At 42.2% G+C, this 951,215-nt stretch overlaps 3 protein-coding genes, 3 non-coding genes and 1 pseudogene across 8 annotated transcripts; 4 read left to right on the top strand and 3 right to left on the bottom strand.

Annotated features, from left to right (window-relative positions):
* The first annotated feature begins 59,664 nt into the window (after positions 1 to 59,664).
* Trnat-ugu (transfer RNA threonine (anticodon UGU)) lies at positions 59,665 to 59,738 on the top strand. The gene has a single exon. It is a non-coding gene; the product is annotated as a tRNA-Thr (tRNA).
* Positions 59,739 to 111,170: 51,432 nt separating this feature from the next.
* On the top strand, positions 111,171 to 799,386 carry LOC126162033 (ankyrin repeat domain-containing protein 6). Its single transcript, XM_049918259.1, has 15 exons — positions 111,171 to 111,567; positions 429,786 to 429,922; positions 712,790 to 712,919; positions 724,893 to 724,991; positions 731,092 to 731,193; positions 741,996 to 742,196; positions 744,315 to 744,413; positions 746,539 to 746,637; positions 746,757 to 746,963; positions 748,872 to 749,051; positions 761,010 to 761,352; positions 763,456 to 763,672; positions 783,794 to 784,080; positions 788,963 to 789,220; positions 799,023 to 799,386. The coding sequence occupies exons 2-15, from the start codon at positions 429,855 to 429,857 to the stop codon at positions 799,196 to 799,198; spliced, it is 2,466 nt and encodes an 821-aa protein (XP_049774216.1). The 5' UTR covers positions 111,171 to 111,567; positions 429,786 to 429,854; the 3' UTR covers positions 799,199 to 799,386.
* Positions 491,051 to 491,125, top strand: Trnat-ugu (transfer RNA threonine (anticodon UGU)). Its single transcript has one exon. It is a non-coding gene; the product is annotated as a tRNA-Thr (tRNA).
* Positions 536,781 to 536,852, bottom strand: Trnat-agu (transfer RNA threonine (anticodon AGU)). Its single transcript has one exon. It is a non-coding gene; the product is annotated as a tRNA-Thr (tRNA).
* Positions 703,585 to 703,702, bottom strand: LOC126164273 (5S ribosomal RNA; annotated as a pseudogene).
* A 3,788-nt stretch (positions 799,387 to 803,174) lies between the features above and the next one.
* LOC126162032 (signal transducing adapter molecule 1) lies at positions 803,175 to 870,835 on the bottom strand. 3 transcript variants are annotated; one of them, XM_049918255.1, is made up of 11 exons: positions 870,472 to 870,832; positions 869,911 to 870,071; positions 869,480 to 869,725; positions 861,021 to 861,096; positions 835,214 to 835,396; positions 830,774 to 830,890; positions 827,579 to 827,681; positions 821,086 to 821,159; positions 817,271 to 817,473; positions 807,246 to 807,526; positions 803,175 to 804,288 (listed from the first exon to the last, which is right to left on the bottom strand). In XM_049918255.1, the coding sequence occupies exons 1-11, from the start codon at positions 870,512 to 870,514 to the stop codon at positions 804,156 to 804,158; spliced, it is 1,620 nt and encodes a 539-aa protein (XP_049774212.1). In that variant the 5' UTR covers positions 870,515 to 870,832; the 3' UTR covers positions 803,175 to 804,155. The 3 variants fall into 3 exon arrangements, with proteins under 3 accessions (XP_049774212.1, XP_049774213.1, XP_049774215.1); XM_049918256.1 differs by lacking the exon at positions 869,911 to 870,071 and having other exon boundaries at positions 870,583 to 870,835; XM_049918258.1 differs by lacking the exon at positions 869,911 to 870,071 and having other exon boundaries at positions 870,472 to 870,833.
* A 13,876-nt stretch (positions 870,836 to 884,711) lies between these two features.
* LOC126155674 (general transcription factor II-I repeat domain-containing protein 2A-like) lies at positions 884,712 to 885,233 on the top strand. Its single transcript, XM_049916244.1, has one exon. It carries the CDS (start codon positions 884,712 to 884,714, stop codon positions 885,231 to 885,233), a length of 522 nt encoding a protein of 173 aa, XP_049772201.1.
* Positions 885,234 to 951,215: the final 65,982 nt, after the last annotated feature.

The following is a 951,215-nucleotide window of genomic DNA, read 5'->3' as shown; positions in this document are numbered from 1 at the left end:
ATCACCACCTCACTAAGGAGCAGTTACATGGCAGTCAGGCCTTTGATTTTCAACAATAGCCTTCCTCTTTGCTTGTGACAAATGCAGCAAGTTGTCAGTTGTGTATCAGAATCATTTTTGTTCACATTAAAATGGATAACTTGTTGAAAAGTGGAAGTTGAAACGGAAAACAGGGTTTAACAAAATCAAAAGTTAGTGTTGTGTCAACAGGTCATTCAGCTTCTAATGATGTGTGGCAATCTGACAAAAGTGAACCGTGTGTAAAGAAAAGAAAGTAAGATGATAATTACACTATGATTGGATTTTCATATATAGGTGACAAGGGCTTTACAAAACCACAGTGAGTTCTTTGTGATGACATTTTGCTAGCAGTAGTTTGAAACCTTCTCTGCTTCAATGCCATTTAGAAACTAAGCACCCCACCCACGTAAACAAATCTGCTGGTTGTTGTTTATTTTTTTTAAAACATGAAAAGCTAACGAGTGGAAAAATGAATTAAATACTTTTGCAACCCCTGCAAACAGTGACAATGAGAACAACCTTGAAGTGTCTTGTCGCGTTAGCTACAGAATTACTAAAACTCCAAAACCTCATTCAGTATCTAAAGATTTAGTGCGACCATGCATCAGTGAAGTAGTGCAGTGCATGCTTGGAGAATATTTCACAAAAAAATCAATATGGTACCATTGTCTGACAAAACGATCAACTGCCAAATTAAAGACAAGTCAAATTATGTCGAAAATGAAATTTTGGAAAGAGTTTATACCAGTTCTTTTGCAGTGCAACTTGATGAATCAACTGATCTTGCCCATTTAGCTGTTTTGTTACTTTTTGTCTGTTACATTACTGGGGAGTTTGTAGAAGTGGAGCTACTATTCTGTAGTTCCTTAAGAGAGAACGATGGGAGGAGATATATTTAAGTTAAGCAGTGAATACTTTTGTGAAAATTCAATAGACTGTATTTGCTGTGTAAGCATTTGTTCAGATGGTGCAGACGGGCTGTTATGCTGGATTTGTTGTCAAAGTGAATGCTCCTTGGTCTCATTGTTGCATTCATAGACAGGCTCTTGTTTGTAAACACGTGCCTGATGGATTGAAATCTGTGTTGAATGATGCAGTGAAAGGAATTGTTATTAATGCTCAGCGTACAAATTCCTGCATCTTTGCGGTGCTTTGTGAGGAAATGGGAAGCATTCATAGGTCTTTATTATCTCACACTGAAGATAGGTGGCTATCTCAAGGCAGAACTATTTCCAGACTGAATGAGCTTAAAGCCTTTCATAAAGCAAATTGCATGGAAAATGAAATCTTGCTTCAGACTTTACCTTATTTGGAAGACATTGTTTAAAAATTAACAGTTTAAACTTATATCACCAGGAGTCAAATCGGAAACGTGTTTCGATTGGATACAAACTAAGTGTTTTGACACTCTTCATGACTTCCTGGTGGAAAATCATCTTCCTTTAGACAAAAATTTCAAGAACATGGTTGAAGAACATTTCAAGGAACTTGAGAAAACTTTCAGAAAATATTTCCTGCTATGTCCAACAATATCAGTTTGATTTGCAATCCCTTCAAAGAGTCAACAGTTTTAGTATCCACATTAAGGGTAAATGAAAAAAAGGCAACTTCTTAGAATGTTCACTGATTTTGTTACAGAAAACTTACAAATCTTTGCCATTAACTGGGTTTTGGTTAAGTTTAAAGGATTTCCCAGCATTAGCGAATACAGTTGTAATGGCTTTAGTACCCTTTTCACCCAAATATTTGTGCAAAATGTCACTTTCTTCATTTGCCTATTTAAAAATAAGTACAGAAACTGAACCACGCGGCGTAGCTGCACGGTCTGAGGCGCCTTGTCACAGTCCGTGTGGCTCCCCCCATTGGCGGTTCGAGTCCTCCCTCGGGCATGGGTGTGTGTATTGTCCTTAGCGTACGTTAGTCTAAGTTAGATTAAGTGTTGTATAGGCTTAGGGACCGATGACCTCTGCAGTTTGGTCTCATAAGACCTTACACCACACACACACACACACACACACACACACACACACACACACTCACTCACTTTGAAACTTTATCTAACTTCTGTGGTACCTGACTTGAAAGCTTTGTGCCATGGAAAGCGACTGCAACTTTCTCATTGAATTCCAAGGAAGAGGCGCGTAATTACAATGAAAACTTGTATTTATTATTGCAACTAGGCGTAGGGTTGTGTAACTTTTGAGCTGTAACTAGAGTAACTTTAGGTTTTAACCCCTAAGGATTAAGTTAATTGTAGCTTATTAAACCATTTGCTTGGAATTAAATTCTATACACATCTACTGTATGTATATTTAAAAGCAAGTGCTTCATCCAACTCAGATCATCGTAAAAGGGGTGTATGGGTTGAAAAAATTTGAGAACCGCTACAGTAGAGGATGTACTCCTGTTGTATTATGGTCAGGAAATTACAGTTAGGTCATCATCTTTGCCTGTTAATCCAAAGTTCCCAGCCATCATTTGTTAAAATGTTTAATTGAACACAAGCTGTGGTAGTCACTTTTATTCAGTCCATGGCTTTGTCAAAAGAGAGTGGAGGAGTAGATGGATGCACAGGGTACACTCTTACCCCTGTGGTGAGAGACTGCCTCTAAAAGGATGATAATCAGCAATGACCAATAGCTTGAGGATGTAGAAGGCAATGTAAACCACTACATTAAAGGCATTCTTCTCTCCTGTCAGTGTTCAGGTAGAGGCTGTGCAGGTGGGGATTATACAGGGGAAGAAGAATAAGGGTAATATTGTATGAATTGCAGTTTGTTATATTAGAAGTTTGAATGTTCTAGAGAAGGCGGAGAATTTCAGGAAAGAAATGAGCAGGTTTAATGTAGTAGGGATGAATGAAATTAATAGAAAATGAAAATTTCCAGTCTGAATGTTATAGGTTGTAACAGCAACATTCCAGAATGGTGTAATGCATTGACACTATTATAAATAGGAAGATAGCTAAAAGGATAAATTAATAGTTCAGAGCAATACTGTTGTAACTAGCATTTCTCAAACTTCATTGTATGATAAATTGAAAGTTTCAGTATTTCTCACAAATCAACCTGGAAACATATACATGTGGATGATGCTTAGAATGTGCTGCTGTTCCATTGTTGTTAGGTACTTTGCTGCAGCAAAAGTTCCAGAAGTTACTTTAGATATGGGATTATTGATAAAGGTATTGCAGTCTGACATTAATGTCACAATCATATTTCACTGAAATTGTACTGCTTCACATTTGGCTACACATGTGAATATCTTTATTTAATTAATTCTGTGAACAGTAACAATGCATCTATGACATTTCTAATTGCAAAGCTTTCTGGCACATGAAAGTGGTAATACGTAAGCAGAATACAACAACAAAAACTTCCCAGAAAAAATAAAGACTGGATGTTAAAATTAAAATTGAATTGAAAATTATTTTAACACTGTTTCATCTTCTTCTTCGATATTATGAGTTTCCCCACGCTTCACGCTTCAGATTGTGATAGAATTCGTGGTAAACTGTTGGAATAATGTTCTTCTGGCAGATTCTCTCAGTAACACTGTGCATCCTATCTGCTTTATTCTGCATGCACTCCTTCTACATCTGCATTGCTACTCTGCAAGCGACTGTAAAATGCATGACTGAGGGGACCCTGTACCACTACTTGTCATTTCCTTTCCTGTTCCACTCGCAAATAGAGCGAGGGAAAAAGACTTTCTATATACCTGTGCATGAGCCCTAATTTCTCGTATCTTATCTTTGTGATCATTATGCACATTGTATGTACTTGTCATTTCCTTTCCTGTTCCACTCGCAAATAGAGCGAGGGAAAAAGACTTTCTATATACCTGTGCATGAGCCCTAATTTCTCGTATCTTATCTTTGTGATCATTATGCACATTGTATGTTGGCGGCAGTAGAATTGTACTGCAGTCAGCTTCAAATGTGGTTCTCTAAATTTTCTCAATAGCATTTCTCAAAAAGAAAAGAATAAGGAAAAAAAAATGTCGCTTCCCCTACAGGGATTCCCATTTGAGTGACCAAAGCATCTCTGTAACACTTACATGTTGATCAAATCTACCAGTAATTTATGCCAGGGAAGCTTATTACTGTGTCGTCCATACAGGAGTCTGTCCGATGGTCAAACGGCAGTTTGTTTGTACACTTCACCTGTGTGAACAGTTTCCTGAGCATGAAATTTAAAACTTCGGGTTTTGTTTTGCTATCGTCAACTGCCACACCAGACTGGTCAACAATGGACTGAATGGAAGCCTTAGATGTGCTTAGCGATTTTATGTAAGACCAGGTCTTTTGCTAAGGTGTGATGGTGGTAGTTGTTGTATGTTTCGCACATAGCTCTTTTTCACAGATGCCCAAATCTCTACTAACCTACACTTCTCGTCATATATGTGTTCCCTTTTGAACCAAGAGTGCAATAGTCTCTGCTTCCTCAGCACGCTCCAAATTTCATTATTAAACCATGGTGGGTCTTTCACACCCTTTATCCATGTACTAGACACACAACTCTCCAGACCGTGATTTATAATCTTCTTAAAATTTGCCCATAATTCCTGTACTTTCATCTTACTGGAACTGAGTGATGCCAGTTCCCTGTCTAAGTGAAATGCTAATAACTGCTTATCTGCTCTATCTAGCAGAAACACTCTCCTAACCTTCTTAACAGATTTATTAAAATTTCATGATCATAGTTGCTACAATGATATCACGGTCGCTAATCCCCAGTTCTATACTAACAAATTCGATAAGGTCCAGCCTGTTTGTAGCTACAAGGCGTAAGATATTTCCATTTGTATGGGCTGCTGAACTAGCTGCTCAGACACTTTTCAGGAAACATGTTCAAAAGTATTTCACATGACTGTCTGTCTGTAACCCCCGCAATGAATCCAGAGACATCCCAGTCTATACTCGATAGGTTAATGTTGTCTCCAACTAGTATTGCATGATCTAGGTACTGATGTGCTATTGACTCTAAACTGTCTCTGAACAACTATAGGACTGTCATAGCAGTATCATGTGGCTGGTAAAAACATCCAGCAATTTACTTGGTTTCACCTACACCTGTTATACGAGACTAGATAACTTTGCTATCACACTCAACCTCGACCTCACCAGAGACAATATTTTTGTCAACTGCAGTGAACAAACCCCCTCCTATGGCCTGTAATCTGTCTTTCTGATAAATATTCCATGACTCGCTAAATATCTCAGAGCTATCCACTTCAGGTTTCAGGCAGCTTTCGGTCCAAGAATAATTTTGAGTGCGAGAACTTTCCTGGAGGGCAGTAAATTCGGGAACTTTGTTACGAATACTTTTACAGTTTACGGATAAAATTATGACAGATGAAGTGTCTTTATTCTGAACACCGTTTGACTTCCCTTGCAGCATATCAACTGGTGAGTGTGCATCAGAGCACCTCAAACTATCGCCTAGTCTAAAAAAAACCATGTGCAATTCACAAGTACTCTGCTACCCGAGAAGCTGCCTTCTTTGTGTAGTGCAACCCTGACCTATCAAGGGGAGTCCTACAAATCTCAACACAACAATGCAGGCCTAGAAATCTGCAGCCAAGACTATCACAGAGTCGACGAAGCCTTTGACTGAGATCCTCCATTTGGCTCCAAACCAAAGGACCCCAATCAACTCTGGAAACAATGGTGCAAATTGTGAGTTCTGCTTGCACCCCGCACATGAAGCTGGCAGTCTCAACACCACACTCGACAGCCACAGGCAAGGCCGCCTCCACATCTCGAATGAGGCCCCCAGCAGGCATACTGAGCACACATTGGCTTTCTTTCCAGCCCTGAACCCTATCTGCCTCAGGGTCTCAATAACTCGCCCATTTACAAGAAACTTGTGGGTAATTGTATTAGTCTGTACATTACTCACACTTTACAGATACATGAACATGAAAAATGGAAATCTGTTTGGGTTCTGGCCACAGAAATTATCATAAGAGAACATTTTTGTGGTCATTTTCACTTTTCTGCGGCTAAGAATCTGTAGACACAGCTAGCTATGTCTGTGCTTCCTCTACACCCAATTCCGTCGCACCACATGAAGCATGATCCCTTTGTAACTCCCATGTTTTAGATCGTCAGATTCTAGTGTTCAGCTTTCTTTTGTAATAGAGCAAGAATGCTTCACAATGTGGAATGTTGAATACCTGCTGCAGATTAAAACAGGCACATAGAAATGTACTGTCAGTTTATGCCAACTTGCCAGTGTCTTCTTCTGCGTGAGCCATGTCTTTGTTTTTTGAATGTGTCCATATTTTTTCCTCTAAAGAAGACTTATTTGATGGTTCAGCATTACTGTAGGCCTCACACTCATCACATGCATCCTTTTTAGGTTTGTTTGTTTGTTTGGTGTTTAGGCAAATGACTACTCCAAAATAAGACACCTTCACATCTTGTATTTTATGATGAAGAATCTGATTGCAGAAAATCTTAGTTTCTTGCTTTTTCTAGACCCATTTGTAACATTAATCTGGAATGGCTCATTTTGTGCTGTCAGCCAAAAGACGGAATGTAAGCTAGGTTAGGCTATATACAGCACAACACACTGCACTGTAACATGATTCATTGATTTTTACTACAATATGTTTAATATGTTCATTGAGATAGAATAATCATACTTATGGCACTGATGACTAGGTGATATTAAACAATAAGCACTACACAAAGTAGATAATTTGGTTTCTTTGTTCAGTGAAACAAAATCATAAAACCACTTATGACAAAAAGCCCGCACAAGCTGCCAAAGATATGAGTACAGAAGGAGTATAACAGCAGTATCAATGGTATTGCACTGAAAATGTACGAAGTCTATTGTTATGATATTTGGACATCTTTATATGATGGATCAGTAAGTGGAGCAGTTAAGATTTTATTTCACTGACAAAACTTTATCTTGGACTACACAGTGGCACTGTAACTTAATTTTCTACCCAAAGTGTAGTTATAATAATATTGCTCTGAACCATCAAAATTGCAATGAATGAGTCACTCTTTCGATCATTGAATTGAAACCAACATCAGCCTTTATTTCAGAGGCATGTATGTCCATATCACAAGACAATGGCAATGAAACAGAGAAAATATATGAGGCATTAGTGTAGTTTATAATATAATATGTTGAGAATGAAACCTAAATAGTCATAGTTGAATGGTGCACCAAACTAGGAGAGAGTACGGAAGGCAGAAATACTGGAGATGAGGGTGAAACTGAAGTGTTGAATAGTTCAGTAGAAACAAGATGCAATATAATAAAGAAGGAAATAATTAAGGCAGAATTGGACACCATGTGTACAGCAAAAAGCAGTGCCATAGGTAATGAAAGAAATACACCAAATTATTAATGAAGGAGGGTATAAGATTGCTACGACTGATTGTGAGACAGAAAAACAATGTTGAATGTTGCTTAAGAATGGAATTACTTCAGTGCAAACAGGCTGACTCATAATGGGCCACATAATTAAAGAAATTATGAGAAGGTATGATTCTAGGAAAATTCAAAATCACCACCACTTTTCTACTCCTACTAGCCAGCCACATTCTGACTCTCAACTGTTTCACTTTTGAAGGTCAAATCTATGACAATTCTGTGGTGCTGCTATACAACTTCTAAGACAGCTTATTTATGGGCCATCTGGAGGAATTTTTCCTTTCCTATCAACACCTTCAGACCCTTTGTCTGGTTCAGATTCACTGATGACATTTTACTGATCTGGACTTGTGGCAAGGACAACCTGTGCTCCCTCCTCCTCAACTTTAACATCTGTTCCATATCCTTTCCATGTGACCCTTCTCAACTCGGTGAGCTACCTTCCTAGATGTTGATCTTCACCTCTCAAATGGATCCATAAATACATCCGCTGATATTATGTGCACCAACCACCAATAGTATTTCCACTTTGGTAGTTGTTGCCCATTCTCTGTCAAAATGTTTCTTCCATATATCTCCACCTGTGGATGCCACATCTGTAGTGGAAAGCAGGATTTGTCAAAATTCACTGATAACCTTACCAGAGCCTGTATTGACAATGTCCTATCCCCTCTGACTTCAGTAACCCTATTAACCAGCCATGACCAGAACTCCCCTTAATTACTCAGGATCACCCTGGCCTTGAAAATCTCACCTACATGTTTCACCAAGCCTTTGGCTGCTGAGAGATTAAATATAACATTGGATACAGAAATAGTAATGGTGTTAACCTGTGTTGTGCAAATTAGGAATCTTTCTTTCTTTTATTTATTTATTTATTTTTCTTTATTCTGGGTCATCAGTCTTATGGCTGGTTTGGCCCGCCACGAATTCCTCTCCTGTGCCAACCTCTTCATCTCAGGGTAGCACTTGCAACCTTCATCCTCACTTATGCGCTGCATGTATTCCAATCTCCATCTTCCTCTACAGTTTTTGCCCTCTACAGCTCACTCCAGTACCATGGAAGTCTTTCCCTGTTGTCTTAAAAGATATCCCATCATACTGTTCCTTTTCCTTGTCAGTGTTTTCCACATATTCCTTTCCTCTCCTATTCTGCGAAGAACCACCTCATTCCTTACCTTATCAGCCCACCTAATATTCAACATTTGTCTGTAGCACCACATTTCAAATACTTTGATTCTCTTCTGTTCCAGGTTTCCCACAATCTATATTTCCCTACCATACACTGCTGTAATCCAAACGTACATTCTCAGAAATTTTGTCCTCAAATTAAGGTCTGTGTTTAATAATAGTACACTTCTCTTGGCCAGGAATGCTTTTTTTGCCATTGCTAGTCTGCTTTTGATGTCCTCCTTGCTCCATCCATCATTGGTTATTTTACTGTCTAGGTAGCTGAATGTCTTAACTTTATCTACTTCATAACCATCAATCCTGATGTTGTTTCTCCCTGTTCTCATTTCTGCTACTTCTCATCACTTTTGTCTTTCTTCGATCTACTCTCAATCCATATTCTGTACTCATTACACTGTACATTCCATTGAGCAGATCATATAATTCTTTTTCACTTTCAGTCAGGATAGCAATGTCTTCAGTGAATTGTATCATTGATATCCTTTCACCTTCAATTTCAATTCTACACCTGAACCTTTCTTTCATTTCCATCATTGCTTCTTTGATGTACAGATTGAACAGTAGGGGCTAAACTCTTCATCCCTTTCGCAGACCTTTTTTAATCTGAGCACTTTGTTCTTGGACATCCACTCTTATTATTCTCTCTTGGCTCTTGTACATATTGTACATTACCTGTTTCCCCCTATAACTTATCCCCATTTTTCTCAGAATTTCGAACATATTGCACCATTTTACATTGTTGAATGCTTTTTCCACATCAACAAATCCTAGGAATGCGTCTTGTTTTATATTTTGTCTTGCTTTCATTATTAACTGCAATGTCAGATTTGTGTCTCTGGTGCCTTTACTTTCCTAAAGCCAAACTGATCATCATCTAACACCGCCTCAATTTTCTTCTCCATTCTTCTCTATGTTATTCTTGTCAGCATGTGTGATAATTCTCGCACTTGTCAGCTCTTACTACCTTTGGAATTGTGTGGATGATATTTTTTCAAAAGTCAGATTGTATGTCGCCAGACTAAGGCATTCTGCGTACCAGCTTGAATAGTCATTTTTTTGCCATTTACCCCAATGATTTTAGAAATTTTGATGGCTAGTTGTCTGTCCGTTCTGCCTAATTTGATCTTAAATCCTCCAAACCTCTCTCAAATTCTTTTTTGATTTCTTCACATTTTTCAAGCAGCCATTTCATCTTAGCTTCCCTGCACTTCCTATTTATTTAACTCCTCAGCAACTTGTATTTCTGTATTCCTGAATTTCCCAGAGCATGTTTGTACATCCTTCTTTCATCGATCAGCTGAAGTATTCCTTCTGTTACCCATGGTTTCTTCATAATTACCTTCTTTGTACCTATGTTTTTCTTTCCAATTTCTGTGATTGCTCTTTTTTAAGAGATGTCCATTCCTCTTCAATTGTACTGCCTCCTGCATCTACAGCCTTAGAGAACTTAGAGCATCTCTTATTATTCCTTACTTCTTCTGTATTCCTCTTCTTTGTGTATTGATTCTTCCTGTTCAGCCTACTCTTCATCACTACTGAATTGTGATCCGAGTCTATATCTGCTCCTAGGTAAGCTTTACAATCCAGATCTGATATCGGAATCTCTGCCTGACCACGATGTAATCTAACTGAAGTATTTCCGTATCACCCGATATTTTCGAAGTATACTTCCTCCTCTTGTGATTCTTGAACAGAGCATTTGCTAATACTAGATGAACTTTATTGCAGAACTCAGTTAGTCTTTCTTCTCCCTCATTCCTTACCCCAAGCTCATATTCTCCTGTAACCTTTTCTTCTACTTCTTCCCCTAGAAATGCATTCCAGTTCCCCATGACTATTAGATTATCTCCTTTTAGGTACTGTATTACGCTTTCAATATCCTCACCTTCAGCTTGCGACGTCGGCGTATATACCTGAACTATCATTGTCAGTGTTGGTTTGCTGTTGATTCTGATGATAAAGACAACCCTATCACTGAACTGTTCACAATAACACGCTGTCTGTCCTACCATCCTATTCATAACAAATCCTACTCCCATTATCCCATTTTCTGCTGCTGTTGCTATTACCCTATACTCATCTCAACAGAAATCCTTGTCTTCTTCTTCACTTCACTGGCCCGTACTATATCTGGATTGAACCTTTGCGTTTCTCTTTTCAGGTTTTCTAGCTTCCCTACCACATTTAAGATTCTGACATTCCACACTCCAACTCGTAGAATGTTATCCTTTCATTGGTTATTCAATCTTTTTCTTGTGGTCAACTCCGACTGGGCAATCCTCTCCCAGAGATCCGAATGTGGGGGATTATTGCGGAATCTTTTGGCAATGAGAGACCATCATGACACCTTTTCAATTACAGGCCACATGTCCTGTTAATACACTTTATGTGTCTTTAACGCAGTGGTTTCCATTGTCTTCTGCATCCTCATGCCATTGATAATTGTTGACTGTTCCTCCTTTGGGCGGGGGGGGGGGGGGGGACCTTATATGTTGCTATGCTTTACAGTGAAGTGCTATTTATAATAATTATGTTAATTGAGCTATCAGACTGCACTCCATATGTTCAGGACTGTTGCCAGTGAACTATGGCAAGAGTTCAGTTTGGAGAAGAGCAGTTATCACAGGTCAGCATTACCTGTGGCAAGGTGTCTGGAAAGAGACTACTACTTGGTTTCACCAAGTTTCATTTATGAATTTGATGACTGTCTTAACACTGACAGTTGCCAAAGTTACATTTTTGCATTTCATCGATGTCCGTTTACTGTTACGATCATCAAAACCGGCATCAAAATTGACGAGCTGATTTTGGATTTTGAAACGATTTGTTTAAACAGGATACGTTCACTACACGTGGATATTCAGGAGTTGTGATAAAGCTAACCGATTGCTGTTGTGTTGTCTAGCTGTGAAGATGAGAAATAATTTTGATGCGGAATTATTGTACAGAAATTTGCTGGAAAATCTGAATGAGTAATTTCAGAGTCCAGTAACCACTTCTACTTCTACATCTACACTCTGCAAACCACTGTGAGATGCACGGCAGAGGGTAAGATCCATTGTACCAGTTACTAGGGTTTCTTCCTGTTCCATTCACGTATGGAGCGTGGGAAGAACGATTGACTGTGCTTGCAGTAATTATTCTAATCTTATTCTCATGGTCCCTATGTGAGCAATATGTACGAGATTGTAGTATAATCCTAGAGTAACCATTTAAAGCCAGTTCTTGAAACTTTGTTAATAAGATGGTTTACACCCATCTTCAAGAGTCTTCTAGATCAATTCTGTCCGCAGCTCGTGGTCTAGTGGCTAGCGTTGCTGCCTCTGGATCACAGGGTCCCGGGTTTGATTCCTGGCTGGTTGGGGATTTTCTCTGGCTGGGGACTGGGTGTTTGTGTTATCATCATCATCATCATCATCATTTTTGGCAGTGGCTAGAGTGAACTGTGTAACAATTGAGACTTTGTATGGGCGCTAATAACTGCCCAGTTGAGCGCCCCCCAAGCCAATCATCATCATCATCATCATCATCATCCTAGTTCAGTCCCTTCAGTATATGTGGGGCTCTCTCCCACAAACCTGTGACTGTTCGTGCTGCCCTTCTCTGTACATGTTCATATCCTCTGTGGTATGGGCACCACACATTTGAGCAATATTATAGAACCAGTCACACGAGTGATTTGCAAGCAATCACCTGTGTGATTGCACTTCCTCAGTATTCTGCCAATAAACCGAAGTCAATCATCTGCTTTACCCACAACTGAACCTATGGGATCATTCTGTCTCATATACCTACATAGTATTTGTATGAGTTGGCCAATTCCAGCAGTGTCTCATTGATATTGTAGTCATAGGATACTACGTTTTTTTCATTTTGTGAAGTGCAGAATTTAACATTTCTGAAAATCTACAGCAAGTTTCCAATCTCGGTACCACTTTGAAATCTTATCAAGATCTGACTGAATATTTATGCATTTTCTTTCAGGTAGTATTTTATTATAGATAACTGCATCATCTGCAAAAATCCTGGTTTCATTTTTAATATTGCTTGCAAGGTCGTTAATAGACAAAGTGAACAGCAAGGGTCCCAATACACATCCCTGGAGCACACCCAAAGTTACTTTTACATCTGATGATGACTCTGCACCCAAGATAACAAGCTGTGTTCTCCCTACCAAAAAGTCCTCTATCCAGTCACAAACTTCACTTGATACCCCATTTGACAATAAGCATAGATTTTGTATTGAGTCAAACGCTTTTCAGGAATCGAGATATACTGCATCTACCTGGTTGCCTTGATCCAAAGCTATCAGTATACCATTGGAGAAAAGTGCGTGTTGGGTTTCACGTGATCGATGTTTTCGAAATCTATGCTTGGACAGTCTGTTCAAGATACCTCATTATTTTTGAGCTCAGTATATGTTCTAAGATTCTACAAAAAATTGATATCAAGGATATTGGATGGTAGTATTATGGATGACTTCTCAACACCAAAGACAGTGAAATTTATTTCATTCATCTTTTCAACAGTATGAGGATTAAATTGGGGCAGTTTTCCTGAGTTTTCCTTTGTAAAGGAACATTTGAAAATGGAGTTAAGCATTTCAGCTTTTGCTTTGCTACTCTCAGTTTCAGTTCCTGCCCCATTCACTAGGGACTGGACACTAACTTTGGTGCCACTAAAAGCTTTTACATATGACAAGAATTATTTTTGGATTTTGTGAAATGTCATTTGACAATATTCTGCTACAATAGTCACTGAAGGCATCACACAGTGATCTCTTGACAGCCAACTGTGTTTCATTGAGCACCTCTCTATAGCCCTACACTTTGTTTTACACCTATTATACAATAATCTCTGTTTCTTTAGAAGTTTCTTTACAGTAACTGTACACCATGGAGGTTCCCTCCAATTATGAACTGTACTTCTGGTTGCGTATCTATCCAGTGCCTGGTCAACAAGTCTTTTAAACTTGAGCCAGAGGTCCTCTACGCACTCCTGCTCTGTGCTGAAAATTTTGGGTTCCTCATTGAGATGTGACACTACTGGTTTTCTATCTAGTTTAGTGAACATATGTATCTTTCTGATTGTTTTAGTTGCCCTTTGTACTTTGGTAATCATTGCTGCCACAACCGTGTCATGGTCTCTGATACGAGTTTCAATGTAAACATCCTCTAAAAGGTCAGGTCTATTTGTTGCCATTAGATCCAATATTTTTCCATCACGATTGGGGTTCCTTTCTATCTGTTCTAAATAGTTTTCAGAGAAGGCATTTAGTAAAGTTTCACAAGATGTCTTATCACACCCAAATGCACCACTCCATTTCCCATTTCCTTTCCTTTCAATATACACTTAAAATTTCCCTAAAAATGTCACTGCTATCACCTAAGGTTTCAACCAACTTTCTGTATCCGGTGTTATGTGAGCTCCATTGCTTCTAATGAGCACTTCAAACTCTGGCACTTTGTTGTGAATACTTCAGCAGTTTACCATTAGGATTTTAATAATCTCACCTGTGTGAAGCATTTGTTTCAATCTTACACAGATACTTGTGGGTTTCCTACAGCTATTGTTATCTGGATTGAATGCAGAGTTGTCTAATCCAAAAAAGACCCTCGTATGCACCCCAGACACAGTCAGCCACCTGAATAGCACCCTCTGATGTGTAGTGCACACCTGACTTATTAAGAGGGGGGGGGGGGGCTACAGTTCACAGCCCTATGGCACATGTCCTGGAAGTCTCAGCCTAGATGGTCACAAAATCTTTGAAGTCACTGGTTCAGTCCTTCCACTCGACTCAGAACCAAAGGACTGTGATCTGTTCTGGGGACAATGCTACAAATTGTGAGCTCCATTGAAACTCCATGTGCATGGCTGGTCTCTTCAGCCTTCTCTGCCAGTCACTGGAATGTCCCAAGAATGTCTTGTTCCAACGTGTGCCACAATCTGCAGTTGGTTGCACCCTGTTCTCTCAATGCCTGCTGGAGTAGCCTCTTCAAAATGTTGAATGAACCCCCAGGCATACATGCTGAGTGCATCTGATGTCCTTTCCTGTCCCTTGCTGCCATTTCCCTAAGGGGTACCATCATTTGCTGTACATTTGAACTGCCAGCCATTAATAGACCCATACCCTTTTGCGTTTGCCTCCTCCTGGTGCCAGGTAAAACAGGTTTCCCCAAAACAGGTGAAGTGAGTCCCACTGGCTCAATTTCAGTTTGTTTCATTGAAAGACAGCATCTCAAACTTGTTGGTTAGGAAGATCGGTACAACACCCTGAATTCTCTCTGAGCCCCATCCACCCTTTACAGGACACCTAAATCCTCCATTGACATGCCACTCACAGTGAAGTGGATGGGTAATGACAGATCCTATACTTTCTGCAGAGGAGACAGGATCCACAGGAGAGGATAGTACTAGAGGTACCTATGGTACAGGTGTCACAGGTACAGAACGCTTGGGAGCTCTTCCAACACACCGATTCGCAGCAGTTGTCAATCGTTTGACAGTAGTCAGGACAATTTCCAGCTGCTTACCAACATCAACCAACTCATCCCGTGTCCAAGAACAGCAGTCACAGTGGGGCAACATTTTGGGTGGTACAGTGTATTACAAGCAGAGAACAAATAACATTAATTTAAACCTGCTAGTTGCCTCTTAATCTGTTGAGCTAAAAAGTTGATAATTCCCTGCAAGAAATGAAGCATATACACAAAACGAGATTTCTATTAAGGCAACACGAAAACCTGTGGTAAAAATTACTAGTTTCTTAAAACATTTCGAAGTTAGTTATAGTTGTTTGCAAAATTGAAAACAAAGTCAAATTACAATAAATTCAGATAATATATAGGGATATTCCTCTTTAAGGGTAAAACTGAATGTAACACAATATGTTAGAAAACTGCTACAGGAACTAAATTACAAATGCTGAATTGCTTGTACATTGTGCAAAGGGCAACGGTAGGTTCTGCAAATTCACAAAAACACATGTTTATTTGCATTGATATACAATGAAATTCAGGGCTAATGTATTCTCTGGCTGAACTGTGAACCACAAATGCTAATTTGCCACAAAATAAATTACATATACAAAACACTCGTACTGGTAACCTACGAAAAATAGTTACGTAAGCATCCAAAAATTCTGAAACTAATCTGTTTCTCATTCAATTGTACAATGAAATTAGAGAAAGAGTGTTTTGAAAGAGCATAGGCCTACTGTCCCAAAATTTTTAAAAGAGCATCACTTAGGCTGCATTCACAGTGACACCGACAATGGTCATCAGGTGCCGTCACCGAAGGTTGCCCAATAACATCAGGCAACAGCTTGGTCACTGTGCATCCAGTCTCATTTGTCACTGTTTGACAGGATCTAGGTGCTTAGGTTAGTTTAGAATCTATTCTATGTATGATTTTAACCTCCAAAAGACAGGGTGGATACCACAATGCCTCTGTGCTTGGAGACGAGTGCTGCAGTGCAGTGTTTTCTATTAAAAAGATACCGTGTATGTGAATAAACTATACCAGTCTCGAAAAGAACATGGGGAATATTGTACATTCTGTCATCAGTTATTGGCATTATACGATAAGCTGTATGAATATGAAGTAAAGGGGAAAATGTCATGCTACAAAAGATAAAAAACGCTTTAACTTTGTGACAATTTTTCCTTTTCCCATCATCGATTAGCGAGAGGAGGAGCCGTTACCTTTGACTCTAAAATGCCATTCTTTATGTGTTTCATATGTATACGTGTGTATTAAGAAAGTAAGAAGTTTCAATGATACACCACATTAAGGCTCTCTTCCAAAGACATTTTTCTGAGTAAGGGTTATTATGCAACAGTGGTAGAATGTGTGACTTCTATGTATAAGGGTTTTGTCAGTGAGTTATGAGCACATAATGGTTAAAAGTTATGTGGTGAAAGTAGATGCTGTTTCTACTGAACGATGCAGGAATAAAATTTGTGTGAGGGTAAGGAAGAGTTAATTTATAATGTTAGATAGCTTTTTGGTTTCACAGCAGCTCACCTTATTCAAAAAATAGTAAAAATTAATGCAGTACTTGCAGGATATTCAGATTCTGGGCTACTGAAATGGTCCTTAAACACTTGATCACTGCTCTTTAAACACATGCTCAATGGATTTGAGAAAGGAAGTAACAAAGTTTCTGGTGGCTTGACCTTGAAGTATTAGTTATTTGTTTCAATTTGACATCAGTTATTGATTATCCTACTCGTGTGGTACAGGAAAGCAGCACACTGTTAGGTAATGTTTTTATGGACCAAGGTAAATTTAATCAAATAAAAACTTTTCCTATTAAGAAAGGTACGTCTGATCATAATGCACAGCTAAAGTATATGACATAGCTAAATACAGTAATGCAAAACTGTTCTTCAATGGTGCACTCAATTAATGATTTAACAATTGCAAATATTAGGGAAAGCTTGCAACAGTTAGACTGGGATAAGGTGTACAGGGAATCTGGTGCTGATTTAAAATTTAACCTATTTCATGATATCTTTGGGAGTACATTTGAAAATAGTTTCCCTAAGAAGACAGTGAAATATCATTGTACGAACCCATCTAAAAAGCCATAGCTTATTAAAAGGATAAAAAAAACCTTGTAAACAGAAAAGGGAAATGTATCTTATAGCTAGAAGGAATAATGATCCAGAAAGAGTGAAACATTATAAAAACTACTGCACAGTATTAAGGAAAGTTTTTAGAAAGTCCAGAACTATGTGCATTATGCCTGAGATTAGCACTTCTGATAGTAAAATTAAAACAATTTGGAATGTTGTTAAAAGGGAAACTGAGAGTGCAGGAATACTGTATTTCTATCAAACTCAGTGAAAAGTTTAACAAAAAGTCAGAAGTTGAAAACTTTTTTAATAATCATTTTTTAAGTGTTGTACAGAAAATGTGTTGTAGAAAATGCCAGGCAGTGTGGATGCAATTTTGATAACATTGAAATTCAGCCCCTCTCTCCTACCGAAATTATGAAAATAATAAACTTACTCAAAACTAAAAGCTCGCATGGAATTGATGGTATTTCCAGCAGAGTACTAAAAGCTTTTTCCGAACAGATAATTTGGTATTTCCAGCCACATGTGTAGCAGCTCATTGGAAGAGGGAATTTTTCCAAATAGACTGAAATATGCAATTGTTAAACCAGTTAGTAAAAAGGGTGGTAGGTCTGATGCTAACGACTACCACCCAGTCTCGCTTCTGACAGCTTTATCCAAAATTTTTGAAAAAGTAATGTATTCAAGAGTAGCATCACATGTTTGTAAAAATGAAGTACTAACTAAATGTCAGTTTGGTTTTCTGAGAGGGTTTTCAACAAAAAATGGTATATATGCTTTCACTGATCAAATATTAAATGCCCTGAATAACTGAACATCACCCTTTGGGATATTTTGTGATCTCTCAAAGGCTTTTGACTGTGTAAATCAAGAAATTCTTCAAGACAAGCTTAAGTATTATGATATGAGTGGGACAGTGCACAAATGGTTTAATTCATAACTGGAAGAATGCAGAAGGTTGGAAGTAACAGTACAGATAGTCTGCAAAAAATCAGCAGAGGCCTCTTATCTGGGGATGTATCAAGAATAGTCTCCCACAGGTTTAGTCTCGTCTCCGTTATTATTCTTAATATGTATTTATGACTTGCCACTCTCTATTCACGAAGATGCAAAGCTAGTTCTTTTTGCCGATGGTACAAGTATAGTTATCACACCTAACAAACAAGAACCAGCTGAGGAAATTGCAAAAAAATGTCTTCCAGAAAATTATTAAGTAGTTATCTGCAAATGGACTCTCAGTACATACAATTACATACAGTAAATGGCATAACACCATTAACAAATGTTGCTGTTCTGAGACTGGTTTGATGCAGCTCTCCATGCTACTCTATCCTGTGCAAGGTGCTTCATCTCCCAGTATGTACTGCTGGCTACATCCTTCTGAATCTCTTTAGTGTATTCATCTCTTGGTCTCCCTCTACGATTTTTACCCTCCACGCTGCCCTCCAATATTAAATTTGTGATCCCTTGATCCCTCAGAACATGTCCTACCAACTGATCCCTTCTTCTAGTCAAGTTCTGCCACAAACTCCTCTTCTTCCCAATTCTATTCAATACATCCTCATTAGTTATGTGATCTACCCATCTAATCTTCACCATTCTTCTGTAGCACCACATTTCGGAAGTTTCTATTCTCTTCTTGTCTGAACTATTTATCATCATGTTTCACTTCCATACGTGGCTACACTCCATAGAAATACTCTCAGAAACGACTTCCTGACACTTAAATCTATACTCGATGTTAACAAATTTCTCTTCTTCAGAAACACTTTCCTTGCCATTGCCAGTCTACATTTTATATCCTCTCTACTTTGACCATCATCAGTTATTTTGCTCCCCAAATAGCAAAACTCCTTTACTACTTTAAGTGTCTCATTCCCTAATCTAATTCCCTCAGCATCACCCTAGTTAACTCGACTACCATTATCCTCATTTTGCTTTTGTTGATGTTCATCTTATATCCTCCTTTCAAGACACTGTCCATTCCGTTCAACTGCTCTTCCAAGTCCTTTGCTGTCTCTGACAGAATTACAATGTCATCGGCGAACCTTAAAGTTTTTATTTCTTCTTCATGGATTTTAATACCTACTCCGAATTTTTCTTTTGTTTCCTTTATCGCTTGCTCAATATACAGATTGAATAACATCGGGGAGAGGCTACAACCCTCTCTCACTCCCTTCCCAACCACTGCTTCCCTTTCATGTCTCTCGATTCTTATAATTGCCATCTGGTTTCTGTACAAATTGTAAATAGCCTTTTGCTCCCTGTATTTTACCCCTGCCACCTTCAGAATTTGAAAGAGAGTATTCCAGTCAACATTGTCAAAAGCTTTCTCTAAGTCTACAAATGCTAGAAATGTAGGTTTGCCTTTTCTTAATCTAGCTTCTAAGATAAGTCGTACAGTCAGTATTGCCTCACGTGTTCCAATATTTCTATGGAATCCAAACTGATCTTCCCCGAGGTCGGCTTCTACCAGTTTTTCCATTCGTCTGTAAAGAATTCGTGTTAGTATTTTTCAGCTGTGACTTATTAGACTGATAGTTCGGTAATTTTCACATCTGTCAACACCTGCTTTCTTTGGGATTGGAATTATTATATTATTCTTGAAGTCTGAGGGTATTTCGCTTGTCTCATACATTTTGCTCACCAGATGGTAGAGTTTTGTTAGGACTGGCTCTCCCAAGGCTGTCAGTAGATCTAATGGAATGTTGTCTACTCGTGTTTCGACTTAGGTCTTTCAGTGCTCTGTCAAACTCTTCATGCAGTATCATATCTCCCATTTCATCTTCATCTACATCCTCTTCCATTTCCATGATATTGTCCTCAAGAACATCGCCCCTGTATAGACCCTCTATATACTCCTCCCACCTTTCTGCTTTCCCTTCTTTGCTTAGAACTGGGTTTCCATCTGAGCTCTTGATATTCATAGAAGTGGTTCTCTTTTCTCCAAAGGTCTCTTTAATTTTCCTGTAGGCAGTATCTATCTTACCCCTCTTGAGATAAGCCTCTACATCCCTACATTTGTCCTCAAGCCATGCCTGCTTAGCCATTTTGCACTTCCTGTCGATCTCATTTTTGAGACATTTGTATTCCTTTTTGCCTGCTTCACTTACTGCAATTTTGTATTTTCTCCTTTCATCAATTAAATTCAATATTTCTTCTGTCACCCCAGGATTTCTACTAGCCCTCGTCTTTTTATGTACTTGATCCTCTGCTGCCTTCACTACTTCATCCCTCAAAGCTACCCATTCTTCTTCTAGTGTATTTCTTTCCCCCATTCCTGTCAATTATTCCCTTAAGCTCTCCCTGAAATTCTGTACAATCTCTGGTTCTTTCCGTTTATCCAGGTCCCATCTCCTCAAATTCCCACCTTTTTGCAGTTTCTTCAGTTTTAATCTACAGTTCATAACCAATAGATTGTGGTCAGAGTCCACATCTGCCCCTGGAAATGTCTTGCAATTTAAAACCTTGTTCCTAAATCTCTGTCTTACCATTATATAATCTATCTGAAACCTGTCAGTATCTTCAGGCTTCTTCCATGTATACAACCTTCTTTTATGATTCTTGAACCAAGTGTTAGCTATGATTAATTTATGCTCTGTGCAAAATTCTACCAGGCAGCTTCCTCTTTCATTTCTTACCCCCAATCCATATTCACCTACTATGTTTCCTTCTCTTCCTTTTCCGACTGTCGAATTCCAGTCACCCATGACTATTAAATTTTCGTCTCCCTTCACTATCTGAATAATATCTTTTATCTCATCATACATTTCTTCAATTTCTTCATCATCTACAGAGCTAGTTGGCATATAAACTTGTACTACTGTAGTAGGTGTGGGCTTCATGTTTATCTTGGCCACAATAATGCATTCACTATGCTGTTTGTAGTAGCTTACCCGCACTCCTATTTTTTTATTCATTATTAAACCTACTCCTGCATTATCCGTATTTGATTTTGTATTTATAACCGTGTATTCACCTGACCAAACGTCTTGTTCCTCCTGCCACCGAACTTCGCTAATTCCCACTATATCTAACTTTAACCTATCCATTTCCCTTTCCACCCGGAGTTCCGAATGGGGGACTATTTTACCTCCGGAATATTTTACCCAAGAGGACGCCATCATCATTTAACCATACAGTAAAGCTGCATGCCCTTGGGAAAAATTACGGCTGTAGTTTCCCCTGCTTTCAGCCGTTCGCAGTACCAGCACAGCAAGGCCGTTTTGGTTAGTGTTACAAGGCCAGATCAGTCAATCATCCAGACTGTTGCCCCTGCAACTACTGAAAAGGGTGCTGCCCCTCTTCAGGAACCACACGTTTGTCTGGCCTCTCAACAGATACCCCTCCATTGTGGTTGCAAGTATGGTACGGATATCTGTATCGCTGAGGCACGCAAGCCTCCCCACCAACGGCAAGGTCTATGGCTCATGGGGGTGGAGGGGGGGGGGGCATTGGCAAATATAGACATTGAAAAGAAGTCTGTTGCCAAGGCAGCATATTCAAAATATCTGGATGTGTGCACTGATGAGAAATTGAATTGGAACAAACACGCTGATGATCTGCTGAAACAGTTAGGTTCAGCTACTTATGCTATTACAATTATTGCACATTTTGGCAATAAACATATCAATAAATCAGCCTACTATGCACGTTTTCTTCTATTGATTTCATATGGCATCATATTTTGGGGTAATTCATCATTAAGAGAAAAAGTATTCACTGCACAAAAGCATGTAATCAGAATAATAGCTGGATTCAACCCAAGATCACTTTGCAGACATTTATTTAAGGATACAGGGTACTTATAAATAGTGGAACAAATCAAAGTTTTTTGTGACTTTATTAAATTCTATAGTCCTTCCTGATTACATTGGCATATACATTACAGGGTTTCAAATGAAAAATGACTTATATATACCAAATTTTAAAGTTACGGTAATGTATACCACCACACCCCCTTTATTTCTGTTACAGAAACCAGTATTATTTCGAAAAGAACTGTGAACTTTGTTTCCAGCGATTATATGTATAGTACATTGTATATGTTGGTAACAGTGCAGGTTTCTAGTGTCTGTAAATGATTATCTTTGCTAGTATTTACTTTTGTTTCACTGAAGCCGTTTGTTCACGTGTTACCAAATGTTTGTTGCCCAAGTGCTACATATATATATGGAAGTACAGATCCTTTAGTGTGCAATAAATACAAATTATGTCATGCATCAAGAAATTCAATAAAATGAAATTCCATGGTAACCAGTTCACAAACAAAGCAAGCCACGCTGTTGAAAGTAACATATGTATCAGTTCTTCAGGGAAGAAACTCCCACATGGCACACCTCCTGGGGATTCAGATTTTTATGTTAACAATGACGATTATAGTGGATTTGCTGTAGTGGATGTGGTCATCTTATCTCCTTTGATAAAGGAAGTGGCGAAATGTAAACAATGTGATGGTGTAGGCTGTCTGGAAATAACCAAACAACAAAGTAGCAGAAAGGGTGTAGCGTCAAAATTAGTTGTTCTGTGTAGATCCTGCAATAAATCCTCTTCGAACATTGTGCATAATTCGTATGATGTGAATTTGAAGTTAGTGTATGCAATGCGTGCAATAGGAAAAGGAAAAAAGGCTGCTCAAACGTTTTATGGTTTGATGGACCTTCCTCCTCCTCCCAGTAGGTTCAGCAAGTAGATAAAAATACTTTTAGTTGCCTTGACGGTTGTGTCTAAAGCATCTTATGAAACATGCAGTATAAGAAACTGTAAACATTAGTGGAACCAGGGACATTGCTGTTGCACTTGATGGGACATGGAAATGTCGAGGACATTGTTCCTTGAATGGTGTTGCAAGTGCTAATTCCCTGGAGTATGCAGAAGTTGTTGACGTTGAGTGCTTACCTGAGTACTGCCACACCTGCCATGGTAACACTGAAGAACATATTGAACATAAGTGTTCTAAGAATTATGATGGTTACAGTGGAGGTGTGGAGTGTGATGGAGCTCTAGAAATATTTCAGAGGTCAGAGCCCATTTATAACGATAGATATGCGAAGTACCTAGGTGATGGGGACTCTAAAGCTTTCAATCAAATTAATTAGTTCAATGTTTATGGTGATACCTTGGTAACAAAACTGGAGTGTTGTGGGCATGTGCAAAAGGGGATGGGTGCTAGACTGAGGAAGCTATGAAAATAAATGAAAGGAAAGTTATTATCTGATGGAAAATCTCTGTCTGGCCGAGGCAGAGTGACAGAAACTGAAATAGACCACCTTCAGAGTTATTACAGAATGACCATTAGATGAACTGCGCCTCTAAATGATGTAACAGCAATGAAAAAAGCTGTATGAGCCACTTACTTTCATAAGTTGTCCACAGATGACCACTCTGTGAACAGACTTTGCCCTGAAGGAGCAGATTCTTGGTGTGGTTACCAAAAAGCGAAAGAAAGTGGTAAAATATACCATCATAAGCATTCTCTTCCTGAGCCTGTTATGAATGAAATAAAACCAATTTTTAGAGACCTGAGTGTTCCTGTTTTGATTAGTAAATGTCTTCATGGGGGCACTCAGAATACAAATGAAAGTTTCAACCATTGCATGTGGGAAAGATTACCCAAGAATGTTTTTGTAGGAATAAATACACTACTGGCCATTAAAATTGCTACACCAAGAAGAAATGCAGATGATATCGGGTATTCATTGGACAAATATATTACACTAGAACTGACATGTGATTACATTTTCATGCAATTTGGGTGCATAGATCCTGAGAAATCAGTACCCAGAACAACCACCTCTGGCCATAATAATGGCCTTGATACACCTGGGCATTGAGTCAAACAGAGCGTGGATGGCGTGTACAGGTACAGCTGCCCATGTGGCTTCAACACGATACCACAGTTCATCAAGAGTAGTGACTGGCGTATTGTGACGAGCCAGTTGCTCGGCCACCATTGACCAGACGTTTTCAATGGGTGAGAGATCTGGAGAATGTGCTGGCCAGGGCAGGAGTCGAACATTTTCTGTATCCAGAAAGGCCCGTACAGGACCTGCAACATGCAGTCGTGCATTATACTGCTGAAATGTAGGGTGTCACAGGGATCGAATGAAGGGTAGAGCCACAGGTCTTAACACATCTGAAATGTAATGTCCACTGTTCAAAGTGCTGTCAATGCGAACAAGAGGTGACTGAGACGTGTAACCAGTGGCACCCCATACCATCACGCCGGGTGATACGCCAGTATGTCGATGACAAATACACGCTTCCAACGTGCGTTCACCGTGATGTCACCAAACATGGATGCAACCATCATGATGCTGTAAACAGAGCCTGGATTCATCTGAAAAAATGACATTTTGCCATTCGTACACCCAGGTTCATTATTGTGTACACCATCGCAGGCACTCCTGTCTGTGATGCAGCGTCAAGGGTAACCACAGCCATGGTCTCCAAGCCTATAGTCCATACCATTGCAAACATCGTCGAACTGTTCATGCAGATGGTTGTTGTCTTGCAAATGTCCCCATCTGTTGACTCAGGGATCGAGATGTGGCTGCACAATCCATTACAGCCATGCGGATAAGATGCCTGTCATCTCGACTGCTAGTGATACGAGGCCGTTGGAATCCAGCACGGCGTTCCGCATTACCCATCTGAACCCACCAATTCCATATTCTGCTAACAGTCATTGGATTTCGACCAATTCGAGCAGCAGTGTCACGAGACAATAAATCGCAATCGCGATAGGCTACAATCCAACAGTTATCAAAGTCGGAAACGTGATGTTACGCATTTCTCCTCCTTACATGAGGCATCACAACAACGTTTCACCAGGCAATGCTGGTCAACTGCTGTTTGTGTAAGAGAAACCGGTTGGAAACTTTCCTCATGTCAGCACGTTGTAGGTGTCGCCACCAGTGCCAACCTTGTGTGAATGCTCTGAAAAGCTAATCATTTGCATATCACAGCATCTTCCTCCTGTCGGTTAAATTTCGCATCTGTAGCACGTCATCTTCGTGGTGTAGCAATTTTAATGGCCAGTAGTGTACATTAAAAGTTGGTGTACTAGATGCAGTGATATGTTTCAATGATGGACTGATAGGAAGGTTGGAAGTCCTGAGAAATTTAGGCATAAAATGTTGCTCTAATAAGGAATATAAATTGCTTACGTGTGACAGACAACGGATGAATGAAGCTGAAAGATTCGCTCTTCAGGTTACCAAAGATGCAAGAAGTGCTAAAAGGAATGCCAAGAGGGAGCTTGAAGGTGCAGAAATGCTGCAGGATGAAGACTATGCTTCAGGAATGTTCTGAGGCACAGTTTAATTGGACTCATATCTTCATTCACAATTTCCCACAAGTTGAATATTTCAGAATTCAGGTACAACTATTTCCTAAAGTTTATAAAGCGTTGCTCCAATTTTTTTCTGTAACTTGCAAGAGTCCATACCTATGTAGTAGACCTAAGCTTTATTGCAGAATCAACTGAATTATAGAAAAAACTACATTTTTACTAGGAAAAAATTATAAAAATTAAAATGTAAGATGTGATATTTTTTATCCTTGTAATATACATTATAGGTGGAATTAAATAGGTCTAGTACATCAGCCATCATGTCATGCATATATGGTAAAAAATCTGGTTTCCTTCAAATGTATAACATTGGATTAAATGGTACCTCAATTTGAGGAAGCATTTTGGAAAAAAAAAGTTGCATCAATTTCTTTTTAAATTTTTTAATAACCCTAAGCAGGTTCAAAAATATTCAAAGTACTTCTTAGAAAGTGTGCTGCATTACTGGATATCAACAAAAAATCTGTAAAACGTATACATTATAAACAGTGCCGGAAAGAAATAGATGTTCATTTTTACATAATATTGAGCACGAAAAGTACCCTGTATCCTCGAGGAACTTGAGATATTCACTGTACTTTCAATACATATACAGGGTGGTCCACTGATCGTGACCGGGCCAAATATCTCATGAAATGAGCGTCAAACGAAAAAACTACAAAGAACGAAACTTGTCTAGTTTGAAGGGGGAAACCAGATGGCGCTATGGTTGGCCCGCTAGATGGCGCTGCCATGGGTCAAACGGATATCAACTGCGTTTTTTTTTTTAAATAGAAACCCCCATTTTTTATTGCATATTCGTGTAGTACGTAAAGAAATAGGAATGTTTTGGTTGGACCACTTTTTTCGCTTTGTGAAAGGAATTTCCGAATCATAACTACTACTACTACTCAATCGATGAATTTTCAGATGTGAATATATTAGAGCCACGTTTTATGCCTAAATTTCTCATGACTTCCAACCTTCGTATCACTTCATCACTGAATAATGTAAGGAAAATATGTATTAAACTGACATTTCCACATCATTAATAGATGTCGTGCTCATGATCTATGGAACAAGTATTAATGTAATGTAAGTATAAGATACTCCACCCTTTTCATTTGATCAAATTATTTGTTGAGGTTATAGTCCAAACCTAAAATTTCTGTTAAAGGTTTTGCCTACATTCATTTTCCAATAAAACTGCGATTTCCATAGACAGATTCCAAACTATTTCCCAATTATGATATATTTATCCTCAGGCTACCACAAACACTTTCTTTCCTGGATTAATCATCAGTTTCTCAGAGCTCACAAGTGAGAACATCGGGCGATTTGACCAAAGGAAACAAACTGACTTGAAATTCACCGATTGTCGTCCGAAGTGTATACATTCGGGCGATGAGATCGGATACAATGTGACTGCGCTCATAGTGGCGTACTTATTTGAAAAGATCGGCCTATGTTGGTCGTCGGCAGAATTCACCGTTATCGGTGCCACTACGATCGCAGCCTTAGTTTAAGCCTACAATTGACGTCAACAGAACGGTTCATCGTGCTACTCACGAATGTTCGAAATTTCACAATAAATGCAATAGAAATGGGTATTGATACTATCCATGAAAGATTACGCGGAAGCGACGTGAAAAATAAAGTATGTGAATCTATAATTGTAAAATGAGGTGGATCAGATCAAAAACAGCAGTATTTTTTTAATTTACTGTTTGATATTGGAATAAAAATTCAGTATGATAATTTCACGATCCTGATAATGATAAATTCATGTATTACGCTATTTCTACTTTATTATTGCAGTTATAATTTGAAGTTAATTTTTGATCGCTTTCACCTCCTCAGTTGGGACGAATCCGATCACCGTTGTATTTCGTATGCAGGAACGGAATCAGACTTCCAGTGGAGTGAATCCGATCACTATGTTGATTTTTAAAAAATATTTTGCTGTATTTGCAACAAAATTTTACAATGTCTAGACTAAACAAATTTTTACAAGCACATCAAACTTGAGATTTTTGCTATAAAAACAAATGAATTCACGAAATTTGACAAACATGTCATAATCAACGTGAAAAGTATTTACTCAATGTTATAATCATCTAGCCCTTCAAAAATAAATTTACCTCGCCTTCCGTGTCCTGGGACAACTCTTTTTTAATAATTTGGGCTCTTTGTACCTCAGTTGCATCGTCAATTTCTGGAAAGACACAATAAAAATTACCATCAAGGACTTTCTTTCTCAGAAATTTAATTTCGTAGGTGTCATTAGAGATGCTTTCAATTTTACCAAAAATACCTGAACATTTTCTTCATAGGAAATTTTGCTATGGTGAAATCATTTTCTTTAAATCCATACCAATCTTTATCCCCCTCCTGGTCCATTTCTTCCTTTTCATTTGGCTCGCATTGTTATAGATCACCGTTAGATGTTCCGTATAGGGACTCCCTGCTTGCAGCCTCGCCACTATCACTTTCATTGGAGTCGCTGATAACAATTCCTTTTCCTGGAGTTAATGCTGAACGCTTTGCTTGGCGCGGCCTTTATTTGTTTCATTAGAGCCGACCTGTTTCAATTTCATTTCGAAGACTGCTGCCCAAGAAACTTGTGATAAGCTGTTAGGTCAAACCAACCAGTCTGATTCCTGTTATAACCTGCACCAGCTATGCCCCCTTCAGTCCAAGTATCGTAGAGGAGTTTTGCCCTATAAACAGTGTGTGGTGGGAGGACTGAGCCGTCGGCAGCTGCTGCAATCATCACATTCATACTTATAAATATCCACTCTCCTTTCAGGATGTCTTGTGCCTCGCTTCACTATTACTTTCACGTGTCCAGGATCGTCACAAAAGTTTGTCTCGTCATAGTTTATAATGTTGGAGGGAGGGACACTGTCTCAAGGTCACTCCAAGGTTTTTAAAATAATCAGTCACTGTTTCTCGGGTAACTGCTGCATTTGCCCTCTTCACATTTTCACTTACTCTATCCGTTAGTTCTTTATTTCTTTTCAGAAAAATTTACCCACTGTTGCCCAGGTCGATTGTCACGAAATCTTATTTCAATCCTCTCTGCTCGATTGACATATGCCTCTACAATTTCCCTAACATCATTATTTCTCAAAGGAAACACCCCCATTTCGCACAGCACAATAATCCTTCAACCAGACTTTTTTCAAAATGGTTCAAATGGCTCTGAGCACTATGGGACTCAACTTCTGAGGTCATCAGTCCCCTAGAACTTAGAAATACTTAAACCTAACTAACCTAAGGACATCACACACATCCATGCCCGAGGCAGGATTCGAACCTGCGACCGTAGCGGTCTCGCGGCTCCAGACTGTAGCGCCTAGAACCGTACGGCCACTCCGGCCGGCAGACTTTTTTCCTCACTATTGGTTAATGCTGGTTGGCCGCCTATTTTCTATTTGCACCTTTCATTGAGTTTGTCATTTAATGTGGTACATGGAACTGGGTATTGCTCTGAAGCTTTCCGAATGCTTAATTTTCCTGATTTGACAGCTTTCGCTGCATTTAGACGAAATTCTCATTTGTAGTTAGATTTCCGTGTTGGTCCCAGAACCTTTTTGTATATTCGCGTAATTGTATTCACTTGACAAAAATGCAGTTTTGTAATTAGGCCTGCACAGTGCTAAGCAGTATTAGGGAAAAAAACGGAACTATATCACTTACGACGTTCATATGCAAGCAATAATATTGCAACTTACCAGCTGCACTTCCAAAGTAAAGGGGGCCAGCAGAAGTTTTCGCACTGTTGTGTTGACTACACGAGTGTAGCACAAGAATCAAACACCTACTAACAATGCGATTTGCTGATTGCACGCACTCCAACATAACATTGTTGTTGATAGATTAGTCAAGAATTCACGACAATGGTCAGCTGCAATGTAATTGTTAAAATGCCACGCTCAGATATCGAAACGTGGAAAAACCGGTATATGATCGGATTGACACCACCTGATCGCATTCGCCTCGTTTTACGGAACTTTTTAAGTCGCCACATTATCCTGTGCACGCTGTCTTACACAAGGGGACATTCCTGTGTCGGTATTTATATATAAATAAACGTGCGTATTGATTTGGTTTTTCACTTAGCTGATTCTGTTCACACTTTTACTCTGGCGTGCCGTAGAATAACACTGTAGCATAAGTTTATCTCGATCAAAATCGCTAAAATGTGGAGCACCAACAAAGTACGTCTTCTGCCTGTTGCAGGTAACAATGCTTACTTCCACACAATGAATGACATAAAATTCATTAAAAGATACGTTGTCTAAGAATGTAGTATTAAAACTTTTAGAGCAAATTGAAAATAGACAATAGTATCTTACTGACAGTAACAGACCATTAACCCCAATACAACAGCTGATTTCTATGCTACTGGATCTTTTCGTACCAAACCTAAATGGGATTTGTAAATCAACTATCTGATGATATATCAAGGTTTCACAAGCAACTGCTTCGCTGAGACCCTGTATGTGAAATTTCCGCAAGGTGATAAAACTCGTTCAGTTATTCAGAACTTGTACGTGACTAGTAACTTCCCTCGAGTAATAGCAGCTGTCGACTTTATCTGCTTGTGGTCATAATGTGGGAGTGTTTCGCAATAGAAAGTCGTACATCTCCTTTAATATGCAGACAGTTTGCAATACTACCCAGCTAATTAGGAATATTGTAGTTCGCTGGCCAGGGTCAGTTCATGACATTTTATTTTTGACAACGCAGGGATCAGAATGTTATTTGAAACAGGAAGAATTCAAGAAGGGTATTTACTAGGTGATAATGGATATTGCCTTACGCCTCTCCTTCTAACACCATTCGTAACTACAAGAAATCAAGGAGAAAAAAAATTACAACACACCGCAAATTAATTACAGAAACACTATCGAACGACAGTAAGGGGTTTGGGAAAGGAGATTTCTGGCTCTACCGTTGGGTTTAAATACATTAGTAAGAACATCATTATAGTGGTTCAAATGGCTCTGAGCACTATGGGACTTAACATCTGAGGTCATGAGCCCTCTAGAACTTAGAACTACTTATACCTAACTAACCTAAGGACATCACACACATCCATGCCCGAGGCAGGATTCGAACCTGCGACCGTAGCGGTCGCGCGGTTCCAGACTGAAGCGCCTAGAACGGCTTATTATAGTGGCTTCATCTGTATTACACAGCATTGTTATACAAACAAAGGATGAAGAGCCTCCAGAAGATCATGAACTCCATCGCTGTCTTGAGGATAAAAAGGCGAATTAATAGAAAGTATGTAGTGTTTGAGGAAATAAACGTACGTGGTGTCGCAGTTCTACTGAATGGACCTGCAGTCGCTAATTGAAAAGATTTTCTCTAAGTGAAATGTGTGTTAAAATGTGGTGAATACGTGAACGCTTAATGATGTTTTAATGTAAAAACGCAAACCAACACATTCTGTTATATTCCGCCAATAGACTACAAAAACCATATAGGATAGTATGATGGATTGATTTCCAAGAAAGAAACTCTCTTGTGTTGTAATAATTTATTTTATTTATTTAGGTATATTCGAGAATATACGTAGCAATATTAGAGTACCCTTACTGGTAAGTATGAACAAAAAATACAATATTAGTGATCTGTAGAGTGATAGCAAAAATAAATTGTTTCCTTACTTCAAGGAAAACAATATTATTTTTAACTTATTATTATAACTATTAACAAAATGAACATGAACACGAACACAAAGATAATGACAGAATCCCACTTTTCACTTATTTTCTCACATTTACTGACTACTGGAGAACAGAAATGCTTTTAGCTTTTCATCCTGTTTCTTTTTTCATCTGTAGCAACTAAGATTCTTCTTTGTGTTTTTCAAGAAGGGAGTGTAACTGTTGGTTACACAGATTTTTTTCTCGCTTCCTGCAGTTCCGATAGTTTCTCACGGGCCCTTGCACCTTCTGTACTTCTTACTTTCTTCAAGCAAGGCCTGTTCCATGCTGTTTACAGCTTCTCATTTGTAGATGCTGACGAAATATTGTTGCTGGTGATAAGTAGTGCTTCTTGTTCCGCATCTGGTACATCTATTTCCGTCTGCATATCTAGGACACGTTCCCCCAAAATCGAGACCACACTGTCCTGGATGTTCTGATAACTACCAGATTAAAGTTTGCATAGGCATCATCACAATCAATGCTGTTTGCAAGTGGATCTACCCGAGCACTGATTATCTGCAGTAATTGCGATGATGTTTCGTCCAGTGATGGTGGGGTTGTAGCAACGCCACCTCCTGTCTTAACATGTTCACCTTTTCTTGCCCCCTTTTTTTGTTTTGTCCTTTGTTTGAAATTGTCAGTTGCTTCACCGTTCTTTTCTTTACAGATTAATTTGAACTGAAATAGTGTGCAAGCTCTTCCCATGCTTTGTCTTTTTCACGCAATGTTGCGCCATCCGTTTTCTTGTTTTCAACTACTTCTTTCATTTTGGAAATGATACACACAAACAAACTTTTCTCATCATCAGAAAATCTGGATCATATCATCTTTGTTTCAGCAGTATTTTACATTTCCGCCGGCCGGTGTGGCCTTGCGGTTCTAGGCGCTTCAGTCTGGAACCGCGTGACCGCTACGGTCGCAGGTTCGAATCCTGCCTCGGGCATGGATGTGTGTGATGTCCTTAGGTTAGTTAGGTTTAAGTAGTTCTAAGTTCTAGGGGACTGATGACCACAGATGTTAAGTCCCATAGTGCTCAGAGCCATTTGAACCATTTACATTTCCTTTGCGTAATTATGATGTACTTGTAAGAATTAACATAAATTACAACTAGAAGAGATCGAATACGTTTACTGTTTCCACTATAGATGTGGCGATCTACAGTTTTTCAACTGGAAAACAGAAAACAAACGATAAAACTCGATAGCGTTGATTAGTACACGATACGAGACTTTCATGACCTAATATAAACTCTGTTCTGAATTGACAGTCTGTCAAAATAAACGCATTGTCAATTCATTCTGACTCATGCTGATGAAACGCTATAGCTTTTGATGGTACGTCGGAAGTAAACGAGCTGTCGAATTTGATGCTTGCGTAGCATATTTAGACTGAGATAGGTGAAACGCGACATACATGTCATTGGTTGCCAGTGGCGGATGTGCATAACACTTCAAATCTAAGCTTCCCTGCAATCTATGTGCACTGAAGTCTGCTTTTTGGTTACTCTGTTATCTTCACTGCGTTCATCCATCAAGTTCGACATGCATTTACTTTGCCATTATTTCTCTCTCACTTCTATTTGCTCCTTTAGCTCTCATGCTGTACTTCTAACTTACCTATTACTCTCCAACAACACACTGCAATTTGAGTCTTGGATGTTACTCCAATGCTAGTTCAAACTTCTCTCATGTATCATTTTGTTTTTCTGATCGTGTGATTGGAGTGAGTTGCCATTCCTTTGCCAGACGAAGATATTGAGTATTTGACAATCTCGATGTCAATGCAGCAACAAAGGTACTTATACACAATTCAGTTGTTATTCCTCCTTTACGGATCTGAATTCTGGGCAAATGTGAGTACGGTACCCTTGAATATGCACATACAACAAGTATACGAATGATGGTTTTAAGATGCCAGTGACGATGAGCAGGACATGTAGTCCACATTCCCAATGACCACATTCCAAAACTGCTGTTTAGCTCTGAATTCACAGTGGGCAAACGATGTGAGGAAATTATTTAAGAATGTAATTGAGGCAACATGATGTGTCACATAAACATTAACAGCTGGGCGACATGAGCTCCCGATTGTGCATCGTGGAGAACACTAGTCCGTTGCGGAGCTCTTCTTTTTGAAGGAAACAGCTGAAAAGCAGTGACTGATAAGAGGCAGAGGAGAAAAGGAAAGGATATGCTGCGAAAAAACAGAAGGATAGAAGCTGTTCCCTCTGGGACCACCAGCCATTGCTGTGGCACATTGTATACATCCTGCATCAGACTGTATAGTCACACCCAGTGGCGGATATAGAAAAACCTCAAGGAGGGGACGCTAAATATATCTTGAGCTATCTTTACTTTTACCGTAAAAAAAAGAAAAAATAATAAGAAAATAAAACGAAGTCACATGCAAAGTTTAACTCTCAAATAAACACTTTATTTGCACTGAAAAATTGCAACACTACTACACTTAGCACTGAAACACACACGGTCACACTCCGCGTATTTCTAATATCACTAATGCCGCGCGGTCTGGGGCGCCTTCCCACGGTTCGCGCGGCTCTTCCCGCCGGAGGTTCGAGTCCTCCCTCGGGAATGGGTGTGTGTGTTGCCCTTAGCGTAAGATAGTTTAAGTTAGATTAAGTAGTGTGTAAGCCTAGGGACCGATGACCTCAGCAGTTTGGTCTCATAGCAACTTACGACAAATTTCCAAATTCTAATGTCACTAAGTACAACACTGACTGAAGTCCGTGATAATAGCCAATAATCGCAGTTGTTCACTATTTATCACTTCCAAGTTATCGCGACGATTGTAGCTTTCAAACTGACTACCTGGCAGCGGCTCTACTTTCCTTATGTGTGTGGCTCGGTTGTTTCGAGAACATTCACTGCCAGAATGTTCGCTTCCAGACTTTTATGGAGTGTGAACAGATACTTACTGTGAAAGTGACAAGCGAAAATGTATCTTACGACGTATAATATAAGGGTGGGTTCCCAATGATGACGTCATACGGCAATTTATGTGTGTGAACTTTTATTGTCGATTCCGTTCCCTTCTAGTGCATTTGATAGAGGGTATAATCATCGTCATCATCATCATCATCATCATCATCATCATCATCATCATCATCAGGATTTCCTTCCTGCGAGCCGGGTAGGAACTTTGTGAAAGATTTGCCTCCATTGGTTTCTGTCCTGGTATAGCTTTTCCCCTCTCCACTACTCCTCTTGAGATCTTCCTTAACCTGGTCTGTCCATCTCTTTCTAGGCCGCCCAATTGGTCTTCTTTCTGGTACCTCCATCTCCAGATACTGGCGTAGAGTTCGAGTCGGGTGCATTCGCTTCACATGATCGAACCACTTCAATCTCAAAGCACTCATTCTATCCTCTGTAGTCAATGTTACCTGCAGATCTCTCCTTACATAATCATTCCTGACTCTGCCTCTCCTAGTTTTTTGTAGAGCTGACTTAAGGAACTTCATTTCACATGATTGTATTTGACTCTCTTCTCTCTTATTTATGACACAGGCTTCTAGACTATACATCATGGTTGGCAGGAGATAAGTTCTATACATGGTCTGTTTGGCTCTTTGAGGGACTTCCTTGTGCCAGATTAGATTTCGTGCTTGGTGGAAGAAGCTAGATCCTTTTGTTATTCTGTTTAAGACTACTAGTTTGGAACTTCCATCGTGTGATATGATGCTACCCAGATAACCTTCTCCCTCTCCATTACGTTGTAACAAGGTGTGGGTGACCTGCTCATCTTCATTGCCACTGTCTTGTTCCTTCTCACAGTCAATGGACCCGTGTAACTACCCAATTCTTTATAAAATCAAAATTACAATCTCACCACAATTATTTAAAGGAAACAGGAGGCCCGGGATCACTGGTGATGGACAAGTTTGTGATTGTTTTACAGTTTTAATTTGACTCAAAACGGACTTTATAAACTTCAATTCGGACATTTACCCTCTTACTGAGGCAATGTACAAATCTTCACTTTGATTGAATTACATAAACACGAATAGGAATGAACAACCAATCACAAACAATCGTTCTTGTTTAACCATGTATCAAGAGACTAATAACACCATACACTTCCAACCAAAGTTACACAGCCACATAATACCACAACTTCATAAAGAACAAAGAGATCTTAAAGCTTAATAAAACTGAACTGCCCACATATAGGTCCACAATGAAACATGCTTATACTTAAAATACAAAGTGGGTCAACCAAGGTCGCAAAACTTGCACACAGGAATAATAACAAGTTGCACGTTCATTAAACAAACGCAAATGATTAAGTGTTAAATAAGAAGGGCTAGTAATAACTCAACCAATAAAATGACTAACAGAAAAGCCAATATTAACAAGGTGGCCTCACTTAACTAACGGACATAATGACTCAGAATGATTCCCAAATTGCAATTAACTTTAGAGAACAGCGTTAAGGCCCACAGCAATGTTTGGAAGCAATAGCACTACGGCCGGCAGGCAATACGAGCGTTCGCTCCCCGCGGCTTGTGCACAGGGTCACATAGCAGGTGGTATATATTTATATATAATACCACCGGCCCCACAATGAACAGTCCTGACAAGAATCCATAAATGCGCCGACGCCAGGGAACGAGCAGTCTTAACAAATGGCCTGCAGCACAAATAGATTGCAATGAAAACAAGGCCAGATCACAGCCACACTGGAATATATAATAAGCACGCCCCCAAATTCTTAAGGAGCAATACCCTAACATTACCTGTCTCTCAGTAAATTAGCAGGGAACTTGGAGATCACTTCCAGTTGCCTTAAGGCACTTTCAACATTAAATAAACATACCAAACGCTGCCGTGACAAATGATTAAACCATTAACTCTACGGCTGCCGGGCACGTACACAAGCACAGCCAATCCCACAACGAACAATATGTCCTAAAACGCATGAAAAGCACTTAAAACACACTCCACGGATGATCAACAATGGAATGAGGAACATCAGCCTCCTTAAATAGCCACTGTGGAACTAAGTTCAGAATCATCTCCGGTAGCTACCCATGCCACAATAAGTTTCAACAATGTTCTTAGTTAAACACAGAATAAAAGTCGTACGTAACTTGGAGCTTGCAAACTACGAGCTGGGAAGCTGTTCAGCGTGAGACGACGAATCCACCACAATTTTGCACGTCAAGGCGCCCAATGATCGGCACCGTACATCCGGCACGCGCCAGAAGACAAGGGCGGCGAGCACGGCGAGGCCCGTGCACCACGGTTAGGGACGCCGGCTTGTTTTCAACACAAGTTGGCTCGTTGAACGCCGACCGGAGACTCACTCGTTACACGTTCACCCGGAAAACCCGCCGGGGGAGCAGTCAAAGACAACAGGACAGCCGAACATCAATATCAGCGATGCAAGTCGAACACCCTAGCGCCATCCGCCACGGCTCATTAACTTGAATTTTTTAAATTCTGTGTGCCAGTAATCTAGTCTCCTCTGACTCTCCATTTCCGTCTCTCCCCAAATGGCGATGTCATCAGCAAAAACAAAAGCGCTGAGATCTTCATTTTCTTCTTCCTTGATTTCTGCCATGATTGTATCCATAAGTGTAATGGAGAGTAAAGGGGAGAGCAAACTGCCTTGCTGAAGACCTCTCTTTGTCTTAAACCATTTTGACTCTACTTGTACACTGCTCTCACAGCCATCGTACAGCATCTGGACTTTCTTAATTAATGAATCAGGAACATTATGTTTTCTCAAGCATTCCCGTATTTTATCCATTGGTACACTGTCATATGGTTTTTTTTTCCAAATCCACGAATACTACTATCAAGTCCTTTCCTTTTTACCAATATTTCTTCATTAACTGATGGAGGGAGAAAATGAGATCTATTGTTCCTCTATTACTTCTGAACCCATGCTGTTTTTCCTCTAATTAGTATTCTAGAATTTTCCGCAATCTTTTTTCGTTTTCCATTATCTTAAGTTGCACATTTATTTCTACTACCTTTCTTGAACAATGGTATTATAATTCCTTTTTTCCATTCATCCGGCACTTTGTTTTCTTTCCATATCACCCCCAGCACCCAGTGTAACCATTGTATTCCATTGATTCATGCGGCTTTAATGATATCGACTTTCACCTCATTTATGCCAGCCGCCTTCCCACTTTTACTGTTTCAGGGAATTCTCAGTTTCTAACCAAGAGATTGGCTCCTGCTCTTCCTCTAATTCAATGACTTTGGTGTCACTTTCTTGTGCGCCTTCCCTATTCAGTAAGATTTCAAAATAATTCATCTCTTCCCTGATACCTTCCATGTCCCTGATAATATCCCCATCCTCTGTTTCAATTGCTTTTATGTCTTCTGTATCAGATCTTTTACTTTTCAGTAACCCATATAGCAGTTTTTGGTTCCCTTTGCCATCCCATTGTAGTTTCGAGGTGAATATTTCCCAACTCTTCTCCTTTTCTTCATTCACAATTCTCTTTGCTTGGAGTTTCTTTTGTCTGTATTTCTTCTCCAGTGATGTCACCCTGTGTTCAACTTTTGGTACCAGCCCTTGGTCCTAATTTCTTTTTTCAAAAACCATGTTTTTCTTTGCCATATTACGTTTTTTAATTGCATCTTTTACTCTATCGTTCCACCCACTGGTTTCTTTGACTTTCACTTTACCCTTTGTTTTGCCGCATATCTTCACAGCACTGTTAACTATTGATGTTTTAAATAGGTTCCACTCTTCCCTTTCAGTTTTTGGCAATTTTTGTGCTACTAGATTTTGGAAACTTTTCTTATTTTTTTCTTCTTTCATCTTCCACTCCTTAATTTTTGGCATTCTTTGTACACCATTCAAACTTTTCATCTTATAATTTAGATCAGCTGCTAGCAACCTGTGGTCGCTATCCAAGTGCGCACTTGGTGTGACTTTAGTGTCCCTTACTTTTCCTCCAATTAATTTGTCCGTTAATATATGGTCTATAAATGTCTTAGATTTGCCATCCCGGCCATATTGAGTAATCTTATGGCTATCTTGTTTCTTGAAGTATGTATTCTTCACTAAAAGATGATTCCTTATGCACAGATTTAGAATTTCTTCACCCTCAACATTTCGTCTTCCGTATCCAAAAGGGCCCATCACCTACTCATATCCATTTGTATCCGTGCCGATCTGAGCATTCAGATCCCAATTATCATAATTTTATCTTCTCTTACTTGGTCTTCCAGTTCTTCAAGGAATTTCGTTTTTTCTTCCTCACTGCACGCTTGCTGAGGTGCGTACACTTGGAGTATAGTTTTCTATTCTTTCCCAAGTTCACTCTTGCTCTAATTATCCTTTCACTTACAAAGCTCACATCTGTAACTGGATTGATGTCTCTGTAAAACACAAACCCCCTCCATTTTTTGCCTCTTCATTATGACCCTGCCAGTATAATTTGAACCCACCTCTCAGCAATTTAGAGTTTTTTCCCTTCCACTTGATCTCACTCAATCCAAGGATATGGATCTTTCTCCTCTCCATCATGTCTACAATCTTTTCAGTCTTTCCTGTCAAGGTTATTACATTTAGTGTTACCACTCTCAACTTGTTTTTGTCTTTTTGTTGGGTTCTAGTTTTCGGTTCTTGTTTAGTGTATCATCTTGCGTTCCTTGGTCTTTCTTCAGGCTGTGAAGAGCTGTCATTCGTTCCAGGGGAACAAGAAGTACTGTCTAGATTAGATATTTTTAATCCGAGGCTCGTTGTTTGATTGAAAGCAACGACAATTTTTTTCATCTGCTGGCCTGCTAAGCCTAATGCATCTGAGGATTTTCTTTCAGGGTTTATTCCCTTTGAAGATCCCTCTTCACAACAAAGCAGTGGTTCCACTCCTCATTTGCCCTTAGGACGGAAAGGGTGCCTCCTCCACCAGCTGCGCCGTACCAAAGATATTCTCCTCCGCCGTAGCTGCCGTTAAGGACTTCGCCATATCCCTGGCAAGGGTTTAATAATGGCAAGGAAAAATGAGAGGTTTAGGATAGGATAGGAGACAGGCTAATGATAGGTCGTTGTGGGACACACTTCGTCTGGCTTCCCTCCTTTAGCCTGTCCGGCATGGGTGACTGCTGGTCGGCATAGCCCTCTGGATCCAGAGCACGCAAACCTCCTCGCCAGCACAGATAGCCCTACGTTAAGGCAGTGTCCCCTGAGGAGGAGAGGGCCTATATAGTAGCAACGCGTTTTTTGGAATCGTCTCGAAGGTCACTATTACCGGAGATGTACGCACCAATAGTTTCCCATACCTAACTCGTGTTACGAGTTATTAGTAAAAATATTGTTACGAGTTTCGTCGCATAAGAAGCTGAGTAACACCGTGGTGTAGTGGTTATGATACCAAACTGTTGCATGGAGGGTCGTGAGTTCAAAACCTGCACTTTACAATTTCAATTTCTATATTCGGTTCGAGTTCATTATAGAAGTGTCGACAAATGTCAAGAATCATTGTACTGGAATGTTCTGTAGCTGTATATATACTGTATGTGTACCGGCCGGATGCAGTCCGCTCCGCGCTCTTGTATGTGCAAGTGCTGAATAAACCTTCCTAAGTAAAGTTAGTGTTCGTTATTCATCTAATTACACCTGCTTTTGACATTATTCTGGTGAAGACGCTGCGTATTGGAACTTGTGATAGCGCACGTTATCGACGACGCAGTGGCTCCCATCAGGCCACGACAGAGCCGCCGTTTTCGTGGCGAGAAACCCGAGTTCGGGCCATATTCAACAGATCGCAACCTACCGGAGACAGAAGAAGAAGAAAACGTTACGATGCCAGCAACTGTGTGCTACCACATGAGACATCGTTCCGGGTTTTCTGGTGACGATGTCCAAAATCCAAACAAGTGGCTGAAGGTACATGAGCGTATAGCCAAATTTAACAAATGGGGTGACACCGTGAGTTTGGCTAATGTATTTTTCTACTTGGAGGGCACGGCCAAGCAATAGTATGAGAGCAACGAGGAGAAGTTCACAAGCTGGGAAGTACTCCAGGCGGAACTGCGCAAGTATTTCGGTGACACACAATGACAGAAGTGCAAGGCTGAAGATAAATTAAAGTGCTGCAGGGCACAGGGTCCAGGAGAAACTCAGCATCCTACATTCAATGGTCTTCGAGCTGTGTAAAATTGTGGATCCTAGAATGATGGAGGAAGATAAGGTTGAACATCTCGTAAAGGGAGCTACTGAGGACATGTATCAAGCCCTACTCCTGAAGGACGTTTCGACAGCAGACGACTTCATAAAATGGTGTCAGTATATCGAGACAATGCATCAAAAAAGAATTACACGCAAGAAGTTTGAACGGCTTCCAAACGTCGGCGAAAAAAAAACCAAGACACTTCAAGGGGTCATAAGAGAGGAAATGGAACAGACATTGAACCCAATCTCTCGTCCTTCATTTCCCTTTAAAACGATGAAAAAGTCGAGACCCAGGCGAAGTTACGTTCCTGCAATGCCGCATGAGGAACCCGTTTGGGCGCCAAGGAAGACTGACGTGTTTCCATTGCGGACGACTGGGACATGTGGTGCGCTGTTGTCGAGAAAGGCGGCGGATATTTGATGACACCAGGGCCAGAAGGCAGCAGACCGATCTTAGCCGACGCCAATTCCGGGACAACGAAGATGAGCAAGAAGATGTGGGCGCAGGACGACGTAGATCACCATCGCCGCAAACTAGCCGCTGGAGAGGACGCTCCCCAACACGCCGATCAAGGTCTCCATCGCCGTTTAGAAGCTGGTCACCTAGCCGCCACAACCTTGAAAACTAAAGGGTGCGACCTTCCTTGGAGATGAGGCCGCCGAAGAGAAAAATCTTCCGCCGTCGATCACTACAAAAATGATAGGAAACTACGTCGATATCCTCACGGATGGCCGACCAGCCCAAGCTCTTGTGGACTCTGGAGCATCATATTCAGTCATTTCGCAGAAGTACCGTCGCCAGTTGCAGAAACCGTATTCGTCGACAGCAAAACATCTCTGCTGAAGGTGGCTAATGGGAAATAATTTAAAACCTACAGGAAGATGTACCATTCGTGTGGGTATAAGTGGCCATACACAGCCCTTCGAATTCATCGTCTTACAAGAGTGTAGTCATGACGTCATGCTCGGATGGGACTTTTTGAAAGCTTCTAAGGTAATTATAGATTGTGATCGCTCGAAGATTATACTAGGCGAGATGAGATACTGTGCACAGGAAGATGCGCTTCCGTGTGTGTGGAGTCTATACGTGTTGGATGAAGTGAAGACTCCTGCAATCAGCGCTAGAAAGTTAACTGTCACATGTCATAACATGCATCAATCCATGGATCTTGCAGTGGAAAGTGAGAGAAGCATACCACTGAGGAATAGCTTGCTCATCCCAGCCTCTGTCGTCTCGTTTGAGAACGGATTCGGTGAATTGTGGCTAGTTAACTGTCGCCGAGAACCGCAGATCCTTCCAGGGCGCATGTGCGTAGCAAACGCTGAGCCGTTAATTGAAGAACAGCTGAGCGTCATAGAAACTTCCCATGGCAAGTCTGTGGGCGAAATTAGCGCTACCACTACGAGACAAGGTTTTCTAGCTCGACTATCACCAGATCTCATTAAGGAACAACAGAAGAAACTACTTGCCATTCTTCAAGAGTTCTCTTCAATCCACAGGTGAAGAGCAGATTTGACAAATCAACATTGAAGCACCGGATTAGCACTGGAGACCATCGACCAATAAGCCAGAGAGCATTCCATGTGTCAGCAACGGAACGTCGAATAATTCGCGACGAGGTAGAGAAAATGATGAAGAATGATACCATTCAGCCTACACAGAGCCCATGGTCGCCACCAGTGGTTCTCATCAGGAAGAAGGATGGCAGTTGGCGTGAGTACAGGAAGCTTAATAAAATAACTAAAAAGGACGTTTACCCTCCTCCGCGAATTGACAATACACTACATTGTCTGAAGGGGCTAAGTTTTTCGCAACCATGGACATGTTCTCGGGATACTGGCAAATCGAAGTAGATGAGGCTGATCGTGAGAAAACTGCATTCATGATCTCTGAGGGCCTGCATGAGTTTAAGGTAATGCCGTTTGGTTTGTGTAATGCACCAGCAACTTTTGAATGGATGATGGATATTCTTCTACGTCACCTGAAGTGGACGATGTGTCTTTGTTATTTAGATGACGTTATAGTGTTCTCAGAAACATTTGATGAACATATAAAAATGTCGGGACCGTTCTTAAGTGTCTCCAATATGGCAGACTGAAACTTAATCCAAGAAAATGTCTCTTTGGAGCAAAAGAAATTAAAATACTTGGACACCTTGTGTCAAACGAAGGTGTACGGCCAGACTTGGAAAAGGTGAGATCTATAACGGAATTTGCTATTCCTAAAAGTATTAGAGATGTGAGAATCTTCATCGGATTATGTTCTTATTACCCTCGTTTTATCAAAGACTTTTGTATCATAGCCAGGCCACACCAAGGGTTTATCTTGGATGGTACTCATCAAGAATCTTTCGATGTGCTGCGAAAAGCTCTGACGACTGACCCTGTACTTGGTCTGTATGATGAGAGAGCGCCTACAGAACTACACACAGATGCTAGTGAGTATGGGATCGGTGCTATTCTGGTGCAAATTTCGGATGGAAAAGAGAAGGTTATAGCCTATGCTTCTAGGACACTTACAAAAGCCGAGAGAAACTTCTCAACAACAAAAAGAGAATGTCTTACTGTGATCTTGGTTATGTGCAAATTTCGACAGTATCTCTGTGGAAGGCCATTCACAGTTGTTACAGACCATCATTCACTTTGTTGGTTGACAGGTCTTAATGAACAAACAGGACGATTCGCCAGGTGGGCACTACATCTTCAGAAGTATGACATTAGCACAGTGTACAAAAGTGGAAGAAAACACCAAGATGCCGACTGTCTCTCAAGAAACCCTGTGCAAGACCATTAAGACTTTGATGAAGACAGTGACTGTTTCGCTGCACTACAGGATCTCTCTGCTGAGCAGAAGGACGCCAAGATATCTCAAATTACGCTTGCCTTAAATCGGTCAGAGGATGTGAAAGGACAATTTAAGGTAGTTAATGGATCACTTTGAAAGACATACTTTGATCCGTTTGGAAAGAGGTGGCTACCAGTGGTTCCTAAACACATACGCTTAGATGTCCTACAGAAATTCCATGAAACACCTGAGGCTAGGATTTATTAAGACCTACGATAGAATCTACAAGAGATTTTTCTGGATGGGTTTACTTAGGAGTGTCCGTCACCGTGTGTCGGACTGTAGAGAGTGCCAGAGGAGAAAGGTAGTTCTTCAAGAACCATCTGGCCGGCTCATACCAATTCCACCAGCCGACACGCCTTTCCAGCGTGTTGGGATTGACCTTCTCGGACGATTTCCAACGTCTGCTAGTGGCAATAGATGGACCATTGTTTGCACTGAGTATCTGACACGCTATGCCACTACAAAAGCCCCGAAAACAGCCGAAGCATCCGAGGTAGTCAAATTTATCGTGGTAGACTTTATATGAAAATACGGTGTCCCAAGGTCGTTAATTACGTATCGAGGGAAAGTTTTTCTATCGAATATTGTGACAGAGTTAAACCGTCGGTGCATCATTACTCATCACATGACGACTGGTTACCATCCGCAAACTAACAGGGTTACTGAACGCCTTAATAAGACCTTGGCCGACATGCTATCAATGTTCGTCAATGTTGAGCAGAGCAACTGGGATGAGGTGCTACCTTTCGTGACGTTTGCCTACAACACCGCCAAACAAGACACTACAGGATTTACGCCATTTTTCCTGGTGCATGGGCGTGAGGCGACTACGACGATGGACACTGTGTTTCCGTTACATCCTGATGACGCGGACGACGACTAGATCGGCCAGGTATTAACCAGAGCTGAGGAAGTTCGGCAACTCCGCTCGCTACAGGCTCAAGAAAACGATCACCGAAGGTATGACGCAAGCCACCGCCCTGTTGTCTACTAGCCTAGTACCTCGTTTGGATCTTCACTCCACTTCGGAAGGTTGGTCTCTCTGAGAAGTTCCTCAGGCGCTAGTCTGGATCTTATTATGTTGTAAGACAGTTGCCTGTTGTTACTTATGAAGTTGAAGATTTCGACCCAGACACAAGACGACGAAACATCAGGGATATGGTCCACGTCCATCGAATGAAGCCCTATAAGGATCGTGCAACCCAGGGTAAATTGGAAGCTCTAGTGACAGGCAACAAGCGGAAAGGTGACGAATAGCGTAGCGGCAAAAGAAGTTGTAAGAAGATCACCGCCATGGCGAGAATCAGTAATCAGGAGTCGGAGTATACAGGACCGATGACTCGTTCCGGGACTAGGAGTACGTAACACTGAGACGCTGTTCTCATAAGGAGAGAGCAATGTCACACAAAAACCTGGGTAACACCGTGGTGAAATGGTTATGATCCTAAACTGTTGCATGGAGGGTCGTGAGTTCAAAACTCACTTGCACTGTTATATTTTAATTTCTGTATTCGGTTCGAGTACATTCTAGAAGTATCCACAAATGTAAAGAATCATTGTGCTGGAATGTTCTGTAGCGATATGTAAGACATAGTTAACGAATTAAATTTATTGTAATTGATAAGTAATTGGGTATTGGGTATGTGAATCATGTAGCTGTATATATACTGTATATGTTCTGGCCGGTGGCAGTTCGCTCCGCGCTCTTGTATGTGCAAATGCTGAATAAACCTTCCTAAGTGAAGGAAGTGTTCGTCGTTCATCTAATTACACTTTCTTCTGCGTGACAATATTTTCACTGAAAAATTACTATGAATTACTGTTATTAATACTTCACAATCAACTGATCACTCCTACTCTTGACTAATCTTCACACTAGCACTTGCTACAACTAGGACTTTTCATTTATTCATTCTTCAGTCTCAGTATTTCTGCTTCTGATTGTAAACTAGCTTCCTATTCTGCGAATAGTTCGTATTTACAACGCTACGAATCGAAGGATCTCTGTACAAGAAAACAGTAGAATAATCGCGATTTTTCTCGAACAAATGCCGGACGGGATAACGTATCGAGATCAGTAGAATGGCCGCGACTTTTCTCGTAGGTTTGTATTAGCTATCTATGCGCCAGACAGAAAAGAGTAAGATACAATGACGCGGACGCGCGTGCTACATAGGAAACTACAACTACTCGATAACTCGATTCAGTCAAGTCGACTGACGAAAGAAACGAACGAAGAGCGTGCGGGCTGGCTGGTGGGGGCGGCGCGTGAGGCAGTGCACTCACACCTCGACTGACAAATGATTGGAAGCCAAATCTATTCAACTAAGAATGTTTGCTATGATAATAATGATGGATACACAATATTTCGTCTCAACGATACTCGTATTATTTCTGTACATCTTAGGATTGTCTTGGCGTGCTATGTTATTCTACCTGAATGTGCTCTCAGGATTTCTAACTGAACAAATTCACGTTTCCTGATGAGGTGATCTATAAGGTTTTTAAAAGGCAGAAGCAGATGAGAGATTATTGTGTCATGCAGTTCTGTACTTTCTCTTTGTATATGAAGGAAAATAATCCGTTTGTGAAAATGTAATTGGATAGATACCTACTAACATGACAAAAAAAGACGCACCGCGAAGGAATTATTCAAATGGGATAGAAATTGGTAGATTTGATACATGTGTACAGACAAACAAAAGACCACAACTTCAGAAAAATTGGATGATTTATTCAAGAGCAAAAGCTTCACAAACTGAGCAAGTCAATAATGTGTTGATCCATCTCTGCCCTTATTCAAGCAATTATTCAGCTTGCCATTGATCGATAGAGCTGCAGGATGTCCTCCTGAGTGATATCATGCTAAATTCTGTCCAACTGGCACGTTCAGTTGTCAAAATTCCGACCTGGTTGGAGGGCTCTGCCCATAATTCTACAAGTGTTCCCCGTTGGGGAGAGGTCTGGCGTCCTTGCTGGCCAACATAGGGACTGGCAAGCATGAAGACAAGTAGTAGAAGCTCTGGCTACGTGCAGACGGGCATTCTCCTGGATCGCTTGCCATGGAGGGTAACAAAACAGGGCGTAAAATATCGTGACGTACTGCTGTACTGTAAGGGTGCTGCTGATGACAACCGAAGGAGTCCTGCTGCGAAATGAAATGGCGGCCAAGGCCGTCACTCCTTGTTGTCAGGTCGCATGGTGGGCGACGGTCAGATTGGTGTCCCACTACTGCCTGGTGCACCTCTGGACACGTCTTTGCTGATTATCAGGGCTCACTTCGAAGTGGGGCTCATCACTGAAGGTCCGCAGCTCGTGGTCATGCGGTAGCGTTCTCGCTTCCCACGCCCGGATTCCCGGGTTCGATTCCCGGCGGGGTCAGGGATTTTCTCTGCCTCGTGATGACTGGGTGTTGTGTGCTGTCCTTAGGTTAGTTAGGTTTAAGTAGTTCTAAGTTCTAGGGGACTGATGACCATAGCTGTTAAGTCCCATAGTGCTCAGAGCCATTTGAACCATTCATCACTGAAGACAATTCTAGCCAATGAGATTCCACACTGAAGTGGCTGGAGACTCCCCTGACAGTGGTGGGGAACCAACCTGACTGTCACCCACCATACAGCCTGACAACCAGGAGTGATGGCACAGGGTGCCATTTCACTTCATAGCCATACCCCTATGGTTGTCACACACAGCACCCTTACAGTACAGCAGTAATCTGACGATATTCTACACCCCGTTTTGTTGCCCTTCACGGCAAACCATCCTGGGCTTACATTTCAGCAAAATAATGCCCGCCCGCACATGATGAGACGTTCTACTGCTTGTTTTCATGCTTGACGAACCATACGTTGGCCAGCAGTGTCGCCATATCTCACCCTAACTGAGAACGTTTGGAGCGTTATGGGCAGGGTGCTCTAATCGGCTCGGGATTTTGACGATCTAAAGCGCCTGTTGGACAATACTTGTCACGACATCTCTCAGGCGGACATCCAACAACTCTATCAATGAACGCCAAGCCGAATAACTGCTTGTATAAGGGCCAGCAGTCGACCAGCTAGTTACTGACTTGCTCAATTTGTGAAGCTCTTTCTCTTGAATAAATCATCCAATTTTTCTGAAATTGTAATCATCTGTTTGTCTATATAGGTACATCACATCTACCAATTTCTGTCCCATTTGAGGTTCGTCCTTTTTATGTCCCCCCCCTCCCCTTATAGTGTAAAAAAATCTACCCACCAAGCGGCCGTAGGAGAAGACAAACACAAAAGTTATGTAAATGTGCAAGTTTTCGGAGCCAGTGGCTCCTTCTTCGGGCAGAAGGGTTGAAGGGAAAGGAAGAGGGGCGAATGAAAAGGACTGGCGACGTTTAAGAAATGGAAAAGGAAAGTTGCCCAGAACCACAGGTCGGGGGAGACTTAATGGATGGGACGAGAACGAAAGAGTGATTCGGTTAGCTCACTCCACAGATCTTATATATGTTGTTGTTGTTGTGGTCTTCAGTCCTGAGACTGGTTTGATGCAGCTCTCCATGCTATTCTATCCTGTGCAAGATTCTTCATCTCCCAGTACCTACTGCAACCTACATCCTTCTGAATCTGCTTAGTGTATTCATCTCTTGGTCTCCCCCTACGATTTTTACCCTCCACGCTGCCCTCCAATACTAAATTGGTGATCCCTTGATGCCTCAGAACATGTCCTACCAACCGATCCCTTCTTCTGGTCAAGTTGTGCCACAAACTTCTCTTCTCCCCAATCCTATTCAATACTTCCTCATTAGTTATGTGGTCTACCCATTTAATCTTCAGCATTCTTCTGTAGCACCACATTTCGAAAGCTTCTATTCTCTTCTTGTCCAAACTATTTACCGTCCATGTTTCACTTCCATACATGGCTACACTCCATACAAATACTTTCAGAAACGACTTCCTGACACTAAAATCTATACTCGATGTTAGCAAATTTCTCTTCTTCAGAAAGGCTTTCCTTGCCATTGCCAGTCTACATTTTATATCCTCTCTACTTCGACCATCATCAGTTATTTTGCTCCCCAAATAGCAAAACTCCTTTACTACTTTAAGTGTCTCATTTCCTAATCTAATACCCTCAACATCACCCGACTTAATTCGACTACATTCCATTATCCTCGTTTTGCTTTTGTTGATGTTCATCTTATATCCTCCCTTCAAGACACCATCCATTCCGTTCAACTGCTCTTCCAAGTCCTTTGCTGTCTCTGATAGAATTACAATGTCATCGGCGAACCTCAAAGTTTTTATTTCTTCTCCATGGATTTTAATACCTACTCCGAATTTTTCTTTTGTTTCCTTTACTGCTTGCTCAATATACAGATTGAATAACATCGGGGATAGGCTACAACCCTGTCTTACTCCCTTCCCAACCACTGCTTCCCTTTCATGTCCCTCGACTCTTATAACTGCCATCTGGTTTCTGTACAAATTGTAAATAGCCATTCGCTCCCTGTATTTTACCCCTGCCACCTATAGAATTTGAAAGAGAGTATTCCAATCAACATTGTCAAAAGCTTTCTCTAAGTCTACAAATGCTAGAAATGTAGGTTTTCCTTTCCTTAATCTATTTTCTAAGATAAGTCGTAAGGTCAGTATTGCCTCACGTGTTCCAACATTTCTACGGAATCCAAACTGATCATCCCCGAGGTCAGCTTCTACTAGTTTTTCCATTCGTCTGTAAAGAATTCGTGTTAGTATTTTGCAGCTGTGGCTTATTAAACTGATTGTTCGGTAATTTTCACATCTGTCAACACCTGCTTTCTTTGGGATTGGAATTATTATATTCTTCTTGAAGTCTGAGGGTATTTCGCCTGTTTCATACATCTTGCTATATATCTTATATATAGCAGATAGTAAACGAGAATATTGTACAGTTTTGCCGGCCGGTGTAGCCGAGCGGTTCTAGGCGCTACAGTCTGAAACCGCGCGACAGCTACGGTCGTAGGTTCGAATCCTGCCTCGGGTATGGATGTGTGTGATGTCTTTAGGTTAGTTATGTTTAAGTGGTTCTAAGTTCTAGGGGACCGATGACTTCAGCTGTTAAGTCGCATGGTGCTCAGAGCCATTTGAACCATTGTACGTCCGCAGCTCGTGGTCGTGCGGTAGCGTTCTCGCTTCCCGCGCCCGGGTTCCCGGGTTCGATTCCCGGCGGGGTCAGGGATTTTCTCTGCCTCGTGATGACTGGGTGTTGTGTGATGTCCTTAGGTTAGTTAGGTTTAAGTAGTTCTAAGTTCTAGGCGACTGATGACCATAGCTGTTAAGTCCCATAGTGCTCAGAGCCATTGGAACCATTTTTTGAACCATTGTACAGTTTTCCTTGTTGTCAAGGTTATTTCATCTGTTTTTATAAGAAAAAGATAACAGTCCGTTGTGTGGACGGTTCGTTTCCTCCAAATCTTTGGAACAGCAAAGGATAGAAATGACGTGGGTTTTTAAGCAATCAGTCAGTAGTGTAGTCAAGAGTTAATTCTGCACACATATAACAAAAAGAATTTACGCTATCCACTCAGGTTCGAGGCATATCTTGATCAGAATGAATAACTAACGCAGACTTTAACAAACGTAGAGCAACAAGCAATCACTTCCATCTATTGTCATAACTTTCAGTGCTGAGATGAAAGTGACAGCAAACAACGTGAGTCTACGTGTTCCAGCGTGACTCATCGGCTGTGATACCAAAACACCTTCATTTCGTCATGTGTCCAGCGTAATTTTGTGATGCTAGAAATTCCGATTTATCTCTCTGAACGAAATACACAATGCATCTACTTTTAACCCTTTATACATTGTATCAATTACCATTTTTTAATTTATTTATAATTATTTTGCTTTTGGCACAAAATAATCCCTAGTAAAGTAAAAATAGTTTTTTCTATGTTTTAGTGTAAATTATTCTTGCTGGTACTTACCGTCAGGAATTTGAGGAAACACTCAGAAAAGACAAATTCAGATACATACAGTTTTATTTACATGACTTCTTACAGTAACCTTGAAAACAGTTCTTTGTTTTCATTACAGCAGAGAAACATATCGCAGAATGAGCATTTAGAATGAGGTTTTGAGTATATTTTTCGAACTGAACACATTCCCCCCCCCCCCTCTCTCTGTTGGCTCTTTTGGGAAAATACAGGCACCCAGATACAGCTTCGTTATGTCTTTTGACACAGAAACGGCACTCGTCCTCTTCTTTGGTTGTTCTAGTATGTTATTGACTGCTGGACGCCCTCTTTTCTTACAGAGTTACTTTCTTGGGCTGTTAGTCCCGTTGCAAAGTTCTTTCTGAACTCTAGTAACAAAACATCTCTGTAAATGAAATAGGCATTAACATATGACATTTCAAGCAGGGTGAAGAACAATCTGCGCCACCATTTCTTCGAATTCCTTCTTTGTGTCATATAGTGCGTGGAACATACCTGCCTTGTCTACCCCGCCCGCTGATAATTGTAGTCTCTGAGAACTGCAGGTACAACAACACCTTTCTTTGTCACATCCCGATCTTGACGACTCAAGTTGGTAGAATCAGTGCCATGCTAATATGTTAGAAAATGCTGTCTGTTAGGACGAACAGTTTCATAGGCAAAAATGTTGTTTGCCTTCAGGTGTTCAAACAACTCATCACTGGTGTACAGCCACATCCTTTGGGTGACCTCTTCAGTCAGTTCCCAACACTGCCGCTTAGCCCAAATCTCCCCTTATCTCCATTGTCCAGTCTCTCGCGCCAGTGCTCCTCAAAATCGTATACAAAACCATGCATGTAAGCTCTACACCATTGTCTGTAGCCTCTCCTCAGAGTTGGGTGACTTTGAACGGAACGGTAATTTTATCAATGGACTGAACAGCACTTTTTTTTCAGTCTTATAACTGGTTTGATGCAGCACACCACGAATTTCTCTCCTGTACCAAAATCTTCATCTCAGAGTAGCACTTGCAACCTACGCCCTCACTTATCTGCTGCATGTATTCCAATCTCCATCTCCGTCTACAGTTTTTGCCCTCTAGAGCTCCCTCTAGTACCATGGAAGTCAGCCTTTGATGTCTCAACAAATATTCTATCATCCTGTCCCTTCTCCTTGTCAGTGTTCTCCACATATTCCTTTCCTCTCCGATTCTGCGCAGAACCTCCTCATTTCTTACCTTAACAGTCTACCTAATTTTCAACATTCATCTGTAGCACCACATCTCAAATGCTTCGATTCTCTTCTGTTCCGGTTTTCCCACAGTCCATGTTTCACTGTCATACAATGCTATGCTCCAAACGTTCATTAGACAACTTCAAAAGCTGAAAGTTTTTATTGAAAGCCTCAGTCAAGGGTCTAATTTTACGAAGTTTATCAGAGCTATATTTCGGCAAAACCCTGTTGTCATTTACGTGAATATTTGCAAGAATTTCAAAGTATCTATGACGCTGCCTTGTTTTTGGTACGATAGGAACTGCAATGTCAGTGCCACTTGACAAGTAATGATTCAGATGAGACAAGCGAACTGGAGTCCTAAAAATGCCTGCATTTCTCCTACTTCACTCTCCTTTGTTTTTCTTGAATGTACAAATTACTTTAAAACATCAAACTTTCGGTTCACATTGAGGTACAGCAGTGAGAAAAACACTGCTGTCTCTCTTTCTACGAATGCTGCAAAACTGGGCCCACTTCCTTTGCACATGCTGGCAAACTATTTGACAGATTTATCTTTTCCCACTTCCTTTCACTCTGAGAGACTGACGCATCATCGTCACTAGAATCAGATTCAGAAATTATTATAAAATTTTGTAGTTTGGAACAGTTTGAAACAACACAATTTCATTGCCCTAATTCTTCTTCTGAACTGCTCTCTGACGGTGTGTCAATATCAGAAAGCACATCTCCATCCAGGACAGCTAGGATTTCTTTCTCTGTAAGATGTTTTTGGTGATGTATTCTTGCTAGAAGCAAAAAGGTAGTATGTAGTGTCAAGATTGAGATCGTATTAACAAAAATTGGAATCATGTAATTATTACTAGTGAATTAGTCTTATTTAAAATAAAACTCATCAAATTTGTGAAGTTTCAGACATTGATGTACATTCTCTACATATACGGGGAGTATAACGAACTCAGCATTTTCCGTCTATAAACACACGAGAAACCTCCAATTTCCTGTTGGTACTTTCAAGTAAACATACACATTAGGTCCTACAACGCCACTTCACTGTGAGTGGCATGTCAATGTTAAGTCGAAGCGCCCTGTACAGGGTAGACATGCACCAGGATGGCCACAGGGCGTTGTACCGATCCCCCTAACCAATAAATTTGATTTTTTTTGTATTTGTGGGGATTTGAGGTGCTATATTTAACTGAAACTGAGCCAATGGGACTCACTTTCGGGGAAACCTGTTTTGTTCACTGTCAGGAGGAGGCAAACGCAAAAGAGTAGGGGTCTGTTAACCGTCAGCAGTTCAAACGTACAGCGAATAATGGTACGTCTCAGGGAAATGGCAGCAAGGAATGGGAAGGAACATCAGATACATTCAGTGTGTATAGCCGGAGGCCTCAATCAGCATGCTGAAGAGGCTATTCTGGCCGCCATTGAGAGAACAGGGTACAGCACACTACTGATGGTGGCGCAAGCTGGAACAAACAATGCTTGTCATATAGGCTCTCAGGTTATACTTGCATCATTCAAGCGACTAGCAGAGAGGGTTGAGAGTACCAGCCTTGCTCGTGGGGTTTCAGTGAGAATCATGATCTGCAGCTTTGTCCTCAGAACAGATCGTGGCCTCTTGGTTCTTAGTCGAGTGGGATGCCTGAACCAGAGATTCTGACGGTTCTGTGCAAGCTAGGTTGTGACTTCCTATACAACCAAGGGTTGAGATTTGTAGGGTCCCCCTCATTAGCTCAGGTGTGCACTACAGATGTGCAGCTGCCCACGTACCCGACTGTGTGTGAGGTGCACAAAAGATTTTCTCTTTTTTTTTCTTTAGATAGGCAACTCTCCATCTAGTCAGGATAACAATAGATTTGGGAAATCCAGAAGTATCAATGTAAGATCCAAAGAAATTCCTCCCACGGACAAGAATATCAAAATCTGCAAGCTAGCCTTTGATGATGGAAGTTCTCTGTCTGCCAAACGACTAAAAAGTTGTAACCACTACACCCAAGAGGTGCCACGTTTATCAATAGCGCACCGAAATTTGACATTCGAAAATAGTGGCCCCTGTGTGAACCACCTAATGAGTTGACTAACTTAACATAAAATTAATTTAATGCCTTCAAACCCATAACAAAATAAATGACATCATAGGGAATAAGAACGGGTGTCTTTGAAAAATTAATAAAAGGGCCTACGGTATCACAAAGAGATTTATTAACTAATATCAAGGTCAACAGACAACAGACATATAAATAGAAACTTAAACGGTATAACATTTCATTAACACGACCTCAGGTTGGTTTGCAATGGACATTGGGAACCTATATGGAATTCATGTGTAGATGAGACTGGCTACTGTGAGTGGAAGAATTCCAATCTAGGCAAGCACATTATGCTCTATCGTTCCACTGATTGGTCTCTCGCGTCTAAATATAATTAAGCATGCAATGGACACCGGGAGTGACTACTGTGGGTACAAGGCTGCTATAAAAAAGATGGCTGTGAAAACGATTGATCAGCTTCTGAATCTGCCGAAGCTGCGCAACGTTACTGATATATAGCCAGTGAAAGACGAGATGCTGTCATATGCTGGAGGTGACCATTGCATTAGGGGCACCTTTAGCACTTTCCTCGAGCAGCAAGCGAGTTCGTGGAACCTTCTCATTGCTAGTATCCCTTTGTAGTCACCGAAACTGGCCATAGGCCCTGCAGGGCAGTGGCTTGTGGGCCGCCATTCTGGTGGTCAGGCTTGTTCTGCTGGCTGCTGAAGCAAGAGGGTGGGAACGCAGTGGCTGAATGCAAAATGCCACTTCCTTAGAAACTGGTGGCGCCGGGCATCCTGGAGCCGGCCTAACCGCTTTATTAGCGAGTGGACGCGGCGTGGCAGTCAGGTCTCCTTATTCCGTGTGTGGGTCCAGGTAAAGCGCCGTCAGGCCGGCGCTCGGCTAATTTGTTTATTATAAGAACAGCGTATTTTGTGAGACGGGAGGACGCAGAGTGTGCTTGCCTAGTTTGGCATTCTTCCACTCGCAGTAGCCAGTCTCATCCACACATAAATTCCAGTTAGGTTCTCCAAGTCCATTGCAAACCAACCTGAGGTCGTGTTAGTGAAATGTTATACATTTGAAGTTTCTGTTTATATGTCGCGTTTCTTAGATGCCGCCGTGCCTCGCCAAAACGGCGCCCATTAAATCGTTTTACGGGCGAGACAGAGCTTCTTTTCACGAGGAAGCTTCCCTCATCTTGTGAAATGCACCAGGGGTTTGGCTGCAGGAGCTACAGACACTGTGTGCTGTTCTTTCGGAGAACAGGATGTTTACTGCACTGCAGTCATTGGTTGACGAAGATCGGTTTCTTTGTTAGAAAACATGATTGGTACGGTAACCACTGCTGGGCCATGATAGGTTTATTCAAGAACATCGGGGGAACGGCAGTTTATCGGAAGGTTGTGAACAACTGGAGAGGACAGGATTTGCTTCTCGACCGTTACGGAGCTCGTACAGTCGCTAGAGCTCCTCTGTTTCTATGAAGAGAGCAGTTGCTTGTAAAGACGTCCGGACACCCGAGTCAAACTGTATATTTTCGTGGACGTGAGACAATCACCGATGGATGTTGGGTAGTCTCCCGCAGTACGATGCGCCATCGAACCTAGCAGCTTAGGCCGCGTCTGCATGCAGATGACTGCCAGAAGCAGAGTTCGTTCGTTTGCAGATGACACAAGTATTAAAAGTCCGTATTTTCATGGATATTAATAAATGGTTTAAAGCCAACTCACTGACATTAAACTTCGAAAAGACTCACTATATGCAATTCAGAACCTGTAAGAGGTTTCCACCCAGCATATGCATAAAGTATGAAGAAGAGCCGGCCGCGGTGGTCTAGCGGTTCTGGCGCTGCAGTCCGGAACCGCGGGACTGCTACGGTCGCAGGTTCGAATCCTGCCTCGGGCATGGGTGTGTGATGTCCTTAGGTTAGTTGGGTTTAAGTAGTTCTAAGTTCTAGGGGACTTATGACCTAAGATGTTGAGTCCCATAGTGCTCAGAGCCATTTTTTATGAAGAAGAGCAGATAGAAGAGGTTGACAGTCTTAAATTTCTGGGATTACAACTTGATAATAAATTCAGGTGGGAGGAGCACACCACAGAACTGCAGAAACGCCTTAACAAATCTGTATTTGCAATTCGAGTGTTAAAAATGAAAAAGCTTGCATACTTTGCCTACTTTCATTCCGTAATGTCATATGGTATAATATTTTGGGGTCAAACAAAAGTTTTCAGAGTCCAAAAACGTTTAATACGTATTATTTGTGGAGTAAATTCACGGACGTCCTGTAAAAACCTCTTCAAAGAACTGAGTATACTAACTACTGCCTCTCAGTGTATTTACTGCATGGGGGCTTAATTAAATATAATGCAATTAATTTTAGTTTTAGTCGCTGTCTATCCAGTTATGCAGTCTCGTAACCGGTTGGCCCTGACTAGTATTACTCCGCAATCTGACTGCATAGAATAACAACAAAGAATGAAAGAAAATTTCCGTTAACACAGTTAATTAATTAAGTCCCCAGCAACTATAAAAGCTACGAAACAATAAAGCACAAGTGTAACTGTTCTGTGTGTGGAAGTGTGATTCAACGTACACATCTGGCACGGTTCTTCCTCAATAAGACAAGGTATTTTAAGCACCATTTACACTGAAGTCATTAAAAAAAACAGAAATACTATAATTGCACATAGAAACCAGAATTACCTCTAATACATGAACACAAGCCAGATGCTTTGTTGACTGAACCTGTGACCAAGAGGCATTGTTAGTTAGGAAATTTGAAATAAAAAAATTTTCTTTACCTTCATATATATTGACGAAATATACACTCTGATCATTACAACATCCGCAATCGAACAGCATCGGCTGTGTAGCCCATCAGAACAACTGCACACGACATGCTCACAACTAGTCACGGCTACATCAGAACTACAACTGCCCACGGCAACTTCTCAACAAGCACTCTCTACGACAACTTCTCAACAAACACTGCCAGTGGAGGCGGCTGAATAATACTCTTTGGCGCAATCTCTGGCGCTGTGACTCAGTGTAGCCACCTTTCATTACTCCTTAATGAAATTTGTCCTAAATAATATATCTCTTTTTCCAACAAACAGCTCAGTTCATACATACAATACCAGGAACAAAAATAATCTGCACAAGGACTTAAAAGCACTTACTTTAGTTCAAAAAGGGGTCCACTACTCAGGAACACTCATCTTCAATAATTTGCAAGCAAACATAAAAAATTTTGTTACAAATAAAGATCAGTTTAAAAGGAGCCTGAAAGACTTACTAGTGGCCAACACATTCTACTCCATTGACGAATTTTTAAATAGAAACAAATGATGTATTGTATATATTCATACTATTAGTATTGTTATTTCAGCTTTAAAAAAATTGACATGTTTCACATCCACGAGGATCTCCTCAGCACAGACCTAATCTAGCATCTTGTCTTTCACTTACTATATCAGTAACGTTGCGCAGCTTCTGCAAATTCAGAAGCTGATCAATCATTTTCACGGCCATCTTCTTTTATAGCAGCCTTGTACTCTACTGCCAAATTTAATTCTACTACTGCTATTCAAGTCATGCAATTACTGTTAGATCAATCAGTGGTTTACCCTAACCCTAACAGTACATCAGATCAATCAGGGAAAATTTAGATACACCAAAGGCGAATGAAATTGTATGATAATCACCGAAACAAAATGAAAGGAGAAGTGCCTGACGGGCATTACCACGGCAGTGGCCTACACGGAAGGCGCACCGCCATCTTTGAATACCCCACACTCACAGTAGATAATTTTTCGCCATTTGTGGCTCACTCAAGGCAAGGGATAGTGTGGCACAACACAAGGAAAAGCCTCAATTAAAAAACGTCATAACAGCCACTAGTCATGGTGAAGTAAGAAAGGGCAGAGATCGTGCAGGCGAATATTGCCAACCTCACAGCCAATTTTACTCTCATAGCTCAAGCGATGCTCATTCATTCACAGGAATACCCACGTGCACACACGTCCTCTCTTCCAGTTGCAAGAAAGTTGAGCACTGCTGGGTGTTGCCATTGTTAGCTCCATGGACCACATCGTCGAGCAAACATCCAGACTTAATTCGTTAACAAGGCATAGTTTAATTGTGTCCACCACAAACACACCATTCACTAGAAGAAGGAAAGGGGAAATACTTATAAAGGATATTCCTCCCTATGTGAAAAGTGACCAAGTACATTCAATGTCCCTGAGCAAAGAAAAGAGACAGCCACACTGACGTAACCTAATGTCCTTTCGTACTGATTCCTTAATTCAACATGACTGTTGCGCAATTTGCATTCACGTTTCATTAATACACGGAGGAGACACTTGTGTAGCTGGATTTTCAAAATGTGTGTCACAATTTATACATGAAAAATATGTTGTATTAAAAGGCTATCAGTAAGTGAAAAACTAGTGAGGATACATACGAAAATAAATATCCAAGGTACACAAAAGAAAAAAAAACAAATGAAATCTAATGGTAACATTACATGAAAACACAAAACTAGGGATGTTTATAGCAGGGACTGAACACAGTGGCCAGTTGTGGTTTAGTGGTAACCAACCAAAAATGAGACCTACTTAAATCTATCAATTATAGCTTGTAATGTTAACGAGTGAAGTAGTTGATGACAAGAAACAAAGTTCACTGGACATTTGTGCACACAACAACAATGAAATACATTTTTTCTTTGGTTTATGAAATAAATTGTGAATGGTAGCGTCCTTGGGCTCGACCTATCTCGGGGAGGTCTCGACAGAATTGTTTTACACAAGGCACTACGTAACACAGGCTGACAGCACAGTAGTCTTGGTGAGAGTTGTGAGCAGTCTTACAGACCAGGCCCATGCGTGAGCCGGTGGGTGTGGGCGTTGGTGGCAGTGATGTGTGTGATGTCCTTAGGTTAGTTAGGTTTAAGTAGTTCTAGGTTCTAGGTTCTAGGGGACTGATGAACTCGGAAGTTAAGTCCCATAGTGCTCAGAGCCATTTGAGCCATTTTTGAACTGCTAATATATCCGGATCGAGTCCACTTTGAGCACGTATGTGTAGTTTTAAAAACACTGTTTCAGCACAAATACCAGTTATTACTGGATAACAGGGGGGTGCAGATTACAGGCAGGGTGTAGATGGTGTGACATAGATGACATTCAGTGAGAGCAGTGATATTCCTCCACTGGAAAAAGTAAAGCCAAACAAAGTGTTCATATTTGACAATGTTGCTGTGTAAAACCAATATCATATTCGACGATATTTCTGTTTTGGTCGCCATTTGGTTGTTTATGTATTTTATCTGACTCAGACATATTCCATTACCCGAAAACAGCTGGTGGGAGTAATGCAAACCTAATTATTGCATTCAAACAGAACAATCTGAATTTAAAATAGGAGTTCCTATGTACATCCATGGGAAGAGGCGAGATTTATGAAAATTTTAGATTTATGAAAAACAAAAAACATTCTCATCCAGTGCTAGTGGGAAAAAATGTGAAAAATAAATACTCAACCAGTGTTAATGTTGTATCATTAAGTTAAAATTATCCCTGTGTTGGATAGCAGAGTTAAATTGTACCTCAAGAACTTTGTTGTACCTCAAGAAGTGAATTGTAATCTCATGAACTGAATTGTAATCTGAAAACCCATATTGTATGTGTGTGAAATGAATAAACGAAAAAGTAGCATACATCTTTGTTGTTGTTGTTGTTATTTACAAAACACCTATCCCTGGCCGGCCGCGGTGGTCTAGCGGTTCTAGCGCTGCAGTCCGGAACCGCAGGACTGCTACGGTCGCAGGTTCGAATCCTGCCTCGGGCATGGGTGTGTGTGATGTCCTTAGGTTAGTTAGATTTAAGTAGTTCTAAGTTCTAGGGGACTTATGACCTAAGATGTTGAGTCTCATAGTGCTCAGAGCCATTTGAACCATTTGACCTATCCCTGTCCATTAGAACAGATACCATCTCCATATATAGTTCAGGCTAACCGGCCATGACCTTCTTCTTCTGTGCAGATGCACACGCACTGCCTGAACTCTTGCGGGACTTGGTAAGATTGTCTGCCACGAGTAATTAGTGTAGTGGGCAGGGGCACTACAAATGTAATGTGTGGACATTACGTAGGGAATGTGGGTCTCGCGGGTAGCGTGCAAGGGATAAATCCCTGCAGTCGCACTGTCCTCTGTGCTTCGGTGGCTCAGATGGATATAGTGTCTGCCATGTAAGCAGGAGATCCCGGGTTCGAGTCCCGGTCGGGGCACACATTTTCAGCTGTCCCCATTGATGTATATCAACGGCTGTCGACAGTGCAGAGTCTCGATTTAATTATCATGAATGACATTGGTTTTTCTGAAGATGAGTGCTATTAAGGAGGTGAGCTTTTAAGACAGAGAATAAAAAAATATGTATAATGGTTGCACGAATAAGCCCATTGTGCAGCACAAATTGGCTTATCAGAGCAGGAAGCATGTGGCCATGTCCGCTTCCAAAGACATATAGCAAACATGTCTAAAATTATATCTAGGAGAACCTCAGACATAGCATCAGGACGAAACTGTATAAAGGTGTGAAAAAAAAGTAATCAGATTGTGATGTAAAATTTCATTTATTTCTCAAAGTAATTTTGCATTTTCATAAGCAGGTGCAACAGCAACACTATTTTCCTTCTTCTTGAGTTGATGGAGAGCAGGGTACTCGTAGAAGTCCAGGTCTTGAATAACAGCAAACTTGAAGTTTCGACACGAATAATCGAAGCGACGTCACCATATCTTTATAGCGTATACCAGGATCATCCCATAGTAAAAATGTGTTAAACACTTCGCACTCTTCCAAATTTTAGCGCACCTCAGATGCTCGAGACCTCGATGATGCTATGTTTCCTAAGAATCTCTCTATCATTCCGGCATCTTCTGTCTATGCCATATCTTTAAATACGAACTGTCTACGATCATCATCACAGAAACCATGAAGTAGAGCAATAGGTCATTAAAAAGTAGTAGCATCTTACTTGGCTATGGAACAAATATTATTATTATTATTATTGCCTTTTTCAGCTGTACATCCAGTATAATATATCTTAACTGGTCTGTCAATGTGGCTTTGCGCATTCGAGTCATAGGGCGTAAGGCAGGGCTCATACTTTGAAATGAGTTCATCCCTTTTAAACATGTCAAGTAGCAAATAAAATCTGTGCGATATATATATATATATATATATATATATATATATATATATATCACTTACTGATCCTACGAGCTGAGTAGAGAACATGTAGTAATCAAAAGCGTTCACCTGGCGACGACCTTTAATCACTTCCATAAAAGTATCCAAGAGCACTTTGCACACATTTCTTGATTTCGCCCACTCAAACACGTTGTAAGCAGTAAGATTCTTTTTTCCCAGCGAATCAGTACTCTTCAAGGGTAATTGTTCTAACATATTGAGGAATTTAGAGCTGTAGAACATTTTTTTCTAATGCGTGGTACAGCTGTGTTCTTGAATAAGCAGAGTTGTGCAGTCACCATCCCCCTTTAACAGCGATAACTAAAGCATGACCATACTTTGCACAATACACTCATTACCACTCCTCAGATTCACTATTAGAATTAGGAATTATCTTATTCACAGACATCCTACACACATTTTAAGTCGAATAACTGAATGACGATGGATTGATAGTGATTATTCAGTTACGTACACCTGGTGCTCCGAAATGGACAAAAAGAAGTCTATTGTACGCTTAGAATAAATCATTCTTTACTTTCAAGCCTATGGGAGATTTCTGCATAGCATGGTATTCGGCACACACGTTATAGGATCTAAACAGGTCTGTACTGTAAGTCGTCACTACTCGCACATGTAGCAGACTAACCTCTTGCATGACGCTCTAACATACTCTTTTGTTTTTTCAACAAACTCAATTTTGCCAGTTTCAACAAACGGATCCGCCTCGTGGTGATCCTCCTCCTGCTTCAAAGTGTTAAACAGGTACGGTGCTTAACAACAGCAACTGAAAAATGTGCTCACACTAGAACAGTTGGCCCCTAAAATTAACTCCGAATGGATGTACTGTAGTATATACTGCACTTGCAATGACTTCTTAGTCACGAGAAATTTGTATGATCTGTTAACAGAATATTCCGTCGGTTCTTGGTAGAACAACATTATAATAATAAATGCATTTATTAATTTCTGTTTATTGTACTGATATGGCTTAAGTTCCTCGTGTATTCTGTATTTACATTGACAACTGTCTCTTCTTTTTTAATTGGTTGTGTATTACTCTCCATGTTTCATACCTCTTGATGCAGCCTTGCCTAGTACTAATTTTATCTTATTTCAATAGTTTTGTTTATCAATAGAAACTGTTATGTAGGCATGCTATTCTTATTTTGTGCTAAAGGTTTTCCTGTCAACTCCATTGTTATTTATGTACTGTTCAGTTTTTACTATTTCATCGCAAAGATGTTATTCACTGTATGTTTCTACTTCACTCTAGATGTGTTACTTCTCTTCCAATGTTGTCTGCTAACATTTAACTTCTTTGGTGATAATACTCAGTAAATGCCTGAAGATGGCTTTGTAAGCCGAAAACCGGTTAGCAATAAAAATAATATTGTAGAACAAAAGCAAACTGGCGCTTTTCATTTATTATTGTATGATCTGGGTGGTGGTAGGTATATCTACGGTAGCTATGCATGAAATGCACTGACGCAACCCCAAATTGTCGGTCTGAATATATATAAGATGCCGCTGTGTGTTGCTGGATTCACAACTATCAAACCTACGAAAAGGTTTTGTGGAAATGGTGAAATCGATAAAATAAAAAAAAAGAGGCAGTTCTTTTCGAAATTGTAATTATATCCCCTATTCATCAACAAATATCAGATGCCAGGAGGTTTTTTTGCTACTGGGCAGTGAGAAAACGACACCCAGCTGATGCGAGTGCGGACGTATCACCAATCACCAGACGTTTCTGGGAAGTAATCAGACTACTGTTCATGTAAGAAATTACGAATGCCCAGTCGTAACAGGAGGATACATCTGACGTGGCGAATTGTGATTTCAACGCATTGAGGAGTATATTCGAACGTAAGTGGTGACAGATTCATTTCGTAAACACCTGCATAATATAGCAATGCGAGGATTCTGTAACTGTAAATATTTTGTACTGATTAATTCTGTTAACTGTCAAGTATGTATTTTCCACTGTGTAATGTCTTTGACCTATTGTAAAGAAGTGGAATGTTGTGTAAAATGTTTTCTCTTTACTATTTAAATTCTTTGTATTAATTGGAGGAAAACGTGATATAATTATGCGACTTTTGTGTCGACATGTTAATGTATTTAAATATTAAAAAAATTTATAAGATGTTTGTTTACAACTATGTATAAGCTGGTTCATACCTAGGGACTTGCGTTGTATAAAATGAAAAGCAACAGTACTTCCCATTTGCAACGGAAGTGAGTTGGCGCGCGTCAAAATGTGATTGACGCGGGCTAAAATGTGGAATAGGAGTCAGTCGGCAGCTAGCTGCTGGACAAGTCTAGTCTGAGCAGCAAGTAAGTGTGGTGTCACCGCCAGACACCACACTTGCTAGGTGGTAGCCTTTAAATCGGCCGCGGTCCGCTAGTATACGACGGACCCGCGTGTCGCCACTGTCAGTGATTGCAGACCGACCGCCACCACACGGCAGGTCTAGAGAGACGTCCTAGCACTCGCCCCAGTTGTACAGCAGAATTTGCTAGCGATGCTACACTGACAAACTACGCTCTCATTTGCCGAGACGATAGTTAGCATAGCCTTCAGCTACGTCATTTGCTACGACCTAGCAAGGTGCCATTACCAGTTTATATTGAGAGTTAAGTATGTATCATCAAGAGCGATGTTCTCCAATTATATATTAAAGTTAAGTATTACATCAACTACGTACTTTATTTGCTACTATAATTCCATTAACAGTTCCAGACCTCACGCCAGCCTGCGTGAGCTTTAACGCGTGCATTTCGGCCTCCTATAGCAACACGGTGTTGGCTCTTCTGCCAACACATCAGTAAGTGAGCAGCGCAAGTGCCGAGGGTAGCATCCAGTACCTGGATTAATGTGGAAAGGTCTCGGATGCGTGTACGGCTATAAAATATTGCCATATTAATGAAAAAGGCTCGAATGTTGGAAATACCGTCACCAAGAAGAAGATAATAGAGCAAATTACATCCTGAGGAAAGATTAGGTAGCCACCATGTACTCGCCACCAATATTGAACTTTCACTTCAGTAAATCTAGCAGGTCGGAATTCTGTCAAAGTATGAACCAGTACATTTAAGTGTTGTTTAATTTGCAATAATAAGGCAAATTTTGTGAAACTTGTGTCCGATCCTTGATTTGGTTCCTCTCATGATACCTCTTAGGATCCACTCCACATAAATACTGACATCCGAGTATCCTGTGTGTTAAAATCTAATGAAAATAAATTGTTGATTATTTGCACAATTCTGAATGCAAAACGATGTCTAGAGATACTGTGGTTTCAATTGAAGTTAAGGGAGGAAGTTAGCATTGCATTTATGAAAACCTCCATAGTGATTGATTTGCTTTATTTCAAAGTGTTTGTGCTTTAAAGATAACTGCATTAAATTCTGTTAATGAAAATTACTGGTTGTATCAATGGAAAAAAGACAGCACGTTGTCTTGAGGTTAGTTAGAGTAAAATGCATTTAAAGTCATACTTAAGAACCTGTATAAAATATCACCGGCATTAATCGTTTTAATGTCCTGCAAGAAAAATGTGTTAATTTGCTTTAGAGTAATGGTCAGTTTGAGAATCCCCACTTTAGTGTTGCTTAATATGAAGAAACATTCCTGAACAATGAATTTACTAATTGCATTATGAAGTAATTCTAGAGTTGTGTGTGCTTTGTGTAGTAAAAATTGCAAAGACAGTTTGAGGGTCCCCACTTAAGTCTTTGCCTATGAAAGATAAAGTTTTGCTTTTATTCATAAAAATAGAAACAAGACTGCCTCACAGAGAGTATAAATATCCTATTGCAAATGACTTGTTACTATCTTTGTACTGTATGAAAATTAACTATCGAAACAGGACTATGTCCATATCCAATTTTGGATTAGTAGTGTCTTTCACAACATTTGATGATGAGATAACTTATATATGACAAAGTATTACTGCTGAGAAGAGATAAAGTGTCAATTGTTCCTGTGAGAGCTTGCACATACTATTTATAACTGCTGGCATTCGCTGTATCACTTATCTGATTATAGTAGAGTTTCATTGCACTTCTCTGGGGAAGAAGTAGTGGTAGCTTTCCTTTACCAAAATTCAATACAGATTCCTTAAAAGTAATGTTTATATTACTATGCCTAATTAGGCTGGCGACCGTATTTTATTTTATTTAAGTAAACTTGGTTACTTAAGATATTTTCCAAATTTCAATCTTTAGCTTTATGGTTTCTACTGTTATATTAAATTCAAGTTCGATCATCCAAACCCATTAGGCAACTGACGGTCAATTTACTCAAATCCTCCCAGAGGGTAACATTAACTGCGTCGTAATACCATAATTGGTAATACACTGTATGTTGATATAACACATGACGCAGTATAGTGCTATAATTGAACTTGATCTGCTATGTTGTACAAACAGGATGGACCATGCGGCTGTAACAAAATGGATATACAGAGAGTCCCCTCATTGGCTCCCCTAAGCATATCCTCACGTTTTCCTTGTTACACTATCGACTCCGGCGTTGATTTCACTATACCAGCAAATATTGGTGATCTCTTTCCAACTCTTTCGTCTGCGGGAGCGCTGTTGATTATCACATGTGCCGGATGCCTGTGCTTTTACAACACTTGTTTGAGAGAGACTTGGCAAGATGCAACACCTTCCGGACGCGCAGACTGGAAGACTTAGACGTCAAATAATTTCTTAGAACTGAGGAGAATCGAGACTCGTAGCTGGTGTGAGCTTGGGCATACCGTAATTTTGTCGAGTGTTCTATACATATAAACGATAACTGCACTGCTTGTCCGAAATGTGTATATGTTGCAATGGAAAGTTACTGTGGCTTATGTTCTGACACGTGAAGAGGATATGACTGTGTGTCCTGTCGCGAGGGAGGTATATATTCAACACATCGGTAGATATAAGGGTATGAGGGAGATTATAAGTGGATAATTATGTGCGCTATAGATATTGGGATTCGTTCGAGTACCACAGCCATCAAGAGGAGACATTTCCAGTACATCGCTCGGTGTGAGATTGCAGCAGTAATCGTCATATTTCATTTTAATTACACTGATAATTATATGTGCCTGGTTCTTAAGATGGCCACAGAAAGCATAACAGCAAGAAATCAGGTCGGGCCAGAAACAGTATCTCAGTGGACGCCTTTGTTCCGGGCTAGGGCTTGCCCATTACTTACACACTAGTTTGGAGAGACTGAGAAAGCTTCTGGTCCGCTGTGGCTCATTACGATTTGGCTTCTGGGACCTCCTTGAGGGGTGAATAGTTACTAATACCCAGTTTGCATTGAGTCGCTTTCGGGACCACGTGTGTAGCTTGTGTACTGCATGGGAATTTGAGAAGATTCAATATGAAGAGTGTTTATGGTAGGAATATTGATAGTATTCGAACTCCTACGACTCTGCTTCTCCTGGGGTGGGGACTACAGCCGACAGGGCTCTCCCTGGCGAATGCACTTCCGCAGATGCGGTCATGCGCCTCATTTATGACGATAGTTTCCTCTGGTCTCTGAGTGCTAGTGCTGTACTGCAGCACGGTGCCTGTGGACATACGTAAGGTACGTGGGATTTAAGAGTGTTTTCAACGATCTCAGTCATCTAGTCGTGAATAGACTGTGTCTCTCAATACATCGCAGCAGTATTTTATGTTGTTACTATCCTATAATGCCGTAGACCGTTTCCTCCCTCCTTCTTCGTCCTGGTGTAGCTGAGAGAACTTAGAAATTCTATAGCACATTTAAAAAAGAAAATACACCTAGAAGACATGTAGTGGTTGGGAACTACATAACCGTGACGGTATAAATTCACGTTGAAATTTGAAATTCCAACTATCATTTCATACATCACGGCTTCCAATCGAGACATAAAATAACAATAGGGTTGGATTATTTAGCGGATTTTCCCATCAAAAAGGATAACACTGTTGTTTATGTACGCAAACTATTGCGCAGTGTCGGTCTTTTTTATTTCGAGTAGTTTTGAACTGTATGTGTTTGAAGCAAATTGTTTAAATGCCTATATTAATGATTTAATTAATATTTCCTGTGGCACGTATGAAGCAACATTTGTGAGATCTTCAAGATATGATATTATGCACCAGATTTAATAACTCCTGGAGCAGATCGTGAGGTGTACTGTAACAAAAGTGCGCCAGGAACACTGGGGCAGTTTAGAGTCCATGGTGGAGTGAAATATATCATGCTGGTTTCTATATCATCTGCAAAGCAAACCACAGCTCTCTCTCTCTCTCTCTCTCTCTCTCTCTCTCACACACACACACACACACACACACACACACACACACACACACACACAAACACACACACACTTTATGCAACGATATCTTTTTTAAAACGTATTTGGAGTCAGCCAGCTACTAGTTTCGTGACATCGTCGATTTGTTTGTATGTAATAGCTAACACCTCCGCCTTACATCTGCTACATCACGACGATGTGACTGGAAATTAATTATTTATTAACTTCAGCCATATTTCTGGTTCAAATGGTGCAAATGACTCTAAGCACTATGGGACTTAACATCTGAGGTCATCAGCCCCCTAGACTTAGAGCTACTTAAACCTAACTAACATAAGGACATCACACACATCCATGCCCGAGGCAGGATTTGAACCTGTGACCATAGCAGCCTCGTGGTTCCAGACTGAAGCGCCTAGAACCGCTCAGCCACAGCGGCTGGCCAATAGTTCTGGATCGATTCCTTGTCACGTATTTGCTTTGGAAGAAAGGCGTCATTCATGCACAGGTATCCGACAAGTTGGTTCCTACATACATATCACTTGAGATGGCGGTGGACGCTGACGGGAAGTGTGCTTCTGTTCGAGGAGGGCTTAGCTCGCTGCTGCTTGTAACGGCGATTCGAATCCTCCAGCGCTGCACAGCCTACACAGTGAGGCAGCCAACAGCCATCGTGGGCCGCGGGGTGTGCGGCTGGGGCAGCCTGCGCAGGTGGCGGGACACGACTTTGTTTTTCAGATACGTTTAAGCGAGTTGTGACGGTGTAATTACGTGTTTCTCTACGCGATCGGAATGAAAAAAGAGCCGCAACTGCTTAAATATTCCACACACTGCAATCGATTTCCTGACAAATTCTTTAAATAAACTGTATTCCAAACACCACCTTGTAACCCATAAATTGTTTAAATAAATAGTATTCCACACATTGTCTAAATTGTTTAAACAATATTCCATACACTATGATCGATCAGTCAGTATTTCCAGAAGTGGGAGGGGCAAGCAAAACTGAAGGATATAGATATAATTGATTAATTAATTAGTCCATAAATTTGATACACTGGTATGGGGGAGAATTCGAATGATGTGAAGTAGCTCATGAATACCAAAACTGGTACAACTGAGATATTTTCTGCCAATTTTTTCAATAAATTTAATTAATTAGTCAATTAATTTGATATCACAAGTGGTGTCAGGTTTCTGAGAGAGTAGGGAGGGTATGGGGGTGATGTGGGAAACCACAACGGCCGGCTAAGGATGGATTATCGCCAGGGGGTCATAATTCTTTTAGCAGAACAATATATTAAGGACTTGTCAATCGAAAGAGAACAATAGGTTTGTCCCTGGATGTATATGTGCCCCTGAATGTAGGCAACCCGCGCTAGCAAATTGCGCTGATGTCCGTTATGTCCACCTACTAATGTCCACTGATCTGGAGGTGATCTTCTGCAGCTCGAACACATGCGTGTGCTGTTAAAACAACTAATTTTCCTCTACTGGAAAAGTTGTATTAGGAACAGCAGCAATAGGGGAGAGTGGGAAAAATACACGCACCTAAGGAAAAATCGATGTGAACCATTCGTTAAGTCATTAAAACCTACGAAAATAAGTACATACCATACACTGGACATTTCTCCACATATTCCAATCGTCTGTAAATAGTTATAAACAGTACCTTAATTCTGAACATTAAAATAAAAAAAAGTGCAAATGCGTGGTATTCTCCACCCCTGAGGGTAATGACACGCAAAGTACTGGGTAATAACACGTAAATCAAACAAACCATAAAAATGTACAATAATTGCTATTTTTATTTGCTTATTAGTTACTACAAACAATAAACAGTATATTTAAGAACGAAATAATGTAATTCTACAAACATCTCCTATAATTTTCGTTTTTTACATTTTTATTGATGTGAAAAAGAGTTCATTTTCTCATACAGCAAAGATCGCAATTGTAACCTTTTGTAGTGTTCCAGCCACTACATTCTTCATGACTCCATCTGCTACAAGAAATACATCGGTACCATAGTTCTCCATCTTTCCCAAACTCTCCACAAACTAAACAGACATCTTCTGAAATCGTCAATGGATCAATATCATCCATTTCATCGTCATCACAAATGTTCTGCAAGTCCAGATTTAGGTCATCTTCGCTGCTACTTTCACTTTCTTGGTGGTGTTTCTTCTTATATAATGTCTGTTTCTTCTTTGAGACTTTTTTAAGTTGAAGATTTCTGCACTTACCTGCTTTATCCTTAAGATTTCTTTTCTTGTTTCCTTCAGCTTTCTTTTTCATGACTTCTTTTTGTTTCTTTATTGATAACTCCGTTAGCAGTTTATTCTTCTCTTGAGTTGCCGTAACGATCACTGACTTTCCCTTTGGCTTTCCTTTGGCTTGTTTCGTCTTAGGAAGAACTTGTTTTTGTTTTGGAACAGGAGATATGTCAAATACACTAACGTGCTTGACACATGCACTTTTAGTTGATGTTGTTGTGAGATCTCACATTGTTGTAAGTCGTCATGCTGAAATTTGTTTGGATTGAAAGGGCAAATCCCACATGCCTTAAACCCTGACTGCCCTTTGTCCATGGTAGCGACTTTAATATATGCCTTATTAAAAAGTTCTGCTAACTCATATGGTGTAATTTTTTGATACACCTGTGACTTCATATACATGTCACATTCACGATTGAAGGCTGATTTCAAAGAGGAAAAGAATGTAACATCTAGTGGTTGAAGCTTGTGAGAAGTGTGTGGAGGTATGGTTACCATGACAATAGAATGTTTTTTACAAAATTCAAAAATATCAAGTGAAATACGGCTGCTGTGATTATTTAAAATCAGCAGCACAGTGTCATCAATAGTTGATTTTACATTGTTCTGAAAATGTTGGATCCATTCGAAAAATAATGACTCATTGGACCAGCCATTGACGGAACAACCATATATTGCTCCAACTGGTCCACCTTTACTTAAGAGATTTGACATCCTCTTCCTGGGGAAGATAAACATAGGGGGGATGTAGGTACTAGCAGCACTGAAACAACATATCACAGTCACGTTTTTCCCCCTTTCCCAAGACGTGGCCCCACCTATTTGTTTAACACCTTTAGGAACCAAAATTCTGTCGGGCTTTTGTACAGTATTTATGCCCATTTCATCGACATTTAACACTCGCCCCTCTTTAAATTTATATTTTTCAAAGACAATGTTCTAAATTTTTAAAATATGCATTAACCTCTTCTTCATTAAATGCCTGTATTCTGTTAATGCTAGTTGCTTCAGGTTTTCTCATGCTAATACTTGGGTTTCTTTTTAAAAATAGAGCTAGCCAATCCTTTCCAGCTAACCTAGATGATTTATCAAAATTGTTTGCAATGTTGTTATCCTCTGCATACTCAAATGCAATCTTTCGCAGCTGGATGCATGTAATGCCATAGAACAGCTTGGCCATTGTAATAACATGATCCCTAATCTCAGTTTCCTGTTCTGTCGAAAATGTTGGGTTCCTTCCAAGTTTTGGACCCTCGGTATTTTTAACCTTCATTCTCGTTCGCAGTGTAGCTTCACGAATCCTGAAAGCTCTTGCTACTTCTCTTATTTTTCTTCCAGATTTGATGGCATCAAGAGCCTTACAAAGTTCCTCTTGCGTCCATTTTGCTTTATGGGTTTTTCTTTTATAATATCTACCCATCTGATTTTTTTTAAAAAAAAAACCTCGTTAGTATTGAAAATATAACTTGCAAGGGGGAATACCATGCACTTCAACAGCTGCGTGGCATTACCCCACCGTAAGTTCGATGACTAACCTAAGCATAACTCGGCACCTAATTCAAATAGCGGGACAAATCTACGATTAAATTAAAGGTTTCATCTAGGGTTAGTAGTTAATACGCAAGAATTACATTAAAGCAACTTATAGTAGCACCTACCTTGCTAAATACAGCTGACCAAATGATAGTTTGTAAGCGAAGACTTCCACATATTGTTACTCATCCGGTGAAACAACGCTTCCACGTCCGTGTTAATCTGAAGTTACAATTTTGACACTCACACACAATCACAGTCACTCGTCACAGCCAGTTTATGGTAATTAACCGAACCTGTTGGCAATATGCTCGATCTAATGTGATCCATATCGGTCTCTTTGAACGCTCATTTGTCGCTCCCGACTTGCACAATATGCTATGCGGATTTTGGTTATTCAGAAGTCACAGTTTACACATAAAAATCATTACTTCGCGTTTTCGTCTTTCTCACGCGTACGTGTTCACATTGCGGCACTCCACGGTCAAATTTAACTGATAATTTCGCAAATTTTCACAGCTACTCAGAGCTCTTTACACAAGCGTCCATACCTAATGATGGCTGCGCTCCTAACTTTAGAAAGCAGTTATTTAGGCCACAAAATACATGCGAGCGTATTGTCCTCTGATGGGCTGATACACATCATAGCTTATCCGCTATTGGTATTACCGCTTAGCTACCGCTTCTATATTTGACCAGTCACAAGGTTATAATTTTTATGAACTATTTATTAAACGAGCAAATTATCAAAATAACTCCCTCTTTAAACAACAGAATTATCGTGAAGTATCATTAACTGGCTAACAGCATTTTACAAATTCCCCTGAGGTCATTATTTCACTTTCTTCGTATAGTCACAGTTCTCGTGCTAATGTGTACTCAGTTAATAGACATAATAATAGTCATTTATTATATCACTTTGCATTCACACCTCCATTCCCACTAATAATTAAACTTATTAAGTTAGCAATCATTAATGAAAAACGTAATAGTGACAGTGGATACACTTTTGTTTCTGAAATATGCCACTTTAACTACGTACGATTTCGGCTACAGCTGTAACAAATTGCAGTTAACTACTGGATTGAATCGAATCGTACATCTGTCAAGTAAGAACTATGAAACACGTATGAAACTGCTCGCCACCGTACGACATACATAGGCGTGTGCAGGACGCTACGACTCAGTTGGCAATGCATCACGTGTCATCGTGCGGACTGATCCGTGTTGTCAGAACAACTTCTTCATGTGCTCTGTCAGTTGTGGTCTTCGTCCTCGTTCTGTGTCTGAAGTCGAAGCCGCCTGTTCACACTAGTGACCCAATAGTTCTTGCAAGCGCCTGGCGCGACACACATTGACGATCAGGACAGACTTCCGTGTGCCGCTCTACCAGGTCGACAGCATTTCTTTGACTTCCGCCATATAAAAGTAACATGTCTAACCTCTTCTTAATAGTGTACATATCTGCATGCAACGAATTTAAGCAGAAATGACATGCCGATCAGTGGCGACTCGCGAGTACGGTATACATTCTGGGTGTTCACAAATTTATAGATTCAGAAAAATTAGAGAGAGTGAAATTAATAGCATCTGCTATACAACAGTTATGCTTATCAATAAGTTTATGCAACTGCAGCCACCGCCAATAATAATAACAACAGTAATAATAATAATAAGATGCAGAACTTATCTGACATCAGAATTGTTTTTGTGGAATTTTGTTGTTTTGTACATTTTAGGGTAATAACTAAGTAATGTGTAAGCTTTCATATCTATCCATTTCACATTTTTGTGTGAGTGGGCGCGCGGGCTTAGCCGAGCCGTCTTGGGGGCTGCAGTCATGGACTGTGCGGCTGGTACCGGCGTACGTTCGAGTCCTCCCTCGGGCATGGGTGTGTGTGTGTTTGTCCTTAGGATAATTTAGATTAAGTAGTGTCTAAGCTTAGGGACTGATGACCGTAGCAGTTAAGTCCCATAAGATTTCGCACTCATTTGAACATTTGTGTGAGTGGAAGTTTTCGTGCTTTTCCATTTTTTCGGACAAATGTAAAAGATCCTTAACAGATGTGTTAGTAAACGAATTTACTTCCGGGTTGAAACTCAGATACTCTTACGATGTAGACTCACATCAACTTCCGCTTAACTGTAAACAGACTTCCCTGTTACACGTTCGGCTGTAGCCACGCTTATTTCACTCTCTCAGTCAAAGGATATGTTCTAGGAGGCTCTACTTCCTTTGCGGTAACTCTTCCTGCTAATTTACTTCTGTGTTCGCAGAATGAGATTTTCAGTTTGCAGCGGAGTGTGTGCTGATATGAAACTTCCTGGAAGATCAAAGTTTGTGCCCGACCGAGACTCGAACTCGCGATTTTTGCGTTCCACGTGGAAGCGCTCTACAGACTGAACTGCCCACGCAGGGGTCACGACCCATCCTCACAACTTCACTTTTCTGTTAGCATTTAAAATATATTCAACGTAGTTCATGTTTACACTGCTCACGAAAGCCGATTTCCGAACAGTAAACAACCAACTCAAACCACGATGTGCCGTTTGTGGAAATGATTAAACTCAAAGAGTAATACATGAAAATGGAATCTGTTCTTTCGGACATGTCCGAAAGAATAGATACCATCAGTGACCATGCAGCTCTCTGAGAATGAAACGATGATTAAATCAATAATGTGTGCTCCGACTGGGACTCGAACCCGGGATCTCCTGCTTACACTGCAGAAGCTCTACCCATCTGAGCCACCGAGGGCACAGAGGAGAGTGCGACACGGCGACCGGTCGATACCGTTGGGCCTTCCAAAACCTGTTCGGACAGAGTTTAGTTTATTCCCACAACTGGTACTTTCTGTAGCCAAAAACCATGGTTTCCCGATGTTTTCTCAGGAACCGCCCATGAGCAAATAGTGCTTTTATAAGTTGCTCAAGGTCCATCCTAGGCCACACTAACAGACAAAAATCGAAAGATTTGCTCAATTTGCCTCGGCTGCGGGAAGTGAGTAATGTTTAAGTTTTAATCCAGTTTTGTAGGATAGCTAGAGTGTTCTCATTCTTCCAATACGTATACAAATGGTCGCTAGAGCAAGGACTATCCAAAACATTTGACCTCTTATCTCTGTGATCAATGGAGCCGAAAATACGAGATGAGTCAAAAATGAATTTATAAATCGGGAATGATATAGAAATGTATTGAGGTAACTTACAGAATCGGTAGATGTGTCATTTTGTAGCAAACAACTTGAAGTTGTCAAGTGTCATTTTGGCTCCATGTGACTACTATTTGTAACGTGGCGAACACCCCACCGGTAATCAATCTCTTCCCACACTCGTTGCAGCAAATCGGGCTTAATTTGTGCAAGGGCAGCATCGATTCGATTTTTCAGGTTGGCTAAATTGTTTGGTACAGGAGGAACAAACAAACGGTCCTTAATGAAATCCCAGAGAAAGAAATCTAGTTGTGTCAAGTCTGCGGTGTGAGGCGGCCATGCGACTGGCCTGGGGAACGATTATCGAGGAAACCTCGACTTCCGTGAGGAAACGAGGTGCTGCGTCTTGTTGCTAGTAAATCACCCTCTCTCGGTCATCTGTATCGATCTGTGGACTTAAAAAGTTTTCAAGCGTCTGCGGATACACAATATTAGTGACATTTTTCTCCATGAATAAGAAGGGGCCATACACTTCCAGTTTGCTAAGGGCACAAAACCCCTTAGGGGTCCGCCGGCTCTTTCTAGGGGGTCCGCGGCCACCTTTCACCAAATCGTGTAAAATAATTAGTAAAATTATTGAATAAAAATGTGAAAATCGAATTCATCACTGTTGTTTTTTCGTGTGAAAAACAAGTATACTTTTACTTCAAGTCGTATCCCCAAGCAGCCTTTGCGGTTCCTAAGTGAGAACGTATACGCAGTTTAGTGCCGGAGAATGCGGCTTCTCTGATCGACTGTTTAGCAACAATACGGGGGTCGTTCGTGCCCCGGCTCACGGCGCTAGATGCACTGAAACCTTTTACGCATGCGCGGAGCGAGCTTTGTCGACCAATCACAGCGCTCGCTGGCACGTATGCGGCCCCAGGCATCATTAAATGTTAAACTTGCTTTGACAGTGCACTACCTTATTTCATAAGTCGATTTTTGACCAGTTTATTACTTCTGACATGGATCGGTGGCTGAAGTCAGGATCATTGAAGAAGGATGCAGTTTCTCTAACGCCTTCACAACAAGGGAAGTTTCCAGTTGAAATGAATGAGTTGATTGTTCTTGGAGGAAGACAGCTCCATCGTGTGAAATTTCAATTACCAAGTAATTTTAATCAGGCTATAGTGTGTTGAACAAAGGGAGTAAATCCACTAGTAAGTGTCTGGATACAGTGGGAATTCAAATTGGGTCGTTAGGGTCATTGGGAACATGGCACTTCCATGAAGAAGCTTTCAGTTCCCATGGGTTTCGCTCTGTCCGATGCAACATTTCCACACAGAATTCCCCACGAGCAGACTTATCTGCATCACTTATACGCTGTGTCATTGTGAATCTGTATAGTTTCAAGTGTAAACGTTTACGCAGTACTCGCCAAACAGTCTTTTGTGAAATGCCAGTCTCGCGAGACAAACGTCGCGCTGATTTTTGTGGACCGTGAGCCAAACTCTCCCTTAACCTGTACGACATAATCATCAATACGCGGGCGACCTGGTGACTTATCGTGAGGCAATGAACAGCCCGTCTCAGCAAAGTTCTTGTGCCAAGAGCAGTGGCGGATTTACATATAGGCCCACTAGGCACGGGCCTAGGGGCGGCACCTTAAGTGGGCGGCATTTTTTGCTCTGTACTCATTTTAATCTTTTAAAATAACTGCGCTTACAAACGACAAAAATTTTCAATATTGTTAAACAACTTGCTAGTTTATAGAAGCCTTAAGAACGAAATTCGACAATACAAGCTTCGAAATATACGTAGTTTACTTGGTGACCCAATGGAAATTTAACATTAGGTTTCTGTCTGGTATCATCTTCATGATTCTTCAAAATATTTTGAAGTAAGCTGTCAGGAGGGCAATCTACAATACCATGTTTGAAGCGTTATTATTCCGAAAATGTTGTCGGCTTCTACTTAATCCTGCCATATTTTCCCCGTGAAAATACCGGGACCCCTGAAATTCTGTGATAAACTAATCAGCAGTTTCTTAACTACTGTAACATGTGTATGCAAAACCCGACTCTACTTAAACTTCTTGTAGAAATTACGGGGAAGTATCAAGTCAACCCTCCATTACTGTAATTAATGTGAAAGCTCTGTGGTCTTCAATATCTGAGCTTTTTTTTTAAATGACACCTGTTTAACAAAACATGTTATACTGAGAACGTTTTACATTTTCAAACACATGTTTATACGAAAAGAACATAAGCACAATATCTAATAATGTGTGAAATACACTTCACAACAGTTTAAAAATTTCATTTACTTACTTAGTTACTTTTTTGGCGAAAAATGAACAAGAAACCAACTTTCGTTTGTCTCATTTATTGTGCTGCAGCCTGCACGATATCATTGTTCCCATTCTGTGCAATCGAATGGTACGTGGCATTGCAAATTTTATAGTAACGTTCTTAATTAAGCTTTTCTTCTAGGAAAGGTTATTTTTATTTAATGTTGGAACAAAAGGTGCATTTGCGTGTAGACATAACAGCAGTGTTCACACAAATGACAACACACTACATCAACTGCCAACAAGACTATTTAAACCTTGTAGTCTGTCTTCTCTGCCCACAGAAACCGCTAAAATGTTATAAGAATCAGTGGGATAAGAGTAGATCCAGCACACCTCACTGCAAGAAATTGTAAATATTATTTGATTTTTAAATAATTCCGGCGACGCGGGAAACAGAAGACAAAAAAATAACTGTCCAGTTTTCTTTAAGAGACGAATTCCAGCCGGCAGGTGTGCTTTCTACTGTTCACTGACAACAGAGAAACAGGCGACAATGAAATTAAATTATTCAGCATTGTTGTTCTTTCATAGCACATTTACATCGAGTAATGCGAGTTGATCAGTTCATCGCATTGTGTTTTAAGGAAAAATCTTTGTGCTCGAGTGCCATTTTTAAAGTAAAAAGCTTTGTGCTCATGTGTGGTGTAGTACGATTGGAACTGGATACGGTCTTCCTTTCTTTCCTTTTACAATTTTTTTTCTTTTGTTTTGACTGTTGGTTGACAATTTTGTAAGCGCCTTAACATGAACAACAGTGAAAAAAGCAAACGTGCAAAATTAAGTGGGGCGGCATTTCGGAAATTATCGAAGGAAAGACGAGAACGAGAAGCCAATGTTCTACAAACGCTTGACAGAGCAGATAATTTTTCGTAAACAATGTTGCTGGTTAGACATCAAGTTCAAGTAGTAATGATGATATTTCTGGCACTGCAGCTGTTGTAAAAGAAGTAACTGCAGCCGAAACAGAAGTTAAAAAGGAAGAAAAAGAAAGTGTTCCTCATCTCGAGTTTCACGAAAAGCTAAGTGTCGAGTCAGACATTACAAAAATAAATAACCTCTTTAGTGATGATCCTGCAAAATGGTGTGTCAATGAATCAGAAAAGACATTCTCTTACAACGTGGCATAAATCAAAATTGTAACGGTGATATTTCTAATTCAAGAAGATCAATAGGCGATAAAACCAGATATTTGAACAAAAATGTATTTTACCGTAAACTTTTAAATGGTAAATCAATTTTGCGTAATTTTCTAGTATACTCCTGTAGCATTGGTGCTGTTTCTTGTGCACTATGTAATTTGATCGAGGTAAGGCCGCGATTGCTACTACTGGTACTGCAGATTGGAAAAATATTTCTAATATTTTATCTCGTCATGAGAATTCACTTGAACACAATAATTCTTATTTATCACGCTTAACAAGAAAAAAGTCACTTGGAACAATAGATAACCATTTGGTGTCATATGTTGAGATGTACTGGCACAGTGTGTTGAAAAGGGTGTCTGCAGTAGTGAAGAAGCTAACAAGTCGTGGGCTTCCCCTACATGCACACGTTGAAAGATTCCATTCATTAATAATGGTCAATTGCTGATGTCTCTTGAACTTACAGCCGAGTTTGATCCTTTCCTCCCAGAGCACATTGAAAGATATGGAAGTCCAGGACAGGGACATACAAGTTATCTTTCTTCAGCAATATGTGATGAAATAATAGAGCATCTTTGTGAACGAATAAAAAGAATTATCATAAGTGAAATACAGCAGGCCAAATATTTTTCTACAATAGTAGATTTTACTGCAGACATTTCATATGTTGATCATTTATCTTTCATATTAAAATATGTGAACGAGAATGATGAACCTGTTGAACGTTTCCTTCTGGCACAAGTCCGAAAACTTAGCTGAGGCCATACTAAAAGTCCTGTCTACAAATTCTACTGATATTACTGACTGTAGAGGCCAGTCGTACGACAACGCAAGCAATATGTCAGGAACTTACACTGGTTTGCAGGCATTCATTAAAGAACGAAATCCGAAAGCGCATGCCTTGTGCAGCATATTTTTTGAATTTAGTCGGCACTACTGCTGCAAGCTGTTGTCAGGAAGCATGTCCATTTTTCAATGTAGTGCAAAACCTTTACAATTTTCTCACTGCTTCTACACAGCGCTGGGATAAACTTATTTCTTTCATGAAACCAGGAAGCGAAACGGTAAAAAGTTTGTCAAAAACACGTTGGTCAACAAGAGAGAAAGAGTGTGTAAGTCTATATGAAAACTGGGAGAGCGTTATCAGTGCCATCTCACATACTACCAATAATACGATTGAAAAACCATTTGTGCGATATGAGGCTTCAGCTTTATTGAATCAACTCAGCAGACTAGAAACAGTATTCATGACGACAGTTTGGAAGGACATACTCCAGAGATTTGATAGTGTAAATTTGAAATTGCAAAGTGTAAATATTTATATTAAAAAAGTGCACAAATTATATGAATCACTTGTAGGATTTATTGCATCTATTTGTGGCATGTTCGACTGTATGAAAATAAATCCACGGAGATTGTGATTGATGTAGACTATGAATGCACCTATAAAAGATCACGAAAACTCAAACTTCATGATGACGAAGAAGCGGACTCTGCAGAAGTTTTTCTGACTGGAAGAGAAAAATTTAGAGTCGAAACATTTCTCCCAGTACTCGACAACTTGTAAGTAGGGACAACCTTGGATCACCCCAATCTCCATTGTTACCAGATGTATCCAAGATGGCAGCGATGACGTCATCAAAAATGGCGGCATGTAGATTTGGCAACAGCTCATGACATCATCCATGATGGTGGCCGTGACGTCATCCAAGATGGCGGGTTTTGGCGGGAAGATAGGATAATTGAGCTACCACCACTAACCTAACTCCCATCCCCTCCCCTACCCCCAGAAAAATGGTGGGAAGTTGAAATTCCAACACACCATGGTTATCTCTACTAACCTAAGAAAAATCGCAGGAAGATAGGTCACGCAAAAGAAAGGACACTTGGACTACCTCCACTAGCCTAAGTCACCCGACCGCCTCCGCTTCCTAGGGATTGGTGGGAAAAGGACTCAGCCTGCACTGGGCTGATGGAGAGAGGAAGGAGTGTACTTTATTTATTTTGGAACAATTTATTTAGTGATGGAGTATATTTATCACACTGATGTGCAGACATGAAATCAACTCATAAACTATCCAAATAACGCACAGCGCAGCCTACAGACCGGCTCACAAAATAATGCAACAGACATGCACTCAATGCGCAAGCACCCTCCGCCACCCTCCCCCCTACCAACTAGACTGCACAGGAGGCTAGCGACAGCCCCTGCAAAGTGATGCGGCCATCAGCTGTCAAACCATGCACAGATGCCCTCATGCATGAGGCGGTGATATCCGTTTCATACTTGGTACCTGAGAAACTCCTCTCAAAATACATGATCAGCTAGGCACCATTGCTAATGCGACCAGGGGGGAGTGCAGGCGCTCCAGGGGCGGGAGTGCTGTCACAGCCGCGAGCCACCACCTGGCGCAGGTGAAAGTTGTACCTATTTTTGGGTATACAGTCTGTGTTGTATTGACGCCACAAAACTCCAAGGCAAGCTCACGTTGGTCTCATATGTGAGATGCCTATGGGCAGCACATGTCTTTACCATTGATGAGCACAGGGCGCATTGTTCTTAGTGTGACATGAGAGATGCATCTAACCGTGCTTAACTGCCCAGCATGACTGACGCTGTGTGAAGTGCGATCCCAACATCTACTGTATGTTACTGTCACAAGCAGTCATGGTTCTACAGGTGCACAGAAGTATCCATGTTAAAAGCTATACTGGTTTTATAAATCGAGGTACGACATTACCTCTGAATGAGGTGGTTTTTTTGCTCAGACAAATACCGAGATGGTGATCGCAGGAATATATAGTATCAGACCAACATGTAGCCCATGATGCAACCTTGCAATAAAATTACTCAATTTAGAAAGATATTCTGCTAAAGGACATGGTATGTAAGTAGTATTTGCAACTCCCTCACACCGCCCCACCCAGATATTTCTATAGTACTTGTAAAGTATTCTGACTCGATACCATATCAGAGGTTCTATGATATATACACTGAGTTACAGGCGATGACTGATTGAGAAGGAACGCAAACAGTAGTAGTAGATGATGTGCTGATTGAGATCGTAAGAAAATGTACACTAGCTTTTCAGATCTCTAGTGTTACACTATCTGCTAGAAATGATGTCCATTATTTGAAATCAAGTCTTTCCATTCAACAACATACCTGTATTGGATCCTATTGACAATTCCTTTAATGATTACAACCACTACTCAATCATATTTCTTGCACTCCCATATCTCGAAACGAGTCACCTTTCTCAAACCTAGCCTCTACAGTAAAAGTCCAACATGGCTTTATCCACCCCCTATGCATCTTGCAACTGCTCCAATTTCTATAGTTTACCGCACGTGATTGTTTCAATTTAAGTTGGAACTGAGCAGAAGTGGGAGAAAGACATACCCACCACCTTCTGCTAACTAGGTAGAAACAGAACGACCTGAGTTAGTGCAACAGGACCGTGTTTTGACCATTCGGTGGAAACTCGCGCAATGTGGTATGTGTCCAAACTAGATACAGATACTACAGTATGATGCAGATCTGCGTCCATTCAAACCAATCAGCCCAACATGCTATCATCGTTATTCTCTACCCTCCAACAGAGAAAAATTACGAACTATGAAAGCTCCACTATTTTCATCCGATATAGAAGTCACCTAGGCACCAATGCTGGCGCAATGATGCATAGCTGCGATATAGGTCCAGTGCAGAGAGAGAATTGTTGCAATGCTTCCCAGAATAGTATTCCCAACGGGACACCCAGTCCGTCATCGAATTTACCTGTCAAACTGCTGCTGTTCTCGATGCAGAACGATCCTATCAAATATAACGCTTTTGATCCATTGCAGAGGGCAGTTTAAGGGTTCATCACCCGTACTATAGGAGGATGGCCGTGTCCCACAGACTATACTGAAACTCGCAAGAAACGCTCCCTGTGACCCTGTGTCGTTGTTTGAAACATTGTTTTCTAACACACTTTATACACTGCCATACATTTTGTTTTTCTGCCATGACTTCGATGTCTATGTCAGGTACTAAACTCACATTAAGATGTTCTGATTCACGGCCTCTCGCAGGAAACTAGACATCGCATGGTGTAAATCAGTTTTTTCTTGCAGCTACCATAACACGACACAAACACTGGATGATTTAAAGTAAAAGACAGTTACAACATAAGGAAACTAGAAGAGTTGGGCTGCGCTGTGGTGAGTTTCCAAACTAATGTCCAAAAGTGAATGACGACCTCTACATGTAAACTCATCTGTCACAGTGACGGAATAGATGATGGTTCTGTGTTCCCTTTTGACTGGTTCCTCATATTGTACTCATGTGCACGATCACTGTTTTACTGCTAGCAACCACCAGAAGGTGTCACCCATCCACAAAACTCATTCTCCAACTCAAACAAGCGCTGTCAGTCAATCATTATGTGGTAGCCAACAGTGTGCCAATGCACGGTTGGGATGGTAAAGACACCACTGATCTACTGTTATAATAAGCATCATAGTTGATAGTGTGACCAATTTTAGCAATTTTACAGTAGCTTCAACACAGGCCAATGATGTGACAGCATGTTTCTGCAATTTCAGTATCACAGATAACCACCCCATCTCCACTTTATGAGTATCATTACAAACGTGGATAGATAACTGTGCAGTACATCTATTCAGTGTTAATTCTCGAACACACAAATCATCAAAGTATACTAGACAGCGCTACACACATTTCTAACACCTCAAGCATAGTGCTTAATTTACGATCTATCTCTCTGTGTATGGGAGTCACAGAGCATTCTTGCTGTCTTAGGGTAAAATTAGATAGTGAAAGACCCTCTTCAGACTGTCACTGACCTACTTGCCCTGCGGCACCATTACCGAATTAATCTGCAAGCGAACAGAAGAAGACCGCTACTCTCCACGTCTCGTGAATGAATCGAGCTTTCCGAGTCGTGACCCATCCAAGTGCATGAGATTTCTCATGATGCACCCATGACGAGGAGTTTAGCACTCCTTATTAATGCATAGTAACAGATTTCAAAGTGTCGTGATGTAATAGCAGACAGTTAAGAAGAACAAGGAACGAATGATTTTTATGCCTGATGGAGCTCCAGACGGATGGAGTTCGACGCATTTTTACGTAAATCAAACAAGCTGTCAACTCTAAAGTATTGTTTTAGGGTCTAAGATCGGTACCTGGAAGGTATTGGTAAGAGAGAACATAAACACACGCACTCCTAAGGCTACAATGTTCTGCACAGGCCATTAGGTTTCCAGCCTATGAGTCATATGGAATGTAGCGCTGTTAATATTGCAATGTATGAAATATATTTCAAGCACATGACATACATCCTTCTTCCCAGTTTCTCTACGATAAACTACGTTATCGAACAGTAAAACGAAAAAACTAGTTCCGTAAAACATTTGCTCTGCATGATATGAGCACAATATAGCTTTCCAGAAACGTATAGTGCTCACTGTTCACATCCGATCTCGGTTAGGAAATTATACTACGCCTGCATCAGCCCTATATAAAATGATCGTTAGTAGCGGCGAATACCTCCTACAATGAAACAGATTAACGTATACCAGCAGCGTCTGACATGTGGAAATTACAAGTCATTACATCACTAAATCTGTAAAAAGCACATCTGTCAGGCAGATGTGTACATGAGGATTTCAGCTCATCCCTATTGAGTAGTAGGGGGTGTGAGATATGTTCACATTTCAGCATCAGGCTTATAAAGGATGTGTTTGTGTTCCAACATGTGCAAAGGAAATGAAAATGTCTAGAAGGATGGATTTGAAATGGAGTACTGTGATAGCATGGGAAGAGTATGTCAAGTCATAAGAATGGTACTGATATTTCTATCTCCAGAGCCACAGCCGTCAAGAGAGTGTATTTCCAATATGTCACTCACTGTCAAATGTCGTTCAGCTGAGACCGCGATCGTAATATTTAGTTGTAAGTGTTTGTTTCTAGTTACTCAGTGGTCTAGAGCATGCTCGACCTAGCTAAAGTTTCAGGTTTGTGTAGAAATAATTCCCTGTCTATATCTTCGGAATTATGTTGTGTGAGTAATTGGTAAGATACTGCTGTGTGCGAACCATAGGAAATTAGATATGTTCTTATAATCCCAGAGTCTGGAGATGGGTGTAGAAGCGCAAGAAAGCAGGCATGTCTGGACCATAAACGTTAACGCATTTGTACTGACGGGGGAAAACGAGCCAGTCTTTGCACAACAGTTCTGACAATGATTTCGATCCAGTAATGGCTTTCTGATGTAAAAGGGATGATTTTGTATGGCAGAGGATATGAATTGTATGTTTACTACATCGACATGGTACGCATTGATATATTGCTGGTTTGGAGATCGGTTTCATGCTCTAATATTCAAGCTCCTGTCCTCTGTGGGAGAGCAGTATAATTGAGAAAGAGTCTTTCAATATTTGACGATATGTATAGCACTTTGCATGGTTTAGTTGTCGGTGCAATATGGCGATCAGTGTAAAATAGTTTATTGCTGCTGAATGTCACGTCTGTAGGAAGAAAGAAAAGGTGGATGGTGCTTCCTAGGACTGAGTAGCATCGGGACATATAACCTGTGTGAGTGTAGGCATACCATAATTTTTTCGTGTGCTGTACAGATACAAAAGATAACTACAGTGTTTGTGTAAAATATGTATATATTGCATTGTAAAGTTACTGTTGTTTATGTTGTGGCATGACTAGAGAGGATGACTGTGTGTCCTATCATGAGGGATGTATAGATTCAGCAGATCATTAACCGTGAGGGTATGAGAGAGATTTTTTTCGTGGAAAATATGTGCGCTATAGATATTGAGATTCATTCCAGAAACACAGCCGTCAAGAGGAGACATTACCTGTATATCGATCAGTGTTAGACTGTAGCAGCAATTGTAATATTTAATTGTAGTTACATTGGTAAATATGTTCCTGGCTTCCAATATTCTTATGAGTCTTGTATGTATTTGATGATCTGTAGACAACTTTGTGGGTTTAACTGTCAATGCAATTTAGCACTCTGTGCAAAATTATTTTACCACTGAAGGTCCTGTCAGAAAGAAAAGGTGGATGGTGCTTTGATACTGGTGCCATTAGTAATTCGGCAGGTAAATTCGATAAGAGCCAATCATAATGCTTGACTCATTCACGTCCTTTGTGCTGGGATATAGGAGCCTCTACATAGCAGAGAAAGAAAAGGTGGATGGTGCTTTGATACTGGTGGCATTAGTAATTTGGCAAGTAAATTCGATAAGAGCCAATCATAATGCTTGACTCATTCACGTCCTTTGTGCTGGGATATAGGAGCCTCTACATAGCAGAGAGAATGTTTATGTGTTGAAAGCAGGAAGGGTAATACGTGATGGACAGAGTACCATGTCACGCTAGGAACAATGCACCCTGTGCTACTCTGTCATCAACGGTAAAGACACGTGCTGCCCAGAGGCACCTTGCATATGAGACCGGCGTGAGTGTGCGTTGGAGTTCTGTGACATTAGTATAAGACTGACTGTGTACCTGAAAACAGAAACAACTTTCACCTGTATCCAGCAGTGGCTCATGGCTGTGATGGCGCTCCCACCCCTGAAGGGTCTGCACCCCTGCCTGGTTGCATCAGCAACGTTGCCTAGGTGATCATGTATTTCGAGAGGAATTTCTCAGGTACCAAGTTTGAAAGGGATGTCGCCACCTAATGCATGAGGGCATCTGTGCATGGTTTGACACCTGATGGCCACGTCACTTCACAGGGGCTGTCGCTAGCCTCCTGTGCAGTCTAGTGGACAGGAGGGAGGGTGGCGGAATGTGCTTTGGCATTGATTGCGTGTCTGTTGCATTATTTTGCGAGCCAGTCTGTGGGCTGCGCTATGCGTTATTTGGACAGTTTATGAGTTGATTTCGTGTCTGCACATCAGTGTAATTAATATACTGCATCCCTAAATAAATTGTTCCAAAATAAATAAAGTAAACTCCTTCCTTACTCTATCCAGCAGCCCAGTGCTGGCTGAGTCATTTTCACACCATTTTCCCCCTCCAGACCACCATCTTGGATTATGTCAGAGGAGGGATGACAGCACCCTCTGGTGGCAGTATTGTGTACTGGGTCAGTTGGAGTCTAGATCTTGTGTCGGAGACATTGCCTGCAAAATAAAAACTTATGTCCAGCATCCAGCACAGGCAGAGTCGTTTTCCTGCCATTTCCCCCCACCATCTGGGATTACATCATGAAATGGACAACAGTACTCTCTGGTGGTGGTACTGTGTACTAGGTCGAGACCTTGTGGTGAACACACTGTTTGCCGACATCTTGGATAACTGTATTTGCATCATCAGCTGATGCCATGGATTATGTCACGGAACAGACGACAGCGCCCTCTAGTGGTGGTACTGTGTACTAGGTCAGTTGGAGTGTGGACCTTGTGGTGAACACACTGGATGGTGGTGCTGCCAATAGTTTAAATGAAGACTGGAGCATGATTTCGACATTTGACGATTAGCAAGCATGTTTGCAGAGTCTTTTAGAGTGATTATTATTTTGACAATTTACGAGTTGTTTGGCTCTCTGGGCGTAAATGTATTGCATTATTTACGAGTGGTTTGCATGTCTGTAGGCTGTGCAATGCATTATTTTGACAGTTTACAATTAGCAAGCATGTCTGTAGAGCATTATACATCAGTTATTTTGGAGTAGTTTGCAGGTCTGTATGCTGTGTGGCATGTCAGAGTGTGTGTTCTGTATCACTGTGATAAATATGCTCCACCTCTAAATAAATTGTTCCAAAATAAATAAAGTACACTCCTTCCTCTCTCCATCAGCACAGTGCAGGCTGAGTCCTTTTCCCACCAATCCCTAGGAAGAGGTGGCAGTCAGGGGAATTAGGTCAGTGGAGGTAATCCAAGTGTCCTTTCCTTCGCACCATTTTCTTAGGTTAGTAGAGATACGTGAATTGACCTTTCTTTACCACCAAAATTCAAACTTGGCGTCAATTCCTAGCAAGAGGTGGCGGTCACATGACTTAGGTTAGTGGAGGTAGCTCAAGCGACCTATCTTCTCGCGATTTTTCTAAGGTTAGTAGAGGTAACTGTGGTGTGATGCATTATCCTGTTGGAATTTGAGCTTCCGGCCATTTTTCTGGGGAAGGGGAGGGGAGGGTGTTAGGTTAGTGGAGGTAGCCCAATTATCCTATCTTCCTGCGAAAATCCGCCATCTTGGATGATGCCACAGCCGCCTTCTTGGATGACGTCATGCGCTGTTGCCGAGCCTACACACCGTCATCTTGGATGACGTCATTGCCGCCATCTTGGATACATGTGGCAACAATAGAGGGTGGCGTGACACGAAGGTTGTCCCACAACTTTTTTACGCCGAATTAGTCAGGAGGAAGGAAAGCTATAGAACATTGTTAGACTCCTTCACAGTTTTCAGTAACCTTAAGATCAGTTCACCTGACGATATTGCTGAACATGCAGCAAAACTTCATCATATGACACAGATTTGGAGTCTTCCTTCCCCAGTGAATTTGTATATTCTGCAGAACTTTTGAAATTTTCTGAGATTAGTGATATACCAGTCTAAATGAGCAAATTTTTCCGAAAAGAGAGGTTACAGTCCGTGTTTCCGAATGTTGACATTGATCTTAGAATATTTCTATCCGGCACTTGCAAATCGTTCAGCAGAACGCTCGTTTTCGGCTCTTAAAAGTCTGAAATCGTACCTACGTTGTCTGAGGAGAGAGTGAAAGCCTTGTACATTCTTCACGTCGAAGCCGACCTCCTAACTGATAACAGTCAGAACTATGAAGAGTTTTCTGCCGTCAAAGCCAGACGCAAAGTTTGCTGACTGGTGAGTTTGTTTATTTATTCATAATAGTTTTAAAAATTTAAGATTATAATTGATTTTTATTATAACATAGAGCACATTCATTGGAATTACAAACTACGTATTACCTGTTTATTTTACAACTGCCGATGGCACAACGCGGAACTAAACCTCGTTTACGTGCAGACGTGACCAAAGGCGCCCGACAATACTAAAAGATACACGAATGACCCAGGCCGCTCGGCGCCACGATGTACAAATACACTCCTGGAAATTGAAATAAGAACACCGTGAATTCATTGTCCCAGGAAGGGGAAACTTTATTGACACATTCCTGGGGTCAGATACATCACATGATCACACTGACAGAACCACAGGCACATAGACACAGGCAACAGAGCATGCACAATGTCGGCACTAGTACAGTGTATATCCACCTTTCGCAGCAATGCAGGCTGCTATTCTCCCATGGAGACGATCGTACAGATGCTGGATGTAGTCCTGTGGAACGGCTTGCCATGCCATTTCCACCTGGCGCCTCAGTTGGACCAGCGTTCGTGCTGGACGTGCAGACCGCGTGAGACGACGCTTCATCCAGTCCCAAACATGCTCAATGGGGGACAGATCCGGAGATCTTGCTGGCCAGGATAGTTGACTTACACCTTCTAGAGCACGTTGGGTGGCACGGGATACATGCGGACGTGCATTGTCCTGTTGGAACAGCGAGTTCCCTTGCCGGTCTAGGAATGGTAGAACGATGGGTTCGATGACGGTTTGGATGTACCGTGCACTATTCAGTGTCCCCTCGACGATCACCAGTGGTGTACGGCCAGTGTAGGAGATCGCTCCCCACACCATGATGCCGGGTGTTGGCCCTGTGTGCCTCGGTCGTATGCAGTCCTGATTGTGGCGCTCACCTGCACGGCGCCAAACACGCATACGACCAGCATTGGCACCAAGGCAGAAGCGACTCTCATCGCTGAAGACGACACGTCTCCATTCGTCCCTCCATTCACGCCTGTCGCGACACCACTGGAGGCGGGCTGCACGATGTTGGGGCGTGAGCGGAAGACGGCCTAACGGTGTGCGGGACCGTAGCCCAGCTTTATGGAGGCGGTTGCGAATGGTCCTCGCCGATACCCCAGGAGCAACAGTGTCCCTAATTTGCTGGGAAGTGGCGGTGCGGTCCCCTACGGCACTGCGTAGGATCCTACGGTCTTGACGTGCATCCGTGCGTCGCTGCGGTCCGGTCCCAGGTCGACGGGCACGTGCACCTTCCGCCTACCACTGGCGACAACATCGATGTACTGTGGAGACCTCACGCCCCACGTGTTGAGCAATTCGGCGGTACGTCCACCCGGCCTCCCGCATGCCCACTATACGCCCTCGCTCAAAGTCCGTCAACTGCACATACGGTTCACGTCCACGCTGTCGCGGCATGCTACCAGTGTTAAAGACTGCGATGGAGCTCCGTATGCCACGGCAAACTGGCTGACACTGACGGCGGCGGTGCACAAATGCTGCGCAGCTAGCGCCATTCGACGGCCAACACCGCGGTTCCTGGTGTGTCCGCTGTGCCGTGCGTGTGATCATTGCTTGTACAGCCCTCTCGCAGTGTCCGGAGCAAGTATGGTGGGTCTGACACACCGGTGTCAATGTGTTCTTTTTTCCATTTCCAGGAGTGTAGTTCAAATGGCTCTGAGCACTATTGGACAACTTCTGAGGTCATCAGTCCCCTAGAACTTAGAACTACTTAAACCTAACTAACCTAAGGACATCACACACATCCATGCCCGAGGCAGGATTCGAACCTGCGACGTAGAGGTCGCGCGGTTCCAGACTGTAGCGCCTAGAACCGCTTGGCCACACGATGTAAATACCGACGCGTACTGATGTTGACGTGAGACGCGCATATTTAGCGTCCATGAACTGCAAGTTACACGACAGTTCACTTCAAATTCTTTCTTTGTCAGCATAATTCATATGGAAAGAAAGCACTTTCCAAAAACTAAGTCAGCTTGAAGACTAGTGTCTCTGAAAAGTGTTCTAGGACTAAACATAAAAAGCATTATGCGAAGTATTGACGACATCCATACAAATATGTTGTTGTACAGATGAATAAATAAATACTGGCATAAAAACTTAAAACAATGGCACTAGGATATAGTAAGCATTTTCCCTATAATGACATACCCAGTTTCTTTTTTCTCTTGGCGAAGTTGTCTATCACCTCCAATGGTGAAGTACTCTGAAGCGCCAAAGAAATTGGTATAGGCAAATGCAGGGCGCCGCGGTATGCAACGCCTATCTAAGACAGCAAGTGTCGGGCGCAATTGTTTATCGAGATTTAAGCAAGTTTGAGCGTAGTGTTATAGTCGCCGCACGAGCGTTGGAACACAGCATCTCCGGGGTGGCGATGAAGTGGGGATTTTCCCGTGCGACCATTTCACGAGTGAACCGTGAATATCAAGAGTCCGGTAAAACATCAAGTCTCCGTCATCGTTGTGGTTAGAGAAAGATCTTCGTTCAACGTGACCGAAGTGCAATCCTTCCGCAGATTGCAGCAGATTTCAATCCTGGGCCATCAACAAGCGTCAGCGTGCGAACCATTCAACGAAACATAATTGATACGGGCTTTCGGAGCCGAAGGCCCACGCGTGTACCCTTGATGACTGCACGACACAAAGCTTTACACCTCGCCTGGCCCATCAGCACCAACATTGGACTGTTGATGACTGGAAACATGTAGCCTGGTCGGATGAGTCTCATTTCAAATTGTATCGAGAGGATGAACGTGTACGGGTATGGAGACAACCACATGAATCCATGGACCCTACATGTCTGCAGGGGACTGCCCATTCTGGTGTAGGCTCTGTGCAGTTGGAGTGATATGGGATTCCTGATATATCTACATACGACTCTGATTGGTGACATGTACAAAAGCATCTTGTCTGATCACCTGCATCCGTTCACGTCCATTTTGCATTCCGATGAACTTGGACAACTCCAGAGGGACAATGCGACACTCCACACGTCCAGAATTGCTACAGACTGGCTCCAGGAACACTCTTCTGAATTTAAACACTTCCACTGGCCACCAAACTCCCCAGACTTGAACATAAATGAGTATATCTGGGATGCCTTGCAACGTACTCTTCAGAAGAGATCTCCGCCGCCTCGTACTCCTACGGATATATGGACAGCCCTTCAGGATTCATGGCGTCAAATCCCTCCAGCACTATTTCAGACATTAGTCGAGTCCATGCCACGTCGTGTTGCGGCACTTCCGCGTGCTCGCGATGGCCCTACACGATATTAGGCAGGCGTACCAGTTTCTTTGGCTCTTTAGTGTAGATGCCGAACGATGAATGGACAAGAGCGCTAATGTATTTAGTCTTTTCTAAAAGGATGAAACATACTTATCAACATAATTCAATCGTGTGGTGAAAGAAGCGCTGTATCATTGTGAGAGATAGAGAGGCGAGCGAGTGTGCCGGGACTTACCCCAGTGCACTGCCACAAGCGCCACGTCACCATAACGCGCCTGTGCGTACCATACAAGTATTGCGCCATAACGTAAGAGTGAAATTACAAATTGAAATAGCTTTTCCAAACTTTGTCAGTGTTTGTTTCAGTATATTAATGTTAAAATTGTGTACTCTCAGAATGATCATCCGATTAAGCTATGCTAAATACATTATTTTAAGAATAAATAAGTGGCGCTAAATAATGAAGTTAGAAAGTCAAAAATTGTTCAGAATATGCAAAAGTATGTCACAACTGATAGTTACAAGTCTCAACTTAATCGATGCAATATTTTGGTCAAAATCGGCGATTTTACGAAAACTTTAGGGCGCTAAATATTAGACCCACAAAGATGAAGTTTCATATGTAGTCCCAGTTTGATAGAAAAACGCTAACAAAGTGACACAATTAAGCTACCTCTATTAGTTTTGAAGTCATTTACTAAAAACCAAATTTGGAACAGAAACGTCCTTATTCATATCAGATTAAGTATCATTCGTATTTATGATAGAATGTTCTAAATACAGCACTTGATTACATTCATTAAATAATACAGCTGTACCAAGTTTCAAGACTTCATTGCAAATAACAGTCAATACAAGGACTCTTAAAAGAGGTAGTTTGGAGGTCGTGTTCTACTGTCGGTTCCGTTCTAAAAGTTCTAGCCAGAAAGTTTAAATTCACTCAAGCTGAAACTTTTCCAGTAACTGAAGTCAACTTAACTTTAATTACATAAAAAAAATTGTGAAGATTGTAAATTGTTACACAACAGAGATATTAATCAATACGTGCCCAAGACAAGGGCCATTTAGACGTTGCTGCTTGTCCAGAACCGAGCGAGGTGGCGCAGTGGCTAGCACACTGGACTCGCATTCGGGAGGACGACGGTTCAATCCCGCGTCCGGCCATCCTGATTTAGGTTTTCCGTGATTTCCCTAAATCACTCCAGGCAAATGCCGGGATGGTTCCTTTAAAAGGGCACGGCCGACTTCCTTCTCCGTCCTTCCCTAATCCGATGAGACCGATGACCTCGCTGTTTGGTCTCTTCCCCCAAACCAAGAGGGCTGTTGACAGCGGATGTTCCGTTCGGCGGTCCGCTGCGTCCATTTATAAATACGGCCAGAGAGGCAATGAGGGAGACACTTCGCATCGAGCTATCAATCTGTCCGCGCCAGTGAAACGCCAACATGCGCTGCGTCTCGGACGATTTTAGAGCTAGGCACCTACCAAAAGTGTTTTCCGTAAAAGTAGGAAGTGAACTCGCGAGGACTGTATACCGTCCTGGATCGCTTAGTATTCACGGAAGTAACTGTTTGTGTGTCGCCTGTAATTTTGACAAACCCGCATGGCAAGTGGTGAGAATATTTACCACTTTTGTGGCGAGCAATTAACTTTGATGATTAGGAGTCAGGGCGATAGACCATTTTACGTGGAACTTACAGCAGAGAACGCCTCTGAACTGCTAATACTACTGTTTCTGATAGGGACGATATTATTGTTGTCAGGAATATTATTATGTTTGTGCGTGTGATCTTTTTCTGAATATATTAGTCAGTTAGAACTCAAAACTTTTATTTATAGTCATAGTTCCTGATCCCACTGAGTAGATAACAAGTAGGAACAGTTTCTTTCCGTGAGCACAAGAATAATGGGAACCTGCAGATTGTAAATTATGGCCAGTATGTTCTCATCGCTTTCTGGCTGACCGCAATAATAGTTTTCAGACACTTGTGAAAACGGTGGCTGTAGTTATAGAAAGTGTGGCTAGTGTCTTCAGATGGTTGATATTTGGATACATGTCTTTGTAGTGTCTTTACAGTGCTTTCATGGCTCACGAGGGTATGGAATCTGTTTTCACAGATTTCCTACACCAGAAATGTAATTCACCAAGAACGTACTGATCTCCACATTACATTTATTCAATATAGAATCCGAATAAGGTCTTCAACTCTTTTCGTTCTTCTCTATTTGAAGTACTTCACTGGCTGAAACCGGGGACAGTGAAGAAAATCCAGCTAGCAGTTCCTTATGTTCTGTAAACTTAAATTCTGTTATAAAAGAATGTAAAAATGGAATACAGATCGCCCGTCGTTAGTACTGTTAAGGCTCACGCATCAAGCAGTTCGGGCTGTTCTTTTGTATCTTGACCACCCGGGAAACCAAGTCTGAAATGTGTGGCTGTTGATAAATTTCGGTTGCTCTCTCACAAACAGTCCCGAAAGTCTTTGTAGCAACAGACCTCAGAATCCCCAGATCTTCTTTAGCGTGTTTCCTGCTTCCATAGCTTGTCGCAAACAAAATGTTGATTTCTGGAGTCACATTTCCACTCTTCAAGTGTTTTTTTTCTTACAGGTTTGTCTTATGGAGCATTACCCTTACTTTTATTGCATTTAAGTGACCATTAGAAACAAACGATTTGTAGTTTATTAAAATGGTAACAACCTAATTTTAATATTGAGTGGATGATACACAAGTTACATTTATTGTCATGTAAGGTTAGCGTGATTAAATTATCGCAACTATTCAACAACACTTCATTCTTCCAAAATATAAATAAAAAAACTTACCCTGAAACATCACTTCAGGTGAACTAAACAAACAACACAATCTCAGTCACGCTAAGCACTACAACTTCCTCCTTGCGATCTGCCTGACGAACTTCTTAAAACTTCCACACACTCTATTCATCATTTAGCCCTCATGTAAATAAACACACACTCAGTCGTTGGCTAGCGATCCTAGGACACGGCCACACGTATATGATTGTTGCATCGCTATGAACGAAACTCTGAGACACTCTAAAGTCTAAAGCATTTAAAGTCTTCAAGTTTTGCTAACTACTATGGGCGTCAGCCATGTTTCTTTCATTTCAAGTTCTAGTAATCTCAGACGCTGTAGTTCCACTCTATAGATTTTGACAGAATTCGGTATTAGTTGTCGGTACTAAACTAAGCTTCGACCTGAGCGGAGCATGAGTTAAGGAGAAAGCAGGAAGGAGAATGTTGTTGACACGTTGAAGAGGGACTTAAGAGGGAAAATGTTGTCTGTCGCCAACAAAATGATGCAACTTTAGGCACGTGCGCACGCAAATAATCAGCAGCTATGCCATAAATTACACACTGAAGTAACAAGGTTGTATGAAAAGATTTCGTAGAGTTCTCCATGTTGAAACACATTCGTTACCGCCAGCCGGGGTGACCGAGCGGTTCTAGTCTGGAACCGCGCGGCCGCTACGGTCGCAGGTTCGAATCCTGCCTCGGGCATGGATGTGTGTGCCGTCCTTAGGTTAGTTAGGTTTAAGTAATTCTAAGTTCTAGGGGACTGATGACCTCAGAAGTTAAGTCCCATATTGCTCAGAGCCATTTGAACCATTTGAAAATTTGTTACGGGTATGCTATTTATTTTTCAGTTGACACACAACACGGGTTTTTTGCGGTACTATAATGCTACAACTGTTAGATTACTGAAGTTGGCTGCAGTCGTAAACATAAGAAGTCGAAACGAAGTGTACCGACATGTAGCAATAACTTGCATCGACAACTCATAGACATCGTGCCACTTCTCGCTGCTGCCAGACTTTGCAATCTAACTATCACTAAAAGTGTTCACCAGTCAAAATTTAATTTCATATTCATTACAACTAATGATTGCCATTTTTTAACGTGAGCGTCTTTGAGTATGTAAACCTATTTAAAAAAGACTTCATTACTCTGTATGTGTGTGTGTGTGTGTGTGTGTGTGTGTGTGGGCGGGGGGGGGGTTGGATCCCTCGCCCGCTCCCCGTGTCTAAGCCCCTATTACCATTCCATATCTCTATTCTTCATGTCTACTTATTTATTTCTCAACATAGTCACCCTGGCGAAAAACACGTTTCTCCCAGAGATCATTTTGTTGCTACCGTCACTATAGAATGTTAAATTTTGTTGACGAACACCCAGTCTCACATCTGCTCGCACCGCTTCATTACTATCGAAGTGAAATCCTCCAAGGTGCTCTTTAAGTTTTAGTAACTGATGAAAATCGGATGGGGCTTAGTCGGGGCTCTATGGAGGATGATCGATGCCGTGAACCCAAGGCGTCGGATTGTCGCAGATGTCGCAGCGCTCGTGTGTGGTCCGGTATTGTCATGCTGAAGGAGGGGTTGCTCTGTGTGTGGACGAACTCTTTGAGTTCGAAACTCGATTAGAGCACACTCTTGCTCACGTAACAACATATTTATGTTACACACCGTCATGTTACAAGCTACAATTCGAAGCCCTCTAACGGCAAGGTGCTGCAAATATGTATACGTGAAGAATAATGGTGTAAAATGTTAACAGCGTTTGACTTACTTAAAAAGCTTTAACTTTTCACATTAAAAACGCCCTAGTATTACGCTTTCGCGAAACGTTGTTACTTCCATGCCTTCCACGCTACAGCAGAAAATGCCAGATTTTCGCCTTTGGATAAACACTTGTTTCGCTAGTATAAAACGTACACTATTCTTGGAACTACCGATTTGATGAAAACATTTCTGGGAGAATTCTTGTAGTACATTAAAATGCTTTTTCAAAAAGACAAAGAAAGTGTCAAAAAACCTAGTTGGTTAGTAAATATCAGTATGTATCAGTTTTATGGAAATCGCGTGGTTAATGAATGTCAAATTTTAACTTTCCAGGCAATGGTAGTTTTTCAGTTATCACTTTTCTTGTTTCCTTTATGTATCAGTACAGTCATTCTCTGGATTCTGTTGCTCCACTGTCAGAATCGTGTGCTCTCTGTCGTGTCTTTTATTGAAAACTGCCAAACCTGGCAGACATGTTGCTTTGATGAACTATGCTGCTGGTGTTGTTCGCGAAGATATCTGATTTTGTGACATATTAAAAGTTCCTAATCAAGGGCGAATTATTTAGTTTCACCTGAGTGCTTCGGTAGTTAGGTTTTTGAATCTCTTCGTATTATTACACACAGTTTCTGCGTTTTCGTCAGGGTCTACAGCAGAGTTGCGCAGCACGTGCCGGTAGTCCGTTTATCTGCATAGGTTAGTTTTCCACGGTCTTTAGTATGGACAGGGACTGTGATTGCTGTGTGCGGATGCGAGCCGAGTTGGTGACACTTCGCTCTCAGCTTCAGGCTGTGATGGCTTCGGTTACACAGCTTGAGGCTGCAGTGGATGGGCACCACTGTTGTGGGCCGGCTGAGGGGATCCAACAGACGTCCAGCACGTCCGAGTCCTCCAATCTGTTCTCACCGGTGGCCAACCCAGTTACTGCTCGCACTGAGGCTGACCCCTCACCTTTGGTCGAGTGGGAGGTCGCCCGGGGCGAAGCAGGAGGCGAAAGACTTCCCAGGCGGCTGCACGTAATCCCCAGTTTGTCTGACAAACAGGTTCCAGGTGCTGTCTGTGGCTGACACTGTCGCTGAGCCAGATGCTGTCGCCTGTCCTGTTTCAGAGGAAAGTCACTAAGCCTGCAAGATCCAGGCAACCACAGAGGGTGGGATTATTGGTAGTTGGGAGCTCCAATGTTAGGCGCGTCAAGGGGCTCCTTAGGGACTTGGCTGACAAGAAGGGAAAGAAAACCAATGTGCACTCCGAGTGCATACCGGATGGAGTCATTCCAGATGTGGAAAGGGCCCTCCCGGATGCCATGAAGACCACAGGGTGCCGCCAACTTCAGGTGGTTGCTCACGTCGGTAACAATGATGTGTGTCACTTTGGATCAGAAGAGATTCCCTGTAGTTTCTAGCGGCTAACAGAAGTGGTAAAGGCTGCTAGTCTTGCTTGCAAGATGAAAGCAGAGCTGACCATTTGCAGCATAGTCGATAGGACCGATTCCGGACCTCTCGTACAGATCCGAGTGGAGGGTCTGAATCAGAGGCTCAGACAGTCCTGTGACAGTGTAGGCTACAGATTCCTCGACTTGCGCCAAAGGGTGGTTGGGTTTAGGGTTCCGCTGAATAGGTCAGGTGTCCACTATACGCAGGAGGCGGCTACACGGGTAGCACGGGCTGTGTGGCGTGGACTGGGCGATTTTTTAGGTTAGAGGGTTCGGAAAAACACAAGAAGGGCTTCAGTTACAAAGGGTGCAGGGCGAACAGAGGAAGAACGTAGGTACAGGAACCATCGGTATAACAGTTGTAAACTGTCGTATCTGTGTTGGGAAAATACCACAGATCCAAGCGCTAATACAAAGCATTGATGCTGAAATTGTTTTAGGCACTGAAAGCTGGCTGAAGCCGGATATAAGCTCAGCAGAAATTTTTGCGAAGAACCTAACGGTGTTCCGAAAGGATAGGCTAAACACGGTTGGCGGTAGCGTGTTTGTTGCTGTTAGAAGTAGTTTAACTTGTCGCGAAATTGAAGTAGATACTTCCTGGAGTTAGTATGGACAGAGGCGGAATAAAATAATAATAGGATCCTTTTACAGATCTCCGAATGCAGATGATACAATTTCTGAAAGGTTCAAAGAAAACTTGAGTTTGATTTCAAACACGTACCCAGCTCATACAAATGTTCAAATGTGTGTGAAATCTTATGGGACTTAACTGCTAAGGTCATCAGTCCCTAAGCTTACACACTACTTAACCTAAATTATCCTAAGGACAAACACACACACCCATGTCCGAGGGAGGACTCGAACCTCGGCCGGGACCAGCCGCACAGTCCATGACTGCAGCGCCTGAGACCACTCGGCTACCCGGCTCATACGATAACAGTTGGTGGTGACTTTAATTTACCCTCGATATGTTGGCTAAAATACAAGTTTAATTCCGAACGTACGCATAAAATACCATCCGAAATCGTGCTAAACGCATTATCTGATAATTGTTTCGAGCAGTTAGTCCATGAACCCATGCGAATTGTAAACGGTTGTGAAAACACACTTTACCTCTTAACAACAAATAATACTGAGTTAATGACGAGCATCAAAGCTGATACAGGAATTAGTGAACACAGGGTTGTCGTAGCGAGATTGAATATTGTAACCCTCAAATCCTTTCCGAGTATGCTGATGCATTAGCTCCATACTTAACAATCATATACAATCGTTCGCTCGACGGAAGAACTGTATCCAAAGACTGGAAAGCTGCACAGATCACACCAATATTCAAGAAAGGTAGTAGGAGTAGCCGGCCGCGGTGGCCGAGCGGTTCTAGGCGCTTCAGTCCGGAACCGCGCGACTGCTACGGTCGCAGGTTCGAATCCTGCCTCGGGCATGGATGTGTGTTATGTCCTTAGGTTAGTTAGGTTTAAGTGGTTCTAAGTTTTAGGGGACTGATGACCTCAGATATTAAGTCCCATAGTGCTCACAGCCATTTTTAGTAGGAGTAATCCACTAAATTACAGGCCCATATCGTTAACGTCGATATGCAGCAGGGTTTTTGAACATATATTGTGTTCAAACATTATGAATTACTTCGAAGAAAACTGTCTATTGACACACAGTCAACATGGGTTTAGAAAAAATCGTTCCTGGGAACGACACATGAAGTGTTGAGTGCTATTGACAAGGGATTTCAGATCGATTCCGTATTTTTGGATTTCCGGAAGGCTTTTGACACTGTACCACACAAGCGGCTTGTAGTGAAATTGCGTGCTTATGGAATATCGTCTCAGTTATGTGACTGGATTTGTGATTTCCTGTCAAATAGGTTACAGTTCGTAGTATTTGACGGAAAGTCATCGAGTAAAACAGAAGTGATTTCTGGCGTTCCCCAAGGTAGTGTTACAGGCCCTTTGCTGTTCCTTATCTATATAAACGATTTGGGAGACAGTCTGAGCAGCCGTCTTACACTGTTTACAGATGACGCCCTCGTTTATCGACTAATAAAATCATCAGAAGATCAAAACAAATTGCAAAACGGTTTAGAAAAGATATCTGAATGGTGCGAAAAATGGCAGTTGACCTTAAATAACGAAAAGTGTGAGGTCATCCACATCAGTGCAAAAAGGAATTCGTTAAACTTCGGTTACACGATAAATCCGTCTAATCTAAAAGCCGCAACTTCAACTAAATACCTAGGTATTACAATTACAAGCAACTTAAATTGGAAGGAACACATAGAAACCGTTGTGGAGAAGGCTAACCAAAGACTGCGTTTTATTGGCAGGACACTTAGGAGTCTGTCTGTACTACGCTTGTCCGTCCTCTTTTAGAATACTGCTGCGTGGTGTGGGATTTTTACCAGATAGGACTGACGGAGTACATCGAAAAAGTTCAAAGATGCACGTTTTGTATTATCGCGAAATATGGGAGAGAGTGTCACAGAAATGATACAGGATTTGGGCTGGACATCATGAAAAGAAAGGCGTTTTTCGTTGCGACGGAATCTTTTCACGAAATTCCCATCATCAGCTTTCTTCTCTGAATGCGAAAATATTTTGTTGGCACCGGCGTACATAGGGAGAAAAGATCACCACGATAAAATAAGAGAAATCAGAGCTCGTACGGAAAGATATAGGTGTTCGTTCTTTCCGCGCGCTATACGAGATTGGAATAATAGAGAATTGTGAAGGTGGTTCGATGAACCCTCTGCCAGGCGCTTAAATGTAATTTGCAGAGTATCCATGTAGATGTATGTGTAGATGTAGATCATTGAGCTAGAAGGGGTACAGTGGAAAATGAGTCTCACGTTTGTCAATTCAAAAATTTTACTTTAAAACAAAGTTTTGTGGGGAAAGACGCATCACAGTTTTACATGAAAAACGAGGTAACGAAACCGATTTTTTTTAAAAAGAGCTGTTGTTCCTGACGTTACAAAGTCATTTTCGAAATCGATAGTATAAGTGGTGATGAAACACAATAAGACTGGATAACTCAAGCGAAATTTCAGATCTTCTTCCTAAAGGAGGTAGATAGCGTGTTAATTGTACAAAGCAGATTTTCAAATCTGATGTTGCAATTCACAGTAGCGTTGAACGACCAAAACATATTGTGGTACCTCTAATGTTTCCATAAGGTGAGGTCAAACAGCCGTAAAGTATTTTATAACATGCATTTTAACCATCAGCTGTTTATTTGCTCCATTAGTCACCTACCGGTTTCAGTTATTAACCATTAGCCAGGATGTAGGGTACAAGAGGTTGGTTAAAAGCATCCAATATTCCTTTGAAGCTGAACAATATCGAAATTATCCAGTGAAACTGTTTGTGAGCGGTAGAAAGAGGTTGTAGTATATTCCTACAGTTATCATTTCAAGCTGGTTCTTGAAACTTTGTTTCTAGATTTTCTCGCGATAGTTTAGGTCTGTCTTCAAGAGTCTGCTAGTTCAGTTCTATCAGTATCTCTCCCACATATTAAACAAACCTGCGACCATTTGTGCTGCCCTTCTCTGTATACATTCAATATCCCCCGTTGTTCTAGAATTGGTTGCACGAGTGATTTGTAAGCAATCTCCTTTGCAGACTGATTGCACTACCCCAATATTCTACCAATAAACCGAAGTTTACCACCTGCCTTTACCTACAACTGAGCTTAAGTGATCATTCCATTTCATATTCCTACAAAATGTTATACACAGGTAAATGCGTGAGTTGGCCGATTTCAACAGTGACTCATTGATTTTATAGTCATATGATACTACAATGTTTTCGTTTTGTGGAGTGCATAATTTTATATTTATGAACATTTAACAAAAGTTGCCAATATTTGCACGACTTTGAAATCTTATCAAGATCTGACTACGCAGCTTCTTTCAGACAATAGTTCACCATAGACAACTGTGTCATCTGCAAAAGTGTCTGGGTTTACTAGTCATATTGTCTGTAAGGTCATTAATATACAATACAAATAGCAAACGGGTTCCCCGGTTCGATTCCCGGCGGGGTCAGGGATTTTCTCTGCCTCGTGATGACTGGGTGTTGTGTGATGTCCTTAGGTTAGTTAGGTTTAAGTAGTTCTAAGTTATATGGGACTGATGACCTCCGCTGTTAAGTCCCATAGTGCTCAGAGCCATTTGAACCGTTTGATTTGAACAAACAGCAAAAGTCCCAGCACACTCCCCTGGGGCTGATACTCCACACGTTCGTACTTTTGACAATAAGCGTAGGCGTGGTACTGAGTGAAATGTGTTTCGAAAATTAAGAATTACTGCATCTAACTGACTACTTGTCCAAGAGACTTCAGTATGTCTTTTGAGAAAAGTGCGAGTTGGGTTTCACGTGATCGATGTTTTCGGGATCCATGCTGATTGGAATTGAGGTGGTCATTCTATTTGAGATGCCTCACTACGTTTGAGCTCAGATTATTCCAAGATTCAACAACAGCCCGATGTCAAAGATACTGGACGGTAGTTTTGTGGATCACAATGGAGCGTGAAAGAGTACTGATTGAAGATTAGGATTAATTTCTCGTTTGATAAATATTTAATATAAAATGAATAGTATAGAGCCGAACAGAAATGGTGAACCCAGTAGAGGCTGCGAGGTACATCTACACCTACATCTACATAGATGCTCCGCAGTCCGCCTTACGGAGCGTGGCGGAACCCTGTATCACTACTAGACATTTCTTTTCCGGTTCCACTCGCAAAGAGCGAGGGACAAACGACTGTCTATATGCCTCCGTACGATCCATAATTCTCGTATATTATCTTCGTGATCCTTACGCGCAACGTATGTTGCCGGTGTACAATCGTTCGGCAGTCAGCTTCAAATGCCGATTAATTTTTTTCAGGAGCGTTTCTCGAAAAGAACGTCGCCTTCTCTCCAGGGATACCCATTTGAGTTCCCGAAGAATCTCCACAACACTTACGTGTTGTTGGAACCTACCGGTAAAAAATCTAGCAGCCCGCCTCTGAACTGTTTCGATGTCTTCCTTCAATCCGACCTGATACGGATCCCAAACACTTGAACAGTACCCAAGAATAGGTCGCACCAGCATGCTATATGCAGTCTCCTTTACAGGTGAACCACTCTTCCCTAAAATTCACCCAATAAATCGAAGTCGACCACTCGCCTTCCCTACATCAGTTCTTACATGCTCGTTCCATCTCACACCGCTTTGCAACGTTACACCCAGATATTTAAACGACTCGGCTTTGTCAAACATGTATCCGAACATTACATGTTTGATCTTCCTACTCATCCGCATTGCCGACTTGATTGGCCGAGCGGTTCTAGGCGCTTCAGTCTGGAACCGCGCGACCGCTATGGTCGTAGATTCGAATCCTGCCTCGGTCATGGATGTGTGTTACGTCCTTAGGTTAGTTAGGTTTAAGAAGTTCTAAGTTCTAGGGGACTGTTTACCTCAGATGTTAAGTCCCGTAGTGCTCAGAGCCATTTGAACTCATCCGCATTAACTTACATGTTTTCACTTTTAAAGCTAGCTGCCATTCAACGCACTAACTGGATATTTTGTCTAAGTCGCCTTGTAGCTTCCTACAGTCACTCAACTTCGACACCTTACCGTACACCTTGGCTTCTTCAACAAACAACCGCAGATTGCTGCCCACTCTGACCGTCAAATCATTTCTATATATAGAGATCAACAGCGTCCTACCACACTTCCCTGGGGCACTCCTGACTACACCCTTGTCTCTGGTGAACATTTGCCATCGGAAACAACATACTGGATTCTATTATTTACGAAGTCTTCGAGCCACTCACATATCTGTGAACTTCTTCCATATGCTCGTACCTTCGTTAGCAGATTGCACTGGGGCACCGTGTCAAATGCTTTCCGGAAATCTAGAAATATGGAATTTGCTTGTTACCCTTCACCCACCGTTTAGTATATCGTGTGAGAAAGGGGCAAGCTGAGTTTCTCACGAGCGATGCTTTCTAAAACCATGCTGATTCGTGGACTTAAGATTCTCAGTTATATTCGAACTGAGAATATGTTCGAGGGTTCTGTAGCAAACAGAAGTTTGGGATATTGGTCCGTAATTTCGTGGGTCCGTTCTTTAACTCTTCTTATATACTGGAGTCACCTGCGCCCTTTTCCAGTCGCTTGGGACGTTGCGCTGGGGGAGAGATTCACGATAAATGCAAGTTAGGTAAGGAGCGATGCCGTAGAATACTCTTTGTAAAATCTAACTGGGATTCCATCCGGACCTGGTGATTTATTTACTTTCAAATCTGTCAGTTGTTTCCCTACATTAGGGATGCTTGTTACTATGTCGTTCATACGGTAGTCTGTCAGATGGTGAAATGACAATATGTTTGTACGATTATCCTGTGTTAACGATTTCTTGAACGTGAAATTTAAAACTTTGGCTTTCGTTTTAGCACCTTCAACTGCCACACCAGACTGGTCAAGTAGAGACTGAATGTGAACCTTAGACCCGCTTAGCGATTTTACATGAGACCAGAATTTATTCCCGGCGGGGTCAGGGATTTTCTCTGCCTCGTGATGACTGGGTGTTGTGTGTTGTCCTTAGGTTAGTTAGGTTTAAGTAGTTCTAAGTTCTAGGGGACTGATGACCATAGCTGTTAAGTCCCATAGAGCTCAGAGCCATTTGAACCATTTTTTGAACCAGAATTTCCTAGTGTTCTCTGCCAGATCTTTTGTTCAAGGTGTGACGGTGGTAGCTGTTGTGCGCTTTGCGCATAGATCTTTTCGCTGACGCCCGAATCTCTACTAACCTTCGCTTGTCGTCATTTGCGCGTTTCCTCTCGAACCGAGAGTGCCACATTATTACTTGTTACAATGATCATCTGTCCGAAAACGAAAGAATATCGTTCAGAGCCAAAGATGACATTCAACTATTTTTCACATTATGTTATTTCAGTGGTAAGACTAGGTCTTTAGAAAATGCTACACAAAAAATAATGATGAAGAGATCTATTAGATGTGTTATCAGCTTTTGAACTAACCCTATAATGATATCAGGCGTTTTGAATTATTCAGTACGCAGTAAGCAGTAGGTAGAAATGTGTCAAGCCAGTTCAAAAATGGTTCAAATGGCTCTGAGCACTATGGGACTTAACTTCTGAGGTCATCAGTCCGCTAGAACTTAGAACTACTTAAACCTAACTAACCTAAGGACATCACACACATCCAAGCCTGAGGCAGGATTTGAACCTGCGACCGCAGCCGGTCGCGCTGCTCCGACTGTAGCGCCTAGAACCGCTCGGCCACTTCGGCCGGCCAAGCCATGTTCTTTTCTCCAGTTTGTCTTCAACAAAGAGGACGTCCGTACTAACAGAATTAATGATAAACATAACCAGTATCGACGTAAACAAGGTTTTTGTCCTTTATTTAATGTTATCTCTGTTGATTTGATTGTTTCCAAAAGTATTATTTTGATGCATGAGATGTCTATGTAATTAATAAATGGTGAATTTACTTACCAGTTAGGTTTTTCCTCAGTTTCTTATAGTTTTTGAAAACCCAATTTGATGTTCTACAGTTTTTCTGCAACATAATTTTGCCTGAAATTGGTCAGTTCTCAGGTATTCCATTATTACGTGAACGCAAGAAGAAAAAAGAAAAACCAGACAGATTATCATGTTACGCACACTGGAAAATTTTAAAAAACTTTGGCTCCTGCTTCAACAGGCATAACAACATAAAACAAGAGATTAATCAACACATTGTCAATGTGTCTAAAACTTATTTCATTCTGAGTCAGATAATGTTGTCAAAATATATGTTAGTTAAGACCAAGCTTAAGGCTTGTAATGCAGTGATAGTACCGATGTTGTGTGGGACAGAAATGTTAAGCACCACAACCAGGAACTGTACGACCTAATGAAACAACCCAACATGGTGCAGAAAATGAAAGCACGGAGAAAAAACCTGGCAGGGTACATTGACAGCAGGCCGGAAATGCGCCAGCCTAAAGCTGTATATATGGAAAAGCGAGATGGAACTTGTCGAATTGCAAAACCAAGAATGCGATTGGAGGATGAACTGCAGAAGGTCCTTCAGAAGTTGGGTGTCCATGAGAACTGGATCCAAGGTGCACAAGATCTTCTTCTATGGAGGAACATTGTAAGGTCGTCGCATGATCTTCAGGGTCCGTGATCGCCGGTATGTATGTGTGTGTATGTGTTTATATATGTATGTATGTATCCGTTCATCAGTCCTACGTAATACTGCTTAAAATAAATATTTAGAAAACTTGACATAGGATTGTACAGCCAACAGGTTGCAAATGACTGTTAGGTGCATTAACCTAGGTTTCGACACCTACTAAGAGTGTCTTCATCAGAATGAACCTTTTGATGAACCCTGCAATATAATACATAGATGATTTAGGATGACAAAAAATACATTAACCAATATGACAGTTGTCGTGATGTACAAAGGTTACTCACGTAAAATAACATCGAAAAAAAGCAATGGTCAGAAATCAGAATAGCTTTTCTCAAGTCAAAGATAAAATGAAATAAAACGTTCCAGCATTTGCCACGTACTCCTAGCTAGGAACATCAGACTTACCTGCCCAGTGGCTTACGATGCTGCCACGTAAATAATACATGTTGCGCCACCTATCGGGTGCGGACAGTGACGTGTGCCCATTTGAAACATTATAACAGAAATAACTGAAAAAAATACAATTAATTAAAAGAAAAAGTATAAAGAAAGAGAGTTTAATATATTTTTTTAAACACAGTAGTTGTAAGTAGACTGTTTAGGTTTTTATGTTGGTAACGCCACGTAGCGCTCTGTATGCAAATCAGAAATCACTGACTGTGCTGTGTGCAGTCTGTGGCTGGTTTACATTGTTGGAATTTTGCTATTGTAGTATTGCTCAGTTGCATGTAAACAGCGTGTAGCGTCGCGCAGTTGGAGGTGAGCCGCCAGCAGTGGTGGATGTGGGGAGAGAGATGGCAGAATTTTAAGAGCGGACGATCTGGACGTGTGTCCGCCAGAAAGAGTAAATTTGTTTCTGGCGGACACACGGTGAACACTATTAAGGTAAATACATTGTTTGTTCTCTACCAAAATCTTTCATTTGCTAACTTTGCCTATCAATAGTTAGTGCTTTCAGTAGTTAGAATCTTTTATTCAGCGGGCAGTATTGGCGCACGCTGTAATGCAGTAGTTTGAGTAACGAAGTTTTTTGTGAGGCAGGTGATTCATGAAAGGTATAGGTTATTTTTAGTCAGGGCCATTCTTTTGTAGAGATTATTGAAAGTCAGACTGCGTTGCGCTAAAAATATTGTGTGTCAGTTTAGTGATGATCAGAATAAGTAACGAGAGAAATGTCTTAGTACGTTCAGTTTTGCTCAGCTGTTTGAAAATCAAATAACGTAAGGGGTTTACCAGCACAGTAATTAATAAATTTTTCTTAGGGGACGTTTCATAGTCAAGCAGATAAAGTATAACTAAGAGCTATAGAACCATTAATTAGGCATTACAGTAATTACTGTTACGTAAGGGACAGAACAGTACAGAAAAAAATTTACAAACAGCTGTACAATCCAGAAAATATTTGCATGAAAGTAACTTTAGTTGCACATATCTGTGAGATTAAAGAAAAATGATGTTCCTAAACCAGAGGCACGAAAATATGGTAAAAATAGAGGAATCAAAATTCCGCGAGCAGTGAATTGAAACCATTGAAAAAAAATTTGCTACATAGCTGTAACTGTTCATTGAGGATGAGGCCATCGTTCTTAGAAAAATTATTGAAAATTTTGAGCTCTTCAAGTACATCGAGCCTATGACCTTTCTTTTCTCCAGGTAGGAAAGGAAGGTCATAGGCTCGATGTACCTGAAGAGCTGGAGATTTTCAAGGATATTTCTAAGAACAGTTACAACTACGTAACAAAAATTTTTTCAATCGTTTCAGTCCACTGCTCACGAAATTTTGATTTCTCTATTTTTACTATATTTTCCTGCCTCTGGTTTCGGAACATCATTTTCTTCCATCTCATTGATATATGCTACTAAAGTCGCCTTAATGCAAATGTTTTCTGGATTGTACAGCTGTTTGCAAAATTTTTCTATATTATTCTGTCCCTTACGTAACAGCAATAACTGTAAAGCCTAATTGATGCCTCTATGGCTCTTAGTTATACTTAATCAGCTTCACTACTGTGTATTTTAAAAAATACATTTAACTCTCTTTTTTATATTTTGTTTTTTAATTAACTGTCTTTTTTTAGTTATTTCTGTTACAGTGTTTCAAATGGGCTCATGTCACTGTCCACTCCCGATAGGCAGCGCAAATTGTATGGTGTTCGTGGCAGCAACGTCGGCCACTGGGCCGATCAATCTGATGTTGTTCCTAGGTAGGCGCACGTGGCAAAGGCTGGAACGTTTTATTTTGTTTTATAAATGATAGAGCGCAACAATCAGTCATTTTTTTTTGCAGGTGTTATTAAGATTTCGGCTAGTGCCTAGCCATCATAAATGCACTATTTTTTGAAAGAACTGTGACTGACGCCCGAATATCATGGAACTAACATGCATCAAGTTTAAAACTTAGTGCATTGATAATGGCTAGGCACTAGCCGAAATCTGGATTTACGTAATAAAACCTGAAAAAAAAAGAAAAAACAGACGATTGATTGCTGCGCTCTATCATTTATAAATTACGTAACAGTCGCTGAGTGCACCCACTTTCCTAATGGAAGGTAATCCTGCGTTTTATTTTAGTTTTTTTTTGACTTGAGTTTGGCTGCTCCAATTTCTGAACATTGCTTTTTTGCAAAGCAATTTTCCGTAAGTACATCGTGACAACTGTCATTTTGGTTAATGTATTTTTTGTCATACTAAATTTTCTATGTACTATATTGTAGGGTTTATCAAAAGGTTCATTCTGATGAAGACACTCTCAATAGGTGTCAAAACCTAGGTCAATGCACCTAACAGTGATTTGCAATCGGTTGGCTGTCTAATCCTCTGTTGAAGCTAGTATACGGGCGCTGAGTAACAGCCATGTTTAAAACTGTATTTAGAAAATATTCATCAGAATAATAACCACAGTAATCACAGCTTCCAGGAAGCGTAAAGGCAACAGTAATTGCAAACTGCTGCCGCGTAAACGAATGTTTGCTCACTGCACCCAGTCTCAGCAACTGTGACAATTAGTGTAACCCTCACGCGCTACCTGGACTTCCTAAGACTCCAGACAAACAACATTCATTTGAATGTCAGTCCACACATTAGAGTCAATACTGTCACCAATACTGGCTCATCATTGCTGTATCCCCACTCGCACACTACGCCATGCTGGCAATAGCCGCGGCTTCACAACATAGTAATTTTGGAATAAATACTACAATGCAGTCAGTTTTAAGATAATTTCTCCCCCTCTTTTTTATAGCATTGTCAACGTTTCTGAGCCCGCATCTCGTGGTCGTGCGGTACCGTTCTTGCTTCCCACGCCCGGGTTCCCGGGTTCGATTCCCGGCGGGGTCAGGGATTTTCTCTGCCTCGTGATGGCTGGGTGTTGTGTGCTGTCCTTAGGTTAGTTAGGTTTAAGTAGTTCTAAGTTCTAGGGAACTGATGACCATAGCTGTTAAGTCCCATAGTGCTCAGAGCCATTTGAACCATTTGAATCAACGTTTCTGAAGGAGTTTGAACCCTCTACATCCCTCTGCCCACGCTCATGCATACTAATGTCAAGTTCACTGGTGATGGAGAGAGATAGAGAGAGAGAGAGAGAGAGAGAATATTACCATTTTTAGATGTTTTGCACGAACAAAAATCAGATCAGCTGCTCGGTCTCCCTCTAACTTTCATCACCCAGCCCAAAAGTGAGCAGTTTTAAACATGCTGATACATAAATCTAAAACTGTTTCTGTCAAAGACCAATTCGATGCAGAAATGAGATATGAAAGAAAGGTGTTTTGGAAGAACCGTTATCATGAACGAGATATTAAATTAGCCCCCTATGAGAAACTGAAACACGGAGACAATCTTTATAAAAAGATTAGTCTAGAGGTCTCCTTCCCTTATTTCGGGACTGTAACAAATAATATAGACAGTACTCTAGCCACATAAGTTACACCAGTCCATTTTCCTACCGTTCAAGAAAATTAATGGCCCAGTAAAAGACGTGTTAGCGTCAATGTTCCTGGAATGTATAAAATTCTTATGAATTCGGTAGCATTCACGTTCGTCGCTCTATGCCCACAGTTGAGAACTTTGCACAGAGCGCCAACATCACATTAAAGACCACGTTTTCGACAAATCTGCTGTTGCTGAACGCAACCATGTCCCATGCACCTACCTACTGGGGTTCTGTCATCAAAGAAGCCGTTGGGATCGGAAAATGCTAGAGTTGTAAAACTACCATAGGCTACCGTAGACAACCATAAGTAAGCGTGCACTACGATAGTTTTCGTAGCAGCATCGGACAGTTAATATCATACCTATGTTATCTGTAGGTTCGGTGGGTGTGCTGTCTTTCTATCGGGCATTACATCACAACGAGCGTTCTCTTTACGTGTGTTATTGGTGTTTTACTAGATTTCCGTAGAAACCGGAAACGATGGATCGTCTACATTAATAAAACTGACAAACTGCAGGGACGGATTCCTGACTGGAAATGGAGGAAAAATGATCCTAGGGAAAAAGTCCTACGAACGTGTGTCCGGAAATGCATCGCTGGCTCGTAGATGGCGCTGACGAATGAAAGTTCCTCTGACCACTTGCCGTGTGTTCCTTGTGTGTTGCAGGCTGTGTGATTGACACTGCGTACTGTAAGCAGCAGAATGGTTCGGTATTGATGTCGGGAACAAGCCAAGACGATGTGTGTGTAGGGCGAAGCAAATGGGAACGGCCGAGAGGCAGCACGGCTGTACCAAAACGAGTACCCTCGCGGACGCCGACCACGTCACACATTATTTCAAGCCCTTTTTGGGCGTTTGTGTGGTCATGGATCCTTTCAGACAGACGAACGTGCAGGGCGACAGCGGATTGTATGAACACCAGATGTACAGGATACTGAGATGAACCCTAGTACGAGCACCAGGCAAGTTGCCCGCCAACATGGTGTAAGCCAAAGTACGACAATGTGTGTTCAGCATGACAACCGGTACTATCCCTGTCACCTGCAACGAGTGCAAGGATTGTCAGTAGCGGATTTCCCTCTACGGGAAGCATTTTGTCTGTGGCTTTCGCACCAGACCACCACTATTGTGGGATTTCTTTCACCAGTCCTCTTTACCGACCTGAGAACGCGTGCATCGCATCTCATGGTTGGTTGGTTGGTTGGTTGGTTTGTGGGATTAAAGGCATCTCATGAAGGCCACTTTGACCATCTGCTGTAACGTGGATGCGATGCACCTTTGTACTTTGTTCCCGGACTGTTTGTCGTCGTTGAACGCACACCGTCCATTTCCAGTCAGGAGAATCCGTCCCTGCAGTTTGTCGGTTTTATTAATGTTCACCCTGTATAAAGGGCTGGTTAACCTACAGAACATTTTTGTTCCAAATAGTTATCCTCCAATCTGTTACTTAAGAATAAAGGGATTCTACAGCATACCTGAAACTATCAAAGTTTAATTCAGGTTTTATTCGAAAATTGTTGGTTTGTAAAGTGAAAAAGAGGGATATTGTGGTAAGAATAAAGAAAACATTACAGATTTATCACATAGCGCTAGAACCGCAATTTCCTCAACAAAAAGGTAAAATAAAAAAGAACGCAAAACAAAAATGTCAAATACCGTTTCAATACTTCGTCGAACTTGTACAAAACATATTTTTGTTATTCATAAACAACTTTCGCATTTATAACAGGAAACTTCCCTTTGATGATGATGAAAAACGGACTATTGAGTACAAAATAACAATAATTATATACATTTTTTATGTTTGTGCATTTGAACTGTACTTCAATCGAAAGTAATTGCTTTGGCTACAAAAAAGGACAGACGTTATGTAATTAGCTAATTTTTTTACTTGTAAAATGCAATTTATGTTCTGTAATGGTATAAAATACACAATGGATTAAACTGAATGATGGGCGGTTCTGACTATGTGCAAAACAAACACCCAAACAAAACGAAGAGAAGTTTTCTCTCCTACACATTCATTTATGTTTTTTTTTGACGGCACATTGTTATAGCTTATCCATGTGGGCGAAACACAATGTGACTAGCTTAAAATGTCATACAGAGAAAATTTTTCCACGGATATAATGCATATTTAATTACGTCATTGCGTAACATGAAAGAACATGATAAAATTTCATAGACATCAAAGCCAAGCAGAGAACTTTTCACCATGCCCTTCTATTTTTCAACGTTCCCCCTCTGTCGTACGCGCCGTATGAGATACCGGCGTACATAGCGCAAGGCGCCAGTCTGCATATGTTGCTCTTGGCCGTACGCTCCCTCCGAAGCCCGACGCTGGGCGGTGTGTCCGGCGCGCCGACTGAGCCGTGGCCAGAGGGGCAGGGACTGTACGCGCCGCCCGCCGCCCACCGACCGGTTCTCTCCTCCCGCGGCGCGCCGGCCGAGGAATGCCAAGATGGCGGCCAGTGCGAGCGCCCCTGCCGAGGAGCGAGGCTGCGTCGCCTCAGTCCAGCGCCCGTGGCTCTCGTGCGTCCCGTGACCCGCGCTTTTGTGTAGTGTAGAGTGGTGTGGTGTTGTGTTGTGTTAAAGTCATCTGTGTTAACCTGTCTGTCTGGTCAGACACTCGAGTGCATATTCGTTTGTTGAGTGAGCGTGTGGTCTAGTCGCAGACAGCGGTACGGCTCCGCGCCCTACCGCTGTCAGGCGGAGTGCCCCGCATCTCCTAACAGAGCGGAGTAACCTTACTTTGGTGGTGTGTTGTGTGAGAATGTGTCGGTGTCACTCGTGCAACACCTGTTATTTGTGCCGTTTCAGGAGTGTCGTTTCATAGTACTGTACTGCGCGCTGCCTTGACGCGGTGATTTCAACGCAAGGTAAGGAAAGCAACAGAATCATAACTTATGTTTCATAGTATTGTACTGTGTGCTGTTTTGCAGTAGTAATTTCAACGCAAGGTAAGGAAAACAACATAATCATAGCAGAATCTTTCTTCCGTCGATGTCAAGTAAGGTGATAGCAATTCTTATGTTCGTTCTCTCGAGGAACAACATAAATACCAAAACTGTTTACACAGTGTTTTAATGTTTCGGGGAACATCTCCTCGTCAACGTGCAGAGGAGCAAAGGAGGAAAATCCTTTTGCTCTTTTTCTCCTTTTTTGAACCGCTCCTCTTGCATCAGGGGATTTCTTTTACGAAGGAAGTGAGAGTCGTATTGGACAGAAATGATTTGTGTGTGTGTGTGTATTTAACTGATGACATGAGGGTTCCGCGCTATTTCGTAATAAACGATTTATCAATCAGTTCCATTATTATTATTTAAGTTGCATCAGCTTCACATTCAGCTGTGATTATATATGTTGTACTTCTACACAAATAGTCGCAAAATACAATCTATTATGAATGTGAGGTCTGCTATTTCGCAACTACCCTCATGATAAATACAAATAAATCCGCCAAATTTCAGACATGTGCTTTTTTTTAAACCTCTTGGAATTAGACTCGCTTGATATCTTCCGAATAAAGATGTTCGTTGGCAGAACGATTGTGTTATAAAGATCAGATATGCTAGGTTATCACAAGAAAAGATGACTTAAATCTGGAAATAAATTATCATTAAAGTGACAGGTGACTTGCCTATTATTAAATAGTGTGTACTTTATCTACAGCCACTGACTGTCACTCTACTGTGAAAATTACAAGTAATGCTGCATGCACAACTACTATGTATCTTTTAAGACGGGAAACAACTAAAATTGAATATTATGTTGGAATAGATCAAATAGTTTCTGGGGATAAACATTGGCCAGGGCTGTGCCTTCTGCTCTTCTCCACAACAAGTAGGTGGACTCTTTGCCTAAGAATACGTCAATGTTTTGGTATGTTAAAGTATCAGACTTGTGTTTGTGGGAATTTTGTGGAAAACGTCAACTGCAGATGTCATATTGTCAGGTGAATGGAATTGTGATGTCACTGTTTCTCAGCACAAGAATGCAAACACAGGAAGAGAAAGAGAGATAGTAGGAGGAGGGGGGGGGGTAGGGGATACTTAACGTTGGCGATATTAATTCAAAAATAAGATCACAAGATAACACATTGTTTGTGTTTGATCTATTAATCATGAAACCGTGTATTCAGTATTTCGCTCTTATTACATATTTGCAGATCACAGTACATACGGTGTGGTTCGACCATCGAATAACTTTTCGTCTGCAAAGTGAAGAAAAAAAGAATCTGCCTTTACTCGCGTGCCTTAATAAATTACTTGGCAAAAGAGCCAATTATATTTGAAATCCTTTGACGGTTTTCATTAAAGAGTGATTCACTTCTGACGCAATGTAACAGCGGGCTCAGTTTGAACTACCAAATTTGTTGCAGGCAAAATTCGGAAAACTTTGTGGCTATACTATAGTAAGCGGTCTTGCATAGATATTTACCTACATATTACGACACAGACATATGCCAAGACTCGTCATACGTTCGAAGATGACCGTCTACTTGAAACTTTGTAGCCTTACAGTTATAAGGGAGTTTTTATTGTTCAGTGACAAGGTTTCGTTGGAGGATAATGTGTCAACGTCAGTAGTTTTTAATCTGATCATAGCACTCATCAGTCCACTTATAATTATTTCGTTGAAGAAAAAATTGCAGTATAAGAATGAAACAGTTTCTCATGGATAATGATATACGAAAAGGTATTCCGCGGACTGGGTTATCGTATTTTTATGCGGTATATTGAAAATCACCTCAGTACTGCCTCACATCATAAACTACGTTGAGTCCCTGGCCAAAGATTAACCTTCACTTGGTTATTTCTAACTCGGGTTATTTATTGCTGCGGGGCTTTCAAATTTCAGGTGAAATAAGTCGTCATTTCAAAGAAAGGTTGCGTTTTACATAGTCACAATCATTGATTAAAGTTAATTGTCAGTGCAAAATAATTCTAAACACATGTTTAACAAATATGGGTAAGTCGAAGTAGTTAGTAACATAAATATGGAAATAATTCCATTTTTATTTATTTACTACATGATTGGCACGTTAATGAAGCACCAGTTCCCTTAGCCCTGTATGAAACTAATTTTCTCTTGCCTAGTAGATTTCTGTCAACATTCTGCGGTGATTTGAGGCTAATAAAAATTCGGAAAGTAGGTCGCAAAAGGAACCGTGTTGTTAATAAAAGCCATGGAAACTACTACAATACGCAAAAGTTTCCTACAGGGGGCATTATTCGTAAATTGTTGTCCAATAAATTTTATTTGCCGACAGCCAGAATGTATAATATTTGATTGTCAATCGCAAGTAACGGATTGTGAGGCGTATACACGCATGGTATTCATTCCAGAATAAATTACAACTGTTTACAACCGTTTCATAATATCAATCTTAGAAAGGAGGTGCTTCCATCTTCTATTAAATGCTGAAGTGTCGCTAACTTAACGGGATTCTTTTTCTTTTTTTTCTTTTTTTTTTTTAAAAAAAGCAAAGATTCCGAGGTAACATTACGATTCTAGCCGAAAGAAGGCCAAACTCAGATTGCAGAATATCGTATAAGGACTTTAAAAAAAGGCTGAAATGAAAGTATTAAAGTATATTAGGAGAGAGACTAGCTATTAGTGTAACATCAGATTTGTGGAAGCCAGAGTAGTAAAGATACTGAAAGAATTATTCTGTCTAAGAAGTAAAATTATACAGGATCAGCGAAGCAAGGGAGAAAGCGTAAGTAGACGTAAAGTCATTATTCTGCCCATTTTGGCGGAAGAACACTGAGCCTGTTTTAGTAAATCAATTTGTAGGAAATACTACAACCCGCCAAAGATTTTTCCGAAATGGTTTAATGATACCAGTACTAGTTTAGGGCCTGAGCCTATCGTCAGATGGTAGCGTTGATGTCTTGCAAGTTTTGCATTTGTGTCCTAAAGTATAACAAAACTTTTGTGATGCATAGTTTACAAATGATTTTCCGTTTTGCATTTACGTCCTAAACTTTAACAAAGTTTTTGTAAGTTTTAAACTTACATATGCTCTATACATTGTACTTACTTTCTTAAAAGCTCACCTTTACTTAAAGCAACGTAGACGTATAAGTATTCTCCAATTAAAAAAAAAATCTTAAATGAAATATTGGAAGAGAGGGAAAAATTCCTAAACATGTACATATGTAGTACAGGAAGCAGAAGCTTAATTAGGCTAAAAATGGCTCTGAGCACTATGGGACTCAACATCTTAGGTCATAAGTCCCCTAGAACTTAGAACTACTTAAACCTAACTAACCTAAGGACATCACACACACCCATGCCCGAGGCAGGATTCGAACCTGCGACCGTAGCAATCCCGCGGTTCCGGACTGCAGCGCCAGAACCGCTAGACCACCGCGGCCGGCATTGGGCTTAATTAGGGCCTTGTGAAAATGGAAGAAGAAGAAATTGGAAAATTTTAAGTGTGTCGCTGTAGAGGGACGTCAAACATTAAATGAAGAGAAAACGAAGGGAGGGACAACATAGAATATCACAAGAATAATTGACTTACCAGGGGAACATCCTCTAAAACACACAGAACAGTGAACATTTCTCAGGAAGAAGTAGTAGAGGGGGTATAAATGTTTGGAATATGCGAGACAGATTATGGACTGGTGGATGTACTAAATATGTAGAGGTGAAAAGGCAGGAATAGAAGAAGAACGTCGTCATTTAGACCGGTGAATCACGAAATCACGCTTACATTGACATCTATTGTCTAACTAGATCGAGGTCAAACTGTTGATTTGTGTGTGAAGAAAAGTCTAATCTTTCCATCTCTTTATTAATAATGTTGTTAGTAAGATGGCCACGGAATAAAGAACTGTATTAGAATATTCTTACTGAAAGTGCATGGCTGTGAAAGCACAAAACGTGGTTCTCAAAGGCGTTATTTGCCTAAAGGAAAGCCAATATTCGTGGATGAGTACGGCTCGTTTCAGCAACATGTCCCAATCGCTGAACGCTTTGACACATTGAAGATTTTAATAAAGTGTAAATTCTGCTTGGGCAGTAAGACGTTTGCAGTTTTTTTTCCCCTGTATGCTGTTCAGTGGCGACCCATAGCGGGTGTGGCAGAATGGGCCGTCTATCGGACCAGATGAAAATCAATAGTAATCATCTTCTGTCTGAATTCCTATTCGGCTGCTAATTTTTGTGCATACAGCGAGTTCGTTCACAGGCTGTAGAAGCGTAGGAACAAGTAAATGGAATATGACTTTCTTCATACTCCAAGCTTCAATAATACTGTGGTCTCGATGTGTTATTCGGTTACAATCAAAGTAGACAACTCCCGACGACCCTGTCCGCTATTAGTGGGTTGGTAAGCACGCACTTCTAAATATAAAGTGATGAGAATTCGTAGAAATGTAGCGCATTTCACTGATTGTAATAGAAGTGTGAAACAAGCTATAATTGTTGAAACACGCGTCCGGCCGTCTGACTTACGTTTTCCGTAATTTTCCGAAATCGCTTTAGGCAAATGCCGGGACGGTTCCTTTGAAAGGGCGCCGCCGATTTCCTTCGCCACCCTTCCCTTATCCGAGCTTGTGCTCCGTCTCTATTGACCTCGTTGTCGACGGGACGTTTAACACTAATCTCCTCCTCCTTCAACTTATAATATTTTGGTGCCTCAATCTTTCTTATGCAGATTATTGTTAAGCATCAATAAGTCTGCCCATGGATTGGTCATAAACGGACCGGATTAACATGTTTGACTTTTTGTGAGTATTTCTGGAATGAAACAGCAAGCAGTCACGTTTGCTTCTTCCGCTAGGTAGCCTCACAAGGCACATCACCGCATCGTAACATTTAACGAGATTACAACGGAAATAACGTCTTTGAGAAAGTTGGCATATGTTTGTGTTTATTCCATTTTTTTTAATGTTTGCAGTATAGTCCTTGGTAATCATCAGTTCAGCCAGAGCTCAGCGACTGAAGTTAAAGGTCGAAGTATTGAACGACTTACATTCTAATGTATGTAGTGTACGAATTAAGAAGCCAGCGTATATTCTAAATTATACTGTAAAGTACTTAAAGCGCACACACAATAACGTCACGTTTAATATCTACACACATGGTGCTGAAGGGAATCAAACCCCGAGATCTCTGTGTAACGGTGAAACCTGAGGTGTTTAAATGTAAACTACAGAGAAAATAAGAACAGTAAACTTAAAGGACGATCGTTATAGGTACATACATATTGTGAAATAAGAAGGGTGTACAATTTCTTTGACACTTTAAAGTTTTCCACAGCTGCGGACTGTAAAAGAAACTTCTTCATTCGCAGACGTAGGTAAATGCTCAAAAAGCGTGTGTTTGCTTACAGCATGGTACAAATAGTTCAAGAACTAGTGAAACATAGTTACGTCGAGAGATACATGTTTCTGCATTCTTCAGCACTACAATTTTCAAAGTAGTCCCACGTTATGTACGCTGCAGTGTGCTTTAAACGAAAAAATATGGTGCTGGGTCTTCTAGGCCTTGAATGATACAAATATAAATAAAACAAAGCAAAGTAAGTCAGTGTTTATCAGAATTGCTACACCAAAAAGGATACAAGTGACTGAAATGAACTGTATACTACACATAGTTTATCTCTCCTAGCAAAATCAGTTTGTGACATACAGCAACGAACAAGGTTACAGAAGAGTACATAGATTATACATAGCCGCTGACATTCAGAATGAAGTACACTGGAAGCAACCTTGTGCTCCAATCAGAACCTCTAAAAGTACATGCATGAAATCAGAGATATCATGGTATTCAGAGGAACGCGACAAACAAGTTGCTGGCTAATCATATTCCAGAAACGCTATAAGGTCGACATGTCAGGCCGGTCGGGGGACTGTTCTATGGGAGTACTGCAAGTGGAGCTATCTGAAGCAGAAAAAGTGCACGAGGAATCTGAAGCAGGAACAGTACTCAGGAAACTAAATCTCCCTGATGTGGCCTGTGTTCTTCAATTCTCCCCACCATAAAAGAGGCGCATATAGCGTTCGTTGGCTGCTCAAGCCATCACGCTTATGTTTTTCTTCGATGCCATAGGCTGCCATATTTCGTGCAATAAGGTAGCGGGTAGAGGCGCGTTTGCACACACCACCTCTCGCAACAGTTTCGTGATGCAAGTCTCGTGCAGTGTAAACGTATTGTACGATGCTCTTTCGCGGCGAGGCGCATCAAAGACCTCTTCGCTTCTATCGTTTTGTGTGTCGTAAATGATGTCATTTGTTGCGCTCGAGATGACGATCTTGGAGGAAAGCTTCTACCTCATAGAATTACGTCAAAACTACTCGCTTTTGTGGGATTCAAAGAAAAAATAAACCACAGTCGGACAAGAAGGGAGGATGTGTGCAAAGTCTCAACTTCCAGACCAAAAATGATAATTTGGTTGGTCGTACAGAAGCATGAGGTCAAGGAAGAGGAAAAGCAGAATCGATGTATCGGTTATGCAAACTTTATATTGTACTTGTAAAAGTAGCGTGTTAAGCAAAATGGAAGTTATTGTATTTTGTTCCTTTGTGTCCTAGAAATACATATTTTGAAATAATATTAAAAATACGAGCTATAATATCGAACATTACTTATTTGTAAAGAGCGTCAATGAATGCGTTTCAGACTGCAAGGATAATTCATGGTATGCTTTTTTACATTTTTAAGCACGTACTGTAAACTTGGGTATGAACAGTTGTCAATAGACATCTCAGTTTTGCGGCTAGCGTTTCTCGAAGAGTTATTGCTTCTCTCAGTTTCGTATTAGTTTCCTCGGTTTTTTGGGCAGATCATTGACGCAGGATACTGAAAATCTTGTGTAGTAACGTAGATGAATTCCTGATCTCTTCAGTGGATTCAATTGCCATTTCTAGCGGAAGCAGATTCCCATATTCACTATGTTTACGTGGGGCTCGCAAACTGGACTTCGTAAATCGATATCGCAGTACCGATTCTGGACATCCGGAGGTAACTGGTGATTTTCCACTTACACAATCGATTTTTGCTGCTATGTAACCGCACAATCGATTTTGAAACATACTTGGTTTTTCAGATTACGTTTTTTTTTTTTTTTTTTAAAAAAAAAGATCGACTAATATGGACGCAGTGACATTTTTTACAGTGAGGGAAAAGAAGAAATATTAGACTTAGCATGAAACCGTCTGTCTTTAATACTCAACTGAAGAGAAATAGCGATTGTTCTGACTAAATCATAAACTAGAACGATGGTTCTCCAGACGCTATATTTGACCGGGCTAGCAAATCCGCGTGAGACCGCAACGTTTAACACGACAACGAAAGACAGTTTCCGAAATTCAGTTTTCCTTTTCCTGAAGATGAGTCGCATGTAAACGTAGTGTCTGAAATCGTCGACGGAATAATTCCTTGCTCCAACTATGGCGACATCGCTTTCGTCCTTCAAATTCAGCGTCGTCATGAGGTCGGACGCTGGTGTAGCAGCCAGAGGAAGGCCAGAGCACGCCGGCGTGGTTGCCTCGGCCAGACTGACGGCTCACCTTATTCGTGCCTGCTTCGCGCAACGCATCGCTCTCTGTAAACAGAAGGCTGACACAGCCGCTTCACGAAACAGCTCCATCCAACCGCTTCGCGAGCGTATCTTGCTTGTAGCAAACGAACCTCAAGGGGAGGTTTACTATCTTTTGGTTCAAAATATCGGTTTTTTAAAATTGCATTTTTGGATCCATAAAAGTGTTTAGAATCAACCCCTGAAACGGTTTTTCCGAATACGAAACGGAAATGTTTGTTATTCGCGGTTGAACAAAAAAATGCACCTGCCTGAAATCGGCCTTTTTCACGCACCAGTTTTTTTCTTTCGGAGGACGAGTTATTGTACCGGTGCTTGGGAGGAAACACACAAAATTCAAATGAAAGTTTGAACGCGTGTGTTTGGAAGTTAGCCCCCAAGCATTTGCGTTCTGATCCGAAGATTGTGGAGATTTCGACTTTCCTGGCAGTGAGCAGCTTCAACGAAGGATATTCAGCAATTCTGAAGACCATGAAAACGATGGACGTCACCCTGGGACTCTATTCGACGCAGTTCGCCAAGCATTCGGACGACCACCGGATTCAAGCGGTCAAAAACCGCTTGTCACTGGCCGTACAAGGGGCTCTGGAGCGGCGCAAGATGGCCTAGATCGAGCATGATTCTTTGTTTCCGACGAAGCTAACTAAATTGTCTAGGAGTTGTACCACTTTTATTCCGATCCATCAACTATATTTTTACTTGGTCGACGCAGTCGAAAAATCGATGAAAGAAATCCTATTTTTTCAAATGGCCGCCATTTTGTTTCCTATGGTCCAAATAACTTAAGTGAGGTACAACTCCTAAAGAATCTTATATACTTCGCTAACGTCAACTCAATTTTTATTTCAGACGAGCCGGCTGATCTGTGACATACAGCGCGCGGAGGTCTACATCGAAATTTGCTGACGGCACTTCCGCCTTTGCTCTTCGATATTTCCGATCGAAAAAATTCCAGTTTGTAGAGGAAATATCAATAAACATTTTGAGAAAATTTGACATTGATATCTATAACACATCCCGAGAAAAAACTTCTCAAAGAAGATGCTTTTTTCGGGCCATAGATAGTAAACCTCCACTTAACGCCGTAGGACTATATGGTGCAGAATTCCCCGTTGCATGCTCTTGCATCGACCCTATACTGGACAAACTGTGCGCTCCGTTACAGCTTTGCGAAAGAGATGATGATCATCACCTGCTGGGTCGGTTGGTTGATTTGGTGCAACAGACCAAGGCTCTGAGCACTATGGGACTTAACATCTATGGTCATCGGTCCCCTAGAACTTAGAACTACTTAAACCTAACTAACCTAAGGACAGCACACAACACCCAGTCATCACGAGGCAGAGAAAATCCCTGACCCCGCCGGGAATCGAACCCGGGAACCCGGGCGTGGGAAGCGAGAACGCTACCGCACGACCACGACATGCGGACGCAACAGACCAAACAGCGAGGTCATCGGTCTCATTTGATTAGGGAAGGATGGGGAAGGAAGTCGACCGTGCCCTTTCAAAGGAACCATCCCGGCATTTGCCTGAAGCGATTTAGGGAAATCACCGAAAACTAAGTCAGGATGGCCGGACGTGGGATTGAACCGTCGTCTTCCCGAATGCGAGTCCAGTGTGCTAACCATTGCGCCACCTCGCTCGGTCGTGCTGGGGTCACAATGCGTGTTTCAGTAGATGCTTGTTGCTGGAATAGAGTAAGGAATATCAGTCGGTAAATATTCAGATGTGCAGAACACAAGTTTTGTTGCCTCAAAAATCAGGCGACTTTGTGGTACTTACCCAAGAAAACTAACTGTTCCTCCTTTCACGTAGCTGGATTTCCATCAGTAATCACAACAATTATTCCCAATTGTTGTTACTAATAAACAGATGTGTAAAAACAGGAAAAATACGCGCATCGTTAAAGTTTAGACCTTTGTGAAAACTAAGCAAACAACGTTATACTGCAGTCACGCGACAGTTCTGGTTTGAAGTTGTCGGTATGCTCACAACCCTATGGTCACTCGATAGATATTTGTACTCTCTGGTTGCGCCTTATTGTCTTCTTCGCGAAGTAGTTTTACAGATGATTCAATGTCATAACAGGATTGTTGAAAGAATAAGTAAATTTAAATCCTACACGAAAGAAGTGGCGTACAAAAAAGCTCGCTCGACTGATTATTCAGTGCTATTGGTCAGTCTGGAACACTTACCAGATTGGTTTGACGTTCAGGCTGCTATGCAGGGACCAGCTGGGCCTCAGTGTTATACTTTGTAGTTTTTACGAGTGGAATATCAAATTTAGAATTTGAAATTTTGATAATTGTTTCAAATTAAATCAGCTCTCTTGCCATAAAAGATTTCCGTAAAATTTTCAATAAAAACAACTGTAAGAAAATAAAACATAACATGGGAGCCCCTCACAGAATCTTCTATAAAATTTTCCGCATTTTGACAATTTTATGTTGACTACCTTATGTTATTTAGTTATCCTAGCATGCATTGTTGGCTGTCTTGTGTTTTTCAGTTGTTCTAGCACGCATTGTTGTTTTGATATTGTGTGGAAACAGTTCATTAGTCTCCTAGCGCGCATCGTAAGGTGTGGTCATTTCAAAAAGAAAAAGTGAAACTTTTGATTTAGATAATACTAGGTACTTAGAAAAAGTTATGCTAATTATAAATGACAGTAGGGATGAAGATGCATATGAAATGAACATTGAAATTTCGGATTCTGAGGATGGTGATGCTTTTGAACGCGAAAAGGAAACTCCAGACATACAAGACTGCAGATATAACAGTGAAGATAACAGCGACGGAGACAATGAATACAACAATGCTGAATGCCTCATTGCTAAAAGTGGTATGGTATGGTCGGCTGACCCACCAAAGACAACTAGACGGACTGCACACAATACAATTATTGTATCTCGTTGTTTGACCACCTCATCTCAAGGTATTCAGTCGGTAAGTGAAGCTCTCAAATTATTCATTGATGGACATATGTTACAAATTATTATAAACTGCACTAATAAAAATGTTCAATGTTTTTATGAATAAATAACAACGGTGGCATCCTACAAATACTGATGAAATGTATGCCTTTTTAGGCATTCCGTCACAATGGGATCCCTAAAAGCTAAAAGGGAGTCTGTAGAATTTCTGTGGACTGCAGATCCTCTTTACAAGAGAGACATTTTCCTTGCTGCAACATCTAGAATTGGTTTCAACAATAGTCATGAGTTATTAAATCTGATTATGTAAGTACAAAGGCCGATCGAAAAGCAGCTTATAAATTAGCAGCAATTAGAGTTATTTTTGAATTTCTTGTTACCTACTGCAAATCCAACTAATCCTGATTTGTATTTGATTGTGGACGAACAACTTGTTTTCTTCCGAGGACGCTGTCCCTTTATGGTGTATATGAAGTCTAAGCTGAAAAAATACGGCGTATAAACCTGTGCGGTGGCAGAAGTGAAGTCAATGTATTGTATAGACTTACAGTTTATACCATAAGATTCAAGTGAAAAGAACGAGGGACAACGAGTGTACTCGATCTAACCGACTATCTTCATGTGAGTAACGTCGTCACAACAGATAATTTCTTTACCTCTGCCTCTCGTGAAGAAGAACTCTGCGAGAAGAAACTGACCCTCTATGGTATCCTAAGAAAGAACAAGGCAGATATTTGTAAAGTTATGCTTCGTAATGCATCCAGACCACTTAGAGTCCTCTACGTTTACTTTCAAAGATGAACTAACAGTGGTATCCTACATACTCAAAAAAACGCAGACTCTAATTTTGCTAAGTACTAAGTACCACGACAAGAGATTTGAAAAAAAGAAAAAGAAAACTGTAAACCAAATATAGTTCTCCATTAAAATCAAACAAAAGGCGATGTGGATACAATGGATAAAATGATAGCCGAGTATTGCACAAATCGCACAACAAGGAGATTGCCGCATATTCTGTACATGGACTTGACCAAGGATCCCAAAATGCGGTCACGTTATGCAAGACGACAAAAACCCAACATGGACAACAAATTATTCAGACACCAGAAGATACAGTGTTCTAGAACTAGGAAAGGAGCTGGTAATTCTACATATGAAGAAGAGGATACAAACTCCAGACGGGCTACACAAAGTTATCATAGATGCCGTTAGAAATCTGATCCCGGAAGAAAAGAATGCAGAGGTTGCAGGAGGACCACAAAAACTGAAAGGTGGATGGCAATTATGTCGAAGAAAAAACAACAAAGGGTGAAAAGTTGCAAGAAATTCATTTGTGATACCCACTGTACGAAAAGGCAGAGAGTATTGTGTCTTGAATGTTACAGTTACAAATAGCGAACGCGAATTGCGGAACTCCATGTAAAAACCTTAAACGGCACTGATAGTACATTATAAAAATGTTAAAATTCAGTTATAAATTCCAGTGAAAAATAAAACATAAAATACAGCGAAAAATAAAACATGAAACAAGTTGATTCATCAAATGCGATAGTTCTGGAACATAAAAATGACATTGTAATTTATAATTCGGTTGTTTAATCTATTTGATGACGCTAATTTTGAGGTAAACTGTTGGTAAAATAATGTTGAGACATCAGAATTGCTGTTTTAAAAAGACTTTATTTGTTCTAAGTAGAACATAAGATAATTATATTGTGTTAATTCGAGTTTTCTGGACTCTCAGTGGTTTAAGGAAGTAGAACAGCATAGCAGTCTGACAGTTAATAGCCGATACAAAGAAGAGCCCACGGTCGCAGTACGTTTCGTCATGACTTCGTTCAGTGAGCGTGAAAGTGTTACGGAGGTGCTCCAGTGGCGGACAGTACAGTAGGGGCGCTGTGCATCACGGGGAGGTTTGGGTCCAGTTCTCACATTCCAAGAAGAGTCAGGCAATGTACTACTTCTTCCCACATATATTTCGCTAAAAGGCCACTGCGATAGAATCAGAGAGATTCGACTTCATATAGAGACTTGCCGCCACTATTTGAAGATTTGTAAATAGCATGTAAACAATCAAAATACTTATAATTCTGAGTCTGACGGACGATCTGCCGCATTCAGTGGAGCAGGTAACATACACTGTCAGAAATAATTGCAAAATCTTCAAGGACTGTGTTCAATGGCACAAGGGTATCATATGTGGATACTGAGGGGTTGTAGTATTAGTGATTATTTTTCGCGGTCATCGGTGATCGTATCAAGAGGCCTGGTTGTGCACCCTGTCTTTTTGCTCTGCAAGCAGCAACTGTGCTGAGTTTAGAACTGAACAGTGCTTACAAAATTCATTCTGCGTTACAGCCGTGTCCCAAAGTCGAGTACGTACCCCTGTCGAACAACTTGAGCCATTTGAAAGGGGTTAGCATTGCGGGCCTGTGATAAGCTGAAAGGACGTATCGGCGGATATTTGCACAGGTTGGATACAGGTTATCGATGGTGTGTCGCTGCTTTCAACAGTGGTCTGTGGAACATTCCTGCAACTCTAGTTTAGGATAAGGACATGAACGCAATACAGACACATGTCAAGGTCGATGCATTGTGTGAGCGGCGGTAGCCGACCGAACATCGTCCCGAGATGAAATCTGGGAACATGTTGCATCTGCTGTTTCATCAGAAACCAATTGGAACCGCCTGTTAGCAGCAGAATTGAGATCACGTGTGCCTATGGAGAGACTACAGTTGATACTACGACACCACCTTGCACGGTTACGCAGGTTGCAGGTTGACGCAGGTTGACTGGAGTGGTGTTATCAGCGATGAATGCAGGTTTTATCTGATGGACGTACGCGTGTATAGCGTTGACGTTGTGATTCGCCCATTCCAGAGCGCATTCGCCCTTAGCCCACAACATACAGGTCTCATCCCAGGCTTCATGGTATGGAGGGTGGTCAGTTACAACTCGCGGTCACGTTTGGCGGTTCTACAGGGTAAAGCAACGAGTGCCCGCTACATTGCACAGGCTGTTATCCCTATGCTACTACCACTTCTTCCACAGGAAGGTGATGTACTTTTTCAGCAGGACAATGCACGTCCACATACAACTGCTGCGACGAAAGTGCTCTTCGTGGTGTACAACAATTGGTTCCTTTTTCCGGACCCCTACTCAGATAATACAGAGTGCCACCATTTGATACACGAATTGGAGTGACATTCATTCAAACAGACGTTTTTCGCTGCGGCAGGATCTTCTCATGGAATTTCAATCATCAACTTTCTCCTCAGAGTGTGAAAATACTTCGTTGGCGCCAACGTACGTAGGGACAAAGGATCAACATAATAAAGTAAGAGAAATCAGAGCTCGCACGGAAAGTTTTACATTTCGTTTTTCCAGCACGCTGTTCGAGAGTGGAACGGTAGAGAAGTAGCTTAAAGCTTGTTCGATGAACTCTCTGCCAGGAACTTAATTGTAAATTACAGAGTAGTGATGTAGATGTAGATGAATTGCCCTGGCCAGCTAGATAGTATTCCCACACCACATCTAAGCTCTACAAGGCACTTTACGATTTCCGGCGCTGGGTACCAACACCATTCCCCCCTTCCCTGTTCCAATTGCGAACAGTCCGCGGGAAGAAAGACTGGCGCCAAGTCTCTATATGATGTCGAATCTCTCTGATTCTATCCCCGTGGCCTTTTAGCGAAATGTATGTGGGAAGAAGTAATACATTGCCTGACTCTTCTTGGAATGTGAGAACTGGACCCAAAACTCTCCGTGATGCACAGCGCCTCTACTGTACTGTCCGCCACTGGAGCACCTCCGTAACACTCTCACGCTCACTAAACGAAGTCGTGACGAAACGTACTACGCCCGTGGCTCTTCTTTGTATCGGCTGTTAACTGCCAGACTGTTATGCCTTTCTACTTCCTTAAACCACTGAGAGTCCAGAAAACTCGAATTAACACAATATAATTATGTTCTACTTAGAACAAAAAAGTCTTTTTAAAATAGCAGTTCTGATATCTCAGCATTTCTTTACCAACAGTTTACCTCAAAATTAGCGTTATCAAATAGCATAAACAACCGAATTATAAATTACAATGTTATTTTTATGTTCCGGAACTATCGCATTAGATGAATCAACTCGTTTCATTTTGATTTTTCACTGTATTTTATGTTTTATTTTTCACTGGGATTTACGGTTGAACACGTACGAAACATGGTGAAGTGGGAACTAATTGTTCTGCAGAACCTGCCAGAACCATTTCCGAATTGCAACAAAAGGTGCTTTGGCCAGTCTATCGGCATCTTTCCGGTCGTTTGCATGCGAGAACACACGCCTGCATTGCCGCAAGAGACAGGTGAATTGTGCATTGGTACCACTATTTGGGCATCCTTTACTGTGCATGTATTTTCATTTGGTCTGAATATATTATCATACAGTTCTTCAATGGTGAATTGCCTGTCCTTTGTTTGACAACAAAATCAACTGGTCCTTGAAGGTGTTACATTTTTACCCGGCAGTGGATAACCAACTCGCGGACAGATCACACTCTCCGCCCCCATGAAGCGGTACAACCTCCTTCCGTTAGAGTTCGGTTAGGTTGTGCTACGAGGATATCTTCTACATCGGAACTGACTGTTCAGTCCCGCCGTTAATAAATATTCTTCATTTAATAATCTGAGATTCATTCAGCGACCTGCCTACTGCAGACGGTACGAAATTAAACGGGAAAGCTGAGCGAGGATTGTTGTTTGTTCCGCCGAAGCGGCATTATTTGGCCTTTGTATTAGGGGCGGCTGCAGCGTTCCTAATAGAGCCATGTAATTGCGAAGCGGTGCTGCGGTTTGGCGCTGCACGTCGCGGGTAATGGCTCTCTCTGGCGCTGGCAGAAGGCGGCCCCAGCGTCGCTTCTTGCGCCTCTCCGAGGCCGCAGTGGTGCCCCGCGTTCACCAACCGGTTTGGTTAATGCACTTCCCTTGCTTCATACGTCTACCCGCTCTCATTTATAAAAAGATTCAGAATTTGCGGCGAGCATTGTCGTTTCTCACTGTCTGTTAATCAGTTCTTCAGACTCGAATGGTATCATCTAACACGCCGAAGAGTAAAGGGGGAATACCTGCGTCGAAATCTTCACGGCCTTAGCTGACCTACCCCCCCCCCCCCCCCTTCCACCGCCGACCACTTTATCATTTACCTTTTCTCCTTTACCAATGGATGATGTCCATTAACATTTTCTTCTGTCTTTAAAGAATGGCAGCTCTCTGTGGATAAATGTAAGCCCCGTGGGATTACCCGAGCGGTCTGAGGCGCTGCAGTCATAGACTGTGCGGCTGGTCCCGGAGGAGGTTCGAGTCCTCCCTCGGGCATGGATGAGTGTGTTTGTCCTTAGGATAATTAAAGTTAAGTAGTGTGTAAGCTTAGGGACTGATGACCTTAGCAGTTAAGTCCCATAAGATTTCACACACATTTGAACATTTTTGATAAATGTAAATCTAATCCGATAATCAAGTGAAAGAATCGCATAGTGTCTGTAGCTTCGCTCACGTAGACTGTATGATCGGCGCAGATATTTTTTGTTCTGTTCTGTTTTTCTTTGAGCGACTTTATATATTGGTTCACAAACTGCGACAAATTCTAAACTTTCCACACTAATTAGGGCTATAGAAGCATAGGATTTTCCAAATCTAGTTCTGATCAGAAACCGATTCTGGTTGGTGAGGTCCAAGGTTTTTTTAATTGTGCCTTTTGCGGTCTTATGGTGATATTTCCATAGAAACTTCCATTCTCTAATACGTATCTTTTTATATACAACCGAGAAGTGAAATACCAAATGTCATAGATGTAGCTTTAATTATTTTGCTATAACAAAATATTTTCTTAAAAATTGTCATTCACTATTTCACCCATTTAGGGGTTGAATTTCCAAAAACAGCGAGACACTTTAAAAAAAAAAATCTAACGGAGAAGCCAAGTACAAATTTTCATTGATTTAGTTTTGAAAATTCTTTAATAATGAGATAATTTCATAAAACTTTTCATCCCCTATTTCCCTCCATTATGGGGCTGTATTTCTAACCGAGAAGTCAAATACCAATTTTCATAGATGTAGCTTTAAAAATACTTTAGTAGTTCTTTAATAATCATATATTTTTAAAAAAACTTTCACCCACTATCTTAACCCCTTAGTGGTTGAATTTACAAAAATGCTGAAATACAATTTTTCTTAAATTTCTGACTGAGAAATCAAATACAAATTTTCTTAGTTGTAGCTTCAAAGTTGCCTTAACAGCAACATATTTTCAGAAAGCCTTTTATCCCATATTTCACTCCCTTAGGAATGGAATATCGAACAATACCTTCTTAAAAGATGCCTATAGTGTAAAATTCACACTCTCTCCAAGTTTCAAGTTTCTATCATTAGCGATTTGGACTGGGAGTCAGTCAGTCACCACATTGCCGTCTGTATACAATGTGTCCCACATAAAAACCGGTACGCCTCACGCCCGAGATTCAAGTAACAATGAATAGCTAAAAACAATAGACGACAGTAACGTTAAAAAAATGTAGTTATGTGTTTATAAGAGATGCTGGAATTGGTGGCCATGGGCATTTCGAGACAGTGTTGTTACTTCACAATCAATCCGACTACAGATGGTTAACCGGTAAGTGAGGAGCATTATGGTTTTTTTGGGGGGGGGGGGGGACATGGGACACCATATACATAGATAACAACATCAATGGTGAAAGTCTTGAGCACGTCACATCGTATATTGGCAACACTAAGAAGCAATATGAAATGGGACGATCACGTAAGATCAGTGCTAGAGGAGGAAAATGGAAAACTTAGATTTGTTGGAAGGAAAAGTGCGGTGCATCTATAAAGGAAGTAGCACACAAGACGCCAGAGCCACAATTTCCAGAATACAATTTCAGTGTCACAACAGATTGATACAGTCCACACTAAATTGTAACAGAAACGCTCAGGGAATTAAAAGGGAATCCATGGAAGCAAGACGACCTAGTTCTGGCAAAACCTTGTTGAATAAATTTAGAGCTTAAAATAAACAAGAATCAGTCGAACAAAAGCAATTTACTTGTTATTCAGCCTCAAATGAGATAATATGTGTTGGTGCGACCGCATTGCTCTCACCTATGTATATCTCTTGTAGGGATCACGAAAGTAAGAGAGATTAGGGTACGCAGAGAGGCGAATGTACAGTCATTTTACCCCTCGCAATACGCGGATGTAATGGAAAAGAAAATTGATAACGTTGGTATGATGTACCCTCCGCCATTTACTGTACCGTGGCTTGCGAACTAAATATGTAAAGGTAGATGCAGACTTCATGGTCTGTTTCTGTATCTAGTGAATCCAACTTTGTGTTTCAAAAATTCTCCCTCTTAACCATAAGAATCCCTTTTCATAATCTGTTATTGAACGTTATTTTACGTGACTCCAGTATTTGTCCTTGTAATCTACGATCTTTTATTTTAAGCTCTGGATTGGTCGTATATCCATCTCTCTAGTTTTCTCTCTTCTAGTGACGTCTTGAACTATGTTCAAACACTACATTCTCCATTGCTCACTGCCACAAAGGCAGCTTGTTACAGCCATATCACTGCTAATTTTATCACTTGTGTGTTGACACTGAACCGTTTCATGTATGATTGTAGCTGCGCGGGGCAGCCGCGCGGGCTAAGGCGTCCTGCACGGTTAGCGCGACTCCTCCCGTCGGAGGTTAAGAGTCCTCCCTCGGGAATGGGTGTGTGTGTTGTCCTTAGCGTAAGTTAGTTTAAGTTAGATTAAGTAGTGCCAGTTCTGCAAGGTTCGTAGGAGAGCTTCTGCAAAGTTTGGAAGGTAGGAGACGAGGTACTGGCAGAAGTAAAGGTGTGAGGAGGGGGCGTGAGTCGTGCTTGGGTAGCTCAGATGATAGAGCACTTGCCCGCGAAAGGCAAAGGTCCCGAGTTGGAGTCTCGGTCCGGCACACAGATTTAATCTGCCAGGAAGTTTCAACTATTATTTTCCTTAGTACCACTTGCAACATACGTCCTCAATTATTTGCTGGATGTATCCCAATCTCTGTCTTCCTCAACAGTTTCTACCCTCTACAGTTCCCGCTAGTACCGTGGAAGTTACTCCGTGATGTCTTAACAGAGGCCCTACCATCCTGTCCCTTCTTCTTGTCAGTGTTTTCCAAATATTCCTTTTCTCACCGATTCTACAGAGAACTTCCTCATTCGTTACATTATCAGTCCATCTTTTTTCAACATTCTTCTGTTGCAACAAAATATTCGGTTCTCCTCTGTTCCAGTTTTCCCACAGACCGTGTTTCACTACCATACAATTTTGTGCTCCAAAAGTATATTCTCAGAATTTTCTTCCTCAAATTAAGGCCTACATTTGATACTAGTGACTTATCTTGACCAGGGATGCACTTTTGCCAGTGATAGTCCACCCCTCGTGGTCTCGCGGTAGCGTTCTCGCTTCCCGAGCACGGGGTCCCGGGTTCGATTCCCGGCGGGGTCAGGAATTTTTCCTGCCTCGAGATGACTGGGTGTTATTGTGTCGTCTTCATCATTATCATCCATCCCCATTACGGTCGGAGGAAGGCAATGGCAAACCACCTCCATTAGGACCTTGCCTAGTAAGGCGGCGCGGTTCTCCCGCGTCGCTCCCCTACGCTCTGTAAAGAAGTATGGGACTCATCATCATCAATCTGCTTTTTATGGCCTCCTTGCGCCTGCAGTCATGTGTTGTTTTGCTCGCAAGGCAACAGAAGTCCTTAACTTCACCTACTTCGTGATCACCAATCCCGATGTTAAATATCTCGCTGTTGTCTTTTCTGCTACTTTTCACTACATTTGTCTTTCTTCGATTCATTCTCAGTTCGTATTCTCTACTCATTATTCATTCCATTCAGCAGATCCCGTAATTCTAGGTCACTATCACTGAGGATAGTGGAGTCATCAGCGAATCTTATCATTGATATCCTTTCACCTTGGATTTTATTTCCGTCATTGCTTCTTCGATGTACAGATTGAACATTAGGGGCGGAATACTACATCCCTGTCTTATTGTCTAGACTCTGGCCTAATCTTTCAAGTTGGAGATTTTAGTGTGTTTCAGAGTGGCTGGCTATTCCTTTTTATCTTGCTGTCAGCCAGCCACATCCATTTGCTATATTGTTTTAGCTCCTTACATCACTTTCTTCCGGAGTTGTTAATGCGTAACTACTGACGCAATGTTTCATTCCGTGCTCCTGTGCGGGTACACCCATAGTATTCCAACTTTCGTTACCTGTATTTTAAGTGCTTTTTTATATTCCTGTTCTGTGTATTTTACTGACATACCTCTCAATCTGTTTTCGTGCTGACGTTACAGACCTCGCTGTCGTGAACCCATACAAACATCTCCATCTCTCCATCACCTCTCTTTTAATACGAGGGGACCGATGACCTCAGATGTTAAGCCCCGTAGTGCTTAGAGGCATTTTTAATCCCAGCACCTCGTTCTTGGTCTTCGACTCTTATTATTCACTATTGGCTCTTGTACATACTGTATGTTACCCGTCTTTCCCTATAGCTTATCCATATTTTTTTCATAATTTCGAACATATTGCACCATTTGAGATAGTCGAAGGCCTTTTCCACGTCGCAAATCCTACGTCTTTAACTTAATATAAAATTATGAATTATAGATTGCAGCAATCAGTCGTCCTTTTTTAGATTTTATTACGCAAATCCAGATTTCAGCTAGTAGCTAGCCATTCTCAGTGCCTGTAAAATGCAGTGCTGGCCCAGCTAGGCAAAATCTTCTGTAAAATGCAGTGCAGGCCCAGCTATACAATATTTATAAGTCACATAACAGTCGCTGAGTGCACCCACTTTCCGAATGGAATATAACCTGATATAAAATTATGAATAACTGTTCTGTTAGCACGTAGACAGATCTGTGCTAAGGCGATACTGTCTTCTTAAGCGACGATTACGAGTGGTTGCTGATTACACAGAGTGTGCGGTGAGCGGCAGTGCCCTCGGACGTAAGATTCCCACTGAGGCCGGGTAAGGTAACGCATGGGGGCGTGTCTACTGCGACGTCAGCTATTCATTGACACGTCTGGCAGCGACTGTCTTTACTTGGTGTGTCATGGTGAGCTCCTCGTCCTGTGGACGATGCCATAAGAAAAAACACCGCGCTGACGTACAAATTGGCACATTGCTGGCGACGGGAGAGAGCTCGTGCGCAGGTGTGGGCGCTGTTTCCCGGGTTGCAGAGCGCGCCTGCGCACGGGACGCGACTTTACCGCCGGGGGCTGGCCGCCTCTCGCTGCCCCCCTGCGTGCTCTGGCTGCAGCAGCGCGCGGGACGCGGGCCACCAGCTCTCACAGCACCAGTAGGCTACCTCCATTCCGAAGCACGATGACAAGTGACGGCCGTTGCGGTCAGCGTTCCGGGAACGCCGGGCCAAGGTCAAGGAGTGAGTGGCGTCGCGCTCCGCGTGCTGCCCCCCCCCCTCCCACCCCTCCACCACCACCACCACTAACGCAAAGACACGCTGCTAGTACGTTAGTCGGAAAGTGTGTGCATTTCTCTGTTCCTTTCACATTTTGTCAAATATACCCTTAGGCCGTCCTCTCACGGGACGTGAAAACGTACGCGAACGAGGAGCTGGTGACGTCACAGCGTGGAATTCCACGTTCCGCTACACTGCGGAGCGTAAAATGAAGAACCCGGCATGTCAGGTTTTTGCTTTGTGGACAGGAGCGTGGCCAGTGCGATGCGACATCGTTCTACGTCACAAGCAGAACATAGCAGCCGCGATATTGTATGGCTTTAAACATCGTATTTGGTGGCTTTTCTTTCTCAGAATATATCGTACGAATGTAAGCTGTTTTAAAGAATCAGTAAATTGAGGATCTATTGTAAGCGAGCCACTTCAGCTACGATTTGTTATAATAAAATGACAGGAAACTACATATCGGTAGGTAAAGACTTCCTGGAGTATTTTTGTGTTATAACTTACGTGCTAGGAAAGTGTGCCGTTTCAATGCTACGGCACAATTATGAAAGAGCAAAAGCGTGTCTTTTTGGTACATTCAATTTGCATATTAAATATCAAATAATGACATTTGTAGATAAAGTTTTTACGCAGTCTACACTTTTTACCGGGGCCTGGCTCCGTAACGTAGTTGATAGCGTCGTGAGGTGTGAATCTGAAAAAAGGTAGCATGTTCTCCTCCACTTTCTTCCAAGTTTTTTGTTTCACCTTTCGTTTTCTAAAACACTGTAGGTCTTTCATATTCATTTAATATTAGCATTATCTCAAAGGTCGATGTTATTTATTATAAATATTGTATTTCCTGCAATTCTTGTTGCAAAGGCTAACGACTGGAATGTTTCCTCAGTGGCCAGAAATCTTAACGCGTCGGTTTGTGCCAGACAGTAAACACAAGTTACACACTGCAAGTTTCTGCTGTTATGAAACTTTCTGTAAAATACGTATTACCTATCTCTGCGTTTATGGATTGGCTCGTGGTAGTATCTTGCCGGAAAATAGCTCTTTGAATTATAGTGAGCAGCTCAAAAATCCTCCTCTTGAATTCGAATGAAATTACAAAACGAATATCTATCTTGAAATCTATATGATGAAATACGCTATTTTAGAGTGTTGGTGGTCAATGCAACATCTATGATGATGATGTTTGGATTGTAGGGCGCTCATCTCCGCGGTTATCAGCGCCCGTACAAATTCCCAACCTTTACTCAGTCCAGTCTCTCCCCTGTCAGGAATGATGATGAAATGATTAGGACGACACAAACACCCAGTCATCTCGAGGCAGTTGAAAATGCTTGACCCCGCCGGTAATCTAAACCGTGTACCCCGTGCTCGGGAAGCGAGAACGCTACCGCGACACCACGAGCTGCGGACCCAACATCGAGAATATGGGTATTATGCGTGTGCAAACTGACATGAGACAATATACCCTAGCCATGTTCGATATAAGACCGAAAATGTGACGAAAATTCAGTTGATTGAACGAATAACTTCTACTCCTATGTATCTCAGATCATTGTACAGCATTATGTAGTGTTCCTCTACCAGCAATTCGCTGTTCAAGTCATCGACGACTCCAGAATCTTCTTCGCGATTTTATCCGCTCCTCTTCCACAATCGCTAACAGAGTTAACGCGGCTATTTTACACGCGTCTATTTTTGTAAAGAAACTGTGTGGTTTGCGAACAAAATAAAACCGACAACGGCCACTGGAGAGCGCTGAGAGAGCAAATCACGTTAACCAACTCGTCCCGTGTGCCAACGGCGCTGCCTTTCGAGAATATGTATGTTCCGTCTGCGTCCACGTCAACGTTAGCTGCCTCGTCCCAAGTGAGGATGGCTTTACAGCGCATTAGCGTTTGGTACGTGGAGTGGTGCAATCAAGCATGTAACATAAGTGTTGGAAACATCTAACTGTGGATTCAAATTCGTTTAAGTAGTCCAGCTAATACAAACAACGTTCTTGTTTTTATTGTCTGTAGTCTGAAGACTAGTTTGAGCAGCTCTCTTCACTACTCTATCCTACGTAAGCCTCTTCGTCTCCGAATAACTGCTGCAACCTACATCCATTTGAACGTTTTGCTGGAGCTATGCCTACGTTTCCCTATAAACTCCTCTCCATTAACCAGTCGACTATCCCTTGATGGCTCAGAGATTGTCTGCTAGCTGTGCCATTAAATTATTTTTTTTGTCTCCAGTTCGATTCAGTACGTCCTCATTATCCGACAAGCCCTTCTAATCTTCACCATTCTCATACAGCATTAATTTCAGAAGCATCTGTCTCCTTTTCTGAATTTCGTATAGTCCACGTTTCGCTTTCAAACAAGACTACACTCCAGACAAATACCTTCATAATAGACTTCCTAACATTCATGTTAAAAATATATACTGACAAATTTCTCTTCTTCAGTTAGCTTTTCTTCCTATTCCCAGTGTGAATTTTATCATTTTATGCCTTCCTGTCATTTTACTGCCCAAATAGCAAAACTCTTCTACAGATTTCAGTGCTTCATTTCCTAATCAAATTCCCTCAGCATCATCTGACTTAATTCATCACACTCTATTACCATTGTTTTACTTTTGCTGGTGTTCATATTATAACCCTTTTTGAAGATAAAATCCATTTAGTTCATTTGCTCTTCGAAGTCATTTGTTGTCTCTGGCAGAATTATAATGTCATCGACAAATCTTGTTTTTTCTTTCGTCTCCGTTAACTTAAATTCCCTTCCCAAATTTCTCCTTGGTTTCCTGTACTGCTTATTTAGAGCACAGATTGAAAAACATAGGGACAGGCTACAAGCCAGTCCTCAAGCTCACTGAGCTGTCTGACTTGTAAACAACAAATAACCAAGCTACCTACGCTCAGATCGGGCGTGGAAGGATCGTGGACACAAACTCAGAGGCAGTGCAGTAAATAACACACTTATCTAAACCATAATTACAATCATCCAAAAACTGTAACAGCATAGAGGATGGTCTGGTTTACACAGTTAAGAATAAATTTGTATTACGCTGGTGGAGGCAATACAACGTACGGCGTGGCTTTCACAAAAGAATGGCGCCTTATGGCCTCCCAATTAGGTGCCTTCACAAAAACATTGATAAACAAATCTCAGGGAAAATCTAAAAGACACACATTAAAATAATTAGACGCTTAGCGTTAACAAACAAAGCCTCCAATCACGCTCTAGTATTAAAAGGAGGTAACAATTAATAAAAAATCATACTTGCCGGAAAATTATTGCACTAATTAAGAATTTTAGTTAATAAAGTAATGTGTTAGAGGGCAGCGGCTAGAAGAGCACTGTCTCCTGAATAAATTTAAAATGTTTAACTAATAAAATTTAAGGAGATAAGTTGCTCTGCAACTTTATCATAGTTAAAAAGTTCGGTTAATTAAACTTAGCAGTGAACAATAGCACCATATAATCTCACAGCGGTAGAAGAGCCTAATCTTTAAGGAGATTTAAAATGTTTAACCATACAAATTCTGCGGGGTCTCTCTTCCTATAATACTCAATAAAAAAATACACAATAAAAAAACATAATGGCTCTCTTCCTTAGCTTATCCCAAGCGCTAAATGGAACCCAATCAAGACAATTTAGTTCTGACTGCTCTAAAGGCGCGGTTACCGGATAAGCTGCCGTTAACCAAGGAAGTGAGCCAACACATGAACAATCTGAAATATTACTCTGGTAAGTTTACTAAACAAGCGTGCCCCTCTAGCCCTCGAAATCTAGGTACAGTTATCTACCACAGTTACAGTCGAGCAGTGAAGCAGTTATTCAAATACAATTTAAATCTCTTTATAAGCGACACCATGCTCTCATTTCATTGATAAATTTTCAGCATTAAACTCCATGTGCCACGTATCAGAAGCATCCGCCGTTGGCAGCTAGTCGGTGAAGGGCCTTGAGCTACTGTTGCACCACTCGGCAACCCAAATAACATACGACCTGGCCGTATTCACTAACGTTAACTGCAGCTGCCACGGCCGGCTCTTTCCAAGATGCACCGTCGACCACCAAAGACAGCTGCCAGCCCATTAAACAGAGCCAAGCACAGAGCTCTTGTAGTCAACAAGCTCTCACTAAGCAGAGCAGGTACTGGCGGTTTAGCCGCTCGTTCACAAGACACTCGCCGACTGACTGCGCCAACTCGCGTCCTCAGCTGGGCAGCTGACCAGCTGGCTTGCTTTATCGACACTGCCGCGCACCCTAGAGAGACGCCGAGGTAGCACTCTGTCGAGCGCAGCCGCAGTCTTTACTAATCGATAGCGGACCGTCTCACTCACTTCTCACCTACTACACACCTTTCAAGTCCTTCGACTCTTATAACTGCAGTCTTGTTTGTACAAAATTTATGAATAACGTTTAGTTCCATGTATTTTATCGCTACTACCTTCAAAGTTTCAAGGAGTGCAGGCCAGTGAACACTGTTAAAAGCTTTCTGTACTTCTACAAGTGCTGTAAGTGTTAAGTTCAACTTTCTTCAAACTATCATGCGAGATAAAGCGTAGCGTTAGTATTGCCTTGCGCACCCTACATTTCTTTGTAACCCACACTGTTCTTCCTCTAGGCCGGCTTCTAGCAGTTTTTTCCATTCTTCTATAAATAATTCGTGCCAGGGAACAGATGGTTCTGTAGTATTCACACCTGTCAGCTTTGCCTTCTTTGGAATCAGAATTATTACATTCCTTTTTAAGTCTGAAGGCATTTCCCCTGTCGCATATATCTTGCACTCCAAGTTGAATGGTGCTGTCAAAGCTGTACTTTCCAAAGATCTCAATAATTCTGATGAAATGTCGTCTACTCCATGTTCCTTGTTTCCACTTAGGTATTTCAATGCTCTTTTAAAATCTTCTCGCAGTATTATATCTTCAATCTCATTTTCATGCGTTTACTTTTTCTATAATGTTGCCCTCAAGTTTGTTTTCCTTATACAGACCCTTTGGATATTCCTTCCACCTTCCAGGTTTCTCTGCTTTGCTTAGTACTGGCTTGCTGTCTGATCTCTCGATATTAATACAATTGTTTCTCTTTTCTCGGAAGATCTCTCAAATTTTCCTATAGGCGACGTATATCTTACTTCTACTGTAGTTATTCACTGAAGCGCCAAAGACACTGGTATAAGCATGCGTATTCAAATACAGAGGTACGTGAACAGGCAGAATACGGCCTGCTGTTGTTAACGCCTCTATAAAACAACAAGTGCATTTGTTAATCAGTTACTGCTGCTACAACGGAGGTTATCAAGATTTAAGTGAGTTTGAACGCGCTCTTATAGCCGGCGCACGAGCGATGGGACAGAGCATCTCCGAAGCAGCGATGAAGTGCGGATTTTCCCTTCGACCATTTCACTAGTGTACCGTGAATAACAGGAATCCGGTAAAACATCAAATCTCCGATATCGCTGCGGCCAGAAAAAGATCCTGCAAGAAACGACGACTGAAGAGAATTATTCAACGTGACAGGAATGCAAGCCTTCCGCAGATTGCTGCAGATTTCAAGGCTGGGTCATCAACAAGTGTCAGAGTGCCAATCATTCAACGAAACATCATTGATATGGGCCCTTGATGACTGCACGACACAAAGCTTTACGTCTCGCCTGGGCCTGTGGACACCGATATTGGATTGTTGATGACTGGTCGGACGAGTCTAATTTCAAATTGTATCGGACGGATGGATGTGTACGGGTATGGAGACAACCTCATAAATCGATGGACCTTGCATGTAAGGAGGGGATTGTTCAAGCTGGTGGAGTCTCTATAATAGTGTGAGGCGTGTGCAGTTGGAGTGATATGGGACCCCTGATACGTCTAGGTACGATTCCGACAGGTGACACGTACGTAAGCATCCTGTCTGATTACCTGCACCCATTCATGTCCATTGTGCATTCCGACGGATTTGGGCAATTCCAGCAGGACAATGTGACGACCCACACTTCCAGAATTGCCACAGAGTAGCTCCAGGGATACTCGTCTGAGTTTAAACATTTCCGCTGGCCACCAAACTCCCCAGACATGAAGATTATTGAGCTTATCTGGGATTCCTTGCAACGTGCTGTACAGAAGAGATCTCCACCGCCTCGTAGTGTTACGGATTTATGGACAGCCCTGCAGGATTCATTCCCTCCAGCACTACTTCAGACATCAGTCGAGACCATGCCGCGCCATGTTCCGGCACTTCTGCGTGCTCGCGGGCTTCCTACACGATATTAGGCAGGTGTACCAGTTTCTTTGACTCTTCAGTGTGCATATTTCTATGGCATTGTATTTGCGTTGCGGCCATTCCTGCTTAGCCATTTTGCAATTTCCCTCAATCTCATTTCACATCTGTATTCTCTTTCGCCTGTTACATTTGCTCCGTGTTTATATTTTCTCCTTTGGCCAGTTAAATTCATCTCCTGTGCTATCCAGGGATTTCTGCTAGGTATTGTGTTTTTACCTGTTTGATCCTCTGCCGTCTTCACTCCTTCACATCTCAAAGCTATCCATTCGCCTTATAATGGACTCCTTTTCCTTGTTTCAGTTCAACATTGCCTAATGCTGTCTCTAAAACTTTCAACAGCCCCTAACTTTTTGCAGTTTCTTCAGTTTTAAGATGCAGTTCACAAACAATAAAATGGTCATTTTGAATACATATTGTCTTCTTCGTTCTACAGCATCTTTTTCCACAATCACCACATAACCTGATCACATTATAAGGATAAGCTTTGTACGATACTCGTCTGATTATACTTTATGTAAGTATTCCTTCAACTTTATTGTCATGTGTTTACTCATCATTGCTTGTGTAAGCACTTTTTGTACCTTTATTTCCTTTGCGATACAGATAGCGTGAAGAGGGTCCAACGCAGTGAAAAATCGGTTGGTGAATAATAAATAACAAACAAGTGCATCTTTTGTACATACTATGGAGTTCCTCACATACTTAAATAACAAATCGAAATCTTTACATAATGGGGCTCATAAGGAATTAAAACCGCAAACATGGAGTATACACTATTTCATACATTAAAATCACTTGTCAATACCAGGACGAAAGCCGAGGTAATGTTCTGTGGTAACTAAGTATGTGCTGCATGATGTTTTTTCCCTGCATACTTGCTGCGTGACAATGTGATGTATACCTCTGACCGCCATATTAATGTAGGGCAGCCCTTCCACGACGTTAACAGAATACAGATGTAACGGAAAAACCTAGGTACAGAAGGAGTTCTACGAATCGTTGTTCACATTATCGTGGTGTTGGTCTGTCGTGATAAGATATAACGCTTATATGTGTTTTTCTCGCTTTGCATTATTATGGAAATGTCAGAAAAGTGCTAGTGCATAGCCTGGCTCTTGCTGAACAAAACTGTAAGGGTTGTCGAGATTAGCATACTTATTCCACTGACGGGACACCATCAATCAGTGCGGCCCCCTAGCCTTCCTCAGAGTAATTGCCAAAAGCTTCTGCAACTAATTCAGGACATAGCCACACAGCTTGAAAACCAGGTGCTCCTCAAATGAAAAGCCAAATAATAACTAAAATATTTTCAAATCGGGGACTTCTAACGGTGCCAGAACGGTGCCGGGAGCAGAAGTGTTCAAATCCCCGTTCTGTCTGGCTGATACAGTTTTAAACGATTTTTGGTAGGAGACTCATGGAAATTTTGACTCTTTGCATGTTCTGATGCAATTATCGACCAAGTGGTATTTATTGGATACTGGAGTTGTCCAGTCTAAGCCGGGATGGCAATTAAGTAATTTAAGCCATCGTTGAATGAAACTAACTTCACCGTTTCTCGTTTTAATTACATATTAACTATAGGTCCTCTGATAGTTGCCTCAGCGAGTCTGCTCGCAGCCCGAGGAAGCCAAGGGCGCCCACTGCCAATAAGATCACGGCTATTAAGCACAGTGGTGTTCAGACCAACCTTCGAGAAGACAATGCGTTTAATTTTTTAAGGCTACATAACATTCTATTGAAGGAATGAGTTATTGGCAAAGTCTTTCATTTGGGATGCCAGATATGTTACGTTCTCGGTTATTCTACCTTAACGACGAATTGGCGATATAAGTGCGAGTACTGTTGTAGAAAAAGTTTAAAGAAAAGTTTCGATCCAGAAGGCTAAGGATTATTAATCAGCACCGTTCTTCAGTCAGCCCTTTTTCATATCACAAAATTGCAGACACATAAAGAAAATTAATGCACAGCTTGCCATCGAAGCAGTCGTAGTCGTCTCGTTTCTACCTTATAATATGGTCCGTGAGGAATTCCACTACCATTTGATGTTAAAGATATTTTCTGTTGGCGAAGACGAACAAAACTTAGTGCGCCCCTGGCTATGCACATGTCATCGTCTTTACGTGTATTAAAACAATGTCAGAAGAATTCTGGTTTAATTTGAGGTTATGCAGAAAATAGTTCCTTTCCACCTGTTAATTGTGTCGACTCAAAAGGTATTGCAATGACAATTATAACTGGTACATCTACATCAATACTCTGCCAATCACATTTAAGTGCCTGGCAGAGGGTTAATCGAACCACCTTCACAATTCTCTATTATTCCAATCTCGTATAGCGCGCGGAAAGAAAGAACACCCATATATTTCCGTGCTATCTCTGATGTCCCTTTTTTTACTATGGTGATCGTTTCTCCCTATGTAGGTTGGCGTCAACTAAATATTTTCGCATTCGATGTAGAAAGTTGGTGATTGAAATTTCGTGAGAAGATTCCGCCTCATCGAAAAACGCCTTTGTTTTAATGATGTCCATCCCAAATCCTTTATCATTTCAGTGACACCCTCTCCCATATTTCAAGTACTCTGACAGCTCTCTGAGTAAATCTCTTCACAGACGTGAGGAAAGCGAAAACACTCACTCGCAATAACACTCGAGATTCGTAAATTAGGCAATTAATTAAAAGTAGCAATAAACCGATGAAACAAATATCGTTTGCACGAAAGTTATTACCATAGCAGTGCTGCACAATACTACTTTACACAATCCAATGACACTGCAGCTCCCCTACGTTAAATTAACAAAGTAGCCGATATGTTTAAACGGCCGTCGGCTGAGAAATACAGACAGGGATAACCACTAACCACCCTGGTCGAATGACATCGAAGAGTTATTTATCCAATCTACTGCGATAGGGAGTTATTGACAGAATTGAAGCAATTCAGAGTTGGTAAGACTTAAGTGCTGGACCTTGTGTTATACATCGGACTGTGGAAATGAGTTCTATGGGCTAGACGGTAAGCCAGCGGTGCTAGTAAGAGCTGCTGCGCAAACCGTGTCCAAGATTTTTTGTTACTTCTCGAAGTATTGGTGTCACCATATCTGGCCTTGCTGCATTTACAGGTAGAACAGCTTGCATAGAAGGCGCCGTGGCGGCGGTGAAGAGGCTGGACAGTCGGCCACTGCTGTACGGCTCAGCGCTTACCGAGTCTGCAATGACTGCGACAAACTGCGCACCGCACTTCAGATCGGCGGAAGACCCATCAATCCGCATTCTTCACCTACTTCGACAATCTGCAAGTCACTTTACTGTGCGTAGTGGAGGGTACTTAGTACCAGCGTTACCCAGTATCTGTACTGTTTCACTCATGTATTGAGCGAGGCAGGGAAAAAAAAAGAGTTGACGCCTACGCTCTCTTATTCTCTTGATTTCTACGCGAGATAACCGATGGTGGCAGCAGAATTGCAGCCTAGTGTTCTTCGAATACTGGATCTCTAAATTTACTCAACATGGTTTCGCCTGAAAAAAGTTTGGTTTGTTTCAAAGATTCCCATGTAAACCCTGTAGATAGAGCATCCACAGCTGTGGCTAGTCGTCTTGGAAATTAAGAAACAGCTTCAGCTTTATTTAATCTTTTTGTTGTCAGATCAGAACTTGTTTCGTGGCACTGAAAACCACATCTTCAGGTGACATCTGCATAACAATGAATCATGAAAGAACAACAAACCATAAAATACCCACTAACGTGAAAAAATTTTAAAGAACATGTAAAAGAGACAAAATTGTATTCGCTTAACTACTCTGCTGGCCATCCAAAATGGAACACCAATAGGTAATCACACAGTCAAATTGATTTGAGAGGTAACACATTGTACAGTGATCACATGATTGAAAAAACGGTCCCATGTGAAGTGAGGAAGATGATGAAATCAGTATTGAGTTTGCCCCATTGCTGGCTATAGCCGCTGCTACACGCCTCGGCACTGAACCCAGGAGGCTCTGGATGTGTTGTTGGGGTATAGCAGTCCAAGCTGCTTCCCCATATTGCCAAAGTTGGTCTGGTGTAGCAGTGGGTGTGTATCGTTTCGAAATCATCGACCATACGTTTTAGATAGGCGAGAGACTGGGAGAACTGGGAGGCTAAAGCAGTAAAGCATCCGATGGGTGATGAAGTCTTGAACAATGGGTGCCACATTTGTTAGCTCACTGACCTGTTGTAATGTTGCCGTCGGCAAGCTCCGATAGTATGGGAGGACAACAGGCTCAACACTTCAGAGTCGTAACGCAGGCTGGTCAGTGTACCGGCAATGTGTACTAGCGGGGCTGCGGGAGTGGTGTCCAATACCATCCCAAACCATAATACCGGGTGCAGGACAAAGCATTGCGATGTATAACGCAACAGTTCAACAGTCTTTCACCACAGTGTCTCCAGACTCTAATCCCGAATCGGGATTCGTCGGTAAAAACAATGTCCTTTCGTTCGGTTGTCCATGATAGTTGTTCATCGCACAGTTAACGGCGCAAACGCCTGTGGCATTGACTCAGAGGTAACCGCAACAATGGATACCTTGCAGACAGTCCACTCTGCTGCAAACGACGTCAAATATTACGCGTGGACACAGCTTGTTGCGCAGCAGACCGAATTTGTTGCGATACGTCTCGTGATGTGGCAGAGCGATCCGTCACTGCCATGCGCACAACATGCCTGTCATCACGTGTGGCAGAGTAACGAGGTGGATGCAATCGGTACAGTCGGTCCGTCATTCCCTCCTGCATCCAGCGATTACAGATCCGCATCACAGTTGCTTGGTTCCATCCGACACGATCACCGATTTCTCTGAAGGATAATCCGCGTTCCCTAGAGGCAACTATTCTTGCTCAGTCGAGCTCAGAAACGTTTTCGAAAGACGCTCGCTGTCTTCTGCGAGGCATACTGAAGCTGCTTACGCAAAACAACCCCACGAAAGAACAATGCCAGTACGTCCACAGGGCCGTCTGTTCCCTCTTTACATAGCACTTGCAGATGCTGCTACTGGTTTCCGTGGTGTGTGTCTGCGCTGAAATGCTAATCGTGAGCATCTCTCGTCACCGCAAACAAGTGCTGCAAATTTCACCTGATCTTGATGCTTCCTTCAGGGTAGCGCATTTTGGGTGGTCAGCAGTGTAAGTCATAAGAGCCAAGTAACATGAAACCCAGCTTCCGTTGTGAGACCAAACTAATAAACCGGTAACTGGCGGTACGTCAGTGACTCAAAATCAGCCGGACGTAGGGATCCAGGTCCAAAACGATCGATGGAATTTAAGCGAATTACGTCACAGTAATTCTCTAGTAACACGAAGACACATAAAAAACCATATAAAGCCATGATGAGCATACAGCGAAATGGCGCTATAGTCCATAAAAACTGGACAATGTGAGTCAAAAAAGTGGCTTATTAACAGGAAAGAAGGTGCAAATAAAATAAACACATACCGCAACTCCAATCTAAAGCATTCAGAAGAGACATAATCTATATGTTTACCTAGGAAAATATCCAAACAATCGAATGTTCTGAGAAGTTAGTTGACATTGACAACCAGTTTTGGCATCTAAATAATGCAATCTTCAGGATCCTATGTTATCTGGATTCCGTCAATTCGTTTCTGGAGTGTTTATTTCGAACACATTTGGGTTGTTGTATAGTCTTCGAAATAAACACTCCAAAAACGAATCCAGATATTGGCGGCTCCAATTACCAACATATCAGTAAATCTGATAATCTATATGTAGAGTGCATAGGAGCCTGAAGATGGAATTATTGAGATGCCGAAACTGGTTGTCTATATAAAATAACTTCTCAAGACATACGGGTGTTTGGCGATTTTCCGTAGTAAGTATTTGACCGGCCACTGTCCCATATCCACAATAGATCAGCAGAGATATGCTGTTGTGGTTCGGTGAATCTATAGGTGGCCCCTTACACGTTTGTTTCTCTCCATGGGTAATGTGGTTACGCAGATGCGTAGATCGATTCCTCGATTCTTATGTGCGTCCTTACGCCTATACGACAGGGGTACATGTCATCGTACAAATGACAAGTCTCGACCAAATGTGATTCATCTGGTGGGAGAATACTGTAGAAAGGTACGTTGCGGGACAGGTTAAGTGAAATTATATTCATGATTTATTAATTTTATATTATGTCTTATGTTTCATTTTTTGGAGACTTTTCATTACGCTGTATATTTAATTTTAGTCTGTCAACAATTTTATGATTTTTTGCTTCTTTGTCTAAATGGAGGTACTTAGTGGAATCAAATAACAAGCAGACACAAATGTGTTGGAAAATAAGTGAAAATTCAGGACATCAATATTGTTTGTGACAATATACTGTTTTCCAATCTTTGAACTCCTTTTGAATGTGTACCTTGTTCCAATGAAACGACAGTTCTATAGTTTGCGGATATATGTGCAGCCGCCAGTGCAGTGCATAAGAAGCACACACCTCGTAAAAGTATTGTAGTCTCGGTTTCTCTTCCCCAGCAAAAGCAGCCGTGCCGCGTGCCGCAACTCAAGGCAATTCGGAAAGTTACTGCGAGAGAGTACTGGTTTATTGATGACAAGCTTTCGTATTACATCGGATTCAATTAGGCGTAAATGCTAAGCATACAGCTATCTGCGGCTTTTAACAGTTATAATAAAAGTTTTTTTTATAGAATATCAGGTCGCTGACTCGTCCCGAAGATACCTATGATGAAATGCATCCCATAACCGGTTTGCAAAGAAGAGAACATATTTCAACGTTTTAATTACTAACGCCGTATTAGGATGCCACAGATTTAGTTTATGAAGTCAATGACTCTCGGGCTCTCAGCACAGTCAGCGCAATAGTTAAGCACAGACATATTAGTGTTGGTACGATGTTCTATCACAGTTTTAAAAATTAATAACTGGTAAATACTTTCGACCTGATAATATGTCATGATACGTTACGTAAAGTTTCGTTCATAATGAACATATTTATAAATCACACTGGGTACTACACTACACAAACAGATTCTCTCATGTCCGTCGAAAACAGAATAGACTTGCTCCTTGCTGTGCTGAGCCATTCCCGCGCCTACAGCATGACGTCACGTTCAACCTGTTGTAAATGTCGCGTTCACCAGCCAGCGGCAACTTAAAATATACTGCATCTATGGCCACGTTCTAAATTAGCGATTATATATAAATAGGGGCCCGTATTGTCATATTGGCCATTGGGCAGTGAATATGAAGGTTACGTCTTCCAACAGTCTTATTACGCAGGACCTAGACAACCAAAATTCTGTTGTCGCAAGTATAATTTTTTTTTTATCGAGGAACGATCGTTCGTCATTGTCATCAAGAAAGTATTATTATTTCCGCCTCAGTATACTGATCACCCATATTACGCTGACTCTTGACCTACACGTAGAACGTAATGTGCAGCGCGCTAGCTTGCAAGACAGAGACGTGTGACACACCAGATGGACCGAATCCGTCCGGCGGATTAGCGAACCTGGACAGGTACACCAGCAGCCTGAGTATGGATTTTAGGGGGTTCCCCACGCTCGTTTAGGCAAATGTTAGGCTTCCCCCCCCCCCCCCCCCCCCCCAATTCCGCCTCAGAGAATACGATACACAAAGAGTTAAAATAAGATGACGCACAAGACAAAGTTTACACAACGTACGATATTGCGGTGTCTGTGTTGTACAGAAGTTACAGAAGTACAATGCAATGTTCCTTCGAACATGCATGCATGTAGACACTTGGCTGACGACATGTGGAAGTCTGGGTCTGAGGGTGCAGCATGCTCGGGTAGCCTAATGGTAAGGCGATTGCTCCCGATAAGCGGGAAATCCAAGTTCGGATTCCGACCAGGCACAAATTTTCGTTGTCATTCCATTACAGAGCTGATAGTTGTCAATATTCGCAACTGCGAATACATTTCATGTAAAGTTTAAACGATTCGCAGACAGCTGGCGCACACGACTTCCCTCCCTTGGATTACCTTGACAACTGCGGCGTCAGGAACGGGCTCCGACCACAGTGTTAAATAACAAAATAAAATTTGCCAGAACCTGAAAAAGTGGACCTATACTAGATGGGATGAACGCTGTAGAAAAGAAGAACACGTTGGTTCCTGCTACTATAAATAATATCTTCCAGAATGTGTGATTTGTCCATACGTAAAAGTACCTGTTTACTAGCATGTAAACACCGGACCACACAGCGAATTAAAGAGGCATCAGCATTATCTTATAATAAGTCTGTAAGTCCTCTGATACGTATGCACAAAGATTAACTCTCATACAGGATTCAATGTCCTAAAACGTGTGACTGAAAAAAATCATCAGAATATGTATGAAATAACTGGTAATAGCTGATATAAAATCAACTGCTCTCCCTCTATTTAAGGTCACCACGAACCGACAACAAAGCTTCGCATGTGCTTCGTTTTAAGTCAGGTGAGTAATAATAATATCCTGAAGGTAATTTTGCTAATATGCAAGAACAACAGGCTGTAGATGTGCTGATTTTTAGCACGCTTTCAGATGTGGATTCGATCTCCACGAGAGATAGCACTCGCAACATCCAAGTAGGTTAATAATGTCGGCTGAAGCAATGAATTAAAATTTGTACAGCGCCAGGATTCGAACCCAAGTCTCCTGCTTTCTTTTTTTTCCCTTGATCTCATTTTGTCCTATATTGTTCGTTGAATTTATTCGTGACGGGGGTTCGATGACACTCGTTCACGTTATTCGTTGATCCGTTCACTCAGTTTTTTTTATTACAGAGAGTAGCTAACCCTCTGACCGAACACGCTGAGCTACCGTGGCGACTTTACTAGGGGGATGTGCTAGCCGTTACGCCACGCTGACACTGCGGCTAGCATAGCTAGCACTGATGACACTAGTACGTCTGCCTTCCCGATACAAATTTCAACTGACGCCTTAGCCCATTGCTATTCCCCTTCTAAACTTGCATGTATCTTAGATAGAGGTGAGATTCAATATGTCTCAGGAACATCATCTGTATATAATCAATAACCAAGTAGGTTGTTCACTCTTAACGAAGTCATCTCAAATAGTGTTCAGCGAAGATGAACTCTTACGAAACGTGGTGATCGTCGCATAGTTCGTTCTGGCACCACTGCGGCAGTATATATGCTGGTGTCCCTGTTGCAATTGTGATTCTGCAAAGAAATGGAGGACGGTTGGTGATTATATATGGTGGCCCAGGAGGAATGGTTAATATTTCGAGACATGACAGGAAATCTCATCTGAAGCAAAAATGTCTAGGAAACATGGGCTCTTACTGTGTACCTTAACGCTTTGAGCACTTCATCTTCGGTACTGTGAAAGAAACCTCTTTAACTTTAAGCTCTCTGCTTGTCATATTCTGAGAGGTCGTAGCGTGAACCAAAACAAGAAAAGAATATCCAGTAAACATGGGTTCTGAAGCGCATACCTTAAGAGTTATGAGCACTTGTACATCTTCTCTACTGTGGAACACATTTCTTCTATTGAACAAGTGCTCATAGCTCGTAAGTTAAGCGTTTTAAAACCCATGTTTACTGGACTTTTTTTGCTTAGAATGATCGTTCCTGTCATATCCCTGAATACTGCCAATTCCTCGTGGGACACCATGAAGAAAGATACCAACAAAACTCCAGAATGAGATTTTCACTCTGCAGCGGAGTGTGCGCTGATATGAAACTTCCTGGCAGATTAAAACTGTGTGCCCGACCGAGACTCGAACTCGGGACCTTTGCCTTTCGTGGGCAAGTGCTCTACCATCTGAGCTACCGAAGCACGACTCACGCCCCGTCCTCACAGCTTTACTTCTGCCAGTATCTCGTCTCCTACCTTCCAAACTTAAGCTGTGAGGACCGAGCGTGAGCCATGCTTCGGTAGCTCAGATGGTAGAGCACTTGCCCGCGAAAGGCAAAGGTCCCAAGTTCGAGTCTCGGTCGGGCACACAGTTTTAATCTGCCAGGAAGTTACCAACAAATCTGTTTCCTTAGCATCTTAAACAGATATTGTACACATTTAAATCCATGGATCTGTCACTGCGACAAACAAATTAGTGAAGAAATAATAAAATTTTATAAATTTTTCTGACACGACTGGTTGACCTAGGCACGCCGGATCGAACTGTTGTGCACCTACAGTAGTCTTAACACAAACTCCATACTCACTCAGCACTTCGTTTGGAAACCCTTCACATTTTCAATTATCTCGTGGCAGCGAAAATGTAAACTGTGCTCTATTGCTGTACCTATGTAGAACACCGTTAGACGAACAGTTACTTTCCGTATTTGGTGCTTGTAAGTCTGTCAGCCACCTTGGAACGATACATGTAGCGGCTGTTTTCTACGAGGGACGTTCCGAAAGTTATTGTTTTTCACATGGAGCCTTTATTGCAAAAAATAAATACACCATGGTGTCATGAACTATACACATTGCACTATTTTTCTACATAGTCGCCACCGACTTGAGGACAATTGTCGTGTCGGGGAACCAGTCTGAAGAAACCACTCTGGTTAAAGTCGGTGCCTCACTGGGAAACTGGAATACTTCCACGGCACTGAGGCGGCCTTGGAGTCTGGAGTAAAACGGTGCACCCATGTGTCATTGCCTGTAATGCACTGGACTCGCATTTGGAAGGACGACGGTTCAATCCCGCGTCCGGCCATCCTGATTTAGGTTTTCCGTGATTTCCCTAAATCACTCCAGGCAAATGCCGGGATGGTTCCTCTGAAAGGGCACGGCCGACTTCCTTCCCTAATCCGACGAGACCGATGACCACGCTGTCTGGTCTCCTTCCCCAAACCAACCAACCAACCTGTAATGATACTGACAGGAACTCATTTACCTCTTGCACGTACTGCGTCAGCCGATCGAATCTGATCCCTATTCCTGCATTCTTGTGATCTGGTGTCAGGCTTCTAGGCAATCCTCTTGCAGACACTTTTCGGTAACCCAATACATCATGGAGATTGTTACGCCTCTGCGCACGGCCAATACGCAAAGTGGCTATCACGCCTGACACCGTTATACGTCTGTCCGCTTACACCATGTTCTGTGCTCTAGCAACGTTGTATTCATTCGTGGATGTGGAGCGACACCCACTTCGACGTTAGTTCGTCCTCTGCATTCTTCGTTTCTTCTCTAAACATGAAACACCAGCGATCAGCCGTCTGACGCGACACGACCTCTTCACTGTACATGGTCTGTAGGCGTTCATGAATGACGGACACACTAGTCCCACGTGCCCATTCATGCCAGATAGCAGCACGCACTTCCACTGGCGACCACACTGTCACTGCTCGTCTCATTCGTGACAGTGGCTAGATTGGATGGTGTAAAAATTGGACTGTGTAAAAGTTGGGACTTTGTACGGGTGCTGATGACCGCGCAGTTGAGGGCCCCTCAAACCAAACATCATCATCGTTCGTCCGTTTGCCAGGGTGACGTTTAGCCGAATAACATCGGGCGCCCCAGTCTGCTGCTTCTCTCTCTTTCGGCCCTCTGCGCATGCGTCGTTCCTCTTCGGCTGATGCCCCTTCCATCGTTTAACCGCAGTTGGCGTGGATCTGTATGACGTTTGTTTGTGTCGCCCTATCTACCATCTTCTCTTTTAAAAATAATGACGAAACTTACTTCCGGAACGTCTCTCGTACCTTATGCTTGCTGTATGTTTTCTTTTCTGGTCTGTTTTGTGAACTTGCAAACTCAACATTGCTAGATAGTGTATTGTATGTGCAGCTGAAAAAAGGAAGCGGACTCTAGAACGAAGGATAGATGATGATGGTTCCACGAGCTTCAAGGAAGAGGATCTGTTTTGGAAGCTGCATAATCCGTTAGTTGCTTTCGACAGACCTGGTTAGGGGAGGCAGTAAATGAGGAAATATTGTCACCTAATTCAAGTCAGTTCGATACTTCAGTTATCCGCTAACTAATATTGTTGTAGCGGCGCCTGATGTTTGAAAAAAATGGTTCAAATGGTTCTAAGCACTAAGGGACTTAACATCTGAGGTCATCAGTCCCCTAGACGTAGAACTACTTAAACCTAACTAAACTAAGGACATCACACACATCCATGCCCGAGGCAGGATTCGAACTTGCGACCGTAGCAGCAGCGCGGTTCCAGACTGAAGCGCCTAGAACCGCTCGGCCACAGCGGCCGGCCTCGAGTTTATCAATAAGCAACTAACGAGAAATTTCATATTGGCTGGCCTAGATCATTGGTGAAACCACAGGGGGCAAAATCCTGGTTCTGTCATTGAGATTTTCTTTTCTGTGGTTTCCATACGTCATTAACTGCAAGTGCCGGGATGGTTACTTTGAAAAGCACATTCTCTAGTCTAGTCTCCTACATCCGTAACTCTGTATTCTGTGTTTTTCGTAACAGTCGTAGCCAGTATTGCCGTTGTAACTATGTAGAAAATAAATGAAGTTTTTTATGTAAATGCAGGATACGACTCTAAACTTAAAACGTGAGCCAGAATGTGGCGTTACATCATACACTGTAAAACCCACAATAAGCTACGAAATTCATTTGTAAAATTTTAGCAACGCTATTTCAAAATTCCATTCAAGATACTTTAGTCCCATTGTGAACGGTGGCGACTAAAACCCATGACAACGTAACAGAATAACATTATAATAATCATAACCATCAGTAACAGCTGCAGTTTAGCGTCTTGCATCATCTGCGTAGATCATGCTTACACATTTTCCCACGGGAAAGTGAGTGAATGGGTGGAAAACGTGCAACGCATTGACAGTGGAGGCAGCCGGCTCGTTTCGCTGGTTAATTAACCGTCTACTTATGGCCGCCGAGCCCCATTAACTAAGCCGTCCACTGATGGCACCAGTGTATCCTGGAATTTTCCTCACTGCGCTGTTCGTGTTTGTGCGTGCAGGGTGGACAAACACGTAGAGAGAGACCTATGCTGCAGAGCGGCAAGAAAGACAGCACAAGCATACCACGTTGCTACAGACAAGTGGTAAGTTCTTGTTAAAGCTCTGTGTTGTACGGAATCTAGAGTCTATTACAGACTGTTCGCTATGATCTGATGTGTAACAAAAGCGGAACACGCCTGGTTGGCTGTGAAAGATTACTTTCTTTACGTTGCTCAACGACATCTAACTTTTTGTGGGCGGGCTGCTGTAACAATGAAGTACTTCTTTAGATATGCCTCGTTTCTGATTTAAAAAAAAAAAAAAAACCTCGCCGATCATTGTATTAAATGGCGTACGGAACTCACCGGAAACTTAACCCAGTGCAATCAAAGACAGTACCTGCGCAGTCCTCGCTGCAAGAAACGTCTAAACGCCCCTTAAAGGGTAATGCATGATTTTCCCTTCTTAGACACCCCTTTGCCTTAAGGGGACTCGTTCGTCAACACAAGAAGAAACTTTTAAAAATATGTCTGTTTTCTAAATAGTGTAGCTCAAAGAATAAGAGTTGTAATACCATGTAATGCTTACCATCTTTTAACAGATATTTTGGGAACAATTTGATGTGTGGACTACAGCTTTTAGACTCACATGTTTTTCTGGATTGTATTTTGTGCTGCAAGTGCAACAAAACACGTTAATTATTCATGTACAGCATAGGCACACATATCTTGGAATAAAAACAAACTAAAAGCTTGATTCTTTTCTGGAAATTGTTTACACTATTACCTTTAAAGCAGACTTCTAAAAACATATTTGTCATGATTCACAATTTTTTTAATAATTATCAAAGATTTCAGTAATTAACTCATAGTTTTTCTTTAAATAAAGTCTTATTTTACAATTTATGTCATAATAATAGTCTTTTAGTTACGTATCTTTTAAGACAGTTTGCAAAATATCACCCTTCTATCTTTAGTAGTTATTAATCAATGTTTACAGCAAAAAAATTGACTTCCAGGAAATCCAATTGAAACTTGTTTCTCGACGTACCCAACCGCTAATGAATCCCAGGTGCATAATCATCTTGTTTCTGGTTTCGTTCACCTTTCACTTTTCTTTTTCAGATTTCTTCGTCTTATTCTTGCTGCTTTGGTGGCTTCCAGCACTGATTTCTCTGCTTCGAAGAGTCTCCTGCAGTCAGTAGCAATTAAAAATGTTTGCGTATTTGATCCACCAGTCACTCCCAAAATTCCATAACGTTAGACCTTGTCACTGCAACATTATTGAAACACAGCAGAGCATCCAACAAATGTTTAGTTCTGCCAGAACAGTTTTTGGTATCCTTTCCCATATAATAGTGTTAAAATTCTTATTTGGGTTTTGAGTCTTACCATGTAATTACTTGTGTCACTGAGACATTAGGCGCTAAAAAGTCGTATAAAATAAATGAGAACAAAATTCTGTTTTTAACAGAGCTGTCTGCATGGGATGGGGGCGTCGTCATGTGTGCAGAAACTTCTAAATTCCTCTAATGTTGGAGATTTTTTCGGTATAGTTTCCGCGAAGTAAATTTTTGTTGTTCGGAAACCTACAGAGAATTTTTGAGAAAAAAATTAAAGCAATTTTTTGACACTTATTCACATATTAGTCCCCTCAAATCTTCTTCACCCTTCTGTCATCTTCTTCATCTGGGAAGTAACTTTACGGGAACGACGTGTTTAGTTCCGTGACAAAATTCCACGCTCACTCCCCGTGCTTTCTGTATCTTCATCTTGGAATGTCTCAGCCATCGATGTAAGATAGGACGTTAAACTATCACCTTCCTGGATGGTTCTGAGACGTTAACGTGCGCCGAAGTTTGGAAAATATTGTACTCTCTGCGTTGTCGTCATCGGAGCGAAACTTGTCCCGCGAGGCGTTTCGAAATATAGGGGCAAGCCCCCGACAATTGCGGCGTAACTCTTCCGAGATGCAAATCTCGTGAACATGTTTTCCTTCGTTCGACGCCGGAATGCGAGTAGGGTCTGGTTTAGGAGGGGGCCGGGCCTGCGTACAGGGTATCCTGCCGGTTAGTGTGTCAATTAAAAAGGGACCCGGCGCCGCGATGAAGACGTCCTGTCGGCGCGCCACCGGGAGCAGTAAAGTGCGGCGCTTAACGACGCAGCCTCCCACCAACACACACAAAACAACCTTCGAGGCGGGTTTCTCCTTTACCTCGTTTTCCGCTGGACGTATCGCCACAGTTACATTTACACGAGACGTTATTTGAGACACGCTCTGCAGCTGCTGCGTCCCACACCTTACTGCTGTCCGAGAAACACACGCACACAAAACACGGACCATTCGCATTCCTCCGCCAGCGCGCAGAAAAACAAAGCGGCTGTGCTTAATGTGAACCCGCTCGCAGAAAGATGAAACTTGACACGGAAAGCCATTAGATATGGAGAACTCAACGATGTAGCTTTCAGCTATGTAAAAATTGAGCGTTTTATGTGGTATCTTAATGTGGTATCTTAATCAGTAATTCATAGTAAACTTTCATTGATTAGGGGATAGTATTGGAGTAGAAGTGATACAGGGTGGTCCTTTGATAGTGACCGGGCCAAATATCTCACGAAATAATCATCAAACGAAAAAACTACAAATAACGAAACTCGTCTAGCTTGAAGGGGGAAACCAGATGGCGCTATGGTTGGCCCGCTAGATGGCGCTGCCGTAGGTTCAAATGGTTCAAATGGCTCTGAGCACTATGGGACTTAAAAATGGTTCAAATGGCTCTGAGCACTATGGGACTTAACTGCTGAGGTCATCAGTCCCCTAGAACTTAGAACTACTTAAACCTAACTAACCTAAGGACATCACACACATCCATGCCCGAGGCAGGATTCGAACCTGCGACCGTAGCGGTCACGCGGTTTCAGGCTGTAGCGCCTAGAACCGCTCGGCCACTCCGGCCGGCTGGGACTTAACATCTGAGGTCATCAGTCCCCTAGAACTCAGAACTACTTAAACCTAACTAACCTAAGGACTTCACACACATCCATGCCCGAGGCAGGATTCGAACCTGCGACCTAGCGGTCACGCGGTTCCAGACTGAAGCACCTAGAACCGCTCGGCCACTCCTGCCGGCCGCTGCCATAGGTCAAACGGATATCAACTGCGTTTTTTAAAATAGGAACCCCTATTTTTTATTACATATTCGTGTAGTACGTAAAGAAATATGAATGTTTTAGTTGGACCACTTTTTCCGCTTTGTAATAGATGGCGCTGTAAAAGTCACAAACGTGTAAGTACGTGGTATCACGTAACATTCCGCCAGTGCGGACGGTATTTGCTTCGTGATACATTACCCGTGTTAAAATGGACAGTTTACCATTTGCGGAAAAGGTCGATATCGTGTTGACGTATGGCTATTGTGATCAAAATGCCCAACGGGCGTGTGCTATGTATGCTGCTCGTATCCTGAACGACATTATCCAAGTATCCGGATCGTTCGCCGGATAGTTTCGTTATTTAAGGAAACAGGAAGTGTTCAGCCACATGTGAAACATCAACCACTACCTGCAACAATTGATGATGCCCAAGTAGGTGTTTCAGCTGCTGTCGCGGCTAATCCGCACATCAGTAGCAGACAAATTGCGCGAAAATCGGGAATCTCAAACATGTCGGTGTTGAGAATGCTACATCAACATCGATTGCACCCGTACCACATTTCTATGCACCAGGAATTGCATGGTGACGACTTCGAACGTCGTGTACAGTTCTGCCACTGGGCACAATAGAAATTACGGGGACGAGACAGATTTTTTGCACGTGTACTGTTTAGCGACGAAGCGTCATTCACCAACAGCAGTAACGTAGACCGGCATAATATGCACTATTGGGCAACGGAAAATCCACGATGGCGGCGAAAACTGGAACATCAGCGACCTTGGCGGGTTAATGTATGGTGCGGCATTATGGGAGGAAGGATAATTGGCCCCTATTTTATCGATGGCAATCTAAATGGTGCAATGTAAGCTGATTTCCTACGTAATGTTCTACCGATGTTACTACAAGATGTTTCACTCCGTGACAGAATGGCGATGTACTTCCAACATGATGGATGTCCGGCACATAGCTCGCGTGCGGCTGAAGCGGTATTGAATAGCATATTTCATGACAGGAGGATTGGTCGTCGAAGCACCATACCATGGCCCGCACGTTCACCGGAGCTGACGTCCCCGGATTTCTTTGTGCGGGGAAAGTTGAAGGATATTTGCTATCGTGATCCACCGACAACGCCTGACAACATGCGTCAGTGCATTGTCAATGCATGTGCGAACATTAGGGAAGGCAAACTACTCGCTGTTGAGAGGAATGTCGTTACACGTATTGCCAAATGCATTGAGGTTGACGGATATCATTTTGAGAATTTATTGCATTAATGTGGTATTTACCGGTAATCACGCTGTAACAAAAAAAAAAAAAGAAAAAGAAAAAGGGCTCTGAGCACTATGGGACTTAACATCTATGGTCCTCAGTCCCCTAGCACTTAGAACTACTTAAACCTAACGAACCTAAGGACATCACACAACACCCAGTCATCACGAGGCAGAGAAAATCCCTGACCCCGCCGGGAATCGAACCCAGGAACCCGGGCGTGGGAAGCGAGAACGCTTCCGCACGACCACGACACGCTGTAACAGCATGCGTTCTCAGAAATGATACGTTCACAAAGGTACATGTATCACATTGGAACAACCGAAATAAAATGTTCAAACGTACCTACGTTCTGTATTTTAATTGAAAAAACCTACCTGTTACCAACAGTTCGTCTAAAATTGTGAGGCATATGTTTGTGATTATTACAGCGCCATCTATCACAAAGCGAAAAAAGTGGTCCAACTAAAACATTCATATTTCTTTACGTACTACAGGAATATGTAATAAAAATGGGGGTTCCAATTTTAAAAAACGCAGTTGATATCCATTTGACCTATGGCAGCGCCATCTAGCGGGCCAACCACGGCGCCATCTGGTTTCCCCCTTCAAGGTAGACAAGTTTCGTTCTTTGTAGTTTTTTCGTTTGACGCTTATTTCGTGAGATATTGGGCCTGGTCACGATCAATGGACTACCCTGTAGAAGTGAGATCCGTCTTTATGTATACAGTCCAGTCACATTAATGTGACCACCCGTCAACAGCCTGAATAATCCCCTTTTGCAACGCGGATCGTTGCGACCCGTGCAGGAATAGAGTCCGTGTGCTTCTGGAATGGCATGTGGAGCCATGCCGACTAAAGTGCCGTGACCAGCTGCACTATGTTTCTCGGATGAGGGCCGATGGCGCAAATAATCCGATCGCGGTGGTCCCACAGATTCTTAATTGGGTTTAAAGCCGGGGAGTTTGGTGGAGACGGCAGTAGGGTAAACTTATCCTTGTGCTCTTCTAGGGACTCAGTTGTTCTCTGCCGTCTCCGAGTTGGACTTGTGGTTGACCCACAGCTATCTCATTCGTCGTGAGAACCCGCCCAAGTGTCGCTGTGATGCAGGGCTGCCAGTGGTCCATCTTCTGGTGTACTGCCCTCTTTTAGCCCCCTTGCGGCAGTCCTTTAATTCACCAGCTGCACTTCCTTTAATTCTCGGTCACGATGCCTCTATAGCTGACTCAGTTTTACGTTTTATCCGTGCAGCTGGGTTTTATCACTCGCTCTAGTGTGGGCGCTCTCGCATGATTTCTCAGGCTACACCCATCCAGCGACTTTTAATTGTGACGTGGATACCAAAGTAGTGTCTTTTACGGTAACAAGTTGTGTTGGTACCTCTATCAACACTTTCCAGCTGGAGGTTTTTCGTTTGTAGTTGAGTGGTTGACCTTTCACCTGATCCATCAATCTCTGTAGTCTGTTTTACTCTAGTCAACTATTTGCTCTGCTTCTTTTAAGTGTCCTCTATTTTGTGTTACTGCGGTGTTCATTTTAGCTCTGTATCCCTTGGTGTTCCCTCCCTCTGGGGGTAGACGTTACGCTTTTACTGTATAGGCCTTTTACAAGTATGTCTGTTTGGAACTGGGGACTGATGACCTCGATGTTTAGCCCTGATCAAACCCCAAAACCAACCAACCAACGTTGTGCTCTTCGATCCACGCACGTGCACTGTGAGCTGTGTGAACGTTGCATGTCCTTCTGATAGATACCATCGTGCCGAGGAGAAACAAACTGCATGTAGTGGTGGGCATGGTCCCCAAGGATAGATGCATAATTGTGTTGATCCATTCTACTTTCCAGAACGAATAGATCATCCAGTGAATCCCACGAAAACATTCCCGAGACCATAACGCTCCGTCCTCCGGCCTGGACACTTCCGACGGTTGTTGAGGGTCTTTGCTTTCAGTCCGGTGGAGCATAAAACGTGAGTCACCTGAAAGGCCACCTGTCGCTACTCAGTGGACGTGCACTTGCGGTAATGCCGTACAAACTTCACCCTTCATCGCCGATGAAAAGCAGTCGACATGGGTGCACGAAACAGATGCCTGATGAGGAGGACCACACGCAGCAACGTTCGCTGAACGGCCGTTGAGGAGACGCTGTTGGTAGCCTCTTGTTTCATCTGAGCAGTCAGTTTCTCAACAGTTGCACGTCTATTCGTTCGCACACATTTCCACAGCTGTCGTTTACCATTGTCATCAATGGCTCGTGATGCACCACAGCTGCCTAGCTGACAGTTTCGGATAGCGCCATTTTGCCATGCACGGCATACTTTAACCAATGCGGCTCGCGAAAAATTTACGAACTTGGCCGTTTCGGAAATGCTTCCGCCTCTGGCCCCAAAAACCAATGATCGTGTCCTTCGGATGTCACATAAATCGCTTCGTTTCCGCTGCACTGTTTTCCGCGTCCCCCGGACAGTGCTAGGTGCTGCCATCTGCTGTCTGTGTGGTTTATTGCACGTTGGCCTCGAACATAGACGTTGGCCACATTAATGTGATGGAACCGTGTATTTCTATGTTTTAAATGATTCCTCTTCATACTTAAAGCTCTGTGTGCCTTGGTGACTGTTTGTTGCAGACTATCTACCGTGCAAGGTTCCGTCTTCATTAAGCGGTCATAGATTTTTTTCTGTCACCTATCGTTTCTTTCACCTCTGTATCAAAGTTTTTGACGTAAAGCGTGTTAAGCTGCACCGACAATTCACGTTAAACTATAGATCCTACCGCCCGCCTCCGCCCCCCCCCCCCCCCTTTCCCAGTGTGGCTGGCTCAGTATATCAGTTCTAAGCTCGGAGAAGGACGAGAGCACACTATTTTCAGAACGTCAGTACTTACTATTGCACTGCGATGTTCAAACCAGCCATCAAAGAGGACGGCTTCACTACGAAACGGTAAAAAGAACATACTGTTTGTTTATTAAGTACAGGTTTTTTCCTTATAAGTTCAAATGGTTCTGAGCGCTATGGGACTTAACATCTGAGGTCATCAGTCCCCCCTCCTTATAACTCAACTGATCGGTAGTAACATACCTAATGATGGTCTAATAATCCAAAAACAGATGCGCAGGAAATAAGTAACATTATTTTATTCGTGGCTGCAACTTTATTTTTTCAAGATAAATATTCAGTCATCAGTTGCAAATAAAGTTTATTACGCTTTACTGATTTCGACAAATTGTCATCTTCAGAAGCCAACAAAATTGTTGTTGTTGTGGTCTTCAGTCCTGAGACTGGTTTGATGCAGCTCTCCATGCTACTCTATCCTGTGCAAGCTTCTTCATCTCCCAGTACCTACTGCAACCTACATCCAGGGATATTAAAAATCTTCTTGAGCTTCCAAAATTATCGTAAGTCTTTAGACCTTGGCTATACAGTTATGTGAAGAAAAAAAGTATATTACAGAAACTTACTTAGTTTAGCAGACAGTCGATATCTTCTTCGTAGAAGGATTATGCAATGGTATATTCAGAAATTTACATATTGTATGTTATTTGAAACACTGCTAAACTAAGTAAGTTTCTGTAATATACTTTTTATACTTTGCATAAATGTATAGCCGAAGTCTAAAGATTTGTAACATCTCTAATTTTGTAGGCTTCTGAAGAGAGAAAATTAATTTGTCGAAACCTTTAGGCTTAATAAAATTTTTGCAGCTGTTGACTGAAATTTTTAACCTGAAAAAAAAATAATAATAAACCCACCACGAGCTGACGGACAGTTCATTACCATCATCTCTATATATTCTCCAGATCACATTTCGAAAGTTTTGTGTCATCAAAGAGCATTACCTGAAAATAAAAATATTTTTGAAGGAGGTAATAAAGTAATAAAGTCAATTCGAGTTACAATGAAACGTAATTTTGCACAGCTAGTTGCGAACCCAGGCCATTATCAAATGCTAAGGATACGTTTTGCCACAACTTGTATTAGTGATGCTTTGTAATCGTCCAATGATTTCCTTAAGGTTCTTCAAGTATTATGACCAGGTTGTTGTTCAGAAATTTTTATTTTTATTTTCGTATTACACGGATGATGCAATCCATGCATGGTATTTCCTAATGGCCTGCATCCGCAACGGGTCTCGAGAAATTATAAACAGTTCTACTACAACTATTTATCTTCATGTTTTCATGCACGTACCGTGCACAATTCTGATACGTTCGATGTGGACGAGATTGTGGATAACTGTTGTTCTATACTCGAAAGACATTTCACAAAGTATTATCAGCACTGAAGGGCAATGAAGTCTCCGGGTAAGCTATGCGCACAAACTCGAATTGGTGCTCAGTGTAACTGTTTTTAGCATTTCTCCCGAAGAAACTTCCACGTCTTCGAAAAATATTGGGGAAAAGTACGCACCTTTCATTATATCCGTCTTACAGATCGCAATGGCCAGAGAATATTAAAATACACAGATTGTGGAGACCAGAAATGACGTTGTCTCACTTGCATGCCCAACAAGCCAGCACATTTCTACATCTACATACATACTGCGCAATCCACCACATGGCGCGTGGCGGAGGGTACCTCGTACCGCAACTAGCATCTTCTCTCCCTTTTCCACTCCCAAACAGAACGAGGGAAAAATGACTGCCTATATGCCTCTGTACGAGCCCTAATCTCTCTAATCTTATCTTTGTGGTCTTTCCGCGAAATGTAAGTTGGCGGCAGTAAAATTGTACTGCAGTCAGCCTCAAATACTGATTCTCTAAATTTCCTCAGTAGCCATTCACGAAAAGAACGCCTCCTTTCCTCTAGAGACTCCCACCCGAATTCCTGAAGCATTTCCGTAACACTCGCGTGATGATCAAACCTACCAGTAACAAATCTAGCAGCCCGCCTCTGAATTGCTTCTATGTCCTCCATCAATCCGACCTGATATGGATCCCAAACGCTCGAGCAGTACTCAAGAATAGGTCGTATTAGTGTTTTATAAGCGGTCTCCTTTACAGATGAACCACATCTTCCCAAAATTCTACCAATGAACTGAAGACAACTATCCGCCTTCCCCACAACTGCCATTACATGCTAGTCCCACTTCATATCGCTCTGCAATGTTACGCCCAAATATTTAATCGACGTGACTGTGTCAAGCGCTACACTACTAATGGAGTATTCAAACATTACAAGATTCTTTTTCCTATTCATCTGCATTAATTTACATTTATCTATATTTAGAGTTAGCTGCCATTCTTTACACCAATCACAAATTCTGTCCAAGTCATCTTGTACTCATCTCCTACAGTCACTCAACGACGACACCTTCCCGTACACAACAGCATCATCAGCAAACAGCCGCACATTGCTATCCACCCTATCCAAAAGATCATTTGTGTAGATAAAAAACAACAGCGGACATACCATACTTTCCTGGGGCACTCCAGATGATACCCTCACCTCCGATGAACACTCACCATCGAGTACAACGTACTGGGTTCTATTACTTAAGAAGTCTTCGAGCCACTCACATACTTGGGAACCAATCCCATTTGCTCGTACCTTAGTTAGGAGTCTGCAGTGGGGCACCGAGTCAAACGCTATCCGGAAGACATCTGTCTGATACCCTTCGTCCATGGCTCGCAAGATATCATGTGAAAAAAGGGCGATTTGCGTTTCGCAGGAGCGTTGCTTTCTAAAGCCGTGCTGATGCATGGACAGCAACTTCTCTGTCTCAAGAAAATTCATTATATTCGAAATGAGAATATGTTCGAGAATCCTGCAACAAACCGATGTTAAGGATATTGGTCTGTAATTTTGGGGATCCGTCCTTCTACCCTTCTTATGTACAGGCGTCACCTGCGCTTTTTTCCAGTCGCTCGGGACTTTACGTTGGGCAAGAGATTGGCGATAAGTGCAAGCTAAGTAAGGAGCCAATGCAGTGGAGTACTCTCTGTAAAACCGAATTGGAATCCCATCAGGACCTGGCGATTTATTTATTTTCAACCCAATCAGCTGCTTCACAACCCCAGGGTTGTCCTTCATACGGGAATCTGTACGAGACTCAAACGGCGGTATGTTTGTACGATCCTCCTGCGTGAAAGCAAATGCTAAATTTAAAATTTCAGCTTTCGTTTTGCTGTCTTCCGTTGTCAGGCCAGACTGATCAGTGAGTGACTGGATGGAAGCCTCCGACCCGCTTACCGATTTTACGTTGGACCAGAATTTCCTTGGGTTTTCAGCAAGATCTTTTGCTAAGGTATGACATTTCCAGCCGTGACGGGAGCGCTACTGTCTTTGAACAGCCAATTATTTGTCGGGAACTATACCTACATCACTGACTGAGTATGGTAACATAATAGTTCATACATTTTACCAGTATCCTCCTGTCACTTACTACCATGAGACTTCAAAATACATTACAGAACACGGAATGTGCTTCACAGTTGGAATAATGACATCTCGACTAAGGACGCCAAATGTTGTAAAAATAAATTTTTATACGATATTGACCATGAACCCAAAATACACCATTCTTACATTTAGTAACCAACCTTCAGAAAAAAATGATTGTCGTCCTGTGCCAAGCCCAGTAACGGCAGGAAAATTAAAGCAAACAATCAAATTAAAGAGTCAAGTCTTCACTCGCGTGAAGTTTGTTAGCACTGCTGTTGAATCTTTCGGTGGGAGCTGTGAGCTGGACATCGGCAGCCTTCGCACGTATGCTGATTACATCGTCCAGGGTGCCTGGCACTGTGCATAATTCAATCTACGTGGTCGACATAGCCAGGCAAAGGGCTTCCCGAATTGCTAAAAATTCTGAGCTATAGATTCTTCATTCCGTGGAGCTGTATAGACGGCGAGAATTTTTCAAAGGGAATTTCTGCACAACCGCGTGATCTGCGCGGTTGTAACTGCAGGGTCGAGAGACATTAGTGTCATGCAGATGAGCTGTAAACTCCCGTCTCCCTTCCTCACACCATCCAAGTACAGCAATTTGCGCGAAAAACAGGTACTGTATTAGGTGTGGCACGCTGTTACTACGTCAGCATTTCATTCTAAACGCGCGAACGTAGCATCACACGACGCCAGCTTGGGAAATGGCGTACTTAGTTGCTAAGATATTCATATGTCTCTTAATAAATTAGCTGTGTGTCTCACAACTAGCGTACATATCTTTACCTAACATTTCATTAGAGAGTCCGAGGGAACCTACGAAGTCGTAGTCATTTTAACTTCTCTAAGCATTTACAAAAACAAGAAGGAATAATAGTTCCAGAATTACAAAACTACAAGGATAACTGACCATTATTACTGAAGCCACAGCACCAAATCTCCTGTTACTTACCCAATGACGTAAAATGTCTGGCAGCATGCAAAGCTAAGCAGAAACTGTTGCTTGACGACTTCTTTAGTTGTACGGACGAAATTTTGTTTAGAAAAATGTAGTTTTTTGTGATCAGAAATGAAAAATATTTCCTTCTGTCGTTAAAGAGAGGATTCACCCACTGTAAGGTATAATCACTCGTTAACTGGCTGCCAATAATAATAATAATAATAATAATAATAATAATATATGACGATACAGTAAATTGCTGTTAAACGATCATCCCACATTATTATGCTTCTTTTTTCTGTAATTATTTCACTTTGATTGAAGTTGCGCACTTGTGTCTTTGCTTATCGTGATTCTGGTACCTGTTTCATCCCATTCTCTAACAAGGAAGGATATCGCGTACATCTGCGTGCAACTTGTGTAAACTCCGTTGCTACACATTATAACCTTATATTGAGAAATTTATTGACGGAATGTATTTATTACACATTATTGCGTTATATCATGAACTTTATTTGAGAGTACAGCTACATGAGGCAAATGCTATGCTACCGGATTTTTAACTTTTAACACAAATAATGTACTTTGGCGCTACATTGTAGTGTTCACGTTTGTTTGAGACTAGCCGCTGCTAATGGCGCTGTAGTTACTGAGGTTAGCGAAGGCACGTTGTCTGCTCGATATATAAACATCGGTTGTACTTAAATGTGTAACAACCAACCTCGTCCAGACAACGTACCGAAGTACAATGACTTACCATTAAGACAGTGTTGGAATATTAGGGTGCTAAGCCTTACAGAACTTCAAACTACAGCATAGTCGCATTACAATAATTTGTGTTCCGTTTGTGATGAAAATACTCCAAACATCTATTAGGTAATATTTTCCTATGAGTTTCAATAGAAAGAAGACGGATAATAAAGCACTGGAGAGGCAGATAGCGGTACAAAGTGATAGGCTCTTGTTCGTCTGTGGCAATGGAAAAAGTAGTAGGTGCCAAAGAATCCCTTGCGAAGAGAAAGTGGAAGATGACCATTTTTATCCGGAAAGTAAACACGAAAGTCCTAAAAGAATATAAATAGTAGTAATATTTTTCAAAGCAGGCAGTATCCTCGTTTGCCTGCATGCCACAGTTCACCAGAGCAGCACTGTTATGCAAGAAAATTTGTTTCAAAATTTCGATTCTAAGCTCCTGTCAAGTGTGAAGTTGATGCTGTGAGGGGCCAAACTGCTGTGGGACCAAACTGCTGAAGTCATCAATCCCTAAGCTTACTCACTACTTAATCTAACTTTAACTTATGCTAAGGACAATACACACACCCATGCCCGAGGGAGGACTCGAACTTTTGACGGAGGGAGCCGCGCGGACCCCGACAAGACGCCCAACACAGCGCGGCTACGCCGCGCGGCGATGCTGTGAGGGAACGAGGACATGGTGTTCTGTTATTCTGTACTGCTTTGTGACGGGCGACGAAACTTTCTTTGCGCTTCAGACAATTGAGACCGGTCACTGTCAACTTAGTCTCAAAGACGTAATGGAAATGCCATGTTGCTAGGGCCTCCCGTCAGGTAGACCGTTCGCCTGGTGCAAGTCTTTAGAGTTGACGCCACTTCGGCGACTTGCGTGTCGATGGCAATGAAATGATGATGATAAGGGCAACACATCACCCAGTCCCTGAGCGGAGAAAATCTCCGACCCAGCCGGGAATCGTATCCGGGCCTATAGGTATGACATTCCGTCGCGCTGACCACCAGGGCCGGACCTCAGAGACGTTAAGAAGCTTCTATTCGATTATTAGTCGAAGTATTATGAACTCATTTTTGGAACCTTATGAAGACCAAATTCTTTCTCGTTGATTCGCTATTAATGCTGATGTCTGCAGACAGATGTTACAAAAACTGTGTCGAACTGTTCCAAATAAATAATATAGTAGGGACTTTGTTTCGTATACTGTTCGACAGTATAAGTCCACATGTTGTCCCATTAAAAGGGAATTGCTGCAGTACGTTGTCTCAGAAATTTTGCCCTGCCCGTCATTCACTCCATATCGGCCACTAAGTGACTCATTTCTTTTCAGAGTGGGTGGGATGCTTGCGTGGAAAGACATGCCGACAAATTTCAGATACCTGTGATAATGTGACCGAGTACTTAAGTTCACAAAGTCTGTTAGCAGCGCTGGTGCGTTTGTGGAAAACGCTACTTAGAAGAAGTACTTATGTAAATTGAGTACGTAACTAAAGTGATTTGTAAATGCTGGCTATTGTGTCTCAAATTTCCCAACAGCTTTCGTAATACTGTCGTCCAATAAGCTACCTGTTTCTGTAAGCTCTTGAAGAAACGTTAGAGATCGAATTTACGAGAGCATTGAACAGGTAATTCCATATGTAAGATGAGATGATAATCTAGTAATCATGGGGGATTGGGATACTGTCTCACGGAAAGAAACTGAAGATGGTGTGGCAACTGGACATCCCTTAATTTAACGCTGCCAAATTCATTAATAACTATGCTGACGCTGCGGCGATATGAGACACAGACACAAATAAAGAAGATGTAATGGATTATTCTCATTAGAATCAACAGCAAACCATCGGCGATAGAACAGGTATGCAAGCCCAATGTCGCACCGCAGAAGATGAAGAGGTCTATCATATGAAGGCACTGAAAGGGTGAATCGGAATGTAAAGGGAGATGATGATTTAATCATGGGGGCTTTGAATACTGTCGCACGGAAAGAAACTAAGAATGATGTGAGATCAGTGGCAGGAATAAAAGGGGAGAGACACTAATCGAGATCTGCAGTAAACTTCAGCTAATAAAAGGGAATACATTGTTCAAAAATCGCAAGAGGAGGTGTTACACATGGAGAAGGCCTGGAGACTAGGGAAGATATTAGTGGACTATATCATGACTGTCCTGAGATTCCGAAATTAGGATTGGTGGACTGAGTTGCATCAGATTGTCTGCAGATGTGTATGATGTGTACGATAGTACCACGCGGTTAGTTCACTGACACCTCCATGAAGGTACTGGAAATTACGTATTTGAACCTCTATTACCATTTAGCCATTTCACATCCGAGAGTTGCTACAATGGCTGTATCGTATTTGAATGAATCTGCGAGTAGTGACAACATGCCTTTTCGCAGAAGACTCTAATTCTCTTTCAATAACGTATGTCGATTCTATTATGGAGAAAATCAGCGACAATCTGGCTCCCTACAAGCATGGCTGAATGGCGTACGTGCCTCGTGATCTCCTGGAGAAGACGGAGCGTTCAGTAAGCTGCACTGCATTGCATGAATATGACTGCTTAGAGACAGAGTAAAGGGATGACACGAAGTTCACACATTAACAAAGAGGAAAACTCTATTACCTGCAAGGCAACGCCTGAGCAACATAGAGATATGCAGTTGACCAATATTTATAGAAATAAGTTTTTTTAATTTTTGGGTGGGGTGGTCATGAGTCATCCGAGCAATATGGGCACGACCTCCTTTTCTGTGCAACCTCTTTATCTAAGAGCAGCACTTACAGCTACTGAATTTTTTGGTTGGTTTTGTTGTCTTACTCTTCAGTTTTTATCCAAATAGCAAAACTCACCTACTACTTTAAGTGTCTCATTTCCTAATCTAAATACCACAGCATCACCCGATTGAATTCGACTACATTCCATTATCTTCGTTTTGTTTTTGTTGATGTCCATCTTATATCCTCCTTTCAAGGTACTGTCCACTCCGTTCAAATGCTCGTCCAGATCCTTACTATCCCTTCTAATTTCGGAATCTCTGCCGCATCATGAAATAATCCATCTGATATCTTCCCTCGTATCCAGACAATTTCCTGAACAATATGTTCATTATTATCAGCTGAAGTTTATTGCAGAACTCTATTAGTCTTTCTCCTTCTTCATTCCTACCACTCAGCCCATATTATCCTCAGTTTCTTTCCGGGCGACAGCGTCCCGATCCTCCACGATTATAACGAGTTACCCGTCCAGTGCCCACATATGCTCGACGATGTCTTCATATTCTGCCTGCGACATCGGCTTGTATACCGGAACTATTGCAGTTGTCGCTGGTTTGCTGTTCTCTATAATGAGAATAATCATAAGACTTCTTCTCCTTGTGCCTGTGTTCCGCTTCGGCGCTGAGTCGGCTTGGTTATTAACGAATTTGGCACCTTTAAATTACGGAGAGACCGGATACATTCCCTACAGCCATCCCGTTCTCCCTTGGACGGACTACGTGTAGTGTTGTTTGTGCGAAAGTGAGCGACTGCTTTCTACATTTTTTCGAATCGTGTATCTGAGGCGGGACTTGGGTACCAGTCCGATATTCAACTATTGGGACGTGCGAAATCGCGTAAAAACCACATCCAGGCTGATCGGCAACACCGACCCTCATCTTTAGTCGGCCGAGTCGATCTGGGGGTTCCGGGCCAAGCGTTCCCCCGCTCTCGCCACCCCCCCCCCCCCCCCCCCCCCGAATCCGATGACTGAATTGTTCAAAGCAACTCCCTCTCTGACCTACCTTATTTTCATAACGAATACTATGCTCATTGATCCGTTTTCTGCTGCTAGTGATATACCCGATCTTCCCATTTCACGTCACTGGATTGATTGTATCTAGATGAAGCCTCTGGATTTCCTTTTCCAGATTTTCCAGGTTCCCTACGACATTCGGACTTTTGACATTCACGCTCCGACTCGTAGAATGTTACTCTTTTGTTGGTTATTCAAACTTTTTTCCAGGGGCAACTCATTTTTGATAGTCCCCTCCCTAAGATCCGAATGGAGGACTAATCCTGAATTTTATGCGAGTGGAGAAAACACTATTTTTTCAATTCCAGATCGTATGTCCTATGGATACGCATTGTGTGTTTTCAATGCTTTGGTTTCCATTGTCTTCTGCAACCTCGTGCCGTTGATCATTACTGATTCTTACGCCTTCGAGGAGCAGTTTCCCACCCCACGGCCAAGCGGGTGCCCCGAGCCTCTTAGCGCTCCTCCAAAAAAATGGTTCAAATGGCTCTGAGCACTATGGGACTTAACATCTGAGGTCATCAGTCCCCTACAACTAAGAACTACTTAAACCTAACTAACCTAAGGGCATCACACACATCCATGCCCGATGCAGGATTCGAACCTGCGACCATAGCAGTCGCGCGATTCCGGACTGAAGCGCCTAGAACCGCTCGGCCACAGCGGCCGGCGCTCCTTCTCTCTCTATGACAATATCTTTGGCAGAACAAGTGTGAAACCTCGAACCGGAAATCCTCATCAGGCATTAATGAAGTTTTTTTTATAAAAAAATTAAGTAGTCGCGTGATCCAGGACGTTTTGATTAATAAAAGACGCTCCCCCTAATTCTCTAGAGCGCAATGTGATATTCGCAGTTGACGGGAAACTAGCCTCGTTTCTCCTCTAAGAGATCCTGTAAAAGCTGCGTAACATCCGGCAGTAACGAATTTTTGAAATAGAAAAAGGAGCTTATCACTCTCTCAGAAAGAACGCGCGTTGGTCTAACCGAAGATGAGATTCTTAACACAGTGATATAACGCAGTCTCTGCAACTTTTTAAGGACTAACAATCTTACGTCAAAAGCTTGACGTCCAGCGAATTATGCTGCTCCCTCGTCACGAAAATACGAGATTTTGCCATTTCCCAGAGTGGACCCGTTACACAGCACGATTACGACTATTATTAATAAATATTTATTTGTTTCCATTCATTCTACAGTCGTTGTGTAAAAGCCGAGGTATCGTAAATAGCACTCATTATGCAGTAGTTTAACCAAGACACAGAGAATTTAAAGTTGCAACACGCAAGCGAAGGTGGAGCAACATGAAAGCGCTGACTACGCACTTTAACGCCGTAAATCAGTAACAAATTGCCATTGAAGGTGCTGCCTTACGCAACATAAACTGTTTTGTATTCGTTGTGCAGAAAACAGCCCCTATAGTCTACATAAAATATACCGTTATTAACAACAAAAGAATCAACGGGTCATCTAAAGAAAAAAAGCTGTTAATTTTTTTTTCAAAATGAGAAGTTATTTGATTGATTTCGGCGATTTCTTCGGTACTATGAGAGTCAGTGCTTTCAGACAGCATCTGTGTACATATAGTGATACATTGTGCACCTTATTTTGCTTTTCATTTCTAAGTAATCCATAATAATAGAATTTGCTATTTTTTTGTTTTAAAGAACGGACCCTGCTGCAGTGAAAACTTTGGTCAGTTATGAATATAAATTGGGAAGGCTACGCAACAGTACAAAAGCGATTATCTTTAGTCGAAGGCTCACATGGATTGGTTACGTAAAAGAACATGAATGGTAGACTTCGATAAATCTTTTGCGACGGACTCATTTCCAGCAGAAGACCTCATATTGTCCTTCAAAGGCTGTACAACTGTTAGCTCTAAATTATTTTCATGAACATAAACCCAAAAATCTGGCATGCTACAAGTATGGCAGAACATTGGAAGGTTTGCTGTTATACGACTTCAGCCGGCCGGTATGACCGAGCGGTTCTAGGCGCTCCAGTCCGGAACCGCGCTGCTGCTACGGTCGCAGGTTCGAATCCTGCCTCGGGCATGGATGTGTGTGATGTCCTTAGGTTAGTCAGGTTTAAGTAGTTCTAAGTCTAGGAGACTGATGACCTCAGATGTTAAGTCCCATAGCGCTTCGAGCCATTTATATACTTCAGTTGGACTTAACCTATTCGACCAAGATCGTGGAACAGAAGCAGCAGATACTCCAAAGTCCCGCATGTGTCAGTAGATGCAACATATGTGAATCCTTCTTTCAAGCGTTGATTGGTCTCCTAAGCCTCGAACGATACATTTATACGAAACGAGCATAAGAGTACGTGGAGAAAAACGTGAGGTGGCCGAAAACTACGATGGGCCAAAATAATATTTCCGTCTGGTCCTTAACTTACTGTAGATTGTGTTGTTTTATAGCCTGTTGACATATTGGCGAGAACACTGGCAGTTGTCAGCTAGTGGAACTCCAAGTACTCTTATAGAGGGACGAATACCATCACTCTGCTTCAACTGGTGGACGGCTGTGCAGCATACTTGGATCAACTTGACTTTCCAGCGCTTCACTTGGTTAGGTTCTTAGGATACCACAGTTCTCTGTAGTCACAAGGGCGGACCACTGTAGAAATGTCTTCTGCAATTCAATTGTAGTGTAGAGACGAATGCAATACCGAAGTTCAGGAGCTGGATCAAATTTGGATGAAATATATCATTGATACGATTCACGGATGACAATGCTATCCTCAGCGGAACTGTGGAAGAATTAAATGGCGTGTTGAATGGAATGAACATTCTTGTGATCAGAGGCTGTAGTTGAGTAAACCAAAGGAGGACGAAAGAAATGACGAGTAGCAGAAATGAGATTAGCTATTAACTTATTAAACTGAGGACTGTGTAATAGACAAAGAGAAAAAATTCTGCTGCTTTGGAAGCAAAATAACACATGACGGACGAAGAATGGAGAATATAAAAAGCAGAGTGCAAGAGCGAATTGTCCGGTAAAAGAAGTCCACTGGTATCAAACTTAGACCATAATTTGAAGAAGAAATTTTTGAGAATTTAAATCTGGAGCACGGCATTGTATGGAAATGTATCATGGACGGTGGAAAAATGGGATAAGAAGGAAATGTAAACGTTTGAGACGTGGCGTTAAAAAGGATGCTGAAAATTACTCGGACTGATAAAAATATGCGAGTGCAGGGGAGGTGATCTTCGCAGCATTGGCGAGGACTGGAATACTACTACGTGGAAAATCGTGATCAGATGTAGGGACAGGGTGTGTTAAGACATCAGGCAATATCTTACATGGGACTAGAGGGCAAAAATTGTACGGGAAGACAGAGATTGATAAAAGCTCACTGGACAAAAAATTAATTACTCCACTGCACATGCGCAGATGAACCGTTAAGCCTCTGTAGATGGCGTAGCGATCGAGTCACGTGCTCATACGTGCTCATCCACGCGCGCACTAACGTTCTGTGAGCTTGAGGCAGTAGCGAGCAGTGAGACATTTATGCTTCAACCGGACGTTGCACGTAAACAGGGGTAAATGTATGGACGTGACGGAGTGGAAAAAAGGGGCAATCGTGTTTAGCAGTGCCACGGCCATGCGGTATGTGAAGTTGCTGAATTTGTTTGTGTTTCGCGGACTCTTCAAAGTGTCTACAAGCAGTGGTGTTGGCACGTTGCCACAGGACGACTCGTCAGAATTGCGGTCGGAAAAAAGATCTTGGCTGGAAGAAAATGTGTCTGGTTTTCTGAACACTTCCCCACCCTATTACATCTCGAATGACCTGCAGAATCACCTGACTGGTACTCCACAGAAAATCTGTGGGACATGTTGGGACAGCTGGTGAAACGCCATCAGTATTCACACAATTTGGTAGAATTGTGCGATCAGATCCACAGCGAGCGGCTTAACCTGGATGCGACCTACCTTCACGACCTTGTGGACTTACTACCTGACCGAATTCCGGCGGCTATTAAGTCCAAGGGCTTAATTACACGGTATTAAATGATGCTTCTAATGATTTCTCTAGGGGTGATTAACTTTTTGTCCGGTGAGGTTATATACAAAAAAGAATTGAGGTGAGATGAAGAGATTGACACGAGAGAGAAAGTGCTGGTGGACTACGTGAGAGTAGTCAGAAGAGTGATGGAAAACAGAAAAAAGAAGTGTAGAGATATTCAGTTACTGCTAGGTAAGGCAAAGATGGTAAGTTAAATAACACTTCCTTTCTCCGTAGTAATTACTTTAAGCGACTGGGTTAAAGGCTTGTCTCGGCTAATCGAAAAGGAACTTAAATACGTGTAAATAAAAAGACATGGTGTGAAATTCAGCAGCTTGATCACCATTTGCTTCAACTGAACATTTGTTATTCGTTAGGATCACAAGATTTTTGGCGATTGTTACTGCTTTAACAAGTCATTTTGATGTATACCATTACGACAGAAAATGGTCGAGCCGTGTGATGTGGTTATTGAATAGACGAACCACGGTCGTAGTGAAGGATCAGAAATTTATTTGTTGAATGAACCGAAACCCGTTGTCGGCGAAAGAACTGTGCTCCTGATCCAGACGGTAAATATATGAGGAATCAAATGAAAAGGTACGAAACGTCGTAGCAACCAAACCGGTTGAAATTTGCATATTCCGCTTTCGGATAACGTAGCGAGACATCTAAGGAAGCGAATTCAAAGCTGTGCCTTCAGCAGCCAAGGTGATTCTCACGGTCTTTTTCGATATCCTAGGTCCCATACTCATCGAATTCCTCCAGCACGGAAAAACCATTAACAGTGACGTGTACTGTGATACATCCCGTAGCCTGCGCAAGACCATAAAGAGGAAACGGTACGAGCTGCTCTAAGATAACGCTGGTCCACACGACTATAAGATCACGCAAAGTGTACTGGCCAATTGAATAAAAATTTTCTGGGTTTGTGACCGCATTGCCAATATACAAAACTACCGATGTTTCGGTCACTGCTGCAGTTGTCCTTCTTCAGGGTGTTTCTGTTTACTATTAAATGAGAAAACAACGGGTGGGCAAAATTCTCCGCCGAGCAGGCATCAACCCGATTTTCCGATTCAGCGACAGAATGAAAGATATTCTTCGTACAACGAAAGATGCAATTGACAAACTACATGTTGCTGGCGTTTACGAAATCAGTTGCGTATGTGGATTAATGTATGTAGGTGAGACGGAGCGACACATCAGCACACGGATGTCTGAATACGAAAGATATATCCGACTAAGACAACACACCAATTCAGGTGTGGCAGAATACCAGGATGAGTGCGGCCGACAGATTGATTTTGGTGAAGCTCGCGTGCTGGCGAAACAGCGGAGGAAGATTAGAGAGGCAACAGAAATAGCCAAGCGACCCGGCAATATGAACAGAGCTCACGTGAAGCAATGCACATAGGGGCGCGGGAGACCTCAGCGGCCGCAGGTACATAGAGTACTGGCGCGCCTCAGCCAACTCTAGAAAGCAGGAAAACAACGCCACGTCACAGTGCCGCCTGGTTTTTCCATTCGCCGATTTCCACCAATCAGAAGCAGTAATCAAAACGTCGGGTTTCCACCAATGAAAAGAAATCATAAAAACACGGATAAAGAACTTGTGGCGTCCCTCTCCTTGATCCTTAAGAGCCTATGAGAATTAGGTAACAGCCGCGTCTGCTGGTATATAAGAAACATTTTTCTCATTCAGCAGTAAACAGAAACATCCTGAAGAGGTCACTTGCAACAGTGACAGAAACGTCGGTAGTTTTGCGTATTGACAATACGGTCACAAACACAGAAAAATTTTATCGACTGTGACAATGGTCGCTGAAGCCTACGTTTCTATGTACTGGCCAAGTGGGAACATCCAGCTACTGCCCAGGCATGTCGCCCTAGACTTCCATGTATATAAAATAAAAAAAATAAAAAATAAAAAGAAACGCGAAGGAAAGCGATTCAACTCGGATGACGAGCTGAAGGACGCGGTGGAGGACTGGCTCCTGTCAAAACCACAGAAATTCAGGAAACAGGGGATCCTTCCGCTCGTGGAATAGGGGGACAGCTGTGCTCGGACCTCTGGTGATTACGTTTGAGTAAAGATTTCAATTACACCGACAATATTGTTTCTTACCTTTTCTTTTCAACTCTCCGCGTTTATTCTGTGGATATCTGTTTACAGCTAGAGCGTTGTGGCATAATTTAAGCTGTACTCGACGCGCAAGACCAAAGTTCTCCGAGACTGATAGTTATCCGCACACTGGATTGGACGATAGAAAGTGGCATAAAAGAACTTCACTGAAAGGAAGACTTAATATTCTTAACTGTTTCAGCAACATGGAAGAGAGAAGGGAGGGGGAGATGAAAGAGTGACTCGACATTCCACGATGTGCCGTGACGGATCGATGTCTTGGACTCGTTCGTTTTGGCTCGCCTGTGCTCATATAAAACAGAATGCAAGAGGTGCTAAGTGGCGAAGGCGCGTCTCGGACCAGGGGAGTGGAGAATGAATGCAAATGTCGGTGCCGGAAGTGGAGCGGCGCGAGCAGAGCGAAGTAGAGGAGACCGCAGCGCGGGGTCACGGCGGGGGGCGGCGGGCGGCGGGCGGTCGTGACCGGCTGGCCGGTGGGCGGCGACTCCGGCTATCTCACTGTACTTCTCTCGCCCGCCTGCAGTACGTTGACGCTGCCAGCCTGGAGGTCACTGCACGCCTTCCATCGCGATCCACGTTCGCACTTTCCTGTTCAGTTCGACGGCGCAACAATGCGCGACATCTTTACGTGCGATACGACTTAACAGTGGCTGAAAAACGAATTTCGGAAACTAATTTTCGCTGTCGTATCTACGAGGGGTAGTCAAAACTTTAATTGCCGACTCGAAAAAATAAACTTACGAGATAAGTCTTTGTTTTCAGGTGAACTATCCCTCCTTTTCATACATAAAATATAGCACAAAAATATGAAACTTCCCTGAGACTAATATATTAAACTTCAAATTAAATACAGCCCAAGAATAATCATGAGCACTACCCGCCAGGGTAGTCGAGAGAGCTACTGCGCTGCTTCCTGGACTCGGGTAGGCGCGCCGGCCCCGGATCTAACCCGCCCGGCGGATTAACGACGAGGGCCGGTACGCCGGCTAGCCTGGATTTGATTTTTAGGCGGTTTTCCACATCCCGCTAGGTGAATACCGGGCTGGTCCCCACGTTCCGCCTCAGTTACACGACTCGCAGACATTTGAAAACGTTCGCACTACTTCGTGGCTTACACTAGACGCAGACAGCTGCGGTACACTAATTCTGTCCCGGGAGGTTCGGGGTGGCGACAGGAAGGGCATCCGACTGCCCTCTGAAACTAACACTGCCAAATACGTAGTGACACGGCCCACTCTGATTTGCACTGGGTCAAAAACCCCAAAGGAAATTATGAAGATGATGAACAATCATGAGCACACGAGAAAGGACAAAATTACGTTCAGACGTGGAAGTGCATCGGAACATAACCGAGTGGCAACACTTCTAAACCCACAGCACTTTACTGCAGTATTTAACATCAAATAAATGGCTGTGACCAAAAAATATTGTTAATTACAAAGGCTGTTACAACGGGCACAACACGCCCCCAGGCCTCACATTGTGCCAACAGCGGCCGCCTGTCGTTACGAATAGTCTGATTAGGGTTTTATACAGGAAACTTCTAAAACAAGATGCGGACATACATGTAACAACAAACATGATGATATAATAAAACAACAGTAATGTATCAAAAAGCTGCTAGAACTGCTAGACTTTTACATTAACAATAGGCCTGTTTTGGCATTATTGCCGGCTGTCTGCAACCAAATATGCTTTGTTAAAAGTTGTAACATTACAACTTGTAACAATATTGTTTTACAGTGTGCTAGTACTTACTTCCATACTGCTTCGTGGCGCCCTACGCAGCAATAAGATTGCTGCATACGGCGTTTCTAACTGCTGCCAAATTTTTAAATATTTAACTTAATTATCTCTGTTAATTACCGTTATTCGCATATGTAAGCCAGGTCTTTTATCGCTTGAATACATTTTTGTGGTTTTGACAGTTACGATTGGCAGCTGATAAAGTGATGCCAAATGGTTATAATTTGTTTATTCATTTGTCTCTGTATCGCGCGGGATTAGCCAAGCGGTTTAGGGCGCTGCAGTCATGGACTGTACGGCTGGTCCCGGCGGAGTTCGAGTCTTCCCTTGGGCATGGGTGGGTGTGTTTGTCCTTAGGATCATTTAGGTTAAGTAGTGTGTAAGATTCGGGACTGATGACCTTAGCAGTTAAGTGCCATAAGATTTCACACACATTTGAACATTTGTCTGTGTATCAATTAACCGTGGCGTGATGATATATTTTTTGTTGTGTTTTTGTAGTGCGTATGTATCTGTGTTTCTGAAGATGGCGATAATGTCGAAATAGGCCTATTACTAATGTAAACGTCTAGCAATTAACAACCATAGCAGCATTCTGGTACATTACCATTGTTTGTTATGTCATTGGAGGGCAGTTACCGTTCTGGGGGCCCAAGAGAAAATAAACATAATGATTTCACAAGCCCACAACCCGCCCTAGCCCTGAATTTCAACACAGTGGCAATAACTATAGTTCACAAAATATCTTCGTAAATAAGAAAACAACCCAACTTTAAATAAAATATACATGGCGTCAGTTAATGGCGCTGGGAAATCACTCAGCAGTTACTTTATTTGAAAAGGCAACATACATCAGGCTATAATCGCCCAAGAGCAAACATTTAGTAAAAGGTCGCTGTGATAAGCAAATGGATCAACGATTGAAAATTGTAGGTTATTAAACAGGAGAATATTTGCTACAAACTTGGGCCGCTAAGATAATTCAAATAAACGAAAATCACAAAAAGCTTTATAAGGAATTTTACACACATATGAAAATAAAACATCTTTTGGAAAAATAAACGACGCATTGATGTATGAAATTAACATAAGAATGATAAAGCTCATTGCTGTTAGGAACAGGGCAAAACACATTAAACAATTAAAGGACGGGCAATGAACAAAGTTTTACAGACTTCCAGATGCTGACCCATATCATGCCAAAGCAAAGCTGAATTCTGTTCAACCACATAGAATACTTTTCCATCAGTGCACAACGCCTTCCCAATGTGACACCAACTAAAGGCGCTTAGCACTGACCGTGGTCCACTTGTGGCGAGCCACCAAATGCCGCAGCCCAGTGCGGTTACAACGGCCAACTCACCCGCTGCGACGAAGAACCTCCCCTGCGCCGTAAACTCGTACACGACCGCTTAATAACACGTCGCAACATTGTGACAAGGTACAGGAAAACCTAGAAATACCCACACGGGAAGACATACGAAGTTTACGACGAAACAGACTCCGTTCAAGAAACCCACTGTTACGGCAAGCGGAACTGCTAGATGCCAGCCAGTAATACCAGTGTGAGAGACTTGCGGTGGAGAGCTGTCAAAGAAATGTTCAAATTTGTGTGAAATCTTATGGGACTTAACTGCTAAGGTCATCAGTCCCTAAGGTTACACACTACTCAGCCTAAATTATCCTAAGGACAAACACACACACCCATGCCCGAGGGAGGACTCGAACCTCCGCCGGGACCAGCCGCACAGTCCATGACTGCAGCGCCTTAGCCCGCTCGGCGGAGAGCTGTCAACTTATTGAAAATCCTGAAGAGCGTGAGTGGTTCCGAAAGTATGGCTGTGCTACTGCTGGCACAGAACTCGCCAGGAAACTGTGGGTCAAATTGAACAGAGCTCGCACTAGGCATGGACGATGCGCAGACTTTAGAAATGGAGTGCTACAGATCATCCGGTTTGTGACTGTAGGGCTCAGAACCAGACAAGCAAGCACAGTAGAGATGAATGCCCCTTGCCTTCCTACCAGGGGAATTGGAGCGACCTCATGAAAGCTGACGATACGGCTCTAATAAGGATTAGGAGCCTAGATATTGACATTTAGTTAGTTTTATATGTACTTTTGTATTTTCATATTCCTGTTATACACAGTATTACTAATGTTATATACCTGTAATTTTAAACTGCATGTGAGCCATACGAATAAATAAATAAAACAACATTGCTTGGATCCACTGCTGTGAATTACAGGTTTTTAAAAATACTTCGACACCACACGACCGCTACGGTCGCAGGTTCGAATCCTGCCCCGGGTATGGACGTGTGTGATGTCCTTAGGTTAGTTAGGTTTAAGTAGTTCTAAGTTCTAGGGGACTGATGACCACAAAAGTAAAGCCCATAGTACTCAGAGCCATTTGAACCATTTTGAACCACACCACCTCGTGCCTATCGTAAACAAACTTCCACGAAGCATTGCAATCCGCTCGATAGTGAACCACCAAATTCACTTGCCCTTCCCCAGGTCTCCAGCGGCCCACGCTTTCCTCCTGTAAACTTCGACGCCACACGCGCTCCACCTCGCGGCTAGCGGTACATCGAGGTCCGATAGCAGGACTCTGCCATCGACTACGGGCCGTGTGACAGGTACTGGTCACTAGTCTTGTAACAGTTTGAAATTCTCCACCACGCTGTCGCAGCACGCCAGTAGAGCAGCCAAAAATAGATGGTGCAGCCCATCGATAACGTGGAGTATCGTAGGGTAATTTGGAAGGAGAACAATGCTGCAGCAATCCATCTTAGTTGACGGAAGTATAAGGCAACAAGGCACCACCGTGTGGCACAGTGATAAGGTGTTGTTAACGCTTCCACTCTGATCAAACAAGAATAAATGATGAAGTACGAAGTGGCAGACTATAGCTCTGTGAAGAACCAAGAATCACTGGTATATGTAGACTGGTATATTACAATTGAGGCGATAGTGGGAAAAGTTTTCGACAACCCGCACCACCTTTTTAATATGACAAAAGACGCCGCCCGTTAGGTTCCGCGATGTTCACCAAATCACAAAGCTCGCCGAACCGTGGCAGCCGCTGATATGTTAAAGCTGTATCAGTATGAGTTGCTCAGGCACTTTATCAACTCGTACACCGGGTTGGGTGTCTCACTACGACCACCGGACATAGACGCATAGCAAGCAGTGGAAAAGTGCGGGTTCACCACCGCCGAAAAATGCGAAGAACCAACCATCATCGAGCAAAGTGATGTGGTTCGTTGAGTTTGTCGTGGTGTGATGCTAACAGGTTTTGCTGTAAGGTACAAACAGTCACGGCATCCTACACCGAAATCTGCTGACGAAGGTTGTCAAGACGAAGCATCGCGAGAAGTGGTTCAAGTTCGTCGTTCACGTCGACGCTCCAGCTGATTCTGCACATGGATGTCATACATGCTGCATCTATGGGCTATCAAATTTTGCGTCACCTGACATCACACACGATGACTTCACACTCTTTCTTCGCGGGAAGAAACCATTTCATGGCAGGTATTTGGAGAAGTTCAAGGCAGAAAGTTTACTGAACAGCCAAAATGCGAACTTCTAACCAATCAAGGTCTCTGCCAAGTAATCCATACCCGCGAAAAATGTACCGCACAAACGACTGGATATATGGACCAAGAGTAATACGACCACCATACCACAATGTTTCATGGTCGCAGCATGATTTTTTTTTCCGGTTGATAGTTAAAACTTCATGACCACCTCTAATAAATCAATCTCAGTCTTCCGAGCCTCAGCTGTTTTACACGAATGATGTCTGTAAACCACACACGAATGATGTCTGTAAATCATGAGTTCCATTTTCGTCAATATGGTAAAGCGCCCTTTTTTATTTTTTATTTTTATTTTTTTAAGAGAGAGTGCAATATCCTCCTGGATACCACGGAACGTTTAATGAGGAGAAGAAGGAAATTGTTCAATTAGAGATATGTAGAAGTCTTAACAACGGCAATTAACAAGTGCGAAAGTGTTTTCTTGCAAATATCTAGCTCACGAACACTGTGAAGAAAAGCCGAAGGGATTACAGGCCTAACATGATGGGAAACAATATTTTCGATAACTGGAATGTCCAAAAAATTATCGAGTAATACATATTCCTATATAAAAACACAGAACTGGCGAATGCGGCCATCGACTGTAAGAGCCTTTGTCACTAAAGAGGGGCGCATGTAACGATACAGGAGACATGTAAATGTTCAGGGATATGACAGGGACGATCTTTCGGAGCAAAAAAGTCTGGTAAACGTGGGTTCTGAAATGAGTTTTTTAAGAGCAATGAACATTTGTTTATATTCGCTACTGTGAAACAAATCTCTTCTACTGAATAAGTATTCACAGGTCGTAAGCTATGCATTTTAGAGCCCTCATTTACTAGAGGTTTTTGCTTCGAACGGTCCTTCCTGTTATTTCCCTGAATATTAACCATTCCTCCTGGGATGCCATATATAGCAGTTAACAAATTAGCCAGCCACTCAAAATACAGTTCGTTTATGTCGAGTCAGCAAGTATGTCAACATTTACGTATCTCTTCCCACGAAATAGGGTAAAGGTGGTTTTAGTCAGTTAAACAAACGAAATGAGTAACTTCTTGGCCAGTTCAATACTCCTTTCCCCTTCACTCCAAACACAATCACTTCGTCAACAGTAATCAACATTTTAAAAAAAAGAAACAAGGAACAGCTTGATAACTAATCACGACTCAAATGTTGCGGACGAGACGTTATACCCTAACCTTACTTCCATCAAGCATATTATCTTCCGCTTTCCAGTAGCCATTTCTAGTCACTCTACGTATTGTTTACTCTCCTCTCTCCAGTAATTATATTCAACTGCTTCTCCAGTTTTTCTTATTTCCATTTCTTCCCTCACGTTCATTGCTGTCGTCACCCAAATTCTAAATCTACATATTTTTATAAAAATCTATAATATTCCGTGTAATTTTCTGTTAGTTATGTTATTAATGTTATTATCCCTTGTCTGATTAGTCTTTCTGGATGTCGCATTCCATACAAAATATAAGCCCCATTTTAACACAGGATTTGAAGTATGTCTCATAACTAACATTGTGATAAATAGGGCCGGACAAACGATACTCGCGTTCGAACGAGCTCCAGATTTCCCGATAAGCCGCACCGTTCGACGCAGTATCGAACCATCACGTGACATCTGACTTGCGGGGCGCGAGTGCAAGGGATACGCGAGAAACTATGAACTACAATCACACCGAAAAGATACGACTTGAAGCAAACAGTATTAAATTTTACCACTGCGCAAACTGTTATAGTGTATAAACAAATTTGCAATAAGAGTTCTCATACACTGACAGATATGTAAATGCTGATTTTTACGTAAAAGTAGCAGCCAAAGGCGAAAACGTCCTCAGAAAAATTACTTTACTGAATCTGTTGTATTTGGTTACGAGAGAATAATGATTTGCCAAGCGGGTTGCAAAATAGCACTTCAGTTCCTGTTTACATAATGCTGTAATAACAGGTAAAAACGGTACCAGATTTTAATCACTTTGGGAACAAGATGGTAACATTCAAATGAAACAAGAAAGAAAATTAATTAAGAATTATTTGCCTAACAGACGAAATATGTGGTGGTAAACTGACTGTAATTGATCCTTCGAGAATAAGTTATAATGACAAGACCAGTCTTGCAGGTAGCATCATAAGAAGTCAGTAGATGGCGGGACGAGCGAAAGCTCAAGAATTAGAATCGTGATTTATTTGTTACCGTTTTTACTTGCGACCAACACACTAAAAAATACTTTATTCCGTGGTTCACAGTTGTTTTTATTATTAAAATCCATAGTACAACAAAAACTCTAACATAGGTCGTAGGCATAGTACCAACAACAGTCGCTAGATAGCGGGCCAGTCGAAAAAAAACCGATATTTCCCGAACTGTGACGTAAACTGTTCGAACAGTTCGAGTCGTGCTTGAACACAGCCCTATGATACACAAAGAATAATGCCTGGTTACGCTTAAGAGAGAGACCTACGGTGCTTATATTGCCGGAATAATCCTGTCTCGTTCGTCACTACTGACGCTACTATCACTTTGTACGTAAATAGGAACCATGATGTACCAATACGTCCACCTTATTTATTTTTATTTACTCATCGAGGGATTATCTCTCGGTGAGGTAGCGTTTGTCATCATAAAAAAATGTGAAGTTCTGGGCCTAGACGGGCCAGTCGTGCACGGCCAACCGCTGTGTCATTTCCGGCCATTGCCGTCATCGGATACGGTACGGTATGGAGGGGCACGTGGTCAGCACACTGCTCTATCGGACGTTGTCAGGTTTCTTGACCTTGGAACCGCTACTAATTGGTCGAGTAGAGCCTCACTTGGCATCACAAGGCTGAAAGCTCCCCGTTCCAGTCCTCCCACCAAGGAAAAATCCCCAGCAGTACCGGGGAATCAAACCCAGGTCCTCTGAATAGCAGACACCAGCGCTTACCACTCAGCTACGGAGGCGAATTTGCCATCAGAACACAAAGAAGGTAATCAGTTCAAAAGATACATTTATACACAGAATATAGAAGTTTTCTTTTTTGAGGACAGAACAAGTGGTCTTACCAAGCACTCAGTTTATATGACATGCAAGCTGACTAAGCTGGTCTTGTCGTGCAGTTCGTTCTGGAATCGTGACGTCAGCTTAGGGCAATGTCGATGATATCTTCTGCTGTAGGACTGATGCAGCTTATGTCCAAACCTCGATAAAGATGAAAAGTACTGATGACAATGCTCACCCCGATGTACCCAAATCATCACTGGAAGACCGTTGGATACATCAGCTTGAAAACGAACGCTGCTTTTTGTGTTGATAGATTGCGTTTTGACCCAGTCGATGTGAGTTCAGACACAATGTGGTAACGGAGAGCGTAGGAAATTAAATAGTGCGGGTCGCAGTCTTAGGTCCTCTCTGACTCTAGGAGAATACTGCGCTGTGATGCGATCTTGTTTCGATGTTTTTCGATGATTTGGTGGGCGGAAAAAAGTCACAATCGTGCGAGATCCCTTAAGAAAAACCACTCTCGTTACCTGAGAGCAGGCTGATGTTATCGAGTCTTACAATTATCTTCGCCGGCCGCGGTGGTCGTGCGATTCTAGGCTCTTCAGTCCGGAACCGCGGGACTGCTACGGTCGCAGGTTCGAATCCTGCCTCGGGCATGGATGTGTGTCATGTCCTTAGGTTAGTTAGGTTTAAGTAGTTCTAAGTTCTAGGGAACTGATGAACTAAGATGTTAAGTCCCATACTGCTCAGAGCCATTTGAGACAATTATCTTCACTGTATGCGAGAAAAGACGATCTGGAGGCAGGTTCGGCTGGTCACCTTTCTTCTTAAATACATTAACGTAGTACATGCCGAATGTTTGTTATGAAGTTAGAAAGCGGAATCACACCGGATATTACTTTATGATAAATAAGTACTGTCGAACATTTGCTCCTGGTGCTTCAATTTGTAAGCTTTAGGTAGCCATGTTATTTTACTCACTGTAAAAATGTTGTCGATGCTCCGAGGCATTAAAAGCTTTAATATATAAACATATACTGCACTAATGATATTTTATGTAACCTGTCATGTAGAAACTCGTATGTGGTACTCACTGTTTTCTTTGGTTCGCTTCCACGTGATAAAAATAGAAACGAAACAAATGTTGCAATTCGCGAACAGATCAGATACTTACGCTTTGAATTGTCAGAAACAGTGCCTTTAAAAGTAGAACAGAGTATTTGCTTGTGGAATTACTAAATGACTTTATTTACAAATATTTATGTAGTAATTTTATTTTAGAACACTGTGAAACATCTGGAGAAATTAACTGTTACTCTCTATATTTACTCATGTGTTTAATCTTTTAGTGAAGACTTTTTCTTTTTCGTTGGTGATGTATCAACAATTTATAGTTAATATCCTATAATAATTCTACTAATGTTGAGTAGTTAATATAGGAACGCACTCGTACGTTTAGACCGAAACGTGAACGTTAAGGCATATATGCGATTTTGCAAAAGTTGTTTACTGTTCCGCTAACGGTCTGATGGTAGGCAGAACTGAGCGGTAAGAACACCGCCCGTATTCGTTGCTCGACCAAACCGGTTCAGGCTTCCTGTTGTTTCACAGCGCCATGAGAACAGAATGCCGCGCGCAGCCATTCTTAGAATCACGTCGACTTCTTATTCTGTCAGCTTTGGATAACATCTTCGTTAACAAATCGCCACGAGATACGAGTCATTACAGCTGGTTTATGTGCAACAGGTTCGACGCCGAAAGCATTTTTGGCGCGAAGTACAAAATTTTACTGTTAATAGTGAGGCAGGTAAGCTTTACATATGCCAGGCTGAAATGGTACGTTAGGAACCTGAGAAACTGACAAGACACTCCGTCGGGTGTACGAATGAAAAATCATTCTGGAAGTATGATCTTTCAGCGGTGCCGCTAGGCCCATCCAAGCACCGTTAAAGGTCTCTGTATATTATCGCAATGCATTTTCTCCACACTACTGCTTTACTGACGTTCCTCACTTGTATTTCAGACATAATACGAGAACAATAGTTTACGATTGCTCGAGTGAAAGATCATCGAATATGAAAATAAGGTCGTAACGATGAAGACGAAAGAAATGGCGATAATTATGTACCCAACCAAAACTGATTAGTCATCATTTCCGATAAAGCAAACTTTCTCTCATTCTAGAAGGTACTGCGTTTCCTTAATGACGACCAGCGAAACGTCTGTGCGCCCCTGAACAATCTCTTCCGTTGAAGAGAAAGTGCCGCGACCGCCTACGGAAAAATTCCCACTTGTTTCTGTTATATTCGAAAATTCTGAAACATATTTATTCTTGAACAGAAAAAGACGCTTGTGAATATTCACTTCTGTTATGTGTTTCAAACTAGCAAGAGCAGTGAATGTTTCAAACAACACGAGGTAGGCAGGAATGCTTGCCGGACTGAACATGCAGTTACTTCATACGCGCAGATAATTTGTACTAAGAGATGCGTGACGTTATTAGATATGCTGCATCTTAATCATCTCTTTATCACATTGCAGGCTTGGATTTTTTTAAAGATATCTGTCACGTCATCAACAGAATACACATTTATTTATTTAGCGTATAGCATTACACATGAAAAGCAGCTAACAATTGTGGATCACATAATTTTACAAAAATATGTTAATTTCATAATTTATAATTTAAAAAATAAGTATACAAATTAATATCTAATCTGTCGATCCATTGAAGGGCTGCCTCTGTCACTTCAAAGAAATCTTCCAAGTTCCCATGGTAGGTTCTTCTGCTACAGAGTGTTACAATATGATAGATCGTCTGATGTTCGTTTCCATATTCACATTGAGAAGACGAAGCCCTACACCGTCGGTAGAGGTTTTCAGAAGCACAGATGCCGTGACCTGTGCGGATCAGATTGATTGTTTTTCAGAGCCGTCGCGTTAGTTCCATACCGGCTGGTCTTGACAGGTTTTTGGAGGGTCTGATGTTCCTCATGGGCAACAGTATTCCACATATCTGTCCACTTTTTGTTGATACTGAAAGTAGCTGCCTGTAGCGAATCTGCCTAGGACAGATGGCTGCCTAGATTTTAATCGGTTCAATCGGAGTGCAGGAGGAAGCTCGGGGATTTTAAGTAATTTTTGATATTCCTTGAGGGGGGCGTCCTGTCTTCGGAGGTCTGGTGGCGCAACGTTGTTCAGAGGTGGTAACCAGTATAAAGGAGTAGAGTTGATGCAGACTGTTATTGTCCTCATTGCTACATTTAGCTCCACGTCAACTTTCCTCACATGTGTGTTATTAAGCCACACTGGGGCACACTATTCGGCAGCAGAATAGACCAGCCCTAAGGCAGGGCATCGCAGTGTCGAAGCTCTTTCGCCCATGAGGAACCACTCAGCGTCTGTATGATGTTATTGTGTGATTTCAACTTTGCTGCGGTGTTTTCTATGTGCTTCCTGTAAGAAAGGGTTCTATCAAGAGTCACTCCTAGATATTTTGGAGAATCTTGATGATGAAGGAGCTGACCATTAAAGTTGACATTCAACTTCGCGTTGGCCATTCTGTTGTTAAGGTGAAAGCAGCTGACTTCAGTCTTCGTTGGATTTGGTATCAGTCTCCACTTTTTGAAGTATTCATCCATTGTGCTTCGATCTGCGGATGGGATCTCTTCACCAGCTTCAAGAGTTCTCTGTTGGGTAGCCAAGGCTCTAGCATAGATGAACTTCCTTCACTCTGTTCCAGGGAGGTCAGATGTATACAAGCTGAACAGGATTGATGTCAAAACAGAGCCGTGGAGAAGACCATTATCAAGTTTCTTCTGTCTGCTTAGTTGGTTGCCAAGGACTACTTGGTAGTATCTCTCAGATAGCATGTTGTTTATGAGCCTGATAGTGGTTTGGCAGTGTATAGCACTGGCGAGTTTGTACAAGAGTCCTTCTCTCCATATTGAATCGTAGACAGCTGTAAGATCAATAGAAGCCACTGATTTTTAAGGCGACGTTGGAATCTAGCTTCTATGTGCGCAGTTAAGCTGAGCATTTGGTCTACGAAGCTTCTGTTTGGTCTGAATCCTGCCTTTTCGATGGAAATAACTTTATGGATCTTTGGACCGATTCGTGTTTTTGTTCTTTTGCGTGGCACTATCACAGCACAGGGCTACACTGACGTTTTAAGCACCTTCTTGCTTTCCACTGTTGAAGAGCAGTTCGGGGATGGCGGTTGCATCTTTCAACACGATCGAGCACCAGTTAATTTTGCACGGGCTGTGGCGGAGTGGTTACACGACAATAACATCCCTGGTCTGCACAGAGACCTGACCTGAAACCTATAGAACACCTTTGGGATGTTTTGGAACGCTGACTTCGTGCCAGGCCTCACCGACCAACATCGATACCTCTCCTCAGTGCAGCACTCCGTGAAGAATGGGCTTCCATTCCCCAAGAAACCGTCCAGCACCTGATTGAAGGTATGCGTGCGAGAGTGGAAGCTGTCTCATCAAGGCTCAGGGTGGCCCAACACCATATTGAATTCCAGCATTACCGATGGAGGGCGCCACGAACTTGTAAGTCATTTTCAGGCAGGTGTCCGGATACCTTGGATCACATAGTGTATATATCATGCATAAGGGGAGTTCACACAGAGAGGGGGAGGGACAGAGAACAGCGGGCAAACTAGTCTAACGGAAATAAGTCTAGCACCAGAGCGCAGGTGCCAAAATCCACAAACAGAAGTACCTTACACAAAACGGGCGATTACCCGGGGAGCCGGCCGCGGTGGCCGTGCGGTTCTAGGCGCTCCAGTCCGGAGCTGCGCTGCTGCTGCGGTCGCAGGTTCGAATCCTGCTTCGGGCATGGGTGTGTGTGATGTCCTTAGGTTAGTTAGGTTTAAGTAGTTCTAAGTTATAGGGGACTGATGACCACAGCAGTTGAGTCCCATAGTGCTCAGAGCCATTTGAACTAATTGATTACCCGGGGAAACCAACGTGATCACGATGCCCACGTCAGCGGATGGTCACTCGCAAATCCAGATAGTCAATCGGGCACAACAGCGTAGAGCACAACATTCCACACCAGCTCGGCCCCGAATAGGCTGCCGCCCACTTAGACGAACGACCGTCGACCAGGCCCCGAATCGCACGCTCACCGTTCTTCAGCTGTTCCTCTCTCTCTCTCTCTCTCTCTCTCTCTCTCTCTCTCTCTCTGTCCCACCGTCCGTCTACAACCCGTCTCCAACCTCCTCTAACCAGAGCCAACTACAAGCAGATTGAAGGGCCACCCGGTGGCGTGACACGGAAACGGGTCGCGCCACTAAGCTAAGATATAACAGTTCGAAAAACGAACCGACACTGCTAAGGCAGAGTCATGCTTCCCAGGGGCACATCCAAAAATACTTTTGCATAACTGTGTAATTTTCCAACCAAGATAATATGCTGCGTTCCGGTTCTAAAAAACTGTGCAGCCTCAAATGTATTTTTCTTCCTTATCTGGCATCCAAGTGCTACTGGATGGAAAGCATAGCAACAACTACTTAGTTCGAGTAGTTGAAGTAACTGTTTTAAATGCAGTCTTTCAATTTCTTTTATGCATACCGTACAGACCATTCAGACAATACTTCCGGCTCCGCTGAGAACGCTCGGGAACGCATTATTTAGGCTACGCAGTCACAAGTTAGCACGTAAGAAAGATGCACGTAAAACGTTTGTGGGTCTTCAGGTTATACATGAGTGAGGCGACACAGTAATACGGCACAGGAACGGCACCATTCGTTGTGGAGATCTGAGTCCAAACCCCAGCCTGTCCTTCTCGATTTAGGATTCTGCGATTTCTTTGGAACATTTCACACAAATTCTGTGTTGAAACTTCTTGGAGATTAAAACTGTGTGCCGTTGCGAGACTCGAACACTGAACCTTTGCCTTTCTCAGGCAGTCGTTCTACCGGCTAAGCTATCCACCTACGACCTGCCCTCACAGTCTCACTTCCGGCGATACCAGTTCTCTTACCGTCCAAACTTCACAGAAGGTCTTCTGCACTTCTTACGAGACTAGCACTGCTGGAAGAAACGGAATTGCGAAGACGTGGCTTAGCCACAGCCTGGGAGACGTTTCCACGACGAATTGCAGCGGAATGTGCGGAGTATGCGCTGATTTGAAACTGCCTGGAAGATAAAAACTCCTTTTTTCCAGGAGGGCACGTCTGGTAAGGTACGCAGGAGAAAGTATGTGAAGTCTGAAAGTTAGAAGATGTACTAGCCGAAGTGAAGCTGTGTGGGCGTGTCATGAGTCGTGTTAACTGACGCGCTGACAATACTGCCTGCGCAAACAAAGGTCCCACGTTCGACTCCTCGTCCGACACTGTTTTAATCTGCAGGAAGTTTTAGGTCAGCAAACCCGCCGCTGTAGAATAACGGAATGCTGCATTGGTTACTCATTAAGACCACAGTCAGTGGTCAATACTATCCTTGGCAAATTGAGCTAGTGCACCGATGATGATGATGATGATGATGATGATGTTTGGTTTGTGGGGCGCTCAACTGCGTGGTTATCAACGCCCGTACAATTACCCAATCTTTGCTCAGTCCAATTTCGCCACTTTCCTGGATGATGATGAAATGATGAGGACAACACAAACACCTAGTCATCTCGAGGCAGGTGAAAATCCCTGACGCCGCCGGGAATCGAACCCGGGACCCCGTGCTCGGGAAGCGAGAACGCTACCGCGAGACCACGAGCGGCGGACGCTAGTGCACCGGTTTTAATGACGTCTACACCGCTGGAACCTTAAAGTCGAACATTCCTTTTTCGGAGTCATGTGTGCAAGCCTGCGCCTGCTACTGGAGTGCAGCACAGTGTGTGTATACTCGCGGCAAGGCCTAATGAGACCCGGACAGCTAAATTACAGCTCGGCCGTCACTGCCTTCTATACCTGCCCTCTCCGCCCAATCCAGAACCGCCTCGCGGCCATCGTGATGCGCCGTGTAAATTATTGCGTCGTCGGCCACATTAGTTATTAGCGGTTTTTCATATCACGTCCGCATCCGCGCCTTCTATTTGGTCTACAGGATTTATCGCGACCATCTCTCGCCGCGAAGCTGCCAAAGACATCCGCTGAAATGCCGGCGCACACACACACACACACACACACACACACACACACACACACACAAGCGCGCGCGCGCACACACACACACACACACACACACAAACCAAACCTCAATATCAGCGAGCACGCGTTATCTGCAGCTGATGAACGATAACCAGCATTACATCTGTTGCTATATGGGACATGATGTTCATTTAGACTTAAGAACTATGTAAAGCCTTCATAAGCAAAGCAATTATTGCTTGATAAAGCGAACTCTCGATCAGAAGCCGCTAATAGTACCGACAGATTTAGCGGCTCTAACGGGCTGTTCGCTGATGATCCTGTGGTCTGCAGAAAAGTGTCCCTGAACGATTGTAATGAATTGCGGAGTACCTGGATAACTTCTCCACTTACTTTAATGAAACGTGGGTATCTGAAAATGTATACATATTGTGGTGTGTGTACGGTAAGACCTTCGATACACACACCATCAGATTATTTGACTTGTCGCTCTAACGAAGTAGGCGAGTGTCAGCAATATGTCTCGTGGTCTTATCGTGGCGTGTTTATCTTCTGCCGTTAGGTCAGACGATAGAAATGCCACTTGCACGCTTAAAGTAGCAGATTGACGGTGACCAACTTTAAACAGAACTTGATTAATTTTCACACACAGTTATTAAAATAGTAACAAGCATAAACCTTACGTAACTTGATTCTGGATGCTATTTACAATTGAGAATCTGAAGTTCCTTTGGTCTTGGTACGTTAATCTTATTCTCACATATCTCTGATACTTGACAAAGTGTCTATACATTTATCTTCATGGCTATGTACAGGAATATGGTAATCTTATTAGGTTCAGACTGAAACTTGACTATACACTCGTACAGACAAATGCAGACTGCAGACTGGTGCAGACAAATGCAGACGGACTAATTGGAGGTCTGTACACTCGTTATAATACCTCACGGGTTCAGGTATCACTGCGCGAGTGTGATCTGCAAGGGGAAAAGGTTCTATGTTAGCAGCAATCTCATTGGCTGCGTTACATATTAATACGCGGATCGGCGGAAGCAGAATTTGGTCCGTCTCTAAGGCAGCGCCATCTCGTAGTGCGGAGACGGACGAGTGCTGCGCCTGCGCTGTTGTGCTTAGCGGGGCGCGCTCTAGTGGGAAAGTTGTGTACGCACTGATTACGCGGAACTATGTACACAACACATATAAATGTAAGATATGGCCTATAACGAAGAGAGAAAATCCGAAAGCATGTGATTAACAGATTAACGGTGGGCATCTGGAGCTCGTCACATCTTGTGTCTAGGTGTAGTACTAACAAGCGATATTAAATGCGACGATTAGTATTAGGGAAGGCGAACGTGAGACTTCGACTTGTAGGAGTGGTTCTGGTAAAATGAAGTATCGCATACTGGGCGTCAAGTGCGACTAGCTTTACTGTTACAGTGTTTGGAATCCATATCAATTAGGCATGACAGGAAACATGGGAAAACGGGATTTTTTGTATGAAATCCGAGACAGAAAAATAGAAAATCTTTTGTTTACAAATGACAAGCTTCAAAAGTACGGAATGTGCCGGTCAAAATAACTGCACCGAGCGAGGTGGCGCATTGGTTAGCACACTGGACTCGCATTCGGGAGGACGACGGTTCAATCCCGCGTTCGGCCATCCTGATTTAGGTTTTTCGTGATTTCCCTAAATCACTCCAGGCAAATGCCGGGATGGTTCCTTTGAAAGGGCACGGCCGACTTCCTTCCCCGTCCTTCCTTACTCCGATGAGACCGATGACCTCGCTGTTTGGTCTCTTCCCCCCCCCCCCCCCCCCAAACAAAATAAGTGCTAGCGTTATATGCGTTAAACGTAACAGTGTAACCTTATTTTCGGAAATAGTATTGCAGATTTAATTTTAAGCTACACCAGTGACAGACAACATTTCATTGCTCACCTGCGTGATATGCGTCTCAGATTTTAGCTATATTGGTAATGAGACAAAACATTACGACCACCAGTCTAATACAGCAGTAATTCCGCGTGGTTCTTGGTCGGTTTCCGAAGGTAAGTGGCACCGAAATTTCTGTGCAGAAGTCACAAAATTATCGTGAATTATGGGCCCGAAGTTTGTGGGTACAGAGCTGGCGCCCAATAACGTCCCAAATTTATTCTATCGGGTAAAAGTCAGGCGAATTTGGAGGCCAAGACATCAACGTGAATTCACTATCATGCTTATCACACAGTAGAACGGTTCTGGCCTTGTGACAAGTACAGTTATCCTGCTGCATGATACCAACACTGTAAGGAAAGACATCAAGGATGAAGGGATGCAGGTGGTCCGCAATAAAGTTCAGATAGTCCATGGTTGTCATGGTGCCACGGTTACTACGGCCGGTCCCATGGAAGGCCAAGTGAATGTCATCATTGGCATAACACTGGTCCCATCGTCCTACGATATAGGTGCAGTACATGTTATGAGCAGGTGCCGGCCTGAATGATGTTCAACAACGTGCATTGAACGATGTGCTGCGAAACACTTCTGCCGGTACCAGTATCGTATTCTGACGTCAGATCTTCCACAGATCGGTGCCTATTCTTGCTCGACAGAGTGGGCAAGCCTCCGACCTCTAAATTCTGTGATGAGGCGTCCTTCACCCACATTCCATAGACGCTTACGACGCCAACACCCGACCAGTGTACGCGTTTCTGAGAATCTCGTTCCGAGGCGCCAGGCCATGTCATTCTGCTCTTTTTCAGAGTTGCATGTATCAGTGGATTTCCCCGTTTGCGAGCAGTATGGTAGCTAGAACGATTCTCCATTCGTCTGCGCTCCGCTACTGCTTCACGTGCCCACAACGCAACAGGCGGCATTCACTCTCGCGGTGGGCAGTTGTAATCTTTTGGCTCGCATTTGAAATACCGGTAGTTTTATTTCGTCTCTTTCTTGTTTTTCTTGAGTCATCAGTCTTCTGACTGCTTTGATGTGGCCTGACAAGAGTTCCTCTCCTTTGCGCAGGATATTAATGTTTAACGTCCCGTCGACAACGAAGTCATTGGAGACGGAGCACAAGTCGGATGAGGGAAGGATGCGGAAGGAAATCGGCCGAGTCCTTTCAAAGAAGCTATTCCGGCATTTGCCTGAAGCGACTTAGAGAAATCACGGGTAACCTAAATCCGGATGGCCTGACGCGAGTTTGAACCTTCGTCCTCCCGAATGCGAGTTTAGTTTGCTAACCACTGCGCCCCTTCATCTCGTAGTACCACTTGTACCCAACGTCCTTAGTGACTTGTTGGATGTATTCCAAACCCATTCTTCCCCTACAGGTTTTATTCTCTAAATCTCCCTACAGTACCATGGAAATTATTCATTGATGTCGTTACACATGTACTATCACCCTGCTCTTCTCCTTGTCAGTCTCTTCCTCATGTTCCTTTCTTCGTCGATTCTACGATATCTCAACAGTCCACCTGATTCTTAACATTCTTATGTAGCAACAAAGCACAAATGTTTCGATTCTGTTCAGTTCTGGTTTTTCCACAGTCCGTCATTCGCTACCATACAGTGATGTATTCCATATGGGCGTTTTCAGAAATTTCTTCCTCAAATTAGGGCTTTTGTATGATACTAGCAGACTTCTCTTTGCCAGGAGTGCTCTTTTCGCCTGTGCCAGTCTCCTTTCTATGTCCTCCTTGCCTCATCCACCATGGGCTATTTTGATTCCAAAGTAGTAGAATTCCTTACCTTAGTCTATTTTGTGATCACCAACCCTGATAAGTTTGTCGCTGTTCTCTTTTGTGCTACTTGTCATTACTTCTGTTTTTCTTCGGTTTACGCGCAGTCCATTTTCTGTGTTCATTAGAATATTCATTCCATCCAGCAGCTCCTTTAATTCCTCATGACCGCGACTGATGATAGCAATGCCCTCAGCGAATCTAATCATTGATATCTTTTCATTCTAAATTTTAATCCCACTCTCGAACCTTTGCTTTATTTACGCCATTGCTTCTTCTACATCTACATCGACGTCTACGTAGTTACTCTGCTATTCACAACAAAGTGCCTGGCAGAGAGTTCAATAAACCACCTTCAAGCTGTCTCTCTACCGTTCCACTCTCGAACGGCACGCGAGAAAAACGAGCACTTAAATTTTTCTGTGCGAGCCCTGATTTCTCTTATTTTATCGTGATGATCCTTTCTCCCTATGTAGGTGGGTGCCAACAGAATGTTTTCGCAATCGGAGGAGAAAACTGGTGATCGAAATTTCATGAGAAGATCGCGTCGCAACGAAAAACGCCTTTGTTTTAATGATTGCCACTCCAATTCACCTATCATGTCTGTGACACTATTTCCCCTATTTCGCGATAATACAAAACGAGCTGCCCTTCTTTGTACTTTTTCGATATCATCCGTCAGTCCCACCTGATGCGGATCCCACACCGCAAAGCAGTAATCCAGAATTGGGCGGACAAGCGTGGTGTAAGCAGTCTCTTTAGTAGACCTGTTGCACCTTCTAATTGTTCTGTCAATGAATCGCAGTCTTTGGTTTGCTCTACCCACAATATTATCTATGTGATCGTTCCAATTTAGATTATTTGTAATGGTAATCACTAAGTATTTAGTTGAATTTACAGCCTTCAGATTTGAGTGAGTTATCGCGTAATCGAAATTTAGCTGATCTCTTTTAGCACGTGAACTTCACACTTTTCCTTATTCAGGGTCAATTGCTACTTTTCGCACCATACACATATCTTATCTAAATCATTTTGCAAGTCGTTTTGATCGTCTGATGACTTTACAAGACGGTAAATGAAAGCATCATCTGCAAACAATCTAAGACGGCTACTCAGATTGTCTCCTATGTCGTTAATATAGATCAGGAACAATAGAAGGCCTACAACACTTCCTTGGGGAACGCCGGATATTACTTCTGTTTTACTCGATGACTTTCCGTCTAGTACTACGAACTGTGATATTTGTGACAGGAAATCACGAATCCAGTCGCACAACTGAGGCGATACTCCGTAGGCAAGCAGTTTGGTTAGAAGACGCTTGTGAGGTGTCGAAACCCTTCTGGAAATCTAAAAATATGGAATCAATTTGACATCCCCTGTCGATAGCACTTATTACTTCATGAGTATAGGGAGTTAGTTGTGTTTCACAAGAACGATATTTTCTGAAACCGTGCTGACTATGTGTCAATAAATCGTTTTCTTCGAGGTACTTCATAATGTTCGAATACAGTATAGGTTCCAAAACCCTACTGCAATCGACATTAGTGGTATAGGCCTGTAATTCAGCGGATTACTCCTACTTCCCTTTTTGGGTATTGGTGTGACTTGAGCAATTTTCCAGTCTTTAGGTACGGATCTTTCTGTGAGCGAGCGGTTGTATATAATTGCTAAATATGGAGCTATTTTATCAGCATACTCTGAGAGGAACCTGACTGGTATGCAATCTGGACCGGAGGCCTTGCCTTTATTATATATTGAACAATAGGAGCGAAAGACTGCATTCCCTTCTTACACTCTTTTTAATCCTAGCGCTTCCATCTTGGTCGTCCACTCTTATTGTTCCCTCTCGGTTCTTGTACATATTGTACACTGCCCGTCTTTCCCCATAGCTACTTCTCTCAGAATTACGAACGTCTTGCAGTATTTTACATGGTCAAACGCTTTTTCCGTGTCGTCAGATCCTATGAACGTGTCAATTTTTCTTCAGTTTTGCTACCATTATCAAGCGCAACGTCAGAATTACCCCTCTGGTCCCTTTACCTTTCTTAACGCCGAACTGATCCTCGTCTAACAGATCCCCAATTTTCTTTTCCATCGTCTCTATATTATTCTTGTCAGCAACGTGGCAACATGAGTTGTAAAGCTAACTTGTGATATCTGTCATAATTAGCTGTCTCCGCAATTGCTGTCTTCGGAATTGTATGTATGGTGTTTTTTTCCGAAAGTGTGACAGTATTGCCCCAGTCTGATCGATGCTACACAGCAACCTGAGCAGTCGTTTGATTGGCACTTCCATTTGTTACGGCACAGAGTATAAGTTGTAAAATTTTTAGCAACCACCTTGACGTAAGATAGGCTGGTTACGCCACGATTAGCAGCGGTCCAGGAAGCACGGTGATGCAAGACAGGCGGACAGTAGCGTCTCCAACTCTGCAGTAGCTGAGTCAGAGAGAGCACACGCAGCGGGAAAATACGAGGTGCATTCAAGTTCTAAGGCCTCCGATTTTTTTTCTAATTAACTACTCACCCGAAATCGATGAAACTGGCGTTACTTCTCGACGTAATCGCCCTGCAGACGTACACATTTTTCACAACGCTGACGCCATGATTCCATGGCAGCGGCGAAGGCTTCTTTAGGAGTCTGTTTTGACCACTGGAAAATCGCTGAGGCAATAGCAGCACGGCTGGTGAATGTGCGGCCACGGAGAGTGTCTTTCATTGTTGGAAAAAGCCAAAAGTCACTACGAGCCAGGTCAGGTGAGTAGGGAGCATGAGGAATCACTTCAAATTTGTTATCACGAAGAAACTGTTGCGTAACGTTAGCTCGATGTGCGGGTGCCTTGTCTTGGTGAAACAGCATACGCGCAGCCCTTCCCGGACGTTTTTGTTGCAGTGCAGGAAGGAATTTGTTCTTCAAAACATTTTCGTAGGATGCACCCGTTACCGTAGTGCCCTTTGGAACGCAATGTGTAAGGATTACGCCCTCGCTGTCCCAGAACATGGACCCCATCATTTTTTCAGCACTGGCGGTTACCCGAAATTTTTTTGGTGGCAGTGAATCTGTGTGCTTCCATTGAGCTGACTGGCGCTTTGTTTCTGGATTGTAAAATGGCATCCACGTCTCATCCATTGTCACAACCGACGAATAGAAAATCCCATTCATGCTGTCGTTGCGCGTCAACATTGCTTGGCAACATGCCACACGGGCAGCCATGTGGTCGTCTGTCAGCATTCGTGGCACCCACCTGGATGACACTTTTCGCATTTTCAGGTCGTCATGCAGGATTGTGTGCACAGAACCCACAGAAATGCCAACTCTGGAGGCGATCTGTTCAACAGTCATTCGGCGATCCCCCAAAACAATTCTCTCCACTTTCTCGATCATGTCGTCAGACCGGCTTGTGCGAGCCCGAGGTTGTTTCGGTTTATTGTCACACGATGTTCTGCCTTCATTAAACTGTCGCACCCACGAACGCACTTACGACACATCCATAACTCCTCCATCACCACATGTCTCCTTCAACTGTCGATGAATTTCAATTGGTTTCACACCACGCAAATTCAGAAAACGAATGATTGCACGCTGTTCAAGTAAGGAAAACGTCGCCATTTTAAGTATTTAAAACAGTTCTCATTCTCGCCGCTGGCGGTAAAATTCCATCTGCCGTACGGTGCTGCCATCTCTGGGACGTATTGACAATGAACGCGCCCTCATTTTAAAACAATGCGCATGTCTACATCTCTTTCCAGTCCGGAGAAAAGAAATGGGAGGCCTTAGAACTTGTGTGCACCTCGTAGAAATGGAGGGCGACTAAGCAAAATAATGCCGCAAGAAGCAATAGACACGGCTAGGGAAAACACTCCTAGACCAATGTAACTAGCTGCTAAGAGAGAATTAAAGCAAGGGTAGCAGAATAACGAGGCCACATGCGGTCATGGCTAGTAAACCGCACGTCACAGAACTATGGAGAGCTCTTTAAATACCGGAGCACCAGCTCCAAGTAGAGGAGAACGGTTCAGATCAATGGGAACGATTGAGTCCGTGTCGACGACATTCCGTTCCAGGACCATGATGTTTTAGTAAGTTCTGTCTCAGATCAACCAGCGCAGTACCAGCCAGCCGTGGAGTGCCGCAGAGCTGAACTCCACCGACGAACTTCATGCTGTCTCACACCCACCACTACTGTTGGGAGAGCTGATGAGCTACCAGCAGCAGTGCAGTAGTAGGTGCTGTACTTCCTGAGTGTGGGACGGAAGATGACGACCAGGGTTCCTGGCGGACCACCATCCGGCACGCCTAAGCGCTTCCGGGTGCGGGGCCTACCAGATCGGCAGTACTGGGTTCAGCGCCTGCCGCCTATACCACGCCGCGGATGGGTGGTCCAGGGAAGAAGAGGCACGCAGAGGGATCGAGTACACTCCCTCAGACGGTAGCAGCTATCCACGCTGTACCAGGCTGGGCTAAGCATCCGTATCGACGCAGGACGAACGACGTCTCGCTATGACGCAGGCGCGAGGACTGGCGCAGCGTCCGACACCGAGAGTCTGTCCGTGGCCAGGGCAGGAGGCAACTACGGCCAACAGTGCAACACCCGTTGTAAAGTTGTCACAATAAACGATTCTCTGAACAATCATGTTTTCCGCTGGTGGCCGAGCGGTTCTAGGCGCTTCAGTCTGGAACCGCGCGACCGCTACGGTCGCAGGTTCGAATCCTGCCTCGGGCATGGATGTGTGTGATGTCCTTAGGTTAGTTAGGTTTAAGTAGATCTAAGTTCTAGGGGACTGATGACCTCAGATGTTAAGTCCCATAGTACTCAGAGCCATTTGAACCAAATCATGTTTTCTTAGCGCCACGAGCGCTTCCAGACGATTCCTGACTTGGTGCAGAGGCGTCATCCGCTCGGCCCCTCTGTACATTATGATTTTAGAAATTCCGTTGGAATGCTGTCTGTCCATTTTGATTCCAATACTAGACCCCCTGTCTCTTCTATATCGACTCCAATTTCTTCTTCTATCACGTCATCAGACAATTCCTCCCACTTATAGGCCCGCGTTGTAGTCTTACCACCTATCTGCTCTCTCTTCTGTGTTTATAAGTGCGCTGTTAACGTTTCCGCCCTTACTTTTAATTTCATCGAAGGTTATTTTAATTTTTCATATGTTGATTCAGTCCTTCTGAACACATTTCTTTACATTTTTCATGGAGTCATTTTGTCTTGACTTCCACGCAGTTCCTATTTTTCATTCGTAAGTGACTTATTTTCCTCTTTCTCTGAACTTTTTTTACTTCATTCTTTCATCGATCAGCTGGAGTATTTTTTCTCCTACTCATGGTTTTTTCGCAGTTGCCTTCTTGTAGCAAAGTTTTTCTTTCCAACTTCTGTGATTGCCCATTTTAGAGATGTCCATTCGTTTTCAATTGAAAAGCCTACTGCATTATTCCTTATCGTAGCACCCACATCGGTCTCATCATTCCCAGAACTTCGGCACCCCGCTTCCTTCGACACTGATTCTTCCATACGATTCTGTTAAACTTCAGTCTACGTTCCATCATTATTACCATAAATAGTAATTTTAGTCTTATAACGCAATATCTGATTTTGGAACATCAGACCACGATGTAATCCAGCTGGAATCTTCCGTTATTTCCGACCCTTTTCCTCGTATACCTCATCCTCTTGCTATTCTTGAACAAAATATTCGCTATTACTAGCTGAAATTTATTGTATAGCTCAACTAATCTTTCTTCCTTCTCTTTCCTACTGTCAAACGCATATTCTTCAGTAACCGTTTATCCTTCCCCCGCAACCGTATTCCAATGCCCCGTGACTATTCGATTTTCATCTCCCTTTATATGCTGAACTACCCTGTCAGTATACTCGTGTATTTTCTCTCTCTCTTCATATTGTGCCTGCTACGCCGGCGTTTATTCCTGAACTATTGTTGCCGATGTTGTTTTGTTGTCGATTCCGATGAGAACAACCTTATCACCGAACAGGTCACAGTAAGTCACTCCGTGTTGTGCTATTCATAAGGAATCTTACTCCCGCTATATCATTTTCTTCTGCTGTTGATGTTACCCTATATTCGTTGGACCAGAAAGCCTCGTTTTCTTTCTGCAGCTAAAAGCCAGAAGAGTCATAATGATTACATCTTTGTAGCGTTCTTAAAATGGCCTTTTAAGCTGAGATCATTGTAGAGATGGAAGTGTAACGTCCCCTTACCTGTTCAGGGAGGTTTACAGCGTTGCGAGCTGTGAACAACATTATTGTGTCGGAGTACGCATCAGCCGAGCAGGCCGGCCTGGAAACGGATAGGGGGTCATTACGCGTTATTACAGATTCCGCCCCGCCGGCGGGGCAGCGGTGGGCGGCAACCAACGGGCGGCGGCCGGCCGCCCACAGACGTGTCATCATCGTCAATAAAATGACAGTCCGCGGCAGGCCCAGCTCCAACCCTCCAGGCGTCGCCTTTAATATTTTTGTTCATAATGTTTTCTGGAGTTTGTACTACGATGTTTACTGTGTATACAGCTGGTATAAAAAGCAATTACAACGTGAAGGAGTAATCAGAAAACTTGCAGCACACTTGCCTAATTGTGAAACCACAGCTTAATACTACTACAATACTTCAAATCATTTGAGACGACGGTCGTAGGTTTCAGAGCACAATACCTTTCACCTTAGCATTTGTTTTTTATGTGAGTAACAGGTCAGTGCTTTGTGATGCTGTGAAAAATACGTTAATCTTTGAGTCCTCCTCCAACTTGCTGGGTGAGTTGGTTTTGTGGCAGGAGGAAGGCAAGGGCGCACTTAGTCGAAGAGGACCTTGGCTGTTTCAGCATTTCACTTAGTTTACTTTCTCGTGCCAGGAGGTGAAAATTCTTAAGCCCAAAACTGGACTTCGTCCAGTACTTCCTTATTCTAATGCCATAATTCATCGAGAGTGGATTTACTGGGACAGCCAGGACATATTTGGAGATGTTCCATATCCTGATATTGGCCACAATCACAACTGTCGTCGTAATCATCTGTAAGGCCCCACTCGATCAGGTTTGCCTTCATTCTGCTGCGGTTCAGACTCTTCCAAATCTTCCATCATATGTTCCCGTCGTTGGACTTCTCCTGCAGTGATTGGTACTCATTTGGAGGTTCCGTAAGTTCTTTGTTCAAGAATCTCTCAAGCTACAAAAGAGAAGAAAAGTAAGATTCCACAACTACGTAGATACCCCGCCGTACGGTGTGTGACGGAAGGTTCCTTATACCATTTGCAACTTCTTCTTCGAAAATTATGACTGACTGTGCTGGTAAACTTCTACGTTATTTGATTTTCAAACAGCTGAGCAAAACTGAACGTACTCAGACATTTCTCTCTTTACTTATTCTGATCATCACTAAACTGACACACATTTTTTTTTTGTAGTGCAACGCTATCTGACCTCAATAATCCCTACAGAAGAATGGCCCTGATTAACAATAACCTATATCTTTCATGAATCACTTATCTCACAAAAATCTTCGTTACTCGAACTACTGCAATACAGCGAGCGCCAATACTGCCAGCTTAATGAAAGATTCTAACACTGAAGGCACTAACTACTGATAGGCATAGTTAGCAGATAAAAGATTCTGATGGAGAACAAACAATGTATTTACCTTAATAGTGTTCAAAAGTCATCATATATATATCTATCAATTCATGACATCCATTTTTACAAATTTCCTTTTTCTGGCGGACACACGTCCAGATCGTCCGCTTATAGCAACCTCTCAAAACTCATCTCTCCCCACATCCACCACTGCTGGCGGCTCAACCTCCAACTGCCCAACGCTACGCGCTGTTCACATCCAACTGCCCAACACTACACAAGCGAATATTCCAGCAATGCCAACCAGCCACAGACTGCACACAGCACAGTCAGTGATTTCCATACAGAGTGCTACGTGGCGTTAGCAACATAAAAACCTAAACAGCCTACTTACACATTACTAGCCATTTGCTTTTCTTCTCCACTCGCAAATAGAGCGAGTGAAAAACGACTGTTTATTTTCCTCCGTATGAGCACTAATTTCTCTTATCTTGTCTTCGTGGTCCTTATGCGAAATGTTCGTTGGCGGCAATAGAACCGTTCTGCAATCTGCTACAAATACCAGTTCTGTTCTTCGAAAAAGCGTTTCCTTTCCTCCAGGGATTCGCATACGAGTTTCCGAAGGAATCCGCAATACTTGCACTTTGTTCGAACTACCGGTAACAAATCCTTTGAATTGCTGCAATGTGTCCCTTTAATCTGACCTGGTGCGGATCCCAACACTTGAGCATTACTCAAGAATGGGACGTCCCGTTGAGGACGAAGTGACTGAAGCTACCCGCTCGGATAGTACGAGAATGAAAACATATACCGGCCGTGTCCACGTCGGCATTCAGCTTAATCGATTTAGGGTTCAAGCAATCCACGGAAAACGTAAATCTGCGTGGTCGGACGCTAACATGTAGCCTGTTCCAGCAGTACGAGTACCCAGTGCCTTACCCACTGTGCCATATCGCCCGAGAGCCTTGTACACGACAGAGCGCATCTCCGCTCTTGAAATGTTTTTCAGTGCTTTGTGGAGGTAGTAAAGAGCACACTGCTGCGTAGCAAATGTTCGTTACGTGTTTCATCGGTGACGTGTCAGGCCAAGAAAGTAGCGGCATATACTGTACCAGTGGAGACGATTTCCACACTCCAGGTAACAAGTTATGAGAGCCAGTGTGCCTGGAAAAGGCACTGATGAAACGGTATCTTGTTGCCTTCGTCTGCAGTCCAACATCTGCTGACGGGTATATCCACTAACTGTATTAGTGGTGTCAGTCTTCAGTGCAGAAATCGCAGGCGCATGCTGGGCCGTTTCACTCGATGCGAAATAGCGTGTTACAGTACTGATTGTGTCGTAAAACCTTCCTCGCTTATGTTTAGTGAGCAAGGCGAAGGGAACAAGTGGGGTAAATTACCAGACTGTGCGTTAATGATCTCTCCGCGTCGTGATTAACTTCTCATGATCGGGATTTACGGACGTGTAGATTTTTTTGTATTCGCCGTTAACTGTAGAAATTATTTATTTCACAATTGCAGTTTCGAACTTAGGGCCATTTGCAAGTGGTAGTGCAAAAGATTTTGCTTCAACAGATGTCAGACTATAAAATCCACCGACGTGCATACATGTCACAGTCAGAAGTAAGCCTTTTCACTGTAGATGATCTTGCACTTCTACAGTGAAAGGGCTTACTTTCGACGGAGACATGTGTGCAAGTTGGAGGGTTTGATGTGATGAAGAAAATATTTTGCAGTACGGCTTGAAAATGGCCCAAAGGCCGAAACGGCAATTGTGAAATAACTACAGTCAACGTTGAATATGATGTCCTTAAAAAGTCTCTACGTTGTGTTTGATTGAGTGAGGACGACTGCGTATTGGCATTGGTTAAATGGAGTTAACCATAGTTTATCCCCCTGATGTTTCTCGATTAGTTACTAGGCTGTACACCAGCCATGGGGTTCAAGAAATTCCTCCATGTCAGTTACGTAACCATCTGCAATATTACAAAAAAAAAACAAAAAAACACTGTGCAACACTCTCAGGCCTAAGCGCCACTAAGTTGAGGAAACGAGAGAGATGTGCCTCAGTGTTTATGTAGTCCTCGAACATGAAGATGTCATAAAGTTCGTGTTTGAACAAATAAACGACCTCGCAGGTAGATTCACTATGAGGCACAACGCCTTATTAATTTGATATTTGTCATGTAGTACGTTCCTTTCTGGACATAGATATGTCCAGAAAGGAAATGCTCCGATCTCTGCCGCATTCAGGCAAAGAAAGAACTCATTGGCGACAAATGAAAATTTGTATCAAGGCCAGGTTCGAACCCCGGTCTCCTGCTAATTAGGCAGATGCGTTAACCATCTATCTTGGGACAATAGTGGGAACAAACCTCTACGAACTACCCAAGTACGCCTACCCCCTCACTCCAAAGCATCTTTCATTGCCCGAATGCGGCAGTGATCGGAATTTCTCGTTTCTGAACGTATTATAAAGGTGTTTCAAAAAAAAAAAAATGCCCTGATTTTAGGACTGTTAATAATTACGAAACCTGGGTCGTGCCGGCAAGGAAATAAGCGTTGTTTGTATGGTCGTGGCGTAGGGTCTCAGAAAATCACCGTTAGATGTCTTTTCAATTTGCAGTCAATCAGAAATAAGATGGCGTCCGCTCAACAGAAGGCGTTTAGTGTGTTGCAGTTTGCAAAGTGTGAGTCAGTCATTTCGGCCCAGCGTGCTTTTTGTCGACATAATGCGCTCATATGGGGACTCCAAAACCATCATGTCATTATCGAACGTGAAAGAGATTCACTTTTTTTGTGCCGATTCTCGTGAAAATGTGTACGGTCTCTCCTTTTTTGAAGAAAACACAATGACTGGAATGAGCTATGTTGAAATGCCGTAGAATTGACTTTTTCCAGACATAGACGCAGCGAAGGACAAAATAACAGCCGCCGTAACTTCTGTAAAAGCAGATACGTTGTGTAAAGTTTATGACGTAATTAGCTATCGTCTAGACTTTGAGCAAGATGCTGCTGGTGGACACATAGAGCATTTGTAATAGCATAGCTAAATCTATAAGATTTTTGGGAGTATTTTGCAGTTTATACCAAGTCTGTAATATGTTTTTGTTAATAAACATGGAGTTATGAAATAACACATTCTTTTTGATACGCGCTGCATATACGTTGTGAAGGCTAATATGATCATTCAGTACAGAACACTCTTCGCCAGACCTCGTGCGGGAATTCGCGTGATGCGACCAGCAACTAAGGAAGAAGGGCTAGGGGACGAAACTGTGCTAAATCAGGGCAAATGGGAATTTGGTTTGAGGGAGAGCCGTACTTGGGAAATCCGTGCAGTTATATCTAACCACTAAGCCAAGGTGAGTCGCTCAGCTTGTTCGGTCAGAGGGCTGTGTGCTCTCTGTAATAAAAAAAACTGAGTCAAAGAATCAACGCATCTGCCTAGTAAGCAGTAGACCCGTGTTCGAGTCCTGGCCTTGGTGCAAATTTTAATTTGTCGCCAATGAACTCTTTCATTGCCCGAATGCGGCAGAGATTGGAATTTCTCTTTCCTGAACATATTAATTCTACAGTTCACATCGATATGCTGAACATATTAATTTAAATGTTTTATCCGTGTCTTTGCGCACAAAAACCAACAAAGTAGCCGCGCCATCACATCGACAACCAGCGTCTCTTATTGGTCACCGTAGTACCAATCGATTGTTCAGTCGCTATAGTAGAAAACAGGGTTTCTTATACCACATATACACACAGGTGCATTGAAACGTTTATGTTCGTGTAATGTTTCAGCGTATTGATATTTATTTCTAATTATAATGAATAAAAATCATTTTCAGTTCAATATTTCTTCAGGTGTCGCGAGTTTTGCGGCTGTGTGTACTCGCTGCCTGGACTCCAACCAGACCGTGAACAACCGTTGGTCTCGTGCCGGTATTTATAATCGAGTTCGATTCCCAACCCCCGCTACACTCTTAGATGCTCTTTTGTTTTTCAGACTCGCAGTGATATTCCGTGAAATGCAAATTCGCTCAGCGTTTTCCATCTGTGGTGGATGTGATGGCCTGCGAGATTTTAATAAGCTGAGTGCCGGAGCCAAAGCGTTATTTAAACTTAAACCGCCATCCCTGTTTGTCAGGCTTTTTGAAAGCTTTATTTCTATAGACTCCTTAATTATGCTGTCTCAGAAACTTGGTGTTGGCCGCGCGGGTATTAGCCGAGCGGTCTCGGGCGCTGCAGTCACGGACTGTGCGATTGGTCCCGGCGGAGGTTCGAGTCCTTCCTCGGGCATGGGATGTGTGTGTTTGTCGGTATGATAATTTGGGTTAAGTAGTGTGTAAGCTTAGGGACTGATGACCTTAGCAGTTAAGTCCCGTAAGATTTCTCACACAAACTTGGTGTTTACACCACGATACTGGTCTCATCATATTTCACTTCGTGATTATATTCGGCATCTGTCTCCACACCTCGATCCATCACCATCTGTCACAAAGAAATTCGGTGCTAAGGACTTCAGTTCATAGAGGTGGAACACTTTCAGACAAGGAAAGCCTCGCATAAGAATTACGACACATACGAACAGTATTCTGAAAGAATGGGTACTCATAAATTTGAACGAGCTATGCAGCCTAAATAAGGAACGCCTGAGAAAGGGGTTGAGATAAACCAAGGAAGAGAAACCGGACGTCGCTTGTCTACGTTGTTCTGGCTTATATCCGGGAAGATCGGTAGACTCTTACCGAAACATGGGAGGCACTGTATTTTGCCCCCTTCAACTAAAATAAAATGTATTTTTTGTAATGTTAGAGACGATCTAGGTCTCCGAAACCCGGGTGGTTATCGCATTCCATGCGAATGTAGCATGTCTTGCGTTGGACGGACTATGAGAACAGTCGAGGGATTAGCGACACACCCGACTACAACGGCCAAGCAAATCAGCTGTCGTCCAGCACTGACTAGAATATAATCATGAAATGAAATACGGTGAGATCAGTATCGTGCAGCAAAAGCCACGTTTCTGGGACAGCATAATTACGGAGGCTATCGAAATAAAAATGTCAGGAAACCTAGCAAACAGGGACGGCGCTTTAAGTTTAAATAACGCTTTGGGTCCAGCATTTAATTTATTAAAATCCCACGGGCCATCACATCCACCAGAGAAGGAAAACGCTGGGAGATTTTGGATTTCTCGGAGTATCAGTGAGAACTCTGAAAAACAAAAGCGCATCAAACGTCGTAGTGTGCGTCAGGAGTCGAATTCGGCTATAAATAGCGGCGTGAAGCCGGCAATAGTTTACACTGTGGTTGGGGACCAGGTAGCGAATATACAGAACTGCACAAATTACGGTCACCTGAAGAAGATGAGACGGTCGTCAAAATATTGTGCAGAAAATGGAAACAACAGCTCGGTTGAACACCCTGAAATTCACTATTAATCTTAGGTTCTAAGAGATCACATTTATATAGGCTTCCTAGAGCCTCTCCCACAGCATTTCTAAGCCTTTGTGTCGCTGTAGCACTTACCAAGAGAACCTATGAAGAAATACACTGTTTTGGCATCTTCTCTACCATTTCTACCGAACTTCCTGTTAATGTCAAGGGACTGACGATTAGTGATGAAAGATAGGTCGAATAAGGGTTTTGTAGGCTAATTTTTTGTGCCTAAATTTCATTTCCTTAGGAAGCTTCCTATGAGTGTCAGTCTGGCATTGCTTTTCCTACACTAGTAGTCGTTCGACCAGAGTTGCTCCGGGTGAATACTCATAGATATTTAACTGTAGTTAACATTTCCATTGATTTATCGCCAAATGTATAATCGAACAATAATGTGACTTTCCGATTAAATATACGAAATATGTTACATTTATCTACCTCAACTGCTCTTTTTGAATTTTCTGCGACAACCCGGGAATTTCCTTTTCAGAACATTCATTGCTACTTTCATATATACTGTATGGTCAATAGCAGTGGGCATTATTAACACATTACTGACTACACGTTTCAATAAAACAACGTTAACACCAGTGATACATTATAACGTTCTTGTTTGAAGAGGGAATCATCTCTTACAATCCTGATCATTGGCATTCATTTCGGCGATTAGGCATTTACGAGTATTTTTTGATTTACGTACACACTTGAAGTGCTATTCTGTGTTTTTGTGGTGGGTCTGCTCTGCAAATCACTGTCTCAGCACTAACTTCCAGTGACATGTTGACCTGTATGGAAATACCGCGCACAACATGAACACATTAAACGATGCCTCTTTGGATCGACATTACGGTCTGCGAGACGTTGTTCTTTCATCTCAAGACTTGATTACATCTGTACTTTTTTTCGAAACCCTTTTTTCACAGGTCTGTACGATTACCTGCTCCATTCCAACCCCGTATATTTTGCATCATTTTGTAGTTCTATATGTAGTTCACTTAATTTTATTTTATGCTGCAGATAAAGTTTAGTTAAATGTGTTGACGCAGTTCACGTTTTCACTAGAGCAGTCTTTTTCTTTAAATTTATTTCATTAAATGTCTGTGGGCGCTACAAGATCCTAATGATTTCTTAGTGGTCCAGCACGAGGTGCAGAATCTTGCTGTGGTATGTCTTTTGCACGGCGACGGGCTATAAATGTCGTGGAGTTCCTTTATTTTATTTCGCCGCGTAGCAGACCGGTTATAATCTGTTTCACACGAATCAGATATGGATATTAACGCCTCTCCTCAACCAACGTCTCATAGTGTGAGGAACACTTCTCTACAATAAAATGAAAATGTTTCCAACGCGGGATTTCCGAAACTAATCTATTCCATACAAGATAGAGGAAAAAAGGTTGATGCGCCAGAATGTTTTCGTATATTCCAAATGCGTGCTGTTCTTCTTTTGGATTCGCTTGATGTTTCGTTCCTTTGAGGTTTCGGCAATAGGAAGTGACGGACAGATACGATTGCACTGTAATTGCGGTATGATCCGCTGCAGCCTTCTTTTACTGCATGTAAAATCTGCATCGCTGACACTATGAAATTACCGGTTGCTTGAAGCAGAATGCTTCACAAAAATTCATATACCCGTTAACAACACGTCACACATCAGAATAAATTCTCTCGGCTTGCACCGGGCATGCCAAATCTGTTTCCGAGGAAGTGTTCGAGTCAAGATGTGTATCTTTCAAGCTATTCGAAAACGCACCGAGATAGAATCAGGTCTCTGATCTCTCAAAAAGGCTCTGCTGGTGGTCCATACTGTGCAGCTTGTCTCCAGGCGTATTAATGGCGTTGTAAGATAGCTTGCAGCTAAATGATCCCAAATCAGATCCTAATCGTTGAATTCAGAAGACAATCTGTTATACTGCAACAATGCATATATGAAACGTATTCGATTGCTAAGTTAAAACTGGGTTCCGAACTGGAAACTTCGGAATTTTGCGGGCGCTGATGACCTCGATGTTGAGCGCCCATAAACCCCAACACACACACACACACACTCGGAATTTTGCTTTGATTAGTAATACTTATGTGTGGGAAGTGTTCTTTTTCTTAACTTCAAGAGAGTATTGATGTGCGGCTGATAACGTCGTTGACAGATCTAGAAGAGTTTATCCATTTGTTGAAAGCAAGTACTTAATTTCATTGTACGGGATGTTAACAACAATGTGGCGAAATTTTAGTTTCTCTGCGTCTTCACTACAAGCAAACAAACGGTTCTTCTGTTTTTACTGGACATTTTCGTGTTTACAGCGTTGTGGCTGTTTCCAGTAGAGCGCTCATGGTTTTGGCTAAGGAAATAGAACAGCAATCAGCGTTGAAGCAAAATAACTTTTAACGTACAGTCGTTGTGAATACCATTAGGAGGTGGAGCAAAACCTCATATTTGACAAACATGGCTTACGAAATAGGACGTGACTTTTTTTCAAAGGAACCATCCCAACATTAGCTAAAGTAATCTGAGAAAACACCTAAACCTAAATCAGACTGCCAGGATGGAAATTTGAATCGTGCTACCTGTATACTGGAATAATGGCTAAACAAAAGGGGCACGTCACATTTTATTGACCGTTGTAGCAGATTTTGGCTTCCTCGAATCTCACTGCCATACTATCCAGCCATTAATAATAAAGTTACCACTGTGTAAATTCTGTACATTCGAGGATCACAGGGACGTAGCTCATCGTCTGGAAATCTTGGTGAATCAAGTTTCGGCTCCTCACACTGCTCGTTATCTCAAAAGACTTGAGATTTAGTATTCATTTAAAGCGGCTTAAAAGAGACTCGTGGAGATTATGCCAGAATCAACCTGATATCGATGACTAAGTAACGGCAACATAAACACCAGTGCCCTAGAAGATTCACCTTCATCCACGGCTCCTACAGGGAACATGCACATGGCGTCCCCATTATGCGACTGCGTTAAAGAAAAGGATATCAACCACACTTCTTTGTTCGAACAGATAATATGCTACAAGTAAAATGCCTTGTCCCTACTGAAATGACAAAAATATGTAAAAAATACTTTTGAGATTGATAGCGTTATCACAGTTGGTTCTAATCCCCAAATCTTCCAGTATGAGTTTGAGAGACTATAGCCAAAAGTACTCTTACCATCGTGCGTCGCGCGCTCGGTGACGTCGGTCGTTACCTGTACACGCTACAGACTACTTTCCTTTCGGCTTCGAAAGCATTGGAACACTTTTTCTATCCACAACTTCCATACTCATTTATCAACATTGCCTGCGTCTCCATCGTCGTTTTTCATACACTACTGGCCATTAAAATTGCTACACCATGAAGGTGACGTGCTACAGACGCGAAATTTAACCGACACGAAGAAGATGCTGTGATATGCAAATGATTAGCTTTTCAGAGCATTCACACAAGACTGGCGCCGGTGGCGACACCTACAACGTGCTGACATGAGGAAAGTTTCCAACCAATTTTTCATACACAAACAGCAGTTGACCGTCGTTGCCTGGTGAAACGTTGTTGTGATGCCTCGTGTAAGGAGGAGAAATGCGTACCATCACGTTTCCGACTTTGATGAAGGCCACATGTCAGTTCTAGTATAATAAATTTGTCCAATGAATACCCGTTTATCATCTGCATTTCTTCTTGGTGTAGCAGTTTTAATGGCCATTAGTGTATTTTTCAACAAGAATAGATGTTTTTGAGTTGTTCTATGGCAAGAGTCTGTTACCAGAGTGAGATTTCCTCTCTGCAGCGGAGTGCGCACTGATGTAAAGCTTCCTGGCAGATAAAAACTATGTGCCGGACAGAGACTCGAACTCGGGACTTTTGCCTTTCGCGGGTAAGTGCTATTCCGACTGAGGCAAAGGTTCCGAATTCGAGTCTCGGCCCGGCACACACTTTTAATCTGCCAGGAAGTTTCATATCAGTGCACACTCCGCTGCAGAGTGAAAATCTCATTTTGGATACATCTCCCAGGATGTGACTAAGCCATGTTTCGGCAAAATCCTTTCTTCCAGGAGTACTGGTTCTGCAAGGTTCGCAGAAGAGCTTCTGTGAAGTTTGTAAGGTAGGAGACGAGGTACTGGCGGAACTGAAGCTGTGGGTCGTGCTTGGGTAGCTCAGTCGGCAGGGCACCTGCCCGCGAAAGGCAAAGGTCCCGAGTTCGAATCTCAGTCTGGTACACAGTTTTAATTGGCCAGGAAGTTTCAAGAGTCAGTTACCTTTAACAGATCACAACAGGCATATTGATGCAGCAGACTGTGTTCGACACTACGTGCCCCTACTCACATCTCGCTCCACACAGACGAGCAAGGACGCATGCTGCTTATATGTTGTTCTATTCACAGAAATTTATAGGTATATTTTGTATGTTTATGCGCTCTGTTACTCCTTTTTTCATTAAGATGTTCGCATCAACTAATGAGCGAAATGGAAACTACAAGTCCACATCGCGTGCTTAGTTCAAAACGTGTTATTCGAAATTTAAATTCATCGTGTTCGTACGCTTGCAGCTGGTTCAGGTAATTATCCCAGGAAAACAATTTTTGCGACGTGCCAACTAGTTTCTGCTTCCATTTAATTACCGATGCAGCAAAAAGTAAACCTCAGTTACTGGCCGCAGCAACCTGGAGCTAACTGAAAATGCGAGCGCTCGTTTCCACTTTTGTTAATGTTGGCGAGCTCCAAGGAGGTTATTTGTCCGCTCTAATTACATAGCAGCGCTCCGAATTGAAACACATTTTGAGCGAATCGATAAACATTGTTAAAAACGGTTTGATTATACCGTGACAAATGAACGTTAGAATTATAGCTAGGCGAATAAGACTAGACGTTGCTCTTACTTTACGTAGCTTGGTGACTCAGTTGGACAAGTCCTTGGATAGAAAGGTCAGAGCTACGTGAATGAAACATTGATTACTTTTGAATTCTGTCCTACGTTTAATTTTCCACAAATTGGAACGTACTTTGTTAAACATTTGAAATATTACTGTTGTTCGAATTGATAGTTACAATTTCTGATGTTCCTCTTACATAGTTCTAAAAGACTGATCCTGGTAGGGACATTGTGTGCTTCAGAGAAATATTTACTTCAGTAGGTATAAAACAGAAGCTAATGGCAGCACGCTTAGAATTGTCTGAGTTCTGACGCGAGATAATCATTCAGGAGATGGCATCATAAGAAGACGCACCTTAATACGTGGAACAAAGCGAATGTTTTCTTTGACCATATATCGCGCATGGGACCAAAGAGAGTTCTCAGTCGAGCCTATAAATGCTTTTTAGACAACGAAAATAAGGAATAATTGTTGTTAGAAACGTCTTTCACACTGAGCATTCAGGCATGGTTTCTCTCAAGGCTTAACTTGGGGCACATCAACATTTCCAAGAAAAGTGAAAATAAAATTATGCAATACATTAACCGATTAAGGAAAGGTGGCTTGCAGACAGCTGTTATGTCAGCACTGGGAAACAGTAAATATGTAGTATCGTTGTCTACAGTTGGTAGAGTCAAAAAAAGGAGTAAGAAAGCACATTGTGGGCCTATCTTGTAGTTGCCTGGAAAGTTCCGAAACTACTGCAAGGCTCCCCTTGCTTGGGAATGAGTTCCTCGCTAGAGCGCATTCGGACATTTCCTGCAATGTTTGACGTGTCGTAAGTTTAGCTTCTGCTCTCGTGGCAGCAATGAGTGCATACGTTGCATTATCTTTTTTGGATTTATTTTATTGCTGTCTGATTTATGCTTTGCTGTGCATCGCCTAACGAAAAAGGTGCTAAATTTTGTAAGGAAAGTGTTTAAGAAATTAGGGTACATGAAACACACTTTTACGAAAATTATAGACGATAAACAAGGGGCTACATCGGCATTACGTATTTGTGATTTGTACTATTCTGTCACGTCGTGGTATCAGCCACTACAGACACATAATACGGCAGCAGTCTTCAATAAATCTTATCTACAGATTTTTGTCGTCACTAAACAGAAAACAGTTACTAAGGTTTCTCATAATCAGAAATGAGAAGGGGCGATCTGTGCGTACTTTAAAGGACTTTTTTTTTTTTTAATAGCGAAGATCGCGTTCAAAACTGCTTCTTATTGAACAGCTTCGACAGGTAAGACTTACATCAACAGATCTTCAAAAATGTTTTTGTTTGTATGTCATGTTCCATTGCGTGTTAATTTCTCATGACATCTTAACGTTTGAGTGGGGAATGCACTGCACATTCCACACACGTTTCTCAAAAACAAAATTACGAACAGTTCTGTCACAAGTAAAAATATACGTAGCTAAAATGCATCTTGTGGAAGTTGGCATTTTGATGCTTGTCAGTTGTTAAGAGTACTACGTATGTGGACATCCAAGTTCCAGAAGATGCGTTTTAGCTGTGCATATTTTTACTTGTGACGATACCTGTTTGTAATTTTGCGGAATGTGCATTGTACTCTCCAGTAAAATGTTAACATGGCATGAATAATAAACGGACAATGAAACATGACATACACCCAAAAAAGTTTTTGAGGGTCTGAAGATGACAGTCGTACCTGCCGAAACCGGTCAATAAAAATAGTTTTGAACACGATCTTGGCTATAAAATTTCTTTGAAGAAAACGATTAGGAAAAAAAAACAATACAATCAGGCCTTGGTATCAGCACTCCACATGAATCATCCGAGAAAACTCCCTTAAGTGACAATCTCTTTTCCGACAGTGTTTGACCTGTAGATGTGGAAGGCAGGTAAAGGAAGTGCGTCAAAACATTGCACATTGCACGTCGTTCGCCACACTGAAATAACACTTACGGGATAGCCAAAACTAACGTCCATTTTAATGTGTGCATGGCCTCTTAGAGTGTCTTCCGTACTTACTGTATGAAACACTTTAAAATGACTGGACGTCTCGTTGTTTTTTGATTCTCAGCAGTAAAAGTTTCAGTCGCAATATTCTATACAGTGAGATACTAACGACAAATTGAATTCATATTGGGAAGGGCCGTCATGTGATTCAGTAACATTTATTTATTTGCTTTCATGCAATCCAAGTAAGTAGCTCCTCGACATATTCCCAGTCACGAGTTGCGGGCAGTCTTCTGTCAGAGAACTGTCACTGCGATACCGCCAGTGTCTCGCGTGCTGCTGCATCCGATTTGCAGTCCCGAGACCGTGCTGGATTGGAAGATATGGACAGCAAGCTGTAACGGGTTACCTGGCACACGGGTGCCGAAGCAATCAGCTAGAGCCTTTGTGACGGCTACGATAGAAGCGCCCCCGCGGCAGGCAGAATCGCATAAAGGAGCGCAGGAATTGCATGACACAGCGAGATACGGTCGGCACCGTAAAACACGGCCGTCCGTGCCACTCGCGGCCCTGCCGCCCCCGCAGCTCACGGCGCCTACCGGGTAGGGGGTGAGGGGAGGGGGGTGGAGGGGGTGGGTTGCGCACGCTGGGGGCAGTTTTTTGCCCCAGCCGTAACATCCCATTACGTATCGCTAGATACCCAGAGGTATCAACGAAATGGATCTAGACTTTATTCAGCAGTACTCTATATCGGTTCCAGTCCCTAATATACGTCTCTAAAACTTAACTGGTAATACAGAGAAATAGCCGATTTTCTAATACAAGCGCTACATCAAGCAATGTTTCTATTTTGATCACAGATTATAAATTAAAAAAAAATAGAAATTGAGCAACGGGTATGAAATTACAGATCAGACTGTCGGAAAAGGTGAATAATACCCAGAATAAATACTTCGAGACGCGCCTCAGTCACCGTCGTTGGGGGCCACTAGACGGCTGCCTCTGACACATTTCCCGATGATCATAGTATTGCCATAAATTTGTCTGGTGTGTCATTCGAGCCTGAGAAACCTGCTTTACCTATTCGTAAACATAGATTATCAATTATCGAAATTGGCAGATATACAAACAGTTTTACTGAACCATGTTTTTATTTCTAAAAAAAAAAAAAAGTGTACGGCGTTGTTACATATAATTTGCCCGAGTGCGCTACGATTTGATGCATTCAGGTACACAAAATTTTGATACCATCCAGACATTTTTTTCGGCACGTTTTTCCCCTTTTGGCTGTCACTTACAGTCGAAAGTAGTGTGGACGCAACACAAGGCAGCAATGTACAAGGAGCTGTATTCGAGCATAAACAGGCCAGAATTCGAACGCTTCGTGGTCTCACAAAGTAGAGTCCGTTCCTTGTGCTGTCTACATAGTTACTGACAGGGTGGAGGGGGGGGGGGGAAGCGTAATGGCTGCTACGAAGTTTACCTCACGGTACAAGCAGTAGTCGGGCACCGTCTACCTGACTAACTGCTGTTGCACGAGTCCTATTCGGGTTTCGTCGTAAAGGGGTAAAAATCCTTACCAGAACTTATCATACTTCCTCCGTGCCCTCGTTCAAAACCAATATCTTATCCTGTCTTTTCGCTGGTAATCTGTTCCGTGCAGTTGGCAACATGCTGCCTGCCTTTGAAAATAAACGCTCGGCCTGCACTGATGTCGGGGGAATTGTCAATAGCTTATACAACTAGAGGAATAAAACCTTAATGCCATCTCACTGCTCTAAACTATTTGCCCACAGCGATGACAAGCGTATTCTTTAATAAAAACTCAATCCATCTTTTTCATAAGCCAGAGTATTTTCGAGAGAAGCGACTGTTCCATCCGATTTCTTTCGTTTGCTGTGTGCTAATGTCTTATTATGACTCCAAAAGTCATCTACCGTTGAGAGGTGCGCCCGCCAATTATGACAGTATGCGAGGAGTTGTGTGTTGCCAGTAAAGTTGTCAAGAGCCACACGATTCTACCCACAAAGCGGCGGCCCAACCTACAGAAGACATCACTCTCTTCAACACCCCCCACACCACGGACGTCGACAGTAGCTGAGAGCTGGAATAAAACTCCTTCCATCCTGGGAGCCCCATACTCACTGCTTGATGAGAGGTCTGCCCTCTCTGAACACTGTGTACTGATGGCCTTCCCGGTTTCCTATCTCTGCGAAGCTGTAGTGGAGAAACAAGTGATCCAGAGATTTCGAAAGCGTGCACAACAATATTGTTTATACGCAGGCTGCTGAAACTTTGGACTTGACAACGTGCGCTGTGTATGGTTTCTACCGCGTGCTTGCGCTGTACTGTGCTTTGTTTCGGTGTAGTTTAGAACATTCTGAATGCCACCGAAAAGACTTCGTTCACCTGCAGACAATACTTTGTGTCAAAGTGTGCCGTTAGACAACTAGGCTCTGAAGTTACTATGGAGCTTTACGAGAAGGAGGAAGAATACGCTAGCATTCGTGGACACTCCTTACCGATAAACTTGTAGAACTTACATCAATAGCTATTGGAATTAGTGCAAGAATAGCAGTAAGCAAGGGAGTGTTATTGCAAAAGTTAAAAGATGTAGACATGAGCCAAGACGATTCCGAGCCGTCTAGATCACATAATATTTTAGCGACCCATGGAAAAGAGAAAAGGTAGCCTCACCTCGTCTTTCGAAACTGATGCAGTTCGCAGGAATAATTATGGTTACTGCAGCAGGAAAGAGTATCCAACCGTAGCAAAGTGCCGTTAAAAGAAAGTGAACTTCTCACGGCTGGAAAAACGTCATTAAAATTTGTGCTGAAAAGTACGGGTTTACGGTACAAAGTGCTAGACGAACGCAAAGTCCTGTAAGAAAAGGCGCACATATTGTTACGGCTCGAAAAATATTCTTCTACAAACCTGTAGGCAAAGATATTCATTCGACCTGTCTTGTTGATGAGCACCTGAAGGATAATTTGGAAAATATTTCGAGTAGATTTCCCCACCATGCTATAGTTCTGGGTGGAGATTTTAATTTGCTTGATATGGACTGGGAGGCTCAAACGTTCATAACGGGTGGCAGGTACAAAGAATACAGTGAAATTTTTTAAAGTGCTTTATCTGAAAACTACCTTTAGCAGTTAAACAGAGAACCGACTCGTGGCGATAACATATTAGACCTTCTGGTGACAAACAGACCCGAACTATTTGAAACAGTTAACGCAGAACAGGGAATCAGCGATCATAAAACGGTTACTGCATCGATGATTTCAGCCGTAAATAGAAATATTAAAAAAGGTAGGAAGACTTTTCTGTTTAGCAAAAGGGACAAAAAGCAGATTTCAGAGTACCTGACGGCTCAACACAAAAGTTTTGTCTCAAGTACAGATAGTGTTGTGGATCAGTGGACAAAGTTCAAAACCATCTTACAATATGCGTTAGATGAGTATGTGCCGAGCAAGATCGTAAGAGATGGAAAAGAGCCACCTTGGTACAACAACCGAGTTAGAAAACAGCTGCGGAAGCAAAGGGAACTTCACAGCAAACATAAACATAGCCAACGCCTTGAGAGAAACAAAAATTACGCGAAGCGAAATGAAGTGCGAGGAGGGCTATGCGAGAGGCGTCCAATGAATTCGAAAGTAAAGTTCTGTGTACTGATTTGGCAGAAAATCCTAAGAAATTTTGGTCTTATGTCAAAGCGGTAGGTGGATCAAAACAAAATGTCCAGACACTCTGTGACCAAAATGGTACTGAAACAGAGGATGATAGACTAAAGGCCGAAATACTAAATGTCTTTTTCCAAAGCTGTTTCACAGAGGAAGACTGCACTGTAGTTCCTTCTCTAGATTGTCGCACAGATGACAAAATGGTAGATATCGAAATAGACGACAGAGGGGATAGAGAAACAATTAAAATCACTGAAAAAGAGGAAAGGCCGCTGGACCTGATGGGGTACCAGTTCGATTTTATACAGAGTACGCGAAGGAACTTGCCCCCTCCCCCCCCCCCCCCCCCCCTCTTGCAGCGGTGTACCGTAGCTCTCTAGAAGAGCGTAGCGTTCCAAAGGATTGGAAAAGGGCACAGGTCATCCCCGTTTTCAAGAATGGACGTCGAACAGATGTGCAGAACTATAGACCTATATCTCTAACGTCGATCATTTGTAGAATTTCGGAACACGTATTATGTTCTAGTATAATGACTTTTCTGGTGATTAGAAATCTACTCTGTAGGAATCAGCATGGGTTTCGAAAAAGACGGTCGTGTGAAACCCAGCTAGCGCTATTCGTCCACGAGACTCACAGAGCATAGACACGGGTTCTCAAGTAGATGCCGTGTTTCTTGACTTCCGCAAGGCGTTCGATACAGTTCCCCACAGTCGTTTAATGAACAAAGTATGAGCATATGGACTATCAGAGCAATTGTGTGATTGGATTGAAAAGTTCCTAGATAACAGAACGCACCATGTCATTCTCAATGGAGAGAAGTCTTCCGAAGTAAGAGTGATTTCAGGTGTGCCGCAGGGGAGTGTCGTAGGACCGTTGCTATTCACAATATACATAAATGACCTTGTGGATGACATCGGAAGTTCACTGAGGCTTTTTGCGGGTGATGCTGTGGTATATCGAGAGGTTTTAACAATGGAAAATTGTACTGAAATGCAGGAGGATCTGCAGCGAATTGACGCATAGTGCAGGGAATGGCAATTGAATCTCAATGTAGACAAGTGTAATGTGCTGCGAATACATAGAAAGAAAAATCCGTTATCATTTAGCTACAATATAGCAGGTCAGCAACTGGAAGTACGCATTAGGAGTGATTTAAAATGGAATGATCATATAAAGTTGATCGTCGGTAAAGCAGATGCCAGACTGAGATTCATTGGAAGAATCCTAAGGAAATGCAATCCGAAAACAAAGGAAGTAAGTTACAGTACGCTTGTTCGCCCACTGCTTGAAAACTGCTCAGCAGTGTGGGATACGTACCAGATAGGGTTGATAGAAGAGAGAGAGAAGATCCAACGGAGAGCAGCGCGCTTCGTTACAGGATCATTTAGTAATCGCGAAAGCGTTACGGAGATGATAGATAAACTCCAGTGGAAGACTCTGCAGCAGAGACGCTCACTAGCTCGGTACGGCCTTTTGTTGAAGTTTCGAGAACATACCTTCACCGAGGAGTCAAGCAGTATATTGCTCCCTCGTACGTATATCTCGCGAAGAGACCATGAGGATAAAATCAAAGAGATTAGAGCCGACACAGAGGCATACCGACAATCCTTCTTCCCACGAACAATACGAGACTGGAATAGAAGGGAGAACCGATAGAGGTACTCAAGGTACCCTCTGCCACACACCGTCAGGTGGCTTGCGGAGTATGGATGTAGATGTAGATGATGAAGACGATTTTGGCACTGATCGCGACTGCAGTGAAAATGGGGAACTGGATGGAATTTCGCCACTGTCGCCGCCAAATGGTGAATGTAAAGCTACGATATCGGTTATTTATTGCGTCGTTGTTATTGTAGAACGAAGAGCGAGAAGAAACAATCTCGCTATTTTTTCAAAACATCGGTCGTCATCAAAAGCTTATTTTCAGTAGTTCTTTGCTCCGTTATCGAAAGCGTGTGCTTTGTTTTTCTTATATCTAGATTATTGTACGGTTCTTTATTTTCTGCCATTTTGGTAGCATGTCAAAAACGAATTCTTACATACACTGTTAATGCTCATATTACTTAATAGCAAATGGAACAGAAAGCCGTATCGGTTTTTTTTTTCATGGATACTGCTGTCGCAACATCGCTACTGCAGTATAGCCAACCTAACGTGACGTAGCGCCAACTGTCACTCTCATATACGTCACTTACGTCAGCGCATTGAAGACACAGGCCACTTTCAAGCGGCCTATGGTCCTACTGAACAGGTCGTAGGTCCATATCAGAATAGATACGAGGTGGCAGTTGTAAAACACAGGGAGCGAAAGGCTATTTACAATTTGTATAGAAAAAAAGTTGTTCAAATGTGTGTGAAATCTTATGGGACTTAACTGCTAAGGTCATCATCCCTAAGCTTACACACAACTTAAACTAAATTATGCTAAGGACAAACAGACACACCCATGCCCGAGGGAGGACTCGAACCTCCGCCGTGACCAGCAGCACATTCCATGACTGCAGCGCCTAAGACCGCTCGGCTAATCTCGCGCGGCTTTGTATGGAAACCGGAAGGCAGTTGTAAGAGTCGAGGGGCACAAAAGGGAAGCAATGGTTGATAAGGGAGTGAGACAGAGTCGTAGCCTATTTCCGATGTTATTCAATCGTACATTGAAAAAGCGGTAAAGGAAACTAAATAAAAATTTGGAGTAATAATTAAAATACAGGCAGAAGAAATAAAAACCTTGAGGTTTGCCGATGACATTGTAATTCTGTCAGAGACAGCAAAGGACTTGGAAAAGCAGTTGAACGGAATGGACAGTGTCCTGAAAGGAGGATACAAGATAAACATCAACAAAAGCAAAACGAGGATAATGGAATGTAGTCGAAATAAATCAGGTGATGCTGAGGGAATTAGATTAGGAAATGAGATACTTAAAGTAGTAGATGAGTTTTGCTGTTTCGGCAGGAAAATAACTGAGGATGGTCGAAGTAGAGAGGATATAAAATGTAGACTGATGATGGCAAGGAAAGCGTTTCCGAAAAAGAGTGTAGATTTAAGTGTGAGGAATCTTTTTTGAAAATATTTCTATGGAGTGTAGCCATGTAGGGATGTGAAACATGGACGATAAACAGTTTGGACAAGAAGAGAATAGAATCTTTTGAAATGTGGTGCTACAGAAGAATGCTGAAGATTGGATGGGTGGATCACGTAACTAATGAGGAGGTACTGAATAGAATTGTGGAGAAAAGGAATTTGTGGCACAACTTGACTAGAAGAAGGGATCGGTTGATAGGACACGTTCTGAGGCATCAAGGGATCGCGAGTCTAGTATTGGAGGGAAGCGTGGAGGATAAAAATCGTAGAGGGAGACCAAGAGATGACTACTCTAAGCAGATTCAGAAGGATGTAGGTTGCAGCAGTTAGTCGGAGATGAAGCAGGTTGCACAGGATAGAGTAGCATGGAGAGCTGCATCAAACCAGTCTTTGGTGGACTGGAGACGACAACAACAACAACAACAACAACAACAACAAGCAATTAAAGTATGACACAAGAAAAGACCCACCATCAGGCCTAGCAGGCAATACCTTCGGGTAACATACTTGAGCCAACAGCTCAATAGGCGGAACCTATTACGAAGAAACCAAACGCATTGTTATTGGTAGAGAAGATGTAGCAGCAGAATTAGTCGCTCAGCAGAGCTCAATGGCTTTGATCGTGGACTAGTCATTGGATGTCACCTGAGTAATAGAACCGTCAACGACAAATCAGCCTTTCTAAGCCTCTACAAGCCGATTATTGTGACTATAAAGCGGAAAGGAGAAGAAACAACCGTAACTAAGCTAAAACCAGCCACATCTCATGTAATGATGGAGAGAGACCGTCGACCATTGCGGAAAGTGCTTGTAAAATACCGTTTGAAATCAGCGAACCAATCGTGAGTTCCAGAGTGCCACCAGCCGTCCAGCACTCCACACATTCTTGTAGTCAAGTCTAAGCGTCGCTTGAGGTGGTGCACTGAGCGACGCCCCTGGTCAGTGGGTCACTGGATACGAATGGTTTGGAGCGATGAATCACGCCATACCCGTAACAATACAATGAAAGGCTTCTGGTTTGCAGATGCCATTATGTGCAGTGCCAACAGTATGGGAGTGTTCTTCATGGTTGGGGTGTGGCCCCCTTATCGCGCCTAAGAAAATGCTAAATGCGAGAAGATGTGAACACATTTCACAGTATCGAATACTTCGTGCGGCAGAGGAACAGTATGGAGGCGATGACTGTATCAGTATTACAGTGCACCCTGTCACAAAGCAGCACCTATGACTTCATGATTTGTGGAAAACAGCATTACCGAAGTTGACTGGCCTGCTCGGAGTCCCGAACTGAGCCGATTGGAATACGTTTGGGATGAGACAGAATGTCAACTTCGCTCCAGACCCCGAGCGGTTCTAGGCGCTACAGTCTGGAACCGCGCGACCGCTACGGTCGCAGGTTCGGATCCTGCCTCGGGCATGGATGTGTGTGATGTCCTTAGGTTAGTTATGTTTAAGTAGTTCTAAGTTCTAGGGGACTGATGAGACATTTTTTCGCTACAGACCTGAGCGTCCAACATCGATATCTTATTTGGTTTCAGCTCTGCAGGAAGAATAGGCTACCATTCCTTCACAGACATTCAGATATCTCATTGAAATTGTCTCCAGAAGAGTTGAGGCTGTTAAAGGCGAACGGTGCACGCGCCATTCATTAATTTCCCCTAATAGGAGTCCGGACACTTCTTGATCAGATAGCATTTACGCACACTCACTCTTTTGCACACACGCACACCGCTCGTTCCATTGTTGGCATGATGAAGCGCTGAAATTGAGTCATACGGACAAAATTTTTAGTAAATAAAATAAGCGTAATAAATCATTATTAGCATAATTCAATACGATACCTGTTATAAATTACTGATAAGATTAAAAGCATCAGTTGAAAGATATCGAGTAAAAGTTTATTTATATTGAGTTGAAAGAACTCGATACGAAGAAGTATCGATAACTTTTCCGTGTCGCTTCCCTGAGGTAAAGAGGTGAATAGAGGAGAAGCAACAGACGTGACGGTACCTAAAGAGGAGAGGAGAGGAGAAGCAATCTTCAGCCTAGGTTGTTTATTATACGATCACGGTAGAAAGACTTCGGGTCGTCAAGCATAAGCTCTGAACTACACCTGATAATTTTACAACTAGGCTGCTTCGTCGCACAATGGAAACAATACAACTCGCGCCTATACAGGCGTCCTACAATCGAGGGAAGTAACAAACTTTTAATTTACACACTTCATTCCTTAATTACAGCGAAGTGATATTTCATTCACCGCATTAAACTGTCCTAAATATAATTAGAAATAATTTAGTTTTCAACCAGACCCATAAAACTCTCGTTTAATTTCCGACCGCGGAGAGAATTAAGTTTAATGGCGAATAAATTTACTGTCCGAAGGTTTTCCTTTGCGGCTTAGAGCTGTTATAAAGGCGTAAATCAGCTGAGAGTCGCTTTACAAGGTGATGGAACGTATTTTTATCATTCCAGATACACAGTGTACTTAGAAAATATTCTACTTCCGAGTTAACTGCACCAGTAGTCCCTGGAATGTTTGTTTTCTTAAAACACACACAACTGCCCGGAGCACTTCTCCCCGTGGTACTGTCGTTACTGATGCCCCAATTAGTTTCGAACCCTGTCGGAGGACACGGGAACAGCCGGTCGCTGTAGCATCACTAATTTGTGATTCACGGACTAAATGAGCAGTACAAGCCGCCGCCGTGTTTCCCCTAATGCTCTGCAATCTGTCATCCAGTCCGCGTCACGCCGACGTAACACGAGGGTCCGCCTTAATATGAGGCGGAAACAAATACCTAACATGCCAGCCGTCAGTGTTACATCAACGACATACTCTCTCTCTCTCTCTCTCTCTCTCTCTCTCTCTCTCTGTTTCTTTCAGCGATTGTCTGCACGTGAACCTTACTCTCATAGAAAACCGCTTCAGATGTTGCCGAAGCAGTCTGATAGATGATACAAATTACCGTGAAAGATGGCAGGTATTTCGGTTTACGTGTCTAGTTTGCGCTATTGAAAGCAATGGAACTGTAGCGTCAGATCTTCGTAGACTGCTACGTGTGTTGTGTGTGTGTGTGGTGGCGGTGTCGCGGCTATAAGATGAAATTACGCGCCAGCTAGCGAACCCGTAATGCAGCGGCAGCAACGAGTGTTTAATTCTTTGACTTTTGCGTTCCGTGACAGTTCCGTTTTTCATTCATTGTTGTGTCTATATAGTTACGTAGTTTCCTCCTTTACGGACCAATGCTTATCATTCAGGAGCGGTTATAATTTCAAGTAAAACGTCTCCTAATCTGTTCTTTGCTCGGAGGTATTACGTGTCGAGTGCATTTATTCTGTTAAATAAAGTTCCTACTTTTCACGGATCACGAGAGTAATATATTAACTACTACGACTCGTCTTAATAAATACATAACCGCTATTCAACAGCCCTAGTTCTAGCTACACCCGACAGAACGAAGAAGAAAGGTAGGACGATAACATCGTGTCTATATCACGGTAAGATCGAACGCTTATATGCTTATGCAGGGATGGTGGGAGGAAGTAGCAAGACCTTGGAGAAATTACGTTTTTAAATTGTTACCCTTTCGTTCTTTCTATATATGTTATATCATTATAAAATAATATGCCGTTTTTTTCCACCAAAATACTGTCAATCACGAGGAAGGCCCTCTGTTGCATGGGCGACATCCTCTAGAGTAAAATATGCCAGAGGTAAAATAGTCCCCCATCCGGATCTCCTGGCGGGAATTACTCAGGAGGCTGTCATCAGGAAAAACGGAATTGCCATTCGTCGGATCACAACGTGGAATGTTAGGTGCCTTCATCGATTAGGTAGGTTAGAGAATTTAAAAAGGGAAATGGATAGATTGATGTTATTGGACGAATTAGTAAAGTGCGGTGGCACTCAAGTCAGTATAGGGGCATTAAATAGGGGTCATGAAGGAATAGTTTTGATAATGAATAAGGAAATAGGAATGTTTATAAGCTATTAGCAAGAGCATAGCGAACAAGCTATAGTAGCCAAAGTAGACACCAAGCCAACACTCACCACATAAGTATAAGTTTACACTACAATTTACTCCATAGATGAAGAAGAGATTAAAGGAATGTATGGGAAGGAAAAGGAAATTATTCAGATACCTACAGGAGACTAAAATGTATTTGTGACAGGTGACTGGGGAATTCGGTGGTGGGAAAAAGAAGAGAAGGAATATAGTAGGGGAACACGGACTGGGTGAGAAGAATGAAAGAGCAAGCCGCCTGCTATAATTTTGCACAGAGTATAATTAATGATCGCTAAAACAATTTAAGAATGGCGAAAGAAGACTGTATACATTGAAGAGACACGAGGGACACAAGAAGGTTTCAGATGGATTATATAATGGTAAGACAGAGATTTGGAAACCAAATTTTAATCTGTAAGACACTTCTAGAGGCAGAAATTGACTCTGATCATAGTTTATTTGTTATGAATTGCAGATGAAAACTTAAGAAACTGCAAAAAGGTAAGAAATTAAAGAGATGCAAGTTGGATAAATTGAAAGAAACAGAGACTGTTTAAAGTTTCAGAAACAGCATTAAGCCATTCGGCTGAAACAGGAGAAAAGAATGCAGTAGAAGACGAATATATAGATTTGAGAGATGAAATAAGGAAGGCAGCAAAGAAACACATATGTGAAAAAAAGGCCTAGCAGAAATCCCTCGATAACACAGAGATGTTGAACTTAATTGGCGAGGGAATAAAATACATCAGCAAATTATGAAGCAGGCAAAGGCGAATACCGGTATCTAAAAATGATACCGACAAAGGGCGAAATAGCTAAACAGGAATGACTAGAGCACAAATGCAAGACTGTAGAAGCATGCATAACTAAGGGGAAAGATACATACCGCCTACAGGAAAATTAAAGAGGTCTTTGGAGAGCCGGCCGCGGTGGTCTAGCGGTTCTGGCGCTGCAGTCCGGAACCGCGGGACTGCCACGGTCGCAGGTTCGAATCCTGCCTCGGGCATGGGTGTGTGTGATGTCCTTAGGTTAGTTAGGTTTAAGTAGTTCTAAGTTCTAGGGGACTTATGACCTAAGATGTTGAGTCCCATAGTGCTCAGAGCCATTTGAACCATTTTTTGTCTTTGGAGAAAAGAGAAGTGGCTATACCAATATCAAAAGCTCAAGTGGCAAGCCAGTACTAGCCAAAGAAGAGAAAGCTTAAAGGTGGAAGGAATATGTAAAGGTAAACAAATCATAGGAGGAAACAAATCATATGGCATTATTATAGAAAGAGAAGAAGAAATATATGAAAATGACATGCGAGATATGATACTGCGAGAAGAAATTAACACGGCACTGAAATACCTAAGTAGAAATAAGGTCCCTGGAAGAGAGAACATTCCCACAGAATTATTGAGATCCTTGGGAGAGCCGCCATGACAAAACTATTTCACCTGGTGTGCAAGATACTGGTAGAGAAAATACCTCAGACGTCAGGAGTAATGTACGAATTCCAATTCGAAGAAAGCAGTATTATCGGACTATCAGTTTAATAGGTCGTCGTTGCAAAATATTGACGCGTATTATTCACAGAAGTTTGGAAAAACCGATAAAGCCGACCTCGGGGAAGATCACTTTGGTTTCTGGAGAAATGCACGAACACCTGTGGCATTACTGACCCTACGACTTATCTTGGAAGATAGACTGAAGAAAGGCAAACCTCCGTTTATAGCCTCTGTGTATTTAGAGAAAGCTTTTGGCAATGTTGACTTGACTACGCATTTGAAATTTTGAAGGTAGCAGACATAGAACAGTGGAAGAAAAGATTATCTGAAAAAAATACTGCATTTATATAGTTAAGATCCTCTGAGTTGTTAGGCCACTTCATATTTCTTCAAAAGATCGACGTTTCGACGCTTCTGCTGGGAACTTCTTCAGGATCTTGTGGTGTTCACTGTAGACTGAGCACTCTCAGAGACCAGTGTCGCCTTCTCTTACCAAGAGGAGTTTTCCCGCGTTTGGAGAAGTGGGATTACTGGATAAAAATCTTGTGGTTATCATTGGTGGGGGAACGCATTTATATAGGCCAGTCCAGTAACTTTAATGGGACCAACTGTAAGAAGCCTAACTAACACCTATTGCTGTGCGGACTGCTGCGAGACATGCAGGAGGAGAGTCAGTGAGATTCTGGAAGATACCGACAGGGATCTGGAGCCATGTCGACTCCAGTGCCGTGGCCAAGGTACGAGCAGTCCCGATCGAGGTGGTTGCACAGATCCTCTATTAGGTTTAAATCCTAGGAGTTTAGTGGCCAGGAGAGTTCGATAAACTCACGCTGGTGCTCTTCGAACCACGTACGCACACTGTCAGCTATGTGACACGTTGCGTCGTCCTGCTGGTAGATAGAGGCCGCCGGGGAAAAACAAACTGTATGTAGGGGAGGAAGTGGTCCCCCAAGAATACATGCGTATTTGTGCTGATCCACTGTGCCTTCAAAGCGACAAGATCACCCAGGGAATGCCACGGAACATTCCCCAGTCCATTATGCTCCCTCTAAGTTGCAGGGCGTTTGCTTTCAGATGCTTCGCTCCTTACAGCGAGCAGCCGCATGGCCGATGGAATTTATCTGAAACTGTCACCAGCCAGTGCACGTCCAATTTTGGTACTGGGGTGCAAATTCCGGCCTTTTTCCGATTAACAGCAGCAGTGTGGGCGCATGAACCAGGGTATGCTGCGAAGACTTATTTGCAGCAATGTTCGCTAAACGGTCGTTGAGGTGACACGGTTGGTAGCACGTTGGTTCATTCAGGTGGTCAATTGCTCCGGAGTTGCACGTCTGTTCGCCGGTACACATCTCCGCAGCCGCCATTCAGCCCTGTCATCTGTGGCCAACAGTGAAGCACACTTGCCTCGTTGCTGGTTTTGAGGAGCGCCATTTTGCCATGCGCGATGTACTTTAAACATGGCTGCACGCGAACAGTTTAGAAATGCTTTCAAACTTGACCCGAAAGCCGACGATCATGGTCTTTGGAACATCACATAAATCTCTCCGTTTCCGCATTACGACGACTACAACACTTTATTCCCCGTCCCTCCTACACACTTTATATACTGTCCACTGCTGGTGATGCCATCTGCCGCCTGTGAGTGGTTACCTCACGCTGAGTTCGAACATGGGCGGTGGTCACATTAATTTGACTAGACCGTGTAATGAGGACATAAAACATAAAAGGGAAGCAGTAGTTGAGATGGGGGAGCAAGGAGATAGAATTGCACTCTCTCGGGGAAAGGGGGGGGGGGGGTGTTACACAATCTGTACACTGAACAAGCAGTAAATGAAAGCGATCACAAATTTGGAAAAGAAATTAAAGTTCAGGAGGAAGGAGTAGAAACATTGATGTTTGGAGACTACATTTTAATTCTATCAGAGACAATAAAGATTTCTGAGAAGAGTTGAATCTAATGGATAGTGTGCTGGAAAGAGATTATTAAGATGAACGTCAACAGGCGATGCTGAGGTATTAGATCAGGAAATGAGAAACTAAAAGTAGCAGACGAGTTTTGCTGTTTGAGCAGCAAAATAACTGATGATGGACGAATTAGAGAGGGTATAAAATGCAAACTGACAACAGCAAGAAAAGCACCCCATAAAAGAGCAATTCGTTAATATCTAATGCAAATCTAAATGTCAGGAAATCTGGATTGAAAGTATTTGCCTAGATTGCAGCCATGGACGGAAGTGAAACATAGACGGTTAACAATTCGGAAAGGAAGAGAATCGGAATTTTTGAAAAGTGGTGCTACAGAAGAATGCTGAAGATTAGATGGTGCAACAAATTAACCCCTCTCTCATAATCAGAGATGAAAGTCTACTCTTTATGCATATCATCGTTCAAGTAATTTCGCTTTTCATTTTTTTAAATCTCTTCATCCTACGTCTTATGTACTGCATCGTATAGGCACGCCATTGTTCTTACTAAGAGTAATTTTGGTGTAAAAATAAGATTACTTAAGCTGAGACATGTTTTATTTCTGATCAAAGGTACCAATTTCATCTCTTAATAATATGTACCCCCCATGAACCATGAACTGTTGGGGGGGGGGGGGGGGGAGGCTTGCGTGCCTCAGCGATACAGATAGCCGTACTGTAGGTGCAACCACAACGGAGGGGTATCTGTTGAGAGGCCAGACAAACGTGTGGTTCCTGAAGAGGGGCAGCAGCCTTCTCAGTAGTTTCAGGGGCAACAGTCTGGATGATTGGCTGATCTGGCCTTGTAACGCTGACCAAAACAGCCTTGCTGTGCTGGTACTGCGAACGGTTGAAAGCAAGGGGAATCTAAAGCCGTAATTTTTCTCGAGGGCATGCAGCTTTACTGTATGGTTAATGATGATGGCGTCCTCTTGGGTAAAATATTCCGGAGGTAAAATAGTCCCCCATTCGGATCTCCGGGCGGGGACTACTCAGGAGGACGTCGTTATCAGGAGAAAGAAAACTGGCGTTCTACGGATCGGAGCGTGAAATGTCAGATCCCTTAATCGGGCAGGTGGGTTAGAAAATTTAAAAAGGGTAATCGATAGGTTAAAGTTAGATATAGTGGGAATTAGTGAAGTTCGGTGGCAGAAGGAACAAGACTTTTGGTCAGGTGAATACAGGGTTATAAATACAAAATCAAATAAGGGTAATGCAGAAGTGGGTTTAATAATGAATAAAAAAAATAGGAATGCGGGTAAGCTACTACAAACAGCATAGTGAACGCATTATTGTGGCCAAGATAGACACGAAGCCCACGCCTACTAAAGCAGTACAAGTTTATATGCCAACTAGCTCTGCAGATGACGAAGAAATTGAAGAAATGTATGATGAAATAAAAGAAATTATTCGAATAGTGAATGGAGACAGAAATTTAATAGTCATGGGTGACTGGAATTCGGTAGTAGGAAAAGGGAGAGAAGGGAACGTAGTAGGTGAATATGGATTGGGGGTAAGAAATGAAAGAGAATTTTGCACAGAGCACAACTTAATCATAGCTAACACTTGGTTCAAGAATCATAAAAGAAGGTTGTATACATGGAAGAAGCCTGGAGATACTGACAGGTTTCAGATAGATTATATAATGGTAAGACAGAGATTTAGGAACCAGGTTTTAAATTGTAAGACATTTCCAGGGGCAGATGTGGACTCTGACCACAATCTATTGGTTATGAACTGTAGATTAAAACTGAAGAAACTGCAAAAAGGTGGGAATTTAAGGAGATGGGACCTGGATAAACTGAAAGAACCAGAGGTTGTACGGAGTTTCAAGGAGAGCGTAAGGGAACAATTGACAGGAATGGGGGAAAGAAATACAGTAGAAGACGAATGGGTAGCTTTGAGGAATGAAATAGTGAAGGCAGCAGAGGATCAGGTAGATAAAAAGATGAGGGTAGTAGAAATCCTTGGATAACAGAAGAAATATTGAATTTAATTGATGAAAGGAGAAAATATAAAAATGTAGTAAATGAAGCAGGCAAAAAGGAATACAAACGTCTGAAAAATGAGATCGAAGGAAGCGCAAAATGGCTAAGCAGGCACGGCTAGAGGACAAATGTAAGGATGTAGAGGCTTATCTCACTAGGGGTAAGATAGATACTGCCTACAGGAAAATTAAAGAGACCTTTGGAGAAAAGAGAACCACTTGTATGAATATCAAGAGCTCACCTGGAAACCCAGTTCTAAGCAAAGAAGGGAAAGCAGAAAGGTGAAAGGAGTATATAGAGGATCTATACAAGGGCGATGTACTTGAGGACAATATTATAGAAATGGAAGAGGATGTAGATGAAGATGAAATGGGAGATATGATACTGCGTGAAGAGTCTGACAGAGCACTGAAAGACCTGAGTCGAAACAAGGCCCCGGGAGTAGATAACATTCCAATAGAACTACTGACGGCCTTGGGAGAGCCAGTCCTGACAAAACTCTACCAACTGGTGAGCAAGATGTATGAGACAGGCGAAATACCCTCAGACTTCAAGAAGAATATAATAATTCCAATCCCAAAGAAAGCAGGTGTTGACAGATGTGAAAATTACCGAACTATCAGTTTACTAAGTCACAGCTGCAAAATACTAACGCGAATTCTTTACAGATTCTAAGGGTGGCAGGGGTAAAATACAGGGAGCGAAAGGCTATTTACAATTTTTACAGAAACCAAAAGGCAGTTATCAGAGATGAGGGATATGAAAGGGAAGCAGTGGTTGGGAAGGGAGTGAGACAGGGTTGTAGCCTCTCCCCGATGTTATTCAATCTGTATATTGAGCAAGCAGTGAAGGAAACGAAAGAAAAATTCGGAGTAGGCATTAAAATCGATGGAGAAGAAATAAAAACCTTGAGGTTCGCCGATGACATTCTAATTCTGTCAGAGACAGCAAAGGTCTTGGAAGAGCAGTTGAACGGAGTGGATAGCATCTTGAAAGAAGGATATAAGATGAATATCAACAAAAGCAAAACGAGGATAATGGAATGTAGTCAAATTAAGTCGGGAGATGCTGAGGGTATTAGATTAGGAAATGAGACACTTAAAGTAGTAAAGGAGTTTTGTTATTTGGGGAGCAAAATAACGGATGATGGTCGAAGTAGAGAGGATATAAAATGTAGACTGGCAATGGCAAGGAAAGCGTTTCTGAAGAAGAGAAATTTGTTAACATCGAGCATAGATTTAAGTGTCAGGAAGTCATTTCTGAAAATATTTGTATGGAGTGTAGCCATGTATGGAAGTGAAACATGGACGATAAATAGTTTAGACAAGAAGAGAATAGAAGCTTTCGAAATGTGGTGCTACAGAAGAATGCTGAAGATTAGATGGGTAGATCACATAACTAAAGAGGAGGTATTGAATAGGATTGGGGAGAAGAGAAGTTTGTGGCACAACTTGACTAGAAGAAGGGATCGATTGGTAGGACATCTTCTGAGGCATCAAGGGGTCACCAATTTAGCATTGGAGGGCAGCGTGGAGGGTAAAAATCGTAGAGGGAGACCAAGAGATAATACACTAAGCAGATTCAGAAGGATGTAGGTTGCAGTAGGTACTGGGAGATGAAGAAGCTTACACAGGATAGAGTAGCATGGAGAGCTGCATCAAACCAGTCTCAGGACTGAAGACCAGAACAACAACAACAACAACAATAATATGTAAAACCGTTGTCTATGTTTCAGCTTTTAATAACGTAGGGAACTGATTGGTTTGGTGATGTGTTCATTACGCACCATTCGCGCTCTCCATTATGCGTACATTTGCATTCTTTATAAGTCGAACCTTCCAATCTAAATTTCTTCTCACGAACTCCGGTTACTGGCTTTGTATAATCCAAAAAATTCTGTTGCATTGCACATTATACTATCACGATCTGCCGTGACCAGAATTTTCCGCTCCCCAATGATGACTCTGCACCTGACTCCAAGAAAAAAAATTATAACAGCAGGTTACAGAAAGGTTTTGGAAAGGTAGGAGGTTTGGTATTAATGAACACTGATTATTCTAATGATACATATTTCATTAATGTATTCCTGCTGTGAGCACTTTTATGTATCCAGAATCCGAATAATTAACCTCTGTAAGATTCAACTGCAATAATTTTTTTTCAAAATAACTACTCTTTTCGAGGAATGCATTACGATGGGTATATCGAATAACTAACGAGAACTTACTGAACCGAATTGAGGAGAAAAGTAATTTACTCCTCGTGCAGAAAGGTGTCCAGTATGCTGATGCATCCATTTTCAATAAGCTACCACAAGAATTCAAAAGTCTTTGCAGTAATCCACCCGCTTTCAAATCGAATCTGAAGTGTTTCCTCATGGGTCACTCCTTGTATTCTGTCGAGGAGTTCCTTGAAAATTAAGCTGATTCTTGTTGTTTTGTTGATTGCATTTACTTAAATTTATGACTTGACTTTTTTTGGGTTCAAAAATATTTTATTTTTTAGTTATTACTTTTACGTTGTAATTTCATGTACTGACACCCCAATTTGGTCCTATATAACTTGAGGTGTAAATAAATAAGTAAATAAAAGATCACTAAAAGAAGGGATCGGTTATAAGACACATCCTGAGACACCAAAGAATTGTCTAGTTAGTAATGGAAGAAAGTTATGGGGACAAAACTTGCAGATTCAGATTGCTGTAGGTTGCTGTAATTATTCGGAGACGAAGAGACCTGTGCAGGATACACTAGCGTGGAAGAGCAGCGTGAAACCAGCCTTCAAAATGAAGATTACAGCAACAATATAACATACCATTGAAGAAAGAGGAAAGACAGAGATACTGGGACAATAGACAGACAGAGAGAGACGAAGAGGGGGATAGTACATAACGTTGGTGGCTGGGTATTTTAGGTGTCGTATCGCGCTACTATAAGAATGGCGTAAAAAATAATTCGCCTCGTCGATGGATTGCAATTTACATTTCAACAGAAATAACGCAATTGGTTTAACGCAGTCTAACCGCATATAATCATGCCACTTCCGCTTATTTCTGTAGTTGTACTCTGCGACAGTAGCGCTCCAAGAGGCCAGCACGCTACACTTCTGAAAACGATACCCGATGAGTGCGAACACTACCGTTTATATTGATTTGTAACATAGTTTCTACAATGGAAAGCATATGTAGTGTCATAAAAATTGACAATAACTAAAAATGACACCACTTTTGTCTTTCTTTGCGTCCTAAGGACGCTGAGAGGTGTGAAATGGTTTATTACATGATAATTTAGTTATGATTCTCTTGTAACCTACAGAAATTCACTGAAGAACGTCGTTTCCTTTTGAGGATAAAAAATGGAAAGTAAACAGCAGAAGACCTGACCTTTTGCAAAAAGATATCGTTTATATGCTCAACAATGTGGAATTTTTTTTCACTACGCTTCCTCTCAAATCAGTGAATGTAGGACGCGGAAAATTTGAATGGAATGCAATACCTAGATTATTTAACGTAGCAAACAAGCCGCCAAAGCTGTAGCTGAGGGGAAAATCACACACGTGATAATAAAACGACAAAAGCAAGAAAACTGTTTCCCAGTACGGAAGAAACCAATTCCACTATTGTTGCTACGTTTGAACCATACACGGCAAGAATTTTCAACACATTCACTTCTGAAGCGAAATTAATTACATTTACAAAAATTCTCGTGTATTGGAAAGTCGAGAGAAGTGTAAGAATGTGCGTATCATTAGACTCCATACAAAACTGTTACGTGTCAAGGAAAGTGCCAATCACAATAATATCAGACAGTCAACAGAAATATATGTTTGTCACGTATGAAATGTGTGTTTATATTCTTGGTAATATAAGCTGGAGTTATACGTATATTATAAAGTATTTCTTCATGAATAAGTTGCAGCTTACGACACTTAATCAGTTAGATTCGGCTTTTTCTTTCACATTTATTTCACGATCGTTCATGTCTTTCGATAATTTACTAACGGTTGGAACGCAAAACTAAAATAACTGTTTCGTTCATTTAGAAGAAAAACAATTAAAAACAAACGCTGATAATGACGGCTGCTTTTTCACCGCTGGGGCGCTAGTGTTATTCCAACTGTCAGATGGTAACAATTTTCGCAGCAGTGCGTGTCGCGATTGTTAATGTTTGACAGTGGTTTAGACGTACGAAGGATAGTCATAGTTTTCATTATCATCTTGAAAAACTAAAATTTCATAATTAAGCTTTTGTTTATTTGCAGGTACATTCTGCAGTGCCGATAGACATTAAAATCCTCGAACTATAGTTCCGTAGCACACCGCTAGAGGAATCAAAACTACATTGTGCATCTCTATTTAACGGTGGGCTGTGACATCTTGTTCTGGGTCCTCTAGCGGCGCGAAGATTTTAATGCGTGTCAGGGTTGCAGACTGTACCTCCATGCTGATTTATATGATATTTGGTAATATGACGGCACTATTTTGTATGACGAAATCACTGATATCTTGCATACTTGATTGGTGGTAAAATTTTATTCGTCTGTTGTCAATGTAAAGTACCACTAATATTACTGTCACTGGTTTAGTGACTCATTATACTGAGGTGATAAGTCGTGGGATACCTACTAATATTGTATCGCACCTCCGTTTTCCCGGTGTGCTGCAGCATCTCGACGAAGCATGGATTCAACGTTGGAAGTCCCTACAGAAGCATTGATCCGCGCTGTCTCTATAGACGTCTGTTTTTGCGAAAGTATTGCCGGTGCATGATTTCGTGCACGAATTGACCTCTCTATTATGTCCCATAAATGTTCGATGGAATTCATGTTTGGCGACACGGATGGCCAAACCATTGGCTCGATCTGTCCAGAGTGTTCTTCAAATGAATCGCGAACACCTGTGGCGGTGACATGGCCTAGCGTCATTAATAAACATTCCATCATTGTTTGGGAACATGAAGTTCATGAATGGCTGCAGATGGTCTCCAAGTAGACGAACATAGCCAGTTCCAGTCAATGGTCGGTTCACACCACACCACACAATTATGGAACCACCACCAGCTTGCACAGTGCCTTGTTGACAGCTTGGTCCATGGCTTCGTGGGGTTTGCATCACACTCAAACCGTACCATTAGCTCTTACCAAATGAAACTGGGAATTATCCGACCAGGCCACGGTTTTCAAGTCGTCTAGGGTCCAACCGATGTGGTCACGAGCCCAGGAAAGATGCTGCAGGCGATATTGGCACTCTCGTCGGTCGTCTGCTGCCATATCCCAATAATACCAAATTTCGCCGCACTGCCGGAACAGATACGTTCGTCGTACGTCCCACATTGATTTTTTTGGTTATTTCACATGTGTGTTACTGGATTGCTAGCACTGACAACACAACGACCGAGAGCAGCGGCGTTTGCGTAAACTGTAGGACGCCTACCACTGCGCTGTCCATGACGAGAGACAACGCCTGAAATTTGGAATTCTCGGCACACAATTGACACTATGCACCTCGGAATACTGAATTCCCTAACGGTTTCCGAAATGGAATGTCCCATTACGTCTGGCTGTAACTACCATTCCGCGTTCAAAGTCTGTTATTTCACGTTTTGCTGCCATAATCACGTCGGAAACCTTTTCACATGAATCATCTGAGTGCAAATTACATCTCCGCCGATGCACTGCCATTTTATACCTTACGTACGCGATACTACCACCATCTGTATATGTGCATATCGCTATCCCATGAGTTTCGTGATCTCAGTGTAATCTAGTTAACTGTTATTTATTTTGCGTTGATGACCATAACTGATGGACCATTAAAGTTATATCTGACGAGAGTAGTTGCCCGATGATCCAGTCACAACGACACTTAATCAAGTATTTAGAGTCTGGTGATATAGAATGAATTATCCGGGTACCTATCTTACTTGATTAGGGAAATCATTGAAAACTGAAAACAATGGTGTTCGTATGAGGATTTGAAACCGTCTCCCCACGAATTTGGGTTTTAGATACTACGTCGGTTCTTTTCGGTCTGAATTATCATCGGATCGTCAGAGCAGAATTAAGCTATTCTAGGACTTATTTATGGGTACTTAATTCTGAGAAGCGGATAGTTTTTGCCTTTTCGCGGTAGTAAATGTAACTGCCAACTAAGCACGCTCGGGTTTATTATGTTTGCCATTTCTGTTTTCGCCACCACTTAAAACAGCAGGTTTGTCTTCAAGGAACGGTAATTGTTCCCTACACTTTTTACCTCCCTTTACATCAAGAGTAACTTCAGGAAACGCAAGTAATTTCGTGACGACGTCTCCACTACTCCATCATCCTTTATTGCGTATGCATTCTTCTTCGTGGTTTTTCTTTGCTGAGAGTTCTGACATACGATCTTTCATTTAATATCCTCAGTTGGTTTATTCATCATTGCGGATGTAGTTAGCTAAGACTCCCTTGCTATGTATTGCCGGATTTGTTCACTTCTTTCTTTCAGAATTTTCGTGTTCTTTCTGGTTTCTTCTACAACTTTCATCAGTCGGCAACGCAGTTTTCTCACGTATTATTTCTGCTTTCATCGTGAGTTAGTAAAGTATTTGTCTCATATCTACTCTGTTTCCCGTAACTTAACCTTTAATTAGCACGCTAGGGTTTCTTCAATTCGTCACTGTTGGTTACTTTTTCTTATATATAAATCGCATTAAATGTTCTTTCTGATACATAATATATCAAGCAAACGGTCTTTTCTAACGAAATTTCGACATTTTTATAAAGAGTGAAGGCTGATTTTTCCGTATTGCTTTCTATGCTGGATTGGAAAAAGTCGCCGCTGTAAATAATCCTGTTTTACAAATTTATTGGTTTCTGAGGAACAGATATCATTTGTTATTCTGTATTTATTTATGGTATAATTCCTAATTCCATTTTTCAAGCCATAATTTACATTAGAATTCTATTAGTGGTTTTCAATCTCATCCAGGACTTTACTAATTGAAACTGTTTGGCAGTTATTCTAACTTTGAAACAAAACTCGCAAAAGAAAAATGATATGAATCGTTGTATCAATGAAACCAGGACTGAGGTCACAAAAGGCACTTTCAAAATTTCGATGAGTGATGTTATAATACAAAGAAAACAGGAAATACAAACAAAATAGTTTTCTCCGGCTTTGACCACAGTATAAATTTGACAATGCTTACAAGACTCCTGGAAACTAAGTGAAAGCTTTATTTGTAACCGAACAAACTACAGAAGTCGCAATTATTTGGATGTCCGTTGAAATTTAATGCCGAAGACTTCACACTGGACCGTGCTTGCTCTCAATTCTACTGGAACTAACAGCACAAGGTGACCTCTCTTGTAATTATAGTTTGTAAAAAAAATAAAAAAAGTGAGTCACGATGACACGTGACAGTATAATCTTCAACAGTCTGCACACGCGTTCTCTTTCGCTTGTCGAGACACTGGACTCCGACTACCCAAATCACTATCAATGTTTAGATTTCCGTCATTTTCCTTAATCACTTAACCCAAATATTAAGCAACTTGAGATTAAAGCTCACTTTTTGTGCGCATGTTTGCTTTCAGATGATTATATTTTGGAAAAGGATTCTGCCTTCCTTTATTTTCACCAATACATGTTTCAGTAAAGCTTCACCACCATCAATGGGTAGCTGCTGTCTTTTACGGTACAGCAGATGATTTGGTATAGTTTATCATTTGCAATTTTTGCGGTTTCCCCATTGTCATGTTTCCAGCCAAATGTAATCTGTTTGTTTGTATCAAACATTAGCAGTATTGCAGACGACAGACTGCTGCAGTCAGCAGTATGTGCTGTAATGAAAATAAGAGGAAACTACTAATAATGCGAAACCTCACTGAATCACATATGCCTGAAAAAAGAAGAAAATGGATGGTTCCTCTGAAAAGAACAAAGCCGATTTCCTTTCCCAAACTTGTCCTGTCAGTGTTTTTGATTCGTTCCTAATGACATCGTCGTCCAGGTGACATTAAATCCTTTCTGCACTTTCCCTTTGCTTGTCAGTCACTTTGTGTTTCAGAAAACGGAAACAAATCTTCCCCGCACCTAAATTTTTATGAATAATGGCGTGAGTACTGCCATTGCTATTCCTGAATTCCCTCTGTGACAATCTGCGCGTGAGTCACCGATTTTGCGTTGGTACCTGTCGCTTTTGTTCGACGTTGTGTGGCACTATACTTGTTGATGATCGTACGGACAATGTTGACGATCGACACGGACAAAGCGTATTACCAGAATCCTATTTTCTATCCCGATATTGTGTGAATCATTCACAGTTTACTGTTTACGGCCGAAAAGAAATGAAACGAATTGAAATGAATGAATGAATGATTCAGATACTATCTGGATTGAAAATAAGATTCTGGTAATGCTCTTCGTTCGTGACCATCGTTAACAAGCATAACGACTGACGACATAGAACAAGAGCTAAGGTACCGACTCAAAATCGATGACTCTCACTCAAATTGTCACACAGAGGCAATACATGAACCCAAGTTTTATTGATTGTAAGTTTTATTTTCCCAGGAGGAATTCATTCAAAGCAAAAAAGGTTTGCAAAGATTGGCTCTAAAATGCATCCCTTAAGAGCTATGAGCACTTCTTCTTCGTCGATACTGAGAAACTAATATCTTGTACTAGTGGTAGTATGGACAAAATAAATAAATAAATAAATAAAAATAAAAAAATTCTGTAAACATAGGCTGCGCATGAAATCAGAAAAATCACAAACACTCGGGGTTTTGAGGAAGAAGAGAGAAAACTAACCGACATACGTGGTCTACGCAACGATAGCTAGCCCATTCGCTGTTTATGAAGGAATACTGGGCGAAAAGGAAGGCCAACAAATGTTGATTACGCGTGGCCCTAAGTGATCCATCCGCGAAGAAGAAGAAGGCTCCGCATATCTTAAGAGCCATGAGCACCTGTTCACCTTCGGTTACGTGGAACATATCTCCTATGATGAACAAGTGCTCATAGCTTTTAAGGTATGCATTTAGCGCTCATATTGACTATTCCTATATTTTCGAATCCGTTTACACATACTTACAGGGTGATTATAATTAAACTTTCAAACCGCTGTAGAAACAACGCAACTGGTCAGAATGATGTCAGGTTGCAACGGAATATTATCGGAGAAGGGGAAAAACGTATGACAGAAGAAAAATAAATAGTTACAGATTGTAGAAATAGATGGCGCTGTAAGCATCGTAATTTAATAGTGGTCGACTACAAACGACAAATCTGACGTTAAACAAAGTGTACTACTCAGTGTGCATGGGTGTACAGGTGTGTACTGTTAGTTACGTAAGCCCATCCACCACGGCAAGGTCATAATATATCGGATGGGAACCAACGGTTTTTAATTGTTCTGAGGCCAAAAACCGCATAAAAAGCATCACTCACATCGGTTTTTAATTGTCCTGAGGCCAAAAACCACATAAAAAGCATAAATCAAAATCAAATCGGATTATTAATTTCCGCGCGACTGACGCAAAACATGTTCAATATGCTGTCGACCGTTTTCTGCAACAAGTTGAAATCGAGACACAGCATGTTTCACAACTGATCGAAGTGTTTCCGGGGACACGTTGAGAACGTGTTGCGCAATGCGTGCCTTCAGTGCAGCAAGTCTGCAATCGGAACACTGAACACATTTTTTAGATAGCCCCTCAGCCACAAGTCACACGGATTAAGATCAGGTGATCGGGGCGGCTAAGCTGTAGGGAAATGGCGGCTGATAATTCTACCATTTCCGAAATGGCGCTGCAGCAGCTGCTTAACTGGATTTGCAATATGCGGAGGTGCCCGTCCACACATCCACGCTGTTGGAGAGCTGGAATGACATGGTTGCACAAAAGACACTCATAGCGCTTGGCAGTGACGGTGCAGGCAACAGGACAGGAAGCACCTGTCTCTTCGAAAAAATATGGCCCTATGATAAATGATGTCGTAAACCCGCACCACACACTGATCTTTTCAGGGTGAAGTGGTACTGGTTGATTTGCGTCGTACTGGTTGATTTGCGTGTGGATTTTCCGTTGCTCATTTTCGACAATTCTGTGTAGTGGCATATCCTGTCAGGTGGAAGTGGGCTTCGTCTGTCCACAAAATCTTCCACGGCCAATCATTGTCCACTTCCATGCGAGCAAGAAATTATAAAGCGAAGGTCTCTCTTGCTGGCAGGTCAACAGGAAGCAACTCTTGCACATGGGTAATTTTGAATGGATAGCAAAGAAGGATGTTTCGTAGGATTTTAAGCACCGTTTTACTGCATGAATGGGAAAATGTAAGAAGCGATAAACTTTATTTCTTTCATCATTTTGTGGGGATCATCAGCGAAAGAGTCCTGTGAGTACATGTATACGTACATCCACCTTTATAATTTCTATGGATTTTGTTTCGTGAAGGAAAAAAACTCTTTTTTATTTTTATCCTTGAGGATATTACATATTACCCCCAGGCTGAGAACCGTTGTGTGAGACAGTTTCAACTGTCGTACGTTCCGGAACAGGCTGCGGGCTTGCGTGGGCCGGCGGGCAGCGGCGGGCCGTGGCGAGCAGGCGCGACCGCCGGCCAGCAGCCGGCAGCAGGGCCCCGCGCGCCGTTCCCGTTATGCGAGGCGGCGCGGCGGGCCACGCAGTATACCGACCGCGTTTCTCGTACCGGGATTCCGGAATCTGTACAGGCTGTCTCCGCTTCTGGCAGCCCCTCATCACGTCACGCGTCTGAGATGGGGCGGGCGTTATGAGCGGAATGGCAAGGGCGTCTCATTTCGCTTTCAGAATTTATCTTTCGTTGCGTTTAGCCTGGTCTGGATTTTAATTCAGGGAGGTCCTTTCTACGGTTCCGTGCCTTAGTCGATAAACAGAAAAATACTGAAATCCTTATAGGACCACTTCTTTGTGCATCTGTGTGTCTGCCTGTATGGCTGTTAAGACGCCTTTTCTCAGGAATGGGCATAGGTATCAAGTTGAAATTTATGTCTCGTGCGTAGGCACTTTCAACTTCTGTGTATGTCTGTAGTTAGTCTTTAGATTCTTGGCTGTGTGAAAAATTTATACTTCTAAGTCAATGCAATCGAAAGATACGGCTGTTTATGTTACATACATATTTCGATATTCGAAAACTCATTCATCAAAACCTAGAGACGAACTAATACATTCGCGTCGGCCCTGGGGGTTTAGCAGCACACCCGTTGCCCTAGAGCAGTGATTCCCAACCCTTCTGAGACCATGACCCTTAGTGCAGCCAGATACTAGCGACTAAACCCACATCCCCCCCCCCCCCCCCCCCGCACTCATCCAACCATTCTGAACGTTGCTGCCTAACTTAACTTTAGAATGGGAAAATATTTTCTTTGAATATTTTAATTTTTAAAATAGCGCCGGCCGGAGTGTCCGAGCGGTTCTAGGCGCTTCAGTCTGGAACCGGGCTACCGCTACGGTCGCAGGTTCGAATCCTGCCTCGGGCATGGATGTGTGTGATGTCCTTAGGTTAGTTAGGTTTAAGTAGTTCTAAGTTCTAGGGGACTGATGACCTCCGCTGTTAAGTCCCATAGTGCTAAGAGCGATTTTTTGAATTTAAAATGACAGAACAGAAATTATATTTATTTTTCATGGGTGGTTTATTAAGCCAAGAATCAATGATTCAATGAGACAGTTGTTGCTGTTTATTTCTAAGAACATTTTGTGAAGAATGATGAAGCAATTTTCAGTGCATCACGAGTGTTGCCTGTAGCTCCATCTCAGAAAAAAAAGCTAATTGTCCGCACTGAGGACTGACACTTCTTACAAAACATGCTTCCTCTGCACCACTCCTCTTCCTAGCTACACCTGCTTCACGCATTCTCTGCACTCTCATTTAAAATCATCCAATGCAAATTTGTGCGCTATACTTAGGCCTGCTGTTTGTACATCACTTGATTGTTGGATTGCTCACTTCGGAACTGGCAGAAATTGGAAGACATCAAGCTGCCATGCTTTGCGCCTCACCACAATCATTAATAATAATAATAATAATAATAATAATAATAAGAATACAGTGTAGGTCCTATAACAACTTACTGCCCGTTACATAGTTACTAGTTCGTTTACTTTCACGAAGGGAAAAAATGGTTCAAATGGCTCTAAGCATTATGGGACTGAACATCAGAGGTCATCAGTCCCCTAGACTTAGAACTACTTAAACCTAACTGACCTAAGGATATCACACACATACATGCCCGAGGCAGGATTCGAACCTCCGACCGTAGCAGCAGCGCGGTTCTGGACTGAAGCGTCTATAATCCCTCGGCCACAGAGGCCGGCTTTACGAAGGGAATAAAGAAGCAATTTTTGGTGTATTGTGGGAACTACCTACAACTCAGACAACGTGTTTTCGTTAGATATCTAAGCATATGCACCCTATGCGTCTCAATTTCGCTGTCACAGATGCAACGCACAACGTATGTAGTGGATGGGCTACGTGCTGAAGATGTTCAAACTTTCGTTTCAGTCATTAAGGCTAGTATTTGAAGAAAAATCCAGTTGTTGGCAACTTATATAATCAGTATTACAGTCCAACAAAATAGTGATAATATTGTTTTTAAAATAATTTAGTGTCATGGCCGAAACACAATTCAACCCTATTGTTTTTAACCCTCAGAAAATTACTTTTTTATCCCTCAGGGGATAATTAACCCTAGGCTGGAAACTAGTGCCCTAGACTGTGCAAAGCTATTGTTTCCAGTCCGAATCCTAGCACTGAGCTTGCTGCCGCATCGTCCTAATTTTTGTTTTCTGTTGTATGGATCATTTTAGACGACTGCCAAGACGGTTTCTTCAAAAAGGTCGCTGTAATGTCCTGCCCTCGTCGTCAGTTTTAGTAACGGTTACACCGCTGTGTAAACAGGTTATCAGGCTCTAGCGCTGTTCTTCTTCTGATCTCTGGCACCTCAATGGCTGCCGCCGTGTGACGGATTCGCGTGCTTTTCGCGACATCGCGGACGCTATCATCCATCACAATGCACAGCGTGGTCTTCTCTTCGTGGTACCGGACATCTGTGGTGAGGTTTGATCGACTCACACGTCCTCAGGTGGTCACTGTACACTGACAGACGGTGAGGCATAGAAACCTATCTGGGGGTAGTTGCAAAGCGTCTTGCGGTACCTCACTGTGCGAGCATTGTGTGCACAGAGACTCTGTGAGAGAGTGGAAATACGTCTCGCACCCGCCGAACGATTAGTAATGCAGGAATTAGAGAGCTGCAGCATTTGACTCGCTGGACGAGTGTCACGCGCCTGACAACAACGTAGGAGCTGTAGTCCTGTTCCCTCCAAAAAGTGTGTGTAGCTAACCGATCAGAGTTTCATGTTACGTCGCGGTGTCGGTCACACGATTCAGGTTTGTCGACAAATTGTAGAAAGCAAGTTAGAATGTCAGCATTCCGAAAGCTCTCATCTGTCAACGTTTCTGCCGCTGTCTCTGTAACACTTGTCGCCAGGTTATAAGACGTCGGTGTAAGTACCAGCACGACAAGCGTCTGTCTCAAACTACTGGGCTAATAAGAGATGGAGATGTGAATGATGTGAAGGATAGAATGACATGTGGTATCAGAAAGTTAAATTTAACGCAGGGACGAAAGTGAAGTATGCAAGCACTTACAGCCGAATGCGAAATACTGTGCCTTTAAGTGAGACTCTTGCATTCAAGAGAAAACAGTATCTTCCGATATTCTGAGTTTCTTTCCTGTAGTTTATAACGATATGTTTACGTAATGTGTATACATAAACATACAGTTATAAATGTCCCCGTTCGTAGTCTCTAATTATAACAATATGTTACTTTTGTGCTGTAACATATAGCTATAATCAGCGGTGGAAACATATTTTGCGAACGCCGACCGTGTGCGGCTGTTTCTTGTTGGATCGTCTGATCAGTCGGAAGTTGCATTGCAGAGGAGAGTAAATGCCTATTCAAAATATAATTATTTTGGATAGCTCAACATGAATTTCCTAAGGGACCGTAGTTTATCATGCATTTACCAGTAGAATATGGCGCGGAGAAAATATTTCGCCGCATGCAACTTCCGTCCGAACTCGACGAAAGAATTCGTGACTGTGAACTCTCTATTTGGCAGAAACATATAGAAAATTAAATAATTTCATGAAGAAGTGAGACATAGATTCTATAGTAAATGAATAGTCCATACACCAGTTCCATTTAACTCTGCATTTATGGCAATTAATAGACGAACTTACACTGCAATGAAGGATTTAACATGGATGCCGTTTTGACTGGCACTTCTCTTAATGAAAACAATTCCTTTGACGTCTTCACATACACGTTGCACAATAAATCTACTGCTAGTCACTTTTAGTTACTTTACACTAGAACAATATTATTTTTAACAATAATAATACGGCGGCAAGACATGCGCGTCCGACACAAGTTACAGGAGACAAGAGAAGAATGAGTAACTGTTCATCGAGAATATCTCGTACCTCAAAAAAAAGAAAAAAAATGTGTAAAAGTGTTCTTCTTCTGTCCGTTTTTCGCGCCGCGGTTTTCAAAGTCAATAACTCACTGCATCTCTGACGGCGCTTCGACAATAAACAAGTTACGTCACAAGTCGTTCACCTTTTACATTCTCGCAACATTATTTGCTAACTGTAGCTGTTGCCGAGCGACTGCTCGATTAGTGAATGATTTAAAATGACAAGGCAATCACATAATGTTACAAGTTACATCCCTGTTGCTCTCGACCAGCGAATTACACTACTGGCCATTAAAATTGCTACAACAAGAAGAAATGCAGATGATAAACGGGTATTCATTGGACAAATATATTATACTAGAACTGACATGTGATTACATTTTCACTCAATTTGGGTGCATAGATCCTGAGAAATCAGTACCCAGAACAACCATCTCTGGGCGTAATAACGGCCTTGATACGCCTGGGTATTGAGTCAAACAGAGCTTGGATGCCGTGTACAGGTACAGCTGCCCATGCAGCATCAACACGGTGCAACAGTTCAGGGTATCAAGCGTAGTGACTGGCGTATTGTGACGAGCCAGTTGCTCGGCCACCATTGACCAGACGTTTTCAATTGGTGAGAGATCTGGAGAATGTGCTGGCCAGGGCAGCAGTTGAACATTTTCAGTATCCAAAAAGGCCCGTACAGGACTTGCAACATGCGATCGTGAATTATCCTGCTGAAATGTAGGGTTTCGCAGGAATCGAATGAAGGGTGGAGCCACGGGTCGTAACACATCTGAAATGTAACGTCCACTGTTCAGAGTGCCTTCAATGCGAACAAGAGGTGACCGAGACGTGTAACCAACGGCACTCCATACCATCACGCCAGTATGTCGATGACGAATACACGCTTCCAATGTGCGTTCACCGCGATGTCGCCAAACACGGATGCGACCATCAAGATGCTGTAAACAGAACCTGGATTTATCCGAAAAAATGACGTTTTGCCATTCGTGCACCCAGATTCGTCGTTGAGTACACCATCGCAGGCGCTCCTGTCTGTGATGCAGCGTCAAGGGTAACCGCAGCCATGGTCTCTGAAGCTGATAGTCCTTGCTGCTGCAAACGTCGTCGAACTGTTCGTGCAGATGGTTGTTGTCTTGCAAACTTCCCCATATGTTGACTCAGGGATCGAGACGTGGCTGCACGATCCGTTACAGCCATGCGGATAAGATGCCTGTCATATTGAATGCTAGTGATACGGGGCCGTTGGGATCCAGCACGGCGTTGGGATCCTGAACCCACCGATTCCATATTCTGCTAACAGTCATTGGATCTCGACCAACGCGAGCAGCAATGTCGCGATACGATAAAACGCAATTGCGATAGGCTACAATCCGACCTTTATCAAAGTCGGAAACGTGATGGTACCCATTTCTCCTCCTTACACGAGGCATCACAACAACGTTTCACTAGGGAACGCCGGTCAACTGCTGTTCGTGTATGAGAAATCGGTTGGAAACTTTCCTCATGTCAGCACGTTGCAGGTGTCACCACCGGCGCTCTGAAAAGTTAATCATTTGCATATCACAGCATCTTCTTCGTGTCGGTTAAATTTCGCGTCTGTAGCACGTCATCTTCGTGGTGTAGCAATTTTAATGGCCAGTAGTGTAGTATGTATTTCACAACTTTCCTAATACTTCTCTATGTCTACATCTTATACGCTACTCTTTTTTGTTTATGTTTTATTCTTTTTTACGGTTCCGTATCTCAGTGGGTAAAGGAGGAAGGAAGGAAGATTGAGTTTAACGTCCCATCGACACCGAGGTCAGTACAGACGGGTCAGTTGATGAAAAACAGAACCCTCGTCTGTCTGGCTGTTACGGCGTCTTTATCTCAGGAACGAGTATAGGCATCATGTTCAAATTTATGTCACGCAGCAAAATGTGTTGTCCATAGGCGGTGTGAAAAATTTATGCTTCTAAGTCAGTGCAGTCAAAAAATACGGCCAGTTATGTGATACACTTCGATACTGACAAACTCACTCATCAAAACCTCTAGGATACCTCCTGTTGACCTAAAATCAAGGTTCCAGAGAACAAATAAAGAAAAAAAGTCGAAAACAGTTAACTTGTAATTATATCACATAAAAATACTTTTTGCCATTTGTTGTCAGTCTGTCTGTCTCACTCTTTAAGACCATCTTTTCACAGACAGCCATGCTGAAATGTATGTCAAATGCTAAGGTCTAGGGTCCTCTGTCGGTGTAAATAACTCAAACTTCTAAGCCAAAGCGCTCAAAGGTACGGCCATGTGTCTCGTATATTTTGCTACTCGCAAACTCACTCATCAGAACCCATAGATGAACCAATAAATGCACTTCGGGCTTGATGGTTTAACTGCAAAGCGCACACCTGGAGCCGCGAGGTCTTGGTTGAACCAAAGATTTTTCAATCTTCGCTTTTGTGGAATCCACCAGAAGTGGGTGCCGACGAATGGGTGGGTGCTTAGACAGAAATCAGAAGTGACTGGAAGCACTTGCAATCTGAATAGCAGCGTGAGTTTACTTAACTTCAAACAGCAAGTCCTAGAGAGTCAGTCAGTCAGAGCGTGGTCGTCAAACATAATCACAGACTGTTATAAACACTGCTGAGACTTTGCATGACTCCGCCAGTAGACTGGACGGGCCTCGTTGCGGCGTCTTCTATGCCGGTCCCGTGGCGGCGCTAATGAAGCAAAAAGGTGTGTACTCGAGCCGGTCGCGGATTGGCGGGACCGTCCATGGTTTAGGCCAACCTCGGCATCCGTTCTGATGTTTTGGCGTCGATACTACGTTATTACATTCTACCTCAACTCCTCTCGTGAAAAACTCCAAGCGGCCGTCGTATATTGGCAGGAATGACAGCGCGTAGGGGAAAGTCTGGATACAGGTGGTGACACTCAGGAGGCAGGGGCCAAAATTGCAGCAGATACCGAATGGCCGGAAACGTTGAGCTGTAAAACAAGCCATACGTTACTCAGTCACATCCAGGGGCAGAACATCATCTTCCGTTAGTGAAGGCGACACAGCGCCGGGAGAGTCCGCGGCTGACCACTCGAAGGCGGCAGGGCCAAAGGTGGCCGGCCAACTCTTGCGGATGCGGTTGGGGCTGCGGTGATACCGACGACGACAGCGACGCGGGGCCAGGAGGCGAAGGCGGCCGAGAATGTGGAGTCCTCCTGGGCACGAGTCTGGGAAGGAAAAACCCACTGCAGGATCGTGCAGCCCTACAAGCGAAGCTGATTCTGATGACGCTCCTGCAACCTGGTGGGAGCCTGTGGTACATACTGGGAGTGTCCCAACACTCTGGATAAAGCCTCATTCCCAGTGAGACGACAACTTTGGAGCTCCGCGGAAAATGCAGCAACCGAAGCATTGTTCGATGTCGGCTGCTTCGCAAAAGTTCCCCTGGTGACTTGCCGTTGCCTGACTAGGAAGAGTATGATGAGAGGAAGATCACTAGCCGGCCAGGGTGGCCGAGCGGTTCTAGGCGCTACAGTCTGGAGCCGAGCGGCCGCTATAGGCGCATGTTCGAATCCTGCCTCGGTCATGGATATGTCTGATGTCCTTAGGTTAGTTAGGTTTAAGTAGTTCTAAGTTCTAGGGGACTGATGGCCTCAGAAGTTAAGTCCCATAGTGCTCAGAGCCATTTGAACCATTTTTTTGAAGATCACTAACTCCTGATCTCGCGTATAGGATTCGCGTAATTTGTCCATCTGGTGCTTGAACATTCGGACGAAACGTTCCGCTTCACCATTAGAGTGAGGAGAGAAGGATGCCTTCGTCACATACTTAATGCCGTTGGCGTCACAAAACTGTTGAAATTCTGACGAAGTGATATGGAGTCCATTAGAGTAAGGTCTGCAGCCGTTTCCTGAGCAATCCGACGGTGGTGATGATGATGATGTTTGGTTTGTGGGGCGCTCAACTCCGACGGTGGTGTCTGGGAAAAGTGTTTCACTGTTATGAGCATTAATGTATCAATTAATTTTGTCTTTCATCTGCCACATTAACATCACGGCAGGGGCTACACGTTCGTGTAAATGTCCTTGACGATACTGTCTTATACAAGGAAGAACTGATCTGACGCAATACTGAGTGTTTATTTCTGGAGAAAAATTTACTTTTTTCATCTGACGATAGAGTTACCGAAACGAGTAGAGTGAGTTTTAATTAAAATAAAAATTTGAAATTAAGACGAAATATTTAACAACTACTAAAATTATTAATAACTATTTCGACATATCGTATATATCAATATCTATGAAAGTAATAACATTTAACAGGACAAATGACGTTTCTCTGTTTTAAGGCTGAGCCTTCTTTTGAGACAGTAAAAGCTTATGATAATAAATGTTCGAAGCAAGAGGTTTATTTACCCTCCAAGGAAGCTTATATGTAGGGTTCATTTTCTTTTTCATGGTTGGTCATGGTTCATGTTCTGAATTATTTTGTTTATCTAATATTATTTACGAGCGTTTAGGTATATGAAGATTATTAATTAACAAGAGCGGAGGAACGTAGTTTCAGTAGCTGGTCGAAATTAGAAGAAAATTACTTCCTCTAATCTGAGACTAAGCAAAACTTTGGAAATCAGCGAAGAAAAAAGTGGAATTACCTGAAGAAATTGTTTATAATAGTGAAAGTTTAAAACCGAATATATTTTATAATTTTGTACTTTATTCTTATGCTGTATAAACGACACAAATATCTTTGCTTGTAATACATCTGCGAGTACTGAATCACAAAGAACACAGTAGTAACTGGTAGAATGAAGAAAATTTGATGCATGTTGCTTACTTTTTTCATCTCTCCTTGCATACAGTGTTTTGCACGCTAACTTAATCCACAGCTCTTTGAGAATCCCACATTTGCTACCAAGAAAATTCCGCGGGGCAGGGTACTGGAGGAAAAAAACTGAGAAAACTACAATGAAATATGACCAGGCAGAAGAAGGTCTTAATAGCACTTTTCTATGGAGATAATCGCTCTTGTCAGCGTTTGCCGCCTCATTAGCTCTGTATGGATATAATGATGATGGTGAAGACGTGTTCCGCCCATTATGAGGGTCAGTCACTGCAGGTTCTATATTCTCCAGTTCTACTTGTTGTTCATCATCCTTTTCGTATGATGCATTCATCTCGATATCGTATCTTTTTCTACCTGTGGTCCTGTCCCCAGTCACCATTCCCGGTGGTGCCTCATTTGTTATACAGTCTCTTCTCATCTGGTGTCCTAGCCAATTTCTTTTCCTCCTATTCTCTTCTCGTTCGCCCTTTGTAACACAATATCCTATCCACCTCCATTCCTCTCCATGTCAAACTCAAAAGCCTATCAGCAGTTCTCCTGTCTGTGTCACAGTGTCTATGTTACGAAGGATTAGAGCAATACTCCATAAAAAACACTCTACTAACCTTCTCCCTAATCTATCATCAAATTAGACCACAATTATCAGTGCCTAACGAAGAAAGGAACCGAAAACATGCTAGCAGACGACATTTATTGATTCAGGCAAAAAATCAAGAAGAATTCACCGTAAATAAAATGAACTGTTTGTTAACGAACTGTTTACCGATGTAGGAAATAAATGAAATTGTAAATATCTTTAATTACAGACCACTGATGATGTTTTAATAGAGATGTGGCTGGTGAGCAAAACACGCATTTCTTTGTTGTTGTAATGACAGAACAAAAATACCCTCAGAAATGGTAAAGCAACTACAGACAATATGGCCTCTTAGATGAAGAACTTTCCTTAATTGTTTATCTAATAGATCACAGAGAAATATTATCTTTGCCATAGCTATCCTTGTTTTTATTTCTTGATTACATGTCATGTTACTCGTAGCTATGCGTACCAGGTACCTGAAGTTATAAATTTTCACTTTATCTTCCCTGATTGGCTTCTAAAACTCGTTGCCTTACACTTCTTCACGTTCTTCTTCATTCCATATTGCTCACAGACAGTGTTCTGTTCTTTTAATGTATTGTTAATTGCCTTTTTCATTTTCACTTAGTAACTATGTGAATCGTTTGCTCGTTGGTTCGTTGGCACACTGGTGAGGTGTTATCCTATGGAGACAAGGGTCAAGGGCTAGATCCTCGCTTAGTCCTAAGCTTTTTATCAGTCATTTCTTTTATATCTGCTAGTGTTTGTTGACGTATAAATGCCGAGTTGCACGTTAAACTGTAAATGGGTGGGTAAGTCAGTTGAAAGTGGAAGGAAGGGAAGAGCACTCCACCATGCCTAGCAAATAGAGATCAGAAACGGCGCGAGTACGAGTCTAGTGTTCCGGGTTGCATACTTCACAAATCGAGGAGTCGCTGCTACATCAGTGCTAACGGGCTTCCCTTGTTCGTGCTGTAGTTCCGCGAATATGACGAAGAGTCCGAGAACTGTGGAGCTGCGGCCGCTTCATACTCGTCGACTCGTTCTCTCTTACGGAAGCGTGCAGGAGTGTAAGGCTACTTGTGACTTTTTGTTAGTACTGAAGATGAGTTCACCACTTTGTTGCTGTAAAGTAGCACTGACAAGGCGAAATGACCGGTTGTCGGTATCAAATGGGCTTTGACGGAGCTGTGTTTATCAGACTGTGTTGGATATAACACGAAAAATAATTGATGCAAAATGCGCAACTGCAAATGTGTTCCATTAGGAGGAGTGGTATCTAGAATAAGTTTCACGCTATAATCCACGCTTCAGAAGAAAAACACACAAAAGTTCGTTCAATCTAAACAAAGTGGTTGTGTTCTTGCTTATTCCACCTCCATCATGAAAAAACGTATTTACTGAATCAAACGAAAACTGGGCACAGAGCGTCACTGTTATATCTCAGCGGAAAAAAGGCCACTGTCTTTTATGGGCTAACAGCGAGTTGTACAGCTAATCACTCAATTCCTTGATTTATTTTAATAATGAATCACCATTTAGAGACTACACTTCATCCTCTTGTCACGTTTTTTGGTACTTTCTTTATAGACTCGGCAATTCCTCGATAGTCTGTATATGTCAGCGTAATTGTTGGCCATTTTTTGAATAGACTTTAAATATTAAAATAAATTTACAGCGGGCTTCGAAGAAGCTTCATCTGGAAAAATGTATATATGAACACAACAGTAGCCACTGCTAAAAAATCATTGCCGGCCGGTGTGGCCGAGCGGTTCTAGGCGCTTCAGTCTGGATCCGCGCGACCGCTACGGTCGCAGGTTCTAATCCTGCCTCGGGCATGGATGTGTGTGATGTCCTTAGGTTAGTTAGGTTTAAGTAGTTCTAAGTTCTAGGGGACTGATGACCTCAGATGTTAAGTCCCATAGTGCTCAGAGCCATTTGAACCATTTTTTTAAAAAAAATCATTGGTTATATTGATGTTCAACTTCCTCTGTCGTTTAGGGAGGTAGGACACTTTGTGACATTTCAACTTGTGCCTGAGAATGGCTATAAAGCCGAGACCATGACCGTGTGGAATAAATGACTAGAAATTCATAGTTTAATGATGTAATTTTTTTATAATTGTTGCGTATGTAGCAGGAATGCTACGAGTGTGCAGTTATACTTCGGAAGTCTTCATCATTTGTAGCCGACAACAGACTCAGCTGACGAGTGGGCTGCGGGCACAAGGAGACGGCGAGTTGGGAGATGGCGTCACAGGATTTGCTGGCGAGTTTAAAGCGAATACACGGAGTTCACTTCTGATTTCTACTAGTCAAGCACTGTGGTGTTCAAAACAACTTTCGAATTGATGGCAGATTTACCTTTTTAAAGATGTTATCAGCAAATCCTATACATTTGATTTTATTTCCTCCTATTCTCACATTACAATTTTGGTGGAATTATCTAAATTCGAGAAGACATCAACTGAGAAGGTGAAAAACAACTGCCTTGTCTATCCTCTCTCCCAATTCCAATTCCTCCTGTTATCGCATTTCCCATTCTTACTTTCATCTTTTCTGTGATATATAAATTGTTAATAACCTCTATTGTTTCCAGTTAATTCCGATCTTCTGGAGGACATCTAAAATATTAATCCAGTGAAATCCGTCGATGATTTTCCCCCACATAAACTGCACAAACTTCTGTATCATTCTCGGTGCGTTTCCCCAATTATCCATCGCAATATAGTTCTATACATTGTACCTTTTCCCCTTTGAAGCCCAACTGTTCTTCGTCCATTTTTGTTCCAGTTCTAAACTGCAGTCATATGCATACACGACATTATTAGAACGTAGTATTTGCACAATTTTATGCGGCTTTGCCGTATCCTTTCTTCAGCACATAGAGGAGGATGAGGGTTTAGGTGAGAGCGGATGTGCTGTGGCATCAGTGCAGCGTCATACCGTACAGCGTGATACCCATGTGAAAGAGAGGTCGTGGCTTGTAAGTTAAAGCACGTAACACTCCAGGTCTTACGAGATCCTGCAGCCGTCTTCGGACGGGACCGCGTAACTGTTATAGACGAGTATAATAATTCTTAACTGCGCGTTGAAATGTATGCAAGCTCTCGATAGTACATGACAAAGTTAAGACATTTAGCGGGTACCTTTTCATTGCCATACTGATTTCCCGTGGGCCCTACACGGAGCCGAGAATGTGTTCACTGAGAGGAAATGTGCTTTATGACTACCACAGAAAAATAAAAACAATATTTCTCTAGTTGTCACTGAATTGTATGGACAACATAATTTTTAGAAACATATGTGTATGGAGGGTTTTGAACCTGAAAATCCAAAACAGTTACGGAATCTGGTAAAATACGTATTACATGACTAGATTACAATATTTTCGAAAGGTCAACATAAATACATCCCCCCCTTTCCACCACCACCACCACCACCACCACCATGACCACCACCACCACCACCACCACCACCGTTGGTCTTGCGAGCGCTAACGACGATGCATCTCGCCATTTTTATCATCGATAAACATTGCCAGAGGTGAAAGAACGATAAATGTCAGATAATAATCCTTAGAAGTGGCAGGCGATCGAAAACTAGACTTAGGATCAGTAGTCTTACTTTACCAACGAACCACTGTAGCAACAAAGAAGAAATTACAATAGTGTACCCTGAAGAAAATGGTCAAATGACGAAAACATTATCATTCAGTAAACTCACAACGATTTAGCTAGCCGGCAAAGCCTGCGTAGCCCAAGCGTCATTCCTTGCAGGTCGCACAGTTCCAGGGAGTGTTGTTACTAATGAACGCCGTCGGTGAGTGTGTAAAAGAGGTCAGCGGCGCCGAGGGAGGCGTCCGGGCTGCGTGCCGTGGACGGTGAGAGCTGGCAACGCCGCTGCGCAGCGCAGGTGTCCTTGCGGGGCGTGACCGCCGAGTCCCGCGTTCGAGGCACGCGCGCGTCTAGCCGACCCGGCCCGGCCCGTACCTTACCGGCCGGCCGCTGACTGCGCTGCGGGACTTAACACTGCGCCTCTCTCTGCGCTAGAGCAGCAAGCCCACAGCAGCAACAGTGTTGAAACTTGTCTGCTTCAACCAAACTGCAGAAAAACAGCTTTACGAGTGCGAATGTGTGTGAATGAGGAAAGCTTTTCTGCAACATTTGTAGCCTTCAAAGAAGCATTTGATTCGATTTACAGGGAAACATTATTATGGTGTGCGTACTGTAAGACCTTCGATACACACACCATCAGATTATTTGACTTGTCGCTCTAATGAAGTAGGCTAGTGTCAGAAATATGTCTCGTGGTCTTATTGTGGCGTGTTTAGCTTCTGCCGTTAGGTCAGACTATAGAAATGCCACTTGCACGATTAGAGTAGCAGATTGACGGTGACCAACTTTAAACAGGACTTGATAATTTTCACACACATTTATTAAAATAATAAATAACATAGACATTACGTAACTTGATTCTGGGTACTGTTTACAATTGAGAATCTGAAGTTCCTTTGGTCTTGGTACGTTAATCTTATTCTCACATATCTATGATACTTGACAAAGTGTTTATACATTTCTCTTCGTGGCTATGTACAGGAATATGATAATCTTATTAGGCGCAGACTGAAACTTGACTACAGAGTAATGCAGACTGACTAATCGGAGGTCTGTACACTCGTTATAATACCTCGCGCGTTCGGGACGGACGAGAGTGCGCCTGCGCTGTTGTGCTTAGCGGGGCGCGCTCTAGTGGGAAAGTTGTGTACGCGCTGTCTACGCGGAACTATGTACACAACAATTATCCAACACTTTAAAAGAGTTTGGAGCTGACAACAAATCAGTGGCAATGAAAAAAAAAAAATACTAGCAAACGCTAAATGCAGAGTTAAATTTTTAGGTGAATCATTCAAGGCTTTTGAAATCAAATCTGGCGTAGGACAAGAAGATACATTGTCCCCACTGCTGCAGAATTGTGTGCTGGAAAAGGCAATCAGGGGAAGGGAGAAAAGTGCAGAAGAAGAAGAAATTGAAAAAAATCACAATAGGGAGAAAAGGGGATAACTTGAGTTTTGAGAGTTTGGCTTTTGCAGACGATCTTGATGTCTCAGCTGAATCTGTAGAAGATGAAACAACGGAGATAAATATTCTAAAAGAGACAGCTTCAAAAGGTGTATGTGTATCTTTTGAACCAAAACAAAGTATATGACAGATGCGAAGAAGATACCGAAATACATGGAAACTGATTATGGAAGGATAGAAACGACTACAAAATTTAAGTATCTCGTTGAAATAATACAGTCAAATGCTTTGGACAAAGAAGTTAACTTAGCAAGGGCAAGGAAAATGGATGTGGCTTTTCATCTAATAAGAAATACAGTCCATAAATGCAAAACTCCAGTGGTACGACACTGTCATGAAACCAGAATGCTTTTATGCTTCAGAATTCCTTTCGTTACATACAGTTAAACAATTAGATGAAATAGAAATGAAGGAAAGAAAAATAATCAGAAAGTCCTGGGACCAAAAAACGAGCATGGGAAATTTAAATTAACAAGTAATAAAGAAATTCATGAAAAAACAGAACCAGTATCAGTCACAATGAGGAAGAGAGGAATTGTATTCTATGAACATCAAACAATGGCTAGAAGAAATGAGAATAATATAAAGAATTTTTAACTTTTTTAACAAAAACCTAAAAACATCAATGACGTAGTTCAAAGTAGTTAAGGCAGACCTGAGAGAAATGGAAATAATAAGGAAGCAATAGGAAGAAGAGGAAGCTTCAGAGCAAAAACAAAATGTTTCAAGGGCATCTAGGAGAAAACATAGAAAAGACAAGGGCAATGAAGACAGAAGAAAGATTAGAGACCCATAGCGAAAGAACTACTGGAAAGGAACAAAGGAGAAAAGAAAGGAACATAATTTATTTCATGCGATGCTTAGAAGAAAAGTAAAAGAAAGAAGCCTCATGAAGCTACAAAAAAACTTCACTTTGAAATGAACACAGAACTGTAACCAAATTAAAGACAGTCCGTTAGAAAGTGCACATCGTTGCTCATCCATGACATTGTAATCTGTTTCTGGTTGTTACAAATCCGTGCGTTGTAAACACGCTTGGATCTATTGTAAACACACTTGGACCCTTGCCGACATGCTGTTCATGAGGTGGTCCAGACGTTGTTGCCAACGGCTGTCTCACACATCGACTCTTGAGGTCATCCAGTGTGTGAGGAGGGTTTCTGCGACGACACATTGTGCGTTTCAGTTGGTCCCAATCTGGCTCATGTTAACAAATACCGCAATCTGTTCCACTGTCTAAGTGTGGGAAGATGACCCCGAGGTGGACACAGTGTACTCTTCGTTCTCATCGCCTTTCAAAATGAATCCATCAATGAAATGTTGCCTGTAGCCCACACAAAAGGTTCGCAGATATATATATATATATATATAACACACTGAAGAACCGAAGAAACTGGTACACCTGCCTAATATTGTGTAGGACCCCGCGAGCACGCAGAAGGACTCAACTAATGTCTAAAGTAGTGCTGGAGGGAATTGACATCATGAATCCAGTAGGGCTGTCCGTAAATCCGTAAAGAGTATGACAGGGTGGAGATCTCTTCTGAACAGCACGTTGCCAGGCACCCCAGATATGCTCAACAGTGTTCATGTCTGGGGAGTTTGGTGGCCAGCGGAAGTGTTGAAATTCAGAAGAGTGTTCCCGGAGCAATTCTGTTCCAATTCTGTTGGTTTGGGGTGTCGCATTGACCTGCTGGAATTGCCCAAGTCCGTCGAAATGCACAATGGACAATAATGGATGCAGGTGGTCAGACAGGACGCTTAAGTACGTATCACCTGTCAGAGTCGTATCTACTGAGTTTCCACCAGACTGAACAGTTCCCTGCTGACATGCAGGGTGCATGGATTTATGAGGTTGTCTCCATACCCGTTTGCGTCCATCCACTCAATACAATTTGAAACGAGACTCGTCCGACCAGGCACCATGTTTCCAGTCATCAACAGTCCAACGTCGATGTTGACGGACCGAGGCGAGGCGTAAAGCTGTGTTGTGCAGTCATCAAGGGTACACGACTGTTCCTCCGGCTCCGTAAGCCCATATCGATGCTGTTTCGTTGAATGTTTCGCACGCTAAGATTTGTTGATGGCCCAGCATTGAAATCTGCGGCAATTTGCGGAAGGGTTGCAGTTCTGCCACGCTGAACAATTATCTTCAGTCGTCGTTGGTCCCGTTCTTGCTGGGTCTTTTTCCGGCCGCAGCGATGTCTGATATTTCATGTTTTACTGGATTCTTGGTATTCACGGTACACTCGTGAAATGATCGTACGGAAAAATTCCCACTTCATCGCTAGCTCGTATCCCATCGCTCGTGCGCCGACTACAACACTACGTTCAAACTCACTTGAATGTTGATAACCTCAGCAGTAACCGATCTAAGGACTGCGACAGACACTTGTCTTATATAGTCATTTCCGACCGCAGCGCCGTATTCTGCCTGTTTACATATCTCTGAATTTGAATATGCATGCCTATAGCAGTTTCTTTGGCATGTCCCAGTTTTGTCAGGCCTTTTAGCGATGAACTAGAGAACGCACAACCAAGGTTCATTCCAAGATAATGACGTGTGAGCGAAGAGTAAGTATGAGGAGGAATAAGGAGGTATACGACAAGGATGTGTATATATACCAACCAATGTTATCATCCAACGTTTTAGCAACGTATAAGCTACTATACGAGTTCGTCAACAGTGACAACATCAAGATATAGCTCCCTGCACTGCTAATCTAATGCTTCTGGTACTTAGAATGCCAGGGGAAGACCAATGCTCAGTTATTTGACTAAATCCGCACGTGCTACTATGCAGAATATACGAGTAGAACGCTCAGCCTCTGAATGCACGTCCTATGTACCTCCTATGTGTACGTGCCTGAATACTGGTCCGTCTATACTTGTGGCTGTAATACACGACTGTGGTTCTCGTAAATTGTTCTACTATTATCTTTAGATGGTAACTGCCATATAGACTTGCAAAAATATTCAATTCTCTATCTGCACCTTTGAAATAATTCTTATAATGCATAGGAAGGATATTTTATTGTTAATTTAGAAATAGAGACATTAATGTGGAATGAATTGAAAATATTCCAAATGCGTACCAACGGTGACTTACGATTTCTCATCGCGTCCCCAGTAGGGGTTTTATAGTATTCTACCACTTTGTATCCTGTGTTCCTTTTAAGTATAATCTGATATGACAATTTGAAGAACATCTTGGTTTATGACAATCAGGCCTTTTAACCGTACGTTACATCGCACAAAGAAACGGCTTAAAATACCGCATTTTCTACTCCATACTTCACTATTGGCACTACACATGATGGCAGATAATGTTCCGCAGGTATTCGCCAAACCCATTCATCGGATGTTTCCAGTCATCCACAGTCCAGTAACTTCTCTATTTACATCACCTCAAGCGCCACTTAGCATTGATTACAAGAATATGTGGCCTATAAGGAACTGCTCCACCACTGTATCACATTCATTTTAATTCCTGAAGCACAGTAACTGGGGTGGCTAGATTGCTGGTAACGCTTTGGAACGCACGAGTGATTCATTTCGTCAACTTCACGCTATTTTTGGAACCTCCCTCCGGATTACTAGACTGCTTTTGTCAGTCAGTTTAAGCGAGGTCTACATGGTCTTCGTTTAGTTGAGGTTGTTCGTTCTCGTTTCCATTCGCGTTCACATCAACAAATGAGACTATGTTTTCATAGAACTTTTCAAGTCTCAAACATATGAGATGTTCATGTGCAGACTGAAGCGACGAATGAAAACAAAACGGGGATTTGAACCTGGGTCTGCTGCTCTCTAGCCAGATGTGAAAGCCGGCCGAGGTGGCCGAGCTGTTCTAGGCGCTTCAGTCTGGAACCACGCGGCTTTTACGGTCGCAGGTTCGAATCCTGCCTCGGGCACGGATGTGTGTGATGTCCTTAGGTTAGTTAGGTTTACTTAGTTCTAAGTCTAGGGGACTGATAACCTCAGTTTTTAAGTCTCATAGTGCTTAAAGTCATTTAAACCATCAAATGTGCTAACCACGACGCCATCCTGGCACGGTGGCTTCACACAACTGCATGAACTATCCTAGCATGGCTACTTCCTGAGGCGTGAATGGGATTGTCGATTGAGGAGGGAGGCGAGCTAGGGTAGTCAGGGGGCGTGGCGGTTAACGCGACTAGTGAACAGGAGACCCGGGTTCGAATCACAGCCGCGGCACAAATTTTCATTCATCGCTTCAGCCTGGGTATATACGTTACCAAATTTTGACTCGGGCATCATTAGAAGGGTAGATTTGTTACTCAGGTGTCGTCCTGTGACAGTTCGAAGTCACTAAGCTATCCTGATCGATCCATTCCGCTGTTACCGCTATTTTACTGACGACACAATACTCTCCGCGTCCTTTATAATAGAGTGTCCGGCTCTCGCGAGATCTAGTGGTCAATCCTGCATTACGCGAAGGGTTTCTGATACTTTTGATCTGATAGTGTATTTCTTCTTTGCTTTGCGGAGCCTCTTCCCCTTCATTTGGATACAGACATTCCACGCCACTGGAATAACGACCTTCTTGTACAAGCTTTGTCCTTGTACGATCCCAGTCGCTTATCAATCGAACATAGTTGCCAAACTGACATATTTTGTCAATGCCGGTTATCTAGTCACTGAAAAAAGTTTCTGCGATAAAATTTGATGATATTGTGCGAAGTTGGAGTTGAAATCTGAGCTGCAAACGGTATTCCATTCCGTATATTGTTCCGACATTCGCTTTACTAAAACAGAAGTAAAGAAATTGTGATTTGCTCTGACAAGAGTACAGCACGCAGCGTCGCCTTGCTGCAAAAGCCCCCTTCGTTTCCGGTCTGCGGTCCACTTGGTACAGCATTCCACGCCCCACCCAGTTGTAGTGAATCCGGGACTTCTGGTCAGATGTTGACGTCCAGAACACAGTACACACAAGTGTCCACACCTCGGTACAGCAGTTGCTGTGTGCTTCTGGTGCTGGCGGTTTGCACAAGACTCCAAACGGCGAGTTAACAAGACCACAGGAGCAGGTCAGTGTGCATTAAGCAGCTGACCGCGTGGGCAAACATGCTTCTTCCCGGCAAACAGAGCTCTGCCCACATTAACGAGCAAGTCTGTCCGCTAAAGAGTACCACTGCACCTCCTTCAAGCGGCCCTCACACGCCCATTATTATTGACGCAGTGATGATGTACCGCAAACAGTTCAGTATTACTGCGCAATATTTATGCCGGCGACGCGTCAGTTACACCTCTGCCTTCATAGCGAACATATCGGCGCTCGCCTATTGGGAAATCGTATGTATTGTGACCGAGTTTCTTGGTTTGCGAAATACAAGCAGAAATTACGCGGAACGGGTGTAACAAGTCCAAGTTTTCTTTGAATAATCAACGGACGAGAGAGTTTTTTTTATGCTAGCAAAGGTTCTAAACAACAGCTACTACTAATTAAAAATTAAAAAATGAACAGTATAATTTATCACACATATGTGCTGGTTCCTTCGATATCTCAACTGTAACTGCTATTGCAAACGACATAAAACAACTATGCTAATTCAAAATTTATATGATCCAGTGTGTGTACTACGACAACTATTGCAAGAAAAATAAACGTGGCCGGCCGCGGTGGTAGAGCGGTTCTAGGCGCTTCAGTCTGGAACCGCGCGACCGCTACGGTCGCAGGTTCGAATCCTGCCTCGGGCATGGATGTGTGTGATGCCCTTAGGTTAGTTAGGTTTAAGTAGTTCTAAGTTATAGGGGACTGATGACTTCAGATGTTAAGTCCCACAGTGCTCAGAGCCATTTGAACCATTTTTGAAATAATCGTGTATGCTCACGGGACAGTTGGGGGTGACCTTATTTGATAATTCTGAGAACTGCTACAGGTAAACGAAACATTTCTGCTTACTGTTATGACACCATCTTCTCTGTTATTATGGACAACGAGGTATCAGTCAGGAACTCCATTTCTACAGAGTACCACGTGAAGCTTTCACACACTTATTGCACCGCACTTCCTGAACTTAAGTCATTTATTTTTTTCGATTTTTTTGGTCGAAATTCATTCGAAATGAATTGAATTTGTCTCGGACGCGGCAAGAACTGAGATCTATTGTGCAATACTACCCTCGCATGGGTACAATATACTACAAAGTACACTGAACGAGCGTAATATTTTTAAAGCTCCGTAGTCTTGCACAATATATTGCACAAACCATCAATACCGTACTCAAACGGTCATTGTTACTGGACGATCTTTTGTCATTTACTGTTTTAGATTTTTAGGGTGGAAATTTATTCGAAATGAATTGAGTTTGTGTCGGACGCTGCAGGAACTGAGATGTATAGTGCAATACTACCCTCGCATGGATACAATATACTCAGTACACTGAACGAGCGTAATATTTTTAAAGCTCCGTAGTATTGTACAATACATTGCACAAACCATCAATACCGTACTCATACGGTCATTGTTACTAGGTGGTTCTCATTAATTTGCAACAAATACTTAGCGTGTGAGGAGCAATATCAGCTGCTGCTACTGAATAAGGGCCTCAGTAGAGCTTTGCAAAGAAGGTAAAAGTCCCGATACGATCACTTCTCCGTTGCCAACGCGTAGAAGAATTATGTGACAGTTTGCCAATGGACAGAATTACACTGTCCACTCACATTAACGTGGCCACCCGTCCAAAGCCTGCGTAACCACCATTTGCTGCGCGGTCCGTTCCGAGGCGTACAGGAGTGGGTCGGTAAGGTTTCTGTAAAGTACCGACAGGGATGTGGAGCCTGTGACGTGGCCACCTGGCTAGGTTTCTCGGTTGAGAATCCATGGCACGAACAGCTAGATTGAGATGGTCCCACAGATTCTCGATGGGGTTTATATCCGGGGAGTTTGGTGGATAGGGGTGTACGGTAAAATCATCAAAAATGGCTCTGAGCACCATGGGACTTAACATCTGAGGTCATTAGTCCACTAGAACTTAGAACCACTTAAACATAACTAACCTAAGGACATCACACACATCCACGCCCAAGACAGGATTCGAACCTGCGACCGGCAAAATCATCCTGGCGCTCTTCGAATCACGCTCGTACTCTGTGAGCTGTGCGACACGTTGTACTGTCCTGCAGGGGATAAACAAACTGTGTGTAGGAGTTGACATGGTCCTCAAAGTTCAGTATGCATTTGTGTTGACCGTTTGTACCCTCCTCCGGCCTGGACCCTTTCGACGATTGCTGCAGAGCAAGAAACGTGATTCATGTGAAGAGGCTACCCATTCAATCGACGTTGACGTGCACATTCCAGCCTTCGTCGCCGCTGAACAGCAGTCAGCATGGGTGCATGAACCAGGAGTCTGCTGCAGAGACCCACACGCAGCTTCGTTCGCTGAACGGTCGTTGGGGAGACACTGTTGGTAGCCCCTTGATTCATCTGGTCGGTCAGTTGCTCAACAGTTGCACATCTATTCACTTGTCTGCGCAGCCGTCGTTCGCCCCCTGTCATTTATAGCCCCTGGTGCACCACGGTTGCCTCATCACCGGTTTTGTGTAGCGCCATTTTGTCATGCACTGTATACTGTAACCATGGCACCACGCGAGCAGTTTAAAAACCTAGCTGTTTCGGGAATGCTTCCACCCTTGGCCCGAAAGCGAATCAGTAAGCACTTTTGGACGTCAGATAAATCGCTCCACTTCCGCGTTACGACAACGACTGCACTGTTTTCCGCGTTCCCCTGTCACCCTTTATACACCCTCCACTTCGAGTGCTGCCACCTATCATCTGCGAGTGGTTATTGCACGTTGTCTTCGAACACAGGCACTGGTTACGTTAATGTATATAAATATATATATATAAATATATATATAATATATATATATATATAAATATATATAAATGACCTAGTAGATAGTGTCGGAAGTTCCATGCGGCTTTTCGCGGATGATGCTGTAGTATACAGAGAAGTTGCAGCATTAGAAAATTGTAGCGAAATGCAGGAAGATCTGCAGCGGATAGGCACTTGGTGCAGGGAGTGGCAACTGACCCTTAACATAGACAAATGTAATGTATTGCGAATATATAGAAAGAAGGATCCTTTATTGTATGATTATATGATAGCGGAACAAACACTGGTAGCAGTTACTTCTGTAAAATATCTGGGAGTATGCGTGCGGAACGATTTGAAGTGGAATGATCATATAAAATTAATTGTTGGTAAGGCGGGTACCAGGTTGAGATTCATTGGGAGAGTCCTTAGAAAATGTAGTCCATCAACAAAGGAGGTGGCTTACAAAACACTCGTTCGACCTATACTTGAGTATTGCTCATCAGTGTGGGATCCGTACCAGATCGGGTTGACGGAGGAGATAGAGAAGATCCAAAGAAGAGCGGCGCGTTTCGTCACAGGGTTATTTGGTAACCGTGATAGCGTTACGGAGATGTTTAACAAACTCAAGTGGCAGACTCTGCAAGAGAGGCGCTCTGCATCGCGGTGTAGCTTGCTCGCCAGGTTTCGAGAGGGTGCGTTTCTGGATGAGGTATCGAATATATTGCTTCCCCCTACTTATACCTCCCGAGGAGATCACGAATGTAAAATTAGAGAGATTAGAGCGCGCACAGAGGCTTTCAGACAGTCGTTCTTCCCGCGAACCATACGCGACTGGAACAGGAAAGGGAGATAATGACAGTGGCACGTAAAGTGCCCTCCGCCACACACCGTTGGGTGGCTTGCGGAGTATAAATGTAGATGTAGATGTAGATGTAGATGTAAATGTGAATGGACGGTGTAGAATACCTTCGGTTTTACCACTGGTGGAACCGGCCGATGTGGCATAGCGGTTTTAGGCGCTTCAGTCTGGAACCGTGCGACCGATACGGTCGCAGGTTCGAATCCTGCCTCGGGCGTGGATGTGTGTGAATGTCCTTAGGTTAGTTAGGTTTAAGTAGTTCTAAGTTCTAGGGGACTTATGACCTCAGATGCTAAGTCCTCAGAGCCATTTGAACCACTGGTGGAGGGATATCCTAAATGATTGTCCGCCTTGTTGTTCAATTATCCACGGATTCCTGTCCTCCGATAAAAGGATTACGTAGTTTTAGTGTTCACCAGTAGTGAACACCCGATGATATTCACTCCAAAACATACAAGACAGGGAACAGATCAGTGCTTTCGAACTTCTTCTGTGGATTACAACTGACCATTGCATTCGGCGCAGTTCTAGCTGTATGCGAGTAATCTCAGTTATTCCCCTGGCAGTTGTTTGTCTTGACAGGAATACCTCCCGGTATGATCAGCTCCTCTGAGCTGCTTTAGTCCTTGACATCATATAGTCAATTAAGTGCAATGTTTTTCTACAATCACTCTGTTATCTGGCATTGACTTTTAGAATACCTGTGATCAGCTCCTTTTTTTCTCTCTGTCTTGACATACTCAACTTCCTGTGGCTTATCCGATCTGCCTGTGGATTCTCGAACTGTGTTAAATCTCTTCTAGGCTGTATGCTACGGCCGCCTGCTAATGGCCGCCTTTATCTGGATGGAAGGCTCATTGCAGGCGGTGAGGACGTAGGTCCATCCACGTGGGCAAAAACTGAAAAGTAGCTCGTAATTTTCTGAGATTCCTTGCCATTTTCGAGACTTTTAACTTCTTATGCTCCTTTACACTCCGAATGTTGACCCCTCCCCCCCCCCCCCCCCCCTCCTTGCATCCTCGCGTGTGGTGGGTCCGTGCCCAATCCTGCTTTAGAGGGTTGCTCTTTCAGTAAGGGAAGAGCAGGCAGACACCCGACCCTCTAGAATGGGTAAGAGCCAGGAGGTGTAGTGTAGCACGGTTTGGTGTGAAACGGTGTGCGTTACCTCACACGCGAGGCGGCCAGCGCCCCGCTGTACGCAGCCAGTGGCGTGCAAAGGCGGCAAGCCGCGCTGCCCAGCGCCTGCCGCCTGCCGCCCACCGCTGTGGAGCGCGCGCCGGCCTCTGCAGAGAGCAGTCGCGGGTCCGTTCTGTGCTCCCACGGTTGCTGCTGCTGCCGACAGGTATTTAGCGAGCCGTGAAATTACAGGCGGGACGCATTCTCGGGCCGGACGGCCGCCCGTGTGATCGTGCATGGCAAACGAAGGTGCTTGCATTCTGGTCACTCACGGAACACGGCGAGCGCCGTGCGGCAGCTGTTACGTTTTGACGTTCCTCGCCGTTAAACAAGAGCGCGCAGGGTATCTGCGCACGAATATACCAGATGGTTACCACACTGCATTGTTCATTAATCAAGCAAATTCAGGAGATGCCAAATGTTAGCAATACTGGGATATTCATTATTATTATGGTTCAAAATAAAGGGATAGGTTCCGTTTATTTAGTTAGTTTATTGTTCCACAGATCATATAACAGTAAACGTTATGGTGTCGAACATGTCAACAGAACAAAACATTCATGCCGGCCGCGGTGGCCGAGCGGTTCTAAGCGCTTCAGTCTGGAACCACGTGGCTGCTACGGTCGCAGGTTCGAATCCTTCCTCGGGCATGGATGTATGTGATGTCCTTAGGTTAGTTCTAAGTAGTTCTAAGTTTAGGGGACTGATGACGTCAGATGTTAAGTCCCATAGTACTTAGAGAGCCATTTTAACCAAAACATTCATACGATTTTCAAACTTGGTTTGGCATGTGTATGGTGTGATGTCCTTAGGTCTGTTCTAAGTAGTTCTAAGTTTAGGGGACTGATGACGTCAGATGTTAAGTCCCATATTACTTAGAGCCATTTTAACCAAAACATTCATACGTTTTTCAAACTTGGTTTGGCATGTGTATGGTGTGTGATGTCCTTAGGTTTGTTCTAAGTAGTTCTAAGTTTAGGTGACTGATGACGTCAGGTGTTAAGTCCCATAGTACTTAGAGCCATTTGAACCAAAACATTCATACGATTTTCAAACTTGGTTTGGCATCTTGAAAGAAAATATTTCACGTCATCAAGTAGTCCCCAGCAATCTGACGACGTTTTAGAGCAAGTGAGACAAAGCTTTATGATCGGTCCTGCAAAACCTACACGACGTCGTTCTCGAGGGATGTCTGGCATGTGTTAAGAAAACGGTTGCATGACAAACATCCAGGATTCTCTATATGTCCACATTCCAGGAAAATAGTTGGGTCGAGCTGCGCCAATCGCATGGCCCCCTTGTTCCCTGGACCTGACACCGTTTTTGGGGATTCATGACGGTACAGTGTTTGTTCCACTCTTACTGGTTTCTCTGCCAGAGCTCAGAGCAAGAATCTACCTCGCAGTTGAACAAGTAATGTCTTACATGATACAGTAAGTTTGGCAAGATATCGACTTCAGATGGGATGTGTGCCACGTAACAAGATACAGTGAACCTGTTCAGATATAAGGTAAAAACATTTCATGTATTTTGCTGTCAAATAACACCAAAACTTTGCCTGTAAGTAAAATTAAGAAATCCATACGCATTTTCAGAGCTGTCAAGTCCTTTTCGATTCACCCCTTATAGAACACGGACACCTTATATATCCTATAAATGGCGAGCTAGTTGAACCATATCAAGTGAAAGTAGTCTCATATTCAGCGAATGAGCAAAGGGGAGTAGATGCAGGAATCCTGCATAGCCGTTCTATGCAAGTCGTACTGGAAGTCGTTTACAGTTGCCTTTCTACCACCTGTTACGAAGGACCAACTGTGTATATGTGTCGTGTTGATGGCTGTGATGAGCGATTGTAGAATGTTGGGTTGAGATTGTGTTGACGTTGTTGAAGAGAAGGGCGAATGTGAAACCCGAGCCGGCACATAGTCTACTCCTCTCGCATACCACCAAGGGGGCAGGCTGAGCTTAACGTCCCCATCCGACGGTCGCATCTTCATCAACAGTGTCACATGCACTCACTCCATGAGACTCGGCGGGAAGATTTGGAAAAATGATGATCAAGAACTTTACGCCATGACCTCTGCTCCTTTTGCAGGCTAAATACCGACGGTGAAAATTTTTCACACCAGGGTACGAACCGGTGTACAACCGAATCGAGCTCCACCGCCCAAGCATGCGTTAACGACCTCTTCTAGATGGACGGATAAACAAATTTGAGAAGACTGCCTATTGGCTTCTGTCTCGGGTTCTTCAGCCGACGTTCATCAAATGATTTTTCTGACGTTTCGCCAGCACGAGTGGCTGGCATTGTCAAAGCTTCACCCTCCATTGCCGGTTGTGAACTGGAGCCGAGCTCGCGGCCGCAGACTATATGTACCTGGCGCGCCAACGTCCGAGGGCTTCTCCGCGGTCATTTCCGGTACGGTTCTCCTCTTGCTACCTGCGACGGTCGTTCGCTGCAGTACGGGAAGCCAGGATCCGTTTACCTTAAGGCTTTCCTCCTTCTTTTTGAAATTGTTCGCCTGTTTTTGTATTTCTACAGCTTCTCTGAACAAGCGCGTGTGATAGTGCTTCACTACAGCCAGAACTTCCGTGTCGCCGATTTTTATTACGTGGTCAGTCTCATTCAGTGCGTGCTCTGCCACGGCCGATTTCTCCACCTGCCCCAACCTGCAATATCGCTTGTGCTCTTTGATCCTGGTGTTAATTGATCGTCCAGTCATTCCGACACAAACTTTTCCGCATGTGCGTGGTATACGGTATATTCCTGACATTGCAAGTGGGTCTCTTTTCTCCTTCGACGATCTAAGGCACTCTTTGATCTTCCTTGTCGGTTTGAAAATCGTCTTTACGCCTTGTTTGCGCAATATACGGCCGATTCTGTCCGTCACTCTGGGAATGTATGGCAGAAAGGCCGTACCCGACATTTCTTTTTCTGGTTCCTTACTTCGCCGAGTGTTTGGCTCTGTTACACTTCTAATATAATTTGTGGAGTACCCATTGCTTCTCAGGACAGTTTCCAGGTGTTGCATTTCTCGTTTGAGGTGTTGCGGCTCACATATTCGCCCTGCTCTCGTTACGAGCGTACTAATCATGCCTCTTTTCTGGCTCGGGTGGTGGTTTGACAGTTTGTGCAGGTATCTGTCCGTTTGTGTCGGTTTTCGATAAACGCTGTGTCCCAGGTTTTCACCGTCTCCCTTGTGACCAGTACATCTGGAAATGGCAGTTTCTTGTCCTTTTCTACTTCCATGGTAAATGTTATGTTGGCATGGAGGCTGTTCAAGTGTCTTAGGAAGTCACCGAGCTGTTCTCCACCATGGCTCCACACCAAGAAAGTATCATCGACGTACCTGTACCACACCTTAGGTTTCGCAGGTCGCCGAGTCCAGTGCCTGTGCTTCGAATTGTTCCATGAAGAAGTTGGCCACCACTGGACTGAGAGGACTACCCATGACGACGCCTTCCAGCTGTTCGTAGAAATCGCCATTCCACGTGAAATAACTCGTGGTGAGACATGCATGGAAGAGCTTTTTGATGTCTTGCGCGAAAATGGAACCGATGTGCTCCCGAGCGTCACTGAGTGGCACTTTCGTAAATAACGAAATAACACCAAAACTGACCAGGATGTCGTTTGGTGCAAGTTTCAGTTTCTTCAGCTTCTCAATGAAATGTCCTGAGTTCTTAATGTATTTGTCGGTCTTCCCCACGTGTGGCTGGAACAGAGAGGCCAAGTGTTTTGCCAGTTTATACGTCGGTGAGCCAGGAGCGCTAACGATCGGTGTAGGGAAGCACTATCAGACGCGCTTGTTCAGAGAAGTTATAGAAATACAAAAACACGCGAACAGTTTCAACAAGAAAGACTCGAACCCGGGTCCTCTCGTATGAAGGTTTGTCACGTTGACCTCTCACCATAAATATGGACAGATTTATGGGATTTGAGGTATTTTTGGCAGTACAAAACTGAGGGAGCTGTGTTTCTTGGCCCTTTGTGCAAAAGATCAGGCACTGGCACAATAAACATCGTTTACTACTTTCTCTGTTGATGCTTCTTTTCTCTGCTTTACAGCAAAGCTTGTATCACTTCCGAACACTACTAATTCCGCCTCCTGATTCAAATAAAACGGCATATCATTAACATATAGCTAGAACAGTAATAGGCCGACGATCTAACCCATTTATTGCAAGACCAATCTGTCCATCGTAATTTCTGGAATCGTCATGTAGCAATGTGAAGAGCAGCTCGTCAGGAGACGTTTTCCGATACAATGAACTTCCACTTTCGGAGTTTCTCCACTCTTGTTCGTCCCTTGGTCTGTGATGCGCTGTGAGCAACGGTGCACGCGGTGAAAGGAGGAAGCTCGAAGATCGGCATTTAAAGTCGCGTCGACGATCAGGCCATTGAAGACGGAGCATAAGCGCGGTCAAGGGAAGTAAAACCGCTGTCCTGCTTCAAGTGATTAACACTTAGGCCAGTCTTTCTTTTTATAAGAAGTGTTTTGGCGTGGCTGTTCCAGAACCACAGTGAGTAACAGAACTTGCTATAGCCATTTTGTAGCCCAAGTAATATGCCTATGACTTTCAGATCCTCGGAAAGCTGCCATTTAAACTCGTCATAGTTCAATCACAATAACACTTCCAGAATGAGATTTTCACTCTGCAGCGGAGTGTGCGCTGATATGAAACTTCCTGGCAGATTAAAACTGTGTGCCGGACCGTGACTCGAACTCGGGACCTTTGCCTTTCGCGGGCAAGTGCTCTAACAACCGAGCTACCCATGCACGACTAAAGCCCCGTCCTCACAACTTCACTTCTGCCAGTACCTCGTCTCCTACCTTCCAAAATTTACAGAAGCTCTCCTGCGAACCCTCCAGAACTAGCACTCCCGAAAGAAAAGATACTGCGGAGACATGGCTTAGCCACAGCCTAGGGGATGTTTCCAGAATGAGATTTTCACTCTGCAGCGGAGTGTGCGCTGATATGAGAGCTTCTGTAAAGTTTGGAAGGTAGGAGAAGAGGTACTGGCAGAAGTGAAGTTGTGAGGACGGGGCGTGAGTCGTGCTTGGGTAGCTCGGTTTGTAGAGCACTTGCCCGCGAAAGGCAAAGGTCCCGAGTTCGAGTCTCGGTACTGCACACAGTTTTAACCTGCCAGGAAGTTTCACAATAACACTTGTTTCATGTTATCATATGTTTCTTTCAATAAAGTGCATACCGAATCGCAATCGATGGTAACACGTTGCCATTATGCAGCTGCACACACTTGAGATTACTTCGGAGGAGTTGATGAACAGCCTCCACTGATCATTTTTATAGACAATGCCCATAGCTGCCACTAGTTCATCATGACAGATCATGAAGTTCTTTTCACTTTCGAAAAATGGTAGGCACGGCATATGATTCTTACGGAACGCAGTCGCATTTACCGTCTTATCGCGATAATCCAATGTTAAGTCTTGACATCAACAGTTCAATTTTACCTTTTGGCTACTCCGGATCTTCCGCTAGGTCATTAAATTCACACTGTGGTATTTTGTGAATCTCTGTATACCCATCGTTACTCATAAAATCGGGATCTTTCGAAGGACTGGGTTTTGAAGATGATGGTGCACCGCTATCGTCACAGTCACAGTCAAGTGGAACAGGTACAGGCAGTCCGTCTCCGTGAGGAACTGGCTGCATGGTCGACGGTATGTCAGGACATGTCTAGGAACGTTCGAATGGCTCTGAGCACGATGGGACTTAACTTCTGAGGTCATCAGTACCCTAGAACTTAGAACTACTTAAACCTAACTAACCTAAGAGATCACACACACGCATGCCCGAGGCAGGATTCGAACCTGCGACCGTAGCGCTCACGCGGTTCCAGACTGTAGCGCCTAGAACCACTCGGCCACTCCGGCCGGCGTCTAGGAAGGCTTTTCTTCTTGAAAATACCATGTGTTTATGGAGTTGTCATACAAAAGTAACGATCATTCACATGGTTTGATGGTTCTCGCCAGATCATGAGTATAGCAATGCCCATGTAAGATCTTCTCGGATTTAACCAGTAATGAAGACTCAAGACACAAGATATGGAACATACAGGAGGAGCCCAGGGCTTTTCCTGGTCGGCAGTTGCATAACCAAAGTACAGTCTGTACGCCTTCCTAATACATGGTGCTATTAGTCTCCTTTGCGATTTCATTGTAGCCTGTCAACAAATGTAGCAAAAATTGTCAGCTATGTTCACGCATTTGCGAGGCATATTGAATCACAGGAATCCCAATGACCACACGCACTAACTACACTTCAGTAAGGCGTTCTTCCAGCACAGGACCACAACACAGCTAGTTATTGACTGAAAGTATGCTTAAATGAAACATGCTCCGCTCCTCCCTTCCTCTTCCCCTTTCCCTTCTTGCTACGAGCCCAGGCTAAAAATAGCGACAAATAACACACAGCTATTGTTGCCTGAAACTACATCACTCTACCATCAGCCTATATTTGGAAGCCTGTATGGACAGGGATAGACAATATAATACACCGGGTGATCAAAAAGTCAGTATAAATTTGAAAACTTAATAAACCACGGAATAATGTAGATAGAGAGGTAAAAATTGACACACATGCTTGGAATGACATGGGGTTTTATTACAACAAAAAAAAGAAACACCCCATATTGCTAGACGCGTGAAAGATCTCTTGCGTGCGTCATTTGGTGACGATCGTGTGCTCAGCCGCCGCATTCGTCATGCTTGGCCTCCCAGGTACCCAGACCTCAGTCCGTGCGATTATTGGCTTTGGGGTTACCTGAAGTCGCAAGTGTATCGTGATCGACCAACATTTCTAGGGATGCTGAAAGACAACGTCCGACGCCAATGCCTCACCTTAACTCCGGACACGCTTTACAGTGCTGTTCACAACATTATTCTTCGACTACAGCGGTTGTTGAGGAATGATGGTGGACATATTGAGCATTTCCTGTAAAGAACATCATCTTTTCTTTGTCTTACTTTGGTATGCTAATTATTGCTATTCTAATCAGATGAAGCGCCATCAGTCGGACATTTTTTGAACGTTTGTATTTTTTTGGTTCTAATAAAACTCCATGTCATTCCAAGCATGTGTGTCAATTTGTACCTCTTCATCTACATTATTCCGTGATTTATTCCGTTTTCAAATTGATACTGACTTTTTGATCACCCGGTATAATGCTTAATATATTATGCTATTAATATATAATGCTAATAAAATATATACTTAAATGCACCTCTTTTAACTAGGAAAAAGAGAGCGAATTCGAGTTTTTGATTGTCGTTTTCTTATCAGCGCGATCGATATAGTTTTTATTTCATCTGAGTTACATTTTCACTGTTGGCTAGTGGTAATCGCCAAGGAAACAATTTGCCACCCGCTACTCACGGGGTACCAACAATGTTTCGCACCACCCCGAGTATACTCGCACCTCCCTCCGTTAGCAGCCACCTCATTTCTCTCTGTCAACAAACACCGGCGCGTAACTGTTTAGCGGTGAAGACACGCCTGTCTGAGTTACCTTAACGTGTTTTTGCGGTAGAGGTATTTTTGTGAAACGCCTTCCACGAACTTCCTCGCGGCCAGATGCTGGAGCGGGTGAGTGAGGGAGCCGCATTCTGGAGCGCCGCTACGACCGCCAGCCGCGGAATGGACGGTGCAGGGACAGGCCGGGCCGCCAGGCTGCAATCACAGGAACCGCCGGCGGCGGCCAACAGCTCCGCTGCCGCTGCTGCTGCCGCGGGCAGAGGGGCCGACACGCGAACTCGCCGGAACACTCCAGTTCCCAGCAGCTGGCCGTCCTCGTGTTACACAAGACAATACACAAGACCAGGCAGTCGAGTTACTGGAAGATGGCAAATCACTGCCACACTTCACCAGATTTTATCATTACAAGTCCAAAGAACAAAATACTAGCCATTCCTCGAAAGAGCACGCTGGTCGCTCTGGAACGCAGTGGACGGTATAGGATTCATACCAGGTGGTCACGTGACCCGTAAAACTCTGACGCAAGACGTGGCAGTGAAGTAGTATGTTTACGCCTGTCATTACAAAAAAATGGTTCAAATGGCTCTGAGCGCTACGGGACTTAACTTCTAAGGTCATCAGTCCCCTAGAACTTGGAACTACTTAAACCTAACTAACCTAAGGACATCGCATACATCCATGCCCGAGGCAGGATTCGAACCTGCGACCGTAGCGGTCGCGCGGTTCCAGACTGTAGCGCCTAGAACCGCTCGGCCGCAACGGCCGGCCTCTCACTACAACCCGCATCTGCTCCACACGGAAGTGACTCCATGGGGCAGTCACCATATTTATTTTGGTATATTTAGCTGTTTTGTATTATAGCTTGCAGTATACCGTTTCAAGGTAACGGTGCATTGAAAATTTATCACAAACACGTCTTCATTACCAACAAATGTCAATTAATGACGCGTCAACGATGTAAGCCTTCAAGAGACACCATGATACCCATGGCAAAAGACCAAAATCACATGACCGTGGTGTGGTGTAATGGGTAACGTCGTGGAACACAGTGACGAAGGATGACGAACTCCGTGAAGTGGACATGTGGGCATACAGTTGACTACTTGTTTGCTGACGGCCATAAAAATGTCCTGAGTGACATTGTCCAGTTGTCCGCAATCCCAAATAAGGATGATTTTTCTCTAGTTTTCTTTGTAGTCTCTTTCTTAACCCACCCTGGAGTTGGGATGTTACTACAATGAAGAGTTGATCCAAGCCAATTTCCGTCTTAGTACCGTTATTCTCTGGGCATGTTTTTCTCCGACAAACTATGCATCGATAGTCCCACCGAATGTGAAGAATTGCCGCTCCCTCCTCCTCGCGACGTCGTTTTCCTGCTACGTTTGTGGTATTATAAAAAATTATTTGTAACAATAAAATAAACTTGTCTCACTGATTTGATTTATACCCTACGCTTTCCTTGGTTCCTGGGGGAGGGAACGAAACATGGTGGCCAGGCCTCAGGGTGCGACTCCTGTACACTTTGCCCCATCCCTCCTTTTGCGCGCCAGGAAGGCTCCTTTGCGGGAAAAAAAGGAAGTAGGTTCATAGATTTGCGTCATGCTCTGTGTTAATCCTCTTCTTTCTCGATCGTAGCGTTGTTAACACACTCTGGGACTTTCTTTTGAATGTAATACAACTTTTTTCAGCAGTATTCGATGTTATTTATGTTTCCGTCTGAGTAGAAAAAGAAGAATGAAGTAAATACTTCACTATTTGTTTCCGAACATGAGGCGATTTCTGAGTGTGTGGTTAGGCAGGAACCTTAGAGTACAGGTTAAATTGATGCGAGTGAAACGAACAACAAGGACATTTATAATCCGTCGTTTGTCACAAATATTTGAATGTTCATTTCCGAAAATGTCGATGTACATCTGAGTGCGTAGTTAGGCAGGCATCAAAGAGGGCAGCTTAAATTGCTGTAAACGAAACGAGCAGCAATGACATGTATATTTTTCGTTGTCACAAATATTTAGCTGTTTCAGAAAAGGACGGGAGAACAAGCTATGTGGATCCGTAAGGTGAGGTGTTTCGTACCCGCTTCCGGTTGGAGGAGACGCGTGTAGGTTCAGCGTGTTGTGTCACTTGTAATGAATGTGGTATGAGAATCACTACAGAAAAAACAAGCACTATAGTGATCGGCACATGAAGGATACTGGCAAGTATTAAGCTAGGACATGTTATTATTAGCCAAGTAAGAGCATTTAAATGTCTTGGATGTACGATCACTAAAGACTTGAGATGCCATGAGGAGGTGAAAACTCGCATTACTATAGAATAGGAGGCATTCTATAGAAATAGGAGATTATTATATGGCAACTAGATAAAGATATGAGGAAAGGGTTGAAAAGGGTTTTGTCTGGAGTGTGGCACTCTAAGGGGCAGAAACATGGATACTGGAACGAGAGGGTGAAAACAGGTTGGAAGCATTTGTGATATACGTGTGGAGGAGAATGAAGAGGACAAGTTGAATGAAAAAAGTGAATAGCGGAGGGGTTTTGGAGAGCGTTGATGAGAGGAGAAGACTGCTGCGGGTTATAAGAAAAAGGAAGAACTGAATGGGACATTCCTTTAGTTTGCGGGAGGAGATTGAAACGAGGAGATACAAAATAGACCGAAATCACGCGGAACTGAAGAGCATGGAGAGTCACCATCTGAAAGCCAGTCTTTGAGCAGAACGCCGATGACGATGATGATGATGATGATGATGATGATGATGATGGTGGTGGTGGTGGTGATGATTATGATGCATGGTATCATGGCAGTAAGAGGAGTGCGACGTGACGACGAATCAGGCAGAAACGAGCTATCGTGTTTGACCGTGCCAATGACCACACATTGAAAGAAGTTCTCCGATTTGTTACTGTTTTGACTGTATCAAAACGAATTGCCCATGGCGGCTACAAGGGAAGCGTGTGTCAGTCGCAGCCACGTAATATGGCGTAAGGACAGTGGTCGCAAATAGAAACTAGCTATTAAGAGACCGGCAACAGTTGTTATCCCTTGTCCGACAGAGATTGCTGCTGTTGGTGAACGCAGGTCCATCTCAGTTTCTGAATAAAAATTTCGAAGGCAACTGCATACAATGGACACCTGAAGCCGAGTACCTCGGAAAATGCCAATATTCATAGCGGAGCATAAACATGCACATAATTAGCGGGTCAGACAAGACAGAGACTGGACCGTGGCTTACTGGTGACGTCTAGAACGGTCAGACTTTTCAAAAGATGCAACTTGCCTAGTGCGCCGTCGGCCAAATGAGCTGTTTAACATACAGTGTTTGGAGAGGATAGTTCAGGCGGACCACCTCGATACCTACAGTTTACAAAAAATCGTAAAGATGAACTTAATGATTTGCTCTAAAAAGTGTTTAATGATTACATAAATAATTTATACAATCGAGATCTCAATTTGAAATCTCACAAATTATGAGCGTTGACCTCAGTAAATTATATCATACACAAATGGTTTGAGCAAGAAGACGATGTCCGTAATCGACATACTACTAAATTAAATTCCCCCGCCCCGTTTCCCTATCTGCATTTTCAAGGCTAATCTCAGCAGGTACTGTAGGGATTTTGATAGATACTGTTTCACCATTAGACTGATTCACGAGAAAGGTTTTATAATCGCCACGTCAGGCATGTCGTCCGGCCCGGGACGGGACGTTAGTGATCTGTGAAAGGCTGCACAACTCTATTGAAATGTTGAAAAAATTTCAAATGGGTCCGAATGCTTGCTTTAAATGTTTAAGAAATTAAAATTTTGCACTTCAGAAAACGTATAACACGTAGAACTACAACTGCAATCAGTCAACTGACAGAATCACCTGGCTGCAACAATTTGTAAGGATGTGAAATGGAATGACCACATGGGCTCAACCGCAGGTGAAACTGGTGGTAAATATCGATTGCTCGGTGATATATTGACGAAATTCAATCTGTCTACGAATGATATTGCGTGCAAAACATTCGTACGACCCAATATTGCTCGAGTGCGTGGACTCCATACCAAAGAGGACCAAAGGGGATGCTAAATGTACACAAAGAAAGGCAGCACGAATCGTCACAGGTTTGTCTGGTGCACGGGTCACTGTTACTGACATATTAACAAATCTGAAGCGACACACGCTTGAAGACAGACGCCAACTATTCCGCAAAAGCCACGTTTCAACAAAACAGTATTTAGTGTGAAATCTAGGAATGCGCTACATCCTGTTCGCATAGGAACACGGAAGACAAGATAATATTAGTTACAACGTGCATTTAAGAAACCATATGCGAGTGGTACGGTAAGAAACCTTACTACGAGGCACAACAGAAGGGACCATTGTCATCCATTTCAGTGGCTCGCATAGACTTTGATGTAGATGATGGTAAGTGAAATGAGACGACAGCAGGTCTCATCCATGAGAAAATTCAATAGTAAGTAATCTGCCATCTGCCGAAACTCTGGATCTAGCATAGTCGTTCTCAGTCAACGAACTAGTGTTAACTTCAGATATAGCGCAGACTATTAAAGTCCAATATATTCAGGTGTAGTATACAGGGCCTGTCAAATACGAGGGTTGGAACTTAAATAGTGGCAACTATTTATTCACAACCGATACAAAAGTGTTAAATGTTTGCACCTGTTACTATCCTTCAAAGTAGTCACCAGCGTTTTGTAGAACCCGTTGCCAGCGATGTGGAAGGCGTAGTATACCGTTATCAGAGCCTGTTCTGTTGATGGTGCGAATGGAGAGGTCTACTACCTGTCGAATCTCTGTAACAGTTCTGAAGTGAATGCCGCGAAGTGGTTCCTTCATATTCGGAATCAAATCAAAGTCACAAGGTATTAAGTCCGGGGAGTATGGTGGATGGTACAGTACTTCCCAGTCCCATCGACCGAACAGAGCAGCCACAGCTTGCGCTGTATGCGGCCATGCATTGTCGTGCAAAATGATGGGTGAGTTGCGCTGAAAGTGTCGCAACTTCTTTCGCAAAGCTGGTCACAGGTGCTGCTCCAAAAACGAACAGTAATACTGTGCATTGACGATTTGCGTGGTGGAATGTAATGCGTTAGGATAACACTATCACAGTAGTACACGAGAATCACCATAACTTTCACCATACTGTGGTTCTGACGCACTTTCGACTTCCGCAAACTTGACGCCATTCGTTGGATTGGTGTTTCAGTTTTGGCTCGTACAATGTGGCCCACGTCTCATCCAGTGTTACGATACGGCGTAAGAAAGCCTCTCCTTCGCGCTCATGGCGCTCCAAGTGCGTCTGAGCAGCGTCGTAACGCATCCGTTTATGCATTTTCGTCAAGTCATGCGGAACCCATCGTGATGCAATTTTTCGCATGCCCAGGCGTTCCTTCAGGATGCGAAGCACAGTCGTATGCGCTAATCCGGTTTCGTGGGCGAGCTCACGAATCGTATGGCGTCGATCACTGTCCACTAAAGCGGCAACAGCATGCACTACTTCTTCAGCGACGCTAGGACGAGCTGCCCGATGCATTTCTGCCACACGATCTTCGTTGAAGGCTTTTATCCAACGCGCCACTGTTCTGCACGGCAATGCCGATTCCCCACTCGCCTCTTGAAGACCTTGATGAACGTCTGCAATCAGCGACAATAGTAGAACCATTGGATAGTGTCTCCACAGCAGTGTTGCCACTATTTAAGCTACAACCTACGTATTTTGACTCAAGCTGATAGTGGGTTCACAACTGGGTATACTGAGATAGGGAACGAATGGTCGGAAATGCATAGTTATTGTGTTATGTTCGTACATAGTATACACTGGATAGCAAAAACTAGCAATTGCTCAAACTGACGACCGCCAGAATCAATGCCGCACTCTCTCAAAGATCCCTATTGTCTGTTCTACCAGGAGACAGGCAGCTTGGACCCTAGCAAGTACGTAGTCATTCGTTACTGCGGGGGTTTCATACACCAAAGCCTTGACATAAGCCAGAAGAAAAGTCCAGAGGTATGACATCCGGCGGTCGTGCTATGGAACAGGACCTCCCCTTCCGATCCGACGACGAGGGCACGTTTTGTTGAGATGTTTGTGGACATTAACATCGAAGCGGGCTGGTACACCGTGGTGTTGAAACCACATTTTTTCGTGGACAATGAGGGGTACAGCCCCTAAGAACTGTGGCAGCACATCCCGCAGGTAACGTTGACCAGTCAAATGGGAATGCTGTGAGAAGGTCGTATTAGATGATCTTGGACAATGTCCGCCCATAAGTTGACAGAGAATCGGTGCTGGTCGCCACCGATGTGGGTGGCGTGGGAATCGTCCTAACTCCAGACATGACTGTTGCGGCTGATAAAAATACCATCATGGTTTAATGAGGCCTCATCTATGAACAATAAAAAGTGTACGAAGTTCGGCACTACACCATTGCGGTGGATAATCGACTGTCAGAAGTGACTGCGGAGCTCAAAATCCATCAGTTCCAGTGGTTGGGCACGTTCTGATGATAGGGATGTAATACCTGTTGCGCCAGTACTCTCCACACTGTATCATTCGGGCCATTTGACGAGTGCTTATTGCTCGTGGTGGGCCACACGATCCAACACCATCTCCTCTAAGTCTGGTGTTCGGACATGTCTTTGGCGGGACCTTGGCCGACTCTCTGTGGCATGAATGACTCCGTCTCTCGTAAGTTGGTATCCACGGAGATAAACTTCTTCCATTTAGGATGACGCCTGTTGGGAAAACGTTCTTTGTACATTGGTGTTGTTTGACAGGCACAACATTCTGCCGCACCGTACTTCAAATGCGTGTCTGCCAACTCTCGTGACGAGTAACATTCCATCTTTGACTACACGTCACGCAGTGTACGCAGTAACACACCTCACCATGGCCACATCGCAAGCTGTCAGATGCAATGGACAACTGACAGCAGGGTTAGTGGTGTCCGCGCGGCACAGGTTAATGCGCCGGTGCGATGCATGCTATCGTCACTTGACACACGTGCTATCAGCCAAGTTGTGCGCAGTATGTGTGTTTGGTGAGGGATGTACGCTATATATGGCTCGCTGCGTGTTCTAGTGTACAACAGACACCTGGGATATTTGCGAGAGCGCGGCAGAACTGCATGCCCCATTGCAATAGATGCATTGAGACTAGTGGTCGTCGCTTTGAAGAATTACTACGAACTACATTGTTGCTATACCGTGTACGCTGTGTATGTCCTTAGTTCAATGAACAAGCATTTGCGACCATTGGTTCCCTATCTCAATATACTCCGTTGTGGAACCACTATTATCTGTTTCAATTTGACCCAAAAGATCTTGATAATCAGATGTTTCTCGTTGTTATCGCTGGCATTCTAAACAGCTGGATAAACCCCCGCTCCCCCCCCCCCCCCCCCTCCGCCTTTCTCACTACTACTAACTTCTCGCCTGATCCCCTGATACACGTCGTCCAACGCCTTCTGACAAACTTTTTGTGTCCAGTGAGCTTATTAACCTCGTAAAGAGCCGCACCAGTGGATGTGGTCAGCTTGTCGTGTCAGATAAGGACAGCAGGGCCGTGACATAGCGCGGTGCCGCGGATAGGTGTGACGAGTCCTGAGCGCGGGTCCCGTTAGGCGCGCCGCGTGGGAAGCGGCCTTGCCTCAGCCTCAGACAGGAGCGGCACGGCCAGCCCTGGCGCGGCGCAGCACGGGGCTCTCCCGACGACCAGCAGGACAGCGAGCCATCAAACTTCTACAATGCGGCAAAAAAATGCCACACGTTCGAAGAATGTATGTATGTACGTACTGAGGGGTTGTAGTGTTAGTGATTCATTTCTCACTGCCACCCACGACCATATGACGCTCTGGACATATGTCTGTGCACCTTTGTTTTCATTTTTCAAGCAGTAACTGCGAGGAGTTCAGAGATGAATAGTGTTTGAAACATTCATTTTGGGGTACAACCACGATCAGCCGACGAGAACGTACTCCTGGTGAACAACTTCAGCCATTTGAACAGGGTCGTATTATGGGAGTGGTCGAAGCTGGATGGACGTATCGGCGCTTTGTTGCACGTGTTGATCACAGTGTGTCGCTGCTTTCAGGAGTGGTCTGTGAAACATTCCCACACCTGTAGACCAGTCTCTGGACATCCACATAATACAGACGCCCGTCAAGTTCGACTCATTGTGCGAGCAGCAATGGCCGGCCGAACATCACCCAGGGACTAACTCTGGGCACATGTGGCAACTGCTGCGTGATCAGAGACCATTGGTAACGATCTCCTTATAGCAGAATTAAGATCACGTGTATCTCTGACATCACGACACCGCCAGGTGTGGCTACTCTGGAGTCGTGGAAGAGTTGACTGGTGAGTGGAATGACGCTGTGTTGTTGGAGTAGGTTCTGTTGTTATGCGGATGATGCATGTACACGTGTGTGGCGTAAGCGTGGTGAGCTGCCTGTTCCAGAGCGCCTTCGCTCACGACACAAAGGTTTCGTCCCAGGCTTCGTGCTATGGGGGACCATAAGTTACAACTCGCGGTCGCTGTTGGTGTTTCTGCAAGGTAAAATATCCTGTGTCGTGGAATTACACAGCCTGCTATCCTCGTCTTATTGCCATTTCTTCGACAGGAAGGTGATGTGCTTTTTCAGCAGGACAATGCACGTACACATAGGGCTGCTGCGAAGCAGCGTGCACTTCGTGGTGCACAACAGATGCCCTGGCCAGCGACATCATCAGATCTCTAGCGAATTGATGGATATATGAAACAGGAACTCACTCGTTCTCCGGGGCCTACGAGAACCTTCGTCGATTTGCAACAAAAGGCGCAACGTGCTTGAGACAACCTATTGCAGGATGCCATTCGTCAGGTTATATGATTATCTGCACGCGAGAAACGACGCCTGTGTTGCCGCCAGAATGGGGTGCACTGTGTACTGGTGCGAACTACCTGTCACCTCACTTAACAGTAAAATGACCTTGTCCTTGAATCTGTTCTTTTTTCTTTCCGGCGATGTATTTTGCTGCAACTTCTCGCTGGAATCGACAGTCGGCCGTAGCTGCCGACCACTACTGCCCGCGCATTTCGTCGAAATTACTCACAGCAGCCGCGAGCAGGCCCTCGTCCAGGGTTCTGTTTTTTTTTTCTTCCAGTTGTATATCTTTGTTGAACAGTTACATCATGATGCCGGCCGGTGAGGCCGTGCGGCTCTAGGCGCTACAGTCTGGAACCGCGTGACCGCTACGGTCGCAGGTTCGAATCCTGCCTTGGGCATGGATGTGTGTGATGTCCTTAGGTTAGTTAGGTTTAAGTAGTTCTAAGTTCTAGGGGACAGATGACCACAGATGTTAAGTCCCATAGTGCGCAGACCCAATTGAATCATTTTGAGTTACATCATGATAAACATGCTAAGATACTGCATCGTTAAAAAAAATTATTATGGCGGTAAACCTTCATTTGCATCATAATACGTTGTCTCTCTACTGCAAGATACGCAGTAGTGTCATAAATTATCACATGAAACTGACACACAAAGCGAATATAACACAACACAAATGTCGTCAAACCGCTTAGCTATGACAAGTGTGATGAAAACAGTTCTGGAATACCTTCTTGTAGTTCCGCTTCTTCTCTGTGATATAACGTTCTTCTGCAATATAGAGTTTATTAAAAGTTTTAATATAATAATAAAAACAATAAAAAGTTTCGAGACATCAGTAAATCTGTTAGCACAATGTGCACGAAATTGTAATAAAATAAGCATTTGAAAAATATTCTTCAGAAAATTCTCTTTTTTGCGGAGGGTCATTCCCGCTGTCTTGGCTTATTCCTGTGATACGAAGTTCTAGCCGTGGACTCACGAACCGTGTCTGATTTTGTCGTTGACCGTGAATGTGGGCCTTTACCCGACTGGAATGTTAGTGTTCACGCTAGATCCCATTCACGTAGGCAAGTCCTCACTCAAGCAACTGAAAAGTATCCTGTGTTAAACTTCATTTTTAGAATTGCTTGTCATTTTCGGGACACCAGTTTTCATCCTGCTTGATTACCCGAAAGTTAGGTTTGAAGTGTGGAAAGTGATGTGGGTAAACATATAAACGTTTCTATTGAAATTTTCTATTTGGGTGGGGCGAGGGTGGTCCTGACAGTCCCCCGCTTCAGCCTACCTCCCTCCCCTCTCCCCCCCCCCCCCCCCCGCTCCCCGCCATGTAGAAGTCACTTTAACCCGAAACACACGGGTTCTGCGGAATTGACAGGGTTTGAAGTACAGTCCATAATTACTACTCTAAACCTACAAACCAGTGATTGGAACCTAGGAAGGAATCAGTACTCAAAGCTTGAACATAGGTTTAGCCTACCATATTACCACTGTTTACAGCAACTATTGATTTAGACTGAATATTTTAAAATTCCATATCAGAGTAGTAGAAATAATGTATGTAAATAAAGTAACCATATTTTTTTCATTGCATTTCCGATCATCTTCTACATAGTATTCTTTGCAAGCACATTGCTGAAATCTTTTTGCTTGTCGTCTGAATTACATGCGTGCTCTACTAGTCGCTCATCGTCGTTGTCTCCGTCAGTATAACTGAAATAACATAAAATGGGCAGAGAATTTGCCACAGCGGGCAGTGGCACCGGGGCTGCCAGACTGGTTCTTCCGCGGTTCTCGTGGCAGTTGCGAGAGAGAATCGTCGGTGTCACGATTGATGACTTCGGAGCAGTTAAAGCGAGAATGGGTCTCTTGATTTGCCCGACAAACTCGTATATCCTACTGCTGTTCAGAATGTGTTCTGTATTTCAGGTTTATTTGACCCATCTGAGAATTGAAAAAACTGACATTGTAGATATTTGACGGCGAATGCAATCTATCCCGTGAAAACCTACTTACATAGATTCAAGGACTAGCTTTAAACGAGGAAGCTAGGAATGTACTACAACTCTCTATGTTACGCTCTTGTACTGATCGCGGAGACTGGACTAATTACAGTGCCCACAGATGCATTTGAGCAAGCATTCTTCCTGCGATACGTTAGTGGCACGCGAAGAAGCCAAAGTAACTGGTACGATAGAGAGAACACTCTGCCATCCACGTCACAGTGGTTTGCACAGTACGGTGTAAAAAACAATGATAACACAAAAGAAGAGAAGCGAAGTACTGTTGATGTTACGAGATGATGAACATTAAGTGGACTATGAGGACGCTGAGCAGAGGGACATGTGGAATACTCTAGTATAGAACACGCAGGAGCAAGGCCGAATGTATGGAAGAGGTCAGGGGAGGGTTTTTTCCAGCAGTGCATGTCAATTGACTGCTGATGAATTATGGTTATTAGTGTGGATTTGATTTCTGTACATTGATTTTTATTCTACCTTGGTCACAGAAATTTTATTCGTTGCGTTTTCGCAATGTCTGCATCATACTTGATGTTTAGAACTATTGGCAGTACTTGATGACTATCGACTTCAACTCTGTGCGTTTTGTGGAAGCTAGTTTGTAGATACTTAATACTTTTCGCTGATGTTCCCTTAAAGTGCATGTTACTTTTGTGAGAACGGTAATACACAAACACTGCACACGGCTTTCTGGCAGTGGTATTTGAATCCATTAAACTCTCCTACCCGGAGTACTTACTTGCATCTGCTATTTTTTTCAGACTGATGCATCACTCCCGCGCTGTTTTTTCTGTAAAATTCTGTGCACTATTGCTTCTTAGTGTACGTTAATTTTAAAATTTGTTCATTTATGATATTCTCTGTTATTGTAAACTGCCAGAAATTGCAAGTTTTGCATGTGGGTGTGGCTGGGTTTAAGGATTTTTAAAATTATTCCTGTTTTTATTCGGTGACAGTTGCTGCTCCTTAGCCTGTCTGCAAATGTTGACTGTCAGTGGTAGCTTTTCAAGGAAAAATCAAGGAGAATATTAAGTTTGTGTTGGTTAATATCTCAAAAGTAGGAATATCTGCAGTTTTTGCCTTGACTAATCTAGACCATTATGAAGGACTGTGCACCCATCTAATCAGCTACATCTCCATGCTCGTAATGTACCTATGTAATTCACCCTTTCCTGATCCTCGACTTCGTTCGCCAAAGAAGTACTGTACACTGCAAGTGACTTACAGAAGTTTCAGATGAAGAAATGATGACGCGTTTCCAACAGACTTCCAAAAAAATCTGGTGCTATGAAATGAGAGAGGATACGGCAACAGCAGCTAGAAGTCGTGAGCGCAGATACTGAGCTTTGGCTTTCTACAAACATGACCCCAATCCTTGCAGACAGATCTCCTGTGCTAAGAGTTCGACGAAGAGCAAAGTCACGTCAGATGATAAATAGAAGAAACTTCCTACGCAGAGCTCCACGAAAAAGTTAGTGTAAAAAAAGAAAAGAAACGAAACGGGTTTAACCAAAATTTGTGGAATTTCAGAACGATTTTCATCGCAGATAGCGACATGGATTTAGGTTTCTGTCGACAACACCACTATTTACCACCAGGAAACAAAAATCTGCCTCTAGTTTTGAGTCATTTCACTTCTCAGTATCAGGCACTATATGTGTTTGTACCTACTGGAACTCGTGCACTTTTTTTGCAGACTTGTTTCAAGAGCCATTCTAAATAGAGACAGCATTATCCGATGCAGTGATGAATGACGCTCCAAGTACCAGTGTGTTCTGAATACCAAGAGAATATATGAATTGCTGTACCCAGTCGTGTTTACTACATCGCAATTCCGTAATGCGTTTCACTGGATTTTTTTCATCTATCATCACGTGGATTTTAATTAGTAAGGCATGGATGTATCATACGTTCAACGTTTTGGGTAATCTATGACATTGCCTTTCAGTTGTTAGAGGCTACTTCTCCAGTTTTATTTGCACCACATTCTGCACAGTGCCGCAAGTTACACAAAAAGTTGAACACGCAATACATCCATGTCTTATTGATGTAAAATCCACCTAATTATGGAGATAAAATGCACCGAAACGCATAATGCATAATTATTACTATCATTTGCTTTTACGGCCTCATTGGACCACTTTAGTCAGTCATTTCCTGGTCCTCTTCTTCAATAAGCGTATGTTTCGTTCTTTCTTAACTGCCCAGTTTCTTTTCATTCGTTCTTATCTTTCCTGTCTTTCCTCATCTGTAAATACCCTTTTCATTGTGAGTCGTTTGTCTACTTTTGGTTTAAATCTTATTTTCTTGTCTTTCAGATTCTTGAGATTTTCTGTCTTGTTTTGCAGCTCATCCAAGGTTATATGTAGTTCCCCTATACCCTCTTTAATTTCCTTGATCCATCCTACCTGTTGCTTCAGATTCCACAGTTTTTGCATAATTTTTCTTGCTAATCTGGTTTCTGGTGTCCTCATTATGTGGCCAAAGAAAGAAATACTCTTTTTACGTATAGTACCTGTGATGGGCTCCAGTTCCCTGTACACTAATTCATTCGTCACTATCCGCCATGGTCCTTCCTTCTGGTATTTTTTATTTATGCATGTTCTAGCCATTCTTCTCTCTTGGTGTTTTGTCGACTCTGTTTCTCTGAGTGACTTTAAAAAGAGTCTCGCTTGCATATGTTACCTCTGACTGAACCACCGTCTTGAAGCGTTTTAATTTTGTCTGAATTGATAATTTCTTATTGCATGTAGACAATTGGAACTACTGACGGCCTTGGTAGAGCCAGTTTTGACAAAACTCTACCATCTGGTGAGCAAGATGTATGAAACAGGCGAAATATAACAATTCCAATCCCAAAGAAAGCAGGTGTTGACAGATGTGAAAATTACCGAACTATCAGATTAATAAGCCGACCTCGGGGAAGATCAGTTTGGATTCCGTAGAAATGTTGGAACACGTGAGGCAATACTGACCTTACGACTTATCTTAGAAGAAAGATTAAGAAAAGGCAAACCTACGTTTCTAGCATTTGTAGACTTAGAGAAAGCTTTTGACAATGTTGACTGGAATACCCTCTTTCAAATTCTAAAGGTGGCAGGGGTAAAATACAGGGAGCGAAAGGCTATTTACAATTTGTACAGAAACCAGATGGCAGTTTTAAGAGTCGAGGAGCATGAAAGGGAAGCAGTGGTTGGGAAGGGAGTGAGACAGGGGTGTAGCCTCTCTCCGATGTTATTCAATCTGTATATTGAGCAAGCAGTAAAGGAAACAAAAGAAAGATTTGGAGTAGGTATTAAAATCCATGGAGAAGAAATAAAAACTTTGAGGTTCGCCGATGACATTGTAATTCTGTCAGAGACAGCAAAGGACTTGGAAGAGCAGTTGAACGGGATGGACAGTGTCTTGAAAGGAGGATATAAGATGAACATCAACAAAAGTAAAACGAGGATAATGAAATGTAGTCGAATTAAGTCGGGTGATGCTGCGGGAATTAGATTAAGAAATGAGACGCTTAAAGTAGTAAAGGAGTTTTGCTATTTGGGGAGCAAAATAACTGATGATGGTCGAAGTAGAGAGGATATAAAATGTAGACTGGCAGTGGCAAGGAAAGCGTTTCTGAAGAAGAGAAATTTGTTAACATCGAGTATTGATTTACGTGTCAGGAAGTCGTTTCTGAAAGTATTTGTATGGAGTGTAGCCATGTATGGAAGTGAAACATGGACGGTAAATAATTTGGACAAGAAGAGAATAGAAGCTTTCGAAATGTGGTGCTACAGAAGAATGTTGAAGATTAGGTGGGTAGATCACGTAACTAATGAGGAGGTGTTGAATAGGATTGGGGAGAAGAGAAGTTTGTGGCACAACTTGACTAGAAGAAGGGATCGGTTGGTAGGACATCTCCTGAGGCATCAAGGGATCACAAATTTAGCATTGGAGGGCAGTGTGGAGGGTAAAAATCGTAGAGGGAGACCAAGAGATGAATACACTAAACAGATTCAGAAGGATGTAGGTTGCAGTAGGTACTGGGAGATGAAGGAGCTTGCACAGGATAGATTAGCATGGAGAGCTGCATCAAACCAGTCTCAGGATTGAAGACCACAACAACAACATGTAGACAATGTTAGTTTTTGAGCTTTTATCATTTTGTTGATTCTTTCTTGCCAAGCAAGTTTTTCATCCAAATTGTGTGTTATAATCTCTCCAAGATATTTAAATTGCTTCACTATTTTAATTTTTCTGTTGTCTACTGTTACGTGGTCTATTACTAGTGGGTCTGTTACCTGCATCTTGGTCTTTTCGAAAGATATCTGGAGTCCTACTTTTTGCGCCATATTTTGCAGGTTCATTATTTGATTTCTAGCTTCTTGTACATTGTTAGCTAGTAATGCCAAGTCATCTGCGAATCCCAAACAATTTAGTTTTATCTCATCTTTCTTGGTTCCAATTGTTATGTTTATAGGATTCCGTTTGTACCATTCTCTCGTCAAGTATTCAAGAGCACAGTTGAAGTGCAGTGGTGATAAATCATCTCCTTGTCTTAATCCTGTTTTAACCGTAAATGGCTCACATAGTTCTCCTCTGAATTTTACTTTGGATTTTGTGTTTGTAAGGGTTAATTTTATCATTTTTTTTTTAAATTTGGGACGAAGTCTAAAATTTCGTAATATGTCCAGCATAGAAGATCTGTGGATGCAATCATAAGCTTTTTTGAAGTCTACGATGGTTATGACTAGTTGCTTCTGTCTCCTTTTGTAGGCATCCATTATAAATTTTAATGTGATGATGTGTTCTGGGTAGCTTCTCCACTGTCTAAATCCTCCTTGATATTCTCCTAGCCCCTTTTCAAGTTGATCTTTACAGTGATTTTAGAGAAATCTAGCCAATATTTTATATGTGCAATTCAATAGGGAAATTCCTCTGTAGACGTCCGGATTTGATTTTTCTCCTTTTTTGTGTAATGATTGTATGATGATGGCTGTAGTCCAATGTTCTGATAGCTCTTCTCCGATCCAGATTTTAATTATGCGTTGATGTAATGATATCTTCATGGGTTCTGCTGCGTACTTCCTGAGTTCTGCATATGTTTGATCTTCTCCACTTGCTTTGTAGTTCTTGAGCTCGCTCAAAGCTTTGTAGACTTCCTGAATTGCGGTGGGTTTATATTTTCTGGTGGGGTTTTTATTGGAGTTTCTGTGCTTATTTCAAGAAGCTCAGGAGGATCCTCGCAATTTAGTATTTCGTTAAATGTTTCTGCTAAAATGTCTGAATTTCTTTTATCACTATGGACCACCTTACTGTTTCTACCTTTTAGCATTAGTGTTGGGGGATCATATCTTTGGAGTTGTCTGCTAAATGTGTTGTAGTAATCTCGTGAGTTTGTTTTCTTACTATTTGTTTCTATCATAGAAAGTATATCTTTTTGATATTAACGTTTGACCCTCCTTAATGTTTTTTGAGTCATCTTTCTTTGTTTTGCGGGTTCCAAGTAAGATTCTTCCGTTTTTTCACTCTGTTATCTTAATCAGGCGTGGTGTCCTACTGTTTTATTACATTCGTCATACCACTGGTGTTTTCTCCTAGGATTTATTGGGGCTACTTGTTCAGCTATTTGTTTTAATTGGGGAATTATTTCAACCAGATCATCTGTTATTTTTAAATTCTTAGTTTGTTCTTCATATTCCTTGTTATTTATAAATTTATGAGCGTCATAGGTTCTCTTCTTTTTTGGTTAGGATTTTTTCTTTCTCAGTGGGGTGAATTTAATTTTTATTTTTATCAAATAATGATCCGATCCGGTGTCTGATCCTCTCAGGACTTTCACATTGTAGATTTCCTTGTGGTAGTTCTTATCCACTCATACATGTTTCAACTGCCATTCTCCTTTTGTCCAGTCTGGGTGTTTCCAGGTTTTAAGTTTATTTCGTCTTCTCATACGTATGTTGATTTTGAGATCATGTCATGGTTTCTACAGAATTCCACCAATCTCATGCCATTCTGGTTTGTTCTTCGTTGTGCTGGCCATTTCCCTATTACATCTCTGTATCTCTTTAATCTTCCTAATTGGGCATTTAAGTCTCCAATTAAAATTTTGGTGTGATTTTTGTTGATTCTTGTTGCTGTCTGATCCAAAAGCTCCCAAAATCCATCCACATTTTCTTTGTGGTGTTTTCTGTTATTTTTGTCATTTGTTGGGACATCGGCATTTGTTAACGTGTATGTTCTATTTGCCGCTTTTATAGTTAAATCTGAGAGGCTAAGAGATTCCGCTTTGAATTCTATAATAGCATCCATCATTTTGAGGTTTACTACGAATCCTGTTCCGAGCTGTGGGCATTGCTTCATTGCTCTTTTCCCTGGTATTCCCTTGTAAATCCTACATCCTTGTGATTCCATTGGTTCTTGACAAGTGTTTCTCATTTCTTGAAGTCCGGTTATCAGAATCCCCTGTCGATCCAATTCGTCTGTCAAAATTTTGAGTTTACCTGGTTGAATGAGATAATTTATATTGTGCGTCGCTATGTTACTATCTGTCCTGTCTTGAGTCTAAGTTTCACTCTGCTGTCAGTCTTGGGTATTTTCAGATGCTCCAACTCATCTAAGTTATCTTTTAAGTGACTGCCCACCGTATCCGAATGCAGTCTTTCCTAGCTGTTGCCAGGAGGCGGAATTTTCCTTAAAATATTTCCTTCCATGGTTGACTGTCAAAGGTGCTCAACCTTGTGTGGAGCAAGCTCCGGGTTACGACTACGGTTGTGAACCGCAGAGGGGCCCAGTTGTTCAGGGTTGAATCCATATTATTGGATAATATTGTATAAAGAACAATACAAGTTACATCAACTTGTATTTTCAATTGGTCTTCAGCCCTTCTTCTAAACTCCATGGCGCTATCTTCATGGAAAGCTGGCGCCTGGCGAACCATCACTGTTTCATACTCCATTAGACGTCTTTAGTCGACAGTACTAGAAGAGCGTGTGGTCAGCATCGCGACTCCCTCGCCCGTTAATGTTAGCTTCGTAAGTCTTGAAGTCTCTTCTCGAGACTGAGTGGACTCAACACACTACAAGATGAAATGCTTGTAGGGAGAAAGGACTGCAACCGAGTGCTCTATATCGCGTCTGACAGATACACCGGCCGGCCAGAGTGGCCGAGCGGTTCTAGGCGCTTCAGTCTGGAACCGCGTGACCGCTACGGTCGCAGGTTCGAATCCTGCCTCGGGCATGGATGTGTGTGGTGTCCTTAGGTTAGTTAGTTTTAAATAGTTCTAAGTTCTAGAGGACTGATGACCTCAGAAGTTGAGTCCCATAGTGCTCAGAGCCATTTGAACCATTTTTGAACAGATACATCGAACACGCTGCTTGTGGCGTGCGGAAGTGCTGAAGTGCAGAATAAAGGAAACCAGAAGTGCTGAAGAAAGGAAACGAAGCTTAATCCAGTCTACTTCCAAAAAAGACTGCTCTCTGTGCGATTATAGGCAATATACATTTTATCTGCTGTATCTGATGCTTTGGAGCGTGTAACTGCTCTGGTCAAAAGTAGCTGACCATCTCGAATACCTCACATTTTGAGAGCGATCACATCGCCTTTGACGCATCGACTGTTAATAAGAAGATACTTAAATTTCAAATGGTGGTGCGAATTTAGGTGCCACATTTAGTAATCAGTTTGGAGACTCCACTTTAAACTGATGCCTTGTAGCCACACCTGATCGCCGGCTTCCGAAAATCTGTTCAACTGGCTTATTCACAGTCGACAACTTACATCTGTATCAGGACAGTTTCAGAACTTGGGTGACAAAGAGGATCTAAAGCTAATATCTCACACAGTCCTCTTCCTTTCATGTTTCCCTCCACTCTTTCTCAAAAAGGAGGAACTTGGTTGTTTTTCCGTAAAATACGGTCGTCAGTTTCTCAGTACGCGGTAGAGCTCTGCCCTGTCTAACAGAACTTAGAAATTTCAGAAAACTGTCTTCCGTACCTATGGAAAATGAATATCTCAGAGCGTCCAAATATCTTCAACCGTGATACAAATCTTACAAGCAGGATTACGTCACACTCCACGTTCGCTTGACCGAACCTAAACTTCCAACGTGAGTGTTATTTCTACTTCATGTTCGACTCGTTTGGTTCCCTCAGGACATCCAATACTTAGCTGCGGTAGGCATGAGGAGACAAGCGACTCTGCTGTCGCACGCTTTGTTTTCCCGGCAGCTTCTCAACTGGCAGAGTTCTCAGATGTGTGTCATCTCAACATAGAACGATATGCACATATACAGATGGCTGTAGTGTCGCGTAAATAAGGTATAAAAGGGCAGTGTATTGGGGGAGCCGTCATGTGTACTCAGGTGATTCATGTGAAAAGCTTTCCGACGTTATTATGACCACGCGACGGGGATTAATAGACTTTGAAAGCGAAGTGATAGTTGGAACTATAGGGATAGAACGTTTCGTTTCGGTAATCATTAGGGATTTCAGTATTCCGAGACCCACATTGTCAAGGGTGTACCGGAAACACCAAATTTTATACATTACCTCTCACCACGGGTAACGCAGTGGTCGACGGCCTTCACTTAACGACTGAGGGCAGCAGCGTTTGCGCAAGGCTATCAGTGCGAACAGAAAAGCAACACTGCGTGAAATAACTGCAGAATTGAATGTGGGACGTACGACGAACATATTCATTAGAACAGTGCGGCGAAATTTGGCGTTAATGGGATATGGTAGCAGACGACCGACGCGAGTGCCGTTGCAAACAGCACGACATCCCCTGCAACGCCTCTCGTGGGCTTGTGTCCATGTCAGTTGGGCTCTAGACGTCTGGAAAACCGTGACCTGGTCAGATGAGTCCCGATTTCAGTTCGTAAGAGCTGATGGAGGTGTTCGAGTGTGGCCCAAACCTCACGAAGCCGTCGATCCAAATTATCAACAAACACTGTACAAGCTTGTGACGGCGTTATTTTTTATTTTTTTAATCTTATGGGACTTAACTGCTAAGGTCAGCAGTCCCTAAACTTATACACTACATAACCTAAATTATCCTAAGGACAAACGGACACACCTATGCCCGAGGGAGGACTCTAAACCTCCGCCGGGTCCAATTGCTCATTGACTGGAAATGGTTATGTTCAACTTTTTTGGAGATCATTTGCAGCCACTGAGGTTCCCAAACAACGATGGAATTTTTAAAAGCATCATGTCACCAGGCCATAGCTGTTCGCGATTGGTTTTGAGAACATTCTGGACAATTCTAGCCACCCATCGAACATTTAAGGGACATAATCGAGAAACCAGGTCGTGCACAAAAGCCATCACTGGCAACACTTTCGCAATTATGGACGGCTATAGAGACAGCACAGTTCAGTATTTCTGCAGAAGAGTTCCAACGCCCTGTTGAGCCCATGCCACATCGAGCTGCGGCACTACGGCAGCTGAAAGAAGATGCGACACGAAACTCAGAGATCTCCTGTGAGTTTTGTCACCTCAGTGTAAATGGATTTCACGGCCTGTTTTAGCTATATCTTTCTTGAGTTTGTTGTCCACTACAGACGTTCACTTGTGGAATAAGCTGCACTGTAACTCAAATCTAACAGAAAATCATACAGGACTAAAAAATATCCTGGATAATTTTCATTCTCGTATTAGCGATGTTCAATGTAATTCACATCTTTTTCTTTTAAATGCGGTAAAGAACTCTCTATGTTTAATTCATTATTCTACTTTCCTTTTCTTCCTCTCCTCCTCATTCTAATGAACAATTTTGTCTTAGTTGCTGCACGAAACAGTAGAGTTTTATTAATGTCGAAGTCGTACCTGATGGTCTAGTGGCCGGCGCGGTAGCTCGGCTTCTTTGTCCGGGGACTTTCTCCAAGCCATTGACTCATACGGGATTATTATTATTATATTATCAGCACTGTTTATGAACAAGAAACAGTGTAACTATAAGCAGAAAATAATTTTCAATTTAGACTGCCCATGACTGACTTCACTTTTTTCGTTGTTGCAGGTACTACTCTGTTCTGCAGCAGCTTCAGTAGTTCTGCCTTCAGAGCTGCTTGTCTTCGAATTGTGTGATGTGTGAATGGTTTGACCCCCGTGCAAGAGACAACTGTAGGTATTGTATCAATTCATTTAGTACTCCACTATCTCTGTAAGAGATTTGTCAGATGAGCATAATTTTTCCCGGACGTATGAAATATAAATAGTTGTTGTTATTGTTAAAAATTGCAAAGTAAGCGAGCAGCAGACTGCGGCCAAATGTATCCATGAACCTTCTGTCAGGCCTATCCACAAACGTGCATTCTTTTAGTAAAGTTCGTTACTAGTACAGCTGCCAATTTTTCGTTTTCTAGCACGTCCAATTGTTGTTATTTGAAATACACCTGTTTATCACCAGATGCCGGCCGCGGTGGTCTAGCGGTTCTGGCGCTGCAGTCCGGAACCGCGGGACTGCTACGGTCGCAGGTTCGAATCCTGCCTCGGGCATGGGTGTGTGTGATGTCCTTAGGTTAGTTAGGTTTAAGTAGTTCTAAGTTCTAGGGGACTTATGACCTAAGATGTGGAGTCCCATAGTGCTCAGAGCCATTTGAACCATTTATCACCAGAAATAAAAATACGCTTCAGTTCAAGTTCTTATGTCAGTGTTTTGCATCTGAATATTGTTTGACCTTATATCAGAGTCCAAGACAATGAATCGCAATACCCTAAACACTTTTCTGCGACTTCGCTACTGCAGCGCTACCAAGCGGTTGGAATGTATAAACACACTACGAAACGACTGTATACTATACATATGGAGTGGAGAAGCATGTTACGGCGGAAAAATATGACAGGGGATGCTACTGTAGTGCGGCTGCTAATTATTTGAGAACTGATTAATATTCCCGAGGGGATGGAAACAAAAGTCAGTGTTCGTTGCAGCTACTTCTACCGTCCTGTGTATTTCCTCGTCTGTATGGCTACAGACTACATGGACTTGTTCACATTTGTACAGTGAATTCAGAGCATGTGAGGGGGGTAGTGGATATTGCCATTCCAGTGGCTATGGATATTTCCACTATGTGCGCGTCCTCGGCCACGGAGTTGGGTTCATTATATTTAATGATTCAGAAGTAATCATGGAGAAACTAAAATGTTTTTTGCATTCAGAAACACCCGGTATTACATAAGGCGATATATGATGTGGTAGTTTTGAAAAAAAAGTTTAAAAACGATAATTAAAAAATTATAAAAATTATCAAACAATGCGAAGGAAAAGCAAAAGGGATTCAGTTACGAGGGACTTGTGCAAACAAGACAATCATAAAATGGATAGCATTTGCAGATGACCTGGCAATACACACCAACAATAGACAACAAGCACAAAAAGCTCTGAAATACTTACATAAAGTCTCTGCCAAAATGGTTCTGCAGACTTCACATGAGAAAACTCAACACCTGGAAAGGAAGAACAAAGATACACAAGCCGTGCACACAAAATACGGGAAGGCTAACAGAGGAAAAATTCAAATATTTTGGGAAATGCATACAAACAGGAGGATGAAACAACGCATCCAACATAAAACGACCAGAAAACTTTCAGAAAGCGTACAAATTAACGTGGACGCACTACAATAAAAGAAACAGTTCAAGACAGACTAACTCAGGCACTACAGTACAGCTGCAATACCCTATGCGCTTTACGCATCAAAAACGACCACAATCAGAGTATCGGGCAGCAGAGAGGTAGAAAAAATAGAACGTAAAGTACTCAGAAATTTTTTTGGAGCAATACACAGAGATCGTTTATGGATGAACATGCTAACCAAAGAATTATACTAACACACAAGAAAACTCACAGACATGATCAGAAAACGGCGACTAACATTCTATGGACACATACATAGATTAAACAACAACAGACTCATAGAGAGAACTTTTAATGTAGCAAACAGTTCAATCAAAAAAGCCAGTTGGTTTCAACAAATAAAAGAAAATCCAAAATAAACAGGGATTAGTAGGGAAACGATAAATGAAAGTGACAAATTTAGAAACAAGATTATGAACACACGATTTGAAGAAAAAGAAGGGAAGAACACAAGCAAAATATGGAGAGAGAAACAGAAACAGGAACACATCGAAACAATAAGTTTTGGGAAGACAAAAAGAAAGAAACAATAAAAATTAATAATCTTGCAATATTCAAATTAATCACTGTTTTCAGGGCAAAAGTGTGTAATAATAATAATAATAATAATAATAATAACGATAATAATAATACACATACAAGACACATACAAGATGATACCACAAATGCCTGAAGTGATAATTTTGCAACATGAAGTCACCCAAGCAATTAATTCTACTCACAATTGGAAAGCTCCTGGAAAAGATAAAATAGCAAATTTCTGGCTAAAGAAGTTCACCTCAACACATTCATATCTAACTAAATTATTTAACAGTTACATTGCAGACCCATACACATTCCCTGATACACTTACACATGGAATAACTTATCTGAAACCTAAAGATCAAGCAGACACAGCAAACCCAGCTAAATATCGCCCCATAACATGCCTACTAACAATATACAAAATATTAACTTCAGTCATTACACAGAAATTAATGACACATACGATACAGAACAAAATTATAAATGAAGAACAAAAACGCTGTTGCAAAGGAGCACGAGGATGTAAAGAGCAACTGATAATAGATGCAGAGGTGACATATCAAGCTAAAACTAAACAAAGGTCGCTACACTACGCATACATTGATTACCAAAAAGCTTTTGATAGTGTACCCCACTCATGGTTACTACAAATATTGGAAATATACAAAGTAGATCCTAAATTGATACAGTTCCTAAACATAGTAATGAAAAATTGGAAAACCACACTTAATATCCAAACAAATTCAAATAATATCACATCACAGCCAATACAGATTAAGCGTGGAATATACCAAGGAGACTCATTAAGTCCTTTCTGGTTCTGCCTTGCTCTGAACCCACTATCCAACATGCTAAATAATACAAATTATGGATACAATATTACTGGAACATACCCACACAAAATCACACATTTGCTATACATGGATGATCTAAAACTACTGGCAGCAACAAATCAACAACTCAACCAATTACTAAAGATAACAGAAGTATTCAGCAATGATATAAATATGGCTTTTGGAACAGACAAATGTAAGAAAAATAGCACTGTCAAGGGAAAACACACTAAAGAAGAAGATTACATATTGGATAACCACAGCGACTGCATAGAAGCGATGGAAAAAACAGATGCCTATAAATATCTAGGATACAGACAAAAAATAGGAATAGATAATACAAATATTAAAGAAGAACTAAAAGAAAAATATAGACAAAGACTAACTAAAATACTGAAAACAGAATTGACAGCAAGAAACAAGACAAAAGCTATAAATACTTATGCTATACCAATATTGACCTACTCATTTGGAGTAGTGAAATGGAGTAACACAGACCTAGAAACACACAATACACTTACACTATCACAATGCCACAAATATAGAATACATCACATACATTCAGCAACAGAAAGATTCACATTAAGCAGAAAGGAAGGAGGAAGGGGATTTATCGATATAAAAAACCTACATTATGGACAGGTAGACAATTTAAGAAAATTATTTTTAGAACGAGCAGAAACTAGCAAAATACACAAAGCAATCACTCATATAAATACATCGGCTACACCACTGCAATTTCATAACCACTTCTACAACCTTTTAGATCACATAACATCAACAGATACGAAGAAAGTAAATTTGAAAAAGAAAACACTACATGGCAAGCACCCGTATCATCTAACACAGCCACACATCGATCAAGACGCATCCAACACATGGCTAAGAAAAGGCAATATATACAGTGAGACGGAAGGATTCATGATTGCAATACAGGATCAAACAATAAACACCAGATATTACAGCAAGCATATTATTAAAGATCCCAATACCACAACAGATAAATGCAGACTTTGCAAACAACAAACAGAAACAGTAGATCACATCACAAGCGGATGTACAATACTAGCAAATACAGAATACCCCAGAAGACATGACAATGTAGCAAAAATAATACATCAACAGCTTGCCTTACAACATAAACTTATAAAACAACACGTTCCCACATACAAGTATGCACCACAAAATGTACTGCAGAATGATGAATACAAATTATACTGGAACAGAACCATTATAACAGATAAAACAACACCACATAACAAACCTGACATCATACTCACCAATAAAAAGAAGAAATTAACACAACTAATCGAAGTATCCGTACCCAATACAACAAATATACAAAAGAAAACAGGAGAAAAAATTGAAAAATACATCCAACTGGCTGAGGAAGTCAAGGACATGTGGCATCAGGATGAAGTTGACATTATACCAATTATACTATCAACTACAGGAGTCATACCACACAATATCCACCAGTACATCAATGCAATACAGCTACATCCAAACTTATATATACAACTACAGAAATCCGTAATTATTGATACATGTTCAATAACACGAAAGTTCCTAAATGCAATATAACATATACCGTACAGTTAAAAGGAAGTCACGCTTGATCAAAGTCCGCGTCACTTTCCATTTTTGACCAGACATAATGTCTGAGAAAAGAAAGGAATAATAATAATAATATGAAAATGCGACGTTTTGTTTTGTTTGTTGCAGTCAGTTTTAACAGAAAACCAGTAACCAGCAAGCGCACGGATTTAGAGACTTTTTTTGACGTTTACTCAGCAGACCTAGGATGGCAGCGCATTTAAAACATTATACAGATTGTTTCCTTCATGAATGTACGGATTTCACATCTTATGCCTGCTGACACTGATCTGTGGCAAGAATACTATTACTACAAGATTCTAATGATACTCGATGGGAGACTTTCCAATCCATTATTTGCGACTGATAAGTACAAGAGAAATAATATAAAGAAATAAGACGCACTACTGATCACAGAACTTATACTTCACGTTTTTACCATGTCCGTAAGAACAGACACCACACGTATAGATACTGAACATCTCGACGGTCGTACGACCATTTCAATGCGGATGCGTACCATCGTTCGTCCCATAACGGGAATAGAATGACACTGCGAACAAGGGGGAAAATGAACGGGGGTGACAATATCTGCGGCGAGCAGCACTTTGGGAATTTGAGTCGAAAGGGAAGCGTGTCCGATTGGCCGAGTCGGTCAGGACGACCGTTCGCGAGAAGCGGAGAATCTGGCTTCAAGTCCTGCTCCGGTCACAAATTTTCACGTGCGACTTCTGAATTATTTCAACGCCCAAAGCAGCTATGTCATACAGTTTCCCTTTAGTCACGAATGTAAGGCTGCGTAAGTCGATCGTTAGTGTCTGCTCTTCCGGACAGTGTCTGCTCTTCAGCGACAAACTCTCTGGCTGCATCTGGATGTTTCGTGGCTTTGTGACGTGTCTATGCTCGGGCTGGCAAAATTTAGATGTTACGAATCACCCAATGCTCGTTTAAACTTTCTCTATCTCTCCTGTCAATCAAACTCACTGAGAGACCTTACTAATGAAGTATGCTCAATAATCGTGTAGACGAGTATTTCGTAGGCAGTCTTCTTTTGCATGAATATTCTCTGGGGACAGTATTCATCAATATTCTTCCAGTGAATCCCAGTCTGGTGTGTGCCTCCCGCAGTACTAAGATTTAAGTGGCCGTTGCAGTTTAAATTGCTCCGGGCGGATAGACGTCGATTTAGGACAACTGTGCTTGATTCCAGTGATTACTCGCCGAGGGTATAATCAAACGACATCGGGTCATTTCGCCTATTTGCGCACATGACATTACTTTCTATTACGTTGGAGATCCGCTGCTGATCTCTTCGCCAAGCGTTGATTATTTGCTGGTCACCCTGTAATTCATTACAATGTTGTGATGACGCGATCTTCCTGCCTAGTATGCGAACAATCTCAGAGTGTTTCTGACATGATGTAACATTAGATCTAGGAATGCAGAGCCCCTTTGCCAGTTTTTGCAGTTTTGCTTCTTTTCAAGCGTTTCATTACAGTATTATTATCATCATCACAGTAATTTTTATTATTGTTCTTATTATTAGGCCTATTATCATTATTGTCAATTTATCTGAAAAAGATAAACCCGCACAACATTCATATCCGGATACATGAAAGTCCGGGTGCGATCGCACAGGTTCGGTGAGAAGTATGAACTAGAATAATTTCTGATTCTGACGCCAACCAGATTGATAGGACCGATTCAACTTATTTTTCTCAGAGGTGTTCTTCCTTCTGTTTTTGTCGACCTAACACTAGGGGTTCGTCAGACAACGTGGCTGCAAAATGACTGGGGTCCATCTAAAGCAAACATGCGTCATCATTTGGGTTCAGATACCAGAATTGACGGACTCTGATAGACGGGGACGTGTTTATGGACATCACGGTCACTATATCGTACATCTATTGATTACTTCCCCTTGGCTGAAAGGCTGTTGTGTATGCTGCTCTTGTATCATCTACAATCTCACCACACTTCCTTGACCATGAGCATCAGTCTCTACACCAACGATGTACAATTTATAATCAAATTGAAGGTCAAAATATAGTACCTCCTTTTTAATCTTCTACGTTGTTTTTTTTAAATCATCATGATGATCAAACAATTTTCAAAGTTTCGAGAACCCTCAGCGCACGAACCATACATTTCGGAACATGGACTTCCTCATAAAATCGATCGTTTTCCGTTCCTCTCGACACAGTAAGTGTTCTGCAGCTGAAGTCCCTGCATCCACCTTAAACTAATAGGTTGCTTAACTGATTAGGTTACCGAACACCACCCAAAAATTTTTTGACGTCACAGTTTTCAAATTTCGACGCGTCTCCGCGTCAAAATCGCGTATTTCTGCAGAGAGGTTCTGTCTCACATAAGCAGCTTGCTGCGCTGCACGACATGCCAAGCACTGTGTGTGTTTCATCTGTATGCACTAAACGCGTAACATAACATTCTGTTTGAAGACTGTTTGACGAAGAATACTGGATTCGTTTTCTCCTGGTCATGTTGTTCAGACCCTTAAGTTACCAGGTAAACTATATGTCTAAATGAGATAAATTGAAGGAGGCTGGGGCTAAAACAATGTCAGCAAGCCCTGTCACTTCCATTATGAACGTACTCCATTTTTACATAACGACTTTTGAGGTTTCAGTTTCATTACCTGGTACAGTGCTTGAAGTGTAATCCCAGAAAGTTTCGTTACAGAGAAAAGAATGTCTGCTGGAAAAAAATCTTTAGATTGTGACAAGTTATTTTTTGCGATACCTTATCTCTTAAGGGTACTAGTCCAGTAAGAGAAGCGGCAGAAATTTCTAACGTAGGAGAGAGCCACCGACTGACTGAACCATTGATTTGGATATCGAAGTGTCCGCAATATGGTTAAAAGGTGTTCCTATTGCGACTACATGACAGCCAAAAAGCGATCTTTCAGCTTAGATAATTCTGAACAGGCTTCTTGGAAACAGCTCCCCCTACTTAAGTACACACAGCAGGTTGCCGAGAAGCAAGTATTAAGTATTTTCGTGTATGATAGAGAACTCTTTCCTTGAAACATTGGCTGAGTTATAAGAGAACAAGTGAAACATTGTTTCGCAAGTATGAGGTAAAAAAAAGAATTTTAGCCTTTTGCAGAGTATACTACACGCACTATATAACTAATCTCAGAATTTTAGAGTCTCTGTGTTGTCTCTAATGAAATAGTAATGTCGTAAGCTACTGCTCGCGCTAAGAATGTTGTTTTGGGTGAGTTAATCACGTGTGTGTGTGTGTGTGTGTGTGTGTGTGTGTGTGTGTGTGTGTGTGTTTTGGCTGTGGGAGCCGTTAACGTCATCTGACTGCTGACTGCTGTAAAATACAGCCCAAGTCACTGGGAAGCGCGAGCTGTTTTTTCAACGGCATCCTAGTCCCAGCCAGGAAGCTTTCAGGCCGCGAAGTTTTGTCCTTGTAAAACAAGTGTTGAGCTCAGAGATGGTCTCATACTCTAACGGCTGGATATCTGTAACAAATGGAACTACTGTAAAATGAATAGTGAACACCTCCAACACGTGATATGAAAAACATTTCTCACAAAAGTCTGTGAACTGAGAAGGAACTAAGTACTCGTATTTAAACATTAAAAATGCTGATCCCATACAAACAGTATTTGACTTGTTGAGTGGTCTGGTACTCGAAACTCGTATTACATTAGGAATTATTGCAGACTGGACGAAGTAGACGAGCACAAATCGTGCACTTACATCTACAGGATTTCATATACACTGACAGAAAAAAAAGCGCAACACCAAAAAATAATTAATGAAGAGTAATGAAATTTCGGGAACACATTTGTCTAGGCGACGTATTTAAGAGATTAACAATGCAAGATCTCAGGTTAACGTAAGCGAGATATAAGCCATTAGAAATGTGAAATGCTGGTACGTTATTAACCGGTGTAACCACCAGAATGTTGAATACAAGCATGCAAACTTTAATGCTTTGTGTTCTGCGGGTGCCGGATGTCATTTTGTGGTATTACGTCCCATGCTTATTGCACTTGGAGACAGGTCTGGCGATCGAGGAGGCCAATGCAACATGTTGATGCTGTGTAGAGCATGTTGGACGAGTGTTATCCTGTTGGAAAAAACCTTCTGGAATGCTGCTCACCAATGGCTGCACAACAGGCCGAATCACCAGATTGACGTACAAATTTGCAGTCAGGGTGCGTAGGATAACTGCGAGAGTGTTTCTGTTGTCTAAGGAGTCCCAGGTGTAGGTCCAGTGCGTCTAGCAAGCAGAAAGCCTGGCTGCATGCGCTCACCTGGCCCCTTCCTAACCACCACACGGTCATCACTGGCACCGAGGAAGAACCAGCTTTCATCAGAAAACACAACAGAGCTCCTCCCTGCCCTCCAGTGAACTCTCACCTGACACCACCAAAGTCACAAATGACGGCGGTCTGGGGTCAGTGGAATGCACGATACATGGCGTCTGGTTCAGAGCTGTCCTTGAAGAAACCGATTTATAAACAGTTCGTTGTGTCACTGTTGGTGCCAACTGCTGCTCAGACTGCTGCTGCAGATGCAGTACAATGCGCCAGAGTCATGCGCCGAAAACGATGGTGTTCCCTCTCGTAGTGCCACATGGCCGTCTTGAACGCAGTCTTCTTGCGGCCGTCGTACCGCTGCCAGCAATGACATACAGTGTCTACATTCCTTCCAAGCCTTTCTGCAATAACGCAGAACGAATATGCAGCTTCTCGCAGCCGTATTAGAGAACCTCGCTCAAACTCAGGTGTTGATAATGGCGTCTTTGTCGCCTTGAAAGCATTCTTGACTGACATCAACTCACCACGTCCTACCTCAAAGGTAAATATCGCGCACGACCGTTACAACGTGTACTTAAATATGGTGGCGCTACTAGCACCTTTCTTATGCGAATGACGCGAAAACTGAATAGACATCGTCCTTCAGATGCAGAAACGCGTCTACAAATTTTAATTTATGTCACCCAACTACTGCTTGGTGTTGCGATTTTTTTCCGTCAATGTATATGTATACTCCTTAAGTACATTTTGCACCAGTGTTGTGGATTTTATGTCCTATTACGTTCACTGCGTGATCCTTCCTAATGCTTGCCCAACGTTTTGAACTGTTCTGACCATTGCTTAAAGTGTCAGATTCTTTTCCTACTACAGGCTTATTTCGCCTTGGCCTCACTCTTCATCACAGCAAAGATGGTCAAGCATGCTTTAAATTAAGGTCGGGAGGGGACACATCAACTTTAATTAAATAATAACAAACTTCAGATACAATTAAACAAAAACATTGTTTCATAGGGATCCATAAATGCAGTTGCAAGAAGGCATACACATTTACTGAATTTGAAAACACTGAAATTAGTGGCAAACGTTATCTTACTGCAGTCATTGGGTGAGGGAATAAAGAAAACCACACAGAAGAAAACGTGGAATAAATACGAATATAGAAACCAAACACGAAAAATGAGGACGAGAGAGGTCATGTCTAGTAACCAGAGAGACACGGCAGCAGAAAGCCGGAGTTTAGCTTAGCGTGGACGCGCAGGCGACGTGGTGCAGATTTAGCCTAAATGTAAGTTGCTATCGTAATTCCGTTGTATTCAGCTGTTTCGACTAGTGCCCGACAAGGCCTGCAGCAGCCTTTCCTGAACTAGCGCCTAAAGCATTCGGGTAAACTATCGCAACATGGCGCCTAAGCCGAAGGTCCATGTGGCCTGGAGACTAACTGTACTAACTGCGGAAGTTGCCTTTGCCTGAAGAAGATCAGACCAGAAAGTATGCGTGACAGCAAGCTTTGATACTGTTTAAAACTTCGGTACTCAAAGAAAGTAGTCGACTATCAGGGATTTACTATGTTTCACGGCTATTCTGTGTCCACTTGCACAACTCTGGGGAGGCTGCTCAGTTATGTTGCCAGTCTCCTAACGGCTGAAGTGCCCCTATGATATAACCGTGCACAAGGGCTTACTTTTAACGGAAAACCTAGGCGAAAATTACTAGCTTCTTAATGAAATGGAACAAAGATCCACAAAAATCCCCAGCAATCATCGCTAGCTATTTAGAATCTCTGCTCTTGCATCACACATAAAACATAAGTATTCATTAATAACTTCAAATTTCTATCTTATTTCTTCCTCAAAGACTTCTTATGCTTTATCTTTTCCACTTATCCTTTATTGATAACTTCTGCAACCCCCAGAGAGAGGAGCATCTCAATTTACTTATCAGTGTTGTTGCTGGTGACCTAGGATTATGTTCGTCACACTGGTCCGATAAGGCAGCAGATGCAGAGTCATGCCAGGGCTGCCAAATCAGACGAGTAGCCATTACTACCCGCACCGTAATCATAGCACAGATTGTGACCAATGTTGAACCTAGTCAGTCAGTAGACGTTTCCTTGAAGCTGGCGTAAGAACGAGGCGGCTGCTAGTCGAACTTCCTCTCTCACCCCATTACCACACGGACCGTCTCCGAAGGTGAAGGTAAACAAGAAACTTTAGTCACGAAAGGCGCAATGTTGCGATTACTGATGGAAGTCGCTTCTGCTTTGGTGTCAGTGATGGTATGCTTACTAATAAGGCATAGATGAGGACAGCAACAACTTTGAAAATCTGTGAAATTAAATTCTGCTTCTGGCTAGGATTCAATTCCGCGTTGCTCCATCTGTGCATCGTAACATAAGTGGACCCTCTCTGCCACGCTGTCAACGAAAGCGGTGGTTTGCTGGTCAAGATAGTCCCAAACTTCTGTGGTTGACCTCGTGGGGTCAACTAGTGTATGAGCAGCGCTGCTGTGGCGACGCAATGCAAGTTTCAGTGGTCCCAAGCATCCCCAACATGCGTGACGTCAGCAGATACATGAGGACATTCATCTGTATTGATTTGTGTCTCTCGGTGATACCATGGGAGGAGACGCGCTCTTGCATTATCTTATCCCCTCCCAATACTGCACAGCCCTAAAACAACTCACGTTAGTGATACGAAGTGCGAGGCATCCGTACGCAATACCGGCCCGAATCATGACTGACCCATTCCTTGCCGAACCCTAGCGCCTGCAGTACACGATACCGGCCCGTGTCACCTATTCCTTGCAATACCTGTGTGCCTGCAGGCATGACACATGCGTTGATACCTGGCGCTCTCCACACTCTAGGATACGAGTCATAAAAAGGAGTCAAACAAAACCTGCATTCGTCGGTACATAGAACTCTACTCCACTTACTACGGTTCCATTCGTATTTCTTTGCGCATCTTCTTCGCACACAGCGATGTTGCGTCAAGAGGTCAAATTAATCGTGTTGACATACTGACTGGGCAGCCACAAGTCTTCCAGCTGCCTCCTAGAGGTACAGTACCTGTCAGAGGTAATTTGTAGCTGCGAACGATGTCTACGAGGCAATTTTTCTGTGTTTCCTGTCTGATGATGATGGTCGATGTTCCTATGGCGTCGCCTTGGTCTACGGTAATTCTTCGTGCAGGTAATTCTTCCCGTGCAGAAAACGTTCCTTGTCTCCAATCTGCGCGTGGCGTAGGCAGACTTAAAGTGGCTCTTCGAGGTTTGTTGGCGGACTTAACACTGTAGACAGACAGCATTGGTCAGTACATAGCTGAATTAGCGGCGAGCTCTGCTGAAATGCACTCAGAATGCAGGTTTACTATTACCTCCATCACACAGGTGGCTCTGCCTAGCGACTCCCTTGGTCAAGAGGTTTCCACACACACACACACACACACACACACACACACACACACACACACACACAAGCACACAGACGCGGTTCCTGACTGTAGCGCCTAGAACCGCTCGGCCATTCCGGCCGGCTAGACGACAGTAACCGCTACCAATAATTAATGGTGCGTCAGTAAACTAGTGAAGAGAGTGTAAAGAAGTTTCCGTGCATGTGGTCGCAAATTACATAACCACATCTAAAGTTGCTGAGTAAGACTTTATACACTACAGTAAGGACAGGTAGGCTACAGACTGGTCCGGTAACTGTCATTGTAGGAAAACTGGACAGGAGCTGAAAAGATTAGCGAACAAGTTAACACAGTAAACAGAAGATTTACTTAACTTTTATTTCTGTAGGCGCGTGAAGACGTATTACAAGTAACGCAGCAAGGTTGTGTCGGAATCGTGACCAGATGACGTCTGAGTAGCGTTAGGCAGGGAAATGGCTTCGAGCGCGAGTGGGCTGTGTGGCTGCCGCCGGCCGTCCCGTATTGTGGGGGCAGCAGTGCTCATAGTTCAGACCTACCGGAGGCGTGGCTCAGCGGACGCGCACCATTGGGCCCGCCAGATCCTGCACGACTGCTGTCGACATCTGACGGAAATCGATTTCGTTTCCAACTTTGAGATGCTGGTAAGGTATATCGATAAGTGGTACCACAAAAATAAGGAAGACTTAGATAAACTGTGCAGTGAAAGAAATAGTGTACTTAACGCACAATGTTTATCATATTTATTAAGGATAAATAAATGAGAGTATGTAAAGGTGAAAAGGTGCTACTATCCCTGCTTTTATGTTCTGTTCAACCACATTGGATATTTTAACACTGACGACTTGAAATGTACAAGAGTGCCGGGAAATCGTTATTTTGCAAACATGAAAATACAAGTGCAGTATACAAATGTGGGAAGTGTCATTCTCGAACAACAAGAAAATAACCACATATTCATTACATACCATATGTAGTTCTTGCTGGAATAGAACAATCGGGAATGAAGAAATGACTAACTGCAGTTAAAAAAAAAAAAAAAAAAAGAAACAGATGCATCGCCGACCGACGTGGCCGAGTGGTTCTAGGCGCTTCAGTCTGGTACCGCGCGACCGCTACAGTCGCAGGTTCGAATGCTGCCTCGGGCATGGATGTATGTGATGTCCTTAGGTTAGTTAGGTTAAAGTAGTTCTAAGTTCTAGGGGACTGATGACCTCAGATGTTAAGTCCCATAGTGCTCAGAGCCATTTGAACCATTTTTTGAACCAGATACATCATTCACACATAATACAGAAAGCACAACAACAGGAAGTCCTACATATATTTTTCACGAAGGCGATGGTTTAGCAGAATGAAAAGAAAAATGCAAATTTGTTGAATGTAAATCAAACAGATATCACTTGCATTATCAACTAAAACAACAGTCATATGTCGTAAAAGTTAGATTAATCATACCCACCTTAATCAGACCAACCGAAACACCGTAATGTCTCTAGCCAGCAAGTGGCATGCAAACCAGTGACATAGAAATATTTTCTCTTACTGGACGTTAAACACTGAATGATGTTCAGCCAGAGATAAAATGTCAACTTTAAATTGATTTCCAAAGCTGATAGCGATGACGAAAAATAAGAAGGGATATGAAAACCAAGTGTGAAATAAATTCTCGCTCTTGAGCGCGCGACCAGAATATAACTTTTGTATTGCAGCCCCAGTGGAGGCGAAGTGTATGGTGGGCACGTCCCAGGAAACGGTCTGCCTTTGGGCGGGCAGGCCCAGGAGTAAACACGCTAGGCACGATCCAGGCAGCGTCCCAGCGACTAGCCTATCCGTCCGCGGTCATCACGCCGAACACCGCAAGCCACCCACGGCCCGGCAAAACAAACCGGGTGCGAGATCGCAAAAGAAAGAAAAACTTAAAAGAGCAGGTAAACATTGACTATAGGGACAAGAAGGCGTCACCATTACACGGGCCAAGAGCAGGATGCCCTGCAATGCCCTACTATGGAAACTTGTGACTGAAAGACAGTAAGATTTCTACTCGATTAACGAAGTACTCTTAACTTGCCAACGGACGGAGTACCATATAGGAAAACTGTACGGTCAGATAGTTCCTGAGAAGGTGTTTTTTTTCTTTTTTTTGGTGATAGACTTTGCACAAGATACGTGTAAAGAGAAGTCAATATCAAACGAGTCCACAGTCGGAGACTGGAAGAAATTGGTTCTAATTACCTCTTAAGTTCATTGTAACGTAGTTTAGAGGTATTACGGACACCTATTTAGGCTCATTTAAAACGAATGTTATTAAGTACTCAGTGAACAAGGAATTAGTTGGAATAAGCTGAAGCGCTAACTGGTACGGAGTGGTAATTGCAAACGAAGGGAAACACCTCTCTGCTGTCAGACATAAACTGCTGTCTGCTTGGAAATACAGCCATCGACTGCCCAGACGTTGCAGCTGCTTAGCGTTCTGTACAACGTAACAGATACATAATTTTACATGTTTCTTCAGAATGCTGCGCCATTTAAACACTTACCCCACGTCTCTTCATACTTCACGCTATGCCCGCAGTCTTGTAATTGCTATAGACACCTAAATTAAAAAGGCAATTACTGTGCAAGTCCCTTTTAACAGCGACACAGAAGTGTTGTTTTTACGGAGCTTTAAACCATGCGAGTGAAGCTGAGTCAACTTCTATCCTGTGTTAGTGGCAGCAGTTCGGCAAAAAGGGGTGTGAATATCTCCACTACATGGTATGACATGCAGATATCCTGTACTGTTATCCACATATTTCTGCATTACAGAATTTCCGGTTATCACCGTTATCGCTCCAAACTTTGAATCAAATCTCTGCATGCAGACAATATCTGTCCATAGAAGGTGTCGGCGGAGGGCCTGTTAAAATACAAGTGATCGACGAAGTATATAGTAACATCACTGGTTTCCAAAAGTCAACGAAAAATCACGAAATTATGATAGCTCAAAAAGTTCTGTGGAATGCGATGAAATTTGGTCAAATAGTAAAACACTTCTGTCGTCCGTGGTGCTACGTCAAACTGGTACGTTCATTTCACACTTTTCAAACAGTTTTTAATTTCAATATACAATCTTTATCAAGATCTCAACATTATATGACACAGTATAGCAATTTCGTTTGGTTTTATGGGTGCTTTGTAGCAAGTGTTTGCTTGCAAACTTCTGAACTTCAGCGCTGTCTGGTGCAAAGTATATCGTCAATCCTTCAATATAATGTTCACGAACAACTGAATCCACGTGTTTCATTTAATATTACTGTTTTACATGGTATCTAAAACTATGAAACACTTTCAAAATGAGTTATTCAAATAAAAGTCATACCAATTTTGCAATGTTTGAGGGACAGATCAAAGAAGAAAATATCTCTTTTCATTTTTTTATATTTTTTATTTTTTTACATTTGGTTAGACTGATCATATAGTCATCTACGTATTAAAATGTTTCTTTACACAAGTATATAGCCTATAAAATTTTCTTTTCGTGGTTATACTACAGTTTTCTTTTAAAAAAATACATTAGTTAGGCACGGAAATGTAACTAATATTTTATACATTTTCATACAGCGGGCGGATAAGTACTCGACAACAGTTGGCTAGATTTTACTAAAATGTTCGGTTGTTCTTTTCGTTATCCGTCGCGAGGACTGCAGAAAAAAAGGTTGGTTCGAATCTCCAGCTGATATTCCATTAAGCTCACAACATGGGGAATCACTAATCTTATTTCGATGCTAAGGACTAAGAAATAAATCATACGCGAATCTCATTGTTATTAACGGATTTTCTATTTCCTTTACACGAATAAATTAAGATTTTGGGGGAATACCTGCATGTATTTTTGTGTAACTCTTGTTTTTTAGATTCATTCCGTGGGCTTTCACGCTCTTCAAGGATTCGTCCTTGTAACTCTATTGATAATTTCAGTTCGTGACAGTTTGAAATCACGTGTTTGTAGTCAGTTCTTTGCCCTTTTTTTCTACTTTGTCCATCGGCTTGTTCTTGCGAATTGTGTTTTCTCAACTCTTGTTTGTTACTGAGACTGAAGTACAAAAAAAATGGCTCTGAGCACTATGGGACTTAACATCTATGGTCATCAGTCCCCTAGAACTTAGAACTACTTAAACCTAATTAACCTAAGGACATCACACAACACCCAGCCATCACGAGGCAGAGAAAATCCCTGACCCCGCCGGGAATCGAACCCGGGAACGCGGGCGTGGGAAGCGAGAACGCTACCGCGCGACCACGAGCTGCGGGCACTGAAGTACAATGTTGCTATCTGATAGGATTAGAAGTTTCTTAGGTGAGACTGTTTGGCCATAAATGACTACTTCTCATGGCATATGCTTACGCGCAGAAGACAGACTTCTTTCGGGGAGTAAAAATTGTTGGCGATAGCCGGTGTTTCGGTAGAAAATAACACAACTTGCATTGCTTCTGTCGTGGGCTTCTGGTCCATCAGTGGTATTAAAATCTTAGTTAAGTTGAATCAAATATCGCATTTGTAGCACCGTATCGGCTACTTCCCAATCTGTTGCAGCTAGGCACTGTTAATCTGGGAAGTATCATCGTACACAGATCGTATGCGCTCGTGCAACAGTAGTGGGTCGTTAGCCAACAATGTGTTGATGAGTAACCACTACGATGAAGGGGTGTGACTTACGTGAGCCACAATGAGGAAGTTGCGACTGATCTATTGGTTGGATTCACTGCCCCCCAGAAGATGTTTCTCAGCAGCATCCGAAGTGATAGCACAGCATTATCTGCGCTGCAGTAAGCAGGGTTAGATGGAGAGTATTTTTGACCCAACGGCTTTCGTAGATTGACTTATTGTTCCTAAAATGGATTCTGATTAGTTTAATAAATTTTGCTTTGAAATTTATTGCCATAGTGTGTTCTTCTATTCCTCTAATTAAATTTTTGAATTAATAATATTTGATATTAATCATGCTCACACAGCGTACAGTATCCATTACGTGTCACTCCATTTCACTGCCTAATCGCGTCAAAAGAGATCTTCTAGTAAATGAAATGTTTGTTGAAGATGCCGGTCAAAATAGTGCCAAAATATTATATTGGTACCAAGTACATGAATAAGTCTGCCGAATTCATGTGCAAATGCGTGTGCGAATTACTTATATCTTGCAGCTTTTTAGACAGTTTGTTTTAACTAGGAGACGAATAGTTAATGAAAAATTGTGAAAGAGTTTCGAATAAGGCTTAATTAAGTGGCCTTACGTACCAACTGTTGAGAAACATCATTAAGTAGATGGTCCATGGTCCACGATAGTTTCACTAGTGTTCATCATAGTTTCAGGGCGGGGGGGGGGGGGGGGGGGGGGAGTGGATTAATTTCAATATCTGATCTGTAGTGTGATTGTGACAAATTCAATGTCCAATCAAATGTTAATCAATCTCGCTAAATACTAGTCAGCTAGTTGGTGCAGTTATCCAGTCAGGAGAACAGTCAGAGTGAGAACAAATTTTTACGTGACTTCACGTATCCGTTGTAATAAACATGGGACGAGATGTAGCTTAATCTGTTCACTATAGGCCGAAAATTAAGAAGTGCCTACGTGAACTTCAGTATGTGTTTGTAATTGTACCCTGCGATTGAGGAAAAGGACCATCAGATAGCAAACTATTTTTCATACTTTAATTATGTAGTGTCACATATTGCGCAGCTTGGATAAGTTCCGTCATACGCTGAATCAACGTAATTTTTTTCTGGACTTTTTCCTCTTAATGTAGAGAAACCAATTTGTTCTTGCGGCATGTCGCAGTTGGAGGTAGACCACATTAGATACCTGTTTCCTAAGCTGGTAAATCATAATTCGAAGTTCGTCTGCTAAGTAAGAGTGCGAGTTTATATCTAATTTAGTGTTTCTGCTACGATTGCCACTGGAACGATTGTTGCTGATTACTGCTATTTCTATCATAGCTCACATTGTACCCTAATTTTCATTTTTTATTTTTTTGTCCAAGCGGGATGGCTGGCCAAGGATTCGAACCCTGTGCCTTTGTAAAAGACCACCTGAACACCTGCGCCCGATTGCTCGAAGCAATAGGTGGAAACTAGCTCGCTGCGCAGACAGGACGAGCACTTCAGTGACGAGCGGAGTATAGGAGATGTACCCCTTGCAGCTGTACGTTTATTGCTTCAAACTGGTATACAATTCCTCAGGAATGCTTCCGTGGCCATTAAGCAGTAACAATCATTTACCAAGAGTTTACAAATAAAGACAAGGGGCAGTATAATTTGCAGCGCTATGTCGTCAGGCGGGCTGGTCTGTTTGCCGCACTGGCGTACTACAGCGTACTAACAGCAAATAACTATTTGTAATTATTTTTCACCTGGAACTGAAGGAACAGCTTCTCTCCACGTGTCTGCAAATTCTTGTCTTTATCTAATAATAGTAATGGCCGCCTCCGTCGCACGTAATGATTGCTAGTTGATACGTGGCTGCTGTTCTCTTTTACTTCTAAGAATTGTTGAAGCTGGAAGCACATTTCTGTAGGCACGTCACAGTACAACAAATGGTTCAAATGGCTCTGAGCACTATGGGACTTAACATGTGAGGTCATCAGTCCCCTAGACTTAGAACTACTTAAACCTAACTAACCTAAGGACATCACACACATCCACGCCCGAGGCAGGATTCGAACCTGCGACCCGTAGCAGCAGCGCGGTTCCGAACTGCAGCGCCTACAACCGCTCGGCCACAGCGGCCGGCATAGTATAACAGTTTGAGCCGTCACTTTGGGAATACCACTGTTACTTGAAGCCGTACTTACCCTCTGTATACCGACGGGAGCCCCTAAGTGGGAATGTTCAAGTCTTGAGCACAAGCCGTCTTTCCCCGGAAAAATAATATAACGTATGTCTTACGCAACGATTAACACCGAACTAAGTAGTTTCCTACCATCTCCTTCAACACTCTGGGAACAAGAGGAGAAGATGTCACCTCAATAATGGTAGATGCGGAAATGTTACAAAATGTATACAGTTGAACAGAGTTCCTTTGCTTTAGCTGTGGTTATCCCTTAACCCACATTCGTGATATGTATGTTTTCCATTCCGTTCAATATTTCAATCAGGTTTTCGGCCCGAAGGGTTATGAAAGCTTTGTACGTTTTCACTCATATCAACTTGCAGTTGTATCATGCTTCCATTTACCAGGACCCTGATTTGAAATGCTAACTAAACAATGACAATAAGCTGCAGCCCTGGTATACAGTCTATTCAACATGAATCTCTCTTCCTTGATCTTTATGACTACCAGTTATTTTTCAGAATAATTCTAGAATATCTGTTTTCGCAATTTATGTCTCTCCTATTGGGATTTGCTGCCTCTAAAGTCAATAAACGCTGAGGGTATTCTGATTTTCTTTATTGTATCTACCATTATGGAGAACAATGTCAGAATTGTTTCTCCGGAGCCTTACATTTTTTTGAACCAAAATTGACCTGCATCCAGCATTTCTTTAATTTTTCTTCCAATTAATAGCCAACAGTTCAAAAGTGCGAATTCTTCACATATAGAGCCCGCTAGTTTTCACGTTCATCCGCTGAGCCATTTATGAGTGCAACGTAGATTACAAGTTAGCAATAACGACCACAGTGGCAGCCATTAACAGCCTGTCGTCCATCTCCTGCTCAATATGCGCACTCATGACCAGAAGTTACCGAGTCTTACAAGAGTTATACACGATACAACATGAGGCTACCTATGAGGTGTGCACTAAAACGTACTTTGCAAACATTGTGACACAAGGTAAAGTGTTACGGGTACGAAGTATACCCGAAAAACGTCCACGAGCCATGGGCGGTGTTTCTGTGTTTATTGTTTCTCCGTGGCCTCCTGTGCTGTGGATAAAGGCATCCACGTGACATGGTAACGCTTCCCTTTTCTGAACGAGAGTCCCTGAAGATCATCAGTGGTCCGTCTGCATTGAGCTGCAATCCTGCGTATATTGTTCCATTTATCTTTAATCGTGTTTAAATCCGGGGAACGAGCTAGTTATTAGAGACATGTGCTGTCGTATTGTGCACCCTCGCGCATCCCAGCAATCCTGTTTCGATGGGAGTTATCACTCATTTGATGGAACTCAGATCGACGTGCACCAAGACGAAGGTGCACGTATCATTTTCACACCCTCCGTTGTCGTAGGCCCCCATAGGGAACAAATGTAGTGGCCTATCTGCTCTTAATAATATGCCGCCCCCACGAGAACACTGATGCCGCAGCATCGGTTCCTTCCCTCAATATTGGCATGGCAGAGGCGTGTTCCAGGACGTCACCAGGTGACACATATAATGAGTAGAAATCTATCGGCTAAACCGCGAAACATCAGTGAACGAGAGACCTACCCGTTGTTCCTGGGTCTATTCACAATAGAAAGGCACTACATTCGCCGATTAATGAGGTCTGACAGGTCGTCCAACATAGAGGAACATCTCAATACAAATGATACACAGACTGGAGATGCAGAGCGCCGGTGATGTGCATGTCCTCCGCCAAGGGAAGTTACAGTGTTCGCTGGACGTCTTTCTTGAGGCAAGCGATGTTGGGATGTCGAACATGGTCGAACCTTGTCCGCTGTCTGGTCTCCTTCCCCAAACAACCCAACCCAACCCAAACCTTGCCCGCGCTACTATTAACGTCTCTAACGTCTCGTACTTTTTGCAATCTTCTTCACAACCGTCACATGATGCTGAAGGCAAAAACTGACTTGTAGTCCATCACATTACCTCTGATCTGCCACGTGTAACGGCATTCACAGGAGTTTCCATCTTCCCACTTGCCTCAGACTTCAATACTGTCTACGATCCTCTTCGACCCCCCCCCCCCCCCCATCTCAAGCGCCCTCCCCCCCCCCCTCCCCACACACACAGCGCACTTGCAAATTTAAAAGCCCTTTTCCACGAGGGCGTGCTAAAAAGTAATGCCTCCAAATTTTTTATGTGAAAACGCTTAAAGCTTTTTTAAATAAAACAAACATCTTACATCTTTATTCTTAACGTCTACACATTTGCGACTGCTGCTATAGGGCTCCGAACTGTAGCGTGTGACGAAGGTGGTGAATAATTTAACCATATCCGTGTGTGAGAGCATGCTTAATCGAGTTTCGAAGAGTTCGAGGGAGAACGCTGGCAGAAAAAATATCAAGATGTCCTGCAACATTTGCAATGTGCCACGAAACCAAAGCACTAAGAGTGAGAGGACGCATGGTTGACAACTACTGTATAACACGTGTGAGCGCGGCGGGAACTGGTTAACTTCCTATGTTAGGAAACGATGCCAAAGCTAACTGATCGACGCGACGTGTTTGGCACCTGATTGACACACAGGCACATAGCGCGCACCCAACACGAGCAGTCGGATTTGACCGGCAAGTCGCCCGGGTAAAACTGTCTGAAGAGATTCGCCCATAAGGGCTGTTGCAGGCACACGGATAGGTCTGGCACTGCCGCTTCAGATATGTCACTTGCTTTCGGATCACATATCGACGTGAACAACTTTTTTTATCGTTATTCAGAAGCTCCCTTGAGTTATGGAGTTGTGTGTGCGTAACTCCTCCGTACACGCCGAGCAATGTAATGCTGTGTAATACGCCGGTGGCGCCACCGCTGTCTCCTTTGTAAGCAACGCCGGCGGCAGCGCTAATGAAGCGATCGTTGATCCCGGCATGCGCTACGGCCGGCCTCCACAGAGGGTATTTAGCTGCGACGCCGACGGGCGTCGTTGCGCTGCCGGCGCGCGGAATGCTGATGAGGCGCTCCAGTCCGCTCCACTCCACTTCCAGTCCCAGCTCCGCGCGTCGCGCTTCATGGCCAATCATAGCGGCCATTACGCAGCCATTTTCTGCGGTAATTTCTTTTCTGCATTCATAAGGAGCGGCCCTCCGCGTCAGGGGAGAATTTTGCGTAACAAAATGTTTTACTCGACGTACACGCCCTAAGACATCGGCGATGTTCGGGGAGGTGTGACTAGGAAAGCCTAACGATACCGTTCTCTGCACTGAATTTTTCTGAACGCTGCCTAGTGGTTTCGAGATGAATCTAAAATTAAATTTTAAGACATATTAAAAAGATATAAAAATTATATTGCGTCTTCCAATATACAGGGCTATTACAAATGATTGAAGCGATTTCATAAATTCACTGTAGCTCCATTCATTGACATATAGTCACGACACACTACAGATACGTAGAAAAACTCATTAAGTTTTGTTCGGCTGAAGCCGCACTTCAGGTTTCTGCCGTCAGAGCGCTCGAGAGCGCAGTGAGACAAAATGGCGACAGGAGCCGAGAAAGCGTATGTCGTGCTTGAAATGCACTCAACATCGGTCAGTCATAACAGTGCAACGACACTTCAGAACGAAGTACAACAAAGATCCACCAACTGCTAACTCCATTCGGCGATGGTATGCGCAGTTTAAAGCTTCTGGATGCCTCTGTAAGGGGAAATCACCGGGTCGGCCTGCAGTGAGCGAAGAAACGGTTGAACGCGTGCGGGCAAGTTTCACGCGTAGCCCGCGGAAAATTGGCTCATGCCAGAACTGGAGACCGACAGCGCCGACTTCATCTTTCAACAGGATGGTGCTCCACCGCACTTCCATCATGATGTTCGGCATTTCTTAAACAGGAGATTGGAAAACCAATGGATCAGTCGTGGTGGAGATCATGATCAGCAATTCATGTCATGGCCTCCACGCTCTCCCGACTTAACCCCATGCGATTTCTTTCTGTGGGGTTATGTGAAAGATTCAGTGTTTAAACCTCCTCTACCAAGAAACGTGCCAGAACTGCGAGCTCGCCTCAACGATGCTTTCGAACTCATTGATGGGGACATGCTGCGCCGAGTGTGGGAGGAACTTATCGGCTTGATGTCTGCCGAATCACTAAAGGGGCACATATCGAACATTTGTGAATGCCTAAAAATTCTTTTTGAGTTTTTGTATGTGTGTGCAAAGCATTGTGAAAATATCTCAAATAATAAAGTTATTGTAGAGCTGTGAAATCGCTTCAATCATTTGTAATAACTCTGTACTTTGAGGTGACAGATATTATGTGATTCCTCCTTATATCGTGTCAGACCTCCGATTGCCCGGCGTAATTCAGCAAGTCGACATGGCATGGACTTAACAAGTTGGAAGTCCCCTCCAGAAATAACGAGCCATGCTGCCTCTATAGCTGTCCGTACTTGCTAAAGTGTTGCCGGTGCAGGAAATGACCTCTCGATAATGTCCCATAAATGTTCGATGGGATTCATGTCGGACGATCTGGATAGCCAAATCATTCGATCGAATCGTCGAGAATGTCCTTCAAACCAAATGCGAACAACTGTCGACCATTGAAAGGGGGCATTGTCATCCATCGTTGTTTGGGAACATGAAGCCCACGAGTGGCTACAAATTGTAGCAGGGCATAACCATTTCCAGCCAATGATCAGTTCAATTGGACCAGAGGAGCCAGTCCATTCCATGTCAACACAGCCCACTCCATTATTGACCCACCAGAAGCTTGCACAGTGCCTTTTGGAAAACATGGATCCATGGCTTCGTGGGGTCTGTGCATGCTCGAACCCTACCATCAGCTCTTACCAAATGAAATCGGGGCTCATCTGACCAGGCCACTGTTTTCCAGCCGTCTAGGGTCCAACCGATATGGTCACAAGCCCGGGAGGGGCGCTGCTGACGATGTCGTGCTGTTAGTAACGGCACTCGCGTCGGTCCTGTGCTGCCACTGGATACGTTCGTCGTACGTGCCACATTGATTTCTGTGGTGAGCGGCTTGGTTGCTTGTCTGTTAGCACTGACAACTCCACACAAACGCAGCTGCTCTCGGTCGTCAAGTGAAGGCTGTCGGTCACCGCGTTGTCCGTGGTGAGAGGTAATGTCTGAAATTTGCCATTCTCGGCACACTATTGAGACTATGTATCTCGGAATCCGAACTGAAATGTCCCATGCGTCTAGCTCAAACTATCATTACGCGTTTAAAGTCTGTTAATTCCTGACGTGGAGCCATAATCACGTTGAAAACTTTTTCACATGAATCACCTAAGTACAAATGACAGCTCCTCCAATGTACTGCCCTTTTATATCTTGTGTACGCTATAGTACCGCCATCTATATATGTGCATTTCGCTATCCCGTGAGTTTTGTCACCTCAGTGTACACTGATGAGCTAAAACATTATGATCATTGCCCTTAATGAAACTTAATTCTCCTGGAAACGTTGCGGGCGTACGGGCCGAAAAGGCAAGTACATTAGAGACGAATGAGGAAACATTCTAGCGACGATACGGAAAATCCAGTGACTTACTCGACTTTCAAAAAGTGTAGATTGTTATGGCATCTTCCGCTAGGATAACTGTCTGTATCACAAGGCCAGAATCGTGATTCATTGCTTTGAGTAGCATGATAGTGAACTCACGTTGATCTCTTCGGTTATCAAATTCGCCTGTCCTGAACCCGATGACACACCTAGCATTCTATGCAGCTCCCACCTACCAACGATCCGTATTTTCCTGGAACTGTGTGACCTTTGCGTAGACATCGCAGGTTAATTTGTGCAGCACTGTCACTAACCCCGCCCCCCTCTTCCTTCCAGTCGCGAAAGGCACGGGAATAAAGATCGTTGGTAATCCTGACCGTGAGATCGAAGATTTTTAGATTTTACCGTGAGGTGTACCTAGGAGAAAGCAATATATTTGTTGACTCCTGTAGCAATGCACGCTTTCGGAATTTTGACGGTAAACCACACTGTGATACACAACACCTCTCCTGCGCCGGCAGCTAGTTTTATAAGCATAGTTACTAAAGGTTTCCGAGACGAAATGAGCTGCTCTTCTTAGGATCTCACTTTCGTCTCTCAGTCGCATCTGGTACGCGAGTTAGACTGACGGGCAATATTGCAGTAGCGCTCAAATGAAGATTTTGTAATCTACCTGCTTCGTGAGCTGAATGCAGATCCTGGAGCTTTTCCCAATGAACCTCAGTGTGACTTTCCTATGATAAATTTTATGTGATGGTTCCACTTTCAGTCACTCCGCACACATACACCCGGGTATTTAGTGAATGTGACTGCTTCCAATGAGTGTTCCACAGTCGCATAATCATGCAATGTCTCCCGTCCTATACATGCGCGATGCATTAAACTAAGCGTCGATACTCTGCAGATCTTCGTCTACTTCGCTGCAACTTTCTTGTGTTCCAACTTTTAAATGTACGACATTTACTTGTAAAGCTGTTTTATCAAAACAACAGCAATAGTGCTGCTGCTATTCGCGAGAATCGACGTATCATGGAACGATATCATGGAGCTTTCGACGTTAACGATTACATAATTTTTATTTATGTTGAAGATTTATTGTCCTATAATACTGCCATATGGTATGCCTGAATTTACTTTCACCTCTGAATATTTCTGTCCGTTAAGAATGACATGCTGTATTCTGTTTGCTAGGGACCCTTCAATCGAATCACAAAGTTTATCTGATATTCTGTACGTTCTTACATTCTTCATTAGGCGACAGTGTGGATTGTATCGAATGCCTTCGAGAATTCAAAGGACATGGCATAAAAGTATTACGAAACAAAGCGAAGTGCAGCCGCGATCTGAGTGACAGCTCAGACCGTACTTCCGAGAAAGCACAGACGGAGACGTAAACAGCTTGCCCTTCGGCACTGTCACATTCAGAACGCTGTTAAGCGCTGCTTCAATAAATGATCACTCCAGTAATTATCAAATTGTTACAAGAAAATAAACAGGACCATCTCTACATCTACACAGGTACTCCGCAAGCTGCCGTACAGCGTATGGTGAAGGGTGCCCTGTGCCGCTACTAGTCCTTCCTTTCCTGTTCCACTCGCAAATAGAGCGAGGGAAAAATCACTGTCTATATGACTCCACATTAGTCTTAATTTATCGTATCTTCGTGGTCCTTACGCGCAATGTCTGTTGGAGGCAGTAGAGTCATTAGGCAGTCAGCCGGTTCTCTAAATTTTCTCAATAGTATCCCTCAAAAAGAACATCGCCTTCCCTCCAGGAATTCCCATTTCAGTTGTCAAAGTATCTCCGTAACACCTGCGTGTTGTTCGAATCTACCGGTAACAAATCTACGAGGGTAATCCCAAAAGTAAGGTCTCCTATTTTTTTATACGTACATAGACCTGTTTAAGTCCACAATGGTTTAAATCAGTTTACAGCTTGGACATTTATCTATTTTTCGACATAATCACCATTTCTGTCGATGCATTTTTGTAGACGCTGTGGCAGTTTTTGTGTGCGCATGTCATACCAGCTCGCCGCAATGCTGTTTCTGGACTCAATTGTTACGGGTGACGAAACCTGAGCATACCACTTTACACCTGAGACCAAGCAACAATCACGCTAGTGGCGGCATCCTTCTTCGCCAAAGCCGCGGAAATTCAAACAAAGACAGTCTGCCGGTAAGGTCATGACAGCCGCGCGGGATTAGCCGAGCGGTCTGTGGCGCTGCAGTCGTGGACTGTGCGGCTGGTCCCGGCGGAGGTTCGAGTCCTCCCTCGGGCATGGGTGTGTGTGTTTGTCCTTAGGATAATTTAGGTTAAGTAGTGTGTAAGCTTAGGGACTGATGACCTTAGCAGTTAAGTCCCATAGGATTTCACACACACACAAAGTCATGACAACCGTGTTTTGGGATCGGAAAAGGGTGTTGTTGGTCGACTTTATGCCCACTGGAACCACAATTAACGCTGACAGGTTCAAATGGTTCAAATGGCTCTGAGCACTATGGGACTCAACTGCTGTGGTCATAAGTCCCCTAGAACTTAGAACTACTTAAACCTAACTAACCTAAGGACATCACACACATCCATGCCCGAGGCAGGATTCGAACTTGCGACCGTAGCGGTCGTGCGGTTCCAGACTGTAGCGCCTTTAACCGCTCGGCCACTCCGGCCGGCAACGCTGACAGGTACTGTGAGACTCTGAAAAAACTCAAACGGGCAATTCAGAACAGGAGAAGAGGAATTTTGAGCAAGGGCGTACACATTTTCCATGACAACACTCGTCCACACATCGCTCGGCAAACCGTTGCTCTCCTGCAACAGTTTCAGTTGAACATAATCACCCACCCACCCTATAGTCCTGACTTGGCGCCCAGTGACTGTCACCTGCTCCCTAGGTTAAAACAACATTTGTCCGGAAAGCGATTCAACTCCGACGACGAGGTGAAAGAAGACGTTCATAACTTTCTGAACAGCATGACGGCGAACTGGTATGACATGGGCATACAAAAACTGCCACAGCGTCTACAAAAATGCATCGACAGCAATGGTGATGATGTCGAAAAACAGATAAATGTAGAAGCTGTAAACTGATGACAACCATTGTAGAAATAAACAGGTCTATGTACTTACAAAAAAATTGGAGACCTTACTTTTGGGATTACCCTCGTAGCCGCCCGCCTCTGAATTGCTTCGATGTCCTCCTTCAGTCAGTCCTGGTATGGGTCCTAAACACTCGATCAGTATTCAAGAATATGTCGCACCAGCGCCCTATATGTAGTGTCTTTCAAAGATGAACTACACATTTCTAAAATTCTCCCAATAAACCGAAGTCGACCATTCGCATTCCATGCCGCATTCCTCACATGCTCGTTCCATTTCATTCCCATTTACGCCCAGATATTTAAACGATGTGACTGTGTCAAGCAGTACATTACCAATGCAATATCCGAACATCACAAGTTTGTTTTTTCTACTCATCCGCATTAATTTACATTTCTCCACATTTAGAGCCAGCTGCCATTTTGTGTAAGTCATCTTGTATTCTTCTGCAGTCACTCAACTTTGACACCTTACAGTACACCACCGCGTAATCAACAAACAACGGCAGATTGTTGCCCATCCCGTCCGCCAAATCATATATGTTTACAGATAACAAAACAGATGTCGCATAATACTTCCATAGTGCGCTCCCGACGATAACCTTGTCCCTGATGAACACTCGCCGTCGAGGATAACATACTGGGCTCTATTACTTACGAAGTCTTCAAGCCTCCCACATATCTGTGAACTTGGTCCATATGCTCGTACCTTCCTTAACAATCTGCAATGGGACACCGTGTCAATAGCTTTTCGGAAATCTATAAATGTGGAATCTGCCTGTCACCCTTCATTCATAGTTCACAGTTTATCATGTGAAAAAGGGCAAGCTGAGTTTCGTACGAGCGATGCTTTCTAAAACCGTGCTGATTTGTGGACATAAGCTTCTCAATCACAAGAAAATTTGTTATATTCGAACAGGGAATATGTTCAAGGATTCTGCAGAAAACAGAAGTTAGGGATATTGGTCTGTAATTTTGCAGGTTCGTTCTTTTACTCTTCTGATATACAAGAGTCACTTACGTTTTTTTTCAGTAACTTGGGTCTTTGTGCTAGGTGAGAGATTCGCGATAAATGCAAGCAAGGAAAGGGGCCAATTCCGTAGAGTACTCTTCGTAAAACCGAAATGGGATTTCATCCCGACCTGGGGACTTATTTGGTCTCAAATCTTCCAGTTTTTTCTCTGCGACAGGGATGATTATTACTATGTAGTCCACACGGAAGTCTGTCCGATGGTCAAATGACGGTATGTTTGTACGATTCTCCTGTGTGAACGGTTTCTAGAACGATAAATTTCAACTTGTGCTTTCGTTTCCCTATCTTCAACTGCCATACCAGACTGATCAACAAGGGAGCGAATGGAAACCTTGGACCCGCTTGGTCATTTTACATAGGATCAGTATTTTGTCTGGTTCCCTGCCATATCTTCCGCTAAAGCATGGCGGTGATAGCTGTTGTATGCTTTGCTCTAAGACTTTTCACAAGCACATGAATCTATACTAATCTATGCTTGTGCGTTCTGTTTGGAACTGAGATTCCAACAGCCTCTGCTTACTCAGCATCTTCCCAATTTCGCTATTCCATTATGGTGGGTCTTTTCCATTCTTTATCCACTTACTAGGCAAATAACTCTTGAAACTAAGATTTACATCTGCTTGAACTTTGCCCGTAATCCCTCTGCGTCGATCTTACTGGAACTAAGTGACATCAGTTCACTCTCTAAATGAGATGCTAACAACTGCTTGTCTGCTCTACCTAGCAGAAACACTCTCCTAGCCTTCTGGAATGATTTATTAACTGTCGTAACCATAGTTGCTGTAATGACATCATGACCGCTAATCCCCGTTTTTATACTGACATTGTCGATAAGATCCGGCCTATTTGTAACTACAAGGTCTAAGATATTTCCATTGCGTGTGAGCCGCCGAGATGTTTTCACGAGATCTACATGGTAGTACTTCTGTTGATTTCCACGACAGTGTCACAATCTTCTTCAGCTGTGACCATGGCGCTGCCTCAACATATTTAGTCGAGAATGGTAAAGATGGCTGTTTGTGTTACGGTATTTTAATCTGTATAGTCCATTGAAGAAGATGTGGGCGAGTAGCGCTCGTGAGCGATTAACATATCAAGATCACAACTACTCTTTGATATCAGAAACGGTACTTCAGACAGTGATACGCTAGACAGTTTGTTGATTTTAGTCAGTCCTGATTTTCGGAAACGGGCACAGATATTACAAGCAACAACATGAGTCATTGTTATCATAAGTCTTCTTCTCTTGCTTTTCTTATTTAATAGCTTACTTGTACTTTTTACTTTTTATTCCACTTCTAAGAAACCAGACAGTTGACAGCACTGACCAGTTGCCTTAAGCTACAGGATGAAATGTACAACACTTCCAGCAGCCCTTTAAGTAGTCTAGCTAGTAAATGAATCACGACTATATTGGCGCACAGTTCGGGCACTGCCTTTATAGGTGAGATTAAATGAAATCTATTGCAATGTGTCTTTTTCTGAGAATACGAAAAGTGAGACGCGAATGCAACTGATTTCTCTGTACAGCAAATATCGGTGTCATTACAACCAAATATGTCGCTTGCTTCCCCGGTCAAACCATGTACTGGTACAATTGTCGACCTTCCACCGCAATTCCAATTCGATCTGCATCACTGTACTGTTCTGCTCAGGAACATGGTTGCCCCTAGTAGGAGAGAATCCGAGCCCCAATGTTGTGCATGGTCCTAACGTTGGAAGTTTCACAACATGGCACTTGTGTGGGAAGGGGGAGATTCATTGTGGGTGTGGCATGCTGCTCGAGAAATTCGGCACCTGGGATAGGGGCCAAAAACGCCAAAAATTTCTGGAAGATAGAATGCAGAAAGCGTGACTCAGCAAGCAAAGAAAAGGAAATGCGTTGCCTCTTACAAATCTAACGCATCTTTGAGACGTAAGGTAATATCAGCCTACGATGACTCCAGAGGAAAAGACTTATCGTTCAAATGGCGCTGAGCACTATGGGACTTAACAGCTGTGGTCATCAGTCCCCTAGAACTTAGAACTACTTAAAGCTAACTAACCTAAGGACATCACACACATCCATGCCCGAGGCAGGATTCGAACCTGCGACCGTAGCAGTCGCACGGTTCCGGACTGCGCGCCTAGAACCGCGAGACCACCGCGGCCGGCGGAAAAGACTTACCTGGGGGTTCATTTAGAAGCCGTAGATCAAGGGATCGGGAACGGATACCGGTTGTGCGCTCCACACGTGGGTTTTATTTTACGCAGCTGATCACCTATGCAAAGACTTCTTGCCCATTTCGTCACGGAGCAACGGAAAGACACAAACAGCTATAACCGGTTATCTTCCCCGATGCTTTTCGAAGAATTTTACCGAAGTTGAAAGTAAGAGCTTACAATTATTTATGTCTTTCATTTGATATTCGTAACAGTCACAGCCAGGGCTAACTTAAAATATTTAGAATTAAAGTCATCAGAAAGCTCTTAGTGTCTTGATGAGATATTGAGCGGCAAGTCTTAATGTTTCTCTCTTTCCTGGAGACGTAAGTTTTTACAAGTTTACTTGGATTATGTACTGACGCAGCGTGATCGCTAAGATACGGCGGTGTATTGAAACTCCTCTCGGAGGCAGCCAGTTTGAATCATGATGGTGGAAGAAATAAATTTTAATCGCCTGTGTTTGTCTGGAGAGAGGCGGGTGTGTGTGTGTGTGTGTGTGTGTGTGTGTGTGTGTGTGTTGAGGTTCAGTTCCTGATCACCAGACTTTCCTGCAATGTCCTGAATTACATTCCAAATGTCCTCTCTTGGAGTGAGACACTGCAGATCTGTCTGTCAGGTGGGTACATCCCCGTGGCGTCATTCGAGAGGAGGAACCTATGTGTCGGCACCCGTCCCGCCCATATCATCACAAACATAACACCACGCTGCGCAAATACTCATCACAGTCATCCGCAAGACACGCATTACTCATAGCATATCGGAGGAAGGAAACAGCAGACAACCTCTTCTGGAAACTTCCCCAGGGCGGCAATGAAGGATATCTGCATCTGTTGTGGATAAAATCGGAAGTTCACTGAGCTTTTTTGCGGATGATGCTCTAGTAAGTATATCGAGAGGTTGTAACAATGTAAAATTGTGCTGAAATGCAGGAGGATCTGCAACGAATTGACACATGGTGCAGGGAATGGCAATTGAATCTCAATGTAGACAAGGGTAATGTGCTGCGAATACATAGAAAGAAAGATCCTTTATCATTTAGCTACAATATAGCAGGTCAGCAACTGGAAGCAGTTAATTCCATAAATTACCTGGGAGTAGGAATTAGGAGTGATTTAAAATGGAATGACCATGTAAAATTAATCGTCGGTAAAGCAGATGCCAGACTGAGATTCATTGGAAGAATCCTAAGGAAATGCAATCCGAAAACAAAGGAAGTCGGTTACAGTACGCTTGTTCGCCCATTGCTTGAATATTGCTCACCGGTGTGGGATCCGTACCAGATAGGGTTGATAGAAGAGATAGAGAAGACCCAACGGAGAGCAACGCGCTTCGTTACAGGATCATTTAGTAATCGCGAAAGCGTTTCGGAGATGATAGATAAACTCCAGTGGAAGACTCTGCAAGAGAGACGCTCAGTAGCTCGGTACGGGCTTTTGTCAAAGTTTCGAGAACATACCTTCACTGAGAAGTCAAGCAGTATATTGCTCCCTCCTACGTATATCTCGCGAAGAGACTATGAGGATAAAATCAGAGAGATTAGAGACCACACAGAGGCATACCGATAATCTTTCTTTCCAGGAACAATACGAGACTGGAATAGAAGGCAGAACCGATAGAGGTACTCAAAGTACCCTCCGCCACACACCGTCAGGTGGCTTACGGAGTATGAATGTAGACGTAGATGTTCCCAACAGTCATTTACTGAGTGACCGGAGTGGCTTTGTTCGTAGTTTTATCACTTATTTTCAGTTGTCTAGTGTTCGTGTTACGTTAAGATGACCTAGGAAGGTAGATAGTGCCTATCCCCAGTTCATCAAAATGAAAATTCGTGCTATGCGTTTTAGGTTCTCAGATAGACTGTTCGCTGTGGGAATTTGAGGTGAACATGTGAATTTACATAGAAACGGGTGTGGAAGATGACACAGTACCCCCAAGACCAGTCTATAATGCTTCGAACTAACTCTATTTAGTGCGTCCCTTCCTTTCATCGATGTCATATTCATTTCCATGTTTCTTAAGGTAAGAGCTTGCTCAGTGGAGTTGGAGCGTGAAGATATTACAGTAAGCCCAGAATTTTTCTCGATTATAGCGTTCTCCTCCTCATTGTAAGGCCGTCATTGGGCACGGCGATGCGGGAGTGCTGTCGCTTTCTCCGGCGCCGGGCAGCTGCTGTGCCGTGGACCTCGCTTGCCAATGAGCGCTCGCCCTCGCAGCCACTTGAGGAGCGAAAGTTGTAACCCACATATTGCGCCCAGCAGGCGCTCACCTCGCTAAACACCCAGCGAGCTGCCCAAGAGACACGACAAAGTCCATACCAAATGTTCCGAAGTTGGGTCACAAAATTAAAAAAAGAAATAGCTTTACTCTCCTACAATGTAATTTTCATTGACCACAGAGAGCTATTGGTAATATTAATGTCTTGCAAGTCTTGTAACCCTGAAGCAGTAATGTGTTTATACTGCTGCTGCTGCTACTGTTATTGCCGTTGTTGTTGTTACGCAAGATAACGGAGGTGCAGAAACTCAGTGATGGAGCGTAGTCGACTCCTCTCAGATAGTACCGGGTGAGCCGCCGAACGTCTTCCCGCCTTAGACGATCACATGATCACACTACAGCGTAGCGACCGGGAATTTAATTCGACCGAGCAGAGCACCACTGCTGAAGAGGACGTTAGCGGTTTCGACCACTGTGCTCACTAATTTAGATATCTGTCGAAGCGTGGTGGAAAGAACTGTAATCTACGATCTTGAGGGTTGTCTATCCTACTCTGGGTGTAACTGATAGTATTAGATTTTACTCTCTATAATGGCAAACTAAGAGAGCAGTTTTTCTTGTTTGTTTATAACTTGCTCCATTACACACTATTTGTAATACTCCATGTATGTATTTTGTGTGTGTGCGTAGTGTAATGTTTGTGTTGTATGATGATGATGATGATGATGATGATGATGATGATGAGGGAGAGGGTGAGACCCGGTGCTGGCACATAGCCTACTCCTCTCCAATAGCACCAAGGGGGCCGCCAAGCTTAACATCCCCACTTGGCGGACGATTCACCATCAACTGTGTCACATGCCCTCACTTCACAAGGCATTGTGGAGAGGTTTGGTATTCAAAGCAAGACACTGGCGCAAAGTCTGTTGATCACACCACCACCTCTTCTCCCTTTACCGGCCAATACCAACAGAGCAGTGTATTTCAGATTTCGCCCCAAAACAGGTTTGAATCCATCACAAAAGCATTGTCTGCTCGCTGCTTTTGAACATCGCGTGCATTACTTTCGTTTCTTTGGGCAGTTTATAACACAACTTCTTGTGTATGAATTGTGCTACTGTGACAAGTCTCTTCATACTCTTTACATGCGACTAGCTGTAACAAATAAATGTATTTAGATTTAATGCGTTCGACACCATGTAGTGCTTGATATTCCTCTACGTGTGCATGAGTATGCAAATGCATTCATTGTAACACACCTTGCCGTTTCGACAGGCTTATGCTCAGTTTGCTAAGTAGAATACTGCGTTATAGAGAAGGTGAGAAATAAAGTAAATGATGTTAGTAATTCGATGTTTACATGTCGAGAAGCTGCCACTGTTGTGGAATCATGTTCAGCCTCAAGGAAACAGCTAGCGCTTCATTATTTTTTTGCGGAAAGGTTATGGATTAAGCAGCTAGGCGGAAAGGTTAATTGAAGCATGTTCACACGTTGGAAACGATGTGACAACGCGGAACTACTGTCGTTTCGCCACAACTGTGGGTTCTTTGATTGTTCTGGGAGAAGGGACGTCAAACGAGAACACATGAAATATTAGTTCTCCTTATTATATAAGTGAACAAAAAAATTACTTAACTTTGACAGAGTTCTTTGCCACAGGAGTGCTGGGTAATTTTCAGCTGTCATGAACTGGCAAAGAATCACTTGATGTTCTAATTAACATACCGTTCTCTTGACGTACAATGCTTAACATTAACAACACTAACAGTTGATCTGAAATTTAACTACTCGTTGCTCCTAGACCATGACGTTGACTGCTATGACTGAGTCCTCGAACTGGGGCAGAGCTCTTCCTAGGTCGGCTCGATGGTGGCCTCAGTTGGAGGGCGCTGCAGTGCTGAGAAAAAGGCGCAGTCTTCCGGAACGCCTCCCATACGTCGTTGCAGATCGCAGCCAGAGACCTCGCTGACGTCTCTGACACTGAGTCGCATTGCAGACTTTCATGTGGCGCCCGCGATCTCTGAAGATACCATTGGAGACATCCAGAGTACATATTTCCTCTCAGACTTTATTGTGTGGAGGAAACTGTGTAGTCGCGTTCACCATAAGCAAATGACCAAACGATCATAGACAGTCAATCATTTCTACCTGTAATAATGTGGCCAGCAATACAATGTGGTTGGTACTGCGAGAACAATGGTTGTGTCCTGACCCACGACTTGAAGACAGGAAGGAAGGAAAGAATATTTAGGTTAAGAGTTCTGTCGACGACAGGATCGTTAGCGATGGAGCAGAAGGCAGATTTGTTGAAGGACAGAGAAAGAAATCATCCGTGTCCATTTCAAGGGTAGCATCTCTTAAACGGTTTGTGGAAACCACGGAAAACATACAACAGGATCGCAGAAGGGGTATTTGAATCGACATTCTAACGAATAACAGTCCAGTGTTTTACCATTGCGCCACTTCGCTCTGTCCGAAGACTCGAGTCCTGCTGACACGCGCCAGCCGTGCTTAGTCGATGGTTGGGGCAACAAAGTCGGCTGCACCTGTCTCTCGCTTCCTTGGGCTTTCACACACTCGAACTTAGTGCTCGCCTTTCGAAGGGAAATCCTCTGAAAGATGGGAAGGAGCCTTCTTAACCAGTGCCTTCGAAGGGTTTATTCTATCATGGGAGAAAAAATGTTGTTAATAAGACACTGCACACACCAGAGATGAATTCCTCATCATGACTAGCTGTACGTGATGTCGTCTAAATGACTCCAGGAGTGTTAGAATTGTTACAGGATAACTTTTTCAACGTGACATCAATCTTAAGACTGTGGCTGGGAGAGGGCGTCGGGGCTACTTTTGAAGTATTCTCTGAATGTAAGAAGTAAGTACAAAATTTATTATCATTGGCAATTATTTTAGTACATAATTTTCCGGTGGAGCGTTTCCTGACTGAGGGTCTTCGTCTTATTATGGTACCTATGTTGGTTTTGATTCACCATTAAAGTTTGTCCCATCAGGGGAAAACCGACACACTGAACACAGAGTGAAGTGCCAAACGCCTTGTTGTAGCAGATTGTCAGTAGGAAATTCTGTTTTGCCTGAAAGACATATAAACAAAAAGATGCGTCGCTGTTGATGTAGAAATATTGTATGTATTCTAGCGAACGATAATTTCCGCAGTACGAAAGCGCTATGAGTATAGGTCTGCGCGAATAAAAGACTGGCCTAAATTGATGTTTGCTGAAGTGCGACCTCGTAATTTACATTCCATGGACTAGGAGTGTACACATTTTAATTCGTTTTAATACAATTTATGCTGTCATATTCGTAATACATTTTACAAGCAAAACTGTAATCATTACTGAAACTGATTTTGTGAAATGTTGTGGCGAATATTTCCACAACATTGGAAAGCTATTTAAAGTGGTGTTAAGAGATGTCATCGGATATTGTGCATTGATAAACGTTAGTAATATAGTTCATTTATCAGATGTACGTAAATTCACCATAATTTTAAATCGTTGTTCAAATAACTTACGGGAATGCATTCGGTTGACGGCGTCTACAACCGCCGGCATTTCGACAGGTGTACTCTGTCATTTTCGAGACAAAACTGCAGCCAGAAAGCACTGTGCAAGGGAATTTAAAACCTCGGTTTGTAGAACAATTCCTCAAACGTAAAACACACACACACACACACACACACACGCACACAAACACACACGATCGCGCACACTGTAGAAATTCGTGCCACCACACAAGCAAAGATAAAGGTATCGATAGTGAAAATTAAAAACCAACTCTGTCTTTCTATGGAATATGGAACATAGAGATTCTGGCATGCACTTCCAGCTGTTAGGATATTGTTACTAAGAAAGCCGTTGAAATTGAATTAGCAGGTTTTTGCTTAAATTGTGCGTGAAATCCTGCTGTCTCCATTGTCAAAAAACAGAGGGACAGTTAATGCTACCTCATCCGCTGGTAGTTAATTTTTTTTATCGTTAACTTCTGATATTGTTAATCTTTGGTTGAGTGGTGGCGCTATTGCTTTCAGGAACTGATCTGCAAACCGAGGTTTTAAATTACCGTGAAGAACGCGTTCTTCCTGCAGTTTTGCCCCAAAAATGACAGGAAGAGCACCTGTAGAAATATCAGCTGTTTTCGACGACGCCGGCTCGCAGCGTTCCTTTAAGTTATTTGAGCGTTGTGTATGCCGGGAGAAAACCATGTTAAAGCGTTACACTTTTCATTGTAATAAGCACTGAACTGCATACTTGTAAATATACTGAAGAGCAACGATGATAGATTCAGAGATTTTAAACAAAACATTATTTGTCATAAGTGGTTCGCAAACAATACTCACACCATGGAGTGGAATTTCTAATGGACGGATGGCGCAGAACAACATGTCTTGGGGCAGATGTTGTTTCGCTAATGACCTCTGTTACTGCAAACGAAATCGGATAGACTCAGACATCAAGACTGGTGTGACGGAAAGAGGAAGAAGGGCAAATCGCCATATTTAGCCCTTGGAGTAGTCAACAAAGCAACTCTCTCAAACATGCTGTATTCAAGCCAATACAGGGTCGCCGTCGCGAACGGCTAATAATAGGTACTTAATATAATTATTATTAGTATTGAATGCGTACGACGCAAATAGAAAGAACTGAAGTACTGACACAGTACTACAAAGTAATAATTACTGTGAGAATCTGCAAATATGCTAACGCATGTCCGCATCAACGCAGACTTTTGTCAGGAAAGTAGTTGCTACTGTCATTATCCAGTGATATATCGCAGGATATCCTCATCCGCGGCAACCTCTTGTTATGTAGTAACCAGGTGCATGGGGCATGCCGTTCCGGAATTGACTGGAACTTGAGTACTTCGCGGTTCCCCGTGTCGTGTGCGGGGAAAACGTCCTTAAAGGCGTCGTCTGCTACTACGGACATCAGTCCGTGTGCTTAACTGCCGTGACCATTGACGTTAGAGCACACTCGTCTGGCTGTCAGGAATGCTTCACTACACCACGGCAAATTAAATGAAGTTAAAGAAGTCCGCAATACATTCGGTAACATGAGCGCAGCGTTATTCGACACTGATGAGTTATGGCAGCAGTAGATGGGATAGTGCGTCTGCTCCTGGCACACAGTTTGAAGCTGGGTTGTCCCTCGGGCTTGATTCGATGTACCACAATCCCTGGTGGGACAAATCGTGAAGATATTCAGATGATGGGCAGATCTCATAAAGTCACTAACCTCAGCCGTCCCCGACGCTTTGCACTGCAAGCTAGTGTCTCTGTGGTAGAGGCCGGGGCAAGAGAGGGGGGGGGGGGCGGTGGAGGGGAAGTGTTTAATCTCATACTTTGGGTAAAATGATGAGAGTGCATTAGTTTTTACTGCAGATCACTAAATTAAGCTGATAGATGACCATATACATCTTCAATAGGTTACCGTCCCATGTTGTCAGTGGTATTTTTCAGTCTTTTTTGCGAACCCTGATAAAGGTTTCAGAACGTCTTCAACGAGAGATCTGGATACCAGGTCGAATGTCTTTGAGAATAACTGAACGATCCGTTTATAACCTGAATACTTCGCTTGGAACAACCAAATATGTGGGAACGGAAACTTAACTGGCAGATTGGAACTGTGCATCAGACCACGTCACAAATCGTGAATGTTCCCATTCGCGAGCAACGCTCTTATCGACCGGGCTAGCTGACTTGTCGAAGCCGTACAACAGCTGTTGAGGCGGCATCTGTAAGAAGCCCTGAGATCTGCGTGTACATTAAAAAATTCCTAAAACTGAAGGTGTCGGCTTATCAGTCAGTGAAATATTTCGTCACTCTAGCGAACTGTTAAAAATTGTAGCTAAAGTAAGAGAAAATTCTATATAATCCAATGTCAACCTGTGCAACTTGTGACCTTACTCGTATCCAGTGACTTCAGTTGCTCCTCTGCAGATACTACCAAATAAAGAAACTACAGTATAATTTTCTCAGTTCAACGTACTGCCAGTCAAATTTATAGGGTCTGAAACTTTTGGATGGTAGTTACTTAAAAAGAAAAATCAGCTAATAACAACAATACTGCTAGTATTGAATAAGACCTGATTTATAAAGGAATAAACTTGATTTATTTTTCACATATTGTCAGCATGCTCCTCGGTTGCATTAGATATTAATGAACACGCAGCGGGATTTTATATCCCTTGCCTTAGTTACTTTTGCAGAAAAATGGTGCCCACTTCAAGCGGCAGAATTGGACAGAGACAAAAAATACTAAGAGCTTAAACACAATGGCCGGAACAAAGGGGACCTGTGACCCGAAGAGGAAGCTAAACAGCTGTGATGTATGTTGGTCTGTCGTATCTTCTAGCACAAACGAGCAAGAAATGTAAATGTAAATGTAGAAGTCACTTCTACATTGTAAGTTATATGTATATTTTCCCTGTCGGCTGATTTATTAGTGGAGTATTAAGCGACACGGTAATAAATACCACATTGTAGTGGTCCATTCTCGTCGGGCTCTCGTAACCAGCTGGTCGAGAGGAGCTGGGAGGAGAAAGCCGGAGATAGCCGCGAACTTATGGCCGTGTTCACGGAGCCGTAGGCGTAAAAAATGTTTCACATAAAAAGCGGATAGCAACAGTGTTAACGGGGGGAATTGAATATATTTTGGTCTGCAAGGCCTTGGAGATACCTAAAGCAAAAATTTTCCATTTCGTAAGCTATCTTGCAGTAGACATCTCCGACCATTCCTTGAAGGATGAACGGAACAAGTAAATGTAAGAAGTAATTTCCTTCCTAAGAGTGACGTCACGAGTATAACCTTCTGGAGAATAAACAATTGACAAAAAAATTAAGTAATCGGGAAATTTTAGAGATTGTCTTCCTAATCTAATAGGGAAATACCACCGTAAGAGCCGCCTCCGTAAATGGGGTCGCTTACACGTGCCTATGCGATGGCGCGCGACTCGAAAGTAGCGGGCTCGAATTCCATTGGTAGGAGAGATTTTCAGAGCCAGTATTTGGCCTGCAAGAGGGGTGAGGCGGCGGCAGTAAGTTTCTGATGAACAGTCTTCGCGCCAATGTCCTCAGTCAGATTACAAACCTCCCTGCGGTGTCTCGTGGATTGAGGCTTTTTGAGAATGTCGATGGCGATCCGTCGGTCGAACGAAGTCGCTATATCTACGTATTCCTAGGTGCGAAAATTTATTGCAGCATACTATGGGTGGCAGCAGTGGCCGAGCGGTTCTGGGCACTTCAGTCCGGACCCGCGATGCTGCTACGGTCGCAGGTTTGAATCCTGCCTCGGGCATGGGTTTGTTTGATGTCTTTATGTTAGTTAGGTTTAAGAAGTTCTAAGTCTAGGGGACTGATGACCTCAAATGTTAAGTCCCAGAGTGCTTAGCAGGACGCTGCGTCAAACGCCAGACGCGGCGTGATGCGCGTCAGAATGTAAAAAGTGCAAGTGGTGTCTTTTTATATAATTTGACAACTGCACGTGAGAATGATACTAGAGCTGCCTTGTGACACCTGAATTCAATGAGAATTTTGTGCTACTGAAATAGAAAAATATTTAAGCTTTTAAGAAAAGTTGGTTTTTCGCGCTACTCAATATTTATCACGCCATATCTCCTAAACAACAACATAATTTTGTAGTTGGCTTTAGTAGTAGTAGGTGTCGATAACGTGTGCAAACGTTCTGGCCAACAGAGTCAGCAACAGTGAAGTAATAAAACAAACATCCGAAAAGCGACAAACTTTTTCCTTTTAAATCATTGTGTGTGTGGGGGGGGGGGGGGGGGGGGCTTTAAAACGAGAAAAAGTTTCGGAAAGGTTTGAATTTACATTTACAGTTTGTTAGAAGTCGGTAGGTGCTACAGTTTCCCACAGACGAGGGCAGTATTGTGTGGTTCATTGGCGTGAGCCGAGTTTCAGCGCACTGCGGGGAACATTTTGCTATTACAGGCACGGTGCAGTACGACGCGACAGTATTTAGCGCAGTGGTCGATCTAAAAAGCTGTTAGTTATGGCACTCCGAAAGTTCATGGAAGTTAGAGAAGAGGAGGAAGACTGTATATTATTACGAACAGAACACAGTAAGAGCAAAGCAGACAACTGTTCTTCAGTCGTGAAGAAGAACGATCGTATAACACTGTAGTAACATGACAGTTGATGGACGATGCCGAGAGTAACAGTTCCCACTGCTCTACAACGTATCAGAAATTAATGAACTGCTCAAGGACAACGTGATATCCTTTGGAGGTGTCTGCCCAAATTAACTGTTTTTGCGTTCGCTTCTTAAAATCGCTGCCAGCCACGTTCCACAAAATATGTTGTTCGGATGCCAATTCGATAAGCTGCTCATGCTGTTAGCGCCCGCGTGCGTGAAACAAATCCTGCAGCTGTCGCCAAGTAGTCGCTGCTGCTCGGTTCGACGAACCCCCTCTCCTCAAAATAAGCGTTTCCTGCAGGTGGAGCCCGCAGCGGCTTTGCATTGCCTGCACTCTAGGAAAACGGTCTGGCATATTTGCATTGTGCGAGTGGGGAGCGCAGTCTCATACGCGTTTTGCGCGGAATTTTGCGCGAAATTCTCGCAGAAAGGAAAACGTAGCTTAAGCTCGGCGACCACCTTGTTATTCGAGAGGACTGCAGGCCATTTCCCTTGTCTCAACATCATACAGCACAAAAATGACACCATGCTTTGCACACAGCCATTACAGTCGCCTACAATCACATACAATTTCAATTGAGACCCAAGTCTCACACACCAGCGGGAAAAAGTCGCCATTGTGCTCGGAAGAAGAAAACAGTTTCCGATTAGGCGGCCGGACCTATCCCTGGTGGTCTCCCATTCAATAATACTATACTACTACTACTACTACTACTACTACGTGATCAGGCCCAGTGGACCGCACGCATCTACAAGTTTCCTCCTCCACTGTATTCTGTTCATTGCTGCTATCTGCCATTCGTCCACATCTATTGACATTTGGTTTTAATCTTCATGGAGTCCATCCCTCCAACGCTTCTTGGGTCTCCCTGGCGGTCTCTTTCCTGTAGGTGTGAAATCCAGGAGCTTCCGAGGCCATCTGTGATCCTCCATCCGGGCCACATGGCCGGCCCACTGCATTCGTTTGGCTTTGAGAATTCCTGCTATGTTGGGCTGCTGGTATAGTTGCTCAAGCTCTTAGTTGTATCTGATCCTCCATTCCCCTGTATCTGCACCCAGAACCGGACCGAAGATCTTCCGAAGCACCTTTCTCTCAAAAACAAGGAGCTTATGGAAGTCCTGTTTCCGGATACTCCATGTCTCACAGCCATATAGAACAACAGGCTGGATCAGTGTTTTGTACAGTCGACTAATAATATTTTTACCGCTGTAATAGAGGGCTATGAGCTGAATTTGGCACCACAGATTGTTTATGGCGCCTGACTCAATTAGGCTATGACATGTGAGTAACTGTGAAGTAAATAATAACAAAATCACGTCTGCAAAATGTTTGGAGCCTTTAACGCCACCTTACTGACCACAGTAAAAGACAGCTCAAGTCACAGGGGAAGGGCGAGCTTATTTACTGCCTCCAGTACTTGCGCTTTCTGAGCAACCGTTGACTGACGAGGCGTACGCCGTTGCAAACGTCTTGCGAACGGGTTATTCCTTTCTTAAACACGTTCTGCTTTCATTCATATTGGCAGCCATTAGAGATTATACGCTATTACAAACGTGAAAAATGATACGTAGAAATCTCCGAATGTGCACTGAGCACGTATGATGATCCAAAAACTGAGCACGACATTGCTGCACTCACTAAGACACTTTTTGTCTGAAGACGCCAATTACTCTGCAGTTAGACGCGAGTTTGACAAAGAAACAACGGCTGTATTTCAGTTCTTCGTACTACTGGAGCCCGTTTGCGTTCATCTCGAGCAGCAGTACACGTTACGTTGTTTTCTGCAGTGTCAAATATGAAAAGCTAAGGATTTACGTCTTAGAAACGTTATCATCAGCTGTTGTTAAAATACCGCTTTATCGAGCAACGGGTTGCAGTCTACTGACCTTCTCCTGGCGCAGACCTCGGGTTCAGCAGCATATATCATATTGGTACAATAATGACGTGGTTAAAAGCTGCAAACCACAGGCCTAACCAGCCATCTTTCAGTGGTGCATTCTGCCCTGACTTCATTTTTATTGACGACAGCGCGCGTCTGCATCGAACAGTACAGGTGGAGGAGGTCTGGAACGACAGAATACCCAGCGAACAAGCTGTCCGTTCCCCCAACTTAAATCTCATTGTCCATGTGTGGAATGCGTTGGAGACACGTACTGCAGCACCTCCGCATGCACCAACGGCTATCCATCAGTTGCCATCCGCGCTGATGGAGGAATGGAAAGCCCTACCCCAAGAATTCCTTACCAGTCTTGAGGTCATCATGGGAGATCGTTGCAGAGCATGCATTGCCGTCCGTGGCGATCGTACACCCTATTAAAAACCATGCGCGTCCTTTTTTAATGTCGAGTGGGGCATGACAAATCGCGGTGACTTCAGTGTAATTATTGCCCTGGTATGAAAGTGCAATTATGTTCGCCTCATTGTACACTGGAAATATGTATTAATACCTTCAGCTGCTGACGGGCGTTGATATATATCAACGGAGACAGGTGAAAATGTGTGCCCCGACCGGAACTCGAACCCGGGATCTCCTGCTTACACGGCAGACGCTCTATCAATCTGAGCAACGAGGGCACAGAGAATAGTGAGACTGCAGGGACTATCTCGCGCACGCCTCCCGCGAGATTCTCATTCTCACCTTATATGTCCACACACTACATACGTAGTGCCCCTACCCAACACACTCATTACTCGTGGGAGACATACCAGTTCCCTTAAGTGTTCGGGTAATATGTGTGCATCCGCACAGAAGAGGAAGGTCATGGCCGGTATTGCCAGAACTATATACTTATATGGATATGGTGTCTGTTCTTTCGGACATGTCCGAAAGAACAGACACCATATCCATATATCATTGCATATTTGTTTGACTTATCTTCTGTACTATACTTTACCATTTCTTTCTGTGTATGGTGCAGGTTATTTGGCAGTGACACATCACACGGAAGTTACTTTTGTCCTTGAGTTTTGCACGCCATTGTATATGTAGGAGGAAACGATGTGTTGCTCGACTGAATGTGTAGATTGTACTTACTCTTCACTAAAAAACATCTCTAGTCCAATAAAAACATCTCTAGTGTAACATACATTTTTCCGGTATCCCTGTGTTGCATCTGTGCTGAGTATTTGACAGCCTGTTCAAAAGTGGTTCAAATGGCTCTGAGCACTATGGGACTTCCCATCGGAGGTCATCAGTCCCCTAGAACAGTATTACTTAAACCTAACTAACCTAAGGACATCACACACACCCATGCCCGAGGTAGGATTCGAACCTACGACCGTAGCGGGCCCGCGGTTCCAGACTGAAGCGTCTATAACCGCTCGGCCACACTGGCCGGCCGACAGCCTGTAGATAGCGTGATTGGGACAGAGCATCCGAATCTGAAATCCGGCTCTTACAATGTAAGCCATTACTCTCCCTCATGTCATTCCATGACGTACGCGAGGCAACTACCAACTAGATTTTTCTTTAGAAATTCTTTGTCTCACATCCTTCGCATCTTCGAACTTTCAGTTGATTTCATTTGCGAGCAAATTGCATTGCTAGCTTTCCATCTTTACCTTGTGCCCTTATATTTTTCTCCTTCATTTATCAGCTGAAATACTGAGTAAATTACCGCAAAAGTGCGATCTCAGCCGAAAAGTTGTGTATTTTTTGGGCAGGTGGGGGGGGGGGGGGGAGGTGTCGTACCCATACAGCCATCTCAGTAGCGAAAAGAAGACAATAAGCCAATTTTTCTCAGCGGACTTCGTGTCAGATATGACGATATGATTGTAAGCACAACACAACACCCAGTTCGCGAGAGGAGAAAATTTCCAACTCAGCCGGGAATCGAACCCTAACCCCCTTCGGTTTGCAACGGAAGAGGTGTTACGTAGTACCCTATGACAGCTACTGCTCACAGTACGTGCTCTACCCTCGACTTCGTCTGAGCACTGACTCTCGTATCTGTACCGTACGGCTGGTGCAGCACCACCAGCATGGAGGTCAGTGGCCGAGAAGCGCCGCGCCGCTGGTTTGGCGGCAAACAGAATTGGCCGCGCGCGGCCCGTCCTTGTCCTGGAAAGTAGCGCCGGCCCCTCCCAGTGATTACGCAAGGCCGCTCATCCCACACCTGCCAACCTGACTCTCTCCGCCCGCCGCCGCGGCAGCGACCTCCGGCGTTCTGCACTCTCTGCCAGTTGTTACGCAGCGAAACGAGTGCGGGTTGCAACTTTGCGGCTGCACTGAGCGGCAAAAAGAGGGCAATTACGCCTGCGTGCCGTCTTTCCAGAGCACGTGAAGTGGTGGTTACCTAAAGGAACAGCAGTGTCATCGTAAAAGAAAATGGCGTCCGTTGCAATCTAATGAATGGGCGCGTAATTAGTTTACAACAGTTGAAATCATGCTAGAAGCTTCTAGAAATAAATTCACAGACAACTCACAAAGAGACCTGCCTAGCAGCATTTGGCACCCCTGTCGTTCTGAAGACACATGCGGTGTTTCGTGGTAATGGCTCCGCTCCGCAAGGCATCCAAAGCGTTTCAAAGCTGTTCCATCCACATTCACATATGCACTCTGCACACCATTATAAAGTGCATCGTAAAGAGTACTTTCTGTTGGACCACATATCAGGTTTTATCTACATCTACATCTATACTCTACAAACCACTGTGGAATGCCTGTCAGACTGTAAGTCCCACTGTCTGAGTTGTTAGGGTTTTATCCCGTTTCATTCGCGAATGGAGCGCGGGAAGAATGATTATTTAAGTGCCTCCATGCGTGATATAATTAATTTAATTTTGCCCTCACATGCATTCCGAAGCAACATTGAACAACGCAGGCACTGTAATATCATATTCATCCGTCGAGAGCGGGCAAGCGACTTCAAATTAAAATGTCTCCTCTGTACGGGAATATACGTAATGAATGTTCGAGTGCAAGTAGTAGAGACATGGTTGACGTCATATGGAAGTTTGGGTCTGTCCGTGAAGAATGCTCGGATAGCCTAATGGTATAGCGACCGTCCCGGATAAGCGTGAAATCCGTGTTCGAGTCCCAGTCCGGTACAAATTTTCATTGTCGTCATTCCATTATACAGCTGGTGGTTGTCCACAACCGCAACTGAGCAAACATTTCATGTGTTTCATAACGGCTGTAGTCGCCGAAGTGACTGTTCCTTCAGACATACAGTTCGTGTTCATAGGGAACAAGTGCTGTCCTCTCAGACTATCCTGGTCACTCTTGGTGATAATCGCCGTTCAGGAAAACGTACTGGGTTCTGTTAGGCCTGTATTACACTATCAAATTTCTTTGTCGAAGTTGATATATCAAATATTTTTGTCAAAGAAGTTTGATGGTGTAATAGGGCACTTTGTCAAATCTCGTCTGTCGTCAAATAAATTTGATCAAATCTAGGGCCTCGCTGTAGATTTGATCATAAAAGTCGCTTGCCTTCTGTTAACTGCAAAATGACATGTTACCACGTGGAGCGCTAGCATCGCTGCAGCGTTCCGTAATCTGTAATGTGTTTATAAACACGGCCGGTAAATACAATTGGTGTGTACCGATAACTACAAAATTAATAGAGATGTATGAAGGTGAAGAGGGATTTTACAACGTGAGGCACCCTGAATACAAAAATAGATTAAGAAGATTGGAGACCTAACCTAACTCTCTCCTGTAGCAAGGAATCGGAGTATTACAGTGAGCCTGCCTTCTGCAGATATAGCAGTTCTTAGGTGAGTATTGTGCTTTGTGATATGAGGATACACTTCCCTGAGCAAATACTGAAATGTATGCTCATCCATTCTTAAAGTAATTGATGTACGACTTGACGTCCTCCGCTACAAGCTCACGTAACACGTTTTGTTGAATGCTTTTACTGTCTCGTAAAACCCACAGCTTCACCCAGGTATGTTTCCTTTTTTTCCCCCGCTTCTCTTCCACATGTGCACACAGTGCAATTGTGGTACATGCAACTGCTGCGGTTAATAACAAGTTATTGTTGTCAGCCATCTTGAACTTCGACGAAAAATACGATGACAGTGTAATATCCCTTTTTAGCGCCACGTCAAAGATCTTTGTCAAATAAATTTGACGAATATTTCATCATATCTTTGATCAAATCTTTGACAAAGAAATTTGATAGTGTAATACCGGCCTTACTTCTGAGCCACTGTACGCATCGCAGAACCTATTCCGTATGCTCGGACCCCCATTAAGTCTGCAGTGGGAGACTACTTTGGGAATATGCCCTTCATCTATGATTCGCAAGATGTAATATGAGAAAAGAGCAAGCTGAGTTGTGCACTAGAGACATTTTCTAAAATCGTACTGATTGGTGGATAGAAGCTTTTCCGTCAGGAAATTTATTATTCGATCTGAGAAAATGCTCAAGAATTCCGCAGCAAACCGATCTTGAGGAAACTGGTGTGTAATTTTGCGGGTCTGTTCTTTTACCTTTCTTATATACAGCAGTTACCTGAGCTTTCTTCCAGTCGCTTGGGACTTCGCGCTGGGCGAAAAGTTCCCTGTAAAACAGAAATGGGAGTCCATCCGAATGTGTCGGCATATTATTTTCAACTATAGCAGTTTCTTTTCAACGTCACGGGTGCTTATTACTATATCCTCTATACGGCCGTCTGTGCGACGGTCCAAGGACGGTTTGTTTCTACGATCCTCCTGCGCGAATAATTTCTTAAAAGCTAAATTTTAAAGTTCAGCTTTTCTTTTGTTGTCCTCTACCGGCGCACCAGACTGGTTGACGAGTGAATGTATGAATCATTCGACCAGCTTAGCGATTTTAAGTAGGACTAGAAGTTTCTCGAGCCGGCCGCTGTAGCCGAGCGCTTCTAGGCGCTTCAGTACGGAACCGCGCTGCTGCTACGGTCGCAGGTTCGAATCCTGCCTCGGGCATGGATGTGTGTGGTGTCCTTAGGTTAGTTAGGTGTAATTAGTTCTAACTCTAGGGGACTGATGACCTCAGATGTTAAGTCCCATAGTGCTTAGAGCCATTTGAATCATTTTTTAGAACTTTCTCTGGTTTTCAGCAAGATCATCTACGTCTTTATAGCCGCAAGAATTTCTACTAAATTTTGCCCGTCGACATTTCCGCGTTCTTTTTTGAACCGCGAGTGCAACAATCTGTTTCCTCAGCACTCTCCGAATTTCGATATTAATCCACTTAGTCGGCAAATACTGCTCCGGAACGCGATTTATGAGCTGTTTAAACTTTGATCATAATTCTTCTATGTTCATAATAAATGATAAATAATAGGAGAGAGCTTAAAAAGTGTAAAAATAATAGTATCGTTTTATCAAGGAGGAGGAAGGGCAAAGCAACATAAGAATATCAATATTTACAAAAGCAAATGTATGCGTCATCCATTCATTGACAATCGCCTCACTGAAGAGCATTTACATATAGCCTCGAAAAACAAGTCAGATATTAACATACAGTCAGATATTAACATACATTCAGAAATAAATTTTCTAAAGCTGATACAAAATTTTGATGATGCCCACTGCATTTATTTATATGACGATAACGGCAAGATTTTAAAAAATAAAGACGACTTCCGCATAATAACAGATATATTTAAATGAAATGTAAAACTATATTTAACAGACATCTCATGTGATCCCCCCCCCCCCCCCCCCCAAAGAAAAGAAAGAAAAGAAATCGCAGCAGCTTCAGTATTATGGTTTTGGTTCAAATGTTACAGTCTGATTCTTCGCAACACTGTCTCACTTCAGTTCGGTTTTTTCCTCCCTCCGCTCATGCAGCGTATCCTCGCATTTTCCATGTGTTCTTGACTTATTTTGGGCGAGGAACACAGTCTCGATAAATTTAAAGAACGGCAACTTATTTTAAATGAGCACTTTTTAAAGAAATGCTAACTATTTTCAACATTGTGCTTAGTCTCAAGTACACAATGGGTGTGGACACATCGTCCCCGTTAGTAGGATTGATAACAAAAATAACTTGTCTTGCACAGTTACGCGTGACGTTGTCGTGAAAGGACACGACGTCTGAATAGATATCGAGAAACTAAGCATCCTAAACTGTTAGCAGCTCAGCAAAAACATATTTCGTTACGCACGTGGATGATTTGACCTCATCCAGGATGCAACTGAAAATAAGGAAACGGCCGTAACTAGCTACTACTACTTAATAAGTATTCACTTATACCAACAGTCTGCCGGCCGCTGTGGCCGAGCGGTTCTAGGTGCTTCAGTCCAGAACCGCGCTGCTTCTACGGTCGCAGGTTCGAATCCTGCCTCGGGCATGGATGTGGTTAGTTAGGTTTAAGTAGTTCTAAGTCTAGGGGACTGATGACCTCAGATGTTAAGTCCCATAGTGCTTAGTGCTATTTGAACCAATTGAGCCAACATTCTGGTGGGAATGACGACGTTCCTTAACTCTCTCATGCTCAGTACTTATCCTCCGCGAAGGAAGGGGGTGAAGGGATAAAAAATTCGCGGAGTCGTAATAATATGCGGTATGCGCTGGCGGCGAATGGGAGAGCGAGATGTCAGTCAGTTGTTGCAAGCTAATTAAAGGTAAAGTTACCTCCTTTTATGTTCAGCTGTTAAGAGAGCAATAGGTCTCGAATTGTGTCGGTTACTTGGAGATTCTGGATGTCCTAGTTTCCCAAGAATTTGTTGTAATCTGTCAAAAAGCTCGTTTTCTCCAGCTTAACTCAGGCGAGAGTACTCGAGTTAGGGCAACGAGACAATGTGTGATACTTGTTCTTTCCAGTGGCAATGCTTATTAATTCAGTGAGATGACTTTCACTAAGTTTAGGTGGACTCTGTTTCTCCGACACCCTGTTTCCGATAAATCGTGCGACGGCAGCTGCGACTATATCTTTGTACAGTAGGGACGGCAGCTTCATCTGTACAGTATTTATAGGACTTATTTTACTTGCAATCGACTTCGTTATTACGTAACCATCTTTAGGCCCCCTCTAATGCTGCACAGGAAGACAGTAATCGTAAGCGGGATATACAAGGATGAAGGTACGTACGCATATTTTTGGGGAGCACTGCTTTTATTTTTGATGAAATCATCACACTTGCAACTAACTGCAACACTGTTTTCAAACATAGCCCCCCCCCCCCTCCAGGTAGTAAAATAATATTTTCTATATACGCCGCGACACATCACATTCCTATTGCTGCCCTGTCCATCTACAGTCACCGACTTTCCGAGATTTATCAGACTGTCTGCAGCTGCAGAGTCAGCAGGGAGCGAGGCGACGTCAGTAGGGGACAGGGTAACGATCGCAGACGCCGCCCCGCGGCTGCGAGCCGGTCACGACCACGTGGTCGTGCAGGTGATCTGTTACGGTGTCCCCGAGCACGGTTTTCTTACGTTCGAAAATTATTTACAGCGTTGCTCGACTGGTTCAGTGTTGGGGAATACATTCGCTGTTGGAACCGAAGCAGGCGGCTGTTTATCTCACGCCGGAGCAACGGCACACGAACGAGTTTGGCAGCTGTGTTTTCTCCTGCGATGTAGTTCTCACCCGGACCATTATTTGTGTACCGTAGGTGGGGTCGACATTGCCAACCGAAAGTGACCGACCGCGCAACTCCCTTACTTTTCCTCCGAAACGAGTTCCCAACAAAGCTGTCTTCGAGTGGAGTACATTCGTACAAATTCGAGCCAGTCGGTGGACATCACTGGGGACAAATATGAATATTTCAAGGAGCTAAATCCACGCCCTTGATATGAAAAACTTCTCGTTTCAGATAAATTGATAGAAAAAGTGGTCAGTTCTTTGGATCCGGGAAGGGAGGAGTTCACTGCCCCGTCCGGTCATCTAGTTCCTGTTTTTCCCAGATTTCTCTCAGTTTCTTTAAGTAAAACGTCGGATGATTACTTTGAGAAGAATTTAGCCGACTGCCCTCTTCGTCATTCCTAAACCCGAGCCTGTAATAACTTCATTAAACACGGATCCTCCTGCTTATTTTCGTTCTGGACGCAACTAATTGGCTGTTCATACCATACACAATGAATGAAGACCATACTCAATCCTAGGTACCGCACTGAAAGCTGAGGAAGAATATTGAATTTCTAATGATCCTGATGAAGGTAAAACATTTGAATGCAGTCCTACCTCGCAATAGGCATTTGAGAAGGGAAGTAATGTTCAGCACTATCGTAATAGTTTATTTGGAACCTTATATACGGTACATTGGCACGCTCAGTGGGTTGGTCTTAGGACAAAATTACGTTCAGACTTGTCACCGAGCGAGGTGGCGCAGTGGTTAGCATACTGGACTCGCATTTAGGGGGACGACGGTTCAGATCCGCGCCCGGCCATCCAGATTTCGGTTTTCAGTAATTTCTCTACGTCGCTCCAGGCGAATGCCGGGATGGTTCCTTTTAAACGCATGGCTGAATTTTTTTCCGTCCTTGAAGCAGTCCGAGCTTGTGCAGCGTCTCTAATATTGACGTGACGTTAGATCCTAATCTAATGTCGGCGAGACGTTAGACCCTAATCTTCATTCCTTCCTTTCCTAGGAAGTCATCGACTTCCCTCGACCATGACTGGTACCCCAGCCTTGTTACTCACGTCAGTGTCGAGTTATATCACCACGTTCGTGTGGATAAGGCTTTTGATTACTTTTCAAATTTAAATTGCCACAGAGGAAAAACTTACACTCTTTGGTTGGAGGCCAGCTGGTCGTAGAATTGCCGCCGCCATCTGCAAAGCATCCGTAATAGTACAGAAATGACAAGTGTGGGGAAATAACGTCACAAAATTTTATATCGCGGAAGTAAAGGGAAGGAGTAGATAAGGGAAACACTCCAAGTTAATAGCTATTTTTTGAAAGTAGTATTTTAGAAAGCTTCTAAAGAGAACTGTTGATTAATTTTGTGGTTTTTCATTGACCGCATTGTGACCTCCTTCTTGAGAGATTGCGAGATCTTCTTCTCTTGCTTAAAGGGTGCAATAAGAATTACGCAACGGACGAAATGATACAGAACCAGCACAATGTTCCAGAGTATAATGTACTCTATAAGGATTACGTCATCTATATGGATTAACCATTACGCAGCCGACTGGGAAAATCACATGTAGTGGAAGAGAGAGAAATTTCTACGAAACAAGTATAAAAGCTTTGTCTGAAAATTACCTAAAGGTGGAGCGTCACCGCGGAATTATGCGTGATTAGATTCAGGAAAAGCGAATGACAGAATATGCCTTACAAAAATAAAAAGTAAATTGCTTTACTATGAAATAAAAATAGAACTAAAGCAGTCTGTTCGAAAGCAAGCATCTTTCTGCCTGAGTGAAATCAAAATTTTCTGCTGGGTAACGGAAGTATTGTGTTGCTTCAGGCCGTGCACTGTAATGCACTGCTCTGCAAAACTTAAGGATGAGATAGGTAAAATGGCTCTGAGCACTATGGGACTTAACATCTTAGGTCATCAGTCCCCTAGAACTTAGAACTACTTAAACCTAACGAACCTAAGGACATCACACACATCCATGCCCGAGACAGGATTCGAACCTGCGACCGTAGCAGTCCCGCGGTTCCGGACTGCAGCGCCTAGAACCGCACGGCCACCGCGGCCGGCTGAGATAGGTAAAGGAACGTAAGATATTATCTACCGAGTGGAAATGAATGAAAGTGTGGGGGCATATTCTCAGAGCACAGAAGACTGGCTCTCACATGGCGTGAGGCCAGGCGACAGTAGCGTCAAATGTTAGCTGGCCCTGCGACACATGGCAGTTGGCAGTTGAAGTGTACGCCCCCGGTAGCTGAGTGGTGTGCCGGTGCCGGCACGGTAGCTCAGCGTGTTCGGTCAGAGAGCTGGTTGGCCTCTGTAATAAAAAAACTGAGTGGAAGGATCAACAAACGAACTGTAACGGATGTCATGTGACGTCCGCAACGACCAAACACAACGATCACAAAAAAAAAGCGTGTTCGGTCAGTGGGTTAGCTGCCCTCTGTAATAAAAAAAACTGAGTTAATCGATCAACAACGAACTTAAACGGGTGTCTTACGACGTCCGCCCCGACCAGATGCAACGAACGAAAGCGAACAAAAATGAGATTAAAAAAAAAAAAGTGATCAGCGCGACAGAATGTCAATCCTAAGGGCCCGGGTTCGATTCCTGGCTGAGTCGGAGATTTTCTTCGCACAGGGACTGGGTGTTGTGTTGTCCTAATCATCATCATTTCATGCCCATCGACGCGCAAGTCGCCGAAGTGGCGTCAAAACGAAAGACTTGCACCCGGCGAACGGTCTACCCGACGGGAGGCCCTAGTCTCACGACATTCATATTTAGTTGAAGTGACGGGTGGAAACCGAGCGTGTCAGTCGGCGAGCAGCTACGGTGCGCCGTGATTGTGTTTATTACAACATGGCCCTGACACAGCATCTGGATGACTACACACGGGGAAGAATCATCGTGAAACTGGAAGAAGGACTAAGTGTAACAAGTGCAGCCTAGGAGTTTTTTATTGGTCACAGCATTGTTTCACGTGCACGGGGAGCGTTGCGAACGACATGCACTGCTGCTGGTCGACCACGGCCAGCTATAGCAGCAGGTGAGCGCTACATGGTGCAATAGGCAACAAGGAATCCTCGTCAAACAGCGGGAACAAATGCAGCCAGAGTTAACAGGACGGCAATGAACGCAATTGGACGCTCCACAGTGGCACGGCGACTGTATAGTCTCTGAGAACGGCACATCGGCAGCACAGTTTGCGGTAGTGCCAAATGTGTAGTGACTGAACCACCGAGGACTGAGATCGGGTCTTCCTGGATGACAGCGTAGTGACTGAACCACCGAGGACTGAGATCGCGTCTTCCTGGATGACAGCAGACTCAGTCTGAATAGTGATGGATATGCCCTCATATGGTCTGAAGTGGGAACTCTTAACGCACCCACGAATATAGTCGAACATGGTCATTTTGGTGGTCAAGGTGTTACGGTGTGGGAAGACATAATGTTGCATAAACGTGTTGACCTTCAAACTTTTGTACACGGTACTCTGGCGATTCAGTGTTATTGTGAGACAGTAATCCTTCCCCAAGTGCGTCTTATCACGCCGTGCTTTCGGCAGGAGCTCGTGGGACGCGCCTGCCCGGTCCCCCGAGTTCAATTCCGTCGAGCGCCTGGAGGATGCGGTGGGGAGACGCATTGCGGCACGTTCTCATGCAACAACAACCATCTATCACTTTCTATCCCAACTGCTGGAGGAACTGAAGGTCCTACCACGAGAACTCCTCACCAGTGTCGTGGCCATCACGGATTCAAGTTGCAGAGCATGCATTGCCGTCCGTGGCGATCACAACACACTGCTTTAACATCCGGTGGACCATCATGTATCGTGGTGACTAGGGTGTTATTATTCTCTTTGAAGAAAAGTGTCATTTCTGTTCGTCTCACAGAGTATCAGCTATCTCCAGTATTACGCTATAGCAGCTCTTTCCAAGTTTCATCAATCTATGTTACTTGGCAGCAACACATCATGTGAAAGTCACTTTCGTGCTTAAGTTTTATACACTGGTGTATATCTGGATCCTCCTCGGTGTGGTGTCCACAGAGTGGTCGAGACGTTGCTCTTCAGTCCCGTCCATCGCTTTGACGGCGCCGTCCTGAAGTTATCCCAGCGTGAGAGGGTTCCTGCAATGACCCATTGCAAGGTCCAATTGAGCGAAAGCACGTTCAGTCGGGTTCACACCAGCAGGAAACGCAGGTTAATTCCTAATTCCTAATGGTAGACGTCGCGTTTTCGTCCGTCATTGTCTTGAAAGCCGACCTCATCGCCGAATGTTGACTCTTGAACCGTCTGGATATTTTCAAATTACCCTCGATAGCAATGAGAGGCAAAAGGAATAATCTTAATTGGCCTGGCCGGCAGGAGTGGCCGAGCGGTTCTAGGCGCTTCAGTCTGGAACCGCGCGACCGCTACGATCGCAGGTTCGAATGCTGCCTCGGGCATGGATGTGTGTGATGTCCATAGGTTAGTTAGGTTTAAGTAGTTCTAAGTTCTAGGGGACTGATGACCTCAGAAGTTAAGTCCCATGGTGCTCATAGCTATTTTTGAATTGGCCTGACACAGCTGTTATAATGCCGCTACTGCCGAAAATGATTTACCGAAGGTACTGCATTTTGTCAAAGGACTACACCCTTTCCTGTAGCTCCTGTTACGGTGTGCTACGATACTGTGACGCAGAAATTCCATTGTGTATAATTCTGGAGGCGTACACATGAAAAAAAAAGAAAAACAATTAACGACGTAACACTGTTTTTCCGAGGCGGCAATTAATAATAACAGTATATACTGCCGGAAAAAATTAGTGCACTTGGAAAAACGAAGACGAATTTGATTCAGTGGATGCCACCTGGGGAACAGTATCTCGTCATTCCCTAGTACCTCTCCGTATCCTACTTCTTCGTGTATTAAACTTCAGCCTACAGATCGAATTATGCAGATAATATTCTCACACATGTGTACAAATAATTATTATTACACAGACTCGAACCGCGAATGGAACAGGAACAAACCTCAAAATATCGTGCAATAAAAAGTACGCTCCATTACGTATTTCAGTGATTAGAATAGATGTAGATGCAAATACGCAGTATCTAATCACAGATATCTGGACACTACTTAGTGGACATTAATACGGTGTACGTTTGCTATCCGCCTTTATGATGGCTTCATCTCTGCTGAGCACACTTTCAATGACGTGGCTGACTGTCTGTGGAGGAATGGTAGCACATTCTTCCTCAAGAGACGAAACCAGAGATGGTAGTGATGTTGGACGCCGGGGTCTGGATCGAAGTTGACGTTCTATCTCACTCCTGTGGTGTTCCATTATGTTCAGGTAGAGACTCTGGGCAGGCCAATCCATTTCAGGACTGTTGTTGCCCACAAAGCATTGCATCACAGACGCTGATTTATGACAGGGTTTCCTTGTCACGCTGATGCAAACTGTTCCTCTAGTGTGCTCAGTACACGATGCTGTAAAATGTGTTCGCATCCTTCCGCATTTACCGTTTTCTTTATCTTTTTTTTATCCATACCCTAAACACGAAACACACCTACGTATCGTAACAGCACCTCAGTGTTGTCCGCAGCTGAATGGTCAGCGTCCCAATGGGCCCGGGTTCGATTCCCGGCTGGGTCGAGGATTTTCACCGCTCAGGGACTGGGTGTTGTGTTGTCTTCATCATCATTTCATCCCCATCCGGCGCGCAGGTCGCCCAGTGTGGCGTCGAATGTAATAAAACCTGCACCAAGGCGGCGGGACCTGACCCGTAAGGAGCTTCCCGGCCAATGACGCAAAACGCTCATTTCCATTTACCTCACTGTTGCAACAACAAATGGAGGCATTCGCCAAACACAAACCTTCCCACCGTATTACCCAAAGTATAACGTGATTCATCATTCCAAATCACTCGTTTACAGTTACCGACTATCCAGTGACGTCGCTCTTTATACCGTCTCCAGGATCGCTTAGCGCCAGGTACAGAAATGTGTGGCTTCTATCAGCTGCTCGACCGTTGTACGCCATTCTTTTTAACGTCCTACGCACAGTCATTGTGCTAGCTGGTCTCTTGGTAGCACTTTGCGACTCACGAGAGATTCCTTCCGCTGACTCCTTGCGACTGTTTTACAATGCTCGACTGTCGCTGTCCATCGGCACAAAAGGTCAGCCTGATTTTTGTTTAGCTATGGTTTTTCCTTTGCATTTTCACTTCACGATCTCATAATCCATATCGGCTTGGACACCTCCTATTCTGCTGCTACTCTGCTTCCTTTAATACTGCCGGGTCTTCCTCTCGTGATGTGTAGTGGTCGATTCCGCATCACATATGGGTGTCCGGATAAATTAATCAGATGATGTATATATATTTTAAAAAAGGCTAAGAAACTTAACGGCGCCCTTAAGACCTAACGGTACCGACTGACCGCCATGTCATACACAGTCGATAAGCGCAAATGGATGCGGACATGAATGGGACGTGTTCAGCACCCCGTGCTCCTTGCCGTTTTCAGTTTTCGTGACTGGACCGCTTCTTGTCAATCAAGTAACTCCTCAATTGACCAACCCGCTTGCGAAAAGCGCTCCAGCGATCCGGTCACCCAGTCGAGTGTTAGCCAAGCCTGTCAATGTTTAACTTCGATGATCTGACGGAAACTATTGTTCAAAAAATGGTTCAAATGGCTCTGAGGACTATGGGACTTAACATCTATGGTCATCAGTCCCCTAGAACTTAGAACTACTTAAACCTAACTAACCTAAGGACATCACACACATCCATGCCCGAGGCAGGATTCGAACCTGCGACCGTAGCGGTCACGCGCTTCCAGACTGAAGCGCCTAGAACCGCACGGCCACACCGGCCGGCGGAAACTGTTGTTGCCACTGAGGGAAGTCCGTTGGCTTAGTGTATTTGTAACCTCAGGACTTTTTATGGCTCCAGTAACGAGAGTGTCTCTGTACCAGTACCCGCTGTGTAGTTCGGTGTCCTATCGTAAGATTCTGGTTACTACAGAAAAATGTTTACATCCACAGTAGGACAATCATGAAAATGTGTTCGTTGCGATATCAGCTCTGTGACTGAATGAGGATTTCACTACTGCTGGAGCCCGTCATTCGTTCTTGAGCGTTATCTGCGCTGACGTCAGAAGACGAATCGGGTGTTGGTAGCGGAGGATGAAACACGACAGCAAGCCGGTGTTTCTAAGGTCCTCCGCGCAGAGAATGAAGCGTGCGTCACGAATCCCCGCGCATTGTCATTCTTTTCACGCAGTTTTCTCCTTCCTCTCCGTCCCCTCCCCCCCTCCCCACCGTTACGTTCTCTGCAGTCGCCATTCGTGCGGTCAACCACCCGTCTTGTAGCCCCTAGCAAACTACATGCAAGATCTTATTATTTGAAATGATCAGATTTGGAGATAAGCGATCTGTTGTGTTAAATCTGTGAATTCAGAAAAAAACCTTCAATAGTCAAAATCGAAAACGTAATTTTGTTGATTTCTAGTTTAATCTACAATTGCCAGAGGGCGGAACGCATCTTCGTAATTGCAACATTCACTAATGCTGGAGCCCTTCATGACACATCGTGTTTTCAATTAACTTGTCCTACAATTAACTAATAGCTTGTAATAGTAATGTTCCGACACGATTTAAAGGAGCGTCCCCTTGCTGCATCGTGGTTTGGAATCTTATCTTCATTTAATTATTGTGGTATTTTGAAGCTGTGGTGTAATGTGCTCCGCAAAGCCGAAACTAGTCGGTCAGTAAATAAATAGGAACTTTGGTGTTAAACGTTTGAAAATGGCTTATCTTCAATATTTGACAGGTGCAAGACGCGGCGTACTGAAAACACTAATTCTCAGCCAAGTTGTCTTGTCGCGTCATCTTATAAAATACTTACAATGCTTATTTAACCCATGGTACGACCACGTTGCTGCTGCCTTTCTCACAGCGGTACTTCAATGTATCGCGTTTCTGACTAAAAGTAAAAACTCCTCCGGAACAGGCCATGAAAGCCCAACGATACCTACCGGCCGCCGTGTCATCCTCAGCCCATAGGCGTCACTGGATGCGGATATGCAGGGGCATGTGGTCAGCACACCGGCCGTCTGTCAGTTTCCGGGACCGGAGCCGCTACTTCTCAATCAAGTAGCTCCTCAGTTTGCCTGACAAGGGCTGAGTGCACCCCGCTTGCCAATAGCGCTCGGCAGACTGGATGGTCACCCACCAAAGCGCTAGCCCAGCCCGACAGCGCTTAACTTCGGGGATCTGATGGGAACCGGTGTTACCACTGCGGCAAGGCCGTTGGCATCGCGTTTCTGACTGTCATAAGAAAACTGACGTCAGCTTTCTGAGACTTTTCTGACCCTCGAACAGCACTGGTCAGTCTTAGGCGAAAGGAAGGGGGTATATGGCTGACTGTTGGTGGTATTAACGGCGTACTGGTTATTGATGGACCACCGCGAATCGGCCCCAAGCTTGTGAGAGTCGGCAACAACGTCCAAAGAAACGTTTCCTACCTTAAAACAATGCATAGCATTGGTCATCCGGTATATGTAATAGTGCCGCTGGCAGTAACGGCCTGTCTATACGCGTTTCTACGCGCGGCGACCACACGCCCGACTGGTGCGCAGTAAACCATACTACGAACGTTGATAAGTGTCTGCAGCGCTCATTTGACGAATTCATCCCCGTTTCTTATCAGCTGGACGGGACTGATAACGCAGCCAAAATATCTTAAAGAACCGACGATCTAAGCCGGCGTAATACATAGAAAAGATTTTAGCTGCAGTTTTGTCGTTAAAGTCTTGCACATCATTGCAATGTAGTGTTTACGTAGTGCTTATGATCCACAGTTACTGCCCACGCTAGGTGATATGCTGTTTCGGAAATCTGTGTTCCACCACCTTATTTCTAAATTTCGTACTTTGGTTGGTAGCTACGCACTTCGCAGACCCCATTAATAATCTGTCTACCTCTTAGCGTTGTAGAAATATTTCCAGCGCACGAAACTTCCGTACATCTCCGTCTTCCAGTAATACTACAGACTTGACAAATCTGGTCTTATGTAGATGCTGGGACACTGCTTCCTATTTTTTGTGTTAAGCTGTGAAGCCAATTACGACTTCTACTTCATGTGGTTTATATTCTATGTTTAATTCTACATTTCATCTCTTGTTTTGCACTCTGTTGTTTTCTACTGAAAACCCATTTCTTCTGTCTATTCTTTTTTATGTATGTCTCTTTAGAAAGAATACCTCAAATCCATAAAATAAAAAGCGTAGCCATAGTTTTCAAAAATTTCTTCAAAGCCTCTCATCTTTACTACATTTCTGAAAAGTGTGCTTTAATGACATTGAATTTTTCTTTCTTGTTTGCGTTATCCGTTCCTTCTGGGGATGATAAATTCAGGAGTGCCATCGCACCTACACTCCTGGAAATGGAAAAAAGAACACATTGACACCGGTGTGTCAGACCCACCATACTTGCTCCGGACACTGCGAGAGGGCTGTACAAGCAATGATCACACGCACGGCACAGCGGACACACCAGGAACCGCGGTGTTGGCCGTCGAATGGCGCTAGCTGCGCAGCATTTGTGCACCGCCGCCGTCAGTGTCAGCCAGTTTGCCGTGGCATACGGAGCTCCATCGCAGTCTTTAACACTGGTAGCATGCCGCGACAGCGTGGACGTGAACCGTATGTGCAGTTGACGGACTTTGAGCGAGGGCGTATAGTGGGCATGCGGGAGGCCGGGTGGACGTACCGCCGAATTGCTCAACACGTGGGGCGTGAGGTCTCCACAGTACATCGATGTGGTCGCCAGTGGTCGGCGGAAGGTGCACGTGCCCGTCGACCTGGGACCGGACCGCAGCGACGCACGGATGCACGCCAAGACCGTAGGATCCTACGTAGTGCCGTAGGGGACCGCACCGCCACTTCCCAGCAAATTAGGGACACTGTTGCTCCTGGGGTATCGGCGAGGACCATTCGCAACCGTCTCCATGAAGCTGGGCTACGGTCCCGCACACCGTTAGGCCGTCTTCCGCTCACGCCCCAACATCGTGCAGCCCGCCTCCAGTGGTGTCGCGACAGGCGTGAATGGAGGGACGAATGGAGAAGTGTCGTCTTCAGCGATGAGAGTCGCTTCTGCCTTGGTGCCAATGATGGTCGTATGCGTGTTTGGCGCCGTGCAGGTGAGCGCCACTATCAGGACTGCATACGACCGAGGCACACAGGGCCAACACCCGGCATCATGGTGTGGGGAGCGATCTCCTACACTGGCCGTACACCACTGGTGATCGTTGAGGGGACACTGAATAGTGCACGGTACATCCAAACCGTCATCGAACCCATCGTTCTACCATTCCTAGACCGGCAAGGGAACTTGCTGTTCCAACAGGACAATGCACGTCCGCATGTATCCCGTGCCACCCAACGTGCTCTAGAAGGTGTAAGTCAACTACCCTGGCCAGCAAGATCTCCGGATCTGTCCCCCATTGAGCATGTTTGGGACTGGATGAAGCGTCGTCTCACGCGGTCTGCACGTCCAGCACGAACGCTGGTCCAACTGAGTCGCCAGGTGGAAATGGCATGGCAAGCCGTTCCACAGGACTACATCCAGCATCTCTACGATCGTCTCCATGGGAGAATAGCAGCCTGCATTGCTGCGAAAGGTGGATATACACTGTACTAGTGCCGACATTGTGCATGCTCTGTTGCCTGTGTCTATGTGCCTGTGGTTCTGTCAGTGTGATCATGTGATGTATCTGACCCCAGGAATGTGTCAAAAAAGTTTCCCCTTCCTGGGACAATGAATTCACGGTGTTCTTATTTCCATTTCCAGGAGTGTATATTTTATCATTCAGTCAACGCTCACGATAAAGCAATTTCATGACGTGTAACCGATATAAAGGCGTTAGGCATCGGCCTTCTGGCATTCACTGACGTCATCGGTGTGGACATTGGAGACCCAGACTACCGCAACAGAGTTTGCAGTCCACAGCTCCACGTAGATGTCAACTGGACCCTTAATAGTGCAATGGTGAAGAGAGCAAAAGAAGAAAGGAATATCACGGTTTAAAGTCCCTTGGACAAGCAGCTCATTACAGACTGGACACAAACTCAGCTTTGGGAAGGATCGATACTGTCATGTTTTTTCAAGGCAACCATCCCGGCATCTGCTTTAAGCGATTTAGGGAAACCATGAAAAACCAAAAAATTGGGAGGAGGTTAGAACCGCAGGTGTCCCGAATGGAAGTCCAGTGTATTACCACCGCGTCGCCTGACGTGTGACAGGGAAAACGAAAAACACTATTGTCTGTAGAGGGAGGTAATGGGTTTATGCAACGCACTGTCAGTGTTGAACTGTACTGAACTGGACGTTACCGAAAAGAACATATCGTTTTAGTTTGTTTTTGCTGACGATAGTATCACGCGTCACATTTAATGCGAGAAGTTACCAACGTTCAGAGCAGCCACAACATGAACTGGTCAAACGAGACTCCATCTTTCTCTGATCTTTCTGCATTCCATACTGTTCGTTTATCTCGTTACTTACGACGTAGAAGTTGAAGACATACGTTGTAGCGCATATCTCAGTAGAGGAGATGGGATATTTATACAGTGAATTTCCCAAGACTAGTGTTTATCTCTTCTTACAAACCTTGTATTGCTGAGCACCAATTCTGTGATTTAACATGTATGTAAATTCAACTTACGCTATCTCGTTGGCTTTGTGCCACTGCCCTTGGCGGAGATGGCCAAGTGCTGCCGCACGTCTTACATTAGCATTGGAGCAGCTCCAGTGGTGTCGCGGTGTCGTAGTTGAAGCCTGCTGACATTCTACTACGAGCGAACAGATTCGTTCATAACGTAATATGATAGCACTCATCTTGTCTGATATTATGTGTGGGTCTCCGTTGCTACACATTCAGCCATAGTTATGACATGTCCTACTTTCTTGAGGACCCACTCTACGGAACAGAAAGAGTATATAATCTAATCTAATCTAACTGATCATCACTTGATTGATAAGGAAAATTGCAGAAATTTGTGACAGGGAAGGATAATGACAGCCATTGAAAATTATTTATAAATTTCGTAGTTGTGCTTCCATTCCATAATTTCTCTTCGCCATCTCTGCTGAAACTTAAAGCAGTCTCTTGTCCCCGACAGTTCTGAAATTCCTAGAGGACCAGAAATATTCACGAAGAGTGCGCTGAACAGTAGGTGAATCTGTAAGTGGTGCTAAGAAGGATTCACCTGTTGCTTTAAATCACAGTTACTTTTGTTTGGCTTCAGCAATCCTGACTCATTTCGTAAGTGGGGTTTTCACTATAAGTCTGCATTTGTTCAGCAGAGTTACCTTCGACAGCTCAAGGGCGTTACTTATTTTTAGACAAGATATCCTTGGTCTTCAATAATCAACTCAATTGTTCCACTGATTTTGTTCCATAGCCTGCTTGGTCTACCAGATATTTCTTCCGATGTCAGGGCATTATAGATTAAACAATAAATATATGGATGTCGTAACTTCTGAATATGGGATTCAGATGCTGGACGTGCTGCATCAATTGTAGTAGTGCGGAACGCGCCCCTCTTCAGTCCATCGGATTAATTCTCTGTAAGTCCATCTTTATACAAAATGGTTGCGGAACCTCGGCTCTTCAGTATAAAATGTCAAATCAAAACACCTTCAGCCGACTAAATTTCCAGTTTTATTCTGTTTGTGCTACCAGCTTCAGCGCTACATTACGCCATCTTCAGGCCACCTAACCGACTTGTAGGGAGAATCTCACCTCTTGTGCTACAGAAATAGCGGCCAACATACGAGTACATTCTCTGGTATAGGTAGACTTCTTAACACACCGATCCCTTCGAAATCCACGGACACCAGTGACTGTACGTGGGCTCCTATTTCGATTGCGCAAGAGGTGGGATTCTTCCTACACCTACTTTGAAATTCATTTTGATAAATGTTAGATAGTGGTCTGCTTCGATATTTATCCCTTTCTTTACCTTCACATTCATGATTTCCTTTCGATTTTCTCATGGCCTACTCGAAATTATCGAAGGAGTTTATTTGGTGATTTCCAGGCACTGTGCTTGCAGGAATCTCTCTTGAAATTTGTAGACAGACATCAATTTCAGTTGTAAATTCCTCAACAATTTTGTGAAAACATTTCTCTTTCCCAATTTAGACATTAATATCTACCACTAGAATTTTAATATTATTATTAGGAATTTTCTGTATTTCCGATTCGAACAATTTCCGGAACTCTTGTGCTTTGTTTGGGGTCTTTTTGCCATCGAAATTGATTGTTGCATTGACATTAATTAATGTACGAGTTTTATTCGCTTATTTTATTGTTGGGAGAGACGAAAATCCCTTTACAGGTCCACCGATTCTCTTGTTCACAACAAAAGCTGTCCCCCGTTTGTAGTACATTTTCCAGGATAGCCTTCATAAATTCTATAATTTTCAAACTGGTCAAACTACAAAAGCGTTGATTTTTGTAACTTGTTTCCTGGACTGCCAGAATTACTATGTTCTGTTCATTAAGGATTTTGCTGACCTGTTTCAATTTCCTACTTGTAAACAGGAGTTGATGGTTCAAATGGCTCTGAGCACTATGGGACTCAACTGCTGTGGTCATAAGTCCCCTAGAACTTAGAACTACTTAAACCTAACTAACCTAAGGACAGCACACAACACCCAGCCATCACGAGGCAGAGAAAATCCCCGACCCCGCCGGGAATCGAACCCGGGAACAGGAGTTGATGTTTCATGTTCCAATGAAATATTTACGTTTCGATCTAATTTTAGAATTCCCATTTCCAGAGAGCTCCGACTCTTTCTTATCCCTGCATGTTGTTCTGGGCTCTCCAGAATCCAGTGGCTCAATCGCATTGCTGGGTGCAATGAGTGATTCACCTTTCAGTTTACCGACCTAGAGTGCTTTCTTCCATATTCGTTTCCATCACGCATACTTATTAAAAGTATCTGGGGAATGTATTTCCGCATTCCGGAAGTTAAGACTGAGACTGAAAGTCCCTGAGCTGAGCTCAGCATAGCAGTACCCACAGGGTGTTATTATCCGGAACCTTATGAATCTTCCTTTTTTTTTTTCTGCCGGACTTGTAACCGGTTCTGATGGAGTTCTTCTTCTTCTTCTTCTTCTTATTATTATTATTATTATTCGACCGTTTAAAGAGTAGGGCTACGTAGATCTACAAGTTTGGTTTAATCTTCTCGCTTTTCTTATCATCTCACTATTTCTATGGAGGTCTCGTCGTTCTAATGACCATTTGAATTTTAGGTTCAGACTTCCTTCAGTTTGATGTCAGGATGTGAACTTAACAAGAGTCGATATTTTCTCGTCCTGCCAGTGGATCACAAGTGATTTCCTTTGAGATCCTTCTTGGAGTAGGCTAGTCATCGTACTTTGATTTTTCTGGTCCAGTTTGTCAAGGGGAATACGTTCTTGGTTAAACGCGAATCGCCCATCCATGCCGTATGCCCCGAGCAATAAAACGAAGTCACGCCGTCAGGGGATATATTTCTTCTGAACTTTTGTGTATGAAGATACCGTCTGGGACCCGAATACTTTCTTGATGACACAGACATTCATTGTCAGTGCCAATGTCACAATTATATGGAGTGCTTCAGGGAGAACGACTAACAGGGTGGTCCATTGATAGTGAGCGGGCCAAATGTCTCACGAAATAAGCATCAAACGAAAAAACTACAAAGAAAGAAACTCGTCTAGCTTGAAGGGGGAAACCAGATGGCGCTATGGTTGGCCCGCTAGATGGCGCTGCCATAGGTCAAATGGATATCGACTGCGTTTTTTTAAAATAGGAACCCCCATTTTTTATTACATATTCGTGTAGTACGTAAAGAAATATGAATGTTTTAGCTGGACCACTTTTTTCGTTTTGTGATAGATGGCGATGTAATAGTCACAAACGTATAAGTACGTGGTATCACGTAACATTCCGCCAGTACGGACGGTATTTGCTTCGTGAAACATTACCCGTGTTAAAATCAACCGTTTACCGATTGCGGAAAAGGTCGATATCGTCTTGGTGTATGGCTATTGTGATCAAAATGCCCAACGGGCGTGTGCTATGTATGCTGCTCGGTATCCTGGACAACATCAACCAAGTGTCCGGACCGTTCGCCGGATAGTTACGTTATTTAAGGACACAGGAAGTGTTCAGCAACATGTGAAACGTCAACTACGACCTGCAACAAACGATGATGCCCAAGTAGGTGTTTTAGCTGCTGTTGCCGCTAATCCGCACATCAGTAGCAGACAAATTGCGCGAGAATCGGGATTCCAAGAAACGTCGGTGTTGAGAATGCTACATCGACATCGATTGCACCCGTACCATATTTCTATGCACCAGGAATTGCATGGCGACGATTCTGAACGTCGTGTACAGTTCTGCCACTGGGCACAAGTGAAATTACGGGACGATTATAGATTTTTTGCACGCGTTCTATTTAACGACGAAGCGTCTTTCACCAACAGCGGTAATATAAACCGGCATAATATCCACTATTGGGCAACGGAAAATCCACGATAGCTGCGACAAGTGGAACATCAGCGATCTTAGCGGGTTAATGTATGGTGCGGCATTACGGGAGGAAGGATAATTAGCCCCTATTTTATCGATGGCAATCTAAATAGTGCAATGTATACTGATTTCCTACGTAATGTTCTACCGATGTTACTACAAGATGTTTCATTGCATGACAGAATGGCGATGTACGTCCAACATGATGGATGTCCGGCACATAGCTCGCGTGCGGTTGAAGGGGCATTGAATAGCATTTCATGACAGGTGGATTGGTCTTCAAAGCACCATACCATGGCCCGCACGTTCACCGGATCTGACGTCCGCGGATTTCTTTCTGTAGGGAAAGTTGAAGGATATTTGCTATCGTGATCCACCGACAACACCTGACAACATTCGTCAGCGCATTGTCAATGCATGTGCGAACATTACGGAAGGCGAACTGCTCGCCGTTGAGAGGAATGTCGTTAGACGTATTGCCAAATACATTGAGGTTGACGGACATCATTTTGAGCTTTTATTGCATTAATGTGGTATTTACAGGTAATTACGCTTAACAGCATACGTTCTCAGAAATGATAAATTCACAAAGGTACATGTATCACATTGAAACAACCGAAATAAAATGTTCAAACGTACTTACGTTCTGTATTTTAATTTAAAAAACCTATCTGTTACCAACTGTTCGTCTAAAACTGTGAGCCATATGTTTGTGACTATTTCAGCGTCATCTGCCACAAAGCCAAAAAAGTGGTTCAACTAAAACATTCATATTTCTTTACATACTACACGAATATGTAATAAAAAATGGGGGTGCCTATTTTTTAAAAATGCAGTTGATAACCGTTTGACCTATGGCAGCGCCATCTAGCGGGCCAACCATAGCGCCATCTGGTTTCCCCCTTCAAGTTAGACAAGTTAGTTCCTTGTGGTTTTTTATTTGACGCTTATTTCGTGAGATATTTGGCCCGGTCACGATCAATGGACCACCCTGTGTAGTGTCTTAGTTTGAGGGATTCCTTGTTGTAAATATTTCAGATACAACTTCCTGCCAGTTTAAAATCGACACTTGAACTCGGAACCTCTGTGTTTCCCAAGTAAATCCAGGAGCGACTCTCGAACATCCTCAAAGCCTTGTTTTCCCAGTAGCTCTCTCGTAACTTACAAACAAGCGCAGACTCTGCTGCAGAGTGAAAATTCATTCAATAATATTCCAGATGATTGTGTAGGTTTTATGTAATTTTTCTGCATAAATTGTGTTGGACACCGTAGCAATGTCAGTTTCCCCGATAATTTCACCGAAGTACTTGAGGTGTTCGAAGTATTGACGTACTCGGCGTATTGAACCTGAAAGCCATTAAATTTGTGTAGAGGAGCAGTACTTGCAATTCGTAAGCGTAACTTTATCTTCTCAAAAATGAGATTCGTTTCTATCAAAATTATCAGTGAAAGTCGCTGCACAAGTTAGTCGGACGTTAAAGTGAGATATCAACGGCCGCTTACTTCCGGCAGATGCAATTGTGCGGAGCCATTCACGCAGTTGAATCCGAAGCTGGCTGGAGGAGGGGGAGGTTTGCTGACCGTTGATGAGGCGGCGAACGGACTGCATTGTTCCCCGCTGGCGGGCTGTCGCGGTGCCGCATTGTTTGTTTTAGGCGTGCGGTGGGAGGGGCATTGTTCACCGTCCTCCCATTGTCTCGCTAGCCGCTGCAAACGTTGCGGTACTGCGGCGCGGTCCGCTCGGCTTTTTGACTTCTAGCAAACACGCCTCTCTCTTGGGGCTCCTAGCAGTGCTTGATTTGTAAAAAAGGCGGTTCCGGTACTGTGATCTTCTGGGAGATGTCTTTAAACGTTACTTTAACGCTTTTCCGAGCATTTAAAAGCGTCAATACAACATTTGTACGGGTAAAAAATTAAACTCTCTTTGGGCAAACAATGTTTTATTACATGTTTTATTAATTAAATTACACTTCTACTTACTCTGAAGGATCAAAACGAGTCTTGGGGCCAACGGTCTTGCCGCAAGGGTAACACCGGTTCCTGTCAGGTATCACCGAAGTTAAGCGCTGTCGGGCTTGGCTAGCACTTGGATGGGTCACCGTCCGGTCTGCCGAGCGCTGTTGGCAAGCGGGGTGCATCCAGCCCTTGTGTGGCCAACTGAGGAGCTACTTGATGGAGAAATAGAGGCTTCAGTCACGAAGAGTGACAAAAGTCGTGAGAGCGGTGTGCTGACCACATGCCCCTCTATATCTGTATCTGTGATAACTGTGGGCTCAGGATGACACGGCGGTCGGTCGGTAACGTTCGGCCTTCAAGGATTGTTCGGACTGAGTTTTATAAGCCATTCCATTTCAGAAAGAGTATTGAAGAAACAGTTTTTGTTAATGGAGAGGCTCTGCCGTCAGTAATGATCACATTCACAATCACTTCATTACATTGGAACGTCTTGATGGTAGTTGTCAACTGAAGCTAATTTGTGAGATATTTTACTTTTTTCACAATTTCCATCAAAGTTCTCACAATTGTCAATTTGTCACAATTAAAAGCGAACTGCAAATGTCTCAGTATCTTTTCCCGATTTTTTTTTCTTACCACATCTCAAAATCTGCGGTTCTGATATATTTTTCGCACCTTCAGAAATCAAGCGCTGGTTGCCATAGTAAACTGATAGAATTACCGAACACTGCGTGCCGAACCGATTTGCTGAGCTGAGGGTAGAGCGTGAAAGCAATAAAACACGTAGCGAACGCAAAAATTTACATTATTACTTGTTACAGCTTCGAATAAATTGTTGTTATCTTTAATTTTTCTGTAAAATTTGTTGCGTGTTGCAAACTTCAAATTACAACCAATGCACAATTCTGCTTTTATCATATCGAGACTCAATTTCTTTCCAGCTCGAGACCACGAATGATTCATGTGACATAAGACTTTTTCCACATTAGCACAGCTGCATGGAACCGCCATTATCTTTTCGATAATTTAGTTATATGACTGGAATTCTAAATATATCGAATCACCCATACTTCGATGTCGAGCAGAACAGTTCGGTAAAAAACCGAACACCTAACAAGCGAGGAGGGCAATGGGGGCAACTGTCGCTAGTGACTATTCATTTAGTTTACGAATATGAAAAAGGATCCGCAGCCACACGGCGCGGATTTCTATGATGTGAAACATCTGGTTCAAATGGCTCTGAGCACTATGGGACTTAACTACTGAGGTCATCAGTCCCCTAGAACTTAGAATTACTTAAACCTGACTAACCTAAGGACATCACACACATCCATGCCGGAGGCAGGATTCGAACCTGCGACCGTAGCGGTCTCGCGGTTCCAGACTGTAGCGCCTAGAACCGCGCGGCCACTCCGGCCGGCTGTAAAACATCTGGAAAATTATCGCTAGACTGACCTGAAAATAGAGGAGGTATAAAATGAACTAGAACAATGAAAACCTGTATAGGAGTTAGGAACAAACTACGAGGGAGAATGGGAAAGTAACGCACCATACTTTTTTCCCCGTGGTTTGCAGCTGGAGATCTGAAATTTCACGACGATATAGTTTGAAGTTTGCGGTATAGAGGGTACTTCGTTTCCATGTGCAGTTGTGGCGAGAAAAGCGTGAACTATAAAACAAACTAGGCAGGCATGTTTCAGTCGTCAGCTTGTGAAAATCAGCGAAGTGTAGTTGTATATTTGTGGGCCAAAGGTCATAAACCTAGTGATATTCAAAGAGACATCCGTGGCGTGTACAGGGACGACTGTATTGTCGGTTGCGAATGTCCAGGCGGTACGCATTTTTCCAAGAGGGCCCTGCGAACCTCCACGCTCCAAACGGCCGGTAACAGCTGCAACCCCGCAAATTGTCGGAGCCGTTGAAGCAGCAATTTTGAACAACTGGTATGTGCAGCTGCGAACCTTGTCACAGAGTTCAACATTTCTTATGGTGCTGTGCACGACACGTATACAAGAATTACTTTCCCATTTTCTTGGAATTACGTTTTCTTTTTTCTTCTTTGCCTTAAGAACCTTAGAAAAGCTTTCCTACCTGTGGCTGCGATTCACAACCAATAATAATGATGCTACCATCGGAATATCTCCCGATTCCCTACTACCGGCCGGCCTTTTACGAATGCACCGCATCTTGTGTGTCATCAAGCTTAAGTGTAGAGTAAAACGACGCGAGAAATATTAATTGTTGTTGAGATACAGTACGAGCAAATTCCTTCAGTTGTTCCGATAGGTAATTCACTTTGCGACAGTGTTGTGCTGCGAGGCTGTGAGATTGCGCTGACGCGCCGTCGTCTGGGCCACGACCTGCGGACGCGATTCGGCGCGCTCAGCGGGGAGGCAATTTGTGGGCTGGAGCCGGGCCGGAGCTGCCTCCCTGCCCCCTGGCGCCTTCTCACAGGAGGTCCTCAGCCCGGCTCGGCCGCTCCGCCTCTCCTCTGGCTGCCATCCTACACCTCGCGCTGGTCCTCAGCCGCTAGCGGCGCAGTTACACGCGCTGTAAGTTTCTGACGAGGGCACTCAACTGTCAAGTAGTGTATGTGAGGCTCTTTATGTCGGAGTATGCTGTGCTGAATAACTCACTTGGAATCTGGATACCAGTTGGCACGTAACATGAGAACTTCATGCTATAGTGAGATATGCCAACTGGAGACAGTATTTCTCCACACATCTGACCAAGGCTCCGTACTTGTTTTATCTTATATATATTATAAACACGGAAGTTCGCGTGTGCCCTTATGTGTGTGTGTGTGTGTGTGAATATATATTAGAGAGACAGACAGACAGAGAGAGAGAGAGAGAGAGAGAGAGAGAGAGAGAGAGAGAGACGGAGGGAGAGGGAGAGTTAGTATGGTCGTTACTCCTCCACGCTGAAACACCTGGATGAAATTTGGCATGGAGATAGTTATACCCTGAATTAACACGCAGGCTGTCTTACATACACTTATCCACCAAAGGGGTGGGGGTGGGGGCAAAAAAAGAAGTGTTGCCCACGACGCGCGAATACTCATATTCATCCAGTATTTAAATATGAGAGCACTTTGTGACTTCCAACAAACATTCTACATAATATCAAATCATTATGAAACATCTTGTCGCCGACAACCCCCACAAAATGATGAAAGGAAAAAAAAGTTTATGAATTATTATGTTTTCGCTGTTAATGCAGTAAAACTGCATGACGTTTTACTTTATTACTTCTCTACTCACTAACTTTATTCGCAAACAGTAGCCACATACACCACGGGGGATGTACCTTCAAAATTATGCCATTGTCCGACACATAGTTCGGGAGACACGACTTCATAAATATTGAGCTGCGTGAAAATGAAACTACAGGGCGAAATTCGCTACATATAAAATGCGTGTACAAATACGGGTGACATACGTTAAATTCGTGTGAAATAGATTTGGCATGTGCGTACACGGACAAAGCCACGAGTGGAAAGCTCATCCTAAGCCCCTGGAACGATTTCAGTCAAGTGTAGTACGCACATTAGTTACGATCTGGGAAGAAATACTGTGGAGGTAAGAACCACCAGCCTCCTGTTGTTGGGGTGAGGGTGATAACATGTACCACGTACAGAGAAGGGGAGGAGGAGCGGGAAAGACAGAGAGGGGAAAGGAGGAGATGGACACCGATAGGGGGAGAAGGAATTGGACAGAGAGGGGGAGGAGGAGATGTGCAGAATCAGGGGATGGAGGAGACGGACAGTGTATGAGGGAGAAGGAACAGATGGACTAATTGGTATAAATACATATCGGGGTGTTTTTTTTTAACAAATAACTGTTTAACCGTAGGGTGGAGCTAGTATCCTATAGATCATGTTCGCGCTCCATCGCAATGACGTGGAACGTAAGAACTGGTTTACAAAATTATGTCTACACTGTACTGCATATGCTGCATATACCTCTACTACCCGTGTATTCTAAGACGATGCCGACAAGGTGGCTGATGGTAGTAGTGTAGTCAATAAAAATCGAATACTTCCATCGATACTGAATCCTTTCTGGTTCCTACCGACTTGAATTCGCAGACAACACTGTGTTTAAGTTATCTTCATTTCGATTAATCAGATAATTTCGAAATCGTACAGATTACACTAAGTGTTTACTCCACGAGTCTCTTCTGCTTTCGTAGCGCGTAAGTTTTAAACATAGTATCTAACTTAAGTTGGCAGCTACCAGGTAAATTCCGTGCTCTGCGTTCCGTGTCAGGAAAACTACTTGGCTTCGTCTCCAGCTCGATTCAGCTACGAGGGCAGTCAGTAAAAATTTTAAATGCTGGTGCCTGCATCGTCGGAACGCTTGCCTGCCATTCCCGGCAAGAACACACCGCATTATTATTCTATTAAAATCATTATAAGTTTCCATAAATGTGACGAAAAGATGATATACGTGACCACAGGCGTTCATTTAAACCCAAGCGTTTGCTTCCTCGTATCAGTCACGTGCTGCAAATTAGGTCTAAAACGCTCATTACTTTTAGTAGCTTTATGACATTAGCGTCCAAAAATAAGTATAACCTAGAGTATATTTCCATAACTAAATTTTAGAAACGTTACAGAACGATGTAAAGTTAAAAAAAAGAAAAAAAAGAACATTTGGCATACAACAGTGCACCAACACATATATTTGAAATAGTTGTGAAGTTAAATATACAAATTTCAAGAAAAACCAACAAAAAAGGTCAGGAAATCTCTTCAACAAAAATATAGCAATAGCTTCTGCATATTGTTATTGCTAAATGGTACATATGCTTGCCAATGAGTACATCGACATTATAAGGTGTATGGTTCAAGAGTTGTATTGATAATGACGTTACTGGCAAATTTTTATCGATAAACTGGAGCTCCTGAACTAAATGTAATCTGTGCACACTGTTGTCTTCTATGCATAATGGATTTATCATTGTAGGGAAGGCAATGTGCCTGTCCCATTGATATTGCTCAAAGCCGTCCCTGCACTGCCCTACAACTAATATCTTATTTATCTTGGGAAAGTAGCACGTATATTACGATTCTATTTTACCTCGTTCTGTAACTCTTCGATGTCCTATTTAGGAAGCGCACCATGATATCATGATGTTTTACTTTCAGGCAGTATTGTACATAAATGCGAAAATATCATAAAGTAGCTGATAAAGTGGTTGATAAAAACAGTAAGGAAAAGTTGTAATTACATTTAAAACATGTAGTTTACACGGCACGCGTAAAAGCTTCTATAGAAGTTGAACAATGAGAATATACTGAAGATAAGGATTAATTCTGCGAAGGACGTCTACGGAAAATCAAGAAATATGATTACTTATATAATTTTCCTACAATGAACATGGTTATCAAATCGTAATCAGACAGATGTTAGCGCACGATTCAAATGAATGACTGATTTTTAAACGGTACCTAAGTCACTTTGTCATAGTTTCGAGAAAAACAAAACAAAAAAAAAAACTCTTTTGTGCTGTTACATGCTGCTCTGGTAAAATTACATGTCAGAATATACACATAAATCAACGATAAGGTACATTTTTGACGCCTTATACGTAATAGGAAACCAGAAAAAAATTATTTTACCTTGCTGACTTAGGTCCCTTTAAACACTCCATAAAATTTAAAGCAGGTTTTTATGAAATGAAGAGTAATATCTGTTAGCTCATATTATAAACACAATTCTTTAATAGCCGAAAAATGTTATTACATTACAGAGATACGTTTTTCTGAACTTTATTCATTATCATCGAGAGAAACATCAGCTACTGGCCACTGTGAAAGTCGGTCGAAAAAGCTTTCGTGTTCTTCTACAATATAAGACATTTTTTTTTTCAAATTTTCAATTATGCTTTTTTGATAGGTAGTTTTCCTTCTGTATAAGCTTCTTGACAAGGCAAAGATACTTCATTAGTTTTTTGAGGATAAAGGTATTCAGGTTTTGAAAACCAAATGATCTTATCTACGCAATTGTTTTTACGATGTCTTTGTCATGATATTTGGAAATATGGAACTGCACCCTTTTATTTCTCGGAAGGTATCGGGTGTCAAGAGAAAATGGTTGAAATGGTTCTAAGCACTATGGGACTTAACTCCTGAGGTCATCAGTCCCCTAGAACTTAGAACTACTTAAACCTAACTAACCTATGGACATCACACACATCCATGCCCGAAGCAGGATTCGTGTCAAGAGAGACTGCCGACTTCTTGTAATAAGTAGGCCACCAAGTAGAACCCAATACATGAGTCTTTCGACAGGCGTAATTGTCCCTGGATGGTTTTTCTCAGCATTAGCTACAAGTTCACAAACTCCACGTGGAGTATAGATACGGCCACATTTTCTAATGGGACGTTTTATTATGCTTAACTTGCGGTCACATAGATTACAGGAGTGTCCACATAAAGGAAAAAAAAACTGTTTAATTCTTTTAAACCTGCACGTAACTTGGTAAAACAGTTTTTCTTGCACCTAAAACCAAATAAAAAGAGATTTAATCTAGGTAATTAATAAGATTGAAAGGAGCAACAATTATGATTCTTCCCAATACTATTGTTAAGTTTTTTCTTCTTCTATTTTAGATAAAAAGCCATGTAGTTACAAACATTTACCGTTAGGGGGAATTGTACAAACTAACCTATTCATTGCGATAAACCGTCTATCTATATCTTTAATGTCTATACCAATAAGTTCCCGAAAACAGCAACAGTACGTTCTACGGTAATTACTTCTTACCTGCAATGCGAACGGGTTGATCTTGATCGGTGCTGCTTTCCTCCGTGTCCAATGTATTCTTTACCTTGTAATTTCAGTTTCTTAATAACACTGCTTTTGTAGGTTTCTGGATGTACCTTCCTGTTTCGTATTTGTAATGGAATATCATTTAAATCGCTACATTATCTCATTTTGTAACAATTGCCGTAAGTTACTGGCACTACAATAACGCTATCTCCATTATTTAACAATCAATACAATACACGGAGAACAAGAAACAAAGAAAACAGGCAAAGAGATTCAACTGCAGAAACTAATTTACAGCATTACCAACAGTTAAGTGTTAAAAGGGAGGGGGGGGGGGAGTCAGTCACTTAGATACTTTTTGACACTTAACAAAAGCGACTGATTGCAAAACGTAGAACGAATGCGCGACTGAGGCATGTTTTGACACTCAAACCTGTGTAAACCCCTCTAAACACCAAAAATACAATTGTCTCAGAAAGTGAAAAGATTGACTTAGTACCTTTTAAAAAATTAGCCATTCAATTAATTCTCAGGTGAGAGTAGATTTCAGAACAGCGACACAATAGATGTGTGTCAAAATTCGTAGCAGATCCTCAAAGACATTTCCAGATGTGTAACAATGTTCTTGAAAGCCAGCGCTACCTGCTGTTTAGAGATGGGCAAACTGAAACACGTAAATGTTTCGAAACAAATGAAACAGTACAATGTAATGTTTCGATACGGTGTTTCGAAACAGTGAAACAGTTTGTGTTTTGTAATCTAATAAACCTACACATTTTATCATCTTGAATGTCTACTGTATAAGTATGTCCATATAAACACAAATGAGGTGCGAGAGCGCTAATCATATCGCAGGAAGTATGAAACTATCACTTAGGCGTCTTGGCAGTTTCGTATTTCCTGCGGCAAATGCGCTGCTTTTGTTTCATGTGACTTTCATACTTTTCAATTGGCTGAGGAAAGCCTTCGCTGAAGACAGAAGAACCACCACGAACGGAACTGGAGGTGGGAGCAAACTGCAGAAACAACAGATATGCTACTGGGATTCCCACATTCCATTAGTATGGCTAATATACACATCCTGATAATTTCCATGCACACAAAGGGAATCATTGTGGATAATAGACACAGTGACTATAGACTCACAAATAACGCCAAATAATTCGAATAAATAATAAAATATAACAGAAAAAAAATTTGTGTTTCAAGGTGTTTCGAACCGTTACTATAAATTTACGATGCTTCCCGTTCACCATTACACTATCAGTGATATGTCAAACAGATTGCTTGCAATTATACCTACATCAAATTTATGTACATGTCTAATAACTGTCACTCTACGCCTTTTTTTATTTAAAATGTTGTAGTCTTACTTGCGTTTCTTAATATGATTACTGTACATGAACAGAGAAGCGTATGTTATAAAAAAAAGTGTAATTTAACTGAATGATTTTCACATATTTATTATTTTGAATGTGAATAGTATGCGTTGTTTTATTGTTTGGTTAGTGTTTATAAAGCAGATGTAACGCAATTTCGGAATAGGACAGTCAGCTAGAAACGAAGCTTTATTTTCGGATATCTTAAGCTTCATGCTATTGTTTGTCTAAAGATTTCGACACTCTTGAAAGTGTTTCATGAAGTGGTATGTTGTGTTTCAGTACCTGTGCCGAGCCCGAATCTCGTCCGACACAGAGCGGAATGAAACATCACTGTTTCGATACAATTAGTCCGTTCCAGGCGCAGGTGGACTGAAACAGTCTTATTTTGAAACAACGATACAGTTTCTGTGTCTGGCTCGAGATCCGAGACAGGGGCGGAATGAAACACTACTGTTTCGAAACAGTGAACCATAGCCGTTCCGAAACACTGAAACAGTTCCAGGTATCGATACACTGTATCGAAACATAGAAACAGTGGTCAAGTCTACTGCTGTTGAAGGTTGCTCATTCGTGTGTCTTACATAGTGGGGGACAGAGTCCACAGCGAGTGACAGTGGATACGAATCGATGCGAGTCTTCGCGATCCAGCGAGAAACCGGTGTTGTTTAACATCCTACAAACATTCTGTAGTGTTAATTCAGAATTCTGAGATGAGCAGGCCGTAGTCAGCACTTCCATGACATGAAATTATATACCCTTGAAACGAATAGTACGAGGAAGGAAAGAAGGATGGAAGGGTGAGACTTAAATGCTATGCGCAGTCAACAGATACGTAACACAAGGCTAATTGGAGAAATCGATCGCTGCCATTTTGAAGAAACACACTAGCACTCGCCTCAAAAATTTTGCGAGACCACAGAAAATTAATGAGGACCACAGGACAGAGATTTTTGTTCCGCTGATTCTTAACGAATGACCCACGCCACTCTGACGGCGTGAAAAATGCTCTCTCATACGCATACGCACGGTGCTCGTTCCTAGTTTGCTCCTCGATATACAGCAAGCAAGTGAAAAGATTCTCCCAGCATCTTCGCAATACGCCTGTCATTCTGTTCTCCGGAGCTCTCTGAACATCTGTATTCACGTAGCGCATGGATATATTTGCGCCGGTATCAAATAATCCTCTGCTTTGTAATATCGGTACATACAAGAAAGAAGACACATTTGACAAGTAACGAGTTTTTCCCGGCGGTATCCCGTTGCAGCGAACTACCCAGTGAGTGTCTCTCTCGTAATGCATCCCGATACTCACATCAGCCGCCTGTCGCCCTTCCTGACTCCGTAACGTCACCGTAATCTAAAGTGAAGACCGTACATACGGCACGTGTCTGCGAGTCGGTTAAATTCTGACCTGCGTGTTTCAGTGTTTTCATTGTTCCCTTCCTCAGTGACATATGGTTTTTGAGATTTGATTAGTTGACAGTACTGCGTCATTACTTCTGTGATGAATGGGACGTCATCTGTTCTGTAATGTGTCACATCAGCCTTGTATACTAACCTTGTCGGTTTTTCTTTCTCTTTCATTTGACTGTTACTGATTATCACTTGTGAGCCACACCACTGAAACTCTTTTGCATGTTCGATAGCCTACTGCACGTCGTATATATACAAGTCACACCTACAGTCTTACGTAATTATCTTCTATTCACATCCGTACAGAAATTCGGGAACATGCAATCTGTGATGTTATATTTTAGTACCATAGGTATAGCAGTAAAATTCAAACATAAATTATATTTTGCTTACATGCATATAAAAATAATAAAGAAATTAAATAAACTGAAATAACATTTTACCTATTTCGAATACTACATATAACGTCGGTAAGTGCTTTATGCTTTACTGTGTGCTGTGATATGTAAGTTGACATTTAAATATCTTTCGGCATCCAGTTACGAGCTGTTACCGACAACGACTACAACATTAATTCCTACTAGCTTCAATATTAACACGGTGATGGGGACGCACATATATCCAAGCGGTACTGAATCGAACTGGGGGAAAAGAAACGTATGGCACAACTTAACTAAAAGAGGCACATTGAGGGGCCATCAAGGAATAGTGAACTTGATATTAGAGGGAAATATAGCAGCGGCTTGGGAGCGCTAAAAATTGTAGAGGGACACCTAGGTATGAATACAGGAAGCTGGTTTAATTGGAGTAGGTTTCAGTAACTATTCAGAAATGGTAGAAGTTTGCTCATTAACACGGAAAGCTGCATCAAACCAGCCTTAGGACAGAAGACCATAAACACAAAATATTTTATAAAATCCTTGCAGACAGCTTTGATTTTTTTTTTGTTTGTGTTGGTACATGCGCGACAATATCAGAACAGCGCACCCGTGATACATATCACGACCTGGACAGTGCCATGAGTGCTTGATTCCTACTTTTCCCTTGGATTAGGTGACCCGTATGGACTTGAGAGCATTCGCAACTTCGTCCTGAGTCCACCCTCTCGGAGGAACCCATTCCTTTTTTCGCTCTTCCTCCCCTATTATTACTGTCCAAGGTTTTCGTAGGTCTCTGGATTCGCCTACAGTGGCACGATGTTCCTAATTGAAGAGTTTCTAGCAAAAAGAACGTAGAGAAATATTCAGACGTAAAAGTAACTTCGGGCGTGCCCCAGGGGAGTGTTATAGGACAATTAATTTGCACAATATACTGGCTGGTTACAATTAATCTTTCGCTATTTAACACGTTATAACACGGAAACTAATTTCCGTAGGAGTACCAAACTTGGTAGCATTAATGTCAAGGACATGGGGAAAAGAAATAATGCAGAATTAATTTCACTGAAACACTTTTAAAGTGCTGCTATGGTACATCATACCATTACTTACCGGTACCATTACTGCTACAAAAGGGCCTCAATATGGCGCCAGTGTCTAGAAGAGTCTGAAAGAACAGGATTGCATTGTGCACAGCAGAACGAAGCATGTACGCGGGTATGCTGGCTACCTCTCTTGATATGCTGCGCTTCAGATCAGCATATGTGTGAATGTTGCCGTGGCAAACCAGAAATTACAGGGACTGAGATCAGGTGATCGTACCGACCAACCATTTGGAAACGATCGGCTGATAGTTCGATCGTTTCCAAATGTGTTTCGGAGAAGCAGGTGAACTTGACGAGCAATGTGCAGTGGGGCCCCATCTTGCATGGAAACTCCTCCTGTAGGCCGGGAATGACGTGCTGGTGAAGCATATCGCAATATCGCTGGCCAGTCACATTGCACGTCTGTGGTCGTCGAGCGGCAACCTGTTCAAAAAAGAATGGACCAATAATGAATATAGCCGTGAAGCCACACCATACGGTGACACGTTCACCTACAGAGGAACTCCATGTATAGTGACTAGAGGTGAAGATCTCCACACTCGGCAATTCTGTGTGTTCACCTAACCTGCCAGAGAAAAATAAGCTTCGTCTGTCCATAGTATTGTCCAGAGCCAGCCCACTTCAACTTCAATCCTTCCGAGAAAGAAGAGAGCGAAGTCAACACGTCGTTTTGTGCCCTGCGGTGCAACCTGCTGTACGATACGGATCTTGCACGGATACCATTTGAGAATGGTTCGAACCACCTCCCGTACAGTGGACCACGGGCTGTTCAACTGTCGTGACACAGCACGCGCACTGTTTGAAGATCGGAAATTGCACGCACTGTTGTCTGCCATAGCAACAGTGATTTCAGCAACCACCTGAGGTGCAACCGGTCTTCGGCCTCTTCCCAGAGCGACGCCCAGTTCTCCAGTTTATTCGAAGTGCAGCTGCAGCATTACTGTTGTCTCAATAATAGAGCTTCGCCAGTGATACCCTGCTCCTTTTGTGCAAACTGATGTTGACATGCCACAAGTGCACTGCGACTGGTCAGGTATGTGACAGTATGAATCACGATGACTGATCACGGCACCTTGCAGCATTGGTTGGAACTGGAAGGTGGCGCTATGGCGCTTGGAAATCATGCACCCCCTTACTCTGGACATTAATGCTTCCAAGTTTGGTACTCGTACGGTAATTAGTTTCCGTGTTACAACATGGCAAAGAGCGAAAGTTTAATTATAACCACCCGGTATACAAATGAATTAGTAGATAACATCGGAAATTCGTTGTCGGCTTTTCGCTGATGATGCTGTTCTACACAGAGAAGTCGCGACCCTAGAAACTTGTAGCGATATGCAGGAAGACCAGCAGAGGATCGGCGCATGGAAGAAGGAGTGGCAGTTGAACTCAACATGAACAAATGTAACGTATAGCGAATACATAGAGAGGAAAACCGTTTACAGTTGTTGTTGTCGTTGTGGTCTTCAGTCCAGAGACTGGTTTGATGCAGCTCTCCATGCTACTCTATCCTGTGCAAGCTTCTTCATCTCCCAGTACCTGCTGCAACCTACATCCTTCTGAATCTGTTTAGTGTATTCTTCTCTTCCTCTACGAATTTTCCCTCCACGCTGGCCTCCAATACTAAACTGGTGATCCCTTGATGCCTCAGCATTTGTCCTACCAACCGATCCCTTCTTCTGGCCAAGTTGTGCCACAAACTTCTCTTCTCCCCAATCCTATTCAATACTTCCTCATTAGTTATGTGATCTACCCATCTAATCTTCAGCAGTCTTATGAAGCACCGCATTTCGAAAGCTTCTATTCTCTTCTTGTCTAAACTATTTATCGTCCACGTTTCACTTCCATACATGGCTACATTCCATACAAATACTTTCAGAAACGTCTTCCTGACACTTAAATCTATACTCGAAGTTAACAAATTTCTCTTCTTCAGAAACGCTTTCCTTGCCATTACCAGTCTACATTTTATGTGCTGTCTGCTTCGACAATCATCAGTTATTTTGCTCCCCAAATAGCAAAACTCATTTACTACTTTAAGCGTCACATTTCCTAAACTAATTCCAGCAGCATCACCCGATTTAATTCGACTACATTCCATTATCCTCGTTTTGCTTTTGTTGATGTTCATCTTATATCCTCCTCTCAAGACACTGGCCATTCCGTTCAGCTACTCTTCCGGGTCCTTTGCTGTCTCTGACAGAATTACAATGTCATCAGAGAACCTCAAAGTTTTTTTATTTCTTCTCCATGGATTTTAATTCCTACTCCAAATTTTTCTTTTATTTCCTTTAGTGCTTGCTCAATATACAAATTGAATAACATCGGGGATACGCTACAACCCTGTCTCACTCCCTTTCCAACGACTACTTCCCTTTCATGTCCCTCGACTCTTATAGCTGCCATCTGGTTTCTGTACAAATTGTAAATAGCCTTTTGCTCCCTGTATTTTACCCCTGCCACCTTCAGAATTTGAAAGAGAGTATTCCAGTCAACGTTGTCAAAAGCTTTCTCTAAGTCTACAAATGCTAGAAACGTTTACTGTATGATTGAAAATTGCAGAACAGTCACTGCAAGCACTGCTAGAAAATATCTGGAAGTATGCGTAAGGAACGATTTGAAGTGGAATGACCGCATAAAATTAATAGCGAGTAAGGCAGAGACGAGACTGAGATTCATTGGAGGAGTCCTGAGAAACTGTAGTTCATCAACAAAGGAAGTAGGTTACAAAACACTCGTTCGACCAGTACTTGAATATTGCTCGGCTGTATGGGATCCGTATGAGGTAGGAATGATAGAGGAAATAGAGAACATCCAAAGATGAGCAGCGCCTTCCGTTAGGGGTTCATTCAGCAAGAGCGAAAGCGTCACGGAGATACTCCGCCGACTCAGTGGCAGATGCTGCAGGAGAGGCATTCTGCATCACGAGGTGGTCTGCTGTTAAAGCTCCGAGGACGTAAGTTCCTGGAAGAGTCAACCAAAGTATTGCTTCCTCCTACGCATATCTCGTTCTAAGATCATCAAGACAGAGATTCGAGCCCACACGGAGGCTTACCAGCAATCGTTCTTCCCGTGAACCATACGCGACCGGAGCAGGAAAAGGGGACAGTGACACTGGTAGACAAGGTTCCGCTACACACAGTACGGTAGCTTGCTGAATATAAATGAAGATGTAGATGCTTTTCGTGGTACTCCTTCAAACACGTGGCTGTAGGTTGTCCCGTGATATCGCCTTAGCTTCAATGCTTAGCGTTTGTTGTTTATGTTCATTTCGCTATTCATTCCTTTATTTTTGCGCCACCTGGTGGTTGGACGTCGCGAAGTTCCGTTTGATTTCCCAAATATTTCCTCATCCCTCTCTTTCAAACCTCGGTCTGTTACAATGCACACATGTATCACTGTGTTCTCATCTATCGTAATGGGTCATAAAATGCAAACATAATTGGCACATATTATGAGATTTTCTGCATTGCATTCATTTATGTTCGGCAAGGCAGTGGATCGATATTTACTGATAGAGGCGGCAGTGTGCAAAGGTATTGTGTAATGAGAAGTGAGTAAACGTTCTGAAATATTGACATTCTGGCCCATCTAGACTGAGCGCGAAACTGATTTAAAGAACCGGCAAATAGTGTTGGCCCTGGAATCAAATGTTCAAATATGTGTGAATTCTTATGGGACTTAACTGCTAAGGTCATCAGTCCCTAACCTAAATTATCCTAAGGACAAACACACACACTCATGCCCGAGGGAGGACTCGAACCTCCGGCGGGACCGGCCCTGGAATCCTGCAAAGTGTAGTTTATAAGATCTAATACCACGCTATACATCATAGCCGTTGAACCAACCCAAGTGTCACAGTGCGAGGTGTCACAGTTGTAATATACACTGGATTCGTAATGGGAGAGTGGTGGTTCAAGCCCTCTCTCGGCCATCCAGATTTGGGTTTAACGTGATTTTCCTAAACAGACAAAAACTGTGGTACCGTGTGTACAAAAACTTTCTTACTGCTACTCGAATGAAAGACCATTACGATTAGGTAAAATAAATGCCGTATGGCTAGGGCCTCCCGTCGGGTAGACCGTTCGCCTGGTGCAAGTCTTTCGAGTTGACGCCACTTCGGCGACTTGCGTGTCGATGATAAGGACAACACAACACCTAGTCCCTGAGCGGAGAAAATCTCCGACCCAGCTGGGAATCGAATCCGGGCCGTTAGGTATGACATTCCGTCGCGCTGACCACTCAGCTACCAGGGGCGGAGATTACGCTTAGGTGATTAATGCAGAAAATGGGATGCGAGAAGCCATGCTTGGCCTCTCCCTCACTTTCTCTCTCCCTTCCTTCCTATCTACCTCTAACATTTTGGAGCTTTCCCTGGGGCAGAAAGCCGTTGCCAGCGACTGCGGTTTAGGAGTCCGACGGGCAACAGGAGCTAGTTCGGCGCGCTCTGTTGCTGTTCCGTGTCCTGCCCGTCTTGCTGGCTGCGCGCTCACGCCTCTCTGTATCACCCCAGTAACACACACGTCTCGCCGTACTGCGCACGTACTCAGACACGTGTCCCACAGCTGCAGACGACGTTACATAAGTCCTGGTTTTTAAGGTCTAGAGGCTCAATCTCTATAGCAAGAAATAAATTCCCCAGCGTCACACACAGTGGGAGTTTTCGTTTTTCTTACGTAGGTACACCTTGCAAGGGAAAGTAAATTTAGTTTCAACTTTAGCTATGGTTCACTTTTTTTGCTTTTCTTGGTATTCATTTATGCGTATACGAGGTGTTAAAAAAGTATTTCAGAGTTGCTTTTTCTCATTTGTTTACTCGCGTGTTTACTGAATTCTGCAGGTCGTTCGTAAGGCAAAGATCTTGCAGAAGAAGAGATGTGTTCCACAGTGGCGCAGATGAACAAGTGCTCATAGCTTTTAAGGTATGCAATTTAGAGTCCATGTTTAATGGAAGTTTTTTTTTCTTTTGGTCCACTCTACCGCCATTTAGAATATGGAATACTTTGTTCCTGCATAGAGGATGTTCCATCTATGTTGACCACTCTAAATCACTTTTTGTCCAGAAGCAAAATAAAAAAAAGATGTATCAAGCAAGAGAAGTGCAGGTACAAATGGTGCTCATGTACGGAGAATGTAAGTTTAGGTTTAAACTTTCCATTTCTTGAAGCGTCACAACAAGATGAGAAAACATCCGTGACGAAGTTGGGTTCTTGTCAGTTGTTCTGTGAAGTATTACACCTACTTAAATTACAAATACAAAAAAGGAATGGAAACACAGTTTTTAAGTAAGAAATTCCCTTACTCTAAACATGATCTCGTTCAAAAGCACTACAGTACTGTTCCACATTCTCTTCGGTTGTGTACTTAGTAATAACGCAAACCTTTTATAGAAGATGGTTGAGTGGCTGACCGGTGGCCATCATCGTTTTTTCCAGTTTTTTACTTGCAACCTCAGCAGGTGACGAGTTACGTTACCTCGGGCACCTGCACCGTGTACTTCTACAGGTGTATGAAAGTTAACTTCTACGTTTTTAATAACGTCATGTTTATGTGAATGGTACAATGTGTCTTGAGGAGAGGAAGTGGATTAGTCAATAAAAAACAGGACTGCTGTTCACATGGTCGCAACGAACAAAGTCAGATGACAGGCAATAATTTAATTTTATCCATTTCTGACACTGTTTCTTCCATGACTGTATTACTTCCGCAAAATAAAGAATAATCGTCTTCAGACACAGTCGTGATTTTATTTCAACGCACGATGCATTTTGAACCCTGGAGGTTAATCTTCAGGTGCTTTGACAGGCTACATCGATTATACTTCTTTTTTTCAGATTTAGGTAATTCTGGTCTGTTTCCAGTGGTGGATACATGGTTTTTGAAACACAGCATGAGTAAACATGTTTAGGGAGATATACAGTACATACATGTATATACTCTGCATAATGCACTGGAACAAAATCACGATTGGGACTGAAGGCGGTTGTTCTTTATTTTACGACAGGCAATAATGCTGTTAAGTCCCTCTGGTAGCTAAAGACCGTTTCCTTGATACATTTTTTATTTAGCTTTTGGACAAACTGGTGTATGTATGGTCAAGGTAAATGGGAAGCCCTGTATAAGATACAAGCAATGACCATAAACATTATCAAATCAGATGACGGAAAATAAAAAATAATTTCAATACAAATGTAAAGAATTTTAAATTGTTATGGTTTATTTTCGATACGTTTCTAATATTAATATCAATTTCCCAGGAATTTTATCCTACATGGTATAGACTATGATATACATATTTGATTTGACGAAGATAATGACTGCTATCATTCGTCCAAAAGAAAGGTTGACACAGGTGCGGTGTTAGCCAGTCTTATCTACACCTAAATCTGTACTCTGCAAAAGACTGTGAAGTGCATGACAGAGGATACTTTCCATTGTAACATATATTAGGTCAGGGATGAGCAAGAACTAGGCACGCGAACCATACTCTGGCAAGATTGCCGTAGCGCCCAGCCTGGCTGCACATTTCCCTAACCCTCAAGGCACGCAGCCTGAGGGAGAAACTGCGAACGCACCACATTTAAATGGCACTGCGTACGACTTGGTTTTGTATTTACCTGACTCAACAACATAGATTACAAACGAAATAAATTTCTGGAAACCTTTCACACACATGTTTCTCGAAGTATTTTATTACATTTGCAATGTCATTACGAACACGTGGGGACTCTTCCGAGGAAAGCAATGTAGACCTCCTGAACGGTTTTAACGTTAAAGAACTTGTCTTTAAATGGTAGTTACATTGGAGATCAGTCTTTTCCAACTTCACATGCATAGGTGCGTTTTCAACAGAAATGGCAAACTCTCGCGAAACCAGCTCGAAAACAAATGTAAGATGTAGGGTTGGCAGAGTTCTCAAAACAATTAGAAAACTTGCCTTGCAATGCTTTTAAGGGCAGGACCAATGAGCTACGTGAAATGGATGTTGTTTTTTGTCATAATTTGTCCCTTCCATAGTGCGATTTACCTTTTAAATCAACGCATGCTCGTCAATGCTTGCAGTGTGTTACTGTGGACAGTTTACAGCCAAGTCCACTTAAAAAGAGAGGTCTGAAATAAATTCCCGATGTTCCAATTTTCGTTCCTGCTTTCATTTTCCTTCATAAATTCAGCGATAGGTGGATTTACATCGAAAACTCGTTCCAGGCATGTCCTTGACTTAACTAACGTACGTTGCAGTAATATTTGAAGTCTACATATTCCTCTTTCAGTTCCTTCAAAAGCTGTTTCAGCTGACAGCGGGATAATGCGTGTGACTTCAGAAAATTTACTATTCGTACCACTAATTTTATTATGTGCTCTATGCCTGTAAATTTAGCACAATATGTTTCTTGATGTACAGAACAATGAATCCTATCATTGTAACTTTTTACTCTATTATTGTCAACTAAATCTTTAAATTCTTTTTGCATGGTGTTGTACGGTAACTGTCGAAGTAACTGTATTTCGCATAAGTGATCTTGAGAATTCTTCTCATTCTTTTCTGCCATTTCCATTCATTTTTAAATGCTTCTGACGATAGATCGCTAGACTATCTCTTTTCGTGCAAACACCGGACCTGTGAACTTTTTTTACACCACAGACAAACAGCGAAGGGCAAACAGCGCCGACAGCACAGTTCTGTCGAACTGAACAAGTCATGCTGACAGAAAAATACCGTACTGGAATGCTAAATGAAATGTCGCGTTGAACCGATTACTTCCGAGAAGTACCGATAAAAGTCGAGACATGTCCAGCCTCGACCCACACCCTGTATTAGGGTTTCTCCCGTTCGATTCGCGTATGGCGAGCGAGTGATTGATTAAATGCCTCTGTGTTTTCTGTAATTGGTCTAATATTTTCCTATGGGAGCGATAAGTAGGTGGTTGTAGAACATTCCTTAAATCCTCACTTAATACGGTTCTTGAAAGTTTCTAAGCAGGCTTTCGCATTATAGTCGGCGCCTACCTTGAGGAGTCTGTCATCATTTTTATGATGGTCTCCGGTGGCCATACAACTCTGTGGGCATCCGCGCTCCCATTCTCTGTATACAGTATGATTTCTCCTCTTAGCCCTATACACCCAAGAGATATTCTAGGATGAGTCACACCACTGTAGATTCAGTGCATTTTCCCAGTATACTGCAAGCTATAATACAAAACAGCTAAATATCATCATCATCATCATCATCATCATCATTTATTGCCTTATCGGGCCTTTAAGGCCTACAGCAAGAAGAACAAAAGGAAAAGTAAAGACAAAAAGACTTACAAAAGTACTCTATACAGTAGTAAAAGTTACATATGTACATTACAGCTTAAAGAAGAAACGAAAAAATAAACAGGGCATTCAATCAAAGGTTTAAAAGGCAAGAGGGATACATTACAGAAACAAAAAACAAAAAAAAAAACACACACGCAGTGTCTGTCAATTACACGAGAGGAGGGAGCTGTTGCAGATGGCAGTCCATCTCATCCGGTCGTTGGCGTCCTCCTCCACGGCTGCTGGTTCCACTTCTTTCAGGATCGTTGTTATCCTATCCTTCCATCGAGTTCTTGGGCGTCCTCTAGGGCGTTTTCCTGTGGGTTGAGAGTGGAGGACTCTGTTTGGAAGGGATCCGTCTGCCCGTAGGATGTGGCCAAACCATTGGAGTCTCTTCTGCGCCAATATTCGTCCAATGTGTGGCTTTCCATACCGCTGGTATAAATCTTCTTTTTTTCTTCGTTCCCATTTACCTTCCATGGCATTGTAGATGGGTCCATATATCTTCCGAAGTACCTTCCTTTCAAATGCACATATTGCTTCTTCTGCTGTTGCTGATGTTGCCCAAGTTTCACAGCCGTATAAAAGTACTGGTCTCACCAGTGTCGTGTATAGGTGGATCTTGTTCTTCTGCGATATCAGCCGAGATCTGAAAAGATTGTTCAGGCTAAAGAACATGCGATTAGCATTTGTTATACGTTGCTGTACTTCTTTCGTTACTTCACTTCTATTTGTTAGTATGGAGCCCAGGTACTTGAACTCTTCAACTCGTTCGAAGGTATGCCTGTCGACATCAATGGAAGGAGGGAGATCTCGGCGGCGTGATACAACAAGATATTTAGTTTTTTCCTCGTTCACCACCAGCCCAATTTTCTCTGCATTGTGGAGGAATCGGGAAGTATCCCTGCGTACCTGCTCTAGAGTGTCGCCAAGGATCACAACATCATCAGCAAATGCCAAGATTGTGTCTGCTCCCACCATCTCCATCTCTCTGGTTCGACAAGTGTCACGGCTTACTTTTTCCAGGGCCAAATTGAATAATATTGGCGCCAATGGATCTCCTTGTCTCAATCCATTTTGTATACTGAATGATGGTGATAGTTGATTACCAAACCGCACTTGGGCCGTAGACTGAGAGTAGCAAGCAGCAATTAAGCGGATGTATTTTGATGGGATGCCAAGTTCCTCTAACGTTTCCCATAACGTGGCGCGGTCAATGCTGTCATAAGCTTGTCGAAAATCGATGAAGATGAGGTGTAGATCCTTATTGAATTCGTAGAATTTTTCTATCAACTGCCTCAGAGTAAATATGTGATCAATTGTCGATCGTCCAGCAACGAACCCACATTGATAGGTCCCTACAATTCCTTCAGCCAGTGGTTTCATGCGGTTTAGTAGCAGTGTTGTAAAAACTTTGTAGCCAATTTCAAGTAACGAAATCCCTCGGTAGTTGGATACATGAGTAGCATCTCCCTTCTTGAATATGGGACATATGATTGCTCCCTTCCATTCCTCAGGAATAACTTCTGCTTCCCAGATGGTAGAAATTAATCGTTTCAAAGCACCCACCAGTGTTTCCCCTCCCAAGCGAAGCATCTCAGCTGTGATACCACTACCTCCTGGAGCCTTGTTGTTCTTGAGTGCTTTTAGGGCAACACTGATTTCTTCCTCAGATGGTTCAGGGACTTCAACTCTGTCAAAACGGGCATCCGTCTGTGTTGTCCCTACTGGTGGGTTGTCGGGATTCAATAGGTTTTCAAAATGTTTTTTAAATAGGGTTGCTTGCTCTTCTGGCGGTACAACTTCACCCGTCTCATTCGTTAGGACCAATGTACGTTGTCTGTATGCGCCTCTGGCGAATCTTGAGGCCTGGAAAAACGAGCGTGACGACTTTGCTTCTTCGACTGCAATCAACAGACTTTTGTGGTGGTCCCGTTTCTTCTTTCTCATGAGTTGGTCCGTGTTACGCCTCGCTTCGTAGTAAGCTACCCTTGCTTCTTCCGAGAGTTGCTGTAGCCATTTTATCCTCTTCGCTGATCTAATCTCAACAGATTCTCGACATTGTTCATCGAACCAAGGTTTACTTCTTCGTTTTGCATCGCAAACTAGTTCTTCATTTGCACTTTCTAACACTGCATTCCTCAGCAGCATCCATGCGTTCTCCACACTGGTAGGGTTCTCTGTTATTGTGAGATGTTCTGCAATTTTTTCTTGATAGCGCTGTCTCACTTCTACATCTTTCAACTTATTCTTGTCGAAGCGGACCATCATTTCAGAATTTCTTCTCCACATGGTTGAAAGTTTCAGACGTAGTTTGACTACCACTAAGAAATGGTCTGAATTCATATCTGCCCCGCGAAAGGATCTTACATGCTCGACACTACAATGATGTCTTCGGTCAACTAGAACGTGATCGATCTGGTTCATCGTACTTCCATCTGGGGATATCCAGGTTACTTTATGCACTGCTTTGCGGGGGAAGTATGTGCTTCTAACGATCATTCTCCTTGTATCGGCAAGGTTAATTAATTTGATACCATTCTCGTTGCTTGTTTCATGGATACTATCAGGCCCTATCGTTGGACGATACTGCACTTCTCTTCCCACTTGGGCATTGAAGTCTCCCATTATCAACTGAATTGAGTGTCTTGGGAGTTTGTCTACTACATTCTCTAGTTCTAGATAGAAGTTATTCTTTGTTTCTTCATCGGCATCCTCTGATGGGGCATGACAGTTGACTAGGCAGATCTTATATGGTTTAGCGTGTAAAATCATCCAACAGATTCGGTCGTTTACAGGAGACCATTTGTTGACAGCCGATATCATTTTATTGTGTACAGCAAAACCAACTCCAGAAGTCCAGGCTGGGCTTAGCTCATTGCTGTTAAAGAGCGTGTGAGTATCTCCAATCTTCATAACACCCTGAGCTAAATATACCAAAATAAATATGGTGACTGCCCCATGGAGTCACTTCCGTCTGGAGCAGATGCGGGTTGTAGTGACAGGCCAGCCGGTGTGGCAGAGCCGTTCTAGGCGCTTCAGTCTGGAACCGCGCCACCGCTACGGTCGCAGATTCGAATCCTGCCTCGGGCTTGGATGTGTGCGATGTCCCTAGGTTAGTTAGGTTTAAGTAGTTCTAAGTTCTAGGGGACTGATGACCTCAGATGTTAAGTACCACAGTGTTCAAAGCCATTTGAACCATTTTTTTCCCAGTATCCTGCCAGTGAACTGAAGTGTACCATCTCATTTATACACGACTAAGCCCAAGTATCGTTCCAGAGCAAATCGCTAGAAATATGACTCCCTGATGATTGTGATGCATTGATGTTATGTTCATAGATTATTGTGTGATGAGTAAGAGGATTGAGGGCGGAAAAGACTCGCCATGATTTAATAGCAAAATTCGGTAATAGCTGAGTAAGCAGGGACTGTTACAATATCGGTTCAAAGTGAACGTGCGAATGATGACAGCCGTTAGTAGAAATTTGTACGTCTCTAAACAGATTGTTGTGCGAAGCACAGAGCTACCACCGCCATACTTTAGCAAATTGTCTTGCCGAGACCCCACTAAAATTCTGTTTCTAGGTAAAACTGGATAGCAAGCGAACCACAGATAATCTTAAACACAGAGTCAAGGATATTCACTACCCGTGCAGCTCGCTCATTCATCTTTATCCCAGTAAAGTGAAGGTGAATTATTTACGATGGAAGAAAACGTATGCAAACCTTACGCCATTCCTTGCAGACTTCACACCTAATCTCGTATTTGTATCAGACTTGTGTTACTGATGTCAAGAGCACATTTTAATTATTTTGCTACTTAAAAATGCTGCTCAGCAATATTCGCACTAATGATACTGAAACAATTTGTCTACCTAACTGCAAACCGTTGGAATTTTTAAGGGCATGGAAGCCAGTTATAGTTCCTGCTTTCGCCACTGTACTCGAAGAGGTCGCCCGAGGCGGTGCGCATGACATATGCCGCTCGGGCACACACAATGGGGGCGTGTTCCATCAGCGGACCTAGCCACCCGCGCACAATGACCAAGGCGCATCTGCCATGGCTCGGTTTTTGCCGTAGTTATTCATTTCTCGAAGCCAGGGATCTTCCCATTTACACGAGGCCTCGCCGTGAAATGGTAGCCGGGAGATAGCAGTGCTTTTTGCCCGTAACTAATCGGCTGCGTAGCGTGACTGGACGGCTGCTAATGGGAATTTACTGCCACGGGGGCGCGCGCTTTGGCGGTGCCAGACGCTCCTTGCTTTGTTTCTGATGGGAACGCGCCGATAATGTCCAAATTGCTGTAGGCGGTGATGTACAGCAATTAATTAGAAACCAATTTCACTTCTTTATAGAGAGAGGCAGTAACTAGTTCCATAAAGCGGGCCTACGGAAGCGTCCAGTCGTAAAGCGCAGGACCAGTAAAGTGCATGTGTTCAGATTCTAACACAACTCATACCTTCTTTCTTTTCCCTAGCGCTCAGTGCGAGATCTACCTCTCCAAAATTTAGCAAATTCTGTTTTGTTGCGTAAATTTGTGGCCGATAGCCATTCCTAACGCCACAGTCGTCAAGCTGACTTAAGGACGGGAAGTCGTGTACGCCATCTCTCTGTGACTCGCGTGAACTTTGTTCTGTGTGTTATTTCAGCTGTTTGTGTATCGTATTCTCTGACGCGGAATTTGGGGACCAGCCCAGCATTTGTCGAAACGAGCGTGGGAAACCGCATAGAATTCACACTCATGTTGGCCAGTGTACTAGCGGGGGGAGGGGGGGAGTGTTACGTTGCAACTAAACCATCGTAAAGTGCACTGTTCCATACTTCATTCGAATAAAGTCGTAATTTGAAGGTTATGCATTAGTTCATTGCAGTTATTATACCTCCTGTCGTATGTTACGTTCCAAATTAAGTACAAAATTTATTGTTTTATACCCTACCGCAATCGTAAATCTGGCGAGTGTTTAGTAATTTAGGATTTGATACGCGTGTAGATCACGTCCCTGTCTTACAAGGAGAGCGCTGCAGCTAGGCTATTCGAGCAGATATAACATCAGGTTCACTTTCTTTCTTTCACTGGTTCCATGTCCCGCGCTGACACAGGGTCGGCATTGTTAGGAACGGATTTGGCAAGGTTAGTGGAAAGGGGTGGCCGGATACCCTTCCTGCCGCCACCCAGTACCCCCCAGGACAGAAATAGTGTACCCCTGCTGTCTGCGTCGAGTGTAATTAATGGAATAGTACGAGCGTGTTCAGATGTCTGCAGGTCGTGCAACTGAAGGCGGACCGTGGGAACCAGCCCGGTATTCACCTAGTGGGATGTGGAAAACCGCCTAAAAACCACATCCAGGCTTGCCGGCACATTGGCCGACGACGGTAATCTGCCGGGCCAGTGCGCCTACCCGAGTCCAGGAAGCAGCTCATTAGCGCTCTCGGCTAACCTGGCGGGTATGTTACATCAGGTTCACTCACCGCTGTTATTAACTTAAACAAAAAAAATGTATGCCCGAAATATGCTCAAGTGATACGTCTATCATGCGACAGTGTTTTACGAGCAACAAGGCTGTCAGAGATTAGTGCAGACTGTTGCTGTGAGTGAAATAATAGTTCCTAACAGAGGGTGGAAGCGTTAATCAGCTTGGCTGTAGAGGGGTTTACTTTTTGGATAGATTTGCAGGAACAGGGAAAAGAAGAATACTTCCTTTTTGTGCCGTTTTGTAAATGCTTTAGGTGATACTATTCTGTTGACTTACTTCATGTCCATCCAGTGACTGCTGCGATGGTAGAGCATCTGTCCTCGTTTCGTAGCATTTTTTGCACTATTTTGAGTGACTTTTCGGTTTTCACATTAAGTGATGCTAACACTGCACAATGTTATAATACAAGAGAACTCGATATGTATGTGTTCATTAGAGCCCACTATTGTTATGGTCTGTGCAGATACACTGACGGAAAGAAATATCGCAATATAAGGAGGAGTTGCGCGACGTAAACGAAAGTTGGTAGCAGTGTTTCTACATCTGAAAGTGATATCTATTAGGATTTCGCACCAGTCGCATAAGAAAGGCGCTAGTAGCGCCATTGTGAGGATGCAAATTAGGTTTCCTTTAAATACAAGCCGCAGCGATAGTGAGCGTTAGTTACCTTTGAGATTGGACATGGTGGGTTGATGTTAGTCAAGATTGCCTCTAAGGCAACAAAGACGCCATTGGCAACAGCTCACCGAGTTTGAACGAAGTCGTGTAATGGAACTACGAGAAGCTGAATGTTACTTCTGCGAAACTGCAGAAAGACTTGGCAGGAATGTAGGCATTGTATGTGACTGCTAGCAGCGGTGGTTACGAGAATGTGCTGTCTCAAGAATACTGGACTCAGGACGGCCACGTGGCACTACCGAGAGGGAAGACCATCGTGTCCGGCGTGTGGCTCTGGCGCATAGTATTGCACCTACTGCAGCAATTTGAGCAGCAATTGGCGCCACACTGACACACCGAACTGTTGCAAATCTGTTACTTCAAGGACAGGTCCGATTCAGACGCCCTGTAGCGTGCATTCCACTGACCCCAAACCGCCGCCATTTGCGACTTCAGTAGTGTCAAGCGAAAGCTCACTGGAGGGCGGAGTGGAGGTCTGTTGCGTTCTCTGATGGAAGCCGGTTCTTCCTCGGTGCCGGTGATGGCCGTGTGTTGGTTAGGAGGAGGCCATGTGAGATTTCTTATGACAACAGGAGCAGTCTCGTGGTTATCTCAAGCACCCTGACTACAAATTTGTACTTCAATCTTATGTCGACCTGTTGTGCTGCCATTTATGAACAGCATTCCAGGGGGTATTTTTCAGGAAGATAACGCTCTTTCACTTACCGCTATTATAACCCAACATTCTCTACAGAATGCTGACGTGTTGCCTTGGCCTGCCCGATCGCCAGATCTGTCTCCAGTCGAACGCATATGGGACGTCATCGGTTGACTACTCCAGTCTCATCTACAAATAGCATTAACTGCCCCTTTATTGACTGACCGAATGCAACAGGCATGGTACTCCATCCCACAAACTGACATCCAGCACCTGTACAACACAAAGCATGTACATTTGCATGCTTGCATTCGACATTTTCGGCAGATACACCGGTTATTAATGTACCAACATTTCACATTTGCAACTGCTTATCTCGCGCTTACATTAATCTGTTATCTTGCAATGTTAATCATTTAAATACTTTAGCTAGACAAATGTATTCGAGAAATTTCATTACTCTGCACTAATTATTTTTCGGTGTTGTGATTTTTTTTTCGCAGCGTATAGGATACTTATCGAAAGGTCAAGGCACTCATTTAAATATAATTTATATTTAAGTAAAGAATTAAATACTTCTTTTTACACTGTAAGTAAAAAAATCCATCAATTTTCATTGAGAACCACAGAACTGTAACAGTTTTCCTACAAATATTTTCTGAAAGTTGGAGCAATAAGACTGTACAAGATAAACCTGAAGTCTACGGAACTGGCACTGTGATAAATGTCATTTTCCCGAGGTTGCTATCGTTTCATTTCAATTGCGTGCATATCCTTACACATATTTTCTGTAGAAGCTACTCATAAGTACTAGGATGATAATTAGCGTTCTTTTTATTTGTATTCTCAGAATCTAAGAATAAATTTGGTCACAGGATGAATCAATGCAACAACTACGAGTATTGTTTTCAGTGGCACCAGGGTGTAATATGTGCACACTCAAGGTGATTCATTTGTCACGGTCACCGTCGCTCAGGAGACCTGCCTGTGCCCCCTCTGTTTTGACTCCACAGGCAGTAACTGTGCTGAGTTGAGCAGTGAATAGTGTTTGCAATATTCGTTCTGGGGTACAACCATGCCCCACCGACCATAGTGTACTCTGCTGAATAACTCCAACCATTTTAATGGGATCACGTTGTGGGCCTGCGGGTAACTGGATGTATCGACGGATTGCTACACATGTTGGGCTCAATGTATCGATAGTGTGTCGTCGCTTTTAACTGTGGTCTGTGGAACATTCCCACGCTCGCCGACCGGGTTTTGGTCGTCCGCTTACTACAGCCACAAGCCAAGATCGATGCATTGTGCGAGCTGCAATGCCTCAGTGAACATCATTCAGCGATGAAATCCGGACACACGTTGCACCTGCTGTGTCATCAAGAACCTTTGAGAACCTTCTACTTATTGCAGTAGAAATCTCACGTGTGTCTCTGCCTTGGCTACCACTGACACCACAACACTGCTAAGCATGGCTACTCTGGTGTCGTGAAAGTGTGGGATGCTGCCATGTTGTCTTCACTGAGGAGAGTAGGTTCTGTCTGTATGTGAGTAATGGATGTACGCGTGTACGGCGTAGACCTGGTGCGGCCTATTCCAGAGTTCCATCCTCAGGTTTCATAGTGTGGGAACCCACTACAAATTTGATGTTTCTGAAGGTAAAGTAACCAGTGTCCGCTACATTGTACAGGCTGTTATCCCCGAGTTGCTGCCATTTCTTCGACAGGAGAGATGTGCTTTTCCAGCAGGAGAAGCCACATCCGAATTTCGCTGCTGCGTCAGAACGTCCTTTTCGTGGTATAAAACAAATGCCCTGGCCAACAGCATCACCAGATTTGTCGCCAACTGAACAGCTATGGGGCATAATAAAGCGAAAACTTACTCGTTCTCCGGATCACGCAAGAACCATTTACGATTTGCAATAAAAGATGCTAGATGCACGGGAAAATCTATCGCAGGATACCATTAGATACTTTTAATGCGGGAATACGAGACTGCGTTGCGTCAGAGAGCGGGAGGGAGGGTGGGAGGGGGCGAGGAGGGGTGTGTGTGCACTGTGTTATGATGCGACTGTTAGGGAACCCTTTACCGTGACACGTGTGTCTCATTTGGTCTAAATTTGCTATCATATACTTTTAGAATGATGAACCACTTGTCACATCACTTATCAATGACTGACCTTGTCCTTCAGGGTGTTACATTTTTTTCTGGCACTGTGTATCTCAAATGTAATAGACAGTCACGATTTCGGCCGCGAGTGTAATAGCGTCTAGGGTGTGGACACTAAGATATGCCAAGATGGTCGTCTCAGGATGGTACGTGAGTCGTTGGGTATATAGCACAAGTTCCTCGGTGGTAGTGGAATCGGAAATGCTCGGTTAACGACATCATTGTTTATTTAACAAGACGCTCGTGCATTGACTGAAGATAGCGACCAGATGGCGTGCGTTGATCGCCCGCCATCCGGCCACGACGGACGAGAGCGTTAGGGCGGTAGACCGCTGGCCCAGCAGCAGCGGCCGGGTAGTCTTCAAAGCTCTTACGCTTTAGGCCAACGAACGACAGCCAATGGATTCGGCCGAACTTTGGTCACCATCGCTCGGAGGTTCGGCCTCTCGTCTTCACCAGTCCATGGGGTTGGGGCCAAGGGAATCTGCCATGTGGAATCGCAGTTGGCTCTGATAATTTGTCGAAATTACTGTAATCTTTTAGGTACAATTTGTCCGTATGGTATTATGGAGGAAGAAGGGGATTTAGCAGCGTCGCATGTGCAACACTTATTTTCCTCCAAGAATCTGATTATCAGAGAAAGAAGAATAACAAGAAGAAACGACGTTTGTATGACCTCTCTTTTAAAAACTAGGGAACAGTGTGATGGAACAAGATTAATGACTCACCTTGAAGCTAAATTGGAATATGGGCTGTCTCATATTTTTTTCCAAATGAAAACTGCAGATCTCGAATTGTTACTGAATTGTGTAGGTCCTAAAATTTCCCAAGCTGACATCACTAGAGAACTCTACCTGGAGCAGGAAAAATTAGATATTGCAAATTCGTACGCCAGCTTAAGGTATACCTTTAAAACATCAAAACAGCTCATTTGCAAGATTGTACCTGAATTCTGTTGAAACTTAATTCAAAGTCTAGACGAATATGTTAAGGTGACCTCACTGCGAAACTATGTCAGTAAAAACTACGTTTTCTTTTTCTCATTGTTCACATAATTTTCTAACAGCTTACTTGTTTCTCTCCATGCGTCTAATCATTTCAGTTTTTCTTTATGATCGTGGTTATTGCAGTTTCTAGCTTCCCATGAACATTCCCGTTCACGGCAAACCTCAATCAGCTTTAACGCTGTCACTGCAGTTTATTTCACACTCCATTTCTTTTAAACACCACAAATACACACCTGTTCAACAGACACAACAATCGCTACTGAACCAATAAACATTCAGCCCGGCTTCCACACTAGAAAAGGTGCCCGCAGGCCAACCCATCGTCAGTGCATTGTCGTTCCTGCCTGCTGTGCGAACCGCAACCAAGGCCAATCGCTTCGTTGGCCCAGATTGCCACCTGTATACACCAAGAAAACCTCGGCCAACGAAGAAGTGGGTTGGCCTTTTGATGCCAGACTGACGTACGGGAGCAGCAGGCGCGTCTCTGCGGAACAGCCACGCTGCCCCGACGGACGGTTTGGCGCGAGGTGCGAGCGCACTGGACCCGTACCCACGACCCTGAAGGTGTGTCCCCCTTCCCTTGTGGGATCCAGCTGGTGCGCCGGTAGCATCGGCTCCAGGAGCAGCCCTTAGACCACCAGCTGGTAGATGCAGCTGGACATGGACGCGGCTGAGTGACCCTCATGGGACAGTTGACGCGTAGGCAGCAGTCGAAGAACGAGGAAGGAAAGAGGATTGGGATTAACGTCCCGTCGACATAGAGGTCATTGGAGACGGAGCATAAGCTCGGATTGTGACAAGGGTACGGAAGGAAAGCAGCCGTTCTTGTCGTAGGAACCATCCCGGCGTTTGCCTGGACCGATTTTGGGACATCACATACAACCTAAATCAGGATGGCCGGACGCTGGTTTGAACCGTCGTCCTTCCGAACGCGAGTCCAGTGTGCTAACCACTGCGCCGCATCGGTCGATAGTAATCGAACACAAGATACTGCTAGGCACGAGCGGTGAGTGCTTACAGCCACTCGGCTTGGTTTCGTTATGGTGAGAAAGAGCTGTTGATAAATCGTCGACCAAACGGCATGGGGAAATCCAGGTAACCACCGCAAGAGACGGGGTCCTTGCACTATGCTGCGTTGACATTACTGCAGCCACGGAAGCATGACTCCATAGACAGCTAGATCGCTTGCACTGCAACGGGTTGTGAAGTCTGGAAGGAGGCAACACAAAGGTTTTCAACTTAGAACTGTAAAGTTAAGGTTACTCGTTTGTTGCTCACTTGCTACATGCTTCAGTAGCTTTTAAGTGACTGTTACGAAATGCAATAAAAAAAAGACTCTAAAATGTTTCTTCGTTGCTGAAAACAATCTCATGGCTGTTTTTTGAGATTTTTTGTTTCCACATTTACGACATGTTTTGTAGCCAGCCCATTGTTTGGTGACGGGTCAGTAATTAAAGTTTTGGATCAACAGTTTTGGAAGATCTAGAAATTTCCGTACGTAGACGGGGCTTCCATGACCGACTGCGTAATGAGCAGATTAGTGGAACAAGGGATTGGTTTTTCATATTTTTCATAATTTCTTCAATTGCACTGGAAACAAAAATCTTGCGGTCTTCGCAGCCACTGTTCATAACACTAAATATTCGATAATATTGACCGCATTTTTGAGTTTATCTGTTTTTTAATATGCTGCAATTTTCACACAAGCAATAATTGCTGTCATATTTTACACGAGTTTATGTCTTTGAGGTTTACTTTTGCCATTTGTTAGAAATCTCGATATACAAGTACTACTAAATTTCCTTATGATACTGGCGGTTCCGCCGCGAGATATGCTAGCCCAAGGTGACCTCTACTGGCCACGGTGCACTTTACCTGCCGCTCTGGTACTGGTAAATTTGGTTTCTGTCTGTGCGAGTGAAAGGTTATTGCACCATACGCATTTCTTGATGTACAGCATTTACAACTGCCTCTTAAGCTTATGCAATTACACATGGCATGGTAAGATTTTGCCTGTTTTGACATCTTCGATTTTTTATTATTTTTGTACGTTTTTGAACCTTTCAGTTGTGTATAACTTTATTTGTACTCTTCAGTTAAAACTTACGGGCTGAGAAGCTGTGGTCGATGTATAAAATTTCTATCTAACGTTTCGTCTCAATCTGCGGGAGACATCTTCTGAAATCGTCCGGCTACTGCTACACACTACAAGGTGACCTCAGAAGGTGTCTCTCGCAGACGGAAATGAAACGTTAGTTGTAAATTTTATACATCGACCACGGGCTCTCAGCCTGGAAGTTTTAACTGAAGACAACACCGGCCGTAAAAGCCTACATTGTATGATTATATTTGTACTATAGAAAGAATTTGTAATTCTAGATTTTAATTACTGGCAGATCACCAGAAGATAACGTGGACCCGAAATATATTGTGAATGTGGAAGTAAAAAAATTTACACGTGGACCCGAAATATATTGTGAATGTGGAAGTAAAAAAATTTACGAAAACAGCTACCCATTTTTTGAGCAACCATGAAGCATTTTTAGAGACATTTTTATTATATTTGTCGTGATAGTTGCCTACCTCACCCAGGACTTTGCCTGAAATAAATGTTATGAAGTGCAAAATCCTCTGCCAGAGCCCCAAGTATATATGGTGTTCCTACGACCATGACAGGTCCCTAGAGGTGGTAATTTTTATTTTCAGTTAGTGTTATCAGCAAGGTAACCGCTGTGTTCCTCCTACCACTTTAAGGTACCGTATAAGTACGCAGTCTGATGCAGATGAGCTGCTCACGGCTGAAAATTACGGCAATGTTCCTGCTATATACTGTAATGTCGTGGAATCTACGTGTGAAAAGTTAATGGTTCTCAGGGTCCCTATATCCGTTTCCCCTTTAGAAAGCTTGTAACTGCGACAGCTAGAATTTTTTTTCTTCCCCCGCCTGCGGAGCCTTCCTTTGTGGCTGTCCCCCACTTCCGCGGCCTGCGGTATGATTCACAGAAGGCAGCGGTCATTGTCTCGGCGTCCGCCTCTCCGATACTCCGATCACGCCGGCTTCGCTTCCTCGCTGCCAGCCGCGCCGTGCCGTGCCGTGCCGTGCCGTGCCGGGCTACCCATGACGGGAAGAGGTCGCCCACTACTGCTGTGAGACTTCCCAGCTGCAGCGAGTCACTTAATGCTTAATGGGTAGCGACTAAATTAGTGGAAAATAAAAAAAAATGCCCCAGGCTTTAATCACATTGCATTGTATACATTATTTGATCGAAAGTACCTGGACATCTCTTTGTAATGCAGAATTGACCACTAGAGTCACTCGTATGAAGGAAGGCGGCGATTATTGTGTTGCCAATAGAGAAGCAGTTAACAGCAGGATAGGTCGGTTAGGAAAGTTCAGTGGCTTCGAGCATGGGCCAGTGATTACATGTCGTCTGAATAACAAATCGTTGCGGGACACTTCAACAGTTCTAATGCTGCCGAGAACGACTGTTGGAGATATTCTCAAGCGGAAACGCGAGAGAACAGTCACAGCCAAACCAAGACCAGGAAGACCTCATGTAATGGCGATCAGCCACGGTCGAGCATGGCAGAGAATAGTTGTAATAGTCGCATGAAATCGGCAGAAGACACGAGCAGTCCAGGTAGCGCAATTACTGAGCATAGGAAGTTGAAAAGAATGGGGCACAGTGGCCGAGCATCTCTCCAGAAGGCACACGTCTCTGTAGAGACGCGTGAGGTGGTGTAAAGACAAAGGATAGCTGGAAACCTATGATTGGAGTGATGAATCACGTTGCACCCTGTGACAATAAGGTGGAAGGTTTTGGGTCTGGCGAAGGCTTGGGGACCGTTACGTTGCATCAGTGCAGCGCCAACAGTGTGAACTACAAACAAGTTGTTTTACTGTATGGGGATGTTTTTCGTGGTTGTGGAGTGGTGCCCTTATTGCGCTCGGAAACACTAAACGGGGAAGGATATGAACACATTTTACAGCACCGTGTACTATGAGGAACAGTTGTTTATATCAACATGACGAAGGAACCCGTAATAAAGCAGTGTCCGTGAGGCAATGCACTGTGATCAATAATATATCTGAAACGGACTGACCCGCCCAGAGCCCCGATCTGAACTCAGTGGAACACTTTTGGGTTGCGACGTGGTAGAACGTCGAGTTCGCTAAAGAGCCCAGCATCCAACATTACTACCACCATTTATGATTTCGGATCTTAAAAATGGGCTGCCATTCCTCTAGAGACATAAAGGCGGAGGGTGGGCACATCCAATATTAATGTCCACTAACAGGTGTCCGGTTACTTTTGAGGAGATAGTGTATGATCACAACGACTGGGTCGTGCACATCTGGGCAGATTGCCTCGAACTACAGTTTCAATATTTTGTATTAGCCTGCTCTACTTAAAATGCAGTTCTTGAATAGTACGCACTGTCTGCCACAGATACAATGTCACGCGCCACCTCCACTGGCTGTCACGGTTGGTTCGATTCCCGGCGGGGTCAGGGATTTTCTCTGCCTCGTGATGACTGGGTGTTGTGTGACGTCCTTAGGTTAGTTAGGTTTAAGTAGTTCTAAGTTCTAGGGGACTGATGACCATAGATGTTAAGTCCCATATTGCTCAGAGCCAATTTTTTGTCACGGTTGCTCAGGGGAAGTTGACGGTAACATTAATAGAGCCAGAAGCTATCGCGTCGTGCATCACATATCCTCCATGACGACAGTTCGAATGATCGTCCCGATCACAGGATATGATGAACATTTTGTAGAGCGCGTTGAGTAAAGAGGGAAAGTGTGCTAGGAAGAACGCGACATAATGCGTGAGTTACGGACTGAATGCATCACGTAATGTTCAGCGTTTTCTGAACAAGCGTTAGTAACGAGCCGTTATGAAAGCTGTAACCTCTCATATCATGCTGCCTGGAGCTGGTATTGTACTGTAAGGCACCGCTATGATTACTGCCATTCATTTATTCAACAGTACATCCGCCATCGACTGTCACTTACACCTATCCACCACGCTGCACCATCTGAGTCGGTCTGCGTGGTGATGGTGATGAGACAGACGAATCCAGTCGAGTTACTCAATGACGTTCCACAACAACCGAATCATTAAATTTTTAAAGTAATCGTTTCCATCTCAGCCGTTTATTGCTTTATCTGTAAACTAATGCATATACTTGCTGAAAACATACATTAGTGTAAGCGTGTAAGCACATTCAAGCCATTGACTTTAAAAATCTGCCGTGGCATGTGGACGTACGAACGATAGGTTCACATTCGTTCACTTTCATTGTCTGTCGGAACGAAGGTAATCACATGGAATGCAGAATAACATACTAATAGCATGAGTGAATGCAGACCGCTCGCTTATTGACATACATCCTCAATGTCCGTGCATCTACTTGCCCTGGTGAAGTCTGAGAGCAAATATTTTGATTGTACTTACAAGCGTCCACTGATTCAACCTACTTGTCACACTTTTCCTGTTGCCGAATTTGTCCAGTACTATGTATGTACTGAATAAAACTTTGCAGATGGAGCAATATGTAGCTGTGGTGGAAATTATGGCTTCAACATTTAGTGTCACCTTATTCATAAGGAAGCTTCCAGCAAGGGGTGTCTGATTATCATCCGTGCTGACGCTTTGAAAGGATCAAAAGCCCTAAGTGCCGTGACGACAGACACTCGTCTGAAGTGGTGGTCCAGTCATGAATCTACTTGCCACAGCTTCCACGAACCAGTATAACGGACCTGTGCCCCTTTGCCGGACCATCGACACCAGTTAATTGTGCACATCTTACGCATCAAGTCGTGTGTGCTGGAAACTTACTGAGCTGAAATGTCCAGTTCTTCACTTTTTCACGACGCATGGTCGCTGAAATTCATGTAGTTGCACGAATATTGCTCTTCACCGCCGCTAAGGGATGCTCGTGGCCACCCTTCCAGCAAGCCAAACACACATGTTACGGGCTCGATTCCTATTACGTTCTCGGTACGGCAATATGAGTCATGGTCTTCCTACTGCTCTATCAGTGCCTCACGCTAGAACGGTGTTCCTGTGTCACTCCTGTAGAGTTTTCGGTTTTGGTCAAATGTTTGACCGGAGCGAAAGCAAGGCTCCTTAGATGATACGCAATAATTTCTGTCCAAATTTCCATGACCAAACGAAGAATAGGAAATGTTTCCTTTAATTTACGTCTGTGGTCACAAACTTTTTGTTAACAGATTACTGGTTTCGGTCTGTAATGACCATCATCAGATCTGTTTCATAAAAACAGAGTCCTAATGTACTGCAGCCATAGTGGCATCGTCAAATGTTAAATGCAGAATCAGCACCAACATCGTCAAATATATATAAATAACATCATATGTACGAGTCATGTTGTTAGTAGCACAGTAGCAGTGCAACTAACAACAAGACTCGTACATATGATGTTATTTATATATCTTTGACGATGCTGGTGCTGATTCTGCATTTAATATTTGACGATGTCACTATGGCTTTAGTACATTAGGACTTTGTTTTTATGAAACAGATCGGATGATGGTCATTATAGACCGAAACCGGTAATCTGTTAACAAAAAGTTTGTGGTCATAGACGTAAATTAAAGGAAACTTATTGTATATATGAGTCACTGTTTTATTCGCGACAATGTCGCAGCTTGTGAAAAGAGTGGGAAATAGTCCAGTGGGGTGTCACATTGACCATGGTGATCTCTAGTTTTGCAAAGAAGTATATAAGTGCTTAAAAGTGATGAGGATAATTAAGAAAAACTTAATTAGTGATTGGAGATAAAATTATTATTTAAATGAAGTGCCAAAAAGTCTATCTCTTCAACGCCTAGCTGTTTCGGACATAAATTGAAACTTCTGTGCTTTCGCTTGGTCTCTCTTAATAATGACAACGGAATACCGAACTATATTTAAATATATTATACATCATAGTTTCTGAACAAAACATGAAAATAAAAAACTATAAGAAAACAGTTCAATGTTTGTGATTTGTCTAAACGTAAAAAATAAATTAGATTTAAGAAACATTTGACGCGCCTTTGAATGGTGCACGTAAGCATATAACAAATAAGGTGCCGTTTGAAAATTTAAAATTGAATGTGTAACTTAGAATTTTGAAAGGCTAATGGATATTTGTCTTCACAACCCACCATACAAACATCCTCTAGTACTCTTTAAAATTCTAACTTAAACATTCTCAATCGACACCTCATTTTTCCCACATTATTTTGACCACCATTCAAAGGAGCGTCAAATGTTTCTCTAATCTGTTTTATCTACCGTTTAGACAAATAATTTCACAAAATATATGACCGTTTTTTTTCTAAAATGCTTTTATTCACCAATGTGCAGTCCTGATCTGGAGCATTTCCTTAGGGTTTATTATGGATTTGCCATATTTTGTGCTGCTGTCTATGAGTGACGTTGTTTAATACAACATAAGTGAAACGGAACGTGATACAGAGTGCCGTGTACGTAGGGAAAAAAAGAGTTAAAATAAGGAAGACTAGAGATTAATGTTTCGTGACACTGAAGTTATTAAATGCGGTGCATTCCTCAGTTCTAGAAGATTGAGGTAGTCTTTTTGAAGGAAAGTTCTCCGCGTGGAATGATTTACGATAACCGTGAAAAGGTGAGTGCCGATGGCGGGACGGGGTTATGAACTCGGCCCCTGCAGCTCGTGGCCACCATCTCATTTCGCTCGGCCACAGGAAGCAGGCGCAGTTAAGATCGGCAACTCACGCTCTCCATCGGAACTTATTTCCCAGGATTACGTTTTCCAAGCTATGCATTCTAAAACGATAACGAGCTCGGTTTGTGGAGGAATGGCGCAATTAACATCGCGGGAAAGCGATCTTCTAGCATTGGTAAAAGCAAAAATCTTAATTTCAAAGCCCCTGGGAAGAAATAACTGGCCCTTTTTACATCGTAATGAGAAGACGGAGACTAACTGGTTTAAACCGAAGCTTTCCAATCCGAAGCGAATTTTCTTGGCTGTGGCCGCCTGTTACAAAAACGGCTTTCGGTGCTTCTGATTGAAAACATTTTTTGTCGTTTCTCGTCGTCATCACATAACAAGATGAGCATACACCTTTCGTGAGACTTCCACGGAAACCGACGTAATTTTCTTGAAACTTCAATGTTTCATTTTGTTGTCATTCTTCTACACTCTTCTTGTAGGTGAGTGGTGGAATCAGAAAGCAATGTGCACGAGAAAATGGAGCTTCTTCTCCTTTTGACACTTTCTCGCAATCACAGTAATTTTCGAATTTTATATTTTTTTCCAAAATCACGTCTCAGCTAAATCTGGACTGTTAATCACCTACTCACCTATTTATTCCAATAATGTCTGAGTTTATGATATGAGCCAAATTGCCTGGTTTGCGAAGTTCAGTACCTCTGTCTGGACGCCTTCGTCTTTCCCACTCAGTATCATCTGACTATTTATTCCAGTTTCTTGTGATGTCTTTTTCCGCTTTCGAATTATTTTGTCCTTTATTTTTTCGAGTCAGAGTTCTATTTTAATTTAGAGTGGTTGCGGTATTTTCCTAGTTATTTGCCTTTAGCTCTCTTGTCTAAGAGAGACTGTTTGATTGAAATTTTTGTTTCGTATCTACTTTGAAATGACTGTCGAAAGCGTGATTAATCCGTTCGTAGAGTCGTATACATTTAGCAAGACCGAAATATATTGTTTCGTCTGCTAACTGAGCTAAGGTAGAAGTTTTCTTTTTTTTGTTAACCTCTGATATTTCTGTATTCGTTCATCAATTTGTGTTACTAGCCTGTTCAGTAGGACACTAGGAAACATTTTGTACGTGACGAGGTTGACTTGTATTCATCTGTCACTGTTCTCTGTTTTGTCTCCCTTTTGTGAATGGATGTGTTAGTGCAGAGTCCTGATCCTCTAATATTTCTTGTTTCCGTTTTTAATTAGACTGGGCCGAATCTTTTTCGTGGAACCAGCAAGTTCCCACATGCCTGCAGTTATTTCATCTTCTCAGATACTTCGTACGATTTTCATTCTGGTTTATTTTATTTATTTTCTTTCAACCATATTTATTATTACGTATCAGGAATATGACAAGTGGGGACTACAGGAGAGTCTAACAGAAACGGAATATGTGTCAGTGAGTAGGCCTAGTGACGAGCCAGGTAGAAAAATATCAGTATCTAGGGGCGTATATAGACAGAAACAGATTGAGCAATGTAGGAATAAAATATAGAATACAACAAAGCGGATGAATTCGTTTTGGTGGGACAAGAACATTTATAATAATAATACTGAAACTGTTGGTAGGATAATGGTTCTATCTGTCGTATGCTGTGGACGAGAACTATGGATTCTAAATGCAGACCTCAAAAGAAGACTAATAGCTGTGGAAATGGTTTATTAGCGAAGGAGCGTCAGAATATCAAGGATCGAGAAGAAAAAAACTAATGAAGAGCTAGAACTAGAGCAAATGAGACAGACCTGGGATTGAAAGAAAATCATTAAAATGGTTTGGGTATTTGTTGAGAATGCCAGAACAACGGTGACTAAAGAAAATTTTTGAATGGGAGCCACTTGGAAGGCGTAAAAGCGACAGACGACGACGTTCTTGGAATGACACATCAATAAAATAACGGAATAACGAAGCATCGCGATGTGCGCAAGGAGGATGCCCTGAATAGAGAGGCTTGGCAGAAGATAACAGGAAAACAGCAAAACGTTGTTACTAATTGATATTTGCATTAATTAATCCTGTAATAATAAAAATTATTATAATATTATTACACAGAAAATAACTTCATGTTACAATGAACAATGGCCTTTCTGTTCATTTGGCCTTAGCGCTAATCAAAAATTAGTTTTATCTGTTAATTTGTACAGCGTTTTCTCGATATGCCATGTGTTAATTAAAATAAAAGGAAATGTATACTCCATTGGTCTTCGTATTGATCATCCTCTCCCTGGTGTGATCCAATCGAGGCGTTCATGAGGGGTTGGGTTGTTTGGGGAAGAGACCAAACAGCGAGGTCATCCATCTCACAGGCCTTCATTGAAATGCTTTTTCATACAAACCGTAAATTCCAAATCCGAGTGCACATTGTGGTGGTTGACAATACACATTAATATGCTCTAAACTAATTCACTGCAGTTTCTTATGAAACATACGAGGGGCGTTCAATAAGTAATTCAACACTTTTTCGGAAAGTAGGTTGGTTTTATTCAGGATTCTAATAGACCATATTTTTTCCTATTCTTTTGGCTACAAAACCCTGTATTTCAACACAATCTCCATTCAGTACGACAGTCTCACTCCACTTTACTGGAAGGGCCTGTATGCCCGCAAGTTACCGACCTACTGGTCGACGTCGGAGCCAATGTCTTACTGAATCCACGTACTGCTTCCGGCGGAGTGCATCCTTCATTGGGCCAAAGAAATGGAAGGTGCGAGATAGAGGCTGTAGGGTGGATGAGGAAGAACAGTCCAATGAAGTGCACAGACTTGTGTGAGGCCTTGCTTCGTCATGGAGAAGGAGAAGTTCGTTTGCATTTTTGTGGCGACGAAGAGGGGAAAGTCAGTTCTTCAGTTTCCTGAGGGAAGCAAAAGTGGTTCAAATGGCACTGATCACTATGCGACTTAACGTCTGAGGTCATCAGTCGCCTAGAACTTAGAACTAATTAAACCTAACTAACCTCAGGACATCACACACATCCGTGCCCGAAGCAGGATTCGAATCTGCGACCGTAGCGGTCGCTCGGTTCCAGACTGTAGCGCCCAGAACCGCACGGCCACTCCGGCCGGCTCCTGAGGGTAGCACGATACACTCAGAGTTGACCGTTGCACCAGGAGAGAGGTTGTTTTTTTTTCAGTTCGAAGTGGTGAACCATCTCTCATCACCAGTGATGACGTTCGACAAAAAATTGTCACGCCCAACCCCTCGTAACTCGCAAGCAATTCCGCACAGATGGTCTTTAGTCGCCCCTTATGGTCTTGTGTTATGCGGCGAGGAACCCAACGGCCACACGCCTTTGAGTGCCTGTCAGGTGGACGAGTGTGACAGCACTACCAACAGAGACGTCCAGTTGAGCAGAGTGTTCGACTGCGATCCATCGATCAACTCGAATGAGAGTGTCCTCACGTACCAGCATTGTAGGAGTCACGACCGTTGTGCGGCCGACCGGCACGAGGGATAACTTTGCTCGACATTGTTGCGATGATGACAGACGCCTTGCCCAACGACTCACCATGATTTTGTTTACCAACAGCTCTCCGTAGATATTCCGCAAGTGCTTATGAATACCTGCTATGCTCTGGTTTTCTGCCAGAAGGAACTCAGTGACAATTCTCTGCTTGGAACGCACCTCGGTTACGGGCGCCATTTTGAAAGCTACGTAGAGCGCCGCCACCTATCGGAACTTTATGAAACTATAGGGGTTGAAGCGCTAATGTTCCACTATGTTCCACAACAAATTTCGCCCTTTTTAAACCGATATCGGCCGAGAAAAAAAGTGTGAAAATATCACAAAGCGGACTCACACACACACACACACACACACACACACACACACACACACACACACACACACACACTTAGGGGTTCATTCGCTGATCACTGATTCATAACTTATTATTAAATATAAATTTGTAGTGTCTGCAGGGTGCATTTTTCAGGAAGACGCTCTGCCTGCTGGGTTCTCGTGACTATGGCTTTGAATACGATCGCTCGGCACATGGCCACTGGAATCTTTCGATGGGTGAGGCTGCTTCTCACATATGATGAGCCAGAACTGGCCGTGTGACGTCTGTGAAGTTTTGCAGCGAAATTGTAGGCTCCGGAAGACAGTGGGCATATCTTAATAAGACAAACATTTTCCTTATACAACAGCAAACGTCTGGTCTTCGCTGAAATGTAAGAAGTTGTTTGTACAGTCGCATTACGGAATTAACTTCTGGGTAACGTTACTCAGCGTTTTAAATAATAATTTTTTGTCGTGAGTTAAATGCTGCGCATTTATTTGACGAACTAATTTCGCTATGTATACATTGCGGTGTTTCGTTCGCATATACTGGCACGTACAATTGAAGGGCTTATTTCAATAATGGTACTAGTCCATTACCTCCACTTTTCTGATTATAGTGCTTCTGACATTAATGATCCAAACAAACAGAAAGAAAGGTTCATCTCTAGCAAGAAGCCATATGCTTGAATATTTCTGATATCTCAAATGCAGATTTTTCAGCGCTCATTTAACTGTAGGACTCTGTATCTTAAAATGAACAAAGATGGACTTGTACCACTATTGAAATAAGCCCTTCAATTGTTCCAGAAACCTTTGTGCTAGGACGCCTTCTATTCAGTTGTATTCACAAATTCTTTCAAATCTGTGAAAGATATCTGTCCTGCCAATGGAGCAAGGGCGGCAGCGTGTCTCAGGACGAAATTATACCCAACGCCGCTTCGAATTACCGCTCAGTTGGCTGCGCTTTCGCTCCAGTTGCTGACAATGACAAATGAAGAGAAAGCCACGACCGTCGGCCTGCACTATTCAGAGCTCAAATGCAGCGTGGCGCAGTTCTGAAAGCGTTCTTTCAAGTGAATCGACGTCCAGCAGGAAACAGAACGAATTAATGGCCATATACAATGAACGTTTGTGACCATCGTTAAAAGGATACAAATAGATGAAAAGGACTTAATCGTTTTCTTCACGTAAAAGAAACGCACAGTTGCATGGGACATTGCACGTAACTTAGAACTTTATCCGGCAGAAGCACTCGAAACGATGCATGCTTTTGAGGTCACTGACACGTTTCGAGTAAACTCATCTTCCCAATATCTGCAGAAAGATTACAAAAGTTATGAGGATAACAGCTTTTTTTGAAGTAATTACCAAGCAATAAAATTGGCAACAAGCCAAACATAGATTCAAGAATACTTAGAAACTAAATATATTAAATAGGACATTATACAGCAAAGACCATAAAATATATCGTTACAATATATAAAAAACAAGAGAATCACAATAAATATACAAAGAAAAACTAAGGTAAAAGATGGCGGTGAGGGTGGGAGGGAGTGGGAACACATGAAAGCTAGATAGCACAGTAGTCATGTGTGGTACTATCTAAAAAACGAAATACATGTACATCACATCTTATTAAGCTGGAATGCTAAAATATAATTCATATGGCTAAAATTGAAAATGTTTGGAGGAGGGGAACAGATGAGCCCATTGATAATCTTTATTTACTACATACATTCACAAAAAGTGAATACATAATATAGTACACAATTAAAATAAATATATTTTTTAAAAAATAAATAAGAAGCTTGAAAAGCATACGAAATGGATGTGTAACTACAAGTCGGAACTTAGAAAAAAAAGGCCGTTTACATGAGCAATTACATAATGCCGAAATATGAATAAAGGGAAAATGTTGGTTGAAGTATACCACTGCAAAATGCATATACATTAATGTAGTGATAATAACATCTTTTGGAACACTGTTTTTGGGACACAGCGATCAAAAATTAGAAAAAAATTTTTAAAGTGAAAACAGTCTAGGTTCGCACGTAAGTTGTTAAAATTTATAACTGATTAATCAAGTGATCGGTTTTGATCGTGTTATTATCATCAGCAGACCATTAAAACTTCATGAGGACATCTGGAGAGAAGGGCATGGAGCAGGCTGCTATGTAGCGACGATAAACAATGCTTCCATCCATGTTGTGACCCATTCTTGGTGTTTTTGTACAATGTTTCCCCCCTCCTCCGTTTTTATCTTACTCTCGAATGTGATAACCATCATTCACAAATTAGGTATACACACAGCGCAAATCTAGTCTGGAGTACATTGTTTTTATCACTTTATTAACGTTTATGTATTTTGGAATGGTACAATTCAACGAGCAATTTGACAGCATTTTGCCTTCATAAAAATTGTGGCATTATATAATTACTCATGTAAATGGTTTTCTTCCATGTTTCGCACTGTAGTTGCATACCCACTTCCTTATGCTTTTTAATCATGTTATTTATGCTTAATTTTTAATTATGTAGTTTATCATGTTATTCACTGTTTGTGAATATATGTAATAAATAAAGGTTGGCGTTGGGCACGTCTGTTCCCTTCTTTCTCCCACACTCAGTTTCAGCCGTACGTCTTTGATTTTAATTGTCCAGATTAATAAGATTCTGTCTTTTCACAAATGTAATGCACATGTATTTTTTATGTAGTACAACACATGACTATCGTGCTACGTAGCTTTCATCTGTTTTCCCCCTCCAACTCTATCTTTTACTTTTGTTTTATATTCATTCTAATTCTTTTATTTTTGACATTTGGTAACGATGTATTGTATGTCCTTACTGTATAATTAATTTCCTGTTTAATATGCTTTATTTTTAAGTATTTTTATGTCTATATATGACTTTGCGAACACATTCAGCGCCACTTTGTGCTGCTATTTGCAGCACCTGGTGGCGATGTTCGTAACCTTGTACATATAGTCACATTTTCTCACTCAGTTGTACTCTGATGTCGATTGCTTGTACACGGCTCTATACCATGTGAATAAAGCTCACTACCTCCTTTGGTATGCTCATTTCAATATACGTTCTTCTAAATTTTTGCCAGTTTGATTACTTGATAATTACTTCAAATAATGTTGTGTTCTTCATGAGTTTTGTAAGCTTTTTGCAGATATTCTGAAGATGCGTTTACTCGAAACGCGTCAATAAAGTTGAGTTGCTGGACAACAAGTGACTAAATTATTTTCCAGCGAGCATAACAGCAGTGCATAAAAAATTTCGAAAGCAGTACATGTTGACAACTCTGGAACAGCTCGTGTACTTCTCGAGTGGAGATGCTGTAATGAGAAGCCAGTCAGTCCTGTTCCTGTAAGTTACTTCGTATATCGCAAAAACCTTGCAAGACTGTAATTTCAGATTGCCTCGCATCGGAGCTGCGTGTACCATTCACAACCATTTTTCTCGTACACAGGCAGGCCGATAATATACCTTCTGTGCAATTTTACACAGGCTTTTTAATTGACAATTGTTGCTCTGAGGCCACAACAGCTAAGTGAAATACTTTGCTCACTTCTTTCCTTCGGAAAGACAGATGGTAGATATATTAGAAAGGAGAGGAAAAAAATTATGCTACAGTATAACTTATCTCCTCAGGAAAGAAACAACAATTCCACGAAGCACTGACACCCGTTGTTTATGCTATCAACGTCTAGTGGACAGTAGAAGTTTGGCAGTAATCATGATTGGTGACGTACAATCTGGTCACTTGGAACTGTATGTGGTTGGAGTTGTTGTTGCTACAGTCTTTAGTCATAAAACAGCTTTGATGCAGCTCTCTGCGCTAGTCTATTCTGTGCAAGCCTCTTCGTTTCCGCGTAACTGCAGCAAGGCACATCAGTCTGAAATTGATTCCTGGATTCAAGCCTTCATCTCCCTCTACAAATTTTACCTCCCACACTTCCTACCGAGATCAAATTGACAATTTCGTGATGCCTCAGGACGTGTCCTATCAACCGACACCGTCTAAATGGTAACGTGTGCCATAAATCTTTTTTTTTTCTCATCGCGGCTAGATTCATTATTTACCCGATCAACGCTTTTAATCTCCAGCGCTCAACAGCACCACCTTTCAAAAGCATCTGTTCTCTTCTTCTCTGAACTGCTTATCGTCCACATTTCAGTTACATACAAGGCTACGTTCCAGACAAATACCGTCAGAAAAGACCTCCTATAACTGATATTGCATATTGACATATTGACCAATTCCAAAAATGCCTTTCTCGCTATTGCCAGTCTGCATTTTGTATCCTCTCTACTTTGGCCATCATCAGTTATTTTACTACCCAAATAGCAAAACTCAAATATTACTTTTAGTGTTTCATTCCTAATTTTATTCCTTCAGGGTAACCTGACTTAATTAGACTGGATTCCATTACTCTTGTTTCAAGTTTTAAAACTTTTTTGTACTTGGCTGGAGCAGCAACCGTAGTATGAAATCTTCGTCAAGAAATAATAAACAGCCAATCAATTGCAAAATGGAAGGTTTATTTAAACCCACTGACCAAAGTTTAACGTTTATTAAAAGGTATTTTTCAGAAGGAAATTAATGACAACTGTGTTACATGTTATAGCGGAGGTACGCTAAAATATAGCCAAAGGAGATTGTGAAATAAAAAATTTCGCCTCCATAATAATACTGAAAACATGCACAACATAGTGGTCGTCATTGAGTAATATCTCACATAAGAACATCTAACCCACTAACCACTCTGTTACGCATGTTTTCAATATTATGGAGGTGATATATTTTACTGACGCCTTTGGGCTATATATGAACATCTCCGCTGCGACATGTAACCCAGTTGTCCTTCTGAAGAAGAAGTTTTACAAATGCTGAAGTCGTGGTCAATCGGTTGAAATAAACCTTCCATTTTCCAACTAATTTGCTTTAAATTATTTCTTCGCGTAGCCTTGTTTTATCTTTGTTGATGTTAATCCTATATCCTCCTTTCAAGACGCTGTCCATTCTTTTGAACTGTTCTTCCAAGTCCTTTGCAGTCTGTTGCAGAATTACAATACCATTGGCAAACCTGGAAGTTTTTATTTATTCTCCCTGAACATTAATTTCCTTTCAGAATTTCTCCTGGATTTCACTTACTGCTTGTTCAATGTACAGACTGAATAACGATGGTCAGGCCACAACCTTTTCTCCTCAGTCCTTCTCAACGTCTGTTTTCCTTTCGTGGTTTCGACTGTTATACCTGCAGTCTGGTTTCTGCAAAAGTTGATCACAACCGTTTTCTTCTCATGTTTTATTTCTGCCCCCTTCAGAATATCAAAGAGAGTGTTTCAGTCCATGTTGTTGAGTTTTTCCTAAGTCTACAAACGTTATAAACCTAGATTTTTATGTTTTCTTAAACTATCTTCTAAGATAAGTCTTGTCAGTACTGTCTCATGTGCTCCTCCTACTTTCTCCGCATTCCAAGCAGATCTTCCTTGAGATCGGCTTCTACCAGTTTTCCCAATCTTCTGTAAATAATTAATTTCAGTATTTCCCAACCATGCCTTATTAAACAGGTACTACCATCTTTGGAATTGTATTTCTTACATTCTTTGATAAGTCTGAGGCTATTTAACGTGTCTCATATATCTTTCACGCCAGGTGGAATAGTTTTGTCATGGCTGATTCTCCAAAGGATCTCAGTAATTCTGCGGGAATGAGGTCTACTCCGGGGAACTTAATTCGGCTTAGGTTTTTCAGTGCTGCATCAAATTCTTATCACAGTATCATACGTCTCAACTTATCTTCATCTACGTTCTGTTCCGTTTCTGTAATGCCGTCCTAAAGTTTGCTTTCCTTGTGTAGATCCTTCCAACTTTCAGTTTTCCCTTCTTTGTTTCCTACTGGCTTGCCCTCTAATCTTCTGAATTCATACTGATGATCCTCATTTCTACATAGGCCTCTACAATTTTCTGTAGGATGCATCTGCGTTTCCCTTAGTTATGCACGTTCCTGCAGCCTTGCATTCGTCATCTATCCTTCCTGTTCAGTCATTTTGTACTTTCTGACAATCTCATTTTTTGAAACTTTTCATTCCCTTTCGGCTGCTTCATTTGCTGCATTTTATATTTTCTCCATTCTTTAGTTATCTTTAGTATCTCTTATGTTATCCAGGAATTTCTGTAGATCTTATCATTTTACCTATGTAATCCTATTCTGCCGTTTCTACTCCATCTCACAAAGCTATTCATTCGTCTTCTATTGTATTCTATTGTATTCCTACCGTATGCACAATCTGCAGGGAAGTTTCCTCGTTAAGAAATGTAGGGAAGTCCAGACCACTTAAAAAAATCGCAGTCGGTATCACAAATGACAACTGCTTTTTGTGTGAGTAAACTAAGGTAATGCATACGAGTAGCAGAAAAAAATGTTGCAACCACTGAACTTTAGTTTTAAGCGTTGCACTCTGTCACACAAATTACATGTCTAGGCGCCGTTTGAAGTGGAACGAGAATAGTCAAATAATTTCTCGAGACAGAGCAAATGGTGAACTTGATGTTGCTGGAAGAATTTTAGTGAAGTTGTGTAAAGGAGACATGATCTAGAGTATTACTCGAGTATTTCGGATCCTCACAAGAACAAATAAAAGTAGAAGATCGAAAGATTTCAGAGACGTGCTGACAGATTTGTAACTGCCTGGTTCAATAAAGTATTTACGAAGATACTCCGCAGTCTAGTGGGAATTTTGGTAAAAAAACAATGCCCTTCTATTCGCGTCACGATGGTGGTCAATGAACCAATAATTGTGGCAGATTATAAAATGATTCTAGCATCTCCTTTGTGTGTTTCTCGGAAGAATCATACGGGTCGCCTACAGAAAGAGACAGGAAGTCACGTTTCCCATATTGCATTCACAAGTGGTACAGGGAAGAAGGGACAGGTAACGGCACCAAGACTCCACCGCCGTGCAGTCTGCAGCGTCTTGCGGTGTATTTATGCGGTTGTAAATGATGTTGGATTGGCGTAGAGGGGATGCCATCCGCCTAGCCGTCTCTTCTCCCACCAGCAATTCAAATGTCGTAGATTCCCTAGTAGCTCTCTCTTTTGCCATATGTGGATAGTGGTTTCTCTCGCTCTCTCTCTCTCTCGCTCTCTGCTGTACGCATCTCTCTCTCTCTCTCTCTCTCTCTCACTCACTCTCTCTCTCTCTCTCTCTCTCTCTCTCACTCTCTCTCTCTCTGTGTGTGTGTGTGTGTGTGTGTGTGTGTGTGTGTGTTCGTCAAGAATCGCTCTATTTGTCAGCAAGTCTGAAAAATCTTTCCAGATGACTACCACAACATCCATTAAGTAGTGAAGCGAGTCAGGGAGGAAACGGAAATCGTTACCTCAACATGTTCAGAGTGGAGATCTGACTCTCGCCTCACTGTGCCTCGTGGGGAGTGGGGGGGCGGGGTCGGAAGTAATACACCAGCTTCACAGGTGAGCCGATACTCGTTCGAAACCAGTTTTCTGATTGAAATATTTCTCGAGATTTTCAGCTTCATAGTACCATTATCTCGCATTATATTTCTTATAACAACTATAACGAAACATTATATATCATTGTACTATCGATAAAAATATGTGGAAAATTCATTTATCGGGAACCGTTTTTTAACTACTTTATTGTATTTGCCGCAGTGGATACAGCGTTTCCCGTGAGATCACCGAAGTTCAGCGCTGTCGGGCGTGGTCGGCGCTTGGATGGGTGACCATCCAGGCCGCCATGTGCTGTTGCCATTTTTCGGGGTGCACTCAGCCTCGTGATGCCAATTGAGGAGCTACTCGACCCAATAGTAGCGGCTTCGGTCAAGAATACCATCCAACGACCGCGAGAGCGGTGTGCTGACCCCACGCCACTCCTATCCGCATCCTCCTCTGAGGATGACACGGCGGTCGAATGGTCCCGGTAGGCCACTCGTGGCCTGAAGATGGAGTGCTTTTTTTATTGTATTTGCATAATGCGATTTTCAATTAAATGCCTAGCGCGATTCTGCGGGCACCGCTAGATACCCACAACATTAAGAACAGCTCTCCAATCTCCACGATTCAATGTCAGTCACCAAAGGTTCATTAGCTTGCGTATAAAACTATAAATGGTAATACGTTTCCACCGTCTAGTTCCAATTAGGATAGAAGTAAAGCCCATTATGTGTTTTGTGCAGACAAGGAGGCGTGAAACACAATATTTCAGTGTACCAAGTATAAAACAAAAAATAATTTTCTCTGGGCGTTGATTAATGCAGCGATTCAGTTTCCAAAGAAGTTTATAAATGGGGAATAACATACAGTCGATAACATCATCACCAACACTAGATATGATCTGATTATGCAGCGATGCTGCCTTCTGGAAATGGGTGACTTTTCGATACATACGGAAACGTCGTCTTCAGAAAGTATAGTTAATTCATGATGAAAATTCCTGCCTGTGGCCAAAATGGGCAGTTGCCCATGCATGCCGCAACAAACGACCACGCGGAAGAATGGGTGGTTCTTGTCGAAAATAAACGACGAGTACGTACCAGAAATCATGTGAGACACACACAGGTTATGGCCCAGTTGGGCTGCCCGCCAATCCTGGAGGGCGTACGGTTTTTCGAGGCTACAACCCTCCTTTCACTACTGAAACTTCGTGCAATTCATGGCCAACGTTCTTCGTTTAGACTAAACAGCTCAGTGACATTTTTATAATGTCATAATTTTATGTACGAATTAGTTACTTTCATACTCATCAGATTTGTCATTGTGAGCTACAAGAAAGGTAGCAATGGCTGCGTAAATGTTGGTACGTGACTTATCGATTCCTTCCAGCATTATTTGTACATTGTTTGATATTCCGTTACACGCCAAAAAGTCATCAAGTGTATATATTCGAACAAAATGGTGTGATTACTTTGTTATTTTCTTACTGGTAGCCGGCGTGAATTCTTGGTTTTTATGTGTTGTTGATACCAATTAATGAAATGCGTAGTAAAAGTATGTGTTAACCTGGTTCTCTGCTGGTGTGACGAATGGCGACAGGCAGATGGCAATTTTATTTTGTAAAGAGGAAGAAAAATTAAATGCCGTTCTTCAGTCAAAGACATGGCGCTGTTGACTCACAGTGTACTTTGGTTCGAAGCCAGAGTGGGGCGGGGTCTGCTGCCATCTTAAGCAGATCAAAACATTAGCGGACGACAGTCTGCTACTGTTTCTCGTTCAATATTTCCGTTGTGTGCACGCAACAACTGTTTTAAATACTAAAAATTACAGTGCTTAAATGAATAACATAGTGTCAGGAAAGCAATCTGGAACGTGTTTCTGTTCCTGAGTGCGTATTTGCTCTAGCAATACCACACATTTGGCCTCGTTAATGTAGCATGTTTTTATTGATATATTTCGAGAAACCAAGAAGAGAAGGAAATGATGTGAAAAGATGCTTTCGTAATCCATTTAATTCTACTTTTACTGCATTTATATCGATAGGAAATGAAGGTGGAACTCCGAAACCAATGCTTGTTTGCTTACTGGCACCACTTCTTGTTCGTTACATTTTGAGCTTTCATCTCGTGTGCACGACATTTTTAACGTTCACGTTTGCAAAAAAACTTACCGACTTGTTCGTCACTAGCCCATAAACGTGTGCGACTGGGGAAGGAGGAAGGCAAACTGTCGTATCTTATGCATGTTGACAAAGTGAACGACTATTGAAATGTCAAAGAAACATAATTGCACAGAGGTATACATCCATACAGAATAGTTTTTTAGATTGTCAGTGCAATAGTTTCACAGTACTTTACACATATTCTCTCTCTGAAATCTTACATGTGATGCTTTATTCAGTGTGTGACCAATAATAGCAATTTACAGTATAATAAAGATATAATTTTTTAAACATTTTCTAGCATTTTAAAATACTATAAATGTGACTAAGGAAATGGTCTCAAACGGTTAGCCGCCGTAAAATGGATATTTTGCTTTAACATTTTGTAAGTCATTTTTTAGAAATGATAGCTTAACCTGTGTAACACATAGGCCTACTTTCGCAACAGTAGCCAATTTGCTTATTTTCCCGGAATTTTTTCAGCAATAATCATGTCAGTTTTACATGAATAACCAAACGTGTCACAGTTGCAATGTACGAGGCCTATTCGGAAAGTAAGGTGCGATTAGTCGCAAAAATGGAAACCACTGTGAAAATCAAAGATGTTTTATTTGCAACAGTTAGGTATACCTTCCAGTTACTTCTCTACATAGTCGCCGCTCCGATTTAGACATTCGTCGTAGCGTTGTACCAACTTTTCAATACCCTCGTCATAGAAGTGAGCCGCCTGTGCTTCCCGTCAATTCTCTGCGCTGGTCTACAGCTCGTTGCATGTGCCAGAACGTTGTCTTCATAGCTTACGGTTCATGTGAGCAGAGATGAAACTCAGGGAGACTCAGTTACGGGCTCTACTGTCGATGATCAGACACTTCCCATCTAAAACGCTGCAGGAGCCCCTTCATTGCCCCTGCAGAGTGCGGCCGAGAATTGTCATGCAGAGGGGAACGTATGACAGTTATGTGGACTGCATCACATCAGGCGCTATCTCACACCAGGCCCTCATACTTGTTCTAAACATCTTCACGTGCTCACTGTGCGCCCGGAACTGAAAAGAGCGACGTGACGCGATCGACGGACATAATAAAACTGTTCAACACATCTCTGCTAAGCTTCGTCAGATTTTCACTGTGGTTTCCATTTCGCACCCCATCGGACCTTACTTTCCCAATAGCCCTCGCATGTCTACTTTGATCATCGGCTTCATTTTGCTTCTGAATTTCAATTTGAAGTTTTCAAAGAATACAAGTCTACACCATGCTTTGTGATGTACCAATAGTTAGCTAGTTTCATTTTCCATGTATCATTTGCATGATAAATCGTAATGACGTGGAACGAGTTTTATCAAAGTCAATTTTTTTGTAAATATCGTTCCATGCTGATCATTTACTAGTTTTTTAATTAAAGATAGACAACTGTTAGTAATTCCTGCCCATAACCATTTACACATTACAATAACAGATAGTCTTCTGCAGAATAGGAGGAACTGTGAAAGAGAAGCGTTTCCAGTTTAGTTTCAGATTTTACTTTTCTGTGTGTGAGGCGGTTTATATCAATGGGTATGTGATGAAAATTTTGGTTGCAGCGTTGTTAACCCTTGTTTGTGTTACAGGCAACCTTAATGTGGTGTAATGAATGTCATTTTTTTCTTCTGGTATTGTAATTATGTACATCATTGTTGTAGTTGAAGTGCAGCGAATTATTTGCAACAAAGTTGATGAGAGGATAATTATACTGAGAAGCGAATACAGTGGTACTCACAAGCCGAACAGAAGGGAAGCACAACGAAAAGAGAGGTCGCTTAACTTTTCGGTAAAAGCCTGCACACAGGAAGCAAAGCACGCACGCACACACACACACACACACACACACACACACACACACATATTCACATAATCATACGCACAAAGCTCACACACACATGACCATTGTCTCCGACTATTCCAGTCTGAAACTTTTTTAAAGAGGGAGGAAATATGAACAATGAATAATTATCGGCGACAGGAATTTAGGACATGAGATGCTGCACCAACAATCAGCGCGTTCACGTAACCGTGTGTTGTGCGGGTACGATACCGTTGATACAGTGTGTCTCTGACGTCAGAGCGTTTGCAGCTTGGAAGGCAATGAAAACACAGGAAAGAATAAAAGTAAACAGCGCAGTCATAATTCATGTGTACAAAAGAAAACATTGCTTGAACGGCTCCACTTACGAATGAAATGTGATTCATTTAAACTTTAGCTTACGATCGGTTCGATTAGTACACCCGACCGCACCAGACCACCAAAGTCGATAAATATCAACAAAGGTCGAAAATGGGCAGCGGCACGTCAGAGTGACATCACAGGGAAGTATCACAGAGGTGAAGTGTGGAAGTATAAATGCGGTTAATCTAATGTTTTGGACTACATAAGATGTCGATCGCCGGCTTCAAGATAGCGGCGTAATGATAACTCCCTTCCACAATCTTCACTTTTTTACTATTGCTTGAAAAACCACCAATGGGATCCACGACTTGCCGTAAGTGACGATCGTGGCAGACAGGCTGGCTTACTGGTGACGCCTTCAACAGCCGATATCGATAGTTTCTTCGTTACAAATGTTACTTTGCAATAGCCGGCTGCTGTGACCGAGCGGTTCTAGGCGCTTCAGTCCCGAACTGCGCTGCTTCTACGGTCGCAGGTTCGAATCCTGTCTCGGGCATGGGTATGTGTGATGTCCTTAGGTTAGTTAGGTTTAAGTAGTTCTAAGTCTAGGGGACTGATGACCTCAGATGTTAAGTCCCATAGTGCTTAGAGCCATTTGAATTTGAATTTTACTTTGCAATACATTCAGCCGCGCGAAATGTGATTTATTCGTTAACCTATTTTATTAATCCTTATTGTTTGCTGGTTGTGGAATACAATGACAGAAGTAATGCATCAACAGGTTTCTCGTAGAACTGGCGCTACTGACAAATTACTTCCGTGTGCACTGTTGTTAGCATGAACGAAAAAATGGCTCCAAGCACTATGGGACTTAACAGCTGAGGTCATCAGTCCCCTAAACTTAGGAATACTTAAACCTAAGTAATCTAAGGATATCACACACATCCATGCCGGAGGCAGGATTCGAACCTGCGTCCGTAGCAGCCGCGTGGTTCCGGACGTTAGCATGAACGTTCTCATCCCAATTTCATGAGGCATGCACAACGTTACATGCACTGACGATTATTTTTCCCAGCGCAATTATATCCGATGTTTTACAGGTTAAGCAGCCCAGCCCCCCCTCATAGAGCATTTAGCAGCTGACGTATTAAAAAGCTACACTATTGTCCATTAAAATTGCTACACCAAGAAGAAATGCAGATGATAAACGGGTATTCATTGGACAAATATATTATACTAGAACTGACATGTGATTACATTTTCACGCAATTTGGGTGCATGGTGTAAGTAGGCTGTTTTAAACTTTTTTATTGGTAACGCCACGTAGCGCTCTATATGAAAATCACTGACTGTGCTGTGTGCAGTCTGAGGCTGGTCGGCATTGTTGCAATAATCGCTATTGTAGTGTTGGGCAGTTGGCTGTTAACAGCGCGTAGCGTTGCACAGTTGGAGGGAATGTTGCCAATTTAGCGACTTTATCGCTAGAAATGGCGACTTTTGCCATCATCTTAGTGACAAAAAAGACTTTTAGCGACAAAAATTATTTAGCGACTTATCTGGCGACTTTTGGAGTACTGACGACTTTTGAAGTACAAATCAAAACTATTTTGGGCCCATATTTTCAGTAACGAAACTAAGATTTTAACTTAGAATGGGTACTACACTGACTTTGTTCTAGATTTACTAAGTTAAATGAAGTTCTTAGCAGATCATGTAGCATTGATCAGCATTTAGTAAACCTGAATGTGGGAATTACGTACAGAGTAAGAAAACCTTGACTATAGAACGATTCATTATTCATTACCCACTAGCCTGTTATCGTCGATACCGTATCGATCTATAATTCTGCAACTTTTGAACTCCCTTATTTTCGAATTGACAAAAAACATACGTAATATTAAGTACAATAAAATACGTAATATTAAGTATAATAAAATACATTTCTGTCCAGTAACCTCTAATTTTTCGAAATGTTAACTCGCAGTCCAATTATTACCACGTGCATAGTGGTAACGCAAGAACAATTCGGTGGGGGTATCTCAGACATTATTACGTTTTAAACTATGAACAATAGGACTGATATCGAATTACCGAGTGAGTAGATTGTTTCATGACCTCTAGTTCGCCTGGGTTTTAATGTATTTTCAATGATTATAAATTGGTGAAACTTACGTTGCGGTGGCTTACATAATGGATTTCCCGCTGAAGAAGAAGCAGTACGCTCAAAAATATCGGGATGCGTGGGAAGAACCTGAATTCAGTGGGTGGCTGAAACCAGTCGTTGGAGACTTATCCAGGGCAAGATGTCAAGTATGTGCAACAGAGTTTTATGCTAAATTGTGTGATATTAGAAAGCATACGAAAACTATTAAGCATAAACAAAAAATTGATTAAAAAAACACAAACCACCTTACCTGTGAAAATTGTTCCGAAAACTACAGTTAGCATAGCAAGCAGAGCGGAAGGTGCCCTTTATTTATTGCTGAACATTCTTCTATTTTAGCTGTAGATCATTTAGGAATACCGTGCAAGAAGGTGTTTTCCGGTGATGATGGCGCTAAAAACATGGAATTACATCGTACAAAGTGCACTAACATTATAACTGAAATGAAACTTCCTGGCAGATTAAAACTGTGTGCCGGACCGAGAAGTTTCATATCAGCGCACACTCCGCTGCAGAGTGAAAATCTCATTCTGGTGTTATAACTGAAGTTTTGGCTCCATATTTTACACAATCATTGGTTGAAGATATAGGTAACCAAAAATACAGTGTACTAATAGATGAATCCTCAGATGTATCAATATCTAAAATGCTAAGTGTCGTTATACGGTACTATTGTGTAAACAACCAAACCATTAAATCAGCATTTCTCAAACTCGCTGTAGTAGAAACTGCAGATGCAAGAAATCTGGCTGCTGTTCTTGTGACTTCTTTGAAAGATCACAAACTTCCAATCGCTAATATGGTAGGAATTGGCACAGATAATGCTTCTGCAATGGTTGGAATAAACAATCGGCTTTTCGAACAACTCAAGAGAGAGTATGGTTTGAAGCATTTGGTATTGATCTGTTGCATTTGTCACTCTCTTCAGCTTGCAGTTTCGCACCCCTCAGTGAATACTATACCTAGAAACATAGAGTTTCTTGTACAGTAAACCTGCAATTGGTTCTCCATTTCACCCAAAAGACAAGAGGAATATAAAAAGGTTTATGAGACAATAAATTGTGGAAAACAGCCAGTAAAAATTTTGAAGATCTTTGCAACACGTTGGCTTTCAATTGAACCAGCAATACAAAGAATTCTGGAGCAGTGGGAAGAACTAAAGTTACATTTTCACTTGCCACGGTTCAAGACAATGGTTACACTGCCGATCTTTAGTACAAGATGTATTGTAACGACTCAAATCATCTTTACTTGTTTTACCTTAAACATGCTTTAAAAGACGTACATATAGCAATAAAAGCTTTTGAAGGAGAAGACAATGACCCCACTAAATTACTAGATACACTTGTATTTCTCATGCAGTCACTCGGACAAAACATAGTTTTTCCAACTGTTGATTTGTTGACAACACCAGTTCCAAGCGAATGTATGTACGCAAATCCGAACCTTGGCTTTATGTTTGAACAGAAATTGTCTGAGTCAAGTTTGTCTGAAGAAAATAAAGTTTAATTGGAGAAAAGATGCATTCAGTTTAGTCTGAAACTCATAAAAGAAATTCAACAAAGACTGCCAAGTAACGTTACGATCCTGAAAAAAAATGTCATTGCCGAATGTTGAAGAAACACTAAAAGTGAATAAAAATAATGCTGTAGCGGATGTAGCCAAAGAATTGGGTTTTAGTGGCGATTTAATAGACGGTATGTTGCAAGAATGGCATAATATGAACTTCAGTAAGTGGAATAACACTACTAACACTGTTCGATTTTGGAGTGAGGTTCTGCAGTATAAAAATGCCGCACGGGAGAATCCTTTTTCTTTGATTTCACAGCTAGCAATGGCTGTTCTATGCCTACCGCATTCAAATGCAGAAGTGGAAAGAATATTCAGTTCTATGAACATTATAAAAACTAAACAACGTAACAGATTATCGTTAAAGACAATTAATGCTTTGATCATACTGAGAGACCAGCTGAAGAAACAAAATAAAGATTGTGCATCTTTTGAGATACCGTCAGACGTATTGGAGCTTATTGGAACGAGCAAAAGTTACTCTTTTGCGACAAAACCAGTCGAACTGCAACATCATCTTTTGAGCGACGTTCAACCCTCTACATCAACAACAGTTCTGTCAGAGCATGAAACGGAAGAGTTATTCGATCTTCTGAGTGACGACGATGAATAGCTCACATACCGGTATGTATATACTTTGTGACCAGATTTGAGTTCTTGCTTTCTTTTGTTACAAATATAGTTGTATATTTCTAGTATATTTGACTACTGCGATTGAAACAACAATTTATGTGTTGCTTCAATTATGATCATCATCATCATCATCATCATCATTTAAGACTGATTATGCCTTTCAGCGTTCAGTCTGGAGCATAGTCCCCCTTATAAAATTCCTCCATGATCCTCTATTCAGTGCTAACATTGGTGCCTCTTCTGATGTTAAGCCTATTACTTCAAAATCATTCTTAACCGAATCCAGGTACCTTCTCCTCGGTCTGCCCCGACTCCTCCTACCCTCTACTGCTGAACCATGAGTCTCTTGGATAACCTTGCTTCTCCCATGCGTGTAACATGACCCCACCATCTAAGCCTGTTCGTCCTGACTGCTACATCTATAGAGTTCATTCCCAGTTTTTCTTTGATTTCCTCATTGTGGACACCCTCCTGCCATTGTTCCCATCTACTAGTACCTGCAATCATCCTAGCTACTTTCATATCCGTAACCTCAACCTTATTGATAAGGTAACCTGAATCCACCCAGCTTTCGCTCCCATACAACAAAGTTGGTCGAAAGATTGAACGGTGCAAAGATAACCTAGTCTTGGTATTGACTTCCTTCTTGCAGAAGAGAGTAGATCGTAGCTGAGCACTCACTGCATTAGCTTTGCTACACCTCGCTTCCATTTCTTTCACTATGTTGCCATCCTGTGAGAATATGCGTCTCAAGTACTTGAAACCGTCCACCTGTTCTAACTTTGTTCCTCCTATTTGGCACTCAATCCGTTGATATCTTTTTCCCACTGACATTACTTTCGTTTTGGAGATGCTAATCTTCATAGCATAGTCCTTACATTTCTGATCTAGCTCTGAAATATTACTTTGCAAACTTTCAATCGAATCTGCCATCACAACTAAATCATCCGCATATGCAAGACTGCTTATTTTGTGTTCACATATCTTAATCCCACCATGCCAGTTTATTGCTTTCAACATATGATCCATAAATAATATGAAAAACAGTGGAGACAGGTTGTAGCCTTGTCTTACCCCTGAAACTACTCTGAACCATGAACTCAATTTACCGTCAACTCTATCTGCTGCCTGACTATCCATGTAAAGACCTTTAATTGCTTGCAAAAGTTTGCCTCCTATTCCATAATTTTGTAGAACAGACAATAACTTCCTCCTAGGAACTCTGTCAAATGCCTTTTCTAGATCTACAAAGCATAGATACAATTCCCTGTTCCACTCATAACACTTCTCCATTATTTGCCGTAAGCTAAAGATCTGATTATTATGATAATATGTTTAATTAAACGTTTTATATGTATGTTGTTGCCAGCGATGCGTCATTTAATTAAGACAATATAGCAATTACGTATGAGACAATTTTTATTAATATTTTATTACCCTACCCCACTGGCTTATTGCACCGTTCACAGCACGAAATTTTCAGTACACCCCCAGTAAAATCAGTTTTAGCGATTTTCTAGCGACTTATGGTATTGAATCTAGCGACTCGGGTTTTTTAGAGTGGCAACATTGGTTGGAGGTGAGCCGCCAGCAGTGGTGGATGTGGGGAGAGAGATGGCGGAATTTTGAGAGCGGACGATCTGGACGTGTGTCCATCAGAAAGAGTAAATTTGTAATATTGGATATCATGGACTGATATATATATTATCACTTTTGAACACTATTAAATACATTGTTTATTCTCTATCAAAATCTTTCATTTGCTGACTATGCCTATCAGTAGTTAGTGCCTTCAGTAGTTTGAATATTTTATTTAGCTGGCAGTAGTAGCGCTCGCTGTATTGCAGTAGTTCGAGTAACGAAGATTTTTTGTGAGGTAAGTGATTTGTGAAACGTGTAGGTTAATGTTACTCAGGGCCATTCTTTTGTAGGGATTTTTGGAAGTCAGATTGCGTTGCGCTAGAAATATTGTGTGTCAGTTTAGTGTTGATCAGAATAAGTAAAGAGAGTAATACTAAAATGTAGACTTTCACGGCCGGAAATATCATGTCCATTATAATTATCCGTGCTGTTATGCCGTAGTCGGTTGATGAATTCTGTATCGATTAATGTCTGAGTACGTTCAGTTCTGCTCAGCTGTTTGAAAATCAAATAATGTAAGAGGTTTATCAGCACAGTCATTCATTAATTTTTCTAAGGGGACGTTTCATAATAGAGCCTGAGAAATCAGTACCCACAACAACCACCTCTGGCCGTAATAACGGCATTGATCCGCCTGGGCATTGAGTCAAACAGAGCTTGGATGGCGTGTATAGGTACAGCTGCCCATGCAGCTTCAACACGATACCACAGTTCATCAAGAGTAGTCACTGGCGTATTGTGACGAGCCAGTTGCTCGGTCACCATTGACCAGACGTTTTCAGTTGGTGTGAGATCTGGGAATGTGCTGGCTAGGGCAGCAGTCGAACATTTTCTGCATCCAGAAAGGCCCGTACAGAACCTGCAACATGCGGTCGTGCATTATGCTGCTGAAATGTAGGGTTTCGCAGGGATCGAATGAAGGGTAGAGCCACGGGTCGTAACACATCCACTGTTCAAAGTGCCGTCAATGCGAACAAGAGGTGACCGAGACGTGTAATCAATGGCACCCGATACCATCACGCCGGGTGATACGCCAGTATGGCGATGACTTATACACGCTTCCAATGTGCGTTCTCCGCGATGTCGCCAAACACGGATGCGACCATCACGATGCTGTAAACAGAACCTGGATTCATCCGAAAAAATGACGTTTTGCCATTCGTGCAACCAGGTTCGCCGTTGAGTACACCATCGCAGGCGCTCTTGTCTGTGGTGCAGCGTCAATGGTAACCGCAGCCATGGTCTCCGAGCCGATAGTCCATGCTGCTGCAAACGTCGTCGAACTGTTCGTGCAGATGGTTGTTGTCTTGCAAACGTCCCCATCTGTTGACTCAGGGATCGACACGTGGCTGCACGATCCGTTACAGCAATGCGGATAAGATGCCTGTCATCTCGACTGCTAGTGATACGAGGCCGTTGGGATCCAGCACGGCGTTCCGTATTACCCTCCTGAACCCACCGATTCCATATTCTGCTAACAGTCATTGGATTTCGAGCAACGCGAGCAGCAATGTCGCGATACGATAAACCGCAATCGCGATAGGCTACAATCCGACCTTTATCAAAGTCGGAAACGTGATGGTACGCATTTCTCCTCTTTACACGAGGCATCACAACGATTTCACCTGGCAACGCCGGTCAACTGCTGTTTGTGTATGAGAAATCGGTTTGGAAACGTTCCTCATGTCAGCACGTTGTAGATGTCGCCACCGGCGCCAACCTTGTGTGAATGCTCTGAAAAGCTAATCATTTGCATATCACAGCATCTTCTTCCTGTCGGTTAAATTTCGCGTCTGTAGCACGTCTCCTTCATGGTGTAGCAATTTTAATGGCCAGTAGTGTAGGTCAGCATCTCCAACAACTATTCCTCATCTGGAGTTTTTCTTCATGAGTAGGTACAAAATTTCCCTTGGGAACTCATCAGTAATCTCAATTAATGCAGGACACCCACTTTTTAAATTATCAGTGTCTTCTCAATCGCATTCCAGGAGTTATGAAACAGAGCATTAACACAATCTTCGCTGCCTACATCGCCTTGACCATCTTTCGTGAACAAAACAACACACTGCGTCTCCCGTGACAGCGGTCCTAATTTTTCTCTGTTCTCAAATGATAATCTCTCTAATGAATTCTCACATTTAAGTAAAATTTTCTAAAAATAAAATTCATTGAAATGTTTCTATTGTTGTGAGCGAAGCTTACATTGGGTACCAGTGAAGCAAAACACTTTCTCCCGCTGTATGTAGTGTTCCAGGACAATACACAGGTATTTACATTTATAGATAGTGCTACTAAAGAGAAGTAGCATTTCTGTCATACAGTTTATTAAGTTCAGCAGTCGAGTATAACAATTAATAACTAACGGAACACAGCTTTGCCAGAAATTTATCGTGTCACTGCAAACAAGATCATTGTTGTATCTATAACTTTATGGACCTCACCAAGGACAAAGCTTCTGTAAGCAGCAATACGTTAACGGAAATGCATCAAGGCAGAAAACTATGCTCCGTGGGGAAACTAAAAGACACGTCCACCAGTGTCCTATACTATTTTACGAAACAGTTTCGAAATAAGAAAAAGAGTTTGAGAGGGAGTTGCTTAAATCTTGGACATGTGAACAAATCAGTGGGGAATAAAGGTGTGTAGAATTTTACACAAGAAGAAGCACCATACCCCAGCAGATTTTCTGGTCTTTGCAAATCGCACGGCATTGCTAAGAATAGGGACTAATGTGACACAAACATCTAGTCGATATAGCACCGTGGCCTACTCTGAGCATCAGGTACAACAAGGTGCAGTGATGATGACGGAGACTGAAGGTGATGTGCTAGTGCGGATCGACATATTACGGTATCTGGGGAAAGACACAACATCTAAACCAGGGTGGTCCCAAGAAAGTTTGATAGGACAGCTCTTGTTCTCTGTATACATAAACGACCGGTCGGATACGATAGGGTAGACAACACTCTGCAACTGTTTTCTGGTGATACTGCAGTGTACAGGAAAGGGTCGTTGAAAGACTCGAGGAGGATACATAATGCTTATACATAATTTCTGTTTTGTATGATGAATGTGTGGTCTAAAAGTGGAAAACTATAACTTAACTCAAATGAGTAGGAATAACAGATCCATCGTGTCCAAATGCATTATTAGCAGTGTGCCGCTTGACAGAATCACGTCGATTAAAGCCGGCACGGTAACTCAGCGTGTTCGGGCAGAGGGTTAGCTGCCCTCTGTAATAAAAAAACTGAGTTAATGGATCAACGAACGAAAACGAACAGAATGAGATTTTAAAAAAAATCTACGCGTAACGTTGCAGAGCGAAATAAAATGGAAGAAGCGCGTAAGATGGATTGTAGCAAAGGCAAATAGTCGATTTCGATTTATTGGAAGAATCGTAGGAAAGTGTAGCTTACGTATAACAATACGGAACACTTGCGCGACCCGTTCTTGACTACTGCTCCAGTGATTGGGATCCCCACGAGGTCGGATTAAAGGAAGACATCGAAACAAATCAGACTGCTAGATTTGTCACCGGTGTGTCCCATCAACACACGAGGGTTTCTCCCTGAACTCAAAAGGGAATTCCTGGAAAGAAGACGATGTTCTTTTAGTCAAACACTATTGAGACCGTTTAGAATACCGGCATTTGCGACAGACTGCAGAACTGTTCTACCACCAACGTACACAGAATGTAGAAAAACTGCCGCACTTGGAAGTCGGCATATGATTCCTCATCCCGATTCAAGACAAAGGTTTATCTAGCAAAATCAGACCGAGAAACGTAACAGCTGTCTTTGATAACTGAGTAGACCGCTGGGACATCAAACCCACATCCACCATGAATCCTTTTTTTTATTTCTCCTTTTTTTTATTTTTAGACGTCCGTTCCCCAGTTCTCGCCATTTATAAGCAGGACATCATTTTGTCATATGACAATAGCCTATCACATGACAATAGCCCATCACATGACAGTGGGATCCATTAAACAGCATGCGTGGGTCTACTAACGGCGCAGTGCACAACCATTACTGGTCCTGTCGAGTTCATGTAGGGAGGATTCCCGATGGAGTGCATAAACGATGAAAACGTCGATATGCTTTTGGTACTGGGTGCCTCCCGTAACCAAGTTGCAGCTGCTCGCCCGTATGCTGAACGGTATCCTCAAAGGCGCCATCGCAATAAGAACGTTTTTCGTCGTCTGAGAAAAGCTTTCGTGAAACCGGTAATCTGCGTCCACAGGCAACGGAAGGAGATCGTCCAAGGACTAGACATACTCCACAAACAGAGGACGCGATTCTTGAAACCATTTACCAGTCATCTGGGCAAAGCACTCGTGATATTTTGTTGACACTGACTTACATAGGGAGGAGAAAATAAGGGAAATAAGAGCTCCTACGGAAAGACATAGGTGTTAATTCTTTCCGCGCGCTATACGAGATTGGAATAATAGAGAATTGTGAAGGTGGTTCGATGAACCCTCTGCAAGGCACTTAAATGTGCCAGTATCACTTAAATGTGATTTGCAGAGTATCCATGTAGATGTAGATATTGCACGGCAATTCCAAATATCTCAAAGACTGGTTGTTGAAGTGTTGCACGTTAACTCAACACCAGCGGGCAGAAGACAGCATTCTACGAGTACAGTTTTTTGAATGGCTTTTGCACCACGTGAAGGTAATGAAACTTTTTTAAGTAATGTGATATGGACTGACGAGTCTAGCTTCACTCTTGAAGATATTTTCAACGTCCACAGCAGCCATTATGGACGGGAACACAACCCACGAGTCATCTGTGAACGTGGCTTTCAGGCATGCTTTGGCATAAACCTGTGGGCTGGAATCCTGGGAGGAGTGCTTCTGGGCCGTTACTTGTTGCCAGACGTTGAATGCACCCTTGTATCCTTTTCTTTGCAATACTTTGCCTGAAACATTAGAAAACGTTCCACTTGGTGTTCGGCTACAGCTATATTTTCAGCATGATGATGCACTGCCACGCTTTTGAATGAATGTCCGTGACACTCTCTCCCCATATCGAGCTACGTGGTTAGCACACGGGACTCTCATTCGGGAGAACGACGGTTCAAACCCGCTTCCAGCCATTCTGATTTAGGTTTTCCGTGACTTTCCTAAATCGCTTCAGGCAAATGCCGGGATGATTCTTTCGAAGGGGCACGGACGACTTCCTTCCCCATCCTTCCCTAATACGATGGAACCGATGACCACGCCGTTTGGTCCCTTACACCAAATCAACCAATCAATCTCTCCTCTATTTCGCGATAATACTCTTCTTTGAACTTTATCATTGTACTCCATTCTAGTAAGGATAGCACACCACGCAGCAACACTCCAAAAGAGGACCGACAAGCGTAGTGTAGGTAGTCTGTTGCATGTTATAAGTGTTCTGCCAACAAAACGCGCTTTAGTTCGCCTTCCCCACAACATTTTCTATGTGTTCTTTCCAAATTAAGTTGTTCGTAATGGTATAGGAACTTAGTTGAATTTACTGTTTAGATGAAACGTTTCCATGGAAATGGTTTGGTTGTGGAGACCAATGTTCTGGCCTCTACGTTGCCTGGACCTTAATCCACTAGATTTTTTGTATGAGGGCAATATTAAAGGAACAAGTACACGACCTAATATCTCGCGTGCATGCCATTTCGACAACGCAGGATGCTTGTTGTTGCGTAGGGTCCAGAAAAGTATGATCCACTGTGTGGCGATGTGTTTGCAAACGCAAGGTAGTCGCTTTGAACCTCTTCTCTAAAGTGAACGTTGCTCGTACCTGTACGTACCGGCTCTGTGAGGGTAAACCTGGACGTCAGACGTACAGAATGGAATTATTGTGCGTAGCATAATGTGCAATCTAGTGTAGTCTACCTGCTATGCTTTTTGTACGTCACTGGATACAAACGACGTTGCTGTATCCACTATTATTTTCTGTTGGCTTTATTTGTGTTATGGATGAAACCAAGTAGTTGTTTATGTCTGTCAGAAGTTCATGTTATGTTTTAATATACGTCTGCAGGCTTTCGTGGCCGTTGTCACTGAAGTTAAAATCTTCTGAGTTATTAGGCCGCGTCATGTTTCTTCTAAAATGTTCGACGTTTCGAACCCTCTGCTGGGATCTTCCTCAGGACTTTTGGTGTCCACTACTGCTAGAACACTGTCAGAAACGAGTGTGGCGCCCACTTATAAAGCGGGAATTTTCTGGCGTTCGTGCTGGAGAAGTAGTAGTACTGGTTAAAATACATGTGGCTACCATTGGTGGGCCATAGTCGTAGGCTAATACAGAAGAAGGGGCGTTGGTAGCTCATCTCCTGTGGATACCATTGGCGGTCATCGTCATTGGATAGAAAGGCACTGTTCCACACTTACGCTAGAGAAGGGTTATTGGTTGAAATGCCTGCTACCGCTATTGGTTGGTCGTCATCAGTGGCTAGATTCGAAACGGACAGAGCAAGAGAGGGGGAATGTTTACCCAAAATAATATTGTTCGCCGAGGTGACTTGCAGCACGTTGTTTATGCCACTCACACACCGCTGCCGCGTATTTACTTCCTTGATGGTGGGGAGCCACGATGCCGGAAACCTATAGCCGTCCTCTCTATTGAAATTTGATGAATTCTTAGAAATTTCAGCCGCTTCTCGGACCTTTCTTCTATAAATGTTTGTTTCTTTAGCCAGTACACGTACGTTATTAAAATCTATGTCAGAGCCACAGTTCTCGTGATGTTCCGCTACTGCCGATTTTGCACTTTGATTTAGCCGCATGTGCCGTTCGTGTTCCTTAATGCGTCCTTTAATAGTTCTTCCCGTTTCGCCTATATACACTTTGCCGCAGCCACATGACACTTGATAGACGCCTGCATTGTGGAGATAATCAGGTGCATCCATTTTCCGTCGGAAAAAGTCTTTTATTTTGTTTTGACTAAAGAAATATGTCTGAATACCATTTTTCTTTAAAATTCTGCTTATGCGGTCAGTGACCCCAGAAACGAACGGTAACCTGACGGAGTGAGAAGGCGGTTCCTCGTCATTCTTATTAGCGATATAAGTATTCCGCCTAAGAGCCCTGTCGATTGAGTAGCTATCATACCCATTTGCCTTCAATGTCCTGTTTAAAAAATTCAACTCCGATTCTAAGTTGTCGTCATCACTGATACGGAAGGCACGTGAAGACAGAGTGTTGAGTACTGCTGGCTTCTGGGCTGGGTGGTGCTGTGAAGTGGCATCTAAATACCTGTCTGTGTTAGTCGGCTTTCTGTACACTCTGTGACCTAGAGTGTTATCAGATCTTCTGTATACCAACACATCTAGGAACGGGAGACCGACCTCACTCTCCACCTCCAAGGTGAATTTGATTTTGGGATGAATTCCATTTAAGAAATTGTGGAACGCATGAAGTTCTTCTTCCCGTGTGGCCATATGTATCGTCCACGTAGCGGAGCCAGCAAGAAGGCTTCAAAGGAGCACTGCTTAAAGCCTGTTGCTCAAAATGTTCCATAAAAACGTCAGCTGCAACTGGCGAAATGGGTGAACCCATAGCAAGGCCGTCAGCCTGATCATAGAATTCACCATTGTACTTAAAATAGCTCGAGCGAAGACATAATTCATTTAAGTCACAAACATCTGGAGCAACATTCTCTCTTATGATCTTCATTGTATCTGATACTGGGACGTTAGTAAATAACGATGTCACATCGAAGCTAACAAGAATGTCACCCGCAGATATCCTCAGTGAGCGTATAACTTCTAAAAATGTTTCGAACGTTTTATAAAAGTATTTGTTTTACCAACGAGATGTCTCAGTTTGCCAGATAAATGACGTGCTAAAAAATAAGTCGGCGAGTTAATCCCACTGACTATAGGCCTCAAAGGAACGGATTCCTTATGTATTTTCGGTAGTCCGTACATTCTGGGTGAGACAGGTATTCGAGGTGTTAGATTCTTTGTAATAGAGCTGTCCAGTCTGGAGTCTGATATCAGGTTTTTCACTTTCCGAACAATTCTGTTCGTCGGATCGCTTTTTAACTTTGCAATACACAGGATTAGGTTGTAGTTGTTCCATCTTGATGTGATCATCCACAGCGTCCAGAACAACAGTAGTATTCCCCTTATTCGATTTTGTTACAACGATGCTTTCGTTTCTCATGAGTTCGATAAGAGATTTCCTTTCCTGCGCGGATATGTTGCTTTTCGGAGGTTTCGATTTCCGTAGAACTCTCGACACATCTTGTCTTACTTCTTCGGCATGCATCTTCGGAAGACGAAACAAGGATGCTTCGACGGCACTTATGATTTCTTCAACAGGTATCCTCTTCGGTGTAGTTGCGAAATTCAGATCTTTGCCCAGAACTGAGACAGCTGCTTCGTCGAGTACTTCTGACGCTCCACGCAGTTGCAGCGTTACCAAAGACTCATTCTTTAAATCATATTTCTATTAAACCTACTGGCGGTATTAGGTTTTGCTACATACATTTTTGTCTTGGATTGGGATGAGGAAAGGAAAGCACAGACAAATTAAGAGAAATGAAGACTCATCAGCAGGAGTATAAAGAGTTGCCTTCACTCGCTCAATTTGTGAGAGGAAAAAGGAAAAGGAATGACTAGTAATGATACGAGATACCATACGCCAAGCGCTTTATGCGGGAGTACGTGGAGTACGTAGGTTGACGTAGAAGCTACAGGTTAATAATAATGCGGATCAAAGATAACAACTATTTTGGTGTTGTGTTTCACTTCAGGCTATTCAGATATGAGATTTTTCCAGGTTTCCTAAACTCCAACTAGGAAAATACCACGAGTTGGCCACAGCTCATTTCCGTCCTCATCCGTGTCCAGCTCTGTAGCGGTGCGCATTGAGTTAGCAAGGTGACCCAGTGGTAAGCTGAGGAGAACCACATTTGGAAGGAAGAGTGCTCAAACCCTCATCCGGTTTTACGTGATTTTCCTAACTCGCTCAAGACAAATGGTATGATGGTTCCTTTGAGAAGAGCTACGTCGTGTTCCACCCCTATCCTTCTCTAACCGTAGCTTGTGCTCTGCCTCTCCTTGTCGATGGGATGTTAAACCTTAATCTTTCTTCCTTCTTTATAACGCTATCTATGTCAGTCTCCAATCATCATTTCTCAAAAGTGATCTGTGGGCAAATAACGAAAGGTAGAACTTATCAAAGGAGCACCAAATTAAGACATATACATTAATCACTAAAGTGGAAACGATGAGGTTGGACAACATGATTTTTAATGCATTTGGAAAGGGAGAAGTTCAAATGGCTCTGAGCATATGGGACTTAACTTTTGAGGTCATCAGTCCCCTAGAACTTAGAACTACTTAATCCTAACTAACCTAAGGACGTCACACACATCCATGCCCGAGGCAGGATTCGAACCTGCGACCATAGCGGTCGCGCGGTTCCAGACTGTAGCGCCTAGAACCGCTCGGCCACTCTGGCCGGCCAAAGAGAGAAGTCTTGAAAGCTATATTGACAGCAAAAGTAAAGTGAAATTGGTGTACTTAAAGAACGGAGCTTTACGAGAGGGTAGAAACAATTTTAAAAGTAATACGGAAGATGTAGTCCACCAGCAATGCAATAGATATGAACGAAAACACGTTCATCCGAAAGCTACAGAATCGAAATTTTTACTGAAGGATATTTGTACGAAGGCGTGAACGATAGTTGAAATCACTTGACATTTTCTAAAAAAAATCCCTGAGAGGCAATACAGAGTATATTGTTGTGGGAGACTAGCTGATGGTACCGCCGACAAGACGACCCGGCTGTAGCGATTACAATCTTTTTTACTATTATTTCAACACCACGAGATGGCCGTTGTAGTATCGCACGAGTTGAATGGCGAAACCAATGCAATAAAAGTAGCCACAAAATTTGTTTACTGAATTATAGTGTCACTTTGAGTCTTCCTGTCATAAATATGCGCAAATAACTCACGTGGTTGTTGTAGTACGCTAATATTTTTTGTTTTATTTTGTTGCAGCGGGGTGTGATATGGACAGCATAGTGGCGACATTCGAACAACAGAAGGAATCGCTGCCACCGTTCACGAATGCCTCATGTCTTTGGTGTCAAGAAAAAGCAGCCCTCGCCCAGCGGGGAGGCTGGGAAACCCCAAAGGTACAGGTGCCGCGTCCGCATCCGCTGCTGTTAGCCTAAACAGAAATGTGTTCACTGCTTGTCGTAACAACACAGTTGTGATTGATTTGTTTACTGAATACGTGTTCCCTTAAAATGCAATACTGCAAAAGGTTGAGAGTTAACTGAAGCCGCTGGTAAACACACACGTCTAAAGTGAAAATAATCACATAACTCCCTGTGCAACAAAGATTTTGAAGCAGTAGAAAAATTCTTAAACAAAGTTATGTTTTGACTGGTAAGTATTTTGGACTCACTGAGTATGTTAAACAATCTGCTGAATATCAAGACTCATAGAACTCAAGAATTTGCCAAACACAGTAGGTAAAGCATTATTTTTTACTACTTTTGAAAAGCATGTATAGCGCACACACACACACACACAGAGAGAGAGAGAGAGAGAGAGAGAGAGACCAGAAACGTGATCTGCAAACGGAATGATACTATAGTCTAAGAGGGTTGAGAAATGAATTCCAACTGCATAGTTACGCAGTGGTAGCTTGTAAGCGTACCATATCAGTCAACAGCGGTAAAGCTCACCTCACGTGGACAGTGTACTCGTATATCATTTGGCGCATAATCACAAGATGATAATTTCAAAACCTTCTGAAGTTCTTGCGAGATCGTCTCCCAGCAGCAAATCGCTGTAAAACAAAAGGACAGGAAAAAAGTAAAAATCCTATTTTATTAAGAAGTACCCACACAATAAAGTATGTGATGGTCTTGTCCCATTGCCATCCAGAAAACTATGTTGAAACAAAAGCAAAATAAAGCAGACTTTTGAGACTCCAACACGGCTGATATCACGAGCGAACTTACCTATTTGTGAGCTATAAAGTATGACCACCTTTCGAATAATCTGATTAAACTATTCTCTGGTTATTAATTCAACATTTTTATATCAGTAATGTCAACCAATGCTTCTCTAATCCATATCTTGAAGTCCACAGTCACGCCACCGAAGAAATTGTGCAGGAACAGGAAATTCAAATTCAAAATTCCTGTTGGTCAACAGGAAATTCACCTCTGTCGCTGTGAAATACAGGCCTATCTGCGTGTCGAATGAAGGGCAGTATTTCGCGCTCCGAATTTTTGCGGAGCAAGCCATTATTGTCGGGATACCTGAGATACTCCGTCTTAAAGTTCTGGATTGGTACTCGAGAGGATGGCCGTTCAAATCCCTTTCCAACCACCCAAATGTAGGTACTCCGTGGTTTCCCTACATCGCTTTAGGCGAGTTTCGAGATGGTTCGTTTGAAAAACGTCCACAGTCAATGTCGTTCCCCAAGTTCATTCAGTCCTAGTCACTTCGTCATCGACAGGCGTTAATCCCTGCTGTGTACGACTTCGTACACTACAGTAAGGAGACGTGGTGTAGCAACTGTCTTTGTAGGAAAGCTGGACAGGAGCGGAAATGATGAGCAACAGCTTCACTTAACTGGTAGCTTCTTTCAAGCGTACAAAGTCTCATTAAAAATAATGCACCTAATACAGTAGCAACAAGGATGAGGCGCTCTGAGCATGAATGATGGTTTCGGAGCCGCGACCAGGTGGCGTCTGCGTAGTGTCACGTACCGAAGAGGCTCCCCGTGAGACTGCGCCCAGTGCCTGCCGTCGGCCGTCCTATATCACAGCGGCATAGGGCGCCCATGGTACAGAGCCGCTGAAGGCTTGACTCAGTGGGCGTGCTCCACTGGGTCCGCTGTAGCCCGCACACGACTGCTATCGGAATCTGACGGAAAGTTGCAATTCGGTTGCCAACTTTGGTACGTCTGTGGGATGGTATTGGTATCTGATACCACAAACCCTAACCTTCCTTCTTCTGATCTAGTGGTCGAGATGGGAACCCATCATCTTCTCCCAGATACCTGTCGCATTGGGACTATGACGATGAAATTAGAGAGGCAGGCGGTCTGCAATAATGTTCACGAGATCTCCAGCTGGAATGGTGCCTTCGATACCTACCAGCAGTCCGAGGTGAAAGTTCTCCAAAGCATAATACTGCCCCCTCTGGTCTGTGTCGTCGGTGTGGTGCACATTTCAAGAAAGCGTTCGCATAGATGAAGGCATATCTGGACACGACCATTGATGTAATTCATCCAGCAGCCACCTTGTTTCCACTGATTCACGAACGACTCTCGAAGTTCCCATGCCCATTCCATTCATAACTGACGAAGTCGCTGGATCTACGGGGGAACACCTAGTGATCGTCAAAAAATGGTTCAAATGGCTCTGAGCACTATGGGACTTAACTTCTGAGGTCATCAGTCCCCTAGAACTTGGAACTACTTAAACCTAACTAACCTAAGGACATCACACACAACCATGCCCGAGGCAGGATTCGAACCTGCGACCGTAGTTGTCGCACGGTTCCAGACTGTAGCGCCTAGAACCGCTCGGCCACCCGGCCGGCTAGTGGTCTCTGCTGCAGACTATTATGTTCAACAATGTACATTCAACAGTGTGCTCCGAAACATTTCTACCTACACCAGCATTGTACTCTGTCGTCTGTTCTACCACAGATCGCCGCCTGTCCTCCTTTACAGAGAGGGGAAACCTCCTCCTTCCACGTTGTATGTTGATGAGCGGACGTCCAACACTTCGTCGCCGACTTGTGGTTTCATTGTCCTTCAACTACTACATCTACATCTACATACATACTCCTCAATCCACCATACGGTGCGTGGCGGAGGGTACCTTGTACCACAACTAGTATCTTCTCTCCCTGTTCCACTCCAAAACAGAACGAGGGAAAAATGACCGCCTATGTGCCTCTGTACGAGCCCTAATCTCTCTTATCTTATCTTTGTGGTCTTTCCGCGAAATATAAATTGGTGGCATTAAAATTGTACTGCAGTCAGCCTCAAATGCTGGTTCTCTAAATTTCCTCAGTAGCGATTCACGAAAAGAACACCTCCTTTCCTCTAGAGACTCCCACCCGAGTTCCTGAAGCATTTTCGTAACACTCACGTGATGATCAAACCTACCAGTAACAAATCTAGTTGTCCACCTCTGAATTGCTTCTATGTCCTCCCTCAATCCGACCTGATAAGGATCCCAAACGCTCGAGCAGTACTCAAGAATAGGTCGTATTAGTGTATTATAAGCGGTCTCCTTTACAGATGAACCACATCTTCCCAAAATTCTACCAATGAACCGAAGACGACTATCCGCCTTCTCCACAACTGCCATTACGTGCTTGTCCCACTTCATATCGCTCTGCAATATTACTCCCAAATATTTAATCGACGTGGCTGTGTCAAGCGCTACGCTACTAATGGAGTATTCAAACATTACGGGATTCCTTTTCCTATTCATCTGCATTAATTTACATTTATCTGTATTTAGAGTTAGCTGCCATTCTTTACACCAATCACAAATCCTGTCCAAGTCATCTTGTATTCTCCTACAGTCAGTCAACGACGACACCTTCCCGTACACTACAGCATCATCAGCAAACAGCCGCACATTGCTATCTACCCTATCCAAAAGATCATTTATGTAGATAGAAAACAACAGCGGAGCTACCACAGATGCTCAACACAGTAGCACAGGAACAGCAGTCGAGCTTCACCATTTTGGAGAATCTCATACCCACACACTGGGCCGTAACAATATCCTCTTTGTCAGAACTGCTTGTGTCAGTGGACTTCCTCATTTGCGACCCGGATCGTCGCTAGAATGCTTCTGATTCGTCTCTGCTCTGTTTGTACAGTTTTTTCAACGTCACGTGTTCGAGTATAATGACTTTTCTGGAGACTAGAAATCTACTCTGTAGGAATCAGCATGGGTTTCGAAAAAGACGGTCATGTGAAACCCAGCTCGCGCTATTCGTCCACGAGACTCAGAGGGCCATACACACGGGTTCACAGGTAGATGCCGCGTTTCTTGACTTCCGCAAGGCGTTCGATACAGTTCCCCACAGTCGTTTAATGAACAAAGTAAGAGCATATGGACTATCAGACCAATTGTGTGATTGGATTGAGGAGTTCCTAGATAACAGGACGCAGCATGTCATTCTCAATGGAGAGAAGTCTTCCGAAGTAAGAGTGATTTCAGGTGTGCCGCAGGGGAGTGTCATAGGACCGTTGCTATTCACAATATACATAAATGACCTGGTGGATGACATCGGAAGTTCACTGAGGCTTTTTGCAGATGATGCTGTGGTGTATCGAGAGGTTGTAACAATGGAAAATTGTACTGAAATGCAGGAGGATCTGCAGCGAATTGACGCATGGTGCAGGGAATGGCAATTGAATCTCAATGTAGACAAGTGTAATGTGCTGCGAATACACAGAAAGATAGATCCTTTATCATTTAGCTACAAAATAGCAGGTCAGCAACTGGAAGCAGTTAATACCATAAATTATCTGGGAGTGCGCATTAGGAGTGATTTAAAATGGAATGATCATATAATGTTGATCATCGGTAAAGCAGATGCCAGACTGAGATTCATTGGAAGAATCCTGAGGAAATGCAATCCGAAAACAAAGGAAGTAGGTTACAGTACGCTTGTTCGCCCACTGCTTGAATACTGCTCAGCAGTGTGGGATACGTACCAGATAGGGTTGATAGAAGATATAGAGAAGATCCAACGGAGAGCAGCGCACTTCGTTACAGGATCATTTAGTAATCGCGAAAGCGTTACGGAGATGATAGATAAACTCCAGTGGAAGACTCTGCAGGAGAGACGCTCAGTAGCTCGGTACGGGCTTTTGTCAAAGTTTCGAGAACATACCTTCACCGAAGAGTCAAGCAGTATATTGCTCCCTCCTACGTATATCTCGCGAAGAGACCATGAGGATAAAATCAGAGAGATTAGAGCCCACACAGAGGCATACCGACAATCCTTCTTTCCACGAACAATACGAGACTGGAATAGAAGGGAGAACCGATAGAGGTACTCAAGGTACCCTCCGCCACACACCGTCAGGTGGCTTGCGGAGTATGGATGTAGATGTAGATGTAGATGCCCACAATGCCAGCAGGCGGCGTTCAGTCTCGCCGTGGGCACTGGTTGTAATGTTTAGCCGCATCGGTGTAGATGGAATTAGATTTCTTATGTCCTGGTTGTTTGTGCACAGCACACCAGCAGTGCATTTATTTTGATCTTAAGTCAGTTTCGAGACAGTGTCAGTCGCATGCTGGACGACTGCCAGGTACGTGGAGCCTGCGCGCCTGCGGTGTATCCGTTTAGGGCGCGGCAGGCACGGAGCGTGCGGTGAACCGCAGAGCGGCTGCCGCTGCTGGCAGGCGGCCGGCGTTGCGCGGCCGACGAGCGGCGGACGCGTTGCAGCCGCGGCGTGGCGTGACGGGCCGCGCTGCGCTACTGTGCGCCGGGCGCTTCTTGCCGCGCTCTGGCCGTCACGCGCCTCGGATGCTGCGCGCGCCCTAAACCACACAGCCAACCACTTCTTGTCTGTGTACCGCGTCACGGCCTGCCCATTCGCCTTTTTGTAACGCAGAGTGAGGTGAAAAACCATCTGCGTTGTGTGCGGATCCCGCAGTTACCGTTGCATCATTTGTGAGGACACACGCACAACCGAGCACACGCGTCCGAGGCGACGCGACGTGTTATCGATCCTTGTTAGGCTGCCCGTTTAGTATAATGATACTACCATTTAGCTTCAGATTGACGAAACCACTCGTTCCGAAAGTTCGCTGCTGCTAACTATCGCGGTAGTCTCGATAGAGACTTCGTGGCATCCATTAAATTCCGATCGCGCTGCCGCAGAAACGCCATTATTTTTACGGATAAAAAATTCGTATGGCAGGATTGGCTGAGAGTTCCTGAAGAGGCATGTTTATCCGCCCGTTTGCAAGTTCTTTCAAATGGACGCCCCTTTGTAGTAGGCTATACACGATTTCAGAGGATATAAAACATAAACTTTTGTACTTAATTTTGTATTTAACATACCATTGGAAATCTAATAACTGTAATTAACCAGTGCGTAATCTATAAATTATGACCTCCTTTAAATACGGGGTGATCAAAAAGTCAGTATAAATTTGAAAACTGAATAAATCACGGAATAATGTAGATAGAGAGGTACAAATTAACACACATGGTTGGAATGACATGCGGTTTTATTAGAACCACCCCATATTGCTAGACGCGTGAAACATCTCTTGCTCACGTCGTTTGGTGATGATCGTGTAGCCGGCCGCGGTGGTCTAGCGGTTCTGGCGCTGCAGTCCGGAACCGCAGGACTGCTACGGTCGCAGGTTCGAATCCTGCCTCGGGCATGGGTGTGTGTGATGTCCTTAGGTTAGTTAGGTTTAAGTAGTTCTAAGTTCTAGGGGACTTATGACCTAAGATGTTGAGTCCCATAGTGCTCAGAGCCATTTTTGATGATCGTGTGTTCAGCCGCCACTTTCGTCATGCTTGGCCTCCCAGGTCCCCAGACCTCAGTCCGTGCGATTATTGGCTTTGGGGTTACCTGAAGTCGCAAGTGTATCGTGATCGACCGACATCTCTAAGGATGCTGAAAGACAACATCCGACACCAATGCGTCACCATAACGCCGGACATGCTTTACAATGCTGTTCACAACATTATTCCTCGACTACAGCTATTGTTGAGGAATGATGGTGGACATATTGAGCATTTCCTGTAAAGAACATCATCTTTGCTTTGTCTTACTTTGTTATGCTAATTATTGCTATTCTAGTCAGATGAAGCGCTATCTGTCGGACATTTTTTGAACATTTGTGTTTTCTTGGTTCTAATAAAATCCCATGTCATTCCAAGCACGTGTGTCAATTTCTACATCTCTATCTACATTATTCCGTGATTTATTCAGTTTTCAAATTTATACTGACTTTTTGATCACCCGGTAAACTTCAAGTATAGTAGTACAGTTTACAATGGTTTAGTAGCAATGTAACTTTTCCCTCCTTTAGTGTTCTGGGGTTAACCACCCAGTAGACCTGCCGGACAGAGAGGACACTTAGTTTAATGTGGAATCTGAACCATGTGTCGTTCTTGGCACACATTCACACTGTAAAGGTGATCCCCCAAGCTTACCGTTTCCAGGGTTTCGCTTTGCCAGTAATCCATCAAACCTCTCTATACTCTAATCTACAGTACTTAACTTTATAACCAACGTTTAAAATTATTTCTTTGCGTCTTTTTGCGTGATATGTTCTACAACTGAGAGCAAATATGAGCAGAGGTTGAATCATTCATGAAATAAGGTCTGGGATGACAAGTTAAGCAATCAAAACTGCTAAATTAATTTTTGTCTTTATTCGATATATTACGACGTCTTCTTCGGCTCAATAACTAGACGTATTATTCAGCTTGCCAAGAGGGTATTCAAGTTTTTTTAAAAAAAATGTGTACTTTGAAATGAATTACTGCGGGCACTTTATCTTTCACACAGAGCATTCTATGAACTTTTATTTCCGTAATTGCTTCTTTGATGTATAGATTAAACAGTATGGGTGAAAGACTACATCCCTGCCTCACACCGTTTTTTATCGGAGCACTTCGTTCTTGGTCGTCCACTCTCGTTGTTCCCTCTTGGTTCTTGTACATATTTGACCATTTGACATTGTCGAAAAATCCTGTGAATGTGCCTTGATTTTTCTTTAGTCTATCTCTCTTAATTACACACTTCGATAAGAGAATTCCTGCAGCTTCCTTCACCAGCGAATCTCAGAAATGTTGCCGCTAGAATTTCGACATTGTCGTACAACAGAATGTGGCCAGTGTCGATGCAGAATTCTGTCGCAACCGATTTGTTGAGCTGTAGCAGCCGGTGTACCTTCGGTGTTCTGCGCATGACTGTCCGATCTATGAAGACCACCCGCTTATGAACACCCGCTTTGCGGACGTTCAGGTCATCCATGACGGGATCAAAAAGTGCTGCTGTCTTCGGTGGAGGGCGGAAGATCACTTTATACTGTTACTTGGTGGCGATCCGACACATGGAGGGAAGCCACGGATCCAAATGTCTCTACTCTTCCTGTTTAAATCCCCCTGTTGCGGCTTTCATCTACATCTACATCACACTCCGCAAGCCACCTAACGATGTATGACGAATCGCACTTCTGGCACCACTAAGCGGTCCCTCACTTCCCTGTTGACTCACGAATGTAGCTTGTGAAAACCGATTATCGGTAAGCCTCTGTATTAGCTCTAACTTCTCGAATCTTCTCCTTATGGTCACTTCATGAGATGTATGTGGGAGGAGATAATATGTTGTCCGACTTCTCCCGGAAACGCTCTTTCGAAATTTCGGTAGTAAACTTCTCCGTGATGCACAACGCCTCTCTCGTAACGTTTACCAGTGGAGTTTGTTGAGCATCTCTGTAACGCTCTTGCAGGACTAAACGATCCCGTGACGAAAAGCTCCACTCGTCGTTGGATCTTCTCTAACTCTTCAATTTCTTCTACCTGGGTTTAAGGAGAGACCCAGTTAACAGGTGCCAGAATGTGCTCCACTGACAACAACAAGCAATTTGTAGTGTGAAACTGTAAGATGCTCCCACAATACTATTCTTTTAGGCAGCGTCAAGGATAAGTTCTGTCGTCTAGTGAGAGACTTACGATAAAATGGGAGAGAGAAGAAGATCGACTATTTTTGTTGTTGTAGGTGAAATTGTATAAAACAAAATATTTCTTTTGTACTCGTACCCACGCAATAAGATAATGAATAGCGGGCTCTTCAGAGTTGTTTCGCCGCACGCGGTAGCCGTGCGGTCTCAGGCGTCTTGTCATGGTTCACGTTGCTCCCCCCGTCGAAGGTTCGAGTCCCTCAGGCATGTGCGTGTGTGTGTGTGTGTGTGTGTGTGTCAGTGTGTTGACCTTCGCGTAAGTTAGTTTAAGTTAGAGTAAGTTGTGCGTAAGCCTAGGGACCGATGACCTCAGCAGTTTGGTCCCACAGTTCTACCACAAATTTCCAATTCCAGAGCTGTTTCGTAAAGACATAAAACATCTCTCTGTAATGGGTGGCGATTTTATAACTAATTTCCTGTCAGTTTAACTGCATTTTAAGAGACGTTAAATCCTAATAATCACTTGACGCATACAGATTATATGAAAAAGCATAACTTGCACATTGAAATGAAAAAAAAAAACAGTTATACCGCTAATAATGAAACCTCTTTCCTTTTAACTGTTCCGCCAGTGCTCAGAGAAATATTCTCGCAAAGAGACGACATCGCTCGATGGCGAGTACCGATCTTACTAGTGTGATGCTAATTGGGGCTTCACCTCGATGACGAGGTTTGACTGGAGCAAACCAAAACGTACAATTGCAGTCTGAGCTGTTCGTTGCGAGCATCAATACTTAACAAACATAAACTTACATTAAACCTCAAAACAGTTAAAGTTGAATCACTTAGTTTCACGAAATATCAGTAAGTTAATTAACACCTTCTTCCTACTGACTCTGCAAAACCGCCAACTTTAAATGCCTCCTCCTTTACTTTTACAATCAAAGACAGACCAAACACATGCAATAATACAATATTTACAGTTTGTAAAAGCGAACACTCAAAAATATTCTAATAGCTTTTATAAGAAAGGCAACAATAAATTGGACAATTACTTTGTTAAAGAACATCAGCCACTAGCTCACTCAGCAAAACCGACAAGTTTAAAATCTTACTTTAGGCAGAACAATTTTGTAGCATATATTTTTAACAGTTACTTCTTTCTCGGCCAACAAGTAGCACTGCTGGTTGAAATAAGATAGCGCACAATACAATTCCTATTTCAAAACTTACCGATTGATTGACACACTGAAGAGAACTCAGAACAGTTATTAAACAACTCGGCCGCCCGCATCTCGTGGTCGTGCGGTAGCGTTCTCGCTTTCCACGCCCGGGTTCCCGGGTTCGATTCCCGGCGGGGTCAGGGATTTTCTCTGCCTCGTGCTGGCTGGGTGTTGTGTGCTGTCCTTAGATTAGTTAGGTTTAAGTAGTTCTAAGTTCTAGGGGACTGATGACCATAGATGTTAAGTCCCATAGTGCTCAGAGCCATTTGAACCATTTTTGAAACAACTCGGCCACTTAACCGACCCATTGTAACTTCCCTTTTCTGTCGCCAAGTCTGGTAACCTGGCAGCCGTCCCACGACTCAGGTTTTAAGTCCCTTCGGTAATTCAACTTCCTCGGCCACCCGTTCAAACAGGACCGCCGACTGGTCGGAGGATTCTTGGAAGGTTGCTGTGGTAATAACTGCCCTGGATTCCACACAGAGCGGAGGTGACATCGATGCGACATGCAGCAACCTTCACAATCCGTAAACAGAAAACTTACGGGCGACCGTTCACATCTTCACTTGACCGGCCACGCCACACATACGCCCACTGTCCGACAGAGACAACATTCCATCTGTTCACAGTCCGGCTAAACAAAGACCTTCTACCAGCCTTCAATCTTAGTACCGCAGTTCGCACTCTAGTATCTCTTGCTTTGAGAGCACGATATAGCCGGCCGCGGTGGTCTAGCGGTTCTGGCGCTGCAGTCCGGAACCGCGGGACTGCTACGGTCGCAGGTTCGAATCCTGCCTCGGGCATGGGTGTGTGTGATGTCCTTAGGTTAGTTAGGTTTAAGTAGTTCTAAGTTCTAGGGGACTTATGACCTAAGATGTTGAGTCCCATAGTGCTCAGAGCCATTTGAACCATTTTTTTTTTTAGAGCACGATATTCACACAGCTTCCTCCCTCTCTCGAATTCTGTCATATGTAACACGAAACAAAGGCCTCATCAGATGAGTTAAAACTAATTTCCAGAGTTATCAGCTTCGACCGTTGGCACTGCATTAAAGAAATTCTCACTACAAGTCTCAGAAAAATTGTCATTTCTATTGGTGTTAGGCAAAGAACCAGCTAGTTTTGAACGCAGGAAAACTCATTTTCTTGCAATGTGTACATTCACGTATTTGGTGTGTGTGTGTGGGGGGGGGGGGGAGGGAGAGAGAGAGAGAGAGAGAGAGAGAGAGAAGAAAGAGAAGAAGAAGAAGAAGTAGAGGGAGAGAGAGAGACAGATAGATTATTGGAGGTTGATGTAATATACGAAACCCACATCGCAAATTGTTAACCCACGTTTTCTTTTTCCTGTGCTTCTGTGCCCGCCATAACAACACCTACTTTCCATTTCCGTGCATAGGCGGTCAATGCTTTTAGCTCCCGTGTAACAGAGAAGCCGAGTCTAATCGCACATTCATTAGTAGCTTGCTTCTCGTTACAAAACCTCTGAATAATCGTATGACCAACGACGCGAAAACTATATGCTGCTATTGCAGCAATGACTGTCGTCAGCGTGCCCAGCGATAAAGCACGCCGATATTGCGGAAATGTCTCGCTTAATGAGGTAGCGTAGAGCAGTGAGCAGTAAGTGTGTGCGCTGTCGGACTGGTGTCGGCCGCTTTCACTCGCGAGCTGCACCGAGGGGTCTGCACTATGTGGGCAGCGGAGAAACACGACGTTTCTCACAGGCTGTCTTACTGGCACCATTTCCCTGCCCGTGTGCCGTGTAAAGTACAACGGACGCTGACAATTCATTTGCATGTAGTATCTACCTTTAAAACTTTGTGTTCTGCCTTATGGCAGGTCTTGTCATGGGGGAAGCCTCGTCAGAGAGGTCCACCGTATGAGCGTCGAGGGAAGTGATTCCAGTGGTCGTTACCCGTTGACTTCCACTGATGATGATGAAATGATAATGAGGACAACACAAAACCCGATCTCTGAGCGGACAAAATCTCCGACCCAGCCGAGAATCGAACCCGGGCCTCTTGGCGTGACAGACCGCCGCGCTGACCACTTTTTTTTCTTTATTTTGTTCGGTGCTGCTCGTTTCGTTTGGTCTGGGCGGACGTCACAAGACATCCGTTCAAGTTAATCGTTGATTCTTTTACTCAGTTTTATATATATATATATATATATATATATATATATATATATATATATATATATATATATATATATATATATATATAACAGAAGGCCATCGCATCTCTGACCGAACACGCTGGGCTACCGTGCCGGCACCACTCAGCTGTCGGGGCGGACAGTATTTACCTGACCGCTGGTATTGGTCACAGGAAACTACCGATACTAAAACATGTCTTTTTCCATGAAGGTAAGGTAACAGTGTGCGCCTCTTATTGGAGAAATGCAGGTAATTTCTCTGAAAGGTGTACACAAAATGAATCTGTAAGCTTAAATGAATAAGACAGTATCTAAATGACAACGTACACTATTTGATCAAAAGTATTGGGACACCTATTAGTGCCGGCCGCGGTGGCCGTGCGGTTCTAGGCGCTGCAGTCCGGAACCGCGAGACTGCTACGGTCGCAGGTTCGAATCCTGCCTCGGGCATGGATGTGTGTGATGTCCTTAGGTTAGATAGGTTTAAGTAGTTCTAAGTTCTAGGGGACTGATTACCTAAGGTGTTAAGTCCCATATTGCTCAGAGCCATTTGAACCATTTTTGAACACCTATTAGTGGACATTAATAAGGAGTGTTCCACCGTTCGCCTCTACGACGGCTTCCACTCTTCTGGAGAGACTTTCAGTGAGGTCTCTGAATGTCTGTGGAGCGACGGCAGCCCATTCTTCCTCAAGAGCTGAAAACAGACAAGGCAGTGATGTTGGACGTTGGGGTCTGGAGTGAAACTGACGTTCCAACTCACCCCAGAGGTGCGTCATTAAGCTCAGATCGGGAGACTTGACAGGACAGTTCAATTCAGGGCTGTTACTGTCCACAAAGGATTGCCTCACAAATGCTTCATAATGACAGGATGCACTGTCATGCTGACAATCATCGTCTCCGAGCTGCTCCTCTGCTGGATGTTGCGCACAGTGCTGTAAATTGGGTTCGTATATTTGCGCGTTTAGCGTTTCGTTAAGGCCGAAAAGGTGACAACACCCTAACTACGAAAAAAAACTCGTACCGTAACACTACATCCTCTGTCCTTTATTATTGGCACTATATATGATGGCTGGTACTTGTGCAGGCATTCGTCGGACCCAAATGCCCCCATTGGACTGCTACAAGATATAGCGTGATGATTTACTTGTAATTACTCGTTTCTGATGATCCACTGTCCAGTGGTGCCTCTCTTTACGCCATCTTAAGCGTCTCTTAGCACTGCCTGCATAAATGTGTGGCTTATGGGGAACTCCTCGACCATTGTACCCCATTCATTTTAACTCCTTACGCACAGCCGTTGCGATAGCAGGTCTCTTTGGATCTCATGAACGATTCCTTCTGCTGATTTCACAGGAGTTCTTACTGTTCAGTCTTCTACCACAGAAATCAAGGGAGAGGATGTTATTTGGTGGCTGGTATCCTCCTTCTACAACAGAACTGCACACATGTATTAACAGCGTTCTTTATTTACTTAAACAAATGGCTGCTACTTAACTTTAACAGCGTCCATGTGTTGTTGTAGAAGCTCTTCAGTATTAGTCCACGTTAACCTCACTGCTTGGGAAGTACAATTCCCATTATGTAATCTGGTCGCAATGTACTGACAGACGCCAACTGCAACAGTGACTGAACTAGTGACTGGGACTGAGACTGCCCGAGACTGAGAATCTGGTCCGCGCCGACGGTCTAAATACTTGCGGTAGAGAGGGCTTTGGCGGCCTGTTGCTTGCGGGTCTGTCTTTGGTGTCTCTCTTGGTATGCACGCCTGATCCAGCGCCTTCTATCGATCTTCTTGCTACATCTTTCCTGATCGGTGGGGTGGCGACAGCTTACGCCAACACACTTACAACCACCCTCCGCAATGGTCGATGATGCCTGTCTGCTGGTACATGAGGTCCGTCCGTTTCTGGTTTAGCTGCAGTTGATCCTTCATGTTTCCTCTTCACAATCACATCGAAAACAGAAGACTTGGGCTGTTTTAGAAGTCCTGAAAGCTCCCTGATGGATTTGTTGCTGAGGTCACATCCAATCACTAGTTCACGTCCAAAGTCACTGAACTCTGCTGACTGACCCACTCTGCTGTCATTACTTCTGTACTGACAACATTTTACTCCCCACCCCCTTTTACACTGACGAGTCCTCCCCTTGTGACATCTAAAGGCCATTACATAGAGACGTTCGGATATTTTTGACCAGATGAAGTACGTAGAAGTCAAATGGACGTCCTCGCGCAGTTAAAAGACGATCTCGATTTTATCCATTGGAGCAGGTATCTGTTTATTCACTACAACGACAGTAAACCTCACCCAGTCACTTTTTTGAAGTATTAATTTATTCTATTTAGTAGTTTTCGAACCTTTTCACGCTAATCTTCAAATGGTGCAAGTTGCATATTTATTTTCGAAGGGTGTTGCTAGATACTGGCTCTACAACAAGAAAGTAGATAAAAAGACTTCATTGTATCGCGGTGAAAGAGTTTGTACAGCGACTTGTTTCGAAAATATTTGGAAAAATGATTTTTCTTACTTACTGCGACGGCATGGGGCGTTTTGTAATTCGTATCCACCTAGCAGGTTCCACTGTGGTGGCCAGTTGACTGCAGACACTGAATTTTCTCTATGAATGTAAATGTACACCAACTGTCACGACAATTCACCGGCATTTAGCACGTGCCGTACTGCTGATGTATGTTACGAAGCTCTTCACATGAAGATATGACAAATTTCGCTCAGAGACAATTATTTGCGGCTGACCAAGATAAACAGCACAAATTGAGACTGCTGGGGAAGTCATCAGCTCGTGTGGCTGAAAACTAACTTTACGATGGGGAATCATACCAAGCTCTACCAGTTCTGTCTGGAAAAGGAATGGCAATTATCACAGACGAAGAGCAAAGCTTTGTAAAATTGCACAGGATATCAAAAGACGAATGACAAAGATGCTTCAGTATACTGCAGAAGAAGCATTTGCGATTGGTTATAGTCACACGTATTTTGTAGTCAGTGAAGATGTTCTGAAGCTGTGTTTTGCTTTATCTGCTTCTTTACTTATTTTATGACATAACTCAGCCAACATATTAGATGCACATTCTAATTATCGTGGCTGCGTCATTTTATTTTGCCACCTCTACCAGCATGCTGCGAAACTGTGGCGTGGAAACTGCAATGTGTACCAGGACTGCAGTCACGTACCTTCAGACACACACAAAAATAATTACATAACTTTTATTTTCTCAAGATGATAAGTTAAGACTTCGACTATCCTACACTCTCTATCCCCCTTCCGTCCTATTACCAAGTTGTGTTCGGTCAGTCCTCAAGTGAGAGAGTTATTTTTCTAACATACTGTGCCTTATTCGTAACAGCAAACCAATCGCTGTAACATAAGTCGTGATTCCCCTGTAAAAAGGAGTAAATACATTTTTTTCCCCAATTCGCGCAATATTCTTCACATCAATATCTTTTACTAATACTTTCTAAAGTAGTTTATGTTCTTTCTTAGAGTTCCTATCTCCAGAACAAATTTAACTGAAATGGGTTTAGTTCGTTAGTCGTGAACACCTAACAAAGCTATTTTTGCATTTATAAAATTACTCTGGATAAAACTTTCAGTCATGATATCTTTTTTTCCGTGAGCCGATTTTGATGAAATAAAGTCTATACGTTGCTCAAGCTCAAGTTTCCTGCGAAAGCCTCACGAAAATTCGTGTAGTAGTTCTGGAGAAGCGTGTTCAGACAGGTAGATAGTTTCACAGATTTATTATGAGTATAGATGTGAGGCTCTACAATTTGTTCACCTTCCTACTTTTGTAGGTTTACAATGAATTATCAGTACTGACCTTCTGAAGTATTTTCTCAGACTTAACCGTTTGTGAAGTGATGGTACCGCACGCTCTACATCCATAAACATTACATTTTCCAACTAAAATAAACACATGTCCCATAACTGCAGGTACTGATTGATCCAGATAGGTTCCATGTTTCATTAGCATGAAATATGCAATCTCAAATGAGCAGGGTCCTATTAATAATAAAACCAATTTGTGCAAATGTGTCATATGGAAACTTATGCAGGACAGGAGAGTGCACCGAAATGCAGAAAATGTTGAATGGACTATTCAAATATTCATATTTTGTTAAGTCTGCATTAAATGAGAACAAAAGGCCATACATCGTTAGGTCGGCAGCTTGCGTTTGTTTTCAGACAGATTTTGAATTAACTATGGCTTCATGACGAGAATTAGCTACGTGTGGAATACAAAAGCTACTGCCCGAAACCCAAGTACTTACAAGCTATACGGAATAGTATAGCCATCAACACATCAACAGGAGTCGATCACATGTGGGAAAATAAAAAACGATTACCGCCAAATAAATAAATAAAGACGTTACTGAGGGGCTAATTCTGACACATGTTATCGTTGATACAGGTCACTAATGTGGCATTGCCTACTAAAACGAAGTTTTTCATTCCATTATGACTCATATATAGCATCTATCAGCTTTTACTCATGACTTAATGCAATCGTGCCAAGGTAGGATACACCGACTTCGCCTCTGGCTATAAACTAGTATCGTTCCATTGTTATCGGAAGCACTCGGCCATATAATGCATCATAAGTTAACGGAACAACCTAGGATTAATGAGAATGTTCTTACAAATCAGGCTTTCGGGAACATCACAAAACCGCAATCGCCTTGTTTGAACTAACAGAAGAAACTGACGACACATCGACACGGAGCAACGACAATGGCTTATCTTAATTTTAGAAAATCTATGGACATGGTCTGTCTAAAGAAACTACTTACAAAATGAAAATATTGTATTCTGTCATGATACAGAAATATTATGATCGATATCTTACAATTCACGAACATTACATAACGAAATGAGTGCAGTATCAGATGTCTCTCAAGGGTATTCTGGGGCCATGTTATTTACCCGATATACAATTTCCTCCTCACTGCCTCACTGCATTTTTTATGCAGACAATTGTGTCCGACCAGCATATAGTAATGTGGAAGGATAGATACAAGTTCTATGAATCAAGGTCGATTTTTACGGTTGAGTCAAGAAGAAGTTAGTGCTTTAAGGGAGTGAGACTGAATCAGAAGCACCTATCATAGTTCATTAAACATTGGAATTCGTAATAATGCAGCTTGCTTCCACATAAAAATAATCCCTCTCACTTTCTTAACTGGAAATTATATTTAGAGTTACTACATCATAAATCGATAAAGTACTTTCAAGTATCCTCATTAACTGTTGCTCAGACGTATGTCTTTGTGTACCCGATGTAAAACGGAGAGGCTCCGAAAGCCCTAATTTGACCGCAGTAATGATAGTTGGCGCAAGATACATGAAATATTCGGTGCCTAAAGTCGTTCAGAAATTGGGCTGCTCAGTGCAGGATGGCCACTGTCCAGCGAGGGAGGACTCACCTGTCAAATCGGACAGGCAGCGCCTCGCCACGCGTGCCTAATGACCGAGAACACTGACTGACGAGCAGAAACGTCCACGTTAACAGGCAGCCGGCACGGCGATAAACAACAGCCAAATTAAATTAAACGACGGTTGAAACAGCGAGTGGTCGATCTAACCAATACAGTGAGATCTGACAGTAATGATATGTAGAAACAGTAGAGCGGCGGGAGTGCAGTTTTTATAGGCGACTCACTACTCAAAGACTCGTAGTTCAGCCGGTAGCTGCTGATTTGGGAGTGGCACAGGTCATATAAAGGAATTGTGCAACGTGGTGGCGTTTCACCCGTGTTTCTTTTTATTTTGTAGCCATCAGTCTTTTCATTGTCTTCTTCTTCCGATTCATCTCTGCATATCTGGTACAACGAACATTAACGGTAATCTGTTTTAAATACGGTTTTTCTAGTATTTATCTGCCTCTACAATATTTCCCGTTAAGTAACCTTTCCAATGCGGAGTTCAGCAAAATCCTATGTCATCTATTAGCGGATACGGATATCCGTCCATATATCTGCAGATATCAACACTAATATCGACTTAGCGGATATATTTGCAGATAATTGCAACAATAATTACTTTGTGGTTAAGACCTAAAGGACAATACCGATAGATTTTCTTCCAATTTTGCCATGGATATGTTCGATTAAAATGATTATTATTGTTTAAATTACTATTATTACTCGTTCGTGAGAGAGTGCCGCTTTAGAGAGTTCGATGCGTCTGTCATGGACACGGTAGATGCATTGCTAACAACTGGAAGAGCTATAATGGCGATACGGCCATCAATAGAAGTTTTCTGCACACACGTTACTTACTTTCTGGTTCCGTTGTACGAGCAGCTGCCTCCCGCCTGAGTAATTACTGTTTCTTTTCGATTAACAGACATCACTTATGCAGTTATCGAAAGCTGCCACAAAGCGAGGTGAGGGCTGTTATATGACGCTGTAGAGCAAATTCATTAACATTCAGAAAAGTTTATTTTAAATATGAAATGCATGAAATAAAGGCTCTCCACTCCAATGATCAAGGTTTTTCGCCATGTAACATGATTATTATTAGTAATGTACACAAATTGTAAAACTTATGCTTTAGTGGTTCCTGATGATAAAGAAACTTCGACAGAAATGATGTTCACGTTTGTGACACGTGTGTTATCTAACACACGTGAGCTTTATTTGATGCGTTGTGTTATATACGATATAATTGAAGCATCAACAGATTTTTTTTCCGCACAGCGGAAATAATGTAAAATAGACAGAAAACACATTCATTCTGAAGACTATAATACTTATACTTTGTTATCTGGGAGCCATGTAAAATGTGGGGTATATGTAAATTATAGTCGTTATATTCTTACCTTTATTGAATGGTCAGCATAGCATTTTGTTAGAGTAACAATCATGTGCTAGCAAACGCCTTTGGAAATGAACTGAATAAGATTATTAAAATATTTATATCATTCTTTTCTTTTTGCTCTTTTAATTACGATCAATGGCGTATTAACAGAGTCGGTAGTAAATGGGTCTGGCACTCCGAAATCCGCAAACCGCGACAGAAGATCCGTTCGTTGATGCCAATGCACATCGCTGGTCACGAAACAAATATAAATAAAGCACAAAAATCTGGCAATCTTTTAGAAAATAAGACTCAATATAACAGAAGTACACTGAGGAGCCAAATAAACTGGTAAACCTGCCTAATATCGCGTAGGGCCCCCGCGAGCTCACAGAAGTGCCGCAACATGGACTAATGTCTGAAGTAGTGCTAGAGGAAATTGTCACCATGAACCCTGCAGAGCTGTCCATAAATCCATAAGAGTACGAGGGTGTGGAGATCCTTTGTGAACAGCACGTTGCAAGGCATCCCAGATATGCTCAATAACGTTTATGTCTGGGGAGTCTGATCGCTTGTGGAGGTGTTTAACCTGAGAACAGTGCTCCTGGAGTCACTCTGTAGCAATTCTGGACGTGTGGGTTGTCGCATTGTCCTGCTGGAATTGTCAAAGTCCGTCGGAATGCACAATGGACATGAATGGATGCAGCTGATCAGACAGGATGCTTACGTACGTGTCACCTGTCAGAGTCGTTCGAGGTGTATCAGCGTCCCATTTCATTACAAATGCAAGCGCACCACACCATTACAGAACTTCCACCAGCTTGAAGAGTCCCCCGCTGACATGCAGAATCCATGGATTCATGAGGTTGTCTTAATACCCGTACACGTCCATCCGCTCGATACAATTTGAAACGAGACGCGTCCGACCAGGCAACATGTTACCAGTCACCAACAGTCGAACGTCGGTGTTGACGGGCCCAGGCGAGGCGTATAGCTTTGTGTCTTGCAGTCATCAAGGGTACACGAGTGGGCCTTGAACTCCCAAAGCCGATATCGATGATGTTTTGTTGAATGGTTCGCCCGCTGATACTTGTTGATGGCCCAGCATTGCAATCTGCAGCAATTTGCGGAAGGGTTGCACTTCTGCCACGGTGAACGATTCTCTTCAGTCGTCGTTGGTACCGTTCTTGCAGGACCTTTTTCCGGTCGCAGCCATGTCGGAGATTTGATGTTTTACCGGATTCTTCATATTGGCGGTGCGCTACCTCGGTGATGCTGTGACCCATCGCTCGTGCACCGACTATAACACCACTGTCAAACACACTTAAACCTTGATTATCTGCCAAGTAGCAGCAGTAACCGATCTAACAACTCACCAGATACTTGTTGTCTTATATTGGCGTTGTCGCCCGCAGCGCCGTATTCTGTCTGTTTACATATCTCTGTATTCGAATACACATGACAATACCAGTTTCTTTGGTGCTTCAGCGTAGTTGTCAAGCATTCAAATAACATGGGTAACTTACTTCACCACACGTAGTGGTATAGCTCCAAACATTGAAACACTACAAGTCATCGAATAGGCAGGACGCCTCATGTGATGGCACAATACTGAGAGAAGCCTTACTGTGTTCCACTCCAAGGTGGTCTAACGGAAACGGCGGTGCGCTGACCGCGACCCGGCGGGGCGTGCGCGGCAGACAGGCAGGCAGGCAGTGTTCCTGGGCACGCGTGGGCGGCGACGGCTGCACGCGGCGCGACCCGCCGCCATCGCTGCCGCCCACGCGCCGTCAGTCGGCGGTCAGGGGGCGGGGAAGGGTCGGCCGCTGCTCGCACTGCGCCCTCATGCCTGTCAGCGGACCCCACCAACTGCCGACTCACACTGACTGACGTATCGCTTATCAGCTGTAGGCTGCGGTCACAGTGGCACGGGTATCGGTGGAATCCTCAGACAACCGACATCGGCCGAAGATGACCGATTTTACCTACTCAGTACGCCACTACACTATAGCCGATCTTATCGCCCGAACGTACAGACTTCGGACGACAGTCGGTGAAATTAAAATCAGTTTCTTTTTTTTGTCCGCAGCTCGTGGTCGTGTGGTAGCGTTCTCGCTTCCCACGCCCGGGTTCCCGGGTTCGATTCCCGGCGGGGTCAGCGATTTTCTCTGCCTCGTGATGACTGGGTGTTGTGTGCTGTCCTTAGGTTAGTTAGGTTTAAGTAGTTCTAAGTTCTAGGGGACTGATGACCATAGATGTTAAGTCCCATAGTGCTAAGAGCCATTTGAACCATTTTTTTTCTTTTTTTCGGTCCAACTGGCCGACTTTCTCATACACGAAATATGGAGCGTGAAAAACTAAAAGGCTTAGTCCAAGAAAGAGTGAGTTTGTGACATCCCGAGGATGAAAATATCATATTTCGGATATAGTTTAGAATCTATGGACAAAAATCGCAGGAAACCACATGTAAGCAGGAAATTTTATGCACTGATTATAACCTCGAATAATAATTTGTTCAAATGAGAAGGTGGCATACCTTATATGCTTATAGTTAGTGTACTTGATCTTTTTTGTGGTAGGTTGGCATTAGTTGTGTATAAATTATAATTACTGCTTACTGGTGTTTTTATGTAAGTAGGGTGGTTCAAATGGTTCAAATGGCTCTGAGCACTATGGGACTTAACTTCTTAGGTCATCAGCCCCCAAGAACTTAGAACTACTTAAACCTAACTAACCTAAGGACATCACACACATCCATGCCCGAGGCAGGATTCGAACCTGCGACCGTAGCGTCGCGCAGTTCCAGACTGTAGCGCCTAGAACCGCTTGGCCAATCCGGCCGGCAGTAGGGTGGTGATTCTGGTAATATGAAGTGGTTTGCTAATGTGGTGTAATGTATGTATTTCCACTTTTCAGTGCTTCAGATGTTCAGAGTACTTCATTCTAAACTTTATGCTTGTCCTTCACACATGTGCTGAATGACAGTCGTTGAAGGTGAACTGACGTAAATCCACACAAATTTAAGTTAATACAGCGAAATAGTGTTAATAACTTGCTTTTCAAGGTCACCACGAATTATCTCGAGCACATAACGGAACGTTTCTCTCTTCACCTTATTTATTCGTAAAACTTACCTTGTTACTCCGATAACTGAGGAAAGAATGTACAGTACTCGCTAAGTACTTTTTGAAACATAATCTGTCTTTTTAACAGCAAAATCCATTACGCAGAACTCATCTCCAAGCACAATGATAACCACTCCACCCTAAGAGATTAAAATCTAACCTACTTCAGACAGAGAAGAGATTCTAATCTAGCTTAATGGGTTTGGTTGGGTTGGGTTGTTTGGAGAAGGAGACCAGACAGCGAGGTCATCGATCTCATCGGATTAGGGAAGGACGGGGAATGAAGTCGGCCGTGCCTTTTCAAAGGAACCATCCCGGCATTTGCCTGAAGCGATTTAGGGAAATCACGGAAAACCTAAATCAGGATGGCCGGACGCGGGATTGAACCGTCTCTGTCCCGAATGCGAGTTCAGTGTGCTAGCCACTGCGCCACGGACGTCGTATTTCGGAGCTTATTGTAGCGCTATAAATATGCAAAGACGTTCTATAATCTGGAATGAAAAAAAATGTTTTTCCTTTTGTAGCCAGATAGATAAAAATACACTCCTTTTCTCTAAAGCGAGATAGTATAGCCTGCAGTGACAGATTTGTATAAGAAGTGAAAAACAAGAAAGGTGTAAGGCATGTTCATTGTCGCCACTAATGTTTATTTGCTCATTAAAACGAAGATTAAAGAATTGTTGTTAGTTAAGGACAGAAAATTAGCACAATACGATTCACTGATGATGTAAAATTGGTAAGTAACTGAAAATGAGTAGGAATGGAGTTTTGTGTTAAATTAAATGAAACATGTGCTAGATGGAGGTTAATATATGCACATATAGACGGACTGAATGTTGCGGCCAGGAAATGGAAATGAGCGTACGACATTGTGGGCTGGGAGTCCCCCATTCGGGAAAGTTCGGCCGCCGAGGGCAAGTACTTATTGCATTCGACGCCACATTGGGCGTCTCGCGCGTCGGAGATGGGGATGAAATAATGAGGACAACACAACACCCAGTCGCTTAGCGGAGAAAATCTCCTGCCGCAGTCGGGAATCGGACCCGAGCCCCTTGGTGTGGCATTCCGCCGCGCTGACCGCTCAGTTAACGGGGGTGGACTGTAGCCAGGGAAGAGATAGAAAGGGATAGAAAGGAGAAAGCCAAAAGCCATTTATAACAATAAATAGGAGCTAATGTATAAGAACACAAAAATCGCGCCTAGTTTTGAATGTATTAAAATGACTGAAATCTGTAAGGATATTCGCGAAACGAACTACAGTTGGCGCAAAGTACCAGAAAATACTTGACAAGCACGTAGATATACTCGGTCAGTTTGTTTTGAACTTAAACGCATCAGCTCATAATTCAGTTCTCATCTTAAAGGGTTTTCGATGATACGATTACGACTCTGCTACTGTGAACTGTGTACATCACAATGCACCCAGAGTTTACTCTTACCTGTTAACATTGACAGGAGGAGGGATATCAGTTTAATTACATTTCGTATTCTGTTGGAAAAGCGACTGCCCTGTTTAGTGACTGGCAATGTGAAACTAAGAGTGTTAAAGATAGATTTTTCTTAGTCGATATCATGTGGTTATTCTAAAGGAAGTGTGACGAAATATTTTACGACAGTGCAAAACTCCTTTCTGCCCCATATGAAAGGTCTTTTTCAAAGAAATGTGGTGAATATTTGATCATATTTCTTTGTCAAGGAAAGGAAATTTGATAGTGTAATACGCGCCCTACAGAGTACCATCGCACAGATTTTGGGAACTATTTTTGTGATTCTGATTAATGATTAGTCCATGGAGCGAAAAGGTATAGTGATGCAGTGACATAACAAAAGTATTTACAAACTGCACAGTTTCGGAGCGTGATTAAGATAAAGGCATTTATTCGGAAACAATGTAGTTCAAATTTCACTCGGATTATTATACACAATCTAACAAAAAGTATCGCAGCGCACTGTTAGTCGATATCAGTATGGGATGTGTCCACCTTCCTCCTTTATGACGCCTGAGCTGTGCTGGAGAGACTTTCTTTCTTGTTTCTGGATGTCTGTGGAGAAATAGCAGCCCATTGCTCCTCAAGAGCCAAAAACAGAGGTGGCAGAGATGTTGGACGCTGCGGTATGGAGCGAAGTCCACGTTCCAACTCAGCTCAAAGGTGTTCCATTGGGTCCAGGTCGGTACTGGGGGCAGGCTAGTCCATTTCATTGCCTCTCAAATGCAGCTTCATGACAGGGTGCACGGTCATGCAGAACAAAAAAAAATCTGCCTCGAAACTTTTTCTCTACTGGATACAGTACATAATGCTGTAAAATATGTTCACATTCTTCATTATTTAGTATTTTCTCAAGCGCAGTAAAGAGGTTACACCCTAACTACGAAAAACACCCCCCTACCGTAACATCATCCCGTCTGTTTTTCACTGTTGGCAAAAAGCTTCGGCCAAACTGCCACACGGTATAGCGTGATTCATCACTCAAAATCACTCGTTTCCCGTCATCCACCACTCAGTGGCGCTGTTTACGCAACTCCGAACATTGCTTAGTGTCGGCTACAGAAATATGTGGCTCACGAGGAGCTGCTCGATCAAATATGTCCAGTCTTTTCAACTCCTTACACACAGTCATTGTGTCACTTTGAAAGCGACGAGTGATTCCTTCTGCTGATTTCATGCGATTTTTGTACAACTACTTTTGTCAGTGCTTGACAGTCCCTGTCCATCAATTCATGAGACCCGCCTGGTTGTCCCTTCTCGTTACCACTTCACATCAACAATAGTCGACTTGGGCAAAAACATGTCAAACATCGGTTCAATACTTTCTCGAGCTTACACAAAACATGCTTCTGTTCTTCATAAACAACTGTCGCATTTATCAATAGTAACGGCAAACTCTTGCCTTTGATGAACGTTCTATTGAGTACAAAACGACAACAATAATTATATATAATTTTGTACGTTTGTGCAGGTAAGCTGTACCTGTATCAAAAATATTTGCTCTGATTACAAAAAAAAAGCATAAGTTAAGCGATTAACTAATTTTTATTACTTATAAAATGCAATTAATATTCTGCAAAGATATAAAATAGACAGTGGATTAGCACTGAATGATGTGCGGTTATAGTTATGTGTGGAAAAAAGAGACAGATCGTCGGCTCCTATTTTCTCTCCTATACATTCATTTACGTTTCTTTCCCTACCAAGACTACCGATAATTCTACCATTTATACTTCATTTATGTAGTGTAACAAAACTACCGATCGCTGAATAAGATCTTTCATACCATTGAAGGTTTCATACTAAAGGCACTGGTACTTCCAAACAAAATGAACAAAATGTTGGGTTGCGGAGTGGGAGTCAAAGGATTAAGTGTATCCGTCGGTACAGAAGACTGTAATGGGTGTGCATACAGTGTTTTTTCACGTTCGTGTTGTATTCATCTCGAAGAGCACCAACCGAGCCGCCGAGCTTACGGTCCCCACATGACGACTCATCTCCAACATTGTCATACTTCCCTACTCCATGAGGCAATACAGTGAGGTTTGTAATTTAATTAACAAGATTGGAGCAAAATCTGATGCTCAGGAATTTTCCACTACTACCTCTCCTCCTCTTGCTGACCAAAAAGTGGCGGCGCAAATTCCTTCCATCACCAGGATTATACTCGGTTACATTCGGATTGAGAGTGACGGTTACAGGCGTGCGTTATCGACCTCGGCAATGGAGGAGAGTGGTATGTGCAAAATAATATCTACAAGCGAGAGAAACACTCTGATAGTACCTAATTTAAATATTAATTGTGTACAAAAAAATGGAATAGGATGTAGGTGCCAGAATCTAAAATTTCCAGTATTCAAATAAATGTGTCTTAAATATTGGATGAATATATTAATTTTATGAAAAAAATATGTGTATATCAAAATACCTGTACAAAACATGGAAACAGCTTTTTTATGAATATGTATAAAGGGAACAAAACTTATATGGAAAAAGAAGTAAGTGCCATCCTTTCGTTTTCTGGAAAACGCTGCAAGTGCCTCACTAAGTTTGTGAAAAGGTTATAAGTCAAGGGTTTATGTTAAAAAAAGATGGTAAGTCCATTGTAGTTTTGAGAACGTTTAATAACTTTACATATAATTTTACTCTTTGAATGCTGGGCTAATATGAAAAAGGTATAAAATAAAATTTTGTGTGGTTTTCTGAAGCAAAGTTGTTTGTCTTCAGTTTATTCCGCTTCTTCTTTCATCGGTAAGTGTAAGCCACCTGAAAACCAAAAACTGAATCAAATGTCTAAATTTATTTTGGGTGTCTCAGCTATACCGTATACATAATATTTTGACTTTTTATTCACTTTCGAAATTCGTTCCGATACACTCTAAAACTCACACGTGAAACGACCGAAATCACTGCCGTGTCAGCGTACTGTCACCAACTAAACCAACTGTGCAGCTGAGGCACATACATCATGGCAGTGGCACTTACATTTCTTCTCATCTCAACCCCGCTGGCGCTTGCACAGTGCTGGCTGCTATCTTCGAACTACTCTTGAAACTAATAAGAATTTTTCTGGCACTTGCAAACTTTCTCGTTTCATTACGCTTGGCTTATACAACCCTTTTCACTATAAAAGTCATTTTTTTAATTTTTTCCACTTCATCTTTTTCCATTTTTTGTACTCAATTCCAAACTTCTGGAGACTGCCCCATAGTTTAAATGCCCTCTTCTTCCTCCTCATAGCTAGTGTCTCACAGTCAGTGTTCGTTTGTTCTTCTATATTATGATGAATTGCGTCTGTTGTGCGTGCCGCCACAGTCATGAGTTAGCCTAAAAGAGGCAAATCGCTTGCGACCTGTTGTGCGAACTGCTTGAACTGTACGTTCGTGGGAAAGCCTCACTCGGCCTAGCGAGTGTAACGGATCAACTGACATTAATCCGACTCGCGGATTCAGTGCTGTTGTGGGTCACCTTCCTATCTGGGCAAGTAGTGCTTGCCTGTAATCTGGACGAGCAGGTTTCTGCCACGTCCTTTAAACACGCAGCAGTAGCATAACGAAGCGATATTAAGGGGAATGAGTACTCGAAATTCGTAGTGTAGGCGACTTAGATTTGCTGGCGAGATTCTGGGGAAGGAAACGTAACATTACTCTGGTATAAAAACTCTACAGCTCTGCTTCAGTCTGACAACAAAATGTTCGGTGCGTCGCGTCCTGTTAGTTGTGGGCAGGACTTGAGCGACAACGAGAGAGTTGTGAGAGCTCATATTGTAGTATCATAGCAGTCAGAAGAATGGATTTCCAGGCACAACGCACAACACTCCTGTTACAATACTACGAAGTTTCTACAGTTTAATCCATTACTGGTAAAGTCTGAGTGATATTTGTTACCTGAAAGGCTTTTTGTGGTTTAGAAGCCGGCCGCTGTGGCCGAGCGGCTCTATACGCTTCAGTCCGGAACTGCGCTGCTGCTACGGTCGCAGGTTCGAATCCTGGCTCGGGTATGGATATGAGTGATGTCCTCAGGTTAGTTAGGTTTAAATAGTTCTAAGCCTAGGGGACTGATGACCTCAGATGTTAAGTCCCACAGTGCATAGAGCCATTTGAACCATTTTGTGGTTTAGACTGAGGTTTCGAGTTCGCCGCCATTTTCCTGTCGACAGCGAGATACTGGCTGTATCCAGTTACTAAATTTATACAAAGGGTGTTCAGTAAGTAACGCAACAAATTTTTTCGGCTCCTTTCGGTTAAAGAAATGTTGAATTTGTTGTGGTACATCGTGGATTATTCCCGCTTCAAGTCCTGTAGTTTCATGAAGTTCCAATAGGTGGAGTCGCTATACATAACCTTCAAAATGGTGTCTGTCTAATGGAGACGCGTTCCAACCAGAGAGTTGTCAATGATTTTCTTTTGGCGGAAAACCAGAACATCGCTGATATCTATAGGCGCTTACAGAATGTCTACGTAGACCTATCAGTGAGTCGTTGGGCGAGGCGTTTGTGATCATCGCAGCAAGGTCGGGTAAACCTGCACGATCTCCTGCATGCCGGCCGGCCGCTAGCAGCTGTGACCCTTAGAATGCTGGAACGTGCAGACACTCTCACTCGTGGTCATCGACGAATCACAACTAAACACCTCGCTGCACAACGGGACGCCTCTGTTGGTAGTCTGACACACTGGTGCTAGTTGGGCTACTCAAAGGTGTGTGCCCGCCGGATTCCTAGCCACCTAATAGATCATAATGAGCAACAAAAGACCACATCCATCTGGCTTAACGAAGGATGCACTCCGCGGAAAGCAGTACGTGCATGATGGGGAGGTAACTGATGCGGAAAGACATTGGATGCGACGTACACCAGTAAAGTGATACCATTTGGCGTACAGGTCCTCGTAAGGTGGCGTAAGGTCGTCGCATTGAACGGAGATTACGTTGAAAAATAGTAGTTTGTAGCCAAAAGTGTGGGGAAATAATACGGTGTATTGAAATCCTAAATAAAACCAACCCGCTTTCAGAAAAAACGTGTTCGTCAATTGTTGACGACCCTCGTACATCTCACAATATAAATTTATTGAATAGTTATCCATTCACGACATATTTTTGGTTTATCGTAGGCTGGTTCTCCATACAGATACTCTTCCGGGACATCACAACTGTGACTAAAAGACTGTCACTTCGTCCGTCTTCGAATGTATTTCTCCGAGACGGCTGCTTTCAGAATGACTAATGACTGCTGGCTCTTGACTAAAGACTACCCGATGCATCCAGGTTTACATCATCCCCGAGCTTCTGGAGATTTTCCTAATTTCGCGAGACTGCGGGATTTTCCAAAACGAAGACATATCTCCTTATTTCCTGGTGTGGTAGCCTTATGTAGCATCATGACTGTGAAATGAATACTTACTGTTCATCACAAGTCCTCTGATAGCTCCACTTAACGTTAGCCCGCAGCGTTAAACTTAAGGTGGGAACTTATGCCTTGCTAAGGTCTTATAAGACGACCTGTCTTTTAATATAGACTCCGAAGGGCGGCGCAACTTGGAATTGTTCACGACTAAAAGTCTTTGACAAAAGTGACAGACATAAATAATATTTTAAGGAAATTTCCGCCATTTGACTGTAAATTACTTCCTGTTGTCATATGTACGTCTTCTTCCCACATTACATCTATCTTAGTTTATGCATCCAAGATTGTTGGTCAGCCATCAGTAGCCCGCGATTTCATTTCTGTCAATGCTTTATCCCTCGTGGGATGTAGAACATTTTTAACGAAATTTCCATCATTTGAGTGTAAATTACTATTCATTTATTTCATACAATCATGATTTCGGATTTTTTGCCATTCTCAAGTGCAGTATATTTGATCTGTCTCTGTGAGATGTCACTGTTGATGAAACATATTTCTGGACTTAAAAACCAATCGTGAGTATGTACTTATATCCTTTAATACGACAACTGGTTTACAAGACCAAAAATATGTTTTTTCGACGATGGCACGTCACGTACACAGATTGGATATTTTGTAACGTTCCAACATGCACTTGACAATGGCTACAGAATCTTAATCATGATTGTGTGAAATAAATGAATAGTAATTTACAGTCAAATGGCGGAAATTTCCTTAAAATATTATATACGTCTTTCACTAACCATAAGACCTTAGCAAGGCGCAATTTATCACTGTTACTTTAACGCTGTGGGCTAACGATAAGCCGACGATTCGCCGTACGGAGGAAACCATAGTGTGTGAAAAGAAAGAGCTAGAGGGTTGATCTGCCGACTCAGACCGAGTCTGATGTGAACAGCATTCAGCGAAAGAAAATATGGTGACTGACGAAATGTATTCGGTACTCCAGGTCACCAACGGCTTTCTCCACAGAGAATAAGGAACTGGAGGATTATTCACACTACTGAGTCGGCACGAACGTGTGGGAAAAAAATATAGGCGAGTAACGGAACGTCCCGTTATTCCGTGTTATCTATTGTTTGTTGTTGTGGCCTTCAGTCCTGAGACTGGTTTGATGCAGCTCTCCATGCTACTCTATCCTGTGCAAGCTTCTTCATCTCCCAGTACCTACTGCAACCTACATCCTTCTGAATCTGCTTAGTGTATTCATCTCTTGGTCTCCCTCTACGATTTTTACCCTCCACGCTGCCCTCCAATACTAAATTTGTGATCCCTTGATTCCTCAGAACATGTCCTACCAACCGATCCCTTCTTCTGGTCAAGTTGTGCCACAAACTTCTCTTCTCCCCAATCCTATTCAATACTTTCTCATTAGTTATGTGATCTACCCATCTAATCTTCAGCATTCTTCTGCAGCACCACATTTCAAAAGCTTCTATTCTCTTCTTGTCCAAACTATTTATCGTCCATGTTTCACTTCCATTATTCTTCCGTGTTCTCTATGGATAAATTAATGGGAGGAATTCGAAAGCTACCGACTTGGACGGAGTCGGGTACGAACTGCTTGGGGGAAGAAACCATGCGAGTAACGAAATGTTTGAGGCAGTGACGAAACGATATTTGAGTATCGCTGCGTACTCGTTACTTGCGAGATGCAACTGTCCTAATGCTGACGGAAATGCACGGAGAGGACCGCCGGCGGATCCTACGCATCTCTGTAGTGGCCACACAGATCGTATTCTGATATGCGTAGCGGGCTGCCTACGGTGCGGTAGTTCAGCAGCGTATGTACCCCGCGAGTACTGCAAGGCGGCTACGGTACCTCTGACACTCGCCTGCCCGCCTGCAGGGCGCCGATACAATGGCAGTTCTGGTCAAATGGCTCTGCATCAGTGTTACTTCAGCTGGCGCCCTCTTGTGCGCCACACGCGCTTGACATATTCCGGCAGCTGAATTAACTTCGCGGCGGGGCTCCCTTGATGTCGCGACCAATGGACCAGAGCCAACAGTTAATTACGACGCGGCCGCCGGACGCTTCTGCGGCTGCTGAGCGGAACCAATTAGAAGGGAGAATCGCCGCCAGGGGCGCCAATCAGAAACGCCGGTGGTCTCCTGCCGTAACGCACTACCCGGACAAAAATTACTTTGGTTTACGTGTGTACCGGATCCTCCTCTTTCTAGCCTTAGCAGTGGTACGGTGGTGAAATTTTATGTGTGAAGTTCCAGCTTTCTTGCTGAAGATGACGAGTTAGCTATCATATTTGAGGGCTCTCTGGCCTCCATGCAGCTGGTGGAGAGCAGCGACGCAAGTAGACACAGCCTACCTTATCTTCACTTTTCGCTTTGGGTGTAGGGTAAGAAAAGTATGCTCTAAAACGCGTGCGAAACGTGCGATGTACGATGTACGGTGGTACACAACAAACTGTATCGATGATTATGCAAGCCTACTCTAATATGGAGCACTTTATTTGTTTCCAATTGGATCAATAAGGTTCTGAATTGCATTATCCCCTTCGCATATCTAGCAATATCTAGGAAAATTAATCATCGTATGATATTTAATAATGTTTGTCTCAGGAAACTTGATTGACGGAGAAACCGGAGATTCTAACTGTTATTCCTTCGAAAATTACTCAAACAATTGTCTATCGGTTAGCGTAATGTTCGCTACGTTAAAATTTCAGATAGCTAATTCAGGTATTATCACTTCCATACTGTTCACTGTCCATATTCTTTCTCTGTTAATAATTTCAGTCTCCCTAAACTATTTCCGAAAAGAAAGCTTTCCATTTCTTTAACTGATTTATTAATCTTGGGAAAAAATGGTGATCTTTGGACTCAATTTTGACAATATGGCGAATTCACTTTTTGGAATACATCGGGTAAGACAATTTTAATACACACATAAAAAAGTTTTGCATCACTCCGGTTCCGAGAGTTCCGGAACATGTACAGAAAATTGGAATAGAGATCTGCATAAACATCATTTCCGACCTTTTTATTGCTCATGAAAACCACACATTGCATGTTGTACCACCATACAGCGAGACCTTCAGACGTGGTGGTCCAGATTTCTGTACACACCGGTACCTCTAATACCCAGTAGTACGTCCTCTTGCATTGATGCGTGCCTGTATTCGTCGTGGCATACTATCCACAAGTTCATCAAGCACTGTTGGTCCAGATTGCCCCACTCCTCAATGGCGATTTGGCGTAGATCCCTCGGAGTGGTTGGTGGATCACGTCGTCCATAAACAGCACTTTTCAATCTACCTCAGGCATGTTCGATAGGGTTCATGACTGGAGAACATGCTGGCCACTCTAGTCGAGCGATGTCGTTATCCTGAAGGAAGTTATTCACAAGATGTGCACGATGGGGGAGCGACTTGTTGTCCATGAAGACGAATGCCTCGCCAGTATGCTGCCGATATGGTTGCAATATCGATCGCAGGATGGCATTCACGTATCACACAGCCGTTATGGCGCTTTCCATGACCATCAGCGGCGTACGTCGGCCCCACATAATGCCACCCCAAAACAGCAGGGAACCTCCACCTTGCGGCACTCGCTGGATAGTGTTTCTAAGGTGTTCAGCCTGATTGGGTTGCTTCCAAACACGCCTCCGACGATTGTCTAGTTGAAAGCAAATGCGACGCGCATGGGTGGAGAGAACGTGATGCCAAATCTGAGCGGTCCATTCGGCATGTTGTTGGGCCCATCTGTAACGCGCTGCATGGTGTCGTGGTTGCAAAGATGGACCTCGCCATGGACGTCGGGAGTGAAGTTGCGCATCACACAGCCTACTGCGCACAGTTCGAGTCGTAACACGACGTCCTGTGGCTGCACGAAAAGCATTATTCAACATGGTGGCGTTGCTGTCAGGGTTCTTCCAAGCCATAATCCGTAGATAGCGGTCATCCACTGCAGTAGTAGCCCTTGGGCGGCCTGATCGAGGCATGTCATTGACAGTTCCTGTCTCTCTGTATCTCCTCCATGTACGAACAACATCGCTATGGTTCACTCCGAGACTCCTGCACACTTCCCTTGTTGAGAGCTCTTCCTGGCACAAAGTAACCATGCGGACGCGATCTAACCGTGGTATTGACCGTCTAGGCATGGTTGAACTACAGACAACACGAGCCATGTACCTTCTTCCTGGTGGAATGACTGGAACTGATCGGCTGTTGGAACCCCTCCGTCTAATAGGCGCTGCTCGTGCATGGTTTTTTACATCTTTGGGTGGGTTTAGTGACATCTCTCAACAGTCAAAGGGACTGTGTCTGCAATACAATATCCATAGTCAACGTCTATCTTCAGGAGTTCTGGTAACCGGGGTGATACAAACTTTATTTGATGTCTGTAGTATTGATATTTTGTTTCAACTTCCAGCTCACAATTACACATCACATCGACGCGACTAGGGCTAACGGACAAGGTTCGTACAGAAAAAATCTGAACACACAGAACGTGCAATGTATGTTTAGGGCTTATAAAACATAAGCAAACGAATTCCTTGAGCTTTAGTTTCTTTTACTACCTTTACTCTTAGTCACTGTCCTTCTCCTTTTAAATACTTTTTATTGAAATATTATTCAAATACATTTCCGCAATGTTCCTTTAGAAGAAGTAATGAATTAAAATGGTCTGTCAATTACCCATCGAAATGGCGAGTGGTTACAATCGTCGCAACTGATGCACGACCTAAATGCACTTTGTTTATAGCAATATTCGGAGGGAAACACGATTCAATTGTAAAGTGATTTTCTAATCACCTTTCTCTTTAGATAAATGTCCTAACGGATCCCTCAACATTGAATGACCTCCCTCGGGCGGAATTTGTGGTGGAAGGTCGTCAGACTCGAACCGTCCTTTATCCTTCGTAAAAGATTGTGTTAGAGACTGGAGTCTTGCAGTATCACAGCTTACGGCGACCACTGGGCGTGAAGAAACACAGTTCCCGCAACTAAGACTTTCTGTAGTTATATGTGAGTAATCATTCACAGTTGTTTCCTCTGCGTGTGTATAAATCTCGTATTCGTGTTTGATACTGAAATTCCTCTTCCTATTCTAGTTGCATCGTACTAAGGACGTACGTGTCTTTCCAGTCGAGAACCTCTGCGCTGTCAATTTGAAACGTGTGCGCCAACGGCGTACTGACAAGAAAATTACCGAGAACCCTAACGCAAACACAGGTCTTCTCCCTCGCCTCCTTAGCAGTGTAGTCGTTATTTATGTTGGCTTATAGCGTGTTACGGATGCGGTGTGCTCCGTCAAAGTCACGTGGGAGAGCCCGGATAAGATCGGGCCTCGCGGCGAGGCGCTGACGTGACGCGCCCGATCGAGGTCAGTCTCCCAGCGTCGCCCGCGCTCGGATCCAGACGGGGCGCGCATAGGGAACTGGACGGTGCACTTCCATAACTGACTTGAAATTTCACGTTCTAGTATGACGTCAGTTGAATATTGCCTAACACAGCCAGATTTTTTTCGGATCCGGTAAAGCATCGGCTACATACTATATTTCCTTCAGAGGAACATTTGGAAACATTTCTTAAATAAAAAAAGCCGTATAATGGCAGTTTAGAAACTTCATGTCTTTGAAACTGATCCATACATTTACAACCACGGATACTTAAAAAATTGAATGCGGTTTTCTTGAAGGACATCGAGTATAATCTGACATTCTGATGAGAACTGTGCCATCAATATTATCTCGAACAGAATCCTCCCGTTTTTACTCGGGGGGTTGCAATATGTGACGATGAACGGACGTCGTAGCGCGAACTAAAAGCATAAATGTTACCTCCTGGTAGATTAAAACAGTTCGCCAGGCGCGGATTCATGATTTCCTCCTCACAAACAACATTTTAACAGAAATATCTAATTTTTTTTCCAAAATTCGCAGCTGACTTTCCGAGACTAAAGGCCATGGAAACTTAAGTGCCTCTTAAATAGCAAGGTGTTCTAGAAACTTGAGACTACATTTAAGACAGACTTTTCAGTTTATTGAGAGAGAGGAGCCTACCGACATGAATGGGCTATTAGGCCGACTGGTAACAGTTTTTCAACAACAAGTCCAACACGACTCGTGAGTCCACAGATACAACTGTCAAAGAACAGGAAGACTTTCCACCAAGGGGAAATGAATAATGTAAAACGGTGGCTTCCGAAACGTAGCTGGAAATAAGTGAAAGAAACAAGATTCCCATAAAACTCGAGAAATGTTTTATGATCTACGAATAACAAATATCAAAACATAAGTTATCATAACTGTATCATTATAGATCGACTGACGGTGCCTTAAAGTGGAAAGGTGAAACGTGCCTGGGAGAATAAAATACACTGCACCAAGAGAAGGCGTTTTTTATTTACGAAACAAGAAATATCCCCCTCATTTACATACTCACATAGCTGCATTCTGTAGACCTGTGTTTAGTGAAATACTGATGGTTGTGGATGCGCGTGTACTGCCCAAATTTTCAGAAGAGTGTCTTTCAGATGCCGTATTTTTTTCCGAATTATAATTTCTTGGACATTGAGCTAAAGCAGAGGTGGCCAAGAAGTCGGTTTACGAACCTTGTCAGGGCATCTGTGCCGTAGTACTCAACCTGGCTGCCCACTTCCCCCGTCGCCACGCCACGCTGTCTGAGTGGGAGGAGGGGGAAAAAGGTAAGCAGCGAAAGTGCTGTATTTAAATGGAAATGTGGTCACGCTGCATACGACTTGCTTTCGTATCTCATAATTCTCAACAACAAAGATCACAAATCTTCAATATTATTTAATAATTTTTACTACTCTGAGGACATAATATAATTTTTATCTGGTACAAACTATCGGCAGACTGAGACAATTTCGCAGATTTTCGATCTCAGGTTGCCACATAATCGTGACTTCTTTAGTTTCATAATCAAAAAAATGCCTTTCCCGTACACATGTTTGTCGAAATATTTTATCACGTTTGACGCCGTAACAGAGGCGCGGAAACTCTTCCTGAGGGAAATAATGTAGATGTCCTGGACAGTTTTTCAAAAAAACATGAATTGCATTCCAGCTCAGTCAGTTCCTTTTGCACATGCACATGGGCACTTTCAGCTGAAATGGCTAACGGTCTCGAAGCCAATTCTAAAACAGTTCTTATAAACAGTTTTTGATGTTGCTGAGCAGCAGTCATACGGTAATTTTTTAAATGAACACACACCATTTGACTGTATTGTTGTTTATTTAATTACGGCCCAGGTTTTCGCCTTCTATGCCATTTTCAAGTGACTGAGTTTATGTCATAAAATCAGTCACTTGAAAATGGCATAAAAGGCTGAAGCCTGGGTCGTAATTAAATAAGCAATAATACAGTCAAATGAGGGTGTGTTCATTTAAAAATTAAAAAGTTCTAATACAGATTTTAGATCGGCGTTTACAAAAAATTCTTGTAATTCTTTCAAGACCACAACGAATTATTCTAATTGCGCGTTTTCTTAAAAGCTAGTGAGCTTAGGGAACTGGACTGTGTTTATCAGAATGTATCCCTTGTAAACTGCGGTTTTCTTTTTAAATGCATCCCCATCAACTCCGAAAGAAGTTATTTATCAGCTAGCACTGTCGTTCTTACTGTGGGCAGTGTGCAGTCAAGTCCACTTAAAATGCAAGGTCTGCAATCCCTTCCGGATGTTCTAATTTTCATTCTTGCTCTCCATTTTCTTCATAAATTCAAAAATAGCGATTTTGAAATCATAAAATCGTTCTAGGCATCCCAGCTGATTTAACCAACGTACTTTGCAGCAATACAGAATGGTTCCACCCTCTTCGTTCAGTTCCATTTAAAACTGTTGCCACAGACAGTGGAATAATACATGCGACCTCTGAAATTCAGTTCATTTTCTTCACGTGCTCGATGCCTGCATATTTAGCACAGTGTGCTTCTTGATGTACAGAACAATGAACCTGATCTGTCGATCGTTGTGATTTTTTGCTCTTTCATTGTCAAATAAGTCGTTAAATTCTTTCTGCATCGTTTTGTAACGTCATCTCGTAGCAATTTTGTAGAACACGTCGATTACGCAAGTGCTTAATAAATATTGAGAATTCTCGTCCCTCTCTTCTGTCATTCGCATTCATTTTCAATGGCCTGTAATGATAGACCGCTATACTGCCTTTTTTTGTGCAAACAGCCACTGGACCTGTGAACATCCGTCATACCACGAACAAAAAGCGGAGGGTAAACTGCGCTGACACCACGATTCTGCCGAACGGAGACAGTCGTGTCGACCGAAAAACGCACCACAGTATCAAATCAAATGGCGCGCCGTACCGAATTCTTCCGAGAAGCTCCGAGGAAAGACGAGGCAGGTCAAGCCTCGGCCTCACATCGTGCCCGCGTGCCGTTTCGCCCGCCGTGGCCGGCCCTGTCCCAAAGTAATGCACGAAGCACTAACGCAAAGATATTGTTATATTTAAATATGTTATATATTTGTTATTATTATTAAAATCGTAGACATCTGTTTTATGCGGAACATATGCGCAACAGTAAGTTATATTTGTGGGGCTTGGGAGGGGACAGACAGTAACAAATGGTGATACGTCCTCCAGAATACGAATCCAGCACCCTACCACTGCGCCATCTTGCTCGGCACCATCACACAGGTTCCTCATCAAACGTATGTCCCCTACAACCAGCTGGTTTGGTTGATGGTAATAGCGGCTTAGGTTCTGCTGCTGCTGGTCCATTCTCAGAGCAGTTGCATCAACAACTCCTCAGACGTTCTGCACCGAGCTAGATGGGGAAAAAAAAAACCAATTTTGGACACAGTGTTTATTCGAAGGGCAGCAACAGTAAATTAGTTCCTACATTACTGATACGAGTAAGCTTCGTCAACTTTTTTCGATGCCTGTGGTAACGGTATCGAGAACAGACGTTCGATAACTTCATAGTATCGTAAGAAAAGTCAGACTGCATCGGAAGCATGGTACTGCGTTGGAAAAAAATAATGTTTCACACTCGTTTAATGAGATTTAAAAAGTCCTGGGAACTATGTAGTATCAAAAAACACAAGCGCTGCAGTGAAAACTAAATACCATGCGCAATCTGTAATAAACATATTCCAGTAATATTACATGATTCGAGTACTTAATTTAAACTCGATTTTGTTCATACAAACATAGGGTAATGCCCTGCATATTGCCATTTATTCGGAATTAGACATTTTACCTCAAAAAAGCTTATTTTAAACGGCTGCTTTTGTCTTAAAGAGAAACTTATAATAATTCCATATACGAGCAGCATAAAATTTATGTCGACGCCTAAATTTGTTTGCGTTTGGAATGAATCTTAAAGCCTTTCGTTTTATTAGCTTCGTTCTTGAAAACATAGCGTAATTCCGATCTTTCTCTTTTTATTCTAAACAAGTCCTTCTGTTAAAATTCAGTAACACAGTCTCGATCTCAATAAATGTTTATTATAGTTGGCAGCTGGTTTCGGTCTAAATTACAGACCAGCAAGAGCAGTGTTCAGAAAGCTATGCAATTTTATGACATTTATTCACATATTTCAAGTAAATCGCATCAGTCGTCAGCCAACTACGATTTCCTTTAAGACTGTCTTTGTTTGCAAAGGATGCTCTCAAAAGAAACAATTTCGTAGAGTTGTCTAGAACAGTGGAGTTCTGTGGGGCATTAAATAGTGCTTGTTTCGATTTCCTTTTATGGAATTTCACTAATAAATCCAAACATACAACAGCCTCCTAAATTTCGACTTCTCGAGGCTGTCTGCGACAGTGTTTTGTTCCAAGAATAAACAATAAACTTATGACGCTGATCAGCCTCTAGCTGCACGTAGTTCACTTGACTTTTATCATTATTATTTACATTGTAATGCGCAAGTAATTTGCTGCAACAAATGACTTCAAGCCATATTTTATTATCCTTTGTGAAAGCCGTCGTAGTCCTAAATTGGACGAGTCTAGTCAGAGAATACGCAGCTTCCATTCCTGTTGGCCGCCATATCAAAGGAACTGGTTGTTCCGTACCGAGGCAGCCTCCAAGGTTTCTGTTCCCCTAATGATGTGATCCATCGGTCGCTATGGATTTGAGACACAAAACACACAGCCTTTGTATCTGCCCGCGCCTCAAGTTTCTTTGTGCGACTGCTTTATGTACGCTATAGGCGTACCGCCACTGTCACCTACTACATTTAAGAACCGTTCTGCGTAGATCCTGAAGTACGGTACGTGTCGTCAACTGTCGCAGTGGGTAATAAAGCGTGCTGCAAGTCGTCTGCACGTACCTCACTCGATGACGCTGAAGCTCACAAAAGGGACAAGTTGTTGGAGTTGCAAAAAGTGGTGACAGCACGATTCTGTTTTCGTGTTGCTCTGATTAACAAATGGTGCCCCTAAGTATCGCTGGTGTATGTTACAGAGCACCATTAATAACATCGGTGAATTTGATTCACATAATTACGTGATGGCTCAAATACATCATAAACTGGACGAGATCAACGTCGAAATATAGCTATTACGCTACCAGATGTGTGTGTAAAACGGAAGTCTGTCCGTACAAAAAATTTTAATTAATGATGTTCCGTTGTGAAAAACTTCACTGCACCACGAACCTGTTGCTTCATGACGTTAAATGTTAATATCTAATGTGACCTATTCACTTTGGTGATATTTACGTAAATGTTTCCAACCTGGAATTCCTTTGTTTAAGCACTCTTTTCTCCGTGATAGTTTCTATATTATTCACCCTGTACAGAACACTACAAAAACATATCACTGAAACATCATATAACGATTCATCAGAAGCAGTTGTGGCCTATCGCACATTATTTTCGAGATCGCTTTACTTTAAATTTTCAGTAGTGAACCACTTCATGACCTCCGGCCTAAAGCTTACGAATGATATGATAAATAGGTCGACAGTAAGTGAATTAAGTTACCAACAACTAAATTAACGATTTTACCCCCATGATAGTAAAAACAGTAGAAATAGTCGAGGATGAACACCCCATTTATAGAGGTACAGGGTTATTACAAATGATTGAAGCGATTTCACAGCTCTACAATAACTTTATTATGTGAGATATTTTCACAATGCTTTGCACACACATACAAAAACTCAGAAAGTTTTTTTAGGCATTCACAAATGTTCGATATGTGCCCCTTTAGTGATTCGGCAGACATCAAGCCGATAATCAAGTTCCTCCCACACTCGGCGCAGCATGTCCCCATCAATGAGTTCGAAAGCATCGTTGATGCGAGCTCGCAGTTCTGGCACGTTTCTTGGTAGAGGAGGTTTAAACACTGAATCTTTCACATAACCCCACAGAAAGAAATCGCATTGGGTTAAGTCGGGAGAGCGTGGAGGCCATGACATGAATTGCTGATCATGATCTCCACCACGACCGATCCATCGGGTTTCCAATCTCCTGTTTAAGAAATGCCGAATATCATGATGGAAGTGCGGTGGACCACCATCCTGTTGAAAGATGAAGTCGGCGCTGTCGGTCTCCAGTTCTGGCATGAGCCAATTTTCCGCGGGCTACGCGTGAAACTTGCCCGCACGCGTTCAACCGTTTCTTCGCTCACTGCAGGCCGACCCGTTCATTTCCCCTTACAGAGGCATCCAGAAGCTTTAAACTGCGCATACCATCGCCGAATGGAGTTAGCAGTTGGTGGATCTTTGTTGAACTTCGTCCTGAAGTGTCGTTGCACTGTTATGACTGACTGATGTGAGTGCATTTCAAGCACGACATACGCTTTCTCTGCTCCTGTCGCCATTTTGTCTCACTGCGCTCTCGAGCGCTCTGACGGCAGAAACCTGAAGTGCGGCTTCAGCCGAACAAAACTTTATGAGTTTTTCTACGTATCTGTAGTGTGTTGTGACCATATGTCAGTGAATGGAGCTACAGTGAATTTATGAAATCGCTTCAATCATTTGTAATAGCCCTGTATTAATCCTCTCCTTTTTAATGACCAACTGCTCAGCAAAACTTCTCTTCCTATCAACACTGTTTGTATGTTCATTGATCGGTGCGCTCGCGGAGTACACCGAAAGAGTTAGTTGTTCCACCTTCTGTCACCAGTTAAAAAGTGACGCTGCAAGCAGTTAGAATTTGAAGTGTTTTTCGTTTTGGCGTCAGTATTCTATCTGGCACTTGGTGACTTGTGTTAATTTCTTTTGTGTAGCGAATGTTGGTGTAAAGGGTTAAGGTTGAAGTTTCCATACGAAACGCAATAGCTACTTACTGCCGGTAAAGTTGTTTTATAAGAACGGCAGTTACCGCAGTGCTGCATGGCGGGAATATCGGCGACAGAAACAGCTGCGGAGAGGTCCCATGTCAATAAGTGGGCTGAAGAATACAATCAAAAAACTTGAAGAAAAGTTGAATTAGATGATGCAGCATGGAGAGGGAGGCGGCCCATTCTCCTGGCAGTTGTTGATGTTGCTGTAGCTACAGCTGACCGTGCAGCATATGCCTACAAATTCTACAGCCAGTGCTCGCGCTGCGTACCGAGCGAGGTGGCGCAGTGGCTAGCACACTGGACTCGCATTCGGATAGACGACGGTTCAAATCCGCGTCCGCCCATCCACATTTAAGTTTTCCCTGGTTTCCCGAAACCCCTTCAGACAAACGCCGGGATGACTGCTTTGTAAAGGGCAAGGCTACTTTTCTTCTCCATCCTTGACACAATCGGAGCTTGTACTCAGTCTCTAATGAACTGGATGTCGACGAGACGTTAAATACCATCTTCCTTCTTCCCTTTACGAGCTGTGTCTCGGGAATTGTCTCACCTCCAGTCAACAGTTGTGGCACTTTTTACACTGGTAAAGTTCTGACATTCTACAGGAGTCAAAATGTTCACCAATTGAATCCTGAAGACAGGCTATAATGAAATGAGTTTGACCTTCGTTTTTCGGTACGCAAGTAAATGGATGACGTATGGCCAGGAAATATTCTTTGGAGAAACGAAGCACATTATACTCTGCACGGCGCCGTGAATGCACAGAACTGTCGCATATGTGTTTCTACTCCGACACATGTTGTGCAGAAACATCCGCTTCACTCAGCTTATGTGCCTGTGTGATATGGTTTCACAAACTCTTTCATTCTCAGTCCGTTTCTCTGTGAGGAGATGACATCTCGCAGGCCTGTTGGCACAGTGACATCTGCACAATATAAGGACCTCCTTGTGCAACACGTGATCCCAGCTTTGCAAGAACACAACTGTGTGCATACTATTGTTTTTATGCAAGATGTAGCGACACTACATGTCACTTCCCAGATGCAAGATTTGCTTCGAGAAACCTTTGGTAACGAGCGCATCATCTCTAGGCAATTTCAAGATGCACGGTCTTCTAGATTCCCCGACTTAACTCCATATTATTTCTAGCTGTGGGGAAATCTAAAAGATTCTGTCTATCAGGGATGCATCCAGACTGTTCCTGATCTGAAGGATAGCACACGACGACATATCGTTCTGATCACACTGGATACGGTGCGAGTAACTGTCGACCAAACCGTGCGACGGATGCAGCACGTTGCTGAGCCAGGAGACCATCTGAACACAAGTTGTAACTTGTGATCATATCCTAATAAACATTTTGATCACTACGCCCCTTTTCCTGCACCCACACCACATTCTGACTACTTACTGCGCCATATTTTCATCTGGTGGCAGAAAGTGGAACTATTATTTGTCTTCAGCATACTCGGGGAGTGCACCGACTAATTAACATACCTACGATGTTACAACCTGCACAGTAACGCTAGAAACACACTGTATATTACAAAAAATTCCAATATAAAATGGGCCAGCTGTCATTTGAGAAATTATTAGCCTAGCTTGTACTACTAAAACTAAAATGTACCAAAGAGAAAAGTCATATTAAAAACTTACAGCCCGATCTGTGAGTAGATGTTTAGATTGAGCTAAATGGTTAGATTAAGCTGAAAAAGACTTCAGGTTGGATCTAAGTACGAAGAAGTACTATGTCACAAAATTTTACTCCCAAGAAATGATGAAATGTACTCCAGGCGTGACAAGTGTACTAACACAGCAAAAAGGCCATCGGACCAGCTTTCATTGCTATTATATGTTTATTTCTCTATTACATATTTATTTCGCTATTATTCTCTCTATTTTGCTACTCGCTGCTCATTTAATAATTAATGATATACAAATTTAAAACCAATTCCATTCTCAAATGGGCTCAGCGTCATGATATGACATGCAGCCATCCATGTTCACTGTTCGAGCGCTGATGACCGCGCAGTTGAGCGCCCCACAAACCAAACGTCATCATGATTACTGTTGCAGTTATTTTGTCATAGATTCTTTACATTTCAAGGTCTCCATTAGCGATTCCTGTGTCACATCCTTCCTCAGACGCGTTCTCCGAACCTGTTTTATTTTAAATGTTGTCGAGTGTGTTAAGAGTTTATAAAAACCTCCTGAAGTGATGAGTTACATTTCAATAAAAAATGTCGCACATGTATAACTTTTCTCAAAGCTTACATTCTTTTCTTTTCTTCACTCGCGTGTTTTCAGTATGTGAATACAAATATTATTACTATTATTGTTATTGTTATTACTATACAACGCTACTTCAATGACAGCGGGTTCTGATTGTTGGGCCACTTAGTTAACCACCTTCGGGTACAAAACAAATTTTTTGCCTCAGTACTGGCGCTGTAACTGCGTATTGTTATCACACTCGCCCTTATAATATATCAGCGGCGGAGTCACCAAATTTCGGCCCATACCAGAGGTTTTTCTTTCTCTGTGGTATTCAGTGTGATTTTAATATTACCAGTTGAGCACAAAGTATTTCGTTTTAATCTTGACCCGTTCTGCGTCGATTCGTTGCATACTTCAGAAGAAGAAGTAAACATGATCATGTTTCAGGAAATAGCTTAGAAATATTAGTTCTGTTATGTTTAATGAAAATATATCGTTTCTCACTGCGCCTGAGGAACGGATTATATTTTAGTTTCGTGGTTCCATAACGATGTATTAAGTCACACATAGCTTAGTAAGAATGTCAGCTGTTACTGTTATCAGTCTGAAGACTGGTTGGATGCAGTTCCCCACGCTAAACTGCAGTGAAAGTCTCATCATCTGTGCATACTATTGCAACCTACATGCACTACAGTCTGCTTACTGTATCCATCCGTTTGTCTTCGTCTATAATTTTGCCCTCCCCCCCTCCCACGCAACGATATCCACTTCCCGCCAAAACAAATTTACTGTTACAAAAAAAAAATGGTTCAAATGGCTCTGAGCACTATGGGACTCAACTGCTGTGGTCATAAGTCCCCTAGAACTTAGAACTACTTAAACCTAACTAACCTAAGGACAGCACACAACACCCAGCCATCACGAGGCAGAGAAAATCCCTTACTGTTACATTGCGTCTCACAATGTGATTTGTAACACCAGTTTCATTAGCAATTATCATGTCTTGCATTTTAAATGAATCAAAAACAATTAATTTGTAACATCTTCAACTTTCACCGCTGTGATTTCACTTCGTAGATCTGAAGATGGGTGTAAACCAGCTGAAACCGGTTCTCTGTCTCTTTTATGTTGCGATCAAAACAAACTTAGAGTGAAAAATTACGGACCGTGTGTCTGCTCAAATGACTGTCAGGTCTTAAATATAATTATAGTACTGCTTTCGCTTTCGTCCTGAAGGTTTACAGCTTGTTAACGGATTTATGAAATACGGTTACCCTGTTAGTGGAGGAGACACAAGTCGCAACTAGTCATGCTGTTTCATTTATACACTGAGTGCCCTGTATTTAGTTTGTTGTACTTCTAGAAAGCAATTATTTCCCGTTATGCGAACAATTTGTACTTTCCAAAATTTCAAAGTCGAAAAACGCTTAAATTCGAACATTCATTATCCACCTCTTAGTGATGACTATGTATGATTTTGCATTTTTAGGCAAAGTGCCTTTTGCTTACATTTACTTTCGCTGCACTTGGAGAAAAAACGTCACAATTAATGTGAAATTTCTAATTTGTATCTTTCTTAGAGTTAAGCCAGTCCCAATATGTGTGAGCAGGTACGTGTTACGCGCATTGAAGGACTACTTAGGTAAGCCATACGTGAATTATTGATTTGGGCGAGGATATACAGACGTAGGAGCAAGAGGCGCGAGAGGCTGCACAGTCAGCTTGTCATTGTGTGCGATGATTCAGCAGACCTCTGCGCGGCCGACTTCTCAGCAACTGGCCTTTCCCGTCTCAACTCGCGCTACGACTGAGAAGCCTCTTAGTCGTAACTGTCCCTGCTGGCTGTTACGTTGCATATTCAGCTGCATTGTCACAAGCCTGCTACGTATACTTGCCTCGATCTTCTTAAGCCGTACGTTTGTCTGCAGTTTTCACATATTCAAAGAGTTCCATTTTTACACATCAGCAATTTTGACTGCGAGAAGAATTTTGCTAGAGCACTGAAACACCTAAATCGATACAAGGCCCTTAGAGTAGGCGACATTTTCTCATAATTATTGAGGCCCTTGGGACAGCCAGCTATGACAAAACTACGCTAGCTGGTGTGCAAGACATACGAGACAGGCGGAATACGTGCAGACATCAGGAAGCATGTAATAATTCCAATTCTTGAGAAGGTAGGCGCTGACAGGTATGTATATTGCCGAACCATCACTTTAATGAGACATTTTGCAAAATACCGACAAATTATTTGCCGAAAAGTGAAAAAAACTAGTAAAACCCGATCTCGGGGACGATCAGTATGGATTCCGAAGAAACGTAGGAGCGCGTGGAACAGTAATGGCACTACGACTTATCTTAGAAGACAGGTTAAAGAAAGGCAAACCTTATGTTTATAGATTTAGATAATTGACAATGTTGAGTGTCATACGCTCCTTGAAGTTCTGGAAGCAGCAAGAACATAATACAATGATCAAAAGATTAGATTTGAAGTGCATGAAGGAGAAGCCGTAGTTGAGAAAGGGATCAGTCAAGTTTGTAGCCTATCTCGATATTATTCAATACGTACACTGACCAAGCAGCAAGGAATCCAAGGATGAATTTAGGGAGGAAATTAAAGTTAAGGGAGAAGAAATAAATACTGTGTGGTGTACTAGTGACATTGTAATTCTGTCAAAAACGCCAAAGGACTTGAAAAATCAGTTGGAAGGAATAAATAGTGTCTTGGGAAAAGGGTATAAGATAAACATCATAAGAAGTAAAACAATGATGTGGTGGAATTAAATCAGACGACGCTGAAGGAATTAAATTAATAAATGACACACTACGAGTAGTAGATGAGTTTTGCTATTTTGGCAATAAAATAACTGATAATGGCCGAAGTGGCGAGGATATAAATGCCGACTGGCAATAGCGCGAAAAGAATTTCTGAAAAAGAGGAATTTGTTAACATCGCATAAAAATTTAACCCAAAAGTACATTCCAAAAATAGCAAAAGACACAGAAATCTATCACAAAGCAGGAATACACCAACTACAATACAACACATGTGGTGGAAGATATGTTGGACAGACCAGCAGAACATTCAACACCAGGTACAAATAACATGTCAGAGCATGAAAATGTGGGAGAAGCCATTTAACTTTTGCGGAAAGTTTAAGAGAAAATGATGCCACAAACCTGCTACAAGAGAGAAAGAGTAGAGAATAGAATAAATAAATAATGAAAAACACCTCCTAACCTTATGAAAGACACCTCCTAACCTTATAAGAAAATTATCACATACAAAAACAAAGTCTGAAAATAAGATACTACTGAATGTCACTAACTACCCACTGTTTACATTGACTGATCATATAATAGGCAGCAATCCGAAAAGATGATCACAAATTCAATTTGTCATCCAAGCATATAAATGAGTATTGAAAAAAGGTACACACACACACACACACACACACACACACACACACACATATATATATATATATATATATATATATATATATATATATATATATATATATATATATATATATATATATATAATCACAGAAAAAAACAATTGACAAAAACCTTAGAAAGTTGTAACACAGAAACGAGTGACACTCTAGGGACAGAAAAATGGTAGTTAAAACGCTAAATGTTGAAATCAGAGACGGAAAGGAAAATTGCAAACTTTCAACCAGTTTGTCACATGAGAAAAGGTGTTGAGCTTAAAAATGATGAATTAGAAGTTAATCGGTGAGCACTTTTCCATTTTATTATAAAAAAGGCAATGAACTGTTTTAAATCTATAACCTATATGTGCAAACGAAGGAATTGAGTAATATTTCAGGACACCCACTGAAGATGTCTTGTAACTACGATGGAACCTGTCTGGATGCACAAGGTAAGTAAAAAACACTTTAAATGGAGTGTGCAAAAGGTGTTGTTCTTTTGAAATACTGTATTTTACATACAGTTACTGCGAAAATGATCATCACAAGAAATTCATTATAAATTTAAGTATTAGGAAGTACTTTCTGAATGCATTTGTGGGGTGTGTTGCGATGAACGGAAGTGAAACTTGGCCGATCAACAGTTCAGGTTAAAAGGGGACAAAAGTTTTTGAAAAGTGGCAGAACAGAAAACTGACTAATATTTACTAAGGAGGTTCCGAATCGACCTCGGGAAAAAAAGAAACAAATGGCACAAACTGACTAAAGGGAGGGGATCGGTGGGTAGGTCACTTCATCATGTACCATGGAATCCTCAGTGTGGTAGTGGAGAGGAGTATGGGAAACAAGAATTGTAGAGGTACACCAAGGGAGTTATAATGTGAACACATTCAAATTGACATAGGTTGCAAACAGAGACGAAGAGGATTGAGCAGTGTAGGGTATATTTGAGAACTACATCAAATCAATTTTCGGACTGAAGACCACAGCAACAACATGCCCTCTTGGTCCAGACGAAATGCAGAAGCAGAAATTTCACATCATTGGTTTGGGGAATGGGGTAACGAACTCTTTCTAAGATACTCCCCATATGATCAAACTAGCTTGGTACTGAGGAGTGAGAAAGTGTACTACTTTAAGCCAAGCACCGGCGAGGTGGCGCAGAGGTTAATGCAGTGGACTCACATTCGGAAGGAGTGGAGTCAAATCCACTTTACATCATTCCCGTTTTGATCATCCTTTGTTTCCGTAAGGAGAACGTGGTGATATCTCGTTTGAAAAGGCCTCGTCTGATATCCTCCTCCAACTTTGTCCTAATCGAGTGTGTGCTCCGTTTCTATTGATCTCCGTGTTAACGAACGCTTAACGCTAAACCTCCTTTCTTCTATTGGTATAAAGGAAATAACTCTAAAATGCAATAAATGCCCTGAAATGAAATGAATGTATCGACGGGGATGAAATGAATTCAAATTGAGCGGAAGGCACCTGCAGTGCCATGGGTATGTGGTGGAAGATTGAGATCGGTCTGGAGGAGAGTAGAGATTGCCCTGTGGTTTAGGTGACTGTTCGTGATGAGCACCCGGGCTACAGCCCCAGTCCGTCACAACTTTTCAATTGCCACTTTGCATACGCAAATCTTGTCCTAATCTGACTACACAGTGTACACACTCTCATACACAACGGAGACTCGCTGTGCACTAAGATTCAGTTCTCCTGAATTACGATGAAAATCCAATAGATTTTACATAGTGCAAGTTTAAATTAAAAAAAAACACACTCTTTGACAAATTCAAACGCTTCAGTCTAGTTTTCGCAATTACTTCTCACAACTTCCCAATGTTCCGACGAATTTTGTATTCCAGGCAACCTTAATCAGGGTGCAATAAGCTTCAGTCATTCGACAACATTCGTATATGGGCCCACCAGTCTTAATTCTTCCGCACGAATCAAAAGTGATCCAGTGAAAATGTTTTGATACTATTGATGTATCTTATTCTGAGGTGGTCTAGATAGTAAAAATAATTCCTTTTTTACCGCTACAGATTAGTGATTGTAGAAGTTAGAATCGAAGTTCAAATCTACCATTGATTGCATTGAAGCTCCTGTTCTCGAGATTGAACACTAGTTTGAATATGTTTGCTAAGTTGTTGATACCGTAACTTTGTTATTGGACTAATATTCACTGTAACAAAGGAGCATACCTCCAGCTGATTTAAAGAACAAAACATTGCACACTGGTTGACAGGTACTACGAGCTCTATGTAGGATACTAACTCAGCAATTAGAGATCGCTGATGAGTTTCTAGAATGCTTGGATTCTTCTAGTTAGGAGACATGGCATAAAAATGTTATGTTTCTGTCTTTACAACCATCATATTCGGCTACAAGAAGCTCTTCTTAGAGCAGTTGAGAAGGCAGCAGTGGCAAGATGACGTAATGGTTTGTGCGGTACCGATGATAAATGGTTTGTTCGGTACGGGTGTCGTGAAAAAGACTGCCTAAATTGTGGTTCTTCTCCGCGATTGGCTGGTGCTTTCGGAAGTTGCGAGCCAAAACGATAGTTTTCTGTTATTAATGTTAGACAAACTAAACAGCGTATTTATTTGCACTTCAAATTAAACCATCTCTCAACAGCGTGCTATCATTCCATTATTTAGTAAGTATTAACAACCAGCAGAACAATAAACAACTGCTAAACGAAAAGGCAGACGAAGCACTACGGTGATATTCGGATCGCTCCTAGCTTGGATGGCGGGCGAAGCGGTTCGGCTGTAAGATCAGAGCTGGTTCGGCGACGTCGGAGGACAGACATGTTGTCGGTCGCAGTCGGTGTCAGTTAAGCGTTTATTAGCAGTCTATAGTTTATAAATGTGGGAAATGGACTGACAGTGTCGGAGTCTGCCGTGGCTGGTATTAGTTAAGACATAATTATCAATGTCTGGTTTATAAATGTGACAGCTGGTTGGGTAGCTATGGAGGACAGATATGTTGTCAGTCGGCATCATATTAACTTTATTAGCAATGTATGGTTATTTGGACATGTAGTTGAGGACAGTGTCATAGTAACTACGGAAATACGCAGTTCATTATTTTGGTGAATAATGGAAAGTATGTGTGACTCTAAAGTGGAATCTAACTGTGCAGTTTCCCGTGTTCTGCTAATAAAAAGCGAGTGGCAACCCGTATAAACAAACTAATTGGAAATTTAATTATTGACATAACATCAGTTCCTCGTTAAGACTTTCTTACAGCCTCAAGGTAACTGATTCACAACCTACGTACTGTTTTCTGCGCAGGGGACAACAACTATAGAAGACTGTAGGTTGGTGAACATTAATTAGGACTTAAGCATCCCACTCCGGGCGGTGGAAGCAAATAGGCACCTCGCGTGTATTGTAATTTTAGTACAAATGAGACTCGTGTCACGTCATCTGTGTTGTCACAGAGGAGGTATGAAGGAGGGAAATATTTTTGAGGGAAGGGAGTTTATCATACGCTCGTATATATAACTATCTCTCCTGCCTCCCTTTTTCTAATTGCCATAGAATGCCTTCAAGTATTAACGTGATCGGTGCAGCGGGAAAAGCTAGTCGCAGTATAAGACTTTGGTTATTAACCCTCGTTTCGACCCATGCAAAGAACGGTGACACACGAATGCAAGTGTAGAAAGTTTGTAAGAAAATGAGGTTTCATTGGTTTTAGAAACAACGTATAATTTAAAATAACATAGAAATGAAATTCACTGGTGTAGCTCATCGAATAGAGTTCTCCTATCAGACTGATGGATGTAATAATTTATCTGTGGAAGATTTCAGTTTTTTATGTTTTTGGAAGCCAAAGACACATGCTAACGTGTCTCAGTACAAAAATGAAGAAATAAATTTTATAAAGAAAAAGAAAGACTTAGGAAATAGACATAGATTTGGCATATTTAAAATATAGTGGCAAGAAGAACTACGTTCTATGGAATTGTGCGCGCATTATTGTGTTCCCTAGTACTTCTTGGTTGTCACAGACACACACTTTAACAGGTGGACCGTAAATTGTTCTTATCAGCTATACACCGTGACTGGTGGTTGCTGGTACTGAAATGGTGTCTCGTAACCAATCTTGCAAAAAGCAAAGACCTTTCTACTCAAATTTTATTCCTCACTTAGCATTCGGTTTAAGCTTTCCAGGAAACAAAAACATTTCACAGTCTACCTCTCAGAATTTCTCGTGTTGATCTACGAATCCAACAACTGCGTGTTCTCTGGTATTTTTCAGACCTACCTTCTTGGCTGTAGGACAGGTGAATTTTCCAAGTGGTAATCGCCAGACCTTGGATGACACACGTGCTTCACGAGGATCGGTTTCCCTTGGTGCGTGCCGTAAAATACGCAGAGAATAACCGTTGGGAGCGACATGAAACTAGTTGTAAGAAAATGTAGTTCCAGGCTGTAAGTCTTTGGAAGAATCTTGAGGAATTGTAATTTACGAAAAAAAGAAGCGGCAAAAAACACTTTCGAGAGGTTCTTGATTTGCGGAAAGATCTGGGACCCTTGAAAATGTGGGACTGACAGCGGAGACAGAATATTCAAGGAAGAGAGATGTCTTTTTTCACGGGATCGTTTGCTCGGCGCCGGAACGTTACGGAGATATTCTACAAATTTCCTTGGCAGTTGTCAGAAGAAAGACGTTGTGCACACGGAAGGTTGCGATTCCAAATCCCGAGATTGCCCCAGAAAGTCGGGCAGCATATTACTTCCTACCACATACGTCTCTTAAAATGACGCGACAAGAAAATCGGAGAAATTACAGGTTATCGACAGCCGTTCTTCCTTCGCAACACTTGCGAATGGGACGGGGCATGGGGCAAGTGATAAGGATGCCTTAGGTACCCTCTGTCACACACCTTAAGGTGGCTTGCGGAGTGTAGATGCAGCTGTAGATTGATCGTCAATGGTATCCACGTTGTTCTCCAAGTATTCCCAACAAGAATACACCACAAGAAACAAAATTGGAGAATCTGACATGTTATACCAGCTATACAGAGCTCAAGTATATTCGTTTTAATTAAATATTTGTGGCCTCCATTTGTGTCCTGATAAAAGCTTTGTGCACTATCTGATCAAGAGTACGGGGAGATCCCTATGTAACGCGAAACTGACCACTAGATATCACGGGAGGTGGATCCATCCGGCTGTATGAAAGGAGACTGGAAATATTGTGTTGTGAGTAGAAAAGCAGTAACGAGAGAATCGGTTGGCCAGAGAGCTCAGGAACAGAACGTGGACTAGCCGTTTGATGTCAACTGAGTAACAAATCCATTAGGGACATGACAACTCTTTTCAAGTTGCCGAAGCCGACTGTTCGTGTGACTGTGAAGTGGATACGCGAACGAACAATCACAGCTAAACCAAGACCAGACAAATCCCGTGTACTGACGGGACCATCGAGCTTTGAGGAGCTAACACAATGACTGTGCTTAGGGAGTTTAAAAGAATGGGGTGCCGTTATCGACCAGCTCCACATAAGATGCACATTCCTGTAGTCATTGTTAGCGATGTTTGAGGCGGCATAAAAAGCGACGCCGCCGGACAGTGGATGATTGGAAACGACTGATTTGGGATGACGAACAACATTGGGTTATGGCGAATGCCTGGAAAACGTTTCCTGCCATCATGTGTAGTGCCACCAGTAAAGTACGAAGGAGGTGATGTTATGGTCTAAGCGTGATTTTCGTGGTTAGGCTGTAGGCCCTTTATTGCGCTTATTAAAAAACTAAATGCGCAGGGATATGAACACGTTTTACACCTCTGTTCTGCTTAGAGTAGCGGAACAGTTCGGAGAAGATGGTTGCTTCTATCAGTGTGACTATGCACTCTCTCAAAAAGCAGGATCTGTTAGGTGTGGTTTGTGGACATTAACGTCCACAAAATGACTGGCCTGCCCACAGTCCCGAACTGAATCCAGTGGAACACATTTGGGATGAATTAGAACGTAGACTTCGCTCCAGACCCCAGAATCCAACATCGCTACCTTCTGTAACTTCGGCTCTGGAGGAACAAAGGTCTGTAATTCTTCCATAAACATTCAGACACCTCATTGGAAATGTCCTCATCAGAATTCAACAGTTGTTAAGCAGTTGAGTGGACACGTCCCATAACAATGACCACTTATAGGTGTTCGGGTATTTTTGATCACGTACTCTCACTCCTAATGTGTGCACTGTGTACAATCCAACTGCGTCGTATCACATTCAGTAAGATGTGGATAGACTAGGAGTCCTAGTCCAGAAGCGTGTGAACACGAGCGCTTCGCTGCAGAACGGGGTCTGTCTCTGGCGGGCGGTGTGAGCGTGGCTGTGCAGCGAGCAGGTAACGTAATGGCGGCCGTTCGCCTAATGGAGCGGCTGTGCCGGGACGCGGCTAATTGCAGGCACACCTGCTGACGTGGCCGCAGCTGCCTGCGCTCCCCGAGGAGATCCATTCCCTACACACGGCGTCCCTCGCTTCCAAAATCCAACGCCGTCCTGTGCGAAATGCAAGTTGCAAACGCCTGCTTCCAAGATTTGTTTACTTGAGGTCGATTCACACACTTGGAACAGAAAGGCAAGACGTTCAATAATGCGTTTCAAATAGCAGCGTTCACATAGATCTTCAACGGAACGGGACGCTAGGCGTCTTCTCCGCTTTAACTAATGAGTTTGATTGTGTTGATCGCGAAATATTACTGCAGAAATTGGATCATTATGGAATAAGAAAAGTACCTCACAACTGGTTCCGCTCATACTTTAAGAACACACAGCAAAAGGTCATTCTCCACAGTAATGAGAACGGCTATGAAGTTGCCCCGTACAGTGTGGGGTGCCTCAAGGGTAGTAGTGGGACCAATACTGGTCCCCGCAGTGACCATTAAGGCACCCTATATAGGATGAATCGCCTGAAATGTGCACCGCAAATTTTGCAGAAATAGAAGTGCTGTTGATGTGCAGGATTCACAGAATGGATTGACGGGTAGCCAGGGGCTCGTATTGTTAACCAATACACAGGTTGTAATAACAGTTAGAAAGTGTTTTTTTTTTTCAAATGGAACAATCCCTACTGACATGAACAGACTAAAAGTAGAGTACGTTAAATGTCAGTGGTGTTTGTTGCAGTATTATAGTACTAATCGTTTACGAGATATTGTATTTTGAAAACATTACATTCCACCACTTGCTTGTGCCATTCATCCTCTGTAGCTGTTACGTACGATGTTATGTTAGCTTACATTGTGCTTGTGTGTTCCTTGAGGGCATTGTGACTTGCTTGTCAGTGAGTGACAGTGCAAGCGGTAGGTCGAAAGTGGAGAACGGGATTTACCAACGCAAAAAAGGCCGACATGCTCTTCGTGTACGGAGAGTGTTGGAAGATGGGGTACGTTGTTGTATGGTGCATGCGGGAAGATATGCCAATCATCTCGGCAGTTATTTATCACCGTCTTCAATCAGTTACGTGAAAGTGGTAGTGTAACACCCAGACAAAGTAACAAAAGGAAACAAGTGACGACAGAGGAGAGAAAATTAATGTTCTTGCTACTGTTCCAGTTGATCGACACGTTAGCTCCCGCGCAATCACACGAGGAAGTGGCATGAGTCCGCAAGTGTCCTATGCATTCTCCATCGACATAGGTTCCATTCCTACCACATCTCTCTACATCAAGAGCTGCATGTAAACCATTATGAGAATCGTGTTAACTTCTCTACGTGGGTATTAAAAAAAGATTCCCCAGATGTACGACATATGTTGTTTAGTGATGAAGTCACATTTACCAATCATGGCCAGATTATGCATTAATGGTCCGTTGACACTCCCCGTTGGTTTCGTCAGGTGGAACGTCAGCGTCCACAGAGTGTAAACGTGTGGTGTGGGATAGTGAACCATCAGCTCATAGACCCGTTTTTCATAGACGGAACATCGGACGCCCACAAGTATCGCAGTCAATCTTCCACGGATGCTAGAAAACGTTCGTATACAGACTACGAACCCGTGTTACCAACACGATGGATGTCCAGCCCACAGTGCACCAAGTGCTACAGCATGTACTCATGAACTGTTTCCAAATCGTTGGACTGGACGCAGAGGATCTATACCTTGGGCGGTCCATACCCCAGATGTGAAACCTGTAGACTTTTTCTGTGAGGAAATCTGAAAGATGCTGTCTACGAGGACACATAAAATGCATCTGATGACATGCAACGACGTATTACTGCAGCATGCTCGAACATCTCCGCTGAAATTACGGAACGTGTGCAACAGTCGTTCCATACAACACTGGGAGCTTGTGTTGCTACCGGAGGTCATTTTGAACACAATCTGTAATGGTCAATTATGTCGTTAGTGGTCAGAATCCACATAACTAGCGTGTACACTTGTGCTACCACAGATACTGTAAGAGTGTCGGCGTGGAGGCATTTAAAAATACGAATCTCGTAAACGACTCGCACTAGAATCCTGCAATAAACACCACTGACATTCTAATTTACTCTACTTTCGGTTTGACAATGTCAGCAGACACTGTTCCATTTAGAAAAGTGCACGTTTGCACAAAAAAGTACACTTTCTAAGTATTATTACAATCTCTTGATTGGCTAACAATACGAGCCCCTGTCTATGAATCTATTCTGTGAAAACCGCACATTAATAGCACTTCCCATTTCCTTAATATTCTCTGTACAAGTTTTAGATGATTCAACCTGTCGTCTGTTTAGGATTCAAATACATTTTATTTTATTTATTACCTTTATGATGTTAATTTCATGTAATGTCTCGTTCCCTGACCATGGAGGTTTGCTCCTCAATTTAGTGCTATCGAACGAGACGTGTAAAATAAATTGTAAAAAAATGACAAGAAGATATGACAATGCGTTAAGACGTCAACAAATAATTTCAGTACTACTTGATGAAGCTCTAGAGAGTAGAAAACGTTGGTAAAGACAGATATTCTTACATACCCCACCAATAACTGAGGACGTTGGGTGAGATGAAGAAGTTGGCGTAGGTGAAGAATTCGTGGCTGCTGCATTATACCAGTCAGAAGGTTTATGACTCAAGAAACCTCTACTAATCTACTTTATGCGATCTCGCGCATTCATTGCAGCAGCTGTTTTCCGGGAGGGACGTTAAGTGGACCACTTGAACCGAAGTACTTCCCCCTGATCTCTCATTATCGTATTGACATGATCTCTACGTCTGATACACGATGGACGCAGGAGAAATGTTGAAATATCTTATTCGAATTTCAGTTCTCTTGAACTTCCATTCATTAGTGTAACGTGCTCGGTTTTATCAAACTATTATCTGAGTTGATCACATAATTTTGAAGGTACGTCTTATCCTCAAAATACGAGGGTAATCCCAAAAGTAGGATCCCCTATTTTTTTATAAGTACATACACCTGTTTATTTCTACAATGATTTACCTCAGTTTACAGTTTGAGCATTTAGCTATTTTTCTACATCATCACCATTTCTGTCGATACATTTTTGTAGACGCTGTGGCAGCTTTTGAATGCACATGTCATACCAGCTCGCTGACCTGCTGTTCGGAAAGTTATGAACCTCTTCTTTCACCTCGTCTTTGGATCCGAATCGATTTCCGGCCAAATGTTCTTTTAACCTAGGGAACAGGTGCACTGCACACCAAGTGAGGACAACAGGGTGCGTGGGTGATTATGATCCACTGAAACTGTTGCAGGAGAGCAACGGTTTGCCGAGCGATGTGTGGGCGAGCGTTGTCATGGGGGATGTGTACGCCCTTGCTCAACATTCCTCTTCTCCGGTTCTGAATTGCCCGTTTGAATTTTTGCAGAGTCTCACAGTACCTGTCAGCGTTAATTGTGGTCCCAGCGATTCAGCTCCGACGACGAGGTGAAAGGAGAGGTTCATAACTTTCTGAACAGTATGGCGGCGAGCTGGTATGACATGTGCGTACAAAAACTACCACAGCGTCTACAAAAATGTATCGACAGAAATGGTGATTATGTCGAAAAATAGCTAAATGTTGAAGCTGTAAACTGATGTAAACCATTGTAGAAATAAACAGGTCTATGTACTAATAAAAAAATAGGAGACGTTACTTTTGGGATTACCCTCGTACGTCGTCAAGCACTACATTTATAGCAATAGTTGCGTTTATCACTCCATTCGCTGCACTTTTAGATTCGCCTTACATTTAGCGTTGTTAATTTCGTATACATTCTAGAATTGTTTATAACTACGTACAAGTAGGTTGTATAATGGCCGCGGGCTGGGCAGATGACCGCAGTTTGTGTCGACAAACAAGAGGAGCAGCGCAAGGCAAGACGGGGCAGCTGTGCAGTGGTCGCCACACCAGCTGCGTCCTCAAAAACTTTTTGTCCCGAAGCGCCGAAGGCCTCAGACACGCTGCCGGCGCGGATACCATTCACCCCTATTAGTCTTTTATCCTGCTCCTTCTGTTTTCCTGCTCATTTTTCTTGTATTTCACTTTATCCTCATTTGTCGAAGACAATGAAACTAAAATACAGCTGGAAGTCCCACGTACTTACATGGAGCAAAAACGATTGAGACCCCTGGGAACCCTCCATTAACATCTTACAGACATGTCAGCTTGTCTTTTACGAACACGGTAGAAACCTATCGTGAAAAATCGAGGTAAATGGAATTTACTTTAGATTCTGCAGGACACACAGCGCAGTGTGTGATCTACTGTAATAGTCCTTTGCAACTTAATATGTTATTTTCCAGAATTCATTCTAAAGAACAACACATGATTTTGGTGTATCGTTCTTTCATTCTAAATTCAGTTAAACAAAGACGAAAAATCTTTAATTAAGATTAACATTCAAACAACTCCTACTAAGTTCATGCAGAACAGACAATAATTATCTCTATTAGTATTCAATTCCATGTGTATTGCCTATCCGACTTAGGCAAGGGATTACAGTTTTTGAAAAGCGACAACTTAATATCTCATTTACTTGGATGCCATGAGTTACTTTACTGTTCATTTGGGAATATCAGCTTTTGATAGACTGAACACAATAAATATGGTTGTTGTTCTTGGGAAGGGACGCTTAATGCATGGTTATCAGAAATAGCTTAGATTTTACCTGAATTACGCCTCATGGGTTCAACCGATGGAATTAGTGTACTCCTGTTGGCTATACGTTGTGTTCGCGACCATATACTCGGCGTCTACAGTATGTTTCAACTGCCTGCCATTGCGACCGCAAACTGTCTGACTTCGCGACTTGCGTTCAGTGAAACTTGGAGTGCCGCGGCCAGTTACGGGGTACTGTTAGAACTGCAGGTTACCGGTCTTATTTGTATTTACGCATGTCTCGTTAGGATTCATATGTCACTACCTATAGTTACGTTGAAAATTTTTGTATCTTCGTGGTGATACTTTAAGATCGTGATGGAAAGTATCCGATATTGGCGTAGGTATCGACACTGCGAATTTGATATTACTCAAAGAATTTAGATAAGCGTTGAGCAAAGGAATGAAGAGCTTTAGCAGATATCATCCATAGTTGCTCCATTAATTCTTGTCTTTGTCATTTTCAACAATTCCTGGCAATAGACGTTCCTTCTTATGAGTTACTTCTTCCAAAATGTATCATAATACTCTATGAAACGTTTATCTCACAAGACTCTCTAGTTGTTTCCACCATGGCACCATCCTGTTTAATTTTGTTTGAATAATCAACATGCCTATGTTTAAATGGCTCGAGTGTGTATAGAATTCTCGCGGTATGCGCAGAATAACATCTCAATTGCATCTTTCTGTTACTTGCGCTGGTCGCAAATGTGTTTTTACACGCGAGAACAATGAGTTACTTCATACCCGCTACGTGAACTGCAAATGCACAAAATATGAACACAGTTCTCACACTACATAAAACGGCCATAAGAACAACAAGCAAAATGAGTAATCGTACTCACTATAAACATGTGATCAAAATATTGGGAATTTTAACTACACCCCTTGTTGATAATTATAAAATTCGTTGCGTGCATCAAAAATAATCTCGATAATTAGTGCAAAAGCAGGTCCGTCCATGACCAGGGAACAAGATACAGGCTGAACATTTACCAAGAAAGAATAAACAAAGAGCTTAAACAGGCATTTTCTTCCAAGGAATAAAATTGTACAATAATCTGCCGAAGGAGGCTGAAGAAGCGATTAAAACAAAGTTTTTTTTAAAAAAAAGCAGTTAAAAAGTACCTCGTAAAGAACACATTCTATACAAAGAAGACTTACTTAGATAACACAGGAGAAGGCTTGGTAAAAATGGAAATCCAGAATAATAATAATAACAATAATAATAATACAAAAGAAGTGGAGACGATCAAACATTTGCGGAATTTTGGAAATATGCAGCAGAACCAGTGACGATATCATTACACCAATGTACAGTGAAAATCTGGAACAAAGAAGAATTCCCAGAGCATTGAACTACAGTTATAATCCATCCATTACATAAAAAAAAAAACAAATCCAGACACCGTAGTGGAATTTCCCTTTTGGATTTCACACATGGAGTCATCTCAAAATTCTGTACAATCGTTGTTAAGACAAACAGACGTGAACTGGAAATGGAAGAATACCAAAGAGGATTTAGACCATGGAGAAGTTGCACTGAAGAGATACAATCACTTTGAAAAAGAAGACAAAAATAAGCTTATGACTGTATCCACAGATCTTCAGTGATGAAGAAGATATTAAGGAATTTCGATCTCTGTCCCAAATTAATAAAAATATTAAATCTAATTCAAACATGAGATCTAAAGTAAAGTTCAGAGCAGAAATACCTGGGCCATTTATGATTAAAACAGGAAGATCGCCATTACTCTTCAACTGTGCTCGAGTAAGTGATGAGAGAATGGTACAAAGAAAATACTAAAAGCATAACAGTTCGAACGAAGAAAGATCAAATAAAGTTACATTGCTTGGGAAGCTCATATGACTTAGCGTTGCTAGCTAATAACATTCACGAAACCAGAAATCAAATAACAAGGCTAAAAAAATATAGCGCAAAAAATAGGACTCTCGATTTCATTGGACAAGACTGAGATAATGGTAGCAGATCCACTAGTAATCAACCAAAAAAGTACATAACAGGAAAGTAAAAATAATGAAAGATTTTCAATACCTAAGAGAAATTTTAACATACAACTTGGATGAAAAACCTGCACGGTAAGTAAGAAACAACAAAATGATGAGAGCTCAAAATAAACGTGGTGTACATACAACAAAAAAGTCTACCAATCAAAACTAAAACATTACAAGACGGTGATTCAACCAGAGGGGACATACAGAGGTGAGACTCTTTTCAGTCACCCAGAAAAATAGAATAGACAAAATCCTAAAAGTAGAGAGAAGAATAGCTAGAGCAGGCATAAATAAGAAATTTCAAAAAGATGGGCAATGGCGTATAGGGCTAAATGAAGGGGTGTACTGCGAACGGGAACCCGTTATAATTACTACATGGAATTATGGATCTCTTTTTCTGATCAAGCCGGCCGGGGTGGCCGTGCGGTTCTAGGCGCTACAGTCTGGATCCGCGTGACCGCTACGGTCGCAGGTTCGAATCCTGCCTCGGGCATGGATGTGTGTGATCTCCTTAGGTTAGTTAGGTTTAAGTAGTTCTAAGTTCTAGGGGGCTGATGACCTCAGAAGTTAAGTCCCATAGCGCTCAGAGCCATTTGAACCATTTTTCTGATCAAATTATTAGGACAAGAGAAACCAGATTACCAAGAAGAATTATAAAAAAATATTTCGAACGATGAAGCAACATGCAGGATGGATAAAAGAAATCATAAAACATATGAAAGAGCTATAATTAATTCTGAGCGATTGGCAAAACAAAACAGAAAATTTAAAGAAACCGAAAAACATAAAAAAATAGGATTTAAACAAAAAATAGACAAACGGCAAACAGCAAAAAGGGTATTTATGGGTGAGAAACGACAAAAAGATCAGAGCGAATGAAAAAATACTGGGCAATTCGGAAAGAAAACCTATTGAAGAAGATGACCAGAAATGATTGACTGAAATGGTCCAAGGAGGCCGTAAAAGCAGAATAATAATACATACATACATTTGTCAATTCACGCAACACTTTCACACTATGATATTTTTTGTCTGAAGAACGTTACACTCAAAGTTCGGCAATGTATAGTTCAAACACAGTATGCTCTTTCTGAGCTGAACATCTTATTCATTGTGGAGAACTGCTGACTTAGATCTTCAAATATGGATATGGTGACACTATATCCATATAAGTATATAGTTCTGGCAATACCGGCCATGACCTTCTTCTTCTGTGCGGATGCACACATATTCCACAACTCTTACGGGACTTCGTAAGAATGTCTTCCGCGAGTAATGAGTGTGTTGGGGAGGGACACTACAAATGTAGTGTGTGGACATACAGGGTGAGAATGTGGGTCTCACGGGAGGCGTGCGCGAGATAGTCCCTGCATTCACGCTATCCTCTGTGCCCTCGATGGCTCAGATGGATAGAGCGTCTGCCATGTAAGCAGGAGATCCCAGGTTCGAGTCCCGGTCGGGGCACAGATTTTCATCTGTCCGCTTGAGGTATATCAACGCCCGTCAGCAGCTCAAGGTATTCTAATGTCTGAAGTAGTGATGAATGAAACTGACACCATGAATCCTGCAGAGTATTCCTGGAGCCACTCTGTAGCAACTCTGGACGTGTGGTGTGTCGCACTGTGCTGTTGGAATTGTCCAAGTTCGTCGGAATGCACAATGAACGTGCATGGATGCAGGTGATCAGACAGGATGCTTACGTACGTGTACCTGTCAGAGTCAGGGGTCCCATATCACTCCAACTACACACGCCCCACACCATTACAGAGCCTCCACCAGCTTGAACAGTCCCCTGGTGACATGCAGGATCTATGGATTCATGAGGTTATCTCCATACTCGTACACGTCCATCCGCGCCATAAAATTGAAACGAGACTCGTCAGACCAAGCAACACGTTCCAACAGTGCAATGCCGGTGTTGACGAGCTCAGGTGAGTCCTAAAGCTTTGTGTCCTGCAGTCATCTAGGATACACGAGTGGGCCTTCGGCTCTGAAAGCACACATCGATGATGTTTCGTTGAACGGTTTGCACACTGACACCTGTTGATGGCCCAGCACTGAAATCTTCAGCAATTTGCGGAAGGGTTGCACTTTTGTCACGTTGAACGATTCTCTTCAGTGTTCGTTGGTCCCGTTCTTGCAGGATCATTTTCCGGCGGCAGCGATGTCTGAGATTTGATGTTTTACCGGATTCTTTATATTCCCGGAACACTCGTGAAATGGTGTACGGGAAAAATTCCCCTCTTCATCGCTACTACGGAGGTGCTGCATGCCATCGCTCGTGCGCCGACTATAACATCACATTCAAACTCACTTTAATCTTGATAACGTGCCATTGTAGCAGCAGTAACCGATCTAACAACTGCGCCAGATACTTGTTGTCTTATATATAAGCGCTGCCGACCGCAGCACCGTATTCTGCCTGTTTACATATGTCTGTATTTGAATAAGCATGCCTATACCGGTTTCTTTCGCACTTCAGTGTATTATGAAATAATGTATGTGTAATGTGTGCAAGGAGTGGTAGTTACAAATGAATGGGCAGAGTAGAAGCAGCTACATTGCGAAATAACTTGTTCGCAAAACGGGTCCGTTCACTAGGGATAAACCAAGTGAGGTTGCGCTGTTTTAGAGAGACTTGCTTTGTATTGAAGGGGATGCAGGCTCCGACCTCCATCCAACCATGATGGTTTAAGTTTTCTGTGGTTTCTCTAAATTATTCCAGGCAGATGCTGGGACGGTTTCTACTATAAGGACATCTACATCTACATCCATACTCCACAAGCCACCTGACGGTGTGTGGCGGAGGGTATCTTGAGCACCTCTATCGGTTCTCCCTCCTATTCCAGTCTCGTATTGTTAGTGGAAAGAAAGATTGTCGGCATGCCTCTGTGTGGGCTCTAATCTCTGTGATTTTATCCTCATGGTCTCTTCGCGAGATAAACGTAGGATGGAGCAATATACTGCTTGATTCCTCGGCGGAGGTATATTCTCGAAACTTCAACAAAAGCCCGTACTGAGCTACTGAGTGTCTCTCTAGCAGAGTCTTCCACTGGAGTTTATCTATTATCTCCGTAACGCTTTCGCGATTACTAAATGATCTTGTAACGAAGCGCGCTGCTCTCCGTTGGATCTTCTCTATCTCTTCTATCAACCCTATCTGGTGTAGATCCCACACCGGAGAGCAGTATTCAAGCAGTGGGCGAACAAGTGTACTGTAACCTACTTCCTTTGTTTTCGGATTGCATTTCCTTAGGATTCTTCCAATGAATCTGTCAGGCATCTGCTTTACCGACGATTAATTTTATATGGTCATTCCACTTTAAATCACTTCTAATGCCTACTCCCAGATAATTTATGGAATTAATTGCTTCCAGTTTCTGACCTGCTAAATTGTAGCTAAATGATAAGGGATCTTTCTTTCTTTGTATTCGCAGCACATTACACTTGTCTACATTGAAATTCAATTGCCATTCCCTGCACCATGCGTCAATTCGTTGCAGATCCTACTGCATTTCAGTACAATTTTACATTGTTACAACCTCTCGATATACTACGGCATCATCCGCAAAAAGCCTCAGTGAACTGCCGATGTTATCCACAAGGTCATTTATATATATTGTGAATAGCAACGGTCCTAAGACACTCCCCTGCGGCACACCTGAAATCACTCTTACTTCTTAAGACTTCTCTCCATTGAGAATGACATGCTGCGTTCTGTGATCTAGGAAATCTTCAATCCAATCACACAATTGGTCTGACAGTCCATATGCTCTTACTTTGTTCATTAAACGACTGTGGGGAACTGTATCAAACGCCTTGCAGAAGTCAAGAAACACGGCATCTACATGGGAACCCTGTCTATGGCCCTCTGAGTCTCGTGGACGAATAGCGCGAGCTGGGTTTCACACGATCGTCTTTTTCGAAATCCATGCTGATTCCTGCAGAGTAGATTTCTAGTCTCCAGAAAAGTCATTATACTCTAAGATAATACCTGTTCCAAAATTCTACAACTGATCGACGTTAGAAATAAAGGTTTATAGTTCTGCACGTCTGTTCGAAGTCCCTTCTTGAAAACGGGGATGACCTGTGCCTTTTTCCAATCTTTTGGAACGCTATGAGACCTACGGTACACCGCTGCATGAAGGAAGGGGGGAGGGGGGGGGGTAAGTTCCTTCACGTACTCTGTGTAAAATCGAACTGGTATCCAATCAGGTCCAGCGGCCTTTCCTCTTTTGAGCGATTTTAATTGTTTTTCTAACCCTCTGTCATCTATTTCGATATCTATCATTTTGTCATCTGTGCGACATGGCCGATTTCTCGTCCCATGCTTATCAAATGAGACCTGTAATCATATGAATGCCTGTACATATGAATTATATTTTTATTTTTATTTTCTTGAAATGCAACGCCAATATACAGGGTGTTACAAAAAGGTACAGCCAACTTTCAGGAAACATTCCTCACACACAAAGAAAGAAAATATGTTATGTGGACATGTGTCCGGAAACGCTTACTTTCCATGTTAGAGCTCATTTTATTACTTCTCTTCAAATCATATTAATCATGGAATGCAAACACACAGCAACAGAACGTACCAGCATGACTTCAAACACTTTGTTACAGGAAATGTTCAAAATGTCCTCCGTTAGCGAGGATACATGCATCCACCCTCCGTCGCATGTAATCCCTGATGCGCTGATGCAGCCCTGGAGAATGGCGTATTGTATCACAGCCGTCCACAATACGAGCACGAAGAGTCTCTACATTTGGTACCGGGGTTGCGTAGACAAGAGCTTTCAAATGCCCCCATAAATGAAAGTCAAGAGAGTTGAGGGCAGGAGAGCGTGGAGGCCATGGAATTGGTCCGCCTCTACCAATCCATCGGTCACCGAATCTGTTGTTGAGAAGCGTACGAACACTTCGACTGAAATCTGCAGGAGCTCCATCGTGCATGAACCACATGTTGTGTCGTACTTGTAAAGGCACATGTTCTAGCAGCACAGGTAGAGCATCCCGTATGAAATCATGACAACGTGCTCCATTGAGCGTAGGTGGAAGAACGTGGGGCCCAATCAAGACATCACCAACAATGCCTGCCCAAACGTTCACAGAAAATCTGTGTTGATGACGTGATTGCACAATTGCGTGCGGATTCTCGTCTGCCCACACATGTTGATTCTGAAAATTTACAATTTGATCACGTTGGAATGAAGCCTCATCCGTAAAGAGAAAATTTGCACTGAAATGAGGATTGACACATTGTTGGATGAACCATTCGCAGAAGTGTACCCGTGGAGGCCAATCAGCTGCTGATAGCGCCTGCACACGCTCTACATGGTACGGAAACAACGGGTTCTCCCGTAGCACTCTCCATACAGTGACATGGTCAACGTTACCTTATACAGCAGCAGCTTCTCTGACTCTGACATTAGGGTTATCGTCAACTGCACGAAGAATTGCCTCGTCCATTGCAGGTGTCCCCGTCGTTCTAGGTCTTCCCCAGTCGCGAGTCATAAGCTGGAATGTTCCGTGCTCCCTAAGACGCCGATCAATTGCTTCGAACGTCTTCCTGTCGGGACACCTTCGTTCTGGAAATCTGTCTCGATACAAACGTACCGCGCCACGGCTATTGCCCCGTGCTAATCCATACATCAAATGGGCATCTGCCAACTCCGCATTTGTAAACATTGCACTGACTGCAAAACCACGTTCGTGATGAACACTAACCTGTTGATGCTACGTACTGATGTGCTTGATGCTAGTACTGTAGAGCAATGAGTCGCATGTCAACATAAGCACCGAAGTCAACATTACCTTCCTTCAACTGGGCCAACTGGCGGTGGATCGAGGAAGTACAGTACATACTGACGAAACTAAAATGAGCTCTAACATGGAAATTAAGCGTTTCCGGACACATGTCCACATAACATATTTTCTTTCTTTGTGTGAGAGGAATGTTTCCTGAAAGTTTGGCCGTATCTTTTTGTAACACCCTGTATACTCAATATCGTCATGAGTGTTGTCCACGGATGGACACCACCACCACTACTACTACTACTACTGCATTAAGTATCTAGGAGATGCAGCTAATACGGTAAGCTGCAAACTAAGCAGCAGCCGCGCGTGCACGGTGTAAGGACAGCATGCGCTGTGGCAGCAGTTGCGGCTGGCGGCCGTGGCTACCGCAGGAGGGGCAGCCAGGCAGGCAGACGTGCCTCGGTGCCCTTATAGCGCTGTGCCAGCTTTCAGACATTCCAGCCGGCCAGGGCCGGTGACCGTGCCGTTATTTACCGCCGCCGCTTCGGGCACCGCCTGTAGCTCCGCAGTTCTCTTCTCTGCCCAGAACTCTGCACGGAGACTGTGCTGTTCTGAGACTGCCGCTCTCGTGTTGTCGGCAAGGTACCGCTCAACTAGTCGCGTACAACATACTTACTTCCGGTTGACTGTTTATACTTCCTGCCTCACACGTTTTGACATTACATTACCGCCATAGTCGTTCGCGAGAGCTAAGCTTTTTCTTATTTGTCCTGGAAAGTACAGGGTGTCTCTAAAGTCTCGCTATCATCTCAAAGAGCATCGTGGTTTGTTGTAAAACGACTATCAGCTCTTAAGGCTTCGTGGTTTGCTGTAAAACGATTGTCAGCTCTTGAGGCCTCTGTATGCCAGAACTTCGACGTGAGCTCCAGTCGTCGCTCTTAGCACATCAAGACGATATGCGAGTTTTGAGCATACAGGGGTTAGAACTGCAGTACCAACATTTCTGATTGCTTAACTGATTAGTGTGCGAAGTGTAGTAAAGTCATTGGCTAGAGTTGTGTGTTCTCGATCACTGACGTGAAAGAAGCCTAACGGCGTGACGTCTGGAGAGCGCGGGGCCCATACGATGCGACCATTACGACCCGTACACTTCTCAGGTAATTGTGTCTGAAAGGCGAACGGCTGCACCTCTTCGCTCTGTGGTAACAGCAACTTGTTCGAGCGCGTCCAGATAAGTATTTACCGTTATGCTCTTATCTGCGAAGAAAAATGTGCCCATCCATCATATCGTACATTAGCCGATACCAAACATCAAGGTTCGAGCTATCACGGACGTGTTTACGTATGTTATGTCGGAGCATCAAACCCTAATGAGGCAATTTGCATGTCCAGAATGTGGAATGTTACTTCATCAGAAAACAAGCACTTTTCTCGGTAAACTTTCTCAGCATTTGCGATTAGCAAAGATCATGCGAATGCATACCGAGGAGGACAATAGTTTGGATGCAATGCTAGGACAGCTAATCATGCTTCCCGCAGTTCGCTTTATGAACGTTACGCGCTTCGATTCGGAGCCCTCTACTGGCAGAGGTTGCAACTTGTGCCGGGAAGCGGGAAAATCGACCGAATAATATGCATGACGTATAATACGTCAACCGATATTGAGAACAGAATAAAAAATGTGTTTAACTGAAGCTAGGACTCTGTCAATACCTACTTGAGAAAAATGGTTCAAGTGGCTCTAAGTACTATGGGACTTAACATCTGAGGTCATCAGTCCCCTAGACTTAGAACTGTAAACCTAACTAAGCTAAGGACATTACACACATCCATGCCCGAGGCAGGATTCGAACCTACAGCTGCCTGGTTCCGGACAAGCGCCTAGAACCACTCGGCCACAGTGGCCGGCGCCTGCTTGAGACACAGGGGGACATCACTTTAGGAAGATCTTTGAGACTGCCTGTGTCTTTAAAGTTTTTGAACTGCCACATTGTGCTTGTTTTTGCCGGTGCTGGCCTCCCAATACCGGCGTCGGTGATTCCGCAGTACGTTGTCACTTATTTGGGTTCTACATGCCAATAGCATTTTGCGCCTTTTCCTAGTCTGGGGCCATTCTGGAACATTCCAAGTCAAATCTGAAACAAAGGACAAAGGGAAAAAAAGTTGAGAGCTGCTAAATTTTTGCGTCAAACTACGCTTCTTTATCTCTAATGGTTTGCAAGCTATGCTTTTTTAAATGATTGTGGACTTTAGGGATACCCTGTACACACTCGGAATTTTGTGGATAATCCTTTGCGTGAAACGCAATGTCTTTCGTGCAGTCCATTCTACTTTGTAATGGAAATGGAAATGGCGTGTGGCTAGGGCCTCCCGTAGGGCAGACTGTTCGCCTCGTGCAAGTCTTTCGAGTTGACGCCACTTCGGCGACTTGCGCGTCGATGGGGATGAAATGATGATAAGGACATCACAACACCCAGTCCCTGAGCAGAGAAAATCTCCGACCCAGCCGGGAATCGAACCCGGACCGTTAGGTATGACATTCTTTCGCGCCGACCACTCAGCTACCACGGGCGGACTCTTTATAATGATGAACATTTTTCTTAACGAATGAAACCTTTGTTGAATCGCACAGCTTTGCTGCGATTCTTGTCTCTCTCTTCCTGTAAGTGGGCTGATAAACTATACTGAAAAACCTACAGGACTAGAGTTTTGCAAGCAATCGTCAATCACGTAAAATACCGTGAACATAGTGAAGTATAACAGACCAACTTTCGATTACTATTAATTTTTTGAAAAGATTGATTCATTCATTTCCTTATCTCTCTTTCGACGACGCTAATCCTTTGTATTGTATTGTATTAAACAGGGGACCTAGAAACGACGGAGAGGCTTCGTCCCCGCCGTAGCCCTCAGTGGTTCACAACCCCACAACAGGATACAGCATTCCACTCACCCCACCGCTGCCCCACAGCGAACCCAAGGTTCGGCCCCAGTCTCGACTGATTACTAACACTTATAAAACATCTAATAAACTAGGACGAGATAAGCCGTTTTATAATATCTGTGACCAAGTTGGCACATTCATGTCTTAGTGCGATATCGTAGGCATAATTAAACTACGTAAACTGTATGTTGCAAATGTACGACACAAGGGCGGTTTGTTGTGGAATTTTTTTCTAATTTGTTGGTTTCCCAGGTGATGCGGTACTATTTGTTATACTTTGAGCAGTGTCACAGCATAAAAAGTAAATAATTAATCACCACCATCATCATCTCCTTTCAAAGATTAGGTGCTGTAATCACCTGATGTCTCTGTCATCCTTCCATCCGTCCATCTCTTACGACTCAACCTAGTTCTCTCTTTCCAGTCGGCCGATAATTCACTATCTTTCTTTGGCAATCTGTTTTCTGTCATTCTATCAACATGATCCTTCCATTTCATTCTATTCTCTTCTATCTTGTCATTAACTGAAAAGATTTTTAAATCTGGTCTTATTGTTTCAGTCCTTATTTTATCCATTTTATTGCGGTCTCTTGCAAATCTTGTCGATTTCTTCTCTGCTGCTAATATACGAGATTTTTCCTGTTTCGTTACTGTTCGTGACTCGGAACCATGTACAAGAGTAGGGACAGCCATAATCTTATAGAATTTCATTTATGTTTCTTTTCTTGTTTTTCTTCCCAAAAATCTTCCAATTGTTCCGCCGATAGCTTGATGTTTATTAACTTGGTGTTTATTAACTTTCTTCTTAATGTTTTGTCATAGTTAAAACTAATATCACACCCTAGATAAATGAAGTGCGATTGCGTTCTGAAATTTTCTCATTAATTATTATTTTCGATCTGACTGGATTCTTTCCTTATCTTTGTCTTATTTGCAGATATAGTTAAGTTGTAATATACTGCGTTTTGGCTCAATCTATCTACTGCTCTCAGTATTTTATTTTCTGTTTCCTGTGTAATTATCTGGTCATCAGCGTATAACAGAGTAGTTAATAGTTAATGGTACGCTAGATTCTATTTTAACTTCTAGGTATATTTTATCTTCCCATTTCATAACTAGATCGTCAGTACATAAATTAAATAAAGCGTGTGATAGCCTCCACCCTTGTCGAACACTTTGAGTTATTGAAATGTCATCTGACATTTTTGAACCTTTCAACTATTTTTGTATTTACATATAGACTCTCTCTGGCATTAATAAGATGTTTAGGAAAACCTTATATTTTCGATATTTTCGACAAATGGGGTCTTTTTACTTAATCAAAGGCTTTCTCAATATCAGTAAATGGTAAATGCGTTTCTGAGCCTAATTCCGGACGTTTTTCAATAATTTGTCTTATTATAAATATATTATCATTACACGAACTTATAAAACTACTAATTATTTACGAGGGGACGTTAGTAAATAAATAGTGTTTTAAGTGAGTTATGATCCGTGAGAGACAGTGCACCATAAGTTATTCTGTAGGAAGCTACAGTTCCATTTAATATAAAAGAAGAAACTACACATATAACCAAACGGCATACCCTTTCTTGCTGAAGTTCCCCCTCGAACAGCTATAAAAAAAGATGCAGAAGCTAATGTCAAAAACTTCCACATGTATATGTTCCAGGCATACTGAAAAAATAAAGAAAAAAACTAATGAAAAATTGCTTACATTTTTAATAACCTGGATGTCGGCCATTAATGAATTTTTCTGTGGCCAGACGCATATTAAACATGAGACTACACCCACCCTCAGTTGAAGATGCCCAGTAGTTTCACCGATTCTTGGAATTTCATACGTGTGATCGATGGTCAGAGAGTGTAAATTTATGGCGCAGACAAGAAACAGACAAGGTGCTATCGAACGCTCGGTGGCAAATTGAAGTTTCGCGTGCCTTAAGGCAATTACTTACATCACGGTGAAGACACCAAACAGGTTTGATTATAATGAATATGTGAACAGAACCTGGGGCCAGCACGCAGGGTCGGGCTCCGCGGAGCAGCGATTTATTCCGTCCGTAATCCTGCTCGCAGAGGACCGGCACCGCCGCATTAGCGCTGCTCCACCCTAAGCCGAAGCGTTAAACGCGACACGCGTAATGGACGAAATCGGATTTGTAATCCTGAGCCCAACATTCTGTCACTTCTCTGCGTCACTTCGTGTGACTACTTCGATTGTGCATAGCAGAAGAGCTTAGACAACTCACTTTCTCCCACTTCCCAGAGTCAGATATGTATTACGAGATCTATGGACAGACATGAATTTCGCCGAACAGGTGCAGTTCTTTGTACATTGAAAGAAATAAATGCGAAACTTCGAAAGTGAACTTGTTCGGCTGGTTCTTATAACGAGCTTTCAAAAGCAAGGAAAAGTGTTGCTCTCTTTTCTTGCTCATAAAATTTGTCCGTAGTGGTTTACCGGGCAAGTTGCCTCGGAGGTTAACGCATTTCCATTGTAATAAGGTAGAGAGGGTTTTAAAATTACCTAGCAACATAATTTCTTTAACTCAATTGAAGTGCGTAGGATGCTTCCTCCTTCAACGAACCTATACTCGAGACGGCGTAAGAAGTTCTCTGACAGCTCGCAGCACTGTTGGGAGCCTCCAACTGCGAAACGCCAACAACTGCGGACGAAAACAGCCGTCTACAGAGCTGTGACAACATGAGGCGTTGCCATAGAGACGTTTATAAAATCGCGTTACCTTGTTGATTGAGGTAGGCCAGTGAAGCTGGCATGCCCAGCCTCCACTGTAACTGTCAGGGGTCAGCTGACGCTGACTCACTTAAACCACCCAGTCTAATGAAGCTGTTGACCAGTAGGTATTAAACCCCAACCTACCGTTTTTGAGACCCTCCAGTGCAATTAATTTCTTATTACCTAACATTCTTTGGATTTTTTTTTAGTTGGGTCTTCATTTGTGTCTGCTAGATAGTTTCTTCTCTGCATTCCTCAGCCAACAGTGTCTTCAATTATCAGTGTTCCATGACGTAAATCTTTTGTTTTTTCGCTTCTGTTACAAGTCCAATGAGTGATGAATTTTTTAAGGTATATCCTCTATGTGATTGGAGGGCAGCGTGGAGGGTAAAAATCGTATAGGGAGACCAAGAGATGAATACACTAAGCAGATTCAGAAGGATGTAGGTTGCAGTAGGTACTGGGAGATGAAGGAGCTTGCACAGGATAAATTAGCATGGAGAGCTGCATCAAACCAGTCTCAGGACTGAAGACCACAACAACAACAACATCCTCTATGTCCCTTCTTTTGCTAAAAGTTTCAATATTTCCTCGCCTAGGTTATCAACACCATATCATGTTTCGTCTACTCCCATGATTTTGAATGCCAATCTACAGCACCACTTTCTCCTAACGCATTTTGCCTGTTCAAGCAGGCGAACTAACAAAACCTCTAAATGTGTTCCAGACAGGGCTTTATTAAACAGTGTCTCAGACGTTTTGACCTCTGTTGTTGTAATAAAACAAGCCTAGACTCAGTTGCTTCCTGTATCTCTTCTGATCGATCATATTATGAGGTTTTGTCTCCTATAAATGACAAACGAAGATTAGGATTCTTAATGACCTCTAAAACCGTTAGAAGCAGAATACGTATTCGATGTTGTTACTGAAGAGGAAGGAAGCTGAGCATATCTGTGTTCAAGAAACCGTCCCAACGCTCACTTCATCTCATTAATGGCAACCTGGGAAACAAAATCTGTCTGAACGGATGGATGCTTTAACTCCATTCCTACATGCGTGTTCCTGTATTCATTCTCCTGCTCGAGAAATCTCATCTTTTCCTCACGCTTTTCGCACTATGAGGGCACAGACTTAAAATTCGTATTGATTATTGATGTAAGGTGTTGCATTCTGCATTCTCATTAAACAGCCGTATCATAACAGTTTGTGTTCTTTAATGTTATTAAGCAAAATTTTCTGTTATATTTAGATACCTTTTCCGCTTCCTTAGTGCATACCTTTTGGAAGCCTAAGTAATTTCGGTGAGCCATTGTGAGCTTTCTTCCGTTCTGAAAAATTTCTCGTTTATGTGCAATTGATAAAACAATGTAGTTTGATTTCTTTGCACACAACCAAATTAATGTCGGAATTTTCCTCTACTTCTGATTTTTCTTTTTCCCGTGTCTTAGGAAGTTCTTTATTTTCTCACCTACCTTGCAGTGCAGACATCCATGTCTCCACAACGTGGAGCTAAATTGAAGCACATTACAAAGAAACTAAACAGTCAGGCGAATGCGAAGTATACTGCCGACTTATTTCGAATATTTTGTTTTTCCTAGTGCTGTATGTTACCCTATAGCGAGCCTGTAATACATAAGTTGAAGGCAGACGACGTAAGTCATATTACTTGGTTCATGGAGACAGGAAAACGTAAATCAACGGTCAAAGAAACGGTTGCAATGAATGAGATAAAATTGGGCACCATACTCTGATTTCTAGAGCTTTTTCCTAATCATAAGTAGTTTCATATTAATGGAAGAGGCGCTCCATACTGATTTACACTTTTCCCCCATCATTCATAGTACGTTATTCAAGTCGTCGTTGCAGTTGCAAGTATTTAGTGCTATAGTGTAACGGTAGGTGGCAGGACCATCACTAGACGTGTAATCCCTGTACAATACGATCCCTTTTCCCAACTGCTATCATTACGTGAGCGTACAACATGGAGTGTGGTAAAGCGCCGGGCGCCGTGGTTTCTATGAAGGAGGGTTTAAATACTGTGGATGTTCACAGGCGATCGTTGGCAGAGTACGGAGAGTGCGCGCCATCACGAAAAGTGCTCTCGTAACACGATAACGCTCGTCCCTACACGACTTGGAAAACGACGGCTGCCATCGCTGAAATACGGTTCCAGGTACTGCCTCACCCACCCTATTCTCCTGACCTGGCTTTTTCTGTAGGCCTTCCTCGAACCACATCTTTGGAATCCAACGCATTCATCACAGGACTGCTGCTCGCAATTCCTGGAAGTCTGCGAAATGATATCCGAGCAGAGATTTCATTATAGTCCTGGAGAGGTGGTAATCGGGGGGGGGGGGGGGGGGGCGTTTCAAAGTTTCTTGAGTCCACACTACTACAGATCGCCCCACGCTGATAGATTGTTAGGAATACAAAAATGTTCAAGGGTTTTCATCGTAAGGCTACATATATTTTTAAATTTCCATCATTAGTTTTAAAAGTAAGACATTGTTTTTATGAGGGACAACTACTATATCAGTTGGTAGTGGTTTGCATGCAGTTTACATTTGAAATAAAAATGTTACTTTCATTTCCTATTGTTACTCCATAACATTCGCAATAAGGATAACCTCGAACGAGTAGTCGGCGATGTTGATAGGAGTGTGATTCATTATTGAATCTTGCGTGAAGTAAGGAACTTAGAAACATTTTATTTTCTTTAATTGTTTGAACCAGGAGTTCGAAAGGGTCGTTTCGCTGTATTTGGCGGTAATTTTTGCCTTTATTGCATGTCGGTAATTGATATTTGTCTTCCCATTCCTTTTATAGCGTAGCCTGCAGGTCTGATGCGAGATGGTTTTAATTGTGCCGTTATGAGTGTGGGTGTTCTGAGCCACTGACTATTTCATTACGTTTAATGTTAGTGTATCCCTTGATCCACATACATTTTACCACCTTTCCAAGCTTTTCGTTTCCCTTTGTGCTTCTCATAGTGTGATTAGCAGAGGATTAGTTTTGTTAAGAAGGGCTGGTATCTGCGTATGTTGGCGTAAGTTTCTATAATCCGCGAAAATCAAAATCCTTCTAATGCGAGCTTCCACAAGTAATGTAAAGCAGCAGGTATAGTTGTGACTCCTGCATAAACACTATAAGTCTCATGGGAAAGCGAAATCAGTTCCTTGTAACCTGTACTGCGACTCAGGAAGGCGTAATCCACTCTGCCATTACGTGTGGTTTTAGAGCCGTCAGTACATATATAGAAATACTGTAGAAAATTATCCGCAATGCAGGTTTTTAAAACTGCGCTGCTAAGTAGAATGCTTTCGTTGGATAGTAGAAAACGTTATTTCCTTATACTAGTAATCGGGATTAGGATATATTTGCATTCTTCGCAGACTAGCCAAACTTTCCTTTAAATTTACGAAGCTTATAAAAAAAATGGTTCAAATGGCTCTGAGCACTATGGGACTTAACATCTATGGTCATCAGTCCCCTAGAACTTAGAACTACTTAAACCTAACTAACCTAAGGACATCACACAACACCCAGTCATCACGAGGCAGAGAAAATCCCTGACCCCGCCGGGAATCGAACCCGGGAACCCGGGCGCGGGAAGCGAGAACGCTACCGCACGACCACGAGCTGCGGACTACGAAGCTTATACTTTTTTGGTTTTGGGCAATGTTTACTCTTTCTCCATTCATTTCTTCAATAGTCAGTGTTTTCGAATTTCTCTGCTAGTCGGTGGTCAACTGCGGAAAGCCGTTTAAAAGGTGCCGTGTGGCAGTTACTGGCCTTCACTTTCTTAGCTACGAAGGCTAAAACGTCTTGTGTGTAACACTGACAGTGTTTAGGTGACAGATGCCAAACAGTGACTCTAAATCTGTCTTTTGAACACCTTCATTCATTTTTGTTCCATTTAGTATTTTCCTTTTTAGGCGGAGTTCAGAGTTAGTCCACGTCGCGCCGGCCGGGGTGGCCGAGCGGTTCTAGGCGTTACAGTCCGGAACCGCGCTACCGCTACGGTCGCAGGTTCGAATCCTGCCTCGGGCATGGATGTGTGTGATGTCCTTAGGTTAGTTAGGTTTAAGTAGTTCTAAGTTCTAGGGGACTGATGACCTCAGAAGTTAAGTCCCATAGTGCTCAGAGCCATTTGAACCAATCCACGTCGCGTTATCTGATTAGGCGGAACGAAAAATAAACCGACCGCATTGTAGCAAGAAATAACAAAAAAATGGCAATGTGACTCGCGACGTGACACCGTGTTAAACATCGTTTTATATTCACTACACATAGATGAAGTCCCTGTATCGATATTACTGCGCGATATCAATTAATTGACGTAACGATCATCCAGAAAGTAGATTTGAAAAGCATGCGCCAGGTTTAACTTTTAACTGGTGTTATTTTCTCACATACGGGAGATACAGTCTCCTCGAAAAATAAAAATAGGAGGCGTGTTTTGGCTTAAAAATTCAGAAGAATTCGGGAGTTCTCCTATAATACGGGAGAGTTGGCAACCCTACTACCAAAATGACAGAACCCCTAATCTGGGCACTCGTGCGCGTCCGCACGGACGTTACTCGCGTCGTCCGTGCACATGCCCTCGTTCAGTGACATCACTTCCGTTCCGTCGGGCTTCCGGCCGATAACTTCTCTTTCCGAAAGAGAGAAGTAGTTTGCTGTTCCCTTTGTCTGCGTACGAACGCTCTGTAACGAAACAAACGCGTAAGCAGTCAGCGGCGGCTGGCAGTGCGCCGGTCGTCCTTGCCGCGGGAGCTACACTTGAGGGTACAGAGGGACCGGACTGTGGACTGTGGAGTGCACGCCCGATGGTATCGGAGCGCGCGCCACTGAATGGGCGGCGCGGCCTGTGTTTACTTGAGAATGGAACTCGCGTGCCCGTCGGGCCGGTTAGGCCGCCTGTGAAATCCGAAACCCGCTGCCGAACACTCTCCACGGGCCGCATCCGCCACGCAGCCGCCCCACGCGACCGCTCAATTAAGCCGGCCACCGGGCCTGCGGGAGGCGGCGCTACGCAGTCACAGTGCTTTCATTACGGACCAGTAGCGAGTGTTTATGCGAGCCTCAGGTCGTACGTAATTATGCAGCACTTGTTACAGCTCCAATGGCAGATATATAATTTTAACCAACAAGGTCAAATGGTGACAGCGACCTGGTCTTGATGACCACCAGCAAATGATTCCATCGTGATTACCGCCACCAGTGCATCGTAATCATCGTCTGCAGTTTATCATCGACTGCAGGACGTAGACCTTTTCCGGGCTGCTCCATACATCACGATCTTCAGTTTTTCGCATTTAAGTTTTGTCGTCCTTGGTTCATTATGTCGACAACCAGCTCCCATTACATATTTCTCAGTGTCTTTTCTTAACAATAGGAATCTAACACAGAATCTCCTTGTTCATCTCCCATCGTCTCGCCTCGGTTAATACGAAGGTCAGTCGAAATGAAAGACTTAAAAGTTTGATTAAAAATTTACATTTTGCGCCTTTGTTCTGCAAGTTGGTAGGACTGTTACCCATGATGTATGGAATGTCCTGCAGACAGCACCACACTATACACAAGTTAAAAGCCGCCATAATACCAGTTCAAAACAGTTGTCCCGCTTGCTACATGCACCAAGGAAGAATAGCGTTCTGTCAAGCTTTTTCTGATCAGTGAAAGTACGAAATCCATCTGCGAATACAGGTCCAGCATGGGGATGCGTGTCTATCACTGCAACAAGTGTGTGAGTGGAGTAGAAAGTGCTAAAATGGCGTCACTTCTGTGACAGATGCCCCTTTCATGCACACCATGTTGTGACACTAGTCTTTTTTTCTCATCTTTGAGTCACCAGTCTCTACACCTCCCTGTAGTATCATTGAAGTTATTCCCTGGTGACTTAACACATGTCCTATCATCCTGTCCCTTCTTCTTGTGGTTGTTTTCCGTGCATTCCTTTCCTCTCCGATTCTGCGCAGAATCTCCTCATTTCTTACCTTATCAGTCCACCTAATTTTCAACATTCCTCTGTAGTACCACATCACAAATGCTTGGATTCTCTTCCGTTCCAATTTTCCCTCAGTCCATCTTTCACTACCACACAACTCTGTGCTCCAACATACATTTCTTCCTCAATTTAAGGCCTATATTTGATACCACCCTTTTTTTGCCAGTGCTAGTCCGCTTTTTATGTCCTCCTTGCTCCATCTGTCATGGGTTATTTTGTTGGCTAGGTATCAGAGTTCCTTCATTTCGTTTACTTCATGACCCTCATTTCTGATTTTAAGTTTCTCGTTGTTCTCATTTCTTCGTTTTACTCTCAATCCATATTCTGTACTCATTAGACTGTTCACTTCATTCAACAGATTCCACTTCCACTGAGGATAGCAATGTCATCAGGGAATCTTGTCATTGATATCCTTTCACCTTGAACTTTAATTCCACTATTGAACCTTTCTTTTATTTAAGTCATTGCTTCTTCGATGTATAAACTAAACAGTGGAAGCGAAGGCTACATTCCTGCCTTACACCCTTCTTTAATCCAGAGTCTACTGCAGTAGCTGAAGCCTTGTGGTGGTGGACGAAACAGCTTCAGATGTGAACGTTAGTCACGGCTGAGTACATCATTCACAAAGTGCTTAAGTTTAAAAAAACTAAACTGTTTGTAAGATGGGTGCCACGGCAGCACGTTAGCTTACTCTAGAACTGAAACAGTGATGTAGTGATACGTGTGAAGAACTTTTGCGCTACTTTGAAGCAGAAGGCGATGGCTTCTTCATGAGAATCGTTACAGGAAACGAAGCCTGGGTACACTACGACCAACCCGAAACAAAGAGAACAAACAAGGAATGGCGCCATTTCTCATCACCAAAACCCAGAAACTTCCGGACGCAGCCATCTGCAAGGAAGATGTTGCTGACTCTTTTGATGTGAACGAAGCATAGTCTTTGAACACTACACGATTAGAGGAAACACCATGACCAGTGTGTCATATTTCAGTACGTTAAAAAAATGATCTCTGGCCTGCAATAATATAAAAGCGGCATGGTCTTCTGATTGCAGGTGTAATTGGGCAACATGAAAATGCTCGGCCTCATACAGCCCACACAACACTTGGAACCACCGACGACCTCCAATCTGATACTCTACCATATCCGCCATACTCACCAGACTTCGCACCGAGTGATTACTACATGTTTGGGCCACTATAAGAAGCGACGGGAGGAAAGAAATTTCGTTTGGATGAAGGTATGCAGCAGGCGGTGCACGAGTGGCTGCGCACACGACCAAAAGAACATTTTTTCAGAGTAATCAGCGCGTCTTCTACGTGCCTGAGGGAGCGTCGACAAAATGATACACTAATGTTCCACTTATGTCAAGTAAAATTTTTTTAAAAAAATGTAAGGTTTTAATTTTTTTGACTCCTCCTGATAATTAGATTCCATTATATTATATTAGATAAGCTGTTTATTTCACGGATACGTAGTGAGGAGATCGCCACTGATGTAGATGTCATAAGAAAAGACTACAAAAAAGACATACTCTAATGTTCCTTCCACAGATCCTAAGTGAAACGACTCTCATGAATATGGAATTGGTCAAACTCTGAGACATATTTTAATTGAAGAGGTAATAGCAAACTTGTCACAAACATGTAAATCTATATAAATTCACATTTGTAAGATAATTATCAGGCTATTCTAATCACCCATAATCAAATAGAAAGCTCGCATTGTTTGGTATACAGGGTGTATCAAAAAGAAGCATCCGACTTGGCGTGTCTGTATTCCTGAAACTAATAAATATATTCAATGAATTTTGTTTGTTGATGAACAGGAAATTCAAAAACCTTTTTTTTCATACCTTTTCATAGGTGTTCAATATGCCCCCCTTGAGCTGCACAGCATATGTCAATGTGGTATTCAAATTGTTCACACACTGCAGCGAGCATAACTTGAGTTACAGCTTCCACAGCTGCTGTTATGCGAGGTCTCAGTTCATTCATTGTTTTTGGTAACGGAGGCACATAAACAGAGTCTTTTCTAAACCCCTACAAAAAATAATCATATAAAGTCAGGTCCAGTGACCTTGGAGGCCAATAATGTAAGGCTGGATCATGTAGTCCAGTGCGACCGATCCATCGTTCAGTAATCCTCTGATTTAAAAATTTCCTCCCTTCCAGATGCCAGTGTAGCGGTGTCCCATTCTGCTGGTAAGTAAAGTCGTTCGAATCAGTCTCCAACTGTGGGAAAAGAAAGTTCTGAAGCATATCAATATATGTGCTTCCTGTAACAGTGTTCTCGGGAAAGAAAAATGAACTATACACTTTTTCCTGTGAAAGTGCACAAAGCACTTTAAATTTTCGAGAGTCCGTCTCATGTTGTACAACTTCGTTTGGTTGTTCCGTACCCCATATTCTAACATATGACGGTTCACCTTTCCATTTAAATGGAATGGTGCCTCGTCACTCAACACTAAGCGTGCAAGAAACTGTCATCCTCCATCTTGCCAACAACGAAATTACAGAACTCTAAACGTTGTTGTTTGTCACCTTCACGAAGAGCTTTCAGTAGCTGAAATTTTTTATGTTTTTATGTGTAAACGTCGATGCAACAACGCCAGACAGACATCGGGGTCATGTTGAGCTGTCGAACTGCACGGCGAACGGATTTCTGCGGATTCCTTGTGAAACTAAGGCGTATGCGTTCGACATTTGTGTCAGACACTCGGGGACAGCCCGGCGATTTGCCTTTACACAAACAGCCTGTTTCTCGTAATTGTTCAAGCTTTCATGTAATGCTCTATGCTGTATGAGGAACCACACCATACCTAGTAGGAAAGTGACACTGAACAGTTATTACTGACCCGCACTGCGCAAAACGCAGAACACAAAACGCTTTCTGTTATCCCGACACCATTTGTACTAAAACTGAAATGGGCGCATACTGCTCCTACCTAACGGTAATCACGTAAAACTCGAAAGTTTACTCTTTCGAGCGGTGCGTTGTTCACACAAGTATCTCAGATAACATAATAGTTATATAGTTTTTTTTTTTTTGTTAATTGGACGATTCTGTTTGATACACCCTGTATATCTCGTCCGGTTCTTCAGTGGAGTAGAAGGAGTTGGCCATCAATAAATCCTTAAAATTCCTCTTGAACTGAGCTTTATTCGTAGATAAACTTTTAATGGCCGCTGGAAACTTAGTAAATATATGTGTTCCTGAATAGTGAAATTCCTGAATAGTGGACACTCTTCTACACCAAAGTAAGTGATTTTATACTTTTATTTAGATCATTCTTACTTCTAGTATTGATTCAAGGGCCGGCCGAAGTGGCCGTGCGGTTAAAGGCGCTGCAGTCTGGAACCGCAAGATCGCTACGGTCGCAGGTTCGAATCCTGCCTCGGGCATGGATGTTTGTGATGTCCTTAGGTTAGTTAGGTTTAACTAGTTCTAAGTTCTAGGGGACTAATGACCTCAGCAGTTGAGTCCCATAGTGCTCAGAGCCATTTCAACCATCGATTCAAGGGACGAGCTGTTGATGTAAAAAAAAAGATGTATTATTTGAGATAAACTTCTTTATAGAATACAAACATAAATCAGTAGTGAGTATTCTTAGTTTCTTGACAGACCGCTGCAGGACGTTCTTGAGTTCACACCATAAATAATTGACTTTACACACTTTTCGACGCGGAAACACTTAGCTTGGAATTACGAGTCACTCCAAAGAATGATCGTCCATGGCATTATGAGTTAAAGTAAGCGAAATATGATAGCTTTTATATCTTTTTATCTCCTTCATCTGACAATATCTGTATTGCAAATAAAGATCAATTCAGCCGCTTCAGCATCTCTGTTTTATATTCTTGTCAAGTGAATTCAAGAATTAAACGCTGTCAAAATTTTCTATTTATTTTAGACATACTGAGAGGAAATGTTTTACAATTTCTGAACTGCAGATAGTGTGTCTTCTTAAAGTTTAGTGAAGAAGCATTGGCTTGGAAAGATTTATTAATGTCTGTTATAATTGCATTAACCGCTCTTTCTAGAACTATACTTGACTGGATATTTACGGCAGTGTTTGTAATATCTGCAGAAAAAAAATCTTGGCCTCTGGTGATCTTACTAATGAAAGGTCATTAGTATAGACGAGAAAAAGTAATGGCTATAAGACGGAGTCTTACGCAGTACCACATACGTTATTAGTTCGCAATTTGATGGCGACTGATAAATGAATATAGCAGTCTTTTCTATTGAGACCCTTGGTTTCCTGCAGAGAGGTACTAATCACAATCCATTTCAGCTTTGTAACGGTCACTGTGTGACCTTAACTCTCCTCTTTTACGTCCCTTCTGATTATGCACAACGGGCACCCATTCGTCAGTCGTCAGACAGTTCAATTTTTAATTGCTTGTGCATTTAACGTCCATGTTTCGCTTCAGCAAGTTAGTTCTTACAGTGTTTACTGGTTATAGACTTTCTGTTTAAGGCGAATTTGGAATTGTCTTCCGAATACAGCATTTTGTTTTCCAAATGAAATCCAAGCGATTTGTATCCTCTTGTTTATTTTCTTAAGTGTCCATTTCACCACTAACATTTACTATTTTTCTATCAGAATACTAACTTTACGTTATTTTGATCTTATTTTAATTTACCGTCAGGTCCACCATCCTACTTGGGCTGTTCGGTTCCTGCATCCTTTGCTGAAGTTTTTCTGGATTCGCGTAAACAGTTTTCTAAACTTCTTAAGTGTGTCAGTGTTTCGTCCTATGTTTGCGGAACGGCCGTGCTCCAGAAACTTAAGGAAAACGACGCTCTTTTCATACACAGAGGAGATTCTGTATTTTCATATCACTGGCTATAGAAAATGTTAGATCCTGGAGAAGATGCCTTTCCATAGAATGGGACTTCGTTTCCGGATCTAAATGATATCCCCTTGTTTTAAGTCGTAAATTGAAATCGTAGGATAAAGAGCTTTCGTTAGTTTCAAACGCTTCAATCACATCAGAGTGTCTATAGCTGAAGTACCCGCTCTGCAGACTCCAGACCTTACGCCGTTAGCTGAACCGTGCAGCAGGCTCACAGGCTGTGAAGTTTGTGACACGTCTGCTCGTGGACATCAGTTCCACCTTTTCCGGAGGTGGTCTCAGTAGATGGTCTCTCACTCTGTTGTTGGTCTTTAACGTCGGTTTCCACTTCCGCGAACTTCATCCACGTGTGCACATTGCTCTTATGACTGTCATTATTATAGTATACTTACTGCAGCCGTGTTAGGTGGCTGGAATGTCAGATAGCTCGCACCCGTCCCTTCGTCGAGAGCTCAATGTTTTTTGTTTCTATAATGTCTCAAAGAATAGAGTGATTGCTATTACACAGACTGGACCTGAACACTATATAAATATTTCGTTGACTGTTCTCAGTCTAAAAACATGATGACGTAAACAAGAAATGTGAGTGGTTTTCAATACTTTTTCGAAAATGTTCCGACTCCACACCAATATACAAAGATGTCGATACATGATCTGAAACACTGGAAAGTAATTATGATCCGGAAGGCGAAAAAAGTCCACTGACTGAGGCGATGAAAGCAAACGCAAATTTTGGAGATGGCATCAGGAGCTTTGGATTGAAGTTGTGATGGTTCTTTTGAAAAATCAAAGTAAAGTATCGCTTTTTCTTCGATTGTTTTGAATCACTAAACTGTAAACGTTTAAAGAAAACGAACAGTTCTTGAAATAACAGTTGGGTCGAATTTGTTCGTAAAATAATCTATTTGAAAGTTCACTGTCCGTTCTTTAACGCCCATCTTTTTTTAGTGCCGTGTTGTCTAACATTATGCGGTTTACCACGCACACACAAGAATACATGTTTACCAGGAAAGTCGACATAACGTTAAGTACCTACCGACAAAGTGTCACTAGCTTAGCACACGGCCCCGCACACTTCCCGTTCCTTCGTGGCAGAGAACAGCTGCGCAAACACCCGTGTACGCCCGTGGTACAAATACTGCATGGCGGTGGGGTAGTTCGCCCATTTCACTGCAACGGTACGCGGCGAAGTCCTCAACTCTGATGTCGACTGAATCTATTCTGTAAACAGGAAGAACAAAATTCCTTTATTTTTGTTCATTGTGCGTGACTCATAAGAACATTGTCGTGCACCCAATACTTCTCTGTTTGATTCATCATTGCTGAGTGTAGAGACGATGTAGTGCTTGTGCAACATATTACTGTGCCTGTCTTATTGGCGGTTATGGAATGCATTAAATAAAAAAAATTTAAAGTAAAAACGTATAATGCCTAGATTGCAATTTTCCTGTCACAATTAAAGTTGATAACTAATTTCTTTTGGTACCTGCAACCGTCTTCAGATCGTCCTAAATACGAAAAGGAGGTGTTTAAGCATTGGAAAGAATCGTTAGCTGTAGTCATGCAACAATATGCATTCGTAATTATAAAAACAATAGCAGTACGTTGTTGAAATTGTCACCGTGAGCAAGCCAGGTTGTAGACGGTGATTTCAAAGGTTGACGTTTATGTAGCAAATTGTCCAGTTGCATGAGTAGAAGTTGAATTAAAAGCTCATTGCTTGCAGGTATTATCGTGAGAGCAGTATAAGCAACGATTCCATAAACTGTCAACTATTGCGAAGTCTTGCTTACACAAGAATGATCCCGCGTGACGTATAACGTAGTCATCTTCATAAAATATGTATAAATTGAAGGATAATATGATAACGCTGCACGCTACCAGTCCGACAAGACACGTCAAGACGAAATAAACTGAGATGAGCTTTCTTTTGATCCAACGGTTGCTCATGCTACTGGATAATTTCCTATTTGACTGTCAAGCTGCGAAATTACCGTCTACAACCTGGCTTGCTTGCGATGTCGTTTTCAAGTATGTTCTGTTATTGTTTTGGTACTTACGAATGCATGTTGTTGCATGACTACAGCCGGCCGCGGTGGCCGAGCGGTTCTAGGCACTTCAGTCTGGAACCGCGCGACTACTACGGTCGCAAGTTCGAATCCTGCCTCGGGCATGGATGTGTGTGATGTCCTTAGGTTAGTTAGGTTTAAGTAGTTCTAAGTCTTGGGGACTGATGACCTCACATGTTAAGTCCCATAGTGCTCAGAGCCATTTTGCATGACTACAACTAACGATGCTTTCCAATGCTTATGCACCTCCTTTTCGTATTTCGGACGATCTGAAGATGGTTACAGATAGCAACCGAAACTAATTGTCGAACTTTTATTGTGATAGGAAAATTGCAGTCTTGGGAAAGTTTTTACTTTTAAACTTTTTTTATTTGATAAACCACATTAAGACCGCCGTCTCTCATCTCTCACCACGTCAGGCTTCACTGGTTATGGAATGATATGAAAGAAAAGGGATAAACATGGTGTCGGAACATAGCGTACCGGCTGTAAGCACTTTAAAAACATTACTTCGTATTTATTATATTTTTCACTCTTCTATCGCAGTCTGATGCATTACGGAGTTAGAATGCCATCTTCAATTACTTTAATCTTTTATCTACCTATTTGCCTACACCTTGGTCTCAACTTCACTAAATAAATTTATCTTAAGCCTGTACATTTTCTTGCTGGGAATTTACATGCTCGGAAACAAGTGCAGCCGTCACATTTCCGGCCCTTTCAATTGTCTTCGAACTCTGAGGCATATTTGTCGGTTTAAGCGGATGTGTTCCATAAGGTGCGTTTATGCGAGTGATATTTTACTGTAGTGCCTGGCTTAACGGCGGTGTTCCCAACCTGGGCTGGAGAAAACGTCGTATGGCTGTGCTACATCTACTGTATCTCTGCCCTCGTCTGTGTATGCTTTCCGCTCACTCACCCTCACGTTTGCTCCCTCTTTCTGAATCGGTCAGCACAGCAAGGTAAAATCGCATAATCTGAGCTCTGAAACAGTATTTTGCATCAGTTCGAAAATTGGCGCGCGTACGTAGAGGCACTGGATTTCCTCGTTTTACCTATGACAAAATTCGTTTGCAGTATTCCGGACGCTGTGAATGCACAGACGGTACTGTATTATCCGGCCTGTTGTCCGACATGCAAGCACGCGCACACGCACACGTACAGAGAGAGAGACAGAGAGAGAGAGAGAGAGAGAGAGAGAGAGAGACGGGGGGTGGACTGCGAAATAAGGAGTTCAGTGTAACGTTATAATGATAGTAAAAGAACCAAAGGAAAGGAATTAAATAATGTTACTAGCAATCGAGTAGAGAGGATATATTAGGCGGCATTTACTGTAAGCATGGAGCACCCTGAAATCTTCCGTACATTAATTCATGACGAAATACATTTTGCGGTGCTACGTAGCTGTCTCTCGTAGATTAAGCTAAAAAAGCAACGTGGAACAATCAGAAAGAGGGAAACATTGCAACGAACAATCCTATTAAAGAAATTTTATTTTACGACGCTAAATCTACAAGGTCCTTGAATGGAAGCATGAAAGACTGCCGAACGAAATGGATATTACTGTAAGTGGTTCGCTAAAGTTTCCTTCGAGTAAGAAATGTGTCAGTACATCTTTAAGTATTAGAAATACGATATGCAGACATGTTACAGTTTTAAGCTACTTAAAGGTGACTCTCAAGCGAAGAACACAAAATATCTTTAATGCGCAGTCGATGTCACGATCTTTAAGGATGAATCTCTATATCCTATCGGAATACATCTACATCTTCATCCATACTCCGCAAGCCACCTGACAGTGTGTGGCGGAGGGTACCTTCAGTACCTCTATCGGTTCTCCCTTCTATTCCAGTCTCGTATTGTTCGTGGAAAGAAGGATTGTCGGTATGCCTTTGTGTGGGCTCTAATCTCTCTGATTTTATCCTCATGGTCTCTTCGCGAGATATACGTAGGAGGGAGCAATATACTGCTTGACTCTTCGGTGAAGGTACGTTCTCGAAACTTTGACAAAAGCCCGTACCGAGCTACTGAGCGTCTCTCCTGCAGAGTCTTCCACTGTAGTTTATCTATCATCTCCGTAACGCTTTCGCGATTACTAAATGATCCCTGCCGCCGTTGGATAAGCAGCTGCAGCAGCAAGTCGTATACTCCTAGCTCACTCATTTGTTACATAGTTTAATTCTTAATTTCTTTGCGTGTTTTTGGTACTTGCATTGTTTAATTCATAAATTTCGGGCGTATTATAGTATCTGAGAGTTGTAGCATCGCGTTTTAGTACCTGAATAGTGTAAATTCGCGTAGTCGTCTGTCATCTGTTTTCGTTTTGAACGGCCAGTGTCGGTTGGTCACAGTCAGTGTGCTCCCTGCCGCCGTTGGATAAGCAGCTGCAGCAGCAAGTCGTATACTCCTAGCTCACTCATTTGTTACATAGTTTAATTCTTAATTTCTTTGCGTGTTTTTGGTACTTGCATTGTTTAATTCATAAATTTCGGGCGTATTATAGTATCTGAGAGTTGTAGCATCGCGTTTTAGTACCTGAATAGTGTAAATTCGCGTAGTCGTCTGTCATCTGTTTTCGTTTTGAACGGCCAGTGTCGGTTGGTCAGTCAGTGTGCTCCCTGCCGCCGTTGGATAAGCAGCTGCAGCTGCAAGTCGTATACTCCTAGCTCTACCACATAAATTTCGGGCGTATTATAGTATTTGAGAGTTGTAGCATCACGTTTTAGTACTCGAATAGTGTTAAATCGCGTAGTCTCCTTCCGCCGCCGAGCAGTGTCAGCAGTGCACAAGTGGCAGCATTACTGCATTTACTAGGCAATCTTGTATTTTAATAACCGCTTCAATTTTGTCGTTTTGTTTGAGCTCTCTGTAGATTAGTTCAGACGTTCTTTTCACAAGTTTTTAGCATGGATAGGGACTGCAACTGCTGTGTTCGGATGCAGGCTGAGTTGGCATCCCTTCGCTCCCAGCTTCAGGTAGTGTTGGCTTCGGTCACACAGCTTGAGGCTGTTGCCAATGGGCATCACTGTGGGGGTCCGGATGGGGGTTTGTCGGGGACGGCCAGCTCGTCCCACGCATCCCCCGATCGGACTACGACTGTGGTTGCCCGGGATACTGCCCGCATTGAGGCTGATCCCTCACCTGTGGTAGAGTGGGAGGTCGTCTCAAGGTGTGGCAGGGGGCGAAAGACATTCCGGAGGGCTGAACGGAAGGCCTCTCCAGTTTGTCTGACGAACCGGTTTCAGGCTCTGTCTCAGGCTGATACTGATCTTCAGCCTGACATGGCTGCTTGTCCTGTTCCAGAGGTTGCCCCTCAGTCTGCAAGATCCGGGCAGTCGCAGAGGGTGGGCTTACTGGTAGTTGGGAGCTCCAACGTCAGGCGCGTAATGGGGCCCCTTAGGGATATGGCAGCAAGAGAGGGGAAGAAAACCAATGTGCACTCCGTGTGCATACCGGGGGGAGTCATTCCAGATGTGGAAAGGGTCCTTCCGGATGCCATGAAGGGTACAGGGTGCACCCATCTGCAGGTGGTCGCTCATGTCGGCACCAATGATGTGTGTCGCTATGGATCGGAGGAAATCCTCTCTGGCTTCCGGCGGCTATCTGATTTGGTGAAGACTGCCAGTCTCGCTAGCGGGATGAAAGCAGAGCTCACCATCTGCAGCATCGTCGACAGGACTGACTGCGGACCTTTGGTACAGAGCCGAGTGGAGGGTCTGAATCAGAGGCTGAGACGGTTCTGCGACAATGTGGGCTGCAGATTCCTCGACTTGCGCCATAGGGTGGTGGGGTTTCGGGTTCCGCTGGATAGGTCAGGAGTCCACTACACGCAACAAGCGGCTACACGGGTAGCAGGGGTTGTGTGGCGTGGGCTGGGCGGTTTTTTAGGTTAGATGGCCTCGGGCAAGTGCAGAAAGGGCAACAGCCTCAACGGGTGCGGGGCAAAGTCAGGACATGCGGGGACCAAGCAGCAATCGGTATTGTAATTGTAAACTGTCGAAGCTGCGTTGGTAAAGTACCGGAACTTCAAGCGCTGATAGAAAGCACCGAAGCTGAAATCGTTATAGGTACAGAAAGCTGGCTGAAGCCAGAGATAAATTCTGCCGAAATTTTTACAAAGGCACAGACGGTGTTTAGAAAGGATAGATTGCATGCAACCGGTGGTGGAGTGTTCGTCGCTGTTAGTAGTAGTTTATCCTGTAGTGAAGTAGAAGTGGATAGTTCCTGTGAATTATTATGGGTGGAGGTTACACTCAACAACCGAGCTAGGTTAATAATTGGCTCCTTTTACCGACCCCCCGACTCAGCAGCATTAGTGGCAGAACAACTGAGAGAAAATTTGGAATACATTTCACATAAATTTTCTCAGCATGTTATGGTCTTAGGTGGAGATTTCAATTTACCAGATATAGACTGGGACACTCAGATGTTTAGGACGGGTGGTAGGGACAGAGCATCGAGTGACATTATACTGAGTGCACTATCCGAAAATTACCTCGAGCAATTAAACAGAGAACCGACTCGTGGAGATAACATCTTGGACCTACTGATAACAAACAGACCCGAACTTTTCGACTCTGTAAGGGCAGAACAGGGAATCAGTGATCATAAGGCCGTTGCAGCATCCCTGAATATGGAAGTTAATAGGAATATAAAAAAAAGGGAGGAAGGTTTATCTGTTTAGCAAGAGTAATAGAAGGCAGATTTCAGACTACCTAACAGATCAAAACGAAAATTTCTGTTCAGACACTGACAGTGTTGAGTGTTTATGGAAAAAGTTCAAGGCAATCGTAAAATGCGTTTTAGACAGGTACGTGCCGAGCAAAACTGTGAGGGACGGGAAAAACCCACCGTGGTACAACAACAAAGTTAGGAAACTACTGCGAAAGCAAAGAGAGCTTCACTCCAAGTTTAAACGCAGCCAAAACCTCTCAGACAAACAGAAGCTAAACGATGTCAAAGTTAGCGTAAGGAGGGCTATGCGTGAAGCGTTCAGTGAATTCGAAAGTAAAATACTAGGTACCGACTTGACAGAAAATCCTAGGAAGTTCTGGTCTTACGTTAAATCAGTAAGTGGCTCGAAACATCATGTCCAGACACTCCGGGATGATGATGGCATTGAAACAGAGGATGACAAGCGTAAAGCTGAAATACTAAACACCTTTTTCCAAAGCTGTTTCACAGAGGAAGACCGCACTGCAGTTCCTTCTCTAAATCCTCGCACCAACGAAAAAATGGCTGACATTGAAATAAGTGTCCAAGGAATAGAAAAGCAACTGGAATCACTCAACAGAGGAAAGTCCACTGGACCTGACGGGATACCAATTCGATTCTACACAGAGTACGCGAAAGAACTTGCCCCCCTTCTAACAGCCGTGTACCGCAAGTCTCTAGAGGAACGGAAGGTTCCAAATGATTGGAAAAGAGCACAGGTAGTCCCAGTCTTCAAGAAGGGTCGTCGAGCAGATGCGCAAAATTATAGACCTATCTCTCTGACGTCGATCTGTTGTAGAATTTTAGAACATGTCTTTTGCTCGAGTATCATGTCGTTTTTGGAAACTCAGAATCTACTGTGTAGGAATCAACATGGATTCCGGAAACAGCGATCGTGTGAAACCCAACTCGCTTTATTTGTTCATGAGACCCAGAAAATATTAGATACAGGCTCCCAGGTAGATGCCATTTTCCTTGACTTCCGGAAGGCGTTCGATACAGTTCCGCACTGTCGCCTGATAAACAAAGTAAGAGCCTACGGAATATCAGACCAGCTGTGTGGCTGGATTGAAGAGTTTTTAGCAAACAGAACACAGCATGTTGTTCTCAATGGAGAGACATCTACAGACGTTAAAGTAACCTCTGGCGTGCCACAGGGGAGTGTTATGGGACCATTGCTTTTCACAATATATATAAATGACCTAGTAGATAGTGTCGGAAGTTCCATGCGGCTTTTCGCGGATGATGCTGTAGTATACAGAGAAGTTGCAGCATTAGAAAATTGTAGCGAAATGCAGGAAGATCTGCAGCGGATAGGCACTTGGTGCAGGGAGTGGCAACTGACCCTTAACATAGACAAATGTAATGTATTGCGAATACATAGAAAGAAGGATCCTTTATTGTATGATTATATGATAGCGGAACAAACACTGGTAGCAGTTACTTCTGTAAAATATCTGGGAGTATACGTGCGGAACGATTTGAAGTGGAATGATCATATAAAATTAATTGTTGGTAAGGCGGGTACCAGGTTGAGATTCATTGGGAGAGTCCTTAGAAAATGTAGTCCATCAACAAAGGAGGTGGCTTACAAAACACTCGTTCGACCTATACTTGAGTATTGCTCATCAGTGTGGGATCCGTACCAGATCGGGTTGACGGAGGAGATAGAGAAGATCCAAAGAAGAGCGGCGCGTTTCGTCACAGGGTTATTTGGTAACCGTGATAGCGTTACGGAGATGTTTAACAAACTCAAGTGGCAGACTCTGCAAGAGAGGCGCTCTGCATCGCGGTGTAGCTTGCTCGCCAGGTTTCGAGAGGGTGCGTTTCTGGATGAGGTATCGAATATATTGCTTCCCCCTACTTATACCTCCCGAGGAGATCACGAATGTAAAATTAGAGAGATTAGAGCGCGCACAGAGGCTTTCAGACAGTCGTTCTTCCCGCGAACCATACGCGACTGGAACAGGAAAGGGAGATAATGACAGTGGCACGTAAAGTGCCCTCCGCCACACACCGTTGGGTGGCTTGCGGAGTATAAATGTAGAAATGTAGATGTAGATCCTGTAACGAAGCGCGCTGCTCTCCGTTGGATCTTCTCTATGTCTTGTATCAACCCTATCTGGTACGGATCCCACACTGCTGAGCAGTATTCAAGCAGTGGGCGAACAAGCGTACTGTAACCTACTTCCTTTGTTTTCGGATTGCATTTCCTTAGGATTCTTCCAATGAATCTCAGTCTGGCATCTGCTTTACCGACAATCAACATTATATGATCATTCCATTTTAAATCACTCCTAATGCGTACTCCCAGATAATTTATGGTATTAACTGCTTCCAGTTGCTGACTTGCTATTTTGTAGCTAAATGATAAAGGATCTATCTTTCTGTGTATCCGCAGCACATTACACTTGTCTACATTGAGATTCAGTTGCCATTCCCTGCACCATGCATCAATTCGCTGCAGATCCTCCTGCATTTCAGTACAATTTTCCATTGTTACAACCTCTCGATACACCACAGCATCATCTGCAAAAAGCCTCAGTGAACTTCCGATGTCATCCACCAGGTCATTTATGTATATTGTGAACAGCAACGGTCCTATGACACTCCCCTGCGGCACACCTGAAATTACTCTTACTTCGGAAGACTTCTCTCCATTGAGAATAACATGCTGCATCCTGTTATCTAGGAACTCCTCAATCCAATCACACAATTGGTCTGATAGTCCATATGCTCTTACTTTGTTCAATAAGCGACTGTGGGGAACTGTATCGAACGCCTTGCGGAAGTCAAGAAACACGGCATCTACCTGTGAACCCGTGTCTATGGCCCTCTGAGTCTCGTGGACGAATAGCGCGAGCTGGGTTTCACATGACCGTCTTTTTCGAAACCCATGCTGATTCCTACAGAGTAGATTTCTAGTCTCCAGAAAAGTCATTATACTCGAACACAATACGTGTTCCAAAATTCTACAACTGATCGACGTTAGAGATATAGGTCTATAGTTCTGCACATCTGTTCGACGTCCCTTCTTGAAAACGGGGATGACGAGGAGAGATGATCATGGGCTTCCCAGAGGAAACACCCTTGAAATCGTGCAAGTAAATCTCAGTAGATCTGGAATAAGCGTTTGACAGAGTAAAATGGTGCCAGATGTTAGAAATTCTGAGAAATATGGGGTAAGTTACAGGAAGAGACGAGTAATAAGAGTGGACGATCAAGGACGAAGTGCTCGGATTAAAATGGGTGTTAGGGAGGTAGTCTTTCGCTCCTACAGTTCAATCTGTATACCGAAGATGCAATGATAGAAATAAAAAAAAGATTCCGGAGTGGAATTAAAATTCAAGGCGAAAGGATGTCAGTGATACTATTTGCTGATGACACTGCCATCCTGTGTGCATGTGAAGAAGATTTACATGATCTGCTGAATGGAATGAACAGTCTAATGAGCACAGAACACTGACTGAGAATAAATGTAAGAGGGCCGAAAGTAATGAGAAATAGCGGAAATGAGAACAGCGTGACCATCAGTTGAAGTTCAGGAATGCTGTTACCTAGGCAGCAAAGTAGCCAATGACGGACGGAGCAAGGAGGACATCAAGAGCAGATTAGAACTGGCAAAAAGGGCACTCCTGGCCAAGAGAAGTCCACCAGTATCAAACATAGGCCTTAATTTGAGGAAGAAATTTCTGAGAATGTACATTTGGAGCACGGTTTTTTATGTTTGTGTAACTGCGGGAAAACCGGAAAAGAAGAGGATCGAAGTATTTGAGATGTGGTGCGACATAGGAATGTGGAAAATTAGGTGGACTAATAAGATAAGGAATGAGGAAGTTCTGCGCAGAACCGGAGCAGAAAGGAATATGTGGAAAACACTGATAAGGAGAAGGGACAGGATGATAGGACACTGTTAAGACATCAGCGAATGACTTCCATGGGACCAGAGGGAACTGTAGAGGGCGAAAACGGTAGAGGAAGACAGAGACTGGATTACATGCAGCAAATAATCGAGGACGTACGTTGCAGTTGATATTCTGAGATGAAGAGGTTAGCGCAGGAGAGAAATTCGTGGCGGGCCGCATCAAACGAGTCAGAAGACCTCCATAACAAGCATATTCCGTATCCATACAGTGCGCCACATCTCTCAGAATTATTACTTTTCTGCCATCGGTTCTGCGTAGCAGACGATCGCAATCTGTTTTGCAGAGCGCTAACAAGAGAAAAAACTAGAACGCTTACTGATGTATGATAACTGAAGTGGAAAGGTATAGTGTACGACTGAATCTCAGGAGTGATGATATCATGCACAAATATCAAAGAACAAATACGTAGGCTATTTGTATCCCTTCGTCATTCGGTATCTCATCATTAATACAGTCGACACAATATTTACGATTATATTCGACAGTTAGCGCTTTACTCGACGTGTTTTAGACACAGTTGGCTGTATGAGCCAAGCGATCTTGAAGGGAAGCTGAAACTGATCTGTTGCTGGCGAAAAACTGCTTTGGTACCTACCTCAGCCTATCGTCTCAACCTTAATCCACATCAGTAGAGGAAAGGAAGTCTTGTATGATACTGTTGAATGGAGGCCGCCTAATTGAAAAGAATTTATTTTATTTTTTGCACATTTTAAAGAAAATATCGTGAGGTTCTTAAGAGGAAAACCGAATGGCAGCGCAGCGAGTGAGGTGCGTGGGAAGGTGTTGGTACGAACAAACAATTAACAACATAAAAAAATTTTGTTATATAAATAGCTTCAAAAAATTTTTTAAATCTTTTTGTATGATTTTTCCACGGTATAAACGATTTTTGTAAAACCGTTAAAAGATTTCCTTAACAAAAACATTACTCACACTAACCCAGATCATTGGTCTAAATCCATCAAAGATTACTGTGCACAAATATTCGAAAGCACAGACGGATACGTGTGTCCCTTAAACAAAATGGGATTTACTCCAATATTTATCAAAACATGACTATGCCAGCTTGTAAAAAGATGAGACTGTATTTAAACTGAATCAGAGATACCATATAGCCAAACGTGAGATACGAATTGCTTAAACGGAACCAAGAGAGACAACGTGGCTAAGCGTGATGCATGCCACCTTTAAGAAAACAGAAATTTATTTAAACGGAAACAAAAGGTATACTATAGCTTAGACGTGACGTACGTCACCCCAGTGTTTAAAGAAACACAGCACCTTTAATTAATATTAAATTATACATTAACTGGCTGCGTCATTAAAGAGAGTAAGCTTTCACTCTTATTTTTATTGAAACAATCTCTACACGTGTCAAGCGTGAAAACTAATACAACAGTGTGTGCAGCAATGTGTGAAGCACCCAACTTCCGTTATGGTCTGGAGTGTGATGTCCGTGGAAGGTCCTGGCAGATTACACATTGTTGAAGGGACAATGAGACAAGAACAATATAAAGAAATCCTTGGAAAGGTACTTTTTCCCCAAATAAATGAGTGGTTTCCCAATGAAGATGCAATTTTTATGCATGATGGGGCACGTTGCCACAAATCCAAAAGTGTTTCTAAGTACTTGGAAGAAAAGCAACTGAAAGTGTTGTCCTGGCCAGCGAATAGCCCTGATATGAACCCAATTGAAAATTTATGGGCTATTGTGGAACAGACGATAAGGAAATTTACAATAACCACGAAACAAGATCTCATGGAAAAACTGGAGGAAATCTGTTACCATGACAATGATATTAAAATGTCATGTGAAAAGTTAATAAAACTATGCCAAACAGGATAAGGCAAGCATACAAAGTATTGAATGTACAAATATAATCCGTACGTGGATATAAATGTGTAATAAATGTAAAGTTTTGGAAAATAATGTCTTTATTCTAATAATTTGAACACGTCTGGGCAGAAGAATTGAAACTGTCAATGTTTAATTCAGCTTTTATTCGAAAAATGGTAATATCTAGTGTGAAATAGATTTATCTTATAGCACTAAGAAAACCACTTTCCTCAAAAAAAGGTAAAATTAAAAATAACGCAAAACAAAAACATACCAAATATCGCTTCACCACTTCGTCGAACTTATATAATACATATTTCATTAATTCATAAACAACTTGGACTCTTATCAATAACAACGTGAAACTTAAGGCTCTGACGACGATGGACATTCTTCTGAGTAAAAAATAACAGCAATAATTCTATAGATTTTTTTTTATGTTTGTGCCTAAAACTGTAGTTGCATCAAAAGTAATTGCTTGGTTACATAAAAGCTCTGAAGTTACGCGATCAACTAATTTTTATTACTTAGAAAGTGGAATATACATTTTGTAAGGATGTAAAATACACAATGGACTGGCACTGAACGATGTGCGGTTCTAATTATTTACAAAATAAACAAAAACTAACAGAAATTTATGGATCCTAGTTTTTCTCTCGCACATCTATTTATGTTTCTTTTTCTAGTAACGCTACCAATACTACCAATAACCCTACCAATAACTACGTCATTTGTGTAGTTCCGTAGTTTTAGTAGAGCGCAACTCTATTTCGAGGACATAAAAATCAGGTGGAGTGCTTGCACTGTTCTTCGAATAACGCTGCAGCCTTTCGCTTCGGAAAGCGTTAAGCACAATCGTTGCTTTCCTAGTGACGTATACGTCGCCCGTATTTCAGAGCCGAAAGCGATAAATATTGGGAAAAAAATAAAAAAATGTACACCCCCAGTCCGTAAATCACATCTCATATTGACAGATGACGCAATACAGCGTTGTAAAAAAAAATAGAAAAAAGAGATGGAGACGGGTCGTAATCCTTTAGGTGTTCCTATTACCATGCCAAATTTCTGTAGCGCCCAGGAACCGTGTCACGACGACAATTTAACGTCGCGTTGAGCACATATTTTAAGAGCTACTAGCTAGACAGCTTTTTATATAACCTGTAAAAGGAAACACTAGGCCCCGGGAACAGCACCATTAAGTAAACAAAAATTACGCGCGTCGTTTGTGGTGGCCGTGTGGTCGGCCGCTGCAACACGGACGCCGGTAGCCGGCGCAGGGCGTTTAATATTCAGCCGCGGCAGAACGCCGCGGGTGAGGCGTACGCTGCAGCACTGCGGCAGATTTATAGCAAAACGGCGCCGCTCCGCGTCACGATATGACGTCATTACCGTCAGCGCCACGGCAGCGCGGCACAGGCGGCGGCGTCGCTCGACGAGTGCTGTCACTCAGCGGGTCACGGCTCGTGGCTGCCCGCTCGTGAGCCGGCCGGCACGCCCGCTCTTTACATACAAAGGGGACACCGTGTACTGCCGGCCCCAATTTGGGCGCCGCTCTCGTCAATTCCTCCTCACCGACGAGGCCTGAAGTAACGTTCTGGCGGTCACGGAGCTGTTTTACTAGAGGCGGAGGTTTCGCGCCGTTTCAGACGGCGATTCCGACGTTTACCGGTTCAATAGAGCGCGAGGGAAATTCCGAGCGACCTCCGTGCATTTGGGGTAGCGTCGTTTTCTCGAGTTCCGTATACATGGTTAACGCACGTTTCTTCACTTGAGTGATGCTGTGGAGTACGGAAGGTGTCGTCGTTGAGTGACTGGCGGAGCATACAGGATGGACTTAGGTAGAGCTTCTACTTGGTGCGACGAATGGCAACTTTGGCTAAATGGAGAATAATGTAAGTTAATGCTGGTCTGTTGTTTGAACTGGGTGTCTGATGCGGTATGGTATTTTCTGCCTACTGCCTTTTCTTCTCAGACAGGAAGTTACACTCACCTGCCGATCTGCGGTCCCTGGACCGTAAAGGCGTCGGACTACTTCTTTCTTCAGGTGTTTCATCGCCTAATTGATAGCTTCATTTCATGACAAAAGGACATCGGGAAAGTTGCAGAACATTCTTTCTTCTTTCGCTTGCCCTTTGTCCCGCAATGTCGCAGGGTCGGCATGGTTATCGGATTTGGTAATGTTAGATTAAGGGGTGGCCGGATGCCCTTCCTGCCGCCATACCATACCCCCCCCCCCCCCCCCCCCGGGACGGAATTAGTGTACCCCACTGTCTGTGACTAGTGTAATCCATGGAATAATGCGAAAGTGTTCAGATGTCTGCGAGCCATGTAACTGAGGCGGGACGTGGGGACCACCCCGGTATTCACCTAGGGGGATGTGGAAAACCGCCTAAAAACTACACCCAGGCTAGCCGGCACACCGACCGTCGTCGGTAATCCGCCAGGCGGATTCGATGCGGGGCCGGCGCGCCTACCCGAGTCCACGAAGCAGCACATTAGCGCTCTCGGCTTACGTGGCGGGTGGGAAAGTTACAGAACATGACTGACAGTAAATATGATTCAAAAAGGCACATATATTGCAGTAAATCATACGACTGAGAGCTTGCCATGTCACAATTTTATGATATGCGCTTTCAAATCTGAGTGAGTGGGCACGAAGCCACCTTGTTGTCGGACAAGGAATTAAAACAAGAAAATACATCAAAACACGTTGAAGTTAAATGAGAAGACCTCCAGTCCCTAGAGACTGAGGAATGGTTGAACGAGAGAATGGTAAGATGCTAGCCATGAGATCTGTACAGCGAAAACAAGAGTAATGGCCGGACGATGCAGCTTACTTCATTACGATTTGTGAGGTCGCAATGGCGGGTACTCGCTGTACAAGCGGTGTAATTGCTCAGTAGCAGCCAACGTGACTGCTACAAGCTTCCGAACGCTAATCGTGCTGATCCACATTGACGACCCTATCACGCGGCCACTCCCAAGTTGATGAGAGGCAGTATTTCTGTAACAGAATGGCGGTACCTACCGCAACACTACTTTTCGCGAAGTGAAGGTGTGCGACACCGGCGACAGAATGGGCTGGAGCGTGGCTCAAGGTGCTATTTGAAAACTCGGGCGCCGCCCCGCAGTGTGCGTCCGCAGTTCACAAGTAGCTCCTAGCAGCCAACATGATAGCGGGAGGTCTTTTTGCCTCTCAGGTTGGGACACCGGTTAGGGCGCGAATTCTCCGAATCAGGGAAAACCAGTATGCCTACGCCAACGTATAGCTTCACTTTACTTTCAAAAGCGACGGCCATAAATTATTAAGGAAATCTGCCATTTTGAGCAATAATTTTTTTTCTGAGTCATCAGTCTTCTGACTGAATTGAAGCGGCCCGCCACGAATTTCTCTCCTGTGCCAGCCACTTCATCTCAGAGCAGGAACTGCAACCTACGTCATCAGTTGTTTGCTGGATGTATTCCAATCTGTGTCTTCCTCTACAATTTTTACCCTCTACTACAGTTCCCTGTAGGCCGCGCGGTTAGAGGCGCCATGTCACAGACTGCGCGGCCCCTCCCGCCGGAAGTTCGAGTCCTCCCTCGGGTACGGGTGTGTGTGTTGTTCTTATTATAAGATAGTTTCAATTAGTTTCAGTAGTGTGCAAGTCTAGGGGCCGATGACCTCAGTAGTTTGGTCCCTTAGTAATTCACACACATTTGAACATTTGAGTTTCCTGTAGCACCAAGGAAGTTATTCAAATGGTTCAAATGGCTCGAAGTACTGTGGGACTTAACAGCTGATGTCATCAGTTCCCTAAACTTAGTACTACCTAAACCTAACTAACCTAAGGACATCACACACGTCCATGCCCGAGGCAGGATTCGAACCTGCGACCGTAGCAGGCGCGTGGTTCCGAACTGAAGCGCCTAGAACCGCTCGGCCATCGCAGCCGGCAAGGAAGTTATTCCCTGATGTCTTAGCAGATGTCCTGCCATCCGGTCCATGCTTTTTGTCAATGTTTTTCATGAATTCCTTTCCTCTTAGCTTATTCGTCTATCTAATTTTCAGCATTCTTCTATAACACCACATCTCAAATGCTTCGATTCTCTTCTTTTCTGGTCTTCCCACAGTCCATATTTCACTACCAGACAATGCAGTGGAACATATGTACATTCTCAGAAAGTTCTTCCTCAAATTTGGGCCTATGTTTGATAGTAGTTGACTTCTGCTGGCCAGGAATGTCCTTTTTGTCAGTGTTAGTCTGCTTTTTATGTCCTCCTTGCTCCGTCCGTCATGGGTTGTCTTGCTGGCAGAAGTCCTTGACTTCGCCTACTTCACGCTCCTCAATTCTGATGTTAAGATTCTCCCTGTTTTCATTTCTGCTGTAATTTATTATTTTCGTCTTTCTTCGATTTACTCTCAATCCGTATCCCGTACTCATTTGACTGTTCATTCCATTCAGCATATCTTGTAATTATTCTTCAATTTCACTGAGGATAATAATGTTATCAGCGAATCTTATCATAGAGGTCCTTTCACCTTGAATTTTAATTCCATTCTTGAACCTTTCTTTTATTTCCATCATTGTTTCTTCAATGTACAGATAGAAAAAGAGATGCGAAAGACTGCATTCGTGTCTTAAATCTTTTTTTAATCTGAGCACTTCGTTCTTGGTCTCGCCCTCTTATTGTTCCCCGTTGGTTCTATTATATATTGTATATCAAGCTTCTTTCACTATAGCTTACCGGTTTTTCCCCAGAATTTCTAACATATTGCACCATTTTACATTGTCGAATGCTTTTTCCTGGTCGCCAAATACTATGAACATCTCTCCATTTTCCTTCTGTCTTGCTTCTATTAGCAACCACAACCACAGAATTGCCCGTCTGGCGACTTTACTTATTAGTCCACTTGTCGGAAACCTCTGCTTGCTGGCACGTTAACCGGACCCGTTGACCAGCTCTTGTCAATGGCGCTCTTCTTTGTCTTCTGTCGATCCATTCGTAACAGCCAGCTGAATCTGGTGTGCGCTAATATTTTCACTATACTTCCATATTTGTGTGCAAATCCTCGTCACGCGTCGCCAGTAATTGATTCGGCAATCTGCAGGCCGTGCGCCTCACCCATTATGCACCAGGTACACATTGAACAAACGACTGGCACGACCTCGTTACTGCGGTCCATACCTGGACACTAATCACGCAGGCACCGTGGACTCTGCGTGACTGTTGGCCAGTTTACACGCCAGATACAGTACGCAGTAACGAGCTCTAGTCGATCACTCGGCTGGTATTTCGGCTTTAAGAAATCTGTATCGTTACATCAGACTTACCTTTGGCCTTTATGGTTCCGTCATCTGCAAAACAGGAGGGGCGTTCACTGAGTAATGCAGCACAGCTTTTTTCCTCGGCCAATTTCGGTTGAAAAAACGCGGAATTTGTTGTGGGATATCACGAAATAATCCCATGTCTTCATCTACAGTTTCATGAAGTTCCGATAGGTATCGGAGCTAAACGTAGACTTCAAAATGACATCTGCAACGGACGTGCTTTCCAAGCAGACAGCTGTCATTGAGTTTCTTTTGGCAGAAAACCAGAGCATCGCAGATATTCATAAGTGCTTGCAAAACGTCTACGGAGACATGGCTGTGAACAAAAGCAGAGTGAACTGTTTGGCGAGACGTCTGTTACCATCGCACCAAGGTTGTACAAACCTGTCCGATCTGCAGCGTTCTGGCCAGCCTCAAGTAGCTGCGACTCCAGCAAGCCGGAACCTGGAATCCCGTGCTTCTCAAATGGGCCGCACGGGATTAGCCGAGCGGTCTAAGGCGCTGCAGTCATGGACTGTGCGGCTGGTCCCGGCGGAGGTTCGAACCCTCCCTCGGGCATGGGTGTGTGTGTTTGTCCTTAGCATAATTTAGGTTAAGTAGTGTGTAAGCTTAGGTTCAAAAAATGGTTCTGAGCACTATGGGACTTAACTTCTGAGGTCATCAGTCCCCTAGAACTTAGAACTACTTAAACCTAACGAACCTAAGGACATCATACACATCCATGCTCGAGGCAGGATTCGAACCTGCGACCGTAGCGGTCGCGCGGTTCCAGACTGTAGCGCCTAGAACCGCTCGGCCAACTCCGCCGGCTGTAAGCTTAGCAGTTCAGTCCCATAAGATTTAACACACATTTGAACTTTTTTTTCCCCATCTGTACGTCTCTGTTGGTAGTGCTGAAACACTCGTCCTCCAGTTGGGGTACTGAAAGATGTGTGTCCACTTAGTTCGTCGGTACCTAACTGAAGACCACAAAGAGCAACACACAGAAGATTCCACGATATTATAGGATGAGAAGGCGTACGCGCCTTACAGTTTATAAAGCAATAGACAATATTGCTATTAATACGGACAACTATGTAGGTGCAGAAGTCGTGCTGCATGGTCCAACAATCTTTTGTGGTGGAGTTCTTAACTTTACCATTAGCAACAATGATACCCTGCGGCATGATAACGGATGGGTAACTGTGGCCCTCGTCCGTGGAGCTAAAGTCAGTAATGTTCCAGGGCTAGAAAGTTTTAACGGCAGGGACGTCATCGCGTATCGGACATATCACATCGCAGAGGTCTGCAATAGAGATATGGGTAAATCATATTACCTGTCGTCGATGCCGTTCTTTCTCAGGACCAGGAATCATCGTAAAATAAATGAATCCGAATCTGTATCAGTTTGGGCCAAAGGTGCTGACAATTGTAAAAAAAATTAAACTCATTGGTGATCTCACCCATTATTATAGAAATTAAATAAATACTTTCCTTTCCTTTATTCCTATTAAAAAAACAATTAATGAGCCAAGTTCATCATCCACATGCGAGATACTCAGTGTGAGCGTTGACCTTGGTCTTTACGCAACCGCTTATCTCTCTGTGTTTACAAACATGACAAGCCAAATGAGACGCATGCTGCGCTTTACGAGGCTGATCGTGACAATTTCTTGCCGAACACCGTCACAAAACTTCACTGGACTGTTCTTCCTCATCCAGCCTAAAGCCCCGATCTCGGACCTTGTCTCATCTGTTTGTCCTAATGAAGGTGCGCTCCGCAATGATGAGGAGGTTGTTGACACAGCAAGACATTGACTACAACGTCGTCCAGTTGAGTGGTACCACGTGGGCACAGTGGCCCTCCCAGTTCGGTACTGCAAGGTCGTCACATTCAACGGAGGTTATATTGAAAAATGGGATATCGTGGCCAAGAGAGTGGCGAATAATATCCTGTATTGGAATCCTGAATAAAATCAACCTCCTTTCAGAAAAAAATGTGTTTTCTTACTTATTGAACGCCCGGGATAGCCCGACAAAAGTGAGGTGCCCATAAGGAGATGGGGAAACGAAATTAAACTCCACTGGTTGTTACGGTATATGATGTTACTCCAGTGATAACAATATCGAGTCAAATTTACCGACAACTTGGCAGTATGAGCCACTTATCATTATATCGTTGCACCTGCACACACTGAATGCCAGACAGTTGTTGTAACTGACACTTGATATCATGGGTACTGGCACTAGGATGGAGTTGACGTCCGAGCTGGTCCCAAGGATATTATATTGGGGTAGATCTGGCGATCTACGGGAGTACCTCAATAAACTGCAAACAGTTTATGGACACACGTTCCGTGTGTGCACTAGCATTAGCCTGTTAAAAAATGGCACCACAGTATTGTCCTGTGAGATATAGCATGTGAGGACGCCGTTCCCTAGTTATACCTGACGGCTCCAAACCCCATGATGCCAAAATAACACAACTGTGTGCCTCCACTCACAAAATCATTGAAGGAATGGCACCTCCCCATAGATCACAGAGTGGAGACCGTCATCCGGGGTAGTGCAGCACTGCCATGGCTGAAAACGACGCAACGTCATTCATCAGCAGTCCGTGCTTCTCAGTCACGGATCCACTCCAAACGCAGCCGTATGTGGTGCTGTGTTAATGGCAGCCCTCGCATGGGACGGTACGTCTCTAGTACGGCTGGTGCTAGTCTCCAACTAATGGTACAGAGTGTTGCAAGAGTCCATTCCTTGTTCTCGGATGCAGGAGCAGATGTGACGAGGTCACAGTGTGCACGGTGCATTATACGGCAGTCCTCCCTTGTGGTGCCGCCCGGTAGGAATGATGGTATGAGATGCCATTTCCTTTCATAGTAAGACCCCTGTGGTTGTCAGCCGCGGCACCACTACAGCATAAAGGTACTTCGATGATAATATACGTCCCGTTTTGTTGCCCATCATGGCAAGCCATCCTTGGCTTACATTTCAGTAAGATAATGCCAGCCGGCACACGGCGAGAGTTTCTACTGTTTGTTCTTGAAAAACCCTATATTGGCCAGCAATGTCATCGGATCACTCCCAAATTGAGAACGTCAGAAGCATTGTGGGCAGGGCCCTTCAGCCATCTTTGGATTTTGTAGATCTGACGCGCCAATTGGACAGAATTTGGCAGGATATCCCTCAGGGCGATATCTAACAACTCTATCAACCAGTCCCTAACCGAATAACTCCATTTGTATCTTCGGTTTGACAAGTGCTCTTCATTGATAAGTGCAGATACTGTAATTTACTGCTTGTATTTATAAGCACTGTTGATTGTCACGCGGTGATTGAAATCTGTTTGCAACAGAAATAAGATTTCTACTTCAACTACCAATGCTGATCCTCCTTTTGTTCTTAATACTGATGTGGTGGTCGTGGTGCATGCATCTCCTGATGGAGTCCCCATTCAAAACAACCCATTTTCCATATTTCTTTTATCGCTTGATCGAAATTAATTATGTCGTAATTACATAGTTCATATTATCGCAGACTATTCATAATACTGTTTTACCTGCTTGCACGCCAAGAGACCGATTCCAAATTTCGTTTCATTAATCAAACGTTATTTGCGAAATGAGGTACTGCAAGTCGAGCATTAATCCAATTAGCCGCGTGAACAAAACCTTTTGTTTCTAATTATATTTATTACTGTTTCTGTTTTACTTACAAGAACAATGACTCGTTTGTCTGTGTCTTAACCAACGAGAGCGCTAAATATACTGTCTGCAATTAGCAGCGGCGCTGAAGTCACCTTATTACGTTTTCCAATTAGAGGTCTTATCTTGACTGTTACATAACACTCGTGCAGTACATCTCGAGTGCCTGCTGGTGTTTGTAGCACTTTCGACAGCTCACTTTTGTTGCTTTATGGCACATTTTTCTTTCTTTGAAGATTCCACTTGCGTTCTCTTCTTTCCCTCTCGTATACGACCATTGTAAAGCGACAGCGAAGATTAATTTTTACACCAACAACAGTTTAGCCCCATGAAAAGAAAGGCTAAGTACTGACGCCGAATTTGTTCCTGAAACTAAAATATTCGTGAATCATTGCACAGGTAAATGCAGCCTTCTGTTTCTGGAACGGTGGAAGGATACTTACTCATCTTCTACATAGGGACGGATTCTGCCCACAAGAAAAACCTTGGATGACATTTATTGACATAAAAGGCAACTTAGTTGAATATACTTTTGACAAACAAAAGTCTTTCACCGCTGGTCTGAGAAATGTTTCCGTGACGGCGTACTTCATATTTCGCTCTCGATCTGCATTATATAAGACGAAAGTGGCTAAAAAGATCAGTAAGAATCGGGAAAGCAAGCGGGACTGATGGAGGATATTACCGGAATTTACAGAACAACGGGGCAAGGAATGAACAAAATTATTATCAGATTTTCGTCCCGTATACTACATTTAGGGGATTTCCAAAATTAATTTTCTCTCTGCAGAGGAGCGTGCACTTCCAAGAACGCTAATACCGAAAGGTATGCAGGAGACCACGTGTGAAGTTTGAGTACCAAATCACTTCAAAACTGTCAATACTTTAGCAATCTTACAACCGGGAAAAGCGCCTGATGACCCAGCAAACTTCTGTCCAATAGAAATTTTAGGTGTACGCTCCTATTATTAAAGCGCATTATCTACAACACTAAGCAGTCGTCGATTCTAATGTCCCACCCCTTCAGGCCGGTTTCCGAAGCATCTGAAACTGCTGTGGCTGGTACAAGCAGTAACTTTAATCATAGCAAAGTGGAACGATTTCGAAAAGGCCTTAAAATCTGTGTCACGTTTGTTGACCTGATTGCAGCTTATGACACAGTTGCCCTAAAGCTTGAACAGTGCTTTTCTAGGCGCAACTTACAGATCTGATTACAAACAAGTTAATAAATTATTCAAAGCCACAGTTGGATACTAACAAATTGATACTGACAAATCGAACAAAATCAGAAATGAACTTCCCCAAGCATCAGCACTTGCATCATTGCTATTTAATATTTGTATCACCGATATGCCGCCTAATACATGTCCGAAATTCAGCGACGCAGATGATCTAACCATCGCAACTCACAGTAAACCATTCGAAGAAGGAGAGCGAAGTTTATTGGACCGCTTGGAAATCACTCCACAGCTATGTTTTAGAAAAAGAGAGGCTACTCCCTCCAAAGCTGAGCGGTGTGTTCATTTCAGCTAAATAACTGTCTAACAGCTAAACGTTACATTCACTGGGAAGATAGCATGACACAACTTCTCGGTGTTTTGCCAGACCTCTCATTAAAATTAAAGAAATACTTTGAACACACACGCCAAAAATTTAAACGTAGAAACATCACCTTCAGGTATAACTTCTGGGCTGAGAGGTCTCGGCCGCTATATAAAAGTATTGCCTGACGTGTCGTCTCCGACTGTAGTTGCCGTTTTACTTCCGAAGGTGTCTCCCGTAGTCGGAGACGAAACGCCAGGGAATAGTTTTATATATCTACCACTGCCCGTCACCCAGGACTTTTCCTAACGCCATCGACTCGTAAGTCGTCGAAGTGGCGTCAAACAAAAGGACTTGCACAAGGCGTTCGAACAGCCTCAGACAGGGTCTACCAGCCAATAACGCTATAATCATTTCCATATCTCACGCCCCTCTCACGTCACGTATACTTTACACGTCGAGCAAGTCATCGACCTTACCCAGTATACACATGGACAAATAAATGTTTGGACAAACTCTTCATATGATTTGTGCGGGCCATTTCGTCCTAAAATTAAATTAAAAATAGCTCCTATCCCTCCGTTCCGACTAAAGTTTTCAAGAAATTTCCATTGGTTGTAACGCAAATGCTAAAACTGGAAAACCTCTTCCAAATGTTTCCAATTAGGATTGCGTCTGCCCTCTATGAGCTCGCCTGGAATTTGTCTGCAAAGACCCTTGCTCTCATGGGTGATTACTTGAACAGTCCACTGTGCCATTCAGGATAGCCGTCGCTCACACAATACATTCAATATGACGCACTTAACAAACACATACAAGCAATTTTAATATTTTTTTGGGACAACTGATAAAATTTTGGGAGGTGTTCCTTAGTTTTCAGGTGAATGCCAGAACTGGAAGTACCCTCCCAAATATCCCCAATGGAGTTTCCCTCTGCCCAACTCCCATCCAACTGGTTGAAAAGAACCGAGACTCTTTAATGGTCTGGGTCTGCTTCTTGGAGTAGAAAATGAAAAGTGAAAAAGATCTCAGCCCAGAAGTTTTAAATGATGTAAATAACGGTATTGTAAGTCTACAATGTATGACAGAATCAACATCGTTAGGAAACTTGCTGGGACAACGGGGGGAGGGGGAGGGGAGCAGGAGACTCAAACACAAAGCCTTCTACCCCCGACTTGATGATTACATGTGCTCGGCAAACACTGCACCACCTGAGCTAAGACGACAACAGTCGGCTTTGCGAGAGGTGTAGCCATTCCATGACCCTGACATGCCGCAAAACCTTCCGCATCCACAATCACAAAAACGATCCACCACGAAGTTCGCTGCAGTTCCAGAAACCAATCTGGAAAAATATCACCGTACCTAACTTTGATAGTACTGGCGAATGGGAGAGGTGTTCAAAAAATAAGAACCATTTATATTTCGCAGATCCCATGCAAGAGCTTCCAGGCATAAGTTTTTGTAGGGAAATGTGAACAAGGCAGAATGCACAATGCGAGACGCAGCTCCACGAAGCATAAGGTGGGGAGTGGCAGTTTGTGTAATGTGGAATGGAAGAGGGGAGCACGGCGAGAAAACAACCAATTCTGCCAGTATCTGCTTCACACCATTGGACTTAGAATTCTAACATGAAATTGCGTAACTTTCAGTGTTGCCGCCATACGCTATATTTTTTAGCGTATATATGCAGGCTAAAGCGACGAATGAAAATTTGTACCAAGTCCGGGATTCGAACCCAGGTCTCCTGCTCACTAGGCAGATGGGCTTACCACTACGCCACCCTGGCACAGTGGCTCTACCCTAGCGTGCCTGCTGCTCTGTCCAAATGCCCATTCAGTTTCAGTCCACTTGGTATTCCACCTAAACTTGAACAGTATTGCAGAAGGTCTAAAACTGCATTGGAATGGCCCTCAGCATCGAAAGAAACGGTGAATCCTACCTGAAATCTAGGCATAGGTGCTCGATTCAAATGAAACTACAAAGGTTCCAGAGGTTTTTATTCGTCGCTTCAGTCTACATATATAGATCATAGATGTTTGAGATTTGTAAAGGTGTCTGGAACCGTATGGTTTTATTTGATTAGAGCACATGTGCCTGGGTTTTAGGCAGAATCCGCCATTTTGTTCGATGCTGAGGTGCCATTCCAAAACAGTTAGAGAGCGTTTGCAATGCTGTTCGAGTTTTGGGGGGGGGGGGGGGGGGGAATGCCAAGTGGGCTGGGGCATGAATGGAAATTTGGATTCAAGAGGGAGGCGTGCTAAGGTAGTCCGCTCAGTTGTGCAAAGTCACTCTGTAAGTAGGCTGTTTAGGTTTATATGTTGGTAACGCCACGTAGCGCTCTGCATGAAAATCACTGACTGCTGTGTGCAGTCTGTGGCTGGTTTGCATTGTTGGAATATTTGCTATTGTAGTGTTGGGCAGTTGGATGTTAACAGCGCGTAGCGTTGCGCAGTTGGAGGCAGTGTTGCCAATTTAGCGACTTTGTCGCTAGAAATGGCGACTTTTGCCTTCGTCTTAGCGACAAAAAAAATTTTTTAGCGACAAAAATTATTTAGCGACTTATCTGGCGACTTTTGGAGTAATAACGACTTTTGAAGTACTAATCAAGACTATTTTGGGCCAGTATTTTCATTAACAAAACTAAGATTTTAACTATAGAATGGGTACTACATGGACTTTGTTCTAGATTTACTAAGTTAAATTAAGTTCTTGGCAGATCATGTAGCATCGTTCAGCATTAAGTAAACCTAAATGTGGGAATTGCCTATAGAGTAAGAAAACCTTGACTATAGAACAATTCATTATTCATTACCCACTAGCCTGTTATTGTCGATAGCGTATCGATCTATATTTCTGAAACTTTTGAACTCCCTTATTTTTCGAATTGACAAAAAACATACGTAATATTAAGTATAATAAAATACATTTCTGTCCAGCAACCTCTAATTTTTCGAAATTTTAACTCGCAGTCAAATTATTACCACATGCACAGTGGTAACGCAAGAAAAATTCAGTGAGGGTGTCTCAGACATTATTACGTTTTAAACGATGAACAATAGGACTGATATCGAGTAATCGAGTGAGTAGATTGTTTCATGACCTCTAGTTCGCCTGAGTTTTAATGTATTTTCAGTGATTATAGATTGGTGAAACTTATGTTGTGGTGGCTTACATAATAGATTTACCGCAGAAGAAGAAGCAGTACGCTCAAAAATACCGGGATGCGTGGGAAGCAGAACCTGAATTCAGTGGGTGGCTGAAACTAGTCGTTGGAGACTTATCCAAGGGAAGATGTCAAGTATGTGCAACAGAGTTTTATGCTAAATTGTCTGATATTAGAAAGCATTCGGAAACTATTAAGCATGAACAAAAAATTGATTTAAAAAAAATACAAAGCACCTTACCTGTGAAAATTGTTCCGAAAACTTCAGTTAGAATAGCAAACAGAGCGGAAGGCGCCCTCTCTTTATTTATTGCTGAACATTGGTCTATTTTAGCTGTAGATCATTAAGGAATACAGTGTAAGAAGGTGTTTTCCGGTGATGAGGGCGGTAAAAACATGCAATTACATCGTACAAAGTGCACTAACATTATAACTGAAGTTTTGGCTCCATATTTTGCACAATCATTGGTTGAAGATATAGGTAACCAAAAATACAGTGTACTAATAGATGACTCCACAGATGTATCTGTTGTGTCTAGACAAGACAGCCTAGACACAATGAGAGGAAGCCGAAAGGCACGCGCTTAAACTCACGCAGACTGGCGTGAGGTCTGAAACAGGATACGTAATGAATGCTATAAAGAAAAGTACGTAGCTTCTGGAATACTTACCTTTAATCCACATTTGTAGAACATCGTTCTTGATGATACATTAATAGAATCTCAATATCAATTGAATACGGCGCCTTGCTAGGTCGTAGCAAATGTAGCTGAAGGCTATGCTAACTATCGTCTCGGCAAATGAGACCGTAATTGTCAGTGAACCATGGCTATCAACGTCGGCTGTACAACTGGGCTGAGTGCTAGGATCTGTCTCTCTAGACGTGCCGTGTGGTGGCGATCGGTCTGCAATTACTGACAGTGGCGACACGCGGGTCCGTCGTATACTAGCGGACCGCGGCCGATTTAAAAGCTACCACCTAGCAAGTGTGGAGTCTGGCGGTGACACCACAGTATCAATATCCAAAATGCTAGGTATCGTTATACGGTACTATAGTGTAAACAACCAAACCATTAGATCAGCATTTCTCAAACTCGCTGTAGTAGAAACTGCAGATGCAAGAAATCTGGCTGCTGTTCTTGTGAATTCTTTGAAAGATTTCAAACTTCCAATCGCTAATATGGCAGGAATTGGCACAGATAATGCTTCTGCAATGGTTGGAATAAACAATGAGCTTTTCGAACAACTCAATAGAGAATATGGTTTGAAGCATTTGGTATTGATCCGTTGCATTTGTCACTCTCTTCAGTTTGCAGTTTCGCACGCCTCAGTGAATACCATACCTAGAAACATAGAGTTTCTTATACGGGAAACCTACCATTGGTTCTCCATTTCACCCAAAAGACAAGAGGAATATAAAAAGGTTTATGAGACAGTAAATTGTGGAAAACAGCCACTAAAAATTTTGAGTTCTGTGCAACAAGGTGGCTTTCAATTGAACCAGCAATACGAAGAATTCTGGAACAGTGGGAAGAACTAAAGCTACATTTTTCGCTTGCCATGGTTCAAGACAATTGTTACACTGCCGATCTTTTGCACAAGATGTATTGTGAGGACTCAAAATCATCTTTACACGTTTTACTTTAAACATGCTTTAAAAGACGTAAAAAAGCAGTAAAAGCTTTTGAAGGAGAAGACAATGACCCCACTAAATTACTAGATATACTTGTATTTCTCATGCAGTCACCCGGACAAAAAATTGTTTTTCCAACTGTTGATTTGTTGACAACACCAGTTCCAAGCGAATGTATTTATGCAAATCCGAACCTTGGCTTTATGTTTGAACAGAAATTGTCTGAGTCAAGTGTGTCTGAAGAAAATAAAGTTTATTTGAAGAAGAGATGCATTCAGTTTAGTCTGCAACTCATAAAAGAAATTCAACAAAGACTGCCAAGTAACGTTACGATCCTGAAAAAAAATGTCAATGATGAATGTTGAAGAAACACTAAAAGTAAATAAAAATAATGCTGTAGCGGATGTAGCCAAAGAATTGGGTTTTAGTGGCGATTTCATAGGAGGTATGCTGCAAGGATGCCATAATATCAACTTCATTAGGTGGAATAACACTACTGTTCGATTTTGGAGTGAGGTTTTTGCAGTATAAAAATTCCGCAGGGGAGAATTCTTTTTCTTTGATTTCACAGCTAGCAATGACTGTTCTATGCCTACCCCATTCAAATGCAGAATTGGAAAGAATACTCAGTTCTATGAACATTATAAAAACTAAACAACGTAACAGATTATCGTTAAAGACAACTAATGCTTTGATCATATTGAGAGACTAACTGAAGAAACAAAATAAAGATTGTGCATCTTTTGACATACCGTCAGACGTATTGGAGCCTATTGGAACGAACAAAAGTTACTCTTTTGCGACAAAACCAGTCGAACTGCAACATCATCTTTCGAGCGACGTTCAACCCTCTACATCAACTACATTTCTGTCAGATCATGAAACAGAAAAGTTATTCGATCTTCTGAGTGACGACGATGAATATCTCACATACCGGTATGTATATATTTTGTAACCTAATTTGAGTTCTTGCTTCCTTTTGTTACAAATATAGTTGTACATTTCTAGTATATTTGACTACTGTGATTGAAACAACAATTTATGTGTTGCGTCAATTATGATAACATGTTTAATTAAATGTTAGCGTATTTTATATGTATGTTGTTGCAAGCGATGCGTCATTTAATTAAGACAATATAGCAATTACGTATAAGACAATTTTTATTAATATTTTATTACCCCCCCCCCCCCCCCCCCCCACTGGCTTACTGCACCATTCACAGCAAGAAATTTTCAGTACACCCCTAGTAAAATCAGTTTTAGCGACTTTTGATATTAAATGTAGCGACTCGGATTTTTTAGAGTTGGCAACACTGGTTGGAGGTGAGCCGCCAGCAGTGGTGGACGTGGGGAGAGAAATGGCAGACTTTTGAGAGCGGACAATCTGGACGTGAGTCCATCAGAAAGAGTAAATTTGTAATACTGGATATCATGAACTTATATATATATATATATATATAACTCGAACTACTGTAATACAGCGAGTGCCAATACTGCCAGCTAAATAAAAGATTGTAACTACTGAAGGCACTAATTACTGATAGGCATAGTTAGCAAATGAAAGATTTTGATAGAGAACAAACAATATATATATGATGACCTTTGAACATTATTAAGGTAAATACATTGTTTGTTCTCTATCAAAATCTTTCATTTGCTAACTATGCCTATCAGTAATTAGTGCCTTCAGTAGTTACAATCTTTTATTTAGCTGGCAGTATTGGCACTCGCTGTATTACAGTAGTTCGAGTAACGAAGATTTTTGTGAGGTAAGTGATTCATGAAAGATATAAGTTATTGTCAGTCAGGGCTATTCTTTTGTAGGGATTATTGAAAGTCAGATTGCGTTGCGCTAAAAATATTGTGTCAGTTTAGTGTTGACGAGAATAAGTAAAGAGAGAAATATCTGAGTACGTTCAGTTCTGCTCAGCTGTTTGAAAATCAAATAACGTAAGAGGTTTACCAGCACAGTCATTTAAAATTTTCCAAAGGGGACGTTTCAACTCTGCCAGGCGGCGTAGTGGTTATTGCTTTTGCCTAGTGAGCAGGAAAACCGAGTTCGAATACCGGCCTTGGTTCAAATTTTCGTTCGTCGCTTCAGTCTGCATATGTACATGATAGATATCTGTGACTTGATAAGCTCTCTGGAACCATATAGTTTCATTTGATTGTAGTTTATCATTTTATATTTACATATTTTCAAGTTATGTGTACTACTGCTACTACTACGTACTGCCGTGCGATACATTAATAGAATAATGTTGATAAGGCTAATGTTTACTGGGACACAAGACTGAAAGCGCTCGCTGCCGTTTTGAACGCCCCCCCCCCCCCCCCAGCACCAGCAGTGGGAACAGCAGCAGGTTATTAAGATATACAGGACACGGTGTATATTCCGCGCAGAATCGCGGATTTATTTGGCACTTTATCTCGCAATTATAACGAGAATGCGAGAAAAAGGAGGAGAATCAGTGGCGAAGAGCTGTCCCGGCCGAAACCAGATTGGGGACAAATACACGCGGCAAGCGACGAAGCCGGCGCAATCGGAAAGCGAGAACAGGTTTGGTGAAGAGCGGCGCGCGTCTCTGCAGACGGCCACAATGGCAGAGCAGGGCGAGGCTGGGCAGAGGCGCCTCCTGCCGCGAGCCGGCCAGCCGGCCGCAGCAGATGGCGGCGTTAGATTTACGCCGCGGCAGGACTGGTTTCTTGCCTTCCCAGCCACTTGCTGTGGAAGGGGTGGGAGGAGGCACGCCGGCCATAGGCCACGACTGGCTGCGGTCTGGAGCCGGCGCTCTCTTACAGCTCGCTCATCACTTCCGCTCTGGCCTAGCGTAGGCGTGCTGTTCGCTGGAGGCCTCGAAAGTATAGTGGTTTCCAGAAATTAAGAGGAAAATCGCACCGGTGGCTCAAAAAAGTTCACCCTCGCAAATGCTGGGGTTAGTCGCTGACTGTCGCTTTCCTACTCTCAGATTAGCAACTTCTTACCGCCTCTGCCCTCTGATCAGGACCGTGGCAGCGTCAGACTTCTCGTCGTACTGCAGGTATTTCTGCCCAAACTTTGTCGTATCCACAGAGGAAAAGGGCCGAGTCTTACAAAGAAAATGTAAACCAGATTCAGTGCAGTAGCGGGAATCGGCAGGATGCCTGGCGTCACTCGACGGCGAGTATACAGCCGGCCAGAGTGGCCGCAACCACCGGATGCGACGTTAGCATACAGCATTATCCTTACCAAGTGTGCTCACTACACACCTATCTCAAAATAAGGGGATGGAAAGTTTTCCAAAGTAACATCGAGCACAAGGATAGAAGACAGAGAGAGGCGTTCTGGAAAGGGAACCTGTGTCATATCATGGAAATAACACGCTAGAAACGCCCTCTCTACTCAGCCTCAGTTACTAAGGAAGAGTGCAAAAGAGAGCCAATGTGAAGGCAGCACGCCTTCAGCATTACGTCATGTCAGAGACAGATGGGGATGAGGGGTAAAGGCTGCACAAAACTAGCGAGCACAGCGCTCCTGCGAGAGTCAGAGGGAAAGAATTAGGTTTAGTGCTGCCGGAAGCTCTAAAACGGATTATTATTGAGGGACTCTGTTGTTGTAGTGGTCCATTTACGGCTGCCAAGCCCATCAAGAAAGAGTAGCAGAACAGAAGAAATTTTAGGGGGAAAAAATTCGGAATTGTAACGCACTTCTTGTTGAGATCAGTTTAAGCTGCCTTCCAGTCCTGAGGCCAGTTTGCAAGGAGGAATAGCTCTGGGGGACATACACGTCGCCGGCCGGAGTGGCCGTGCGGTTCTAGGCGCTACAGTCTGTCTGGAGCCGGGCGACCGCTACGGTCGCAGGTTCGAAACCTGCCTCGGGCATGGAAGTGTGTGATGTCCTTAGGTTAGTTAGGTTTAATTAGTTCTAAGTTCTAGGCGACTGATGACCTCAGAAGTTAAGTCGCATAGTGCTCAGAGCCATTTGAACCATTTTTGAACATACACGTCATGGAGAGCCTTTAGCAGGGCTAGGACATGAATTTACAACAGACGCCTCCCTCGCCCCCTCCCACCCCCCCCCCCCGCTCATCTTCCGAAAAACAGTGCGTAATTGGAATCAGTGAGATGGCGAGGGCCTTCAATATTACACCAAATCAGTGACTGACAGGGGCGAAGAAAAAATAGACTTAAACTCGGATGCAGACGCTCTGAAGAGAGAGTCAAGACAGTCATTGCATTTCCTAGTGGAAATGGAGAGATTGGCGGAAACAGCCGAGCATACGAGCGCTATTCAGAAAGTCAGTCCCATCCGTCGCGAAATGGAAACCACTGTGAAAATAAACACTGTTTTATTTGCAACAGGTAACTACACCTTCCTGCTACCTTTCTACATAGTCGCCGCTCCAACTTACGACATTTGTCATAGCTCTGTACCAACTTTCTAATACCCTAGTCATAGAAGGCAGCCGCCAGTGCTTTCCGACAATACTGTATGCTGCTCTACAGCTCGTTGACTGTGCCAGAATGTTGTCTTCAAAACATGCAGTCCATGTGAACAGAGATAAAACTCGGAGGGAGCCAATTACGGGCTGTATTGTCGGTGATCAAACACTCTCATCGAAAACGCTGCAGGAGCATCTTCATAGCCTCTGCAGAGTGCGGCCGAGATTTATCATGAAGAAGGAAACGTATGACAGGAAATGCATGACAGTTATGCTATGTGGGCTGCATGACATCAGGCAGCATTTCTTACCAGGCCCTCATATTTGACGGGAGTCACTATTTTCGACGCATCTTTACGTACTCACTGTGCGCTCAGAGCTGAAAAGAGCTACGCGCCGCGATCGACGGCCGTACTAGGGACACTGTTCAACACGTCTGTGGAAAGCTTCATCGGTTTTTCACTGTGGTTTCATTTCGCACCCATGCGGATCTTACTTTCCGAATAGCCCTCGTATTAGCCGAGCAGGGCTGAGGAGAGTTATCAGCAGTAGTTCGCAACTGTAGCTGGAGTTCTAGCTGGGTAGCTGCGGGCTCCTGCGCGTCGTGTCGTGGGTGCAGACGTAGTTAGTGTTCAGATTATTTTAATAGACGGAACGGTGTTAGCCACTGTCCCTGCGTAAGGACTTGGTCTTTCGTGGATAGAATCCATTTAGAGCAAACGTAATACTAGGTTGGGGGTATTTTCTGAACAAAGTCAGAAGTTGTAAAACACTCAGTTTTCGTCATTCAGTACTAATTCCAGTACTTACCTTTTGTAATAAAGGATTTTTAACAACATAGTCAGGTCAAGACCCCCTCTCACTTAGGCAAACAGACTATTACCCTTTCACCCCAAACTCAGTCGCTCAATCGCAAGGACCACTCTGGTTTGGGACGCGATAATAGGACACAAGGAATTTCAAATCCATTCGGGAAAAACTACACACAAAGAGAATAAATAGCTATGAGAGTTCTAGATTTCGTTGCAAGGGATTTCGTAGACTACAGCGCTTACCATCCTATCGACAGCACGTAAATGGGCGGCAGGTCGTATCGTCTATCCTAGGCGTGCGGGGTCTAAACTCGGGCATCCGTTAGCGTCGTATTCTCGCGACGCTACGGAATTAACAGCAAGACGGGACTCTGCAAGTGTGCATTCAAGGTGCTGTTATCTAGCATAGCGGCAGAGTGCTTGCCAAGGTTCACGTCGACAAAGAACGACTGAGACACGGTAAACGAATGAGAAACTAATGAGACAGGACTGAGCAACAAATGAGGAGGAAAGCAGTCTTTCTGACCGTTTTATAACCCACGTGGTGTGTTTTCACGGCTAATAACATAGACCACATTGCCAACCGGACAGAAAAGCAGCTTTGACCTACCCCTTTATGATTTAGTTCTATGTAGTTTTTTTCATTTGACGCTTATTTCGTGAGATATTTGGCGCGGTCACCATCAATGGACCACCCTGTATGCTAAATTCCACAGCTGCAGGAAAAGAAAGAAAGCAAGAAGAGTGGTGGCATAAGTTCCCCCAGTCTAGCCCACAGCGGACAACGCCAAAAACGTCGACGTAGACAGGTGCACAACCGTTGCAGTGCTCCAGCGTCGAGCCGACACAGTCAAAGTAGCTGTATGGGCCACAGCGACCATGCCGACGACCCGTGTCGTGGCCACAGTGTGTGCGCACTCAGTAGCAGCTCTTCTGTCCACTCGTTGTACACGCGCATCGCTGTCGTAGCAAGATGTCCTGTACGAACCGAAATGTCACGCTATGACAAACATATTTGTCAGAAAATTTTGCGCCGTTCGGAGTCCCTCACATCTGATGCTGCGCTCTTTGACGTCAACGAGGCAGTATGGCGCTTGTTTCAACACAGACCATTAGTTTGTATTCTCTTTACTTCATGATTTAACATAAACCTGTCTTTTGCACTCAAACACTCTGCCATTCAGCCTGCATATTTGATATCTCCTTGCTGTCCTATTCATATATGGCTGGTGACTGGTATAATGATCAACACAAAAAATGGCTCTGAGCACTATGGGACTTAACTTCTAAGGTCATCAGCCCCCTAGAACTTAGAACTACTTAAACCTAACTAACCTAAGGACATGACACACATCCATGCCCGAGGCAGGATTCGAACCTGTGACCGTAGCGGTCACGCGGTTCCAAACTGAAGCGCTTAGAACCGCACGGCCACACCGGCCGGCGATCAACACATATTCCAAGTTTAGTTTAATACGGGTCATTCTTTAAATATATTGCTATTTACACAAATGTCACTGTAGATTTGCCTTTTTTTCATCCGTTTTATGACTCAACTGTCCTCTGACTGATATATGCGACGAGCCACTATTTCCTCTGTTGTGCCAGTTCCATGCTCACAGTAGCAACTCCATCCAACGTAAACTGAGGAGTTACTTGATGCGTATATTCTAATATCTCTAGCCGGCCGCGGTGGCCGAGCGGTTCTAGGCGCTTCAGTCCGAAACCGCGGGACTGCTATGGGCGCAGGTTCGAATCCTGCCTCGGGCATGGATGTGTGTGATGTCCTTAGGTTAGTTAGGTTTAAGTAGTTCTAAGTTCTAGGGGACTGATAACCTCAGATGTTAAGTCCCACAGTGCTCAGAGCCATTTTCTAATATCTCTATTCCCCTGCAGCTTTCGCCCTTTGTGGTTAAGTACTATATAAGTTAATGTCTGATGTCTTAACCCATATCCTATCGTACTGAACCTTCTAACAGTTGGTGATTTCCACATATTCCTTTTATCACCGATTCTGCAGTGGTACTCCCCATGTTGTATGAAGAGTTGAATTTGTGCACAGTTAATCTGATGAAACACATCCATTTCTTTTTCGGTTTACGACTTAAAGCGTCATGCCGTCTGATAGGTCCATAATGACCGTAGTCTAAGGATATCCAGTTCAGTTAGAGAAAGAGACGAAAAGGAATCGGGAGTGCCTTTATTAAAGGATAAAAATTTTGTTTCAGCTGTCAACAGCATCGAGATACCTGGAGATGCTGCTTCACAATACACTTATTCACTAACGGTTGCGATCATGGGCCATCTTCAGAGTGGAAAAATGTCTATTGTGACAACTTGATATATGCCATGTGAAGTTATTACAATAGATATTTTTTCACTGTAAATATGGTCCATGATCTAAACCGTTAGAGAATAAGTGTACTGCAACACAGCACAGCGTGAGTCATGCATTTCTCCAAGTTTATACACCGCAGTTATTCCGGAAACCGCCTGACGCTACTTAGAAACACTATGAGTTTAGTGTCCCAGGCATTGCTTTCACAAAATATTCAACAGCCTCGCATCTCTATACCATTCACCTAAAATCAAAAACGACTGCGTGGTGGAGGAGAGAGATACGCGTCTGCGATGGTTACCAGAGAGACTATAGCTTTTGTATGTACTGTAACAGCAGTATGTGTATATGAATAAATGAGAAATTCATCCTAGAGCATAGCCCGGTTGAGCTGTTTCATGTTGTCGGTTCAAGCTGGCGGCTACAGCACAACATAATTTTTCATTCAAGCGGCCCTCAAAGATTTGCTACTTCTAGTGATTTGGTAAGTAGATGTACGTATCGCAGTGTCTAAGCCACTTAGTCTGAGGCAGAGTGTGTGTTCGCCCTTCGAGGAGCCATCTATTTAAGAAGTTAGACGTTGACCACAAACGGATTTATTTTTTGCATGGAAATATATTATCGTCGCAAATTATCCGCCTTCGTGTCTATGCTAAATTCAGAAACCTGTCTGCAAGTGCTCTTACAGGACACTCTCTAGATTGACCTCCACTACGAGCGATCTCGTTGTGGCTCTAGGTGTCAGAAGTAGCTCGAATATGAGCGCACACAAGATAAAATTAAGGACCTGCATTATGGAAATAATAATGGTTAGGGTGGAAAGGGGGGTGGGGGGGGGAGGAGGGACTTAAGAACAGAACAGTTTTACGTAAAAGCGAAGCATCATTATATGTCCAAGTATTAGACCTCTTGACGTATTATAGACTGGTCGAGAAGTTTTTCCTGCCATCTTTTCATTAGTCGACCTAGCGATCTTACACTGTTGTTCACATTTTGTGATCCCACTGATGCAACCAGCTGTTCGTTTAGATAAAAGCGAAACAAATTTAAAAATGCTTGTTGTTCACCATAAAGGCTTCCTATGACCCTGAAGACGCTGGTACAGGTACCGAATGCTCCTGGACAGAGCGCCGCACGCGATATCCCTTCGCGTCGCAGTGCGCCATTACCCCAAAACTCGTCCCGGCCGGGCTGTAATTAATTGCACGCATTATGCACAGTTCCGAACAAACTGCCGGTAGATCGATAAAGGCAGTCCCGTGCTCAGACTAATGATGGGCTTACGATGCAAATGCCTCGCGAATAACGGGGGCTGTAAGGGATGCAAAATATATTCTTCCTGAGAAAACTGATATTTAAGCCCTTTCAGCAGGTAAACATAATGACAAGGTGTTTTAGAGTAGGCTTGACTCTCAGAGGAAGTGTTTGAATAGAAATCTCATACGAGTATTTTCTCGTGCGTACTTACGTACTCTTATGCCAGTGTACGAATCTGATGGTCGTATATGAGAATCGTTGGACAATAAGTGATTGTGCTTAAGTCAGCAGTTTTTATGGCATCCCTCAAATACAATTATTATTCTGTCTTCCAGTTATTTACAATTCCTTGTAGTAATGTCTCTCGGATTATTGATTTGTTCTTCCAAAATACGTACCTGTTACTAGAGTGGATAGTATTCGCCCTCAGTGCCCATCCTCCGCTTTCTGGGAAGCATTAACTTCCATTAAAAGCATCGCGAAGATGTTTATTACTGAAATTACGACCGTACGTTCAAAGAAGATCCGAGCAACATAGCCTGTTTCTTTCTCCCATTTTTTGGGGGTCACTAGTTTTCTGACAGGTTTGATACTTTCACTATAAGACGTTGGCTGCTTTTTTTTCCAGCAACTGATCTAAAAAACAAACAAAAAATGTTGTATAAGCTGTGAACACCCATCTGAAGATGAACTTTTTTGTGTAAATAAACAGCATTATTAACAGAGACTGGTTGCTGTTTTCTTCTTTCGAAGAATCAAAAATGGTTCAAATGGCTCTGAGCACTATGGGACTTAACTTCTAAGGTCATCAGTCCCCTAGAACTTAGAACTACTTAAACCTAACTAACCTACGGACATCACACACATCCATGCCCGAGGCAGGATTCGAACCTGCGACCATAGCGGCCGCGCGGTTCCAGACTGTAGCGCCTTTAACCGCTTGGCCACCGCGGCCGGCTTTCGAAGAATCCACTAGCATTTTGCGACAGCCACCTTCTCAAATATGTTTTCGACAAGTAATGGGAATAAAGTTTATGTTGCAAGTGCCATTAACACCGACGCGCTACGTTTTGCACAGTCCAGCCGCATTAATGTGTCCACCACCCAAAGGCCGGATCGCTGCGAGACACGGATGTGGAGGCTCAGCGACTCGAGTGCCGTGGCCAGCTGCGCTGGATTTCTCGGTTGAGGATCCACGGCGCGAACAGTCCGATCGAGGTGGGCCCACAGTATCTCGATTGGGTTGAAATCTGAGGAGTCTTGTGGCCGGGGAAGTACGACAAACTCATCCTGGTGCTCTTCAAACCGCGCACGATCACTGCGAATTGTGTGACCCGCTACATTGTCCTGCTGGTAGACGTCATCGCGTCGAAGAAAAACGGATTGCAGTTAGGGTGGATGGTCCCCAAGGATAGATGCATGGCCGGCCGAAGTGGCCGTGCGGTTCTAGGCGCTACAGTCTGGAACCGCGCGACCGCTACGGTCGCTGGTTCGAATCCTGCCTCGGGCATGGCTGTGTGTGATGTCCTTAGGTTAGTTAGGATCAAGTAGTTCTAAGTTCTAGGGGACTGATGACCTCAGAAGTTAAGTCCCATAGTGCGTATTTGTGTTGATCCAGTGTGCCTTCCAGAAAGGCGAGATCACACAGCGGAAGCCCTCCGGGCTGGACCGTTCCGACGATTGTTGCTTGCCGAATGCAGCAGCGACCATCTGTCAGATGGGGCATAAAACTTGATTTATCTGAAAAGACCACCTGCTTCCATACAGCGGACGTGTAATTGCAGTACTGGAGTTCACATTGCTGCCTTCGGCGCCGATCAACAGCAGTTCAAAATGGTTCAAATGGCTCTGAGCACTATGGGACTCAACATCTTAGGTCATAAGTCCCCTAGAACTTAGAACTACTTAAACCTAACTAACCTAAGGACATCACACACACCCATGCCCGAGGCAGGATTCGAAACTGCGACCGTAGCAGTCCCGCGGTTCTGGACTGCAGCGCCAGAACCGCACGGCCACCGCGGCCGGCATCAACAGCAGTCAGCAAGCGTCCATTCAAATGGTTCAAATGGCTCTGAGCACTATGGGACTTAACATCTATGGTCATCAGTCGCATAGAACTTAGAACTACTTAAACCTAACTAACCTAAGGACAGCACACAACACCCAGTCATCACGAGGCAGAGAAAAAGCGTCCATTGCTCGGACGCATGCTGCGGAGATCCATTTACAGCAGCGTTCACTGGACGGTTGTTGAGGAGCCACTGTTCTGTTGTATTGTAGCCCCTTGGTTCATCTGGAAGGTCATTTGCTTAACAGTTGCATGTCTATTTGCCCGTAGATATCTTCGTAGCCGTCGTTCACGTCTGTTGTCTATGGCTTGTGTTGCACCACTACCTAGGCGCTGGTTTTGAATAGCGTCATTTAGCCAAGCACGTTATACTTTAACCACGACGGCAAGCGAAATGTTTACAAATAGCCATCTGGGTAATACTTCCACCCCCGGTGCGAAAGCAAATGTCCTTCTTCTTTTGGGCATCAGAGAAGTCGCTCCGTTTCCGCAATACGACAACGGCTGCAATGCCCCTTGCCGTCTTTTATTACGCGTTGACGTCGAAGATGGGCGGTGGTCACATTAAAATGACAGGACATGTATTTGTGATGATAGAAGTACACAAATTTAGCATTACATTTTAGCTAGGAGAACTGTAGTCGACAAAAACGGACTCCTTATATTTTTTAAATTTTGGTATTCCACAGGATAGCACAGCTGACACACATCTACAAACGCATATTTCAAAGACTTTCTTCGCAGTTTGGCACCTGAATCAAGTCTAGGGACTTTCAACAGACTATCGAGAACACAATAGCCATGGAATCGCGTTTTATGGAAAAAATAGCGCATAGAACGTTTCTGATTTCCATTTTCATATGAAATATGTAGTCGCGTGTATGTGGGTGGGACACTCTTTGGCATCATCGCGGAGATGGACAATTTCTCAGTTGTCATCAGTGGGGTTTCATACTATTGACTGTAAAGAATCTGTTAACATTCATGCTGGTATGTCGGTGTGTTCCAGAGGAAGAGCACGATACAGTCGCAGAACCTCAGTGGAATTTTTACGCTTGTTAGAAGTGTACGCCTCCCCTGGTGTTCTCAAAATGTAAATACGTTCAGCGGTAGGATAGCCCATAAGTGGACTCCTGGGACGGTGTTATACGTTTCTACTGGTACGTGGCCGTGGCTTCGTTGCACAAATGAAGCATTTTCTTTTTGCTCAGTTTTTTTCCAAGTAGGGTAGCCTCGTCGGTAGATCAGCACTTCTTCAGAAAATTAACAGACACGCTGGAGAATAGGGACTCCGCGACGCGGCGCAGTAGTTAACACACTGGGCTCGCATGCGGGACGACCACCCAGATTTAGGTTTTCGTGATTTCCCGAAGTCGCATAAGCCAAATGCCGGAATGGTTCCTTTGAAAGGGTACTGCTGATTTGCTTCCCCATCCGTAAATTGTACTACATGTGCTCGGTCTCTAATGACCTCGTTGTCGAAGGGACGTTAAACCGTTATCTTCCTTCCTTTTGGAGGCTAGGAACACTTTCACGCACGCCGGTTAGTTACGAAGAAATCATAAAACAAGCTCAGTCGGTGTTTATCTCACTATGTGTACATATCTTGCCCCTTAATGATACAGCAACACGCGACTGAGGCGTAAGCACTGCGGTAGCGGTCGCGGTTGTTTTACGGGCCAGTATTACGCCGGCCCGCCTGTGGACGCGGTCCAGTCCAGCTGCGGCTGGCATTTGCAGCGGGCCGCTGGCCGCTGTCCTTGCCGAGGTCACGGCGCGCTCCGGCCGGTTGTCGAACCCACGACCGCCTGCTTCTCGCCCCGGCTGCGGCTCCACACACATTCATTACGTTCCATATGGCACAGGACGGATTGACCTAGTGCATCTTGGAAAACACTACGGGCAAAATACGACGTGCATTCAGATAAGAACATAGCCGAAAGGCGGGGGGGAGGGGGGGGGGGTGTTCAGGCGGGCCGATGGCTAACGCCCATCACTACTTGTCGAAGACCAACTACTGTACATTGTTGGCCTTCCTTGAGTTCAGCTGTTTCTTTGTTAATCAGTTCACTTCTTACTTGTAGCTGAATGTAATGAAAATGCTGTCGTTTATTGTTTTTGTGCTGTGTGCTCTTGTGTTAGTTTCTAACTATCGATAAGTCCGTAAAAAGAAAGAACAGGAAAAACGATTCTGATTCGTCCTAATAGCGCTATGGTAAGTTAACATGTACGCGCGACTGCAATTGCCTAATTACCTATCCACCTTAACGTTATGTGAAGACTGATGGAACGTTGGGATTGGATTATGTCAGTATTTCACAAGGCAGGAGAGCGGTAAAAATCATTACAAATAACATTAAATTCACAGCATAAAAACACATTTGGATTTTCCTGTGTCACCATAAAATCGCGTTGATCAACAAAAATATCACCGAAACGGCGATGGTTTAATTCTATCATTAGTAGCCCAAAGGGCAAAATGTCAACCAATCTGGTCACCCGGGCGGTACACAGTTATGAAAACCAGTTCGGATACGGAGCGATGGGAAGGGGCTTGTGGTGAGCGGAAGGGGTAAGTGGTAACAGCACGTTCTACAGTTAGTTGGTGTCTAAAAGATTTTTTCAGCGGGCTGCTTCAATTCGTCCGAGCTGACTGCGCCCTGTGTCCCCCCCCCCCACCCCCCCCCCACCCCAACCCCCCTCCCTTTGGCCGAAATCTATTGACGCTATTGTCATACTATAATAACTGAAGCCAGGAATTCCACCCACAATTAAATTCTAAAATATGCATACATTCACGGTCTCAATGCCCCTGCTGTGTGCGGCCGAGAATTGTCATGAAGAAGGAACTGCATGGCAATAACGTTATGTAAGGTTGCATGAAATAGGCGAAATCTCTCGGAAGGCACACACACTTGGCGGGAGACACTATGTTCTAGGCGTCTTTACGTGCTCATTGTGCGCTAAGAACCGGGAAGAGCGGCGTGACACGATCGACGCGCATACTAGAGCCACTGTCCAACACATCTGTGCAAATCTTCATCGGATTTTCACTCTGCTTTCCATTTCGCATCAGTGCGAATCTTCAACATATTTTCACTCTGCTTTCCATTTCGCGACCAATCGGACCTTGCTTTCCGAATAACCCTGGTACATACAATTTCACGAGACATACTCCCACAAATATTAATAAAAAACTCTATTGTAACAAAATAGTGATATTTTAAAGAAATATTAATTTTTATATTTCATTTCTAAGTACAGCATAATTATACATTAAACACCTTTTCAGAGACACAATGCTATTACGATTATAGTGAGGTTGAGGAGCATTACAAGTCTGTCTTACATTGGCTCGGGTGTAGAACATATTCACACGCATTTCCTTACCTAATTTTCTCCACCCTCCAGGTTTAATAGTTTTTATATTAGCCTTAACAGAAGATGTACTTCCACGCGTAGTTGTAGAACACTGCAGCTAAACGAGGAATGCTTTATTTCTTAGGTGAGGAAACGCTGCTGAATAGAAACCCAGAAGTTGCATTAATCTGATTCTTGATATTTAAATTGTGAAGTGTGGTGGTTACTGAGATCTCTCAGTTCATCCTCTTCAATAAGTTTAAGTTTAGAAGTACTGGAAAGCTCGAAAGGATTCTTTATCCAATCATACATGGTGATGCAGTGTGATTTTTTCGACCGTGTGCTAACTCCAGGGATTGATCGATGAGATGAAATGGAACAAAAAAAGGTCTAATGAACTTATGTCCGGAAATGCGTGGTTTCTATGCTAGAGACCATTTATTCAATCATACATTGTTATGGAGACTGCTGTCTAATACGCACTGTACGATGCAGCCACAGTTGCAGTGTGCGTTGAAAATGGTTTCCACGTGTCTCAACGCTTGCGTATACGCCCCATAGCATGTTTTGCCTCACACGTTCACATCGGCCAGGCTGTATCCGAACGGTGTCAAAGGTAGTATGAATACGCTGATCCAGTGCTGCACATCTGAAATGGGCTCTCCATACACAATACTTTTCGAGATGTCCCCATAACCAGAAATTTCACGGGTTGAGGTCTGGTGAACGAGCAGGCCATGCAACTGGACCCCTCGTCCGACCCATCGGCAAGGAAAGACACGATTGAGAAGCGTCCGGGCGTTAACGGCGAAGTGGGCTGGAGCGCCATCATGTAGAAGCCACATAACCGTTCGAATCATCCATGGCACTTCTTCCCCCACGTGAGGCAAAGTCACCCGCAAGGAACGCCGATAGTTCCAGCCTGTTAGGCGACGTGGAATGAAACATTGGTCCCAATTATCCAGACTCACGCATTCCGGCTGCACCGATGCTGATGATTCGCTGTCATCATACCATGTGGGTTCCGAATGATGAGAAGTTGCAGATGAGAAATTGTAGATTGTGTAGCAGAATAGCTACCAAAATAAATGTCCAATAGCACCTTGTAAGTATGTAAACTAATGCATATATCCACTCTTTCTGCCAATTAAGCTATAAATAGAACTTTGACATAATGTTATAAACAAAACACAATGCATCAGGTCGTTAATACATATCTCAACCATGAACTATGAACAAATGGTGTATAATATTTTACAACAATTATTCACTCACAATTGTAAATATTATGTACCAAAAGTTTCATGTTACTATGTAACAACAATTTTACAGTTACAAAATAAAAACATAGCCCACTGAAGATAGCACAAAAAGTGATAAGGTCTCTTGCATAAGGCGGAATTCCCCGTCCCATTTTCGTAGCAAGCACGGACATAACAAGACGAACTGCAACACCACAAGATGACTATACTATTACAGCAGTTGCTTACAATAACGGCTGCAGCCCATAACTAATACAGGAGCTAAATAGTAACATAGATTCTCACATAACCAACCACAGAAACAAACCAACGCTAAATAACACCACATCACAGCTAACAGAAAAATTTGTGAGCATACCATTTTTAGGAAAACGGTCACAAAACCTTTTCCGAGGAACAAATGTCTGAATGAGTTCTTACACAAATAACAAAAAAAAAAGAAAAGAAAAAAGCCATCCATAAAATTATAATTAACAGCAAGCCATTGAATCTACCAGGAATGTACAAACTTAACTGCAATTCGTATTCAGAGTGATACATTGGCCAAACAGGAAGAAATTCAACATACGTTTCCGGGAACACATGGATACTCTTCGTTTAAAAACATAAACAAATACATATTTGCCTACATGTAGCAAAAGGTGAACATCAAGTGACAGATATAGTTCACAACTTACAAATACTCCCACCCGGCCAAGAAAGGAAAAAGAATGATTTTACTTGAAGAAACTGAAATTTATTCTCGCGAATGTGCATCCCCAAATGAGATATAAATGACCAGTCAGAGTTATCTAACAAAATTTTTCCATGGAATTTTCATACTTTGCTTATACAAAGCACTAAGTACAGGCATAAAAAACATAAATCAATGCGAGCCCATGCCGCACGAGGGGCCCGGGTTCCATTCTCGGTGTGTAGAGATTTTCTGTGGTCGGGAACTAGGTGTTGTCCTCGTCATCATTTTGTCATCATCCAGTTGCCGAAGTGGCGTCAAATAAAAAGACTTGCACCAGGCTACCGAAATTATCGAAGGAGGCCGGTCAAATATGCCATACCCACATTCAACATAATGTGAATCTGTTGTTATGTCTTTAATGTCTGTAAATGTCATTACAAACGTGAGTAAAATATGTAATATTAATTCTCTTATATGAAATGTACTATATTATTTTCGTAATCTTCCATATACTCCAATTAAACGGTCACAAATGCATTCCTTTAATAACCATAAAGCGTACCCAGAACATTAATGCTAAAAAATTGCAGTTCTTTTTATTAGACAGAAGCTTAAACTATAAATAGTACTTTCAGAACCTGTAAGCAAAACAATTTTGATCATAGATATAATTTCTGGATGCAAACAAAGATGTCAGTCGCGCAACGTAGTGGATACTAGGCTGTTTTTGTGCAAGACAGAAATGGAAAATTGTTCGTGTAACATCTATGAACGCAAAAATCGGAATAGCAGCAAGCAGAGTAGGAAGTAAGTACATCTAACCCGCATTGTATAGTAAATACACAGCTCGTGAAATGGAACAGTTTAACAAAATTATTTTGCACAGGGCAGCTGCAGCATACGATTCGCCGTCGATGTTTTAACGATGTACTTACTGAAGATTTTATAGTATTACGCTAGTTCAAGATGGGTAGAAGCCCGAAACGCTTATTGGCCTAAATAAAAATACATAAAAAAGTGGCTGGTTGTCGTATTTCTTAAAATAATATAATCCACAGCCACGAAGCTCAACAATCAATAAAACGGATACTTATTGTACACGAACAAACTGATCACATCATCCGTGTACCAGTTCCATACCTTCTACAGCGCTCTAAAGCGACCAGCGCGCCCTTTTGAGAGTGTGGCTGATATTTTGCCGGCAGCTCTTAGCTGCAGTATCCTGGATGGCCTTTCCCAGTGAACAATCCATTTTGATGGAAATAAGCCAGTTGTGTCGAGGACCACGCAAGCAAATTGTTTGAAAGAGGGTGCTCTGGTAATGGCGCAGTGAATTGTGGGACCGATCGGAACAAAAATTAATGCACTGGACTGTGGCTGTCAACCGGGGAGCTTCGAGGACGGCTTTGTTAGCGGCACTAATCGTGGGTGTGCTTCTTTTATTAACAGCTGTCTAGATAGCGTTTCATAGAATTACTACAGTTTCGACTCTTGCAGAACAAACCAGTCGAACAGTGTCCTAACGCCCAACTTGGTCACTTGACATCAACTGGACGGCAGTTGCTTTCGTAACAAGATACTTGTTCTTATTTCCATGATGAGTCATAACAGTCGGAATGTCCACTGAATGCGATCATGTAAATGTGAAGAAAGTAATCTCGTAAATGGATTGAGTGCTCTGATCGCACAATTGGCTCAAATGGCTCTGAGGGCTATGGGACTTAACTTCTGAGGTCATCAGTCCCCTAGAACTTAGAACTACTTAAACCTAACTAACCTAAGGACATCACACACATCCATGCCCGAGGCAGGATTCGAACCTGCGACCGTAGCAGTCCCGCGGTTCCGGACTGCAGCGCCAGAACCGCGCAGGTGGGGTTCCATAGCTTCCAAGTATTGGCGAAAAAAGTCATAACCATCGAGAAACTGCAATACGTCTATTTATTTACTACTGGTTTCGATGATACTATTATTTTGCGATCGACATAATCAAGACATACTGGTTTGCTAGAACCAACCGCTGTCATCATACAACGCGAAACACTAAGACTGTTCAGCGCTTTGGTAACTGAACCTGCATAACTAGCAGTACTGTTATGTTGGTGAACTTTACAGTAATCACGTACCTCACTGAATATTGAGAAAACATTTGAGGGCCGCAGTACATTCGACGCCCCCGGGAGGCCAGACGCCGGGGTAGTGTGAACTGACGTATCGCCGGCTGTGAAGTCTGGTTCATTAGTAGTCTGCTTAGTTCCCCAGCAACGTGATAGCCTGCTGGGAGCCGGTTACAGAATTAGTTTCGGTCTCCAGCTTGGCACAACTAATCAGCTCACCCTTTGCGGCACGCGGCGGCGCTTACAAGCAGTGGACGAATTCGGCGCCTTTGAGAGTAACCTGTCGCCGACTAAGGCAGCACTTCGCGTTTCCGTAAAGATTTCGCAGGCGTGTAAGTGTAGCCAATTGTATTCAGATATGATCGGATTATAGTGACTAATGTCATATTTAACCAAGATTATTTATCATATTCATGCTCGAGTACCTGCAAAATGCATATGACAAACGGCCCCCTCAATGCCTAATAGTTAGAGCTCTCTCTCTCTCTCTCTCTCTCTCTCTCTCAATCACTCACTCTCTCTCTCTCTCTCTCTCTCTCTCTCTCTCTCTCACACACCGTAAAACATGCTTTCAGGTGCGAGAATATCGCTTCACCCGAGCAACCAAGGGAGGTAGAGTTGTGGTTAGTATAATGGACTCGCATTTTTCAGGACAACGGTTACAATAGCCGTCCGCTCATCATAATTAGAGTTCTCCGTGATTTATCCAAATCGCTTAAGGCAAATGCCGGGATGGTTCCTTTGGGAAGGTCACGGTCGATTTCCTTCCTCATCCTTCCTTAATCCGAGCTTATGCTCCGTCCCTAACGATCTCGTTGTCGACGGAACGTTCGACAGTAATCTTCGTTCCTTGCTTCCTTCACCCGCGCAGACCTCCCCCCCCCCCCCCCCCCCCCCCCGCTGCGCTAGTGGGAAGACAGTCGTTCCGCGAATTATCAGTTTCACGGCACACTGTAAAAAATGGTCGGAACGTTCTATCAATTGTTCAGTTCCTCGACGACAGAAATCCTCTCTTTGTCTATGGAGCCATTCGAGAACCGCAGTGTGAACGTCTTCTTCGTTGGAAAATCTCCTTTCCTCCAAAACGTTTTTGCGGCTTGTCGAAAAGATGGGTACCGCATGACGTAAGGTGTGGAATTCCCTATCAGCATCGCCCACGTCTGTGCAGCCTTGGCAACATTTCTCTAAGGCTGGGCGAAATGTTGTGTTGACTCCATACCATGCCAGAATTTCACGTTGTATGTGTGTGCAGTTTAGAAGTTTTGCACACTAGGTTCACACTGCCCCGCTTACATCAACTTTGGAGCATGTTTCCAGCTGCTGTGCCATTTCACTCCCACACTGTGATGTACCTGTTACCAGCATGACAGCAAAACAGTCTCTGCAGGAAACCTCTAACATGTACTATTTTCCGCTCTTGTTGCGCAATAGTTTAAGCGTGAGGTGACAAGTGTCACTTTTTGAAGTCCCTACGTACTTACTCCAATGCAGAGTAGTACTTTGTCGACTTCATCGTCTGCGATACTTCAATTTAACTATGACCATAGTGTGATGAGTTTCCATTTGAAATTCGGTGCGCCCTACCTATTAAAACCTATTGCTGTTACATTCTTGTGACAACATTTCGAAGCGTGTTCCGGAGAGGATTTGCCACATACGTGAGGTTATCGATCAGTGACACGACGTGACGCAGAATGGCGATGTATTGTTGCTAAAACTGTAAATCAGAGATGAAATTGGAATACGCAACACTAAGCGACGTGACAATTCAAAATAACTAATGTGATGCCGAGAAAATAGTAAATTTGTACTCACATTCAACAAAAGGCAATTCACAAAAATTTGGAATTTCGTACTGCAAACCTCAGGGCAATATTTTGATGAAACAAAACCGCCAGCCTGGTGAGTTTGGACGCAGTGTTGTTGCATCGAGTTCGCCGCCATCTAAAGACCTGAAATGTGTCAGGCCATTGCGAGAAGTTCTGCATGCGGTCCGTCAGCGTAAAATATGCCGCTGGGATAGCCCAGCAGCAGGCGATAAGCCTTGTAACGTCGACACTCTGTAATGTCATTGGATGACATTTCCGGGTGTCGGTTGCTGTCATCAGTTTGTTGCTCAAGACACATTCTACAATCCTTCAGATTTTGTTGGCATCTCTTTGTTACATCCTCTACATCTTCTCACTTCTGACGCGTAAGCATCAATTCCTCGTTCGTCGTATGGACGGTGATTCCTTTGTCTGAAACGCTGATATTAAAAGAAATTGGCTGATACCGTTAAGAAATTTTACAGGTCCCTATTAGTTGCATGGAACAGCAAAGCTTGCTCGTTTGAGCAGGTGTATTGCGGAACATCTGACCGATCAAACGATGTGGCTTTGCTGTTAACTAATTGTGAAAATGACAGCTGGAATTGTGTGAGGCAGCATCCAAAGACATTTCGTTGGTACTAATCACTATTCTCCAAATTTCGGCCAATCATATGTCACCGGTTTAAGTGACTAATGTATCCTATGCGCGAGAAAGTACACTAATCAGGATCTCTTTCCTAATGCCACAGCTTGGCGCAGGCCTGAATCGACTCTCATACAGTTGATGCGATTACGCACTTCTTGCCGCATCATTGCTGACGTCACAAGCTGCTCAACTGCATGTCGAGACACATTGCTTCTCAATTGATTACAAGCCTAAGACAGCGCAGAGCGCTCGTTGAGATTTTTACATTATTTTTGAAAAGTCTCCCAAAAACTGAGAACAGGAAGCACTGTCACTGAACAGGTTTATGAACACACAATTTGAAAAGACTTTGAACAAAATTAATCTGATACTTGGATCTAAAAAGGAAACAAAATTATTCTGAATATTCAACAAAAAGGTTAACTTCTCCTTGAAGTGTCCATGACCAAAGAACAAAATTTGTCAGTTCCTAGTAGGAAACTCGAACAACACTTGGAAAAAAAGAAAAACAGGCAATGTCGCTACCTGACGCGTGATATGTCAAAAAAATTGTTCAAATGGCTCTGAGCACTATGGGACTTAATATCTGAGGTCATCAGTCCCCTAGAACTGAGAACTACTTAAAACTAACTAACCTAAGAACATCACACACATCCATGCCCCCAGGCAGGATTCGAACATGCGACCATAGCGGTCGCGCGGTTCCAGACTGAAGCGACTAGAACCGCTCGGCCACTCCGTCCGGCCGTGATATGTCCTGCCTTGGTTTCACTCGGTATCACTTCTCGCAGCGACGCACGCCTGAGTTACTATAAAATTCCTGTGTGCAATAAGATCACTAGGAGGAAAATTCGCCAAACTACCTGCCGAAGAACGGAGAGCTAATCAGCACGAACAGCAGCAACAGTCAACCACGCTTTATAATATTACTGGTATTTTTTAAAAATAGTGTAATATTATATTTATCGCTTTTGCTGGTGGCAAAGCTTCTGAAATGGTAAAATAGTGCATAGAAAATTTTTACTTGTGGTTAATGAAATTATATATTCCGCCAACCAGCAGCAGATTCCCATCAGACCGACGAGAACGTTGAGCGATGGCATTGTTTAGAGGCCAGTGACCGATCTCAAAATTACGCAGTTTGCCTAATTACATTGCCTGGATAGTGATAGAAACGACCGGTAAAAGAGATCTCAGGGATGCTGAAATAAAAGTTTTATAGTGTAATAGCCGACTGAGCACTACTAGCGTTCGGCTGTGGCCATCAAACAATTCGTCGGCAACTCCCCTTTGCTGCAGCCTGAAAAAGTTATAAAATACAGCATAATAATTTGATATGTGGAATTAATGAAAAAGTAAAATAGATTTTTAATCTAAACACGGCTATTTTAATTAAATTAGTGTCATTATTGAACCAAAAGTTATAGATACGAGAGCGACTCTTACATTTTGTGGAACAGCCATCGAAAACAAATGAGAGAGAGAGAGAGCTCACAGCTCCTGCTTTTATACAATCCAAAAACAAATTACGGAGACTGCCCTCAACTTGCTTTACAGTTTCGATACATAAACATTTCTCTAGATTATTCTTTACCGGAACAGCAAAAAACTACATTCCTTACATTAAACCGTGACCTTTTCCCCTTACTTTACAGATTTATTTACACAGAGAAAATTAATTCTTAATGTATTTTAGCCTTAAACTATTGGGGCATACTCTATTAATTATTCAAATAAGCAACATTTCAGCTTGTCTAACTTCAACAGCAAAACTAGTTAAAGTAGAATCAATACATCCACAACGAAAATCAGATGAACCATGCAGTACATCAATCACCTTGGCTACATCAGTCGCTTACGTCATAGTATCGGCGCTTTGCTACACATGTAAGCGCTCTTGCGCTGTTATTCCTTCGCCGAGATACCACGTCGTCATGTACATGGTGTGTATCGTTTGCGTCCAACTATTTACAAGACCGTTATGGATGTCAAGTCCAACTAATATGAATGCTGATAGAGCCAAGGTGATTGATGTAGTTCATGGTCCACGCGTGTTTCGTACCGGACGTTTTGATTTTGCTTTAATTAATGTTGTTGCTGAAGTTGAACAAGCGTGATTGACTGTTGCTATTGTTCGTGTTGATTCAGTCCTCCGTTCTTTGGTAACTAGTTTGGAGAATTTTTCTCCTCATGATGTTATCGCATGCAAGACTTTTATGGTAACTCAGTCGAATGCCGCTATGAGAAGCGATGCGTCTACTAACTTTGGCGACTTGTGTCACTTGGGGCTTAAACCAGACCTACACATGGATTCACCTCCGCCTAAGAAATCCAGATCCATGAACGGCAGTTCCGGGAAAGTCATGATGGCCTTTTTGACTGGAAGGCTCATTGCTCATTGACTTTCTGGAACACGGCGCCACAATTAACGCACAACTGTGCTCGGACAGCGGACACTACAAAAACTGAAGCGAGCCATCAAATCCAAACTCCCAGGAATGTTGACGGACGGCATCATTCTGTTCCAGGACAATGCCCACCTACAACTTGCCAAAGTTGTTTCGACTACGCTTCAGAAGTTTCGCTGGGAAACCATTACACTTACATCCTCCATACTGTCTCCATCTCTCCCCGTGCGACTTCCTCTTTTTTTTTTTTTTTTTTTTTTTTTTTTTTTTATCCCTGAAGAAAGACGAGCATGTGTACAGTCATGGTTCCGTAGGCAACCGGAAATATGGAATAAATATATCGACAGTTATGGCGATTACTTTTATAATAATAAACAGTTAACTTGCTTTTCTTTCACCTGCCTCATTTTCGTTTGACTGCCCCTTATATGCTTATTGAGATACTGGTACGCCGTTACTCTTCTAAACAATGCATTCTCAAAAACTTTTCAAAACACTGGTAACAATGAAAATATCCGGTAATTGTTTACATTATGTCTTTCACCCTTCTTGTAAAGTGATTTCATGAATGATTATTCTAACCTGTGAGGAAACTGACCATGCCGGAAAGACAAGTCGCACAGCTGGTTTACTTGTAATATCACCGTACCCAAGCGACTCTTTACTCTTTAATGATGTAACAATTGATTCAGTTTCATATTGGCTTGTTTCCTGTAGCTGCATATGATGTAGTTCTCTTGAAAGAGTTCTACATACTTACTTGCACCAACAAAATTTTTATTTAATTTGCCGACTACTGAAGAACTTTGTCAGACCTAGCGCTGCGGGCGCTCTGCTTCGTTTTTTCGGTCAGTTAATCGTAGGCCGCAAATTAAGCATCTTCCAAAGAAATGGAGACTCATCCATTGTTAATTTTCTTTTGGGAGATTTTACTTTCAAGGAACTGTGAGAAACCTTTAAGTAAAACCCAGTGTGTTATAAAACAGAAAGAGAGAAATACCGTTGAAGCCTTCACAAGTGTCTGATAGAAAGTGCATGAAAGAGAGAGACGGTGGGGAAGGGAGAGGGAAAGAACAAGAAAGGGAGAGATGTGGTGCAAGGAGAAGAGGAAGCAATAGATCGTTAAAGATGGAAACAGGCAGAATGGTCACTGATTACAATGTATTGGTGAATGCCCTAACAGAGACAAAATATGTTGTGAACTGAATACAGGAATGCTGTCGCTCTGTCTTGCATGGGTGGTTTTTTTGCTGTTTGCTGATTGCCCTGTACATGCCGCCCACTACAGTCCCACATGGGCTGCCACGTTGAAAATGATTTCAGCGTGGGATGTGCGTGAGCAGAATAGAACAGTTTTACGCGCGCCGCTGCCCGTGATATTCCTTAATCTGATAGCTATGCATGCACAACTTTTACACCTATCGTTTCATTGCATCGTACAAAATGTTTCATTTTTATCCTTCAGGATTTACCTGTCTGCTTTACATGGACGTGGCGCATGCTTTATACGTATGCATCATAACTTGCCACATAGGAGTTGTAGACCAACAATTAAAAATTTTACATGATGTCGAAAAAAGTAGACAGTTACACTTTTTAGGAGAACTGGAGATTTACGTCACGAAACGCAGAGAACCGGATAAACTCCTCGATGATCAAAATGAATTTGTAACTAATGTATATTTTAATATTTTCGACCATTTACGTGGCTGAGGTGGTCGCTGCTCCAGCTGATCACGGGCCGCCTTTGTGATCAAGTGCCCCACTGTGCTGTCCAGGCCGCGTCTCCGTTGCCTAACACCTGTCTAGTAGACTGAAACACCTCGCAGTCGGGAAAAAGACTGCCAGCGAACTGCAACAACGAACTGCCCTGGTCGTCCACTCCGTGTTGTCTCTCATACGCCTGTGAGCAATGGTGTAAACATCTAGCAGCCTGAACTGCAGCGCCACCGGACACCGAAAAATATACTGTACAGATTGACAGCCTTCTATTAAAGGCGTCACTTTCTTCTCAACAGAGTTTACTGATTTGTTGAGGGTATTTTTGTTCTGTCGTTGAACTACAAAAATGTGTATTTTTTTTCACCAGACGCGTTTCGCTTTATTGAAGTAAAGCATCATCAGTAGTCTGTAATTAAGTTACTTACCTTTTGATTTGCTTTTAGATCGAAAAACAGTTCGTGAATGACTTAATTACAGACCACTGATGATGCTATACTTCAATAAAGCGAAATGCATCTGATGGAAAATATTACGCATTTCTGTAGTTGCAACGACAGAAAAGAAATGCCCTCGAGAGTTATAAAGCAACTGCAGACACTGTTGCCACACAAATGAAGATTTTACTGTTGTAACTGTCCATTTTTTATTTAACGACCTGTAATTACTTCCGTATTTGATGAATAACTGACTGAAATATTATAGTAATAGTTGTCATATTTTATGGTTTTTACGATTGAAGATTGTCTTACAGAGGTCGCGAGTGTAGTGCAAAGCCGCGCGGAGTGGCCGCGCGTTTAAGAGGCGACATGTCACTGACTGCGTAACCCCTCCCGCCGGAGGTTCGAGTCCTCCCTTGAGCATGGTTGTGTGTGTTGTTCTTAGCGTAAGTTAGTTTAAGTAGTGTGTAAATAGTGTGTAAATCTAGGGACCGATGACCTCTGCAGTTTGGGCCCTGAGGAAGTCAGACACATTTGAACCTTTTTTTTTTTTTTTTTTTTAAAGTGCAAAGAGAAGGGAAAATCTGCAGTATCAGACCCAGAAGTCATCAGATTAAAACTTGTAACACAACTTTTAGTCCCAGTATGAGTAAATGTATGTCTAATCGCGACGTCAGGCGTTGATAGTTGCCGCCCAGATTAAGCGTAGGTTTTATTGATACTGACACTGAAACTTCTTTAACAAGTTGTAAATGTTGGTCTGATGATCCCAGCAGCCCAAATGACGACATGTATTAAGCGAGAAAGGTGGTTTTATTCACAAAATATTCATAATGATCGCGGACTCACACAGGAAATTTATTTCTTCTATTGATAACTAGATTGTAGGCGACGTCTCTCATCTGCCCACGTTAGTGGCAGTTACTGTGGAAAGCTAATGTACAAAAGAGAGATCATTTCTGTTATCTCCGCAAATGCAACAGTTTTGCTATCAAGCGGCTAGCTCAAATTGCATCTCACTAACTATTGGTCGCAGGATTAGCGGAAAACATACGCAAATCAAGGGAAATAGTCCGTAGGAGTAGTAAGTTGGAAGGCATGAAAGCACATTTCGATAGCAGAGAAGTGCTATTCTATCATGCTGGCGTGGGGTTAAATGGGGACACTGGATGTCTGCCATTGTCTCTCACAACTGAATAACACAGGAACTTGTCAGCAGACCATGCTCCCATTTGTTAGCCTGCCCACGTTTGGTAGCTCAGCAAGACAATGTACCGAGTCACCTGTCCTCTGTCATGTACGACACACTATGAGTCATCACAGTTGTCAGAATGAAGGATGTACTAAATGCAAATGCTTGCGACCATTTTGTAATCGTGAATTTTATAAATATAGGTATCCTACAAGTGACGGAAATAGTCTTCAGAATATTGGAGAGTATCACAGCTGATAACTACTGAATACCTGCTTTCTTCGCCACACCACTCGTCTGCCCAACTGGAAAAAGTTCAAATAGCTCTAAGCACTATGGGACTTAACATTTGAGGTCATCAGTCCCCTAGACTTAGAACTACTTAAACCTAACTAAGGACATCACACACATCCATGCCCGAGGCAGGATTCGAACCTGCGACCATAGCAGCAGCGCGGTTCCGGACTGAAGCGCCTAGAACCGCTCGGTCACAACGGCCGGCTGGAATAAGTAATTCTTGAGTTATGTAAGCGAACCCGACGTCCAGCAATATTGCATTCGTGCATATTTTCCCACACTATGTTTCAGTCACTTAAACGTATCGCATTTGATTGGCCACAATTAGGATAATAGTGATACAAAAAAAGAAAAAAATTCAAATGTGTGTGAATTCCTAAGGGACAAACTGCTGAGGTCGTCGGTTCCTAGGCTTACACATTACTTAAACTAACTTATGCTAAGAACAACACACACATCCATGCCCGAGGGAGGACTCGAACCACCGGCGAGAGGAGCCGCGCAATCCGTGACATGGCGCCTCAAACCACGATGCTACTCCGCGCAGCAATAGTGATACAACCAGCGGAATATCCTGAGATGTTGGTTCACTCTGTCACAAACACACATCCAAGTTTAACATACGGAAGGAGGCAGTCGAACGCAGAAATATATTTGGACTTCATTCGTAAGTTTAAATGTTCAAATGTGTGTGAAATCTTATGCGACTTAACTCAAAATGGTTCAAATGGCTCTGAGCACTATGGGACTTAACATCTATGGTCATCAGTCCCCTAGAACTTAGAACTACTTAAACCTAACTAACCTAAGGACATCACACACATCCATGCCCGAGGCAGGATTCGAACCTGCGACCGTAGCAGTCGCGCGGCTCCGGACTGAGCGCCTAGAACCCCTAGACCACCGCGGCCGGCTGCGACTTAACTGCTAAGGTCATCAGTCCCTACGTTTACACACTACTTAACCTAAATTATCCTGAGGACAACCACACACACCCATGCCCGAGGGAGAACTCGAACCTCCGCCGGGACTAGCCGCACAATTCACGACTGCAGCGCCCCAGACCGCTCGGCTAATCCCGCGCGGCTTCGCAAGTCAATACGTCAATTTCAAATATAGTTCGAAGTTAGATAATCTTGGGATGATGTAACTGGATCTTACTATCAGTTCAGGCCAAACATCCATGATAGCAGAAAGAACCCAACAGTATCCTATTATAAGAATGCCCGTCACATCGTTTGAATATTTAGTGCTAATACTAATAAATGAAAGACATTTGTTCGGTTTTTCGGAAAAAGTAATGCATTTCTGTAGGGTACCGAATATAAGATGAAAGAACGATGGAGTGATTTTCAAAAACGCATCACACCAGACATCAAACGAATTAAGACATGCCCCATTTTGATCGTTTCTGGTTGATTTAGCCTATGTGAAATGTAGCACATAAGTGGAAAGAACTTAAGCAAAATGTTTGTAAAAGAGGCGATCTTTTTCTCGCGAAACCGCTTTGAGTATATTTAGAAAATGTTGCGTCGGTATTATGAATGTGAGGTGAAACATACTAGGACGCGTACTGAGGCATCATTTCTCCCCAGCTCTGTGCAGCAATGGAATAGGGCAGAAAATGGCTGATATTGGTACACTGTTTCAAGCACTGTGCAGAGGCTTAGGGAGGACGGAAGTACACATCAGGGAAAAAATAATACACCTTGAAAGACGACGTCGATCTTGATCCGATGACGCCATTAAGCCACCTGAGGGATAGCAAATATGCTGACAATGGTTTCAGCGTTGTCCGCATCAGAGTGGCGGGATGGTCTTTTCGGACAATTGTCTCACAACTGGGACGTGCTACCTCAGTTGCCCAACGATACTAGTGTGAGAGGTGACGTGAACATTCTCACACCCGTAGACGTGATTCTGGACGTCCACGCGGCATAGAAACCCGCTAGGATCGTCGTATGGTAAGGGGAGCAGTGGCAAATACAGTTACCACAGCACAGATAAGAGGTCTTGCAGGCCCCGAGGTGTCAATACGAACTGTTACGAACAGGTTATTAGCAATGAGACTACGGGCACGCACACATTGCACGTCTTAAGTTCACGCCACAGCATCGACCTCCACAGCCCGACTGGTGCCGTCAGAGGATCACTTGGAAGATGGAATGACGCGCCGTGGTCTTCGGCGATGAAAGAAGATTCTGCCTGCACGCAAGTGGTGGTCGTTTGCGCGTATGACGTAGACCTAGCGAACGCTGTCTCGTAGTGTACATGCATCCAAGACGCACTGGCTTCACCCCAGGCCTTACGGTCTGCTGGGCAATAAGCTGCACCACTCGTACACTTTCGTTGTTTCTGAAGGGGACGCTAACCCGCCCTCGGTACGTGCAGAATGTTGTTAGACCCGTTCTTTTGCCATTCTTGCAACAGGGAGATGATGGGTTGTTCCAAAAGGATAATGCTCGCCCACGCACTGCCCGTGTAACTCGGTGTTCCGCGAGACGCGCAGCAACTTCCTTGGCCAGCACAATCTCCGGACTTGTCTCCTATCGAGACGTGTGGGATATGATGGGACGAGAAGACACTCGTGCGATTCGTCAGCCAACAACTCTACAGATCGAGTAGGCGTGACATAATGTATCCCAGGACAGTATTCGCCACGTGTACTATCGACTGGGTGTCACAGTCAGCTCCCGCATTGCCGTCCGTAGAGGCTACACCACGTACTAATAGGAGTGAGTATGGATCGATACCTGGTACCTCAGAACCACTTGTGCTATTGATCTGAAAATGTAATCGTTTCATGTACTCCATATACATTGTTGCAACAATAAATCTCGTGTGAACTGGAAACTTGTGAAAGTGTGTACTTTCTTTTTTCCGGTAGTATAAGTGTAGAGGCAGATTTGCAAAGGATGCACTACGATCGGCCCCCGTATCAATCTTACCTTTATCGACACAATAAAGTCTTAACAGAATGATTGGCTCGCCCATGTTTTTAGCAAGTGAACAGTCACCTTCATACTCCGGTGTCATCATTTTAGCTTCGTTATGTATTTGCGAGTTGTTTACAGCTCTTGAGGCCGTTTCTCGCAACCGAGACTCTCGATCCTTGCTTAAAGCTTCTTTCAAATTTCTCTGTTGCGTATCCTTTTCTAATTGATTTATTTGTTCTTCACAGAAACTTCCTCTTTTTTTTACTCGTGTATAGATTGCCGACAAAGTACTTTTATCGGTCATGGTTCATCCCCCAATCTCATCACATTCCGATGCCATTTTAAACGGCGTTTTTTCACCTCTTCGCTGATGTACATGAGAATTGTCATTTACTTCCTGATTTCCCTATTCGGAACCTTCTCTCTCTCTTTAAAACTCTACAATCTCTTCTCGAAAAAAATCCACTGGCACAGCTTTAAGTCATCTTCTATTTTGTTTTATTCAATTCCTTGGATTCTGTTCCATATGAACAAATGCTTTGTATTACTAATGTAAGTAGGCTGTTTATGTTTTCTTATTGGCAACGTTACGTAGCGCTCTGTATGAAAATCACTGGCTGTGCTGTGTGCAGTCTGTGGCTAGTTTGCATTGTTGTCTGCCATTGTAGTGTTGGGCAGCGGCAGCTGGATGTGAACAGCGCGTAGCGTTGCGCAGTTGGAGGTGAGCCGCCAGCAGTGGTGGATGTGGGGAGAGAGATGGCGGAGTTGTGAAATTTGTAATACTGGATGGCATGAACTGCTATATATATTATGATTATTAAGGTAAATACATTGTTTGTTCTCTATTAAAATCTTTCATTTGCTAACTATGCCTATCAGTAATTAGTGCCTTCCGTAGTTTGAATCTTTTATTTAGCTGGCAGTAGTGGCGCTCGCTGTATTGCAGTAGTTCGAGTAATGAAGATTTTTGTGAGGTAAGTGATTTGTGAAAGGTATAGGTTAATGTTAGTCAGGGCCATTCTTTTGTAGGGATTTTTGAAAGTCAGATTGCGTTGCGCTAAAAATATTGTGTGTCAGTTTAAGCACAGTCACGTGTATAATTGTTCAAAGGGGACGTTTCACTAAGTCATGTAACCTTTTTTTGTCTTTTTCTGAATTTTAGAATATTTGACCACATGATTAGTATTTTACAGGATGTGTGATGGCGTTGTACGGATGAACGAGAGAGAGAATGAGAGATGGTGACTGCAGTTTTAACAAAGATTGTGTTTTATGTCTTTCAATATTTTAGACGTTTAGCCACTTTCGCTCGTCGTTGAGCACCGATAATTCATTCTCTCTCTCTCTCTCTCTCTCTCTCTCTCACACACGCACACACACACACACACACACACACACACACACACACACACACACACACACACACGCGCGCGCGCGCGCGCGCTCGCGCGCGCTCGCGCGCGCGCGCGCGCGCGCGCGCACGCACATACACACACACACAAAAAGGAAGATGAGGTAGCGGCCGATATCAGACAAAATATTCTTAACCGTTACCAGTATATTAGTAATTTTTGAGAACATTTATCGTGTAGAAACAGCGGTCTGGCTAAAAGTGCTTCAAAATGGATTAAACACAGTCTCAACCATAAGAACATTTATTTGGGTGATAATCGGTTTCTGTCGATGTTTGACCATCGTCAGGCGGTTGTGGTGAATGGAGCGGGTGTTCTAAGTCCACGACGTTGACGCTTACCATCATGACTCGGTGGTCTGAGGATGGTCAAACGCCCACCGAAACAGGTTACAACCGAAATAAATGTTTTTGCGGTCGAGACTGTTTTTAATCCATCTTTAAAGTTCTATTGGTTCTGTAACGGCAATGAGAGAACCTTGCAGAAAAGGAGGAGGAGGATGATGATGATGATCAAGAACAGGAGTAGAAGGAGCAGGAAGAGGAGTAGCACAGCAAGAGGGAAGAGAGTGGACCTCCATTTATCTTTGTAATCACTCATCCGGAAGTGAACACGGTTTTGCAAATATTAGCAGAGGCGATTTATATCGGGGCGATTAATCAAACGCGGTGAAGACGCGTATTTATGCAGCAACTTGACACGATGCGAGCGCGAGATAGGCAGACCGTCGTGGAGACGTGGCGCGGGCAGAGAGGCGGCGTCAGATGTGGTGTGCCAGACGCTTCGCTTCGCCTCTGTTCGCCACGCCACGCCCGCATTCCCGGCCGCTGTCAGCCGGAGCGCAAGACGCTCGGCTGCCACTCGAGGTCGTCGCCCACGCGCCCGCCTGCCGTCGCATTAGCATATCCCGTGGCCGCAGCGGAGCGGTCGGCCAGGCGTTGTGCTGTCCTGTCACCAGGCGGCGCCGACACCTCCACGGCACACACGCGGTCGCTTCTGCTGCCGCAGGCGCTCTCAAAACCAATCCTATTGCTGCACATCTCTTCCTCTCAACATTTGGCACTTACGCAGCTACAGGCATGTCCAATCGATCCTTCGTCACTCTAGTGTTTAGTTCGAAGTTTATATTTTCCTTTAACATAATAATGAAGTAAAGCTACAATACCAATCGATAGTGTCAATTTCGCTGTCTCCCTCGGTCACACAACGAAATCCGCCCGCTGTTTACTCTCGCCATCACTTCTAACTTCGCCTTCCCTATGCTACCCCAGTAATGTTCCCGTTATGTACGGTGCTGGTCATTAAAATCGATTACACGGTGAATGCTTGTACACTGACGATACAAAAGCCATCCTTTTGCTCGGCGTAGAGCAGCAGCTCGACGTGGCCTGGACTCAGCAAGTTGTTGGAAGCCCCTGCAGAAATATAGAGCCATTCTGCCTCTATAGCCGTCCATAACTGCGTAAGTGTTGTCGGTGCAGGATTTTGTGCACGAACTGACCTCTCATTTATGCCCCATAAATGTTCGATACGATTCATGTCGGGCGATCTGGGTGGCCAAACCGTTCCATCGAGTTGTACAGAACGTTATCCACACCAATTGCGAACAGTTGTGGCACAATGGCATGGTGCATTGTCATCGGTAATAATTCCATCGTTGTTTGGGAACATCATCAACGGCTGTAAATGGTCAATTATCGGTTCAACTGGACCACAAGACCCATTACATATAAACACAGCACGCCATTATGGAGTTACCAACAGCTTGCACAGTGCCTTGTTGACAACTTGGGTCCGCCGGCCGCTGTGGCCGAGCGGTTCTAGACACTTCAGTCCGGAACCGCGCTGCTGCTACGGTCGCAGGTTCGAATCCTGCCTCGGGCATTGATGTGTGTGATGTCCCTAGGTTAATTAGGTTTAAGTAGTTCTAAGTCTAGGAGACTGATGACCTCAGATGTTAAGTAACATAGTGCTCAGAGCCATTTTGCACTATTATTCAATTGGCAATCTTTTTGTGGCTTCCCTTGATGCTGGAGCAGTGGCTACTGGGTATGCTACACAGTATTAGCGTGCACCTACAGAAGTGAAAAATTACTTGTCCAGTTGCTTAGATATGTGTCATGACCGGTCGACGATACAACAGTTCAATTCTGCGCGTATTTTTAGAGCCCCGGTTTTTCTGTCTTAAGACACTTCATTGTTGTTAGGCATACTTCATGCTAATAAGTACCACCTCAGCTGTTGTGAGTAACATTTATTATGTCACGATCTGTTTCGTTCTATGAGCATCATCAGATGACACGATCAACAGCCTTCATAACAAATTATCACAAAACTGTGCCGACATCATTAGTGAAGTTGTATAGCTTTCATACGTAACGTTAAGGTCAAGCCTTTTGAAAGACGGGTAGATTCCTTTAGTCATGATATTGTCACAATTCTGTGAGAATTTATTACGAAGATGTTGATCGTGGCACCCGGTGACGACTACTGAACGAAACAGGTCGTGTGCCTTAATACAGATGTGGTGGTTCTTATTAATATCGACATGAACCAGTTGTGAAGCACCAGGTGAGCAAGACAAACTTCATCCTTCGCTATTCAGTTTTTTCCTCGAAACGACAAAAAATTCTGTCTAGCTTCAAGATAGGCCAGTATTCTTACAGTTCAGTTCCACGTTGGTGACTCTGCGTGACGTGTGGGTCACTTGTTTAGGAAACCAGTGGCTGAACACTGGACTGGCAAGTGAGAGGAGCGGCGTTCAAAATCCCCGTTCGGCGGTCCGTATTTAGATTCTCCCTATATCAAGTACGTCGAACGTCTTTGAAAAGACAGCGCTGAATTACCGCCCCATCCTCATCCAAGACGAACGTTTGACCTCATCGCAGAAAGCGCAATCCTCTTTTCCATCGACGTAGTCCGTCTGCCCGAGTAGGTGACGCATCGATTATGACGCTGGCCGGATCATACACTGTAAGAAAAGGTTAAAAATTTTCTTTCGGACTTCCTGACATATGTACCGCGTAATTTTTCAGACCTCCCGGTGTGACTGTTCTGTTATTTAATGGCGCTGCAAACGTTGGGTTTAACTAACAACTGTCCCCCATCTTCCTGTTCCGCAACGCTTCACAGAAAACATGGTTGTGGCCCAGGTGAACCGTCCACCAGACAGTGGCCTAACACACAAAATCCGCGATAATGCGCAACGGATAACTGTTTAGAAGTTCTTTTGTTTCCTAACGTTTGCATCTGGCATCCTACACACTCTTAATTCCTACCACGATAATGTTAAAAAGTCAAAGAATAAATAGCTCAGCCTCAGACTAATTCTCTCTAATAAGTAATATTCTTTAAATTAACGGTAAAGCTTCACTGCACTGTAAATTGGCAAGTTAATCATCACATCACGATATTTACACACCCATCCTGCCATAAAATAAATTCCTCTGTTGGAACTAAACAGCTTTCAATGAGCCTGGTGTTCCCTAACTATCTTGTCCTCATTTCAGAATCAAGTAATATCAAATGCGATCGATACCAAAAATACAATATTACATGAGTCTCATAAGAACACTTGCAGAATGTCACGATTTACCGCTAAAGCTGTGATAAAACTTCTTATTTAGTGACAAGTTTCGGCACATGGACCATCATCAGGTTCACAAAACCCTTTACAACATTGTGCTATGAGATATAAGGCGTCTGATAATAAAATCGATGAATTCGTTACTGTTGTCACAAAATAAACATGGTTCAAATGGCTCTAAGCACTATGAGACTTAACATCTGAGGTCATCAGTCACCTAGACTTAGAACTACTTAAACCTAACTAAGCCAAGGACATCACACACATCCATGCCACAGGCAGGATTCGAACCTGAGACCGTAGCAGCAGCGCGGTTCCGGACTGAAGGGCCTAGAACCGCTCGGCCACAGTGGCCGGCTGTCACAAAATAATATAAATTACGTCGTCAGTCAGGTAATGCGTCAGACAGTGCAATCATTCATGCTACATCAATAGTCAGCATTAACACTACGAATGGAGGCATTGACATATTGCCGACTGCACATCTATCAACGTGGAGAATACTTCCGGTTGTAGCATTAATGCTGATTGTAGACTCATCAAGAATGATGAGTATATTGCTTGGCACGGTTTATGATTGAAGATGTAATTTATATTTGTATGTGACAACAGAGACGAATTCATGGATTTTACTACCTGACGTCATGATATCTTCTGTTATGATGCTTAATGGTTTTATGAACCTGGTGATGGTCCGTGGACCCAGACTGGTTGTTAAATAAATAAATGGTATCTGCAGTTCTTGGCTGTAAATCATGACTTTCTCGAAGTATTTACGAGCTGTGGGGCACCGTCAGTGCAGTAACTCACGCGTTACAATGTATTTCATTTCTTCATTAATCAGCGATGGCTCCCCTACACCCTTTGCTAGTTGGACCATTGTCAGGTTGACGTCACTGTTCATGCTGTTTACGACCAGGTACACCAGTCCCTGGCTGGTTGACATACTGAGTTGCGGCCAGTGACGTACAATGTTACAGGCACAATTTCCCATTTGCAACGTTAATCCAGTTGCTCAGCAAATATTTTTTCAAAATCGCCCTATTGTTATCGCTCTGCAGAAGGAAATAAAATTTTTAAAAAGGCCGATATTGATGGACCGTCAGAGCAGGAATGATTCCCGAATCACATCTGTGTCTGATGGCTTCACCAACTACCTCTAGGTGAGGTAGACTGTCGTCTGTCGCGACGTCTATGCTTCTGGCGAATCCTAGCAAAAACAAGCCCTGTGCTGGCCATAACAACGCCTTCTAGACACAGCCGTCCAGGTGGTGTTTGCCATACGCGGACCCTTTCGCGGACAAGTCAGTTTCCCTATCTGCTCGACCGTCAACCGCTCGTCGGCACTCACAAAGCAGCAGTTTGCAGTCTGCGGGATGAGTTCTCGCGCGACCGGTGACACCGTCCGATAGAAACACGCTACGCATGACGCGTAGCTGCGGTACACTTGCTCTGCTGCTAAGGCGTTGTTGCGTGACCTGCTCAGACTGCGTAGCGGAAACCAGCCGCGTCTCCGTCTGCCTTACAACGACGGGACTCGCGAGAGGACCAACAAGTTACCTTCAGCGGAGGGGCACGCGCGACTAAGGAGGCAACAAGGAAGTGAGGCGCAGGATTTGGCTGGAGTCGGGTTTGGCTGGGGTGTTGTGCAAGTCGTGGCCTTATTATTAAATATCCTTTTATTAAGCGAGATATCATAACATGGAGCGCATAGCAGAATTAAAAACTTTTCTGTTGATAACAGATTAATAGTCTCAAAAAAACTGTCAATACTAGAACTAAACAGCGAATGACTCGGGCTAGAGATGAAATGCAGTAAAATGTTTAAGATTAAAGTTGTAGTCGGAAAAGAAGCTCTCGCGTTGCTGATAATGGCCGTGACCTTTGACGTGATTTTCAAGGTAATTTGGACGTTAAACTGGTCTTTATAAATGGAAACCTACTATCTTATTTAAGATTTGAGAAGAGAGGCAAATTTTACGTATAAAATGATGCATTATTAAAGATCATGGCAAGATTCAGTGAAGGTCAAATGAAAAAGAAAAAATTGGTTCAAATGGCTCTGAGCACTATGGGACTTAACTTCTGAGGTCATCAGTCCCCTAGAACTTAGAACTACTTAAACCTAACTAACCTAAGGACATCACACGCATGCCCGAGGCACGATTCGAACCTGAGACCGTAGCGGTCGCACGGTTCCAGACTGTAGCGCCAAGAACCGCTCGGCCACTCCGACCGGCAAGCTCAAATGAGCAAATATATTTTTAGTTCTTGTAGGGGTTAACTCAGAATACAGCAAAGTACAATGTTAGATGCAAACTGGAAAGGACATCCCGAGGAATGAGAGGCGAGGGGACTCACTAAACGACTTGTAAATCAATGATCTACTTTTTATCTGTGTTTGTTCTGTCTCGCGAATGTCCAAATAACATTTATACGTTGTGATGTATTTATTTTTGCCAGTAAACTCATTAATTAAAACGAAAAGTTCAAATCTCTCTGCGCTCTTTCCAACATCACAAACAGATTTGCATGAACCAAGCTCAGCCTTCGAAAGACCGTCGATAACTACGCTTAAGATCATGTGGTTCTTGGTAATGACACGTGACACCTTATGCCACTTCCAGGCTGTATCAATCATTGTATTTTTCTGTATCACTCCTCTGTTTCGACTTAATACCTGCTAGATCTAATAACATATTTGCTTATTTGACCTTGATTAAACTTTGTCATAACCTTGAATAATGTATCATTTTATACGTAAAATTTACAGCTGTTTTCAAATTTAAATCAAATATTAGGATTCCTATTATTAAAAATCGCTTTAACGTACAAATCACCTTAAAAAACACGATCAAGATTACGGCCACTTGTAGTGACGCGTAACCCTCTTCGCCATATACACCTTCCATCGGAAATATTTTGATCTCATTTCTATCCCGAGTTATTCCCAATTACAGATTAAAATGGTCCACCATATATAATCTATAAAAAAACCTAATCCAGCCTATGTGACTTAACAGTAGACACCAACTAAGATGACCATTAGTATCAGTCCGTAGTAAACACCGCTGAATAGATCAGAAGTCCACTATACACAGGAGGCGGCTACACGGGCAGCAGGGGCTGTGTGGCGTAGACTGGGCGGTTATTTAGGTTATAGGGTCTCGGGAAAACACAAAAAGAGCTATAGGCACTGAAAGCTGGCTAAAGCCGGAGATAAGCGCAGCCGAAATTTTTGCGAATAACCTAATGTTGTTCCGAATGGACAGGCTAAACACAGTTGGCGGTGACGTGTTCGTTGCTCTTATAAGTAGTTTATCTTGTCGCGAAATTGAAGTAGATATGCCCTGTGAGTTGGTATGGGCAGAGGTCATTGTTGACAACCAGAATAAAATAATAACTGGACCTTTTACCGATCTCCCAATTCAGATGATACAATTGTTGAAAGTTTCAAAGGAAACTTGAGTTTCATTTCAAACAGTTACCCGACTCATACGACTGTAGTTGGTGGTGACTTTAATTTATCCTCGATATGTTGGCGAAAAAACAAGTTTAATTCCGGAGGTACGCATAAAACATCTGTGGTGTCACCGCCAGACACCACACTTGCTAGGTGGTAGCTTTAAATCGGCCGCGGTCCATTAGTACATGTCGGACCCGCGTGTCGCCACTGTCAGTAATTGCAGACCGAGCGCCACCACACGGCAGGTCTAGAGAGACGTACTAGCACTCGACCCCAGTTGTACGACGACTTTGCTAGCGACTACACTGACGAAGCCTTTCTCTCATTTGCCGAGAGACAGTTAGAATAGCCTTCAGCTAAGTCCATGGCTACGACCTAGCAAGGCGCCATTAACCTTACAGTGCTTGTATTTAAAGACTCTCAATTGTATCGTCAAGAGCGATGTACCACAATGATGGAATAAAGTTAAGTATTCGAGGAGCTACGTACTTTTCTTTATAGCATTCATTAAGTATCCTGTTTCAGACCTCACGCCAGCCGACGTGTGTGTACGCGTGCCTTTCGGTTACCCGTCACTGTGGACTGGCTGTCTTGTCAGTCTACAACAACATCAACCGAAAACGCATTCTCTGAAAATTATTTCGAGCAGTTAGTTCAGGAGTTCAAAAAATGGCTCTGAGCACTAAGGGACTTAACATCTATGGTCATCAGTCCCCTAGAACTTAGAACTACTTAAACCTAACTAAACTAAGGACATCACACAACACCCAGCCATCACGAGGCAGAGAAAATCCCTGACCCCGCCGGGAATCGAACCCGGGAACCCGGGCGCGGGAAGCGAGAACGCTACCGCACGACCACGAGCTGCGGGCAGTTCATGAGTCCAACCGAATAATAAACGGTTGTGAAAGCACACTTGACCTCTTAGCAACAAATAATCCTGAGTTAATAACGAGCATCAGAACGGATACAGAGATTAGTGAACACAGGGTTGTCGTAGCGAGATTGAATATTGTAACCCCAAATTCTCCAAAAATAAACGAAAAATATACATATTCAAAAAAGCACACAAAAATTCACTTGACGCCTTCCTGAAAGACAATCTCCACTCCTTCCAAATTAACAATATAAGTGTAGACCAGATGTGGCTTGAATTCAAATAAATAGTATCGACAGCAATTGAAAGATTTGTATCAAATAGATTAACGAACGATGAAGCTGATCCTGCTTGGTACAAAAACGGATCAGAACACTGTTTCAGAAACTACGAAACAAACATGCCAAATTTAAACAGACGCAAAATCTCCAAGATTGGCGATCTTTTACAGAAGCTCGAAATTTAGCGCAGACATGAATGCGAGACGCTTATAATACTTTCCACAACGAAACTTTGTCTCGAAACCTGGCAGAAAATCCAAAGAGATTCTGGTCGTATGTGAAGTGCGCATGAAGCTGACCAAGTCCCACGTTGACCGTTGAGACTGCTGCAGTATCACGGTGCTTGTTTGCCCTTGCTGACTGTCAACGAAAGCTTTGCTGATCGCACTCTTCCACTCCGAACTGTGGACCGGAACAGCACCAAGCCGAAACAAAGGCGGCCAGCACGCGACACATGTAGGGATGGCGAGTATAGCTATGTCGATTTTTTCCCACGGCAGTGTACCCTGATTGTTAAAAGCACTCAAAATAAGCGGTTTCTGAAATAATCGACTTTCGGTTTTTAATTCCTGTTACTGTAATGAACGTAGAAATCGAACAAAGGTTGAAAAAGTTTGATTCTCTCAGCTTGCGCGCGACTGCTACGGTCGCAGGTACGAATCCTGCCTTGGGCATGGTTGTGTGTGATGTCCTTAGGTTAGTTAGGTTTAAGTAGTTCTAAGTCTAGGGGACTGTACGATGTTAAGTCCCATAGTGCTTAGAGCCATCTGAACCATTTTTTCAGCACAGAACCCCGTATTCTAGGGCTGCTCCTTCCAGTTTTAGTGATAGTGAACTGCTTCTAAATCTATGTTTTTGGAACAGTGTTTTAAAGGTTTTTAAAAGTACCCATGTTGTTTTCCGTTTTATCCTTTTACCACTACTCTTTTTAATTTATGAACGAAGTACGCCTTGTTCCATTTAAATCTAAATCCTTCCATTAATTTTTTACCTTTCCAGATGTTTTAAATCCACGCAAATATCTCGCATTTATGTTAGTACAGTTTTAAACATGGCTGTTGTTCAGCAACCGTATACTAGTAAAAAATAAATGTCGTGTGACTAGGGCCTCCCATCGGGTAGACCGTTCGCCTGGCGCAAGTCTTTCGATTTGACGCCACTTCGGCGACTTGCACGTCCCTGGGGATGAAATCACGATGATTAGGGCAACACAACACCCAGTCCCTGAACGAAGAAAATATCCGACCCAGCCGAGAATCGAACCCGGGCCCTTAGGATTGACATTCTGTCACGCAGACTTTTTTTTTTGGTAGATCTCATTTTGTTCTATATTGTTCGTTGAATTTGTTCGTGGCGGACGTCCGATGATTCTCGTTCAGGTGTTCGTTAATCGGTTCACTCAGTTTTTATACTAGTTTCAACATAGGATTATACACCCAACTAGTTTCGATACCTACTTCGTGTGTCTTCATCAGAATGAAATTTTGATAAATCCTATAAACTAATACATAGAAAATTAGATATGACAAAAACACATTAACCAAGATGACAATTTTCAAGACGTACGAAGGTAACTTAACGTAAAATTACATGGCTAAAAAACTATGGTATGAATTTAGAGCAGCTATGCTTAAGTCAAAAGTGAAAAAAAAATCGTTCTAGCGTTTGCCAAGTGTGCCCAGCTGGGAAAAACATCAGACTGATCGGCTCAGTGGCTGAAATGCACCGCCTATCAGGCGCGGACAGTGACATGCGCCCATTCGAAACATTATAACAGAAATAATTTAAAAGAAGACAGTTAATTTTATAACCAAAATATAAAGGTAGAGAGCTTAATGTCTTTTTGAAAATACACCCTAGTCAAGCAGATTAAGTATAACAGAATCTGAAATTACTATTACATAAAGGAGAAAATGATAGATAAAAACTTTTGCAAACAGCTGTACAAATCCAGAAATATTTGCAGCACCTACCTTTGAAATTCGAAGAAAATTATGTTTCGGAACTAGAAGCAGGGGAAAATATAGTAAGAAATAGAGGAATCAAAATTCCGCGAGCATTTTTTTTTCTCATCTCATTTTGTTTTATTTGTTCCATTGGCTGAAGAGAGGGTTGATACTAAACATTTCGCTATTCCTGTTTTTAAGTCTTAGCTACTGACCTAGTCTGTCGGTGCAATGACTAAGACACTGGGTTCACAAAGGAGCGGATGCTCTTTCAATGTCCCTTTGGCAATCCACATTTTTCTTTCCGTGATTGTCCAGAATTACTTTGCGTAAGTGTCAGGAAGATTCCTTTCCGAAGGACGCTGCGGATTTGCTACCCAGTAAACTCTGATCGGCCAGAACAATATGACCACCTACCTAATAACCAGTATGCCCGCCTTTGGCACGCTTAACAGCGGCGACACATCGTGGCATGGAAACAATGAGGCCTTCGTACGACCCTGGAGGGAGTTGGCACCACATCTGCAAGCACAAGTCACCTAATTCTTGTAAATTCCGAGGATGGGGCGATGAGCTCTGACGCCAGATGTCTTCGATCAGTTTCAGATCTGACGAATTGGGTAGAGGGGGTGCATCACATCAGTGACCAAAATGGTACTGAAACAGAGGATGACAGACTAAAGGCCGAAATACTAAATGTCTTTTTCCAAAGTTGTTTCACAGAGGAAGATTGCACTGTAGTTCCTTCTCTAGATTGTCGCACAGATGACAAAATGGTAGATATCGAAATAGACGACAGAGGGATAGAGAAACAATTAAAATCGCTCAAAAGAGGAAAGGCCTCTGGACCTGATGGGATACCAGTTCAATTTTACACAGAGTACGCGAAGGAACTTGCCCCCCTTCTTGCAGCGGTGTACCGTAGGTCTCTAGAAGAGCGTAGCGTTCCAAAGGATTGGAAAAGGGCACAGGTCATCCCCGTTTTCAAGAAGGGACGTCGAACAGATGTGCAGAACTATAGACCTATATCTCTAACGTCGATCAGTTGCAGAATTTTGGAACACGTATTGTGTTCGAGTATAATGACTTTTCTGGAGACTAGAAATCTACTCTGTAGGAATCAGCATGGGTTTCGAAAAAGACGGTCATGTGAAACCCAGCTCGCGCTATTCGTCCACGAGACTCAGAGGGCCATAGACACGGGTTCACAGGTAGATGCCGTGTTTCTTGACTTCCGCAAGGCGTTCGATACAGTTCCCCACAGTCGTTTAATGAACAAAGTAAGAGCATATGGACTATCAGACCAATTGTGTGATTGGATTGAGGAGTTCCTAGATAACAGGACGCAGCATGTTATTCTCAATGGAGAGAAGTCTTCCGAAGTAAGAGTGATTTCAGGTGTGCCGCAGGGGAGTGTCATAGGACCGTTGCTCTTCACAATATACATAAATGACCTGGTGGATGACATCGGAAGTTCACTGAGGCTTTTTGCAGATGATGCTGTGGTGTACCGAGAGGTTGTAACAATGGAAAATTGTACTGAAATGCAGGAGGATCTGCAGCGAATTGACGCATGGTGCAGGGAATGGCAATTGAATCTCAATGTAGACAAGTGTAATGTGCTGCGAATATACAGAAAGATAGATGCTTTATCATTTAGCTACAAATTAGCAGGTCAGCAACTGGAAGCAATTAATACCAAAAATTATCTGGGAGTACGCATTAGGAGTGATTTAAAATGGAATGATCATATAATGTTGATCGTCGGTAAAGGAGATGCCAGACTGAGATTCATTGGAAGAATCCTAAGGAAATGCAATCCCAAAACAAAGGAAGTAGGTTACAGTACGCTTGTTCGCCCACTGCTTGAATACTGCTCAGCAGTGTGGGATCCGTACCAGATAGGGTTGATAGAAGAGATAGAGAAGATCCAACGGAGAGCAGCGCGCTTCGTTACAGGATCATTTAGTAATCGCGAAAGCGTTACGGAGATGATAGATAAACTCCAGTGGAAGACTCTGCAGGAGAGACGCTCAGTAGCTCGGTACGGGCTTTTATTGAAGTTTCGAGAACATACCTTCACCGAAGAGTCAAGCAGTATATTGCTCCCTCCTACGTATATCTCGCGAAGAGACCATGAGGATAAAATCAGAGAGATTAGAGCCCACACAGAGGCATACCGACAATCCTTCTTTCCACGAACAATACGAGACTGGAATAGAAGGGAGAACCGATAGAGGTACTGAAGGTACCCTCCGCCACACACCGTCAGGTGGCTTGCGGAGTATGGATGTAGATGTAGATGTAGTTCGAGCTCGCCACTGTGTTCCTCGAACCACTCTATCATACTCCTCGCCTTGTGATAAAAGCGCATTACGCCGATGCCGTCGGGAAACATGATCGCCATGAAGGAGTGTATGTGATATGCAACCAGTGTACGATACTCCTTGGGGGCATGGTGCCATGCACCATCTCCACTGGGCCCATGGGTGCCGACATGAATGTTCCCCAGAGCGGAATTGGACCGCCACCAGCTTGTCTCCGTGCCGCAGTACAGGTGTCAAGCAGCTGTTCCCCTGCATGACGACGGATTCGCGTCCTCCCATCGCCATGATGAAGAAGGTATCGGGTTTCATGAGACTGTGGAACGCTCTGCCACTGCGCCAACGTCCAGTGCCGATGGTCACGTGCCCATTTCAGTCGTAGTTGCCGATGTCGCGGTGTTAACATTGACACATGCTATGGGTCGTCGGCTGCGGAGGCCCATCGTTAGGAGTATTCGGAGTATTCGGTGCACTGTATATTCAGTCACACTTGTACTCTGCCCAGCACTAAAGCCTGCTGTTAGTTCCGCCACAGTTCGCCGCCTGTCTTGCTTTACCAGTCTGCCCAGCTAACGACGTCCGACATCTGCAATCTGGACGTGGCTTCAGTTTGATTTCGCCACATGTTGAAGACAGTCACCACAGCATTCCTCGAACAACCGACACGTCGTACAGTTTCCGAAATGTTCGTGCTAAGCATGTGGGCCCACAGCCAAACTCAGATAGATAGCGTGCCTTTCCCATTCTATACACGGACAGCAACTTACTACATGGACCATGCCTGTGTTTGACTAGCCGTCATTCCTCGCCAGGTGACGCTGCTATCGCTCGGACGGGTTTGTATCGATAGTAGGTCGGTGGTCATAATGTTCTGACTGATCGGGGTAGAGCTTGTGTTGTGTCACTAATGACCTTGTATGAGTAGAAAGGTTTTCAAGTTGAGTTGTCTTTGCCTTCCATGTTGTTGGGAGTGCTCAGAATACTTACATTAAAATATGATGGAAATAGTAGATAATATTCCATATTCTTATTTAGAAAAACAAGCTCCGTCGTTAGAAATGGAGCGCATGCTTGCATCAGTCTGGAATCGAGATCCTGTGCCTGGTCTCCATTACGCAGCTTATGGAACAGTTCTGCCAGTCGTCTCAAGTAAGTTTTGAGAAAAATTTAGGACCTACACCCCATAAATACAAGTCAAATTTCTTAATCTTCTGCTTTTGGAGGGACATCAAAAACATTAAAAATTCGGGAATATTTCAGAAATAATCGGAACACACAGCTACTGCAGACATCTAGATTGTAAGTGAAAAGGAACAGCTGTTCCACGTACTTGAGAAAAACTAATCAAAGTATTATTAAGTAGCAAAATAGTGAAAATTTTCTTTCCAGCATTTTTTCCTGTTTTCCTGCCGAAGCCGTTAATTTGTGTACGTATATGGAATTGTGCCAACTTCATATCTACAAAAGTGACAAGAAGTATAAATTATGAGGTTTATTTAGCGAAAAGTTCAAGAGATATGAAATTCTGATAATGCTGATTAAGGTATTATTTTGTCTTTCCGTTTGTGTCGTGCAGAGTTAAATTCGCTTCGAACAAACGAAATTGTGTGATATTGTTACAGTGACGTATTGCGACGATTCCTTCTTAGTTTGTTATGCTATTAAATACGGCATTTAAGTAGTCACTTCTCGGCCTTACTAAGTAAATAAGTTTTATGAGTAACTACAAGCAGAATCGGTTTGCAAGGATTCGATAGTTACGAGATTTCCCTGCCTCTCTACAAATTATACAAGTGTTCGAATATGGCTGCCTAATTAAAACATCCCTTTTGGGAAGTGCCTTTTACCACCCGACCACGTTTCATCCACTAGTTCTTGTCTTCAATATATTTGTGCTTTTTTCTTCGAATTCCTAATTCCAAACAAACTCCGTTGACGCTCTGGTGTTAATGTTGCTGTGAGAAGCAAAAGAATAGAGATTGGCTTATTTCCAACAGAGGTATATTTTTTAAAATAGAACTATGGAGTCGTGGTGGAATGAACGTTGGTGCTGATCCATATGACTACTTTTTTCTGTACATCAATCTCAGATTATCAGATAAGTCGTTTCAGTTCAAATTTAACATTTTGCTTTACTTGATAAAACGGTTTTTTTGTACACCGTGCGTGACCGAAACATCAGATTGTCTGTAGTGTGCTGTTTCTGTATTTAACTGGCAAACACATCTTCATGCTGGTTCCAAACTGAAATTATGAAAACATGCCAGTATTTTATATAAGGATTGTGTCGAAGATAAGAGTATGGCTACAATTCCTGTATCCAGCAGGAACTTACATTCAATCATTTAAAGGTCTAGGCATTTAATGGTTGTAAACAGTTTTGCGTAATGCGTACACAATATAAATTATTTTGGTAACGCGTAAGGAATGACTGGGGAAACTTCAATGCTGCCGTCCATGATGAAAGATTCGTCTCTACTACCTACGAGCTAAAGCCGATTTTACAGCGAGGAAGTTTTTCTGTAACGGTGCGAGGTAGTTCGGAATCAACACAATGGACCAGGTTACCAAGTAGACATACCTGTAATGCATATGCACCGTATTTCTCCGTTTTCCCGACGAGCTTGACGTTATTGCAGCAATTATGTTTCCGTAGCGACTGTTCTCCTTTTTATATTTTCTGGTCTCATCGCTCAATTCTAACTACGCTGTGTAGCTTCTTGGGCTAAATAATCTATTGCATTGTCGATGGGAACGATTCCATGCTACAGTACTGTCTAAGATTATTTGTTACACCTACATTTTCTGATTGAAGACATCCCCTTCAGTGGCAGATGTCATTTACGGTCAACTGCCGCCACAATTCACGTGTCCCTGCAAACTGCTGTGTACTACTGTCAGCCCTGCCCTCGTCTTAAGCGGTTAACAAAGTTCAGCGATGATCCAGGTCGTCCCTTTGCTATCGTTCGCTGCCGCGGCAGGCCACGCAACGCTTCTCGCGCTAAGGCGAGAATTTTCCCCGCTATTGTTTTCCGAAGGCAGACGACCCGCTGACCTCATGACTTCCCACACGCTAGGCTGCCGTGGAAGCAGCCTAGATCATCGTGACCAACGAAATTTTATGGGTCATGTCGCGTACCGCCCAGGCAGTGGAAAAGCGAGAATGGCTTCGCGATGTGTCCGCAGACATCGGCAACCCAGGTGCAGGCAATCACCTGGGCGCCAATCTTGGAAGAGTGTTGTTTCCGAATTGTCAGTGTGGACAGCGCACACCACTCGTGCGCAGTGGCGGTTTCTGTGCACCTGGTATTAGTGTTTCCGTGAATTTATCTTTTTTACCTTTCTATCTTCCTTTTAATCAAGTAGTGCCCCAATTTTCTTTTCCCTCCGATTCTATTCAGTGGCTACCCATCTAACTTTTAGCATTCTTCCACATTTCAAAAGCTTTTATTCTCTTCTCGTCTAAACTGTTCGTCGTCCATGTTTCAGTTCCGTACAAGTCTATGCCCCAAACAAATCCCTTCAAAAAAGACTTCCTAACAAGTAAATTTACATGCGACGTTAAGAAATTTCACTTCTTCAGAATCGCTCTTCGGCCATCAACACTTATTTTACTGGCCAAATAACAAAACTTACCCCTACCTACTACTTTTTGTATTTCGTTTCCTAATCTATTTCCCTCAACATCGCCTGATTTAATTCTACTACATTCCATTTCCATTGTTTTGCTTTTGTCAATGTTCATTTATAACCTTCTTTCGAGAAACAGTCCATTCCGCTCAATTGCATTTCCAAGACCTTTGCTGTCTCTCACAGAATTAAGAGTCACAGTCAAATTCAAAGTTTTTATTTCTTCTCCCTGAACCTTAATTCCTTCTCCAAATTTTTCTTTGGTTTCCTTTCCCGTTTGCTCAACGTGCAGATTGAATAACATCGGTGATAGGCTACCATCCTGTCTCGCTCCCTTCATAAGCACTACCTCCCGCTCATGATCCTCGATTCTTATATCATATCTGCCGTACAAGTTCTATATACCATTTCGCTCCCAGTATTTTTTACCGCTGCTACGTTCAGAATTTCAAAAATTTTATTGCAGTCGATATTGTCAAAAACTTTCTCCAAATTTACAACAGCTATGAACGTAGGTTTTCCTTTCCTTAACCTATCTTCTTAAATAAGTTGTAGGGTCAGTATTGCTTCGCGTGTTTCTTTATTGTTTTCGGAATCCAAACTGATCTCCCAAGGCCGCCTTCTATCAGTTTTTTCATTTTCTGTAAATAATTCGTTTTTATATTTTGCAACTGTGACTTAGCACCTGCTTTCTTCGGAATTAGAATTGTTCAATTCTCCTTGAAGTATGAGAGTATTTCCCTGCCTCATACATCTTTAACCCCAGGCAGATTAGGTTTGTCACGACTGGCTCTCCCAAGGATATCAATAGTTCTGAGGGAATGTCGTCTACTCCAGAGGCCTTGTTTCGACGTAGGTCGTTCAGTACTCTGACTGAAACTGACCTATTATTATCAAAACACGCTGCATTAAAATACCGGGCAGGACAAAGAAGTCAAAAACCTTTTATCATATACTCTACTCGTCAGCGTAACGGAGTCTGTTTCAGCATTAGATATGGAAAACATAGTGACTGACAGACTGCAAGGATGAAGGTCTCTCGCTTGTTTGAGAGTACGTTTACTATGCATCCTGGTCGTCAGTGCTTGGAAAATCATTTTCAGGCTGTTGTTCTGTCTACCTCCTCTCCCTCCCTCACCCCCTCCACCCTCACCACTTTGGTGGTAGCCCCTTAAAGCCTGCCAGAAGATACAATGTTCTTGGTAGTTGGAAATATTATATTTCAATTACACGTAAGTAGAAATTCTTAGGGTACGATCACAAATTGTTGCAAGTAAGTACGCTTTCGGCAGAACGTCTAACTTTTTAAGATATATATACGTAAGAACACAAACAAACATTTGTTTATGTTAGCTTTAGTGGACCGATTCACAATAATGGATTCCAGCACCAGGTGATACCGAAGTGAAGATTTTCGTGACCGAGCGATTCTAGGCGCTACAGTCTGGAACCGCGCGACCGCTACGGTCGCAGGTTCGAATCCTGCCTCGGGCATGGATGTGTGTGATGTCCTTAGGTTAGTTAGCTCTAATTAGTTCTAAGTTCTAGGGGACTGATGACTTTAGAAGTTAAGGTCGGAGCCATTTGAACCATTTTTTTGAAGATTTTCACTTTTTTCTTGATCATTCGCCGGGCTCCTCTACGTTACCGCAGACCATAAATTGTATGGGCTGTAGTCATGAGGCCGGTCTTCCCAATTTGGTCCTGATCGGCACTTCCATAATCCAGAACCTTTATGCGGAGCCTTCCCTACGTCCCAACACCATGCAGATAACGGACGTTACTTGACGTTAAGTTTCACATAGTCGAAGCTCGGCCCCCGGGGATGCATCCGATTGTATTACCGCCAAGAGTCCGCATTTACGCTTCTGAGTTGCGTATCATCCGTGATTCCATTCGTGATAGGAGGATTCACTGCTCGTAGTTCCAAAATCATTAAGTAGAATCAGTGTTAGCTCGAGCTGGCCTAACCTGATGCTTCTCCTTGCTAAGTTATACGTAATTCCATAATCTCGTTTGCCGGCCGCGGTGGCCGTGCGGTTCTAGGCGCTCCAGTCCGGAGCCGCGCTGTTGCTACGGTCGCAGGTTCGAATCCTGCCTCGGGCATGGGTGTATGTGATGTCCTTAGGTTAGTTAGGTTTAAGTAGTTCTAAGTTCTAGGGGACTGATGACCACGGCAGTTGAGTCCCATAGTGCTCAGAGCCATTTGAACCATTTGAACCATAATCTCGTTTTATCCACATCATATGATCTCCTTTGTTGCTTCTGTAAAGACCGTTAGCTAGGTTCTCCAATTTCGGTTTTTGTAATTTCTCCAAAGATGAACTCTGCGAATATCAATGTACCCTGGAATGTCTCTAGCCCTTCAGAAAACAGCTTCTCCCTATTGCTAGTCGCTCTGCTGTGTAGATGGAAGTTTTGTTTGGCAGGGCAATTATTCTGTAAGCTCCATTAGTAAGGTGGCAGATGGGAGACCCGTCGAAACTAGGGTACAAGGGTTTGACGTGATTATAGCTCTTTGGAAACCGAGATAGTAAAACCGAAGACTGACTGTAAACGTGTGTCAAACCTTCTGTGTTAATGTTGGGTGTCTTACGCTGCCGAGGCTTAAAAACTAATTAGTTATGGAATTAGTTTGCACTCAGAGTCCCAACTTAGACGTACGGTCTCCTTAAACGAGAGCATTTAGAGAAAATGTATAACTCAAATATAGGTGAAGCAGCAGATCCACCACGACCCCCACTTGAGAGCAGGAGGAAAGTATGGGAACGGTGGACAGCGAGCTGCAGCGTGGGCTGTTACCTAGAGCGTTAAAGTCAGTAACTGTTCCCAAGCACCGGGTGTTAGCTGCACGCATATTATCATCTCGAGCGATTTTAATGTATTATTCGTTCCTCGTACAATTCGTTACGAGTGCTTTTACAGACAATAATAGCAGTGTACGTTTTGCACTCCACGACTTGTGGACTACTCAGAGGGCAGAGGAGAATACTATTATCGAAACAAATCGTCATTTCGAATTCACAATCGAAATAAAGAAAATACACTGCCTGACAAAGTGAAACTCCCAGAAGATGTGGTCAGATGTCAATGGTAACTTGGTATACGCACACAACATCGGTGGGTACGTAACCGATTAGAGTTGCAATTCTCTGTGCCAGGTAGAAGGGCGACCAGCCCCGGTAGGGCATTTAAGGAGCGTGAGCAGCGCCCTATCTTGAGTGATGACGGTCGAGGACACAAAGACGCCATGTACGCTTGTGAGACAGTATTATCAGGACCTGACAGCGTTTCAAAGGGGCCTCATTGTGTGTCTCAATTTCGTCGACTAGTCGAATCGTCGAATTGTGCAGTATGCAGATTTGTGGCGGCTACCGCAACAGAGGATCGCCGTATTGTACGGCAAGCACTGAAAAAACTGGTACGTGTAGAACCCCCGCGAGCACGCAGAAATGCCGCAAAACGACGTGTTATGGTCTCAACTAATGCCTGAAGTAATGCTGGAGGGAACTGACTCCATGAATCCTGCAGGGTTGCCCATGAACCCGTAAGAGTACGATGGGTTGGAGATCCCTTGTGAACAGAACCTTGCAAGGCACCCCAGATATGCTCAATAATGTTCATGTGTGCGGAGTTTGGTGGCCAGTGAAAATGTTTAAACTCAGAAGAGTGTTCCTGGAGCTACTCTATAGCAATTTTGGGCGTGTGGGGTGTCGCATTGTCCTGTTGGAATTTTCCAAGTCCGTCAGAATGCACAATGGATATTAATGGATCAGACAGGATGCTTACGTACGTGTCACCTGTGAGAGTCGTATCTAGACGTATCAGGGGTTCCATATCACTCCACGTGCACTCTCCCCACGCCATTATAGAGCTTCCACCGGCTTGAACAGTCCCCTGCTGACATGGAGGGTCCATAGATTCATGGGTAATCTCTATACCCGTACACGTCCATCTGCTCGATACAATTTGAAACGAGACATGTCCGACCGGGCAACATGTTTTCAGTCATCAACAGTCTAATGTCGGTGTTGACGGGTCCAGCTTTGTGTCGTGCAGCCATCAAGGATACACAAGTGGGCCTTGGCCTCCGAAAGCCCATATCGATGATGTTTCGTTGAATGGTTCGTACGCTGACATTTGTTGATGACCCGGCATTGAAATCTGCAGCAACTTGTGGAATGGTTGTACTTCCGTCACGTTGAACGATTTTCCTCAGTCGTCGTTGGTCCCGCTGTTACAGGATCTTTTTCCAGCCACAGCGATGTCGGAGATTTGATGTTTTATCGGATTCCTGATATTCACGGTACACTCGTGGAAAGGTCGTACGGGAAAATCCCCATTCATCGCTACCTCGGAGATGCTGTATCCCATCGCTCCTGCGCCGACTATAACACCAAACTCGCGTAAATATTGATAACCTGCCATTGTAGCAGCAGTAACCGATCTGACAACTGCACCAGACACTTGTTGTCTCATATAGGCGTTGCCGTTCGCAGCACCGTAATCTGCCTGTTTACATACCTCTGTATTTGAATATGCATGCCTATACAAGTTTCTTTGGCCCTGAGCCTGACATTTAAGAAAAGGTATTGGATTCACTGCAACATTCTGTCATCCCACACTATAGGTCGGAGACTAGTTGCAGCCGGACCAGGGAGCTACCGCTCGCTTAGGATGTCGTAACACCACGACACAAACGGCTGCTTGGTGCCGTGACCGGGAAGTATGGACTACTAGTGAATGGTGTCGGTTGTGTTCAGCGATGAATTGCGGTTCTACGCCACCCCGGATGACCTTCGTCGGCGAGTACAGCGGTAACTTGAGGAGACGTTTGATTCTTCCAGTTTTTGGAGAGGCATAGCGTGTTACTCCTGGGGTCGCGGTGTGGGGAAGCAGCGGGTGTAACTTCAGGTCACGGCTGGTAGTCACTGAAGGAAATCTGCTGGAACAACGGTACGTCGCGACATCCTCGTCCTCATATGTTGCCTCTTATGTAGAAGTATCGTGGTATCATTTTTCAGCAGAACGATGCTCGTCGACACCTAGCACGTGTCTGTATGAAGTGTCAGCGTGAGGCTGAGGTATTCTCGTGGCTATGAAGATATTCACATGTATCCGCAATAGAACATGTGTGGAACCAGCTCGGACGTGATCTCCGTCCCACAACCATTATCCAGATTGTCAAGGACCAGTTGCAACAGTCAATGTCAATAACTCCATGTTCACCAATGTGCGTTGAGTAGTGAGCTCCGAAACATTTGTGCCTGCTGGAGCATTGTACTTTGACGCCTGATCTGCCACAGATCGTCGCTTATTCTGATCTACAGCGCGCGAAAGCCTATGACCTCTTTCTGCAATGTGCCGTGAACGTCGGATACCTTGTCGCCTACTCGAGGTTCTGACGTCGCCGTAGACGCAGCACTAGCACGCGAACAGACAACCAACTTCACCGTTCTCAGGAGCTGGCTCATAAAAAATCTGCCGTTTGTCCAAATCACTTATGTTAGTGAGGTTCCCCTTTCGCGGCCTGTATCGTCACTATAACAATTCCCTATTCATCTCTGTTCCGCTTATACGCATTCCTCACCGCGACAGATGTCCTATGCTGCCATGCGGCACTGAATCTCCCGGCTGGTAGTGGCCATAATGTTTTGAGTCATCAGTGTAGGCACCTACAGGACTCATTACTGACTTTATCGTAGTGAGAATTTTAACGTTGCTTTGTTTCGACATGATTTCTTCTCAACCTACTTTATTTTTTCAAAAAATGAATATTCTGAGAAAATTGGCGGCGTCGCTATGGATGGCCTCTGTGTCCTCTGGTGGTCAACATTTTTATCGAAGACTTTGAGGAGAGAGCACTGAAATGAGCAGCCCTTAAACCAACTGTATTTTGGATGTGTGTGGACGATACTTTCATAGTGTGGCCTTAAATTAAGGGAGTTGTTACACCACCTCAGATCCATGCATAAGAGCATCCGGTTCACTATGGAACTAGAGAAATATGGCTCTCTACATTTCCTGGTCGTTTTGGTTATACAGAAGAATGATGGTTCGTTGGGCCATTCAGTTTGTCGTAAGCCCACTCGGGCGACACTGGACTCGCGTTCGGGAGGACGACGGTTCAATCCCGCGTCCGACCCTCCTATTAGGTTTTCCGTGATTTCCCTAAATCGCTCCAGGCAAATGCCGGAATGGTTCCTTTGAAAGAGCACGGCCGAGTTCCTTCCCCGTCCTTCCCTAATCCGATGAGACCGATGACCTCGCTGTCTGGTCTCCTCCCCCAAAACAATCCAATCCAATCCCACTCGGGCGACTTGTATTTACAGTCATCGAGCTAACTCAGTGTGCTTAAAATGCACGCAGAGCTCACACAATCTCAGATGCAGATAGTCTGCCTAAAGAACTCGCGCCCACAAAGACAGTATTCATGGAAAATGGCGATTCTACCGGGCAGATTAACAGGGCACTATAGTTTAAAACCACGAACCAAGAGATGGATAAAGAGGAGACTATGCCGGCAAAATCTCTACCTTTTTCTCCCCTTATCTTTTCTTACCTTTGTTGGCAATATTTCGTTTAAATCAGGAAGATTCCTCCGTAATTTTCAAGTGAAAGTGGCTTTTCGCCCATCAGCTAAGACTGCCGAACTGTTGGGATCAATGTTAGGACAATTTGTTATTACAGAAGGCTGTAATTAACAAAATACTTTGTCGTGTGATATGAAATATACATGTCAGACCATGAGCACTGTGGAAAAAACTTGTTACTCTACAATGACACAGCATTCGCCTTTTGCAGCCAAGCAAGTCTGTTATCACCGAACATTGCATCTCCAGAGTAATATGGTAAAACAGAAATTTTGATCACAGCAACAACTTCTTTGAACTCAGTTATGAAAGAATCAGGGGACTACACATGGCGGAAAATATGATGATCCGCCTGATGGCTACCAGCTGGATACTGCTTGGAATCCTGACACCTGCTCGATTTGCTCAAATCGAAGGCGACAGAGCGCGCCGATGGCCGCGGCGAGCGGCATCGCAGAGGACAGCTGAGTTCCGTAGTTCCACCAGTGGGGGCTCTGCCGCCGGGTAATGTGGTCCGTCTGTCAACATGATTTTTACTTATGCACCGAGTACCTACTATGTGCTGTATGTTGTGGAACTGAGGACGTCTTCGTCAGTCTTCGATGGCTCAGGCGAGTATGACTGGCATGAGCCCAGTTGAAATATCGCAGATTATAGCCCTAAATTTCTTCGAACGTTTATTTACAATGTTTTAGTAGCGTAGCAAAGCAGAGACTTGCCAACGGCCTTGCCGCAGTGGTAACACCGGTTCCCGTCAGATCAGCGAAGTTAGCGCCGTCGGACTGGGCTACCAGTTGGACGGAAGACCGTCAGGGTCTGCCAAGCGCTGTTAGCAAGCACGGTGCTCTCAGCCCTTGTGAGGCCTACTGAGGAGCTACTTGACTGAGAAGTAGCGAATCCGTTCACGAAAACTGTACGGTGTGCTGACCACACGCCCCTCCAGATCCGCATCCATTGACGCCTATCGGCTGGGAATGACACTGCAGTCGCTTGGTGTCGTTGGGCTTTCCGAGTCCTGTTCGGGTGGAGTAAATAAAGCAGGGACTTAATTCAGTCTCGCCAATAAATATGTCGTAGTACGATTGCGTAATTTATCCCGCGCGCAGCTCACTGCTGAGAGTTGAAGCTCAGAAGACGAACAAAAGGTACGTATCAAAGGTTTGGGACTGTCCTGAACCGGGTGTTCGCAAGATCATGTCACAGCATTCAGTATGTAATAGATAAGAGTTTTCATTCAAAAGAAGATTTAGTTCCCATTATGAGTCGTTCTGCAGAGAACTGAGCAGCATGTCTACATACTCCAGTACATTGTTTGACCAAACTTCGGCACCGGGAACATAGATTTTATGTATCTAGCACGTGCAACAATGTTTTCTTTTGTAATTATTTCAAAATGTTACGAGAAACGCTATTTAAAGCGGAAGTTTTGCAATTCATTTGCAGTTTTAAACGTGCTGTGTAGTTTTGTATGTACAAGATCAGAGCAACGAGGGCAATGTACCTCATTTCCCACTAGTGTACCCTCTCCGCCAACAATTGTATTTTTGTAAACTATCGAGCCGAGCGTGTTGTTGACATCCCCCACTTCGGTATAGGTTTTACTCAACACTGACACTGAGCTTTGCTTCACAAGTTAAAAGTCTGATGCGTGACATTTTATGTTTGTTGACTAGTGACGTATAAATATCACGTACCAATATTATATCATTTTTGTAAGTTCAGTCATCACGGTGCACGGTGACAGCAGACAAGAAAGGTGGACCGTTTCCTGCGCTTGAAGCAAACTGAACCCTGTCACAGGAAGTGCGAGTAGCCCACGACGTGCCGCATGGAATTTTGGCGGAACTGCTGGCTGCGAGCAGGCGGCTGGGCAGCGGGCGCTCCCGTGCAGGATTTCCGCTCTGGCGCCCCCGATAACAGATGCGCCGCTTTTTATTTTTTGCGGCTACGATGGCGATCATGACAGGACGGCCGGGGAAGCCACACAGCTACGTCCGGAGGACGCACGAAAAAGCGCTAAGTAACTCGGCTCTCAGCGCCTCTTTGTCCACTGTAACGCAAGAAGCTGTCGTTGGATTTCATTGTTTTCCAGTTGCCCAGGAACGGCATTCGAAATGAGAGTAGTAGGTAAATCTAATAATTTTGTTTCTCGAAACAAGGCCTCCTTTATTTCTCAAGAAAAGCTTTTTCTAATGGCTATAGGCTTCGCCAACCAATTTACAGTGTACCCATTCCACATGAAAAGTACTCTTCCAGATTTACAGCCACACTCTGTAGCCCTCTGTGAAATGCGTGGTAGGGGTTGTTTCCCAATGTATCACTATTAGGGTATTTCCCAGGAAGAAAACTTAACTGCGACTGTGTGGACAGTAGGTAGTCTAATACTGTCTTCGAGGTCGCTACGAGAGAGATATGTAGGACGCTGTTGTGAGCACGAATATTCGTAAATACCTCCAATGTTTTAAAAGCCGACTGCACGAAAACTACGAGACATACAGAAAACAGACACACATCAGTGGACAGAACATTACTCCAAGTTCTTAACTCACATCAACAGATGGTTAATATGGACACCATTTGTGATACAGCAGATGTCAATACACGCGAGCAATTTAATGAAGTTGCTGACAAAAATCACCGCGTAAGGCGCGGCAGCAGCCCGATTTGGACGTCTGTTCGCTGGGTTGGCTATCAGTAGGCGCGAACTAATTCGTTGCATCAGTACGGTGCGGACGATTTCTCTACGTGTTGTCACGTGTCTGGCCACTATGCGACTATGTCACGGAGCGTGTTACAAATGGAAACTAGGAGAGGTGGTCTATCCATTGATATGTGTATATATATTCTCCTCTGTGTCTTGTAATTTTCTTTTGACACCCCAGAGGTAGACTCCTCACGTAACACTCTTTCTTGAAACTTCCAAGAAGGTCATCGTGAGATAAGTGGCACAGATCTTCAATCGCCTCCCAGTTGAGATCTGCAGCAGTTCTTTACCATTTTGCCGTCTCACGCTGTCCTTCAGTACCCTCTGTTATGAGTCCTACACACTTAAGCAACACTCTACAACGGCACGCACAACCTCCTATGCAGAATTTTTATTTTTGCGGTATCCTGCCTACGAATCGAACACTGTCACCTGCTTTACCTACTGAAACGTCCCCTTAGAAAAATTAATGAATGAATGTGCTGATAAACCTCTTACATTATTTGATTTTCAAACAGCTGAGCAGAACTGAACGTACTCAGACATTTCGCTCTTTACCTATTCTGATCAACACTAAACTAACACACACACAATATTTTTAGCGCAACGCAATCTGACTTTCAAAAATCCCTACAAAAGAATGGCCCTGACTAATAATAACCTATACCTTTAATGAATCACTTATCTCACAAAAATCTTCGTTACTCGAACTATTGCAATACAGCGTGCGCCAATACTGCCAGCTAAATAAAAGATTCTAACTATTGAAGGCACTAACTACTGATAGGCATAGTTAGCAAATGAAAGATTTTGATAGAGAACAAACAATGTATTTACCTTAATAGTGCTCAATAGTCATTATATATATCAGTTCATGACATCCAGTCTTACACATTCACTCTCTCTGATGGACACACGTTCAGATCATCCGCTCTCAAAACTCCGCCATCTCACTCCCCACATCCACCACTGCTGGCGGCTCACCTCCAACTGCGCAACGCTACGCGCTGTTCACATCCTACAATGGCGAATATTCCAACAATGCCAACCAGCCACAGACTGCACACAGCACAGCCAGTGATTTTCATACAGAGCGCTAGGTGACGTTACCAACATGAAAACCTAAACAGCCTACTTACACTGCCAACGAACTTGTCTAACTATTCGTATCACAACTCCTTGATCCGGCCCAGAGAATTTCATATCCTCTCAACTGCCACACACAGGAATTTGCGTGAAATGATTGATTCCAGTTGTTGTTAATTGGTATTCTGGTCACAGGATTCTTCGTTTTTGTGTTTTCTGACGTGCAAGATTTTACATCCCGAGAATTTAAAGCAAGTTGACAATATTTGCACCACTTCGAAACCTTAAAAAGATTTCAGTGAATATTTCTGCCGTTATTTTCAGAAGATGTCGCTATAGACAGTCACAACATTCGGAAAAAGTCTGAGTTTGATGTTGCTAATGTGCGAGAAGTCATTAACGAATATGAACGGAACGGGTCCCAACACACCACTGTGAAGTCCACATGAAATTATCTCTCTAGGTTTCGACGATTCTTCATCCAAGATAACGTACTGCATCATCACTACCAAGACGTCACCATTCCAGTCACAAATTTTATGTAACATCTGCTGATTGTACTTTTGTCAAAAAATGTTCATTTGTCATCGAGTCAGACAGTTTTCTGGAATCAAGAAATACTACAAGCGTCTGAGTGCCTTGACCCGCAGCTTTCATGATGTCACGATAAAAAAGCGCGAATTGGGTTTCGCATGACCGATGTTTTCGGAACTTATATTGGTTGACATGGAGGAGGTCATTCTGTTGGAGACACCACATTACATTTGACCACAGAATATGTTCTAAAATTGTGTAATAGACGGATGCCAATGATATTAGACAGTAGATTGCTGATTTCTTCTGCTGCTGTTTTTGTAGACATGTGTTGCAGTTACTGGAAAAGTTTTTTGTTTGAGAGAGCTACGGCTAACTTATCTGGAAATTATGTATACTATCTGGGACGATTTGAGCTGTTTCTCAACGTCACCGATACTAATATCTACAACAATCGCGTTTGATGAAAGTGGTACTAACCTACTAGTACATTTTTGGATTAGCTACTGGGAAGAAATCATTTAAAACAGTCATGCACAAAGCACAAATGACATTTAGAGGAGACCGTATGATACTAAAATACGATAACAGTGTAGATGAATAATATATGTCACTCCCAACTTATGCATCTTGATGTTACTACTGTGTAGGTCTGAACATTATAGCAGTAAAAAATTGTCTTGCATATCGTTCTTGGCTGTTTTTTCAGCCAATTATTTCAAACGATCTAGTAAGAAAGCGTAATTCGTTCCAGTTATGGCGTAATTTTATCCAAGAAATCTATCAGGATTACACTAACGGAACGCACGGAGGCAAAAGTAAAACTCCTTCCACTGCAATCCGTTATTTTCGTTTCAACTTGAATTCCTGGAGCGTGATTTTGGACTCAAGTAACGTCTATGCGCACGGATTCACTCAGAAAGTCCTGCGAGCAGCCACTTTACCTTGTAACATTGCTAGAATCTGAAAATGTTCTTTCTAAATCTTTCTTCATTAAATGTTGACACTTACGCAGTCTTTTCATGACACTCTATTCGTGTAGCGTTCAGAAGAGAAATCTACCACATCAGATATTCTATGGCCTTTTCTCCAGTCTGCGAAACTCATTGACCACATAAATGCCTTCACAGCAGCTTCCTGTGTGCAGACCTCAGCTGAGTGAGGAGACTGCTCTTCATTTTCTGTGCTTCTGTGACCAAGTTAAACGTATCAATCCACAAATGATTCATCTTCAGTTTCGTCATGAACATCACACAATTTGGCTTTATCCCAGGTGGCTGCTGAAGCCTTTAAATAAAAATGTTTGATAATACTACGGAAGTCTTTTTTCCCTCTATTTTCTTCGCCACATGTCGTACTGGTAAAATTATATGCCGACACGTGAACATCTCATACGTTTGAAGGTTTCATCAGATTTGTTACATGTAACAGACTGACAAACAGTTAACGGCCTATCAGAATTTGCCGCTCTTTCAGACACATTCACGCGACTATTCAAACCCCACTCACAGACTGCATGATTATTCTAAATTTAATGCGTTATGCATAATCGGCTAGCTAAATAGGCCGTTTGTGTGAGAGCTCATCATTCTGAAAAATTCACGAACATGACGCTAACTTCCGCTGTGAGGGAGATAGCGTCTCAGACGAGAACAGTTCTGTTATATTAGTAGACTGTAGGTACGCTGTGTTGGCGCTTTGTTGATGTAGCCCCCCCCCCCCCCACGTTGCTTCTGTTCCTTAGATTCAGTCCTTCCTCTTAAAAGCAGTTTCAGTAGCCTCTACGACTTTCCGAACGCTGTGGTTGCGGACTTCGGTTAGAACTTGTTATTGAAATGAATGGTGCGAACACTGCCATTTACCTCTGTGCAACAATTTTACAGAAATTTCTTATCATCACGAAGCAACAAACGTACATCACAATAAACTGAGTGAACGATGCACGCACATTTCACACGACATGCTTCCGATACTGCGAGTGAGTTTTTTTTCTGTTTGGAAGATGGCAGTCACTCAGTTGTTACTTCCCGGGTTGGCATTTAGTATACACATTGTACTATGGTTACTACAGTTAGTGATACTTGCTGTCAAGTTTCTTAGGAGAAGTTCAGACATGACGAGCTAATCGTTTTAATATGATGTTTTTTCTGTCTCAAGTGTATATAATGGTATCCTGAACAATACAGAGAATGTTTGCGAAATTAGGGCCTTAGACCAATATCAGCATTCGTGGAGTTTATTTTTACTTTGCTGTACTGTTGTTTCTTCGTGGTGATAAGAATATTTCAGCAAAATTGCTGTAGTTATCAGCAAGGACTTGATTTTTTAAAAAAGTTCATGCAACAAAATATAATAAGGAGAAGTTGATAGAGCTGATGAATACTACGAATAAAATTATTGTATTAGAATTTGTGTTAAAGATACTGTATACGGGACCAGAGATTTGATCAACATCTTCTTCGGGAAAGATACATTCAAAACGGCTTTCGACATCAAAAGAACATTCTTGGTTTCAAACACTGACAACTGTGAGGGAATATGTCTCTGAACCGCATGACTGGAGCGCAGGATTCTAAAGAAATTAAGCTAAAAATGGTTCAAATGGCCCTGAGCACTATGGGACTTAACATCTATGGTCATCAGTCCCCTAGAACTTAGAACTACTTAAACCTAACTAACCTAAGGACATCACACACATCCATGCCCGAGGCAGGATTCGAACCTGCGACCGTAGCAGTCGCGTGGCTAAATTAAGCTAATCCATGGAGAAAGCATAGAAGAAGAAACTGGCAGCGTTTGAAATGTATTGCCTTAGTAACATGTTAAAAGCGGACAGATTCAAAAAAATATGAATGCGAAACATTAACAGAAGATTGGACTTGTTTCAAAGCGTCCCACTGTAGTGAATTTTGTACTGAAAGGAGTCCTAGAGGGGAGCAATTGTAAGGATGAAGCTTAAAACACGAAAAAATCTTAGCGAGGATCTATAGTGTACTAGATGCGCTGCCTACAAAATGGGGAGAAAATAGGGAAGCCGTCAAACAATATGAAAGACTGATAAAGTTTTGAAAAAATGTGTAAAACATCGACATGCTAGTGCCGTTATACGAACGAAATCTCAGGGTTGAACATCCAGTTCACGAACATCAATCCACCTGTGCTTTACCTGCATTTCCACACTCTCTGACCGCCATTCTGGCTGGTAGCTTGGGATTCGTGGTACAATTGCCTACAGAATCCGCTACCACTTGTCATTACCTCACTCAGTGCATACGTGCACTGAAGTTGAACAACTTCAGTGTAGTAAACGTATTTGCAATTAGATTTCATACTCTGGGCCGCCATCAGTTGTGAATCAATCAGGTAATCACATTTGCAACGCGCCCTTGCCAAACCCCGTCTCCGCTCAGCTACTCACAGATCCCTGCTAACAACCTGTATTGCCTGTCATGTTGACAACTGGGCCTGTAAAACACCTTCGCAGAGTAAACAAATCACCCCAATAACCTACGTGTAAGATACAGAATGAAGCAATCCGTTAACTTTATCGCCGAAAGGCTGCAGGTGTTAGGATGAAATAACCTAAACGGATTAAAGAAATACATCAGACGTTCATGTAAAGGACAAGTTCATGTGGACAGCGAGCTTCATCAAGGGAACGACTTATTTTGAGGTAGCTTATAATTAATGACTGAGTCGTAAGGAGTGACTAGCATCAAAACCGTTAACGAAGACGTTTGCTCCTACTAAAACTTACTAATGGTGCTTGGAGGGAATTTTGCAGCACCCTGGATTCAGACGAGATAATTCCCACCTGTTTGTGATGATATAACAGAGTAATCGTAAACCTGTTTCACAAATGTGTACACCAGGTGCAATAAATTCACGTCGTTAAGTTATCTGAAACTTGTGGACACGTTCTACGGGATAAGATTTAGAAAGCGAGATAATTCTAATTGATGTCTCTTCCTGCAGTACAGGTTGTTTTTCCTGATGTCCCAGCTCGCCCAAGTTTAGCAGACAACGAGGAATTCAGTTGTACAGGGAAGGAAGATTGGTTCTGCAGGAACTTTCTTGTCCGTCGTCAGAAGTGCGTCCTTTCCCGCTCTCTAGTTTGTAGCGACAGAATACTAAAGCGACACGCGCTTCTAACAGCTTCTGACCCACCATTATTCCTTATAGGTGTGGAAATGTATTTGATCTAGAGAATAAAGAGTTTTTTGCTCTTGGCAGCTTCACTTTAAACGCTGTGCTCTCAGACACATATTTTTCGAATCTACAGTGAACCAGAAACTGCCACAGCCCCGTAAAAATTTAAATGAGTTTACCTACTCCTTCAACTGTTATCTTGTGTTGGAGCGAGGTGGCGCAGTGGTAAGCACACTGGACTCGCATTAGAGAGGACGACGGTTCAATTCACGGTCTGTCCATTCGGATTTAAGTTTCCGTGATTTTCCTAAATCGCTTAAGAAAAATGCGGGGATGGTTACTTTGAACTGGCACGGCTAATTTCCATCCCCATCTCTTCCTAACTCGAGCCTGTGCTCCGTCTCTAATAACTTTGCTGTCGACGAGACGTTAATCTAATCTTCCTTACTTTATGTCTTATCAGGGATTTTTTATTTTTATTTTTATTTATTTATTTATTTTACCTCAGTCTTCTGGCTGGTTGCGGCCCGCCACGAATTCCTCTCGTGCCAACCTCTTTATCTCAAAGTAGCACATGCAACCTATGTCTCCTCAGTTATTTCCTGGGTGTATACCAATCACTGTCTTCCTCTACAGTTTTACCCTCTAAATTTCCCTCTGAAACCATTGAAGTTATACCCTGATATCTTAACAGATGTCCTGTCATCCTGTCCCTTCTTCTTGTCAGTATTTTCCACATATTGTATTCCTTTCCTCTCCGATTCTACGGAGAACCTCGTCATTGCGTACTTTATCGGTGCACTCCAAACCTACATTCTGAGAAATTTCTTTTTTAAATTAAGGCCTATGTTTGATACTAGTAGATTTCTCTTGCCCAGGCATGCCCTTTCTGCCAGTATTAGTCTGCTTGTGATGTCCTCCTTTGTCCGTCCGTCATGGGGTGTTTTTCATAACGTCATCTACTTTGTCATCACCAGCCCTGATGTTAAGTTCCTCGCTGTTCTCATTCCTGCTACATCTCATTACTTTTGTCTTTCTCCTTCTACTCTCAATTCATATACTGTACCCCTTAGACTGGCCACTCCGTTCAGGAGATCCTGTAGTTCTTTTTCACTTTCACTGGGAGTCAGCGAATTTTACCATTCATATCCTTTCACTTTGACTTTCAATTCCGCTCTTGAACCTTCCTTTTGACTTCGATGTATAGACTGGACGTCAGGAGCAAAAGACTACGTCCCTGTCTTACAACTTATTTGAATCCGATCACTTCGTTCTTGGTCTTCACTCTCATTGTTCCCTCTTTACTCTTGTACGTATTGTGTATTAGCCGACTCTTCCCATAGCCTACTCCTATTTTTCTCAGAATTTTGAACATCTTGCACCATTTGGCATTGTCCAACGCTTTTTCCAGGTCGGAAAATCCTATGAACGTGTCTTGATTATTCTTCAGTCTTGCTTCCATCGACAACTGCAACGTCACAGCTGCCTCTCTGGGCCTTTATCTTTCCTAAAGCCAAACTGATAGTCATCTAACACATCGTCAATTTTCTTTTCCATTCTTCTGTATACTATTCTTGTCAGCAACTTCGATGCATGGGCTGTTAAACTGATTTTGCGATAATTCTCGCACTTTTCAGCTCTTGAAATTTTGAGAATTGTGTGTGTGATGTTTCTTCCGAAAGTCATATGGTATATTGTGAGACTCACACATTCTAGACACCAACGTGGACAGTAGTTTTGTTGCCATTTCCACCAATTATTATAGAAATCTAGTGAAATCTTATGTATCCATTCTGCCTTTCTGATCTTTGGTCTTCAGAAGCTCTTTTAAATTTTTATTCTAATCCTGGATCCCCTATTTCTTCCCTGTCGGTTTCTACATTCCTGACTTTTGCTGTCATTTTTGTACTTCCTTTTCTCATCGATCAACTGAAGTGTTTCTTCTGTTATCCATGGTTTCTTCGCAGTTATCTTGTTTGTACCTATGTTTTTCTTTGCAACTACTGTGACTGCCTTTCTAGAGACATCCATTCCTCTTCAACTGAACTGTCTACTGAGCTATTCCTTATCGCAGTATCTATGCCTCAGAGACTTTGAAGTGTATCTCTTCATTCCTTAGCACTTCAGTATTCCACTTCTTTGCGCATTGATTCTTCGTGACTTGTCTCTCAAACTTCAGCCTACTCTCCCATCATTACTGAATTGTGTTCCGAGTCTCTATCTGCTCTTGGGTACGTCTTACAGTCCAGTATCTGATTTCGGAATCTCTGCCTGACCATGATGTAATTCATGTAACTGAAGAGTTCCCGTATCGCTCGGCCTTTTCCAAGTACACCTGCCAATGATGATGATTTTTGCTCAGAATTTAAGCGTTAGCTCTGTTCGAAGCCGGAACCGAGAACGTTTTGATTAGTAATCAGAGACACTACCGCTAGATCACGAGTGCCTCACCTCTGAATTATGTCGCATAAATGTTTGACGGAATTCATGCCGGAGATCTGGGTAGATAAATCAGTCGCATGGACCAGTGACACTGTGCACCGTCATCCATCAATTCCATCGTTGTTTGGGAGCATGAAGTTCATGAATGGCTCCAAATTGTCTCCAGGAAGACGAACATAACCATTTCCATTATGGAGCCACCACCAGCTTGCACAATGCCTTTTTGACAGATTGGATCTACGCCACAACCTAAACCTATCATCAGCTCTTATCAACTGAAATCGGTAATCATCTGACCAGGCAACTGTTTTCCAGTCGTCTAGGGAGCAACCGATATGGTCGCGCGAGCCCAGGAGAGGTGCTGCAGGCGATATCGTGCTGTTAGCAAAGGCAATCTGCAGCCATAGACCATTAACGCCACATTTCGCCGCACTGTCCTAACGGATACGTTCGTCGTACGTGTCACATTCATTTTTGCGGTTATTTCACGCAGTGTTGCTTGTCTGTTAGCATTGACAACTCTACGCAAACGTCGCTCTTCACGGCCCATAAGTAAAGGCCGTCGGCCATTGCGTTGTACGTGGTGAGAGGTAATGCCTGATATGTGGTATTCTCGGCACACTCTCGACACTGTCAACACCGGAATATTGCATTCCCTAACGATATCTGAAATGGAATGTCCCATGCGTCTAGCTCCAACTATCATACCGCTTTCAAAGTCTGTTAATACCCATCGTGCGGCCATAATCACTTGGGAAACCTTTGTACATGAATCACCTGAGTACAAATGACAGCTCCGCCAATGCACTGCCCTTTCGCACGTTGGTTACGCGATACTATCGTCATCTGTATATGTGCATATCGCTATCCCATGACTTTTGTCACCGTAGCGTATTTTCCACAGTCAAACTTAGCGACTTCCACTGTAAAATTGATGTTGAAGTTCGATAATCCACAGCACAACGTTGTCAATAACGATCATCTTACGTTACGACATAATTTACCCCATCGTCGTTGGGACGGGAATAACGGATTAATTATATTTTTATTCATAACTCAAAATCACCTTATAAAGGAAAATAATTAGAACTCACTTCATAATGAAACAAATCCTGAGCATAAACAGCTTGTTTTCAAGACGCGTTCGTGTCGACAACTTCCACTTACAAAGCTCAGACGAACACATGCCCAATATATAGTGGGCTTGGACCAACAACCACTTGAATCTCAGTGCATGTAGATCTGTTGCACGTTCATATCTTCGTCATGTGAGACAGTGGGTTCCTCCTTGACGTATATGGCGTTGAAAAATGATGCACATCTTTACACATGCTCCATACACAAAGAGGCTTACTTTTTAACTTGTTTTCTAGCTGAAATGGTTTCGTTGCGTGTTTAGCAGGCTTCTTAACAGCAGAGTGGCGGTTTCGGGTGTATTTACTAGCGTTGTCAACAAATTTGCTGAGGTAGGTATTGTTAATACATTCTTTCTCAACGTGCAACTGACTGCACACGCGGAAAGTGATCGCGGAAAATGCCTTCGTAGACAGCTGCGGCAACTTGCTGTTAACAACACTGTATTTATTGACGATGAAAATGGACAGGGAGGGACAGGGCTGTGGGAAGATGCAAACAGAATGTTAAAGTTAAGTGAATCTGTGGTGTCCAAATTACGGAAGAAGAGATACGATCCAAAGCGGAGTGGGATTAGGTATCTACCCCAAAGAACACAAGTGAGGGTATCAATAAGTGTCTGGTCAGGCAGTAACTTATGAGATATTACGAAGGATGCAAAGAAATATCAACTTGTTCTTGCCGAGAATTGGCTAACAAGGAAATTCTGGGGAAGCTGTTCAGTCTATGGGATTTGGTTTTAGGGCATTTAACGAGAACAACAGAGGGATTAGGTTATGAAAGATGATATACAAAACAAACATCAGAATTAAAGGGACCAGTGGTTTATTCACGGAGATTACACTGTGAATAAATGTAGACACAGTGACGGGGTGCGAGCAGTATTGGGAGACAAAAGTGCCGATCACTGTTTCAGTGTGCTACGTAGCGCTATGGCGCACACACGTGTACTGTGTGACAGCACTCCACTCGTAATAATATTGGGTCAATAGTAATTGGTAGCTTTCAACCACGTTAATTGTGCTTAATAACAGTCAACAACGCGTCTCGAGAGACACAACTGTCATCATCAGGTTGTTAACAGTGTGACGCTCTGAGTCTTTCTACTCACTCTCTTCATCTCAAATGGCCTAACTATGTGCGTGACCAACTTTTTTAAGTTCTTTGGATTCGTATGTGTTCTTATCTAGCTGGGCACTGTTCAGAATTTTGAAGGTTTACTGCACCTCTTACTTAGTATTATATTTACAACGACAGATTGATTAAAGGGCTCGATCAAGATTTCACTAACTCCTGCTCAGCGCATTGTTGTTCAAAGTTCTAAAAACAGATTATAGGTAACTTCTCAAAGACCTCAAACCTACACAGAAATTTCACAAGATTTTAACCGATCTGTTCCGATTTAAGGTCTATGAGCGCAACTGTCTTTAACTGCTCTATGTGCCATAAATCCTGCAGAGATTCGACTAATCCCTAGATTTGTCGTCCGAAAAATTTCGTACACCCGAGTCGCGAATGACACGCACTTGACTCAGCCATGACACGAAGCGAACTGCGTTAGGCTAGCATGACATCAGCCCTTACGTAGCCTCGACCTTTCGTTGCAAAACCACAAAATTAAGAGATACTGTACACATTACTATAAGAATAACACATCCAAACACTTTACGCGACTCGTACACGCGCACTGATTCATTTGAGCTGTTTAAAATACCAGTTTCATTGCCTTCTTATCCGACAATCTAGCATGTTTTCCTCTACTGGTTGCATGTGAAGTTTTATAACAATAACTGTATTAGACTTGCGATAGCCATACGTTTTGCACATGCATTACGGTTAGAATGTTTACTACCTTTTCCTTGTTGATATTAGTTTTTATCGGGTAATTGTACTTCGTATTATTTGCATATTATTCTTTGTCAGAATTAACATTAGTTACTATTACCCATTATAAATTTAAGGAGAACTAAACCTCTCCAGATAGTTATTGTGTCTGCTATGCAATACTGCCGATACACTTATTACTTTGCAATTTAATTTGCAGTAAAATACTCTTTTTAATCCTCGGAACCATATTCTGGATCTTAACTTAAATTTTACTGCTTTAATAGAAATTTGGAAATTGTTTTCCGACAGAACTGTTCAAGCGCTATCAGTCGACACTTTGTTCGTTAAGATCTCTTAATGCGCTATGGTAATGGGTATGTTTCTATCTTACATCTTCAATACCTAAAGTAGTACGTTCAATGAGTAATGCCCCACATCTTTTTAACAAAAGCCATTAATATACTCGTACATAGACAAGCGTTCTTGTTGGTGCCTCAAGTTTGATGTTTGTTCTGTCCGCCAGTGAAGTTTCGGACCGTTCTGGTGGGCCGGATGGCAGAGCCATAGCACAGCGTCAAAATGGCGTCTACATACGACTCACGTTACAAGCAGCGTGCTGTTATTGAATTCTTGTGTGCAGAAAAAGAAACCGTGGTGAGCATCCATAAACGTTTGTGTGCAGTGTATGGCGATGCTGCAATTGATAGGAGTACAGTTGGGCGATGGCTAAGGAAAGATACAGTTTCAGGAAATGCAGGAACGGAGCTCCAGGATCAGCCACACTCGGGACGTCCTGTCACAGCCACTGCTCCAGACATGCTGAATCGTGTGGATGCCATTATTCTAGCCGACGGTGCGTCACAACTCTACAATTGGCTCTACAGTTGTCCGTCAGCATTGGAAGTGCGTCTGCAATGATCGAGACTCTCGGATATTCAAGGAGGTGCTCACGATGGGTTCCACGAATGCTCACAGCGGATCACAAGATTGAAAGAAAGGCCATTTAATCTGAATTGCTGGAGCGTTTTGAGACCGACGGAGGGGCCTTTCTGTCACAGGTCGTTACGGGGAACGAAACCTGGGTGCACCACTTTGCGGCGGAAACAAAAAGGCAGTCCATGGAGTGGTATCATCCTCATTCGCCACAAAAGAAGACATTCAAGGCAACCCCCTCGGCCGGAAAAGTCATGGTGACAGTCTTCTGGGATTGTGATGGCGTCATTCTTGCGGATTCAGAGACTTACGTGAAGACTGGAAGTCTGAGGAAGCCAGGTCTGGACTGTAGGGTGGATGAGACAATGGTGTCCAACCCAATGTGGCGATGTGTTCCCGGGTTCTCAGACTTAGCCATACGCTAAATAATAAATAAGAGACTTACGTGAAGACTGTGAATGAACTCAAGAACCGTTTCCGACGTGTTCGATCGGACAGGAATCCAGCAGAAATCTTGCTCCAAGACGGTAATGCACGCCCGCACACAAGTCTGAGAACCCAGGAACACATCACCACATTGGGTTAGACATCATTGTCTCATCCACCCTACAGTCCAGACCTGGCATCCTCAAATTTCTATCTTTTTGGGCCACTTAAAGATTCTCTACGTGGAACAAACTTTGAAGATGACGAGAGTTTCAATCACGCAGTGAAAACATGACTATGCCTACAGAACAAGAGCTTTTACCAGGAGGGAACACATGCTCTTCCACAATGTTGGAGTGAGGCCATAGAACGTGATGGAGACTATGTAGAAAAACAGAACATGGACAAGACGTGTTGATGTATATTGTCACCAAATTCTGTCTCTGCTCTGAGTACATTCCGAGAAAAAAATGTGGGGCATTACTTATTGAACGACCCTCGTATTATAATTAAAGAGTGGATATCTAGCGTGTTAACTCGCCCCATTTCTCTCTCTGATGTGGTGGCACTGCCTGTTCTGTATATTAATATTGATTTTACTTAAGCGACGGCCGTGAAACAATTTGGGGCCTCTTGAGTTTTCGCCATGACGGCCGCCTAACAGCTCCAACAATGCCCACTCACTCTAGAGGGCAAACCACTCTCAGTAAGCCTCCGAACTACCTACTGCCCATCTGTCAGCCGGCTTGCCTCATGACTCGCGTGTTCCGCCAGTAGCAGACATTCAAATGAACTGTTCGCTGGCTGTACACACCGCTGCAGACGCCATCTCACCGCGTGCTATGCTCGCCTGTGTCGGGGCTCGCGCTGCATCCCTCCACGTCACCTGTCAAACCAAATCGCGTCTTATCCGTGTGTGTACATCATCTCACAACAGTCAACGTGTACGGTAAAACACTAAAACTCTAGTGATACATTTGAGGCGGTTACAAAAAAATAAAAATAAAAGATAAAATGAACACTGTTAAAATTAATACTGGAGTCTACTATGCTACATACCAGCCGGTCGCTGTGGCAGAGCGGTTCTGGCGCTTCAGTCCGGAACCGCGCTGCTGCTACGGTCGCAGGTTCGAATCCTGCCTCGGGCATGGCTGTATGTGATGTCCTTACGTTGTATGTGATGTCCTTACGTTAGATAGGTTTAAGTAGTTCTAAGTCTAGGGGACTGATGACCTCAGGTGTTAAGTCCCACAATGCTTAGAGCTATTTGAACCATTTTGAGCTGCATACCACCATCCTGGCCTGTTTGTCAAACGAAAATATGATAATGCTTCAATCGTTGTCAGAACTTGAGTTTGCTTTTGCGAGTAATACTTAACCGTTTTTGCGGGTACCAGTTTACAATGTGTACAGCCACCGAGTCGCTACTTATAGGAGGCCGGCCTGATTTTCCTGCAGATTGGAGTCCTAAGTTTCTGCCTCTAAGAAGGACAGTTTGACAACTACATGCTGTTCTGTAGGTGCAACACTGTACTGTGGTTCAAATGGCCCTGAGCACTATGGGACTTAACATCTGTGGTCATCAGTCCCCTATAACGTAGAACTACTTAAACCTAACTAACCTAAGGACATCACACACATCCATGCCCGATGTAGGATTCGAACCTGCGACCGTAGCGGTCACGCGGTTCCTGATTGAAGCGCCTAGAACCGCACGGCCACACCGGCCGGCACTGTACTGTGGTTGAATGTGAATTTGGTACCAAGTATGCAAGATGTTAGGGGTATGAGTGCGGATATTGTGATCATTGGTACCTTAATATGTACCCGCTTCAGCATGGTAACTGTTTTTCCTCTGTGTCCAAAACTTTTCTCGCAAACACGTCATGTAATTTACTACCTGATGTTTCCTTCACGGTCGTAACTCCATCACAAACTGTAAGTGGACTACGCCTGTCAGTATGGACTAGCCTTTTGCATCGACACATCCACTATTCAGCACCTGACCTGCCGCCCAGAGGGAAATAATTTTAATGGGTTGATCTTGGCCGGCCGGAGTGGCCATGCGGTTCTAGGCGCTACAGTCTGGAACCGAGCGACCGCTACGGTCGCAGGGTCGAATCCTGCCTCGGGCATGGATGTGTGTGATGTCCTTAGGTTAGTTAGGTTTAATTAGTTCTAAGTTCTAGGCGACTGATGACCTCAGAAGTTAAGTGACATAGTGCTCAGAGCCATTTGAACCATTTGGGTTGATCTTGCTACATGTACTTGAAGGTACTAACTGAGCTAAAAACATACTTCTCCTAATAGCTATAATAATTAGACTGCAAATGAAGTAAATATTGATATTATTGTGCTCAGTACACTGCCGTCAGTCACCGATAGAATATCTGCAGCTAAACCCGTAACACACTGTGTAATTGAATAGATAGTTGTGGCTGCGGTTGAATCTTCATAGTGTTAATATGACCTGCAGTGAAAAGAATTATTTCTTTAATCCACTAAAGAATCGCGAATGGATAACCTTATGGAAGAATTAAGTGTCGGTGTAGTGGTGCTGTTGGTCGAAGAAAGCCTTAACACATTTGCGAATAGCAAAAGGTCTTTTCAGTCCGAGGACTGAAACAGCGGCTTACCTTTTTATTGTCCTAAGGACTGGCGAGTTTGAAAGGGCCATTTGCATAACTCCGTTTCACGCTGTAAATGAAGCCAAATATTTCTTCAGCAACATAGTATACTTGCATTGCTTCAGTGCAGACAGGGTTTATAGTACTTAAACTGAGAATAAAATAAGTCATGACGAGACGCTAAGGATGCTGCAGTCAGCAGAGAAATTCAGGGTGAGGGAACTTTCATGCAGTCAGGTATGATGTTACTACGCATTTACGACCAGTGGGAACCACGCCTCTTGCAGCTATACATACATGTGGGTGGGGCACAATGTTTTATGACACAGACGTACGTAGTGGCAGCAAGCTGACGGCTGGCACTTATTTTATGTGGCTTTTATTCCGATACTTAAAAAACAACGCATTTTGCTGCTAGTTTTGTTGTTTTTGCTTTATGAGGATAGCTGCCATGCTAACGAGCAGGGTGCGAGACATCCTGCGCCCACCGTATGCAACTGACAAGAACGACCGTGAGAAGTACGTGTTATAGTATGAATTACTTCTCCCTATTTATTGACCTGGAGGAAGCGTTCGAAATTTAAGTGGAATGAAATGGTTGAAACCTTGAGCGTAACTGTAAAGTAGAATAATAAATTTGAAATGCATTAAAGACCAGTCCGTGTTAAAAAATAAAAGGACAGTTGCATGATTCTGCCACCCACGTTCACCTTTTACGTCAAAGAATACTGAAGAAAGTGAAAAAAAAAACTTGAAATCGAAGACACTGGTGCCAGCTGTATGGGCACTCATAGTTCAGCTTACTGAGAATATGCCCCGTTGGTCAAAGATAATAAGGAATGTTTAACATCTTCATCGAGCTTATTAATGCCACAACACTGGGTAGTATTGGAAAAGGAAGACGAAAGGAATACCTCAGGCTTTTTTGACAGTTCCAGAATTCGTCTTCTACGATTTATAGAAACAACAGAAAACCTCATTTAAGGTGACAGAAGAGCTATTTGAGGCCCACACTTCCAAATAAGAAAAGAGTGGCACCTCGGCAGGTGAAACTAAAGATGACTTCGGCGACTTAAACTGGTCGGCTAAAAAGTTATGAGCACTACCCACCTCGTGTTTTGCGGACACGTAACGGGGTAAAGAAAGTACCTTATATAAGCGAAGCAAAGCAGAGATGGAAAGGGACTCGTTCTAGCAACGGCGCAAGCCGCTGAAGGAGAATCCCACTGACACAAGCAACTTCGGTAAACAGCAGATTATTACTGCCTGGCGCATGAAAACAGCGAAGCTGTTCGTGTGATGTTGTCATGAGAATCTATGGAAAGCGATTGAAGGACCGCGAAACCACGAGTAGACCACAAGGTGTCGTACGTCCGCGTCTCGCAGAACGTGGAGGTTGTAGCGTTTCTTATCACTTGATATCTGTAAACAGTTTTAAAAAATGGTTCAAATGGCTCTGAGCACTATGGGACTTAATATCTGAGGTCATCAGTCCCCTAGAACTTAGAACTACTTAAACCCAACTAACCTAAGGACATCATAGACATCCATGCCCGAGGCAGGATTCGAACCTGCGACCGTAGCGGTCGCGCGGTTCCAGACTAAAGCGCCTACAACGGCTCGGCCACACCGGCCGGCTATAAACAGTTAAATTCTAAGGTCTCATAAATTAAATGACGCGACAGATCCATAAAATGGATCACATCGATGACAACTACGAGTTAACGTGGCTGCAGTCCATTCCAGGACATTGATCCCTGTGCTCACTTGTGCTAAAGTACTATGTTCCATGTATCAATAAATAAGTCGACACATTTATTCGAAGTACATGGTTTATCAGGAAACACACTTCACAGAAGTAACAATTCTCATACGTACCCGCAATAACAGCCGTCGGCCATGTTTGTTTGTTTGTGTTTGTCACTGGTCACACGATCTTCCCCAACGTCAAAGTCAGAACTACCTGTGGCATCCCTTAGAAATCTGTAGATAGACATGCTTTTCTCCACCAGTTTAGGGGATATGAGATCACAAAAACAAAGTAAAAATAAGTACTTCATAGTAGAAATTAGCTGCTTAGTCGAAAACACTATTTTAAAATAATATTTTTAACACAAAAGATACTGTTGGTTGAATATTAAATCAGTCGGAATGTATATATATGTGGTAGCAACAACAACAGTCAGTTATTCCTTCCACGACTCGTTCTGCCATCTTAGCAGAATAAAATAAACCCAATTCTTACTAACTCCGGAAACAACGAAATGATGTGTAAAGCGTCTCATCTTAAAGGAATTGGCGTACCAATACCAAAACTGGTCTTAGATTTTGGGAGACTGCTCCACTTGCAAAGTTACGGAAGAATTACTATTGCGGTTAATATTTTATTAATATTAATTTATCTGTTGTGTTTCGAACCCATTCGCGTGTGTACAACATTATCTCTTGTCCTTTAACAGTAGTTGAATTAACATTCCTTTTCAAAACATCGATTTAATAAAGCAGAGCAGATTCGTTTCTCAACAGGGCCTACAATTTTGTAACTAGCCGAAACAGTAAGTTCCCCATGAAACCTATTATCCTTTCGTTGTCTTTGGTTGTTATATATCCCCTATTTATGGTATCAAAATATGAGCTAACATATTTACCCGGTTCCGAAAAAGGAAATGTGAATTTCTCACAGGAATCTGAAAATACAATTTCAGAATTAACTTCTCATGGTTGGGATTCACAGTCATGTAATATTTCTTAAAAGACATCATAGTCGCCGTTGACTGTATAAAATATTTATTATTACGATGGCCTTATGGCCAGTTTCAAGTAACACTGCAAAAGTTACCTAAATACAAAAGTCAAGCAGAGGGTGTATATACATAATTGAGCAAACATTTCATTAAGATAGTAGCGCAATTATAAGAATTGGTGAGAAATGTACAATATCAGAATATAAGACTATCTGACATGAGTACATGTCGTCGTCAAAATGGAGCCTTTTGACTGTGAGAGTCCCACAAGATCCGATGAGTACGACACTTATGACAGCGTAATATGTTGTTAAATATGCACTGAACTGTCAATGTTACCATCGTTCTAATAATCTATCACACATAAAAGCTCAGGTGCACTGACAACATGTGAAGCTAAGTCCGTTGGTGCGAAAATACATTTACTAAAGATACTGCCTGTGCACGTAGCAAAGATAGTGCACACCAAGGATACAACTTACAAGCTTTACATCGTAAAGTATTTTCATATGTGGACATCATACAGCTTTCTAAATAGTGCAATGATTCTAAGGGGCAGTAGGATAAATAAATAAATATTCCCATCCTGCATGAAAGCTCATCCAAAACAGACTACAAATCTCATATGGAAAAACGCAATACCTGGACATAAAATCCACAGACAGACACCCACTGGTGACAAAAGTATGAAAGACAACACAAATGGAAAGTTTCAAATGCCTGGGAGAGATTATACAGCAAACAGGATCAAACGCGGCATCCAATGAAGAAAGGATCACAAAACTACAAAAAGCGTATAAACTCACATGGAATCATTACAACAAAAGTATCATTTCCATCAAAGGCAAATTAAGACACTACTGTGCAGTAATCTTACTAGAGGCCTTTCATACTTCAGAAACAACAGCAATCAAGGGAAGAACGAAAATCAAGGCGATGGAAAAACATGAGAGGAAAATAATGAGAAAGATCTATGGTCCAAATCAGAGAGAAGGGATCTGGATAAGGAGACCGACAAAAGAACTGTACCAACAGAAAGAGACGAATACAAACAACATCAGAAAAAGAAGGGTGAAGTTCTGCGGACACATACATAAGATGAACGAAAATAGATTGACCAAGAAAGTTTTGAACACAGTGACAACTAATAGAGTGAAACCAGCTGGGTAAAGAAAAACATGGGTGACCTCAAGAAACTGACCATCTTCACAGAAGACATGACAGACGGGAAAAAAATCAGAAAACAGAAAATTCAGCAAACGTCCGAAGGGAAGAAGATAGGAAAGATGTGGACAGAAGACAGGGAGAAGAAACACAAAGACTGTATGAGGGAATTTTGGGATGAAAAAAGAAAGAGAGAGAAAAAAATCCATGAAAACTGATTGTGTTTTAGCGCTCTCCTTAGCGGGGAATTAACGTTAATAATAATAATATAAACATGTATTACGGGCCACTGAAGATGCATCATAAATAAAAGAAGCGAAACGCGTATGGCAAAAAACAAACTGCCTTCCATTTAGTTGCAAAGACGGTACATACCTCAATGAATAGATATACACTGAAGACCCAAAGAAACTGGTGCACCTGTGTAATATCGTGTAGGGCCTCCGCGAGCACGCAGAACTGCCGCAACACGGCGAGGAATGGACTCGTCTAATGTCTGAAGTAGTGCTGGAGGGAACTGACACCATGAATCCTGCAGGGCTGTCCATAAAATCGTAAGAGTACGACGGGCCGGAGATCCCTTCTGAACAGCACGTTGCAAGGCATTCCACATATTCTCAATAATGTTCATGTCTGGGGAGTTTGGTGGCCAGTGAAAATGTTTAAACTCGGAAGAGTGTTCCAGGAGCCACTCTATAGCAATTCTGGGCGTGTGGGGTGTGGCATTGTCCTGCTGGAATTGTCCAAGTCCGTCGGAATGCACAATAGATATGAATGGTTGGAGGAGAACAGACAGGATACTTATGTACTTGTCACTTGTCAGAGTCGTATCTAGACGTATCAGGGGTCCCACATCACTCCAACTGCACACACCCCACACCATTACAGAGCCTTCACCAGCTTCAACAGTTCCCTGTTGGCATGCAGGGTCCATGGAGTCATGAGGTTGTCTCCATACCCGTTACAATTTGAAACGAGATTCGTCCGACCACGCAACATGCTTCCGATCATCAACAGTCCAGTGTCTGTGTTGACGGGCCCAGGAGACGCGTAAAGCTTTGTGTCGTGCGGTCATCAAGGATGCACGAGTGGACCTTACGCTCCGAAAGCCCATATAGATGATGTTTCGTTGAATGGTTCGCACGCTGTCACTTTTCGATGGCCCAGCATTGAAATCTGCAGCAATTTGCGGAAGTATTACACTTCTGTCTCGTTGAACGATTCTCTTCAGTCGTCTTTGGTCTTGTTCTTACATGATTTTTTTCCGGCCGCAGCAATGTCGGAGATTCGATGTTTTACCGGATTCTGATATTCACAGTACACTCGTGAAATGGTCGTACGGGAAAATCGCCACTTCATCGCTACCTCGGAGATGCTGCGTTCCATCGCTCGTGAGCCGACTATTACACGTTCAAACTCATTTAAATCTTGATAACCTGCCATTGTAGCAACAGTAACCGATGTAACATTTGTTCCAGACACTTATTGTCTTACATAGGCGTTGGTGACCGCAGCGCCGTATTTTAGATGTTCACGTATCTCTGTATTTGAATACGCATGGCTATACCAGTTTCTTTGGCGCTTCAGCGTATTTGTTGCCAATTGCAGCACTTTTGATGATGGTGGCGCAGAGTAATGTGTAGGGAAGATGTAATAATTTTAATTAATACATGTCGGGAACGGATGGTTACCACCTCGTATGTATCACTTCCCAGGAGGATTTAAGCCGGTGGGTGGGGTGTGAACGCATTATTTTGTGCAGCCCTAGTAGAGAAGCGGTTGTGGCGCTCGTCAGAGATGGTGGCATGGGGCCTCGTAGCAGGGGCACGGCGCGTGTGCAGGCAGGCCGGCAGGCCGGTGAGTGGCAGGTGTGGCGGTTTCTTTAGGCCGGGCCCGTAACGGCCGCGACCGCCTAATTGTGGGGCTCAGACAGAGCGGAACCGGCGGGACGCCACGGCCCGGCACACCAAGGTACGCGGGCACGCGCCGCGCTACAGTCCTGCCCCACTGTGACGCAGGCCCGCTGCCCAGGCCGTCTGCACACAGGCACGTAGCAGGGCTGGCCAATAACCCACAGCCGTCCGCAAGTGTGCGCAAGAGGCGGCATTTGCCATTCCCCTCCTCCACTTGTCTTCCCTATCGCCTCTGCCCCCCCCCCCCCTCCCTCCCTGGGAACCTGGAGCACAGAATTTTTAAGCGTATGTTGAGTGGATAACCATCAATTCTCTGGGACATTATAAGTTTTTAGCGTTGACTATAAAATGTAGTACTTATAGCACATGTGGCAATGACCTTGCCGCAGTGGCTGCACCGGTTTCCGTGAGATCACCGAAGTTAAGCGCTGTCGGGCGTGGTCGGCACTTGGATGGGTCACCATCCAGGCCGCCATGCGCTGTTGCCATATTTCGGGGTGCACTCAGCCTCGTGATGCCAATTGAGGAGCTATTCGACCGAATAGTAGCGACTTCGGTCAAGAATACCATCATAACGACCGGGAGAGCGGTGTGCTGACCCCACGCTCCTCCTATCCGCATCCTCCCAAGAGGATGACACGGCGGTCGGATGGTCCCAGTAGTCCACTCGTGGCCTGAAGACGGAGTGCTTTTTTATAGCACGTGTCTCGCAAGTGAACAACTCATTTATTACAAAAATAACAATTTTATAGTCTCCCTCACCTCGTGGCCCCTCCCCTCCCATCCAACCTCCCCCCACGTCCCATGAAAACTTCTATGGACGCCAACGGTTCTAACCTTTCCTTTGGGACTCGAAGCTTACCACTTTGTTTTCATACTAATATTTAACATAAACGCATTTTTTTATTTTATTAATGGAGAAACTTTTTATTTTTATTTTTCTAAACTACCGCCGTTGACGAGCGTTTCGTAACACAGCGAGCAATGAAAAGTTATTTGTGATGTTCTTATAAAAACTGCTGGGCTGAGTTTACACCAATTCGCTTAAATTTTCGTCAGTTAGTTCAAATCAATATTTAAATTTAATGAACTTGTGCAATACGACACTTTAAAACCCTCCCGCCCCCGCCCCCTCCCCTACCTGCCTGTGTGAGGTTTCCTTGGTTTTGCAACAATAAAATCCAAGACTAACGCCACTTCAGTTGTACATTCTTCTTTCTTTGTAAACAATGGCATAAATCTAACACAGAAAGTTTCTCATTCAATGTCACTTTAGTTTCCTGCGGAACTAACGGGAAAAGTTTTTTACTGAAACCACTGCGGTTAGTGTCATGATCGCATTTCATGTTACTAGTCGAACTGTGACAATGTCATTCAATACAAAAAAACACTGATTTACCATCAAACGCTACAAAAACGAATTCCTCTTCCGACTCTGTACTAAACACTCGATGAGGAGCTAGAACTTGTGGAATGAAGGGTTCTTGGGAGGGAACAGTTCAAAACCGTTCGACAAAATTTGAATATGATCCGAAGCAACAGACGGTGTTTACGCTTTTTCAAAACTGGTTCAAATGGCTCTCAGCGCTATGGGACTTAACATCTGAGGTCATAAATCCCCTAGAACTTAGAACTACTTAAACCTAACTAACCTAAGAACATCACACACATCCATGCCCGAGGCAGGACTCGAACCTGCGACCGTAACAGTCGCGCTGTTCCTGACTTAAGCGCCTAGAACCGCTCGGCCACCACGGCCGGCTACGCTTTTTCAGGAGGAGGTGGGGGATGCAACATTCTTCCAGTTTGGCAAAACCCTCGGTCGCATCTACACATCTTTAATGAGTATTTTAGAAATGAACCTGTACAGAGACAGCCCGTAAAGTAATCCTAGTCCGCAGCTCGTGGTCGTGCGGTAGCGTTCTCGCTTCCCACGCCCGGGATCCCGGGTTCGATTCCCGACGGGGTCAGGAATTTTCTCTGCTTCGTGATGACTGGGTGTTGTGTGCTGTCCTTAGTTTAGTTAGGTTTAAGTAGTTCTAAGTTCTAGGGGACTGATGACCATGGCTGTTAAGTCCCATAGTGCTCAGAGCCATTTGAAAGTAATCCTAGGTGCCTGCAGGCAGGTAACCCCTTGACCGCCCGTTCCTGCTGCATGGCTACAGGCGCCGAGGACTGCTTCACAGGTCGTTTCTGAACGGACCAATCTTTAAATTGCTCAATAAAGGTAGGCGGGTTTTGCTGAACTGGGAAGTCTTACTGGGACCATTTGCTGTTTTATTCGCGCATGTGTCAATATGTCACACACCACCGTGATCATGCCAAAGAAGGGCGCGAAAAAGGAGGGCCTCTTCAAATTTCGCCAAGTGATTTGAACGGTGCCTAGTGGTTACAACGTGTACACGAGAGCAAAAATTGGTGTTGCGGTGCCCTCCAAAGGGATGCGATCACGTTCAACAAGGTGCAGCCCTATAATGTTTTTCGAGAAGGACTGAAACATCCGGCAGTGTCAGCAGTGTCAAATGTTGTCAAGCACGTCTTCCTGTTGCTCATCGCACTGCGAACAGTCGTTTTCGACCGCTAAACGTGTGGGAATCAACCTCTCAAGGAAAGGGATTGTTTCATTGGTGCCCTTGGTGCCCACCCCTGAGAGCTTTTCGAGTTGATTCTGAGCGGCGGTGTGTCTGAAATGTTTTGCCCGTCCACTCATGAGAAAACCGCTTGATTTCAACGCTGGATGTTCCAGTTGTGACGTCCATCGCAGAGACGTCAAAAGAAGGGGTCAAACTTCTGTAAAAGGGGCTGCGACCGCTCTCCCATGATGTGACACGTCCACGATGGCGTTGGACAAAATTGTGGTGAAATCTGGTGCCAATGTAACGTTATTAACCCACCTTACACGTCACACGAACTTCTGTGCTCTGGTCTTTTTTTCGCACGTGTCGGCACCTTGCTGTTTGAAGCGTCGTAAGCCGGCCGCTGTGGCCGAGCGGTTCTAGGCGCTTCAGTCCGAAACCGCGCTGCTGCTGCGGTCGCAGGTTAGAATCCTGTCTCGGGCATGGATGTGTGTTATGTCCTTAGGTTAGTTAGGTTTAAGTAGTTCTAAGTCTAGGGGACTGATGACCTCAGATGTTAAGTCCCATAGTGCTCAGAGCCGTTTGAACCATTTGAAGTGTCGTCGAGTCAGAGGATGACGTCTCAGGGCGCCACTATAGAGCGAGCTGTAGGCACCTTTGAGCCAAATTTCAAACTTATACTTCGCAATGACAGACAGTTGCGGGGTTTCGAAAAAGTTATCCCTTAATTCTGTCGCCCAGTGTATGTTAAAAGAAACAGGCCGGTATCGTGACACGCGTACATCACTTACTTCGATTGTTACCAATAAAATATCGTGGGTGATTTATGAAGGTTAGTAATTACCCTTCTTCTGGCAACAGTTACAGAAAGTCTTCATTAGTAATGCCAAAAAGTCGTCCGTTTCTCTCTCAAACGAACGTTATATATTAAGTAACTGTTTCTTCTCGCCACTTCATTATACACACGTGTCAGCAGTTTTAGTGCACGATTCGTGTTCATTATTTTTATCACCGTGTAATTTATTATATCGTTTGATAAAAAAGGGCATTAAATTTGATGAGTTTCTGCATAATAGGGATCCGGAGATCAGTGAAGATTTTACGATTGCTGCAGAAAAGAGAAATATGATAACCACGAAAATCACTCTCCGCCTTTGATCTTGCCAGAGTATATTTCAGTCACATTGTACACCGACTTTGTCAGTGCACATCGCGTAACATTTTCATGAGCCACACTGTGTAGACGTTACGTCTAGGTGGCTGTTGTAATAATATCACGCGATAGTGTGCAGCATGTCCCATGTATCTTGACCGCCACAAATAACTTTTTGTCCAGAAGCTAAATGAAAAATGTATCAAGAAAAAGTTGTTTAGCTACCAGGTGGATGCTAACCAGCAGGATTTCCTTTCTTGTAACTTTGTTCGTTGTCCAGATATGAACAGCAGGACGTATTTTTTACCATTTCGTGACCAAATTAACGAAACTTTCGCTTATTACTATAATTTCTTTTTTTTTTCCTTCTTTTGGAATGGATACTGAGGCCATGTTTCTAAATTTCGATTCTTGTTTATATTTTTAAATTATTTTAAGTGGGTTAAGTGGGACGTATATGTCCCGTTGGACTCAAGGAGGAATAAATAGTTCTCTAAATTTATTCCTCCGCGAATCCAGCGAGACACACAGGTCTCATTTAAAATAACTTTTTACAAGGGATTAGGATCTGTAAAAAGAAGAAAGGAAGTACCATTATTACGATAACAGATTTCAAGATAAAAAGTCAGATACAGTTTGTCAACTGGTCACCACCCGAAAGATATAAGATACGCCACAAGCAAAAGATAGAGATGGCACAAACCCTGCTAAGCCTGCCCTGCAACCATAGCAGTGTACATAGTTATAACGGGAGCAGAGGCAAAGACGTGCTGTTGGCAGTAGGTCACTCATATGATGGAATCGTCTTTTTTTCTGACATTGCAGTAGTAAACAGTTTCATCATGTGGCAAGGCCGCCCGTACAATAGTTTGCAGGGGAGGAGACCTAAACCTGGGGTTATAGAACATTGTTAATATTTTGGTAGGTGAATGGTGACTTGTAAGCAGCCATAAAAATGTTCCAGTTCCGACTCTGTAAAAAACCTGCTTTATACTGACTTCTAAATTATTTTCTTGAAAGCAAGGCATCTCTTTCTCGATAGCTAGGTGGAGGGGGGAGGGGGGGGGAGCGACCCCCATTGCCCCCGAGTGCAGGCGCCGCTGTACTGTGGAACTGTAACAATGGAAGAAAATGTAACTTTCTTTTCACCTTGCTCTTGTGAGGCAGTTTTCAACTGGGAGGAACATACTGCGAAAAGGAGGAAAGTCTTCATCACAATAAGAAACCACGAGTTTTTGGGGTTTTCCGTTGCACATCAACTGAAGGGAAATAATGTAAGACTGCAGCACCGAATAAAATACATGAATGTAAATAGTTAGATACGGTACAAATATGAAAAAAGGAACAAATAATAGTTCTTAACACACTCTAGCCATAAGGCAAAACTGCTAAACGAATTTCAAAGTGTTTTATCAATAACATGGGCACAAATCTGGCGATTCGTAGCAGACAATGTAACAAAAACAACAAATACCTTTACTGGGATTATCTATTGCTGATAGGAAGGAAAATAAATTACATAAAACGGCCAAAACACAAGGCACACAATGCACATCTCAAACAATTACGGGATATCTCGTGCATTAGGTGCCAAAGTAGTGAGCCTGTAGGCTGCAAGTAGTTGATACTTTCAACGCTAGATCGCTGCACCAGGCAGACGTAAGACTTTCATATCTCTGTGAACTCAAGAAAATAAACTTTTGTGTGGGGCACGTAAACCCCATTGTTCATAAAAGGATTCAATAACGCCCTATGTTTTTTATTCAGCAGCCCACTTCCTCTCCTCAAGACCTTTTGAAAAAGAATCACAGTGTACTATCCATGTACCGAGTTAGAAACGTAACAGAAAATTGATTTTGGACCTACTTTCGTAGCAGGTCGTCCTTCTGCTGGAGTTGACAGTAAAAACTGGAAACACAAAGAAAATACACAGAGGCCGTGCAGTGAAACGTCTTCAGTTGAAGGCGTGTGCGAGTACAATGTACACCAACGAAGGAACGGTAGAAATGCTACTCATCTATAGAGAATGTAAGCGCAGAGCATAATTGCAATAAGTAAAGTCCCCCGTTCTGGCCACAGACAAGCCAACGGGCCCGACTTACTGCCTCGTCATCCTTTGCCAATGGCATCATACGATGCGGTATTCATAGGTACACGTCTCCAGTACTCCGCCCCTCCGGTCGTTGTCAGGTTTCTTGACCCTGGAACCGTTACTAATCGGTCGAGAAACTCCTCAATAATCTTATTTTATTACATTGAGTAGTTACTAAATAATTTTTTTCCCGGCTAAAGATTTGGTCAAGTTGCTAAAGAACTCCAAGTTAACGTCGTTTTAAAGTGTTGTCTGTAAGTTGTGTAAGTGTAAAACTGTGAGGGACGGCAAAAACCCACCGTGGTTCAACAACAAAGTTAGGAAACTACTGCGAAAGCAAAGAGAGATTCACTCCAAGTTTAAACGCAGCCAAAACCTCTCAGACAAACAGAAGCTAAACGATGTCAAAATTAGCGTAAGGAGGGCTATGCGTGAAGCGTTCAGTGAATTCGAAAGTAAAATTCTATGTACCGACTTGACAGAAAATCCTAAGAAGTTCTGGTCTTACGTTAAATCAGTAAGTGGCTCGAAACAACATATCCAGACACTCCGGGATGATGATGACATTGAAACAGAGGATGACACGCGTAAAGCTGAAATACTAAACACCTTTTTCCAAAGCTGTTTCACAGAGGAAGACCGCACGGCAGTTCCTTCTCTAAATCCTCACACAAACGAAAAAATGGCTGACATCGAAATAAGTGTCCAAGGAATAGAGAAGCAACTGGAATCACTCAACAGAGGAAAGTCCACTGGACCTGACGGGATACCAATTCGATTCTACACAGAGTACGCAAAAGAACTTGCCCCCCTTCTAACAGCCGTACCGCAAGTCTCTAGAGGAACGGAAGGTTCCAAATGATTGGGAAAGAGCACAGGTAGTCCCAGTCTTCAAGAAGGGTCGTCAGCAGATGCGCAAAACTATAGACCTATATCTCTGACGTCGATCTGTAGTAGAATTTTAGAACATGTTTTTTGCTCGCGTATCATGTCGCTTTTGGAAACCCAGAATCTACTCTGTAGGAATCAACATGGATTCCGGAAACAGCGATCGTGTGAGACCCAACTCGCTTTATTTGTTCATGAGACCCAGAAAATATTAGATACAGGCTCCCAGGTAGATGCTATTTTCCTTGACTTCCGGAAGGCATTCGATACAGTTCCGCACTGTCGCCTGATAAACAAAGTAAGAGCCTACTGAATATCAGACCAGCTGTGTGGCTGGATTGAAGAGTTTTTAGCAAACAGAACACAGCATGTTGTTATCAATGGAGAGACGTCTACAGACGTTAAGGTAACCTCTGGCGTGCCACAGGGGAGTGTTATGGGACCATTGCTTTTCACATAGTGTCGGAAGTTCCATGCGGCTTTTCGCGGATGATGCTGTAGCATACAGAGAAGTTGCAGCATTAGAAAATTGTAGCGAAATGCAGGAAGATCTGCAGCGGATAGGCACTTGGTACAGGGAGTGGCAACTGACCCTTAACATAGATAAATGTAATGTATTGCGAATACATAGAAAGAAGGATCCTTTATTGTATGATTATATGATAGCGGAACAAACACTGGTAGCAGTTACTTCTATAAAATATCTGGGAGTATGCGTGCGGAACGATTTGAAGTGGAATGATCACATAAAATTAATTGTTGGTAAGGCGGGTACCAGGTTGAAATTCATTGGGAGAGTCCTTAGAAAATGTAGTGCATCATCAAAGGTGGTGGCTTACAAAACACTCGTTCGACCTATACTTGAGTATTGCTCATCAGTGTAGATCGGGTTGACGGAGGAGATAGAGAAGATCCAAAGAAGAGTGGCGCGTTGGTGGGGAGGCTTGCGTGCCTCAGCGATACAGATAGCCGTACCGTAGGTACAACCACAACGGAGGGGTATCTGTTGAGAGGCCAGACAAACGTTTAGTTCCTGAAGAGGGGCAGCAGCCTTTTCAGTAGTTGCAAGGGCAACAGTCTGGATGATTGACTGATCTGGCCTTGTAACAATAACCAAATCGGCCTTGCTGTGCTGGTACTGCGAACGGCTGAAAGCAAGGGGAAACTACAGCCGTAATTTTTCCTGAGGGCATGCAGCTTTGCTGTATGATTAAATGATGATGGCGTTATTTGGTAAGCGTGATAGCGTTACGGAGATGTTTAGCAAACTCAAGTGGCAGACTCTGCAAGAGAGGCGCTCTGCATCGCGGTGTAGCTTGCTGTCCAGGTTTCGAGAGGGTGCGTTTCTGGATGAGGTATCGAATATATTGCTTCCCCCTACTTATACCTCCCGAGGAGATCACGAATGTAAAATTAGAGAGATTCGAGCGTGCACGGAGGCTTTCAGACAGTCGTTCTTCCCGCGAACCATACGCGACTGGAACAGAAAAGGGAGGTAATGACAGTGGCACGTAAAGTGCCCTCCGCCACACACCGTTGGGTGGCTTGCGTAGTGTAAATGTAGATGTATGTCCAATTATATCATAGAATATTATATAAATAATTAATATTTATAAGTTTTCACTGTTTTTTTATACGTCGAATAGATAATGTTTATAGCTGTTAGAGGCATAATTTCCTCTTGTCGCACTGTAGCCAAAAATTCATCTCGTGGTTGTTACAATGCCCCTTGGGCTGAGAAAAAAAATTAGTTTATCTATTGTATTTTTTTTATCAGTCCACGTAATCCACGTAGATTTTCTACTCTCAAGATGCTAATGTTTAGTTCCAATGTTGTTTTAGACATGACAAAATTATAGTTGAATCGAGTAGTTTAAATGACTTCAGTGACTGTATTATCTCGGAAATTGCTGCGGATACTTCCCGGATTAACTTATTCCCCCCCCCCCCCCATTTGGGTTCACTGGACTCGGAAAACCGGGAATAAAACCGTCCAAGGGGCTTCAAGAAAATACAGACACCTACTTTTAACAGTCAGGCTTGATATGAATGTAACAAAATATGCTGGAAAATGCAAATTTATGACTCTGTTGTAAGCATCTGAGATAATGAATGTTTTTCATGGTGGTATACCACTCATTTATCGAATGTCATAAGAATTTGCTGCTGACGTCGTAAGACCGCCCCCGTGCCGAGCCGTTGGACCGCAGACAGGTAGTGGCTGCTGCTGGACCGCCCCCGGCCGAGTCGGTGGGGCGTCGGCTGCCGTCGGCTGCATCGTGGTTTGGATCTGCTGCTGGCTAGAAGTGGGCGCTGCAGCAGGTCTTGTTTCTCCTTTCCCACGTCCCTCAGTTTAAGATGGGTACATGAAATGTCAAAAGAAGCATCAGTGACAAGATAATTACTATTCTCATCCTGTGGAAAAGTCTATTAGTGTCCATTTCACTTGCATTCACAGGGATGGAATTAGACTGTTTTTGGAGTATGATCTGTATTTTGACACTGTTTAACACAATGTAGTGATTCACATGTAAGTTTATCACAATATGCACATTTTGAACACTGCACCGTTAATCATACAATTGTCCGTAGTGTGCATCATTTACTTAAGCAGAATGTAAATATTTTCGCGACGCGCTGCGTAGCCAACGTTGCATTATTGTTTTGCCGCGCGGCTGGTTGTACAGTATGTCACATTAAATTTGGCACGCGGAGACGCTTCATATCAAACTACTAAAGGTCATCAGTTCAAATTAATTATTAATACAGTCAACAGTACTCAACGTTCATAGCGTTGCTGCTAGCTTTGACACTCCAAGAGCGTTCATATGGTTACGTGATCACAGTTTTTATCACCGTTCATCATTATTCACAACGTAAATCACAGTTCTTCACGCGTCCACTAGTTCCTGTTAGCCGGCCCTAGTGACCGTGCGGTTCTAGGCGCCACAGTCTGGAACCGAGCGACCGCTACGGTCGCAGGTTCGAATCCTGCTTCGGGCATGGATGTGTGTGATGTCCTTAGGTTAGTTAGGTTTAATTAGTTCTAAGTTCTAGGCGACTGATGACCTGAGAAGTTAAGTCGCATAGTGCTCAGAGCCAGTTCCTGTTCTGATTGCTGTCAGTAGTTTTCCACAGTACTTAACAGACAATCTATATGCAAATGACACTTTTCAAGTAATGAGGTCTGGTACACTTGCACATAAGTTCATATTACCATGACTGAATAACAAAATTTAAAATTTTACACTGTCACATGAACATGAGACAATATAAAACTTTCAGAATCTGCTACATTATCTTGACCATGAGATCATTACTGAACTGTCCAGATAACAGTACATTTCCATTTTTATTACAGATACATATATTTATATATTTCTATTTTGTTTATTGGGTTTGTTATTTACCATGTTTTTGGGACAGATGTCCATGTTAGATTTGTCTAACCGAAATGTTGCTCATAACAGCATTTTAAATGACTTCGTAATGAAACCGTGTACGTAAATCAGTATACATTCAGATTTAGCTTCACTAGTGGTGAAAGCAGTTTATTTTATTTTTTATTTATTTTTTTATTTTATTTTTTTTAGTCACACATCTCACACACCACCAACACTCGCTACGTGTGTGGGACTACATGACTCAATCTTATGAAAATATTTTTGTTAAACCAGTCTACAAACAAATATATTATTTAAGCGTTTTAATTATTTCTATGCTACGTATAGAAAGGTAAAATTCCTCACATTTAATGCAATAACACTCAAGTGTTTATCAAGTTATTGATTATGGAGATTCTCTACCCCTTGTTCAAATATTTCAAGAACATTACAGTGTAATACTTGACATAAAACTTTATTAACTAATACATACATAATATTATCACATTATTACAGCTAATTATTTTACCATAAACATTATATATACAGTTATGGGGTAGTGCACTTGCACTTCTGATTGGTGCTTTGTATATTCACTTCGTTTTTCTTAGTCCAGGGGACCGATTAAGATGTCCTGCAATAGGTCTTGTGCGGAGGAGGAGGAGGAGATTTAGTGTTTAACGTCCCGTCGACAACGAGGTCATTAGAGACGGAGCGCAAGCTCGTGTTAGGGAAGGATGGGGAAGGAAATCGGCCGTGCCCTTTCAAAGGATCCATCCCGGCATTTTCCTGAAGCGATTTAGGGAAATCACGGAAAACCTAAATCAGGATGGCCGGAGACGGGATTGAACCGTCGCCCTCCCGAATGCGAGTCCAGTGTGCTAACCACTGCGCCACCTCGCTCGGTCTCTTGTGCGGATATACGTTCATATTATACTGGTAATCTTTTATGATTCCACGGCGTTCAGTGAATACTTTGAGGTATCCGGGTAACAATGCTGTTAATTTTCTAGTCTCTGAAGCATTAATGCAAGTTGCCTCCTGTACTTTATCTACTATTGTTGTGACGATATCACTCACGTTACTGGGTGCATCGTTATTTCGATTTTTGTGGCACATCTGTGAGTGCTTATGATCCAACACTAACAACTTCTGTTTGCTGACAGAAAGATTCATTTTTCTCATCAGCGGAAGGTTCTCACCGAACTCCCGATTAAGCATTAATGTTATGGGTCGCTGTTGGTACTTAAGTGCACATGTCCCACGGGCGAGATCAATTACAGCTTCTCTTTCCCGAAGGAAGTCAAAACCCAGAAGCACCGGTACTGACAAGTTATCCATTAGTAGGAACGTGCATAATAAGCGATCATTTCCCAGGGAAACTTCCACACGTGTCTGGTATTTTATACTCTGTGCCTTTTTTCCCAATGCCCCTATAACCTTACAATTTGCAACCGGCAAAATCGGCAATCTCCTTATCTCCGATACCTTCTTGGAAAACTGCTTGTTCATAACTGATACATTCACACCTGTGTCAAGCAGAATAGTAGTTGTTACACCATTTACAGCTCCGGTGACACTTGCTTGGATATTTTCCCTTTGTGGCTTATCAGAGACAGCAGGTTCCTGATATAGCTCATCTTCGATCCTGTTGCCATCCTGATACCGTATCATGTTTATTTTTTGTTCCGTCGACCTATTGCCTTCATTGTTGGCCTCGGTCACCTGGCGAAGGCCTACAGGGACCGAAATTAGTTTGTTGGCTTCTGAGTGTTTTGTTTTGTTTCCGAAGGTACCTCCACTGTTCTAACATTTTGTGAGTTTTCAGTCGGAGGAGGCCTGCTTGGATCCCACCACGGTGGATATTGATTGCTTGGTATAGATATAGCCTGTACATAATTTATTGGCTGACCTGAATTGATAGAATTTTGCTGCGGCTGCCAATGACTTGGCCCTGGCTGTCGCCAATATTCACTGTCACCCCGCACATTTTTAGGCTTGTCTTTATATGGAGTGTCTGACCTGTTGTCATTTCGTCCCTTTCGGTTGCTATTGTTATTGTTTGGGTTTTCATTGTGGTACGGCCTCTGATTACCATTCGGTTGTTGGTGTTCTTCGGCCTCTTGATAATTACTGTTATTATTATTAGGATAACCAAAATTTTGGCTGTAGGGATTCCTACTACTATTATTATTATTGTATTTGCCGTTACTATAAGCTTTACTTTTATTTTTCTTTGGACTACCTTCGCCCCTATTTCCATTATTTCCATTCCATGAATTTTTTCTATTAGGACTATTATTATTGCTGATCACGTCAGAATTTTTTCTGGCGTCTTCTTGCACTAGGTACAGAGAATCAATTACAGACAGAAATTCTTTCAGATCGGTGCCTGTAACATTAAATAATTTTTCTTTAATATGTATGGGTAATCTAGCTTTTAACACTCGCAATAAGTCTCTGGTGGTTACTGGCTCATCCCAATACCGGGTCATGTTAATATATTTTTCAAAGTACTTTCTTAAGAAACCTGACTTCGGATTGAACATTTCTGCATTGTAAACAATTTTACGGAGTCGCTCTTGAGTAGACGCTGACCAGAATTGATCAAAGAACGCCTTCTCAAAGTCGTGGAAAATCTTGCAAGTTTCTGCTGCATTTAATGCCCAGAGCAACGCATCACCAGAAATATGTGAAACCACAAACTGTATTTTCTGTTCTTCCGACCATGATTTTGGAAGAACACTTTTGAAGTTTCGAATGAAAACTACTGGATGTATGTTTTTCTTGCTTTCTTCGTTAAATATTTGAAACTGTCTATGTTTTAATCAGGCTTTCTTCATGCATCAAAGTAGTTAAGTGCATGGAATTGCTATCATTCGCAGGTGGTGTGGTTACTTTATTACAAGTACATTCTATTCCACTATTATTGTTCCTTGGTGTCACATATTGCTCTGGTAATATCGGTTGATTACCAAAATTTGGTCTTCCTTCTGGTGCATTAAAATTCGCCGTTAGATTATCTGCGATCTTTTGCCTGTCAGTACCAGTGTTGTCATTACTGCATACTGTCAGATTTTCAAAGTTTTGGTTTTCAGAGCTCAGCACCCTGGCTACTTCTGTTCGGACTTGCTTTCGGATTTCCGAGGGAATGTCCTCCTGCATTGTTTCCACAGCGGTAGCCAAGGCTTTGAATTGGTTCTCTAGTCTATCTACTTCAGTTTGAAGACTATTGACCTGAACTCGAATGTTTGTTAACGGTTCGATAGCGGTTTTTACTGCATCGATCTCCTGCTTAAAATGGGTAGTAATAGCATTATCACGATCGACCAACACTTGATTTATCCCACGGACAATTTCTTTATCTCTTTCCAGAAAAATATTGTTTATATTTTCCATACATTTCTTTTCCTTTTCTTGGTCCATGAGCTCCTGTTGCTGTTTTTCTATAAGCTTTTCCTGTCTACGTTTTTCCTTTTCCTGCTGACGTTGTCTTTCACGCTCCTGCTCTTTAAGCTCGCGTTGTTTTTCACGCTCCTGCTCTTTAATAGTAAACTTTTCAAATAATGCTGTTAGCATATCCTGTATGGACATAGCTTGAGCATTGCTAACTGCTGTCCCTTGCCCAGAAGAAATATTGTCATTAATTCCTAACTGGTTGACTCCAGGAGTGTCAGTTTGTTTTGGCAACTCCTTGGTTTTACTATCACTCGGGACATCAGTTTCTAAATTATCATTCATAATTAAATTTTCTAATAATTCGACAGAAATATGGGTAGATTGTTCTACCTGAGACTCTGATGTCATCTCTGCATCAGTATGCTCATTCGGTTTATTTTTCTTTTGTTTAACCATTCTATCACCAATATAGCACAACAAATATATAAATCACTGACAAGCACCAATTGATACAAAATAATCTTATAACTAACACATATACACAAATAACACTCAAAAATATTATTCTCGCAGCCAGAATATTAAATTATTACTACTTATGGCTGGAGGTATTGTTAGTGTGAGGGTGGTGTATTGCGCTGCTTATATGAAGTTACTCCTGTGACTCGCATCAGCGCAGTTACAGATCCGTACAGCAATTTGGTAGGAAGATGCGAATGCTCATGAAACAAGTAAATAAACAATGATTAATAGTTTGTTTTGGTACTTCGTACCTGTAATGGATCACAATTTCTATTATTAAAATGAATAAATGTGCATTGGTGGCCCCACGCTGGGCGCCAGTGTGGCGTTTGCTGGGTTATTCAGCGGTTTGGTATTTAACTAATTTGCAAATGAAAATGATAATCTTATTTTCTTTACATTGAGTAGTTACTAAATAATTTTTCTCCTGGCTAAAGATTTGGTCAAGTTGCTAAAGAACTCCAAGTTAACGTCGTTTTAAAGTGTTGTCTGTAAGTTGTGTAAGTGTCACTAAATCTCAGTTCATACAACAGATTCTATACAACTATTGATTATGGTGAAAGCAGTTATCTTCAGCAAAATGATCATTAGAACCACCGAATATCAGCCGCGCACAACACTGACGTATGTTACCTGAAACAATATTCTTCGCAACTCGTGCGTAATTAATTTCGGCTCCATACATCAGCTAGAAAAGTTTGTTATAACGATCGTGCTGAGCACTGTTTTTAAAGAACCAATCTGATTCGAATTATTTTCATTAAAATGAGTTCGAGACCACCGGTGCACACTTATTTTTACACATTTGTATTACGTTCGGCATTTATGTCTGCAGAGTTGCGTAATTTGAATTTGCCGCTGAGACAATTGTTAAGATGGCGGCAGACAATTGATAGAGACTTTCTATTGTTAGAGCAAATAAGTATTTTAAATGCTTATTAAACTTTACAGAAACTCTACTTTCGTATTGTGCACTATTTAGACTTCATCAAGCAAACATTTGATTTGTTTCTGAGGAAAACACAGACAAAAACGCGATACAAATCGCTACCATCAATGGCAGCGCTCGTTGCAGCGGAAAGAAATACTTAACATCGATAATGCTTACTGAGAGAGGAATTAAAGTTACAAATAATTATTCACTCATGTTTACAATAATAATGAACTCTATTTTCAAGTAATAATTAACAAATAATTACTGTTTCTTATCAGATTACAGTTTGATATGCGTCCGCAACTAACAAAAGCTAACCAACAAAAGGTAAAAACAAAGGAAGACAAAACGCAGATCATAAAAGAACTTTACAATTATCATTGTCTTTGTATGATACACATCGATATGTCCAATTATATCATAGAATATTATATAAATAATTAATATTTATACGTTTTCACTGTTTTTTCATACGTCGAATAGATAATGTTTATAACTGTTAGAGGCATAATTTCCTCTCGTCGCACTGTAGCCAAAAATTTATCTCGTGGATGTTACAAGAAGTTACTGTTCTTATTAGTATCATGTATAATGAAACGTACACTGTGATATGTTTTTGAAGATATGTCGAGGACAGTAAGTGGATTACCGAATAAAAAAAGCAGTGTTATATTTAAAAAATGACATATTGCTTCTCATAATGAAAAAAAGTTAGAAGAAAGGCAGTAACGCAACTTATTGTGCTTCTGATAGATAAACGTTTGCTTGATACATTTTTAATTTTGCTTCTGGACAGAACATTATTTGGAGTGGTCAAGGTAAATGGGATTTCCTAGATACTCCATTGGAAATCATCTCTGATCTGCATACGACTGGTGGCAGGTTTTTGTGAAGATGGAATCACTATCGTCGCTACATGTCTGACTTCACTTGCAGTTGCTTTATTGAATTCGCTGAAAAAAATGGCTCTAAGCACTATGGGACTTAACATCTGAGGTCATCAGTCCCCTAGACTTAAAACTACTTAAACTTAACTAACCAAAGGACATTACACACATCCATGCCGCAGGCAGGATTCGAACCTGCGACCGTAGCAGCGGTTCCGGACTGAGGCGCCGGCATTCGCTGAACAGACAGCTCAGACATGACTTACGGGGATGAGGAGATGAGCAGAAAATAAAAGTAGTGGGTGGAGGAAAATGGGACTCCGTCGCATGGGAACTACAGCTAGCACTCTTCCCGTAATACGTCATTGATGTTCACCTGAAGTCACGTTCACTTATGGTAATACCTGCCCAAAAGACGCAGAATACAGTTTTCTACCCTCTAAAAGTATTCAGTCCACCGGCTTATATAGTGGAAAACTTATTTCCATTAAATAAAGTGGCTTTCTGTAACTGTAATAGCGTCCTGCCTGTCTCAGGCCCAGCGGGGTCCCCGGCGAGTGTCGAACCAAGCACCGGCGTAAAGACAGCGCGCGCACCGGCTGGCTAGCGTTTAAGCTCGCCTCGTAAAAAGCCGCCGCTTCAGCTTAACGACCGGCGCCCTCGGCCGTAACTTTTCGCGCATCGGCAGACAGCACGAGTTACGCGGGCAGCGCTGCGCGGCTTACGGCCCTCCGCAACAGTCCCGAGCAGTTTTCGTCGGTCCGTGTTTCCTTGTTCCACGTTTTTACGAGTCTCCTTATCCTTGCACAGGAGGGCTGTTAGTGACAAAATACGCACAAATTTGAGGTACCTTCCGCTTTTTCCGGTTGTTTTACAGAGGTCGAGTGTCCAAGTCTCGCTCCTCTTTTGCGGTTAAGCTTTTTGGACGTATCAAAAGGTGGCTAATAAGTTAGTAAAGTATGACATAACAGTCAAAATGGAGAATCCGTGATTGCAAAATATTTTTACACAAGTGTTAAAAAAAGTATTCCACGTTTTGGGATGTGGTAGTACGGATCAATACAAGAAAAAAATCCAGTACAGCACTAAAATGCATACTTGTGCGTCTTCACTACTATGGAACGCACTTCTTTTATTGGAAGCTGTTCGTCATCACGATCGACCTGCAGATGCAGTAAACGAATGAGGAACAATCGCCCTGTCATTGGCTCAAATGGCTCTGAGCACTATGCGACTTAACTTCTGAGGTCATCAGTCGCTTAGAAATTAGAACTAATTAAACCTAAATAACCTAAGGACATCACACACATCCATGCCCGAGGCAGGATTCGAACCTGCGACCGTAGCGGACGCTCGGTTCCGGACTGTAGCGCCTAGAACTGCACGGCCACTCCGGCCGGCGCCCTGTCATTGCCCATGGATACAGCAACCAGTAAACGCGTGTTGGTGCTCTTAGTGTAACCCTACCCGTAATGGCGACACAAACGCAGTATGCATTTTGATAAGTTTGTGTAGTTTTATCTTTGCATTTACCAGCATGATCGAAGTCTATTTTTGTTTACGGTGACACTTGAAATCTTTGGTATAAGCAAGCTTGATGAATGATGTCCAAGCACTACAGAGATGCGTCATCCAAGCCTGCCAGCGCATACGTGATCAACCGCAGTTTTTCAGAGAGTGCCCATTTCCCTAAGGCTTGCGGCCTACGTGGCGGGGATTGGGCAGAACCCTCGATGACGTCAGAACACAAGGCAACACACTAGTGTTATGAATTCAACGCTATGTAGTAGCCTTCTGCAGTGCCATTACGAGTAGAACGTCACGTACGCTCCCTTGAATCTGCAGTATTTCCCACAGGATTTTACAGAAACTAACCAGTAACAAAATTTGATTTTTACGGTACGTATAGCTTTATATATCAGCTTCATAGTGAAGTGCCCGTCATCTCACAAATAGCTATACTTATGGTGATACATTTAAGTAAGAAGGCGCACGAAACTCGAAAAATTTTGCAATGAAAAATACAGATCGCTATGATGTTGCGTTTGCCGAATGTTACAGCATATGTTGCTGCAAATGAAATTTAGCTAAGGTATTGAATTTTCCTTAAGACTCGGCAGGAGGTCTCTGTATCTGTCTTCAGTCGCTAGAAAATGGAATTTATGTAGCAAGTTCACTTACGACATAAACGTCAGTATCACTTATGAATTAAAAGATATTTCTAGTAAGAAGATTCACTCCCTCACTCTGTAAAGGGATAGGAACGGAACGACGATACTCCATTTTCTGTAGTTTCCATACGTCAATTATGACTAAAATGTAGAAAGAAAATCCTTTGGTAAGTTTCAGTCCGAGCTGTTCAGTGTTAATGATACACTGGCTTACAGCATTCCCCTCGAATTTTAATAGAATTGGCGATTTATTTTCACCTGACTTTTTAAACTTTTGTTCTCCTCAAGTGTCATGAGTGACGACATTTTAGTAACGCTTACGATATGTTCATCTAGATGCCACGTTAAATTTTGCTTCTTTTACCAAACCACAACACAAATTCAAGGACATAATGATTATGGGCGTAAACGGAACGATAGTTTATTATCAAGTTACACAGTAAGGGTACAAATATTTTTTTGGCAAATTATTTCTTGAAAATCGCGAGAACAAGGTTGTGTGGTAGTTCTTGTCGGATGCATTGTTTGATACTAGAAGGGCATACATTCCTGAAATTCCATTTATTAATTGTAAGATAAGGTCCAAGTATTCTAGTCAAACAGAGATAATTGTTTGAAGAGTTTAACACGTTGTATGAGAGTTTTTGATTAGATCCTGATAAATTCCATGAATGCTCGAGAACGTCAGAGTCTACATTTGCTTACATATTGAAAAAGGTCGATGCACGCTTGAGAATACCCTGCACCAATTTCCATTCAACTATATCGACTGAGGAAATACTTATAGTTCAACAACTTCTTGTTTTTTTTAAATTTTATTTTAAATGAAAACAGCACTAGACAATTTAAACATTTGGATCTGACATCACTAGTGGCAAGAAATTTGCGAGACATGTTTCTGAATTAATTTTGTCAGAACAGAATGACAAAATAGTAATACTTTCTTTCTGTCAGTGTTAACCTTCATTTCTGTTTCACCCCATATCCTCCTTCTAGACGATCTCCGTTTATAATAAGAATGACTAGACTGCTAAATTTCTGGCGTTTCTTCAAAGACCGTGGCTCGCCGCTCGCTGCACGTTCAGGAAACACAAACTGGTTTATATTGCACTCACCCATCCCGATGCACTGTGTTCTTCAGCTCCATGCGCCTTGCCGCCAGGACACTTACGCATCATGAAATAGATTTCTGTTGCACACAGCGGGTGGGAACAGCGTTCAACTCTCCCCGCCCCGCTCCACTCGGAGATCTGGAATAAAAGTGTGCCTTACTATGAATGGACACCGTAATAGCTATGGATCACAAGCGCAGTCGTATGAAATAGCAGGCAGGTTACATTAGAAGCTCTGCTGTTCCACAGTAACGGAACAATGTGTTCTCATCTGTTTACTGATTTTTTACTGCAATGCATAGGACGTTTTTAATAGGAAAGAGCTTGCAGTAGAAGAGAGTGCTCATAGGTCTTAAGTTATGCGTTTAGAGCGTATGTTTTCTGGACTTTTTTTTCTTGTTTTCGTTCATACTACCACCTCTCAGGTAATTTCTTTAATGCCCTGTTTATTGTTTGTTAACCGGAAACAAACACAAGTTACTCACATAAGCGTGCAAAGGTATGCAGACGTAGCTGAATACGAGAATGTAATATAGCAGAAAATCGATAACAGTAGTACAACGCACCTTCATCCACGCACTGTGCAGTGGTTAGCGGAATGTGTATGTAGATGTATGGCCGGTTTCAGCTGTTCATTGAAGCCAGCTTCAGATCAGACTCGCAGCACTAACGAGGTCGCTATACCGACACTGTACACTGTCGTACTAAATGGCTTCTCCCGGCGCTTATAAATACTGTGTCCCACCCAACTATGTCAACTCATATTTTTCCGGAACGAAACAAAACGTGAAAAAAGCAGTTCGCCAGGGGTACACCTATGTCAGGAACACACGCAGCGGACAGGAATGCACTGTCCATAAGTGTAAACAAACGTTAAATGTAAACAAACGTTAAATGTAAACAAACATCACTTTCAACACAAAGTTAAGTTATGTTAAATGGCATACGAGTATGTATCAAAACTAGAGATACAGTTATTGACGGCAGACTTGTTTTCAATTTCTTAAACCACATAGCTTCTCAAATACGTAGACTTTAAAGGATGACAACGGCGCCATAGTTTCTGACGTAAAGCGCAGAGCTGCATACATCTACATCTACATCTACATCCATACTCCGCAAGCCACCTGACGGTGTGTGGCGGAGGGTTTCTTGAGTACCTCTATCGGTTCTCCCTTCTATTCTAGTCTCGTATTGTTCGTGGAAAGAAAGATTGCCGGTTTGCCTCTGTGTGGGCTCTAATCTCTCTGATTTTTTCCTCATGGTCTCTTCGCGAGATAGACGTAGAAGGGAGCAATATACTGCTTGACTCCTCGGTGAAGGTATGTTCTCGAAACTTCAAAAAAAAAAAAGCTCGTACCGAGCTACTGAGCGTCTCTCCTGCAGAGTCTTCCACTGGAGTTTATCTATCATCTCCATAACGCTTTCGCGATTACTAAATGATCCTGTAACGAAGCGCGCTGCTCTCCGTTGGATTTCTCTATTTCCTCTATCAACCCTATCTGGTACGGATCCCACACCGGTGAGCAGTATTCAAGCAGTGGGCGAACAAGTGTACTGTAACCCACTTCCTTTGTTTTCGGACTGCATTTCCTTAGGATTCTTCCAATGAATCTCAGTCTGGCATCTGCTTTACCGACGATTAATTTTGCATGGTCATTCCATTTTAAATCACTCCTAATGCCTACTCCCGGATAATTTATGGAATTAACTGCTTCCAGTTGCTGACCAGCTATATTCTAGCTAAATGATAAAGGATCTTTCTTTCTATGTATTCGCAGCACATTACACTTGTCTACATTGAGATTCAATTGCCATTCCCTGCACCATGCGTCAATTCGTTGCAGGTCCTCCCGTATTTCAGTACAATTTCCTATTGTTACAACCTCTCGATATACTACAGCATCATCCGCAAAATGCCTCAGTGAACTTCCGATGTCATCCGCAAGGTCATTTATATATATTGTGAATAGCAACGGTTCTACGACACTCCCCTGTGGCACACTTGAAATCACTCTTACTTCGGAAGACTTCTCTCTATTGGTAACGACATGCTGCGTTCTGTTATCTAGGAACTCTTCAATCCAATCACACAATTGGTCTGATAGTCCATATGCTCTTACATTGTTCATTAAACGACTGTGGGGAACTGTATCAAACGCCTTGCGGAAGTCAAGAAACACATACTGGCGCGCCTCAGGACAGTGCAGGCAACCCGCGTTACGGCACTACACCACTGCCGCAGAAACTGTGGCACCGTTTCCGTTATTTAAAGTATTCGAGAAGGTCTAACGTTTAGAGCAGCTGAACCACGCTTGCCATCACTAATTGTACCTCTAGTCCTCAATTCTGTGCACATGTATCATTTTTTTAAAAAGTAAGTTGGTTTTGAAAGTGATGTTTCTTTACATTTGTGGATAGTGCATTCCTACCCACTGTGTCAGCCCCTGACGTGGGTGTATCCCTGGCCAATTGCATTTTTCAGATTTTGTTTCGTTTCGGAAATATATTAGGTGCCAAAGTTAGGTGGTACACCCTGTACATTGAACGAGTGATATAGCATTCACTGACACTTAATTTTAGATACATATTACGCTTTTTAGATGTACTTTGCTTGCCCTGTATTGATTTATCTATTTCAGTTGCCCTAGTTTGAAACACAAATGGAAAGTCCACACTAAAATAACTATTAACAACATTTGAACTGAAAGAAGCGGCATCCCATGTTCAGCAGACTGTGGGCCCACATCATTTGGAAAAGAACAAATCATGCAAGTGTGCGGTACTTTTAGACTGATGCGGGCCAAAAGTATTTTTGTGATCCACCACGTCGTCAGAAACACACATTATCTACTTCTTCAGTAGTTATTGTTAACATAACAAATAACATCCGTTGGTTGGGATGTCCCACCGGGTGGGTTCAACCGACTAGCGGAAACGATGTATTTCCTCCGCGCAAATTGGCCGCTTTCCTTACAGATAAATGAGAGATATTCGTATGTGTGTTTGTGGCGTGTAGGCCGTGCGATGGATGGCTGTACAGTGTACTGTTATGTTTGCGTTGTATGATGATGATGATGATAGAAGCGAGAGCTGAAACCCGGTCCCGGCATATGGTCTACTCTTCTCGAAGAGCACCGAGGGCGGGGGTGTCCGAGCTTAACGTCTCCATCCGACGGACGGGTCAACCATCGACCGCGCACTTCCCTCACTTCATGAGACACTGAGCAAGAGGTTCGGAAATTAATCCTGGGCATTGGCATAAAGACTTACCGGCAAAATACTGACAGTGAAAATTTCTTCTATGACTAGGATCTAACGGGCTTACTTCCAAGACGAGCACCACAACGCATGTGTGGGTCGTTAGCGACATCGGCTACGCGGCCAGGCAGTAGATTACATTTCATATTCTAACCGGACATTGCTACTCAGAACCTTTCAGATGTACAATCCCTCCACGTATACCTGTGGCAGGTTTTATGTGAAACCAAGTATGGAAACAATTCCGTATCTAGTCTTTAGAAGATAAGAGAACAGGGGAAGTACCTCCCTGAAGATGGCAATAACCCAGCTGCCGTACTGTCAACAACTCCAGAACTTATTATTTCTGGTTGCCCCAGTCGAATGTTCAGGTGTTCTTTAGAAAATTATGCGCCTGATGTCTTGCCTCATCATTGGCTAACTGAGTCTGCGTGCACCAACGAAGGCAAACTGGCTGCCACGTCATTCAGGCAGACAGGGTAAACACTACTCCCTGTCCCCCTTGCATCCTTAGCCCCACAGCACATGCTTCAGTTACATGCTCTGACCTGGAACTGCGAATTCTGTAGTGTCGTCCGGACAAAAACTGAGTTTCTATTTCTGCTGCCTTCTCGAACGACTAACATGGGAACAATTCACAGTGCTGCTCTCCTATGTGTAACACCAGAAAGGTTATTAATAGCTGTACTGAAAGCTGTTCTAACAGCATAACTTCCACAAAAGCGCAGTGCCACAAAATCCATCGCCAAGTTTTAGACCCACACATGGACACTAACGTGGCAAATGGAACCAGCAGAAAATGTTGCCGTTTGCTATACACACTTCCGTTTGTATACTTCACAGAACCTACACTTGCTCACAAGATTCACTGTGAAGCATTATTATAATTCATAAGGAATACTGATACGCGCAATTTCTGTGTACAAGAAATAATTGACTACATTATTCGTCATTAAAACTAACTTAAGCTCAAATACGGATAAATGAATACTTATTCGGCAGGCAGATGGCAAATATAAATACTAAATCATGTTACAATGTTTCTCCAGAACAGCTCCTATTCTGTAGAAGAATTCCTGTTTCAAATGGCCTATAAAATGAAGAGTCCATTATGCAGGGACAATAATCTGCGGTGGTATTCCTTCGCCTCCCACAATTCTGGAGGCCAATCCTAACATTGGATACAGGCACCTTTTGCAGCCACCGTCACCGTGTCAAATACTCGAAGTATAACCGGAATTAATAATTATTCTCTCTGAACAGGGGTCTTCCAACTACTTGTTGCGTCCATGCCAAGTCGAAGTACTGCACTAGCCGGTCAAAAAGAGGTCCGACACGATACTAGGAGTTAGAATTTTAGTTGCGATCAATTACTCGAACAACATCGCCAAATGAAAGCAGGTTCGACTTGAATTAAAACGTCTAGGAATAGAGCCACAATAACGCTCGATTTTTCTGGCCATCAGAGAAGACACGTTGGAATTCAAAAAAGGTCTCTCCTAGATCGCTTTCTAACATACATATTTTCATTATATAATGGGATCAAATTTTTATACAGAATAATAGCAGTTATATTGTTAGTTAACTGAAACGCTATCGGTGTAGCAAAATTATTTTACAAGATTTACCAAAGGCACGAGTCTGCGCAGAATGAACTTACATGAATTCCAGTTCGATCAACAGAACAAAAGAAAATGGAAAGAATGCAGCTCGTTTGCACCTATATAATAAAAACTGTATATGCACTGTATCTTAGAACATGGATGCGTATATAGTTATAATGGCACCGATCAACGTATGAGCAAAATGGGTAACATGATAATTTTTTATACAGATATTACATAGTATTATAATTATATGGAATCTATGTCTTACACACGGCACTGCCTGTTGGTCCGCGGAAGGTATTTGATTTCCCTCCTTCCATCTACATCTGGGAGAAATTCCCTGATCCGTCACGTGTGGAAGCGCCCTGTATGAAATGTTTCATATGGTGTGTCCTCCTGTATGGCGCTGAAACGTGTACAGTGAGGAAGAAAGACTCACTGAGGCTGGAGGCTTTTGAGATGTGGACATAGCAGAGCATGGTAAGAATAAGTTGGATGGATAAAGTGAAAAATGAAAACAGTTGCTGAATATAATAAAGAGAAGGAAAAGAAACTGGATTAAACATGTATTACGAAAAGAGATGGGGTTTGTAAAAACATTCTTAAAGATGTATGTGGAAGGGAAGAAGAGATTTCAGATTCTGGATGATGTGATGAACGACATATTCCAAGATAAAGAAGGTACTCGCTGACACAGTAAAAAAACTGATAATGACGAAATACATACTTCTTTTATTAAACTATATATTGTTATTGTTATATCAACTCATCCGTGGCATGTAGGCTCGGTGTCTCAGTACGTAAGTGTTGGACTAAAAATTAAAAGTTGTTTCTCTCATTTATAATTTTTACCTCCTCTGGGAATGGTTTAGTGTACGTGAAACACCATGTGGTTCGGGGTCCGCGTCCAGCAGTAGGTCCGCCTATTGCTGTTTCTGTAAGTCAGTTAAAAGGTGAGAGGTAGGCAAGGGCATATCTTCCGAAACGTGAGAATGCCTAGCAAAGCAATGCGGTGTTCAAAACAATCTTCGAGTTACGGACACCTTTACCTCTGTAATGCCATTGTCAGACACAGTTTCTCAATTACACTCCTGGAAATTGAAATAAGAACACCGTGAATTCATTGTCCCAGGAAGGGGAAACTTTATTGACACATTCCTGGGGTCAGATACATCACATGATCACACTGACAGAACCACAGGCACATAGACACAGGCAACAGAGCATGCACAATGTCGGCACTAGTACAGTGTATATCCACATTTCGCAGCAATGCAGGCTGCTATTCTCCCATGGAGACGATCGTAGAGATGCTGGATGTAGTCCTGTGGAATGGCTTGCCATGCCATTTCCACCTGGCGCCTCAGTTGGACCAGCGTTCGTGCTGGACGTGCAGACCGCGTGAGACGACGCTTCATCCAGTCCCAAACATGCTCAATGGGGGACATATCCGGAGATCTTGCTGGCCAGGGTAGTTGACTTACACCTTCTAGAGCACGTTGGGTGGCACGGGATACATGCGGACGTGCATTGTCCTGTTGGAACAGCAAGTTCCCTTGCCGGTCTAGGAATGGTAGAACGATGGGTTCGATGACGGTTTGGATGTACCGTGCACTATTCAGTGTCCCCTCGACGATCACCAGTGGTGTACGGCCAGTGTAGGACATCGCTCCCCACACCATGATGCCGGGTGTTGGCCCTGTGTGCCTCGGTCGTATGCAGTCCTGATTGTGGCGCTCACCTGCACGGCGCCAAACACGCATACGACCATCATTGGCACCAAGGCAGAAGCGACTCTCATCGCTGAAGACGACACGTCTCCATTCGTCCCTCCATTCACGCCTGTCGCGACACCACTGGAGGCGGGCTGCACGATGTTGGGGCGTGAGCGGAAGACGGCCTAACGGTGTGCGGGACCGTAGCCCAGCTTCATGGAGACGGTTGCGAATGGTCCTCGCCGATACCCCAGGAGCAACAGTGTCCCTAATTTGCTGGGAAGTGGCGGTGCGGTCCCCTACGGCAGTGCGTAGGATCCTACGGTCTTGGCGTGCATCCATGCGTCGCTGCGGTCCGGTCCCAGGTCGACGGGCACGTGCACCTTCCGCCGACCACTGGCGACAACATCGATGTACTGTGGAGACCTCACGCCCCAAGTGTTGAGCAATTCGGCGGTACGTCCACCCGGCCTCCCGCATGCCCACTATACGCCCTCGCTCAAAGTCCGTTAACTGCACATACGGTTCACGTCCACGCTGTCGCGGCATGCTACCAGTGTTAAAGACTGCGATGGAGCTCCGTATGCCACGGCAAACTGGCTGACACTGACGGCGGCGGTGCACAAATGCTGCGCAGCTAGCGCCATTCGACGGCCAACACCGCGGTTCCTGGTGTGTCCGCTGTGCCGTGCGTGTGATCATTGCTTGTACAGCCCTCTCGCAGTGTCCGGAGCAAGTATGGTGGGTCTGACACACCGGTGTCAATGTGTTCTTTTTTCCATTTCCAGGAGTGTACTTCTTACATCAGCTAATTCCGTCTTTGTGGTTTCGAGATTGTACAATGGTACCTAACACAAACGTTCAGTAAGTGATGAATTTGTCAAGTAGGTGCAGTAACATGCCCTCCCCAGTCACCTGCCTTTAATGTCTTAAATTTTATGGTGACCTTTAAAAGCCTCTTATAAGCACTCATCGATAGTATGTGTAGAACCGCGTGCTCCATGATGTGAGCAAATAGGAGGGCAGCCAGGTGTGTTCGCTCAAGTTTATGATTTTTTGAGGAGGGCTGAAAGATGTGAAAAAATGAGTGGAGACCGCTGATCACATGTGGTTAACGTAGGTCACCATATTGGAACAAGTGTCTGTTTTTGGACATACATTTGTAGGACGTTCTTATTCTAGTTCTTTTGTATTCTGGCATCCTATCTAACGAAACAACTCTCTTCACAAAGAACTATATTATTGGCGTAGTTAAAGAGAATGGCAACGTATATCATGAGCGAGAATGGAAAAATAATAACAAAGCACGATAAACTTTAAGTACCAGTACTATGATGTGCGAGAGAATGGGCTCAATAAATCTGCAGGCGTGCGAGATCTAGGAAAATGTTGCATGCGTTCAGCATCACGCAAAAACAAAACAAGGAGCAGGCGTTCTCAATTAAAAACATGACGGTGATCTAGCTAGAAAGCCTGTACGTTCTGGACTGCAAAGGACTAACGACCATAAGATACATGGAACGGACCGAGCATCCACGAGAAAGAGAGCCCGCCCCCTTCATACTACTGTAATGCTTCGTGTCTCACTAAGTTCGATATTAACAACAAGTAAAGCTCCAACCCTCCGCCGTGCCTTATGGACGTGTTGTAAGTAGGCTGTTTAGGTTTTTGTATTGGTAACGCCACCTCTGTATGAAAATCACTGGCTGTGCTGTGTGCAGTCTGTGGCTGGTTGGCATTGTTGTAATACTCGCCATTGTAGCGCTGGGCAGTTGGCTGTTAACAGCGCGTAGTGCTGCGCAGTTGGAGGTGAGCCGCCAGCAGTGGTGGATGTGGGGAGAGAAATGGCGGAGTTTTAAATTTGTAAGACTGGATGTCATGAACTGCTATATATATTATGACTGTTGAGGTAAATACATTGTTTGTTCTCTCTAAAAAAAAAAAGTGTCTTTCTACGAGAATTCAGAGAATTTCTACTAACTCATGAAATGCCTCATGACTACTGAATGATTATTTTATGCTTTACTTTGTACATAGCTGCTTATTTGATTTGATATCTGGTTTCCAGCTGTGTTGCAGCATTGGTTTTATGAAATAAAATTAAATGCATTTGCTAATGTGAACACTTTCTGTCAACAGATCTATTAAATAATTATTTTATGATCCACATTCTTCGAAAAAGGTGCACTTGGAAAGGAAAGAACGATAAGAAGGGATTAATAACAGTTACTGCATACATAATTTTCTTTTCAACTACTTGGTAATATTTTTCGTAGAATAAGTTGTGGTGCACCAATTTAATTACATAGACATTAAGATGTGAATAGACATTTCCCTTATCTGCAATGTTTTCTTTAGTGTAATATTTTTTCTGCTTGAACCTTGCCATGTTTAGGTATTAGTTATAGCATTTGCTGCTGCTGTTTGCCATGCATAGTGCTACTGAATGTCACTTTGTATTACTATGTTAGGCCAATTTTACTACTGATTTATTTTTGTTGTTGCTGCACATTGGCTCATATTAGTTGTAATGTTGCATTTGCTCTGCTAATTTAGATTTGCTGCTGCTTGCTTTGACAATTTCCATTTTTTTCATTGCTTTTTGTATTAATTGTTTTGTGCTGCTGCATTGCCTCGTCCCTTAGTTTAGCATCTGAGCTCAGTAGATTTAAGTTAGCTTAAGAGGGGGTAGACTATATAAGAGAATAAGTTGCGATGAATTGGAAGGAATGCATTGAGAAGCTATAAGAAAATGGTTTCGCCAAAAAAGTGTTTTGAAAGAGGATATGAACAAAAAAGTTGGGTTTAGGGACAACAGGTTTAGGTAGGATTTTCTTGGAAATAAATGATGAGGTAAGATAATGGAAAATAAATAATGAGGTAAGAAATATGTGAACATATAAATACAGAAAGCATGCTTGGATAGGATTTTTTTTTTGTGGATACAAATGTTGAAATAAGACGAAAAATCTATGGAATGAAGTTTTGGGTTGGACTGCAGTACCAAATGTTACACTGAAAACAAACCCTGTCCTGTATTTTTGTGTTATTACACTATGTGAATTTGTATTTTTTCTGTCTGTATATGTTTAGCTAATAAGATTTATGTTGTAGAATTTTTTTGATAATATGTTATTTACCTTGTAAAGATGCTTAGACATTATTTATTCTGTTTTGTTTTAATGCTCATGTGTAAAGTTGATGTTTCAAAACTTATTCTGATCTTTTATGTATTTACTTATGTCATAATTCCTATAACACTGATGTATATGTTAGTTCGATTCTTTTGTAAAGCCCATATTACTACAAATATTATCTGTATTGTTATGTTCTTTAATGATATATTTTGTACCTTTGTCATTGTATTCTCATGTTATAATATTGTAATTGACACCAGTTCAGCAAATTAAGTAACTTGTAAGCATTCATTTCACTGCGCACATTTCTGTTGGTCATATTATATGGACAATATGTGAGAAGTAGGGACTGATAGTGTTTGCATGTGTGTTGATAATTCAGCAAGGGACTGGTTAACAGCATTGCTGGTTCTAAGGATATTCCAAAAAGTTTTGTGAGTACATAAGTGGTGGTTTATGGACTTGCTATATTCTCTGCAAGACTCTTCGATGGGGGTTGTGCACATGCACAGTCGCAACAGATGGCTGCTGGCCGTCTCTACATGGACTACAGTGGGTCTGTATCTTTGATGGCCCACCAATACCATTATTTCTACAAGGACTGCACTGGGTCTGCACCTCTGGTGGCCCACCAATACGGTAATCTCTACCAGGACTACAGTTGGTCTGCTCTGTGATGACCTACCTACCAACATTCTTCAAAACGTCGGATGACTCTGCTGTGGGTTTCCTCTGTTGTGGCCCATTACCTGTCTGCATGTCGAGAGTCAGCACTGTCTTTCCGTTGGAAGGACAACACTACTTCTTCAAGACTGCATGGAAATCCACTACTTCCGTGTGCATTTTCTTTTACTGCTCAGCCTTTGAGAAAAACACTGCAATTTTACTGTGATGAACAATCAGGACTGTCTTTATGGACTGTGAGAAAATTTTAGCTTTTCAACAACATTGTATCAATAAGTGTGTGCATTTGATTTCTTTGTTGTTGTAATTATAATTATGAAAATTTTTTTCAAATCTGTATTGGCCAGTGCCCAAAACAATTTGTAAAATTTTTTGTGGGGAGCATGGGGGCTATGTAAGTAGGCTGTTTAGGTTTTTGTATTGCGTTACGTGTTACCTCTGTATGAAAATCACTGACTGTGCTGTGTGCAGTCTGTGGCTGGTTGGCATTGTTGTAATACTCGCCATTGTAGCGTTGGGCAGTTGGCTGTTAACAGCGCGTAGCGTTGCGCAGTTGGAGGTGAGCCGCCAGCAGTGGTGGATGTGGGGAGAGAAATGGCGGAGTTTTGAAATTTGTAAGACTGGATGTCCTGAACTGCTATATATATTATGACTTTTGATGACTATTAAGGTAAATACATTGTTTGTTCTCTATTAAAATCTTACATTTGCTAACTATGCCTATCAGTAGTTAGTGCCTTCAGTAGTTTGAATCTTTTATTTAGCTGGCACTAGTGGCGCTCGCTGTATTGCTGTAGCTTGAATAACGAACATTTTTGTGAGGTAAGTGATTAGTGAAAGGTATAGGTTAATGTTAGTCAGGGCCATTCTTCTGTGGGGATTTTTGAAAGTCAGATTGCGTTGCGCTAAAAATATTGTGTGTCAGTTTAAGCACAGTCACGTATAAATTTTTCTAAGGGGATGTTTCAGAGTATAGCGGTGAGGACCGTGCATCACGGTGAGAAAGAAGTCTGTGGAGAAGCACAGTCGCGCTTTCCCACAGCCAGCGGTCCACGAATTGCCACACGTAGCGAGGAGGAGGAGGAGGGAGGGAGGGGGGAGGGAGCGGAGGTGCGCGTGGCCGCGACAGAAGAACGTGGACGTGCCCGTCGCGCATGACGTTGCGGCTGCGGCTGCGGCTGCGGTGTAAACAGAGCCGCGGCCGGGAACGCGATTCCTGCAGCCACCGGCGTTACGCCCCATTAGGGGCGCCTGCCCGTAGCGGTGGCACGCAGCCCGCACCGCACCGTGCTGCACGGAGCGGTGTCGTCCTCCTCCGCTGCCTGCTCGGTTTCCCCGACACGGCCGGCCCTACAAGCCCCTCCGCGGAAGACCCGGCTCGGATTTCGCGAGGAGGCCACCTAGACATCGCTGCGGCATCCGATACGCACAGGAAGCCGGCCCAGTCCTTGTTCTCTGCTATCACAAGCGGTTTCTGATTTACTGCCGCTCTTCCGGTTATTCAGTTTCTTCCGCACTTTTGTACATTTATATTCCACTTTCGTGGCTTCGTTCCTGGTGGCACTTTGTAAGACATCGTTTCCTGGCCACCCATGGGTGTTAGTCCTGTACACTGTTTAGTAGCCAGGGCCAGTATCTTGGCTACAGAGGGAGGAGTATTTTTCAGCGTGGAGCTGATGGGCTGGACGTCTCCTAATCTTCCTAAATCGGATGTGGGCAGAGTTTACATGGCGGACTTACTTACTTTGCGGTATCACGTATTGATAATAATCTACGGGCGTCAAAGTTGGCTACAGAATTGCAAGTTTCCGTCAGATCCCGATAGCGGTTGCATTAGATCTGGCGGACCCAATGGCACACGCCTGCTGAGCCACGGTTCCAGCAGCTCTATAACACGATTGCCCTCTGCCACCGCGAAATAGAACGGCCAGCCGCAGCCACTCAGTCCACTCACCCTTTGGATCCTCTTTGCTACGTGACGCCACGCAGACGCCGCATAGTCGCGGCTCCGAAACCATTGATGGTTCAAAATGGTTCAAATGGCTCTGAGCACTATGGGACTTAACATCTGAGGTCATCAGTCCCCTAGACTTAGAACTACTTAAACCTAACTAACCTAAGGACATCACACCATCCATGCCGGAGGCAGGATTCGAACCTGCGACCGGAGCAGCAGCGCGGTTCCGGACTGAAGCGCCTAGAACCGCTCGGCCACAAAGGCCGGCAACCATTGAGCGTACTTTAGTTCAGACAGCCTCGTCCTTGTTGACACTGATAACTGAACTCTATTTCTTGCCCCATTATTTGTAATGAGTCTTTGTATGCTCGGACAAATACAAGTTACACTATGTGATCAAAAGTATCCAAAAACATACGTGTTTCATATTAGGTGCATTGTGCTGCTACCTGCTGCCAGGTCCTCCGTATCAGCGACCTAAGTAGTCATTAAACATCGTCCCGCGGAACTCAAGGACTTCGAACATGGTCAGATGACTGAGTGTCACTTGTGTCGTATGTCTGTACGCGAGATTTCCACACTCCTGAACATCCCTAGGTCCATTGTTTCCGATGTGATAGTGAAGTGGAAACGTGAAGGGACACGTAAAGCACAAAAGCGTACAGGCCGACCTCGTTTGTTGACTCACAGATACCGCCGACAGTTGAAGAGGGTCGTAATGTGTAATAGGCAGACATCTATCCAGACCATCACACACGAATTCCAAACTGCATCAGGATCCAGTGCAAGTACTATGACAGTTAGGCGGGAGGTGAGAAAACTTGGATTTCATGGTCGAGCGGCTGCTCAAAGGCCACACATCACGCCGGTAAAGGCCAAACCGACCGCTCGCTTGGTGTAAGAAGCGTAAATATTGGACGATTTGACAGTGAAAAAACGTTGTGTGGAGTGACGAATCACGGTACACAATGTGGCGATCCGATGGTAGAGTGTGGGTATGGGGAATGTCTGGTGAACGTCATCTGCCACGGTGTGCAGTGCCAACAGTAAAATTTGGAGGCGGTGGTGTTATGATGTGGTCGTGTTTTTCATGGAGGTGGCCTGCACCCTCGATGTTTTGTGTGGCACTATCAAAGCACAGGCCTACACTGATGTTTTAAACACCTTCTTGCTTCCTACTGCTGAAGAGCAATCCGGGGACGGCGATTGCATCTAGCAACACGATTGAGCACCTGTTCATAACGAACGGCCTGTGGCGGAGTGGTTACACGACAATAACATTCCTGTAATGCTCTGGCATGCACAGAGTCCTGACCTGAATCGTATAGAACAGCTTTGGGATGTTTTGGAACTCCGACTTCGTGCCAGGCCTCACCGACCGACATCGATACCTCTCCTCAGTGCAGCACTCCGTGAAGAATGGGCTGCCGTTCCTCAAGAAACCTTCCAGCATCTGATTGAACGTATGCCTGCGAGACTGGAAGCTGTCATCAAGGCTAAGGGTGGGGTAACACAATATTGAATTCCAGCATTACCGATGGAGGGCGCCACGAACTTGTAAGTCATTTTCAGCCAGGTGTCCGGATACTTTTGATCACACATTGTAGATAAATCTTCTGTTTGTTGTGTTATCTTGTTCAATAATCATTTCTGCTCCTGTCCAGCTTTCCTATGATGACAGTTGCTGCGCCACTTTGTAGCCCACTTCTCTTTCCCAGTTTGTATGAAGTTGTACACAATAAATTTTCACCGTGCCGGCCAGTGTTTCCAATAGCAGGCTTGTGAACACACACTCAGTGATAGGTGGGCGTGACAACACACCTCGGCAGAAAACGGAGTTGGCTATTCTGTTTCTTGCCGCCATGACGGCGATTTATATTGTTATGGATATATATCTACATTAATCAGTAGTCGGCGACCAAAGATCCATTCTTTCAGTGCTGATGCTTTTGGGGGAAACCGAAATGGCGAGAAGGGGTTTATGGGTCTAGTAGTGTATAACAGGCTGGGAATTTGGATCGTATGGGAAGTGAGATCGTACGGCCGAGGCGGTTGAGGCGACCGCTCGCGGTAAGTGGGAGATATGGGTTCGAGTCATGGTCCGGCACAATTTTTCACTTCTTACCATTTATTCATTGCAAGGCCCAAATGTGGCTAATGCCATCGTAAACCTTGAAATAAACGTCTATTCTGTTTTAGTTGGTCCAATAAATTTGTTCAGTATCAGCCCACCACGAGGGTTACTCATGTATATTCGCCAGTTATTCTTTTGGAAAACCTGAACCGATTTACTAGTCATTTTTTATCCAACTGAAACTGCACTCCGTCTCCATTGACCTCGTCGTTTGCGATTCACAGAATTCTAGCAGCGTCGTTAGGTGGGACAGCTCTCGCCCCGAGGGCGGCCAACACTCCCAAACACTGCCGTTGCAGGTAGTGAAAAAGGTGTAATATTTGTACGTTGGCCATCGCCACTTAAAGTTGCTTACGAGGAAAGACTTTGATCGTCTCGCTAAATGCAGTCACTCATACTCAGGAAGAGCGGTGAAACCCTGCCGTTGAATGCCCTACACCAGTCACCTTCATCGTCATATGGAATGATGAAGGAAACTCTATTCTTTTAAGCTGGCATTCACTTTTCTGAACTGTTCGAAGCATTGCAGTTTGCAGTTAAATACAGGGTTATTACAAATGATTGAAGCGATTTCACAGCTCTACAATAACTTTATTATTTGAGATATTTTCACAATGCTTTGCACACACATACAAAAACTCAAAAAGTTCTTTTAGGCGTTCACAAATGTTCGATATGTGCCCCTTTAGTGATTCGGCAGACATCAAGCCGATAATCAAGTTCCTCCCACACTCGGCGCAGCATGTCCCCTTCAATGAGTTCGAAAGCATCGTTGATGCGAGCTCGCAGTTCTGGCACTTTTCTTGGAAGAGGAGGTTTAAACACTGAATCTTTCACATAACCCCACAGAAAGAAGTCGCATGGGGTAAAGTCGGGAGAGCGTGGAGGGCATGACATGAATTGCTGATCATGATCTCCACCACGACCGATCCATCGGTTTTCCAATCTCCTGTTTAAGAAATGCCGAACATCATGATGGAAGTGCGGTGGAGCACCATCCTGTTGAAAGATGAAGTCGGCGCTGTCGGTCTCCGGTTGTGGCATGAGCCAATTTTCCAGCATGTCCAGATACACGTGTCCTGTAACGTTTTTTTCGCAGAAGAAAAAGGGGCCGTAAACTTTAAACCGTGAGATTGCACAAAACACGTTAACTTTTGGTGAATTGCGAATTTGCTGCACGAATGCGTGAGGATTCTTTACTGCCCATATTCGCACATTGTGTCTGTTCACTTCACCATTACGAAAAAAATGTTGCTTCATCACTGAAAACAAGTTTCGCACTGAACGCATCCTCTTCCATGAGCTGTTGCAACTGCGCCGAAAATTCAAAGCGTTTGACTTTGTCATCGGGTGTCAGGGCTTGTAGCAATTGTAAACGGTAAGGCTTCTGCTTTAGCCTTTTCCGTAAGATTTTCCAAACCGTCGGCTGTGGTACGTTTAGCTCCCTGCTTGCTTTATTCGTCGACTTCCGCGGGCTACGCGTGAAACTTGCCCGCACGCGTTCAACCGTTTCTTCGCTCACTGCAGGCCGACCCGTTGATTTCTTCTTACAGAGGCATCCAGAAGCTTTAAACTGCGCATACCATCGCCGAATGGAGTTAGCAGTTGGTGGATCTTTGCTGAACTACGTCCTGAAGTGTCGTTGCACTGTCATGACTGACTGATGTGAGTGCATTTCAAGCACGACATACGCTTTCTCGGCTCCTGTCGCCATTTTGTCTCACTGCGCTCTCGAGCGCTCTGGCGGCAGGAACCTGAAGTGCGGCTTCAGCCGAACAAAACTTTATGAGTTTTTCTACGTATCTGTAGTGTGTCGTGACCATATGTCAATGAATGGAGCTACGGTGAATTTATGAAATCGCTTCAATCATTTGTAATAGCCCTGTATATCTCTGTTGTTCCTGCATACGTTGACAAGTCATATGTCCATTTTTCACTAGGCTGTTGTCTCATCGTTTCTTGTACTTAAGTATCCAGGAAAGAACCTGTTTTGTTCATCTACCATCCGTTAGCCTGGTTGCATGTGACGATCACCTGCGCTTCATTCTCTCTGCTCATAATTATATCTTCAAATTCAGTCATTTGCTCGTCTTATTTGTTTACTTTCTTGTCTCTGTCGTCACGATATGCAACCATGCGCAACCCTCCACCAAGTCTTGTCGAATGAGGTGGTGCTGTGGTTAAGACAGTGGACTGGTGTTGTAGAGGACCTGATTAGTTTGCCGATCGGCCATCCTTTTATAAGTTTACCTAAATCACTACAGGCTGATTGGGGGGCAATAGTACCTTTTCTACGTGTTAGTGCCGATATATGTACGAAAATATTTTATCCTGTGACGCTTGTTGCATCATGTGATGCAATAAGGCCAACACTTCTGAAGAAGATATTTTTACAAGTATCGAAACCATAGTCAAGGGATAATAAACCTTTATTTGCAACTGGTTGGCTGACTTTTCAATCTATTCATTTATTCTGAATTAAACAGTTGTTGTTTCGCAGCCAGGTTTAAGATGTTTAATTTCACACCTTTATAAAACTTTTTATTGCTCACAACACCCACAAAATGATGAAAGGAGAAAACTTTATCGCTTACCACATTTTCGCTGCTCATATTGTAAAACTGTTGCAAGAAGCATGAAATTTTATTACTTCTTTACTACTAACCGTATTTGCGACTCGTTTTGCAGACAGTATTCACACGTACCACAAAATGTACCGCCGGCCGCGGTGGCCGTGCGGTTCTGGCGCTGCAGTCCGGAACCGCGGGACTGCTACGGTCGCAGGTTCGAATCCTGCCTCGGGCATGGGTGTGTGTGATGTCCTTAGGTTAGTTAGGTTTAAGTAGTTCTAACAAGGGTATGGTCAGACTTGTCATGCCGAAACATGTGTTGCTTTTTTTAGTACTGTTATTTAACTGTGCAAAAGGTCCGTGTGCAAAATTGTAGCTGCTGACATGAACTGGAAGTCACCTAAAAAAAATCACGAACATGGCTGTGTTTCCTGCTTGGTGCTTGCAGTGACGGCTGGCCACCCCTGGAAATGGCGACTCGCGAGCGTTGTGCGCATGGTCGGGAAGTGCGGCCGTCTTATCGCGGCGTTCACTAAAGAGGAATATCGCTGCACGGTTTTGGTGGAAAGGGGAAACGAATATTCGTTTCTGTGGCATGCACGTCCTTTTAATTTCTGGTACGTATTTCGAAACATACCGTCAGGAAACTGGTTAGAGATGTGAAAGATGTTCTGTACATGTTCATCTATACTCCGCAAGCCACTTTACGGTGAACATCCAATCTCCCCTCACAGGTGATGTCGAACCCTGTAAATGTTTTGTTGCTTGCCATGGAGATATACCATAGACACCAAATGAAGCAATCAACAGAAAACACGCGGAAGACTATGTGTTGTGCGACATGGTTGTTAAACTTCTAGACGAGCATGTAAATGGCGCAGACATGTGGCTAGAAACAACTGAAACACTCGATATTGCAGACTGTGAATCTACAGAAGGCAAAGACACCGACGAAAGTTGCACTCATGAAGACTCTTCGAGTGATAGTGCCACGTACTATCATCAATTATCTCCGAAAGTAACACCAGCAACTACAGTTACCTTATCAGACAAAGAAAAACCGGTGACGTATTGGTTGAACAAAAGTGGTAAGAAACGCCTACGTGTCAGTACTGTTCAAAATAAGTATCGCTTTGTCCGTTCTGAACGTGAATTGTATAGATGGAAAAAGGAAGTCGCTGGACGACGTAAAAGTCGACCGGAAATTGCTACGGAGATAAATGCGCGACTTTGAGCTATTTACCGATGCCAGACAACAGTCATTTAGTGTCAGCGATACAACTTTGCGTGATTGGGCGTTAGAGATTGCCAACGCGATAGGCGCTAAAGAATTTACAGCTTCTCAAAGTTGGATTAGTCGCTTCAAAAGATCACATAAAATTGTGGCAAGAAAAATAACAAAATTTGTATCGAGAAACAGGTCGGAAAATGAAGTGACACAAATCGAAATGATAGAAGCTTTTCTTACGAATGCAGAAAATAAGATCGCTAGTTTTAGTGAATCGTACGTGTACAATGCAGATCAGTCAGGTTTTCAAAAAGAAATGCGTGCGAAAAGAACACTGTCATTCAAAGGGGAAAAACACATTGAGGCGATTGCGCAGTCCACGACTGCACTCACCCGTTCATACACTGTAATGCCCATAATTAGTCTGGATGGTTCATTGCTGCCTAAACTATATGTGTGTCTTCAAGAACCAACTGCACGTTTTGGACCACGTGTCAAAAGAACAATGTTCTACGCAAACAATCTTGTGGTAGACGCATCGAAGTCTTGAAAAATGGGAAATTAAAACATTACACTTCTCATGCGTCATGCTTTTCTTCCGTTCTGCGGGAACAAATCTCTTCTCCTAGATTCGTGGTCAGGTCATAAAAGGTCTGATTCATTAAAAGCTGTATTTCGAGCCCACCCTGACAAATAAGCAGAGATACTTCAGATTCCACCTGGCACGACAAACGTAATTCAACCTTTAGACAGAGAATTTTTCCGTTAGTGGAAGGCCTTTTACAGAAAACTAACAGAGAAAATTATTGTGTGCAGATCACTGCAATTTCCTGTCTATCACCGTGACAATATTCTCAAGCTGCAATCAGTAGTACATTATCAATTTTCCTCCCCACGGTTTCAGAATTTGATTAAATATGCGTGGCACTCCTCGAAATATACTGATGCTAGGCCTGATTCATTCCTAACACCAGCCCAGTTTTGTCTAAGGGTATCTACCAACGTCTCTGATTCGCAGGGCTGCCATATGTCGTCTTCGCTTGTATGTTCTTGGTGCACAAAAAAACCTGTATTTTGAACATTGTATCGATATTTCGCATTTTTGCGGTGATTACAAGAAATAAAATTTGGACGTGTTCTAAATCGTATATTTATTTGTGTCTATTTCATAGCTATTTGGAAAGTATGTTGTAGATAACATATCAGCCATATCTGTCAACGATCGCTTTCACTGGGGGGGGAATCAGCTCTCTCACTGCTGTGGCAAAAGAGCGGTACGTAGCTAACGCCACCTTGTCCATAGATGGCGTTGGTATAACGTAGCGAGAGGTCAGGGTTGTACAAGAGGCAGTGATAAGCGCGGAAACCATGCGACAATAATGTCTTACTTCATAAAATTGTTTACAGACTTCCAGGTCATGTCAGCAGCTAAAATTCTGCATACAGACTTCTTGCAATGTTAACTCACAGTGGTAAAAAAAGCAACACAGGTTTCGACATGACAAGTCTGACCATTCCCTTGTAAGTTCTAGGGGACTTATGACCTAAGATGTTGAGTCCCATAGTGCTCAGAGCCATTTGAACCATTTGAACCACAAAATGTACCAACAAAATTAACTTCACTGCACGACATATAGTTCAGGAAGTATGACGTCGTAAACACTGAGCTGCGTGAAAATGAAATTGCAGGGTGAAATTCGCTAGAGATATGGGTGAAATACGTTAAATACATGTGAAATATTTTTGACATGTATGGACGCTAGCAAGGCCACGGATAAAAGCAACTCCTAAATCCCTGGAACGATTTCTGCCAAATTTGGTACACACATTAGTTACGATGTGGAAAGAAATACTGCGGGATAGGAATCACCAGCTTCCTTTTTGTGTAGGGGTGACAACGTGAAGGGGGGAGGAGGAGATGGATAGACAGAGAGGGAGAAGGAATAGATGGACAGCGAGAAGCAAGAGGAGGAGTTGGACAGGGACCGGTGGAGGGGGGAGGGGGAGGGGAAGGAGACGGACGGAGAGAGGTGGAGGGGAGTTGAAATAATAAAAAATTTGAATAAATACATACCCGTGCATTATTTTAATAGATAATTCTTTAACCGCGGGTTACACTGCTGGGCGGAGCTACTACTACCATATGCTACCCTGCGATGTATAGAGTGACGTCACGCAAAGTATTTAGGGGAGTATGGTACACTACTGGCCTCAAAATTGCTACACCATGAAGATGACGTGCTACAGACGCGAAATTTAACCGACAGGAAGAAGATGCTGTAATACTCAAATTATTAGCTTTTCAGAGCATTCACACAAGGTTGGCGCCGGTGGCGACACCTACAACGTGCTGACATGAGGAAAGTTTCCAACCGATTTCTCATACACAAACAGTAGTTGACAGGCGTTGCCTGGTGAAACGTTGTTGTGATGCCACGTGTAAGGAGGAGAAATGTGTACCATTACGTTTCCGACTTTGATAAAGGTCTGATTGTATCCTATCGCGATTGCGGTTTATCGTATCGCGACATTGCTGCTCACGTTGGTCGAGATCCATTGACTGTCAGCAGAATATGGAATCAGGAGGGTAATACGGAACGCCGTAATGGATCCCAATGGCCTCGTATCACTAGCAGTCGAGATGACAGGCATCTTATACGCATGGCTGTAACGGATCGTGCAGCCACGTCTCGATCCCTGAGTCAACAGATGGGGAAGTTTGCAAGACAACAACCATCTGCACGAACAGTTCGACGACGTTTGCAGCAGCATGGACTATCAGCTCGGAGACCATGGCTGCGGATACCCTTGACGCTGCATCACAGACAGGAGCGCCTGCGATGGTGTACTCAACGACGAACCTGGGTGCACGAATGGCAAAATGTCATTTTTTCGGATAAATCCAGGTTGTGTTTACAGCATCATGATGGTCGCATCCGTGTTTGGCGACATCGCGGTGAACGGACATTGGAAGCGTGTATTCGTCATCGCCATACTGGTGTATCACCCGGCATGATGGTATGGGGTGCCATTGGTTACACGTCTCGGTCACCTCTTGTTCGCACTGACGGCACTTTGAGCAGTGGACGTTACATTTCAGATGTGTTACGACCCGTGGCTCTACCCTTCATTCGATCCCTGCGAAACCCTACATTTCAGCAGGATAATGCACGACCGCATGTTGCAGGTCCTGTACGAGCCTTTGTGGATACAGAAAATATTCGACTGCTGCCCTGGCCAGCACATTCTCCAGATTTCTCACCAATTGAAAACGCCTGGTCAATGGTGGCGGAGCAACTGGCTCGTCACAATACGCCAGTCACTACTCTTGATGAACTGTGGTATCGCGTTGAAGCTGCATGGGCAGCTGTACCTGTACACGTCATCCAAGCTCTGTTTGACTCAATGCCCAGGCGTATCAAGGCCGTTATTACGGCCAGAAGTGGTTGTTCTGGGTACTGATTTTTCAGGATCTATGCACCCAAATTGCGTGAAAATGTAATCACATGTTAGTCCTAGTATAATATATTTGTCCAATGATACCCGTTTATCATCTGCATTTCTTCTTGGTGTAGTAATTGTAATGGCTAGTAGTGTATTATACTGTAGCGTTCGGCTGACCTGTGTCTCACACACTCAGCAGCGATTCGGATATTCGTAATGGGGGCGCCACCCTGACAGTAAGGGCTGCTCCGACGTATCCTACGATGAACATCTTTGCATGACTAAATCGTGTCCCTACTATCTGTGTGAGAATATTGTTAACCCTGCTGAGAACATTTGCATGATACATCAAAGACAAAATAACTTGTACCTCGTCGAGAGACGACTAAAACCTTTCATTGCGGGACCATCAGTCTTGACTTGGTTGACAGCAGTTCAATGTAGATCTTTCTAACACTTATGTCATAAAGGCTCATATTTTCTCCCCGAAAATGGCAGAATAATTGCAAGATGAGAGTCCCGATGTTCACTACACTGTAGTATAATGAACAACGCCACAAAAGTCCACCTACAAACAAGCTGTATTTCATGTCAAATAAATACATTATCGTTCTTCTTCGCTTTATGCGTCGCAACAGAATTTACGGCGCGCTGTTAACTGGCTCCTTTCGCACATAATTTGCATAAGCAGGGACGAGACGAGTGGAAATTGGCAAACCTCCAAGCTGTAGTTCGAAGGGAAGAGGTGACAACACTGCACCGCTATTGAAGCTGCTTGTGATAAAAGTGCCTTCTAATTTTGGTTGGTCACAAAGTTGACTTAGGGCCGCGATATAAGGCCGTTTAAACCTACAGAGGAGACCGGTGACCTTTGTAACGGAGTAAATTATAGAAATCAGTGCCTTTGTCACATATTACTTTATTGAAGTTGATGACTGGTTTCCGCTCTGTAGCCGGCATCACATCCAGCTTCGCGCCTGCGTGTCGCTGCAGCGCTCGTTGGATCTGATGATAGGTGCAAAGCCGAAATCGGTCATAAATTTTAACAAAGTAATGTACTATATTTAGGTCAGTTCTTCCCCGATGCTCAGTGCCTCCCGCGTGTCATATACTGTAGCTGCCAGTCCTCCGAAATCTAAAACGTACAGGCTCTCTAGTCAGATGACTACTGCCTTAGTAATTAAGAAGCCTTCTTCTTTTATATGCTATTCGTTACGTTATTCAAGCAACATTTTCCTAGTTCTCCCTGTTTTTTTTATTCACTCATTGTCACAAATTTAATATCTCCGTTGGCTTGCTTAACCTCATGCCAGTGTTCAATGCTTAACCTATTAGTATTACAATTATTTCTTTGGTGATTTCTGTTTTATGTGATTTAGATACGTGTTCTACACCACTACCTAACGTTTAGTCTCTTAGTTCTCGAAGTACTCTCAGATGTAATAAAGACGTAGATGGCTGATTTTCAAAAACAACTAACAACATCTTTATAGTCTCTAAGGATATTTCAAGCATTAGGAAACAAAGCATTAGCCAGAAACATGTCTTCTACTATTAGGTGACTCCCACGAAACAGAAATAATCAAAGAAGTAAAAACCAGCCATCAAAGTTTGCATTTTATGATTATGATTATTATTATTATTATAACAGTAAACACAGCAAATGAGTTTCCTACGCTCGATTTCGTATTTTATTGCTAGCCGAACGCTTTGCAAGCGTCTAGTACTGCATAGTGTATCAGTGGATAATTCGTGCAAATCCCGGAAATCGGTTATTTTATCAATACCAGTTATTTTCAGGTGCCCACTAAGATCTTGTGGCACTGCTTCCTCCATACCGGAAACCAATGGAACAACGTCCACTGGCTTACGGCAGAGTCGCCGTAATTTGATTTTCAAGTCCTCGCATCTGTCAAGTTTTTCCAATTGTTTCTCGTCGGTTCTGCAGCGATAGCATTGTCAATTATCCAAATTTTCTTTTTCTCTCCACTTGTGATGTCTTGCGTATTATGTTTCAGCATTCGATTTGACTGTGGAGCCGGAAGACCCATAGTAACTGGCATATTCGTTTTCGACGACTTTTTGTGGTCCCACCAGTTCTTTGTCTCAGGCAGCTGGTAATTTTGGCATAATTTCCAGTGGGTGATTCGTGTCACATCATTGTGCCTCTACTTATAGGCAGCCTGAGCGATCTACTTGCAACAGCTCACAATATGGTCCTTAACTTCTTTGCGGAAGCTGCATTTTGGGTCTTCTACTGATTTCTCGATTTTGGCTCAGATGGTGTTAGTTCCAATGTTTTGTTCAAAATGGTTCAAATGGCTCTAAGCACAGTGGGACTTAACATCTGAGGTCATCAGTCCCCTACACTTAGAACTACTTAAACCTAACTAACCTAAGGACATCACACACATCTATGCCCGAGGCAGGATTGAAACCTGCGACCGTAGCAGCCACGTGGTTCCGGACTGAAGCGGCTAGAACCGCTCGGCCACAGCGGCCGGCTAATGTTTTGTCCCCGTGCGTTATTATTATTATTATTATTATTACTGTTATTTCACTGTGGTCTTGATGTGCCTTCGGCAAGAAGACCATGCATTTCGTTAGAAGACATATAATTCGTATGTGTTCCATAATTGGTTAGTACGTAGACCGAATCAGTTTACAGTCTACAAAAATTCATCTGAAATATCACTGCATATGGGGGTGGTACGCTGTTGCATACACTGAACTGATTTATCGGGCCAATCATAGGAAGGGGGTGGGGAGGGGGGTGGGGGAGCGTGACTGTAGTTAAATGTGGACTCTCAACCACGGTGCAGTTTGGCAATTTTTACATACGCAAAAAAATTCCAGAGTGGATAGAAGTGGAAAAAGGCAGAACCTATCGGGATTCAGCGCCAAACCTATAGTCATTAGACATTAGCCCACTGATCCACCAAGCCACATACGAGCTTAAGGAACAAAAAAAGTTAACTCACAGATATAAATATCAATTATTTTCTACTAATAAATTACAAGCTCCATAATAGAAATTCTTCTATGGAACAGCGTGAAATGAATTGAAGAAATGTTTTGTTACCATCTGTTCAGGCATTTGATATCACTAGGTAAGTATATACTGAGCGTCGCTCCTAAGAGTCATCAGTTGCAGGTATTTACAATTTCATTTTGCATTGTAAACCAGGAGTCAACCAAAACAGACACTGCTCATCACGTCATTCATGCGACGCCCAGTGTCGATGTAAAGCGTTTGTTCTCCGTCACAAAAACCGGGATTTTAGGTGCTCGTTCGATAGAGCAGTCCCAAATTAGGCAGTGCGATATTCCTTTTGTCGATATTTATTAAGAGGACAGTAAAAAATGAAAAATAATCAGCGACACACCGTCCTGCTCTGCGCAGACTGCCACCCCCATGCAGAAGCGGTGCTAAGTAGTCCCTGCAGTACCGGCTATTTTTCATGTTTTACTGTCCCTTTAATACAGTTCGACAAAAGGAATATCGCGTTTGATTAATCTGGGACAGTTCTATCGAATGGGCACGTAGAATTCCGATTTAAGAATCATTTTGTTCGTAACGAGGAAAAACTGACGCTTTGCATTGAAACTAGGTGTCTTGTGAAAGACTGTACGACGAGCAGTATATATTTGGGCTAACTGTAGCTACACATTGCAAAACGGAAATTGCAAATATCTGCGTCAGAAATATATATATATATATATCTGCGTGTGTGTGTTGGTTGTCTTTTCTGTTTTCTGTACATCGAACAACCTTTCCACAAAGACATCACAACAAACTTTACAACCTGATGTTTTCTGTTTGGTTGTAACTGCAACACCAAATCGTCTACACCTATCGGTACAGACAGTTTTGCGTCAACGCGCCCATAGTTCAACGCCTGACCTGCAGCCCACGGGAAAATAAACATTAATGGCTTGCTCTTGCCACACATACTTGGAGGTACTAACCAATCTAAAAACATATGACTTGTAATAGCTCTAATAATTACGTAAGTACTGATGTAATGTTGTTCAGTACACCGTCCTCAGTCACCAATAGAAATATGTACACTTATACCAGTTACAGCTTGTGTGTATTGATGAGCTAAAATATTATAACCATCTGCTTTACAGAGTATTAGTCCAACTTTGAAATGAAATACAGACAAGATCTAGATCCAGGACACACAATTACTATAAATTACGGGTTGCTGCCATGTGGATGGGGAGCTGGCGTCCATTAGCTTCACTCGGTGTGTTCCACTGGGTTCAGATCAAGCGAAATTGGTGGCCAAAACAATGAGTTCACTGTCATGCTCTCCAAAATAGTGCAGACGATTCTGGAAGGTGCCATCACCGTCGAGTAGGACATTAAGCGTGAAGGAATGCAGGTGGTCCGGAATAATGTTTACCTAGACCACAGCAGTGACGGTGCCTTCGATTACTACACGTGGAAGCCCAGATGAATGTCCCCCATAGCATAATACTGCCACCACCGGCCTGTGACCGCGGTGTGGTGAATGTTTCGACCAGCCGTTCGCCTGTCTGAGGGAGTATGCAGACGTGACCATTGACCTGGTGTAATGAGAAACATGGTTCATCGGATCAGCTGGCACGCTACCAGTGGTCTACAGTGCAGTCTCGATGATCCATTGCCCACTGCAAACATAATTGACAATGTCATATTAGCATGGGAACATAGAGGTATCCTCTGCTGTGGTGTCCCATGTTCAACAATGTGCTTTCAACAGTCTGCTCCGAAACACTTGAGCTTGCACTAGCATTGTACTCTGACTCTCTGACGTCAGATCTAGCACAGATGGCCGCATATCCTACTTTGCAGAGTGGCCAAACCTCCGGCCTCCACGTTGGGTGATGAGGTGTGGACGTCCAAAATCTTGTCACCCACTCGTGGCGGCGCTGTCCTTGAACCAGGTGGCGCAGATGTTCATGAGAGTAGCAAGCCAACAGCCCGCAAGCTACGCCGTTTCCCTGACGCCAACTATGATAATTTGCCTAGTGTCAAAATCGCTTATGTCATTGGGTTTCCCCATTTGCTGCCCATATCGTCCCTAAAATGATTCCCCATTGCTCTCCGCTCCGCTAATATACATTCCTTAGCCTATAAGGTGCTTTCAACGCTACCAATTGAGGTCCTTAACGCTTTGGCTACCAGTAATGATATAACATCCTGACTCATAAATGGTTGACCGAGTGAGATAGCGCAGTGGTCAGCACGCTGGACTCGCATTCGGGAAGACGACAGTTCAAACCCGCGTACGGCCATCCTGATTTTAAGTCTTCCGTGATTTCCCTAGGTCGCTTCAGGCAAATGCGGGGATTGTCCCTTTGAAAGGGCACGGCCGACTTCCTTTCCCACCCTTCCCTAATCCGACGGGAGCGATGACCTCGTTGTTTGGTCCACTCCCCCAAACCAACCAACCATGAACAGTTCTGTGTAAGAATATACAAATGCTGCATGTAGTTCTAATTCTTCCAGCACAGTTTTGTGCAGTGAAGTACATCGGAAGTACATAGGCACCCGCCGTCAGTCAGGAGATAAAAGTTTGTTTTGTGAAGAGCCGCGTGTTGTTGTAAAATACCTGACACTGAATAAAATTTGCTTTACTAAAGCTGAGTAATATCTAGAATATAATCACATAGGACCTCTCTAATAAAAAGAAACACAGTTAATTAGCGCGAGTTAATTTTCTTTGGTAGTATTTCTGACAGAGGGTTGCTAAAGTGACCGAAATGAATTGTTTGTGAAGTTCTAGAAACTGGTATTTTCGTGTGACACAAATTCAGTAAATCGTCAAAAGTTAATAATGAAGGCAGTGGCTTCATACTATTTACATTTACCTGTTGAAGAGAATTTAAACAGTAAAATAACAGGTCTGTCAACTGATCGCGCTCTGTAAATCCCATAAAATCTGATCGAGGCAGCTAGATCAGTTAGTTGAGTGCTGGCAAGCTGCCACCTCTGGAAGATGTCGAGCAGTTGCCTCTATGAAATGTTACGGGATTTACACGTCGTGATCATGTGGCAAACCTGTTATTTGCTCTTCAATAGATATACGTAAAAACTCTGAAGATATCGCTTTCATTATTAACTTACGCCGCGCCCCTTCGGTCGCGCGCGCGCGCGTGTGTGTGTGTGTGTGTGTGTGTGTGAGAGAGAGAGAGAGAGAGAGAGAGAGAGAAGCGGGGAGGGGGAGGGGGAGAGGGAGGGAGGACACATGACCATGCGCCTTACACATCCACGTAGGTGTTTGACGCTATATCTCGCAGCGCGTTGAGTTATGTGCTTACCAATTCGCTTTCTCTGTTTAACATCACAAGGTCGTTGACAAATGCTAAGCAGCTGAATGGAGATACTCACGACTATAAATTTCATCAAGTCTCTTTGGTATTTCAGTCGCTTCAGGCTATTAAATCTCCTCTAGGGGCATAAGTTTTTTTGCATTTTTTACTTGAATTTTATCCTTTTTTCTTCCTTGCGCAGGACTAAACAGTAACATCAGCTTTGTTTTGTCTACTGGACTTCATGCAACCTTCATGAAATTGGACCCGCTTAAGTTGTTGTTGCTTGTTGGACGTCATTGTTTCACGATGTTATTTATTTACAAAAGAATGGGAGAACTGTAGAAGACATCCTCGGGGAAAATCAGCTTGGGTTCCACAGAAATTAGGAACACGTGAAGCAATACTGACCCTACGACTTGCCTTAGAATGAAGAAAGGAAAATCTGTGTTGAGAGCATTTGTCGATTTAATGAAAGCTTTTGACAATGTCGTCTGCAATGAAACTGTGAAAGTACCAGTGATAAAATACAAAGAGCGAAAGGTTATCCACATCTTTTAGAGAAACAAGACCACAATTGTAAGAGTCAAAGGACGTGAAAGGAGCAGTGGTCGAGAAGGGAGTGAGACAGGGTTGTAGCCTATGCCCGATGTTATTCAGTCTGTACTTTGAGATAGCTGTAATGGAAATTGAGGAGCAAGTTGGACCGAGAAGTTCAGAGAGAAGAAATAAAAACTTTTATTTTTACCGATGACGTAATTCTGTGCGAGACGGCAAAAGACTTGGAAGAGCGGTTGAAGGTAATGCAAACTGTTTTGAAAAGAGATTCCAATATGAACATCAACAAAGGTAAGAAAAAGGGTAACTGAATTCTGTCGAACTGAAACAGGCGATGCCGAGTTTAAGAAATGAGGACACTGAAAGAAGTAGATGAGTTTTATTGTTTGGGCAGCAAAACAAGAAACGTGGAGGAAGTCCAGGGTATGAAAACTAACGATATCAATAAAAGCATTTCTGAAATTTTGTTAACATCGGAAATAATTTTAGGACGTCTTTTCTGTTACAGAAGTATGCTAAGACTAGATGAATTGCTCGGATAACTAAAGAAGAGCTATTGAATCGTATTGGGGAAAAATTGTGATACAGCATGAGTAAGAGAAGGGATCGATTGATAGGACTCATCTGGAGGCGTCAGTGTTTAGTCACCGTGTTAATGGAGTGAAGTGTTCCGGGGTAAAAACTGTAGAAGGAGACTATGGGTTGACCGTAGTAAGCAGGTCTAAGTGGACGTAGGTGGAAGTGGCTATGCAGGGATGGTTCAAATGGTTCAAATGGCTCTGAGCACTATGGGACTTAACATCTATGGTCATCAGTCCCCTAGAACTTAGAACTACTTAAACCTAACTAACCTAAGGACAGCACACAACACCCAGTCATCACGAGGCAGAGAAAATCCCTGACCCCGCCGGGAATCGAACCCGGGACCCCGGGCGTGGGAAGCGAGAACGCTACCGCACGACCACGAGCTGCGGACTGCAGGGATGAAGAGACTTGTACGAGACAGACTAGCGTGGAAAGTAACATGAAACCTGTCTTCGGACCGCAGATCAGAACATTATGTCCTCAAGGAACACACTGCTTTGTAGTTATAAATGCTGAATAAACGAGCAACCGGCAGAGAGATAAACGCAGTGTCCTCGCTTGCTGCGTCCTCGGAATACCACAGCCGAATCAAGGACTCGGGGCGCATTAGGATGCGTATCTCACACTGCTCGCCACAATGGAATTCCCGCATCCCGTTATGTTGCATAGAACCAGCAGCTTCTGCCCATCGGCTTCCTGTGTGAGCTAGTTACTTAAGTCGTTGCCGTGAAAGGCTCTGTTGTTGTAATAATCATGAGTACTAACCAAGACGTTTTTTATCATGACTTTCACCATCTCTCAAAAGTATCATTCTTTCGAGTGTTTAGAAAAACTTCGTTGCCGTCATTTCATTCGTGGTCCACGCACTACGTGACACGCTATTTCACTACACGACGTTATAGCTTCTGATCTGGGTACAGATCAGGCTGCTTAACTATTCCACACTTAAAAACTGTTTTTTGTGGGTAACCAACATCGCTTAGAACCGCAGCGGTTCTCTGCAACTGTAAATCGAGCCCATTGCTAGTTTTTAGTGATAGGTCCTGATCCAAAAATTGCAAAGAATTTGAAATGTTGATTGTCAACGCCTCTCAATCGAACGTCCTAACCATCGCCCTTGGATCTGCAGAGAGAACAGTCCCAGGATTGTATTAAATGTTTGATAGCACGCAGTAACACAAATACAGACAACTCCCACGGAAGTAGCTCAGTTTGCTACCATCTTAGGTGTACGAGGTATAGTCACATATTTTCTTCCTTGACAGAGTTCTCCAGTTTACTCTAAGAAATGTGGTCTAACATAGCGCTCGCATGAAAGGCAACACTCTTACCTTGGCACGTTAACCGTTTGTGCGCCTCATAAGTGGCGAACCTTCTATCGAGTGACTCTAATTTATTCTGGGTGATTAGGTCGATAGCCCTCCAACGGCCTACACGAACTCGGATGCACAAATATATTGTCATCGATAAGAGAAGGTACCGCACATGAGGGATCTGAGCTGAATATCCTAGCAATCACAATCTATATCTGGTAACAAACCCTAAAATTGTTGTACTATCTGATTCCATATCTCGCAGTAGACAGAAATCCCTACCGCCGCGATTGCTAAAAACTGCAACTTTCCAGATCTTCTATAGCTTTTTCTAAGAATAAACAAAGGGTCACTTTCACTTACATATTTTCTCACACAAACGGATGCGACTGAACAGTGTTAAACTGCAAGTGGGCACATCAAATAATCCACTCAGCAAAGTAAATCTATTACAAGTCAATTACCGTAAATCCTTCGGAATGGATATTTCCGTTTCTCATTCAAATATTGCGCCGTGGTTCCCTGGTTACCCATAGTAAATGTTAAGCCCATATCAGGTTAGTATCAAACAGTTCTGACCTAGCTCGTATATGAGTTACAACTCAAGACTTCGTACAAGATAAGACAAAACAAAGCTGTTAATACAGTGCTACTCGTATTTTCACGTACTCATGTCATTCCTGCAGCGATCGCAGGCCGGGTCTCCTTGGCGGCCGTCCCATTGTCGCTGCTAACGACCGGATACGCAGTCCACCATCACACAACGACAGCATAGCTCGAGCAGTAACAAAATACCGAAACTGTTGTAATCCATTTAACACATAGCGAATCCCCCACGCCAGCAGTTCGTTGGCCTCTCAACAGGCGCTTTACTCAAACATCTGGGAACTAGATCGGATACACAAATATTAAAAGTTAGTCGTGACAGACGCTACAGGCTATTCGTCACAACCAATATAGCAACAAAGTCTTCAACTACATCGCTCTCAAAATGTGTATGTCAGAGAGTCACCCTATATGCAGTTGCACCACTCACAACATATCATCATATCTACAACGCCTCAGCTGATTCTAATGGGCCTCTAATCTGCGAAATACAGAAGTCAATGATCCACTGTACCATCCTGCTTTTCTGCTGTTCGAACAGTATGTGACAAACACGTACAATAAGCAAGCATTTAGCATCGCGTCGACGACGACGTTAGAGAAGCAAAATACCTAGACAGAACTTCTGTACCAAAGACCTTTGCCAGAACAGACTGTTGGAGGCACACAAAGCAGAGAAATTAAATGCACTGAAATGAAACGAATAAATCAATGAAGATCGTTTACGAGTAGCATGAAATGATACCAGTGCAAACCGTTCAGTTATGCTCAATTTGCGATGTAATGAATGTTTAGGACTCGAACCCGGATTTCCTACGTATCCCGAGCAGTTGCCCCAACTATTAGGCTCTCTGAGAACGTCTCCAATAAGACTCTTCACCATCGATCTATACACTTAAAGCGTACTCGGAGCAACTACTGGACAGAATGGACTCTCTTCATAACAGAGCGTGTAATTCATTTCACGTACTTCCCTTGCGGAAGATTCTTGAACGACTTCCTTCCCCCAGTGACGCTATTTTCACTAAACCCAATGGGAGAGCAGTGGTAGCAGTGTTTGCACATTAGAGATGGAAAGATGAGTGATATCGAAAGTTTAAGTTTGGGCTGGAGGCGTGTTCAGATAGCAATCATCGCTACGAATAGTGCCAAGGATGTGTAATCACTATAAGTCGGAAGGACTGAAGCAAATGCAGTGACCAGCATTCGTGGTGAACGCCGCGAATCTTTGCCTCCGAATAGTTCTCTGAGGACAGCTGAAGTCAGTCACAGTACGGAGTCTGGCGGTAGACGGCTTCATTTGTCGCGAGGGTATCAAAGAGGGCGGTTAACGCCAGACCGGGTGTGGCCCTGCTATTGTTACCGAGGGGCCGACTTTACATACAATGCTCGCTGCTCACAAATTCCACTGCTTCAATGCGTCATTCAGGTCATCTTCAGATGTAGCAGTGCGATTAAAATCTCGCTATCTGACCAATAATCACTGAATATTTTGTAATGAGACTTTTAATTAGCATTTCTTAACAAACGTAGAGGGTACAATTCAGTTTACATCGAAGGACGTACCCTCACAATACATTCATTTAATTATAAGTGAATTTTCGATAATATTAGGTAGAGTGAGATGTTCGAAATACAAGGACGGATAGATGTCAAGAAAAAAAAAACGATGTATCCACAATACAAAAACATATGAGTAATAAAATTGGAACCTCAAGAGAGAGAGATTGGTGTCCGGAAAGGTATGTAAGGCAGAGTTGCAGCTTATCGCCTCTATATTCTAATGTGCAAATAAAAAATGCATTTAAGTTATTGGAAAAGTAAAGTGTTATCACACATCAGTGATAAGTATTCAGCGAAAGTGTGTTTGACTTAGAACAACTATTGGAAAGAGTGAGCTGTCATGGCACACAGTGTCGGTTGTGGACAGAGAAATAAGAAAGCGACGAGTAGCAGTAACTAGGGAAACAAAGACTTCCAAAATTTCAGAGGTAGAGTGAGGTAGGTAAAGCAAGTTTTCCTCAGCGGAAGACCATACTGACTGAAATTATTGATTTAGAATCGAGGAAGAAGTTATTGAAACTGTGGGGATTGCAGAGGCCTCATTAAGGAAAAGGTTTCTAGTCTGCTGCGTTCCCTTAGCGCGCTAAGTCACCGCAGAAAATATACGCAGCTGATAAAATGATCGAGTTAATATTTCTCTTTCAACAGCCAGGGAAGCAGGTATCATTCTCTCGGGTTACACGGCATACAGGAATTTGGAGAAATGAGCTAGCAGGTATTTCATCCAAGGAGGCCTGTAGAAACAGCGTGTTTCTGTGTGCCATTGCCCTGTTCGCTATCATCTCAAAGGCGTTAAACTATGGGAGGAGTAGTGGCAACGCACGACAAACATTAGGCTACTGTCGGTGAAGCCAACTGCCCAGCTGTGGCGTACCTCATACCGGTCACTGCAGTGTGATGAAAGCGCTGTCGCCCGTCTCCGAACAGAACACTGTGCATTAACACGAGACTTCTTGTTCAACGGGGAAATCTCCCGGTTTGTCACGCTTGTAACATGCGATTGACCACAAGTCACGTTCTAACGTAAGACATTTGAAGTTCGGGCAAGAGCGCCAAGGCTGCTGAAGTGGAGACATGTCCGCTATTTTAGCTAACGCTGAGGCGGAGCGTTAGAAGTTTTTTAAAATCTCTGTATTATCTGGACTTGTATTTATTTCATTTATTTGCTATTTTACTTTTAGTCTATTACCTAAATACAAGAAGAGACTATATGTTGCACATGAGACAATCTACATAATATTTTAACATAATGTCAAATGAATTAGTATGACTAAGCATTATGGTGTTTAACATTTTAAAAAACCTTTAAATATCTACTAAAAATCTACATACTACCCTTGGGCCTTCTAGCACACTGATTTATGTTTTGTTTTATTGTGGAGTACGCAGTTGATACACATCCTGATTACTAGTTTCAGCAAAGTTATTTTGCTATCTTAACATCTTTATGTCCGCCTCGGATACCTGAATGGTCAGCGTGGCGGATTGTCAATCCTCTGGGCCCGGGTTCGATTCCCGGCTGGGTCGGGGAATTTTCATCGCCCAGGGACTGGGTGTTGTGCTGTCCTCATCATCATCCTATCATCCTCATCGACTGCAGGTCGCCGAAGTGGCGTCAAATTGAAAGGCCGGCACCCGGCGAACGGCCTGCCCGACGAAAGGCCTTAGCCATACGATTCAATAAATTAAATAAATAAACATCTTTATTTCACTATCTTAACATCTATAAGTGTTACAAATGTGTTACAAAGTTTATAATTATAATACATAATTTCGGAAAAACATTACGTCAATTTTACGTACCATCTGATGCGAGAGGTATAAAGCCCCAAGGGGTGACACACTTCCATCTGGCTACTGAAAACACAGAGGTAAACTGTCAAACTAAAAATATTACCCAAAAGAAAGCGCAAAAGAAGTTATGGTGGCTCTACCGTCATAGACTAGCATAACGTTTACCTCACAGAAGAGACACTCCCGTGCATCTGTAATTGTATTAGCAAGACACGGGGTTGTGAAATACTGCATGCTCTATAATGTTGCAATAATTTTGTAAGCTTGTTGTTAATTTAAACAAATTGGTTTACTTCGTATATAGCTTAACGTTGTTCCTACAATATATGTTACTATGTACGAGACTGCTGCCACCAGGCGTTACCCTGTAGTATTGTTGTTGTCGTGGTCTTCAGTTCTGAGACTGGCCTGATGCAGCTCTCCACGCTACTCTATTATGTGCAAGCCTCTTCATCTCGCAGTAACTACTGCAACCTACATCCTTCTGAATCTGCGTAATGTGTTCATCTCTTGGTCTCCCTCTACGATTTTTACCCTCCACGCTGCCCTCCAATACTAAATTGGTGATCCCTCGATGTCTCAGAACATGTCCTACCAACCGACCCCTTCTTCTAGTCAAGTTGTGCCACAAGCTCCTCTTCTCCCCAATTCTATTCAATACCTCCTCATTAGTTATGTGATCTACCCATCTAATCTTCAGCATTCTTCTGTAGCACCACATTTCAAAAGCTTCTATTCTCTTCTTGTCCAAACTATTTATTGTCCATGTAGTATTATGGAGTTCTTTCGAGAACTTTCCCGCAGTACGGAGCCGGTAATCAACATACACCCATCTGACAGCGGTGGATGCACTCTGTCTTATGTATTTGACACCTCTGTGCCTTACTGATATAGTTATAGCTTTTATTTTTGTGTATAGAGTTGCACGGGGATGTCTTTTCTGTGAGGTAAGTATTATTTTAGTCTATGACGGTGGAGTCACCATAAATTATTTTAGCGCTTTCCTTAACGTAGTATTTTTAGTTTCAAAATTTACTTGCTGTTTTCAGTGGCTATATGGCGATGTGCCACTCGCAGGGGCTTTATAATTCACGTATCAAATGGTATGTAAAACTGAGTGAACGGTTTCTTCGAAATTACGTATGATAATTGTTATTGTTGTTGTGGTCTTCAGTCCTGAGACTGGTTTGATGCAGCTCTCCATGCTACTCTATCCTGCGCAAGCTTCTTCATCTCCCTGTACCTACTGCAACCTACATCCTTCTGAATTGGTGATCCCTTGATGCCTCAGAACATGTCCTACCAACCGATCCCTTCTTCTAGTCAAGTTGTGCCACAAACTCCTCTTCTCCCCAGTTCTATTCAATACCTCCTCATTAGATATGTGATCTACCCATCTGATCTTCAGCATTCTTCTGTAGCACCACATTTCGAAAGCTTCTCCCATGTGTTGAGGAGATTGCTGTCAAGATCTCAGGAAATACTTCTTGATCATCCCCGAGATTCACCTCCTGGCTGCCTCCGGAAGGTTATAGGTGAATACTCTGGCGTAGTGCGTCTCGTTGTCATGAGTTATGGCTATGTCGCTCGAACATGCAGCTCGCAAACTGGTATTTTGGGTTTCAGTACGCTCAGCTTGTGCCAAACCACCTTATTCCTTATTACGTTATAGACAGATGTACTGCTAAAGAAGTTCCTATCCTGGCCTGTAACACCAGACTCCTGCCTAAGGACTTAAGTGTTGATGCGGGGTGGCTGGCCCATCCTTTTTTATCTTTTTTTCTGGTGACCATCCAGCCATATACATCCGACATAGATTTTAATCGCTATTTTATTGGATTTGCCTCTGTTGTACACTAAACTATTTAGAATGACGTCGAAACAATACGTGTGTGTGTATTTTTTGTGTTCTTGTTGTAATGTTCTCTACGTTGATTATTAGTTTCAGAAGTCTGTATTTTATCATGAGTTGTGATTATTATTATTTAGGTCACCTTTATTGTTGACAGTGAATCTGAGACCTTACGGACTACTTCTTCGAGTACTACAATTTTTGTTGTAAGTTACATCATGTAACACCATACCTTATTTTTCAGAATTACGTGCTATGTATTCTTCAAGTAAACTTCCGTTAACTCTTGTTAATAAACCGTTCTTTGTGGAACAACATTATACAGTAATAACCTTCTAACTCAGAATAGCATATAGTAAGCCTCAAGCTGCAGTTTCCGTACCTGAAGCAATAATCATCTCCAGTTTATCTCCAAATAGATCTCAGCACTGTCCCATCGTGGGTTTTACTCTAGGGTTGATGCGTGACCCCACTCTGGCACCAAGACACATGGAGCGCGCTTAAACGACCCAGCACGTTTTTTTCTCTTGCGGAGTAAACTGCGATCGCCGTCCCACGTTGCAGAGACGCATTGGCCCTCTATATATAGCTCGCCACATGAAAAATAAATAACAAAATCGCAGAATAGTTGCTCTCTCCTATACAGTAAATCATTATATCCTTTTATTCTTTGCGAGTATCATTCGTCCGAGAGCTAAATGTGGAGTTACACATCACTTTTCCGGAGTTACGTAATACCACAATGTGTGTGTGTGTATGTGTGTGTGTGTGTGTGTGTGTGTGTGTGGGTGGGTGGGTGTGTGTTTGTAAGAGACAAAGAGGGAGAGAGAGAGAGAGAGAGAGAGAGAGAGAGAGAGAGAGAGAGAGAGAAAGAGAGAGAGAGAGAGAGAGAGAGAGCGCTTGTAACTAACTACGTAAAAATTGGCTGGATGCTGCTGTAATTCTTAAAGTAGCTTAATCCACAGGCACGTAGTTCAATAAGCATGAACATGGAAACATGGATAAACTGATGTTTAATCAAACTATTAAATTTTTATTGCACTGTAGTTTTTTAACTTTTACCCATTATAACATCACTCCTCTATCAAACTTTTGAGCGGGTGCTAAAGACCTCTATGTCATGCGCACAAACAGTCTTATCATCATCATCAACAACAACAACAACAACATATGAGACATCATTGTTTGGAAGTCAAACGTGAAAAGTGGTGAAATCAAGAAAAAATTGAAAATATTCAAAATACCGTGCTACAGATGGATGTTAAGCTTTACGTAAGATTATATAAGAGACGATGAAGTAATAGAAAGAATACATGAGAAGTCTGCCGGTCGGAGTGGCCGAGCGGTTCTAGGCGCTACAGTCTGGAACCGCGCGACCGCTTCGGTCGCAGGTTCGAATCCTGCCTCGGGCAAGGATGTTTGTGATGTTCTTAGGTTAGTTAGGTTTAAGTAGTTCTAAGTTCTAGGGGACTGATGACCTCAGAAGTTAAGTCCCATAGTGTTCAGAGCCATTTGAACAACTTGCGGAGAAGTCTATGGAAAATCGACACTGCAAGAAAGTAGACCTGTGCGATATGCGCTGTTGTACTCAAGAATAATTACTCTGACGTTGAAAGAGTTTGTAGGGAGCGGGGTATTGTAACAACAGCTGAGATTACCCACGATATATAAAGCAGATAATGGAAGTCGCTTTAAATGGTAGGCATACACAGGTGAAAATATTAAAGTAGCACGATATATAAAGGACAATATCAAACGTCTCTCTGTGTCTGTGGATTCTTTAGCTTCCTGATTTGCAGCTATGTAATACACTCTACATTGCTACCAAGTGATTTCGGAGAAGCGTTCGTAACACCTCTCGTAGGTACTGTCCCTTCTGAGTTACCATAGACGGAGGTTTTTCACATCTGAACGCTTCATTAACACGCAGTCACACTAGCTTGCACCTTTAGATTACATTTCCTAGACAACTGTCCGGCAAATCAACAACGTCGTCAATCTCCACACTTCAAGCAAAGTGCCCCCCCCCCCTCCCCCTTTCTAAATTTCATGGACGATGGTTCTATAATCTGGAAAACAGAATAGAGTACAGAGATCTGCCCGTGTCGTCTTATTGCACCACACTGATGCGGTACGTTGCTCAGCCTCTGTGATGGTTCACGCGTGACGTGTTTGGATTTCATTATACAGTATTTGGGAGATACATTCCACGGCTTCGTTTCTCGCGTGCTGCGCCGAACAGCAGCAACTGCCGGTTCGGTTACATTTTCCCGGAAGGACACCGCATTAGAAATAAGGTATACTTCATAACAACCGTGTTTCCCACGAACTGCCTGCACCAAATACCAGACACCAGGCATCACAATGTTCCAGTAGAGCTGGGCGGACAACGTCAGCTCAGTGGCCAGTCACGAGCAGGTTCTCACAGTGCTGAGCAAGGACTGCTGAAGAATAGCACCGTGCATGCTTCGCGAGTCTGCGATTCTTCTGCGAGACCGTGCACCCACGCCATCACCAACACCGTTGCTCTTCGGACTTCTCGGTACTACTTCCGGGGACTCCTTGATCACTCAGTATCCTCTACAATCGTCAGCCGTCATTCCCATTAATATTCCGTTCCCATAAATCCGTCGTGTACATTTCTCTTGTACACAAATTTTAGGCTCTTGTACTCTGTACTGCTGGCTTTCCTCGGGCTTCCTTGTTTCTCTCGAATGAAGCGCGAGAAAGGTTACTATCGGTATACCTCTGCGCGCGTCGTTATATCATGTTCTTGTGGTTCTAATGCGCGATATGGACAAGATGATCACTACGCGTGATGTACGATTGAATAAGTGAAAACAGATTCTGTTAACTTGCCCATCTTGCCTGGTGGTCTAATGGTGAAAAAAGAAGTAAAGCGCTTGCTTGATAACCGAAAGATCGCGAGATTTAATACCGGCGGACCAAGGAAATTTTTTAGTCTGTCTTTAACCTAGTCTTCACCTCTCAGTGATGTGAAGATTTCACAGATGATACATGGGTCAATATTTAACTTGTTACGCCAAAGCGGCGCTTCCACTTACGAATTTCGCTTTACCCGAGTTTCTTTCGGAATTATCCGTAACATACCATAATATCCGTAGATTTTTGGCTTATAACGGTGTACGACACGTGGTTCGGACTCCACGTTGCACTGTAGATCCGCTTTCCCCAGTAGGATTATGGAGGCGGGATAGGGACAAGCAGGTCACCGAGGTGGTGTCCGTTAAGCCACGCGAAATCTTATTATTATTTATTACTGTTAATCTTCCTTCGTTATGCCGAGTTGAAGAGCGCGTTTGAACTTGATAGCTTGGTCTGACAGCTTTCTTTCTTTTTTTTCCATCGTGTCTTTCTCAAATCTCTTCATGAATTCGCTGTGTTTGTTCTTGTGTTCTTTTGCCCACTGTTTGCAGTGTTTTTACGTTTCTTTGCACCTATGTGTAATTTGCAGCTAAGATAACTAGGATTACAAAGATTTTACGTTGTCTGAAGCTATCTTCTGTGGCATTCATTTCTCTTAAGTCTTGCTTAACTTCTTATAATCAAGCAATTTATACCTTTTTTAAATATACTTATTTTTGTGTTAATCTAGCGTTGTCCATTCTCTAGATGTGACAATAGAACTTCAAGGGTCTTCTGTGTACTGCATCGGTGAACCTGTCTAGTGCTGTGTACAGGTCCGTAATTTTTCTTTCAATGTATAAGCCTCTTGCATTAGTGGAACCACAAATTTTTCTTAGAATTGTTCTCTCTTCCTCTGCAATTTCATCATTTTTTGCATGACCTCCTAGAGATGTAGTTTCTGATACTTATAGTGCTTCAGGAGCAGCAATAAATGTCTTGTAATGGTTAAGTCTTGGATTACAGGATATCATTTGTTTACCACAGTGATTCCATGTCATTCTGTACGCTTTCTGGAGTTTGGTAATACTTCCTATATTGGCCTTACTGTCTAGTCCGGATGGTACTACGATTTCTCCGGGATATTTAAAAGAAAATATATGTGACATTGTCCCTTATTTCATTCGTAGTGGGGATCTTCTGATGTTATTAGCAAATTTTCCATCAAATGAGTCTTCTCGTATGATATTTTAAGATCTGTCTTTGACGCTGCCTTGCGTAACTTCTCTATGGCGTACTTGGTTTCCTCGCTAGTCTAAGTTAAGGTTGCTAGATCGTCAGAATAAGCAAAGCACTTCACTTTGATTCTCTATTCCGAAGTCCCGATGTTTATACCCTCGATGTATTGCTCCAATTCTCTGATAACTTTGTCAAACACAATGTTAAACAGAAGCGGGGAGAGACCATCATCTTATCGAACTTCTGTATGTACTTCAAAAGGATCAAATATTTCCTCCCAAAACTACACTTACGATGTTGTGTCTGTGAGGGTCTGGCAGATTAGTTCTCTAGTCTTCTTGTCCACCCTCAGATAGTGTAAAGTGTGTCAAACGGTTTGCCTGTCACCAGAGTCATACCTTCTTAAAATCCACGAATGTGGCGTTTTTGTCGGTACTTCGACGTATCCTTAACATTGTCGTCAAACACTAAATCTGTTCAGCACACGATCAGCCTTCCCTAAACGTGATTGATATCCATCAATCCAATGATCTATTTGTTGTTCAAGCTTTCGGTAGAACCTTTTATACAACTGGCAGAAGAGATAGGCCTCTGTGATTGTTCGAGTCTGCTCTACCACCTTTTTTATGCAACGGATGCATAATAGATTTCTTCCAGTCCTTTGAAATTGTTTCTGTTTTCCATATTTCTGCTAAAAGTGTATGAATTCTACTTAAGAGGTCAACGCCTCTTTTCTTAACGCTTATGCAGTTATGCCATTCTCTCCTCGCGCTTTGTTATTTTTGAGCGATTGAATTATCTCTCTTGTTTCTTGAAATGGTGGCGGACAAGAGTCTGGGTTTGGTACAGGTTTTTAAAAATGAAATCTTTCCACTGGAGGACCGAGCGAGGTGACGCATGGTTAGCACACTGGACTCGCATTCGGGAGGACGACGGTTCAAACCCGCGTCCTGCCATCCTGATTTAGGTTTTCCGTGATTTCCCTAAATCGCTCCAGGCAAATGCCGAGATGGTTCCTTTGAAAGAGCACGGCCGACTTCCTTCCCCGTCCTTCCCTAATCCAATGAGACCGATGACCAAGCTGTTCGATCCCTTCCTCCAAACAACCCAACCCAACCCAACCAACCCTCCACTGGAGGATCACAGTTCAGCAAATTTCGAAAGTAATTATCAAGTATCATGCAGTTTCTTTTATTGTCTGTCTCTGGTTTCCCATCTGTTTGACGATAACACTATGTTGGTGGTTCAAACACAGATACATCTTCAATAAATGTGTTGTAGAAATTTCGGGTGTTGTTTTTCTGGAAACCCTCGTCCATTTCTATAAGCCTGCTCTTGTCGTAGGCATGTTTGTAGCAGCAAATTGTTTTTGAGGTTGATCATTTACCGTCGAGAAGGATTCTCGTCTTTCAACTGTTTAATTTCCATCCCAGTGATTCCATCCCTTGAGTCGCTCATCAGCAGTTTCATCGCAGGTCGTTTCCGTTTCCTGGTTGGCTGTCCCGATTTCGTGGTTGATGTTTGTAATGTGTCGCGGAGGTTCGGCCACTCCTTGGGATATTGTTGTATGTCACCAACGAAGCCTCGACGTTTTACTTCAGGTAATCTGTATCAGCTCTTGAAAATCGGTTTCAGTTACATCTGGATATATTTTCCTGGAAACTAATTTTGATGTGGGTTAAATAATTATCTGAATCAACAAATCCCTTCCGTACTCTGACGTTTTGAATCTCATGCTTACGCTTTGTAGGAGCTGCCACATATATTCAATATGGAATTCCACTAATAATAGCTTAGGTGACCTCCATGTTTTCTTTTTGTGTAGAGGTTTCGTAAACCTTGTAGACCTGTTATTACTATTATTATTATTACTTTTTATAACTGCTTTTTGCGAAAATAACGTCTTCTTGCTGTCAGGTTCCCGAGAATTTTTGAGACGTACCGGTCGCTTTGTTGTATCTGGCGATATGTATCGAATGATACTTGACAGCTCGTTGGTCTAATCGGCTTTAATTTTCGCTTTATTCTTGTTCCCTTTTTCAACCATAAGCGACGTAACTATATTTCACTACTTTCCGTAGCTGCTTGTCTGTCCTTGTCACAGGATTCTGTCGTAAAGTACCTAATGGATGATACATATTCTTGCCACTAGACGAACAATGTGTTTTCGATAATTATCCAGCAGACACTACTTATTCAAATGGTTCAAATGGCTCTGAGCACTATGGGACTCAACATCTTAGGTCATAAGTCCCCTAGAACTTAGAACTACTTAAACCTAACTAACCTAAGGACATCACACACACCCATGCCCGAGGCAGGATTCGAACCTGCGACCGTAGCAGTCCCGCGGTTCCGGACTGCAGCGCCAGAACCGCACGGCCACCGCGGCCAGCAGACACTACTTATTACTCCATAGAAGTTACACAAACTAAATAAACTGTGGGGCTTTTATTCTATCTCCCAAAGAGAGAACTACATCTATGGAAACTAGATAACTGAACGCAGCATGTCATTCTCAATGGAGAGAAGTCTTCCGAAGTAAGAGTGATTTCAGGTGTGCCACAGGGGAGTGTCGTAGGACCGTTGCTATTCACAATATTACATAAATGACCTTGTGGATGACATCGGAAGTTCACTGAGGCTTTTTGCGCATGATGCTGTGGTATTTCGAGAGGTTGTAACAATGGAAAATTGTACTGAAATGCAGGAGGATTTGCAGCGAATTGACGCATGGTGCAGGGAATGGCAATTGAATCTCAATGTAGACAAGTGTAATGTGCTTGCGAATACATAGAAAGAAAGATACCTTATCATTTAGCTACAATATAGTAGGTCAGCAACTGGAAGCAGTTAATTCCATAAATTATCTGGGAGTACGCATTAGGAGTGATTTAAAATGGAATGATCATATAAAGTTGATTGTCGGTAAAGCAGTTGCCAGACTGGGATTCATTGGAAGAATCTAAGGAAATGCAATCCGAAAACAAAGGAAGTAGATTACAGTACGCTTGTTCGCCCACTGCTTGAATACTGCTCAGCAGTGTGGGATCCGTACCAGATAGGGTTGATAGAAGAGATAGAGAAGATCCAACGGAGAGCAGCGCGCTTCGTTACAGGATCATTTAGTAATCGCGAAAGCGTTACGGAGATGACAGATAAACTCCAGTCGAAGACTCTGCAGGAGAGACGCTCAGTAGCTCGGTACGGGCTTCTGTTGAAGTTTCGAGAACATAGCTTCACCGAGGAGTCAAGTAGTATATTGTTCCCTCCTACGTCTATCTCGCGAAGAGACCATGAGGATAAAATCAGAGAGATTAGAGCCCACACAGAGGCATACCGACAATCCTTCTTTCCACGAACAATACGAGACTGGAATAGAAGGGAGAACCGATAGAGGTACTCAAGGTACCCTCCGCCACACACCGTCAGGTGGCTTGCGGAGTATGGATGTAGACGTAGATGTAGATGTATATGCCCTCTACCAATGTAGAGACATATACAATCCCTTGAAGCTTCCATGTATAGCCTTCTGCCTCGTGATACTGGACACTAGTAGGACTGTGTTAATACAGGGTTTAATGTGTAAATAAGTTTCCAGAATGAGATTTTCACTCTGCAGCGGAGTGTGCGCTGATATGAAACTTCCTGGCAGATTAAAACTGTGTGCCGGACCGAGACTCGAACTCGAGACCTTTGCCTTTCTCGGGTAAGTGCTCTACCATCTGAGCTACCCAAGCACGAGTCACGACCCGTCCTCACAGCTTTACTTCTGCCAATATCTCGTCTCCTACCTTCCAAAAAGAAAGGATCCATATCCTTTCTTTCAGGAGTGCCAGTTCTGCAAGGTTCGCAGGAGAGCTTCTCTAAAGTTTGGAAGGTAGGAGACGAGATACTGGCAGAAGTAAATCTGTGAGGACGGGGCGTGAGTCGTGCTTGGGTAGCTGAGATGGTAGAGCACTTGCCCGCACAAGGCAAAGGTCCCGAGTTCGAGTCTCGGTTCGGCACACAGTTTTAATCTGCCAGCAAGTTTTGTAAATAAGTTGTTGCTACAAATAGCCAGACAGCTTTGCAAGGTCTGACGCCGAAAACATAAGCATAGATTAGAGGAGTCATACTTCACGCACGTTGGTAACCATCCTGCACACCCAAAACAGAAATTCTTGCTCATATCGTTATATCACGGAGTACCTACAGGCCTGGTACGCTAAATTTACAGGCAGTGAGCCCAGAGAGGCGATGGAACGACGCTTTAAGCAGAGGCGAACACAAGCAGGGCTAATGGACGGCGCTGTCCGTGTTTACCGGCCGTACGGTTGTCCGTCCCTTTTAGGGAGCGTGTTTATCCGCGGCGCCGGTGGGCGGGCCAAAGTGTTTGGGTACAAGCGCTTCTCGCGCTGCGAGCGCCGGTCACGCCAGCAGGCAGCGCCGCTTCTCACCTCCTCGCACAGGCCGGCGCCGAGCATTTGCCCAATGTCGCCTTCCACCGTCCTTCCGTGTCAACAGTCTGATCTCCGAAGGACGCGCTTTCTGGAGAATAAACTCACGTCGCTGCTGAATGGGTACCTAGAATAGCTGGTCTAATGCTATTCCAAAATCCATATCTATCATCAGACCATGGAAGAGAAGTTTTAATACAAATTATTGGTGTTGGTGCAGTTGAGTTCTGACGGTCGCGGCTGAACAAGAGAGTCTATACTTTGTTTGAAGGCTCTCTTTTTTTGATGTTCTGGAGATGGCTGTGCTCGAAATGCATCAATAAATAAGAATTTTTGAACAGCAAGCGACCAGTTATTCTGGCAACTTATTCAGCAATGGCATAGATCTCCTCGGATATGTCATTGTCGCAAGCCTCCTGGGCGGTTTCATATCACATCTTAAGTTCCGGAGAGCACTATGGGGCTTAACTTCTGAGGTCATCAGTCCCCTAGAACTTGGAACTACTTAAACCTAACTAACCTAAGGACATCACACACATCCATGCCCGAGGCAGGATTCGAACCTGCGACCGTAGCGGTCGCGCGGTTCCGGACTGTAGCGCCTAGAACCGCTCGGCTACCCCGGCCGGCAGTAATCAGGGAACAATACGCTCTCGTTCTCGTCGCATAGTGTTACTTATGCATATTTTTATACACTTAAAAAGAAACACTTACGAATAATCCGAATGAGACTGAAACAGGTAGATGTACGTGTACAGACAAAAACATCGATACAGTTTCAGAAGAATTTGATGTTTTGTTCAATAGTATGAGCACAAATTCAGCAAGTCAATAACTCATTGGTCCACCTCTGGCCCTTATGCGGACAGTTATTCAAATGGCATTGCTTGATAGAGTTGTTTGATGTCCTCCTGAGAGATATTGCGCCTATTTCTGTGCAATAGGCGTTTTATTTATGTGTTATATTTACACGCCATGCTCCGTAGGACCAAATTGAGGAGCAAATTTGCAAGGTCGTGGGACGTGTCAGTACATGAAATTACAACATAAAAGTAATAACAGACAAAAATAAATGTTTGTGAACCAGAAAAAAGTCAGTCCAAAAGTTTAAGTAAACGCAATCAACAATACAACAAGAAGCAACTTAATTTTTTGAGGAACTCTTCGATACAATAGAAGAGTGACCCATCAGGAAACTCTTCAGTTTGGATTTGAAAGGGCGTGGATTACTGCTAATATTTTTGAATTCGAGTGGTAGTTTATTGAAAACGGATGCCGCAGTATACTGAACACTTTTCTGCACAAAAGTTAAGGAAGTTCAATCCAAATGCAGGTTTGATTTATGCCGAGTATTAACTGAGTGAAAGCTGCTTATTCTTGGGAATAAGCTAATATTGTTAACAAGAAATGAGAGTACGGAATGTATATATTGAGAGGCCAATGTCAAAATACCGACACTTGCGAACAGGTTTCAAATGGCTCTGAGCACTATGGGACCTAACTGCTGTGGTCATCAGTCCCCTAGAACTTAGAACTACCTAAACCTAACTACCTAAGGACATCACACACATCCATGCCCAAGGCAGCGGTCGCGCGGTTCCAGACTGTAGCGCCTAGAACAACTCGGCCACTCCGGCCGGCGCTGTGAACAGGGCTCGAAAAGAGGTTCGTGAACTAACACCACTTATTGTCCCAAAACACAAGTTTCTGAGCCAAAAATATCCTTTTAGAATGGGAAGAGTTACCCCAAAATATAATACCACACGTCATAAGCGTATGAAAATAAGAATAAGCGAAGTAGACTACTTTTGGTGTCGAACTATCACTCACTTCAGATACCGTTCGAATAGTAAAAATGACAGCATCAAGTCTTTGAAAAAGATTCTGAACATGGGCTTTCTAAGACTGAACACCTTGAAATTTGACCTTTTCAGTATCACTAATCATATGCCCATTCTGTGAAATTAAAACGTCAGGTTTTGTAGAATTGTGTGTTAGAAACTGTAAAAACTGAGTCTTACTGTGATTTAGCGTTAGTTTATTTTCTACAAGACATGAACTTAGGTCATGAACTGCGCTATTTGAAACCGAAACAATGTTGCTCCAGAATCCCAAGTTCCAAGGGTTATCTGTTGGGTAGAGATCTGGCGACATTACTGGACACGGTAGGGTTACAGGAGCTCAGTTAGGAGTGGGAGTAGTCACTGAAGATAACTCTACTCCAGTCAGTGATGTTCCAGACCGAAAACGTAGCCGGCCGGGGTGGCCGAGCGGTTCTAGTCGCTTCAGTCTGGAACCGCGCGACCGCAGGTTCGAATCCTGCCTCGGGCATGGATGTGTGTGATGTCCTTAGGTTAGTTAGGTTTAAGTTGTACTAAGTTCTAGGGGACTGATGACCACAGCTGTTAAGTCTCAGAGCCATTTTGAACCCTTTGGTTGTCATCCGCGGCACCCTTACAGCACAGCGACACATCGACGATATTCCAAGCCCCGTTTTGTTGCCCTTCATGGCAAGCCATTCTGCCCTTACTTTTCAGCAGCTCGCCCGCACACGGCTAGAGTTTCTACTGCTTGTTTCGTGGTGCAAAACTCTACCCTGGCCAACAAGGTTGCCGATCTCTCCCCAACTGATAACGCTTGGAGCATTATGGACAGGGCTCTCCAACCAACTAGGGATTTTAACGATCTAACTCACCAACTGGACAGAGCTTCGCACGATATCCCGCAGGAGGACATCCAACAATTCTTATCAATCAATCCCAACACAAATAACTGCTTGCAGAAGGGCCAGAGGTGGACTAATCCATTACTGATTTACTGAATTTGTGAAACTCTTTCTCTTGAATATATCATCCAAATTTTCTGAAATTGTAATCATTTGCTTCTCAGTACATGTACATCACGTCTAACGATTTTCGTCCTGGCTGGATTAGTGTAATCTCAAAAAGGGCAAGAAAATCAAATTTTATTCGTTCTTGAGGTCTCTTAAACATTGCAGAAAATGTCAAGTTATTAGTCAGAATTATGTCAATAATAATAATAATAATAATAATAATAACACAGAGGATTACGTCTGTTATTCTGCTCAGAAAAAAATGGTAAGGCCAAAGAAAAAAACTGCTGTAGAAACTGAGGAGGTAATACGTTTCTCACATCATTATTCCGCCTACCTTAAGTATATGGACGTAAAAGAAAGTAAGAAAGATGAAGGTTTCACTTTTTATTGACGACGAGGTTAGCGGAGCCGAAACACGGACTCGGATTGAGGAAGGATGGAGACGGAAATCGGCTGTGTCCTTTTGAATGGAACGATCCCTACATTCATCTTGAGCTACTACTACATGTACACCACGAGCAACTTGTATCTGGGTGGCCCGATGGGGAATTCAGCCGCTGTCCTCCAGAAAGCTAATCCAGTGTCTCAGCTACTGTGCCATCTCACTTGGTTGCCGGCCGAACGAGGTGCGGCGCGAACCACGTCATGTTGTAAAATAGTGAAATAACATTCCGCCGCTATTGGAAGAGTAGCCTCCACTAAGGTTTGTAAAACTATTGGATGAAACCACTTGATCTCATTCTTGCTACAGAGGCTTTAACGTTGGTTCATAGTTTTTCAATATAACGCCCACTAAAATCCAGAAGTATCTTAAGACCGGCCGCTGGTGGCCGAGCGGTTCTAGGCGCTTCAGTCTGGAACTGCGCGACCGCTACGGTCGCAGGTTCGAATCCTGCCTCGGGCATGGATGTGTGTGATGTCCTTAGGTTAGTTAGGTATAAGTAGTTCTAAGTTCTAGGGGACTGATGACCTGAGATGTTAAGTCCCATAGTGCTCAGAGCCATTTGAACCAGTATCTTAAGATATGAAATCTCAGGTAAGTGCCCTATTTCTCACACTGTTGAACGAAATGTAAGATACTTCGAAAGCGTAATCAAATATAACTGTTTAATTTCCGATGGTCCGCACATCAACATAACGGCAGTCCTTTTTGTTTTTAGGCAGTGTCGCTGATACCGCATTAGTCTAAGCTTTTTCACAACAACGCTTCAGCACAAGAGTCAACAAATTTTTCTGTCGAACGGCAACAGACTTAGGACTTATTTCGCAGGATTAAGAAATCCACTGCATGCAGTGAAACTTAATTCTTTTTAATACGTAATGAATGGGGTTGTATTGTACAACATTCGTAGTATCCTTATAATGAATATTGCTTGTCTAGAGAATGAGTTAGTCCATAGGTATATGTCAAGATATATTAGTAAAATGCAGCTTTTGAGGCCTTTCTGGTGTGACTCAAAATTTCGACATACCGACATTCAACAGGGTCATAGGTTTTTACTTTCACCTGTTAGTGAAAAATAGTTTACAGAAAAAAATTAAGCCAAGCGACTGTCTTGTAAAGTGTCTACGGTATGAGCTTCTTAAGTTACTGACATCCTTTTCGTGTACCTCGCGGAGTGCCTGAGCGGTCATAGATGCCATGTCACAGACTGCGCGGCCGCTCTCGCCGGTGGTTCAAATCCTCCCTCGGGCATGCGTGTGTGTGTGTGTTTTGTTATTAGCATAAGTTAGTTTAAGTAGTGTGTTATTAGCATAAGTTAGTTTAAGTAGTGTGTAAGTCTAGGGACCGATGACCTCAGCAGTTTGGTCCCTTACGAAATCACACAGATTTGAAAATTTTCCTTTACTTGTGAAATTTCGGAATTAGTTTGTTTCAGTACGGCGTCCTGCCAATATTTACACCGCAAGAAAATTTGAACTTTGTGTAGGATATATTACCTGACTGTGTATTACAAATAACAAATGTGTTGCCCCAAAGCGTTGAAAATAGCGTGATCTTAGTTTCTAAGTTACGAAAGGCTCTACAGGGTGAAAAGTATTTAAGCCGACAAACTCTGGGACGTTATAGGGGACCTCAAAACAAATATTTTTCCCTAATGTCATTTTTTCCTATGAGGATAATTTAAACCGGTGGAGGCCGTATTACGCTCGTCAGTTGTTAGAGGCGCCGTATTACTATCTTCAGTTGTTAGATGGCGTATTACGCTCTTCATTTGTAGGCAACTGCTGTCCACCAGTGTAGTAGTGCATTGTCTCTCTTTACTAATGGAGCAATACACATGGGTCGAGTACACTGATATGGTTGGTGCGTACTACGTAGCGCACCACAACGGACGAGCTGCACAGCGGGTTTATCAACAACAACATCCTAATCGCCGTATCCCGCATCATACGACCTTTGCTGCTGTGTACCAACGTCTGCGTGAGACCGGGTCATTTAGCAGATTACCTGGACAGAGTCGCCGTCGCACGGTAAGAACGCTGCAATTTTAGGAAGCTGTCTTGCACCATGTGGAGCAGGATCCTTCAATCAGTGCAGTTCTTCGTTAAGGTGTGGGTCGGTGTTGTTGGGGACAGTTTAATTGGGCACCATTTGCTACCTAGGCCATTAAACGGCAGGCACTATTACAATTTTCTCGCCAGAGCATTGCCAGAATTGCTGGAAGCTGTCCCGCTCCCTACAAGACAACGCATGTGGTTCCAACATGACGGGACGCCGGCACCTTTCAGCCGACGTGTGCATCGATTCGTGGACCGACGGCTCCCAGAAACGTGGATTGTCAGGGGTGGTCCTGTACCATGGCCTGCTCGATCACCAGATATGTATCCTCTGGACTTTTTTTGTGCGGGGCCAGATGCATAATCCTGTTTACGCAACTCCTGTTGCATCAGAAGAGGATCTGATTGCCCGGTAGTAGCAGCAGCAGGAACAATTCAGGATACTCCTGGGGTACGCCAGGTACATATAGTCTGCGGCCGCGAGCTCGCCTCCAGTTCACCACCGGCAATGCAGGGTGAAGCTTTGACAACGCCAGCCACTCGTGCTGGCGAAACGTCAGAAAAATCATTAGATGAACGTCGGCCGAAGAACCCGAGACAGAAGCCAATAGGCAGTTTGGTGTAACCTTTGTTTACGTGTCAATGGACCAGAGAAATCTTCCTCTACCGGTTTAAATACTCCTCATAGGCAAAAATGACATTAGGGAAAAATATTTGTTTTGATGTCCCCTACAACCTCCCAGAGTTTGTCGGTTTAAATACTTTTCACCCTGTATAAGTAAATACCACACATATTAGAAACGATTGTGAGTCGATTTTCAGTGAAATCGTTTTCCATTGTCGTAATACGTGTGTGTTGCACCAGATCAGTGGAGGCGCCGCTTCTTCCGAATCTCGTAAATAAATTATTCCTCAAGTTATTCCTTTTGTAATAGTACTTCTTTTTTCGTCTTTTGTTTTAAATTTGAGTTATTATTTCGTCCCGATCTCTGCCGGAACAGATACAGCTGTCGGTAATTACACTGACACGCAGGAAGTGTATTAAGGTCTGCTCCAGGGACACATTTATGTCTCTGATAATTCACGGCTGGAAAAGCGCTCTGGTAATTTGTGCACGGTGTTACAGCGGTCTGAGTGCCGGGTATGGTATGGTATCGCGGCGTGACGTGCCGTGGAATGCCGCGTGCTTTGGCGGCCGTCCAGTGCAACCTCACACGCACCTGCTGCCTGCTCCCTGCTCCCGCTGCGACGCCCGTACGGGAAAAGCCATAAAATTTATAACCGCGATTCCTCGCTCGGACGAAAACTACTTGTAGCTAGCGGCGAGGCCTTTTATTTTCCCGTCCGCTGTTGGCAGGCGAGGTAGCGCATTCTTTGTTCCAGACGTTCTCGCTGTGCAACTGCCCAGGGAGGTGAAATCATACCAAAGACCTGGTACGGTTCTAGTCTCGGCAACGGAAAAGGTTTCGCACGATTTCATCTGCTTGATCTCTCATCTATTAACTACAGACGTTGTTAAAGCGACTAGCTTTAAAACTTGCACCACGCAGTTGCATGTAAAATATGGATCTGGGCAATGGGATTGAAAACAAAAATTTCTTACTGCAAAGAACTCCTCGTAATCGATGTAGATGCTACTCGACACTACGTTGCTCTCAGCGAAAAACAGTTGAATTGAGAGTAAGTGTGCAATTAAATAATCTTAAATAATAGATTTCGAGGCTTCTGACTTCAACTTCAGTTGTTCCTGATACAAGTAAATATTGAAAGGTGTAAATGTTAGGAAAAATGGTTATGAAAGATGTACATATAATGAGAAATATCGGTTTGTTTGGTACATTTGAAAGATTATTTGGAATGGTCACTACTTTGAGTATCTTTGCATGCTGAATACATGAATGATCCGTATTCTTTGTCCGCGGCTCGTGGTCTTGCGGTAGCGTTCTCGCTTCCCACCCACGGGGTCCCGGGTTCGATTCCCGGCGGGGTCAGGGATTTTTTCTGCCTCGAGAGGACTGGGTGTTGTGTGTCTTTCATCATCATTTCATCCTCATTCACTCGCAAGTAGCCGTAGTGGCGTTAAAGAAGTTGTGGAGCGGCGGCCGAACCGCCCCGCGAGGGGTCTCCCGGCCACCACCTAAGTGACGCCAAATTACATCAGGAGATTGCGAACACCATAGAAGAAAGCTTACGGACGCGACAACAGTGGGCGTCCACCACACAAGGGTGGGTTGAACGTGGGAAACCACAAATAAGGAAAACACTGATTAGGCACAGTGGGGAGAAGGCATTCTGGAGGAAGAGCACGGCAGACTTTTACGCGCAATGTCTAAAGGACGCGCTCAACTGCCCTTCAGACGACGACCTGCTTCTCACGCGAGTTATAACAATAAAGGCGTGCCTACTGAACATCAAGCGTCAACAGATGAAAGGCGTCGTCGTCCGCAGCCAGACACACGGCGCCACCGAGGGCGAACCTGCCACACTGCACCACCTGCACAGGGAGAGAGAGAGGGCTCATGGCAGAGCTATCAGGGAGCTCAGCGACGCAACTGGCCGCAAGATAACAACTAAATGGGACATGATGCGTCACATAGAAGAGCATTTCTCCGACCTCTTCAAGCGCAATGTACCGGACGATGCAGAAACAGCGAAAATCCTAGATCAAACTCGCAGACAGCTGAATAACGCCGACCGCGCATTGCTGACGGAGGCAGTGTCAGAGGACGAAGTAAGAGCTGTCCTCAAAACCTGCGCCAACGGCAAAGCTCCAGGAGCGGACGGAATTCCGTCAGAATTCTACACCACCTGCTGGGACAAAGTAGGTGGAACTATGACGGAAATTGCCAATGAAATATTAAATGGAAAAGAAATACCACCTTCGTTCCTGGAAGGGACCATCACCCTGATCCCGAAAACAAAAGCGCCTAAAACATTAGCAGACTACCGCCCAATAACTCTTCTAAACGCGGACTATAAGCTAACAGCAAAATGCGTCGCTGGAAATATGAAGCTCGCCCTCAAGAAAGCCATCAGCCCGTGGCAGACATGTGCAGTGTTGGGCAGAAACATCTTCGACGCCGTCTGCACGTACAGAGACGTTATAGCACATGCCGCATCCAACAGAACGACCGCAGTGATCATTTCTGTAGACTTCCAAAAGGCCTTCGACAGGATCGGTCACCGGTACCTACTGAAGACTTTGACGAGACTAGGTTTTGGCCCCAAATTCGCTCAAGCCATCTAAAACATGGTGACAAATGCCACATCACGAGTCACTGTAAACGGCTGGGTATCTGCGCCGATAAAACTGGGGAAATCTGTGAGGCAAGGGTGCCCACGGTCGATGGCACTATTCACAGTAGCCCTCGAACCAGTCCTCAGATAACTCGCCGCCACCATCAACGGCTACAAGTTGCAGGATGTTAAAGTAACGTGTATGGCATATGCCGATGACTTGAGCATTTTTGTGGACGGAAAGGAGGATATTGACAGTGTCTTCCCAATAATTGAATCCTTTGGCAAGGCATCTGGGGCGAAAACCAACCCCAAGAAAACCGTGCTGCTCCCGATAGGGAACGTGAAATTGAGAGAGGCCAGACCATGGTACCAGGTGACCGACAAATATAAGGTGCTAGGTGTTCAGCTGCTGGCCTGCCCACTGAAAATGGCCGCAGAAAACTGGCGGAACATCCTGAACACCACCAGAGGGCTCGTCAGGGCACACTCCAACAGCAGCTGATCAACGCAACGATCCTGACGAAGGCTTGGTACATGGCACAAGTGATAAACTTACCAACAGAAATAGGGAAGTCTATAAGAAGCGCTGTGTACTACCTGCTGTGGAGGCGGGAAATTTTCAAAGTGTCGCAAGCCACCAGCACTCTCCTTAGAGAAGAAGGGGGGCTGGGTTTGATAGATGTTACGACAAAATGCGCGGCACTGTTGCTCCATCGAGCAATAAAAATGGAGGACAGAAGTGTAGACTGTACCACGTCGTCTCTACTGAAGCAATACAGGCCAGACTCCGAGGAAGCGCCGGTAGACGTCAGTCGAATACCTTTTAAGATGCGCTACCTAAAACAAGTAATAATGGACAGCAGCTACATAACATCCACCCTAGCAATCAGGGAGATGAGAACTGCAGGGAAAATCTACCGAGCGCTACGAGGTAAACAAGTCATAAGCAGAACGGAGACGAATCTTCCAGGCCACGCCTGGCCACAAGTCTGGAAGAATCTCTCCGAAAAAGCCATACCTCCAGAAGCTAGACACACGTGGTACAAAGTCGTACACAGGAAGATCCCCACAAACGAGCGCCTAGCACGCATCGGCATGCGTGAGTCGCCGAACTGCGAAGCGTGCAACCAAATAGACTCCCTGGAACATCGCTTCACATGTCGGACAAGCCAGTAGATATGGGAGACGTGTAGAAGAATGGTGGCGCACATGAACAGGGCGGACCACTGTAACATAGAAATCACTGCTCTCACCATCCCAGAGACAAAAAGCTTCCCTCGGCCAAAGCGCGTCGCGACCATGTGGATACTTGCAATGACAGCGCATGCGATATTCTCCAAAAAGCAGACGGACACAGTACAGTTCCTCACAGATCTCTGGGAGGAGCACAAAAGGGCCAGGCAGAAAAACAACTACCGGCAGACGTTCCAAAACTATCTGCAGATCGCGCTGGACGCCGCCTTCAAAGACGCCCTCCGTCCCCACACGCCGCGACCGCCGCCACCGCCGCCACCGCCGCCACCGCCACCACCGCCACCACCGCCGCCGCCGCCTCCACCACCCCGACACACGACGCCGACACACCACGCCCTCCCATAGCCCCTCAAGACCCCACCGTTTGCTGACGCAGACATCCTCCCATCCTCCAACATCCTCAAAGTGCGTGATAAATGAGTGTTGATTGTGTTTGTGTGTCAAGTGGCACTGCATCATCTGCGTTCTCACGTGTGAAAAAGTGCGATTCAGCAATCATATCGTCACACAACTAGGGAAAGTGCTTAAATATTGGTGATCTCCTGCGTGTCCAAAAGTGGTTATGTAAGTACTGCACAAATTCAACTAACATTCATATTAATAATCGTGGCAACCATACACAGTTGTGACTAAATGTAAAATGACGATTCGCAATGATTTATTATCATCTATCAAATGATTTCCTCTCACTTTCTCTCTCTCTCTCTCTCTCTCTCTCTCTCTCTCTCTCTCTCTCTCTCTCTCCCAACCTCTCTCTCCCCCAACCACAATCAAATAACTATCCCTAAATTTACTATCCATATATATGTATATACATTGTTTGTTGAGTGTACCATAGAAATATGTCATAGTCAATAGGTTCAACCAAATTTAAAGGACGCCATCTTTTGGCGCCAACCAAATTAATCTCATTAAATGCCATTAAATACTCATAAAAATAAGTACAGCACCAATAAGTGGCACACAGAACTGGAGCTGAAAAAAGACTAGAAAACAGACAAATATAAAATTTTAAAAAAAATACATATTTAGAAACAAATTTGCTTAATAGAGAGAACTAAATCATAAAGGAAATACAAGAAAGGCTATAGGAAAGAAAAGATACGATTACTGTATGTGTGAAACCTAAACGTGCCTTTGATCAAGCAATGTATTTGTTAACTTGTAAATAAAAGTTTATTACGTTACAAAAAAAATTCCATACACTCATTATTATTATTTGGCTATCATAGGTTGTAATATTATTGAGCAGAGCTCGGGTGAACGAAGGTGTCGGAAGCAGTTATCGGCCAGGGAGGGGGAGAGAGTGTTGTGTCATGGCAGAGTGAGGAGCTTGGATGGCGGATGTGCTGCACAGTAATTCTTATTTGAGACGTCCCATGATGTAATATAGGATATAAAATTATTTTGGCATTATTTTATAGAGAGACGACACTATTAAAAGACGGTAACATGTATGAAGTTTTATTTACTGCATGCGCTAATGGGAAAGTATTGTACAGGCAAGTTTCGTTGTGTGTAACAATATTTGTGCGTTCATATCCTGCCTGAATTATCGACCATATGTTCAGTATTCTAATTAGTTTGCTCCCACCACTGTTAGTTAAAAGTATTTCATTAGGAAAGCAAAGCGTTAACGTTACATACACTGCAAGTCATATACTGATGGCAGTGGTATGGCGCGCAAGCAACACTGCATGAAACAACCGCAGAAATCAATGTGGGACGTACAACGAGTATCCGTTAGTTCAGTGCGGCGAAATTTGGCATCAATGGGCCATGGCAGCAGGAGACAGTCGCAAGTGCCTTTGCTAACTGCACAGCGTTACCTGCAGCGCCTCTCCTGGGCTCGTAACTATATCGGTTGGACCCTAGACGACTGAAAAACCGTGGCCTCGTCAGATGAGTTTCCATTTCAGTTGATAAGAGCTGATGATACTGATTGAGTGTGACGCAGACCCACGAAGCCATGGGCCCAAGTTGTCAACAAGGCTCTGTGCGAGCTGGTGCTGGCTCCATAATGATGTGGGCCAACTGAACTGACTGTTTGCCGGAAATGGCTGGAGACCATTTGCAGCTGTTCATGTACTTCGTGTTTCCGAACAACGTTGAAATTTTTTGTGGATGACAACGCGCCATGTCATCGGGCCACAATTGTTCGCGACTAGTTTGAGGAACATTCTGGACAATTTGAACTAATTATTTGCCCAACCAGATCGCCCGACATGGGACATAATCGAGAGGTCAAGCCGAGCACAAAATCCTGCATTGGCAACACTGTCGCAATTATGGAGAGCTATAGAGCCAGCCAGCATGGCTCAGTATTTCTGCAGGAGGCTACCAACGACTTGAGGAGTTCAAGCCACGTCGAGTTACTTCACTACATCAAGCAAAAGGAGGCCCGACACGATACTGGGAGGTACTCCATGACTTTTGTCACCTCAGTGTAATCTAGATATTGCGTGTAAAAGTAAATTTTATGATAAATGACGATACTATAAAAAGGTTATCGGTCATGTTAGTTCAAGTTTCATTTGTGTCATTAATAGGATTACATATAATTGCAGAATATTTTCCTATTGATTTCTAAACATTTCATGTGGCTAAAACCTATTTTTAGATGAAAAGATAGATTTGGAAAGTCCTGCACTGTCGCACCTCGCACTATTGCAGGGACAGTGAAACATATTTTCAGAAATGAAAGTGCCTGGGCCCTGCCCACGGTCAAAGCTAGACTTTCGATTCTAACAGACGGATTCTGCATGCGTAGTAAAGCAGGAAGTTACTCAGGGTCCACCAGCAGTCGTTTCCGATTAATTCCGTGGAGCAGCACGTCGCGTTATTTTCTCATGCGCCGTATATGGACACGAGTGTGCAGATTCTGACGCGGCCGCGAGTCTGATTTCACATGACGCCGCGGAAGCTCCGAGACAGGGACGGAAAGAACGTTTGAATATGTCACCTATAATTCTGCTTCTGACAAGACACTAATTCTTACGGAGCAGAAAAACGCGCAAACGAGAACTCTCCGTGGCTACAGTCTCCGTGTCACAATATTTTAATGTCGGCAACCTGTATCCCGCGACGGAACTCGAGCTGTCACCACTGTACGTCGCAAACAGCAATCGAGGCAGAAGTTGCAAACGTGTAGCCGTGCATCGAAAAAGGTGCAGTCTACTTCACTTGCGTCAAATGTCACACTGCGCTGTCTCCGATGAAAAAAGACCATATTCTGGGCGGTTACCTTGCAGGAGGAATTGACGAATACTACGCAAGGCTTTTGGTCCTACTGAACGAAAAATATGCGAGGAGAGGTTTGGATGGCAAAAGAGGACAAAAATTCTACAAACTACACACTTTCTCAAAAAAGGTGTCTTAGCAACGGGAAAACGGAGGGATGTTAAACACAAATTTCTAGAAAATCTGCCTTCGTAGCCAAAGCTCCGAGTTTCACCTTAACCCAAATTTAAAAACATGTTTCAACTAAATGCCCTTTAAGAGTGCATTGTAGAGGACACTGATGCCATAATGCGTGGGCTGCATCAAGAACTGCAATTCAGGACTGGTGTCTAGACGCAAAGAAATGGGTTCAAATGGCTCTGAGCACTATGGGACTCAACTTCGGAGGTCATCAGTCCCCTAGAACTTAGAACTACTTAAACCTAACTAACCTAGGGACATCACACACATCCATGCCCGAAGCAGGATTCGAACCTGCGACCGTAGCGGTCTCGCGGCTCCAGACTGTAGCGCCTAGAACCGCACGGCCACTCCGGCCGGCTTAGACGCAAAGAAAACGTCGGAGAACAGTATACCAACATAGAGGGGATTATATTGGAAAGTAAGTGCATTTATTATCTAAAGGAACATATGTTTTCAAATTGCTCTCACGGATTAAGTAAAATATAAATCTCACTCAGCGTTACTCGTGAAAATGGATAGCCGTAGAGCCATTTTCCCCGTAAGAGAATGTGTCAGTCTCGTAACTAGTGGATACTTTCTTTATTATATTGAGGTCTTGCGAACGTGCTCAGTGGAACGTGAAAGTAAATAATTGCCGAGCCAAGGTTCCTGTGGGGGTTCGGCACGAAGAGCGGCGTTTGTGTGGACGGCAGCTGCGCGGTCGTTGCAGGTGCGCAACGGCGGCGGTGACGTCACACGCATACCTGTCGCCCGTACGCATGCGCCGCACGCGCCAAGTCGTGCCGACGGCTGTCGTGCTGTCTCGCCTGCGAGGCACCGACTGTCCGCCGTGCTATACCAGTTTCCTTTTCACCTTTGTCAAGCAGGAAAACCTACCATCGGAATACACAGCTGCTGCGAATCTTCCTTCTGAAAGAATATCCCGAATGTACGACCACTGTATGTTTCAACTTGGCGAAACTGACACGCAGTTTCGAAATGTATAGTGATTTATTCAGTTTGTGAACCCCACGATAACCTAAAAATACAAACTGAACCCTTTATTATTAATGCAGTGTGTGGATTAAGTTCCTACGAGTTGCTTGACTTTGGTTACGATGGACTTTTATCCATTCCACATCTATGAAGTTCTCCTTCTTGATGACCTTTACAGACTACGATGAATGAACCAATGAATGAATTTAACGGTTACAAGGAAAGTAACTGATAAAAACAGTATTAGATTTGGCTTGTAGTTAAAGTGCAATAACCAGAAATATAAGACAGTATACGTTCTGAAACAATTTCGAGACGAGCTGACTCGGTGTAGAAGTAACGTACAATTTCGAAACAGTGGATATTAGTTTTACTAACAACAAAATAGCAATGGGTTTAAAACTATCTCAAAAAGAGTCAGACTTTACCTATCTCAATGCATTTCCTGTGCGCTGAAAAAAATAGGTGTTCTTTGTCATCAGTTTAACTGAGAGAAAGTCATATGATGTTGTTGGTTAGGATACACGCGGAGGGTAGGTTGAGCTGCCGAATTGCTTTCTTTTTTGCTTAGACTGACCTTTCCATCGCGATGTGCGTGATCTCTCCAGTGTTCTGATGTGGAGCTGACTTCAAAATAGTTCAAATGGCTCTGAGCACAATGGGACTTAACTTCTAAGGTCATCAGTCCTCTAGAACTTAGAACTACTTAAACCTAACTAACCTAAGGACATCACACACATCCACGCCCGAGGCAGGGTTCGAACCTGCGACCGTAGCGGTTGCGCGGTTCCATACTGAAGCGCCTAGAACCGCTCGGCCACCCCGGCCGGCGTGGAGCTGACTACTATGATTATATGTAAACTATCTGATCAAAAGTATCCGCACGTGGACATCAATACTGGACGTGTCTACCTTTCATCTTTATTACGGCTTGAACTGTGCTGCGGACGCTTTCAACAGGTGTTTGAAAGTCTGTGGAGGAAGGGCAGGCCATTCTTCTACGACAGCCGAAACCAGAGAAGGTTGTGTTATTAGACACTGGGGTCTGGAGCGAGTCGACGTTTTAACACATCCCAAAGGAGTTCCGTAGGGTTCAGGTCGAGACTTTGCGCAGGCGAATCCATTTCAAGAATGATATTGTCCACAAACCTTTCACAAATGTTAGCCATGCTGATATAATTAGGCTTCGTCTCCGAACTGTTCCTCTAAGGTATTGCTGCTAGCGCTGTGGAATACGAGTGGTTCCTTCTGCTGGTTTCATGTAATTTTTTATAACCATCCTCCGCAATGGTCGACGACCCCTTGGAACATGGGGACTGTCTGGTCTTGATTTAACTGTGGCTGCCTCTGCACATTTCCACTCCACAATCAAACCATCAGAAATAGACTTGGGCCGCTTTGCAAGGGTTGAAATGTCCTTGATGGATTTGTTACTCAGGTCACATCTACTGACTTGTCCACGTTCGAAGTCACTGAGGTCTTCTGAACGACCTATTCTGCTTTTAGTGCTTTGCTACCGTGACAACACTATGCTCCCTTGGCGCATCCTTTTATAATGGTGGGTCCTCCTGCGTAACTTCTGGTGATAAATTACGCATTACGTAAAGATGTTCGTATGCTTTTGATCAAATGTTATGTTAGAGTCATCGATAGATCTGAAAGAGGAAAGAAAGACTGAAAACAGAATAGCTGAATGTCCTCATCCAACTTAAAGATCTTCACATCTTCATCGAGTGTTACATTGGATTGAGTTACACCATGAGACACTGTGGAAATGTATTTAGGATGTTTCTAAAATGAATGTAAGAGATGAGAGGGCTTGTAAATGGGTCATAACAAGCAACTTTCACATATCAGCCCAAGTCGGAATCCTTAGCGTTCGGTGCTAGGCGTTATTTAAAAACGTCGTGCGTCCCGGGAAGGTAGGCATACGAACCGCCACCGAGTCTACATGGTAACAGGTCGCCACGGCAACGTTTTCAATTTCTTTGTTACATCAAAGTAAAAGGTGTTTCATGTCGTTTATTTGCAAACAATTACAAAAAAACTGGAAATTGCGCCCTCCAGCTTGAAAGCATGCCGTACGACGACGCCTGTGACTGCCGCACCCTTTCAAACATCCGTGGAAAACTGTGACAGCATCAGAGGTTGCCATAACTTGCACACTCAGCTTTTCATCCATCTCTATGCGTGTTTTTAGATGACAGATTTCAGTTGTGTCTAGATGAAAAACACGGGGGATGTCAAGTCGGGATAACGTGCAGGTCATACCACCGGCCGCACCGCAAGAGCGAAATGCGCAGATGCACCATCATGTTGGTACAACACGCGCTGTCGCACGTTGTGTGGGACATGTTCCAATAACTGTGGCAATGTTTCTCTTAGCAAGATTAAGTATCTGTTTGCGTTCAGTCGTTGGGAGAGCATGTACTTACCAATCAGATTATCGCCTACCAAACCAGCCCGAATATTGTTGGCGAAGCGCTCTTGGTGACCCGAACAGAGGGGCGTACAGATTTTCCTATGCCCATATGTGTTGATTGTGGCTGTTGAAAACACCTGCTCTTGTAAAGGATGCCTCATCCGCAAAAAAGTACAAAGTGTGGGAATTCAGTTTGGATGGCACACATCTGCAAAATCACTGCCAGAAGTCAATGCGAAGCTCAAAATCTCCTGGTTTAAGGGCTTGAACTATCGGAAGCCGGTAAGGATGCAAATGATCTTCATTCCACACATGCCCGACCGTGGAATACCTATATCTCGAGCAACACTCCTCCAGTTTGTAGAGGGCGTGTTATGCAGCTGTGCTAACGCCTCCTCTTCAAACTCTGGTGCACTGACGAACGTGTCCGGCCTTCGCATCTGTATCACAAAATGAATGCATCGGGTTTCTATGTGGGCCTCAAATGCACATGCGCCTTTATGATACTTTGTCAGTGGACGACACACCTCAAGTGCACCTGCTCTAAGAGAGACACCTGTGGATGGCGGTGAACGTGTGCAGATCTGGCACTCGACGATTTAAACACCACTCTGTTCAGAACCAAACACAAGTGTGTCTCCGTTTGTTGACACCCTGACGTACGACATTATATCAAACAGGCATTCACATGCCAGCAAATGCCGGAAAAAATCGCGTGGTGTTACCCTCACCGGAATACCTGCTACTATTTCACCGCGGATGGCAGGTTGTATGCCTACCTCCTCGGCGGCGATCGCTGTTAAATGTTGTCTAGCGCTCGAACGCTAAGGGATGCGGACGTGGGTTGCTATGCGACAGTTACTTGATATGACCTACTCTACCAGCCCTCTCATTTTCTTTTTTTACGTTTATTTTAGAAACACCCTGTAGAACTTAATTCCAGAAGCTGATACGAAGTCTCGTGATCAAGAAGTCCCAATACCAACCGAAAATTAACTGAAAATTTTTGTATATAATTGTCCATCTTGATCGCTATTTATATTTTTATTTGTGTAATACAACTGTCCGTTGTATTCCTGTGGATTACTTGTATGAAATGACTGCTAGCTATTTTTCGCGAAACGAGTGTACAATTTGTAGACGTTACCTTGAATTTTACTGTGAGAGTTCCAGTTCATTACTTTTATGGATAATTTTTTCAAATGACTGTATGCTTGACTATTAAACGAAAATCTGAATTTTATTTCACAAGCCAAATTGCATTTAACGCCATGTAATGGCCACAGATTGTTATATAAAGCAGGCTGCTTCACTAACAAGGGAACCTCCCCATCGCACCCACCTCAGATTTAGTTATAAATTGACACAGTGGATAGACCTTGAAAAACTGAACACAGATCAATCGAGAAAACAGGAAGAAGTTGTGTGAAACTATGAAAAAATAAGCAAGATATACAAACTGAGTACTCCATGGGCAACATCAAGGATAGTATGAGCTCAGGAGCGCCGTGGTCCCGTGGTTAGTGTGAGCAGCTGCGGAATGAAAGGTCCTTGGTTCAAGTCTTCCCTCGAGTGAAAAGTTTACTTTCTTTATTTTCGCAAAGTTATGATCTGTCCGTTCGTTCATTGACGTCTCTGCTCATTGTAATAAGTTTAGTGTCTGTGTTTTGCGACCGCACCGCAAAACCATGCGATTAGTAGACGAAAAGACGTGCCTCTCCAATGGTAACCGAAAACATTTGATCGCAAGGTCATAGGTCAACCGATTCTTCCAAAGGAAAAAAAACGTCTGATATATTCAATACGACACTGGTGACGGCATGTGCGTCACATGACAGGAATATGTTGTCGACCCACCTAACTTGTACACTTGGCGAATGGATAAAAAGATTCTTCTACCTTGCCCGATTTACGTCTTTTCGTGGATGTGATAATCACACCCAAAAAAGTGATGAAAACATAAGAGTTTTTCACATAAACTGAACATAAAAAATTAAACTCTTCACTCGAGGGAAGACTTGAACCAAGGACTTCTCGTTCCGCACCTGCTCACGCTAACCACGGGACCACGGCGCTCATGAGCTCACATTATCCTTGATGTTGCCTATCTTGCGCATGGACTACTCAGTTTGTATATTTTGCTTATTTTTTCATAGTTCCACACAACTTCTTCCTGTTTTCTCGATTGATCTGTGTTCAGTTTTTCAAGGCTTATCCACTGTGCCAATTTATAACTAAATCTGAGGTGGGTGCGATGGGTAGGTTCCCTTGTAAGCAGCACTCGTCATGGTACAAGTGTACGGGTGACTTGGCGAGATATAATGCAACAAAGTATTAAAGTTGGCGTGTCTTCGTTTTGTTCCATACAATGTATTTCTTTTCCATACAATGTATTTCTGATAGAAGTATTATTTCTCATTTGTTCTTTTTATCTGAGATATTCTGATATGGCTGTAGCCCAAAAACGTCGAGGAGTATATTTTTAAAAAGCTAAAACATTGATGGGCCAACCGGGACCGATCGACCACCGTGTCGCTCTTGGCAATGTTCCCATCGGAAGCGGTATGGAGGACATCTGGTCAACACACCGCTCTTCCGGTCGTTGTTGGGTTTCTTGACGTGGAACCGCTACTAATCGGTCGATTATCTCCTCAGTTGGCCACCTGAGGTTGAATGTACCCCGTAGCAGGCCTCCTGCCAAGGAAAAATCTGTGGCAGCACCAGGAATCGAACACAAAAAAAAAATGGTTGAAATGGCTCTGAGCACTATGGGACTTAACATCTGTGGTCATCAGTGCCCTAGAACTTAGAACTAATGAAACCTAACTAACCTAAGGACATCACACACGTCCATGCCCGAGGCAGGATTCTAACCTGCGAGCGTAGCGGTCACGCGGTTCCAGACTGAAGCGCCTTTAACCGCACGGCCACACCGGCCGGCAATCGAACACAGGACTCCCGCATAGCAGTCAGCTACGGAGACCGAGTTCTGCGTACACATAGAAGAAAATTCTCAATATAAGCACCTGAACCGACTGCCACGAGCCGAGCGTCACAGCACAAGCGTACATTAACAGCCTCGCTTACGGAGGTGGATACCAATTTTATTAATACACTGGCCCTAAAAATTGCTGTAGAGAACTAAGTTTTGATAACGACACGAATAGTCATTATTCCATTCAGAGTTTCATGTTTGCAGACAATCAAGTAATAATCGCAAGTTCAACAATATTTGCTCGAATTACAGACAGCAATGTAAGGGTATATTTTAAAGTTTGCATAGCCAGTTTTTTTTTTTTCAGTAGGGCTTCGTTCAGGGAGTAGTTTATCAGTTTACTTTGCATCCTTGCTGCTTACTAATTTTTTTGACTTCTCACTATCATATTGGTATCCCGACTAAACAATGCGTGTTCCTCGAAGGACAAAGCTGCATTTCGTGACTGTTTAGCGGACATTTTGTATAGCCTGTCGCTGTTTCTTCTATTTATGAGTGTGACAATAGGGAGCAGTGCCGTATTTACCTGATATACACTCCAGGAAATGGAAAAAAGAACACATTGACACCGGTGTGTCAGACCCACCATACTTGCTCCGGACACTGCGAGAGGGCTGTACAAGCAATGATCACACGCACGGCACAGCGGACACACCAGGAACCGCGGTGTTGGCCGTCGAATGGCGCTAGCTGCGCAGCATTTGAGCACCGCCGCCGTCAGTGTCAGCCAGTTTGCCGTGGCATACGGAGCTCCATCGCAGTCTTTAACACTGGTAGCATGCCGCGACAGCGTGGACGTGAACCGTATGTGCAGTTGACGGACTTTGAGCGAGGGCGTATAGTGGGCATGCGGGAGGCCGGCTGGACGTACCGCCGAATTGCTCAACACGTGGGGCGTGAGGTCTCCACAGCACATCGATGTTGTCGCCAGTGGTCGGCGGAAGGTGCACGTGCCCGTCGACCTGGGACCGGACCGCAGCGACGCACGGATGCACGCCAAGACCGTAGGATCCTACGCAGTGCCGTAGGGGACCGCACCGCCACTTCCCAGCAAATTAGGGACACTGTTGCTCCTGGGGTCTCCATGAAGCTGGGCTACGGTCCCGCACACCGTTAGGCCGTCTTCCGCTCACGCCCCAACATCGTGCAGCCCGCCTCCAGTGGTGTCGCGACAGGCGTGAATGGAGGGACGAATGGAGACGTGTCGTCTTCAGCGATGAGAGTCGCTTCTGCCTTGGTGCCAATGATGGTCGTATGCGTGTTTGGCGCCGTGCAGGTGAGCGCCACAATCAGGACTGCATACGACCGAGGCACACAGGGCCAACACCCGGCATCATGGTGTGGGGAGCGACCTCCTACACTGGCCGTACACCACTGGTGATCGTCGAGGGGACACTGAATAGTGCACGGTACATCCAAACCGTCATCGAACCCATCGTTCTACCATTCCTAGACCGGCAAGGGAACTTGCTGTTCCAACAGGACAATGCACGTCCGCATGTATCCCGTGCCACCCAACGTGCTCTAGAAGGTGTAAGTCAACTACCCTGGCCAGCAAGATCTCCGGATCTGTCCCCCATTGAGCATGTTTGGGACTGGATGAAGCGTCGTCTCACGCGGTCTGCACGTCCAGCACGAACGCTGGTCCAACTGAGGCGCCAGGTGGAAATGGCATGGCAAGCCGTTCCACAGGACTACATCCAGCATCTCTACGATCGTCTCCATGGGAGAATAGCAGCCTGCATTGCTGCGAAAGGTGGATATACACTGTACTAGTGCCGACATTGTGCATGCTCTGTTGCCTGTGTCTATGTGCCTGTGGTTCTGTCAGTGTGATCATGTGATGTATCTGACCCCAGGAATGTGTCAATAAAGTTTCCCCTTCCTGGGACAATGTATTCACGGTGTTCTTATTTCAATTTCCAGGAGTGTAGAATACTGGCTGAACCTCATGTATGGACACTAACAGCGGGAACTTTGTCACATCTATCCCAAAAAAATAGGATTTAGAGAAATTTTCTGACTAAACGCTTACAACGCAGCATTTAAGATTTATCGTTTATCTGTATAAGATCTTACTATACGCTTTGTGATTTGAAGGAAGGATGAGACTGAAAGATTTAAATCGTTAAAGTATATCAGTTAGTTTTGCAACATATCTGTGGTTAACTATACTTCTTTTAAAAAAGGATAAAAATCTGAGATTCACGGCCATGCAAAAGCAGTATTTAAATTTAAAGGAGCACCACAATATTACAGTAAGCAGACATGTTTGTTAGGTAAATTCAAGATAACAAAAGGAGTTTATCAATTAGGCAAAATTTACTGATAAACTAAACTACGTCTGAACAGCCCTTGAAGCCCCAACGGTACCGACCGGCCGCCGTGTCATCCTCAACCACATGTGCCACTGGATGCTCAGATGGAGGGGAATGTGGTCAGTACACCGCTCTCCCGGCCGTATGTCAGTTGACGAGACCGGAGTCGCTACTTCTCAATCAAGTAGCTCCTCAGTTTGCGTCACAAGGGCTGAGTGCACCCCTTGCCAACAGCACTCGGAAGTCCGAGTGGTCACCCATCCATGTGCTAGCCCAGCCCAACAGCGGTTAACTTCGGTGATCTGACGGGAAGCGGTGTTACCACTGAGGCAAGGCCGTTGGCTCAAATTTTACTTATATTTATATAAAATACTATACTTTCCCAGACCATCAGCCTTAACGTGAAAGTTTCAGTTAATTACATTTTCTTGTTAGTGTCAGACCTAAGCTTGGTACTAATAAAGCTACTTATAATATCTGCATAATTTAGTTGTCTAAAATTATCACTTTCAATATTGAGTGAAGAAAGTTGCCCGCGATGAAGCTCGTGGTGACTGCATGAACTTATTACGACGTCACGAGTAAGGAACCTATTTGTCAGATTCTGTGGATCTTAAGACATCTTGTGCTTCGCCCGCAATATCTCTTTAATGAATGAAGCTTTACGAAAAATGTTTTCCAGCACTTCAAGAGCATAAGACGTTTCTGACGACAGCAAGTTCTGGTTTGGAAGAAATCGCCACTCTGCGTAGTCGATCTAAGGTGTGCTAAGATCACGTTGACCATTCTTTTAAGAGTCTTAGCGGCATTTCCAAGTGATGCGACGCGCGTGTTCGACCGAGAACCACCGAGCATCTGAGGCCAGGCGGCGCGGTGTCTGAACGATGAATGCTAACCAAAGAAAAATTCCGCCGAACAAGGCCGAATAAGCCCGTATACGTTTTTACGATTTATGAGTGACTACACCACAGTATTGGCTCACGGACGCTTTTATAACTATTTTTTTATACGAATCTATTTGTGGCGCGGGCTGCGATGCACAAACTCGCTCTTTACAGACTCACTCTGTGTTAAAGTGGTTAACAAAGTGCTTGACTAATTTTTAAAGTTTGTTGCCTTCACGTGTGTTCAGGAGACTGCCACACAGCGGCCACATTACGCTGGTACTGTTCCGTTAACTTCGTCTAACTTGATTAAATTGCAGGAAGGATTAGGACTGGCGAAATTTTACAAATGTCCTTAACAGGATCTGGGCACTGTTGAATAGTTAAAATGCTTATTGGGGCCTCGTTTAAAACTGTGAGTGCAACGAAAGATTGATTTGCAGGCTCGCTCAAGACTGCACTAAGTCCGCCTCAGCAAAGTAAAAGTTAGAAAAATCGGTTGTCGATTACTTTTCAAATTTCACAAATCTATGCAGAAATGTTCACAGATTCCTAAACACGACGCTGCGGATCAGACTTAAAGTTCACAAGCACAACTGTCGAAAAGCTTCTCAAAGTTCCCCAACTCCTGAAGAAATTTTGGAAGTCCCAGGACTCTTCGCCTAACAAATTTCAATCACTTCAGTTGCGACTGACACGTCGATCATTAGCGTATGCGTTAACCACGAACCTCGAAAAGTAACTCACCACAGGCAACGTTGCAAAGCCCACAAAATTACACACACTGAACACACTACTTAAAACAAAACCGTACATCTGTACATTGTACGAGACTCGCGCTTGCAAGTTTGATTGTTTTCAGCTCTTGAAAAATGCCACTTTGATTGTCTCTTTATCAGTAAATATATCATAATGTCCTCCGTTGCCTGCGCGTGAACTTTATGATGAATAAAAATTGCATTAAACATATCGTTACCAGAAGCGTTACACGTTATTTAGGGCTAGAATTTCATCAGATTTTCGGTGGTTACATGACTGTTTCGGCGAGGTCGTTGATTTTTGGGTTAATTGAAACTTATTAAGAGAAATAGTCAAAATTAGCATGATTTACTGTTATCTATTTTAAACCTGAGAAGAATAAACCTCTACATAGTTATTTTACTCTACCGTTAGATATAGCCGCTCCATTTATTGTTTTGCTATTTATTTTGCACTAAATTGAGTTTTAACACTCGGAATCAACGTTCCTGCCCATAACTCAAATGGTACTGCTTTGACATATTATGAAGTTGTTTTCAGGTAAGGCTATTCAAGCTCTATCGCTTGACACTTTGTTCATAAAGATCGCTTACGACCTTTGGAAGTTATTAATTTTTAAAGATACGAAGTACATTTATTTATTCCATCGTCAACACCTAAATTACTATTGCATCTACAGAGTGGGTATTTAGACGTGCTTCCTTGCCTCGTTACTCTGTTTCACTTGCTGCCACAGCCGTATCTTTTTTAATATTACTTTGCGACAGCTATGAAATAATTTACGGCCTATGACTTTTCGCCATGGCGGCAGCCCAGTATTACGTGTGGATCTGTTACGGCCATTTGGACGGGCAAAACCGATAGCAGCACCGCTTCTGAGTACCTGCTGTCCACCTGACCGCCGGCTTGCTCCGTGGCTCGCGTATTTCGCCAGGGGCAGAGGCCGAGGTGTCGCCTGCTGGTCAAGCAGACAGCCACAAGGCGACGTCTGGTGATCGAAGAGGCCATTCCACATTCCATTCTGTGTGCAAGTCGCGCCGTTTTGCTAAAATCACACTGATTGAGATTAATACCTCCTCGTCTTAATTCTAAACAGGGAATCGCCAACATGGCTAGGTAGCGATCTATGTTAACAGGCACTGTTTGCCCGTTTCCACGAAAACATAAATAAAGAATCTTTAATGGTGTATCGAGATAAGCTTAATCTCTCTAGTCGTAGAGACCTGTTGATGCAGTTCTCGCAGGATTTCTGGTGCTCAGTAGCTTAACTGTTGTTTGGCCATTCACAACAAATGGAAATGAAGCCTCGTCAGTCATGATCAAAATGATGTCGTCTACCAGCATTCTGACATCCTTTCTTCAAACTTGTGTCGACTGATGAAGTCACTTGGCGCAGTTGTTGCACGACCATTTCTCAAAGGGGTGAAAATGGAGGTCGAAGTGTAACATTCAGCGAACAGACTTTTCTGGGGCAGAAAGGGCGTGATCGTGACGCACTGTTCAAAGATGAAGGATGGCTTCAACCACCTGCGGTACCTCGTGTGGTAGCATGAGGCACATCCCACTTATTAGGCAAAACGCACACGGGTAGATTACAAACTGTTCTCGAAACCCAGTCGAGTTATGATTGTCGATTGTAAGCAAGTAACAGTTGGATCAGAACGTATACTAAATCCAATGTAATAAGCAGAGTAATAGTAATACAGCAGACGGTAGGAATGTAACAACACGACATTAACTATGTCTTCTGGTTTGCGTCTACCAGGTGGTTTTAGGACCACTTTCTTAACTTTCTTTAACTATGTCCTTTGGTTTTAGGACCACTTTCTTAAGTTTCCCCGGAAATCATGGAGTCTCTCTACGTGAGATGACGTGTTGGAGAAAGGTGTGCCCGCCAAGCAACTCGTCGCTTTCAGTGAAGGTTGGCTTGGCACACCGCTGGCGGTGCAACCTCGCAGATCATATCGCTGTATTCGATATCTGAATCGATATCGGCGACACCACTTTACAACGTTTTTCAAAAGCCGAGCAGTTCGATTACCTCTCCGCTCAGTCCCTGATCTCAAAGATTCTGCCGTTTGGAAAGTACTTGTGCACATCGTAGTGGTGTCCCGTTTTGGAAAGCGATTCTGAACACGGAAAATAAAATGATTTCGAAGTCATCAATGCGTCAGCACAACAGAATAATCCGTTTCAGTCAACGCATTATAAATAAACTGGAACGGCATAGGGCATCACGTTATATCAACCATTCCAGAAACGTCAGAAAAAGGCCGCGCGCTTGACAGTCTTTTCATAACACATCCCCGAGATACCCTAAATCTGCACTTTTAATACTTAAAATAATTATAAGTAGTCTTGATTCATCAGCATATGTGCGAACATGTGTGGTCTTAAATTAGAGGAGAGCAGTGAATGAAACAATAAGCCCTGTGAAACTAGGAAGATAGCTATACTGTAAAATAAGAACAAAACAGTAACCAAAATAAAGACACCCCCTTCTAAAGTACACATCTGCGGAACCAAACTCGGCCACTGGGTAACATTCAATACCACGTTTCTGCACCCCCTCCGCTGCAAATTATTGGATCCTCCTTGGCTTCCTGTTCATTAATGTGGCACAGATGCTGCTCAAACCTGTCCTACTCCCCTGACGTCACTGTAAGACGAGGCCCACGAGAAAGACAAGCCGTTGCGCGTACGCCACAGCACGTGACACTGCAGGTCTTACGAGTGCCAGCAGTCGTCTCCGGCGGGGAGCGAGTAACTATTTCAGACGATGTTCCTAATTCTTGACTTCGTGCTTAAACGCATGTAAGTTCTCGATAGCACATGACAAAATTAAGATCTTTAGTGGGTACCTTTTCAATGAAATATTGATTTCCCGTGGGTCGTGCACGGAGCCCAGCGTTCAGGTGTGACGTCACAAATTCTTTGCAGGGCCCGTATATCTCGTTGGCCCCATTACAAGAGCAGGGGTCCAGCCCACTCTCGGCCTGGGGCAAGTTATCTCTCCTTTTAGATGTTTGTTCCATTTAAATTAATAGGGGAACATTCTTGATTTTAAATTTGAATTATTTTTTATATCATTAATTTGAATATTTTAACTATCATTACCTATTATTTGCATACCATCTATTCAAAGAAAATACAAAAATTTAAAAAAAAATGTTTATTTACAACCAAAATAAATATACGAAAATGACTAAATTTGAACCAGCTTTGTCGAAATACCAACTATATGCCCAAAGCCGCAAACGACTGCCTGTGCTCCCGGTTGCCCCAGGCCGGGAGTGGGCTGGCCACCCGAGCAATGGGGATCATCGAACATCAAGACGCTGCTGAAGGAGCTCTGCCCCCTCAATTAAAGACGACGGGAGACGGATGCAGAGGAAGAGCAGCTGTTAGGAAGTCGCTGAAGAGGACTTGGGAAAAAAACCCGAAGGTTGAGAAGATGAGAAAAATAGAGAAGTTGAAAAATTCCCTCCGGGGATTTCCTTCAGACGGCGCCGATGGTTTTGCAGTTTTTGAGAATCGAGAAGCTTAACAAAATTTTATTCTATTGAATGAATAAAAATAAATATTATCATAATGAATTTAAAAAAAAATGGTTCAAATGGCTCTGAGCACTATGGGACTTAACAGCTATGGTCATCAATCCCCTAGGACTTAGAACTACTTAAACCTAACTAACCTAAGGACAGCACACAACACCCAGTCATCACGAGGCAGAGAAAATCCCTGACCCCGCGGGGAATCGAACCCGGGACCCCGGGCGTGGGAAGCGAGAACGCTACCGCACGACCACGAGCTGCGGACGAATTTCATTATCTAGAATTTTTGCTCTGAATCTGGTCGTGCATTCGAATTTATACTTTCAGCTACCTTGCAATTTGCGCTCATGGGGTGGGATGAGTGAAAATATAGTTATTTATATCTAAAAATGTCATTTTCCGTGCGCGTAACTGCCTTCTTACTTTGTCTAAAAAATGAAGCTTTTGATTTTTTACGGTTATTAATATTAAAATGTTGATTTGGGTTAGACTGGATCGGTGACTCCACTTATCTACTACTCAGAGGCCTGTAGCTTGCATTCCACTGATTCCAACACACCGCCACCTGTGTCAGGTGAGAGCTCATTGGAGGGCAGGGTGGAGGTTTGTTGGGTTTTCCGATGGAAGCTTGTCCTGCCTCGGTGCCAGTGATGGGTGAGAGTTGGATAGGTGGAGGACAGTTGAGGGCCTGCAAACAACGTGTCTGCTTACTAGACAAAATGGACCTACATCTGAAGTTATGGTCTGGGGTGCGATTTCGTATGACAGCAGGAGCACTCTCGTGGTTACTCCATGAACCCACACTAAAAGTCTGTACGTAAATCCGGTGATTAGACCTGTCGCGCTGCCATTCATGAGCAGCATTCCAGGGGTTGATTCCCAACAGGATAATTCCCTCCCATGTGCTGCTGCTCTAACCCGACATGCTCTACAGAGTGTCGACATGTTGCCTTGGCCTGCTCGATCACCAGATCTGTCCATTCGAGCACGTATGGGACATCATCAGACGATAACTCCAGTGTCATCCACAAATAGCATTAACCGTCCCTGTATTGGCCGACCATGTGAAACAGGCATGGAACTCTATCCCACAAACTGACATCCGGCACCTGTGCAACACAATGCATGCACGTTTGCATGCTTGCATTCAACATACTGGTGATTACACCGTTAATAACGTACCAGCGTTTCACATTTGCAATGGCTTATCCCCCACTTACATTAATCTGTAATTTCCTAAATGCCGGACGGTGTGGCCGAGCGGTTCTAGGCGCTTCAGCCTGGAACCGCGCGACCGCTTCGGTCGCAGATTCGAATCCTGCCACGGGCATGGGTGTATGTGATGTCCTTAGGTTAGTTAGGTTTAAGTAGTTCTAAGTTCTAGGGGATTGATGACCTCAGATGTTAAGTCCCATAGTGCTCAGACCCATTTGAACCATTTCCTAAATTTCATTACTCTACATTAATTAGTTTTTGGTGTTGTGATTTTTTTTTCATCAGTGTAAAACACCTTAATAACACAGCCAGTTTGTCTTCGTTCCCAATTTATATTTAGCCATTATAACCTTCAGAAAAGTAGAGGTCCACATAAGCCCATGAATTTTGTGGTATTGGCTCCAATCTAAACGGAAGTAGTTACTGGGCCGTTTATTAAAAAACTCAGACGTCAATTCAGCTTTTGTCTCTTATTCATTTACATGCTTTTCCTTCCAGACTTCTTCCCGTCTCAAGTGTCTGGTAATAACATCAGTATGTCAGTCAGATTCCGACTCTGAACTAAGATCGAGTTCAGCCATTGTTTTACAAGGAAATACTGTGCAATACTGGCTAAGAAACTGTCTCCCAATGCGTGCTCTTACTGTGTCGCGCAGCTTTTCCTGAGCTGCGGTGTGCTGCGCTGACTTACCCCGTGTCGCCTACGTCCCAATGTGTGCATGTCCAAATAATGGGGCGGCTAATATTTTCGCTCGAACTTCGCTTCTTCTACTGTGCCGTTACACCTTATGTTGGAAATGACGTCCACGGGCGGCTGTACGAGTCTGAATCCGCTTAATTTTACTGGCAAACACTTTCTGCAGATTTGATTCTGATGTGATTCTCGCATATGCAGTTATTTCAGTTTTTAAATCGCGAAGCGTGCGTGAGCGACTGCGATAAACTACACATTTTGCTGCTTCCGTAAAAGTCTTTTGGAGTATTGCTCGGCAAGTGAGGACGCCATTGTTTATTTACAGGACACGTTTCCCAAAAAAGCTCTTCGAGAAGCCGCGTTGCGTTTTTAGCTGTGTGCTCCGTAGCGCCATCTTGCTGAAACCGTGAGCAGTTGATTCAGCCTTCCTTTAGCTGACCAATGAAATCGTGAATCATTGACCAATAACGTTCACTGCTCACGGACTCTTAAAAAAATAAAATAAAAATAAAGGTCTACTAATGCGTCGTCTGGATATTGCTACCGAGTTTTAATTTTCTGGTCATGCAATGAAGTTTCAAGCACAGCACGAATGTTCTCCGTTGACAATAATCGTGTGTATTGTGTGTTAACATGACGAGAGAGGCCGGCCGATGTGGCCGAGCGGTTCTAGGCGCTTCAGTCTGGAACCGCGCGACCGCTGCGGTCGCAGGTTCGATTCCTGCCTCGGGCATGGATGTGTGTGATGACCTTAGGTTAGTTAGGTTTAAGTAGTTCTAAGTTGTAGGGGACTGATGACCTCTGATGTTAAGTCCCATAGTGCTCAGAGCCATTTGAACCATGACGAGAGAAGTTGACCAGATACGGAAGGTGACATCAAAAATATCGATAGTATTCCTCTCAGTAAGAGTTCTAAACCATTTGCAGTAACCGATTCGACTTTCATGATCCGCACCTTTCAGTTTATCCACTGCCGCCAATTTGTGCGGGAACAGTTCTAATGTTTGCCTAACCGTTTTATAGGTGGAAGCAAGCCCGATATCTTTTTCTTGTGCCAGCTTGCGCGATGATTTTTCTGGTCTCTACTGCACAGAGTCAGAAATATCCAACAACTCCTGCTCGTTTAGTTTAGATGGTCTCCCAGAGACTGTCTCTCGAAATTTCTCACAAAGCCGACCAACTTAATTACAATGAGGTACTGCTGTTTCCGGGAACTTATCAGAAAATTCCTCATGCACCAAATCTGTGTATTTACCACCCTGTCGAAGCACATGTTGGACAAGAAAAATACGTACTCAGAGACTCATTTTACTAGGGTCTGAAGCTCCTCTTGATGTTTTTCCGTGTTTGCGATTTAAAAATTGGGTTATTTTGAAAATCAGCTTTATGCAAACACAATTAATTAATCGCTTCTTTTTTTTTTTTTAGATTTACCCAGACATGTTTCGACACCTTTGTGTCATCGTCTGTGGGTCAATTTTTTTTTATTTCTTAAAATTACATCGCTAATTGAACTGTCTTAGTAAATATAAAAATAAAAATATATAAAAAATAAATTAATTAATTGTGTTTGCATAAGGCTGATTTTCAAAACAACTCAATTTTTACGTTCCTCAGTTTAAAGCATCACAGACCCCCCAGGGTAGCCGAGCGCGCTACCGCGCTGCTTCCTGGACTCGGGTAGGCGCGCCGGCCCAGGATCGAATCCGCCCGGCGGATTAACGACGAGGGCCGGTGTGTCGGCCAGCCTGGATGTGGTTTTTAGGCGGTTTTCCACATCCCGCTAGGTGAATACCGGGCTGGTCCCCACGTTCCGCCTGTTACACGCGTCGCAGACAGTTGAAACACGTCCGCACTATTTCAAGATTTACACTAGACGCAGACAGTTGGGGCACTCTGATTCCGTCCTGGGGGGTACGGGGTGGCGGCAGGAAGGGCATCCGACCATCCCTAAAACTCACACTGCCAAATCCGTTGTAACCACGCCGATCCTGCGATCGCTGCGGTACTATGGCGTAAGCGCAAGAAAAAAAAAGTTGAAGCATCACAACCTGAAAACAATTTGAACATCTAAACGTTACACATCGCATTCAATAGCTTTCATCAACTGAACCCAACAGTTAGCGCAACAGTAGAACGATTTAAAAAACAATCGCGTTCTGGCAGCATGTGTTCTACCAACTTTGTTTCGATTTTCCAACGGAATCTACATCCCTAGTTCGTAGTCGAGTGCATATCGACTTTCCGAATGCACTGTGCGCTACTTCTAAAAACGCCCCTGTTTAGCTTGTGCTGCTGCTCACATGAGCGTGCCTCTGTCGCAGGTGCCGGCGAGACGGCGGATCGGCGGCGGCGGCGGCGGTAGCGGCGCGCCTGCGTGAGTCTGCGGCCCGCGGCGACACCAGGGAGGCGCTGCGACTTCTCGACGACGGCGCCCCGTTGCTGCCCGACGAGGTAAGCCGTCCTCCGCCTCTCACCGCTCTCTGACTCCTAATGACTGTTTCGGCCGCGCGACTACTAGTTGTAGGTGCACGTCACATGCTTTCGTGTAAATTAGCCGCCAACTACATCCCGAGTGAGACAGTGACGTCAATGACAGTGTGATTATTCCGAGTGTGGAGTTGTAAAGGTGGATTCACACTTGCCGGAGCGTAACCGTCACATTTTTGAACGTCGAAGGCGATACGTCAACGTCGAAAGAACGTCGTGACGTTTCTGCTGGCTCGTAAAATACTCACCAGAGGCGCTATTTCGTAGTTCGTGACACATCGTCATAAAATGCCGAAATTTAGTTTACAGCAGTTTGCAATGACTGCTGTTGATAATAATGAACAGAGAGCAAAAAAGGCTCTGGGTGAGAAAAATGTTAAAAAATCGAGACTGTGAAGGAGAGTTCCACACTCTTAACAAGGATCTGGAAGAGGAGGAGTCATCGTTCTATAAATATTTCAGAATGTCTAAACAATAGTTTTTTTACCTGCTAAGCAAGATACAAGTAAAAACTACGAAGATAAATTCAAGGATTCGTGGAGGTAGGCCTACGTACCCTCTGCGCAACTAATACCTCCACGAATTTAAAGCAACTAAGGGAAAGACGGAAAACAGAAGAAATGACGATAAATTCAAGATTTAGACGTCCAATATCACCTCGACAGAAGCTCATGATCTGCCTACGGTAAGTCTAAATGGGCCATTTTTGTATACTTAAACCATGTTTACATATATTTCTGCTTCTTACCGTTCGTCGTTAATTTATTACGAATCTTATTTTAAACATCTGCATGCCGCATCAGTTTTACTCCCGGTTTTTCTTTTCGCTATTCCACTGGAAAAATCGTGAGTAGAGTACACTGAACAAGATACGTATCGTTTTTTGCAGTGTATTCCATCAGTGTATAAAATAAAATACTTTAATTTAATATTGTCGTCCAGTACATATTTCCACCTTTTCGCAATAGCAGTCAGTGGGAAATACTCTCGTATTAGTTCACACTGTGTACTAAATGTATCAGTTGCTTGTCAAGCGGGCTACACTAACAAGCGGGCTACACTATAGGGAGGGGGGGCCTACACTATGGGCCGTCGAAAGGTTCTTCCCGAGAAACCATAACGTGATGCTGATGTGAAGTGACCTGTCCGTTGACGGCGACTGTGAATGCCACCATTTGAACCACAGAGGAAAATTTTGACGTTACGTACGCGATGGTGACGTTCCGCCAAATGTCAAGTCTCCTAAGACTGTGTTCACAGTGGCACCGGCAACGGTCGGGAGAAGCCGTCGCCAGAGGTCGCCCAATAACACCGGCCGGCAACTTCGCTACAATGGACCGATCTCCTTCCTCAGTTTTTGGCGGGCTCATGGAGGTTAGGCTGGATTAGGTTAAAATCTAGTATGTGTATGAAATAGGTTAGGTTTTAACCTCCGACAGTGGGATGGATACCACAATGCCTCTGTGCTCGGACACGAGTGCTACAGTGCGGCTTTTACTATTTAAAAATATGCCGAATGCGTGTAAATGAGCTACATTTGTCTCGAAAAGAATATGGCGAGCACGGTACGCTCTGCCTTGAGTTATTGGAATTCAAATGGTTCAAATGGTTCTGAGCACTATGGGACTTAACATCTTTGGTCATCAGTCCCCTAGAACTTAGAACTACTTAAACCTAACTAACCTAAAGACATCACACACATTCATGCCCGAGGCAGGATTCGAACCTGCGACCGTAGCAGTCGCGCGGTTCCGGACTGAGCGCCTGAACCGCTAGACCACCGCGGCCGGCTCTATTGGAATTACCAGGCAGATTTTACGAATATATTATATGAAGGAAGAAACGTCCGGTTACATACTCGAGATGAATCGTAGTGACCTTCAAAAGCTAGACTACACACACGTTGTTTTGCTGAATTTATTTGACGTTGTGCAGATAAACGTCAGTTAACTTTCAATTACTGTCATTCAACATAAGTTGTGGAAGACAAAGTTTAGAACAGGATACGCTGACCACCTAGAGCACTGAAAGTATAATTATATAAACTACCATGAAACGGGGCTGCTTAAGCCACTTTTCAACTTCAAACATCTGCCGTTCAAAATTTGATTGAGTTAAAACATGGATCTTTTACTCCATTTTATATTTACATATGACAAAATGTTCTGAAACACGTCTGTCTGCAGCTGTAAAATGAAAACGTGGTAAATTTAGTTATCCCGTAAAATGGGGAAACAAAGGCCAGTTGTTGGAAATTAACGTTTTATTGACGTTAGGTGGGATTAGAGTAGCAAAAGCCATATACTGTGCTAAATTAGACATACCAGTTGTTTGAAACACACATTATGATAAAAAATTGAAAACGATTACAGTTTTATACTTCACATATCAAGTTGTTTTTAGAAAGGAAGCTCTACATTTTTATTACAATGTTGGCTTAAAGTTTAGACTGTTTTCTAGCCAGCTCCCATACAGATTTTCTAGCTTAAAGGTGGTGTAAGGGGGAAGTAGGCTTCCATGAGCACTTCCTAAAAACATAATACACTCCTGGAAATTGAAATAAGAACACCGTGAATTCATTGTCCCAGGAAGGGGAAACTTTATTGACACATTCCTGGGGTCAGATACATCACATGATCACACTGACAGAACCACAGGCACATAGACACAGGCAACAGAGCATGCACAATGTCGGCACTAGTACAGTGTATATCCACCTTTCGAAGCAATGCAGGCTGCTATTCTCCCATGGAGACGATCGTAGAGATGCTGGATGTAGTCCTGTGGAACGGCTTGCCATGCCATTTCCACCTGGCGCCTCAGTTGGACCAGCGTTCGTGCTGGACGTGCAGACCGCGTGAGACGACGCTTCATCCAGTCCCAAACATGCTCAATGGGGGACAGATCCGGAGATCTTGCTGGCCAGGATAGTTGACTTACACCTTCTAGAGCACGTTGGGTGGCACGGGATACATGCGGACGTGCATTGTCCTGTTGGAACAGCAAGTTCCCTTGCCGGTCTAGGAATGGTAGAACGATGGGTTCGATAACGGTTTGGATGTACCGTGCACTATTCAGTGTCCCCTCGACGATCACCAGTGGTGTACGGCCAGTGTAGGAGATCGCTCCCCACACCATGATGCCGGGTGTTGGCCCTGTGTGCCTCGGTCGTATGCAGTCCTGATTGTGGCGCTCACCTGCACGGCGCCAAACACGCATACGACCATCATTGGCACCAAGGCAGAAGCGACTCTCATCGCTGAAGACGACACGTCTCCATTCGTCCCTCCATTCACGCCTGTCGCGACACCACTGGAGGCGGGCTGCACGATGTTGGGGCGTGAGCGGAAGACGGCCTAACGGTGTGCGGGACCGTAGCCCAGCTTCATGGAGACGGTTGCGAATGGTCCTCGCCGATACCCCAGGAGCAACAGTGTCCCTAATTTGCTGGGAAGTGGCGGTGCGGTCCCCTACGGCACTGCGTAGGATCCTACGGTCTTGGCGTGCATCCGTGCGTCGCTGCGGTCCGGTCCCAGGTCGACGGGCACGTGCACCTTCCGCCGACCACTGGCGACAACATCGATGTACTGTGGAGACCTCACGCCCCACGTGTTGAGCAATTCGGCGGTACGTCCACCCGGCCTTCCGCATGCCCACTATACGCCCTCGCTCAAAGTCCGTCAACTGCACATACGGTTCACGTCCACGCTGTCGCGGCATGCTACCAGTGTTACAGACTGCGATGGAGCTCCGTATGCCACGGCAAACTGGCTGACACTGACGGCGGCGGTGCACAAATGCTGCGCAGCTAGCGCCATTCGACGGCCAACACCGCGGTTCCTGGTGTGTCCGCTGTGCCGTGCGTGTGATCATTGCTTGTACAGCCCTCTCGCAGTGTCCGGAGCAAGTATGGTGGGTCTGACACACCGGTGTCAATGTGTTCTTGTTTCCATTTCCAGGAGTGTAGATTTACTTGACTTTGAGAGATCAATAATGCGTTCAGTGTGGCGTGTCCCTCTTCTTACTGCAATGTTTTTTTGACCTGGGTCATCCGTTACATTTGTTTCACCATAGTTCACTATCATACATGGGTCAACGTTCTTGAGTGAGACTGTGAGTTCATCAAACAATTGTTTACGGTTTCCTTACTCACAGCTACTCTACTTCTCTTAATAATTTGGCACAACCGATTGTTAGGGGCACTATTGTGTCTCTTTATGAATCATTCGACAAAATCGATGCCTGCATGTTGTCCGTAAATCGTGGATCATTTCTTCCACTTCGGCCATGATAGGTCTTGACAACCAACCTAATATCAAAGACAGTAGTGGGAATTTCCGATCTCCAAGTCACCCTCACACATTCTGCCAACTGCTGTTGTTCTTCACTGGAGAATACAAACTTTGTTTGTTACTCCTTTCACTAATGCAGTAAGTGCACACCTTGAGATGCCATACTTTTTACAAGGCTGCCTTAATGAACGGCCATTCTTCACCGCATGTAAAGCTGTTTTTAATCTATCTTCGGTTTAATCTTTACACTTTATAGCTCTAACAAGCCTTTGATACTTTCAGACCATATTGTTTCCTAAAAGAAATGAAAATATGCCTGTTATTTCTTTTAAACTTGATACTGTGTGGTATGGGATGACAAAAGCCACTCTTTTATAGGTGGCTTATATTACCCCACATTTGACACTACTGTAAACTTTTCAGTATTAAAAAAAAAGTTTTGGAAAAATATGTTGTGAACCAGCAAAGAAGTTCAAGCATATTTGAGTTTATGTTGGGAAATGGTGGTATTAAGCTTCGTTGGTAAACACCAGCAAGCAAAGTTTTGAAGGGTATAAAATTGTGCTAAAATTGATCTGGAACAAAAATAATTATCTGAACTTACCTTCAAATAATGAACACTTTTCAAAGATACAGAGATAATCTGTGCAATATTACTTACACAATAGCACCAACAAAAGCTTACAAAATAAAAACAGTGATGACAATGTTAGGATTCAAAGTTTATCTTGAAAAACAGCTTTTGTTACCCCACTGGCTTAAGTAACCCCGTTTTACGGTACATTTGTAAACAGCTTCATGTAACAGTGTCACCAACCTAATGCTATAAAAACGCCAATAAGCAGTAATAATAATTTGTGGACAGCTAATGTCAACCTACCACGACCCAAATAGATGCACCATGGTATTGCAACTGAATAAGATACACCCTTCTTCGCACTTGAACATATTATTTTTTGAGGTCACAGATAATTTACACCTGAAATTTGCGATGATTTTGCTTACTTGTGGTTTCCAATAAACATGCGATTTCAGTCCATAGATTCCGAACAATATCCCGATTACGATATTTATCAGCCTCAGGATATCGCAAACTCCTTCTTTGACTAAACTTATCAGTTTTTCAGTCCATGTTTCGTGTTAGTGTCGGCCAATATGACTGAAGAAAACAAAGTGATTTGAATTTTACCAGTTGTCTTCCGAAGATTGTACGTTCGGGAGACGAGATCGGCTATATTGTGACCACAAACGAAGCGCCATATTACAGCATAAAGAATCCGTGACGAACATCTTTGTCAAAGATTTCGCCTAACTTCTCGAACAAATTACATGAATGAAGTTTACGTGGCTATACTACTAGTTTCAACGAGAAACGTCGTGGGAGAGTTTCTGACGAATTTCAGAGCGTATCTGTTTATTAGCAATAGGATCAACATTCTGTCTTCTTTGAACTGTTGCTCTTCCGTTTTCAAATGTAACGTTGAAACTATTTGTCCCAAGTTCCTGCATTGACAGGAGGGTTGTGCCATTGTCCAGGAACAAATAAATTATTTTTAATCTAAATTGGCACTAGCTTTCCATTGCCACAGCTGAAAATGTTCATTTCAAAGGACTGCATTGTCTCCAAAAAAGTTGCAATTTTTACAATGTTAATAATTATCTGTCGTTCAAGCATCTGCACTTTTAACTAGCTCACAAAACTTTCACTTGCATCAGAGTGAGAATACCAGGAAAGCGATTCATTAACTGTACCAGATGAAAAATAGTGTGCATCAGAACTCTCAGAACCCTCTTGTGAGTCATAATTTACTGAAATGCCAGAGCCTTTCTTGTTTGTATTTCTTTTATTAGGGGAACTAAGCCGAATATCGCACCACGTTTGGAAAAAATTATTCCTAATATAGCGCCAGGTGTCCTCCTAATATCGCTCTGTACTGTATTAGAGATACTAGCTCTAACAATTTCAAAATAGAATTAAGGAATGAAAATAAGTTAACGGAATATTTTAGAATATTATTATATTTCATTACATGTACAATATTATAGTTTTGTCACGCGATTTCACATAGAAAAATGTCATACACTTCATACAATACATTATACAATGTTGGAATTTATGCTTCCAAACAAATCACAAATAAAGCTTTTATGATCAGTAGCTCCAGAACATTCTTCATGACTCCGCAATGGACATTTAGTACAAGTTATCCATTTTTTCCCTGGGCCTGTCAGTCAACTAAGGACACTGGCAGTCATTTTCACTGTCTGCATCGTCTGTAGTCACTGTCAATGGTTTATCAGGATCTTCATCTGATTCTGAGGATGTCTCTTATGTGGGACATTCCTTTTCTTAATTACAATAGTTTCCTTCTTATGTATGATTTTTCCTTTTTATGCTTTTCAGTGAGTTGATTATTTTTGTTTGATCTATCAGCAAAAACAGTGTTTGCAACATTTTTGTTTGATTTTTTGGAAATGTTTCTCTGAGCTTCATTTTATATGGTGTACTTGTCAGAACAGTTGCTGGACAGCTTGGTCGTCCTCTTTCCTTCAAATGAACAGTTTGGTCTTTCAGTTAAGGCAAAGCGCTTATATCTGTCGGAAAAACGTTGCAGTCATTTGCAGATGGTGAGGAAGTTTCACACCTGGCCTCTCCTCGAACAATGGGTGTACCACTCTTGTTTACAGGTGGTTGGGAGCCACTAGGTCCAGGCTGGGGCACAAGTAATTCCAGTCTGATGCGACTTGTTTCAGCTGGATATTTGTCAGTTTTTGGTGAATGACGGACAGAGTCTTGTGGGTCATCTTATTGATGAGTGGACATGGTAGTCAGCCACTGAAAATTCATGGTCTTGGAAAATGTTTCTATTCAGTGGACACAGTCCAGTTATTCTAAAACCATATGCTGCTGTAGCTACTGTGGCTGACTTTTCGTAAGGTTCAGCAAACAGCTTTGCAATCTGGAAATGACTCACCACTCTACCTATATGAGTTTTCAACCAGTTGTCTATTTCCTGTGCATAGTAAGTTTTCAAGGGAAACATAAATCTCTGTCAAGAGGTTGCATGTTATGAGAACAGTGAGGTGATAAACTCACTATATGTTCACAGTTTTCCCTAGCTGACACAAGTAAGGGTAAGTTTCTTGAATGTGAATAGTGTCCATCTAAGACCAGGATCACGGGGTCTTGCTTGGTAGGTTTCACACTTTCTAAAACTGATCTTCAAACCATTTAAGGAAACTTTCAGATTCTATCCATCCTGATTTATGGTAGACAGCCATGTTTCCATTCAATGCCCCATCTAATAGCTCGGGCTTTTGATTTTTTCGTGGAAATACAAATAAAGGAAGTATAAAGTGTCACACTCATGCAAGTAACAAGGATTACTAACAATCCTCTCTCTGCTGAGGATACAGAGCCAACTTGGCATTTACCTTTCAATGCAATAACTTCCATTATCTTATGATGTAGAACAGTCAGACCAGTCTCATTACAATTGTAAAGTCTCTTAGGGTCAAAATTTATCTTTTCTAGAAGGGGTTCAGAAATGTTAAAAAAAACGCTGAACATTTTCCCTGCTAAATCTGTTTCACTGATGTTTGTTGTGGTTTTCTTAAACTAAGCTCTGGGTGTCTCCGCATAAATGAGTGGAGCCATTTCCAGCTAGAAATAGTTGTCTCTTTATTAAAAGGGGTTCGTAAAGAATGTTTTTCTACCAAATCAAAAACCATCTTCTTTATATGTTTTGCGGTTTAACCATAAAATCTGGCCTCCATATCCGGGCAATATTTGACAAGGGATTGCTCTAGCTCATTGTTAAGCACATATTTTCTTCAAAGTTTTACTGACACTAACTTATTTAAATCAGTATCTTTGTCTTTCAAAGTTGTTTTTGGAACGTCAAGTTGCTTCGATGCACATCCCAGGCTTATCTCTCTATTCCTAACAGCAATGATAGCTCTTCTCATATTTTCCTAAGTCCACTACTTTCTCTTTTTTAGGTGACATCTGTAACAATACGTTATAGCTTGTTGCAAGTACAGACAGAGCGATGAAATGTTAGAAATGGTAACATAAAAAGTGAGCATATTATCACACAGTGCGACATTAGAACGGCAGTAGAACTGCGATATTAGGAGAAAACCAACATTCGACTCTACTGCCAAAATAAACTATACGAACGATGATATGCCGATGTCTTGTTAAGCTACATTATTCTGTGGTATCAGTTTTATGCCGCACTGTTTAAAAATAGCTTGCCTCTTAAAATATTGATCGCTGAGCTTTTGAAACATCAAAAACTTTTCCTGTGCACAAAACTTTAGAAAAATTTCACAACCAACTGAAGATGACACGGTACTAAAGGGTTGCTGTTATACACCTGATGAACCTAATCCCGCCAGGTGGCTACACCTACTTTGTATTATTTAGAAGGGTGCGACATTACGCTGAGGTGCAATAATAGGCAGAGTTCCATACCATACCCCATAGGCTCTATTGCATCCAAATTCACCACAGTTATGACATTTAAAACTAAACTGACACTTTCGAAGACATTGGCAAATTTGTTTTTTCTTTGAGTTTTCTCATGCCTGAAACTGTTTCTGTAGGTGTTGAACACTGTTCTGTCCCGAGTTTACTGCAGGTGTCTTCTTAGAGAGTTCAGATGTTAATTACGTGATCGATCAGCCTATTTTTCATAAAATGTAACTTTTGATATTCTGTAGACGCTGTCTTGACTGCTGTTACAATGTTATCAGTTATCATATTTATGCAACAGTGTTAAAAAAATGGCACACAGCGTATTTCGTAAACTGTCATGCATGTTCACAGAAGATCACATACTGTATCAACTTGCCAATTCTAAGAAATGACCACTCATTGTACTTTTGCTGGATGGAACTTCAGCTGCAATAAATGTTTATGTAGAAGTACTTAACTAGCAATGCTTTTTCTTTCGCATGTGTCACACAAGTTGTACCACATTTGAAAAATACTGCTGAGTCAGTCACGTGTTCAAGGTGGTTGCCCAAATTCTGTCTGTTAGGTATTTTTAATGACTTTTTCTGTGATGGCTCATGAAATTTTTTAATTATTTGCCTTTCTCATTTCGTTTCTATTCTGTGTCACTAGACATTTCATTTGTTCTCTATGGGCTTCTACAGTGACATCGAACAAACCTAATTCGCCCAGCATACTTTGTATTTGAAATTTCCAATTTCTTAAGTAGTTCCCATTAAAAAGTGGAACCTGGTATTTGCTATCATATTCTTACAAAACCATGGCATTTCAAGCTGATGAACGAGAAATACAAAAATCATGTACACAATAATAGTTAAGTTGAACTTCCAACTATGTACTTTCTGCCTCTGAGCCCCTAACCTGATGATGGAAAAACTGCTACCAGACGCGAAACTTAATGGCAGATTAAAACCATGTGCTGGACGGGGATGTGAACCCGGGACTTTGCCTTTCGCACACAGCTACCCAAGCATGACTCATGACCCATCTTCAATAGCTCTACTTCCATCAGTACCTCATCACATACCTTTTAAACATCACAGAAGTTCTCCTGCTTAATGTGTGGGGCTAGCACTCCGGGAAGAGGTAGCTTACAAAACACTCGTTGACCTATACTTGAGTATCGCTCATCACTGTGGGATCCGTACCAGGTCGGGTTGACAGAAGAGATAGAGAAGATCCAAAGAAGAGCGGTGTGTTTCGTCACAGGATTATTTGGTAAGCGTGATAGCGCTACGGAGATGTTTAGCAAACTCAAGTGGCAGACTCTGCAAGAGAGGCACTCTGCATCGTGATGTAGCTTGCTGTCCAGGTTTCAAGAGGGTGAGTTTGTAGATGAAGTATTGAATATATTGCTTCCCCCTACTTATACCTCCTGAGGAGATCACGAATGTAAAATTAGAGAGATTCGAGCATGCATGGAGAATTTCCAGCAGCCGTTCTTCCCATGAACCATACACGACTGGAACAGGAAAGGGAGGTAATGACAGTGGCACGTGAAGTGCCCTCTGCCACACACCGTTGGGTGGCTTGCGGAGTATAAATGTAGATGTAGATGAAGAAAGGTTATTGCAGAGACATGTCTTAGCAACAGCCTGGCAGATTGTTTCCAGAATAAGTAGAGTATGCACTGATATGACACTTCCTAGAAGGTTAAAGTCGTGTCCCATTCTGGGACACAGCTTTAATGTGTCAGGAAGTTTCATATAACACATAAATTGCTGCAGAGTGAAAAAGTCATTCTGGCTAGTTGCAAGCAAGAAACTTTAGTTTTAAGTAATTTATTCGATGAAGAAAGAACTGTATGTCTGACACTCTTTACAACCTTGGTGTCAAAGGCTCTCCATTACCATAAATGAGTGCACAGCAAACAAATTATAGTGTGTGTAATAAATTATAATAATGTATTGTGTTACGTGGATAAGCAAATGATTTATTCAGAAATGAGATTTCAGAAGCCACTAAGGAAATAAAATTGTAGTTAGGACATTTAATTCACACAATTGCCCTTAATGACTGTACCACACCAATATGATCTGCAACCATGTCATGTCACGAGAGCCTCCTGTTGGGTTGACTGTTTGCCGGGTGAAAGTCTCTCGATTTGACGCCACTTCAGTGACTTGCACGTCGATGGGGATGAAAATGATGATGATTAGGACAACACAACACCCAGTCAATGGGCGCAGAAAATCTTTGATCCAGCCAGGTATCAAAGCCGGGCCCTTAGGATTGATATTCTGTCGCGCTGGCCACTCAGCTATCTGTGACTATGATCGTGTGTAAACAAAGAAATACATTCTGCAAACATATTTTTCTCAAAAACATATACATAGTATGGAAACATCAAAGTTTTAGGTTTCAGAGGTACAGGATGTAGATTCCACAGTACTCATAGGCCACACTTAAATGTGCTGGAGAAGTAGCTTAAACTGTGAAAAAATACACAATTAAAATAGCAAGAAATGTAATGCATGGCATAATGCAATAAGGAGAATAAGTCCATCACTACATATCCTCTGTTCGCCAATACTGCCATGGACAGATTAGTGTCCAGAAGGACTTAAGAGTCCAACAAGAGGTTGCAAATCTTTTTCCTATTAGTCCACTGTTTCAAACCCTTCCTTTGGGAAACATCAGTGAATGCTGTATGTAAGCAATGTTTCAACTGATATCAGTAATTACTTGCAAATTTTTTTTCCTGACCAACATTCTTGAGCTGAACAGGACCATTCAAGCAGGGAAAGGAAAACCTGTATTATGTGCGAAGGAAACTTTTCAGAAATGTTCCATTGGATGAACTTTGTCCAAAGCTTTTTCCCATGTAAGCTCTATCCTGAGTATTTATATACTTCGTAATGTTTACAGCCTCTTACTCTTAATTAAAATACAGAAAATGATTGCTTTGTAAATGGAGCATGAAGTTTGCTTTGAGTATAAAGAACCCTGACTGTAAAAGATTTATATATGGAAAGGCTTCAGAGAGAGGGTGAGAAGGTGGATGACTGTGATCGTTGGTTGAATTGGGTTGCAGTGACTTTTTATTACAAATGTCTGGATGAACGCATGTTCCCTTAGCATAACAAACCAGATGACTGACTGACTAGCTAAGTTTTGTTTCAGAATGGCTGCAATGCCCTGCACTTGGCTGCGTCAGCAGGCCATGCAGACACTGTGGCTGCTCTCCTGCTTGCTGGCTGCGATGTTAACATCCCAGATTCGGTATGTGCAGCACAAGTCTTGCTTCAGTGTTGTTTTATACACGTTCATCCATTAGTTAAAAGGAATTTATGACTGTTAATCAAAAAAAGGATAGCATAATTCACACATTTATGTCATTATTCCCTTCTATTTATGTGTCACTAAAAACAGTTCTTCTTCTTCTTTTTATTTGTATTTATATCATTAATAATATTACAGTTGCTGCTTTTATTCATTTTTATTATGTCTCTTCAATCTGGTGGAGACTAAACAATGAAGTTTTAGCTGTACAATCACATCTACATGTCAGAAGCATTAATAGAACTGTTAGAAAATTAGAATTAATATCTTCTGGGCAGCACCAATTACCTTCATTTACTTCTTATTGACATGCTACCATTTCTGCTCAGATTGTCTGCATTATCACGTGTCATAAGCTTCCAGGTTGTATCCACTTTTGATCAAAGTTGGAGACATTGCTCTCAGGATGTGTTCACATCAACAAATGACAACCCAGATATAATGTCCCCATGTTCAAGATTATTATTCCACAATATTACGTCCAAACCTTTGGTATCTGATAAATAGCCTTTGAGCTTACAGGAAGTTGAGATTTCTTATATGGAGTTGCCAAAATAAAACTGGCCTGAAAATTGTGCATCAAATACTAATCATAACACTATATAATGGCTGTTCAGTGTAGTGACGAAGATTTTCTAATGCAGAATGGTGTGTGTTATAAGTATTTACATGGCAAGATGGGCTGAACCAAACACCATACAAAGAAATTAGAAACTGTGAACCCAAATGTTCCGACACCATTTCATTCAGGAGCAGAACTAAGCATGTGTGAATTGGTCTGGAGGCATTAAATCATACACAACAGAACATTTTTAAGGACAAAGATATATGGGTCTGTATTGACAATGTTCTTACAAGACACTCTTAATTCTCACTTGGTCAGCTAAAAATAGTTGCAATTTTTCAGATTTTTCTGCAGGCAATCTATTACTTGAAGAACATTTTCTCATGTTTGGATTCATTCTGGGTAGTTTTCTAATTATGTCTTTGCTGTAAGATTGTGATACAAAATGTCAAAAACTGTTTGGGTCAGTTTTGGTTTGGTCACCCAATACTGTTATTACGAGCATTGAAATAGAGTTGCCTTATCCCATACGCAGTTATTTGTTGGTGAAGTAATATCTTATTATTTCACACCTGCAGTTAGATATGATACATTGTCAGGTTACTGTTAATCAACATTTGATGTCATACCGTAATTTTCTAACTAATCATTCAAAATGTCAAACTTCTTCATTGTTAGACATTTTATCCAAAAATATCTGATTGTCAAACCGCTCCACTTTTCTTTTTAACAACCAGGACTTACTCACCACTTTCAAAATTTCAATATGTTATCAACATCTATAACAGTAGTAGCTGCCCTTCATGAAGTCCAAAGATTTGTCCCCAGCTCAGTGACTACGTACTCGTCATGATACACGAGTGGTAGGAATATCTAAAAGATAGAGGACTTAATAGTGTGAATAATAATGCAGTTTCAAAACTGATATGCTGTTAGCTCCAAGAGTAGGCAGTACACTGAATCAACTGTCATCTGAATATCACTACTGAATCAATGAACTATTGAAACCACCACAACTCAACACTCTAAATTTGAGTGATCCAAACAAATTGTCTCTTTGACTGGCAATTTCCTTGTTAAATGTGATGAACATGACCAACGCTTAGTTATTAAAGACATAGCAACATATAGCAGCCTCACCAGAACATATATCTCAATCTGAGTAGTTTCAGATGGCTTGAATAAGTAATATTCTGGCCTTTGTGTGTTCTACCTCTGGTAGTTACCTCTAATGATAGCAATGTAAAATCTTGAATGGCTGTCTGAAAGAACAACAAAACAAATTGTAAGGTTTTGCTGTCTGAAGATGATTCAGAAAAGGACGAAGGTTGTCGGCTGTCACAGTAAATTAATCCACAATTCCTTTCCCACAGGAGAGCTAGTGTTGTAAAGTACAAAGGAGAGCCACTGTTGAGATAGACAACGCTGTGAGGTGGTGAGAGCTTTGCCTGTGAAAGGTGAGAGTCTGGGTTTGAGTACCAGTCCAACATACGGTTCTCATCTGTCAGGAACTTTCACAGTACACGGTTCACCCTAGTGCATTTATTCAGAAAGTTATGTTTATCTATTGTTGGACTTTTTATTTATTGTTCTTAGTCTGTAGTTTTAACACAGCAAGCTGCATGGGCTAAGCTTTGTCCATTTAGTTGGCGAATGACTACTTGACATAGCAACACATCACTATCATTTTAATACTTCGTGGATAAATTACAAAAACAATTCAGAGGAATTAATTGCAGGTTACGATTATTAAAGATTGCTGGCTAGTGTTGTATTTAATCATCAATGTACATGTATCTAGTAATTCTACACATATTATGCACATCAGTGATAATACTGTGTTGACTGGTAAATTCAAGTTGCTCTGATTGTGTCTTCAGTACGCCACATCCATCAGTATGCCACATCAGGAGGCCTCATCTAACTAAACTTTTCACATAAGTTATTACTGACATTTAAATGAAACTGTTTTGCTGTAAGAACATGAAACATTTCTATATATACGTACATACTTGCAAGCTACTGTATGGTGCATGGCAGAGGGTCCCTTGTACCATTGTCATTTCCTTTTCTGTTCCACTCACAAATAGAGCGAGGGAAAAACTCTGTAGAAGTACTAGTTTCTCTTATCTTATCTTTGTGGTTTTTACATGAAATGGGCATTGGCGGCAGTTGAATCATTCTGCAGTCATCTTCAAATGCCAGTTCTTTAAATTTTCTCATTAATTTTTCATGAAAAGAATGTTTTCTTCCCTCCAGGGATCCCTACTTGTGTTCATCAAGGATCTCCGTAATACTCATGAAATGATTGAACCTACCGGTAAACAAATCTAGCAGCACATCACTAAATTGCTTCAGTGTCTTCCTATGATCTGACCTGATGGAGATCCCTTGAGCTGTTCTCAATAATGCATCATGCTAGTGTTTTACACACAGTCACCTTTATACATGAGCTACATCTTCCTAAACTTCTCCCAACAAACTGAAATTGACCAGTCACCTGTCCTACTACTGTCCTTAGGTGCTTCCATTTTGCATCACTTTGCAGTGTTATGCCTAGATATTTAACTGATGTTACTGTGCCAAGCTGCACATGACTAATGCTGTATTTGAACATTATGTGATTGTTTTTCCTGCCCCCGAATTAACTTACATTTTTCTACATGTAGAGCAAGTCAGCTTTCATCATAACACCTAGAAATTTGTTTTAAGTTATCTTCTATACTCCTACAGTTACTAAATGACAATACCTTCCCATACAGCACAGTGTCATCAGCAAACAGCTGCAGATTGCTGCAACCATGTCCAACAGATAATTTATGTATGTAGAAAATAAGAGTGGACCTATCACACTTCCCTGAGGCACTCATGGCAGTATCCTTGCCTCCAATTACCACTCCCATCTAGGACTCCATAACAGACTCTATTACACAAGACATCTTTGATCCATTCACATATCTTGGTACCTAATCTATACGCTCAGACCTTCGTTAACAGTCTGCAGTGGAACTCTGTCTCAAATGTTTTCCAGAAATCTGCCTTCTGCCTTTCATCCATTTTGAAAGATTCTTTAGCAGAGATTACATTTTTATGAATCTTTATCATCCATATCATTGATAAACACTTTTTGTACATAAAACACTGACTTGGCTATTCAAGCTTATCTTTCCACACTTTTGTTTCTTTTTCGACCTAACCAGTTTATAGTGGGCAAATTGAATGCACTTCTTTAATACTGTATCCTATTAGATTTGTACTTAAAAGATTTTTCTTTTATTTCAAATCAAACTATCAGAATGATCCCAGAATATTACTATAAGCCCATATTGCTTCAGAATACAGTGATAAAATGTTCAGTGTTGCTGTCTAGTTATTAAAAATTCATTTTTCTGCTTTAAACAAAAAACACATTTATTAATACATTCACTTACAGTTGATGTGTAGAATTCTGATAAACTTAAAAATACTTTCCAGCTTCTATCTATTGCCTTTGCCTCTTAGATGTCCTATAAAATAATATAATATAAATTATTTCTAATTGAAACTTGCAATATGGGACTTTCTACCAAGAAAATGCCATACTAGTAAGGCATTACATCATAATCAATGCAATTTGAAATTAAGTTTTTCCTGAGAAAGGGTGAGGTGATGCACTGAAGATATTCACTGATGCAGACGAGCATAGTACCAACCAAACAAAATTCAACTTTTTCACTTCAGACCCAATCTGTCTACTTGAATCTCACCTCAAAATTAAACTACTCAAATTACTCAGCTCAGATGCTACCCAATCAAACTCAGGATAGAGAAAGTGTTATTGTTTGTCTTACATTACTGCAAAAATGCTACAGAACTGTGACTCATGCTGGATCCATGCTTTCTCCAGATGTCAGATGATAGACAACCACCAACTTTTAATTTGGCCAAATTGAACACTTCAACCCATTTACAACAATATGTTACATTATAACCTCATAAAAATAAAGTGCTAATTGCGGCAAAGTTAATTCATGATTTATATACTGTTATCGTCCACTTCTCATCTCACAGATATTACGGTGGCTGGTTTCTTTACTGCCTGTCAAATACTGCTATCTATAGAACTGACCAAGATATCTCCCATACACAGGTGAAACAGATTAGAATATCCATATTAAACAATCATCATTCCTATAAGCAATATGCACTCATTGCATGTATACAGGGTGTTACAAAAAGGTACGGCCAAACTTTCAGGAAACATTCCTCACACACAAATAAAGAAAATATGTTATGTGGACATGTGTCTGGAAACGCTTAATTTCCATGTTAGAGCTCATTTTAGTTTTGTCAGTATGTACTGTACTTCCTAGATTCACCGCCATGATTTCATACGGGATACTCTACCTGTGTTGCTAGAACATGTGCCTTTACAAGTACGACACAACATGTGGTTCATGCACGATGGAGCTCCTGCACATTTCAGTCGAAGAGTTCGTATGCTTCTCAACAACAGATTCGGTGACCCAATTCCATGGCCTCTACGCTCTCCTGACCTCAACCCTCTTGACTTTCATTTATGAGGGCATTAGAAAGCTCTTGTCTACGCAACACCGGTACCAAATGTAGAGACTCTTCATGCTCGTATTGTGGACGGCTGTGATACAATACGCCGTTCTCCAAAGCTTCATCAGCGCATCAGGGATTCCATGCGACGGAGGGTGGATGCATGTATCCTCGCTAACGGAGGACATTTTGAACATTTCCTGTAACAAAGTGTTTGAAGCCACGCTGGTACGTTCTGTTGCTGTGTGTTTCCATTCCATGATTAATGTGATTTGAAGAGAAGTAATAAAATGAGCTCTAACATGGAAAATAAGCGTTTCTGGACACATGTCCACATAACATATTTTATTTCTTTGTGTGTGAGGAATGTTTCCTGAAAGTTTGGCCGTACCTTTTTGTAACACCCTGTATATATATCACAGTATGTACTACTATTGGTACAAAGAGCTTACAGAAGGAGACTTCTTCCCAAGAAAATGCTGTGTTAAGCAATTGGGGTGTTAGATCATAATTAACACAATTTGAAATTAAGTTTTCCTTGGTGAAATCAGGTAATACACAGAAGATATTTGCTACTGTAGACAAGCACAGTTATTAACCACCTATTGGAACATTAACACCAGAAGTCAATTTCAATGGGAAAATGAAATGTTATGAGAGAGGCACTTTAGTTGTCAGCAGCATGTATTTTTTCTAAATGTCTATAAATACAGAGATCTTTTGTTGCAAATAATTTACTTGCTTGCATATTAATGATTATGTTTCCCATCCAGTAAACAGTTATTTGTTATCACAACTATCATAAATTGTAAACCATTTATTTCTCTTAAATTTATTATTATCTGAATTATTTTTCAAATTTTATTTAAAATTATGTTAAAACTGACACACATCACACAATTTGTCAGAGAGTATATTGTGTCATTTCAGTTGGGCTGTAGTGCCCTCCAGCGAGCTGCTGCTGATGGTCATGTGGAAGTGGTGAAACAGTTACTCAAGCATGGTGCCAATGTCAATCATCAGGATAATGTGGTATAGTAGATTTCAGATAGTTAGGCATTAAATCTTTAAAAGGGACTCCTTCCATAAGTTTTCTGATCAATTTTCCTACAAAATTTTTATTTGTTTATTGGCTCCATAGACCAGAAACATTGCATACATCATGTACAACTAGGCCTATATTACATGTACTGATAAATATGCATTATTTACTAAGTATTTAGCAAATTATGATTTTTTTTACAATAATATTGTAGCCTATTCGTGGTAAATTACTGCTTTTCTTTACATCATTTATGCTGATTGTACCTGTATGTGTAACTGACATTTCTTTTTGATACAGTAGTTCTATTGCACTTTGTCTTAAAATCATTAATACTATAACAACAGTTTCATATCAATAAGTTTTGAGAGATTTTTTTTCAAATATTTTTACTGTTTATCTCTCTCAAGTTTGAAGGTAGTTCTTCTAGGGCTTTTGGTCCTGCATATGATGGTGTTATTTTGTATTTCACAGTGTTGTATAGGTGTTCACAGAAGAGGCCTTGTTTCTTGTGTCATGGTTATGCTGTCTCTACTTATCTTCAGTATCAGAAGCATATTTGAATTTTGTCCACACTGGAGCTCATATACGTATTTGTTGGGAAGTGTTAGGATCTTATGAACTTTAAATGCTGAACTGCAGGATTCTCTCCATTTAAGATTGGCTATAATTCTTATTGCTCTTTTTTATAGTTTGAATATTCTATTAATGTTTGTATTGGAGGTGCCTCTCTACAAAATATGCCACAACTTACTGTTGGATAGAAAAGTGCATAGTATATCATTTTCATATTATTTGTGTCTTTTAGGTAGTTGAGTTTGTGCAGTACATGTAGGTTTGAACCCATTTTACCATCCACATATATTCAATTTGTTTATTCCAGTTTACATTTTCATTGATTATTATTCCAAGGAATTTAGTGCACTTGGAGTTTTCTGCTGTGCTTTCATCTATGCAATTGTTGGTGTTCTCACTGTGATGGTTTCTTAGTTTGAAATTTAGGCAGTGTGTTTTTATAATGTTTTTATGCAGATTAATTCAGTAAATATTTGAATAGCGTTAATTATTTCAGAGTTGGCTTTTATTTTTGCATTTTCTGTGTTTTTATCCATGAACATTAGAGTTAAGTCATCTGCATAAGTAACTATTCTGCCATGATTAGTGATGTCTGGGATGTGATTTGTGTATAAAATGAAAAGCAGTGGGCCAAGAATTGATCCATGTGGCACAGAGAAGTACTGTTCCCACTTGAGATCTTATATCCTCTCTTCTCATTTTTATGATCTCTGTATGTCCTCTCATATTTGTCAGGTATGATAGTATCCAGTTTCCTGCAGTCTCTCTTATACCATATACTCCCAATGTCTATTAAAGTTTTGTGATCTATACAGGCAGATGCCTTTGTCAGACCCATAAATACTCCTACACATTTACATTTAGAGTACAAGCTGGTAATGACATTCTCAATAACCTTTATTACCAGATCTGTGATGCATTTGTTGTTCTGGAAGCCAAGCTGGTTCTTGTGTATTAATCAAAATTTCATCAGAAATGTGAGTCTCTGTGTATAAGCTTGTTCAGATATTTTTGATATAGCTGGTGGAAGAGGTGCAGGTCCATAGTTTTCTGGTTCTCTTCATTTCCTTTTTATGTATTCATTTTATCAATTCTGACTTTCAACAATTTGGAAAAATCCCTTCTAAGAATGATATGTTGATTAGTTGTTTAAGAGGTTTCTTGAGTTCCTGCATTTTTGTGATTTGCATTAGAGTGCCTATCTGTGCTTTGTTTAATGACAGTCTGAATACATAAATAGTATATGTTTTGTTTGCGAAGACCAGAGTGTAGAAACAAAAATTATTCATTCTGCACTCTTAAAATGAACTTCTTAAATATTTACAGGAAAATGAAAAGTAACGATTTCGATTTTCAGTAACTAGCACTTGCTGATATGATTGACAGTTGACTCCAAATGTAAACAGGTGTAGCACATTGACTGTAAACAGATGGCCAGCTTAGGTATTACTTGACTAGAACTCCATTCAAAACTACTCACATTAACAATAACCATTCCTTGAAATGACTACTGATAGAAAAATGTGAAACAAGTAATGGAGAAGAGAAGTGTCACTGGCTAATCCACTGCCGATGAAGGAATTAGCATACAAGACTGTATCTGGGGCCTTTATTGGGACTGTTTGTATGTATAGGATCCTTGCCACATAAGGAATGAGACAACCAAAGACTGCATAACTTATGAAGATTTCAACTTATCAAAATGAAAATGGTCAATAAGTGCTTAGCATACCTGTGAAAAACTGTACTTGAGCCTTGTTTGATTAAGCAAGCTTGCAAAATATTGTTTTCCCAAACTACACCTAATGTCCATATGTCACACTGACAAACATGTGGCTTGTTTGGATGTTTTCACTCACTCTTCTCTTAAAGGAAATATAAAATACCAAATGATGCTAGTATCTTGTATGTTCCGACAAGTACCATTGTTAAATTCTAGTTTTATCTCATCATCATCCCATGTGTTGGGTGATACGCTGTAGTGAGTGATGATTCCCAAGTTGAAACTAAGAACACTTTATTCATGGCCCAAGTTCACAAATAAGTTTAGTTCTAAAAACAACTGAATATCTTTTGTTATCACTTGAGAAGAACAGAAACAGTTCCAAGGAAACTCTCATCCCAAGTGGCTGTTGAGCAGCATCAATGGGGATAAAGACATGTGGAGTACTGTGAAGCAGTGCAGAGATGGTGCAGTATAGCACACAGCATCCTGGCTGGCCTCAGTGAGTTCAGATTACTGAGTTATGAATGTAGCCGGCTCCCAGTCTGGAACTGCTTGAGCAGTTGAATGCTGTTACTGGAGTCTGTGCTTCACCTTAAATATCCATTAGGCAAGTGTGTTCAGAACCACATGATATGACGGCAGTAATTGTTTCCCTAACAGCAACGCCATCAGTTTCCTGATGCGCATACTGGTTGGGCACATGACTGGTGCCCCACACAACAAGCAGAGTAACAGACTGTATACAGTGTTGGGTCTACAGCACACTATGCCCTTGTGGTATTTGTAAATAGTCTTCTGAAGAGAGGTGCTTATGAGCCAGTGGTTAACTACCTGCAGGGCAAAGACATTGTGTTGGAAGCATAAAGTAGTCAGCTTATGACCACTATACAACAATTCCTTTTTTGATAAACAGCTTTTTTCTCTGATTGTCCACTAATACCTACATCCTCATTTCATTAGATAGCCACTAGAATAACCAATGGAAGGGTAACATTCTACAAATCAGAGTGTGGAATGTAAAAAGCTATAAAATATGAAAAGGGACTCCAAAGACTTAGTCCAGATATCGTAGGGACCAGTAAAGTGAAACAGAAAGGAGATAAGGATTTATGGACAGATGAATATTGAGTAATAACAACAGTAGAAAATGGGACTAGGATTGATTCTGAAAAGGAAGGTAGGGCAGAGAGTGAGTTAGTGTGAACAGTTCACTCATCAAAATCAACATTTGTAAAGGGAGATGAAAATCTAATAATCATGGGGAATAGGGATGTGGTAGTAGGGGAAGGAACAGAGAACAATGTTACAGGACAATATTGGCTTGGAAATAGTACTGAGAGAGGAGAAAGATTGAGTTATGCAATAAGTTTCAGCTAGTAACAGTGAACACAATGTTCAAAACTCACGAGAGGGAAGGGGGAGGATATATTTGGCAAATACTGAAGACATGGGAAGATTCCAGCTGGATTACATCATAGTTAGACAGAGATTCAGAAATGAGATATTGCATTACAAGCTGTACCCAGGGGCAGTGGCAGATACAGAATAATCTCAAGGAGGATGCACTAAAGATGTCTTGAGCTACATTTACTTTTACTGTAATAAAAAATAATCAAGTTACATGCAAAGTTTAAGAAAGTTTTATTTAAACTGTTTTTACACATATACCAGACAGTGCCATCTTAAGATATAAGAAAGTTACAATTGTGGTTCTCTTCCTTAAATGATGAATTCTATGTGCCTATTCTTCCTGGCAAATTGGTTAATTACATCGTCAATAGGACAATCAATGTCAGGGTGAGTGTTCAACAGAGCTAAGCCATTAAGTTGATCCTCCTCCACTGTCGACCTCAGCCATGTCTTTGTATGCCGCAATGTTGAGAAAATTTTTTCTACTGTAGCAATAGATGCAGGTGGACAAGCAAATATTTTGTACAGCACGTGCAAAGTAGGACAGTTAGATCTAGGACAAACAAACAACACTTCCATAACAGAATCATGATTATTAAGGGCATTTATTTTCGTTTGCTTGTATTGAAGAATCTTTCCCATTAGTCTCTTTTTAATCACTCGACTCAGTAGAGTCGACTGATGAAATAAATGAACAAATAGCATGCGAGCTGACTGGCAGGGACAGCACAGATGGCAATGCGGGTGGCCTCGCAAGGGGGGGGGGGGGGGCATGTGCAGCCCCCATATGTATCTGCCAATGCCCAGGAGCTGATATAACGTCAAATCATAACTTAATAATGATGAAGATTAGACTGAAGATTAAGAGAATCATCCAGAAGAATCGATGTGGAAAATGTGGGATACTGTAGTACTGAGGAAACATGAGTTAAATTTGAAGTTCACTAAGGATGTAGATACTGCAGTAATAAATACCACAGTAGGCAGTTTAGATGAAGAGAAATGAAAACGACTAAAAACGGCCATCACAGAAGTAGGATAGACTAACATAAGAACAAGAAAAATAATGCCGATGTTCAGGGAAAGACAGGAATCGGTCAGTTAGGAATTAAATAAACAGGTAGTGCAGCAAAGACAACACAAAATGGCTGCGTGAAAAATTGGAAGAAATAAAAAAATAATGATTGTTCGAAGGATTGATTCCTCATATAGAAAAGTTAAAACAACCTTTGGTGAAATCAGAAACAAGGGTGTCAACATTAAGAGTTCAATGGGAATTCCACTCTTAAATGCATTAGGAGAGCAGATAGGTTGAAAGAGTAGACTGAAGGCCTGTAGGGGGAGGAGAACTTGTCAGTGATGTGGTAGAAGAGGAAATGGAAGTCAGTAGGGAAGAAATAGGTAATCCAATATTAGAGTCAGGGTTTAACAGAGCTTTGCAATCAATTAAGTCAAACATTCCTTTGGAACTTCCGAAATCATTGTGGTGAAGAGGCAAGCAAATGACCATAGAAATTGGTATGTAGGATCTATGAGACTGCAAACATAACATCAGACTTTACAAAAAATATTATCCACACATTCCCAAAGTAGCAAGGGAAAAAATTGCACGAAACCTCACACATCCAGCTTAACTTGGATGCAAGTGAGTGGCAAAAATAAGCAGAAGTATAAGAAAGTAAATTGAGGAACCTGTTAGATGACAATCAGCTTCATTTTTGGAAATGTAAAGGCACCAGACAGCTCTAACATTGCGATTCGCAATGGAAGCTAGGACTAATGAAAATTAAGATGTCTTCATAGGATTTGTTGACACAGATCAAGCATTTTGACAATGAAAATGGTGCAAGGCATTTGACATTCTGTGTAAAACAGGAGTAAGCAATAAGTAAAAACAGTTAGTATACTGTTTGTACAATAATCAGGAAAATGGAAAAACAAAAACAAAGGGCTTGGGTTAGAAAGAATATAAGATTGGGATGGTGTCTTTTGCACTTTACTGTATGTCAAAGAAGCAATGACTAAAAGACAAGAAAGGTTCAAGAATGGGATTAAAATTGAGGATGAAAGAATGTCAATGACAAAAGTTCTTGATGACTGTGCTGTCATCAGTGAAAGTGAGGATGTACTACAGGACCTATTGAATGGAACAGACAGTCTAATGATTGCAGAATATGGACTGAGGATAAACCAAAGAAAGGTGAAGGTGATGATGATTAGCAGAAGTGAGATTAGTGACAGACTTAACAACAAAATTGGTGAACCCAGAATACATGGTGTTAAGGAATTCTGCTACCTTGGAAGCAAAAAACCACGAGGGATGAAGTAAGACTGGCATAGGTAAAAAGAGCATTCTTGGCCAAAAGAAGCCTACTAGTATAAAACATAGACCTTTATGCGAGGAAGAAGTTTCTGAGAATGTATGTTTGGAGTGCACAACATTGTACAGTTGCAAAAGGAAAGGAAGAGAATCTAAGCATTTGAGATGTGGTGCTACAGAGAAACAATGTAGGTTAGGTGGACTGATAAGATAAGGAATGAGGAGGTTCTCTGCAGAATCGGTGAAGAGAGAAATGTATGGAAAGCACTGTTTAGAGCCGCCACTATTTTTCAACGCTACTGTGTAAAATAGCAAACTTCCCATGGCTATGGTAAAGACCATGTGAGCAGGCAAAACACAGTTACATAAGATGCAGCAATGCCACTAGTTGAATCCTCATGGGAGGCTGAGGCACAGGTCAGCAACTCAATAATGTCAATACAACAGAGAGACAGGGTGACAATGGTTTCAACAGGCCTATTGCTACACATCCAAGCTAGAGGCTTCTTTTGCTTACGTCATTGTAAATGGTGCTTTGGCAAAACAAGTAGGCCCTGAAGCTTTATCAGTTCCGATAATTTTTAGCCAGATGCAGTATGGCAGCAACATCTATGAGGGGAAGTCTATGTCAGTCAATGGGGAGACATTGTCCTGCAAGCAGCCACCAGAGATCTGAAATGCGTCAATCACAGGCCTACTGCTGGTACTGTGTCAACTGTTTTTGGCTTAGTGTCTTCCAGTCAGTAGGCCACCTTGCAAGAGTCGATGCCATTGCTAAGGGCAATCTTCCTCTACAAGAACCACAGCAGTTTTCTGCACCTTCCAGTGTGTCCAGCTTGGAGCTTCAGAACTGCGTCCACATGGCACACATGGTGCCGTGGTCTCTGCATGTCAACTTTCCTACCCAGTTGCTGGCATCCTAAAAGGACGCTGGCCGCCTGTTACATCAGAGCCGCAGCATTCGCTGTCTTAAGCACATGCCCATGGGAGCATTGCCAGTACAGAACGTCATGACAACCAGTGTAATTTTTTCTCCAATAAAATTTATGGCTAAGAATGATGTTTCCATGAGCAACTATTGGTCATTATCTTGACAACAACCCACTGCTTCAACTCATTCCTGCCACTGAAGAGACCATCCACCTTGGGCCTCTGCCACTGACTTCAAAAAGAGATAGGATGACAGTACATATGTTAAGACATCAGGGATCGACTTGCATCATACTAAAGGAAGCTAAAGAGGGTTAAAACTGTAGGGGAAGATACAGATTGGTATACATCAAACAAATAATTGAAGGTGTAGGGTACAAGTGCTACTCTGAGATTAGGAGGGTAGCACCAGAGGAATTCATGGTGGCCCACATCAATTCAGTCAGTAGACTAATGATGAAAAAAAGTAGCAACTAGAATTGAGAAAGCACCTACCACCTTTGCAAGGCATATTTCGAACTTTTGCTCCGGAACCAGATGCGTCCCTATATGATCCACTCCAAACTTGTAACTAGTTCAAATTCAGAGGAGAATTATTCCCCTCCCCCCCCCCCCCTCCACACCCCCTCCCCCACACCCACGGAAGGAGGTTTCTTTCTGCTGGGTGCCGGGGCACGTGGGTATTAGGGGAAACGAACTGGCGGATGTGGCTGCCAAAGATGCATGTTCCCTCCCTCACGTTGTTGAATTTGCTGTCCCCCTCCATGCTGTTACCTTCCTTTTGCGTTTTCGTGTTATGCGTCAATGGGAAGAGGAGTGGCTGGCAGTCGGTGAAAATAAGCTGCGTTTGGTCAAGGCCACCACACGGCCATGGCGTACGTCCTACCAGTCATGCAGGCGGGATGAGGTTCTCCTCACTCGCCTCCGAATCGGACACAGTCCCTTAACGCATGGTTTTTCACTCCGGCGGGAGGACCCCCCAATCTGCAGTGCTTGTGGCGTCCATATTACTGTCCACCACATTCTACTTGACTGTCCTTTATTCTCTAACCAGAGGGCGGTGGTTTCCTTGCCACCGGGTTTGCCCTCTATTTTGCAAGACGACGCAACAACTGTGGTTAAGGTCTTACGGTTTTGTGTCCTGTCCAATTTGTTGCCTCGGATTTTAGGGAGACGATTTTAATGTGCTGCTGGGTGACTGGCTCACCCAGGTTTTAGGTAAGAGGTCTGCCAGTCACGATTACCTACTCGTTTCACTTCAATTTCTGTTCTCTTTTCCTTGTGTTTCCTTTCCTTTTTTAGTGCGTTTCTTTTCCACTTGTTTTGCCTCTGTATGTGAGAATTTGGAACTGCGTCAGGCCTGTGTCTTTTAGCCATTTTCCTTGTTCGCTGTCCGTCTTCGTCCCTTCACTGCATGTGTTCCTGTTTCTATGCGTTTGGGCGCTGATGACCACGCTGTTTAGTGCCCGAAAACCTCAAACCGCACACACACACACACACACACACACACACACACACACACACACACACACAAAACAGAACTTGATATCAGTCTCAGTTTATTTATATCAGCACTTACAAGGGAACCTCCCCATCACACCCCCCTCAGATTTAGTTATAAATTGGCACAGTGGATAGGCCTTGAAAAACTGAACACAGATCAGTCGAGGAAACAGGAAGAAGTTGTGTGGAACTATGAAAAAAATAAGCAAAATATACAAACTGAGTAGTCCATGCGCAAGTTAGGCAACATCAAGGATAATGTGAGCTAAGGAGCGCCGTGGTCCCGTGGTTAGCGTGAGCAGCTGCGGAACGAGAGGTCCTTGGTTCAAATCTTCCCTCGAGTGAAAAGTTTACTTTCTTTATTTTTGCAAATTTATGATTTGTCCGTTCATTCATTGATGTCTCTGTTCACTGTAATAAGTTTAGTGTCTGTGTTTTGTGACCGCACCACAAAACCGTGCGATTAGTAGAAAGGACGTGCCTCTCCAATGGGAACCTTGTTATTGAAGTCGCGAGGTATATTTGCTGGATTCATATTGCTGACGGAATACTTCTCACATATTTAATGCACTCTCGTCCAAAGTAGCGAACAGTCAACTGCCAGCCAGGGACCCTCGTTAGCAGGAATACTCTCTCTTCCGTGCACTGTAGTCGACTGACGTTGTGTGTTTCGATGTTTGTTTAGGTATAGCGTCCCCATTCTACGGTGCAGTTACCTCGCATCGGATGGACGGACGGACAGATAACAATTGTCTGAAAATAAAAAATTAAAATTTTCACTCAAGGGAAGACTTGAACCAAGAACCTCTCGTTCCGCAGCTGCTCATGCTAACCACGGGACCACAGTGCTCCTTAGCTCACATTATCCTTGATGTTGCCTATCTTGCGCATGGACTACTCAGTTTGTATATTTTGCTTATTTTTTTTTCATAGTTCCACACAACTTCTTCCTGTTTCCTCGATTTATCTGTGTTCAGTTTTTCAAGGCCTATCCACTGTCCCAACTTATAACTAAATCTGAGGGGGGTTCGATGGGAAGGTCCCCTTGTTAGTAGATCACTTTAGCATTACTTCCAAGAAATACATCATAAAAAAACAAAAAGAAAAGTTTGTCTGATTATCGGAAAAGTAATTGTCTCATGCAACTGATTTAATAGCTATAATAGTAACAAATTCTCACACAATGTAGACAGTGTCTTAATTTAAATGAAATAAAATCAATGTGCACTCACATCATTACCAGTGTTTCATTCAGTATAATGACTAAGAACACAGGTCTGCAGAGTGTAGCTATATGGTTGTTAAATATAGGTAATACTGCTTCCTTGAATTGTTTTCACCTTCTGTTTGGAAAAAGTCAATCTTCACATTGTGTTTTCTTGTTAGTGAAAGGTCTTTCCTTCATGTAGATCATCGGATCAGTCCATGGACATAGAAACTGTTGTGGACTGGCAAGACAGCCAATCCACTATGAAGGAAGCCGAAAGGCACGTGTTTAAGCTCACGCAGGCTGGCGTGAGGTCTGGAACAGGCCAGGGAAATGAGACTAGCAAAAATAGTACGTAGCTTCTAGAATACTTAACTTTAATCCATAATTGGTGAACATCGCTCTTGACGGTACATGATTTACAGCATCAAGAGTAACTGGTAATGGCGCCTTGCTAGGTCGTAGCAAATGACGTAGCTGAAGGCTATGCTAACTATCGTCTCGGCAAATGAGAGTGTAATTTGTCAGTGAACCATCGCTAGCAAAGTCGGCTGTACAACTGGGGTCGAGTGCTAGGAAGTCTCTCTAGACCTGCCGTGTGGCGGTGCTCGGTCTGCAATCACTGATAGTGGCGACACGCGGGTCCGACGTATACTAATGGACCGCGGCCGATTTAAAGGCTACCACCTAGCAAGTATGGTGTTTGGCGGTGACACCACAGAAACCATCTTACGTTCATTGTTCAAAACAGGTGCGATCAGCCTATGAATGGGTTTCTTCAGTTGGTTGGAATGTTTTCTGCAGCTAATCAGGCTACAAGACCATCTACATGAGCTAGACAACACAGACAAGTGACTGAAATGTATCCAGTGTTGAAAAGAGCTTGTAATGCTCCAAAATTATTTGCCATTTTGAGATTTATTTTTCATGCTGCTTTATTCTCCAAAAGTTAAATGAGAAACCTGGAAACAGATATATGTAAAAATATAAACACTTTCACTAAAATTTTCTTTGAGGAAGAGGGAGATCATGAGCCTGTTGACCTCCTCCTCCACCCTTCTTGTTGTATCCATACCTGTTGAGAGAGCTACGGAAAGTGATATGTTTTATGCTTTTTCAGCATGGCAACACAGCTTTACATGAAGCTAGCTGGAAAGGCTACAGCCGTACTGTAGCAGCACTGGCTCGATGTCGTGGAGTCAATCTTCATCTAAAAAACTGTGGTGGATTTGCTGCTCTCCACCTCTGTTGTCAAAATGGGCATAATCAAAGTTGTCGTGAGTTGCTTTTAGCAGGCTGCAACCCTGACCTTCAAAATAATGTAAGTAATGCTTTCTGCCATGAATGTAATAATGTAAAATGTCTTACCTTTCAAAGATATATTAAACATAATTAAATATAAATTTATCATAGGCTCATTCATTCACTGCAGTCATTCAAACTAGGTGCTATTGCTTGTAGTATAATGTCTGCAACACAACATAATGTCTGTAGCACAACAGTTCAAATTTATTTGAGTTTATTCAGATAACAATATCTGTTGTGTCTCTCTTCTTTCTTTTATATTGTTTGCAGAATCTTCTAAATTTAGTCTTCATCGTTCAGAGCTTTTTTCATTATTCAGTGTACCTTGTTACAAAATTCACTGTTTTATATTACCTTGATTATCAAGTAATTGTTGGCATTGAAGTATCAAACTTAATGAGTCATTCTTGTGATTGGTGAAACACTTGCAACCATTACATTCACATTCCTATATTAAAAACACTTCCTATTTTCTGGGCCATCTGATATGTGTTTCTACCTCCCTCTTATGCCTCACATGGCAACCTATCACTGGTACTGCTGCCCTCTAGACAAACATTCCCATTGTGCCTAGTCCATCTTGCACAAGCAGCCATAAAAATCAGTATGACCCTCTCTTGTAAGTTAATGTGTTCTCCACCAGAAGGAAGGCCATGTGCATGACAGCCCTTGGCATATACTAGCCAATACGCAACTTCACACATGAAAGCTCGGTCTTAAGCATGTATTTGATTCCCACCACACACATGATCTCAAATTATCAGTAATTACTCATGTTATTGGCTACCTGCTGTTCACTTCTGTACCCAGTCACTGCATACCTTTTTGTACATTATTTCTTTTTGTTTACATTGTGTGAATTTCTCTACTATTAGCCACTTAATTTTCCTATGTTGCTTTCTATTTTCATGTAATTCTTGCTTCTGTTACAAAAGAGTTCTTCAACACCTATTACTTGGCAGCTATCCTCTTGATCACCTATAACACCCCAGGCTCCAAATATCCCATCTACAGCTTTTGACCTATCCTATGTATCAGTTACAGTGTTTCAGGTTTTAAAATTTATCTGTTGTTTACAAGTTGTCATTGATTTCCCCTTAATGAGACATGAGTGACTTCTTTTTTTTCTGATTAGTCTTGCTTCCTTCAACCATTACCTCTTTTTTACTATTGAAGGAACCATTGCCTTTAAAAGTTTACAGTTTTGTTTGGATAATATAGAGGGTGATCAGGTACAGTCTGAAAAGCTTGTAAGTGTGTTGCAGGGCAGGTTGTGCTGAGAAATGTTTCTCAAGAAAAAATTCAATACAGTGTGCCATTTCTGAATAAATGAGCATTGAAGTTACCCATCAGGTCACTGCATGCAGAAATTCAAGTGGCCAGCCAGATACAATTAGTGTCCATTGTTCTTACACTGAATAACACATGAGATTGCTCAGCCTTTGGCTTGGGTTCGATCCTTACTGCAATCCCATATCCAATTTTTATATTGGCCTCTTGTTTGGTTTTAGGAAATCAAACTAAGAACACATTCTATGACACTGCCTCTGGTGTGCCATTTGAATTTGTGTGTGCAATGGCCTGATTGACTAACTTCAATGTCAGTTAACTCAGAAGCAGTGCAACATATCAAATTTTTTTCTTAAAAATTATTTCACAGCCCAACCTATTCTGTGACACTCTTACAAACTCTTCAGTCTGTTTCTGATCACCCTGTATGTGTGTTCATCTTTGTTGCCTTTTGATAAGTCCAAGTCAATTGTATGAGTATCTTTATTTGACTGAAATCCAGTTTGATGATCATTTCCCAATTATATATTTGTATCATTTTGTCATTTTGTATCACTTGCTGTGCAGGTATTGCTCCTTGCCAGGTAGTACAGGATCTTCTCTTTTATGGATTATGGCATAGCATTCACATTAATCCAAAATTAGTTTCAGACAGTTAAATAACTATTGATGATTCACTCTGCACCTTCACGCACTTGGAAGCAGTCAAAAACTTCATAGTAGAAAGTCCCCTTTTGTTTATATTTATTGCATTTTTGCCAATGTATATAACCATTTCTTGTAACATTAAGCAATTTTTTTAAAAATTTCAAATACATGTCTGCACGCTGTTCTGTTTCCGCAGTATGGTGATACACCACTTCACACAAGTGCCAGGTACGGACATGCTGGAGTAACAAGAATTCTTATTAGTGCCCAGTGCCATGTTTCAGATCAAAACAAGGTAAGTTGCAGCTATTATGGCTGTTCCTATTGCTGGCATTGCTGTATTTGGTGTACCACTTTAATTACATAAAAACTTTTTATGGGTAATTGTGGTACAATGACCAGTTGCCAAAAAAATTAAATTCTGCTTGCTTTGCACTTAAAAATATCATGAGTGTGACAATGTGCATACAGAAATACCAAACCAATTCTTTCCCTTGTCCTCCTCCAAATGAGCTTGTGCTCTGTCTCAAATTGTCTGTTCTTTCTCACTCTATCCTACCTTCATTTTCCACACGTCTCCAAATTTCGTAATTTTGGCATACAAATATTTCACAGGCTGCAAATGGATACAAGGCATGAAATGGCTACTCATCTAAAACAAAGTAAGCTACAGACATACTTTATTAACATCTTCATCCACATTTTGTTTAACTTTATGAAGTCTGAAACAGTACATACTTGCTAACGACAACCTGGCTTACTTAAGAAACTGAATTGTATCTTATCCATTAATTAGCTGAGCTGCTAAAATATAAGAGTATTAATAATTGTCAGTATGTATTATTAACAGGGTAACTCTGACAGAAATGTAATCATTTAGCAAAGGCAGTCATTGGCCACATATCTCATTACTAGTTATACATTTCAAAAATATCTGCCTCCACAAGGAAGGTCATTGATGCATAATTGGATGCTCACACTAAACACAGAGACAGACCATCTCCAAAGTTAAGCATTCAGCAGGTCAACATGTCAACTTAGAGACCATATAACAATACGTATGTGGGCTGCAGGGCAGTAGTTTATTTTCCAATTCAAGAAGGGCAATGACATCTGAGCACCCAGAACAAGTTGAATCTTTTCTGGTGTCATACAGAAGCCACCACTCCAAGTAATTACCTATGCTAATCACACTTCACAGACAACAGAACTTGGCATTAGCAGAACGACACCACTATTCCATAGTCAAAACATTACTAGAGGTACAGCAGTTATTTATAGAAGCACACTTTTAAACATATAAGATGAAGAAATTCCCCTTAAGTGCAAGATAGAGTCCAGTAGTTATACCTTTGCAAGAAAAATATGAGGGGCACTCAATAAGTAATGTAACACTTTTTTTCGGTTGAAAAAATACTGAATTTGCTGTGGGATATTGTGGAATATTCCTGCTTCAGCCCCTCTAGTTTCATGAAGTTCCAATAGGTGGCGGCACTAAACTTATCCTTCAAAATGGCACCTGTAACAGAGGTGTGTTCCAACAGAAAGCTGCCTTTGAGTTTCTTTTGGCAGAAAACCAGAGCATCACAAACATTCATATGTGCTTGCTGAATGTCTATGCAGATGTGGCAATGAACAAAAGCACTGGGAGGTGTTGGGTGAGGCGTTTGTCATCACAACAAGGTTGCGCAAACCTGTCCGATCTCCTATGTGCTGGACAGACACACACAGCTGAGACTCCTGCAATTGTCCCAATTTCCATCTGTTTGGCCCAACAAAGGATCTTCTCTGTGGGGAACAGTCCCTGGAGAATGGGGAGGTTATTGATGCAGCAAGATGTTGGTTCTGATGTCGACCAGACCTACAGGCAGAAAATGTGCTCCTGTTTCTTTGCAATGACACTGGGGACAGTGTTACCACATGAAGCCAGAGTAATTCGATGCATGTATTATTTGTTGGTGCACATTTGGTTCAGAGGACTCCTGGTGTCAGTCATATAGTGCACATCTGGATTGTTATTGAGAGGGGGCTATGTGTGTACCTTGAGCTTTGTTGCTATCAACTACTGTGAATCTGAGCGGATACTGAATGTTAACGAATCGCCATGGCTCCCATTCCTTTTAATTTCTCATGAGGTGCATGTCCAATAAGTCAGTGCCAACAAGCACAGTAAAACAAGTGCAAAATACAACTAGAAGTTACTGCACTTCAGTTGCTCACTAGCATGTATTAACATACATATTGAAACTAGTCACATTTATCTTCGAAACTATTGTTAACTATTATGTAGACAACAACAAAACATATTTGCATTCCTTAATTAAAATTTTCTTTGAAATTTCAAAGCAATTATTATGTTAAGACCATCACCCATATTGAGTTGTTAAGAAATCATATGAATTTTGACATGTTATTTGCAGAATGGTGACACTGCATTGCACATTGCTGCAGCTATGGGTCGCAGAAAACTTACAAGAATATTGTTGGAGGCTGGTTGTGACAAAAGTCTTAAAAATAAGGTATAATGTCAATAAAATAAATTTTAATCATTTTTATCCATGGATCATATTATAATGCAAAAGATTTTTCCTTGTCATTCACATATTTGTATTAAGTCTTATTGGCAAATTTGTTTCAGCAAAATGAGACAGCAAGAGATATTGCTTTACGGAAAGATCTAAATGAAATTCTCTCTATTCTGGACAACTGCCCAGTATCAAGGGCGAAGTCAAAGTACACAAAGACTGTCCGTGAGAAGGAAATAAAGAATGAGAAGAAACGGGAAAAGAACGAGAGTGGGACAAGTAGTAAAGATAGCAGCACCCGTCACAAAGATAAGAAGAAGGTTCGTTAATATCTGTTATTTCAAGCTTATTATTGCATCAAACTGATAATTGGTATTTAAATGTGCAAGCAGGATGTAAAAAGCAAGTTGATTTATTGCTTTTGAACAAAATTGTAATCTATGTTCATTCTTACGAGAAGGATGACATTTTGGGTTCCAGAGGTTTTTTTTTTTTTTTTTTTTTTTTTTTTTAAAAAAAAAAGACTGAGAGTACTATTTATATGGATACTTATCCAATGTTGCAGGTGTTAGATAATAAAAAATGTAACAGCCTTTTTATTTATTATCCATACTGGATCTTGTGAACACCACAGCAGTTACTGATTGTTGGTGAATAGTGCAACAAGCTACAAACTGTTTATTTACATTTATCAACAGTTGCAATTTTTTATGGATGAAATTTTCATTCATCAATAATATTTGTCCTTTGGATTACTGGTAGTTTTGGAAAACATAATCTTAATAGATATTCCACTTGTTAATGTTCTACGTCACAGTTTTCTGCGGTAACTAATCATTTAAAAAGAAAGCAACTATTGCATGAAAGTAAACAGTGGGAATAACTTTTGATATTCATCCACAATTGTATAGTACTTAGCAAGATAGATATTTGCTAATGAAATTTGTCATAAATAGTCCATCAGAAATTGAGAAGAAGAATAATATCCACTGCTACTATATTAGAAGAAAAAAATACAATTTGTCTCATCATTAAGACTGTCAGTGGCTGACAAAATGATTGAATATGCAACCACAAAAATCTGTGATTATTTGCCCAATAACAAAGTTTGCATGTAGTTCACAAAACATATTTTCAGTTTAAACTGAAATTGCTTACTCTGGACTATCATTCCCATCTGTAGATAAATTCTTAATTAAAACTAGCAGCTTGTTTAACATGGAAGAAAATTGTGTTACATTGTTGCAGATTTTGAGTATGTTTCACTAGTAGCATGAGTAATATATTCACTTTTATTAAATATAAGCCACTGTGCTTTTATTTATTTTTTGCTTTGTCTTGGGTTATCAATTATCTAACTGGGTATATGTGAGTTACCATGATTTCCTCTCCTATGCTTCTATCTTCATCTAAAAGTAGGACATACACCCAACACCTTCAGTTATTTTGTTTAATATATTCCAGTCTCTGTCTTCCTCTACAATTTTCAACCTCTCCAGCTCCCTCAAGTACCATGGAAGTTGTTCCCACCCTTGGATGTCTTAACACATGTCAAACCTCCTGTCCCTTCTTCCTTTCCTCACTGATTCTGTAAAGAACCTAATTTCTTATCTTATCCATCCACTGAATATGTAGCACACTTCTGTAAACCTTACCTCAAACATTCTGATTCCTTCTTTTCTGGTTTTCACAGAGACCATATTACCTTCTGAATCATGTTAAGCTCCTGACACGTATTCTCTGAACCTTTTTCTCTCAATATTCCTTTCTCTGATACTAGCAGGCTCCTTTTGCTCTCTTTGGCTGTGTTAGTTTGCTTTTTATCTCCTATTAGCTTCATCTCCCTTGTGTTATTTTTTTCCAAGATAGCAGATGTCCTTCACTTTATCTACTATGTGGTCCTCAATTTTTATGTTAAGCTATCACTAATCCCATTTCTGCCCCTTGTCATTATCCTCATCTTTTGTTGATTTACTCTCAGTCCATATTCTGGGCTCATTAGACTGTTGATCTGAGTCAACAGTTCCTGTAATTGTTCTTCATATTAATTGAAGATATCAATGTCATCAGTGAAGCTTGTCATTGATTTCCTTTCACCCTGAATTTTAATTCCACTCCTAAACCTTTCCTTCATTCCTTCTTATATCTAATCATAATTTAGTCAACTTGTGTTTTAAAGGATAAATTGTTACTTGTATCAACAGTAACAAATTTTGTTTTTTTTCCAGCACAAAAACACCCATAAGGTGCACTTTGAAAGGCCAACAGGCAAGCAGTGGTCACCTTACGGATGTCATTACTTTCCAGATCCTAAAGCATTTCCACAACCAAATCTGGATTCCTTACCACAAGAGCCTCTGAAAAAGGGTGAACAATATTATCTAGATTTAGCTGGAAACATTCGAAAGGTAAGAAAACAAATCATCAAAGGTCTCCAGTTCCTATATCGTACCATAATAGGATGCTTGTTTTAACTTGAGATAACCAATATATCAAAAATGTTGAGTGTACAAAAAAAAAAAAAAAAAAAAAAAAAAAAAAATATTCTGGATGAAAGGGAGCATCTGTCTGTGCTACAACTGGATATCTCCTAACCACCCGTCTTGCATCGGCAGGTCTATGTTGTATTTTCAAATGGGAACTCCGCCCCTCCCCCACATTTTTATTGCATATTCAGATTCTATGCCAAAAAATACTTATGGTTTACTCAAACCATTGTTTCCCTTTTGTGATAGTTGGTACTGTAACCAGCAAATATCCAGAGAACCTGTTTGTTGTTGCAATTAAGAACCAACACACTTGATTCTACATTTAATTTAGGATGTAAATATAAAACTTGGTGTTTCAGTGGCTAATACTGATTTTGAAACATTGCTTGAGTGTTGCAAATGTGATTGTGCAGAGGATAGGGAGAACAGAGGTAGTAATGGGATGGTTGTGTCTGATGGTCAGCAACGCAGGTAAGGCATGAGTCACACTGGACTGTGCATGTTCAGAACAGACTAGGCATCAGTGGAGGTTGTTTACAAGTAGTGCACACTTCTTATTTGCATTCAGAGGCCAAGGTCAATGTGCAATGAAAGACCTAACAGAGTTCCAAAGAGAGCAGATTGTGGGGGCCCGATTAGCGGGAGCATCAGTAACCAAGATAGCCAACTTACTGAATGTTTCAAGATCAGCTGCTTCAACAGTCATGACAGCCCAGACAAAATTTGGAAAGACATCATCACATAAATGTGATAGTGGATGCAAATCAAAACTAAATGACAGAGATTGTTGTGTGCTAACATGAATTGTGTCAAAACAACACAAAACTACGGTGACTAAAGTGATTGCAGAGCTCAATAGCCAACTTTGGGACCCCGTATCTATCAAGACCATCCGCTGAGAACTCCATAAAGCAAATATTCGTGGATGAGCTGCTATATCAAAACCATTAGTGACAACAACCAATGCAAAGGAGCATAAAGTAGGATGTCAGGAGCATAAATCCTGGACAGCATCAGTGGAAACACATCATATGGTCCAACAAGCCAACATTTTCATTATTTCCGACATCTGGCTGGGTTTATGTCTGGAGAATGCCAAGAGAAGCCTACAATTTTGACTGCTTGATTCCAACAGTTAAGCATGGAGCTGGAAGTGTGATGGTGTGGGTATTCATATCTGCTGGTCCCATCATTACTCTCAAAGGCCATGTTACATGTTACAGCCAACAATTACATGAACATGTTAGGTGATCAGGTGGACCCCATGATTCAAATGTTGTTCCCCAACATGATACCATATTTCAGGTCGATAATGCACCCATTCATATAGTCAGGACAGTACAAGCATGGAATGACGAGCATACAACTGAACTGTAGTCTCTTACCCGGCCAGCACTTGAACATTATCAAACTCTCGTGGGCAGTATTGGAGCACAGACTCCGGAGTAGATTTCTGCCTCCCTCATCACTACAGGATTTAGAAGAGGTTCTGATCGAAGAGTGGCATATTATCCCACTGGAGACTATACAGTCATTATATGCCAGTATTCCAAGAAGAATTACAGCTGTGTTATGGGAAAATGGGTGTCCAACCCATTATTAACAAACCATTCCCAAGTAAGTACAGGTGTTCACTTCATTTTGTCTATCCCTTGTACAGTAAACATAATATGACTAGACATTGACATTTGTGGCAAGCAAGCTACTCATATGGCAATGTAGTTTTCTGTTCTGTGGTTGTAGTGAGTGATCAGACAAAGAATGCTTGATTTTAGTGGCCATCCTGAAATACTGCCGTCAGGGTGACTGATTTTGGCATGTGTTTCCATCCAGCTGCCATAAATATTGTGCTGGCTACTATGCGGCTACCGACAGAATACAAATCACAACCATTTTAATCAGGTCAAATATCCATGAAATGAGTGACAAATGGTGAGGCAACAAGACTCCCCAATATCAAGCATCCCAATGGGAACAGACCTGGATCATGCTTAAGATAGTTTCTAACAAGATATTGAAACAGCTACCTATATTGTACTGTACAATCAAATTTGCAATACTAAAGTACATTTTGGTTCATGGTGTGGGTTCCTGTAGTCATGTCCTAGTTCATGAACCATGGGCAACGTATGAGTGGCCAAGTAAGTGGTCCCGACAGTCGGGATACCAGTTACTTTGGAATAAGGCTGTGCATCTCGGACATATTCTGAGTCGTGGTCACCTTTGTGCTCATACGGCAAAGACTACCAAATCCACCGGTTAGTCCCTCAGCCGTTAGGGGTAAAACCCAATAGGACTCGGGGCAAGTAAGGCTAGCAACCTGCTTCCCTGGTACTTTAAATATGATGCTGGCAATAATCAGAGCAAAATGCCTCGGACCTTTGGAGGTGACGGAGTCCCACCTCTAACTGACAAACCAGGGACTCCTAAGATACGACTTGGCAAACAAATGGTAATGAGATGGGGAGCTATTAATATCAATGGGGGCTACTCTGGGAAGAAGGTAGAGCTGGCAGAGGCTGCAAGTAAGATGGGGCTGGACGTTTTAGCTGTTAGTGACATTCGGGTAAGGGGTGAGGAAGAAGAGGAAGTGGGAGAATACAAGGTATACCTGTCAGGATTCAAAGCAGGAATAGCACAATGGGGTGTAGGGCTTTACATCAGGAAAGAAATGGAACCCAGCGTAGTTGCAAAAAGGTATGTAAACGAACGACTGATGTGGATAGATTTGACAGTGTCTAGCAAGAAAATTAGGATTGTGTCAGTATATTCGCATTGTGAAGGGACAGATCAAGATAAGATGGATAGTTTTTATGAGGCACTCAGTGATGTAGTTGTTAGAGTAAAGGACAAGGACAGTGTTCTGCTCATGGGTGATTTTAACGCCAGGATTGGAAATCGAACAGAAGGGTATGAAAAGGTTATGGGTAAATTTGGAGAGGATATGGAGGCCAACAGGAACGGGAAACAACTCTTGGATTTCTGTGCCAGTATGGGCTTAGTAATCACAAACTCCTTTTTTAAACATAAGAACATTCACCGGTATACTTGGGAAGGCAGGGGAACCAGATCTGTCATTGACTATATAATAACAGATCAGGAATTCAGGAAGGCTGTGAGGGACACACGTGTATTCAGGGGATTCTTTGATGACACTGATCATTATTTAATCTGCAGTGAAATTGGGATTATGAGGCCGAAAGTGCAGGAGGTCAGGTCCATATGTAGGAGGATAAGAGTGGAGAAACTTCAGGATAAGGAAATCAGGCACAAGTACATAACAGCGATCTCAGAAAGGTACCAGTTAGTTGAATGTAGTCAATTACAGTCATTGGAAAAGGAATGGACAAGGTACAGGGACACACTACTAGAAGTGGCTAAAGAATGTCTTGGAACAGTAGTGTGTAAAAGTAGGATGAAGCAAACAGCTTGGTGGAATGATACAGTCAAGGCAGCCTGTAAAAGGAAAAAGAAGGCGTATCAAAAATGGCTACATACTAGAACTCAGGTAGACAGAGAAAGTTATGTTGAAGAAAGAAACAAAGCCAAACAGATAATTGCAGCATCCAAGAAGAAATTGTGGGAAGACTTTGGAAACAGGTTGGAGACTATGGGTCAAGCTGCTGGAAAACCATTCTGGAGTGTAATTAGCAGTCTTCGAAAGGGAGGTAAGAAGGAAATGACAAGTATTTTGGACAGGTCAGGAAAACTGCTGGTGAATCCTGTGGATGCCTTGGGCAGATGGAGGGAATATTTTGAAGAGTTGCTCAATGTAGGTGAAAATGCGATCAGTAATGTTTCAGATTTCGAGGTAGAATGGGATAGGAATGATGATGGAAATAGGATCACATTTGAGGAAGTGGAAAAAATGGTCAATAGATTGCAGTGCAATAAAGCGGCTGGGGTGGATGAAATTAAGTTGGAACTCATCAAATACAGTGGAATGTCAGGTCTTAAATGGCTACACAGGATAATTGAAATGGCCTGGGAGTCGGGACAGGTTCCATCAGACTGGACAAAAGCAGTAAAATCTTTAAACATGGAAACAGAAAAGATTGTAACAACTACAGAGGTATCTCTTTAATCAGTGTTGTGGGTAAAATCTTCGCAGGTATTGTTGAAAGGAAAGTGCGAGTATTAGTTGAGGACCAATTGGATGAAAATCAGTGTGGGTTTAGGCCTCTTAGAGGTTGTCACGACCAGATCTTTAGCTTACGGCAAATAATGGAGAAGTGTTATGAGTGGAACAGGGAATTGTATCTATGCTTTATAGATCTAGAAAAGGCATACGACCGGGTTCCTAGGAGGAAGTTATTGTCTGTTCTACAAGATTATGGAATAGGAGGCAAACTTTTGCAAGCAATTAAAGGTCTTTACATGGATAGTCGGGCAGCAGTTAGAGTTGACGGTAAATTGAGTTTATGGTTCAGAGTAGTTTCAGGGGTAAGACAAGGCTGCAACCTGTCTCCACTGTTGTTCATATTATTTATGGATCATATGTTGAAAACAATAGACTGGCTGGGTGAGATTAAGATATGTGAACACAAAATAAGCAGTCTTGCATATGCGGATGACTTAGTTGTGATGGCAGATTCGATTGAAAGTTTGCAAAGTAATATTTCAGAGCTAGTTCAGAAATGTAAGGACTATGGTATGAAGATTAGCATCTCCAAAACGAAAGTAATGTCAGTGGGAAAGAAATATAAATGGATTGAGTGCCAAATAGGAGGAACAAAGTTAGAACAGGTGGACGGTTTCAAGTATTTAGGATGCATATTCTCACAGGATGGCAACATAGTGAAAGAATTGGAAGCGAGGTGTAGCAAAGCTAATGCAGTGAGCGCTCAGCTACGATCTACTCTCTTCTGCAAGAAGGAAGTCAGTACCAAGACTAAGTTATCTGTGCACCGTTCAATCTTTCGACCAACTTTGTTGTATGGGAGCGAAAGCTGGGTGGATTCAGGTTACCTTATCAACAAGGTAGCTAGGATGATTGCAGGTACTAGTAGATGGGAACAATGGCAGGAGGGTGTCCGCAATGAGGAAATCAAAGAAAAACTGGGAATGAACTCTATAGATGTAGCAGTCAGGGCGAACAGGCTTAGATGGTGGGGTCATGTTACACGCATGAGAGAAGCAAGGTTACCCAAGAGACTCATGGATTCAGCAGTAGAGGGTAGGAGGAGTAGGGGCAGACTGAGGAGAAGGTACCTGGATTCGGTTAAGAATGATTTTGAAGTAATAGGTTTAACATCAGAAGAGGCACCAATGTTAGCACTGAATAGGGGATCATGGAGGAACTCTATAAGGGGGGCTATGCTCCAGACTGAACGCTGAAAGGCATAATCAGTCTTAAATGATGATGATGATGAAGTACATTTTGAACATAAATATCAATTATTAGAACATTAGAACATTCAATATTTGTCAGTTACAGTACCACCTACCATGAATGTAAACACAGGTCTGAGGTAACTGTGCGTATTTTCTGGCTTAGAAGCTGGATATGCAATAAAAATATTGGGGGGGGGGGGGGGGGGGGCGAGCAGGTTCCCATCTTAAAATACAAGGTTGAACCTGCCCACAGAGGAGGAGTGGTATTAGGAGGTGTCCAATTGCAGCTCAGATGGATGTCCCCTTTACTAATATTAATTTCTCACGTAGAGCATTGTTTTCATATGATGGATCATTTTTGTGATATTTAGATGCCTCAAGTTAAAAGAAACACCATGTATATATTGCCATACTTATACTTTATGGGAATGAGGGAGAGAGGAGGAGAGATGGAGTGCCTCATATTGTAAAAAAGCCTATCACTGTATTAATTGGTGCAACAAACCCCAATAAAGCTGCATAGATTGCGACTTTTGATTCACTTGAGAAATATTCCTGTCCACTGCCCCACATTATCTTTTTGGCTACATTTGATGCCACCAGCCTCTAAAAAATGAACAGTTTGAAGGCAGAGTGAAAATTCCTTGGTTGGCACAGAAATTGTGGTGACATCAATCAAGTTTTGTTTTTGTGATGATGATACATACTGCATAACAATATAAATGAATGTCAAATTAATCTTTGAAGCTTTTTTTCTTTATATGGATTCTTGAAGAAGTTACATTGTGAGTGTACATTTTTCCTTTCAAATTGATAAACTCATGTACCATATCATTACGAAATGAACATGATTTGGACAGTCAGAAATTTGTCTGAAGTTGGTGAAGGTTTTTTAAAACACACACACGAGTAACTCATAACACTGTCTTCATTACAAATGGGCTTTAAACTGCACCTCCTACTTCAATGTAGAGCCTACATCTGTGGTGCTGAGGCTCATGCACATGAGCCAATAGGTGCGGGTATCTTTAAAGTACTTCAGTCACTCCATGGACTCGAGCAACAAGGTCCTCCACTGGTGTTGCAGGTGTGCCATACACCATACTCTTCATACTACCCCACATAAAATAGCTGAGAGGTGTCAGATCTAGAGACTCTGCTGGCCATGGAACTGGCCCACCTCTACTGATACACCAATCGGGATATGCGACGTGGAGGTCATTCAGCAATTCGACATCAAAGTGTGCTGCAGCTCCATCATGTTGCAGTCTCACATCCATCTGAACATTTTGGGGCACTACATGCAATAGGGCAGGCAAAACTTCTCTAATAAATGTGAGGTAGGTTGGTCCTGTTAGTGTGTTTGGCAGTAGATATGGCCCAATGACATAGCCATTAATTATGCCAACCCGGATGTTGATACAAATCCTGTGTTGGTGATTTTTAATCATCTATGTAAGTGGATTTTCATATGCCAAAAATGTACATGTTGTGTATGTTTAATATGTTGCCTCTAGTAAATGTGCATTCATCCATGAATAACATCAAGCTCAGGAATTGTGGCTGAGGTATGCCTTGTTGTAAATACTACCACGCAAACTGTACCCATTGTGGGCAGTCCTCCTCCCGTAATGCTTGGACCCTGTGCAGATGATACGGATGGAACCAGGGTTCATGGACAAGATGGCACATGGTTCTTTTATCCATGTGCAGCACGTGTGCCACCTGCCGAGTGTTGGTGGCTGGGTCCTCTTTGAAAGCTGTCAGCACTTCCTCCTCCAACCATAGTCTTTGAGCTGAGCATGGATGAACCACATCATGTTTTGGCACTTATCAAAGGCAAACAGTAGACTGGGGATAGTATTTGCAAGTACCAAGAACCAAATGCTACTGAACAAACACATTTCATGCAGAAAATACTTACATCCTACTTTATGGCTTCTCTGGGGCATCTCTCGATGGGCGTGAATGTAGGTATATGTGTTTGGAAAATGTTCCACATACAGTCTTGCAGCAGCTCTCTCATTGCAATCCACTTTTCCATATGAAAGCACAATGTTGGCGATTTCCACAGCTGTGTACTGATACATGTCACACAGCTGTTAACAGTGTTACTGCAGTGGAAGATCACATAATGTTTGCACTAGGATGTCACAAGGGCCATATGGAGGAATGTAGTGCATGCACAGAAATGTTATTAGGCTCAGGTGGTCCAAGTAGTACAAAGCTGGCTAAAGGATTGCATATCTTCCATATTACAACACCACAAATAATCGGAACAAACTGTCAGAACCATTCATTCTCAGGCTTTAACACTCTCCTGTGCACAAGCCATTCATTTCCAAATATGGGTTTCTTCTTGAAAACCAATCAGTTCAATCAGTTTGCCTCGCTGTACAACATACTAAACTTTTTTTTTTTTGGGGGGGGGGGGGGGGCAGCATGCATGTATATACGTTTTAAAAACCCTATAGCAATGTAGATGATGCTGAGCCAAGTAATTTAATACATGAGACAAGGGGCCACAAATGTCAGGAAATACCCCAAAAGTGGATGACAACTTTGTAACACATAACGTCACCAGATGTACTTCACTGCATGTGGAGCAGTGTAGCCTATCAGTTTGTCACCGTTGACCATCCCAACCCAAGAAGGCTCTAGGCCTACATTTGCAACTTTCAAGCATGGGGCTCAGGGTTTGAGTTTTCTGTCTGGCAGGTAGTATTTTTTTGCATTGCATTAGACAGTTACGTGCTTACATTGAGGTAAGATCAATTATTTTATATACTGGTCTTGTGGTTTCCATTGGTTAGTTGCAAAGTTTAGCACAACAAATACGTACTGTATTGCATCACAAATAAGTAAGTATAAGCTTCTGAAGTGCACCACTACCTGTAAATGACCTAAGTGTTTTTTACTAAATAAAGTCTGTAAACAAAAAAGGGGGACAAAAGGGAAGAAATAAAAAATTAGAACAGCTTTTGCTTGGATACAGGGGGGCCAATAATAAAGTAACTTCTAAGTTTATGATAGATCACAATTACAAAAGAGTATTGAAAAATAGAAGCAACGAAACTGGTGTTCTACTGTTTTAAGTGTGGAACGTCAGATCCCTTAATCAGGCGGGTAGGTTAGAAAATTTAAAAAGGGAAAGGGATAGTTTAAAATTAGATATATTGGAAGTAAGTGAAGTTTGGTGGCAGGAGGAACAGGACTTCTGGTCAGGTGACTATAGGGTTATAAATACAATATCAAACAGGGGTAATGCAGGACTAGGTTTAATAATAAATAAAAAAATAAGAACTTGGATAAGCTACTATGAACAGCACAGTGAATGCATTATAGTAGCCAAGATTGATACAAAGTGCACACACACACACACACACACACACACACACACACACACACACACACACACACACACACACACACACCCCACGGTATTGCGAGTTTACAAGCCAACTAGCTCCGCAGATGATGAAGAGATAAAATGATGAGATAAAATAAATTATTCAGATACTTAAAGGGAATGAAAATGTAATAGGAATGGGGGACTGGAGAAATTCGATAGTAGGAAAAGGAAGAGAAGGAAAAATAGTATGTGCATATCGGCTGGGGGAAAGGAATGCAAGAAGATGCCACCTGGTAGAATTTTGCACAGAGCATAATTTAATCATCACTAACATTTGGTTTAAGAATTTTGAAAGAAGACTGTATATATAGAAGAGACCTGGAGATATCAGAATGTTTCAGATTGTTTATATAATGATAAGACAGAGATTTTGGAATTAGATTTTAAATTTTACAACATTTTCAGGGGCAGATGTGGACTCTGACCACAATTTATTGGTTATGAACTGTAGATTAAAACTGATAAAACTGAAAAAATGTAGGAATTTGAGGAGATGGGACTGGATAAACTGAAAGAACCAGGGTTTGCAGAGAGATTAAGAGGAAGCATCAGGGAACAATTGACGATAACAAGGTAAAGGAATACAGTAGAAGAAGAATGAGTAGCTTTGAGAGATGAAATAGTGAAGACAGCAGAGGATCAAGTAGCCTAAAATACAAGGCTTATTACAAACCCTTGGGTAACACAAGAGATACTGAATTTCATTGATGAAAGGAGAAAATATAAAAATGCAATAAATGAAGCAGGTGAATGGGAATACAAATGTCTATAAAATGAGATTGACAGGAAGTGCAAAATGGCTAATCAGTAATGGCTAGAGGACAAATGTAAGGATTTAGAAGCACATATCACTAGAGGAAAGGTAGATGCCACCTACAGGAAAATTAAACAGACCTTTGAAGAAAAGAGACCCACCTGTATGAATATCAAGAGCTCAGATGGAAAACCAGTCTTAAGCAAAGAACAGAAAGGAGAAAGGTGGAAGGAGAGTGTAGAGGCTCTATAAAAGGATATGTACTTGAGAGTAATGTTATGGAAATGGAAGAGGATGTAGATGAAGATGAGATGGGAGATAAGATACTGTATGAAGAATTTGACAGAGCACTGAAAGACCTAAGTCAAAACAAGGCCCCAGGAGTAGACAACATTTCCTTAGAGCTACTGGTAGCCTTTGGAGAGCCAAACATAACAAAATTCTTCCATGTAGTGAGCAAGATGTGTGAGACAGACAAAATTCCCTCAGACTTCAAGAATAAAATAATAATTCCAATTACAAAGAAAGCAGGTACAAACAAGTGTGAAAATTACTGAACTATCAGTTTAATAAGTCATGGCTGCAAAATACTAACATGAATTCTTTACAGACAAATGGAAAATCTGATTGAAGCCGACCTCTGAGAATATCATTTTGGATTCTGGAGAAATGTAGGAACATGCAAGGCAGTACTGACCCTATGATTTGTCAAAGAAGACAGGTTAAGGAAAGGCAAATCTATTTATAGCATTTGTAGACTTAGAGAAAGCCTTTGACAATGTTGACTGGAACACTCTCTTTCAAATTCTGAAGGTAGCAGGAGTAAAATACAGAGAGCAAAATGCTTTTTACAGATTTTACAGAAACTAGATGGCAGTTGTACGAGTTGAGGGGCATGAAAGGGAAGCAGTGGTTTCTCTAACAAATTTGAGGTTTGCTAACGACATTGTGATTCTGTCAGAGACAGCAAAGGACTTGGAAGAGCAGCTAAATGGAATGGACAGTGTCTTGAAAAGAGGATATGAGAGGAACATGAACAAAAGCAAAGCAAGGATAATGGAATGTAGTCGAATTAAATCAGGAGATGCTGAGGGAATTAGATTAGAAAATGAGATGCAAAAAGTAGTAGATGAGTTTTGCTATTTGAAAAGCAAAATAACTGATGATGGTCAAAGTAGAGAGGATATAAAATGTGGACTGGCAATTGCAAGACAAACATTTCGGAAAAAAATAAATTTGTTAACATCGAGTATAGAATTAAGTGCCAGGAAGTGTTTTCTGAAGGTATTATATGGAGTGTAGACATGTATGGAAAAGAAACAAGGGTTATAAACAATTAAGACAAGAAGAGACTAGAAGCTTTTGAAATGTGGTGCTACAGGAGAATGCTGAAGATTAGATGGGTAGTTCACATAACTAATGAGGTGGTACTGAACAGAACTGAGGAGAAAAAAAAATTGTGGCACAACCTTGGTGAAGAAGGGATCCATTGGTAGGACACCTTCTGAGACATCACGGGATCACTAGTTTAGTACTGGAGGGAAGCAGGGGGGGGGGGGGGGGGGGTTTAGAAATAACAGAGGGAGACCAAGAGATGAATACAGTAAGCAGATTCAGAAGGATGTAGGATGGAGTAGTTACTTGGAGATGAAGACACTTGCACATGATAGAGTAACATGCTGAGCTGCATCAAACCAGTCTTCAGACTGAATACCACCACCACAACAACAACAACAACAACCACATTCGAGAACAGAATAGCCTAGCGGAACTATGTGCACCACTACCCCCTACTGGCAAGGGGAGGATCAACAAGCCCAATCGCCGCATGTGTAGTGATGTATGTCATCTGGTTATATCACATGTTTTACATTTATTATCCACTTTTGGGATATTTCCTGACATTTGCGGCCCCATCTGTCTTATATTAAATTACTCAACTCAGCCTCATCTATGTCACTTCAGGGGTATTTAAATGTTAATATTAAAATGAGAGAGGAGAGAAAGAATATCATAGGTCTACAGAGACTGTGGCTATGACATTCCATATTTTGCAATACATATACAAATTCAAATGTAACTATATTACTTTTTCTAGGATCCCGTGCCAATAGACATCCAGAGTAACATAATGTAATCGAAGCTAAGCCAACATTTTGGAAGAAGCTTCTTGAACATGCTTAACATGAATGTAGCATTTTCTGTTATCCACTAGGAGATTTAATTTTGCAGGATATCAGTCCATTATGACCAGTCTCTTCGATTCCCTGCCAAAAGTTGTCTGTGTGAAAGCAGCATTCATACACTTTAAAATATGTCTCTGTGATTATAATAGTTTTTGAAATTTCTGTTAATGCTGATATTTTCTCCATAACAGGGCCCAGTAGGCGTTGGATACACATGCTACTGTGCCCCATTTTTCCGGCACATGGAGGCCCGGCTGGACCGAGATAAACAGGAACTGAAAGAGCATATCGATCAGGCTCATGAACGACTCGATCGCAAAGTTTCAAGCTTGGAGCGCCGTACACAGGGCCGGTTATCTGAACTAACACGCTGTGTTGAAGATGGACATGCACTGTGCGAGTCACGACATCGTCAGCTTGAACAATGGCTTGCACGTTCTGGTCCAGGAAGACATTCAGAGCGCATGGTATCAGCAAGAACACCATCACCCAATATTGTAACTAGAGCTCGCAGCTTGGAGAATGTGTTGGATGGTATTTATTCTTCCTATTCACTTTATGTATTAAGAGTTTTCAAATATATAGTTATGTTAATTACATTATTTACCATAGCTCACAGCGTAAATCTAATGGAGTATTAGATATTTGTAAATGAAAAGTACAAAAATGTGAATGTTCTACAGTATTTGATGTTGAAATCTTTTGTATAGCTACAAGAGCTTCAATTTTAAAGGCATTCTCTAAAGATAAATGTAAACTAACAAACATAGTTAATCAACAAGTTAAATGGGTGTCTTTTCAACATTTCCAAAATAATGTTGCTTCTGTTGTACAACACTTGCTCATGCCACTACTGCTATTGACCTTATCACTCTCAGAAGCTGAAAACTTTAATAATTCTAAATAATCAGCAATAATGAAATTTTAGCTACAGTGAATATTTTAAAAACAGAACTTCACGAATTTACAGCCAAATTTTAATTTTGCAGTTGTACGAGGTGCATTCAAGTTCTAAGGCCTCCGATTTTTTTCTCCGGACTGGAAAGAGATAGAAACATGCGCATTATTTTAAAATGAGGCCGCGTTCATTGTCAATACGTCCCAGAGATGGCAGCACCGTATGGCAGATGGAATTTTACCGCCAGTGGCGAGAATGAGAACTGTTTTAAATACTTAAAATGGTGACGTTTTCCTTACTTGAACAGCGTGCAGTCATTCGTTTTCTGAATTTGCGAGGTGTGAAACCAATTGAAATTCATCGACAGTTGAAGGAGACATGTGGTGATGGAGTTATGGATGTGTCAAAAGTGTGTTCGTGGGTGCGACAGTTTAATGAAGGCAGAACATCGTGTGACAACAAACCGAAACAACCTTGGGCTCGCACAAGCCGGCCTGACGGCATGATCGAGAAAGTGGAGAGAATTGTTTTGGGGGATCGCTGAATGACTGTTGAACAGATCGCCTCCAGAGCTGGCATTTCTGTGGGTTCTGTGCACACAATCCTGCATGACGACCTGAAAATGCGAAAAGTGTCATCCAGGTGGGTGCCACGAATGCTGACGGACGACCACATGGCTGCCCATGTGGCATGTTGCCAAGCAATGTTGACGCGCAACGACAGCATGAATGGGACTTTCTTTTCGTCGGTTGTGACAGTGGATGAGAGGTGGATGCCATTTTTCAATCCAGAAACAAAGTGCCAGTCAGCTCAATGGAAGCACACAGATTCACTGCCACCAAAAAAATTTCGGGTAACCGCCAGTGCTGAAAAAATGATGGTGTCCATGTTCTGGGACAGCGAGGGCGTAATCCTTACCCATTGCATTCCAAAGGGCACTACGGTAACAGGTGCATCCTACGAAAATGTTTTGAAGAACAAATTCCTTCCTGCACTGCAACAAAAATGTCCGGGAAGGGCTGCACGTGTGCTGTTTCACCAAGACAACGCACCCGCACATTGAGCTAATGTTACGCAACAGTTTCTTCGTGATAACAACTTTGAAGTGATTCCTCATGCTCCCTACTCACCTGACCTGGCTCCTAGTGACTTTTGGCTTTTTCCAACAATGAAAGACGCTCTCCGTGGCCGCACATTCACTAGCCGTGCTGCTATTGCCTCAGCGATTTTCCAGTGGTCAAAACAGACTCCTAAAGAAGCCTTCGCCGCTGCCATGGAATCATGGCATCAGCATTGTGAAAAATGTGTATGTCTGCAGGGCGATTATGTTGAGAAGTAACGCCAGTTTCATCAATTTCGGGTGAGTAGTTAATTAGAAAAAAAATCAGAGGCCTTAGAACTTGAATGCACCTCGTATATGTTGCGTTTCATCTTAGCTTGACCATTTCTGCTAATTAGTTTGATATTTATTTGGACTAATGCATCATTTCTATGCTGTCATTGAACATTTCACTTCTTCATTCCATGTGGCATCCATTTGTAGTGCAGAAAAATGTAGTCTCATTTTTCTGTTAAATTGCAATTATGGATTTTTCTGTTACTACCTGCTGTTCTACTTTTTTTTATTTCTTTTTACCCAACAACTGATGTAGTATGTTTGATATTTCAGACAGCATTTTAAAATGTTATTATAATGTACTTTTCCTTTCATATCATTTCTAAAAATGCTTGATACATAGGTGGGGTGGAGCGATTTGGTGAGCCTCGTGAGCATAATCGTAGCTATGATGCTCTGCTGGATGGAAATTGGCGGGAACAGTCAACGAGACAGTCTGCTGAGGTGCTGCCTGATGTTGATGTGTGCTACGATTATGATGACAGACACGATGGCAATCAGGGATTTGAAACCATACTCAACAAACGTGCTGCGATATATGGTGACCCGCTCACTTGCAGGTTAGCAGTTATTTCATATGTGCTGTTCTTTTAAACTATCATAACACCTAAACAAAATTCTTCACCTCTGCAGAGAAGTAAACAAATATTTGGCAGTAATTGTAGGTATTAAGCAAAAACTACACGAGTGCAAGCGATTTTGTGAGGCTTAATTTAAGAAAATGAACTGGTCACAATGATAAAGATAAATGAATATTGCAAATCTTTAATTAAGATTTAACATCTGTAACCTCCAGAATGAAATTTTCACTCTGCAGCAGAGTGTGCACTGATATGAAACTTCGTGGCAGATTAAATCTGTGAGCTGGACTGAGACTCAAACTCGGGACCTTTGCCTTTCATGGGCAAGTGTTCTACCCAAGCACAACTTATGACTCATCCTCGCACCTTTAATTCCGCCAGTGCCTCCTCATCTCCTACCTTCTGAACTTCACAGAAGCTCTCCTGCAGACCTGGCAGGCAAGTGCTAGTGTAAGACAAACGCCCCAAGTTTAAGTCTCTGCCAGGAAGTTTCATATTAGCACACACTCTGCTGCAGAGTGAAACTTCCATTCTGGAAACATCCTCCACACTGTGGCTAAGCCATGTCTCCGCAATATCCTTTCTTCCAGGAGTGCTAGTTCTGCAGGAGAGCTTCTGTGAAGTTTGGAAGGTAGAAGATTAGGTACTGGCAAAATTAAAGCTGTTGAGGACAAGGCGTGAGTCATGCTTGGGTAGCTCAGCTGGTAGAGCACTTTCCCGCAAAAGGCAAAGGTCCCAAGTTTGAGTCTTGGTCCGGCACTCAGTTTTAATCTGCCAGGAAATTTCATCTACAGCCTCCTCAGTCCCAAGCAGCTGCCTCAGCCATGATTTTTCTTCTTCATTAGTTGTTGTTGTTGTTGTGGTCTTCAGTCCTGAGACTGGTCTGATGCAGCTCTCCATGCCACTCTATCCTGTGCAAGCTTCTTCATCTCCCAGTATCTACTGCAACCTACATCCTTCTGAATCTGCTTAGTGTATTCATCTCTTGGTCTCCCTCTACGATTTTTACCCTCCACACTGCCCTCCAATGCTAAATTTGTGATCCCTTGATGCCTCAAAACATGTCCTACCAACCGATCCCTTCTTCTAGTCAAGTTGTGCCACAAACTTCTCTTCTCCCCAATCCTATTCAGTACCTCCTCATTAGTTACGTGATCTACCCACCTTATCTTCAGCATTCTTCTGTAGCACCACATTTCGAAAGCTTCTATTCTCTTCTTGTCCAAACTAGTTATCGTCCATGTTTCACTTCCATACATGGCTACACTCCATACAAATACTTTCAGAAACGACTTCCTGACACTTAAATCTATACTCGATGTTAACAAATTCCTGTTCTTGAGAAACGCTTTCCTTGCCATTGCCAGTCTACATTTTATATCCTCTCTACTTCGACCATCATCGGTTATTTTACTCCCTAAATAGCAAAACTCCTTTACTACTTTAAGTGTCTCATTTCCTAATCTAATTCCCTCAGCATCACCCGACTTAATTTGACTACATTCCATTATCCTCGTTTTGCTTTTGTTGATGTTCATCTTATATCCTCCTTTCAAGACACTGTCCATTCCGTTCAACTGCTCTTCCAAGTCCTTTGCTGTCTCTGACAGAATTACAATGTCATCGGCGAACCTCAAAGTTTTTATTTCTTCTCCATGAATTTTAATACCTACTCCAAATTTTTCTTTTGTTTCCTTTACTGCTTGCTCAATATACAGATTGAATAACATCGGGGAGAGGCTACAACCCTGTCTTACTCCTTTCCCAACCACTGCTTCCCTTTCATGCCCCTCGACTCTTATAACTGCCATCTGGTTTCTGTACAAACTGTAAATAGCCTTTCGCTCCCTGTATTTTACCCCTGCCACCTTAAGAATTTGAAAGAGATTATTCCAGTTAACATTGTCAAAACCTTTCTCTAAGTCTACAAATGCTAGAAACGTAGGTTTGCCTTTTCTTAATCTTTCTTCTAAGATAAGGCGTAAGGTCAGTATTGCCTCACGTGTTCCAACATTTCTATGGAATCCAAACTGATCTTCCCCGAGGTCGGCTTCTACCAGTTTTTCCATTCGTCTGTAAAGAATTCGCGTCAGTATTTTGCAGCTGTGACTTATTAAACTGATAGTTCGGTAATTTTCACATCTGTCAACACCTGTTTTCTTTGAGATTGGAATTATTATATTCTTCTTGAAGTCTGAGGGTATTTCGCCTGTCTCATACATCGTGCTCACCAGATGGTAGAGTTTTTTCATGACTGGCTCTCCCGAGGCCATCAGTAGTTCAAATGGAATGTTGTCTACTCCCAGGGCCTTGTTTCGACTCAGGTCTTTCAGTGCTCTGTCAAACTCTTCACGCAGTATCTTATCTCCCATTTCGTCTTCATCTACATCCTCTTCCATTTCCATAATATTGTCCTCAAGTACACCGCCCCTGTATAAACCCTCTATATACTCCTTCCACCTTTCTGCCTTCCCTTCTTTGCTTAGAACTGGGTTGCCATCTGAGCTCTTGATATTCATACAAGTGGTTCTATTCTCTCCAAAGGTCTCTTTAATTTTCCTGTAGGCAGTATCTATCTTACCCCTAGTGAGACAAGCCTCTACATCCTTACATTTGTCCTCTAGCCATCCCTGCTTAGCCATTTTGCACTTCCTGTCGATATCATTTTTGAGACGTTTGTATTCCTTTTTGCCTGCTTCATTTACTGCATTTTTATATTTTCTCCTTTCATCAATTAAATTCAATATTTCTTCTGTTACCCAAGGATTTCTATTAGCCCTCGTCTTTTTACCTACTTGATCCTCTGCTGCCTTCACTACTTCATCCCTCAGAGCTACCCATTCTTCTTCTACTGTATTTCTTTCCCCCATTCCTGTCAATCCTTCCCTTATGCTCTCCCTGAAACTCTCTACAACCTCTGGTTCTTTCAGTTTATCCAGGTCCCATCTCCTTAAATTCCCACCTTTTTGCAGTTTCTTCAGTTTCAATCTGCAGTTCATAACCAATAGATTGTGGTCAGAATCCACATCTGCCCCAGGAAATGTCTTACAATTTAAAACCTGGTTCCTAAATCTCTGTCTTACCATTATATAATCTATCTGATACCTTTTAGTATCTCCAGGATTCTTCCAGGTATACAACCTTCTTTTATGATTCTTGAACCAAGTGTTGGCTATGATTAGGTTATGCTCTGTGCAAAATTCTACAAGGCGGCTTCCTCTTTCATTCCTTCCCCCCAATCCATATTCACCTACTATGTTTCCTTCTCTCCCTTTTCCAACTGACGAATTCCAGTCACCCATGACTATTAAATTTTCGTCTCCCTTCACTACCTGAATAATTTCTTTTATCTCGTCATACATTTCATCTATTTCTTCATCATCTGCAGAGGTAGTTGGCATATAAACTTGTACTACTGTAGTAGGCATGGGCTTTGTGTCTATCTTGGCCACAATAATGCGTTCACTATGCTGTTTGTAGTAGCTAACCCGCACTCCTATTTTTTTATTCATTATTAAACCTACTCCTGCATTACCCCTATTTGATTTTGTATTTATAACCCTGTAATCACCTGACCAAAAGTCTTGTTCCTCCTGCCACCGAACTTCACTAATTCCCACTATATCTAACTTTAACCTATCCATTTCCCTTTTTAAATTTTCTAACCTACCTGCCCGATTAAGGGATCTGACATTCCACGCTCCGATCCGTAGAACGCCAGTTTTCTTTCTCCTGATAACGACGTCCTCCTGAGTAGTCCCCGCCCGGAGATCCGAATGGGGGACTATTTTACCTCCGGAATATTTTACCCAAGAGGACGCCATCATCATTTAATCATACAGTAGAGCTGCATGTCCTCGGGAAAAATTACGGCCGTAGTTTCCCCTTGCTTTCAGCCGTTCGCAGTACCAGCACAGCAAGGCCGTTTTGGTTAATGTTACAAGGCCAGATCAGTCAATCATCCAGACTGTTGCCCCTGCAACTACTGAAAAGGCTGCTGCCCCTCTTCAGGAACCACATGTTTGTCTGGCCTCTCAACAGATACCCCTCCGTTGTGGTTGCACCTACGGTATGGCCATCTGTATCGCTGAGGCACGCAAGCCTCCCCACCAACAGCAAGGTCCATGGTTCATGGGGGGTCTTCATTAGTATCAGTCCAAATGTCCTTTACACCATTAAAATAATTTGAATTATACTACCAAAAACAGTTAATATAAGAAAAGAATTACAGTACAAAATAAACATAAATTAAAAAAGGCATCTGTAATGGATTGTGACATGCATCAGTAGTTTCTATGTGATGTACACAAGTTATTCCTGTGTGCCACGCATCAGTCAGCTACATTTTCATGTAACATAAAAAATGATTATTACTGCAAATGTGAGGTGACAAGTAAAAAAAGTTGCCACTCTTCTAATTAAAGTTGCTCCTGTGGTGTAATCTTTCAGATACATAGAAGAGACTTATTTTTATACAAGATCAACCTCTTTCTATATAGATAAAGATGTTACTTTTACAAAAGTTCTCTTCTTTCTTAAGCTTCACCACAATCATTAGTATTGTTAGTTGTTGCTACACTAATCTCAGATTAGTTGCCTACATGTGAAGTATAGTTATATGAACTTGTTATATAATGAATAGAGATAACAACAATTTCTGCTTGCCCATTGGGAGTAGATAAAAGCATACATCAGTTATAAAAATTTTGTTAGCTTTTAGATCATGGTTAAGAGATTTTATTTCAAGTACTCTATTTTGCATTAAGGGTAGAATATTTTGGGTGTGCCCCAGAAAAGTATGATGGGACCCTTGCTGCTCATGTTGTATATTAATGACCTTGCAGACAATATTAATAGTAACCTCAGGTGTCTTGCAGATGATGCAGTCACATGTAATGAAGTACTGTCTGAAAGAAGCTGCATAAATATTTAGACAGATCTCGATAAGATTTCAAATGGTGCAAAGATTTATAACTTGTTTTAAATGTTCAAAAAATTAGAGCTATGCACTTCATAAAACAAAAAAAAACAAAAAAACATAGTATCCTATGACTATAATATCAAAGAGTCACTGTTGGAATTGGCCAACTCTTACAAATACCTAGTTGTAACACTTTGTAGGGATATGAAATGGAATGATTAGATACACTCAGTCATGGGTAAAGCAGATGGTAGACTTCACTTTATTAGTAAAATACTGGGGAAGTGCAATCAGTCCACAAGTAGATCGCTTACAAATCACTCGTGCAACCAGTTCTAGAATATTGCTCAAGTGTCTCAGACCCATACCAAATAGAACTAACAAGGGATATTGAATGTATACAGAGAAGGGCAGCACAAATGTTCATTGTTTTGTTTGGTCCATGGGAAAGTGTCACAGAGATACTGAAGAAACTGTACTGGCAGACTCCTGAAGACAGACATAAACTATCCTGAGAAAGTTTACTAACAAAGTTTGAAGAACTGGGTTTAACTGATGACTCTAGGAATATACTATAACCCTCCACTTATTGCTCACATAGATAAGATTAGAATAGTTACAGCACAACTAGAGGCATTCAAGTAATCATTTTTCTGGCGCTCCATATGTGAATGGAACAGAAATAATCCTAATACCTGGTACAATGAGATGTACCCTCTGCCACACACTGCACTGTGGTTTGCAGAGTATAGATGTATAGGGTGGTATAGTCTGTAGTGTGTAACTCTACCCAGTCTTTTGATTTATTAACTGACAGTTTAGTCAGTGTGTCTTCTCTTGCATGTGGATGCCATCAGTTCTCTGCAATGAGAATGTATAATCCTATGTCTCAAAGAGCCTCCCAACTATGACCTGAGTGTGCTGCAAATTTAAATTCCATCTCTCTTTTATTTTAGTCTTACAGAAGTAAGAGCTAAGTTAGTAGAATTCTAAGTGCATCTACTCTATGTCTACAGTTACCAGATAAGTGAGAGGCAGAGTGAATTGACACATATTTCGGGGTAATTCCACCCTTTGTGGAAAAAGAGGAAGTATGAGTACTACCTTTTTGTTACAGAAAGCTTTACTTTACTTACACAAAATATTCTATAGTTATCTTGATTATCACATCAGTTCTTCACAGAAGGAAACTTTCATTTTGGCATTGAACCATAGATTGTACCTAAGACATTCTGTTCCATACTTTTTTCTACAGGGAAGACAGTGTAATGAGTGTTGCAGGAGAAATTCTGTTGAGCTCGAAAAAAATGTTTGGAGGTATTAGCATTTTTATTTCGTCCATTAGATTGGTCGTACGAGGATGGTTTGAAAAGTTCTCAGAATCACCATGAGAGGTCAGCACTAGCACAATGAGTTGTTCATGTGATATTCATTGGACTGTTGCCTGTAAAAACATGCCATGTCAGGGCTCTTGGAAAAGAGCTGTGACAGTGATGTGGCTCTGTTGTTGTTCCCATGTAGTGATTTGCAAAGATGGAAAAAATTGAGATTCAAGCAGTGATTAAGTACTTCATAAAGAAAGATATGAAAGCAAAGGACATTCATGCTGATTTCCAGAATACACTGGGGGCTCTGCTCCTTCATATTCAACTGTTTCCAAGTCTACAAATGAATTTAAATTTGGTCAGGAGAGCTTAGATGATGATCTGCACAGTGGTCGGGCAAGATGTCACTACTCCAGAAATCATTGCAAAAGTGTGCAAAATGGTAATTGAAAGTGCATGAAATTGCTCATGCTTGCCAGATGTAATCTGAAAGGGTATATCACATTTTAACTGAAGAATTAGAAATGAAAAAATTATCTGCAAGATGGGTTCCGCGACTCTTGACACTGGATCAAAAACATTTACCATTGCCATGGCAAAATTACATGAACTAAGGCATGAATTGTTGCCACGCGCACCTTATTCACCTGATATGGCTCCATCAGACTTCCATCCCTTACCAGAACTGAAAATTTTTCTTGGTGGATGAAGATTCACTTCAAATGAAGAATTGATAGCCAGAGTTGACAACTATTTTGGAGGCCTGGAGGAAACTCATTTTTGAGATGGGGTCAAGGTGCATGTGCATTAATCTACAAGGAGACTACGTTGAAAAATAAAAAAAGTTTCAGTGATGTAAGTACTTTTTTTTCTATTCCGTTCCGAGAACTTTTCAAACCATAGAGGTGGTATGTAGCCCCTTGGCAATTGCACTCTGTCCCAGGTTCCATTTCTGAGAGATTTTCTACACTTTAGTTTTTTCATGAGAGTGGTTTTCATTGCCCAGTTACATAGTTTAATTCAGTACCTGTTCACTAGTTATCTGATGTACCCATCTAATACTCAGCATTTGTTAACAATTCCCTCCCAGAAACACTTTTCCAGCTAGTGCCATTCTGAATTTTATATCCACTCTACTTGAGCACCCACCAGTTACTTTTCTGTTCAACTTACAAAAAACCTTTACTAGTTTTCATTTCCTAACCTAATTTCCTCAGCACCACCTGATTTCATCCAACTACATTCCATTACCCTCACTTACTTTTGTTGTTTCATCATATAATCTCTGCCGGTCGTCGTGGCCGTGCGGTTCTAGGCGCTCCAGTCCGGAGCCGCGCTGCTGCTACGGTCGCAGGTTCGAATCCTGCCTCTGGCATGGGTGTGTGTGATGTCCTTAGGTTAGTTAGGTTTAAGTAGTTCTAAGTTCTAGGGGACTGATGACCACAGCAGTTGAGTCCCATAGTGCTCAGAGCCATTTGTACCATATAATATCTTTTCAAGACACCATCCTTGCCATTCAATCGGTCTTCCAAGTCCTTTGCCATTTCTGACAAAATTACAATCCCAATGGCTTGCCTTAATGTTTTGTTTCTTCTCCCTGAACTTCAGTTTTCTTTCCAAGTCTTTCTCTGGTTTTCTTCACAGTTTGCTTGATGTTCGAATCGAATAACTCTGGGATGTCTACAACCCAGATTCATTCCCCTACCACCATACACAATTCTTCTTGTTGAATAACAGTACCACCAGTGCCACAAGTTTTTACATTATTTTCCCCCACCACTTTATGAACTTCACATGTGCTGCAAGAGAATATAATTTAATATTGGGAAAGGAAAAAAATAAATTTATTGATTTATTCAGACAATGGTAATTTCATGTAATATAAAATTATGATATACAGTTCATCAGATTTGACTCCATAGGAATAATTGTGCCCTATGACTGATGTAATCCAGGGGAAAGAAAAAAGGTCATCATCAGTCGTAATATCATCCGTATTTTATTGCAGATCTAGATTTCACCCAATAATGCAGCTATCATCAGTGCTATTGATACAAAAATAACACAGGAAGCAGCAGAAAAAAGCACTCTAACCAAGAACCATGTCACAGCTGTACACAAAGCCAATTGCAAAATTTCAAACCATTATAATGAGCGAGACAGTACAGCGGTTAGCACACTGGATTCTCATTCGGAAGGACAGCGGTTCAAACCCACGTTCGGCCATCCTGATTTAGGTTTTCCATGATTTCCCAAAATTGATTCAAGCAAATGCTGGAATGGTTCCTTCAAAAGGGAACGGCCGGAATTCCTTCCCCATTTTGATGGAACCGATGACCTCGGTGTTTGGTCCCAACCCCCAAATCACCCACCCACCCTCAGACCATTACAGATACTCATGTAGACTCAGCTTAGTTATAATGGCACATATTACACTGTAATTTTAGCATGTACAAGCATAAATGTGTTAAAAAAACTTTAATCCTTAGAATATTAAAATAGGAGTAACAAACTGGCATCAAAATTACAGTTGTCGATTCTACAATTTATATGTTACATTTTTGGATTACAAAATAATTACCAATACAAATTTGTGTTGACACTATGTAATGAAATTTTGAATCAGGTGAAAGTAAAATACAATAAAATCTTTATAATAAGCTTGTTAGAAAGTTTCAAAAAACTAAAATAGCACACACTGATGTTAAAAACTACATCACAGAGTGTACAATCTGAAATACTGGAAGTGTACCATATGATTACAAACTGTATGACTAAAAATGTATGTTGTCTTTCCAGTATTTGCAGATTGGACACTTTGTAATGAAGTTTTTAATATTAATTAATGCCATTTAAGTTTTTTGAAATTTGCTAGCAAGTATATTATAGACATTTTGTTGTATTTTACGATAATGATAAATTTTTTAACACGTTTTAATGTACTTCATTATAACAAACTTAACATATTGCAATATTTGCCACAACACTTATTGTAATTTATATGCTGCCAGACAAAATTGTATTCTACTATTATTATTATTTGAATTCATTTTATTCTCATGTATAAATTTTATCTTCAGTCATTTCTTATACACCCCCTTTGTCAGAAAAGTTCCACAACAGGTTTTTTTATTTCTGAGTTTGCAGTACTAAAAAGGAACAAATGACGTGTTTATGTTACCTGGTATGTGTGCATCCTTGAAATGACCTTGGCCATGTTTCCACACAAACTCACTAGGTGGCAGGGTTGTGCTTAGCAACACACAGTTTGAGTTCTTGGTGCACTAGTTATAGTGACACAATGGATGCTGATTGTGAGAAAACAGTGAACATTAAGTTCTACATTAATCTTAGGAAAACCGCTTCTGACACATGGATAATGATTAAGCAAGCATATGCAGACAAGGCACTTTCAAGAAGTTGTGTTTTTGAGTGGCACAAAAGATTTCGTGAAGGCAGAGATTTAGTGCAAGATGATCCCACGGCTGGTCACCCACCTACAGCACGTATCGATGCAAACATGGAGTGTGTAAGGCAGTTACTGCAAGATCTTCTTGTAACTGTGTGTCGATATCAGAAGAACTTAATTTGAATTGTGACATGTGTGATAAGATTTTACATGAAGATTTAGGGAAATGGAAACTTAATGCAAAACTCATCTCTTGCACACTTAACAGATTACCAGAAAGAAGAAAGGCACAGAATTTTTGCTGTACTATTCGATAGAACCAGACATGATCCCAAATTTCTGTCAAAGATTATTTCTGGGGATGAAAGTTGGTGTCACCAATGTGTGTGACCCTCACACAAAGCGTCAATGTGCTGAATGGCAGAATCCTGGATCACCAGCCTTGAAAAAGGTCAAGTGACAACCTTTGAAAACAAAGACAGTGTGGACCGCATTCTTTGATAGTAAAGGATTAGTTCACCATGAGTATGTTCCTCCAGGTGAAACAGTGAACCAGAATCTTTACAATGAAGTCTTGATATGTTTGCAACAAACAATTCGACTTCGACATTGCCACCCAGAATTGTGGCTTTTCAGGACTAGTTCTCACTGCATGACAATGCAAGACCTCATACTATTTTATTTGTTACTGAGAATCTGGCCAGACATTCTGATATTGGCATCTCACATCTACCATATTCACTTGACTTCTCACGTTGCATTTTTTTCTTGTTTCTGTGAGTGAGAAGGTGACTGAAAGGGAAGCTTCATCAAGATATCACTGACATCCAACAGGCTGTGACAAATGAGCTTATACGCATTGTAGTTGAAAATTTCCCTGCTTGCTTCCAAGACCTACAGAAACATTGGCAACTGTTTAAAGATAGCCAAGGGGACTTCTTCAATAATCACTAGGTTCATTAATTGGTAAGCGCAATTTTCTGTTTTTAAAAAAAATCAGGCCTGGAACATTTCTGACAAAGGGAATATATAGATAATGGAAATAGATGGCATTGGCCATCCAACATCATGTAAACAGAGTCTAACCATATGGATCTGTAAACAGCAGCCTCAGTTTGAGTGATGTTTGTACATGGTAAAATTTTGTTATAATGTGTGTCATTATAACTATGCTTAGTCTATATGAGTACCTATAAAAGTATGTAATTGTGCAATTGGCACAACTGTGACACAATTCTTGGTTAGTGTGCTTTTTTGGTGCCGATTCCTGTCTTGATTTTGCTTACATCTCTGACGATAGCTGTGCTGTTAGATGAAATCTAATGAAATAAAATGCAGATGATATTATGACTGATGATGACCACCTTCCTGTTCTGGATGATTTGCAGTTGTGCTAAATTACCAGACATAACTTGTGAAGGACTTTGTTTCATGGACAACTACATGGTTTCCCAAACCTCCAGTGTAAAAATCATACTGATAGTATTTAATTTTCCCCATGAAATTCATACCTCAATAATACACTGTGTAGTGTACTGGTGGAGCAGTGTTACTCTCCTCTCATAAAGAAATGAGGAGAAAATTATTTTGAACCAAGAGTTTAATGCTGTCATTGAATTACATTGTAATGCAAACATTGAGACAGGCAATCACCTCTTTGAACAATTCTTTTGCTATATGATGAGAGTCATTTGTCAATAAAAAACTAAACATTCGTTTCTGACCAAAAGTGTTGGGCACTCTCAGAACAAGTAAGAGTTGTTGCTTCGATACCGGAGCTGCAGTTTCACTTATCAATCAAGACACTTACAAACTGCTGGGCACACCTCTGTTGCGTGCCACAAATGTTAAGTTAACTAGCTATTCAGCTCAAGAGATACCTGTGTTAGGACAGTGCAGCCTTCTTGCAACATCTATATGTTTTGTTTCAAACTGTAAGCCCAACTAGATTTTCTGTAGTCCCCGCCATCTCCTCAGTAATACGCTAGTCTGTTGTTTTGAAGCTGAAAATATTATTCAGTATTTGATGGTGTTTGCTCAAAACCTTATTGATTGATAACTGCCATCTTCTTCACATCTGCTGTACAGTGAGCTAGGTAAATTTAAGTATTAACTGTGTTTTCTTACTTGTCACTTCTTTTCCATGTGTTTATGCTTTTAGGAAGCTTTAATTTTCGAGTACTAGTAATAGTGTTCCATAGATTTTGTGTTTGTTTTGAATCCAGTCCAGAGACAGATAGTGCTTATTTTCATTGTTTCCAAGAAGTGTCTAGTAACCACAGTTTATTCAGCTATTAGCCACCTTTAGTGAATTAGCAGTCTAGCTAAAAGTTGATTAACCTTCTACAGTAAATTGTTGATTTCTTAGGATGGATAGGATGTGTGACTGCTGTGTTCGGATGCAGGAGGAGCTGGCCACTGTTTGTGAACAGCTGAATGTGTTGATGGGCACGGTCAGCCGTCTTCAGGCTGCTGCCTCGGAGTGTAGTGGCAGTGGGGAGTCTGGTGTATCGCTTGGTACACCCCAGGTGTTACATGCGTCACTCATGGTCCCTGTTGTCGAGACATCTTCGCGGGTACCGGGCGCGGTTGGGCCACCCTCTCCCCAAGTGGAGTGGCGGGTCCAGCAGCAGTCGCGTTGCACGAGGCAGAGGGCCAATGTGGAGGCTGGCCGTGTGGCATCGCCCGCTCTGCCTGTGAGTGGACATGTGGCTGCTCCTTCAGCAAAGTCCGAGCAGGCTCATGGAGGGAGGGGTTTATTAGTGATTGGGAGCTCCAATGTTAGGCGGGTGATGGAGCCCCTTAGGGAAATAGCAGAAAGGTCGGGAAAGAAGGCTAGTGTTCACTCTGTCTGCTTGCCGGGGGGTCTCATCCGAGATGTGGAGGAGGCCCTGCTGGCGGCAATAGAGAGCACTGGGTGCACCCAACTGCAAATTGTTGCTCATGTCTGCTGTCTGGGTTCAGAGGTCATCCTCAGTTCATACAGGCAGTTGGCGGAGTTGCTGAAGGCGGAAAGCCTCGCTCATGGGATGGAATCTGAGCTAACTATTTGTAGTAGCGTTCCCAGAACCAATTGCGGTCCTCTGATTTGGAGCTGAGTGGAAGGCTTAAACCAGAGGCTCAGACGATTCTGCGGAGATCTGGGGTGCAAATTTCTTGACATCCAATATCAGGTGGAGAAATGTAGGGTCCCCCTGAATAGGTCAGGCATGCACTACACGCAGGAAGCGGCTACAAGGGTTAACGGAGTACGTGTGGAGTGCACATGTGGGTTTTTTAGGTTAGAGAATTCCCTCCCTAGGTCCAACAAGATGCCTCCTGAGATGCGACAAGGTAGTAGTAGGCAAAATGCAACAGGGAATAAAAATATTAATGTGGTAATAGTAAACTGCAGGAGTGTCTATAGAAAGGTCCCAGAACTGCTCTCATTAATAAACGGTCACAATGCCCAGGGACAGAAAGTTGACAGAAACCAAATGTAAACAGTAATGAAATTCTAAACTCACATTGGAATGTATACTGCAGAGACAGGCTGGACAGTGAAGGTGGAGGCATGTTTATAGCGATAAGAAGTGCAATAGTGTTGAAGGAAATTGACGGCGATCCGAAATGTGAAATAATTTGGGTGAAGGTCACGGTTAAAGCAGGATCAAACATGGTAATAGGATGTGTCTATAGGCCCACTGGCTCAGCAGCTGTTGTGGCAGAGCACCTGAAGGAAAATCTGGAAAATATTTTGAGTAGATTTCCCGACCGTGTTATAGTTCTGGGTGGAAATTTTAATTTGCCAGATATAGACTGGGAGACTCAAACGTTTATAATGGGTGGCAGGGACAAAGAATCCAGTGAAATTTTTTTTAAGTGCATTATCTGAAAACTACCTTGAGCAGTTAAGCAGAGAACCGACTTGTGGCGATAACATATTAGACCTTCTGGTAACAAACAGACCCGAACTATTTGAAACAGTTAACGCAGAATAGGGAATCAGCGATCATAAAGCAGTTACTGCATTGATGATTTCAGCTGTAAATAGAAATATTAAAAAAGGTAGGAAGATTTTTCTGTTTAGCAAAAGTGACAAAAAGCAGATTTCAGAGTACTTGACGGCTCAACACAAAAGTTTTGTCTCAAGTACAGATAGTGTTGAGGATCAGTGGACAAAGTTCAAAACCATCGTACAATATGCATTAGATGAGTATGTGCCAAGCAAGATTGTAAGAGATGGAAAAGAGCCACTGTGGCACAACAACAGAGTTAGAAAACTGCTGCGGAAGCAAAGGGAACTTCACAGCAAACAAAAACATAGCCAAAGTCTTGCAGACAAACAAAAATTACACGAAGCGAAATGTAGTGTGAGGAAGGCTATGCGAGAGGCATTCAATGAATTCGAAAGTAAAGTTCTATGTATTGACTTGGCAGAAAATCCTAAGAAATTTTGGTCTTATGTCAAAGTGGTAGGTGGATCAAAACAAAATGCCCAGACACTCTGTGACAAAAATGGTACTGAAACAGAGGATGAAGACTAAAGGACGAAATACTAAATGTCTTTTTCCGAACCTGTTTCACAGAGGAAGACTGCACTGTAGTTCCTACTCTAGATTTTCGCACAGATTACAAAATGGAAGATATCGAAATAGATGACAAAGGGATAGAAAAACAATTAAAATCGCTCAGAAGAGGAAAGGCCGATGGACCTAATGGGATACCAGTTCAATTTTACAGAATAGGGGAAGGAACTTGCCCCCCCTTCTTGAAGCGGTGTCCCGTATGTCTCTAGAAGAGCGTAATGTTCCAAAGGATTGGAAAAGAGCACAGGTCATCCCCGTTTTCAAGAAGGGACGTCGAACAGATTTGCAGAACTATAGACCTATATCTTTAACGTCGATCAGTTGTAGAATTTTGGAACACATATTATGTTCGAGTATAATGACTTTTCTGGAGACTAGAAATCTACTCTGTAGGAATCAGCATGGGTTTTGAAAAAGACAATCATGTGAAACCCAGCTCGCGCTATTCGTCCATGAGACTAAGAGGGCCATAGACTCGGGTACCCAGGTAGATGCTGTGTTTCTTGACTTCCACAAGGTGTTTGATACAGTTCCCCACAGTTGTTTAATGAACAAAGTAAGAGCATATGGACTATCAGACCAATTGTGTGATTGGATTGAAGAGTTCCTAGATAATAGAACGCAGCATGTCATTCTCAATGGAGAGAAGTCTTCCGAAGTAAGAGTGATTTCAGATGTGCTGCAGGGGAGTTTTGTAGGACCGTTGGTATTCACAATATACATAAATGACCTTGTGGATAACATCGGAAGTTCACTAAGTCTTTTTGTGGATGACGCTGTAGTATATCGAGAGGTTGTAACAATGGAAAACTATACTGAAATGCAGGAGTATCTGCAACAAATTGACGCATGGTGTAGGGAATGGCAATTGAATCTCAATGTAGACAAGTGTAATGTGCTGCGAATACATAGAAAGAATGATCCTTTATCATTTAGCTACAATATAGCAGGTCAGCAACTGGAAGCAGTTAATTCCATAAATTATCTGGGAGTAGGCAGTAGGAGTGATTTAAAATGTAATGACACATAAAATTAATCATCGGTAAAGTAGATGCCAGACTGAGATCCATTGGAAGAATCCTAAGGAAATGCAATCCGAAAACAAAGTAAGTAGGTTACAGTACACTTGTTCGCCCACTGCTTGAATACTGATCACCGGTGTGGGATCGTACCAGATATTGTTGATAGAAGAGATAGAGAAGATCCAACAGAGAGCAGCGCGCTTCGTTACAGGATCATTTAGTAATCGCAAAAGCGTTACGGAGATGATAGATAAACACCAGTGGAAAACTCTGCGAGAGAGACGCTCAGTAGCTTGGTATGGGCTTTTGTTGATGTTTCGAGAACATACCTTCACCGAGGAGTCAAGCAGTATATTGCTCCCTCCTACGTATATCACGCGAAGAGACCATGAGGATAAAATCGGAGAGATTAGAGACCACACAGTGGCATTCTGACAATCTTTCTTTCCACGAACAATACGAGACTGGAATAGAAGGAAGGACTGATAGAAGTACACAAAGTACCCTCTGCCACACACCATCAGGTGGCTTGCGGAGTATGGATGTAGATGTAGATGTTGATGTAGATGTAGAAATCCATATATTAAGCTGGAGAAGAGCTTGAAATTATTTATACAAATTGTTCAATAGTATTACACTTAAACACAGTAAGGATATAATTTTAGCTGATTTAACATTAACTGTATTGCTTTCATCCTCTTACATACTTCTTGCATTTACTGACACACAAAAAACCAACCACTGAAATAGTGAGCCTTTATATACACGACAACTGTTGAAAGTAGATGATGATTATATTTCCTTGTAATCTACTGATAAGAAGAGGAAAGAGTGACCTATGAAAGGAAGAACAGAATCACACAGCTAGGTGGTGTTACTCGCCAGATAATATATTCACTAAAGAGCAGTGTAACCTCTACCTACTGGGTGGATTCACATTTACATTGACATTATCCTTCCATCTAATTTTGTAAGATTTAGTGAAATTCCACATTTTTTTCTCAAAACATCTGCCACTCCACTGCAAAATACAATGAAATCTTTGAAAATTCCACATCGCAAAACTAAATTCCCTTTAACATTGCAAACTCATTAAAATCGCATGTACATCTACATTGAAAACTGCTTTTTGCATATTTACATTAAAAATCATTTTTGAAAATTGTGTATTTTACTGTTAACCCAAAAATTATTTCTTTATTCATTACACCACTTACCTCATTGTCAGCTTCTAACAATTTCTTCATAGCAACTGCTGGTAATTTCGCTACATGCATCTTTGTTTTGGTAGTCTTTGCCTTTCTAGCATGTAAATCTTTCATCACACCATCATTTACATTAACTGAAATAAACTGAATCTCATTACTACAACTGTTAATTACTAACAATTCAATCTTCTCAACCTTAATTGAATGAAACTACATGATTCCAGAGACCTTTTCAAGTCTCCAACATCTATGATGAATATATGCAGACTGAAGCAATGAATGAAAATTTGTACCAAGGCCAAGATATGAACCTAGGTCGCCTGCTCACTAGGCAAATACTCTGTCCACTACGCCACACTTGCACAGTGGCTTTACACAACTGCCCAGACTACTCTAGCATGCCTGCCCCCCCCCCCCCCCAGTCCAAATTCTCATTCACACCTCAACCCACTTTGATGTTTGGGAGACTTGGAAAGGTCTTTGGAAACATATAATTTAATTTGACTAAAGCACCTATGCCTGTGTTTCAGGCAGGACCCTAGTTTCATTCAATGCTGAGGTGCCATTCCAAAATAGTTGTAGAGCCTCTGCAATGCTGTCTGATTTAAGGAGAATACCTAGCGGACTGAGGCATGAATGGGAATTTGGATTGGGGGAGGGGGGGGGGAGAGGCATGCTGGGGTAGTTGTGCAGTTGTGCAAAGCCACTGTGCCAGGTTGGCGTAGTGGTTAGCACATCTGCCTAGTGAGCAGAAGACCCAGGTTTGAATCACGGCCTTTGTACATATTGTCATTCTTTGTTTGTCTGCTTATATACTTGTCAACTGTGTCAAACTTTCTTTTACCATCTGCGCAAACCATATTTCAATATAGTCAAATGCGTCAGTTGTTACATCAACATTTTCTTTAGCTACCCCCACCTTCTCAATATCAACAGCATCAATTTGCTTTGTGTGGAAGACCATTTTATTACTATCATCAGATCATATTTGCATTACTTCAGTTAAATCATTCTGACAATCAATAACATCAACTTCTAGCCCCTCACTATACATTTTTCCAGCTCATCTCCTCTTTCCAGTAGATTCTGACTCCAAACATCTAATAATGATCCCATATTCATTGACATTTTATGTCCTATTTTTGAAACAGGTTTTCATTAACTCTAAATGCTTGTCTCAGTTTTTAAATTGCTATTTAATGTCACTACAATTTGTATTCATTTCTACTCTGAAACCACCGGTCACTTTTGCTATGAATATTCTCATTCACAAACTTCATCAACAGTGATTTAAGAGACTTGTTTCCAACATTTTCTGTGCACTCTCACCATCTACACTGTTTTTCATTTTCCTGTCAGGCTGTTCGTCAATATTGTCTGAACACTTAAAAAACAAACAATTTTACCTTTAAATTGTCTCAGTGGTGGTAGGTGTAGCCATCAAAATTAGTCTACCTTTCACACTTCTGCATCAGTTTGCAATATTTACTGCTGAATTTCATGCCAAATATCCTCACTGGCTGTTGCTCTGTCTAAAATAGTGCCGACCTTCTCATCTCTGATTGGCTGAAGCCCCTCCTTTGGCAGCATCCATGTTTTGCTGGTTACGCTGTGTCATAGTTAGTCTTGTTCTTGTCATTTGAATTAAATGCACTGTCCCTATTCACAGTTTTGTTTCACCCATGCCTTTTGAAATGTTTTCACTGTTCACTGCCACTACAACCCCCAGTATCACGTTTTAATCTGCAAATTCAAAATTATTTTCACTTATCGTTGTCCTTCATAAGTTCGTTTTTATTGTGCCTGGGCAGATGAACTTCCTCACCCACATAAACTGTACTTGGTACCGCCTAAGATTGTTATGACTATGCTAAGGTGGAATTGTTCTTCACATGCTTGAGTAATTTTTAGTTGTGCTAGGATGGGACAACTCTTCAACCATAGAGCACCAAATTGTAAGCCAATAATCTGATTTCTGTGGCTTCCGTCATCTCCTTGAAGGACTTTCAGTCTCTTGTCTTGACTCTGAAACTCTTATTTAGCATTTGATGGTGCTTGCTCAAAAAACTTTACACAACACCACAATTTAGGTTGCATTTTTTTATGCATTTATTAACCTCCAAGTTATATTGTTGTGATGATGACCAGTTTTTTTATTTTATGAGATTATTAGCCACTAAAATCAGGTCAGCATTCACAAGCAACTAACAGTCCTGTGGCAGAATTACTCAGGAAATTGTAAAGCTACTGAAGCTTAAATTAATGAAGCACTGCCCAATAATCAGTGATAGTTCTAAGAAGTCACTATACAAAGTAATTAAGTGTCACACAGAATGCAGGCCATATTTGTACAAATCACAAAAGTTCACATAGACTATTGTCTAGTATTAAATAGCCATACAGAAGTACACTGCAGTAATTCACTTAGTTCAGTCGTTAATAAAAGTCGCCACTCCCAATAACTGTTTGTTCTAATGACAATGACCATCCAATCCTCCTAACAACAACACATTTCAATCAAAATATTCCTTAAGTTAAGTTACAGGAATTACTTTAAGCTTTTAAACATTGACAGTACTGAGTTTCCACGGATACCAATATATGTATTTTTGCAAACAACTTGCACATAACTATTGGATGAGCAAATACTACGAGCAGATTTGACATAGGTGTTACATGTCTGTTAGCTCAACCGTGCCTGGACACAGACTCCAAACTTAGTGGTATCCAACTATGTAAAGACTGGCATTTGAACATTATTATTTCAGAAATTCCACATTTGAAAATTGGCTATGTTAATCATTAATACAGATAAAAAAATTTGATTTATGATAGATCTAATAATCTAGGAAATTAAAAGAGTTTATGGCATGACTTTATGCATACGCATTGGGAATACCTTACCTATGAGTACAAGTGCCATATTGGGAAATACTGTAAGTTAGACGGAAATCTTAATGGTTCAGTCATCCAGTGCATAAAATTTAGATTTAGAAATGCGCAGTGGCAGATGTTAGAGTGTAACAAGCACTGAGGCAAAAATCTGCACTGGAAACGTAGCTCCTTCTAAAACTGAATATTAATTATCCCAAATTAATTAGTTTCACAGAATTTTGAATAAATTACTTAAATTTATAAAAATTAAAACAGTCTTTATCATACGAAAACATTTATGCAATCAAGACTGTTCTAATTTAAAAAACAAAAACAAAAAAAAATTCCAATGATGTTTAAAAAAGAAAAGTTATTTAAGAGTTGTAACTAATGGTGTCACAATGCCCAGAAATACATATTAGCCCATAATGTTTTGCTTATTACTTCAAGTAATAAAAGCTATACTTAGGTATAATTTCTAATTAACTCATTTCCTAATAAAACTAAGTGCAGCATTAGAATCAGCACACCAAATACATTACCCTGAATAATGAATCTAACAATAAGTGGGAAACAGCTTAGATGACATTTTGAAATATTTCAACACCTCTCAGAGGCATACTACTGACAAGTACAAGATCTGAGAAATAAGCAAAGGGGTACAAAAATATATTAGTTATTCACAGGAGTCATAACTGATGGAATAGTTCCAACAAGCCACATCACAAGTCATGAGAAAAATGATTGAACCTTATAATAAATTACATTTTCAGGTCATCTAGTCATGCAACAGCACTACAGCATATTGAAGAAGATCGCCTGCAAAATATCTCCAATCACAAGCGCCCTGACAACATTAGGCACCAGAAAACTATTGGCAACTGCATGGACAGATGGCTTAATAAGACTTTTAAGACTGATGGTGTTGTAGATGGGAACAGAATAACTTCAAATGACAGGGCATATAAAAAAGGCAATGATCAAGAAGTGTCATTGCCACTTCAACATTCAGTGCCTGAAATGGTTGCACGGTTTCAGAACTCGCAGATGTCTCATACAGGTATTTATATATACTTTTCCACTTTTTCTTGCAGTTTTCATTAATGTTCATTAAAACACAGGAGTTGTCTTTTACAGCCAGATTTTATTTTAGCAGCAATAGAAAAATTAGTAATGAATGTATAGGATGAAATCAATGAGCAACTAAAGTGTCCAGTGAACTGATGTTTGAATATCAGCTCTGGTTTGGATTTTAATCAATGCCTTTTTAGTGGATTACCACCATACAGATGATAGGACAGAATTTGTGGAAATACTCATTCAATTGAAAGTAGAGTTCATGACACAGTGTTAAAGTACACAGAAAGCAAGACACAAAGAGCAGTTAAAAGCAAAGGACAAATAAAAAGAGTAGGGATGAGAAAGAGAGAGAGAGAGAGAGAGAGAGAGAGGGGGGGGGGGGGGGGAGGGAATCAGACAAAATAAAAGAACAAACAGGTGCAGTAAATTTGAGTTTGTGTGTGTGTGTGTGTGAATAAAACACTACCTGCAAAGTTTCAGTGCAGTAGCAACTAAATTATTTATCCAAACAAAAAAAGAGAAGTATGTGTCTTCATCATCATTATGTTTAATAAACATGAGTGTCACACAGATGCTGATTAAATTACAGCAGTATATGTTACAAGAGAGGCACTGAGAATCATGGAAAGATTCACTGTTAAAAGTTCTGAGCATCCATTCCAAGAAGAGCCAGCATGCACATTACTTACTTCCAGATTATTTTGCAAAATGACCACAACTGAAAAATTAGACAAATTCAAGTTCATACAGAGACTTCCCAGCAGTCATTCTTCCTGTATACATTTACAATTGGGAAAGGAAATGAGGTAAATAATAGTGGTATACAAAGTACTCTCTGCTACAAGCAATAAGGTACATGTATGAGTGAGTACTTATGAGGTCGTTAAAACATATGAGGGGTTGGCCTGGGGAAAACAATTTGAATACTGGAGACTGAAGACAGTTTTGTTAGCAAAACCTATGCAAATGAGATGTGTCCTCTGTTCACCAGACAGTAAGCCAGCATCCTGAATTCAGCACTTGCAATGGGAAATGAGGTGGTAACATTGAATTCTTCATTATCAGACTTAGCCAAATTTTGCCATATGTCATATAGTGATGGCTTTTGAAACTGTCAATGAAACACTGCTCATTAGATGAGTGTTTGACACACAACAGCTCCCTTATTGATCTTAAAAAGGAGAATGCCATGTTTCAGCATCAGGTTTAACCCTACCCTTCTAACAGTGCTGCCACCATCGCTGCCGCCACCACCACCACCACCACCACCACCAAAATAACATACAAGCTGCTCATGTGACATAATTGATAAAGGATTGCATCAGGCTGTCAGTAGAACACAAAGGTTCCAAGTCTGAATCCTAATCTGGCACCCAGATTTAATCTGCCAGGAGTTTCAAATGAGCACACAGTCCGCTCCAGAGTGAGAATCATTCTGGAATGAGTAAAAAAAATATTTATGTTGTCATTTCATTCTCCTGCAAGCCTGGCATTTTTCAAAAGAATAATTCAACTTTCAAGTTTGGCAATGCAGAAAACAAGTTTTTCATCACATGGTGTCTAGCATAAAAAAAGGTCTTGCAACAGGTGAACAGTGCCAGGTGACAAAAGTTGTGTATGTTATTAGTGAAACAACAACAACAACAAAGGCAAACATACAAGACAGAAGCAATGTAAAATCTGAAGTAGATGTACTGTTAACCAACTGAGTGTTGTGGACATGTTCACATACAGTGTGATAGCTTTCCCCGAAGTGCTGTGGACATGTTTACTAGTGCCACTAGATTGACTCCTGTGTTCTCTGGATGCAACACGCAGCTGTAGCATGTCACAATCTCACAGTAGCTATTCAAAGTCCTGGTTGGAATACTTGCATGCTGATGTTTGATTTTAAGGATGCTTTATGTTTTTTAATATTTTTCAGTATTGACACCAGATTACACTTACCATTGTCCTATTCATTATAGGCAGGACACAGTCCAGTAATTTTTGTTTTATTTTATTATTATTTTTTTTTTTTTTAAGAAAAGTTATAGAGGTTCTAGGTTCTACCGGTAGTAGAACTGACAGTGACAATTTTTATATCAATAACTGATGATTTCTGTAACATCTGAGAGTTCCATTCCCGAACCACACATGTAGTCTATTTTTCCTGGCGGATATTTAATTAGTTCTTCAGAATATCAGTAATCTGAAAGACACTGTGAAACTCTTTGAAATATAATATGCTTTGGGTATATTTGTAAAGGGGAAGAAGCGATTTTCAACCAGTTATGCATGTACTAAGAAATACTGATGAAATGGCTAGTATTTTTCAAATTTCAAAGATACTGGACATAACAAGCTTTGTTGCTATTTGTCATCCCTCATGCCCTGGATGAAAGAGTTGAAAACTGTCAATCGCTGGTCCTGAAAAGTACTTTTGAACACTTCAGTTTCCAACAAATTTATATTCTGAAATCATTCTGTGTTACTTCCAAGAATGTTCCACTTCAATAACTTTGTTGTTACCAAAGCAGAAACTGTATTCAAAATTGAGAATACTAATGGCAAAGTTCATGTAGTTTTCTGATAACCTTTTGATCCATGATAAAAGCTTTCCAGTGGCAAAAACCAATTTTAGTTGAAATTGCAGTTATTTCAAACAGTGTATCTGAACCAAACAAAAAGTTTGGATTGAAAACAATCCTCAATGACTGATGGACTATTCACATATGAAAATTTTGTCTTGTATGTTGGTGCAATTACATAAATTGAATTCAACATCACCATGAAGAGAACTATTTGGAATGAGGGTATACTCCTTATGTTGACAACAGATTTGGAAGCCAAGAATTGTTTGTTTGCTTTTAAAAGCAGGCAATAACTGCATGTGATATTGTTTGTAGTAGTGGATGAAATAAGTAAAAAATTAAGAAGAAATTCAGTTTATGGCAGTTGATACAGTGGGGAGGGGGGTGGGGGGAGGTATTTAATAAAACAATTGTATGTCCACTAAATTACACTACTGGCCATTAAAATTGCTACACCAAGAAGAAATACAGATGATAAATGGGTATTCATTGGAAAAATAAATTATACTAGAACTGACATGTGATTACATTTTCACACAATTTGGGTGTATAGATCCTGAAAAATCAGTACCCAGAACAACCACCTCTGGCCGTAATAATGGCCTTGATACACCTGGGCACTGAGTCAAACAGAGCTTGGATGGCGTGTACAGGTACAGCTGCCCACGCAGCTTCAACACGATACCACAGTTCATCAAGAGTAGTGACTGGCGTATTGTGATGAGCCAGTTGCTCGACCACCATTGACCAGACGTTTTCAGTTGGTGAGAGATCTGGAGAATTTGCTAACCAGGGCAGCAGTCGAACATTTTCTTTCTCCAGAAAGGCCCGTACAGGACGTGCAACATGCGGTAATGCATTATTCTGCTGAAATGTAGGGTTTCGCAGGGATCGAATGAAGGGAGCCACGGGTCGTAACACATCTGAAATGTAACATCCACTGTTCAAAGTGCCGTCAATGCAAACAGGAGGTGACCGAGATGTGTAACCAATGGCACCCCATACCATCACGCCGGGTGATACGCCAGCATGGCACTGACAATTACACGCTTCCAATGTGCGGTGATGTCACCAAACACGGATGCGACCATCATTATGCTGTAAACAGAACCTGGATTCATCTGAAAAAAATGACATTTTGCCATTCGTGCACCCAGGTTCGTCGTTGAGTCCACCATCGCAGGCGCGTCCTGTTTGTGATGCATCGTCAGGGGTAACCGCAGCCATGGTCTCCGTGCTGATAGTTCATGCTGCTGCAAATGTCATCGAACTGTTCGTGCAGATGGTTGTTGTCTTTGCAAATGTCGCCATCTGTTGACTCAGGGATCGAGATGTGGCTGCACGATCCGTTACAGCTATGCGGATAAGATGCCTGTCATCTCGACTGCTAGTGATACGAGGCCGTTGGGATCCAGCACAGTGTTCCGTATTACCCTCCTGAACCCACCGATTCCATATTCTGCTAAACAGTCATTGGATCTTGACCAACGTGAGCAGCAATTTTGTGATACCACAAACCACAATCGCGATAGGTTACAATCCGACCTTTATCAAAGTCAGAAACATGATGGTACGCATTTTTCCTCCTTACCACGAGGCATCACAACAACGTTTTACCAGGCAACACCGGTCAACTGCTGTTTGTGTATGAGAAATCGGTTGGAAACTTTCCTCATGTCAGCACGTTGTAGGTGTCGCCACCGGCGCCAACCTTGTGTGAATGCTCTGAAAAGCTAATCATTTGCATATCACAGCATCTTCTTCCTGTCGGTTAAATTTCGCGCCTGTAGCACGTCATCTTTGTGGTGTAGCAATTTTAAATGGCCAATAGTGTAAAAAACATATTTATATTTCGTCAACTTGGTCTGAAGATACTCACACTCCCCCCCCCCCCCCCCCCCCCCACCACAAAAAAGGAAAAGTTTGAAAATGTGTGCAGTACATATAAATAGTATCCAGACAATTAGAATTTCTGATTTTGAATCTTTGCTCTAGATGAATTACTGCGGTGGTGGGACTCATCTGACAATATTACACCTACTTAAAATGTGAACTACAAACAACTGAAAATGTGGCTTTCAATGTACCAACTAAAAAAGAAATCAAATAATTTACAGTACTTTATCTATGGAGTTATTTTCTTATCAACAAAAAGTATTTGGACAATATAATTATAAGTAATTAATTTTGCTTACTAATATGGTGAGGGCATTTTAAAATACATTTATATGTGCATCATTCTAAAAGAAAATGTATTCCATATCATGCAAGTACTATCTGTATTTACAGCCATCCAGAAGTGCTACAGTCATCCATCTGAGCGAGTTGGTGATAGCTCAGATTCAAGTGAAGATGAGTGTGAAGGTCAGGCTGCCGCAGTGGTGCCAAATTATGAAAATGTCTGCCCTCAGCCTGATGCCTCACAATTGGCCAGGCAGCGTGTTGGTGTCTACAGCCCAACACATGAAGCTAGTGATCTTCATAATGATTCAGGTTACAGTACAAGACTGTATGGCAGTTCTAAAGGACCTTCACCCTCTTTGTCAGGTAAATGCAAAAACATTACAAAAAGGTTGATTATTCTTAAAGAAAGTATAATTTTCTGGGTGGTATATAATACTATGGTGCCCTTATGTTTTGTTCCTTAGCATCATTTACATAGACCTTCAATATATTGGAATATGTTTTCTTGTCCCCAGTTTCTCTGCTAGCTTTTGCAAACAGGGACTCCTAGCAGAAGCCAGTTTTTTGCCTGTCTACACATTTATCCTTTGATGATATTCTGCAAGCAGATTTTCTCCATCCAATACAACTAATTTATCAGTTCATTGCTCACATTAGTCTGTTAGTCTGTGTGCATATGATTTTTTATTTACACTGAGTGCAGGGAAAGGAGCAACCAGAGCATGCAAATTGAGACACTATGGAAACCAGACATCTTATTAGATTATTTGAAAGAGATCCTCTACTAACAAAGTAAATAGGAAATAAAATGGGAAGGGGGAATGAAAACTGTTCAGAAACTGAAGTTTTGAGACACAGAAAGTTGTGACTGTCTTCTTTTTGCACTGAGCCCTGTCTTGTGGTCCTCCATAATGAAAGTTTTTTTTTCTGGATATAAGAATTACTTTTGTTACAAAGTGCAATGAGAAAAACTACACAACTGTTGCAGGTATAAATATGCCACAGTACAACTGAAAGGGTTGGCAGAAGAAAGTGCTAACCTACAACAGCATATTTTGAGTTTAAAAAACAAGAACAAATGTAATAAGAGAAGATAACAATTGAAAGGATTGATTGCTACTCATTACATACATGAGGCTGTCAGTTGCAGGCTGGCATGCACAATGAAAAAGAATGCTAGATATATTTTGTGATCACACACCCTATCCTCATTCCTTCACAACCTCAACACCTTATTTCCATCCACTTCACTTGGTTCTTCTCAACCTCCCATGCAATCTAGCCACCTGTGGATGTTGTATCTGCAACTCCCTTGCACTGTATGCTGAAGATATCACAAAGGCCTTCACAGATATGCACTATCCCCCAGACTCTAGTCCCCAAATAGATTTCCCACGTCATATCCCCCCCCCCCCCCCCCACACACACACACAAAAAATCCCACCACCCTCAAGATTCAGCTATAAAGGAGCATCTCCTCATCACCAAATACCCACCCCGACTGGAACAACCAAACCACATCCTTCGTCGGGGTTTGGATTATCAATCATCGTACCCTTATATGACCCTTCCCAACCCTCCTAAAGTGATGTTCTGCTGCCCCACCAACCTAGTATACCCCACACCTGGCCAATCCACACACCGCATACTTCCTATGCCAATAGTCACAGGCTTATCCCTACCTTATCAGAAGCCAGGCCACCAGTGAAAGCAGTCATGTCGTGTATCAGTTGTGCTGCAATCATTGTTTAGCTTTTTATATTGGTATGACTACCAACCAGCTATCCACTACAATGAATGCCCAATGCCTTACTGTGGCCAAGAGAAAAGTGGACCACCTGTAGCTCAACATGGAGCTAAGCATAACATGCTTGATTTCAATGGCAACCCAGCCATCTGGATCCTCCTCACTAATACCAGCTTTTCTGAACTGCAAGGATGGGAGTTATCCTTACAACACACTCGTCTTCTTCTTCTTTATCATCGCCTTGTCCCACGTCACGTAGGGTCGGCGTTGCTCTTCTGGATCCTTCTCCTCCATAGTACTCTATCCATTGCCTCTTCCTTCTTCCATCCTTTCTCCCTTAGGTCCCCGGATATCTTACCCTTCCACCTCATCTTCGGTCTTCCTCTCCTTCAATCTTTATATCTTCAACTCTGTTTCCGATATACTCTTCCCCTTTTCTCTGTAAGTGTCCATACCACCTTAGTCTGCTCTCTTGTATCTTTTTCCCCATGGGCGCACTTTCACAGCTCCTCTAACAAATTCATTTCTAATCCTGTCCTTGTTATCCCACACGTCCACCTCAGCATCCTCATTTACCGTCACTTCCATCTTCCTTTCCTGGGTTACTGTGATTGGCCATGTCTCTGCCCTGTATATCATAGCTGGCCTTACCACCGATTTGTACACTTTCCCTTTAAACCCAATGCTCACCTTCTTGTCACACAACACTCCACTCATTTTCATCCAGTTGTTCCAATCACAATTTATTCTGTGTTGTATCTCACTTTCCAGTCCTCTGTCTCTCTCTGTATTTACGACCCCAGGTATTTAAATTTGCAGACCGATTTCAGCTCATCATCCTGGATCTTGGTAGACCTCATCTGCACATCCTTCAGTGCTAAATATTCTGACTTTGTCCTGCTAATTTTCATCCCTTTTTCTTCTAGTGCCTTCCTCCAATCCTCCAGCTTTTCCTCAAGTGTGTCGATGCTCTGCTCACAAAGAACCACATCATCTGCAAACATCATATTCCACAATGCTTCCTTCTTCACATCTTTCACCAGCACATCCATAATCAGGTCAAAGAGGTAGGGACTAAGCACAGACCCTTGATGTAACCCTACTTTTACTGGAAACTCCTTTGTCATGCCCACACTACTTTTCACCTGTGTCATTGCTCCTCTGTGCATTTCCTTCACTAACCTCACATACTTCTCCAGCACGCACTGCTCTCTCGTGCTTCTCCATATTTCGTCCCTTGGGACTCTGTCATATGCTTTCTCCAAATCAATGAAAGCCATATGTAGATCGGCTTGTAGCTCCCCGTGTGTCTCCGCTATCCGCCTTAAAGCATGTATTGCATCAGTCATTCCTCTTCCAGACATGAACTCAAACTGTTCTTCACACACCACAGTCTTCTTGCGTAATCTTGCTTCTATAACTCTCTCCCAAATGTTCATTGTGTGTGTCATCAGTTTAATACTTCTATAGTTACCGCAGTCCTGCATGTCACCTTTCCCCTTAAATATTGGGATCACTACACTAGTTCTCCACTCGTCTGGCATCTCCTCCTGTCACCAAATCTTCTTCATTAAATCCCAAAGGAGCCCAATTCCCTTTTTACCGAGATACTTCTATACCTCAATGGGGATCTTGGTCTGGGCCAACTGCCTTCCCATTTTTCATCTTTTCAACTGCCCGTTCGACTTCATCTCTACTTATATCCATCGTTAATCCTTTGTTTGTCCCTCCTTCCTTAGTTTTCACTCTTACATTTCCTTCATTCAGCAATTTCTCAAAATAATTCAATCACCTTTGGATTATTTTTCCATGGTCATGCAGAATTATTCCTGTTTCATCTTTCATTTGTTTCATTGCTGTTAGATCCTTAGAAGCTTTATCTCTTGATTTGCCTATCCGTATCAGTTGTCTCATATCCTGATTTTTCTGTAGTCGTTCGTATGCCTCCCTTACTGATTCAGCTTTAGCCACGGCTCGTTTTGTCTCCTTCTTTGCACTTTTGTATGCTTGCCCATCCTCAGCACTTCCGGACATATCCCATTTCCTCTTAGCGTCTTTCTTTACCTTCACAACCTTCTGCACCTCTTCATTCCACCACCATGTTTCCTTATCTTTTGGCACCCTTCTCCCAGATGTTAACCCAAACACTTCCTCCCCAGTCTTCCTTATAACAGCACTATTTATTTTCCACCACTCCTGCACTCTCTCTGCCAATTTTACCTTCCCAGTACTTTTTCACTAAACTCCTCTCTCAAATTTTTATCCTTTAATCTCCACCACTTAATTTTCCTTTCACATTGATTTGTGTGTCTCTGTCTTTTACATACTTTCATCTCACAATCTGCTACAATCAACTTATGTTGTGTTGCTATTCCTTCACCGTATATGACCTTCGTATTTCGCACCTCCCCACTATTTTTCCTTCTACATAATATGTAATCAATTTGGCTTTTATTTTGGCTACTCCTGTATGTTATTAGTTTTTCTCTTTTTCTTTGGAAGTAGGTATTCATAATCACTAGATCAAAAGCCACTGCAAACTCCATTATCTTTTTTCCTTCCTCATTTCTCTCGCCATACCCCCATCCTCCATGCACCTCTCTTCCCCATCTTTCCTTCCGCCAACATGACCATTTAGGTCCCCTCTGACTATCACTCTTTCATTCTCTGGTATTCCGACCATTACTCCATCCAAATCTCTCCAAAATTTTTCCTTCTCGTCCTCCGCAACATCCTGCTTGGGATGCATAGGCTGTCAGCACTGTTACTATTTCTCCGCCAATCATCATCTTTACATACATGATCCTATCATTTACTCTGCTGACTTCACATACCTCTTCTTGAAGCTCTCTGTGCAAAATAACTCCAATCCATTTCTTGATTCTGGGCTTGCACTACTATAAAGTAGCTTATAACCTTCAGCTAAAATCTTTGCCTTATTGCCCTTCCACCTTGTCTCTTGCACACACAAACCCTTTATCTTCCTCCTCTGCATCATGTTTATTATCTCTCTTCCCTTTCCCGTCATCATTCCCATGTTTAGAGTTCCCACTCTGATCTTGAACACCTTTGGATCCTTCGCAAAACGCCTCCCCTGGAGATCCGAATGGGAGGCTATTACTCCAGAACATTTATCTGGAGAAGCATCCATCATTCCTCTTGTTTTGGCAATGTTTTTACAGCCGGATGCCCTTCCTGGCACCAACACCCTTCCCTTGTTAGAGGGGCGGAGGTTTGCTAGTTTTGGTCTGCCCTGGGTATTTTATTTCCCGAATTTCCACCATATCTGGTGAGCATTCCCCTATCCACCACCCGGGGAGGTGCCTGATGGGAGACTAGCAACTCCACTCCTTACAAAACACACTGCTCCCGAAATCATCCTGGCCTCCAACCTAAGGTAACTTATTGTCACTGCACCCACCACTAGACAGTTTGTGCCCCCTCTGTCTTATCACCTCCTCCCAGCTGACATCCACTAACCCTCATTGTGTACTGCTCACTGCCAATGCACCCACCAAGCTTTTACCCTTCTCTGCTCCTCTACTTTCCACTCCTCCTCCCCCCCCCCCCCCCCCCCAGCATCCTGATGCTGACCAGGTAGCCATGTCTGGCACCTCTAGTCAATGCACACTATGCCAGGCAGCACTGTTTCCTCTTCCTCTACCTGTACCCTCCTATCCCTCTCCCTTCCCTGCTCCACTATGGATGTTGCTCCCATTCAATGCATTTCAGTTCTCTCTCTCTCTCTCAAACACACACACACACACACACACACACACACACACACACACACACACACACACACACATATCTCCAGGTGCTCTCTCTGGTCCATCCATAAAATCTTCCTACTCTGTAGCCCCACGTTTCTGCATCCAATCTCCTTCCACTAAAAAAAAAAAAAAAAAAAAAAAAAAAAAAAAAAAATATATATATATATATTATATATATATATATATATATATATACACAGAGTGGTCCACTGATAGTGACCGGGCCAAATATCTCACAAAATAAACTTACAACAAAAAAACTACAAAGAACGAAACTTGTCTAGCTTGAAGGGGGAAACCAGATGGCACTGTGGTTGGCCCGTTAGATGGTGCTGCCATAGGTCAAACGGATATCAACTGTGTTTTTTTTTTAATAGGAAGCCCCATTTTTTATTACAAATTCATGTACTTCGCTTTGTAATAGATGGCGCTGTAATAGTCACAAATGTATAAGTATGTGGTATCATGTAACATTCCGCCAGTGCGGACGGTATTTGCTTCGTGATACATTACCCATGTTAAAATGGACAGTTTACCAATTGTGGAAAAGGTCGATATTGTGTTGATGTATGGCTATCGTGATCAAAATGCCCAGCAGGCGTATGCTATGTACGCTGCTCGGTATCCTGGACGACATCATCCAAGTGTCCGGACCGTTCGCCAGATAGTTACGTTATTTAAGGAAACAGTAAGTTTTCAGCCACATCTGAAATGTTGACCATGACCAGCAACAAATGATGATGCCCAAGTAGGTGTTCTAGCTGCTGTCGCGGCTAAAATCCGCACATCAGTAGCAGACAAATTGTGCAAGAATCGCGAATCTCAAAAACGTCAGTGTTGAGAATGCTACATCAACATCAATTACACTCGTACCATATTTCTATGCACCAGGAATTGCATGATGATGACTTTGAACGTCATGTACAGTTCTGCCAGTGGGCACAAGAGAAACTATGGGACGATGACAGATTTTTTGCACGAGTTCTATTTAGCGACGAAGCGTCATTCACCAACAGCAGTAACGTAAACCGGCATAATATGCACTATTTGGCAACGGAAAATCCACGATGGCTGCGACAAGTGGAGCATCAGCGACCATGGCGGGTTAATGTATGGTGCAGAATTATGGAAGGAAGGATAATTGGCCCCCCATTTTATCAATGGCAATCTAAATGGTGCAATGTATGCTGATTTCCTATGTAATGTTCTACCAATGTTACTACAAGATGCTTCACTGCATGACAGAATGGCAATGTACTTCCAACATGATGGATGTCCGGCACATAGCTCGCGTGCAGTTGAAGCGGTATTGAATAGCTTATTTCATGACAGGTGGATTGGTCGATGAAGCACTGTACCATGGCCCACACGTTCACCGGATCTGACGTCCCCGGATTTCTTTCTGTGGAGAAAGTTGAAGGATATTTGCCATCGTGATCCACCAACAACGCCTGACAACATGTGTCAGCTCACTGTCAATGCATGTGCGAACATTACGGAAGGCGAACTACTCACTGTTGAGAGGAATGTCGTTATACGTATTGCCAAATGCATTGAGGTTGACGGATATCATTTTGAGCATTTATTGCATTAATGTGGTATTTACAGGTAATCACGCTGTAACACCACACATTCTCAGAAATGATAAGTTCACAAAGGTACATCTATCACATTGGAACAACTGAAATAACATGTTCAAACGTACCTACATTCTGTATTTTAATTTAAAAAACCTATGTGTTACCAACTGTTCGTCTAAAATTGTGAGCCATATGTTTGTGACTATTACAGTGCCATGTATCACAAAGAGAAAAAAAGTGGTTCAACTAAAACATTCATATACCTTTACATACTACACGAATATGTAATAAAAAATGGGGGTTCCTATTAAAAAAAACGCAGTTTATATCCATTTGACCTATGGCAGCGCCATCTAGTAGGCCAACCATAGTGCCAGACAAGTTTCGGTCTATGTAGTTTTTTCATTTGATGCTTATTTCGTGAGATATTTGGCCCGGTCACAATCAATGGACCACTGTGTGTGTGTGGGCGCGCGCGCGCACACACACACACACACACACACACACACACACACACACACACACACACACTTTTTCACTGTGCCAGTCTACGATTAAACATCACCTCTATGTCATGAATCTCTCCTTCCCAACTGTTATACCAGTCAGGATTTTCGGTTGTTTGATAAGACAGACTAATTTATATAGAAGACACCATCGTGTAGTGGTGCATTTGAAAATACTTGTTACCAGCATGTGATGCACCCAAAAACAATAAGAGATTGATGATTGGCACTATCTTCCATGACTCCTTCAATTAAAATAGCAGCCCTAGTACACATCAAAAACGTTTTGCATCACCTCAGTACCGGAATCTGTACATAAAATTGGAACAGAGATCAACATAATCATCATATCCACCCTTTTTATTGCCCATGAAAACTACACATTGCATGTTGTACCACCATACAGCGAGACCTTGAGAGGTGGTGGTCCAGATTGTTGTACACGCTAGTACCTCTAATACCCAATAGCACGTCCTCCTGCACTGAAGCATGCCTGTATTCATCATGGCATACTATCCACAAGTTCATCAAGGCACTGTTGGTCCAGATTGTCGCACTTCTCAACGGCGATTTGGCGTAGATCCCTCAGAGAGGTTGGTTGGCCACGTTGTGCATAAACAGCTCTTTTCAATCTATCCCAGGCATGTTGGATAGGATTCATGTCTGGAGAACATACTGGCCACTCTAGTAGAGCGATGTTGTTATCCTGAAGGAAGTCGTGCACAATGGGGACACGAATTTGCCGTCCATGAAGACAAATGCCTCACCAATATGCTGCCGATATGGTTGCACTATCAGTCGGAGGATGGCGTTCACATATTGTACAGCCATCACATTGGGAGTGAAGTTGCACATCATGCAGCCTATTGCGCACAGTTTGAGTCATAACACGATGTCCTGTGGCTGGCTGCACGAAAAGCATTATTCAATGTGGTGGTGTTGCTGTCAGGGTTCCTCCGAGCTATAATCCATAAGTAGCGGTCATCCACTGCAGTAGTAGCCCCTGGGCAGCCTGAGCAAGGCATGTCATCAACAGTTCCTGTATCTCTGTATCTCCTCGATGTCCGAACAACATTGCTTTGATTCACCCCGAGATGCCCAACTACTTCCCTTGTTGAGAGCCCTTCCTGGCACAAAGTAACAATGCGGACGCGATCAAACTGCGGTATTGACCGTCTAGGCATGGTAGCTGTGTAGCTCCTTCTTGGTAGAATGACTGGAACTGATTGGCTGTCGGACCCCCTACATATAATAGGCACTGCTCATGCATGGTTTTTTTTACATCTTTGGGCGGGTATAGTGACATCTCTGAACAGTCAAAGGTACTGTGTCTGTGATACAATATCCACAGTCAACGTGTCTTCAGGAGTTCTGGGAGCCGGGGTGATGCAAAACTTTTTTTGTTGTGTGTATAATAGACAAAATTAATTATCAACCTCTAAAGTTGGAAAATCTTAAGCTTGCAGCGAGAGACATTGATAGCTATGACAACCAACTGCATGTTAAGTCTATGACATTCTGACTTTGAATGAATACTGTATATTTAAGCAAAAGGAAAGCCATCTCCAGACACACTACACATCTATGCCTTGAACACTACTGCAACACAGATTAAAAAGCTAGCATTAATCTGATAGAAAAACCCAACAATTAAAAAGTAGGGACCCCTAAAATGATTTTACTTAGATACTTGTGAATTATTAAAGACAATAGCAATTGCAAGTGAAATCAGAGTGACAGCATCTCATCACAGCTCTTAATCTTGTTGACTTGGCTGCCACACTGGTGAATGAAAAAAATATCTGCATTGGTCTCTCTATATGCTAGAATCAACAGAAAGAGTCACTATCTTGCACATTAATATGGTGTGAGTTACAAGGGATGAGATTTAAACTGACTTGCGAGTTTTTCCTTTTGCTTCCTTCACATTTAGCGATGTGCCTGTGAAAAAGCTAAGTACCACAGTGGTCTGGAACCCACAGTGTACCATCTCCCACAGGTCATGCGTAGTAAAGCACTGTGATTTTCAAACCAACTTTCGGGTTCATTACAGCTTTGCTTTATTTTGTCATGTCATAAAGTCCATAGACATACTGCTCGATCTGCAAGAGATCTAATACTGTAACCACTTCTCATTTTCTTCAGAATATCCTAAATAACATTTATCTACTAGATGAGAAATAATAACCTACCAAAAGCTTCAATACAAAGTTAACTGTGATTTTGGGGAAAAAAAAGTTTTAAAGAAGAGTGATACTTGTTTCAGAATATCAGAACAGTAATGAAATGTGCGTGCTGAAAGAGGGGAAAAGGCAGGAGGGGGAGGGACGACCTAACTGAATATGAAGTTGGAAAAATTGCCGTTTGCAACTCTTCTTCATTTCATGATTTAGAGAAATACAAATAAGGACATGTAATTAAAGTTAAAAGAAATATTCTGTTATAACATCTATGGTATGGCACACACTGCATGTGAATAATTGTGAATAAACTGCTATATAGCAGAATATGCCTTTTTGTACAGTTGACATGACTCTTATAATCGTTCTTTGTCTTTAGGACAAGTGGAGAGTGAAGCACATGTTCAGAAGACAACTATTTACTCATCCCAGAAGCAATTAAGAATCACTGATCGGCCAACCCATCACACACATTTAGGAATGTTACCGAAACAAAGGTATGAACAAGAAGGAGAAGAAGATAGTAATAATATAGTGACCGCAAGTTTAGTGTGAAATCCCAGCACTGACTTGCAGTAAGCCAAATGTACACAAATTGAGCTTTAATCAAACCCAAACCTTTACTTTTATAGGTGTATATATATATGTTTAAACACTGTTTCCAAAGTACAATAATTTTAAGTTTTATATATATGTACATATGTCACTTGTACGATATGCTGTGTGTGTAAATATGTGTAATTCTCAACAAATAAACTTATTTTATTAAAAACAAATTCTTAAGTCTGAATGTGCAAGAGGTACCAAAATTGCAGTTCTGTACCTGAAGTATGACAAAGCAACCCTTTACTGGTTAACAGTTGAGATAAATTAGTTTTAAGCAGCAGTCATCAGCAAAAGAAAATGTATGACAAACAGAGTTGTCTCACAATCCAAGTTGTGATAAGACATCCACAAACTGCTTCATTGGCCACCAGGTCCACACAAGAATAATCAACTAAAACTGATGGCTAGACAAAAGACTTTCCACCTTTCCCTCAACACTACACTTAATGAAAAAGTTAGGATTTAGTTTGTTCAGAAAGTTGTGGCAGAATGTAAATGATAATGGAGGTGTTGAGTTACTGAGAAGCAAACTGGAAACTTTGCTAGCCTTCAAGCAAATCCTTTTTTTTGAGTACACACACACACACACACACACACACACACACACACACACACACACACACACACACACCTGTGCAGGTACACTGTGACAGAACTGCAATGTGGGAGGCAGTGAAGTGTAGTACGGCACAATGTAGCTATACAGAGAGCGCGTGTGTGTGTGTGTGTGTGTGTGTGTGTGTGTGTGTGTGTGTGTGTGTGTGTGTCCAAACAAAGCAGAAAAGATGTAACATACTAATGTGTGAAGTTTCATACGTTGCTGTACTGTGTCACAGCATATTATGCATGGAGAGCAATCTTTGAATACAGAACAATAAACAATATTCATTTCCAAATTACACTGCCTGCAGAAAAAAAAAAAAAAAAAAAAAAAAAAAAAAAGAGTGAAGTGCACAGAAGACAAGTCAGATGTCAATGTAACTTCGTACACTTGGCAGAGTCTGCAAGGGGCCTCATTGCATGTCCATTTGGCGGCTGGTCAAATTGTGTAATAACTGATTTGTGGGGCACTTGGATGTGACAGTGATCCGATGTTGAACAGCAGGGGAATTGGGGGCAGACATACTGACTGTCAAGGTTCTGGTCGACCACATCTGATTACCACAATGGAGGATCACTGTACTGTGCACCAAGCACACTGTAACCCCTTCACATCCATTCCTGGCCGTCTGAGAACAAATAATGGACTCCCTGCAACACTCTGTCATCCCACATCATTAGTCAGAGACTAGCAACAGCCAGACTAGGTAATTAGCGTCCCATGCATAGGCTATCATTAACACCTCCAGTGCTCTGAGTGGTGCCATGACAGGGAAGTATGGACTGCTGATTAACTGCGTCGCATTGTGTTCAGTGATGAAATTCAGTTCTGTACTACCCCAGATGACAATTGTTGGCGAGTATGGTGGTGACCAGGAGAATGGCCCCATGCTTTGGACAGGCACTGTGATGTTATTCCTGGCATCAGGGTGTGGGGAGCCATCGAACATGACTTCAGTTGGTAGTGATGAACTGACAGCAAAATGGTATGTCAGACTTCATGTGTTCGACTGTTACCTCTCGTGTGACAGTATCGTGGTGCCATTTTTCAGCAGTAAGATGCTCATCCACACATGGAACATGTCTCAAACTGTGTGCATGATGTCGAGGTACTCCTGTGGCCTGAAAGATACCCAGATCTGTCCCCCATACAATGTACATGGGACCAGTTCAGACATCAACTGCATCCCAGTGCCCGTATCTGGAATAACAAGGACCAGTTACAACAGTTTTGGGCCAGCTTGCCTCAGGGTAGGATAAAAACTTTACAACACACTTTCCACAAATGCATCAAGGGCAGAGGAGGCAATGACGACATACTCCTAAGTGTGCTCAGACTTAAATTTTTTGTAAATCTGTATGTATCCACTGAAATAAAATCACATACCCTCTAAAGCTGTGAAGTTTCATTTAATTTCCTCCTCCCCTTCTGTGTACTTTGCTTATTTTGTCAGACAGTGTATATTAGCATAATTTCAGGCACTATACAAAACTACTCAAGTCTACAGCACATGTCAAAATCTGAACAATATACTTCGTTCACCATCAGAATAAACCTGATGCAAACAAACACAAACATGACAATTGGTCAGCAACCGTAGCTTTCATACACTGCTGCTGTTCTGACCTTGGAAGTAGTTCCAACTTGTCAATTAGATATCTTATTACGGTCTCACTGTAAATGAAACTTTAAGACATTCAGATCTATCAACGGCCGTCAACATTTTTCTTAAGCACACTTTAGCTAGGTAATTTTCACGCTTCCTGCTTCGCGGTGAAACACGTGCACAGAATGCAATTAATGGCTAGAAACAAGTTGTTTTTAATGTTTTTCACAACATTACAGAGAAAAATCAGCTTTGAAGTTTTTTGAGAAACACTCTGTTGTAAATGTAGTTAGTAGTTTGTAGATTATATCCATGGTGTAATTGGCAGAGTTCTCGATTAGTATACGAGTAGGCTACTGGGCAGTGGTCTGAAATGTTGGAGCTGACTTTCCGTTTCAGTACCTAAATCATTTAAATATGAAATTCATCAAATATATGGTAATTAAATCATACTTACCCATCATTTTTTCAAGAAAAGTGCATGTCTTCTAGTTTATAATTACACATCACACGCAAATTTCTGGTTTTCATTACAAATCACAGTCTTAATTATAGATATTTTGTAAAATATTGTTGAAGCTAAGAAAAACATTACATAAATTTCTGGGAGATAAATGAAAAATCAAATATTTTTGTTTGAATATGCCCATTGTTTTGTAGGACAGATGTGGTCTCATATGAGCCAGCATGACACTCGTCATAGAAACATGGGAAACTGTAATTTTGCTGTATTCCTTTGAGTCTGATATGGAAGGAGTTTAAAGATTACCAGATGACTAACAGTATTACCTTCAGTGACTTCAATATTTAACTACATGGTGAAATCCAAGCAGTGCACTTTTATGCCACACACAGCTCATGCAAAAAAATTACCCTTGTTAAAGGCAGGAATTTTCATCACACTTGTTTTTAATTACAAAACTATGTTAGCTAAGATTGAGAGCATGTTAGGTTTCCAATTAGATCCCCTGAAAAGCATATTGTCTGAGTTTTACAATTATTTCCTTTTTTCAAAAATTAAATGACATTCAAGGTTATAGTGTTCTCTGCTCGTCTCTTTTTACATCTTTATTACAACTGTTCACATGACTGCAGGTTAGTTGGACCAGATAGCTGGCCAGTGCTGTCCAAGTTAAATGTGCCAGTAAAGCTGTTTTATCGTATTATCGCTGAGTGGATGTATGCATAACCACAGCATAAAATGTATCCTCATTATCGTACTTGACTGTACTCAAGATAGTTTGGCGTGAACTACACATGAAACAAAATCCAATGATTTTCCAGCAAATGCGGAGGAATACATAGTGTAATGCTTACATGAGGTTTAATCTTATGATGAACGGAGTATAGTACGTGTGGTATTATTCGGGAGTGTCATTTTTATTTTGAATACATGACTCTTATAAATAAAGACAATTTTGTCCTTCCTTTAATTCCAATAACTTTTAAAAAGAATAGGATGATTCCTGTAGTTGCAGTTGTATACCTTTCTGAATGGAAGTTAAAGTATTTCTATGTAAATAGTACTGCAAGTTGTAAATCTTGTGTTCAATTTGACAATTTCTATAGGCAAAACAATAGGCTATCATTTTTTTAAATGTATTCACATTTACTGAGACTAGAAGATTCTGAAAAAAAGTTGTATTTTCAGTTATTTGTACAATATTTCAACAAAGAAGTTTTAAGCACTACAGTTATTAATAAAAACACACTTAAAATTAAGGCTGACTTAAAAATTTAATACTACATCATATGCAACAATTTAATACAACATAGCAAACCATTTTTCTTAAATTTTTATGTACAATTTTACAATCAAAAACATTTACAGCAATGAAAATTTGCATGGTATGTAAGTATGTATATGTATATTTTATACATTTTCCTGTTAAAATTCAAGCAATTAGAAGCTTGAAGTATTGTTACATATTTTTCCAATTGGGCTACAGAAACTTTGGTTAACCATGAACTCCACAGCTACTGCACGACCCAAAGCTAGTAGACACTTTAACACAAGTGTGACTCACATGGAATGTTTCATTAAGTTGCTTTTAACACACACATTTCAGTGAAGACCTTGATCATAAAATTAAGTATTCATCACAGCACTGCAAATGTGAAGACAATCATTGTCTGCAACAAATAAATATTGCACTGATTGACTGACTGTGCTTAAAATCAGTTTGATGGCTGGTTTACCAGCCATTATAAAATTATGCATAAAATGTAAGAAATAAATAAACATATGAAGCTTTATAACAAATTATACTGTGAGGACAAATTATGTATATAAAATGTATACTTCAAAAAAGTAATCTGACACTGCAGATAAATTCAAGAGCAGAATCTATAATAAAATCTCAATGCCTAACATTTAAGCCATTAACTGTGATACATGCACAAACTCCATATAATGGCAGTATTTCCAAGGAAACAGTCATTCTTTATGACAATAACTGCATCTGAAGATTGTATATGAAATTTTCTGTAACAGCAGCTTCACTCAAAGATTACTTGCAATAGAGACCCAATTTTCTTGAAACAATTTGAACATTTGTAAGATATACGAAGCACCCTTCTCATCTCATTTCTTCTACATTATGACCAGACGTTTGTTCCAGAAGCCTTACAGAATGAATGGTAACATTGCAGTTAGCAACATGGTCCTACTTGTTCACACCAGTGAGCTGAATTTTTTTTCATAAGAGAGGCTGTCCCCTCGGTGAGAAGGTGACACCGGCAGGGGGCGGTTGGCCTGATGGCACTCCATGAGGATGGCTCATGAACACTGTAGGTGGTCCACCATGAGGGGGGAAGGTAGACATTCCACTGCTACAAGAACAAGAATAATAAAATAATAAGTCAGGACTGACATCTGCCAAAAGGACGAAGGAAATGGAAGGATTCATTTGGAAAGAGATATAGCTACTGGTTCATAATCATATTACTGAAACATGCTGAAGCAGTTTTTCCGCAAAGAAACTGACAAAAGAAAAAAAAAAAAAATCTCAAATCTATATACTTTCAAGATTTTACAACAACAAATAATTTAATTAATGTCTAAAGCACATATAAATCAAGTTTACATACAACAGTGAACCTAATTATAAAAAAACTTTCGTGCTCATATAACCAACACTATAACCATTAATCATAATAATCATGACGTACGACATTGAATATCAATGAAACAGAGTCACAACAAAAGTAGTTAATAGTTGTGTCCCTTCAAGTTTAACTGTTGCGGAATTACTGACAAGTTGTTCTAGTCAACACATGGAGTAAAGTCCCAATGAATAATAATAATAATAATAATAATACAAATTCAAACAAGTATTTTACTAAATGATTATATGGAGGAAACTTCAATTAAAATACAACTTTAAGGAAAAACCTTTCTTCCTCCGGCACAGATGATGTGCAATTTGAAAGAAAACTAAAAACATTATGACTATCAATGTATCTGGTTGCGTAGAGACGTCACTCATAGGAGAACAGAAGGAAAGTGAATTTAGTTAAGCCAATGTACTAGGATTGTACACAGACAACAAAACTTCATAGATGTAATAACAATTTGTTTACAGCACAATAATACGGATTTAAGCTTGCACAATTCTATACCTCCAACAAAGTGAGTAGAAGAGAAACTATTTTTTCATCTTGTTCTTCCCGAAAATAAGTCTTAATTACTTCCACAGCATGTGTACTGATTCCATATGAGAGCATGTTTCTTGAAGTGGTGGCAATTCATGTTTCAAACAATGCCTGTATCCTTTCGGTGACTTCAATTAAGTCTTCTTACGCTTTTCATCTGAGAACTGCTTTTACAGGTGACCGATTTCGGCACTGGCTGCTGTTATTTTATTATGTAATCACAAATCTTTTGATTTAATACAAGTCAGTGTCCTTTTTTAAAGTATTACTCTTGTGTCTGATACCAATTTGTTCCATAAATTTTCCTTGGCAGAAGAAACACCATGACATTTTAACTTCTTGTTCAATATTTTCTTTGCTGTGGCTCTTCTTTTGATTAATGTTTTACTGGTGATTCTTTTGTGTAATATTTTGATAGATATTTCGGTACATTGAGAAATAAATAAGGAACCGCTCCTGGTTCTAGAGACCACTTTTATCTTGGAATTTTAACTTATTTACTATCAATGGCTAACAAGTCTGCTTTTGTGACAAGTTCCTCACCAAAATGTGAATCACACACAAAACAATTATCAGCCAGATCTCCGTCTTTCAGAGATTTTGCTCTGACCCCATTTGGAATATTTTACTTGAGATGTAATAAAATGTTTACGTTTAATTTTCCTGTAGCCCGATCTGCACACTGTAACGAAATACATGGGCATTTCTTCTTCTTCTTCTTCTTCTTCTTCAAATATGAGTAACTGTAATGCTTAACGCCACCTTATCGCCATAGTCTTCAACTCTCAATACCGTAGACAAACTACAAAATAAGCACAAGGATACTAGCAACACACACCTTCTGATACAGTAAAATTGCTTCAACTTGAGTCACAAGCAAGAATGCTGCTTGTAGCCCACAGGCATGCCACCTGTCCTAGGCTACTTGTTTAACATGCAGGGAGTCAGCACACTTTATATCCATCACATCTACATTTGTAGCCTACATGGCAATGTACGGTGTGAGGCTGAAGGTAACAGGAGAACCAGAGTAGTTTTTATTTTCCCTATTTCATTTACAGATGGTTCATCCAGAAGAAAATTTGCTAATATCTTCCTTTTAAGCCCAAATTTCAACAAATTTGCCATTAATGCTTTTATGTGAGGTGTCAAAGGAAGTAATATATTTCTTAAATCACCTTTGAGAGTGGATCATGCTTCCTTCTGACAGTAGAGACCAGCACCTGCCTTCCCCACAACTACAGTTATGTGGTCTTATTACATTAAACTGACTGGAGACCTGATGTTGGTGACAAACTTCAGTGAATGGTAACCTATCATGAAACAATACGGGTTTGTGTGTTTATGCTGATCAGCAACTAGTCTTTGCATATTACAATTTTCTACTGACGTAACCCACCTTCCTGTAGACAACAGTGTCGACTGAAAACGTCCTCAGAGAACTAAGTACTATTTCACTGATCCTATCTCACTTCCTTAGAGTACATTGGATGCTATTTTCACTTCTGACAAATCCTCCCAGTTAAGAATGATACTAAGTTCTGTTTCCCAGAGTGACTCCAATCCAATTGCATACCTGTTTAGATATCTTCTGTGCACAACATGGGTTTAACAGCTGCCTGTGCACAAGTGCTCTGCTTTACAACCATACACTGCCTAATCTTAAAGGGAAATCCACAAGGAGTTTTAACCTCAGCAGTCATGAATTTAAAACAAGACTGGATAACCACCAATACAATTTTCCTTATCTTTAAAAAAGAAAAAAAATCAAACTGACCTCTTTAATTTGACTTGCAATTTACTTTGCTTTTGCAGTTTATACAATTTCAAAAATTCGTAGTGGAGCTACAGTTTTTTAATTTGTCATTATTTATATTTTTTTTACACCCAGTTGTAGCCTACATATGGCAGATCAAATTAAACCAATTTAGTTTCAATACTGCCTATACTATTTATGTGAGTAAACCCGAATTATTTGTCTTTATTATGAGCTGTTCCTCCTCCTTGGAGCATTCACAAGGAAAAAAAAAAAAAAAAAAAAAAAAAAAAAAAAAAAAAAAAAAAAAAGAGCCTGATCCAACAACAGTAATGATGAAAATTCATACTTGTGATCCAACTTGCTAAGCTGTACTCACCTGGGTGGATAAGGCCCTTGTGTGCCTGGTGGCTGCGGTGGTGGTCCTGGTACCTGATGCTGTTGCTGCTCTTCACGAGGTCTAGGACCAGCCGGGCCCAAGTGAAACTGGGGTGGCAGTGTCATGGAACCAGTTGGCGGAGGCACTGGGTACTGGTCAGGGCGTGGAGCGGGTGCATAACTGTACTGTGGTTGTGGTGGAGGCCCTGATGGCGGAGGTGGTGGCTGCTGAGCAGGCATTCCCATGGGGAAAGGAGCACCCATTGGCACACCATTGTATGCCTATTCATAAATTATCAAAGTAAAATCCGAAAAGAAAAAAAAAAGAAAAAAATTGTTTCATTACAAAATGCTGATGGTACACAGTCATTTCTATTGAACATGTGAATATGTGCAATTTCTTTGGCTTCTCTGTGTAAATGGTTTGTAAATGCACAACAAAATTTTAGCACTTAACTTTTGTTACTCCAAATTATAATTTCAGTAGCTTGCACTGTTTAAAGGCATGGCAGACATGTGCCAAAATTAAAGCACCAAATCTTTCCTTTTCATTTTCATACACTGTTTCCACACACAATGTGAACTTTGTAAGCAGTTATAATGGGCAAACATAGAAGTACACGAAAGAAACTGTTTTACATCACACTTTTGTGGTGTCCCTTTCACTGGGTTTTCATGTATACTTTTATTGGTGGCCAACTCCCATTCCACTGATTAAATTCTTAGTACAACCAACTGCAACATATGATTAATAATATAAAATAATGAGAGTGTTACATGAACTTTGACTTCTGATTTCTGCAGCGCAATAATATCACATGTATAAATGTTGTAAAATTGTTAATCTTCAGTGTATGCACATTTAAATGTTTGTGAGAATGTTCATAGAATGAAGTCTTTCACAACGAAATGACATAGCTGCTAGTAAATCTTTCAGGGTGTGAGGTCGTGGTCCAAGAAACTCTTCTGCTCCTGATGTTTCATCCAGGACTGCATTGGACATCATCATCAGAGGCGATCCTCCACTAAGTCTTGCCGAGTCAGCAAGACTCGGCAGAGGAGCGCCTCTGAAGACGTCCAGTGCAGTCTTTGACGAAACGTCAGGGACAGAAGAGTTTCTTGGACCACGACTTCACATCCCGAAAGGTTTACCAGCGGTTTTGTGAGAATGTGCCATTAATTTTTAAATGAAAATGTTTCATATTTATTTATTGCCATTCTTTGATGACCATTTCACTTAAAAACATTAGTATCTCTTGTGGAGACATATAATACGCACTTTGGTTTTTCATAGCATATTCTATATCCATCATTTCAAAACAATTTACTGGTGCTTATGAAGGCTTGGCTATCTATGACAGAAAAGTTGCTAAAAAGTTTAACAGTTAACATGTCACTTATCTTACCTTAACACACGAGATGCCAGTAAACTAGATAAGTGAACATTCTGCTCCCATCCACTCATTTGTATAGTTCTCAATTTGTTTAAATATGTATATATCTAAAAACAAAGATGATGTGACTTACCAAACGAATGCGCTCTCACGTCGATAGACACAAACATACACACAAAATTCTAGCTTTCGCAACCAACGGTTGCCTCGTCAGGAAAGAGGGAAGGAGAGGGAAAGACGAAAGGATTTGGGTTTTAAGGGAGAGGGTAAGGAGTCATTCCAATCCCGGGAGCGGAAAGACTTACCTTAGGGGGAAAAAAAGGACGGGTATACACTCGCACGCGTGCACACACACACACACACACACACACACATCCATCCACACATATACAGACACAAGCAGACATATACAGAGGCAAAGAGTTTGGGCAGAGATGTCAGTCGAGGCGGAAGTGCAGAGGCAAAGATGTTGTTGAATGACAGGTGAGGTATGAGTGGCGGCAACTTGAAATTAGCGGAGATTGAGGCCTGGTGGATAACGGGAAGAGAGGATATATTGAAGAGCAAGTTCCCATCTCCGGATTTCGGATAGGTTGGTGTTGGTGGGAAGTATCCAGATAACCCGGACGGTGTAACACTGTGCCAAGATGTGCTGGTCGTGCACCAAGGCATGTTTAGCCACAGGGTGATCCTCATTACCAACAAACACTGTCTGCCTGTGTCCATTCATGCGAATGGACAGTTTGTTGCTGGTCATTCCCACATAGAATGCGTCACAGTGTAGGCAAGTCAGTTGGTAGATCACGTGGGTGCTTTCACACGTGGCTCTGCCTTTGATCGTGTACACCATCCGGGTTACAGAACTGGAGTAGGTGGTGGTGGGAGGGTGCATGGGACAGGTTTTACACCGGGGGCGGTTACATGGGTAGGAGCCAGAGGGTAGGGAAGGTGGTTTGGGGATTTCATAGGGATGAACTAAGAGGTTATGACTGACTGAACCCACAGGGAGATTGCTTTACAAGAATTTATGGATACCATGTGAAAATTATTCAGGAATGACAAAAATCACAATTTTCTGTAGTTACCATCCTGGCAATTTGCATACTTCAAAAGCACGAAATTTAACTTAATACTTTGTAATGTATGTATATAATTGTGCAATTGATAGGAATCTCAGACTACAGACTACTATTAATGCAATATCATTTACAATTATCCATTTCTTTTAAATGCCTTTTAAGGCATTAGAGAGATTAATTTCACTGTATAACTAATTTTTTTATGCTTTTTAAATTTTATAATGAAATGGCAATAGAAAATTTGTGCTACAAATGTATTTTCACTAATGAAGTTTTAGCTATTCTTGTCCTGAATTGACATGTATATATAAAACATTGAAAGTTGACCATTAATTTCTTTACTTTAAGACTCTTCAAGACTGGACATAATTCTTTTATTATGATACTCAGGGATTTCTTAAGAGATTCATTTTTGCACTAACATTGATAAATACACTTTCTCTTTGTCAAGTGCTACCATTTTTATTTTCTCATCAATTACTTCAGTTGAAGGCATGCTGGATACTGTACTAGCAGAAATTTTATTCTTGCCAAATGGAAACAGTAGATGACATCCGAAGCTGGTTTGTGAAAGTATGCACGTGTTCATTTTCAATGGCTATGGAAGTCCAGTTTTAAAGATAGTTATGCTGCAATGTCACAAATATTAATTTTGCTCAATTCCCGTCTCTGGATGGATCATGTTTTAAAGTAAACATTAACTGTTTAATATCTTTCAGCATTTTAATGGCTTCACTCTAATTATACAGGGCAGTCACAAACAGTCTGAAAAGCTTGTAACGGTCTCTAAGGGTGGGTTGTGCTGAGAAATAAATGTTAAGAGAAAAATCTGATGTGATGTGCCGTTTACGAGTTAATTAGCTTTAAAGTCAGCCATTCAGACTGTTACATGTGCAGATTCAAGCAGCCCACTAGATATGGCGTTGCGAAATGTGTTCTCCTTCTGGTTTCCTAAAATCAAACGAGATGAAACAAACTGCAAGCTTCACAACATAGTGCTCTTCTTTCTCCCCATCTGTACCTGCCATGCTTCCTCCCCCTTCCTTGCCCCACTCCAGACTGCCGTTTTTGTTCAACACAATAGTTGCATCTGCTTCGAGAGGCTGGGAGCCTGGAGATAGCACTCATGTGCGTAGGAAGATTGACTACTTTTTTTTTCTTACTTTTGTGTGTGTCCGTGCACTTTTCCTTTCTTTTCTGAAGGAGGGTTTGGCCGAAAGCTCAGTGTTTAACAATCTTTGTTGTGCCTGTCAGCAGCTCAACGCCTTATCTTTATGGTGAGTAGCAATCTACGATTTTAATTGGTTGTCCATAAGACGATCAAACCATATAGGACATACAGTGAGTAATTGAGCAATTAAAATGTATGTGTAAAAATAGTTAATGGTTCATAGTTAATTTGGAATACACCAAAGGACCAATTGTTTCAAACTTTTGTTAAGGTTTGCATCTAACAGACCACTAGAGGCCAATAATCCTGGTTGACAGGCACATTGAGTACTGAATTTTGGATGCCCTACTTCATGGTGTGCATTGGTTTCATGACTCTTCCCAAGTAGATTTTTTAAAGTACAAAGGTCACCCAGAAAGTAATGCACCAAATTTTTTTCTCCCTCAGTCAACAGCAATGGTACAAACTCAAAACTTCAGGTATGCAATATCTGAAGTTTCCAGAGTGTGTGCACAAACTTTCTGTTTCCTCTGGCAGGTAGCATAACTGCAGCAACATTTCAAACTGGCATCTGTACATGATGTACATTATAAACAGTGTGTCACCATTGAATATCTCACTGCAGAGAAAGAAACTGTAGGGAACCACCACAAAACATTTGTGTAGAGTTTATAGAGCATCTGCAGAAGAACAGTTAGTACCTGGACAAAGAGGCTGAGGTCATTTCGAGAAATTACAGACCAATATTCCTAACTTCAGTTTGCTGTGGAATTCTTGAACATATTCTCAGTCCGAATTCAGTAAATTTTCTTGAGACTGAGAAGCTTATGTCCAAAAAATCACCACAGTTTCAGAAACCATCACTCCTACAAAACTCAGCTTGTCCTTTTCTCAAACAAACTGCAAACTATGGATGAAGCGCAACAGGCAGACTCTATATTACTAGATTTCCAGAAAGCATTTGCTACAGTGCCCCATTGCAGGCTGTTGAAGGTATGAGCAAATGGAATAAGTTCACCGATATGTCAGTTTCTCAAAGCCTTTTTAAATAACAGAACCCAGTATGTTGTTCTTGACACCGGGTGTTCATTAGAGAGAATGGCGTTGTCAGGAATGCCCCCAGGGGACTGTGATAAGACCGTTGTTCTCTATATACATAAAAGATTTCAAACAATGGAAACTACAGGTAGGAATAACAACAACATAGGAAAAGACAGATTGCTAATTACCAAAAAGATTGCATTCCGGCCCGTGATACTGGAGTTAGCAGTCATGTATGCACGAGGTGTGCTTGCTAGCGCGCGCGCGCGAGATACAATGGGCAGCAATCTGCAATTGTTTGCTGATGATGCTGTTGTTTACAGTAAGGTGTCAATAGTTGAGTGGCTGTAGGAAGATACAACATAACTTAGTCAAAATTTCTAGTTGGTATGATGAATGGCAGCTAGCTCCAAATACGGGAAAAATGTAAGTTACTTCAGATGAGTAGGATAAACAAACCTGAAATGTTTGGATACAAAATTATTAGTGTACTGCCTGACACAGTCATGTCATTTAAATATCTGTGCATAATGTTGCAAAGTGATATGAAATGGGACGAGCATGTGAGGAATGTGGTATGGAATGCGAATGGTTGTATAGTTTATTGTGGGAATTCTAGGGAAGTGCAGTTCATCTGTAAGGGAGACTGCATACAGGATGCTGGTGCAACCTGCTCTTTAATACTTTGGGACATGCACCTGGTCAGACTGAAGGAAGACATCGAGGCTATTTGGAGGCGGGCTGCTAAATTTGTTACCGGTAAGTTCGAACAACAATAAGTGTTATGGAAATGCTTCAGGAACTGAAATCTGAATCCCTGGAGGAAAGGCAATTTTCTTTTTGAGGAACACTGTTGAGAAAATTTAGAGAACTAGCATACAAAGCCGGCTGCCGAATGATTCTATTGCCGCCAACATACATAGTACGTAAGGACCAACAACGTAAGATACAAGAAATTTGGGCTCATAAGGAGGCACAGACAATTGTTTTTCCCTCACTATTTTCAAGTGGAACAGGAAAGGAAATGACTAGTAGTAGCAAGGGTATCCTCCACCATGCACTGCACTTTGGTTTGCATAGTATCTATGTAGATGAAGGTGGTTTGGCAGAGCTCTAAGGTTTGCAGCATACTGCCACATCTGACAAGGTGCAGCTTGCTGATTTGTTCATTTGTGATGCCACGAGACATATGTGAACACATTAACCAAACTCGAGAAGAGCTTCCATTTACTTCAGCACCATAACATCCCGGATGATTGATTCAATATAGGGAAAGAGATTATGAAGAAAAGTAGGGAGTGTAGAAGAAACATAATTCTTTCTTATGTGTATGTTCAAACAATAGAAAATCCAGGATGGAATATATTGTTGGTGTACATTCATTGTGTTCAGTAATTAACTGCTGAAGGAAATAAAATGTAGTGCATTATTTTATGTGTGACTCATGTATTTAGGAATGCTGTTTGGAGACTATTCACACACACTGACAATTCAAGGCCCTTCAAAATAAAGCCCTACATTCTTCAGTGCTATCCCATTCACATGTTACACCAATACTACAAAGGGCAGTTAACTGGAAACCTATAATGCAGATTTTATCCATCTATGAATCTGTAGGCCAGCATCCAAACAAACTACTGGCTGTTTGTATACCTCTTGTGTCTTACTCTATTTTAGATAACCAATAGATAGCCAATTTACTGACGTGTCTCTTTGTTACAGTTACGTACTAACTCATAAGGAAGTACTGCACAATTTCACTATTGTCTTGAACAGGATTATATTCCTCTCATATTAATTTAGCTTCCTCATATTTATATTCTGAAAGTGGCAGAACCCTGCAATTTTCGTGCACCTACGTGTACACCTTCCCCCATGAACCATGGACCTTGCCGTTGGTGGGGAGGCTTGCGTGCCTCAGCGATACAGATGGCCGTACCGTAGGTGCAACCACAACGGAGGGTTATCTGTTGAGAGGCCAGACAAACATGTGGTTCCTGAAGAGGGGCAGTAGCCTTTTCAGTAGTTGCAGGGGCAACAGTCTGGATGATTGACTGATCTGGCCTTGTAACATTAACCAAAACGGCCTTGCTGTGCTGGTACTGCGAACAGCTGAAAGCAAGGGGAAACTACAGCCGTAATTTTTCCCGAGGACATGCAGCTTTACTGTATGATTAAATGATGATGGCGTCCTCTTGGGTAAAATATTCCGGAGGTAAAATAGTCCCCCATTCGGATCTCCGGGCGGGGACTACTCAAGAGGACGTCGTTATCAGGAGAAAGAAAACTGGCATTCTACAGATCGGAGCGTGGAATGTCAGATCCCTTAATCGGGCAGGTAGGTTAGAAAATTTAAAAAGGGAAATGGATAGGTTAAAGTTAGATATAGTGGGAATTAGTGAAGTTCGGTGGCAGGAGGAACAAGACTTTTGGTCAGGTGATTACAGGGTTATAAATACAAAATCAAATAGGGGTAATGCAGGAGTAGGTTTAATAATGAATAAAAAAATAGGAGTGCAGGTTAGCTACTACAAACAGCATAGTGAACGCATTATTGTGGCCAAGATAGACACAAAGCCCATGCCTACTACAGTAGTACAAGATTATATGCCAACTAGCTCTGCAGATGATGATGAAATTGATGAAATGTATGACAAGATAAAAGAAATTATTCAGGTAGTGAAGGGAGACGAAAATTTAATAGTCATGGGTGACTGGAATTCGTCAGTAGGAAAAGGGAGAGAAGGAAACATAGTAGGTGAATATGGATGGGGGGGAAGACATGACAGAGGAAGCCGACTTGTAGAATTTTGCACAGAGCATAACTTAATCATAGCTAACACTTGGTTCAAGAATCATAATAGAAGGTTGTATACCTGGAAGAATCCTGGAGATACTAAAAGGTATCAGATAGATTATATAATGGTAAGACAGAGATTTAGGAACCAGGTTTTAAATTGTAAGACATTTCCAGGGGCAGATGTGGATTCTGACCACAATCTATTGGTTATGAACTGCAGATTGAAACTGAAGAAACTGCAAAAAGGTGGGAATTTAAGGAGATGGGACCTGGATAAACTGAAAGAACCAGAGGTTGTACAGAGTTTCAGGGAGAGCATAAGGGAACAATTGACAGGAATGGGGGAAAGAAATACAGTAGAAGAAGAATGGGTAGCTCTGAGGGATGAAGTAGTGAAGGCAGCAGAGGATCAAGTAGGTAAAAAGACGAGGGCTAATAGAAATCCTTGGGTAACGGAAGAAATATTGAATTTAATTGACGAAAGGAGAAAATATAAAAATGCAGTAAATGAAGCAGGCAAAAGGGAATACAAACGTCTCAAAAATGAGATCGACAGGAAGTGCAAAATGGCTAAGCAGGGATGGCTAGAGGACAAATGTAAGGATGTAGAGGCTTGTCTCAGGAAAATTAAAGAGACCTTTGGAGAGAAGAGAACCACTTGTATGAATATCAAGAGCTCAGATGGCAACCCAGTTCTAAGCAAAGAAGGGAAGGCAGAAAGGTGGAAGGAGTATATAGAGGGTTTATACAAGGGCGATGTACTTGAGGACAATATTATGGAAATGGAAGAGGATGTAGATGAAGATGAAATGGGAGATAAGATACTGCGTGGAGAGTGACAGAGCACTGAAAGACCTGAGTCGAAACAAGGCCCCGGGAGTAGACAACATTCCATTAGAACTACTGATGGCCTCGGGAGAGCCAGTCATGACAAAACTCTACCATCTGGTGAGCAAGATGTATGAGACAGGCGAAATACCCACAGACTTCAAGAAGAATATAATTAATTCCAATCCCAAAGAAAGCAGGTGTTGACAGATGTGAAAATTACCGAACTATCAGTTTAATAAGTCACAGCTGCAAAATACTAACGCAAATTCTTTACAGACGAATGGAAAAACTGGTAGAAGCGGACCTCGGGGAAGATCAGTTTGGATTCCGTAGAAATGTTGGAACACTTGAGGCAATACTAACCTTACGACTTATCTTAGAAGAAAGATTAAGAAAAGGCAAACCTACGTTTCTAGCATTTGTAGACTTAGAGAAAGCTTTTGACAACGTTAACTGGAATACTCTCTTTCAAATTCTGAAGGTGGCAGGGGTATACAAGGAGCGAAAGGCTATTTACAATTTGTACAGAAACCAGATGGCAGTTATAAGAGTCGAGGGGCATGAAAGGGAAGCAGTGGTTGGGAAAGGAGTGAGACAGGGTTGTAGCCTCTCCGCGATGTTATTCAATTTGTATATTGAGCAAGCAGTAAAGGAAACAAAAGAAAAATTCGGAGTAGGTATTAAAATTCATGGAGAAGAAGTAAAAACTCTGAGGTTCGCCGATGACATTGTAATTCTGTCAGAGACAGCAAAGGACTTGGAAAAGCAGTTGAACAGAATGGACAGTGTCTTGAAAGGAGGATACAAGATGAACATCAACAAAAGCAAAACGAGGATAATGGAATGTAGTCAAATTAAATCGGGTGATGCTGAGGGGATTAGATTAGGAAATGAGACACTTAAAGTAGTAAAGGAGTTTTGCTATTTAGGGAGTAAAATAACTGACGATGGTCGAAGTAGAGAGGATATAAAATGTAGACTGGCAATGGCAAGGAAATAGTTTCTGAAGAAGAGAAATTTGTTAACATCGAGTATAGATTTAAGTGTCAGGAAGTCGTTTCTGAAAGTATTTGTATGGAGTGTAGCCATGTATGGAAGTGAAACATGGACGATAAATAGTTTGGACAAAAAGAGAATAGAAGCTTTCGAAATGTGGTGCTACAGAAGAATGCTGAAGATAAGGTGGGTAGATCACGTAACTAATGAGGAGGTATTGAATAGGATTGGGGAGAAGAGAAGTTTGTGGCACAACTTGACTAGAAGAAGGGATCGGTTCGTAGGACATGTTTTGAGGCATCATGGGATCACAAATTTAGCATTGGAGGGCAGCGTGGAGGGTAAAAATCGTAGAGGGAGACCAAGAGATCAATACACTAAGCAGATTCAGAAGGATGTAGGTTGCAGTAAGTACTGGGAGATGAAGAAGCTTGCACAGGATAGAGTAGCATGGAGAGCTGCATCAAACCAGTCTCAGGACTGAAGACCACAACAACAACATGTACACAACTGCCTCATCAGTTTTTGTAGGGTGCCACTGTGTCTTTGAACTCTTAAGCAGAATTAATATACTTTTTGTACATAGTTGACAAAATTGAAAATGTAGGTACACATTATATTACAAAGACGCATAAATAAAGACGAAATGAAGAGTAGCTATACTATAAAGAAGCTTACTTAAAGGTATTACAACACACTGCTGTATATACTCACATTCGCTGGGGCTTGATGTGGGTAGCCGAAAAGCTTAGGCATTGTATGGTACTGCCCGCTCATTGGTGCAGGCTCTCTCATTAGGGTATGGTACAAGTTGAGGGCCTCCACAAGATCAGTGCTCAGCTGTGTAAGCTGAGCATGCTTACGATCAACTCTTTCGAGCTCTTGGTCTATAAGTGGACCCATTGTGTTAACTTGCTCTGAAAATTGAAAGCAACAGCTTTAAATAAAATTTGTCTGTGGAAAACACAATTTAAGATTATACCTATACACTAATCTACAATTTTCAAGGGTACACTAAAGTAGAATCTATTATTTGTTTATACATTACTGAAAGCTGAAACAACATTTTTGCATCACTTTTTCCACCTGGATGATAGTGATATATTAGTACTGCTTTTTACTTTAAAAGACTTGGTGGAATGACATAAAAGAAATTTTCAAACAGGAACTGGAGGCAAAGCAACTGCACCTCAGATCACCAGTTACACTTAGAACAAACTGAATTCTTGAAACAATTTTTTGATGGGTGGAGCAGGCAAAATAGTAATTTGAAATTAGCAAATGCACTCCCATATGCTACAAGATGTTAGCACATTTCAGGCAGTTGCAGTAGAACTTATGAAAAGAATAGAAAGTTAATTTGTAAAACAATGAAGATAACAAATAATTTACACAGAATGTTTCAGGATCCAAGTTATACACTTGAGTGAAGTGCAATTGGCCACTGTCAACAATGAACTGCAGCCAACTTTGATTTAAGTAGTTTTTCTGATTCTAAGGCTTCAGTGTGCCTTGATATACTAGCAGCCATCAGCATGTGTTGTTTTGGGTTCAGCACGGACTACGAATTGTTTGAGCTCACTGGCCCCCATGTCTATGAACATCATGTTTCTAACAAGGAGATATTTTATCAACAATGTCAAGATATGATGTCACCATTCTGAGCTGTTAATGACTGATCATGTGATGTAGGGACAAAGGATTTTGAGAATGTCATGAGATAATTAGTAATGCACCATAACTAGTATGCACACTACATCATACACCACAGGCATACATATATGAAGCGCAGAGAGAGAGAGAGAGAGAGAGAGAGAGAGAGAGAGAGAGAGAGAGAGAGAGAGAGTGAGAGTTTGCACATTGCGTGTCCCTGATCTCCCAAACTCCCAGATTGATTTCAACCACATTGGCACAAGAACAGCAAGCCTCACAAGTATCAGCACTGTGGGGTTTATAACCTGCTAGTGCCAATGCGAGCGCAAGTACAGACAAACCAAGTTTTTTTCAGCCCCTGGCATATAGGCTGCCCTGCACAACAGGAATGTTGTGTGGGAACAGTATCAACCAACCTACAGATCAGGGGAAAGAAGCAGTTTTCCGGATCCTAACATGTAGGCTGTCCTGCACAACAGATGTGTTGTGTTGTAGTAGTAGTATAAGCCTACTTTATCGACTTGCTTTCGATGCACACCTGTATGTTAGGGGAAAATACACGATTTTCAAGTCCCTGATTTTTAGCCTGCCCTGCACGACAGCCATGTTGTTGGACCGTATTGGCCTGTTTTATTGATCTGTACTGCAGGGGATACATGTACCGATGAGCATGGATGGAGAGGATTGAGATGAGTAGAGGAAGGGATGAAATGAGCAAGAGGGAGGAGAAAATGGACAGAGAGAGAGAGAGAGAGAGAGAGAGAGAGAGAGAGAGAGAGAGAGAGATGCATGAGGCAACTGAAAGTTGGAGACAGCAGGTGGAAAATGAAGAGGGGGAGGCAGAAGGATATGGTCAGAGGGAGTGGGGGGGGGGGGGGGGGTTGGAGGAAATGGACAAAAAGAGAGGAGGAGAAGTTAAAGAGACAGAGACAGTGGGGAGGACAAATAAAGAGATCGAAGTGGGAGGATGAGGTCACCAGACAGAGGGAGGAAGAGGTTGACACAGGGAGAGGGAGGAAGTGCTGTGTTCAGTACATGGGTCTAACACACACACGGTCAAAGCCATGGGGAAGAGGCTGATAATCATATAAAGGGTACTGAGGGATGAGAACTTATGAGTGTACGACCTTCAGAAGCAATGGGCACGAACATGCAATTTCACACCCGATACGAAATTTGTTCTGTAATTTTGCATTCAACACCGCTGAAGTATGAAATGCTATGATGCTGCCTTCTACCTTAAATGTTGTGGTTATTTCAACAGACAATATTGTCTAAAATTATTATAACTTATAAGCTGCTGCTGATGAATGTTTGCACCATAGGTTTTCTATGAAAATTTGGGTTGACTAACCAGTAATGATCTTGTAGGACTTCTGTATGTCTGCTGGCACACTCAATTTGAGTGGCTTGTCAGTTCTGTGGCCACTCCTACAGAACTGGTGGCACACTACTTTCTGTGAGCAAAACAACCTCTGGTTTCAACATAACAGGGCCTAACCTCATTTCTGTGTCAGCACAGTTGCTACTTTTGTGAAATTGTGGATAGGTTTAGCAAAACCTGTTGTGTGGAAAGTACATTTGTCTAATTTAAGATTTTTTCCCATCCCTGCTTCTGGGGACTGCCAGGTGAGTAGTGCACATCACACCCAACAGAGTTGAGTTATTTGCTTCAATCATTTATGTATGTCATGAAACTGAATTCTGCCAAGCTTTAAAGAGTTTAAAGAGGACCAAATGTACACAACAAATATGGAAAAACCATCACCACCTGCTAGTCACTACTGTTGATAACATAACAAAACAATTTCTTAATTTCATCTTTAACTATTAAGTCTGCTACACCTTTTCTGTGTATGCACTCCTGTTCTGCATTTTAAACTGTCTCATTGTTTGCAATTTTGCCTGTTTATGAACTGAAAGCTTTATTTCATGCAGATCACATTGATAGTACTAGAGCTTTTCTCACATGGTTCTTAATGGTGGTTTATATAAAAACCTAAGATTATATTTTGGTTATCTGTGACATGTATATTTTCCCTGTTCTAAACTGTTATACACTATTCTTTGTTTGGATATTTCCGATATTCTTGTAAGTAAATGTTCTAATTTTTTGTACATGATGATTTTGAACAGTCACCCTAACTGTCGTATATCCATAGCTAACAATGAGTTTATATGTGAGTGTGCTTCCCAGGTATGGCTTCAGTGTCCATGACACTTTCCTGAATATCTACATAAACACAAAGAAACATTACCATAGACCATAAAGTGTGCTAAAAAAACAGTGAAGAGGAATGAGGCTTGACGATGTTAAGAGAGACTCAAGAGTGGAGTGTTATCTATGACAGAAAGATGAAAAAGTATGAGAAAATTTTGGCAACAGTCTGCAGAAATTAAGACTGGAACAAAAACTCAGGAACAGGTTGTACTGTCCCTTTAACCACATGAAAGACACTACATATTTATATCTCAACCAACAGCACATACATGATGTCACAGAATACACAATACTTCAGCCCACTCTGTAACTCCTGTAGGGAGAGCAAAGGCAAGACTAGACTATCAGAAGATTCAAAGTGGCATTTAAGGAGATATTCTTGCCATGTGCCATTCGTGAATCCTAATATGTTAGCAATAGGAAGTACATTCTGTCATGGACTTTGCAGTAGTTTACTGGGTACAGATGTAGATGAATACAATAGTGCCATCTCAACAGTCCTGATGAGAGAAAAGTGGAACAAGTTGATATAGTGGTTTTACCTAATAACAAATGACAAAACAAAAATGAAGCATACCAAACAATAATCTGAGTTAACAAGCATGTAATTCTGATTTAGAACGAATCGGGGCGAACAAGACAACTGACAACTAACCTTCTAATCTCAGCATTTCTTCTGTATCGGCATGATCTTCTGTAGGGTCAGCTTCATGAAGCAAATGCAGTAACCTAAAGGGGAATAAATACAAACTTAATACATACAGTAAAAATAAAAGAAAATAAAAAATATAAGGAAAGTAACTTTCAAGTCAATATGGAAATGGATAGCCTGGTACAATGCAAACGAAGGTAATTACTCATCAAACAGTAACGCGCGCGCATGCACGCAGCTTCCACGCACACGCAACCCCCACCCAAACGCACACGCACACCTGTATGGCTACATTGCACCAACTGAATACATTGTACCAGGACTGCAGTTCTAAGCGATGAATTGTGTCAGGTAGAGTGAACAAGGGGAAAAAATGAGGTGGGGAGTAGAGTGGGAGGATCGGTGATGGTAGTTGACAGGTGGGAAGGAGGCAGCAAGCGCATAGGTCAGGAATGCAGAAGGGAGAGGCATCAGACATGAGACAGGAATGTGACATGCACTGGCACCTTTGAGTCCATGCTGCACACTATGACAGTGGCGTGGAGTACTGGACTGGGAGGGGATGAAGGTTAGGCTGTGAGGAAGATGGTGTTGACATAGACTGAGTGAAATGAAGGTCCTGGAGCAAGGTGGAGGTGAGTGGGGGACAAGGGGCTAGTGTAGTTTGAGACCAGGAGCACTACAAGGAGGAAGGATGTGTTGGCAAGGATAAGGGTTTAGAGTGGCCACCCACTTCACACATCATTGAAAAGAAACCTTCCTAACTACAAAAAACCCCAAACCCTTGCCTGGTTCAGGTTCATTGACAATATTTTGATGATCTGGACCCAAGGGCAAGAGCCCCCACCCCCAATCATTTTCATTCCTCCGAATTTTCACCTCTCCCTTTTGCTTCATCTGGTCTTCCTACACCCAATGCGCAAATTTTACACAAATCCAATGACACTATCTGTACCTGGCTATCCAGGCCACTAACCAACAACAGTATCTGCATTTTCATAGCTGTCATCCTTTCCATACCAAACATCACTCCCATAGTCTGGCCATTCGAGGATGGCACATCTGCTGTACGCTACATGGAGAGGCATTATCCAAAGACCTTGTCCACAGATTTCTCACAAAATACCTTCAAGCCCCCTTCCCCAACCTCCAAACCTCCCCCCAGTTTCAAGAACCAGTTGCGAAGGAGCATTCCCTCATCACCCAATATTTTCCTGTACTGGGAGTAGACTTATCAATCCCTTACATTATATCCTGGAAACAAGTACCAGTTGCTAGTTGCCTATCTAACAGCTTACAGGGGCAACAAAAATTTGATTTTTCACTCTTTCACATAATTACTGACTGAATTTAAAAATTTAAAATGCTACTGTAATCTACATCTTAAGAGGTATAATCTTATGTTAAAAGTTTAGCATAATAACTCGAACGTTACCATTAGAAAATGTGTGTCTTGGGCAGTGCAACTAATGGTGTGCAAATGATTGTGTTGTGGTCTTCAGTCCAGAGACTGGTTTCATGCAGCCCTCCATGCTACTCTATTCTGTGCAACCTGCTTCATCTCCAAGTAACTACTGCAACCTACATCCTTCTGAATCTGCTTAGTGTATACATCTATTGGTCTCCCTCTATGGCTTTTACCCTCCACACTGTCCTCCAATACTAAATTGGTGATCCCTTGATGTGCAAATACCCACACTTAATTCAGCCAATGTCAGAATAAGAGCATTTAGTAAGTTGCAACAAACTAAGTATAATTTCAAATGTTTTTGTAGCTTTTTCACTTTCACGGTTCACACAAATTATTTACATTTTAACACATTTGTACAATACTCAGATGTCTGAAGCTATTTTATACATGGCAGTTCAATTCCTTAGAGAATTGGGGGTTAACTGTTCAATTAATAAGCTGCTGTGTCAATCACAAAGGAACTTCACTCTGATTTTTAAAAAAATTATCACATTTCTTTCATTAAGTTACTAACATTTTCTTTTTAGTTTATTTTTTTTTCTTATCAAATGATGATCTTGAGTCCATAGTTTATTTCAGAAGGTACAGAACTTCATAGCATGTTACGATAGTTCAATTACAGAAAGTCTTGTCATTCAGTCTCACAAAGATAAAACATTACATTTAACTTTCAGACATGTAATGTTTCATACTATTGCTGACAAAGTAAATAATCTGGTAGTGAGGGTAATGACACACAGATTAGTAGAGGCACACACTGAGGTCACAAAGGACACTGGATACTTCCTAATATCATGTCAGACTTCTTTTGCCTGGCACAGCGCAGAAATTCAACATGGCATAGACTCAACACGTCACTGGAAACCTACTGCAGAACTATTGAACCATGCTGCAAATAACTGTCCATAATTATGAATCTGTTGTCTCAATTATGTCTGATAAATTTTCAATAGGATTCATTTCAGGCAATCGGGTAGACCAAATCCTTTTCTCGAATTGACCAGAATGTTCTTCAATCCAATTGTGAACAACTGTGGCCCAGTTGCATAGTGCATTGTCACCCATAAAAATTGTATCATTGTTTGGTAACAAGAAGTCTATGAATGGCAACAAACTGTCTCCAAGTAGCCGAACATAACAATATCCAGTCACTGATCGGTTCAATTGCACCAGAGGACCCAGTCCATTCCATGTAAACCCATCCCACACCATTGTGGAGCCACCAACAGTTCACACAGTGCCTTGTTGACAATCAGAGTCTATGGTTTCATAGGGCCTGTGCCACACTAACCCTACAATCAGCTCTTACCAACTGAAATCAGCACTCATCCGACCAGGCCTTGATTTTCTAGTTCTCTGGGATCCAACTGATATAGTCACAAGCATCAGAGAAGTGGGGCAGATGATGCCATGCTGTTAGCAGAAGCACTCGCATCTGTAATCTGCTGCCATAGCCCATCAACACCAAATTTTGCAACACTATTCTAACACGTAAGTTCATTGCATGTCCCACAATGATTTCTGCAGTTATTTCATGCAGTATTGCTTGTCTATTAGTGCTGACAACTCCACACAAACCCCACTGCTCTTGGTCACTAAGTGAAGGCTGTCAGCCACTGCATTGTCTGTGGTGAGAAGTCATGCCTGAAATTTGGTATTCTTGGCACACACTTGGCACTGTTGATCTCAAAATATTGAATTCCCTAACAATTTCTGAAATGAAATGTACCACGAGTCTAACTAACTACCAATCCACATTCAAATCCTGTTAATACCTGTTGTGCAGCCATAACCAAGTTGGAAATCTTTTCAGATGAAACACCCGAGTACAAATGACAGCTTTGCCAACTCACTGCCCTTTTAATCCTTGTATACTCAATACTACTGCAATCTGTTTATATGCATAATGTTATCCCACACCTTTTTCACCTTGTGTATAGCCCCATAGCAGATACACGTAAAAATTTGCTAACAAATTCGTGGACTTATGAGTTCATACAAGCGTTAACTGCCGACAGATACAATGACTATTTTGTTTCAAAAATGTATGCTTCTTCACACAATAAAGATCTTTTTGTGTAATTCTATGGATAAATGAGCCATATAATACTAGAACCTTAAGAAATCACCACTGCGTAGTCTTCAAATGGGGGCTCTTTCTACACACAAAATTAACAGATGGATTCTGTAAAACCGTATGTAGCAGTGCATATGTATGTGCACTGGGTGATTTTAGGACAGTGGTTTGTTCAGGAAGGGCGCAACCTGGAAACTTCTGAAACTATATACATAGTCAGCTGGCTGTACAAGGGATATTTTGCCTTGTTAAGGATCCATTTAAATGGCCTTTCCAATCTGAGTATTTATACTGGGAAATGGTCATCAGAATGAAAATCACTAACTTTCCATGGAACAGTATCAAAAGAACAAGTAATAAGCGAGGTCAACAGATGAAAATTATCTTGTTTGCAGTTATGAGTTGCAGACCTTGAATTGCGGTGTGCTTTGTGAGGATGGTAACCTCCATAAACGGACAGTAAAGATAGGTGTTGGCACAGTATCACAGCACGTTATGTAGAATGAACTCTACATAGAAGAAAATGTGTGGGTGTTAAAGGTGTGTGTGTGGGGGGGGGGGGGGGGGGAGACGAAGATTAGTTGCATTATAAGGTGCCTGAGAACCCCCAGGGAGATTCAATTACTAGTTTAAAGAGTACTCCTTTCTTTCCAGTGACTCTTAGGTTCTAATGACTACTGTTTGTAATTCAGTGATAAGTGGAACAGCGCTGGGGTGATACATGCAATACGCAAATACAGAAACCCGACTGGGTGTGCATCAATATTTTTAAAATGTGTGTCCTGGAGACGAAGTATAAAATCCTTGTTCCACAGCATGAGACTTAATCACTTCACATTCCAATGAACTGCAGCAAACATTTTAGCAACGAGGTTTATTTTCATCTTTGTGTCTTGGTGGCAAGCCCATGTTCCAGAGCATTTAGCCCATTTTGGAGACAATCAATAAATACATGTATTTTCCCCAGTTATAGGAAATACTTAGTAGCTATTGCACGGCTTCCTATACCTGAGTAAAACTAACAACTGGGATGTGAGCAATGCCCCTGGCATATTTACTCCCAACAGTTATAAACCCCATCGGCAGAGGACACACTATAATTTTTTTTTACAAAGTAGAGGATTAAACCCAATAGTTGCCACTGACATTTGCTCAAATATTACAATTAAGGGGATTTATAACAGGGACCCATTCCAGCTTTTCCATACCCATACCTAGCCTTTACTGGTTGAACAATCTTTCTTCATTTTAACAGTTTCACTTTTGTTTGATGAAATGAGATAACTTTAAATATTAGACACCATAAAAAATGTCATTAATGATTACCAGTACAAGCATGCATTCTTGTGAGTGCCCTCTGCACTGTGACAACAAAGAACATAATGAAATGCAACATGAAGCTGACACCAAGTGCTTGTAAAGATACATCCAGGTCAGTACTATCACCAACTACTAGCAACTACATTGATGAGACAAAACATAATCAACACCTACTTAATAGTGTCCCACCCTGTCTTTGGAGTGCAATACAGTAGCAATTTTGTGTGGCCCAGATTTGATGAAGCGCTGATAGGTTTCTAGAAGTATGTGGCAAGTTGTGGAACAGGCATTCAATGGTATCTGAGATAAGTTCAGTCACGTTCAGATTAGATGAATTTCATGACCAAGACATCAAAGTGAGTTGACTATCATGCTTCTCAAACCACTGTAGCATGTTTTCAACTTGTGACAAAAATTTGTCCTGCTGGAAGATGCCATTGCCGTAGAGGAGGTATTCAGGCAAATGGGATGCATATTGTCTGCTAAAATGTTCACATAGTGTATAGCTGTCATGGTGCCTTTGATTAATACCTATGGAACCCCAGGCAGATGGCACACATAGCACAATATTGCTCTCAACAGTTTTCATCCGCAGCATGGTGCACGTTTCTAGCAACCACTTGCCTGGATGACGACGTATCAGGACCCGATAATTGGCCTGGTATAATATGGAACATGATTCATCCAACCAGGTGACACCTTTTGCTGTACCAACTTCCAACATACTGATGGAGGATGGATCCACAATCCAATATCAATGATCCTGTGCCCACTGCATTTGTAACTGATGACTATTGGGTGAACATGGGAATACAAAGATGTTGTCTGCTGCAGACTCTAATGTTCGATAATGTGGACTGAACAGTGTGCTCTTAAACACTTGTGCCTTCACCATCATGGCTCTCTGGTCATATCTGCCAGATATCACTGCCTACCATGCTTCACAGTTCAGTTAAGCCTTCAACTTCCACATTCTGTGGTGAGATGTGGACGTCAACACTTTCAAGAATGAGATTTTCACACTGCAGTGGGGTGTGTGTTGATAAGTGCCAGGAAGTTTCAGGTCCAACACCTTGCCACTTACTCACGGTTTTGCAATCCTTCGATCACTTCCTACAGATGTTCAAGACAGTAGCATGCCTGCAACTGACCAGCTTTGCTGTTTCTGAGATTCTCATTCCCAGGTGCCTGGACATACTAATTGGCTCTTTGTCAAAGTCGCTTATGTCAGTGAATTTGCCCATTTTGCAGCTGTACCACTGAGAAATAATTCCTCCATTCACATACGTGCTTTGCTTTTATACTTTTTTCAGTGTTGTGTACCTGCAACACCACCAGTCAGCATCCAACCTTCTGGCGAGCAGTTGTTTAATGTTTCAGCTCATCAGTGTATATATCCCTAGCTGCCATTCCATACCCCTTTGACAAAGGAGCAATTACACAAGATTTCACTACACAAGCAACAAGAAGTAATTTGTTACTGCTCACAAAAGAAAGTAACATATTAAATGCAATTGTGTTTCACATTTCTTCATGTAACCAAACATAAAGACTATATATTACGAATTTAGTTTGTAAACTGTTTTTCTACAATATACTTAATTTTTCAACAGAACTAACTAACTGACCTATCAATTTTTTGTTCATCAATTTCTACTTCCTCAAGTTCTTCAACTGTCTTTACTTCAACAGCTTCATTGAACTGTACAGATTTTCTTGGCTGCTCAGCTTCTGAAATTTACAACAATAACACAAAATTAAAAATTTTCACTTTATTCTACACAAAGATATGTGCATTTCAGCTTATATTTTTATATCTTATTTCTAAAAACGATAAATCACAATCTTTATGGTTTAAACAATGAAAAACTGCACCAGTTACTTATTTTTCATGTTTAGAACACAACACATTCTGAGAATTTGTTCTCATTTTCAAGTGCATTTGTTTACATAAATATTTTTTGTGACGTTTGCATGTGTGATTTTCTGGTCCGCTTGCAATGTAGTTATTCTTTTGAGTTTATACTGCAACGGAAAATCAGACAAATGAATCTTGGAATGTTTTTTATATGCTAATGTTCGCAACAGCATTATCTATTCTCTACTTACAGGTATTGCGCTCCTCTATTTACACTGAATATGACACACACACAAATCACATATGCTGTTTGTTTTTGTAATCACAACATGCTAAACAGATATTACAGCAGTACGGTTTCCAAAGAGTTTATATACAATCAGAGGTGTGAAATTTTTAAGTATTATGTTATATATGTAAAATTGTTTATTATAAAGTTTATTTTACAATTATTGACTACTGAATATCAATTATGTTTCTGAAACTTCCTGGCAGATTAAAACTGCATGCTGGACCGTGACTCGAAATCGAGACCCTTGCTTTTTGCAGGCAAGTGCACGCACTGCTGCAGAGTGAAAATTTCATTCTGGAAACATCCTCCAGGCTGTGGCTAAGCCATGTCTCCACAATACCCTTTCTTCCATGAGAGCTAGTTCTGCAAGGTCTGAAGGAGAGCTTCTATGAAGTTTGGAAGGTAGGAGACAAGATACTGGCAGAAATAAAGTTGTGAGGATGGGTCGTGGGTTGTGGTTGGGTAGCTCAAATGGCAGAGTATTTGCTCGCGAAAGGCAAAGGTCCCAGTACACAGTTTTAATCTGCCAGGAAGTTTCATATCGGTGCACACTCTCCTGCAGGAAAATTTCATTCTGAATTACATTTCACTTCGTTGAAGCTGTTGACCAGAGTCTATGGGGGCAATGAACATATTTATGAAAATTACAAAGTTATCATATGCAGGATGAACATTTGAAGAAATTAACTGACTGATCATCTAATTTGTCACTGAGAAATTTCTCTTCCTGCTTTTTGTCGTGTACAAAGATTTCCAGCTTCTCCATTAAACCCACTGTATGTGACTTTTGGAAGTGGTGAAGTATATTAAGATCTTATATGTTTCTGAATGGGTGTCCAGTACTCTTTTTTTTTTTATTTTTATTGCTATGTTGATTCCGTAAAGCAGTTAGGAGGGTAACAATTCTAATTTGGAAGTTAGTATTAAAAAAAAAAAAAAAAAAAAAAAAAAAAAAAAAAAAAAAAAAAAAAAAAACTTTTGGCCATTAAGGACTTTTTCAGCATTACACACACACACACACACACACACACACACACACACACACACACACACACACAAGCGCGCGCGCGCAACATTCCATCCTGGATTTTCCATTGTTTGAAAAAAAATTAAAAGATTCATTTGAGCAATTTTCCAATTGCAGTAAAACCTCAAAAACGTAACTACAGTACAAAAGGCAGAAAAACACACATGGATACATTTTAAAAAAATATTTGTGTACACAAATGCACTTGAAAATGAGAATAAATTCACAAAACACATTGTACTAATCATGAAAAAATAAGTAACCCACGTAGGTTTTAATTATTTAAAATCATGACAGACACAACTACAGGCTTTTCCATATACTTATCAGGAGTACAGAGAAGATAAGAAGAATATGTAAAATGAATACAGTATAGGGGAAACACGGAGACCAAATCCAAAGTAAAATTTATGGGAGAATTGAGCACAGAATTTGAAATAGACACAGGAGTACGACAAGGGGATGTACTGTCCCCAGTGCTCTTCAACTGTGCTCTTGAAAAAGTTGTTAGAGAATGGAAAAAAAGCAGGTGCACCAGCACACAGACTGGGACCAAGACGTAAGGGCATAGAATTAGACTGTTTAGCATTTGCTGATGACATGGCGCTGATCGCACAAGACATTACCGATGCACAGAAACAGCTAGAATTATTACAAGAACAGGCAGCTAAAATAGGATTACAAACTTCATTTGAAAAAACAAAATTTATGACTGACATCAAAGATGCACCTTCTGATCTCAAAATTGGTAATAACTACATCTCTCGAGTAAAAGAATTTAAATATTTAGGTGAATGGATTGCAGAAAATTGTAATGAAAATAAATCTGTCAGATCAAGAGTCCAGAAAATGGAGATGGCGTTTCCGTTAACAAAAAACATTTACAACAAAAAGAGTCTCTCGTGGAACTGCAAAATACGACACTATACAACAGTAATTAGACCCGAAGCTCTCTACGCATCTGAGACACTAAACCTTCAACACAGAACACTAAAAGAGGAATTAGAAGTGAAAGAACGTAAGATAATGAGGAAAATCCTAGGACCAAGAACTAAAGATGGTGTGCATTATCCAAAACCCAATGCAGAAATATATAAAAATATCCCGAAAATAACAGACACAATGCGCATGAGAAGAATCCAATTCATGGGGCACTTAGGAAGAATGGACTCAAACAGGTTAACGCACAAAATCCATACATTTTTAAAGAACAAAACTACAAGACTGAACTGGTACAAACAGACGGAAAAAGACCTGAGAGAATTAGGGTTTCCAAATCTACATGGTAGAAATGAAATCATAAAAATCACAAACACACAGGGTTTTGAGGAAGAAGAGAGAAAAAACTAACCAACATACGTGGTCTACGCAACGAAAACTAGCCCATTCGTTGTTTATGAAGGAATACTGGGTGAAAAGGAAGGCCAACAAATGTTGATTACGCGTGGTCCTAAGTGATCCATCCGCGAAAAAGAAGAAGAAGAAGAAGAAGAAATAGGGGAAACCCATTCAGCACCCAGGATAAGAAATAAACTTCAGTTAGTCTAAAATAGAAGTCGACATCATACAATCACACAGCGAGAAGCAAACAGTAAGTAAATTTAAAATCTGACTGACTTAAATTTATTGGCAATCACTATACTTACTAAATTGCTCTGGTTCTACAGAAAGATCTGCTGTCACAAAATTAGCTGGAAACAGTCCTTCTCCACGATTGTTGTATCCCTTCCACCAATTTGGATCTGAATCATCCAGTACATGGACTGTGGCAAAAAAGTTCATGCCTTATTAACAAATTAATTAACCACAGGAGTAAAAGTATCAAACCTATTCTATAAATTACAATAAAAAGGGGTAAAAGAGCATATGTGCAGTTAGATTGCTTCACATTTACAGTTTTCTGTGACATGGCACACCATATTAACGCATTAAATAAGTTGCAAACTGAAATTATGATCAAAACATGTTTTGCAATTAACATACACATAAAAATACATGACAAGACAGCAACAAGGAAAATAAGATTTCTAACATCACTGAGTGTATTTAACAATATGGTTGGCTGGACAGATATTTGAGCCCCATTCTTCCTCAATAAAAGTCCAGTGGTGCCAGCAAACTACAAGTGTAATAATGTCTAGTAATCTGTGTGTGACCATGAACAAATGTTTTCTCAAGCACTTTCATGAAATCAAGTAAAACACTTTACTTATAAAAACTGAAGTCGTCACTTTTACCACAGAACAAGTTACAAATCACACCACTGTTTTCACAGATCAAATAACAGCCTAAATGTGAAAAATTATTTTACTTCAGAGTCAATTGAGAATTTATTGTATCTCAGTGTGATATTGTTGTTGTTGTCGTTGTTGTTGTTGTGGTCTTCAGTCCTGAGACTGGTTTGATGCAGCTCTCCATGCTACTCTATCCTGTGCAAGCTTCTTCATCTCCCAGTACCTACTGAAACCTACATCCTTCTGAATCTGCTTAGTGTATTCGTCCCTTGGTCTCCCTCTACAATTTTTACCCTCCATGCTGCCCTTCAATACTAAATTGGTGATCCCTTTATGCCTCAGAACATGTCCTACCAGCCGATCCCTTCTTTTGGTCAAGTTGTGCCACAAACTTCTCTTCTCCCCAATCCTATTCAATACTTCCTCATTAGTTATGTGATCTACCCATCTAATCTTCAGCATTCTTCTATAGCACCACATTTTGAAAGCTTCTATTCTCTTCTTGTCCAAACTATTTATCGTCCATGTTTCACTTCCATACATGACTACACTCCATACAAATACTTTCAGAAAAGACTTCCTGGCACTTAAATCTATACTCTATGTTAACAAATTTCTCTTCTTCAGAAACGCTTTCCTCGCCATTGCCAGTCTACATTTTATATCCTCTCTACTTCGACCATCATCAGTTATTTTGCTCCCCAAATAGCAAAACTCCTTTACTACTTTAAGTGTCTCATTTCCTAATCTAATTCCCTCAGCATCACCCGACTTAATTTGACTACATTCCATTATCCTCGTTTTGCTTTTGTTGATGTTCATCTTATATCCTCCTTTCAAGACGCTATCCATTCCGTTCAACTGCTCTTCCAAGTCCTTTGCTGTCTCCGACAGAATAACAATGTCATCGGCGAACCTCAAAGTTTTTATTTCTTCTCCATGGATTTTAATACCTACTCCAAATTTTTCTTTTGTTTCCTTTACTGCTTGCTCAATATACAGATTGAATAACATCGGGGAGAGGCTACAACCCTGTCTTCCCTTCCCAACAACTGCTTCCCTTTCATGCCCCTCGACTCTTATAACTGCCATCTGGTTTCTGTACAAATTGTAAATAGCCTTTCGCTCCCTGTATTTTACCCCTGCCACCTTCAGAATTTGAAAGAGAGTATTCCAGTCAACATTGTCAAAAGCTTTCTCTAAGTCTACAAATGCTAGAAACGTAGGTTTGCCTTTCCTTAATCTTTCTTCTAAGATAAGTCGTAAGGTCAGTATTGCCTCACGTGTTCCAACATTTCTACGGAATCCAAACTGATCTTCCCAGAGGTCGGCTTCTACTAGTTTTTCCATTCGCCTGTAAAGAATTCGTGTTAGTATTTTGCAGCAGTGACTTATTAAACTGATAGTTCGGTAATTTTCACATCTGTCGACACCTGCTTTCTTTGGGATTGGAATTAATTATATTCTTCTTGAAGTCTGTGGGTATTTCGCCTGTTTCATACATCTTGCTCACCAGATGGTAGAGTTTTGTCAGGACTGGCTCTCCCACGGCCGTCAGTAGTTCCAATGGAATGTTGTCTACTCCGGGGGCCTTGTTTCGACTCAGGTCTTTCAGTGCTCTGTCAAACTCTTCACGCAGTATTGTATCTCCCATTTCAACTTCATCTACATCCTCTTCCATTTCCATAATATTGTCCTCAAGTACATCGCCCTTGTATAGACCCTCTATATACTCCTTCCACCTTTCTGCTTTCCCTTCTTTGCTTAGAACTGGATTTCCATTTGAGCTCTTGATGTTCATACAAGTGGTTCTCTTATCTCCAAAGGTCTCTTTAATTTTCCTGTAGGCAGTATCTATCTTACCCCTAGTGAGATAAGCCTCTACATCCTTACATTTGTCCTCTAGCCATCCCTGCTTAGCCATTTTGCACTTCCTGTCGATCTCATCCTTGAGACGTTTGTATTCCTTTTTTGCCTGCTTCATTTACTGCATTTTTATATCTTCTCCTTTCATCAATTAAATTCAATATTTCTTCTGTTACCCAAGGATTTCTACTAGCCTTCGTCTTTTTACCTACTTGATTCTCTGCTGCCTTCACTACTTCATCCCTCAAAGCTACCCATTCTTCTTCTACTGTATTCCTTTTCCCCATTCCTGTCAATTGTTCCCTTATGCTCTCCCTGAAACTCTGTACAACCTCTGGTTCTTTCAGTTTATCCAGGTCCCATCTCCTTAAGTTCCCACCTTTTTGCAGTTTCTTCAGTTTTAATCTACAGGTCATAACCAATAGATTGTGGTCAGAGTCCACATCTGCCCCTGGAAATGTCATACAATTTAAAACCTGGTTCCTAAATCTCTGTCTTACCATTATATAATCTATCTGATACCTTTTAGTATCTCCAGGGTTCTTCCATGTATACAACCTTCTTTCATGATTCTTAAACCAAGTGTTAGCTATGATTAAGTTACGCTCTGTGCAAAATTCTACCAGACGGCTTCCTCTTTCATTTCTCTCCCCCAATCCATATTCACCCACTACGTTTCCTTCTCTCCATTTTCCTACTCTCGAATTCCAGTCATCCATGACTATTAAATTTTCATCATCCTTCACTATCTGAATAATTTCTTTTATCTCATCATACATTTCTCCAATTTATTCGTCATCTGCAGAGCTAGTTGGCATATAAACTTGTACTACTGTAGTAGGTGTGGGCTTCGTATCTATCTTGGCCACAATAATGCGTTCACTATGCTGTTTGTAGTAGCTTACCCGCATTCCTATTTTCCTATTCATTATTAAACCTACTCCTGCATTAGCCCTATTTGATTTTGTGTTTATAACCCTGTAGTCACCTGACCAGAAGTCTTGTTCTTCCTGCCACTGAACTTCACTAATTCCCACTATATCTAACTTTAACCTATCCATTTCCCTTTTTACATTTTCTAACCTACCTTCCCGATTAAGTGATCTGACATTCCACGCTCCGATCCGTAGAACGCCAGTTTTCTTTCTCCTGATAACGACGTCCACTCGAGTAGTCCCCGCCCCGAGATCCAAATGGGGGACTATTTTACCTCCGGAATATTTTACCCAAGAGGACGCCATCATCATTTAATCATACAGTAAAGCTGCATGCCCTCGGGAAAAATTACGGCCGTAGTTTCCCCTTGCTTTCAGCCGTTCGCAGTACCAGCACAGCAAGGCCGTTTTGGTTATTGTTACAAGGCCAGATCAGTCAATCATCCAGACTGTTGCCCTTGCAACTACTGAAAAGGCTGCTGCCCCTCTTCAGGAACCACACGTTTGTCTGGCCTCTCAACAGATACCCCTCCGTTGTGGTATCTACGATACGGCTATCTGTATCGCTGAGGCACGCAAGCCTCCCCACCAACGCCAAGGTCCATGGTTCATGGGGGGAGGCAGTGTGAAATACCTCTATTTAATCAAAGTTATTTGCAGCATTCACTGTATTTGTATGTAAAGTCAGTGCTAAATATGTATTATTATTAAATTAACATCAATTCTTTCTAGCTTACTCAGAAGATTTATTTCCCCCAAGTCCCTCCATGGGTAACAAAATGTTGAGTCATCTACCACAAAATTCTAAACTGGATCATACCTTTTCAACTAGATTACAGATATCCTCAATTGCATCCCTGAACTGTGTTAAAGAAACAGCAAATGTTTCACTCTCTTTGTGCACAATGCCTCAACATTTCTCTGTAATATCTTTTGATACATAAATAACTTTGTTACATGTTGTGCTATGTCAAGGATTACATGACAGACAGACTTACAAACTATTCATTTGCAATTACAAAAAAATAATTGCATAATAAAACATACATACTGATCTCCCCTGCGGCAAAAGTTAGTTCATTGTCTTCAGCAGCTTCAAAATCATATAATGCCCTCACTTTACGAGCTTCTGATGAAGCAGACGCTGAGCCTCCACTTCCAAGAGTGGCTGTAGGATACAAGCTGCTTTGCGCTTTTGGTGAGCTCTGCGTTTCTTTCAATGAGAGTTCTATTGCTGGAAAGAAAGAAAAAAGAACGTCAGCATTCCAGCAAAGAGAAAAGATCAATGAAGAAAGGTTATATGTAGGGGTCTATTAATTGTCAGTAGTCCAAACGTACAGTGAATGACGGTACCCCTTATGGAAATGGCAGCAAGGAACAGGAAAGGACACCAGGTGCACTCACACTGTGTATGCCTGGGACCTCATTCAACATGCTGAAGAGGCTATTCTGGCAGCCACTGAGGGAACATGGTGCAACCAACTACAGATTGTGGCACACATTAGAACAAATGAAACCTGTTGTCTGCACCACGAGGTCATACTGGAGTCACTTCAGCAACTGGCAGAGAATGCTGAGAAGACCAGTCTTGCACATGGAGCTGCAATGAAACAAAATTTGCAGCACTGTCCCTCAGAACTGATCGTGGTACTTTGGTTCCAAGTCAAGTGGAAGGACTGAACCAGAGACTTCGAAGGTTCTGTGAGAAGTTAGGCTGCGACTTCTTGGGCTTGAGCCATAAGGTTGAGAACTGTAGGGACATCTAAATGGGTCAGGTGTGCACTGCGCATCAGGGACAGCTACTCAGGTAGCTGACTGTGTGTGAGGGGGGGGGAAGGGTTTTTGTAGATTACCGTATTTACTCGAATCGAAGCCGCACTCGAATCTAAGCCGCACCTGAAAAATGATACTCGAAATCAAGGGAAAAAAAAATTCCCAAATCTAAGCCGCACCTGAAATTTGAGACTTGAAATTCAAGGGGAGAGAAAGGTTTTAGGCCGCACCTCCAAATCGAAACAAAGTTGGTCCATTGTAATATGAGACACAATTTAGGTCGAATGAATGACGATACAGCTACAGTAGTTTGGTTCGAGTCGTAAGCTTAGCAGTTAAGCTTTACCAGATAGCCATTGCCATGCATCAGGCGCTCCGTCCGTATTTATACGGGTACCCTTCCCATTTCACGTGCTTCGTCTGGTTTGAATCGATTGCTTATTTTTCTTTGATCTGATAAGTGTCGTTCTCCTTGTTGTAGGTGTTTACGTCACTCTAGGCTGAAAATGCATTATTGTACTGTGTCATGCATTGTTTGTCGCATTCTGATAATGTGTGTTTACGACCTGTCGCCGCTCGCAGCATGGCTTGCTTTTGTGCGTGCTACCGCCGCTTACAATAAAAAAGAGGAATTGTCGCATTAGCGAAAAAATGGAAATTAGAGTCATCTTAGATTTAAAAATCTAGTCAATTGTCATGCTTCATTTCTAACTGTATCACTATTAGGCATAAGAATAATACGAATATAAACATGACATGATATGTAATTCTTCCGTGTTTGCTGTTGTCTCACACTAGTTTCGTAGTTTATTAGGCAGACAGGATTTAAATGAGATAGCAGTAAACACGAAAGAATACATGGCAAAATGTTTATATTGGTATTGTTCTTATGGTGAAGAGAATACTGCATGTGATTCACAATTCATAAAAGTTCCTATTAGCAACCATCTCTTCTCACAGGTAGGAAAAAATTCAGAACATAGAGTTGGCCATATTGACAAACATCCCAAACAGTCTTGCCAGTCGGATTTTCGTAGTACATTGAAATACTGCCACATTCGAAGATGAACAATATGGAATTTGTATTTACTTCGTTGGATAATGTGTGAAAATGCAGTGGTCGAAACTTGGGCCGAAGAAAAAAAGCTCGTCTTACACCTTTTTTAAAAATTTATTTACTGACACAGAGGTTTTGGCGCCAGTATTTATCTTTGTGCCTGCAAAACATGCCCGTGTAGCGCTACATATATTCGACGGCTGAAGTAAGTTGTGGCGGCACCTACAAATATTTTTCAGAACTTCCGCTTACTTTGCACTCGATTCTAAGCCGCAGGCGGTTTTTTGGATTACAAAAACCGGAAAAAAAGTGCAGCTTAGATTCGAGTAAATACGGTAGGCAACTCTTCCTCCAATACAGATAGTGATAGCTGTAGGAAACCCAGAAGTATCAGTGTAAGATTGAAAGAAATGCCTCCCACAGGTGAGAATATTAAAATCCTAACAGTTAACTGCCAAAGCATTCACAAAAAAGAGCGCCAGTGCTTGAAGCGCTCCTGAAAAGCAGTGAAGCTCACATAATACTAGGTACAGAAAGCTGATTGAAACCAGAAATTGACAGCAGTGAGATTTTTGGGGGAAAATGTAAGTGCATATTGAAAGGATAGGCAAATGGGAAATTGAGGTGGTGTATTTGTCGCAGTGGACAAGAAACACAAATCCACCAAGATAGAAATTGAGGCAGCATGTGAGACTGTTTGGGCAAGTACAAAGGTTGGGCACTAAAGGATAACTGGATCCTTCTACCATCCACCAGACTCATCTGCTGACGTAACCAAAAACATTAGAAAACACATCAGTTCACATGTAAATTAAGTCTCCAATTATACTGTAACACTGGTGGAAATTTTAACCATCCAACAATCAATTGGGAAAGTTACAGTTTTGTTAGTAGTGGATGTGATAAGACATACTGTGAAACATTACTAAATGCCTTCTCTGAAAATTACCTACAACAGATAGTTTTGAACGCCACTCATGATGCAAATATATTGGATCTAATGGCAACAAACATATCTGACTTCTTGAGGATGTCCACATTGAAACTGGTGTCAGTGACCATGATGTGGTTGGCAGCAACAATGATCACAAAAGTACAATCACCAAAGTACAAAGGGCAACTACACCAAGCAGAAAGACAATATATGTTCAATAAACTAGAAAAAAATCAGTTGTATCATATCTCACTGAGGAACTTTCAGCACAGGGCAAGGACATGTAGAGAAAATGGCTCAGGTTTAAAAGAATATTTGACCATGTACTGGACATATATGTACCCAGTATAACAGTTCATAGTAGGAGGAACCCTCCATGATATACAGTAACTGTAAAGAAAGAGATTACTGCATAATTGGTGTAAAACAAATCATACAACTATAGCTAGAGAGATGCTGAATGAAATACATTTGACTGTCAAGAAAGCAATGCATGAAGCCTATAGTGCTTCGAGAATTTCCACATAAATTCTAGAACCACTTGGCCATCCTCCATCTCGAACCCCTGATATTTTAAATAGAAGGGTGAGAGAGACAAATCCGATGTACTGCGCATTACATGTTTGTGTGTGCATGTCTAAAAACAGTCACACAGAAAATGTGGACGCAGCAGCTGATCAGCGGGCAACAAGTACCTGCTGTACGATCCATAGAGTTTCAGTGTATGTGTAGAGAAGAGCCTATGCTATTCTTTGCTGGTTTAGTGACTGTGATGATTGTTGTTAAGAACAAATGAAGAAATAACATTAGACTTTTAGGTAATCCTTGTGTTGGACTTGCTAGAAGCAAGACATGTTCATAAATTAAGAGTGGTTCTTAAACCAATCCATTTATAAATGTAAGTAAATGCATTTCTAAAGCTCAAAAAGCAAGCGAAATACAAGACGGAGATATTTACATGTGGAATGTGAGAGGGTTATTCTGCATAGTCCAATAAATCATTAGTTTGTGAAAACAAAGTTTGTATATTTACTCCACACGTTCCATCATCAAAAAAAAACATTAGAACTTGGCGACTGGTGAATACACGAGTAGAAAATGTAGAAAGAAGTTTCCAAGAGAGAATAGCTAACTCTGATACAGTAAATATAAGTAGTCTGGAGGAACAATTTAAAGGAATTATAGAGCGAAAAGTCACCGAGAGTATAATCTCCAAAACAAAATAGAAAGGAAGTGTATTGTCACCTAATGTTGTGTTACCTAGTGAAGTGGTGATTGTTCAGCAGTGGGGAGACTTTCAAACAAAATTTAATGAGAAGTACTAGTCTGCACTTGCTCAAGTGAAGTTAATATCAGATCCATGGGATCCGGGCGGATTCATCTATCTCTCAGGGACGTTAACGTTCTGTATTAACGGGCAGAGTGACGACCGTCGAATCCCGAGTTGTTTTCAGTGTTTCTTCTGTAATAAAATTTACCTACACCAAATTCTCCCAACTTCTTACACTATTCTATCATACCCTGCTTAGAGCTTATTAGAGAAACATACCAGCGAGAAATTGTGATTACGTCACTCATAATTGCTCCTGGTATGTGACTGCGTCATCCTTGGTTGTTAGAGGGTTGTGCCCACTAGGAATCTTGGTTGTGTCTTCCTCGGCTATTCCAGGGGTACCCCTTCCTGTTCTCATGACTCTTCCTGGCTCACCCCAACTTATCCTGACTTTACTAGGCGGCGACTTGAGGTGGGAATTGGTATGCATATTATCCCTGAAATAAGATAAGATTAAATCTGTCTAGCCACCCATTCTCTCCTGTGGTTTCGATTGTAATGCCGACAGCAGCCGACGCGGTCTCCACATACAGTGAGGTTTTATTTTTGCCTGAATAAGTCCTTGTAATTAATCTCTTCACCAGTTTTCTGTACAAATCTGTGGGCAGAAGTCTGGGTGAAATCAACATCATGAAATTTGTATATTCTATTAATATGAATCATAATTACAATGATTCCAAAACTGGTTTTCTTGAAAGCTGCCTGGTAATCCTTTTTTTGCCACATAGTTCCAAGTAAGTACGGAGAATCACACCTGGCACATAACTTTCAAAATAATTTCTGAATTCGTGAGAACACCGTTCTCACACTGAATGTAAGATAATCAAGTTAAAGACATTGAAGTATATTTTTCTTAGTAAACTGAATGGAATATTATATTTGTGGAAAACATAATATTGTGTGTCTAATTAAATGATTGTGATAATGGAATATATAAATTTATACTTGGTACAGAATATTTTATACTTTTTATGAGATACGACGTAGATGGGAGCGTTTGTATTGATGTCAAAAGGGGGTGGGTAGTGTAGGTAAAAGCATGATTAACACTAACCGATACATCATGACTAACACAAAACACACATCACACCTTTCAAATGACCCTTTCAAACAAGTATGCCTGATTCTTCACCATCTGCCGTTTCCATAAGGTTGCTAAGATTTTCTTTGGGGACCTCAAGGGTGAAGGTGGGAATGCCCGTTCTGTAGGGGACAATTTAACACCATACCTCCTGGAATCATGGGGAAGGAGGGGGGGGGGGTGTTCCTGTCTTTGGGGCTGTCTTTTTTATCTTCTTCGATCTTAGCAACCACATCTAGCTTTTTTCCTTTCTTACTTCTTATCTATACTATATCTATTTTTCCCCTCTTTCAATATTCATCTACTTCTATCGCAGAAGTCCTTTCTGGTTTCCGTGGTTTCCAATAACCTACAACTTACCTTCAGATCAGAGGCCAAAGAATCGGACTACATGAAAACACTTCTACATACACACAAAGAAATACGAATACACAATGAAGTTACAGATTAAAGGATGTGAGAACAACCAAGGGTTTTAGGGGAAAAAGATGTGTGTACATCTGGAAAGATGCACACAATGTTTCTTAAGTGAAGGTTCTGCATCTTTACTTTTTTTTTTTTTTGGCTTATATTGTATATACACACATATGTAGAGGTGTGTGTGTGTGTGTGTGTGTGTGTGTGTGTGTGTGTGTGTGTGTGTGTGTGAGAGAGAGAGAGAGAGAGAGAGAGAGAGAGAGAGAGAGAGAGAGAGTGTGTGTGTGTGAATGGTAGCAATCAACTCATGCGCCGAGAGAGACGGGAGCAGGAGAGCTTGTGGAATAATTATAAAACAGTGATAAGCAAGGTTGGAGTTAATCGTGAAGTGATGAGTCAGAGTAGTGGGACTTGACCATTATGTGTAGACATAGTATCTACTAAGATTTGATTAATACAGGTAGACATAGTATCCACCATGAGTTGAATAATGCGTGTAAACATAGTATCTACTAGGATTATAGAAGCTGAGAAGTGGAAGAGGACTCTGGGTATTAGAGGAGGTACTAAGAAGTGAGAGTGAAGTGTAAAATAGATTTTATTTTTACCAGGAAGTATTTAATTATAGTGCACATAAAGATGCATACTAGGACAATGAACCACGAAGCCTACTCATAAAGGATAAGGAGGATGGACCCGGCATTTGCTAAGGATATATATGGCAGGCATACCTACATAGAGATAGGACGACCTGTGGCCTGATGAATAGGGATGTTTTATAAAGGGACATACCTACTAGAATGGAAGGAAGAAGTGCACTCATAGGGTCAACCCACATGTAATATATATGTACTGATCCTAGAGGAAAAGGACAGTATTATCACAGAAGTCACACATTTAATAGGAATTATTCTAGTAAGTTTGAATTCTATATACCACTAGCTTTATTATGTTTTATGTGAGTTTACAAGGGTTGAAAAGAACACTTTCATTTGCCCAGAGTTCCTCCAGACTACAGAAGACTATAAATAATGATACTAGTATGTACTACGGAAAAAATAGTACAAGGAATTAGAATACAGAATAAACTACTCAAGTGTCATGAACACCTGGAATTTACAATTGGAAAAAAGAGCAATAACAAAAAAGGCCCTCACGATTTTTTAGATATTGAAGGAATTAACAACACTGACTGAAATATTCACATTTTGTAAGTAAAAAAAAAAAAAAAGAATAGCTAAATAATAAGAAAAAAGATATTCACAGTTATTAAAAAAACAAGGTATACTGTTGAAATATGAATTACTATATGCGATATAAACATACATAATGATGGTATATAAAATACCACATGTGATTTGAGGGGGGGGAATATGTAGTGCTTTGAGAATTTCTGCATAAATTCTAGAACCACTTGGCCTTCCTCCGTCTCGAACCCACGATATTTTAAATAGAAGGGTGAGAGAGACTAATCCGATGTACTGCACATTGCATGTATGTGCGTGAAGGTCTAAAAACAGTCACGAGCAAAATGTGGACACAGCGGCCAAACAGCGACTGATAAATACCTGCTGTAGGTTCCATAAAGGTAGGTTGGTTGGTTGGTTGGTTGGTTGGTTGGTTGGTTGGTTTGTTTGTTTGTTTAAAGGAGGGAGAAGGGACCAAACTACGAGGTCATCGGTCCCTTGTTCCTAATAAAATATTGCTACAAGTGTGAGAATAAAACAGATGAAACATATAACGCAAAACAGAAAGAAAGTAAAAGCCACAATAACAAAGGGAAGGCAATGAACACTAAAAGGAACAAAAGAGGACAAGAAAACAACAGAGAGACGCTAGAAACAGAAGAGAGTAAAACATGAACACAGATTACAATGGCTGGTCAACCACGAGAATAAAAGGGGAAAGCCAGCCACTCTGCAACACATTAAAACCTCCATCCTAAAAGCACTTGGGTGGAGGACACAGAGGGACAAAGGACATGCGCTGAAACGTACATAGAAGTATAAAACTCACTCTCACGGATAAAACATAAAACTAAAGCTGCTGTGAAGGCATTGTCGCCCAACACCGAAGGCAGGGTGCTGGGAAAGTTAAAAGTCTGCCGCAGAGCAGCTAAAAGTGAGCAGTCCAGCAAGAGGTGGACGACTGTCATTTGGGAGCCTAAGCGACACTGAGGTGGATCCTCGTGACCGAGTAGGTAACCATGCGTTAGCCACATATGGCCAATGCAGAGCTGGCAGAGGACAACTGATTCTCTGCGAGAGGCCTGCAGGGAAGAATTCCACACATTCATAGTCTCCTTAATGACACTCAATCTGTTGTGTGTGCTGTTATGCCATTCCGTCTCCCACAGCTGGAAAACCCTTCGGTGTAAGACAGAACACAGGTCAGCTTTGGAGATGCCTATCTCCAGAAGCGGTTTCTGCGTCACCTGTTTAGCCAGCCTGTCGGCAAGTTCGTTGCCAGGGATTCCAATGTGTCCTGGAGTCCACACAAACACCACAGAATGATGGGACTGTTCCAGGGCATAGATGGGCTCCTGAATGAACACTACCAGAGGTTGGCAAGGGTAGCACTGGCCGATAGATTGTAAGCTACTCAATGAGTCAGTACACAGGAGAAATGACTCGCCAGGGCATGAGTGGATGTACTCAAGAGCACGAGATATGGCCACTAGCTCTGCAGTGAAAACACTGCAGCCAACTGGCAAGGAGTGCTGCTCAATATGTCCTCCATGAACACATGCAAAGCCTATGTGACCATCAGCCATTGAGCCATCAGTGTAAACCATTTCAGAGCCCCGGAACATGTCAAGAATCAAGAGGAAGTGACAGCAGAGAGCGGCGGGGTTAACAGAGCCCTTAGGTCTATGCCAAAGGTCCAGACAAAGCTGTGGCCAAAGCGTGCACCATGGAGGTGTACATGAACGGACCTCAAGTAGAGGTGGTGAAGGGAAAGACTCCAGTTCGGAGAGAGGGACTGCACACAAACTGCAATCGTTAGCCCCGATCTGGGCCGCTGATGCAGGAGATGGACTGCCACAGGTGGGAAAACGAGATGGTAATTCGGATGCTGAGGCGAACTATGAATGTGTGCTGCGTAACTGGCGAGCAGTTGTGCACATCTGATCTGCAGTGGAGGGACACCAGCCTCCAACAGTACGCTGGTCACCGGACTCATCCTAAAAGCTCCTGTCACTAACTGAACCCCACAGTGGTGCAGAGGGTCGAATAAATGCAATGCTGAAGGTGCTGCCGAACCATAAACCACACTCCCATAGTCAATTTGGGATTGGACATATGTTGTTGTTGTTGTTGTTGTGGTCTTCAGTCCTGAGACTGGTTTGATGCAGCTCTCCATGCTACTCTATCCTGTGCAAGCTTCTTCATCTCCCAGTACCTACTGCAACCTACATCCTTCTGAAGCTGCTTAGTGTATTCATCTCTTGGCCTCCCCCTACGATTTTTACCCTCCACGCTGCCCTCCAATACTAAATTGGTGATCCCTTGATGCCTCAGAACATGTCCTACCAGCCGATCCCTTCTTCTGGTCAAGTTGTGCCACAAACTTCTCTTCTTCCCAATCCTATTCAATACTTCCTCATTAGTTATGTGATCTACCCATTGGGCATAAGGGCTCTGTAAAGCTGCAGCAGCGTACTTCAGCACCCCAATTGGTGTTGCTCAGGCAACGGAGGGCATTGAGGTGCTGCCAGCACTTCTGCTTAAGCTGACACAGTTTTTTCCCAAGAGAATTTAAAACCAGTGGCGTTAGATCGTTCCTCCAATCCCAATAGTCAAATGAAATTGCCAAGTAGCTGTTTCAAGGTAGGAGAGCACACAGAAGATGCGGAAGTCATCCACAAATAAAGAACACAGTACAGGATGCCACACTGCAGACTTAATACTATTTATCACAATGACAAATGCCATGACACTTAGAACACTCCTTCAAAAGAGTCCCTCAAGGGACACCATTCTTCTGCGTGATAGGTCAGATAGAACAGTCCCAAAATAGAGAGTAGATGGCCATGGAGCCTCCACTGATAGAACTGCAGCAAGATATGCTTCCAGGCAGTATACTATACTCTTTCTAAATCGAAGAAAACACTGTTAAGGTGTTGCTTACAGAGGAAACCTCGCGTAAATGGTGTTTCAAGTGGGGTCATTGTTATCAAGTGTGGAGTGGCCTCTCCTGAATCCACACTAGGAGCAAGTTAGTAAGGGCCTTGTTTCAGAAACCCAAACAAAGTGCCAGTTGACCATTTGCTCCAGTGTCTTTCCTAAGCAGCTCATCAGACTAACACTACAACAATTACTGAGGTTAGTCTGATCCTTCCCTGATATTAAAATCAGGATTAAAATAGATTATATCCACAAGTTGGGGAAGTCTCCTGTCAACCAAATTTGATGAAAGAGCTGGAAGAGAACCTCCAACTGTGGGTCCAGCTGTTTCAACATGCTTATGTTATCAGTTCACGACTGGGCATAATATCAGGAGCTACTGAAAATCCATAACACAACTCACACAGGGAGAAAGGCTGCTTGTATTCCTCAATGTTGCTGGGACATAAATCAAAACAAACCATCTTATATTTCTCCGATAATGATGGAAGGCTGGATCCTGGCTAGCATCAGCCGTAGTGGCCTCATACAAACAAGTCGTTGTCTGAGCAATGTCTCTTAGTGATGTTAGGAGACATCCCTGCTCTTTTACAGCCACCATAAGTGGTCTTGAGTTCCACCTTGAGATCCTCCTGACGGCTTCCCATACTTTAATTGTGGAAGTGTTCCTATTAATGGAGTTCAGGAACACTTGCCAAGACCTCTGCTTATACTCCCAAATTATTCTCCTCACTTTTTCTCACACCATACAAAAACTTGGGCATTTATCTTGAGCTTGCCCCTTAGGGAGCAGGCATTTAAAGGATAGCCTGCTACTCACCATATAGCAGAGATGTTGAGTCGCAGACAGGCACAACAACAAAAAAACTACACTTGAATAAGTTTAACTCACACATACATTACCACTGTCCCTGGCTGCCAAAGCCAAACTGTGAGCAACAGCACATGATGTGTGAGACAATCTGGGTGGTTGGGGTAAGGAGGAGGCTGGGGTGGGGAGGGACAGCAGAGTGCAGGTTGCTTGTGGGAGCATACAGGGACAAGACAGAGAGAGGGTAGGGCAGCTAGGTGCAATCAGGAGATTAGACAGAAGTGGGGGAAGAGGGCAGGGCAGAAACAGAGAAGTAAAAAGACTGTAGGTGCACTTACGGACTGGAAGGCTGAATAGTGCTGGAGTGGAAATACGGAACAGGATAGATAAATGAAGGACAGTCACTAACGAAGGTTGAACCACAGTCTGTCTGTGGCCATTCATGCAGACAGACAGCTTGTTGGTTGCCATGCCCACGTACAATCCAGCACAGTGGTTGCAGCTTAGCTTCTAAATCACATTACCGGTTTCACTAGTAGCCCTGCCTTTGATGGGATAGGTGATGCTTGCGACCACACTGGAGTAGGTGATGGCGGTGGTGATGGTGGTAGGATATATGGGACAGGTCTTGCATCTAGATCTATTACAGGGGCACGAACCACGAGGCAAAGGGGACTGGACTGATTAATGGAAGTTGTGAATTTCTTCCAGGAAGCCCTCTTCTGTTCTTTTATCAGTCGCCTCATGTGCTCTCACAGATCTGAAGGCATGAAGGTTTTCTGTAGTTGGACGGTGTTTGAAGTTCCGCTGAGTTGTTCATCTGGCCATGATTGCCAATCAACAGTCATTGGTCTGAGGTGGTTACTAGACCGGGGATGGACTCTGCAGCGGCCTGTTGGATCTCACAAGTGATATGAGGCACCATCTCCTCCACACAATCCTTTTGTTCAAAAATAGCCTGTCAACAGTACTGCAACCAGTTTGGCTTTAGTATCATCCATCTTCATGGTCTTCTGGCAGCCTCTGTCCTATGTTGGCACATGGATCCACACTGGGACGTTGTCATTACAATGCAAATCTGTAGTCACTTCCAATGAACTGAGTGTGCACTAGGTGGGAAACAAAAACGAAGGTCATTGGCTGAAAAAGAGCCTGTAGCTATGGAAAAGTGTATCACCTTACCTGTGTTCTGAAGGTAGATATTCTCAGAATGGACAAGTTGCTCTATCATCCGACTCCTGGAGCAAGTGGCAGCTGAGCCCCACAGCACATCATGTGCATTGAAGACCCCCCCCCACAAGGAGGAATGGGCATAGGAGTGCCCGGAAGAGTTATGTCAGTGCATCTGCATCCAAAGCATCATTAGATGGAAGACACAATGAACATACTGTGATGTTAAAGTGTGCTAGAACTTTTATAGCAATTGATTACATGGTTAAGGAAGAGGGACAGAAAAGGAGTGGCATCCTTCAGTAACCCTGTACTGGAGGTGTGTCACTGACTTTAAGAGGAGTTTCATGTAAGGAGATGCAGAACAGTTTCTCCTGGACCAGGAGATGTAATTCTTCCACGTGTGGCGATTGGCATCGTAAGGGCTGATGCAAAAGAAGTAGCAAAAACTGGAGATACAAATCTCTGAAGGCTTTTTTTATCTTCACCATAGAGTATGCGTCTCTTGCCTTTCAACTCCTGAATTTTCCTTTCCTCATTGTAAACCTCACACTTTCTGCTCTACATTGGTTTTTTTTTTTTTTTTTCTTTTTTTTCTTTTGTGGTTTTAGGGCGCACAACTTCAATGGTCATTAGCGCCCAGACTACTCTAAGAATGCACCACAAGGCACAAGTTGACAACAACAACTAAAAGGGAAAACACGATAAAAGACAGACGGACAGGCATAGGATTAAAAAACAGCATCATCAAATGTCCTTAGAGAGGTTTGTCAAATTGATAAAACGAAGAACACGAGCAGCTGCTCGTGGGTCATCCGCTAAAATGGCATCGAAAGTACTTGGCAGGTTAACATCTAGACGCAGTGTGTTAAAATCTGGACAGGATATTAAAATGTGTCGAACTGTCAGCAAGTGCCCACATGGGCAGAACGGCGCCGGCGCAGCCGTCAGCAGATGGCGATGGCTGAACCGGCAGTGCCCAATTCTTAACCGGGCCAAAACTACCTCCTCCCGCCGAGAAGGGCGTGAGGAGGACGTCCAAGCCACGGGAAGAGGTTTCAAGGCCCGAAGCTTGTTGTCTGTAAGTGCAGTCCAATCGGCATGCCACAGCGATAAAATGTGCCGACAAATGACCCTGCTAAAATCGGACGAAGGGACACAACAAGAAGCTGTCCGAGGCTGGAGGACCGCAGCCTTGGCCGCGGCATCTGCAGCTTCGTTCCCAGGGATACCGACATGGCCAGGAACCCACATAAAGCTAACCGGAGAACCGACGTCCACCAGCTGCTGAAGAGAGCGTTGGATCCGGTGTACGAAAGGGTGAACCGGGTACGGATCACTGAGGCTCTGGATGGCACTCAGGGAGTCGGAGCAGATGACATAAGCAGAATGTCGGTGGCGGCAGATGTAAAGAACAGCCTGGTAGAGGGCAAAGAGCTCAGCTGTGAAGACCGAACAATGGCCATGGAGCCGGTATTTGAAACATTGTGCCCCGACAATAAAGGAACACCCGACCCCGTCATTGGTCTTAGACCCATCTGTATAAATGAAAGTCATGTTGATGAACTTCGAACGAAGTTCCAAAAAACGGGAGTGGTAGACCGAACCGGGGGTAACCTCTTTTGGGAGCGAGCTGAGGTCAAGGTGAACGCGGACCTGAGCCTGGAGCCAAGGTGGCGCGTGGCTCTCGCCCACTCGAAAGGTTGCAGGGAGTGAAAAATTAAGGTGTTGAAGGAGGCGACGAAAGCGAACTCCAGGGGGTAGCAGGGCAGATACATACAACCCGTATTGACGGTCGAGAGAGTCGTCAAAAAAGGAACGATAAGACGGATGGTCGGGCATTGACAGTAGCCGACAGGCATACCGACAAAGCAGTATATCGCGCCGGTAGGTGAGTGGCAATTTGCCAGCGTCAGCATGAAGACTCTCTACGGGACTAGTATAAAATGCTCCGATCGCAAGTCGTAAACCCCGATGTTGTATGGAGTTGAGGCGGCGTAAGATGGATGGCCGTGCAGAGGAGTATACGAAGCTCCCATAATCCAGCTTGGAACGGACGATCGACCGATATAGACGAAGTAGGACGGTTCGATCCGCTCCCCACGACATACCACTGAGAACACGGAGGACATTTAAAGAACGGGTACAACGGGCGGCCAAATATGACACATGTGGAGACCAGCTAAGTTTCCTGTCAAATGTAAGGCCTAAAAATTTGGTTGTCTCCACGATTGGGAGAGCAACGGGACCGAGTCGTAAGGACGGTGGGAGAAACTCTTTGTAGCGCCAGAAGTTAATACAGACCGTCTTCTCGGCAGAAAAACGGAAGCCATTATCGACACTCCAGGAGTAAAGACGGTCAAGAGAACGCTGAAGACAGCGCTCCAGGACACGTGTACACTGCGCGCTGCAATAGATGGTAAAATCGTCCACGAAAAGGGAGCCTGATACATCAGCTGGGAGGCAATCCATTATTGGATTGATCGCGATGGCGAAGAGAGCGATGCTCAAAACTGAGCCCTGTGGCACCCCATTCTCCTAGCGAAAGGTGTCTGACAGGACAGAACCCACACGTACCCTGAACTGTCGATCCATTAAAAAGGAACGAATAAAAAGAGGGAGGCGACCGCGAAGGCCCCCTCTACACTGGGTGATCCCCAGAGCAGTTTACACATTTCGGAGGAAGTGCACAAGAATTGCCTGATTCATGAGCTGAGCCTCCACAGTTTCCTCATGTAACCCTCCCATGACATCCCAAACTGGTATGGTAAAATCTTTGACATTTGAAGCATTGCACTGGGTTAGGAACACACGGGCAAATCTTAAGACGGATACAGCCTGTAAGGATATGTTCAGATAATTCTGGAGCACTAAATGTTAGAATAAATGTTACAGATTTTTCCAATTTGCCAGTGACTCTCCTTATACAGTTCTGCACTTCTGTGACGCCCATATTTCTCCATTCTTCACATAACTCCACGGAGTCCACCTCCATCAATCGGAGCAGGTAGCCATGCTCTCACTAAAGTTGAGGGTGTTATGCAACTCGGCCTCAAATGGGTAGTCATCTAAGGGCTTACATCCCAGAAGCTTAGGTACTTGGTTTGAATTAGCAATTTCAACTAGAAGTGTTCCATTACGATGTTGTTTGACACTTTTTAGGGACCCAGCAATATTTTCGAATGCCCTGTAAATACAGAAAGGCGAGACCTTCTCAAAGTTTGCTCCTGTTCTCTTGACTACAATGGAAGTGCTATGGCACCCTAATGTCCTAATACTATGATTCTAATACTTCTTTTCAGGAAAACTAACGAACCGAGCTCTCTTTGATGAGTGGGTGTACCTCATGGTACATTTATATCCCATCAGGTGGGTAGTTTGATGAGACTGTTCCATAAGGTTCTCATGAAATGCTAGGGAAACAACTGTCAACCCAGGCAGAGGACTGTATGCTTGAGCAAAGCTTATACAACTGAAGAGCAGCAGATGCCCCAGAGGTTGCATGCTACAGACTGTTTTACCTCAAAAGACGTTCACCTCATCAGCACGTAGCACACCTTGAGGTTGAGGTTTTTTTTTATTTTACAGAGGTGCATACTTTCCTCATAGTCCAGGCAGTGAAGCAATGGCTCACATTATCCAAAACACGTAACATTTCAATGCTGCGCCACAAGATGTTCACTGAAGAATGCCCAGAGCTAACGGTAAACTAATGATGGCGCTTGGCAGTCTACAGCTGAGGAAGCTGGGTCATGAAGTCCACACCCAGCAACCAAATGCTTAGCCCCTGGGGTAGGAACCGTGGGGAGTAAGTGGAGGAAATGGCTGGAGTCTTTTATATAGGAGGGTAGATTGTGGATAATAAGTTGAAGGTGTTGGTCTATGAGAGCAGAGATTCTCTCAGTGGGGGGCACACAGTAACTGCCACAATGGGGTATTCTGGTTGGCAGGGTATACGAACTTTAGGAAGCATGTAGAACGCAGCAGTGAGGAGAGTGATAGGGGAGGAGAGAGAAATTTTGGAGTGAGATTCTCAGATGGGCCTAAGGATTTGAGGAGAGACTTGAGATACTGCTGGATTTCTGGGATGGGATCACTATGGCAGAGTTTGTTGGCTAACAAATCAGACAGCTCACAGAGTCCTACTGCACAGAAACTCTCGCTGTTTAAAACAGTGGTGGAGCCTTTGTCAGCAGGTAGGGTTACAATGTCAGGATCAGATTTTATGTGGTGGGCTGCAGTTCTTTCTGTGGATGTGAGGTTAGCCTGCATTTTGAGGGATTTTGGGGAATCATGGATGGCAAGGTTTGTGGTTAATATATTCTGGAAAGTTAACGGGGCAATTTGGGGGACACCGCGGGTGGATCACACTTGGATGGAGAAGTGAACTAAGTCAGGCAGGATTCAACATTGGTCTCTGGTTCAGTCTGACTGCTAGGGATGGTGGCAAAAAAGTGTTTTCACTGTACTGGGAGAAGGAGAGAAGGTCTTAACAAGTCCAGCATTATTGAATTTGGGAGTGGGGCAAAAGGTAAAGCCTTTGGAAAGGACTGATACTTCTGTGGGGCTAAAGCTTTTGAAGGAAAGCTTCATGACATTCTAGGGAGGTGGAGTGGTGTTTTTGAGCTGGGGTAAATGTAGTAGGTCTGCAAGGCAGAGTTTATTAGCTTTGAGGGGGTGTGGAGGAGGTTTGGAGGCTGTTGAAGAGGTGGTGGATACTGGTAGTCCTAAATGGGAGTAGGAAATGAACAAGCTGGTGTGTTTTTTGAGGTGGCTATGTGCATGCTGCTTTAGTTCCTGGAGGTCAAGAGTTTCATGTGTGAGATGGGATCTAAGAATTTGGGATTGCACAGCACGAGAATTTTATGGCTGGGAAGGAGGTACTGCAAGGAGATATGGGCCTGACTGACAGTTTTACAGGACTATGTTTGTGAGAGTTAAGGACTGGTGAAACCTGAACATATGGAGGTCAGTACAGAAGGAGGGATTGCAGGTGGAGATGGGTAATTTGAAGGTAAGACAATTTAGGGGGATTGCATGAGCCAAGCATCAATGCAGGGTAAGAATGTAGGACTGGGTTCTGAACCCTGCCTGACTCAGTTCACTTCTCCATCCAACCCTGATCCATTCCCAATTTCTTAACCTTGAACCTTTCCCCACTGTCATTCCCAAAATACCTCAAAACAAGCAAGCTAAACTTAAATCCACAGAAAGAACCGGAATCCACCACCTAAAATCCAATTCCCACATTATAATCCTGCCCATTGACAAATGCTCCATCACTACTGTTTTGAACCACAAGGATACCTGGCAGAAGGACTCCACCAGCTACCAGATTTGTCCACTTACAAAACCTGCCACAGTGACCCGATTACAGAAATCCAGCTGGATTTCCAGTTTCTCCTCAAATCCTTAGACCCATCCCAGGACCAATCCCTGACACCCCCCCCCCCCTCCTTCCCACTGTTTCCACAGTGGCATTCTGCCAGCCACTGAACCTATACAGGGTGTTACAGAAAGGTACGGCCAAACTTTCAGGAAACATTCCACACACACAAATAAGGAAAAGATGTTATGTGGACATGTATCCGGAAATGCTTACTTTCCATGTTAGAGCTCATTTTATTACTTCTCTTCAAATCACATTAATCATGGAATGGAAACACACAGCAACAGAACATACCAGCGTGACTTCAAGCACTTTGTTACAGGAAACGTTCAAAATGTCCTCCGTTAGCGAGGATACATGCATCCACCCTCTGTCGCATGGAATCCCTGATGCGCTGATGCAGCCCTGGAGAATGGCGTACTGTATCACAGCCGTCCACTATACGAGCACAAAGAGTATCTACATTTGGTACCGGGGTTGCGTAGACAAGAGCTTTCAAATGCCCTCATAAATGAAAGTCAAGAGGGTTGAGGACAGGAGAGCGTGGAGGCCATGGAATTGGTCCGCCTCTACCAATCCATCGGTCACCGAATCTGTTGTTGAGAAGCGTACGAACACTTCGACTGAAATGTGCAGGAGCTCCATCGTGCATGAACCACATGTTGTGTCGTCCTTGTAAAGGCACATGTTCTAGCAGCACAGGTAGAGTATCCCGTATGAAATCATGGCGGTGAATCTAGGAAGTACAGTACATACTGACGAAACTAAAATGAGCTCTAACATGGAAATTAAGCATTTCCGGACGCATGTCCACATAACATCTTTTCTTTATTTGTGTGTGAGGAATGTTTCCTGAAAGTTTGGCCATACCTTTTTGTAACACCCTGTATAATATCCTTGTTCATCCCTATACAACTACTGGTTCCAACCCCTTGTTCATCCCTATACAACTACTGGTCCCAACCCCTTGCTTCATCACTCATACCCTTGCAATAGACCTAGATATACGACCTGTCCCATACGTCCTCCCACCACCACCTCCTCCGTCTGGTCACCTATCCTATCAAAGGCTACCTGCGAAACCAGTCAGGTGATCTAGAAGCTAAGCTGCAACCACTGGGCATGGCACTGGCATTCTACATGGGCATAACAACCGACAAGCTGTCTGTCTGAATGAATGGCCACCAACAAAGTGTGGCAAGGAAACAGTTGCTGAGCATGCTGCCCAATACAATGTTGTTCATTTTAATGACTGCTTCAGAGCCTCTGCCATCAGGATCTTTTCTACCAACACCAGCTACCAGCTTTTCTAAGCTGCACAGGTGGAGACACTCACTGCAATCGAAGCTGAACTCCCTTAACCCTCTCGTCCTCAACCTTCGTTAGTCATTGTCCTTACTGATCAGCCCCTTCCCAGTTCCCATTCCAGCACTACACAGCCCTTTATTTCACCAATGTACCCATGGTCTTTTTACTTCTCTCCTTTTCCACACTGCTGCCCCCACCCACCCACTCACCGTGTGTGTATGTGGGGGGGGGGGGGGGTGCTCTAATTCAGATGAAGGCCTTCTGGCCACAAGCTTATTTGCTTAGCAGTCTTTTGTTATGCCTGTCTGTGACAACACCTCTGCTATACGGTGAGTAGCACTCTATCCTTTTCACAATATTGTCATAATACTCTCAAGTATAACTACACTACTGAGCTTATGAAACTATTATCAGATGTCTTGAAGTTTAATTATTTCAAATTTGGCGAACATTTTTACAAATAAAATGTGGGGTTAGCCATTGAGTCCCCATAGCAAACACCTTAGCCAACATTTACATGGTGCTTTTTGAACTAAGATTCTTTAATGCACAGTCATAATTTAAGGATGAGAATAGTCTATATGTGGTATCTTCACGATGTGGTTGTGACTTTTGGGCAATAAGGACTAGTTATATAACATAAAGTGCTTAATAACAAATTTTTTCATCACCCCAACTCTCAAACATGCAGCCTTCAGAGCAATGCTTCATAGAGTGCAAGAAATTCATTAGAGCGGCTAAGAGAGAACTTCACAACATCAGATACTTCACCCAGGTGATTAGTTAATGATTTAACATAAGACTAACACAGGCTAGTAGTAAGATGAGATTAAAGAATAGCATCCCCTTTGGGCAGGATATGGATGATTAAAAGAAAAGATATTGTAGAATACATTACTGTGGGGGCAATCCCTGACACGGCGGGTAAATGGTGAAAGCCTTAAATGTCATTACTCCTCATATCATCCCAAAAAAACAATGGACAATTGTTTACACCCCATTAAGAATGACAGCTTAAACCCTATAGTGACACAGGTGTTTGTGAGATTAAAGTACCTACAGTATGACTGCATGTGTGGGCCAAATGGGCAGAAGCTTCCATATCAAGTATAAATAACATGGTACAGTGAATAATCTTATGTCAGCCCTATCCCTGCACCCAGAGCTCAATAACTACAGCTTACAGAAATTAGGGACAATTTAAATATCTTGCATTTACAACCTAAAGATCTGACACTTAACATCTCAGAAAAAAAACTCAAATCACAAAATGTGAAATTAACCAGCCAAATAGCATCTTTAATGAACAAACTGAATTAAAATTTATGGTCATGCTCAGTAATTATTTACAATGTATTCAGGGTATTGCTTCTCTGTGGATAAATTAACTTTTCTATAAATGCATTCAGATTTATAATGTGGTATTTTATTTCCACTTTCTTCTGCCTAGTCTCTTCTTCCTGTTGTTTGTGCCCCATTGGTCGACTATGTTGGTGTGTGTTTATTTGGACAAGGGGAAGCCACTGCCTTTTTGTACTATGTATATGTTGTATGGTTAAAGAGCATTCCCTAGACAGAATAAAGTAATTATAGTATAAGGGTCACTCCAAAAGAAATGCACACTATTTTTGTAAAAATACAGTTTTCAATCTGCGTGTGTGAAAGTTTTACAGTGTGTAGATACATCCTTCCTGCTTGTTTTAAAACTTAGTTCAACCTGTTCCCATGAGTGGCGCCGGCACAGCATGTCTTCAAGATGGCTGCTACACTTGACGTTCATCAGATACAACGTGCTGTCATAGAATTCCTGTGCTGTGAAAACGAGACAGTGGGAAACATCCACAAGAGGTTGAAAAAGGTGTATGGAGATGCTGCTGTCGATCACAGTACAGTTAGTCAGGGGGCAAGCAGGTTATGTGATGAAAGCGGGCATGGCAATATTGAGCATAGTCCTCGCAGTGGCAGGCCTCGTACTGCACACACTCCAGACAATGTGCAGAGAGTTAACGAATTTGTGACTGCTGACAGATGCATCACAGTGAACGAATTGTCATGCATGTTAGGATGGGGGAAGGAAGTGTTTGCAGAATACAGAAAGAGTTGGTGTTAAAAAAGGTTTGTGCCAGGTGGGTTCCCAGGATGTTGACAGTGGCTCACAAAGAAACAAGAAAAATGGTATGCAGCAAATTTTTGGAACAGTATGAGAATGGTGGAGATGAATTTCTTGGAAGAATTGTGACAGGTGATGAAACATGGCTCCATCATTTTTCACTAGAGACAAAGAGGCAATCAATGGAGTGGCATCATGCAAATTCACCCAAGAAAAAAAAATTCAAAACCACACCTTCTGCTGGAAAAGTTGCGGCTACAGTGTTTTTCGATTATGAAGGACTCTTGCTTGTGGACATCATGCCAAGTGGAACCACCATAAATTCTGATGTATATGTGACGACACTGAAGAAACTTCAAGCTCGACTGAGTCGTGTTCAACCACATTAGCAAAAGCAGGATGTTTTGCTGTTTCACGACAATGCACGGCCACATGTCAGTCAAAAAACCATGGAAGCGATCACAAAACTCGGATGGACAACACTGAAACACCCGCCTTACAGTCCTGACCTGACTCCATGTGACTATCATCTCTTTGGGTAACGAAACTTCCTGGCAGATTAAAACTGTGTGCCCGACCAAGACTCGAACTCGGGACCTTTGCCTTTCGCGGGCAAGTGCTCTACCAACTGAGCTACCGAAGCACGACTCACGCCCGGTCTCACAGCTTTACTTCTGCCAGTATCTCGTCTCCTACCTTCCAAACTTTACAGAAGCTCTCCTGCGAACCTTCTTTGGGTAACTGAAAGACTCTTCGTGGAACAAGGTTTGAAGATGATGACTCCCTTGTGTTCGCTGCCAAACAGTGGCTCCAACAGGTTGGTCCAGAATTTTACCGTGTGGGTATACAGGCGCTGGTTCCAAGATGGCATAAGGCAGTTGAGAGGGATGGAAATTAAGTGGAGAAATGAAAATATTGTTCCTGAAGGATGTATCTACACACTGTAAAACTTTCAAACATGTAGAATAAAAGATAGATTAAAAAAAACACCAACCGTATGCATTTTTTTGGAGTGGAGTGACCCTCTTAGATTACACGGGGGTCATGGCCCTGTGGACCTCAGCACAGTTGACTTTTTCTTACATCATGCACCCATTGTGTGTATGTTGGCTACTGGCATTCCTGTTTAAGGTTAACCTTCGATTAAAATGCTTTTACTTGTATACTGATTCCTAATATGTGTTCTTGTATTTTTGTTGCTACTGCTCTTGCATCAGTGATCGATAGAGGATGGTGGTTTTAAGATTTTCTTTTAAGGTTTGGGTCCAAAAGTTATTAGCCCACCAAATGCTCAGACTGGTAAAACAAAGTGACAATATTTGCAAATGCACCCATGCCCAACTAACAGTATATAAGTGCGGTTATGAGCTTTCAGAAGCACGCAACAAAATGTATATTAGAAAATGTAATCCACAGCCATCCTGGGATTCTTCTCACCCACACTGTCAATAGCAGAAATAATACTGTATTTACTCGAATCTAAGCCGCACCTGAAAAATGAGACTCGAAACCAAGGAAAAAAATTTTTCCCGAATCTAAGCCGCACCTGAAATTTGAGACTCTAAATTCAAGGGGAGAGAAAAGTTTTAGACCGCTCCTCCAAATAGAAACAAAGTTGGTCCATTGTAACAAGAGACACAATTGAGGTCGAATGGATGAAGATACAGCTACAGTAGTTTGGTTCGAGTCTTAAGCTTAACAGTTAAGCTTTACCATGTAGCCATTGCTATGTGTCAGACGCTCCGTCTGTATTTATATGGATACCCTTCCCTTTTCAAGTGCTTCGTCTGGTTTGAATCAATTGCTTATTTTGCTTTGATTTGATAAGTGCTGTTGTCTTTGTTATAGGTGTTTACGTCACTAAGCAGAAAACACATTATTGTACTGTGTCATGCATTGTTTGTCGCATTCTGATAATGAGTGTTTACGACCTGTCACCGCTCATATGGCATGGCTTGCTTTTGTGCACGCTGCCGGGGTGGGGGTGGGGGTGGGGGAAGAGAGAGAGAGAGAGAGAGAGAGAGAGAGAGAGAGAGAGAGAGAGAGAGAGAGAGAGAGAGAGAGAGAGAGAGAGGAATTGTCTCATAACCGAAACAATGGCAAGAGGCTGCTATTTGTTGTTACTTACACTGCTTTGATAATGATCAACAAGAACCAAAAAATAGACTGCGTATGATAGAATTTATTCCGAACGAGAATTTAGCGAATATTTTTCTCCGTTTGAAAATCTTTGCAGACGCCTCTTTATTACATTACATTCTGCACAGAAATTAGAGTCCTCTTAGATTCATACTTCATTTCTGACTGTATCACTACTCAGCACAAGAATAATATGAATATAAACATGACATTATATGTATATTCTTCCGCGTTTGCTGTTGTCTCACTCTAGTTTCGTAGTTTATTAGGCAGACAGGATTTAAATAAGATAGCAGCAAACACGAAAGAATACATGGCATAATGTTTACATTTTTCTACCTTTTCTTTTAATTTATTTACTGACACATAGGTTTTGGTGCCAGTATTTATCTTTGTGCCTGCAAAGCATGCCTGTGTAGTGATACATATATTAGACTCCAGAAGCTAGTTGTGGCGGCACCTACCAACATTTTTCAGAACTTCCACTTACTCTGCACTCGATTCTAAGCTGCAAGCGGTTGTTTTTATTACAAAAACCCGAAAAAAGTGCGGCTTAGATTTGAGTAAATACGGTAGGTTAGAGCTCTAGCTGTGGGTTGGTGCCTGCAGTGTATTTACTTATGTGATGGCATCACGCCCCTTCACCTGGCATTTTAATATTAGTGTCTAGTATACAATATTGGTAAGCTAGAAACTGTACATAAATGAGACATACAGGGAGTCCAGCAAAGCAGTCCCTGATTTCAAAATAAATATCTCCAAAACTAAGATTGCTAGATGAGTGCAACACACTGTATGTTTAGTGTGTAAGCATTAAAAATTTTATACAGAATTTTCAAAAAGTTCAAAAAGTTGCTAACAGATGGCTCTGTAATTGCAATATGCAGTGCCTATAATTAGTGTCTCGCATCTCAGGGCAACAGTTCCACTGTTGAAAAGTGAAAGGAGGTTAGTTTACCAAAGGATGGGGTTGAAATCGTGTATTTCATTGAACGGCATGTTTTTCTAGAACTGTAATACCACACCGTCAGAAAACAGTCCTACGGCAACAAAGCATAGTTTTCAAAAATGATTTAATGTTCCGAAGGGACCCTATAAAAACCATTCGCAAGCTCTTCACCAAATTCCAAGAGACAGGCAGCATGGCTGATTATCTAGAGAGGAATGTTGGTCACAGGCAAACTGTAGTTTCTTCAAGATGTCACCACAATTTCTGGAATTTTCCCAAAATCCAAGAAAATGAGTCAGACAAATTTCAGTGGAGACTGGTTTTAAGTGTTCCAGCATGCAGAAAATACTGACACAGACCTAAAGCCACCAGGCTATGCCTGTGCAAGCTGGGTGACAAAGGGTTTACTTAAACCAGATTTGCGTAACAAGTGATGATAAAAAATTTAACATTGGTAGCACCTGGTTTACAGATGAAACACACTCCCATCTCAATGGTATCTTGAATAAACAAAACCGGTGATTCTGGTGTTCTGGAAATGCCCATTTTTGTGAAGCTAAATAACTGCAGCCTCCCAGAGTTACCGTTTGGGTTGCAATATGCAACAAGCATACTACTGGCTCTTTTTTAGTGAGGAAAATGACCACTAGTGACTCTTACACTGCAATTTTGGTACACTTTGACACCCCACAACTAATGTTGGAGCCCAGACTACATTGTATCGAACAGGTATTTTGCTTTTTTTGATGATTACTTGGGGAATAGTCATTTCATTGGATTTTGCAAATTTACTGGTGCAGGGGATTGATTGGAGAGCCACCACACCATGCTTAAAGGCTTGAATCGACATTCAGTGTGGCATCCGAGTGTTTCCATTAAGACACTACAGAATGTGATGGCAAATGTCGTCATTCGTTAGCAGCATGTCTGAACAATTACACAAATGAATATTGTATGAGCTGCAAAAACACAGTGCCATATGTTAGTAGTTTTTAACTATTTCACAACTTCTGCAATAATTATTACAGCTTCCACACCAAACCTACCTTTTGCTGCACTCATCTGTCAATCTTAGTTTTTGAGGTATTTAATTTTGAAATCGGGGGCTCCTTCGCTGGACACCCAATACCATGCTTACACTGACACCATTAGGTGTCGAGGCTTTGTATCTCTCTTTTTTTTTTCTTCTGGTATCTATGTGTGAAAGTTTCGTTACTTCACATTATGTAGGGGAATGTTAGCGACATGGTTACGTCTGGACCTTTTGAAGTTTGTATTGTTTTATGGATTGTTCAGTCATCGTTAGTCTATGTTCTCATTTCATTTGGAGTGGTTCTGCTCTTTCACATTAGGAGGATCTGCTGTTTTATGTAGGACCAGTTCTGCAAGTGGTTCTCTGTGCAGTCTTAGAATACACAAGACGAACTTTCTGCTTACACGCCATGCACATGAGACTCAATACATTACCCCCTTCTAGTTGATGTATGTGGATATTCTGTACATATTTTAGTATCCTCTTTATTACAAGGTCTACCAGTTTTCTAGTAGATTGACAATATGTATAGTCATTGAATCGTGAATATGTATAAAATAGTTTACATCTATGTGATACAATGCAATCTCTCTCACCCAAAGAAACTGCAGCATGCTGATGTAACCATAACGCAAAAATGCTATTAGTATTTTAACACTAAGAATATAAAGGTTGACTCTTCATAACAAATTTAATCACACAGCAATAAAAATATTTTGTCATTTCTCCAAATATTTTAAGGTGCTCGTTGAACAAGCTGATTTAAAAACAATTTTCAATTGAGAGTACTGGTATTTTTATACTGCACATCTTGACACTGAAAAACTTACATTAGGAAAGCATAGGAAGTTACACAACAGGAGTAAAAACAAAATGTAAGAAAAGTTCTCTCATCAGGAAAGATTGTACTTATCTAAAGTTGAAAGAGTACTACTCAGCTCAGTTTGACAATGGGTAAGTATGAGGGAGGGGTTTACCAAAAGTTGGAAATATTAGTTCATTATGTTGAATCAAATTCATCATTTTTCCTCAATACCAAGCCCAGCACCACAATGATTTGCAAAACCATAACAAGAGATGTTCATTTAAAATGTAATCTTCATTAACATATGAATCACAATAAAAACTAAAACAACACACACACACACACACACACACACACACACACACACACACACACACACACACACACTTGAAACAGCTACATTAAAAACATATACCACTTGCCTTTTGCAATGTCATCTTCCTCTTGTTGACTAGACACTACATTTGGGTCTCTGCTGACTGGTGCAGGTTGCCTCGGCTAGGGGAGGAAAAAAGTAAAAAATAAACTGACAAAAATCTATAGCTCGTAACGGTATAAAAATATAGTCACAGTAATCAGTACATACAAATATCCCTTTTACAATAAAAGGAAAAAAAATTAAACAGACCACATGGTTTAGGATTATTACTGTCATCTGAAACCTGAAAAGCACACACACTGAATTTATACAAACCTTACTCATTCATTTTAAGATTATCACTGCAGAAAAGTATTTTACTTATATGATCACTGTCAACAGCAGCTACCCAAGATTCACTGTTACTTGAAGACTCATTTTATGTACACTCATACCATTGCAAACTTCCTCCCTTAGGTATATACAAAACAGAAAAAGCAGCAAACAAAATACATACTGCCATATTAACAGCTCATGGAGTCACACAAGTATAAATTAGTTCCTTGAATGCAATTAAAATAGCATATACAGCCATCACTCAGATGGCACTAAATATGTCTAAAATGCATGCTACCTGAACACTGGGGATGACAGGTGGCACAGTTATCAGTATCCTTACAGATGAAACTCTAAGGACAATTAGAACTCCAGGAGAGGGACACTCTGAAGCGTGGCCAAGTTCTGAGTAATAGGTTTGTCATTTTAAGACAAAGAGTCTGATTCTGTTAACCAGAACAAAACAATTTGCAGTTCAGGAAAGTCTTATTTGGCAGTTCAGCTGAATGAGGGTGAAATAGAATTACTAACACATATTCTGAGCAGAGAACTGTATCTAATAATAACATCATAGATCTTTTCTGGAACTCGTGGACAATACTAAACAATGCAATGCGAAAATTTTTCAGAATATAAAATATGAAAGACTGAAATAATGTATTTTCAAAGTAAACATGGTAGACATTATGACACAATAAAGCACTCCGTGGTAGACACCTTTTAGTATGCACAACTCTCTACATATCTACCAGGGTAAAAAAGAAATTGTCATACAAGGGGACCTTAGGAACTTCTCTGCCCTCTTTGATTTTCCTTGTACTTACATGATTTGAAGGCCAGTGCCTGGACATTACCAAATTTTAAAACTAGAAGATTACATTACAAACATAAGTTTTGATACAGGCGAGTCCACATTTTAATTTACTGTGAATACTTCCATTTTCACGCCATCATTATCTAAAATAAAGATATTTTATCACAATCTGGATTCAGTACTCATTAGTATTTACATTTAATAATAAATACGGAATTTAAATAAGAGTAAAAAATGCAACTACTGAGAATCCAACCCATGCTTTTACAATCACTATGCTAATACACTCTACTATGCCTCTCACAGCTGCTGGCAATGACCTTCAAATCTTAAGTACAGAGAAAATCAAAGAGGACCAGTCTGTATGGTCCCCTTATTAGAAGTAACAACCTAGCATCAAAGCAGTTTTGAAGAAAACATCCCGAGGTGTAATACATCATTCATAGAATGAAATGTTCCATATCTTTGATATCCACTTGCCAACGAAAGATGTTTGTGGGTTAAGACAGTTAATAAGCAGGAAGCACCCCACTTTCAGGAGATGCTTTGATAGTTTGTGCAGATCAAAACTGTACCGATCCTGCGTTATCGCGATGCGGACTGCAGGCTGGCACTTCCACCTGCTGGGTGGAGTCCTTTGCTCTTCGGAGCCGCGAGCAGAAAGACATGGAGTGCACGTGACCTCCATGACACCAAATAAATCACCATGGCATTAATGTTCAGATTTTATTGTACTACCATTCAGAGTCTCATGAGAGATGGATGCATGACTATATCTAACTGTAATGTAATGTATCTGTAGTAAATTCATGAAGAGAAGTAGGATTTGTGCATTATAGGAATCAAACTGAGTTCAACTTCTCCGAGTGTGTTACTCCACTGGAACAAAAAATTCTTTCAGTACCTTCGATGCAACAGATCAAAGTCCACAGAGGAGAAACTGTGTCACAGTTCATGGACACTGAATAGCGAGAACCTTGCAGCATTGGTATCACACAGGAACTATGAGAGAAATTAAGATCAGCATGAAACCTAGCAAGATATGGAAGTTATGATCAACTACTGCACTGTTTCAAAGCCTAATAACCCCATTAGGGAAATAAAGACAAAGGAAACATTCCACTCAAAAATGTCGGTATAATCATCATGTTTAATAAAGGCAAATGGAAAGGGTCTAAAAATTTGATCAGATTTAGCTATAATTCCCAGGAGTAATTTGTTACAACAAACAGGTTATATTACATGCATTAACAAAACTTCAACAGAAATATAAGCAAATTCCACCAACTAATCTTTGAGAGATAAGCATATCACAACTTTATTTATTTAATTATTTATTTTTTTATTGGAAGTTTTCTGCTAACTGAATATGAGGATCTTTCTCAATAAGGAGCGTAAAATAAAATTACAGCTGATTCATCAAATAAATTTTAACTGCCAAGCAGTTTAAATGCTTTAACATATATTACAGATGCTGCGACACCAATTAAAGACAATTAGAGCAATACACAACTGCTGTCAACTCAAATATTTTATTCAGTACACTTATTAGAAGTGACCCTGCACAACAGTTCCAAAGAAAAAAATTTCCTTTCAGCAGGAGGTGGAAAGGGAGAAATCAGTGTTGAGGAACGGTGATTTGGCTTCAACAGCTCATTCAGACAATAGCATTAATACATACAGCTGAAGGTTGGTACACAGAGGATCTAACCCAGATTAGACAAAACATACCTACAAAATACACATAAAAGATGCACCCAGAATCCCTCAAACCACACTCGGGAGATCACTCGGTCTAAGGGTGGTGAACAATTACTTCGTTAGTTCAGATAAAGAACCTGGAAGCCTGACAGAAGCAGTAGGCATATCTGTAAGGAATTTCCTTAATGCCCAAATGATACATCACTAATTAGTGCACAGTCAGACTCACTGAAATTAAAAGAACAACCTGAAATTAAGATAACATGAATTACTACTAGCTCTCTAATCATGTCATTAAACACACAACACACTTTGCTTTGTTTCCTGTATAATTTGAAAGTTGTTCCAATATATAAAGGATGACAAAACTCTACCATAAATTTATCACACAATCTCAATGGTGTCAACTTTTTCCAAGATATTTGTGTCACTTGTGTAAACCTGAAATTACACCGATATGCATAATGTTCTGTGTAAATGTCAGTTTGGATTATGGCATAGCAGAAACATGACTACTGTCATTTTAGAAATTAATGATCTAACGCTGACAGCCTTTGAAAACAAAAATACGGTTTAACATTTATTATGCTAACAATGCAAAGGCTGACACCATTCCCTTTGGCAGTAACAGCAAATCTTGAATTTTATGAACTGTGTAATCTGGCATTAGTAATAATTATTTCCTATCTTAAAAACTAAGGAGGTTCTCTGATTTCAAAATAAATGCTTCCTTACAATAAAAGCAGTACTGTTGTTCCACAGTACTCTGTTTACAGATCCTATTTATCATCACTATAATGGCCGGCCTCATTACCTAGATCAGTCTTCCCTTCACAATGCTGATGCCCACATCAGAACACCTGATCTCTGGATAACATTACATATGAAAACTACTTGACCTGTACTCCAATGGTTCTCATCAAACAACTTTGTAAGCCATGGGAAACAACAGTTCCTTTTGGAGGGACCCAAGGGCAAACAAAACACATTTGTTAAACAGCTGGTAACATTCTGACCCCAAAATTGAGCACAACGTACCAGCAAAGAGATTCCATAAATCCTGTACGGAACATGGTTAGTAGTAACTACATTAAGAGCAATATATTTTGGATTTTTCCAGTCAGAATTTTCATATGGTCAACTCATTTTCATTCTCTTCTCCAATTATAAACATATCAAAAATAAATTAAAGAAACAGTTATAATAGAAGGAAACATTCCACGAGGGAAAAATATACCTAAAAACAAAGATGATGTGACTTACCAAATGAAAGTGCTGGCAGGTCGACAGACACACATACGAACACAAACATACACACAAAATTCAAGCTTTCGCAACAAACTGTTGCCTCATCAGGAAAGAGGGAAGGAGAGGGAAAGACGAAAGGATGTGGGTTTTAAGGGAGAGGGTAAGGAGTCATTCCAGTCCCGGGAGCGGAAAGACTTACCTTAGGGGGAAAAAAGGACGGGTATACACAATATGTCTGCTTGTGTCTGTATATGTGTGGATGGATATGTGTGTGCGTGCGCGAGTGTATACCCGTCCTTTTTTCCCCCTAAGGTAAGTCTTTCCGCTCCCGGGACTGGAATGACTCCTTACCCTCTCCCTTAAAACCCAGATCCTTTCGTCTTTCCCTCTCCTTCCCTCTTTCCTGATGAGGCAACAGTTTGTTGCGAAAGCTTGAATTTTGTGTGTATGTTTGTGTTCGTATGTGTGTCTGTCGACCTGCCAGCACTTTCATTTGGTAAGTCACATCATCTTTGTTTTTAGGTATATAAATTAAAGAAATTTATAAATAAAATCTAAAAAGAGTCTCAGGGCAATACAGTCAATCTCTTTACTAGGCCTGGGCTATCAACTTGTAAATTTGTATTTTTACATTTAAGTGCCCTTTGCCAGACACATTAGCATGAGGTTTGTTGCCAGAAAAGAAATTAACACATACAACAACAGAATAAAGGCAGATTACAATATTCTATGGCACAGGCTCAAAAAAACTGATCTAAAACAAATTGAACACATTCAAAATTTACAACAAACTGCCACAACCCGCACAATTCATGTCATTAAGGATCTCTACAGAAGAATGTGAAATCCATTGAAGTAAACCCGTTTTTTGGTATAAAAGAATTCTACACACTGAACAACACTTATTTGTTTCTATGAAAATAATGGTTGTCATTATCTTGCACATTCTTCCTATTTGTAATGGTTATTAGCTAGTCGGGTCACTATACTCACTGCCTTAATTATTCTTCTTATGTATTAATAATTACCTGTATTTAAATCACTGACTGTAAATACTTTAATTTTTTTGTGTGCCACTGATGAAGCATAGCTCATTTCATATTATCAATGACTGATTTCTTTATTTGAATTCTTGTGCAGTATCAGTTCCCCAAATTTTCTGCATTCATGTAAACTTGCATATTTCAGAGCGTCAAACTAATGCATTCGAAAATAACTTGCCGTCTAATTACACGGAATAACACCCCCCCCCCCTCCCCCAATGTCTCTCTCATTTTAAATTGGTGGCATTAATGCCCAATACTACAATAAACTTAGTATAATTCTGTAACTTGCTTCAGCATACTATACCCAACCACAAAAAATCTTCAGTGTGGTACAACTGATTTCACAATTTGCACCTCACATTTGTTGATAGAAATATTAAAGCTGTTTAACCTGCATAATAAATTATGACCGGACTTCAGAAAGTACGACACAGAGAGATAATAGTTGCATCACAGTGTGAGAGCAAAATGGCGTAGCAACTGGAAGAGCGAAATGGCGTAGCAACTGGAAATGTACTGAAAGTTGAAGCATGTGCGACAGTAGCCAATGATTTTTGTGGGAAAAATGTATTAACAGCAAACAGATTCATCATCAGTTTCCAGTAGTATATCGACCAAATGAAATGTTACGTCCAGCAGTAGAGAAAGTTGCCAACAATTTGACCAAGGCCACACAGACATGGGTGACACTAATTAGGAAAGAAGACCCTCGGCATTGATCACATGACAAAGTACAGGCAATCTAGAAACTGAATGACAGCGACTATTGATTTTCTGATTAGGATTGTCACATAGCCGTTCTCAAATGTCCTCGAGACCAAGGAGCGGATTTTTGTTGTCAAGGAACTGCACATATTGATAGAACGTTCCAACCATGTTTTAAAGAGACTTTATGACTATGCTTTGGGGGGGAGGGGAGAATCAGTGTCCTGTATATGTACCACTTTGAAATATAGTGCAGCATTTAATGAAAGTTACTTGACAGCCATAATAATGTTGAGACTTACTTTTTAAAGCCCCTTGTATAGCGATGTAAAATACTTGAACATTTGTTAGTTGGGGTAAATTAACAGGGCAAATGCCCAAAACTCATAAATGTTTGAGCATTTACAAATTTTAAAGATTAACTGATAAGTGGCACTTGTAAAAAAATTTTAAACTGATGTTTTGTATTGGAAATTGTTTTTTGCAACACTGCTTCTGTAATGATTGAGTAACTAAGTTGAAAAAGCTACTTGAGAGTTAGAGAAGAGTTATTCAAGGAAATAAATTGGACATCAATTCTTGGGGTAGTAAAAAATATATTGCCGAGTCTCATTCCATGAGTCAAAGAATCACCGATTCTCTAGGAACCTAACAGTACCATAATCTAATGATTCCAGCATCTTCATCATAGATTCTTTGTTAATAAATCTTTATTATGTTGTTCTAATTTCGTCTTCAAAGTAGTGTAGTCATATGAAAGTTGTTAAACAAAGGAGCAGAATAGAAACTATAGTCTGTCTCAAGTCACTACATCTGACAAAGCATTCCCCCCCCCCCCCCCCCCCCCCCACTGAAAACAGTTTAACATTTAAGAATACATTCATTATTAAGAAGCGCATGCCAGCCGTTTAATACGTTCAGTACATTTTGTTATCAATAATCTTTCTTCAGTAATACTGAGAGATTTGACACAGATTATAAAGTGTGTTACATTATCTAAGGACAATTTTTTTTTATATATATATATATATATATCACACACACACACACACACACACACACACACACACACACACACCTGCTTATCACTACACAGCTGTTCAAGACAGAGTGAGTGAGTATTTTTTTGAAATGACTGTTAAAAAAATAAATAAATTCCTTTCCTTCTTGGTAACTTAGTTACTCAATCATTACAGAAGCAGTGTTGCAAAAAACAATTTCCAATACAAAACATCAGTTTAAAATTTTTTTACAAGTGCCACATACTAATATCAAGAGTATCATCTCATCCCTTATTTTAAATGGTAAAATATACATTTTAGCAGTAAAAACTTTAAAAGTTCTTTATTTATATAAATGCCCAGATTTTGGGCATTTAAAACTGCTTTGGGCAAATGTTCATTTATAAACGTTCTGTCCATTGGGCATTTGCCTGTTCCACATCACTACTGTTGAAAAAGGAATAAGTCAGTCCAGATCAAAACAACTAACTTTTGTTAATTCTTGAACTTTGATGTCTTGGTCTCTCCAATTACTTTAAAAAATTTGCCACCAACCATGCCGTTTACAAATAGCGAAAATGCTAATACCTTCTAGCAATGCTAGTCAATGTTTTCAGGTTTCAAAATGGAAGGGAAACTGACTTTCGACAAATTTTGGGGAGTCAATTTTTATGTACAAAACTATTGAAGCTATAGAGTTGACTTCTCATTTCATAGTTATTTAACTGCGCTTCCATTTCATATGAAATACAAGTACTGTGAAGTTAAATTAATATTCCAAAAATATAAAACTTATTTTTTAAAAATCTCAAAAGCAGCCCAAATTTTTCTTTGAAAAGTGTACGTCTCTTACATATTTCTGAACACCTTTGATAAAAATTAAAAATAGAAAAGGATGAGTTGAAAGGGAGTTTAAATTTTAAATATATTCCTGCACACCACTAATTTTTTTTAATCTAGCCATAAAAACAGTGTGAAACATTTTACTTTTTGTTTACTCTACAGCTATGTTCAATAAACAATAAACTAAAATCTAACAGTAAGGTCTGGACCTTCTGTTGATTTGATGTGGGCTGACTCTACCAAACCTTGAGCATTGCTAGCTTTGTGACAGTGGCAGAATTATGTACCAGCATGTTTGAAGATCTGTACATTCCTAAAAATGAGATACTGAAGATAAAATAACCCACTGTGCGTAAACATTGTGACAGCAAGTAAAAAAGAGTGTATTCCCACAAAGAGCATCCAAGTTAGTAGAAAAGGGAAACAAAAGCAGCACTTTCACAGAATACTACACCCACTATTAATGGCAAATCAAAAGGTTCTTTTCATGTAATTTTGTATGAAGGGTGTCATAAGTGTTTAGCGATTTCGTTAACTTCTGCAATCTCTCTATCACTTATTCCCGTTCTTTCATTGTCTCATGTCTAGCTTATACTGACCATTCTTCTAGATGGTTTCCATGCTAGTGAACAAACAACACAAGTATACTGGCAATAATATGCACCAATCATGTGTGCCATTAAAACGATTCATTGTTCTAATGTTTTTCAATTAACCCTTGTCCAACTTTTGTTGATATCATGACTATGAGGCCAAATAACTCCAAAGATGTTACAGAACATAATGTTTTCACCTCTAAATTGTTTACTAAAACCTAACTGACACTCACCATGTCTGAATGCTGTGTGAAGTCTACACCGTCTTGTTTAAGCCTGGTATACAAAGATGGTATGAGATTCAGTTGAGGGTCTGTTTTGAAATCACCTTCAGCCCACTTTTTCAACAACTGTTTCAATTTATCAGCAATTCGTGGCTGACTTCGGGCTAGCAGTTTTCGAAATTCTGTTTCAAAATCTCTTGATGCAACTTCCAGATGGAAGGGTTTTCCACAATTGCTCACACAGGCATCCAGTAACTGAAATAAAAAAGAAATCTAATTGTATACATATTTATGTTTTCGTCTGGAGATGGTATGTAACATAACAATTTGGATTTGTTAATGGGAGATTTCTGTTACGGTCAGGAAAAGCTTAATTAGTTAATCTGCAAAAAATACAAAACTGACTCTCCATAATTAGTATGATCTGATGCAGATCTTACCGTTAAGGCTTGCATAACAATGTGGGGATCCTGGTGATTAAGCCGTCTCACAATAGACCGCAAACAGTCCTTAGCATGTGTAGGTGAAGTCCCCACTTTGTCACATATGTCCATGATCAGCCCCCATTCTTCCGAAGTATTCTTCTCGTCAGTGGCTTTCTCTAAATAGTGACACACTGCATGAAGTACTTGAATACTTTTAAAAAACGCTGGTGACTACTGATTTAAAGAAATTAGCTTTTATTAATGTAAAGTCCTCCATGCAGTCACTGACTACGCAGAAATCCGGCAACGTTCTACAGTATTTTGCGAGAGCTGTTCTAATATGACGACATTTACAACCATTTAAAACAAAGGTTCCCTGACAAAACAGATTTGGTCTCCAGGAAATTAACCAATCTGACATGAAGGGATGATGCACATAAAGCATGCAAATAACAGTGCTCGCAATTTTCTCAACACACACACACACATACACACACACACACAAATTAAATGACACACAATACCACACGTCAAGTGAAACCTGACAAATGTTATGACGAGTGGAAGAAACCTTACCAACATCAGCATCAAACGGTGATGACGTAGAAAATATTCCCATTTTCTGGCCCGAAATTACTGTCACAAATAACTATCTTGATATTCGCCTTTAATTTAGCAATCACAAACCTTATCATTCAGGTGACTTTTGGTCATTGCCCGTATAAACACACACTCTGTGAAACAGGTACAGATAACTAATAGCAACCCAGCTGCATCATCGATTCTAAGATATTAGTATTCTCAACGAATGAAACGTCACGAATATTACAGTTGTATCAGCGTAGTTGTATTATTCCGACAGTGGAGTTCAGTAATAATTCTAGCAGTTCGAAAGTAGCAGTACTCATGAATCTGTGATAATAACAATCTCATAGTTTCTTAGCTGAAATGGACTCAGTTTGATCGCTGGCCCCTGCGTTCGAACGAATACCCACATCCAAATAGAAATATAAGGCGTAATATCACAACTGACAAACAGCCTACTTGATAACTGTTTTTCATTTTCTGCAGGCAACTATAACAAGCAGAGTTTCTGAGATTTATAGCACCAAATGCGTTCCTGTCCTCTACTGCCAACATAAAATTACACGAAATATATGTAAGGCACAAGTTGGTTCCTTTTATTTTCAATTCATATAGTACCAACGCAATAATGAGCGTCCCTGATTCTCCTTATTTGCAGTTTTTTAAACAATAGTCCCTTTTTCGTTATTGTGTAGTAGAATATACTAAGGTACGCCATGGGATTGCGATATCCAAATATACAGATGGCGGTAGCACCGCGTACACAAGGTATAAAATGGTTGTAGTGCATTAACGGAGCTGTTATGTGTACTACCTAGGTGACTCTTGTGAATAGGTATCCGATGTCATCATGGTAGCACGACGAGAACTGACAGAGTCTGTAAGTAGATTGGTAGTTGGAGCAGCATGCATGGAACATTTCATTTTGGAAATCGTTAGAGAATTCAATATTTCGAGATACACAATGTCAAGAGTGTACGGAGAATACCAAACTTCACGCATTGCCTCTCGACAGGGACAATATAGTAGCAGACGACCTTCACTTAACGACTGAGAGCAGCTGCATTTGCACAGCGTTGTCAGTGTGAACAAACAAGTAAAATTGTGTGGAATAACCGCAGAAATCAGTGTGGTACGTACAACAAATGTAAACATTAGGGCAGTGCAGGAATTTTGCGTTAATGGGCTATGGCAGCAGACAACCGACGCGAGTAACAGCATGACATCTCCTGTAGCACCTCTCCTGGGCTCTTGACCATATCAATTACGCCCCAGATTACTGAAAAACCATGGCCTGGTTAGATGAGTCCTGACTTCAGTTGGTAAGAGCTGATGGTAGGATTCGCGAGTCGCGCAGACCACTTGAAGCCATGGACAAAACCTGTCAATAAGGCACTATGCAAGCTGCTGTTGGCTCCACAATAGTGTGGACAGTGTTTACATCATATGGGCTGGGTCCTCTGTTACAACGGAACCAATCATTGACTGGAAATGATTAAGGTAGACTACTGGGAGATCATTTGCAGTCATTCATGGACTTCATGTTCCCAAAAAACGATGGAATTTTTATGTATGACTGTGCTAGATGTCACGAGGCCTCAACTGTTCCCCATTGGTTTGAAAAATATTCAGGACAATTCGAGCAAATGATATGGTTATCCAGGTCGCCTGCCATGAATCCCATTGAACATTTATGGGACGTAATTGAAAGGTCATTTTGCGCACAAAATCCGTCACTGGCAACACTTTCGCACCAAAGACAGCATGGCTCAATATTTCTGCTGGGAACTTGTTGAGTCCATGCCACGTCGAGTTGCTGCGCTATGCCAGGCAAAAGGAGGTCCAGCACAATTTTAGGAGATATCTCACGACTTTTGTCACCTCATTGTATGTACAACTTATGAAAGTATCAGTATTTTGTCTTTTCTTTTCTTATTCCTCGTCGTAAAAGAATGTAAATAGTATGTACAAGTCCATCATGTAAAATACAGAGCTAAAGTATAGGCTTATTGTACAACCAAACATTTTAAATAAATTGTCACTAGACATGATATCAGTTGTTGTGAATGAACAGAAGCCTGTTCAGTTAAATAGTCAAAAAGATACACCTTACATGCAAATAAAAATTACTATTGATATTAACAACAGAGATAATGATAGTTCAAATATAAAACGATGTATTTGTTTGCCTCTATTAATAAATTACAAGGTAGTAAAAATAGGGCCTCCTCGGGAGATATGCCATTTTAGTGATGGTATTATTATGCTTTCTGTGACTGTTTTACTACAAAGAGGTAAAATAAGCTAATAATCTTCAATAAACGAATGACTAACTGTAGATTACATCCTTGTCTTCCCTTTCAACATTCACTAATATTAATGGTGTAATCTTTTAGGAAAAGTACTTCGTCAGCAGCTGTAACTGTAGTTTAGGGGAGAGAGATCAAACCAGCACTTTGACACATTAGCTAATTTTGCAGAGATACTTGAGATGTCATTATTGACAATTCCTTAACTTTAATATATTTCAGTGGTCAATTAGCACCTCGCTCAGGAAATCTCTAGGTAACGAATTTTATTATTATCACTTGTAATAATAAAGTATGTGGTGCAAGCCAGTGAATGGGCTATTGGCATGACTGCAGCTAGTGTGCAACCTATGTTGGTCACAGCACTATGAAGAGGAGAGTGGCAGGCCAGTTGCTCAGGGCATCTTTCACCCCATGAAAAATTTCACAGTACACATTTGACAACCAACTGAGTGGACCTGGGGACGTTCTGAATAGATCTGAAAGAGGAAAAGTCCATGCCCCTGCCTATGATTGAACCAAAGTATCCAGGGCTGGAGTCTAGTCCTTCATCTGTCAAATACATTTGTCATTTACACTCAGAAAGACGAAAGATGAATATCAGTAAAAATGTAGGAACTTAAAGAACTGCTTCTGACGATTTTTTGGGGGGTTAAGAAGGGAAACATATGACATAAATACACACATAAATATCCACAAGGATAGAGTCCCACTTTCGCTCACAATGTAAGTAGCAGTGGAACAAGAAATTCCTTGTTAGTCAATTTTGCGTCATCGTCCAGAACAAAAATCACCTGATCACTACAGCCATCGAATCTCTTACTTTCCATATAGTGTATTTACGACATTTATGTTGCTTGTGTCTTTGGAGCTCATTGGTTGCAGATCAGTGGAGGGCACTTTGGAGCTGTTTGGGCATGTGGTTACTACAAATACATTTTATTTAGCGAGGAGTATTTCCAGCAGGCAGACAGAACTGCAGTTGGGAGCCTTCTATCTCCCATGGTGGCTGACTGTTTTATGGTAGATTTGGAAAGCAAGTACTATAGTCCACAAATTTAAGACCTTTCTGTCTAGAAAAGTAAGAGGATGACATGTTTATGGCACTTGGTCTCCTACAGAAGAAATACTGCCCATGTTTCTTCAGCACCAAAATTCCCTCAATCTGAATATTCAGTTTTCAATGAAGATGGAAAAGAATGGTACATTACCCGTTCTGGACTTCTTGATGTGAAGGAAAGCCAATGGAATGCTGGGACATACTGTGTACCACAAGCCTGATCCCACTAGTAGTCCACAAAGTGCTTGTTGTTTCCTGTCCTTTCAGGTGATCATTAACTTCTGGGTACACTTTTCTGAAACACAGGGTATTCACCACCCATTCCAACCAAAGGGAGTTCAGCACAACAAACAGCATGAAAAATCAAACACACCCATTGCCTCAGTCTTCGTGGCGATTTCGGTAGTGATTGTCAAAACTCAGAAGAATTCTTAACAAGCGTAACATTACATTCGTCTTTCATCTGCTTACAAGACTGAGGAATGTGCTGAGACCTGTCAAAGACAATCTTAGTCTTAAGATCAGATTCCAGGTCAATGTGGAATGTTGTATATTGGCTAGATATATAATATGGAGGAAGACCATTAACACAAATATGATTTTCATAAAGAAAGTATACTGCGGAGACATGGCTTAGCCGCAACCTGGGGAAAGGTAGATGACAAGTTATTGGCGGAAGTAAAGCTACGAGAATGTGTCGTGAGACGTGCTTGGGTAGCACATTCAGTAAAGCACTTGCTCACAAAAGACAAATGTCCCGAGTCCGAGTTCCAGTCCGTTACATAGTTTCAATCTGCCAGAAACTTTCATTCCTGCGCACTCTCTGCTGCAGAGTAAACATTTGATTCTGGAAACATTCCCCAGGCTGTGGCTAAGCCATGTCTCTGCAATATCCTTTTCTCCAGTAGTGCTAGTCTTGCAAGTTGACCAGTATAACTAATGTGGTGTTTGGAAAGTAGGAGACGAGGTACTGGCGGAAGTAAAGCTGTGAGGACGGGTCGTGAGTCGTAATTGGGTTGCTCAGTCAGCAGAGCACCTGCCCGTGGAGGGCAAATGTCCCAAGTTCGAGTCTCGGTCCAGCACACAGTTTTAATCTGCCAGGAACTTTCATATCAGTGCACACTCCACTGTAGAGTGAAAATTCCGTTCTGGTAATCATGTCTTACATTTTATTGCTCACATTACTTGTAATAATTTCGCTGAATGACTTCATCTTGTTACTATTCTGTTTTCACAAATTAATTGTTTGCTAACTTGATTAATGCAATTAAAACTATCTAGCAGTATTTAACATTTTATTTCCAGCGCTGTAAATGTTCTTCCCCTAAATTGCCTATTGCCACCCTTCTAGTCTGTTAGTCCCCTGAGACTAGGGTCAACCAATATTTGTTTGTCAGATAGGCTCTCTTGCTTTTCTAAAAAAATTGTAGTGGGTAATTCATTGAGTCTCAATGAGTCAATGATTTGTAACCAGTAGGTTCACTCAACATGTAAGTGTTGTGGAAAAGTTCTGTGAATTCAAATATGTGTGGGATAAAGCCGTTCTCTCCACGAAATACTATTCAGAAAGTCCAACATACATTTTGCACAAGTACTGAGAAGATTAGATAAGTGAAATCGAGGTTCGTATGGTAAAGTATAGATAGTTTTCCTTTGCTCCGTTTGCGTGTGGAACAGGAATAGCGTGACTAACAGTGGCACAGGGGTAGTCTCTGCCATGCACCATACCACAGCTTGAGGAGTACGTACAGGGTGTCTCACGAAAGGTGACCAGGAGCGGTCTGCAGGTCACGCGACTTGGCCACCATCTGCCGCCACTGCAGCCGGCAGCCGCCGCCGCGTCCAGCTTTCAGGCACTAATCTGCCACTAGTCGGCTGCGCGCGCGCTTCCCCTGAGTTAAGCATAGACAACGTTGCCACCTGATTAACTTAGGCCTACTTTTATTTGCAGCAGGTGCTCAAAATGATATCCCTCTGTGGTAAGAGTAGCCGGACATCTCCTGAACACAGACAAATTTCGGCTGTCGAAATCTGGGAAATGACTAGCCAAACACTGCTTTTCAACTCTTTGAGCATGTGAGAACTGGATACATACATCTTGTCTTTTAACATTCCCCAAAAATAAAAATCACATGGATTTAGATCTGGAGAATGAGGAGGCCAGTCAACTATACTACATCAAAAACACTTGGTATTGCTATCATATGAGAAGAAGCGTTGGCGATGTGTGGTCTTGCACTGTCCTCCATGAAATACCCATACAACATTTGGTTAGGTGTTAGTTCTAGAAAAAAAGGATGCAGTATGTTTTTCGGATACACGTCAGAATGTATTGTTTTGTGGAAAAAGATTATTCCAATAACTCATCTTGCACTGACTGCACACCACACTCCTGTTCTGACATCATGCAGAAGTTGTTGATGTAATTCAGGAGAATTTTCGGAACTCCATCATCAATTGTTCTGAGAATTTACATGCTCTGACAAATGCAGTCATGCTTCATCAGTAAAAAAGCATCTCAACATCAACTTCCCCATCGTGCACAGACCATTGTGTAGATACATAAGTAAAAACCCCAACACACTACGACAAAAATTAAAAACCAATGATAATAAACACTAGCGCGACCGCTATAAGGTCGGAAAAGAACTACTTTGCTACGCCAGAAGGCGAATGACAAATGATGGAAATTTCATTCAATTTCTTTTTGTCAATTATTTAAAAGACTCTGTCTTTAGTTTTCATAGGGAGACGTCATATTCTTGTGAGAAGTGTGTAGTAGACATTGTAGTATCTGAATAATAATTTTTATGAAAATATGTAGTGTGAGGATTCTTATTAGTGTAAAACTACGAAAGTTTTCATTTCCTTCCACACATTATGCTTACATCGTGTCACTGTAGCTGCGTGCATTTGAAGAGGAAGTCCAATAAAAATCAGCATTGTATTCATGGTCAAAAATGAAAAGTGCTTATGGTGGAAGAAGAAATATATACATTACTAATTTACGGAAATCTCAACGGCGTAGAGAACGCAAAAATCGACGTAAGTTCACGCTACTACTGACTTACAGTTTACAAGAGTTGTAAATTAAGACTGAAAGATAATCCATTTGATTCAATTCATTCACTTCAAAACTTATAAAAATCAAATTTTGTACGATTGTAATTAATTTGTATTATTTTTTATATATATTTGCACATCTGGCGACCTGGTGACATGACACTGAGGAAGCCATGAAACCAGTTGTGTATAAATCGTTCAAAATTATTTACGACATTGTACGAAATTTTTTACATGTACTAATTATTTTTCAATTTTCATGTGCAACATCACGACTGGGAGCAAAATAACCAGAACCAAACATTCTTGTGGATAAAGTAACCAATTCAAAAGGGAATCAAAAGTGAAACTGGAATTTACAGAAAATTTTGGAAATACATTGTTTGTTTCATTGCAGCTTAGCTATACTTGGTAGCGTTTCCTGCACAGTAATTACACTCCTGGAAATTGAAATAAGAACACCGTGAATTCATTGTCCCAGGAAGGGGAAACTTTATTGACACATTCCTGGGGTCAGATACATCACATGATCACACTGACAGAACCACAGGCACATAGACACAGGCAACAGAGCATGCACAATGTCGGCACTAGTACAGTGTATATCCACCTTTCGCAGCAATGCAGGCTGCTATTCTCCCATGGAGACGATCGTAGAGATGCTGGATGTAGTCCTGTGGAACGGCTTGCCATGCCATTTCCACCTGGCGCCTCAGTTGGACCAGCGTTCGTGCTGGACGTGCAGACCGCGTGAGACGACGCTTCATCCAGTCCCAAACATGCTCAATGGGGGACAGATCCGGAGATCTTGCTGGCCAGGGTAGTTGACTTACACCTTCTAGAGCACGTTGGGTGGCACGGGATACATGCGGACGTGCATTGTCCTGTTGGAACAGCAAGTTCCCTTGCCGGTCTAGGAATGGTAGAATGATGGGTTCGATGACGGTTTGGATGTACCGTGCACTATTCAGTGTCCCCTCGACGATCACCAGTGGTGTACGGCCAGTGTAGGAGATCGCTCCCCACACCATGATGCCGGGTGTTGGCCCTGTGTGCCTCGGTCGTATGCAGTCCTGATTGTGGCGCTCACCTGCACGGCGCCAAACACGCATACGACCATCATTGGCACCAAGGCAGAAGCGACTCTCATCGCTGAAGACGACACGTCTCCATTCGTCCCTCCATTCACGCCTGTCGCGACACCACTGGAGGCGGGCTGCACGATGTTGGGGCGTGAGCGGAAGACGGCCTAACGGTGTGCGGGACCGTAGCCCAGCTTCATGGAGACGGTTGCGAATGGTCCTCGCCGATACCCCAGGAGCAACAGTGTCCCTAATTTGCTGGGAAGTGGCGGTGCGGTCCCCTACGGCACTGCGTAGGATCCTACGGTCTTGGCGTGCATCCGTGCGTCGCTGCGGTCCGGTCCCAGGTCAACGGGCACGTGCACCTTCCGCCGACCACTGGCGACAACATCGATGTACTGTGGAGACCTCACGCCCCACGTGTTGAGCAATTCGGCGGTACGTCCACCCGGCCTCCCGCATGCCCACTATACGCCCTCGCTCAAAGTCCGTCAACTGCACATACGGTTCACGTCCACGCTGTCGCGGCATGCTACCAGTGTTAAAGACTGCGATGGAGCTCCGTATGCCATGGCAAACTGGCTGACACTGACGGCGGCGGTGCACAAATGCTGCGCAGCTAGCGCCATTCGACGGCCAACACCGCGGTTCCTGGTGTGTCCGCTGTGCCGTGCGTGTGATCATTGCTTGTACAGCCCTCTCGCAGTGTCCGGAGCAAGTATGGTGGGTCTGACACACCGGTGTCAATGTGTTCTTTTTTCCATTTCCAGGAGTGTAGATATCCCTTTCCTTAATTTCCCTTCCTGAATGTATTGTACTGAATTTTTCAGAAATTTTACGTAATGATTAGTGAGAGAAAAGTTTGAAGTTTTTGTGTCACAACATTTCGTGCGTCATAAAAGTAGCCAATTAATGCTTGACGACGTGTAAATCGTGTGTTCAAATTTCCAAAAATAATATATTTCAATATTCTATTTTTCAAAATTTTAATTTCAATATTGAATCAAAATGGCGCAAAAATCTGTTTCCTTTTTTGTTGACAATTGAGAAAACGCAATGAGCCAAGATGGCGTACAATTGCAAGACAGAACATCTGAAGTACCAGTGCCATGTCTTCCAAACTTAGACATATTGAGTAGATCAGAGATGAACATAACCAAAGTAACAAGTGTTCGTGAGCTGTCACAGAGTTCTAACTTTGATGTTACGCTGATGACAATAGATGAAACTACATCACATATCTCCACGAGCAACGTTCTGCTCGCACAAGAAAACATGGAAAGCGAAGATAACATGATTTTTGACGACACTTTACCGTCACCCATCATACGAAATCCAAATGATGATTTACAAAGTACAGTTGTTAACAACCAAAGTACATTCGATGGCAACCAAAATGACGCACTTGCCCTGGTACTTCAAAAACTCGATAGTATGAACACCAATTTGCGTAGACATAAAAAATACAATCACTAATTTGTGTATCGACATAAATACAAAATTTGACAGTTTGTCACAAAACAATACTATAGTAACACACGACATAAACAACATAAAACAAAAGCAGAAACAAGTTTTAAAAGATTTTCAGAATGCAGTCACACAACAGACCAGTGATTTGACAAAGAATTTTCACGAAGAAATGAATTTAAAATTTAAAGACATGGAAAAACAGCTAAAGCAAGATGTACTTTTCAAAGTAAACAATGACATTACGGAAATAAAACAAATTACACACTCTTAAAGAGCAGAATGATACAGTAGAGCAGCAAATAAAAGCGAGTAAAGACAAACACAATAACCTGGAAGCTACACAAATACAATTAACTTCCACAGTAAAGAACATAGCTACCGAAGTGAACAAACTGCATAACGATTACGAAAATATACCGATAGCTATTGTCGAACTCACTTTAAAAGTAGCATCACTTGAAATCGAATCAGTCTGTGCCAAAAAGGAAAGAGACAAAATTAGTGAAAATTTATCTGATGTAATTTCACAATCTGAAGCAGGTAATTTGACAAAACCAGTACCACAGCGGAAAAAGTAGTGAAGGAATGTAGATTAATCAATGATGTACTTGAAAAAGTTATTCAGCAAAAGGAAAATGACATAATCGAGAAAGTGAACACCAATTTGCAAGATATGGAGCACAGAATACACAGCTACTTAGGTGAAGTGTTACAGATATACAAGTTGTACACATAAACAGAGCCAGCCACAGCAAACCAAAGTAATGTATGCACACAGATCATTGCAAACCTTACAAACAATGCCAGTAGTAATGACAGACCACAGAGCGTAAGTTTACATGGCATAACACCAGAACCAGTACCTATGAGAAATGTAAATAATTATGACAGCTATGTAAACACAGCACAAAATGCAAACAGCTTGTCCACTATATTTGCTGACTAAGGTCTATTAAGACACCGTCAATTTCCAACGTGTACAAGTGAAGGTAAGAGGATGAACCCTGCTGTATTTATTAGTCCTTTTTGACATGTGTTTCTTAGAAACTGGACAGAAGCACCAAAGATCATATTTGTTGTTGGGTACACGCAAGGCAATGTACTTTAGTGGGCAACCGAGGTAGCCGAGCGTTTAACAACATATTTACAATTTGAACGGGCATTCCTTGACAAATACTTGTCAGAAGCCATACAGGAGAGACTGAGGCAAGAGGTTTTTAACCCTACCCCTTTTAATAGCAAATATGGTAGCTTGCGAGGGTATTTTGAGAAGTATCTCAATAAAACACGTTATTGGACGAATCCTATTTCTCATGTTGATGTTTTAAAAATTTTAAAAAGTCGTTTGCAATTAGACATTCGTGAAAAATTAGTTACTACACCTGAGTACGACATAGAATATTTTCTATCCATTTCAGACTCAATCAAAGTAATATATGAGAACAGAGTAATAACAAATAGAGTGTCAGACAGCCAAACACCACAACATGACTCGAATAGTCAATACAAAAATCCAGATGCAAACATACAGCAAAGTTGGTACGCGCATCCATAAGGATACATTAACTGCTGTAATGGATACAGGAATGGAAATGCAAGAACAAAAGATTTAAACAAAACTTTCTGTATAAAGAAACGGTTACCATCTGCAAGGTAATTTCAATTCCTCCTCTCAAAACTGTGCACCGCGTGTAAATAAAAACAGTCAGCCACACCAATGGCAGGCGCGTGACAACAACAATACCATGCCACATGCCGGACTGCAGCCAACCTTTGCCCAACAAAGTCACAATATGGCAACATTCCACAACAGTCATATGAACACTCGAGAAAGTATGTCATGAGCTGGTAATGATACAAACTGGAGAAACAATCACACAGTACAACTGACAGAAATTGTTCCGTGCACAGAAGTAGATCAGGCTACACTGCAGGAAAACCCGAATTGTTCGTAGTTGAGCCCCATACTATAGACATTACAAGCGATGGGTGCAAATCAGATTTTCAAACATGTTTCGTACGATTCGAGGAGCAAGGAGACATAAAAGACAATCTATACCAACATGAACTATAATCGACGAAAACTACACTAGCAAGCAGTAATCAGGTAAGTAATGTCATAGTTTTATAAAAATAATTTATTATGTGTATTTTTGAATGAAATATCTATAGAATTAAGTAGTTTTCTTGTTTTGCAAGCGAAGACAAACATTTGACTAGAAGGAAGTGTAAAGACACAGCTTCACGCGAAGCAAAATGCGAACTGGAGCAGTATAAGAGTCAGATGTGCACGCTCAACAATGCATGCTTACGTCAGTACTAGGGAAGAGACATTAACCCTGCGCAAGCGCAACAGACTAACTCACAGCGCAACCAAATATAAATGTGAAGCTGCATAAGTATCAAACTCAATTTCAAAATAAATAATAACACATAACAACTATATTTACTATCAGGGAATGAAAGAATATAATATTATATCGACATGCAAAGTTGCGTCAATACTAAGATATATACATTGTAATTAGAATTAAAAGAAATCATTACAACGAAATATACAGGACGTGTTAGCTAACAAAAGATAAGATACCGTAGGAGATGTCAAAGTAATTTTCTTTGCAGGGTAAATGAATAAAAAGAATAAAAATGCATGTGAATAAATATACTAACAAATAAGAATGAAATATGAAAAACGTCTGCGAACGAATGTGACGAGTGAGTATATGAATGGCTTATGAGCTACAAAACACAATTAGGTTTTAAGTTAGTTATAATTTTTTCTTTTATATATTGCAGCGACCAGTCCAGCGACATGGCACAGAAGAAGAGATTTACGATGGGTGTTATAGGTACCAATGAAAAAACGGGCCGCACCTGAAAGAAATGATTTAGTTATTAGTATGTCTATGTGTATATCTCGGTCATCAAGGAAAGGAAGAATATGAATATACATCTTCGCAGTGCGACTACAAAACATTTACCCGTAACTACTGACTACGAAGCACACATAAACATGGAGGCATCTGACATCAAATGAAACTAATCAATTCCTATCGTGTCTCATGGGAATATAAACGACAGCATTTCCACGTAATTGTAAAGAGGTAAGCATAAGGTAATGCAAAAACTTCTGCATTACGAACACATGAGTACATGTAAACAAATATAAGCAACACTACGGTATATAGTATACAAGTCGTTAACACATTTCGGTTCCATGAAAAAGGAGTTAGTTGATAAGTGATTTAAGAAAGGACAAGCAGCATTTCCTTAGTAATCCATAAACCCATAGAATAGTAATCGTTATTCCCTCCCCAATGCAGGAGGCGGAGCCAAAGTGTAGTTAAGTCATCAAAGCGTAATGTAGAATCCTGATGTAAATGATTTTCTCTATTTCTCCCTAGGAAAATTGAGCCATGCATGGCTTGTGTTCGTGCCTTATCTGACATCCTGTTTTTTACTGTACTACCACCTCATTGTGTTAATTTCAGTTACTGGTGTCACTGAGTTGCCACCTTGCCTGCCTGTGAGCGGCAGCAGCGGCCGTTATCGGTATAGGCCCTGGCGTATTATCTTTGCTGAGTGCTATTACTTCGTGGTTGTCATGTGTTCAGGGAGTTCATATCTGCCAGTGAGTTGCAACATGCCAGCAGTAGAGTTTGAACCTGGCAGTAGGACGGTCGGGACGCAGCAGGAGTCGGTCGGATTGGAGCGTCAGTGAGGTTCAGATAGCCGTGACTCGCATGACCATTGCCAGCATACATGGCTTCAATAGGGACAGTCTTGGTTGAGCGCCGGTTGGTCGTCTTACTGGACGACGTGACTGCTCGCCGATCGTTTATGGCAGGGGTGGGCAAATACTGGCCCGCGGGCCACATGTGGCCCGAGGAGGGGTTTTGTGTGGCCCACCAAGACATTTACAAAAATCATAGGAAAAACAAAATTTTCCTTCCCCGCGCGACTAAAAAAATCCGCGAGCGTCTGCGCTACTTGATAGTGGGTACTACCGACAGATGTCTCTACAGTCGCGCAACCAACCTAGCTGCATGTGAGTGTGGTGGATTATGGGAGCACTACCATCAGCCACCACGGGCACGGAAAAAAGGACTGTGCACCCTGCTATCTGCTGCTCCATGCAGTGGCTGATGGGAGCGCTGTATTTCTCCCTCGCCGAGTGAAGAGTACGACGTTCAGAGCAATTTTATTCTTTTTCGAGTTGTTTACTTGTGTTTTGTCTGTGCAGCAGTACAAAGTAACATGTATATTTTTTTTTACTTCAGTGCAATGATGACTCCTAAGAAGAAGCGTAAAGTCGGTGATAAGTGCGACTGGACGACCAGATATTTCTTTATTGATGCAGGAAATAAAGCCGCATGCTTCCTATGCCATGATACAGTTGCCGTATTCAAGGAGTACAATCTGAAACGACATCACGAAAGAAAACACAGTGACTTTGGCTGCAAACTTTCAGATGAAGAACGAAAAATAAAAGCAGTGGAGTTCGTGAAACGCTTGAAGAAGCAACAAGCGTTATTTACGAAGCAAACACCGCTTCAAAATAGTGCTACAGAAGCAAGTTTCATGTTCGCCTATAACCTTGCTAAACGAAACAAACATTTTTCGGATGGTGAGTTTATTAAACAGTGCATGGTAGGGTGTGCAAGTGTATTGTGTCCTGAGGTTAAAACCAAATTTGAGAGCATCATCACCGAGGAATTACTTGGTATAGTATCCATGAAATATAGAACCACTCGTCAGGACTTGTTAGAATGTGTTGTTAATTGTATGGAAACAAGTGGCTTATCCTGGAACAAAATGGTAAGCATTACAACAGATAGGGCCAGAGCTTTCTGTGGGAAACATATAGGTATGGTGAAACTTTTAAAAAACAAGTTATAAGCCGAAGACACAGACAGTGATATTTTGGATTTTCATTGTATTTTACATCAGGAAAACCTCTGCAAGACTGCACTAGACTTAAAGCAAGTGGTAGAGCCTGTTGTTGGTGTTGTGAACACAATCAGAGCAAGGGCACTCCATCACAGACAATTCAGATCTCTTCTTGAGGAGGTTGGGGCAGAACATGAAGATGTAATGTAACATAACAGTGTGAGGTGGTTGAGCTTGGGCAAAGTATTAAAAAGAGTCTGGGCATTACAGGATGAAATTATTTTATTTCTGGGTACTAAGGAGATATCTCATGATTTTGTTGCAAAACTAGGTTGTGAAGAGTGGAGATATGAGATGATGTTTGCAGCTGATATTTTTGAAAAATTGAACGAGCTGAATGTGACATTGCAGGGAAAGGGGTTGTTTGCTCATGAAATGTGGACACATGCCAAAGCATTTAAAACAAAACTAGGTCTGTTTGCAAGGCAAGCAAATGATGGCCAATTTTGTCATATCCCTTTACTAGAGAAACAGAAAGTACCTGGAAGTGTTTCAGCTAAGATTAGGAATTATCTGCAGAGTTTAGAGGCTGAGTTTACTACAAGATTTCAGGATTTTAAGAAAATTGAGCCTCAATTTAATGATATTGACACTGCACCACAGGAGCTGCACCTTGAACTGATGGACTTGCAGGCAGTTCACGCACTGAAAGAAATATTTAGTGCTGTAACTTTAGTTGACTTTTATAAATCTTTGTCAGCTGAAAAATTTCCATTTATCAAGAAATTTGCAGGCAAAATGTTCTCCATATTTGGATCAACGTATATTTGTGAACAAAGTTTTTCTTGCTTGAAAATCAAAAAGAGCAAATACTGAAGCTGTTTAACAGACAGTAATTTGCAGGCTGTCATGAGAATATCAACTAGCAGTCTGACTCCTGATTTCAAAAAAATTGTGCAAAATTGTGATAGGATGCAATTATCGCATTAAACTTCTTTTAAAATTTAATGTACTTGGAGATGATATTAAATTAGCAAAATAAATGAAATTGAACACAACTATCTTATTTGAGGATGTCAGAACGAAAGAGGTACAAGTGACTTTAGTCTTACCAAACTATAAGAAGTATACTTATACCCTTTGCTTCTGGCTGTTTCATTTACATCTAATGATTTTTATGATAACTTTTACGAAATGTGAAGCTAACTAATCAATGTATTTTAACACTTTCACTGCTACACCCGAAATTGCAACTCTGTGTGTGATATGTGACTAGAAATAAAGAAAACTTGCATTTTCATAAAAATTTTGGAATATATATATGCCGCCAGTATATATACGGCTTTAGAAGTGAAAGGTTTATAAGGTGTGGCCCTCTGCTAACCTCTGTGTCTATAATGTGGCCCCCAAACCAAAACAATTGCCCACCCCTGGTTTATGGATTGGGTATGTGTGTGTCTCAACTTGTGGTTCGTCCTCATCACTGCATAGTCACTGCTTTTACCATTGGTCGCGTACTACGTCCAAGTGTTTGTGATATTGTGTGTAGCTTGTGATTTTGACTGCCCAATTATTTTAGTGCTGTTTCCGTGCTTATGTGTAGCAGTTGGTCGGTTGGCGCAGTCGCGATGTAGCACTGGTGGGGCATGCAGTATCAGGAAGGTGCTGATTGCCATCACTTGCCCGACGATTGCCGGCACACGTTTTTCAGTGGGGACGACTTTGGTTGACTGTCAGTCGGTCATCTTGTTAGACAATGTGTGTCTGGCCAGCGATTGCTTATGGGTTGGCTGTGCGCGCCGACTCGTCGTTCATCCTCGTTATTGCACAGTCACTGACGTGAGCATCATCTAGTCCTCTTGCAGATGTTCTTGGGGCTGTGTGTAGTTTGTCATTTTCACTCATAAGTTTATTTAAGTGTTGCCATCATACTGCCTCTGAGCTAGTCAGTTGTTGGATTAAACGACATTGGTTTTCAGGTCGTCCACCACTTGTGGGGGTTGTCTGGGATCTGTTCTTGTTGGGTTCCACGGTCTCTGTTGTCAGCATCATTGGAATTTTGGTGCAAGTGCGGAACAGAACCTTGGTGCAAGTGTGGAGCATTGGTGTGTTGACAGTCTGTCGTTTGGGTTGCAGTTGGATTGAGCATGGTTGGGCTGACTGACTGTCTCACCTAACTGAATGATAGTATTTCAAATGCTGACCCCCCCCCCCCCAAACTTTTGAGCGCTGTTAGCTGCACTGCCTTTCTTATTTTCTGTTGTGTGTATTTGTATGGCTCATAGCCGATGTTTTGAATTAAACATGATTTGTTTTTAGATGTGTTTCAAGTCATAGGTCTTCAGCTGCTTTAAAATTAAATTTCCTTACTTGTCAAGTGCTAGATTGTTTGGGCCTTTAGCCTGTGAAAAATATTGTTTAAAGATAAAGCCTTGGGCCTTCTGTCTTTAAAGTTTATTTTAGATGTGTTTTAAGTCATGGACCTTGAGCCATTTTGAAATTAAAGTTTCTTGCTGTCAAGTCTTAGATTACTTGGGGCTTCAGCTTAACTGAAGATAAGGTTTGTTGTTTAAATTTATTTTACTTTGAGTTTTAAGTCATGGCGCTTTCAGCCGTTTTTAAATTAAAGTTCTTGTCTTTCGAGCACCAGACTCTTTGGACCTTCACTCTAATTGAAAATAAGGCTTTCCGCCATGTTTTTTTATTTAATTTTACCTTGGGTCTTAAATCATGGGCCTTCAGCCGTCTTTAAATTAAACTTGTTTGCTTTTCAAGTGTTAGATTTGTTGGGTCTTCAGCCAAGTATAGAATTTACTTACATGAGGCCTTCTGCCTTCTAAATACTCTGTTTTGGGTCTGAATCTTAAGTTAATGGCTAAAAGCCATTTTTAAATTTAAGTGGTTGTGCCCTTAAGGCATAAGATAGTGTGGCCTATTTAGCCGATAACTAAGTTCAAAAATTTGTACTGTAATGTTTACTCAAATAATAAAGTTATATGTGTTCAAGCATAACTGACAGCCACTCATTTTGGCCCCTTTGCATAATTACAAATACCTGTCCTGTCCTGCAGGTTTAGCAGGGTGTTTCAAAAATATTAAACTCTCATAACTGTTACATGCATGACTGCAAAATCAAATGTGGATGCACTAAACCCATATATTGTAGCACAATGTAATGAAATATAAATAAGTTATATGTATTTATGCACTAAGGAATTTTTTTAGTTAACAAACTATATCAACTAGTATCTGCAATTGAAAAAGGGATTTTGCAACGTTTTAGTATTTAAGAATTTTCTACATTTAATACTAATAATGGGTGGAATGTTAGCCTTACATAGAGGCCATTGTAATATGCATTGTTATGTCAAAATGTTTATGTGAATTTTAAGTGTATATCGAGCCATGAACTTGAAAAACCAACAAAACCTCGAATCTAAAAAGATTCTCACGACAAAGTGAACAACGAAATATATAGTGGTATCCAAACACATGTGCAATAGTGCAACAAAACAGTTTTGGTAATGTTATGCTACACGATGTCTGATACATTAATCAGCCAACTCCAATTGTGCAAGCAACACTTACCTTGACATTGGTTGGTGATGTGCATACATACTGAAAACGTGGATACGATAGAGAAGGTTTCTTCCCAGGCCATATCAAAGGTGAATTATCTGCCACAGCGTCCGTTCTTGAAGAGCAAACGCACATGCACCACACTCACAATAAAAAACAACGCCACAGCAAAATTATTCGACGGACAATACGACACTCAGTATGAAAATGACGTTAATAGCGCGATTGGAAGCACGAACGACCATACACAATAATGTGTGGAGCATTGACAGCTCTTGCACAGACAACAAATATATTATGTGCACATGCGCATAGAGACTGGCAATGTTACCAAAAGGACAAGTGGCTGCTCTTGCAGTGCTCTCATGTACATACTTAATGAATTATCATTCCGTATGTAAGTGGTGTATTTCCTGTAAAATAAAGATGTAAGCAAGACAAGCTGACATCCCCAACCAAAAATACAGAGGAAAATAAGCCGAAAAATAAAGTTCATTGTACCCCTTTTGGCAAAATTTAAATTTAAACTGTATGAATGTAGGCAAAACACTGTGCCCCTTCATTGCATGTCACCGCACAGTGTGGAGTCAATTGTATAGATACATGAGGAAAAACTCCAACACACTATGACAAAAGTTAAAAACCAATGATAATAAACACTAGCGCGACCACTGTAAGTGTCAGAAAAGATCTATTTTGCTACGCCGGAAGGTGAGTGACAAATGATGGAAATTTCATTCAATTTTTTTGTCATTTATTTAATAGACTCTGTCTTTAGTTCTCGTAGGGAGAAGACATATTCTTGTGAGAAGTGTGTAGTAAACATTGTGTTATCTGAATAATAATTTTTATGAAAATATGAAGTGTGAGGATTCTTATCAGTGCAAAACCACGAAAGTTTTCAATTCCTTCCGCGCTTTATACTAATGTCATGTCACTGTAGCTGCGTGCATCTGAAGAGGATGTGTGATAAAAATCAGCATTGTATTCATGGTCAAAAATGAAAAGTACTTACGGTGGAAGAAGAAATACATACACTACTAATTTACAGAAATCTCAACAGCACAGAGAACGCAAAAATCGACGTAAGTTCACACTACTACTGACTTACAGTTTACAAGAGTTGTAAATTAAGACAGAAAGATAATCCATTCGATTCAATTCATTCACTTACAAAAATCAAATTTGGTATGTTATAATTAATCTGTATATATATATATATATATATATATATATATATATATATATGTATGTATGTATGTATGTATGTATGTATTTGCACACTATAACAGCCTGTTACAATAACGATGCTGAGCAACATTATCTGAGACTCAATTGATGCACTACCATTCTTTTGTAAGGTTTCAATTTCAGTTTGTGCACAGCTCTGTGAGCAGATGCTCTTGACACACCAGTCTGAAGTGCCAACTGGCGGCGAGATTTTCTCGGACTTCTTTCCAGGGCCTCCTCTAATTTATTTTTGGTTAGAACACCATGTTCTCTAGGCCTTCGTTTGTGTAACACAGATCCAGTCTCTTGAAATTTTTTCACTAATCTGCATATTGTACAATCATTGGGAACATGCACACCAGGATATTTTCAGGTGAGCTCAAGTTGAAATTCTGCATACAATTCTGTTCTTGCATAGTTCGACACAAGAAACCCTCGCTGACCCTTCATATCATACTGAATGAGAATTGACAGGAAACTCGAACACTCGGGCGCACAGTAAAGAAGACATGCACATGGTGTTAATGTTTGAAGACCAAGCCAAGTGACAAAGGCAGAGAAAGCCCTGGAGTCGACGCAGTTGCAATAATGACGTCTAGCAGCAATGTTTGAAGCGATTAAACTCAACAAAAAACTAAAAAAAAAAACACTAGTACATTCAGTCACACAGAGTAGGGGCACATGGAAATTATCGGTGTTCGGGAAATACGCATAGCAAAACCCAGCAGATGCAGTGGCAACACTAGGAAAACGCTCCATGCGTCTCTTGGGCCCCTCCCTGGCCTCTTTCATGAGACGCCCTTTATGTAGATGTAAAGGTAGATTTAGATGGTGTCTTAGTACTGGAGTTAAATTATATTTAAATGTCCATACTTACTGGGTCTGAATCCTACCTTTCTCCTCCTAAAATAACCAAATTTCATAAATATTCTTTAACACTAGAATTGCGGGAATTTTTACATACTTAAAACCAGTAGTATTGAAACTGACCACTATTTTAGCACACTGTTATTTGAAAAAAGCTTTGTTTACAGATAGAAAGTTCAAACTGAAGCTGTAGATTATTTTTATTTGTATGAGGCATATTCAGAAAGTAAGTGTACTAGATTTTTGTGTTATTTTGAAAAAGTGTAACTGAAAAAATTATCTCTTTATGACTATTTTTGCACAAAACCACCCTCCCATTCAGTCCATGTGGCGCAAGCTTCTTTGTGCCCTCCTTGAAGAACTCTTCCTGTCTTGCGTCAAATTTAATTTTGAGCAGTTTGTGGTCGTTTCAATCTATTATGACAGTAGCAAAATGTCGTAAAGCAGATAAAATGCGTAAAAATGCTTTATTTCTTATAACGAAAGTCAGTTTTTCGTGAATATATTCTAGAAAAACCATTATTTCAGCTAACTGTATAAATGTTCACCCAGAAGCAGCCAAGACCATCTATGTTGTGGTGGCTGATAGCAGTAAAGGATGGCAGAGATCATCCTGGGCGAGCTGGCCGCTATACAACGAAACGATGGCCAAAAGAAATTATATATTGATTGTTAAAGAATTTATGGTTCATCTATGGCTTTATGGACAGAGCAGTTAGTCACTATCAAGGAGCCAAAGAGTATGTGAGCTTGAGTTGGTAAGACGACTGTCGTATTACTGCGAGTGCGTATGGGTTGAGACCATGGAGGTAAAAATAAGAGGAGTTGTCATGACGTCACAAACTTGAAGCCGACCCAAGTCAAGATCCGCCATGTTAGCTATCCCAAAACATTCGCTTCTGGTAGTTTGATTCCGTGTAGTCATGAAGTGTTTTGTAAAAAAATGCCGGCTTGCGTCGCTTATTGGTGTACTAATCGTTCTGATTGTAGTCTAAAGTTTAAACAAATCCCATTTCATTCGTAAGTGGACTTATTTAAGCGCTATTTTCTTATATATACTTGAAATTCTGATGCGCTGTAAAGCTCTACAGTATGGTTTTATTTCTGTGATTTGACTTTAGATTTCCTATCAGTCCAATGCGAAGAACTCTCTGGAGGTGAGCAATATACTTGGTTTTCATTGTTTGGTTATTCCCAAGTAACTGAAAAGTCCTGGCATGAAATATCCTGGAAATGGGGACTAATGTTTTAAAATGCGATAATTTAATATAAATGTAATGTAACTACATGTAGTTAATTAAATCTTCAGTAAAATGTGTGGAACACCTGTTACAGTGGTTAAATTATGAGTACTTAAAGGGTTACATATTTGTTAAAGCAAAGTTCCCTATCTATGTCCAGGCTATTTAGATCATTGCATTAATCCCTGTGTTGTCGTGTTACCCTGTAAATTGCTGTTATTTGACACACTGAATGTCACTTGGTAGGTACAATTTAAAAACAAAGTAGATTGTGAACTACAAAGGGCCTGACAATCTTAAATTCTGTTCTTTTCCTTCGTAATTTAACAAACCTTTCACTTTGTTGACGTGACAGCTGGCTTGTTTACATCATCCCTGCATACATCTATGGGACATCGAAGGAAATAAGGCAAGTTTCTTGCAAACTTCAACATTTAAAATTTGCATTTGACTTGAAAATGCAACGAATACAAATCGGTGCCTCTAAACTATCAATCATTGCTTTTGGAGTTCTGGCTTTATCAATTATCGACACGGACACAATGAAAGTGAATAGAAATGGATTACGAAAGCACGCTTTTCATAGCACATACTTCTCTTCTAGGTTATTCGAAGTGTATAAACAAAAAGGAATTACAGTACTGAGGCCAGAAGCTTCATATTTTGGTGTCGTATTACTGTATCGAATGCGCATTTAAGACCAGAAAAACGTTTGAAGTTGCGTTCCTTATGCTGTGTTGTTCACTAAAACAGTGTAACATTTACTATATAAAATTAATATCGTGTACACACGACAGAAATAACGAACAAGAAGGAATTGTAAACACTCGTCTGCTAATGTTTTGGGGGATCCAAGATGGCGGCAGGGCCCGCCCACTGGCTTCAAAACAACGTACAGCGTAAGCCTATAGCGCCATCTCCCCTTATTCTACCTCCATGGTTGAGACACGTTTACGTGTGTCGCTATCGATACTTTTCTAAGAGAATTCGGTATCGATTATCACGACAGTTGAGATTTTCCATGGATTTTTTTTTTTTTTTTTGAAAGGTTTTGGAAGCTTGTGATGACTGGGTTAAGATTTTGAAATGCAAGTTTAGATAATGCAGTAGCGGTACTAGGGCACTAACAGAGGATTTTTTTTTAAGTAGCTCCTCGTAATTTTGTTTTGTACTTGACCTGTGGTTTGTTGCTACACCAAAGCATTTGGGTGTTGTGTATAGTTAGGAGATCTTGGGATACGCGTTCAATAAGGTGGGTATTGTATTTTCAGGAGTATGATCTAGATATAAGGTACATAAAACGGGAAGAAAACAAGGTACCAGATACCCTGTCTCGATTACCATTAGGAATGGAAGATTACATCGCTTGTTAAGAAATTGGGAGTCAATTTACAGTCTATAAAGTCAACCTATTGGAGTACGAGAAATAGCTAAAAGGAGTAATGCATAGAATAAAGGATTATCAACAAAGGGATGGTTGATTAAATAGTGAAAAGAGTAAGTTGTTAGTAGTCGAGAATACACAAAATTGGAAACAACAGTGGTTACACCATAATGGTATGTTCTTTACTAAAAACAGGAAACAATTGAAACGATGGGGCATATATATTTCTCAAGCATATGTGAGATAGTTAATATGATATGTACATTATAGGTATGGGTTAAATGAAAATCGCAGAGGGAGACCAAGAGATGAACACACTAAACAGATTCAGAAGGATGTAAGTTGCAGTAGGTACTGGGAGATGAAGCACCTTGCACAGGATAGAGTAGCATGGAGAGATGCATCAAACCAATCTCTGGACTGAAGACCACAACAACAACAACAACAACAACAAGGTATGGGAATTTTGGAGTAAAGAAGCATTTGGCTCAAATCTAAAACTATTACTTTTATATCACTAGGATAGTGTGAAAAGAGTTAAAGACTTGTAAGGTATGTCAACAAGCTAAATATACTAAGGAAAGATGTAAAATAAGGTCATATCCCATAATACCAGAGCGTCTGTGGGATCTCTCGGCGATGGACGTTTATGGGTCACTTCCCCATGGATGTGGTAGTGTAGTACATGTATAAGTGTATTAGTGATACTTGAAGTATGGTCAAAGTTACTAAAGTTACTAAAGCACAACCACCACATATATATTAGAGCAGGAATGTACTGGAGTAGCTCCAAGGGAGAGAGCAGAAGGAAAGATTATGGGAGACTGGTTATCAAATATGGTAGGAAGAAACAATCTGGAGATTTGTAGTAAATTCCTATGGGACCAAACTGCTGAGTTCATTGATCCCTAGGCTTACACACTACTTGAATGAACTTAAACTAACTTATGCTAAGAACAACACACATCCAAGCCTCAGGGAAGACTCGAAGCTCCGATGGGGGGAACAGCGCAATCCTTGACAAGGCGCCCCTGACAGCATGGCTACCCCATGCAGCAAATATGGTAGATTATCCACCCACGTAAATGGAATGGGAAACGCAATGACAGATTTTGTAAATAATGATTTGCGGAAAAACTCAGAAATGAGATGGAAACGATGGAATAAAAGCGTGAGGATGGTTAATTTTAAGATTGGTTATCAAGTCTTAGTGAAATCACATTTAAAAATCAGTAAAATAAGTAAGAGTTTAAAAATTTTCATCGTAAATATGAGATTTATGCAATGCCCCACCACACGACAGTAACAGTGAGAGAAGTAGATTCAGATAAGTTATGGGAAAATACCATATAATTGAAGTAAAATGGTCTGTCTTTTACTGTAAGAATAAATCTATTATTGAGGAAGAGGACACCAATTAGATATTAAGAATGTTGCTGAGAATGATTTGAATGAAATATTTTACTGTATATCCATTTGAAACTATAAATGAAAAATCTTAAAGGTACATTGATTCAGAAACCAAAGAAGAGAGAGAAATATTGTCATTAATTACTGATAAGTTACACGTAAGTAGAATTAAGGATGCTGTTAGAAAGTGTACGTCAAAATACCCTAAAAGAAGAGTGCTGATATGTAAAGGTAAGAAACATAAAGTTATTAAGACATATGTTTAATTCTGAAGTAGATTTGTAGTTTCCGAAGATTGTCTTAACCGACTTCTATCCTATGAAGTCAAGGAGTTTGAAATTGAGGCGATAAGGCCCTGAGCTTATAAGAAGAGAGTGAACTTACGTAGTTTAGTGAGGTGAATTTACTCAATAAACTCACCCGACACACTAATAAAGATACTGTGCCATATTTTACATTAATTTCCTAATAGTACTTAAATTGCTGTTGATTTATGTTTTAATATTAGTTAATGGCGTTATGTGTTATGTCGTAGTAGAATCAGAGATATTTCACATTTGAAGAGATCATAGCTGCAAGATGCAGGATTATTGTTGCAGGGATGGGTAGTATAGATCATTAAAAACTTTGAACGAGTTAAGGACTGCAGTAGATTTTCTAGACATGTAAAAACTGGGAAGATGCGGTGAGGTCAATGGCTTACCAAAGCATTAGAACGATTGTTTCTTACTAATTAGCTAAAATAATGTTAAATGATTTATTGATGAACCTGGATTTAAAATGGAGTTTAATGCCATATTGTTAGCCACTTCCTATTAGACTGAAGGGAGGAGGTGGCTGTGTAACGTGTCATCTTACCAACTCCTTTCCCCACTTCAGAACCTCTTGGTAGAACTGTTCATTTGCTCAAAATTTAATTCACTCATGTGTGCCTTCAGGCAGGTGAATAGATGAAAGTATGAAGTCCCAAAGTCGGTGGAATACGGGGGAGGGGAGGGGGGGGGCGTTCAAAACATCCCAACCAAATGAGGCCAAGGGCACCTTGGTGTCATGCAACAGGCACTCTCCTCTCATAAGCGTCCCCTGCTTTTGTTTTGAATGCTCCTTTTGAGGTTTTATAGGGTCTCACAGTATCGTGCATCGATGGGCTCCCCCTGAGGCAAATATTCGATCAAAATGATGCCACTTCGTTCATAAAACTGGGAACCATGATTTTTTTGCCAAGAGTTGTGGTTTTCAATTTTTTGGCAGCTGGAGAATTGGTATGACGCCACTGTTACGACAGGCTTTTTGTCTCAGGTTTGTAATGAAGCGTCGACGTTTCATCTCCAGTCACAAGTAGAGCTCAGAAAATCCTCACCTTCCAAGTCAAGTCGTTCAATTGACCCGATTATTTTTGAACTGCTCTGTCAGCTGTTTTGGGACCCATTTCGTGCACAGTTTCTGATTTCCCAGTACTTCTGTGACATTCTCGTGTAAGACAGTTCTGTAGAATTGTGGAAACATCGCAGGAATTTCATTCACTGTCAATCAGTAGTCTTCGGGAACAGATTCCTCTATTTTTTGCAGCAAATCATCAGTCAAAATGGAACGTCTTCCACTCCCAGAACATTTGTCCTGCTTCTGCTTAGGTCCCTACACCACTCAAACACACTCGTCCTGTTCAAAACACCTTCGCCTTCGATAGGTGTTATTCCTTCTAAGAGTAGATAGCAGATCCAGCACGGGACTCGCTCTTGGCAGGATTTCTTACCAACGTCTTTTACGCAGATGCACACTACAACACGGGATAACATACAGATCACAAGACTCAGTGCAAACGTGACAGTATTTTGACGTCACATGCTGCACCGAAGACGAAAAGTGTTGTCTATCGAGTTTCGCTATCGTTCGGTTCACAACATGCGAAGCGAACATGACGCTCTAAACAACAATATTCATCTCAAGTAGATAGAAGCGGAAGTTATATTTTTCCTTTACTGCAGGGTACGCTGACCCCGAAGCTACATACTATATAAATGTGTCAGGTTCTACATTCATGTGGAATGGGGTGTGGATAAGAGAGGGATTAAAGTGTTGAGAAGAATTAACCCCGAAACTTACAGAAAAAATGCAAATTATTTTGCCTAATATACCTTCATCAACTCCGAAGGTGCGACGACTTACAGGCAACACCGAATGCAGTAACGTGTATACTCAAGTGTTCATTAACGAGTCTCAGTTAAAGAAGTTTATTTTTAGAAACTCTGAAAACTAGTTTCAGGAGCTGGTCGGCAGTTAATAATGGGTGAGGAGCCATTCCAGCAGACGAAATAAAGCAGCAGCTCATTTATCTTTCGACCAATGAATAATGCTGTTTCAAAACACCAACACATTGAGGATCTCTCAACAACGGTAAAATTTGTTGCAATAAAATGACGAAACACCTGGTAATGGTGGTTAAAGATGTACTTTAGTTGAAGACATTTGTTTAGAAAAGAAGTGACCTAAAAGAATTAACTCATAAATTGTCTTTCATGCGTTTTATAGATGGCTGAAAATAAGTTACCTTTTAATTCTATTGAAAAAATGCCAGTCTTTTGAATGCTTTTTATTTTGATGATAGTTTGCTTACCAGATGATGAATGTGTGAATATTTGTTCACATTTGCTTGTTTCACGCTTAATTTGTAAACTATTGACAATGACAATTCAAACCTGAGAGAGAGAGATAGAGGGAGAGAAAGAGAGAGAGAGAGAGAGAGAGAGAGAGTGAAAGAGAGAGAGAGAGCACTTCTATATGCACACAACATCGAATATTACTTCTGTTAATTTAATAAAGGATCCCGAAAACTGTTTAGAAACACGAAGGCCAAAAAAAAATGTTTTGATATGGGAGGACGCAAAACTCCTCCATGGACACCATTCTTGTGATAATTCAACGCCTGTAACCACTATGCTACCATGAACTACTGGAATGTCAACTTTTATACTACATCTTTGACGTAATGAAGGCTTTAACAGCTGATAAGCCATTATCTGACATTAAATTATAACAAATTGCACCAAGAATATAGGGGAAAAATACAGGGAACGAACCGTTATTTATGTTGTTGTTATGGTCTTCAGTCCAGAGACTGGTCTGATGCAGCTCTCCATGCTACTCTATCATGTGCAAGCTTCTTCATCTCCCAGTACCTACTGCAACCTACATCCTTCTGAATCTGTTTAGTTTATTCATCTCTTGGTCTCCCTCTACGAGTTTTACCCTCCACGCTGCCTTCCAGTACTAAATTGGTGATTCCTTGATGCCTCAGAACATGTCCTACCAACCGATCCCTTCTTCTAGTCAAGTTGTGCCACAGACTGCTCTTCTCCCCAATTCTATTCAATACCTCCTCATTCGTTATGTGATCTACCCATCTAATCTTCAGCATTCTTCTGTAGCACCACATTTCGAAAGCTTCTATTCTAATCTTGTCCAAACTAGTTATTGTCCATGTTTCACTTCCATACATGGCTACACTCCATACAAATAATTTCAGAAACGGCTTCCTGACACTTAACTGTATATTTGATGTTAACAAATTTCTCTTCTTCATAAATGCTTTCCTTGCCATAGCCAGTATACAGTGCGTCAGCAATCGTGAATAATTTAATGATTATAAACAATCCGCCTCGATTGCAAATATAAACTGTATGTTGACCTAGGTTTCGGCACAGATAACTACGCCTTCTTCAGAACACACTAAAACTACAAACTGCCTAAATAATAGCTGCCGGCGCCAACTCAGTTTACCTCAGAGCCCACGGCCCACCAAATGTTGGCTGGAGTGAGGAAGCACGCCTCTGACGTTTGAGCTAAGTACAGCTATTGACATGGTACACACGTACCGTTTATTTTACTTTTTATGCGTGTCTTTTGCCCTTTTGGGCGTTCTGTATTAATATTGGACCATGCCTCTTTAGGCAGTTTGTAGTTTTTGTGTGTTCCGAAGGAGGCGTGGTTATCTCGGCTGAAAACTAGGTCAACATCCGGTTTCTATTTGCAATCGAGGCAGAGTCTTTATAATCATTATGCAACGAAGAATGATTTTTTTATAAATTTTCAATGTGCAATTACCTTGAGGTGGCATAGTTTTATTTCATAACATGCAAGTTACGGCACGAAATCTAATACGGTGTCTCCAAGCACCCCACATCAGACGCTAACAAGTCGACATCAGTTCTTACTTTCTTCAATAGCTGCGTGTGACGCGAAAATGGCGTCACGCTTAAACAAAGTCTTGTCAACTGTAGGTTACCTTACAATGTGAGTTTACATACTGCCATGTTCCTGTGATGCTCTCTCTAGTCATGGGATCCACCTCTACCACTCAGTGTTGCCAACCCTCAAAAAACATAAAACACAGCCTGTTGTAGTAACAGTACACCTATTTCTGAATATGCCTTTTAAAGTAAAATTGCAATTTCTATGAGCCACTTCATCGAAGTGGTACATATGTTACGCATTTTGATTTTGTGTTTTGACACTCTGCTCTGCGATCTATGTTTTTTACTCACCGCTTTGTCTTTATTATTTAATGCATTGCTGAATACAGGGAATACATTGCTGTGTATATTTATCATGTATATTTATCATGTTAGCTCTTCATAAGGTGTTGCTGAAACTGCTTATAGCTTTTCCTTAACTATCGTTCATTGATATTTTCCAGACTTCTGGTTCGGTATATCCACTCGATATTTCGTTTTCTTATTTTATTTTATAATTTGTGGAATACGGTTTGGAATGTTGTCAGTTTCTATGCTTGAATGAAGTATGCTGATAATGATAACATTTAAAACCATGCCATCTTAAGGCAATGACACACTGAAGATTTATATAAAAAAATACCATTCTTAGTTGTAGTGGTCTACAGTCTGAAGACAGGTTTGATGTAGCTCTCCATGCTACTCTATCCTGTGCAAGCTTCTTCATCTCCAAGTAACTACTGAATTCTTCTGTATTCTCTTACTATATTAATTCCTTGGTCTCCCTCTACGATTTTTATTCCCCACAAGCCCCTCCAGTACTAGACTGATGACGGCTTGATGTCTCAGACTGTTTCACTTCCATAAATGGCTACACTCCATACAAATACTTTCAGAAAAGATTTCCAGATACTTCAATCTACGCTCGATGTTCACAAATTTTGCTTCTTCAGAAACGCTTTTCTTGCCATTGTTAGTCTACATTTTATATCCTCTCTACATCGACCATCATTAGGTATTTTGTAGCCCAAATAGCAAAGCTAGTCTGTTACATTAATTGTCCCATTTAATAATCTAATTCTGTCGACATCACCTAATTCAATTCGACTCCATCAATTATCCTCAATTTGCATTCATTGATGTTCACGTTACATTTTCTTTTCAAGACACTGCCCAGTCCATTCAACTCCTCTTCCAAGTCCTTTGTTGTCTCTGACAAAATTACAATGTCACTGGCAGACCTCAAAGTTTTTATTTCTTCTCCCTAAACTTTAATTTCTACACAAAATTTTCCGTCCCTTTCCTTTACTGCTTGCTCAATATACTGATTGAATAACATCAGGGATAGGCTTCATTGCGTCAAAGATACAGGAAAAATGCTGATGCTCCACTAGTTCTGGTAACGTAGGGGCTGCAGGTGTGGAATTATGAGTACCCCCCTCTCCCCTCGCCCCCCTCTCTCTATCTCTCTTTCTCAGGTTTGAGTTGTCATTGTCAATAGTTTACAAATTAGACCTGAAGCACGCAAACGTAAAAAAAAATCACATGTTGATCATCTGGCGAAGCAAATTACCATTCAAAATAAAAAGCACACAGAAGACTGACATATTTGCAATAGAATTAAAAGGTAACTTTCCAAACAAAATACTGTACCAGTCTTGAAACCTGCAGTACGTCGTCGTAGGCACCATTCTGATGAGGTAGGCGCCAACTTCTGTTGTGCAACAATTCTGTTTCAACCCACGGCCTCAAATGCTGTCCGAGAAATCTAAGTTCTGCTCTCGTGGCCAAAGCAGAGGAACTCCTGGATGTACGAGGAAGTATCTCCAGGAAGAGACACAGCAAAACCGCCTAAACTCGTCCTGTCAGTACAGGTGCAAAAACTCAGAGTAAGAATCTGGGTCTTAAGTTGCAGAATGAAACTGGAGTATGACCGAAGTCATACACCACAACGATTCCGATAAAGTGAGACTAAGTCACAAGACTGTCAGATTCCGACGAAGATCAGGTCCCGAATGCCATGCACCCGCGCAACGCAAGAGCGAAGTCAATGTTACTCAGTTCCTCACTACCCTCGAAAATCTGCGAATCAGCTTTAAGTGCTGATTCCACAATTCCCCCACACCATCTCAGAACATCATTCGCGCCTATAGCGACCGTCCTTCCAATTTCGAGCAGGCATTTATGATGTCAACTGGCCTCAGTTGAAGCTGACGAATCATGCCTCTGCTGTTTACCTGGGGGCATTGAACTTTCCATTTGACCGGCAGGGTTCATAAGAATTCTCAGAATCATGAAGACAATACAGTCAGTTTGTGCCAGCAGTCTTCATTCTAGACACACCGAAACGGTAAATACACAAACTATGACGATACTCAGACGGCTCGCAGGTCGTCTAGCCCTCGATACAACAGCCGAAACTCGAGCAAGGTCAGTCGCCCACCAGGTGCTCAAGTCCATTGCTGTATGACCCTCACCATATTCACGGAAATGCAGGCCTCCCACGAAAAAGCAGTGTGTCTCATCCTTCAGTGCTCGCCTTACAACAAGCCACCCACGGTAGTAACAGAGAAAACTAAAAGCAAGGCCGCATACAGTTCCCAACATGCACAGCAGTCAAGTGAAAAGTAATTTGAGCTCTCACTACAAATACTCTGATCAGAATAACTTTATTCGGTCCGTTCCCATCGTGAAATGATATAAAACATTAACAAAATTGATGAAAATGAGAGGTGACATACATAGTAAGGCATGGAACCTCTCAGAGTTGGTACAAAAAATCGTCTAACTTGTTCGTAAAGACCGTTGATTCACACTGTATAAAATTCCTTGCAATGTTTCCACAATTCTACAGAATTGTCTTATACGAGAATGTCACAGAAGTACTGGGAAATCAGAAACTGTGCACGAAATGGGTCCCAAAACAGCTGACAGAGCAGTAAAAAAATAATCGGGTCAATTGAACGACTTGACTTGGAAGGTGAGGATTTTCTGAGCTCTACTTGTGACTGGAGATGAAACGTCGACGGTTCATTACAAACCTGAGACAAAAAGCCTGTCATAACAGTGGTGTCATACCAATTCTCCAGCTGCCAAAAAATTGAAAACCACAACTCTTGGCAAAGAAATCATGGTTCCCAGTTTTATGAATGAAGAGGCATCATTTTGATCGAATATTTGCCTCAGGGGGAGCCCATCGATGTACGATACTGTGAGACCCTATAAAACCTCAAAAGAGGTATTCAAAACAAGAACAGGGGACGTTTATGAGAGGAGAGTGCTTGTTGCACGACACCAAGATGCTCTTGGACTCATTTGGTTGGTATGTTTGAACCCCACCCCCTCCCCCATATTCTGCCGACTTTGTGACTTCATGTTTTCATCCTGAAGGCACACATGAGTGAATTAAATTTTCAGCAAATGACTAGGTGCACAAGGAGATTTTGAAGTGAGAGAAGGAGATGGCGAGATAACACGTTACAGTATCATCTTCTCGTTCAATCTATTAGGAAGTGTCTAACAATATGACATTTTAAATCCAGGCTCATCAGTACCTTATTTAACATTATTGTAGATAATCAATATAAATGATGGTTTTAATGCTTTGGTTAGCCATATGCATTACCACCTGTTTCCAGTTTTTACATGTCTACAGAAAATGATAACAACCCTCCTGCAGTCTGTAATTCATTCACAGCTTTTAATGATCCATACTACCCATACCTGCAACAATAATCTTGCATCTTGTAGCTATGATCTCTTTAAATGCGAAATATCTCTGATTCCAGTACAACACAACACATAATGTTGTTAACTAATATTAAACATAAATCATCAACAATATAAGTACTATTAGGAAATTAAAGTAAAATATGGCATAGTATATTTATTAGTGTGCCAGGTAGCTTCAATGACTGAATTCACCTCGCTGAACTACAAAAAATCTCTCTCTTCTTATAAGCTAGGGGCCTTATCGTCTCAATTTCAAACTCCTTGGCTTTATAGGTTAGAATTCAGTTAAGCCAATCTTCTGAAAGCACAAATGTACTTCAGTATTAAACATATTTCTTAGTAACATTATGTTTCTTACCTTCACATATCAGCACTCTTCTTTCAGGATATTTTGCCATACACTTTCTAGTAGCATCCTTAATTCTACTTATGTGTAACTCACCAGTAAATAATAACAACGTTTATCTCTCTTCTTTGGGTTCTAAATCAATGTACCTTCAAGAGTTTTCACTTACAGTTTCAAATGGATATACAGTAAGTATTTCATTCAAACCATTCTCCTCAACATTCTTAATATCTATATTGGCGTCCTGTTCGTCATCAATAGATTTATTCACACAGGAAAAGACAGACCATTTTACTTCACTTAGGCGGTATTTTCCCATAACTTTATCTGAATCTACTTCTCCCATTGTTAGTGTTGTAGGATGGGGCACTTCTAGAATCCCAAATGGACCGCCATTCAGATGACCAAATCTTTTCATATTCTTATTTATTTTAATGATTATTAAATGTTATTTCTCTAAGACCTGATGACCAATCTTAAAATTAACCATCCTCACATTTTTATTCCATCATATCGATTTCATTTCTGCGTTTTTCCAGAAGTCATAACTCAGAATCTGTCATTGCACTTTCCCATTCCACTTTCTTGGGTGGGTAATCTTTCATACTTAACAACCGGTCTCCCACAATCTTTCCTTCTGCTATCTTTCTTGGAGCTACTCCAATACTATTATGTGGCAGCTCATTTAATATACTTTCAAACTCACTCAGAAATTTGGGCCTTTTAGTAGGCCTATGAGCACAATAGGTACATCCTAAATGTACTAATTCCCTCTTTACCCTCTGACTTGGGTTGGCTTGGGGAGGGTACTGGGCTATCAACAAATGTTTTATACCTTTATTCTGCAAAAATTCCTTAAACTCTTGAAACACAAACTGTGCACCAGTGTTGTTAGTCAGCCATTTTCCGTTTTCCTACTTTGGACATGGTTCTGTTTGTAGCCGCTTTTATAGGGTATAGCTTTACTAACTTAGACAATACTTCAAGTATCACTAATACATATACTACACCATCATATTCACAAGGAAGTAGCCCTTATATGTCCATTGCTGAGAGATCCCCTAGACGCTCTGGTATTTTTCGTCTTTACTTAGGGTATTTCGCTTGTTGACATACCTTACAAGTCTTTAACTCTTTTCACACTATCCTAGTGATTTGCTTATAATAGTAATAATTTTGGATGTGAGCCGAACACTTCTTTACTCCAATATACCCATACCTATAATGTAGATATCACATTAACTATCTCACATTTGCTTGAGAAATATATGCACCCCATAGTTTCAATTGTTTCCTGCTATTATTAAATAACATACCATTATGATATGACCGCTGTTGTTTCCAATTATATGTATTCTCGACCACTGACAAGTTAGTCATTACTCTATTTATTTCGTTGATAAGCCTTTATTGTATGCATTATTCATTTTAGCTATTTCTCATACTCCAACTGGTTATCTTATACATGAAAAATCGACTCCCAATTTCCAAACAAGTCATGTCATCTTCAGCACCTAATGGTAGTTGAGTTAGGGCATCTGATACCTTATTCTCTTACCTTTTTATGTACCTTATATCTTGAATTAAGAATCAATACCCACCTTATTAAATGTGTATGCTACAACTTGCTTATTATCAGAAATTTTAACGGTTTATGGTCTGAATAAACTACCACATTTTGACCATATAATAGATATTTAAACTTTTTCACAGACCACGCCACAGCTAATGGCTCCTTTTCATTAGCAAAATAATTCCAGCGATAACATACTGCTAGAGAATGCTGTACTCATCTGAGGTCTCAAACCAGTTTCTTCTTCATGTTCCTGAAGTACTTCTCAACCAATTCCACAACCTGATGTATCAACAGTTAAACAAAATTCCTCTATTAAACCATGGTGCCCCAACAACTTTGAATTACCTAACGCTTTCTTAATAGCTTCCCATTCACTCTGGTATTTTTCAACGCTTAACCACTGGGCCTTCAATTTCAATAGTGCAACAAGGTTTATGCAATTAATTATTTTACTAGGAATATACCGCCAATAAAACCCTGTTAACCCAAGAAAAGATTTCAATTGATTCTCGTTTCTAGCTGATGGACAATTCTGAATAGCATCTAATTTCTTCTTATCTGATTGTACACCAGCAGGGCTTACAATGTGTCCAAGAAGTTTTATCTCGCTACAATGAAAATGTGACTTACCGAATTTAACTGTTACACCTTCAGCAGCAAATCTCCTTAATTCCTCCTCTACAAGCTTTACACGTTCTTCCCAGATTTTGGAAATCATTAAGATATTGTCGACATAGACAAATACCTTTTGTAACAGCTCCTCTTCTAGTACTAAATCAAAAATGCATATAAATTGTACTACCGACACATTGAATCCAAAGGGTAAAACTTTTGATTGATAAAAGCATCCATAGAATACGAAGGCTGTGTTCTTTCTGGATTCCTTTGGCAGCTCGATCTGCCAGTGCCCCAACACCAGATCGATAGAACTTAAATATTTGGCCCTGTAAAATCGTACCAACATTTCCTCAATCAGAACTGGACGATTGCTTTCGATATCAAGTATTTTATTTACTGTCTGAGTGGCCAAGACCAATCGAATATTCCTATATGGTTTTTTAACTGGTGCTATAGGATTGTTACATGGACTGTCATACCATTCAATAATATTCTAACAGATAACCCTATTTATTTCATTTCTCACAGCTTCATGCACACTTAATGCTATCTGGATTTTAAAAATATTTCCTGTTTCTTAATGTTTAACATACACTCATACTCTTCAACAACTCCAGGACTTTCTCTAAATGCTACTTCATTTGTCATTAATATCAATTTTAGATCACTCCATTCCTCATACGTTAAGCCCAATGATTCTCAGCATTTTACATTAACCTGCTCTTCCAAGTTTATTTCCTCTTTAATCTCGTTTTCTTCGTATGCATCTTCTTCCTTTACCACAGAACTTTTATCTATTTGGACTTTCCTACTATTATGGCTTTGTGTTTCCTAGTCTTCCTCATTATTGTTTTTGAGTCATACCCTTCTTTGTTAATTGTTAGTCTTGATGGATCTTACCTCCGTTTGTAAAACTACTCCATCTGCCTTTAACCAATCCATCTCAGATAATACAGGCAAAGCGACAACCGCTACTACAAGGATAGATTGGTGAAATGTTAAATGGCAACAGTACTTCCTCTTCAACTTTCCTAACTTTCGTTCCAGTCAATCCTATAAAATGAATGTTAGTCACCGAAAAACGACGACTTGCCAACTCCTTTTGTTTCTTTTTCCAAACTTGTTTAGGTAACAAACTTACTTGGCTTCTTGTGTCAATCACAAAATTTACAATTTGATCTTTAACTAAGCCTTGCACTATGAGGTTAGATTCTGTCTGTACTTTACTCACTTCCATTTCTAACAGTTACTCTTCATTTAAAAGTTACTGGTCTATATAGCGATGGAATGCATTACTAATAGCTTCATGAGTACTTGACAGTCCTGCCATTGGAACTGCTTGATGACAGTTCGTTACATCCTCAATAATTACTCCCCTATGTGACTTTGATGCTGTCACCTTACCTGACTGGTTATGATTATTCTCTCTGTTGTAGCCCACATTGTGATTGCTATTACCATTAGACTTTCTCCTACCTCCACGGACATCTTAATTCCTATTATTAACATTCATGTGGCTGTTACCATTATTAAAATTCCTATATTTGAAACGTACCCTTAGAAAAATTAGTGAATGACTGTGCTGATAAACATCTTATGTTATTTGATTTTCAAAGAGTTGAGCAAAACTGAACGTACTCAGACATTACTCTCTTTACTTATTCTGATCAACACTAAACTGACACACAATATTTTTAGCGCAATGCAATCTGACTTTCAAAAATCCCTACAAAAGAATGGCCCTGACTAACATTAACCTATATGTTTCACAAATCACTTACCTCACAAAAATCTTCGTTACTCGAACTACTGCAATACAGCGAGCGCCACAACTGCCAGCTAAATAAAAGTTTCAAACTACTGAAGGCACTAACTACTGATAGGCATAGTTCGCAAATGAAAGATTTTGATAGAGAACAAACAATGTATTTACCTCAATAGTGTTCAAAAGTGATAATATATATATACCAGTCCATGATATCCAATATTACAAATTTACTCTTTCTGATGGACACACGTCTAGATCGTCCGCTCTCAAAATTCCGCCATCTCTCTCCCCATATCCACCACTGCTGGCGGCTCACCTCGAACAGCACAACGCTACGTGCTGTTAACAGCCAACAGCCCAACACTACAATAGCGAATATTACAACAATGCCACCCACCCACAGACTGCACACAGCACAGCCAGTGATTTTCATACAGTGCGCTACATGGCGTTACCAATATAAAAACCTAAACAGCCTACTTACATATTGATTATTAAAATTTCTGTTATTATTCGATTCGTTTCGTTCCCACCTATTATTTCTACCTCTACCAACCGGTCGGAAATTACTGTTATCTTTGTAGTTATTGTTACATTCATAATTAGAACTGTTCCTGTTATCCCTTCTGCAATTTCCCTTTCCATTTCTTTCACCATTGTAATTATTTTTTACTTCTACACAGTTGGATATCCCTGTGTCCGATTTATCCTTTGAATTATATTCTAAAACGTGTTGAGCCTAAACCCACCTTTCTCCCACTAATCTCTCTCGAACTCTGTGTATCAATTACGTAATCGATATCTCAATACGATGTATTTTGTTTTCAGGTTCGTCTAAATATAGGGCTCAGTTAAGATGATATTCCACAAAATTCCTAAGTCCGCCCCATATTTCATTATATCTTTTACATCTGAACAATCCAAATTGTAAAGTTCTTTGAGCGTTAGCTTTGAATGGACACGTAAAACCTTCAACTATATGAAAGTTAATTGAGTTTAACATCGCCCACTGAGAAGCGTCTTATTCTAAATGACTAATCATGAATCTTATTCTTCTAAATGACTAATCATGTGTCTTATACATCGATTGTCGTCCCATGATGAAGGTAAATCCCCTTGAAATGATTTTAGAAATATTACAGGGAATACTGACACCCTTCGTTTATACCCTGTATAATGATAACCACTGCTTTTAACTACTGGACTCAGCTGTTCCACAAGAGTTCTTGTACCCTTCTCATGTTTACACTTAAATCTATATTCACAGTTAGAGTCATTTAACTATCTGTGCACTGATGGCTCACTCTGACTGTTACCCCTAGAACTAACAATAAGTATATTTTCGCTTACTTGGCGTCGACGCAGTTCGATATCCACTTCTGGAGTGGAATCCACTTACACTAGCAGTATTGGGGGAAAAAAATAAGGACAGGCAGTTGAATATCTGCTTCGTTTACCTTCTCCACAACCCATTTTTGCGTCTTTTCTATTCATCCCCTTCTTCAGATTTCCTAACTTACTATCCATGACTACCTCCAGGCCTCTAAATTAATTTGTAAAACCTTTCCGTAGATACAGTTATCTGATGGTTAATATTTTGAACTAACAACTCTATCGCTTGGTCCATCTCTTCTTTAACCTGTTCTATCTCTTTACTATTCTATTACTAATTCCCTCGAACCACTGATTTTATGCTGCTACCACAGTTTTTAATTCTTCTTTAACGTCTTCAATTCTCTTGTCTAATACTTTCTTTAAACCCTCTAAATCCCTCTGTGCTTTGTCTAAACCATGTTCCAATTTTTTCTGAGCATTTTTCATTTCCTTCTGACCATCTTTCATTTCTTTCTGTAGATCTTAAGCGAACTGAGCTAGAAATTCCTTAACATCTTCTGACGTTTTGAAAATTGTCCTGGTTTTGTCTACATTACAAGTAATTTCTATCGATAATTGTTATAATTACTTCCTATTTCCTACAAAATACTTCTTCTGCTCCGATTACACTGATCAAATGACTCTCAACAATACCCAGATTACCTTCTACACTGTATAAAAACATTGTCACGAAATTTGAACCTAACCCACAAGATCTCTCACCATATCAGACACATGTAAGAATGTAAAAGGTCTTTTGTTACTTAATGTTCTCCTTGTGTTGCCTTCTCCTTTTTCTTGATCTGCTCGGTGAGATGTTGCAGCCAATGCTGAAGTTAAAGCCGAAGCTGATGCAGTAGATGCTGGTACCTGTGAGTCGCCTATTGGAGCTCTGCTCATCTGGTACGTGACTTGACACTAAGGCTAACCAGTACCTAGACAAATCTTAGGACTAATCTTAACCTATGTGGTTAAACAGCGACCTTCAGACTAATAAAATATTACAACATACCGTCTGTTCACTAGTCTACTCTTTTTCTAACTCTTATATAACCCCCGTTCTTCAAACAGGTTACCCCATATGATGAATCATTATTTTTTCCTTCTTGTCTTTTAATGTAAGCAATATATATATATATATATATATATATATATATATATATATATATATATATATATATATATATATATATATAAAGACAACACTAAAGTAACAAATTATTGTACGGCAAAGATAACGTTTTGATACAAAAAGAGAAGAGCTAAACTCTTTAATGGATTAATTCCAGAATCTTCACCTGTTTGTTTCTATAAGTGGTAGTGGGCAGATTTATGATTAGCTCTATCGTACCAGCATTATTTAAACCTACAGCAGTACAAAAGTTAAGTCTAAGAGTAGATCAGTTAAGTTGAGAGTCAAAATTTGCCAAAAACAGAGAGATGAGATATGTGCAGATGTAAAGGAAATAACTGAAAAAGCTGAAGCCAGGATGCTGGATAAGGGCAGCACCCTTGCTGAAAAGTTAGTTTCAGAGTGCAAAATGCATGTAGATACTGTAGAAGCAGCTGTAAAGGACGAAGAAAGTCAACTTCTAGTTAAAATAGATTCAGATTTAAAAGAAGCAGAGGAAAATTGACGAGGCAGTATTGCTAAAACTACCGACATTCCAAAACAACGTTTGACAGGAAACAAACCATGCTTTTAGAGACGTTAGATACTTTCACTGGTTACCCACAATACGGGGCTAGCCCGTCGAAGGAAAACAGGGAAGATTGCAGAAAACAACAACACTTGCCAGCAGCCGTACCTGTCGAGCAAGCGCAGTTGCCACGAGCAAACACAAACACGCCTGTCACAGACAGCGTAGCTGTTTGTCAACGTTACTTGCAGATGAGGGATTACTTAGGGATCGACAATTTCCAATATTTACCTCTGAAGAAAAAAGAACAAACCCTGTGGTCTTTATCAGAGAATTTCGAAATGTTTTACCTCGTACCTGGGCCTAAGCCCAGAAAATTGGATTTGTTGTTGGATACACACAAGGTGACTATCTGCTATGGGCTGTGGACATGGCCGCACGTTGCCAATACTATGAACAGTTTGAGAGCGTGTAGTGTTACATTTTTATTTATCTCTTCTTCTCATTAGCTATTGAAACAACATCACTTTGAAATGTAATTTTAATTTTCACCAAAAGCACATTCAACGTCGCCGAAAAATACACGTCTTTCGTATCAAGACAAGAGAGAGAGAGTCCTCCTTTAGTTCTCAAAAACAAACAAACTACGCAAAGTAAAAAAAAGAACAAAATTATTTATAAAATCGGTCGCTGGCGCAGCGCTCTTCGGCGTGCGCGATCGTAAATTATAACTTTGCGGAAGTCAAAGTACCATTACAATGCCTCCTCTACTGACACGCTCCGCAAGCGAGCGTGGCAGTATAGAAAATTTACATAGATACATACATATATGAGAAAATAAGAAATTTACATATTACAAAAAATATTTCTGAGCACAATGTGCTTTGCATATCAGTCTTTGTATACAGTCTTTTTGGTGTGTATCTTCTTTAGGAGTCGTAACATTAATGTCTTAGAATTGCAGCGTAGTATCGTTGCTTAGCACAGCGTTTGAATTCAGTCTACATGATTCATGTTTACAATGGAATTAATTCGAACAATAAATGTTTCTATTATATTGCTCTAATGTTTTTAAACGTAGTATCGGATTCTGAGTGTGTGTGTGTACTGCCTGGATCTCTTACGTGTGACTTGAAGAAAATCCAAAGTTTGTTCAATGTGTCAACACGAAATTGTGATCTCCAGCAGTCGAATTTTGGTGGCGTCTACCGGGGTATAAATGGTCAATGAGGGCACGGGAAACACCTCACTGCCTACGACAGGTGATGAGCTTGTCTTTTACACCAACCTGAAGACCTGCCGGCTTCCACAACACCATACACTTCAAAGCATATTGACACTACGTAAATATTTCTTGACCAGTGTTCCATCACGTTGGTTTCTTCTTTGCATTTTCAGTTCCATTTATTTGAATCATGTGTTACATGCACAAGTCCTTTGCAGTTCATTAACATCTCCTTAAAATACATTTCTCGATTCAATAAGTACATGAATATACAAATATTTACAGTTAATCATTACATGAGATACATTGTTGTCATATAGTACATATACAGAATTAAATGAAAAATATAGTCTTTATTACATTACATTTAGATTGAAATATACATTTTATTTGTTAGCTCATTCTTTTTTTATTTTATTTATTTATTTCTTTATTTATTTTTCATTACACTTGCAACATTTGAAGATAATTGTGGCAACTCGCTAGAATATTTAACTTAAAATTCATCTTGCCTCCTGGAATGAAATTTACACATATTTCAAGCTTCAAGACAGCCCTCTGTAGGAGGATAGGTTCATGGGATGGTTGCTAAATATTTCATAAATACTTGTAAAGTCATCTCCTACAGTGGACTACACAAAATAAAATACATGTTAACTTGATATAATGTAAAAGTTCCTATACCTAATACCGTTTCTAAGTGTGGTGTCCCCACTATTGCTGTTTCTAAGAGTGGTACCCCTTCATTACCGTTTCTAAGAGTGGTGCCCCTCTAAATATCTTAAGATCCTACAAGTATGTACATCAGTGTGGTAAGTGTATATACAGGGTGATTCAAAAATGCATGTAAATATTTTAAGGGTGTATTTGTGAGGTAAATATAAGACAAAAATGTTCTATAAATGTTTTTCCATAAACGTTTAATTCCAGAGTTATCGTTAAATACGAAAGTCATGTCCGTATCAAAACGACGGCAGTGCAAGCAGCAGGATGCCATATTCTGGTACGTAATTCACATACGTATCTCCCAACAGTTGATTCGAAACTGCATGAATAGTGTTTGTTTTTGTTTGCACGTGATGTTTACTCCTACTGTACGGAAGATGGCGCTGATGTTGTTGGTAACGGAAAAGTACGTCCTGTCGTTCATTCATCGTCGGAAGGCCAAAGGTTTCGTGCACATGATGTACTCAAACAGTGAGTATGCTGATATGCACCTTGTGTATGGTGCAGCAGATGGAAATGCACTTGCAGCAAGACGAAGGTACAGTGAGCTGTTTCCAGGAAGACGGTTACCAAGTCATCAGACGTTTGTATCTGTGGACAGACGTATGCGGGAGTATGGCATTCGTCCTGGGCCGCATTCAGGTCGACCACTTGAGCATGCAGTGAACGTCGAGGAACATGTTTTGGACCTGGTAGACCAAGATCCATCTATCAGTACGAGACAAATTAGTGCAGCTGTACGACTTCCACAATCTACTGTATGGCGGCTGCTTCGGAGACAACAGTTGCATCCATTTCACCTGCAAAAAGTGCACGAATTGACACCTGAAGACTATCCTCGCCGTCAGCAATTCTGCCAGTGGTTACAAGAGCGTCACTTGAATGATCCAATGTTCATTCGGCGGATATTATTCACAGATGAGGCCATGTTTACTCGTGCGGGTGTAATCAATTCGCATAATATGCACCAGTGGGCTGTCGAGAATCCTGGCGCGAGAATTGTGCGTGGATATCAACATCAATTCTCCATAAACATTTGGTGTGGTATTGTGGGGAATTACTTACTCGGACCTCATGTTCTGCCTCCAAGGCTGAATGGGCACGCGTACTGCGAATTTGTGGAGGGAGAATTGCCTGGATTGTTACAGGATGTCCCTCTTGCAACACGAGCCACCATGTGGTTTATGCACGATGGTGCTCCCGCCCATTACAGCCGCAACGTAAGGGCGTACCTCAATTCTGCGTATCCACATCGATGGATAGGTCGCGGAGGACCAATTGCTTGGCCAGCCAGATCACCTGACCTGAACCCTTTAGACTTTTATTTATGGGGCCGACTAAAGACATTGGTGTATTCTTCTGCAGTACCGAACAGAGAAGTGCTACAACAAAGAATTGAAGGTGGTTGTGAAATTATTCGTGGAGAGTTGAACGGACTGTGTAATGTGCAGAGATCATTGATGCGACGAGCACGGGTCTGTCTGCAAGTTCAGGGACAGCATTTTGAACATGCATTACATTAAGATTTGTGCAAATACAGTACAGTACAGTACAGTCTGTAAAATGCTTCAATTTTCCTTAGTTATTGTGCATTGCTGTAGTTCAATCAACAGGACCTAAATTAATACAGTGTTCGCGAGGAATTGTTTCAGTTTGTTACGTCACGTTTATTTATCAGTTTGCGTTGTTAGTCCAAATGCACTGTAATTAAACTGTGAACTCTGGGAATTAAATACCTTACGTTGTATTGAATGTATTATCCTGTTTTGTTCATAACTCTGTAATAAGCCAAGTATGGAAAAAATTGTATAGAACATTTTTGTCTTATATTTACCTCACAAATACACCCTTGAAATATTTACATGCATTTTTGAATCACCCTGTATATATATATATATAGTTCAAGTCAATCATGTTCCTATAAAGTTTGTGTAGTTCATCTCCTTCCTTTCATGAGTATCAAGCAATATAAATAAATGTTTTACTTAATAAATAAATAAATCTTCTTAGATAATTGCTGCTGCGTTCCATGCTGTATATCCATTCTGTATTTACCTTGTGGTACCTGTAAAATTCTATTCGTAAATAAATATTTGTGTATGTCTCTCCATACTGTCAGATAATCACGAATTATATAATGTCCAATATTTCATCAACATGTATAAATTTTTCTAAGGGAGGGATGAGAGTATGAGCCGCAACAGAGGACTGACGTTTTGTTTTCTCCTTATTCTCCTTTCTATTTAACGGTGCATCAGTTCAGTTCAGTAGATGAGCCTTAATTATGTCATTAGATGACTGCTAAATATGTTCTCTTAAATAATTCTTCCAATCTGAAGTGTCAAGCCTACATAACTCCAAAAATTTCATTACAAGTTCCCATTATATTAGTGTTAAAGTGTTATAGATTTAAATCTTCTGGTATATTTCCAACAGTGGCTGCTGTAAATAATTCTTTCCACATAAATCTATACTTTCACCTTTAGTTATAAGAATATATAAGACACCACATAAGTTATTATCTCAGACATAGCAATCTTTCAATAAATAATTTTCTTTCCACTACTTTCATTCTGTATTCCATGAGTACATATGATATAGCGTTCAAATCTAGTTTCTCTCCTCTCAACATATTCTCAATTACTCATAACATTCTCACCTACCCATTATTCATTCTTCACAAAATAACATATACTTATTCCTCAACATTATATATATATATATATATTTTCCTCTTATTCATCACCACTTACTTTTTACTTCAACAACAACAACAACAATAATACCCTTTTCTCATCTTATATTCCATTTACCTCTCTCCATATTACTATTTATCCTCTTATTAAACTAAAATTACATTCACTCATCTCATTCAGTCACTCACATCACTCATATCAACATTACTATTATCACATGCCTCCTAAAGAAAATAATTCTGTTCAGTTCTCTGCCTCCTCTAATGTGTATATGCCTCCTCTAATGTGTATATGCCTCAATAGCAACTCCTCTTATAATCAAACATCTTATTAGCTATTGGATGGTTCACATTGCTTTCTAGACTTACCTGCATTCATTAGATTGTAAGTATCTGTATAACTTAAATGTAGGCTCATCATAACTGTATATCATATTAATTATCTTCTCCTCAGTAGCTAACATTTTACTGTATGTATTTTTTCAAATGTCTGTGTGGATGTAGACCTCTGGGTTTGTGTGTTAATGGATATTCTAATGAATAACAGCCAGGGTGTGGAATATTTGCAATTCGGTATGGTCCAGAGTATAAGATCTGCCATTTCCTGTTTAAATGTTTCAGTTTTGTGGGTTTAGGATGTGTTCTTAGTAAAACTAACTCATCAACTTGACATGTTTGTGCTTTCCTGACACCTCTGTCATATTTCTGCTTTCTTTCCTTAGCTTTGTCACATAATGTTGTGTAAGCTTGTCTTACCTTTTCTTCTAAACTAACATGATTTGTTGTTGCTGTAAATTTAGGTAGAGGGTCTGTCCATTCATTTCTTTCTGTTTTATCCATAATTAATTCAGTTGGTGTGTATCCAGTAGAAATGTGAGTTAAATTGTTCGCTATTTGTTCAAATGGTGCTAGGTATTCTACCCATTTTGTGTGCTTCTCTGGTGTGTGTGTTCTCATAAACTGTCCAAATTTTCGAAATGTTCTTTCTACTGGGTTACCTGCTGCGTGAAATCTTGAAATTACAATATGTTTAACATTCTGTTCTTCAATAAATGTCTTCCATTTTAAACTGGTAAAATATGCTGCATTATCCGTGATCATAACTTCAGGTTTTCCTGTTCTTACAAAATAATCTGTTAATAGACGTCTGGTAATAGCAGTGGTAGAAACTGAACGTAAAGCATATAGTTTTAAATACTTTGTGAAAACATCTAACACAGCAAGGATGTATTTCATTCCTCCACGTGCTTGTGGATAGGGTCCTGCAATATCTAAAGAAATTAGCTGTAATGGCCTCTTAGGTATGATTGGGTGCAATTCATTCATGCTTGTGCGATTAGAATATTTGGCTTTCTGACATATGATGCATTTCCTAATATTACTCAATACTCTTCGCCTTATATTTGGAAAGTAGCAATATTGTATAATCTTATTTGTACATTTGGTTACACCATAGTGTCCCCAAGTTCTGTGTGTAAATAAAATAAAATCATCAACATGAGCTTCAGGTAAGCAAACACACCAATGCTGTGATTCAGGGTTTCGTCGGTGAAATAATACTTCTTTGTGTAACGTGTAATATTTTTCAAGATGTGGGTCTGTTCCTGCACGTAATTTATTCTTTATCTGGATCCACCTGGGATCATTGTCCTGCAATATGGCTAACTTCCTGCACATGTTTTTGTAGTAAGGTGCAAATGTACCATCATACATGAGTAAAATTTTGAAATCTGATGTTTGTTCTGTCACATCTGAAAATTCTTGTAGGTCTTGTGGCAAACGAGATAGAGCATCGGCTATAATGTTGGATTCTCCTTTTATATATATAATATCAAAATCATATTCTTGTAGTGATGCACACCAGCGTGCAAGACGTGGATGTAATAACTTGCATGATAGCAGGAAAGAAAGAGCTTGATGATCAGTATAAAGCTTAGTACGTTTTCCCCATAGAAAGTAGCGAAACTTGCGAAACGCCCATACTATGGCAAGTGTTTCGCGCTCGGTCACTGAATATGACTTTTCGCATTCAGTGAGAGTGCGGCTAGCAAAACTTATAGGTTTGATGACTGTTTGTTCATCTTCTACATGAATTTGGAATAAAAATGCTCCGAGCCCATAGGAACTTGCATCTGTTTTTAGGCAAAAGTCTGACGTCATGTCAGGATGACATAACAACGGTGCATTAACTAAAGCATCCTTAATCGCTTCAAAATCTGTCTGACAGAACTCTGTCCATTTCCAAATATTATTTCTTTTGAGTAAAGATAGAAGATGTGGACTGTTAAGAAGGTGGTAGGGTACAAATTTCCTGAAGAATGAAGATAGACCAAGAAAGGCTTTGAGTTGTTTACGATTCTGTGGGGATGGAAAATTCTTTATTGCATCAATTTTTCTTGAGTCTGGATAAATGCCTTCAGTTGATATGATGTGACCAAGGAGTTTGATTTCTCTCCTCCCTAATTTCGTCTTTGATAAATTGATAGTGACACCTGCATCAGAAAATTTATTCAGAAGTTGCTTCAAAAGATTTACATGTTCTTCCCAAGTAGTGGTGGCAATGACAATGTCGTCAACATAAACTGTGATTTGCGATAACAATTGTGGTCCAAGAACAGCATCTAAGGCTTCAATAAATACTCCAGCACTCACTCGTAGACCAAAGGGTAGAACACAAAATTGATAACTACGTCCCTCACATAGAAATGCAGTGTATTTACGACTGTTTTTATGGAGGTTCACCTGCCAAAATGATGAGCGGAGGTCGATATTGGTTAAATACTGTACATTATGAAATTTTAAAAGTTGTTCTTCCAAATTAATAGGTCGTGTGTTGATTGGGATTATAACTTTGTTAATTTCTCGTGCGTCCAGCACTAACCTCACACTACCATCCTCTTTATTAACTGCTAGTATCGGACTGCAATATGGTGAATGTGACCTTTCAATGATACCCCAAGCTTGCATTTTTTCAATCTCTTTCAAAACTGCAGGTTTCTTTGACCAAGGAATATTGTAATATGTTCTACAGTATGTTTTGTGTGGTTTAACATCCATCTCATAAGTATAGCCTCTAATAATTCCAGGTTTCTCCACAAATACCTCAGCAAATTGCTGCAAAACTTCAAGTAATTCAAGTTGTTGTTCCTTTGTCTTATCTAAAATGATCTGTGTCATTGTCTCAAACTTCTCATCTAAATAATCATCACATAATTTGCATTCATGTGCAAGTTTTTCTGCTAGAGTTGTGTCATTCTTTAAAGATGCTACATATGCTCTGTCTTCAAGCTTTTCTAACTTTTCCTGTAAGGATTTCTGCTCCAATGTTACATCATTTAATCTGTCTGAAAGGTCTGTAATCGTCAGGTCTAAGTGTTCTTGGTTTGTTTTTACGGAATTGTGTGACAGTCGTAATTCGTCAACTTGGGTACTGGTTTTCTGTTGTTCAAAAACTACTGTTAACAATTTCTCATTACATCGTTGTAAGTCAGTTTTTGTCTCGTCACTGAATTCCACAAATACCTTTTCTTGTCTCGTAACCTTGTCTGATAAGTCAGTAAATTTCCTTCCAAGACTACTGGTGGTTTCTGTCAAGTCGGCAATTTGTCTCGATTGTTTTTCAAAATTTTGTTTTATGTCCCGTGTCAGTTCATCGAATTTAGTGTCAAATTTCCCAATGTCACGTTTTAAATTGTCGTCTAAAGCGTCAAATCTTTTGTCTAAAGTGTCAAATTTTCTGTTTTGGTCACCAAGTAACTTCAGAATCTGGTTGAGCATGTCAGAGTCCTGTGTTTTAGTTTCGTCATTTTTTCGTGTCTGGTTGATGTCTCGTTCTGACGTTGACGTTGTCAATGTCACGTTTTGTCGCGTAGTACTCACACTCCATTCGCCTGTATATCTGTTTAAATATAGGGGTTGTTGTCTTAATCGATCCGGTAAAATTATGTCTTGAACATCCTCCCTATTAAGTTCAATATTCATTTGACTGTCGGACATGTTTTGCAATGTGTCACTTTCACTAAGCTCGTCCGCGGAAACAATTTCTACGCGTCTAGCGTCCATCTTGCGATTTTCATAATTAATTGCAAATAAAATTTTCCAATGGTAAAAAAAATATATTTTTTATATGATATGTTGAAATCTGAAATTTCTCTTGTGGAAATGGATATTTCTAAATGATTTCTAATTAGAAATTGAATTATTAAATTGGCACTGAAATTTCCCTCTCACAAGTAAATGACTGTGAATATGCGCTTCACTTATCATTTGCAATAATAGTAGTAAATCAATTTTAACTACAAATTGAAAAAAAAGAACAAAATTATTTATAAAATCGGTCGCTGGCGCAGCGTTCTTCGGCGTGCGCGATCGTAAATTATAACTTTGCGGAAGTCAAAGTACTATTACAAGCGCCTTTTTTGAGAGATATTGGTCTGACGCCATACAAGAAAGGCTCAGACTTGAAGTATTCAACCCAGCTCCATTCAATAGCAAACATGGAAGCTTAAGGGGCTATTTTGAAAAATATTTGAATAAAACCAGATACTGGACTAACCCGGTATCTCAAGCAGATGTGCTGAAATTTTAAAGAGCTGTCCTTCTGCCCACATTAGTGAAAAACTCATTACCATTCTGGAAAACAGCGCCGAATACTTTCTGTCTGTACTGGACTCAATAGATTTGATATACGAAGAGAGGCCAGTGTAACCCAAGCCTGGTAATACACAGATAGTGCCACAGATATCTGCGGACCAACAACTGAGCAACGGATCTGTAGTACAACATGGATGGCAACCTTACTCCACACAGAACCTATGGTAACGGTAACGGTAATCACAACGGCAATTCAAATTGGGTCAAATGGCTCAGAGCACTATGGGACTTAACTTCTGAGGTCATCAGTCCCCTAGAACTTAGAACTTCTTAAACCTAACTAACCTAAGGACATCACACACATCCATGCCCGAGGCAGGATCCGAACCTGCGACCGTAGCGGTCGCGCGGTACCAGACTGTAGTGCCTAGAACCACTCGGCCACTCCAGCCGGCACAACGGCAATTGACAAAACTGTAAATTCAAGGGCGTATATGAAAGAAATAGGCAAAAATTTAACAAAAACAACTACCATGGGCAAGTAGCATATAGCCAGCTTATACAGTATGTACAGACACAAGCTACTGGCAATAATCAACCGATCATTTGGCAAACGCAAAACAATACCAGAGAGCCGAATAATCCACAGACTGCGGAATTCGGCCAGCAAAGTGACGCACATATGCCTAATAATGCGCAAAGACAAAGAGAATTTCCGTCGAGAGCCTCACAGGATAATAGGCGTAAACAAACATCAGCAGTCCATATAGTAGAAGTTACGCCTTACCCAGAGACTGATGCAACTGTGTATCCGGAAAACTTGAACCGGTCACGGTAGGCCCCCATTCTGTGATCTTGGAGGAGAGTGGGGGCATGAGCTTGATCGACACTTGCTTTATAAGATACGATCATGGCAGTGATGTAAAGGATGGCCTGTATCAAAGTAATAAGGTTATACAGGAAAATTTGACAGAGAGCAAGGTACTATTAAAGCCAAATAATTTGACCTTGATGTACCCATGGTGCTTGATAGAGGTGCTACGACTAATTTGATATCACAGGGATTCTTCCAAGAACTGAAGAAACGTGGGCGTATACCCACACTGTGGGTGCAAAATTCAAGGTACAAACTGCCACCGGTCAGAAATCGAAAGGAGTCAAAATACAAGCTTTAATCTCCGTAAAATTAGGACAGTTTTCTGTACAATGCAATTGTTTGATAGTAGAGAAATTAATAATTGATTGTTTAATCGGTGTGGATACATTTAGAACATTCGAAGTACGAGGCTCACTCCAAAAGAAATACAGACTATTTCTGTAAAAATACAGTTTTCATTCAGCATGTGTGAAAGTTTTACAGAGTGTAGATACATCCTTCCCACTTGTTTTCAAACTTAGTTCATCCTGTTCACGTGAGTGGCGCCGTCACAGCATGTCTTCAAGATGGCTGCTAGACCTGACGTTTGTCAGAAGCAACGTGCTGTCATAGAATTCCTGTGCTGTGAAAACGAGACAGTGGGAAACATCCACAAGAGGTTGGAAAAGCTGTACGGAGATGCTGCTGTCGATCACAGTACAGTTAGTCGGTGGGCAAGCAGATTACGTGATGGAAGCGGGTATGGCAATATTGAGGATTGTCCTCGCAGCGACAGGCCTCGTACTGCACACACTCCAGACAATGTGCAGAGAGTTAACGAATTGGTACTGCTGACAGACACATCACAGTTAACGAAGTGTCACGCTATGTTGGGATAGGGGAAGGAAGTGTTTGCAGAATACTGAAAGTGTTGGCGTTAAAAAAGGTTTGTGCCAGGTGGGTTCCCAGGACATTGATAGTGGCTTACAAAGAAACAAGAATAACGGTATGCAGCGAACTTTTGGAACAGTACGAGAATGGTGGAGATGAATTTCTTGGAAGAATTGTGACAGGTGATGAAACATGGCTCCATCATTTTTCACCAGAGACAAAGAGGCAATCAATGGAGTGGCATCATGAAATTTCACCCAAGAAAAAAAAAACTCAAAACCACACTTTCTGCTGGAAAAGTTATGGCTACAGTGTTTTTCGATTCCGAAGGACTCTTGCTTGTGGACATCATGCCAAGTGGAACCACCATAAATTCTGATGCATATGTGACGACAATGAAGAAACTTCAAGCTCGACTGAGTCGTGTTCGACCACATCGGCAAAAGCAGGATGTTTTGCTGTTGCACGACAATGCACGGCCACATGTCAGTCAAAAAACCATGGAAGCGATCACAAAACTCGGTTGGACAACACTGAAACACCCGCCATACAGTCCTGACCTGACTCCATGTGACTATCATCTCTTTGGGAAACTGAAAGACTCTCTTCGTGGAACAAGGTTTGAAGATGATGACTCCCTTGTGCACACTGCCAAACAGTTGGTCCAGAATTTTCCGGTGGGGGGTATACAGGCGCTAGTTCCAAGATGGCATAAGGCAGTTCAGAGGGATGGAAATTATGTGGAGAAATGAAAATATTGTTCCTGAAGGATGTATCTACACACTGTAAAACTTTCAAACATGTAGAATAAAAGATTGATTTCTCTTAGAGTGACCCTCGTACAATTTGATGTAGGAAAAGGCCAACGTTATTTCACTGTAAATAACCAATTATTTGTAATTGACCTAATCAGGGGAAGTACTAATAGACGTAAAACTGAAGTTACTCAAGACTTTGAAGTTCAGTTGATAAATCCCATAGTTATGTTTGTCAACACATACAATAACGAACAGTCGGCAGTAGAAGAAATAAATGTCGACTCAATAAGCACAAAGGGAAGTGAATCAAAGTGCTTGTCTCAAAAACAGCAAGCGGAACTTAGGGAACTGATACTTGCTTATACACATGTATTTGAAAAAGACTAAGTATCATTAAGGATTTTGTGTACAAAATGGAAGTATATCCTCACGAAACTTTTTGTTCTACTTCATACCCTATATCACGGGAAAAAAGGGAAGCAGTAAGAAAAGAGATTGGTCCTCGACACACACAACATTAATCAGATTATTGTACCAATCCGAACATGTCCAGACAACTTAGAGGAACAACTTATGAAATTCCATGAAGCTAAATTTCTTACTGTAATTGACGTCCGGCTTCATATTGGCAATTAAAACTACATGAAGAAAGGCGGAAGTATACTGCCTTGGTATGTGGGGACAGGAGCTTCGAATTTCAAGTATTACCATTTGGATTGAACGTAAGTGTAGGTGTATTTATCTCTGCACTGGGCAGAGTGCCAGAGACCAGACAACAGTATACATGAACGACCTTTCAGTCGCTACACCCACTTGGGTAGATCACTTAAGATTAATTGAACAAGTATTGAGATGCTTTTCTGAATATGGAGTAACAGAATATCTCAAGAAATCTGATTTCAGGGAAGAAAAGATAAAATTTGTAGGACACTTGATCTCTTTGGAAGGCATATTGCCAGATCCTTAAAAAAACTTGATGCCAATAGGAGCTGCCCTTTTCTTCAAACCAAGAGACAATTAAAGGCTTAACTAGGCCTAGTGTCACAGGAAGGTCATTCCTAACCAACTTATGAAAAGTGATACTTTACTCAACCTTCTCTGGGAAAATAAACCTTGGTTATGGGACAAGTAATGTCAAACTGGTTTCGAAGACCTTAAGCAAGCCTTATTAAATCCCAATATTTTATCTCAACCAGACATGAATAATTTTAGTTTCTGCACCAACATGTCTTCTCAAGGTCTGGATGGATGCCTTTTTCAAATGGTAGAAGAAGAGGGAAATGTCATCTGTAAAGTAATTAATATTCACCAGCTGCACCTTATCCGAAGCTGAACGTCCATATTCAGTTACGATAGTTGGAAGGTTTGACTGTAATTTGGTTCTTTAAAAGTATGAATATTTCCTCTGGGGTAAACACACAAAAGTATACTGTGACCATCAGTCCCTATCGTTTTTGTTAAATTGAAAATTACTAAATCGACAGATAGCCAGGTGGTGTAAGTATCTTCATGAATTAGATTTTGAAATAGTATTCATAAAAGGAAACGAAGCCATAATACTTATGCTATTTCTAGATTACCATAAGTCTTGTTACAGGAATTCAACGATCTTTTAAACTAGGAAAGTGAAATAAGAGCTATTGTGATGGAGGACAAAACACTCCAACCATAATATGTCCATATGTGTAAACACACTGAGCAATTACAGCAGGAAGACACACTGAAAGGTCACAGATTTACACTTCATTTAACTGACTGATTAATTTCTACATGTTTAATAATTCATTTCATGCCGAGAGCGTCCTTTCAATGTTTCGTCTAGCTAATTAACCTCTGGATTCAAGAATGCTTCCGTGTATATTTTTTCTTCTGTTGGTGTCACACCTCCTTTCTCATCCTTTGATCCCATGATCTATGTGACTGGATAAACGTAACTATGCATGGAATATATAATAATCTGGGTTAGTCAAAGATGGTAGCAGTAGGGTAGTTTAGCACCAACATAACAATGTGAGCAGATTCGGCAGAGAGTTCATGATTCCAAAGATAGTGGGGATGAGCAGGGCAGAGTGTGTGAGGTTGGTTCTCACTGAGGTCCTACCCACACCACCAGTTTTTTTGAACGGTTGGCGGTTGGTCGTGGAACGCACCATGTTAGTACACTCTGGGGCTGTAGATTGAACGAGACGGACGCAGGGGTGCGGCGCTCGTCGTTGATGGTGCGAAAAGTATTCATAATGTAGGTTTCTTGGGGTAACATTGCTTATGAAGCATGTTCGTGTGTGAATTAATACCGGGAAACGTTCAGCGATATTTTATTTGTAGAAATTTTTCAGATTAATGTGGTTCAACTAGCGGACTTAGGCGCGAGGTAATTGAGGGCATGAACCAACGGTTCTTGTTCTTAGGTCAATAGCGGATAGGTTCAGTAACGTTTCATTTGTTGCATGAATCAATGGTTTATTTTACTCGTTTCTTTGTTGTCGAACTTGGCCACATGTTGCCAGCATTCATAACAGTAGTCACTGGATTTCCCATTCGTTAATCATAGAATGAATAATGTGGAGTCATGAAACCTGGGCTGGTTTGCTCACGTTGCATTGTGGTTGCATAATAGGCAGTTTCAACATGAACTTATCTGCATGGTACTGCATGTGTAATAACACAAGTAATGTTTGAGATAGTGAAAGGTAATATCCTTCCCTATTCCGCACGTTAAATATATGTGACAATAACTAAATGGTGTTAACAGGTCACCATTCAGTAACATTTATTTTTACCCATTTTAATCATTAGTAGATGTAACTGGCGACGAAGTGTTGACTTTGTTTCCGGTATGACGAGATACGAGAGATAGTCAGTGCTTCATGTAGGTTTTGTCACTCAGAGTGGTAGCGTTCTTAAATATAATAAATTTCTTGTATGTTTTGTCACAAGGAATAATAGTTTTCTTAAATGTTTTGTCACAGAGAGTAATAGTTTTCTTAAATATTATCGAAATAAATCAGAATGATAATTGAAATTCTTTCTTAGCGTTATTTAGTATCCTTCATTCATAGCACTGAGATAATGACTATATTCTATGAATTTTCAATCCAGGTATATCCATTATGTGCATTATGCACTTCATGCGACTAACTGAATTCATAGTATCAGAAAAAGAAAGTCTTACTGTCCCTAATGCGCACGTATTGTTCCATGGCCATTCACCGATGTTGCGTTATCCATTGCTTCATTTTTAAATTATAAAACTACCTTTTCCAGCGGGTTTCATTACCCATATCTCAATTTATTGGGCCTAATTGAAAGCATTGGACACATAGCGGTAGGTATGGGAAGCATGGAGCACTGCATCTGCTTACATTAAAGGGTGATACTTCTTACATGAAAATTAATCAGCTTAACAAACAAGGGATAGACTTTCAACACGCTGGAGTAAGGTAAGAGCGAAATGTGTGCAAAACGGTGATGAAAAGTTAAAAAGCTTTTTCACTATTCACAAAAGTGTTCTGTTTCATAGGAACCATCCAGAACAAGAACAATGGCATGTGTGTTTGCCAGAGAAATATGTGTATGGTTTTATCTTATACACACACAATACTTGGGGCCATTATGGCACTGCAAAGTGCACTGACAAAATAGGTAAATATTGTTATTTCCCCAAACTTAGACGAAGATAACTACAGGTGATACGAAAGTGTATTGTTTGCCAGAAAGCAAAACATTATAATAACTCCAAAAAGATAGAACTACATCCCATTGTGGCTAAAAAACCTCGAGAAAAGTTATCATTAGACGTGCCTGGACCCTATCCCAGAGGTAAGGGGGGGGGGAGTAAAATACGTAGTAGGTCTGTATGATATTTGCACCAAGTACGTAAAACTGTATGCTGTACAGAACACTACAGCCAGTTCAACTGTAAGGCTAATCAAAGAGGATTATTTTGCAAGAGTACGAAAACTAGAAATCATGTTAACAGATAATGCCTCATATTTTATTGGATGTAAATGGAAAGAGTTTGTAGATTCCAGTCAAATCAAACACATTTTAGTGTCCAAATTTAATCCCAAAGCATCCCCCATAGAGAAGGTGCTTAAAGAATTCAACAGGTTTGTGAGGATCGATATACCTTGTAAACATACCAAGTGGATAGAATATGGACTCCTTTCTTACAATTTGTTAACAACCTTACCCATACAAAAACTGGATTTACACCAAATGAGCTGACGTTCAATTGAAAACAAGTAGATGAGTGGAAAAACCTTTGCCCAAGATACCGATACCGGAATTATCATTGGACGATAAAATATGACAAGCAGTAATCAAGCTTGAAACCTGGGCTAAATATAGGAAAGTAATGTATGACAGAAAGCTGAAATGTACAACAGAATTTTATATAGGATAAAAGGTGTTACTTAGAACACATCCCAAACCCATAAGAATTGGAAAACTGAACCATAAGTGGCAACTGCTATACACCAGACCATACATGTATCCCCTACCCAGGAGCATACAGATTGGTACACGCAAACACGGGTAGAGGCAAGGGCCTTTACTCGCACAATGACTTGAGAACTTTTATGTATTGAAGAAGGGCAGCATACCATCTAATCACATTCCAGAATTTATGTTGTTAGTTGATAAGGAAAATTTTTGTTTGTGATTCTTCTTGGATGTCGAAAGTGTAAACAATAATATTAGTGGATGTAGAATTTTAGTTTTATGTGTCTACAGATGACGATACTCTAAATACAACGCTTCACCTTGTGCATGGTCCAGATGTAAACAAATGAACAAACTTGTGAAATGCACAGTAGCACTGCTTGCAATAAACAACTCGCTGCGACAAAGTGGTATCAGAGCGATGCAGCGCATTCATTGTGGAGCAAGCTAGTCACCAAAACAGAAAGTGTGTGCTCACCAGACAGATACAGCTGGGAGTGTTGGAGTACCCAAAACAAGCAAACTCTACGAGCTACAGCCTGCACTAACATTTGTGGAGCCTATTGTATAAACAGGGGCAAAGAAAATTAAGGGAGAGTCTATACTACAATATGACTATCTACACAACACACGCACAAAGATGAGCTAAGGGATTACATACACAGAAACGGACCCTAAACTATGAGATATTTACTTAAGTTGTGCCACTATACACGTATGTGTACAATATTTACAAATTTAAGTATTGAAAGTACATGTACTAATTATATTTGATGGACCAGAAAAGCCTTGATGCAGGTATATAAGCGAGTAGAGTATAAGTGGTAAACTGAATAACAGGTTGCACCACGCCTATAATACACTCTATCTTTAAAATTTATAAGGTAAGTAGAGATGCACACATGATATTAAATAAGTTTTGTGATAGCACGACTGCACACTGAAGTGAATGAATACATGGCTGAATATATGAAATAACCATTGAGCCACTATACACTCATCCATGAAGATTTAGTTTTAAGTCAGTATTAAGTTTTTCTTCCAGGAAACGATGCATCGACACATCCTAAAGTGAAGAAAGATAAATATTTGTAGTGTTAGGTACCATATACAAATAAGAAAGGACTGCACTACAAGATAAATATAGTTACAAGTTTATGAATGTGATAGTGTGAAAGTAGGTTGAGAAAAAAAACAGTTACAGTACATCACACATCACATGCTGAACTAAGGTTGAGCACTATCAAATAATTAAGGGTACGAAACCCAACTACTGTGAGCATCAACTACCCATGAAAGCTTCAAATATCTGATTTAAACTGAAATTTTTATGCATGTTTATTACTTATGTAAACACTGTTTTACACTCATTGTACGTAGCATGTTTTATTGGTGATACAACTCTGTGTGCCTCAGCGTATGAAATGGTTGACCTTTATACAATGAACATGACGAGTAAATACTGAGCTTCACTTTTAAAAACTGAATAAGTGTTTGATATGATGGGTATAATAAGATTTTACAAACAACAAACTATATTGTTCTTGGGATCACTGTTCAGTCTAGTAACGAGACGTAACTGAGCACATAAATGCTTTTACGTGGAATTTCCTCAACCCTGTAACGTGTAGATCCTTCATGGAGAATGCTAAATGATAGAGAAGGCGAGGCCATGCATAGTTATCTGAGAGGTGCGTAGTATTTATTGTAGCGACCATTGTTTACTTCTTTTATTCTTTGGAATTGATAAATACGCTCCAACAAGATACCACTTTGTCGCAGCGAGTTGTTTATTGCAAGCAGTGCTACCATGCATTTCACAAGTTTGTTCATTTGTTTACAACTGGACCATGCACAAGGCAAAGCGTTGTATTTATATTATCGTCATCTGTAGACACATAAAACTAAAATTCTGCATCCACTCATCTTATTGTTCACACTTTCGACATACAAGAAGAATCACAAACAAAAATTTTTCCTTATCAACTACCAACATGAATTATGGGATGTGATTAGATGGTATACTGCCCTTCTTCAATACATAAATGTTCTCAAGTCATTGTGCGAGTAAAGGCCCTTGCCTCTACCCGTGTTTGCGTGTACCAATCTGTATGCTCCTGGGTAGGGGATATATGTATGGTCTGGTGTATAGCAGTTGCCCCTTATGGTTGAACTGTGAAAGCCTTCACTTGAGCACGAACAACTGCTACAATTCCGCACTGCATTGATAATGACCCGACACAGGTCGAAATCTGATCTGCGTTGTGACTATAAATGTCATATTAAAACAACTTGATTCCACGACTAATTGCTGCTCTATCTAACCCAATATCACCACAGTAGCTGAGTGCACCCACCCCATGGAGGGCAACCTGAAGAATATATCAATTTATGCCATAAAGGAAAACAGTATCTATTATTGTATGAATATTGTATAAAGAATGTACAACCAAATGAGAGTAAAAAGTGTACTCACATAAATGGAATCGAACAATGTAATGAAACTATAATTTAACAAAATGTACTAAAATGAAACCGAATATTAAAAAGCGTTATAAGAGTTATTAGGAAGGCCAAGTTTATTCATATATTTACATCAATGATACCCATCTGTTTATCATTTCCCCCTCGCCGCGAATCCTGCATCAGGAGGTTCGAAGCAGACAAGAGGAATCTGCGTGAGCACCGGAAGGACGATTCAGTATTTGCATTGTCATAATCTGCACAAAGACACGAAGCCCACGCCTACTACAATAGTACAAGTTTATATGCCAACTAACTCTGCAGATGACGAAGAAATTGAAGAAACGTATGATGAAATAAAAGAAATTATTCAGATAGTGAAGGGAGACGAAAATTTAATAGTCATGGGTGACCGGAATTCGGCAGTAGGAAATGGGAGAGAAGGAAACGTAGTAAGTGAATATGGATTGGGGCTAAGAAATGAAAGAGGAAGCTGCCTAGTAGAATTTTGCACAGAGCACAACTTAATCATAGCTAACACTTGGTTCAAGAATCATAACAGAAGGTTGTATACATGGAAGAAGCCTGGAGATACTGACAGGTTTCAGATAGATTATATAATGGTAAGACAGAGATTTAGGAACCAGGTTTTAAATTGTAAGACATTTCCAGGGGTAGATGTGGACTCTGACCACAATCTATTGGTTATGAACTGTAGATTAAAACTGAAGAAACTGCAAAAAGGTGGGAATTTAAGGAGATGACACATGGATAAACTTACTAAACAAGAGGTTGTACAGAGTTTCAGGGAGAGCATAAGGGAACAATTGGGAAGAATGGGGGAAAGAAATACAGTAGAAGAAGAATGGGTAGCTTTGAAGGATGAAGTAGTGAATGCAGCAGAGGATCAAGTAGGTAAAAAGACAAGGGCTAGTAGAAATCCTTGGGTGACAGAAGAAATACTGAATTTAATTGATGAAAGGAGAAAATATAAAAATGCAGGAATAGAAGCAGGCAAAAAGGAATACAAACGTCTCAAAAATGAGATCGACAGGAAGTGCAAAATGGCTAAGCAGGGATGGCTAGAGGACAGGTGTAAGGATGTAGAGGCTTCTCTCACTAGGGGTAATATAGATACTGCCTACAGGAAAATTAAAAGGACCTTTGGAGAAAAGAGAACCACTTGTATGAATATCAAGAGCTCAGATGGAAACCCAGTTCTAAGCAAAGAAGGGAAAGCAGAAAGGTGGAAGGAGTATATAGAGGGGCTATACAAAGGCTATGTACTTGAGGACAATATTATGGAAATGGAAGAGGATGTAGATGAAGATGAAACGAGAGATACGATACTTCGTGAAGAGTTTGATAGAGAACTGAAAGAGCTAACTCGAAACAAGGCCCTGGGAGTAGGTAACATTCCATCAGAACTACTGACGGCCTTGGGAGAGCCAGTCCTGACAAAACTATAACATCTGGTGAGCAAGATGTATGAGACAGGCGAAATACCCTCAGACTTCAAGAAGAATATAATAATTCCAATCCCAAAGAAAGCAGGTGCTGACAGATGTGAAAATTACCGAACTATCAGTTTAATAAGTCACGGATGCAAAATACTAACGCGAATTCTTTACAGACGAATGGAAAAACTGGTAGAAGCCGACCTTGGGGAAGATCAGTTTGGATTCTGTAGAAATATTGGAACACGTGAGGCAATACTGACCCTACAACTTATCTTAGAAGGAAGATTAAGGAAAGGCAAACCTACGTTTCTAGCATTTTTAGACTTAGAGAAAGCTTTTGACAATGTTGACTGGAATACACTCTTTCAAATTCTGAAGGTGGCAGGGGTAAAATACAGGGAGCGAAAAGCTATTTACAATTTGTACAGAAACCAGATGGCAGTTATAAGAGTTGCGGGACATGAAAGGGAAGCAGTGGTTGGGAAGGGACTTAGACAGGGTTGTAGCCTCTCCCCAATGTTATTCAATCTGTATATTGAGCAAGCAGTAAAGGAAACAAAACAAAAATTCGGAGTAGGTATTAAAATCCATGGAGAAGAAATAAAAACTTTGAGGTTCGCCGATGACATTGTAATTCTGTCAGAGACAGCAGCAAAGGACTTAGAAGAGCAGTTGAACGAAATTGATAGTGTCTTGAAAGGAGGATATAAGATGAACGTCAACAAAAGCAAAACGAGGATAATGGAATGCAGTCGAATTAAGTCAGGTGAAGCTGAAGGAATTAGATTAGGAAATGAGACTCTTACAGTAGTAAAAGAGTTTTGCTATTTGGGGAGCAAAATAACTGATGATGGTCGAAGTAGGGAGGAAATAGAATGTAGACTGGCAATGGCAAGGGAAGCGTTTCTGAAGAAGAGAAATTTGTTAACATTGCGTATAGATTTAAGTGCCAGGAAGTCGTTTCTGAAAGTATTTGTATGGAGTGTAGCCATGTATGGAAGTGAAACATGTACAATAACTAGTTTGGACAAGATGAGAATAGAAGCTTTCGAAATGTGGTGCTACAGAAGAATGCTGAAGATTAGATGGGTAGATAATATAACTAATGAGGAGGTATTGAATAGTATTGGGGAGAAGAGAAGTTTGTGGCACAACCTGACAAGAAGAAGGGATCATTTGGTAGGACATGTTCTGAGGCATCAAGGTATCACCAATTTGTTATTGGAGGGCAGCGTGGAGGGTAAAAATCGTAGAGGGAGACCAAGAGATGAATACACTAAACAGATACAGAAGGATGTAGGTTGCAGTAGGTACTGGGAGATGAAGAAGCTTGCACAGGATAGAGTAGCATGGAGAGCTGCATCAAACCAGTCTCAGGACTGAAGACCACAACAATTACAACAAATCAGCACTATGCACAGTGGAACTGGTATGAAGCAGAACGTAACTCAAAAATCTGAATATTGATCTTAAATATATTGACACTGAAGGGCTGTTGATATTGGTACCAGTTTAAGTTTGACCCAGGATTTGCAAATTACCCTCCTATTTCTTTCAATTATTCCTTCCAATCTTTTTTTAATTATTCAATCGGCAGTTATTGATCAGTTACTATTATTTTGTCCCCTCTCTCATATGACACTATTCAGCCATTCGATCAAATCCGCTAATTAATTGTTTAGTGTTTCTAGCTCAGGATATGCTTTATTTGACTTATCCAGACAGGGTCCCCAATCTTTCTCTCCTTGCACTGTACCAGAAATGACACCTATGTGTGTCCATGTATTTAGCCGTTATAAAACATTGAGGAATATAAAGGAACTTAATAATTTTTTCTTATTGATAAATGTATAGATAATTATTCGACTCTCATACCAAAGATTCATTTGAAAAGTAATTAACACTGAATGACAAAAGAAGCTTCATGCTCTTCGTTTATTAGTTTTGGTAATAGTTATCTTTTTGTTGTACTCATGTCCTGGTGATAAGATCTATAAGCTAAGTGTTCTTCAGCTTCAAGTGAAATTGTGCTAAATAATGAAAGTAACTTCTGAAACAATACGATTTTCTTATATACGATACCATGGATTCCAGCTCCTGTAACTCTGGAACATTGTTATGATTTTATTTTTGGATAGACAATTTAGGTGAAGGCACCGATCTTGACGATGGCACTGCTCAGCAATGGAGATACGTGAATGTGTTCATCACTTTTCCTTCATAACTGTCAATGTCAATTTCAATATTTAGGTCATTTTGCCATGACATTCAGAACCAGCAATCCTCATTTTCATTTAATTATGAAGTCCAATTACTTTCTTTCTCAGGTGAATAAATGCAAATTGTACAAATTTTAAGTTGACATATTTAAATAATTTTTTCATCCATTATTGTAACTATAAGCAATTGTTTCTGTTACTTGTTACGCAAATTGCGTACCAGACAAGAAAATTATTACCGAACTCATAATATTTACAAATATTTATCTTACAAATTTGTAAAAGAGGGAAGTTTTGGAAGATTAAAAGTTAAACCTACTAACAAGGAATTGGACCGTCAAAAGAAAATGTGTAAGAGCAACAGCACTGCTATGCTTTCGGTTGATCGTAAATATGGGATAGAATTGGATTTTTGCAACCCCACTGCACAGTCCGCATTTTTTTTCAAAATTTCATTTTTAGATAGTTTTGTAGATTGTTGTAAATATAATATACGTGAATGTATCACAAGATGGCGGATGATTTTCATTGATTGCGCTCGTAAAAGGCACTTCCCAGTCTTCTGTTTCTCCAGAGACATATTTTACTATGTTGAATTTCACGAACGAGCGCGACGTCAACTGTGATTTGTTTATGTGTAGTATGAGCCTCAATAGAAGTGAAGTTTGACTGCACACTGTATGTACAGCTCTGGTGAAATTAAGATCACAAACCAAAACGATGGATAATTCATCTGATGAGGAATCATTTGCTCAACGTATGCCTAACACAGTGGTAGAAAACATTGCAATACTGATAACGCAGTTGCAGTGACTAGTGGTACTCAGTCTCAAGCGACAGATGATAATATGTCAACTTTGGAAACTATTCCAGATTCCGCAAAATGTACAAGGTCCAGTAGCGCCAGAGAGTATGCAGATATTTAGAGTAATGCAGACAGATTTGATGTCACAATTTTTAACTCAGATAACAGCCCACATGAATACACAGATAGGAAATGTCACAACACAGGTAGGGAATGTAAGAGCCCAAATGAATATACAGACAGGAAATGTCACAACGCAGATAAGCAACGTCACTACAAAGGTAGACAATGTCACAACACAGATTGGAGTGTAACCATTCAAATGAACAAGCTAGACAGTAATGTAAAAAACCTTACCGATATGCACAATAACCTGACAACACAACTAAAAAGGGAGGTAGCCGATCAGGTGATATAAATGGTATGTAAAGATTTAAATTCCATGAATCAGGATATTGACAATTTGAAAACCACAGTTAAGGATGTGCCAGATCAGATACATAAGTTAACTGAAATTTTTAATGGCATGAGTGTACAGCAAACCGAGCTCAATACAAAAATGCAGGAAGCTGTAAATCTAGTTGAAGACAAGACAAAACAGCAGTCTGAAGACTTTCTAGAAGAAAAATACACAGGCATGAACGATACTCTAGAAACAGAGTTGCGAAAAGCAGAAAGTAAAACAATGGGACAAGTATACACTACACAAACACATTTATAATTAAACTGCAAACTGACATAGACCAGATACAGAAAAACTTTGACACAGGAGTTACCAGGCTCGCAGAATCAAATCGTCGAGCAATCAAGACGCAGAAGAAGACCTTGACAACATACCCACAGGCAAGAGCGAAAGTGCAATTAGTGACTATCCTACCCTGAATGTACATGTGTTTCGCCAAATTATGAGAAGTACAGTAACCAACGACACCGGGATGAAAGAAAGAAACAGCAGATAGCTGAACTCATTTTGTCATCAGTTTTGTTAGAAGAGAGTATTAAACACCTACAGTTTCAAGTATTTATACCTGAAAAGAAGTTTGTGCATCCGGTAATATTTTATAAAAACATTCAAAAATGTATTATCTGAAACGTGATTGGAACAGCAAAAGATACAATATGTTATGTCTTACATCCAAGGTGATGGAGCGTTATGGGTGATGGAAATGTCAGAAACTTGTCAGACATTAGAACATTTTGAAAACGCATTTCTTTCAAAGTACTGGTCACATGGGGTTCAAGAGACATTAAGAAAAGCCCTATTCAACCTAGAACAATATAATCCAAAATCTGGATCATTGCAAAAGTATTCTGAGAAATATTTAAATTAGACGAGGTTCTGGGACGAGCTAGTGCCACACACTGGCGCCCTGCGCATTCTGATTACTAAACTACCGCTTCATATTCGGGAAAAGCTAGTACAAGTACCTGAAAGCTACACTCCTGGAAATTGAAATAAGAACACCGTGAATTCATTGTCCCAGGAAGGGGAAACTTTATTGACACATTCCTGGGGTCAGATACATCACATGATCACACTGACAGAACCACAGGCACATAGACACAGGCAACAGAGCATGCACAATGTCGGCACTAGTACAGTGTATATCCACCTTTCGCAGCAATGCAGGCTGCTATTCTCCCATGGAGACGATCGTAGAGATGCTGGATGTAGTCCTGTTAAACGGCTTGCCATGCCATTTCCACCTGACGCCTCAGTTGGACCAGCGTTCGTGCTGGACGTGCAGACCGCGTGAGACGACGCTTCATCCAGTCCCAAACATGCTCAATGGGGGACAGATCCGGAGATCTTGCTGGCCAGGGTAGTTGACTTACACCTTCTAGAGCACGTTGGGTGGCACGGGATACATGCGGACGTGCATTGTCCTGTTGGAACAGCAAGTTCCCTTGCCGGTCTAGGAATGGTAGAACGATGGGTTCGATGACGGTTTGGATGTACCGTGCACTATTCAGTGTCCCCTCGACGATCACCAGTGGTGTACGGCCAGTGTAGGAGATCGCTCCCCACACCATGATGCCGGGTGTTGGCCCTGTGTGCCTCGGTCGTATGCAGTCCTGATTGTGGCGCTCACCTGCACGGCGCCAAACAAGCATACGACCATCATTGGCACCAAGGCAGAAGCGACTCTCATCGCTGAAGACGACACGTCTCCATTCGTCCCTCCATTCACGCCTGTCGCGACACCACTGGAGGCGGGCTGCACGATGTTGGGGCGTGAGCGGAAGACGGCCTAACGGTGTGCGGGACCGTAGCCCAGCTTCATGGAGACGGTTGCGAATGGTCCTCGCCGATACCCCAGGAGCAACAGTGTCCCTAATTTGCTGGGAAGTGGCGGTGCGGTCCCCTACGGCACTGCGTAGGATCCTACGGTCTTGGCGTGCATCCGTGCGTCGCTGCGGTCCGGTCCCAGGTCGACGGCACGTGCACCTTCCGCCGACCACTGGCGACAACATCGATGTACTGTGGAGACCTCACGCCCCACGTGTTGAGCAATTCGGCGGTACGTCCACCCGGCCTCCCGCATGCCCACTATACGCCCTCGCTCAAAGTCAGTCAGCTGCACATACGGTTCACGTCCACGCTGTCGCGGCATGCTACCAGTGTTAAAGACTGCGATGGAGCTCCGTATGCCACGGCAAACTGGCTGACACTGACGGCGGCGGTGCACAAATGCTGCGCAGCTAGCGCCATTCGACGGCCAACACCGCGGTTCCTGGTGTGTCCACTGTGCCGTGCGTGTGATCATTGCTTGTACAGCCCTCTCGCAGTGTCCGGAGCAAGTATGGTGGGTCTGACACACCGGTGTCAATGTGTTCTGTTTTCCATTTCCAGGAGTGTATTTGGAGTACTTTCTATCTGTCTTGGACTCTATTGGCTTAATTAATGAAGATGCAACACAGAGTCACACCAACCAAAGTAATTTCCGTAGTAGTGGTGGCAGCCAGCCTCCTTAGCGTCAACTGCAGTACGGCGTCAGCAATGCATCGTGCAGGGCTGCGTCACGACCAGCTTTTGACGATCCCGCGTCAGTAGCGCATATGGCAGACCCGAGTTCGGGAGGCAATTTAAGTAATAACTGTAACCAAAATTTTAACCGAGAGTATAAAAGGAAAAGAATAAATGGTGACAGAAACTACTCTGGCTACTACAGTAACCGGAAACGAAATGTGAATAGAAACGATAACGGGAATGAGTGGGCTAACGCTTACAGTAACCTTCAGTCTCATTTTAGCAACAACAACACGGCTGATCCACGAAATGTGCAGTGGCAGTACCTCTGTCAGTCCCAAGCACAAAGTAACATTACACCTATAAACTCAGGGCAGAATCATGATTGGAATGCACAACAGAGGAACAACACGCCGTGAATGAATATTATAGAAGTGACAAACGGAACACCTACAAACAGTAACTAAATGGGGCCTCATTATGCTCCCCAATGTCGGCCATGGATAGCTGTGGGGGCGATCAATCCTACCATGGTAGTAATTTGCTAAGGTATCAAGATGAAGCATCCCATCTGTTCCAAGACAAACTGTAGGTTTAAATGAAAAGGTAAGACAGGTATTGATCTCTATTGCAGAACAAGCTCAACACTGTAAGAAACACTTTGACAAACAGCTACATGGTGTTACCAGATTTGTGGTTGGAGAAAAAGTATTACGTAAGAGACATGTGAATTTTTTTCTTTTAGCCAAGATAAACCCTAAGTGGCAAATAAGACATACTGGTCCGTACATTGCTGTACATATTCCGCAGGACGGATGTTATTTAATTGGGTATCCTCCCAACGGTAAAATCAAGGGACTCTATGCACACAGACACTTGAGGAAATTCTACCATGTTTAAGTATCACACTTCACATCTATCTATTCACAAGAGCGAAATAAGTAACCTACAGTAAAACGAAGGAATACGATTAGGAAAAAGTAAGTATATTTTATGCAGCTACGTGAATCACAGGATTTCACTACCTTCGTTTGCATTTGTCAGTGACTGTGGACACAATACACAAGCAAGCTAGGACATACACATCAATTGATGACTAGCAATGTTAGCACAGGGTGTACTTGGAACATTTGATTGAATAGTCTATGATCCCAGTGGTATTTTAGTTTTCAGTTTATGTACGAAGGATTCTGGAGTGAACAATTAACACAGACCTCATACAAGTACAAGCTGTAAGTTTTTTTTATGCCACTTCTGCATCAAGATTGCAAGGCACAGAGTAAGTTACAGAAAATATTAGACTCCCTAAGGTACAGCAAAAGTATATGTTGCAGCGATAATTTTTTTTCCTGACGTATCCGTACCACTAGGCATTATCTATGAGTACATTGAACAAAACGATATTAATTTTTTTGTATGCTGTGATGATGAAGTAATTTCTGGATGCTAATGAACGTTTAGCGTGGTATATACCACACACATGACACAATAATCCAAGTAAAGTGTATCTGAAGATATAACCAATGAATAAAAACTAGTCTGATCTTACTGAAATACAAACAATTTTTCAACTTTATACACACCAAATACACAGTTGTCATATGATTTGTAAATGTTATCTGAGTCAAATTTAACACAGTCTCTAATAATAATAATAAGAAATATGTATGAAGTAAATTACAGGAAATTGTTTGGCAGAGAATTAGGTAATGCGGGAAAAAACATAATTCTTTACAGGTGGCATTCATGAGATCCTAAGAGTCTTCAACCGGCGATGAGAAGCAACTAAGTTACATTAATGTTGCTATGTCTTACGCTCGACATTATAAAATATAACCATGATAACTGAGAAGTACACTACTTGACGCTCAGTAGCACCAGAGATTTTTAATAATTTGTCTTTTCTTTGACATGAAAGTACTAAGAATCTACTGCATGCTGACTTTAGAAGAACACACACACTGATTTTCTCTTACATTTACAATATTTTATCCACTGTGAGTTGAAGATATTTTGTGGAAGAAATAAAGTAAGGAGTGACTAAGGTCATGTTCAATAAAAATTGTGCCATACCAGTGATACAATGATGAACACACAAACATGAAAACATGTACAAACACAGACACAGACTTAGAAAGCGGCATAGTGTACAGCAGCCAATCTTCATTATCAATCTGTTGTTCATATTACCTGGCATTGTAATTTTCTATTTATGTGTGAATTTTAGGTAGAGTGATTTGTTTATTTATGTGCTTTTATTTCATTCTAATTGTTTTTTATGTGTGTACCACGCGTTGTTACAATATTGGGTAATGTAAACATGAAATTCACCCCCACAGTGTTCGCCCCCAGTAACTGAGTGGTCAGCACAACAGCTTGTCAGTCCTAAGGGCCCGGGTTCGATCCCCATCTGGGTCGGAGATTTCAGGGACCGGGTGTGGTATTGTCCTAATCATTATCATTTCATCCCCATCGACACGCAAGTCACCGAAGTGGCGTCAAATCAAAAGACTTGCACCCTGTGAATGGTGTACCCGATGGGAGACCCTAGTCACACGACATTTACATTTACCAGCACAGTAACTCACGGGTAGTTAATGCACAGATTTTGCTTCAGTTGAAAACAATTTCTATAACCACTTTTGGTGCATTCATTTTTTATATAGTCGTTTCGATGTATAAGTGCATTTATACCACGATCCTAAGTTAGGGGAGAGCTGTTGTTCTCGAAAACGTGTTCTCTTATGCCCTGTGAGATGAAAGATAGTATCATGATCGCGAACTGTAGTCCTAGAGACATGCATTTTGAGAGAGCACATTCAACTACCAACTTGTGTAATGAAATATTTTGAGCAGTATATACACAGATAAAGTTTTGAAGGAGGATACAGGAGCAAATAACGAACATGGGCATAAACTACTAAAACTTAGCCAGTGGTCTCATGAGCTACAATTTTTCTGAACGGTAAAAATGAACAGAACAGTGTATAGTTACCCAAAGACATTTATTCAGTGAAATTTGAGTTACACGCATAGAGGCAAGTGAGAACATGTGTAAGTGCATTTGTAGCATGATCCTAAGTTAGGGAAGTGCTGTTGTTCTCGAAAACGTGTTCTCTTATGTCCTGTGAGATGTAAGATAGTATCACAATCGCGAACTGAAGTACAAGAGGCACGTATTTTCTGAGAGCACATTCACAACCTCTTCTTCAAAAAATGGTTCAAATGACTCTGAGCACTATGGGACTTCACTTCTGAGGTCATCAGTCACCTATAACTTAGAACTACTTAAACCTAACTAACCTAAGGACATCACACACATCCATGCCCGAGGCAGGATTTGAACCTATGACCGTAGCGGTCGCGCGGTTCCAGAGTGTAGCGCCTAGAACTGCTCGACCACCCTAACCTCTTCTTCAATCAACAAAACTCTGAATGACTTGCATCTCCCCAAATCAACAAAGTATCATAATTATTTTATGTACTGTAAAATCATTCTTTGATATCTAGCATAAGAGTGTAATTTTCTCTTTCCTTATGAAAATGTTGTATAAAGAATTGATTAGATAATACTTCTGCCTGTCACTGATCTTACACTTATATAGGAGGTCACAAGAAAGATAAAGATATTGTAACCAATGATTACTTTGAGATTGAGTATTTTACACCAAGTCTATTGCTTATTTTGCAGTTGACATTGACCAATAAACTTAACTGGGTGTCTGGCATACTGTCTGGTGCCCATCCTCCCACTGACACACACACACACACACACACACACACACACACACACACACACATATATATATATATATATATATATATAAGAGAACACACTTTGTGCTATAAATATGTAATGAGCTTGTTATGTAAGACTGAAGACTGTTACTGTAGTCATTTGTAAATTTTATATTTCTTTGTTTTATGTGCCTAATGTGTTAGTATGTTAACCAGTTAGTCCATAAGATTATTTTACATACATTTTCATGTATTTTTTAGTTCTTGTATTCATGTTTATTTAAAGCAGTTTGGAAGAGCCTTGGCTCTCTCAACTAGCCAAGACTCTTCAGGGGGTGTTGTAATAAAATAGCCCCTTGGGCTACCTTTGCCATACACTGAAGAGACTACATTTATTTAATGTTTAAATAACTGTTTAATGTACAATGCTACAATGCAACTATACCAGTAATTAGTCTGTTTGAGCAAATTTGTTTAAAATCTGAGTTTTCTCTACTATTCTGCACTCAATAACAAGTTTGTCAACATGCTAGGAATATTTTGTTTTCAATCATTACTGAGTAAATGATGTAAATTTGCTACACTGGTGAGTCTGTTAATTAATATTTCTAAAAAACCGTAATGACCTACATAAAGAAAGGGTATATTTCAGCTTATAAATTTATTTTCGGCAAATCGGGTAGCTGATTGGAGTTCATCCATGGGGTAGGAATACTTTTCGTTCTTTCTTTCAAGTATAATTAATTAAAATATACTATGTACTGCTGTTTTCTAGAAACTTGTAAATTACTTTGGAATTCTTAATGACATTATGTCTGTGTCCACACAGAATTGTAGAGCATTACTTTTGTTATTTTTCTATTAATGTGAATTAATTTTGTTACACACTTTTAATTGTCATTTCTTAAATTTGTAAATTCTGGTTGTCAATGATTGTTATAAATCATATAAATATCAGCAGTTTGGATACAGCAGAGAAGTAATTTGTTACCAATGGTCAACTCAATAATAATGGTGAATGCAATGATTTATATTTTGCATATAGAAATAAATTATGTTAATAGTGACCATTAATAATATTAATATAAAAATAAAACAGAAAATTGAGAAAAAAGAATCAATTAAAAAAAACATAAGATAAAAGGAATTAAGTCAAGTTCCAAGTGAATAACTACCAGCTTATGTTACTAGATACATTACTGGCAGCTTTGGAATAACTGGAGGTTTTTTGACTAATTACAACTATACCAACTTCTTAACCTATTATTGCTACACTTTTCTACATTGCCCACAGTAGTATGTGCATGCCTCAGGAATCCTGGAGTTTATGCTTCCTTGGTGGGTGACCATAGCATTCTTTCTTTCTTTCTTTCCTTCCTTTTTCTAAAAATATTTTTTATTTATTTATATACATATATGTATTTTAAAGATCCTCTTACTTAAATTGATATGTGCCTATAATTATCCATTACGGAGGAAATGCTTCTTGTGATCTGTTGACTCTCTTTTGCATAGTGAGAATGTCCATTTGATCTTATAGATTGTAAGTTTTACAGCTGTCTTTTAGATATATTGTGTGCAACCATATTAACTATAGTACTTTCGAACTGCGATGAGTGATTTAATTGATCACAAAGGATTACAGACTACAGAATTCGGTGAAACACTATGAAATACCAAGTCGGTCCTGTACCGCCAGCAACTTCCCATCTGGAAGACGTCTCGATCTCATGAGCCACAAACCGCTCCACCAAACTACCTGACATTCAGACCTGTGGCCGGTAACCGCATGCAGGAAGTTCCATTGGCCATTTCCTGCTCACACTAATCACTCTACTGTAAAATACTTTTCCCTGACAGGACTTTTCAAACGTTTATTTCCAATATCGTTAGGGAAAGATGTAATAGCCCTTTCTAAAAAATTATTTTTTGTGCAAAATGTTGTGTAATGATCAAAGAGTTAAAATGGAACTGCTGGACAGCGAAGAATTCAGTGTGGTGCGGGATATGTGTAATACGGATTGCCGATAAATAAAACATTTTGCAGACATAAAAGTTTACCAATTTTCGCAGCCACAGTAACAACGTGAACCGCAAAAATTTTAAAAAAATGTGCCTCTACCAGCTGCGATGCAGTTATACAACGAAGTGTCTAACAGGAAAAATGCGGAACTGTTCATTAATTTAGAGAAGAAATATTTGTTACCAAAAATGTTCGTGAAATTTACATAATTTGTAGATCTTCATTCTGGAGGTGTACCTTCGCTGCAAATACTCCACAACTCTTCCGCTGTGCAGCTGTAATTGCAAAACTAGCCGTCTAACGCGAAATAAATTCCAGGTACAGATTTTCCACAAAATTTCTTAATTCACACGCAAGATGATCGGCGGTGAAAAATATGTAAATATATTCTACATGCTATTATAACTTATGCGCTTTTATGTGCCCAAACGTTTACTTTTGATGTATGTACAGTTTACATGCACAAAGATAAAAGAATCTGTGCAATTATTGTTGTTATTTGTACTCAACAGAACGTTCTTCATCATGATCAAAAGTAATAAGTGCGAAAGTTGTTTCATTATATGCCCAAGGAAATATTGCAGCTACGTTTGATAGGTTTCTGAGAAAGCTGCGTTTTCTAGCAATATATGAACAATCTGTGTATCTTTTATATTTTTACTGCAGTATCCCTCTGCTTCACGTTCCAAAGCAACAATTTTCTATTAAAATCTAAATTAAACAATGAACGTTTCAATTTTGCTATAAATACTGTTTATTTTGAAGTAACACAGGGGGATAACTGTGAAGAACAATGTTATGTAGGTTGCGCGGTCATTTATATATCCACATTCAGTTTCTAGATGGTTCAGAGTTTGTGGGGGAATCTTATGATCGCATACATAGACAAAGCGATTGCAATGAGGTAGCTTCCGATAGATACGCAGTACGCGTAACATACAGGTAACGCGGCTACAATCTTAAGCAAAACTATTAGGTAAACTATCGTAGTCTACGGTAGCTTAAGCTAGTTTTTCAACTCTTTATTGAAGTCAGGTAGGGAACACGCCTGTCACACACGACTGTTCGGCGGCAAACCGATTGCGAGTAAGTGCGCTAGCCCAAGCAGCAGAATAAACGTCATGCGTCACAGCTGGCCGCGTAGCTCCTTGTTACAAGCTGAGGGGATTACTGCAAGATTATACAGTCACTGCAGGACACCTGATGAATATCAGCGGGAACGTGCAGCAGCCTGACTGACAACACTTGTCGGAGCAAAAAAAAAAAAATTGTTCAAATGGCTCTGAGCACTATGGGACTCAACTGCTGAGGTCATTAGTCCCGTAGAACTTAGAACCAGTTAAACCTAACTAACCTAAGGACATCACACACATCCATGGCCGAGGCTGGATTCGAACCTGCGACCGTAGCGGTCTCGCGGTTCCAGACTGCAGCGCCAGAACCGCGCGGCCACTTTTCGGAGCAGAGGAAATAATAACCTGCAGGAAACAAAAGATCCTTTTGAACATACCGAATTAGAAAGCCGGCGGCTGAAGCAACAATAGGTGCCGTAACAACACAGCGACTTACTGTACGACATAGTCCCTCTTGTGCACGGGACGTGAGTAAGGAAAGGCAACATATCTTAATTGTGCAGTAAAAGAGGAAATAGTTTTGAGATTCCGTGAAAATGACTCTGGCTACAGTTACCAATAGTCAGTAGCCATAACATGTTCTATCTCTCTACACAGATACCGCAGTCTGTCTGTGCGACATGATGCGAAATCGCTTTCTACAACCGTTCTTCCCTGTCCTAGGCAGGGTACACCCTTGACATCACCATTCAGATTACTAGTTCCACATGCTTCACCAAGAGTGACCCCGAAATGTGTCAATGCAACAGTGAGAGAACTTCGAAAACAAGAAGTACCAGAAGGAACAAATTAGCATACACTGGCAGTATCAACATGTCAACGTGTAATGTTTCTTGGCACATGGGATGCGTTATTCCGTAACCTATAACGCACCAAGCACTGGCTGTTATGAAACTGCCTTCTGTTTTTCTACAGGTCGCGAGAATTTTATGGCATTGGACTTCGTTAGATTTATTATTCCAATATCTGCGCGTTCAAAGCAAAAGCTATAGACAACAGAAAAGCACAGGTGACAGAGCCACCTGGCAGTTCTATGTCCCCGCTGCACATGGAACCATAAACCTATTCACAAAAGTTTCCGCTTCTGGCGACTGGCCGAGATACCACCTTTGCACATGTTTACTCTCTGTAGCCAATCCCCTCCTCCCTGCTGGCCATTCATTCGCAGTGGATCAGTCTCGAGGTAAAAATTTCGGTATTAAAACCACTACTCCAGATGAACCTGAGCTCTGAGCGCCATTTGCAGGACAACAGCGCTGAAAGACAACTCTCAACTTCATGGAAAAAGTTGAGACCAACTGTACAAGAATTTAAAAAAATAAAAAATAATGGAAGTTTTTATTTATTTTACTGATGAAATATTACTAGGAGAATTTATCATTTATGTCTCCAGCAACAAGCCACAACAATGACACAATAAATTAAGTGAAATCCTATCGTATGCAGTTACTACGTTGAAAGTTGTAGGTAGTCGTAAAGTTCGCTTACTTGTGGTCTTCAAAGTGCTACTTTCGTCTAGTTGAAGTCATGCAGCACCTACATGATTTGATATTGTTTCCCACTTAAAGCTTTGGAGAAAAGTTTAGAATGCATCGTCAGCAATTTTCAGAGCTTTGGTAGTTTTTTTTTTTTAACTCTCAGTTTATTGGCTTTCGGTTCACACCCATGCAGCCATCTCAATAATGGAAATACGGTACCGCCGGCCAATGTGGCCGAGCGGTTCTAGGCGCTTCAGTCTGGAACCGCGCGACCGCTACGGTCGCAGGTTCGAATCCTGCCTCGGGAATGGTTGTGTGTGATGTCCTCAGGTTAGTTAGGTTTAAGTAGTTCTAAGTTCTAGGGGACTGATGACCTCAGATGTTAAGTCCCATAGTGCTCAGAGCCAAATACGATACCACCATGTGCATGAGGCAATTTTCTTGTCGTTGATAACTATACGAATGTCAAAACGGAGAAAAGTCTCAGAGAGTGCTGGGAATCGAACCCGTACCCTTTTGGGTAGCAATCTGCCGCGCTGCCCCCGCAGCTATGGAGGTAGACGTGCTTTGGGAGACGAAAAATGAATGATTCAAAAAACAAAAATTTCTGGCTAGTATATTCCCGGCAAGTGTAAACAAACAAATCTGAACCGTCTCTACAGAATTACTCTCAATTACGAATAGGTTCTTCAGCAAGTCAATGAACTTCCAAGTCATTCCACATGTTGGTGGCCGTCTTTTCCTCTATATGGCACTGTGAATGGCAGTCATCTTTACGTTTGAGGCTACTATGGATGCAGCCTAGACTCTAGCAGCCGTTAGCCAGTAATTCCAGTTGGAATCTCCACAATGGCAGCTGAAACAATTGCAGTGGCAGCATGAGGTGGAGCTGTAGCCCGCGTCGAGAAACCGCCGGTGGCTGTAGCGGCTGTTGGAAAGTTCTCTCGCACACACTGTCATGTTTTCATGTCCGACAAACTTCCACTTGCTTCTCTGGGCTCTAGCATTGCTTCCACCACGCCTGCCCATATCAAGAACCGTTCTCGTTGGTTGGTTTTCGGTCTATTTATATACTGAATATTTATAGGGCTTTGCATATTCAGAACACATCAGCGACTTGATACGTACTTTCTGTGATTACGTAGAACATTACCCGCTCATTAGATTATAATCAGACAATTATAGAGTTTATAAAGTAACATAAAGAGGCGCTGTTTGAATCTGTTTCTCAAGGTTTCTAGCAATGGCAGTCTTTTAGCCCGAGCTTACGGACGCTCGCCCGTCTTGCCTGTAGTTGCTGCGTAAAAGACACAAAGGCGTCCGTCTTCGTTCCTTGAATGCCATATTGAATCTCGTTAGATAACTGTGAGAAAAAATATTATACCAGTATATCAAGATCGTTACAAATGTCACCACTATCCTTCGCGTTATTATAAAGAATAATCTAAGGGAATGTGTCCACTACCATTATCCAGGTTCATTAAAAAATTTCAGCAGGACAATGCACCAATACTCAGTTATTTGGTTTTGTGGTATCAATATTGCATCCATCTTGGACAAACAAGGCTCATTCAATAATTTTTAAGCCTGCGAATACTCGCTTTCCAAAAAAAATATTAACATACTGTATAATACTACTAATTTTACGTGTTCTGTGCACACTTCATACACTAATAATTAGAAAAATCTGGGCGTTAATTAAACAAAAATTAGAAAGCTGGGAATTAATTGGACCAAAAAATCGGAAACACAAAACAGGGTACTAATTAGAATCATAAATTACGAGAATCTGGGTATTAATTAAATGCGAGAAAGAGCGAAACATAATTTGCGAACAAATTACGCCTCTTCATTCAGAAAGGCTCTTACACTGCTTTATACTACTCCAGTTAATTTGCAGAAGAATAAGAAATTACTGTTCTATACACTAGGTGTTTAAAAGTATCCAGACACCCCCGAAAACATACGTTTTTCATATTAGGGGCATTGTGCTGCCGCCCACTACCAGGTAGTCCATATCAGCGACCACAGAAGGCATTAGACATCGTAAGAAAGCAGAATGGGACGCTCCGCGGAACTCACGGACTTCGAACGTGGTCAGGTGATTGGGTGTCGTACGTCTGTACGGGAGATTTCCACACTCCTAAACATCCCTAGGTCCACTGTTTCCGACGTGATAGTGAAGTGGAAACGTGAAGAGACATTTACAGCACAAAAGCGTACAGGCCGACCTCGTCTGTTGACTGACAGAGACCGCCGACATTTGAAGAGGGTCGTAATGTGTAATAGGTGGACATCTATCCAGACCGTCACACAGGAATTCCAAACTGCATCAGGATCCACTGCAGGTACTATGACAGTTAGGCGGGAGGTGGGATAACTTAGATATCATGGTCGAGCGGCTGTTCATAAGCCACACATCACGCCGGTAAACGCCAAACGACGCCTCGCTTGGTGTAAAGAGCCTTAACATTGGCCGACAGAACAGTGGAAAAACGTTGTGTGGAGTGACGATTCACGGTACACAATGTGGCGATCTGATGGAAGAGTGTGCGTGTGGTAAATGCCCGGTGAACGTCATCTGCTAGTGTGTGTAGTGTCAACAGTAAAATTCGGAGGCGGTGGTATTATGGTGTGGTCGTGTTTTTCATGGAGGGGGCTTGCACCCCTTGTTGTTTTGCGTGGCACTATCACAGCACAGGCAAACATTGATGTTTTAAGCACTTTCTAGCTTCCCACTGTTGAAGAGCAATACGGGGATGGCGATTGCACCTTTCAACACGACTGAGCACCTGTTCATAATGCACTGCCTGTGGCAGAGTGGTTACACGACAATTACATCCCTGTAATGGAATGGCCTGCAGTAGTCCTGATCAGAATCCTACAGAACATCTTTGTGATGTTTTGGAGCGTCGACTTCGTGCCACACCTCACCAACCTATATGATACCTCTCCTCAGTGCAGCACTCTGTGAAGAATGAGCTGCCATTCTCCAAGAAATCTTCCAGCACCTGACTGAACGTAAGCCTGTGAGAATGGAAGCTGTGATCAAGGCTAAGGGTGGGCCAACAGCATGTTGTTGAATTCCTGCATTACCGATGGAGGGCGCCACGAACTTCTAAGTCATATTCAGCCAGATGTCTGGATACTTTTGATCACATAGTGTATTTACAGCGACTCAGACAAGCCTTAATACTACTTTTAGAAAGTACAAACACAAAACATGGAACACTTTAGGTTCATCAGTTTTCATGACAACTTATAGTCATACATATTGATTGCTGGAACTTTACGCTAACCTTTATTCTCAGATATAAGAAATGAACCTTACTCCTTATATTAGATGAAAATATGAATTGTATCTTTGGTATTGTTAAAGAGATTAATCGGAAGAGAAATAACATTTAGTATCCCTCTCAGCGGATATCGCTGTGGAGGCAGGTGACCTGACCTAGTAGCACAGCGGATCAGTGCAGAAACCTGCCACAGAGTGTGCACACGACGCGTATTATGGGTATACCTGCTGATGGAAGTGTTTACCTGTGGGAGGCAGCAAGCCAGGTGGGTCAAGGATGACGCTGAGTTCAACCACCACGAATCTCGCCTTGTGCCTCATGCTGAGTGTTGTTGTTGAGTGTTCGGTTTTCAGCTGAGCCTCACAGCTGTATGCTGAGTTTATCCCCATGCACGTCTCTATGTCGTTTCAGACTTTCTGGTCGCCCATAGACCCACTTCACAGCTAGTTTTCGTTTCCTGTTATGGGGTTCTCTTCCCCGGTTGTTTTCGAGCCACCACGGCCCATGAAGTACCCGCACCGACGGTGTAATGTAGCTGTGTTGTCACGCCTGTGCATATACTAAAGTGGTGACGAAGGAAATTCGTATGTGTGTGACACCCCTAGTTTTTGTCCCCTTTTCCTGGTGTTAATTGTGGGACACCCTGGACCCGGCGTGTCTGCAGTGCTAGCCTGCGCCTACAGAAGCAAGAGCAGCAGCAGGAGACGAAGAAGAAGCAGGTACAGGCGCTGATAAACCAGAATGCGGTCTTGCTTCACACCCCGGCCCGTCAGCGGCGGACTCTCGCCCGATTTGCAGTTTTTCTTCCCCGCCCCCGTCACTCTCGACAGCGTTTGTCGGCTTCGGTGAGTCTGCGGAAAGGTGGAAGGATCACCTCCCCTGCCAAGTAACGTGTATGGTCGATCCTGATTAGACCTCTTGCTTGTTGTCCAGCAGTGCGGGTTTGAATACAGTTGTTCGTAATGTGAAGCCCTTCACTGAAATCTACAAGCTTCCCTTTGATGATATTTATCGATTGCTGACGTAGTATTTTGGACATCAGACTCATCATGTGAGGGCACAGTTGCAGTCTTACCAGCACTACAAGGGCCCTGGGCAGTAGTATGCGCCCTGGATCGTCGATTTGCAGGGTCTCTCGAGCAAGTGTCGTTTTGTGTGTCCCTAATGTGCTACCTCTTATTCGCACTCGCTAATTCCGAATGTTATAGTTTGGTTAGTACCTGATCCCAGCGTTCATCCTGACACTTCTTAGTCAACGTTGCCCAGACTGCGGCATCACCTTAGCAGATCGCAGTGGCAAGGGATGTCCTTTCTGATAATTGGCATATGGCTCAATTAGGTGTTCATCGTAAACAGCCCCCAGCGCAGAGTACCCCAGGTGGCGTCGCCTACCACCGAGTCACCGGATGTTTACGCGTTAACGATCGCAGTGCAGCGGCATCGTGACGCTGCCAGTTTCGTCCGCACATGCCAGGCAGGTTCGTGTCTGTCACAGCATCATAATTCCCGCTCACAACGGTTTTCTTGTCGTCAACGTCTTTCTCCTTTTGTTCATTGGGCGAGCCAGCGGTCCTGTCGCAATTGTCGTTTGTTGCAAACGGAGGCCATTTGCGGGGTATGCTGCGAGATAGGTCATTTGGCAACTACTTGTGACAGTTGGCGACCTGTGAGTCCTTGACGGACGCCCCTATGTTTTTACTAGACCCTGCGACCATCGCCTGTGCCCCCACACCTTTGCCCCGGCGTATTTTGCAGACGTTGTTTGTGGATGGGCGACCAGCTGATTTTCAAGTAGACGTGGGAGCGACTGTCGGCCTCGTTAATTTACAAACTCCAGGTTTTTGGGTACGCAGAGATGCAACGGCCTTTACGTCAGGCTGTGTGTTACAGTAAACAGTGCATTCTTTTGTGGGAGCAATTTTCAGTCTCTGGAATGACTTGCACCGTTGGGCCGGGCAGAAAATTTCGAGGCACGTGTTTCTCTCGAGCAGTCGGCGGCATCTAAATGTTGTCGCCCGTCCCATTAACTCTTCCGTGTGCGACAAGGTAAAGGCCGAGTTTCAGCGTTGGCAGGATAAAGGTGTCCTTTCTCCAATTTCGTCGAGTCAGTGGGACACCCCTTTGGCGGTGATTCACACGCCCGACGGCGATCACAAACGGTCAACGCCCAATGTGTCGTGGATTCTTATCCAGTTCCACAGCCGCTGAGCTTTTGGCGAAGTTGTGAGATGGCCTGTATTTTTCACACATTGACTTGAACGATGCCTATCTGCTGTTGCCGTTGGACGCAGTTTCTCGGACTTTCTTGGTTCTCAACATCCCCTTTGAGCTTTACCAATTTAATCACTTGCCTTTGTAGAATCTCATCTGCACCAGAAATTTATCAATAGTATTTGAGCAGTTGATTCAGACCTTTCCTGTAGCGTCTGTTACCCAGGTGACACCTGGGTAGTGTGCCCTAGACGTGAGGAGCATTTACGAATCTTTCAGTCGGTTTTCCAATTAGTCCTGGCGAGTAGCCTTCATTGTAAACTGGAAAAGTGCAGTTTTTTCTCCAAAAAGGTGATTTTTTTGGAATATGTTCTTAGCAAAGATGGCTTTGTCCTTATGGACGGCCACGTCAAAGCCACCATCAATCTGCCAGCGCCCAAGAAACTGGAGGAACTCCAGTAATTTTTCGGTAAGATTTCATATTATGCTCAGCTCATTCCCTGGATTGAACACATTTGCCATCACATTAACCAGCTTTGCCAGAAGGGTGTTAAGTTTCTCTGGTCTTTGGATTGTCAATGGGCTTTTAATACTCTTAAGCCGTGTTTGTGCTCTCTCTCCCTTTCTGGCTTCTTTTACACCAGGCATACCTTTAACCCTGGACCTGGACATATTCCAATATGGCAGTGGTGCGGTAATATCTCATTGGAATCCAGTGGCACCGAACAGGCCATCGCTTATTCAGCATAATTATTCATATGTGTAAAACGAGGCACTATCTATTATCTCTAAAGTTCGAAAGTTTGACGTTTTCTGCTATGGGGCAAGGGTCAGCCTCGTCACTGACAACAAGCCGCTGGTTCCTGTATTTGGCTCATGTTCAAAGCTGCCAGATAGGATTGCCTGCCAAATGCAGAGGTGGGCCATCTTTCGCAGTAGCTACTATTGCTATGACATTCGTTACTGCTCCATCTCTCACAATGCCAATGCTGATGTGCTATCGTGACCACCAGTTGAGTCTGATGCAGTGTTTGACCAATGGGAGACTCTTTTGCTTGTGTTGAATCATATTTTCTGCAGGAGCTGTTGGATTTTCTTTTGGTAGGGTGAAAGTTCGCAACTGCCACAGCCACTGACCTGTTTTTCCAGAAAATCGTTTTGGCTGTCCGGATGGATTGGCTGGAGTGCATCCAGCCAGTGGCAGGGTTGGCAGCTGGGTGTCATGGTGGGCCACAAATATCGGCAGTGTTGATCCCAACATTGTTCCAGGGGTGGATTCCCACTTGTTGCGGTATGCCACTCTCTTGCTGCCCACTCGAAGCTCTCTGGCAGCATCCTGTCACCTGCGGCCTTGCGCCCCAGTGAGGCCCCTGGATCTTCTGGTGTGGAGACCATGGAGTTTGACCCAACTCCTCCCCCACTACCTCCTCAACCTCCACTGCCAGCGTAGGTTGTTTTTCGTCTCCACTGCAGCCAGTGGACACACTGTTGCCTTAACCATCATGCAGTCCTACTCTTCTGGGGAAGGCGGCAGTGTTGGCGTTGCCTCCTTTGGTAGTTGGTCTCCTGCTGGGTTCTCTGGCACCCTCTCTAGTTCTGGACTGGAGGTCGCGGTGCAAGCCTGGACATTTTCGGACCTACATGGCCGTTTCAAGAGGAGGAGGTATGTACTATGACTACAAACAAACATCGTGATGAAGGCAGATGACCTGGCGTGGGTAGTCCAGTGGAATAGTGCGGAAATCTGCCATGGCAGGCTGCAGCAAGCGGGACAGGCTAGGCTAATTCTGAGTTCAACCATTAGAAAACTCACACTGCTTCGTGTTCAGTGTTGTTGTTGAGTGCTCAGTCAGCAGACACCTGCAGCAGCCATGTACTAA

The sequence above is a fragment of the Schistocerca cancellata genome, chromosome 2 (assembly GCF_023864275.1).
Source record: "Schistocerca cancellata isolate TAMUIC-IGC-003103 chromosome 2, iqSchCanc2.1, whole genome shotgun sequence".
In the NCBI taxonomy this organism is placed as follows: domain Eukaryota; kingdom Metazoa; phylum Arthropoda; class Insecta; order Orthoptera; family Acrididae; genus Schistocerca; species Schistocerca cancellata.
The sequence above is the reverse complement of the archived record's forward strand: the minus strand, read 5'-3'. Positions and strand labels throughout refer to the sequence as shown.

Coding starts and splice junctions, on each gene's coding strand:
- LOC126162033 (XM_049918259.1), top strand. CDS start 429,855: ATGCCTCATGTCTTTGGTGTCAAGAAAAAGCAGCCCTCGCCCAGCGGG. Junction 761,353..763,455: donor CTTGGAGAATGTGTTGGATG/GTATTTATTCTT, acceptor CTTGATACATAG/GTGGGGTGGAGCGATTTGGT. Junction 763,673..783,793: donor GGTGACCCGCTCACTTGCAG/GTTAGCAGTTAT, acceptor TTACATTTTCAG/GTCATCTAGTCATGCAACAG.
- LOC126162032 (XM_049918255.1), bottom strand. CDS start 870,514: ATGGGAATATTTTCTACGTCATCACCGTTTGATGCTGATGTTG. Junction 861,097..869,479: donor TCACACAGCATTCAGACATG/GTGAGTGTCAGT, acceptor TTCCTCCCCTAG/CCGAGGCAACCTGCACCAGT. Junction 817,474..821,085: donor AGAAATGCTGAGATTAGAAG/GTTAGTTGTCAG, acceptor TTCAATTTTCAG/AGCAAGTTAACACAATGGGT.
- LOC126155674 (XM_049916244.1), top strand. CDS start 884,712: ATGATGTTTGCAGCTGATATTTTTGAAAAATTGAACGAGCTGAATGTG.